This window comes from Budorcas taxicolor, chromosome 8 (genome assembly GCF_023091745.1).
Source record: "Budorcas taxicolor isolate Tak-1 chromosome 8, Takin1.1, whole genome shotgun sequence".
In the NCBI taxonomy this organism is placed as follows: Eukaryota; Metazoa; Chordata; class Mammalia; order Artiodactyla; family Bovidae; genus Budorcas; species Budorcas taxicolor.
In genome coordinates this window covers 40,317,862-41,421,247 of record NC_068917.1, presented here as the reverse complement: position 1 = coordinate 41,421,247, position 1,103,386 = coordinate 40,317,862, and the positions used below count along the sequence as shown (strand labels likewise).

At 40.6% G+C, this 1,103,386-nt stretch overlaps 4 protein-coding genes and 1 pseudogene across 4 annotated transcripts; 2 read left to right on the top strand and 3 right to left on the bottom strand.

Annotated features, from left to right (window-relative positions):
* Positions 1-18,645: 18,645 nt before the first annotated feature.
* GLDC (glycine decarboxylase) lies at positions 18,646-100,476 on the bottom strand. The gene is made up of 25 exons (XM_052645243.1): positions 100,222-100,476; positions 99,599-99,677; positions 80,206-80,341; positions 76,115-76,279; positions 73,189-73,266; positions 71,836-71,983; positions 71,306-71,502; positions 69,481-69,577; positions 66,385-66,490; positions 65,180-65,319; positions 64,004-64,084; positions 61,134-61,231; positions 60,529-60,613; positions 60,315-60,356; positions 59,214-59,356; positions 41,978-42,053; positions 38,500-38,625; positions 36,898-37,047; positions 34,802-34,914; positions 33,216-33,357; positions 30,659-30,770; positions 24,097-24,192; positions 20,744-20,916; positions 19,292-19,372; positions 18,646-18,789 (listed from the first exon to the last, which is right to left on the bottom strand). The coding sequence occupies exons 1-25, from the start codon at positions 100,474-100,476 to the stop codon at positions 18,646-18,648; spliced, it is 3,063 nt and encodes a 1,020-aa protein (XP_052501203.1).
* An 81,040-nt stretch (positions 100,477-181,516) lies between these two features.
* LOC128052755 (acyl-protein thioesterase 2-like) lies at positions 181,517-182,163 on the bottom strand (annotated as a pseudogene).
* Positions 182,164-192,710: 10,547 nt separating this feature from the next.
* Positions 192,711-594,150, top strand: KDM4C (lysine demethylase 4C). The gene is made up of 22 exons (XM_052644458.1): positions 192,711-192,832; positions 226,001-226,161; positions 234,618-234,793; positions 237,014-237,128; positions 266,193-266,386; positions 286,156-286,205; positions 302,817-302,920; positions 306,965-307,102; positions 402,810-403,003; positions 406,226-406,464; positions 408,974-409,287; positions 412,814-412,922; positions 438,165-438,346; positions 439,977-440,190; positions 442,131-442,207; positions 469,075-469,130; positions 471,597-471,705; positions 525,649-525,834; positions 545,942-546,112; positions 582,385-582,504; positions 586,103-586,195; positions 593,300-594,150. The coding sequence occupies exons 2-22, from the start codon at positions 226,018-226,020 to the stop codon at positions 593,474-593,476; spliced, it is 3,162 nt and encodes a 1,053-aa protein (XP_052500418.1). The 5' UTR covers positions 192,711-192,832; positions 226,001-226,017; the 3' UTR covers positions 593,477-594,150.
* On the bottom strand, positions 252,707-253,118 carry LOC128051991 (60S ribosomal protein L30-like). The gene has a single exon (XM_052644459.1). It carries the CDS (start codon positions 253,046-253,048, stop codon positions 252,707-252,709), a length of 342 nt encoding a protein of 113 aa, XP_052500419.1. The 5' UTR covers positions 253,049-253,118.
* A 2,705-nt stretch (positions 594,151-596,855) lies between the features above and the next one.
* Positions 596,856-732,878, top strand: LOC128052047 (cyclic AMP-dependent transcription factor ATF-6 alpha-like). The gene is given in 6 exon segments (XM_052644517.1): positions 596,856-596,897; positions 598,539-598,601; positions 604,009-604,115; positions 644,364-644,554; positions 644,557-645,501; positions 732,772-732,878. Coding segments are annotated over 6 exon segments (1,455 nt in total).
* The last annotated feature ends 370,508 nt before the right edge of the window (positions 732,879-1,103,386 follow it).

Sequence of the window (1,103,386 nt, the reverse complement as noted above, 5' to 3'; positions counted from 1 at the left end):
GTCTACTTGGGGCTACATAGGCTTACGCGTGAATGTAAGCCAAACTGGTATCAGAACTTTTCCTGCATTCAGTTAAGCTCAAACACAGTGATTGGAGCTACTGTCAGCGAGGGCTAGTTTTAAACATTGGAGTCGTTTTAATTTGAATAAATTAGGTTGAAAATGAATCATTAAATTGTATCATCTGGTGTTGGCCGTATTGATCCATGAAGAGTGGGGAATACCTTCCGGTTTCAACTACTTGAACTGGTTCTACTACTTTTATTAGGAAAATAAAGGATTCCCACATTTATGGTATCTATTTATTTAACTTTGCTATAAAATGATAGACTGTAAATAAAAAACTGAGTACAGTTTAACATGTTCAGAAGTGTCAAGAATGTCTCAAAGCTAAACAATTTTATGTTGCTCAAGCTTTTTTTGAAGACAAGTTTTTTTTAACATAAAGCATAGGAAGTTTAAAAAATTTAATGGTAATTATATCCTCAAAATCTAGTAAATATTTGTTCAAATTTATCTTGTCTCAAATATCATAAATGGATCTTTAAGTTTGTTTGAATTAGGACCCAAATAGACTTTAAATTGTTACTACTTGCTATCTTAGTATCTTTAATTTGTGTATATCTCCTGGCTTTTTTTTTTTCCTTTGCCCTTTATAATTTGCATTTTGAAATGTCAAAAGCCTTTCAAACAGAATAGATTTTGCCAGTTGTAACCATGTGGTACAGTTTAACCTATTTTCTCCTAAATTGGTAGTTAGAATTCAAGAGTGACCAGATTTAGACTTAAAAGTGTGCTTAGGTAAGCAGCAAGACTTCTTCATAAGTGTTGTAGTTGTCCATCAGGAAGGTGGAACATAATATTTGATTGTCTCTTAGGCATAAGTTTGAAAGATGAGATTTTTACTGGATTCTGTTATATTTAATAGGTTATAGTGTCTGCTAAGCACTCAGCCACTTTCATAAGGGCAAGAGTTTTGGAACTTTCTTTTTTCTAATTAGAGTAGGCAGAGCCTCTAGCTTTAGAACTTACTTCTAAATAATGTTCAGTCATCAAATATGTGCATGCTAGTGTGTTTCAGTGTTCTAGGTGGTCTTTGGGGAGCTGGCAATCGAAAACACCATTAGCTCTCTCCCAACCCTGTTGTGAGCGTTTGGCTAACATAAGGGGGCCCTGCCTATGTAAAGCTTAAAGCTTTGGATTCAGTATAGATTCTGCTTACAAGAGCTGGCTGGGGATCTGCTCTGACTTGCCCGCTGTGTATTTCTCTTTATGTACCAGGGACAAAACCTTTCCCTATTCTTCAGGACACTCTGAAGATAGAGCTCATGAATGTCTGCCTGTCTGATTTGAGGAAATTCAGCTTGATGGCCTACCAGTTCACAGTGAGAAGAGTTTTAAATCTCTGAAAGAACTGATATTTAGTAACTTGGATTAATCAGACACTACACAGAAGAAGATTAAACACCAGTCACTGGACATAAGAAATCAAGAGACAGCTCGAGGGACTAAGCAGGCTGACCAAATGATGTATTGAAAAAAATGAATGAAAGAATAAGGGTTTTACAAGTATATCCTCAAGTATAAAATGACATTGTTTTGGTAGAATGGGAACAAGCTGCTGTACAAAAATAATTTGAGCTTAGAATTCTTGGAAATAAACCACTGTGAAAGGAGAATGCATCAGACAAAACAGAATGGACACTGCCAAAATTTGCAGTTACTGCTAAGGAATCCATTATGTGAGTATCCTGCAATCTGTATTAATCTACTGATGAACGTTTGGGTTGTTTCAGGATTTTGCTCTTATAAGGCATGCTGCTGTGAAACTTTGTGAATCTTTCAAAAAGTTTGACATCTCTTACAAAATTAAATATGCGTTTAACATATAACCCATCAATTTCATTAATAATTATTAGGAAAAATGAAGACCTGTTTCTAAAGCAATTTGTATCATTTTGTATTATTGAGGGTTCAGATTGCTCCACATCCTAACGGCTTTATTTTGTTCTTTTGTTTCATTATAACCATTCTGGATAGAGGGCTTGTTGTATCTTTTGGAGACAAGAGAGGGTTGAAAATTCAGTGACCAGAATGACTGTGATGACTACCAGCTATACTTTCCACCAGCTCTTTCTGGCTCAACTGCATATGTTAGGATTATATATCCCAGCCTCCTTGTGGCTGGCTAGGACTATGTGACCGGTTAGTTGTGACATAAGTGCTGTGTGTCACTTCTGGGCAGATCATTTCATTGCCCTTCAGAGCTTTCTCCCCCTTCCATGGAGACACATAGCATCCAGATAAACGTTTTGTATCAAAGTGGGGTCCCCAGCCAACTTGTGATATACATGCAACACGAGTGTGAAGTACAGTTTAAGAGCCTAAGGTTTTTGAGTTTTTAATATTTTTGGACTACAGCTCCTATTGTTTTTAAACTAAATTCCTAAATATCCAAATTAATTGATAAAGTGATTGATAAATTGGTTGATAGTGTGGTAGGCAATCTCTAAGATGGTCCCCAGTGATCTCTACCTCCTAGGCTTCATGCCCTTTGTAATCTCCCCTCTGTGAGTGTGGGCTGGAATGCTTTCATCTTGTTCATGTAAGGTAATGAACAGAAGGGATGTTACTTACAAAGTTAGGTACTGAGGCTTCCTCTTGGGCACCGTCTCTTGCTCATTCTGGGAGAAGCTGGCTGGCATGTTTTAAACTACCTTACAGAGAGGTTTATGTGGCAAGAAACGGATGTCTCCAACCAACAGCCAGCAAGGAGGTGAGCATGAAAGGGGATTCTCCTCCACTCAAGGCTTGAGCCTCTGTGACTCAAGTATATACTTGATAAATATGCTGTTTTACACATTGTTCATCCCCTGTTGGTAATTATTTTCTCTACCCTCTTTCAAGATTTATCTCTGTCTTTTAAATTTTCAGAAATTCAATTATGGTGTGACTGAGCTTGGGTTTCTTTAGGTTTTTCTTGTTTGAGGTTCATTCAGCTTCTTGAATCTAGATTTTATTTTCTGTCAGATCTGGAAACTTTCCAGCCATTATTTTTTCAAGGGTGATTTCAGTCCTGAACTTTTTTTTCTCTCCTTCGGAACTTTAATGACATGAATGTTGGTTTTGTTATTGTCCCACAAGTCTCTGCGATTCTGTTTGTTTTTATTCACTTTACAGTTTCTAATCGTTCAAATTAGATAATTCTTAATGATCCTTAGGTCCGCTGATGATTTCCTCTGTCATCTGCATGCTGCAGTTGAACCCATTCAGTAAGTTTTTTGTATTTTTTAGTTCCAGACTTCCTGCTTGGGTCTTCCGTATATCTCTTATTCAAGTGTATGTGATGAGTAACTTTGCATTGGATCCTACACATTTTGAGTATCATGCGAATCCTGTTGCTATTTAAATCTTCTATTTTATAAGGCCAACTGTTCAGGTTCAGTGGGGTTCAGCCCCACTTTTGTGGCTCAGTGTCAATTTTCAAGGCCTTTGCAGTGGGATTCTGGTCTGTCTCAACTTGGATACTACCTGAACTCAGCTGAAATCTGGGCAGCAGTCCACTCATAGTTCATTTTGCCATGTTGATTGTGGTCACTTTCTTTTGTGGTCTGGCTGAGTGTATGCTCAGGACTTCATTAACACATTTAAAGGAACCCTTTCTCTAGTTTCTTTCTCTCTGTAATGTTCCCTCAGTCTCTATAGTTAGGATGGCGGAGGTGCTGCCTCTTTGCAGCTGGTCACTCAGTACAGGGCAAGGAAGGTCCACAGGGCTCCTCCTATGGTCTTACCCATATCCAGTGACTGGGGAATGTGTGTTCACTTGGAGTGGGGCAAGTATAATCAAATTAGTATATTCATACATATCACCCTTTCCCCACCCTTTGGTTTATGAGAGCAGGCTTTTAATATTCTTCATATGCACCCACTGATGTTTTCAGGTTTTAGATGTTTCTTGCACCCAAGTCAAAGGGAAGTAAAAACAAAGGAAAGTGGCATAAGAAAACACCCAGGAAACTTCCAGGTCATTCCTCAAGTTCCAAAGTGACTACACAGGTAACCACCTTTTCCCTACCATTCAGGATCTTTAGATAGCTTTATATAATTCATCCACAGTCTTTAGTTATATTTAGCAGCAGGAATAAGGTAAAATATATATACTCCATCTTGTGTGGTACTCAAACCACCAACTTCAGTTCAGTTGCTCAACCCTATCCGACTCTTTGCAACCCCATGCATTACAGCATGCCAGGCTTCCCTGTCTATCACCAACTCCCGGAGCTTACTCAAACTCATGTCCATCGAGTCGGTGATGCCATCCAGCCATCTCATCCTCTCTCGTCCCCTTCTACTCTCGCCTTCAATCAATCCCAGCATCAGGGTCTTTTCAAATGAGTCAGTTCTTTGCATCAGGTGGCCAAAGTATTGGAGTTTCAGCTTCAGCATCAGCCCTTCCAATGAACATTCAGGACTGATTTCCTTTAGGATGGACTGGTTGGATGTCCTTGCAGTCCAAGGGACACTAAAGAGTCTTCTCCAACACCACAGTTCAAGAGCATCAATTCTTCGGCTCTCAGCGTTCTTTATAGTCCAACTCTCACATCCATACATGACTACTGGAAAAACCAAAGCTTTGACTAGACGGACCTTTGTTGATAAAGTAATGTCTCTGCTTTTTAATATGCTGTCTAGGTTGGTCATAACTTTCCTTCCAAGGAGGAAGCATTTTTACTTGCATGGCTGCAGTCACCATCTGCAGTGATTTTGGAGCCCAAGAAATAAAGTCTGTCATTGTTTCCACTGTTTCCCCATCTATTTCCCATGAAGTGATGGGACAAGATGCCATGATCTTAGTTTTCTGAGTGCTGAATTTTAAGCCAACTATTTCGCTCTCCTCTTTCACTTTCATCAAGAGGCTCTTTAGTTGTTCTTCACTTTCTGCCATAAGGGTGGTGTCATCTGCATATCTGAGGTTACTGATATTTCTCCCAGAAGTCTTGATTCCAGCTGGTTGTTTCATCCAGCCCAGCGTTTCTCATGATGTACTCTGCATATAAGTTTAATAAGCAGGGTGACAATATACACCCTCAACATACTCCTTTCTGGATTTGGAACCAGTCTGTTGTTCCATGTCCAATTCTGTTGCTTGACCTGCATACATATTTCTCAGGAGACATGTCAGGTGGTCTGGTATTCCCATCTCTTTCAGAATTTTCCACAGTTTGTTGTGATCTACACAGTCAAAGGCTTTAGCATAGTCAATAAAGCAGAAATAGATGTCTTTTTAGAACTTTTGCTTTTTCGATGATCCAGCATTGTTCGCAATTTGATCTCTGGTTCCTCTGCCTTTTCTAAATCCAGCTTAAACATGTGGAAGTTCATGGTTCATGTACTGTTGAAGCCTGGCTTAGAGAATTTTGAACATTGCTTTGCTAGCTTGTGAGATGAGTGCAACTGTGTGGTAGTTTGAGCATTCTCTGACATTGCCTTTCTTTGGGAGTGGAATGAAAACTGACCTTTTCCAGTCCTGTGGCCACTGCTGAGGTTTCCAAATTTGCTGGCATATTGAGAGCAGCACTCTCACGGCATGATCTTTTCGGATTTGAAATAGCTCAACTGGAATTCCATCACCTCCACTAGCTTTGTTCGTAGTGATGCTTCCTAAGGCCCACTTGACTTTGCATTCCAGGATGTCTGGCTCTAGGTGAGTGATCACACCATCGTGATTATCTGGGTTGTGAATATCTTTTTTGTATAGTTCTTCCGTGTATTCTTGCCACCTCTTCTTAATATCTTCTGCTTCTGTTAGGTCCCTACCATTTCTGTCCTTTATTGTGCCCATCTCTGCATGAGTGTTCCCTTGGTATCTCTAATTTTCTGGAAAAGTCTAGAGATCTCTTCAATTCTATTGTTTTCCTCTATTTCTTTGCATTGATCGCCATGAAGGCTTTCTTACCTCTCCTTGCTATTCTTTGGAACTCTGCATTCAAGTGGGTGTATCCTTCTTTTTCTCCTTTGCCTTTTGCTTCTCTTCTTTTCACAGCTATTTGTAAGGCATCCTCAGACAACCATTTTGCCTTTTTGCATTTATTTTTATTAGCGATGGTCTTGATCCCTGCCTCCTGTATAATGTCACAAACCTCCATCCCTAGTTCTTCAGGCAGTTGTTTATCAGATAGATCTAATCCCTTGAATTTGTCACTTCCACTGTATAATCGTAAGGGATTTGATTTAGGTCATACCTGAAAGGTCTAGTGGTTTCCCTACTTTGTTCAATTTAACTCTGAATTTGGCATGATATAAGCCACAGTCAGCTCCCAATCTTGTTTTTGCTGACTGTATGCAGTTTCTCCATCTTTGGCCACAAAGAATATAATCAGTCTGATTTCAGTATTGACCATCTGGTGATGTTCATGTGTAGAGTCTTCTCTTGTGTTGTTGGAAGAGGGTGTTTGCTATGACCAGTGCATTCTCTTGGCAAAATTCCATTAGCCTTTGCCCTGCTTCATTCTGTATTCCAAGGCCAAATTTGCCTGTTACTCCAGGTGTTTCTTGACTTCCTACTTTGCATTCCAGTCCGCTATAATGAAAAGGACATCTTTTTGGGGTGTTAGTTCTAAAAGGTCTTGTAGGTCGTCATAGAACCATTCGTCTTCAGCTTCTTCAGCGTTACTGGTCGGGGCATAGACTTGGATTACTGTGATATTGAACTGTTTGCCTTGGAAACAAACAGATGGTTCTGTCATTTTTGAGATTGTATCCAAGTACTGCATTTTGGACTCCTTTTGTTGACTATGATGGCTACTCCATTTTCTTTTAAGGGATTCTTGCCCGTAGTAGTAGATATAATGGTCATCTGAGTTAAATTTACCCATTCCAGTCCATTTTAGTTCGCTGATTCCTAGAATGTCAATGTTCACTCTTGCCATCTCCTGTTTGACCACTTCCAATTTGCCTTGATTCATGGACCTAACATTCCAGGTTCCCAGTCCATTCTGAAGATCAACCCTGGGATTTCTTTGGAAGGAATGATGCTAAAGCTGAAGCTCCAGTACTGTGGCCACCTCATGTGAAGAGTTGACTCACTGGAAAAGACTCTGATGCTGGGAGGGATTGGGGGCAGGAGGAGAAGGAGACGACTGAGAATGAGATGGCTGAATGGCATCACGGACTCGATGAACGTGAGTCTGAGTGAACTCCGGGAGATGGTGATGGACAGGGAGGCCTGGCGTGCTGCGATTCATGGGGTCGCGAGGAGTTGGACACGACTGAGCGACTGAACTGAACTGATGCAATATTGCTCTTTACAGCATCGGACTTTACTTCCATCACGTGTCACATCCACAACTGGGTATTGTTTTTGCTTTGGCCCCATCTCTTTATTCTTTCTGGAGTTATTTCTCCACAGATCTCCAGAAGCATATTGGGTACCTACCAACCTGGGGAGTTCATCTTTCAGTGTCCTATCTTTTTGCCTTTTCATACTGTTCATGGGGTTCTCAAGGTAAGAATACTGAAGTGGATTACCGTTCCCTTCTCCAGTGGACCATGTTTTGTCAGGAATCTCCACTATGACCCATCCGTCTTGGCTGTGGTCAAATGTGATCAGATTGGTTAGTTTTCTGTGACTGGTTTTCATTCTGTCTGCCCTCTAATGGAGGATAAAACGCTTATCAGTTCAGTTCAGTCACTCAGTCGAGTCCCACTTTTTGCAACCCCATGGACTGGATGCAGCATGCCAGGTCTCCTTGTCCAAACTCCCAGAGTTTACTCAAACTCATCAGGTGACCAAAGTGTTGGAGTTTCAGCTTCATCATCAATGAATGATGATGAATCAGCTTCATCAGCTTCATCCTTCCAATGAATATTCAGGGCTGATTTCCTTTAGGATGTACTATTTGGATCTCCTTGATGTCCAAGGGACTCTCAAGAGTCTTCTCCAGCACCACAGTTCAAAAGCATCAATTCTTCAGTGCTCAGCTTTCTTTATAGTCCAACTTTCACATCCATACATGACTACTGGAAAAAACCATAGCTTTGACTAGACATACCTTTGTTGATAAAGTAATGTCTCTGCTTTTTAATATGCTGTCTAGGTTGGTCATAACTTTCCTTCCAAGGAGCAAGCGTCTTTTAATTTCATGGCTGCAGTCACCATCTGCAGTTATTTTGGAGCCCCAAAACATAAAGTCTGTCACTGTTTCCATTATTTCCCCGTCTATTTGCCATGAAGTGATGGAACCAGATGCCATGATTTTCTGAATGGTTTTCTGAATGTTGAGTTTTAAGCCAACTTTTTCACTCTCCTCTTTGACTTTCATCAAGAGTCTCATTAGTCCTTCGCTTTCTGCCATAAGAGTGGTGTCATCTGTATATCTGAGGTTGTTGACATTTCTCCCAGCAGTCTGACTCCAGCACGTGCTTCCTCCAGCCAAGCGTTTCTCATGATGTACTCTGCATATAAGTTAAATAAGCAGGGGACAATATACAGCCTTGATGTACTCCTTTCCGAATTTGGAACCAGTCTGTTGTTCCATGTCCAGTTCTAACTGCTGCTTCCTGACCTGCATACATATGAGGCTAATGGAAGCTTCCTGATGGGAGAGACTGACTGAGGGGGAAACTGGGCCTTGTTCTGATGGGTGAGGCCATGGTCAGTAAATCTTTAATCCAATCTGTTGATGGGCTGGGCTGTTTTCACTCCCTGTTACTTGACCTGAGGCCGCGCTATGGTGGAGGTAATGAAGATTACCTCCTTCAAAAGGTCCCACTCTCACTGCTGCACGCAGTGCCCCCAAACCTGCAGGCCACCGCCAACCCACACCTCTGCCGGAGACGGCTGGACACACGGGCTAGTCTGGGTCAGTCTCTTGTGGGGTCACTGCTCCTTTCTCCTGGGTCCTGGTGCACCCAAGGTTTTGTTTGTGCCCTCCAAGAGTCTGTTTCCCAATCTTGTGTAAGTTCTGGCTGCTCTACGGTGGGGTTAATGGTGACCTCCTCCATGAGGGCTTATGCCATACCCACCAAGAAGCCTTTCAAAAACAGATTTTCATCTACTCAGAAAACAAAACAGGTTTAGCAATAAAGGAACTCTTGAGAGGAAGCTCACATTTGTTAAGCATTTATATGTCAGACTTTGAGTGATACTGAAACTTCACAGCAACCCAACAAAGAAGACATTTCTCATTTATTACAAAGAAACTGGCTCAGGAAATGGAAGGAAAGTAAGTAATATCTATGCTATGTTCTATGCCTATTGGGGTTTGTTTGTTTTTGAAGACTTTTTTGATGTGGAGCATTTTTAAGGTCTTTTTTGAATTTGTTAACAATACTGTTTCTGTTTTGTTCTGTTTTGTTTTTTAATGTTTTGGTTTTTTGGCCCTGAGGTATTTGGTATCTTAGTTCCCCAACCAGGGATCGCACTTGCAGTCCCTGCATTGGAAGGCAAACTCTTAACCACTGGACTGCCATGGAAGTTCCTGTTTGTTTTTAAAGTATGAAAAAGTATAAAACTAGCATATATACAAGCTATCTAGTATTGATCACTTTAGGATCATTCTTAAGATTTTAAATAAAATACCATAAACAAAGACATACTTTAATCAATCACCTTGCCCATTCCCCTTCCTAAGAAATTATGAGTTCAGTTTTGCCTTTTCTGTTTGTTTATATACTTAGGTATTCATAAACAAAATATAGTATTTCAGATGTTGAAATCTGAGACTTTATTTCATTGGACTTTATGCTTTGGGATAGTCTTAATAAACTTAGTATCTCTGTGTTTATTATCCTGGCATGTATATTCCTGTCATTGCAGTTGTTATGGAGGATGCAGGAATGAATCTTCTCTTTCCTTCTTGATCTTACATTTAAAGCAGATTTTATCTTCCCCCTGACCCCCCAAAACAAACCACCATGACCAAAAGGTAATGTTTCTATCATTTTGTGATCATCCTTAATCTTGCAATGTGCCTACACATGAGAGTATATATTTATAAAATGGTAAACAGCTCAGTTTTTTCCTGAATAAAACAAGTATATTTTTATTTCCCTTCAAATTATCTTTTCTGACCTGTTTTCCATGTTAATGTTTAATATTTGTTATAACATTTTAAAAACTCATCATTTTAAATATGACTTACTGATTTACTTGATAAGTTTTGTCTATTTACTCACTGTTACTTGTTGAATACTTCAAGATGTTTTTGTGCCAGACTTTTCAGTGAAAGTCTATGAACAGTAAGTTTTCTCTTTGTGGGCTGAAAGTGTCTTTTTTCCACACTGATTTTAGAAAGGTAAATTGTCTGGGTTTAGAATTGTAGGTTCCCAGTTTTCTTTCTGTCACATTCTGTAGGTATTCCATTGTGTTCTGACATCTTTTATTGCTGAAAAAAGTTGGATGTCATTTTGATTATTTCTTTGAAGGATGTATGTGTTTTTCTCTAATAACTTCTGAGTTTCACTAAAATCTATCTAGGTGTGGATTAATTTCTATTTGCTTCGCTTGGGATTCATTGTATTCCTTTAAATTGAAAATGCATTTCTGGAATTTTTAATTTTTTCTTTAAAAATAATTGCTCCTCCCATTTTTTTCTATCTCCCTCTCAGCCTCCTAGAAGTTTGCAGCAGTCTACCCTCCATACCTTAATATCTCTTACATCTTCTATCTCTTTACCCACTCTGTGCTACCCAGTCTGGTAATTTCCTTAGATCTTCCAATTCACTGAATTTTCTGAGTCTAGATGGTGGCTGTAGCCATGAAATTAAAAGACACTTACTCCTTGGAAGAAAAGTTATGACCAACCTAGATAGCATATTCAAAAGCAGAGACATTATTTTGCCAACAAAGGTCCGTCTAGTCAAGGCTATGGTTTTTCCAGTGGTCATGTATGGATGTGAGAGTTGGACTGTGAAGAAAGCTGAACGCCCAAGAATTGATGCTTTTGAACTGGGATGTTGGAGAAGACTCTTGAGAGTCCCTTGGACTGCAAGGAGATCCAACCAGTCCATTCTGAAGATCAGCCCTGGGATTTCTTTGGAAGGAATGATGCTAAAGCTGAAACTGCAGTACTTTGGCCACCTCATGCGAAGAGTTGACTCATTGGAAAAGACTCTGATGCTGGGAGGGATTGGGGGCAGGAGGAGAAGAGGACGACAGAGGATGAGATGGCTGGATGGCATCACCGACTCGATGGACGTGAGTCTGAGTGAACTGTGGGAGTTGGTGATGGACAGGGAGGCCTGGTGTGCTGCGATTCATGGGGTCACAAAGAGTCGGACACGACTGAGCAACTGAACTGAACTGAGTCCACTGTTTAACTGAGCCAGTTCTTAATTTTGTTGAATGGGATTCTTTCACAGTGCAGCTAGTATGAATTTGACTTCTGTGTTCACATGCAGCAAAGATTCTTGTTAGTGACTTTGTTTCCACCCATGGCCTGGGAGGGAAAGCTTGTTTTCCTGCTGTGACCCTGAACTAAAGATACCAAGTTTTCAGTCCTCCTACTGGGACGGAACTTTCCCCATTCTAAGCATACCCCATCTCTACTTCTTACTATCCATTATACCTGCAGCCTCAACTCCTAACATCTCTCTTCCCTGGCATCTTTGGAACGCCAATGCCTGAGACACATCCAGCTACCTCCATTGGCCTTGCAGTGTCCGGTCCTTTGGGTTCCCTCTCCATTTCTGCCACCTGGAGGCTTCCTCTTCTTCCTTGAACCGTTCTTTTTTTTTCTTTAACGGGGGGAAGAGAAGGTTTTCACTGGCATATCCATGTCTTTGGAGCAGGGATAGCAACTATTCCCATGTGTGTTCATTCTGTGTCCAAAAAGCACTGAGTACCATTGGTAGTTTTCATTCCAACTTCCTACTCATACACACCCTGTGAGGCGAATGGCATCATCTCCACTTTACTGGAGATGAGTTATTCACCCTTAGTCACTGAAGGTAGTTAGGAGCAGACTTAGAATTGAAACTCATTGCTGTGTTACTTAACCACTACTTTATCTGCTTCACTGTATTGATTATTAACTCCAGTATTTTTATATTACATCCTTTTGCTCTTTGAAAACCAGATTTGAATACTAATTTAAAGAGAACCTGTGCGTAACCTGACTGAATTTCATCTGAAAATGTCTGAATGGTTGTTGCATGGCACTTGTTTCTTTTTAGAGACTCTTCTCATTTTCCTATAAAAACCTTGGACTTCATTCCTAAATGCAAGTTTCTGGAAAATAATAAAGTTGTGTCAGGATGGTACTGAGGCTGCTTAACTGGCGTCTTTCAGCCTCTTGTCTCCAAACTGCCTACTGCTCCTCAGGAGAATTAGACCCCAGTCTGACAGCACTTCTGTGAATGGCAGGCACTGTCCCAGGCTAAAGGCAGTCCTTCTGACAAAATACAGAAATAGTGCTGACTCTCCCCCGCTCCCCCCCACAACATGGCTAGCACCACACACTATACTCACTGCTTTGCTATTTGCGAGTTTATTTAACAGCCTACCCAACTGTCTCCTTCCATGGAAAGTATTTTCTTCATTGTCTTTTGGAATGCATTTGAAGCCACTTCTCTTAACCAATAAAAACATCTAGTTCTTCTATTTTAGGGAACTTTAATATTCTTATGTAGTTCACGTTGGATAAAATGTCTTGAATGCAAGCAAGTTATCTTTTTCCACTCTTTATGCCAGACTTTTAAGAAAGAATCTGTTTGTATCTAATTGTGCTTTGGCTGCTTCCTACTGCAGTGAGTAGCAATTCTGGATCAAGTTCCCAGTGGCAGCACTGTTGGGGGAAATTCTGCATTTTTGGGGAATGACTGACATCACTCCTGGTGCTGTTGGATTCCACCCTGTTTTCTGGGAATTTATGACTGTGGCTCTAACTTAAAACACTTAAATCTTCTGAATCTCACCAAGGTTTTTGTTTTGTTTTGTTTTTTCAAATGCCCCTCAGACATGGGTTTGTAGGAAATTGCAGATGTCATACTCCCAACTATATAAAAGCTTTTACTAGTGAGGTTAAAGTACAATGCAATAAGTGGATCAAAAGCACACTAAAACTCTCTTGCACTGGTTCTGAAAATCTAGACCTCTATAAGAGATCCAGCCCCACAGACAGCCATGCTACTAAGTCACTTCAGTCGTGTCGACTGTGTGGCCCCATAGACGGCAGCCCACCAGGTTCCCCCGTCCCTGGGATTCTCAAGGCAAGAACACTGGAGTGGGTTGCCATTTCCTTCTCCAGTGCATGAGAGTGAAAAGTGAAAGTGAAGTTGCTCAGTCATGTCCGACTCTTAGCGACCCCATGGACAGCAGCCCACCAGGCTCCTCCGTCCATGGGATTTTCCAGGCAAGAGGACTGGAGTGGGGCGCCATCCAACAGACAGCCGTGGAGGTCCATTAAAAAAAATAATTTGTAGTTGATGTTTTTTCAGCCTTCCATTATTCATTGATTCCCTTGAATTCAGAAGAAGTTGTAGGCACTCTCCAACCTGCATTTTAGAACTTAATTTGTAAAAGAATGATGGCCATAACCTGTAACTTAATGTAAGTAAAAAATGAAATCTCTTGATGAATTTTATAAATATTTCCGGTAGGAACAATGATACAGAGGAAAGAAGTAGATTTCCCGGCTAGCCTTCAAAGGCCTCTTAAACCATAGTTAAGCAGCACTGCTTTTACAGAAAAGGTATCTTAGTAACCCTTCCCAGTTCCAGGCACCAGAGACTGCCCCCTCCCCCGGATTGACGATATGTTCCTGATATGAGACAGGTCATCTGAGAACAGGGATTGTAGCTTTAATATCAGGGACTTATTCCCCATTCCCAGGGAGTTATACATGAGAGGTGGGGCAGAGACCTGGGAAAACCTCCAGAAGAACAATGTGTACAAAGGCTCTGAAGTTAGTTGGCCAGGTAAAGCCACAGCTGGGAGGCCCTTCTGAATGGGGAGCACTGGGAGATCAGGTAGTCAGTGAAGCAAGTGGTCAGGATTACCCCTGCACAGAATGAGGGGCAGCAGTAGGAGAGCATCACTCACCCACACAGGCGCAGCAGGGCCGCCTACTGTGGCCACAGCCAGCCCCTCGGACGCCCTGGGAAGTTTCCACTAGCTCTGTCCTCAGGGCTTTGCCACTCTCTGGACTCTCAGCTTCCAACTTCACAGATATTCTAACCCTAAGGTAGTCACTCCTCTGTTGCCCACTTCCTTACCTCTGTCCTCAGGTTTGGCTCTTACTTGCTTTCCTCAGTTCAGAAATCTTGCTGCCTGGTTGGCTTCTAAGAAAGACCTCTTGCCCTTCCTCTTCTCTCAGGGCCCTCCCTCCCACACACGTTTCCCTCCTAACCATGGGGTCCTCCCTCTACCCTTTTTATCGAAGGGCCTCCCCACTCTACTGCGTCTGGGCCCTCCTCCCAGCCTTTCTCACCCCAGGAACGCAGACCCCAGGTCTCTTCTGCCACCTCCGAGTGCCGCCTGCCCCTCGTTACTGTGCTCTCCTCTTCCTCTGCCTCCGGTCAGCCTGCCTCCCTCCCAAGTCTAGGCCTCCTCCTGCCTCCATCCCTTCCTTTTCTGAGACTCTGCTCTTGAGTCAGCTTTTTAACCGTCCACCTGCCCATTCTCTAGATTCCCTCTCCTCTCCCTAATTTGAGGAGTGCTTCCCGCCTGCCTGCCTGGGCCTAGTGCTCATGCTCTCGACTCCCTTCTCAGCCTGGAGCACTTTCACCCACCTCCCCTACCCCGTCATCTGACCTTTCCTTCCTGTCGGTCTTTCACCTGGCTTGTCACTGAGCTAATGACGATCTTTCCTCTTCCACATCTGAATCCTTCCCCTCCCCATCATAGGCCCTTACCACCTCCTCCCCCATTTCCTTCCTATTTCTAACCTGCATCTTTCCCCCATTTTCATTTCTCTCTCCCCACTTCCCCAGTTACAGATCCTTCTCTCCATTCCTGACCTAAGGACCAAGCCCCACCCCTCACCCCCATACCTTTTCTCCTTTTCCCTCAAAGCCCTCCATCCTGAGCCAGGGCCCCTTTTTTTCCTCTCTGGACCCCATTTTCATCCCCTGTGATCTTGACTGTAGGCTCAAATCCCTCCTCCCCATTCTTGATTTCAGAAATACTCCAACACCTTTCTTCCAGCCTTTATTCCTCATCTTCTTCCTACCCTATTTCCCAGGGATTCTTTAAACCCTTTACATATGAGACTGAAAATAGCCAAATGCTTAAAGATGGAAAATACATATACTAATATCTTCAAACATGCTTCTCCCTCTTCCTGAACACCCCCGACCCCTCTTCCCCACATCTAGTCATGGCTGGTTTCATTTGTTCAGATTTTAGGCTGAAAGTCACCTTGTAAGAGAATCCTTCCTTCCCTGGCCATCCAATATAAAGGAGTCCCAAACTCCTAGCCACATACCATACTGGTTTTTGTCTTCTAGAGAATATTTAATCCTGTGAAATCTTTGCATTTGTCTGTCTAGAATTGATGCCCCATGAAAGAGGCCTTAACTTTCTTGTTCATCTTGTGTTCATCTGTTCATCGACATGGTGTGAGTGTGTCCGTGCTTGGTCCTGTCCAACTCTGTGACCCTATGGACTGTAGAGGCTGGGAGGGGACTGTCGCCCACCAGGCTCCTCTGTCTGGATTTCCCAGGCAAGAATACTGGGATGGGTTGCCATTGCCTTCTCCAGGGGAGATCTTCCAGATCCAGGAATCGAACCCGTGTCTCCTGCATTGCAGGCAGATTCTTGACTGCTGAGCCACCAGGGAAGCCATTTAGAATGGTACCTGGTACATGAGTCAGTCTGCTGAATAAGTTAGTGATTTCTGAGTGCCAGACACTATGTCAAGTGCTCACTTTGTCTTGTTTAATCTTTCCAACAAGGCTGAGGTAAGTACTTTTATTATTGCTATTTTATACCTTAAATAACTGAAATGCAGAAAAGATAAGTGAATTTGTCTGTTTTCTGAAAACAGTTGGTTTATCTGAGAATTTAATTCAATCTCTATGAAGTCACAACTCATGTTCCTTCTACTTTTCTGATGGTCCAGAGGAAAGGGGCTGTTAGGCAAGGAAAGGAAGGTGGATCTGAATGCAAGATAGGTCAAATTGGAGTCAGGCTCCTGGGCTGGGTCAAGGAGTATAGAGTGTAGAGTATAGGACACCAGACCCTAAGTTTAGAATGAGGATGTAAGAGCTAACATTTAAGAGCATTTACTTTGTGCCAGACACTTCCAAACAATATATTGTCTCCCACCTATGAGTGGTAGGTAATAGCATTTCACAGATTAGGAGTCTGAAGTTCAGAGGTGCAGATTATCCTTTTGAGGCCATACAGGTAGGATGTGGGGGAGCCAGGATATGAATGACCCCAGGCAGTCTGACTACAGGGCAGGTGCTCTGGTTGCTGTCCTGTGCTATGTTTACAAAAGGCATGTGCTCCGTGTTGGACACCAACTCCTGCTTCCTGGATTCTTGTCTCTGGACATTCTGCATAATGGCCTAACTGATGTCACACTCCTGCCTCCAGCCTACCTCATACTGCTCTCCACAAAAGAGGTGATGGATGATGACACTCCACTAGCACTGGGGAAACCCCACTTTTTATCACCCCCCCCCCTTACTTGGGATCAGCATGGGGCAGCGATTGTGGATGAGTGTATCTGCTGTACAAACTCAAGCTTTTCTCCAGTGGGGTGTCCCCAGACTTAGATTGGTAAAGCATTGGGGTAAGAAACGGAGAAGAAGTCCTTCCAGCTAACAATCTAAAACCACAGCTGTTTGTTGAACACATGCTGTGTGGAAAGCCCTAGCTCAGCACTGGGAATCCAGTGATAAGACATGATCCCCACTCTCAGAGAATTTAGGGAGGCAGATAAAAACCAAGTAAACAGAATAATTATTAACTATGCAGAGAGTGTAGGATAACAGACTGAGTGCCAAACTAGAAAATAACAGAGCCCATTTCACAGAGACGTGTGGAAGACCTGAAGAGGTGCTGAAACATGAAGAACAGGAGCCAGCAAAGCAAGGTGGTGGGACAAGTGTTCCAGGTGGAGGACGCCACACAAGCAGAGACGCAGGTGAACACATGAGCACTGAAGACGAACAGTTGTACTTCAACTCTCTGAATCGCCTGCTTTTGCCCTGGACATACTCCAGGGAATACAGACTGAGAAGGACTCAGATCTTTATCATTTAATTATTACGTAAGAAAGGAACCATGGATCCCATCACTTCTCTACTGCTTTGGCCAGAATGAAGAGTTCCACAGACCTTTTAAGTGTGAGATTAAGTAGACCACTTGCAGAGCATTCAGTAGAGTGCTCAGACCTTTTGTCTAGATCAGTGTCATAACAGGTCAAATAACAGTTGTTTGAGTAATAAGGAACCAAGTAATCAGGATTAAAGCAGATACTGAGTAACAATTGGAGAAGAACATCCGAAGCATTTGCTATTTCCATGGGAAAGTTATTTGTGACAGGCATGCTAGTTGCCTACCTGAAACTCCTCCTTTTCTTCAGTTAACAAACTTCTGATTTTCTTAGGGGTAGTAACATGCCCAGGTGAAAGACTGCCTCATATCCCCTTGAAGCTCAGAGTGGCAACTTGAACCAAGCCTGGCCAGTAAAAGCGCAGAAGTTATTGGGTGGAACCTCTGGAAAAACATTCCAGAAGAAGCCAACTTGGATAGACTCTTTTGTTTCTCTTCCTTTTCCCTACCTAGAATTGGGTATCTGATGCCTGGGTACGCAGCAGCCATCCTAGGACCATGAGGATGAAGACTGTATGCAAAGGAGGCAGAATAGTAAGACTGAAGACTAGCTCTTGACTTACTACCTCTGGACTTAACTGTTAAATGAGAAAAAATAAATTATTTCATTAAATTGCTGTGGTGGTTTTTCAGGTATATGCAGCCAAACACAATTTTAACAGGGCTAAAGTGGCAATCACTGTTAAGACATACAAACGGGTTCTTTAGCCAAAGACACAACTGATACTGTAACAGTTCTACTGGGCTGGATATTCTCATTACCCTGCAAACCCCTCTGAACCTAGGGTATGAGGGAATTAATGATGAAAATTGGATCAAAAAGGCATTCTTCAAATTGCAATGCTTTTATTAGAATATTAATTGCAGACTTAAAAACTACACATATGAAAAAATGAAAACACTCAGAAATGCTATTACAGATTGAGTAAATTAGGAGGAGGAAAAAGATTTCTTCAGTGTATACAAAATGTAAACATTTGCCCTGGGGTTTCCCACAGATGGCACAGTCCACAAGGACTTATTTGGAATAAAAATATCTATTGGATCTCCAGTATAGCCTCTATAACATCTTCAGTCTTGCTACATTGAAGTTAAAGTTACCAGCACACTCTGAATCTTCTATGCAAAAAAACTAAATGGTCCCAATCAAGGCAACTGCTATGTGTGAAAGCAGAGACACCAAAGCAAATCAATCTTCCAGCAATGAGCTTCCACCCACTGTGCTAACTGTATTTACATTTACCTTGAGAGAATATACACAGTATATAAAACCCCTACTTGAGTCTGTGGTGGAAAATGAAATATCTCATGAGATGCTCCAGAGCGCATCAAGTCAGTCACTTGAACTTAGGGAGAGAACACTAAGAAGAGGCCCTCTTCTGTTCAGAAAATGGGGACTCATAAACATCCATGGGTGGGCAGGTACAAACCAGGTGCTGATCTCCATAGATGTCATCAATCCGCGAGATGGTTGGCCAGAATTTGTTCTCTGGTTTCACAAAGGGCTGTAGGGGACAAAAAACAGAAATGACTTGGGATATCCTGAGAAGTTTCTTGGAGGGGTAGGGGTGGAGTGGGGAGGAGACTGCAATGCTACTCCCACAACCTGAGATATCACTGGCCCAGCAAATACTCAAAAAGTGTAAGAAGCTAAAATCCAGCCTCCTTCGTTACTATCCCTCCAAATCGCCCACCCCTGCTCCACCAGCCTGCAGAGCACCTTCACATAGTTAAAAGGATGATGGCAGAAAACACTGACCCACTAGACAGACTGTTATTTGGTCTTCCTGCACTGTGAGCCCTGAGGATTTCCAGGCCTGTGGTTGGCACTCTGACCTCGGAACTTGGAAAGCCAATTCCTGTGTTGTGTTGTTATGCGAAGGTAGCCTACATATGGTCACTATAGTGAGGAGACAGCAAGAGCGGAGCCCTCGGACTGGGTGATGGCCCCTCATACACACGTGAACCTGGACCAGCTGGCACGTCCAGCTTCAGAGGAGAACTTACAAGTGGGAATGCTGCCACCTCTCTGGAATACGGCCGATCCCAGTTGGAAGATGTGACGCAGGTCAAGGAGTGTGGAGACATCTGAGACAGAGACAATGGACAGGAGAAGGGTCAGAGCAGAAGCCTGCCTTCCCCTCTGCTCATCATGTCTGCCAGTGAGCTGATGAAAGCCCACAGATGGAGGGTGGTGGTTTTGTTTCAGTTTGTGGGGAAGGAAATTTTGGTAGGAAAATGTTTATTGTGAAATATTTTGAATATCCGAAAGTTACAATAACATAATAGCACATTTACCACCCAACATAAATCAACATTTTGTCATGTTTGCTTAAGCATTTAAAATAAGAAACATTACAGATACGGTTGACCATGCCAGCCTATCCCCTCTCCATCTTACTGCTGGTCCTATTCACCAGTGCCAGCCACTGTCTTGAATTTGGTTGTCATGATTCTCATATTTTTATACTATTACTGTATATGTTAATAAACTGCATAGAGCTTAGTTTGGTACACTTTTAAACCTTATAGTATCCTGTGTGTGTTTTATCCTCCATTTGCTTTTGTATCTCAGTATTATATTTTTTAGACATCTATTGCCGTTTTTAAAAAAAAATTGTCTAAATCCTGAAAGAATCATCAGTATCCAGAGAAAAAATGATGACAGCAAATCATATTCGGTTCCTCCGCTATCCTCTGAGACTCACACGGGACCAGCCTTTCCCCGCCAGTCATTGGCCCCAGTGCGCCAATGTACATCTGAGCTCCTCTGTACATCTCAGACTGCTTTTCTGGCTTGGAGCCATAACGACACAACCACAGCCTTTGCAGTGTTTTCAGTTCACCATCCCTCAGCTTAACAGTGGCTGGACCTAATACAGAACTCTTAGGGCTCTGACCAGATATAAAAGGAACATAGTTTTGAAGAGAGGAAGCAATGTTTAACTACTTTCTCTCCAATGTAGGCCATAAACATGGTAAAACATTCAGGCCAGGTACCAGTCTGGTTGTTCTAAGAGGTAACTATTCCAATATGAGAATATCTTTATCCAGAGTGTAAAAGGTAAATAATCTCAGTAGAGAGCATCAAACAGAGGTACGGAATGGTAAGACTTCTCCAACTATAAAGCCCATCAGTCTCTGCTCACTCCTTTGACAGCCAACTGGGTCCTTGTGGGGTGAACAGCACCAAACAGATATATAAAACCAACAAGTGGCCAATAAATAGATATTTAAAATTAGAACATATCAGAAATAACCACATTATACTTGAGTAACCACTGCTGTGTTGATTCAAGATTTAAACTTTCAGGTAATGAATTAATCCTCTCAGAAGAACAGTCTTATTCTAGGCAAGGATATCATCTTCCAGTAGAGTTCAGAGGTTGCCAGCACCCCAGCCAGACACTGCTTTCTGCCCTCTGGGATATTTTAGATAAAGTACCGGTGCCTGTGTACCTTCAGTGGGTTGACCCTGGGGTCGATGCGGCCCTCCTCAATGTCGGCAATTTCCTGTCGGATGCTGATCATGGCATCGCAGAATCTGTCCAGCTCCGCCTTGTCTTCCGACTCGGTGGGCTCAATCATGAGAGTGCCTGCCACCGGCCAGGACATGGTGGGGGCATGAAATCCTGCCAAGGAGATGGGGGAATTTGTGTCACTAACTTTGACCTCTCCAGTTTGGAAGAGTTTGCTATTGTATATGTCTAGGGATTCACTTCAGCACTGTTTATGGAAGAAAAGCTTAGGAAATAACGTGACATCCAACAGTGTAGGATCAGGTAGGCAAATCTTCCTGGGTATCCATACAATAAATATGCAACCATTCCATGTATTTAAATTTATATTTGTTAATAGCTCTGAACATTTACCCAATTTAAGTGAAAAGGGCACGCTACATAATGATATTGTCTTGTTTTTAAAATGACAGTATATTATATATGCATATATATACACACATTTATATGTGTGTGTATATACACATACTTTATATATGTGTGTATATTTTATGAGGGAAGCTGTTTCAAAGAAGAATAAATACTAAAATTTTAACAGGATTATTGGCATAAAATGAGACTAGGGTTTTTATTTTACCTTGTGTTTTAGAATCTTTTTATAATGTTCATGTATTACTTGCAATTAAGAGAAATTAAAATATTATAGCCCACCGAAAGCTAAATAATGAGGTAACAAGCATTAAGGACCCTGATGTGAGTGTTACTGTCCTTATTTTACAGATGAGGAAACAGTCTTGGCCAGGAGTCTTTGTCTTTACACTGAATACAGGCTGAAGGTATTTCTATGTTTCCAAAAGTTTTCACATATGAAGATGAATTTACAAAATATGATTGAGAGATTTCCTGGACGAAAGCCAAAAAGAACTTTTTCCCAATTCTTACAATTTTTCCTGTGAAACTTTAAAAGATGAAGAGCAGCTCCTAGGTTGATACTCCTGTCAACTGAGTTTGCCCTGGAGGTCAATGGTTCCCAAATTCTGGCGTGCATCATTACATGGGGTGCTTTAGAGTCATGCCTGCATTGTTTAAAGGATTGTCTTAACTTTTTTATAAAATTTTTCAAATATACTGGTAACTTGAAAGGACTATAGAGTGAACACCCATACGCCTACATGGCTTCTACAGTGATGCTCTGCTTTATCATGTATCTAGTCATCTATTCCTATCACATAGCAGCTGGCAAAGAATCCACCTGCAATGTGGGAGACGAGTTCAATCCCTTGGGTGGGAAGATCCCCTGGAGGAGGGCATGCCAACCCACTCCAGTATTCTTGCCTGGAGAACCCCCCTGGACAGAGTCACCTGATGGGCTACAGTCCATGGGGTCACAAAGTGTCAGACATGACTGAGTGGCTAAGCACAGTCATCTACTCCTCTCACACATCTAAAGCATTTGCCTTAGTTCTGATGCATTTTCAAGCATGTTACAGTCAGTTGTGCACTTCCCCCTTAAACATTTCAGCATGCATATCATTAACTAGAGTTCCATATCTGAATTCAATATCTGTTTCCATATTTTTTTGATAGTTTGCACAAATTTTAAGTACCATTTAATTAATTTTGACAAATGCATACAACTGTGTCACCCAAATCAGAAAGAGTTTTCTTTTTAAACAACAAGCTGATCTCATTACCCATGAAGTCCAACCTCAATTCCATGAGTGAGCAAATTCAGCCCAATATTTTCTGCAATAGTGGTTCCCATATCTGGAACCATCTGAGTTATCATGGAAACACAGATTCCTGGATTTTGACTCTGATTCAGGAAATCCAAGGTATGAGCCTTTAAAAACTCAGGTTAACCACAACACTGTTAATCAACTACACTCCAATATAAAATTTTTAAAACGTTAAAAAAAACAAAGTTAAGTTTGGAAATCTCTGCCCTCTGGCAGGGTGCCCCTCACACACCTGATAAGATTCATCCATGAAGTACTTGTAAATACAGATCACTGTGCCTCATCCCTGGAATTCTGATTCAGTAGATGTGATTAAGACCCAGAATCTGTGTTGTCATCTTCATTGTTTGTTTGTTTTTAGAGCCATTCACTTATTCTCTCGCTTGTTAAACACAATTGTTGAGTGCTTCCTATGTGCCAGACGCCTAGACCATTCTGAGCCTACGGCAAGGGTAGCCATCAGTCTATTAAACATCAAAATATCAAGGTTGTAGATAGAACCGAATTTGGAATACTGGGCAGTAACTCCAAATACCACTTCTCTTCTACCCCCCATCCCCCGCCTCCCTCCCTGCAAATGCTGCTGCAGTCAAGATGTGGGAAACAGACCACACACCCCAGAAAGGAAGCCTCATCCTGAATCAGTCACTGGCCAGGAGGTTAAGTCAGGTCACAGGAGTGGTCAAGAGGAGATTCTGAAGCAACTGCTAATTTCATTAATGAAAACCATCTCTGGTTTTCCCATTTATTATCAGGGTAACTCTGCATAATAAGATCATTCATTCATGGGAGGAAATGAGTCACCATGTGACTATGTGGGACTCCTGTTATGGTAGTAAAACTGTAAAATTATTAAAGTTTTCACATTCCTTATTAAAAGAAGTCATTCAAATCATCTTAAAATTCAGATAAGACTCCACATTCATCAAAAGGCAAAGTTCTCCCCAACTTAGCCTTCCTAAGAATTGAAGAGTCTTTGATGTTATTAATGTCACTAAGAAAATGTATTTTAATAAAGCTTGTGCTGAGTGAACATCCACTAACAATACACAGATTTAAAGAAAAAAAAGCTTCAAAGAAAACTGCATCGTCTCTGTGAAAACAAGGTGCACCTATTCCTTCATCTCTAGCAGCAGCTGAAACAGGTATGCCACGGCTGAGGGGGCTCAAAGGCCATAAACCTCAAACGCCGTCCATCCAATACTCCTACATGTCGTAGGCTCTCCACTCCCTCCACCTTCACACCAACTCACCTCTTCACGGCCCTCTCTGTCTACTAGGAGTGGGATAGGGCAAATAATTTACCGGAAACATGGACAGATGACGGCAATCATTTTCTTTGGGATTTTAAATTTTGTTAACAATAAAGACTCCTTCCTAGCTGGTGATGGATTCAAGATATGTGATTTAATATCTTTCAAAGAACAGAATCTGTGGGGCCATAGTTTTCTTTTTTTTTTTTCACCCACAGTCCACGGCTCGCCATTTAGCCTATGGATGAGTTTACTGTGGTGCAAACACATTCAGTCTGTGGTCCATAACCAGGATAGGCAGCTGCATAAATGTCAGAAACCCAAGTTCTCCTTAAGGGGGTCTCTCCTGTGAGACCACTCACCATAATCTTGAAGCCTCTTGGCCACATCCACAGCCTCAATATTTGCAGACTTTTTGAAGGGTCTTGTATCCAAAATAAATTCATGAGCCACATATCCTGTTAAGAAAAATTATTTCCGTTCACAATTAATAGCTTGCTATTTTACCCAAGAAAATGAACAAATAAATCAGCTTTTTAATGCATATCATTGAGGACCAAGGAACAGTGGGTACTTGGTAAGTTATAGTTGACAATAAAGCCTCCATCTGCCCTTATCACATATAAACACTGTTAACATGCCATGCCAATTTGCTCCATCCTCGGTGTTCTACACACCCATGAACCAGGAAGCGGGTGGCAGGCAGGACAGGTGCTGGAAGGCTTACTAACATCCCTGGGGATGAGACCATTTTTACTCAAAAGATCAAAAATCTACTTGCAACAGTTTAACATGTCATCATGCCTGGTCCTTTTATAGAAAATATTTCTAGTGTTAAAACTCCATTGATACATTTTTCAACAAGTTTGCTCCCAATATCCAATTAATGGTTTCTTCTGTGGGCAGGTAAATATATACTAAACGTATATGTATAAGACATAGAATTTGATATGATTCTTCAAAGGGGCTTATGAGGTTTCAGTTTCAGGCTTCAGACTGAGATTAGAAATAAGGCTGTTGAACAGCACCCCACAAGTGGCAAGGAGCTGAAGAGGCTGAAGTCTTGTGGCAGTCAGTTCCCTTTGCTTCTCTAGGCTCAGGCCACTGTCTCCCCAGTATGAGCTGTTGACCACCCATCCTACATCAAGAATAAACCACCAAGTCAGCATTCTTAAATAGAACAACATTCCTGGGAGTTTCCCAAATGCCATGGCCTACATAACTGATGAATTATCTTCAAGGAAAGTATCTACTCAGTAAAAAATAATGTACTCCTTCTTAATCCGCTATCCCGATTCTCAGCAAACAATGAATCTACTTAAAGATACTTGGAGCAGTCATAACTTCTATCCTGAGGAGAATAGCTCCGGTCATTAACAGCCCCTGAAGACAAAATCTGTGAACTGCTCTGCTTCTCGTGTGATGAATACATATGATGGGGTTGGCTTTGTTTGTAAATAAAAGTATGAGAACCTAAGACTTTGAATATACTGTCACCACATATCTTTAAAACAAGATTTCTAACGATGATGAGGATTCACTAGTAAGGAGTATGGTTCAAAAGGAGAAAAATGTATTCAGAGGTAGATAAATTTAGAGGAAAAAAAAAGTGCCTTAAAGAAATGACCAGCTGGAATATTCAGGGGGAAAACTGTGAAATTATTTAACTCCTCCTCAACTATTAATTTCAGGAATCCTAAATGCCCCACTATGCTACCGCAATTGGGGAGCCAAGCCTTGAGCTTCAACCCCTCTTTTCTGAGGTTCTGGCAACCACCCTGGCATTGTAACAACAACTCAAAGAAAAAGGCTAATGGAGCTCTGTGGAACACTCAGCTGGCAGGAGGGGAGGAGGAGACAGGCTCACGATGGGGAGGAGTCTCCCTTGCTGGCCGGCAGACAGCACAGTCTTTCAAGCAAAGGTTCAGTTACTGAAAGGCCCCATCAGCCCAGCCCAGCCCAGCCCAGCCCAGCCCAGCACTGCTAAAGCAAGACTTCATCTGCAGAGGCCCCTGCCACGGCCAAGTGGTTTGGGAAGAGTTCCATTTACAAAATGAGGTTCAGATGTTATTTTCTAAATCCATATTCTAATATGTTCAAATGGAAACTGTTAGTGGGATTTCAGCGTCTCTCTCTTCTGTCTCTCTCTACTTGAGCCTGAAAAGGGGTGACATTTAAACTTCATGGTTGTTGGGGGCCAGACCCCTAGATGATCATCTTTGTTTGCAGTTTTTAGGTCAGGCAGACACTTTACCCTCTGAGCCACCAGGGACGCCTTCTTTTAGGGAGAAAAGATACACAAATCTTCTGTGGCATATGGTGAGTCAGAGGAATCTGAAGTAGAAATTGTATAAACTGATTAGTGCAACTTTTAATTTTCAGTGAGTAGGTGTTTCCTTGGGGCCTAATCATGACTATAACTAAGAGTCTGAAAAGATAACAAGTCAAAGGAGAAAGGAAAGAAGCCAGGGATGGGAGTAGGAGATGATAGAAAAGCAAAATAGAAGTGGCTTGGCTCTACGCTTGGAACATCCCTCTCCCAACCCCTCATGAATTATCTTACAAGGCTGAGGATGACCTGGGAAAGTGCTATAGAAAGATAACTTCTAAGCACCAAAACTGGAACTTACTTTTCCTGCATCCTCAGAGTGAGCGCCTAGAAATAAATGGAACTCACTAGCTAATTAGAAAGCTTGGGTGGGCAATCGACACTCAGGCATGCTTTTCAGTTGCAATCCAGGGACCACAACAAACAGCATCAAGAGGCCAGCCTTCCTGGGAATGAGGTCAGGGGGGTGGGGGCCCTAGCCTCAGGAGGTCACTTCCCAGCCAGAGTTGCAAGGGTGCAGCCTCTGAAGCCCATGTCCACCAGCCTATAAAGACCACCAGGAAAACTCCTCAAGGACAAGAATTTCCAGGGAGAGTTCAGATTTGTCTAAGGTCAGAAAGGGATAAGCATTTTAAGAAGTTGAAACATAAAGAAAACACTGAGACACTAACAAAATGGTCTGTTCCACTGACAAGAACTCCGTTTAGATCAGACAGTGAGCCTAGCCTCCCACAAAAGCAGACACTTGTGAACATTTTCAATTCCTCCTTTCAAAATGCCTGTTTACCTGAGGCAATTCCTTTCCTCATCCTTGCAGAATAAATACTACTGCTGCTCCCCATCCCAATTCTTGTGTATTAATTCCTTGCTTCACAAAACCCTAAGCCTCAACAAGTTTAGCTGGTATTTTCAAATCTCTCAAAGAAATGGCTTATAAAGGGAAGCCTGAGGACTTCCCTGGTGGTCCCATGGTTAAGACTCCATGCTGCCACTGCAGGGGGCATGGATTCTATCCCTGGTTGGAGAGCTAAGATTCCCCAAGTCTTACCTACCGCTCTGCAAATTAAAAAAAAAAAAAAAAAATGGGGGGTGGGGGAGGAATGCCTCTAGTTCAATAAAATTATTGCCTTACAGTTGTCCATAATTCCAGTCTTATTTAAAGCTGGTAAATATGATTAAGAAGAGTAAGTCTTCTAATATCGCCATTAGACATTCTGTAATACAAAGTGTTTATTAAGAACATTTCTATTTTGGGCCATCAGGAGGTACAGTGATCATTCTTTTTTAGACCCTAAAATACCAAACCTCTGATTCTGTAATGAATGTGTTTACCAGACCAAACACGAGACAAGTTTTGTTTCATGAACTTTGGGATTGGGTAATAAAGTCTGTAATCACCAATCTATTTCTGCTTGGGATGAGAAATACAATTCATTATTTCATTCTGGGATAAAATGTCAAAACAAATGGAAATTTCATCCATCTTTTTGTGTTACAAGCCTCCTGGGACAGCCTCTGCCTGCCAAGCACACGGCAGGCGCCTGATCGGTACTAGCTTGCTCACTTTCCCCTCCTCGAGTACCATTCTCCCCCCGTGTGGTCCATACCACATTCATTCTCGCTCTAAGGAACTCAGGTTTGCACCTCACAACTCTGTGAACACACTAAAACCACTGAAATTCAGTGGGTGATCTGCATGGTACGTGAATCCTATCTCAATGAAGTTGTCAAACTTAATCCTAAGGATGTGTTAAATAAAAAATCATTGAACAATTGGAGAAAAAGTACCCTATACCTTGTAAATTAAAGCAAAAAGACTTTCCATGCATCACATTGGCAAAAACATTTTGGGTTTGGTTTGTGTTCCAGCCTGGCACTTGGTGTTCACTGGGCCCTGGGGCGATGGTCACTCACAGGCTGTTAGTGTGACGTAAGTTTGAATTAAGGATTTCGGGGGAGATAAGGTCAAACATTTTAAGTGCGTAAATGCATTCATATCCTGAGATAGTTTATCTTCTACAACTCTAACTTATGTAGATAATCAGGGATGTTAAAAAAAAAACTAAGTAAAAGATATTCATTGCAGCGTTGTTACAAATAATGCGGCGGTGGTGAGGGAACCCCATAGAATTTGACACATGATACATACCATAGAATGGATATAGCCACTTTCAAAGGACATTTAGTGACAAGGGAAATGATCATGATATAAAATATTAAAAAACAAGGTACAAGCTGTTTGTAATATGATCTCAATTGTCTGAAAGTATGGTGGGAAGAAATACAACAAAATATTAAGCCGATGAAACCATGGGTCATTTCCATTTTCTTCCTCAGACCTCTTTGTCCAAATTTTCCACATTGAGCACATGCACGTGAGTTATATAGCCAGACAAGACCGACGCGATCCTGAAGGCCAGTACAGAAGCAGGATGCATCTCACAGCACAGGAGCTATATCTGAATTAATTAGTAGCTCTTGTAGCTTCTTTAATACCCACTTCTGAAGCACTTCATTGTGTTGCTTAGAGACATATTGCCCACAATGTTCTTTTCTCCTCTCTGGGGAGCACTGCTAACCAGAGCTCCTGATTATTTAGTTCTTTTCTATTTTCAAACTCTGGAACCACCCTGGTGGATACATATTCACAAAGCAAGATCAGTCTTTAAATTAAAGGTCACAGATGGAGATGCACACAGGCCAAGAGACGAAGCAGGGCCTTGCCGCTGTGGCCCTGGGACTGAACACTGGTTACTGACTGCTCGCTGCTCTCTCTGCCCCAGGCTCAACACCCGGCGGTCCCTGCTCTCCGATGCGCACCCACAGTCAGGTCCTGCCCGCCCGACTCTCAGGGCAACCCCTCCCACCACCTCCAGGGAGACTTGATGCCTCTCCTATTATTCCCTCTACAGTAGCTTCACTCTCACCTCTTCACAGCCTTTGCCGCGGCAGCTTAAAATCACCTTATTTTCTTACTTAAAAAGAAATGAAGCTGCATCCTATTGCAGCAGCTCCTGCCCCCTTCACGGTAAAGCCCCCAAACCATGAAAGTGTCTGCCTTCTCCTGACCTCAGTCCATGTCTCAGCCCCTTTCCACCTGGCCCTTGCCTTGCTGTTGGCCCTAACTGCTTTCAAAGGTGACAGAGGGCTTCCTAACTGTGAAAGGCATGGGTTCTTTTAAAGACTTGAGAGGCCAGCCACCTGCTCTTCAGCTGTGCCTCCATGTCACGCAGGACCAGCCACGGGTGCCGACTGTGTGTGTTGTGCTGACACGATGCCAAGGACTGAGGCAGCCACAGCCTCCCCGCTGCAGGAGCTCCAGGTCTGCAGGAGTGAGCCGACGATGAGTCAGTGGGAGACTCCTTGTGGTGGAAGGAGCCGAGAGTAGTTCTCGCCACCAGGAAAGGAAAGGGCAGCCTCAGGAAGGAGGTGTGGCCAGAGCAGAGGCAGGAAGGATGGGTGCCAGGGCAACGACAGCAGGTGGGACGTGGGGAGCCTGACACTGCCTCATCCGTTCCACGCAGCCATCTGCTTGAGAGGTTTCGCTCTGGTTTCTCAATATGGTTTCCTTGGGTCTCACCAAGGAAAAGTCTGCTCTCAGACTCTGTGCCCAGGGCCACACCTCTGCAAGTCCACCCGTGCCAGCCCCTCCCGTTCCAGGGAGACCTAGTCCCTCCATCTCTGTCTCCCTCCCTCCATGATAAGCTAAAGAAAGTGAAAGTGAAGTCGCTCAGTCGTGTCTGACTCTTTGTGACCCCCTGGACTATAGCCCACCAGGCTCCTCCGTCCATGGGATTCTCCAGGCCAGAATACTGGAATGGGGTGCCATTTCCTTCTCCAGGGGATCTTCCCGACCCAGGGATTGAACCCAGGTCTCCAGCATTGCAGGCAGACACTTAAACCTCTGAGCCACCAGGGAAGCCCTATGATAAGCTATAGAGGCTTCCCTAAAAGGTTTTCACTCTCAGCTAATTAGTACATGAGTCCTCTGATTCTACTTCTAACAGCATGCTCATCCTCTGCCACCATCTTGAGGATATTAACATTCTCTTAATCCTGTCATTCCCCTGCTCAGAAACCTTTCTGGCCCAAGGGTGGAATCCAGAGCCTTCCAAGACCCTCAAGGCCCATGCTACCTCTCCAGCATTATAGTCTGCTCCCTCTCCTCCTATCCCATCCTTCAACCCACCCAAGACTCAGACAGCTCCTTTCTCTCCAGCTTGCTCCTTATCTCTGTTTACTGGGGTTCTGCTGTGCTTCCTTTCAAGGCTTATCTCAAAAGGCTCCTCCCAGGAGCCTCTCCCAACTAGAATTATTCCACTCATCCTCATGGCTGTGGAGGAGGTAAGAAGCTCATGGGATTTATGTATATGTCTCTCTATGGTGTGGTCCTTGTTGTGAATTGTCCTGAGACTAAGTGCATGGCAGAGCCCCACCAATATCCCGAAGTTGTTTACTAAATGGAAGTTATTTCCAGTACCTCAAGGCTTTACTTCCAGTTTCCCACCCACTTCTGCAAGTCACATCCACTAGGTCAAAGTTGGTTTGGCCAAGAAAAAAAGCCAAAGTGAATACAGGCTGAAGTTGATACTTGCCTCTCGCACCCCGGAAAAGGACTCTGTAGTGCTTTTCTAATCGCTTGGCCATATAGTTTGCATTCAAAATAGCAATCTCTGTGGCCTGTTTAAGGCCCTTGCCTCCCATCATCTGCAATAGAGGAAAAAATAGTCATCAACCATGGAACATGGAGACCCAGTGGACACTAACCAAAGACATCCCCAGATGAAAGGAAGTCAGCTCCCCAGCGCTCTCTGGATTGCAAGGGAGTGAAATATCCTAACTAAGATATCTCTCAGTCTTCTCTAAGCCTAAAATAACTTTTGGTTTCCCTCTTTGAACAGTAATTTTATGTTTTTTATTGTAGTTAGAAAGCTTAGAACAGGGAAAAACTGACTGCTGACTATCGCTTTATTTACCCAAGGAAAAGAACTGTTTTTGAGGAGTTTCTGTTTGGCTGTTCATTGTGAATTTGAGATGCCTTGATAATTGCCAGGAATCTTGAGGGATCTTGGCCAAAATCCCCTCTGAATCCATTTTGTATGGTTTGTCTTTCAATTGTCCATAGTTCAGGTTTTTACATTTAACAACTGAAAGGTTCTCAATCTTATCCTTTTCTGGTGGTTCATAGGTCCCTATGATTTTACAGGGATAGCATCACCAGCAAAGAGTTTAAAACCAAGACTGTATCAATTTGTCCTGCCTCCTTTCTTCCCAGAACACCTCAGATGATTGATAGAGGCTTGAAATATGTTAACACAAAAATGATGTAAAACAAATGACATAACAGAGCAGGGATACCAAAGTCCAAAATAAGGAGAGGACACGCTGGGCCAGGTTGGCCAAAGAAGGGTTTCCAGAGTGAGAGTTAGAACTTGAGTAGAAACTCGAAAATGGGTAGAATTTGGACAGACAAAGAGAAAGGGGAAGAGACTCTAGGTGAGAATAATAGCAGAAACAAAGGTATGGAAGGAAGGCCCGTGGCTGCAGCCTGGGCATTGCTGTAGAGCAGGTGGGCTGTGACCACCTCTCACAAGCCCCAAATCCTTGGTGGGAAAGACCTGGACTTGTCCTCTGCCTCTGGACCTGTGCATCAGAGTCTAAGCCACTTTATGGCCCCAGTTCTACCCTGCCTATACTGAACTGATTCTCTCTGGAATGGGGCCTGGGAAAGTGCATTTTGGGGAAAATCTCCTAAAGATTTTATGTGGGCTGGGACATCCAGTGGTAGAGGCCAAGGGAAGCCAGGAGAGGATGGAGAGTCTTAGCAGAAATCTAGCAGTTCTGTAGGGAGTGTATGAGAAGAGCTGTATAAAGGAGAGAAGACAATAATTCTAGAGTCCTGGTAATAAGTAACAACAGCCTGAAATAAAGAAAGGGCCCAAGGTAGGAGGGGTGGCTGAAACCCTACCATATTTATTTCATTCTTAAACTGAGTCTGTCTGGTGTATCTGGCACACAGCCAAACCAGCCCTAGGGCATTTATTTTCTATATGTGGAAAATCATCTCTAACCCAAATAACATTCCATAACAAATGACTCAGGTTCACAGAGACCAAAAGGAGGATGGGAATTAAGATTCTGTTTGCAAAGAAGCAGACCTTTATGATGACTGTTCTTGTTGCTATTTGCAAAACAACTCGAGCATGATTTGAAAACGCAGGTTTTAGTCTCTGGGGTACAGAATTGTTGTCCCAGCTTCCCAGAAAGTTTTCATTAAGAATCATAAGTGCCACACTGTTCAAGAATAACAACCAGCCCAGAGAGTCATCCGGCAAGATGTGCATAGCTGAGTTTGGGGTTTATGTCACCAGATCCTCGCTTTCTCTCAGGAGGGGAACCAGTTGGGGAAGACTGCTCTAATTACTGGCTGAAGAAGTGCTCCTATCCAGTGTGCGGTCTTGTCAGCTCAGGAGGTGGGCAGGCTAGTTTGAATAAGAACTGTATAAAATAAACTCTACCCTAATGTGTTTTGAGGTTTTTGTTGTTGTTGTTGTTGTTGTTTTGAAAAACACAAAAGAAGGAAGCCCATTCTATGACAAAGTCTAATTACCTTCGAGAATATAGTTCCACAGGCCCTAAAGGGCAAAGAGATTCGGGAAAACCTTTACATAAATGAATTTCTGCTATTTTCATCTTATCCACCAGGCTCCCAAGAAATACAAAGCAAAATGAGATGTATTCCTAAAATTTATCCCAGGATCTCAACCAAGTGTAATAATTAGTATATGCACTGTTTTTCGCTTGTGAGGGGCTGTACAAATCCTACAGGAAACCAAATGACGTGGCCAGAACATCCATATGACTCATGGTACTTAGCTCTGTCTGGAAAAATATATCTGGCATGTCAGTTTCTCTGGTGTTAAACCCACTGTGAGAACCCAAAGGAAAACAGCCTGATGAAGAAAAGATAAAATGAATTTTAGCTGATCTCTTTAGGATGGTTTCTTCCACTCAAGTTGTCAGCAATTTTCACTGAACCGCATCTCAAACATGAATTTCTTCATTTTTAAGTCAAGAAGGAATCTGCAGTCTCAGGTCCCCCTCCACACATCACTCCCCCCAAACCATCTAACACGCATTAGCAGGCCTCACCTTAATATAAGCCCATGAGATGGGCAAGATGCAACTGGAGCCCCACGGGGCTGCGCTGACGGTGCCCAAAGCCTGGGCATCTTCACTTGGTTTTACCGAAATGATGGGATGATTAGGCAGAAAAGGAACAAGATGCTTCTTCCTGTATATATATATTTTTTAATACAAATTTAGAAGATGTTAAAAAGATCTGCTAACCAAACAGGCAGGTCCTGGGCCCTCTCAGGAAGCTCTATTCCTAGCAAAGGAACTCTGACATGGAAGGGACCCGGTACCTGCTAAGGGGCAGATGTTCAGGAAGTCTCCCTTCCTTCCTCCTCTGCTGGAGGCATGGCTCACCAGCCATCAGTATCCTAGCAGCTCAAACAAGTACCATGGTGGAGAGCTGGGGAGAGGCAGGCAGCCTGGAACACCAGGCAGAGCTATGGGCTCATGAGGATGTGGGGACATCCCAGCCCCTCACACCCTCTCCCTCCCTGCCCTGGCCCCACACTCTTTCCCAAGGCATCTAAGGGATATAGAAGGGTGCTGCTGAGATGCCCCATAGGGTGACAATCACAGGCCAGCCTGTGAACATCAGTCACCCCACTTCCCCCACAGCTGAACCACTGCGACCCTGCTGCTTACTACAGAAAACAGGAATCAAAAAGGAAAGAAGAAAAACCCAAGGGGGCCGGGCTCCCCATATCCCTGAAGACTGGCCCCTTCTGCACATTTTGGGAAAAAGGAAGACGCTCAGGAAATGGTTACTCAGCATCATTTCCATGAAATGATTTGATTTCAGTTTAAAAAGTTACCAACTGCTCTGAGATATTGCTTTAGTCTTATTCTGACTTCATCCAATTTTTTCTAGTAATAAGGTTTGTTTCCTTCCTACTTATCCCAGATGTAATAAGAATTCAGGCTGTAAAGTGTCCAAAATATTACACCCAATTTCCTTTTTTGGCAGGGGGACATTTGAGTTCTACTCCTTTAGCAAATTTTAATTATACAATAGTGTTATCAATTTTAGCCACCATGTTATATGATAGATCCTCAGATGTAACCATAAGCTGATTTTAAAAATAAAGCTGCTTGGAAGTCTAAATTAAAGTCCAAGAGAGTCATCCCAGTGCATCAGTCCCCAGAAGGATGGTACAGGGAGGTAGGAGGGAGGAGGGTTCAGGATGGGGAACACGTGTATACCTGTGGCGGATTCATGTTGATGTATGGCAAAACCAATACAATATTGTAAAGTAAAAAAAAAAAAGTGCAAGAGACCCTTCTAGGTGCTAATATACCAGTTCTTACCCATAATGCTCCAGTAAAGCTTACTATTCATTTCTCTGTTAATAAACCTGCTCTGTCTATACGTGACTGGGAGCTGAGTGTGGCCATACACACTGTGATTAATAAAATCTATGTTTGCTTCCCCTTGAAAGCTCCTTGAAAGCACCGCATTCACTGCTCATCAGCCAGCCTCTAAAGGCACACTACATGTGAAGGTATCCTGACACCTGAAGTCCTGGATGAGAAGAACAGAGTGTGGGGCCAGTCTCTGATTCTCAGTCTTCAAAGCCATCCCGAAACCAGGGCCCAGAACTCACACTCCGATGGGCCCCATGCCAGGGCCACCACCTCCATGGGGAATGCAGAAGGTCTTGTGAAGATTAAGGTGTGAGACATCAGACCCAAAGTCTCCGGGACGACAGATTCCCACCTGTCACAAAGGGAAAGACCGAAAAACAAAAGTCAAGAGCTCCAAAGGGTGCTCTGGAGAGACAGCCATCCTGCTCCCCTGAGAGGAGAGGACGGAGATGTGCACAGAAATGTCCTTAGACGCAGCTCAACCCGATATCCCACAGGCAGCATGCCCTGCAGTTTCTATGGAAACAGCAGTTGACCATTTAGATTTTAAAGTATGATCTGAATATACCATCAACTCCTAATTATCGACCCTCAAGAAAGGGGAGGGGAAGTATAGGCTTTCCCGGCTATTGAAACAGGCAATTTCACCCCAGCATGTATAGCACCCCAGCTTTGGGTATCATGCATGTTACTGAATGGCCCCTTAGAACACGTCGATATAGAAGGCTGGAAGGCTATCTGAGAGAATACTGAGCTGAGAGAGAGGATGGGAGCCTGACAGTTTTCCTGAGACCATCCTAGTACCAGCCACAACATTCAACAGGTGTTCCTGCCACTTTGGCATTTGAGCTAATTGTGGATGTGATAAAAACTACAAGACTCATTTATGCTATTGAATCAACAGACAATCCCTGGACTGCTCAAAAGAGATCAGATAGAAGCAAAGAAAAACAGAAAGAGTCTGAAATTGGGACTTCCCTAGCACTCCAGTGGTTAAGACTCCATAATTCCAATGCAAGGGGCACTAGTTCAATACCTGGCTGGGGTTAGACCACACATGCCACTCACTGGGGCAAAAAAAACAAATTAAAAAAAAAAATTTAATGAAAGAGTCTGAAATGGTTAAAAAAAGAAAAAAAAGGAGAGGGAGTTGAGAAGACTCTTTAAAAGATGATGAGTCCCTGCCCTCCAAAGTCTCCCTAAAGCATTTCCTCAAAGGCACATGTCACACAGACTATAAAGAAGGCGAAGTGTTGAAGAACTGATGCCTTCGAACTGTGGTGCTGGAAAAGACTCCTGAGAGTCCCTCAGACAGCAACGAGATCAAACCAATCAATCTTAGGGGAAATCAACACTGAATACTTGTTGGAAGGACTGATGCTGAAGCTGAAATTCCAGTATTTTGGTCATGCTAACAGCCGACTCATTGGAAAAGTCACTGATGCTGGGAAAGATTGAGGGCAGAAGGAGAGAGGGCATCAGAGGATGAGATGGCTGGATGGTATCACCAATGCAATGGACACGAACTTGAGAAAACTTCAGGAGATACTGAGTGACAGAGAGGCCTGGCATGCTGCCGTCCATGGGGTAGCAGAGTCAGAAACAACTGCTCGACTGAACAACAGCAGCAAAACGTCACACAGACCACCCCCCCCCCCCCACACACAGCCCAGCAAGTGGTCAGGATCAGCCCTTCAGAGCCAGAGATGTGCAGCTGTTTTACGCTGATGAAACTGAAGCTAGTCCAAGGTCATGGGAGCTCAGCATCCGCCAGGGGCCAAACCTTGGGTGTTAATTCCCTCAGGAAGGGAGTCAGGTGACCTTCTCGCCTTTACGGGTCACCCCCCGCCCCTCCCTGCCACAAGCTTAGAAAATTCAGCTCACTCCCTGCTTCCCTTCAACCTTTTTACTTCCTCCTCAGCATTCCCTGTAACTTCATGACCTCCTTGGGAGGTGTGTGTGTGTGTGTGTGCGCGCGCACACGCGTGTGCCCGTGCCCGTGCCTGTGCATGAGCACAGTCACTCAGTCGTGTCCGATTCTTTGCGACCCCATGGACTGTAGTCTGCCAGGCCCCCCATCCATGAAATTTTCCAGGCAAGAATACTAGAGTGGGTTGCCATTTCCTACTCCAAGGGATCTTCCCAACCCAGGGATCGAACCCATGTCTCTTGGTCTCCTGCAGTGGCAGGTAGATATGCTTTACCACCGCACCAGGATCTGCAATCTCAGTGAATTTCTGTCAGTTTCTGTTCTGAATTCAGTGTCATGTTTTAAGACAACTGTCAAGAAGACAATACAATTTTCTTTTCATAACCATTTTCTTGCGTTGCCCACCTGAGCGTTCATGTTGGCCCCATCCAGGTAGACCTGGCCTCCGTGTTGGTGGATCAGGTCACACACGTCTCCAATGTTTTCTTCAAACACTCCATTGGTGGATGGGTATGTAATCATGATTGCTGCTAAGTTCTCCTTGTGTTTATCCACCTGTGAGACAGAAAAGGTGCAGAGGGAGATAACGAGAGGAAATGTTTCTTCCTTAACCAATTGCTCACTTTTCAAAGGATTAAGAAAGATGAAGTCTTGGTCTTTTCATTTCTCAAACTGTCTCTATGTAGGATGCCACTAACAGAGAAGGTCCATAGCCATTTCTGCCTTCATAAATCATTCTAAAGAAATAACAAGACTCCTTTAGACTAGGTCTCCATGGTCAAGACTAAAAACTGTTCAGAAGATTTCTGGATATTTTGGGCTGAATTTTCTAAAGTGGTTTTCCTTTGGTTCAAATCATCTCAATAATTATTTCAGATTTTTTTCTGGTTCCAGACAAGTCAGTTCTCATAGTTCATCTTGCTATGCTGTTCTTGCCAAATCCATCCTATCCACTTTCCCTCCCATTCGATTGAAATTAGAATTCCCACTAGGAATGTTCTTCTCTGATTTAAAACAAACAAACAAGCAAACATCATTTTTCCTTTTGACAAGAGGCAAGCATATATGAAAGACGTTCCTATTTTTCTGACCAGCAAGGCAGAGAAGAGGCTCACGTCAAAACAAAACAAACAAAACAAAAATTTAAAATCATATCCTATATTGGAGAAACAATAATTACACATTTTGACACAGAATATTTATTGGTAAAAACTTTATGGGGCAATGGGAAGTGGGGAGGTGGATGTGAGAGATAAGTAGTATTGTTTGTTTTTATCTTCCTTTTGAAGGTAGTTACATGAAGTTCTCAGTCTCCATGCCTAATAACCCCAACAAAATTGCATTGCCATTCAAGTGATTTCCTCCCCTCTTAAGATGCAGCCTCCAGTCCACTAGTGGAAAGCAGATACGGTTGCTAGGCAACATCTTCCTGAAGGTTGGGAGGTTGGGAGTTTGGGAGTGGGGGTTGGTGTTAGGAAGAAGGATGGAATGTTGCCTGAAATTCAGCAAGTAATGGCTGGGACCATCACAAACATCTGCAAAAGCTACATTTCTGTTTTAAACCCCAACACAAAGATTGAGAATACCTGTGACTTCCAGTTTGTTCATGGGGGAAGGAGAAGAAGATTGGGCAGGAGGAAGCAGGCAGATTCTGCAAGGACTAGTCTTACTACCACCATGAATAATTCATCCAGTTTCTTACACATGCACATATTAGAGGACGGAATTTCAGTTTAAAGGACCTTCTCCTTGTTAAAGAAGGAAGAGGTGAAAGAAACTATGGTCACTTTTACTCTGGACCAAAAATGTGACTCTTGCTTTTATTTTTCTTATAGAGATGGCTAGGTTTTCTGATTTTATGCCATTTTCCCTAGACCCATTCGGAGAAGAAACTGCAGTCTTTTAATGAGAATACAAAAGAAGATAACGTTGGCCTAAACCATCCCTGATCCCCGCCACTTCTTTCCAACCCAGACCTCCCCCATCTGGTAAGTGGAAGGTGAGTACCATAGCCTTGAGGTGAGCTGCATCGATGTTTCCATATTTATCCACCTCCACAGGCTGAATCTTCATGCCTGCCATGTGGGCACTTGCAGGATTGGTCCCATGTGCAGATTTTGGAATGAGGCAAACCTTACGAATGAAATGAAAGGAAGGAAAGAGAGAAAAATCACCAGGCTGTTCATAATGACAGAAAAGTCCTACAAAATGCTTGGAGCATAAATACAATAGGTGCCATATACGCTATTTAAACTGACCGGTGGTGCCTTAATATCTGCTACAACTTCATGATTACTATATTGCAAAACAGTGTCCAACAGAGGAGTTGACACCTGGATCCCCAAATACTGTTCCCTAAAGACTTTCAGAATATTAATACTCTCCTTCCTTATCCCAGTAACACCAAAACAAGCCTAGGCTTATTCTAACCTTGCCTCAGCAATAGTATGTAGAAAGCACCTTACAAAAACAAAGATTAGAAATTAAACTCTAGGACTCAGATGCACACATCAGTGCTCTGCTTGGCTCTGCTGGGACCCAGGAGAGATAATGGTAGACATATCCCAAGGCCTCCCAGTGACAACACACCAGTGATGTCATCATTACTGGATGCTTACTCTGTGCAATAGATTCTCTGCTTACATGAGAAAGGCCAAGCACAAATGCCCATCAGTGTCTGCCCTGTGCTCACACAAGGCACTCACTGAGAAGGCTGGCATCTGTATAAGTAAATGTCTAGAGGGACTTCTCTGGTGGACCAGTGGTTAAGATTCCATAATTCAAATGCAGGGCATGTGGGTTGGATCCCTGGTTGGGGAACTAAGATCCCACATGCTGTGCAGCACAACCAGATCAAAAAAATAAAATAAATAAATAAAAGGACCCTTTAGACAGGGACTACATCACCTCAAACAAGACTCCTTGGCAGGGAGGAAACATTTCTTGCTTTGTCAGGAGACTACTCCTCTCTTTCTAAAGTGATCTTGGTGTTGCCAGTATAATTAGGGAAATGAAAATTCTCAAAAAAAAAAAAAAAGTTGAAGAGATCAAGAAAGAGTATTGCAAGAGCTTAAAGATGTGTTGAATTCTTATGGAAAATGGTTGGTGGGGATAGTACTAAAATTCCCAGGTTTAAATCATTCTCATTTCCTGCCCCCAAATCGTGTGACCAGAGGTGAAGACACAAGCTCTGTGTGATCTGATGATACCCCACTATAGGAAAGGGCACCCAGCAGTTCCCTCCAACAGAAAGCAGTAAGGAGAAGCAATGTTGACCCTGAAAACAATTCTGTTTTTAATTCCAGAACCAATATTGTCACCCTGTGAAGAAAAACGGATGGGCATTATAAAAATGGGCTTATGAAGGGGAAATTTAACTTTACAGCTGTTTCCTCAAAAACAGCAAAGCCATCTATTTAAGCAAAATGCATGTGACCCAAAGAGAACTATCAACAGAGGCAAAGATGAAATTACTTTGTTCTTCTTCCGTGGACAGTTAACACTCTTTGAATGGTGACCCCATGAACTGCAGCACACCAGGCTTCCCTGTCTTTCACTATCTCCCAGAGTTTGCTCAATCCATTGAGTCAGTGATGCCATCCAACCATCTCATCCTCTTTTGCCCCCATCTCCTCCTGCCCTTAATCTTTCCCAGCATCAGGGTCTTTTCCAATAAGTCGGCTTCTTCGCATCAGGTGGCCGAAGTTTCAGCTTCAATATCACTCCTTCCAATGAATATTCAGGGTTGATTTCCTTTAGGATTAACTGGTTTGACCGCCTTGCTGTCCAGGGAACTCTCAAGAACACTGGAGTGGGTTGCTATTTCTTTCTCCAGGGCATCTAACTGACCCAGGGGTCGAACCTAGGTCTCTTGCACTGGCAGGTGTATTCTTTACCTCTGAGTCACCAGGGAAACCTAGAAGAACTCTGCCCAGGCCCAGTCTCTCATCCTTTTTTTGTGACCTTTCTGGTTTGGCCCCCAACTCCTCGACATTAACATACAGTTCCTGGGGTCAGCCTAGAGAACTAGGAACCAGTGCAGGATGAGAAGCGTCACAGAGTAGACAGAACCTGGATTTTAGCTGGCCTTTTCTCACTAGCTGGTCACAGGCCTACCACAAGCACCACAGTGTGGATCCCAGTGGCTTCCCCATAAAGCAGGAACAACACGGAGATGGTAACACAGAATGAATGGCTCCCTCTCCTGGAGTCCCAGAAACTTCATGGTTAAAGAGCATGAACCAGGGGCTACTCAGTACAAGGAAGCCACAGAGGAAAAACAGAAAAGGCAACTCTAAATGTCAGTCATCTGGCAGCCTCTCACTGAACAACCAGAATCCCAACATCTCCTTTCTGACTCTATGAAAGCACTGAGATTTTGAGGTCCAAAGAACAACTTTAATTCCAAACTAACCCTTCCTTAGAAAATCGAAGAATTCAAACCCAAGTGAAAAAAAATTTAAAAGTTGCAATATCAAGAAGGTGGGAGAAAAAAGTGTTTCCTCTCATTTTGTGAAAGGAAAGTAAAATAGTATTTAAATTCTTCCCTGCAAAATCCAGGTAACTGGCCAGAAATAATCTTCCAGCTTTAATAAAACTAGGAATGGACTAAGACGGGGCTACCACCAACCGCACCCTACTTTTGTGTGCAGCCAGAAGGACTCCAGCCCCATTTTCTCTAAACCTCCTGGGCTGGGCAGATGCTTGTGACTTGCTCCTGACTCCTACCCACTAATGCCATCTCCACAGCTCATGAAGTTCAAGGTCAGCGTGGCCACCACCAGGAACACAGGCCTCCATAGGCCACAATCTGAAGCCTGTGTTGTTAGGTCATCTGTTAAGGGCACTGCCTCAGGATTAGTGGAGGTCTGTGTAGCCCATTAGCACCTGCTGGTCCCACAAGGGCCTCCAAAAGCAGTTTGGACCCTGGAGACTAGACTCTAACTCAAAGCAAACGATGAAACAGAACCGTGAACTCTGCTCCATGTCTTTTGTTGTTGAGAGCTGAGAATCACTAATAAGGAATTTATTTATTCAATAAATAGTTTTTGAGCATACATAGGGCAAGAACTGGGCTCAGGCACAGTAGGAGTTATAGAAGAATGAAAGCTCGGTCTCTGCCCTCTGTCCAGGCCTGGGGCCAGGTCTGAGCCAAGGAGGGAGACGTGGAATGGCAACATTCCTTCCCCTTCCACCCTTTGCTCCCTGGGGGCAGCAGTTCTGCAGCCAACTGGCTAACTTTTACAGACTGGGTCTAAGAAGCCTTTTACCTCAAAACGTTTTCCCTCAAAATGGTCCAGTGAAAAGTCTTAGAGGCAAGGATCATAATAGCCACTTCATAGACATTTGTTTCTTGATTATGTTTCCCCAACTTCTTCCAAGAAGACTTGGAGGGAGTATCCCACAGAACAAATGGGACCCTAAAACGGAACCCACTGCCCTCCCCCCACCCCACTCCAGCGGTAAGCAAATGGTTCATACTCACAGTTCTGTGTGTCTCTCCTTTCGCATCTAAGTAGGCTCGGATAGAGGCCAGCCCGGCGTATTCCCCCTGGGCTCCGCTGCAAAGACAGGAAGAAGAGGGTCAGCGCTTTATGCCTCTCTGCCTTCATGTACTCATTCAATATTCATCAGGTACGGGCTGTAGGTTCACCAACATGTGACACAAAGTCCCTCCTAGAAAACAGTAAGCTCACCTAGGACCCCTGCATGAGCCAAAAGCCTTGAACAACCAGAACAACTCCTGGTATGTGCACTATAGCTCACCCATTCCTACTCAGAGATGGGATTTCAACCCTCGCTCAGGACCATGCATCTAAAAAAAATCGTTTTCATTATGGAAAGTTCCAAAACTGTGCAAAAGTAGAGAGAAGAATGTAAGGGACCACCACATTGTGCCTATTACTCAGCTTTAAAAATTAAAAGATTATGGTCAATCTTGTTTCTACCTACATCCCTCACTAACCCTCTCACTCTGAACTAGATTATTGTGAAGCAAAACTCAAGCGTCATATCATTTCATCAATTCAAATTTCAATATGTATTTTTCAAAGATAAGAATTATTTTTTAAAATATAATTGCAATTATCACACTTAAAATGATGAACAATAATTTCTTAATATCACTAAATATTTAGTCAATGATCCAATTATACTGCAAAGGAATTGTACATTGAGTACAATTAATTGAGTGTAATGAGTGTGGTCCCATTCCCGACAGACTCGGGATCAGCTTTCCTAAGCCCCACATAGTCACGGCTGCTAGAGGCTGGCCATACCCATCTCAGCAGTCCTTGAAGGCACCACTTTTAGAGCACACTTAATGACTAACATTCCAGGGAGGAGTGCTGAGTCAATCATAAACTGTTACTTAATGTTCTCAGTACTCTCTGCAGGAAGGAAAGGAAGTGAGTAATAGGTTTTTTAATCCCATTCAAAATGCATATTTCCTCCATTTCACAAAATTACACCATCTTTTGACTCTGTGGAAGGCCCAGTGGTTTTGGCATTCATCCCTCCTGGTCACCCCGTAATAATGAGATCATACTCTAAAAAAGAACAAGGCTTAAGAATAAACTAGATAAAATGTTTTATTTCTAAATGAAAAGCTAAACTTGAGCCCTAGAAAACATTTTTTTGAGAAAATGGTGGGATGGAACCAGTTGAATATGAAATAGCTGCAAACTGGTATAGGGACATTGATGGCTTGGTGTCAGGAGATGGCAGAATTGACAATTTAGGGCTCAGCATGAGAAGAGGACAGAGCAGAGGAAAACATCGGGAGGTGCAAGGCTTGGAGTCTGGCTGGAGGAATAAAGGGAAGCGGTGAATCCACAGTGTGGGTGCCACAGAGCAACAGAAGAGACTAGATGAGCTAAGGAATAATGGTAAGTGTAAGCTGCTCCAGTAATTAAGCACTTCCTATCTGCCAGGCAGTGTGGTGCATAGACAAACCACAGGTAAATGAGAACCATTACTGCTGTCACCACCAAGCATTTTATATATATATATATTTTGACCTCAGGAAATGTATAGACTAGTATTAGGCATGGAGCAGCCCTGCAATAAATGTTTAGTCAATTTGTTCAAAACTGAGTTCTTCTTCAGTCCAGACAAATTTCGCCCATGGAAAAGGACTTCAACAAATGGACTTTGTCTCTACTCAATACTCTGTAATGATCTATTTGGAAAAAGAATTTTTTTAAAAAAGTGGATATATTTACATGTATAACTGATTCACTTTGATGTATAGTGGAAACTAACACATTGTAAATGAACTATACTCCAATAAAAATGAATTTGCTGCTGCTAAGTCGCTTCAGTCATGTCCGACTCTGTGCGACCCCATAGACGGCAGCCCACCAGGCTCCCCTGTCCCTGGGATTCTCCAGGCAAGAACACTGGAGTGGGTTGCCATTTCCTTCTCCAATGCATGAAAGTGAAAAGTGAAAGTGAAGTCACTCAGTCGTGTCCAACTAGTAGCGACCCCATGGACTGCAGCCTACCAGGCTCCTCTGTCCATTGGATTTTCCAGGCAAGAGTACTGGAGTGGGGTGCCATTGCCTTCTCCGAAAAATGAATTTAAAAATGGATTTTGTATTTCCTTCTGTGTTTTTCTCATGACTTCTACTCATCTTGGGCTGGAAGATCAGTCAAAGAAGGAAAGAAGAGACTGGAGCTAGGAGCCAGCAATCTAAGAGAAAGGCAGTATGCCAAAGACTTGATCAGAAATGCTGGATGTTTCCCAGCTTAGATGCGCTTAAAATCAGTCATGTTCCAAAAAGCGCAAAAGATATATCCTAAATCCTCCATAAGGATTATTCCTGGGGTACTATGAAAATAAAGGGAATTATTAGTGCCACCTGTTGGTGGAAAAGCATTATGAATAGTATCTGCTTATCTGCATAAGCCAGATCAAGAACTCATCAGGAAAGTACTACATGTGGAAGGGCAGCTAGGATAGTGGTTTTCTGACATCTATTCAAAACCAAGGGATTATACTGCATAGCACAGAGGACACAGCACAGAGGACTCAATTCAATACTCTGTAATGGCCTATCTAGCAAAAGAATCTTTAGAGTAGATATGTGTATATGTGTAACTGACCCACTTTGCTGAAACTAACACAACATTGTAAATCTACTATAAAATAAAAATTAAATTTCTGCATGGTTTTTAAATTTATGAAAAAGTTAACATAGAACCCATTTTGCATGACTGCAGAATATGCTGCAATTCATGACTTAGGGTGAATCCTGGAGTGAAGTGAAGTGAAGTGAAATCGCTCAGTCGTGTCCGACTCTTTGTGACCCCATGGACTGTAGCCTACCAGGCTTCTCCATCCATGGGATTTTCCAGGCAAGAATACTGGAGTGGGTTGCTATTCCTTCTCCAAGGGATCTTCCTGACCCAGGAATTGAACCCAGGTTTCCTGCATTGCAGGCAGACGCTTTACCCTCTGAGCCAGGGAAGCCCTAGAAGTCACCAAAATTCATGCTGAATTATACTATAATTGAACTGAGAAAACAGTAGCATGTTTTATTTAAAACAGTCAAAGTGGGATGTTGTATTGATACAAGTCAAAAGGTATTAAAAATGTGCTCTAGAGAAAATGATCATGTTACGTATGGATCATAACTGAAAATTTAGGCGCTTATAATTTCAGGTTTATACATTTGTTGAATTATTCTTGTTTTAATTTTCTCTATTCTTCTGAAAATCATTAAATAGGTTAACACACCATTGTAGTTCACACACCAATGGCCACATTAAATGTGCAGTTTCAGAGAAGCTTTCTTTTAAGCTGTCTACTAGTCAGTGGGCCTATTTTATTTTATTTTATTAACAACATCTGAAATTCTTAAGTTTTCTATACAATGTCCCTAAAAAATGTTACATTTAAAAAGACATTTTTGTGAAAAAGATTTTTTGAGTGATAAACTGTAAATTTAAATATCTATAATATCTATAATATAATAACTATAATATCTATAATATCTAACACCTAGCCCATTGCAAAAACTGAAACATTTGGAAGCTAAAATATGCATCATTACCCAATGAAACCAACATTTTTATAGATATAGGAATATTCTAAAATTTATATGTAAAGACAAAACAACTGAAATAGCATTCTGAAAAAGAAAAAAGAGGAATCAGTCCTGCCTCTAATGTCAAAGCTCTCCTTGACCTGATGTCCCTTTTCAAGTAGTTAGGCAACAAGCTCCTCTGGATCTTAGTCTCCATCTGTCACATGGAGATAACGCCACCCAATTTACAGATGAATTTAAAACTAGTATTAGTAATACATTCTTCTGACTTTTTAAAAACTTCATAATGAAAAAAGGGATGAAGCTTAAGGTTAAAAAAAAAAAAAGCCCCTAATTCTTACCAGTTTTACTCCCTCAAAAGAAGCAGTATTACTAATTTCTTGTGATACATAATGTTTAGGTACACATATATCCCCTCCCTTTTGGAACTTCCTCCCATCTCCCTCCCTATCCCACCCCTCTAGGTTGATACAGAGCCCCTGTTTGAGTTTCCTGAGCCATACAGCAAATTCCCACAGGCTATCTATTTTACCTATGGTAATGAAAGTTTCCATGTTACTCTTTCCATACATCTCACCCTCTCCTCCCCTCTCCCCATGTCCATAAGTCTATTCTCTGTGTCTGTTTCTCTATTGCTGCCCTGTAAATAAATTCTTCAGCACTATTTTTCTAGGTTCTGTATATGTGCAGTAGAATACGATATTCATCTTTGTCCTTCTGACTCACTTCACTCTGTATAATAGGTTCTAGGTCCATCCATCTCATCAGAACTGACGCAAGTGCGTCTCTTTCTACGACTGAGAAATACGCCATCGTGCATATGCACCACGGCTTCCTTCTCCATCCCCTGTCAATGGGCATCTAGGTGGTTGCAATGGGCATCTAGCACTGTTGTAAGAAGTGCTGCGATGATACATGTGCCTTTTTCAACCCTGGTTTCCTCAGGGTATATGCCTAGGAGTGGGATTGCTGGGTCATATCATATGGTGGTTTTATTCCTAGTTTTTTAAGGAATCTCCATACCGTCTTCCATAGTGGCTGTATCAATTTATATTCCCACCAACAGTGCAAGAGAGTGCCCTTTTCTCCATACCCTCTCCAGCATTGTTTGTAGACTTTTTGATGATGGCCATTCTGATCAGTGTGACGTGATATCTAATTGTAGTTTTGATTTGCATTTCTCTAATAATGAGTGATATTGAGCATCTTTTCGTGTGTTTGTTAGCCATCTGTATGTCGTCTTTGGAGAAATGTCTGTTTAGGTCTTTTTCCTGCTTTTTGATTGGGTTGTTTGTTTTTCTGGTATTGAGTTGTATGAGCTGCTTGTACATTTTGGAAATCAATCCTTTGTCAGTTGCTTCATTTGCTATTATTTTCTTCCATTCTGAGGGCTGTCTTTTCACCTTGCTTATACTTTCCTATGCTGTGCAAAAACTTTTAAATTTAATCAGGACTCACTTGTTTACTTTTGTTTTTATTTCCATTACTCTAGGAGGTGGATCATCGGAGAAGGCAGTGGCACCCCACTCCAGTACTCTTGCCTGGAAAATCCCATGGATGGAGGAGCCTGGAAGGCTGCAGTCCATGGGGTCGCTGAGGGTCAGACACAACTGAGCGACTTTACTTCCACTTTTCACTTTCATGCGTTGGAGAAGGAAATGGCAACCCACTCCAGTGTTCTTGCCTGGAGAATCCCAGGGATGGGCGAGCCTGGTGAGCTGCCGTCTATGGGGTCACACAGAGTCGGACACAACTGAAGTGACTTAGCAGCAGCAGGAGGTGGGTCATAGAGGATCTTGCTTTGATTTATGTCATTGAGGGTTCTGCCTATGTTTTCCTCTAAGAGTTTTATAGTTTCTGGCCTTAGATTTAGGTCTTTAATCCATTTTGAGTTTCTCTTTGTGTGTGGTGTTAGGAAATGTTCTAATTTCATTACATGTAGCTGTCCAGTTTCCCCAGCACCATTTATTGAAGAGGCTGTCTTTGCCCCATTGTATATTCTTGCCTCCTTTATCAAAAATAAGGTACCCATAGGGGCATGGGTTTATTTCTGGGCTTTCTATCTTGCTCCATTGGTCTATATTTCTGTTTTTGTGCCAGTACCATACTGTCTCAATGACTGTAGCTTTGTAGTATAATCTGAAGTCAGGAAGGTTATTTCCTCCAGCTCCATCCTTCTTTCTCAAGACTGCTTTGGCTATTCAGGGTCTGATCACAGCTTCAATTTCAGTGCTTCTGACTGGATTGTTTATAATTTCTATTTATTCCTGGATCAGTCTTGGAAGGTTGAACTTTTCTAAGAATCTGTCCATTTCTCCCACGTTATCTATTTTATTGCCATATAGTTGTTCATAATGGTCTCTTATAGTCCTTTGTATTTCTGCATTGTCTGTTGCAACCTCTCCTTTTCATTTCTACTTTTGTTGATTTGATTCTACTCTCTTTTTTTCTTGATGAATCTGGCTAAAGGCTTGTCAATTTTGTTTATCTTCTCAAAGAACCAGCTTTTAGTTTTATAAATCGTTACCATTGTTTCTTTCATTTCTTTTTCATTTATTTCTGCTTGGATATTCATGATTTCTTTCCTTCTACTAATTTTGGGTTATTTTTGTTCTTCCTTTTCCAGTTGTTTTAGGTGTAAAGTTAGGTTGTCTATTAGATGTTTTTCTTATTTTTTGAGGTAGGATTGTATTGCTATCAACTTCCCTCTTAAAACTGCTCTTGCTGCATTCCATAGGTTTTGAGTTGTCATGTTTTCATTGTCATTTGTTTCTAGAAATTGTTTCCTCTTTGATTTCTTCAGTATCCTGTTGGTTATTTAGAAACGTGTTGTTTAATCTCCATGTGTTTGTGTTTCTTACAGTTTTTTTTCTTGTAGTTGATATATAGTCTCATAGCATTGTGGTTAGAGAAGATGCTTGATATGATTTCAATTTTCTTAAATTTACTGAGGTTTGATTGCAACCCAAGATGTGGTCTATCCTGGAGAATGTTCCACATCCACTTGAGAAGAAAGCATATTCTTCTGCATTTGGATAGAATGTCCTGAAGATATCGATGACATCCATCTCATCTAATGTATCACTTAAGACTTGTGTCCCATTATAAATTTCCTGTTTTGATGAGCTGTTCATTGGTGTGAGTGGGGTGCTACAGTCTCCTACTGTTATTGTGTTACTGTCAATTTCTCCTTTTATGTCTGTTAGTGTTTGTCTTATGTATTGAGGTGCTTCTATTTGGGTGCATAGATATTGACAATTGTTATGTCTTCCTCTTGGATTGATCCTCTGATCATTATGTAGTATCCTTATCTCTTGTAATCTTCTTTATTTTAAGGTTTATTTTGTCTGATATAAGGATTGCTACTCTAGCTTTCTTTTGCTTCCAATTTGCATGGAATCTATTTTACCATCCTCTGACTTTCAGTCTATGTGTCTTTACGTCTGAAGTGGGTTTCTTATAGACAGCATATATATGTCTTATTTTTTTTAATCCATTCAGCCAGTCTGAGTCTTTTGGTTGGAGCATTTAATCCATTTACATTTAAAGTAATTATTGATATATATATGCTCCTACTGGGATTTCTTTGGAGGGAATGATGCTGAAGCTGAAACTCCAGTACTTTGGCCACCTCATGCGAAGAGTTGACTCATTGGAAAAGACTCTGATGCTGGGAGGGATTGGGGGCAGTAGGAGAAGGGGACGACCGAGGATGGGATGGCTGGATGGCATCATGGACTCGATGGACATGAGTCTGACTGAACTCCAGGAGATGGTGATGGACAGGGAGGCCTGGCATGCTGCGATTCATGGGGTCGCAAAGAGTGGGACACGACTGAGCAACTGAACTGAACTGATTGCTCTTAATTGTTTGGGTTTGATTTTATAGATCTTTTTTCTTCTCTTGTATTTCTTCACTATATAAGTCCCTTAAACATTTGTGAAAAGCTGGTTTGGTGGTACTGAATTCTCCTTAACTTTTACTTGTCTGAAAAGCTTTTGATTCCTCCATCAATTTTGAATGAGATCCTTGCCAGGTACAGTAATCTTAGTTGTAGGTTTTTCCCTTTCAGTACTTTAAATATATCCTGCCATTCCCTTCTGGCCTGCAGAGTTTCTGCTAAAAGATCAGCTGTTAAATGTATGGGGTTTCCCTTGTATGTTACTTGTTGCTTCTCCCTTGCTGCTTTTAATATTCTCTTTGTGTTTAGTCTTTGTTAGTTTGATTAGTATGTGTCTTGGCATGTTTCTCCTTGGGTTTATCCTGTATGGGACTCTTTGCCCCTCTTGGACTTGATTGACTATTTCCTTTTCCATGTGGGGGAAATTCTCAACTATAATGTCTTCAAAAATTTTCTCATACCCTTTTTTTTTTTCTCTTCTTCTTCCGGGACCCCTATAATTCAAATGTTGGTGTGTTTGATATTGTCCCAGAGGTCTCTGAGACTGTCCTCAGCTCTTTTCATTCTTTTTACTTTATTCTGTTCTTCAGAAGTTATTTCCACCATTTTATCTTCCAGCTCACTGATTCATTCTTCTGCTTCAGATAGTCTGCTATTGATTCCTTCTACAGTATTTTTAATTTCAGCAACTGTGTTGTTTGTCTCTGTATGCTTATTATTTAATTCTTCTAGGTCTTTGTTAATTGATTCTTGCATTTTCTCCATTTTGTTTTCCAGGTTTTTGATCATTTTTACTATCATTATTCTGAATTCTTTTTCAGGTAGTTTGCCTATTTCCTCTTCATTTATTTGGACTTCTGTGTTTCTAGTTTGCTCCTTCATTTGTGTAGTATTTCTCTGCCTTTTCATTATTTTTTTTAACTTATTGTGTTTGGGATCTCCTTTTCTCAGGCTTCAAGTTGAGCTCTTTCCTTGAAGAAGGTTGAATTCTTTCTTCCTTTTGGTTTCTGTCTTCCTAAGGTTGGTCCAGTGGTTTGTGTAAGCTTGGTATAAGGTGAGATTTGTGCTGAGTTTTCGTTTGTGTTTGTTTGTTTTTCCTCTGATGGACAAGGCTGAGTGAGGTAGTAATCCTGTCTGCCGATGATTGGGTTTGTATTTTTGTTTTGTTTGTTGTTTAGATGGGGCCATGCACAGGGTGCTACTGGGTCTTGTATTCAAGTGGTTTCTTTTCTGTGAGTTCTCACCATTTGGTACTTCCTAGGGTTAGTTCTCTGGTAGTCTAGGGCCTTGGAGTCAGTGCTCCCACTCCAAAGGGTCAGGACTTGATCTCTACTGCCTGCAGTTAGTTGCTGTGGTCTTGATAAGTTGATGAATGAAAAGAACCCAAGGTTTTGCAAGGTCCTCTTCGGGAGAACATTGAGAAGGACCAGAACCCTGTCCTGCCTGCATCTGAGGTCCACAGGAGTGGCCTTCTCGGAGGAACCGGACATTTCACAGGACCATGACTCTGTAAGAGGCTTGCAGAACCACACTGCGCTTGGGAGCCAGAGTCTGAAGACCATGTGAAGTATCTTGCGACAAATAATGTTTTGATGTTCAACATTTTAATGCCAAACTGTCCTCGTCAAACCCTCCTTTACTTTAAAAATACCATCCTCAAGTAGTTAGGAATAAAAAAATGACCCAAGTGAAATGTTAGCTAAGAAACTGACATTATGATAAAACTAATCACAGTAAAAGGATTAACAAAACAGCTACTGTGTCAAAATGATCTGAATCAGTACATGGCAACCTCAGAGGACCACTCTCAAGAAAACATGGTAAAGTGAGAAAACATGGTAAACAGCAGGATAAAGAGGATATGCTTCCATACCTCAGAAGGAATTGAATTTTAATCAAACTCTCTGTTGAATAACTCAAATATTCCCAACAGCATCTAAGTCTCTGCTTCAAATAGCTTTAAATAAAACCCCCTCAACATGTTCTTACCAATCTCTATCTAGTTGAATTCTGGGGAAAAAATGTCTGGATGGATCTAGCCAACCTAACCTTTCTGATATCTCAAGAGCACCTTAAAGCAGTGGTTTTCAAACTCAACATCCCCAAATATCCCTGGGGAACTAGGGAGAAATATGAAGTCTTGGCTCACACCCCAAGTATACTCAATCAGAAATCTAGGGTTTCAGACAAATGCAAGAACCATCCCTCAAATGAACTGGTTCAAAATTGGGAAGGGAGTACGTCAGGGTTGTATACTGTCACCTTGCTTATTTAACTTCTATGCAGAGTACATCATGTGAAATGCTGGGCTAGATGAAGCACAAACTGGAACCAAGATTGCCAGGAGGAATATCAATAACCTCAGATAACGCAGATGACACCATTCTTATGACAGAAAGTGAAAAGCAACTAAAGAGCCTCTTGATGAAAGTGAAAGAGGAGAGTGAAAAAGTTGACTTAAAACTCAACACTCAAAAAACTAAGATCATGGCATCTGGTCCCATCACTTCAGGGCAAATAAATAGAGAAAATAATAGAAACAGTGACAGACTATTTTCTTGGGCTCCAAAATCACTGGATGGTGACTGCAGCCACAAAATTAAAAGATACTTGCTCCTTGGAAGAAAAGCTATGATAAACCTAGACAGCATATTAAGAAGTAGAGACATCACTTTGCCAACAAAATGTGTGTATAGCCAAAGCTATGGTTTTTCCAATAGTCATGTACAGATGTGAGAGTTGGACCCTAAAGAAGGCTGAGCATCAAAGAACTGATGCTTTCAAACTGTGGTGCTAGAGAAGACTCTTGAGAGTCCCTTGGACTGCAATGAGATCAAATCAGTCAATCCTAAAGGAAATCAACCCTGAATATTCTTTGGAAGTACTGATGCTGAAGCTGAAGTGCCAATACTTTGGTCACCTGATGTGAAGAGCCGATTCACTGGAAAAGACGCTGATGCTGGGAAATACTGAGGGCAGGAAAAGAAGGGGACATAAGAGGATGAGATGATTGGATGGCATCGTTGACTCAACAGACATGAGTCTGAGCAAACTCCAGGAGATAGTGAAGGACAGGGAAGCTTGGGGTGCTGCAGCCCATGGAATCACAAAGAGTAAGACACAACTGAACAACTGAAGAACTACAGCAACCCCTCCAAAACCTTACAAACTGCAGAAGATCCAAATATACTCTTGAGAGTCAAGAAGTTGGGGAGAGGAGATCCTTCTCATTGCTTTATATTTCCCCAAAGATGGCTCCTTTCATCCTTCATCCTTCTTTCTCTTTCTAGCAGTCTGAGTATCTCCCTGGAAATCAGTCACTCATCAGAGAGGGTCTCTGATACCTGGCCTCCTAGAGCTCTCTGTAGGGGAGGGTTCTGAAGCTGCACTAGGCCCACTAGGAAAGTGAAAGTAAAAGTTGCTCAGTCGTGTCCGACTCTTCCCAACCCCATGGACTATACAGTCTATGGAATTCTCCAGGCCAGAAGACTGGAGTGGGTAACCTTTCCCTTCTCCAGGGGATCGTCCCAACCCAGGGATCGAACCCAGGTCTTCCGCATTGCAGGTGAATTCTTTATTAGCTGAACCCTAAGGGAAGCCCTAGGCCCTCTAGGAAAGCAGGTCAGAAATGATCAATGACATGTCTGCTCAGTGACACTACCATGAACTTAGGAAAGAAGGGGAGGGAGATGGCCAATATCAAGTGTTTGACGCTCTTTGCTGTCCATTGTGGCTCAGATGGTAAAGAATCCTCCTGCGATGTGGGAGACCTGGGCTCAATCCTTGGTTGGGAAGATCCTCTGGAAGAGGAAATGGCAACCTACTCCAGTGTTCTTGCCTGTAGAATCCCCATGGACAGAGAAGCCTGACAGGCTACAGTCCGGGGCAGGGGGTGGGGGGTGGAGGGTGTCACAAAGAGTCGGACACAACTGCGTGACTAAGCACAGCACAGAGTGATCTGCACACCACGGTCATGACTTAGCCTTCAAAGGCCAGTTTTAAAGCTCACTCCACTGGAAGATGTGAGTCATCTAACTAAACCTCCCTCTTTGGGGTTCCTCCAGGGCAACACACTTTCCAACCCAGTAATGTACATTAGAATCACCTAAGGGCTTTTTAAACACTCAGTGAGCCCAGGTACTGCCCCTGGAGGAGATTCCAGTGTAGCTAGTCTACAGGTGGGGAGGGCATGGCTCCCTGCGTAATTCTAATATGAAGCCAGGACTGAAAGCCCCATGGCCCTGTGGTTTTCACGGTGTGGTAGCCAAACCAGCACATCAGCACCACCCAGGATTATATTAGAAATATGAATTCTCAGGCCTCAATCCAGACTTATTAAATCAGAAACTGTGGTAGTGGGGCCAAGCAATTTCACAAGCCCTACAGGTGATTCTCATGTATAATCAAGTTGGAGAGTCGTTGACTGTGTCCTGTTCACACCTCATTTAAGAACCTTACCAGGAGGAGATTCCAGGAAAGTGACTGCTAGTTCCATCTACACTCAAGATCACAGTTTGCAGTTTTTAGAGACAAAAACAACTTCCGCACTATTATAAGCCAAGTAAGCTAATAATAATTCCAGCTCCATGGAAGGTGTTAATTACTGTTTCTGTCTGCCTTAAATGGTACATCATAATTCTAACCTAGCAGTTCCCAGAGTATTTGTGTGCTGCTGAATGATTTTCAGAGTGTCACCATGGTATGGGGAGCAAGCTGAAGTAAGCTGTCCTGGGCACAGTAGGAAATGGAAAGGTAATTAAATATTATTTGGTTATGTTCTCCACCAAGCTGGAAATGCTCTCTAGGGTTATAGACTGAGCAAATAAATAAGAGAAATGGGGACAAGTTTCTCGACATTTGTGTTTTAAGTTCTTTAAACAGCTTTGAGATCTAACTGTCTCAGGAAATAGACCACGTGAAGGCTTGGGTACTCGAACCAAAGATTTCATGCCACAGTTTATGGTTATTAAATCCTTCATCATCCACATTTATCAGCCATCCCTCAATGAAATCTCAATCAAATCAAGAAGGCAGTGTTCCCTGCTTGCTGTACAGGAGAGAAAACTACACCTAGCACTAGGGAGGAAGCCACATAACAGAGCCCTGGAGACCTGACATATTCCGGGTGCTAACCTTTCCTTTGAACTGCTGGTTTCCCCTCAGAAAAAAAAATACACTGAAGAGAAAGGCCATATGGCAGCCTCCATCCAGGCAGGAACTACTAGAGAAAGAGAGAATAAATGCCTTCTGTGAGCCTAACACAGGACTGCGCCAGACTGGAAGACATTATGAGGGCCCAGGAGCGGAATCCAGGCAGAGTCATCAGGAAAACATGCAGAAACACTCAGGTTTATGCCTGAAAATTGCAGGTCTCCTGCTTAGGCATTTTAGAACCATAGAGTTGCACTTCGAGTCCACTTGATGTTAAATATTCCTCTGTTCTACAGAGCTTAGTTCTTTTGCCCATTGTTGCAAGCTTGCCTCATTTTGTTTGAGTACTGCATTGCTGCAAAGGAAGACAGGTGGTCTGCTCAACCCCAGGGCAGGTTCAAAGCCAACTTCATTATGCCATCAACTGATGGCAAAACCCCCCTGAGATCAGGAGTGCTAGACTGAAAATGAATCTGCAAGCATCTTATCAAGAATTTAAGTGTTTTGCCATATGCATGTTCCCCACAATAAAAATAACATTTTTGAATTGTATTATGATAATATATATCATGCTTTAAAAAAAAATTTTAGTAATCTAAAATACCATAAGGACAAAAAATAAATATCACTTGAAATTCTATCACCTTAAGATAATTACTTGGGTGTCTTTGATCCTCTTTCCATCTATGCCTCTGCATAGATCTGTAAAACAGTATGGCAGTCCCTCAAAAAATTAAACATAGAATTACCATATATCCAATAATTTAATGTTTGGGTATACACCCAAAAGAACTGCTAGGGCTCAAATAGGTATTTGTACACCAGTGTTCACAACAGCATTATTCCCTATAACCAAGAGGTTAAAGCAACCCCAATGTTCACTGATGGGTGAATGGATAAACAAAATGTGGAATATGCATACAACGGCGTATTATTCAGCCTTTAAAAATGAGAGACATTCTGACATGCCACAACATTGTTGAAATTTGAAGATGTTATGCTAAGTAAAATAAGCCAGATAAAAGGACAAATATTGTATGATTCCATTTATATGATGCACCTAGAGTAGTCAAGTTAATAGTGACAGAAGGTAGAATCATGGCTGCTAGGGGCTGAGGCATGGGTTAAGTGAGGAAATATTGTTTAATGGGTACAGAATTTCGATTTGGGAAGACAAAGAAGTTCTGGAACTGAATAGAGTTGATGGTTTTGCAATGATGTGAAGGTAATGAATGCCACTGAATTTAACAGTTAAAAACAGGTAAAATAGTAAATTATGCTCTGGATATTTTACCACAATGAAAAACTAAGGTAGAAAATATTTTAGGAAGTAGCAGCTGATGCTACTTCCTAAAAATTATGCCATACTTATCTTTTAAATATCATGCAGTAACAAAAAAGGAAGGGAAACATATTTAGATTCCAAACTTTCGGTGACTGGACTCTTAAATTCTATAGACACATTGACCAATTCCAACTAGTCAGGCATAATAAAAACACCAGGAAATGTTCCCTTGATAATAAGAGATTACTAAACCCTCTGTTTTACAAGTGTAACTTCAGTGGCTAACATGGTACGCTAAATTCTTTTTCTGTGCAGAGTGGTTAAGAAACTTGTGTTTCTTCTTACAGTAAGTATAAAGCTCACATTGGTCCCTGAGATTTCACCAGCCAGCAGTAAATCATGGCGAACTAAACTGCAAGTAGTTAGCCCTGTGGTAGACTGACTCTGAGACTTGGAACACAGAATTATAAGACCTGGAATTTACAATCTTCTTGTGGAAAAAAAAACTACCACAAATAAACCAAGATGGAGGCTGTAGTATGCTAAAAATAAAATCACTCACATACAATATGTGATAGATGCTTCTTTCCCCAAATGAGACATCAAATTTCCCAACTCACTGGAAACATAGCCCCTGCATTTTCCCAACAAAGAAGGAGGCATTTCCCCATCTGTCACAGCAGCCTCTGCTTAGGACCAGAAATATCTACTAAGCTTCAACGAAGCCTCTGTAACTCTGAAGTCAGCTCTTGGAAATGGATGGTGTGTTTCTGAGCTGGAGAAGGCATCACTGCCCAAACTACAAAATGATAATGATTTTTTTTCCTCCTCCATGGAAAATGGGATCTCACTGGCAATCATACAAATGAGAAGAGTAAGAGAGAGAAACACCATCAGGTCAACCGAGAAGAGAGGAACTTATAAGATGATGGTTCTCAACCTTGGCTGCAAGCTGGAATCACCTGGGGGGCTTTAAAGAAAAACCCATGTATGCATCCCTTCCCTCACCGTACTCTTTCCCCATCAAGATGTTGATTCTATCTGGGACTGGGAGCTGAACACCAGGATTTTTTATAGACTCATCATATGAGTCTAGTTTCCAGCTCAGGCCTGGGAACCACTGCTTTACAAAAGGAGAACCTCCTCATCCTTCAGTCAGTCTTCTGCAGACTCTGCCCAGGACCTCAATTTTTTGCAAGAGCTAATGATTTAAAAAAATGTTAAAGTGGTCTTGCAAAATAGCTCTCCAATAAGATACAGAAGATGTGATCATATTCCATCACTAGAGGGCAGTTTCTTCACTGTCAATAGTTAATTAAGGTATTATTGCCTCACATGAATTTACTCAGGTTCCTCTCGTAAAAAAAATAAAAGCTGCATGATGATGTTTTAATGAAGGTATACTATAACCTGACTTCATAAATGTCAGTTCTGTCCTATTTATGAAATGAGTGGTTCCCAGGCCTGAGCTGGAGACTAGACTCATATGATGAGTCTATAAAAAATCCTGGTGTTCAGCTCCCAGTCCCAGATAGAATCAACATCTTGATGGGGAAAGAGTATGGTGAGGGAAGAGATGCATGCATGGGTTTGAAAGTCTAATATTAAATAGGCTTGTGTCCTTTTATTTGTCACATGCCCTCTTCCTAACGGGTTTGTATTGTATGGGATATGTTGTTTTCATAAAGTGTATGGCTCTGCTGTTACCTATGTTACCAAAACAGGAGGGAAGGTGTGATAGTATCTGACTAAGATCTGATTACTTTCTGTCTCAGAAAGTGGGCCAATAAATGTCAGTTTTTAAATCATTTGATTTTTTTAATCTTGAAATAGACATTTGGCATTTCTAACAAGCTTCTAGGTGATGCCAATGCTGTGACTGCTGGTGGAGAAACCACACTGAGCAGTGGGAGGTAGAGAAGCTGGGGGCAGACACAAGATTCCTCTTCTGAAGATATCCTCAGATGTTAACTTACATGTTGATGACACGTCTGCCTGCCTATCTATTCCCATGAAGACAGAAAGACCACAGATCCAGTGTATCCAAGCTGGATATGCATCAGAATCATTTGGTTGCTTCTTAAAAGCAAAAATTTTTACTCTCAACCCCTGAAAACCAGTAGGTCTGGAAGAGGGCCCAGGAATTTATATTTTTTAACAAGTACCCAGGAGATGTTATGATATCCTTCTGGTTTTTTTTGTTGTTCTTGCTGTTGTTGTTTTCATGTTTAAAGGCAAATGTATAATAAGGTATCTTATATGTTTGTTGTTTCTTTTCCAAATCAAGTTTGGAAACTTGATCTGGATTCTCCAAATAAGTTTGGATCCTCCAACCTTGGAGGATCCACTCATCCTCTACAGTGAGCCATCTTATACCATGTTCTGCTAAGCATCTTACATAGGAGAGACTTGCTGACTAGTTAAGAGGTTTGTGCTGGGAGAAGAGCTAATGTCTACTGTCTCTTGTGTTGCCATCAAGCTCACAGAAGGGCCATTGTCAACTTGTGTCAAAAGATGCCTACAGAAGGCATTCAGAGAGTCCATGGCAGGGAGGAAGGTACAGGACGAGAGATTTGCTATTCTATGATTGGGTCAAGAGTCTCAAAGTTTCCATTAAGTCCTAGTCTCCAAAGCCGTGCATAGTTAGTTACTTCCACTGCATTCTGTTGGAGCAGTCACAAACTTCCACTCAGATACAAGAGGGAATATAGACCCCAGTATTCATTGGGAGCAGTGTCAAAGTCACACTTGACTGGACACTACATTTCCATGAGTTTGCATGTTTTCGAAAATCACTTTTGCTCAAAATTTTTTTATTTTAACGAGGCTGAGGCCAGAACAGGGGAAAGGATATTTCAAGGTTGTTGACAGAACAAACTAGGAGCCAAACTCTCCTGGTCCTAGTAGACTGAGGCATTGCTGCTTATAAGGAGCTCAATTCTGATTCTTAAACTGTAAGGTGGATGTAGTAACTACCTTTCAAAGATGGCCCACAGTGAGCCAGGGTTTTCCACATTCACAACCACATGCTGGACCCCTCCCACATTTAATTGGGCTGCCCTAAAATGCTCTGGAAGGGATGCTGTGTAAGAGGCTCGCAGCTCCCACATACTTCCACCTTGGAACACCCCACTTTGAACCCAGACCCAATTCTGTGAGGGAGCTTCAGCAACCACTGGAGAGGTCCACATACTCAACTGGACTCCAAGCCAACAGCCATCACTTCCTGCCCAGCTCTGAGAATGAGGCCACTTTGGATCTTCTAGTCATCCATCCCAGGGGGTATTATACTACAAAAGATAACTGAAAAGACAGAAGAAGAAATCCCTTTACCTGTTAGGCTGGAAAGAGATTTGATCGTAGCCAGTGAGTTCACACAAATCCTTCTCAAGTTCTCGGAAAAGCTGCTGGTACCCTTGAGCTTGTTCCAGAGGCACAAAGGGGTGGATATTTGCAAATTCTTTCCACGTGATAGGCTGAAGAGCAAGAGGAGAAAGCATATGCATATGTATACATTGTAATAATAATAACAATACTAACTTTAATAATGATGATGATGATAGCAATAGCTAACACAGAAATTGCCTACTATGTGTCAGGCACTAATCTAAGTATTTTAAATAAATTCATTCATTTAACTCTTACCGCAATCTTATAAAGTAAGTACTATTACTGTCTTCATTGTACAAGTGAGTCACAGTGGCCCCAGAAAGGGCACTTACACAAAAAAATAACCTTTTCCTATTTTTTCAGGAACAAAAAGGCCCCCAAATTGATTTATATCCGTGAAACTCAATGAGTTGTTTCAGGCATGTTTTATTCAAACTCTTGCATAGCACATATATTATTCTTTTTTTTCATTAAGCAGAACAAAACACCAACATAAAAGTAAATGGGGAAAATCCTATTACAATATAAAATTATTTTCTTTTCCTGATGTGATTTGTCATATCAGAATAATCCTACAGAAAAAAAAGAAACATGCCAGCCTAGTACAGATACTTACCAAACACCACAGAGGGATACAAAACCTTCTGCTGATACAAGGAATAAATTAAAACCTCAATCTCAACCCTTTTGGCACTGAGAAATGATTTATAGAAAGCTTAATTCCACCTGAGCTTAACAACTACAAATTGATAAAAGCTTTTTACATGGCAGATTTAAAAGAGAGTCTTGTAGGGAGAGGTAGGAAGAGATAAATGCTATATCTTTACTTATTTTAATATTTAAAAATAATTTCAGTCATAAATGTAAATGATCAGGTTGTGATAAAGTTAGGGTTTCTGCCAAGATTGTTTAAGAGTGAGGTAAAGGATTTCTAAAGCAGTTATTAATCACAGCCCCAGTGGCAGCTTCTCTCATTATCTACTTATGCACAAGCCAAGACACTGCCTCTGGTAAGCCCCCTCTTAATAGACGTGACCTACTTACCGTGAGTTCAGATGAACTGTTGAGCTTCATGGTACAGGACCCCTTTAAGAAGCACAGCCAAAGTGTATTACGTTAGTGACTTCCTATGTTCCATCGATCGGTCCTCCCATCTCCCTGAAAGGCCAACCATTCATCTCTCTTGCAGCATATTAGGTGTGACTCAAAGAGGTGGAATCAGGGTGGGGTGGGGAATGGAAATAAAGGCAATAATTACCAGTGGAATCATGCTATGCACAAGGGAGATGTCCTTGTTTTCCAGTCGCTTCATGTATCGGACAATATTTGTTTCTGAGTGATAGCTGTGAACACAGAACACAGGGTTTAGACCAATATAATTAAATAAGAGCCCACACACATCTTTCTTTCTTTCTTTCTTTTTTTTTTTTCACACACATCTTTCTAAAAGGTTAAGGTACCCTGAGATCTACCTTCAACATATAGATCTAATTAGGCCATGAGCAACATGCCCACAAAGTATCAGAGAGAAGGGCATGGACCATCCCCCACAAGCCACAGAGGATTCCCTAGGACAAGAAGCTGTGCATGGGCATGAGAGAAAGGGCTGGAAAGAAGACGATGCTGAGTCCCTGGGTACGATCTTCAGCCTGGCAACCACGCATCCAAACTCCCATCTTCTCAGGAGCAGAATTACGGGTTATGGTGCCCAGGGAGCAGAGCCATCAGGAAATATGATGTGCTTTCTGCCCAGGTTAGAATTGGGATTTAGCAGTTACTCAGGCTGAACCATAATAACTGTATCGGAGTTGAAGCCATTCTCCACTGTGCTCCCAATGCAGAAGTCACACAAGCCACACAAACCTGTTGAACACTTGATGTGTGAGGAATGGGCTAGTCCTCTTGAAGGCAGTCCCTAGAATACCTCTCCGCTCCTCACCCATGCTTTCAGCAACCAGCTCCTGCACGGAGAGATCACAGACACTGAAAGATGGAAATCATGCCTGGAACCACATGTGAAGCAGGCTTCCGTTAAGCATGTGTTGTGATAGAGCACTGGAAATTCCCTACCACCCAACCTTCCACCCTCATCAGGGACATGTGGCATGGTGCAAAGACAGAGGTCAGGGCCATGCAGTGTGGCAATGCTTCAAAATGCCATCTTTAAGTTCCACTGAACTTAGCGACAGTAAATAAAAGCTGTACAATTTTTACTGCCAAAACAAAAGTTGACATCTCCTGCATGTTCCATGAATAATGAAGCAAGTTACAGTAAATTATTTTAAAGGGCTATCTAAAAATTTACCATGATAAAGCTCAAGTAAGGATTCTTACCTGACACTGCTCTTTTGTCTTTGAGAACAATTCTAATAAAATACTAATGTCAAGACCATTCAGTAGGGAAAGGAACAGTCTCTTCAACAAATGATGCTGAGAAAACTGGATATACACATGCAAAAGAATGAAATTGAACCCTTATCTTGCACCATACACAAAAACTAATTCAAAATAGATTAAGGACCTAAATCTACAAGCTAAAACTATGATATCTGGGACTTCCCTGGTGGCCCAGTGGCTAAGACTCCACGTTCCCAATGTAGGGGGCCCAGGTTTGATTTCTGGTCTGGGAACTGAATCCCACATACTGAAGCTAAAGATTCCACATGCCACAACTAAGAACCAGTGTGCCAAAATAAATAAATTAAATATTAGGAAATAAATAGAGAAAATAAAATTATAAAACTCTTAGAAGAAAGTATACAGGCAACTCTGCATGACCTTGGATTTGGCAATGATGTCTTTATGACACCAAAAGCATGAGCAACACAGAAAAAACAGATAAAAGTGAACTTTTGTGCATTAAATGACACTATCAAGAGAATTAACAGACAACAAACAGAACAGGGGGAATATCTGCAAACCATATGTCTGATAAAATATCTAAAACATATAACCTCACATGTCCTGCTATTTCATCATTTTATTTTTATTTTTTAATTGATTTTTTTTAATTTAAATTTTATTTTTTTACTTTACAATACTGTATTGGTTTTGCCATACATTGACATGAATATACCACGGGTGTACATGAGTTCCCAACCCTGAACCCCCCTCCCACCACCGTCCCCATATCATCTCTCTGGGTCATCCCAATGCACCAGCCCCAAGCATCCTATATCCTGTATCAAACCTAGACTACTGATTCATTTCTTACATGATAGTATACATGCTTCAATGCCATTCTCCCAAATCATCCCACCCTCTCGCTCTCCCACAGAGTCCAAAAGTCTGTTCTTTACATCTGTGTCTCTTTTGCTGTCTCGTACATACGGTTATCATTACCATCTTTCTAAATTCCATATATATGTGTTAGTATACTGTATTGTTGTTTTTCTTTCTGGCTTACTTCACTCTGTATAATCGGCTCCAGTTTCATCCACCTCATTAGAACTGATTCAAATGTATTCTTTTTAATGGCTGAGTAATACTCCATTGTGTATATGTACCACAGCTTTCTTATCCATTCGTCTGCTGATGGACATCTAGGTTGTTTCCATGTCCTGGCTATTATAAACAGTGCTGTGATGAACACTGGGGTACACGTGTCTCTTTCAATTCTGGTTTCCTCGGTGTGTATGCCCAGCAGTGGGATTGCTGGGTCATAAGGCAGTTCTATTTCCAGTTTTTTTAAGGAATCTCCACACTGTTCTTCATAGTGGCTGTACTAGTTTGCATTCCCACCAACAGTGTAAGAGGGTTCCCTTTTCTCCACACCCTCTCCAGCATTTATTGCTTGTGGACTTTTGGATCACAGCCATTCTGACTGGTGTGAAATATTTCATCATTTTAGAAACCAACTCAGTCACACCACACTACTTCTAGTTCTCATGTTATCTCTCTCCTCCTAGCCTCTGTGGCTGCTTTTCCCAGCATCTGGAACACCTGTAGCTCCATCCTCCTCCTCCACAATTGTGTCTGGATAGCTCCTACTCATCTTTCAGGTCTCCACTTAAGAGAATTTCTTCCGAGTCTTGGTGAGAAGCCCCTCCTCTGTGCTCATCATAATACCTCACCTAGACTGCATTCTTGCGCTTGTTCAGATCCTCACTAGACTAGAAGCTCCATAAAGGCAGGAAATATGTCTGATTAGTACTATCCTGGGGACATAACGACTTCCCGGTGACTCAGACAGTAAAGCATCTGCCTACAATGCGGGACACCTGGGTTCAATCCCTGGGTTGGGAAGATCCCCTGGAGAAGGAAATGGCAACCCACTCCAGTACTCTTGCCTGGAAAATCCCATGGACAGAGGAGCCTGTAGGCTACAGTCCATGGGGCCGGGAAGAGTCAGACACGACTTCACTTTCACTTTCACTTTGTGGATGTAACACATATTAACGACCTGGCACATATTAGGCCAGTTTTCCCAGAATCAACATAACCAAGATGTAAGTGTTATGAAATGTTGTATTAGGAGTAGCTTCAATTAAGTACAATTAACAGTCCTTCCAACTAACCTGGCTAATTAGTCCTGGCTGGGGCCCAGAGCAGTGACCTCTAACTACCAGCAGTCATAGGAACAAGAGAAAATCAGTAGTTTAATTTTAACAGCAGGCCACCAAGGTCACTCCCGGGCCCCTTCTCCCTCACAACTCAGGCCCACAAGAGGCAAGGCCATCTCTGACACCTCCCCAAATAGTCCTTATGAGGAGTGTGTATTTTAATTTACTTACTGCAGACGACTCACAGCCAAAGATCCACAACAAGTCATCCAGATCTTTTTCACCGACTGTTTCATCAAGAGAAATACCAAGCTGTAGAAATGAAAATGAAAGGGAAAATATCAGCTCTAAATGCCAGAATCAGGGCTGGCATAAAAAGGAATACATTTGAGGAAGCTGTAGTGAGGTGGGTGAACTTTAGGAGACTGTCTTACAGAATGAAGTAAGTCAGAAAGAGAAAAATAAGTGTCTTATATTAATGCATATACATGGAATTTAGAAAAATGGTTGTGATAAACCTCTTTTCAGGGTAGGAATACAGATGCAGACTAGAGAATGGGCTTGTGGACACAGAGCGGGAAGGAGAGGGTGGGATGAGTGGAGAGAGGAGCTCTGACATGTATACACTACAGCGTCTAAAATAGGTAACTAGTGGGAAGATGCTGTATAGCACAGGGAACTCAGCTCAGTGCTCTGTGATGGTCTAGCGGGGAGGGATGGCAGGGTGAGGTGGGAGGGAGGCTCACGGGGGAGGGGATATATATATACTTAAGGCTGATTCATGTTGCTATACAGCAGAAGCCAACACAACATTGTAAATCAATAATCCTCCAGTTAAAAATAAGCTTTAAAAAAAGAACTGAACACACAAACACACACAAATCAGGGCTGAAACTCTAATAAGAGAAGTCCAAGGGGAGAAAGTGCTGGACAAAACTCTCCGTTGTTCTAAAAAAACAGAATATCATTATGTCCAGGTGGACTCTCGGGCAAAGCAGGCTAGTCCAGTCCCAAACTCCACAAGATTCAGAGTTTTACAGCCACATCTGAACTCTGACAGTCTGAGGGCTGCAGGGCACCCCTTTTGGTACTAGATAAGCTCACCATTTTCTTCCCTTAACTTGTCTCATCTTATTGCTTATCATATTGTGAATAAAGGAGTAGTATGAGCAAAATACATGCCTAAGAGTTCCATGTATGAAAACACAACACCTTAAGGAAAGTTGACAATGAATCACCATTTAAAAAGTCACAGCATTCCAAACTGGAAATGAAAATTGTTTACAAAGAGACGGATTGCACCCAAAGGTCCAATACTGAGATCTTTTTTAAATAAAAAGATATTTTAATGAGAAAAGTCATGAAAATTTATAGAATTTGTAACATGAAACTGAAAGTCTGACTTACTGTGCCATCCTCAAAGAGCCGAATATTTATTTGTCGCTGAGCGGCCCTGCCCAAGACCTCCTTCACTGAGCAGCCACACTGAATCTTCAAAGTGTCAAAGAACAAGTCATGCTGGAGTTGGTGCCCTGCTCGCTTGAGACCTAGACAAAACAGGAGAGCCACCAGTCTCTACAGAGAAACCCGACCCTCTGCCCCACACACCTCACAGAGAAGTGAAGAGGTAAGTCCTACTACAGTCTGTTCCTGGTCCTACCCAGAGTTTTGGTTGCTGCTTTCAAATTTTAAAAAATTAAATATTTATTATTATGCTGTGGAGAGTTGTGAAATACATTTTTAAATGGAGGGAAAATCACCATAATTACCCTCTACTAATAACTAATGGTTACTTTTTGGTACAGATTCCTCTGTACCAGATTCCTCCCAGATTCCTCTGCACAGATTCCTCCCAGAAGGGTGTTTATGTATGTGTGTCTATTTGTAATATATCACATATATATATATATTTCTTTATCCTGAAAAAAATATTTAACATATCATGAACACTTGGCTTTTCAATAGATCAAAACATCCATCATTATTTTTAATGGCTATATAATATTCAAACTTAAATTATGTACCATAATTTTAACTAATTACTTACTACTGGACATTTAGGCTATTTCCAAGATGTAATATTGCAAACAATGTTTCTGTGGACACCCGTTACAACCTTATCTGATTATTTCCTTTAGAAACATTCCTAGAATTTCTGGATCAAATTGTAGGCACTTTTTGATACAAATTGTTTAAGCGCCCTCATAAAAATGATACCAATATCAGTATTCTTTTTTAATCTTTGCCAATGTGATGGGAGAAACACTATTTTATTCTTTCAATTTACATTTATTTGGTTAATAGTGAGGTTGAAATTATGTATGTTCATTTGTATGCTTTCTTTTAAAATTACATTTAATGTCCTTTGCTCAGTTTTTTCTCAGGGTGTTCATCCTTCCTGTATATAGGGTCGAGGGGACTGAGCAAAAGCTCAGTATACTAAATATATTAACGCTCAGTCAATCATAGATGCTGAAAATAATCTTCCCCGGTTTTTATCTGACTTTTAACTTTGCATGTGACATTGGACATGCAGTGAATTTTAAATTTTACTTATTCACAATTATCAGTCTTGTTACAACCAAAATTTTTAAAATAGACAACTGACTCACCTTCAGACAAAATCAAAGTGGCATTATGTACCCTCCTAGCAATATGTTCCAGCCCATGGGACCCATGGTAGATTGCAAACATCACAGCCATATTCGCCAAGAGGGCCTAAACAAAGAGCATTTAAAGAATGATGTTCAGCAATGTGATAGAAGACAGATACTGAAACTGAAAACAGGGAGTAAGCAAAATGACCAGACTTCCTGCCTTCGCTATGCAGTTGGGAACCATTTATAACCTGCCTGGCCATCTGAGGGAAAAAAAACAGCACCTAAGGCAACTTAGAGTCACTACAATAAACCTTTGAATGTGACCGTTAATAAGAGGTTCCATTCATGCAACATAATTTTGTCACTCGTAAAGGGGCAATCACTGTCATCAGATATGCGATACTTAACATTGGAAAACAGTGGAACAAAGACCTCAAGGGAAAAAAAGTGAGATCTAAGAATTTTAGGCTCAATAAAATGGTTCTTCAAAGATAAAAGCAACAAAAATTTTCAAACACACAAGAACTCAGGGAGAATAATTCTCTTGAAGTCTCAAATAAAGCACTAAAAACTGAATTGCAGCCAACCAAGAGGTGAATGGTAAATTAACAGCAAAGGACCACCAAAGATAAAAATGCAGGCCACAGAGGATAAAACCAAAATAAGAAGGCAGGAGATACATTAGAAAGGGAAAACCAGAACCTATGGCTTATTTCCTGCTGACAGTAAGGTCACCTTCTCAGGTAAGTTATCTCTGTTGACTGTTGATTGAGGTTTCACAGAAGTACTTACAGGGACGTATCCTAGTGTGATACAAAATGGGAAAGAACAGTATTGAATCTCTCAGAGATTCGGGGAAGGAGTCCAGCATAGGGAGCAAGGAAGGCACCACTGTGATGGCACCTTGGATCATGGAGAAGGATAAATCGAGGGTGGCTTGGGTCAGATACCAAAATGAGTGCCAACTTCGGGGAAAATAATGGAGGCCCACCTCCTGTTTCTCCTCCTTCTGGCTCTATCTCTCCCTGTTTACCTTCTAACCATGCAATATCATCCATGGTATCTGGTTCAAACAGGTGAGGTCAGAGATTCCTCACCTGCTTTAGTCCATTCGATTCTCCCACATCTCCTAACGTCTCATCGGTCCAGCATCACAGTCTTTCTGAAGTTTCCAGTCCCACTAACGTGACCTTTGTGCTAACATACTAGGTCAGCAGTTCAAGATTCACCTTTATAGCCAATCACCCCAAGGTGGGAAGGGGCCCTTCACAAAGTAGAAACACTACTCAGCTGAGAAACACAGTGATTTGAAGTTGGATGATGTTCAGTATCAGATCTGTTGTGTTAGGTACACTTTTCCTCTGTGAGGCTGCTAGAAGGAATATCTCTGTGGCAACTGCTGAACAAGAAAGAGTTCTTGAAAAATGCCAGAAAGTGAAATCAGAATCAGTAAAGAAAATGAGGAAAAGAAGACATCAGAGAACACAGCAGTAGGCTTTCTTGGACCAAATCCCAGAGAGAGTACAGACACTCTTGTGGACTCCATGTAACAGTTAGAAATAAATACAGAGGAACCACAACACCTTACAGCTATGGAGAGTGCATTTCTGAAGTAAAACATCCATAGAATAGAGTATCATGGCTTGTGGCTATGCTGCCTGGAAATAAAAACTCAGGCTAGAGTTCACAGAATACTCTGGAAATCTCTCATCACAGAAGTCTTGAGGAGGTTGATTCATGTTCCTTTTTAAACTAGAGATCATGAACTAGAAGAAAAAAAAAGAAGTAGGAACATAACTTCTGTTCACTGTAGACAGCTCAAGTTAACCTGGAAAATTAATTCAAGCCTTGAAGCAAAAAACCCTTCATGTACTTAGTGATCAGAGAGACACCTTCTGGAAGAATATGAGCAGAAAGCAGCAGAGGAAGAGAAGATATGTTAGCAGAGAATTCAGCAAAAAATGAAGGGTAAACTATAGAAAGTAAAGGCATCATATAAAGATCAATTTGCTGTCAACAGAGGACAAGCTTGTGACAACTGGCTCCTACCTGTGATAATAAAGGAGCTCTTTCCTGAAAAGCAGCCATTTCCCTGAGACAAAAAATATAATGCAAGAAAACCAACAGAGGATACTGTTTCAATGACCAATGACTATAGAACAAGCTATTACTGTTGGTGTTGTTTAGTTATTAAGTTGTGTCTGACTCTTTGAAACCCAATGGACTGTAGCCCGCCAGGATCCTCTGTCCATGGGATTCCCTAGGCAAGAATACTGGAATGGGTAGCCATTTCCTTCTCCAGGAAATCTTCCTGACCCAGGGATTGAATCTGCACTTCCTGAACTGGAAGGCAGATTCTTTCCTGCTGAGCCACCAGGGAGGACGCAGAACAAGCTATAAGAAGACCTGATTGTCGACTGCATCCCTGGAGAGGCTTTCTAAAGTCTGGTGGTGGTCTGTGAGCCAATGCCCCGAGGGAGAAGAACACTGTACTGCCTGCTGAGTTATCTACAAGATCTTTTTCTCTGGCCCTGAATAGAAGAGATGAACCTAAAATGGATCATATGCTCAGGTGTGGTCCTCTGCCTGATCCTAGGAATTGGCTGAGTGTCAATGAATATCGCTCCCTCTAACCTGAGCTCTTGGGCAATGTTCAAGTAACTCTTCCTCTTTCATCCCATCTGTTTCAGGAATACCTCTCATGAGTTCTCAGTAAGAATACCCCATGACCACCACTGATTGGCCAATCTAAACCATCCCCTCAATACAGTCACCTCAAGTATCTTTACTCGCCTTCTTCACACTAACCTGGAGTGCCTCCATCTCAGCCTTAAGAGAATTACCACGCATAACAGATCTGCCCTGCAGCCAAGAATTCCAGAGACCCTAATGAGTGAAGCATGCACATACATGGAACCCCAGTAAAATACAAGACTGGCATTCTGACAAGACCACAAGGCTTCTCTACCCACAAGATCTTGTCATTTCTGGTATGCCAGCTGCTCGGCAGATGATGAATAAATGAAATAACAACTCAGTAAAATGAATAAGCAGGTCATTTCTGTAGACTGCAAGGCATTCAGTGAGCAGGTCAGGTTTGTGACCCACCTGAGCTGTACAGATGTTGCTGGTAGCCTTGTCTCTCCGGATGTGTTGCTCCCTGGTTTGAAGAGCCAGACGATACACTTCTTTTCCACCGACATCTCTGGACCAAGAATAAAACGTTCAGTCAGCACAGGTCATCACAGTACTGAGAGTTGCCGTGAACAGAACTGCTCCTTTCCTTCCCACCTTGAAGTGAATTCAGCAATGTTGCTTAGGTGCTAGTCCATAAAGAGCGATTTCCAAACTACCTTCTTCCAAATGAGACTACTAATTTTCAGTTTTGCACCCTGAGGAATTGAGGCACTGAGATATATACAATAAGTTGGAAACCTTAAAAGAAAATTTCCCAGTAATCTCCCAGCCTAAAATAATGATGATAATTGAGGATTAAACTCCACTCTGAGCTTCTTTAGGAGACTCAGAGAACAGGGAAATACTGGACAAGGGAAACAGAATTTTTATACCAGAAACCTGAGCAACTATGTGGTTATAAATAAAGTTAATAACCTTACCACTTGTCTCTAATAAAATCCCTTCTTTCTTAATGCAATTAAAAATCTAGATAAACACAGAGATTCAGCAGTCTTATCTTCTATTTCATCAACTCTTTGGTCCACTTTCCAAAAAGGTCAGAATTTCAACACAAAAATCAGAAGATAGTATGATATATGAAATTCTTTTAAAATCAGAAAAACTTCTGCCTCATCTCATCTGGTGAAGAGAGATCATTGAAAGAAGCTAATGTAAAAATACCTAAAGAAAATATCATTTTTACATTAAAAAGCAAAGTGCCTTTTGCTATCATGTGACAAAATGAAAGTATTTCAGAACTTCTCATCACCATCACATCAGCACTAATCTAGACTATTCACTTACTTACATTAATAGTCCAATTTTTATGAAAGGTCAAAAATAATATGCTAAATCTCCACAGTAATAATCATGGCACTCAGCTAAGTTCTTAACCTGATGATCTTTAGCTGTGAGAAGCACCCAATAAAGTATATTTGGAGGGACTTCCCTGGTGGTCCAGTGGTTAAGAATTTGCCTTGCAATGCAGAGGACTTGGGCTCAATCCCTGGATGGGGAACTAAGATCCCACGTGCCATGGAACAACTAAACCCATGCACCACAACTACTGACCCCATGCGCTGCAACAAGATCCCACGTGACACAACTGAAGACCCAGTACCGCAACTAAGACTCGATGCAACCAAATACACAAATAGATAGAGTTGAAACACTTTAAAAGGAAGTACATTTGGAAATTACTCAAATAGCCAAGGGGCAAGCCTCTAGGAAACAATGTGGGTCACACTCAGTGCGTGCCTAACAGTCTCTTACTGCACTTGTCTTTACACAGCCACATAGCAAGCTAATCCTTTCAAGAGAGACTAGTTAGATATAGAACACACCTAAAATATTCAGTCTTTCATCAACCTAAATAAATTCATTTCTATAACTTCAGTACAAATGTGTTATACACTGCATGCATGCTTTTCCAAATATGCACAAATTCATGGCATTTGAGAAAAGGTACATGGCATTTGAAGGCTAAATATAGGAGAATGGGGTGTGTGTGTGTGTGTGTGTGTGTGTGTGTGTGTGTGTGTGTGTTGGGACGGGTTAAAGGGTAGACAGGGCATTGATACCCCAAACATTAGTATCCTAAATATACTCTTTCTTCTGACTCTATGTTCTATATTTCCTTAATTGACCCAAAATGACCCTGTTAAATTCCAAGAGATATCAACAACCTTTGTGAGCAAGAGAAGGAGCAGGGAAAACCACAACCACAGTAAAAGGGAAGAAGCATGAGCTGCTTTACCTTGTTACCCCCACCATTCTTCCAGGCATCATCCTCACCAAGTTTTCTCTGACAGCAAAAAAGGCTGCATGTGGTCCACCATAGCCCAGTGGCACCCCAAATCTCTGTGAGCTGCCCAGGGCGATGTCTACCCCAAATTCTCCAGGAGGCCTCAGGATGCACAGAGCTAAAAGGTCAGTAGCACAGCAGGCCAAACTCTAGAAAGGAAATAAGAGAAAATGGAAAAGGTTGTGGCCTTCCCTGAGAATAGTGGGAGGGTATCAAATTATCTCCATTACAGGCAAACTGGCAGAGTTGGTTTGTACCCTGTGAAATGTGTTTACTCACTCATTCATTTAAAATATTTACTGTCTACTATGTGCCAAGAGCCAGTGAAGAAAACAAACTTGAAGAAAGGAGGTAGGAAGGAGGCAGCTTTACCATACTAGGTGATAAAGGTGTGGAAATTAAAACACACCAAAAAGAATAACAATAATCATTCAAAGTTGAGACATTCCTCCATGGACCCCCACAAGGAAAGGTTCTCCTACCCCGGCCTCATGGGCTCTCTCCACGAGCTCTGTGAAGTCCTCCACCTTCCCCTCAGTGTCTGGGTACTGGAACAGCACTCCACTGACATCTTTACTGCTGAAGTCCATTTCATGGGGTAACTTCAGCTCAATGAGGACTCCAGAATACCTGGAAAGACAAAGAACAACCATGTTTTTGGTTTACAGGGAAAATCCAATTACCTACAGTTTCTTCTCCGTGACAGAGATTCCTATTTGGTGTCTTCCTCAGTGCCCCACTGCCTACCCCATCCCAACATGATCACATACACCCCCATTTCACACCTATCTCTTCAGTACTAACGGTGCTTCTCATCTAACAGCTCAGCTTGTTTCTCTCTTCTATCCTTCTGCTCCTCTCCCCCTTTCCTATCAGAACATGCTCCTGGGACAAGAGCAGGAACATGCCTTCTTATGGCTATAGAACCAATACCAGTAATGGAAGAACTGTCGCTACCTTGACCTTAGATGGGTCTTAGTGAAACTGAACATCTCTCAGTCGTGTCCGACTCCTCACAACCACATGGACTGTAAAGTCCATGGAATTCTCCAGGCCAGAATACTGGAGTGGGTAGCCTTTCCCTTCTCCAGGGGATCTTCCCAACCCAGAGATCGAACCCAGGTCTCCCGCATTGCAGACAGATTATTTACCAGCTGAGCCAAATGGGCCTTAGGTGAATGGAAATCTCAGTAAGACAAGGAAGAAAATCTTCTTTAGTTCTTGTAACTATCTAATTTCTATCATGTTAGAGAACCACTTCTGAAGGAATGGTGGTATGGGTTCAGGGGAAAAGCTTTCACAAGGAAAAAGCAAATAAACACACCCACATGTGGCAGCTGTGCTGTGTTTGTTTTATTTGATTACAGCAATTTAAAAAAATGTGCTTTTATCTACATTGTACTAACCTAGGTATTATGCAGATTCCTAGGAGCCACGTTTGTAGGAATTTCAGACAGGAGCCATGTTCGTAGGAGTATATACAAAATTAGGACAGTGTGTGAGAGTTCCACTTTTAGTCTGTGCTTTTCAAACTTTTCAAAACACTGTTGAAATTATTTTGATATTCTTAATCTTCTTTTTACAAAAAGAAGACAAAACAATGTGGTAACTTAATAAAAGACAAAGGCAATCAAATCCACTGTGTATTTTCCCCTGAATTCTGACACAGTTAGCGTAGCCGTAAGATCATGGGAAGAAAGTGGGAGGGAAAATAAAACTCAACAACCCCAATTTAAACCAGTTTCACCTCCAGTCACTTTGGAAATAAGAGGAAGAAACAACAGAGATGAGCATAATAGTATCCCCGAGTTCAAAATACAAATAAAATTAATTACTTGGCTCGAGTTTGGACGACAGCAATCGTTTGTGGGTGGCAACGGGGGTCAACAAAAAACTTCCTTCTCTTGTTCTGCCTGTTGAAAAGAAAAACTGCATTCAAACATGAACATTAAAGAGATCAGAGTGTCTTCTAAGAATGCAAAAAAAGAGATGGTACTAAATGAAAGTCTGAGCATAGAATAAAAAATAATCAGTCACTACTAACTAACAGTGATGTTTCCTGATCAGAATTGCACTGAAATCCAATTTAAATTCCAACCCTATTTAGCAAAATCAATCTTGAACTGGTTTAAATTTTTAAAAATACACTATGAGGAAAAAGAAACAAAAGGGTAGTAATTAGGTACAAGTAGAAACAAGAAACTAAGTCTTCTAAATAAAAACACTTGTGAACTTTATTGCCAAAGGAGCATTTGTTGTTGTTTAGTTGCTCTGTTGTGTCGGATATTTTGTGACCACACGGCCTATAGCCTGACAGGCTCCTCTGTCCATGGAATTTCCCAGGCAAGAATCTGGAGTGGGTTGTAATTTCCTTCTCCAGGGGATCTTCCCAACCCAGGAGTCAAAACCACATCTCCTACACTGGCAGGCAGATTCTTCACCACTGAGACACCAGGGAAGTCCCAAAGGAGTACTTACAGATTATCTAAACCAAGTGTCCTCATTCAAAAGAAAAGGGTGGGATTCAGGAAACTTCTGAATCAGTGAACATGTGGAGATCTGGGAAGAATGGGTGACTCTGAGGCAGCATGGAAGCTCTGAGCCCTTTCAATATACCCAGGCCTATGCAGACCTCCTGTCTGGCTGTTCCTGAGTTATATCATTTGCTAATACACTGCTTCTAGTAAATAAAATGTTTCTCTGAGTTCAGTGAGCCACTCTAGTAAATTTAATGGAACCTCAGGAGGGGATCATGAAAACCCCATGGGTTGAATACAACCTGGACTTGAGATTGGCATCCTGAGTCAGAAGGGGCTGTTGGAACCTTCTTCTATAGCCAGCTGGTCAGAGCACAAAGAACAACCTGGGCTTGTGACTTGCATCTGAATTCGGGCAGGGGCAGAGGGGTGGGGTGCAGTCTTATAAATCTGACCCATGAACCTGTGGAATCTGATGCTATCTCCAGGTAGGTGGTGTGAGAACTGAATTCTCAGACACCAGTGGGTATTCGTTTGCTGGTGTGAGAAGAAACCCCCTCCCTGACTGGAATTGGTACCAGAACCAATTTAACCACTCCTCAAGCCTGTGGAAGCCAAGAAGGAAACTTACATGGGCATTCAGAGTGTAAACAAAGAATGTTGCCCCCCAGTTCTACTAGGATCAAGCTATCAGCCACTGCAGTCACGCAGTGGACTAGGGCCAGCACCCCAAAACCTCAGATAGACACACCATCAATGTGGGCACATTTCCCTACTAGATGACAATCCCCATGAGAATCTACCCAGAAGGAAGTTAAACTCAAATGTATTCACAAGACAAAGAATGAAAGAAGGCGAGGAGCTGGAGAATAGCTGTTAACTAAGTGTTAACCAAAGTTAACCATGACCCAGCAATTGTACTTCTGGAAATGTGTCCTCAGAAAATAATCAGAATTTCTGACAAAAATTTATCCTAAAGATGCATAAAAATAATCTAATAACAGTAAAAAATGGGAACAAACAGTGTGTAACAATAGAGGTAAGGTTACATAAAACTCCCACAATAAAAGCCATAGTTTAGAAAACTCACTGAAGAAATAGGAAATGTTCCCCCAAATATTGTGAAGTAGAAAAAGAAAACAAGCTATAAAACATTAAATACAACCTGAGAAGAAAATTCATCATAAAAGAGAGTGATACTTATTTACATGTTACATTACAGATTGCTAGGCATTCTTCCTGTTAACCATAATAACAGAAACAGTATGTAGAGGGCAACAATGTGCGCATCTGAAAAAACTGCATTTCCCCAGGTGACTTTAGGTAGGGGTGGTCAATGAAACATAAGTAAGTTGTGAAGTAGGGGCTTCCAAAATACTACTGGCTTATTTTGCTAGAAGTGCCCTTTACTTCTTCCTGAATGCAGACATGATGGCTAGAGCTCCAGCAAGTCATCTTGTGATCAGGAGGACTGTAGACAGGGGCCATTGCCTACCATTGCAGTAAACAAAGAATGTTGCCTGCCATTCCAGTTCTGCAAGGATAAAGCCACTCGGCACTGTAGCTGCCCACTGATGGTGCACCCTGATAGTTCAGGATGGAGAAAAACAGGAAGTATTATACGTTTTGGAGACACCTAAGATAGTTAAGAAGCACTCCTAAGGAATAATTTTAATGAGCCCAGATTCTTGCATCTTCCCATACACTGAACAGTATTAACATCATTAACCTGAGATGTCTGTTCTTTGTGATTTGCAGTAATCCCTTGATGTTCAACTACATGGGATTTTCTTCCCCCAGCAAAAAGTTCCTACATATTCTGGTTCCTCCCTGACCTCTTGGCAGCAGTACCTCAGAGCTGTATGAAAGACTGTCTCTGGGACTATTGTCCTTGGTAAGACCCCTGGATAAAACTTAACTTGCAGCTTTCAGGTTGTATCCTTTTCTTGCATCTACAGGATGAAAGCCTCACACTGAGGATGAGGCAGAGAGAGGCAGGTATCAGTCCGTGATGCTACCTCAGAGCTGCTGTAACATCCCTGAACAACACTCTGTATATGATGAGCAAAACGTCTTTCTTAAGAACATAATGTTAAACAATGAACAGCAGTGGCTTTTTAAAGGTGATACTGATGTAATATATCTCATACACATGTGTGTGTGTGTGTATGTGTGAGAGAGAGAGAGAGAGATAGGGGCAGGGGAAGCCCCACCCACAGAGCGGTGGTGAGACTGGCCACCACCAGTCTCACCAGTGAGATGTCCCTTGCTCTGGGCCTCTCACCTGTGGCAGAGCTGCATTGCCTCTGCAGCCGCGGTGGCCTCATCCAGCAGGGATGCATTAGCCATGTCCAAGCCTGTGATGTCACACACCATGGTCTGGTAGTTGAGTAAACTCTCCAGTCTCCCCTGAGACACCTCTGGCTGGTACGGAGTATACTGGGTGATCCTGTAAGGGACACAAAAGGCTATGTCCAAACTGTGAATCCACTATTCAGAAAAAGCTCACAAAATGCATTCATTTTAGAATTAGGTATCTGAAAACTAAGTTTTCCCCTCTTGAGAATGATATAATACATAGATAAGCTTACCTGTCTTCTGTAAGGAAGCTTGGAATTAAATCATGGCGATAATACTTATCCTTTGGTTAGGGATAATCAGTACATACTTTTCTATCCCTCTAAGTTGCATCATCTTACATTTACATTTCAAGGACCTTATCATAAGTATGTGTTTTATTGTAAACTGGCTCTTAAAATCCACTTGAGCCTATCTGTGGTATTAGAAACAGAATTTTTAAAAAAAGCTCACCTCAATCATAGTTCAAGAACCTAATATCTAATACTCAAGACTTTTGGCTTTGGGGGGGAGCAGTTTTGTTCATACTAACCAGAAGTCCTATGTGCACATAAAAAATTAATAGAGGTCAATTTAAGAATTGTCACTCTCCAGTTATTAGCAGTCTATGGGAGTTAACTCCATAGCTATCAAAATTCAAGAATGCAAATAGTTAGAAGGCTGTATAGACATGAATTTTAATCTTATACCCTCCAGCTATTAGCCAAAAATATGTCTTCATCCCTTCATCCATTTTTATCATTCCTTCATTTATTTACTCATCCCACAAATATTTGCTACATGCCCACTAAGTGCCAAAAACTATGATAAGTTCAGGTGACACATCAAAAGTAAGATGGGTAACAGTCTCTGATCTCAAGGAAAATATTACAGCGGGGAGAGATAAAATACATGAAATCACTTTAGAGTGATAAATATTCTAAATAAAATGAGAGATGAGAGGATGGCTGAAGACCTGGGACAGAGGGATCTTTTCATCAAGAATCCATTCACTGTACTACCAAAGTGTGTCAGACTGGAGTCCATGTTCCCACCTGTGATTAGCATTGTTTCCTATCTCTTTTGTTTTCATTCCTCCAAGCCTGAAGAGTGTTTTCCTTTCTTTCCTGATGGTAATCACACTCAGTGTATTCCCATCTTTTTTTTCTTGGTAAGGCTTTGAAATCAATGTCTTCTTACCTCTGAGGGAGGAGAGAGTGGGGGGGCTTACCTTATCAAGCAGTACAACATTAAGATGGTGAAATAATTTCCCTGAAATGTTCATTGGTTTAGTAGTGTGTGTGCATGCTGTTCACACTGTTTGTACAGCAGAGTACATTTTTGCTTCAATTAATTCCTTGAACAGCCTAGCTTAGCAACTGTAAATCAGTTTGCCAGATTCTAAGTAGCTGGTGAACCGGAATAAATGAGACACACAATACGTAACGTAGACAAAGTAGAAAGGGAATCTGAGCAGAAATGGGGTCATGCAAAAGGCATCAACAAGGGGCAACTGTGATCTCAGATCAGATAAGATCTTCATACATGTGTCTGCGACAGAAAGACATATGCTTAAATTGCCTGCTAACATGAAATTTTCATTTTACTCACTATTATTTGACATGTAGACAGGCACAGAATTAGACACACACACACACACACACAAAACCAAGCATATACATGTATCAGCCAGCCCATCCAAATAATTCATCATAGCACTGAATATAATATTGAAAAATGAGTAACAAACTGTCTACTAAAAGAAGAATGATTAAATAAATTAGAGAACATGCATATAATACTATGGGTTGTGAAAATGATATAAAAGATTTCCTGACCTAGAAGATGCTCATGATACATTAATTTTAAAAGTAAAATATAAAATACCACAATCCTGGTTTTGTAAATTTATAGAAATGTGTGAACCAAAATGTAAACAGTAGTTTTCTCAGGGTGGAAAGATTAATCTTTACTTTCTTTTTATTTGTTATATTCTAAATATTAAAGACACTGGCTACTATTTATTAACTATCTTCTGTGTGTCAGGAACATGTTCACAATCTTTTTTTGATGATTATGTTACACATGCTCTTTGTGTCATCCTAAATCCACCCATTTCTTTGTTGTCTTACTAGCCTAGCAAAATGTTTAAAACAGGAAATTATCAAATATTTCTGGTGCAAATATGTGTTTACCTTTCCTGCTTGAATGGGGATAGGTTCCCAATTACCTGTTGGAAAAAGACCCAAACCTCCCAAACATAGTCCTTCATACCTAAGACGGTGCTATCCCTTGGCTAACAGACTTTGGGATATAATGTTTCCCTTCCCTTGCTCAGCCTTTTTCTCCTTGCTCTAAGTCTAAGCTTAGGCTGATGCTAATTAGCACTGCTAAAAGCTGAAAGCTTTAAAATTATTTTCTTGCAAAGATGATAATTATATGATCCTACTACTTTTACTTGTAAACTTCTTTTATTGTCCACACTTTTTTTTTTTAACACTACTAAACAGGCATAAATAGTCTTAAAAATCATTTATTAATGAACTCAGATGGGTGAGTCTCAAGCCTGGAGACACTAAATAAACCTTCATTTCAGGAGAAAAATGCTAGCACAGGGCCTGCCATCCTACATAAAAGGGTTTAGTTGCCTCAGGCAACCAGTGATCAAGAAAATGTCTGTGATCTACAATTTCTATGTTCCAACTGATTTTAACTCAATCAGTTTCTGTTCCTAGATGTATCTGAATATAAAAAACAAAAAGTATCTGCATATCCAAGAAGGCATCCTGTTCTGTTTAAAAAGGATGCTTGATACATTCAACATGGCATTAACATTTATTCCAAAATAATCAGTATTCTTTATGATTGTGACCAAAAAAAAACAAATGGAGGTGGGGGGGGGGATTGCAGTAGGACAAACATTCATGAGATTCTTTCATTCAACTGCAGTGCCAACATTATACAAAACAGAAACAGTCACAAAGAAAATGTAAATGTTTTGATATTTGTTAACTAATATTATCAGCAATTGAAAATTTCAAAAGTAGATCCCATGAAGTATAATCTAGGCCTAATGTAAATTTTCTTATAAGAGTCCAAATGTTTGTATTCTCTGGAGGCTATGTTCCTCATTTATTTTCACCTCACGTCAGCGGAATTTGTTGGTTCCATCTCTATGACAACCATTCAGAAGGGTGATAATGTGAAGTCTACCCACCCTCATGTGCACAGCCCGCCCTGTCCTGGCTGGCGAGGGCTGGTATCACCCTCTGGTTCAGATCAGCTTTCGGAGAATACAAAGGAACGATACATAAAATCACCCCAAAACTAGGACTGAAAAGCAAACAGCACTGTCCACCTCTCAAAACTCTGGTGGCTCTAAAGTAAATGAACACATCCCCTCACAGCCAGGAAGCAATATGGTCAATGTTCTGTTCGGCCACCAAGAGCCGAGACTGCTGGCCAGTATTCAGACGGCTGGAATGTGCAGTCCATTCATGTACTCTTGAGGCTTGTTTTGTAAGGAAGAGGAGACAGGCCATTTGCTTTTGAAATCAAACTTACCATCCAAACTTTTACCGATACCCCAGTGGAAACGAAGCCCTCAGAAATACAAATACTTCCTCAGTAGTACACACACCCACACACATACATACACACACGTGCACACACACACTTGGCAAGAACACTAGTTCTTTGACAGTTTATTCTTGTTCTCCTATGAATAAAGAAATGAACCATACTGAAAATAACAGCAGTGCAGGAGTGATTAGGCCAGATCTGGCTCCTCTAATGATGGGACGTGATTCACTGTATCTAGGACAAATGTCCTCACCAACCAGCACTACCTGTGTGCTTCTGCAAAAGCAGACAAAAGACAAAAAGATACTGTGCTTCCCACCCAGTCTAGCCTGTGCCCTGAGCAACACACAACGGCAAGTTCTGAGACTTTGGCGGGGAGTGGGAGGAAGTTGGGGCACAGAAGAGTCATGCAGATCAAATCACAGCACTCATGTTTCTCATCAAGAAATACATTACCATCCTGAGTTCTCCAGTAAGTTCCGCAAAATTGTCTGTGGTACTGAGCAGTTATAATAGCCCATGCCAATATATGATCTCCAGATCTGATTCTTGTTGGAAATGGCATGGAGAGTTGCAAGGATTTCATTTTCACCTGATTGTGGGAAAGAAAGAAATGTTACAGAGAGAAAATATCTCAAAGAGAGCTCTAGGTATAGTTTAAAGCCCTAGTTTTTTTCAATATTGACATGAGGAGAACAGCTATATGGAAAATATAAGAATCATCCTCCTAGCAACACTAAGAACTAGATGCAGAAATCTGAAAAAAAAAAAAATTGCCATACAGCCCTCAGTTACTCTTCACAGTTTTTTGTGGCTCTTTTTTTTGGTGTTGTTTGACAGAATTTCTCAATTTTTAACACTTGCCTCATTCCAGGTTTTTTCTGCTCCCTTCACATGTTTTACTTACACTAAATAAAATTTCTGTGAGATTTAGCTACTTAGGCAAATGTCTACCTGCTTTAAGATCTCAGGGACTCAGTCACTGAATCTTGGAATTTATTGATTTTATTGTTACAAATCTAGGCACAGCCATCTAAGATAGCAAACTGGCTAGGAAAATGCTTCCCAATGTTTTAATTCTACTGAACTCTAAGTGACTATTATTCTCATTAATCCTCCTTTATCCTCAATGAAAACATTTTCACCCTTGGCCATGCCCTCCCATCCCATTTGTTTTCACAGTAAATAAATTTCAAGAGAGATGTGTCAGTTTGTCAGACTGGGCTAACAAAAGAGAGAAGTATCAGTTTGTAAGTATCAATTTCATGAGTAAATATAACCCAACTGCCTTATAATGGACAATCTTGCCTTCTTCCACTGAAAGTTTAGGACATATAAGTGGATGTACAATAAAACAGTATCTGCAGAGATACCCAAGTACAGAATCTTAGGAATAGTCATGCAAGAAATGCAGTCACTTTCCAAAGTCTTCTTAGGGTGCAGTGATTGAGAAGCCCAGCAGGAAGGGAGATTAATTAGCAGTGCCTGGCAGACATCCAACTCAGCAAGGCCAGCTTCAATTAAGATCCTGTGCAAGGAGGACAGGTCCCTGTTCCATACTATGCCAGGAGGACAAAAGGTCCAGCCCTCAAATGAGAACAGTCTTTGAAAGACTTTGTCAAATCAAGAGGTTAACCTTTGAGCGACAAAGGGTATTGAATAATATAATTTTTCCCCACATAATAGAAGATGATTCTATGGATGGGTCAGAGGGGAGACTCTGAAAATAGGGAGAGATAGTAAGAGGCCAGCACAATAGTTCAGGAGGGAGATGGGCCAGGGAGTGTAGTGAGTTAAACTGTATCCTCTCCCTAGAACCTAGACAAGTACATAAAACATCAGGAGCTGCCATGAGAGATGCTGATGTTTATCTGGAGACCCTAAACTCTCAACTAGAATGGTGGAGGAATCTGACTTTTCCTTTTACAAAGAAACACATTCTCTCCTACCTCCCAGCAGGGCTGAAGATGTTAGTACAAGCTCATATGTCCAGTGAAAGAACCTCAGTGACAGCACAGTGCCTTTCTTGTCCATTGGTTCTGCAGCCTTCTGCCTCTTACAGCCTCCTATTTCCCTCGTCCTGTCCTGCACGTATGCCTTCACCATCCCCTCTACTAGCCAGGGACCCACTGCCACATCCTACATCAGTTCAGGGCTTCCAGATATACAGCAGCACCACTCACAGTTGCCAACATCTTACACACCTGGATAAAACACTTGAAAAAATTTAGAGGCCATTACCATAAAATAACAGCAAAATAATTAATTGTAGATAAGAGTTAGACACACAAATATGTTCAAACTTGAGACATAAAAGTTTTTAATCCTATAACAGACATACTTTAATCGCTACAGGATCAAAATTTCTAAGCTCCTGTGGGCTCTGCCTCCACCTGCTGCTGCTGCTGCTGCTGCTGAGTCGCTTCAGTCGTGTCTGACTCTGTGCGACCCGATAGACAGCAGCCCAGCAGGCTCCCCTGTCCCTGGGATCCTCCAGGCTTGAGGCCAATGTGAACACAGCAGGCCCTCCAGGATCCACAGCTTCCAAATTTGCAGAGTTCAACCAAGAATCAGAAACATCCCGGAAAAAAAGACTTTTCAGAAAGTTCCAAAAAGCAAAATTTGATTTTGTCATGTGTTGGCAGCTATTTACATATCATTTACATCATATTTACGGCTAGAGTTCCAGAAAAACATCTATTTCTGCTTTATTGACTATGCCAAAGCCTTTGACTGTGTGGATCACAATAAACTGTGGAAAATTCTTCAAGAGATGGGCATACCAGACCACCTATCCTGCCTCTTGAGAAATCTGTATGCAGATCAGGAAGCAACAGTTAGAACTGGACATGGAACAACAGACTGGTTCCAAATAGGAAAAGGAGTACATCAAGGCTGTATATTGTCACACTGCTTATTTAACTTATATGCAGAGCACATCATGAGAAATGCTGGGCGGGAGGAAACATAAGCTGGAATCAAGATTGCCGGGAGAACTATCAATAACCTCAGATATGCAGATGACACCACCCTTATGGCAGAAAGTGAAGAGGAGCTAAAAAGCCTCTTAATGAAAGTGAAAGAGGAGAGTGAAAAAGTTGGCTTAAAGCTCAACATTCAGAAAACGAAGATCATGGCATCTGGTCCCATCACTTCATGGGAAATAGATGGGGAAACAGTGGAAACAGTGTCAGACTTTATTTTTTGGGGCTCCAAAATCACTGCAGATGGTGATTGCAGCCATGAAATTAAAGGACACTTACTCCTTGGAAGAAAAATTATGACCAACCTAGATAGTATATTCAAAAGCAGAGACATTACCTTGCCGACTAAGGTCCGTCTTGTCAAGGCTATGGTTTTTCCTGTGGTCATGTATGGATGTGAGAGTTGGACTGTGAAGAAGGCTGAGCGCCGAATAATTGATGCTTTTGAACTGTGGTGTTGGAGAAGACTCTTGAGAGTCCCTTGGACTGCAAGGAGATCCAGCCAGTCCATTCTGAAGGAGATCAACCCTGGGATTTCTTTGGAAGGAATGATGCTAAAGCTGAAGCTCCAGTAGTTTGGATACCTCATGCGAAGAGTTGACTCATTGGACAAGACTCTGATGCTGGGAGGGATTGGGGGCAGGAGGTGAAGGGGACAACCGAGGATGAGATGGCTGGATGGCATCACGGACTCGATGGACGTTGAGTCTGAGTGAACTCCGGGAGATGGTGATGGACAGGGAGGCCTGGTGTGCTGCGATTCATGGGGTTGCAAAGAGTCGGACACAACTGAGCGACTGAACTGAACTGAACTGAGATAGCATTCACATTGTAATTAAAGCTATTTATATACCATTTACATTGTATTAGGTATTATAAGTAATCTAGGGATGATTTAAAGTATATGGGGCGGTTGTATGTAGTTCAGTTCAGTTCAGTCTCTCAGTCGCGTCCAACTCTGTGACTGCATGGACCGCAGCACGCCAGGCTTTCCCGTCCAAAACCAACACCCAGAGCTTGCTCAAACTCATGACCATCGAGTCAGTGATGCCATCCAACCATTTCATCCTCTGTCATCCCCTTCTTCTGCCTTCAATCTGTTCCAGCATCAGGGGCTTTTCCAGTGAATCAGTTCTTTGCATCAGGTGGCCCAAATATTGGAGCTTCAGCTTCAGCATCAGTCCTCCCAATGAATATCCAGGACTGATTTCCTTCAGGATCGACTGGTTGGATCTCCTTGCAGTCCAAGGGACTCTCAAGAGTCTTCTCCTACACCACAGTTAAAAAGCATCAATTCTTTGGCGCTCAGCTTTCTTTATAGTCCAACTCTCACATCCATACATGACCACTGGAAAAACCATAGCTTTGACTAGATGGACCTTTGTCGGCAAAGTAATGTCTCTGTTTTTTAATATGCTGTCTAAGGTTTGTCATAGCTTTTCTACCAAGGAGAAAGTGTCTTTTGATTGCATGGCTGCAGTCACCATCTGCAGTGATTTTGGAGCCCAAGAAAATAAAGAGTCTCACTGTTGCCACTGTCTCCCCATCTATTTGCCATGAAATGATGGGACCAAGTGCCATGATCTTAGTTTCTTGAATGTTGAGTTTTAAGCTCAGCTTTTTCACTCTCTTCTTTCACTTTCATCAAGAGGCTCTTTAGTTCTTCACTTTCTGCCATAAGGGTGGTGTCATCTGCATATGGGAGGTTATTGACAGTTCTCCCAGAAATCTTGATTCCAGCTTAAGCTTCAACCAGCTCAGCATTTCACTTAATGTACTCTACATTTAAGTAAAACAAGCAGGAAGACAGTATACAGCCTTGATATAGTCTTCCCAATTTTGAACTAGTCCATTGTTCCATGTCTGGTTCGAACTGTTGCTTCTTGACCTGCATACAGATTTCTTAGGAGGCAGGTCAGGTGGTCCGGGATTTCCATCTCTAAGAATTTTCCTGTTTCTGGTGATCTACACAGTCAAAGGCTTTGGAGTAGTCAATAAAGCAGAAGTAGATGTTTTTTTGAACTCTGTTGCTTTTTCAATGATCCAATGGATGTTGGCAATTTGATCTTTGGTTCCTCTGACTTTTCTAAATTCAGCTTGAACATCTGGAAGTTCACGGTTCACATACTATTGAAGCCTGGCTTGGAGAATTTCGAGCATTACTTTGCTAGCATGTGAGATGAGTGCAATTGTGTGGTCGTTTGAACATTCTTTGGCACTGCCTGTCTCTGGGATTAGAATGAAAACTGACCTTTTTCAGCCCTGTGGCCACTGCCGAGTTTTCCAAATTTGCTGGCATATTGAGAGCAGCACTTTAACAGCATCATCTTTTAGGATTTGAAACAGCTCAGCTGGAATTCCATCACTTCCACTAGCTTTGTTTGTAGTAATGCTTCCTAAGGCCCACTTGACTTCACACTCCAGGATGTCTGGCTCTATGTGAGTGATCACACCATTGTGATTATCTGGGTCACAAAGATCTTTTTTGTGTAGTTCTTCTGTGCATTCTTGCCACCTGTTCTTCTGCTTCTGTTAGGTCCATACCATTGCTGTCCTTTATTGTGCCTGTCTTTGCATGAAATGTTCCCTTTGTATCTCTAATTTTCTTGAACAAATCTCTAGTCTTTCCCATTCTATTATTTTCCTCAATTTCTTTGCACTGATCCCTGAGAAAAGTTTTCTTATCTCTCCTTGCTATTTACAGTGTATTAGGTATTTTAAGTAATCTAGGGATGATTTAAAGTATATGGGGAGGTTGTGTGTAGGTTATATGCAAATACTGTACCATTTTATATAAGGGACTTAACAATTTTGGCATCCATTAGGGGTGGGAGGTGTGGGGGTAGGGTCGGGGAAGGGGGCAGAAACCAATCCCTCCTGGATACTGAGGGACAGTTGTATTCCTTGATTGGTCTTCATCACAGCCTGGTCTTGATGATCAATTTATATTCTACTGGGGACACAGTGAGTTGATAGAATGAGTAGTCTTTGTACATCGAGCTAATGGACACTGGTGAACCACCAAGGGTAGGGCAAGTACTTGGTCATGCTTCTGAAAGTTATATGGTCTGAGAAAACTTTACCATTCACTCATCCATTGCTCATCAAGACCAGATAGAAGCCAAGACAGTTTGTGACTTGAAGAACAGTTAAGCTGCTTCTTACTGTGATAAAATCAAGACCTCATCTAGAGATTAACATACTAAATCAGAAAGAGAAAGACAAATACTATAATATATCACTTATATGTGTAGTTTAAAAAATGATACAAATGAACTTATTTACAGAAGAGAAATAGACTCATAGACACAGAAAACAAATTTTCAGTTACCAAAAGGAAAAGGGGAAGGAGGGATAAATTGGGAATTGGGGATTAATAGATATACACTCCTATATATAAAATAGATGAACAACAGGGACCTACTGTATCGCACAGGGAACTATATTCAGTGTCTTCTAATAATCTATAATGGAAAAGAATTCAGTAATATGTGTTGATATATAACTGAATCACTTTACGGTATACATTGTAAATCAACTGTATTTCAATAAAAATCAATTTTATGAAAAAAAATCTAGACTTCAGACTTTACCATTCATTTAATGAAAACCACTTCCCAAACACACAACTTAGTGAGTGTCTGAATTATTTCTAATGTTTGTTAGCTGGTCACCATTTCTCATACCTACTAATGAAATCTTACTTCGTTCCAATCAGCAGAAGAGCCAACTCAGTGAGTGCATTTAGGATCCCAGGGTTTGAGTTAATATGTTAAGTGATGCCAAGATTCAACAGGCATGGAGAAAAGGGAAGAAAAAGGGAAAAGTCCACTATCAGAGGTCTACTGCTGAACCTGTCTGAAATGGAACACAGTAGAAACAGTCTCTAAGAGCAAGTTTGGGGTCATGATTGGTCTAAATAAGAGCCCCAATCCTAACCATGCAATGCACCCCATTGTAGTTCACAACAGATTACATTCCTTTCTTCCTTGGAAATGAATTCCTTTCTAGAGAAAATAGTGTGGGATGCTTCATTCCAAAGTGGCAGCTTTCTCCCCCCATCTAGTAAGATAAGCATTTTAAAAAGGCAGTTGTGTCATATGAATGCTGGACAGCACAGCCCAAGGAAAACTATGTGGACAAAGAGGAGGAAGCAAGATCAACTTCCCCCCAGAGTGAACCCCACAACAGCACACACTCCTCACTCTTGTCCTTCCAACTTGACAAAAACAGCTTCCTCCTGTAAACAGGCCCAATTCCAGTAACCATATTCCTGAATGTGAAGGACAATGAAACAAACAAGGGAGGAAATGAGACAGAATGAGAAAGGGAATGTCCATTAAAAAATACTTCAATGGATAAACAAGGTCCTACTGTTTAACATAGGGAACTATATTCAATAGCCTATAATAAACCATAATGGAAAAGAATATGAAAAACAATATAATTCATACATATACACACATAAATGTATCTGAATTATTTTGCTGTACACCAGAAACTAACACAACTTTGTAAGCCAACTATACTCCAATAAAAAAAATACAAAACCACGTAGAGACACCCTGATGCCTGCCTAGGGCCTCATAGAGCAGCCAGTCCTGTGCCTTCCCAGCCATGAAAGTCCTCAATCCTTCAGCGATCTGAACAGTAAGTTCTTTTCTTGTGGAATAAATGCCTGCTTCTGACCTTGTTTACTCCTCTACCTCAGCACATTGCATAATGCCCTGGTCCTATTGTACCAGGAACAGAGTTCAGTGACCTGGGTACTACTCCCTGAGAATCTGCAGGTGGGTCTCTCACTGTTCCTGCTTCTCAGAATTCAGAATGAACGCTTCCTCCTTTCATAAGGCCACAAAAGAGCTTTTCCTTTGTCACTTTCACCTAAAATATCAAGGAGAACTCTGTACCAACCACTACTCCAAATATACTTTCTGATAGAAAATAAGCTGATTTAGCTGTTAAATTGCTAGGTCTAGGTTTTAATTTTCCACATATGTGAACTTTGACAAAAACTGGGAAAATGTTGAGCACATAGGCTATATGGGTCAAGATACCTGTTACACTCCAACACACACACACAAATGCAAATACATACACATTATTCCCCATTCTTAACCCATTCCCCAAACACTCAATATGATGATTGTTTTTGCCACAATCATATAGGAAAATGCTTTCTTTTGCTTTTTAGACAATCAAAATAATATGCCTAAGTTATTACAGAGTATATATAATTGTACCATTTATATTAAAAAATTAATGTATATACATATTATATGTTAACAGAATAGCTCTGGGATGATTCTTAAGAAACTGATAAATGAGAAGGCTTCTTGCTTTTTCCTGTGTATCTTTTCACGATTTTGAGTTCAAGACAATATGCCTGTGTTATTATTAAAAATTTTTAAATTAAAATGTTATGCACAGAACAAAATCCTCCTTGTGAAATACACTGGTGAAGATACCTACAGTCCCCGTAGTGGCTGGCTGTCCTCAGAGCATTTTCCATGCAGCCCAGCAGCACCCAGAGTGGAGCAGCCACTCAACCAGCAAGAGCCATCCTCCCACGCCCTGCCCTTCGTGTGCTTGGCAAGATGCTCAGAAAAGGACTCCAAGGAAATCAGCAGGATTGAAAACCAACAAACTCATATTTGAATTTGCCCAGAGAGGCCTTTTTCTGCCAGAGGCTACAGGGAAAAGCTGGGGCTAGAATGTGAGGACAGAGACTGACTTAGCATTTTTCTTGCCAACTTGTAGATCCCTGGATTCAAAGCTGCTCAGGAACAAGGGGTGGGGTCAGGGGCTCTCAATTCAACATAAACAAACCATGGGTGATAGCATATATCAGGATTTTCTGATTTCCTGAGTGAAAGCCAGAATTTGCCCTCTAACTCCGTCCCCATGTGCAGCCTTTCTCTAAGGTCAACCTTTCTCCCTCCTCCATAAATAAGTGGGGTTAAGCCAGGCTTAACCCCACTTACTTAGCCCATAAACCCTACTCCCTCTTATCTGTCAAATTTCTTTTCCTGGTGAAGAAATTGCCCAACCACAGTCTGTTGAATCACTGAATCTGTTCAGTCCAGGAAGCTAAACCAACCCATAAGCTCTGCATAGTGCAGAATTTTGCTGTTGGTCAGTCGCTAAGTTGTGTCCGACTCTTGCGATTCCATGGACTGTAGACTGCCAGGCTCCTCTGTCAATGGGATTTCCCAGGCAAGAACCCTGGAGTGGGCTGCAGAGGGACATGGAAACTCTAAACTGAAAACTCTGCAAGACTGGGAGAGGGGAGCCCATCCCACGTATCAGGAGCACCACACAGGCCTGATGCCCCATCCCCAGTCCTGCCAGGCTCTTTCCCATCTTCTTGCTCAGCCAATTAACACCCAACCTCACCTAGCCCCTCATGACCCTCAGGAATTAGAACCCTCTGTCAGGTACTTCCAGCTTGGAGGAGCCAAGGCATGTCCAATCCGCATTTCTGATGGCTCTTTGTCCCTACAGTTCTACCTTCTCACCCAGGAGATACACAAAGAATACAGGCATATGGAGAAATTTGTAATCCACCCCAGAATCTCACCAACTAAATTATAACCTCTTTGTGGGCAGGGGCATAATGGTTTGCTAGGCATATAGTAGGTGCTCAGAAAATGCAAGTGAATGAAAATTCACCTAAACCCCCACACATAATTAGCTCAATATTCACAACAAATCATGCATTACAGAATCCACGAAGACAAATCAATGTGCAAATTGTTCTCACATCCCTAAAGGCACAAGCTTCAGAGAAACATTTCTAAATAGAAACTTGCAGCTATGAAGCAAATTCTGTGAAATAAGTTCAGTGACTGCAATAATTTCATATTTTCCAAAATTTTCTTTCCTTATTGTTTAATCAGTTAGTATATTGATGATATAGACATTGAGAATCCTTACAAAATAAATCCCCAGTTTGCATTTTTATTAAAATACTGCACGTTTAACAAGTAAAACAAACCTCAGTAGTCAAAACCAGATCTAAGATTTCTAAAAGTAAAGCACAGTGTCATTTGGTGGGGGGGAAAGTGGACATAAGGAATAGAAGCCAGAGCATCTACCCTCCGACAAGCAGCTCACAACCTCACTGTTGACCAGCTTCCTTAGGGCTCTGAGTTGACTCAGGTTAGCAGGTCAGGCCCCCAATCTCATTCCCATAACATGGTCACTGAGCTTCCACCCCAATGTGCCTCACATCTCCCAGCCTATGCGGCCCTTGAAGTCCTTGGCCACTTGACTTCACCAATCCTCCACCTCAGCTAAACTCAGACATCCCATTTTTGTTTCTGCTCCCCTGTCACTAAATGATGTTGGATGAGGGGACCCTTGCAAACTTCATAGATTCAAGGCATCAAATCTCAGCAGGGAACTTCCTTGCTGGCGGCCACCTGCTAATGCAGGGGACAGGGGTTTCATCCCTGGGACGGGATGACCCTACATGCTGCAGAGGAACCAAGCCAGTGTGCCACAACTCCTGAAGCCTGCATGCTCTCGGGCCCTCGAGCCACAACTAAGGAGCCCAAGGGCTGCAACTACTGAAGCCCACATGCCCTAGGGCCAGCAAGCCACAAATATTGAGCCTGCATGCTGCAACTACTGACGCCCATGTGCCTAGAGCCTGTGCTCCACAATGAGAAGCCCACGCACCACAACCAGAGTAGACCCCACTCTCTGCAATTAGAGAAAGCCCACGCACAGCAGCTAAGACCCAACACAGTAAAGAAAAAGAACTCAACACAGTGAAAACAAACAAACAAACAAACAAAACCTCATAACAAATGTCAGCAGGTCTTCCATGCAAGGTGATTTAGGTTCCTCACTACCCAGATGGTCACTTTCTCACTTTTCTAATGCTCAGTCTCACCCTCTCTGTCTCACTCAGATCTTTAGACAGGCAGCCCCTAAACTCCTCCCACCGCAGAGTGTCCTAACATCGTCAGGTAGACTTTCTTCCCTCTGATCCCTAAAAAAGTTCAGAATTTGACACTAAGTCCACAAGCCCTGACTTAAGACTTATCCTTTGGCCTCTTGGATTACTTCATCTCAGGCTACTCTGCAGTCCATCCTTTTCCATGCTGTTTCCCCATGTCCTGGCTTCTACTTTCTTCCCAATACTCCATCACTAGGAAATCTTGCTCACTCTCATTAATTCATTCAGAAGAGTCACTAAACCTGTAAATCCATTTCTAGTCTCTCTCTTGAGCTCTAGACTTGTATTTTCAACTACTGCTTCAGCTTCTTCAAATGCATATTCCAGCAACACCTCAAATTCAATTCTGCTCAAACAAGACTCATAGTCTCATCTTCCTCCAGGACCCTCCTCTTCTCCCTGTTCATGCTGCTAATATCACCATCACCCCAAGACACTCAGCCTAGAAACTGACCTACAGTCCAACCTGCTGCCCCTCTGGGCCAACCACCATGTTTGTACCAAAGCATACTTCCCAGGCTACTCCCAGCCAGCTACTAAGCCCAGTAGAATGAACGCAGGCCCAGTTCTGTAAAGATGTGGGACTCCTCTGGAGGACGACTTTGGCTCAAAGACTCCACGCAGACTGACCAAAATTTTTTAGATCTGTGTTGCAGTCTCTGATTCTTCTTACCCAATTCTCCTTTCATCCTTCTTCTCCACCTGCATCACAATCTAAAAGCTCCCCAGTCTTCCCCTGCTCCCATTTTTCCATCTCTAATATCCTCATAGCGACTGCTTCCCGGTAGACCTGAACTAACGCACATTTAAAATTTCACCTCTAACCTCTCCAATAAGCTCCCAGTTGGTTCCCTTGCCTGTATCTCAGAGGCACTCGGCCAAGCACAATTTGAATGTATACTTCCTTCTGTAATAACTGTCAATGTCTCCCCATTACGTACAGGAAAACAAATCCTTTATCACAGCTTTGGGCCCTTCATATCTTGCTTTCTATACGTCTCGGCAGCTCAATATTCTATACATAGTTTACTCACCATCCTCAAATAACCATGCATGTTCACACTTCCACCCTTCTGTTCATGCCATAACCTCAGCCCAAGCATTCACCCTATTTGTAGAACTGAGGAGCTATTCACTATCTGAACCTACAGTCAGGGATCATATCTTTATCACCCTTTACCTCCTGACTCTTGCATTCTCAGTGCCTAAGCAGTATCTTATTTTCTATTGAAGTTTCTCAATAAATGAGGCATGAAAGTGAATGGAGAAGGTCATAGATATAGATCTGGAGACAACAGTTTATAACCCGATGGTAACAAAGGGGACTAGGCTGGGAGATTTAGGATATGAGCAAATGGCTCTATGTACCTTAACAGTCCTCAAGAGTAATGCCATATTTAAAACATGGTATAATTGATTTCATTTTTATAGCACTGAATATTTTTTAAAGTTAGGTAAAATTCATTATCATTTATAATACTAAGTATATGTTAATTTAGATGAATGTGATAGTTTAAAAAATATGTTTGCAGAAGATTTTTAGGGCAGTGAAAAACCCTTTATGCTGCTATAATGGTGGCTACATGTCAGTATACATTTGCTCAATTTCACAGAATGCACAACACCAAGAGGGAACGCTAACATGAACTTTAGACTCTGGGTGATGATGATGTGTTTCTGTAGGTCCACTGGTTGTTAACAAATGTACCATTCTGGTGGAAGATGTTGACAATGAAGGAGTCTCTGCATATGTGGAGGCGAGGGCTATACAGGACCTCTCTGTACTTTCTGCTCAATGTTGCTGTGAACCTAAAACTGCTCTGAAAAGGAATGTCTATTTTAAAAAATTATGTCTATAATCTTATTTACACACTCCTCCCTTCAAAAGGTGGAAACTAATTCCCCTTCCCTTGAATCTGGACCAAGCTTAATGACTCACTCTAATGAACAGAATATGATATAAATGATACTATAGGACTTTCAAGGCAAGGTTATAAAAAGGATAGCTTCTGCCTGGCTTTCCTTCTCTCTTGAATTACTGGCTCTGCATGAATCCAGTTGCCATGCTGTGAAGACACTCACTCAAGCAGAATGTGGACTGACCTGTGTGAGGAGGCACCAGGGCCTCCCACTGACAGCCAGCACCAACTTCCCAGCCATGTGAATGAGCCATCTTGGAACTGGCTCCTCCAGCTCTGGTTGAGCATCCACCAGTGTGGAACCACGACCTCACGAGTGACTCAGAGCCAGAACCCCCTGGTTTAGTTGCTTCTGGATTCCCGACCTCAGAATCTATGAGGATAATAAATGTTTGCTGTTGTTTTAAGCCAGTGTTTTGTAGTAATTTCCTATAAAGCAAGAGATAAGGAATAGAGCACCTTTTCCAAAGAAGAACCAATACTTTAAAATATTGTTAAAGAACTTCATTTATATAAAGTCTTTGATGATGCTGGATGAATTCCATGATCCTTTACCAAGGCGAAGGGGAAAAAGTTATTTTACATTTTAAGTTCTTTGTCTCAATCACATGACCTATTGGGTGCCTCATCACCTTATGTCAGCATGTTTGTATGTTTGTATGTCGAAAAATAAGAAAGTCCTGTGAAAGGATTCCAATCCAAAATGGAATCTAAGGATATGAAAATGGAGAATCTCATACCTGCTCCCTCGGAAGAATGGAACTTGAGGACTGAGAAATTGATTTCCTATAAATACCTGATTTCTACAAGGCTGGGACTTATCTCCAGACCAATGAACATCCACCAAATATCTCTCCATAATCAAGCCAACAAACGTATTGTCTGGGTTCCAGCTAGATGGCCCTCTCTTTGTGCTCCCTGCCCACAAAACACAACCTACCCTAGACCTTCAGCTAACTTTGCAGCTTCTACAGCAGGTGCCTCCCAAACTGTAATTCCTCTGCTACTCCCAAATAAACTCAGATTTCCGGTGATTTGAGCTTGCTTACCTCTTTATTTAGGTTCTTTATTCAGTTTACCTCTTTATTTAAGTTGATAGTCCAAAACATGTTAATGCTTAAAATGATACTTTACAAAGAGTGAGATTTCTCACTTGGTGCAAAGCTTTGACTAGATGGACCTTGGTTGGCAAAGAAATCTCTGCTTTTTAATACGCTATCTAGGTTGGTCACAGCTTTTCTTCCGAGGAGCAAACATCTTTTAATTTCATGGCTGCAGTCACCATCTGCAGTGATTTTGGAGCCCCAAAAGGAAAGTCTCTCACTGTTTCCATTGTTTCCCCATCTATTTGCCATGAAGTGATGGGACTGGATGCCATGATCTTAGTTTTCTGAATGTTGAGTTTTAAGCCAACTTTTCTCCTCTTTTACTTTCATGAAAAGGCTTTTTAGTTCTTCGCTTTCTGCTATAAGGGTGGTGTCGTAGATGAGAGTGGGGTGCCTAGGTAGCCTCAGCATGGGGCTGGTCAGCAGGAAGGCCAAGCGACTGGAAAGGTGGAACTCTCAGGGCCACCCACTGACCTCTAGAAGTAGGAAGGGCATAGGAGCTGAAGAGTAAGCTCTATAAAAACAACAGATTTGATGAGTTTCTAGAATGGCTACTACATTCCTGTGCTGGGAAAGGGATGCACCCCAGTCCCATGGGGACAAAAGCTCCTGTGCTTGGGACCCTTTCAGACCCCACCCTATGTTGTTGTTTAGTCATGTCCAACCCCACGGACTGCAGCATGCCAGGCTTCCCTGTCCTTCACTATCTCCTGGAGTTTGCTCAAATTCATGTTCATTGAATTGGTGATGGTATCTAACCATCTCATCCTCTGCCACCCCCTGTACCTTTTGCCTATCCTATGTATCTCTTCATTTAGGTGTTCACCTGTATCCCTTATAACATCCTTCTAATAAACTGGTAAACATAAGGAAACATTTCCATGTATTTCGTGAGCCACGCTAGCAAATTAATTGAACCAGAGGAAGGAATCCAACTTATAGCTCATTTGTCAGTGCTGCAATGGTAAAGAATCTGCCTGTCAGTGCAGGAGACACAAGAGACTCATTCAGTCCCGGGGTCAGGAAGATCCCCTGGAGGAGAAAATGGCGACCTGCTCCAATATTCTTGCCTGGAAAATTCCATGAACAGAGGAGCCTGGTGAGCTACAGTTGATGGGGTTGCAAAGCGGTGGACATAACTGAGGGACTGAGCACAGCAGGTCAGAAGCACAGGTGACAATCCCGACTTGTGATTAACATCTGAAGTGGGGGCAGTCATGGGGAGTTAATATGTGAAGTCTGATGCTATATGCAGGTAGATAGTGTCAGAAGTGATTTAAATTGTAGGATGTCCCCTGAGAATTGAAATATTGCTTCATGGTGTTGAAAAATACCCCAGAATCCCCCAAATCATCAGTGTAATTATTCTATTAAGAGGCCATCAAAGATGAGACTATAATAATACTCAAATAATTCTGTAATCATGCCTAGCACATTGAATTTTGCCATCTTATTTTTCTCACTGAAGGTGCTGCCTTTTTGAGTTTTCTCCTTCTTATAATAACATATTTACACACACAAAAAAAATACATAGTCAATAAAAAAGATATTGTCTTTGTTTCTATAGATAGAGGAGATATCTATAAAAGATATATTTCAACTTTTTACACTGCTTTCAGAAATCCCAGTTTTTCTATTTAACTTCACATCATTTCTGTACATTTACAGCATTTTATTCATAGTTCTTATGACATCTTGGACATTTTAACTTTTGAACTCAAGTCACATTAAGACATAAGCCCACTGAAGAGAGTGATTATGTTTATTCATACATTTATCCTCGCAATGCCTTGCCAATAGTAAATAGTCATAAACACTTACAATTTAGGCAATAGGTTGACTGTACAAGCTTTCAGTCAGATCAGTAGGGGTCTGCCCCATAAGAATTAATGACAAAAATATAAGGGCAACAGACTACTATGAGAGTCTAAACATACAAACAGACAATGGTCAGACCATATATAACTATAAAATTTTCACCTACCACTTGCAGCAACCTGCTCAGGAAACCAACCCCCTAATCCACAATAAACCACCCCTGAGCCAGCTTGCTTCAGACTAGACTAGCAGAAAGCTGTCTTTTGCTATCTCCAGCGACAATGGCAGAAAATAAACAATAACTTCTCTAGCAATCAGCCCAAAAGAGCCAGGACTTGATTATTAACTGACAACTACACTAATCTTGGTCCCTGCTTCCAATCTACAACCAACCAGACAAAGCTGAACAGCCTTAAGCAATCACACGGAAAATCCTGCTTTAGATGGAAGACTTGCTTTTGTTGGCCTACCTACATCTTGCTCAGGCCAACAGGGTGCTCCTGAAGGCCTTCCTACTCCTCTGTAAAACAAAAGGCTGACTTCTATAGCAAGTTCAGAATAAACAGCCTTTGCTTTTCTCCTTTGGCTGGTCTTTGTTTATTTCCACAGTTGTATAAGAAGAATCCATCGGAATTATCCTAAAGATGAAATAATAATTCACATATGCTGGGATCTCAAGAAGCCAGAAATGGCCAAAGGAGAGATTTGTCACAGACTGCAGGCTGCACCTGACAACAGACTTAGTCCAGCTGAAAGATAACTGATATCCACAGCTAGGAGAATAGATGCCCTGTCGGTGTCCTTGGGGTCAGTTCAGAAGAGTGGGTCACCTGGGTGACAGAGTTGCCACCTGCAGCTGCATTGCACAACACTGCACCCTTTGCTCACGGCCCTCCATTAACCATTTGTTAAAATCACTCTAAACAATATTGCTTGGAACATTAGGTTGTCACAAGTCCATCAAAAGTCTCATTCTGACAGCTCAGCTGCCCAGTTCAGGTCAAATAACTTGAACATTTAAGGGTTTAGTGTTTCCTCTCTCTTCCTAATAAGCATGCTCATAATAAGCAATGTGCAATTTTCTGTAAACTTGAAACCTTGCTGCTTCTGTGAAGTTATGGGCTACTTCAGTCTGGTTCACTTGAGATGACTTCACTGAAAATACTACACAGAGAAACATATCATAGCTGAAAGTGAGTGGTGTGATTCATAAAGTATTTTAAGTCTTATATTAATTGCAAAATAAATAATAGTTACTGTAGAAAACTCTAGAAAAAACAGAAGAATAAAAAGAAATCTAAAATCATTCATAATGGCACCATCTGGAGAAACAAATGTTTCCACTGACATAAATCCTAGTTTTTTTCCTTTGTGTATGCCAGTGGAGGGTGGGGGTTCACTTGAATGGGATGAACAAGTAGCTTTGTTTGTTTCCCTAAAGTATGGCTTACTGTGAAGATCAAGACTGAGATCAAGGCATTCTTTCAAGGCACTTCCTTACATGTCCGAGGGGAGGGGGAGCCTCCTACATGACAGCTGAACCGTCCATGCTTCCCTGACTCTGTCAGCCTACTCTGTCCTGTATAATCTGTTCCCTCTGGCTACAGCAGTCTCCCCTGGCCTCATCCAACAGAGCATTACTACTTATCCTTCAACACTCAGCTCTGACCCTGCACCTCTCTTACCCCTTCCCTCTCCCTGGCAGTGGGCCCGAGTGTTCTCAGACCTGGGCTCTCAGCCTACTGTGGCATTTCCACTAGGGCAGCTGGTGGAGTGATTCCAGTGTGTTGGGCTTGTGCACACCTGTAAACTGGATACTGAGGAAGCGTCAGGACAAGGATTTTCTACTTTAGGGGACAATGAAGAGGACTGGAATGTGAACAGGGCCTGCACTGTATGGGTTGAATTCTGCCTCCACTGCTTACCAGTGGTGACCTTGGGCATGATTTTTACCGTCTGTATGTCATGGTTTTTGTATTTATTTTGGGCCACGCCACACACATGTAGAATCCTAGTTCCCTGACCAGAGATCCCTGCATTGGAAGCGAAGAGGCTTAACCATTGGACCACTAGGGAAGGACCGGTTTGTCCATTTTAAGTCAGAGTTGATAATGATAGTTACCTCATAGGATTGCAATAAGGATTTAATTAATATATGAAAAACATTTAAAAAAGAGCCCAGTACATGCTAAGTACTACATAATGGTTTGAGATCATAAAGTTATAAATAAGAACCCAAGTATCACCATACTGCTTACAGCTCTCACAATCTTCTTTTATTCAGCAATGAGGGATTTAAGACAGGTACTAGCTCTTAGTTTTCTCTCTACTCAGTGAACCTATATTTGGTCTAGGATTCTTCTGATTATGGCAGAACACAGCCACTCAGCTTTCGTGTGAAACCAGGTTTGGATCACGCTGCTCCACCAGTAAATGAAAACGCTTCTACTAGAGATTATCTGCACCAATTTGCTCTCCCCACGTGGAGCACATTCAATAACCATTGCAGAGTAAAACACTGATGCCTTTCTGATCCATTCTGCACCCCCATCCTCCCTATCCCCACTCCCAGCTCCCTTCCAAGAAGCAAGCTTTGTTGGAGAGCCCGTCTACTTCAGGGCAAGGGAGACTCCTGCCAGTCCAATATTTTCTGAGTCACCTCAGTCTAACCAGATGGAAGCAGCCCCAAACTTCACAGAAGCTGGGTTTAAAGTTTACACATAAATTATAAATTACTTATCAGAAGTCTGCTTCCAAAGGAAGGGGGAGAAATGGAATCTCCCAAGGTTCAAATTATTCGGCTGGAAACAGGCAGTGACACTACAAGAGGCTAGATAACTTGGCCATGGTTCCTAGACTTTGATGCTCTTAAAGAACATTTTACAGTATATAGTAAAAGGGCCGACCTAAGCATTTTGTGACTTGGAAAGACTCAGGAAGAAATTTATTTGTTAAAATATTCACTGATGACTTGCTTTAAAAACATATAACTATGCTAAACATCCAACGAATCTGACTTCCTAAAGTTGAAATAAATAAGGCTTCCAGCCATCCCCAGGTCTCAATCGGATAAAAAGTTCGTATTTTCTTCTATGAACAAGGTCCCTTCCATCAGGGGAAATGGTTCGCATTTGACACCAATAAAGGGAGCAGCCCTCAGCACAGCCTGAATTATAGCATCAGTCAGCTGGGGGCTGGACCTGCTTCATAACTCAAGTTGTATACTTGAAAACAAAATAAAGCCTACTTTCCACCTATCTTTTCTGTCCCCAGACCTAAAGCAAACCAATTGTCTTCTCTTCCCTTGACCTCAGAAGATATAGCATTTTTATGATTCAAAACCAGGAGAATACTTTCCTATTAAAAAAAAAAAATTCAGCTCTGCCTCTCCACTTGAATTTTGTGTGTGTTGTGTGAATTCTTGCTTAGTCATAGATGTCAAATAATCTTGAGACCATTAAAATATTTTTAAATATAAAATAAAATTCTAAGAGAGTCTGTGGATAAATTAAGATTTCTTAAAAATCATTCAGACTTTAAAAGTACTGATGCCCTTCAGTGGGTATAAATAACAAAATCTGGATCTGAGATGGAACAATTGGAAGCTACTGTGATATAAATAACCTTGAGGTAGGAGGCCAGATGTCTGGGTCTCCCATTTTTGTCACTCCCCTATTTCAAGACTGTAGGCAGTTCTTTTTTCCCTTCTGAGTATCCCGATCTGCAGAGAAGTGAGGACATCTCCCAAGCCAAAGGATGGGCGAATCATATCTGGACAGGTGCCTGGCGAGCTGGGAATCCTCCACACGTGCTTGTGCACTGCCTTCCCCAGCCCCACCCCGCCCCCCGCCCCAGGAAGTTTGCTGGCTCCTTGCGCTGAGACAGAGAACTATTCCAGGGAGCCGAATATATTGCACCCTCTCCCGCCCCGTGCGGTACCCAGCACTGTTTTATCTAAACATTCTCCCTCCTGAGCAATCCTGACCCACAGATGGACTTTCAGAAACCACAGAAGACAAAACAGGCCAGAGCAAATGGAGTCTCCCGGTTACTTACAGACAGGGTCATCCATTTTCAAGGGTCTTTTCAGGCGGATGCTGGCAGGGATGGTCTTCTCGATCAGTTCATCAACGCTCTAAAATTAAAATGCAAGCTCGTGAACACTGAAGGCAGAGGAAAGTGCTTCTGAGCTAAAAGTCACCTCTGTGTTTTGCATACACAAAGGCTTGTGGGGACTTCACTTAAATGGTCTAATTTTTAAAAAGAGTTTCTTTTTAAAAAGGACAACTTTAACAAACCAAAAATCACTCGTGGGGGGGGGGGAAATAATTAGGGTAGTAATTCGGCCACTCTGGCTTGGATTTCGGTGGGCAATCGGGGATAACTGGATAAATCGGGAGGTCCTTCTCTTGCAAAGTTAGAGCTCATCAGCAGGGCCGAACTAGGTTGTAAAATATACGATTTTGAGGCGCGAAGAGCTGGTGGAGGAGAAAGTAAGCTGGTGGGAGAAGTCTGGGGCACGCGGACCGAGCACGCGCGCTGGCTTCCACACCAGAGCCCCGGACCAGGGTGCAGGTCCCAAGTGAAGCGAAGCGGGGCTTCTGGTGGGGGCCAGGAGGCCGTGCGGGCTGAAGGCGAGGCGGGGGTGAGGCCCGGGAGAGCTGGGTTGGGGTCCTTACCGCCAGCCCCAGGGCCTGTAGCATCTCCTTCTGGTCTTTGTCCCCGGGGCCGATATGTCTCCGAGCGAAGTCGTCGTGTCTGGGGAGGAGGCGCTCGAGGAGGCGCGAGGCCCCGGCCCCGCCGCTATCCCCGCCGCCGCTACTTCTGTCACGGCCCCTCGGCGCCCACCGGGGGCCAGCTCCTCCAGCCAGGCGGCGGCCGCCCCCGACTCCGCAACCCAGACGCAGCCCCCAGGCCCTGGCGCAGGTCTGCATGGTGGTCGTCACCGTCCCCTGCCTGGGCCCGCGAGGCTCAGCCGGGCTTTCTGCTCTTTTCTGGTCGTAGTCCCCTGGGTGGCGGCTGCCCCCAGGTGGCTGGAGCCCCTTCCCGAAGGATGACCGAAGGGACAGATGGATGTTCAGAGGCAATGAATGGGTGCCGCGCCGAACCCGGACACGCGCGCAAACTTGTTACTCCTCTCGAAGCACCTGCTTCGCACACTTTAAGCGTCGTTCTGGGGGTGGGCAGTGGGAAAGGCCCAGTGAAGGCACGGCCAATGAGAGTGAACGGAAGGGCGGGGCAGGGTCTGCCCCGCCCCGCCCCCTTTCCCTACCCCCTCCTCAGGCCCTCCGCGGACTCCTGCTGCTCTTCTCGCAGAGCCTTCCACCCTCAGTTACCCCTGCTCCATCTCTAGTGGATGCAGGGATCCCTGCGCTCGGTGCCCAAGGGCACAGGCGAAGTGCCTGGCGGATTCAGCTGAAATGGAAGGTGATTCCGACAGGGAGGCCAAACTCATAGAGTGAGTTAGTCTCAGTTTTAGGGTATCTCCCTGTCATACCTCGTGGAAACCAATAATGCGCAGATGAGAGTTCTTATACAGTTGTAGAATCATGAACAAGTAATCCAACCTCTGAGCTTCGGTTTCCGCATCTAACAGAGCTGGATAGTATTTAAAAAGAGACCGTACATTGAAACTACAATCATAACACTAGCCTTGAACTCTTCTCTTTTCCCCTTTCCCGCCCTGCTCTCTCCCCCCGCGGGGGGCGGGGGGGGGTGGCTGTGTGTGTGTGTGATATAAAAAATGCAGAAGATACAAAGGTATACATTTTGCACTGTCACCTTAGTTGAAATATTATTTATACCTGTATATTTTGGAAATCTAATCTCTCTAGCTATCTCTTGAGATTTTTACCAGAATGAGCTTTCAGAATTCCAACTCTGCTAATACGAGGAAGAGTGAAGGACACAACATTATTGGGCGTACTACGATTAGGGAAAAACAGAACCTGTCCTCTTTCTCCTCTAAGCTTCCTCTTTCAGTCTTATTCTGCACACCCTGGGTTCTGTAACTCACAGGCACAGAGAGTAGGCAGAGAGGCAGGAAAATTGAAACCAGAAAACTGTAGGCAAAATGTGTGTGTGTGCGTGGCAGGCCAGGTAGGGGGTGAATGGTGAACTAGGAAGGCCTGGCTGAATATTTTTTAAGTTTTTCACTAGTTTGGAATTGAAATTATAGCCTTCATAAAAGTTGGGAGATATCCTTGGTGCTAGTTGCCATGGGATAAGACAGAAGCAGTGTGCATTTATTTCCCATTCCTGACTATTCTCTATGGATCAGAGGGGCTGGAAGTGAGAGAACTATAATTCCCAGATTGGCTCCAGGCTTCTAGATGTTAGTCTTCTGTGAACAAGATACACTTGTGTGAGAATTGGAAAATGGAATAAAAGTAGAAACCATTTTCTTGTTTTTCTGACAGCAGCAGAGAGATGTATGGATGGCAGCAGACATGAAGTGATTCCTTACCAGCCATCCATGTTTGTGCAGCAAGGCAGCTGTGTTCGCCAATGGAAACATCCTGTGATTTTCCAACCTAGGAAGCAGCAGAAGTTTCTCGCTGTCCTGGACTAGACCTTCAGTGGTTGACCTGAAGATAATGGTGTTCTGTCTACCCTGGTGGCTCAGAGATTAAAGCGTCTGCCCGCAATGTGGGAGACCCTGGTTCGATCCCTGGGTGAGGAAGATCCCCTGGAGAAGGAAATGGCAACCCATTCCAGGATTCTTGCCTGGAGAATCCCATGGAGGAAGGAGCCTGGTAGGCTACAGTCCACGGGGTTGCAAAGAGTCGGACACGACTGAGCTACTTTACTCACTCATCTACCCTGTCTCTTGCTTTTCCAGTCCTTCCAGTGATTCTACATGCACCTATTCCTGGTACTTTAATCCAGGTATTGCTTGAAATATTTTGAGTGTTTTGTTTGTTTTCCTAAATAAACTTTAACAAAGACTTAACGGAACCCAAAAGTAGCTTTAAGATAGTAATCTTAAAGCTTAAAGGGATTAGCTATCTGGCCCAATTCTGTTTGAAGTCAATGATAATGTTATCACTAGTGGAGAATGAGACCATGATAGTCTTAGGTAGAAATGGTAAGTTATTTAAATTATCAGTCTGGGGCTTCCCTCATGGTTCAGTGAAAAAAGAAACCACCTGCCAATGCAGGAGACATGGGTTTGATCCCTGATTCAGGAAGATCCCACATGCTGCAAAGCAGCTAAGCCCTTGTGCCACAACTATTGAGGCAGCACTCTAGAGCCCCGGAACCAAAACTACTGAAGCTTGAGTGCCCTAGAGCCCATGCTCTGCAACTAGAGAAGCCACTGCAAAGAGAAGCCACACATCACAACTAGAGAGTAGGCCCTCCCTGCTAAAACTAGAGAAAATCCCACACAGCAACAAAGACCCAGCACAGCCAAAAATAAAATAAATAAATTAAAAATATAGATAACAGTGGGGAATAAATTTCCTATTGAAGACAAGTCTTTGCTAGACCGAATAGTTGCTAGGTTAGACCCTTCTGGTGGGAATGATATAACAAGAACTATAGAGAGGGCTAATTGCTTCTGAATGCCATGGAGAGTCTGTCCAGCAAAATGACAGATCAGGGGCTTCCCTGGAAGCTCCAGTGGTTAAGACTTCACTTTCCAATGCACAGGGTGCAGGTTCAATCCCTAGACAGGGAGCTAGGATCATACCAAAAAAAAAAAAAAAAAAACAGAAGCAATATTGTAACAAATTCAATGAAGACTTTAAAAAATTATTTTTAATTTAAAAAACGAAATAACTTCTCAGAGAACTAGAGAATTTCATGCTCTATAACTTCTGTAGCTTCAGGGAAAAAGTGAGTGAAGTTGCTCAGTTGTGTCCGACTCTTTGCAACCCCATGGACTGTAGCCTACCAGGCTCCTCCATCCATGGGATTCTCCAGGAAAGAGTACTGGAGTGGGCTGCCATTTCCTTCTCCAGCGGATCTTCCCGACCCAGGGACTGAACCCGAGTCTCTCACATTGCAGGCAAACGCTTTACCCTCTGAGCCACCACAAATCAGACTCACTGTTTGATCCTCCTGATTACCAAATTATCATAAAAGTTGAATTCACAGCTTTATTAGGGCTCATATGTGAAAGTTTGGGATTAATTTAAAACCCCAAGACTTGGAATGGGGACATCATGGTAATTTGGGTTGAATTTGACTATCTTAAACCCTCAAATCCCACTAGTCCCCTTTGCTAGCTGAAACACTCCCTTCTCCCCTCTTTGAGATGCTGGCAATTCCTTGCCTCTCTTGCCTTCCCTTGCTTGAAGATTCTGTAATGGCTTCAGTAAAAAATCTACCTACAGAGGTATGCCAATGCTTCTTTACCTCTAGATCCACAGGGAGAGTCAGATTGCAACATACTCTAGGAAGGTGAGTAAGATGTCTGACACCAGAGGAGACACTTACGCAGGGAAACAGTTGTAAGACATTGCTACAGTACATTAGTGTTGGAGGATTTCTCTGTAGCGGTGAGTTCTAGACCAAAGAAGAAGGAATATAAAATAGAAATTATTCATGTGTTTGCAGCACTAGATATTCTGGACTTAGTGTATTAATTCAATCAGTTAGGAGTGGCTCTAAGGGTCTGCTGAGTTCATTGACTGAAATCGGGCTCAAATTATTATTGTTGTTGTTTAGTCAATGAGTCGATGTCCAACTCTTTTGCAATCCCAGGGATGGTAGGACTCAACACTCCTCTGTCCATGGGATTTCCCAGGCAAGAATACTGGACTGGGTTGCCATTTTCTTCCCTAAGGGATCTTCCTGACCCAAGGATCTAACCTGAGCCTCCTGCATCAGTAGGCAGGTGTGTTTTTTTTTTTTTTTTTTTTTTACCATTGAGCCACCAAGGAACTCAATTATGGCCTTCATTAAATTAGATTAAGATACTAGAACTTTCTTGGCTTAATAGAGAAGAAAGGATCCAAGGACATCATAAGAGGGAACTCCCTGGCGGTCCTGTAATTAGGACACTACGCTTTCACTGCTGAGGACGTAGGTTCATTCCCTGGTTGGGGAATTAAGATCCCACAAGCTTCACGGCCAAAAAAGAAAAACTGGATAACTACACATAAAAGAATGAAATTAGAATACTCCCTAACACCATACACAAAAATACCCCCCCCAAAAAATAAATAAACCCAAACGAATTAAAAATCTAAATGTGAGGCTGGTCGCTATAAAACTCTAAAAGGAAAATATAGGCAGAACATTCTTAGACATAAATTGTAGCAAGATCTTTTTTGACTCATCTCCTATAGTAATGAAAATAAAAACAAAGATAAACAAATGGGACCTAATTAAACTTAAGAACTTTTGCACAGCAAAGGAAACCATAAACAAGATGAAAAGACAACCCTCAGAATGTGAGAAAATATTTGCAAATGAAGCAGCAGACAAGGGATTAATCTACAAAATATACAAACAACTCACAAAGCTCAAAAAAAAACAAAAAACACACACACAATCAAAAAATGGGCAGAAGACCTAACTACACATTTCTCTGAAGAGGACATACAGATGGCTAAGAGGCACCTGAGAAGATGCTCAATATCACTAATTATTATTGTTCAGTCACTAAGTCATGTCTGACTCTGCGACCCCGTGGACTGCAGCATGCTAACAACCTTCCTGTTCTTCACTATCTCCCAGAGTTTGCTCAACTCCATTGAGTCGGTGATGCCATGCAACCATCTCATCCTCTGTCATTCATCCCCTTCTCCCCTTGCCCTCAATCTTTCCCAGCATTGTCTTTTCCAATGAGTCAATTCTTCACATCAGGTGGCCAAAGTATTGGAACTTCAGCTTCAGCATCAGTCCTTCCAATGAATACTCAGGGTTGATTTCCTCTAGGATTAACTAGTCTGATCTCCTTGATGTCCAAGGGACTCTCAAGAGTCTTCTCCAACACCACAGTTCAAAAGCATCAGTTCTTCGGTGCTCAGCTTTCTTCACAGTCCAACTCTCACATCCATACATGACTACTGGAAAAACCATAGCTTTGACTAGATGGACCTTTGTCGGCAAAGTAATATTTCTGCTTTTTAATATGTTATCTAGGTTTGTCATAGCTTTTCTTCCAAACAGCAAGTGTGTTTTAATTTCATGGCTGCAGTCACCATCTGTGGTGATTTTGGAGCCCCGTCTGCCACTGTTCCCACTGTTTCCCCATCTATTTTCCATGAAGTGATGGGACCGAATGCCAAGATCTTAGTTTTTTGAATGCTGAGTTTTAAGCCAGCTTTTTCACTCTCCTCTCACCTTCATCAAGAGGCTCTTTAGTTCTTCTTTGCTTTTGGCCATAAGGGTGGTGTCATCTGCACATCTGAGGTTATTGATATTTCTCCTGGCAATCTTGATTCCAGCTTGTGATTCATCCAGCCTGGCATTTCACATGATATACTCTGCATATAAATTAAATATGCAGGATGATAGTATACAGCCCTGACATACTCCTTTCCCAATTTGGAACCAGTAAATTGTTCTGTGTCCGGTTCTAACTGTTGCTTATTGGCCTGCACCCTGGTTTCTCAGGAGACAGGTAAAGTGGTCTGGTATTTCCATCTCTTAAGGAAATGCAGATCAAAACTACAATGAAGTATCACCCCACACAGGTGAATAGCCATCATTTAAGAAAAAAAATCTGCAAACAATAAATGCTGGAGAGGGTGTGGAGAATTGGGAACCCTCTTGCACTGTTGATTGGACTATAAATTGATACATCCACTATGGAGAACTGAATGTAGGTTTCTTAAAAAACTAAAACTAGAACTACCATATGACCCAGCAATGCCACTCCTGGGCATACACCTGGAGAAAACCATAATTCCAATATACATACACCCCAATGTTTATTGCAGCAATATTTACTATCATAGCCCAGACTTTGAAGCACCCTAAATGTCCATCAGCAGAGGTATGGATAAAAAAGATGTGGAACATGTATACAATGGAAAATTACTCGGTCATTAAAAGGAACAAAAGTGCCATTTGCAGAGACATGGATGTACCTAGAGACTGTCATATAGAGTGAGGTAAGTCAGAAAGAGAAAAATCTCATATATTAATGCATACATGTGGAATCTGGAAAAATGGTACAGATGAACTTATTTGCAAAGCAGGGATGAAGATGTAGAGAACAAACGTATGAACCTAACATGGAGAAGGGAAAGGGAGGGTGGGATGATGAATTGGGAGACTGGGACTGACATATATACACTACTGTGTATACAACAGGCTTCCCAACAGATAACTAATGAATACCTGCCATATAGCACAGGGAACTCAGTGCTCAGTGGAGACCTAAATGGGAAGGAAATCCAAAAAAGAGGGGATATATGTATATGTATATCTGATTCACTCCACTGTACAGCATAAAATAACACAACATTGTAAAGCAATTCTACTCCAATAAAAATTCAAACAAAAACAAAGACTTGGTGAGATAAGAGTGCTGGATTCATCAAGTGCAATGTACTCTTCAACCCTTTCAGTGTATTACTCAGTAAGGCATAGGGGACAATAACTTTACCTAAAGAAATCCATTGGTTCAAGAGGAGCAGCCTTATTCTTGAAAAGTTCTGTATTTCCTGTGTCTGCACATCTTGAGATATGGTGGAAGATGTCACTTTTGAAATGGGCCCCCTGACTTCAATGATAATGATGGAGTTAGAGAGCTAATCAGACTTGGTCCACATGGATCTTTGGTGTTCACTAATTAATGAGCAGTCTATGAAAATCTTAATCTGGTGAACCAAAATTTGATATGTCACCCAAATAAGCAACCTAGACTCTCAACTAGTTCTCTTACTTTAGTTGGTTTTGTAGACACAGAGCATCTTAGATGATGAGGATCTTAAGAAAGAATCCTTGAGAAAAGACTTTCTGACCCTGCTATAAGTATATACTGTAAGTCTTCCTCCTAAACTCCTCCAAAGATAGCTGTGGCCGTTTTCCAAGTGTAATGGTTAATCTTATATACGAATTTTTCCTGGGCCACAGTGCCCAGATATGTGGTCAAACATTATTCTAGATGTTTCCATGAGAATGCTTTTGGATAAGTTAATGATTTAAATCAACTGACTGCATAAAGCAGATTGCCTGCCATAAAGTGAGTGGGCATAAACTAATCAGCTGAAACCCTGAATAGAATGTAAGATGTATCTCTCTGAGCAAGGGGGAATTATGCAGAAGACAGCCTTTGGATTTGAACTGCAACATTGGCTCCATCCTGATAGCCTTTGGACTTGAGCAGTGGCTCTTCCCTAAGTCAGCAGCCTACAAGCCTGCTAGGGCAGATTTTGGACTCACCAGCCTCTGTAATATCATGAACCAATTCCTGGTTAAATATATATATATTCTCTTCCTCTCTCTCTTTCTCTCTCTCTCTCTCTCTCTATATATATATATATATATATAGATAGATAGATAGATATGCAATGGGCATGAACTTGGGCAAACTCCAGGAGATGGTGAGAGACAGGGAGGCCTGGCATGCTGCAGTCAATGGGGTAGCGAAGAACTGGACACAACTGGGTGACTGAAGAACATCAATGTGTATATACATGCATATGAAATTGATTCTGTTTCTCCAGAGAACTCTGACTAATAAGTCAAAGAATGGAAAATCCCCAGACTTTGGGTGGATTACAAGAACTTTGTTCTAAGATAATGCTAAGCCTTGCAGTGGAGAAGTAAATGGTAACCCACTCCAGTATTCTTCCCTAGGAAATCCCATGGACAGAGGGGCCTGGTGGGCTACTTTTTGCCTGGGGTTGCAAAAAGTCGGACATGACTTAGTGACTAAACAACAACAACAAACCTTACAGATCCAAACCAAATCACTCTAGTTCACACATCACAGTGAGATGTTATGAAAGTTAGATTATAAATGGAGATTTGGGATTTCCGGTTTCAGTTCCACTGTATGAACAGCATGGAAGTCATGCCTCCTGTTCTTACAACAGGAAAAAGGTAAACAAACTAACTTTTGGACACATCTGAAAACTGACACTTCAGGGCAAAAATGCCACTGTGAAATCTGATGAGCAGACTCATACAGAGAAACACAGCCAAGATCTGATTACCTGGAGCAGAAGCCACCGGAACTTTAAACTGGTAGAAACATGTAATGGCAATTATCATGAATTGTTGAATGCTAAATGTGGATTGATTTAAAAGGGACTAATTTAAAACTCTTGGGAACTACAGTCTTAGTGGAGCTCTCACACTTTCACAGGTTTTACTTCCAGGAGTCCCACCACCATGTGTATGGTGGAAATCCAAGAAATATCTCCTCATAGCACTGGTAGGGGAAGAGAAAGAGTAATCAGTGTGCCATATACCTAGATCCACCTTTATGACAAAGACCTACTCTCCAAAGTAAAGGACTTTACTAGAGATTTTATCCCAGCTGGGGAAGGGAATTCCTTCCACTCCAGCCCCCTCCAGCCTTCTGGCCTTACAAAATGAGAGGGGGAAAAAAAGTCAAAAGAGTTTACTGCTTCAAGGAAATAGACTTGAAGGCTACAACCCGGGGAAGAAGTATGGGGCAGGGGCATGAGTGAGGAAGCTTTATCACTGGAGAAACACTTGGAAGTTCACAGCCTGAGACACAGGCCCATAAAAACACTAATATTTAAGTTTTTTAAATGTTGAGTTTCAAGCTTTTTCACTCTCCCCTTTCACCTCCATCGGCTCTTCAATATGTAGGTAGGTTTGTATTTTTTGCCAAATTTAGGAAATTTTCTGACACTATTTTCTTTCTGTGGCCCTTCCCTCTTTTTATCTTCCCCTTTTGGGACTTCAGTGATGTGAATGTTGGATCTTTTGTTATAGTCTCACCTGTCCCTGAGGCTCTGTTCTTTATATCTCTCATTCAGGTTGAGGATATTCCTTGTTCTTGATGTGACAAGGCATTCTGCATTGTATCCAATACATTTTGAATATTATGAGACTCTGGCTCCTATTTAGATCTTCCATTTTTGAAGACAGCCATACTGTTTAGGTTCAAAATGCATGTCCTGGCCCAGTTTTGTGGGCTGTGTTTCAAATGTCAATTCATTTTCAAAGCCTTTGCAGTGCTATTCTGGTCTGTCCCACTTGGGTGCAACCCAGAAGCCAATCTGAAACCTGGGCAGTAGTCCATACATAGTTCAGTGCGCTGTGTTGATTATGGCCAACTTCATAGATGGTTTGCTCAAAGGTCTGCCCAGGACTTCATACACAGATTGAAAGACTCCTGCTTTCCAGTTCTCTTTTCTGCTTCTCACCCCATCACCAGTTGTGCAGGAGCAGCACGCTGCCCTTTTTGCAGCTGTTTACTTAGTGTAGTGCAGCAATAGTCAACAGCGCACACCCTCACAATCTGCGCAGTGCAAGGTTAGGGGACAGCTGCCTCTGCTGGTGTCAGTGCAGGTGTTGTAGGAGCTCCAGCCCATAGTCTTGGCCAGAAATAGTGACAATGGGGATAGGTGTGTCTTTTTTCATGGTGCTCACCTGGAGTAGGATGGATTTTGTCCCGCTTCTCCCATCCGTTTGGCTAGTGAGAGTAGGATTCTCTTGCACTGAGGCCTGGATACACAGGAGGCAAAATAAAACCTCTTGAAACTCACTGCTGGGCCATTTTTCAAGTCCCAAAGAGCTTGGTGAGGCCACCTTCTTTTCCCCAACTTTCAGAGTCTTATGATAGTTGCTTTATGTATTTCAGCCAAGGATTTTAGTTATAATTAGAAGAAGAAATAGGTAAAGTGCATCCAAATCCATTTTTTTCCAGAAGCATGAGTCTGATACATTTCTCTTTCAAGTCTTCTGCTTGATCTGTGCAGAAAACATAAATTTAGAGATTGATAATTGATTATGAAAATTTATTCAAGCAGAGATTCCAATTAGATCTGCTTTTACTGATTATTAGAGCAGATTAGCATAGCTCCTTGCAACTGGTGAACTGCTGTTAATCTGGGCAGACTATTTTTTCTCTATACCAATTAGTAAAGACCACCAGAAGCATGCTACTTCACCTGTCAGCAGCAGCAGTACATCTACATCTTCCTACAGGGCTATGTCAGCTCCTCAGCTCTGTATCATGTTCTGATCTGCTAGGACTTTGGTTGTCTTGCTCTTCCATAGGACAAGGTACTTGAAGGACCTAGTAAGGAGCATGTAGCAAGTTTGCTTAATGCCTCAGAAGGCACATACCAGAAAGTGGGAGATAAACCTCATGAAAATTCAGGAATCCGCTACTTCAGTAAAGTTCCTAGGGCTCTAGTGAGGTCAGGAATAATTGCTTTTTCATTGCTGTATCGCTAGTGCTTAGAATGCTGCCTGGCTCCTAGAATGTGCATGTTATATTGTATAGACTACAAATTCTGGTAATCAATCTAAAGAGAAACAAAAGTGTTCTGATATGACAAGGGCAACCTAATTTAGATAGACAATGCAAGAAAGGCTTTGCTGAGGAAGAGATATGTAAACTGAAATCTGAATATCAAATCAGATGACAAGTAGAGGGAAAGGCATTTTCCAGGCAGAGAGAGAATGGCATGGACAAAGGTTCAAAAATTGAAAGAATAGCCATAAATAAGCAGCTAAAAGACTGATATGCCTGGAGCATAGTGAGGGTCGGGAGCAAGACCAGGGAAGTTCATTTAAAATGGCAGGGAACTTTAAATGTTGATTGATAAACAAGTGATTTATTTAAGTCCTTTGGTTCACAGAAGTTACTGAGGGCAAAGAGTGGACTGTTAGATAATTTGTTACAGTAGAAACAGGGCTAGAATACAAGTCTTCTGGTCCTAACTCCTAGGTCCACTCTATTGGAGGAGGTGTCTTCATCACTAAACTAGCATATCAAGTCTTGTCAAACCAGTCATACCAAATCAAACCAGTAGATCCTAAAGGAAATTAATCCCAACTAGTCACTGGAAAGACTGATGCTAAAGCTCCAATACTTTGGCCACCTGATGAGAAAAGCCAACTCATTAGAAAAGACCCTGATGCTGGGAAAGACTGAAGGCAGGAGGAAAAGGCGATGACAGATGATGAGATGGTTGGACGGCATTACTGACTCAATAGACATGTGTTTGAGCAAGCTCCAGGAGATGGTGAAGGACAGGAAAGCCTGGGGTGCTGCAGCCCATGGGGTCGCAAAGAGTCTGACGCAACCAAGTGACTGAACAACATCATCAAGTCTTATAAATAGAAAAGATCTTTTAATCACTGCAGTGAATAGCTGAAGTTCCTACCTGAACCACTCTTGGGCTTCTGGTAAGAATATGATGGTTTTCTTTGGGAAAGCATTTCCCCACATTATCAGGCCATGTATTTAGATGGGTTGACCCCACTCCAGGCCACAGGTGTGGGTATGGGAGCCAGGCCTTGCAAAGAGGAATAGTAAACCCCCTCCAGCCACCCAGCCACATTCATTAGTTTCCATTATCATGTTAGTTTATCAAGCTAAGCTAAGTGAATCAGCCTAGGACTCTGAGAACTGGAGCTGCACATCCGATAGGATTTGGCCTTGGAATACGGAATGAAGCAGGGAAAAGGCTAATAGAATTTAGCCAAGAGAACGCACTGGTCATAGTAAACACCCTCTTCCAACAACACAAGAGAAGACTCTACACATGGACATCACCAGATGGTCAATACCGAAATCAGATGGATTCTATTCTTTGCAGCCACAGATGGAGAAGCTCTTTACAGTCAGCAAAAAACAAGACTGGGAGCTGACTATGGCTCAGATCATGAACTCCTTATTGCCAAATTCAGACTTAAATTGAAGAAAGTAGGGAAAACTGCTAGACCATTCAGGTATGACCTAAATCAAATCCCTTATATTATACAATGGAAGTGAGAAATAGATTTAAGGGACTAGATCTGATAGAGTGCTTGATGAACTATGGACGGAGCTTCGTGACATTGTACAGGAGACAGGGATCAAGACCATCCCCATGGAAAAGAAATACAAAAAAGCAAAATGGCTGTCTGGGGAGGTCTTACAAATAGCTGTGAAAAGAAAAGTGAAAAGCAAAGGAGAAAAGGAAAGAGATAAGCATCTGAATGCAGAGTTCCAAAGAATAGCAAGGAGAGATAAGAAAGCCTTCCTCAGCGATCAGTGCAAAGAAATAGAAGAAAACAACAGAATGGGAAAGACTAGAGATCTCTTCAAGAAAATCAGAGATACCAAGGGAACATATCATGCAAAGATAGGCTCGATAAAGGACAGAAATTGTATGGACCTAACAGAAGCAGAAGATATTAAGAGGTGGCAAGAATACACAGAAGAACTGTACAAAAAAGATCTTCAAGACCAAGATAATCACGACAGTGTGATCACTCACCTAGAGCCAGACATCCTGGAATGCGAAGTCAAGTGGGCCTTAGAAAGCATCACTATGAACAAAGCTAGTGGAGGTGATGGAACTCCAGTTGAGCTGTTTCAAATCCTGAAAGATGATGCTGTGAAAGTGTTGCACTCAATATGCCAGCAAATTTGGAAAACGCAGCAGTGGCCACAGGACTGGAAAGGGTCAGTTTTCATTCCAATCCCAAAGAAAGGCAATGCCAAAGAATGCTCAAACTGCCGCACAATTGTAATCATCTCACATGCTAATACAGTAATGCTCAAAATTCTCCAAGCCAGGCTTCAGCAATACATGAACCGCACTAACTTCCATATGTTCAAGCAGATTTTAGAAAAGGCAGAGGAACCAGAGATCAAATTGCCAACATCCTCTGGATCATGGAAAAAGCAAGAGAGTTCCAGAAAAACATCTATTTCTGCTTTATTGCCTATGCCAAAGCCTTTGTGTGGATCACAATAAACTGTGGAAAATTCTGAAAGAGATGGGAATACCAGACCACCTGACCTGCCTCTTGAGAAACCTATATGCAGGTCAGGAAGCAACAGTTAGAACTGGACTTGGAACAACAGACTGGTTCCAAATAGGAAAAGGAATACGTCAGGCTGTATATTGTCACTGTGCTTATTTAATGTATATGCAGAGTACATCATGAGAAACGCTGTGCTGGAAGAAGCACAAGCTGGAATCAAGATTGCCGGGAGAAATATCAATAACCTCAGATATGCAGATGACACCACCCTTATGGCAGAAAGTGAAGAGGAACATAAAGCCTCTTGATGAAAGTGAAAATGGCATCTGGTCCCATCACTTCATGGCAAATAGATGGGGAAACAGTGGAAACAGTGTCAGACTTTATTTTCTTGGGCTCCAAAATCACTGCAGATGGTGACTGCAGCCATGAAATTAAAAGACGCTTACTCCTTGGAAGGAAAGTTATGACCAACTTAGATAGCATATTGAAAAGCAGAGACATTACTTTGCCAACAAAGGTCCGTCTAGTCAAGGCTATGGTTTTTCCACTGGTCATGTATGGATGCGAGAGTTGGACTGTGAAGAAAGCTGAGCGCCAAAGAATTGATGCTTCTGAACTGTGGTGTTGGAGAAGACTCTTGAGAGTCCCTTGGACTACAAGGACATCCAACCAGTCCATTCTGAAGGAGATCAGCCCTGGGATTTCTTTGGAAGGAATGATGCTGAAGCTGAAACTCCAGTACTTTGGCCACCTCATGCAAAGAGTTGACTCATTGGAAAAGACTCTGATGCTGGGAGGGATTGGGGGCAGGAGGAGAAGGGGACGACAGAGGATGAGACGGCTGGATGGCATCACAGACTCGATGGACGTGAGTCTGAGTGAACTCCGGGAGATGGTGATGAACAGGGAGGGCTGGCGTGCTGCGATTCATGGGGTCGCAAAGAGTCGGACATGACTGAGCGACTGAACTGAACTGAACTGATACACCAACCTCCTCCAAAGTGGTTTAATCACACAGAAATGAACATATAAAAGGAAATATCCAGTTCTAATTACATAATTTGGGAACCTGGGACTGTCATGGTCACCTGAGAGCATCCATGTAGAAATAGAAAAGGAGTGCACTGCTTAGGCTTGAGGGCTTTACAGAGAAGCATCTGGGGAAATGCTTTTAAAATGTTTCTTTTCCTCCTTTCATCCACCGCATTATACTTTTTTCTCAAATCCATAGAAACCACAAAGCAGAATAAATGCAGAGCAGCATCTTAAACATGCCTAATCTAGAGCCTGGCACATGATCAACATTCAGTAAACATCCTTCAAGCCCTAAGGATGCTTAAACTACAAATATCATATGTTTGGACCATGTTCTGGATTTGCTCTGCAACCAGAACTAAATGACATCCAGGTTTAGCAACTAATATCTTGTTTCAAACTACCCCCAAATCTCCGCCTTTTGCAATATGTTGCTGCTGCTTCTGCTAAGTTGCTTCAGTCGTGTCCGACTCTGTGCAACCCCAGAGACGGCAGCCCACCAGGCTGCCCCGTCCCTGGGGTTCTCCAGGCAAGAATACTGGAGTGGGTTGCCATTTCCTTTGCAATATAGAGAGATCTTATTATTTAGGATTAGATTAGGTCATGAAAAGAAAAATGAAAGTGAAGTCTCTCACTAGTGTCTGACTCTTTGCGACCCCATGGACTGTAGCCCACCACGCTCCTCTGTCCATGCGATTCTCCAGGCGAGAATCCTGGAGTAGGGTGCCATTTCCTTTTCCAGGGGATCTTCCTGACCCAGGGATTGAACCTGGCTCTCCCACATTGCAGGCAGACGCTTTAACCTCTGAGCCACCAGGGAGACACATTAGGTCATAAGTGACAGGAAACCTGTGGCGTATTTCTTGTCATCTAAACAAGGTCTAGATAATGGCACTGTGAATGCTGACATTGTGGTATTGGGTTTAATGCTGTGCTGTGAAATCCAAGGCTCTTTTACTTAAGATAGGATTAGGACATATATATTCTACTGATAGATTCCCAGTAAGAAAGCCAAGCAGGCCTCGCTCACAAGATCCCAGGAGATGCTTGCTTTGTGTGCTGGCCCCACCCCCACCCCCACCCCCACCACATGATGCTTTGTTGTCCAAGAGAAGCAGAAATGACAATGGATTTAGATGCAAAGTTAGCACCTGAATTTTCTTTCCTGGCTGACTAAAGGTGGGGTGGAGGAACAGAGGACAGAGGAATACTGGTGGCCCCTGTCCAAAAATAACCCTTCCCACTATACACCAACTAGGGATACATCTGCGTAAAGGAGTTTCTCCTTTAAAAGCAGTTACTGCCATGCCAAGCCTCATTAACAACTCAGTGTGAATTCCTTTTAACAGAAAATCCACTCAGCTCTCAGCTGAGGTCCTGCAAGTGTCCAGAAGTGATTTTTCTGGACAAACTGCTGAAATTCCTCTTTATCATTATTACACAAGCCAGAACAGTGGGAATTTTATTTTTAATGATTAAAAACAGCTATAAAACAATGAACTTTTATGTTTGTATCAAATAACTAACTTTGTAGAAAAGAAGAGATTTGAGACATCCTTACAGTCAAAATAAAAAGTACATAAGGTTATATTTAAATGCTAATAATCCAATCATTTAAAAAAGAGACATTGACCCTGTAATAAAGTAAGTACATATAATTGTACCTAATATTAGTGTAGGGGGATTATGGCGGAAAAACACACTTTTGAAAATATTTAAACCTTTTTCTAACACAAAAATAGTATTTGATATCATTAAGATATAAGGAAGTCCCTTACAATTTGTAGGTAAGGGACAGGAGAAAAAGAATAAAAGGTTGCTCCCAAGTTTTGGGTCTAGAAAATGGGAGGATGTTGGCAGACATAATGGGAAAAGGGCTGTTCAAGGGAAAAGCGAGTTCAGGGGCTAGGAAGCTGACTTTGCCTTTAAGTTTGAGGGGTGGGGGGTACTCAAGAAAAGGACACAGCAGGTCAGTGATAATGTAGGATCAGAGGTCACATCTAGGGATCTGGACCTTAGAACCACCTACTTCAGGTGCAGGGGGATATATTAAAACATCATGTCCAAGTAAGCTCTCTGGGGAGAGGTTTTACCAAGATTGTTTTACCAAACAAATCTTGAGGGTCATATTTGAGGAAAGAAAGCAAAGACTCTGAAGGAAGCAAGGAAATGTCTTGAGAAAGAGGAAGGAGACACAGGTTGGCCTAGTCTTGGAGACCAGAGAGGAAAAAACATTAGACACATCAGGGGTACTGTGCTCAGATGCCCCAGGGAGGTCAGGGGAGAGGGAACGGGAGAAAGATCCGCTGGAGCTGGCACAGAGGAGACCCCTGTGACTGCTGAGAGGCAGTTACCCCATGTTGAGAGCCTGTCTATGCAGGGCTGAAGTTGGGAGGTACATGGGAAGGTATGGCACAGATTCCAATCATTTGCTTGAGATCTTTGATGATAAAGGGGAGGAAAAATCCCAGGGTGGCTTTAGGGAACAGTGACAGAGAAAGTTTTAAAAGTCAGCTGACTTTGACCCTTCTGGCACCGAATGACACATTCACATGGGTTTCCCTGGCCACTGCTGACCTCAGTGGTGCAATCCAGCACTCTCTGTTCAGAGTTTTACACCAACAGGTATCACAGAGTCAATTCCAAAGTCCACTTGGTGGTCAGCTTAGCTTGTGAAAAGAGCAAATAAATCATGGGTCATTTTCTTTTTTTCCCCTCAAATCTCAGTATCTCCAGAGAAATTGACCAGAGATAGTACATAGAATCTCCTCTATCCATTTTGAAAAGCAAGTACAATGGATATATAAAGATACTATATTTGGAGATTAACAGCCCATCCATAGGTCTGAAGAAGTTAGAGCCCATACAAATACAGTTCTCAGAAAAAAGAAAAGGTGGGGGTGGTATTGGAGACTGGGACCGGCTGCTGGTGGGTGTTAGTGCTCCCTGAGGAGGGGACTTGGAGAACTTGTGGGATGGGAAGGGTCAGGGGTCAGTTCACAGTTCAGGGGGTGACACAGAATGGGAATGCAGAGCCTTCAGGAGATTGGAATCTGAGAGGTTCAGCTGTTTAGCAATAGCCACTGTGGGGTGGGGAGAGGATCTTTCACCACCAGCAGCCAGAGCTTGACCTCAATTAACTTTTTTTGTTTTAAGGCTATTAGCAGGCAGAAGTTCTAGCAAGCAGTAACTCCAAAGAAAGGCCCAGTCACTTAGATTTGAGGATAAACTCCAATAATGTAAGGAATCAGCGAGGCCATAGAAGCACTGAGGTGAGGTGAGGTGAGGTGAAGTCGCTCAGTCGTGTCCGACTCTTTGCGACCCCATAGATTGTAGCCTACCAGGCTCCTCCGTCCATGGGATTTTCCAGGCAAGAGTACTGGAGTGGGGTGCCATTTCCTTCTCCAGAGGATCTTCCCAACCCAGGGATCGAACCCAGGTCTCCCACATTGTAGGCAGACGCTTCACCTTCTGAGCCACCAGGGAAGCCTATATAGGCACCAGGGGAACAAAAAAATCGACTTAGAACTTAAGGTAGTTTGGGTGTCATGGTCATTGAATGATACAGAGTGCCTGTTACTAAACCTCCAGTTAAAATCCCAATTACTAAAACCAGGGAATAAGATCCAGGTAAATCACCACCCATACCCACCCTAGGCTGAGCAGAAAACTAACCTGCTGAGTATTTTCCCATTTTAGAGACCAGAGTAGTGAATTACTCCAGAATCTGGGCTAGGTCAAGGCCTATAGCAGGGGATGAGGTGAGAGGGACTTGGGGCCAGAGCCAGGTCAGTCATTGCCAAAGCTCTGTGATCAGTTCAGCTATGGCCATTGACTCCGACAGTGTTTTCCAATACCATCAAGCAGTTCTCCAATCTTCAGGGGATACCAACTGAATGTACTACAATTTAATTCTGGGAGTATCTACCTGAAGATAGCATCATATCCCACAAGTTAAGGGCTCAGCCCCCACAAGACTGCCTCCACTTCAGATGCCAATTGCAAATCCAGGTTATCTATCTCCTGTGTTTCTGACTGACCAGCTATATGGTGAAGGTTCCCATGACCCCCTCCTCGAGTTCAATTAGTTTGCTAGAGTACCTCATAGAACTCAAGAGAAACATAAATTATACGAAAATGATACATATGTATTACTGGTATTTAGGAAATACACTAACAGCATACTTATATTTGTTGTTTAGTCACTAAGTTGTGTCTGACTCTTATGACCGCATGGACTATAGCCCAACCAGGCTTCTCTGTCCATGGAACTTCCCAAGCAAGAATACTGGAGTGGGTTGCCATATCGTTCTGCAGGGGAAATTCCTGACTCAGGGATTGAACTTGAGTCTCCTGCGTTGGCAGGTGGGTTCTTTACCACTGAGCCACCTGGGAAGCCCTGATATTTATATTAAACATTTTTTAAGTGCTTTATTAAAGTCCTGTTTGGCACTGTTTTATTTATTTTTTTGGCCATAACACATGGCGTGTGGGATCTTACTTCCTCAACCAGGGATCGAAACCACACCCCCTGCAGTAGAGGAGCAGAGTCTTAACCACTAGACCATCAGGGATGTCCCCTGTTTGGTAGTGTTTAATACAATTAGCAGATGTATTGAAATATGTCAGATTATGCCACTCCTCAACTCAGAACCTTCAGTAGGACTACATATTTAGGACAAAACCTGCTGAGGACAACTAGAAAAACGGGAGAAAAATATTTTTGGAATGTGCTTTAAGGTTTTGGAGAGCTAACAAAACAGGTTAGGGGAGGGCAGAAATTCAGTGAGCTAAAAGCCCAGTGTTCAACATGAGAATGAGCGTGAACAAACAAGTCTGTATGGAACAACATGGATGAATCTCACAAACCTGTTTAGTGGAAGCAGCTAGACGCAAAAACTATGTACTATGATTCTATTTTACATAAAATTGAAGGAAAACTGAAAACTAGGCAGTTCTGAATTCGAGTTTGTATGAATGCATGTTTAAGTGTTAATGGTTTAAAGTAAAGGAAGGAAGTGATTACCAAGTCTGGATATTGGTTACTTTTATGGTAGGGGTGAGGGCATATTGATCAGGAGAGACCTGTTGAGGACTTTTGGTACTGATACTTTCTAACTGAGTGGTAAATTTCCCAAATGTTTAACTTTGTGCTATTATTGTGATGAGCATTTTTGGTTTTGGTATTTCTCTCTAATGTATGATAATTCATAATGTGCATGTGTGTTGCTCAGTTTTGTCTGACTCTTTGTGACCACAGGGACTGTAGCTTGTCAGGCTCTGTCTGTGGGATTTTTCCTGGCAAGAATACTGAAGTATTCTACTCCAGTAGGTTGCCATTTCCTACTCCAGGGGATCTTCCCAACCCAGGGACTGAACCCATGTCTCTCAAGTCTCCTGTGTTGCAGGCAAATTCTTTGTCCCTAAGCCACCAGGGAAAACTATAATTCATAACAGAAAGGGTTAAAAAAATTTAAGACTTTCTAGATGACTCCACATACATGAATTGGTGAAAATGCCTGAGTCTTCATGGTGGTTTTCAAAGCCCTATAAATCTGACCTCCTATTTCATCTGTTACCGTCTTCACCACTTCTTCCCCCATTCCACTCCACTCCATCTGCACAAGTTTCTTTGATGTTCTTTGAACATGCCAGAAATGCTGCTAGGACAGGCTCTTTCTACTGCTCTGTTTCCTTCAGTACTTTTCTCAAGAAGCACCTTCACAGGGAAAACTGTTTAATACTACATCCTTTCCCCATATACCCTCTTCTCTGTAATTGCTTTCTTACTTATTTGTAGCACTTACCAACTTTCAATGTAATATTATACAATTTTTTAAACTTGTCAGTCTTTTAACCCTTGGACTGCAAGGAGATCCAACCAGTCCATTCTGAAGGAGATCAACCCTGGGATTTCTTTGGAAGGAATGATGCTGAAGCTGAAACTCCAGTACTTTGGCCACCCCATGAGAAGAGTTGACTCATTGGAAAAGACTGATGCTGGGAGGGATTGGGGGCAGGAGGAGAAGGGGACGACAGAGGATGAGATGGCTAGATGGCATCACTGACTCGATGGACGTGAGTCTGAGTGAACTCCGGGAGATGGTGATGAACAGGGAGGGCTGGTGTGCTGCGATTCATGGGGTCGCAAAGAGTCGGACACAACTGAGCAACTGAACTGAACTGAAGGCAGGGATACAGCTGGGGATTTGGGCATGTTTCAGTACCTGCAGTAACCTCAGTGCCTAGAGCAGTATCTGGTGAATAGTGGGTGCCTGAAAGACTTTTGAGGTAGGGATGAATGAATGAATTTCAGTCTAGACAATCAGTCAGTCAGCTCAGTCATGTCTGACTATTTTCAATACCATGGACTGCAGCACGCTAGGCTTCCTTGTCCATCACAATTCCCGGAGCTTGCTCAAACTCATGTCCATCCAGTTGGTGATACCATCCAACCATCTCATCCTCTGTCATCCCCTTCTCCTGCCTTCAATCTTTCCCAGCATCAGGGGTTTTCCAGTGAGTCAGCTCTTCACATCAAGTGGCCAAAGTATTGGAACTTCAGCTTTAGCATCAGTTCTTTCAATGAATATTCAGGACTGACTTCCTTTAGGATTGACTGGTTTGATCTCCTTGCAGTCCAAGGGACTCTCAAGAGTCTTCTCCAACACCACAGTTCAAAAGCATCAACTCTTTGGCGCTCAAGTTTCTTCACAGTCCAACTCTCACATACATATATGACTACTGGAAAAATCATAGCTTTGACTAGATGGACCTTTGTTGGCAAAGTAATATTTCTGCTTTTAATATGCTGTCTGGGTTTGTCATAGCTTTTCTTCCAAGGGGCAAGCGTCTTTTGATTTCATGGCTGCAGTCACCATCTGCAGTGATTTTGGAGCCCAAGAAAAGAAAGTCTCTCACTGTTGCCACTGTCTCCCCATCTATTTGCCATGAAGTGATGGGACCGGATGCCAAGATCTTAGTTTCTTGAATGTTGAGTTTTAAGCCCAGCTTTTTCACTCTCCTTTCTCACATTTATCAAAAGGCTCTTTAGTTCTTCTTCACTTTCTTCCATAAGGGTGGTGTCATCTGTGTATCAGAGGTCACTGATATTTCTCTTGACAATCTTGATTCCAGCTGGAGCTTCATCCAGCCCGAGCTTCATCCAGCCCAGGATTTTGCTTAATGTACTGTGCATGTAAGTTAAATAAGCAGGGAGACAGTATACAGCCTTAATATACTCCTTTCCCAATTTTGACCCAGTCTGTTGTTCCATGACGGGTTCTAACTGTTGCTTCTTGACCTGCATACAGATTTCTCAGGAGGTAGGTCAGGTGGTCTCGGATTTCCATCTCTTTAAGAATTTTCCAGTTTGTCATGATCCATATACTCAAAGGCTTTGGCATAGTCAATAAAGCAGAAATAGATGTTTTTCTGGAACTCTCTTGCTTTTTTGATGATCCAGTGGATGCTGGCAACTTGATCTCTGGTTCCTCTGTCTTTTCTAAATCCAGCTTGAACATCAGGAAGTTCATAGTTCACATACTGTTGAAGCCTGGCTTAGAAAATTTTGAGTATTACTTTGCTAGCATGTGAGATGAGTACAATTGTGCAGTAGCTTGAACACTCTTTGGCATTACCTTTTTTTGGGATTTGAATGAAAACTGACCTTTTCCAGTCCTGTGGCCACTGCTGAGTTTTCCAATTTGCTGGCATATTGACAGCAACACTTTAACAGCCTCATCTTTTAGGATTTGAAAGAGCTCAACTGGAATTCCATCTCCTCCACTGGCTTCATTTGTAGTGATGCTTCCTAAGGCCCACTTGACTTCACATTCCAGGATGTCTGGCTCTAGGTGAGTGATCACACCATTGTGATTATCTGGGTCATTAAGATCTTTTCTGATAGTTCTTCTGTGTATTCTTGCCACCTTTTCTTAATATCTTCTGCTTCTATTAGGTTCATACCATTTCTGTCCTTTATTGTGCCCATCTTTGCATGAAATGTTTCCTTGGTATCTCTAGTTTTCTTGAAGAAATCTCTAGTCTTTCCCATTCTATTGTTTTTCTCCACTTTTTTTGCATTGATCACTGAGGAAGGCTTTCTTATCTCTCCTTGATATTCTTTAGAACTCTGCATTTTAGTAGGTATATGTTTCCTTTGCTCCTTTGCCTTTTGCTTCTCTTCTTTTCAAAGCTATTTTAAGGCCTCAGACAATCATTTTGCCTTTTTGTGTTTGTCTTCCTTGGGGATGGTCTTGATCACTACCTCTTGTACAATGTCATGAACCTCTGTCTATAGTTCATCAGGCACTCTATCAGATCTAATCCCTTGAATTTATTTGTCATTTCCATTGCATAATCATCAGGGATTTGATTTAGGTCATCCCTGAATGCTCTAGTGGCTTTTCCTACTTTCTTCAAGTCTGAATCTGGCAATAAGGTGTTCATGATCTGAGCCACAGTCAGCTCCCGGTCTTGTTTTTTGCTGACTGTATAGAACTTCTCCATCTTCGGCTGCAATGAATATAATTGATTTCGATATTGACCATCTGGTGGTGTTCATGTGTAGAGTCTTCTCTTGCATTGTTGGAAGAGGGTGTTTGCTATGACCAGTGAGTTCTCTTGACAAAATTCTATTAGCCTTTGCCCTGTTTCATTTGCCTTTGCCTTCACTTCATGTGATCAGTTTGATTAGTTTTCTGTGATTGTGACTTTCATTCTGTCTGCCTTCTGATGGATAAGGATAAATGGCTTATGGAAGCTTCCTGATGGGAGAGACTCACTGTGGGGGAGAGTCTAGACAGCAGTCCAAAGAAATAATGATCATTGCTATCTATCTTTGCCATTTCTTTGTTATCTAAAATAATGTCTAGTTTGATTACTAAAACTGAAGAATAAACAGAATTCCTGATTATCTAGCTTATTTAGGAGAAAAATAAAATCTGTAGTATAATATTGATATTTCAAACAGTTTAATTATTAATACTTCATATGTTTACCAGCTTATTATAAAGGATATTATAAAAGATACAGGTGAACACCCAGATGAAAGGGTCCACAGGGCAAGGTCCAGAAGGGCTCTGAGCACAGAAGTTTCTGTCCCTGGAACCACAGGGCACCCTTCTCCCTGCACATGAATGCGTTCACCAACCCAGAAGCTCACCAAACCAAATAAAAATTCAAGAATTTTCATAGAGCTTAATCTATAGCTTCCCTCTGCCTTCCCCTCCTGAAGGTCAGTGGGTGGGGTTGAAAGTTTCCGCCCTCTAATCACTTGGTCTTTCTCGTGACTAACCCCATCCCAAGGCTATCTAGGAACTCCACCTTAGGTCAGCATTAACTCTGTATGAATAACTTTTAAAAGACACTCCTCCAAAGTTTTAAGAGCTTTATGCCAGTAACTGAGGACAAAGACCAAATGTATTTCTTAATATACCACAGCTCCTCACATGGAATCTGAGTGGGCCATGTCACAGGTACATTCTGACTCCTCAACATCTTGCTGGGAGTTCTTGGAGAGCCCTGGCCTCTGATTGTCCCCATCCTGTTACCGAGTCCAAGCTTGCTCTGCTCACCACATGACAGGCCAAATAAATGTGACAGTCGAGGTGTTGAGGCAAGGAGTACCACTTTATTCGCAAAGCTGGCAGACTGTGAAGAGAGCAGACAAATGGTTCAAAATTACCATCTTGTTGAGGTCTGGATGCCAGGTTCTTTTATAGAACCTCAGAGAAAAGTGGTGAGGAACTAAAGTCAAAAGGCAAAATAGAGAGGAAGAGGCAATGAGGGCCATCAGTCTTGCAAAACATCTCTAGGAATGGCCAGCACCAGGGAAGTGAAAAGTAAAAATGAGTGAAACCACTCAGTTGTGTCTATGACAAACCTAGACAGCATGTTAAAAGGCAGAGATGACACTTTGCTGACAAAGGTTTGTATAGTCAAAGCTGTGGTTTTTCCAATAGCCATGTATGGATGTGAGAGTAGGACCATAAAGAAGACTGAACACTGAAGAATTGATGCTTTTGAACTGTGGTGTTGGAGAAGACTCTTGAGAGTTCCCTGGACAGCAAGGAGATCCAGCCAGTCCATCCTAAAAGCAATCAACCCTAAATATTCATTGGAAGGACTGATGCTGAAACTGAAGTTCCAATACTTTGGCCACCTGAGGCAAAAAGCCAACTCATTGGAAAAGACCCTGATGCTGGGAAAGACTGAGGACAGCAGTAAAAGAGGGCGACAGAGGATGAGATGATTGGATGGCATCACTGACTCGATGGGAATGAGTCTGAGCAAACTCTGGGAGATGGTGAAGGACAGGGAAGCCTGGCGTGCTACAGTTCATGGGGTCGCAAAGTGTCGGACACGACTTAGTAACTGAACAACAACAAGAGGGGCAGGGTCCTCTGAGGAAGCCCATTATGTGTGTTTAACAAAATCAGTGAAAAACAAGTCAAAGAAAAAGTTCCAACATGGAGTTAGAATTGGTCCTTCTTTATAACAAGCTTACGGTTCAGATTCTACTTTAGTTCTATAAAGTGGGTCTCAAAGGCAGATGGTGGGTTGGAGGAGAATTGGGCCTGGCTTAGGTTCTCTCCCCCTCAGCTTGGAGGAAAGTGAAAGTGAAGTCGCTCAGTCGTGTCCGACTCTTTGCAACCCCGTGGACTGTAGCCCACTATGCTCCTCTGTCCATGGGATTTTCCAGGCAAGAGTACTGGAGTGGGTTGCCATTTCCTTCTCCAGAGAATCTTCCCTACCCAGGGATAGAACCCAGGTCTCCCGCATTGTAAGCAAGACGCTTTACCGTCTGAGCCACTAATATGCAAATCTTTGAGGAACTAACGCAAGCCTCCAAGATCACCTCCCCAAGGTCTTCCCTCTGCAGAAACATAGTGAATGTTAGCCTCTGACCTGAGGACAAGCATGACCAGAGCCTGGACACTACAGATCATATCTTCCTTTTAATTAACATTTCCACTTCCATGCTGCCCAATTTCATTCACTCCTGAGCAGAGTCCTGCTCCTGTAACTTTTTCATCGCCAAGGACTTCATGACTTCCTTATTCAGGGCATACAATCTTCCCTTTAACCACTCACTCTCCTCTATCTTCTTTGTGTTTATCAACCCAGCATGAAAACAGATTGTGTGAGGGTCAGAGAAACCCAAAGTCAGGAGGAGTTAGGCACTAGTCAGAGGCTGAAGACCTTCCAGAGGAGCCAGAGGCAGAGACCATGTGCCTTTAGGGGCTCAAGCAGCCTGAGGGCTGCTGCTGTTGTTTAGTTGCTCCACTGTGTCTGACTCTGTGACTCCATGTCATGCAGCACGCCAGGCTTCCCTGTCCTTCACCAACTCCCGGAGTTTGCTCAGACTCATGTCCATTGAGTTGGTGATGCCATCCAACCATCTCATCCTCTGTTGCCTCCTTGTCCTCCTGCCCTTAATCCTTCCCAGCCTGGGGGTGGGCCCCCATATTTCCCAAAGGACATAGAGACTAAGAAAACCCACAGCACAATGTTGCTGACAACTTGAGCATTTGCCTTTTCAGAGTCTGGGCTCTACTGCTAGGATTTTCACTTTTCTCCTAACTCGTTTCATCAAAGGTGGATCTGAGTCTAAAGTCTATACTTTAACCACTCTGAATGTGCAATAAAATATAAAGGGAGGAGCCCAATTATGCCCTACCATGCTCTAGGATCTGCCAGTCTAACAGGATTTGGAGGTGAGGACCTGAGGCAGGGACCCAGCATAAGTGGCATCTGCACATTCACCTTACAGGCCAGTGCTTGGCATGAAGGTGGCTTTAGAATGAAGAAGTACGTATTGGAGTGGAAAAGTCAAAACTATTCAAGTGTGGGGACACCAGAATTTGATGTCCCTCACCAACCTGAGTTGTGTGGATAAGAATGAGGAAGGATCAGGGAAAACAAAAACTAGAGCAGAGGTGTGGGGTCAAATAGAGGACTCTTCTAAATGATCCATTTCACTGGTAACTTCCATCCCAGGGCAGATTTCTAAATTCCTTCTTTTCTCCTTCAAAACCGGCACTGTTTATAAACATTCCCATCAGACTGATTATCTGCTATTCCAGCTCCAAATCCTCCAGCTCCTCTGTCTTTGTCCATTCTATTCCTTCAGCTCAGTTCAGTTCAGTCGCTCAGTCCTGTCCAACTCTTTGCAACCCCATGAATTGCAGCATGCTAGGTCTCCCTGTCCATCATCAACTCCCGGAATTCACTCAGACTCATGTCCATTGAGTCAGTGATGTCATCCAGCCATCTCATCCTCTGTGGTTCCCTTTTCCTCCTGCTGACAATCCCTCCCAGCATCAGAGTCTTTTCCAATGAGTCATCTCTTCATGAGGTGGCCAAAGTACTGGAGTTTCAGCTTTAGCATCATTCCTTCCAAAGAAATCCCAGGGTTGATCTCCTTCAGAATGGACTGGTTGGATGTCCTTGCAGTCCAAGGGACTCTCAAGAGTCTTCTCCAACACCACACTTCAAAATCATCAATTCTTCGGCGCTCAGCTTTCTTCACAGTCCAACTCTCACCTCCATGCATGACCACTGGAAAAACCATAGCCTTCACTAGATGGACCTTTGTTGGCAAAGTAATGTCTCTGCTTTTCAATATGCTATCTAAGTTGGTCATAACTTTCCTTCCAAGGAGTAAGCGTCTTTTAATTTCATGGCTGCAGTCACCATCTGCAGTGATTTTGGAGCCCAAAAAAGTAAAGTCTGCCAGTTTCCACTGTTTCCCCATCTAGTGATGGGACCAAATGCCATGATCTTCATTTTCTGAACGTCGAGCTTTAAGCCAACTTTTTCACTCTCCACTTTCACTTTCATCAAGAGGCTTTTTAGTTCCTCTTCACTTTCTGCCATAAGGGTGGTGTCATCTGCATATCTGAGGTTATTGATATTTCTCCCAGCAATCTTGATTCCAGCTTGTGCTTCATCCAACCCAGTGTTTCTCATGATGTACTCTGCATATATGTTAAATAAGCACGGTGACAATATACAGCTTGACGTACTCCTTTTCCTATTTGGAACCAGTCTGTTGTTCCAAGTCCAGTTTTAACTGCTGCTTCCTGACCTGCATATAGGTTTCTCAAGAGGCAGGCCAGGTGGTCTGGTATTCCCATCTCTTGCAGAATTTTCCACAGTTTATTGTGATCCACACAGTCAAGGGCTTTGGCATAGTCAATAAAGCAGAAATAGATGTTTTTCTGGAATTCTCTTGCTTTTTCCATGTTCCAGCAGATGTTGGCAATTTGATCTCTGGTTCCTCTGCCTTTTCTAAAACCAGCTTGAACATCTGGAAGTTCACGGTTCACATATTGCTGAAGCCTGGCTTGGAGAATTTTGAGCATTACTTTACTAGAATGTGAGATGAGTGCAATTGTGCAGTAGTTTGAGCATTCTTTGGCATTGCCTTTCTTTGGGATTGGAATGAAAACTGACCCTTTCCAGTCCTGTGGCCACTGCTGCGTTTTCCAAATTTGCTGGCATATTGAGTGCAACACTTTCACAGCATCATCTTACAGGATTTGAAACAGCTCAACTGGAATTCCACCACCTCCACTAGCTTTGTTCATAGTGATGCTTTCTAAGGCCCACTTGACTTCACATTCCAGGATGTCTGGCTCTAGGTGAGTGATCACACCGTCATGATTATCTTGGTCTTGAAGATCTTTTTTGTACAGTTCTTCTGTGTATTCTTGCTACCTCTTCTTAATATCTTCTGCTTCTGTTAGGTCCATACCATTTCTGTCCTTTATCGAGCCCATCTTTGCATGAAATGTTCCCTTGGTATCTCTAATTTTCTTGAAGAGATCTCTAGTCTTTCCCATTCTGTTGTTTTCCTCTATTTCTTTGCACTGATCACTGAGGAAGGCTTTCTTATCTCTCCTTGATATCCTTTGGAACTCTGCATTCAGATGCTTATATCTTTCCTTTTCTCCTTTGCTTTTTGCTTCTCTTCTTTTCCCAGCTATTTGTAAGGCCTCCCCAGACAGCCATTTTGCCTTTTTGCATTTCTTTTCCATGGGGATGGTCTTGATCCCTGTCTCCTATATAATGTCAGGAACCTCCGTCCACAGTTCATCAGGCACTCTATCTATCAGATCTAGTCCTTTAAATCTATTTCTCACTTCCACTGTATAATCATAAGGGATTTGATTTAGGTCATACCTGAATGGTCTAGTGGTTTTCCCTACTTTCTTCAATTTAAGTCTGAATTTGGCAATAAAGAGTTCATGATCTGAGCCACAGTCAGCTCCTGGTCTTGTTTTTGCTGACTGTATAGAGCTTCTCCATCTTTGGCTGCAAAGAATATAATCAATCTGATTTCGGTGTTGACCATCTGGTGATGTCCATGTCTTCTCTTGTGTTGTTGGAAGAGGGTGTTTGCTATGACCAGTGCATTTTCTTGGCAAAACTCTATTAGTTTTTGCCCTGCTTCATTCCATATTCCAAGGCCAAATTTGTCTGTTACTCCAGATGTTTCTTGACTTCCTACTTTTACATTCCAGTCCCCTATAATGAAAAGGACATCTTTTTTGGGTATTAGTTCTAAAAGGTCTTGTAGGTCTTCATAGAACCGTTCAACTTCAGCTTCTTCAGCGTTACTGGTTGGGGCACAGACTTGGATTACTGTGATATTGAGCAGTGGCTGAGCAGGCGCAGAAGGGCCTAGAGGAGCTATTCCACGTTCAAGGTCAGGAGGGCCGGCAGTAAGGAGATACCTCTTGTCCAAGATAAGGAGCAGGGGCTGCGCTTTGCTGGAGCAGCCATGAAGAGATACCCCACGTCCAAGGTAAGAGAAACCCAAGTAAGACGGTAGTTGTTGCAAGAGGGCATCAGAGGGCAGACACACTGAAACCATAATCAGAGAAAACTAGTCAATCTAATCACACTAGGACCACAACCTTGTCTAACTCAATGAAACTAAGCCATGCCTATGGGGCCACCCAGGACGGGCGGGTCATGGTGGAGAGGTCTGACAGAATGTGGTCCACTGGAGAAGGGAATGGCAAACCACTTCAGTATTCTTGCTTTGAGAATCCCATGAACAGTATGAAAAGGCAAAATGATAGGATACTGAAAGAGGAACTCCCCAGGTCAGTAGGTGCTCAATATGCTACTGGAGATCAGTGGAGAAATAACTCCAGAAAGAATGAAGGGATGGAGCCAAAGCAAAAACAATACCCAGTTGTGGATGTGACTGGTGATAAAAGCAAGGTCCAATGCTGTAAAGAGCAATATTGCATAGGAACCTGGAATGTCAGGTCCATGAATCAAGGTAAATTGGAAGTGGTCAAACAAGAGATGGCAAGAGTGAACTTCGACATTCTAGGAATCAGCGAACTAAAATGGACTGGAATGGGTGAATTTAACTCAGATGACCATTATATTTACTACTGCGGGCAGGAATCCCTTAGAAGAAATGGAGTAGCCATCATGGTCAACAAAAGAGTCCGAAATGCAGTACTTGGATGCAGTCTCAAAAACAACAAAATGATCTCTGTTCGTTTCCAAGGCAAACCATTCTATTCCTAGACCTTCAATCTCCACTTGGCCTGTTACAACTTTATCATCCTGTAATGCATATCTATCACTTTATACCCTGAAAAATACATCTGTATTCTCTTTTTAAATTGAAACAAAGAGCAGCAACTGTTAATTCATTCAAGATGCCTTATTTTATCCCTTCCTTTGTGCCCTAGAGGCAGGTTACTTACCCAGCTTAAGACTCAATGTCCTCATCCAAAAATGGAAATATTAACAACCACTTACATAAATTAAAAATAAATGAAAGTAAATGTTCATAATTGAAACACTGTATATAAAGTGCCTATCAAGGTCCTGGCACGTAGTGTGCTATCAGTAAATATTAATTCTCTGTTTGGCTCTATGCTCATCCCAATATAAAATGAATCATAGTTCCTTTGCTGCACACTCCACCTTGTTCAGGTGGCGCGAGTGGTAAAGAATCGACCTGACAATGCAGGAGATGAAGAGACAGGGGTTTGATCCCTGAGTTGGGAAGAGCTGTTGGAGAAGGAAAAGGCAACTCATTCCAGTATTCTTGCCTGGAAAACCTCACAGACAGAGGAGCCTGGTGGGCTACAGTCCATGGGATCACAAAGAGATGGACACGACAGCAAGCATGCACACACACCACCTTCTTCTACAGTATCAATATACCTGTGCACTTTCCTTTTCAGTTGGCAGTGCCCTTAAGGGTTAGAGGCTTAATCTTATGTGAATTATTTTTCCTTCTTATTTCTGCTGCAAACTGACACACTTAGTACCTTAAAAACAACATATAAGAAATACTTGTTTTATTATGAGATTTAAATTTTTAAAACTAATTTTATTTTTAAGCTATTTTTTAAAGTTGACATAAAACTGATTTACAATGTTGCGAGAAATACTTATTTTGTTAAAAACATGAATGAAAGTGATAAAGGAGGAAGGAAGAGATTGATAAAAAAACCTACCTGCCCATTACTTTTTCTAAGAAGTTTAAAGGTGGGAGGGGCTTATGGGCTAGAGTTTTGTTTGCCAATTTATTTACTCTTTGTTTTACCTTAAGTGCTTAGAACAGTACCTGGCACAAGTAAATACTATGATGGTGGTGTGGTGGTTTAGTCTCTAAGTTGTGTCCAACTCTTGCGACTCCAAGGACTGTAGCCTATCAGGCTCCTCTGTCCATGGAATTCTCCAGGCAAAAATACTGGAGTGGGTTGCCATTCCGTTTTCTAGAGGATTTTCCCAACCTATGAATCCAACCCGAGTCTGCTGCATTGCAGGCGGATTCTTTACCACTGAGCCACCAGGGAAGTCCAAATACTAAAATAACCTTTTAGTATTGTCAATCCTAAAGGAAATCAGTTCTGAATATTCACTGGAAGGACTGATGCTGAAGCTGAAACTCCAATACTTTGGCCACCTGATTTGAAGAACTGACTTACTGGAAAAGCCCCTGATGCTGGAAAAGATTGAAGGCGGGAGGAGAAGGGGACGACAGAGGATGAGATGGTTGGATGGTATTACCGACTGAATGGACATGAGTTTGAATAAGCTCTAGGAGTTGGTGATAGACAGGGAAGTATGGCGTGCTGAGGTCCATGGGGTCGCAAAGAGTCGGATACGACTAAGCGACTGAACTGAACTGATTATTCCCCTCTCCCAATTCCCCTTCTTTTAATTTAGCTACTGACAAACGACATTCTCAAATACTGTCCCTAACTAAGGCAAGCTGGAAGATCACTGGGCTTTGGGGTTTTTTAAAGTAATGCTCAAAATTCTCCAAGCCAGGCTTCAGCAATACGTGAACCGTGAACTTCCAGATGTTCAAGCTGGTTTTAGAAAAGGCAGAGGAACCAGAGATCATATTGCCAACATCTGCTAGATCATGGAAAAAGCAAGAGAGTTCCAGAAAAACCTCTATTTCTGCTTTATTGACTATGCCAAAGCCTTTGACTGTGTGGATCACAATAAACTGTGGAAAATTCTGAAAGAGATGGGAATACCAGACCACCTATCCTGCCTCTTGAGAAATCTGTATGCAGGTCAAGAAGCAACAGTTAGAACTGGACATGGAACAACAGACTGGTTCCAAATAGGAAAAGGAGTATGTCAAGGCTGTATATTGTCACCCTGCTTATTTAAGTTCTATGCAGAGTACATCATGGGAAACGCTGGACTGGAAGAAACACAAGCTGGAATCAAGACTGCCGGGAGAAATATCAAGAACCTCAGATATGCAGATGACACCACCCTTATGGCAGAAAGTGAAGAGGAACTACAAAGCCTCTTGATGAAAGTGAAAGAGGAGAGTGAAAAAGTTGGCTTAAAGCTCAACATTCAGAAAACGAAGATCATGGCATCTGGTCCCATCACTTCATGGGAAATAGATGGGGAAACAGTGGAAACAGTGTCAGACTTTATTTTTGGGGGCTCCAAAATCACTGCAGATGGTGACTGCAGCCATGAAATTAAAAGACGCTTACTCCTTGGAAGAAAAGTTATGACCAACCTAGACAGCATATTCAAAAGCAGAGACATTACTTTGCCGACTAAGGTCAAGGCTATGGTTTTTCCTGTGGTCATGTATGGATGTGAGAGTTGGACTGTGAAGAAGGCTGAGGCCGAAGAATTGATGCGTTTGAACTGTGGTGTTGAAGAAGACTCTTGCGGCTCCCTTGGACTGCAAGGACATCCAACCAGTCCATTTTGAAGGAGATCAACCCTGGGATTTCTTTGGAAGGAATGATGCTAAAGCTGAAGCTCCAGTACTTTGGACACCTCATGCGCAGAGTTGACTCATTGGGGACGACCGAGGATGAGATGGCTGGATGGCATCACTGACTCGATGGACGTGAGTCTGAGTGAACTCCAGGAGATGGTGATGGACAGGGAGGCCTGGCGTGCTGCGATTCATGGGGTCGCAAAGAGTCGGACACGACTGAGCGACTGAACTGAACTGAAAATCCTGCTTAAATGCTGCCATCTAGTGTTCACTAGGAGAAGGCAATGGCACCCCACTCCAGTACTCATGCCTGGAAAATCCATGAACGGAGGAGCCTGGTAGACTGCAGTCCATGGGGTCGCTAAGAGTCGGACAGGACTGAGCGACTTCACTTTCACTTTTTACTTTCATGCATTGGAGAAGGAAATGGCAACCCACTCCAGTGTTCTTGCCTAGAGAATCCCAGGGACAGGGAAGCCTGGTGGGCTGCCATCTATGGGGTCGCACAGAGTCGGACACGACTGAAGTGACTTAGCAGCAGCGACTGAACTAGTGCCATCTAGTGTTCACTAATGACTCAACTGAACTGAAGTGAGTGTTCACTTTGAAAAGTTAGATGCGGTTCTAGTTAACCCTATCCTCCCTCTTAGCAAAGAGCATTGTAACACTGTTTTGTTATTGGATCTCAAGTTTTGGGAAACTATGGTTGCCAAAAGTCAAACAGAGCTTTTGGCAGTAATGAGCAGTTAGTTGAGAAACTAGAAAATTTCCTAAAATTCTAACAGAAATGATCCCATAGCAAAGTGATATGATAATAACCAAAATCAAACAAATGAGAGATCTGGGTTATCCTGTGAATAGTCTTTGCTGATACATGTGGTTTCTTTTGCAGAGGGCAGTGAGGAGGACACAACTGTTTATCTGAGTGCTTTTCATGCATTAGACTCTTTATACAGGGATACTCTAATTTAGGTTACTCTAATTCATAGCCCTCTGAATTAACACGGCTATTGCTATTTTAAAGGTAGGAAAATAGAGGCCCAGACAATTTTCACTTGTTTTCTTTTCCAAAGCTAGTTGATAAGAGAATTAGGATATGTACCCAGGTCTATCAATTTTCAACTCTATGCGTTTTCATCTGTATCCCAGTGCCCCAGGGTTGAGAATGACAAACCAACAGCTTACACAAAGAAAACCAACAGAAGCCAGGTAGTATTTCTAGACTGGGCTTGCAAACACAGGCGGAGGTTAAGAATCTAAAGTAAAGCTGAGAGACTAAACCAGAGTCACAGCACCTCACGAAGTTAGAGTTCTGGACTAGGCCAGTGTTAGAACCAGAGATCTGCCAGTCACAGCAACTGTGAACTTGGGCTGGTCCCTTACACTCCTTGACCCTTAGTTTCTACATTTTACTCATCTTTAACATGGAAAGAGCAATAATGCTTCTCCCTCAAAGTTGTCAGGATTAAATGACTTAATGTAGCTTCCATGCAGAGTAAAGAGAATGGATAGAATGGATGCAAGTAACTGGTAGTTACTGACCAGGAAACCAAGTTTTGTCTAACCAGGGTAGACAGTCGCTGTGCTTTAGCTTCAGAGGCTGGAACTAGATAGGGCTCCATCCAAATGGTGGAAAGTGTCTAAATCACACATGGACAGTGTTGACAGTGGTGAGAACCAGAGCATGGAGGTCGGATTACAGAAACCAGGATGACACTTGGGGTCTGTGAAGGGTAAGGGAAAGCACGTCGGAGCAGCCAGGGTCTGAGTCCAGAAAGCAGGTACCCAGCCGGAACTCCTTTAACTTCTCTGGCTTCCCTAAGCATCCCCAAAGCTGCATATCTTTTGCTTAGCTCCTTTTACATGATTTTCTTCTCTTTCCTCTCTGACTCTGTGTTTGCCCCTGTTAAGTTTCACAAACACTTTCAATCAGTGTTTACCACTTTCTGGCTAGTAAAGCCTTATTCCAGAGGGAGAATATAAATCTTTGCTTTCCTGGGAGAAAGCAGAGGAATCTTTTCTTCAGAAAAGCTTGGCAGCTCTCTTGATCATCTCATCACAATTAATACATCCTCATCCCCTAAGGATTCTTCATTTTGAGTTTTTGTGTGAGTACATCTCCTTAGATCTTTACTATCACCATGATAGTTCGAAATGTCTTCATCTTATCTTGGACTTCTACAGTCATCTGCTAACTGGAGCTTTCATTTCTACTTGTGTCTGTGCCCATTCTCCATTTGCAGCTAGAATAATACTGTATTCTAAAAGCAAAAATATGATCAAATCTCTTTTCTAGCTTAAAAAAACTTCTACTAGTTCTGTCTACTATCAGGATGAAATCACAATTCTTTAACATTGTCCACAAAACCTTTGTGGCTTCCCAGGTGGCTCAGTGGTAAAGAATCGCCTGACGATGCAGGAAAAGCAGGGTCAATCTCTGGTCCAGGAAGATCCTACACACTGTGGAGCAACTAAGCCTACGTGCCACAACTATTAAGCCTGTGCTCTAGAGCCAGGGAACCACAACCACTGAGCCCACGAGCCGCAACTACTGAAGCTCACATAAGGCAAGAGCCTGTGCCCCACAAGAGAAGCCGTGGCAATGAGAAGCCTGTGCAAGGCAACTGGAGTACCCCCTGCTTGCAGAACTAGAGAAAAGCCTGGGCAGGAAGAAAGACCCAGCAAACCCAATAAACACATAAATAAAATTATATATATACATATAAAAGAATGTAACATTTAGCAAGGTGTCCTGAGATATAAAAGCAAGAAACTAAGGAATGTAATGAAATCTTAAATTTCTACTTCCGGTTATGATGGACTTGGTTATTCATACTAATATACACACTGATAATGACTAAAGATGATGGATAAACTATATTAAAAAAAAAGAATCTCAAAAGCATCAAATTACTGAAAGAAGGTAAGGAATTATTGGACCAAAAGGTAAGAGAAATTGGAACCCTAAAGAAGCAAATAAGGCACCAGAGCACAAAAGCTACTTTTGCCCTGAGGACACTTTCTACTCAGGGGATATTTAGCTTTTTTTTTTTCCTTTCATTTTTCAGTTGCTTCATTGGACATAGAATAAGGAGCCAAGGTCCAGGACTATTTAAGGGGAAATGGTATTAAGTGATTCTCTGCATATTAAGCTGTAATTTCATAGGCGATACTCTAAGGGGAAGTGTAAACTAGTTCCCTTGAATTTTAGGAGTTTGCTTTTACCTTGACTATAATAGGAGGGAAAAAAAAGAAGAGAAAAAAATCCCATCTGTGAGTAGAGGAGGCCATTGGGCAGTTCTTGCTCAGATTTGTAGCCTGGGTTAGCAATGGCCCAAGAAATGTCCACCCAGGAAAACTGGTCTGAGATTAAGACAGCCTCAAGGCACACAGCAGAAACAAACAAAAGTCCTCTTTGAAATAAGCCACAAATACTTTTTCCTCAAATGTGCCCCCCCACCCCCCGCCATGGTTATAAAGCAAAGAGACAGAGAAACTAGACACCATAGACCATACACAGCAGACATTATCAGGCAGCAGCGAAGAATCTGAAAATAATTCAGACATTAAAACTATCATGATACAGGTTACAAAATAACTATGACTACTATGTTTCAAGACATAAAATAATCCAGCTCCAATCAGCAAGACGGGAAGCCCAGGTGGCTCAGTGGTTAAAGCCTGACAATGCAGGAGATGCATGTTAAATCCTTGAGTTGGGAAGATCCCCTGGAGGAGGCAATGGCAACTCACTCCAATATTTCTTGCTGGGAGAATCCCATGGACAAAGGAGCCTAGTGGGCTACAGCCTATGGGGTTGCAGAGTCAGACAGGACTGAGCAGGCATGCGTGCACAATTAGCAGGCAACAGAGAGGACAGAGAAATATGCTTAAATGCTCATGTATATGGAATCAGCAAGATCCAGAGTCAAAGGTCCCAGGTTCATCAACAGAACAATGAAAGGAATATAAAGCTTTAAATGTTTTGCAGCTAAAATAGGATGTTTAGTATATGATTTACTGCAGATACCTTTTATTAATTTCCTTTCCATCACTGGCTTTCCATGAGCATTTATCAGGGAGTGTTTGATTCAAATATTTATTCTACAATTACTGAGATATTATCTCCATTAATAAATTAATACTTGAATCCTGATGTTAAAACAATCTAACATGCACATAATGTGTTATTCTCCTTATGTAATTAGGAGCCCAATACTAAATTAGGCTAATATTTAGCTTATCAGTTTTCAAACCTACATTTCTGAGTAAAACTGAAACTGTTATTTTCCTTCAATTTGTTTTCCTTGTCAAGTTTTCCTATCAGAGTTATACTAACGCTCATAAAAAGTATTCCCAGTTTTTGCCCATTTTTTCTAGAACTTTTTGATTAATGTGGGAGTCAAAGCTATAACAAATTTAGGGTTACCAAAGAGGATGGAGGGGGAGATAAATTAGGAGTCTGGGATTCACATTACCATACATAAAATATATAAACAATAAGGACCTACTGTACGGCACAGCAAACTATTCAATAGTATATAACAATATACAATTCTTTTCAGAAGCATATAGATGTATAACTGAATCATTTTGCTGGACACCTGAAACTAACACAACATTGTAAATTGACTGTAATTCAATTAAAAAAATTTTTTATAAAGAAAGAAAACAGGAAATAATTGGGAATTATGTTTTCCTTACAATGTTTGGTTTAACTTGACAAGGAAGCCTGGGTGGCCTGGAGTCTTCTTAGAGGGAAGGCTTTGGACTACTCTTTCAATCTGTTTACCAACTATTTTTTCCCTGCATATGGACAAAGCGGTACCTCCGGAGGACTTCTGTATTCCGGGAAGCAGTCTGCATTCCGGGAAGCAGACTGCGGAGGCCCTCGGCCACAGAACTGAAGCAAAAGCGCACAATATGTGGTCACTGCCGGCCAGGGGAGAAACAACATACCACTCGGGGCAGAGTCGGGCCCCCATATCCCCAGCCCTGGAAGCGTGTTCCGAGGTCAGCACAAGGCAGCGTCCCCGCAGGACCGCAGCGGAGCCTATTGCACTGTGGGACACGCGTGGCTACTCTCTGGTCATAGAGTGTGGGTGCGGGCTTCCGCTCGCTGCCCTATGCACCTGTTTCTCCCGCCTGCTCAAACATCGTTCCCATTTAGGAAGAGGGGGCATCCCCATCTCCCAGGAGCAAGGAGGATTGAGAGGACGGCGCCAGTTTAGGTACACCTAAAGGTAATGGAAGCTGACCTGAGGCCTGAGAACCATCGGAGGCTCACGTGACCGTCTAAGTGTAACTACTGTCCGCCGCCGCCAAGGGATCACGTGCCAGACGGCTGGCTCGGGTGTCACGTGATACCGCGTAGCGCGGACTTTGCGATGGAGAGTGCTACCTCAGGGGTATTTGTGCCTCTGTCTCCGCGCGGCTTTGGGTCCCTTGCTTTGCCGCATGCGCAGCGCAGGATTACGTCCTACGCAGCACACACCAGTCGCCTGCGTTGTCACCCGAACCACACTTCCATTTCTTTCTCCAGGGTGCAGAGACGGGCGCCCGCCTGTCTGCCTCTCTTGGGCTGCGGAGAAGGTTGTCATGGAACTGGAGGTCAGGGAATCGAATAAGACGTCCTCGCCCGCATCTGCTAAGAGACTATCGTGATCCCCATCCTGAGGGTGGAAGGAAGAGTGCCCTAGGCGGGAGGCACTCCCAGGGTTTCGGGCTTCTGTTCCGTGTTCTCAAGAGAAATGGGGCGGGGAGCGCGCATCCTAGTGACTCCGTGCATTCGGCCACGTCACTGTTACTTTCTCTCTCTTTTGGGACTTCCTAGGAGTGAGTCAGAGTCCTAGACACCCTAGGTGTCCCGGGGGCTTACCTCATTCGAAGAACAACCATCTCCCTCTCCTCCGCTAATGTGTTTTGGACTTCACGGGACTTCTTTCTGAATTTCTATCAGTTTCTGCATCCCCCGAGACTTAACTCTAAGCTGATCTTTCACCCGTATTGGACCTGCCCCATGGCCGTTATGTGTATATAAAGTATAAACATAAATTGATCTTTTAGATTTTTAGCTGCCAAGTTTAAAAACAAAAACAAAACCCTGCATAGTCCTTGATTTCCATCCCCACACCATGGTAGTAGCCCTGATCCTTCACTACCGTCCACTGTTACTTACCGACCCTGGATGCTTATTATTGGACCTGTCACATCCCATCTGCTCCTTTCATGGTATTTGACATAATATTCTCCACTTATATCTAAATGAATGCTTCCAAAATCTCAAAAAAAATTCTCTGGTTATTAGGTTTGCTGTTTTATTGAAACATATATTAATCTCTATGTTACCTTGGCATTACCAACCAAACAATTCAAACCTGATCCTTCAAGAAGAGTATAGTATTTTTTATTAGTAGTAGTCAGCAGACCATTTTAAAGTGAAGTTGTCTCTGCTTCAGACATGCAACAGCAAAATTGCTGTTTTAGCAAATAACCATTGAGGCTGTTTGATCATTTCAAATGTCATGAAAAATATTTTTAAGAAAATGCTTAAAAATAAACAAATAATTTCCTGTTTGTCTTTATCTTGTTGCAAATCCTTTTTTGAACCAGTCTAGTTCAGTTCAGTTCAGTTCAGTTGCTCAGTCATGTCCGACTCTTTGCGACCCCATGAATTGCAGCACACCAGGCCTCCCTGTCCCTCACCAACTCCCGGAGTTCACCCAAACTCACGTCCATCGAGTTGGTGATGCCATCCAGCCATCTCATCCTCGGTCGTCCCCTTTTCCTTCTGCCCCCAATCCCTCCCAGCATCAGTCTTCCAATGAGTCATCTCTTCGTATGAGGTGGCCAAAGTACTGGAGTTTCAGCTTTAGCATCATTCCTTCCAAAGAAATCCCAGGGCTGAGATCCTTCAGAATGCACTGGTTGGATGTCCTTGCAGTCCAAGGGAGCCTCAAGAGTCTTCTCCAACACCACAGTTCAAAAGCATCAATTCTTCGGCGCTCAGCCTTCTTCACAGTCCAACTCTCATCCATACATGACCACAGGAAAAACCATAGCCTTGACTAGACGGACCTTAGTCGGCAAAGTAATGTCTTTGCTTTTGAATATGCTGTCTAGGTTGGTCATAACTTTCCTTACCAAGGAGTAAGCGTCTTTTAATTTCATGGCTGCAGTCACCATCTGCAGTGATTTTGGAGCCCCCCCCCCAAATAAAGTCTGACACTGTTTCCACTGTTTCCCCATCTATTTCCCATGAAGTGATGGGACCAGATGCCATGGTTTTAGTTTTCTCAATGTTGAGCTTTAAGCCAACTTTTTCACTCTCCTCTTTCACTTTCATCAAGAGGCTTTGTAGTTCCTCTTCACTTTCTGCCATAAGGGTGGTGTCATCTGCATATCTGAGTGAAGTCGCTTAGTCGTGTCCGACTCTCTGCGACCCCATGGACTGTAGCCTACCAGGCTCCTCTGTCCATGGGATTTTCCAGGCAATAGTACTGGAGTGGATTGCCATTTCCTTCCCCAGGAGATCTTCCCGACCCAGGGATCGAACCCGGGTCTCCCGCATTGTAGACAGACGCTTTATCGTCTGAGCCACCAGGGAAGTTATTGATATTTCTCCCGGCAATCTTGATTCCAGCTTGTGCTTCTTCCAGCCCAGCGTTTCTCATGATGTACTCTGCATATAAGTTAAATAAGCAGGGTGACAATATACAGCCTACGGTGGAATATGTTTTACTGACTGAATGAGTGACTCCTCTATATATGGTTAAAAGATAAAATACACGATTTATCTGTCCAGTACACAGGTTGGTAGCCCTGTGCTAATGCTGTTTGTAGGGCTGCAGTTCAGTGTTCTTCTGTCACTCTGAATCATGGAATAATGCGTTCAATGTACTTCTTATCACATTATTGGAAGATGTTGTAAACGAACCTCCTGCTTTTTCTTCATTGTTGCTGCTGCTGCTGCTGCTGCTGCTGCTAAGTCGCTTCAGTCGTGTCCGACTCTGTGTGATCCCATAGATGGCAGCCCACCAGGCTCCTCTGTCCCTGGGATTCTCCAGGCAAGAATACTGGAGTGGGTTGCCATTTCCTTCTCCAATGCATGAAAGTGAAAGTGAAGTTGCTCAGTCATGTCCGACTCTTAGCGACCCCATGGACTGCAGCCTACCAGGCTCCTCCGTCCATGGGATTTTCCAGGCAAGAGTACTGGAGTGAGGTGCCATTGCTTTCTCTGTTTCTTCATTGTTAAGTGAACTTTATTCTAAGGAATTGCTCTCAGAACTTCTGCTACTAAAGGTAAGAATTATAATGATTTTTAAAAATTTAATCTATTTTTAACCTTTTTGGTAAAAGGTTTTATATTCACATGACTCAAATCTTGAAATGTAAAAATGCATATAGTGAAAAATCTCTTTCACATCCTCATAATCTATTTGCTCTGTTCCCAAGGCACCCTATCCCAGGGATAACTAGTTGGGAAGAAATATAAATACACTTATTTTCCTTTTTCTCCATTTTACACATACAGTACATTTTACACAATGTTCTGTATCCTGCTTTTTTCATTTAAAAACATTTTTGGGATTCATATGCGTATATAATGTTATAATTTTTTGTATTTTTGTATAGTATTCCACGGTATGGATTATGCTATAATTTTTTTTTTGACAGGAAGTAGGATTTATTTTGGTGAGCGTTATTAAGGAGGAGACAGAACCAATGCTGTCATGAATGCAGGGCCTGCCATTTGTCCGTGGAACCACGATTAGGGATGTATTTGACCCCACAGCTATCCAGGCACGATAAGCCACTTTTCTGCCACCATGTTTTCAAATTCGTCCTCATTAAACTTAGTAAATCCCCACTTCTTGGAGATGTGGATCTTCTGGCGGCCAGGGAATTGAACTTGGCCCTGTAGAGGGCCCCATCACGTGCTCTTTGTTCCATAGCTTGGTGCAAATGGACATTATGACTTGGCCAATGTGGACCCTGGCCATTGTACCCTGGAGCTTTCCAAAGGCACCATGCATACCTGTCTGGAGCCTACCCTGGGGACAGCAGGCCAGTCATGAACGCCCACTAGAAAAAGAGTTGTCTCCAAGGTCCTTTAGGGAAAACTGTACAGGCGACAGGTTGCTTATACTATGAGGAGGCTCATAATTTTTTTTTAACCAGTCCCCTATTGATGGGCATTTGGAATCTTTTCAGTCTTTTGCCCATTATGAACAATGCTATAGTGAAAAATAAATTGTTTTTTAACAAGTGTATGATGATATAAATTTCTAGACATTAGTTTCTATGTCAAAAGTTATATACATTTGAGATGTTGATAGGCAAGTGTCAAACTGCTTTCTGTAAGGGTTGTACTAATTTAACTTCCACCAGCAATGAATATATATTTCCCCAGAAACTTATCAGCAAAATACTAGCATACTTTTTTTGTCTTTAATGGTTTGATAATATTGTTATCATATCACATAGCAGTTTTAGTTTTCATTTATGTTGGGAAATGAGCATCTTATATTTAGCAGCAATTTATATTTTCTTCTCTGGGAACATACTGCAAATCCTTGCTCACTTTCCTATTGATTAATTGTATTCATTAGTTTTAATATCAGTTCAGTTCAGTTCAGTCACTCAGTCATGTCCGATTCTTTGTGACCCCATGAATCGCAGCACACCAGGCCTCCCCGTCCATCACCAACTCTGCTCAACTTTGAGCAGAGTTTACTCAAACTCACATCTATCGAGTCAGTGATACCATCCAGCCATCTCATCCTCTGTCATCCCCTTCTCCTCCTGCCCCCAATCCCTCGCAGCATCAGAGTCTTTCCAATGAGCCAACTCTTCGCATGAGGTGGCCAAAGTATTGGAGTTTTAATATACATCTTTATTAAAAGGACTTGCGGCAGGCAGAAATGTCTTCAGTATGGTTGGGAAAATAGAAAGGAAAATTTTCTTCCAAGTTTAATTCATTTGCTGTGATGGAGTGTATTTCACTGTTGATTTCTGTCAGCCATGGGAAATAAAAGGTGGGTGGTGGGAAAAGGAAACAAATAAGACAGAAAGAGAACCTTAGTGATTGCTAAAAATTCTAAAAGAACTGTAAAGCTTAGGGGAAAAAAAATACATCCTTACCCTGATTTTGTTGTGTTTTGTTTTCCCTAGAACAAGAGAAATTGGTAGCAAAATGGAGACAGAATTTCTGATGTTTTGCCCTTGATTTCACCAATGTAAGTGTAATTCAAGAGTCCTCTTGTCAGAATGGTAAGAAATGTATCCTCCAAACCAACACAACATACTTATAAGGTTCATTCTCACTTAGATGGCTGGAAAGCTTCTCTAACAAGTCACCTAAAGTACAAATGCTTGTTGTTGTTGTTTAGTTGCTCAGTTGTGTCTGACTCTTTGGGACTCCATGGACTGCAGCCCACCAGGTTCCTCTATCCATGGGATTGTCCAGGCAAGAATACTGGAATGGGCTGCCATTTCCTCCTTCAGAGGATCTTCCCAGTGCAGGGACTGAACCCATGACTTCTGCATTAGCAGGGGGCTTCTTTACCACTGAGCCACCTGGGAAGTCCAAGTTAGGTATATAAGCCTCTAACTAGAACCTTTCACTAAGCTGACTACTTCCTTAGCTAGTTCCATTTGTGTATAAATAAACCTTTTACTCTTAGGAATGGTCTTTTGTCGATTTAATTCTCAGGTTCCTCTTCGGAATTTAGGAGGTTTGGTTGAAGGAAAAGTTTTTTCTCACCAGTGGTGGTCAAAGGGACAGCAATTTTTTCAATGAGAAAAACACAAAAAGAGTGGTGAGGGGAACCTCTAACATTTTCTAAAAAGAAGAAATCCATTATCCAAATGGATTTCTTTGTATAAAATAAATTTTAAAAAGTCCTTCATTCTCATAAATATCCAGGAAAATGCAAGTTTAAATCACCCCTCTGATTGACAAATATTAGGAATCTGACAGTAACCAACATTGGCATGTGTGATGAACAATAAGAACACTCAAACACTGCTAGGGAGAGTGTAAATAGATGTATCAACTTACTAAACAGTTTCATGTTGTCTAGAACATTGAAGATCCAGAAACCCTATGACCACCACATTCACTCCCAGCTGTCCACTGAGCCTTGTTACTCAGTTGTGGCCTCTAGACTAGAAACATTATCCTCTCCCAGCAGGTTGTCACTACAGACCTTAAGAACCAGATTTTGCCACTTAACAAAATCCATCAATGATCTATAAGCACCTATGCTCCTGGATATATGAACAAGAACGTTACTGATAGCCCCAGACAGAAACAATCTCATTTTCTGTGAACATGAGACAGGAAAGTATGCTGTAGTCATACAATAGAAAACCATATGTCAATGAATAGGAACAGATTACAGATAAACGCAACATGGATAAATATCACAATGTTGAGGGAAAGAATCAAAACATAAATAAAATATGTAGCATATAAATTTAGGTAGGTAACCCTTGATAACCGGAGAAGGCAATGGCACCCCACTCTAGTACTCTTGCCTGGAAAATCCCATGGACGGAGGAGCCTGGTAGGCTGCAGTCCATGGGGTCGCTAAGAGCCAGGTACGACTGAGCGACTTCCCTTTCACTTTTCACTTTCATGCATTGGAGGAGGAAATGGCAACCCACTCCAGTGTTCTTGCCTGGAGAATCCCAGGGACGAGGGAGCCTTGTGGGCTGTTGTCTATGGGGTCACACAGAGTCGGACACGACTGAAGCAACTTAGCAGCAACAGCAGCAACAGCAACCCTTGATAACAGTCAAAACCAAGTGTACTGTTAGACATGCATGTTAAGGTAGTGATACTAGAAGTGAAGAGGAGAGGAAAGTAAAACAGGAAAATCAGAGGAAATCAGAGTGGAATTTTTCTCTGGAGGAGAGAGGATTGTGATCTTAAGGGGAGTGGGGCAGTTGTGGGGCGTTTGCAAAACTAATATAGTTGTGGATACTGTTTAAGGGGTTTTGTTTATGATTCTTTTATTGTTTTATGAATGATTATTTTCATGCTGTATGATGTTCTCTGTAGTTTTTCACATGTGTGTTGTATCTCACATTAGATAAGTAAATGCTATAGACTTATTTCCAATTAGGAAGAAATTACCTATGTTAGAAATCAGTTCTGTAAGTTAACATATGGAAAACTACAGATAGAATTTCTTCTAACCATCACATAGATGAGAAAAATCAAAAAGCAGGAAATAACAGCAAAGTAAATTGGGTCTGACTAGAGAAAAACCAGGGAGGATCCCCTGGAAGAGGGCATGGCAACCCACTCCAGTATTCTTGCCTGGAGAATCCCCAAGGACAGAGGAGCCTGGTGGGCTGAGTCAGACACGACTGAAGTGACTGAGCTGCAAAGAAAAACCAAGGACTCCCAGTTTCTATTCTATTAAAAATAAGTCCTTTTCCTTCCCAGTAAAGCTATCTCTATCTCTGCTGTCCATGAGGCAAGTTTAGGCACAGTGTCCCAGGCCCTTGGAGTGGAAGTGCTCCAGGAGTAGTAGGGCAGGGGAATCAGGAGAGTTGTAGGAAAGAAGGCAATGGCACCCCACTCCAGTACTCTTGCCTGGAAAATCCCATGGACGGAGGAGCCTGGTAGGCTGTGGTCCATGGGGTCGCTAGGAGTCGGACAGGACTGAGCGTCTTCACTTTCACTTTTCACTTTCATGCATTGGAGAAGGAAATGGCAACCCACTCCAGTATTCTTGCCTGGAGAATCCCAGGGACGGGGGAGCCTGGTGGGCTGCTGTCTATGGAGTCACACAGAGTTGGACACGACTAAAGTGACTTGGCAGCAGCAGCAGCAGGGAAGAGGCTGTAGGCCATGCCAGGTAGAAGGGAGGTAGGGGTGAAGGAGGCCTAGGCACTTAGAAATCAAAGAAGTGGGCCATATCCTGCAGATCATAGCCTGCCCCTCTTCTTTCTGCCTACCTCTCCACCTTTGACCCTGAACCCTCACAGGAGTAGAAGTTTTGGAATTCTTTTATGCATCAGACAGTGTGTGGAGAGAAAGGGTCTTTCATGTTAGAATTCATTGTCAAAGCCGCATACCCCAAATTGAGGGTTAAAGTAGATTTGGCCACTAGGGCACCTACACAGAAGTTCAGTCAGTCCAGCTCAGTTCAGTCGCTCAGTCGTGTCTGACTCTTTGCGACTGCATGGACTGCAGCACGCCAGGCTTCCCTGTCTATCACCAATTCCCAGAGCCTACTCAAACTCATGTCCATTGAGTTGGTGATGCCATCCAACCATCTCATCCTCTGTCATCCCCTTCTCTTTATGCCTTCAATCTTTCCCAGCATCAGGGTCCTTTCAAAAGAGTCAGTTCTTCACATCAGGGGGCCAAATTATTGGAGTTTCAGCTTCAGCATCAGTCCTTCCAATGAATATTCAGGAATGATTTCCTTTAGGATGGACTGGTTGGATCCCCTTGCTGTCCAAGGGACTCTCAAGAGTCTTATTCAACACCACAGTTCAAAAGCATCAATTCGGTGCTCAGCTTTCTTTAGAGTCCAACTCTCACATCCATACATGCCTACTGGAAAAACCATAGCCTTGATTAGATGGACCTTTGTTGGCAAAGTAATGTCTCTGCTTTTTAATATGCTGTTTAAGTTGGTCATAACTTTTCTTCCAAGGAGCAAGCCTCTTTTAATTTTATGGCTGCAGTCAGCATCTGCAGTGATTTTGTAACACAGAAGTTAGTTGAGGTGAAAAATCCCCAAGAGGGAAACAACTAAGGCTGAGCTTCCTGTAACACTTAACAGCTGGGCCTGACATTCCTGGAGTGGCCTTGAAGCCTCTTGTTACTATGGCTTTGTTGCGGTTTGGTGCATATATCATTTTAGTCAGGAGGAAGTTCCTTTCTGTAAAAAGTAGAATATACAAGATAGTGAAACCTCAAATTGTTGAAAATAAACCTCACTTGAAAAAAAAAAAAGCAACCAGAAATTCCCAAGGCTGTGTCCAAACATTAGCAGAAGATAAGAGGAGCTGAGAAATCTTTCGATTCATGGTCACTTTAGAACACAACTCACTATTCAGAAGGTGGGGCTTAAAATTACAATTAGGGCTCTAATAAAATAGGCAGAAGGCGAAGGGAAATGAATTTAAGATGGACTTTGAGAAAGAAGTAGTGAAGAGATAGGAAAAATATTACAAGTTTCTGAGAAGATAAAACATAAGAAATAAGTACAAATTTGCAGAAATAAAAAGGGTCATTAATGGTCTTAGTCCATTCAGGCTGCCATAACAAAATGCTTCAGATTGGCTAGCTTATAAACAACAGAACTTTATTTCTTACCATTCTGGAGGTTGGGAAGTCCAAGATCAAGGTGCTAAAATGGTTGCTTGGTTCATAGTTATGTCTTCTTATTTTGTTCTCACATAGTTGAGGCAGACAAGCCCTCTGGGGTCTCTCTCTCTCCCCTTGTAAAATATTTATCTGGCTGTGCCAGGTCTTAGTTACAACATGCAGGATCTTCGATCTTCCTTGCTGCATGTGGGATCTTTCGTTGCAGCATTTGAACTCTAGTTGCGGCATGTGGGATCTCGTTCCCTGACAGGGTTTGAACCCAGACATCCTGCATTGGGAGTGTGGAGTCTGAGCCACTGGACCACTTTTATAAGACTAATCTCCTGTCATGCATAAGGGCTCTATCCTCATGACCCAAGCACCTGCCAAGGCTTTCCCTCCTAATACCATCACATCAGGCATTGGGATTTCAACATAGGAATTTTGGCGGGGGACACAAACATTAATACATTAATGAGGCAAAAGTCATTAAGGAGACTACTAGTATGAGCTCTGTCAAGTGCTAGGGAAAAAATTTAGACTTTGGAAAATAGAGCAGTTGCTATAGAAAGTACTATAGAAAGTATAGAGAACCAGAATGAGCTAGCCACATTGAGCTGAGTAAAACTTTTGAATATACTTAAGAGATCTGCAAAAGAAAATGGATAAATCTGTTGATTACAAAGAGAATACCACTTGATATGACTTTGTTTGTGCTGTGGTACCAAAAGTGTGCCTGCCAGAAATTGTACCTTATGTTGATATTTATGTCAATGTCTTATTTCTCCAATGACTGTAGTGGTCTGAAGGATAGGGGGTTGACCTTATCCAAATATATTTTATAATCTTCCACCCTCAGCAACAGACTGATGCAAGTACCAAGTTGTACACTATAAATATTTAATAAATACTGAAAGATATGAATGAAAGAAAAATAGGTAGAGGGTAGAGAGTTTTTTTTTTTTTTAAAGGAAACAATCTGAAAAAAATTACTTGCTGTTGTTACTAAGAACTACATAATGAGTTCTTTAGAACTGATTCAAGAATCTTCCTTACTCACCCTGCTCCACCCTCTACATCACTACAGAAATGAAATCACCTTGTGTTTATTCCTTTAAAAGTCAAGTAAAACATAACAGAGGGAAAGGCTGGCAGGTTAGTTCATGTTGTGGTTTCTCTTTAAAAATTTAATCTTCTCTCTCCAGAAAACTCTACAGATGCTTTCTTTTCTAGATTAGTAACTACTGCTCTGATGGAGGCAAGTAAGAGGGTCCATGGGGAAGTGGGATCCACTGGGGAATAAAGAAATTTGGAAAAGACTTGGCTTGGGTTTTGTCTGGAGGGGAAAGAAAAGAGGGCCATTGACCCAGACGATCTTGTCTGAAAGCTGCCATCTAGTGTTCATTTCTGAGAATACATCCTGAGATACTAATTCTGTGGTTCTCTATCTCAAGGACTGTTTTTACTGATATTTTATTATTATGCACCAGATTTTAAGATGATTTGGTTACCAAAAGAAACACAATATGAAAAGAATTATGTTTTTTATCTGTTTAATTGTATACATATAATACTGCCAAACCAAGACTTTGAATAAATATTTCTAAAACAAATGATCCCAAACTGAACTGAGGTAATAGCAGTTAAAAAATACAAATAATATGCAGGTTATCTTTTCCATCCTATTGTTAGTAAAAGTTACCAGTAGTTTTTATTGCAGAGAGTTCAAGGAGAAAATAGCCATTTATTGTGTATCACCAATGTGCCCAATTCTACAAATATTATCTTACATACGTCTTAAAACAGTCCTTTTAGTTAAGTATATTCCCCCTCTCCTTTATCTAGGTATAATTAACAATTAAAACTTGAGTTAAGTCAAATTGCCAACATCCGCTGGATCATTGAAAAAGCAAGAGCATTCCAGAAAAACATCTATTTCTGCTTTATTGATTATGCCAAAGCCTTTGACTGTGTGGATCACAATAAACTGTGGAAAATTCTTCAAGAGATTGGACTACCAGACCACCTGACCTGCCTCTTGAGAAACCTATATGCAGGTCAGGAAGCAACAGTTAGAACTGGACTTGGAACAACAGACTGGTTCCAAATAGGAAAAGGAGTACATTGAGGCTGTATATTGTCACCCTGCTTATTTAACTTACATGCAGAGTACATCATGAGAAACAATGGGCTGGATGAAGCACAAGCTGGAATCAAGATTGCCGGGAGAAATATCAATTAACCTCAGATATGCAGATAACACCACCCTTATGGCAGAAAGTGAAGAAGAACCAAAGGGCCTCTTGATGAAAGTGAAAGAGGAGAGTGAAAAAGTTGGCTTAAAGCTCAACATTCATAAAACTAAGATCATGGCATCTGGTCCCATCACTTCATGACAAATAGATGGGGAAACAGTGGAAACAGTGGTTGACTTTATTTTGGGGGGCTCCAAAATCACTGCAGATGGTGATTGCAGCCATGAAATTAAAAGATGCTTACTCCTTGGAAGAAAAGTTATGACCAACCTAGACAGCATATTAAAAAGCAGAGACATTACTTTGCCAACAAAGACATTACTTTGTCTAGTCAAGGCTATGGTTTTTCCGGTAGTCATGTATGGATGAGAGAGTTGGACTGTGAAGAAAGCTGAGCACCGAAGAATTGATGCTTTTGAACTGTGGAATTGGAGAAGACTCTTGAGAGTCCCTTGGACTACAAGGAGATCCAACCAGTCCATCCTAAAGGAGATCAGTCCTGGGTGTTCATTGGAAGGACTGATGTTGAAGCTGAAACTCCAATACTTTGGCCACCTGATGCGAAGAGCTGACTCATTTGAAAAGACCCTGATTCTGGGAAAGATTGAAGGCTTGAGGAGAAGGGGACGACAGAGGATGAGATGGTTGGATGGTATCACCAACTCAATGGACATGAGTTTGGGTAAACTCGGAGTTGGTGATGGACGGGGAGGCCTGGCATGCTGCGGTTCATGGGGTTGCAAAGAGTTGGACACGACTGAGTAATTGAACTGAACACTATTTTACAGATGTAAAGTTGAGATGAAGTAACTGGCTTTTATAATAGAGCAAGTTGGATAAAGAGTTCACATCTGTCATACTCTCAGTTTATGCACTTTCATCTAAACGACAGTGCCTAGGAAACTTTTTGAACAGGGGAAGGTTTGCACCCCTACCCCTCTTTACTGTTTTGTAAGCTGTTAGAAGGCCTAGAAGGCCCAAACAACTTCGTTTGGAAATCACTGCCTTAAAAGGACCCTCCAAACCTATTGCTCTGCAGGACCATTTCCTTAAAGCAAATTGTAGTTTTTAAAATTTCTTTTTTTGATTGGAAAGAAATGGATTTATTTAGAGAGAAACACACTCCACAGACAGGACCATCTCAGAAGATGAGAGGCCAAACTGTACTCTTGAGATCTGAACCAAAATATTAAAAATTCTAAGTTAAAAACACTAGAGTAGTTTTATTCTTGAGTTTTACTACAGCAAATATTTTAAATATATGAGATATTTTAGTTATAATCTAATTGTAATACATTTCAACTAAAACTAAACAGGGTTTACATTCAGTTCAGTCTATCACTCAGTCCTGTCCAACTCTTTGTGACCGTGTGGCCAGGCTTCCTTGTCCATCACCTATTCCCAGAGCTTATTCACACTCATGTCCATTGAGTCAGTAATGCCATTCAACCATCTCATCCTCTGTCATCCCCTTCTCCTCCCACCTTCAGTCTTTCCCAGCATCAGTCTTTTTAAATGAGTGAGTTTTTTGCATCAAGAGGCCAAAGTATTGGAGCTTCAGCTTCAGCATCACTCCTTCCAATGAATATTCAGGACTGATTTCCTTTAGGATGGACTGGTTGGATCTCCTTTCAGTCCAAGGGACTCTCACATCTACATTATGTTCATTTACATATATACATTTACATTATGTTTATTTAAACTTTTAGCTATGCTTTATTACATCAGGAATTCAAATTCTTATATGGATTCAATAAAATAAGCTAAGCCCCCAAATATCCCAGTTTTGTGTCTAAATAGTATTCATCACAATAGACAAACATGCATACAATTAATTTCTTAAAGAAAAATATTAAATTTCCTTGGTTCACTATGTAATATATTTAATTACCTCTTTAAGTTGGACAAGTATTTTAATGCAAAATTCCCTAGTTTAGAATAAATATTTTAGAACACCAATATGATTCATTAATGAATCATTTATCAAAGAAAGAACTATTGATTTGACACCTGTCTGTCGAGTTCCTGAGCTTTTGTTCTTAGCCAAGATTTTTTTTTTTAACTCCTAAGAACAATTCTATAAAGTCTGTAATAATTGTATGCTATCCAGGCAAACTAGTGTTGCAAATAACCCTGAATTTTATGGAATTCAACACAATAAAGTTTGTGGTGCGGGTGTGCAGGCTTCTCACTGTGGTCACTTCTCTTGTTGCAGAGCATGGGTTCTAGGGTGTGTGGACTTCAGCAGTTGTGTCTCATGGACTTTAGAGCACAGGCTCAGTAGTTAGGGCGCATGGGCTTCATTGCCCTGTAGCATGTGTGATCTTACCAGGCCAGGGATGAAAGTCATGTCCTCTGCATTGGCAGGCTGATTCTTATCCACTGGACCACCAGGGAAGCCCAGGCACGTTAAGATCTTTAAATCCCAACTTTTCCCCCTTTAGCAGTCTGGCTTCAGGTCCCAACGTCTTACCCATTTCTTGCCTGTGATTTGTTCTTATCAATCCAGAGTTAGGTTTCTTTTTTAACTCCTAAGATGTACTTTTATAAAGTTGACTTTAAAAATAATTTAATTTATAGAATGCTCAACATCAGACACAGTTATTCACACTGTCAGGTTGTCTTCTGGCTAATACTCCACGAATACATTCAGGCAAAATATTCAGGAATAAATTCTTCACATTTCATACATTTTTATTAATTGAAACTTCATGAGGGCACTTTTGAAAATATGTGCAAGTGTATATATATGCACACATAGAGAGAGACATATAGATATAAAGATATAGATGTATCTGTATATAAGTGTTTTAATTGATTGACAAATGGGCAGTTGTTCTTGAGACCTTAAATACACACACATATGTATTTATTTTTTCACACATTTATTTGTAATTTAGCAAGCTGTAATACATTTATAGCATTCTGCAATCTTTTCTTTGAGGGGAAAATTTTATTCTCTCATGTTTAAACAGATGTGCTTTCAGTTACACATATTGAAATGTTAATATTTATTCACTGCCTCCAGCTAGACTAGGATTCTTTATTTCAGATACTGTGCTCCCTAACCTTTGGTTTAGGCTTCTTTTGAATAGTGTGAAATTACACTATTATAAGCTTTCCAGGTGTCACTAATTGGTAAAGAACTTGCCTGTCAATGCAGGAGACATAAGAGACTCGGGTTCAATCCCCTGGGTCAGGAAAATCCCTTGGAGGAGGGTGTGGCAACCCACTCCAGTGTTCTTGCCTGGAGAATTCCATGGAGAAAGGAGCCTGGTGGGCTACAGTCCATAGGGTCGCAGAGTTGGACACGACAAAGCGATTTAGCATGCAGGCACACGCACACTATTATAATATATTTACAATTATTGAAAAGTTAGAAAGAAGTTAAATTCATTAAACCACGTGTGGGGAGCAGTCTTGGGTTCATTTAACATGAAGATATGTCTTTCTTTGGAGCACAGATCTTTTGGGGAGTAGCTGATTACTCTAAATATATCCTTCTTATGGCGTGCCCTCTTAAAGGCTATAGGCTTTTGATGATAATATATCAAGTACTTAGTCATAATTGGTAGAAGATTCCTGCCATCAAATAGTTACTGGCATTCCCAGAGGAAGGAAATGTACAGTCTTGTGAGTCCGTACAGGGTGACTTTAAACTAACAGCAGCATAAGGGTTTCCTTTTTTCCCCAATGGCCACGTCTTTACCATGGTCACATTTGTACTCCATGGTCTGTTGGAAAGATGTGGCCTGCTTGGGGCTTTCATAGGTACCCAGAAAGGCAGTATTTATTCTTTGACCTGGGCAAGAGGACCCTGCACTATAGAGATCACCACATAATCACAAACATGCTAAACTGCTAAGGCCTACAGTGTTCTAGCCTGGAGAATCCCAGGGATGGGGGAGCCTGGTGGGCTGCCGTCTATGAGGTTGTACAGAGTTGGACACGACTGAAGTGACTTAGCAGCAGCAGCAGCAGCATAGAGGAGGGAAGATTTTTCTTTTCCTTCTAGTCATCTGAGGTTCTCTTGCTGGGGCCCTGTAACTTAGACGAGACAGACTAAGAAGAGAAAAATAGTTTAGTAACATGTGTATCGTGCATACTCAAAGAAATGGTTAAAACTCAGTCTATATAATGTCTTAACCAAAGAACAATAAATTTTAGGTAAATGACAAAGGAAAAGATTTTTAGTTTCTAGGACAACAGATTGTGGGAAGGCTAATGGAAGGTAAAATGTGTTTATGGAGATTCCTCTGGTGCCGTCCCTGGAGCTGAAAAGCATCTAGAGTTGTCTCCAGTAATTAGCTTTTGCCCTTCCTGGTAGAGAGAAGAGGGGCGACACGTTAATGAATTTATGTCCTGCTTTTAGGTACATAGGAGGACAGAGGAAAACCTTCCTTATATCTGCTTCTTCTAAGTTGTCTTAGGCGAAAAGCAGTCCTGATGCCAAAGTGACATATTTTAGGATGGTACATTCTGCTACCTTTCAGGCCCCAGGAGATAAACAACCCAGCATATCTCTAGCTGTTCGTCCTCAAAAGAAAATACAACTGTGTCCAAATGCTATGAAGGCTCCTTGGTTGTATATGACCAACATCGGAGATGGATATTGCTTCAGAGAATGGAAAGGCTTTGAGTAGAAGAAGCACTTAAGTAGGAGCATGTAACAAATTACTTTGTCAAATCCTTTCAGATATCATGAATGCAAGGGATTCTTACAAAGCACAGCTACCTAACAGTGTGGAGCACTGATTTCTTGCTTCTCTTCCTGTTTCAATGAGTGGTTCCAGAATTACTCATGATTTAGCTTATTAGCACACTATTCGAAACTGCTGTGGCTGAGAAACTCTTAGGAGTATCAAACAATTCATATTCTCTTTAAAGTCTTATATATGAATGTCAAGACCTAATATTCATGAAATATGCTAATGACTAAAATTGGCAACTGGATGGACTATGAACACTAAAATCATGTTAGTTTTATTTCCAGGACAATATTTAGTAAGATTTAATTACATTTTCCAAAAATTCTAAAGTCTAAAATCAAAAGTCTAAATAATTTTGACTTTAAGTCTTCATAATCTTTATATTTTTTAATTATAACATATTTTGCCTTTTGATTTTGGAAGATAATTATGAAACTTAGAAGGAAAAATAACTTTTCAAAAGTGCATGACAATAATTTTAAAAGTTTATATAGTAATTTAATTTACTCTTGGGGAAAATATATTACAATCTATACACCTTAGTACACAATTATTACATTTTATATTTTTAAGCATTTAGATCAGGGGTTGGCCTAAATGATTAAAATGTTAAGGAATAGACAATAAATAGTATTTTAAACTTTGTGGGTCAGTCTCTAGGACAACTGCTCAACTCTGCTGTTAGAGTTCAAAAGCAACTAAAAACAATACACAAATAAATGGACATAGCTGTACTGCAATAAAACTTTATATTCAAAGAGTAGTAAACCAGATTTGGCCCATGGCTGTTATTTGCTGACCCCTGATTTATATGATTACTGTCAACAAGACCTAAGTAATAGCAAAGTATTAATTATAAATACATAATTAGTAATTCGCTTAAGTTAGGGCAAGAAAAATAATGTTATGGAATAAAAAAATTTATGAATTATGTGTCAGTTGTATGACCCCCTCCAGACATCAGAGGTCCATCAATAGAATACTTAAACAGGTGCAATATTAAAGAAAGTCAGCAAAAAAAGACTGAGAAGGAGTAGGAAGTGAAATAGGAGAAAACCAAGAGAATGAGTGTCCTGGAGGTCAAGAAAGCATGTCAGGAAGAAAAAATTGATTTTTTGGATTGATGGAGGGAAAAACCCAGTGAAATGGCTTTGAGGGATCTTGGAAGATGAGTCATTTAGTCAGTGATTGTAGATAATTTATCCATGCTAGCCTCATTATGTTTATCACTCATGTTGCTTTGCCTCCTGAGTTAGAAGCCTGATATTGTACACTGTCTTAGGAATATACCCAATTGTGTGCTAGTCTAGGGCAAATTCAAAAGTTTTGTGTATAAATAATGGTTTTGTCTTAACAGCCATCAATATCATGTTCCTTTATCCTCACTGTACCCTTCAAAACAAAGAAAACATCTGGGACTAGAACCACAGAGGTTTTCAAATAAGCTGAGTTTTGTAGCATTGAAATTGAGTCTTTTCACCAATGAAAGTATAGAATAGCATAGTTTGAAATAGGAAACAGCAATTAAGACTTTGCCCAAGTCCATTGACCAGCATTTTGATTGGGCTAATCCTTCTCAGTTGGAAACACTATAGAAGAACGTCCCACTGGGACTGGCAATGAGATCCTTTCAGGCAGTTAAGAAAATTCAGTTTTCCTTTGCTGAACGTTTGCACATCGTGCCACCTGCCTCTGGCAGCACAGAAGACCTAAACTTGACACCTTGTAGGATGTTGTAAGTGCAGAAACAAGCTGACTTTGATACAGTGAATGGAACAAGGAGGCACCTGCACTTCCAAATTTCTCAATTTCAGCCCAAGATGGGCTTGGTCCAAGTGTTCCTGTAAAAGTTCCTGTTCAGGTTTCCCATCTGAAGGTTCACACCTATATAGACAGAACATGCTCCACATAGGTGCTTCCAAAACACACCACTTGTGCACCCTGAAGCTCAGGACGCAGTCTTTGCTTAAGGGGCCTAGGCAAGTATGTTTGGGCTTTCCTGGTGACTTCGATGGTAAAGAATCTTCCTGCAATGCAGGAGAAGAGGGTTCGATCCCTAGGTCGGTAAGATCCCCTGAGAAGGGAATGGCATCCCACTCCAGTATTCTTGCCTGGAAAATTCCATGGACATAGGAGCCTGGCTGGATAGTCCATGGGTTCACAAAGAATCGGACATGACTGAGTGACTCACACAACAGGACCTTCCCACTTCACAGAGGCTGTAGGACTTTGAGCTTAGTTAAGGGTGTCCCTTTGCACAGTGCAACCTCTCAGATCCAGTTGAGCACAGAGGCTATGCCTCTGATGTCACTGCTTCAGAGGGCCTGTGGATGGGCGCAGAAACCTATTTCTGAGTGGGCACCCTGACTCCGGAGAGCTCTCTCTAAAGGCATCTCTCGGGTAACTGGGCACTGGTTCCTCCTTCCTGTGAATAGCTCCCTTTTCTGTGAGGATTGAGTCAGTCCTGCTCCAAAGGTGCAAGAAAAACTTAGGCTGTGGATTTAGTCCCTGTGCTGTGCAGAGCGGGCCCGGAAGAAACTGAGCCATGCAGGCAGTCAGTTGACCCAGGTCACTCGCTAGGGCCGGGCTTACTGGTGCTTGCTTTCCTCGGTGGATGCACAATCACAGGAGGCTGTAGGCAGTTCTCTGGAGGTCAGAAGTTGATGGCCCTGCCCAGTGGAGCATTGGTATGGAGGTCTTTCGGTGCCAGACTCAGTCCTGTCCCTCGCCCATTCTGTCCTTTTTCTGAAACCACCATCTCTGGAGTTAGTTCCCCCAGAATATTCTCCAGACCCTGTGACCAGTTTTTTCATTTTACCCTCCTGTGGCCAATAATCTCTACAGTGTCTATAGCCAAAATATCTCACTACCAGGAAGACCTTCACCACCAAGTGGTCATTGAGAACTCTTCTTCATTTGTGGAAATCCACCGACCTTTTTTCCACTTCTCTTTTCTAGTAGGCTCTCTCTCAGGCTTAAGACAGTGCAGGCCTCCCACCTGTGAAAAACGGGTCATCCAAATGACCCTTGAGACAATACACATTGAACTGACCCCCATGTTTTTTTAGCCCTTTAACCCTTCAGTTTAGCTTGTACTTTCCTCATGGTCCTTGATTACCAATGCATCTTAGGGCCAGAATTAATTCACCTTCATATTTAAAAGGTGAAGTTTGGTTGGCATTCTTTCCTCAGGCTGCCTTGTTAAAACATGTTTCAAAATCAGGTGTAACTTCTCCTGTGGTATTTAGGTTTAACAGTTTTATCAAATAATATTTTTCTCTTTGAGCTGCCCTGGCATCATGCACTTCTGAACAAACAATTCATATCTGATGCTTAGAGCCAAGGAATAGGCTTGCATTAGCTACAGTGTAAGACTACCTCAAAGCCTGTCCTTTTTGAATGTTCCTCCTTGGACTTCAGTTGCTGCTATGAGGAAGTCCAAATAAACCCAGACGGGGAGAACTGAGGCTTTTGGCCAGCAGCCCAAGCTGAGCTTCCAGCTGGCATCTACCAACAGCTGTCAGCCTTGAGATGGAGGTCTGTTGGGCTTTCTTTCTTCTACACTTCTGAGAATGGAGTTATTTTCAAGGTATAGTCTGTGAGTGAGGTTTGGGAAAAACATATTTGTTGGTATGTTGCAGTGGGATGAGAATGAATGGCAAGCATGAGTTGGCAGAAAGGGTAGAAAGACAATGGGATACCCATGATGTAGGCTTCAGACAGTGAGAGGGGTAGGTGTTCCAAGACTTGTGGGGAACAGAGACCCATTATGATAATGTGACAATAAGCACAAATATTGAACTGAGAAGTACTGGAAGGAATAAAGAGCAGGTGACTAAAGTGCAGACTAAATAGAGATGTTTTGTGTCAGAAAAATGAATGCTATCACTTGTAGGTGATTGGTTTAGAAAGATATGCGTCATCTAGATACTGTAATTATATCTTGCCATCATACAAGACAGCAAATAAAAGAATGGTAAACAACACTGTTATTAAATTAAAAACAGAGCCTGGAATTCCCTGGTGGTCCAGTGGTTAGGACTCTGCACTTTCATTGCCGAGGGCCCAGTTCAGTCCCTAGACAGGGAACTAAGATTCTGCATGCCTCAAGGTGCAGCCAAAACAAAAACAAAAACAAACAAATGAACTCTTTTATATTAAAAAGTGTGCTTTTCAAAAGTTTACATCATTCACCAAACAGATTCATTCACTCATGGGTAATTTTAATAATTCTAAATTTCCAGTATACGGTTTTTAATATATATATAATTTTATTTATCTATTTATTCTTGCCTGTGCTAGGTCTTCCTTACTGCTTGCAGACTTTTTCTAGTTGTGGTGAGTGGGGGCTACTCTCTAGCTGCGGTGCACAGGCTTCTCACAGCAGTGGCTTTTCTTGTGGAGCACAGGCTCTAGGCTCTTGGCTTCAGTAGGTACAGAGTGTGGGCTCGGTAGTTGCAGTTCCTGGGCTCCAGAGCACAGGCTCAGTAGATGTGGTGCATGGGCTAAGTTGCTCCATGGCATGTGGGATCTTTCCAGATCACGGATTGAACCCATGTCTCTTGCATTGGCAGGCGGATTCTTAATCCACCTAGCCACCAGGGAAGCCCTAAGTATACAGTCTGATATATCATTACCCAGAAATCACACAGAAAAACACACAGAAGTTTAAAGTAAAAGTGAAAAAAAAAAAAAAAGTAAAAGTGGCAGCAATGTTTAGGGGATAATTTGGATCATGTTCAAATAGAGCTCTGCAGATTTTTTATTGGACTTTCCTTCACCTATTTGAGAAAGAAACTAGTTAGATGAACATGAAACAAACCAAAAAACTTGAGCTTCATATAACTTTCACTGGCCCAAATAAATGCATTTAAGAAATTATTCTCAGCACTTTACCTCAATAAATTTTGGTTTATACAAAATAATTTTCTGAATGGCTCCAATGTAGCAGTTATTTCTGAGCATTTACTCCTGGAAATTAACAGAAATGAACACACTTATTTTGCATGTTGTAGGATTATTGAAAACCATCTTGGCAAAAATGTATAACATAAAATAAAAATGAGTGAGGTAATAATTTCACTATATATACATCAAAATATTGTGTTGTACACCTTAAACCAATACAATGTTATATGTTAACTATGTCTCAATAAAACTAGGGGAAAAATAGGGCTTTGAAGTATAGTTGAAAAACACCAGGAAGATACACAGAATTTTCGGAGCTAGGAGTTTAATCTGTCACAGCATAGGTTGAAACCTCAGTAAAGAGTCGGACACGACTGAGCGACTGAACTGAACTGAACTGAACTGAACCTCAGTAAATCATATTCCAAGAATATGGGAGCTAATGGTAAATTGGACTACAAGGAGTTTCCTTACAGATTTTTACCACACCAATTAAAGAGCATCAAAGAATTCTGTTTTTCTGGAAATAACAAAAAGTACCATGATGTGTTGAATTTCAATGGTGATTCTTGAAGGCATTTAGAATTTAAATGCACTGGGTCTTTAATGTATTTACATGTATGGAGTTAATGAAGATCATCTCCTCGTGCGAAGGAGACAGTAGGACTCCTCGAGTCCAGAATAAATTACCGCGAGCACTGCACACATCGCGGGCTCTGACGTCGCGCCTCTGACGTCACACGTCACCTCTCTGGGTCGAGGTAGCTATGAGGACGCGTCAGGTCCAGCCCCACGGGAGGCGCCTCCCACAGCTCCCTTCATGTCTGTCCCTCCCTTCTCTTCAGCTCACCTGGTCAGGGCTTCCCGGGCCTCAGGGTGCTGGAAATTAGGCCAAGGGGAGTGCTTGTTTCAGTGAAGCGGGAAGGAGGGAATTGGACGGAGGAACGTGACTGTACCACTCTCTAGGTCATGGAGATTCACGTGGCGCCAAGTGTCGGGGTAAGGCACTCTCTGTGGCCGTTGACGGTCAAGTGATTCACCTTTATGCACCTTTCTAGTACACGTCACGTGACGCACAGACCGCTGGGCCCCTGGGGAACGTTTCTGGAACTGACAGCGGTCTGGCGGTTGACACCTTCATTGCCTGTACAATGGTCCACCCACTTTTTTTTAGCTGGGGTCATGATTTGTTCGCCCAGAGAATTGCTACTGCCATGGTGGTGGAGTCATATGTGCACTGCTTCTTTCACGCAGCCGTCTGGAGGCACCAGAAGGTGCTCACTTTTGGAGCTAGGGAAGTCGCGTCAGTAGGGCAGATTCCGCCACTGCCCTTCACTCCTGTTGGGACTGTCAGCCTGGTGGAGTGAGCTGCCAGCTGAACTTTGCTACTCCTGCTAAGACTTTTTCTGCAGTGCTTCCCGCATGTGATCTTACCACCATCATCTGGTCCGTTTGGCCCACCTCTCAACTAAAGCGTAAACCCCTTTACACTCCCTTTTTTTTATTGGGCCCCTTTCAGGCTGATAAAAACTGGTAGGTCCTTCAAATCAGGTGAAAAAGCTGAACTCAAAATTATATTTGGAATATTTCAAGTGTGGTAAAAAATACTGCAGCAATGCAGACAATCTGTGTTGTGAGTGATGGTATTGTTGGTCTTGGTATGCCATACAACAAATATTAATGTCTGAATATATGCTGTGGTTTCTGATAACTATGCAGTCACAGTTACTAGTGAAAGCTATACACTTATGGACTTTTTGATCCTGCACGGCAAAAAATATTTGGCAGAACAACACCTCAGTTATCCACAAACATATATTTCTAGTCTTTTTCAGTGGTCTTCAGCCTTTATTTGAAAAATGTGAGAGAAAAGTGGATACCTGAGATAATTCACCATTGTTTGAAGACTATTTGTTGGAACCAAAATTGATCTCAGAAATGGGATACCCTCTATTATCGAGAAACTTTTCAAAAACAGAAATGTCTCACTCCTCAGACTGCTGAAATGCCTTCCTGTGACCTGAAGATGCTATCAAATACATGGAGTGTTTCACATTCACACAGAAAAACCTAAAGGATGCATTTGACAAAGCACTAGTGACTGCCTCGGAGACCGTGGAACCAAAGAAAAGCCATAGGTGAGTGTGGCTTCGAACATACCTCCAGAGCTCTTTCTGCATTAGTGGTGGTGTCATAAGAGAAAAAGCAATGTTTAAATTAAATTAAAATCAATTTTTGTAGTTGTAGGGGGAACTGCTCCATGCTAATTCCCCAGTGACCTCGCACCTTGTTACTCTGTCAGCGTAACTTGGCATTCATTCTGGAGGTGGTAAGATTAGGAAGTCTTTCGGGAAGAAAGATGGATGGAGTACATGGGACAGGTTAAGGGCTATAATAAGACTGTCTAGGATCTGGTAGTGCATGCTCTTGCCTAAGTGGTGGACAAGAAGGAGAAGTAAGGTTCTTCCTACTGTCATACTGGAAAACAGACTGTATAGGTTGGCTTAAGTGATCTGAGAAAACTCCTTAGGATCTGATAGTGTATGCTTCTTATTAGTGGATATTTGGGGGCTTACAGAGGCAGGATTGAAGCCAGTTTCCTGAATGGTATCTTAGCTGTTTGTTGAAATTGACCAGACAGCTTCATAAATCTAAAAGTAAGTATAAACCTGTGCTTTCTGTGTGGAGCTGCTCCCATCATACCCTCTGACCTGTCCCTCCCTCCCTGTTAACCTTGACCTCTACAGCTTTAAGAAACTTGCATCCTGCTACTGCTGACCTCCTCTGCTCTGCCCTGAACTCCCTGAAGAAATGACTTGGTCTCTGGGCAGCTGTTATAATCCCTGAAGTATCTGTGTTCAACTCCTCAGTCTTTGTTTCTCTAACCAGTGTCTGAATGGAGTTTAGGCCAAACCAATGAGTGAAGGCTCTGAGCCAAGTTAATGTTACCATTGTAAAAATGTATAATCTAAATGATATGTTACTTTTTTATGCTATGAATGCTTATAAAGTGTTAGGGGAAAAGTTTTTTCGATGTCCAAAGTGTCCCCTGTGTAAATCGTGTCTGCTGGTTGACAAATCAAAAGTTTCTGATTTGATGTCTTTATTGCAGTGTTAGCAGATGCTTGCCAGCAGGTGTGACTAATAAACATTGACAAAATTTAGAGCCTTCTTGGCAAAAAAAAACTGGGGGCAATGAAAATGAATTTACCACACTGAAGTCCTCCAGCAGTCATAGAAAAAATAATGCCTTTGCCAAGTAAAGGACTATGTTTCTTATAAAGCTACCATGCCCTCTCGGATGTGTAACTCCTGTCAAGAGTTGGCCTGCTTATCTATGGTAAAAGAGGCCCTGGAAACTTACCTGTATTATCTTTTATTCACTGGAAAGCTAACACACCCAAGTGGTTGTACCTGATACCCATGAATGTAATGCGGGAACAGATAGATGTGTTGTGAACATACACTTCTCTTGATTGTTAGGAATGTTCCCAGTGAGGAGACGCCACAAATTAAACAGTGCTGTTGGGATGACTACAACTAGGAGCCTCCCTGGCTCTTTCAGCACAGTTATGTGAAACCAGTAGAGCTGTACAGGCAATTGGAGGACAGGGGATGAACAGGTTAAGGAAGTGGTAGTAAGAGGATACACAGAAAACCATCTGGTAGGCTATACAGCCTGCCCTCCTGTTGTGACTGGTTAGTTCTAATGAGCCTTTTGAGCTTCAGGTATTGGTGCTTGACAGTTACTAGACTCTATCTGTGCACTAGGCAGAGGTGCCCACTGGGGTTTTGGACACAGCATTTTCCGAACATCACTGCCTGGTATACTCTATTTGAGGGGCTACTATCAGCCTGTTATTGAGTGCTGGTGGACACTGAGAAGCCAACTGAGTAATAACATGATATGTTATTCTCTGACATGCCCATTCTGGAATAGGTCAAAAACTAAAAAATGCCAACAAAGTGGGTATTGCCCAGCAAGCATGCATTATTAACTGGAAACGGTATTTCCAGAAAAGAAGCAAGATTTGGTGTATTCTTTTCTATTCTGTAACAAAATATCACCAACTTAGTGACTTAAAACAATCTTGTCTTACAGTTCTGAAAGCTAGAAGTCCAAAATGGGGTTCAGTAGACTGGAATAAAGGTGTTAGCATAGTTGCCCTCCCTCTAGAGGGTCTAAGGAAGAATCAGGTTCCTTGTGTTTTCCATTTTCTGGCGGGTTTCCCTAGTCCTTGGCTCATGACCCCTTGCTCAATCATTTCAGCCTCTTGCTTCCATCGTTACCTCTTCTGCTTCCTCTTCTAGTCACATCTCCCTCAGGGCTCCTTCTAAAAGGATACCTGTGATTATATTTAGGCCCAGATGGATAATCTTCATCTCAAGATCCCTAACCAAATCACATCTGCAAAATCCCTTTTATCACATAAATTAACATTCACAAATTCCAGGGATTAGGACCTGGAAATCTCTGGGGGCTGTTATTCAACCTATCACACTGGGCATTAATGGAATCTTGTAGGCAGGTAATTACTGTGAAGATGTGGCTATCTTAGATGTGGGGGCTGTGCTGTCACCTTAGGCTTCTTGGGGGCCTGGGTACACTACATCACCTAAGGATGCTTAAGCCTTATGGATATGCCAGCTAAGTTAAAGATCAGTGGGGTTGTGTAGGAAAGAGTTAACATAGCAGATCTGAGCCTGCTTATCCTTAGGAAGTCCTGCTTACAAGGTTGGCCTTTTGCTGGTGTCTGAGATATGATTGGGGAGGGTTCCCACCATCCACAGAGCTGATGAGTGGCTCACTGTACCTAAAATCTTTGTACAACCAATGTGGATCATGCTGAATACCTTCTTTCCTCCTGGGAGTCTGGAATTTGGGTATGTGTTAGGTAGAAGGTGCCTAATGACCAGTGGCCACCCCCCTTCCCTGCCCAGTAAAGTCCTGGCCTCTAATATTCTTGCTCCACGTGCCTTTTCTGTCTGCTGACTTTGTTTTGTATAATTTTGCAGTAATAAATCTTAGCTGTGAGTACAACTATATGCTGAACATTGTCATTCGTCCTAATTAAATCATCAAACCTTGGAGGAGAGTTGTCTCAAGGACCCCTAACTCAGTTGATGTCAGAAATAGGATTTGCTAGCCCAACTCTCGGAGAAGGCAATGGCACCCCACTCCAGTGATCTTGCCTGGTAAATCCCATGGACGGAGGAGCCTGGTAGGCTGAAGTCCGTGGGGTTGCTAGGAGTTGGACACGACTGAGTGACTTCACTTTCACTTTTCACTTTCCTCCATTGGAGAAGGAAATGGCAGCCCACTCCAATGTTCTTGCCTGGAGAATCCCAGGGACAGGGGAGCCTGGTGGGCTGCCGTCTCTGGGGTCGCACAGAGTCGGACACGACTGAAGCGACTTAGCAGCAACAGCAGCAGCAGCCCAACTCTGACTCACTGAAGTATGGCAAAAACTATTTGAGAAAAGTAAAGGTGAAAGAGTGAGGGGTAATACAGCTTTAGTATTAGGCTGGCTCTTGAGTCATGCATGGGATGAAACAGCAGTATTTTTTGAGAGGTAGAAGTTACCTACGGAATTTGAAAATGATAGATTCAACTCTAGGAGAGTTGGCTTGCTAAAGCTCCTGGCTATTTTGGGTTGTGCTGGCTAAAGTGAGGGCAGAAAGTGCAGCCTGTATTAAAAAGTGTGAAAGTGCAGCAGTGGGGAAAGGTGATGCCTTTTTGTATTTTGTTCTTCCCTTCATGTGGGAGGAGAAAGGGCCCCCAAATCCCCAAAGGTGAGTTTGGATGACCCAGAAATATTACAAATTCATATGCCTCTTTTTTCCAAGTAGAAGGAACAAATGTTAGCTCAGTTCCCATGGCTAGAGCAAAGTGAACCAGAGAGGGAAAAGGGACAAAACCACTCCGGCTGTTTCTTCAGCCTAGTTACCATCACTGTTACAGTAGTCCTGTCCTTCCTCCCCTGTCCAGTTCTAGCTGAGAGTCCTCCTTGGTAGTGCAGATGTTAACCCTGTAAATGTTAAATTTACTGGTAGAGGGTTGAGTAAATTTCTGTTTAAAGGTGAGTGGGGGGCATTTAAATTGCTTTATATTTTGTGGCTATTACATCTGGCTGTAGGATAAAAATCGATGGAAAAAGTTATATGTTTACATGCTTGGGGCTTCCCAGGTGCCGCTAGGGGTAAAGAACCCCCCTGCCTATGGAGGAGACTTAAGAGATGTGGGCTTGACCCTGGCTCGGGAAGATCCCCTGGAGAAGGAAATAGCAACTAACTCCAGAAAATTCCATGGTCAGAGGAGGCTAACCCAGTCCATAGGGTCACAGAGTCGGACATGACTGAAGCAACTTAGCACACATGCATGTTTTTATATGCTTGTAATTTCACAAATGCTAGATGGATCATCCCAGTCAGGGAAAGCTGCAAAGAAAAAGTGTTAGTGGGACACACAAATAAATAATTGCCTTTTGCCACTGGTAGGTGGATTGAATTTTTTTCCCTTTGAGTATTGAAAATAAAATAAGTCTCTGTTACTAATGGTATTTATTATACATTTTGCTTACTGTAACTTCTGGAAAAAAAGGAAACAACATGAAAAGAGAGGCACTCTTCAGATTGAAATACACTTTTGGAGTTTTACAAAGTAGATTTGAGTAGCTAATGAGTGTTTGTAAAATCAGATGTCTGACCCATTAAGGCTGATGTACCACCAGCCTGATGGGCATATTTGGATGGGTCTTTTTGGACTCCAAGGCTGACAAGATAGAAAGGGTGTCAGAAGTCTCACTTGTCAGTTGGACTTGGAACAGGCTATCTGGCCTTGAGGTATCTGGGCTTTGAATATGCGCTAAAGAAAAGCTGCTGGCTTTTTTGGAATCCTGATGCTTAATTGCCTACACCTGACTCTAAGCTGAAACCTGGTCTGGGCTATTTCACCCTCAGTAACTGTGACAAGAAGAAGGCAATGGCACCCCACTCCAGTACTCTTGCCTGGAAAATCCCATGGATGGAGGAGCCTGGTGGGCTGTGGTCCATGGGGTCGCTAAGAGTCGGATATGACTGAGTGACTTCACTTTCACTTTTCACTTTCATGCATTGGGGAAGGAAATGGCAACCCACTCCAGTGTTCTTGCCTGGAGAATCCCGGGGATGGGGGAGCCTGGTGGGCTTCCGTCTATGGGGTCGCACAGAGTTGGACACGACTGAAGCGACTTAGCAGCAGCAGCAGCAGCAGCAGCAACGGTGACAAACTAAAAGCTGACAAAGTTCTGCTCAGAAAAGAAAACTCAGATCTGGAATAGTTATACATTTAGGACACTTCTCTGTAGACTAAATTGTGGAAACATCATGGATCCTTGCTAGACCTTTTCTGTCCACAGAAAAGGGCTTATTTCTGATGGGGCCATCTGAAATTGAGCTGCTGATCAGCTCTATATTTCTGATACAGAGATTCAATGCATTCTTAACATGATTCCTGCAAAAGCTACAAGTTGGGGAAGGGTACATCATAGGGAGTGTGACACCTCCACCCACTACTAAAGGTCAGACTGTGGACCCCATTTCAGGCTGTCTCACTGCTGTTGACTTGTGTTCAGCTTTCTAAATTAGTTGCAGTTTGCAGTGGCAGTCTGATAGCCTGACTCTACTTCCCTCACCTTTCTCCTGGTAAGGAGAAAGGCAGTTTGATTATTAAAAGCAGCTGTCCCCAGAAAGGGATTGACCTTTTCTAGAGTGCTCCCTGGATAAATGATTAGGACAAAAGAAGTGTGAAAGTCACTCAGTTGTGTCCAGCTCTTTGCGAACTCATGGGCTTAACAGTCCATGAAATTTTCCAGGCCAGAATACTGGAGTGGGTAGCCTTTCCCTTCTCCAGGGGATCTTCCCAACCCAGGGATCAAACCCAGGTCTCCTGCATTGCAGGAGGATTCTTTACCCGCTGAGCCATAAAGGATGCCCAAGAATACTGGAGTGAGTAGCCTATCCCTTCTGCAGCAGATCTTCCTGACTCAGGAATCCAACCAGGGTCTCGTGCATCGCAGGCAGATTCTTTACCAACTGAACCACCAGGGAAGCCCATTATAATTATTTTTTAAAAATTCGGGGTTTCAGTCTGACCAATTTGGAGTATGTTGTGCCTTTCTGGTTAAGTTATACAAAAATGTTTTCTGTAAAAATGCTTCTATACCTCTTGCATACAACTGTTCCAGACAAATGGTCTAGCTGAGAGTAGGGGAGAATAGAAAAAATGTTGTTACTCTTGCTGAATAGGACACAATTGATTTTGTAATGATGGAGGGAAAAGTAAAAGCCCAGGCCCTGGGAACAGGGGAGAAGGAAGGGTATTAATGATCTTTGGTTTTCAGAGCTGTTCCTGGAAGTCTTGCCCTTTTCCTAAAGGAATAATTATGTGCTTTTTCAAATATGAACTCTGAATTAAACTGGTTGCTGAGCCTAGGCACTGAACATGAGATGACCCCATGGGGTGACCCCATTGGGGTCACAGGGGGTGACCCCAATGTCAGCACTTTCCTGCAGAACACCTGTAGATGTTGTCCACACTTGTGAAGCTGTTGAACTGATATTAAAGACAAGTAAAACTGGAACTGACTGCCTCAGGCCGTCCCTCTGAAACCAAGGACTGAACCGCATCATTTGAACTGGATTGAGAACCCAGAGTGGGAGGTCTTAGAGTACAAAGCCACATGGGGGCCCTGATAACCTGTGCTGCCTAACTAATGTATGTCTTGCTCCGCATGCCCCAATATTTGTGAACTCCTTGTTCCTCTGGTTACTACGTGCGATCTCTGGGGTTGTGCTTGTCTGTGTGTCCTATCACACTCCCTCAGCTCTGGAAGGATTTCAGGTCAGCTTCAACTTACTAGCTGTGCCTGTATTGCTGCCTTGCACTAGGCAAAAAAAAAAAAAAAAAAAAGGTTAATTAGAAACTTAGAAACTTAAGGATGAAGTCATCTGGCTTTTTTATGTAGGTCTGTGTGGCTAATGGGACCTGTTTTAACTGGCTAAGTAAAGGTCCCCTAAGGGCGTAACTGAGATCAGTATGGCAGATTGCCCTCACCCTGTTGCAGGAGGTCCTACTGATAATTTTACTATAAAGATGCCTTGGCCAAGGGCCAAGAACTGGTGTATCCTTGGAAAGTCCTACTTATGAGGATATGTTTTGGGGAGAGTTCCCACCATTCACAGAACTGATAAAAGTGGCTCATTGTACTTAAACTGTTTGTAAACCAGTGTGGTTTATGCTGAATACCTGCTTTCCTCCTGGGAGTCTGGAATTTTGGTATGTGTTGGGCAGAAGGTGCCTACATGACCAGCTCCCAGTAACAGCCTTGGACATCATCTCTAACAAGCTTCCTCAGTAGACAATATTCCACCTATACTGGCACAACCTGTCGAGGGGAAATTCAGTGTGTCCTGTATGACTCTACTGGAAGAGGACTCTTGGAAGCTTGTGTCTGGTTTTCTCTACGCTTTGCACCATGCACTTTTTCCATTTGCTGACTTAGTTTTATATCCTTTCACTGTAATAAATCTTAGCTGTGAGAACAACTATGTGCTGAATGTTGTTGTCAGTCTGCCTAGTGAATCATTGAACCCTGGGTGTGGTCTTGGGGCCCGTTACACAGGAGTGTAATAGAATGGCACAGCTGTATGGCTCTAAAGAAAGGTGTGTAAAACTATGCATGGAAAAGGGAATTCTGCCCATTGGGCATAATTGTAAGCAGGGATCTAAAAATGCCTCCCCAGATACGCCTTATTATATTTTCATTGACTCATGGCATTGGGCTATGGGCTAGCAGTGTAGTCTGGTACCTGGCAACAGGAAAACTGGATAATCAAGTCTCAGCTTGGAGGGGCCAAACATGGCATAAGATTGCAGAAGACTCATGCCCTCTGTTTGTGAGCCATATAAATGCCTGTGGAAAAGGACTTTCAGAGGATGAGCATGAATGGAAACAAGCTGATTTGACCTGAGCTTCCCAGGTAAGGACCAGGGCCACCCAAATGCAGTATTGTGCAGGGCATAGCAATTCATCTACAAGTCAGAACTGGGCCTAAAAATAAGCTCCAGTGATTCCAGCATCTGATACCAAGGAAGCCTGGCACACATACCCAAACTGCTAACAATATAGTCAAGTAGCAAAGGGAACTTGGGACACAGTCTGGGGCACTGGACCAGGCTGGTGTTGGCAAATAGACTGTGTAATTAACTCATTCACTCTTTTCCTTCCATGTCTTCCCTCTGAGACTGTGGGCTACTGGAATTTGTGAGTATCAAAGATAAGCCAGGAGGTGGGAGAGTTAACTTGATGTTCTTTTGCTGCCCAGCTAAGCTTGCTAGATTTGGGCCATTACAGATAATGATGATAATGATCAGGGATCTGGGATGACAACTCTTCAGTGCTCCTAGTGTTGTCCGTTTATCAGAGGACCGTAGATTTTCTAGGTGGTAGAAGTTGTATAAGGAAGACTCTACTGAGCCACCTTGGAACAAGTCTGGGTGTGTGGTGTGAATAAGGCGGGGGGAGGACTGGTAAAAGGGTGACATGATTTCTACAGGGACTGATACCAAGCACAGGACAACCTTAACTGCTGGGGAGGGATGGAACTGGGGAAGGTCCATTCATCTCCCTCAGCTCCGGTCTGCAGAGCAGCATCTGGCCAATTTTTAGTGCAGACTGACACCTCCAACTTCACCATTGACCAAAAGGGAATCTTAATCTAAGAATTCTCAGATAACTTCCCAGCAGCTGCTGACTCCAGAAGTTAACAGCTAACACTCCAGACAATAGAACAAGATCAAGTTTCTGGAACCCAATCCAATTTCCTTCTACCTATTCACAGTCCTATTCACAGAGTATAGCAACTGCTGTAAGTTTAACCGATTGTAGTATCTCTGTTGCCTAGGACAGATTAAAAGGATTTGTATAAGTAGGATATCTGATTGGGTGGCCTCTGTTTCTGAAGAGAGTTCTTGACTGGTGATGTGAAAGGTAGGGGGTGAAGTTGCAGGGAAACTGCTCTGTGCAGATGAACTTGCAAACATCCATATAGGCCTCATGGACAAGACTTAAATTAACCTCAGGAGATCTAAGTCTTGGTAAAAAGCCCCATACTCCTCTCAGAATGTGAGAGAATGGGAGGGTTGGAAGAAGCTGCTACAAGGCCATTTTTCACCCTCTTTATTATCCCTCCTGGAGGCTGTTACAAGACATTTTCTTATTGCCTTCCAGGTTCAGGTAAGATGTAAGGGCTTCTGCCTTGAAATGCCCCTCTTCCCCACACTTGAGGGTACAGCTCCATGGTATAAAATTGCTTAGCATGAAATACTCAAAACTGCTTAGTATAAAACTGGATACTCAGAACCAGAGCTCCTTATCACCCATGTTGAATTGTTATTGAACCTCTTGCTTTAGTGTGGTCTGGTGGGGCAGAGGACACAGGGAGCTGGCACCTTTGTGGATCTTGCTGTTGTTGCTGGCTATGGAAATAATAAATTGTCTGACCTAAAGAGGACTGTTTCTTTACCAGCTGAATGTCTCAGCCTTGCATGGCAGCAAGGACAAAGTCTCTGCACCCACCCTTGGTCCATACATGTGGATTCCTGCCCTTCTCCACCCAATTCAGTTTAAATATTAGTTAAACTTGAATAACTATGTTAGAAAAGTGATCAGAACTAGTTTTTTTTTAATCATTACAAAATTTTTGTGTTTGGAAGTAAGTTGTGCTCATGATGATTCTGTAACAGACATTAATTCTAGGCTTGAACTGTTGAGTCCAGAACCACTGGTTCCTGTCTGGAGAGTAATCTGCTACATCTTAGTGTTTTATTTTTCATTTTTGGCAGTGTGTGAAATTTTTGTTGTTGTTTTTTTTTTAATATGGTTTTTTGGTTACTATTTTTTTTAATTCATTAAAAAGTGAACAGCTTTTGGGGGGATGGGGAGGACAGACTGATTCCACATTCTATTTCCTAGGTCTAGTCTAGAAAACATTGTCCCCACCTGGTGCTCTGTAGGAATTTCAAATGCTTCATTTAATAACATACATTTCTTTTAAAATTTTGCCTTTTCTCTTCCACCCCCAAATAGGTCTGGTATTTGATGAAACTCATGAAAATAGGTGGAACCTAAGTCGCCCCTCTTTTGAAGGATGCAGTGAGTGCATATCTGACTATGACTTTTCAGTTAATTTCTTTGTCATTTCCTCATTTCTTTAAAGTTAATTTCTAACTCCTTTTATTGATAATGAAGAAAAATAATATACCTTTTGAAATACACCAATGAATTGCATTCCTAATTTTAAAAGTTTTTCATTATTAAGGAAAATTAGATGTAGCAACCAATCCATATTTCCCATAGATACTTATATTATCATTATCTCCAATTGATAAAGAAGGAATCTGAGGCTTATGGAAGCTCTGTGTGATCACATTTTCATGACTCATAATGGCAGAACTAGGACTTGAACTCAGGTCTGTCTGACATCAAGTCATTCCCTTAACCAGTCTGGTCTATTACAGGAAATTACAAAATGAACTTTAATGGAGCTCATAATTTGACAGGGAATTAGAGGCATAACTATGAAGCAGGGCCTCCTTTTGATTTATATTGGCAATTATGGCCTAGGGCAGGCTTACAGTAGGGGCTCAAAAACTGTGTGCTGAAAATAAATGATAGGCATTAGTAACAGTGTTCTGAGGAGCTGGTACATTCACGCCTGAGTGGAGTGGATGTATCCTATGTAGAGGCAGCAGGGAAATCCATAACAGAGGCTCAGGAGAAGCAGGGCACCAAGGTCAGAGAGGGAAATCCTAGAAATAATCTCCTGCACAGGTTGGGTCCCTGTGCAGATTTAAATGCCGTTCCTATCTTTTAAAAATATTTTTAGGTCTGAGAACTTAAGATCAGTCTACAGGTAGCCCTATTCTAGTCTAGTCAGCCTGAGCGCCTAGCATTTCTCTCCCTGCAGCGTCTATGTCTGCGTTGGTGCTCTATCTTGCCGGGGCCCAGCCCCCGCAGGATCCAGGGGAACCTGAAGGAAAAACGGCGTCAGCGGATGATTTAGAGAGAGATAAGGAAAGAATATTGTAGATAAGAAAATAGAGGAGAGAAAGAGGCTGATATTCCTTGGTTTACATAGAAAGCCAATAAAACTTCGAGACAAGAAGTTTGCCCTGTTCACGGAGGCCACAGGTGCCTTCCCGGTCTCCCGAGGGAGTGAAGACGCAGAACGTCTTCCCGTTCAGGTCTTAGAAACCCGGGCAGATAAGTGAACGCAGGGAGCCTCTATGCTCCAAGGGATCAGCCTGAAAAAGAAAGTGAGAGAGAAAAAAAGAGAAAAAAGAAAAACACAGGGTGACCAAGCTTCTTCAAGTGAGGCCCATTGTTTTTATTTTCAAAAGGGTCTTTTATACCTTTACTTGTACATAGAGGGAAATGAAAGATGCAAAGTCATACAGAGTCAGCCCAAACATTACAACTGTTTTGTCTTTATCGAAACCAGGATTTTTTCTGCAAACCCTTCCCATAAACAATATTGTGTACATTATCTTCTGGCCTTGGAGGCCTGTGAACATTTTATGACCCTCTTTTGATAAAGGCTCCTCAACCAGAAAACTTATTTTCCCTTGAAATGTTTTTTCTTATATTTCTAATCTATGTCAGCCTCAAAAAGTATTAAACAGAGTTACATTCTCAGGAAGCAAAGGTGCAGTGAGTTACAAGAAAGAACCAATTAGCTCAAAAGTCTTATGTGGTTAATTTCAAGGCTACACTTGTTTTTCTTACTTTCCAACTATGTTAACTAATGCACTCCCAGGTACACAGTGGATAAGAGATATGGGAACTTAGCAACAAGCACTGGCCCAATAATGAAATCCTATGCTTAGCACTACTCTAATAACTTTTAACTCTTTGAAAGGCTCTATGTTTTAGGTTTTCCGTGCCTCTCACAGTTGGGAGGCTGTAAATAATCACATGTGTATCTGCAAGAGTCTGGATATATCTGCCAAGCAAGCTAAAATGCTAACAGAGGGGTTTTGATTGGAAATATTCTTCTCATGTCCAGGAGACTTACTAGCTATAGCCCTAAGTTGATTTTCTCCAGAGAAAGGTGGTCAGGAATAGCCCCCTGTTAATGTCAGAGGAGTTGGTGAAAGTCATGAAATAGTAAAACAGACAGATTCTGGTTTTGAGGTAGATGTTCAAGAAAGCCTAGGGAGCCTGTTGAGTTCTGAAGCCTTGCTTAACAGTTCTCTTCCACATGACCTTGTCATGGGTGGGATCTCCCGTGGTGGCTCCCGGCACTACCTGAATGTCTGTTTTCTGCTTTCCAATCTCTTACAGTTCTTCTATCCTGCAGTCCAGAAACATAAAAGTTCCTATTTCTTAAAAGGAAAATAAATCACTTTCAAAACTGAAAATAGTAACAGATTCTACTTTCTCCCACGTGCTGTCTTTAGAGGCAAACAGACCTGGATTCAGTCCTAGATTTTGCCTGCTTGATGTCTGGAATCTTGCCTTGGTTACTTATCCTCCTTAAGACTCCTTAACTCTCCTGAAAAATGGGTAATTTTTTTTTAATCTAACAAGGTAAAAAGTTATATGAAATTAAATCATGCATATTGAGACTTCCTTGGCCATCTAGTAGTTAAGACACTGAGCTTCCACTGCAGAGAGTATGGGTCAGGGAACTAAGATCCTGTAAGCTGTGAAGTATGGAGAAACAAAACAAAACAAAAAGTAATAAATATTGTAAAAGTGGATCTAGATGTTTGAGTTTTAGTGATTGGTATTTGTTCACTCCTTTTGCTTACCTTTTCTAATTTGTCTACCTGGCAACAAGGTTCCCAAATATCTCAACTACCAATATAACTGAACTGTCACCCACAAAGAGGAAATCAGAAGTAAGTATCAAGGACAGCTAAGGACTGTAGAAGAAACTTAGTAATTAGTGACCTAGAAAATCCTGCCTAAAATCTGCCATCTAGTGTGGACTTTATAAAATTACACATTATTGGGCGCATTAATGCTATGATTACCACTAAGGTGTCCCTCAATGGACACTAAGTTGAAATTTTAAATTATCAAACAGAATGATCAAAAGTAGCATTAAATTTGATTTCCCATTTGGTTTTAATCATAGCTAGATACATAGAGAGGTAAAGAGATAAATGCTAGATAGATAAAAAGATATTGATAAGTAAAACAGCTTTTGCTCAGCATGCTAAGGTGGTATTGGAAACCTTTACATATAAGAGCTATCTAATAATGAATTTATATAATTGGCAATAAAAACAAAGAAACATATTCCCCTTGTTTATCCTTATTGTTGGTAGATGTCATTCCTGATAGGAGAGAGTAAGCAAGTATCATTTGCTGGGCACAATCTCTGTGCTGGGCTCTTAACCTACTTTGGTGGTATTAGTCGCTAAGTCATGTTCGACTCTTGTGACCCCATGGACTGTAGCCTGCCAGGCTCCTCTGTCCCTGGAATTCTCCAGGCAAGAATAGTGGAGTGTGTTGCTATTTCCTTCTCCAGGGGATCTTCCCAGGAATCTGACCCAGGAATCAAAGTTGGGTCCCCTGCATTGCAGGCAGATTCTTTACTGACTGAGCTATGGAATCTACTTTAATCTCATTTAAATCTTATCTTTTGCTCTTTGAGTTAAAATATTACAGGCTTCCCAGGTGGCTCGGTAGTAAAGAACTCATACAGGAGACACTGGTTTGATCCTGGGTGGGGAAGAGAAAGAAATGGCAACCCACTCCAGTATTCTTGCCTAGAAAACTCAAGGACAGAGGAGCCTGGCAGGCTATAGTTCATAGGGTCGCAAAGAGTTGGACACGACTTAGTGACTAAAACAACGACATTTACCAGCCTCATTTTGTATATGAAAGATGAAGGAATTGACTTTGTATCACAACTGGTTAGTAAAGGCACCCAGATTTGTACCCATGTCTGTCAGCTCCAAAGCTCACGCTCTTTCATCTCCATTCTGCCTTTTATACTTTGAGAGATGCTGGAAATCGTGTACCAGCATCTATGGTGGTATTAATACACTATGTAGTATTAATCCCCTCTTTCATTTCTGATATTGGTAATTGATATGTCTTCTCTCTCTTTTTATTGGCCAAGCGGTGCCATATGAGGGATCTTAGTTCACTGACCAAGGATGAAAGCCAGGGCCCCTTCAGTAGAAGCTCATAGTTGTAACCCCTGGAATGACAGGGAATTCTTTCTTTTTCTTTTCAATCTTGCTAGAGATTTATTAGTGTTTTTTTTTTTTTAATCTTTTCAAAGACCTACCACCTTTTAGTTTCATTAATTTTCTGTTTTCTTCTGTTTTCAATTTTATCTCTGCTGTTATTATTTCTTCTGATTGTTTTGGCTTTATTTTGTTCTTTTTCTCATTTCTTTAAGTTTCTTGAGTCTTAGATTGTTGATATGAAAGTTTTCTTCTTTTCTAATATAGGTATTTAATGCTATAAAATTCCCCCTAAACATTACTGTAGCTGAATTTCATCAATTTTGTAATATATTTAGATTTTCATTCAGTTTAAAGTGTTTCCTTCCCAGTTTTATTCAGATTTCATTTTCATTGAAATTAAAATCTTTTCTAATTTGGGATTTCCTTTTTGACCTATGAATTATTTAGAATTATGTTGTTTATATCCATCTGATATTACTTCCCTCACATCTGAATGTTCTTTAGCAATTTTTTAGAGCAGATTTTTTTTTGTGCAAAAAAATTCTCTAAGTTTCCTTTTATCTGAGCATGTTTTTATTTCATCTCCATTTCTGAACGATTTTTTTTTACTGGATATAGAATTTTGAAATTCTGAGTTGACATCTCTTTTTATTTGGTACTTTAAAATGTTATCCTTCCTTCTGCCGCCACAGTCATTTGAATCTGTTATTCAAATGCATTGTTATTCTCTGGCTGTTTCCAAGATTGTGTTTGTCTTTTACTTTTGCTTTTTACTTTACTTTATTTTCAGCAATTTGATTGTAATGTATTTTGATTCAAGTTCATTTGTGTTTTTATTTCATGTTTGCTGACCTTCTTAAATCTATAGCTTATTGTTTCTTGCCAAATTTGGTAAATTTTTAGCCATTTTTCAAATATATATATATATATGTGTGTGTGTGTGTGTGTGCGCGCGCACATACAATAATGCACTCTTTCCTCTCTTTCTGAAACTCCAGTGATGTGAATGTTAGCCCTTATGTATTGTTCACAGATGCATGAGGCTCTGTTCATTTTTGGCAGGGGGAGAATCTTTTTTTTCCTCTGTTCAACTTAGATTGTATCTATCGATCTGCCCTCAAGTTCATGACTCTTCTGTTACATTCTTCTGTAAGGTATTTTTTTGTGTTGTTGTTGTATTTTCAGTTCTAAATTTAAAAAAAAAAACACTTTTGCCTAATTTATTTAAAGAACGATACTATCTTCTAGCATTTTTTTCTTTTACATTAGCAACTGGGTTGGAAATGCTAATTATTCTTTTTCCCTAGATTTTAGAGTCATCTTCACTCCCCAGCTGGGCTGATGGGCAGTTGTTTGCCAGTCACAGCTGGTTTTAGCTATGAAGTTATACACATGTACTTAAACAAAACATCAAATGTAGTAAATAATCTATCTCAGGTTCCCTTTAGTTATTTAAAATTTCAGTTCTTTTGAGATGCCTACTGGGATATGTTTCTTCTCAAAGTTTAAATCTCCCTTCTAAGATGTTTAAATATATGCATCCCACAAGGGCAATTTAAACTTTAGGGGAAAATGTTTCACTTTTACTTCAGATTTCATTATACATTCTCAGAAGCCTTTAGCTTCATCTTTTTGATATATTATAATTCTTTTTTGTTTCTTTTTTTTTTAATTTTATTTTTTGTATGCCTTTTTTTTCAGTTCAGTTCTTTTTGTTTGAATGTTTGGACTGTTGCTCTCTGGGAAATAACTGCTCCCCAAGAGAACCTGATAAAAAGAGCATCTAAAAGTGTCCTCTTCACTTTTTTCTTTCCTTTTTTTTTTTTCATAGAGCTATAATTGACACATAACATTGTATTAGTTTAAGGTGTAGATTTGATACACTTAAATATTGCAATATGATTACCACTGTAGCATTAGCTAATACCTCCTTAATGCCACATGATATTCATTTCTTTTTTCTGGGAGAACACCTAAGATCTAGTTCTTAGAAACTTTCAAGTGTGTAATACAGTATTGTTAACTATCGTCACAATGCTGTGTATTCAGTTCCCAGAATTTATCCATCTTCTACCTGCACATTTATGCCCTTTGACCAACATCTTACCGACTGCCTCACCGTCTTCCTAATTTCCCCACCCTAAACTTCTCTTGGGGTTTTCTTTATATTTTCTATTTCTTTGCTAAGTTTCTATCTTTCCAGTCATTTCAGAGTATTTGCCTTTACTTGGAACTTTTTATTAACAGCTGCTTTAGATTTTTTATCAGACAATTTCAACATCTGTGTGATCTCTGTTTTGACATCTGTTCATTCCCATGTAAACTGGGATTTTCATGTCACCATTTGTGACGTAATTTAAATTGTATCCTAGGCATTGGGAATATAATACTGTGAGACTGAATTAAATCCTATGAAGTATTTTGTCTTTGTTGCTTTAGGAGCCAATTAACCCCATGTGATTTTATAGAACGTCCCTCAGTTTGAGCCTGTGTGATGTTCTCCAATAGTTTATGCAAAGTCTAGGTATAAAAAAAGGAAAACAAAGCTGAAATAGCATCAAACGTTAGATATAGATTTCATGAAAATATATTCTTGTGGAAAACATGGTGCTGACAAAAGATTTCCTAATATGAAAATAAAGGATCAAGAAGACTAAACAGTACAGCTGCTAGATAATTAATCCTCTTAAGTACAGCTAATGAAATTAGGTCAATAGAAGTGGTTTTTATCATCGGTGGGGACTCTGGCCTTCTCAGAGGCATCACTGAGGCACTTTATGTAGGCAAAGCCATACCTACCTTGTACACAACTATTACCAGCATCTCTGACATTTCAGGGTATGAAGTAGGCACTCAATGAATATCCATTTACTGAGTTACTGAACTACAAGGATTACACACAGTTTGCACCTTTAGTCTCATGGTTATTTTATTTTGTTCTTTTGTTTGCTGTTGTTAAATTACAGGAAGTTAGAACAAGGGAAAATTTTTTCTGCCTTCTATATAGAATCTGCAGCTAATCTTTTTTTTTTTTTTTTTAAAATTGTGGGAGTGGAACTAGTAGCTAAAAGACTCAGTGATGTGAAATCCTTTCCAAGTTTGATCATGTAAAAAAAATAATAATGTCACCTCTAAGAGGAAGGGTAGAGTGGGGCAGGGTGAGGAGGTAGGCTGACTTCTGCAGTCTCATTATGGACAGTCTTTGGAAGAACTTATTTCCAAGCCTGGAAGAACCCAGAATCTAGTTCACACGTGACCTCCTTAAAAAAGTAGTGGGAGTTTAAGGTCTGCCAAGCAACAGGTGAATGGAGAATCTTTGGCAAAAGATATGGCAAATATGAAAAGGGGTGTGGGAAAATGGAAGTAAACTAATGTTAGTCTCTTCTGTAACTGTGGTGTTTCTTTAACAAGAATTAGCTCATAAGCCATTGATAAATAGGCCTATGCCGGTATAACAGTGGAAATATTGCGGGTTCAAGTAGAATTTTCCTCTGTACGTTAATGTTTGGGAGCAGTTGCAGCAGCAGTTTGGGACCCATCTGCTGGATCAAATGCCCTAAGGAAGGAAAGGGAGTCACAGGAGGGACTTGTCAAAGGAGCATCCCAAGAACTGACAGTTAAGGAAAATTCAGCCTTTCTTAACGGTATGTTCTTTCATACTGTTCTTAAATGTTTTGGTCCTATGACCACCTTAATACTCTTGAAAATTGTCTTTGTGGGTCTACCCACTGACATTTATTGCTTTTACATCAGGTTTTAAAACAAAAATATTGAAATACAATAATATAGTTGCCTTTCCATTAGCCTTCAGAGCAGTGATGAAATCACTCCTAGTTGTAGCCTCAGAAAACTCCATTGTGAATGACAGCAGAAAAGGCCAATTAAATTTCTGTATTATAATGAAAACAATTTTAACCTTGCCAATTCCTGGAACAAACTTTGAGAACCACTGCTCCAAAAAAAATCACAGCTTAGAAATAGGGACTTCATTTTCTGGAAGGATTTAGACAGGTGCCCTAGGGAACCTAGACCAGGACCTGTGCTGCTATAGTAAACTAGACAATGACCTGAAGAATTTACAGAGGATGTCCTGGGATGCTGTGCTATTTCCAAAAAGGAACAAAATATACCAAGTAACTAAACATGAATTGCTGAGAAGGATACACTTATTTGAAAGGAAAAAAACCAGAAGCGTCTGAAAAGATACTGGAACCTCAATAGTCTCACAAGCTAAGGACTCACTTGAAGAGGACAGCCAACAAAATAGGAATGAAGGGGCTAGATAAAATCAGGAAACATTTAGCAAGTAATCTAAATCCAGTGAACAATATGCTTGTTATGGTGTAAACTAAGACAAAAATATAAAGAAATCTGTACAAAAGTTTTAAATTTATAGAAAAATGCCGAGGAAGAATTTAGTATGCCTTTTAGAGGAGAACTTCCTTGGTGCCTCAGCAGTAAAGAATCTGCCTGCAATGCAAGAGACACAGGAGATGTGGGTTTGATGCCTGGGTTGGGAAAATCTCCTGGAGAAGGAAACGGCAACCCACGCCAGTTTTCTTGCCTGGGGAATCCCATGGACAGAGGAGCCTGGTTTGGCTACGGTTCCTGGAGTGAGAGAGTCAGATATGACTAAGCACAAGCTACTTTTAGAAGAGATAAGATATCTCTTAATGAAGGAAAACTACTTAAAGAGAAAGTTAAGTGTATTCTGTCATGTGACAGGAAGAATAAGTTGAAATGAGCAAAGCAGGAAAAACTGAAAGTACATCAGAGGTCTCCAAAAGAGAGGAAAGGATCTCTTGATCATAAAAGTGACGATGCTAAAGTTTTGAATAATTGTTTTGCACATATCAATTATGTGCCTATCAGTTCTGAAACTAAAGCCAAAAAAAAAGAAAATAAATTGTATTTTCTGAATTAAATAATGGAGGGGCAGAGGATCACCAAGGTGAGAGATTGAAAGAAAAAATATATACTATCAATTATCTATTGTGGCATAATAAATAACTCCAAAAGTTAGTAGCTTAAAGCAGCAATGATTTAATATTATTTTTAAATGATACTCTGGATGGGTTGACAGTTTATCTGCTGGTTTTACCTGAATTAATTGGTACAGAAACATTCAGCTGAAAGATGGTTGAACCGAAAGATAATAGGGCTGGAAGATCAAGGTAGCTTCATTCACGTGTCTGACATTTGGTGGTGTCCACTGGGAGCTTAGTTTCTTTCCCTTGTGACCATTATTCTCTAAAAGGTTAGACTGGCTTCTCTTTTTGATGGTCTCAGGGTAGCAGCATAATAAGGTGAAAGCAGAAGCTGCATTGTCTCTTAAGATCTGGTTTTGGAAGTCACAGAACATCATTTTTGCCACATTCTGCAGATTAAATCAAGTCACAATAAGGGTCCAGATGCAAAGAGTGGGGAAATAGATAACCTCTTGATGGAAGGAAGAGTAGTCATTGCATAGATGCATGGGAGAAATCTGTGGTCATATTTTACAGCTTATCGTAACAGAGAATGAATATGACAAAGATCCAAGCCTCTTTTTTTGAGAGTTGAAGCAATTTCTTTAATTTTGTTGGAATCCAGGACACAACAAGAAAAACACCCAAAAACTATATGGAGACAGAAGACTCCTCCCCAGCTCCCCCAGATCTAGAGTGGGGACAATGTGGGGTGAAGCAGCTGGGGGAGACCTTGAGCCTCAGTCCAGCCCTGCACGCTCCAGGCCTTCGGGAGCAGAGGGTAATGGTGAGGCAGGGCCCAGCCCCCACATCAGAACAGCTGAGGTGAGGCTTCCTCGAGAAAGACTTGTCCCCCTCACCCACACTCCTGCGCGGGGGCAGGGAGCCCACAGCAGCCAGAGGTCGGGCCATGGACACACTCATGATTGAGAAGCAGCTGGAGAGGAGGCAGGAGACATGATTATCTGGGCAGAATCAGTTGCAGTGGGGAGGAGGTGGGGCCTGGGAGGGCCCCATGGGCCAAACCCTGAGGTCACCAGAGAGGGCCCAAAGCGGTGCTACTGAGTGAGGTCCTGAGTGAGTGGGTCAGCGGCTGGGCCCCTTTCTCCTGCTGCCTATAGCCCCTCCAATACTGCTGTCGCGGGGAGGGCCCCACCTCCAGGGAAATGGGATAAGAAAGCAGCCCACCCCCTGCGGCAGACAGCCAGGGGGCGGAAACCAGGAAGGAGGGCCTGGCCAGGCTTTGACTTGTCTGCCCCAGAGACCTGTGGGAAGAGGATGGGTCCAGAAAGGTGAGAAAGGGGCTCAACTGGCTCAGATCCAAGATGGTGCCATGCATGCTGAGTCACCTGTTAGCAGGGGGACTGTGCTGGGGGACAGCAACTCTGGTTAGACAGGAGGCAGCAGCTTCTGGAGAAACTCCTTCACAGCTGCCATCTCCTGAGGACAGGGGCTATGCATGACACCTGGGTACGTCTTGAACCGGACCCTGGCAGGTGTGACAATGGACCAGAGCTCGGCTGTCAGGGCCCCAAACCATACAGGAACCATGGGGTCCAGCTCCCCTTGGCACTGAAGGATGGTCAGGTCCTTGGCACTACCATTGGCTGCCTGGGGGAAGGCCCGATACAGAGGTAGCCAACAGCTCAATGCCAAAATGCCAGCCAGAGGGTGTGGGCAGGTGAGGGCTGTGTAGAGGGATGAAGCTCCACCCTGTGAAAGGCCCAGGAGGATCCGATTGGCAGGGATCCCATTCTTCATCTCATACTCAATCAAGGCCTTGATGTTCTCTGCTGCTTTCTTGATGCCAGCCTCATCCTCTGGCGTGTCTGGATTCAGCCCCATCAGGTCAAACCAGGAGTGCATGGGGGCAGATGTACTTGAGGTGAGGGAGCCGGATGGTGGAGAGGGCATCAGCCCAGCTGTGCCGTGTCTCCAAGTCCATGTAAAAAAATAACCGCAGCTGTTTCCTGCTCAGCTCCAGACACAGTGGCAGCGTTGGTGAGCAGGGGCACAGACATGGTGTTACCACACATATACTGCAGGGCTCCACGGCTGGGGCCTCCACTCCCTGGGGGTTTCAAGACCTCTAGGGAGATTTTCCTCTTTATCCAGCACAGACACACGGTCTTTCCCTGTTGGCTGACCCTGCCGGGACCCAAGCTATTTTAACATTAGTTTAAGAAGAGACACCATTTACAACTTTATCTGAGTTATGAGACATCAGTTATGCATGATTGGAAGAGCACTTAAGGAAGGTGAACAGGATTCTTGATCACTGTAGACTGTGCAAAGTCCCTAGGAAATATAAAGCTTCAAGCCAAAAACTGAACTCATTGATCAGACAGAATTTCTTGCTGGAAATATCTGAACATAAAAGAAAGATTAGGAGCAGTCAGGTTCACAGGAACAGAAATATTAAAATTTAATATTTTAAGTTCAGTGAATTTGATAAAATAGAGGGAAACTATAGAATATGAAAATCCCTTATAAGGCAGAATTTTCTTCTGCAGAAAAAAAGCCTAGGACTTTTTAATCTTTGTGATACTGAAAGCGCTATTGCTGGAGAGATGAAGCAAACCACCTTTCTGAGAGAGAACTTAATAGAGGAATGAGTTTTTAAAAGATTGGTAATGCTAGTAGAAGTGATAGAATTCCAGCTGAGGTATTTAAAATCCTGAAGGATGATGCTGTTAAAGTGCTGCATTCAATACGTGCAGATTTAGAAAACTCATCAGTGGTCACAGGACTGGAAAAGTCAGTTTTCATTTCAATCACCAAGAAGAGCAATGACAAAGAATGTTCAAACTACTGTACAGTTGTGCTCCTTTCACATCCTCTCTAGGTTATGCTCAAAAACCTTTAAGCTCAGCTTCAGCAGTATGTGAACTGAGAACTTCCAGATGTACCAGGTGAATTTAGAAAAGGCGGAGGAACTGGAGATCAAATGGCTAATATGTATTTCTCCAGAAAAACATCTATTTCTGCTTCATTGACTATGTGAAAGCCTTTGATTATGTGGTTCACAGCAAACTGTGGAAAATTCTTACAGAGATGGGAGTACTAGACAACCTTACCTATCTCCTGAGAAACCTGTATGCAGGTCAAGCAGCAACAATTAGAACCAGAGGTGGAACAACTGACTGGTTCCAAATTGGGAAAGGAGTATGACAAGGCTGTATATTGTCACCCTACTTACTTAACATCTATGCAGAGTTCATCATACAAAATGCCAGATCACAAGCTGGAATCAAGATTGCCAGGAAAAATATCAACAACCTCAGATATGCAGACAATACTGCTCTAATGGCAGAAAGTGAAGAGGAACTAAAGAGCCTCTTTATAAGGGTGAAAGAGGAGAGTGAAAAAGCTGGCTTGAAACTCAGCATTCAAAAAGCTAAGATCATGGCATCCAGTCCTGTCACTTCATGGCAAATAGAAGGGGAAAAGGTGGAAGCAGTGACAGATTTTATTTTCTTGGGCTCCAGAATCACTGTGGACAGTGACTACAGTCATGAAATTAAAAGATGCTTGCTCCTGAAGAAAAGTTAAAACAAACCTAGACAACATATTGAAAAGCAGAGACATCACTTTGCCAATGAAGGTCCACATAGTCAAAGCTATGGTTTTTCCAGTAGTCATGTACAGATGTGAGAGTTGGAGCATAAAGAAGGTTGAGCACTGAAGAATTGATTCTTCTGAATTATGGGGCTGGAGAAGACTCTTGAGAGTTCCTTAGACTTCAAGGAGATCAAACCAGTCAATCCTAAAGGAAATCAACCCTGAATATTCATTGGAAGAACTGATGCTGAAGCTGAATATCCAACACTTTGGCCACCTGATGTGAAGAGCTGACACATTAGGAAAGACGGAAGGCGTGGTGCTGGGAAAGATGGAAGGCAAAAGGAGAAAGGGGCTTGAGGTTGAGATGGTTAGATAGCATCACCAACTCAATCGACATGAGTTTGAGCAAGCTCTGGGAGATAGTGGAGGACAGAGAAGCCTGGTGTGCTGCAGCCCACAGAGTGGCAAAGAGTTGGACACGACTTAGTGAACAGCAACAATGCTGTGAAAACCAGGGATTGTTAAAGCAACATTTTGTGGTCTCTTCCAAATTAATACACACATTTCATTTCTAAGATGCAGAGCCCTTTAATTTCTATTATAATCAGAGACAGTAGCAGTAGCATATCTGATGTCTCTCTCAATGAAAGGATCTTTTAAGTTTATGCCTGAGGGTGGAGGAATACAGTACTCCTTAGTGATTCAGGATATCCTGTGAAATTACAAGTACTTTATGATCATTATGGAAGAGGTGTACTTAGACTGGGACCCTGATATGGTGTCAGTTAATATCCCCCTAAATTCCTCCCCTTCTACCACAGTGATGTCTTTGTTGACTCTGGTACAAATCTTAACCCTTCTCAGGTTCACCCATCACAAGCTTACTACTAGCAGAACTTTTGTCTTTTCCTGGTCGGTTTTGACCACATTTTCCCACCACAGGGACTTTATGGGCCTAAAACTTTTCTTCCACCTTTTATTTCTGGCTCCACCTGAGGCCTAGAAGTGTCTTACCTGGCCTCTACATGAAATATATAGCTTGTTCTATGGTTATTAAACCTATAAATCCTGACCTTTACCTTTTATCTTTAGTAATATGATTTTGCTAATTACAAATAATGCTCCTCTTAACATGTATTTTGATCTATATGTAGATGCAGACTTAGGGGAGGAGAAATTGCTGGGTCACAGGGTATGCATATGTTCAACTTTAGCAGGCAATGCCAGTTTTCCACAGTGGGAGTGAGCACTTAAAAATATATATAAACAAAAGTCTTTCAATTAAAATTAACTTGCTGAAGATCCCCAAGCATTTTTTTTTTTGGTGGAAAGTTAAGTATTAACTTATGATGACACTTAGATCAAATATGTACATGTATTTTTAAAAAAGCAGAATTTGTTTCTGATTTTGTCAGGGATAATTTCTCCATCAAATAGGACATTTTGTTTGTATAATTCATACCAGAGTGCCATTTCCTATAAAGCTTGAATGAGTGAATTAATAGTTCTTCTCCAAGGATTGATTTAATAAATCAGATGCACTCCAATACTTTGGAAATTATATAGTATTTAATGGCTAGATATAAGATAGACTTATTACTCCACATAATTTTTGCTGGGGTTTACAATGTAAAGCAATACACCTTCTTCCATTAAACCTCTGGCTTATACACAAAGCAGTTGATTGACATGCATATGGTATTGTCATATGCTATCAGAAATGGACCTGCTGTTTTCCTTATTAACCAGAAGTGATGTCAACAAACTTAGGAGAAAAAATTTTTTAAATTTTTTTATTTTTATATCATCCCCCTTTATATTTAAAAACAATTAAAAACACATACCTTGTTCTATTGTGCTTTGTAGATAATGCAGTTTTTACAAATTGAAGGTTTGTGGAAACTCTGTATTGAACAAGTCTATGGGTACCATTTTTCCAACAAAATTTGCTCCCTTTGTATCTCTGTGTTGCATGTTGGTGATTCTCACAATATTTTGAATTTTTTAATTTTTGTATTTGTTATGATGATCTGTGATAAGTGATCTTTGATGTTACTGTTATAATTGTTTGGGGGTACCACAAACCACATCCCCATACAGGATGACAAACAGTTGATAAATGTGTGTGTTCTGACTACTTCACTGTCCTCCCTTCTCTCTTCCTCTCCTTGAGCCTCCCTACTTCCTGAGACAAAACACTGTTCAAATTAGACCAATTAATAACCCTACAATGGCCTTTAAGTATTCAAGTGAAAGGAATAACTGTGTGTCTCTTTAAATAAAAAATTAGAAAAGACTAAGCTCAATGAGGAAGGCAAGTCAAAAGCCAAGACAGCCCAAAAGGTAGGACTCTCAAGCAAAGTAGTTAGCCAAGTTTTGAATGCGAAGAAAAAGTTCTTGAAGGAAATTAAAAGTGCTATGCTAGTGAACATGCACATGATAAAGTGAAGCAGCCTTTTCGCTGATATGGAGAAAGTTTGAGTGGTCTGGAAGGAAGATCAAACCAGCCACAATATTCCATTAAACCAGAGCCTAATCCAGAGCAAGGCCCCAACTCTCTTCAATTCCATGAAAGCTGAGAGAGGTGAGAAAGTTATAGCAGAAAAATTTGAAACTAGCAGAGGTTGATTCATGAGGTTTAAGGAAAGAAGTCATCTCATAAAAGTACAAAGTGAAGCAGTAAGTGCTGATGTAGAATCTGCAGCAAGTTACCCAGATCTAGCTAAGATGAAGGTGGTTACACTAAACAACAAATTTTCAAGGTAGATGAAACAGCCTTACAATGGAAAATACCATCTAGACTTTTATAGCTAATAAGCAGAAGTCAATGGCTGGCTTCAAAGCTTCAAAGGAGAGAATGACTACCTTAGTAGGAGCTAATGTGGCTGGTAACTTGAAGTTAAAGCCAATGCTCAGTTCAGTTCAGTCGCTCAGTCGGGTTCGACTCTTTGCGACCCCATGAATCGCAGCACGCCAGGCTTCCATGTAGAAAATCCTAGGGCCCTTAAGAATAATGTAAAATCTACTCTGCCTGTGCTGTATAAATGGAAAAGAAAGCCTGGTTGGCAGCCTGTCCGTTTACAAGATGGTTGACTAAATGTTTTAAGCCCACTGTGGAGACCTACTGCTCAGAAAACAGATTACTTTCAGAATATTGTTGCTTATGGACAATGTAGCTGAGCACCCAAGAGCTCTGATCCAGGTGTACAACAAGATTAGTGTTGTTTTCATGCCTGCTGACATGACATCTGTCCTGTAGCCCATGGATGAAAGAGTCATTTTGGAGTCATAAGACTTTCAAGTCTTATTATTTAAGAAATACATTTCATAAGCTATTGTGGTAATAGTTATCCTACGATGGATCTGGACAAAGTCCATTGAAAACCTTCTGGAAAAGTTCAAGCATTCTAGATGCCATCAAGAACATTTGAGATTCATGCAAAGAGGTCAAACTATCAACATTAAGGGAATTTGGAAGAATTTTATTCCACTCCTCATGGATGCCTCTGAGAGGTTCAAGACTTCAGTGGAAGAAGGAGCTGCAGGTGTAGGGAAATAGTAAAGGAACTGAATTAGAAGTGGAGCCTGAAGATGTGGGTGAATTGCTGTGACCTCATGATGAAACTTGAATGGATAAGGAGTCATTTCTTACAGATGGACAAAAAAGTGGGTTGTTGAGATGGAATCTACTCTGGAGAGAGGTGCTGTGAAGATTGTTAAAATGACAACAAAGGATTTATATTAGTACATCAACTTAGTTGGTAAAGCATTTGTGAGGATCGACTCTAATTTTGAAAGAAGTTCTACTGCGGGTAAAATGCTATCAAAGAGGCTTGCATGCTACAGAGAAACTATTTGTGAAAGGAAGAATCATTTGATCTGGCAAAGTTTATTGTTGTCTTATTTAAAGGAAACACCACAGCCACCCCAACCTTCAGCACTCACCACTCTGATCGGTCAGCAGACATCAACATTGAGGCAAGACCTTCTACCAGTAAAAATATTACAACTTACTAAAGGCTCAGATGATGAGTACCATTTTTTAGCAATAAAGTATTTTAAAATTAAAGTCTGTACATTTTAAAGACATAATGACATTGCACATTTAATAGACTACAGTATAGTGTAAACATAACTTTTATATACACTAGGAAACCAAAAAATTCATTTGACTCACTTTATTGCAGGCTCTGGAACAGTCCCCACATTTTCTCCAAGGTATGGCTGCATATTGTTTGCCTGCAACTAAAAAGGGTTTGAAATATCAGTATATATAGGGCTGAGATATAATATGGTTGAGAAAACTTAAAAAATTAAACTAACAAAATTATTGTAATGGAGTATTACATTTCATAGTGAGTTACTGACAACCTTGATAAAACTACCCGAGTAAAGGAAACAAAAAAAGAGAGAAAACTCCTTCAGTTACAGAGATTCTTAAGGGTCAACTGGACCAAAGGAAAAAGTAGCTCAGTCTCCTTTTCATTTGTTTTTCCCTTCATGTTTTCCTCTTTCTAATCAACAAAAAATTTCATTCAATAGGAAGGGGAAGGTTCAGAAGTTTTACCCTTTGTTTAGCAAGTTAAATCAACCTGGGAAGTCCATTTGTGAAAATGAGTAAGAAAATTGCTATAATAAATGCACAAAAATTAAAAAAATATATAAAAATTAACATACTAAATATTTGAAAATATTTACTTTAAATGTCACATATAAAATGCATAAAACAAACCATAAGTGTACAGGTTGATGAATTATACAATTATTATCATCCAGGTTAAAAAACAGAACATAAGCAGCACCCCAGAGGTTCCTTTCCCCTCCTCAATTGTTCCACCCCTTTCTTCTCAAAGGTAACCCTTATTTTAACTTCTAACACCATAGAATAGTTTTATCTACTTTTAAATGTTATATAAACACATTTAAAACTAGATGGATGCTTAAAAGTAGAATACATGCTGGAATAACACAGCATGTATTCTTTTGGGTCTGGCTTCTTTCATTTACAGTTTTATTTGTGAGTTTAGCCATTCAATTATAGGTAGCAATAATTCATTTATTTTCATTGCTGTATAGTTTTCCATTGTAGAACTGTACTGACATTTATATCTCTACTTAACTGCCAATAGATTTTTGGGTCCCTGCTTGAGCCTCAGGGGTAATGCTATAAAACTTTCTGTGTATGTGTCTGATGCATGAAAGTGAAAGTGAAGTCGCTCATTCATGTCTTGTTCTGTGTGACCCCACGGACTGTAGCCTACCGGGCTCCTCCGTTCATGGGATTTTCCAGGCAAGAATACTGGAGTGGGTTGCCATTTCTTTCTCCAGGGGATCTTCCCAACCCAGGGATCAAACCCAGGTCTCCCGCATTACAGGCAGACGCTTTACCCTCTGAGCCACCAGAGAAGCCAATATGTATGTGTATTTCTACTGGTGTTTCTGTTCCCCCACACTGTCGCCAGTGTTTGTCAGTTTTTATTTTTAGCCATTTTTGTAGAAGCATGTTGGTATCTCACTGGCTTTATTGTGTGTTCCATGAGAGGAAGGTCACTTCTGTCCTATTCATAGCTGTATCATTATCCAAAGCCTGTACAAATAACATAAAACAGTACACACAGCAATAATAACAATAATACATAATAAAAAGGATTGACTGAAACTGACAGCTATATATATTGAGTTTGCAACTTCAGTTTAGGTATGTAGTTTTATTTTTATTTGGAAAAAGAAATATTTAATTTTTTAATTGTGTTATGATTAGATGTCATAAAATAAGTTCCAGTGTTTTCCTTATTTGTTCCTGCAGTTCCCCATCTTATGAAACACACACAGAACTGGAGGCCTAGGGGAAAAAATGACATATCACCCCCAAACTTTAATTTTATTCAAATATTTAAAAGGAAAATTAAATATTTTAAGTGGTAATTTTAGGTGTCTTTTATTAAGACCTAATGGTATCTGAACTGATTGAATATTTAGCTTATACAGAGGTTTGACTCACTTCAGTGTCTATCCCCACATCCTTGGTCACCGTATTCTTTTTGGCCATTGCGACGCAGACTGCAAAGCTTTGATAGTAATGAGAAATTAGTGAGGTGTTTCAGTTGGGTGGAATCATGATCCAGTTTTTATTTTAGGAGGATAATTTTGACTTGCAGTACAGAAGATGGGTTGCAGGGGTACGGGATGGGTGGAGAATTCATTGGAAGTAGGGAGATCATTAGGAGACTTCTATAATAATCCTCGTAAGAGATAAATTGGTCTGAGCTTCAGAACACAGGACACAGAGAACAGCTACCAAGATTTCTAATTTTATTAGGTACTCAGGAGCCTGGTAGGCTGCAGTCCATGGGGTTGCAAAGAGTCAGACAGGACTGAGCGACTTCTTTCACTTTTCACTTTCCTGCACTGGAGAAGGAAATGGCAACCCACTCCAGTGTTCTTGCCTGGACAATCCCAGGGATGGCGGAGCCTGGTGGGCTGCCATCTCTGGGGTCTCACAGGGTCCGACACGACTGAAGGGACTTAGCAGCAGCAGCAGCACTATCATATTCTCTGTAACACTTTAAAAAATCATCTAAACATCTAGTATTGGTTGGTTTGTATTGTACCTGTATAAGTAACTGACATGTATGTGATAAATAGAAACATTAATGCGTAGTAATTTAATACTTTATATTTTCAAAGGTCTAATGGACTTCAATATATTCAAAATTAGACTATATTATTTAGTAGTGTATCAATTTATCAATTTGCTGCATTATACATATTTTAAAAATTTACTAGTAGTGTCTGAGGTGAACAGTAGTTTACATAAGCTTCAAAGAAAATCTATGTATCCATTATACAAACCCCATCTTATAACTGGCATTTTTAATTTCACCCAAATAAATTAACCTACTATATGGCTAAAATTTTAATATTCATTATAATTTACAATAGAAGTATTTCAGTATAATAAGGATACAACATTGTCTTCTGTGACATGAATCCAGTTGATTTTCTAGTAGGCTGAATTCAATTTCCAAAACTAAAGCGCTTAATATTAATAGATTCAATGCTTTACAGCTTTTGAAGTGTTCTGACATTGTACATTACCTTCTTTAATGTTCAAAAATTCCCAAAATTAGCAAAGCTGGTATGTCACCCTCATTTTTCAGATTAAAAATAGCAGTCTTGGTTTACTGTGTTCACCAAATGTTATTTGTGCAATATTACCTGTCTGCAAATTGTGAATGGACTGGAATTCAGGTTTTCAGACTTTTAATTTGGCGTACTAGGTTCCTAGTCCAATGCAGCATATGGCTTCCAAGGACCCCGGTGTTTAGTAGCTATTTCTTAATCTCAGTTCAGTTTTCATATCTGTACCAAGGAGATAATACCTACTCACTGCATGATTATAAAAATTAATTTTGTTAATATATGTGAAGCTCTTCAAACAAATATGAAGTTCACAGTAAGCCCTAAATGACTGTTATTGTTTTAGCATATACAGTTAACTTTTAAGGAAGGTTGTGGTCCTCAGTATACACAGTTGGAGAAGTCCCAGTTGAGTTTACATGTTAGGGAAGTTCAGACGTGTATCTAGGTGGGTAATGGAGCCTAAACCTTGTTTCTAATTTAATGACTAAACAAACGTGGTAACCCAATAATCCCATTAGCTTTACTTAATCACCCATATTTCACCTGTCTTTGCAGTGCTCCTTCCGGTGAGAAAAAAACTTCCAGGGTGCAGTAAATGCACCTGTTCAGATATTTTAAGAAGCAAAAATCAGTGGATTGCAGTAGAAAACACAGCATATAAGACAGCCCAAGTGTGCTCAGAAGTGTAAGGTTCTGCCCAATCTTAGCTGAGACGTTAGGGGAAACGCTACAAGGGACCCAGCTGGAGTCTCTACAGGAAGTTAAAAAAAAATGTTCAGCTTTGCAGAACACCTGGTACTCAGCCATCTGTCTTTGGTAGTGCAAAGGCTTAAGTAAGGTCTGTGTGGTTCTTCCGCACATTTTGTAAGGCAGAGGTACAGCTCAGGAGTAACAAGTTGTAGCAAGCTAGTTTAACTACTTTCTGAGGGGTCCGGAGGCGCTTGAACTTACTGTTACAATTCAGGCCATATTGCTGTCATCCCATGTTTTTGAGTGACCTCAGGGTCGGGGGAGTCTGGTGGCCTGCCGTCTATGGGGTCGCACAGGGTCGGACACGACTGAAGCGACTTAGCAGCAGCAGCAGCAGCCAGTCCTAATTCCTGTTGGGGTCACCTCGGGACTCTTCAACTCAAGAGCACACCTGCGCCGGGTGGGACTTGTTCCGCGTAGGTGACTGAATTACGGGACAGTTTGACTCCTCTCGGCTAATAACAAGCTTCTTGCTTGAGTTACTTGTTAAGGGGTTGGTAGGCAGACACGTTTAGCCTACTTGGACCTCCCATGTCGGTCTAGAGGCTCAGAAGTCTCAGCCATAAAACACTGTCCTTGCTGCCCAGCAGCAAGCCGAGACATCCTAGCCAGGCTCCGCTGGGCACTGAGAGACCCCACCCATGGCAACGCCACTCTGACGTCTGCGCGCCGGGGACCGCCATAGGCCCGCGTCGGAGCCCTGGGCGACGTGTGGCGCGTGGACTTCATCAGGTCCAACCCAGCGGGAACCCGGTACGCGCTCCCAGACAAGGTTTTGTGCACCTGTCTCTTCCTTCTGCTCAAGTATCTTCCCCTTCTGGGCAAAAGAGGACGTATCCCTTTCCAGAAAACACGAAGCGCGGCGGCGAGCGAGCCTACCCTAAGAACTGTGCGAAAGATTAAGCCAAAGCAAGAAGGTGCTTGGCACCTTTAAGCTGTTTGGAAGTTCACGTGACCCACCAAGTGCCAGGCCCCAGCGGTCACGTGACGACGCGCGCGCCCTCGCGCAGGGAGAGCCGGCTGGCCCCGTGCGCGCGCCTTCGCCGCTGCCTCCCAGCCCTAGACGGGAGGGTGCGGAGCTGCGGAGTGATCGGGCGACTGGGGCCGGGTGCGCGTGCGCAGCGAACAGCTGTCACCCAGTGCGGAACAAGTCTTCCAAATTTCCCAAATCTCCCTGGGCCGGAGGCCACCGTTTTCCTTCTCATCTTCCTCCTCGGGGTCGTGTCCTCGCCCCCGCCCGCGCGCCAGGTAACCGCTTTTCCGGAGTCCGGGGGATGGGGCCGGTGGGGGGAGGGGCCCGGGCGGTCTTCCCGGCACTGTCCCGCTCCGCGCGGGGCAGCAGGGGGTGCCGGCGTCTGGCAGAGCGGAGACGCCGGGCCGGAGACGCTCGGTCCGTGGACGCCGTGGCTGTCACGCTGGCGAGAGAGTGGCCGGCCATGGTCGCAGGGCTGGGAAGCGGGAGCCAGTGACAGCCCGCTCCGGCCCTCGCGGAGGTTCGGTCCCCGGGCTCGCCGTTCTCCCGGGGACCGGAGTCGGGGTCGCGCTCGGTGGAGCAGAGGAGCGCGCGGTGGTTCGGGAATGCCGACTCCTTACCTTTCCCCTTCCAGCCCGGTCTGCGGCGGACTCCGGGGAGGCCGGGCCTGGCGCGCCCCTTGGGGCCATTTCTTCCTGGGACTATCTCGACCCGCGACGTGAGGGTGAAGGCTCCTCTCCAGACCACCCCACCGTAGGCAGCTAACCCCTCTCCTGGGTTCGTCCTTAGCCCCTGTGGCTGTCCTTTTGGTTTTTCCGGTGTGGGGCCATTTCTTCCTGCAGTGCTTCTTGCCGTGATGCGTTGTAGACAGTGGGTGCTTAATAAATATAAGTCGGTTCGGGTCGCGTGGAATGCTAGGCATGGCACGTGGCGAGGAGTGGTAATGTGAAGAAAGGAGCCAGGTAGGCTGGGGCTCCCGGCTCGAGCTTGGGGTTTTCCTCTGGGCTCAGCCAATGAAACCAGCAGGGCTCGATTCGGATGCTTTCCGGGTGAACTCGGAGCCAGTCTTCCCTTGAGCTGCAACCACGCACGTCTGCACGGTCTGGCTTTGGTTGTGGGCGATGCCTGGGAGGTTTTTTGTCTGGTTCCTTCTCACTAGAGAAGAGGGGACAAACTTTTTTTTTTTTTTAAGCAGTTGGCAAATTACCCTGCGGGATGATTTATCAACCGCTGCTTCGGAAGTATAGGTTAAAAGTTGCAATCGTTCCGCCCTTATCCTCGTGGAAGTTTCTTGGTAGGGTCGGTTCACCTACGTTCAGACCAAACTTTGTTCCATTTCACCCACTTGAATTTGCAGTATTTTTTTTTTTTTAATCTCAGGAAACTCAGCTTCACTGTTTCTTTGGCAACAGTTACACATATTCTACTTTCAAAATGTCGTGGTTGAAAATTAGTGGCTTTAAATCTTGAAGATCCATTTTTCCTTTTTAGCACTCAGTTGTTTCTGATCTTTAGTCAATTTCTCCCACCTTGCTAGTCCTCTCCCAACCCCCCAGGCTTTGTTTTGGAATGTATTTCATGGTAATTCGGATTTTAAAGGCCCTCTTTCTTCCAATTTAAGGTGCTATGAAAAGTTTGCACATTAGAGCACCCTCACGAACTTGACAGTACAATTTAAATAGTAGAGTTGTTTCATCTTGTTAACATACTATAATCTGTTGCTTTTGTAAAGTTAAAAACATTTTAACATTGCACGTGCACAGATATTTACAACAGGTACAGTCCATTGCTGTCAGTAACATTCTGTGAGAATGCAGATTTTAAGAGACAGGGAACAGGTACTTAAAATTTCTTAGACTTAAATTTTCAATTTAAGGACGAAAATCTGGTATATTGAGTTCCCTTCTGGACATCTTAATCACCCAGGAGTAGGTTAGGTGTCCCTGGGGCACAGTCTGAATTCTTTGCTTTTCTCATTGTTTTCTAATTGCTTGTTGACTGACTTTTCTACTCTAGTAGAAAGGTATAGTCTGAGCACAGGTTTTGTGTGCGATTGAATGTATTTTCTTTGTTCTGTTTCCAGCAGTTTGCCATAGTGCCCCAGGTGCTGCAAATATCCTCTTTCTTATTAAAAGCTTTATTGAGATATAATTCACATATTGTGAAATCCACCTATTTAAAAGTGGATTTTTTTCCCTTGGTTTTTAGTATTTGCATAGAATTGAGCAACCATTAGCACAATCCATTTTAGACCTTTTTTTTTTTTAAATCACCTCAGAATTCGTTTCCAATTAGCAGTTATTGTCCATTTCTTCCAAATCCAGTCTCCACCCCAGCCCCTAGGCAGTGACTTGTCTGCTTTGTGTCTCAATGACTTGCCTATTCTGGACTTTACATATAAATGTTAGCGTATGATACTTGGTCTTTTCTGGCTAGATTTTTTTCGCTTAGCCTAATATTTTCAAAGTTCATCCATGTTATAGCATGTTTCAATACTTTATTCATTTTTATGGCTAATATTCCATTGTATGGATATGTCACATTTTGTCTGTTCATTGGTTGATGGGCATTTGGGTTGTTTCTACATTTTGTCTGTGATAATTAATGCTGTGAACATCCACGAACTGGTTTTTGTATGGATGCATTTTTTAAAAAAATTGTTATTTTACTCTTGGGTATATAGCTAGTAGTGGAATTGCTGGACTAAACATTTTCTCTTGAATGAGTGAATGAGCAGGTAGGGATAGTAGTATTGAGAGCTGCTTTCTCCAAGTCTTTGAGGGTCCTATTTTGGCTCTTTCCTGTTCTACCAAGGAAAGACCACTTCTTAAAGGCAGAATTCTCTGTGTGTGGCATCTCCTGAGCTTAGTGCTATGTTTTTCTTGTGTGGATGTCATTAAGATCGTCCCTTTCTGTTAGCCCAGTGTTGTTTTTTTTTTTCTATGTAATAGTCATAATGATTATTTCATTGATACTGATGTATTTATAGTATGTTTATTAGAGATATGATAAAATATGTATATTCCATTCTCTTTAAACTCAGTGTCTGATGCAGGGCTTTCAATCTTTTAAAGTTTGTATTTCCTCTTTTTGGTAATATGAATATTTAATGCTTCTTTCCCTGCCTTCATTTCTTTTCTTTTCTATAGACCCTTTTTTATTTCTACGTGAGTTTCTTGGGAACTGTGACATAGTTAAAGTCACTATATTTTCTTTATCTTTACCAATCCAGAAGGTTTTATGGAGCCTAAAGGATACATTAAAAATGTTGGATTATTGTCTTTTTCTCCTTGCAGCTTCACCCGCCTCTCCACTCTTCAAGATTCCCCTGTGCCCCTACCCTTAATAATACCCTTTGGGAGAAGATGCTGGTCCTCTAAGTCCACACTTGGAGGGCCTAATCCTTTCCCTACCTGAGTAATTGTGACCGTTACTTTGAGAAGTCTGTCTACTTTGCTTCCCTTTCAGTGGCCTCACCTGTTCTTTCCCCAGGGATCAAGTCCTCTCCGCTGTAACCAGGCTTTGCCCGGCCAGTCCCCTCCCTCTCCACAGTTCTTGGCTGGCTGGGGCTCATGTTCCCTCTGCTTCCACTATGACTGTAACAGCCCTTAGTTACATCTTATACTTCAGATAGCTCAGCTCAGTTGTCCCTTTAAGTTAGTCTTTCTTTAGTCCCATACCAGTCATAGCAGTGTTCTGTAATCTCATTTATAGACTTAAACAGTTACACCATTAGTTGTGTATCACTCTTTACTTTCTGTCCCTATGTATGTTAAGAAAAAGTTGCACGTGAAATATTGAAAGTGGTTACTTTTGGGCAATGGGAGTGTGGTTAATTTGTCTTCTTTGTGTACATGTGCATCTTTGGATTTTTGTCCTATGTATCAATAGGACCTTTATTAATAGAAAAAACCAAATCCATGTTTTTAAGAAAATCTGTTCTCTAATAAACCATGTTCATTATTAGACTTAAGAGGAAAAAGAAAAATCATCAGTAATTGCCATTTTAACTTTTTTTTGATAACCTCGATGAAATTTTACTATAGCTTTTCAACATAGAGCTTTTATTACGTTTTGATTCTTTCTATATCTAGGGCCATTTAGGGATTGGTGAGGTTGCCTGGGGCTGATCTTCCCTAGAAGATTGAAATTAAACTGATTCTTATGAATAGAATCTAGCATCTGTTTGAATATGAGAGCTAAGTTTGTGTTAAAATAACTAATTTCCCTTTTTTCTCCTGAGAAATGCCCTTAATTATACATTTGTATGTTCCATAGTAGTTTTCCCTTACAGAATTGCTTATTATCTGTGCCATTTGCCTTATTTCTGCTGGATGGTTTATTTTGCCTAGGAGTGGGTACTTGTCTTCAAAAGATAACCTGTATTATGTGCCATTCACTGTGTTAGATAATGGGCATATTGTAAACACAGTAGAAAAATGATTCCTTACTAATTCATGAAAGAGGATTATTTTGAATGTGACTCTTTAGTTACATTGTTGCTCTATATTTTCAGATACACAGTGGCTTCAACTACGGTGATTTTTATGAATTGCTCTTCCATAGAAACTTTAAAACTTTTTAAATCTAATTTTTGCTTTATATTGGATGAACTTGGGCAAACTCTGGGAGATAGTGAGGGACAGGGAGGCCTGGCGTGCTTGGAGTCCATGGGGTCACAAAGAGTTGGACACGACTTATTGACTGACAACAACAATAAATAGTTGATTTACAGTGTTGTGCTAGTTTCAGGGGTACCGCGAAGTGATTCAGTTATATACATTTATTCTTTTTCAGATTATTTTCACATGTAGGTTATTACAGACTGTGGAGTAGAGTTCTCTGTGCTGTACAGTCATGTTCGTATGTGCTCAGTTGTGTCCAGCTCTTTGCAACTCTGTGGACTGTAGCCCACCAGGCCCCTCTGTCCATGGAATTCTCCAGTCAAGAATACTGGAGTGGGCTGCATTTCCTACTCAAGTGGAACTTCCTGACCCGGGGATTGGACCCAGTCTCTTATGTCTTCTGCATTGGCAGGCAGATTGTTTACCAGCGTGCCACCCGGGAGGCCCTTAAGTCCTTGTTGATCATCTAGTTGATGTATAATAGTGCATGTATGTTAATCCGAACCTCTTAATTCCCATCCCCCCCTGCCCCCGCTCCACTTTTCACCTTTATAAGTTTGTTTTCTAAGGCTGTGAGTCTATTTCTGTGAGTCTTTAAAGTATATTCTAGATTCTTCTAGTTTGTATTATAAGTTACTGTGGGAAAATAAGGAGCAGAATAATGTATATCCTCAAATCCTTTTTGGTGATGACTTTATTTTTGTATATTTCTGTCCGGTTTTAGTTGTTAATTTGGTATCTCTACTTGTTAACGACAACAGGCCAAACTGTGATCAGTGATCTTTTCTCTCAGCTCTGCTCCTCTTAGTTTTTCATCCTTCCCACCACATTTTAGCAGTTAACTTGGGAAACCTGAGAGTTATCCCAGACACCTCATGGCTGACTCCTTGCTTTTTTTTTTTTTTCTCAGTCCTTGGTTTTGTACCATCACCAAACCTTGTTACCTCTGCTTAGATCTTCTAGGGTCTACCTGGTACCATTTCTATATTCACTCCAGCTCCCTTGATATCTCTTCTCTACTCTGTAATCTTTTAAAATGCAAATTGTATCATTCTAATGGCCCTCAGGACATTTAAAATTCCTGCATTATCTCTTCCTGCTCCAAGCTCCTCCCTAAGCCTTATTTAGATGGTTCTGCCTTTCAGCCCACTAGCTTTTCATTTCCCCATTGTACACAGACCTTTGCTGAAAGTGCCATTTTCTTATTTTAAAGATTTAGTTAATTAATCAGTTTGGCTGTGGTGCGTGTTTGTTGCTGCACGTGGCTTTCTCTGGTTGCAGAGGGTGGGAGCTCCTCTTCGCTGTGGTTGTATGGGCTTCTCGTTGGAGTGGCTTCTCGGAGGCACATGGGTTTCACTAGTCGTGGTGCAGTCTTAGTTGCCCTGCAGCATGTGGGATCTTTCCAGACTAGGGATTGAACTGATGTCTCTTGCATTGCAAGGCAGATTCTTACGTGCTGCACCACCAGGGATGTCCCTGATAGTGCCATTTTCTGCCAGACAGATTTTTCCTTCCCACTTCCTTTCCAAGTACACCTTTCTGGTCTGCTTGAGTACAGTTTCTTAAACAGTCCTGACCGGTCACCCTACCTCTTCCTCAATCTAAATCAGCTTCCCTAATGACAACCAATCTTAATTTACTTAACTTTTTCCTTCCATAACATTTAGCAGTATATAATTTTATATTTATGCAATTATTTGATAATTTGATTCTAAACTGAAAGAATTCTACAAGGGCAAGGACCAGGTATTTTTATTTCACTTGTATCACACCAGCACTTTGTTGTCTCACAGGCATTATAGTACAGGTGCTCAGTAAACCTTTGTTATACAAATTAATGGTATTTACATATATGACAAAATTCAGGAAATTAAAATCAGGCACACGGTAGGACATACATTTTACCCATCCTGACCCCCTCCGCAGGTGTAAAACTGAAGCAGAAATTTCCCAGGACAGTACTTTGCCACCTGTACTGTACTCTGATATTTTCTGTTCTGTTTCACATGTAAAAATACTGATAGATATCATCTACTAACTCAGGTAGGCCTGCAGATTGCAGTTTGAATAGCAGAAGTTTAAGGCAATCCTAGGGAAATGCTTCATTTCCATTAGCCCCTCCCCACCTTTAAAACACAATTAAGTATTTTCTCAGTCTTGTCTGATGAAGTATAGCTTTAAATACTACCTCCCAGCCCCCTCCACACATTTAAAATTAGCTATTGCTGAAAGCTAGTTTTTCTTAGAAGTTCTGGCCTCCCTCATTCTCAGAGGAGGGTTGCTTACGGTCAGATTGAGAACAATCTACACCTGACTTACTTTGGTCTTTTCCAAGTTTTTTCTGGGCCACTAATAGCCAGCACTCTTTCACCCTGCTTCCCTGAGCTCATTAGAGGTGTGTTTTAAGACTGGCAGCTCATCAATTTTGTTTTCTGAATTTCTCACAAACCAACAAAAAAAGATTCCAGAAATGAAAACACAAGGATCAAGGCAAACCAGTATTTGTGAATGTATGAATTAAGGAGCCTGGCTGGGCACCTGTGTCGCATTTAGCCTATCACTCTTGCTGATTCCTAGGGCTGTGATTCTCGTCTGCTCACTTTTCAAAACCGTGTGGAAAAGGCTTGGTGCTGTTTAGCCCCACCATGAAATGTTGATCTCCACTCTCTTTTGCTAACTACATACCGGAAATAACCTAAGTGCCAAGCATGGGGATATTTTAACTGAACTCTATGCTGTGACAGCACTTTTGGGGGATTTCATATTCCTGTTCTCATTTGCAGCATTGCAGGTTCAGGAATCTGAACTTTTCCCAGTGATCCAGAGTATGTCAGACATTGGAGGACTAAAGTCCTCAGTGTCACTCCCTTATCAAACTCACAAGAACCGGAACTCAAACCCAAGGCATACATGTTCTTTGTTCTTCAGGGCTCTTTCTGGAAAGTCTGGCCTGTAGGAAACACATTATTTGATGACAGGCAGGTCCTGAAGGTGGATGTGGCAAGGAGGCATCATCTGGATGGGGTATTTTCTACCTGCTGGGCTTCTCTTGACCCTTAGAAGTACTCACTTCTGTTCATCAGAGCATTCTTCCTGCGGGTCCATTTTTCCTGTTGAAGGAGGTTAAAGAAGAAAGCAAATTCCTTCACTTTGGCTCTCTTTTTATCTCCATCTTTTAACTCTTTTTTTTCCACGAGACATTTAACTTCTAGTCCTGAGGATATCCCTTTGTTTCTCTGATTGGATGTCAGTCTCTCTGCTTTGATTCTGTTTAGGGAGTCCATCAAGTACTTAGCAAGGTCACAGGCATCCCTTTGACTGGTACTGTTGAGGCTTATTTTTTTTCACCTGCTGGTAGCATATCTCATTCATTTTGCTTTTAATTTTCAAAAGGAAGCCTTATCTAAAATTTGGCCACTTTACTGAGAACTCTCAGTCTACAACATTCAGGCAGCTCTCATTTAGCAGGAAGAATCAGGCTCTGAGATAGGGAAATTCATTTTTCATGCCTTTTTGATAACTTTGTTTTTTTATTTTTTAAAAATTATTATTTATACTTATGTGTCAAAGAAATATTATTTTAATAATAATGCAATGCAAGATACACAACAGTGTATAAAATTAAGAAGGTATAAATGGGTAAAATGTACATATTCTCACCTTTGGCCATCAGATAGGCAGTTTCTTTTTATTGGTTAACCATCGTTAAAACTGTTTCTTTTAGGGCTTTTTAGACATAGTCTAAATATTCTTTATAAGGTATTCTATACAACCATATGGGCCTTCCCAGGTGGCTCAGTAGGTAAAGGATCTACCTGCAGTGCAGAAGACGAAGGAGATGCAGGTTCGATCCCTGGGTCAGGAAGATCCCCTGGAGGAGGGCTTGGCAACCCGCTCCAGTATTTTCGCCTGGGAAATCCCTGGTGAGTTACAGTCCATGGGGTTACAGAGAGTCAGATACAACTTACCGACTAAATAATACAAGCATATATGCATATGTATATCTTTTAATACAAATGGTAGTATCTATACTTATTGTTTTGAATATTTTTCTTTTCATTTAACTGTATACCTTGGATGTGACCATCCCCTCCCACCCAGTTTTATTAAGATATGATTGACATAGAGCACTGTATAAATTTAAGGTGTACAGCATAATGATTTGACTTAACATACATCATGAAACGATTACAACTATAAGTTTGGCGAAATTCTGTCATTTCATACTGATACAACATTAAAGAAATAGAAAAAGAATTTTCCCTGTGGTGAGACTCTTAGGATTTACTCCCTTATCAACTTTCTTATACAATGTATATCAGTGTTAATTATCTTTATCATGTTGTTTGTAATATCCCTAGTACTTATTTATCTTGTAACTGAAAACTTGTACCTTTTGATTATTTTTATCTAATTTCCCCTATCGATCCCCTTGGGAGAGATTTTAAAAACATGAAAAAGCAAAATGGCTGTCTGGGGAGGCCTTACAAATAGCTGTGAAAAGGAGAGAGGCAAAAAGCAAAGGAGAAAAGGAAAGATATAAGCATCTGAATGCAGAGTTCCAAAGAATAGCAAGAAGAGATAAGAAAGCCTTCTTCAGTGATCAATGCAAAGAAATCGAGGAAAACAACAGAATGGGAAAGACTAGAGCTCTCTTCAAGAAAATTAGAGATACCAAGGGAACATTTCATGCAAAGATGGGCTCGATAAAATACAGAAATGGTATGGACCTAACAGAAGCAGAAGATATTAAGAAGAGGTGGCAAGAATACACGGAAGAACTGTACAAAAAAGATCTTCACGACCCAGATAATCATGATGATGTGATCACTCATCTAGAGCCAGACATCCTGGAATGTGAAGTCAAGTGGGCCTTAGAAAGCATCACTATGAACAAAGCTAGTGGAGATGATGGGATTCCAGTTGAGCTATTTCAAATCCTGAAAGATGATGCTGTGAAAGTGCTGCACTCAATATGCCAGCAAATTTGGAAAACTCAGCAGTGGCCATAGGACTGGAAAGGGTCAGTTTTCATTCCAATCCCAAAGAAAGGCAACGCCAAAGAATGCTGAAACTACCACACAATTGTACTCATCTCACGTGCTAGTAAAGTAATGCTCAAAATTCTCCAAGCCAGGCTTCAGCAATACGTGAACCGTGAACTTCCTGATGTTCAAGCTGGTTTTAGAAAAGGCAGAGGAACCAGAGATCAAATTGCCAACATCCGCTGGATGATGGAAAAAGGAAGAGAGTTCCAGAAAAACATCTATTTCTGCTTTATTGACTATGCCAAAGCCCTTGACTGTGTGGATCACAATAAACTGTGGAAAATTCTGAAAGAGATGGGAATACCAGACCACCTAACCTGCCTCTTGAGAAATCTGTATGCAGGTCAGGAAGCAACAGTTAGAACTGGACATGGAACAACAGACTGGTTCCAAATAGGAAAAGGTGTACGTCAAGGCTGTATATATTGTCACCGTGCTTATTTAACATATATGCAGAGTACATCATGAGAAACGCTGGACTGGAAGAAACACAAGCTGGAATCAAGATTGCTGGGAGAAATATCAATAACCTCAGATATGCAGATGACATCATCCTTATGGCAGAAAGTGAAGAGGAGCTACGAAGCCTCTTGATGAAAGTGAAAGAGGAGAGTGAAAAAGTTGGCTTAAAACTCAACATTCAGAAAACGAAGATCATGGCATCCGGTCCCATCACTTCATGGGAAATAGACGGGGAAACAGTAGAAACAGTGTCCGACTTTATTTTTTTGGGCTCCAAAATCACTACAGATGGTGACTGCAGCCATGAAATTAAAAGATGCTTACTCCGTGGAAGAAAAGTTATGACCAACCTAGATAGCATATTCAAAAGCAGGGATATTACTTTGCTGACTAAGGTCCGTCTAGTCAAGGCTATGGTTTTTCCAGTAGTCATGTATGGGTGTGAGAGTTGGACTGTGAAGAAGGCTGAGTGCCGAAGAATTTATGCTTTTGAACTGTGGTGTTGGAGAAGACTCTTGAGAGTCCCTTGGACTGCAAGGAGATTGACCTTGGGATTTCTTTGGAGGGAATGATGATGAAGCTGAAACTCCAGTACTTTGGCCACCTCATGCGAAGAGTTGACTCATTGGAAAAGACTCTGATGCTGGGAGGGATTGGGGGCAGTAGGAGAAAGGGACAACCGAGGATGAGATGGCTGGATGGCATCACGGACTCGATGGACATGAGTCTGAGTGAACTCTGGGAGATGGTGATGGACAGGGAGGCCTGGCGTGCTGCGATTCATGGGGTCGCAGGAAGTCGGACACAACTGAGCAACTGAACTGAACCGAACTGATATCTTATTGTTCAGTTGCCTGCTGCTGCTAACTCACTTCAGTCGTGACCGACTCTGTGTGACCCCATAGACAGCAGCCCACCAGGCTCCCTGGTCCCTGGGATTCTCCAGGCAAGAACACTGGAGTGGGTTGCCATTTCCTGCTCCAATGCATGAAAGTGAAAAGTGAAAGTGAAGTCGCTCAGTCGTGTCCGACTCTTTGGGACTGCATAGACTGCAGCACACCAGGCCTCCCTGTTCCTCACCATCTCCTGAAGTTTGCCCAAGTTCATGACCATTACATTGGTGATGCCATCCAACCATCTCATCCTCTAATGCCCTCTTGTCCTTCTGCCCTCAATCTTTCCCAGCATCAGGAACTTTTCCAGTGAGTTGGTTATTGGCATCAGATGACCAAAATACTGGAGCTTCAGCTTCAGCATCAGTCCTTCCAGTGAGAGTATTCAGTGTTGATTTCATTTAAGATTTACTGGTTTGGTCTCCTTGTTGTCCAAGGGACTCATAGAAGTCTTCTCTAGCTCCACAGTTCGAAGGCATCAATTCTTCGGCGTTCTGTCTTTTTTATGGTTCAGCTCTCACAAACGTACATGACCACTGGGAAGACCACAGCCTTGACGATATCGACCTTTGTTGGCAGAGTAATGTTTCTGCGTTTCAACACACTGTCTAGGTTTGTCATAGCTTTCCTGCTGAGAAGCAGTCGTCTTCTGATTTCATGGCTACAGTCACCATCTGTGGTGATTTTAGAGCCCAAGAAGAGGAAATCTGTCACTACTTCCACCTTTTCTCCTTCTATGAATATGTATAGAGCTTCTTTTTAAAAATGACTATACAATATTGCATTGTATAATGATAATTGTGTATATGATAATTTAACCAGTGCAGTATTGAAAGTCATTTAGGTTCTTATACAATGATCTATTTATGTACCATTACCTCCGTTTAAAAAAAAAAAAACTGATTCGTTTGATTGTGTTGGGTCTTAGTTGCATCATGCAGGATCTTTTCTTGTGGCGCATGAACTCTAGATGTGGCTCGCAGGCTTAGTTACCCTTTGGCATGTGGGATCTTAGTTCCTGGAGCAAGGATTAAACTTGTGTCCTCTCCATTGCAAGGCAGATTCTTAACCACTGGACCACCAGGGAAGTCCCACATCAGTGTTTTAATTGTCATAGCTTTATAATATGTGTATATATAAAAGAATCAGATTTTACAGAATATTTTTTAAAATTAATTTTATTTCTTTATTTATGGTTGCACTGGTCTTTGTTGCTGCTCACACTTTTCTCTAGTTTTGACAAGTGAGGCTATTCTCTAACTGAGGTGCTCAGGGTTCTCATTGTGGTGACTTCTCTTGTGAAAGAATTGATGCTTTTGAATTTTGTTGCTGGGGAAGGCTCTTGAGAGTCCCTTGGACTTCAAGGAGATCAAACTGGTTAGTCCTAAAGGAAATCAACCCTGAATATTCATTGGAAGAACTGATGCTGAAGCTGAATATCCAACACTTTGGCCACCTGATGTGAAGAGCTGACTCATTGGGAAAGACCCTGGTGCTGGGAAAGATGGAAGGCAAAAGGACAAGAGGGTGGCAGAGGATGAGAGGGTTGGATAGCATCCCTAACTCAATGGACATGAGTTTGAGCAAACTCTGGGAGATAGTGAAGGACAGGGAAGTCTGGCCTGTTGCAGTCCATGCAGTGGCAAAGAGTCAAACATGACTTACCCACTGAACAACAAAATTACCCATTTTAGCCTTGTGTCTTAAGGATTTTAAAGCTTGTCCCCCCTACCCCCCACATTGCAATCAGGAACAGTTTAAGTAACATTGGGTTATGTTTCTTGAAAATTGAGCATAATTCTGTGAAAACACCTGGGCTTGGTGTTGCAGATTTATTCTTAATCTAGTGGGCTTTGTTTTTGTGGTAGCAGGAGAGCTGAGTAAAGACGTCAGTTATGTTTCAGGTCTGAGTCTGGGGTATACTAAATGTGCAATCATTGTACCTACTTGCTGTTGGGTTTTAGGATAGGGATTTTTATTTCTGAGCCTTAGTCTCACAATTTCACAGAAAACTTTAAAGAATGGAAATGAGATACTGTATGAAAAAGCACAGTAAAGAACCAAAAAATGCAGGGCTTTTTTGATTTTTCCTTTTAAAGGTTCATTTTAATAAGACAGTGGTATTTAAAGAGTTGTCAGTGAGCATAGTTCTCAGTATCATACTGTTGAGAAGCAGATAGACTGTGCCTCTGCCTCCCCCGAAAGACCAGGCAAATGGAGAAAGACTGGGCACATGGAGACATTTGTTTTGCTGTTAAACAACAAAAATTATGAGTCCAACAACCAAAGGTGGCTCAGCTGAAGTTCTTTTTTTGTAAACATTAATGAAGGTTTGGCCTTATTTATTTATTAAACCATATTTTATAATCAGTAAGAAGCATTGGGTAGCAGATTATGATTTCTTTGTGCTTGTATCATGATTGTGTTTATTATGATTTAAAGATTTGTTATCTTGAAAATTAAACTCATCTAAGACACATGGGAAATATTTTTAGATGCATTTGCATGTCAAGGCAGCCCTGTACTGGTATCAAGATTAAGAGAATAAATGATTGATAAATATCTGGGCAAGGTACTGTGCCAGACCTGGCGTATAGGATGAAGATCTAGCAAATCCTTCTCCATAGAGGTTGATCTTTCGGATGGGAGTTGCTCCAAAGTGTGCAGATTACCGTTAACTCTTTACAGTAGTGTTTCTTCTGCTCATTAACAAATGAAACAAGCAAGGACCATCAGGCTACTGTTTCTGATGTTTTCCAAACTGTTCTCCTCCCACCCCCAGTACAGTCGATATTGCGTGTGGCTTATGTGATTGTGAGTCTTACGGACTATAATTTCAAAGTTTGCATATGAATATATTTTCAAAAGTTTGCATATAGATATGTTCTCACAATAGTTTAAAATTTGACTTTCATTTTAATATTTGAAACTAAGAACGTAAGAGTAATTTACATGGCCTCCGATGAGTCCTTTTCATAGGCAGTCTCAGATGTAAAGATTACTCGGGCTTCACTGTAGAGTTGGCAGCAACATGTGTTTCACCCGGTGTGTCTACCAGGCTCTGGGATCTGGGCTGGGGCATTGTGGAGGGTGGTGAGGGGCTGGCTCACCTGCTGGCCTGCAGAGGGCGCCAAGAGGCCACAGCAGGTGTAGGGGTCCTAGGCACCCCTGGCCCTTCCTCTCAAGTGGCTCCTCCTCCCTAATTCCCAAGGAAGACAATCCAAGCCTAGTCAGCTTTTAGTCAGAGCTCACAATCACATGAAATACAAGTTTTAGAAACTATTGAAATCTCTTAGACAATTATGCTTGTCAATCCTTGTCACCCTGCTGCATAGTAACAGAGATTTAGAAAGTACATCAAGTTTCTAAATTCTTCTTACTCATAGGAGAACAATCCTTTTTTCCCCTTTCAAGCAGAAATATTGGTTGGCCTAGATTGCCTAATTTTGGGGGTTTGTCAGGACCTAAATTTTAGTGTAATTTTCCTAAAAATTGGAATTAACAGAGAATTAAGGTTTTTCCCTTAATTCATATGTGTTGAAAATTGCTCAGAATTTCTTTGTTTAGCCTTTTTCATGACAGTCACCGATCTCTCATAATCAGATAGAAGGTCAAGTTTCTATGTTTTAAAAATGGTTTTTCTCCTTAGAAACTTTAAAACACTTTCGTTCCATGTTTAAAGGTTTTATTGATATGCCGATAAGAGATTACTTTGGCTTCACGTTAAAAATAGGTTTGGAAGGAGAGTCCAACAGTAAAGAAAACATTGGTCACTTAATATTTTCTAAATTCTTAAGATAAATTTAATGCTACAATGATACTTTATTTGTCTTGTGATCAGTTTATCATGTACTCTCCTGTTGAAAGAATTTAATTTTTTGCTTTCTTCTAAAAGAGTGTTTAGTACCAAGTCTGCATTTATTGAATATATTTACTGATTTTTTTTCTTTTGTCTTCTCTGTACCTTTGACAAATTGAATCATAAAATCTGATGACACTTTCCTGCACTGCAGTATAAGAAACTGCTGGCTTTTATGAAACACTGCAAACAACTTCCTAGATAAACAGATTTCTTACTTTGATTTACTGCTGTTTGTAAACTTTCTTTTCCCTTGTCATGATACATTTATGTCAAAATTTCTTACCAGATTAAAGGGTATTAATACGTGTGTACTTCTCATAACTAGAAAGTTCTTGTGTTAGCTGCCTCTGCTGTTAACAATGCAGTCTTCTACTGCTTGTCCCATATTTGGGCATTGCTGAGAGGAATCTTAAGGTGACTTTGTGGTCTGCTTCCATTAACTTTTCTATAGTGGATATGGTTCTTTCAGTAGTCATTGCTTGTGTTTTGCATTTTTGAGATTGCTCTCTTATTTTACCTATCTAACACAAAGTTTTTTCTTTCTTCCTTATTATCTCCAGGTCCTTGAAGTTAAATAATTTAAGCAGGCAGATTCTTTGACTAATCTTATTTAGCTATAGAAAGAGTTGTCTTTTGAATAAATAAATGAATGATTTAGGAGGGATAGTTAGAAAAGTCTGAAAATCTGTGTGCTTTAGAGGAAAATAAGATTACTTATCTTAAATGTCAAACTAAAGAATTGGAAATTAAAGTGGTTTGCCAATTTAATTTCCGATTCCAATCAAATTACTTCCATTTGGAAGCCATTTTTACTGAGAGAATGGTTTGTTAAGAATGTTGTCTTTGAAAGTTTCATTCATCTAGGTGGAAAGGTGGGACTCTTGTAGAGTTAGAAACTTAGACATCAGAAAAGTACATAAGAACTTCAACTTGAATAAGCTACTCAGTTTTTATTAATGTAAATGAGCAATCCTTTCCATCCCTCCATCCTCTCTTTTCCCTCTCTCACATATAACACTGAGCTCATGAAGGATCATAGAGATCAGTTTATTGATCCCCAGATTTGAAAAATAAGCTGGACTGACATAGGCTTGTCACCTTTTAATTTTATGAAATAAAAATTATCAAAGAAAACTTACTGTAAATTACTGTTCAGAGAAACACCAGCAAAGCAAAAAGAACATTCTTCAAGAATAAAAAGTGTAACTTTATGAAAAATCAACACACTTTCATTCCTCAGAACTACTGCCCACTAGTGTTTAGGGACACTGAACTTGTTTAATTTCCTAAGTTTAAGGATTACCAAGGCTTAACATGAACAAAGATGAAGTGCTTATACCTCTGGGTATAGATGGAACCACAGCTCAGTCCAGTTGTGTGGCCACGATCTTGTCTAGTGGTTCTTAACTACTTTTTAGTCATGTGTGATGTATTTTTAAAGTGATGGGATCCTCATCTTGGAAGAAAAAATGGACAAAAACAGTGTTAGGAGTGAAAAGAATACTAAACTATAGATGAGTCCATAAAAACTTCTGCTAATACATTCAAGTGCACAGTTTTCCAGAAAAATATAGATGCTGAAATAGATTCAAGTTATACCATTTAAGAGTTTTTATTCTGTAGTTATATGTCTTACCACAAAGAAATATCAGGTTCAGATAGCTTTTCAAGCTAGTTCTACAAAGCATTTAAATAATATTTAATTTCAGCCCTTAGAAACTCATAGTTTCCCTCTTTCAGGAACATATCCCAACTCATTTTTTCAGGCTAACAGGTCTTCCGACCAGCTTCATTACTAGCCTCACTTATGAAAATAGATAATATTAAATATATTATTAACATAAATAATTCCACAGTGTGCATTCTGACAATACTTCATCATTAGATCAGGTGCAGTCCAGAAATACAGGTTGGCTCAACATTAAAATATTAATCTCAATTGTAAATAAAGGAGAAAACCCATCATAATAGATGTTGAAAAAGTATTTGATAGAATTCTTTTAAAAGCAAATGAGCCCCACCCAGATAAAATTTAAAAAAAAAACTAGAGAAAGCAATAGAACAGAACTTTTCTAACCCATTAAAGGGTACCTATACATAGTAAACATTCTGAAGAGGAACGGTTAGAAGCATTCCCTTTATAATAAGACATTTCACTGCCACTCCTCTTTAGCTCTAGGGTGTCTTAGGTCAGGAAGGTGAGGAAGAGAAATAAAAGGAATAAGTATTGTGAAGGAAACAAGGAAAAAAATTCTATTTCAGATAATTTTCACATGATCTATCTAGAATCGTAATCTATAGGCGCATTTTCAGAAATGAGATTATTGGCAAGGTAGTCGTATGTGAAATCATTAAAAAGTTAACACAAACTGGGGCTGTGGTAACAACCTAGAGGGGTGGGATGGGGAGAGAGGTTGGAGGGAGGTTCAAGAGAGAGGGACCATTGTATATCTATGGCTGATTCATGCTGATATTTGGCAGAAACCAATACAGTACTGTAAAGCAATTATCCTTCAACTAAAAGTAAATAAATTAAAAAAAGTTAATGGCATTTTTATTTACCAGCAACAATAGAAAAAATATACTAAAATGAGAAATGTATTTAAAACATGTTCAAGTGTTTAAAATGAAGTGACTGTACTCTTCAAAAATGGCAATGTCATTGAAGACAAAGACAGACTCTGGAAGTATTCCAGTTTTAGGAATACTGAGGAGACATGACAGCTACACGCAATACCTAATCCTAGACTGAATTCCCTACTGGAGGGGAAAAATGCTATAAGGGATGTTTTTTGGTCACTTGACAAAATTGGAACACAGAAATTAGACGTAAATATTATATCTTTGTTAAACTTACTGGAGTTGAGAACTGTTGTATCTGTGTGTAAGAGAAGACTTTGATTCTTAGGAAATGCACACTGAAGTTTTAAGGTGTAAAGGGTCATGATTTATGTAGATTACTTTCAAATAACTCAGAAAAAATACATATATTTGTGAGTGTGTGGAGAGAAGGAGAACATAAATTTATAAAGCAAACAGGGTAAAATACTGATTTGATGAATCTGACTTAAGTGTATACAGGGCTTCCACATCCCCCACCCTTTCCTGTAAATTTGGAATTACCTCTAAAGCAGAAGTTAAAGAAATAGTGTTGAGAGAATAAATATGAGAATAAATCCACAGAGCTTTGTGTTTTTCTTTTTTGGACTTCCCTGGTGACTTAGAGGTTAAAGTGTCTGCCTGGAATGCAGGAGACCTGGGTTCGATCCCTGGGTTGGGAAGATCCCCTGGAGAAAGAAATGGCAGCCCACTCCAGTACTCTTGCCTGGAGAATCCCATGGAGGGAGGAGCCTTGTAGGCTACAGTCCATGGGGTCGCAAAGAGTCGGACACGACTGAGCGACTTCACTTTAATTCAAATTAAGTTTTCTCATTGATAGGACTTTTTCCTAAGTCAGGGTTGAAGGGCTTGGCACTATGGAAGGGACAAGGGAAAGAGCTGTTTAGCCATAAGGAGAGGCTTTGACAGGTTTTGACCTTGCTTGATTTTTATGCCTGTATTATAAAGGCACAGAGTGATTCCCACCCCCCCCCCCCAACAAGTTATTGTTTTTATTTTAGTTAAGGATGTAAATCAGGAATAAAGATACGGCTGTTATTTTATTTCTACTTAAAGCATAAATATACATTCATTTGCTTATCTTTTGTTGTAGGGTAAATCCTTTTCTTTGAGTAAAGGTTCAGTTCAGTCACTCAGTTGTGTCTGACTCTTTGCGACCCCATGAATCGCAGCATGCCAGGCCTCCCTGTCCATCACCAACTCCTGGAATTCAATCAAACTCATGTCCATTGAGTCGGTGATGCCATCCAGCCATCATTCCTCGGTCGTCCCCTTCTCCTCCTGCCCCCAATCCCTCCCAGCATCAGAGTCGTTTCTAAAGTCAACTCTTCGCATGAGGTGGCCAAGGTTGGAGTCCTGCATTTGCTCATTTGCATAAACTGTACACTCCCAACACAGCTTGTACCACTTTCAGTGTCTGGGTTTTTTTTTTTTAACAAGTGAAAGTTAAGACACTTGAAATAATATAAGCTACAATCTGTTTAGATTTTACTAATTCCTTTACCTTCTAACCTTTTACTGTTAACATTTCTCACTTTTCCTTTGACATTCCTTTGTTTGTTTGTTTTTAAAAATTACCTTTATACTGGTTCTTTCCAAAATATTCAACTTAAATTTTGTAGAAACAATATCATTTTTGTATATCTATTAAAATAATATTTAATCACATCACACAGTGGCACAGTTTACATAAACTGGGTTGGGAATAAGCACTGTTTGTTGATTGCTAAGTATGCCTTTTAGTTGATATATAGAATAGATATAGTCTACAAGTCTTGCCTATGTTGTTGTGGGCAGCAGTGGTGTGTTTTGCAGACACTGCATGATATTTGGTGAATTGGTTAAGCCAAAGGCTATTGAGAGTTTCTACTGTGGAAGACCAGTAAGAGTGAGTAGCTGTAGTGTCTGGCTAGTTTGTTAAATGGCTCAGTAATTTTACTCAACACTGCAAAATGAATTTTGGGTAATTTGAGTTAATTTCTTTAAGATACAGAACTGATTATTACATAGGATTACTGGCAAAAGGCAAATAGGTATGCATAAAACCTTCATTTGATTTATATCTGATATTTTTATTCCATGTTTCTTTCCCAGTTACCATTTTTAGGTTATATTTGATGATTTTATTGGTCATGATTCAAGTACAGTGGACATGTTCTTGGTTAACTTAAGCAGAAAGAAATTTGATACTGGAGTTGTTAAAGGTTGGAGAACAGGTTATTGGCTGGACCCCCAGGGACTTAATCTTCTGGGATGTCTCACAAAACACCCTTGCTGATGGGGTCATCTTAGGAACTGCCATTTTTGCCACAAACAGAAAACTGAAGAACCGGTACAGGATCACAGCATCTGGGCTGAGGTCTGAGAGGCAGGAAGTTGCTGCTGCATCTGTTTGTCTGGTGGACCCACCATTCAAGTTGTGGTCCAGGGGTGAGGAGTCATGGCAGAGCTGTTAGATCCAGAGTACCTGTGCTAGATCTGATCCAGAGAGAAGGATGCCTTGTGGGTTTCCATCTATTTCCCTTTGCTGCTCAGTTCTGAATTCAAGTGTCTTAATACTGAAATAATTTAAATCATATCTGGAGTACCTATTGCAGTGTAGTCTCTTGAAGATGGAGACTCTTCAGGCATTTCCCTTATGACATATTTTGCCTCGGTGATCAGGCTTAATTTCTTCCCTTTCTTTTATCCCCACCTCAAATCAGTCCATCTGTCTCTCTGCTTCCCCCCACCTTCCTCCTCTCCTCTTCTTTCTGTCATTCTCTGTTAATGCCAAGGGAGGACAATGGCTGCCACAGCCCCTCATGGCTTCCTCTGTCTCCCAGTTCTGAGTTCTGGGGGTGTGGTTGAGCTAGTTAGGGTCAGTTGTAGTCTGCAGGATTGGCTGCCTGGCTCACTCATAGGTGGGAAAAATTCTTGAGGGGAAAGGAGGAGGATGGTTTCCATGGGCTGGGGGTAGATAAGGGCTTTTTCTGAATGATTTAATTAAAAGGGATTAGGTACAGACAATTCTCATTGTTTGTGGTAGATATGTTAAAAGTCACTGTGAATACTGAATTAGTGAATTCTGAACTGTTACTCCTAGGGGAAATGTAAGAATTCTGTGTCTCTAATCTCAGTGCTTGTCAGTTAGTCAGTTTATCACCTTGTGTTGTGTGTGATTTGTTTAAAGACACCTTATTTGATATATAAGTATTCATTCATTAACAATGAACTCATGCCAACAGTGTAACTGATGGCAGAATGAAGCCATGTAATATGTATTTCATCATAAGGCACATCCTAACTTTCTTGGACTTAGAAAATTGTGCTTGGGGACTATTTTAAGTAGCTAGATCACCAGTAAGAAGTGCAAAAATATGAAAAACACTGGCCATAAATAGGCTGCAAAAAGGATTGTTTACAATATGGGAACTGAAACAAGAAGGCAAAGCATTGCCCCATTTGACCGCAGCTGGGAGAGCACATTCACATTTGGGTGATTCACATATTTCACCACTTAGTTCATGTCTGCAAATGGCCATAGGAGTGCCATAATCATTGATTTGAAGGTTAAAATGTTAGCAGATAGGTGAATTTGCAAATGCAGAATGCAGGACGAATGAGGGTTGAGTATAGATTTGGAGTGGGAATCAGGAGAGCATTAAAAAAAAAGTCATTGGTAGTTGGTGGGGAATGTTGTCAGAAAAGACTTCATCATGCAGTCTGCATTTGAGATAAACTTTGAAAGATAGATTATAATCAGAAAGCCAACCAAGGAGAGGCAGAGGACATAGCATAGTAGTTGTGAATGTGATAATAGAATTTTAGATAAGGCTCAGATCACATCCTTGGCTCTTAACTATGGGACTTTGGGCAAGCATTTTAATTTCCATCATTGGTGAAATAGAGATAGTTGTGATCACTCAATGGGGTTAACTTTGGGGTTGAAATAGGAGAGTGCACATTAATACACTTTGCAGATGTCTAGCTCACAGGAAGTCCTCAGTCATGTCATCTAGGAGATGCTTTTCTGTGTATAGTGCAGCAGAGGAGGGAAACGGCCTGGCACCTATGGGAACTTTAGAATGAAGCAAAGGGTTCAAGTAGGCGAAATGGCTCTTTGACGCTGTGGGAGAAGGCAGTAGCTGGATTATTGGAAGTAGTTTTCATGCTGAAATGGTTCTGAGCTATTCAAGTGTTTAAAATAAGGATGGCATGATCAGTTTCATTCTTAGCAAGTTTGTCCTGTATTTTTATAGTGTATAGAGGAGAATTGAGGGGTAACTCAGCAGACTCTTGGAGTAGTTTAGGAAAAAAGGGACCAAAATTTCACTTAGGATACTAACACTGGGAATGGAGATTAGAGAACTGACATGAAAGATCAGATGGTTTAAGAAGTCCAAAAGGCAACAGTTGGCATCCACGTAGAAGTGGAGAATGAGGGAGGGCTCAGGATGGCTCCTTGGATTCTGATGTCATTGCAGTGGAGGGTAGGGCTTGTGTAGGAGATGCTCTCCCTTTTCCCTTCCCTCTCTACTCTTGAGCCTGATAAAGATTGGATCCGCCTGTTCTTGTACTAAAGGCTCTCCTGATGCTCTGTGTATCCCTTTTATTGCAGTACCCAGCCTGTGGTATTTTAACCACTTGTATTCCGTTTTACATATAAGCTCTTTTGGTCACTGTTGGTGACCAAAAACTATAGGTGGATTGAATGAACGATGATGAAGACTATGGGATAGAGGAGCAAATTTTGGAGGAAAAATTTTTTTTTTATCTCTGTTAAGTTTTAGATTCAGTTTTGTGTCTCTGTTGAGTGTGAGAATCATCTCTGAATGGCTATGCCCAGGAGCCACTTTGATTTACTGAGCTTGGATTCAGCTCAGTGAAAGAGGTTCTTGCTGTGTATTTCTGAGGCATTGGTATGGACAGCTGAGGCCGTGTGCACGCACTCGTCCATAGTGTCTGTGTCTGGTGGAGAGGGAAGACAACCACAGAAGGAACCTTGCAGTCTATCAGTTATGAGGAGTTTGGCTGAAGAAGAACATAGAAAGGAGTTCCAGAAAGTGGAGTGACCATAAAAGAGTGAAAAGGGGTTGGTATATGTTGCACCATACCCAGAAGCTGTGGCGGGAGAGGACTTGTCCAGTTTTAAAGACTGCAGAGAGGCTGCTGAGAGGACTAAAAACAACATACTGGAAATGGCAATTGTAAAGTCACTGGTCACTTTGCAGAATGATTTCAATGTACTAGTGGATGAAGATGTCACATCGCAGTGGGACTGAAGATTGAATAGATGAATCAGACAAAATGAGTGTAGGCTATTTTCTGCTGAGTTTAATCTGTGAGGGTTGGGGAAAGAATGCTGAAGGTTGTAGCTGAGATCTGTGTAGGAGGGGCCATGGTGAACAGGGAGCCTTTAAAAATTATATGGAAGAGATCTGAGCATGGTTGTGGGCAGTGGTAAAGAAGCTAATAGAAGAGATTGAATAGGTTGGTTTTTGGTTTGTTTTTGTTTTTTTGAAGCCAACATCTCTGCCTACTGTAGCCTGGCAGTATGGTATTGTTTTTTGTAACTTTGAATCCCCATTTACAGTGCTATAGGGGAGGTAGTGTTTTCTCATTTGAATGATGGGGAAGCAGGCCTAGTTTTTAAGTAATTTTCTTGATGCAGCTGTTAAGTGGAGGAGGTGTGTGCAAGGAATTAGAATCTGGCTGGTTTGGCTCTAAGGTCTGGCCTTGCTTCTTGGTTGCCTTTTAAGTGAAGTGAAGTGAAGTCGCTCAGTCGTGTCCGACTCTTTGTGACCCCATGGACTGTAGCCTACAAGGCTCCTCTGTCCATGGAATTTTCCAGGCAAGAGTACTGGAGTGGGTTGCCATTTCCTTCTCCAGGGGATCTTCCCGACCCAGGGATTGAACCCAGGTCTCCCACATTGCAGGCAGATGCTTTACCATCTGAGCCACCAGGGAAGCCCCGCCTTTTAAGTGAAGACAGTCACAATTTGAAAGAAACATACAAAATGATTTAGATCAACTCCCATTGTTACGGTAATTTTTATAAGTACCATTTTCTTTGGTTGAGATTACCACTGTGATGTCTGTTTAGCTGAATTGTTAGAAGGCAGAGAAACTGTCCCTTGTTATAGTAAACTTTGTGTTTAGTCTGCGTGCTTCCACCTAAGGATTTGGACATGGCCAGATTTGCAGCCATGAAATTAAAAGACGCTTACTCCTTGGAAGGAAAATTATGACCAACCTAGATAGCATATTAAAAGGAGAGATATTACTTTGCCAACAAAGGTCTGTCTAGTCAAGGCTATGGTTTTTCCAGTGGTCATGTATGGATGTGAGAGTTGGACTGTGAAGAAAGCTGAGTGCTGAAGAATTGATACTTTTGAACTGTGGTGATGGAGAAGATTCTTGAGAGTCCCATGGAATGCAAGGAGATCCAACTAGTCCCTTCTAAAGGAGATCAGTCCTGAGTGTTCTTTGGAAGGAATGATGCTAAAGCTGAAACTCCAGTACTTTGGCCAACTCAAGCGAAGAGTTGACTCACTGGAAAAGACTCTGATGCTGGGAGGGATTGGGGGCAGGAGGAGAAGGGACGACAGAGGATGAAGATGGCTAGATGGCATCACTGACTCGATGGACGTGAGTCTGAGTGAACTCTGGGAGTTGGTGATGGACAGGGAGGCCTGGCGTGCTGCAATTCATGGGGTTGCAAAGAGTTGGACATGACTGAGCGACTGAACCGAACTGAAAGTAATCAACATGGTTCTTGGTCATTGTATTGTTAGCATGAATGGAAACTTTATCCCAAGGGAAAAAGACAATAGGGTCTCTAACAATTAGGTTGTTACTATGTTGCACAACCTGTAACTGAATGGAAGTTTGCCTCCCCTCTCCCATCCATTTTCTAATAATTGCCTACTTAGTGGAATCTGATTGGTGGGTGATAAAGGGACTCATACTCAGTCATCGAACACTGTATAAGTTGAAAGTTACAGGACAGTCAGAAAAAGTATAAGTACTGAATCTAAAAAAAGTGCGGTTTTCTAATTATGCCTTTTAAAAGAGGAATTTTCTAAGGTATTTTCTGGTTTATAACAGAACAGAATGTGTGCATTCTGTAAACATACAAAAGACCCTTTTTGTTCCAGTTGTGCTGTTTCTCTTTTAATCCTATTTTTTCCCCTTAATTCCATCATTCTATTGCTTTTCTATGTGACTATCTGGTGACCAATATAGTTGATACATACAGTTTTTTAAAAAAATTGTTAGGTTAATTAATGGTTTTTGTCCTAATTTTTATTGGGGTTTAATTGATTTACAGTGTTGTATTAATTTCAGGTATACAGCAAAGTGAATCTGATATACACATACATATATCCACTCTTTTTCAGATTCTTTTCCCATATAGGTCATTACAGAGTATTGAGCAGAGTTCCCTGTGCTGTGCAGTAGGTCCTTATTAGTTATGTTTTATACATAGTAGTATAGTGTATATGTGTCAGTCCCAATCTTCCAATTTATCCCTACCCCTGTAACCATAAGTTTGTTTTCTACATCTGTAACTATTTGGTTTAAACCAAAATAAGTTAATTTTAGCCTTTTTAAAGATTCCACAAAAAAGTGATATTATGTGATATTTGTGTTTCTCTGTCTTTTTACTTTACTCAGTGTGAGAATCTCTAGGTCCATTCCTCTGTTGATGGACGTTTAGGTTGCTTCCACGTCCTGACTATCGTAAATAGTAGTTGCATATAGTTTTCTTTTTTTTAAAATTTTGTTAGGGTGTGCCGAATCTTAGTTGCAACTTGCAAGATCTTTAGTTGTGGCATGTGAACTCATAGTTGCAGCATGTGGGATCTAGTTTCCTGACAAGGGATCAAATCCGGGCTACCTGCATTGGGAACATGGTGTCTTAGCCACTAGACCACCAGGGAAGTCCTTAGATGCATATAGTTTTAATTCATATCCATCATGTCTTTTTAATGCTGTAACAGTCCCCTGTTCCCACCCCTGCCACCACCCCTCCTCCCACATTAGCTTTTGGAATATAGACTATCCCACATTCAGTGTTTGACATATTGCTTTCTTACGGTGGTGTTTAGTTTGTTCCACTAGCCCCTGTATTTCCTGACCACTGGTAGTTAGAGTTAATAGCTCAGTTTAGGTTCAGATTTATTTTCTAGGGAAGTATGATTACTAGGTAATGTTGTGTTTTCCATTGCTTCATATCATGTCTACTTAGTCCACTGATTGTTAGGCTGATTCCTTCATTATAAAGCTTCCTATGGTCACCTCTTGATTTTAACATCTGTTGATGATGTTTCCTCAGATTCTTTATTAGGAATAAAAAAAAAAGGCAAATGGTGATCATAGAATTCTGTTGTTTTTTTCTACTTTTATTTGCTGAAATGTTTCTATAAACAACTTTCTACCATCAATTCTTTCCTTACCTTATGTAGGGGCAGAAGAAGTTTCCCTTCTTCCCATCTGAATTCTTTGTTCTAATAATTAGTTGACATAAGACAGATTAATGAGAGAAAAGCAATTTTGAAAAATAATAGATTTGATTTTGTAGGTACAGGAACCCCAAAGATATGAGATCCAGGGGCAATTTGGGCAGTTGAGGCTTAAATGAAGCTTGAGCTAAGGGATAGAATTGGGGCCTGGGGTTCATAGGGGAGGAGGGTAAATCACCAGATGAGAAGAAGAACAGATGTTTGATAAGCAGATGTTTGCCCAGTTGTACGGGTAGGTTTTTCAGATAAAAAAAGTTTTCTCTCTGGTAATAGCTCTCTTTCCAGGCTCCCTACGTAAATTCTTCAGGTAGGTAAGGGAGAGGTGGAAGTTTTTCTTGAGTCTGCTGGGTCTTGATTGCCTTCAGCTCAAAATAATTCAGGTACCAAAGAGATACATTTTGAAGTCACAGATTCTCCTCCTCACCAAAAATATCATTTGTTCAGGAAAGACAAGGACTTGATTCTTCCTTTTATTTTAAACCTTTGGAGTATTACGTTGAGTATTCCAGTGGTGATTGATTTTTTTTTTTTAATAAAGGAGTAGACTTAACATTTGCAAATATTTTATAGTTTATTCATTTCACTATAGACTCATGATTTCTTTATTTGGCCAATTATGTTATTGCTCAGTCTCTAAGGGTGTCTGACTCTTTGCGACCCCATGGACTCCAGCATGCCAGGCTTCCCTGTCCTTCACTGTCCACTTTGTTCCAGAGTTTGTTCAAATTCATGTCCATTGAGTCAGTGATGCTGTCTAACCATCTCATCCTGTAAGGGTTGATTATGGTCCATTATTGTTGTTTATTTTGATGGCACACTTGCCTCCAGATTTAGTCAGTGGAAGCCCCTTCAAGTTGGCTTTTCTGTCCTTTTGATATGTTCCCCTCATTTTTTGAGTATTTCCTTACTTTCTAGCAAGGAAGATAATTCCAAGCCTGCTACTGCTGCTAAGTCACTACAGTCGTGTCCGACTCTGTGTGACCCCATAGATGGCAGCCCACCAGGCTCCCCCGTCCCTGGGATTCTCCAGGCAAGAACACTGGAGTGGGTTGCCATTTCCTTCTCCAATGCATGAAAGTGAAAAGTGAAAGTGAAGTTGCTCAGTCCTGTCCGACTCTTCGCGACCCCATGGACTGCAGCCCACCAGGCTCCTCGTCCATGGGAGTTTCCAGGCAAGAGTACTGGAGTGAGGTGCCATCGCCTTCTCCGATTCCAAGCCTACCTTGTAGTTTTTTTCCCACTTGTCTTGGAATCAGACTTTTATCCAAGGAGTCTTGGTTCCTTTTAGTGGCGAATGGTAATATTTAGCATTGATCAGCTAGGGCTGCAGTAACAAATGACCACAAACTTACGTGGCTCCAAATAAGATTTATTCACTCACAGTTCTGGAGGCTAGAGGGCCAAAATCAAGGTGAGACGGGCCACACGTTCTTTAAAGGATCTGGGAAGAATCTTTCTCATTTCATGTTGTGCTTGCTGGCATCTCTTGATTGCAGCTGCATGACTCCATCGGTCTTCGTCTTTACATGGTGTTCTTCGCTCTGGGCCTGTCTCCTCCCCTTTTGTAAGGAGATACCAGTCATATTGGACTTGGGTCCCCCCTAATAGAATATGACCTTATCTTAACTTGATTATATGTATAGAAGACCCAGTTTCCAAATAAGGTCTCATTCACAGGTATTGGGGGTTAGTTTTCCACTTGTCTTTTGGGGGATACAGTTCAACCCATAACAGTGTCTGACCAAGGCTGTCCGCAAACAGAAGCTTACATGGCTCCCTGTGGGGTCAAGTTGGTGAGCTGCCACGGTGGGACTGAAAGGCCAGACTTCCAGCTGTCTCAGGTGGCGCCTGTGCCCTGCCTTTCTCCAACCTGGCTCACAGGGGGTGGAGTAGAGCAGAGAGGTAGAACCTGCCCTGTCCAGGCCTTGGCTGCTCAGTTTCTTTTTAAAATCTCACTGTAGGAAAGGAGACGGGAGGACTGGTAAGTATGGCCTCCAGGGTTTGGGCAGGTCCTCGTAAGGAACCAAGGGGAGGCTGGAATAGAGGTCTCTCCAGACACAAACACAGCTGGTAGTTGTCTCTTGGTTCCTTTTCTTTCTAGCCTAAGGCATTATCTGCTTAACTAGTGAGTGCTGTGTCTCCCAGGGGGTGGTGCTTTATAATAGATCCTCAAGTGTTCTCTTCATTGTAGACCAGTTCTGTGGCAGGCATTGTCTAAGAAACTAGTACTTCGTGGTGAGAGCCATCGGTTTTTACTCTTTTCATAGTAATTGTTTCAACAGCAGGACACAAGTCAGAAATACAGGTGTATATATCAAAAGCTATATGGGCTACAGATTGACATTTAGCAGGAAAACATCAGCTTTAGTTTCTTTTTTTATTAACAAATAGAGATATAGTATGAGAATAAGGAGAGTGGATGTTAAGGTAAAATTTTTCAGGAAAGAGGCTTGGGCCAATTATCCAAGTATGAATTAGTGTTAGAGTTGTTTTTTACTTGATGAGAAGGATCTTTATTTCTTTAAAAAAGTTCTCAGGGTACTTACTATAAATATGATTATTTGGTTTGATTGATCTTAAAAACAGTGAAGACCAGCTTTGCAGAAGCAAAATAGCAAAGTTATCACAGATACTGTAGTCACTCACTTTGGGGACTCAGTCTCTATAGAGATGTAGCATTAAAAAAATGACTATTGTGTCACCTTCAGCAGAAAATCATAGAGATGTTTTTGTAAAATATAAGTCATTCTCCAACTAGGAAGCATTATTGCAAGAGCATTTTAAACGTTTTCTGCCTGGCTCAGAGAAATAAAGGTAAAAGAGAAGAGGGGATTATTTGATCAATAATATCATGATTTGATTAATAACATTGATTAATAATAACATTAGTTCTAGTAACAATAAGTTTAATAATTATAAAGATGGATTAGAAAAAACTCAAGGAACAGAATATTTATAAACTAACTTTTAAGCTTAATGAATGTATGTAGGCAATCCCAAAATCAACTGAAAATGGTTATACATGTCCAAAAATGATCAATATCACTAGTAATCAAAGAAATGAAACTTAGCACCAGACTTTTTTAACTGTCATATTAGTAAAAATTTGGGTGGTGAGATTAACATCAAATCTTAAAATACTTTAATGTTTTAAAGTTTGTCACATTGTATATTAACTCTATAGACTGAAGAGGTCTAAATGTAGGCTGACTAGGTCTTCTGTATATGTACCTGATTTAGAGGTAGAACTAGTTTTGTGTAATCAGGAGTAGTGACGTTAGAAGGAAGCAAAGTTTATTTCACAGACCAATTAGCAAACTAGGTCAAGACGGAGGTTTGATTCTGATTATTTAAAAACTTGCTGCGCATCTGAACAGTCTCATCGCTTCAGTTTCTTGTCAGTCTTTCTGTCAAAAATCTTGACTCCTATGTTTCTTAAGTCACGAATTTTGGTCAGAACAGCTCTGCAATCTGACCACTCCTCACTGCCCACCCCTGGTCCAAGTCACTGTTTTAGTTTGCCTGGGTTCGTGTAAATTGCCTCCATGCTTCCAACCTTGTCCTTTTTTGATATAGCAGCCAGACTCACCTCTCTGCGTAACATCCTCCAGAGCAGTTATCTTAGAAAGCAGTGTCGTCGTCTTGGTGGGAAAAGCATGTTAGAGTATCCAGAACATGAGGTACGAGAAGGGGAAGAAGCTCAAGATTACTTTTCATCTCACTTAGTAAGCACCAAACTCCTTTTCTCCCCTCTCAGGCTTGCCCCCACCACCTCTCTTACCATCTTCTTCCTTGCTTACCACACTCACTTCTTCTTTTTTTAAAACATATTTATTCATTTGGCTGCATAGGAGTCTTAATTGTGGCATGCAGGATCTTTAGTTGCAGCATGTGGTTTCCTGACCAGAGGTTGAACCCTGGCCCCCTCCACTGGGAGTGTGGAGTCTTAGCAGTTGGGTCACCAGGGGAGTCTCGCCAGGCTACTTCTTGCTGTTCTTTGACGAGCCCAAGAGGCTTCTTACACTTGCCTCAGCCTTAAATGCTCTTCTTCCAGATATCTCATGGTTTATTCCCTCCTTCAGGCCTCTGAAAGGCTTCCCTTGCCCACCCCGTGTGAAGCAGCTACCTCTCCTCTCTGCACTCTGTGCCCCTGCCCTGGTTTACTTCTTCATAGCACTATTACTTGTTTATCGTCTGTTTCTCCCCTCTACTACTGTTCCGTGTTTTGTTTTGTTTCATTCTGTCTTGAATGTCTGCCCACCAGTCAGGCACTTAGTACCTAGTTGAATGATCAGTTGAATTTCCAGTTTCTTCTTTAGCGGTTTCTCAAGCTCTTTGCCTAGAGAAAGGGGCAGGGCTTGTTCTTCATCTGTGGGAAAGTAAGGCTGCCTTCCAAGTGCCAGACGTTTCTACAGAGGTGCTCTAGGGGCTTCTCCTTTCTCACTGCTCAGATTTTTATATTCTATTACTCTTTACCAGTTAAATGATTTCTGTTTTCTAAATAACTTTTCCACATTAGGGACCAGTGCTTTCCTTTTTCGCACATTTGGTATCATTTAGTGTGAATCCTTTAGTAACATGTTGACATTTTTTCCGTCATTCAGCTAGCAAATAGTTATTGCAGCAGATATTACGAGCCAGGCCAGGTACCAGACTAAATGCCAGGGCTTAAAGAGATGGAGAACCTGCCTTCCCCTTGAGGAGCTTGGAGTTCAGTGTGTGGTTGCAGGTGCCATTGGGACAGGCAGCTGATACAAGAGGAATGCAGAGAGGGAGGTCCAGACACACAGGGTTGCTCACCTAGGCCTGCCCCAGAGGGTTGGGAATCTCAGCAGTGGACAGGAGTTTGCCAGGTGAGGAAATAGGTAGACACTGCTCCAACAGGAGGGGATAATTTGGGCAAGGGCATAGAGAGCTGTACTTAGTTCAGTTCAGTTGCTCAGTCGTGTTCGACTCTGCGACCCCATGAATCGCAGCATGCCAGGCCTCCCTGTCCATCACCAACTCCCAGAGTTCACTCAAACTCAATGTCCATCGAGTCGGGGATGCCATCCAGCCATCTCATCCTCTGTCGTCCCCTTCTCCTCCTGCCCCCACTCCCTCCCAGCATCAGAGTCTTTTCCAGTGAGTCAACTCTTCGCATGAGTTAGCCAAAGTACTGGAGTTTCAGCTTTTTAGCATCATTCCTTCCAAAGAAATCCCAGGGCTGATCTCCTTCAGAATGGACTAGTTGGATCTCCTTGCAGTCCAAGGGACTCTCAAGAGTCTTCTCCAACACCACAGTTCAAAAGCATCAATTCTTCGGCACTCAGCTTTCTTCACAGTCCAACTCTCACATCCATACATGACTACTGGAAAAACCATAGCCTTGACTAGACGGACCTTAGTCAGCAAAGTAATGTCTCTGCTTTTCAATATGCTATCTAGGTTTAAGCACAAATCACTGAGTCTTACTGAAGCATACAGTAAAACGTGAGTCTTCCCAAGTTGCTACTGAGCAGGTAAGGAACCCTCCTGCTTATGCAGGAGATGGCAGGTTTGATCCCTGGGTCAAGAAGATCCCCTGGAGAAGGGCATAGCAACCCACTCCATTATCTGTGTCTGGAAAATCCCATGGGCAGAGGAGCCTGGCAGGCTACATGGGACTGCATGTAGCCCATGTAGGCTGCAAAGAGTCAGATATGGCTGAAGTGACTTAGCACGCATGCACTGTATAATGCAGGCTGTGACAGTGGACACAGCCATGATGGTTCTTGCAAGGGACCTGATCTGGATGCTTCTAAAGGGTTCTATGTATCCTATGTAGAGGTGGGACTTTGATCCTGCAGCCCAGGGATTTGGGCCTGTGCACCTGAAGGGATGGGGCTGGTGAGGTGGCCTGAAAGTGAAGTGAAGTCGCTCAGTTGTGTCCAGCTCCTTGTGACCGCATGGACTTTAGCTTGCCAGGCTCCTCTGTCCGTGGGATTCTCCAGGCCAGAATACTGGAGTGGTTGCCATTTCCTTCTCCAGGTGAGGTGGCCTGGAAGGCTTTTAAATTGCATGCCTCCTTCCTGGGGCAGGGAGAATACAAGATATTTTCTGTTAGGTATTAATATATCTCCACGCAGATTATTTTCTAGTTTAGAATATAAATTCCTGAAGGGTGACAGGGTTTAATTCTGGAGTGGCTCATTTCCGTCACATACACTTTGTGAGACAGAGGCTGATTTAAACCTTCAGTGCATGATGATAGTGGAGCCCTGAACTGTTACCACCTCCTATCCCCTTGCATGCTTCCCCTTTATCTGCTGCATCCCTCATTTCCCACCTTCTCTTTTTGTCAGGCAAATTGAATTTATTATTAAAAAAAAAAAATGAGAAAAGGAAACTTTTGTTCTGAGAGGATTAGGTGTTTGAGCTGTCAGATGCCAGGCGCTGTCACTGTGTATAGGTGGGATGTGCGGGACTCTTTCCTGAGGCATGTGTGCCCATGCTCGTCATCTCGGCACGTGGTGGGCACATGGTGTTCCCTTGCCCAGCGCACAGTAGGTGTTCAGCAGATGTTTGTGGAAGGGCTCACCCTGTTCTTTGACAGCAGGGTTAAGTCTGCGTTTTCACAGCGTTCCTGCTGCCTACTTTTCTACTTTGATCTCCTGAATCTTTTCTTCCTGAGCTCTAGACTAGCTAACCTCCTTTCTCCATCCCTGCAGACTTCAAACATTTCCACCACCTCAGACATTCTTTCTCTCATCTGACAAACTTCTCTGCACCTTCTCATAAGGCCCAATTCTGCCCCTTTCCAGGGAAGTCATTGCTGAGTAACTCAGATGAAGTCAGTTACCTCTTCCTGTGTATAGTTTTGTATTGAAGTTCGCGGCCTCCAGACAGTCAGCTTGGAAGACAGCCTTTCTTTACTCTTGTGCTGTATAACCTCCTATACTGTGCCTCCAGCACTTTAGCCTGGTGTCTGGTGGTTTCGCAGATGGGGGCTGGTTTGTAAGTTATTACAGGAAGGCATGTCATGGTGACTAGAAGCACGCCTGAGTAGGCTCTGTGCTGGGGATGTGGAATAGTATCCATTTACCACTCAGCCTGCACCAGGCCTTTCCATAGGTACATAGATGACCGTTTGTTTTAGAGCTGGTTCCGGAAACTTGCAAAGTTAGAAAGTTCATTCTTTCTAGGAAGGACTCTGAGGAGCAGACCAATGTGAATTAGGTCTGCAATTTCATGCCAGCAGTAGGAGCTTGGGAGGAGTAACTAGAGGCAGTTTTTCTTTTCAGGAGTCTGGGGAGAGATGAGGGAGTCTCGCTAACAGGGTGGTAGAAAGGAATGGTAAGTAACTAAAAGAGCTTTTGCTGGGGAAGCTTACCCACTATTGGGAGGAATGACCACTGACCTTACCACACAGAAACTCAGCACTGATGCCCACATCCTCTTTTCTGTAGAGACTGCTTCAGCCATCATGGAGGTGGCCGAGGTGGAGAGTCCGCTCAACCCCAGCTGTAAGATCATGACCTTCAGACCCACCATGGAGGAATTCCGGGAGTTCAACAGATACCTCGCATACATGGAATCTAAAGGAGCCCATCGAGCGGGTCTTGCAAAGGTGATTATCTTCAAGATGTTTTTACGCCAGAAAATGATCATTTGGCCTTTCAGTTATACTCTCAGTCTTCTTGATGTGGGAATTTGTTTTTTCCAAAGGAAGATACTTGCAAAATCTTTGTTCTTATTAATCCATGTGGAATATTTGATTTCTTCAAAAAATAATTATCTTATTTTTCTTTCAACTATTTATACTAGGTTACATTCTAGGGCTTTAAGAAAATAACCATACTGAACCAAGAGTGATTCCCAGAAACCAGAGAGACCCATGTAAGGGTTTCAGAAACGAGAGCATATTCATAGAGTTCCTTAGTTGCTCACAGAGTGCAGGTATTAACCTGAAGCCTGAGCACTACTCTGCTCCCTCTGCCCTTCTCTTCCTCTTGTCCCTGCTGCTCCCTGCTTTCTCTTCCTCCCTCCCTTCTTCATTCTTTCTGTTTTAAAATGTAACGGATTTATTAGACATGATTCACATACCATACAATTCACGTACCGTATAATTCACCCATTTAAAGTGTGCAATTCAGTGTTGGTGGTTTTTTTTGGGGGGGCGTATATTAACAGAGTTGTGCAACTGTCTTCACTACCTAATTCCAGAACATTTTCACCACTCCTCCCCAAATAAACTGTACCCTTCAGCAGCCATTCTCTATTCCCTGCTATCCCCTACCCCCTGCCTCTTGGCAACCACTAATCTGCTTCCTTTCTTTTTGGATTTGCCTCTTCTATTTTCTTTTTAGTTATTTGTTCATCACATGTGGAGAATGCATACTCTGTGCCAGGCCCTATGTCAGATGCTGGGGTGTGTGTGTGTGTGTGTGTGTGTGTGTGTGTGTGGTGTGGGGAGGTGAGGGGACAGAACAAAATCCCTGCCCTCTGGAAGCTAATATACTAGTGATAGCATTTTAGGGGTGAGATGGGGGACATCTAAGCAGAGATCTGAAGGATATAAATGAAAGTCTTTTTAAGATGTGGAGTTAGAACGAATATTAAGTCCAGAGCCCTGGAAGCTGACCCGAGCTTCATTACGGCTTGTCCAGTCACAGGAAGAAGGCACGGGTCATTCTATTCCAAGTGCAGGGGGAAGCGTTAACAGGCTTAAAGCAGAGGGCAGGAGGACCTGGTGGCTGCTTGTTTGCTGGCTGCTCTGTGTGGCTTGCGAGCTCTTAATTCCCTGACCAAGGATGGAACCCAGGATCCTAGCAGTTAAAGTTCTGAGTCCTAACCGTTGGACTGCCAGGGAATTCCCTGTTTATTTGTTTTGTTTTGTTATATTATTTTGATAAGATCACAGTGGCTTCTACATGAAGAATGAATTTGAGGGGGAGTAGAGCAGAAGCAAGGAGTGCTGTCGGGGGTAGTTGTGACTTGCTCAGGATCATAGGCAATGAGGGCTAAGGCACCGAGGATTGCGTTGCAGGGTTGCCCTGTAGATGCAGAGTTAGAACTTCGAAAGAGAGGTTGTCTAGGTTTGACCTTAACCTGAAATTAGTGTATCTTTCTGTGATGGAAATCTACTTCAATGTAAAATTTTCTTCGGAAGAATAGATTTTCTTGGTACTTACTTAATTTTATTATTGTTCTAAACGTTATGTTTATTATTAATGGATTTCTGCGGACTTGTCGACATCACCACATGAATTCCTGAGCTCCAGCAGAGCCTTCCCTGCTCTGGCTCATCGCGGTTCTCCTTGAAGCCCCATCTCCGTGGTGGGCCCAGGAGCGCTGAGAGGGTCTGCAGAATGAGCTTCCAGGCTTGCACTGCTCGGTGTTCAAGTCCTCCTGTATCTGGATGCAGCTGTTTGTAATGCTGGACTGTTCTGGCGTCTGTGCCTTGCAGTCTGTTATTTTTTTCTGTGTAGTTCAAGTCACTGCTGGATAAGGTTTAAAATTCAGGGATATTAAGCTGAGTGGATTAGGGGTGGGTGAGACAGACAAAAAGAAGATAAAAGTTTATAGCGAATTTCTCAGATATGTTATCCTTAGTTTAATCTTTTCATTAGGTTAGCTCTCAAAGATCCCACTTTTGGAACCTTAACACTTGTAGGAACATGTTTAAGTTGAAGAGAAGAGAATGGTATTTCAGAATCATTTGGCACACAAAATTTTGATCATAAACTTAAAATGAACCAGCTAGCAAGGTTTGGGCTTTATTTGGGCAGCAGGGAGCTGGGGTGGCTGTCCTCTTCTCTGGGCTCTGAATCCAGCCCTTTGTCCTGTAGCTCTCCCTCTTTGTTCCCTGAAAACATATACCTTACTGGGTTCCCTTGGGATTAGTGAACATCCCATGGCTAGGGGCACGTTTAGTAACGTTAGAAAAGAAATTGGCAGCTACCCCCATGAGGGTGCTGGAGTACAGAGAGGACGTCTGTGCCCCTGTGGACATTCTCTGACAGAGCAGAGTTAATGAGAACTACAGTTAATTTTCTGAGTGTTGAACCAGACACCAACCTGAGTTCAGATTCTCTTTATCAAGTGAGATTCATAGACAAAGATGGAGATAGTGATTTGCTATTCAGTAATTTCCTTTTTCTTATACTAGGAATACAGTGAACTGTTTTTTAGTCACTTTTGCCATCTTTTACATCAGGTCACAAAGACTCAGTTTCACCTACTTTTTTCACCTCAATTTCACCCTTCTTTTTCTGGAAGTTGCAGCAATAGCAAATATATAAAACTGCACCAAATAAAATCAAATTGTATACATTAAAACTCCATTAATGTTGCTATTTGTTTTGAGGGCTAGTGCTGGGGAACAGAGCCGTCGGTGAAATTCTTTGTTAATGCATCATTTAATGAGTTGGTCTTAATTTTTGATTAAGATCAATTTGATTGGTTTGAAGAAAGTGGTTGAATAATAGTGACTTTGACCTCAGATTACAGTCTGCCTTGGTTGGTAACATTTTTTAGATTTATACTTACTTAATGTCCTCCCGACCACCCCCTCACCCCCGAGTGAGAGGTTTGATACTGTGACTTTGTACCTAGAGTTGTTGGTCTAATTGGGAAAGTGAAAAAATGACAGTGTCCTTAAAGGTAAGGCTTGTACTTTTTTGTGGAGAAAGGTTATAATGAAACATTATTACATGAGGAGTGGCCAAATTCTTCCACAGCAGTATTATGGACATACCCTGTCCTGGACCTGAGGTTATCATCTAGAGTAGAGAGCTTCAAGAGTAGCGTAGAGGTGGCAGAGAGCTGTCTGTGTCCACAGGTGCCCAAAGATGGGAGAAGCACTGCCCTTCCTCCTCGTGCTCCTTTCTCAGTTGGTCGGTGGTAGTAATGGCAACAGAGTTCAAGATCAGTAATGCAAATACAGATTTCAGTTAGATAATTTTTACTTGTATAGGGCCCAAGCTGGGGTTGGGGAAATATTAATATAAAACATATATTTCTATTTAGATATAGTCAGGAAGGTAAACTTCAGGAGAAATGGGTTTCCTTTCTTTAGAGTCCTTACAAGTAAAAGTTTAACTTTTGAGTATTTTAAAGTCCTAAGTATTATATATTGTGCTTCCATTTCCTATGTGAGAAAATACAGTGTGTTAAGATTTAAAATTACAGTTGAAAAATAAAAATTTTGTCATAGGCCTGAACTTTCAGATTTTTAAAGTTTTGTCTGAACACTTTAAACTTTAATTGGAGTAAATGAATACAAGTTCAGAATAATTATGAAGATAATATTTAGATTTTTGTAAATGTATTGTGTTATTTAACTTTAGAGAAGAAAATTTGCTACAAAATGTTTTTTGGATGAACAACTGCCTGTTTTTCACAACGCTGGAAAATATTTAACTCTAAACATGATGTTGGTTTTGATTGTAGATATATTTCCAAGCAGGAGCCTGAATAAATATGTGCTTTATTTTTTTGAATAACCACATTCATTTCTGATGAAGAAAAAGTATTTATAAAATTCTTCATTACTATCCTTTGCCCTTTCAGAATATGATCAAGACAGTGTAAGTACGTTTATCCATTTGGTACGGTTGTCCACACTCTTAAAATATTGAGTATATGTTCTCAGTAGTGTAAAGTGTGATTGTCTCTGGTGCCATTTTAAACCAACATACCTTAGAGAAAAATCAAATGTGTAATATAACCTTATTGCTGATGAAAATTAAATTAAGTTTAGAGTTTAAAGATCCCCCCATCTCTTTTTTGAGTTAATATTCATTTATTGGCAGAAAGTGAAGAGGAACTAGAGAGTCTCTTGATGAAGATGAAAGAGGAGAGTGAGGAAAGTGAAAAAGCTGGCTTAAAACTCAACATTCAGAAAACTAAGGTCATGGCACACAGTCTTATCCCTTCATGGCACAAAGATGGGGAAAATGTGGAAACAGTGTCAGATTTCATTTTCTTGGGCTCCAAAATCAATGTGTACGGTGACTGCAGCCACAAAATTAAAAGACACTTGCTTTTTGGATGAATAGCTATGACAAACCTAGACAGTGTATTAAAAAGCAGAGACATCACTTTGCAGACAAAGGTCTGTATAGTCAAAGCTGTGGTTTTTCCATTAGTCAAGTATGGATGTGAGAGTTGGACCATAAAGAAGACTGAACACTGAAGAATTGATGCTTTCAAACCATGGTGCTGTAGAAGACTCCTGAGAGTCCCTTGGACTGCAAGGAGATTCAACCAGTCCACCCTAAAGAAAATCAGTCTTGAATATTCATTGAAAGGACTGATGGTAAAACTGAAACTCCAATACTTTGGCCACCTGATGTGAATAGCTGACTCATTGGAAAAGACCCTGATGCTGGGAAAAATTGAGGGCAAGAGGAGAAGGGTGACAGAGCTTGAGATTGTTGGATGGCATCACTGACTCAATGGATATGAGTTTGAGCAAACTCAGGGAGGTAGTGTTGGACAGAGAAGCTTACCATGCTGCACTTCATGGGATCGCAAAGAGTTGGATCTGACTTAGTGACTGAACAATAACAACAACAAGTCTTTTATCGATTGTGTAACATTGGCCAAGTCACACATTCCCTGACTCCAGGTTTTCTTATCTGATGAAGCCTAGCTCAGAACCTTTCACAAAAGTCAGTTGCAGGTGCAGTGTAGATATAAATGTGAAAGACAAAATCTTAAAGCTCTTAGAATACAAAATAGAATGTATGCATTCTCTCAAGTAGGGAATTATATTTTTTTAAACAGAAGATCAAGGCAAAAATGAAGAAATTGGATTATATTAAAATGTATGACTCTTTGTGATCCCATGGACTATACAGACCATGGAATTCTCCAGGCCAGAATATTGGAGTGGGTAGCCTTTCCCTTCTCCAGGGGAATCTTCCCAACCCAGGGATCGAACCCAGGTCTCCCGCTTTGCAGGTGGATTCTTACCAGCTGAGCCACGAGGGAAGCTGAAGAATACTGGAGTGGGTAGCCTATCCCTTCTCCAGTGGATCTTCCTGACCCAGGAATTGAACCAGGATCTCCTGCATTGCAGGCAGATTGTTTACCAACTGAGCTATCAGGGAAGCCCATATTAAAATGAAGAACTTATATTTATCAAAAGATACAGTTAAGGAGAACTAAACTAAAGAACTAAAGAGCCTCTTGATGAAGGTGAAAGAGGAGAGTGAAAAAGTTGGCTTAAAACTCAACATTCAGAAAACTAAGATCATGGCATCTGGCCCCATCACTTCATGGCAAATAGATGGGGAACCAGTGGAAACAGTGACAGACTTTATTTTCTTGGGCTCCAGAATCACTGTAAACGGTGACTGCAGCCATGAAGTTAAAAGGCACTTGCTCCTGGAAAGAAAAGTTATGACCAACCTAGACAGCATATTCAAAAGCAGAGACATTACTTTGCCAACAAAGGTCCGTCTAGTTAAGGCTCTGGTTTTTCCAGTAGTCACGTATGGATGTGAGAGTTGGACTATAAAGAAAGCTGAGCGCCGAAGAATTGTTGCTTTTTGGAGAAGACTTTTTAGAGTCCCTTGGACTGCAAGGAGATCCAACCAGTCCATCCTAAAGGAAATCAGTCCTGAATATTCATTGGAAGGACTGATGGTGAAACTGAAACTCCAATACTTTGGCCACCTGATATGAAGAACTGACTCACTGGAAAAGACCCTGATGCTGGGAAAGATTGAAGGCAGGAGGAGAAGGGGACGACAAAGGATGAGATGGCTGGATGGCATCACTGACTCAATGGACATGAGTTTGCGTAAACTCTGGCATTTGGTGATGGTCAGGGAGGCCTGGTGTGCTGCAGTCCATGGAGTAATCACAGAGTCGGACACAACTGAGCGACTGAACTGAACGGAACAGTTAAGGAGGTTGAAGGGCAAGTTTCAGGGTAAGAAAAGATATTTGATATATGTACACACACACATATATATATATAGATACTTGCAAATGTACATACCCAAGAATAACCAGACTCTATGCAGAATTCTATACATTAATAAAAAAAGGCTGACAATGCAATAGTAAAATGGGCAAGAGGCTTACATAAATACTTCTTGAAAAAGGGTATCTATAGGGTCAATGAATATATGAAGAGATTTCTTTAGTTATCGGAAGATGCTAATCAAATACCTACTTGAGTACCTTTACATATCTACCAGATCAGCACTACAAAGCGATGCTGAAGATGTGGAGCAATAGGGACTTCTCACACGTTGCTGGTGGGACTGTGAAATGGTACAGCCACTTTGGCAGAAGTTTGGTAGTAATGATTAAATTTGATCTGTGCATATCCTGTGTCATAGCAATTTCGCTGTTAGGATCTCTGCATGGGTGTGTATTTTAGAGAACTGTGTGCTCACATGCTGCAGAAGGTGCATACATCTATATTAATAGCAGTGTTGTTTGCAGTTGCCGATAATTAGAAAAAAACAAGTGATCACGAAATAGTTATCTCTTAACATAAATATTCATACAAAGGCATACTAAGTAGGAATGAAAACCACAAACTTCAGCAACCTCAGTCATTGTGTTTGAATCTCACAAAAACATCGAGTAAAATAGAAAAGAAGTGTGTGTGTATATACACACACACACACACATATATATGTATGCTTATACATTTCTATACATTTAAAAAACTTGTTAGGGTTGCATACACAGACATCAAACTATAAAACCCAATAAGGAAATGAATACCATAAGTGCCATGATAGTGAACACTGTGAGCAAGAGGGGGATGTGTGTAGAAAAGGGTACCAGGATCTCTGGGGTACAAGCAGTATCCTATTTCTCACATGTGATAGTGGATACTCTGGTGTTTGCTTCATAATAACTCACAGAGATGCATATTTGTGATACATATTGTGTACATTTTCTGTATGTGTGCTATCTGTATTTTGCAATTAAATTTTTAAAAACTTTGTCTTAAAAAATTAAGACAACTTCTAAAGGTAGGTAAAAGCTATAAACTGTTACTCAACTCAAAAGTTTGTTCTTTATAATTTTTAATCATAGGAATATGTATTTTTGGTCTTATTGTTGATGCTCTTTTCATTGTTAATAATTAAGTGTTTAAATACTCTGGGAAAATGGTGTGCTGAGCTGCTTCATACAGGCACATGAGAATTGAGGGAGCATGTCTCTTTTCAACCTCATATTCAGTGATGTCACATTGCTGAGCTCAAATCTGCCATGGCAGGAGTAGTTACACCATGGAAATAGGCCAAAGCTATGAACCAGGGTTTCCCCCACCTCCCCAGAAAGTTAGTTGTTAAACATTTACTAGCATTCCACTCTCATTTGCTATATTGTATGAGAGGTATTTAAAGAAGTGATATTGACTAAGCCCTGCTACAGTGCTGTGCTTAGTCACTCAATTGTGACTCTTTGCGACTCCATGGACTGTAGTCTGTCAGCCTGCCATGTGGATTCTCTGGGCAAGAATACTGGAGTGGGTTGCCATGCCTTCCTTCAGGGGATCTTCCCAACCCAGGGATCAAACCCAGGTCTCCTGCATTGCAGGCGGATTCTTTACCATCTGAGTCACCAGGGAAGCCGAAGAATACTGGCGTGGGTAGCCTATCCCTTCTTCGGGGGATCTTCCCAACCCAGGAATCAAACTGGGGTCTCCTGCATTGCATGTGGATTCTTTACCAGCTGAACTACTAAGCACAGTACTTATTTTTCTCATGATAATATAAACAGCATTTGAACTTTGGCAAGTTATTTTATTTCTGTGTATCTCTCCGTTTTAGCTTGAAAATAGAGAGGTTAACTGTATCAAGTAAAAATAAGTTAATTAATGCAAGTTCAGTATTTGGTATAGTGAGTATTCAGTAAATTTTGTTTAAAAATGTCATAAGGTAAATGTTTGGGAGAGTGAAATCATTTCCTTTAATGTAAATCTCCACAATTCTTTTACACATTTGTCATAGAAAAGATGAGGAATTCTTGTATTCTGCTGGAACATGAGAGCTAAATAACAATGTGGAATGTTTTCCAAATAATTTTGTATTATTTTACATTTAGGTGATTCCTCCTAAGGAGTGGAAGCCAAGGCAGTGCTATGATGACATTGACAACTTGCTTATTCCAGCACCGATTCAGCAGATGGTCACAGGGCAGTCAGGACTGTTCACTCAGTACAACATCCAGAAAAAAGCCATGACAGTGAAGGAGTTCAGGCAGCTGGCCAACAGTGGCAAGTGAGTAGATTCAGTGTGCTGTTTTTACTTCTTTCGAAGATGTGGATGAATATGGTAAGAAACCAAGGAGATGGAAGCTTGTGAAGAGCGGGAGCCTTCTGCATAGTCTATTTCGTTTCCCATTTAGCTGTTTCTGTTTTTTAGGTGGTTGTCTGCCTTCTAGAAAAATTGTTCCTCATTTTATCATCTCATTCATAATGTCTGTAAATGAATTTTTGTCCCTGTGTTTTACCTTGAGTTTTTGTTTCTACGCTTGACTCCTCTTTGTTAGGCAATTTCTTCTGTGTGTGATAATGTTTAAGTCTTGAATGATAAGTTACAGATATTAGAAGAATAATTTAAAAAGAAAGTCCTTGGGGATTTTCCTCCTGGTCTAACGGCTAAGACTGTGCTCTCAATGCTGGGGCCTGGGTTCAATCCCTCCCTGGTCAGGGAAATAGATCCTACATGCTGTAACTAAGGCTTGGCACAGCCAAATAAATGAATGAAATAAATAAATGAAATAGTAAAAAAAAAAAAAAGAAAGGAAAATCCTTGAATGACTTGAATGGCCACCATTATTGTAGTAGTCACCTGTTCCTATGTAATGAATGACCCCAAACCTTAGTATCTTAGATCAGTAAACATTTAACATCAGTGTCTGAAGGCTGGGAGGCTAAGAGTGGCTTAGCGGGTAGCTGTGGTTTAGGACCTTGCATGAGGTTATAGTCAGGTTGAGTGGGGTTGCTGTCACCTGAAGACTTGACTGTGTCTAGAGGATTTTCTTCCAATATTCCTTCCCTTATGTGGCTGTTGGCTGGAGTCCTGAGTTCCTTGCTGCAATAGCTATTCCTTGTGTTGTGTGGCATCTAACTTCTTCCAAAGCAAGTGATCCAGAAGTTCAGTTCAGTTCAGTCGCTCAGTCGTGTCCGACTCTTTGCGACCCCATGAATCGCAGCATGCCAGGCCTCCCTGTCCATCACCAACTCCCGGAGTTCACTCAGACTCGCCTCCATCAAGTCAGTGATTCCATCTAGCCATCTCATCCTCGGTCGTCCCCTTCTCCTCCTGCCCCCAATCCCTGAGTTACCAAGATGAAAAACAAACTGTCTTTTCATTACCTGTTTCTTGACTATCATTTCTGCCATGTTCTATTTGTTATATGCCAAGTGCAGCCCATACTTAAGGGGAGGAGAATTAAGCTGTATATCTTGAAGGGAGATGTATCAAAGAATTTGTGGATATATTTAGAAACTGTCACAGTTATTAAATTACCTTTTAAAAAAACTGTTTTTGATATGGTCGTTAAGGTCTTAGATCAAAACATTAATCTAGAAACACCCCCTCCCCACCAAACCAATCACTGTCCAACCTAAAAACATCATTGTTTAAATTCCCTGGATGGGTATGCATGAGATTGAGTCCTTTGGATGATCTTAAAAAAAAAAACAAACCTGTATTTGACATAGTAAGCACTCAATGGTAGTTAAAGAATCTTTTATTCTATATGAAGTTCCTGTTATGGAGCATAATTGCTATTCCGAAGGAATTAAACATTTGATAGTTAATTCAAGTTTCTCTCGAGTTTTTTTTGTTGTTGTTGTTAGGCATTGATAAAACCTCATTGTTTCAGATCTCAATTGAGAATGTAAAACTTTAATCATAGACTGGATTGGTTTGCTTTCATATTCTGTAAGAACTCTAATAAAAAGTTCAATGCCAAAACAAGATTGCAGAAGCAGTTTTATCCAATTTCATATAAACTGTCTATTGTATTCTGTTCTCTCTCTTCTAGTGCCTATTTCCAGAGTCATTCTTTTTTTTTCCTAATTTTCTTTCCATAGTCATCCTTAAAGTATTAAATAGCTTATTTCATTCATACTAAATTTTAGTGGAATCTCTACTTCATACATTTTAAGTTGTTCAAGTATAGTATAATTGGTTAAAGAGTTTAGAAAATGCTTTGAAAGATAAAATAATGAGTTTTAAGTAATTTTTTGCTTCTGTTGGTACTTTCATGGAAGTATATTTCTTAGTCAAAAAATGAAGTTTTCATATAGAGTTATTTAGGAGAGTTTTGAGAGATCTATGATAAATACATTTACATATTTACTTGTTAGATTTGACAGCATGAGGATGCAGTATTTTCATTTCGATGGAATTTTGTTTAGAAAGTGATGGGCAGGGAAAACCTTAAAATTGTCTTTACTGTTTGTGCTTTGTTTCCTCTCTCTTTTCCAGGTACTGTACCCCGAGATACTTGGATTATGAAGATTTAGAGCGCAAGTACTGGAAGAACTTAACCTTCGTGGCACCTATTTATGGTGCAGACATTAATGGGAGCATATATGATGAGGTATATTTCTATTATAGTGGGTTTTATAAGGTATCATTTCATATTATTGTTTTTGTTACCATTTTAGGTGGTTGAGAAGCAGTTATTTGTTGTGCTTTGTGTGACCCATAACTCCTCATAGGACAAGAGGAAATAAAGACACATCAGTATGATTGCTGCTGCTGCTGAGTTTTAAATTGAAACCAGCTAATTGTACAAATACCTGAGACTGTTCAACAATAAAATAGTATGTAGTTATCTGGCTAGTCTTTCAGTTACACTCAAAATTTTTAAAAGCAAAAGCACATTATAAAAATACTTGGAAAACAGGAAATATTATTCATAATAAAGTAAAGTTGCTCAGTCATGTCTGACTCTTTGCGACCCCATAGCCTGTAGCCTACCAGGCTCTTCTGCCCATGGGATTTTCCAGATGAGAGTACTGGAGTGGGTTGCCATTTCCTTCTCCAGAGGATCTTCCTGACCCAGGGATCGAAACCGGGTCTCCCACATTGTAGGCAGACGCTTTACCGTCTGAGCCACCAGGGAATTAATATGTATTGTGGCTCAGATGGTAAAATGTCTGCAATGCGGGAGACCCGGGTTTCCTTTCCTTTCCTCTAACATGCTTATATTCTCTTTTTTTACTGCCCCCAAATTGTGAGGATTTTTTTTCTTAAAATACACATTGCAGTCTTTCTAGTTATTTTTCATGAGAACATAATCTGCTTGATATAATGTTATCCTTCTTGCCTCCCCCATACTAAAAATCCTATTAATTTTTTTTTACTTTTGAAACCTTTTTTACATTTTCCATTGTTTTATTTCGAAAAATTTCTTGCCTACCAGAAAGTTGAAGTAATGCAGTGAACACTGGATGCCTTCATGTGGATTCATGAGTTGTGAATTCTGCCGCATTTGCTTTTGGTTTCTCTGTCACTCTATCTTTGTTTCTGTCTCTCTGTCCTTCTGCTGTAACATTTGAAAGTGAGTTACAAACATCATGACAATTCACCCTTAATTATTTCAGCATGAATCTTTCAGTTATAAGGCAATTTAAAATTTATATTGGGCTTCCCTTGTGGCTCAGCTTGTAAGAATCTGCCTGCAGTGTGGGAGACTTAGGTTTGATCCCTGGGTTGGGAAGATCCCCTGGAGAAGGGAAAGGCCACTCACTCCAGTATTCTGGCCTGGAGAATTCCATGGACTGTATGGTCCATGGGGTTGCAAAGAGTCGGACACGACCGAGCGACTTCCAACATTTATACAATAGTGTCTAATATAGAGACTATTTTCATAGATCCCTAAGTTTCCCAGTAATGTTCTTTATAAACTGCTTTTTCCCCCATGTGAAGGATCCAGTCAAGAATTTCCCTTTGTTTTTTAAAAAACTAATATATTTTTGGCTGTGCTGGGCCTTCATTGCTGTGCAGGGCTTTCCGTGGTTGCAGAGTGGGGGCTCCTGTCTAGCTGTGGTGCGTGGGCCTCTCACTGTGGTGGCTCTTCTTGCTGCAGAGCATACACTCTTAGCACACAGGCGTCAGTAGCTGGAGCACGCTGGCTCAGTAGCTGTGCTCGTGGGCCCTGCCTAGAGCATGCAGGCTTCAGTAGCTGTGACTCGCAGGCTCTACGAGCGCAGCCTTAGAAGTTGTGGTGCAGGGGCTTAGGTGCTCCGCACCAGGTGAATCTTTCCAGACCAGGGAGCCAACTCATGTTCCTTGCATTGGCAGGCAGACTCTTGTCTACTGTGCCACCAGGGAAGTCCGAAAGAACCATTGTTATTTTTGAAAATGGGCTGGGTATTAGGTGATACTGTGGAATTACTGATGTCATATTCAATGTGATGATGGCACATGATGGCTTTGTCATTACTAAAGAATAAATCAATAAGAATATACTTGGAGTACAAATGAATCACTTTGCCATACAGCAGAATTTAACACAACATTGCAAATCAAATATACTTCAATTTTTTAAAAGGAGGGAAAGAGAATATACTTTTTGTATATGTTTTTATTTATGTGTATGTTTTTTTATTTTGTATATGTTTTTATTTTGTGTCTTCTCTGTGGCTTCTTCCCTGTGGTATCCTGGCAAGTTTGCAGGTTTCTGCAAACATACACACACACACACACACAAACACTTACATTAATATATATACATAGATATATATATATACACATGCACATGGACACATATATTTTTCCTTATAAATTGAGAATATACACTGAAAAATATATAGGTGAAATAATATGCACTCTGGAATTTAAAATATCTCAGGAAATAAAGTGGAATGGATATAGTTGAATGAAGACTGGCCAAGTATTGGTAAATGAAGCTAGATGATGGATACATGATGTTTAAAATATGTATGTTTGGAATATTACAAGTTAAAAAAGGGAAAACATTCTTTCTCTTTCTCCCTTTTAGATTTTCACCAGTGTAAATAAACTCCATATTGATAATGTATTGTTAAGTTAGTACATACTTGTATAGAAAAATTTAAAAATAGAGAAAAATATGAAGAAAAGGTTACTTATAAGCTTACCAAACAAGCATAACCTCTGTGATTTCCTTTTGGCCTTTTATGTTAGTGTATATATATGCTTGCATGTGTGTTTGTGTTTCCCCACCTTGAAGGCTGAGGTGCGTTGCTTTAGAAGCATTTTCAGTATTGCTCTCCGGAGGATCATTTTAGTATATTCTAGCTCCAGCGGTTTCAGATTGTACCTTATATTAAGTCTTTGCTATGTTTTTTGGTATTTCAATTTCAAGTATATTCTTTTTCCCTCCGTTTAAAAAATTGAAGTATATTTGATTTATAATGTTGTGTTAAATTCTGCTGTATAGCAAAGTGATTCATTTGTACTCCAAGTATATTTTTATTGATTTATTCTTTAGTAACGACAAATCTCTTTTAAGTGTGCGTGTTTTGGTTACTTACATTTAAGAAAATGGGTGCCGTTAGTACTAAACCTTCCTTACAGAAGATAGCATCTTGAAATGGGTGAGGCCAAGCAAATACTGTTGGTATTTTCAGTTGAGGCCCAGTAGTGTTTTCTCAAAGTTACGAGGCTGGTAGGCTGCTAGGTGCCCTTATTCTCCACACCAGTTTTAAGGAAGTAATTATGTAGAGTCAGTCTCACAGTTGTGGAAGTGTATAAAGCTAGGTCTGTGTCACCTACGAATGTCCCCTGAGCTCATGGTTTGTTTTGTGTCTTCTCTGTGGTTTCTTCCCTGTGGTATCCTGGCAAGTTTTCAGGTTTCTGAAAGGAAGATGGCTGAGGAATCATCTGGATTTTGGGCTGAGAGGTTGCGTGTCTTAAGGCTCAAAAATAAAAAACTTAGTCAAGATTTTTTTCTAACCATACCTTGGGATCATTGAGCTCTTTGTTCCTTTTTTGCGAATATAATTAAGGAGTAGAAACAGCATATGATTTTTAGAACAGTTGACATAAAGCTGCCCTGAACTAGCTTTTCATATTTGATAGTAAAATTATATGATTGTTGACAGCACGGATGAGGCTGATGGGCTTAGTTTTGTAGTGCTTATTAATTTACTGCTTGTGTTTGAAAACCAGTTACACAATGGCATTGCTTCAAGGGAACATTGACTTTAGACTTCAGATTTGAGTAACTTTAGTTATTAAAATTCGATGAACAAAATTCACTGGTTTGTAAACATGCAGTTTTTAAAGTACCGTTATTATTTACAAGTTTTGGAGCCAGAAATCTGTCATTTTGGTAGGACCTACAAGGCATAGTATTTTATGGAATTTCTATAGGGGCATTTAGTAACTCCAGAACTGAGCTGACATTTTCAGCGCTTTTGTAGCATACAGACAGACATGAGAGATATTGTGAACTGGTACTGGTAAACAAAACCAATCACACTCAAGACAACTAAATTCAAGCAAATGAAAAGTAACTTCTATTTGCCCCCTTGAGGTAGATGGAAAGCAACAAGAGAAAGAGTGCATTAAAGAGAGTAATGAAGAGTGAGCGTAATAATAACTTGTGTCAGGAACATTTGAAGTCATTGCAATGTATGTGCATTGGAAAAAGCTTATGTGTTGTTTTGCTCTTTACTATTGTATCTTTGCATTGTTTAACTGCGCAGTTCATTATTTAAATTGTATTGGATGTTGGTTTGTTATGGTTCATGGCATTATTTTGAAAGGGATTATAGTCATCAAATTGTAGTTCACTTTCATGCCTAATTTCTAGTTATGGCTATTCCCTTTAATGTTAAAAGAAGGATTCAAAATTCATATCCTTTTATTGATGGGGATAGGAGTTCCTAGAGAGGGTGGGGGGAAGGTAAGAGAAACAGTTTGTGCAGGGTGCAAAGGTGAATAAAGATCCTGGTTCTCAGGTAATTCACAGACTTGGGGGACAGCTGTGGGGTTCCAGGGAGCCCAGAGAGGCACTTTGAGTAGCTTGGTGTAGAAGGAAGAATTTTTTTTTTTGTAGGAGAGATGAGCTTGGCCTAGATGAGCAAGTTCAAGACAGGTAGAAGGAGGGGAGAGAAGAATGGAACAGAAGCTAGGTAAATTGGAGGATAAGATTGCACTTAATAATTTGTCTCTCCCCCTCTTTCTTTTTTTAAAAACTGAATTTGAAGGCTTTTTGGTGAGCTTGGGCTTAAGGAGAGTGAGGCAGACCTGGAATAGTGGCTGTGGGATCTGAGGGAGAGGATCAGCCTGGCGGGAGATGGATTGTATGGGCCCCTCCCGCTCGGATATTTATCTTGTAGCACCAAGCAAGTCTGTTAAGGGACAAAAACGGGTGCCATTGTAGTGTTGATCCAGTTGCGGATACAGCATAGGAATTAGGGGTGAGGGTGTTCGTGAAGGACTGGTTGAGGACCATCAGTCTTATAGGAAAGGGACTAGGGTCTGGAGATTCCAGGGGAGAAGTCTTGGTCCCTCTTTCATTCGACTGATGCTTTCAGAGCTTGATTTCCTTAGGATATACTTGAAAATCTGAGCACCATGGGCAGCGGCCTCTGGCAGCAGTAACAGTAACATGATTTAAGGAAGCTGCTGTTGTTTAGTTGCTCAGTCACGTCTGACTCTTGTGACCCCATGGACTGTAGCCCGCCAGGCTCCTCTGTCCACGGGATTTCTTAGGCAAGATTACTAGAGTGGGTTGCCATTTCCTTCTCCAGGGGATCTTTCCGATCCAGGGATCAAGTCCTTGTCTCCTGCATTGGCAGGTGGACTCTTTTACCACTGAGCCATCAGGGAAGCCCTTGAGGTAGTTACTACTTGTTAAACCAAAATGCCAAGCCTATCAAAGGCATGACATGACAAGGCCCAGTCTTTGAATGTATGATGCAAAGCCTTACTTGTCTTTGTAAATGAAGTTTTATTGGAGCATAGCCTTATTGTCCATCTACATATGCTCAAAATTCTCCAAGCCAGACTTCAGCAATACCTGAACCGTGAACTCCCTGACGTTCAAGCTGGTTTTAGAAAAGGCAGAGGAACCAGAGATCAAATTGCCAACATCCGCTGGATCATGGAAAAAGCAAGAGAGTTCCAGGAAAACATCTATTTCTGCTTTATTGACTATGCCAAAGCCTTTGACTGTGTGGATCACAATAAACTGTGGAAAATTCTGAAAGAGATGGGAATACCCGACCACCTAACCTGCCTCTTGAGAAATCTGTATGCAGGTCAGGAAGCAACAGTTAGAACTGGACATGGAACAACAAACTGGTTCCAAATAGGAAAAGGAGTATGTCAAGGCTGTATATTGTCACTCTGCTTATTTAACTTCTATGCAGAGTACATCATGAGAAACGCTGGACTGGAAGAAACACAAGCTGGAATCAAGATTGCTGGGAGAAATATCAATAACCTCAGATATGCGGATGACACCACCCTTATGGCAGAAAGTGAAGAGGAGCTAAAAAGCCTCTTGATGAAAGTAAAAGAGGAGAGTGAAAAAGTTGGCTTAAAGCTCAACATTCAGAAAACGAAGATCATGGCATGTGGTCCCATCACTTCATGGGAAGTAGATGGGGGAACAGTAGAAACAGTGTCAGACTTTATTTTTTTGGGCTCCAAAATCACTGCAGATGGTGATTGCAGCCATGAAATTAAAAGATGCTTACTCCTTGGAAGAAAAGTTATGACCAACCTAGATAGTATATTCAAAAGCAGAGACATTACTTTGCCGATTAAGGTCCGTCTAGTCAAAGCTGTGGTTTTTCCTGTGGTCATGTATGGATGTGAGAGTTGGACTGTGAAGAAGGCTGAGCGCCAAAGAATTGATGCGTTTGACCTGTGGTGTTCGAGAAGACTCTTGAGAGTCCCTTGGACTGCAAGGAGGTCTAACCAGTCCATTTTGAAGGAGATCAACCCTGGGATTTCTTTGGAAGGAATGATGCTAAAGCTGAAGCTCTAGTACTTTGGCCACCTCATGCGAAGAGTTGACTCATTGGACAAGACTCTGATGCTGGGAGAGATTGGGGGCAGGAGGAGAAGGGGACGACCCAGGATGAGATGGCTGGATGGCATCATGGACTTGATGGACGTGAGTCTGAGTGAACTCCGGGAGATGGTTATGGACAGGAAGGCCTGGCGTGCTGCGATTCATGGGGTTGCAAAGAGTCGGACACGACTGAGCGATTAAACTGAACTGAGCATATTATATTTGGCTTTTTTGCACTACAGTGGGAGAGTTGAGTCATAGTGACAGATTGTACGGCCCCTTAAAGCTAAGCCCTTTGCAGAAAAGGTTTGCTAACTCCTAATATAGCGGTACAAATTATTTGCTTTTGGGGAAGGATTCTCAAAACTTTTTTAAGATATAGATAAAATTCTGAATGTTTTTAGTTATGACTATGTTGATATCTTGATTATGACTATATTTATATTGATTATGTAAAGATCCTGAAATGAAATTTGGTAATGTCAGGGACCTTCTGTAAGTAAAGAAGTTCCTGAACTTAGAAATAGAGCCACCTGTGTTTTTAGGTGGCCTTTGATGAGTCCTTGGAAACACTAACAGAAACATAAGAGTCCCAGGATCTGAAACTCTTATTTTGGTTATATTTTACTAAGGACTGGTATACTGATAAAGTTTTAATTAGGAAATTCCCTGGTGGTCCAGTGGTTAGGACTCTGTGCTTTCACTGACGCAGGTCTGTGTTCGATCCCTGGTTGGGGAACTAAGATCCTGCAAACTGTGCAGCATGGAAGGAAAAGGAAAAAGTTTTAATTAACCTTTGTGCACTGTTCATTTAAAAAAACCAGTTCTCTGTTTATAGAAACATGAGAGTTACTTCACGAAACAAACACAAAAACAACAGATAAAGAGAAAAGATGAACAGGGAGAAAAAGGTGCCATAACTATGTGGGTTGATTCAGCTTGACTAAGGGACATTAAAATAAACCCATATCCTAAGGGAAAAAAAGAAGATATAATATTTCTGGAATAGCCAATAGCCGTACTTCCACAGACGTTTGAAGACAGAGTGCATCTCTTTGTTCTGTATGTGAGGGCTAAGACTAGGCATTAACATTTTTCACTAACATTAGTACAGTGTTCTGTGCTCATTTGGGCTGCATTTCTAACATTATCGTATGTACAGTGGTGATTCTCTTATTGATGATCATTGTTCTTTAAATAGAGGTTTAAAAATGAAGTTCCACGTACTTTCTTTAAGCTGGCTATTATCTTCTTGATAACACTAGAAGGATCTCCAGTAGTATTAATCTGTTTTCAAAACAGTCTTCTTTGCAAGGTTTTCCCTTGGTTGAGTGGTGACAGACACTTCCTTCCCTAAGCCTCACCTGTCTCCTCCATCATCTGGGCTTTCTGATTTGAATACTTCATTCATATCCTAACAGGCGTTGCTGTCAGCAGTGGCCCCTTTGAGATGATGTTTTTCACAGAAGTGCACCAGCAAGGTTCCTATCTCACAGGAGTTTAGCCTTCTTTGGATGCTTAATGTCTAGGTACTTCTTTCTTTTGAATAACCCTGTGGGATGACATGGCGTTATAATTGACTGTTTCCCTTGTGGGGAACTGTCTTTGATGATAGTTTTCAGCAGTTCATTGGCGGAAGATAGCACATCTCACTGTGAGGGGAGGCTGCTTCACCTGTGACCTGCAGCTTTCACTGTTTTATCATTGTTCTCCCAGTCTTGCTTTGAAACTCACCTGCTTTGCTGACATCATGTTCCTCCACTTTGCAACTGCCTTGGGCTTCCCTGGTGGCTCAGTGGTAAAGAATCCCCCTGTGATGTGGGTTTGATCCCTGGGTCAGGACAATCCCCTGGAGGAGGAATGGCAACCCACTCCAGTATTCTTGCTTGGGAAAGCCCATGGGCAGAGGAGCCTGACGGGCTACAGTCCATGGGGTCACAAAGAGTCGGACACGACTGAGCGACTGAGCATCATATCATTGAAGGTGTCTGTCATCTTCTGTACCAGCCTGGTACTCAGTGGTCTCCTACACTGCGAATGACTTATCAGTCTACTGCACAGGGAGTTTCTCTAGTTTTTTATGTATGGTGTTTGTTTAAGTAACACAGTTCAGCTTCCCAGGAGCAACTTGGGTGTGCTGTGAGGTGTGGACATGCTGAGATCACGTCTTATGCACTTCCCTCCAACACTGTGTGCCATCACCTTCAACTCTCTATGCTCACTTTCTTTCTTCTCAGGTTTTTCCACATTTGAAGAACACATTTTCACCAACAGTGCTTGGAAGATGGTAGCAGTGATGCCCAGTACATTTATGCTGGGCACAAAGCATAATCTTTTAGGGACAAGAACTGAGATAATAACTGAATTGCCGTCTTTGTTACCTTACATAGATTTGTATGCAACTGAAAGCTTTCTTCTGGTGGATGTTCACAGGTCATTATAGAGTTTTTGATTTGGTCAGTGAATTTAGGGTAAAAAAAATATGTTACTACAGCAGATATTTTGAAAATGAGGACAGAAAATGAAGGATACTTGCATAATTTCTGTTTCTTTCACATAAACTCTTGAGTCCAGTGATGGCAGGTATCATTTCTCATAGACTCTCTTGTAACATCTGCTTCCAAGAACGCACCTAAATAATAGTAGGGTTGATGCATATATGACATTGGTAAAATAGCCTGAGGCCAGATCATGGAGTTTTCTGAAATTTTTTGGTTATCACTCTCTACATCTTGAAGAACGGTTTGAGATTATTTAATAGGGAAGGGGTAGGATCAGAATCATGCTTTAGAAAGTGTGATCATATAATGGCTTACAAGAGGAACTGGTCATAGCAAGAGGCTTGGAGAGTGCTTTTAGGAAGGAGGGACGAGGGTGGGGTCAGAGTGATCTTGACCCCAGAGTGGTCATGATCCCCATTGGGTGTTTTTCTGAACTAACTGAAATAGCAGTTCTCAAATTTTGGCCTTTTCAGCACCTATTTATACTTGTAAGAATTTATTGTGGACCTCAAAGAGCTGTTGTTCATGTGGGTTGTATCTATCCTTGTTTATTGTATTAGAAATGAAAACTGAGAAGGTTTAAAAATATTTAAATCATTAAAAAGAATCTGTTATGTAATATTCATATTTTTCTTAAAATAATTACTGTATTTTCCTAAACACAAAATTTAGTGAGAGAAGTGGCGTTTTTTAATGGGTTTTTCAAGTCACTAGTGTCTCAGGGTTAACAGTCACTTAGTCATATCCAAGTGACTGTCCTCTTTGTGGCCCATGGACTATATAGCTTGCCAGGCTCCTCTGCCCATGCAATTCTCACTAATGTCTAGCTTAAATAGAAACCCCTTTCCAGAATCTTGTATCTGCTTTTTGCGTTTAATCTGTTGTGATATCATGTAGCCTTCTGCACACTCTACCTTACACACATGGGAGAATGAGAGTGAAAAAGGAGAATAATGTCTTGGTATAGTTGTGATAGTGGCTTTGATGCCACAGACCCAGTGGCCTTTGGACAGCATTGTGAAAGCCTCTGTTGTAAGACATTTAGCAGGAGACTCCTTCCCTGATCTCACTCTATGTAAATGATGCGGGCATCTTAAGGCAAGGTAACAGTTTTCCATTCTTGTTCATATTAGACCTTCAGGTCACTGTGTCCCTGATAGGAACCTCTGAGACCTAATGACATTATGACACAGTAGTTCTCCAAGAAGTCATGGAGTTATTTGGGGGAGCATCAACCATAAATTCTGACATAAAACTCTGGCAAAATTTTTTAAGCAGAAAATAGACTTGGGGTGTAAACTCAAGTGCCTGCATCTTAAGACATATAAAATATTTTAAAGTGTGTTTGTAAGATTTTCCTTTCATATTAATTTGCTAGTCTATTGTCATCCATGTATTTATTAATAGATAATTGATAGAAAATTCAAAGCTGTTTGAAAAATACAGTGACAAACCTTAAAAAGACAAAAAATTACATCTTTTACTGCATATTTCTTCATGAGAGCTGGGGAATTTTTTCTTATTTTTGCTATGGATGTACTGGATAGATGGATGTGTGTTTATGTACTCTTTCTAGTTTCCCATTTTTTTTTAATAGTCTATGATTATAAGTGCATAACTTTTTTAGGTAAAAATTACCTTTTTGTTAATACAAGTATTATAAAAATGATGAAAAGCATTAAATGCCAGAGAAATTTGAAATCACTCATAATCCTGGCATTTGGAAACAAGAGCTGTCCCAAGAGTTTAGTGTCTTCCCTTCCATTGCCTTTTCTTTGTTTAGTGCTCAGTAGTTGTATTGTTTTGAACAGGTGTGGTATCCTGGTGAACACAGTTTGGTTTTGTCTCTTCTCCCTCTCACTTTAGCACATAGTGAATGCTTTGCCATGATTACAGATGTTCTTCAACGGGATGATTTAACTAACGTTCATTGTATCTCTCATTTTTATTGGTAGGATGATTTTCTTGAGCAGAGGAAGCATATAAATCTAAGGTGGAGAGGGATGCTGGGGGCCACAGAGCAAGGAAGGTATGACAGTTCCTAGGGTTAGGGTAGGGTTGGCCCATGATGCACTGAGGGGTGACCAGCTCGTCACTAAACCATGAGGCACTTTAACCTCTGTTAACCCACTGCTAATAGAGGCACTTTGCCACCAACATTGCCTCATTTCCTGCCTTTTCTCCACAGAAAAACAGAAAGCGGTATTAAATAGCATGGAATATTTGGCCTGTTTACTTATATAATAATCCATGTCTGCCATCCCTAGCTGTGACTTTCAGGAAAACTGTTGTTGCCTTAGAGGCTGTAAAGGGAAAGGATTGAGTTAACAGCTGTCTGAGGTTCCTCTCAGCTTAAATGTGTTTGCTTTATTTTAAGTAACATTTCTTCGAGAAGGTGAACTGAAGTCTTAGATAAGGAATTTTTTTTGAGTTCTAGATTTCTTTTATATTATAACTTTGTCAAGAACCCCTTTAGAAGAATACTAGCTGAAGCATAGGAATCTTTTTATACTAAGATTTTAGTCTAACTGGCATTTAACCTTGCAGATGACTCTTTTATCTTCCTGCAATTCAGTTAATTTGCTCAGTCATGTCCAACTCTCTGCAACTCCATGGACTGCAGCAAGCCAGCCTTCCCTGTCCATCACCAAATCCTGGAGCTTGCTCAAACTCATGTCCATTGAGTCCATGATGGCATCCAACCATCTCATCCTCTGTCGTCCCCTTCTGCTCCTGGCTTCAATCTTTCCCAGATCAGGGTCTTTTCCAGTGAGTCAGTTCTTTGCATCAGGTGGCCAAAGTACTGGAGTTTCAGCTTCAGCTTCAGTCCTTCCAATGAATATTCAGGACTGATTTCCTTTAGGATGGACTGGTTGGATCTCCTTGCAGTCCAAGGGATTCTCAAGAGTCTTTTCCAACACCACAGTTCAAAAGGATCAACTCTTCAATGCTCAGCTTTGTGGTCCAGCTCTCAAATCCATACATGACTACTGGAAAAATCATAACTTTGACTAGATGGACCTTTGTCAACCAAGTTATGTCTCTGCTTTGTAATATGCTGTCTAGGTTGGTCATAACTTTTCTTCTAAAGGAGCAAGCATCTTTTAATTTCATGGCTGCAGTCACCATCTCCAGTGATTCTGGAGCCTGAGAAAAGAAAGTCTGTCAGTGTTTCCATTGTTTACCCATCTGTTTGCCATGAAGTGATGGGACTGGATGCCATGATCTTAGTTTTTTATATGTTGAGTTTTAAGCCAACTTTTTCACTCTCTTCTTTCCCTTTCATCAAGAGGCTCTTTAGTTCTTCACTTTCTGTCATAAGGGTGGTATCATCTGCGTATCTGAGGTTATTGATATTTCTCTTGGCAATTTTGATTCCAGCTTGTTCTTCATCCAGCACGGCATTATGCATGATGTACTATGCATATAAGTTACATAAGGAGGGTGACAATATACAGCCTTGATGTACTCCTTTCCCAGTTTTGAACCAGTCTGTGGTTCTATGTCCAGTTCTAGCTGCTGAATCTTGACCTGCATACAAATTCCTCAAGAGGCAGGTCAGGTGGTCTGGTATTCCCATCTCTTGAAGAATTTTCTGCAGTTTGTTATGCTCCACACAGTCAAAGGCTTTGGTGTAGTCAATAAAGCAGAAGTAGATGTTTTTTTAGAACTCTCCTGCTTTTTAGTTAATTCACGGATGTTGGCAATTTGATCTGTGGTTCCTCTGCCTTTTCTAAATCCAGCTTGAACATCTGGAAATTCTCGGTTCATGTACTGTTGAAGCCTTGCTTGGAGAATTTTGAGCATTACTTTGCTAGCGTGTGAGATGAGTTCAACTGTGCAGTAGTTTGAGCATTCTTTTGCATTGCCTTTCTTTGAGATTGGAATGAAAGCTGACTTTTTCCAGTCGTGTGGCCACTGCTGAGTTTTCCAAATTTGCTGGCATATTGAGAGCAGCACTTTAATAGCATCATCCTTTAGGACTTGAAATAGCTGAGCAGGAATTCTATCACCTCCACTAGCTTTGTTTGTAGTGTTGCTTCCTAAGGCCCACTTGACCTCGCACTCCAGGATATCTGGCTCTAGGTGAGTGATTACACCATTGTGGTTATCTGGGTCATTTAGCTCTTTTTTTTGTATAGTTCTGTAGTGCCACCTCTTAATATCTTCTGCTTCTGTTAGGTCCATACCATTTCTGTCCTTTATTGTGCCCATCTTTGAATGAAATGTTCCCTTGGTATCACTAATTTTCTTAAAGAGATCTCTAGTCTTTCCCATTCTATTGTTTTCCTCTATCTTTGCATTGATCACTGAGGAAGCCTTTCTTATCTCTACTTGCTATTCTTTGGAACTCTGCATTCAGATAGGTATATCTTTCCTTTTTTCCTTTGCCTTTAGTTGCTTTTTTTTTTTCACAGCTATTTATAAGGCCTCCGCAGACAACTATTTTACAATCATTTTGCCTTTTTTGCATTTCTTTTTCTTGAAAATGGTCTTGATCACTGCCTCTTTACAATGTCACGAACCTGCAGTGGGGTGGCTTAAATATGTTCATCCACCAGATGGTGCTGTTGGACAACAGATTTTTCTAAGGCTGCAGGTTTCTAAAATATTAAATATTTTAGATAAAATATTTAAACTGAGTCACCAGTGTCCTTTCCATTTTGTATTTTTATCATGTTAGGATATGAATTATTCCGAAATAAGGAGTATTTTGAAGCCAAAACACTAGCTGTATGTGTAATTTTCACATCCAAGGGAAAATACTGTCATTCTAGACATGCTTTCATGCTAAGAGAGAGCTATTGGCCTTGGATTATAACTTTTAGATTTTCATTTTGTGTTAAAGCTTCTATTTAATAAGAAATCATTGTCTGCCAGCATATTATGGCTTATCTTTAGTGAATGAAGTCTTAGCCTGATGATCTCAAGTTATGCCATCCAGATGGGGGTGTGTGTGTGTGTGTGTGTGTGTGTGTGTGTATGTGTAAAACAGTACTTCTATTCATTTGTCACATTGCATGTAGAATGTTCTATCAGTTGTGGAAGCTGTATTTTAAGAAGAGTATTGGTAGAGAATTGTTGATAGAAGAAGATTGAGCTGATTTGCTGGCTGACCTCAGAGTATATGACTGCTGACTCAAAGTGTCTGTCTTGCACATGAGAGAGTTAGGTGGGATCACTGTGGGGAGAAGCAGTTTTGGCTGTGGAAGTGCTAAATTGATAGAGACACAAATGAGTCCCACATAGAGTTCCATGCCTGAGGGGGAAAAGGGTGACAAGTCTGGCTGAGATGGAGAGTTTGGGTAGTTGCTTGCCTTTGCCAGCTTCTTAGCATTGGTTTCTCAAAATAAATCACCACCTGTCCGTGGGCTTTTGGTGTCACTGGGACAGTTAGTGTCATGAGTCCCAGGAGTATGATTCTAATTATGTTCTAAATAGGATTTTTTTAAAAAAAGAGCTATCACTAAAATTATAAAATGATTTTATTTAGTTTCTAGGTTTATACATTTAATTTTTAAAAAAACTATGTTTTGTATTTTCTAAATTAGAAAATATAGTTTAATATTCTGGCAAATTGTTAGTATTTTCTTTTTCGTTGAAGGAATAATGTTGAGCTTATGTATATGATATAGATTTTTTTCACTTATGAAAATGAAAATGAGACCATTGGCAATACCTTAGGTTGTTTTTCTTCATGAAGAATAGAAGGGTGTTATTTGAGCCCTCTGCCAGGTGTTATTCGAGCGTGTAAAATCTAAGATTGCTTTAAGTGCGAAACAGCATTAAAACAGCTAGAAGAAACAGGAAAAAGTAGATAAAGTCCTATTGGAATAGGGAGAAACAGATATATTCTTTATGTTAATTGTAATTGTCCTGGCATTAATAGTTGTGAAGAGGCTCAAGCCCTGCCCACATTTTGGTACTTTCAGAAGCTAAGTGGCTTAACTACTTCTTTAGTAGGATCACATTAACATCACAGACTCTGATAATGATATTACTTTCTTTCTTAGATCCATCAGAGAATGGGACAAGTTGGGGACCTGTGCATTTGATTATTAAGGAGGAAACGTATTAGACATTATTTTACTGTCAGTAGTAGTTCAGTTCAGTTGCTCAGTCAAGTCCGACTCTTTGCAACCCCATGGACTGCAGCACACCAGGCTTCCCTGTCCATCACCAAATCCTGGAGCTTACTCAAACTCATGTCTGTCAAGTGGGTGATGCCATCCAACCATCTCATCCTCTGTCGTCCCCTTCTCCTCCTGGCGTCAGTCTTTCCCAGCGTCAGGGTCTTTTCCAGTGAGTCAGTTCTTCCCATCAGGTGGTCAAAGTATTGGAGTTTCAGCTTCAGCTTCAGTCCTTCCAATGAATAGTCAGAACTGACTGCCTTTAGGGTGGACTGGTTGGATCTCCTTGCAGTCCAAGGGATTCTCAAGAGTCTCCTCCAACACCATAGTTCAAAAGCATCAGTTCTTCAGTGCTCAGCTTTCTTTATAGTCCAACTCTCAAATCCATACATGACTACTGGAAACACCATAGCCTTGACTAGACGGACCTTTGTGGACAAAGTAATGTCTCTGCTTTTTTGTTTGTTTGTTTTTAAAACAAGCTCTGGCCAGTTTTATTAAAGAAAAATTGTACATGATTTACTTTTCACCAGTCTGTTCTGGCATGCTTCGAATAATAATCAGAATCACCTGGATCAATGATAGCCAGTGTGCATACTCTGTAGTATTTTCCACATGCTGTGCCCAATTCAATGTTATTGCCACTGTAGTGATGGACACCAGTTTTGGCCAACATGGCGTAATACTCTATTTCAGATTTCCTCAAGGCTGGGCAGTTGTTGGCGAGGATGACCAGTTTCGCTTTGCTTTGTCTGATCATTTTCAGAGTCTGTTTGTACCCCAGCACATACTTTCCACTTTTCATAACCATCTGGAGCCTAGAGTTGATCGACTCCAGTGACTTTTTCGTCTTCTTTGCGGCCACCATCTTCCTGCCTTAGATGCGGGACGCCCCCAACCAAGAGCAGCCGCCAAGATGGCCGGGGAGCGAGAAAGGAAAGAATCTGTCTCTGCTTTTTAATATGCTGTCTAGGTTGGTCATAACTTTCCTTCCAAGGAGGAAGCATCTTTTAATTTCATGTCTGCAGTTACTATCTGCAGTGATTTTTGGAGCCCAAGAAAATAAAGTCTCTCATGGTTTCCATTGTTTTCCCATCTGTTTGCCATGAAGTGATCAGACCGGATGTCATGATCTTAGTTTTCTGAATGTTGAGCTTTAAGCCAGCTTTTCACTCTCACTTTCATCAAGAGGCTCTTTAGTTGTTCTTTGCTTTCTGCCATAAGGGTGGTGTCATCTGCATATCTGAGATTATTGATATTTCTCCCAGAAATCTTGAGATTCCAGCTTGTGCTTCATCCAGCCCAGTGCTTCTCATGATGTACTTTGCATATAAGTTAAATAATCAGGGTGACAGTATACAGCCTTGACGTACTCCTTTCCAGATTTGGAAATAGTCTGTTGTTCCATGTCTAGTTGTAACCGTTGCTTGTTGATTTCTCAGGAGGCAGGTCAGGTGGTCTGGTATTCCCATCTCTTTCAGAATTTTCCACAGTTTATTGTGATCCACCCAGTCAGAGGCTTTGGCATAGTCAATAAAGTAGAAATAGATGTTTTTCTGGAACTCTCTTGCTTTTTCGATGATCCAGTGGATGTTGGTAATTTGATTTCTGGTTCTTCTGCCTTTTGTAAATCCAGCTTGAACATCTGGAAGTTCACAGTTGATGTACTGTTGAAGCCTTGCTTGGAGAATTTTGAGCATTTGCTAGCGTGTGAGATGAGTTCAATTGTGTGGTAGTTTCAGCATTCTTTGGCATTGCCTTTCTTTGGGATTGGAATCAAAACAGACCTTTCTGAGTCCTGTGGCCACTGCTGAATTTTCCAAATTTGCTGGTGTATTGAGTGCAGCACTTTCACAGCATCATCTTTTAGGATTTGAAATAGCTCAACTGGAATTGCATCACCTCTACAAGCTTTGTTTGTAGTGATGCTTCCGAAGGCCCACTTGACCTCACATTCCTGGATGTCTGACTCTAGGTAAGTGATCACATCATCATAGTTATCTGGGTCGTGAAGATCTGTTTTGTATAGTTCTTATGTGCATGCTTGCCACCTCCTCTTAATAGCTTGTGCTTCTGTTAAGTCCATGCCATTTCTGTCCTTTATTGTGCCCATCTTTGCATGAAATGTTCCCTTGGTGTCTTTAATTTTCTTGAAGAGATCCTAGACTTTCCCATTCTATTGTTTTCCTCTGTTTCTTTGCATTGATCACTGAGGAAGGCTTTCTTATCTCTCCTTGCTGTTCTTTCGAACTCTGCCTCCATATCGGTATCCTTTTATTCTTTGCCTTTTGCATTAGGCAAAGGAGTCAGTAGTAGAGACCTTACCACAAATGGCAAACAGATTGTTTAGTTTTCATTAAAAATTTGAGGCAGGTGGTCTAGGGCCATGTTGCTTCTGTGATGCCATCAGAGACATGCACTCCTAGCAGTTACTTTTGCCACCTTCACTGTGACATACTTACCCTCGTGCTCTTGTGGTAGCTGCTCATTGTGTCTGAATGTCTGGTGAGGGAAAAAGGGCACAGGATTTGAGCCTGCTTAGACAGCCTCCTCAAAGCTTTCTCCTGGAACTCCTGCCCAGTTATTACCAGTTACATCTCATTGGCCAGAACCAGGCATAACTAGCCTTAGCTGTAACTACTTTGTTCTTTCAGTTAAGTGAGGTTCTATTAGTAAAGAAGGTAAAAATAGATACTACAAACATAGGCAATCTCTGTTGTAAAAGTGTATTAAGACAATGATTTTGAAGTACTGTGTTACACTGCAGTATAATACACTTCCAAGAGTTGAATTAGACAAAGGGCTTAGTAGTCTAGAAAATATGAATAAAAGTGAAAGTGTTAGTTGCTCAGTTGTGTCTAACTCTTTGCAGTCCTATGGAGTGTAGCCACTAGGCTCCTCTGTCCATGGGGCTCTCTAGGCAAGAATGCTGGAGTGAGTTGCCATTTCCTTCTCCAGGGCATCTTCCCAACCCAGATCTTCAGCACTGCAGACAGATTTGCTGTCTGAGCCACCTCGGAAACCTTAGTCTAGAAAATATGAATACATCAGTAAAAATTGTAGTGTTTTAAATTTCCTGTATTTACAAAGAACTTGTCAGTGTCTGGGTTTGGAATTTTAGTATTTTCTTAAATGTTGAGATGATCCTCTTTAAAGGAGAACAAGGCTTTTATGGTTCAGATTCCTTTTAGGATTTTCTGCAAGAGTCCTGTGTAGATGTATAAAATAAAGTCAACAAGTTATATTTATTATTTCTGTAAGTTTCTTTTTTTTTTTTTTTAATAGAATGCATGTCTGAGTAAATCCCTGAATCCTGCTCTTGGCCTCATGCAGTTTTTTTCAAATAATCTTTTTGATTGGTAGTCCTTAAAAGAAAAAAGGAAAATAGCAAATATAATGAACAAATTATTAACTTTCCCTTCCAGTCATTGGGGGATTGAGGGAAGTCTTTCCCTCCTTGATTATATAAAAGTTTAGAATTGATTTTCTGGCCATTGATTGGCTGTGAGGCTTCGGGCACAGTAATGCCAGCTCGGGTTAGAGTTTTCCATTGTCACCCTTGAATTCTGGTTACCCAGTAGTGAGCTGTGAGATCTTGGGTGAGGTATCTGACTTCTCCTAGGGCAGCTGTCTCATCTATAAAATGGCACTAATAATAGATCGTAGTTCTATTTATCACCTCATAGGGTAAAATGAGATGAATGAGTAAAACACCTAGGGCAAGGCCTGCTCCGTATTATGTACTGAAGAACAGCTGCAGCTGGCGGCAATAGTAAAGCAAAATGGGACGAAAATCCTGAAGCCCTAATGAAATGTTCACTAGCTGTTTCTACCAAGAGAATTATGAAGAATGCTGTTCTGCAATATTCATTTACTTAGAAGTCCAACCCACAGCCCAGCAGTTTATTCTTTCTACCATCTGTCGAAGCCTGTCATTTCAGAGCAGTGGAGGATATTTGTTTAGGGGTTACTACTAAAGAAAATGTGCCTGCTCTTTTCACGAGAAACACTGCTATCCTCTTGTCACTAAGACAAGGTGCCAGGGCAGAAATGGTACCTGGGATGTGACTTAGGAGATGTTCTCTTTTTCATGACTTTTTCTTTATCATATTTTTAGAATGTATTATCTCATTTTATATGTGAAACTTACATTTTAAAGCACAATGATACATTGAGTACCCCAAACCCACTATGCAGTCCCATAGCTAAAACATTACTGTTGTGCTGCTCATGGGATGCTCAGTCTACAGTCCGTCTTTGCTATCCCGTCCCATCACCATGAGTGGCCCTAACTTTGTGTTTGGTATCTTGCCTAAAAAAAAACCCAAAAGCAAATTTTGTTGTTGTTGAAATAGTTGATTTAGAATGTTTTTTTAGTTTCAGGTGTACAGCAGAGTGATTCAGTTATATATGTATGTATTCTTTTCCAAATTCTTTTGCATTTAATTGGTTACAGAATACTGAGCAGAGTTTCCTGTGCTACACAGTAGGTCCTTGTTGGTTGTCTGTTTTATTGGTAAATATAGCACTGGTGTACATGTCAATCCCAAACTTCCTAATTACCTCTCCCACCCACCCTTGCCCTCTAGTAACCATAAGTTTGTTCTCTAAGTCTCTGAATCTGTTTCTGTTTTGTAAATAAGTTCATTTGTATCATTTTTTTTTAAGATTCCACATGTAAGTGGTACTGTATATTTGTCTTTCTCAGTCTTACTTCACTCAGTATGACAGTCTGTAAGTCCATCCACGTTGCTGCAAATAAGATTTCATTCTTTTTAATGGCTGAGTAGTATTCCGTTTAATGTATGTATGACATTTTAGAAAATAATTGGTTAAATATACTTTTGGCTGTGTTGGGTCTGTGTTGCTGTGCGTGTGGGTTTTCTCTAGTTGCAGGGAGAGGGGTTTGCCCTCTGGTTGTGGTACATGGGCTTCTCACTGTGGTGGCTTTTCTTGTTGTGAAGCATGGGTTCTCAGTGCATGGGCTTCAGTAATTGTGACACGGGAGCTCAGTAGTTGTGGCTCCTGGGCTCTAGGACGCAAGCTCAGTAGTTGTGGTGCATGGGCTTAGTTGCTTTGCAGCACGATGGATCTTCCCTGCTCAGGTAGCCCATGTCTCCTGGATTGGCAGGTGGATTCTTTATCAGGGAACCACCAGGGAAGCCCCCTCATCGTCCTTATCTGTTCCTCTGTTGATGGACATCTGGATTGCTTCCATGTCTTGGCTATTGGAAACAGTGCTCCAGTGAACATGGGGTGCATGTATCCTTTGGACCATGTTTTTCCTCCAGTTGTATACCCAGGAGTAGGATTGCAGGATCATCTGGTAGCTCTGTTTTTAGACAGATGCATATTTTTAAACAACATATTTAGTTTAGCTTATTTTTGACTGTGTTAAAAGTATCACTTTGTTAGTCTTCTGAGACTATCCCAAACACTAAGTTTTCTGAGTTTATTCATATTATTTGTGCGCTATTTTTCACTCATTTCCATTGCTGAATGGCATTCCATTTTGTGAGTATATATTTTATTTTTTGTTATCCTGTTGGGATATTTTCTTTTTCTTTCTTCTTAAATATTGCTGCTATGAACCCATTCCTGTATATGATTTCTGGTGTACTATATATAGGTACTCTGAAGCACTTATCTAGGAATGAAAGTGCTGCCTCAGAGAGTATTCAGCTTGGTCAGATATTCTTGCCTTGTTTCTCAAAACTTTGTAGCAAAGTCTCCCCTTGCACTGTATAAGACAGCTTTACTGAGGTATAACTTGCATACCACAAAATCCACCCATGTTGAATGAATAATTCAATGATTTTTGTGTAACCATCACCACAGTCCAGGTTTAGAACACTTCTGTCACCTTCAAAAGCTTCCTCATGCTGACAGTATTCACTTGATCCTGTTCATCTTATTACTTACCAGCCTTTGACTTTGTAAGTCTTGTGGCTTTACAATATCTTGTTTGTGAATTTGCCTTTCTCTGACTATAAATAACTTAGAATATCTTGTCTTGTCTTTATTGATCATTTGTGTTTCTTGTTTTTTCCTCTACTTATTTTTCTGTTAGATTGTTTGATTTTTTTTTTCTTATTATATGGAGTTTTTAATGTATTCTGGATACCAAAACCATGCCAGTTACATTTGTGGAATTATTTGCTTATTTGCTTCAATTTTGTCTTGATCTTCCCAGACTTTTCTGTTTCTTTCATTTTTCCCTCTCTCTCTCTCTCTCTCTCTCTCTCTCTCTCTCTCTCTCTGTGTGTGTGTGTGTGTGTGTGTGTGAGAGAGAGAGAGAGAGAGGTAACAGGTTAATTTTAATTCTGCCATCTAAAGCTATATAATGGTATATCAGATTCATGGAACTATTGTACACAGTCAGTAAAGTGACAACGGTGCAATACCACTTAGTATCTCAGAATCAGGAATATACAATTTTGAATAGTTTAAACACAATCCACAGTCTTTAAAATCAGAAACCATCTGCAGTTATATAATTGTCAATTAAATGTTACCACTTAATAGTTGATATAGTAGTCTATATCTAGTAGGGAATGTTGAAAGCAGTTTTAGAGTCTCATCTTGTTGGACTCTGTTGGGAATGTTTATTGAATAGCTATGTGACTGGCCAAGATGGATAAACACAAGACAAGAACAAGTAAAGTTCTACCACGATTTCAGTAGTGTTCACTGTTTTCTTTGTCAGTTAAAAGTGAACAGCCAGAATTACAAACTTTACATATGTACAAGGCGTGCGGTAAAAGGATGTTTGTTTACAGGCATGTAAAAGTACTTTGTAACTAGTGTGATAAAATAATGTATAAAGATAAATAGCAAAAACAGTAATCGTCTGTGAATTTGCAGAATCAATTCCCTATTTTATATTACATGAAATAAAAGCAGTTTTAGTTTTCTTGAACTGCTTTTCTAGAAATACTTGGAAAGGAACACAGACAGAAATTATTATTTTTACCCTTGGACATGGCTGTAAAAATAGTTAGAAAATAAACCAAGGGGATTTCTCTGGTGGTCCATTGGTTAGGAATCTGCCTTGGAATTTGGAGGATGCAGGCTTGGAATCTGGCCTGGGACCTAAGATCCCACATGCCACCGAGCAGCTAAGTTTGTGCCTCCACAGCTAGAGAATCCATGTGCCACAACGGAAGATCCTTCATTATGCAACTAAGACCTGATGCAGCCAAATAAATAAGTAAATATTCAAGGGGAAAAGAAAACCACAACCAAGAATACTGGAATGCCTGAGTCCAGAATGAACCCAAATATTTGGCCATATAGAATATTATTGACTTCAAGAGTAGGAATAATAATGAAGGATTTATAAGCAGTTTTTAATCAATAAACATAAGAGGCATTTTGATGATTTTGCCACCGGAAAACAAAAGCTGTAGCATCACTAAAAGTTCTGAGAAGTCTGTTTTATATAGCTTCAACTCAGTTGAAAGTGTATTTATTTATATTTATTTAAGGTAACTAAAATTGGCATCAAATATATTTATAGATGGTATTTACAGTGTCTTAATGAACAGAGATTTAAATTTTAATGTCATTGGTTTCATCAGTGTTCTCTTTTAGTGACTTTATTTAGTTTTGTATTTTTCTCACTCCTGGGACTCTGAATACATGAACTATAGATGTTCCATCCTAAGTATTGCCTAACTTTAGTTTGCAGATACTTGGTCTCATCTTTCTGTGCTGTACTGTGTGTTTATGTCTTAAATTTTCTCTTCTAGATAAGTACTTCTCTTGTTTAATCCCTTCAGTCAGTTTTTAGTTTAATGATATATAAATGAAATGGTGTATCAGTGATATACTAGTGAAATGATATATTTCATTTGTAGAAGTCTACCGTGTCTTTGTGATTCCATTTTTAAATTTCTTTAAGCATTTCAAGTTCTTAAGCCTCTGAAAATTCTGATACCAGCAGTCCTTGGGGTGTGGAAGGGCCAGTTGTTTTTGTTAGCTTTCTCCCATGAGGTCTTACCTCCCTGTATTTGTGGTGATCTTCAGTTTTATGCTTTGGCTTGATCCTGATTTGTGGAAAATCTGTAAGTCAAAATGGAGGATGCTTTTCTCCCAGAAGGACTGGAGTTGTTTTTGCCTGGAACCAGAGATTTAAATAACTTCAAGGTCTCAATGGTCCAAACTCAAGGCAGGGGCCCCAAGCTCTCTATAATCTTTTATTTGATTGAGCACTTCCCTTCTTTTCTTCTCCATATTCCTTCTTGTCATACTCATAGTTACATTTTTAAAGTGAGAGTCTTTTTTTTATTATCATGTAGTACTTTTTGTTGCAGAAATTTTTTGTTTCTTCAAAACTTGTTCTACATTGGTTATTGACTAGACTTTCAGAAAGAAAAGAAAGCACTGCTGTAAAATTTTGTAGGTATTTTGGTGTATAAAAATGCAAAAAGGAAAAGAGGTCTGTTTTTAAAGTAAAAAGTTTGGAGAATGTGAGATATTTTCATGGAAAGGAAGCAGCAAAAAGAGCTATCGTGTCACACATTGTAATTAACTTTAAAGCAAAATGAATTTCACATGAGTCTAATTTTGTTCTTTTGTGTAAAGATCCTAAGGAAACCCTCTATTTTAAATGTGACCAAGGCTCTCATTTTAGTTATTGAAAGATTCAGTCTTCCCACATTACTGTGTGAAATGGATTGAATTTTGAAGTTTTTAGAACAACCAAGTTTTATTTTTCTTTCCTCATGTGTATTACCTTTGAAACTTCAAGGGCTTATTGCAGCCTTATGAATTGGTGGCAGTAATTTACATTAGCCTATCTTTAAAGTAAGTTGAGATTTGAAAGAAGGTCTTCTATTTGGATCATGTTACTCTATTAGGTGTTAGCTGGGCTGCAGGAAGGGTCATAGAAAGGGATGGTGAAAGCCAAATGAGGACAAGCGTAATCTTGTAAAAAGTGATAAATAAAAGTATCTGAAAATTTTAGTGAGAAACTTTAATAATTTCTTTTAGTGTTTTCTCAGAGTTTTATAACACCTGGGAGGTGACTCTTTTCTTATTTTAATGATTAGCTTTTTAAATGAAAATTTTTTCATAAATTTATATATTTCAGAAATTTTTTGGGGGTCACTTTGGGTTCCCCTTAGAGCTGGGCATGTGGCAGTGAAACTCAGGAGAGAGATGAAGGCTCAAAGCATTGTTTGGAAAGAGCTGCGTGGGGATAACGTTGTAGGTGCTGAGGATGATGGCAGGTGGGGTGGGGAGGAGAAACATGTGGGTTGGATGGGGACATTGTTGAGGAAAGATATTAATGTCTTATGTAAACAAGGTCTTGTGATCAAGTAACATTTGGGAAATCTAGAGTTAAAGCAGAGTTAAACAGGCTTCCTTATAGCATGACCTCTTAGAAACTTCAGAGTACCTGCTGGCACTGTGACTTTATAAGAGGAGGAGAAAAGGAGACCAACATTTTTTGACCATAGCCTCTTGTAGGAGTAATGTTCATTAGAAATATTTTAGGGAGAACTAGTTTGCTGTGATTTTTGCAATATTTCTCTGTATTAGATGGGAGGGCTCCTTACTGGTTTGGTTTCTAATGTGGCATATTGCTTCCCTGTGTTGCTTCAATTTCCTAGTGACCTAGCACAGTCAACTAGAGCATTCTAGATGCTCATAGTCCCAAAAAGAAGGACCTCCTTGGCCTGGATGTGCCCTGTGTAGTGACCCAGGCCCAGAGCTCAAGGGTGTGAATTCAGACTTAGCACGGTCTTTCTATGTAGGTTTATAGAGGCATCGTTCATGCTAATGCTAGCATGGGGGTACTTACTTCCTCTGTGAAGTCCAAAACCTGATCCTAAAACAGATCCTGAGTGGCTATCAGTTCAGTTCAGCTCAGTTTAGTCGCTCAGTCGTGTCCGACTCTTTGCGACCCCATGAATCACAGCACGCCAGGCCTCCCTGTCCATCACCAACTCCCGGAGTTCATTCAGACTCGCGTCCATTGAGTCAGTGATGCCATCCAGCCATCTCATCCTCGGTCGTCCCCTTTTTCTTCTGCCCCCAATTCCTCCCAGCATCAAAGTCTTTTCCAGTGAGTCAACTCTTCGCATGAGGTGGCCAAAATACTGGAGTTTCAGCTTTATCATCATTCCTTCCAAAGAAATCCCAGGGTTGATCTCTTTCAGAATGGACTGGTTGGATGTCCTTGCAGTCCAAGGGACTCTCAAGAGTCTTCTCCAGCACCACAGTTCAAAAGCATCAATTATTTGGTGCTCAGCCTTCTTCACAGTCCAACTCTCACATCCATACATGACTACTGGAAAAACCATAGCCTTGACTAGATGGACCTTAGTCGGCAAAGTAATGTCTCTGCTTTTGAATATGCTATCTAGGTTGCTCATAACTTTTCTTCCAAGGAGTAAGTGTGTTTTAATTTCATGGCTGCAATCACCATGGTAATGAAAATTTAGGAGTTCTTTCAGATTACTGTCTGATTCTTGTTAGATTGATGATACAGAGATTGAAAAGAAGGATCCTTGATAAACTTCTCATTTACACATACGTGCACAGATTATGGTCCAATGGTGAATTATTTCAGTAAACCAGGCAGAGACAGGGTAAATAGACACAACAGAGCAGGGCATGTCTAGAATGCACTGGGTTATTGGGGTGAAGGGAAATGGGGACCAGGGAGGAAACATTTGCTCAGTGGAGGTCAGGTGAGTTGCAAATACTGCTCAAGCACCTGTTGGACATTGTATGCTGCTGCTGCTAAGTTGCTGCCGTCATGTCCGACTCTGTGCAACCCCATAGAGCCAGCCCACCAGGCTCCCCCGTCCCTGGGATTCTCCAGGCAAGAACACTGGAGTGGGTTGCCATTTCCTTTTCCAGTGGATGAAAGTGAAAAGTGAAAGTGAAGTTGCTCAGTCGTGTCCGACTCTTCGTGACCCCATGGACTGCAGCCAGCAGGCTTCTCCGTCCATGGGATTTTCCAGGCAAGAGTACTGGAGTGGGGTGCCATTGCCTTCTCCATGGACACTGTATGGAAGAGCCTTATTCGAGGGGATGGAGTCTGGGAAGAGGCATTTTTCTGTGAACGTGCATTGGTGTATAGACTTTCTGAAGAGACTTGATGGCTTTAAGCTTTGAATGGTTTGGCAGATTTCCAGCCTGTCACTGTGGGGCTTATTTGTAGTTGGTATCTTTCTGGAGACTACTTTTACACTAAATCAGTTCTGTCCCCAACCCTGAAGTGAAGCAACTTTTATTAGAAGCTTTGCCAGTGTTTGTGTAGGGTGACTGTATGCCTGGGTGGGAAGAATGTAGCAGTTTTATATGTTTGCCTGTCATAAATTTTAGCTCCTTGGATCTTTGTTGATTTTTAGTGCTGAGAGAAGAGGATGGTATATTGCATTTTCACATGATCAGAACTGAAAGCATAGAGTTTATAAGTGAAGGCCTAGAGTCAGAAAGATTCAGGCTTATCTTTGCCACCCACTGCTCTAGGAGTACTAGGTTTTCCATTTGTTCATTTGGGTATGACATTGCTTATGTTACAGGATTATTTTGAGTTGATGTAGGCTGCCATCTCTGGGGTCGCACAGAGTCGGACACGACTAAAGCGACTTAGCAGCAGTGTACATGTATGTGCAGTATAATGAGATAGACTGTGGTGTCACACTTCTCCCCAGTGACAAATGAGGTGTCCTCCTCGTCTGAATCTCTGAAGGAGACCTGGTGCTCTTTAGAGTTTGAGTAGAACCTGTCCTTCTAGGCAGCTAGCGAGTTCAGTCAGTAGTAGAGAGCAGACATTGGAGAAGGAATTTGGAAACACTAGGATTTATTCTCAGCCCCTTGTTATACCTGTTATTCTTAATATTTTAATAACCTCTTTTATTGAAATTATGTGACTTTTTATTTTAGCAAAAGAAATTAAGTTTTTACATCATGGCAACCTTGGCCCTTGCCCCTTGCCCAGAAGAAACTGATGCCAACATATTATTAATATTTGCCCATTAATGGGAAGAATTTCAGTAGTGAATTTCATAGGACCTTTTTTTTTTTTCTATCACTTTATCACGTGTTTGGCTTTTGTTTTGTTTCCAGTAAGATTTACTGGAGAATAGTGGAAACATTTATTTTGTCAGTTCTAAAATATAAGTTTTATTTTCTAAAGGTTTTTATGTCTTTTATCCTATTTAGTCCTCTGAGCAGCTCTGGGTGGGTACCTCATGCTTTCCCAAAGAAAGAATGGGAGCTCTGGAAATCGCAGTGATTTTTGCCCTCGGCAGTGGCAGAGCTGGAGCCATAATCTGGGTCATCTCCCATCACTCTTTATTCTCTTCCCTCATCCCTTTAGACCCACAGGTCTAGTCATGTCAAGGGATTCAGCCTGAGTTATTTCTGAAAGGTAATATCAGTCAGAAACAAAGATGAGACTTCTTCAAATGTAGGAATTTCAGAAGAATAGTTTGTTCCTAAATTTGCAAGCTCATTCAATTTAAAAATGATTCCTATAATATGGTGCTCATTTATTACTTCAGATTCATTGCCTCAATAATGACTTTTAAATAGGAGGACTCTATTATTAGAGTGATTGGACTGAAGTCTGATTGGACTAGGGTTAAGAGATTGCATCACTATAAATAGAGTGAGATAAAATATTTTACATAATTTGAACTTTTATGAGGTCTCATAAGTTGGGACCTAGGATCTTTTCTAGAAGGATACTTAACTTTGAGCAATTTCCAAATAGCAAGCTTCCTGCTGTAGGTTTTAAGTTATAGAATGGCTGTCTTGGGGAGTTCTGGAATTAAGTGATTTCCCCCGATACTTTTCAGTTATATTACCTGAGGCACAACTTCATTAACTGCCCCATCAAAAATTTTCCTGACCCTAAAGCTCAAGTAAGTAAGATCAGTACATTGATTATATTGTCATCTAAAGACTATAATGAAAACAGAATAATGAAAATACTAGGCATGGTTATCTATGAGGCCTTGGCATAATTACTGGGGAGGGCCTTTTTGGTATACATAAATAAATTTAATGTCCCATGAGGAAGTTGAAATGGATTTAAAGACACTGCCATTTCATCGTGATTGCAAAAATGTGGGTCCAGTCACTGATATTTAGTATTTTATTATGAGAAAAGTTCATGAGAAATAGTTTGTAAAAATTATAAACAGTTTTGAATTAGACTGCATTAATAAGTGATTGGTAAGTTTTAATAAAACTGGAATCTTTTCCTGTCATTTTAACTTTTATCCCAGTGACTCAACTTTTTCTGTCTCTGTTACCAGCCATGTGGTGTTACTGTTATAAAACTATATTATTCCAACAATTTTACCAAAGTTTGGATAAATATTTTTAGCTGTTATTCTTTGTTTAAAATTCCCCATCAGCATAAGAGGTTGATATTTAGTTGAAGAAGCAGTAGAAGCACAATGATCTGTGACTTAGAATAACACTAAGGATTTTTCCAAAATTAGAGTTGGGTTTTCAGGAAATGATGTATCACATGCCAAAACTGAATGGGGCTGAAAGAGGGATGACAGAAGATACATTTTGTTAGTGGTGTCTTGAGATGATGGCTGATGTTTAATGACTTAAGTAATGTGCAAATAAACAAGCTAAAAACCAGAAACCCCCCCAAACTAAATAGTGTTCCAAGGATGGAAAGCATGCTGCAGATCATATGCTTTGAATCAATGGTGTTTTTTTTTCACTAACAGCTGATGGGAGTAGGTCCTTAATTCTCTGTCATTTGGCATAATTTTATACTAATATTTACATAGAACCACATTTTGCTGGTATTAATCTTGGATAATTAATCATGGATCTGTATAAATATATATATGTGTGTGTGTATGTGCCTTGGATACTTATTGCTTTATTTTTTTAATTTCTAAGCGAGTTAAAATATACAGTGTAATAATTTTGGCAGATGATGGTTTGATCAGTAAATGTTATCTTTATGAGTTTATTAATGTTTGTCTTTTTTCCCCCTTCTCTCTCTTCCCTGTTTTTAGGGTGTGGATGAATGGAACATAGCTCGCCTAAACACGGTCTTGGATGTGGTTGAGGAAGAGTGTGGTATTTCTATTGAGGGTGTAAACACCCCTTATCTATATTTTGGCATGTGGAAAACCACATTTGCATGGCACACCGAGGATATGGACCTCTACAGCATTAATTATCTCCACTTTGGAGAGCCCAAGTCTTGGCAAGTTGCATGTTTAATATTCATTTGCTTTGGAATTGTGAGATCTGGGCAATAGGAACCCGTTGAAGATGGTTTTTTTTCCCCCTTTTCTGGCAGATTCAGATTTATATGAGCTGTAAGAAAGTTCTTGACCATAACAATTAATTATTGAAGAGTCTTCCACTCTGCCTAGGGTTTTGCTCAAAACCATAAAGCTAATGGTGATTTGTATATCCAAATTTGGCCTACAGACCATTTTGTGGGTCACGGATTGATATGTATTTTAGTCTCAAAGAATTTGGCATCTTGAACTTCTCTGAGCATTTGCTGGAAGGTATGGGGAACCTAAGTTAGGAGTGAAAATTCACTTCCTGGATGTACCTAGTGATTTTCTGGTCTAATCTCTGAATCAATGACAGATTCCATTTAGTATGTGGTGAGTAGAGGGATAGGAGGCATGAATCAGGAGACCTGTTACCACTTTTTTGGTGGTGGAAATGGGGAGAAAAATAAGAATGTGAATGTGTGTTCTTAACTTGCAATTACCTGTGTCATCTTTCTGAGCAATGATTTTAAGATTTATTGTTCTGTAGAATGCATCATATAGTACTCAGCACAAATTTGTGATTGTTATTCTGTCAGTCACCCTGGAGTTCTTTGTGGTCAGCCAGTTTCATGTTTGAACTTATTTTTGTCAGTTTTAGTCTTAGGAAGGGCTTTCCAGGTGGCTCAGTGGTAAAGAATCCACCTGCCAATGCAGGAGACACGGGTTCAATCCCTGGGTTAGGAAGATCCCTGGAGAAGGAAATGGCAACCCACTCCTGTATTCTTGCTTGGGAAATTGCGTGGCCAGAGGAGCCTGGAGGGCTATGTTTCATGGGGTCACAAGAGTCAGACACGCCTGAGTGACTGAGCACAGTCTTAGGAGAGCTTAAATATCAGTTCTATTTTTTTTTTATAATACACATATGTGGAGAATAATTCACAGACAAAAGCATAGGAGGTATCAACTTGACAAGCCAGGAAATACTGAATATGCTTTTTCTGCTGGTTACGAACATGATAGGATGCTCTTCAGGTGCTTGTGTCAGCCCAGTAGCTTTCTCGCCTCCAATTTAAAGGTAATGGCCTCTTTTTAAGTTCTCCTGCTGATCAGGTTTTGAGTGCAATGTATAATTTCTGTCCGCATCTTGCTATTACTTGCCCTTGAGGTTTCATCATTTGGTGAAGTGTGAAGTTGTAAGCTTTCTCCAGCAAATTCAAATACAGCGAAAGTTCATAATGATCAAAAATGACATTTAATCAGCAGGAAAGCTTTTGGTGGAAGGGCAAAGCTCTTAGGACCCAGAAAAAAAATCCAGACGTTTTCTGGTTTGCGATGGAGTTTTAGGATCTGAGAAAAATTTAGTGATAAGTTTTGTAACTCATTTTTAATAGTGCTTTACTTATACATTTTGTTTGGAAAATTTTTAGCATTCTACTCTCTTAATGGAATAAATAAAATGTAAACATTTTTAATAGGTGGTCTAGGAACTAGACTTTGACAGAATGGGATGGAAAGATGATTTCTTACACAAGTGTTTGTTGGGGACCAGCTTGTGCGCACACGCTCTAGGCCTGTGTCTCGTCTTTCTTCAGCACCACGGTAGAGTCTTTTGGAGTGTCATCCTTCAGTACTTTTGGGAATCAACTTTGAGAGACTCAGAAATATTTTAAACAACGTGTAGGCTCCTGGGCAGTTTCTTAGCTGCATAGTTATTCCCATGATCTTTCTTTTACTCACTTTTGTTGTGAGTAAAATAGGCAAAATTGGTAAATTCAGCATGTTGTATATAAGGCAATTATATACTTCCCTTAAGAAATCTGGTTAGGGGTTTCCTTGGTGGTCCAGTGGTTAGGACTCTGTGCTTCCACTGCAGGGGGCACAGATTGCGTCCCTGGTTAGGGAACTAAGATCTTGCAAGCCTCATGGTATGGCAGAAAAACAAAAAACAAAAAAAACAAAAAAACCCCAACAAACCCTGAAAAGTTAGTAAAAGTTAGCAAAACTTTTCCGTAGATTTGGAGAAATTCATAACAATCATGACAATGCCTGGGACATTTTAGTATTGGAGGAGTTGAAATAAAGTCTCTGCTTTCTTATTAAGGAAAGTGATTTTTTTCCCCTTCTCTCTTGGGCCAAGACTTATCTCCTAAAGATTGCTTGGGCATCTTTGGAGGCTCAGATGATAAAGAATCTGCCTGCAATGCAGGAGATGCAGGTTTGCTCCCTGAGTTAGGAAGATCCCCTGGAGAAGGAAATGGTGACCCACTTCAGTATCCTTGCCTGGGAAATTCCATGGATAGAGGAGTCTGGTGGGTTATAGTGCCTGGGTAGCAAAGAGTCGGACACAGTGGTGATTAAACAACAACAAAGATTTCTTAGAGTAGAATATTCTGTTAGGGATATGACTGATTCTAGAGTCTTGTCTTTGGGAGAGGGCCACGCTCTTCATGAGTGAGGATAAGTATACTGGATTCCAAAGTATTTCTCTCAGAATATCTCTTTCTCTCTAAATACAGAAAATGTATTTTCTGTATTAAGTTATTCTATTTGTTTGTAACATATAGACTCCATTATATGCATTAAGAATAGATTTATACTATCACTGTTACCTTTAACCTTGGCCATTATTTATAATGGTAAAATAATAAAACATAGCAGTGAATTATGACAGTTAATCTACATTCCATTTTCTAAGATAGCTACTGTAGGAAAAGAGTGATATAAATGACTCTAAGGATATTCCCCGGTATGCTTATGAATGATTATATTAGCTCGGCATAAATAATTTTGAGGTAAACTTTATTATTATCATAAAGTTTCCCTGGTGGCTCAGATGGTAGAGTCTGCCTGCAATGCAGGAGACCCAGGTTTGGTCCTTGGGTTGGGAAAATCCCCTGGAGAAGGAAATGGCAGCCCACTCCAGTATCCTTGCCTGGAGAATATTTTGGACAGAAGAGCCTGGCGGGTTACAGTCCACGGGGTCACAAAGAGTCCAACACAATTGAGCTGCTAACACTTTCACTTTTCTTATTAACATTTACCTCAGTAACCATCATAATATATTTGAAGTAAGCTTTGAAAGGTGGTAGAAGCATACAAATTCATGTAAATATTGGGAAGTGGGCAGTATGTGGCAGATTCAGACTCAAGCAACAGCAGACAGGGCTGTGGTCCTCACTCTGCTACTGATACATGTGGCTTTGGGCAAAGAGCTTACTTCTGTGGACCAATTTCCTCACCTAGAAAATGACAAGGCTAATCAGGATGCACTCCAGTGCTCTAATTCTGTAATTTGTGATAAAAAGGACACGGGTATTTTTACCCAACGTACAGAACGAGAGGATGCGGAGGTGACATGAAGTTGGGGGTGTGTGTGTGCATGTGCGCATACATGCACGTGCCCTCGCTGGTTTCCTTCTCTGGTGTCCTCCCCTTGTTGGGTTGCCTTTCGTCTCCTCCAGGGGTGCTCTATTCACGCTTGACATCTCTGCTCCGGGCAGTGTGTCTTCCTCCTGTCTGGTCTTATTGCCTGGTGTTCAATTTCAGTGACCTTCTCTTCTTCAGTTTTCTCCTTAGGCACCAAGTTCTGGTTAGAGGTATTATAAAGACTGCCTAAAATTCTCTTCTTACTTCCATGACTGTGCTTGCTACTCTTCTTTGCCCTTGTGTTCCTTAAATTTTTCCTCAAGGCTTTCTGGACCATGTGTTGCCCCACCGTAGGCTTCTGTCTTTGCACCTTTCAAGTGATTGTGTGACCATTTCTGCTGCCCCTTTCCTATGCTTGCTTTGAAGTTTGGGGGCTGTGTTTTTCTCTTTGAAATGGTCAGCGCTTAACACAGATCTGGCTAGAGGTTTGATGCTCTGTTAAGTAGTTCTCATTTTGAATCAAGAGAGTATTAAATTGTTTTGGATCAGTCTGTTCAAGAGTAGACAGGATAATATGTAAAATGTTTTATAAAGATTCTTGACTCCAGTGTAATTATTAAGAACACCAAGCTTCCAGAGATTTCTGAGTAGCTGCTGATAGGCCTGGCTCCAGGTAGAAGCCATGAGACATGGTTTACTGGGTACAACATGTAGCAGATTTTGCTGAGTAAGTGTTCATGAACACAAGTATGTACTGAAGAGACTTTAGAGGAGCTAATTATTTATTTAAACATTTCTAGCATGAAGGTTTAAGGAAAAAGAGAAAGCTTAAAGTAGGCAGATAGAAAACTGCTATGGCAGTCAGTGGTAGCGTATTTATTTTCTTGGAATTAATATTGACTTTGGAGCCAGAAGACCTGTTTTAAAAATCCCAATCTGTCACTTGCCAGCAGAATGACTTAGGGCAAATCACCATACTCTATTCATCATGAATTTCTCTAACTGCCAAACAGAGGCGTGATTTATTTTCTGTCTTAATAGTATTGCTTAGAGGGTCCTGGGAAATACATTGTATAAAGGTGTCTTATAAATTGTAAAGGAACTATTCAAATATTAGTAGTTAGTGTTATCTTAATAACTTTATAAAAATAAGTAATATTTTGGTCATAGTAATTACTTAGAGGTTGAACTTGGAGTGATGTGTTTCTGTGTATGATTGAGTGGGCATTTCAAGGATCAGTAAAATAAAAGTTTCTTTCCCAAGCATCATGTATGATAGTGGTTAATTCCTGTGAGATACACAATTTAGATGGTGACTTGAATCTCTGTCTTTGAGAAACTGTGTCCAAATACAGCAAATAAGATAGTTTCAGATTTACTCTGTTGAGAATGAGAGAGGTAAAGTTTGGGGGGACTTGTCTTAAACTATGAAAAGTTCTCAAGTCAGGAGAGAAGTTTCTCCTGGAAGTTTTTTGAAAAATTAAGGATGGGCTGAAGCATTTTGGACTTGGCTAAATTTTACTCAGTAAACTGTGCAGTTTTGTTAAATGTAGCAATAAGAAAGTGTCAGATTATTCAGTGTGATATATCTTAATTCCTTGCTTTTTCTTCAGATCAATTTGTTTAGTGCTGTGTAGTATTTTAAGTATGCAGATTTTTGCCCCAGAGTCTTGTGTTTTGAGTTCTGGCATTGCTTTTTACTGAGAATATCACCAAGGGAAATTATTGCATAACCCTATGCCTCCTTTTTCTTATTTTATTTTAAAATTTTATTTATTTATTTGATTGCCCTAGTTCTTAGTTATGTTACATGGGATCTTTGATCTTCGTTGCAGCATAAGAGATCTTCAGTTGTGGCATGTGGGCTCTTCATAAGTATTTATAAATTGAAGTGTTAATAAAATTAACTGCATAAGTTTATTCTGATCATTTAGGCATATCTATGTTATATATTTTTAGATAATATTTTAAAAGGTTTAAAGAATTGGAACTATACCCCCCAGATATGGTATTAATTTTGTACTCAGCTGCTATCTATATTTGTAGAGAGTCAGAGATAACAGGAAGCAAATATTTTTATTGGTCAAATGGATGATATTTTAGTTAAACCTCAGCCTGACTTGGAGATAAACATAGCCACACTGGTGTACACACATACATCTCTGCAGTCCAGACAGTGAGTCCCAAAGACCCCTGCTTAACATCGAGTTCTCTAAGGAGAGTGTCAAGGAGGCCTGGTGCTTGTGATTTTGAAGGTAGATCTCAACGCGTTTTCCTGAAGTGATGAGATGCAGTGTCTTGTCACTCACTGACTGATGACTGTGGGTTCTCATACAGGAACTCTAAACTTGTATTAAGTACCTTTGATACCCCTGATAAGCATAGCAGGAGCTTGTAAATTCCTTCAGGATTCTTATTTCCTTGTAACTACTTTTTCACTTAAAGCCACCACCATCACCACCTACAAGATCTCCAGTAAACCATTTAAATGAAAAGAGACTGTTGAATCAAATCCTAACTCTTAGGGAAAAATCAAAAGGTTAATGCAAATTTATTTACCGTGTAGTTCATGGAAAACAAGGATTAGTGATGCTGCTGCTGCTAAGTCGCTTCAGTCGTGTCCGACTCTCTCTGAACCCATAGATGGCAGCCCACTGGGCTCCCCCATCCCTGGGACTCCCTGTTCAGGCAAGAACACTGGAGTGGGTTGCCGTTTCCTTCTCCAGTGCATGAAAGTGAAAAGTCAAAGGGAAGTCGCTCAGTTGTGTCCGACTCTCAGTGACCCCATGGACTGTGGCCTACCAGATGCCTCCGTCCATGGGATTCTCCAGGCAAGAGCACTGGAGTGGGGTGCCATTGCCTTCTCCATTAGTGATGCTAGCCTTGCTAATTACTCTACCGGATATAGTGGTTCACAAATGGTACCTAACTTACTTATCTTTATTCCTCTGTATTTCTCTTCATCCTCTTCAAACTGTTTAGTTTACAAACCACTTTGTAGAAAATATATGTTACTTAATATTTGTGTAATAAAAATTTTTCTTTGACTTGAGCATATAGGAAAGCAGCTTTTTTTTTTTTAATTGCACTTCTGCAAGTAGGCTGGCAAATAACTGTTACTTCTGTGACACCAAATGTGTTCATTGCTTGTAAGCTTACTTTTTAAGGTGTAGAGCTTGACTAGGATGATGAAGTATGTTCTCTATCTTTGGTGACTGCAGTTCATTTCATGTGTGCCTCTTTTTGTGTGCCAGGAATTGTGCTAATCAGTTTAAGAAATCATCTCAGGTAAGCCAGACAACAGGTGTTTCAGGTAGGTGTTTTTTTGCCCCATTTTTAAACTGAGGACTCTCAAACTGACTTTCAGAGCCTTAACTTCTTTATCTGGGGGACTAGTGAGTCTTGCAGCTGGGATTTTAACTTGATTTAATCAAATCTTCCCATTGATTTAAAGTGAAAAGTGAACAGTGAAGATGAAGGAATATGCAAGAAGAAAGAGTACTTGTTTATTTTTTATTTTATAGCACCAGCTTTCTTTTAATGGGATTTTCTGCAGAACCAAAAGGGAAACCAGCCTCTTACATTTTGGGAGAAAACTATGGCATAAGAGAGATTTTCAGAAGGGTAAAATGTGGCTGGATTCCAATCATGTGATAATTCGTAGCAGTTATTCAGTTGGGAGGACCATTGTAGGTGAGAGTGGGAGAAGCCACTGGCCCAGCTTTATTTGCTTCAGATTTGTTCTCTAGATAGCTTTTGGAAATCTGCTTGAAATTAGAAAATCCCACATTTTAGAAAGAATGTGTTTTACCTTGAGGATTTTGTCTTCCTCAGGGAATGAGTGATAATTTTTTATTTAAATGTCTGTTCACATTCAGTTCCCTCAAATGAAGCTTTGGAAAAAAAGCTAGTTTGTCCCTGTTGAGAGCTAAGACTGCTTTGTCTATCAGACCTTTCCAGTGAAGTGGATGAACTTAGAGTCTGTTTTACAGAGTGAAGTAAGTCAGGAAGAGAAAAACAAATACCATATGTTAAAGTATATACATGGAATCTAGAAAAATGGTACTGATGAACCTGTTTGTAGGGCAGCAGTAGAGATGCAGACATAGAAAACAGATTTGTAGACATGGGGTGGGAGTGGGAAAGAGAGGGTGGAACGAATGGAGAGAGTAGCATGGAAACATATACATTACCGTATGTAACATAGATAGCTATATGAGGCAGGGAGCTCAACTTGGTGCAGTGTGACAACCTGGAGGGGTGGGATGAGGTAGGAGGGGGGTTCAAGAGGGAGGGGACATATGTATACCTATGACTGATTCATCCTGATGTATGGCAGAAACCAGTACAACAGTGTAAAGCAATTATCCTACAATTAAAAATAAATGGAAAAATAAAGCCTATCGGATAAGAACTGCCAGGATGAGGACCAGCCTAACTCCTGAAGGCTATAACACAGTCCTCTTTACTCTTTCTAGTACTCTTGGTCAGCTAGTTTTTATACTTCATAAATTTCTTCATGTTGTTTGGATTCCTTTTTACATAAAAATATAGTAATGTCTGCATTGAATTTCTTTGGATTGAGAAGGTTTTGTTGAAATTGTCTTGGCTACTAGAAATATAAACTAAAAGTTAGGTTAGCCAAAAAGGAGAATTTAGTTGACTCATGCATTCACGAATGGACAGAAACAGCTGGAACCCTTAGAAGTTGCCAGGCTGTGTTGGATCCTGGGCCCCACTTCTCCTTGTGTGTTGCCTTCAGTTTTCTCTCTGGCTTCTGTATTCCTCCCTGTGTCACCAGGCATGAAAGCTGCCCCATCGGGGAGGGCCGTGAATTTTCCTGGCATGAATTCTCTTCCAGTCTCTTGTGTAATCACTGAGGCTCAGGCCAAGGGTTGGAAAGTATTGTGATTGTCCTGGCTTGGTCACAGGCCTGCCTCTGTGGTGGTGAGGGCAGAGACATGAAAAATGGCAGCCCCCATCAGAATTCCATGTTTGTGTTTGGAGGAGAGGGTGGATGCTCTTACCTGAATTTTGCTGCACAACGGGAGTAAAACCCAGTCTCCTACAGTTAACAGACAAAGAAAAGTCCCAAACAAGGGACTGTTTGTTCAGATATTTGCTTAAAAATCTTAGGAAAACTGGTTCAATTAACTTCAGTTCAGTTCAGTTCAGTCACGTCTGACTCTTTGCAACCCCATGAATTGCAGCACACCAGGCCTCCCTGTCCATCACCAACTCCCAGAGTTCACTCAGACTCACGTCCATCGAGTCGGTGATGCCATCCAGTCATCTCATCCTCTGTCATCCTCTTCTCCTCCTGCCCCCAATCCCTCCCAGCATGAGAGTCTTTTCAACTCTTCGCATGAGGTGGCCAAAGTACTGGAGTTTCAGCTTTAGCATCATTCCTTCCAAAGAACACCCAGGACTGATGGAGCTCTTAATTTATTTTCTATGAGATTTGAAAAGATGTCCTTTGGGGTATTTCCTTAAGATGAAATAATATATATATATTTAGGATATTAAAGTTATTAAAAGGTATGCTTGTTTAACTTATTGTAAAAGCATTTCTAGCAATTGATCACTGACTTTTACTTGAAGCAGAGGCAGTTGATACAGTCCTGTTTATACACTGAACTGAAAACTAAAGAATATATAGTTTATAAGTTTCTTTTTCTGATGACTTGAACCAACATTGCCCTCTTTTCTTATGATTTATATATTAAATATCTTAACAGTCAGTTTTACCACTTTGTTATGTCCTGTTCTTTTAGAACTTTTTTTTTTTCATTGATTTGTGTGTTTTGATCTAGTCTCCTCAAGGAGACTTTTGGCTTCTTGAGAGCAGCCCCACAGCACCTTGGTAAGGCTCATCACCACAGGCTCTTCAGTTCAGTTCAGTTCAGTCGCTCAGACTCTTTGCGACCCCATGAATCGCAGCACGCCAGGCCTCCCTGTCCATCACCAACTCCCGGAGTTCACTCAGACTCACGTCCATCGAGTCAGTGATGCCATCCAGCCATCTCATCCTCTGTCATCCCCTTCTCCTCCTGCCCCCAATTCCTCCTAGCATCAGAGTCTTGTCCAATGAGTCAACTCTTTGCATGAGGTGGCCAAAGTACTGGAGTTTCAGGTTTAGCATCATCCCTCCAAAGAAATCCCAGGGCTGATCTCCTTCAGAGTGGACTGATTGGATCTCCTTGTAGTCCAAGGGACTCTCAAGAGTCTTCTCCAACACCACAGTTCAAAAGCATCAATTCTTCGGTGCTCAGCTTTCTTCACAGTCCAATTCTCACATCCATACATGACCACAGGAGAAACCATAGCCTTGACTAGACTGACCTTTGTTGGCAAAGTAATGTCTCTGCTTTTGAATATACTATCTAGGTTGGTCATAACTTTTCTTCCAAGGAGTAAGCGTCTCTTAATTTCATGGCTGCAGTCACCATCTGCAGTGATTTTGGAGCCCCCCAAAATAAAGTCTCACACTGTTTCCACTGTTTCCTCATCTATTTCCCATGAAGTGATGGGACTGGATGCCATGATCTTCATTTTCTGAATGTTGAGCTTTAAGCCAACTTTTTCACTCTCCTCTTTCACTTTCATCCACAGGCTCATAGACATGTTTAATTGCTGAAGCAGGTTTTTTGGGGGATCTGCTCCCTTGTGTGTCATACGTGTACAGCACCATGCTGCTTTCAGGCTTTATTGATCTTTTTATAATATTCTTTTTGGTTTCTTATGGGTAAATATTATAAAATTAACCTATAAAATAATGCAGTCATGTATCCTGTGTGATGTCTTGAATACAGTCAACCTGATACATAGGAAATTTTTAGACAGTAACAAAAAACTGTTAGAAACTTTTAGACATTTTACTACATTTTGATTTTCAGTGATAATAACAGATTTGATAGCTTACCAGAGAGAAATCCACAGATAGTACACACCAAGTTTAATACAACCAGTTACAAATCCAACCTTCTTTCCTTCCTCGAAGTGACTAATATGAGGCTTCATGCATGATGCTTCCAGAATGTCATTTTATAATGTATATTTCTGAGTGTACAATGCATGTAGTCATGTGATGTTTGAAATGATCTGACCAGAGACAAAATAGGCCCATTTAACAATCTTCCTTGAAGTGTGGTTAAAAAACAGTGAATGTTCTTTGAGAAGGCATTATACATCAACAAGGGCTTGAGTTAGATGAGTTGCTGTCCTCTAAGTTACTTGCTCCTCTAAGTTACCTCTCAGCCCACTTGAGTGAAGAAGATTAATATAATCTAGGGAATGTCAGGTGTTGGTGGAAACATGTGGCCATTTGCTATCCCTCTTTTCCTAATTTTACTGAGACATAATTGACATACATCATTCTGTAGGTTTAAATCATTCAATGCAATGGTTTGATTTACATATATTGTGACGTGATTGCCACAGTCAATTCAGGTCAATTCAGTCGTTCAGTCATGTCTAACTCTTTGTGACCCCATGGACTGCAGCATGCCAGGCCTCCCTGTCTATTACCACCTCCCGGAGTTTACTCAAACTTACGTCTGTTGAGTTGGTGATGCCATCCAACAATCTCATCCTTTGTTGTCCCCTTCTCCTTCCGTCTTCAATCTTTCCCAGCATCAGGATCTTTTCAAATGAGTCAGCTCTTTGCATCAGGTGGCCAAAGTATTGGAGTTTCAGCTTTAACAACAGTCCTTCCAGTAAATATTCAGGACTGATCTCCTTTAGGATGGACTGGTTGGATCTCCTTGTAGTCCAAGGGACTCTCAAGGGTCTTCTCCAACAACACAGTTCAGAAGCATCAATTCTTTGGCGCTCAGCTTTCTTCACAGTCCAACTCTCGCATCCATACATGACTACTGGAAAAACCATAGCCGTGACTAGACGGACCTCTGTTGGCAAAGTAATGTCTCTGCTTTTTAATATGCTGTGTAGGTTGGTCATAACTTTCCTTCCAAGGAGCAAGCGTCTTTTAATTTCATGGCTGCAGTCACCATCTGCTGTGATTTTGGAGCCCCCCAAAATAAAGTCTGACACTGTTTCAACTGTTTCCCCATCTATTTCCCATGAGGTGATGGAACCAGATGCCATGATCTTAGTTTTCTGAATGTTGAGTTTTAAGCCAACTTTTTCACTCCTCTTTCACTTTCATCAAGAGGCTCTTTATTTCTTCTTCACTTTCTGCCATAAGGGTGGTGTCATCTGCATATCTGAGGTTATTGATATTTCTCCCAGAAATCTTGATTCTTGGTTGTGCTTCATCCAGCGTGGCATTTCACATGATGTACTCTGCATATAAGTTAAATAAGCAGGGTGACAATATATAGCCTTGCTGTACTCCTTTCCTGATTTGGAACCAGTCTGTTGTTCCATGTCCAGTTCTAACTGTTGCTTCCTGACCTGCATACAGATTTCTCAAGAGGCAGGTCAGGTGGTCTGGTGTTCCCGTCTCTTTAAGGATTTTACACAATTTGTTGTGATCCACACAGTCAAAGGTGTGGACTTAGTCAATAAAGCAGAAGTAGATGTTTTTCTGGAACTCTCTTGCTTTTTCCATGATCCAGCAGATGTTGGCAATTTGATCTCTGGTTCCTCTGCCTTTTCTAAATCCAGCTTGAACATCTAGAAGTTCATGGTTTACGTATTGTTGAAGCCTGGCGTGGAAAATTTTGAGCATTATTTTACTAGCATGTGAGAGAAGTGCAGTTGTGCGGTAGTTTGAGCATTCTTTGGCATTGCCTTTCTTTGGGATTGGAATGAAAACTGGCCTTTTCCAGTCCCGTAGCCACTGCTGAGTTTTCCAAATTTGCTTGCGTATTGAGTGCAGCACCTTCACAGCATCACCTTTTAGGACTTGAAATAGCTCAACTGGAATTCCATCACCTCCACTAGCTTTGTCCATAGTGATTGCCACAGTAGGTTCAGCTAATATTTGTTTTCGCATATAGATACAATAAAAAGAAAAAAGAAAAAAGAAAAAAAATTCTTCTTACACTCTAATAAGAACTCTTAGGATTAACTCTCTTAACTTTCCTGTATATCATACAGCATTGTTGTTACAGTTGTCATGTTGTTCATTGCATCCCATGTACTTATTTATCTTATAACTGAAAGTTTGTATCTTTGGACCATTTTCCTCCAATTCTGCCTCTCCTCACCTTCTGCCTCTGGTAACCACAAGTCTGATCTCCTTTTCTGTGAACTGGTGTCTTTTAAAAAAAAGAAAAAAAATCCACATGTAAGTGAATACTTCTTTTTTTGAAATTTAAGGCTGTGTACTTTTTTTTGGTTTGTTTATTTTAAATATTACTTGAGTTGTCGTTGGGTAGCTTGGTTGCTTTGGGTAATGTGCACTTTTGAAAGCCTCTCAATTTTCAAAAAGGTTTCCAACTGTAAAGTAGCTGTGTAGGTAATTTTCCCTTGAAGATTAAGCTTCAATCACAAGAAATCTCCTTGAAAATGCTTTAGTACTTTGTTGGAGTTAATTGTGTTAAAACTCTTTAAGCCAATTGTAGTGAAACTCTTTAAGCTAGTGATACTTTTTCTTATGGATGAAATAATTATCCTTTGAATAAATGATCACTTCAAAAATATACCATCCTCTGAAGATTTCCATATATGGTAAGATTGTTTTTCCTTGGGAAAACACTGGTTTTGGTAAATTTTTGATAGGAACAAATAATTTCATGTGGGCATGTTTTTTATTACCAATTTTTGAAGTTACTATTTTTTTATTCTTCTTGAAATGGCATTTTGTTTCTGTTATATTAATGCTTGATTCTGCAAAACACTACATCTGTGTTTGGTGATTTTTGGTTTTGTTTGTTGGTTTGTTTCCTGTTTGTTTGTTAAATATTTATGGAGTCACCCACTGGTCAGATACTGGTCTTGGTGAATAAGACAGAATGGTCTTTAGGAAACTTACAGTTTATAAGCATAGCTTTTAGTACCCCCACACTCCATTTTATTTTCTAGCAGTAGCATAACACTTGTTCTTAGGAAAATTTTATTGCATTCCTAGTCTTACGTGAATCAAATTCTTACTCTTGAGTATTCATGTGTAAACCAGAAAGAATTTTCCTGTGATGAGTTCTCACTTTGGAAAACACTGGCCTAGCATGGAGGTTCTCAAACTTTCCATAAATGAAAATTTCTTCAGAAGGTCAAATTATATAAAATTTGAAAATAAAGGCAGAGATGTGAAATGTGTGAAATGTGTGTCATGAAACTCTCCCTCAGCAACTCCTTCCTTCAGGTCCCCTTGGGAAACCCTGATGCCCTGTGGGATGCCGCAGAAAACAGGAAATCAGTCATCTCATACTCAAAATCCACGTCACTACTGAATGTATTGTTTGTTGAGTACTTTGAAGAGATCAGTATTAAAACATAAAGATTTCTTTACTATTGTCTATAGTTGATATCAACTAATACTTTTTAATACCTTTTTCTCGATGCAGTTGTCTCACTTATGACGGCCTACACATGTGGCTGCTAGATATTATTTTTTCTATCTAATTGTTCTGTCAGGAAATGGGCCACAGATGGCATAGGGTGAGACCAAGCTCTGGCTGAATTCCTTTTCTCAGGGGCTTTATATCTTGTCCCTTAGGGCCTCAGGTCAAACACCTCATCCTCCAGGTCATAGAGATGCCCAGCTTGCATTTGCAGGTCGAATGCTTAAGTGACAGCTCCTTAGAAACACGTGCATTGTAATTGTTTGTTGTAGCTTGTGTTGCTCAGGAAACCCATTTTGAGACTCGTGTGTGTGCTGGCGGTGTCTAGGATAGTGCTCTGTAAGCAGCCGCTGTGGAGAGGGAGGACGGCAGGACTGGGCAGAAGGGAAAGTTGACTGCCTTCAAACCCTGGGCAGATTCCAGAGGCAGCTCTGGCCCTGACAGGGCCTCAGGGTCCCAAATGGAGGCAAGAGGGTCAGGGCTCAATACTCCGGCTTGGAGCATTCATTACGTATGGCCTACCATTCCCTCCCTCTCCTGGGAGCATGGTCGTGAAGAAGGGAACTAGACCCTCGGTGAGTGTCATGTGGGGACAAGGAGCATCCCTTTGCTGAAGGTGCTGAGGGCCTCGTCCAGCAGTGGGGGTAGGGTGTGGTTACCACCAAAGCACCCCTTGTAGTCACACTTTCTGTTTCTCACATTTGTCTATTTTCATTTAAGAACTGAAAAGAAGTAAGCAGTGTTCTGTTTTCCACAGGTAGCTAACGAGATTTCATAATGAAAAATATTAATGCTTAAACTTTAATAAATGAATAAATGGTGAATCTTGTTAACATCATCAGTAATGTGAAAATGTAACATAATCACACATATAAAAATCTATAGTTCAACCTTCTTTTTGACACAATTAGGAATAGGCCTTAATTAAAAAGTATACTATAAATTACTTCAGAAATATTGAGTTTTGTGAAATATAATTTAGGCACTTTTTGATTCATGAAGCTTTTTGTAACAAGAACCAAAGAAAAGTTTTGAGTAGTGATTTGATGGCTTTGTTTTTTGTAATTGCACTTTATTTAAAATGTCATTATCATTTGCCTGGTATATACTATTACTTTAGTTTCAAAGGTAGTGATTTTTTTTCAATTGCGAATTTTAAAAGTGGGTAATCTAAGAAAGGTAGCGGGGAGAAGTATTCTGTGTGAATATTGGATTTTGGCCTGTTAGCAGGCATAAAACTTTTACTTCCAAAAGTTGGCTCACTCTGCAGTAATTGCAGTGATCATTGAAAATGGTGTGGGTTTTCCTTGGGAGGGATGGGCTAGGTAGCCCCTGTCACTTCCTTCCTCTTGGCATGTTGGTGTGACTGATCAGGAAACAGGATTGGATATGGGGCTGGAGAGCACATCCTGGGCTCTAGACTCAGATCTGAGCTTGGGTACCAGTCTGTCATCGATCTTGCTTAACAAAATTAATCCCTCTAAGCCTTAGTTTCATCATCAGTTAAAATGGAGGTGTTAGTAAGAGAACTTTGATCAGAGGATCTTAGCACGAGGTTTGGCATATTATAAGTGCTTGATAATGGTAGCTGTGATGAGCGATATAATTTTATTGGTCAGTTTTTCTTTTCACTCAGCTTTCAACACTTTAGTAACTATTGAAAGTATAACTTGCTTATGCTCGTAAAAGAAGGAAGGGCAATTTAGAGTTGTCTGTCAGAAAACTAATCTTTGGGGACTTGAGCCTGAATCTTCATGTGAGATGACAGAGTGAAACAGCAGGAAGAAGAGGAAATATATGCAAAGGAGGGCAGGGCGACTTCACACATAGCCTCCATCAGGGGAAGGGAGCTGAGGTCTGTGCTGTTTCAGGACTGACCTGCCTGAGTGTGGCCTGGACCTGGAAATGGAGCTCCTCTTGGTGGCCTTTGGCTTGGTGAAACTGCCCTTGATGGTTTCCTGAGAGAAATTAGGGGGACATCGGGGATTATCAGAGAAATGGGAGTTACCCTCTGAGTAGTGCTGGTAAACATTTCTGATGGACTAACAGTGTGAACATATCTTGAAATGAGCAATACAGAGACCACTTCATAGAGAAAGCCTAAATCAAAGAAATAGATCTAGTACCAATTGAAAAACAGTTTCACCTGCTGATAGTTTGAAATGTCAGCCTGATACTATTCAGTTAAAGATAATGTGTGTAAGTTACAGCCACCAAGATAACATCATTTTAGGTCTATTCTTTGAGTAAACCACCCAAAGACATGCTTAGAAGGATTATTCTGTTTTCCTTGGCCTTCAGATTAGATCTCTCCTTCTTCTAGTTCATAAAAGATGCTAATTTTAAACAAAATATCTAATTAGTATGTCACTAGTTTATTAGTGATTCATGGTTTCTTAATGTTAGCAGAACTGTTTGTCTTACTCACTATGTCTGAAACAAATACACTGTCCTAAAGGTTAAATGGACAGTTAGTAATTTCAGCAAACCAATATGCATGTGTGGGTGTGCATTGGTAGACATCTTATATGGTGGTTTCCAAAGGATACAGAGAAGTATAAAACATACTTATATCTTCAAAGAATTAAGAATTAGTTGCCTAACTGAGCAGTGGTGGCACAAAGTACCCAGTTGTGAAGCCGGCACTCTCACTGTACTAAGTAGGTTAAAAGGGATAATTTATTTGAAAATTTCTGTGTGGTGGTAGGTGTTCTGTCAGAGAACATGGTGCCTATCCACACAAAAGTGATTTATTCACACCGCACAACAGCTAGCTGTGGAAAGCAGTAGATGATAAACACTATGTAAGAAGTATAATGGAAGGTCTCTGGAAGGTGTCAAAGAAGTAGCATTGCTGAGGTTTCCAGTGGTCAAAGAAAGCTTCATCGAGGAGGTGGAATCTGGGCAGGGATTGGGTGGTTGAGTTTTGAAGCAGAAAGGAGGGGCCGTTTGTGGTGAGAAGTGAGGTCAAAACCCCTGTGAGGGAGGGAATAATTCATAGTCCAGACTGTTGGGAGTGGACTGCTGATATTTGTGGCTGTGGCTAAATTGTGTTTGAGGGTCGGGATGTTGAAAGCCAAGCAGTAAGGAAGAAAGGTTTTTATGCTAAGATAGTGATACCAGGTCTGTAGCTGCCCAAGGAGATAGTTTAGTGATGGTAATGGTCTACTGAGGGCAGACTCAGCTATTTCCATGCCATTTAAGTGGAAATTAGGTCCCCCAGTCTTGCCTACCTACTGTGAGCACACTTTGTCCTTCACAGTCCATGGATTTTCTATGCACTAGAGCCCTGGGTGAGATCCACAGGGGACGAAGAAAAGGGAAGGCAAAATGGGGAGTCCACACTGAAAGTACAGAGTCCTGGGAGAAAGATTTGATTGAATTAGACATTTGAATGAATTGGGAAATTGAAACTGGTAGAGTTGTCCTGAGTATGCCAGGCTGACCCTGTATTTAGGAAATGAGGTATTGGCTTATATAATTTCTTACCTGTTCTTCTAGTTTCTCACTTTGATGATTTTTTTCTTCTTCCTGTATTCTTCCTCTCCTTCCACATCTTCCATCCTTCTGCATTTTCCATCCTTCCTTCCACATGTTTCATCAGGAACATGATTCATCATTTGAGAGCCCACAAAAGTCAGCAAACACTTTCTGAGCATCTGCTTTTCTGGTGCTCTGTTCCAGAAGAGACACTGGTCCTTTCCCCTAGTGAGTTTGAAGGGAGAAAAGGAGACAGAAAAGTAAAAAAACATTAAATTCTGAGTTCCGTGATGGAAGGCTATCTGCTGTGTGGTTGATAGAGTGAAAGGAGGAGTGTGGGTCTCTCCCTGGGGGTGACTAAAGCTGGGTGAGAAAAATAAGTGGTGGTTTTGTTGGTTGGACAGGGATAGTAAGGGTATACAAAGCCCAGAAATAGGGTATGGAAAGTAGTGGAGGTATGAAGTAACAAAGGCACTAGAAGTGGCTTCTTTGGTAAAGCCAAAGGCCAGGATTTGATTGGGACATTGATCAGTAGATGCAGCTGAAGAGGTGTTAGGACTGCAGCAGGTCTGTGCGCCCTGCAAAATGCTCAGCTTCTGTCCTTCAGGTAAGTCAGCCATGGAAGACCCATGGCTTTGTCGTGGTCATATCTGTAGTTTGCAGAGATGACTTGGGCACATCACGGAGGGTAGGTTTGGAAGGGTACATCACAAACTGGGGTTCCACCTGTAATGGTCAATTATACCTTAGTGACCCAAGCTGCATTGAGGAGACACACTCAGTGTGTGTCTAATTTAAAGAATTTTTGATACATGTATAGTATATGGCAAAAATCTTTCTGGTGATTAACCTCCAGAGAATTTTTACTAGAACCCGTTTTAGAGATGTGATGGTTGTGTGTTGGCCATGTGATTTTTGTCAGAGTTGTGAGGACCAATTGAAAGACTATGTCAAGGGTATTTTTTATCCTTATATTTATGTTTATATATACATTTATATTTACTTATACTTAACATTTTCTGGGAGCAGATGGTTGAATTTTAGACTAATGAACTGTAACTTTGATATCATTTTTTAAGAAGAGTGAATCTGGATATATAAATATAAATGTCTCCATGTCCAACCCTTACATGAGTGCATGCCTATGTGTGTATACATGTGCATGTCTTAGCATGTATGTTTTGCTTGTCTGTGGTGTGTGTGTCCCCTTTTCTGGGTATATTTGATAGTGTAAACCAGGGATTAAACATTGTTAAGAAATGACTACTGTATAAATATATTGAGTGATTATCATTTAGTTATGCTAAAATTTTTATCTTCCAGTTCAGTTGGAATACTTTTATTAACAGTGCCTTAAGCAATAGGATATATGGTTGAATTTTCTTTTAGAGAATTGCCTAGTTACATCGGATCCAATTAAGTTTTGCATATGTTATCAGTGGCATTAAATGCAACCAAGTGTGGTGTTAAGTAAAATGAGAGAAGTTATTTTAGTAAAAACCTAACTTGTACTTAATATATCTTGAGCTAGTAAACAGCAAATGTAGGTCTGAAGAATAACATTTTTATTTAAAACATGAAATGATCATTTAACTTAAGATTATTATTTTAAAATTTGTTAGTAAGTTCACAGTAAACAAACTCAAGTATTTAACTTTTAAAAACACCAAACTAGAAATGAGTAATACTTGAAGAATTTCTGTTCTCCAAGGATGAACAATTCCTTTTTTTCAAACAGGGATCCTTCTTGTACTCTGGCAGTGAGAGTGCCGAGTCCCAACCGTTGGAGTGCCAGGGAATTCCCAACGATTCTTTTTCTATATATCAAGACTTTAAAAGTCACATAATTGTGAAGTAAATAAAAGCAACCTTTTTTATGGTTGGTAAACTTGTATTTAAAAACTATTTGTAAAGCACAATATTCTTAGAAAGGTTTGGTGGAGATACAAACATTGCTGTAATAGTTTTATTTTCTGTCCTGCTTGTCAGTAAAAGTTTTTAAAAAAGAACTCTGCTTAAAAATGAAGGCCAAACTAATCAACCTTGAAACAAAAAACATAAAACCCAAAATAGCCCTGGATTCCTATGGTGTTGTGATTGTTACAAGGGAGGTTCTAATCTCCGTGTTGTGGCCAGGTGCCACCTTGTCCAAGTTGTTTGGTGGCTTGGGGCCTTTGTTCCCTAATGTGTAAAATGTGGTTGCAATGGTGATCTGGAGCATTGAAATAGATGATTTAAGTTTATTTTTCCTCTGATTAGTGTTCAAGAGATACAACTCTGTGTTTGGTTCTCTAATGTCTGCTTAGTTCATCTATGTGGAGTTTGGGGTTGACTTTTTTTTTGCATGAAATTATTTAGAAATAGACATCCTTAGGATACGAGTTGAACAACTACAAACCTAAAGCTGTTATTTGTGTTTAAAATTTTAGGTATGCAATACCCCCGGAACATGGGAAACGACTGGAAAGACTAGCTCAAGGTAAGCTTGCTATCTGTTATCTACACGCTAGGTTCTCTGTTTCTGAGGTATTTTTACCTCAGAGTAGAATATCACTATATTAATGTTATTCTTTTTAAGTTATTGGCTTCTAAGTATTTTTCTCATTGAGTAATTTTAATTTTTTCCATATTGCATAATCATCATGATTATTTTAGTTGGCTGCTTTGTTTTTTGTCAGCTGATTTCACTTAACCTATTTAGTTATTTCCAGTTTTTTTCTCCTTTATATAATGTACTTAACATCACTGTGTCAATAAAATTTTTATTTCCTTTAGTTGTACCATTGAGATAAATTCCGAGAAGTACTGATACTGGATCTTGGGCTTCTAGGATGTTTTATGGGTACTTTTCATGTTGCCATATCATTTCACCAGAGAGTTGTGTTAAATCCCCCTCCCCTGGGCCTGAGAGTGCTTGAAGTATGAAGTTGAATGTTTCTAGGTGACGGGACAGGCATAATATTGTATGCCTTCTTAGACTAGTAAAATTAAGCATACTTTACGGATCTTGAAATTTGTTTTTTTTTTTTAAGACTTTGTCCCTCTTTGTTTTCTTTATTCTTCTAGTTTAATTGAGATGCACTTGACATACAACATGTTATAAGTTTAAGCTGTTCAGCATAATGATTTGACTTGCATCATGAAATGATTGTCACAATAGATTTAGTGAACATCCATTATCTCATATGAATATCAAAATAAATAGAAAAACATCTCCCCTTATGATGAAAACTCTTAGAATTTACTCTTTTAACAGCTTTCACATATAACACTCAGCAATGTTAATTATATTTATCATGTTATTTGTTACATTTCTAGTACTTATTTATCTTATAATTAGAAGTTTGTACCTTTTGACTACCTTCATTCAGTTGTGCCTCCCTTGACCTTGTCCATCTTCTTCTTCTCTCACTTTTTTAAAGTTTTAGCTGCCATTTTTATTAATTTTTTAAAATTAATTTTAAAAATTAATATACTGGAATATAGATGCTTTACAATTTGTGTTCCTGCTGTATTGCAAAGTGAATCAGCTGTAGGTGTACATATATCCACTCTGTTTTGGATTGCCTTCCCATTTACGTCACCACAGAGATTGAGTAGAGTTCCCTCTGCTATATAGTAGGTTCTCATTACCTGCCCGTCTACCAGTATATCTACTCCTGTGGACAAGAATCCCTTAGAAGAAACGGAGTAGCCATAATAGTCAACAAAAGAGTCTGAAATGCAGTACTTGGATGCAATTCCAAAAACACAGAATGGTCTGTGTTGATTTCCAAAGCAAACCTTTCAATATCACAGTAATCCAAGTCTATATCTGGACCAGTAATGCTGAAGAAGCTGAAGTTGAATGGTTCTATGAAGACCTACAAGACCTTTTAGATCTAACACCCAAAAAAGATGTCCTTTTCATTATTAGGGACTGGAATGCAAAATTAGGAAATCAAGAGATACCTCAAGTAACAGGCAAATTTGGCCTTGGAGTACAAAAAAAGTAGGGCAAAGGCGAACAGAGTTTTGTCAAGAGAACAGACTAGTCATAGCAAACACTCTCTTCCAACAACACAAGAGAAGACTCTACACATGGACATCACCAGATGGTCAATACCAAAATCAGATTGATTATATTCTTTGCAGCCAAAGATGGAGAAGCTGTATACAGTCAGCAAAAACAAGACAGGAGCTGACTTTGGCTCAGATCATGAACTCCTTATTGCCAATCAAACTTAAATTGAAGAAAGTAGGGAAAACCACTAGACCATTCAGGTTATGACCGAAATAAAATCCCTTATGATTATACAGTGGAAGTGAGAAATAGATTCAAGGGATTAGATCTGATAGAGTACCTGAAGAACTATGGATGGAGGATCGTGACATTGTACAGGAGGCAGTGAGGAAGACCATCCCCAACAAAAAGAAATGCAAAAAGGCAAATGGTTGTCTGAAGAGGGCTTACAAATAGCTGGGAAAAGAAGAGAAGTGAAAGGCAAAGGAGAAAAGGAAAGATACACCCATTTGAATGCAGAGTTCCCAAGAATAGCAAGGAGAGATAAGAAAGCCTTCCTCAGTGATCAGTGCAAAGAAATAGAGGAATACAATAGAATGGGAAAGACTAGAGATTTCTTCTGGGGAAGGCAATGGCACCCCACTCCAGTACTCTTGCCTGGCAAATTCCATGGACAAAGGAGCCTGGTGGGCTGCAGTCCATAGGGTCGTGTGAGCGACTTCACTTTCACTTTTCACTTTCATGCATTGGAGAAGGAAATGGCAACCCACTCCAGTGTTCTTGCCTGGAGAATCCCAGGGATGGGGTAGCCTGGTGGGCTGCCATCTATGGGGTCGCACAGAGCTGGACATGACTGAAGCGACTTAGCAGCAGCAGCAGCAGCAGCAGAGATGTCTTCAAGAAGATTAGAGATACCAAGGGAACATTTCATGCAAAGATGGGCACAATAAAGGACAGAAATGATATGGACCTAACAGAAGCAGAAGATATTAAGAAGACGTGGCAAGAATACATAGAAGAACTATATAAAAAAGATCTTCATGACCCAGATAACCATGATGGTGTGATCACTCACCTAGAGCCAGATATCCTGGAATGCAAAGTCAATTGGGCCTTAGGAAGCATCACTATGAACAAAGCTAGTGGAGGCAGTGGAATTCTAGTTGTTTCAAATCCTAAAAGATGATGCTGTGAAAGTGCTGCACTCAGTATGCTACCAAATTGGAAAAAACTCAGCAGTGGCAACAGGACTGGAAAAGGTCAGTTTTCATTAATCCCAAAGAAAGGCAATGCCTAAGAATGTTCAAACTACCACACAATTGAATTCATCTCACATGCTAGCAAAGTAATTCTCAAAATTCTCCAAGCCAGGCTTCAACAGTACATGAATGTGAACTTCCAGGTGTTCAAACTGGATTTAGAAAAGGCAGAGGAACCAGAGATCGCATTGCCAACATCTGCTGGATCATTGAAAAAGCAAGAGAATTCCAGAAGAACATCTGCTTTATTGAGCATACCAAAGCCATTGACTGTGTGGATCACAACAAATTGTGGAAAATTCTGAAAGAAAAGGGAATACCAGACCACTTGACCTGCCTCCTGAGAAATCTGTATGCAGGTCAAGAAGCAACAGTTTGAACTGGACATGGAACAACAGACTGGTTCCAAATCGGGAAAGGAGTACGTCAAGGCTTTATATGTCACCTTGTCTCTGTAACTTACATGCAGAGTATATCATACAAAATGCTGGGCTGGATGAAGCACAAACTGGAATCAAGATTGCTGGGAAAAGTATCAATAACCTCAGATATGCAGGTGATACCACCCTTATTGCAGAAAGTGAAAAAGAACTAAAGAGCCTGTAGATGAAAGTGAGAAAGGAGAGTGAAAAAGCTGGGCTTAAAATTCACCATTCTAAAAACTAAGATCATGGCATCCATCTGGTCCCATCACCTCGTGGCAATAGACGGGGAAACAATGGAAACAGTAACAGACTTTATTTTGGGGGGCTCCAAAATCACTGCAGATGGTGACTTCAGCCATGAAATTAAAAGATGCTTGCTCCTTGGAAGAAAAGCTATGACCAACCTAGACAACATATTTAAAAGCAGAGCGATTACTTTGCCAACAAAGGTCCATCTAGTCAAAGCTATAGTTTTTCCCGTAGTTGTGTATGGATGTGAGAGTTGGACTATAAAGAAAGCTGAACACCAAAGAACTGATGCTTTTGAACTGTGTTGTTGGAGAAGACTCTTGAGAGTTCCTTGGACTGCAAGGAGATCTGACCAGTCCATCCTAAAGGAAATCAATCCTGGATATTCATTGTAAGGACTGATGCTGAAGCTGAAACTCCAATACTTTTGCCACCTGATGTGAAGAGCTGACTCATTTGAAAAGACCCTGATGCTGGGAAAGATTAAGGGCAGCAGGAGTAGGGGACGACAGAGGATGAGATGGTTGGATGGCATCACTGACTCGATGGAAATGAGTTTGGGTAAGCTCCAAGAGTTGGTGTGGACAGGGAAGCCTGGCGTGCTGCAGTCCATGGGGTCACAAAGAATTGGAAATGATTGAGTGACCGAACTGAGCTTGTCCATTTTTAAGGGCCAGATTGAGCCATTCTTTTGGAAATTCTATCAGTATCTTTCACTCTGTGCCCACTTGTATCTACTGAGAGTGCCGTTTACTTTTATTCCTTCCCTTAAAGATATGCCAGGCAACCTTACTCTTATTTCTCTCACACGGGGGGAGAATCATATTCACCCCGTTCTGTTTTGCTAATCACCCTAACTTAGGATGATGTAGACTACTAGTGACTTATTTCCAGAGGAAAGTGGAGTTCCGTTGAGTGACAACTAGAGATAAGACATTCTGCTTTTATTCTCAATTGAATCCTCAGGGAGCACTGTTCTTTCAATCAGGTGCCAATCTAAGATTCATTGGTATGTTAGATTTGCCTTCTAGTAGAAAAGGGATTTTTTTCCCGCATTATGTATGCTTTCATTTAATAATAAAATAGGGACACTGACTTGACAGCTCTGAACAGATATTGTTAAAGACATCTAAAAGTTGCTTTCCTCCAAATTATGGAAGAGTATTAGAAAGAATAGTTAGGGTATCATGTTTGTTAAAAGCATTATTATAATTTTGGCAGCCTAATAACTATAAAGCCTTGGTGTTTTTATAATGTAATACATTACAGTAATAATAGCAATGTAATTGTAATCTTGAACTTCGTTATGGACTATTTTCATGAATATTAAGTGGATGGATCCTGGTTCTGGATAATAGATTATAGCACAGCTTAGAATATGATTACCATAATCCTTAAATACACAGGCAGTGAACTTTGTGCTAAATCTATATGCTGTGGACTCTTCTGTTCTCTGTGGTAATAATTCTACCATTTTCTGTTCACCTCACTGCCCCAGAATTTTTAAACTGGAGCAATGTAAACTTTGCGATACGGAATCACATGTTAAATTTTTTGCTATAAACTGTCTGTATACACTTTGATATAAACTGCCTGAAAATGGCATTCCAGAAAAATGGATGCCATTAGCTTAATCAGTAAGAGATTAACAAACTTGAAGGTTGAAAAGGAACTTTAAACTCAGTTGCGTTTTTATTGAAAATTTTTTGCAGCATTATTTTGAGAAATGATTCAACGGAAAGACCCTATAAGACAGTGGAGGATTTCTATCTTCTGAGCAGATGTCAGGCAAATTAATTGAATTCTGCTAAACAATTAAAATGATAAAATAATGCAGTAAATGTGAGGGAGCCTTATAGGATGTCTAGGTCAAGGCAGCACTTGATACATAATATGAAAAGCAGCCTCGGATATTTTCCATTATCTTGTCTGCACATCATAATTATCACAGTTGCCTTTTATGCATGAATGCTTTCATCTTTGGTTTCTATTGAAATCTTGATTGACGGTGGCACCTGCAAATATTTTATCTGAAAACCGTTAGGTCTGCATCTAATAAAGCCAGGAGTTCGATTTTGCCCTTCAGTTGCTTTCTCATTTATACAGTTTTTTTCTAATATCATGTAGATATAAAAGTAATAAAAAATCTCAAGTGAATTGTTGCAGTTTTTATACTTGTTATGTTTGCCTATAATGCCATTGCATTCTTTCTAATTTTTGACCTGATACAATTGAATGGGAAGTAAAAAGGATACTAGAGATACAACATCATGAATGACAGTTTTGAACATTTTCAGCTTTAAGAATGTCTAAATCTCATCTGTTTTAGAAATTAGACAATATCTTAGTGGTTCTATTAAGTTAAGCAAAATATGGATTAAAGTAAATTGGGAGCAGCTGATGTGTATATGTGTGTGTGTATGTGTGAATGACTTTTTCATTGGTCTCTCATTGTGAATAAAGTGCTAATAGTTTTTAAAAAATTAAAGAGGACTCATTTTGGTCAAAATTTTGGTTACTGGAAAAAGAATATGGGAGTTAGGACTTTATGCAGCAGATTTTGTAAGTGTGAATGATTAGCAGGAATTTTGTTTTAAGTGACAGTATGGTAGAGTTCAGTATACTGGTTCTTTTGTAGTCTTATATTTACTTGTAGCAAGTGTTTTTGTTTTTACCTATTAAAGTGACACTTAAAAAGGAATGAATGAATCATTGTTATGAGGGATTAATTTAGTTCAGATTTCTTTAAGCAGTCAATTTTGGTGTGTGTGTGTCTTTAAATGACTAGTCATCTTGAGTTTAAGCCTGTGAAACACAATCTTAGCCTGATTAGCAGGGATCCCTGTTCCAGGAGGAGGGCATGGCAGTTCCAGGGCACTCCAGTATACTTGCCTGAAGAATCTGCATGGACAGGGAAGCCTGGCAAACTACAGTTCATGAAGTTGCAAAGAGTTGGACACAATTGAGCAACTAAGTACATTCTGTTCAAGGAGGTGGACAAAGGGTCCGTAGGCTGGATGCAGGCAGCTTGTGAACTCTCTGAAATTATGTTCAATATTGGGCATATAGGTGGATTTCTGGGAAGCTAACCCATCATCAGATCCATCAAGGTGGTTTGGTCCAAAAGGGATTATGAACCACTGCTGTTTAAAGACTGAAAGAGTAGCAATAAATAACAAGTCATTTCAATTTTATAAATGTTCCAAATTGACCCTTTCTCTTACCTTTGACTTGAAATTAGGAAAGTGAACTTTTATCAGCTATCAAAATGATACATAATTCCCTTAAACATTCATTTACATGATGGCCTGAAAATATTACATTAAAATGCTTGGTTTTGAAAGGCTAATAAATTAAATGCCCTTGATTATGAACAATCAATTTTAAGTGACTCCCTAAGACAAAAAATGAAGAAGTTCAGTGATACATCCTCTGCCTTCATTCCTAACTCATGCTTTAGGAATGGAGATCAATGTATGATGTGTCATGGTATGTTTATTTTCATCATACTATCACTTGTTATATTAGAAATGGTGAAGCAGTCCCTGAATTTAATTTCCTCGTGTGTGTGTGTTAGTCACTCAGTCATGTCTGACTCTTTGCAACCCCATGGACCATAGCTGCCAGGCTCCTCTGTCCATGGGGATTCTCCAGGCAGGAATACTGTAATGGGTTGCCATGCTCGTCTCCAGGGGACCTTTTCGATGTCAAATATCCCAATTTGTTGGACATGAATTTGAGCAATCTCTGGGAGATAGTGGAGTACAGAGGAGTCTGGCATGCTGTTGTCCATGGATTGTAGAGTGGATATGACTTAGTGATTGAATAACAGTCACAGTCTGTGTTGAATTTTAAAACTGTGTACCCAGCCATGTTCCTAGTAGGATTTTAAACATTGAACCATAATACATAACATACACATGCTACAATAATTAGAATGTGGGGTGAAAGACAATTCTGAGAAATGACAGGTAGGGAATGGGAGGAAGAATTCAGGAAAGGAATGCCAGCTAGCAGGGAAAAATTACTATGGAGGAGAATTAAGAATTCTTTGATTCTGTCGGGTGGAAGTTGAGCCAGAAAACCTGGTTAGCTTGACTGACTAACTTGTGCCAAAGTCCTTGGCCTGAGGAGTCCTGGTGACCTGTGCATGTGTGATCCATATGTCGTGTCAAGGTGGGAAAAAGCTGGAGCTGAAACAAAGTGGTCTCAAGAATGCAGTAAAAAACTATGTGTAATGGTCTATATACCTGTTAAATTAGGTGAAAGTTTTATAAGTGTTCTGCAAGCCAGTTTAAAATAGAAAAACTTTCCTGTTATTTGCTGCACTATGTTCAGGAGATAAAAATAAGGCAATTATTCAGGAGAACTACCATGCTCCTCTATATAATCAGTATGAATTTCTTCTGGCTCTCCTCTTGGAGAGCTCCATGAGGCTTTGTCTCTACAGTAGAGATGTTGATGGATTATTGGACATGTGGAGCAGAGTGAAACCTGCAATGTGATAACTTTCTACCCAACCATTAATTGCTCAAAATGGGGTAGGAAGAACAGAGAGGTCAACTATAGCCTAAACCTCTAATGTTGACCTCTTAACTAAGAATGTGGGTAAAAATGATCAAGTGTCACCCCACATAATGTAGTTCATTGGTTCTTTTCACTAATAAGCATGTTAAGAAATTTCACACGTGAATCAAATTGCTGTTCATTGTTCATTCGCTGTCATGTCTACAGCATTTTCTACAGAAACATACTTGTATATCCTTTTCCTTTGTCCTTTTCCTTACCATCTGTTTATATGGCTATTGTACTTTTAAAGCATCGTATCAGTCATATGAATATTGCAAAAGCCATTACAAGCCTACATCATTTTGTTGTGCTTCACTTTATTGTGAGTTGCAGAAAATGCATTTTTTTTTCTTGCAAATTGATTGTGGCAGCCCTATGTTGAGCAAGTCTGTTGGTACCATTTTCCCAATAGTATTTGCTCACTTATCATCTCTCTGTCACATTTTGGTAATTCTCACATCTCAAACTTTTTCACTATTATGTTTGTTTTATGATCTGTGAATTGCAACAATTACAACTCATGGAAGGGTTAGATGATGATTAGCATTTCTAGCAATAAAGTATTTTAAAATTAAGGTATGTACTTTTGGGGGGCACAATTCTATTGCACACTTAGATTATAGTATAGTATAAACATAATTATAAATGCACTAGGAAACCAAAAATTCTTGTGACTTGCTTTACTGTAATGCTTGCTTTATTGTAGTCATCTAGAAGAGAGCCTGCAACATCTCTGAGGTATGCTTGTATAAAACTCTGTCAAAGCATACTTGGGTAAATTTCAGTTAAGTTGTCTTAATCAAATCTATTGCTAGTGTGAACATACAGTCTATAGGTCTGGTTTCTCATCTTTCCCCTCTCCTTCCCTTTCTTATTTCTTTCTTTCCTAAGTGATTAATAACTAATGTCAGTTTCTTCAGACTAGTGTTTGTATATAGGAAATTTGATGTTTTTAAGCTTTGATTTTTAAATTTTACCATGGCTAAAACTTCGTTGATTTAATAGTAGCAGCATGTGTTTGTCATGTGAGATTGGGATTTAGAGTACATCTGCTCTGTTTCTAAAACAATTTAAAAACATCTAATGATATTTTAGGTCAGATAGAGGTAAAATGCACTTATAGTAAAAGCCACCTGTTAAAACATAAAGTTTAGTGAGTTTTGACAGATATATACAGTGGTGTAATTACGACTTCTCTCAAGATAGAGAACATTTCCAGTAGGCCCCAGAAATTCTCTTGTGCCCTTTTCTAATTACTTCTCCCTACCAGCAACCACTAACCAGATTTCTGTCTCTAGAATGTTATTAACATGGAATTGTGCAATGTGTAGACTCTTCTCTGTTAAATAGTGCTTCTCGCATCTGATCACTTTTATGTTGTACAGGGTGTCCTTGGATGTGTATAGCACCTGGGAAATCCCATGGACAGAGGAGCCTGGCAGGTTACATTCCATTGGGTCACCAAGAGTCAGACATGACTTCGCGACTAAATAACAGAAACGATATTCACAAAACATAAGCCATTAACCATTTTGAAGTGTACAATATGGTTACTTTTAATATATTTGTATTGTGTAACCATCACCTCTGTCTAGTTCCAATAGATTTTCATCATCCTGTAAGGAAACCTTGTATTTTTTATTCAGTCATACTGTATTTCCCCTTATCCCTTCTTAGCCCCTGGAAATTAATAGTCTGCTTTCTGTCTAGGTATTTACATATTCTGGATGTCTCATATGCATGAAATCATTTAAATGTGACTTTTGTGCCTGACATCTTTTATGTAGCATGTTTTCTATGTTATATCTTATATCTGTACCTCACTCTTTTTTATAGCTAAGTAATATTTCATTGTGAAGATATACTACATTTTGCACTTCCATTTACCAGTTGATGGACATTAGGTTGTTTCCATTTTCTTATAATGGCTAAAATTTTTGTGCCTTATATCACTGGCTTCTCATGAGGATCCACCCAGCAAGGATAGCCACTATGGAAAACAGTATGAATATTCCTCAAAAAATTGAAAATAGAACTAATATATTATACAGCAGTTGTACTTCTAGGTATGTATTTGAGGGAAATGAAATCACTGTCTTCAAGATATATCTATTTGAAAATAGAACTAACATATTATACAGCAGTTCTACTTCTAGGTATGTATTTGAGGGAAATGAAATCACTGTCTTCAAGATATATCTATTACCTCAAATGTTCATTGCAGCATTATTTACAGTAGCCACGATATGGAAACCACCTGTGTGTCCATTGACAGGTGAACGAATAAAGCAGAGTGTTATATGTACACAGTAGACTATCATTCAGGCATAAGAAAGCAGGAAATCCTGTCATTTCCTTCAACATCGAAGAATCTTGAGTCCATTATGCTAAGTTAAAAAAGTCAGGCAGAAACAGACAAATGCTGTATGATCTTATTTATATGTGAGAATTATAAAAACCAAACCTACAGGTAGAAATAACAGTTTGGTGACTGCCAGAGGCAGGGGGTGGTGGAATTGGGTGAAGATTGTCCCAAAGTATTGACTTCAGTATGAGTAGGTTCTGGGGATGTACTGTGTTATATGGTAACTACAGTGAACAATACTGTATTGAAAGTTTCTAAGAGAGTAGATCTTAAAACGTCTCATCACACAAAAAATAACTATTTTTAGGTGATGAATGTGCACTAAACTTACTGTGGTAATCATTTCACAATATGTACATATAGGCAACCATTACCCTGTGTATTTTAAACTTATGCAATGTTATTTGTCAATTATATCTTGATATTGGGGGAAAAAAGAACCCACTGAGGAAGATAATAATAGCATCCTGATTATGTGGATGGGGAAATTGAGGAGCTGAGAGATTGTGGAAATAGTTGAGGCTATATGAGTTGTTGGACTTGTGTTAGAAATCAGTGTCTCTGTAGGGTTTCTTTATTAGTCTCTTGTTCTGTTAACTATATGGACAAGATAAGAGTGACTTCAAATAATTCAAACAATTAGGTTTTTGATCTAAAACTTAGTTCTTCTATTAATAGCACTGTTAAAGTATGTGTTTATTGTGAGCAATGATGGAGAGAGGAAAGTTGGTCCTCAGGTAATCTTGTGTTAAGTGCCTATAAGAGGAGATTAAGATTTATCAAAATCCCATAGCATAGTTTATACCTCACAGTATGCTGTCTCTCAAGTGAGAGGAGTGAAACGCTAGGACTCCACAATACGCATGCAGATTTTGCATCTTGCTCCCTTATTATGTTTGTTTGTATGCAAACATAAACTAAACGATCTAACGTGACAAAAGTAAATGCTGCAGAAAGATGTGCCAGTTTATTCTGTGTGTTGTTCTACACCTGTCATATTTCCTAATGGTCATGGGATATGTGAGATGCTAGCTGCTATTTCCACTACTAGGTACTTGAGGGGTCAGTGTAGCTCTGTTCTTTATTGGAACTTCTTGGTCTTCAAGACTGTGAAAGACTGGACCTCTCCCATTGTGTGACTGACTGGTAAGTTGGAAAGTCTTATGGAATGCTGCAGTAGTAACATTCAAACATGGTAGCTTTTGGAGAAGAATTCTTCCAAATATATTATTGAAAACTTGGAAAAAACCGATCAAGAAAGTAAACATAAGAATAGAAGATAAGATTCTGAAAGGCATGTATTAAAGAACTTACTTCCAAAACTTTGAACACATACCTTGTTTTCTGTTTGTTTAGTGAGTTTCAGAAAACTCTGATAGTCTTCAGTTGAATTTTTAGTTAAATATTTTCTTTTCTATCAGATCTATTTTGGTGTATTTCATACAGGTGATTGTTTCCAAATTTATTTTCTTCACTTACTATGTAGATAGCCCAGGGCTGAAATAGTTCTGAGTTTTTTAAAAATTACCATTTTGTATCAAATAGTATTCTGGTTATGTTGGCTGGCTTAAATATTGAATAAAATATTTTTCATAAATGCTGGAGTGAGGGGTGAGTGTGAACCATGTACTCCTGCAGGTATTTTGAGGTAAAATTCATTTTGAGATAGGTACTTTGTGTCATAACTTGTGGTTTATCAGGTGTTTTCCAGGGCAATGTAAAATATAATTCTGATAGCCTATTGAAAATATAAATTCTGAACCAGCGTGAAGTTCTTAATATATTGCAAATTGCCTTCCTTCAGTGGTTTTCCAATTTAAATTAACTTATGACCAGTCACCACATTGTTCAAGTCCTGATTACAAATCCATATCAAAAGGAAATTAAATAGACTCCTCTTTCTTCATTGATTTTAATTTAAAGTTTAATTTGTGCAGTGCTGAGCAGAGGTACAGATTTGAAAAGTTTGATAGATCCATTTAAATTGTATTGTTAAAACTTTTCCATGGGTTGTGTGTTTGGGGATCTCTGCTGTGCTTTACTGAGTGGTGTAGGTTCAGGACAGCTTATTATGTAGACTCATCATTTTCATTATATTATGTGGTTCTTTCTCACCATTCACTGGAGTCTGCATTTTTTTCACAGGTTGTTTATTTCTATTTATGTGTTATGAATACTAACCGTAGACAGAGAGCTGTATCAGATGACCAGATAGGGCATGATTATTCCTTTTATTCCCACAGGTATTGTAGAGAATGATGGTATTTCTGATGTTTCTGTTGGATGTATGTTTTCAGTTCAATTCAGTTCCTTTCAGTCACTTAGTTGTGCCCAACTCTTTGCAACCTCATGAACTGTAGCACGCCAGGTCTCCCTGTCCATCACCAACTCCCAGAGTTTATCCAGACTCATGTCCATTGAGTCAGTGATGCCATTCAACCATCTCATCCTCTTTCGTCCCCTTCTCCTCCTGCCATCAATCTTTGCCAGCATCAGGGTCTTTTCAAAGGAGTCAGCTCTTCACATCATGTGGCCAAAGTATTGGAGTTTCAGCTTCAACATCAGTCCTTCCAATGAACACTCAGGACTTATCTCCTTTAGGATGGACTGGTTGGATCTCCTGCAGTCCAAGGGACTCTCAAGAGTCTTCTCCAACACCACAGTTCAAAAACATCAATTCTTTGGCACTCAGCTTTCTTTATAGTCCAAGTCTCACATCCATACATGACTACTGGAAAAACCATAGTCGTGACTAGATGGACCTTTGTTGGCAAAGTAACGTGTCTGCTTTTTAATATGCTGTCTAGGTTTGTCATAACTTTTCTTCCCAGGAGCAAGCATCTTTTAATTTCATGGCTGCAGTCACCATCTGCAGTGATTTTGGAGACTGAAAAAAATAAAGTCTGTCACTGTTTCCACTGTTTCCCCGTATATTTGCCATCAAGTGATGGGACCAGATGCCATGATCTTAGTTTTCTGAATGTTGGGCTTTAAGTCAACTTTTTCACTCTCCTCTTTCACTTTCATCAAGAGGCTTGTTAGTTCCTCTTCACTTTCTGCCATAAGGGTGGGTGTCATCTGCATATCTGAGGTTATTGGTATTTCTCCCAGCAGTCTTGATTTCAGCTTGTGCTTCATCCAGCCTGGCATTTCGCATGATGTACCCCGCATAGAAGTTAAATAAGCAGGGTGGCAGTATACAGCCTCGACGTACTCCTTTTCCAATTTGGAATCAGTCTGTTGTTCCATGTCCAGTTCTAACTGTTGCTTCTTGACCTGCATACAGATTTCTCAGGAGGCAGTTCAGGTGGTCTGGTATGCCCATCTCTTTCAGAATTTTCCACAGTTTATTGTGATCCACACAGTCAAAGGCTTTGGCATAGTCAATAAAGCAGAAATAGATGTTTTTCTGGAACTCTCTTGCTTTTTCCATGATCCAGAGGATGTTGGCAATTTGATCTCTGGTTCCTCTGCCTTTTCTAAATCCAGCTTGAACATCTGGAAATTCATCATTCACGTATTGTTGAAACTTGGCTTGGAGAATTTTGAGCATTACTGTACTAGCATGTGAGATGAGAGCAAATGTGTGGTAGTTTGAGCATTCTTTGGCATTGCCTTTCTTTGGGATTGGAGTGAAAACTGACCTTTTCCAGTCCTGTTGCCACTGCTGAGTTTTCCAAGTTTGTTGGCATATTGAGTGCAGCACTTTCACAGCATCATCTTTCAGGATTTGAAACAGCTCAAGTGGAATTCCATCACCTCCACTAGCTTTGTTCATAGTGATGCTTTCTAAGGCCCACTTGACTTCACCTTCCAGGATGTCTGGCTCTAGGTGAGTGATCATAGCCTCATGATTATCTGGGTCATGAAGATCTTTTTGTATAGTTCCTCTGTGAATTCTTGCCACTTCTTTTGAATACCATCTGCTTCTGTTAGATCTATAGCATTTCTTTCTTTTATTGAGCCCATCTTTGCATGAAATGTTCCCTTGGTATATCTAATTTTCTTGAAGAGATCTCTAGTCTTTCCCATTCTATTGTTTTCCTCTAATTCTTTGCACTGATCACTGAGGAAGGCTTTCTTATCTCTCCTTGCTATTCTTTGGAACTTTGCTTTCAAATGGGTATAATCTTTCCTTTTCTCCTTTGCTTTTTGCTACTCTTCTTTTCACAGGTATTTGTAAGGCCTCCTCAGACAGCCATTTTGCTTTTTTGCATGTCTTTTTCTTGGGGATGGTCTTGATCCTGGTCTCCTGTACAATGTCACAAATTTCCATCCATAGTTCATTAGGCACTTTGTCTTTCAGATCTAGTCCCTTAAATCTATTTCTCACTTCCACTTTATATTTGTAAGGGATTTGATTTAGGTCATACCTGAATGGTCTAGTGGTTTTAAAATATTTCTGTTTTTAACAATCCAGGTGTAGGTGCTTAAGCAGATGTGCTATTCTTTGCAGGTAGTTCTTTATATCCTAATAGCTTCTTTTTTTTTGTTTTTAGATGTCTGCTTTTTTTCCTTCTGATGATCTATGGCCTCACATGCTCCATGGTGGCATCCGTAAAGGCTTATTTGCTTTAAAACTATTATTGTAAAACCCTCTATTCTATGAGGTTAAAGTTATTCCCAGTTAGGTAATGAGTGTTGATAATTCTTTCGTCAGATTGGTCCTGTTCTTGAGCTGTTTATATGTAGTGAGCCACAGAGTGAGATAAGTAACGTTTCCAATGGCCTTATCTTCATTTTGGCCATGGAGTTAAAGAGCATCTGTGCTTTTTTATGCTTTACCCAGATACACAGCACATGCTTTCCCGGTGAGTTCTCTGTTCAGGGCTTGTCTCTGTGGTTCTCCTCTGTCCCATCCTCATTTCTCTTGCCTTTCTCATCTTGCTTTCCTGCTCTCAGTGTGGTGGTTTTTCCCTCTGAGTGCAGAAGGTGAAGACTAGGACATCAAGTACGTGTGTTTTCTCTAGCTTATATAACCGAGTTAATGAGAGTTTTTCTCAGACAGACTGCAGTGTTGAAGGCAGAGATGGAGAGAAACAGCTGGGTTTCAGCGCATCATGTACTGTTGAATGAATGAGTTGCTGTGTGTTTAACTTCTTCACCTAAAGGCCTCTTCAAGACACTGGTACCTTATAGGCTGGTGAGACAGACAGGTTTCCATGCTCTTGAGTGGTCCTGGCTGGGAGTTAGTTCCAGGAATGAGTAGCAGTTAAAGTCCTGAATATTCATTGGAAGGACTGAAACTCCAATATTTGGCCACCTGATGCGAAAAACTGACTCTTGAAAAGACCCTGATCCTGGGAACGATTGAAGGTGGGAGGAGAAGGGGATGACAGAGAATGAGATGGTTGGATGGCATCACCAACTCAGTGGACATGAGTCTGAGTAAACTCTTGTGAGTTGGTGATGGACAGGGAAGCCTGGTATGCTGCAGTCCATGGGGTTGCAAAGAGTTGGACACGACTGAGTGACTGAACTGAACTGAAACTATATGAAATTGATCAGAAAGAAACAGATAGGAAATAGCTGTGTGTCTACTGTATGTTGGGCATTGGGACAAGTGCTTCTAGAATGGTTGCTTTTAGGAGTCTAGAGTAAGAGATTCCTGTATTAAAGCTGCAGATTTTCCTCTTCTAACCTCCCTTAATATTTTGTCCACTTATCAGATAATAGGTAGACTGAGTTTAACTTTGTTGCAAATTTTTAAAGTTGCAGTTCAGTCGCTCAGTCGTGTCCAACTCTGTGACCCCATGAATTGCAGCACGCCAGGCCTCCCTGTCCATCAGCAACTCCCGGAGTCTACCGAAACTCATGTGTATCGAGTCGGTGATGCCATGCAGCCATCTCATCCTTTGTCATCCCCTTCTCCTGCTGCCCCCAATCCCTCCCAGCATTAGGGTCTTTTCCAATGAGTCAACTCTTCACATAAGATGGCCAAAGTATTTGAGTTTTAAGGTTTAGTCATTTTGTATTATGCAGACAACTCTTGGCAGATCTTTTTGTAAAAAAGATCAACCTTTGGTGATAAAAATATGTATCGTTTAGTTTTTAAGAATTCTGACTCTAGTTTTTAGCACCGTGATTTTTGATGATGGACTTGGTCTATAGTTGTATAAAGCCGTCATTATATAAGAATACTAGAAGATAAACTTAAAAATTGATTTGAAATTATATCTTTATTAATGCATTACTGCTTGTATTTACTGTTTCCATTTAGGTTTTTTCCCAAGCAGTTCTCAAGGGTGTGATGCATTTCTTCGCCACAAGATGACACTGATATCTCCCTCAGTATTAAAGAAATACGGCATTCCCTTTGACAAGGTACATTAATGTTACTCTTTAACAGAATCATTTCATATGTGTAAAATTTGTGTTTAAGACAAATTCAGCATAAACTAATATATCTTTGACTTCCAGTAGGATTTTTAGGGTATGAGGAGAAATATTCAGATTCATGTTTTACTTAGGTAACAATTATTTACCTACGTACTGATTTGAAATTACTTTTTTTGTTGTTGTTTTTTTAAAGACCCAATTGACTTTAATTCCACTTTTGTTAAAATTATAGTTAAAATAGTTAACGAAAAGTACTAATGAAAGTATGAATTAGAAATTAGAAAAGTACTAATGAAAGATGTGAAGTAAGAAAAGCTCTTGACGTGTTTTGTTTCCTTTTTTTTCATATGCATGTATCTATTCTTTTTCAAATTCTGAAATTACATATTTTTTTGAAATTAATTCCAGGTTATATTTACTTGAGAGTTCATGCACTGCTAGTTCACTTGTAACAATACTGAAAGTAAAATGTAGCACGTTCGACATGCAGTAATTCTCTTTCACTGACGTCTTTTGTGTGAGCAACAGAATTTATGTTAACGCCGTCTATTTTTTTTTTTAAAGAAATCAGAGCAGTTTTTATTAGCAGTTTGATTGGTTAGAATCAGTGATTATGGTGTCAGTATGTTATTTCTAAACACATTCAGACGTAATACAATTGAGATTTCATTATGGATAGAATTGCCTGATGATTTCATAATCAGATATTGCTTCTTCGGAATATTTCTGAAGAGTAAGTTTTGTAAGACTCTGTATGTGCTAGATCACTCTTTGTTTGTGTCCATGGATCAGTATTGGGTCAGAATTATTACAGAGCATGCGTGTTTTTATGTGAAGAATCTGAAATGAAAAAAAAAACTTTCGACCAGATAAATAAGAGCTCTCTCTCAGTTGGAGGAGGATTAAGTCTTTAGTTGCAGAAAAATTAAAAAATATCTCTACTCTCTTTATCATTTTTTATTTGACTGTCTTCCCATAATCCTCTCTGTTTTCCACTTTAAAAACTTTTCTCTTGTAACTAAGTCTTTCCCTCTTCTTTATTTCAGGCCCTTAAAATCCGGTCTTCAACCTATCTTCCCCCACCCCTCACCCCTGGGGCCCCATTCCCACCAGTCTAGGCTTTGTTGGAAGTGGAATTTTTGCAAGGACTGGGAAACATTCTCCACCTTGGGGTGGTCCTGCTCACTCTTGAACAGTCTCTGTGGCAGTCACACATGAGACACACTGTCTCATGTCCGTGATGAGAACACTCTCACTACTTGTTTAGTTATATACTTCTCCCCATGACAGAAAGTGTGCCTTCGAGATATGCACTATGGATAATGTCCACAGGTGTGGGTGGGCTGCAGCACTGCCGCAGGTAGAGAAGTCATAGGCTGTGCCCCACCCCCAGTGGGGCCACTCCTTCTGGGGGCATTGTCTTCCTTGCAGATGCCTCTAAGCACCAGGCTTTCCAGTCTCAGACCTGTGTCATCAGTGTACTTTCTCTCAGGTGGTTGTCATAAGCCTGATTAAGCCCTTTTATTTAAGTTGGAATATTAGAAGGCAGAGAAGGAGCAGAATAGAGTCCTCCAAGACATGAAAAACTCTGAGAGTTTAGGGCTGGTGATGGGAATTGTTGTTCTTTGGAGGGGGGTTATGTGAAATAGCAGGGCTGCAGGATTGGCTCATTCACCCAGGATGGAGGTTGTAGTAGCCTCTAGCTTCTTTGTAATATTTGGGGAGAAGGAGACAGGTGCCTCGCACCCTTTTCTGGGCTGAGGCTCTCCAGGTACTATTTGGTAGCTCACCAGATGCACCATGTTCTTTTCCAGTCTTTTGAGGATGGGACATTTTGTGGCTCCTGTGGGAAGTAGAATGGTGAGTGCTTGTCCACAGCTGGTGAGACACCAGCCATTTAGAGGGCTGATTGGTGGCTGCAGTTTTCATATGAAATATTGCCATCTCCCCTTCTGCCTTGATGAAGGATGTGTGATGACAGTGTGCTCCTCGAGGAGCTTATTCTCCAGTGATGATAATGTAACCTTGAACAGAGTAGCAGACTTTGGAATGACATTGATTCTTCCCAAGTTCATTTCTGATTCTGCCACTTGGGTAAATTACATCATTTTTGAGAGCTTCAATCTCTTCAACTGGAAAATGGAGATAATAAGAGTACCATTTAATAGGGCCATTATGAGGATGAAAAGAGATTATCTATTTGAAGCGCTTTGCATAGTATAGGTAATATAATAATGCACTCTTCCTCCTCAGTTCAGCCTTTACTCTTTAGGCAATCACTTCCCAGTTGGACTAACATTTGTTTCTTTTTCTTTCAGTGTATTTGTGCATATTCTCATATGTGTATATGTATATGTATGTATGAAAAAGTATGTTTGCCAAATAGCTACTGTCTGCTTTTCGATTATGTGCACTACCCTTTCCACCATTTTTTGCTGTGTGGAATTATGATGCTTGGTTAGTCTTAAAAAGAACTTGTACTTTTCTGTCTCTATACCCTTCTTTTTTTAAAAAAATCAGTTTATTTCATTGAGGCAGTAAATTAGCCTTATAATTTAGCTAATTGGGACTGACCTGTTCCTAGAAACTATATATAGGCATAATATTTAGGGTCCCATTTAATGGGAATAGGTACTTTTCAGCATGGCAAGAAAGGAGTTTTCCAGATAGAGTAGGGAAGAACTATAGATGGGATTCAGTGGAGCAATGATGCTCGCTTCCTTATCCCACTGACAGCAGTCTTACCCTCTTTCCCCCAACTCCCCTTTATAGGGCTAGTGACAGTTGAGCAAAGTAAGTTTTATTTTATCACATGGTGCAAGGAAATGCCTTATTTCCAAGCACAGTTATAATTAATGAGATTCAGTGAGACTAGAAAAAAGGAGAGAATCAGGCTGTATTCTCACGTGGCTTGAAATGATGGAACTGGAACCATGTTGAACCCTGATAAGCCATTCTCTGCCTGCCAGGTGGCAGCTGAATTGCTGCTCATTGCAATAGAACACCTGCTGGGGTGTCACAGGGGCAGGGGTGATGAGCTAAATTTTAGAATTGTTGGGAAGGAAAGTACTTCCACACACAACATTTTAGCATTCCTGTAATGGTTACTGAGTGCAGTGTGTGCACATGTATTTATGCAGTGTGTCTCTTATATGTGTCCACATAGGTGCATACTTACATATTTATTTCTCGAACCAAGGTGACTGAATGAATCAGTGAGTTACAGATTTGATACTCTAGTATTGAGCAGACAAGTTTTAAAAAACATTGATATATTTAGCTTCACTATTCTTCCATAGTTCCTGGTGTGTTTTGTATGTTTTGGTGATGGTAGGAAAAAAAAAAAGCAGATTTCTTTAAAAGATAGGAATGGACTGAATACATTTTTATCTTTGCTTTTAGGTTGATGGCTGATTGACCCAAGCTATTTTAATTATATTTGGAAATGCACTCACTCACACATACATACCTACATGCTGTAGATATATTTGAATAATTATTTGATAGAAATTTTACTGTTAAATGAAATAGTTAATTGAATGTTTTCTAAGTATAATGAAAGGACAATTTATTGAATACAGTCAACTCTTAAGCAACAAGAATCCATAACATTCAGTGTGTGTTGCCAAAATTTTTATAGCTATAACTTGAAAAATGTCAGTTGTGATATGTCCTGTTTTATAATTCCAGTAATGTGAATTTTTAAGTATTAAAATGTATTGAATGCTATTATGAACACTTTTTTGAATAGCATAAAGCAGACATCTTCAAATAAAATGTAATTTCTCTGCTAATGGGCTAAATGATTGACTATTGGCAGAGGGTCATCTGTTTAGAAAAGTTTTAAAAGTCTCCTGAAAAACTATTAAAGAATTAAGTGAAGAATCTGGGGGCACTTCTTTTATACTAGTATAGCTTGGACATCATAACATTTTTTTTTCTTTTTTTAAATAGGAAATATATTTTAACTGTATTTGCAATTTGGGATGCCTTATAATTGGGAAATATTATATGTCCTCTACCCTGCAGATCACCCAGGAAGCTGGAGAATTTATGATCACTTTCCCATATGGCTACCATGCTGGTTTTAATCATGGTTTCAACTGTGCAGAATCTACAAATTTTGCTACTGTCAGATGGATTGACTATGGGAAAGTTGCTAAATTGGTAAGTTATGCTTCAAAAAATAAAGCATAAATTAAACGTGTATACTGGTTATTATAGTGGGAAAGCTAAGATCACATGCAGCATTTATTTTTCTCCTCAGTGATGTTGTGTGCCTGTGACTGTAGTAATTTATTTGAGACAGATATATTTATTTTATATAGGCTATGTTAATATTTGTAGCAACATTTGTTTGTTTTGAAATTAATGTGGAGCAGTTTACTTTGAGAGGTAATTTTATGCAACCGAGGCTTGCTTGCTTTCTTAAGGCCATCTTGCATGTTTGTATTTTTGTGAGATTTTCCAGTGGCTTCCTGTGATTCCAGATTAGGTGGACTTGGCACCTTCCATGTTAGAGTTCAGTCCATGGCTTAGAAAACAGCTATTTACAGAGGAAAGTGTCTGGTAAAATTGTAACAAGATGTTAAGGAAAGATGGTAAGAAGAAATGATTAAAACTGCCCTTAGCACAGAAATGAATTTCTTGAAAGTAATAATATAGAACATACTTTAACAAGAAATATATCTTCATGTTAAATTTGGTATAAAAATTTGTGTCTCTTAGTATATTTAATTTAGTTCATAAACTGTGTATTTTCATTCACAAGCAACTGGGTTAAATGTTATTAATTGCCCTCCTGCAGAGTTAAATAGAGGGCATTTTCAAAGTGACAATAGCTTCTTTTAGGTTGCTTCGTTTCCTGTGGATTTTAAGGCAGAGGTGTGTGCTGGCAGAGGGTAGGTTCTTAATGAAACTATGTGTTTTACAGAGTATGCAGAATTGCCCTATAATTAGTAGAAAATGGCACGTATAGTCTATGTGGCCTATTGTGGCCCCTGCATGGTCCAGGCAAATATTATTCATTCTACATGATAAACCTTGCGTGTGGAACCATTGAGTGAACGTGGATAGAAATATATTCAGGGAGGACAACTCTAGGTTTATTTTACATGCACATTTAGAAAATTGCATAATATTTTAAAATAAGAATATAGCCCTTTGGCAGCTCAAGCTTTTGAGTGAATTCATAACATAAAAGAAAGCTCCTGCTATTAGAAGACTTTCTCTGTTCTGAGTAATTTGTATTTATGAGGGGTAATTTAGAAAGGAGTAGAACTGAACTACTTCTTTCACATCCTTCTTATTACAATAAACCTAATTAAAAAAACAAAAAACAAAAAACAGAAAGCTCAGTGTATGTACCTTGGCCAGCTACTGCCGTTATTTTGCAGAAAAGTAATGCCTATGTCTACATCGAAATAGTGTCATAACCCTGAGGTTATAAAAAGGTATGCTCTTTTATGGTTTGCATCTTTAATCATTGACATAATAAGTCAACTATCCCAGCTGTTCAATCACCAGCAAAATCAGTTTGTGCTTGTTTACTGAAGCTTTCAGTTTCATCAGTAGTTCTGAGTATTGGCTTCTCCCCAAGTCTAAAATATCCTGCGTGTGTTTCCGCTTTTCCATGTGGACAGAGTAGGAGTGGAGTGTGACCTCGTAAGAGAAGTTGATAGTGAACCTCTCTGAAGTCTCAGCTGATAAGCCCAGAGCTGTATGGGATTGTTCAGGAAGCAGAGCGCCATCGTGGGGGAGGCAGGGATCTGAAGCCCAGCTCTTCTTTTTGTTAACCAGAGAATATCAGGAAAGTCATTTCTTCTTTTTGTTTCTATCTATAAACTAAAAATACCTCTTTACCCCATAGATTTGTTGTGGGGGTGGGGGTGGAAAGCTTAGGTATGTAGATAGCCACTCATGCTGTGTTGATTTATATCATTCAGTGTAGTCAGAGGATATGACAAAATGTTCAGTGGCTATAATGCAGTGTTGGACAGTTAATTTAAAACTCGTCATAGTTACATGTGTTGGAGATGATTTTAGATGTTGTCTCCACCCTTTTCTTACTCTTGGTGAGGTGGTGCTACTCACCTAAATAATAATAATGTATTAATTTTTTATTGCAGCTGTAGTAAGTTCCCATAAAATTACCATAAAATTAGTGGCTTAAAACAATACTCTTTTTACTGTTTTGAAGTCCTGTAGGTTGTATGTTTAACATTGGTTTCACCAGCAAAGTCAATGTGTTTGCAGGGCTGCATTCCTTATTGGAGATTCTGGTGGAGAATCTGCTTCTTACTCAGTGGAATTGTTGGCCATTAGTTCCTTGTGGTTGTAGGACTGAGTTCCTATTTCTTTGCTGTTGTCAGCTGGGTCTTTGCTCCTAGAGGCCTCTCTCAGGTCCCTTGCTGTGGTCCCCTACATTTCAGAGCAAACAATCCACAGTATCCCTTTTGTCATAAAAGATAGCATATTCACAGATTGCAGGGTCTAGGATACAGATATCTTTGCTGTTAGGGGTGGGACCAAATGGGGTGTGGGAGTGTGGGGGGCAGCATTCTGCCTACATCAGAGATTTTCAGTTAATAATTGACATGGTGATATATATTGATTTTTTTCAAGTATATTTCTATAGGCAACCTTACAGATTTACTGTGGTGTATGTGTGGGTATGTGTATGAACGTGTAATTTCCTAAGATTAGGAAAATTTGTAAATTGGACAGTTTTTGTGTTTCGTTGGAGAAAAATATAATGTATAGTAAATTAATTATGAATTGTATTAAAAGACAAATTTTAGCTTTGAGAGTGACCATATTTGTTTGTCTTAATCCTTTGTGTTTTTTTATTCATTCTAAATGATAACTGTTTAAAAAACAGTTATTTTTCACAAGTGATAATGAGTTATACATTTTGGGGAATAATTTTTTTTTAAATGGCGTACTTTTTTGTAGTTGAAGCACTGGGAAATGACCGCTGCTTTACCTGTCACATGTTGATTTGTCTATGTAAAAGCATCTGATAAAGTGTCTGGTGCAGCACTAATTAACATGGGGTAGAGTGAAGAATCTCAACTGATAATATTTTGTATATTACAAACCAATGTTTCTGTTTCCATAACTTAGAAAAGAGCTGTTACAGGAGGTTACTTTTTAATTAAAAAAATAATTTTGAAAAGATAACCCCACATTCACCAATAATTTTGGTGGTCTTTGTTTAGCAGCCAACAGGCTTTGGTTAGGGACCTTTTAAGCCATTCAAGTGACTTAATATGGATGGGGAGAGAGTTCTGTTTTTTCAGGTAGAGCTTGTCTGTTGTATGCCAGGCACTGTGTATGTTTCTGTGAATTCATCCCTTGGAGGCTGAATTGTTTGATGGGAGCCAGAGGTGAGAGTAGTGTTAGCACTGTGGAGCATCCAGGACTGCTTCCTTTGCTCTTGGCTGCTTCACCGCTGGTGGCATCGCTGGAGCAGAATGGGAGATGGGGTTTCTGTGGATTTCCTTTGAATGTATTACTGATCTCTTGGTATGTGGTATTTGTTCATGAAACCTTCCTTCCATTTAAGGTATAGCTAACATTGACTAAAAAGAACATCCATCCCAGTATTTGTGCTGTTCGCAAATACTCATCTTCCAAATTTCAGCAGATTCTTTAACCTTTGATGTTCTCAACTAAATAATAATAGCAACAACAATAGTTATTTTATGTGGATATTCCATTGCCTGTCAGTGTATTCCCCATTTTTCAGCACTTAATTCAGATGGCCCTTTATTATAGTATCTACTCAAACTCCCTCATCTCTTATATAAGACTTCTTTTGTGCATAGATTGTAGAACAGGTCTTCAGAAAATGGGTATAGGTGTGAGCAATGACAGTAACTTAATTTGACTATCCTTGTTTCTAAAAATTTTTGCTAATGCCCCCAACTTTGGCATTCCTCTTGTTCCTGTCTTTCCATCTCTTTTCACGATCATTCAGCTCTTTTTTGCCTTGACCTGCCAAATATAGCAAACCAAATCCTGCATAATACTGCAGAAGAGAACAGCCTTGCCTTAACAGGACCCACCTACCTAAGAAAGTGGTTCTGTAATTCTTTCTCCTCATTTCATTTATCAGAATTAAGGTTTTCATTGAAGAAAAAAAAGGAATGTTCTAGGTGGCCTTGTGCCCATATGCCTGCTGTCAGGCAGAGTTCAGCTTTGGTGAGTGCCCCGTGAGTTTCTTCTCTGAAATATGAATTGTGCTACACGCTTGTGCAAAAGGAATTGTTTCTTTGTCTTCAAAGAGCTTTCATAATGAGCAGAAGGGCTTTTAATAAACCTCTTTTGCAGAGCTGTAATATGAGTGGAACAAACCATCCAGTTATTTTAGGCATCTTTCTAGCTTTGAATCTCTGAGTAATCTAGAGTGGAATACTGTATACTTTTTTTCTAGTAGAGATTTAAAAATGTCCACCAGATTGCACAGCAGTTGAACTAAGATATTTGTGCATATTCGAGGTGAATGTTTTCTGCTTCTGGAGCGTTCTTTCTTTCTGTGGTGAGATGGAGTCCGTGGTTACTTATGCTCAGCAGCTGTGGTGGCATTCACAGGTCTGCTTCCTGGCTAGGTTGGATCAAAGAGCTGGCCTGCAGGTTGTATTTCATTTTTCCGTTTGGTGGGATGAAGTGCAGTTGTTTTGATGTTAGGTTTGATGGATTTGTTTGCCACTGCATTCATTAGCTTCACATCAAAAAACTGACAGGCTGTTAAATGAAACTTTGGCTTAGATTTTCAGCTTGACTGTTTGGAGACATTTGTGAGGATATTTTGTTTTTGTGTTGCAGCAGCCTCCAGCACTGTGATTGTCTCTAAGGGAAGAAAAGTTATTTACTGTACTGATTTTCTTGAGTTAAAAAGAATCATTGTCTGGGGGACAGTCATATCTAGGCTACACCATCAGAAGCAGTGTATTTATGACAGTATGTGCAATGTGAGAGACTTATCTACAGCACAGTAAATAACGTTATCTTCTTGGAAGGAAAGGTAATAGTTGGTGACTCCAGAATGACATCTCTTATTTTGCATTAATTTTACTTTAAGTGATAATCTATTAACATGATATGCTAGAAAGTTGAAAAATTGCACTGCAAAGCTGAGAATGTTCTCTTATGAACTCCAAGAGAGTTACTTCACCATCTTAACTTGAAAGCATTCTGATATTTGAATCCTCAAACTTTTGAACAAGTTTAAAAAGAGACGGTAGAATGTTGAAATTGATTTCTTTTTAATCTGATAGGAATTTCAACTATTAAATTGTCTTGCATATAAGAACCATGATATGGGTTTATCTTTTTTTATATTTCAATCATTTTCTAAAATTAAATTTGTTTTTTCCTAAATTAGGTGGCATTCATCCAAAAAACTCTTTAATCTTGGGGTGGTCTTTGTTAAAACAATCAGGAACCATTTTAACAGTGAGTCTCTAGGTTATATTTTAATATGCCTTAGATCACAGAATACTGGTACAGTGACATTTCTCTATTCTTACAGCTTGTGAAGCAAAGTAAATGTGGACTGTTGAACATTGCTCATTTAACAGTTCTTGGCACTCTAATTTTAATGTCTGGTATGGCACATAAAATATGAACTTCGAGAGTTAAGTGGTTTCATATTCTTCATTTTATCTTTTTACCTTCACTTGGCTTCTGTTACTTGGATCCTGGTGCCACAACACAGCAGTGCTGATCAGTGGTTGTCCTCTGCCTTTTTTTTTTTTTAAACAAGAGTGTAAAGGGAAGAAGAGAAAATACCATATAGAGAAAAAGAAGCATATGAAGTCATGTCCTTAGGAGTTTGTACTCAAACTGGGGAGTTTGTATTTATGTATTTAGAAGAGATAGGGTTAGGTTCACATTATGTCCCCATTTTATTCTAATAAAGTATTGTTGGATTCAGAAAATCTGAGACGTCAAGTAGCGTATCAGGAAAGCCAAGTGACTAATATAGATTGTGTCTGCAGGAGAGACGTTTGGGGTTTGAGTCCTCAGGAATGGGGAGTCTGATTTCATTTAGTGCTAATTTATTAACAAATTTGCTGGACTATAGGATTTGAGTGGAACTAGGTAAATAATCGGAGAAGGCAATGGCACCCCACTCCAGTACTCTTGCTTGGAAAATCCTATGGACAGAGGAGCCTGGAAGGCTGTAGTCCATGGGGTCGCTGAGGGTCGGACATGACTGAGCGGTTTCACTTTCACTTTTCACTTTTATGCATTGGAGAAGGAAATGGCAACCCACTCCAGTGTTCTTGCCTGGAGAATCCCAGGGATGGAGGAGCCTGGTGGGCCGCCATCTATGGGGTCGCACAGAGTCGGACACGACTGAAGTGACTTAGCAGCAGCAGCAGCAGGTAAATAATTTCAGAGAAGGCAATGGCAACCCACTCCAGTACTCTTGCCTGGAAAATCCCATGGACGGAGGAGCCTGGTAGGCTGTAGTCCATGGGGTCGCGAAGAGTTGGACACCACTGAAGCGACTTAGCAGCAGCAGCAAGTATATAATTTATGATACTGATTTCTAATCACTAACTCGAAATCAAAGTAATATCTGTTTTTGAGGCTTTAGTTAACTGTATACCTTAAAAAGTAAGTTGACATTTTGAATAACATATTCACTGTACTGAGAAAAATTAGTTTTTAAATCATTTGACTCTCATATGGTCTGATAGTAGTAGGATCAGACATTGATTGTTCACAGTGTCCCAGTCCTGATGTAGGGCACTTTATATATGTTATTTCTTGCCATCTGTGCTGGTCCAGAGGTAACTGGATATCTTCTGTCCTCTACTGGGCTTCCCCAGTGGCTCAGTGGTAAAAGAATCCACCTGCAGTGCAAGAGATGCAGGAGACATGGATTCAGTCCCTAGGTCGGGAAAATCCCCTGGAGGAGGACCTGGTAACCCAGTGCAGTATTCTTCCTGCGAAAATACTGTGGACAGAGGAGCCTGGCGGGCTACAATCCATGCGGTCATAAAGAGTCAGACACAACTGAAGCGACTCAGCATGCACTGTCCTCTGCTAGCCCCCTTTCTCAAACCAAGTAGTTGGGATGATGCATAAAATGAGGATGGTGAGGCTGAGATTGGATGCAGAAGGTTGGCCCCCTAGTACCCTATACCCTTCTGGACTCATTTCATTGGATGTGGTGGATTATTTAGGTGCCAGCCACATAGTGCTTTTTCTTTCTCAGTGAAAGAGCTAAGTGTGAATTTTCAGACTTCTTAAATAAGGCATGCCAACCAAGGTTACTGTTTCCCTTTCCTTCAAGATATACATTCTTTGCTGACAGAACAAAGGTGACGTGTATATGCCCAGTTTGAAGTTTGTTGTGCGAATCTTGCTTCTATGATCATTTGATATGACCTCTTTGAATCAAAAGAAAGCTTTAATGGAATTTCTCTGAGGTCAGTGGCTATAATTAGACTTAAATCTGTGGATCCATAGCCTGTCCTCCCTCTGCTCCGAGCAAGATGATAGGAAGTGTGAACACACCTCTCTTCGTAACTGCTTGTCAGAGTTATAGCCCGAAAATTCTTATGGGGTCTGTAGCCCTGGAGCTCTCTCTCATGCCAGGACCCCTCCTTAAGCAGAAGGTTGAAAGTAGTGAAGGTAACAGCTGAATAGGGTGTTGATGTTTAAATATCAAAAGTAATAAAGAATGAGTGAAGAAACCCTTGATCTCTTAAGATTAAGAAACCCTTAATCTCTATTACTGTTTTAATAATTCTACACTTTGGCAATTATAAGAATCAGAGTGTTAGCCAATTCGAAGAGGAAGGGTGTCCCTGTTTGGCAGATCCTGAAAACGTCCGATACAATAAAGAAGCCCAGTGCTTGGTTCTCTCCCTCTTTCAGCCATGCCTAGTATTTTAAATTTACTCTGCTTTTATTCCCTACAAACTGTGCCTAGTAATATATTTTTTTTGCCTCTTTTTAAAACAAAAAAGGTAAAACCAGAGTGTCTTCTGAACTGTCCGGATACTCTGGAGGGATGATTTCCAACGTGATAGCTTAGAGCACTGATTGATTCTCTGTGGCGCTGTTTGTGAAAGTTAGTGCTCACTGCTAATTCTGTCCATTATTTTTGTTTTTCATTTGTATTGATCCGTTTGCATTTTTCCAAGTGCTGTCCTTAAGTGAGAACAGTGTCAATATTTGTATGCCTCTTGCTTATAATGCTGAGTGTAGTGTTTATGATTGCCTTATGTCTCCCTTATTGTTTGATATTTTGATTTTTATCACACTTGAGTATGACAGATGAGTAAGTAGTTGAGTAAGGGAAGTTTCAACTTCATGTTGTAATGTCATTAAACATATGAAGAAATGAAATGTTCATCTTGGGGAGTGTCTTTTTTGTAATCATAAAAAAGTATTTATGTTAAATAAGAGCCGAGGATTGTATGTATGTATTTTACCATTATTGCTGTTATTTTGTAGTCTTTTTGGAAAAGGCTAGAAAAACATTAAGGATGAAAAGTTTAGCATGCTTAATATTCCATTTGTAATATCAAAGTTAGTCTTATAAAATTAATTATATCTTGCATTTCCCTTCAAGATTCTTCATGAGAAATAAAGCTCAAGTAGTTACTGAGGTTCCATGGTCTGCTTAGTATTTGGGTCACTCAAGGGATGACACAGGGTGATGGAGGTGGTTGGTGCTCCAGAGAGTAACAGACTGTCTTGAGCCCCTTTCAGGTTGCCTGCCATTCTGCTGAGCGTCATTTTCCTCATGTACTAGGGAAGCATTGTTGTGCAGTGGTAAAGGCGGATAAGTTCAAGGGTTGGCCAGGCTCTGACTTGAATTCTTCCTTTTCCTTTTACTAACTGTGTGATTGGAGCAAGTACTTAATTGACCTCCTTGAGGAAGACAGAGGATGAGATGGTTGGATGGCATCACTGACTCGATGGACATTGAGTTTGGGTAAACTCTGGGAGTTGGTGATGGACAGGGAGGCCTGGCATGCTGTGGTCTATGGGGTCGCAAAGAGTTGAACACAACTGAGCGACTGAACTGAATTGAATGTTAAAAATACCTTTTCCCCATATGTAAAATGGAGATTATAGCTTCTTCAGAGTTGTGCTGAAGAATAACTGAAGTTAAATCTATAAGGAGTCTGGCACAGTTGGGGTGGGGACTGGAGAGATGTGTGGTGGGTTAGGTTGTGCATGTTTCTTTCAGAATTCCAGTTTGGGGAACTGACCTTTGCTCAGAGGTGGGCCTGGCAGGTCTAAGAGAACTCCCACTTCCTTTTCCAGCGATGATGGATCAGATTAGTGGGCCAATCTTGGCTGCATAGAAAGGAGGGTATGGTTAGTGGAACCATAGAGGAAAACTCCAGCTTGCCCTCAGAGAGTAACAGGAGGCTTGTCTCTCTAGAAGAGGACAAGGAAGCACTGAGGTCACCAGCCTATGATCATAAGGGGACCAGACCTAGTTTAAAGCCCATGCTTTGGACACAGAGACCAGGTTAGAGATCAAAAGTATTCTGTTCAAATTCAAAGCCTAGAGAAAAGCCAGTGTTTTATTTTTCATAACTCTGTCCGAAATACAAGTGTTCATTGCTCCATTTCCAGAGTATTTCTTTCCTTTCTAAAAGTTTTGGTGGCTAATTTGAGTGCAAGCAAGCAAAAACCCAACCCAATCACATAGGCCTGTATTAGAATTCTGGTTCTCTGTGGGGTGCTTGGATAACCTGCCTCTGTAGCCATAGTTTCCTACCTGTAGAGAAGGCTTTAACTGGTGCCTCACCAGGATGGGGGCCACAGGGGGTCAGGCACCTAGCAGCATGCCTCTCTCACTGGGCACATTTTGAAAGCCATTCCTCGTGGGCCATTTCTAAATCAGGGAACTCTTTGACACTGTGTGGGGAAGCCTGGTGGAGTTCAGGCCCGGAGATGCTCAGCAGCAGTGGCTGTGGGGATAGTATTTGTAGCAGACGTGCTCACAGCAGGCCTGGCAGATGGATTGCTTTATATATTACCACTGAATTCTCACATCCATTCACTTTTACTTTCTGCCAAACTGAGGGCATCTTAAAAGAAGTGACATCAACTGATAGTATTTGGGGTTCTGTAGGCCAGATTGCTGGGAGGAGGAATTTGAAGGAGCTGTTGCTTATGTGTTCACAGACATACTGTGGCTCTCAGGCTCTGTGTAGAATTTGAAAGACCATGTGTTATAAATCCTTGGAAAGAAAACCATCATGAGTGTTGTAGATTCCTATGCTAAGTTTGACTCCAGTTCACATGTGACTTTTACATACTTCTTACGTACTTGAATTAAGATAAAAGAATAGGTTGTTTCCAGCAGTATTCTAAATTTTCATCAACTATATTTTTTATAGCCTAAAAATAAATTTTCAGTGTTTCTTGTATTCCCAAGATTCTTGTATTTTTTGTATTCTCTCAGGAGTGTATATTCTGTCCTTTAATTTTAAGCATTAATTAACATAAAATTGGACGATTCTGATGATTGTTGAAATAGTGTGAGAACCTGTTTCTTTGGAAATTGAAAAGTCCTTCAGACTTCAGTAGTATTCCAAGTAATAGTGAAAGATTTCTTTTTCTTATCATATTAGTAAAGACCAGAGGACAATTCTTATTACTTATGAGAATGTGCTTGTTAGAGTGAGCACTGTGCTTTTCTGCTGGCTGTGGTATGATTGTGCTATGCATCCTGAAAAGCAGGTAGGTGATGTTTATCAGTAACCTTTAACGTCTTTAAGCCCTTTGAGCCATTTCTTACACTCCTAAGAAATAATTGGAAAAAGTACGTTTAAAAAAACAAAAGTACACTTACTGAGGTGATTGTTGCAGTGCTAGATTTATCAGCAAAAATTGAATTATGACTAATATGTCCAATGATGGGGAAATCATTGAGAAAATTATGATGTGCCCATGTACTAAAATCCTTTCACAGAAAATTATTTGAAAGGAAATCACAATGGCTCTTAAGTATGCTATCCCTTGTGGAAATGTATTAAAAATTAATGTATGTCCATGGCTAAAAAAATTAAAGCACAGAAAAATATGTAATGGCACCCTTTTCAGTCCTTTCCTTAAAGGTAAAACCTTTTTTAACAACTCCTTATATATACTTTCAAAACTATTAGCATATGTCTGCATCTTTTAAAAAATCTACAGTTAATATTGTTCACATTGTTTTTCAATGTCTTTTTTTTTTAAAAACATCTTTCCTTTTAATGCATCTTTCGTTTATGGTAAGTAAAACAATTTTACAGTATAGATTTTTACTAGAAACATCTCTCTTATCCCAATGGAGTATGACAGGTGGTTGCCATGGATTTTTTCTGAGGGTCTCCATAGAACCACAGTAGTACGTACGAGTTCATTGCACAGATCTTGTTAACAAGTTAGGACTTAGAAAACAAACACCTTAGTTCACTGCTGTGTTTCTCTTCCCCCTACACCGAGCAGATGGCTAGGTGGACCTGGTGCACTTGCACGTTTCCAGTCCTGTCTTTGTTGACAGGCCCTGCATGCACCAGCATCTCAGCTTATTCCACCCCAGTCAATACTGGAAGATAATGCCATCGAAGTTTCTGTTTTACTGAATGACAGCATTTCTTACTGTGTCCTCATATTTGAAGGATTGGATTGGTTAAATAAATTTTAATAAGTTCCTTTAGAATTGCATTTCTCTGTCCTCATAAAGGATTAGCCCAGTGAATTTGGAAGACATGACAGAAAAAAGTAACAGAATGACTTTTGTCAACAGTTCTGTGATAATGGGAAATTGAAATAGGAATGGCACAAAGAGGGGATAAAACCAAGCCTGGTTGCTCAGTACAGATATAGGCAAGAAGGGCTACATAAAATAAGAAAATGCCAACTGCAATAATCATAAAGGATACTCTAGATTTAAAACACGTACATGAAGTAAGACAATCAGGAAATTATTGCCCATTGTTGCAAGAGACCAGATGGTGCTTAAAATATCCCTTAATTTTATGTCATTCTTAAAATCAAACAACCAAAGAGCATATACCATCTATGTTTAAAAAGTTAACTTGCAAACTTTTCTATTTTGGGAGGATGCTAGAGTAGAGTTGAAAAAGAATAAAAACAGCATTACTCTGCCAGTAAAGAAACAAATTGGAGGCTGTCTTTGCAGGGGATTGAAGGCATAGACGAGAGATTTATCAAGAAAGCGGTGTTCCAAACCCCGCTCAACTTCTGTGTGAGACTCTTCTTTGTTACATATTTTCCTCCTCATTGGTTCTAGAAAGTGACTTGATGGTAAATGTTTAATTTCTGAAGTGTCTAGATTATGTCTTTAAAACCACATCCATTTAGGTACATGGTCATAATTTTTGGAAAGCGTAGCTTCATGCTTTAGTATTTCACATTTGATTAGAGAAAACTTTAGAGAAGTTTTTTGAATGTTGATACTATTTACACTCAGGACCTTCCAAATTACAGCTGGATCCTAGATACTAAAACATTTAATTTGAATAAGCATGACTAAGACCTCTTAATAGATAAACTGCTCATCTCAGATTTATGCACAGGTTTACACTATAGCAGTGTGTCTTAAAACGCATTTCTGTAGTGTAGGTGCCTTATGGTCAATTCATGGTACTTTTTCTCTCAGTTACTACACAGATGTATTTGCTGGTGCTATTGCAAGGGACGGTGTCTGTGGCAAAGTCAAGTCAGTCTGTGATGTCCTCGGCCAATCGGGGCTGGACTGAGAAGTGTTGGTGCTGAACACAGATTCCTTTACAGGTCCTGTTAGCACTTTACAGTTTGTTCTTATTGGTGATCTCACCTAGTAGATGGAGAAGGCAATGGCACCCCACTCGTGAACTCTTGCCTGGAAAATCCCATGGATGGAGGAGCCTGGTAGGCTGCAGTCCATGAGGTCACTAAGAGTTGGACACGACTGAGCAACTTCACTTTCACTTTTCACTTTCCTGCATTGGAGAAGGAAATGGCAACCCACTCCAGTGTCCTTGCCTGGAGAATCCCAGGGACAGGGGAGCCTGGTGGGCTGCCATCTGTGGGGTTGCACAGAGTCGGACATGCCTGAAGCGACTTAGCAGCAGCAGCAGCACCTGGTAGCAGCCTAAGTGAACATGGAGACAGGGAATTGGAAACTCAGGTCCGTATTTCTAGAAGGATCTGCTGTTTGAGTTGTGCAGTAGGGAACTTGAAGTCCATCCTCAGTCACTGAATAACTGATGTAGCTACTTACCAGGAAAATTGGGGTGATGCAATTCACTGTCTTTTAGAAGAAACATTTTGAGGTCGGGTAGTTTACAAAACCTAGAATTTCAATAGGCATATGTATAGTTAAATATTTTTTAGATTGGTAAAATGCAATTTGGGTTGATTACATTATGTGAGCATCCCTTCTACCCCTGTCTTACCTTTTGGAAATGATTGACATAATAGTGGATTGATTGAATCAGACTTTATGAATCTTGTTGTTGTTCAGTCACTCAGTTGTGTCCAACTCTTTGCGAACCCATTGATTACAGCATGCTAGGCTTCTCTGTCCTTCCCTTACCTCCAGGAATTTGTTCAAGGCATGACTATTGAGTTGGTGATACCATCCAACCATCTCATCCTCTGTCGCTCCCTTCTCCTCCTGCTCTCAATCTTTCTCAGCATCAGTCTTTTCCAATGAGTCAACTATTCGCATCAGGTGGCTAAAGTCTTGGAGCTTCAGCATTAGTCCTTCCAATGAATAGTCAGGGTTGATTTCCTTTAGGATTGACCGGTTTGATCTCCTTGCAGTCCAAGGGACTGTCAAGAGTCTTCTCCAACACCTCAGTTTGAAAAGCATCACTTCTTTGGCACTCAGGCTTCTCTATGGTCCAGCTCTCATATCCCTACGTCACTACTGGAAAAACCATCAGTTCAGTTCAGTCGCTCAGTCGTGTCCAACTCTTTGCGACCCCGTGGACTGCAGCATGCCAGGCCTCCCTGTCCATCACCAACTCCCGGAGTTTACTCAAACTCATGTCCTTTGAGTTGGTGATGCCATCCAACCATCTCATCCTCTGTTGTCCCCTTCTCCTCTTGCCTTCAATCTTTCCCAGCATCAGGGTGTTTTCGAATGAGTCAGTTCTTCACATCAGGTGATGAAAGTATTGAAGTTTCAGCTTCAACATCAGTCCTTCCAGTGAACATTCAGGACTGATTTCCTTTAGGATGGACTGGTTGGATCTCCTTGCTGTCCAAGGGACTCTCAAGAGTCTTCTCCAACACCACAGTTCAAAAGCATCAATTCTTCGGCACTTGGCTTTCTTTATAGTCCAACTCTTACATCCATATATGACTGCTGGAAAGACCATAGCTTTGACTATATGGCCCTTTATCAACAAAGTGATGTTTCTGTTTTTTAATAACACTGTCTAGGTTTGTCATAGCTTTTCCTCCATGGAGCAAGGGTCCTTTCAATTTCATGGCTGCAGTAACCATCCACAGTGGTTTTGGAGGCCAAGAAAATAAAGTCTGTCACTGTTTCCATTGTTTCTCATCTATTGCCATGAATAGACCAGATGCCATGATTTTCATTTTTTCAATGTTGGGTTTTAATCCAGTTTTTCACTGTCCTCTTTCATCTTCATCAAGAGGATCTTTAGTTCTTCTTCGCTTACTGCTGTTAGGGTGGTGTCCATCTGCATATGTGAGGTTATTGATACTTCTCCTGGCAGTCTTGATTCCAGCTGGAGTTTTATCCAGCCTGGCATTTCGCGTGATGTACTCTGCATTTACGTTAAATAAGCAGGGAGACAGTATACAGCTTTGACACTTGACTCTCCCAGTTTGGGCCAGTCTGTTGTTCCATATCTGGTTTGAACTGTTGCTTCTTGACCTGCATGCAGGTTTCTCAGTAGGCAGGTAAAGTGGTCTGGTATTCCCATCTCTGTAAGAATTTTCCACAGTTTGTTGTGATCCACACAGTGAAAGGCCTTAGCATTGTCAGTGCAGCAGAAGTAGATGTTTTTCTGAAATTTCCTTGCTTTTTCTGTGATCCAACGGATGTTGGCAATTTGATCTTTGATTCCTCTGCCTTTTCTAAATCCTGAAGCTTGTACATCTGGAAGTTCTTGGCTCATGTATCGTTGAAGCCTAGCTTGAAGCATTTAGAGCACTACCTTGGAAGCATGTGAAACGAGCGCAGTTGTACAGTAGTTTGAACACTCTTTGGCATTGTCCTTCTTTGAGATTGGAATGGAAACTGACCTTTTCCAGTCCCATGGCCAGTGATGGGTTTTCCAAATTTGCTGACATATTGAATGCAGCACTTTAACAGTATTATCTTTTAGGATTTGAAATAGCTCAGCTGGAATTCTGTCACTTCCACTAGCTTTGCTTGTAGTGATGCTTCCTAAGGCCCACTTGACTTCACACTCCAGGATGTTAGCTCTAGATGAATGACCACACCATTGTGGTTATCTGGGTTATTAGAGACCTTTTTTGTACAGTTCTTCTGTGTATTCCTGCCACCTCTTCTTAATCTTTTCTGCTTCTTTTAGGTTAATACCATTTCTGTCCTTTATTGTGCCCATCATTGCATGAAATGCCTCCTTTAGACTATGATTATTAAGGTTTGAAGTAAATGGTATTTCTTATTTAGGGAAATTCCACAAGATAAAGCCAAACAGGTGTCACTATGGGAGGAGTTGTCTTCAGTGGATGTCGTGTGTCCACCTTCCAGCTGCTTATTGTCTCAGTCACTCAATAGGATCTGTGGACAAAGATCCCAGTGTAACAGTGGATCTGGCCCCTCGGCTCCAGTGCATTTGTGTCTGAAACAGTATCATTGTCCACCAGATTTATTAAGAGACTGGCATTCAGTTTAATTCACCATCTGTTAGTTACTTGCTGTGGAATGACCTGTGATGGACTTTTGGGTGGAGGCACCAGACCTGTTTTCTAGTTTATCTTGAACTATGGATGCAGACAGAGTTGATTTGATGAGATCTTGGACCCACTGCCCTAAGCTAAGCTTTTTGTCATGCATATAAGAATATGTTTTAAAAAATGGAGTATTATCAGATATATAATTTTACATTTTGCCTGTATCTTTATCATTTCTAAATATTTTCTCACACCACTTCAGAATTCTCAAAAATACAGTTTAAAATAGCTGAGCATTTAATCATATTAACTTAACTGTTTGCTTGTTGTTGTGAAGTTGGGTTCTTTACAAGTTGCAGTATTACAGATTATACTGTAGTAAAGAGCTTTATGCATGAACTGCTGTTCAACTTCCTTTTTTCTCAAGACATGTGATTTTAGACGTGTAATTGTTGAATCGAATAGTATTTGTATACATGGTGTCAGATTGTTTCCAGAATTTGTATTCACTCAAGTAACACAAAAATGATTTTTTGCCAACACTGAGATTGTTATTAAAATAATTTTCCTTTTTTAAACAAGTAGTATAATCTTATTTTTTATTTTCATTTTTAAAATTACCAAAGAATTTGAATAATTTTAATTGCTTATATTTTCTGAAAATATTATTAGGACTGTTATTATAAATTAAGGACAAAAACTTTGGCTTTATTTTCCCCAAACGTTATTCCCAGTTTGTTTGCTTTTAAATTGTACTGGAGTGTTTTTTGTGTTTTTATTTACAGGAGTCAGTGTTTGCTTATGACCAAAGATTGAGCCTGTGTCCTTTTTTTCTTCTTAGCTGCCACTATGCACTGGCCTGCTTTTCTTCCAGATACTGACCATGAAACAGATGTAACCTTCCTCATTCCCACTGTTCTGCAGGAAACTGTAGATGTCCTTTTCATCGAGACTTACACTGGTAGTGACTTCAGGGAAACGAGACTGAGAGTCACACTCTGTGGGAGTCTCAGAGGTTTTAGGTGGGATGAGTTTGAGTGAACTCCAGGAGTTGGTGATGGACAGGGAGGCCTGGCATGCTGCAGTTCATGGGGTTGCAGAGTTGGACACGACTGAGCAACTGAGCAACTGAACTGAACTGACGTCATATCTGCCTTATGTCAGGGGATAAGGATGTCTTGCCCCTGGTGCCTCTGTCCAGGCAGTTGAACAAGGAGGCCTTTACTGTTTCCAGATTCTTGACCTGTTCTTTTGCCCACTGTTTACCCTCTTATGCTTCCGTTTTACTTTATTGTGTTGTTCCCTAAACAGGTTTACATTCTGTATGTTATTGATTACATGTATGTAAAGGAACTGAACTGAAAAATGTCTTGAGAAAGCTTCAGAAAGAAACTAGCATCCTTCAAAGTTCAGCTTAGTATCGCTTCTCTCCCATGAAACCCTATCTTTCTTGGGGCAGCTGTATTCCTTTAATTGTGTCCTTGTTTATCTCTGTTCCCTGGACCTACTACAGTTAAATTGATGCTTTTTATTGGATTCATCTTTGCAGAACAGGACATGTTATCATGTCTGAAGGTGTTTCTCTGCCTACTGTTCCCAGATTCAGTGACTGTGAAACCAAACCCAGTCCAAACAATGGTCTTGACTTGAGATAAAAGCTGGGAAAGTGAACAGTGACGAAATTACAGTTTGGGGGAATCAGAAATAGGACATAGAAGGAAATGGGTATTGAGTGTAGTCAAAACACAACTATATATGTTCCTGCATTCACTAAGCTGTACAGTTAACAGAGGATGATAAACTCTTTGGTACTGGGCAGTTTGCAAGAGGGGAAAACTTGTTAAAGATCAGTTCCAGTCTCTAGACGTGTGGTTTTACAAAGCCTATATAGTGTTTCTGTAAATTTAATAGGAGTAGCCTGATGACAGCTTGGGTATTTGTGACTGTGCTATTGACTAATAAACCTTCAAAGTAAATTTATAGCTAAGTGAAAGGAGGCGAAAGCTAGCCTATTTTATGCCGTTTGTATGTTATGATGTAAGTTGCAGAGCAGAACTAATGACTGGAGTTGTATGGATTACTGAATAAAGATAAGGAAGTTTGAACTTCAAGGAAAGATGCTATTTATAGAGTTACTTGTGTTTTCAGTTGGGGATTTTAGCTGTGGTGTAAAATGAAGGCATATAAGGAAGAAAGATCATTGGGATGCTATATGGTTATAAAAGAATGCTATTCTTAGGCTCATTATTTTTATGAGATTTTGATAGTTCTAAGTGCTGGACTTAGTTGCACAGTTGTGTCTGACTCTTTGTGATCCCATGGATTGTAGCCCATCAGGCTTCTCTGTCCATGGGGATTCTCCAGGCAAGAGTACTGGAGTGGGTTGCCATGCCTTCCTCCAGGGGATCTTCCCAACCCAGGGATTGAACCCAGGTCTCCCACATTGCAGGTGGATTCTTTACCATCTGAGCCACTAGGGAAGCCTGAATACTTTTCAAAATAATTATATTTATTTATTTTTAATTGATTGATGATTGCTTTACAATATTGGTTTGATTTCTGCTGTACATCAACATGAATTAGCCACAGGTATATATATGTCCCCTCCCTCCAACTTAATACACTTTCTCACCCCTCTAGGTTTTACAGAGCCCAGTTTGAGTTCCCTGAGAAATACAGTAAATTTCCATTGGCTATCTATTTTACATATGATAATGTATATGCTTCCACGCTACTCTCCATTCAATTCACCCTCTCCTTCCTTTCCGCAGCCCTTGTCCATAAGTCTGTACTCTTTCTCTGTGTCTCCATTGCTGTACTGCAATTTCATCAGTATCATCTTTATAGATTCCATATGTATGCGTTAATATACGATATTTGTTTCTCTCTTTCTGACTTATTCACTCTATATAATAGGCTCTAGGTTCATCCACCTCATTAGAACTGACTCAAATGCATTCCTTTTTATGGCTGAGTAGTATTTCATTTTATATATATATACACACACACATATACATAGACATATATACCACAGCTTCTTTATCCATTCATCTGTCAATGGACATCTGGTTGCCTTCATATCCTAGCTTTTGTATATAGTTCTGCAGTGAACATTGGGGTATATGTGTCTTTTTCAGTTTTGGTTTCCTCAGGATATATGTGTAAGTCAAATACTTACAAATAGTAAAAAAATTAAAAAAAACCAAGAACCATGAATACTTGGTGTCATTCACAAAAGAATGATGTGCATTTGCCCTCTGTATTGGTACACCTTTTGGTTTTAAAGATTTTTCCTTGAGTCACTGAAAAGGGTTGGCATTCCAAGTTTTCATGTAGATAGTTGTGTACAGTTGTAGGCTCAAATGAGTTTTAAAATAAGGTTGCTTCTACATGTTTGGCAAAAATAAAAAGTGCCCTGCATTTGTACTATGCCCCTGCTAAAAGCAGTGGAATACCTCTGTATGTAGTGGTATGACTAAGAACTTCAAAATATATCATTAAGTAAAAAGCAGAAAGCTAGTTAATGTGTACTTGGTATAGTATGAAGCTATAAAAGAAATGAAAGGATTCATATGGTTAATTATAGGGGCCTTTGGCCTGTGGAATGAATTTGAGGTGTGAACGGTCAGGAAGCTTCATCTTTTATGTGCTCTACTTCTGTGTTTTTGGAGATTTTTTCCCCTCTCTTTTTTTAAACAAGCCTGCTTTCATATATTATTTTGTGCTATTTACAAAATATCCAATACAATTATTTCTTACAGATTTCAGAGGTATCTTAATATGGAGAGCCATAATGTTTAAAGTAATGTCTAAATGTGTCTCATAGGTGCATAGTAGAGATGTTATGAAATCTGTGTGTTTCAGGATATTTAGCTTGTGACCAAAATTTCACTATGAAGGAGGAAGTGATAAATATATGTGTCTCTGCATGCTCCTAGTAATTTTAAAATGTTTAAAACTTTATCCTATAGTTACTGATTAGGATGATATTCCTCATTGATTGAAAAATGTAAATAAACAACATTGATACACATTGTTTAAACAGTTGTTGAAAGAAAGTAGAATTTGCTCAGAGACTATTTTCAGATAGTGTTCTATATTTGTTGTTGTAAAAAAGCCTGAAATTGCATAGACTTTTTCTAAGACATATAGCTTGAGTGTATTTGTCATTCCCATATAATCCAAACTCACTAGTATATTCTGTAAATTGTATCTTGGACAATGGTGCTTAAAAATAATACTGTATTTATTTTCTTTTGTTCTCTAAGAGTTGTGGACAGTGTGTATCATTCACCAGCAGAGGGCAGTGTCTCGCCACAATTTTTTTTTTCTGGGAGTCCTTTGAAATGAATGGATTTCCCTTGTAGTATTTCACCCAATTTGACATATAGAGACAAAGAAGATATTTACTGCTTATGAATTTGTAATGAATATATTTTATATGGATGAGAAGATGATAAAAGAAATGTAACTTTATATTGTTGTTAAGTTGCTAAGTCATGTCCAGCTGTTTGCAGTTTCATGGACTGCAGGCTTCCCTGTCCTTCAACATCTCCTGGAGCTTTCTCAAACTCAGGTCCACAGAGTCTGTGATGCCATCCAACCATCTCATCCTCTGTTGTCCCCTTCTCCTCCTGCCTTAAGTCTTTTCCAGCCTCAGGGTCTTTTCTGATGAGTTGGCTCTTTGCAGGAAAGAATATTTATAATCTTGTTTATATACCTTCTAGATTAGTTGGTCCTTAAAAGAAATGCTCATTTTATGTGTAGGAAGCATTTAGCTTAAAATGTCATAAAATTGAAGTGCTTTCTTTTGTGAAATGAGGTTATAATTCCTCCAAATCTATTGTGAGCTGTTCACGGATTTGGTCCCTATGTGTTGTTGGCTGCTGTGCAAAGGGGTAGTGCTTGCCCCCCTCTCCCCAACACTCAGTATAAATATATTTATTATTTGGAGGAAATGTATGTGGTAATTTGTGGGGGAAAATTGGGGGAAAGTTACATCAGGATATATTTTTATGTTTTAAAATAAATTACAGAAATTTACATTACATTTTAACATCATCCTCTTTGATGGCATTTTGTTGCTGTTGCTGTTGTTTGTTTGATTTTTTGGGGCCACTCTGTGGGGCATGCAGAATTTTATCTCCTTAAGCAGTGATCACACCCATATTCCCTGCAATAGAAGCATGAAGTCCTAATCACTGGACTGCCAGGAAATTCCCAGGTGGCATTGTAATTTTCTTTATTATGTTTCCAAAGCAGTCAATTATTACATGTGCAATTAAAAAAATTAAAGTTTGTTTTTAAAAAGAACTACCTCATTGTATTTTATATATAAAAATAGACTTTAAAATATTCAACTTATTTAAAAACTAAATATTGGTAAAGTACTTTTAAAAATGGAAGTGTAAAGACAAGAATGGTAGCTTAAGAAAATATCAGAAATGAAGAAACTGGTAAATCAGTGGTTACATCACTTGCTAGATTTGAGGCTTTGGGTAAGTTACTTGTTTTCAGTTTCAAACAGAAATATAAATATCAAAAATCCCTGAGTGCATTTAACTGTATCTAATATTTCTAGAGATAACTGAGCTGGTAGTTAGTGATTTTGATGTATTGCATACCCTGGTAAAGGAAGCAAACAAGTACATTAGGAACTGATGAAATTAATACTGTTAAATAGTGGAAATTCATCCCCACCTTTCTCAGGGTGTATTTCACTTCCTACATGTGCTAGATAAATCAGGCTTGTTTAATAATGTTAGCAGTTTTATACAAATGTTTATATTTCATGCAAAAGGGAGGGATTTGACTAATCTCTGGGATCTCTAAAATAATTGATTTTATCTGGAATCCTAATTTTTTTTTGGTTGTGGAACTTTTTTGGAGATATTTGAAAGGGGTATTTGTGAACCTGTATTTATGGATGTAGCTGGTTGCCTCTGGTCCTGCAGTGGATCCTAGGTGCCGAGGGATGGAGGTGGCCAGGGGCCAGACACTCTCCACTGAGAGAAGTGCGGAGCCCAACCATCTCTTGGGTCTTAGTAATGAGACTCTTCTTCAGGTTCTCACCCTTGCTTACGTCTGGAATTCTGGGTTAGGTTCCTAGTTTAAATGTCTGTGTGTGAGTAAGTTAGGAACCTATTTCTGAAACTTGTTGCCAGTCATTCCATCTCTAAGGTTTCTCCCTGGAAGTTGCATCAGACAGGTAGATGGAAGGTGACTTTTGAAAACAGGTTTTTTCAAGGTGCAGGCAGAGCCAAGGAGGGGCCTGCAAGGGGCCCTCCTGTGACGTGACCTGCCTGCCCTGTTCTTCCTCCACTGCACTCCAGCTCTTCCATTCTTGCCATCCTGTACTGCTTTACAGCCACTTTGTGGGAATGGTACTGCTCCCTCCCTGTCTAATGAACCCTCACTGCAAGTCTCAACGTTGCTGTCACTTCTTGCAGGCGGAAGTCCTGACCTCGGGAGCAGGATAATAGGGCTTCTGTCTGTCTATAGGGTTGTTCTGCAGGTTACATGAGAAAGTGTGTGCACAGAGCTGTGTTTCTGGCGGTTCTTACTTACAGGAGCCCTCACAGTCCTGCAGAAGGAACTCAGCCAAACAGTGGATCAAAAGAAAGGTGCTGTAACACATGTTAAATAAAGTAAGTCTAAGGTACAGAAATTGATCAGTGCAAAGAAATAGAGAATAGGAAAACAGTAGAATGGGAAAGACTATAGAGATCTCTTCAAAAAAATTAGAGATACCAAGGGAACATTTCATGCAAAGATGGGTACAGTAAAGGACAGAAATGGTATGGACCTAACAGAAGCAGAAGATATTAAGAAAAGGTGGTAAAAATACACAGAAGACCTATGCAAAAAAGATCTTCATGACCCAGATAACTGTGATGGTGTGATCACTCACCTAGAACCAGACATCCTGGAGTGCAAAGTCAAGTAGTTCTTAGGAAGTATCACTGCAAACAAAACTAATGGAGGTGATGAAATTCCAGCTGAACTATTTCAAAGCCTAGAAGATAACACTGTGAAAGCGCTGAAGTCAATATGCCAGCACATTTTGAAAACGCCACAGTGACCACAGGACTGTAAAAAGTCACTTTTCATTCTAATCCCAAAGAAAGGCAATGCCAAAGAATGTTCAAACTGCCACACAATTATACTCATCTCAAAAGTAAAGTAATGAGTAAAGTAATGCTCAAAATTCTCCAAGCCTGGCTTCAGCAGTACATGAACTGAGAACATCCAGCTGTTCAAGCTGGATTTAGAAAAGGCAGAGAGGAACCAGAGATCAAATTGCTGACATCCGTTGGATTATTGAAAAGGCAAGATAATTCCAGAAGAACATCTACTTAATGCTTTACTGACTACGCTAAAGCCTTTGACTCTGTGGATCACAACAAACTGTGGAAAATTCTGAAAGAGATGGGAATCCCAGACCAGCTTATCTGCCTCCGGAGAAATCTGTATGCAGATCAAGAAACAACAGTTAGAACTGGTCATGGAACAAACTGGTTCTAATTGGTTCCAAATTGGGAAAGGAGTACATCAAGGCTCCTTGCTTATGATCACCTTGCTTATTTAACTTCTATGTAGAGTACATCATGTGAAATGCCAGGCTGGATGAAGCACAAGCTGGAATCAAGACTGCCAGGAGAACTATCAATAACGTCAGATATGCAGATGACACCACCCTTATGGCAGAAAGCAAAGGGGAACTAAAGAGCCTCTTGATGACAGTGAAGGAGGAGAGTGAAAAAGTTGGCTTACTCAACATTCAAAAAAGGAAGATCATGGTATCTGGTCCCATCACTTCATGGCAAATAGATGGAAACAGGGGAGACAATGGAAACAGTGAGAGACTTTATTTTCTTGGGCTCCAAAATCACTGAAGATGGTGACTGCAGCCATGAAATTTAAAGACACTTGCTCCTTGGAAGAAAAGCTGTGACAAACCTATTAAAAGCAGATATATTGCTTTACTGACAAAGGTCTGTCTAGTCAAAGCATGGTTTTTCCGGTAGTCGTGTATGGATGTGAGAGTTGGTCCATAAAGAAAGCTGAGCAGTGAAGAATGGATGCTTTTTAACTGTGGTGTTGGAGAAGACTCTTGAGAGTCCCTTGGACTGCAAGGGAATTCAACCAGTCAATCCTAAGGGAAATCAATTATGAATATTTATTGGAAGGACTGATGCTGAAGCTGAAGTTCTAATGCTTTGGCCACCTGATTTGAAGAACTGACTCATTTGAAAAGACCCTGATGCTGGGAAAGATTGAGGGCAGGGTGAGAAGGGAACAACAGAGGATGAGATGGTTGGATAACGTCACCAACTCGATGGACATGAATTTGAGCAAGCTCTGGAACTTGGTGATGGACAGGGAAGCCTGGCGTGCTGCAGTCCATGGGTTTGCAAAGTGTTGGACACACGTAAGTGACTGAATTGAAGGTATAGACAACTTGTTTACAAAATTGTTCATTTTTCTGTCTGAAGGGCAATATGCCTGGACTTAACATTTTCAGTAGTGTGTGGTGAGATTCTCAGCTTCATGTGTTAACTGATTTTTATGTTGTATTCTGAAGACATTTCTTTTTGTTTTATACATATATATGTTTCCTTTTTCAGATTCTTCCCATTATAGATTATTATAAGATATTGAATATAGTTCCCTGTTTTATACAGTAGCTCCCTGTTTTATATCTTTTTAGTGTATAGTTGTGTGTATCTGTTAATTCCAAACTCCTAATTTATTCTGCGCTGCCCCCCCACCCCCCACACACCCGCCCCCAGCATCCCCTTTTAACTGTAAGTTTACTTTCTGTGTCTGTGAATCTGCTTGTAAAGAAGTTCGTTTGTATCATGTTTCAAGATTCCACATATAATTGATAGCATATGATATTGGTCTTTCTCTGACTTAACTTCCCTAGACATTTCTGTTTAGATTAAGAGGTATTTCTTTCTCCAGTTACTGGATTCCAGCCAGAACAGCAGGTACTAGTGTCTTCTGAACCTCCAGTTGCTCCCAGAGAAGTGTGTGCTTCCTGTGAGTTTCAACAGGATGTTTTCCCTTTCTTTTCATACTTATTTTGTTGTTGAGAAAAGAAGGAAAAGAATACATTTTCTCACTAATGTTTCTACTGTTGATGTTTCAAGAATTGTGATATTCTATTCTTGGAGTTTTCTTCATATGGTAACTTTTCCATATTACTGCAAACCAGTGGGTATTTACCGTATGTTGAGAAAGTTAACAGAACAAAAATACACAGCGAGCAGAAACACTGACTGCTTCTGTGCTTTCTCTTGAAAGAAATGGGACATGAAGACTGAAGCGCTTGAGACACAGCCTTACTTCAGCCACTGGCAGTTTCGGTTCTGTCAGGTGTTTGTTTTCAGATAGACAAACACCAGCCCTCACACGGGGAAAGACAATGTTCAGTTTTTTTTTTTTTTTCCTAGGTAATATAATTTGATTGTATTCTTTTAAAATTAGCTGCCCAGGGATAGGGATTGAAAAATAAAATTCCTGCACAAAAATGTTTCCCCAGTATTAAAATTTAAATGCAGGCAAATGAGTTTAAAACTTAAACAAAACAGGTTGAGGTGTTCTTGAAGCATATGGTGAAGCAAACACATTTGTTGTAATGCAATGCACCATTTAGGGAACCTAATACACTGTTGTAGGCTCAGGTTTGTAAAATGGATTTTTATGGAGTATATCTTTCTTTAGTCCCCGCCTAGTGCCCGCTGAGGAAGAATCCACGTCACATTCTCAGTGCTTCCCCAGTGGGATTGGGGAGAGGCAGAGAGAGGAATGTGACTGGCCACCTCCTCTTGGACGTATGGGGCCCTGGACTTCACCTTCCTTCCTGCCCTGGGGCTGGGCTTGGCCAAGGCCCCTCTGGAGTGCTTTCAGCTCTGCAGGATGCCTGGACAGCCTGTCCGCTTGCCTTCTTTGCTTCTCTTGCTTTATTCTATTCTCTTCTTATCAGCAAAGCTAGCACTTGGGAAAAATTGAACAAGCTTTACTTTATTATGAGAATACATATAAGCAGAATTGAAACCTCTCAGATAAAAGTTCATACAGTTACGAAAAACAAACAGCTGTATTTGATATCTCTTGAGCCCAACTGACGTCAGAGTTTCTGACACTTTGTGCAATTTTAATTGAAACATACTACTTCTAATATAGAAGAAAAAGATCTCATGACAGGTGTCTTGTGTGCAGGTAGTGAATTAAGGATTACAACTCTAAAACTCTTTTAGGAGCAATCATGCTTTCTGCTTTCCTTTCCATTTGAGTGTCGTTCCATTGTCCTGGTTTGTGGTTTAGAGCCCAGTTCTGATCTTTGTTGATACGACTTCTTATTTTTCCATTCAAACTAGGACTGTTATTTCCTGGCCACTTGTGGAAACGCCGTTTTGGTGTGCTGCATACTTTTGGTAAAATGAGTGTGTGTAATGGAGGATGCAGAAGTATGGGGCCCATTTATGATATTCCTTGACATGAAAAAAAATTTCTTCCTGTGACTTTTGTATTTTGCTACTGATTTTTCTGTTTTAAGGATTGTGTTAGGCACCTTACAGGAATGGGCTACAAATATGAAATTCTGGAGTTAATTTAACTTTGTTTTCAGAATGAATATTCTGAAAGCATCTCAGTCAGTTCAGTTCAGTCACTCAGTCGTGTCCGACTCTTTGCGACCCCATGAATCGCAGAATGCCAGGCCTCCCTGTCCATCACCAAGTCCCAGAGTTCACTCAGAATGATACTTTTTTTTTTTTAATGAGGTGCTTTTTAGCTTGGGAAAGTTTCTTCACCGCTTTTAAGATTTATCATCTTATTAATTTGCTAGAAGGCATCATACTTTTATTTTTTTCTCATGGTAGAAATTTGCAGGAAGCGCATTATCTGTACCTGCTGTTTAGATATGCAAAATGGTTGTTTCATGTACCTACTAGCATTTGTCTTAGGGTCTTCACATTTCTTTGAGGAGGTTAGGGGGTTGCATGGTAAAAAAGATAGAAAACAAAAGAAATTGACCTTTCTCTGAAGCAGTCATGTTCCGTTCATTCTTTTCTAGCTACCACCATGATGAGAAATTGGAGATGCCTGACATTTTGATGTTGGAGGTTAAATTCCCTTTCAATTCAAAAGAGACAAAAATGATTGTTATAGTCCAGTCATTAAGAAGTCATTGTCTTCCTGGTACTTGGCACTTTTTATACTATTCCACTGCCAAGATTTGATTGTTTTTAACCCCTTGGAAAGAGAATAAGAGTTTGAGGGGAATATCCATTTGTCTGTCTCAAGAATAGAGAGACATCTTGGTTTGGTTTTCCTTTCCTTGAATGGTCTAGCAATTTATACATCTTCGACTTGGACCTTGTAGCTTTAATCCTGGTGAGTATACATTTCATCTAAGGTATAGTTTTAGAAAAACAAGGAAAGGGCCATTTAAATGCTTTCAGTTTTCATTGAATTTAGTCCCTTGATAGAATTAACATCAGCTTGTGGTAGTGGAAGGACCTATGCTGGGTATGAAAAGTTCACGAAGACAATTTTCTTTGGCACTTTAATATGTAAGAGGCTAGTCTATTATCACTGATAAATATTGTAGCAAAGGTACAAGATAATACAGGAGTATAGGATGGGGAGAGATTAATTCCAACTTGGCAGGGATCAGAAACTTCTTTTGTTTGTTTGAGAAGTCTGATATTTGAGCTAGTGAAGGTTAGATGGGATTTTGGTGGTTTGAAAGTGTATGTCTGAAAGGGGATCAGCAGCAGCATGAGAGAAGTCTTGGAGGCAAGATGTGGAAGGAAGTTTTTGACAATTATCTCTGTGTGCTTCGAGAGTACATTTAAAATGGTGGGTAGAACCAGGCTACGGAACACCTTGAATGTTAGGCAGAGGCATTTGGACGTTTTAATTCTGTGTAATGGGCAGCCAGTGACCATTTTAGAAAAGAGTTTCAATATAAACTTTTTATAAGGCACAGAAGTGGAAATACAATAGATATGTTTGCAATTTAAATTTTGATCGCCTTTTAATATTTTCATTTTGGGCAAGCGACTTTCAGAGCAGCAGAACTGTGCTTGTGTGGATGGCCAAGTGACTGCAGGATCACAGTGGAAACAACCTAGTTCCACTTTTTTCTCTGAATTTTAAGAAAGATAAAATTGGAGAGGGGTTCATTGTCCATCCCTTAAAGATTATTCAGGTCATCAGGTTTTTTGATTTAAGTGCAAGAGTGAAAAAGATTAAATCATTTACACAAGTATGAATTATTTTCATTGGCAGGCTTAGAGCAGGGGTCCCCAACCTCTGGGCCATGGACCAGAAGAATGTCAGATCAGTGGTGGCATTAGATTGTCACAGGAGCATAAACCCTACTGTGAACTTTGCTTGTGAGGGATCTAGGTTGTGGGCTCCTTAGGAGATTCTAATGCCTGATGATCTGAGGTGGAACTGAGGTGGTGCTAGCACTGGGGAGTGACTGCAAATATAGATTATCATTAGCAGAGAGGTTTCACTGTACAGAGACAATGATAAATCAGTTGCTTGCAGACTCATATCAAAACCCTATCAGTGAGTGGCAAGTGACAATTAACCGCATCGTGTGGCAGGCTCTGTAGTGGTAACTGAGTTGATACACTTCAGTTGTACAGCTGCATCTGGCGTTGGGCTTTACGTCAGAATCTGATGCTTACTTTAGTCTATGTGTAGCCCACTCAGTATTGTATTTACCTCTAGGTCTTGTAACTTTAAATGTCATCTATATACTGCTGACTGCTAACTAATAAGTTTCTATCTTTAGCTGGGACTTCTCTTTGAACCTGCAAACTCCTGCCGGGTAATCCAGACTGATTACTTGGCATCTTCACTTGGATGTCTGATAAGTTTTGCAAACTTTAACAAGTTCAATAACTGCTCTTCCAGGTTTCTTCATCTCGTTTAATAGCAGTTCTGTTACTACAGTTGCACAGACCAAAAACTCTGGAGTTTTCATTGATATCTCTCTTTCTCTTTAATTACACATCAGTTCTGTCCACAGTTCTCCACTTTCCAAATCTATCTGAAGTGACCACTTCTCACCACACTCACTATTGCTACTCGGGTTCAACCAGTGTCTCTGGTCTGAATTATCCTAATGATTCCCAAAGTCTCCCTGCTTCTGTCTATTCTTTATTCAGAGGCCAGAGTGATGCTTTAAAAACCTTCATTCAGAGTGTACACTTCCCTGCCCCAAATCCCCCTTCTGTGGCGTCCCATCTCACTCATTACAATCTAATGTTCTTCCTAGGTATGCAAATGCTGCATGGCCACTCTGTAGCCAACACCCACCATCTCCAGACATAGAGACTCCACCCCTCTGGCTTCCTCTGCTGCCTCCATGCTCCTGACCCACTTGGCTACAACATGTGCCCCGACCCTTATGTCCCAATAACCCTGGATTCCACGATCCGTTTGCTGCATTCCTCCCACCCCGGCCCACCTCCTGTAGCTTGTTCTCTCACTTCCTCTCTTGTGTCACCTTTTCACTGAGACTTCCTTAATTTAAATTGGAACCTTTTCCACAATGCCTGGGTCAGAAAGATCCCTTGGTGAAGGAAATGGCAACCCACTCCAGTATTCTTGGCTGGGAAATCCCATGCACAGAGGAGCATGGTGGCCTACAGTCCGTGGGATTGCAAAAGAGTTGGTCATGACTTAGCAACTAAACAGTAGCAGCAACTACCACAACCACTACAGTCCCTTCCCAGTGTAATTTTTTCCCATAGTGCTGACCATTTGACATGTCCTTCAGCTTGACTTCCCTGGTGGCTCAGACGGTAAGGCATCTGCCTGCAATGCAGGAGACCCGGGTTCAATCCCTGGGTCGGGAATGTCTCCTGGAGTAGGAAATGGCAGCCCACTCCAGTATTCTTGCCTGGAAAATCCCTTGGACGGAGGAACCTGGTAGGCTACAGTCCATGGGGTCGCAAAGAGTCAGACACGACTGAGCGACTTCACTTTCACTTTCAGCTTGTTTATTGTCTATCTTCTCCAAATTGCAAGTAAGCTCTATTAAAATAGGAATTTTTGTGTATCTTATTCCTACCTGTATCCCCAGTACCTAGTGTCATAATTTGTACGTAAGTATTACTTCATAAATGGCTGTGGAATGAGTGAGTACAGTGACAAAATGAAGAATATAAACTTAAATCGGGCACAGTTTAGCCCAAGCTTAGCTGATGCTGGTAAGTTTTTGTGAATTTCTATCCAGTCTTCACTTTTACTTTTTATTTTATAGCTATTAATAACACTGAACATTTCTCATTTCTGAGTGCCCTTTGCCAGTGTCCAGGTTCATATTACTGTAGTTGTAATCATAAATAAGACAGCTCTTTTAACACTGTTCCCTACAAGTTCCACATTACATTTATCAAAGTACAGCTCCCACTTTCCATGAAAAAAAGAGGTGGAATTCCTGGAAATAGCTCACATCTAAAACAAACAGCTTCCCCTACTTCCAGAGGAGTGAAATTAAAAATGATCGCTGTATCATTTCATCGGCAGTAATCACTGAAGTTCAGCCTGAAGTCAGTGATGGGATGCTTGGCTCTCCCTCCCTGCCTCTAATGTTTTAACTGTGCATTTGCTACAGAAATGAATGGCATGTTGGATTTATTTCCACAGTGATATTTTATTTTAACTTGACAGTTTCATAAGGAGATTTCTCAATAAATTGCGTTATTTCTTGGTTTGTCATATGCTTTAGCTTCTCAGGTGTGAATTTTCTTCTTTCTGAATGTGTCTTTTTTAGGCTATTTATTTGATAAAGCCTGTATGATTTAATATTTGTACTCTACTGGATTTGGCAGACCCCTCCCTTTCTACCTTTTGGCCCAGACTATAGTTACATGCTAGCTCTTTTATTGTCGTAGAGCATTTGAATTAGATAGATTCTTACACTGTTCAAAAAATTCTCCTTTAAAAATGTTGCACTGGTGTTGCACCTGACTCTCCTTTCTGATTAATGTGACTGAAAATTGGGCCACTAATATGGTTCATGTTTGTGGTTTTTCTTGGAGCGTTTTTTTTTTTTTTCCTTTGTGATGCTGAATCATTTTATACTGACCTTATGTTTTTTTGTTTTTCTTTTCTTGAGTGGCTAGCTTACAAATGCAGTTGAGATCTTTAGAGTCCATAGTGACCACAGTTTAAGTTTAGTGTGAATGTACATTGCAAATGAATTATATTCTTCTGTTTATTTGAATGAGTGAATGAATGAATGAACAATTGCTGTGACAGAAGGAAGGATGAAAATGTTAACCTTCCACTGAATCCAAGAAATGTCTTCTTGAATGTATGTGCTTAGGCCCATTGAGTGACAGAATATGGAATAGCCAAATGTAGTAAGCAAGTTCTGAGTCTGTGGGGTTTGATATCTGGCCTACTTGTTTATAATTATATGATCAAAGAAAAAGATTATGTTTTTAGGGGCAGAGAATCAAAGGGGTACCACTTTGTCTGTGGGCATATCAGTTTCTGTCTTCACCAGTAGTTAAAGGAGCAGAGTCTGAGGAGATACTGGCGCTTCTGGGAGCTCTAGCCTTGCAGGTGGGGCATCTGACTCCTTTTTTCCCTCTGATATTTGGAAATTCCTTGGTAATTTGGGGAAACATTTCTCAGCCTGTCTCTCTGAGGTGCTTTAGGCAAGAAAGTATTTACTTCTTAAAAACCTGAAGTATGGTAATCCAGAATCTTCTTTCACACAGCTGCTGGCATTCTCTCTCTCTGTTTTTGGTTTCAGCTCACTGAGAGTGTGGGCTAGTTAACTATACTGTAACAGGATTCCTGCCTCCAGGTGTGCTTTGCCCAGGTAGCCACCCTGCTGGCAAGTGTGGGCCACAACAGACTCAAATTCCAAGAGCCCTTTGGTTCCTAGTTGGAGGCAGGCAGTGGGACCAGGCAGGAGACTGGGGCGAGGGGAGGCGAGGGCGGCCCCCACTCAGCGTTGCCTCAGGCCCTCTTCTAGGGACTCTCCTGGATTCTGAAAATTGCTCCCTCAGGCCTTTTAGACTGAACTTCAGTGAAAACTTGGCTGTTAGCAGGCCCAGGGTACTACTCTTGTCTCTCTTGTTCCTTTATACCCTGCCTCTACCTGTAATGTCCGTTTATTCAAATTCTTCCAAAATTTCATTTTAGTCTATTTTCTGCTGGGACCCAGACTTACACAGGAAACTCCTGTGGATTTTGGCTGAGGAGTTTTTATTAAATTAAACATAAAAACTGTAAATGTTGAAGGTCATTCTTCATAAAAAAACTGTTCTTTCCTTTGGTCTCTGGATTCCGCTTTGCTATTGATATGGACACAGAATAGGTTCCTGTATGTATTTGTTTAATTTAAAAATTAAGGATGGTAGAAAATCCTGTTGCCTTCAGATATAATAATACATTCTTTCTTTCTTTCTTAAAAACATGTTTTGGTACGAAAGCTAGACTGTTGACACTTTGCGGTTAGTAAGGCTTAATCTTCTTGATTTGAGGTTTTGAAAGGAACCGTGTATATGACAGAGAACATTGAGGGAAACTTATATCCTTTTAACTGTTTAACATTCTAAACCATTTTTGAGAGCTCAGTATGACATTTGAAGCTTGCAAAGCATGGGTTCTTAATTTTGGATGCTTTTGTGGGTGCCTAAGGTGTGCTTTGTTGGGACTTGTTAAGATCATATGAAAATATTCCAGGGCTGCCACTGCTGCTGACAGGTCTCAGCCAACATTGTGGAGGAGCTTCTGATGGAATCATTATTATATGAACAACGTTGTAGGTGGCTGTTACCATAGAAAAACATGGTATGGATCAAATAAAAGAGTCACAAACTTTGATAAATTGATTGATCTTGCTTGCTTTTTATTTTGCCCAGGATAAGCTCAGTTCAGGAACTGTCCTGGCCTGGTGTAGTGCAATGATGGTTTACATTCTTCACAGGCTTCTTCACTGTTTTTGAAAAATACTGTTATGAACAGATTTTTAAGGAATTTCTTTTTTTTTCAGTGAGTTATCAGTTTCAGTTCTCTGTCCATCTTTACCACCATCCCCATCGGCCTCAATTAGCATGTTAGTTACTTAAGTTTTTAGATTTGATGTTCAGGAGAATGAATGAAGTTCAAATCTCAGTCAAGATTCAAGTGTTTTTCTCTTGAGATTCAGTTCAAAGACAAGTTTTGTTTTTGTTTTTGATGGTAGCTGAAATGATGTAGTATGCCACCTGTTGAGAAGTCTAAAGTTATATTTTATAAAAGAGCATTGGGATATGAAAAGGTGCCGTTTTGTGTGTGTGTGTATTGAGCTGCAGTTTAGCCTAGGTTCCTGGGATTACCAGAGATCTGGAGCAGATCTTTGCAGATGGATCCTTCAGTTTGGTTCAGTTAGGTCTCTCAGACATGTTCGACTCTTTGCGACTCTGTGGACTGCAGCAAGCCAGGCTTCCCTGTCCGTCAGCAACTCCTGGAGCTTTCTCAAATTCATGTACATTGAATCAGTGATACCATCCAACCATCTCATCCTCTGTTGCCCCCTTCTCGTGTCTTCAGTCTTTCCCAGCATCAGAGTCTTTTCCAAGGAGTCAGTTCTTCATATCAGGTGGCCAGAGTATTGGAGTTTCAGCCTCAGCATCAGTCTTTCCAGTTCAGGACTGGTTTCCTTTAGGATTGACTGGTTTGATCTCCTTGCACACCAAGGGCCTGTCAGTAGTCTTCTCCAACACCGCAGTTCAAAAGCATCGATTCTTTGGTGCTCAGCTTTCTTTATAGTCCAACTGTCACATCCATACACGAGTACCTTAATGGACCCTAAATTCCCCTTCTTGCATTACTAGAGAACAGCTTTCTGAGAACAGCCATTGTGAGCAACAAAAGCTGTGATCAGAGACATCCTATATGGGTATCATGACTTCAGTTTGCTCTTAGTGACTAGCTGGTGACAGTGAAAATACAGCCCTCCTCCCCACTTTTGGATGGTGCTTTGTTGATGAACCAGATTTCTCCTCTTGGTAAGCAGATTATCCAGTGCAATGGTAAGTGGGTGTCAGGCATTGGATCTTATGAGAAAACATTGCTGAAGCCATGGGCTCAGTGGGAGAGGCATCTATGGTGCTAATGACAAGGAAATAAAACTGGCCTTCTTGGAATTTGATCGATTGTCCCACTCAGGTCTTTGTGCTTCGTTCAGTTTTACCATTGCTCGTATGAGAATGTCTGTAAAATGTGTTTGTATGAGGATTAAACTCTAAGGGAGTTTGTAAATGTAAACAAGTATGACATGGTGTTAGAGAAGCAAATGTAAAGAGAAAATCTGCAACTGAGAGATGAAAATAAAAACGAAGGAGAGAGAAATATTAGGTGAAGGTAGAATATTATTCTCTGAGAGCTTGTTTTGATTTTTGCCTTGATAAGATTTTGTAGCCATATTCAGTTCTTTTTACATAATCCAAATTATTTCCTGTGACTGGCAGTTACAATATAAAACTGATTATATTGTGAAAAGAACTGACTCATTTGAAAAGACCCTTATGCTAGGAAGGATTGAAGGCGGGAGGAGAAGGGAACGACAGAGGATAAGATGGTTGGATGGTATCACTGACTCGGTGGACATGAATTTGAATAAACTCCGGGAGTTGGTGATGGACACGGAGGCCTGGTGTGCCTGCAGTCCATGGGATCACAGAGTCGGACACGACTGAGCAACTGAACTGAACTGATTGTGAGAAGCCACAGGAACTTTCTAGTAATAACTTCGGACCCTCACTCTTATCTCATTCTACACTCTCGGTTGAATAAGACTGTTGCTAAGAATGTACACTGGGGAAAACAAATGCCTCCCAATGCTGCTTATCACAGATATGGAATGCGGAAATGAGTGTTCAAAATTCCAAAACGACAAGAATATATTCAGTAGTTTACAAATTATTAAAAGGTCTTCCTGATGTTTTGAATTGTCGGGGAGACTCTGTATTATGGGGGTTTAAAACTTGTAGTTTGGCATTGCAGATTCTATTCTGATGATCTGATCATTCTCTGTGGCATTGCTGCCTTTAAACTACTGCTCTCTTTAATATTCATAATTGTACCAATATTATTGATATGTACAAAAAATATAGGTGTTCAGTTGTCTTAATTCTTGTTTATGTGATTGGTAAAAAAATGTATTAAATGACTATAGCTTTTTGGTAAAAATTAGTGTAGACTTTTTACCATTGTTACTAGAAGAAAGTAAATTATTTAGGGCTTTATACTTAGTGATGTCTTTGATCATTTTGACCTAGACTCCAAAGTGATGGCAGTAAAGGAACTGATGAGAAACAGCTTTAATTAGAGTATTAGCTGTATCATATTTACCTCCCAAGTCAAGAAGCTTCCCTTTGAGGTGATCATCCGTTCTGTGTGTGTAGGCTTCTGGTCCTTTCAAGGCACTCATCATCCTTTAGTCTATCTACTCCAGTTGCTTGCAGCATTGGCCTGTACCTTGAAAGTGAAAAGTATTAGTGAAAGTGAAAAGTCATGTCTGACTCTTTGTGACCCCATGGTCTGTCCATGAATTCTCCAGGCAAGGATACTGGACTGAGTTGCCATTCCCTTCTCCAGGGGATCTTCCCAATCCAGGGATAGAACCCGGGTTTCCTGCGTGGCCTGGATCTTACCACACCTCAACAATTCAGCCTTTTTTAAAAAAAATCTTATTTGAGCTTTTGGTAGCAGGGGGCTCTTCTTGAAAAACTTTTTAATCTTGTCTCCTACCCTCTCACACTCTTGGAAGGAGTCACACTGTCTAATTGCTTCTTTAGCACACTCATACTGAACTGTCACAACACCCTCTTTGAAGGTCATCTCTGGGCCAAAGCCAGTAGCAGTGTTCCATCCTCACTTTGCTTAGCCCCTCAGCCTCTCCAGTCTTGAACCACTGTCTTCTTTTCTATCCATATCACCATACTCACCTGTTTTTCTTCTAACTCTATGTCTGTTTCTCAGCCTTCTTCATCAGCCTTCCAAATATTAGAAGGCCATAGAGCTGTCTGCTTGGCCCTCTTCTCTGTCTTCAGGTTCTTTATCAATTTGGTTGTTTGTCTTCCCTACCCAAGGATGTAAGTCCCTTGGGAGCAGGCACTTTGATCTGTCTTGTTTGTGCTGGTGCCCAGAGCAGAGCTCTGCAGGTGCTGCTGACAGCACGGCCCTTAGCCATTCTTCTCATTACTTGGATCTGTGTGTCCTCGTTCCCAGTAGTTTTACAGAGATTGTAGTCAGTGGTTCTGTGATCACCTTGAACTTTACTTTAGTGTCATGGGATACAGTTTATATAGTTTATTACTTCACTTGACCTATGTCTTCTTTTTCCAATAATGGTACTGCCACTTTGTGACAGGTTAAAGTTGAGGCCTTTTGCTGTGTTATTGATGCCGCTCTCATTTTTTATCCCCTGTGGTCAATTCCTTTACTTACTGCATTGTTACCCACATGTTTCTTTTCAAACTTTTATTTTTTAACAACCTTAGAGGTTGATGGTTAGTTATACTTTGTCGCTGCTGCTGCTGCTGCTGCTAAGCCGCTTCAGTTGTGTCTGACTCTGTGCAACCCCATAGACGGCAGCCCACCAGGCTCCTCCGTCCCTTGGATTCTCCAGGCAAGAACACTGGTGTGGGTTGCCATTTCCTTCTCCAGTGCATGAAAGTGAAAAGTGAAAGTGAAGCCACTCAGTCATGTCCAACTCTCAGCGACCCCATGGGCTGTGGCCCACCAGGCTCCTCCGTCCATGGGATTTTCTAGGCAAGAGTACTGGAGTGGGTTGCCATTGCCTTCTCCACTTTGTCTCTACCCTCCCTACTAAGATCTGTCAGATTATCCCCGAATGCAAAACTCTGAAATTCCTTTAGGAAAGAAAGAATTTTGAGCAGGAGTGACAGTTGCCAGTGTTCTGAGTCTCAGCTTCCTTACACAGATGTTCAGTTGCCCTCTATAGCTTGTCTGTAGCATGTTTTCCAGTCTGTCAGCCCAGCACTACCTATATCCTGTGCTTTAGCAAGACTGAGTTACCTTGTACCTCACACCTGTGTTTCTTCATTTCTCTGCTTTGCCTTGTGCTGTTACCTGGAATATGATCTTTATCCAAACTCCATACATACTGCAAAGCCATTTCAACTGTTTTCTGCTTTGTGAAGATCTGTCTGCTCATCCTAAGCTTGAAATATTCTCTCTCTATTGTGAACTCTCTAGGTATCTTTACCTTAATTATAGTGCTTAGACTTCTCTTTTTCTGTGTTTGCTTATGTTTCATATCTTGTAGGTCACTGAAGACAAATGCTTAGCTCTTGCCTTTTGTTCAATAAATACTGAAGGAATAAAAGAGACTTGAACTCATGTAAAGAAAACTAAGTGCCCTTTTGCTATTTACTTACCTATCCTGGGTGTCAGTTCTCTTTAAATTATGTTTATTCTTCCATTTCCAAGTTAATAACAGCTAACATTGAGTGAAGTGCTTCACTTTTCACAAAACTTTGCACATTTATCCTGCTTGACTACTCCCCGCCTCCAGTAGTTCAGTAAGGAGATGGCGTATGTAAACCGTAAAGTGAGGTACAGATGCTCTTTCTCTGGTTAAGTGTTACTGTTCTCCAGTCACTGGTCTGTGAACTTTTCCTCTGCTATTGAGCAGCCCATTTCCCCCCCTAATTATTGAGGTGTGACTGATTAATGATATTATCGAAGTTTCAGGGGTACATCAAAGTGATTCACGATTTTAAAAGATTATGCTCCTTTTATAGTTGTAAAATATTGGCTATATTCCCTGTGCCGTACAGTATACTCTTGTAGCTTTTCTATTTTATACACAGTAGTGTAGCTGCCCTAACTGGTTCTTCAGTCAGGTTTCCAACTCAGGTATATTCTCTTGGGATATGGGAGAAAGAGAAATATTTTGTGCCAGAAGAGAATATTTAAGAAGGAGAAATTGTAGAGATTTTCTCTCAGATGTTTTCTTTGATTCTTAAGGATTAAAATAGACTTGATTTCTACAACCCTCTGCCACTTCTTTCTTTTATGGCTCATAAGAGTCTCATTTCTGAAATGTCATTAATTTTATTGGTCCCTGAAGGATGTTACTCATGCTTGATGAGTCCGGAGGGTCTTTGGGATATCAGTCTCATTTTAACTCTTCCTGGTGTAATTGGATCAGTGTGGTGCTTTTGACTTACTTGGTTAGAGTTTGTCAGAGGAGAAACACATTCTCCTTGGTGCAGTGCTAAAGTGTCTGTGTTCCCAAGACTCCCGACAGAAATGACATTGTTCAGTGTCAGCAGCTCTTGGGATTCTTGAGGTGAGATGCAGCCACTGATGGGAGATTCCTCGGGCAGCCACAGGTAGGTTTTTAGGGGTATGCGTATTGAACTCTCACATCCTCAAAATAACTTCTGTCCCATCTGTCAATATTTATAGAATTATCAGTACGAGTTGCTTTGCTTTGACATCCCAGGTGGCACTAGTGGTAAAGAATCTGCCTGCCAGTGCAGGTTAGATGTGAGAGACACAGGTTTGATCCTTGGGTTGGGAAGATCCCCTGGAGGAGAGCATGGCAACCAACTCCAGCATTCCTGCCTGGAGAATCCCATGGACAGAGGAGCCTGGCAGGCTGCAGTCCATAGCGTCATACAGAGTTGGACACGACTGAAGTAACTTAGCATACATGCAAACATTTTGCTTTTATAAATTCCCTCTGTAATCTTTTCATATAAATCCCATTTTTTAAATTTAGCAACTACTATGGAGAATGCATAAAAAATAAAGCAGTTGTTGAACTTATTTAAAAGTATATTTTCAAAGGCTCTCCATGGCATACTTCCTTCTTAGCTCTTAACTAAATCAGTATTTCTCTGAATAATCTCTTGGACTTTCCTTGCAGTCCAGTGGTTAAAACTACAGGTTTCCAATGCAGGAAGCATGGGTTTGATCTACAGGAGACATGGGTTTGGTCCGTGGACAAGGAACTGAGATTCCACATGCTATGCAGTGCAGCTAAAAAAAAACAAACAAAACCAGAATGATCTCACTAACCATGTAGTCCTCTCACTTTGGTGTACATAGGAAAGCTGGAGAACTTGTGAAAAATACGGAGGCTGGTTTTACTCTTCCTCCATTTTGCAGGAAGCACCTCAGAGAATTCTGATGCCTGTGCTCCTCCGAGTACATGTTGAAGGTACAGTACTAAAGTCTCACCTTTCTTTGCCTGTGACTACTGTTTTCTTTTGCCAGCATCCTTTGGGACAACACTGACATTTACGTAGAGTTGCTTCACTTCTTGACGCTTGGGTGTTTGAAGGACTGTGTCTCCCACGTCCCCACGCACACCTTAGGCATTGATCCCTTGTCATGAGTGCAGCAGGCATTGTTGAATATTCCTCTTGTTTTTTTCACCTGGGGAACCCTCACCCCACCGGCATACACACTGTGTAAAACTACCATCACCTCACTTCAGTAGGTTTATAGTTGTTTAAAGGGATGAATATTGAACAAAATAATTTAGTGAGAAATATTAGTTAACTACTACGTGCACAACAAATAGAGTTGCTAAATTTAAAAGTTTTAAGGTCGCAGTGGTAGTGTTTTCTTAATATTCTTTGATTAGTAGGGGTACTTTCTGTACTCAATTGATGGCTCTCAACTAAAAGTCATGCTTAATAATAATTCCCTCCGCATTTGTGTGAATATTATTCTTGAACTTTAGTCTTCTTGGGGCTGTGGTTGTCAGTAAGCACTGGTCATATCTTAATGGCCATGTTATCTGAGAAAGGAGCTTACTGTGTAGCTCTGTGTAAGACGTATACCAACTTATAAGAACATTGATTTCCATTCTCTAAGCTAGCTGTACAATTAAAAAGAAATCTTAAGTAATAATGTGACTGGATCTCTGGCTAGGCCCTGCAGGATAGACAGAGGAGCAAGAATAGAAAAGGCACCAGAGGTTTAGTAGGGAAATGAGTCTGATGGACTGTATCCATCATGGAGTCATTCATGCCCTGAAGAGTGCAAGTACTAGGAGAGAGATTTCACCATAATGCGTAGCGCGAGAGAGAGATGATTCAGGTGCCATCAGGAAAATACTTTATGAAAGATGCTGGAATCTAGCAGGTGTGTATGTACACCTGTGATGGAGTTATATTCCCCATCAGACAAGTCAGAGCTGGCGTACAGAGCAGGGAAAGTATGTGATGTGTTTCAGTGACCAAGAGATCATCCTTGTTCTCTGATGCATAGATTATGGTAGGTAGTAGGATTTGGGATCATATACTTGAGTCAGCAAGCCTGAGCTTTTAGGAGAGCTCTTTAAGTAATCCATAAACCTAGTAATGCCCTCCCCCCTCAAAAATTCCTTAGTTTTATATCATAAAGAAAACTTTTTTTGGAAAGTACATATTTGTAGCTTAGGGAGTCAGAAGTAGTGTTCTTGTGTGTGCGCTCGGTTGTGTCTGAGTCTTTGAGGCCCCCTGACCTGTAGCCTGCCAGACTCCTCTGTCTGTGGAATTTTCCAGGCAAGAATATTGGAGTGGGTAGCCATTCCCTGCTCCAGGGGATCTTTCCAACCCAGGAATCAAACCTTATCTCCTGCATCGGCGGGCAAATTCTTTACCTGGGAAGCCTAAGAAGTAGAGAGAGATGCTACAAAATATACAGTCAACACAGTCCTAGCAGTAGTCAGTTCTTTTCTCCTTTAATCCTTACCAGTTATTTGAGGGAGGATAGATTGAGGCAGAGGTGACATGTCTCTCCTTAGTGCACACAAAGGAGCACAGACTGCACCCTGCACGTGGCCATCTCCACTAGTCTATCAGTTCTGAACTCTGGGATGATCTTGGCCCCAGGGAACATTTGACAGTGTCCGGGGACATTTTTGATTGTCATGACTGGGCTGCTTGCATCTAGTGAATGGCAGTCATAGGTGCTGCTGATGCACAGTGCATAGGACAGTGCCCCACAAAGAATTACCTGCACTCAAATGTCAGTTGTGTGGAGATGGCACTAACGATACTACCAGAGAGATGGTCATCACTGTTTGTGTAGACCTCTGTCAAGTTTTCCTTTAAGCTGCAGAGCTAATTTAAGAGAAAAAGTTTGTGTTTTGATTGTGCAAGAGGAATAGTGAGTTCATACATATGCCTGTGGTAGTAAAATCTTAAAGTGTTTTAGTTCGTAAGAATTTGTATCTCCTTTACTAACTAATATTATATTTTAATGGCATCAAATAGATGATCAGCATACATTGAATCAGCTTTTCTAAAGCACATTCTGGAATTCTCCTGTGGGGGCAGTAAGTATTAGGATGTTAACTTTAGAAAGCTTCTAGTAGATTCTGACAGGTAATTATGCCTACAGTTTTCAAATCCCTTGGTTTCTTTAATTCTGCATGAGATACTGTTTGCTAAGGGAAAGATAAATACCAGCATTTCCTGCCTATCTGAAGCAGATCCTAGTTATCTGCTGCATGCACTGCTGGTTGAGGAGCATTGCTCCCAGTGGTTGAAATGAAACGGATTTAGGGAAGGAATGTCTTGGGCCACATTCAGGGTTGACTTTCCTTATGGAAAAAAGTAATCCTGATGATCAGTGATGTTCCCCTGGGAATCTGACTCTACAAATAACTTTCAGGCTAAAATTTTATATATAATTTGAGACAATATTATATAGTAAACTTAAAAAGGGCAAATAAAAGACCCGACAGTACAATTGAATTTGGTGGTAATTTGATTAAGATTTTCCCTATATATATAATTTTAATATACATCTAAGACAATGTAAATAAAAAAGAATAAACATTTTAAAATTTTCATATTTTTATTTTATAAAAATAAAAATGTTTATTCAAAAAGAATAAACATTGGAGTTAAGAACATAAGAGGCTTGACAGTCAAATAAGGAATACAATATGATGGTAAGGATTTTGGGATGTTTGTTTCTGAAATGAAAAAAAATAGTTGTTTGAATTATAATTTTTCTATATCTTCCACATTGTAGAGTTTATTATCAACATTAGAGTTGGATAATTTTTCCAACTGACAGAATTAAATTTCTAAAGTATCTTATACGAGATGATTCTTTTTTTTAAAACTTAAAGTCTTGGATATACACTGTTTGTTGTTGTTTAGTTGCTAAGTCATGTCTGACTTTTTGTGACCCCATGGACTGTAGCCTGCCAGGCTCCTCTGCGCATGGGATTTCCCAGGCAAGAATAGTAGTGTGGGTTGCTATTTCCTTCTCCAAGGGATCTTTCCGACTCAGGGATCAAACCCACGTCTCTTGCAGTGGCAGGTGGATTCCTTGCCAGAGTCACCTGGGAAGTCCATATATGCACTCTGCTGTGGTGTGCTTAGTTGCTCAGTCATGTCTGACTCTTTGTGACCCCATGGGCTATAGCCTGCCAGTCTCCTCTGTTCATGGGGATTCTCTAGGCAAGAATACTGGAGTGGGTTGCCATGCCCTTTACTACATACAAAATAGATAACTAATGCGAACCTACTGCATAGTATGCTCTGTGGTGACCTAAATGGTAAGCACATCTGAAAAAGAGCGGATATATGTTTATGTATACCTGATTCACTTTGCTGCACAGCAGAAACCAACACAACATTATATAGTAACTATACCCCAATAAAAATTAATTAAAAAATAGAGAGAACATTAGGAGAATGGTGTAAGGGATACAAGAGATTTTTTTTTTTTTGCTATTTTTGCAACTTTTCTTCAGACTAGTTTAAAATGAAAAGCTAAGAAAAGAGCAATATGGAAGATCACTGATCACAGATCACCATAACAAACATGTTAATAATAATAATAATAAAGTTTGAAATGTTATGAGAATCACCAAAATGTGAAACAGACATGACACAAGTAAATGATGTTCGAAAAATGGTGCCAGTAAACTTGCTCAAGGCAGGATTGCCGCAAATCTTCCATGTGTAAAAAGTGAAGCGCAATAAAATGAGGCATGTGTATATAAATATTGTTGCTTTATTTGGACTAGATTTGCCTAGAAAATCAGTGCATAGATACATTTATCCACAGATAACAGGGCTTGAGCAAAGAACTTTGACATTGTATATTTAATATTTTCACTCTTCATTTCAATGAAGCCATCATCTCTTTTGATAGTCCAGTAAATTAGATAATACTGTCTTATGATAAATGAAGGTTTCCCAGTGGAAATTGTTCAGTCCATTGGTTGAGCTTTCTGGGTTGCTCCTGGTGCTATAGTTGACTGGTTCAGGTTGACTACTCAAGCATTCTGATAAGAGAGAATGACCTTTGCTTTAATTATTTATAAAATGGAAGTGTTTGTTCTCTGGGAGCCAATGTGTAGAATGGATCCCATGTGGGAATAGTATTTTGAGAGGTACTAAGTATAGTGGTTATAAGCAAAGGATTTGGAGTAACAGCCTTTAACTCTTATTTCTGCCAATTAATAACTGTATGCTCTCATTCAAGGTACTTACCTCCTCTGTTCTTTAGTTTCCTCATCTGAGATAATACCTACCTGGTAAAGTTATTCTGAAAGTTACCTTATGTGAGGATTTTAGCACAGTGCCTAGTGCTTAACACTGAGGAAATGTTAGTTAAATGTTTGTTATTATTGACCTGGTTTCAGGTACTGATTCTAAAACCAGAAACATGTAATTTCTTAACATCGTTTGGCTGTTGTACTATGAAGACTGTGTGGAAATCATAGACACTTTGGTCAGAGAAATAGAAGAAGGAGAAAATTACAACTACTTTATTGTTGCAATCAATAGGTAAGACCCAAAGGAAAAGTTCATTGGTATTTTCCTTGTTCATCATATTTACAAGACTTAACGGTCTCTTTACGTTACTTTATAGCAGATAGATGCGGAAACAATGGAAACAGGGACGGACTATTTTTGGGGGCTCCAAAATCACAGCAGGTTGTGATTGCACCCATGAAATTAAAAGATGCTTACTCCTTGGGAGAAAAGCTATGACTAACCTAGACAGCATATTTAAAAGCAGAGATGTTACTTTGCCAACAAAGGTCCATCTAGTCAAGGCTGTGGTTTTTCCAGTAATCATGTACGGATGTGAGAGTTGGACTATAATGAAAGCTGAGCACCGAAGAAGTGATGCTTTTGAACTGTGGTGTTGGAGAAGACTCTTGAGAGTCTCTTGGACTACAAGGAGATCCAACCAGTCCATCCTAAAGGAAATCAGTCCTGAATATTCATTGGAAGGACTGATTCTGAAGCTGAAACTCCAGTACTTTGGCTACCTGATGTGAAGAACTGACTCATTGGAAAAGACCCTGATGCTGGGAGGGATTGGGGGCAGGAGGAGAAGGGGACGACAGAGGATGAGATGGTTGGGTGGCATCACCAACTCGATGGACATGAGTTTGAGTAAGCTCCAGGAGTTGGTGATGGACAGGGAGGTCTGGTGTGCTCCAGTCCATGGGGTTGTAGAGAGTCAGACATGACTGAGTGACCGAACTGAATGGTCACTTAACTATATAGCTTAAATGATTTTAAAAAAGGAACTGTACAGCTTTCTAGGTTTTAAAAACAAAACATCATCATTATCATTAAAAGTGAAAAGTTATTCATATAAAAGCAGTAGCATCTATAATTTCTATCAAAGACTTTTGCTAGCTTCATGGTTCAGCACCTTGTAGAAGGATACTCTTTATAGCTATAGTGTAAGCTCCAAGTGCTTTCAGGATTTAAACACTGATCAGTAAAAATAGATTTTAAGTGGAAGAATGTAACCCTGATTTTGTGTTTCTAATGTTAAAATGCATTTGTTTCAATTAGAAATTCTGTATTAGTAATTGAGAATATCACTTGTGTGTATATGTTTGTGTGTGTGTATGTATTGAATCTTAACATGAGAGTTCCAATTAGACTGCTGTCATGGAGGAATAACTTAAGAGCCTGAGATGTTGATGTGAGGTGAGTAGGAAAGACTCCATAAAAAAGAGCAAAAAAGGATCAGATCAGGATGTATAGTATAGTTTTCTATGGAAGTTAGAACTGGCCATCTATTCACAGCCTTTCCTATTTCCTCTCATTGTTTTTCTTGCAAAACTAAAGTTTAAGAGTGAACGTTAAAAGTTAAACTCTGAAAACAGAAAATATGGATCAGATTTTTTAAATGGATGGCTGTGTGGTTTGATTAGTTGAAAGGTGCATGTTAGATCCTCCTGTGGATTGTATGGGGCAGTGTACCCTTTAGGAGACCATTTCCCTTAGAAGTGTCTTCATCCTATTAGCGTGAGCTTTGGGGATAATGCCATGTGTTCAGTCTTTGTATTCATAAATAGTAAAGTGATTCTTGTGACTGAAAACAATCTTTTCTGCAATATTGTATATTACTGGGTATTGACCTCTCTTGCAGCAGAGGGAGCAGTTCTTCCCCCTTGTGCCTGTGTAGCTCTCCCTTGGCTGAGAGTCCTCCTGGCAAACTGAGATACAGGATAGTATACAATGTCTCCTCAGTTCTGGGAACACCCCTCCCCACCTTTCTTCTCTTCTACAGAATACATGTTTTAAATTTATTAATGTCATCTTAGACAGTTTCTTTCAACATTACCAGCAATTGATGACATATCTAAATTGGACAAAACAGAGTAATATAATATTTATATACAAAGGTATTCTCCAGATCTCCTCCACTTCTTTTCTCAGTCAACAGTTTCCGTGTTTGCACACATGTTGTGTACATGTGTATATATATATAATTTAATATGTATTGCTATATCACATTGAATATGTCATATTTATATATTTGATATATGTATTAGATATATTTATTTCATAGCTTTATTCCCATGTCATAACACCCTCTTTAAGAGGGTTGCTTGTGATCATCCAGAGAATATTCCGTCTGGATAAGTAAGGTGATGGATTTACAAAATGAGTAAACTCAGGTCTAAAACTTTTTTTCAGGAAAACACAAAGAAACAGTAAATCTTTTGTTTTCTTTTAAAGGGATTAACATTTTCTTTGCTCCTCCTGTGTAAAGGCTGAAAAGGTAGCTTAATAGTGTCAAAGAAAGAGACAGTTGAAACCAAGCATATAAATCTGTTTTTGGAAGATGCCTTATTTTACTAATCATTATATTTTAATCAGTTAAAGAAATGCAAAAAAGCAAAATGGCTGTCTGAGGAGGCCTTACAGATATCTGCGAAAAAAAGAGAAGTGAAAAGCAAAGGAGAAAAGGAAAGATAAATCCATTTGAATGCAAAGTTCCAAAGAACAGGAAGAAGAGATAAGAAAGCCTTCCTCAGTGATCAGTGCAAAGAAATAGAGGAGAACAATAGAATGAGAAAGACTAGAGATGTCTTCAAGAAAATTAGAGATACCAAGAAAACATTTCATGCAAAGATGGGCACAGTAAAGGACAGAAATGGTACAGACCTAACAGAAGCAGATGGTATTAAGAAGAGATGGCAAGAATACACAGAACTATCCAAAAAAGATCTTCATTACACAGATAACCACAATGGTATGATCACTCACCTAGAGCCAGACATACTGGGATGCGAAGTCAAGTGGGTCTTGCTGCTACTGCTAAGTCACTTCAGTCGTGTCTGACTCTGTGCGACCTCAGAGATGACAGCCCACCAGGCTCCGCTGTCCCTGGGATTCTGCAGGCAAGAACACTGGAGTGGGTTGCCATTTCCTTCTCCAGTGCATGAAAGTGAAAAGTGAAGTGAAGTCGCTCAGTTGTGCGCGACTCTTAGTGACCCCGTGGACTGCAGCCTACCAGGCTCCTTCGTCCGTGGGATTTTCCGGGCAAGAGTACTGGAGTGGGTTGCCATTGCCTTCTCTGAAGTGGGCCTAAGGAAGCATCATATGAACAAAACTAGGGGAGGTGATGGAATTCCAGTTGAGCTATTTCAAATCCTAAAAGATAATGCTGTGGAAGTGCTGCACTCAATATGCCAGCAAATTTGGAAAACTCAGCAGTGGCCACCAGACTGGAAAAGGTCAGTTTTTCATTCTAATCCCAAAGAAAGGCAGTGCCAAAGAATGTTCACACTACTGCACAATTGCACTCATCTCACAAGCTAGTTAAGTAATGCTCAAAATTCTGCAAGCAAGGCTTCAACAGTAGGCGAACTGTGAACTTCCGGATGTTCAAACTGGATTTAGAAAAGGCAGAGGAACCAGAGATCAAATTGCCAACATTGATTGGATCATTGAAAGCGCAAGAGAATTCCAGAAAAACATCTATTTCGGCTTTATTGACTATGCCAAAGCTTTTGACTGTGTGGGTCACAACAAACTGTGGGAAATTCTTAAAGAGATGGGAATACCAGGCCTCCTGAGAAATCTGTATGCAGGTCAGGAAGCAACAATTAGAACTGGACATGGAACAACAGACTGGTTCAGATAGGGAAAGGAGTACATCAAGGCTGTATATTGTCACCCTGCTTATTTAACTTCTATGCAGAGTACATCATGCAAAATGCTGGGCTGGATGAAGCACAAGCTAGAATCAAGATTGCTGGGAGATATATCAATAATCTCAGATACGCAGATGACACCACCCTAATGGCAGAAAGTGAAGAACTAAAGAGCGTCTTGATGAAAGTGAAAGAAGAGAGTGAAAAAGTTGGCTTAAAACTCAACATTCAGAAAACTAAGATCATGGCATCCGGTCCCATCACTTCATGGCAAATAGATGGAGAAACAGAGACTTTATTTTGTGGGGCTCCAAAATCACTGCAGATAGTGACTGCAGCCATGATATTAAACGACGCTTGCTCCTTGAAAGAAAAGCTATGACCAACCTAGACAGAGACATTACAAAGCAGAGACATTACTTTGCGAATAAAGGTCTCTCTAGTAAAAGCTATGGTTTTTCCAGTATCATGTATGGATGTGAGTGTTGGCCTATAAAGAGAGCTGAGTGTCGAAGAAGTGATGCTTTTGAACTGTAGAGTTGGAGAAGACTCTTGAGAGTCCCTTGGACAGCAAGGAGATCCAATCAGTCCATCCTAAAGAAAATCAGTCCTGAATGTTCATTGGAAGGACTGATGTTGAAACTGAAACTCCAATACTTTGGCCACCTGATGCGAAGAGGTGACTCATTTGAAAAGACCGTGATGCTGGGAAAGATTGAAGGTAGGATAAGGGGACGACAGAGGATGGTTGGATGGCATCACCGACTCAAAGGACATGAGTTTGATTAAACTCCTGGAGTTAGTGATGGACAGGGAGGCTTGGTGTGCTGCAGTCCATGTGGTTATAAAGAGTTGGGCTCTACTGAGTGAATGAACTGAACTGGATCAGTTATATGTAACACATCCCCTCCCTCTTCAGCATCCCCCCACAATCCTACCCCTCTAGGTCATCACAGAGCACTAAGCTGGACACCCTGTTATACAGAAGCTGCTTCCCACCAGCGGTCTGTTTTACAGGATAGTGTATACATGTCAGTGCTACTCTGTCAGTTTGGCCACACCCCGCTCCCTGCCGCCCCCCCCACCCATCTCGAAGATACTTTAAATGAGAACAGTCTTTTGAAACAGCTGGCTATTTCGTTGACTAAGCTATCTGTTTGGTCTTTCAGCTGGTACTGTCTTCAGCCTCTGTGACTTTTATAGCTTCCCCTTGGGAAACCACTCATCACAGCATTGCAGCGCCCTTCAAAGAGCGTGTGTGACTTCAGAAGATTGTGTGTCAGTCTTTCTTTATAAATTCTGAATGGCTTTTACTTCTGTGAAATTTGTGGTTTTGTGAATTTTGGCAAGAAAGAGATTCTGAGGAAAGAAGTATAGCTTTTCTTATATAAGCATTTATTGTTCAGATATACCAGTAATAAAATGGTAACTCTTTCATTGAGGTTAACATACTCATGTTTCATTTAATGCAGATGCATAAATCTGTTAATCCAAGTAAAATTATTTTAGATTTTTCAGTTCAACTATTTAGTTATTTTCATTCTTAGCTGAGATTCAGTGATTTTATAGTTTTATTGCAAACATTCCTTAAAGGGTGTTGATGTTAAATTTCTTTCTACCTCATTACGTTGATTACAGTTTCTTAGAACTACAGAATGGATTGTAAAAAATTGATGCATAGGCATCAGTGTGTTTTTAATGAATGCGTTTGTTTTAAAAGTTAGTCATATCTGTAAGGATACATTTTAATGTCATCATATGGTGATCAACAAGTGACTTCCACCATCTCTTGTAGCTCACTTTCTCTCATATGTGTGTGTATGTGTAGATATATGGATACATACACACGTAATGTATTTTGACAGAGAAAATAATTGGCAAAGAGTTACATGTTATCCTGTGTGTAGAGATCACATTTCTTGTTCATGTCACACATGCTCTAAGCAGAGATAACAGTTTTCAACCTATTTTCATTTGAGCTTCCAAATATGAACAGTTCCTACACATTATTGTCATTACTGTAGAGAGCAAGATGAGTACAGTTTTTCAAAAGTCTTTGTGGAAATCATGACCATTGTCAATTCCAGTTACAAAGTGGAAGTGGAAGTGATGTCACTCGTCGTGTCCGACTCTTTGCGACCCCATGGACTGTAGCCCACCAGGCTCCTCTGTCCATGGGATTTCCCAGGCAAGAATACTGGAGTGGGTTGCCATTTCCTTCTCCAGGGGATCTTCCCAACCCGGGGATCCAACCCAAGTCTGTTATATTGCAGGCAGACGCTTTAACCTCTGAGCCACCAGGAAAGCCCTAATAGGCCTGAAATGTTAGGGGATTAATACTAATGCAGATAAATACTTGAATTTGAAAGACTCACAATCATCCACAAGGCAGCAATAGTCTTTAAAGTCATGTCAGCTCTAAAATTTCATACTTATATTGAAATATTGGGAAAAAACATTTACACAATTTAAGCTTTCATTTCCATTATATATTTCATTTGCTTTGTATTTGAACCAAATGCTCATATCAGTAGATACCACCTTCCATCCCCAGTAATTAATTGCTTCATAGGGTGAGTTTTATAAAATATTTATTGTTTTACTTGGTTGTGAAACCTCAAAGTGTCCTTCCTTCTTAAATGGCTCTTGCTATCTCCTCACAGAAATTAGATTGCCAAATAAAAACTTTTTAGACAAATGTTATAGACTATCTTGATATAGTGAGGATGAAAGTGCTTTTCCTTTCTCTTTTGAAAAACAGTGCTCAATAACTCATAAGACTTAATAAAAAGTAAAATCTAGTAAAGATGTGAATATTGATTTTATTCTTCTTTCCTTGATAAATGGTGTCATGGGCAGCTAAGAAAATACATTTTTCTTAGATGAGACTAATGGCTGGTGAAGGATGAAATTACTGTATTTGTACGAATTTTATCCTAAAATATAGGTTGGGTGTAATTTTCTGTTCCATGAACAGACTCTTAAAGAAGGAACCTTATTTATTTTGTTGTAAGTCAACATATGTGAAATTTTACTATTTTGGTCTATCATGGACCGAGCATAGGATATTGGATGCATTTTGTTTATTCCATTTGCAATTTCTGCTGTTAGAAATTAACTTGTTTTGTTTGGCGGTAATTATTATCTTTTTTAATTGAAGTATAGTTGATTTACAATGTGGTCTTAGTTTCACATGTACAGCAGAGTGATTCAGTTATACATACATACCTCTGTATATCTATTCTTTTTTAAAGATTCTTTTCCCTTATAGATTATTACAAAACATTGAATATAGTTCTCTGTGCCATATAGTAGGTCTTTATTGGTTATCTGTTTTATAGACAGGGGTTCAGTTCAGTCGCTCAGTCGTGTGTGACTCTTCGCGTCCCCATGAATTGTAGCATTCCAGGCCTCCCTGTCCATCACCAACTCCTGGAGTTCACTCAAACTCACGTCCAAGTCAGTGATGCCATCCAGCCATCTCATCCTGTGTCGTGTCCTTCTCCTCCTGCCCCTAATCCCTCCCAGCATGAGTCTTTACCAATGAATCAACTCTTCGCATGAAGTGGCCAAAGTATTGGAGTTTCAACTTTAGCATCAGTCCTTCCAAAGAACACCCAGGACTGATCTCCTTTAGAATGGACTGGTTGGATCTATTTGCAGCCCGAGGGACTCAAAAGAGTCTTCTCTAACACCACAGTTCAAATGCATCAATTCTTCAGCACTGAGCTTTCGTCATAGTCCAGCTCCCACATGCATATATGACCACTGGAATAACCATAGCCTTGACTAGACGGACCTTTGTTGGCAAAGTAATGTCTCTGCTTATGAATATGTTATCTAGGATGGTCATAACTTTCCTTCTAAGAAGTAAGCGTCTTTTAATTTCATGGCTGCAATCACCATCTGCAGTGATTTTGGAGCCCCCCAAAATAAAGTCTGACACTATTTTCACTGTTTCCCCATCTATTTGCCATGAAGTGATGGGACCAGATGCCGTGATCTTAGTTTTCTGAATGTTGAGCTTCAAGCCAACTTTTTCACTCTCCTCTTTCACTTTCATCAAGAGGCTTTTTAGTTCCTCTTCACTTTCTGCCATAAGGGTGGTCTCATCTGCATATTTGAGATTATTGATATTTCTCCCAGCAGTCTTGATTCCAGCTTGTGCTTCTTCCAGCACAGCGTTTCTCATGATGTACTCTGCATATAAGTTAAATAAGCAGGGTGACAATATACAGCCTTGATGTACTCCTTTTCCTGTTTGGAACCAGTCTGTTGTTCCATGTCCCTTTCTAACTGCTGCTTCCTGACCTGCATATAGGTTTCTCAAGAGGCAGGCCAGGTGGTCTGGTATTCCCATCTCTTTCAGAATTTTCCACAGTTTATTGTGATCCACACAGTCACAGGCTTTGGCATAGTCAATAAAGCAGAAATAGATGTTTTTCTGGAACTCTCTTGCTTTTTCCATGATCCAGCAGATGTTGACAATTTGATCTCTGGTTCCTCTGCCTTTTCTAAAACCAGCTTGAAAATGTGGAAGTTCATGGTTCACATATTGCTGAAGCCTGGCTTGGAGAATTTTGAGCATTACTTCACTAGCGTGTGAGATGAGTGCAATTGTGCAGTAGTTTGAGCATTCTTTGGCATTGCCTTTTTTGGGGATTGGAATGAAAACTGACCTTTTCTAGTCCTGTGGCCACTGCTGCGTTTTCCAAATTTGCTGGCATATTGAGTGCAGCACTTTCACAGCATCATCTTTCAGGATTTGAAATAGCTCCACTGGAATTCCATCACCTCCACTAGCTTTGTTCATAGTGATGCTTTCTAAGCCCCAGCTGACTTCACATTCCAGGATGTCTGGCTCTAGGTGAGTGATCACACCATTGTGATTGTCTTGGTCGTGAGGATATTTTTTGTACAGTTCTTCTGTGTATTCTTGCCACCTCTCCTTAATATCTTCTGCTTCTGTTAGGTCCATACCATTTCTGTCCTTCATCGAGCCCATCTTTGCATGAAATGTTCCCTTGGTGTCTCTAATTTTCTTGAAGAATTCTCTAGTCTTTCCCATTCCGTTGTTTTCCTAGATAGTGATATGTATATGTTAACCCTAAACTGCTGATTTATCCCTTCCCTGCCCTTCCACCTTTGGTAATCGTTAAGTTTGTTTTCTATGTCTGTGGGTCTATTTCTGTTTTGTATACAAGTTCGCTTGTGTACTTTTGTGTTATTTTTCCGATTCCGCATATAAATGCTATCATGAGGTAATTGTCTTTCTCTGTCTGGCTTACTTCACTTTGTGTTATTATCTCTAGGTCCTTCCATGTTGCTGCAAAAGGTATTATTTTACTCTTTGATGCCTGAGTAATACTCCATTGTGTATGTGTATAGCATATCTTCTTTATCCATTGCTCTGTTGATCGACATTTAGGTTGCTTTCACATCTTGGCTGTTGTAAATAGTGCTGCAGTGAATTTGGGGTCCATATACCTTTTTGAATCATGGTTTTCTCCAGATATATGCCCAGGAGTGGGATTGTAGGATCCTATGGCAGGTGTATTTTTAGTTTTTTAAGGAACCTCCTTAATGTTCTCTGTGGCTATACCAATTTACATTACCAGTGTAGGAGGGTTCCTTTGGCAATTAATTTTGCCTCTGCTTCTGTCTGTAAAATATCTTTATTCTATCTTTTGGAATAGGTTTTCTCTGATTCCTGTGGCTTACTATCATAAAGGATTATTTTCTAAAGCATTATAATTTTAGAAGTGAATGCACAATAGCCCTCAAATTATATGAAACAAATTTATTCTGAGATTATTAATAGAATATATTCATGAAACAATGCAATGTAGAAGCTAAAAAACAAAAATACACCTGTTTCCCTTGAGTGTTATCAGAACAGAGCATGCTTATAGCCAGAGAAGCAAGAGAAAGAAAATGGAATGACTTGTTTGTTATCACATGCATCATCAATATCTTCCTACTTTTCCTCATAGCAACAGAGCCAGTGATGACTGTCAACTCCATCACCCTGCTTTAAAAAAAAAAAAAATTATTTTCGGTTGCACTGTGTCTTTGTTGCTGAGGGCTTTCTCCAGTTTCTGTGAGAAGGGGCTACTCTCTAGTTGTGATGCGTGGGCTTCTCATTGCGGTGGCTTTTCTTGTTTCAGAGCACAGGCTCTTGGTCCTGGGTTCAATAGTCATAGTGCACAGGCCTAGCCACCTCGGGGGAATGTGGAATCTTCCTGGACCAGGGATCAAACCTGTGTCCCCTGCGTTGCAAGGTGGATTCCCAGCCACTGGACCACCAGGGAAGCCCACAAGGAGCCCTTTGAAGGGGATTGTGGATATTAATTGACAATACAGTTGTTCTACTTCTATCTTCTTTAGGAGAGGTTTTACCATATTGAGTTTGGAGGAAAATGTAATTGCCTAAGAGTTTCAGGGAAGCAGTAGAGTGATTCTTTAAGGTGAAAACTGGTTTATCTTTTACTTTTTTAGAAGTACGTTTGATGTACCATGTTATGTTAATTTCCTCTGTATAGCAATGTGATTCAGTTTTACATATATACATATATATTTTTTTAAAATATTCTTTTCCATTATGGTTTATCACAGGAGATTGACTATAGTTCTCTGTGTTTTCTTTAGGACTTTGTTGTTTATCCATTCTATATTTAATAGTTTGTATCTGCTATCCCAGTCTCCTAATGCATCCATCCCCTCCCGACCCTACCCCTTGGCAACCACAAGTCTTTTCTCTGTGTCTGTGAGTGTGAAACTGGTTTGTTTAAATTATCAAATGCGTACATTCATTTGGTTTCCTTTGCTCTTCTTTTTTATTGTCTGTTTTGCCGTGTCTGTGTTTCTGTTTCAGTCATCAGAATATTTTTTCCCTCTCTGTAATTATTCTCAAACCTAGTAGCCACTAACACTTGTCATTTCAGTGGTTATGTTCTGAATCTTATGGCTATTGTTTTTACATGAGACAGCGCCCACTAGTGTTCTATAGCATGTCAGGAACAAAGCTAGTGGAAGTGATGGAATTCCAGCTGACCTATTTCAAATCCTGAAAGATAATGCTGTTGAAGTGCTGAACTCAATATGCCAGAAAATTTGGAAAACTCAGCAGTGGCCATGGGACAGGAAAAAGGTCAGTTTTCATTCCAGTCCCAAAGAAGGGCAATGCCAAAGAATGTCCAAACTACCGCCCAGTTGTACTCATTTTACATGCTGACAAAGTAATGCTCAAAATTCTCCAAGCTAGGCTTCAACAGTACGTGAACTGAGAACTCCCAGTTGTTCAAGCTGGTTTTAGAAAAGGCAGAGAAACCAGAGATCAAATTGCCAACATCCATTGGCTCACTGAAAAAGGAAGAGAATTCCAGAAAAACATTTACTTCTGCTTCATTGTCTACGCTAAAGCCTTTAACTGTGTGGATCACGACAAACTGTGGGAAAGTCTTAAAGAGATGGGAATACCAGCCACATTACCTGCTTCCTGAGAAACGTGTATGGAGGTCAAGAAACAGCTGTTAGAACTGGACATAGAATGATGGACTGGTTCCAAAGTGGGAAAGGAGTACATCAAGGCTGTATATTGTCACCCTGCTTATTTAACTTATATGCACAGTACATCATGAGCAATGCTGGGCTGGAAGAATCACAAGCTGGAATTAGGATTGCCAGGAGAAATATCAGTAGCTTCACATATGCAGATGAGACCACCCTTATGGCAGAAAGTGAAGAGGAACTAAAAAGCCTCTTGACGAAAGTGAGAGGAGAGTGAAAAAGTTGGCTTAAAGCTCAACATTCAGAAAACGAAGATCATGGCATCTGGTCCCATCACTTCATGGGAAATAGATGGGGAAACAGTGAAAGTAGTGTCAGACTTTATTTTTGGGGGGCTCCAAAATCACTGCAGATGGTGATTGCAGCCATGAAATTAAAAGACACTTACTCCTTAGAAGGAAATTTATGACCAACCTAGATAGCATATTCAAAAGCAGAGACATTACTTTGCCCAGAAAGGTCTGTCTAGTCAAGGCTGTGGTTTTTCCAGTGGTCACGTATGGATGTGAGAGTTGGACTATGACGAAAGCTGAGCGCTGAAGAGTTGATGCTTTTGAACTGTGGTGTTGGAGAAGGCTTTTGAGAGTCCCTTGGACTGCAAGGAGATCCAACCAGTCCATCTTAAAGGAGATCAGTCCTGGGTGTTCACTGGAAGGACTGATGCTGAAGCTGAAACTCCAATACTTTGGCTGCTTCATGAGAAGAGTTGACTCATTGGAAAAGACCCTGATGCTGTGAGGGACTGGGGGCAGGAGGAGAAGGGAACAACAGAGGATGAGATGGCTGGATGGCATCACTGACTCGAAGGACGCGAGTCTGAGTGAACTCTAGGAGTTGGTGATGGACAGGGAGGCCTGACGTGCTGAGACTCATGGGGTCGCAAGGGGTCGCAAGAGTCGTACACGACTGAGTGACTGAACTGAACTGAACTGGGTGTGTGAACTGTTTATTTGTATTTTTCCCAAGCTTGTCAGAAAATTGTAATATGTATGAGATCTGAGAGGGTAATATGTATCAGATTTGAGATGATAATATTTATCAGATCTGAGAGGGTAATATGTATCAGCACTAAGATGGTATTGTGTATTAAATCTAATAGGGTAATATGTATCAGATCTGAGAAGGTAATATTATCAGCTCTGAGAGGTAATAGTATCAGATCTGAAAGGGTAATATATATCAGATCGGAGAGGGTAATATATATCAGATCTGAGAGGCACTGCTGTAAACACTCAGAATCATTTGCATTTGTCCCTGAGTTTTCATTTTGTTTTTATTGGTCTCTTCATCACATAGTTGTTTCTTATTCATATAGCTTTGCTCATTAATAGGCCTCCAAATGTAACTTGATTTTCTTTTTATTCTGGGAGAGATGCTGTATTTCCTTTATTCAGTTGAGTTTCAGTCTAGCAGTATAAATTGAATTCTCATTTTGTTTACTTCTGAAAGGAAATAAAGTTACCTTATATTAACTGTAATATCACTCTCTTTAATTTGTAGTTTTAAGAGTTATTAACTAGTTGCTAACTAGTTACTAGAACTAGTAACTAACTAGTTAATAACTAGTTGTTTACCACTGAACCACTTGGGAAGCCCTAAAAATTGATAATCTTTGCTGATACTTCGGAGAAGGCAATGTTACCCCACTCCAGTACTCTTGCCTGGAAAATCCCATGGACGGAGGAGCCTGGTAGGCTGCAGTCCATGGGGTCACTAAGAGTCGGACACGACTGAAGAACTTCACTTTCACTTTTCACTTTCATGCATTGGAGAAGGAAATGGCAACCCACTCCAGTGTTCTTGCCTGGAGAATCCCAGGGGCGGGGGAGCCTGCTGGGCTGCCATCTATGGGGTTGCACAGTCGGACACAACTGAAGCCACTTAGCAGCAGCAACTAGTTGCATTAAAGCAAAAGTTTACTTTTTTGTGGTTTATGCAAAAATTGATTTTTTTCTGCCTAAAGTATTTTATTAAAAAATTTCTTCCATTTTTATTGAGATGTAATTAACTTTAAACACTACATAAGCTTAAGATATTCACATGATGATTTGATTTGCATACATCATGAAATGCTTACCATAATAAATTTAGTGAACATCTATTACATTATGCAGATATAAAATTAAAGATATAGAAAAAAAAGTTTCTCCTCATGGTGAGAATTCTTAGGCTTTACTCTTCAGATGTGATGGCAGTGTTAGTTATATTTATCATAGTTCACGTTACATCCATAGTACTTACTTATCTTATAACTGGAAGTTTGTACTTTTTAATTACCTTCACCTAATTCCGCTTGCCTAAACCTTGGCTCTGGTAACCACAAATCTGATCTCTTATTTTTCATGAGTTGTTTCTGAAGTGTAACTGAATTAACTATGTTAATTCTTTTTGCACAGCATAATGATTCAGTATTTCTATACATATCAAAATGATCAACCACAGTAAGTCTATATAAGATCAAAGATATTACATAATTTGATTTCTTTTTAATATGAATAACTTTGCAAAGCTGCCTAAATTCTACAGGAATTATTAGGTAGCATTTATTAGTTTCAGTTAACTCCTTAGCAGAGACACAGCAGTAGTGGTAATTCATTGTACCAGATATTTGATACATGTGAACAAAAGAATTAGGGTCTGAGATACATGTATATATAATTTCATATAGATATAAATATATATCATGCATGTCATGTATCTTATATATAATATACAATATCAGTTACATGTATATACAATTAAACCTTGTAGAAACATAAATGGTAATAATAATGGAGATGGTATATATGACTTTTCCATTTTTTTCAATCCTAACTTTTTTAGAATGAAGGAATGAGATCAGTGTTATAAACTGCTGTTCTTTTTGGATTTTGAGATATTGTATTCAACTCTGTATTAATGGGTTAAAGGGAAAGCAGAGGTATTTTGTACTTTTATTCTGTCAGTATATTACATTTCAGTTAACATGCCATTCTCAAACAGGTTCTAGGTATGTTTGGCTTTTTCTAGCCTAGAGGATTCACATTTCTTGATAGTTAATTTTGCAACTTCCAAGGCCGCCTTTGAGCTATAAATTAAAAACCCACAATGTAACCTGTTTTTTGGACTCAGAAGTCCTATAGTAGTTCCTTGCAGCTACAGTCTTACTATATTCAGTTTCTCATAGGGAGATTGATACAGCCTGACATTTGGGCAGCACTTATTGCATCTTGTTTGTTCTTGGGAGTTGCCTTTCTAAGCAATTGAGGAATGTCTTACGAACTGGCATCAAGAATGCCTACATATGATGGAGGCTGTTAAGTATTTCCTTTAACTAGAATTGACTAATTGACTATTTTAGCTATGCAACTTATAGGTCAGTATAATAGAACAGCAACTTATAGGTATAATGACATTGAGAAAAATACTACATTGAGAATTTGACTATTATTTACATATTTTTAAATACATTTAAGTATAAAGTATGCAGCACAGAGATATTCAAATTAACTATCAAATAAGAGAAATCTGTGTGATTTAATTTAGTACTTTGTTAGTAAATTGGGTGTAAAATCATACTAGCAGTAACTAGCAATACTATTTAAAGACTTGTGTTATTCATATACAGTTTATGAAAATTGAGATGTTTTTGTCAATTTCAGTGTATTTAGATGTCTTCTCCTCTGCGTTCTTTTTATTTTATTTTTTTAACGTGGGCAAACTTTTTTATAAAAAGGATTTATTTTTGGCTGTGCTGGGTCTTCATTGCTACTCTCTAGTTGCGGCAAGCAGGGCTTGCTCTCGAGTTGCCGGGAGTGGGCTTTTCAGCGTGGTGGCTTCTCCTGTTGGGAGCATGGGCTCTAGGGCCCCTGGGCTTCAGCAGATGCAGGGCACCGGCTCCGTAACTGTGCCTTCCGGGCTCTAGAGCACAGGCTCAGTAGTTGCGCCGTACGGGCCTATTCGCTCCGCAGCATGCAGGATCTTCCTGAACCAGGGATTGAACCCATTTCTCCTGCATTAGCAGGCACATTCTTTACCACTGAGCCACCAGAGAAGCTCTCTTTGTTCTTTAAATATTAGGAGTAGAATAATAAAAATTTTGAAAATTTGCCTTGCTTTGCTGTCATTTCGTTCATAATTTAAGAAATACAACAACTAGAGATTATAAGAATGAACTTGACTTGACTTCAAACATACTGCTGGTGACACATAACGTGTCTTTGTGAAAGAAAAGTCACAAAAATGTCTGAAAAACTTTAAAAAGTTTGCATATCCCATGATCTGGCATTTTACTTCTAAGAATTTTATCTAGGGAAATAGTTACACATGCAAGATTTTATTTGTAAAGATGTTCAGCTCATCTTTATTTGTAACAGTAAAATAAAACAGAAACCTGACGGCACTGCTGCAGGTAACGGTAGAGGATTAGTAACATAAAGCAGGGCGTTGTTACGTAGAATACAGCTGGCCCTCCCTATCTGTGGCTTCAGCATCCATGGATTCAACTCACTACAAGTCAAAAATATTTGGAAAAAGAACCCAGAAATTTCCAAAAGCAAAACTTGAATTTGCTGGGGCATTTACATTGTGTTAGGTATTATTAGTAATCTAGACATGGTTTAAACTATATAGGAGGATGTGTGTAAGTTATATGTAAGTACTTTAAGAAAAAATACCCCATTTTTAAAAAGGGACTTGCACTTCTGTGAATTTTGATACCCATGGTGTTGGAGGTGGGGTGGGGTTCCTGGAAGGAGAGAGTACAGTGGAGACTGAGAGATGACTGTACTGTGGAACTGTTGTAAAAGAAGCACCAGATGCGATATTATTCTAGTGACATAAGTGGTTTTGTAAAGGTGAATGCAAGAAAACCACATTAAGTGGTTATATAGTTCTCGCCAGGTATTTACTGTTTTCCTTATGGTATTTTTTGTCACTTTTCAGCATTACTCCAGTGAGTTTTAACTTTGCAGTTGGTGTGGGGAGGCCCAACACATATTTTTTAAAGGTTTTACTTCTTGAGAAGACTAGTACTTGCATTTTTCTGTGATTTTTTTTTTTTTTTTACAAATGGCTGAAGATATGACTATGATAATATGTAATGAAATTTAACATATTATCTGAGCCATTTTCATGATTAATTGATACTTTTCTATTTTAGGTGTTACAAAGTTTCTTGCCAACTTTTCTCTGTGAAATAGCTGGACTTGGCAATAGATCTTTTTTATTCATTTCAGCACATTTTGTGAATGGATATTTATTATTGAAAGCATCAAGCATCTACCTTTCACTAAGACAACCAAAGAGTTCTCACTCGAATGAGCTGATGGCTTATAATAGTCTGTTTATTTAATCACTTTTGCTTGCTCAGTAACTTTGATCCACAATGGAGTAAAGGCTCTCCCAGCCTTTATTTTTTGAAGATAAAATTGAAAGATTTCAACATGATTTATTCTGCTTTGACCTATGGTTTGAATTAACTTGGCTGTTTGCATTCATTTTTAAGAGAAACAGTTAATCCTTCCAAAGCAATAATCTAATCAGCTCCTTTGTTTTTCAAATTGCTCTGGAGACAGTCCTAAGATGCCTAGATTACAAAGCATTCTTTTATTAGAGTATGAAATACAAAATTGACTTTGATAGCTCATTTGGAAAACTGTGTTTAAGAGAGTAACATTTTGTTTCAAATAAGTCTCACTGTATGATGTTATACAAACATTTCCCCAATTCATGCTGACCTTTTCCTGCTGATCCTCAGGTATGAATAGTGAACTTTGAGAGAACTAAGGATTTTTTTTTTTCCCAAGTGCTGTTATGGAATTAATTCTGGGTGATAGTAGTAAATACATTGATTTTCCTAATGTTCTACTATCTCATTGGGTATCACATCACATACTTTCAAGTGTAGTTGTTGGGGTATCAGTAAACAAGATTTCCCACAGAGGCTGTCTGTGCTCTTTCACTCCATTCTCAAATATTACCTTTTATTCTGTATCCACATTGACGGACCAGGCAGTACCCTTTCTCACTGAACCTCCCTACCCTTCCATCCTTTCATTGTCTAGCAGTTTTGATCCTGTGTATCTTTCAGTGTCTGCTTCAGCTCAAATGAGCCCCCTTCCCCATGAAGTATAACTTGTTCCTGGGACTGTTTGAGTATGTACAGTAATTAGTTATATAAATGCCTTTGTTGTTCATTAGTTTTTATGCTCTTAGAAGAATGGGGCTGTGCTTCTATTAACTCTGGGCTTTCTTAGAACCCTGCAGAATTCCTCCACATATAAGCCCTCAATGTTTGTTATATTGAGTACAATTATAGATTTTATGTGAAAATGAACTATTCTGGCAGCCACACTTGCCAAGTAAGTTAGACAAAATGCACAGGACATGATCTTCACTCTTCCTTTCAGAAGCATTTACCCTGGGGTCCAAGGAGAGACCTTAGTGTTTTGTGAAACCTATAAAATTCTATGAAAAATCCTTGTATAGCTCCTATGTATATTTTTCTAAAGTTCAGATTCATAGCTTTTTATCTCATTGTAAACAGTAACTTTTACCAGGTTAAGAACAGCTACTTTAAATGATTTAGACTTCTAAGTAATTTCTCAAAAGCATATGAGCCCCACAAGGAAAATCAAAGCCAGCAATTCTTGTTAGGTAGTTCATTCAAAATCTCATATATATTCTCCATATTTCATAGATTTTAGAACTTGAAAAAAATCAAAAAATTCTTACTCAGTTCAAGTTGAGGTTAAGTAAGTTGATCAGGAACAGAATATGGCAGCTTAAGAATTGAAGGCTAAATTCTGGTTCTAATCACTTTACTTCCATCTCTATAGTAACTCCAGAGGCATCAGGGAATTTCTCTTGAAAGCATGGGAACTCTTGGTTAATGTGAGCAATCATACACTCATGGTGGTTCAGCACTTGATCACTGGGCCTCCCCTTTATAAACAGGTGAGTATAGTAGGAGTTTAAAGGGCACAGTGCTGGTAACTGGATGATCAGAGTGTCAGGACTTACAGTGTAGAGCTTATGTCTGGGTGCCTCTCTATGTTTTAGCAGAAATTCTAGTATGGGTTGAAAGGAGTGGATACAACTTTAAGGAGATAATTTTTTGATCAGTGTTGTGTCTGAACATCATTGATTACAAGAGCAATCAATCATTAGGTGGGATAAAGCATCCATGTGCAGCTGTCCTTGTCAGTAGGTTTTTGCTGTTCATTTCGAATGGAGACAGAGCTGTTGGCTATTTTGTTCCTTGCCCTTGGTTCGCTCTTTCTTCCTCATGGAGGGCAGTGGACCACGGGGGACGTCCCTGGTGGCTCAGTGGTAAAGAGCCTACCTGCCAGTGCAGGAGATGTGGATTTGATCCCTGGTTGGGAAGTCCCCTGGAGATGGAAATGGCAACACACTCCAGTATTCTTGCCTGGGAAATCTCATGCACAGAGGAGCCTGGCGGGCTACCGTCCATGGGATTGCAAAGAGTTGGACACAACTTAACGACTAAACACCAACACTGGACCATGACTCAGGCCCCACAGAGCCAGTGTAGTGGCTTCTTCTCCAGGAGCTGAGCAGGAATTCCTTGACTCGGATTCAGGTAAACTTTTGGCTCTCCCATATTTGGAGATGACATGCTGGCATGTTTGCATGGAATTTGTGCTGCAGCCTTATCAAGTGTGCCTCCTGGAAAGGAAGTGTGACCAGTTTGTAGTTAATGGCATGATCACGATGACTTTCAAAACTGGGAACTTGGAAAATTTTCAGCTTCCTTCGTTTTGATTTGTGAGATAGTTACAATCTTTTGGCTTTCCACATTTACTTTACCAGTCAGTAACAAGTTGGTTAACTCAGTTGTAGAGAAAATTACTGTTTTTATATCAAAGTGTCTCATAATTTGATGTATTAACTTTAATTTCCATGGCAAGTCATTAGCCTCAGTTGGCATATATGGCTACATTATTATCTAATACAAAATTATTCTCAGTCTTTATGACATGACTAAAAGAGCACCTGGCAGCCAGTTGCCTGTAGCTCAGGTTGGAATAGACCAGAGCTGCACCACCTCACCTCTCTCTGTGCCTCATTTCTAGAGCCTTCTTTAGTTCTTTCAGAAATGGCGATGTGGGAGCTGATAACTCCCTGTCTCTTGATTATGTATTGGCTGCCCATTCAAAGAGTCAAGTGCCACCTCATCTGTTTCTCTGAAACTCCATTTTTTTTCCAAGTCAAGGGTTGGCAACCTATGACCTCCTGCCATTTTTGTGATGCAGTTGTGTTGGAACACAGCCGTGCTCATTTGTTTGTGTATTGCCTGTGGCTGCTTTTGTATGACAGTGGCAGACTTGAGCAGTGTGACCAAGATCATATGGTTTACAGAGCTTAAAATAGTTACTGCCTGGAATTTTTCAGAAAATGATGGCTGTCCCCTTCTCTGTGGGATCTGATTGGGTTCAAATCTTGCATATTCAGATGTTGTCTACATAGCTCAGGTAAAGAACCTTCTGGCCTGCTTTATGTTATTGGTAGCAGGGCATGCATAGTGGTATCCTGTTAGTTGGCCTAAGAATCCAGCTGGGGCTCTGTAATGCTCTGTGGCAGTGTTCCTCATCTAGCCACAGCCTTTCCCAGCACAGTCAAGCTTGGCTGTGTTTCTGAAAAGGTATCTTAAGGGCCAGGCTGTTTTGAGGGACACTTCCTCACCATGAACTTTGCACTCTTACACTTGCTTAAGACAGAGAAGGGACCTGCTGGCTTTGCTGACTCATTTCACCTTAAGGCTGATCAGCATGAAGCATAACTCTTGTTTGTGATATTTTTCAGGCTGCAGCGTACAGAGGTAGAAAATAATGGCCTTGGCACAAGCCCTTTTATTTGTACTACCCTGCAAACACGTGTGCAATTCTCCCTGGCACACAGCTGCTGAGAAAGATTTTACTCTACCTAATGCCACCCGTCATCACCTTTGATACTTGTTTCTATCATAAATCCTTTACTGTGTTTTATAATAAACCTATCACTCATTTTCTTTACCAAATGAGTACTTGGAAGACTGAAGTGTCTTAGCTTTCATGGAGGTTTTTGCCATTTGCCTCTCCATTCTTCGTTGAAACCTTTCTTAGGGGACTTTATTCCCTCCAGGCAAAAGAGAGCTGCATTATGGCCCATTTGTTGCTGCTGCTGCTAAGTCGCTTCAGTCGTGTCCGACTCTGTGCAACCCCATAGACAGCAGCCCACCAGGCTCCCTGTCCCTGGGATTCTCTAGGCGAGAACACTGGAGTGAGTTGCCATTTCCTTCAATGCATGAAAGTGAAAAGTGAAAGGGAAGTCGCTCAGTCGTGTCCGACTCTTAGTGACCCCATGGACTGCAGCCTACCAGGCTCCTCTGTCCATGGGATTTTCCAGGCAAGAGTACTGGAGTAGAGTGCCATTGCCTTCTCCATGGCCGATTTAGACCTGGTCAAAACCATAATGAAATTAGAGGAAACTTTTTTCCTTGGTGGTAATGGCACCCGTGTAGCAGTGGTAGTCATGTCATCAAAGAATGTTTGTGGATGTTTATCCTACCACCATAATAAGAGATGAAGCACAGACACTGTTGATTCTCAAAAGGGTATACCATTCCATTTTTCTGTGCACAGAGCCACTGTTCCCTCCTGGAAGGATGGTATTTGCAGAGGATCCCTGTCGTACATACCTCTGTGCCCCAGTGTTCAGTCTCACAAACTTGGCGCTGTGGTGTGGTGGGTATTGTCTAACAGAGATACAACTTTATTGTCTGTGCAGTGGAACCAGAAGTGGGTAGGGCCCCTGTTACAGAGGAGACATGTCATGCAAGGCAGGGTAATGACAGGGTGCTGTGTGCTCATGTTTGGAGTCAGAGCTCAGCCTCCACGCTGGCTCCACTATTTATTAGCTACATTACCTTGTACAAACCACCTAGCCCTTCTCACTCTCACATTCATCTACAGTAAAGTGCATACAATCAGTATATATGTTCATGGTGGCAATAATAAAAAGTACTACCATCAGAAACTTACAGAATCCATGTTCTGGGTCACAGAGATGTTGGATGGTGTAACTTTCAAGTATATCACTCATCCCAGGAAAAGAGAACAGTTGTAAAAACACAAGCATTAGTGGCATTCAGCTAATCCTGATTTTACAACCACCATTTGGGCCTTTGCTTTATCAAAGTAGCCATTTGGTTTCTTTTTACTTGTTTGTAGAGTTTCCTTTCATTGTAGAGCAAAGCATGATTTTGTCCATCTGGGTGTTTCCAAAACTGATTCATAATGCTGTCCTTACCCTGTCAGGTCCATAGTCTTGCCAGACGATTAACAATAACAACAAAATAACTAGAAAAAAAATAAAAGTGTGTTTTCAGTAGAAATCAATTATTGTGACGGCAGTCAGGGACAAATAATAATATTGCTCTGAGTAAGAAATCAGTATTTCTTTTCCTGATTGGTTCAGCTATGAAGTTTAGGATACATTTACCTTCCTCCATGTGTAAGTTTATGATAACATGTTCGTAGGAGAGAGGAAATGATAGGGGTTTAGTAGAAGATTTTGTAGAGTCCCAAAGGGAAATCATAGGATCCCTCTGATGCCTTGCTTTCGAAGCCTAGAGCCTGGAATAAAACATTTACAGTCATTCTCATACTTTGTCTTCCCTTTCTTGAGATATCCAGGAATGCAAAGACCAGATGAGTCAGCTTGATATAGTCCTACCCTAAAGTCTTTCTCTAAGAGAAGAAAGTGAGACAAGTGCTGGGGAGCCCCAAGCTTTCTTCCTGGTTTTACAGTCCTTTAAAATACTCTCCTGTCTTGGACTGTTCCTCCTGATGGGGGCACAGACAGAGGACAGGGTGTCAATTGCCTCTTCTTTCTTCAAAATGTTGGTCTGTTTGTTTGCATCATTGTCATTTTCTCTTGGATTTTAGGCTGTAATGTCTGTCGGGTTTTTGGAGACTGTTGTGTATTGTTATTTTTTAACTTTTCTGTGCTTAATAAATGTGAAGTGTTGTGACTATAACTTGCCTGTGGTTACCGTAGCACAGTTGGACCTGATGTAACATCTCTACTTTGAACAACTTGAAAAACCATTTGGTGTTTTTTTTTTTTTTTTAATACTGGTCAGATTTACTGAGGATGTATGCAGCTTCTGTCGTTCTTTAGATTTGTTTCAATTTATGAGTTTCTATTATAGTTCATAAGACAAGCTCAGAGAGTGTATGTGATATGTAATTTATAGCTATGATATGTTAATTCTGTGAAATTGTAGTCAAGCTATGCTTTACGAATTATGATGGCACTTATAAGTTGTTTACATGAAACAACAGGATAGATATGTGTCTTCCTTTGAATAGTAATAAAAAGAAATGCCTGTCAATTTAATTTATCACCAGACATGTTCATATTTAAAGCCCTTTATAGTGAAATAAAAGCTTGACCTAAAGATTATGGCTACTGCAGACTTGCCAGCAGCTGTGACTGTGGCATAAAATACTGTAAGGGCCTCAACTGCCATAATAAAAGCTGGGTAACTTCGTGTGAAAAGCTGTTACAGGAGGTGAATGTTCTTGGATAGAGAAACGATCAAAGTAATCCTTCCAGTCGGAGATTTTAAAGGTCATCTGGTTCGAGTCCCAGGAGGTCCACATCAGGTGCAGAGCTTCCCTGCTGCGGCCACACGCCACCCCCCCCCCCCCCCGCCCAACCTCTCTGTTTCAGGGCAGAACTGCAGACCTGACATTCTCACAGATGATCACTGCCTCATTCTACACCTCTCTGAGGCAGTAGAAGGAAGAAAAAATGCCAGAAGTTCTTTAAAGAGTTTCATAGGGTGAAAGTTAGCTTTAAATTCACACTGACATGAATTTTCATGTACACAGTAGTTCATTTGTCCCATACTTGGCCGCCTGCCTGGTGCCCAGCAGCAGGGTGAAGCAGAATGATGCAGGCACCATTCTCACATAGCTTAGACTTGGGCACGGTTTCTTGTGCAGGGTTTTGAGTATTACCTTACAAGTTTATCACCTAGTATTTATTATTAATGACATACTAGGTCTGTCTATTGAAAGTTATCCACCTACTTTTCATAAGAGATAGAAGTGATTGTACAAACTGTCAACAAAAAAAAGTTTCTTTTTCTGTAAGAAATCACATTTTAACTATTATCAGAAAGAATGTAACATTTATAGATAGCATAATTCATTGTTATTTCATTAACTGTCTTCTCATATCTTCTTATATCTTAAACTGTTACTTAAGTGAAAAGTTACAGTAGTGATGTTCATCATTAGAATTCAAATTTGCAGTTGTTATGTGCAAAGATTTGTGTCCCTCTCAAACCAAAATAGAAATAAAAACTAGTAACCTCTTTGGTGATATTTAACATTGTTATTTTCTGTTATCTGTTCACTGCCATAGTTATTTTTCCATGTAATTGCTTTTCCCACGTAGAAGTTGCCGTCATTATATGCTTTTTCCCGTACTGGCCCATGGTGTTTGAAGGCTGTTGTAGATGCAGCGTTTGTGCAGTACTGAATGCATGCATTAATCAGAGAATATGAAATGCTCATTCTCTCAAGTTCATTTTATAAATCATCATAAATCATAACGAACCTACTGGCTAGGTTTTGTTTGCTAATATTCACTTAGTTAATATACTTACGTCTGTGTGGTGGAGAACTGTGGAGTCATGGTGGGATACATGACAAGCACGGGTAGCTCCATGGGATATGATTTTGAAGAAAATGAAATAAATTGATGAAAACAAGAATAGGACCGATGGTGATGAAATGTCTTGTACCCAGTAAACACTCAGCGGAACCTGCGTCAGCTGACTCTGAATTGGAGGCCTTTACATCATAGCCTAAGCGCCTTTCCTATGGCACTGTTTGCTCCAGTTAGAAGTGTTACCCCCTAAACGTCATTCTACTCGCCTGACTGCAGTAAAACCAACGTAGTGATGCCAGGCTGTAGTGAAGAGAAGTGTAGCATTTCCTGCAGGGTGCTGAGTCAGGAGTGCAGGTGGCTGATGTTCAGAAAGCCAGAACTCCCCCATGGCCTTCAGGGCAGGGTTCTTAAAGACAGGGTGAGAGCAGGGGAGTGTGAGCTATGTGATCAACCTGGGGACATTCTGCTGACTGGTTGGTGGTGAGGTGATCCAGAGTCAACAACGTCAGCATTCTAGTTCCAGCTGGTCTGGAGTCTACGTGCCCGTGGGCAGCATACCGTGAACCTCTTCTGGTAGGGGTTTCAGAATCTGCAGACAACTCAAAGGATATGGCTACAAATGTTATCTGTAGTTCTTGAGGAGGAACTAAATGTCTTTAAATTTGTGTAATGGCTAACCTGTCTTACTTGACTGTTTCCCTTTTCACATTTTTCTCACTTCACTAATATATTCTTTGGAACTTGGGAAAGACCTGGGAGCTAAAGTTTTTGTACCAACAAGAGACAGGTGGAGGATAGGATGTCGTAGGAGTGAGGGTGAGGGGGTGGAGGGGTGGAGCAGTCGGGGGTGGATAGGGAAGGTCTGTCCCAGGAAATCTCCTTGGAGTCCTGCACAGTTAGAGAAGTAAAGTAAAATTTGTATCTAATGCATTTGAAGACCAGATGTTGATAACCCATTCAGTTTTCTAGTTTCAGAAATACAAACTGACCTTTAGGTACCAAACCTAAGTTCCGATGATTTAAGGATAATTGAGATTTTTCAACTTTCGTGGTAATCACGTAGACAATATGAAGCCTTCTTTTTAAGAGGTGTGGTTTCTTTTTTAAACAAAGTATGTACAATTATCACTTTAATTGGTCTGATTTTATTAAGGGAAAAAGATGTGCTATAAATGCTTTTAGCATTTACCTTTTGGCGTAATAAATCTTTGATAGTCAGCATGAGAGATTCAGTAAAATAAGATGATTATTTCTTTGTTCCATTAAAGAGGTGGGGGAAAAAAGGACTTCAACATAAACAACTATCTCAGCCCTGATGTAGATTTATTTCTAGTTCAGTGAATCCTCTGGGCATTAGCATTGTACTATGTACAAAGGAATAGATAATGTGAAACATTTATGTTTCTTAAAATCTGGAGTAATATTTTCATTACTAAAAACAAGGAAGAGCTCAGCATCGAGAATCAGTTACTTATATTTTCCTAATTCACTGTACATATAAGAGACTTTCAGAGCTAAAACGTGAAATCCCAGACCACTTATATATTTTACAGGATACAAGTAGCCTTTAACAGGCACTGTTTTCCTAGCAGTGTCTTGAAAGTAATTAGCAATGGTGTGGTGAACTGGGCTGTTTGAGTTTGAATCTTGACTTCACTAAAGACCTTGGGCAGACTAAACTTCTGTGTGTTGGTTTTCTCATTAGTTAAATGGGCAAAATAAGTATGCCAGCCTTGTGCTTAGAACAGTGCCCGACACTCTGCAAGTACCAAATAAGTAAATAAGTGTAGACAAATGCTTTTTTTTAGTGTTAATTTATTGTTGAGAATATATCTAAAGACGCATTTTTTTCTTTCAGTTTATTAATTCATGCAAAAAGTATTTATTGACTCCTGCCCCCTCAACCCTTTGGTTGAAAGGTGCAGTTTTAAGCAAGATAAACATGATCTTTGTCCTCTTACAAATAAGACTTAGAGACTGACTTTTATAAAATAATTACACAACTACTTACTTAATTATGTCATTTGTGTCACATATTCAGGGTGTGGAGTTATTTTGTAGCAGGGGGAACTGACCTAGTCTGTGTGCAATTAAGGTGAAATAGGAAGGATATTACCTAGGTAAGTATGCTTGGTTATAGCTGGAGAATGAGATTGTTTCTAGTATGGGCAGCAGTCCATGGGGAGATTCATAATGTAACATAGGAATAACAGTAAGAGCAAAATGATAAAACCAGAGTTGACAAAGGTGTTTTCATTGCGTCTTAAATTCGTAAGATCTGCTCTTTGCCCTGTTAGGTGCCCTGCTGTCTGTCCGCCTGCACGTTCTTCCAGAGCTGCATCCTCTTTTCTGCCTTCAGTCTTTCTCGCTGGCTCAAGACTTCCCCCTCCCCCAAGCAGAGTCTGTACATTCTTCTGTTTCATGGTGCTGCCATCATCCTGTTCTTTCCTTTTTTATCCTGCTGTTCTTGCTCTCACTTTTTCAGCTATTTCTAGGTCAGCTACTTACTCCTCAGTCCAAAAGAGTATTTGAATGTTTGAAAAATGGGTAAAAAGAAGCTTCTTTTGCAATCTATTGGAGCTAATAATAGAGACTCTTTGGACAACAAGATCATAAATCTCATGGTATTTTATTGACTGAGGAAGTCTTAGTTTTTTGCTTATGACCTAAGAAATACTGTAGTTCAGAATTTTTTATTTTTTTTTTTATTCCTGGTCATTGAAGGACTAGCTTAAGTTAACTTCTGCTTGCATTATTCTTCTAAATGGGTTTTTAAAAAAGAATATCTATCTACATTTATGGGGCTTCCTTGGTGGCTCAGTGGTAAAGAAACCGCCTGCCAGTGTAGGAGATGTGAGTTTGATCCCTAAATCATTCCCCTGGAGAAGGAAGTGGCAACCCACTCCAGTGTTTTTGTCTGGAAAATCCCATGGACAGAGGAGCCTGGCAGGCTACAGTCCATGGGGTTGCAAAAGAGTCAGATATAACTTAGCAACTGAACAACAACAGTCCACATTTTTTAATCTTTTGATCATTGTTTCTCGAATGACAAATCTCAGAAAAATGGGGATTTTTAAGAGACTTTTTTATATGGTTTGTTTCTCCATTGCTGCGTCTTAGGAATTATTTTAATGAACTAAGATTATTTCCTAATTATTTTAGGAAATAAAAGAAAAAGGTGGTTCTGACTATGTAAGCCTAGGAATGTGTGAACTTCATTAAAGGCAATTTGCAGGGAAATACCTAAAACCACGTACCAGTTTCATGTTTCTTTTTTGGTGGGGGTGGGGAGGATTGAGGTGGAAAAATGAAAAACCAAGAGTCTAAAGGCTCAGAGTACCATAGCTTCTCTAGTTGGAGTTTGTAAACAGAGAATAGGTTGAATTTAGGCAATCCAAATATGAGAGTAAAAAGGCATCCACACTAGGCTTTTAATCTGCCAGCTTCGAGATCTTCATGGGTTTTTTAGTCTTTAAATTATGTGCTAAAATAGCCATACTTCAAAGAGCAATAAGGCAAATTGTATAATCATTATTCCAAAAGTTGGAATGATGGTGTAGGCATGCATAGTATAATTTAGTTACAATGTGTGATACTGTTCCTACTATATAAACATATTAACTTATTCTTTCCTACCTATCTATATACTCAACCAAGTTTTAGTTGAAAAAGAAACCATTCTTGTACCACTGCTGGTAGTTGACAATAGCCCTTGATAGTAGTTTTTATTCTGCTGTAGAAATTATCCTTGAACTGGAAATAGAAGTCCACAATACAGTGTCTAGTCATTAAACACTTATCATATTTGTGAAGAGCCTCTTCCAACCAGTTTTACATTTCTTAACAGATACGTGTTATAGCTGAACTCTGGTAAAGTGAGGTAATTGATGACTAAGTGTTATTTATCTCTAGAACGCAGGTGTACTACTCAGGTTTCTACAGAGCCAATGGGAGATATATATATTTATTATAAGCAATTGGTTCTAATTAATGGAAGCTGAAGTATCCCAGGATCTGTAGTCAGCAATCTGGACACCCAAGAAGAGCTGATATTTTGGTTCTAGTGCAGAGGCAGTACAAAACCCTTGTCCCAGCTCAATCAGACAAGCAGGGGGAGTTCCCTCTTCTTTGTTCTATTCAGGCTTTCCGCTGATTGGACTGAGCCTGCCCGCATTAGGGACAGTAGTCTGCTTTATTCATTGTACTGATTCAGATGGTCATTTTATCATAGAAACACTCTCACAGACACACCCAGAATAATGTTTGACCAAATATCTGAGCATCCCATGGCCAAATCACGTTGATATGTGAAGGCAACTATCAGAAATAATTTTGGTTTAACTTTTAAAAATCAATCAATTTAATCCTTCACATTAACAGAATAAAAGAGAAAATATTATTTTACCAAATATAGAAAAAGCAACACTTATTTCAGATAAAAATCCTCAGAGGGAACTTTGTCAATAAAGTAACTATAAGAAACCTATAGTGAATATCAAACAGTGTGGTGAAATATTAAACAGTTCCTCCCTAAGATTTTATGCAAAGTGAGAGCTTTCATTCTTAACCACTGCTGTTTGTTACTTCACTGAAGACTCTGGCCTCTGAAGTAAGTCAAGAAAAAGAAGTCAGGGGTATGAAGAATAGAAAAGAAGTAAAACTTTGGAGATGATTGTTTATGAAGACTATACCTACATGAAGATCTAGATATTCTTCAATAGAAGAGAAGAGAGAACCCAAAATATACCCGCACTTACATGGCATTTAATTTTTGTCAATGGAATCAAAGTGATCCAGTGGGGGAGAAAAGGAGTCTTCTGTATTTGTGGGGGGGGAAAAAATGAACCTTGAGCCCCACCACATAAAAATGCTAATTCAAGATAGATCCTAAACCTGAAAGAGAAGATTGAAATATGAAGCATTTGGAAGAAAGTACAGGAGAATATATTTATAACTTGAAGATAGCAAAAGGTTCCTTAAGTCATAGAAAGCAATGATTATAAAAGACATATATTGGTGAGTTAGACTTCATTAAAGTTAAAAACCACCACTCAGTAAAAGACATCATTAAAAAGACACCAGTTAGGAGAAACATATATATGTTGCAAAACATATAATATCTGAAAAATGACTGGTATCTGGGATATGTAAAGAACTGGGACAACTCAATAACAAAACAAAACTATGTCAATAAAGAGTGGGCCAAAAATGTAACAGACTCTTGGCAAAGGGACGATATATAAAATTAAAGCATGTTCATCATGAATGTACAGTTAATTGTTCCCAATAGTTTCACTCCTTACAGGAGCTAGGCTGCAACACTGGTAAAGGACAGGAGGAGTGAATGGTTGTCTAGGGAAGCTTTGTTGCCCCAGTGTTCCTCAGCCCAGGCCTGGTGCTGCTGCTTTCCCAGCAGCCTGCTGCTGAAGTCTTTTCTGCCTTGTAATCTCTGCACGTCTCCTTAACATCAGAACCAAGTCAGAACTCTTTTGGCACAGGACAGCTCCATACAGGGAAGCAGTCAGAAGGACTGGGATGGTGGGGAGCATCAGTGCTCTGTATTCTGTACTCTACATAGAGTCTGTTTTTAGGAGCACTGATATGGATGACAAAATGATAGAGGCTCAGGTCATTATTCTGTCACTTAATTAATTCATGACCTTTGGCAGATTATTGATTCTCTGTATCTTACATTAGTAAAACAGGGATATTAATAGTTTCTCATAGGGCTGTGAAGATTGAGTAAGAGAATACAAGCACTGATGCAGTGAGAAAATGCTTTGCTTTTAGCACTGTGCCTGGCACATGGTGAGCACACAGGAAGTGAGAGATGTTTGCTATTATAACCATCAGCTTGAATTCTTTTTAATGATAATCAATTAAAACCTTTTTTAAAAAAACAAGAAATGGTATTTAAGATGTCTTATACTCAAGAACTTAGGAGACTAGACAAAATGAAAAAAATATCACAAGTAACTTGCCCTTGGACACAGAAAGCCATGTGTACCATTGCTGTATTTAACTGATCATGCTCCTGGTGAGACAGTTCTTCCTGCGGGATCCACTGTAGGAACTTCATGCTGTGTTCAGGCAGGCCTTCTCAGGGTCTGGACCTCTGCTCTGTGATTGACAAGATTCTCGGATTTTGCTATTTGCCAAATGATAATTAAGTTAAACTGTTTCATTAAAAATATAAAAAGAAAGTAGTTGAATATTAAAAAAGAAAGGAAAAAAATTACACATTTACTTTGAACTGCTGGAAGAAGTTGAGAGTAAAATTTCTTTTTTAAATTTGGTATTCCAATAACCTTTGCAGTTCAATACCAATAAATTAGTATTATCTTTTGACATATATCATTCATTTTCAGGCAGCTAATAATTTTATATCTTTATGGTTACAGGCTGCCTTATTTCTGATGTTTTATTATTAGATCTTTATTTTATTATTATTTATCTTTATTATTAGATCTGAGTATTAAAGTGAAGTTTTATATTAGACTAGGCTTTTATTTTTTTTAGTTTTTTGAATGTTGAGTTTATTTACTTATTTTTCCTTTTTTTAAAAAAAAATTTTTTTTTTTTTTACTTTATTTTACTTTACAATACTGTATTGGTTTTGCCATACATTGACATGAATCCACCACGGGTGTACATGCGTTCCCAAACATGAACCCCCCTCCCACCTCCCTCCCCATAACATCTCTCTGGGTCATCACCGTGCACCAGCCCCAAGCATGCTGTATCCTGCGTTGGACATAGACTGGCGATTCGATTCTTACATGATAATATACCTGTTACAATGCCATTCTAGACTAGGCTTTTAAAATAATATATTTTACATTGGGTTTTGAAAATTTTACATTGGTCCTGGAACATTGGAATATGTAACTTCTGTTGGTTGAACAATACTTAATTGCTATTTTGGTGTTTCTTGATGTTACAGAGACAGAAATGTATTTATACAAGTATAAACTTTTCCTGTTGAAGGCTCTTTTGTGAACTGTGACTGGCATTTAAAATCTTAACTGGTTTTAATAGCCATATGGATTCAAGTCTCCAGATTAAAAACATGGGGCTAATTTATCTGTTTATCCCTTAGGCCTGATATTCTAAACATGCTAATTGACCTTAATTGTTTTGAACATATGTAAAAGTGGAAATTTGAACTAGTCTTCTCCTCTGGCAAGTTCTTATATATATATATATAAAATTTTCTGTACTAATTTTCTTGTTAATTTGAATTTTATGATTTGTTTCTGGTTCATAGTATATGTTTGTCTTATCTGATAACCCATGTCATTTCATTCTGACTGTAAAATCATTTTCTTGTAAGTCAGATTAATCACTAATGCTCTGGTTTCAACTGTAAATACATTTCCAGTAACAATCTAGAAAAGATTCAAAAATTCTTCCTATGCTCATAAGTAATTTTTACTTTTCTTCTGAGTGCATCATGTATTTAGTTAAGTGTGTATATTCTGTCTTAAGATAGTCTCAATGAGTCAGCATTCTCAAAAGTTACAGCCTTCTACCTTTTGGTGCAGAAAGAAAAATAGACTGCCTCCTTGATGTGTATCTCCAGATACCTGTCTGATTCCTCTTACCCCACTTTCTTCTGTCTGGTTCTTCTATCATACTTGACTTCCTTCTGAGGCTTTTGTTTTCCATGTTGTGGTATAGAGGACTGTTGGCTTTTCTAGGCTCATAGACTAGGACCAAGTCCTGGGAATGAGTCCTCTCTGCCTACCTGGGTCACATGCCCATCCCTGACCCAGTCACTGTTGTCTTTGGAATGAAATGTTTGATTGGCTAGTCCAGCCTCACCTAAAACACAAGGCCTGGGCCTGGGAGAGAATTGTTTCCAGAATTCGTTTTAGTCTGAAAGTATCCTAGTGAAGAAAAGTCTTAGCAGTGCATCATGTAATAAAAATATAGTGGTTTAATTCTGCTACATCAATTTCAATAAAATATTTGAACAAACTAATAAATAGTAAATTATAAATAAAAACAGTCCTGTTCAGTTCCACAAAACTTAACCAATGTTGAGAATTGCAAACTTTTCTCAAATTTCTGCCCTCCCTCATGTAGCTGCTTATTTATGAAGTCTGGTCACTATAGTCATACCTCTTTGCTCATATTAGACACCAGAATGTTTGTAGAATGAATGGTGCCATAGCTTGTTACTCTGACATTATTGCAGGAGCACAAGCATTGGATTGAGAATAGATGTAATTTAATATTTGATTAAAGGACTGGGCCTTCTGTTAGTTTTCTTTTCCATATATGTTTCACAGAGAGGGAAAACAAAAACCTGTGGTGGGATAGGCTTCATGATTTTGCACTTGAAAGGGAAATCTTGCCAGTTACAATCTTCGGCCAGAGATTGTATAGATCAGGTGGTCTATTTGTAGCAGAATGGATTTCCCAAAGAGGATAGTGGGAAGCCATTTTCAACTTATTTCTTAGTCCTTGGACAAAGTAAAAAGGCAACGGATGAGCAGATATGGTATATGAAAATTATTTATTGCTATAAAAATTCCTCTCTGACTGTTACCCTACTCTGTCTTCTAGAAGACCTCAGCAATAGTTCTTGGAATGCAAAATGGACCAAAACTGAAGTGATTATTATTGTTTTTAACTATGCTGTCCCTAGGGCTTTACCTTCCTCCTCCATTTAGTCAGATCACTCCAACCCCATGAGGTTTTCCCATTTTGATTTAAAGGATCACTGCTCCAGCTTGTGTTTATTTACTAGTGAAGGAGGAACATTCCTGATTTTTTTATTTCTTGACAATTGATGGATTGTAGTAGGCAATCACATCTGAGGAAATAAGTGAAACTACAACCCTGAAATTTCTTATTACACATACGGATGCTGCTGGTGCTCCTGCTGCTGCTAAGTCGCTTCAGTTGTGTCCGACTCTGGGAACCCATAGACAGCAGCCCACCAGGCTCCTCTGTCCCTGGGATTCTCCAGGCAAGAATACTGGAGTGATTTGCCATTTCCTTTTGCAATGCATGAATGCATGCTAAGTTGCTTCAGTCGTGTCCGACTCTGTGCGACCCCACAGACAGCAGCCCACCAGGCTCCTCTGTCCATGGAATTTCCTAGGCAGAAATACTGGGATGGGTTGCCATTTCCTTCTCCTCGCATCTGGATGAGTAATCTTTATTCTGATTATTGTATAAGTTGTGTAAGTAGGGGATAAGGGGCTGTTTGTTCTTGGTTGTTTTTTTTTTTTTTTGGCACCAGAAACATTGTTGGATGGAAGTGTTTTAAAGTGGTCTTGATTAGTTGGCAGGATTTGAGGCTGATATCGGCTATATTTATGATTACTTTCTGGACTCAATCCAGTTTGAATTTAAATACGTTAAAAGTGTACGTGAATGTGAGGGAATGTAGATCATTAAAACTGTATTTATTATGTAGCCTTTTTTTTTCAATGTCTAGAGTGATTTATGAGTTTCTTTAGAGTAAAAATAGAGCATATCCTACCCAATCACTTTCTAGATTTTATTCAGTGGACCCATTGCCCCTGGGTTAGTGTAGGACTTCTCTTGTCCAGAGCTTGTTAATGATTGTTACAACAATGACAGTTCTACATTTTATTTGTAATAACTAAATTCTTAGCAAGTGGGTATGAATTTAGAAATCTAAGTTGTAGTTTGTACCTGTGTGTCATTTGCTAGACCAAAAAAAAGCATTCCTTAATGTTTGTGACATGTTTCCATTAATTAAAGCAGAATCCCCATATTTGCCAATGAAAGACTTGCTGCTGCTGCTGCTAAGTGGCTTCAGTCGTGTCCGACTCTGTGCGACCCCATAGATGGCAGCCCACCAGGCTCCCCCCTCCTTGGGATTCTCCAGGCAAGAGTACTGGAGTGGGACTTTGAGGTCTTCTAATCAAAGTTTCTACATAGTGAAAGTTGGGCTTCCCTTGTGGCTCAACTGGTAAAGAATCTGCCTGCAATGTGAGAAACCTGGGTTTGATCCATGGGTTGGGAAGATCCCCTGGAGAAGGGAAAGGCTACCCACTCCGGTATTCTGGCCTAGAGAATTTCATGGATTGTATAGTCCATGGAGTTGCATGGGATCCATGGGGTCTTCTAATCAAAGGTTCTGCATAATGATCAAGTAATTCAGTTTTTAAATAAATTATGTAAATAGAAATAAAGCAAGTAAACAATTCAGATATAGTAAGGTCAACATTAGATTGCATTTTCATTTTCATCTTACTTTACAGGCAGTATTCTAGTGTTTCGTAGTAATTCAGTTAGTATTTATGGAGTACGTGCTGTGTGTTGGTAAAAACAGATCTGAGCCCTGTCCTCACAGAATGTAGGTTCTAGGGCAGGAAATCGACATTAACCAAGTAGACATATAAACATATGACTAAAATTTTTATAAGTGACCTGAGAGAAAAGAACTAGGTGCTTGGGATAAAGCACTTTTGGTTTGGATAAATAGAGAGAGATCAAGAGTTGAGAGAGAGAAATTGCCTCTTAAGGAAGGGATTCATCTGTTTATGGATATTTCCACTAGAGTATAGGGCTTTAGTCCAAGCAGCCTTCTCATGCCATGCCCACTTCTAGTTGTGCCCACCACCTCCATCCCCACAGCTCTCCCCAAAATCAGATTTAAGGAACTCGATCTGTCTGTCACATGTGTATGTGTATTATATGTAGATAAACCATATATGTTACATGTATAATCACATATAACCTGTTTTATCCACCTATAGAGTGTACTTTCCCATATCTCTAAATGCTTTCCCATAAGTTATACTATGTGTTTTTAAAGCAGTACTCTATTGTTTCTAGAATTTTTTTTAATATTTTTTAGATCTTTGATGAACATTCTTAAATATAAGCTAGTACTTTAAGTAATAATTTATTTTCTTAGGATAATTTCTCAGTTGTTAATTTACTGGCACAGATTATTCATATTTTAAAAGGTTTATTACATATTTAAAAGTTCTGTGTTGCTAAGTTTTTGGCTTGATTTATTCTTAACATGTCACAGATTGATTTAATACAGCTTCATTTTTGCTATTTTTAGTCTAAAGTCAAGCAACTAATAGTAACAGTCATGGAAGTTAGTTCTGCATGTTGGATCCTTGTTGGCCTTAAACTGATTTAAATCCTGTTTTCCCCATCTTAATTTCTTAGAAGAATAAGAAATCCTCTTATAGGAGATGTTTCTCCATTGATTTCCCTATTTATGGTGTTCTAAATTTGGCCAGAGAGAAATTGAAGAAATACTTAAAAAATGCATGGTGTGTTTTTCTATCTTCTACTTGTTTTCCTACTTGTTCGTATAGAATATATATCTACCTTTTCCCCTTGCTTTAAATAATTTCACAAGATTAATAACAGAGAAAAGATAGTAGCCATGCCAGACATATTCTCACACTTGAGTGGGAATGCAGGAATTGCCAGACAAAATGAATCTGAGATGCTGCATTATTCACTTATAGTGCTGTGGGGTTTTCTAAGGAAGTGTTGCTGAAAAGCTACCTGTTGTTAATCAATTCAAAAACTTATTTCCTCAAAATTGTTTTTCTTTTATTATGTAATGTTAAATTTCTGACCATATTGTTAGTATTAGAAAGCCTGAAATAAATTATACTTCTTCCTAAAGGCATTTATTTTTTTTATCTAGTTAGCTTTCATCCGGTTGTCTCTTGTTTTAGGAATAGTGCCAGAGGATTTTTTATGTGGCAAGAGATGTGTGATCAGATTGCCATGAGTGTGGGATACTGTTTATGACAGGACTGTTGAATAAATAAAGGTTTTATTTTTTTCTTAAAAATAGATTAAAAATTCAGTATGGCATATAAGATTTAAAATATGGTAACCTAGAATTTATCTGAAAAATAGCAAGTTATTTTTGTTTCTATCAAGTAAGAGCACCCTTAATATATATAGTCAGCTCTCTGAATCCTTGGGTTCTACATCTGTGGGTTCAACCAACTGTGAATTGAAAAGATTAGGAAAAAAAAATTCTAAAAGTTTCTTTTTTGGCAACTATTTATATAACATTTATATTATAACTATTTCCAGAGTATCTACATTGTTTTAGGTGTTATAAGTAATCTACAAATAATTTAAAGTGTGTGGGAAGATGTGCATAGGTTATATGCAAATACCACCCCATTTTATACTAGGGACTTGAGCATCTCTACATTTTGGTATCTGAGGGCAGTCCTGGAGCCAGTCCACTAAGGATACTGAGGAACGATGAAACTCTATAGTGCTTCCATTCTGGGGATTATGTTATGCATACATGGCTGTTTCATTGATATTTTTCCTAATTTGTTCCTGTCTTTCCCCTTTAGAAAAATGATAGTACTTTTGAAATCATATTTCCTACATTGGTATTAATGTTTGAACTATACAAAAAAAGAGATGGAAGAGGGTTAGAGGTTGTTGCCTTCATCTCCAGCTCCTCAGAAGTGAGGAGGTGAACATCTCCAGCACTAGTCAGATGCTTTTTTACCACGGCTAGTAGTCTATCATGAAACCTGGGAAATGGCTAATTTCACAGTCAGCCCCTTGAATTACTCAGTGTGTTCCTGTGAGCTTAGTAGTTGCTCAGTGAATGGGAAGTTGAAAATACCAGAGATGATGGTTGGTAGGATATTGAAATCTTGCATCACTTGGAACTTTTTTCCCACTCACTGTCCTTGTGACTGGCCTCCCTGGTGGTGCTAGTTGTAAAGAATCCACCTGCCAGTGCAGGAGATATAAGAGATGTAGGTTTGATCCCTGGGTCAGGAAGATCCCCAGGAGAAAGGAATGGCAAGCCACTCCAGTATTCTTGCCTGGAAAATCCCATGGACAAACGAGCCTGCTGGGTGACAGTCCGTTGGGTCACAAAGAGTTGGACGTGACTGAAGTGACTTAGCACTCATGCATTCTTATGACATCTTGCAAGTCACTTAGTGTTTTTGTGCCTCAGTTTGTCATGCATGAATTATGATGATTGGAATGGAAGATTTATTTCCTAAGGTTCATTCCACTCCAGTCATCATAATTCATGCATGAAAAACTGAGGCACAAAAACACTAAGTGACTTGCAAGATGTCATAAGAACGCATGAGAGAACTTCTAATTGTGTCCAATTAGTCATTAAAAATATTTAAAATATTCAAAAGTCAGTGTATCTGAACATCATAGAAAGGTTATCTGCTGTATACTTCCATGTCATTTCTGTCGGCTCTCTCATGTATGATTTTATAGACTCTTAGGAGCAAATCTTTATATTCATAAAATACTTAGATCCCTAAGATTTTGCAGAGCCCTATTTTTATCTCATCTTGCCCACATTTATCTCCCATATAAAGTGTGACATACAACGCATGAATTCAGAACAAAGTAATTTCATCTCTTCCCCAGTACTAAAGAGTTCAGTTTCATGCTGTGTTTTACATGGCACAGTGAAAGTGGATTGTTTAATATCTGTAACTCTGCACTTCTTTAACCTTTCTATGAGAATACTTAGGTAAGTGTTGAGAAACAGAGATTCTAAAAATAATTCCTACAGAATTTTTGAGAGACCCCTGGAGCAAGCTATTTGAATCCATTTCCCTTCTTTCTATATAGTTTTTCTTTGTTTGAGCAGTGTTCCCATAGGTCAGAAAGATAGAGTTTCTAGCCCCATACCTTAAATTGCTTTATAATTGCCTTACTTTATAAGGGAGACATACCCTGGCATGGTAGAGCCTGAAAATATTCAGAAGAAATGAATCTGAACCTATTAAAAGCAGACGGAGAAGAGGAAACATATTTGGGAAAGTTGTTAGCTAGACTGGATATACTGTGTTAACACAGCATGATGTCATGCATAAAAAGCAAAAATAATGGGACCCAGGCATTTGTTCTCAACTGTAATTTCAACTTGGTTATGGGTCATAGAAAAAGAAGTTTAGAATGGAAAAATATGGCCCACATTTAAATTAAAAACTATTTAAAATGTGTTAAATATGGTTTGGTTTTGAATATCCACAGTAGATTGGTTAAGAGTATGGGAGTTTTTCTAGATTGGAATCTGGTAAGCATCATATTACTTGTTAGTAGTTCGACATTGGGCACATTGAATGCTCTGAGCCTCTGTTTCCTCATATATTTATAAAAGGTTATTTATTCAAAAAATATTTTTAGGTGCCTCTAATCCTCAAGGCACCTAGAATGTACTTCTTGAAAAGATACAATGTATATTTTCATGATTTAAAATAGACTGTAAGAGGAAGGTCAGATATGGCAAAGGTATCTGAAACAGTTCACAATAATGATTTATTAAAATGAGAATAAGAAATTCAGTTCTGGTATCCTACTTTCTTACTATGGACTATGATTATCTTTTTGGCCTTTAAGGGTATTTTAGAGCTACTTTCTTTGCCATGTCCATGAAAACAGAACATTTAGACTTTTTCTCTGAGTGTGTATGCTGGGATTCCCAGAGCCTCTTAGTGTTTTGTACAGTTTGACAAAATCAGAGTTCTGGAAACTCTGCAGACCAGTATGGGGAAAACAAGGAATGTTCAGGTCTTCTGCAGCACTTGCTTCATTAATGGATATTAAGGACAAAGGAAATGACCTTTGCACTCTTTTTATAGTGGGTTTGCTGATTAATATTGATCTCAAAGTTATTTCTTTTCTCTCCCTGCTCAGTCAGTATAAATGTAATTATATAGTTTACTTTTCATGTGATCTGGTGAAATGGCCTTTTACTTTGTCTTTGACTAATATTAAAAGAAATATTACTCAAAAAATCAAAATCAAAGTGCTGTTCAAATATTACTTTTATCTTCAGTTCAGTTCAGTCGCTCAGTTATGTCCGACTCTTTGTGACCCCATGAGTCACAGCATGCCAGGCCTCCCTGTCCATCACCAGCTCCTGGAGTTCACTCAAACTCATGTCCATCGAGTCTGTGATGCCATCTAGCCATCTCATCCTCTGTCGTCCCTTTCTTCTCCTGCCCCCAATCCTTCCCAGCATCAGGGTCTTTTCCAATGAGTCGACTCTTCGCATGAGGTGGCCAAAGTATCGGAGTTTCAGCTTCAACATCAGTCCTTCCAATGAACACCCAGGACTGATCTCCTTTAGGATGGACTGGTTGGATGTCCTTATAGTCCAAGGGACTCTCAAGAGTCTTCTCCAACACCACAGTTCAAAAGCATCAGTTCTTCGGCACTCAGCTTTCTTCACAGTCCAACTCTCACATCCATACATGACCACAGGAAAAACCATAGCCTTGACTAGACGGACCTTGATTGGCAAAGTAATATCTCTGCTTTTTAATATGCTCTCTATCTTTTATCTTAATTAATTCTAAATATTTAAAAACTTTCTTATATTGAAATAATAAATTGTAAAGTAATTATAATAATTTTCTCCCAAAATTATTTGTTAAGAGGGTACATGTACAAATGAGCAATGAGTGAATAAGTGGACAGATGAAGTAAATCCGTATTATAATGGATATTACATATGACCAAGGGGAGAAGCCCATTTGGGTATATAGTGATGGGTACCTAAAGATTTCCATAGGTAGAAACAGGCAGGAGGCCTTTTCTGTTCTACTCTTACGTTGGTTTCATGCATTTTTTTTTTCTTAAGCTCATTTGAAGAATGAGCTCAAGAATCATGTGGCTCTACTATCTTTGAAAATCTATTCTGTAAAACATAAGTGTTTGAGTCCAGACTTAAACTTTAAAACCTTACATTGCTTTACAACAGCATTTTGAGTCTTTTAGTTTTTTTGCGGGGAAGAGAGTTGGGGAGATCATAATCATAATCTTTTTTTAAAGAGCTCAAGTTGATCCTAGTGTATTAACACACTTAAAAATTTTTGAACCCCCTGTGAGAGAGCCAGGAGAACATTTTTATGTGAGAGAGATGATGCAGAGCTCAAGGTTTACCCACTTTTACTCAGTTAATAAACAGAAGAGCTATAGTTAGTTTCAACAACTCTAGCTGTAGTCAGTTAGAGCAGTGTGGCTACTCCTTATCCATTATATTAAACATAGTTCTATTCATTAATCAGGTGGAATAATCACCAGTGTGAACTTTTTAAATACCTGATTTCTTTAGCTTAGCATAATGTATATTATATTTATCTGTGTTTGTTATACTGATTCTGAATTCCCCCTTTTCTAATGTAATTCAGTTTTGAGCTAGCTAATAGTTTGTCTGTTTGGAGTACTCCAAGAAGGGTGAAATTCTGTTAAGATTTGTAACTGTCAATGAAAATTTTATGATAATAGAAAGAATGGACTACAGAAGAAGAAGATTTTACTTATTTTTGAAATTTATTTGGAATAATTTCAATGTAAATAGGTTCCATTACATTTTTACAGTTAATCAGCCCATTAAATACAATAAAAGTATGTAACTGTAAATAATAAATACATATATGCTCTTAACTTTATGGTGAACATGAAAAGAACAAAACTTCCTTCAGAAATTTTTGTTGTATCTCAATAGGCTAGATACTTCTACAAATAGCAGAATAATATCCTGTCAATAGACATTGGCTTCATTAACTGTATAATTCATCTGTTTTCTAAAATTATTGTATTTAATGATTAACAGCCATTTAAATTCGGCCATCTTTCTGTTAAAATAATCAGTTGGTTTCATAAGAACTGAGTGACTGTTCTTATGTTCATTATGTTTGGAACGTAATGCCAGAAAATACTGATCAGAAGTACTGTCTTAAAAATTTGAGTGGATATTGGAAAATATTGCTCCCCATTCCTATTTGAAATGAGAAAAAACTAAGCATAAGTGTACAGGAAAAAGTCTGGGGTTCCTGGAATCCTGCAAATATAATGAGTTAGTATTGTGACAGTTTTACAAAGAGCTGGCCTTTCTCTCCTTTAAGTTTGGTATGATTCAGTGGAAACCCACTTCATTTGTATTGATGGGTATATGTTTATGTAGTTGTGAGATGAAGGTGAAGATTCTGGAGTGCTAGTGGATGGATAGAAGCGTAGTTTGTTTCAATGATGGCTATTTTTTACATGTAGGGGGATTGGAGAGTTTTTAGGCTTTGGACATGACTAAGTTGAAAACAGATAAAAGGGTTAAAAACAGAAAAGAAAAAAGATAAAAGCATTAAAAAATAGGAAGGAATGAAAGAGGTATAAGCCTAGTAGAATGAAGGATAAATTTTTGATCAGCTGGTTAAAATATTTGGTTAAGAAAGATTCTCCCTTTCCATTGTATACCCACGTTCTATAGTTCAGGATTTCTCTTAATACTCTAGCCTTAAAATTGTCTGAATTTAAAAAAAAAAATTTAAATACACTTTTTATTTAACCTGAAACATATATGCAAAATTTATATATATATATTAATTTATATATGGTGGTGGTGGTGAAGTTGCTCTGTTGTATCTGACTCTGCGACCCCGTGGACTGTAAGCTACTAGGCTTCTCCGTCCATGGGATTCTCCAGGCAAGAATACTGGAGTGGATAAATAGATTCATTTGTACATTTCAATATGTAATGTGAAAAATTATTAACATACCTTATATCCTTTTTTTTCTTTTTAAGTCTTTGAAATCTGGTGTATAATTTAACACACAACACATCTTGATTCATACTAGGCATATTTCCAGTGCTCATGGCCACGTTACCTACTGACAGCATAGACTTGGATGTGAGGTTACACCAATCTCAGTTACTCATTTCTGTGATAATGTTTGGCACTCACTAAATGGACGGTAAATGTTTAAAGAAAAAACAGGAAGCAAAGAAATGTAATAGCATACATTTGTAGTCAGACCTGTGTGTATATTCACTTACTAGTTGGATGATCTTTGTTGGCCCCAGTGTCCTTTTATGGGAATGAGATACTTGTTTCTACCTTTCAGAATTATTGTGACGAGTTGATAAACATTTTCCCCCCAATGAATTATATGAACATACTGAGTATTAAATTATCTGTTACTATAAAAGGTAGTTTTGTGGTTTCGAATATAATTGTTTCAGGCTAGTTACTGGTTTTAACTCTAAATTAGTTATTGTCATCAGTTACTTTCTTTGTTAAAAAGAGGTCGTTATCCCTAATACTTTACTCTAAGTAGTATCTTTGTGACTACTTAAACAGTAATGAATTGTTGTATCTCATTATGTTAATAACATTCTTAATTCTTATTGTCATGACTAAGGACAGTGTGTTGTTAGAAATCAACGAAATTGAGACTGTTTCTCTTCCCTTTATTCTTTATTTATGAAGTTCTTTTAAACGGCAAGTTGTAGTGTACAAACTTCTGGGCTCTCAAAGTAAGTTAATGGTGATTCCACTGAATGTTTGGCACTTTCCCATTTGAAACACAGTCCCCTATTTTCAGAGCTTCTGTGTTTGGAGATGTAAGACAGTTTTGCTGAATGTTGTAAACTAAATTAAAAGATGCTTACTCCTTGGAAGATAAGTGATGACCAACCTAGATAGTATATTCAAAAGCAGAGACATTACTTTGCCGACTAAGGTCCGTCTGATCAAGGCTGTGGTTTTTCCTGTGGTCATGTATGGATGTGAGAGTTGGACTGTGAAGAAGGCTGAGCGCCGAAGAATTGATGCGTTTGAACTGTGGTATTGGAGAAGACTCTTCAGAGTCCCTTGGACTGCAAGGACATCCAACCAGTCCATTCTGAAGGAGATCAACCCTGGGATTTCTTTGGAAGGAATGATGCTAAAGCTGAAGCTCCAGTACTTTGGCCACCTCATGTGAAGAGTTGACTCATTGAAAAGACTCTGATGCTGGGAGGGATTGGGGGCAGGAGGAGAAGGGGACGACCGAGGATGAGATGGCTGGATGGCATCACGGACTCAATGGATTTGAGTCTGAGTGAACTCCAGGAGATGGTGATGGACAGGGAGGCCTGGCGTGCTGTGATTCATGGGGTCGCAAAGAGTTGGACACGACTGAGCAACTGGAATGAATGAATGAATGAATATATTAATTTGGTTGTGCCTTGAAGATAACCATTAACCTTCAAAAACGTTAATTTTCTGGGGGAGACTAGATTTTGATGAAAACCTAACTTTTCCAGTTGTTGATTTGAATTTTTGAAGGAAATAAGTATTGATGTGCTATTTGTGTTTTTAAAATATGAGTCATTTTCAATTCTCATGGGCACATGTTACTATACTGACTGCACAGACTGGGATTTGTAGTTGTTCAGTGCAATCAGACAGTTTCTTACAGTGCTCTTTGGTTTTAAGATACACCAACTACTCATGTGTCAGTAGAAGACTGCAATATATGAGTCAGTTCTTCATACCAGGTGGCCAAAATATTGGCATTTCAGCTTCAGCATCAGTCCTTCCAATGAATATTCAGGATTGATTTCCTTTAGTATGGACTGGTTGGATCTCCTTCCAGTTCAAGGGATTCTCTCAAGAGTAGATTCTCTCTGGTGTAGTCAATAAAGCAGAAGTAGATGTTTCTCTGGAACTCTCTTGCTTTTTCAGTGATTCAGTGGATGTTGGCAATTTGATCTCTGGTTCCTCTGACTTTTTGAAATCCAGCTTGAACATCTGGAAGTTCATAGTACACATACTGTTGAAGGCTGGTTTGGAGAATTTTGAGCATTACTTTGCTAGTGTTTGAGATGATTGTAATTGTGTGGTATTTTGACCATTCTTTGGCATTACCTTTCTTTGGGATTGGAATGAAAACTGACCTTTTCAAGTCCTGTGGCCAGTGCTGAGTTTTCCAAACTTGCTGGTGTATTGAGTGCAGCACTTTCACAGCATTATCTTCCAGGATTTGAAATAGTTCAATTGAAATTCCATCGCCTCCACTAGCTTTGTTCGTAGTGATGCTTCCTAAGGCCCAGTTGACTTTACATTCCTGGATGTCTGGCTGTAGGTGAGTGATCACACCATCGTGGTTATCTGGGTCATCAAGATCTTTTTTATATAGTTCTTCAGTGTATTCTTGCCACCTCTTGTTAATATCTTCTGCTTCTATTAGGTCCATACCATTTCTGTCCTTTTTTATGCTCATCTTTGCATGAAATGTTCCCTGGGTATCTCTAATTTTCTTGAAGATAGTTCTACTCTTTCCCATCCTGTTGTTTTCCTCTATTTCCTTGCATTGATCACTGAGGAAGGCTTTCTTATCTCTCCTTGCTATTCTTTGGAACTCTACATTCAAATGGGTGTATCTTTCCTTTTCTCCTTTGCCTTTAGCTTCTCTTCTTTTCTCAGCTATTTGTAAGGCCTCCCCAGACAGCCATTTTGCCTTTTTGCATTTCTTTCTCTTGGGGATGGTCTTGATCACTGTCTGCTGTACAGTGTCAGGAACCTCTGTCCATAGTTCTTCAGGCACTCTGTCAATCAGATCTAATCCCTTGAATCTGTTTGTTACTTCCACTGTACGGGATTTGATTTAGATCATACCTGAATGGTCTAGTGGTTTTCCCTACTTTCTTCAATTTAAGTCTGAATTTGGCAATAAGGAGTTCATGATCTGAGCCACAGTCAACTTCTGGTCTTGTCTTTGCTGACTGTATAGAGCTTCTCCATCTTTGACTGCAAATAATATAATCAGTTTGATTTTGGTATTGGCCATCTGTAGAGTCTTCTGTGGTGTCCATGTGTAGAGTCTTCTCTTGTGTTGGTGGAAGAGGGTGTTTGCTATGACTAGTGCATTCTCTTGGCAAAACTCTGCTAACCTTTGGCCTACTTTATTTTGTACTCCAAGGCCAAGTTTGCCTGTTACTCCAGGTATCTCTTGACTTCCTGCTTACACATTCCAGTCCCCTGTAATGAAAAGGACATCTCTTTTGGGTGTTGGTTCTATAAGGTCTTGTAGGTCTTCATAGAACCATTCAACTTCAGCTTCTTTGGCATTACTGGTCGGGTCATAGACTTGGATTACTGTGATACTGCATGGTTTGCATTGGAAACAGAGGTCATTTTGTCATTTTTGAGACTGCATCCAAGTACTGCATTTCGGACTCTTCTGTTGACCATGTTGGCTACTCCATTTCTTCTAAGGGATTCTTTCCCACAGTAGTAGATATAATGGTCATCTGAGGTAAATTTGCCCATTCCAGTCCATTTTAGTTCACTGATTCCTAAAATGTCAGTGTTTATTTTTGCCATCACCTGTTTGACCACTTTCAATTTGCCTTGATTTATGTAGCTAAGATTCCAGTCTCCTATGCAATATTGTTCTTTACAGCATCAGACTTTATTTGCATCACCAGTCACATCCACTGCTGGGCGTTGTTTTCGCTTTGGCTCCGTCTCTTCATTCTTCCTGGTATTATTTCTCCACTCTTCTCCAGTAGCATATTGGACACCTACTGGCCTGGGGAATTCATCTTTCAGTGTCCTATCTTTTTGCCTTTGATATTCTTCATGGGGTTGTCAAGGCAAGGTACTAAAGTGGCAAGGCTCTTGGTAAGTGCAAACTTGTAGTTGACAATAGTCTATTTTACAGATACAAAAAGCTTAGTCCTTGTGAGGTAGTTACCATTATTATGCTCTGTTTTTCAAATGAGAAAGTTTTTCAAATGAGGTAGCTGAGGCACAGAGACATTTAATAATTTTATCCAGGTTACATGGCTGGTTAGTGTTGAAGCTGGAATTTGGTCCAAGTTTTAAGTGTCAGAGTATGCTGCATTGTGGGTTTGTAGTTTCTCAACAAACTGTTGTCATGTTTCCTTTTTCTCCTCTTCCAAGGCATTATAATCCCATGTAGAATTTTAAAAGAAATAATGTTATTTTTATGAATTATCTAGCATATTGTTGGTTGGATAGTAATAATTTGTGGGTTTATGTCATTCAGAAAAATTTAACATGAATGGGTTTACTGCTTTATTGAATACTTCCATTATGCATGCTTAGTTGCTCAGTTGTATCTGACTCTGTGTGACCCCATGGACTGTAGCCCACCAGGCTCCTCTGTCCATGGAATTTTTGAGGCAAGAATACTTGAGTGGGGGGAGCGAGGGTTAAAAAAGAAACAGGAAAGAATACTGGAGTGGGTTGCCATTTCCTCCCCAGGGGATCTTCCCAATGCAGGGATCGAACCCGTATCTCCTGTGTCTCCTCCATTGCAGGTGGGCCTCCATTAATATATCTTAAATAAAACATATGGCAGCATTTTTCTATATGTTCCATATAAGAGTTTTTCTGCAGCTGTAACAGATGTTACAGAGGACTGGTGGCTCAGTCCTCTTCCTTGTGAGTTGTCCTGTTAGTCATTATTCCTTCATTTCATCCTGTCTTTGTCATTTTCAATTCAGGCTGGCATTATTTCTTCTAACATAAAGCCCTCACAAACTTGGTTGATCTTCTTTGCACCTCAGGGGTATCCAAGCCATCACACAAGAGTATCCTCCACAGGCCTTTCCTGGATAATCACATCTCCATTCCTGGCTTCTGCTGAGATGGCTGATCTGATCCATGACTCACATGCCTAATCTCTTTATTTATTTATTTTTAATTTAAATTTATTTGTTTTAATTGGGGGCTAATTGCTTTACAATATTGTATTGGTTTTGCCATACATCAACATGAATCTGTCATGGGTGTACATGTGTTCCCCATTGTGAACCCTCCTCCCACCTCCCTCTCCGTACCATCCCTCTGGGTCATCCCAGTGCACCAGCACCGAGCATCCTGTATCTTGCATCTAACCTGGACTGGCGATTTGTTTCTTATATGATATTATACATGTTTCAGTGTCATTCTCCCAAATCATCCTACCCTCTCCCTCTCCCACAGAGTCCAAAGATTGTTCTATACATCTCAAATGTCTAACCAGCCAAACCACTGGCCCAGTGTCCAGAATATACTCTGTGGATAGGCTGAGAGTTTTCCAAACTGGTTTTTTTCTTGCTTAGCAGTTCCTTCCTCAGTTTCTTTCTTTCTTCTCCTGTCTTACAGTAAGCAGACAAGGCAAGCAAAGCTGAACTTTCCATACTTTCATTGGAAATCTCAATTTCCAAGTTTGTAATTTTTAAGTTCTACCTTTCACCCAACATTACACGGCTTTTCCACTTTTCACAACAGGGATCCTCATTTACCTCCGAGACCTTGCCAGAAGCACATCTAGCACATGTCGCAATACTCTGTTCTTCATTATATATATATATTATATAATACGTATATATAGTCTGTGATGATGAAAGCCTTCTCTATGCTGTTCCTCCCCAAAGCTGCTCTGCATTTTAAGCTGGTTGCTATAGAAGTGCTGCACTTCCTAGTTCCAAAATTTTGTATTAATTAGTTCCCTTGGACTGCTGTAATAGAGCCACCAACTGGGTGAATTACAACAACAGAAATTTGTTGCCTCAGGGTTCTGGAGGCCAAAAGTCCAAAATCAAGGTACCTGTAGTCCTCTCCTCCCTCTGAGACCCTCCCAGGCTTCTTCCTGGCGGCAGAGTTAATCCTTGATGGCCCTTGCCTTGGAGATGCATTACTCCAATCTGTGCCTCCATCTTTACATGGCCTTCCCTGCGTGTCTGTGCCTCTTCTTTTGTGATATGGACACCAGTCCTACTGGATTAAGGGCCCACTCTACTCAGTAACACCATATGTAATTACTTCTGCCTTAACCCTGTCTCCAAAGTAGGTCTGTATTCTGGTGTACTGGGGTTAGAACTTCAACATCCCTTTTGGGGGTGGAAGGGAGATACAGTTAAACCCATAACAGCCACATCAAGTGGCTTACCAGGTTTGGTATCTTAGTTTAAGTTATTCTTGCCTTAGTACCTTTTTCATTGTTTAATATTTATTTTTTATTTACTTATTTGGCTCCCCTGGGTCTTTGCTGTGGCATGCAAACTCATAGGTGTGGCATGTGGCATCCAGTTCCCTGACCAGGGGGATCAGTCTGGGCCCCCTGCATTGGAAGTGCGAAATCTTAGCCACTCGGCCACCAAGGAATTCCCTTTCCTCAGTTCCTTCTTAATTACCGTTTAATTATTATAAATAGACTGGAAAGCAGGATAATTTCAGATGTTTGCATACCTTCAAAGTCTTCCTTATCAGATATTTGCTTGTGAAAGTTCCTCCCCGCCCGCCCCCCATTAGCCATACTGTGTGTCACAAAGAAAGTATGTTCAAGTAATACCTTAGTTTGGGGTTTTTTTTATTAAGCCTCAGCTTCTTATTTTATTAATCATATATTGTGGTTATATGAAATTTCCAATTCTACAATTCAGATGACTAGCTTAGTATTTGCTGCCTTAGAAAGTTGCTGATTTTTAGAAACATTTTCATCTTGAAGTTAGATTGCTGGTTTTCAGTGTAAATAACAGCATGAATTCGACTTCCCGGGAGACAGGAACAAATAATCATCTTTCTGTGTAACAGGTCTTAGAGTAGTGAAATATGGAAGAGTTCTGTGGTTATAGACTCCTGACAACTCCCTTTAAACATGAACTTAGCATTGCATACATTACATATTGTATAAACAATAGGTATACTCTTAAAAGAAACAGTAAGAAAAGCCATCTCTATTAGTGTTTTGAATTCATATCCAAAATACCTTTCTTGAGAGTTATTACCTGTTACTGCTTTTTGTACCAATGTGTAGTCTGTAATTTCTTGGTTCCTAAATGGGATTGTTAATGTCTTCCATGCTAGTAAAGTCACATTGCACATTCTATTAAATGTTCTTAATAATCTTTAGGGCTTTAGATGAATGTGTTAATTGTCACTACTGACAAAAGTAGATTTTCTCTGTGCTTTTAAAGTTTCCTTTAACTATTTTTGGACTTCCCTGGTGGCTCAGACGGTAAAGCATCTGTCTACAATGCAAGAGACCTGGGTTCGATCCCTGGGTTGGGAAGATTCCCTGGAGAAGGAAATGGCAACCCACTCCAGTACTCTTGCCTTGAAAATCCCGTGGATGGAGAAGCTTGGTGCAGGCTACTGCCCTTGGAGTCACAAAGAGTCGGGCAGGACTGAGCACCTTCACTTTCACTTTCAATTATTTTTGACTCTGGCATTGTTCCCTTGCATTATTTTGGGTATTTTATGCCTGCATTTCTGATATTTAAAATTGAAGGTTAAACATATATACATATATATGTATGTTTTTAAGGAAGTCTTGGGGTTTATTTTTTTCTTAAATGTTTTATCTTTAGATAATTGTAGATTCATATCCAGTTGCTAAAAATAAGACACATAGATCCTGTGTATCCTTTACCCTGTTACTCTGATGGTAATTTCTTGCATAATTATCGTACAATATAGGAAAAGAGGATATTGACAATGATAGAGTCAAGATACAAAATATTTCCACCACTGCAAGGATCCCTCACATTGCCTTGTATACCTGAACCCACCTGCTTCCCTCTCACTGTCATTTCTTCCCTTAATCCTGGCAACCAATAATTTCTTCTCTGTTTCTATAACTTAGGACATAAATTCTTGTACTGAGTCAGAGAATCAGTTGACCAATGGATCGTGTTGTATGTGTACATAATTCAAGACTTCTAGGAGAGAGGGATAGGAAATTAAAATGTAACACAAAATTCTTCGATGCCAAGGCAACTTATAGTATCTATATTATCCACTTCTTTTTTTTTCACAAAGCAAATATTAGTAACACTGTACTCAACTAAGAGAGTTTCTGCAGGGGAGTCTAAATTTCATTTCTTCCTTTTAGTGAAAGGTTGCATCTTAAAGCAAAATATCTTCAAATATCTAATGATCCTCATTTTCCATATTTATGAGCCAGGATGACTTAAAAATGACTCAAAACTCTCTTTTTACAGGCATGCCTCAGAGATTGGGGATTCAGTTCCTTTCCCCAGAAAAAGCGAGTCACACAAATTATTTGGTTCCCCAGTGCATATAAAAGTTATGTTTACACTATATTGCAGTCTATTATGTGCAATAGTTTTATGTCTAGAAAAAAGTATATATTTTAATTAGAAATATTCTATTGCTAAAAAAAGTTAACCATCATTTGAGCCTTCAGCAAGTTTTATTCTTTTGCAATAGTAACATCAGTAATCACTGATGACAGATCACCCTAATAATGAAAAAGTTTGAAATGTTGAGAATTACCAAAATGTAACACAGAGATATGAAGAGAGCAACCGCTGTTGGAAAATGCTGTAGGAAAAATTGATTGATTTGATGCATAGTTGCCACAAACCTTCAATTTGTCAAAAGCACTTTATCTGCAAAGTATGTTAGAGGAAAGTGCAATAAAGCAGTGTGTAATAGAATGAAGTCTGCCTGTACTTAACTAATGATTTTAATTTTCTGCTTTTTGGCAAGTTGGTTAATACCCAAAAGTAATATATAACAATAAGTTATTTCTGTCTTTTACATTTTTATAAATTGCTTCTGAGAGACCAACAGAAAAACAAAACAATCTGTGACACAAATGTAATCTGTTAATACAAATGTAAAATGTAATATGTTGAATAAAATCTAGCATAAAATAAAAAAAAAAAGAAAGCAGTGATGTAGATAAATAGTACTCCATTCAGAAGGATAATTGGTACAATTTGCATTCAGTGTTTAGGATGAATTTTCTTTGAATGGCAAAATGGTGAGCTGGAAGGCTTTGTGGTAGGATCAGAAGTATTGAGGTAAGGAGGCTCATGGTGACTCTGCTTTGTGGTTGAATAGGAATATTCATTTGACTTGCAGTGGAAGAGAAACCTGGATGTCTCACTAGTGGAGATAAAGCTTAAGAGGCCTTGAATGCCAGGCTCAGAACATTAGACTTTATTTTAAAGGCAGAGCAGAATACTATACGTATTGAACTTGGAAATGAAAGATTAAGAGATATTTGAGGGAGATTAAAGTGACAGCTATGAAGATGAATTGGAGCTCGAAGAGACTGTAGGCAGGGAAATCAGTTAGCTTTGTTATACTAAGTTTCAGAGTCTGACAGTGAAGGTGTCCTGGTAAAACGATTTATGCAGGTAGGTGAAGAGCTTATTGTAGATGATGACAGACTGGATTTCTAGGGGTGGAAGGGAAGGGAGGGATTAGGAAATATTGATTGTGAATATAGGAGAACAGAAGGATTATCATAACATAGAATAACCACAGAATATTTTTAGAAGTTGGAGAAGTTGCTTTTCAGCATATTAGACTACTAGCCATGTCCTGAAATGTTCTGTTTTTTCCTTTTTCTTGAACTTTCAAGTCAAGATTGGAACTCTGTAGAGGAAGTATTGGTCAGGAGGTTATTAAGAAAGTTTAAATTAATTTGCATAGAGATGATAATTGTTTTCCCAAAGTATTGAAAGATTTACAGTTTCAAGTCGGTTGTTGAGTCAACCAGTCTATTGCCAGCTGTGTTAGGGATGAGAAGAGTTGACTCATTAGAAAAAACTCTGATGGTGGGAGGGGTTGGGGGCAGGAGGAGAAGGGGACGACAGAGGATGAGATGGCTGGATGGTATCACGGACTCGATGGACATGAGTCTGAGTGAACTCCGGGAGATGGTGATGAACAGGGAGGCCTGGCGTGCTGCGATTCATGGGGTCGCAAAGAGTCGGACACGACTGAGCGACTGAACTGAACTGAACTGAAGGTATGTTAGTTACATCTTTGAGACTACCTCTGTTGCACTGTTTAGATTCTGCCTGCCTGGAGTATTAGTCCGGACACACTTTAACCTGTGTGAGGTCTTTATAGGAAACGTTCTAATGACTGCTAACTATGTATTCATGAGAATGGAAGTTCTAGTGGGTTCAAAATAATCTTTTCTTTGAACTTCTTACCTTAATACTGTTCTTCCTAATGGATATGATTGTAGAGATGATGCTGGGTGTTTCATGTGATATGATGTAGAAGAGACTGTTTATTTGCTCCTAATTGTTGGTTACTTTGTGAGAGTATATTTGTTAATAAACACTAAGGTGATTAATGTGTGTTTTGGAGAAAATTTATTTCAATCTATTGGTTAAATTATTCTAACCACACATTTATTAGCTACTTTTATTCATTGCCAACCTAGATTTTCTTCTTTATGATATTCAGTGCAGCGATGCATCCTTGTGCTGGAAGGGTATTCCTTCTTTGCAGGTATGCTTTCAAATGTGTGCTCTTTCCTTTCAGTTGTTCTTGATACACTTTGCAATGCATTTTAACATCTTACTCTCATTTATAGATGTGAATATACAGATTGTCACCTCCATTCAGGAGAAATTGAATTTGTTACTCAATGAATGTTTGAAAATATAAAACATTATTTTTAATTATGTAGTGACTAAGTATTCATGTATGGTACACTCAAAGAACAACTCAGTGTGACTTTATGTAGTTAGCAAAGTGTCTAAAGCACTCCAACCCTATTGTGTTTCAGTGCACTTGCAGGAAAGACATGGTGAAAATTTCTATGGATATCTTTGTGAGGAAATTTCAACCAGACAGATACCAGCTTTGGAAACAAGGAAAGGATATATATACCATTGATCACACAAAGCCTACTCCAGAATCCACCCCTGAAGTCAAAGCATGGCTGCAGAGGAGGAGGAAAGTAAGAAAAGCATCCAGGAGGTAATGATCTTGCCCCCACCCCATCCCACTTGTGGTTACTCAGTTAAAATGGGTCCTTGAGCATAATGTTCTTAAAGACTATTTATTTGCTTTTCTTCTGTTTATTCATTGTATGTTTATTTACTGTCTTACTGAAAATTTGAGGCAAAGTATTTGTAATTCTTTGGAAGTGCAATAAATAAATAGAGTGCAATAAATAAATAAACGTAAAAAGAGAGGTCTGTTGTGTTGGGAGTGCATGAGAAATAGAACAGTTGTGGAACTTCTAAACCCCTTACACGAATGTATTTAAAGTCTTACGGGTGCTGTCTACTCATATCCTTATTTTTGTCAGCTTCAACAACTTGGTTTCCAACTTTTTAATTTGGCTATTGATTTTGACTTTTGTAGTTCTCTTCTTCATTTGTCAAACATCTCGTATTACTTTTCTCGTTGGGGAGCTTCTATCTTGCTGCATTATGCACACTCGGCTTTGTGCTTTCACCAGATGTCAGAGCATGTGGTATTTCTGTAACGTGGTTGTCTCTGTGTAATGTATCCTACATTCCATTTTTGTGGCCAGGGCCATCTCAGAAGCCTTTAGGCCTGTCGTGGTCATCTTGCTGTCTTAAAACACATTAAACAGGGAGTGTGTTTTGTCGCTCAGGTCCTCAGGCAACCTTTTTAGGTGCTTGTTTTCCAGGTTTGTGTTGTATTTTTACTCTCCAATATTACTCATTGTTTTTCTTTCAGATTGTAAAAGTAATATTTGTGCATTGGAGAAAATTTGTAAAATAAGGAAAAGAATAATGAAGGAATCCCAAATCACCCATTACCTCACAATCCAGAGATAACCAGTGTTAACATTTTGTATATATCCTTTACATATATATTTCTTATTTATTATATTATATACCTTTCCAAAATTGGGGCCATGCTCTATTAGTAATTTGACCAGTTTTGTGTTTTTTCATGTAATTGAATGATTTGCTACAGAATTTTTAATGCCTGCATGTATTTTATCTAATCTCCTATAGTTGGACCTGTAGCTTCTTTCCAGTTTTTAGCTGCTAACCAAAAAGCACTGTAATTTTAAATCTTTGCCCACACTTCTGATGTTTATTTTCTGACTCTCTTTCTCTGTCTCTCTCTCTTATTTTTCTCCCTGACAATTTATTTTCTGCTATTTTAGAATGCTAGTGAGTTAAGGAACCTTAAGAACATGGAATCAAACCAGCATTTTATAAGAGATATACTTGAGGCACAGAATTAGTAGCAGAATTACAACCCAGATGTTCTTATTTCACCCTATAGTCTACAGCAGGAGTTTTCAAACTGTCACTTTTCAAATCAATTTAATAGGTTAGGAACAGCATTTTAAAGTTAGGAAGTTAAAGAGAGTAAAATGTATCACAGTCCTTCCCATGAGGTGATGGTCAGTATTGATTCATGACATGTGCCAGCATCAGTGTATGTGTGTATCGTGTCATCATCTGAAGTATATAACTCACTGTGGGTTGCACTCTGAAAAGTTTGGGAAACACTGATTTGGAGACTAAAGGTGCTAATCCACATTGCCAAAAAAATATTTGCTGCAGGAGACAGTAGTCAATCTGTCAGTGGCCAATAGAACATCTTGAGGATTATTCTTTAATGGACAGAAAACACAACACTCTAATTTAGGTGTTTAGTCTGGTCTCTTAGTTACTAATCACAGTGGTCCTTGTTGGTTGACATCGAACATAGATATGACATCGAACAGATGTGAAGTGTCTTTCAGTAGGTTAAAATAATCAGTGGTCTTTACTTACCCAGTTAGAAAGCCTAGTGTTGAGGGGCTTATTATGCTCATCTTTGTGGCTTGATCATTGAGTTTGCTGATCTCCCTTAAGTAATATACTGTGTTTAAGGAAATCTAATGAAGGGAATGATTCATTGAAATCTCAAAAAGATGTTAACCTTTTAATTTTATGTGTGCTATGCTGTTCATAATGTAAAATATTCCACATAGACCACTGCATGGGTTTCAGTAAAAGTGATGATGATATCAGTACTGTTGCTTCTCGCCAATTTACCAAAGCCAGGTTATCCCTGGCTACTCCCTTTATCTTATGGGGACTTCCTATAGAAAGTGAAAGTGAAGTCACTCAGTCGTGTCCGACTCTTTGCGACCCCATGGACTGGAGCCTACCGGGCTTCTCCGTCCATGGGATTCTCCAGGCAAGAATACTGGAGTGGGTTACCATTTCCTTCTCCAGGGGATCTTCCTGACCCAGGGATCGAACCCGAGTCTGCCGCATTGGAGGCAGACACTTTAACCTCTGAGACACCAGGGAATGTCGTGTGTGTGTGTGTGTGTACATACTCTGAAATATATGTTGATTTAGTTTGAGTTATAGCTATTCTCAAATGAAAGTGTTAGAAATGTGTCATATACAGAAGGCATCTACAATAAAGCTATGAAGTGACCTGCTGAAAAATAACTAGAAGTGGAATAATATAAAAATGGTGTCCACTCTGAAAATAAATAGTACATTGATATAAGATGTTAAATACATGTGGTTAGCCTTCTTCGTCTCTTAATTTCTTCCACTAATGATAATTTGACATTTAATCTTAATGATTTTCATGCATATTTCAGAATTATATGAAACTCAGGCAAATACAGTCACCAAGTCACCTTGGAATGTAAATAATCTACTAAAATTTTAACAACAGCTTTAAGGAGTCACCTTGTTTCCTTTTTCTTTATTATCTAAATAATGTTTGATTTTATCCCTGTGTCATGATTTTTCACTTTAGTTTTTATATTAAGCTTTCTTTTAATATTGTTATAAAATTTTGTTGTTTCGTTGCTCAGTCTTGTCCGACTCTTTGAGACCCCATGGACTGTATGTAGCCCACCAGGCTCTCTGTTCATGGGATTTTCCAGGCAGGAATACGGGAGTAGGTTGCCATTTCCTTCTCCATATAAAGTTTCAACAGTGACTTTTTCCCAATAATGCTTTAATAATCAATTATTTAACGTTGTTTTAGTTTTAATTTTTAGTAAATTGTTATTAAAACTGTTAATATTTCAATTTCAAATTTGATATATTAATCATGATGATTATCTTTGTATATTATGATTAGAAACCAGTTTTTTATTCTGTTTTTTCAATAAGTGAAAATAATGCTTATGTATATATTTTTTGCTGTCCTTTGCCCACATTGTGTTCTGACTACAGCTTTTCTTGTTAATAGCTTCCAGTGTACTAGTTCTCACTCTAAGAGGCCTAAGAATGAGGAGGATGAGAAACTGTCAGCTATAGTTGGTGGGGCAGAAGGACCCACTCCTGACCCGGATCCAGGTGATCTCAAGGATGATGGAAAGCCAGAAGAAGCAGTGAATCTAGCAAAAACAGAAGCACCTTCAGAGAAAGAGGCCTCTGTTAGCAGGATGCAGCTGGATCATAATTTGTCAGATAATATCAGATTCTCAGGTGAGAAACTAGCTGATTATGTTTCACGTATTAGTAGTAGGTAGTTGCTGATCTTCCTTAAGTCTGTGTTTTCTAGGACAGATATCTTACTTTTCCACAGAGCTTAACCAGTAAGCTATCTAAAGCTATGAGGTAACTAAATTAGAAGGCCAAGGGAGTGTTAGAAAAGCCAGAAGTACCACTGTTCTGGGTAATGAAATTTTAAGACAAATAGCCAGCAGTACCTATTTCATTTAATAAAAAAGAAGATTCTAAAATGGAAAAAAAATTTTTTTGATGCAACTCAATTTACAATATATAATACATTTTTGGAAATCTTCTCTTGAATTCCCATGGAATAGAGAAAACCAATTATAGATAATTCTTTGCAGATTCTTAGCTTTCAGATTAATTTTAAGAAGAAAATAAAGATTAAGATTTTACAAATAACATCAAAAATCATTCAGTCCTGTGAAATGGCATATATAGCCCCCTGGCTGTTTCTCTGTGCCAGAGCCATCATTTGTAAATCTCAACTGATTTGCTTTTCCCCTTTTTTGTAGTATGTTTCTTTGAAACTGTTTTTATGCTTTGCCTCTTTAATACTTGTGGGAGATTTTGCCCTTTTTCTAATGGAGCTTATTGGTAATTCCTGCCTCACTCTTATTCCCCTCATCTGTTCTATCTTTATGTTGTTGGGCTCTCCCAAATCCAGACATCCCCCTGCTTCCTCTTCACTCAAGATGTGTTATCTTTGTCTGGACTGTTGTAGAAGGTGCCTCCTTCTTGTTTTTCCAGTGTCCACTCTAGTCACCCCTACTAGTCAGATCTCCATTTGGCAATTGTAGTGATTCTTTTAAAAGACGCAGCTTAGGTCTTGGCCCTGCCATTTTCTTGTTCTTATTCCACTTAGAGTAAAAGAAAAGTCCTGATCATTGTTATAATTAATCAGTCCTTGGCTTCTTCTCCATTCTTATTTCCTTTTGCACTTGAAATGTCTGTGTTAATAGAGTTTAAATCATGGATATTTCCCCAGTGAGTTTGTATTCAATTGGATATGTAGACAAATAAATATGTAATTCCTATCTAGTGTGCCAAGTACCACTACAGAGATGGCGTACCAAGGAAAGACCCAAAATGGACAGGAGGCTGAACTGGCAAGGTTTCTGGGAGTAGGTGATAGCTGAACTGATTTGTAATCAATGTATGGAAAACAGAAAGTGAAGAAGATAGGCAAGTGCAGAGACCAGTTATGCACTATACACATGCTCAGTCGCTGAGTTCTATCCGACTCTTTTGCAATCCTGTAAACTGTAGCCCACAGGCTCCTCTGTCCTGGGATTTCTCAGGCAAGGATACTGGAGTAGGTTGCCATTTCCTTCTCTAGGGAATTTTTCCAGCCCAGTGGGTGAACCTTCATCTTCTGCATTGGCAGGCAGATTCTTTACTTCTGACCACCAAGGAATCCCTAGTTATGTAATATATACAGATATTTCTTTGCTGTCCCTCACCATGGTTTTTTTTTAAGTACCCTGGGTTAAATTAATTACTCTACGAACTACTGAGTGGCTTAAGCCAAGCGTACACAGCTTTATTTGTTCTCTTGCTACCTAGTTTCTTGCATTTTGACTTCTGGGTTTTAAGACCTGCTGCTGCTGCTGCTGCTAAGTCACTTCAGTCGTGTGCGACTCTGTGTGATCCCATAGATGGCAGCCCACCAGGCTCCCCCATCCCTAGGATTCTCCAGGCAAGAACACTGGAGTGGGTTGCCATTTCCTTCTCCAGTGCATGAAAGTGAAAAGTGAAAGGGAAGTCGCTCAGTCGTGTCTGACTCTTCGCGAGCCCATGGACTGCAGCCCACCAGGCTCCTCCATCCATGGGATTTTTCAGGCAAGGGTACTGGAGTGGGGTGCCTTCACCTTCTCCGTTTAAGACCTGACAGAGCATTTAATAGAAGATTTGGCATGTTGCAGTGTTTGAGCTACTATGCGATAGGTGAATAAAATGAGGCACACTTGTGTATGCATAAGAGAGGGAGCAAGCTACAGAAGTAAACTGTGTGTGATATTCCTTTCATTTCTGTGCTGTCCTTGTACTGTGCAGGATTAGTTTAAGAAATCATTTTTATCGGACCTGCACAGTTTTACATGTGTTTTACATGGGTTTGTACAGTTTTACATCTTCTTGAGTTGGAATGTTTCATCAGTAACATATATTGGAACCAAATTCTTATTTTTTAGAAAGATCTCAAATTGCTATTGCTTATGTAAGTATTGTTACTGCCCTGGCTTTGGACACTGGTTTACAATGGAACCTCTTTTTAATCCCTCATTTTGTCAGTAAATATATTATTTTGCTGCCTTAGCAACTATAAAGGCTGCATAGTGCTTTGGTGACCTTTTCCACTTGGATCTTCAGTAGAAATTTAGAGGGGATGTTTGATGATAGACATTTAGTTTAGAACAGTTTAACAATCCTTAGCAATAATATATTGTAACATTTATTAACAGGCTCTTGTTTTACTCCTTAGGAAACATCTGCCTAAACACATCTGTAACAGAGAAGATCAAAGCTGAGGCTGACCAAACTTGTTCTGCAGTTCCACCTTCAAATCCCAGTGAGGCTGACGAGTCCATATTTAGTGGCCAAGTCACATCCGAGGAATCAGAGCCACGCAAGCTTCCATGGCCAAAGTCACCTGAGTCATACTCCTCTGTGGCAGAGAGTAGCAGTGCTTTGACTGAGGGAGAAGAGAGTGATGTGGAAAGCCGTGGGAGTGGCCTTGAACCTGGGGAAGTCCCAGCGGTACCCAGTGGCCAGAGAAATGGCTTCAAAGTCCCCAGTGTATGTGACAGTGTCAGTTTTTACCATATTTATTGTGTTGTCAAGGCTCTTTCTGAAAACAGCATGCTATGCATGGAAATCTTGCTGTAGGGGAGAAATAGCATCTCACATTTATAGGTCTTAATCTATTTCCTTCAGTGACTGGAAGGTAAGCTTTCTATGAGCTCTGGCTAACCTGGTGATAATTCAGAGAACATGGAACTTTTGGCCACGTGTTGGAGTTTAATTTTCTTTCTTTTTTAGTTTTTCTAACATTTAACTTTCTGTTTTGAGATCTTTGTAGATTTATATGCAGTGGTAAGAAGTAGTGTAGCAAGATCTAATATACCCAGTTTCCCCCAATAGAACCTCCTTGGAAAACTAGGATAGGATAGCACAGTGATACTGACATTGATATAGTCAAGACATAGAATGGTTCTGTCACCTGCAATATTAGCCAGACTGGAGATAATTCACCTGCAAGACTCTCACCTCTTTCTGCCAGAGCTTAATACCTCTGGGTCCTGGGCTTCTCTCAACCTCTATTTTAACATTAGGGCTCTTCTGGTTATGCTTTTTCCTGACTCTAGCTGCATGGACTCTGAATCTAGGACCAGGCTGAACCTTCTGTCTCTACCCATGCTGGAACCAGGCCTTCTGCCACTTGGAAAACTCAAGATCCCTCTTGATTTCCAACTTCCTCATTCTAACCCTTTGCAGAAGGCTTCCCTGTTTCTCCTATGTTCTTGTATGATGTTAATACCATATGCTTTCAGCATAAACTGATTGTGAGTATATCAGCCAAGCTACAATTGCGTGTTGTTATTGTCATAATTTAGTAACCTCTTTTGACCTGAACAACTTGGTAAAGGAGTTCAGGTGGATGAATAAGCGAAGCCTCAAATGTTTGAGCTGATAAATTGTGCTGGCTGCCGCTGAACAGACCCAGTTCTGGATTGCTCCTGCTCATTTTAGCTCAGAAGAAACCTTTTGTATCTTCGAGTAGCAAGAGAGAGTAAATAAAGACATCAATTTGGAATGCCCTATTTATAAGTAGTTTTAAAATGTCCAATAAAATGTAGATAATTTCCTGCTGCTGCTGCTGCTAAGTTGCTTTGTCGTGTCCGACTCTGTGCGACCCCAGAGATGGCAGCCCACCAGGCTCGCCCGTCCCTGGGATTCTCCAGGCAAGAACACTGGAGTGGGTTGCCATTTCCTTCTCCAATGCATGAAATTGAAAAGTGAAAGTGAAGTCGCTCAGTCGTGTCCGACCCTCAGCGACCCCATGGATTGCAGCCTTCCAGGCTCCTTCATCCATGGGATTTTTCAGGCAGGAGTACTGGAGTGGGGTGCCATTGCCTTCTCCGAGATAATTTCCTAATTTCCCCCAATAACTTTTTACCGTTTTTCTATCTATGATTGTCCTACTGAAGTATAAAATATTTCTCAGAAATACCTGAGAAACAGAAAGTTATGATCTAATTTATTTGAAAAGGTAGCTAAGAAATTCGAACATAGTATTCACATAGCAGTAAACAAAATTTACAACTTAGTTTCACGTAGGGATTATTTGTAGCTGGACAGATAACTGGGATTCAGGACTGGTGAATAAGTCAAATGCCTGTTTTTATTTGGTCTGATTCTTTAAACTAAAATGGAACTGAAAATAACTTTTCTGTTCACCTTCATCTTTATCATTTCACTGAGCAAAGTCTGACTGGCCAGGAAGCCAAGTGCTGTTGTTGAGGGCTGAGGACTTGGTTTGCACTTGTCAGAAACAGCTGTGTGGTGTTCTCTTCTCATCCCATTTTGTCAGACTTCTAAGTCCTTCTAAGCCACACAGACCTGGTTCATTTTTGTGTAGTGTGGCCAGTGTTTCTTAGTTTTGAGTGTAATACTGTGTGTTTGCTGATAGCAGTCAGCTTCAGTCATCCTTCTCAGGAAACATTAAGGGAACCAAACATGTTCACACATTACACACTATTCCTGCTGTCCAAGATGCTCCTCTCCCAGAGGGCTAAATGTGCTGCTTTGTCATTGCTTTCGGGACTCCACTCAGATGTCTTCACATCAGAAAAGCCTTCTCTGATGATCCCACATAAAATTACCTCCTCCCCATCTCTTTCTGTTCTTTGCCATGCTTTTTTAAAAAAAATTATTATTTTTACTGCATATTTACTTAATAGAACCTGATATTTATGGGCTTCCATAGTGTCTCAGCGGTAAAAGAATCCGCCTGGCAAGCAGGAGATGCTGGTTTGATCCCTGGGTCAGGAAGATCCCCTGGAAAAGGAAATGGCAACCCACTCCAGTATTCTTGCCTGGGAAATCCCATGGATAGAGGAACCTGGCGGGCTACAGTCCATGGGGTCGCAGAGAGTCAGACACAACTGAGCAACTGAAACAATAACAACAACTCAACATTTACTTTTTACTTGTTTATTGCCTCTGGCCTACCCCATCTATATTGCACTCCTTGGAAGCAGGGACCTGGTAGAAGTTTTTCCTGCTCTAGCTTAGTCTTAGAGCAGTGTAGCACATAGTAAGGGCTTAATAAATATTTCTTAGTTTTGACTAAATTATAATTTCTCACATTCATTTTTAGCTATTATAAACCACAGGCAAATCTCATCCTCTGTCATTACTTTGTGAATCCTGCTTTGATTAGAGTGTTGTCACGCATTTTCTCATAAGCCTGTTTACGTGTCAGATGCTAGCGTAGTTTTTTCTTTACGGGTACTGCTGCTTCTGCTTTAGGGAAATTTATGAGACTCCTTTCTTTTACATGAATCACTGATGCAAACACACTGGATTTGAACTCTTTCTTTAACTAGCAACTCTGCCACTTTTTTTGTTTTTTATTGTATGGATGAGAAAGCTTGTAAACAGAGTCTCTCTGAAAGATGTCAGGATGCAAATGACTTTTTCCTCTACCTTTGAAAGAAAACTGTAGTCTAGGCAGCTCATGACAAAAGATTTTACATAGAATGTTAGTGGTTTCAGGATGACAGTTACGTGCCATATTAAACAACAACAGCGTTTGATTTCCTCTTTGGTCCTCAGAGAAGTGAGGACTCTTTTTCCAGTGGAAGGAAGAGGATAGGTTTACTTTGGCTGTATTGCCTCCTGAAGACAGAAAGCAAAATAACCTGCTGTACAGTTACATGTGACCAAATGCCATGGTCCTGGATTGTTATGAATATAGAATCCTAAATTCAGATTATCTTTGAAGGACTTTTGAAAACTCTCTAACATCTGAGTTTATTATAGGTTTGCAAAGGGTACCCTGCACTACAGATAGTGCTTTAATATGAAATGGAAGGATAGTTCAGTGATTCCTCTGCCAGTAAAATTACTAACAGAATGGCTCCTATTTCTGTTGATTTTGCCATTTAAATTTCTTTAAAAACCTTAATTTCTCAGGTGGTAAACAAGTATAAGAGTTCTTTATAATTTATTTGTGGTAAGTCATTGTAATGATAGTTTTTTGTTTTAAAACAAGTCTTTGATGGTGAATATTTTTCCCCTGTGCATGTTCTGTAACCAGAGAACAGAAGGTGAAACCAAAACTGCTAAAAGTTGGCGCCACCCACTTAGTAAGCCTCCGGCGAGATCTCCGATGACCCTGGTGAAGCAGCAGGCAACGAGTGATGAAGGTGAGCTTGGATTGTTTTTCAGTATTTATTCCACGTAAACTGTATAATATTCAGAATTTATTCTGTCAGTTTGTTGTAACAAACTTTTCTAAAAAAAAAAAACTGCCTGGTAGAGAAGAAATCTGACCAAGTGGCAAATACATACCTTAAGGAGATCCTGAGTGACACACAGTTTCTTAGAACTTAGATTTTAGGGATACACAGTTGTTTCACATAATCAAGCAGTGTTAAAGTCTTCCTTTTTTATTTTCTGGGTAAATTGGTTGTTTCTGACATTTGTCTTAAGACCCTCCAGAGAAGTTGACGTCCTTTCTCTCAGACTATCATATCATGGAATTAACATGCTTTGTATTGCGTCTGATTTTAACTTGACTCCTTTAAATTTATCCACACCATCTGAGTCAGAAACTACATGCAGGACTTCTGCATCCTGTTACACCCGGTGTGTCATGGAACACCCTTCCTCTTTGACTATGTGAATGAGGCTTGGCATGAAATTGTTTTATTTACAACCAGCTGCTATTCTTAGATGTAACATTTGTCTGTGTGGTTTACCTGGTTGCCCTCTTTGCCTCTCTTTCTCTCTTTTTCCAAAATTTTTTTTTCTTTTTCTTCAGTCAGACCACTGACCAACTGTTTATTCCTTCCAATGTCTCATAGCTTCATAAGGTGTATTTTTTTTTTTCATCTCTAAAAGAATCAGTTGAAGCAGGTGTTCTGTAAAAAGCCCTTCTTTGAGTTGTTATCCTTTACTGGTAGAAACTGTTAATTAAGGTACTTGTCTGTAGGGATGCTGTCAAGGGAATAACATGAATCTTGGGTTCAGACTAACATCTAGTTTAAATCCAGTTTATCAGAGTACATATCCTTAGCAGATTTCCTTTCCCATTTATTCACTGTCTTCTTTTATGCCTCATGTTTAGTTAGGAAAAAAAAGTTCATCAGTGTAGGGATCAGATAATGATGGTAGCAGTGTCTGTAACACCCGTTCAGGATGGAATTCTGCCTTGAACAATAAAAGTAATTGAACACGTTTGCCTTTATTTCCATATGTCATCATGTTCAGTTTTTATTTCTCCAACTTTATTGTATCCAACACAAACCATTTTCTCCTTTTCGTCAAAATAAAAAATTGTTCTGTATAAAGTAATTAATATTCACTGTGCATTACTCATCAATTTTCATGACCGTTCCCCATTATAGCCTATAGCAACAGCAGAGCTTCTTGGAAGGGAATGTCCTGTCCTGATACATAAGGAAAACTGCCTTCTCCTATTTCTTTATCGTCCTGGAAAGTTTATTTCCATGTGGATCATCATAAATTGGTCCAGAGTTTCTCCTTGGAAAGCAGTTCTGATTTTGATCACTATAGCTTGCAAAATTTCTAACTGGATTGGTTTAACAAGGAGATCTCAAAGGTCTGAGGTTAAATATCTTGCTGATACACTGGTGATTGCAGCTGTTGCAGCAGTTTCACCCTCTATTTCTATATGTTAAGAACTCCTGGATCCTCTGGGGATTTCTGAGAATTGAAAGGAAAAATCAGAGAATTATAGTGATGGCTAAAGATTTTTCACAAGCTTCTAAATTGAGAATGGAGAGTATTCTGTGTTCTGGGGCAAATTATTTTTTGGGAACTTGAATGTTTTTCCCTTAGCCATCTCCCTTTGTGTCTTGTACAACTGGGAGTGTCATTATTAGAAAGTGATGAAGAGTGGGATGAGTGTTCATTGGGAGCACACAACTATAAATCTAGCCTCTTTTGGAAATTTCCTACCCTAACTACTGGACTCTTTCTGCACTCCTCTTACAGAAGTAGGTATGTATGCCAGGCAGGAGCATGAGTAGATCTAGATTGGAGCATCTGAGAAATTGCATCTCCGAACAGCAGTGTTCCTTGTTGGTGAGTGAACCCTTCTTTGGGGCTGGCATTTGACTCCAGAAAAGCAACAGAGGGGAAGGATACTGACCCAGCACCTCTGGGAGCTTATGGGCAGCTGAGAGATGAGTCCCCTCTCAGCTGCACCTTTCAAAAGACAGGGCAGTGGTTCTTTGATACTCAAATGGCCTGGAACTGAAGAAATCATCCTAATTGGTGGCAGATCCAGTAATTACTAGGATCAGCAAGGATTTCCCGACTCTCATCCTCTTCTTTCCTAGAAGAAGCTTTTCCATACTTAGCAGAAAAACATGAGGGCCTGAACAGAGGGGGATACCTAAGAAAGGAATGATGTTTTAGAATGTAAAATTTTTACATAAACTAGTATTCAATTTTGTTCTTTTTGAGGGGCATAGTGAAAAATTATCTTAACTGTATACCACATATATATTATTTATAGTTTAAAAGCAGTTACTAATCTGTCTCTAGTTTTCTTTTAACTGTTTTTCTTTTACCTTTTTCCTTAAGTCAGGCAGCTGCACAAGGTGATCCTGAAACGTGGATTGATAGTCTCTGTGTTTTCCTGCTTTTTAAGCTAATTATACAATGTTGAATTGAAACAGCTTTGAAAGAGAAGTGCTTGGCCGGGTGGGTTTAGTTTCGAAACATTCTGGATATGTACCCATTCTCCCCTTGTGATATAACAGTACTGATAATGGTATATTCCTGTAGTCTGGTCTCAGAGCTTTGTGGTTGAATGTCTGTAGGAAGAGGGGTGTGTGTCTCCAGCATAGGTGAGTCAGTCAGCTCTGAGAACAGTGCTCTACCCTGGCCTCAGAAGATGCTGAGAGTGAGGATGGACCCTGGGGGTGGGGCTGGGAGGGCAGCTTAGAAATCTGCCACAGTGATGTTTTTCTTGGGTTGCTAAAGACACCAGCTCAAATCTCACACATTTCCCTCAATGTTACAGCTTCGATACAGGATAAATGACTTGAAGGCTGCTCATAATCCACTACCGACTTCTTACTGCCTTCGTTTCCCTCCACTATTCAGTGTGGAACCTCTTTTCCATCCATTCACATAACTTTTTTTTAATTTTCCCTCCTGAGTATCTGGTGCTGCTTTATGCTTCCGTGTACTTCCTTGAACTGTTGCTTTACCTGTGATGCCCTTTCCCTCTTGGCACCATTCTCACATGTTTCTGAGCAGTTTTTCCTCATTTTTTACTTCTACTGTCCTATTCCATCTATGCTTACTTAGCTCTAGCATATGCCTTGTCACCTTACATTGTATTTCATTATTTGTCTGTGTGTCTGTTTCCTCACTCTCACGCCTTTGCTCTTGTCTCTGCACTCTGGGCCCAAGGTGAGTGTGTGGCTTAACCCACCTGTGGGTCCAAAAGTAGGAAGTCCCAGGTGATTAGTAACCTTGAAATCAACCCTTATAAAAGATTGTGAAATACTGTGATGTAATATATGCTGTCATGTTAAAAGGAAAACCGAAATTCTTGTCCAGGAAATATTCTCTATATAAGTAGATAGAAAAACATACTGTTTTAATTAGCTGGGACCATAACCTGACTCAGTCAGGTCCTCAAAGTTAATATGAAGCTGACATGGCATTTAGATGTGGTTAGTGCTTTGGGGACCTGAGGGCCCCCAGAGGAATGACACCCTGTTGAGATAGTTGCTTAGCTAGCATCTCAGTCAGTGTGTATGTAGATGTGCGTGTGTGTGCACTTACGTGTATTTCATTCCCAGTTTAAAGGCATTTTTATTCAATTCCTTTTCACTCATGCATGCTTTTTCTGACTAGAGTTTTCATCAGCAACCCTTTGTGCTGACACAAACTCAGGGCTTTTGCTAAACTGATGTTAGGCTAATAAACTTTGTACATTGACGTCCATATTCTGACCATGCATTTTATTAATATCCATCCCCCTGCCTTGCTGTTCATGGTTCCTTGTTTGGTCTTTGAAGTTCCCTTCCTGCACACATGTATGCATTAAAAAAGAAACTGAAGTATAGTTGATTTACAATTTTCAGGTATCATGTATGTGTTTATTTTCCACTTAAATTTTTTTCTAACTACTTTGCAACATAAAGTTTCCAACTTTCTCTACTTTTGACTTACAGTATATTCACTGCTTTTGTACTTACTGTGTACATAATCCCCTTGGTGAAGTGATAAGGCTAATGTTGTTTCTAAAGCAACTGTAAAGGACAAAGCTCACAAATACCAGGAAAGCTTATGAATGTGGCCGTGGCAGATGCAGTAATCTCCACGTCTGTTGGTGGTGATTTGAGTTAACATACTCATGCTGTCTATGGAGATTCTGCTGAAGATTTAGAAAGTTAAGTTGAAAGTTTATAAGAAAATATACAAGATTGTTATTAGTGATTTTAGTTCTCTTTTGTATGCTGATAACTTTTCAAGTTTTTATAGTAAACACATTTATATTTGGGCAAAAATATATTTTAAAGAGACAGAATATGAACGTGATGAACTGGATTACCAGATAATTCACCAGTTATATAACACTGAGAAACAATTGATAAATTAGACCGTCTAGAAAATTAGAGATACCAAGGGAACATTTCATGCAAGGATGGGCTCGATAAAGGACAGAAATGGTCTGGACCTAACAGAAGCAGAAGATATTAAGAAGAGGTGGCAAGAATACACGGAAGAACTGTACAAAAAATATCTTCACGACCCAGATAATCATGATGATGTGATCACTCATCTAGAGCCAGACATCTTGGAAAGTGAAGTCAAGTGGGCCTTAGGAAGCATCACTAGGAACAAAGCTAGTGGAGGTGATGGAATTCCAGTTGAGCTGTCTCAAATCCTGAAAGATGATGCTGTGAAAGTGCTGCACTCAATATGCCAGCAAATTTGGAAAACGCAGCAGTGGCCATGGGACAGGAAAAGGTCAGTTTTCATTCCAATTCCAAAGAAAGGCAATGCCAAAGAATGCTCAAACTACCGCACAATTGCATTCCTCTCACATGCTAGTAAAGTAATGCTCAAAATTCTCCAAGCCAGGCTTCAGCAATAAGTGAACCATGAACTCCCTGATGTTTAAGCTGGTTTTAGAAAAGGCAGAGGAACCAGAGATCAAATTGCCACCATCCGCTGGATCATCGAAAAAGCAAGAGAGTTCCAGAAAAACATCTATTTCTGCTTTATTGACTATGCCAAAGCCTTTGACTGTGTGGATCACAACAAACTGTGGAAAATTCTGAAAGAGATGGGAATACCAGACCACCTGACCTGCCTCTTGAGAAATCTGTATGCAGGTCAGGAAGCAACAGTCAGAACTGGACATGGAACAACAGACTGGTTCCAAATAGGAAAAGGAGTACATCAAGGCTGTATATTGTCACCCTGCTTATTTAACTTATATGCAGAGTACATCATGAGAAACGCTGGACTGGAAGAAACACAAGCTGGAATCAAGATTGCCGGGAGAAATATCAAGAACCTCAGATATGCAGATGACACCACCCTTATGGCAGAAAGTGAAGAGGAGCTTAAAAGCCTCTTGATGAAAGTGAAAGAGGAGAGCTAAAAACTTGGCTTAAAGCTCAACATTCAGAAAACGAAGATTTTTGGCATCAGGTCCCATCACTTCATGGGAAATAGATGGGGAAACAGTGGAAACAGTATCAGACTTTATTTTTTGGGGCTCCAAAATCACTGCAGATGGTGATTGCAGCCATGAAATTAAAAGATGCTTACTCCTTGGAAGAAAAGTTATGAGCAACCTAGATAACATATTCAAAAGCAGAGACATTACTTTGCCGACTAAGGTCCGTCTAGTTAAGGCTGTGGTTTTTCCTGTGGTCATGTATGGATGTGAGAGTTGGACTGTGAAGAAAGCTGAGCACCAAAGAATTGATGCTTTTGAACTGTGGTGTTGGAGAAGACTCTTGAGAGTCCCTTGGACTGCAAGGAGATCCAACCAGTCCATGCTGAAGGAGATCAACCCTGGGATTTCTTTGGAAGGAATGATGCTGAAGCTGAAGCACAGTACTTTGGCCACCTCATGCGAAGAGTTGACTCATTGGAAAAGACTCTGATGCTGGGAGGGATTGGGGGCAGGAGGAGAAGGGGACGACCGAGGATGAGATGGCTGAATGGCATCACTGACTCGATGGTCATGAGTCTGAGTGAACTCCGGGAGATGGTGATGAACAGGGATGCCTGGCGTGCTGCGATTCATGGGGTTGCAAAGAGTCAGACACGACTGAGTGACTGAACTGAACTGAACTGAACTGAACCTCTATACTTGCACTGAGAGGCAAAATCCCATGAAGGGTTGTATGTCTCCATGTCTGTGATCATAGTCAACCGACTCTAGTGTTGGGTTAACTGTGTGACCCTCCATGCTACGGGACCTGTGCTTACAAGTAGGGATTACAGCGGCACCTCCTGCATGGAGCTCTTGGGAGGGTTACAAGAACTCGGGTAAGGCGCTCATGTGTTTGGCACATGATGGATGTTTGTTGTCCTCATTGTAATATGATTTGGAGGAGAAGGAGGAGGGTGATGTCTGAGCTTTCAAGAAAAGAGAGAAATCCGGAGGAGATTCAGGGTGAAAGGCCGTTCTGGTGGGTAGGAGAGAGTGAATGTTCCACTCTTTGGGGGCAGTATGCCAGCTCTAGAGTGGAGGCTGGGAAGTCAGAGCTAAGACCTCATAGGATCCCCCAGACACATAAAACTGAACTCTTAAAAGCCTAAGCCCTTAGTGAAGGGTGTGCTAGGGAAAAACTAAAAACCAAAATTCACCATTGCCCCAGGCAGAGGACAAGAGATCCTGCTGCCTGGGTCTTGGCCTGTGTGGGAAAAGAGGATAGGATAAGAGAAAGGTACCCTAACACTTCTTAACATAGGACTGCTGTCATATTTATGCCTCTTATGCCAATCAGAATGGCAACCCACTCCAGTACTCTTGCCTGGAAAATTCCATGGATAGAGGAGCCTTGTAGGCTACAGTCCATGAGGTCGCAAAGAGTCGGACATGATTGAGTGACTTCACTTCTTCTTCTATGCCTCTAGAGCATCAAAAGCAGAAACAATTACAGAATCTTTTAAACCCACTCTGAGAAGGAGTTTAGCTGACTAAAAGACAGTAGATGCTGACTGGAGCCCTGGCTTTGTCCCTTAGAAGTTTTTTAACTTCTGTCAAGTCTTCTCTCTGGCCTCAATTTCCTTTTGTGTAAAATATGAGCCTTGGCTTTGAGTAATTAGGGCTTTTAACCTACAGGTACATGAATGGATTTTTGACATTTCAAATATCCTGAAGTAACATGGTGATACCTTGAGCTCATCACCCTTGGATCAAATTTTTATTTGTAATTCTTCAATTGTAATTTTATACAGGAAGATTGAAAGATGCAGATACCCATCTATACTGTGTTTACCCAGTGCAGAGGTGACCCCACCTACACATCTGAATACTGACAAGATTCAGATTAAAACCCTGGTTGTGGCTCTGAATTTCTGTAATCTGAACTGTCTGGATTGCTCTTCCTAAATCATCAGTTCAGCAAGTGCGGTACTGTAAGGAGCTGTTAAGGATCTTTTTGAAATTAAAAACAGCTTAGACCCTGATCCCTATCTCTGTATTGTCTGCATGCCTTGAGGGTTAGATTAAAAGTATATTTCAGGCAGTGTTACAGCAATTTATTTTTTTGGACAGTCTATCTATGTTAATATTATAATTCATTTTGTAATGGATTAAATATTTAAGTACAGAGTTGGAAGAGGTGGAAACTGCTGCATTAATTAGAGATTATTCTTGATGTTTGACCATAAAGTAACACATTTAAGCTAGATTTTCAGTTATTGTGAAGAATAAAGTGTGTACATTTAAGTACATTTAAGTAAGGAAAATCTCAGGAACTCACATCTGACAAAATCTGATTACTTCCTCAAATGTTTTTTGGTTTCACACTCATTTTGTGAAAACACTTGTGTTTATAATGCAATTGAATGATAAATTGGTCCTCAACATGTTTTCCCAAGAACATGTTTTCACTTTATTAGAGATTTTTATCTTTTTCTGGGGTATCCTGATATTTCCTGGATATTTTATGAACTTCACACTGTGTCATACAGTAACTGTTAGTACTGTTGGTGCAAAAGCTAGCTTTTGGGTGCTTTGCAGTTATCTGTCAAATAAGGAACATTATTTAGAATTGGCTGTTATGCTTTCTCTTCAGAGACAGATATTTTAGAAGCAGATTATGTCCTTCTGCCCCTGGCGTGCTGTAGCTCCCTGCTTTCTAAGAGCATTAGTATAGGTTTGGTGGTGGCTTAGTCACTAAGTTGTGTCTGACTCTTGGGACCCCATGGACTGTAGCCCACCAGGCTCCTTTGTTTGTGGGATTTCCTAGGCAAGAATACTGAAGTGGGTTGCCATTTCCTCCTCCAGAGAATCTGGCTGACCCAGGGATTGAACCCGCATCTCTTGCCTTGCAGGCAGTATCCTGCCTTGCAGGCAGATTCTTTACTGACTGTGCCACAGGGAAACCCCCAGTACAAGTTTGCCAATCTTCATTTTGTTAAAAAAATTTTATTTCAAAGATTTAAGTGGATATATTGACCAAATATAATGATGTTTTTTTATTGATTCACATTTAAAAAATGTTATTTAAAGTATCAGATTAAATTAAAATTATTTTTAATAGCAAAAATGTTAATTTGTTTGCTTTGGCAGATAATACCTGACTTTGTTTATGGTTAGCAATCTGAGCTCTGCTTTCTAGTCTTTCTGGCAGTTACTGACTGTATGACCATGGAGAACTAAGTCATGTATAAGGCTCATCATATGTCTACTCTTATGTGTATATGATGAAATCGTTGGATTAGTGATCCCAGAGTTTCACTCAAACTGTAAAGTTCTTTAATTCTATCAAAATATAATAGGAAGAAACCAACATAATATTTTAAGTCATCTATAAGGTCCGGCATTCTAACATATATATATAAAATATGGGGAGGATACTGTATAGTCCCCTTGTTTCATGCTGTGCTTTCATGGAAAAGCAAAATAGTGCAGTATAAGAGTATTCCTTACCAACAGTGTTTCCGCTCTGTAAAAAGAAATCGTTTTCTGTGCCAGTTTTGAAAAACAAATGCTGTTGTATGATTGTTGCATGTCATACTCTAAATGTTACTAATTTGTACATAAAGATCTCTTCTTTGTTCCATCAGTTCTTATTAGCTTGAGGTAATGCTATACTTTCATAATAAGCATAGTTATATTTCTGTCTGTTTAACCAAGAAAACAGCAACTTCAGCAGATTTTTAAGCAGGTTGTCTTGGGATGTTTGTTGCTAGGTCACAGCCAGTGTTTTCTGCATTATGGGGACATAAAACAGTAGATATTGTTGGCACTCAGATTTAATGGATATTTTATCTAGCACTCAGCTGTATAATATATGGGCATTCTCTGTATTACTTGATTTCTCTGTTAGTGAATTCCACTGGAGTCTGAAGAGCCCTGACTTTTTCTGCACTATAGGGAATAAAAATAAAAAACACCTTGCCCTTATCATGCTAGTGATTTAGACAAAACCATGCTGGCTTTTTAACTTATGTTACATGGTTGCTTTCTGTACTTCTGTGAGTCAATCTTGAAACTAATGGTTGTTATTGAAGTCTTATGATCAGGTGTCTGTAAGTGCTGACAGCATTAGTATTGTAAAATGATAGTCAAGGCTAATTTATTTAAATTCATGTGTGCCTTGTTACTCTTAAAGTCTTGTAGAAAATATCTTAGGAACAGCCTTTGATAGTATGCTTCATTCCCTTCTTTAGAAAAATGAGTTATTGTATTAGGTTGAAATGTATGAAATTGCTGATATTTGATTTTCATGTATCTTCATATATAACTTTATGTTTTCTTAAACTTGTACACCCCCTTTCCTTGGAGACAATGATGTCTTAATGATACAGGCCATTGAATTACCTTGTATTTTGTTCCACATTTTCTGCATTTTTAGTTTCATCTTTAGTTTGGTTATGAAACTATGAATATTGAGAATAAGCATGATGTTTACAAAATTAATGTAGCTTTAAAAATTTAATTATGTAATTACTTATGATTTTCATTTGCTTTGTTTTGTCCCAATTAAAAACTTAGTTCTGGGCTGTCAGTTCTGCAGGCTGACATTTGGGGACCATCGTCATGGATTTTAGAAAAAAGAGTTTTCACTGCTGAGAGGGTTGTTAAGTAATATGTGTAAGGCTCCCAGTGAGTTGTTAGAAAGTGGCTCACTTTATCATCATTTAAATTCTATATGGCATTGTTTTATTCATTTTCTTTTTTCTGGTTCTGTGTTTCTAGCTTTAGGGAAATGATGAGGTGGCTTTTTTCTAAGTACATATCGTATGGGTCTCTTTAAGTCTACACTGATGTTGCATTGTTTTACGTTGAGGTTTGGTTTGGTTTTGTTATGGGTAAACATTCTCAAGATTGAAAAGTGTAGGGTTTTTTGTTTTGCTGATAGAAAAGTAGAAACCAAAGGCAAAAAGGTTTGTGATGATATATGAACATTTTGAGTATTACTCATCTATTTCTATAGTTCTTAAGGTCTTTTCTTGAGGGAAGATACTTTATAATGACTTTAAGTGAATTAACCAAGGACCTGGGGTGAGAATCTTCTTGGGAGAGAACAGTGAGTACAAAGGCCCCGAGGAAGGCAGTTAGTGTGGCATATTTGAGGAGCAGCAGGAAGAACCAAAAGCTGGTGGCTTTGGACATTGAACTGCAGAGTGAACGCTCCGCCTTGTCCTCTTCTTGTTTCCAAACATCCTCTTGTGTGGCCCACGCCCTGTTACTCTAGTTTCTGGCATTGTGGCTGCTCTGCACAAAGTTCTCTGTCTTCTTAGCGACTGTTTTGTGTGATCTGCCAGGTGATACCCTGTTAGTTCTTGGGTTAAAATGTCCAAGGATTCTGCTGTGCTTAATATAGATGACCGATGTTGGCTTTTAGCTAAGAGAAACTTTATAATTTCTAAATTTTCTTTATGTATTGGCAGGTAAACTGCAACATATGCTAGTTGTTCTTTGCTTAGTGATTTTGTTTTGGCCATTTTAAAAGTTTCTAATAGAGGTGTTGTTAATGAAATAGTTTAAGAAACCAGAGCTTTTACCCGTGGGAAGTTTTGAACTCCTTGAAGGCAAAGGACTGTTTATTTTTGTTTCTTATCTCTAGCATCTGTTGTATTGCCCAGTACACAATGAGTTTCACATGCTCTCTTTCACCTCTTTTATTTGCTGCTCGGGATAAATTCTTTTTGGTGCCATGTTGGCTGCTAGTTTCACAAAGATATGTGAGCTTTCTTTAAAGGAGTTTTCAAAATATCAATAACCTCAGATATGCAGATGACACCACCCTTATGGCAGAAAACAAAGAGGAACTAAAAAGCCTCTTGATGAAGGTGAAAGAGGAGAGTTGAAAAAGCTGGTTTAAAACTCAGCATTCAAAGAACTGAGATCATGGCATCCAGTCCCATCATCTCATGGCAAATAGATGAGGAAACAGGAAACAATGAGAGACTTTTATTTTCTTGGGCTCCAAAATCACTGCAGATGGTGACTGCAGCCATGAAATTAAAAGACGCTTCCTCCTTGGAAGAAAAGCTATGACACACCTGGACAGCACATTAAAAAGCAGAGACATTATTCTGTCAACAGAGGTCCATATAGTCATGGTTTTTCCAGTAGTCATGTATAGATGTGAGAGTTGGGCCATAAAGAAGGCTGAGCACCGAAGAACTGATGCTTTTGAATTGTGGTGTTGGAGAAGACTCTTGAGAGTCCCTTGGACTGCAAGGAGATCCAACCAGTCCATCCTAAAGAAGATCAGTCCTGAATATTCATTGGAAGGACACAAGCAGAAGCTGAAACTAATACTTTGGTCACCTGATGTGAAGAGCCAACTCATTAGAAAAGACCCTGATGTTGGGAAAGATTGAAGGCAGGAGAAAAAGGGGTCAACATAGGATGAGATGGTTGGATGGCATCACTGACTCAGTGAACATGAGCAAGCTCCAGGAGATGGTAAAGGACAGGGAAGCCTGGGATGCTGCAGTCCATGGAACTGCCAAGAGTTGGACACGACTGAGTGACTGAACAACAACATCCTCACCATGATATGACAGTTGAGTATGCTGCTTTCTATTATGTACATTATTAGCAATTATTATTTATAATTCTTTAAGATAGGTAGTGTTGTCATTTTTTCTGATGAGGAAACTGAAGCTCAGAGACACTAATTCACTTCGTAAGGTCACAAGGCTGGCAATTGGTAGAAAACAGGCTTTAAATTCTGCTTGATTCCCAAAGTTCCACTCTTTCTACATTATCACACTAGCAACCCTCCAATAATAGCCCCAGTACTCATAAAAGAAGTTGAAGTAAACACATATAAATTTTTCTGATAAGAACCAGCCTTCTTTATTGATGGAGTCGATCATTCACAGTGATCCTTGTTATCCACCTGTGTTGTGAGAATATATGCATATATGAAATATTAACTAGTGTTCTTTCAGAATTTAAGTAACGCCAAAGTTCTTAAAAAAGTTCTCCCCAGGGGTACACTAAGTATCATTGACAAGTATTTTCAAGATTGAAAAGTGTGCTGTAAGTATCAGAGTACTTTTGTGTATTAGGAGTTTTGAAGGAGTGTGCTTTGGAATATTATGGCTGTTTAAAGTAGTATATTGAATGGGTTGGGATGTATCCTTTTGAAATGATTTTACATCTTAGTTATTGTAACGGTATGTACAAAGAGTAAAACTGTGTCTCCTCATTTAAGTGCTTTAGGCCTTAAACAGTGGAATTCTCTGTTATCCAGGATTACATTAGCATTTTTCGGGTACCATAATACAGAATTAAATTTCCCATAATGTCATCTCTTCCCAGTAAAATTAGACCTAAAAGACTTGTCACTTTTTTTCTATTTTGTACTTTTGAACACAACTTCAGAAACCTTTGAAGTTTAGAAATTCATAAAATCATCGAATATGGTTTGCACTCAGATTTTACAATAGTTTGTATGGAGCAATAGTTTCCAACTTTGAATTTCTTGGCTCATTCATGCCTGGTTCCTGTCCTCTCACCCTTTTCTCCCTCAATTTCCTCCAGGACATCTGAAACTGTATATAATGCCTCCCAGGACTGAGATTTTGCTCAAGTACCTGAAAGATAACAGATGCTGTCTTGCTCTTCATAGCAAAGAATAGTGCTATATGAGCCAAAACCCATCATTGGAGCAAAACCCCAGCAGCAGAATCATTGTGGGGACTCATAGAGGGAAATTTGCTGGAGCAGTGTCAATGGCTTTTCCCATCTGCTGGGTCCTGTCAGCAAGTCCTGGCCTTTCCACAGTGGCCCAAATGTTTTTCTGCTGAGAACTCCACTTGCACTTACTAAGCAAAAGTTGTTCAGAAAGACTGTACTGTGGAGAGAGTAAATCCAACATATGTCTGCTTTTAAGCTAAGGTTTCTCTGGGTTTGTAGGACCTACCTAATATTTTTTAACTACATTATTTTTTCAACTTTAAAAACTGCATATTTTTATAACTGTAAAAACTTGTTTTCCTTTTCCTTTATTCCAGATTTTTAAACATATTTGTTACAGAACTGACATCATCCCCAGTATTCAGTTTTGTTTGCTGAGTTTTCATCTGTTAATGTAATATTTATATCGCTTAATATTATATGTTATAGTGTATATATTCACATTATATCATATCCATTACTGTTCTTCAAAAGCACCTTTTCAATGCTGGCATAATATAGTCATGCCATAATTTTATTTACATATTTTTAAATGAGCGCTTTCTTTTGAATACTCTTGTAAAAGGCATTAATCTTTTTTATTATCATAAATTTACTCAGTGATGTTTTTGACAGAATGGGAGAATAAAGCCTTTTTTTTTCTCCTGAAAGGATAAATCTTGAAATGTTTTTATATAAAAGATAACTGGGTGTGTGTCTAGATTGGCTCTTTCTGTTCTAACCTGTCTTGTCATGTTAAAAGTTAAGTTTTTAGGCATACATTTTAAGTAATTTACTGGATGATCTTTGCAGAAATTTTCTGGAGACCTAGAAGGAAAGGAACTATAATCTATGGAAGTCCTACATCTTGCTTACTGATGAACAGCTGCTGTACTGCAGGTAGCTCATATATTGCAGATGAAAAAATTGAGGTTTAGACTTATAACCAAACATTAAGACCGCATATATTACATGAGTGAAACACTGTGTTAATTTACTTTAATTTTTTGGATCAGACAGCTACTCTTGTAGCCAGGCTTAACTGAGAATAGTTGAATATCAACTGTTGTAGCCCACAAAGTCAGAGCCTTTATTACATTTCTTTTCTAATTTATTACTTTGTTTAACTGTATGATATTAGCAATAGATTTAATTTTGTGATTACTTACACTGATATCTTAAAATATTTTATAGTTTCAATCTTACATAAGCTTTTAAAAAACTTACATATGATACTTTTATATGATAAGCAGTGTAAAGTGCTTTATATAGAAAGTAAAAGAAATGAACACTTAGTCATTAAACTTTAAAGTGTATGTCTATAGTAATCCCTGAAGTCACTTCTTAGTTGGGCCTTCACTGCCCTTTGGGCAGTTTTATTGATTGAAGGAGAAAGTTGCTGTCCAAACAATGGGCTATGCCTTCAGATTAGCATAAGTAGCAATCTTAAGAAGCTCCTTTGAACATTTTAAGATCCTAAAGTACATTGCAGCAAGCCTGACTTTCTTTTCAGAATCAGTTGTGTTTTGTTTTTTGTTTTTTTTTGCTGCACTGGGGCTTCATTGTGGTGTGCAGGTTTCCTCCAGTTGCTGAGAATGCGGTGGCTTCTCTTGTGGTGGATCACAGGTTCTAGAGTGTACGGGCTCAGTAGTTGTGGAGCATGGGCTTCCTTGCCTAGTGGCATGTGGGATCTTAGTTCCCCAACCAAAGATCAAACTCATGTCCTCTGCATTGGAAGGTGGATTTTAAACCACTGGACCACCAGGAAAGTCCCACCAGACAGTTTTCGGAAATTCCCTGAGCTCCCAACTTTCTGGGAACCTGCTCCTCCTCTTCATATGCTCTGCAGAATTGAATATTTCCCCTGTAGTACCTTTGTTGGGCTTCCCAGGTGGTACTAGTGGTAAAGAACCCACCTGCCAATGCAGGAGATAAGAGATGCGGGTTCAATCCCTGAGTCAGGAAGATCCCTAGAAGAAGATCATGGCAGCCCACTCTAGTATTCTTGCGTGGAGAATCCCATGCACAGAGGAGCCTGGTGGGCTACAATCCATCAGGTCACACAGAGTCAGACAAGACTGAAGCAACTTAGCACACATGTACCTTTGTTACTGCTGTGGAGTCTCTGGGTCAGCATGGGATGTACTGATGACTTTCAGACTTCATAGTTACATATGGACAGGACATTTTTACTTATCCCTTGAGACTGATTGATCTTTAGAAAAATAGAATTTTCATGGTCTTGAGGGGAGGGTGGATCCTGCAAGTGAGAATACTTCTGACAGCAAAGATGTGGCTTACTTTTCCCAAACCAAGCAATTCACTAGCTATCAGGTGGATGTCCTACAATTTAATTTAATTTCTTTCTGACACTAACGACTCAGAGTTAGCAGATTCAGAGTTACCTCACAGATTAAGGATTCAGTCTAGTCTCATGGGTTGTCCCCACTTCAGATGCCAATTGCAAGTCCTTACACCTGACCAATAGGCTATAAAGTCTGGGGGCTTCCTACAACTCCCTCCTCAGGTTTGATAATTTTCTAGAGTGGCTCATAGAAGTCAGGAAAACAGCCAAAAAGAAGGGATGAACAGGGCAAGGTAGAAAGTGGGTAGGTGTCTGCAGAACTTGTGTTCCCTCTGCAGGTACATTGACCCTGGACTCTGTCTAAACCCTGTTTTAGGGTTTTTGTGGATGCCTTGTAATGTTTACATGATTGATTCCATCAGGGTCTATTGGTGATTGACTGAGTCTCCAGCCCCTCCCTTGATGTGAGGCTAAAGTGCTAACGCTGTAGTCATGAATTGACTCTGTAGTTATGCATTGGTCTTTCTGGTGATGAGCCTTCATCCTGAAACTATCTAGGTGCCTCCTGTTATCTCATTAGCAGATAGAGGACACTTTTCAGTTCTGAGTTTCCAAAGGTCTTAGAAGTTCTTGTGTCAGGAACTAGGGGCTAAGACCAGGTATTTTAACCAGTGATGTTCCTCTTACCCATATCATTCAGAATATTCCAAGGGTTTTAGAAGCAGTATGCCAGAAACCAGGACAAAGACTGAATATGTGTTTCTTTTTATATCACAATATCACAATGAGTATGATCTAAATAGTAAGCAGGGAGAGGATCATTTTGGAGAAGTATTTAAAACACATTGGAAGATTGAGGGAAGCTGTAAGCAGGCTGCCCGTGAGGGGCTCCTTACTGTGATTGATCTGCAAGTAACTATAGAGACACAAGTTGTGGTTGACCTCTCAGTACCCAGCTGTCACGTGTATAGATCAGATACCGTGGTTTAACTTTTATTTCTCCTTGAGCTCTCTTGTTGGATTCTATATGCATATCTATTCCCACTGCCCTTTTCCAAGAGCTTTTTTACTTCAGAAATATTCAAAGTTGGAGGCAAAGCTTGGTTTCCTAGGTATAAGCATATTTTTAATAGTAAAAACCAACATGTTTGGGATATTGTGCGTATGTTCCAGGAGTTTGGTGCTTGGTCTGTAGGCAGGCAAATTCTGTAGAATAAAACAACTGATTGTTTTTTTGGTGATGTAGTGATTGAAAACTTTCAAAGCAACTATTGAAGGTGCAGCTTGTCTGATAGCAGTGTTTTCAGCTAATGTTTTTATATTCAGAACATTCCTGACAACATGGTGTCCAGAGCTGTATTGTAACCTGCTTCTGTGAATTTAGAAGAGCTCATATAGATTTAAGGAGCTGCTCTGTGTTTAGGGGCATGATTTGCTTAATTCTGTACTTGCTACAGAGTAATGGGCATGCTTCTGTAAAAAATAGTAGTCTAGGAATCTAGATTTCTGCTGTTAGGTAAGAGGCTCATCAAGAAAAAAGATAACCAAGCATTGTTGGCATAGAATTTTTTTTCCCTGCTGTAGCTGGCAAACCTTGCAGACCTTAATGAAAGAAAAGGGAGAAAAGGCCTTGCAGTATTGGTTGTTTTGTTTTTGCTTTAGTGTTACTCGTTAGTTGAGGAAAGTAGTTTATGACATTCTTGCTTGACTGTGAGAACACAGTCTACACCAGCTTTATTAGTGCTGTATTGCTCAACAGTGACTGTGATACTAGTACTTTTGGGTGAAAATGCACATATATTCTTCAGTGATTCTCAGTCTTTTTCTCAGGACAACTTATGCTTACAAACATTTTGAGGACCCCAAAAAAGGTTTCAGCTCCTTTCCTTTCTGTAACGTCCTCCCCTCCCTTCCCCTTCCCTTCTCTCCCAACCCCAACTCCTTTCCCTCCCTATAGGTTTGTCTTGATGGTACTTATTTGCTGAAAGTTAAAACACGGGAAAATTTAAAGTAGCAATAATAAGTGCATAAGCATTTGTTTTCATAAAAAAAATACTTTTCCCAAACCATAAAAATAAAGAAAAAAATGGCATTGTTTTACATTTTTTGCAGAGCTCTTTAACATTGAGTTTAATGAAAATTGGATTATCATGTCTACTTTTGCATTCAGTCTATTAGGCCTCTCTGTTCTGGTTGAAGTATACTGAAAAAAGTCCAACTTCCCAGAGATACATGGTTAGAAGGAATACAGTATTTTAGTACCATTAAAAAATTTTTTTATTTGTTTTTGCCTCCTTTGTCAAAGATAAGGTGTCCATAGGTGCCTGGATTTATCTCTGGGCTTTGTGATTTATTCTGTTGATCTGTATTTCTGTCTTTGTGCCAGTACCATACTGTCTTGATGACTGTTGCTTTGTAGTATAGCCTGAAGTCAGGCAGGTTGATTCCTCCAGTTCCATTCTTCTTTCTCAAGATTGCTTTGGCTATTTGAGGTTTTTTTGTATTTCCATACAAATTGTGAAATTATATGTTCTAGGTCTCTGAAAAATACCATTGGTAACTTGATAGGGATTGCATTGAATCTATAGATTGCTTTGGGTAGTATACTCGTTTTCACTATATTGATTCTTCTGATCCGTGAACATGGTATATTTCTCCATATGGGGGTGAAGGTGGTCATTTAGGCTGACTTTTCAATTGTGCTGCAGGGAGGGAGGAACACTGCAAACAAATATCACTGGCGTGTGTAGGGAGCGCTCACAGTGTCTGGGCCACACTGGGTTTGCCCCGGCTCAAGGCATGTGTGCTTTCTTGGTCTACACTGCTCAAGCTCCAGGTTGCTCTGCAGGGGAACTGTCTAAGGCGAGCCCTGGGTTGCGTGCACTTCCCATTTCTAAGCCGTTCAGGTTTTTAGGTACTCCACAATGGTACAGACTCGGTTGGGCCTGTGTTTTGTGTCCTTCCCGGGTCCAACCAGCTCAGGTGATCAGGTGCTTGGGGAGCGCACTCTCCCCAGGTGGGGCGGTGCGTCTTATCACCTCCCCTGTCCCAGCCACTCAGTTTCCTGGGTGCGCAGCAGGAGTGCCGTCTCAGGTGTGCCGTGTGCTCCTCTGGGAAGCTGATCTCTGGATGTGACTCTCCTGGTGGATGTCAACCATCGAGGATCCCAGGAAGACTTGGTTAGCAACTGGGAGCTTGCTTGCAGTTTGGTAGAGAATGCCCCTTGCCTTCTGGCTCTGGCTGTCACCTGCCTGTCTCCCTGCCTCTGGCGGGAGATGAGCCAGTCTGCTGCCGGCTAGCTCTCCTCTATGGGGTCGCACAGAGTTGGACACAACTATAGTGACCTTAGCAGCAGCAGCAGCTCTCCTCTGGTATTTGCACAGTCCTTTGTTCTTTGAATGGGCTTGGCAGTGCCTTAGGTTAGAGTTTTTTGCAGGAAAGTACTCTCTCTCTCCTGTTTTTTTTCTTTCTCTCTCTGGCATTCCCATGGTTTGGGTTGCTGTCTCAGGTTAGCTCCCTCAGATTGCCCTCAGGGCATTCAGGCCTGGTCCTTACCCTAAGCAATGCAGCCTGCGCCTTCCTGTTCAGTCCCTGCTTGCTGGTGGTGGATGCGAGTGTCTGGGCTACTTCTCTGCTGGGAGTTGCAGTTAAGTGTGTAATCTGTGGGTTTTATTTATTTATTTTTTCCTCCCAGTTATGTTGCCCTCTGAGATTCCAAAACTCCCCACAGACCTGCCGGTGAGAGGGTTTCCTGATGTTTGGAAACTTCTCTTTTAGGACTCCCTCCCTGGGAAGGGTCTCCATCCCTAACTCTTTTGTCTCTCTTTTTATCTTTTATATTTTGTCGTACCTTCTTTCGAAGACAATGGGCTGCCTTTCTGAGTGCCTGGTGTCCTCCGCAAGCATTCAGAAGTTGTTTTGTGGTATTTGCTCAGCGTTCAATTGGTCTTTCAATGAATTTGTGGGGGAAAAACTGGTCTCCCTGTCCTATTCCTCTGCCATCTTAGGACTGCCCACCATTTTAATATGTGTATTCTTTGACACTACACAAAATTTGACACAAGGTGGGTTTTTAAAGACTAGTTGCAACATGCAATCTGAATCCCATCAGTGATCCTTTTGTTCTCTTTTAAACTGAAAATTTATTGATCTCTCTTGCACTTTGGCTCTTCTACATGTCTGTGATTTTGTAATGTCATATATTGGTAAACAAAGATATGTGTCATATAGGTATTTTTATACTATAAAAAAGTATATGTTATTATTACCATCAATTCCATAAGAAATAGCTTTAATTATTGGGAAGTTGTCTAGCTCACATAAGTGGATACACATTTTTGGAAGTTATAATTTACTTAGAAGCTTTAATAATTGACTTAGAAGCTTTAATTTCACCATTGTCAAAAAATATTATCAGTAGTTTTTTTTTTTTTTTTCAAATTAAATTGACAGCTTTCTTTGTTCACTTTCATGAAAATTCTTCCAGATACCCAAATCTGAATTACCATAGTTTGTCTGTTAATCATTTGTTCAAGTAAAAATGGTATTCCATGAAAAAGGCAGGTCATTCAGTGTGTGATTCAATTATTTGTCCATTTCCTTTTCCCATGATAACCATTGAACTACAGTATACAGCAGAAGTACTTTATGCATACATCCCATTTTATCACAAATTTAATAAAATTGATGGATACATTTTTTTCTTCATCAAGACATTGTTAATGAGAACTCCCTCACTCTCAACTGCAAATTTGAGATAATCAAGTATATCATGACTGCATCGGAGCCCCTGCCTTAACTCAGGCTAAGCCACCAACAGTTTTACCCTTCATTGCTCCTGTGTCACCATTAAAAAAATCATCAGGGTGACACATGCAAATAACATGTTCTGTTATTGTGCAAGTATTTTTGACTGTACAGACCACATGAAATTGTGCTATGTATCTCCTAGACCTTGCTGTGAGAACTGCCGTTACTCTTTTAGCTCTTCTTTTGTTCTTGTTGAGAATACAGTTGGGAAAGAAAGGAGTCTTATGCTGATAACATTTTCACAGGTTTTGCAAACTTTGATGCATTTGCACCAAGGGATCGTTCCTTTGCCCTACTCTTTTTGTTTTCTACAGCAAACTGTGGCTTTCAACATGAGACTCAGAGCTTCTGAATGTTGCTATGCTGGTATATATGCGTATGTTAAAAAAGAGGTAATTATGGTAATAAAAAACATTGGATTCATTAAATGTGTATAGTGTCCATGTCCTTGTATGTTAAATATCTGCCCTGTTGTGAGAAGTAATTTGCTATTTTAAAAACCTAAAAATCTGTGAAACTGTACAGTCTATTTTCATTGCCTGACATCTTATAGTGCCTCATATAGTGAGGTAAATATTAATATATACAAGTGAGATTACAGTGTAACTTTAGAGGTTCATTAGCCAATTATAGTTGAAGATGAGGAAGAGGAAAGGAAATTCCTAGGCGTATGATGCCAAATGATCAGAATATTTAAAAACTACAATGGAAAAAACATTCTCCCACTTGTGTATATTGAAAGATAAGAAGTATCTTTTTTAAAAAGCAAGTGGATGAAGGTGCACTAAAAAGAGACCAGAAATAGGAGCGGTGTTGAGAGACTGAAAGGGAAGAGTTTCATTTGGAATTGTGTGATGATGAGAGTATTTAAATATCCTGAAGGTACTTTTACCCCCAGAATATTTAAGACTTTCCTCCCCAGAATATTTATGAATATCATGAGTCTGGGAAAGGCAAGAATCAAGGTTAGTCTCTGTTTGAACAATGCCTTGGTTCAAAGGTAGGCGAGAATTCTTAGAGATAGAAGAGGGATGAATAATTTGATGAGGTAATTTCAGGAAGATAAAATACTTACCTTCAAGAATATGCCAATGTGTTTGACTTTTAAAACTAAGTTAAAATTTGTATAGTCATCATCATGTACTTATGATTAAGTGTAGTCTCTTTCTCAACCCCTCTCATAAAATATTGCAGGATAGAGTTAACAAACAGATCATATGAAAAATAAGATGATTGGATGGATTATATATAATATATGTGTTATATATCATGGTAAAGTTTATAAAGAATTTTAATACTTTTGGAGCTTAAAAAGAAAGTTTACTTTCTCTATTTCATTTCAGTATTAAAAAGAAAAAATAAAAACCTGAAGTAGGTGAGAAAGCCGTGATCAACATGAGAATCTACTTTACAGAAAGCCACAGCCCTTATGAATCAGAGTTTCAATTTCAAGTTAGGTCTCTGAGGAGTTCCCTGGTGGTCCGGTGGTTAGGACTTGGCGCTTTCACTGCTGGGTTCCTGGGTCCTTGGGTCCAATCCCTGGCCAATGAACTAAGATCCCGCAAGACTCATGGCGTGTCCTTAAACAAACAAACAATCAAACAGAAACAAAGTCTCTGAACTGACAGTTCCTGTATTGGGGGCTGCATAGTGTCATTGCCAGGCAGCTTTTAATTCACAGGATTCCATAGTCATGGTGTTCCCTGCATACTCTGGCCCAGAGAGCATCCAAACAGAAGACAGATGCTCTCTGGGCCAGAGTATGGCCTCATATGGGAGATGGACAGCTGTCGAGCAGGGTCTTCCACCAGGTCAGTTTGAGGTTTGAGGACAAGCTCAAGATGTGTCAGGCTGTCCTAGGTCAAGTCTTGCCAGAGACAGTGGCGCACACACTCCTGTTCTCTGGCTCCACTGTTGAGAATTGTTCTTCTCTCCTACTTCTTGTTCATTTTCCCAAGGCTTTTAGGAATTAAATAGTATTTTCTTCATCCCTAAAACTATTTTGAGAACTCCTCACATCAACCAAGTCCAACTGAATGCATAAGAGCATCATTCATCTTGTTAGTTTTGGTCTTTTGTAATGAAACAAGCGATGTGATAAATTTATCGTGAACCAATAAGTGGAATCCAAGTTATTCAAGCCCAAGGATTCTGCTTGTTTGTTTAGCTCTCACGTTTAGTGTATATTAGTCATTAAATGCAATGTTACTTCAAGTTCCTAGTTAACTTTTACTCACATCTTTGATTTGTCAAAGTTTACTCTTCACAGTAAGTCTGCTGTTATATATTATAAGGAAACAGAGGTGGAAACATTTAGCATCAGATTACTTTTATTTCAAATGTAGACAAAGGTTCTTAGCTTTTGTTTTGTTTCAAACATTGTCCCTGACTGAATGTTAAACATTTCTATTGTATATAATAGTAATAATAAGGATAATACCATCACCACCACCACAGAAACAGGAACAAGATTGTTGCCTTTTGTTTCAGTTGGCATTTGATATTTTTAGAGTTATTTTTAGTCTCATTTAACCCTTCCTACTTTTCCACTTCAGCAAATCCACTTTGACTTTTTTTTTTTTATAACACAGGTAAGTCACCAGGGCAAGGGCAGGAGCTCTTTAGATCATGGGTATACCCCTTCTGGGACTTGAAGACATTGCTTTACAGTATTTATTAGTAGCACTGAGACAGCTACTAGAGAGGAAGTTTAGAGTGTGTCACAGCTGTGAACATTAAGAACTGGATGTAGCTGTGGTTGCTGCCATTGTTTTGATACACTGTCCTCTGCTATAAGCATGAGGAATTTTTTTCTCATAACCTATTATATCTTTTTGTATTTTTCTGGCCTTCTATAAAATTTTGTAAAATGACATTTTTGTGGAATGGATCTCTGCCCCTTTCATATTAACAGATACATATACTTAAAGAGATTTGACCCTCTGGGGAATCATATTGAACAAATGAGATTTGGCTTAGGTATTATCTTTTATATCCATGTAATGATACTATATTGCTCGGCACATAATAGCCAGTCTATAAATGGTATTTGTCATGAATTTTGAATAAAAGTTAATTAATGAAATAAAATTAAAAATTTTAAATTAAATCATCTGCTGTATTAGGCCAGGGAACTAAAAATATAGGTAAGGCAGATAGTGGCTAGTGAATTCCTATGCTAGCTGAAAGATAATCTTGCACATATTAAAACTCTTACCCTGGGAGGTATCGGGATAGCATGAGAAACAAGAAGTCATGGAGTTGAGAGGAGGGGTGAGGATAGGGAAGGTGTGGAAAGTGGGTTGGTTTGTCTGGCTCTCAAATCAGAGGTAGTGCTCGATGATGAGGATGATGCCAATTTCGTTTCTGGTTTCCACTCCGACATTAATATCACAGGTACTTGGAATGTGTGCATCTTTTATGATCACGGTAATTGTTTTTCCCTGAGTACCCTGCTCACAGTTCATTGCTGAAGCCTGGATTGGAGAATTTTGAGCATTAGTTTACTAGTGTGTGTGATGAGTGCAATTGTGCGGTAGTGTGAGCATTCTTTGGCATTGCTTTTCTTTGGGACTGGAATGAAAACTGACCTTTTCCAGTCCTGTGGCCACTGCTGAGTTTTCCAAATTTGCTGACATATTGAATGTAGCACTTTAACAGCATCATCTTTTAGGATTTGAAATAGCTCAACTGGAATTCCATCACCTCCACTAGCTTTGTTTGTAGTGATGCTTCCTAAGGCACACTTGACTTCACAAGTCAAATTGCCAACATCCGCTGGATCATTGAAAAAGCCAGCGAGTTCCAGAAAAAGATCTATTTCTGCTTTATTGACTATGCCAAAGCTTTTAACTGTGTGGATCACCAGAAACTGTAGAAAATTATGAAGGAGATGGGAATACCAGACTACCTGACCTGCCTCTTGAGAAACCTGTATGCAGGTGAGGAAGCAACAGTTAGAACTGCACATGGAACAATAGGCTGGTTCCAAATAGGAAAAGGAGTGAGTCAAGGCTGTATATTGTCACCCTGCTTATTTAACTTAAATGCAGAGTATATCATGAGAAACGCTGGGCTGGAAGAAACACAAGCTGGCATCAAGATAGCTGGGAGAAATATCAATAACCTCAGATATGCAGATGATACCACCCTTATGGCAGAAAGTGAAGAAGAACTAAAGAGCCTCTTGATGAAAGTGAAAGAGGAGAGTGAAAAAATTGACTTAAAGCTCAACACTCAGAAAACTAAGATCATGGCATCCAGTCCCATTCATGGGAAATAGATGGGGAAACAGTGGAAACAGTGTCAGACTTTATTTTTTGGGGCTCCAAAATCACTGCAGATGGTGATTGCAGCCATGAAATTAAAAGACGCTTACTCCTTGGAAGCAAAGTTATGACCAACCTAGACAGCATATTAAAAAGCAGAGACATTAGTTTGTCAACAAAGTCTGTCTAGTCAATGCTATGGTTTTTACAGTAGTCACGTATGCATGTGAGAGTTGGACTATAAGGAAAGCTGAGCGCTGAAGAATTGATGCTTTTGAACTGTGGTGTTGGAGAAGACTCTTGAGAGTCCCTTGGACTGCAAGGAGATCCAACCAGTCCATCCTAAAGGAGATCAGTCCTGGGTGTTCATTGGAAGGACTGATGTTGAAGCTGAAACGCCAGAACGTTGGCCACCTGATGTGAAGAGCTGACTCATTGGAAAAGACCCTGATGCTGGGGAAAATTGAGGGCAGGAGGAGAAGGGGATGACAGAGGATGAGATGGTTGGATGGCATCACCAACTCAATGGACATGGGTTTGGGTAGACTCCAGGAGTTGGTGATGGACAGGGAGGCCTGTTGTGCTGCGGTTCATGGGGTTGCAAAAGAGTCAGACACGACTGAGTGACTGAACCAAACTGAACTGACCCTGCTCACTGTGTTTGCATGCCCTTTCTCTTCAGAGTTGCCTGAAGTTCCATTGATTGAGGAAGAAGTGGAAGAAACTGAGTCTTGGGCAAAGCCTCTGGTTCACCTTTGGCAGACGAAGTCCCCAAACTTTGTGGCTGAGCAAGAGTATAACACAGCCATGGGCAGAATGGAGCCATACTGTGCCATTTGTGCTCTGCTCATGCCCTACTACAAGGTAGCTGGTGGGAGGGGCCCCTGCCCACGTTTCCTTTCGCTATAACACTTTCTGTGTGGCTCTAAAAACGCAGGTGAGTCATTGTACAGTTAGTATGCACATGGTGAAGAAAACATTAGTTTTTTTGTAGCTAATGACCATCATAGAGCAGCAAACAGAATTCCTGCGTGCCACTTGAGAGACTTTTCTTTAACAGTGCTTTATCATTTTTTAATGTCTTAATTTATTTCAGTCAACCGTTAATTCCAACCTTCCTTCTACCCACTTCACCAAGAAACACAGACCTTAAAGCTTCAAAATAGTAGAAGCTTGCAAAGAGAAAACTTAGACCTAGTCTCTGCTTTATGTTTGAAAATATTACTCTCAATCATATAAATGTCAGCTCTGGGCTCACATTTGAAATATCTCTCTTCTTCTTTCCATGTAGAACATGCAAAAGACACAGCAGGACTCAATGCAAACCAAATTGTCCAGTTTATCCCATCAGCCAGCTATTCATGGAATTATTTTCAGATGTCTTGTCATATATTTTATGCCAAAAGCATCTTAGATCACAGAGGGCCAACATTGTTCAGCACTAACACAAACAAAATGATCTTTAGGAATCTGGTAAGGGTAGAACTACTAGGTCTGTTTTAAGATACAATATTATAAAGTGCATTGATGTGAATATTGTGTTCTGGGTTATATTTTCACTAATAGAATCAGAAATATTGTATTTAAGATCACATTGTTCTTAAAGTTCTACATGAAGTAATTCTGTTCAGACATTTCAGAGCATAAAAATGCGTAATGTGCCACATTCTCAGAACTTTGTAAATAGAGGAAGTAGTTCATTCATTCATGTGAGTGTGACTTTAGGGAGTGATTAACTTTATTTTTATTTCCTATTTATCATTAAATTTCTATGTTTTCTTGAAAAATTTACCTTTGTTTTGATTCTTATTTCTGTATCATAATCTGCCTGCATATTTCCCTAATGATTAAAAAATTCCAACTGAAATTACAAGTTTTGGGGAAATTTATTAACATAGGTTTCTGGGGATAAGATAGTTCATTAATTATATTCAAATAAACAATGAATATCTTATATTTTGATGAGAGATGACAATTTTGTTTGCATATTATGCCTTGTTATCTAATGTCATTTGCTAGATCTTTCTGTCTTGCTGTTTTAAAACTTTTTGATGAGACAAAAACCTTCAAAAACTCTCTTAAATACTGTCATACAAATTAAAACTGAGGTCTTTGAAGATTCTCCTTCAGGTGTAGCCAGATAAGATTCTTCAGTTAATGAAACCAGGTCTATTAATCTAGTGCAAATAAAGAAGCAAAAAAAGTTCATTGGAAGGATCATTGCTTCTCATCAGCTTTGTCTGTAAGAACATAATTTTAGTAGCTCATCCCTTTCTATAACAGTGGGCGTATAGAATCTCCTCTTGTTCCTTCAGCTTAACTTCTGGATGGGAACCTGGGGAGCAGAGCTGATAGTTGGAGGACAAGGACAAGAAGAAACAATACAGAAGTGGAAAATTAGTAAATGAAATAGCTGTTTGTGGATCTGTCCAAAGCAAGTGATTCCAGCTCTTTTCCATATTTTTTGCTCATTTGCAAATATTATGTTTTTCAGCCAGATAGCAGCAATGAAGAAAATGATTCTAGATGGGAGACAAAATTAGATGAAGTGGTGACTTCAGGAGGAAAGACTAAGCCCCTCATTCCAGAGATGTGTTTTATTTATAGTGAAGAAAATATAGAATATTCTCCTCCTAACGCCTTCCTGGAAGAGGATGGAACAAGCCTTCTGATTTCCTGTGCAAAGTGCCGCGTACGGGTTCATGCAAGTAAATGAGTCTATCAGTCATTCATCACTGGCTTTTTAGTGCTTCACATAGTCTTTATTTCTCACCCCTCTGCAGCCTGTCAAATCTATCACAGTGAACTGTTGGCATAATTAATGATTAGGTCATTCTTCCTCATATTTCTTCTAATGAAAGTATGAAAGGTATATTCGTCCTTTCTTGTATTTTACGTGGTATCAGTGGAGAACAGGTCTGATGGTTTGTTTCTTTGGGGTCCCCATGTGGAGTCATCATGGGACTCCTTTCACATGCTTGAATTTTACTTAAGGTATAGTTTATAAAGCCTTAATTTTATAAGGTTGATTCTTATGTTGATTCATCACTATTTTCCTTTGTATGTTTTAAAAAGAACGAATATTCTTTTGGTGATTTGGGGAATTGTTAAATTTAATTCCTGAGTTAAAATTTTATTCTTTGTAAGAGTAGGGAGATCTTCATTGCCTTTTGGGGAAAACAGTCCTTCGAGTTGTTTTCCCCCAGGACTGAGATGGTTAGGCTCTATACCTGTCTCAATTTGCTATTTTTACATAATTGTGTTAATGGCAAATGCATTTTTATAGATTAATATGTCATCTAAACCCTCTAAAATGTATAAAATGAATCAGTTATACATTGCAATTGTGTTTTAAAGCATTTTAATATTCAAGCTCTTACCAAGTCACATGTTTTATTAACATTCTTAGGTATAGTGTGAGTCTGTCAATGTGGTATGAATGGTTTACAATATATGTATTACATTCTGTATTTATCCCACGGTAATACCAGTCTTATATTAAGTTTGAAATTGCCTGGCTATCAAGCATTTATTTATTAGATACTTTCAGCTTCCCCAAGGGATTTGAACATGTGTTTGAAATATAATTATATAAAACTTCTTATTTACTTCATCAATCTGTAAGACACTCAGTACACTCGCGCGCACACACACACACACACACACACACACACTCACACTCACTCTACACGGTTATATGTATATGAGAAGCACAGCATCATTTTACAAACAAGTTAGGATTTAATCTTGACTACAGAATGCACTAACTGTGCAACTTAGCCATAATATTTTATGACCATGTGCTTGAACTAAACATTTTATGATCTTGGTTAACTATTATAGGCTTTTCTTTGGGTAATTACATTTCTGTTATTTTCCCTTCCCAAGACAAATTTTATAGAAATTTTATATTAAAAATTACTTCTTTAAATTCTACTCATTTAAATCTTTCAAAGCCCTCTTTTTTCAGGAAGCCAGAGTAACACATGTTTGTTCGAGCCATATAATTGCTACATATATCATGTATTTACATCATCAGCCATCTCTTTAAATTGTTGAGTCAGGCATGTACTGAATAGACAAGTAAAATTGAACATATCTCTTCATCACCAGCCATGAATTGTGTATCCTTTGTTCGTATCACTGAAATTAAAGCTAATTAAATGTAATTTTTGAAGTGTAGTTTTAAATTACATTAATTTTATGCATATAATTTTATGTTCAGAAATATTTTGTTAAAGTTTATTTACTGTACCATTTTAAAACTTCTCCAAACTTTGCTTCATGAATTGCAGCTTATTTTGAAATATGTTTTATGTGAGTAAAGGACTAGACCTGAAAGTTTAGAGATTTTATTATTGCCCATTCAAGTATTATCATTAATATTCTTTATGATAACTAATGTGAGCACTGGTAACTGTTAAGATGCCCACTCTCATGCTTCCTGGCAGTGATACCCTGTTAGGTATAAGGTGTGAGAACCAAAAGTGTCTCTGAGCCAGCCTTGTTTATGTTTTGTTATAAGCAGTGAGAATCAAAAATGGTATGGTAGGTTGTTGCTCTGATTTGATTTATTCAGTGGCTAAAATGTGTCATATTCTCAAAATACAAAAGGCTTAATTAATGAATCCATACTATTATTTTGTAGGTTGTTATGGAATCCCTTCTCATGAGATCTGTGATGGATGGCTATGTGCCCGGTGCAAAAGAAATGCATGGACAGCAGTAAGTGGCTTATTCATTCCATCCATTGTGGGTCCGTTTAAATCTAGTGATACATGTACTTTTGTGTGCAGTTTCACCCTTCCCTGTTTTTCTAGTCTTCTCTTTCCAAATCATCCTACTGAGTATCTCTGTATCTACTGTGGAAATGTTAAATACATTTCTAGACATCACCCTCTGCTCAGGAACCTACAGAGACTAGCAGCTTTTTAGAGCATGTCCAAAATACTGCTTCACATTCTTTCCCAGCAGTTCTAGAAAATAAGTATTCTGAGTGACAGTGAAGATGGGAATCTCTAGGGACCTCTGAGGAAACCATGCTCATTCACAGCTATTCCACTAGCATGAGCTCTTCCCTGTTTATTCATTTATACTTTCATACTTTAGCAAATTTTAAAGTGTTCTGTGCTAAGCATTGCTGTGAACTTGAGACAGAAACTAGAACAAATTATTCCCCGTTTGGGAAACACAGATTTCTCTTCACCTAAACTGTTTTCCCTGAAGATACTATAGAAGCTTTAGCTTATACCCAAGTGTTGCACTCCATTCCATTAATCTACCAGTTTACTCATTTTACAGTTTGATTATGTGTGGCCTTAATTTTAAAAAATTCTCTTTCAAGAGCTATCAGAAGGTTGCTGAAAGTGGAGACTGGTCAGATCTCAAGACTGTGTCCCTCATTTTTGATCTCAGAACAGATGCTCAGCTTCATTTTGATTATAATAGTAGCCTTTGCTTTATTCCTTAATGATCTCTAATAACAATGGGTTAAATTTCCTTGCAGCCAAAGTTAAAACCCTGAGGCGCAATGTAAGGACCATGCTCTGCATGATGAAAATTTATGTCATGATTATATATGTTTAGCTCTCAGTGTGGAAATAGACATATGGTAACTATAAATTAAAGGCATCTATAAGAATGACTTTCTGTATGATTTTATTGCTGGCATTCACTTTGGATAGTGAGGGGAAAGCAGGGAAAAATATGGACCACCTTTATAGTCCAAATAATCTGATCTATATAATATTAGAGGTAATATCTCCAGCTTAAGAATTCTTTCCATTAGTGGGCCCAGATAACATTTTGATACTTCATTTGGTTGATCATCACATTAACAAAAACTGTGTAACTGCACAGCATCTTTAAAACAGCCAGGAAGTCCTGCTATAATATATATATTCAGCTCTTGTTTACCATGCTGGTTCTATTCCTATTATATGAGCCAAAGCAAAGTCTTGTAGAGTTAGTTTTATTGATGATGTCTCCTCTTTCACCCTGAAGTGTAGGTTTAGAATTTAGAGCTACTCTAATTCAGTGCACCAAGGCATGAAGAATTCTCTGTTCCATCTGCAGTTACTGCTTGGCTCCCATGCTCACACACCGAGCAGTCCTGTTACCCCAAGTTACCACTGTCCTTTGCATGGCAGTGCCAAGGTTAGGCCTCAGTCAGCCACTCTGATTCCAAGGCTGCTTCTTATCAATTATGTTGTTTTCCTTTAGCATGTCTTCAGAAGGAAATACGTAGGTTAATCACTCTATGCAACTGATTTAAAGCATATTTCTATTAATCTTAACCTCTGATTTAAAGCATATTTCTATTAATCTTAACCTCTCTGCACCCTGAGAAAATACAGTGTGCCTTTTGTATTTTAATATTGATACCATGTAAATCTCTTAATTTGTGATAAAGACAGGAGCTCTTGAATACAACTTTGCATTGATTTTTTTCAGACCTACATAATTTCTTAGCTCTAATTGGAAATGATCTAAATTCACAGTGGGCCAATTATTATTATTATTATTTTTTCAGTTTATCTATTCTGAGTGAACTTTGTCCATGAAAGCTCTATTTCTAAATTTTTCTCTTGAGAAATAATTGAATTTCATTTTAAGCATTGCAGAGAAGTAACTGATAATAGTTTGGCTTTAACACCCTTATTTAGTATAGCATTGAGTGTTGCAATATTTATATTTTACTAAGCACTTAAGTATGATTCTTCGGATTTTGTGGCTGGAATGGTTGCATTTGGGAAGTACACTTAGACTTGTCTTCTTAGGAATCAATCTCATACTGTCAGTTTTAGGTTCCAGAGGAGCACTGGATCTCCTTTTGGATGGAAGCTCTAAAAGAACCTAATGGAAATCTAACAGTGTGGCTGAAGTCAAATGATATTTCAATGCTGGCTCTTAGTTCATTGACTCTGATTACTAAGTATTTCCTGGGATTTTCTATTTTAAACATAGTTTGTGAAAGTAAGGCTTATTCATCATGAATACAAAAGGTTCCAGTAGCGTACTTTGCTTGAGATATATGTTTATACAACAAATGTGATTGTTTCAGTTAATTATATTTCCTTTAATGATTATTGCTTTGAAAATCTTACAGGTAAGAAGAGGGTACCTGAAACACCTTATATTTATTTTCATAAGGTGTGTGTGAGAATCGTATGCTGTAGTTCTATTTTTTAAAGATCAAAAAATAAAAATTAAAGATTAAAAAGAGCACCTGTGAATGGACAAATGGATTAAAAAAGGTGTCTCTATACACACACACACACAAACACATTCACACATGCACACATATGTACAGTGATTATTATTCAGCCATAAAAAAAGAAGGAAATTCTCTTGTTACAACTTGGGTGAAACTGGAGGGTGTTATGCTAAGTGGAATAAGTCAGAAAAAGACAAATAATGAATGCTTTCATTTACATGTGGAATTAAAAAAAAAAAGCAACAACAGAAATACAAACCTGAACTCATAGGTACAGAGCATAGATTGGTAGTTGCCATGGGCTGGGGGAATGAGGGAAATGAGTGGAAGGTGTCAAAGAGTATATACTTCAATTACAAGTACATTCTGATGGTGTAATGTGCAGCATGATGACTGTAGTTAACAGTGCTTTATTAGATACTTGAAAGTGGCCAAGAAAGTAGATCTTAAATGTTCTCACCACACACACACACACAAAGGTATTTAATGTGAGGTGATGGATGTGTTAACTAACCTTATTATGGTGATGATTTCTCAATATAGAGATATATCATGTTATCACATTGTACAACTTCAACTTATACAATAAGTCAATTATATTTCAATGAAACAGGAGAAAAAGAGGGAAACTGTAATAGTAACTATATCATATAAGTAAGTATCAATTATTTACATTTTTGAAGTAAAGGCATCATAAGGTTTATTTCAACAAATCCAGGCCATAAATAAATGAATTAACTAGCTAATAACTGAAGTCATACATTAACAGGTAGTTGGGCTTCGTAGTTGCAGATGTGCTGGAATTGGTGGTCACAGACCAGCTGTCTTTTTATTTACCAGTTCTAAGGAGTGGAAGTCATGTGGGCCAAACTGCCCTGCTAGCTTTTCAGTAACTGAAGGCCAGAACTTTGTCTCATTTCTCTATAATACTCCTAATACCTGGTGTACTCTTGGATCATTTCTGAACTTATGGAGCCTTTATCTGTGACCTTCAGCATTCTCATCATTTCCAGAAGTCTTGGTTTAGTCCTCAGTGTATCTGCTTTTGCTTTTTTTTTTCTTTACTTTATCCACTTATATCAATTAAAATGAGCAACAAAAGGCTATATTGCAGCCTTAACTGTATAGTAAAGAAAGAGATGACTTACAAATTTTGAATTACACCCTAACTTGGATTCTAGAATCCTGGCTCTATGCCCAAATTCAAGTGAAACGAAATGAAACAGTTAAGAAATTCCCCAACTACCTGTCTTTTGTAACGTAAGGTTATAGCTCTCATAGTTCTAATTAAATATCATTGCTCTGTGCCTGTTTGTCTTGTTTCAGTACTGCTCAGATAAATAGACCTGTATGAGAGCTGTACCTGCATTTATGTACTAAATGTTGCATTTATGTACTAAATGTTAAGCTTATAACCCAGCTTTATTAGAATGCTTTATTTTCAGCTCTGTTTTGTCTCCAGCTCTTTTGTGACTATGTGATTCATTTTGGAGGAGTTTGTACTCCTTCATTATAGTAGCACTTTAGAGCATATTCTGAACATTACCAAGTTCTGTTTTTAGGTGTTGAATGTCAACACTCTGATTCTGGAATGTGTTTCTAGTTATTTTGAGTCTTAATTTGTATCTATTTACTTTTGACCTAAATCACTAGAGTTTATGTCTAATCTGTTCATCAGTTTCCATTTTATAATTACTAAGTTACTGCTAATTAAAAACATAATACAATATTCACACTGTAAAAATGCTGAATATGTATTGCTTTCTTTCAAGTTTTTTCCCCCCACCATTTTCTTTTTTATTCCTACTTGGAAAAATTATTTTTAATTCTGAGTATTTCTGTGAAATACCTGAACTCTGTGTTAGAGCTTCACTTCTAATTATGAAGGAGGATGTTAGTTAAATGTATGGATTGAACTGATAACCTGAATGCTTTTATCCTAAACAGTAATAATTCATGTGCTTAATACTCTGTAGAGTATTAAAAGGTAGTATGCTAATAACCACAGAAGAATTTCCTATGCTATCTTATAAAGGATTTATATTATTGAATTCTAAAAACAAAATAAAAGCAGGTTAAGAGGTTAAACTTTAGGGATAGTAGAGCTCTTTGGTGGTTGTTTCTCTTCAGGAAATTTGGATGTTTCTTTTGAGATAGGAGGAATATGAGGTTTTGTTTTAGTGGTGTGAATGGGAGTGGAAATTGCGTGGGAAGATTGGTAATTTATATCATGGAAAGTTGTGTCATACTCAGGTTTATGACTTTGACACATCATGAGTTGTCAATCTTCTGTCCATGGTAGCTTTAAGCCGGTGCTATTGTTTTTCAATGTCAGTGAAAACTTCCAGTGTCTTTTGTGCTATGTCTTACTAGGGAACTTTTTAAATTACCTTATATAATTCTTGCAGGGCAAGGCAGGGTAGGCATAGTAACTCACATACCTGAAATCTAAAATCTTAATTAGAGGAAGATTTAAAAGCAATGTAATGAGAAGGTTCGATTAGAGACGACTATCTAAGGCCTCTTCTGACCCTGAAATCCTTTGATTCTATGTTGTTTTGTATTTCCATTTTGCTTTAATTAGTTTTCCTTAAGAATTGGGCACCTTCATGAAATCTAAATTTATTTCTGTACTTCTTAATCTGGTCAAAGGTGATGAGTTTCAGAAAAGTACAGGAGTTGAAGTGACATTGGTAATTATTGGCTGGATCAGTGTAATTTTTATATGCTCAAGGAAACTTTAATTTTAAAAAAAAAAAGTGACTTCAAGGCCTTACTGTAGTTTTATTTGGATTTTTTTAAATTAAATTTTTATTTTTACTTTATTTTACTTTACTGTATTGGTTTTGCCATACATTGACATGAATACACCACGGGTGTACATGCGTTCCCAAATATGAACCCCCCTCCCACCTCCCTCCCCATAACATCTCTCTGGGTCATCCCTGTGCACCAGCCCCAAGTATCCTGTATCCTGCATCGGACATAGACTGACGATTCGTTTCTTACATGATAGTATACATGTTTCAACGCCATTCTCCCAAATCATCCTACCCTCTCCCTCTCCCTCAGAGTCCAAAAGTCCGCTCTACACATCTGTGTCTCTTTTGCTGTCTCGCATACAGGGTCATCATTGCCATCTTTCTAAATTCCATATATATGTGTTAGTATACTGTACTGCTGTTTTTCTTTCTGGCTTACTTCACTCTGTATAATCGGCTCCAGTTTCATCCACCTCATTAGAACTGATTCAAATGTATTCTTTTAAATGGCTGAGTAATACTCCATTGTGTATATGTACCACAGCTTTCTTGTCCATTCATATGCTGATGGACACCTAGGTTGCTTCCATGTCCTGGCTATGATAAACTGCTGCGATGAACATTGGGGTACCTGTGTCTCTTTCAATTCTGATTTCCTCCGTGTGTATGCCCAGCAGTGGGATTGCTGGGTCATAAGGCAGTTCTATTTGCAGTTTTTTAAGGAATCTCCACACTGTTCTCCATAGTGGCTGTACTAGTTTGCATTCCCACCAATAGTGTAGGAGGGTTCCCTTTTCTCCACACCCTCTCCAGCATTTATTGCTTGTAGACTTTTGGATCGCAGCCATTCTGACTGGTGTGAAGTGGTACCTCATGTGGTTTTGATTTGCATTTCTCTAATAATGAGAGATGTTGAGCATCTTTTCACGTGTTTGTTAGCCATCCGTATGTCTTCTTTGGAGAAATGTCTATTTAGTTCTTTGGCCCATTTTTTGATTGGGTCGTTTATTTTTCTGGAATTGAGCTGCAGAAGTTGCTTGTATATTTTTGAGATTAGTTGTTTGTCAGTTGCTTCATTTGCTATTATTTTCTCCCATTCAGAAGGCTGTCTTTTCACCTTGCTTATATTTTCCTTTTTTGTGCAGAAGCTTTTAAGTTTAATTAGATCCCATTTGTTTATTTTTATTTTTATTTCCAGTATTCTGGGGGGTGAATCATAGAGGATCCTGCTGTGATTTATGTTGGAGAGTGTTTTGCCTATGTTCTCCTCTAGGAGTTTTATAGTTTCTGGTCTTACATTTAGATCTTTAATCCATTTTGAGTTTATTTTTGTGTGTGGTGTTAGAAAGTGATCTAGTTTCATTCTTTTACAAGTGGTTGACCAGTTTTCCCAGCACCACTTGTTAAAGAGATTGTCTTTACTCCATTGTATATTCTTGCCTCCTTTGTCAAAGATAAGGTGTCCATATGTGTGTGGATTTATCTCTGGGCTTTCTGTTTTGTTCCATTGATCTATATTTCTGTCTTTGTGCCAGTATCATACTGTCTTGATGACTGTGGCTTTGTAGTAGAGCCTGAAGTCAGGCAAGTTGATTCTTCCAGTTCCATTCTTCTTTCTCAAGATTGCTTTGGCTATTTCAAGATTTGTATGGAAATACAAAAAACCTCGAATAGCCAAAGCAATCTTGAGAAAGAAGAATGGAACTGGAGGAATCAACTTGCCTGACTTCAGGCTCTACTATTTGGATTTTATATGCATTATGTATTTCTGGATTTCTTTTTATTTCAATATATCCCTTTACTCTTAATATAGAAGAATTTGTTTAAATGTTTTTATTTGAATGTAATACAGCAGAATGCACAGTTGCATATTATATTCTTGAATAGATATTGCCATGCTATGAAAAGGTAAGATTTTGAAATGAAAAAGTTAAAAAAACGTAAAAAAAACTCTGTAGAATGAACTAGTAAACCAGGTTGCTGTTGTTGTTTAGTCATTTAGTCATGTCCAACTCTTTGCCACCCCATGTAATTAGGGCTTCCCTATCCAAGATGTACCCTGGGCTTCCCTGTCCTTCAGTGTCTCCTGCAGTGTGCTCAAACTCATGTCCGTTGAGTCGGTGATGTCATCCAACCATCTCATCCTCTGTCACCTCCTTCTCCTCCTGCCCTCAATCTTTCCCAGCATCAGGGTCTTTTCCAGTGAGGTGGCTCTTTGCATCAGGTGGCTAAGGTTCTGGAACTTCAGCTTCAGCATCAGTCCTTCCAATGAATATTCAGGACTGATCTCCTTTAGGATGGACTGATTTGATCTCCTTGCTGTCCAAGGGACTCTCAAGAGTCCTTTCCATAACCACAGTTCGAAAGCATCAGTTCTTCAGTGCTCAGTCTTCTTTATTATGGTCTAACTCTTACCTCCATACGTGACCAGTGGAAAAAACATAGCTTAGACTGTATGGACCTTTGTCATACAATCTTGACTCCAGCTTGTGCTTCACCCAGCCCAGAATTTTGCTTGATGTACTCTGCATATAAATTAAATAAGCAGGTGACAATGTATAGCCTTGACGTACTCCTTTCCCAGTTTTGAACCAGTCTTTTGTTCCATGTCTGGTTCTAACTATTACCTCTTGATCTGTATACAGATTTCTCAGGAGACAGGTAACGTGGTCTGTTATACCTATCTGTTTAAGAATTTTCCATAGATTATTGTAATCCGCACAATAAAAATCTTTATTGTAGTCAGTGAAGCAGAGGTAGATGTTTTTCTAAAATTCCCTTCCTTTTTCTGTGATCCAGTGGATGTTGGCAATTTGAGCTCTGGTTCCTCTGACTTTTCTAAATCAAGCTTGTACATCTGGAAGTTCTTGGTTCATGTCCTGTTGAAGCCTAGCTTGAAGGATTTTGAGCATTACCTTGCTAACATGTGAAATGACCTCTCTACTGTACGGCAGATTGAACATTCTTTGGCCTTGCCCTTCTTGGGATTGGAATGAAAACTGACCTTTTCCAATGATATGGTCACTGTTGAGTTTCCAAATTTGCTGGCACATTGAGTGCAGCACTTTAGCAGCATCATTTTTAGCATTTGAAATAGCTCATCTGGGATTCCACCACCCTCACTAGCTTTGTTTGTGGCCATGCTTCCTAAGGCTCACTTGACTTCACCCTCCAGGATTTCTGGCTGTAGGTGAGTGATCACACCATTGTGGTTATCCGGGTCATTAAGACCTTCTTGTACAGTATTTCTGTGTATTCTTGTCACACATTTATTATTTATTTAAGAGCATTTATTCTCTGTACAATAACAAAGTTGCATTATATATTATAAGCAGCATAGATAGCACTCTGCTTTTTTTTCTTCAAAGTAGTTTTAAGAAATCAAAAAGTAAATATGAAATAAAGTTTTCACCTTGGTCACACATCTGTTCACTTATTTTGCTTATTTGTTTATTTGTTTTTTTTAATGGACTAAAAGATATAAGCAAGCTGTACCTTGATGATCATTTGGTGTTAGCATTTTCTTTCCTCTTACAAAGAGTGGAATATTGCAGTTGCAGTGATTAAAAACATTTTAGTGTCTGTTTATTTATTCTTATTGCTTGATTGTAAATAAGTGGCATCTATAGATTGAGTAATGGTTGCCATTCATGCCCCCCAAGGCTTAGACATAGCTATTGTTTTGGCTTTTGAAAGAAAGTGTTTTCTCTTCGTGAGTCATAATCACAAAATTAAAATCTGGAAGTACCTGAGGTAGTGGTCTTAAACCACCCACCCCCATAATGTTGCTAAAGCTTGTGAACTAAAAAAAGTCTTTTTCACTTGTTCAAAAGTATTTGTTTATCTGAACTCTTAGTCTTGGAAAATACTGTCGTCTTAAATGTCAACTGCTAAGGCTCAGGTGAAAACGATCAACTTCTTAGAAAGTTCATAAGTTATCTTTGAGACCCATGAAGTCCCTCTGTTAAATCTGAAGGCAGTACTTTCTCTTCTCTCTCTCTGATACGGGAGTTCTCTTAGGGTAGTGATCATTAAAGAAAATATATGTAGTTGAGAATTACCATATTCCATAATACAACCATTATTTCTCCTGTCCAACTCCTTAGATAAGATTAGTGTTATAGGAACTTGACCTGGCTGTCCAGTGATTGACTCCATGCTCCCAATGCAGGGAGCATGGGTTCAATCCCTGGTTGGGGAACTAAGATCCCGCATCCCACATGCCACACAGCACTGCCAAAAAAAAGAAAAAATGGTGGTACTGATAATAGATGTTAGAATTGTCTGTCATTTGGCTCTTAGATGTCTTGCATTAAAAAAAAACTTCCATTTAAAAATTTTTGACTTACAAATTCAGAATAGTTGTTGATTTAAATATAATCTACTCTAAGTAGCAAGGATACTAGCTTCCAGTTTTCCTAGCTTCCAAAAAAATTTAATGCTGACAGAGACTGCACGTTTCTCCATCTATCTCAGAAGTCTCATTTTACAGATACTAAGTCAGTGGTTTGAGAGAGTAAGTCCTTTGCCCAGGCTCTCCATTCTATATGGTAAGAAAGCCCGGACTCATGGCGGTACTCATGCCTCTAGATTCCCAGGCCCAGAATCATTTTTGTTTTTCCTCAGTTGCTTGTTTTTGGAGTGGAAAGAAGGCTGAATAACTGACCTAATTTTGAACCATGTATTTGAATGATTTCAGTTTGTTTACTTTGAAAATGAAGTCAACGCTAATAGTATATTTATTTGGTCATAAACTTAGTATGGAATAATTGGTGTTACTGGGCAGTTGAGCAGAGAAGTGCCCTTACTGTTTCATATCAACTCTAGTTTCTTCCTGGAGGACATTTTCCAGAGTTGAATGATCTCCTGGATCTAGTTTCCCAACTGACAACCGAGTTGACATTTTTCTTTAACAAAGACCTCTGAAGTAGCTTTGTAGATTGGAGCCACTGATTTTTAGATCTTATTGGCTTATGTCCTTGAGAGGTCATGGCAGCACTCCTGCACCCTGTGATGTGTTTTATGCTTTTTTTATTTTTTCATTTCATGGACTCCTGTCAAGACCACGTGGTGAGAGGCTGTCTTTGATCCTCATGCATAGTAAAAACAGTGAAAAAGCAAGAAAAGGAAGACTGTGTTCTTGTTAGAGACCATGGCTCTGTGTAGCCAAGTGTCTGCTTGTGCCATTGCTCCTCTCTAGTGAGGTGTCTCTGGAAGCTGCCTGCCAGACCACACTCTCACATTCGAGCTAACACGTTTGAGTTCAGAATCACCTTCTGCCTCCAAGGGAGGCAGATTATTCTGAACAGCTGCAAACTTAAACCTTGGCTCACAAAGGCCAGAGTGGTAATAATTATTTTACTTTAACCAAACAGAACAGCACAATGGAGGATATCAATTTTCTTGACAGCATAGTTATGATGTGGAGGCTTTTCTGTTAGGGACTGCTTATAGGCTAAAAAAGTCAACAATCTTTTTTTTTTCCCCTCTCCTGTTCATTCTTCTCCCTTTTGCTCAATAAACCGCGTCCCCTCCCTACCAGCCCTCCCACCCCCCTGGTAGTGCAGAGAAAGAAAGAGAAGTCTACATAGCTTATTGTAACTGGAACTATATTCATAAACAGCTTCTTGATTGAGAACAAATGCCTCATTAATCTTAAGTGCTTCAACCAGAGAGCACAAGTAAAGTCAAGAAGAATAATGACTGACATTATGGGGAGCATAGCATACTGTACTGCACACCAGGGTGTGCATGCCCCGAGGTCACTGGGCTGCCCGGTGCATCTCCTTAGCAATGAGGAAAGAGATCCTCAGGAAGCATGGAGTGGGAAAAATGCCTTGCATGCATTTCTCATGAATGGCAAAAACTAGTCCAGTGGCAGGATGAAGGAATCATGTATTTTGCTGTTTGTTACTGAAGGTCATGGTGGGAAGAAAGAATAAACCAGCTGGATTTTTACTTGAAAGCCAAGTGTTGTATAATTTTAAGTACTTTGCTCAGGATCCTGGAAATACTATTAGGTAAATACTGTGAAGTTCCATGTAGATTACTTTGGCCAGTCTTAAATTATCGGAGTACTTCTTCCTAACATTGAACCATTGTGTGCCTGGTCTTCTATCAGATAAGTGCTCTGTACACTTCAAGGTAATTTTTACACTGCAGTAAGGAATGGCATCAGAAAGAAAAAAGGTGGAAGAGATGTAATTTGAAACATAGACTGTGATTTCCAGTTCTTCCTTAATTGTCCTTTCATACAAATGGCTATATGCTTGCATTTTAATAGTTAAAATGTAATGAGGTCCCTGTCCCCTCCCAGCATGTCCACATCCTAATCCCTTGATCCTGTATGTTACACTGCATGAAAAGGGAATTATGGTAGCAGATGGCATTAAGGTTGCTGACCAACTGACTTTATAATAGGGATATTATTCTGTTTACCTGGTTGCATGCAGTGTAGTCAGAAGGGTCCTATAAGTGAAGAAAAGGGGGACAGAAAAGGGCAGAGTGATGGATGTGTTGTGAGAAGTGCTTGGCCTGTTCTGGCTGGCTTTGGAGGTAGAGGAGGAGGGCCAAGGACTAGGCACACAGGCTCTCCTTAAAGCTGGAGAGGCAAAGAAATGAATTCTCCCCAAGAGCTTCCAGAAGGGAGTGACCTGGCTGACACCTTGATTTTAGCCCAGTGAGACCCATTTTGGAATTCTGACCTACTGAACTTTGTGTTGTTTTAAGTCACTGCATTTGAGGTAATTTGTTATTGCAGTAATAGAGAAATAAAGGACGTATCATAGTCTTTTGAAACACTCTCAACTGTTCGGCATTCCACTAGGCATGTTGTATTTTCAGTGTCAGCTTTCTCTGACTACCTTCTGTGTCTCTAGCCCACACCCTCTGGTTCCAGGCCTCTAGCAATCCTTTCACCTCACTGTGACCCGTGATTCAGTGAAGCTCCCAGCTTTTCACAGTCTCTCCCTCCCGTCTTGTCGTTACTTCCGTTTAAGCTGCTATGTTTTTTTTACACATATTCTCAGCTCCCTTGCCACTCTCTGACTTTGTTACTGTACATTGGTATAACTCAACCCTGGTAAATCCAACCCTACTCTGTACCCATACCCTGTAGCTGAATAGCTGTGGAGAAACACCCAATATGCAGATTGCTCTTGCTTTCAGTTGTAATTGGAGGTAGGTCTTCACTGGTGTGGATAATTCATGTTGCATTCTCATCATCCATTCTCTCTACCCCTTTCTTGGCTGACTGGTTCATATCTTCATATTTCCTCCATCCTCACCCTCACCTCATCAAGTCTCTTCATATTCATAGAGAAATGGGAAGACAGCAGTAGAGACCTTAAGGTTTCAACCTGCTTCATAGCTGTAATATCTCTGCTTCTCTCTAACACCATCTTCTCTTTTATACACAGGATCATAATTCCAGTAATTCATCCCTTTCTCACCCACCTCTCTTCTCCAGATGATTTTCATTATCATCCACACAAGCTGTTATTTCTTCCATCTTCAAGCAAACCAAAAAACCCTCTCTTTCTTCCTACAAGTTCCACCCTGTTTCTCCATGCTTCTGTAACTATAGTAAAACTCCTGAAAGGCTTATCTTTATTCACTCTCTCCAATTCTTCTCCCCCACTTCTTTCTTAAATTTATTTCAGTCATAGATTTTGCCCTGTGTTTCCTTCGACACTTCTGTTGACCACGGCTTCCTGTTTGAAGCAGTCTTCAGTTGACCTGTAGGATCCTGCCCTCCTGCTTTTCCTCTTCACTGGTCACTTCCTCTCACTCCCCAGAATTCAAAATGTGGGTTTCTTTTGCACACTAATGCATCTGGTCATCTCATCCCATCTCATAGCTTTAATAGTTGTACACAGCGTCTAGTCATTGGTGGCTTGGGCATTCCTGTGTCCAGCTCAGTCTCATCTACGTGGCCAGCTTTAGACAGCATCTCCTGTCATATGTCCATCAGCTCAAATTCACCCTTCCTGAACTGAATTCCAGATCTTCTTTTGTAGCCTTTCTTGTTTCCAGGCCTTCTAGCTGCTGAGGCCAAAAACTTGACAGAGTTGGACTTGATGCTTTCTTTTTCTCATACTCCACATCTGTTTGACAGTAAATCTATCATGTCTACTTTTATTTTTACTTATTTATTTATTTATTTTAATTTTTATTTTTACTTTATTTTACTTTACAATACTGTATTGGTTTTGCTATACATTCATGTCTACTTTTAAAATGAATCTTGAATCCTGGCCACTTCTGGCCACTTCTTGGTCACCTCAGCTGACATAATGCAGACTTAATCTACTCATGAACTTTTTCCTGGGTATGGTGGAAATCTGCTAGCTTCTCTTCTCACTTCTACCCTTGAATCACTATTGTCTGCTGTCAACACAGCAATTGGGATTTAACATGTAAGTTAACATTTGACAGTTAACATGTAAGTCAGGTTATGTCCTTTGTGTACTCAGACTGTCCAGTGGCTTCAAGCTATCACCTTTTAAAGGGCCTATGAAGCTTTATGAAGGGCTTCCTAGGTGGTGCAATGGTAAAGAATTCACCTACCGGTGCAGAAGATGGAAGAGACACAGGTTCAATGCCTGAGTCAGAAAGATCCCCTGGAGGAGGAAATGACAACCTGCTTCACTATTTTTGCCTGGAAAATTCCATGGACAGAGGAGCTTGGAAGGCTACAGTCCATGGGATCACAGAATCAGATATGAATGAGTGACTGACTGGGCACCATGTAGCTTTATCAGATTTTCTTCCTGTTACTTGCTGACGACCTTTGCCATTAGAAAAGGCCATCTGCTGCCAACACCTTTTCCTGGAGAAGGCCATGGCCCACTCTCATGATGCTTAACATCCTCTACCATATAAATAATCTACTGATTTAGTGTGTCTGCTCTTCCAGCCAGAGTGTATCTTTCATAGCTTTTGCCCAGTGTCTAGGACATAACATGGTGATTAACTAGTATTTGTTGATTATGTTTTCACTTGTAATACAAATTAGGTGTGAGCATCTAAGTTAAGGAACTCGCTTGTATAAAATTCATTGGAGCCTGTGAAATTTCCTTTCAGAAGATTACTGCAAGAAAGTTTTTCATTCATTCATTTCATTCATTCAGTTTCCTAGTCACTCAGAATTCATGCCAGCTCTGTCCTAACATGGATTCCAGCCTCTCTCCAAGCCTGATAAATGAGCCCCATCTTCAGAAATGGTTCTTCCATGTTTTGTTGATCAGCATTTTGTAAGCTAGTTTTCCGTTAATGTGATTAATTACTCTTTGTTTTCCGAGCTTAGACAGCCCTATTTTATGGTTGTGCACTTCTGTTATGAGCATGTCAGATAAATAAGGGTGTGGGGAGATACTTCAATCTTGTAATTTTTCTATAGCACTGAAAATTGGCTTTGGTGTCACTTATGGATATGTCAGCTAAAATGAGAGTTCCTTACGAGGCAGCTTGAGAATGTTTGTATTGGCATTTCTTTAACTGATGTTTTATAGAAGAGCCATTGGAACATGATTTCCCTCTAGGACAAATAATGAACGACTGTGATAGTCATATTCTAACAGTGCCTTTCCCACCATTGTTGTTAATGTTGTGTCAGCACTTTGATTATAAACACTCTTTTTCATGGTTTAATAACTGAGCTGTACAGAAACCACTCCATGTTGTAAATTGATATACTCTCTGTTCATCTCAGCGGTGATTTTTTTATGAAACCCAAATTTAAAAGTACCTTGGTATTGCTAAAAGGGGATTTTGTGAATGGTATTAGGTGAGGGAAAAGGCTCTAAGCAGGAAAGGTACAATATCAGAATATGGTCTAAAGTCACACTCTTTCATCCAGCTTGTAACTGCTCTGGGGTGGGGTACACAACAGAATAGCTCTTTCAGTGCTGTACTTGGGAGGCAGGAGGAGCAGCCACTATTGGAGTAATCATTTTGTAATAGAAATTTCAGCATTTTTTGGTTTGGTTTCAGGAAACATTAGTTGACTAGCAATATATCTGTACCTTTATAATAGTGAGTCATTTTACAATGGGTGTTATTGTTCCTACAAAGGCCATGCTCATAAACATTAGATAAAACAGGGCTGGCAATGAGCATTCACTGTGGAGTTGTATTTATTTATTTTGTTCTGCAAGGCTAAACAATTTTAGTATCTTTTCAGGTTAGGTTGGAAGGAAGTTCGGGTACACTAAAAGACTAGTAGAAATCATAGATGCCCTTTTAAAATATTCATTCAAGTAAAAAAAAAAAGTAGAGAATTTTAAATTACACATATTTGATGGAAAAAGTTTTAATTTCTTTGTGTGTCTGTGGGTTTTTGTTTTTTTTTAATGTAAAAGTAAGTATTGTTAGGAAAGTTTCCCATTCCCATCACTCTCAAAGTCTCAGATCTCATTGTTAATAGAAAACTACTCCTACTGTTTTGTCATTCAGCCTTTCAGATATTTTCTGTGCATAAACTAATACTGTATTTTGTTGTTCTTAAGAGACCCAAATGGTGTCACAGTTTAATGTCTTAGTGTTTTCATTTGATATTACATTGTATAATTTTTAATAACTTATTGTTGGATTTGCCATATGTTGTTCATCACTTTTAAATTTTAAACCTGAAGCTAATTTAAAAATTCAGACATTACAAGTAAATCTAAGTAACTGACCATTCCAGCTCCTCCCAGAGGTAACTGTTTTCTCTATTATGAACAGAAATGAAATAGTAGTCATTGTACATTCCTACTTATGCATAGATATAAATGTTTACCTAAGGTAGATTCCAAGAAGGTAGCTTGCTTGTCATAATTTACGTTCATTTAAAATTTTGATTGATAATGCCAAATTATTGTCCAAAGCCACTGTTACAACTCACATACCCCCAAAACTAGACTTCCTGATTTAAAAACCTGAGGCTAATGCTCATTATTTCATTTTTCATTTCCTTATTCTTGAAATTGGGTATCTTTTGTATATTTATTGGCAATGAAGATTATTTGAATTTTTTGCCTGTTTTTCAAAAGTATAGATTTTTAAAAATTATTTTTTGGATAATAATCTTTGTTTTATATTGGAAATTTTAAAATTGTTTTATGTTAATTTATTTAGTATTTTATCCTTTAGAATTTTAAAACTTTGATACAGTCAAAATTTATCTCTTCTACCTGCCTTTTGTTTTTTTAAATGTTATGTTAACAAGCCATTTATCCTAAATTCATCAATATTTTTGCCTACAATTTCTTTTACAACTTCTGTTTTTGCATATAAGTCTGTAAATAAATTTATTTTATATTAGCCCATTTTAGGTGTTCTTCATTCCTTCCTGCCAAATCTGGTTCAGCCTGGTGTCATTTTCCTTCATTCGGAAGATTTTTTTTTTTTAACAGTTGTATAGTGTGAATTCTTAGGAGACAAATTCTCTTAGATTTTTGTCTCTATAAGATTATTTTTATCTTTATTTTCGAAGGATATTTTCCCTGGAAATAGAATTCTAGTTTGCCAGCTTTTTTCTTTGAATATTTTATGGATATTGTTTCATTGCCGTTTGCTGCCAATGTTTCTGGTTGGATTTCAGATGGAATTCATATACTTGTTTACTGAATATGTCTTTTTTTTTTTCTGCTTTTAAGATATGTTCTTCATATTTGGTTTTCAGAGTTTTGACTGTTAAGTATTTAGGTATGTTTCATCTGCTTGCAGTTTTCTAGGCATCTTGATTCTGTGGATGTCTTTTATCAGCTTTGGAAAGTTCTCGATTATCTCTACAAGTATATATATTTTTTCATCTATTCTTGTTTCCCTCTTCTTGGAATCCAATTATAAGTAAATTGAATAGGTTGTTATTTTCTCTTTGTTGCTGCTGTTTAGTTGCTAAGTTGTGTCGGACTCTTTTTCAACCTTATCCAATAATTCTAATACCTTGTTTGTCTTGCTTCTAATTTTATTGATTACTTTCTTGGTCATGTTATGTTTTCTTGCTTTTAGTATACTTTGTACTCTTTTTGATTGTGTGGTGAAGATTTTGTCTGTAGTGAATGAAGTTAATATTATTTCCAGGAAGAGGGTGTTCCTTTGTCAGATTTTTAAAGTAGAGGCGAAGTCAACCTGATTGTACCTGAGTAGGGTCTGAGCTGTATTCTAGCTTTTGTTTGATTCAGTCCACTCTGATGTCAGGTGTTTGGAGGGTGGGATCAGGACCTTGCTTTCAACAATGTTGGTATTCTGGGCACTGTAAGGACTCTAGCATTTGTCTGGCGTCCACAGCTGGGTTGGCATTGTTTAAAATTTTGGGAAATTTCTCTTTGGTTTAGAGCAGCTGCCTGGATTTGGGGTTATGGAGAGTTTTCTTTTCTCTCTAGTTCTTCTTCTTGCATTTTGTATCTCAAGAGAATTACTAATGACAGATACATATTTCATTTCCTGCTAAATTGCTATACCTAGATCATCTACTGGCAATGTTATATTTAAGTAGCCTGGAACCACAATTAACCTTTCACATAGTTGACCACTGCTGTTGTGTGTTTATGAAATGCGTTACATTTATTAACTCATCTCGGGAAGTAGTATTTTTTCCTCTTTTATAGGTGAAATATCTAAAGCAGAGGAAGTAGGTAAGTAACTAGCCAGAGGTCATACCAGTAGTAAATGGTAGAACAATGATTTGAACCTTGGCCATCTGCATTTTGTTGAACACCAGGATGTGGCTGCCTCTCTAGTTTATTCTTCCTCTCAGTTAAATTGGATTCGCTTAGCCTGAAGGTTGATGGCACAGACTAAAATGTTGCTTTTGTGTAAAATGGTATCATTTTTGAAGGTGAAGTGGAGATAAATTTACCAATTTATTCTCATACCAATGAAAAGTTTTATTATTAGCTATGTTAGTAAAACAAATGGAAACACAGATCATTATGTAATATATGCTGCTTGATAACGGTGTTTTATGATATGAGTTCTTTTGAGGTGATTAGTAAAATGAAATCTTATTTATAGAAATGAGGAAATGGGGAGTTGGTTATGCCCTTTGCTTTTATTTTCTTCACAGTTTTGTTGAGTACAAACAGGTCTTCTCCCTTCTCAGTTGGGAGCTTCCCAGAGCAGGCACAGTTCTCCTGTTTATTTTGGCTCTCTACTTTGATGTCTTGTGCCTTGCCTTGTACATAGGGTAGAAGATACTGGAGAAAAAGAGTGTGGACATTTGGTCAAGAAAGCCTGAGCTTAAACTCAGTTGCTGTTTTTGTTAGTTGGGCTTCCCTGGTGGCTCAGATGATGAAGAACCTGACTGCAATTCAGAAGACCTGGGTTCAATCTCTGGGTAAGGAAGATTCCCTGGAGAAGAAAATGGCAACCCAGAGCAGTATTCTTCCCTGGGGAGTTTCATGGATAGAGGAGCTTGGTGGTCTATAATCCAAGGCGTCGCAGAGCCTCACACGTTTGAGTAACTAACACTAGGGGTTGGAAAATAAAACCTGTGGATTCAGTCCAGCTCACTGCCTACTTTTGTAAATAACATTGTAATTGGGATACAGCCACACCCATTTGATTACATATTGTCCTATAGTGGCAGAATTTAGTTGCAATAACTTTGTAGTTATACAAAGCCCAAGTTAGTAAATATCTGGTTATTTACAGAAAAGTGTAAATCATCCTGGACTGGATGATTTTTAGGTACGTAATTCAATCTCTTGATTCTTAATTTCCTGTGAAATTAGTGACTTAATAAGTTCTTATTAAATAAGGGAAGTAAAATACATGTATACACATGGACATCACCAGATGGTCAAGACGAAAATCAGATTGATTATCTGATCTTTGCAGATTGATTATCTTCTCCATCTTTGCAGCCAAAGATGGAGAAGCTCTGTAGAGTCAGCAAAAACAAGACCGGGAGCTGACTGTGGCTCAGATCATGAACTCCTTATTGCCAAATTAAGACTTAAATTGAATAAAGTGGGGAAAACCACTAGACCACTCAGGTATGATCTAAATCAAATCCCTTATGATTATACACTGGAAGTGAGAAATAGATTTAAGAGACTAGATCTGATAGAGTGCCTGATAAACTATGGACAGAGGTCCGTGACATTGTACAGGAGACAGGGATCAACACTATCCCCATGGAAAAGAAATGCAAAAAAGCAAAATGGCTGTCTGGGGAGGCCTTACAAATAGCTGTGAAAAGAAGAGAAGTGAAAAGCAAAGGAGAAAAGGAGAGATATAAACATCTGAATACAGAGTCCAAAGAGTAGCAAGAAGAGATAAGAAAGCCTTCCCCAGTGATCAATGCAAAGAAGTAGAGGAAAGCAGTAGAATGGGAAAGACTAGAGATCTCTTCAAGAAAATTAGAGATACCAAGGGAACACTTCATGCAAAGATGGGCTCGATTAAGGACAGAAATGGTATGGACCTAACAGAAGCAGAAGATAAAAAGAAGAGGTGGCAAGAATACACAGAAGAACTATAGAAAGAAGATCTTTACAACCAAGATAATCACAATGGTGTGATGACTCACCTAGAGCCAGACATCCTGGAATGTGAAGTCAAGTGGACCTTAGAAAGCATCACTACGAACAAAGCTAGTGGAAGTGATGGAATTCCAGTTGAGCTATTTCAAGTCCTGAAAGATGATGCTGTGAAAGTGCTGCACTCAATATGCCAGCAAATTTGGAAAACTCAGCAGTGGCCACAGGACTGGAAAAGGTCAGTATTCATTCCAGTCCCAAAGAAAGGCAACGCCAAAGAATGCTCAAACTACCACACAATTGCGCTCATTTCACACACTAGTAAACTAATGCTCAAAATTCTCCAAGCCAGGCTTCAGCAATACATGAAACCGTGAACTTCCAGATGTTCAAGCTGGTTTTAGAAAAGGCAGAGGAACCAGAGATCAAATTGCCAACATCCGCCAGATCATGGAAAAAGCAAGAGAGTTCCAGAAAAACATCTATTTCTGCTTTATTGACTATGCCAAAGCCTTTGACTGTATGGATCACAATAAACTGTGGAGAATTCTTTACGAGATGAGAATACCAGACCACCTGACCTATCTCTTGAGAAACCTATATCCAGGTCAGGAAGCAACAGTTAGAACTGGACATGGAACAACAGACTGGTTCCAAATAGGAAAAGGAGTACGTCAAGGCTGTATATTGTCACCCTGCTTATTTAACTTCTATGCAGAGTACATCATGAGAAACGCTGGATTGGAAAAAGCACAAGCTGGAATCAAGACTGCCGGGAGAAATATCAATAACCTCAGATATGCAGATGATACCACCCTTATGGCAGAAAGTGAAGAGGAACTCAAAAGCCTCTTTATGAAAGTGAAAGAGGAGAGTGAAAAAGTTGGCTTAAAGCTCAACATTCAGAAAACGAAGGTCATGGCATCAGGTCCCATCACTTCATGGGAAATAGATGGGGAAACAGTGGAAACAGTGTCAGACTTTATTTTTTTGGGCTCCCAAATCACTGCAGATGGTGACTGCAGCCATGAAATTAAAAGACGCTTACTGCTTGGAAGGAAAGTTATGACCAGCCTAGACAGCATATTCAAAAGCAGAGACATTATTTTTCCAACAAAGTCCTGTCTAGTCAAGGCTTGTTTTTCCTGTGGTCATGTATGGATGTGAGAGTTGGACTATGAAGAAGATTGAGCACTGAAGAATTGATGCTTTAGAACTGTGGTGTTGGAGAAGACTCTTGAGAGTCCCTTGGACTGCAAGGAGATCCAACCAGTCCATCCTAAAGGAGATCAACCCTGGGATTTCTTTGGAAGGAGTGATGCTGAAGCTGAAACTCCAGTACTTTGGCCACCTGATGTGAAGAGTTGACTCATTGGAAAAGACTGATGCTGGGAGGGATTGGGGGCAAGAGGAGAAGGGGACGACCGAGGATGAGATAGCTGGATGGCATCACGGACTCGATGGACATGAGTTTGAGTAAACTCTGGGAGTTGGTGATGGACAGGGAGGCCTGGTGTGCTGCAATTCATGAGGTCGCAGAGTCAGACATGACTGAATAACTGAACTGAACTGAAGGTACATGGTTTCTGGCATGTTTTTTGAAATGAATCAGGCCTTTAATATCGTCTCCATTCTTCTAATGGAAGCCTTTCATTATTGATAACCAATTCACTGACTTAATGTCCGGATGGACACTATCACTTCCTACTTCCTCATTCAATTCTTTCACTTCATTTGAAGATGTTCAATACTTAATACAATTAGTATATTTGGTCAGTGCCAACCTTTCTGTATATCAGACATTGTACAGAGTCTTAAGAAAACTCGAGCTGCTTTTCAGGCAACAGTTAACCAACCTATTTAATTTTAGACTGACCACTTTTCTTTTCTGACAATAAAGTATTATTTAAACAAAGAAAAGGTAAAAATTGACCTGTCTGATCTTGTCTTCTACTGAGCTATTAACATAGGCAAAGGCTGCTCTTGGAGAAGCAAGGAAGGCTTCCTGGAGGAAATTATATTTTGGAAGAAACCTGAAGAATCAGTTCACTTCAGTTGAGTTGCTCAGTCGTGTTCGACTCTTTGCAACCCCATGAATCTCAGCACGCCAGGCCTCCCTGTCCATCACCAACTCCCGGAGTTCACTCAGACTCGCGTCCATCGAGTCCGTGATGCCATCCAGCCATCTCATCCTCGGTCGTCCCCTTCTCCTACTGCCCCCAATCCCTCCTAGCATCAGAGTCTTCCAGTGAGTCAACTCTTCGCATGAGGTGGCCAAAGTATTGGTGTTTCAGCTTTAGCATCATTCCTTCCAAAGAAATCCCAGGGCTGATCTCCTTCAGAATGGACTGGCTGGATCTCCTTGCAGTCCAAGGGACTCTCAAGAGTCTTCTCCAACACCACAGTTCAAACGCATCAATTTTTTGGCACTCAGCTTTCTTCATAGTCCAACTCTCACATCCATACATGACCACTGGAAAAACCATAGCCTTGACTAGAGGGAACTTTTTTTGGCAAAATAATGTCTCTGCTTTTGAATATGCTATCTAGGTTGGTCATAACTTTCCTTCCAAGCAGTAAGCGTCTTTTAATTTCATGGCTGCAGTCACCATCTGCAGTGATTTGGGAGCCCAGAAAAATAAAGTCTGACACTGTTTCCACTGTTTCCCCATCTATTTCCCATGAAGTGATGGGACCTGATGCCATGATCTTCATTTTCTGAATGTTGAGCTTTAAGCCAAGTTTTTCACTCTCCTCTTTCACTTTTATCAAGAGGCTTTTGAGTTCCTCTTCACTTTCTGCCATAAGGGTGGTGTCATCTGCATATCTGAGGTTCTTGATATTTCTCCTGGCAATCTTGATTCCAGCTTGTGTTTCTTCCAGTCCAGCGTTTCTCATGATGTACTCTGCATAGAAGTTAAATAAGCAGGGTGACAATATACAGCCTTGACGTACTCCTTTTCCTATTTGGAACCAGTCTGTTGTTCCAAGTCCAGTTCTGACTGTTGCTTCCTGACCTGCACATAGGTTTCTCAAGAGATAGGTCAGGTGGTCTGGTATTCTCATCTCGTAAAGAATTCTCCACAGTTTATTGTGATCCGTACAGTCAAAGGCTTTGGCATAGTCAATAAAGCAGAAATAGATGTTTTTCTGGAACTCTCTTGCTTTTTCCATGATCTGGCGGATGTTGGTAATTTGATCTCTGGTCCCTCTGCCTTTTCTAAAACCAGCTTGAACATCTGGAAGTTCACGGTTCACGTAGTGCTGAAGCCTGGCTTGGAGAATTTTGAGCATTACTTTACTAGTGTGTGAAATGAGTGCAGTTGTGTGGTAGTTTGAGCATTCTTTGGCATTGCCTTTCTTTGGGACTGGAATGAATACTGACCTTTTCCAGTCCTGTGGCCACTGCTGAGTTTTCCAAATTTGCTGGCATATTGAGTGCAGCACTTTCACAGCATCATCTTCCGGTATTTGAAGTAGCTCAACTGGAATTCCGTCACCTCCACTTGGTGAATAAATAGTAGTAAATGAAGTGAAAGTGAAAGTCACTCAGTGGTATCCAACTCTTTGCAACCCCATGGAGTATAGTCCGTAGAATTCTCTAGGCCAGAATACTGGAGTGAGTACCCTTTCCCAACTGCAGGGGATCTTCCCAACCCAGGTCCCTTCTGCAGTGGATCTTGCAGACCCAGGAATTGAACCTGGGTTTCCTGCTTTGCAAGTGAACTGTTTACCAACTGAGGTATCAGTGAAGCCCTAGTTCAAATTAATTTACAAATGAATGACTTGACAGTTTGACATCTTTGTGTTTCTACCAGACCAGCTTGTTTAACCTACGTGAGGTATAGTGAGTCAAAAAAAGAAAAATGGTATAAGTGAACATGATTTTATTCTTTCCTACTTATTTTTTTCAAATTAAGTGAATTAAACAGAAACCATGTTATCATGTAGATCAAAATAGCTTTACTTGGCCACAGATTTTTTTTTTGTCCTTCACTAAGAAATATGATTTCTACTCAAGCAAATCATGGCGAAAATAACTCTATGTCGAATCAGTGTTTCTTAACTCCATGTTAAGTCACTGGAGCCTGAAGTTTTCTTTCCTTAGTACTCCCACAAGTGTGGGAACGCAATCTTTGCAGTTTTGTGATGCTTTGATGATTTTCAGGATTTTCACTCTGCCTATTTTGGCGTATTTTCTCGTTTATTTAACAAATTCTTATGGAGGGTGCTCTCTCTATTGGGTGTCGTTATAAAGAGTCACCTAAGGAATTTCTGCCAGCCACTCACTGAGCTAACAGTTTAGTGAAGACAGGAGAAGGAATTCAACAAATAGTTAACAAGAGTAACAAGACGGACAAGACGGAAGTAACTGAGCAGGGGATTAGGAGACCGCTCCTTAGGAATCAGCATTTACGTTGAAATGTCAAGGATGTGTTCAGTTTAGAGGGAAACTCATGGAAGGTGGGAGTTACAGAATTCAATTGATTCAATCTCAGATGAGAGGAAGATTATACCGTCTAACCTGAGCTAGAATGGCTGGTTGATGGCACTGCTGGGAAGGTGAAGGAGTACAGGTTTGGGAAGAAGACATGAGTTCAGTCTTGCACATATGTTTGAGATTACTGTGGATTGTCAGACATGACAGAAGTTAAATATTTGAGTCAGTGACCTTCTGAGCATGAAGGTAGTGCATCAGATGCCCAGCAAACAGGTGTGGAGAGAGGAGTGAATAGGCCCTGCTACAGAAATTACAGTGTTTAAGGAGTGTGAAAAAGATGCCTGTGAAAGAAAGCGAAGGATCAGCTTGAGGTGGAGGACAATGAGGAGACTGTCCGGTTATAGAAACCACAGGAAGAAGCTGTTTTAGGCGCAATCAGTTATGTTGAATGCAGCCAGGAGATTAGGCGAACCAAGGACTTTGAATTGTCCATTAGATTTTGTGAGAGGGAGGTATCAAAAGAACAAGCTTCATGTTGTGGCAGGTGAGAGTCTTCTCAACTCCACTTAACGTCTTGCATCTGCAGGTTCCACTTTATAGGATGTTCTTCCTGTTGTAGTTGTGCTCTGCAGCACATGGACCTGTTCGTGATCCTAATCAGGTGCATGGAGCAGCCTCCATGCTGCTTTGCTGTTTTTACCTCTGCCACCTCTTCCCTTTAGGCTTCTTCTCACTACTAATTTCATTAATCAGACAACTAATTCTCTCAGTGTCTGTACTCCTCACAGTCTACAGCTCTCCTTTCCCACATTCCCACTTCATACTCACATCTTTTTATATTGAATGAAAGTATCTGACCTTGTGTTTTGCTTTATTTTCATTCTGTCTCTGTAGAAAGTGTGTTGAATTACTGGAAAAATACTGAAAGTCAAAAACGTTTTATGAAATAGTTACTGAATAATTTGGATGTTATTGAATAATTCAAATTGTTCTATTTTTCATTTTCAATATTTTGAGTGTGAAATTTTCCTTTCGTTGTGTATTTCATCAAAACCAGTTCTTTGAAAGGCCCCTGGAATATGGCTTTCCACTAAAGAATGTTCCCCATTAAGTTCTTGAGCTGGGTTTGTGATGTAGTCAAATGGATGTCCACAGGGCAGCTACTGTGGACTTTTTGCTACTGTGAGCCTTTAATAATCACCGGGGAAATTTCAAATCAATGTGTAGAGACTTCCCAGACAAATAAAACCATTGAACATTTCTGGTATTTTCTTTCTTTGGTTTTTTTTTTTTTTTTTGCTCCCTATTAAGAGTTCTGTAGATATGTTGATCCTCCTCAGTAGTTTTGGTGTTATTCTCAGAAAAATAAATTCTGCAGAGTTTGACACCCCATTATTATTAGATAAGTTAGAGGGATCTAATCTTCACAGGCGTGGGCAAAGCTGTCAAAATCATTTAAAGGAGATCACCTGGGAGAATAGATAAAGAAATTTTATATAGACAGCTTGACGGAAAAAAAAAAAACCCACCAAATAACCTGTAACTATTGAAAAAAAGATACTAGTGCAGTAAACCGGGAGTACAAGCTTGAGGTTGAAAATAAAAAAGTTGCTTAGCTATTTAGTTAAAAATTCTAGGCCAACAGAAGTCATTGCATTATTCTTTGGCCATGTTTTCTTATGGAGTTTTTCATAAAATTGTAATGAGAAGTGATAAGTATATCTTTATTATGTAAAGGGGGTCATCTTGGAGTGAAAAGTATATGCCAATCTAAGACACATAAAAATGCCAAAAAAGAGGGCTTTCCCTGGTAGCTCAGTGGTAAAGAATCCACCTCCCAATTCAGATGACTCAGGTTCGATAGCTGGTCTAGGAAGATCCTACATGACACAGAGGAATTAAGCGTGTGTGCCACGACTGTTGAGCCTGTGTGCTAGAGCCCAGTAGCTGCGACTACTGAGCCCACCTGCAGTAACCACTGAGGCCAGCATGGCCTAGACCCTTGTTCTGCAACGAGAGAAGCCACAGCAGTGAGAAGCCCTTGCACCACAACTAGAGAGTAGCCCTAGCTCGCCACAGTAAAGACCCAGTGCAGCCCAAAATAAAGACATAAATGCAGTTACTTTTTAACGTGCCAAAAATATAGTCAATGTGGGGAAGATAAAGGAATACATTTTACGGCACTGTTTTCTGTTTTTCTGGAAGGCCAGCATTTATCAGAATAATTTTTCCAACACTATTTGCCCGTAGAAAGACTTTTGTGAAGAGTGTTCTTATAAAGAGCTTCCTGCTTATCCCTGTATTAGAACAAAGCCTGCCATTACTCTGTTTTCAGCCATCCTGTATACAGGAATGGATTCCTAGAACTCAAGGGAACCGAGTTGTATGTGTGTGCCTCTGTTGTGGAATTCTAGTCCCTACCTCTCCACACACCAGTTTCTGTGACACAGGTTCCCCCAGCAGTGGCGTTCTTGATGCAAGGATAATGACAGTTCCCTCCAGGAGATGCACACACCCAGAACACTTTTGGGTGTGTGTCTCTCACCTTCCCATCTCTCTTGAACTGTTAAGAGATAGTTCTTCATGAAGTTCCTGATAGTTTTAATTTAAAATAAAAAAATAGACTGTATGGGGATATTTAGATAAATAGTGCTGACTTTTATTACATGACTGTAATAATTGTGTGACATTTGTTTCTGCCCTAGGAGTGCTGTCTCTGCAATTTGAGAGGGGGTGCTCTTAAGGAAACTAAGAACAATAAGTAAGTAGTGCGTTAACTGTGTGGAATTTCATCATTTCCTTCTCCTCTGTTGAGTGTTGAACTTCTTGGTTTATAGCGTGCTTTGCTTCTCATTGTTGTACACATTTGTTCCACAGCTTTGTTTTTATTAATAAGTTAAAATATTTGATCTTTTTAAAATAATTTTTAATTGGAGGATAATTGCTTTACAATGTTGTGTTGGTTTCTGCCATAAAACAGCAAAAGTCAACCATAAGTATACATATGTCCCCTTCTCCTTGAACATGCCTCCCACCCTCTTCCACAGCTCTTGCTGTTCAGGTGCAAGGTAGAGATTTTGTACATGTTTCCAGAAACCATTACTGACAGCACATTCACCTCTGCTGGGGAAAGGTGTTCTCAGTCTGCGTCTCTTCTGTGTTTGACATCATAAGGAGTAACCCCTCTTTCACTAACAGAGCTTGAAGACAGCCCGTATTCTCGTGCCATTGGAATTCTTGTTTTTAATTTGATGAATGCTGTTGTTGTAATAAAAGCAGAATATGCCTGAAAACAGTGAAATCTGTTATCTTCAGATAAATGAAATCAATTATAATCATAGTATTAGAACAAAACCATTTACTTTTAACACCAGTAAATTAACAAGAAAATGTATATTCTAAAATAGAAACACAGGGAGAAAAGATCGATTTTACAGTTTAAAGGGGACAGTTGGAAAATATGAAGAGACTCATAAGTGAACAAAAAAGATGGGTAATGTTTCTATGGCAGCAGCTGAAATGTATTTTTGCTTGAATTTTATCTTTATAACCCAATTTAATCATTTAAGATGGGGCCAAAGCAAATTATAGGTTCCTATAAATTAGAAACTTGTAGAAATGATTTAGGTATAGGTTGTATTTTGGCACTTGGGAGCCACATCCAGCCCCAAGATATGTTTTACTTGACACCATTTTATGAATTTAATTCAGATTTTAAAAGTTGAGAGTTATATAAAAATCCAGATTTTCATCTTTACTGGATAAATGATTGTGCATCTTTATATGACAGTAACCAGTTAGGATGAGAACTTGGCCTAAAGAGAGTAGACCTTCTCTAGGTTACCATGCTTTACCAGTATATGTTTTTGGTTTCATCCTGCCTGGCCCCATGGACACTGGAGTTGAGACTCCTGGAGTAATGTAATGTCATGTAATCATGTGCATGCAGACATGTTTCTGACCGATTATAAGGGAGAATAAAAGCATTCATCATTTCTATGTTGGTAAAGTTTAGTCTAAGAGACTGTGTGTGCTCAATTTTGGATGTTCATCTCTTAGTCTTAGTTAATGTGATTGACACTATGCTAAAAACTATTGACTGGTTCTGGGACTGTTCCATGAGTGGTGCAGACTGCCAGATGATTTAGGCAGTTCCTGCAAAGATGGAGGCAGTAAGGACTTCTCTTCCTTCCCTTGGACTAGGACAAAAAGAAGTAATGTTTGCTATAAATTATAGCATTTATGTAGATATGAAAGAGTGCCCTGTTGGGATTGATGCTTATTCTGTCTCCTGGTGGTCTTAAAAGCAGGATGGAGTCTTTTGTTATGTGAGTGAAATAACATGCTTTGACTTAAAAATAAGTTGACAAATTTGATAATTCTTTCAAAATCTCTTCAAACTCGAGTCTTTATGTTTGTTTGAGGCATAAGATTTATGAGAAACTTAATAGTGTTAATGAGGACATTGTCATTTTTCTGGAGTGATTCAGAATTTGAAAGGAGATACACAAGGTTTTGAGTAACCTCCAGGAGTTGGTGATGGACAGGGAAGCCTGGTGTGCTAGTCCATGGGGTTGCAAAGAGTCGGACATGACTGAGCAACTGAACTGAACTGAACTGAGCACAAGGGTTTTAGCAGGAAACAAGGGAACAAGTTAAGTTTCATTTCCCCTTATCTCTTGGTTCCTCTGATTATAGTAGGATTGCAATAAGAAACAATTTAATGAAAGACTTAATCTGTATTAATTCTTTTAGAGAATTTTTGCTGTTTGTTCTGGTTTGCTTCATGACATCAGAATTACGTAAAAAGATTATGTGGTATACTCATTTCATTTTCATACCTTTTATTAATTGAACTAATCTTTTGCCACATATTAATTATCTTAAGTATATTAAACACTTCTATAATTCATGTCAAGTGAAATAGCAGACATGCATCTCAGTATTTTCCAGGTCACATGTAGAAATGTATAAATACAATGATAGTAATTCTTTGGTCTTCACCTAGTTCTTGTCACCGTGGTGGGCAGGTGTGGCACTGAATCTATCCAGGTATCATCCAATAGCTTTAAAATTCAGAGAGTCTGTTTGTGATGGACATAGGTGCTCTGGGCTTGCTTTCTCATCTGTGTGTTTGTCATGCATGTGAATTGTTACCTCCTGGTGAAGTACAGGCCGTGTTAAGTTTAGGGAACATTTGTTTACATTTCTGTCTCGTTTCCTATAGGTGGGCCCATGTCATGTGCGCCGTTGCAGTCCCAGAAGTCCGGTTTACTAATGTCCCAGAAAGGACACAGATAGATGTAGGCAGAATACCTTTACAGAGGTTAAAATTGGTGAGTGCCAATACTTTTTTTTTCCTCATAAATTAGTGTTAATTTCAAGTTCTGAATATGTCTATTCATGCACATACTTTTTTCTTAGCTTCATTGAATTATTCTACATTTTTTATCCTTTTAGCCTGAATTACTTAGCTGCACGTATTCTTTTTCTGTTGTATTGTAAGTATGCATATAGCTTTCTACGAATTATGTCTTCAGTGAGGCAAAGGAATACCGCATTTCATGAATTAATGTGACTTTTCAATCTCAAGGCTTTCGGTGAAGTTTGTTAGTAACTGACCCAAATTATCCAAATATCTCTGTTTGAATTGCTTAGTCTTTCTGTCTCTTGCCTGTCTTTGGTTGGCCTTGACTTAAAAAAATGAATCTAACTTGATTTCATCATCTCTTCACCAAGAAGAGACTTGCAGAGAAAATTTGATTATTCCCGAGGGATTTTCTCACCAACAGATAAAGTTCATTTAAATTGCCCAACTCTCTGGCTGGTTATCTTCTCATTGTTTCTCTTTGTTAGATTGTTTTTGTTTTGTTTTTCTCTTTTTTCATGGAAAGGTAGGCCTTCAATGTCCTCCACACTAAAGTTATCTTGGAGTTCTGTTAAATTGTGAGCCAGCAGATTACTAGTTCAGGCTCTTAATACTTCATATTTAATGAGAATTTTTCCTACAGGTAGATTGCATGACTTTCAGATGCTGAAGCGTGTCTTCCAAGTGGACTTAATACCCTGCAGTTTCTTTAGTCCCTGTTACTTCTGGTTGGGGTCTTCCCACTGTTTCTGACACTGAGCTGTGCCTCTCCACCTGAGCGTTTCTCTCTGTCATTAGTAGTCTCTCCACCACTGCGTAGCAGCGTGTTTTGTCTCTGGACTTCTGTCTCAGGAACTTAGACTCTATTCTACTGTCTTTCAGCGAACCCTGTTATTTTCCACTGTAGCTCCATTAAGAATTTCACATAGCTAGAAAATACGTGGCCCTTTCCACGCCCAATGATTGCTGTTGGCAGATATGAGATCATCTGCCAGCATGATCAGAGTGTGGTAATGGAAGTTTTGAGAATGAGATGGGAATAACCAGGACATTTAAATGGCCCTTCAAAGTTGATGGTGACTATCAGAAGAGAGTAAGGTTGTTCAGCTCATGAACTTCGAAAGGAAAATGTTTACAACCTTATATCTTGATCACCAGTTTAAAAAGAAAAACTAACCTTGCCATGAGAGAGAGGCAGAAGTAGTGTCTTCTGTGACTGTGCCAACTGCTGTGTTTCTGCTTGATTTCAAGAAATCTCATATGTAGCCTTAATTTTGTCCTCTCTCTTGTCTTACTGTGCTGATACTTTGTTTATAAGTGCAGTTTGAATGCAAAAATTTTAACACCCCAAAGGCTGAAAATTGGTACAGAAAAAAGAAAAAATACAATAAATCCTATATCACATTACATTTTATGTGCAAACTGCTTTTCTTCTATTGTTTTTTACTTATATAAACTTGTTTTCATTATTCAATTGATACATATTATATCTGTGGATATTGCTTGGGTCTTTATGATTAGGACAGAATGCATTAGTTTTGTCCATTAAAAATTATAAAAAATATCTTTCATTGGAGGAAAAACAACCTACCAATAAGAAAGAAATAAACAAAAAAATTGCCAGAATTAGGATTGTAAGGCAGGTTATAAAGAAAAATGTTGAGTTCATTACATACTATAAAACGTAATGCTTAGTGTGACAAATAATAACAAATGTCTTACATTTTAATTTTTTTTTTATTTACAAGTAATATGTATTTGTAGAAATTCCAACACTGCATTTAACACCCACCTTCGGGTCTCTTTCCTAAAAGATGGTTCCTGTTATCACATTAAGGCCCCTTGGAATAAGTGGTCACTGCTCTTGATGCTTCCCTTTAAGGACTTGTGTACTGGCTGCTCTTCTCTACAGATCGTCCTTAGTGATCTGTTTTCACAAGTACCAGTCTCAGAGGGGTTTTAATGGAACAGGGAGGGCCAGCATGGATCATTTCAGTGCCAGCCAAGAAACTGTATCTAGAAATCTGAAATCTGATGATGGCCTCCAAAAATGGCAAAGGTTGCCACCTTGACTGTGTATGTTGCATATTCTTTTGAAGTTTAATTAATCGAATAAGTGTACATCCAGCCAGAAGTAGGAGCAGTAGTTTCATGTCGTATTTCGTCTCAGCTGACCTAAGTCTAGATGGAGTATTTTACTATGTCTGTTTAGTGAATGTATGTGTGTCTGCTCGTGTCCGTTTCCCTTTTTTTCTGGAGCTATAGCCAGCCCTTTTCTGGATGCTAAATTGTTCATCTTCTTTTCTTATTCACACAGATGAGGGGGTAGGGATAGGAATTAGATGTTTGCGTCTGTGTATTTCACCAAACAGTTATTACCTGACCTCACCAAATACTTGGGGTACATTTTTGAGTAAGATTTTTATTCCTGTCTTCTATCATCTCATAGTCTAGACTGGGCTTTTTTTGGCTTTGGCTCTGTTGATCTTCTAGGTAAATTAATTGTTGTAGATGGCTGTCATGTGTATCATAGATCGCAGCATCCCTGACCAAACAGGTGAAGCCAAAAGGTATAAACTTCTAGTTATAAGGTAAGTAATTACTGTGGATGTAATGGACAACATCATGACTATAGCTGAGACTGCTGTGTATTGTGTAGGAAAGTTCCTAAGAGAGTAAATCCCATGAGTTCTCATCATAGGAATAATTTTTTTCCCTTCTTAAATTTCTTTTTGTTGTATCTATATGGGAAGATGGATGTTAGCTAGACATACTGTGGTATTCATTCATAATATATGTAAATCAAACCATCATGCAGTATGCCTTAAACTTATACAGTGATGTATGTCAGTTACTTCTCAACAAAACTGGAAAGAAACTAAGCAATGCCAGCTATATCCTGGGAGGTAAAATCACCCTCCTGGGTGAGAACCTCCTAGTCCACAGAGAAGGCATACACATGATGAGAAAATTTTTGTCATTTTCAGGAAGATAATATCTTTGTTGAAAGAAGTAAGTGGCAGTCTGGCAAAATAGAAATTCTGAATTGCTTTTAAAAAGCATCCCTAGAGGTTTTTTTTTCTTTTGGCTGATTGTTTAAATTTCTTATTTGTGAATAATGCAATAACATTTGGCAACGTATATTTGCTACTGTACAATTATTAATTTTATGATCCAATTTAGTATTTTAACTTTACCTGTTCTTATAGACGAAGAAGGAAATGGCAACCCACTCCAGTATTCTTGCCTAGGGAATCCCGTGGACAGAGGAGCCTGGTGGGCTGCTGTCTATAGGGTCGCCCAGAGTCGGACACGACTGGAGCAACTTAGCATGCATGCATGCACTGGAGAAGGAAACGGCAACCCACTCCAGTGTTCTTGCCTGGAGAATCCCAGGGACAGAGGAGCCTGGTGGGCTGCTGTCTATGGGGTTACACAGAGTCGGACACAACTGAAGTGACTGAACTGCATCAGCAGTTCTTAGAGAAAATGAGCAACCTTGATTGCTTTTTCCCCCCCAAACTTTAAACTTTTTATTTTGAATTGGGTTATAGCCAATTAACAATGTTGTGATTGTTATTGCTGTTCAGTCTCCAAGTCATGTCCAACTCTTTGTGACCCCATGGTCTGCACCATGCCTGGCTTTCCTTTCCTTCACTATGTCCCAGAGTTTGCTCAAACTCATGTTCGTTGAGTCTTATCCTCTGTCACCCCTTACCTTCTTGTCACCCTCGTCTTCTCCTACTTGTAATGTTTCCCAGAATCAAGGTCTTTTCCAGTGAGTTGGCTCTTTGGAAATGAGTCATCCAGCCCAGCATTTCACATGATATATTCTGCATAGAAGTTAAATAAGCAGAGTAACAGTATACAGCCTTGATGTACCCTTTTCCCAATTTTGAACAAGTTTGTTATTCCATGTTTGGTTCTAACTGTTGCTGCTTAATACAGGTTTCTTAGGAGGCCGGTAAGGTGGTCTGGTAATCCCATTTCTTTAAGAATTTTCCACAGTTTTTTGTGATCTACACAGTCAAAGGCTTTAGTATAGTCAATGAAACAGAAATAGATGTTTTTCGAGAATCTCCTTGCTTTTTCTACGATCCAGCAAATGTTGGTAATTTAATCTCTGGTTCTTCTGCCTTTTCTAAATTTAGCTTGTATATCTGGTGTTTCTTAATTCATATACTGTTGAAGCCTAGCTTGAAGGAGGTTGAGCATTGCCTTGGTAGCATGTGAAATGAGAGCAGTTGTACAGTAGTTTGAACACTCTTTGCCATTGCCTTTCTTTGGGATTGGAATGAAAACTGACCTTTTCCAGTCCTGTGAGCACTGCTGAATTTTCTGGCATATTGAGTGCAGAATTTTAACAGCATCATCTTTTACACTTTGAAATAGCTCAGCTGGAATTCCATCACCTCCACTAGCTTTGTTTGTAGTAATGTTTCCTAAGGCCCACTTGACTTCACACTTTAGGATGTCTGGCTCTAGGTGAGCGACCATACCATTGGGGTTATCTGGGTCATTTCAGGTGAACAGTGAAGGGACTCAGCCATAAACATACATGTATCCATTCTCTCCCAAATCTCCCTTCCATCCAGGCTAGCACATAACATTGAGCAGAGTCCCATGTGCTATGGATTAAGTCCTTGTTGGTCATCCATTTAAAATATAACAGTGAGAACAACCTTGGTTACTAATCAAGTATCATAGATTAAAATTTTGTGGTATATGTGTGTGTATGTGCATACATATGGTAGTTACTGAACAAATATTCATGAAATGAATAAAAAGGCAGCAACATTTCACTTACTCTTTATGCTTCTGACATAAAATTATTGTGGCTGAAGGATTTGATCAGACAATATGAAATGACTTGTCCTTTATGTTTTTTTTTTTAAAAAGGAAAAATCCTTTAAAAGTCATGGTGCTAAATTCATGCACATCTCTTCCACAAGCAGTTTTAAACAGTTTTAAAACAAGGCACTGGTTACCTTATCTGCATCAGTGGGTACATACGATTAGGCCACGGAGCCTAGCAGTAATTTGGAGTCTCTGAATACGCATGGAGCAGTTTCCCTGTTGTCTCAGAGTTCTCATCTTGGAACCTCTGGTCAGCTGGGGATTGAAACCTAGAGTAGTGACCTGAGTGAAGCAGAGGCAAGGGAACTCTGAGCCTCTCTCCAGTGCCCACTAGGTGGTGCTGCTGTTCCAATTTAGTATCCAGTTGCCCTTAAATCACCTCATTGAGAAAGTGCCTAATCTGAGCCTGGCCCAATTTTAGAGGGGGGTGTGTAGGTGTGTCTGTGTATGTGTTTTTGTGTGTGTGTGGGAGAGACAGACAGACAGACAGACAGAGAAGTGATGCATGCTGGGGTGCTCTCACCCAAGGAGGGCTTTCACTGACAGCAGGGCAGAAAAAGTGCTGCCTGCTGTGCATTCCGAGTGCTGAATTCCAGAGGGTGGTTTTAGTTTTCAGGTTTTCATTTAGCCATATAAAAAGAGCTGCTCTTCCCTTGGGGCAAGTTAGTGTTTTTCTGTATCAGTAATAAGCAACACTAGTAAGGGCTAGTAACTGTAAGAGGCTTAAAGAACAGTTTATGGCAAACAAGTTTAAAACGTCTTCTGAAGTATGAAAGCTATATATAAAAAATGCTTATTGTTAGTAGTAGTCTTTTTAGAATACAGAATATTGGAGTTTATGCAGAGCTATTTGACTATTTTGGTAATACTGTTGCTAGCCTTTTATTTATTCATAGATTCAACTTGTGGTTTTTGCAATATTCCTCTGCACAATTATTTGTGTAGGAAGATTCTTGTAGAGGATGTAAGAAAGGATTTGTTTGCTATAGCAGATTTTTCCTCTTATAATGACCATAAAAAAAGGGAGACAACTAATGGAACACAACTCTTTCAGTGCTCTTCAGGGGATTATGTTGATCCTAAAATAGTGTGTGTTTTGTGAAGAACGTTTATCTCATCCAGCCTCCTTGTTTGCTAATATCACAGGTGTGGCCTCTTTCAAGGTCCATAATTAAATGGATGGCACTGGAGTTATTTTCAAGACATTGTATTTTATTTATGTGGCTGTTAATTTAAATGCTTTAATAAAATTCATTATTCGTTTTAAACAAAATACCACAAGAATATATTTGGCTACAGTGGTATTTATCCAATTAGTTTGCCCCCCCCCCCCTTTTCTTTCTTGAACAATATTTATCTTCTGTGTAGAATAATTGTCTTGGGGGCTAATAAAGTAATGGCTGCACCATCTTAAAAACACTACCGGTGGCTTTTTGGAAATAACCAGGTTATTAGGCAGAATCACCCCTTTAACAAGAAAGAAGTGGCTGAATGTTACCTGAATAGTCTGTATGTCCAAGCCATGTTCAAAAGGGAGAACCATTTTCTCTGTGAGCTTAAGCCTTCTTCTCATTATTAACACAGGTTCTAGATTACTGAGCATTTTCTTATCTACTCATTTAGAACAGATTCCTTTGGTTCGGAACGACTTTGAGTTTTTGGAAAAATTATCCTCGTGATGAGTCCTATCGTTCCCACCCCCCTTGTCCATGTCCTCCGGTACCTTCTCTGCTTATCCAGAGGGTGTCAGAGCACTGGCACCTGGTAGGGAAAAGAATGGAGCAGATGCCAGGAATGTCTCCTACTCCCCACTTGAATGTGTGCTCAGGGTAGGCACTCTTGGGATTGGTATGCCTGAGGACGAGAAGAAAAAATTGCTCCCACATAGTATAGATTTTAGAATTTACTCAGTCATTTCCTTTTCTTATTTCCTTCTGTCTTGTTTTCTCTACTAATATGATTGGTTGGCCACAGTCATAATTGAATTTCTGGTCATAATTAAATCTTTGAAAAATTGTGCAAAGAAGATGACAACAAAAAAGGAAGTAGAGAGATATAAAACACAAGTGAAGTTAGAATGTCTTTTTTTAGAAAAATTTTCATAATAGAAAATATAGGGTAAAAATTATCAGGAACAATTAAGAACAGGAAATTAGAGAGGGCAAAGCTTTTATAGTATGATCACACAGAAGACAGCAGCATGGTCAGGAAACAGATCACCAATCTTAAATCTGATTATAAAATGTAAGGGAAGAACATTTAATAAAAAAAAAGGAGTAAATCAGCACAAAATTATGGTATTTGTTACATATTTAACTGTGAATGTCTACTACACACATCAATCACTTCTTGAAGATTGAATTAATTAAATATTCATTGAATTTATATAAGTAAAACAAGAGGCAAGCTTGGGGGTTATAAGAAATCTTGGAAAATTGCAGCAGACCCCAGATGTAACAAAGTTTTAAAATGGCTTTCCCTTTTGGAGAGAAAGTTCTCGAATAGAAGTCTTATGACATTATTGAAATATTCAGTTGCATGTATTGAAGAAAATCTCATGTGCTGTCATTGCATAGAGAACTTGGTGGTATTTGTGAACCATGCACCTTCCTCACAGCGGCATAGTGACTACCTCTGGTTTCTATGTCTGCAGACATTCCTATGAGTTTTGAAATTTTATTTCTGCAGCCAAATAGAGGGAGAAATGATTTTTGAAATAGCTGAAGTTGCCCCCAGGCGTTTGATGACCTCCACCTTGTATTTGACAAGTGAACCAAGCACAGGCACAAGTGTTCTCCGAGTGAAGAACATTATTTTGAAAAGGAATTTATACTGCAGTGATGACGGAGCTCCAAACCTTTCAGTATCTGGCTGAGGCCAACTATTCTGCTTAGAAGCCTCTATACATTTTAAAATTTGTACCTGAAGGCAAATAATAGTGAACTTGAAAGCCAAAGATTATAGTTTTGAAAGGTACATCAATTCTGAAAATAGAGTAGTTTCACTGTGGTATTCCATCTGAAGAGTTGAATCAAGGATGTAAAAAAAAAAAAAAAAATTCAGCTTTCTTATTTCCTAAAGGAAGACACTTATTCTCTTGCTAACTGGCTTATATTATCAGATGCATTGAATACTAAAAATAGAATTACTGATGGGTTCTGCCTCTCGTGCTGTAAGATCACTCTGAGTCCTATTTAGTGAATGTTTCAGAAGTGTGAGAAAGCAGCTTCACTTTCTTTCTAGAGGAAATCATAGTTGTTTTCAACAGAGCCTCTATTAGTGCAGTTCGGAGAATGCAAAGACATATTGATTATCTTTCTTCACTTTAAAAGAAAAAAATGTGTTGTAAAGGCAATCAGTAAAAGTCATTATGTTTCACATAAACTCATGTACTGATTTATTCACATCTTCTGTTATTTTTAAAGATGAGAAATTCTAAGAAGATAATAAACATTGACAATGATGAGCAAGTTTATTGTTTAAAATGCGGTTGAGGAAAAATTTGGTTGTAATAGGGAATTACTGAAAGGAGAATAAGTGATACTACAAATGGCAAAATTGTGGTGTGGTGTGTAGGGTCCTGTTATTTAATATGCTCAATATAAAATTTATTACCTCATTAAGAACATTCTTCAGGATTTCAACATATGCATGTCTGCAACTTTGCAAGATTTTTAAATAAGTGTAGTGTAAAAAAAAGTACATTAGTAGCTGTATAGTACTTAACTGTCAGAATGATTTGCTACAGGGACTAGATCCTATTGCAAGCTGTCAAATTTGTATATTGCTGTAATACCAAACCATAAAATCTTTTGAGTAAAATGGAAAATGTCAGATGGGCATGACTACAAATAATATACTTTCTGAAGGCTTTAGATGTCTATAGGAGAAAATGTGTAAATGCATGAAATGTTATCTTGTTACTATGGATTTTTCTTTATCTGTTAAAAGACAAGTGTGAGGCAAAAGGAAATTGATTGGAGCCTTTAAATTTTTCAGTTTTGAACTCATTTTTTTCCTGAGGACTAATTTTAAAAACATTATTAAACAGATGGGTAGAACTTCAGATAATTCATGATTAAAGAGTATTGTGAGAGAGTCATCTTATCTTTTGACTTACATTGCTGAATGTTTCATTTTTTCCCCTGATCTTGTCTGTGTGAGTAGTGATTACTGATGGATCTTTTAATTGAGTGAGTGAGTTGGGGTCAGGGTTCCAGAGATGGAGTCACCCCTTTCACTCGAACATCAACTGATTCAATACCTACAAACACTTGCCAAACTGAGGTAGCTGCTGGATGGCTTTAAACAACCCATAGGGTTTTGCTTGGTCAACAGTGATTAAGAGAAGAAAGGTTATAGATTTTGAAAGGTACAGTCATTATTGTAAAGCAATGGATCCATTATTATTTATTTTTCCACTGTTTTAGTATAAATTATTCCTTTGGAAGGGGCTCTTAAAAATCAATGAAAAATTATAAACTGTTTCTTATGTAAAGTGACAATCTTTTCACGCTTGTCATTAATTTAATGTAAGTCAGTGTGGTCTATTTTAGGCATTTTCTCACAATTTAGGAATGTCATTTTTTAAGACGAGCTCATAAATACAGGTACCAGCCCAGTTTGCATTTATTGATTTAAATATCAACGGTTCTGTGCATTTATCTGCATTGCCATTTGGATGATGCAGTTCTCAGCCTCTGTTACATTGAGACTGAGCATGTAGGCTCTGGGCTGAGATTGTTTTGAGTTCCATGTCCACCACCTAAGCAACCTTGGCCATACAGTTTAACCTCTCAGAATCTTGTCTGTAAACCAGGGTGGTTGTGAGAATGACGTGAGGTAGTGAAGGACCTGACATGTTGCTACACTCAAAAGTTAGTCACTGCTTATGGTAGCTGATGTAACCCCTTGCTGTCTAAATCTCTGTGAACTGCCTTTTAGCCAATCAGAATCAAAGCAGATAAATATTTATAAGGAGAAAGTAGGTTCCTGGTATGCTCTCATTTATTTATTCATCTGTCTAGTAAATATCTCTTTAGGACTTGTTGTGGGGTTAGATGATAAATATACATCATTTCTGCTTTTATAGATATTACAGGATAATGGGAAGTTACTGAAAATTCAACAAGTGATTACAAAGCAGCATGAAAAGTTCTTTTGTAGTAAAAGTCCAGAATGCAGTGAAGGACCTTACTGAATTTGGGGCACAAGGGTTGGCAGTCAAGAGGTGTGGAGAAGCTTGCTGGAAGAAGCAGTGCCTCATAATGCCTCGTTTGAGCCCTGAAGGATGAGAAGAGGTGCACTGAAGAAAAGGTCAGGAGAAGGGACAGGACATTTGGTACCCTGGAAGTGGGAGGGAACTGTGTAAGGTCTAGGAAATGACATTTCAGCAGAGCCAGAGTGTGAGGTGTGAGGAGGGAAAGATGTGTCTTGAGAAGGGGAAGCCTCAGATGATGTAGCACTGTGCTCTCCAGTTTAGTAGCCTCTGGACACTCTCAGCTACTGGACACTTAGAACGTGGTGAGTGTTACAGAACTGAACTTTAGATTGTATCTAATTTAAAAGTTAAAAAATGAAAGCAGCATAAGCACATGAAATACAACTGTAATTTTGGTAGGTCCACATTTTACATTTCAAACACCCTTGAAAATTTAGTGTCCAAACTGAGATGTGTGTAAATACACAGCTGACTTCAAATACTTAGTATGAAAAAAAAGAACGTGAAATATCTCATTAATAATTATTTTTATATTGGTTATATGTTAAAATGATAATAGTTTGGATTTGTTAAGATCCATTTGTTAGTTTGTATTAGTAAAATTAATTTCATCGGCCTTTTTATTGCAGTCACATATACTTAACATGTGTCCCCTGGTAGCTCAGACAATAAAGAGTTTACCTGTAATGCGGGAGACCTGGGTTTGATCCCTGGGTCAGAAAGATACCCTGAAGAAGGAAATGGCAACCCACTCCAGTATTCTTGCCTAGAAAATCCCATGGATGGAGGAGCCTGACAGGCTATGTACCATCGGATCTCAAAGAGTCGGACACGACTGAGCAACTTCACTTTCACTTTTCAACATAACATGTAGAGCTTCCCTGTTGGCTCAGATGGTAAAGAATCTGCCTGCCATGCCAGAAACCCTAGTTTGATCCCTGGGTCAGGAAGATCCCCTGGAGAAGGGAATGGCAACCCACTCAAGTATTCTTGCCTGGAGAATTCCATGGACAGAAAGCCTGGCAGGCTACAGTCCATGGGGTTGTAAAGAGTTGGACACAACTGAGTGACTAATACTTTCACTTTTTTCAACCTAACACTTACCATTTTAACTATTTTTAGGTGTATAGCTCTGTGGCATACATGGCGTTAAGTATATGCACATTGTTGTACAACCACCATGCCCTGCTATCTCCAGAACATTTTTGTCTTCCCAAGCAGAAGCTCTGTACTCATTGAACAATAACCCCTCATTCTCTTCTTCCTCACCTGTTTTTTTTTTTAAATAAGTTTTTCATTTATTTAGCATGTATTATTTATCATCTACTGTAGTAAGCTGAATAATGTTCACCCAAAGATATTAGATCTTAATCCCTGGAACATGTGAAATGTCACACCTTATTTGGAAAAGGGACTTTTACAAATGTGATTTAAGGATTTTGAGATGAAGTTATTTTGGGATTATCTGGGTGGGTCCAAAATGCCATCACACCTGTCCTTTAAGGAGAGGTAAAGGGAAATTACACACGGAAATCAGCCATGTGATAGAAGCAGAGTCTCACTTGTATTTTTGATGTGGCTCCTAAAACATTAAATATTATATATCTGGCTCAAATTTTACTCCTACTGGGTTTTGTACATTTTCCTGAACACATTGAAGAACCTTTGATGCTGAGTAAGAAGTGAAATAATAGAGCATGATTGTGTTTCAGATGGGTATTCTGCTTCTGGTGGGGATAATGTGTTCGAGAGAACAGGACTGGGGCCAGAGAGGCCAGTTTCAGTGATCATGTGAAAGATGATTTAAGTGTAAAGCTGAGATGGAGATGAATGAATTGATTGTAGGTGGGGTTGGCTTAGACTAGGTGTGGAAGAGGCTAGGGTTCTGGATAAGCAGCTAGGAGACTAGTCACGCTGTGCAAAGGGCTTGTTCTTACCAGAAGGGCATGGGGTTGAGGAGGAAGTACGTTTGGGCATATTTGATTTGAGGTCCATGTATTCCAACTAGGTTGAACACAGGAGAAACATATGCTAGAATTCTACTTCTCATGGGTATGTAAATATTTACCAGCTGCTCCTAGATTGTCACATGAAGTTCAATAACTATTCAGTTCAGTCAGTTCAGTTTAGTTGCTCAGTCGTGTCCAACTCTTTGCGACCCCATGAATCACAGCACGCCAAGCCTCCCTGTCCATCACTCTCTCCCAGAGTTCACTCAGACTCACGTCCATCGAGTCAGTGATGCCATCCAGCCATCTCATCCTCGGTCGTCCCCTTCTCCTCTTGCCCCCAGTCCCTCCCAGCATCAGAGTCTTTTCCAATGAGTCAACTCTTCGCATGAGGTGGCCAAAGTACTGGAGTTTCAGCTTCAGCATCATTCCTTCCAAAGAACACCCAGGACTGATCTCCTCTAGAATGGACTGGTTGGATCTCCTTGCAGTCCAAGGGACTCTCAAGAGTCTTCTCCAACACCACAGTTTAAAAGCATCAATTCTTCGGCGCTCAGCCTTCTTCACAGTCCAACTCTCACATCCATACATGACCACTGGAAAAACCATAGCCTTGACTAGACGGACCTTTGTTGGCAAAGTAATGTCTCTGCTTTTTAATATGCTGTCTAGGTTGGTCATAACTTTTCTTCCAAGGAGTAAGCATCTTTTAATTTCATGGCTGCAGTCACCATCTGCAGTGATTTTGGAACCCCCCAAAATAAAGTCTGACACTGTTCCCACTGTTTCCCCATCTATTTCCCATGAAGTGATGGGACCGGATGCCATGATCTTCATTTTCTGAATGTTGAGCTTTAAGCCAACTTTTTCACTCTGCTCTTTCACTTTCATCAAGAGGCTTTTGAGTTCCTCTTCACTTTCTGCCATAAGGGTGGTGTTATCTGCATATCTGAGGTTATTGATATTTCTCCCAGCAATCTTGATTCCAGCTTGTGCTTCTTCCAGCGCAGTGTTTCTCATGATGTACTCTGCATAGAAGTTAAATAAGCAGGGTGACAGTATACAGCCTTGACGTACTCCTTTTCCTGTTACTCGTTAGTAATTCAGAAACAGTGTCAATAACCTGAGATATTCAGATGACACCACCCTTATGGCAGAAAGTGAGGAGCAACTAAAGAGCCTTTCGATAAAAGTAAAAGAGGAGAGTGAAAAAGCAAGCTTAAAACTCAGCATTCAAAAAACTAAGATCATGGCATCCAGTGTGATCACTTCATGGCAAATAGATGGTAAAACAATGGAAAAAGGGACAGACTTTATTTTCTTGGGCTCCAAAAGCACTGCAGATGATGACTGCAGCCATGAAACTAAAAGACGCTTACTCCTTGGAAGAAAAGGTATGACAAACCTAGACAGCATATTAAAAAGAAGAGACATTACTTTGCCAACAAAAGTCCATCTAGTCAAAGCTTTGGTTTTTCCAGTAGTCATGTATGGATGTGAGAGCTGGACCACAAAGAAAGCTGAGCACCGAAGAATTGATGTTTTTGAGCTGTGATGTTGGAGAAGACTCTTAGGAGTCCCTTGGACTGCAAGGAGATCAAGCCAGTCAATCCTAAAGGAAATGAGTCCTGAATATTCATTGGAAGGACTGATGTTGAAGCTGAAGCTCTAATACTTTGGCCACCTGATGCGAAGAACTGACTCATTGGAAAAGGCCCTGATGCTGGGGAAGATTGAAGGTGGGAGGAGAAGGGGACGACAGGGGATGAGATGGGTGGATAGTATCACCAACTCAGTGGGTGTGAGTTTGAGCAGACTCTGGGAGTGGTGATGAACAGGGAAGCCTGGCATGCTGCAGTCCATCGAGTCACAAAGAGTCGAACACGACTGAGCAACTGAACTGAACTGGCTGAGCAGCTGTGCTTTGTGTGGATGTGAATTCGATTCATGATAATATTGTATCTGCCTCTCTATACACTAAGTCCCCTACATACAAACAAGTTCTGTTCTGAGCACACATTTGTAAATTCAGTATGTTTGTAAGTCTAACAGAGTTACCGTAGGTACCCAACTAACACAATCTGCTGGATAGTACTTTACTACAACAGGTTTATAATACTTCTCACACAAATAATATGTACATAGAAAAACAAAAAATGAAAAGATTTTTAATCTTACAGTACCTTGAAAAGTACACCTAGTACAGTACAGCAGCTGGCTTACAGCATGCATGTTCACATCTTTGAAAGTTTGGAACTTGATGGTTCATATGTAGAGGACTTACTGTACTCTTTCCGAAGTATAATAAACAGGTAAGACAGTGTCAGCCTTGCGAGTTTCATTTATGTCTTCTTACTGTGAAAGAAATGAAGAACATTGAAAATGGAGGAAAAACCTATAGAAATGAAAAAGTTTGATTTGCAAAAAAATGAGTATTCTCATGAAAGATAAATGTTTTCATGAAAGATAAATGTGTCCACAATCAGTAAAGACAGTGTGTATGGGGATTGCCAGGATGAGTGCCTACACGTGAAAGGGGATTTGCAGTAAGAATTGCAAGGGTTTGCACAGGCTCACGAGAAGCTATTCATTTCAGAATGGCTTTGAGTTTAACTTCAGTTTAATTTTAGTTTAAAAGCATGTTTTCATTAATAGTTTTTTAGGATCAAATTTTAAATCATAGTTTGTTTTTTTCTGTTCAGAGTATAAAATACATTCCACCTTTCTTTAGGAGCAAAATATTTTACTTTAAATAAATGGAAAAAACAGATAGCTTAATTATAGGAATCATGCTTAAGTTTAATTAAAACTTGCAAGATTTTTTTTTTCTTACAGCCATCTGTTCATAATTGGTTTTTTAAAATTCATCAGTTTTAAACACTTCATTCTTTGGACAAAGCAAAAAAATATTGTGAAATCTTTTCACTAAATGGCAGATATTTCTCAGTAAAAGAATCATGACATCCTGGCAAAGGTATAATTTTAGTAGACTAATGAGCTTTCTGACCAGAGCCGACTGAGCCTCGTCTGATTTTTACAATGATAAATTGACTGTGTCAAAATTCGCAATCTAGTCTGGTGAAATATTTTACTATGAAAGTTTAATTCTCATTTTTTATTTATGAAAGCAGTGGTAGTGTCACAGTAGCTTATAATATGCTGGCCGTTTGGTATGATTTATTTCAATGAGTGTCACTTGTTGATGTGTTTAATGATTGTTGACCCATATTTAATTCTAAAAACTCTTAAGTGGTGAGAAATCTAATAAGTCAGCCACTGTAGTTAAAAGAAAAAAATCACTATCCACAGATCTATTCAGTTGCCTTTCTCCAGCTTCAGTGATGTCACGGCTTTATATTTGATAGCTGTTGATTGGGGGCACTGAATACTTAACAGCTTTCTTTACAGTTGTGGGAATCTACTTAGATAATTTGTACCAGAAACACATACTTGAAGTGTAATAAAATCATTTTTCATTACTTAATCTGGGGATTCCACCCTACTGTCATTTTAAAGGTTTTAAGGAAAATTGTGGAATAATGAGCATTTCTTTCATTTTTCAGTCTTTTGATAAAAAACACTTACTGAGGTGATCATAGTGTCTAGTGCTTGGTGACAGGTGGCATGAGATGGACAGGGTCATCTGTCTCGTGAGGTTTGCATTCTGGAAGGATTTAGGTATATTGATAGATCTTCTGAGGATGTCTTTTTTTTTTTTTTTTTTTGGTAGTTTCAGAAGGCAGATGGAAAGGGCTAGGTTAACACATTCTTCTAAGGTATTTCTTTACAGAGAGGCGTAGTAAGTATTCCTGTCTCATACGTCAGGATACTTATCTAGTGTAGATAATTTCTAACAAATAGGTAAAAATATCAAAAGAGTTTTTTTTAGATATTATGATATTAGTTTGAGATCATTTTAGAAACAATAAGTATCTTAAAAAATTTAAAACGGTGGTATATTGTTAACATAAAGCTTCAAATTATTCATAGCTTACAACAAAATGAAATACCTTATGAATTATGAAACAGTCATAGTAGTGAAACATTCTTAACAATATGTATTGTTCAAAAGACCACAATGTCTTGTATTTTTTAAAAGGAGAATTGAAATGTTAAGTTGTTGTTGTTACTTTGTTTATAGTACATAGTAAAAGGCATAAACACTATTGGTGCAGAAATTTGTTTTAAAATTTCTCTAGGAAGAGGCCATCCAGAGAAAATTATCCTTATATCTTTTGTCTATTAAAGCAGTTTATAAGTATTTTTCAAATAATAATGTCACATTACAGAGCATTTTAGTTGGCAGGTCAGCTTAGAACTGAGGGGGTGGGGAGATCAGTGGCCCAAATGTTTTTAGAAACAACAACCAAATTTAAATACTTCTAATTCTCAGGTACCATTTCTCTAAGAATCCCTTTTTATAATTAGAAAATGAAGAAGCCGGTGACACAAAAATCAGTCCTTTTCCCCGCAGACCCAGAAGCTAACATATGTCCATTTTTAGGCTTCTCATTTTGACAGGGGCAATCACCATTTAATTTCAGAATTCCATTTATCTCAGTGATAGCCCTAGAACCATCGAGTCTCCCTTTCCCGTCTGTGACAGTATTACTGTCTCCGTGTTCTCTGCCACACACTGATTTGGGGAGCCCTGCCCCATAGCTGTGGCACCTAACACCACCACGGTGTACATTCTGCATAGATAAGACATGACAGCCTTTTAACCTAAGCTTGCTGTGCACGCAGAGGGCGACAGCCCACCTGCACCAGGGAAAGCAAGCAAGCACGTGTGATGCGCTCATCGTAATCACATTCCATTTCTCTCAGAGACGTTCCAAGAAAATGACAGGCCAAGCTCAGAGTTCAGGTTATCAGCCTGAGACATGTGAAGCACAGGGCATCTCCACAACAGATAAGGCTAAACTGTACTACTAAACTTTGACTTGTTGATTTAATGTTAGAATTTTAATATATACATCCTATAAGGTTATTTTCGCTATAAAAGCAATGTCTGTCATCAAAAAAAAATTTTTTTTAACTGAAGTGTATAAAATACAAAATGAAATCATCTCTAGCTTTGTGCCAGTCCACAGAAGTAATCACATTTAACTTAAGGCAGTAATGATTCCTGACTCTTTTCTATGGAGGAAACAGCTTAGAAGGATATGGTGCTTCACCTTACTGTGTTATACTTGAGAGTGTTTCAGTAGCATACTATATACGTATGGAACATAAATCTGTTTTATAAAAATATCAACCCTCTCTTAAGGGTAGTCACGTTTTTCCTTTCTTTCCTCTGGTTCTTCTTATGAACCTACCAGCATTCATGATGCTTCATACTCTTGGCACCTGTCATTTACTCAGAAACTTTCCAGGCTGCATTTTTAAGATTTTTGTTTTTAATAGAACTTAACCACCTCGATTGCCTAAAGGTAGTCCTGAGTGGTCCTCAGTTGTGCCATTTGCTGCAAGTGTAAAAGCATCTGAATGCGATAATAAAGCATATGAATATTGGGCCCGACAGCATGGGTTCCTGTCTCAGCTCTGCCACATACCAGTTACTTGAGATCATGTCATCCTCCTTGGAAGCCTGTCCTTGATTCCATGACAGCTGTCCTTGGTTTTCCTTCTCTCTCTTTGGCCTTTAGGTCTCAGGTTTCTTTGCAGGTTCCTCTTCCTCTGTCCATCTCTTGAATGTTTATATTCTCCTAGTTTCGTCTGAAGCTTTTTTCTCACTCTTTTCATCTTCAGTAACAGCTTGTAAAATTGGAATCACAGTAATAGCACTTTCTTTCATTGTTGTGAGTATCAAGATAAGGCATCTAGCATACTTTGCCCAGTGTCTGGCCATAGTTAAGTGCTCAATAAGTACTCCTTCTTACTGTTGTTATTATACTACCTTAGTAATACCATTATAGTAACAGTGAAATAAGAATAAAATAATAATGTATATGTAGTCAGTAAATTGATAAATGATATTGGTTTTTTTATCACTTGGAACATTTTATCATACATAAAATAATACAGGTGATTGTCAGTGAAGTTCACAAATATTTAATTAAAAATAAACTTCTTTAATTTTAAATAATTACAGATTCACTGTAAGTTGTAAAGATAATATAGAGATTCTTGTGTGTCCTTCATCCAGCTTCCCTTATCAGTTGCATGATATATAAGTGTAAAACAATATCAAAATGAGAAATTGACATTGGTATAATATATGCACTTAGTTCTGTGTTGGAGAAGGAAATGGCAGCCCACTCCAATGTTCTTGGCTAGAGTATCCCATGAACAGAAGAGCCTGGTGGGCGGCTGTCCATGGGGTTGCACAGAGTCGGACACGACTGAAGCGCCTTAGCAAGCAAGTTCTGTGTAACTTTATCACATTTTTAGCTGTCATTTTATTAGAAGGAAGTGTAGCTCTGCAGAAGTGGTTAAAAGGGAGGTAAAACAAAAATAATAGCAGTGCATTGTGGTTTATAACATATGAGAAAGTATAAAGAGCTCTTGACCCTTGACATAAAACAACTCTATTAAGATTGTGTAAAAATTTATGGGAGGGAGGTTCAAGAAGGAAGGGATGTATGTATACCTATGGCTGATTCATGTTGATGTTTGGCAGAAACCAACAAAATTCTGTAAAGCAGTTATCCTTCAATTAAAAAATAAATTTTTAAAAAGATGTGAAACAAAAATTAGGCAAAGATTTGGTCTTACTCTTCACCAGAGGACAAAATGCTTAATGACATTATCCATTAGGCAAAGCAAATAAAACCACAATGTGATGCCACTACGTATCTGTGGAGTAGTTAAAATCAATAAAACAATACCAATGCTAATATATAGCAACTAGAACCCTCCTCCATTGCTGGTGGCAATGCAAAATGGTAGAACCATGTTGGGACACAATCTTGTTATTTCTTGTTAAATGAAACATACAATTGACCATACCATCCAGCAGCCACGCTGCTAGGAATTCATCTCAGGAGTGAAAATTTACATTCACACAAAAACCTGTAAGTAATAGTTATAGTAGCTTTTTCATAATCATCAAAAATCTGGAAACAACTCAGTGCTTTTCAACTGGTGGTTGAATTATCAAACCATGGTATATCCATACAGTGTGATACTTCTCAGTAGCATCAATCAACTTAGGTGACTTCTGAATGCATTATGCAGGTGAAAGAAGCCTGGCTCAAAGGGCTCCATAATATATAACTCCATTCATACTGCACTCTGGTGGAAAATAAACCTTTGAGGGTAGAAACCAGATTAGTGGCAGTGACGATGCCTGGTGGAGAGGTTGACTGCAGAGGGCACAAGGAAATGGTTTGTGTTTGTGGAACTGTTGTATGTCTTGATTGTGGCAGAAGTTGCATGACTGTGTTCTCTTGTTGAAATTTGTGGAAATTTACACATTAAAGGGTGACTTGTATTACATATCTTCTGTGCAAGAAATTTTCCAGGCAATACTGGAGTGGGTTGCCGTATTCTAAGTATAAAACCATATTTTAAATGTTACTGGATTGATTAATGATAAATCCATGGTATTTATCATTACTGTGGATTTATCATTACCACAGGGTGAGGAGAAGTGTGGCAAAGAAAACTAGAGGAGAGGAAGAATGTGGGCGATGTAGCAAGGTGTATGTTTGGGGAAGTGAGAGCTGGAGTCCAGGACGACCCATATCTCAGGCAACAGAAAGTGTCCGTGCCTTCCCCTCTGAAGGCTTTTCGCGTAAGTCTCCCTCGATTCAGAAAGTACTGATCTCAGATAGCTATTTCCATGGCTTAAATACCACTCCCAGAATCACTCTCGTAAAGGTGTTAATTTTAGTTTCTGCTGCTTCATCATAATCATTACCTGATTGAGGGTTAAATGAGATATTTGTTATAATACATTTGCACAGTGGCTGGCACAGAATTCATTTCCATAGTTAACTCATGAAGTGATGATGTCAAGTTTTATTTAATAGATGAGAAATCAGAGGTTTAAGGTGGTTATTGTTTTAGTCGCTAAGTCGTATCCGACTCTTTGTGACTGCATGGACTGCAGCCCGCCAGGCTCCTTTGTCTGTGGGGTTTTCCAGGCAAGAATACTGGAGTGGGTTGCCATTTCCTTCTCCAGGGGACCTTCCCAACCCAGGGATCAAACCCGTGTCTCCTCATTGGCAGGCAGATTCTTCACCACTGAGCCATCAGTTAATAGTGGAAGAGCCATGCTACCCTGGCCTCCAGACCCAATTCCCATGTTCTTTCCTACTGAGTTATATTCACCTTGGTGTCAGGTAGCTTTCTGATCTTCTGAAAGGCTGAAAACAAACACTTTTGTGCAGAAGTTAATTGTTTCCAGGGTTTTCCATTAAAACCATCTTCTCAGTTCAGGTATATTATCTGATTTTTGTTTTGTTTTATTTTCCATTTCAGAGAACTTCAGATTTGTGCAGTGGTATAAAGTAATGTCTGGGTTATTTAAGTTCTTGAGAGAAATAGGTTGCAAGGGAACGGGGGAAGTATTCTTAAATTAAGTTTAAAAATATCCTCGCACACTGTCATTAGCCTTGCAGGGCCCGTCAACCTCCAGTTCACTCTTTCCTGGTGTCAGACGTATTGGAAAGCTTTGACAAACAGTTGGTATGCCAGAGACCTCTGAAAGCCTCCGAGAGGTGCATAGAGACACGTAAATCTATCATCTAAATAAACTCTACTAGTGGCAGGTGTCTCAGAAATCTAACTCACAGTGATGTGGGCACATGGGTTTTGTTAACCAGAAACAGCATTTTAACACTGACAGCTTCTAAAGAAGACAGCTCCAGACAGGAATTCACTGTCTGTAGAACTGCAAACTAATCTTGCCTTCAAATGAAAAGATTGTAGTGCGGCTTACTATATATAGCAGAGAAAGCTGTCATTGTTGGGTTTATTTCCTAACATCTGAATCTTCAATGCATAAGCAATTTTTCTATCAGCCATTCTTGAAACTTGACCAGAATGAAAATTTTGGTTTTGAAAATTTTTGTACAATTAAAGTTTGACCGCTTTATTTTTATGCTTGTGAGCAAGTCTTGGAAAAGTCCACATTGTTGTTATTGTTGTTTTAGGTTGATTGGTTTTTAAAAATGTTTTCATAAATTTCTTTTTTATCTCTATTTTCTTTTTTTCATGGAAAGGCATTTTATTTTAAATATAGCAGTGTGTACATGTCAATCCCAAACTCCCAGTGAATTCCTCCTCCCCTGCCGTCCCCCCCAGTAACCGTGAGTTTGTTCTCTAAGTCTGTGAATCAGTTTCTATTTTGTAAATAAGTTCACATGAATTATTTTTTAAAAAAGATTCCACATATAAATAATTATTTCCTTTTTATTATAAAACAGTTTTGGTTCTTTTGAAGTATGCCAGGTATGCAACATGAACATTTCCAGTTCAGTTCAGTCGCTCAGTCTACATGTCGATGATAGCCTGCCTGGCTCACTTGCTAATGCCTTAGAGAGTAGCCACAGGAGGCTCAGCAAAACTGACTACAACGATCTGGGCTTTTACAGTTATTCTCAAATAATTAATACTACAAATAGGAATATGAACATTTTACCTGTCCACTATTTGTAATATTAAAGGAATATGAACATTTTACCTGTCCACTATTTGTAATATTAAAGGAATATGAACATTTTACCTGTCCACTATTTGTAATATTAATTATTTGAGAATAACTGTAAAAGCCCACATCGTTGTAGTTAGTATTGCTGAGCCTCCTGTGGCTGCTATCTAAGGCATTAGCAAGTGAGCCTACCTGACTGACTGTCATCGACACGTAGATGCGGCTTGTTGCCTCTGTATGTCAGAACACATGTACATGGAAGGTATGTGCTCTGTGGCTTCTTATGAATTTCGGAGTTGACAGAGGTCTTAGGACGTCTGACAGAGTCATATACCATATATGGTGAATGGGTGATTTGCACCCTTGAGAATGATGTTCTCCTTCCGTTTTTGTATATGAAGTGGTGAAAAGAATTCCCTCTTTCTTGAGCAAAGAAAGGATATGAAACAATTTTTTTCTTCAAGTAGACCCAGGAGGAAGGCACCCCATCTGTGATGGGTGAGCGTGATATAAAAAAGGAGCAGATCGTCAGCCAAACAATTCTGCATCCAGGTGCCTTGTCAGTGTCCTGCGAGCAGATCCCAGGGCTTCATTCCTTTTTGCATATAGTGACTTAGTTATCATTCTTTCCGTGTATGCTGAGTTGTTTTAATACTTTTAAAAAAGATTCAACTGACCGGTTAAGTTGGTTTGATCTTGCTTATCAGGAAGCTAGATGGTGGAGAAACAAAAGAGATAACCTTTCTCTTAGATATTTTATTTATTCTTTTTGAAAGATTTTTATTTGGGGGATAAATTAAGTCTTGGGTGCAATGATTTGTCTTGTTAGTGTTAAAATAAGTCAGCTCTCACCTGTCCCCACTCACGGAAAGGTACAGTAGCAACACAGCCTGCGGGAGGGAACAGATGTTTACCGTGTGTATGCCCTGCACTGGGTGCTGTGCCCCTGCTTGATATGCATCACCCTTGTGGTCCTCAGCAGTTCTGTATGCATTCAGGATTTCAGTTCCCTCTTTGCTAAGCCCTTTGAGGGCACGCTACTCTAATGAAACAAAAGTAAAGACAGTAACAATGAAAGCCCAAAGTTCTTGCTTTCATAACATTTTATGCTCAGCATTATTGCAGCCCAGTTTTTACTGGAAATTCAGATGGCTTTAAAGAAATGAAGATATATGACTGTTCATTTAAGATATAAGGGAAATTTTTGAACTGGGATTTAATTGATCTGTATCACTCTAAATCTCTTATATTTGCGCTAAAATTCATTAATGTATGGCATGTTAGACTTTTGAAACTTACATTGACTCTTTTAGGGTAGGCTAGAAATCTAGGCACAGAACTACACCAACAATAATAATGAAGTCTCCCTGTGAAAACGGCAGTTCAGTAGGAATTGGAAAGTTGAATAGGCCCCCACCTCCCCCATCACACAAAATCTTGTTTAAGACGCTGTACTCATCCTAGATAGGAATAGTCAGTGTCATCTCTAGGAGGGGGACACAATAGTCTGAGTTCCTGCTGGTGTCAGTCCATGGATTTTTCCTAAAATGTTACCTGTCATTTTCCCCTGGCACTTTAGGACTTTGCAGTTATTTTATGTTTTGTTTGTTTCCCTAATGTGTGGATAAAGCTAATTCTTTTGACCAATGTACTTTCCCTATCCTGAAATTTCTCTCCTTTTGCAGTTGAGTCTAGCATATATCCTACTACAGTTTCACAAATAGTGACTCGCATAGAAATCTTCCCAAGGTGCATCATGTTAATGGTTTTGGTATATCCCGGGGTCACCTCCCGAAGCATGGAGGCATTTTAAAAGGACTCTCAAAAGTTGAGCTGTTAATCCTGCAGAACAGCACAGGCCAGAGGCTTGTTTCCTGGGGAATCAGCTTTGTATCTCCCAGCCTGACTCCTGCCTTCCTGCAGCACATCAAAGCAGCTGAACACATTTTGAGTTTTGGGGCAACTATCACTCATTCATCAAAGTTCCATCTGAGTGATACATGTTTTTGAAAACAGATGTGGAAACGGAGCTGACAGATGTTGAGAATGGCCCTAGTGTTGAAGCCCATGTTGTTGCACATGCTGTAGGAAGGCAGGTCGTTAGCATTCAGAGTGGCGCACCTACAATCTGTGAATTCATCAAGTTGTTTGCATAGCTCCTGGATTAGTCTTTGTGGTTTGATTTGCTTTGCTTTAAAGGTAATTAAAAGCTGTCCTCGCCCCCACCCCCTGCACATGTGCTAAAATATAATAAACATGAAATACATAGCTTACTATGTATTTTAGTGGTTGGCAAGATATACTAATGTTCTTGTGTTGAATGTGCTTTTTCATTTTGGCTGCTCTGTGCCAGGCATTGCTGGGTGACACTCCAATAAGGCTTTGAAGTTGATATCATTTTTCCCATTTTATATTTGGTAAAACTGAGGCTAAGAGGAGTTTGATCATTTGAACTTGTCCAGCTGCTAAACAGTAGAACTCCTTAATAGGAGGAGTTCTCCTATTTAAAGTCCCAAGTCCTCCTCCTTAATAGGATAACACCCACTATGCTGCCTGTACCGCCTCTGGAGTATGATGGGGAGCAAAGTACAAAATGGAGGAACTAATGCTCTGTGACTCAGAGAAAACACCTTTACCCTGCATCACGTTTCCTGCGGCTCTCAGTAGTGTCTGGGACCCCAACTGTGTGAGAAGTCAGCTCATCAAGGCAACACCTTGCGTGGTCCACATTTCCTGCCAGACCAGTCACTCTAGGGAGAAAGCATCTGTACGCAGTGTTCAGTTCTGTGTCTTGGTCATGTTTCGTCCTGAGCCAGGGCAGCATGTGGCCGTGTTCTTACCTTGGGTTTCTCAGGTTCTAGGCGAATACTTGGATTCAGAGATGTGTGAGTATCTTCAGTACACTTAAAGGGAAAAAAATAAAGTTCTTCAACATGGATATTTAATCCATGTTACTAATAATTTTTCCTAAACCATGCTTTGATGAGGAAAAAATTTAAGAGAAATAGTACATACAGAATGTTCCCAATTATTATTTTTTTAATGAACAGGGAAATGACTTGAATGCCATATTGTGGTTGCTGGTGGATAGCAGGATATTGGGTGATTAAAGAAAGTAATTTTTTACATACATTTGTGTAATTTGGAGCTTTCTAAATACAAGAAACTTCATATTACTTGTAAAAATCAAAGGAAATAAAGTAAAATATAAAATTAGGTAAAACATTGTTTGAACACCTTGATCTTCTTTATGACTTTTTGTATAGTGGCCTTTGTAGGAGGGATATGGGACCAGCTTAGAGCAGAGAGTATCCAGGGGTTTCCTCCCTTTGCCTTCAACAGAAACTCCCTGAGACATCTTTTCTTTTTTCTTTATAGTTTCAATTCTGGACACTTTTTTTCTTATTAATGTTCAGAATTCCATATTTATCTTCTTAATGGTTTAACATGAACGTTCCTTTGTGATGTCTTTAGTAGTAATTTTCAGGGAATCCTTGTTTTACTTGCTAAGACCAAGATCTGTATTTTAATTTATTTTCATTTGTCATTTGAAAAGTATATAGCTTAAGTCTAGTATAATTGCCTTCACCTTTGTCTGAAGTTTCCATACCCAAAAAAGAAATTTAAAATATACTGAAATTTTTTCATTGCTTCCTGTTTTCTTAGTATCCTGAAATCAATGTCTTCTTTAAAAAAAAAATTTTTTTTTAATTTGGCTGCGTTGGGTCTTAGTTGTGGCATGTGGACTCCCTAGTTGAGGTGCATGGGCTCAATACTTGTGCCTGGGCTTAATTGGTCTGTGGCCTGTGGGATCCTAGTTCCTTGACCAGGGATCGAACCCACGTCCTTTGCATTGGAAGGTGGATTCTTAACCCCTGGGCCACCAAAGGAGTCCCAGAAATCAATATATTCTTGTCTGTCAAATGTAATTTCCATGTGGGTTCAGTGATTCACCAGGAAAACTCACTGGACTCAGCTTGTAATTGTTCTCACAGCTGTGATTACAATAGAAGGACACCAAGCAGACTCAGCAAAAGAAAAAGGCACAAAAGGGGGAGACTGGAGAAAATCAGCAGCAAGCTTCCAGAGTTCTTGTCCAGTGAAGTCACACAGGACTCCTTAATTCCCCCGAAACAAGTTGCAACAACACCTGTAAATATTGCCAACCAGAGAGGCTGGTTAGAGAATGGGTGCCCAGAATTTTTACTCAGAACTGATCCCATTGGGACCCTCTGCTTAGCATGTACCAAAATTCCAGGCTCCCAAAGGGAGACAAGCATTTGGGTTGTTACTGTGCAGTTTAGGCATTGTGAGCCTTTCTTTTCAGGAAACAGTGGGAACTCTGTGGAAATTCAAGTTTTCAGACTCCTGCCAGGGGCCACCCTTGTCAAAACTTCCAAAAGATAGCAGTCTCAGGCCTGCTCTGTTAGTTCTTTCCACACAACATGGAATAGAAACCTAGAAATACCCATTTACACCAAAGGAGAAAATAAATTTGCTGAGTAAAGAGTATGTGCGTTAACTACTCTAAGAGTGACTTCTTGGACATCTCTCTAGCTCAGTTTTCACCTCTGTAAAATGCAGTAGTACTCTGCACTTTAAAATCCTGTGTTCTTGTATGTTTTCTGATGCTTTTTACATCTGCTGTTCTCAGACTGGGGTCCATGTACCCTAGGGTCATGTGAAGACTGTCTCAGAGGAACAATGCATGGATAGTTCTGAGAGAATCAGTGTTCAGATCCTCAGCTTTTTATGCGCTCTTTCCTCATCTTGGTGTGGAGGAGAGAGAAGCTTGGGAGGAGCTGTTGGCTCTCTTCCCTCCCACCCCCGCCCCCTTTGCTTTACAGAATAAATGCACTGCTCTCAGGTGGGTAAACAGCAGGACAGATTCTGAGGCCAAGTGTTCAGAGAGCAAAGCAAAGGTAGATTAGGTAATAAATACTGAAGAGAGCAACACATTATTTTGCTTGGGCCATAAATGTATTGCAAAGGTTGTGACCTTATTTACTAGCTACTCACTGAAATCCATAGTCTTCACTTCCTTGGGCCCCGTCTAGTCCACATCACCCAGCTGCCCGTGCAGGGAGGAGCTCAGCCAAAGGTATGGGAAGAAAGTGATGAGTGACTCCCATGCTTGACTTCTGAATACTCCCGTCTGTCCTCTTCCTCACTTTTTTTCTGGAAGGGAGTTGACCCAGAGAGAGACCCCAGAACCCAAATGTTGAGATGGCAAGCACTTTTGTCCCTGAATGACTGTGAAGATTGTTACCTCATTGAACTGTTTTCTAGCCCAGTACTGTTATGTGAGCCAGAAAATGAATTTGTTATGTTTAAGTCATTGTGTAGTTGGACCTATATTTTACCCTAATGCATTCATGATTTACCTCTTAGAATTCAGAAATGAGGTGCTTGGTATGGGGATGCATATTAATGTATTTATTTTAAAAAGTGAATTCAGTCTTTTTCCGGTAGAAATTGAATCTGTTTGGTAATGAGGATAAGAACCCCCTTTGTCTATTGATCATATATATGGCTGACATTTCACAGAAATTCAGCTTAATTTGCAGTCCCAAAGTTTGACAGAAATATATTTAAAGCACATGTATAATTGTATCTTGGAATTCTATGCTGGAAAAGAGTATCCTTTACTTTTTTCCCCAAATCTTAAAAGATAAAATTTATACGGGTTAACTTTAACACATACAAGGAAAGATATAGTTTTCTGAAACTCTTGGAGAAATTGTAAGCAAAAACAATTGAAGACTGCTAATATATAGGAGGACTGTTAGCAAGTAGTTTAAATGAGTCTTGGTTGATCTGATTAATAAACAGGCAGTTAGTTATTCACTTGTGCAAGTGAGCTAATGTTCAGGGCAAACCTAAGGCAAACGACAGAGAGTAATGCTACAGCTTGAACAACTTGGACTGTTGTATGTCTTCCAAATTACCCTCTTAAAATATTTGTATGGATCTCATCAGGCAGGTGAATGGAAAGGTTGAGTAAGTGGTCTTCCTGTGAGAAAAGTGTACACATAGGGGGATTACTTCACTTAGTGCTGCCAGTAAACCTGAAATTTTATTGTTCCTTCTCCTTTCCTGAATCTCTTTTATGTGCTGAGGAGACACATAGATATGGGATGAACCTCGGGACCTGGGCCAAGTGTTTGTAGGAAAGAAATTGAAGAATAACTGGGTGACTAAAATGCTAAGGGAAGGACTTCGTCTAACAGGATGCAATTTCCTCAAATTTATAGATTTGGCGAGCTTGGCACCCACAGCATCTTAAATAATGTAAGGGCAATGTTCCTACTCGTGCCCCACATAGCATAGCGAGCTCACTGCAGGCGAGGAGCAGCAGAGGGCAGCCTGAGCACGCGTCCTCCAGGTGGGTAAGCTGGAAAGGATCAGAGGCCTTCATCAGGAGTCGCAGGCAGCGTTACTGAAAGCATCTCCAAGAGTGTATCTCTGGCAACCATCCACTCTGAAGATGTTGGCAGTCATAAATGCCAGAGTCACACCTGGCATTTTTGATGAAAAACACTGAACACCCCATGGGTCCAGAGCCTGCAGGGCTGCTGGAGAAATCTGGGAAGTAGAATAATTGCTCTGCATAGAGCAGGATGCAGACAGACCTCGTATTAATGGAAGGAATCCTTTGGGTTTCCAGTGTCTGCAAAACAAGCATCTGAAGCCCTGGAGATGAGTTCAGAGGGGCAAACAGTAGAAGGTAGGCCAGGTGCTAGTAAGGAATCGCATGTGTTCCCTCAGAAACTCAAGGGACAGGCTGAACATCCTACATTTCTCACACTTCTTGAGAAATTGCATGTGAGAAGGAACCTAGAGAGCTAATTGCTAGCTAAAAGGATCTGAGGGGGGAAGGTATTTGGATGGATGATGTTTAGACACCAGGTGCCTTCCATTTGGTCTGGGCTGTTTCCCGTTGTCAAAGCAATATTCCTGAGACCTCCTCTTGGAGACTCTGTGACTCCTCCCGGGCAGAGATGGTGACCTCTTCTGCTTTGTATCACCATGGCCTCATGTGGGGCCAGATTCCATATCCAGGAAGGGTTTAAGTGATGAATGAATGTTCAGGTTATGAGGTTTCCCTCCAGCCTCACCCACTAGAATGGAACAAAGGGAGGGACTCAGACCAACATCCCATTAGGACTAGTGTGTGCTCACCTGAGTTTCATTTTAGCCTCCCTGGCAGGTGAGATTCAGGAGGAGTCAGTCAGGAGGAGGGCCGAGTCAGGCATTGTCACTGATACCCTGATCCAGATAAAACACTAGCGTGCGTGTCAGTCACCAACTCATGTCCAACTCTTTGTGATCGCATGGACTGTAGCCCACCAGGCTCCTCTGTCCATATGATTTCCCAGGCAAGAATGCTGGAGTGGGTTGTCATTTCATTCTCCAGAGGATCTCCCTAACCCAGGGATTGAATCCATGTCTCCTGCATTGCAGGTGGATTCTTTACCACTGAGCCACCAGGGAAGCCCTGTGACACCTGAAGCATCTCACTTAGAGCAGCTCACCGGATCTTCCAGAGCCTCTCTGTGGGTGATGATGAAAAGGATAGTACTTCTTGTGTAGCCATTTGTGGAGACAGAGCTCTGACTGCTTCCTATCTGCGGGCCCCAGGGAGTCTCCCGAAGATGCGGGCAGTCCTTGCCCTGTGAGCGTCTCCTCGCTTCTGCAGCCTGCATTGACTGCTGACTTGACGCTTCATCTCTGGGTTGGCATGCTCGGTTCGAGCTTGCACTGCTTTAGAGCTGCTTCCTTGAGGGCAGGAAGATCCATAGGGAATAAAAATGAAACGGGCTATTTTGCCAAGGATTTGCAGTAGCAAACCAGAGAACTGACAGTAGGATCTTATGTTTGTTGCTCAACAGAGTGAATGAATGATCAAGTGATGCGCAATAAAAGGGAAGTGTCAGTTAGGAGAAATGGTAAAAACAGAGCACCAAACGTTAAGGGCTCCTTTGTTATTTAACATTTATATTCCTAGCCATTGTTAGGGTTCAGTCTCAGGCAGGGATGAGACCTGAAGTTCCCTATTGTTTATTTTCCTGAAGGAGTGTGCACAGTATTTAATAATTTATCAGATAAGTAGACTTCTCTCAATTCAGCAGCTAGCATATCCTCAACAGTTCAGGAACATTCCCCCGCCACCCCCCAACCCCCACTCTCAGTTGGTGTTTTTATATGTGTGTGTTTTATAAAACACATAACACATGTAAAATAAATTTAGTATCTGTGAATGTATTCATTTGTGTATGTCAGGGGAGAGAGGAGTTGATGTTTACTCTGGCTTTGTCTTAACTTGAGCGCAAAATCATGAGAAAGCCTAGATGAACATTTCTCGGCCAAGGGCAGAACATCCGGAGGGATCTTTTCCTAGTTCTGCTGTTGGCTACGAAACCTTTAGCAAGGAGTTTAGTCTCCAGGTGTCTAATATTATTTGCTACCTGTAAAATGAAATAATCATATCTAACATCCAGAGACATAACAAATCATGAATCACAGCATGTAAAGTGCCCGAGGCAAATGGAAGTTAAGTTCTTTTTGAGACAGGATGGTAGCATTTAAACAGTACTGTTGGGGGACAGTCTGTATTCCTTCCACATCATCCCTTCTCTCAGAGGAAAGATAGGAGAGGTCTGTCCCCTGTATCTCTATGAGAGTTTGGGTTCAGATCCTCAAGAGGGTTTTTGTTTGGGAGAAGATTGAATAAGTAAAAGCGTTTTAAGAAGAGAAGACTAAAAAGCTACAGAGAATTGTAGGAAGGATTCAACTGATAGCAGATGCCTTGCCACGGCAAAGAGCTACTCAGATGATCACCTTCAGATACCTGTAAACAAGTGTCTCAAGGTGGCAAGGCTCTGAGGGATGAGGTGTTTGCTGCCATGGAACACTTCGGTGAAGATGAGGATCTGAATGAAGGTAGACGGTTGCTTCTAATGTGCTGGAGAATTTGGGGGAAGAAGAAAATGAGCTTGGGGCTTTTAATTTACTGTGAGTGGTAATGACCCAGGCTGCTGCTGGCTGAAGCTCTCGGAGCCTCTGTGTGGTACCACCATTCCTCTGTTCCCATCTGTGAGACTGGTGTGGTTCAGGCAGGGGCACCCCTCCAGCCTGGGGCCCAGATTAAAGGCCTGCAGCAGAGTCACAGCCAGCATGCAGCACGCACAAGGAACAAACATTTCATGAAGCTTTTGAGATTGTTGCCGATGGAGCATGAAAGATGATTAATACAGAGTCTGTTACCATATGCTTTGGGAAAATGCTCTCACAGTGTCCTGTATCAGGGCCCACTGTGCTCATAGTTTGTTCTTTAAAAATTGTTCCAAATGTTAAGTTGTTACGCGGGTCTCTATGACCCTTTATAAAGCAACCACCATAAGTTATCCTGAGGGCCACAACCCTTATGAGCTGTATGATTTTGGTGAAGTTTCTGAACTGCCCTGTGCCTCAGTTTCTACATCTGTAAAATAGGAATATTACTATTGCCTATCTCATGGAGTTTAGAGGAATAAATTAAGTAAATAATGAATAGAATATATATTACCCTCAGAGCAGTTTCTGATATGTAGTAAATACTTATTAAATTTATTTTCAAATATTTAATGAGTGTTTACCATCTTCCAGGTCCCAAGCAGTTACTTATAAGGGCTTATACATAAGGATGTATAAAGATGAACCAGAACATTTTGGTTTCAATATTCTTGCAGCTCTTAGATCTAAGAAGAGATATGTTAAAAAATGACTACTTAGAAGAGGTGTAGTTCCTTGAGAATGTCCTTATGGAGACTAACCTAACTTGGAGAATAAAAAATGGATGATCCCGAAGGGAAGGCATTTAAGAACTGAAGGTGATTAGGTGTAGCCAAGATGAAGCCAGGGATAGTGAGGGGGGGTTATGCAGATTAAGGGAGTGGTATATTCAAGGTCTCTGAAGCTGGAAGGAAGAGAGTCAGAGAAGAGAGAAGTCAGTGGGGCAGGAGCTGTGGAGGGCAGAGCTCTGAGCTGTGTGGTGAAGAGAACCCTGTCTTTGGGGACTTCTTGGCCCTGGGTGTGTGACCTTGGCCAGGCTCATCTGCTTCAGGCCTCAGTTTCTTCATTTCTAAGATAAAGGATCCTTTCAGTTCTAAAATTCCCATTCCAGAATTTTTCTTACCTTTTCCTTTCCTGGTGACAAAAGAGACAATGAGGCTGTGCTGAAAGTTGTTTCTAATAAAGTCTAGTTGTTTAGAGAGAACTAAGGGGAACAACCAAAAAGGGAGGGGGCGGGCGGGTAGGCTCTTTCCGATCCGATGCTTAACCCGACTTTTACACTGTAAAATGTGGACTCCTGGTGGCTGACCCTCCAGCAGCTCCGGGTCCTCGGATGACATTTAGTTTTGTCTGAAGATGGCATTGTAGTGAAAGCTCCTGCTAGAGGCACACAGGCAGACCTTAGGGTTATGGTCCCACTTCCTCTTCTGCTCATAGGAGTGTGGGCTTAAACACTTTTTTTCTGCTGTGTTTTTCCTCTCAGACTGCATGGTGAGATAATTTTAGCATTTATAGAAAATGTACTCCCCACCGGGCTTATACATTAACCCGTCCTGAAGTGAATAGAGCATGCAGTGGAGGAACTTGGTTTTTTTTTTTTCTCTTTTACTTTCTTTTAATACTTTTCATTTAGAAACATTATTCACATCTAGTACGTTTGAACCCAAGAACAAGCAGAAACGTTTTAAAAACTGGTAGATTTTTTTTTTCCTGTATTTCAAAACTCCACTAGCCCTAATTGTGAATTTCTGAGTTAGGTCGCACAGGATTTTTGGTTGTGTGTCCTCTTACATACATTGATTGCTGCAGCCCTGGCATCAGAGTAGTTATCACTCTGTTGAGTAAATATGCCTCTGTCACAGATGGGAACAATTTTATCCACAATCTGTGCTATGTTTCTCAGAGGAAGTGAGGCTGGAGGAGATGGGGAAGTTGGGAGAATGTACTTTGGAATAGGCTGTTATGAGAGAGACACTCATCCTACTTCTCAGCTCTGGTCCCTTCCTGAGCCAGCCTCCATGTGGCCCCAGGGAAAGAAAAGCTGCTCTGGGCCCTGCCCTCTCCGCCCTCGCTCCTGACCAAGCTGTTGCAGGGTGCTCTTCACCTTGGATAACTCTATAGCTGTTACCAGAAGACCCCTGGTATCATGAACTGCAAGATCACCTGGCAGGTGCCCACATCCCCACGTATCCTTTTTAAGAACATGTACAGGGATAATTCACACTTTAATTTGAAGTTGATCTGCTCCAGAATAGACCTGTAGACCCTGCCACCTACACATCTGCAGAGTCTCTGGTCCTTCTTATAGCCCATCTCTTCCTCGGCTCGCATCCGTCTCTGATCTTAAACTACGGTACTTCGCTTGTGTTGAGAGACCTCTGGCATGCTAAACAGAGGAATGATGTAGAACACTGGTCTTAGTAAATCTGATAAAGGGAATGAACGTAATGACTGGGTAACGAGTACTTATTTGCAGCTCAGGTAGCTAGCTCCCTTTCTCTGCTTTTGACAAAATTGAAGGACTCCCCAGAGGAAGTCAGCTGATAGTGATGAATGCTATCTTAAGAAAGAGTTCATAAGAACTGAGAAACACTGCTGCGACAAAACTCCAGTCCTATCCACTTATTAAGGTGAAATTTTTAAAAGAAAAGTATAATTAAAAATGATACTGGCAGTGTATCACTAGCAGTGTGTGATATTATCTGTATTTATACAAGCTAACTTAAAAAGACTTCATTTATAGACCTGGTTAGGAACTACATATCCAGTAAAATTTTACTTTTTTACTTTAGTAATTATAATTACCACATTGTAGTATATGTAGCTCTAATTAGCTGTAAACTGAAAATAAATGTAATTATTCAATCAGATTTTTTAAGCTTAAAGCCTGTCATAGGAAATTTTTTAAAATGAAACTTTAATTAATATGCATTTTTTTCGTGCAGAATTATGGTGGAGTGGTCAATCAAAGGGTTTTGAACCTAAATGTATCTTGTCTTCAGATAAAATTCTGTGGGGAAAGTGGAATAGAGGTAATATAAGTTTAAAGAGAATAAGTAATGCTATAAAATCTGTTCAGAAAGAGCCTGTTCTTTTATTTTTTAAAATGGTTGATGGAGGCATCAAATCACCATAGTATTTAGAGGTGTGCATTTTATTTCTAAATGTCAGTGTTTAAATCACAGAATTGTAACTTTCACAACTTAAAGTTACAATGAGAAATTTTTTGTGTCTACTTAAAATTATGAAGGGGAGCACATAGATTTTCAAGAATTATTTGCTTCTAGTTCCAGAAGGATTGGGACTATTACAGTGATTTCCTTCTCTGGCTTGGGAGTGTATATGAAAAATACAGGTTTCTGGACTCTTTTTCAGACCTATGAATTGGAAGATCCAGTTGTAGGGAGGATGGGCCCTTATTTTTAACACAATCCGCTGATTCCCAGTGATGCTGGTGCAGCCAATCCCAGGACCAGTGTTTGGCACCTGTATCCACTTGCTTTTACTTCCAGGCCTGAAGCCCCTGGCCTGTCCTTCTTGGAGCGACTCCTGAAGCTGTGGAAGCGGAGCAGTGGCAGAGACTCAGGTGGGAGGGAACCACGAAGCTAGAAGTTCTCGGGTTCAGCAATGGAATGGGGACCTAGAACCAAGGCCGTTCTGTCTGTTCACGTTCAGGGACTGTTCACATCGTCTTCTTAAATCACCTTTGCCTAGCTCATCCTAAGGTGTGCCACTTTTGAGCCCTCTTTAAGAGCTTTCAGTGCTTTATTGCAGTTTTCTAGATTCATTAAGCAGAATTAATATTGGCCCCACATCTACCTGGGATCGGTGAAAAACTATTGGACTTAACAAAATTTGACTCCATCAAAAACTCAGAAGCAGTCAGTGATTTTTAGCCATTCTTCTGGATCTTTTGATTGTTGAAAAAAAAGTCCCTCAGAATATGAGATGTGGCTATTATTAGGCAGTATGGAATATTCTGAAAGGTTTGACTTAATGGACTGAATTTGCTACACATTGCTAGGGTTGCATTGTCTTTCTCTAGCCTTTCTTCTATGTGAGAAATTTGTTGCCACTTCCTGTGTCTCAGCAAGATAAATGAACTAATTTAAAATATTTTCCACGCCTCATCTGTCCACTCCACAAGCTGTCAATGAGTTTGGATTGGAAGTTTGCGTGCCAGCAGTTCTCAGCTGGGAGGACTGTTATTGTGAAAAAAGAATGTCGTTTCCATAGCAGTTTGGAACGCCTTTGCAGGTGTGCTTTCACATTCTTGCAGGAAGGATAAGAAGGTACATACATGTGAGCTTCCTAAAGCTCGTCTGCTTGACTTAAAGGAAGTCATTGTTATTATTATTTTAATAGAAGAAGCAGCAGAAATTTTTCAAGAATTAATGAAGGGAAAACAATTTGACATGAGTTAAAAACCAAAATAAAAAGGAAAAAGAAAAATATTGGAGTTGTTCAAATTTCAGATTATAAATATTAAAGTGGGAAAAAGTTACTGTTTTTCTTCAAAATAATGTTTCTAATTTAACATACTTTATTTTGTGGGTTGAATAACTTAAAAAATATCATGGCCCGTTCACAAAGTTTATTATTTTTTATAGTCCCTGGAATTCATCATATATTCCTTAGTAACACATTTAAAGAAAAAATCATATGCAGAGCATCATAGTTGCTCTTTAAGGCATTTTTCATCCTCTTTTGCATCAGGATCGAGTTCTTCACAGTATTTACTGAGTGGTATTTGTAGAGGAGGTAGAGTGAAACAAGTGATAAGTTGGAAAGAATTTTTACAGTTTCTGAGATAGTACAGACGGGTTCCTTTTGGATTTTCTAAACTCTTTTCCTACTCAATAATACATTTTAATGAGTCTTTGGGGGAAGTCATAACTTTGCTACATTGCTTATCTCTGCCGTCCGCTCACATGACACAATACTCTTGTGAGGTATAATATTAAAATCTTCTCTGGCTAAAAGTGGATTTTGGCTTCTAGCCTAACACTGAGCAAATAACCTTTCCAGTCCAAGTTAAATGTTCCCATAAGCTCCTTAAAACCAAATTTTCCTTGTTAAAATAAAGTTACCTAATATAATTCCCAAAGGGTAGGATATGGAAGCTATTTAAATGAGACTTAAAAAAAATGCTTCCCATGTTGTGCTGGCTTGGTCTTCCTTTTGCTAATATTTGATGGGTGCTTCTTTGCTAGGTTTGGAGTGAGAGGTCAGAATTCTCATAAGGGAGTTTGCTGGTCCATCACATGGGTTCATTTCCTTAGTTTTAACCGTGGCTTAAAGCAGAATGCAGCTGCCATCACCAGTACGCCTTCACTGGGTAATCACTGCAGAAACTCTGTCATGCCCCATCTTTGTACTTGATAGTGACCTCATTATTGTCCAGAACTCTAAATCCAGCTCCCTTGTAGCACAAGGCCAGGCTTTCTATGGTTTCCCTAGTAGGTCAGCCCCAAGGTAGATGAAAATTTGATAGATGTACTTATAACCTCTGGAGTTTTCTGTAGGAACTTGACAAGTAGATTCTTTCTACTAAATATTTTAACACACAGCATTTAAAATGACATTTACCTCTTCTTACGACCATATTTTGACAGTGGCATGTAGTAGTTTTATTTTTATTTTATTTGAAAACATCATTTGGGGTTTTATAGAAAAAAAAATTTATCTCCACAGCCTGTTATCAGCAGGAAGGATAGGCATTCTTGGATGGATGGAAGGTTTATTGGTGCAAAGATTCAAGAAGCTATTTTGTGATAAAGGATTTCTTTGCATTTTTCCTCTAGTCAAGTAAATTGCTTGTGGGTTCTTGCTAGGAAAAACTAATCCCTCGGGTGCTGCTTTTAATTTGATCAGGTTTAAAATGTTTTCAGAAGAGTTAAGCTTTCTTTGCATTAATGTCTGGTGAGGTCAAATGGAGAATGGCTTTGGAAAGGACTTTCTTATGGTGTTCTTTTCAACCGTACCACAGGAGGTTCAGTACAGTGGACCATTTTCACTTGACTTTGAGATGTGTGGTGTGTCCCCTTTCCCCCAACAGATATAAGTTCCTAAGCGTATTTTTCTTTGACTTACTGGTAAAGGGTTCATGTTTCCTGTGATTCATATCCAGTGTGCCCTACTGTCACTTCCAAAAAAATAGGCACACACCATGATATTAACCCAGCATCATAATTTTATATGGCTCCTGATAACTACACTTGACCTGCAAGGGAAAGAATTAACTGTGCCTCTTCTTATTCATTAGGTAAAAGTTTGCAAGATAAGCTATAATTCTGGTAGGACATAGAAGCATTTTTACGAGCAGGTGGGCTGAGTTGTGAAAAGACTGTCATAGAGCTTAAAACATGAGGAAAAAACCGAAAGCTCTACTGCTTGGGGGCTCTGTTTTTAGTCTCATCCTCTGCTGAGTTCGTGAATATTTCAAGGGAACCTGAACAGATGACTCTTCCCTGTGGGTTCTTGGGCAGTTTTCAATGGAAACATGCAGTTTGTCAATTTCATAGGGATGGTTTTAACCCAATGTAAGTCCAAAGTAGAGGTCAGAATTCACTTAAGCGGAATAGGGAGGACTAGTAATAGAATAGAATGAATTTCCTACTCCTCTGATGCAGATGTTGTTGAGTTCTGTTTGTTTTCCTAAAAAATATAAGATCATTTTTAAAAAAAGTTTTCCCTCAGGAAGAAATATATGCTCCCTGTATTTGAAGAAGAGTCTGTGAGTCTAGGTGTCTAGTTTTTTATATTTTGATGACTACGGAATAGATACATGATTTAAAAAACTGTTGACTAAACATGGCTGTTGCAGAAAAAAAATAAAGAAAATACTTCAAGTCCTGGATGAAAACCCTCGATCTTATAAGATGATTCTGTGCCCCCCACCCCCAACCCCATAAATCTGAAAAGCACCTTCTGGTGATAAAGAGTTAAGCTGTGGTCATCACACTTACCATTGAAATGGGAAGCCAGGATTGAAGAATCAACATGTTGTTTCACAACTGGGACGACATGGGCAGCAAAATACAGTCACGTGGTGCTGTGAGAGGCTGAACAGAGAACTTGGTGAAGACTGGTTTGAGAAGAGTTGTTGATGTTTGTCCTGACATAGGGCTGAGCCAGAGGCTCAGTAAATGGTGCTACATCTTCTGTGGCGATTTGTTTAAAAATCACTTTTTGTTCCTCAGTGGTATAATCCCCTGATTACTAGTGCGATCTGCTTTTCTGCCTGTTTGCATCACACATTCAAGCTTTTGTGCCTTTTGCTGTGGGAACCTGGAAAGGAACTGATACATTGTCACATTCTACTATTTCTTTTTTCATCCCCCCACCCCTCCTCTTTTAAAGGGAATAGTAACAATGGCCATGTTACGAAGCCTTTTGTGTTCAGAAAGCACTTTTGTATCCATTACCCCCTTAATTCCCAAGATAATCCTGTGAAACGGCTGTAGGAACAGGCTCAAAGGCAGGTGGGAACTCACCTAGGTATCCCGTCTTCTAGTGGGGGAACTGGAGCTCAGACTGCAGTCTCCCTTAGTGCCTCTCCTCTCGCAGGGAGCAGGACGGGTGTGAGCCTGAAACAAGCCCCAAGTCTTACCTTTAGTGCAAGAAAACTAGAGGCCTTGAACTATTCTTTGTGCTTCCTCATTTTGCATTAATTTGACCAGAGTCATTTGAAGGGGATTCTAAAGAATAAAATTTTTTTTTTAAATAATTTACCTTTGGAAAGCACCACTTTGGACTCAGAACTGTAGCACTGTAATTTATGTGTATATACCATTAGACAAAAGTGGTTTATCTTTTACTCCCTGAAGCTCGATGGGATCTTGTTCCATGGAGCAGTGGAGGAGCTCTCTTTTCATACAAGGAAGGAAATGGAGGTATGAATTTCAGGATGAACTGGTTTATCCTCATCTTTTAAAAAAGTGATAGATAGAAGATGACCACGCTTTGGTTTTACGATTGCCAGGGAGCCCTAATAGAAGCAGTGAGTGTCTCAGAGTTCTTTCACACATCTGCTTTGGTAATTCACTGTCCTGTTTGAAAGGATCTCACAGAAATGGAATTTTTAAATATTGAGAAAATTCCGTTAAGAAATAGAGGGAGAATGAAAAGCTCATTATAAAAGCTATGCCAAGAATAAGCAAGATGTGGCCCACATCTGAAAAATGTTTACTTTGAATTGCAATGTACTTTGCAGAGTACATTCAAGTTAACATTCAAGTTAATGTTCCCACACTTTGGTTGAAGAGTTAATTGCTGGGCCAGTCTTAATACCTGTTTGCAGTTGATCGGCCAGTTTTTCATGACAAAACCATTGTAGATAATGTAGAGAAGGTATTGCTATTTTCATGAAGACGGTCTGCATGAGTAGAATTACTTTATTCCTCTGTTGCAGCTGTGTCCCTTTTTATGACCCATTCATGGTTAGTTGCAAAGACAGGGAAACTGAAGGTCCCACACAGTGTCACAGCGTCTTTGGTTCACTGTGGGAGCAAATCTGCCAGTTCTGATTTTGAAATGTTAGGAGACAAAAAGTTGAACTCTTTTTCCTATTATTATTTTTTATTACTGTAAAAACAGTAAAACAACAACAAAAAGAAAAACGTAGGATTCCAATAATTATAATGTTCTCCATTTTGCTTATTCACTGAAATATGTGGTGATTATAATCACTGTGCTCATTCATGATGATTTTGGTATTTAATTGTTCTGGGTCAAGGGCTTTTTCGGCAGGTTTTGGTAAAGATTGTGGATATTTCCTCAGAAAAATGTTTTAAAATATTAAAAATACATAGGATTTCAGAGTAAACAATATATTGAAGTACACATTAAAATATTTCAAAGTTAGTTTGTAATATGATAATTGATTTTTTTAATCAGTGCATTAAATAATGCGGCAGATCTGTAGTTATTTAGTGTCGAAATGATTGTGAGCATCGGTATTTTGAAATTGAAGATGAAGGGGCGGACCGGGCAGTTGAGGAACTTAATGCCTTGTGGTCCCTGCTATCTGGGTGAAGGAAGAGGCTCAGTTGTCTTTAGACTGTGAAGCTTTGGGCTGGGGTTCAAGAGTAGTAAGGTTTGGGAACAGATGGAGTAGCCTTGCTTAGCTCTTACTATGTCCTGGGGACTGAGAGATCTTTTGTAAATGTTGTTCCTTTGAACCCTGAGAATAGCTTCATGAGGAGTGGTTATTGTCCCCTTTACTCGAGCAGTAAAACAGCTAAGCTTGAAGAGATTACCCACAAATAGGTCACTGAAAAAGATATTGACCATTTACTAGTCCTCAGAGGAAGTCTGGGCTTTCCTGGTGGCTCAGACCGTGAAGAATCCACTTATAATGCAGGAGACCTGGGTTTGATCCCTGAGTCGGGAGGATCTTCTGGAGAAAGGAATGGCTACCCACTCCAATATTCTTTCCTGAAGAATTTCATAGGTAGAGGAGCCTGGCGGGCTACAGACCATGGGATCTCAAAGGTCAGACATGACTGTGACTGACACTTTAGAGGAAGTCTATCTAAATAACCAGAAACAATATCCTGATTAGTAAATCAGCACAAGGCCACAGTGGGTGCAAGGTTAGGATTCAGTCCTAAACCTTTGACCAGAGCCTGTTTTACTGCCTTTTGTCCATTATTCCTTCAACTGGCCACTTGAGATTGAAATCCCACATTTGTCTAATCACTGCGAGGCAATTTCTCATCCAGAAGCAGAAGAGATGGGCTCGGGAGGGACAGTGTTCACACAGGGGGCTGTCCCCTGACCTGGCTCTTTTCAGAGCTGCAGTTTTCCACACCAGAGAGGGAGAGGGTCTTTCTCAGAAAGTCCACCCATGACACGTCTACTCCACCTTGACCTAATAGCTTTTCATCACCACTTCCTTCCTCAGTTTTATTTGGAGACATGGTTCCGGGGTATTTTAACTTAAACGTAAATTTTCACACTGTGGTCTGCTGCTGCTATAATTGAAAGACTAGAGGCAAAGAGGTTGGGGCAGGGCACAGACAGAACAGTTCTTGGGTGACAGTTCCTAACAAGGGTCAGATGTATTCAGGGGCGTTGGGGCAGCTTCTGGTGTTCAGGGCAGAAAGCATACCCCAGCGTCTCGTCTTGTGTAGTGATCAAAGACAAATCATGAGATCTCTTTATTTTTCTTTTTCCCAACCATTGAAATAAGTACCATTCACCAAGATAAGTATATTCAGCAGGACTATAGATAAATGTTCATTTAAACTGTTAAAAAGTGCCTGTGGGAAGTCAGATGAGAGAGGCAGTTGAAACATGGCTTGTGGGACCCAGTTCCTTCATTGCAGATTAGTGAATGGAGGATGGCTTTACTGTTTCCTATCAGACCTCACCAATGAACACACTTTCAGTAGATACACAGAAAACAGGCATTTCAGACACATACACACACCTCTCTCACAAAAACCTTGAACAAAACAACCCTGCAACCTTTCATAGTGTTGAATGTTTGCACTGTCTCAAAACAAATATTGCTAAGGATAATTAGTCTTTATCTTTTATTTATTTATTTATTTATTTTCCTGTCAGCTATCTTTAGGCCTTCAGGCTTAGGGCCAGAAATAAATAGAAAATATGTCCTAGTCCTTGATTTGATAATGCCAGTAGCAAGTCATATCTGATATTCATAATAAATAAAGTTTTTTTTTAGTCTGTCCTTGGAACAGCAGGAAGCTTGTAAAAACCAGCGTTCCTAAATTGTATCAAACAGGAAATTTGTATTTCTTTTTAGATTTAACACGGAGAAGTAAATGATTAATTTATTACCATTTCCAACGTTAATTCAGGGTGATCTATAAAGATTCCCCTAAGTCACAGGCAACCTCACAAATTTGTGTAGATTTTTATAGGGTGGAGAGGACATATCAGTGACTAAGCAGGACCCCGTTGTACCACAAAGAGCAGTGCCTTTTTTTTTTAAGAATATAATTCAGTAATTTTGAGTTCAATTAAATGCTTTATTCGAGGAGAGTAAGAATTTCTGTCTGATCTCCTGCAAACAATAATTTCAAATAATGAAATTTCCTCTAGGAAACAGGTGCTCTTTCATATTAACATGAAAATAAATAGAAATGCAAATACGAAAGTACTTACACAATGTTGATTTTGTGGTTTAGGAGGCTTGCTTTCCCCTCCCATCAGCTGAAAGATGTTTAGTGACAATAAGTACTCAGAATAAGATTTGTTCTAAAGCTCTTTATATGCTATAATTGTATGCCCTCTTTGCCCTTTAAATCTGAAATAAACTTGAAGTATGAAGCTCAAACAGACTGTTAGAGAAGTAGAAATGATAAGTGATTGATTTTTCTCAGCATAGATAACATTGCCTATGCTGTGATTCAGCAAATGCTGCTTTATGAGATTGTGATGTTACCTTTAATATTTAATTTACTTGCAATGCTGCTTATAGGTCTGGCTTTTCTACACCACCCAGGTAGTAAGTGCAGAGGAGAAGCTCTGTTTTCTGCTGCAGGGATGTTGGGGCAAAGGTCAGGAGACCTTCAGGGACATGACTTCTCATCCCTCCACTTCAGTTTGTTCAGGCCATGTTATTTTTGTCGTTCTTGTGACTAGCCCTTGTGCCTATGCTTAGCTAGATTCAAAACCAGGTCTGTGTGACTTCCTGGTGTGTGCTTCTAATTACTGTGAAATACTGCCCACATAGGGAAGACAGGAGAGTGTGGTGTTTGGTCAAGGCACTCCCCAGATTTAGTCAGTATGCATGCCAGGTGCCCTCGATAACAAGACGAGTATGATTTGTCCAACCCCCAACAAGCGAAAGATGGATGAAGAGTCATGCCTGGGCAACAGGCATTCTTAATGCCCAGGGTTGTTCAGACTTCCTGGGTGGGCTGGTCTGGAGACTTGCTTGGTTGCTAAAGCCACACAGAGAACTGTAAAAAATAGTTGTCGTCCTATTTTCCATCTAAAAAGTAGCTTCCACTACTAAGCCACAATCATTCTCTCACCTTGGCAAGTAACAGTGCAGTTTATGTCAGGGTACCGTCCAAGACCCTCTGAGATTGTGCCTTTCCAGTCGTCATCCTTTAGCTGTGCTCACACTTCTCAACTCAGTTTTGCTTCATATTCTCCCCGCTTCTTAGCTTTGTGACGTTTGTCTAGAACATCCTCCCCTCTTCTCCATCCCATCGCATGTGGACTGGCTGAAACCTGCTGGTCTTTCAAGGCAAGCTCAAAGCCCACCTGCTCTTGCTGACTTCTCCAGTTCTCTGAAACCCACTGGACAGTTTCTCAGAGCCATGTGGGGAACCCCATGTCCCCGCTGCATCTGCAGGCTCAGCCAGCATGCAGCATGTCCTCCACACCTCCAAGACAGCATCTGACCTACTGCAGAAGCATTGCACTGAGCCTCTGAAATTAATTACAGGGAACTTCTCACTTGGGAGAAACCCACTTTGTACTTCGTTACAAGTTTCCAGGAGCCAACCTGAGGAACTGATCCAGTGGTGCCTGGACTTGGTGACCTGTGGCCATCAGTTGAGAGTGGTGCACAGGTCACCTGTGTGAGCCTCCTGCCACCTGGCCTGAGCTGTCCAAGCAGAATCACACCACCTCTTTTGTCCTGTGTATGTGTGCCTCTGCGGCTGTGAAGTCCCTCCTCCATTACGCCTTGTTCTTAGTAAGAGAGTATTGTGAGGGGCAGGGGTGCAGGCAGCTAACTGCTCAGGCGCACATGCTGGCCTCACCTTTGTTCTGCTAGTCCAGCCATGTCTCCTTCCAGGCTCCTTCATCTTGCTTATTTTGATGACCATGGCAATACTTTTGGCCAGTTCTTTTTTAAAAACTTTGAATTTTGTATTAGGATATAGCCAATGAACAATGCTATAATATTTCAGGTGAACAGTGAAGGGACTCAGCCGTACATACACATGTATCCATTCTCCCCCCACACTCCCCTTCCATACAAGATGTCACTTAACACTGAATAGAGCTCCCTATGCTGTACAGTAGGTCCTTGTTGGTTATCCATTCTAAATATAGCAGTGTGTTCATGTCCATCCCAAACTCACTCGCTATCCTTTCCTCCATCCTTCCCTTTGGCAACCATAAATTTGTTCTATAACTCTGTCAATAAAGAGAGAAGAACTAAAGAAGAACTAAAGAGCCTCTTGATGAGAGTGAAAGAGGTGAGTGAAAAAGTTGGCTTAAAGCTCAACATTCAGAAAACAAAGATCATGGCATCTGGTCCCATCACTTGATGGTAAATAGATGGGGAAACAGTGGCTGACTTTATTTTGAGGGGCTCCAAAATCACTGCAGATGGTGACTGCAGCCATGAAATTAAAAGACACTTACTCCTTGGAAGAAATATTATGACCAACCTAGAAAAACAGCATATTCAAAAGCAGAGACATTACTTTGCCAACAAAGGTCCGTCTAGTTGAGGCTATGGTTTTTCCAGTGGTCATGTATGGATGTGAGAGTTGGACTGTAAAGAAAGCTGAGCACCAAAGAACTGATGCTTTTGAACTGTGGTGTTGGAGAAAACTCTTGAGAGTCCCTTGGACTGCAAGGACATCCAACCAGTCCATTCTAAAGGAGATCAGCCCTGGGTGTTCTTTGGAAGGAATGATGCTAAAGCTGAAACTCCAGTACTTTGGCCACTTCATGTGAAGAGTTGACTCATTGGAAAAGACTCTGATGCTAGGAGGGATTAGGGGCAGGAGGAAAAGGGGATGATAGAGGATGAGATGGCTGGATGGCATCACCGACTCAATGGACATGAGTGTGAGTAAACTCCAGGAGTTGGTGATGGACAGGGAGGCCTGGCATGCTGCGGTCCATGGGGTCGCAAAGAGTTGGACACAACTGAGCGACTGAACTGAACTCTATCACAGCTCTTTTTGTATGCCAAATTAAGCTTCTTGAATACTCAGAGAACATTTTTTTTGTTCATGTACCTCCTTTTGCATTTTTCAAAATGCTTTTTATATAAAAGACATTTAGTAGATATTGAGATAGCTAAAAGAATGAATTGGCATGTTATATATGAGGAAGTATGACAGGGCTGTCTATTTGTTTAACCTATATACTGAGCACATCATGAGAAATGCCGGGCTAGATGAGTTACAAGCTGGAATCAAGATAGGCGGGAGAAACATCAACATCCTCAGATATGTGGGTGATACCACTCTAATTGCTGAAAGCAAAGATCAGCTAAAGAACTTCTTGATGAGGGTGAGGGAGGAGAGCTTAAGGCCAAATAGTAAAAAAAAACTAAGATCATGCCATCTGGCCCCATCACGGCATGACACATAGAAGGGGAAAGTGACAGAAGTGGTGACAGATTTCTTTCACTTGGGCTCTAAAATCACTGTGGATGAAGACAGCAGACATGAAATTAGAAGGTGGATCCTTCTTGGCAAGAAAGTGATGGCAAACTCAGTGTGCTGAAAAGCAGACGTTACGCTGCCACCAGAGGTCCATGTAGTCAAGGCTACGATCTTCTCACTGGTCATGGGTGTTTGTGAGAACTGGAGAGAACTGGACCATAAAGAAGGCAGAACGCCAAAGAATTGATGCCTTCAAAGTGTGGCACTGCAGAAGACTCCTGAGAGTCCCTTGGACAGCAAGGAGATCAAACCAGTCAATCTTAAGGGAGTTGAGCCCTGAATATTCACTGGAAGGACTGATGCTGAAGCTGAAGTTCCAATATTTTGGTCATCTGATACGAACAGATGGCTCATTGGAAAAGTCCCTGATGCTGGGAAAGATTGAGAACAGAAACAGAAGAGGATGTCAGAGGGTGAGATGGCTGGATGGCATCACCAGTGCAGTGAATGTGAACTCGGGCAAACTCTGGGAGATGGTGAGGGACAGGGAGGCCTGGTGTGTTGCAGTCCGTGGGGTCACAAAGAGTTGGACATGACTGGGTGACTGAACAACAGCAACTACAGTATAATAAGGACACAATCCTTGATTTAATCAGTGGATCTTTATTGAGCACCTACTATGTGCAGTCAGTGTTCTAGGACTGCGATTAAAAGATGCTTCTGAAAGATTCCTGTTGAGTGATCTTTGGTGTTTCTGCTGATCCAAAATTTTTTTTAAAAGAAGTGTGACTGGGCTGTTGACTTGATACTTTTCAAGAGTCATCTGTTAATTTGTCAGTTTGTATCTGAACTGCTGTGGCCTTTCAGTTGTAGAATCCTTTTGTGATTCTTATTTAATGTTTCCTGGGGCCAACAATGCCTCCCTTGCTTATTTTCAGTGAGTGCAGCCTCTGTCTGATCCCCGCCACCTCTGTCTGCTTTTCTAGCTCCATCTCTTGGCCTGGCTGGATTCACCCTCTGTCCATTCCTCTCCTGCCTGCTTTTGCCTTTTTCTTAGCATCTCACTTTTTGTGGGGTGAATCTCAAAAACTAAAAGTAATGAGATAAATGGCTTCTGAAACATATCATAAATAAGGATTTAATTCAACACACTTGACAAATTGTGAGCCATTTATTTTAATGTTCTAAACTTGAAGAGTAGAAATAACTTTTTTTGATGGGGGTGTGGAGAGGCAGAGTAGTTGCCATGTTATGAGCTGATGCACGAGTATTCAGAATTGAGTTTAACTGTATCAATTCATGGTGTCTGCCGGTTGTATTAATAACATCCTTAGACTGCTGAAAGCAGAACAATTCTGTCTGGCCCAAGTGGCAAGAGACTGCATGTGAATTGCTGCCCCTCACTATAGCAGCCCACGCCTGCAGTGTGAGTTCACCGTGGAGACCTCGGTTTTCAACCTTCGCTACTCCTTCCTTCCCCAACCACTCTTTAGTTCTCTGGGTAAACTGATTTCTCTCAGTAAGAATCTACTCCTCTCTCTGCCCCTTCTGAATCTTGCTTTCATGTGACAGTTCTTACATTCTGCTTTTCCTTCTGCTTGAGTTGTTTACTTGTCTGTCTTCTTCCCTGGATTGCAAGCTCCTTGCTGTAGATCTTTAGGCTTCATTATACAGTGTTCCCCCAGTGCTGGCCATTATTGGTGCATGAGTGATTGACTTAATGAGTACTAATGAGCAGAGCATACATTTTACAGGTAGAATAAAAAGAAAAGGAAGTTTCTGTTTTAAAATATATATGTAAGGATGTGGAGTACAATCAAAGTTTCAACCTCAGTCCTCTGACTTGCCTGCAACAATAGTGATATCCATTGAGTCCAACTTGATTCCCTGTTGGAACTGGAAATGTTAGCTTGCCATGGAGTTACCTGGCAAAAGTATCTTTGAAAAGCAAAAGAAAAAAGAAATTAGGTAATATCAGCTTGATACTTGCCTGATTAGGAAATACTAATTAGAAGTACTTGTGCCTCTTTTGAAGGCTTATTTATGGAAGCAAAACGATCCCAAAGTTGACAAAACAACAATGAAATCATATTACAAATCAGATTAAAAAAGAAAAGGGAAGAGGATGTGCTTTGAACCTCTGACTCCTTCACAGCTCATCATTTTTTGATGCCCTTTGCCAGGCTGTGCACGCTAAGAATCTAATGATACACAAAGCCTCATTGCTGGATACTTCATTAATTCCTCAACCCATTAGGAGCCTTAATAGCCTATGCCATTGGAATAAGTATGGAAATCCTGTCCCCCAAGAAAAGTACAGTGCTCTATAACTCATACTCGCCTGAGATGGAAAAATATTGTACCTCCTGAATTTCCTTATACTAAAGGCTCTCAGAATAATCGGCACCCCTTAACCCTTTAACCCTCCAGCCCAGTGTGTAATCCCTGGGTCAGCAGCATCCGTATCAGTGGCAACTTGTCAGAAATGCAGATTCAATAGCCCCAGCCCAGACACACTGACACTCTGAGGGTGGGGCCCATGATCTGTGTTTTAGGCAGGCCTCTCAGTGACTCTGAAGTCCTCTGACATCTCTGGTGGCATAGTTATGTGTAGAATCTTTTTTCGCTGATGAGGAAACAGGTGAGCAAGTTTATAACTTGATCAAAATGTACTTGCTGAGATTTAGTTGATTTCAACAAACATTGAGCAGCTCTTATGCCCCAGGCATCCTTTCTAGAAAACCGTAAAGGCGGATGACACCTTATCGTTGTCACTCTGTAGGGTCCTCTGTGTCAGCACTTTCCTGTTATGCTGTGTTGGTCTCCGTTGGACATCAGCACCTCCTCTGCTTGTTCAGGAGCACTCCAAGTGATGGCCCTCTAGGCTGCGTCATTGAATTTCTCAAATCTCTTAGTAATTGTTTTCCAGAAATTGGTTCCTCATTCCTTTCCCAGTGGGTCGCTGCCATCTCAAAGAGGAACTGCAGGAAGAATGGCCCTGTCTTTCCAAACCTTCTGTGCTTTTAAGTGCCCAATCTTACTGTTCACAAGTTCTCTTCAATCCCCATCCCTCTAGAAATTGGTGTCACCTCAACCTTCTTCTGTTTCAAGACATAAGCAGATGATAGAGAGGTTCTTTCCCACAGCAGACAGTGTCCAGCCCTGGCCTTGTGTGAGTAGCTCTATTTAAAGGAGGATATAGAATCTCTGTCAACAGAGGATAAGAGTAAAAAACACTTAACATTTAGCTTCCTCTTAATAGCCACTTGCCTAGTCCAAGTCCTTATCATCCTGTGGTTTCATAAGAGTATCTTTCTCCACCAGTCTGTTCTTTATCCACCTTGCTGTTAGAATCCATGAAGTTGCTCAGTCGTGTCCGACTCTTTGCGACCCTGTGAACTGTAGCCCACCAGGCTCCTCCATCCATGGGATTTTCTAGGGAAGAATACTGGAGTGGGTTGCCATTTCCTTCTCCAGGGGATCCTCCCTACCTGGGGATCAAACCCGGGTCTCCCGCATTGAGGGAAGACGCTTTACCGTCTGAGCTACCAGGTAATCAAATAATAATTCTGTCATTTCACAGCTCATTTCAAATATGTGCCTGTGGCCTATTGCAGGGGTCAGACACTAGGGTCTGTGCTTGTTGTAAATAAAATTTTATTGGAACACGACCATGCCCATCAGTTCAGTTCAGTTGCTCAGTCGTGTCCTACTCTTTCGACCCCATGAACTGCAGCACAACCATGCCCATCATTTGTGGATTACCTGTGGCTGCTTTTACACTACAGCTGACCCTTGAACAACATGGGTTTGAACTGCGTAGTCCATGTATCTGTGGATTTTTTTTCAGTACAGGTATTGTAAAAATTTTTGGAGATTTGCATCAATTTGAAAAAACTTGCAGATGAACCACGTAGTTTAGAAATATGGGAAAAAATTAAGGAAATGTTAGGTATGTCGTGAATGCATAAACGATCACAGATACTAGTAGATACTAGTCTATTTTATCATTTACTACCATTAAATATACAGAAATCTATTATAAAAAGTTAACATTTTTCATATGTTACACAAACAGACCAAACACAAACCCCATGCATTATACTAGGGTGTCATAAAGCAATGATATTACTGCTTCTTCATTATTAACGCATGAATCATTATACTTGTAAATAAATATGAATTTTTAAAACATTGTCTTTTAATTTTTGATGCCTAGTGTTAGTGATACGATTAACATCTACAGTGTTTCATATCATAGGAGACAATTTGGTGTAGGTACTAACAAACAATTTATCTTATTAACAGATGACATAATCTTAAATATGGATAGAGTACAGTACTGTAAATGTATTTTGTCTTCTTTATGAGTATTTTAATAATGTTTTCTCTAGTTTATTTTAAGAATATATAAACATATAACATACCAGATAGGTGTTAATCAACTATTTATGTTATCACTAAGGCTTCAGTAAGTTATTATTAGTTCAGTTTTGGGTGAGTCGAAAGTTACTTGATTTTTGACTGTGCAGAGGTTGGGGGTGTCCCTGATCCCCATATTGCTCAGTTCAAGTACACAGTGCAGAGTTGAGTAGTTGCAACTGACACTGTCTGGCACACAAGCCTAAAATATTTATCTGGCACTTTAAGAAAAAGTTCACTACCCTAGTCTATAAGAAAAAATTTAGTCTGTTTACACTTAACATACTGAATGATTGGGTTTAGTTCTGCGAATTTCTAGTGTGTTTTTTTCCTTTGCTTCCACCCATTCTGTGTTTTTGTTTCTTTCTTTTCATGTCTTTGTTTGAATTTATTATTTTTCCTTATTCTGTTTTTTTTTTTTCCACTTTTGGCGCTTTTAATCTTTTTCCAGTCAATTCAAGAACATTAGAACATTTAATGTTTATTTAACTTCATTTTTACCACTTTTGCCATACATGCAAATTGTCATCTATTCAAATTCTCTTTGTATTTCAAACCCAGAGGACATTACTATTATTGTTTATAAAGTCCATATTCATTTAGATTTATCCACATATTTAGGTTCTTGGTTAATCTTTAGTTCTTCTTGCATACTTCTGATCCTTGACTGTGGGAAAGAAACTCTGTTTGCCCTAATGTTTGGAAGAAAATTAGGCTGGATGTAGACCTAATTTAATTTTCCTCTGTAAATTGGGAAACATTGTTCCATTGTCTTTTAGCACTCGCTGTGGGAGACTAGAGATCTCATGGTGATCTGATTTTTCTCTTTCATTCTTTGGAAGATTTGGAAATTTTCTCTCTTCATTTGGAAATCTAAGATGTGTTTAGGTTATTTTAAAAAATCAGTCCTACTTGTTGGGTCTTTCTTCAGATCACGATTTTTTCTGTTATTTTCTCTTTTTCTTTTCATCTAGAATGCCTCTTAGAGAGACAGTAGGACATCTGGGTCTCTTTTCCATACTCCGTAGCCTCTGTGTTTCATTTTCCTCCTTTTTGATCTTTTCTTCTGTGTTCTGTGCAATCTCTGGGCTCCATCTTTCAGTTGCTAATTTGATCTTCATTGGGATCCATTCCAGAACTTGACACATCTTGTTTCTTTTTAACAATAATATTTTTAATTTTAGAACTGTGACTTGTTTTTGTTTTTTAGTTGATGGCATATAGTTTGGAATATCTATCAAAATATGTACTATATCTCTTTTAACTAATCGTCTGTTTCCCATTACCTATTCCTTAGGCCAACTTTTCTGTAAGTATAGCACTTCTTGTTCATGGCATTGTTTTCCTTCAAGTGTTCGTGATTTTTAAAGTATATGATTGTATTCTGGTTGCGTCCTTGGGTGCACTTTTTTCTCTTAGCCCAAATGAGAATCCACTTGTCCTGCTGGCGAATGATAGCTCAGCTCACAGTACTCGGGTTCAGATCAGATCCGTTTACTTCACCTGCTGGTGATGAGTGGGGGCAGGGTGGACCATAGAGCTGGCTTGGCAATGGGTCACTTGTCTTTTTTTTTTTTAACACATTGGGGAAGATTTTAATTATTTAAATTTTTAATAAATTTTAATTATTTTAATTATTTGCTTTTACTCTTGGCATTGGCCTTGCCAGAACTGCCTCCACAGAGATACCTAGGAATAGTTTTTACTGAGGCTCTTGTCCCTGAAATTAAGTGCTCCATTTTTTGTTAGTTAGTGCTGTTGTGGTTTCATTCGTTTTCATATCTCTTTATTTATTTAGGGTTTGGGAATGGAGAGTTTATAGCAGGGGCTAAGTCTGCTATCTTGATCTAGTCAGTGTTTCATTTCTTTAAAGCCTTCTTCCTTCTGTTGCCCCCAAGCATACCCTCGTTGCACTGGTCATTCTAGTTCCATATAGCGTTTTATTTCTACTTCTTTCATAGTACTTAATTTTATTCTAATTTGCAACATTCTAGGAAGTGTTGTGTGTCTTTATCTTTACCCTGTTGAGTTAAATCCCATAGCCCATCAGTGTAGGTGTCAAATTGCCACAGATGCTCCAGCCAGGGTGAAGCACAGTTGGTTTAGTAGCAAGCAAGCGAAACTGTGATGTTGGAGAGGACTCTTGAGAGTCCCTTGGACTGCAAGGAGATCAAACCAGTCCATCCTAAAGGAAATCGGTCCTGAATATTCATTGGAAGGACTGATGCTGAAGCTGAAGCTCCAGTACTTTGGCCACCTGATGCAAAGAACGGACTCATTAGAAAAGACCCTGATGCTGGGAAAGATTGAGGACAGGAGGTGAAGGGGACAACAGAGGACCAGATGGTTGGATGGCATCACCGACTCAATGGACATGAGTTTGAGCAAGCTCTGGGAGATGGTGAAGGACAGGGAAGCCTGGAGTGCTGCAGTTCATGGGGTCGCAAAGAGTTGGACACCACTGAACGACTGAACAACAACAAAAGTGAAACAGGGGTTCGGAAGTGCTATGTTGACTGTACTACAGCATACAAAATGGCTCCTCTACCAAGTTTTGCAGAATTCTCTGTCTCTGCAAGAACTTCGTTAATGTTTAGGTCAATTTTCCCAACTCCAGGAAATAAACATCTTCTAAAGCATGGTATTACAATAGCCTGCAGTTGGGATGACTTTCTAAGGATTATGGATCTATCCTTAGAAATCACCCCATCCGGTCTTCCTAGGAAAGGAGGCATTTTTCTTACAAAATTCCAAGGATTGAGTTAAATGTATACTGAGCTTAAATGTATACTGTCTGTCTCCTTCCTTCTTTCTGGAGTTGCTGTTTATTGAGGAAGTTAATTTTAGAAGAGGCTGAGAAGCTTGGAGTTATCAATTCATTAATTAGCTAAGTCATAATACTCTTTCTTATTCTTGATTCTATTTAATTAGTAAAATAGGAAACGATTTCTCCTTTCATACATCTGTCAATATCTGAATTTATTCAAACACTGACCTCACTGTGGTATGATTAGGCTCTTAAAAGATTATCTGATTATGCCTGGGGTTTCTGATATGAGGTCTTGCTGCTTTACCTGTCATCATATTTTGAATGGTTGGAGTTGAGAAAAAAGATACCAGAATACTAAGAATTACCAGGAATATACTGAACCTAATACCAAGAATTTGCCACAGAGATATCAAGATGTTAAATAATGCTTTTATTCATATTATAATGGGTCTTATTTTAGTTATTTGGGAAGATGAATCAAAATGACATGAAATAAAAGAAGAGATCCAGTTGGAGGCCATTATTACACTGGGCAAGACAGCATGGACCAAGATCGTGGCAGCTGGTGTAGATGAGTAGAGTGAAAGCAGAATAAGCTTAAGGTGCAGAATCTATAAGACTGAAGATGCTGATCAGATGTGAGGGCAAAGAAGAGTTAGAAGTTTAGCGCATACTGTTTCATGCAAGTTTTTGATAAAATGTTATGGTCCTCTAAGGGCATTGAGTGCAAGTATCTTTTTTTGTCTCAGGAAGGAAAAGGTACCTATAAAAGAAAAGCATTTTCACCAACAATTGGTCAGCTTGCAGACGTTATCCTTAGAAAAGAGAATTTGAGCTTTTTGATCATTCTGTTTCTTTTGCTTTCTGAACCTGATCCTACATTGTCCTACAACTCTTTTTTTCCTAATCGTCAAGTATTAGTTCACAAATCTTGTATTTAGTAAAGCTGTTGGATTTTTTTTTTCCATCTCTCATAACAAATGTACTGATAACGTTTAGGGCTAATTGTATGCAATTTAATTTTCAGATTGTGGTCATTATTATTGCTGTTTTTATTTCCATTCTTTCTTTCCCAGGCATAGTCAGCTGTAGATATTCAACAAAATTATGCCCTTTGGGGTGATTTCCAATTTTCTCACTTTGGGAAGTATATTTTTGTTTCAGTCATGAAGGGTTCAGATTTGGATTATTAAACACTTGAGCCGTAGTTTCCACAGTGGCCTGTTTAACATTTTACATTTCCTTGTAGATAGAAACCTTAGCCCATCTGTGTGCTATTTGGGTATTTTTGAAGACCTCATCTAATTTAGGAGAATATGTGCCTGTCTGATGTACAGAAAAGCCCGCCATGCAGGCGGTAAAAGAGAAATAGCTTCAGTGTTCATGGATGACTTACAGGAGCAACCAGGGGGCCTTTCCCTCAGTTCTGTGCATGGAGAAGCATGTGCAGAAGGGCTTGGCTTTCCTAACCGCAAGGAGTGTTCCAGCATATGTCTTGTAAAATGTGGCCATACTGGCATGTTTCCTTGAAGGTATGTGGCTTGTACTGCCATAGTCAGTCTCACCACTAGGGCCCCTGGAGATCAGGCCTTGCTGATCTCATCAGTGTTCTTCCTCTCTAAAAGTTGTTATGCTGTGAAATGTGGGAATTCGCTGAGTTAACAGAGTTTCAATTGACAAGTCTTCTTTGTTTTACTCCTCCAGAAGTGCATGTTCTGCAGACACCGGGTTAAGAAGGTCTCTGGAGCCTGCATCCAGTGTTCCTACGGGCGTTGCCCGGCCTCCTTCCACGTCACGTGTGCTCATGCTGCTGGGGTGCTGATGGAGCCTGATGATTGGCCGTATGTGGTGAACATCACGTGCTTCCGACATAAGGTCAACCCACATGTGGTAAGGCCTGCTGTCCCTTTGCTGATGCCAAGACTGCATGTGAATCCCCTCCTGTATATCCCCCAAGTCTAGCATGCTCTGCTCCGTAACGTTACTACTCATTGATGATGTGTCTAGCGTGTAAGTCTCTTGAAGACAGGGATCATACGTTACTATTTACTAGTATTTGTCCAAGACCCATTAGTGTCTGGCACATGCTAGATGCAGCACATATTTATGAGCTGAATGAGTGAATGAACAGATGAATGGATAAAAGTCTTTGTTGCTGTTCTGGTTTGGGGTCTGTATACAGGGCTGCCGAGTATGGCTGTACAGATTATCCACTGCACATATCCAGAGTGAGGGGGAGAGCATTTCTGGGAAGAGACTGATGTGAAAACATCTCCTGAGATCCTGCAGTGTTTAATCCAGACACTTGTATACTCTGATCTTGGGGGTTTATTTCCTCTCTTCTAGAAAAAAACAAAGAGCAGTAACACAGTAAGGGGAGGGAGAGGGTGCTCACAAACATTGAAGGACATGCTGCCTGAGATGGGATAAGCTAGAGGCAGCGCAGAGGCACCAGCAGGAGTAAGGACAAGCTCAGAAAAGCAGAAATGGAGAAGAGAAGTACACACGTCAGCATTTTCTGCCTTTTCCATTTCACTCAGGATTGAACCTGTTTCTAGGAAAAGAATGTTTGCAACAAACTAACATGTGAATTCAACTGTAATTCAGTTTACCTGTCCTTGGTGAATGGACTCTTTCCTCTGTTTCAAAGGGTTAGAATCATTCAGACAGTGCAGATGGTTGCTATGCCTTGGTTAGCTTTCCTGATCACCATCATTGTCTGTGGCTTTCAGTGAAGAGGCTGAAACATCCTATTGACCCTCAGTTTCACTAATGTGCTGAAGGTCCCAGGAAGCTTGGCCACAGACTATTTGCAGCCTCACATGCTTGTCCCATGTCTCTAATTACCTCCTTTGAGCAGCCTGCCAGGTCACTACCGTGGGCTGGGGAGCTATGACCCCTATACAATACATCTCTCAGCTTTTTGATTCCAGCAGCTTCTTCTGGTGTCTTGAGAAATACTTGATGTTTGTGGGTTGGGTCTTCGTGTGGATGCATGTGAATGTGTAAATGTAGAAAATGACATCACAAACTGTCATGTCTAATTTAAAGTTATTTTCCATTGTCGTAGGTCTCAAGTTACATATTCATTGGTGTTTTTTCCTTAATTTCTTGAGTTGATAGGCTCTTGCTAAGAATAGTACATGTACTCAGCAGAAAGCCCACTTTAGCAACTTTAAAAAATTGCACTAATAACACATTGCATTACTGGCACTTTGCCATTTACAGTGCAGTCGCTAACATTACCTCGTCAGACGACTCATGAGGATACATTTAGAGAACCAGGTCACAGCCTCTGGAGTCAGATGTTGCTGTTCACACTTACATTCTGCCAGGAGCACACGTACAGCCGTGTGTGAGTTCTCGCTGAGCCTCGGCTTCCTCGTCTACAATGGCATGCCCACCTCATCGTGTGGTTTTCAGTTCACCTCACACTGTAAGCCCTCAGAAGATGAAAGCTGTGTTACTGCTCTCCCTTTTTTATTACTTCCACTGCCACTGTTGCTGCTCCATTCCTTTGTGAACTGGGCCACATGAGTAATGCTATCCGTACTTCAAGGATAGGAAGCCCAAGTTCAGAGAGGTTCAGTTTTTTGCCCAAATATTCAGTTAATGAGCGACAGGTGCTGGAATGTAAATATGTTTTCAGCCCATAGTCTACTATTCGTTGAATTCCACACCCCAAACCTCAAGTGGTGCTAGAGGTGTTCATTTGAACCTTTGCTTGGGATCATATATTCCCTTTTTAATATTTCAGAGCTTTGTGGTTACTGATGATTATATTGAAGTTGCTGTTAAAGAGATCCAGGTGTTTAATCAGGACCTCATTCCTCTTAACTCTGATGTGTTTGGTTCAGTCAGGTTTATGTTACTAATGTGTTTCATAAATGATGATGAAAGAGAAAATATTTGACTTTGAGATGATTTAGAAACTATTCTTCCCTACAGACCACTTCAGAACTTGGTATACTTTGTAAAGGGTTGGGAGGAAATCATATAATTTACAGCATTACATGTGGTGGGCTTTCTCTATGAGGAAAACATTTTAGTGTTCATAAATTGCCTTTGCAAAATTCTCTAGGCTGAAGCACTATGAACACTGGATTTCTGAAATACATTCCTGGTAGCTAATACTTATCCATTATTCTTAATTAGACTTCAGATATGGATTCCTCCCAAAAATGTTTGACAACTAACTCGAGGGAATCTGTAGAATCTGGGAACTTTGGTTAAGAGCATTGTAATTACCCTTATTGCATTAAATGTTCTTTCCTTTTTGAAGCGTAAAAAAATTGAACTTCACTCAAGTATCTCTCTTTGTGTAAGCTGTGAATGCCGGGGGATACGCTCCCCAGAGGCAGAAGTGTAGTTTGTCTGTGCTCTCGACCATGCTGAGATTGTTCGGTAGTAATAGGCAACTGCTGAATCATAGCAGTGAAAAAACTCGTGAGATGAAGTCCAGGCTAACTTGGCAACCCGTCACAGGCGTTTCTGAGAGTAGAGGATGCTTGACTAATTTAGGTGAAATGAAGTATAAAACTACAGTTACTTCAGTACTCCAGTTTTACTTTTTTTTTTTTTTTTGCTTTTTCCATTATTTGCTTTTTGCATCCATAAGGACCATTTTAAAGTAAATTCTACTTCTCCTTTAATGCCATAAATTACTGTAAATACACTAGCTTATTCAGTGTTGTTGATCTTTGGGTATAAAATCACTCTGGATAATGGTACAGAAATTTCATCTGATTTATTATAATGCACTTTCCCATTGGGCAATAAGCATACTCTGTGGTTAGAATGATAGTATTTGGGAAAATAGGTAGCTTTCAAATTCTTTATTATTATTTACTTACGGCCGTACTGGATCTTCATTGCCGCTTAGGCTCGAAGGTGCGAGGGCTTCAGTACTTGCAGCGTGTGAGCTCAGCAGTTGTGCATCCGGGCCTAGTTGCTCCGTGGCATGTGGCATCTTCCTGGGCCAGGGGTTGTATCCTTGTCCCCTGCGTCAACAGGTGGGTTCTTAAGAAATGGACCACCAAGGAGTCCAGCTTTCAAATTGTTGAAGTAGAAAGGAGCATGTTATAGTAAGTGCACCGCTAGCCACCCCCATCCCCACCCCCTGTTATTTTAACCTAAATTTTAATATAGAGTTTTCAGTATTTTTGTCAAACATATGTTTTTTGACTGGTACCTGCTTTCTTGCAAGTATGAGGTTTTATTCATATGTGCTTGTGTATGTGCACATGTGATAATGTCAGTAGTGTTGTGATACCTGACCATCCTTTGCCAGGATCCACTGTGGCCTCTTTCTGGGCTCTATTTCTGAAGGTTCCATTGGATGTATTCCTAACCCACTTGCGTGCATGTTGAACGGAAGTTTGTAAGGAAAAGGCAGAGAACACAATATGGTAAAAGTGGTTTTGAAACTGGGAGCTTTGGAAGCATTTCTTACTCAAAGCAAACAATGAACTACTCACAAAGTTTATACTTCCTGCAAAGTACAGCCACTGACTGTCTCCTCACACCTGAGTTAACTAGACAGGTGTCTAGTGGAAGAGATGCCTGAATAACGGAAGGCAGCAGAGCTGAGAAAGATGGCATGCACAGATTTTTTTCAAGCAAATTACTTCAATAAACTTTCGTATTAGATTATAGTGTTTGTTCCATGTATGCAGTATTGGAGCTCCAGAATTCCTTGTATGTTATGCATTAATACATTGTAAAAAGCAGGGCCCCTCTAACACACAGTCTTATATAAGGTACATCGTTTTTGTCTTAATACCCTCTCCTGTCAAAGACATTTGAGAAATTTATTTCCTTTATCATTTTCTAAGTTGTGGCTGCTAATACAGGGATAGACACCTATTCAAAAAAAGAGGAAGAATTTGAGTAGAGAAAATGTCTTAGTGGTCAACTTTTTTTTCCTGCTGTTTGGTATATTTTTTCATTTTTTCTATTATTTTAACTAGATCATTATATTTAGTAGATTTAACCAATGTTTTATCTTTTAAATTCAGTTCATTTCAGTCCAGTCGCTCAGTCGTGTCCGACTCTTTGCAACCCCATGAATCGCAGCATGCCAGGCCTCCCTGTCCATCACCAACTCCCGGAGTTCACTCAGACTCATGTCCATCGAGTCAGTGATGCCATCCAGCCATCTCATCCTCGGTCGTCCCCTTCTCCTCCTGCTTCCAATCCCTCCCAGCATCAGAGTCTTTTCCAATGAGTCAACTCTTCGCATGAGGTAGCCAAAGTACTGGAGCTTCAGCTTTAGCATCATTCCTTCCAAAGAAATCCCAGGGTTGATCTCCTTCAGAATGGACTGGTTGGATCTCCTTGCAGTCCAAAGGACTCTCAAGAGTCTTCTCCAACACCACAGTTCAAAAGCATCAATTCTTCGGCACTCAGCTTTCTTCACAGTCCAACTCTCACATCCATACATGAGTACTCAGCAATCCATAGAAGCTGCTTGGTATAAATTTGTTGAAATAGCTCTCTAATGCTAGGGAATGAGCTTAGTGGACAAAAGAGAGGTAGTATATATTGAGTATCTTTTATCAAGCACGTGTTACACATTTGGTTATGTTGGCTTCTGTATCGGCTCCTCCCACTCTGAAAGGTTCTCTTGTCTCTTTAGCTCACCTTCATGATCTATTCTATGTAGCATTCATCTTTGTTATAGAACTTGAATCCTTGCTCAACACTTGCTGACTTCTTTCCCTGCTTGTGTCTTGCCCAGGCAAGTTTCACTAACTCCTTCCCTGCCCATCACTGTGCATGGCTCAGGACAGGATGGGACACCTGCATTGCCCAGGATTTGGTGAAGGACTTGGAGCAAGGCAGCCCTTCTGGTTAATCCATGCTTGTGTAACTAACCTTTGGGTGGTAATGGGGTGAGAATATCTGTCAGCACTAACAGTAATACCTTCCTTGGTGTGCAGAAACAGTTCTTACCTTGCCAGTATGTGGAGCACCGGGTGATCAAGGCCCCTAAATTCTAAACCCTAAAATATTGTATAGCATATTATACTTTTAGTATTGGTTATTGAGAAAACACCAAATGATAAAAAATATTAAGAAATCGGGAACAGTTTTATATGAATTCATTAATTACAAAAAGGGTCTGCAGTGTTTCAGGTTGATTATAGATTGATACAGAGAGACCTCACTCACTCACTCCCACTGTAAATTCCCACTGATGCTTTTGAACATCTTCATGGGTTCTAGCCTTTTACAGATCCAGCAGGTACCAGTTGACTGTAATTTTCCTCTTGGTACTTCTGTCACACTGCGAACATGCAGAGTCAAAACCAAGCACTCTGATGTAAAAGCAAGGCTCTTAGCTTCTGTGCTCTATTCCCTAAGAAGATAGGCTAAATAAAGATACGAGTAAAATGTTTTGAGAGTCCTTGGAAGGAAGTCACTAATTCTATCTGGGGCAGTCAGGTGGCATTCAGAGGAGGTAACATTTGTGCTGGTTCTAAAAGAGAAAAGTTTGAGTTTGCTAAGTTGATGTGTCAACTGCATTCGAGCCGGCATTGGAAGGCCACAGTGAAAGGAAACCAAACTCTCACTTGTGACTAGTTCTCAATAGTCATCTGGTTGTCTCTTGATTCAACCCATGGTATGAATCCATCATCTTTTGGTTTTTTCTTTTCCCTCCTTAAGTTTGGAGTTCCATCCTATGGCTTGACTCTGTCCCCTTCATGCTTTTAAGAAAGAGAACCAGAATTTATTGGAGAAGGAAATGGCAACCCACTACAGTATTCTTGCTTGGAGAATCCCATGGACAGAGGAGCCTGTTGGGCTGTAGTCCATGGGGTCGCAAAGAGTTGGACACAACTGAGCAACTAACGCTAACACTCATCCAACAATGGTCTGAATGTTTTCATTTCCATAAACCCTCTTCGTCACCCTGATCTGCGTGTCTTTGTGATTAACAGGGTTTGGTGATGTTTTTTCTGTAACAATTGAGGTATTGCTAACCCCCTTTCTGTTCAGTTAGTAAAGTTTGTCATGACCAAAAAACAAACTCTTCTTAGAGTTGTGCATAATAACCTGATATTTGTATATGGTTTTTCTATGTAAGTTGTTTTTGAAACATCCTTCTCAATTTGTACTGTTATGGAATAGCAGAAAGCATTCTGACCAAAGCAAAGGTCTGGTGTAAAAAATTCTTAGCAAGGGTTTAAAAAAACAAACAAATAATATAGTGATTTAGGGGTGAGTGTGTTCAGTCTTTCTAAATCAGGCATACGTTTCAAAAAGAAATCCCTCACCCTTTTATCAGTAGTAGTGTTTTGTTGAGCTCTCAATCCATGTATCCTAGATGACAGAAAGTTAAGGCCAGATTTGCCTGGGAGAAGAAGTACTTAACACAGACATTTTAGAATATTTACAGTTGGAACCAATTTTTCCCTTGTTCACTTCATTAAGTAAAACCAGTGAATACAGTGTTTTTCTTAATTTTATCAAGAAAATTAAACATCTCCCACTTCAAACTTCTGTATTTTATTAATAACCCTCATTTTAATTTCCTGCTGCTATTTCTATAGATATTTCCTAGGGAAGGGCAAGGTCAGTGATCATGGAGCTCTTCTCCTTCGGGCTTCCAGTAAGTAGAAGTGCTTCAGAGTTTCTGGAGCACAGTCTCAGGCCCTGGGTTTCCAGTGTTTTTCCATCATACCTGGTGTAGTTAGGGAAACCTAGGGAATCTGTTCGGAGAAGACAATGGCACCCCACTCCAGTACTCTTGCCTGGACGGAGGAGCCTGGTGGGCTGCAGTCCATGGGGTCTCGAAGAGTCGCACATGACTGAGCGACTTCACTTGCACTTTTCACTTTCATGCATTGGAGAAAGAAATGGCAACCCACTCCAGTGTTCTTGCCTGGAGAATCCCAGGGACGGGGGAGCCTGGTGGGCTGCCGTCTGTGGGGTCGCACGGAGTCGGACACGACTGAAGCGACTTAGCAGCAGCAGCAGGGAGTCTGTTGGAGGGACGTCATACCTTCTGCTGGGCCTGGTTGTGGCGCATAGAGGAAAATTCCACTAACACTCTCCCCGCAAGTTCCCCACAGTGACTTCATGGTCCCAGGCAGAGGCTCTTCTGCCCCCATCGAGCCATCTTTATCTTACCCTTCTGTCCCTCCATTTTCCAGTCCCTTTTCAGTCTAGTCACTTGGTAAGGGTCTTTGTGCTGGTCCCCGCTTGGGCACCTCTCGATGTGGCACCTCTCCAGCACACCGTTCCCTAGTGGGCTGCCCCGTTGTGACTGGCTGCTGCTGTATCCAAGCAGAACTGTGGTTTGCTACCACATAGTTGCTCTATGTAAGGGGTTTACAGTTCCATTCTGGAAGGATTTACTTGTAACAGTCTGGGCCTTTCCATTTAAGGAAAAATGCGCGCGCACCTGGCTCTTGAATCAGACTCATGATCATCAAGGCCACACTGTCATCTGGGGGCAGAAAGCAGAGTCAATTCCCAGTGACTCAGAACAATATCTCTGCCTTTAAGTATAGCATTTCTCCAGACTCTGATTTCTTGTCCTTTATCCTTTAATCTGGTTGGGTTAAAAAACAAACAAACATTATTTCAAATTTCCTGGAAGCATCCAAGGGCATTTGAAAAATGTTAGGACATAAGTTATATGGGATGCCTTATTTATTTTACAGACAGACAGTGCTTGCTCCTAAGGGCCCAAAGAGCCCCTGAAATAACTCTGAAGCCATGTTGGCTGCTGAGACCTTAAGTGTATTGATGTGAGTGTTAGCAGTCACCCTCTGTGGAGCCCTGATTTCCAGGAGATCTCCTGTTCAACAGCCTTGGCTATCTTCTCTCTCAAAAATGTGGAAAGGAAAATTTTGCCTGAACTTTTTATTTAGCTTTGTAAAATTGCAAAATAATCCTGACTTAAAAAAGAAAAATTCAGGAAAAATCTGCATCTTGGTTACAGGAGTTTTTTGGTGTTTATCACTAAAGCAGATTCATCAGAACCCCCAGGAAGTACTTGTCATGTTGTATTTCCTACTTGGCCATCTTATCCCCACCCCCTGCCCCAAAGTGCATCATGGGATCAGGGACCAGTCAGCCAATCTACTGCAGGAGGGGCAAGCGCAGGAAGGACTGTTTACATGGGACAGCTTCACGGACCACACATACTGAGGGAAATCAAGTCTTGCACTCTAAGAACCACTTATCTGGTTACATTTTTTAGCATAGGTAAGGTGTGTGTCTATATGAAACACTTGCTCTGCTTTTCACAGAATTATTTCCTCCGGAAATTTTAAGCTTTTCAGCAATTTAATACTCCTTTTTAAAAAAAAAAAAAAATGATTAGGGCATGCATTATTGTCTGATAGCTTGTTAAGAAAATTAAGTAGTGACACTAATCCCATATTTTAACATTGGTATTACAGTGAAGCACTGTGGATACAGTAGAGAAATATAAATGGAATGTGTCAGCAGACACACAACAGCAAAGAGAATTTGACATTCCAACATCTTGTAAAGCATAAGAGGCAGGATTTTCAATTCCTTCATGTAGAAAACAGTAATTAGATGCCATAGTCATAATGAAATCCATAGATACTGACACAGTCTAATGAAACTATAGTTTAATGAGACTATTAACTGCAAGCAGTGGAAAAGGCACTTACATAAGTTTCATCATTTTTTATCTAAAGGGCTACTCTAGGTCTGTGTTCTTTGTCCACATTCACCGAGCAGGATGTGTAAAGCTCTAAATTAACTAGAAGGGCCTCTTGAGGTCTCTTGGCAGGAAGCCAGTCAGCCTGGGGCTACTCCATCTCTCTGTCCCACCCTTCCACAGAGTGTTGGTAGCCATCTTGGGATCTGAGCTGTTTTTCACATGCAAATCAATACTTCTTCCCTTTCTAGGTAAAAGGGATGGTTTCTTGGCCATTGCTTATCTGAAGCTGACTTTGTTTTCTCAGTGAGATTGCATGCATCTCTCTGTCTTCTCCCACACTGGGTGTAGTGGATCTGTGAAATTATAGAGTAGTATATGAAGGAACATAAGAGATTTCTTTTTCTATTATTTTTTTTCAATAGAATGTTCTTTTAGTTTTTCTTTCAGCCATTCCTGTGCTGACCTGGCACTCAGAAGCTTTTTCTTGGGGCAAGACGGAGGGTTGAAATGAAACCTCATTTCTTTGTGGGCATCAAATGTCCTTGTGAGTTGTTTTCCATTGTGTTTGTCTCTCCTTGAGTGTTATGTAGGCCTTTTCGTCAGGTTTGTCCCCATTTTCTCATATATTTCTCAAGAATTGGAAGAAAATTAACAATTTGCAAACCCTTACATTAAACAACTTTTAACTGTATCTTAAAATCTGTTGTATTGTATCTTTATCGTGTATTTGGAGTAAAGAAGAGCATCCTTAATAGATGCTAAGAAGCAGCTTTGGCTGAGGCTGCAGGAACCACAGAGGTTAGCATTAGATGTTGTTGGATGGGACACGAGGGCCATAGGCAGGGGGCTGGGAAGGAAGGGTTGCTGCCCTGGAGCCTCTCAGTCTTTCCCCTCCCAATCCTGCCTCCACTGGAGCCCACACAGCACTCTTTCAAGCACAGTGCTGGGCACAGAGAGACATTTAATTAACACTTGATAGACTGACAGATGGATATTAGCTTGCTTAATTAATAGTGGATGTTAAAGGCCTTGTGGATTTGTCCCCTTTGATTAACATCCTTGAGCCCACGTGGCAGAATCTGCACTGCTCCTGCTGTGGTTGTGATGAGCGGTAGGAAGCTTTTGGCTGACTTCTCCACCGCTCCTCTGGCTGTTTCTCCTTCGATTTTCAAGGAAGCTTAGGAAGCTTGCATATGTTCATTCGCAACCTCTCTCTACCTCTTTCTCTCTCTCCTTCCCTTTCTGTCTGATGCTCATGGAAGTAGTGTGCCTGTATAGAGTCAGAATTGACTATGCCACCCTGATTTTCTCTTGTGTTCAAGGTGACTGTCATTTTTCGTTTAGAGCAGCATATTGAGGTAGATGAGGTAAATAAAACTAATAGTAGCTAATATTGTTATAATGCCTGTTATAGTTTATTGAACACTTTCACTGATAGCGCATTGCCTCTTTTGGTCCACACCATAACCCTTTGTTGCAGGTTTTTCTAATTGTATCCATTTTACAGGCGATGAAATGGAACTTCACAGAGGTTCAGCAGTCATTAAAGTTCCAGAACTTCCCTGTCTCCAAAGTCAGAGCACGTGGTGCATCACTGAGATGGTGCTGATTTGGCTACACGTTTCCAGTTTGAGATCGTGGCTTGAATTAGCTTACATGGCTTCATTATTTACCTAGGCTTCCTTCTTGGTGACACAGAACAATTATTAAGCCCTTTAATTAATCTCTTTGCTTTAGGTCACCTTGTTAAGAAAATCTTTTCATCTCTTTTAGCTATTTTTAACCCAGTTACCCACTGTAATTGAGATCCAGAAATCTTTATGGGTAGGAGGACTGTGTAGTAATGCCCCATGTCCCTTGCTTCTCTCTGTTGAAAACATCCCATCTGAGGTCATTTTTAAAAGATACAGTACCTTATAAATGAATGAATACCTTCTCTCCTCATTTCTCCTAAATTATAATTCATTCCAACATTGTTTATATATTTTAGGTTCTTTGCATTTTCACATAGAATTTAAACACACACATAGTCTACTATGAATGATTGAGAGTTTGTTGAATCTATAGTCCCCTCCCCAACCCCCTAGTTTTATAGTCAGACCCAAGGAGCCTGAAGAGCATGTGAAATATAAAAGCCCAAGGCAGAGCTTCTGGCGCCAGGCATCCAGGGACTCACATACTCTCTAGCAGCTAATGAGATTGGAAATGAGTTAGCAAGAGCTCACATCAGATTCCATCTCAGTGGTAGATGCTCCACCTCCAGCTCCACCAGTCCAACTGATGGGAACTTTCCTCTCTGCTCTTTATAAAGTACGTTACTGAAACTATTCAGAATGGAAAGCAGGTGTTGCCTGCCTGTTGCAAGTTTCCTACATTAACACAATGAAGCCTCTGAAGATGTTTCTCCCATCCCAGTCCCCTTCACTTAGCTCCTGAACAAGACTACCACCTCTGAGGTGAGCTAATGACTCAAACGGAAAATAATTCATGTTTGTTTTTTTTTCCCCTCCGTTTCTTCCACAGCCTGTTAGTTATAACTTCTACAGACGTTAAACTGAATAAGGCCTTAAATCTGCTGGGAAACTGCTTACCACCATTTCCCACTGTATTATATGTTGTACTTAAAAACCCATGAGGAATCAAGTACATGTGAACAAATAGACATATCGAAAATTAAATACTTGTGACATTTTTATGAGCCTGCATGTGCATTTGTGCTATAAGAGCAATTATTTCTTCATGAAGCTCCAGGGAGTTAGGTTTTTCTGGGTTAAATATTTTTACCTAGCTCTTGTAATTTTACAAAGAAACTTTTCACTGTTACAAGGCACATTTAGATGAGTGATTTTTGCTTTGTAAGTTTGGTGAATGAATAATAGTTTGTATTAATTTATTACTCTGATACCTATAGGACTTTTTATAAAATGGATACCTTGAAAAAATATAATAACATCTCACATGTTATTAATTCATAGAAATTAGGGAGTAATAATAAAGTTGAGAAGGTAAAAGGGTTATTGGATATACATGGAAATGTGCATTTTGGCCTGTTCATGGAATAGGTTGCTAAGCTTTTTCCTTCACCTCTCCAGTCTTACTGATTGAATGATGGATGTACCTTGAGAGGTACCTCTGTGTACCTCTACATATACTATTTTATATTAACATCATTATACAGATGGAGGACAAACCTAGGGATTTTCCTAAGATGACATTCCTGCCCGTGACTCATCTCATCACATGGATGGTGGGTGACCCTCCTTCAGGGTGTGAACACACATCCACCTTCCCAGGTCCGATAAGAGAAGAACCTTCTTGCCAAGGATAGAAATCTTCCTTCCTCTACCACACAGGACTCCTTGCCAAGCGATCACTGCAAAGGTCATATTTGAACTAACTCCTCTCTGCTCTCTGTCAGAAACTCACTGGGGAGAAATGATATTGACTATTGGAGAATACAGTATATATTCCAATGTCAGTACTTAAGTTAGATTCCTGTTCCAGTTTAGGTCACCCCAAAATTACTCATTTTAGGGTCCATAACTTCAGTCTTCACAGAGATGTCTTCATGGAGTTTCATTTTACTGCTATATCCATTTATTGACAGTTTATACAAGCAGCATATATAATAACATTGTTTTATAAGATTGTTGTTAAAAGGTTGAGTGCTGTGCCTTTAAGTAGATAAAATCCTTTGAACAGTTTAGTATCAAGAGAAATTTGTCTGTGAGAGCATGTGGGGAAAAATTGAAAATTTCTTTCTAAATTCTAGCTCCAGTTTAATGATGCTATCAGTTTTGAGCATAGGCAGAGGTGGATTAGCAGTTTCTGTGACTCTGTCCACAATGGAAATCACATTACCTTTGGGAGAGAGATCTCAAAATATTACTTATGACCATTGCATCTTTGAAATTAGGATATTAATAGTTGTTATTAGACCTGCCACTAGGTATTAGAATTTAATACATTGTTAAAGAAGTATATATACCACAAATTTGTTTTTTCAGTATTATTTCAGTGTAATTTGGGGGGGGGGGGTGGCTAATCTTGTGTTTTATTTTATGCATTTAAGAATATTATTCTGAGTAGGGATCCATAGGTTCACAAGTTAACTGAGGGGTCCATGGCAGCAAACACGCCATTTGCAGCGGCCTTCTGGGCACATGTGTATATGGGGCCTCCTGGCCCCCTTAGGCCTGGTTCAGATGATCAAAAGGCTGTGGTGATAATTATAAGAAATACAGTTGACTCTTGAACAACAGAAGTTTGAACTGTGCAGGTCCACTTATATGTGGATTTTTTTTCAGTAAGTATAATACCTGTCTTTTCATTTTATAGATCTTTAAATTAACTAAATGTGGAGAAAAGTTTGTGTTTGATTAGAGATCTCTGTATATGGCATCAAGAGTCCTCATTCTGTCCAAACTGTTTCAGCTTCCTGCTCTTGGTTGAGTCATGTATTAATTCCTTCATTTTTGAGGCAGAGAGAACAATGTGCAATTTTTTGACTGTGCAGGGGATGGAGGTGCCCCTAACCCCTGTGTTGTTCAAGGGACAACTATATATAATAGAAACTACAAAGAGGTATGTAAAGAACCAAACAGATAAAATCCCATTATCTAGGGTTATATATAGCCAACAGTTTAGTGTATTATTTTCTTAGTAGATTTGATCCTGCATGGGTCCACTTATACATGGATTTTTTTCCGTCAATACATATTGAATTCTATACAATCCATAATTGGTCAAATCCGTAGACATGAGTGCTGACTGTAAAGTTATATGAGTTTTCAACTGTGTGTGAGGGGGTCAGCACCTCTAACCTTGATGTTGTTCAAGTGTCACTCTATTCTTTTTTCTTAGTTGTATGTGTGACAAACCATCACAAAACTTAGTGGCTTTAAGCAACAACTCTTTAGCTACTGATTCTGCTTTTTTTGTTGTTCAGTCATGTCTAACTCTTTGCAACCCCATGGACTGCAGCATGCCAGGCTTCCCTGTCCTTCACTATCTCCTAGAGTTCGCTCAAACTCATGTCCATTGAGTTGACGATGCCATCCAACCATCTCATCCTCTTTTGTCCGTTTCCTCATGCCCTCCATCTTTCCCAGCATCAGCTGTCATCAGTGAAGGCTGGACTCAGCTGGGGAGTTCTTCTGTTTCAGACTGGTTGCCTCATCCATCTGTGGTCAGCTGAAGAACTGCTTGTCTTCTTTTGGCTGGGTTCTCTCATATGTGTAGGGCCTCATCTCTGGTCAGGGTGGTCTCTCATCAGCCAGCAGGAGGGTAACTCGAGTTTCTTCATAGGACAGAATCTGTGGAGAGGGCAGGCATGTGAAGAGGCTTTGAATATGCATACCGTTACTTCTGTTGTATTCTTTTGGCCAAAGCAGGTTAAGCCAGAAGACTAGCTGAGATCTGAGGGTTGGGGAAGTAGACTCCAGCCTTTGGTGGGAGGAGCTGCAAAGTCACGTTTCAGAGGATGTGTGCAAACAGGAAGGAGTGAAGGTTTGTGAGCGTTTTTGCAGTTTGTTGCAGTGTATATATGTGAGTGCATATGCAGTTACATGTTCTGCATTTTTCATCTCCAGATAGGCTCCAAATCAAAGTTGCTTATTTGACTCTGTGATTATACTAGGGAGATTAAACAAAGTGTCTCAAATGGTATGTAGAACAGAAGAGGCAGTCAATAAATAAATTAGAAAAGAACAGAAGGAAATGTAACTTCTTTAGGCAACTGCTCGAATTCCTTTCCTGTCACTTCCTGGTTGGTTTTATTTCTCCTCTGATGTCTTTCCACGTGTATTCCCCTGGTTGATGATACCGACGCATGTACTCGTGATGGGAGAGCACCTGGTTCTGGGCCCCTCTTCAGCCTGTCACCAGCTTTGAGATCTTGGAAAAGTCACTCAACCTGTACCTCAGTGACTTCATCTATTTAATGAGAATGGTGATGGACAAGGAGTCCTGGCGTGCTGCGATTCATGGGGTCGCAAAGAGTCAGACACAACTGAGCGACTGAACTGAACTGAACAACTACAGAGTTATTGCGAGAGTTTAATTAAGTCATGAGTGTGGACATGTGTTGGTAACATATCTGTGTTTTTTGTCCTAGTAACTCTTTGATGCTTTTGTAGAATGTCTATAACAATTTCTTAGTTAACATTTTCTTTTCACATCCCTAGAATTTTGAACTGTTTCTATCTTTTTAAAAAGAGAAGTTGAGTTTTTTTTTTTTCCAATTAAAGCACTGTTCATTTCTGCATAGTGTATGTTAAAGAAAATTTGACTTTAACAATCTTAGCCTGTGCAGTAATCTTCAAACACCATAATCTGATGGAGCCCCTTGCATAATGTCCGTCTTCTCCGATGAGAAATGACATTCTTAACATCAATAGATTCTTAGGCTTTTCTGACAGGAAGTAATTTTGAGTATGTATAATCAGTTATAGGATATGCTTGTCAATAAATTTTTCCTGCAAAAATAAATCAGAAGTCATATCAAAATAGCATTATGAAAAAAAAACTGTTTTCTTTAATACTTCCCATGAAATGGTCAGTCATGCTTGAGGCTTAAAATTGTTTTTATTTAGATGAAGGCAGTTTATTTAATTTGTGTGCTGGCCATCTTTCCAGCTAGCCAGTTTGCATAAATTTCATGTCCTAGCAGGAAAAAAAAATACAGTTGTGGTCTAGAATCAACCTTTTCTCTGTCAAGTATCTGTAATTTTTCTTTACCCTTGATTGGCTGCTTCCACTTCCCAGACCCTGTGAATTTCACCATAAACCTTTATTACCACCCCCTACCCACACACATGCCTAGCTACCCTAACAAAGAGGAACTTCTTCCTAAAACTCCCCTGTGTTTCTTTTTGCTCTTCTCTGGACAGTGAGTAATTAGAATCAATCTTCTCCCATTTAAAAAATATGTCTGTACCTGTCCTCGTAGATCATTTATTTAGTTTTTTTTTTCCTGTCTATTTATTTTTTCATTCATTCATTCATTGTTTATCTGGCAGCAACAGTGTTGCATGCCATGGATAAAAAGACAAATCGGTCCTGGCGCTGACCCATAGATTTTGCCCTGTTACAGGAGGGATAGTCAGTGAAAGTGACATTTGACCAGAGCCTTAAGAGAGTTGTAAACAAAGGCTTTGAGGGTCTTGAGGGTGGAGGGAGGAGACCACATTATTTATGCCTTCCTTCCTAAGGACCACAGCCATGTGCCCCCTTTTGACAAGAATTAGAGTCATAAGAGGATGAGGCGAAGAGCAGAGCAGTGATGATTTAGAGCTGGCTTGAGCCTTGTCATGAGGAACCGTGCACTGTCGTGCATGCCAGTTACTGGGGTACTGTAGGGAAGAGTGGTTTATTTACCTGGGGCTAGGGTCTCGTATATAGTCTCTTATAATGAAGCCGCTTAACAGTTGCTGAGAACTAATTGCTTGTGAGTCTAGACATTTTATGTACTTCATATTATTTTATAGCAGATCTTTAATGTAAGTATTACTGTTCCTTCTGCAGATGAGCAAACTGAGGCTGATAAAGGTTATGTAACATCCCTATGATCACATAGTTAGTATGAAGCTGAGCTAATAATTCAAATCCAAAACATTCTTTCCTTAGAGGGTGAGTTCCAATTTTAATAAAATATGCATGCATGAAGAAACTAATATCATAGTAAAATACACTGCATGCCATTCTGACTATGAGTGTTTTTAAGGCCGTTTGACAAAGAGGGACAGCGTTTGAAAAAAATACACTGCCAACATAAAGCCCCCTTTGGCCTTAATCCAGGTCACTCAGAGCCACTGTGTTATGAACTTCACCTCCTACAGGCAGTTACAACCAATACAATTTTAGGAAGCATTCATAGGCTTAATTTCAGAGTTCCAGAATTCTACAAAACTGTGCCTTCACTCAAATTTATTATTACGTCTAAGTTGCTCTCTTGCTTTGAAAGGTTAGATATATTTAAAATGGTTGGACAGAGGAATGAAGTAGGAAACTAGGGAGTTATTTTGGCATATGTAAGGTACTGTGGCCCAGCTGTTAAAGATTTCTGCTTCAAGCACAGTGTGTTTAAATCACTACAGGCTCCTTCCTCTTGTGCTTTGGCAAAACGTTTACACACCTAACTACACCTAAAGTCAGAGAAAAATTTTCCAGTCAACCTAGCAATCAGTAGGGAATGATTTCAAGGAAGAAAAATATCCTTTTATTTGGTTAGGCATGTGAGAAACTAGATGGCAGAGCTCACTCTGCAAAGAGGGGACCTTTAGGAACATGTCTGGGAGAGTTAGCCTTCGGTCCAAACCATGAGCATGTTTGTCTGTAGTTCTGTACTCCAGGCCCTCATCTCCCACCTGGACATGGCCCTTCTCCCCTTGGAGTCACCTGGACCTGGATCATTTTTCTTCTGTACTTAAACCTCTCAGTGGCTCCCTTAGGCCCACAGGGTAATGTCCAAACGTCTTAGAATGGTGTGAGAGCTGCCCTACTTCCCCCTCTGCCCCATAGCCTGACCTCTCGGCCAAAGGCCATTTCTAAACTCTTCTTTCTCCTGCTTCCCCTCCCATACAAGGCAGGATCTCTTGCAGTTTTCAGAATAGAGTGGGCTGTTTCCTGCTTCTAGGCTTTTGCTAATGCCCTTACTGGTTCCCTAATTCTGCCTGTGAGTATGAAGACATGCTAGAATATCATCAGTCTTGAATCGTGCCACCTGTAAGATGACTTTATAGCACATAGCTGTGTAGGCCTACTCCGGGGAATGGGAATCAAGTCCTAGTGGTTTGGGTTGGAGTCCAGAGCACCGGGGGAGGTGCTTGGTGTCCACTGAAGAGCAGCACGACTGTTGAAGGAACCAGTGAGTCAGTGACTCTCTGGGCGTTTCTCCTTTGGTTTCCAGAAGGAAACGTTTAAGCATAGCACTTTATCTGTTTCCTACAAGGTGTTTTAGCTTTTTTTGAAATTCAAGGGAAAAACAAGTAAAGGCTCTAATTAAACCAAGATTCTGAATTGACACTTTATTTCCCAGTGATGTTATAAATAGCCCTGCCAGAAGACACTGGGTTAATGAATCCTGGCTTTCTGTAGGTTATGGATGACATGTCAGACTACTGTTGGTATCTTGGGGATTATGAGACTGTGCCTTCTAGGGCCTATTTAGCAACGGTGCTGGGCCTTCCCAAGTGCCTGATTCAGGAGCCCCCTAGTGAGTCAGAGCTTGTGGCATCAACAGTCAGGTTGATGAGTGAGACTTGGAGATAGGGAGTAAAAGGGACTGAGCAGACCTTCTTGTAAGATGGTGACTCCCCTCTGCACCTGGCAGGAATGAGGTTTTTGTGAGTTTCTAACGGGAGCAACAGCCTTATTCTGAAAAATAAATTGCAAACAAATAGAAAGCCCCAAATACAGCAAGCTAAAATGTCTGGAGTGCTTACCATGAGCCTAGAATTTTGCCAAGCATTTTCCTGAAGCATTTATCCTGAAGTCTTCTACTTCATAGCATGGTATATACTGAGACCTAGTCCCTGGTTTTTCTTGGTTATATGTATGTACATGTATGTATGTGTGTATGAAAGTGTGTGCGTGTGTATGTATGTGTGTATGTATGTATATATATTTACACACATCCACACATTTCTTTGCTCTGACTTCTGAAGGGGTCAGGAAGCAAAGATGCCTTTGTAGTAATAAGCGCACCTAAGCACCTGGATCTTATCCTCTAATATCACTGCCCACAAAAATGACCCACGTTCCTCTGGGAAATGCTAATTCCAGGGCTGAGGCAAGATGATCTTGAGACTCTTATGAGCCCAGAAAGGAAGGAACTGCTACAATATAAAAGGACGACTTAAGGGACATAGGAAGCAGATTGAAGAGGCTTCTGCTGGCCAAATCTGGGATAATCTGAGCACCGAAATAACTGACTGTAGTATGAATTATAAACAGTTGTGAAGGAGGAGTTAATAATCCCATACTGATGACGGATGGATGGATGGATGTGGGGAGAGTAGGAAGTTTTTGCTTAATAACTACCAGGCGCCAACCAGTAAACGTGGAGGGAGTACTGGAGCAGGAAAAGTCAGCGTATCATCCCCATCATAGTAAAACTGGATCAAGCAAGATTCATCAATGGATGCTATCTAAGCAGAAGTGTGGAGGAGCAGGATATTTGTGTGCCATTTAAGGCTCTCCCACAGATTGCTTATTAGCTAGAAGGGAAAAGTAGTGATTACAAAGTGGAAAAATTGGACTGCTGTTTGACCAGGATCAAAGTTAATATCACCATTGAAAGGCAGATAAACATCTGCCTCCAGATGTGGTTTCTTGAGAAGATGACAGCGTTGTCTGTATGGTATTCTGGCCAGGAATGTATATCAGACTCTAATCATGAGGAAACATCAGCCAGATGCTCTGTTGAAAAAACAGGGGCAGGGAGAGCTGGATCCTTCGAAAGTATCATGATCACAAAAAGGCTGTGGAGATGTTCCAGGTTACAGGGGGTCAAAGGGACTTGGCAGCTAAATGCAGTACCTGATTTGAGACTGGATCCTGTACATAAAGAAAAATTGGAATATGCGTCATCAATTAAAGGGTGGCATCCATGTTAAATTTATTAAAGTTAGTAACTGTGCTGTGGTTATATAAAGGAAAATCTCTGTATAAAATACACTCTGATGTATTTAGGCATAAAAGCCCATGATTTATGGTTTGGGCGTAAATGCATACACACATACAATAATATATATATATATATCACACATACAGTTATAAAATATATATATAATTGTATGTGTGTATGCATTTAAGCATATATATATGCATATATATGTATGCATATATATATATAAACACATATGTATTTATATGTGTGTGTATATACACTTTAATTTACATACATAGAAGGAAATGGCAGCCCACTCCAGTATTCTTGCCTGGAAAGCCCCCTGAACAGAGGATCCTGTTGGGCTACAGTCCGTGGGGTCACAAAGAGTCGGACATGACTTACAAACTAAAACAACAACATACACACTTTAATATGCATATATAAAAATATATGTATATATACACACATGTAAGATAGAGAATATGCAAAAACATGGGAAATGTTAAAAATAACAATAAATAACCACAGATGAATCTTGAGTAAAGGGTCAAAGAGTATGTTTATGTTTTGTTTTCATATTCTTACAACTTTTAAGTTTGAAATTATCCCCCAGTAAAAGGTCTAAAAGTTAAAAGTGTATATCATGATCATACTAATGATTATCTTCTAAATAAATATTTCTTCTATTTGCTGTCCTCTCTGCTGTTTCTTTTCTCTCCTCTTCTTCTGCTCCTTAGAAATCCAAGGCTGGTGAGAAGGGCATCTCTGTGGGGCAGACGGTCATCACGAAGCATCGGAACACCCGGTACTACAGCTGCAGGGTTATCGCCGTGACGGCGCAGACCTTCTATGAGGTCGTATTTGATGACGGCTCCTTCAGCAGGGACACCTTCCCTGAGGATATTGTGGTGAGTAAGGCTCTGGGTGCCTGCTCCCCAGCTTGTTTTCTGCATAACTAAACTAGCTGAACCTCTCAGGAATCTTCATCTTGGTTCTTGGTGTAGCTCATTTCATTTAATATTCAGTTCAGGTGTTCTCTTCCCCCACCACAATCCTTGGAAATGTTGTTTTCTAGGAGGTTCCTTAGCCATCATTATTCTAAATAGTAGGTGAATTTAGACTCATCTTCCCAGATTCTTTTAACTGAATGAGAAGCGTATGTGGCCAGAAACAAAATGTGAATTCACCTGTTCTTATCTATTATGGAGTTTGTATATTTGAATTCCTTTATTACTTTTTTTTCTTTATGCTTGGCTGGAGAATATGGCTTTTATTAATCTGACCTGACAGTGACATCTGTAATCTGACAGAAACATCTGTGCATGTTTCATATGGGAATAACAAAAATCACACAAGCAAAAGGCTCTTTTATTGAGTTTCTTAACTGTGGTCTGAAAGGGGACCCATATGTGCCTGTCTGTCTGTCTCCTTCCTCTGGCCCCTCAGTGAACACCTTGGGTCTTGTTCAGAGGAACTCTGTGTCTCAGGGTCTTGCTTTTGAGCAGGATGTTTCACAAGAAAAGCAGTTTCAGCAGAAGGTTTTTTGAAACTGAGATCAGGGTTAGTCTTCCAGCCATCTTGTTACCCTTGTTTATTTACGGCAAGTATCCATTTGAGGAGCCAGGCCTCAATAATGTAGTTGTAACTTCTGCCTTGTCCTCAGTCTGCGATGCTTTGCCCTTGTTTGTATTTGGAAATATGTTACTCTTTAAGAGTAATAAGTATGTATTTTGCATAACTGATAATTAAATGTAACCTTTTGAGATTGCTTATAAACATTTCCAGAAGTTTGGTCTCCTGGGGCAGCAGAAACATTGATTCAGTCAGCTCTTGGTTAAGCTTACTTCTCTATGCCTTTAAGAGGGACAAGTATGTAAACAAAAGTTACCTTATTTGAAAGATTTCAAAGCAAATGATTTAAAGAAATTAAAAATCCCAGGACTTGACCCTACACCCTAAGGGTGAATTGTGGGGTTTTTTTTTTTGCAGAATTCTCCCTGGAGCTTTGCTGCTCTGATGTTGCTCTTCATAAGCAGCAGCCGTTAGGTCACACGCTTGCCTTGCTAGCCTAGGCCCTCCCGTCAAGTGCGCAGTCCCCAGACACAGTATCTGCTGTGTACTAAGCATTGCACTGGGTGCTGGCAAAAAGAAGGTGTGATTCCTTTTCAGTCTGGAGGGATGTGGGCTGGTAAATGGGTGCTTTCCAGACAGCACAGTAATTGCTATAGACGAGTCCGAAGCAACTTCCCCACTGCGGGGATCAGGAGACTGAGTCTGAGATTCTACAGGGTCAGTAGGGCCGGCACTGATGGAGATGCGTCACGTGCCAGGTTTGCTTCAGGAGCTTGACACATGGGAATCGTTTCACCCTCACAGTCTTGCGTGCTAGTTACTACTGTTTTCTACATTTGGCTGCTGAAAAAAAACTGAGTCACAAAGCAATAAATAACTTTCTCACAGTGATATGCAGCTAGTAAGTGTCAGAAAGAGTGTTCAGTCCAGGAGATTGGCTCCAGAGCCTCTGTTCTTAACCCCTGGGAAGAAAAAGGACTTTCAAAGTGGGAGAGGGCGAGAGAGGTACTGAAACACACAAGCCACTCAAGCCCCTCGGTGCTTGTCAGACCTGCCCAGTTACATACTTATCTCAGAATCTGCCTCCTTTTGTGCAGGCTGACAATATTGAGCTGGCCAAAGACAGAAAACTTTGCTGGGGATCCTGCAGGGGATAAAGCAAAAGAGTTGTGAGCACTCACCCCTAACTCTGAGCAAATAGTTAGGTCTTTATCCATGATAGTATGTAGTGAATCCTAAATTTCCTTTCACGTCATGAGCCTCCATACACCCAGTCAGTCATAAGCTTTCTTGGAAAGTCTTCAGCTTGAGCATTGGAAAAGAGTGGCTGTGATCCTGGGAGTTTTCTGAATCCACAAGTTTTTCCTTTGATACCTTTAGCCCCTACTCTCTGTGAACCCAATCAAGTTTGGCTTGAAGTATTTGTGGGTGTTGTGAGAACAAAAATTTGTGAGGTAGTTCAGAAACACCTTGGCATTTAAATCACCAAGAATAAAAGAGCAGAAATTCTTTACAACTCGATTAGCTATTACTTAGCATACATGATAAAGGCTTGAGGTTTAGCAGTTGGGGTGTGTGTGTACATGTGCGTGTCCCCAGCTCTAGCCTTGGAGGGAGTGGCAGTGCTCACAGTGGTATGAGTTAGTGGAGATTGGAGCAGGGGCTGCTGTATGAATTTGCATGAAGGATAATTTTTTCAGGGAAAAAGCAACTCATCTTTTAGCAGGTCTTCTCTCTTTGATCCAGCCTTTCCTCCCTCAACAACTCCCTACCATCCTTTCCCATCTGGTACATTTTTGGTTACCTGTTCCAGGCCTCTTAGACCAGCCAAGTAGGAACATTTTAGTGATGCTGTATTTTCAAGTTATACACACTTTCTCATAACGTCACTGTTTGTTGGCTGCTGTGGCCTCTTCCGCTTTGTTCTCTTAGTGCTGAAAGAGACATCTCCAGATGTCTTTATTTGGTTGCTCCATAGGGAAGGTTTTATTTTTCCTTATAATATGGTATTAGAGTTCTCTGGAGAAATAGACCCTTAAATAAGAGGCTTGTGTGTGTTTAATATATTACAAGTAAGTATATGTAATATATATGATTTCTGATAAGGGTATTGGCTCATTTGATTATGGAAGCCAAGAAGTCCCAGGATCTGTAGTCAGCAGACTGGAGACAGGAGAGGCTCAAGACCCAGGAAGAGCATCAAGTCCAAAGTCAGGAAAAAGCTGAGTCCCAGCTCAAAGCCAGTCAGGCAGGAGGAATTCCCCCTTATTTGGAAAAGGGTCAGCCTTTTTGTTCTCTGACTGAATGGGTCCTAGGGAGGATCGTCTGTTTTGTCTGTCAATTCAGTCACTAAAGTCATCCAATAACATCCTCAGAGACTCACCTAGAATAATATTTGACCAAATACCAAACATGTGGGCACCCATGGCCCTGCCAAGTTGATACATAAAATTAAACACCACAAATACATTGTCCTGGGGTGTTTAAGGAGACTGTTCACCTTGTGTTGCCGGAAGCTCTGAGTTGGAGGCAGAGTGTAACTTCCCTTTCTGTGAGGCAGCCACAGTTTGGCTGGTTTGCAGCACTCTGCAGATCAACTCCACTAGCTATGTGCTCTGTCCTGGTCATCATCCAGATTCCCAAAAGACAATGTCATGGATTTTCTGAAGCAAGCTTTTTAAATTTAAAGAACTTCTGGGGATTGTTTGGGATCTGTGTTTCTGACTTACATTAATGAAAGCTGCCTGATTAAATGCCCTCATAGTATGTCAACTAGACTTCAGTTTGGTATGGGGAATTTGATGTTGTATTTCAAAACATAATGTGTATAATGAAGTGTGTTGTAAATATACTCACATGTTTATTATTTATTCCCATATATGATATTATGTAAATACATTTATATCACCATTTTTCAGCCCGTGTGGATTAATTCTTATGATCATCCCACTTCCACTTTTGCTCTCCATTGACATCAGCGCTGTCTTCTGGGAGGTGGGAACCCCACTTGGGACCCTAACGAGGAGATTATCAGGAGATAAGAAAAATGTGACCAGCTTTGTTTCTGTCTCAGCATCTTGCAGATCATGGCAGAGTAGTTATTTGGGTGGAAACATAGTCCATATTCCTCAGAGAAACCTCGTTTTTTTAAGATGATATACCTGTGCCGCCTGAAACTGGAGGTAGAAGATGATTTTCTCTTCTGTTTGTCTGAAAGCTCTCTAATCTGCCCAGTGTGCTTATCGAGTGTGAGTACCGCTGGAAAGGCCCTTTCATCAAATGCAACTAAATGTCAGTGTGACTGGCTAGTGAAGAAGTAGACTCTCTGAGCTGTGGGTACTTGCCAGCTAGAACTGCCATGAAGGTGAAGCACAATTTCAGTTTCTTAACTAAAAATAAAATCTAGAACAGTGAGCTTAATTATCCCAAAGTGTTTATTTACGTAGAAATACAGGGAGGCCTGGCGTGCTGCAACTCATGGGGCTGCAAAGAGTCGGACACGACTGAGCAGCTGAACTGACAGTCCTTCATGAAGCCTGATGCTTTAGCAAAGAAATACATTCCCTTATTTTTTGAATCACTTTATCATCCCTCCAGAAGAGAAACATTTAATGCAGGCTTGTCTATTCATGTTTGAAAATAAATTTACTGTGCATTAAAATACCTTTGTTAGGGTTATGTGACTAGAAGGGAGTGTTTGAAACTGTAGGGAGAAACATTCTTTGGACTACCTGAAAATTTCTTTCCAGACCTAGGTGCTTTATTTCTGTGATAGCCAGAAAAATGTCCCAAATATTTTGTCTCAACAGTACACCTGCAGAATGTGTGTATCAGTCCCGTTAAACTCAGCATGCAATCTGTAGCTGTCAGGGTAAGTAATAAAAGATGTATTGCTACATGCCTCCGTCAGTCTATGAAATTGCAACACACTTCCTGATGAATTTTTTTTGTCTCCTACTATTTTGATGGGAACGAAAGTTGCCCACTGAAGAGAATTCAATGAGCAAAGCGATTCCAGGGCCCCCTGTTCACCTTTGCTAAAACTTGAGATCCTCTGGCATGCCCGTGATGACACTAGAATGATGGCTGCTTGCTTTCGTCTGCACTTGGAACTCATTTCAGGGGAGGAGGATGGTGCAGTGTGATCTGGATGGTTTTAGGACCAGCACTTAACATTCACCACTTGGCTGGAGAAGAGAAACAGGACCATTTAGAAATTTGACAGCAGGAGTCCATCACTGAAATTTCCATGAGGACTTGCTACATTTTTCAGCATCCGTTGAAATGTGAAAAAAAAAGCATAAGAACTATACTCTTCAAGATATGAGGGATGGATTGTCATGGCCTTTAGTTTCTGTGGGCTGTACAGTGGAAACCAAAATTCTTAAAGCTAATTTTTTTCTCAGTTATAGACAAGTTGCTCAAACTTTCAAGCCTCAGTGTTTTTGTTTCCCCACTAAAAAGGGAATAATTTATACCTTCTGAGATTATTGAAAGGACTAAATGAGCTAAATGTCTTTTTCCTCTCCCATCTAGTTTATGCTGCCCTTTCTGGTCTTGATGAAATTTGGTTAGAAGATGTGTACTTAGTACTTTGTTCCAACTTATTAGGTTAAATGAGTGTCTGTATAAGGTGAGACTTCAGCTTATTTTTTCCACTTGTAAAGCAGTCCTGGTGTCTTTAGACTTTATAATAAATTTATGCATGTATTTTTGCATTTATTCTTTGCATTTATGCATGTATTTTTCAGCATGTTTAAAGTGCTATTAATACTTATTGACTTTTCAGGACAAACCTTGCTCTGGAATAAGTTTGTGCTCAGTTCATAGATGTGATACTTGCCAGGTTACAAAACCTTTTGATTTGTGTGAGCTCCCCAAACTAGGGGTGACAAGAGTCAGGACCAGAATGCAGGCTGATCCCCTGCCTTCCACTGTTTGTTGCCTCCATGCTCTCTGTGACTTAGCGTTGCTGTCATAGAAGACCCTGTACCTAACTGCTCAGGGTTCAGCACCCCCACAAGTCCCCACTTGGCAAGTGTAGGTGTAGGGGTAACTCTGGATGCTCAGGAGGCAAAGGAATATGTTGGGGTGGGGAGTGAGAAGCTAAGAAAATGTTTTCCTGAAAACTCTGTGTTATAGGGTCCTGGGAAGTGTTTTTTAATTCCTATTGGCACATAGATTTTAAAGTAACCTGGATTTTTAAGTTAGGTGAAAGGCATACCCCACCCCATCTGTGTTATGTATGCTCCAGACTAATTGTCACTCACCAGTCCTAGTTCTTCTAGAATGAATGGAAATTTGCCAGAAAAGGCTCCAGGGACTTTTATCGGTTTAGGATTCTGTAGGTGTGGCCCATAGGGCATTTAACTGCTTGAGAGGGACACCCTTGCCTCTCTTTCCTGGCTGTAGAGTTGAGAGTCTGCCAAGTTCCTATTGATTTTTATATCCTTGCCTTTTATACATATTAAAAAAAATCTGTTATTACCTTGATTTTAATCAACAGTTTACAACTTACTTTTTTTAAGCCTTCAAATTCAGCTAACAAATTGTCTTATTTATGCATATAATGATTTTTTTACATAAACATTTAGAACAAAGTCATTTGTTTCTTGATTAATATTTTATAATGTATAAATGAACTGATGAAATTCTCACCACTTTACATTTAAGTAATCAAATTTCCTTGTACATCTTGACTGTGTTTATAGATTTAATATATAAAGTTCTCACAAATGTTATAATTTTTTTAACTCACTCAATGCCCATAATGCTGATAAGTCTAACATTAATTTAGTAGTTCAAATTCTATTTCAAAAAGCAAACAACACATACAGCAGTACAATATTTACAAAACATTTTACTGTGCCTTTATATAAATACAATTTACATTGGGTAATCTATTAAATATAATATGTATTTAAATACATTTTAATTGATATATAAGTAAATAGAATTCTCTACCCACCAAGAGGGAATAATATTAGTATATTGGCTAGAAGTTGACTAAAAAAAACTAAAGAACCTCAGGCCATTCAGAGGCATAGAGTCTGGTTATATCTTTGAAGACTGAACCTGCAGTTGCTGGGCTGGGGCTTCTAAGTAAGGTCAGCTTTCATCTGATTCTTCAACTCTAAATTGTGTGCTCTTCACTGAGGCTCTGATTAGTTTTATAAGTTTCATGAACTGTCTCAAGTTGGTGGAGGTGGGTACTTACCAATCCCTAGAATTTTATTCTCTTTTGTCATTCTTGGGTGGCTTTTTGCCTTAAAGCCAGGGCATACTAATGAAATGCTGAAGTCCTTATTTGTGCTGGACTCCCTTTGTCTTTTAGAAATTGTATGCATCTCTACCCTTGATTCTGTAGCCATCATACTGACAGTGTCCATTTAGCACTGGTGAACCTCTGAAGAAAAGTATGTCATTGCCCTGATACTCCACTCAAGAGACTGACAAGGTGTCTTCAGGGAAACTAATTAATTATGTTTTTCTTCAAATACATACCTCTTTCACTTGGCGGTGTTTCTCTTTTGGCAATATCTCAAGGGGATTGGTTTGAGGAACTTCTCCCCAGGAGACAATTCTTTCCCATCCTTGTCTTTCCAAGGGAACTTAAAGGTATATAGCATTCCATCTTCACTCTAACAAAATCACAATAACTACCTTGAACTTGAGGGCACTGTTATTAATTTCTAGGACTTTATCATCTCTTCTCAGTGGGCTTCCCAGGCGGTGCTAGTGGTAAAGAACCCTCCTGCCAGTGCAGGAGATGTGAGAGACACAGGTTCAATCCCTGGGTTGGGAAGATCTCCTGAAGAAGGAAATGGCAACCCACTCCAGTATTCTTGCCTGGAGAATCCCATGGACAGAGGAGCCTGGCTGGCTATAGCCCATAGGGTTACAAAGAGTCGGACACAACTGAAGCAACTTAGCACGTCACATCTCAATTCAGGGTTTAACCCCAAGGGTGGCATGATCCAAATCTATCTGTGTTTGGGAATATCCAATCATATCATTCTTTTTGACCTATATATTCAGTGCTATTTTAGGTACCATAGGGGATTCAGGATGTATAAGCATAGGTGAAGAAGTGATTCTGGGTATTTTGGAGACAAAATAAAGTACCCAAGTGGGTTTGAAACACTAAAAAAAAATTATCAGAAATATTCTATACCATGGAATTCTGGGAAGCTCATGGATTTTTCAAGTTTCTAAAAAATTTTATTGAAGTATAGGTGTCTTACAATGTGGTGTTAATTTCTGCCGTACAGCAAAGTGATTCAATATATAGATAGATAGATAGACCCATAGATATACATTCTTTTATATATTCTTTCCCTTATGGTTTATCACAGGATACTGAATACAGTTCCCTGTGATACACAGTAGGACCTTGTTGTTTATCCATTCTATATATAATAGTTTGTGTCTCCTGATCCCTAACTCCCAATCCATCTGTTCCACACTTGCTTCCCTCTTGGCAACCATAAGTCTATTCTCTATTTCTTCGAGTCCATTTCTATTGTATAAATAAAAGTTAATTTGTGTCATATTTTAGATTCCACATATGCTTGATATCATATGGCATTTGTCTTTCTGACTTACTTCACTTAGTATAATAATCTCTGGGTTCATCCATGTTGCTACAAGTGGCATTATTTCCTTCCTTTTTATGGCTGAGTAGTGTTACATTATATGTTTATTACATCTTCTTTTTCCATTCATCTATTAATGGACATTTAGATTATTTCCATGCCTTGACTATTGTTAATAGTGCTGCTATGAGCATAGGGGTACATGCATCTTTTTGAATTATAGTTTTGTTTTTTCAGTTTTTAGAGGAATTTCCATACTGTTTTCCATAGTGACTTCACCAGTTTACACTCCCACCAACAGCAGAGGAGGGTTCCCTTTTTTCTATACTCTCTCCAACATTTGTTATTTGTAGATTTTTAAATGATGGCCATTCTAACTGCTGTGAAGTGATCCCTTGTTATAGTTTAGATATGCATTTCTCTACTTACTAGCGAAGATGAGCATCTTTTCATGTGCCTATTGGCCACCTGATGTTGTCTTTGGAGAAATGTCTATTTAGATCTTATGCACATTTTTTGATTGAGTTGTTTCTTTTTTGATATTAAGTTGTAACAGCTGTCTGTATATTTTGGAAATTCAGCCTTGTTGGTCATATCATTTGCAGATGTTTTCTCCCAGTCCGTAGGTTGTTGTTTCATTTTTATTATAGTTTCCTTTGTCATGCAAAAGCTAATAGGTTTGATTGTGTCCCGTTAGTTTATTTTTTCTTGTATATCTGTTGCCTTGGGAGACAGGCCTAAAAAACATCGCTTTGATTTATGTCAGAGAATGTTTTGCCTATGTTCTCTTCTGGGATTTTTATGGTGTCTTCTTTTAAATTTAAGTCTTTAAGCCATTTTGAGCTTATTTTTGTGTATGATGTGAAGGTGTTTTCTCATTTCATTGATTCACATGGGACTCTGCAACTTATGAGTCCATGGACTGTAGCCCACCAGGCTCCTTTATCCCTGGAATTTTCCAGTCAAGAGTACTGGAATGGGTTGCCATTTCCTGCTCCAGGGGATATTTCTGACCCAGGGATCAAACCTGCATCTTTTGAATCTCCATCATTGATAGGCAGGTTCTTTACCAGCTGAGCCCCCAGGAGAGCCCTAACTGACCCAGCACCACTTGCTAAAGAGACTGTCTTTTGTTGATTGTATATTCTTGCCTCCTTTGTCAAAAATTAATTGATTGTAGATGTTTGGGTTTATTTCTGGGCTCTCTGTTCTTTTCCATTGATCCATATGTCTGTTTATGTGCCAATACCCCACTATTGATTACTGGAGCTTTGTAGTAGTGTCTGAAGTTTGGGATGGTTATGCCTCTTGCTTTCTTTTTCCTCAAGATTTCTTTGACAATTCAGGTCTTTTATGGTTCCCTATAAGTCAGTCTCAAAAACGACAGTATGATTTCTGTACATTTCCAAGGCAAACCATTCAATATCACGGTAATGCAAATTTATGCCCTGACCAGTAATGCTGAAGAAGCTGAAGTTGAACAGTTCTATGAAGACCTACATGACCTTTTAGAACTAACACCCCAAAAAGATGTCCTCTTCATTATAGGAGACTGGAATGCAAAAGTAGGAAGTCAAGAAATACCTGGAGTAACAGGCAAATTTGGTCTTGGAGTACAGAATAAAGCAGGGCAAAGGCTAATTAGAGTTTTGCCAAGAGAACGCACTTGTCATAGAGCAAACACCCTCTTTGAACAACACAAGAGAAGACTGTACACATGGACATCACCAGATGGTCAACACCGAAATCAGATTGATTATATTCTTTGCAGCCAAAGATGGAGAAGCTCTATACCGTCAGCAAAAACAAGACCGGGAGCTCACTGTGGCTCAGATCATGAACTCCTTATTGCCAATTCAAACTTAAATTGAAGAAAGTAGGGAAAACCACTAGACCATTCAGGTATGACCTAAATCAAATCCCTTATGATAGTGAGAAATAGATTCAAGGGATTTGATCTGACAGACAGAGTGCCTGATGAACTATGGATGGAGGTTCATGACATTGTACAGGACACAGGGATCAAGACCAGACCCAAGAAAAAGAAATGCAAAAAAGCAAAAAGGCTGTCTGAGGAGGCCTTACAAATAGCTGTGAAAAGAAGAGAAGTGAAAAGCAAAGGAGAAAAGGAAAGATATATCCATTTGAATGCAGAGTTCCAAAGAATAGCAAGGAGAGATAAGAAAGCCTTCCTCAGTGATCAGTGGAGGAAAACAACAGAATAGGAAGACTAGAGATCTCTTTAAGAAAATTAGAGATACCAAGGGAACATTTCATACAAAGATGGACTTGATAAAGGACAGAAATGGTATGGATCTAACAGAAGCAGAAGATATTAAGAAGAGGTGGCAAGAATACACAGAAGAACTATACAAAAAAGATCTTCACAACCCAGATAATCATGATGGTGTGATCACTCACCTAGAGCCAGACATCCTGGAGGGCAAAGTCAAGTGGGCCTTAGGAAGTATCACTATAAACAAAGCTAGTAGAGGTGATGGGATTCCAATTTAGCTATTTCAAATCCTAAAAGATGATGCTGTGAAAGTGCTGCACTCAATATGTCAGCAAATTTGGAAAACTCAGGTTCGTTTTCATTCCAATCCCAAAGAAAGGCAATGCCAAAGATGCTCAAACTACCACACAATTGCACTAATCTCACACGCTAGTAAAGTAATGCTCAGAATTCTCCAAGCCAGGCTTCAGCAGTACGTGAACCGTGAACTTCCAGATGTTTAAGCTGGTTTTAGAAAAGGCAGAGGAACCAGAGATCAAATTGCCAACATTCGCTGGATCATGGAAAAAGCAAGAGACTTCCAGAAAAACATCTATTTCTGCTTTATTGACTATGCCAAAGCCTTTGACTGTGTGGATCACAACAAACTGTGGGAAACTCTTCAGGAGATGGGAATACCAGACCACCTGACCTGCCTCTTGAGAAATCTGTATGCAGGTCAGGAAGCAACAGTTAGATCTGGACATGGAACAACAGACTGGTTCCAAATAGGAAAAGGAGTCCGTCAAGGCTGTATATTGTCAGCCTACTCATTTAAATTATATACAGAGTACATCATGAGAAACGCTGGGCTGGAGGAAGCACAAGCTGGAATCAAGATTGCCGGGAGAAATATCAATCACCTCAGATATGCAGATGACACCACCCTTATGGCAGAAAGTGAAGAGAAACTAAAAAGCCTCTTGAAAGTGAAAGAGGTGAGTGAAAAAGTTGGCTTAAAGTTCAACATTCAGAAAACGAAGATCATGGCATCCAGTCCCATCACTTCATGGCAAATAGATGGGGAAACAGTGTAAAACTTTAATTTTTTGGGCTCCAAAATCACTGCGGATGGTGATTGCAGCCATGAAATTAAAGGATGCTTACTCCTTGGAAGGAAAGTTATGACCAACCTAGACAGCATATTAAAAAGCAGAGACATTACTTTGCCGACTAAGGTCCGTCTAGTCAAGGCTATGGTTTTTCCAGTAGTCATTTATGGATGTGAGAGTTGGACTATATAGAAAGCTCAGTGCTGAAGAATTGATGCTTTTGAACTGTGGTGTTAGAGAAGACTTTTGAGAGTCCCTTGGACTGCAAGGAGATCCAGCTAGTCCATCCTAAAGGAAATCAGTCCTGGGTGTTTATTGGAAGGACTGATGTTGAAGCTGAAACGCCAGTATTGTGGCTACCTGATGCAAAGACCTGACTCATTTCAGAAGACCCTGATGTTGGGAAAGAATGAAGGCAGGAGGAGAAGGGGACGACAGAGGATGAGATGGTTGGATGGCATCACCGACTCAATGGACATGAGTTTGGGTAAACTTTGGGGGTTGGCAATGGACAGGGAGGCCTGGCGTTCTAAGGTTCATGGAGTTGCAGAGTTGGACAGGAGGAGTGACTGAACTTAAACTTATAAGTCAACATTTTTTTCTAGTTCTGTGAAAAATATGGATAATTTGATAGGGATTACATGAACTCTGCATTGCTTTGGGTAGCATGACCATTTTAACAATATTAATTCTTCTAATCCAAGAGCATAGGATATGTTTTCATTGTTTGGAATCATCTTCAGTTTCTGTTATCAATATTTTGTAGTTCTCAGTATATGTCTTTCACCTCCTTGATCGGGTTTATTCCTAAGTATTTCAGGTTTTTTGAATGTGATTTTTAGAGGGATTTTAAAAATCATTCCCTTTCTGATATTTCATTGTTAAAGAAATGCAACTGATTTCTATATGTTCATCTTATATCCGGCTTCCTTGATGAATTCATTTCTCAGTTCTAGTAGTGTTTGTGTGGAATCTTTAGGGTTTTCTATATTTAGTATCATGTTCCGTATATAATGAAAATTTTACCTCTTGGGAAGCTCCTGGATTTCCAAGTCAAGTGGCCACAGAGACATTACAGTGTTAGAGACCAAGTTGATGAAGAGACACCTCTTGCTGTGAGGCCACCTCAGCTTTGGGAATTCACGCCCCATCCCAGCCCATTTGTGTTATATTTTCATCACTGATACTCCTTATATCCTCTCACCCTAACTAGGAGCTGATCTGAAAGATGTTATAAGAAAATTACCCAGTGAAGGTTATTGAATGCAAGTTCAGAAATGGAAGTAATTGATGAGGGGCCAGAGATTGAAGGAAGTCACATCAGGGGAAGAGTGATAAGCTGGTTTACTGACTTGTAAAAGTTCTTTGTGAATTTTAGGTACAAGTCCTTTCCTGGATATTTAGCATTTTTTTCTCTCGGTCTGAATAATATTCCACAGTATGACTATAACACTTTGTTTAGCCATTTGCCAGTTGATGGTTGTAAATCCAGTTTGTTAGTATATCTAGTTTGGGGCTGTTACAAATAATGCTTCTATGAACCTTTGCTTTCAAGTTTTTGTGTAGACATGTTTTTTTATTTCTCTGTGATAAACATCTAGGAGTGAGATTTCCGAGTTATATGGTAAATATATGATTGGCTTTTTGTAAAGCCAGTCTACCAAACTGTTTTCTGAGATGACTGTACCATTTTGCATTGGTACATTGTATTGTCAGTCTTTTAGATAATAACCATCCTTGTGGGTGTGTGGTAGTATCTCAGTGTGATTTTAATTTTTATTTCTTTGATGACTGGTGATTTTCAGCATCTTTTCATCATCTTATTAGCTAATTATACATCACCTTTGTTGAAAAGCCTATTCAGATATTTCACTTATTTTTTAAATTGTGTATCAAGTGTTTAAAATATTCTGTGTATGAATTCTTTGTCAGATATATGATTTACAAATATTTTCTCCTGAGTTTATATCTTGTCCTCACTTTATTAATACTGTTTGAAGAACAAAAGTTTTAAATTTTAATGAAGCTTCTTGTATCAATTTGTTCTTTATGGATCATGCTTTTGTTGTCATATTTTAAGAAGTCTTTGTTGAACTCAAGGCCACAGAGATTTTTCTCTTATGTTCTCTTCTGGAAGTTTTATAGTTTTAGATCTTAAATTCAAAGCTATGATCCATTTTGTGTTAATTTTTGTGTGTGGTGTGGGGTCAGAGTCCAAGTTCTGTAAAATGGAAACCATGCAACCTAACGTAATGAATTAGTTGTAAGGGTTAATTGAGAGGATGTTTAGAATCATCATAGTGCAGTACCTGACATGCAGTAGATGTTTAAAAAAGAATTTTCTCTTTTACTTAATTTTCTCAAAACTGCACAACAGAAGGGGAAATTATTACTATTTTTTTAATATTTTGAACTTCTAAAGCCACATGGGTGGCACATTTGCACATCTACTTAATGTCAGGAATATTTTGGAAATATGTATTGAATAAATTCAAAAATTTAGTTTTAAGATAATTTCTGTACCTGTAGGAAAAGAAGAGCAGAAAGAACTAGATAAAAGAGTGGTTCCATCTGCAAAGACAGCTGAAATATGGTTAATATGCTTCGACCTAAGAAAATACTTGACATGCTTTAGATTAGTCCAAGATCATACCTCAAACTGGGACATGTTTCAGTTTTCCAAAGAAAGAAGGAAGGAAGGGAAAAACGAAGGTGGTTTTTTTGTTTGTTTGTTTAGTAATAAAAGAGAAACTAATGAAGAAGTGCTTACTTAAAGAAGAAATTAAACTCCAGATTTTCCATCTTAACTTGAACTTGTTTGTCATAAGGCTTATCTCAGTTGATAAATGATACCATTAACCTCTGAGCTTCTTGAAAACAAGGACCATGTCTGTTTGAGTTACTGTTAATGTACCTAGTTCTCAGTACAGAGTCTGGTTTATAGCAAGTGGCTAATAAATGGTTGTTGAATTAAAAGAGTAGATAAATTAATAATCATCACATATTCAAGTAGTAAATTTGTTATTTTAAGTCATACCTTAGACAATTAGTATCTTATTTTAACATCCACAGTCAATATCAAGAATTGTTTTAAATTTTGAGTTCAAATTCATACTGTTAAGTTTCATGTCCTTTCCAAGTAAAGAACATCTATCCTTAGAGCAGGGCTATGCTTTGGCACTAGTTCCTGGGATAACCCAAGCCTTCAGTGTTTGGTTTCCACCTAAGATTTCTTTAAAGAAGAAGGTCTCTAGCCCTGAAAAAATTAGAAACCACTGGTTCAGATGAAGTGAATTGTTAGGTGCTGCTACACTGCCATCAGAGTGAGGAATCTGTCATGAAGAGAGGGCGAGGGACCCATGGCATCAGTACAGCTGCTGGTACCTGTGTGTGCTTGAGGGCAGGACTGCTGGGAAAAGTCAGCAGTGGTCTGAGCAGCCTCCAACCATGAATGCTTGCCTCCAGACTGTGAATATCAGTGACATCATTTTTAAATCTCAGAGTAGAGCTGAATCAACCTCCGTTTAACTGAAAACATGAACTTAGTGGGAATTCTTTATTCCTTTTAATAAACATATGGCCAGAGGTCACATCATAGCATCAGAATGTCGGTGTTCATTGCTGACTCTTCATGAAAATGGCCCACTAGCTGTCTTGATCGCGTGGTTCCAAACATTTAAATCTTTGCTCCCACTTCATTTTGATCTCAAACCTAGATACTCTAACCCTGAGTGTGGTATAATCATGCATATTTCATAAGTGCCTTAAATTTTCCAGAGTTGACTCTTCCTGTAGCACATTTGTAAGCACACTGTTCTTCATGTAGTTTCTGAAATATATAGCCAACACGGAGAGCTTCCTGAGACAAGCAGTCAACAGGGAGCTGCCTGTTTACAAGCCTTTTCACATTATCTCTCACCTCTATCCAACCCCAGGTGCAGACACACTGGGACATAACACATAAATTGGTGACACATCCCAGAAGATATTGGGCTCATAAATCAACAGAGTTTATGTTCCTATTTGACCACGGGGTTTAAATTATTTTGGTCACAGAATGAACTTAGATTATTGTCTGATATCCAGAAGAAGTCAGTACTGTCTATTCATAGACTAGCACTGCCTTCATTTTATTATTTCCTTTTCATACTTTGTTTGAAAGTAGTTAGCTGATGTTCATGGTTGAGAGAGAACCAGTAATAAATCTTGCTTTTGTTTCATTAAATGAATTACATTTTGAGGTCAGGCTGTGTGCATAAAGGGAGAAGACAAAATGTGGAGAGAGAACAGAGTGAGTGAGAATTTTTCCTTCTATTTCTAATCTTTCCCCTAGTCAGAAAAGGTTCTCTGCTAAGAAGTGAGTAAAAAACCTGGAAGCTGTGACCTGCTGTAGTCTGTTGGTTGTATGTGTTTCTGCAGATACCTGCCTTGCACCATCTGATTTCTTAGCTTCTGTGAAATGGAAGATGTTATGTTTGCATGTCTTCCATGCTTAGATATTTGATCCAATGCCATTAAACATAAAGAATATTTTAACTTTTTCTAAATGTTATAATGGTACGATATGTTGAATAATGTTTTATACATGGCTTTTCAGATCCAAGTAGGGTTTTCCACTACTTCTTGTTCATAATTGATGCTGCTATGATCTATGCCTGAAAAAGATGCCTTTTGCAGACTAATGGCTAACAACTCAATTCAAATGGGAGAGTAAAATTATGTGTATTTCTAGTAGTATAGGTATAAGATTATACTTACGTTATTGTTTTTAAAACAAGCCTGATATTTACCATTTTTAGGCTTTCATTAAAAATAATCTGACTGAATGATTCTATTAAATGTGATATTCTCTTTCTTGAATGACAGATAACACTGAATCTTCTAAAGCGGTTTATCTGATTTATACCATAAAAATAGTGACTAGCTCAAAACACATCAGGCTGTGCTCATTGCATTCTAGGCGGCCAATATCTGAAGCCCTTTTAAAATAGAGACTATAAGAGAACTCATATGAAATTTAATATTTTATTTACAGTTTTAAAGTGTATTTCAATATCAGTGAAACACCTTTCCTGTATTTATGTTAAAACTCTGCCCTGTTTCATGACAAGTTATGTTTCTGCAGGGTTTTGTTTGTGTTTTTGTTTTTGTTTGCAGGAAGTTGGAAGGGCAGACATCTAACTGGTATCTGAGAGTAGGCAGCAGGTTCCCTGCAGGAAAAGTCTAATGAGGCTGAGAAGCAGTGTGTGCGATGCACAGATCCTCTTTCTTCTTCAAGAGTGAGAATCTCAGATCAGTGTGGAAGGCTGATGCTTCCTCAGGAGGCCTTCCTCTTGTAGAAAAAGGAACCCCTGCAGAGCCAGGCCTTTAATAAGCCACGTCTGGGTCCCTGCATGGGTGATTTATGGATTCTTCAGCCAAGGGATATCTTACACTTCACTAAGTGGAGTCTCACTAAAAATATTGCTTCCCGTGAGCCCCTGCTACATGCCAGGCATTGTGCTGGGCCCTGGAAATATGATCATGAGAAATAAAATTGAGATGGTTTTTGCTCTCATAGAATTTATAATCTAGTGGGAAAGAGTAACAAATGACTGTCACACTAATAAAAATGTACTTCAAATTGAGGTAAGTCCTGGAGTGATAGAAATGTAATCCTCTAAGAACAGGTAACAACAAAAACCTTCTGTAGAGATGTGATCAATGTGACCTGAGCTGAGATCTCCAGGATGCGTTACTGTGGCAGAGGATGGTGTCCCAGAAAAGCATGTGCAAAGGCTGTTGTTGGAAGCAACAACCTGCAGGAAGGAGCAACCTGCTTAGGTTGCTGAAAGAAAGCAGGATGCGTTTGCTGGGGGAGGCAGATGGGAGGTCCAGAGAAGGAAGAAAGGGGCAGATGAAGCTACACCTTGAAGACCATCTTATAGGGTTAGATCTTTATTCCAGGAGCAGTGGGAAGCTGCTGATAGTCCCAAGGAGAAGTCAACAGGAGAAAATTTGTTATGAAGCATTTTGTTTGGCTGTGGTGGAGAAGATGAATTGGGGAGTAGGCTACTATGTATGCTGGGGGACCAGTTTGGAGGGCATGGCTGCAGATCAGAGCAGAAGTGATGTGATTTGAACTAGGGAGCAATGGAAGGATCTAAAATACATTTACGAGGTGAAATCAAGAGGAGTCAGTGGTAGACCCATACTGGGGCTGAGGAAGAAAGAGGTGTCATGCCTTGCAGGATTCAGCTCGCTCAGCTGAGTGGAAGGAAGCCCAAGTTTCAGGACAAGATTATGAGTCTACTGTTGGCTATGCTGAGGTTTCCTCTCTTCTTCCCCAGTTTTCCCACCTTGAGCAGTCAACTGCATTTACAGCCATCCCAGGGCCCTGGGGCTGCAAAGCATAGGATTGCTTTGTTTTGTTTCAACTCCTGCAGAACTGAAGGGACACTGAAAGACTCCATGTCACAATGTAAAACAGATATCACATATTTCAGAAATGGCATAGACTTTCACTTCATTTTCATCTCTAAGTGGACATATCACAACATACACACTATTCAGTTCAGTTCAGTCGCTCAGTCGTCTCCGACTCTTTGCGACCCCATGAATGGCAGCACACCAGGCCTCCCTGTCCATCACCAACTCCCAGAGTTTACTCAGACTCGTGTCCATCGAGTCAGTGATGCCATCCAGCCATCTCATCCTCTATCATCCCCTTTTTCTCCTGCCCCCAATCCTTCCCAGCATCAGAGTCTTTTCCAATGAGTCAACTCTTTGCATGAGGTGGCCAAAGTACTGGAGTTTCAGCTTTAGCATCATTCCTTCCAAAGAAATCCCAGGGCTGATCTCCTTCAGAATGGGTTGGTTGGATCTCCTTGCAGTCCAAGGGACTCTCAAGAGTCTTCTCCAACACCACAGTTCAAAAGCATCAATTTTTTGACACTCAGCCGTCTTCACAGTCCAACTCTCACATCCATACATGACCACAGGAAAAACCATACCCTTGACTAGACAGACCTTAGTCGGCAAAGTAATGTCTCTGCTTTTGAATATGCTATCTAGGTTGGTCATAACTTTTCTTCCAAGGAGTAAGCGACTTTTAATTTCATGGCTGCAATCACCATCTGCAGTGATTTTGGAGCCCCCCAAAAATAAAGTCTGACACTGTTTCCACTGTTTCCCCATCTATTTCCCATGAAGTGATGGGACCGGATGCCATGATCTTTGTTTTCTGAATGTTGAGCTTTAAGCCAACCTTTTTACTTTCCCCTTTCACTTTCATCAAGAGGCTTATTAGTTCCTCTTCACTTTCTGCCATAAGGGTAGTGTCATCTGCATATCTGAGGTTATTGATATTTCTCCCGGCAATCTTGATTCCAGCTTGTACTTCTTCCAGCCCAGTGTTTCTCATAATGTACTCTGCATATAAATTAAATAAGTAGGGTGACAATATATAGCCTTGACACACTCCTTTTCCTATTTGGAACCAGTCTGTTGTTCCATGTCCAGTGCTAACTGTTGCTTCCTGACCTGCATGCAGATTTCTCAAGAGGCAGGTCAGGTGGTCTGGTATTCCCATCTCTTTCAGAATTTTCCACAGTTTCTTGTGATCCACACAGTCAAAGGCTTTGGCATAGTCAATAAAGCAGAAATAGATGTTTTTCTGGAACTCTCTTCCTTTTTTGATGATCCAGCAGATGTTGGCAATTTGATCTCTGGTCCCTCTGCCTTTTCTAAAACCAGCTTGAACATCTGGAAGTTTGCGGTTCACGTATTACACACTATTAGCTAACTCTAATCCATTTGATAAAATAGTATTTGACCAAGTAATTCTTCAGTGTGACGGTATGGCCACCCAAATTGATGAGTCCTATTCACCTTTTATGGGCTTGCATCTTGACACACAGACATTTAAATGGAGCATCATTGCCCATCTGTAGTCTGCCTTACTCTACAGTTTATCCTAACTTTCCTTACTCCAAGTTCTCCTCAGCACTCATTTCCATGACTTGACCCATACTCCCCATCTATCCGCCAATGGCCCCAGCCCCATTTCTGTATACATAGCCTGCAGGCTCCCCTCTGGGACTTTTACTTCCCCTCTTCTTCCATGTTCCCTCCCCAGGGCTCTTTCACTGAGGCCTCTGGGAATCCGAGTTCTCATTTTCTGAAGGAGGTGGATCTTCCATGTCCTGAGTATCCTCACTTTTGAGATTTATGCTGCTGCTGCTAAGTCGCTTCAGTCGTGTCTGACGCTGTGCGACCCCATAGATGGTAGCCCACCACGCTCTACCGTCCCTGGGATTCTCCAGGCAAGAACACTGGAGTGGGTTGCCATTTCCTTCTCCAACGCGTGAAAGTGAAAGTGAAGTCGCTCAGTTGTGTCTGATTCTTCACCACCCCATGGACTGCAGCCTACCAGGCTCCTCCGTCCATGGGATTTTCCAGGCAAGGGTACTGGAGTGGGTTGCCATTGCCTTCTCCGTTTGAGATTTATATACCATTCTTAAAAGGAAAGGATCAATACTTACTTTGGTACATGAAATGTTGTGCTTAGCAGTAATAATAAGAAAGCAAAGATTTAACCATCACGTGTGCCCAGTGTTCTGCCTTATATTCCCATGGTTGGCTAAACTTCAAGCAATATAGGTAGACATGAGATGAACAGTACAAGTCTCTGTAGCAGTGTCCATCTGGGTGCAGTCCCTCCTGCTGCTTATGTATCCTGCCAGGGTTTTAAAGGTGCATATACAATCCTTACATGTGTGTATGAGCATGTAGATCTTTATTCGAATGCATCTGGCATCATATTGACCTGATAGAAGCTAGGAATCGCATCCTAGCTTTACTGTTAGGTAGTTACTGCTGATTGGTATTTACGATGGACATTTAAAACCAGTTGCTGGCAAAGCCATCTCCTTTTACCCCTTATCTTCCTCTGTCTTCATTTCTCTTTTTCTATAGTATCATCCCCAAGGTCTTCTTTCTTCCTTCTTAGTTTAACCTATAAAAGCCAGGTTCAGCTGTTCTGGCTCCAGCATCGCCTGCACTGACCCCCCTTTACAGATGTCCGTGTATCCTGGGAGTCTCCTTTTGGCATGTTTTTTGTTCACAGTTGCCAGTATATGCCAGTCTACATCAATTCAAAACAGTGGGTGTCTGTTTCAAGGAAAGTAACTGAGGATGCTAACAAAACCTTGTTTTTTGGAGGGAGATGGGAAAAAAAGACCATATCATAATTGAAATATTAATTGGCTGACTGCTTAGTTTTCCTTAAGCAAGTCAGATATTAACAAAAATCAGGCTTCAAATAAAAATTAATATCCAGCGTGAAAAGAGCAGAGAGGTTCCTACTTCAAAGGTTCATTAACTAGCAGGAAAAGGGCACAACATAATCCTCAGTGTAATTCTGAACCATGCATTCCAGGCTTGAGTGTGATCAGTAAAAGCTAAATTCGCTGCCCTCCTCTAATGTGTTTTTAAGCCTTTGGATTAAAAGCTCTGGTTCTGATGAATATGACAATAGCATGTTATCTATATATCATTTTTATTTTTTTTTCCTGGAACCTACAAACTACAAAATCCTCCTTAATTTCACGTTGAGATTATTTTGATTTGACAGTCTTTTGACAACATAAGCATCATTTGGGGAATTTCTGAAATTTCTGACTTTAAGGGAAACAGTGTTGAGTAGATCGATTGATTCATTATCCTCTCCTCAACCATCTTATTTATCTGTCTGCAATTTGTGACAGACTGGCCTCTGTGGGAACAGGCTGGTAGTAATCACACAAGTCCTGTTCTTCATAAGACAGTCTGTTGTGAACATGATTGTGTAAGTTTACGCATTTGCATTAAATCTGAGAAGGACATGTTAAATTAACAGAGATTGAAGCAGTAGGTTCCACGGGAAACTTTCGTAGAATGAGTTGTTCATATTTTATTGCTATGTTCAGGCATATTTGTAACTTGGAGGAAGTTCTGGATTACTTCATTTGTACATATATTCATTTTAGTATTCTTCTCGTTCTGAATTTAACATGATACAGGCTGACATTTTTTGACAAATCATATTCTCACAAATCCTTAAGTTTGTCTTCACTCCTTCCTGGTTATCCTTTTAAATCCTCTGTTTAACATCCTCCCCAGGTGTTACTCATTTGCTCAAAATCTTGCACAACTGAGCTGTGAAATGCAAGGTTAAACTAAATAATAGTCACCTCTTAGTGAGTTGTGACTCTAGGCAAGTCATTTTATTATTCAACCCATTTCTTTAAAATGAGACATCGGCCTGGAAAATCTCATAGTCTTCTTCTGATTCTGGCATGGGAAGAAACACATTGGGTCAATTATAATCATCTCTGTGAGCATTAGAGTGTGCCTGGCCTAGCAGTCCACTCATTTAAACACACACATGCCCCTTTCCCAAGTCCAGCTCTTGGTGAACAGCTACCTATGTGGTTATGTGCAGGAGCCCTTGCTGGGCCAGCTTGGGCAAAGCCGTTTGTTAGGGCACATGGCCCCAGCTGACAGTGCGGCATGCTACTTGTATAGTGTAGGGTCATTTGGACACTCAAAGGCCAAGATCTTCTTTGGCCACACCACAAGAGTAATCAATCCTTGACATATTTTTATACACCACAGTGTCTTTTTGCAGTTGTACATTTAACCTCCAAAGCTTCATCAAAGCCTTTTCCACAGCAGCAGGTGGAGGTCTCACTCCTCTTTTGTCACTTCTGTGCTTTTGCTTCACCTGCTCGTGAGCTTCCTAGTTGTTAGGTTAGAACAGACCTTCTGTGTGTCCACCAGAGATCGAGACAGTCCTGCATAAATGGGTCCTCTCCTTGGGGTGTTGATGCTCCTGTTTTTTGGCCATAGAGGAAGCTGATATTATATAAGGAGCTCTAGGAGTGTAGCCAGAGAGTGACTGGGATTAGATTAAAGGAAAAGATTATTTTCCACCTACGTCAGATTTTTCTTCTTGTTTTTTGCATTCTCTGTTCCCAGCACTTTGGTGAAGGAGGGAGGGCATTAGACAGGGGCTTGAGAAATTTGGGAACCATAATCCTAGCTCTGCCTGTAACTTCCAGTGAGACTTGGACAGACTGTTCAATGAGAAAATCTTAGACAGCGGGTCTCTTGTGTAAAAGTTCTGAGTAACCCTGGCTCAGTTCAGGACTGCTGCCTAAGTAAGACAAGCTAATGGCTAAGTGTGTAATCCCTTCCCCCTATAGCCTCTAAACCAACCTAACCCTCCTCTGTGACTCCCTCAGACTCCAGGCTCTGCAGCAAGTATGCATGACCTTAACCCCTGTACAGTGGTTCTCAAGTCTGGTATTGAATACTTGCAAGCTGAGGGACTCACTACCAGTTTGCTGCTGTTAGGAGGCGTGAGCTTCTTTGTGTGGAGTCTCAATGGTGCCTCTGAAACACCCCTAAGATCCAGTCAGTTCTTAACCTTTAGACCAAAACTGAATACCCTTCATCCTCTCTTTCTGGCAGCTTTTACATGTTCTCAGGTTCCTCATGAGTCTTCTCAAATTCACAAAACAGTCTTCCTGCCTTAGTCACTTAATGCATATTTGTTGTGGGAAGGAATGAATGATTTAATGAATATAAAGTGATTTTCAGAGTGTTCTCTCTTCAGGACACTTGCAGGATGAAATTTTTTTAGGTCAGTGTTCCACTCAAAATTCTGTTCTCGAGTGTATGAACACAGTGCCCGAAAATCAAACTGGTGATGCAAGCATGACAACTCATTGTTGCTTTAATGTGGACATTGAACACTTAGCAGTACTGCTAAGGTTAAATGAATTATTTATGCTGCTATTAAAAATCAGGTTTTCAAAGGCTATTTAATGGCACTGTGTAATAAATGGAGAAATCAGGCTCAAAAATTGTATATACAGCATGATCCCAATTATATACAAAAATATAAATATGCAAAGGAAAAATTCTCAAAGAAAATGCATCAAAATGTTACTGATTATCTCTGGAGAGTGTAATCATAGGTGATTATGATTTTCAACTTTATCCCCTTCTTATATCTTCCATATAAGCATGTTTTATAATCAGGAAAAAAAGTTATTTCTTGAAAAAGATCTGAACCCTTCTGAGAAACTTTATATCATGACTTGTGTTTCCTGATTTTCCTTATCTGGATTCTTTCAGAATCTTGTGTCAAAATTTCATCTTAGTTCTCCCACCTCTCGGGGCATCTTGAGGCTCTCTGGGATATAATAACCATGTAATGTGGCAATAATCCCTCAGTTACATGCTTCTGCTTTACCCTGTGAGTTCTATGATATCATTCTTACACTTACCTTTATTATTATTTTAGTTTAATGCCTGCATTTTCCACTAAAGAGTTGCATGAGGTTTAAGAGACAAAAAAACTTTTTCTCACTACCAATTCCACTATTCCTAGAACATAAGAGATGCTTGAAAATTACGTGTTGAGTGCAAGGTCACCCCACTTGTCTACTTACTAGCTGTGTGAGCGGGTGCAGGACACTGTGCTTCTTTGCCTGTCTGGAAGATGACTCCTGCTTTCCTCTTCTACTGGGTTTTTTGGATTTCAACGAGGCTAACATTGTCTAATCATCTTTGATAGGAGGCTCTTGGCTTCTCAGTGCATCCTCTTTCATGATTTCAAATGCCGAGAATCACCTTCTCCCAAGGCTTTTTGTCCTCTCCCTAGCATACTCCATGTTCCCTGTTGATGTGAAGTAAATCCAGTGACAGATCACGTCTGACTCACCAGCTGCTGGCCATTGTGCTTTGTTTTTCTCTCATTTTAAATATTTATTAGCTCTTATTTGCCTATCAGCTCTGCAAGGCTGTATTATTATCTCCATTTTATTGCTGAGGAAGCCAGGACATAAAGTTAGTCATGCACAGTAGCAGCTCTTTGACACCAAGCAGTGTTACCGCAAGACTGCCAGTCATGTCTGTGGGCCCAGGCGGGTGCTCTCGGGAACGGCACAGCCTGTGGGGCAGCGGGGAGTGGGCAGAAGCCAGCGTGGGTGAGTAGAGCCCCCAGCATGAGATGTGAGCACAGGACAGCCTTCTCTCCCCACGATGCTTACCTTTATCCTTCCTTTCATCTGTCTGTTTTCAGGTTTTAGATCTGACGTTTATTTTTAGAAACCACTACAGAGAAATTCGAGGCTTCTCAGGTGACTTGGTGGTAAAGTATCTGCCTGCGGGATGCAGGACACTTGGGTTCAATCCCTGGGTCAGGAAGATCCCCTGGAGAAGGGAATAGCAACCCACTCCAGTATTCTTGCCTAGGAGAATCCCATGGACAGAGGAGCCTGGTGGGCTACAGTCCACGGGGATCACAAAGAGTCGGATGTGACTTAGACACTGAGCAACAGCAACACAGAGAAATTGACCTCACGCCCTCCATTTCTTGGTTTTGCAACATAACTTTTATTGACATGATAAAATATTTTGTTCCCCTCATGTATTTAGCCTCTGCCCACAACTATTAATATAAAAAGGGTGAAAGACTTGTCCCCTAGAGATGGGAATTGCCCACCCTTTTTGAGTGTGAGGAGTTCAGTTCTGGGGTGCTTCTGCATTAGTGTCTGCAGGGAGCACAGCAGGAGGGTGCAGCCAGCCCAGCTGGCTGAGTCTTCAAGGCGGGAAGAGCTGGATGTGTGGCAGACAGACCTAGTGTTCATCTCTGCTCTGTAACCACCCATGCAATCCAGGGCAAGGAAGTTGACACCAGCTACCTTATCCATAAAATGTGGAGATAATAATAAATGCACAGGTTTTAATTTTTGAAACATATTGTATGAAGCAGCCTGGCGTCCAGCACATAATCTACATTAGGAAATGGTAACCCACTCACTATTCTTGCCTGAAAAACTACCTGGACAGAAGAGCCTGGAGGGCCACAGTCCATGGGGTCGCAGAGTCAGACACAGCTGAGTGACTGAGCATGCATTCACGCACCAGCACTTAAACACTCAGGTAGTGTTTATGATTATGCTGGCAGTTATTATTATTGGTGGTGAAGGCTAGTAATTTTTAGTCAACTCATTGGTCAAGAGAGTCCCTAAGCACAAAATTCCCAGTAATATCTTCCATACCTTTATAAAAGGAGGATTGCAGAAGAAGTATCAGAAAGATTTCAACATACTGACCCCATTTTCAAGTAGTTTATATATATGGGGTTTTTAGGAGTTGAACTGGAAGGATTTCCTGCATTGACTCCTGGTTTGATGGGAGTCAGCCCAGGGATCATTGGTGTGATTATTCGAGAACACTCCTGAGGGGGTAGAGAAAGGGTCAGCCTACAGCTCTGTGCTTTTGACCTGGCCACACGCACCCCTCAACAGTCAGTGTGATTGTCTGACCAGCTATGGAGCCCTGATAAAATCAGGCTGCTACACCACAGCCTCCATCAGTGATCCCCACAAAGTGCTGGGGGAGCTGCCAGCTCCATCTGGTGTCTGCCTCTAAGGGCTACATCACTGCTGTCTGCCCATCTTACAGCATTCACATGGACCAAGCCAGATGAGTGCAGGAGAGTCCTGAAGGGACGCTCTGACTCATTCACTCATGTGGCCGAGGATATACCACTGAGGGGAAGGCCTGAGGAATTAGGTTAATCATGAGGAGAAGGGCCTTGACACAGCTGATGTCACGGGAGCCATGAACACAGAGTCCCCACTTCTCTGCCCATTCACCTGTGATCACATGCGGTGCATCATATTGTAGGCATTCATGTATATATTTGAGTCCCCATCTGGATTTTGAATTCTTTGAAAGAAAGCACTCTGAGAGGACGGTTTTTGTCTCTGCCTTCCAATGCCGAGTCAGTGCCAGGCACCAGGAGACACAGTGTATGCCAGGGAGGGAGAAGAGGCAGGCAGGCAGGGAGGAGTGGCCTCTCCCCAAGGCAGGGAGAAGAGAATAAATGGCCCTTTCGGTTCCATTCATACTCTGCAATTCCAGGGATACAGAGAACCCCTGGCCAGCACTTCAGAGCCACCTTGCTTAGCCCCACACGTTCCAGATGCTCCCTGTGTCCCTCTCACAGGCCTTTGCAGTCAGGTCAGCTCCCCAATGTCACCCCTGATTCTAGTTACTGACTTTTCTTATGCTTCCTCCCTACAAAAGAGCCAAAAAGATCATTCCAAAAGAAATTGCTTAGCTTTGTATTTTCTATGATTTTAGAAGCTTTTTCATGCCAGCATCTCACCTAGTTGTAATAACAAAAATGTGACTTCTTTTAGCACTATACTTTCCGAGGCTTAATGCTATAGTAACTTTCAGAAGAATAAATCTCCTGCATCTCTGGGGCCTCAGAACTTTTACCAGGAATTGCTTTTACTCTTGGCTTATAGCAAAAGGGGAAGTGTGTACTAACCAACTAATTGGCCCCCAGAAGTTTACCAAATAAGTGTCAGTACTGTTCTTTCTGTAAAGAAGATCCTGTCCTTTAGAAGATGGGTATGGTTAAGTGTCAGGGCAGTGGAGAAATGTGGCTGCTGGAAAGGAATTTGGCTGTTTGAGGGAATAAGGAGGCATCACTCCAAGAGATAACCAGAGTATCAGTACACAGAAAGGGAATGTGTCTATGTGTGTCCCTTATAAAAGATTTTAAAATCGCTTACACAGGAAAACTGGGCATCAGACATGGAATTTTCCCAGAATGATGAGTGTCAGTGTGGAGGTAGGTTGGCTTGAATTCATTGGCCCACAGGCTGAAATGACAGTGTTTCACACCTAGTGCAGAGCATAGAGAAGAGGTCTGTTGGCAGGCTGCCACTGTGGAAGGAACCAGCATGGAATCAGTCTTCCTGTGTACGCACGAGGTGTGGGCTGTGCTGGGAGAGAATCTTCTTGAGTGTTGGTTCTCAGTGTGGCTCAGAGGAGGGATTGGGAGGTCATTTAGCCTGGACTCCACCTTGGACTGACTGAAGCAGAATTTTGTAGAGTGGCTAAAAATAGACTTACTGCACTAGTGAAGTAAGTCTGATGGTGAATTTTTCAAAACTGATGAATTTAACTTTATAGTTCATATACCTTTTCACCAAGTAATTCTGGTTCTACAAGTCTATTCTAAGAAAACAGTCATCATTTGGACAAAGATTTATGGAGAAAAATATATAATAGTATTATAGATGGTATGAGAAAAATCGAATGACCTATATATCTCACAATAGGCGAATGCTTAAATTAATTGTGGAATATCCATAAATGTTGCGTATATTCAGTAAAATGGAGTTTTTAAAGGATAATTAATAACTAAGAAGATCCTCTTAATTATAGGTGATCAATAGCAAGGTACAAAATCATCCAAGTATGTAAAAGGGAAAATATGTGATTTCACTTATGAGGTGCTTACAAATAGCCAGATTCTATTTCAAATCCTAAAAGATGATGCTGTGAAAGTTCTGCACTCAGTATGCCAGCCTCCTGAGAAATCTGTATGCAGGTCAAGAAGCAACAATGAGAACTGGACATGGAACAACAGACTGGTTCCAAATCAGGAAGGCTTTCCAATGGTGGTTACCTGGGACTGGAGGACTGGAAATGGAGAGCTATTTTTTTATATTTATTTGTAACTGATTGATTGCTTTACAACATTGGTTTGATTCCTGTCATACATCAACATGAATTAACCATAGCAGTACATACGTCCCTTCCGTACCCCACCCCTCTAGGTTGCTACATCGCCTCAGTTTGAGTTCCCTGAGTCAAAAAGCAAATTTCCATTGGCTGTCTATTCACATATGGTAGTGTATATGCTTCCATGCTACTCTCTCCATTCATCTCACCCTCTCCTTCCTCTCCCCCGCCCTTTTCCACAAGTCTGTTCTCTATGTCTGTCTCTGTTGCTGCTCTCTGAATAGGTTCATCAGTACCATCTTTCTTGAGTCCATAAATATGCATTAATATATGATATTTGTTTTTCACTTTCTTACTTCATTCTGTATAATAGGCTCTAGGTTCATCTGCAGGAGGTGGAGAGTTATTGTTTAATGGGTGTGGAGTTTCAGTTTGGGATGATGAAAATCTGGGAAGGAGAGTGGTGGTGAATGTATAACATTGTGAATATACTTAAGGCCACTAAAATGTATACTTGAAAATGGTTAAAGCGGCAAGGTTTATGTTTTTTCTGTTTTACCGTGGTAGAAAGACCCTTCCCCCTCAAGTGCTGTGGGATGTGTGAGGACCACAGTGGGAACTGCACTGTGAGGTCTTCACGGCTGCAGCCAGGCCTGCTTCTTTAGGAAGAGGACAGCTGTATTCTCACATGAAAGAAAATAAAGGCTGTAGCTATGAGAGAAGACATTTTATCTGTAGAGGAGGTCTGAATTTTTTTTTCTTTTTTTAATGCATGGAAGCATAGAGAAGAATCAACATTGTAACAGGATTTATATGTAGGTGATGAAAATATGGGTTGTTTTTCCATCTTTAAAATAAAAAATCTATAATTTTCCCAAAGGATATAGAGTAGAAGCTCAGAACAAAAGTTATTTGGAAACTACAAAAATCATACTGATGTTTGTCAAGTCTATGCCTAGCTAAATAAACTACTTGAAACTGTTCCAGTGGGGGTGGGGGGAAGAAAAATAATTTTAAAATGTTTTCTATCTTTGTTATTAGAGTGAGAGTTGTTAGTAAATTATTGTGACTTATATACAACAAGCAGTGGAAAATTTAATCCACATAATATGGTACGTCCCTTTGGAAGTCATCTCCTTGAGAACCCCCTCTAAAGGGCTACCACTGCAGAGAGCACATCTTCAGACTGCAGAGTACATCAGAAACTTGGTTATTGTTTAGTTGCTAAGTTGTGTCCAACTCTGCAATCCCATGGACTGCAGTATGCCCGGCTTCTCTGTCCTTCACTATCCACCTGGAGCTTGCTCAAACTCATGTCCATTGAGTCCATGATACCATCCAACCATCTCATCCTCTGTAGTCTCCTCCTCCTGCCTTCAATCTTTCCCAGCATCAGGGTCTTTTCTAATGAGTCAGTTCTTCACATCAGGTAGCCAAAGTATTGGAGCTTCAGCACCAGTCCTTCCAATGAATATTCAGAATTGATTTCCTTTAGGATCAACTGGTTTGATCTCCTTGCAGTCCACTGGGCTTTCAAGAGTTTTCTCCAGCAGCACAGTTAGAAAGCATCAATTCTTCAGCACTCAGCCTTCTTTATGGTCCAACTCTCACATCCATACATGACTACTGGAAAAGCCATAGCTTTGACTAAATGGACTTTTGTCGGCAAAGTGATACCTCTGCTTTTTAATACACTGCTTGGATTTGTCATAGCTTTTCTTCCAAGGAGTAAGCGTCTTTTAATTTCATGGCTGCAGTCACTGTCTGCAGTGATTTTGGAGTCCAAGAAAGTACAACTTGGAGGCAGTCACGAATCATCTAGGGCCATGTCTTGTGAACAGGTGGGTGGTGCCATGAATATGTTCCCTTCCTTTTTGAGGGATGGTTTTCCTCATAGGTCCTTTGAATGAGGATTAGGTGGTGTGGGAAACCTTCCATTTTTATTTCCACTGTTAAAGGCTCTTTCCGCATGTTGTGAGAAGGGAACTGCCACCACCCAAACCTGCCACTTCTTATCTGTCAAGGTCGTTAGCAGCAAGCAACAAAAACTAACTGGAACTCAGAGATTCCCTGGTAGTCCAGTGGTTAGGCCTCTTCACTTTGATTGCCAGACCTGGGTTCAATCCCCAGTCACAGAACTAAGATCCCACAAGCTGCACAGCGCAGCCAAAAACAAAACAAAAAACTTACTGTAAAGTAATTTAGGCACTACAGAAACTTAGTGGAAAGTTATTAGGACATCCACAGGATATCCAAGGAGTCAGAAAAACAAGGTCAAACAATAGGTGAGAAAGGGAGGCTGCTCAGCTGGGAGATGAATAGGACCAGGTCACTTCCCCTTCCGGGGCCCTGGAGCAGGGCTCTGCCATCAACACATGCAAGCTGCTGCTGCCTTTGAGAGCATCCTCTTCCACTGTTTCTCTGCATCTCTGGTCACAGGTTCTACATCCTGGGCAGGTGGAGCCAAAATAGGCCTGGCTCAGTCTGTACCTGCTGCCAGGGACCCTGGGCCAGGGCATATCTGGCATCTTTCAGCAGTTGTAATGGCATGTGAGCTCTGCCTTCCATTGAGATTTCAAAAGGGAGAAGGGGTTTCAGACACTGAGGAGCCAAACCGATGACAGATAGCCAGGTTGATGAGCACATGCCTATCATTTTGTTAATCCCTGCCCGAGTCCAGTAATGAGCTGGTGATTATCCCTCAATGCAGCGAGTGGCCATCAGTTTACTCTCAGTCATTTAAGCATTTTCTGCATGGGGGATTGTCTGAGGTTCCAAACTATGTGCTGATGAATTACTGGGATTTCATGTATCGTGTCTTCATCTGGTGGAATCAGACTGGTAGATGAGGCTGCTTGCCCTGTGGATTATACTTAGTATAGTAGAGGTGGAGAGTGGGAGAGAGTAAGGTAGGCAGCTGCTGCCTCTAGAGGTCCCTTTTAAAGGGCCTAGTAGAGTTCCAAAAACACAGTGACTTTGGAATTCCGATAATCAGACTGGCTGTTGGGCTTTTTTCCTTTTTGTTAGTAGAGAAGGTACAGGGGTTTGGCATGACTTTGGCAAGAATGTGATATGACACCGTCCTGTCACTGGATTGTGGCTCATCTCAGTCCTCTAATCATAGGCAGAAGTCTACTCTTGAGTGTGATGACTACTTCTGTCTCGTTTTCACGTCACTTGTGCAGTACTCTAGCTGCAGGCCGACTGACAGCTCCAGACACCAGTGTCCCTGGGGACAGAGCACTGGCAGACTTCAGGGGAGTTCACACATCCCTGGAGGCAGTACAGCAGAGGGTAAACAGGTGTTCATGGCAGGTGAAGGCAAACTTCTTCTGAGAGTCTAGACAGCAGGTGGGAGAAACGCATTAGTCAAGGTTTTTAATGCATATACTTTTCCAGCAGAGGTGTTCACTTGTTCCAGCAACACACTAAGAACTGCATCAGGAGGTCAATTCTGTAATGCTTAAAAACCATCCCAGTCACGTAGAGTGGTGGGCAGTGGCAGCTGGAACCTCCAGTTGTGATGTGTGTCCCCAGTGGTTCAGACTACACTTGGAGAAGCTCTGCTTTGTTTGATTCCTCACGCACAGCAGGGACCTTTTATTTTTAACAGAAACCTTTTTTTTTTCCCTCCCCTGCATGAAGTCTTACTCAGAAACCCAATCTATGAATCAAATACAAATTCTGTTCTGGTGGCTGAAGCTCACGCACTCCACATGGATTCCAGCCCTTGCAGGGACCCCTGAGCCCCCACCCTACAGCAGAGCGGCTCAGTGTGACAGCCCTCCAGGCATGGGCGTGACACCCACTGTCTGTCTCTGCCTCGAAGAGCTGGACACCATTGACTCCTCTAGTGTCTCACACAGGTGGTCAGTAAATAGATACCAGATTAGTGACTGTGACAGTTTGAAGGAACATCCAGCAGCTTCTGCACTGGAGGAGTCAGGGAAGCATAAACCCGTGTACTCCTAATCCCATTCCTGTTTAAATGCTTTATATACACACCGTGTAGTCATAGGAAGTTTCTGGCATACTCAAGATTTGAGACCATTTATCTATGGAGGAGACTAGGTATTACAGAAATGAACTCTTTTTGTGTTTTACTGTGAGCTGCTTTAAGCCCATTTGGAAGGTAGCTGGGGTGTAAATAATGCTACTCACTAAATGAAGTTATATTCAAATCTGAGTATATCCTCTTCTACCTGAAGGAGCTAGCAAAGGGTGGGAAGCTTCACATCATGACTGAGAATCGTGCCGCCTGGTGGGGAAGGAGGAAGGGAAACTCTCAAAACAGCCTTATGTTCTTGTGTTCTTCTGTGCAGCCTTATGTTCAATTTGGTTGGTTATTCTTCTTTATTCTTCTACTATGAATAAAGGAAAAAGTTCTGAAAGCAAGAAATTGAAGAAAGCAAGCAAGATTATCTCCCCTAGATTTTGACGTGAAAGAGAGTGTAGTGACGGTGACTGATACATAGCAGTTAGGTGGGAGCTGAGCTGGAAGGGGCTCTGTGAGGTCAGCTGCTTTGTGCCAAATTAAGATTTGCTGTGAGTCAAGTGTTTGCCGACAGTAAGAAACAAACTATATCTCATACATTTAATTCCGGACACCTTTTCAAAAAAGAATTATTCCTCACTCTAAGGTTGCATACATTTTAGTTTACTAACAAGGTTGTATGTTTATGATAAATGCCTTGAGTATCCTTTATACATGGAGAGTGAAAAAGTTGGCTTAAAGCTCAACATTCAGAAAATGAAGATCATGGCATCCTGTCCCATCACTTCATGGGAAATAGATGGGGAAACAGTGTCAGACTTTATTTTTGGGGGCTCCAAAATCACTGCAGATGGTGATTGCAGCCATGAAATTAAAGGACACTTACTCCTTGGAAGGAAAGGTATGACCAACCTAGACAGTATATTCAAAAGCAGAGACATTACTTTGCCGACTAAGGTCTGTCTAGTCAAAGCTATGGCTTCTCCTGTGGTCATGTATGGATGTGAGAGTTGGACTGTGAAGAAAGCTGAGCGCCGAAGAATTGATGCGTTTGAACTGTGGTATTGGAGAAGACTCTTGAGAGTCCTTTGGACTGCAAGGAGATCCAACCAGTCCATTCTGAAGAAGATCAGCCCTGGGATTTCTTTGGAAAGAATGATGCTAAAGCTGAAACTGCAGTACTTTGGCCACCTCATGCGAAGAGTTGACTCATTGGAAAAGACTCTGATGCTGGGAGGGATTGAGGGCAGCAGGAGAAGGGGACGTCAGAGGATGAGATGGCTGGATGGCATCACTGCCTTGATAGACGTGAGTCTGAGTGAACTCCGGGAGTTGGTGATGGACAGGGAGGCCTGGTGTGCTGCGATTCATGGGGTCGCAAAGAGTCGGACATGACTGAGCGAATGAACTGAACTGAACAGGCCATATCTCTGTGGCCATTGGCAACACCTTGGTGATATGGTCCCGGGAATTGCAGCTCAGGATTGGTTTGAGGTAGTTATTCTAAAGGTTAGTAAACCTGTGTTGAAGGTCAAATCTGTAAAACTAAGGGATAACTTCCCCGCTTGGAGGTGGCTTGTGGTGGGTGAGTAGGTAGGACTGTGGCTTCATATCCATCAAGGCCTTGACTTGCCTCTATTGGGATTGAAGAAGGGCCAGTTGAAAGGGCCTGAGGGCAAGCAGTTAGAGAGAGAAGGAAGTCAGGGTTTGAAAACTTAAAATACCTCCTTTATTTGTAATAAAGCAGTCGCTGGAGAGTGTGGCTTACATCTGTGGGCGAAGGATTCTCCTGATACACTGGACCTGAGAATTAGGCCTTCTAGTGACCTGTGGTGCAGGACACCACCCATTCCCTCTGTGGAAGGATCAGAGCAGCTCCGCAGAAAGAAAGAAAGTGAGGGGCAAACCAGAAGTTACCAGCCTCCAGATTACCCCAGCTCTGCTTTTCTTCCTTAAGAGTGCTTTGGCTATTCAGGGTCTTCTGTGTTTCCATACAAATTGTAAAATTGTCCTAATTCTGTGAAAAATGTCATTGGTAATTTGATAGGAATTGCATTGAATCAGTAGATTGCTTTGGCAGAGGAGGGATAAATTGGGAGACTGGGATTGACATATATAGACTACTGTATATAAAATAAATGACTAATAAGGATTTACTGTATAGTACAGGGAACTCAATACTCTATTACGGCCTATATGGGAAAAGAATCTAAAAAGAGTAGGTATGTGTGTCTGTGTATTATAAAACTGATTCATTTTGCTGTGTACCTGAAACTAATACACTGTAAATCAACTATACTCCAATAAGAATTAAATTTTAAAAAGTGAATTTAAAAAAAGCCAGGAGTTATTACCCCCAATAGTGCTTCCTCCACATGGAAAAAATCTTTAGATGAAGGAAGAAACATACTCTTGTTCTCCCTTTGCCCTCATCACCAAAGCATCTGGGTTTCAGCTCAGAGTTATCCCAGAGCTGATGTAGCTTCCTAACCCAGGAGACCAGACAGTGTCTATTTAGAAGCAAGCTACACCTTCCAGTGTTCTTAGTACCAGGTTCATTTTGGGAAGGGAAGGGAAATGAAAAGTGATATGATAACCCTGGGGGCTTATACAGAATACAGTTCATCTTACCTTTTCAATTCTGCATTGCCTGAGGTCAAATATTATGAAAGCCAGTAAGAAACTTATTTTCATATGACTAAGTTTGATGCAAACTGTCAACTCTGCAGAGCCTCTTCTTTTGTTTGTGTGCCTATAGCTTTAAGTGGAACCATAGTCTGCAGTGAGAAAGTATACATACTTGCCTCGTATACTCTTGAATCCAGCAATAATTCAGGAATCGAACCCAGGTCTCCCACCTTGCAGGCAGATTCTTTGCCATCTGAACCACCAAGGAAGCCCAGTAAAAGGACCACTCCTTTATGAAGCAAACTTTCTGTTAATAATGGAAAGTAATATAGGGTGGGTTTCTAATCATAAACCACTAAATATTTCCTGTGTGTGCCTCTCATTTAAACCACAGGATCATGCCTAGTCTGCATTTATAACTTGACTGGTCAAGTGTGCATTTCAGTCAGTGAGATGGGCCTGATCAGTAAAACACTAGGATTAGCAAAACATGAATTGTTAAATGTGCAGAAAGTTTATCAAAGCAGTCAAGTATTTAATTCCTTTGTATTAAAATTTTATTGTCATACTCAATACATACAAATTTAAGTTTGCAAACTGTATCTGTAAACTAACTCTGTGCCCCACAAAAAAGGATTTTCCAGGATGAACTGCTGGGGGATTTACTCAGGAATTGCTGCCTGAGGAGGAGGTGGAGTAGAGTGGAAGAAGTCAAGTGAGAAGACTGGTCACAGGTGTCCCCATGATCACCCATGAAAGGAGCGGCTAGTCGTGAATGAGCGATGCAGGCAGAAGAAGGCCTGTTGAAGCAGGCCCAGGGTTCTTCAGAAAAGGGCTGCTAAACAGGACAGCACCTCCCAGCCTCAGCTGACACGCTGTGGATGTTCTTGGCACTTTCCCCTTGCTGCTGCTTCAAGACCTGCCAACTCCAGTGATGGTCTGCTTCTCTTCTGGCCTCGCCATCCTCAGTTCTTTGTCTCTTACACAGCTTTATTTCTCCAGAGCTTGCTTGGAGGCTCAGTTCCCTTGTCAGTAAAGTGGGGGCAATTCATAGTCTCTGCCTACTTCATGGAATGATTGTGGGGATCAGATGAGATGTATGTTAAAGCATTTTGTTGACTGCAAGATGCTGTATAAATGTCAGGTGTTATAAATCATTAACCAGTCTATTTTTCAGCCAAAGCAGTTTCTATGCACATTTAACTTACCCTCTGAACAGTTCTCTGTCAAATAGCAAATATAAATGCCGATGTTTCTTCCTTCTTGGATTATGGTGGCTCCTTTGCAACTTTATGATCTAGGCTGAATCTTTAAGTACTCCTTTGGCTCATAACTCTTCCCCTGAACACCCATGCAAGATCATAATCCATAAAACACAGAGGCAATAACTCCTTTTAATTGCCAGGAGTTCATCATTTGCTAAGTTCTAAACGCAGTCACTTAGACATTTGCCTTGAAAAGCCCGACTCGGTTTATTCTGCAGAGCCGAGACTGTGTGAAACTAGGCCCTCCTGCCGAGGGAGAAGTCGTCCAAGTCAAGTGGCCTGATGGCAAACTCTACGGGGCCAAGTATCTTGGATCAAATGTTGCCCACATGTACCAGGTGAGTGCTGCCCTGGGTCTGATGCTTGCCGAGATAGACAGGAGAAGCCAGAGGGCAGATGGTATATCCAGTGTGCTATGGGTCAAGAAGCTAGAATTTAGAACACCTGCTGTTTTATAAAAAAGGCAAAGTTTCAAAGACTGTTGACCCAGTTAATAGAGTTTTATTCTGGGGATAATAAAGTTCAATACTGGGAAACTAACAACATTTGATAAATGGATTAATAGTCAGGAATATAGTTAGGTCAAAAAGATGACCGACTGGCTGCTTTCTTGTGTTTCTGTTATATGGGAAAAGAATAAGTGGCTGGATTACCTAACTAAGCCAAGTCAGTGATGGCTGTTCATCACCCAGCAGCCCCTGAATGGGTGGCTTTTCCCCAACAGACGTCATCCCTGTTGACATTTCAGCAAACCTAAACCAGTGATGCCTCAGCACAGATGGAGCCATTTGTGCACCCAGGCGTGCATGCGTGCTAAGTCACTTCAGTCGTGTCTCACTGCAACCCAATGGACTGTAGCCTGCCCAGGCTCCTCTGTCCATGCGGATTCTCCAAGCAAGAATACTGGAGTGGGTTGCCATGTCCTCCTCCAGGGGATCTTCCTGACCCAGGGATCAAACCTGCATCTCTTAGGTCTCCTATAGGATGCTTTTTGATGAAAAGTACAGTTGTCAGTTGGGAAGTCTGTTCACTGAACAACGGTATATATTATTTTAAAACATGGATACAATTAAAAGGTCTTCCCTGGTGTCTCAGACAGTAAAGAAGATTCCTGCATTGCAGGAGACTGGGGTTTGATCCATGGGTCGGGAATATCCCCTGGAGAAGGAAATGGCAACTCTCCAGTTTTCTTGCCTGGAGAATTGCATGGACAGAAGAGCCTCGCAGGCTACAGTCTGTGGAGTCACAGAGTCAGACACAACTGAGTGACTAACACTTATACAATTAAAAAATGAACTATATCCCTATTAGAAATGAGGATGAGTTAAGCTCTAATAAGAAAAACAACATGGATGGCACATATGTGTTTCTATTCCTTCAGAAAGACTTTTTAAAAGGAAAAGATTTATTAGAACCAATACATTATAGTACTCCTAGTAATGTGATGGCAGAAATCAACATTCTCAAGCACTAGTGTAAAAACAGGAAGACTGAAGTAAAGGGAGAAAAAGTAAGAAGGTTCAGGCCTGTTAAGTTAAAAACAGCTTGAGAATGATAAGACTTCCAGTTTCCTCAGAGAGATTGTTCAAAGACTGATAAGGGGCTTGGGCTTAAATGGAAAAGAACATTAAAAGACTGAACCAAAAACTGGAGCACAGTGTAATTAGCAGTGTTCAAAGACATTTGGAAAACTTAGGGAAGGACATTTTTAAGGTGCAGAAAAAGCCAAGGGGAATGTGTGTGTGTACACTTAAAGGCCATTTCCCTCTCTATACTGGTGACAGTGTTACGTTGCAGATTGAGGTCATTTACAGCAGGTTAGATGTTGGAGTGTTTTTGTATCAGAATGTCCCAAATCAGGCAAAAATTAGAAGACAGGCTGGTAATACCAGAGTCTCCTAGAAAAAAGCTTTACTACATCATTCAAAAGAAAATAATTACATTTAATTAAACAATACATGCAAAAGTGAAGCATCTTACATGTAGCAAAGCCATTAGCTACATGAAAAGTATCATAATGAGGACATGTTGAAATTCTGGCTAATTAGTAATCAGTGTGTTAACTTCAGTCGAATTTATGATGGCCTATCGACATAGAACAGTGAGCATATTTATAGACTCAATGAAAAAGTTAAGACTAATATTAAAATTGTCTCTCAAGTACAAGTACTTTAAAATTCTTCATTAAACCAAGTGGCCTTTTGAGGTCATTTTGTGTTTTGTGTCTAATTATTCAGCCTCACCATTGACTAAGCAAAGACATTTATAAAAATAGAACCAAAATACCTGTTGCACAGTGCCAAGTATCCTAGGTATATGCATTTGGGGGTCCTCATAGTAACTCTCCAAGATAGGGTTCTTGAATCCTATTTTATAAATGAGGGGAGGAAAGGCTCAGCAAATTTGATGGTTTGTCCAAGTGCAGAGAGCTGGTAAAGGGAAGAGCCAGAATTTACTCTCTCTTCTGTCCAAACTCTGGTGAACAACCATCCCAGCCTTTGAGGGACTGTCCTGGATTTTAGCACTGAAAATCTTGCATCCTGCAAGACTCCTCAGTCCTGGACAAACTGGGTTGGTTGGTCACCATACCATAATTCCTCTGTTTTAAAACTGACTTTTTCTCTTTTAGAATTCTCAAATGATTGGCAACAGAAGAAAGGTAGGCACAGGTAGTTCTAGCTATGCGATCAAACAGTATAAATGGGATGACACCTTGGCCTAATTAAATGTTAAAGAAACCATTCTGTTGAAACAAGGCCAGGAAGAAAAGCCTTCCCATCTCAGCCTTCTGTGAACTAGCAGGGAGATGGCCCCTGTGACCAAGACCTAATTCTGCCCCATTGTTTGAGCTCAGTCAAATGGGAGCAGTACATGGATGATACAAAGTTTAACTATATATTTTATCTTTAGTAGCTTTTTAAACTTCAGCAGATTGTTTTCATTAACATGGCACAGCTACATGATTTAACTCACCTTTTAACTAGAAGTGCAAGCATACATTTATTTCTTAAAAGAATTCAGGCAGATGATTTAGAAACTTGAAAAATACCATAAATGATTCAGAGTTAAGAACATATTAGAATTAGATATTCTACCTCGATTGCATCCCTTTCGTTGTTTTCTTCTGGGAGAGTTCATGTGGGAGTAAGCCTGGATCGGGATCTCTTTGAATAGGGTGTTTGATGAAGTTCCCAGATTACGTTTCTGTTATTCAGTGTCACTTACTTTTTCTCTAACAAAACAGCATAAAATATTGAAAAAAAAAAATAGATAATGAAAATACTTACTTCCATTTGAGTAGCTTGGAAAAACAAGTTTTAAACATTTTCATTTAGATGGTTATGTATTTTCACCCATTGACATGGTTGACACATGAGGTTGAGGGGAACCTGAGATTTTTCTGGCCTTTTGGTTGAATTTAACAAAAGTGAGTTTTGAAAGTTAAAGTTCTATAAGAACTTGAGAAATTATTTTATCTGGGAGGATTATAAGAGTAAAATATGTCATCACTTTTTCTCAAAGAGAAACACCCTCCCTCTTAAGTCATCAGAGCATCTTAAACAAAGAGCACGGACAGGCTCCACCAGCCTTAGTGCTAAACTGGCCACAGTCTCCTGTTCTGAGAAATCATCTGAGCAGCAGTTCTTTTCTTTTTCTTTTTTTTTTTTGCTTTGGGGGCATAAAGTTTTCATATCACACATTCCAGGACACTCATTTTCAAGAATTTTGGCCTGTTTGAAACATGCTTTGTTCTTGGTCTGATAAGGGAAAGAGCTTTTCTCCCTTCCTTGGCTGTTGGCTAGCTCTCTTGTTTGTTCTGTTTGAATCCTTTTTCTCTTTTTTGGTTTGTGTAGCTAATTGGAACCCTGAAGAAAATGGTGAATGCTTCTTGCTTTTTAAAAAATATACCATGCTCAATGCTTTATTTTGCATTAGGTTGAATTTGAAGATGGATCCCAGATAGCAATGAAGAGAGAGGACATCTACACTTTAGATGAAGAGTTACCTAAGAGAGTGAAAGCTCGATTTGTAAGTACCGGATAATCTCTCTGAGGGGTCTGCCCTGTGAATCCCTCCTCTAGCACTGTTTCCTGAGCCCAGCAGAAACACACTCAGGCCTTTAGACTGATTTTTTAGGAAGCCAATGCATCTTTTCCGTTATTGAAATCTATTTAATCCAAAGCAAATATATTTGATCAGAAACAGGGAAACCAGTGCAAGTTCATTTTTCTTTCTAATGAGGTCAAATGATGCTTCTTTATGTTAACATCTGTTGGCATACGAAAAGTTACTGAGTACATATTCTGTGCAAGAGAACTGGGAACATACAAAGATACCATCAAGACATTTACAATCTTGTTAGTGGAAGCCATGTTAAAAGAAGGCTTTCAGTAGGAGATTAATGGAGACTCAGTGTAGCGAACATCTAGCCTTATCATATACAGTGCAGCCTTGAGCAGTGTGGGGAGTGGGGGTGCTGACTCTCCACACACTCACATATGGCTTGTATAGTCAGATCCTTTCTGTTCACGGTTCCACATCCATGAATTCAACCAGCTGTGGATCGTATAGTACCATCAGGTTTACTATTGAAAGAAATTTGTGTATACGTGGACCCATGCGGTTCAAACCCATGTTTTCAAGGTCGACTATATTGATAACTTCTCTCTCTCTGAAGCTTATTAATGGTTGTGTCAATTCATAATTAAATGAAACTCTCACTTTCATAAAAGAAGGAATAAACAAAGCCCAAATACTAGTTGTGGGAATAGTAAAGTGGTGTTTTGTTTTTTTTTTTAAAGAAAGCATTATTAGTTTCAAGCCCTGTACATACCATTAAAAGACAAACATGGACAAATAATCAAAATTGAAGTTGTTGAAAAATATAATTCACAATAACTTAGTTTTCATTATTGTATCATAAAATATTTTCTGGACCCTGAAATGAAGCCACTTTTACTCATTTAGAATTACATCTAGTGCATTTGTGAAATGATAAACACTAAAGTAGGAGAAGGGAATGAGGGGCTTTTTCTGACTGAAATGAATTTTTTTTCTGAATAAATGACATCCTGCATTTTCATTGCATGCTAATAATATACTTTTAGGCAATGATAGAGTTATCCTAGATTAGTTTGGAAAAACCATGTGTTTGCTTAAACGTTCACCTGTATATTCAGCCCCTCTCCTGTCAGGTGGGGTCCCGAGTAAACCACATTAGGGGTAAGCTGAGTTTCTTCTCAGCTGCATCCTGAGGGGAAGGTCCTTCACAGTAACGCAATTGAGAGACGAGAGACAGTGCTGCCCACCCAGTGAGGAAGCGTGACATGTAGGGAACCATGTGCTGAAAATAGCTTAACTCTCAGATAATAAACAGCAGGGAAAGGGAGGATGAAGTGTTCCTAGAGTAAAGACATCTATAAAACCTTAAAAGAGACCTAAAACCCTGGGTAATTAGTCAGTGTTCTAGGTCTGGAAACCTCTTAAGAACAACTTTCCAGGTTGCTCGAGATGACTGCCTCTCATCCTGTTGCTTGTATTTTCCTTGGATTCTCCATCCCCTTCCCTTTCCTTTTCCTTTTTCAAATCACCTGGAGATTTAGAGGTTGGGAAATGGAGTAGGGAGCCCTCTGGAAGTCCCTCAGGTCTTTGATGTTCTAATTCATGTATGATTAAGCATCCTACCAGCTGGGTCTTGTAGATTTCAAATACCATTTCTTAATCACATTAAAAGAAAGCTGCTCTGATCACAATCTCTTTGTTCCACAGTAGAATTGGCTCTGTCAGTGTGCTTTCCCATGTAGCTTTACTTGAGCACAGCTTCTGAGTTTTCTAAGATCCATTTCTCAGAGCAGTCACACCAAATTGAACTTTTATTTTTAACTTTCAGAGAAAAAAAATTTTAATTAAAAATATATAAATCACATAGATATTCTGAATCTAACCTGTTACGAGCCTAGTAGAAAACCTCTTCAGGGACAAAATCTAGTTTGCTCACAGTCACTAAATCCAGTTTGCCACCTCTGATTTTAGTGAATCAAAGACTTAACGTGCTTCTGTTGTAACAAACCAGCTTTTCCTTCAGGTTTGTGTATAACCCTCTGGCCCTTGGCTAGCCTATGAATGCTTTTTTTTTTTTTTTTCCACTTGGTGAAACAAATCTAATTGGAAAACTTGTTGATGGAAGATACTTTATAATTAGAGGGGTGTTGTTGTTGTTGTTGTTTTAAGGAAGGGCAGGTTGCAGCCCTCACTGGGAGGCCTTCATGTTTTAATGACTTCTGCTCACCCAGACACATGCTGACTTGGGGAGAAATTTTTCAAGAGAGTCAGCAGTCCACCTCGGTGATTGTGCTGGGTTCCTTCCCACTAACTTCAGAAACGGCCCCATTACCTTTTATTGTCTCACAGAATAACCATAGCAATGCTGCATAATTAACTGGCGCTGCTGGTAAATCGGTTTCATTATTAATTTGAGAGGCTGACTTTGGCTTTCTTCACACAGTGGCAACACTTTCATAGATGTTTCATTTTCTTCTTTAACTGTAGCACTTATAAAACGGAAAGATTCCTCAGAGGAAATGCTTTGCCAAGAGTGAATGAACCAAAACTGTTTTCTTCCAACGACAGAGAGTGCCCAGCCCATCCACAATCTCTTACTTTGCTTCCTGGGTGAAGCTACAGAGGGAGCCTATCACCCTGGAGGACTGTCTCTGAACTGGCAGGGAACATGCTCGGCTTTTAACCTGTGCCTGTTTGTAGTTTTCAAGCGTCTTTGTTCCATTGTTTGTCTCTTCTTCATGACTGATCACCTGTTTTCAAGCCTTCAAATCTAGGCTCTGCCTCTGTCCACCACCAGGGGAGGGGGCCTCCGTGACATAATGGGGTGTACTGTACATTGGTGGCATCTCAATAAAAACCAGTTGGGAACACATTCAAGGGGAAAAAATAGGGAATTAGGAGGGAAAAATAGTGCTTTAAAGAAAGCTTTATGGGAAGGAGGAATCCAGATGGCAGAGGAGCAGGACATGGCTCTCACCCCCTCCCACAGATACGTCCAGAACACACTTACACATGGAACGGTTTGCACAGAACATCTACTGAATACTGGCAGAAGACCTCAGACTTCTGACAGGGCAAGAAAACCTCCACATAATCGGTTAGGGTGAAAGAAAAGGGAGAGAGAGAGAAAGGAGTGGTAACAAGACCTGTGCCCCAGGGAGGGGGCTGTGAAGGAGGAAAGGTCCCCTCAATGGACAGGTGCAAAGCTTCAGAGGAGAGTGCAGCAACCAGCTTCTGGAAGGCAAAACAGAGAGTGACCCACACTCCCTGGCAGTAGATGCTTCTGCGCTGGCCCAGGCAGGGGCTGGGTGCTAAAGCTTGGGCGTCAGAGGTCATACCCAGGGAGAAGAGTGGAGTTGGCTACACGTAGACAACCTGTAGAGGCTGGGATATTGCGACTGAAGCTGCACAGGGAAGAAGGCTGGGCCCTCAGGAGGCAAGGACCCATTGTTGAGCGCCACGCAAGGAGAGTGACAGGAACCACCAATGGAACTCCTTTCCCTGCTCATGCTCTCAGGCAGCAGGATGCCACCTAAAAATTCCGGGGGTAGGCATGAGCCAGCACCACCATTGTGAGCTTCAGAGGTGGGCATGGACCACTGAGAGAGCCGGGAGCAGATGCCAGTCACTGCCCCTGCCATCCAGGGAGCATGTGTGGGCAGCGCGCAGGGGCCAATCACTGCGCCTGCTGTTCCGGAGTCTCAGGGGCTGCTGCTGGGAGACCCACAAGCTGGTGCCGACTGCTACCCCGGTGTACTTGGAGTGAGTGTGGGCTGCCAAACCTTTGTTGTTGTTGTTCAGTCACCAATTCATGTCTGACTCTCTGCAACCCCGTGGACTGCAACACGCCAGCCTTCCCTGTCCTTCACTATCTCCCGGAATTTGCTCAAATCCAAGTCCATTGAGTCGTTGATGCTGTCTAACCACCTCGTTCTCTGCCATCCCCTTCTCCTTTTCCCTTCAGTCTTTCCCTGTGTCAGGGTCTTTTCCCATGATTGGCTATTTGCCTCAGGTGGCCAAAGTATTGGCATACCCCACATGAAGGGTATAAGAGCCAGCACACGCTGAGGAAGGAGACAGAAGCATCCAAAGTAAAAGCAGCCCCTCGATTCCAGACAAGACAGCAGAGTAGAAGGACTCCAGCTCCTGTCCTGTCATGAAAACACCAAAATCACAACTAAGTGCTGAACAACCATCAGCAAAAAAGACTGGAACCTCCTAAAAAAGATATTTTACATCCAGAGACAAAGCCACAACAAGATGGAGCGAGAGTCCAGAGCCCCAGGTCAGGCTCCCCAGCCTAACAGTCTGGCATCAGGAGGAAAAGTCCTCAGAGCATTTGGCTTTGAAGGCTGCTGGGGCTTGAGGGCAGGAGCTCCACAGGACAGGGGCAAAGAGACTCCACTCTTGGGGTGCACACAAGACTTCACATACACTGGGACCCATGGCAAAGCAGTAACTCATAGGAGCCTGGACTAGGCCTACCTGTGTGGGTCTTGGAGGGTCTTCTGGAGAGGATGGGGTCCACTGTGGCTCACTATTGGGGCAGGGACACTGGTGGTGGAGGCCCCAGGGAATATTGATCACTGTGAGCTTTCTTGGAGGTTGCATTTTTAGCACCAAGTTCTGACCCTACCTAACAGCCTGCCCGCTCCAGTGCTGAGGCGCCTCAGGCCAAACAGCCAGCAAAGGGGAACATGGCCCCACCCATCAGCAGACAGACTGCCTAAACTTATACTGACCTCATAGGCATCTCTAAACACACCCTTTGACACATCTGAGTGAGGTACCACCTCACAAAGGTCGGAAGGGTCATCATCAAAAAATCTACAATCAATGCTGGAGAGGGGATAGAGAAAAGGGAACCCTCCTACACTGTTAGTGGAAACGTAAATCAGTACACCACTGTGAACAGTATGGAAATTCTTTAAAAAACATAAGATAGAGCTACCATATGACCCAGAAATCCTACTCCTGGTGTATATCTGGAGAAAACTGTAATCCAAAAAGATAGATGCACCCCCACTGTTCACTGCAGCGCTGCTTACAATAGCCAAGTCATGGAAGCAACCTAAATGTCCATCAGCAGAGGAATGGGTAAAGAAGGTGGGGGGGGGTGGTGTATATATACTGGAACATTACCATAGGAAGATGAAATAATTCCACTTGGAGCAACATGGATGGACCTACAGATTATAATAGTAAGAAGACAAAGATCATATGATACCACTTATAAGATAATTTAAATGAACTTATTTACAAAACAAACAGACTTCAAAAACAACAGTATGGTTACCAAAGGAGAAATAGAGGGAGAAAGGATAAATTAGGAGTTTGGAATTAACATATACGCACCTACTACATATAAAATAGATGATCAACTAGGACCTACTGTATAGCACAGGGGATTCTACTCAATATTCTGTAATGACCTACATGGAAAAAGGATGGGTATATGTATATGTGTAACTGAATCACTCAGCTGGGCACCTGAAACCAACACAGTGTTATAAATCAACAACACTCCAATATAAAATAAAGGTTAAATTTTTTTTTTTAAGTAAACTTTACTGGAGCATAACAGAAAAAGCCCACATTCCTTTGCCTAGCTAACACTTACTGAGCAGTGACTGTGGCAGAGTACATTGCTTACTGTGGGAGCACACGTAAAATTCATTTTATAGTCCCTAATATTCTCACCTTCAAGGGGTCCAAGGAACCCCTGATGGCCCAACACCTAACCCCTCATCTCGGCCCACGCCTTCATTCTACTACATTGACATGTAATGTGTTCCAGGAATCCAAAAAAAGGAACCTCCTTTTTGTCAGTCACAGAGAAGACAGGATATCTTCTGTGCAAAAGAAACAGTACATTTAAAGACAGAGGCTGGAGACAATCAAGTGTGACCAGGAAATGCAAAGAAGTCAGTCTAATCCAAGCATGGGGTAGGATTATGTTCGGTTATGTACATCCAGCCTAGAAAGCATAGCCGTGATCTTGAAGGCAGTGAGGCTACTGGAGACCATAAGCAGGGGTGTCGTGTAGTTAGAGAGAATAGAGACATTTCTTCTAGTAGTTCAGAGAGACATGGACTAGGGCGTAGCACTGTTACAGTGGTTTAGCAGAGGAAGTGAGGGCCTGCACCGTGGGGTCAGTAGGGTTAAAGAAAGGAGGGAGGGCTTCGGGGTCCACGTAGGAGGGGTCCTGGACAGGATGGGGACAAGGGGAAGTTTACAAAGACCTTTAGGTTTCTGATCAACGTAGTTAGATTTGATGGGGATAGTGCTGCCATTTATGGAATTTAGGAAGGACAGCAGTGGAGAAAGAAGATTTGTTCACTCTAGGATAGGAAGATTCTAAGTGCTTCCAGGATAAACATTCTGAGATGCTGCTGGGTAGTTGGACACGCAGGCTTGAGCACAGGGGGAGGTCTGAACCAGAGTAAGACATGTGAGCGTCTTTAGAATTGATGTCAAAATTGAAGTTGAGTGTGGCTAGGTAGGCCCGGGGAGCCTGTGTAGAGAGGAAAAGTCCACACACAAAGCCTCAGGGCCATCAGAGTTGAGCGAATAGGTAAGGGGAGCCCCCTGACACATGAACAGTGAGCCGCCAGAGGACGAGGAAGAGGGCTTACAAAATGACAGCTTCATGCAAGAGTGAGGTGACAGAGAAATCATACATTTAGGGTAGAGGCGTGTCCTAGGAACCAGAACAGTTGCAGGGAAGTGGTGGGAACAGAGACCCAGAGGTAAGTAGGAATAGGAGTGAATTAGAGCCGACTGTGGACAAGTCAGTCACGTAGCCGGTCGGGCAGGGGCATGAATAGTCAGGGAGACCTAAATGAGAAGACTTTAGTTCTGCTTGTGTTGAGGAAAGTCCCCGAGGGCTGGAGATCCTGAAGAAAATGAGGCTAAATGGAAGTAGATGGGGGTGGGGAGGCACTCATGACCCCTGGGTGCGTCCTTCTCCTAAGGGGCCTCAGCCCCCTCCCCACCCCTGACTGAGCCAGGCCTTTGTTCCTGTGATGTCAAGTGCCTGCTCTTCTGCCCAGTAACGCTGGCTGTTCTTAGTCCACAGCTTCTGACATGCGATTTGAAGACACGTTTTATGGAACAGACATAATCCAAGGGGAGAAAAAGAGACAGAGAGTGCTGAGCTCCAGATTCAAGAATGAATATGTGGATGACCCCGTCTACCGCACTTTCTTGAAGAGCTCTTTCCAGAAGAAGTGTCAGAAGAGGCAGTAGTCTACCTACATCGCTCTGCAGGCCACAGAATGACTTGGGCAGAAGCGGACCGAGGAAGGACAGCCTGGGGCTGTGCCGTGTGTTTCACTGGGGTAGGTGACAGGCTGTGTCTCTGACAGTGGAAAATCAAGCTCCCCAGAGTGTGGTCACCAGAACCACAAAATACACATTATTAATTGGATACCACAGTCTGAAGCTGTCTCCTAGTCTTGCTTTTCACTTGTTAGCAGCTGTCTCCTTTGATCCCAAAGAATTTTTCTAAGTGAAGGAAATCACTCACCAAAAAAAGCCACTGCCAGAGGAGGTGGATCCCCACGCACAGCTTTTAGGCCTAAGAACGAACAGAGACCGCTCTCCTCCCTGAGCAAGTGGGGGCCTCCAGGCCCAGGTGGGAGGGTAGTAACATATTTTCCACAGTCAGGGAAGGACTCTCACTTATTTGTTTTAAATGGCAGTTTTTATAAAACATTTTTAAAACACAAATGGCATGTATAGTAATGAGGTTTACCCGTGTGCTACCTGTATTCCCTTGTACAGAACTTTTACATTTTTTTATATCCCTTTTACTTTGGATTGTGTCTGATGAGAACTGAGTTGTTGGCCTCTGTGAAATTTTTGGCTCTTGAGAAAGAATCCTTATGAATTGTCTGGGAATTTTATATATTTAAAGAGGGAGATCTGGGGCTGTTATTTTTAAACACTTTTTTTTTCATAATACATATTCTGAGTAGATATTTATAAAATATGTTTCTTTCATTATGTGTTTGTAAGATTAGAGTTAAAAATAAATATGCCTCGATGCATAGTTTTGAGGTAATATGATTTTTCCTTTTTAAAACAGCTTGAAAATGTACTAGTGTTTAAAAATAAAGATTTCCATTTTCTCCAATTCTGTCTTCTAACTTGCTTGTTTGTCTAGTTTTAAACCTATAGAAAACAAGTTTTGTTTGTGAGCTGACTATGAAGACATTCTGGGGCCCCGGCTGCAGACCCTTCTTCCCTCACTGACTTTGTCCATAACTATGGACACACCGCCAGACATTTATGGCTGTACTGCTGGGGATAAAGTCTCCTCTCCCTGCTCATGGTGCCTGCTGAAGTGTTTTCCTCAGCTCCTCCTTTGGGCCTGGAAGAAACCTGAGCATCTGGAATCTCAAACTCTTTTCATTGTGGGTCTCTCGGTCCTCAGCTTCACTGGAAGAAGCTTTATGGATCCTCCAATCCCTCCCATCACTTTGTAGATGGGGGTGGAGGAGAGACAGGGAGAGGGCTTGCCCACGGTCACACAGTGATGTTTCGGTCGACTGTGGCCACAGTGATACAGTATAACCAACAACTGTAAGATCTCAGGACCCTGTGGCGAGACACACTGCTTTTGGTTATAAGCCTGCAGATAGACTGATCAAGGCTGAGCTTGGCTGTGCAGCTGTGCTGACCTCAGCTTGGGCCAACTCACACGTCCGCTCCACGTGTCCCCATCAGCCCATTGGACCTAGTGGGCTAGCCCAGATTTGATCTTCTCTGGTCACTGGCAGAGGCAGAGAGGCCAACCAAATAAGCGAATTTTAGGTCTGATGTTGGTTAACATCCTGTGGCCCAAAGCCCAGAGCCAGGGATTAGAGGGCATTTCAGAGTTTCATGGCAAAACGTGTGGATGTATTGTGTTACTGGGTAGAGAGTAGAGAACTGAAGCATCATGACAGCCACAGCTGAAGCTCAGCTCTGCAGACCTCTAGCTGGCTGACGTTCCGTTTTCCAGACTGCCTCGTGCCTGAACTCTGAGCTGGGGAAGAGCCCATCAGCCATATTTTTACAAGGACTGAGCACTCCATATTCTCTGCCAGTATAGTCATATATTTTATCAAGTAATCAAGCTTGCCTTTTGTATCTCCACATTTTGAATGGAACTGACCTGCTCTCTCCACAATATGCCAGGAAAGTAGGCCTGTGTAAAGCATTAAGAGGAATTAATCTAAATAGGATCATTCATTTTGTACAAGTTTGCCTGTCAGCAAGATTTCTGATTGGTTGCCACAGGGAGAAAATGTGCAGAGTCCTATGTGATCTCAAATACAGCTGTTTTTTATGGTCTCACTTAACTAATGTTCTTATAATCAAGTACAGCTGTACATGGCCTAAGCAAAATAGTGTCGGCCACAAATACACTCTGGCTCTTGAGAAAGACACCTTTGTTTCACTGCATTCCCCATGAAGTCGTTATTAGCTCTCTGACCAGACAAATCAGTAAAGCTTTTTCCCTTACTGTGACACCTCAATTGTCATTTTAATTTCTTTGCGTTACACTAACTGCATTTTTAGTGTGCACATGTAGCATGAAATCAGTTGAAGTCCTTCTAGTATTAAAAAACAAAAAAACTGCTGGCTGTGACAATTCTAATGTAATTCTAATTATAAACCCTTTCTCTGGAGGTTAGAGGATTAGTAAAACTGCCTGGCATATTTCACAACATTTTAGTTCCTTTATGTGTGTTTGAAATGAGAACAATGTGATTCCTGTCAATTTACTTTTATTAAAGTACTTTTGTTTAGTTCATCTAAAGAGAAATTGAGAAGAAGTATCTACTAAAATATCACATGACTTCACAAATGCATTATAAATTGCTCCTGGGTAATGGCATATGAAAATGTGAAGACACAGAATACAAAAACACACAGGAGTGAATGGATCTGCCACTTCTCCCTGTACCCGTCCAATGTGAAGCAAGGCTGAAACATGTTTGTTCCTGTAAATGACCCGGAGGTCTTACAAGTAATCATATTAGAGGAGCATATGCTGCAAGATAATGTGTTTTATTTTTGCCTTTAAGTAAAAAGGATCTGAAATGAAACAATCTTCATTTTACATACTAATCAGCCCCCCCAAACTTGCAAACTAGAAATTCTGAGACATACTCATTACATGAGTAACTGGTTGGTTGCAAAGACTCAATTTTACAACAAACTGCTGCTGAGAATTCATATGTGCATCATGGGAAGTATTTTGAATTCTCTCTCCCAGTATATTGTTGAGACATACAGCACTGAGTGGCCTCTGAGGAGCCTGAACTGTCCAGCAAGTGTGCTGAAGACTCAGAAACCCCATGCTCCATCCTCAGAAGGTACAGTCCCACTTGAAATGGAAGTTCATCAATGATATTAATGATGTACTGAGCATCTATTGTTATACACTGCCTGGTAGGCTTCTTAGTGGCATTTATCTTACTTAGTCTCCCCAAAAAATCAGCAAAGGAAATACTCTCCTCTTTCATGGAGGGAAACTAAGGTTCAGAAGGGTGAAGTAGCTTTTGAATCACTTGACCTCGATGCATGAAGAAAAGTGAGGCTTCTAAACCTGACACAATCAAGTAACACTGGATAGATGACTCTGAAGCTCAAAGACAAATTAGCACTAGAGATACAAGTAAGGAAGTCATCATCTTCATTTTCTTTAAAAATAATATGAAATTTACCTTCTGGTAAAGGCAAAACTATAGGATAAGAAAAGAGATCTCTTGTTGCCAAGGACTGGAAGTGAAGTAGGAAACTGACAACAGAGGCTCAGCTTGAGGAAACTTTTTGGGATGATAGCAATATTCTTTATCTTGACTGAGGTGGTGGTAATAGGATTGTATGTTGAAATTCACAGAACTGAACACAAGAGATAGATATTACTATGTGTAAATATCACCTCAGTAAACTTGCCTTAAATAAATCTAGTGGAATGGTGGTCAAGTAACTTGGGAGAGAACATGCTAAATGAGATGAGAACAAGACGTGAAAAGAAACCAAGAACCCTGGGAAAGAACTACATATAGCTGAGTTGTGAATGAGCACTGAAAGGGGCCAAGAAATGGGAAACCAGGATGCTGTGATGTCGTGGACATCAACAGAAGATGGTATTGCAAAAAGGAGAGGGGTCAACAGAGGGAAAACGCTACAGAGTCCTAGATCACGTAGTTGTCCATTAGGAGAGCATTTCATGAGAGCATTTCACATGGTGTCAGATGAGAAGCCTAGTAATATTCAAATGGGTGAGAGGAGATCAAGATGGTGGAATAGATGGATGTGGAGCTCACCACTTCCCACAAATAGATCAAAATTACATGTGGAACAATTCTCACAGAATACCCACTGAATGCTGGCAGAAGAGTTGATAACAACCAAAACACAAGAAAAATTACCATGTAACTGGGTAAAGATAAAAGTTTTTTTAAAAATATAGCGTCTGTGCCTCTGGGAGGGAGCTGTGAAAGTGGAGGGGTTCCCCCACTCTGGGAGCCTCCTTCACAATGGGGAGAGATCAGTGGGAACAGACAGGGAGCTTCAGAGGAGAGTGCAGCAACTAGCTTGCAGGAGGCAGAATGGAGAGATACCAGCATACCTGGTTCTGACCACCTCCATGCTCTACCCTACACTCACTGCCGCGACTGTCCTCAGTGTGCACTGGCCATTATCCCCTTGATGGGGGGCATGATTGGTGTGGCAGTGACCAGAGCCTGCACTGGATGTTCAGCAGGACCTCCTCTTTGGCATCACAGCCTTGTTTGGCATCACAGACCCTTCTGCTCCCAGTTGTCGGAATAGATGCTCCCTGATCTATTTCTAAGCTGCTGGTTGGGGTAGATGGGATGGGAGCACGTATGCTGGTAGAGGAGCCAGTGAGTATTCCTCCACAGGAGGTGTCCATCAGCAAGAGCTCATCTGCTGGTGCGAGTGGGGGCTGGGTGCCAAAAGTCAGGCTTCAGTGGACACCTGATGAGAGGGGTGGGGTTGGCTGTACAGAGTCAGCCTGAAGGGGCTAGGGTGTGGCCCAGACCAAAACTGGGAGGAGTGTGCAAAATGGAGCCCAGGTCCACCACAGAAGCCCCATTGTTACCACACACATGTGAAGGAAGAGCCAGGGCCCCACCACAGCCGCCGCCTCCTCAGCAAGCTCACCGTGGGCAGGGCTCCACCTCTGCAACTACTGGGAACAAGAAAGCAGTTGCCCCAAACGTGGAGGCAGGGCTGAATCTGAGCCCTGTCTTGTGACTTTATGATGTTGGTGGATTTATGCTGTTAGTGCCTTTGTAAGTTCAGTGCCTGTGGGACATCCAAGAAGATTAATGTTCCTGTGGCTGTTCCTGTAAGTGAGGTGGGTCTGGAGTTGGCAGCTGTGGACACTGGGGCCATGTACCCAGGGAGGCCAGGCTGGGGCCTCTGGTAAATGTTTAGCTCCCGTGACATGTCCAGTTGAGTGACTATGTGACTGCTAGTACCTGGTACGCAGATCTGTGCCTATGCATCTGTGCTGGTGGCTTTCTGAGGGACATAGGGGCCAATTCCTTGGATTCCCATGGCTGAGGCGGGACTGATGGCAGTGCCAAGAATAGGGTATTTTGTGGGCCCACACAATGGGTGACAGACAACATCACAGACTCAGAAGGAAAGGATCACAGATGGCTTTTGGAAGGTAGGAAAGGCAAGGAAATATTCTCCTCTGAAACCTCTGCTAAAGCATTTGACTATGGATCACAACAAACAGGAAAATTCTAAAAGAAATGGGAATACCAGACTACCTTACCTGCCTCCTGAGAAACCTGTATGCAGGTCAAGAAGCAACAGAACTGGACATGAAACATTGGACTGGTTCAAACTTAGGAAAGGTCTATAACACAGCTGTTTATTGTAGTCCTGCTTCTTTAACTTCTATGCAGAGTACATTATGTGAAATGCCAGGCTGGATGAATCACAAGCTGGAATCAAGATTGTTGGAAGAAATAACAACCTCATATATGCAGATAATATCACCATAATGGCCAAAAAAAGCAAAGAGGAACTAAAGAGCCTCTTGATGAAGGTGAAAAGGGAGAGTGAAAAAGCTGGCTTAAAACTCAGCATTCAAAAAACTAAGATCATGGCATCTGTTCCCATCACTTCATAGCAAATAGAAGGGGGAAAAAATGGAAACAATGGCAGATTTTATCTTCTTGGGCTCTAAAATCACTGCATATGGTGACTACAGCCATGAAATTAAAAGACATTTCTCCTTGGAAGAAAAACTATTACAAATCTAGACAGCATATCAAAAACTAGAGATATCACTTGATGGACAAAGGTCTACATAGTCAAAGCTAAAGTTTTTTCAGTAGTCATGTACAGATTTGAGAACTGGATCATAAAGAAAGCTAAGCGCCAAAGTACTGATGCTTTCCAACTATGGGGCTGGAGAAGACTCTTGAGACTCCTTTGGACAGCAAGGAGATCAAAGCAGTCAGTCCTAAAGGAGATTAACCCTGAATATTCATTGGAAGAACTGATTCTGACGCTCCAATACTTTAGTCACCTGATGGGAAGAGCCGACTCACTGGAAAAGACCTGATGGGAAAGATTGAGGGCAAGATGGATGGCATTTTTAACAAACTCTGGAAGATAATGAAGGGCAGGGAAGCCGGCTACAGTTCCTGGGGTTGCAAAGAGTAGCAACTGAAGAACAACTAAACCACTTCAAGGGATCAGCCCTGCTGAAACTTTGTTGTTTAAACCACTAAGGAAGGAACTAAACAGATAGAGCAGTTGGGAGGATGAGAGGAGGCATTCAGTGGTCAGAGGTATTAGTGTAAGATTCCTGTAGTTGAGATTGTGTTGATGAGATTTAGGGTGTGGTCCTCAGAGTAGGATGGAGGTGAAAGTCATTTCACCCAAATAACTTATTTGGTTTTTTTTTTAATAATCCATATGGCATAAAATTCACCCTTTTAAAATGTACAATCCAGTGGTTTATATATATTCACAACACTGTGCAGCCATGACTACTATCCAGTTCTAGGATTAAATACATAGATCTGATGGACTAGTTTTGCCTTCATATACTATAGCACTTTAAAAAAATGCTCCATTTGCTTCTGCTGCAGCTCCTAGAGACTGAGAGGCATAAGGAAAATTTTCATGAGAAAATATTGAGTATGAAGAATTCTTCCGAATATATTTATTATACTTGATACACTTGGGCAAATGGAGACGTGCCTCCTGTGGATTCACCAGGTTTGTGATTGTGGTGCTATGAACCCTTTCAGTGGAAGGCAGAGGACAAAGTAGGAAGACACACCCTGGCTCCCTAGCAGAACTTCTCTTGAAGATCAGGGCCAGGAGACTGGGGGTTGGGGGAGTGTGGCCCTCAGCTTCAGCAGTCCCCAGGAATGCTAGGGCACAGCCCTTCTGCAGCAGGTCTTTGGGGACAGATAAACCCCTGACACCACACTCAGCGATGGGCCCGTCTCACCCTCCTGGTAGGAGTCCCAGTGGAGGTCACCTCTCTCATGCACTGCACCTGTTCCCTTCCAGGAGGACCATGGATGGACTAGTCTTCTCCCCCTTCCCTCCTGGGTGCGGGGGGCTCTCCTCCTCTGGGCAAGTGTTCTTTTGCTCCCAGAAGACTTCCTATAACTCATAAATTATTTAGAAGCAAATGTGACCTACCCTGAGCTGATTTGAGGTTGTTTATATTCTTTAACTCATTTGGTCTGTATATTCAAACATATCACAGTAGAAATTTTGCATTGGGTGTTAGGCAGTATATGATAATTGGCATGAAATTGCCTTTCTGAAAATCTTGAAAATTCTGCTCTTATGCACAGTAAATCTAGCCCCAAGAATTTTGGATAAGGAAGTGTGTTAAGTTGCTCATTCATGTTCAACTCTTCGTGACCCCATGGACTGTAGCCCACCGAGCTTCTTTGTCCATGGGATTCTCCAGGCAAGAATACTAGAGTGGGTTGCCATTCCCTTCTCCAGGGGATCCTCCTGACCCAGGGATCGAACCTGTGTCTCCTGCATTGCAGGCAGATTCTATACCATCTGAGTGGTCCACTTATTTTATAGCCACTGCTCACTGGGTAGTACTCACTACGTACAGGGCCTTACTCATTTCCATATTCCCTATGATGCTCTGCATGTCACAGGCCCTCACTGAGCCTGATTGAATGCCACTCTGACGTGTGCTCTCACTAGGCTAGGGATTGATGACATTTGTCTTAGCTTGGGCACTGAATTAACATCACCAGGCTTGAAAGTCACAGTACTGCTTACCAGGGAGAGACACTCTGCCAACTGTGGCTAACTGTGAGCACAGCAGGGCCCTGAGGAAGAAACGGTGGCCTCATGCCATTCTGGCTATTCATGGAAAGGGCCAGGTGTCACCAGAAGGTGGGAAAGCTCATTCGCCAAGGCCAGCTCATGCTACCTAGATGAACTATTCCTTGCCTCCATGATTCAAAAGAGAATAAACCGATTCTTCCTTGAGGCCACAAAATGGCATGAACAGGCTGTGTAGGTAGAAGCATTTCTTGTTTACCCTGAAACAGAGATTTGGGCTCTAGGGTAGAGATTGAAGCCTACAAAGCTGGAAATTGAAATGTCTGCTTAGTCCATAGAATGCCCTGCATCAAGGCTTTGGGGCCACCCCCTATGGACTCTCCATGTGTGACTTTAATGTGATATGATTATGAAACTATCTCTAGCTTCCCCTGCTCCCCAAATCAAAGCCACAATGAATAAAAGGACCCCATAATAATTTCTGTATATTTTGGTAACAAAGGAAATGACTGTTGATGATAATAAAAACTGCTATTCATAATTTCGCACCCTTTGTTGCCATTTATAAAAGAGACCTTTTATTGTAAGCTCATTAGTAGCTGAACTTTATTTTGTCAAAGGAAATGGAGTCAAGAGAGATTATGTTTCATCTTTAATATGGCCGTTCAACAACAGTGACACTATCCTGAGTTTCAGATGAATTTAATTGAAACATAATGAACAAAATTAGTTGTTTTATGCAATTAGAATCCTATTTAAATAGGTTAGGAAATGAATAGGATGAGAAATGTGTTTGACTGATTTTCCTCAAGATGGACTCTCTAGGCCTCCTCTGCCTCCTGGTTTTCTCTCCTCACTGAATAAGACACTAATATTTTTGGAATTCAAGTATAATTTTGACTTGCCAAGTTTTCCCCCCAGGCAATAGAAAGGGCAGTGGGAACCAGTCACAGAGAACTAAGGGAGAAAACATTCTTCTAGCTCAATGAGGAACAGTCCCTTGCACATCTGAACTCCCTTCCCTTCTGAGGTAAGAAAGAGGTTATTATTGAGCAGTGTCTAACCAAAGGTAAGGAGTGATGATATGAATACAGATCTTCCCTCTGCACCTTAATAACTTTGTGACTTGGTATGTATCTCTTGACATTTGGACCTCAGTTTCTCCATCAGTACAACGAGAATAATAAAATCCATTTTTTGAGACTGATGGTGGGACTTCCCTGGTAGGCGAGGGATGCAGGTGTGATCCCTGTTCGGGGAACTAAGATCGCGTGTGCCGTGGGGCAACTAAGCCTGAGCCGCAACTAGAGAGCTGCGCGCTCTAGAGCCTGCATGCCACAACTAGTGAGCCCATGGACTCACACATGGACTCTCCATGTGTGACAAGCCCTGGGGTTGCAACAGGACAGTCCACGCACCACAACGAGAAGCCCTGGCACCACCACAAAGAGCCTGCCTGCCACCGTGAAGACCCAACACAGCCAAAATTTTAAAAAATAATAATAATAAAAAGAGTGCTGCGAGTGTGGCGTAAATGTATATAAGGTATTTGGCATATTGCCCTGCTCAAAAAGTGGGAACTGCTGCTGCTATTACTGATCTTCTTTACCATCATCAACATCGTCATCTTCATCTTGATCGTCAGTCTTCCAGCTTCTGGGACCTTGATGTGTTGAAGACCATCAACACCTCTAATTCATATTGGTATACATAGGCTTTCCAGGTATTACCCTACTTAACTGGAAGAAAGAGATGAGATCACAAGGCTAATTCACTCAGGGGGGTGGAAGGGTTGGCACTCTTCTTGGGGGGAGTGACAGTAGCTGGTAAGTCTTGATATTGGGGAAGAGCAGCACAATGTGAAACCCCTGCAGAGGGTCACATAAAATTCTCATCAGTTCCCCCATCTGTGATGTGAGGGAATTAGGCCATCCCCATGGACCTTTCCAGCTCTGAAGTGCTTATGATTCTACAACTACTGCGGCTCTTCTGCCTAATGAAGCACATTCCAGTGAGCCAGCCGTTGCCAGGAAAGTGTTCCGACCTGCATCAGAGCTGCTGAAGCTTCCTGCTGAGTGTTCCCTTCCAGCATCACTGTTGACTCAATGCTAGAATGTGGCTTCCTGAGTAACAGCGGAGGTGAGAATAAAGACAAATGAGATTTGGCACAGCCTTGGTAAACAGAGCCTTCCCTGTATAGAACAGCTCTGACTGAGAGGAGACCAAGGAAAATTTAAAAAAAAAAAATTACTCATTTTGCCATGGTCTCATCAGCTTGAAGGTTTAAATGGATTCTCAGTGAAAAAAGTAAAATTGGTATTACTTTTAACTACAAGATGCTATTGCAATGTTCCAGTCTCCTACTATTTCTGAGAGTCCCAAGGGATATCTCAGATGCACTTGTAAATAAATCTTGGTGTCCCATGGTGACTGTCATTTGTTCTGTTTCTTCTCCTTAGGAATGTCAGTTCCTCAGGTGTCACTGCCTGCAGGTTTCTGTAGCTACTGATGATGCCGAAGCTGTCCCACATCATACCCAGAAAGCAGTGTGGACGCTGCCACTGTTGTAATGCTAAAGATGGATTGAGGTGCTGCTGGCCCCAGCACTGGCCGAATTTGGGGATCTCAGGGCCAGGACAGACACCGCCATTCTTAGCTGAGGGTGACTCCCACCAACACCCTGCTCCAGCCCTGCACTTCTCCAAAGCAGGAGGAACTGTCATCCTGCCCTTCATCCCTCCTTTTGTGGCTCTCTGGTCCCCAGAGTAGTGCAACTTCATGCTCTTAACCTCCCAAGGACACTGTTTCTATACACTGCCTTTTTGGGTTTTGTTTATAACAGTCCTTGCTCTCATGAGGGGCTAGGGTGCCACAAGGCTGGCTGTTGGAGACTCTGAAGGATGTGAAGAACAAAAATTCATTCATATTACTTCAGCACTGGTGGTCTTATTGCAGGGATAAGAAGATGCAAAACTCAGTCATGGGGCTGGGCCTCACAGGGCTCCAGGAAGAATCTGGCCTCATGGAAATGAATGTGACTGGCAACAGAAATGTTTTTCTTGGGACCTGATTATCGTATTGTGCCCCCACCCTCAGTTCAGTTTGCCTTCCTCACTTTTTCTCTCATCAGCAAGCAGCTCCCTGACCCTTCCTCTGCTGCCATTCTGTCTTTGCTGTTGGCCTGTGATTTTTATTAGCTTCTGCTCCCAATACCACTGATTCTCTGCAAGGGTCCAGACCAAAATCATTACTAGAAAATAAGTTTTATGAGGACATGGATTTTGGTTTTTTTTGTTTATCTCTAGTACTTAAAAAAGCAGCTCTACCACTTCATAAATGTGTAGCCTTGGGGCAACTTACTTAGGCATTCTGTGCCTTGCTTTTTTCTAACCTTCAAAATGTGGACAAAAATAGCAATGAATTTATTGGGTTGTTTTAAGAATTAAATAGATTAAATACTTGTAAAGTACTTGTATTAGTGTCTGGCACAGACTATGTTCAGTAGAAGCATTTGTTAAATAAATTTAAAAATAAGGCATCTACACACAGTTGGCACTCAGTGAGTATTTGATGAATAAACTAAGCACATTCCTTGAAGAATCAGATTGACTTAATTGCCCTTGTTCAAGTGCTCTTGTTCCAGGCTGGCTCATATAGTCCCTTAGCCTCTATTGACCACCTCTGGGTCAGCTTTGCCTTCCAAGCCATTTGCTGGGCCAGGAGTTTGGGTTCATGCTACCAACAAAATGATATATGTAGAAGGAACCCCTTAAAAAGGGTTTTGGAAGTGACAGATAGGCTGGGCATGCCTATCTGGTTCACTGTAAAGACTTTACCCTATAGTCAAAACTGTTCCTCCACTCAAATGGCTAAGTCTTACATATTCTTACTCTGGTGGCTCAGATGGTATAGAATCCACCAGTGATACAGAAGACCAGGGTTTGATCCCTGGGTCAGGAAGATCCCCAGGAGAAGGGAACAGCTAACCACTCTAGTATTCTTGCCTGGAGAATCCCTGGACAGAGGAGACTGGCAGGCTATAGTCTATGGGATCACAAACAGTTGGACAGGACTGAATGACTAAATGCACACACAATACACGTGCACCCAATTACTTCCTTCGGGCAACTCTTTCCCAGAAGGGTACTCCGTCTCCCTGGCTGAGATGCCCATGGTGCTCTCCTTGGCCTGCCAATGGGCTCTGTCTTCTCTTTCACTCAGTGCTGAATCGACCACTGAGCCTCTTGTGATATAGCTCCTTCCTTTTGTCTGTCATTCTTTAAACTTCTTTAGCTCAGGGACCTTCAGGGTCTAGAAGAGAGACCTCTTCTACTGTGCACTACTGTGCATTCATATGCATATACGTGCATTTTGATGCCAAGATGCTCCCTCTCTGATCCAAAGGAACTTGGATTTTATATTTTCCAGCTTGGAAGCCACCTGAGAGCTGGAGATAACATTTGTGGGGCTGCCAATCAGATAATGAGCAGAGCGCTTTATTATTCTTGCCCTCTGGCTCCTAAGAGAGCTGAGTTCCACAAGAGGTCCTAAGTTATCAGGGAGGAAGTTTTTCAATTTAATTTTTTCAGGGAGTTGAGTCCCTGAAGTCTCACAAGCTGAAATGGAGCACTGGAGGGAGCTGGCAAGGGAGTCTCCATTATGTGACTGGGCAGGACAGGTAATGAGAGCAGAAGTGAGCTCTACAGAGGGCCACAGGGAGGAGCGGAAGGGAAGAAGCTATTAGCTTTGACTGTGGCATCCTGGAATGACTGCTATCTGGATGGCTAAATTGTTACTTTCTGGAAATTGGCATTTAATCATCTATGACTTGAAGCTTAGGGGACCCCACCAGACCACTTCCAGGTCCCTTAGGGCAATGGTTCCCCATCAATCTACATGCCAGTATCATCTAGGGGGTTATTTTATTTTATTTTATTTTATTTTTTAGGGGGTTATTTTAAAATAGATACTTGGTTCACACTCCAAACCTTACATGCAAATCATAATCTCCTGGAGTTGGGGTCCAGGAATCTTCTGATTCTTTAATCTACCACAGCTGGTCCCACTGTAGACCATCATGGGCCAATCTGGGAACTTTGCAGAAAATGGATATTGACACTTGGAAAAAGCATGGACCAAAGGAAAAGCATCAGCTATGGTAGTCCAAGACTTGGGATAAGTCATTCAATCCCTATGAGCTTTACTTTCCTCTGTTGTCAAATGAGAATAGTAACACTTGCCTTGTCTATTTCACAGAGTTGTGAGGGCAGATAAATACATGGAAGAGAACTGAAAAACAGAATCCAAATCTATGGCATAAAGCTCATAAAGTTACTTGTGTGCTCTTGATAAATTTGTGATGAATCCTATGAAACAAATAATCCTGTGAGAATGCCTCCTCTGATCCTGCCCCATGTACAAAAAAAATGCATAAGCAAGACAAGTTTAGTTACACTATGCTTCTCTGATCCCACCATTAAGAAGCAGTTACCTCTAAGATGAAGATGGAAGAAATGAACATATACTTTTACCTCTATCCTAACCCTAAAGCTTACTAAAATTATGATAAAATGTTTTTCTTTAGTGACAAAAAATAATAATGACAAAGAAGTTGAGAGAGAAAATAATATTAAAAATAGACACTAGAAAGCCAAGGGATGGCCAAATATTTGGTAGATTTGAAGGAGCTGAGTCCTAAGCTGGCAGTAGGGGAAAGCCAAGAAGAAATGCAACTTAACACATAGAATCTTTCTATTCCCACAAGGCTCAGAAAGGAATGATTCCATGTACATCTAAAAGTAGGGATGTGGGTGGAGTAAAAATAGAAAAATTGTTTAAGTAAAAATTAAGAAGGCAATGAACACTCCTGAATTCTCCTCAAAGACTCAGAAACTGCTGATTCCATGTTTGCGTAGAAGTATAAGTGAAGGCAGAACTAAAAATAGGATAACTGCTCAGAGATTAAGGAGACCCTTTTCCAGTTTCTTACAGACAGACAGTCTCGTTTCTGCTCCAAGGAAAGATTGGAAATATGATTTCTGAAGAGCATAAAACAGAACGGTGGGCTAGAGGACAAGAGGCATTACTGAGAACAGAAACATGTTGGAAACAAGGGGATTAAGTAGAAGTGATAAACTGACTAAGACTCTGCCTTATTCCTTCACTTAGTTCTCAACATGCCGGAAATTCAACTTAAGTTCTACAGCCATGAGAGTAAACTGTAACCCAACAGAAGAGAGCTCAAGATTAAGACACTGGAGACTTCTCCCCAAATGGCCAAGACATTTAACCCAACAGGAAAGCCCAGAGTTGCCAATCCCTTCCCTGGTACACTCAGCTTTCAAACTGTTTTTTGTTTTCTGTGTGTGTGTGCACACATGTGTGTGTGAGGGAACACCAGAGCATGCCTATCTGGTTCACTGTAAGGACAAAATGTGGCCCACTGGAGGAGGGAATGGCAAACGACCCCAGGATAGTTGCTGCTAGAACCACGTGCACTGTATCAATAGGTCAAAAGATATTACACTGAAAGATGAGTTCCCCAGGTTGGAGGGTGTCTAATATGCTACTGGGGAAGAGTGGAGGGCAGTCCATGAATCAAAATAAATTGGACATGATCAAGCAAGAAATAGCAAGAGCAAACATAAAAATCTTAGAATCAGTGAACTAAAATGGTTGGGAATGGGTGAATTCAGATAACCGTTATATAATTAAAATGACCATTAAATCTACTACTGAGGGCAAAAACCCCATAGAAGAAATGAAGTAGCCCTCATAATCAACAAGAGTCCAAAATGCAGTACTTGGGTGCAACCTCAAAAATGACAGAATGATCTTGGTCCATTTCCAAGGCAAACCATTCAACCCCATGTAATTCAAGTCTGTGCTCCAACCACTGACGCCAAAGAAGCTGAAGTTGAACGGTTCTATGAAGACCTACAAGACCTTCTAAAATTAACACCAAAAAAGACATCCTTTTCATCATAGGGGATTGGAATGCAGAAGTAGGAAGTCAAGAGATACCTGGAGTAACAGGCAAGTTTGGCCTTGGAATACAAAATGAAGCAGGGTAAAGGCTAACAGAATGCTGCCAAGAGAATACACTAGTTGTAGCAAACACTGTTTATCAACAACACAAAAGACGATTTCACACGTGGACATCAGCAAATGGCCAATACTGACATCAGATTGATTGCATTCTTTGTAGCCAAAGAAGGAGACGCTGTATTCAATAAGCAAAAACAAGACCTGGAGCTAACTGTGGCTCAGATCATCAGCTTCTCATAGCAAAATTCAGGCTTAAACTAAAGAAAGTGAGAAAAACCACTAGGCCAGTCAGGTATGACTTAAATCCCCTGTGAATATACAGTGGCGGTGATAAATAGATTCAAGGGATTAGATCAATAAACAGACTGCCTGAAGAACTATGAACGGAGGTTCAATATTATATAGGAAGCAGCAAACAAAACCATCCAAAAGAAAAAAGCAAGAAGGCAAAGTGATTGTCTGAGGAGGCTTTACAAATAGCTGAGGAAAGAAAAGAAGCAAAAAGCAAGGGAGAAAAGGAAAGGTACACCCAACTAAATGCAGAGTTCCAGAGAATAGTGAGGAGAGACAAAAAGGCCTTCTCAGTGAAGAGTGCAAAGGAATAGAGGAAAACAGGAGAAAGACTAGAGATCTCTTCAAGAAAATTGGATATATCAAAGGAGTATTTCATCCAAAGATGGGCACAATAATGGACAGAAATGGTAAAGCTCTAATAGCAGCAGAAGATATCAGGAAGAGATGGAAAGACTACACAGAAGAGATGTACAAAAAAATGTCTTGATGACCACGATGCTGTGGTCAGTCACCCAGAGCCAGACATTCTGGACTGTGAAGTCAAGTGGGCCTTAGGCAGCACTGCTGTCAATAAAGCTAGTGGGAGTGATGGAATTCCAGCAGAGCTATTTAAAATTCTATAAGATGATGCTATCAAAGTGCTGCACTCAATATGTCAGCAAATTTGGAAAACCCAGCAGTGGCCACAGGACTAGAAAAGATCAATCCTCATCCCAAGTCCTAAGAAGGGCAGTACTAAAGAATGTCCAAAACACCAGATAATTGCACCCATCTCCCATGCTAGTAAGGTTATGCTCAAAATCCTGCATGCTAATCTTCAGCATTACGTGAATTGAGAACTTTCAGACATTCAAGCTGGGTTTAGAAAGGCAGAGGAACCAGAGATCAAATTGTCAACATTTGCTGGATCATAGAGAAAGCAGGGGTATTCCAGAAAAACATCTTCCTCTGTTTTACTGACTACACTAAAGCCTTTTCCTGTGTGGATCATAACAAACTGTGGAAACTCTTAAAGAGATAGGAGTACCAGACCATCTTATTTGTCTCCTGAGAAACCTGTATGCAGGTCAAGAAGCAACAGTTAGAACTGGACATGGAACAACTGACAGGCTCAGGATTGAGAAAGGAGTACAACAAAGCTGTTTATTATCACCCTGTTTATTTAACTTCTATGGAGTGTACATCATGTGAGATGCTGGGCTGATTGAATTGCAAGCTGAAATCAAGATTGCAAAGAGAAATATCAACAACCTCAGGTATGTGGATGATACCACTCTAATGGTAGAAAGCAAAGAGGAACTAAAGAGCCTCTTGATGAGGGTGAAGGAGGAGAGTGAAAAAGCCAGCTTAAAACTCAGTATTAGAAAAACTAAGATCACAGCATCCAGTCCCATCACTTCATGGCAGAGAGGGAAAACACGGAAGCAGTGACAGATTTCTTCTTCTTGGGCTCTAAAATCACTTCGAATAGGGACTGCAGCCATGAAATTAGAAGATGATTGCTTCTTGGCAGGAAAGAGCAAATGCACCACTTTACCGACAAAGGTCCATATAGTCACAGTTACGATCTTTCTGGTAGTCATGTATGGATGTGAGAGCTGGACCAGTAAGAAGTCAGAGCATCGAAGAACTGATGCTTTCAAACTGTGGTGCTGGAGAAGACTCTTGAGAGTCCCTTGGTCAGCAAAGATATCAAACTAGTCTCAAAGGAAATCAGCCATGAATCCTCACTGGAAGGACTGATGCTGAAACTCCAATACTTTTGCCACCTGATGTGAAGAGCCAACTCACTGGACAAGACCCTGATGCTGGGAAAGACTGAAGGCAGAAGTAAAGAGGGCAACAGAGGATAAGATGGTTGGATGGCATCACTGATTCAATGGACATGAACTTGGGCAAACTCCAGGAGATGGTGAGGGACAGGGAAGCCTGGCATGCTGCAGTCCACAGGGTTGCAAAGAGTCAGACATGACTTGGCGACTGAGCGACAAGAGAAAGTTAAAAACAAACCTCTCACTCCCCAATAAAAACTACCACTAATAGCCTCAGGAAAATAAGAACAAGAGGCTACGAAAAGGAACATTCAAAGAACCTAAGAAAGTTCTTGAAAATTGGTATGAATTTAAGTAAATCTCTTAAAAAAAAAAAAAAAAAGAACAATATAAAGGAAAGAAAAAAAAAAAACACGAAAAGAAAGAACCAGTCCTGGAGTTTAAGCACTCACGCAACTGAAGTTCCAGAAAGAGAAAACAGAGGTGAAGAAATCAATAGGAAAATGATTCTAGAAAATTGTCTATAACTTATAAACAGGAATTTTAAATTGTATGGGCAGACTGAGTACCCAACACTCACTGTTGAGGAAAAAAAAAAGACACATGAAAGTTATTTTAGAATTTCAGAATTGTGGGTACAAAAACTGACTTGAAGCTTCAATATTTTATACAGAGTCAACCAGAAGAATGACAGGAAACTTCTCAATAGCAATAACAGGATCTAAAGTACAAGAGAGTAAAAAAAATTATTTCCAATCTTGAATATCAAACCAAACTACCAATTTAGTTTGATATAGAAAGATATTTTTCAGACTTACAAAAACTTAATTAATTTAATTTACCTCTGTTGTGCCCTTTGTAATAAAGTTACTGGAGAATGGGTTCTATAGAAATAACAGAGTTACCCAAAAAGAGAAAGACAAGGTTTGCGAGTATTCTTTGTTGCTTCTTCAGTTTATTCTCCATCTATCCACAAGAGACTGGCCACTGTGGGCTACATGACCTGAGCTCTCTTGCCAATGATTGGCAACTGGACTTGAGCAATAGGGGCTCCCAGGTGACACTAGTAGTAAAGAACCGGTCTGCCAATGCAGGAGACATAAGAGACGCGGATTTGACCCCTGGGTCAGGAAGAGTCCCTGCAGGAGGATATGGTAACCCATCCCAGTATTCTTGCCTAGAGAACCCCCATGGACAGAGTAGCAAGGACAGGCTTAGTCCACAGGATCGCAAAGAGCTGGGTATGACTGAAGTGCCTGGGCATGCACACACGTACTTGACCAATAGAGGGCTTCCCTGGTGGCTCAGTTGATAAAGAATCCACCTGCAAGTCAGGAGGCCCAGGTTCGGTTCCTGGATTGGGAAGATCTCCTGGAGAATGGACAGCAACTCACTCTCATATTATACCAGACTCCAGAGCACAGGCTCTGTTGTGGCGCACAGTTGCTCCATCACATGTAGGATCTTCCCAGACCAGGGATCCAACCCATGTCTCCTACGTTGGCAGCCAGATTCTTTACCACTGAGCAACCAGGGGAGCCCCTGGATTTAGCTTTTTAACAAGACATAGAGAACTATTGTCTCAATTATGATCATGTGGACTTGTGATAAAAAACTGATTTTTCTTTTAAAAGGGGGGAAAGTAAATTTCTAATTCTCTCTTTGCATTCCCATCTCAAATACTATAATAAAACTCCCTAAATCCTCATGCTGCCTTTCAGAAGAACAGAACTCAAGACAAAAAAAATTTAGGAGGCAGGAGGTAGAGGACAGGAAGACTTTATTTTGGGGTGGCTGAAGACCCTCCAGTGACAGAGTGGGGGAGCAGATAGAATCTGCACCCAAGGAAGCTCAAAGTAGAAATAATCAAAGACCCAAACAAAACTGTTCTAGACATCAAGAGGTAACCCCATAGGAAGGAGCCCTGGATTGTACAGAGTCAGGTTCCTTTAGTTCGGCCTCAAACCTGCTGCCAAGCTCTTGGCAACTAAAAACCCAAACTGGGACAAGAACTGTTACATGGTCCTTATGATCAGAAAGAATTATGGAAAGTTCCTCAGGGGAGGCAGAAGAGCTTTTCTTAGCAGTAAAATCTCAAAGAAATATCTCATGTGGGGCTTTTAGAGGAGACACTCAGTGATGCTGGTGACAGACAAGACACTGGGAAGTATAGGGAAGAGTTGCCTGGGGCTTCCTTTGACTAAAGCCTGAGGCAGAGAGCTCTGCAGGGGTTAAGTAGCCTGGACGTGGAGTTTGATCAGAGAGGTGCCCAAGGATAGCTATGGGGTTGACTAATATCAAAGACAGAAAAATATGTTTTTTAAAATCTGAGAAACATGAAGACTGGTGAGAACAGCAAATGAAGCAGATTTTGGGAGCAGCTTTAAAGCTAGAAAAGTAAAGCAAGAAAGTGAGAGGAGCATCCTGTGGATTTTAGGACAACCAGGCTGAGGAATTGATCTATAGTTTAGAAAGAGCTCTGCTTCCCCAAGGACTAGAGAAAGACAAGCAAAGCCCCAGGTAACCAGGAACTAGTAGTCACTGAAGGCTTGAGCCTGCTGTCTTGGGAATAAAGCACAAGGCTCAGGGTAGCTTAATTGTGTCCTGCGTGCCTTCTCAGTGTATTATTATGCCCAGAGTTTCTAAGCTTGGCAGAAAAGTTGTCATGCCTTTGATATGCTTGCATTTTAAAGGAAGATTTGAGAAAACAGAGAGCCTTAATCTTACAGGTGCTGTGGAAGCTAAGAGGAGGCCAAGTTTTATCCTAGTTTGGAGATCAGAGAGGCTTTTGGATTTAAGGCTTCAATGAGGTGAAGGATGTCAACACTGGTGGTGGCACAGACAGTCAAGGATTTGGGGACAGGAAAGGGTACAGTGGGAGCATGGTCAGGTATGGCCAGAGCATCAGCTGTTTGAAGGAAGTTGAGAGATAAGAATAGAAACCAAAGGCATGCTTTGGAGGGTCTTGAATGCTAGACCAGAGAGCAGCAGGTATCTGGTGGCTGGGCCAGCCTTCAGGGACCAGGGTAAGGCTGTAAATTCAAAAGCAGGGTGGTAGTGGTGGTATATGTGTGTTAAGAATGAGACTTCTCTCTCCTCCTTTCCATTGCCTAAATACCAAGTCTAATGTCTTGAGTAGCCCTACCACAATCTCCTTAACAGCTGTTAACACTGCTGGAACTCACACTATGAGTCCAGGCACTGTACTGGGTGCTTTACATTTCTTATCTTTTGTCAACGAAATGGGTATTGTTTTCTTACAATTTTATAGGAAATGAAGGCTAATAAAATTTGGGCATTTTGCTCAAGGTCACAGAGCTATAATGATGAAACTAGGTTCAAAACCCAGCCCCTTGCTTTCCGTTCATTATTAGCACTTTAATGGCTTTCTTAGAGCCAGAACCAACTATTTTTTTATTTTTATTTTTTTAGTATTCTCACTGAAACTAAAGATCAGTTCAGAGAAAGTCCTCAAAATATTCCTCTTGGGCCTCTGACTGCCACAGTAGGATGCTAGGAAGACTGGCTTGGCTCAGGTAAGAGGGACTACTTCCCTGGAGACAGGATGGGGCTCAGTTGTGAGGAGTCTCCCCATCTGCCACTCATGTCTCCCCATCTGTTTCTCTGCCCCTTCCCAGGCCCAGGAAGCTCAACAAGGACCCTTTGAAGTCTTCTGGGGTAAGGGCTTAGAAAGGCAGGTGAGTGACTGCCTGCTTCCTGGTGGGAGTGTGGAAAGGAGCCCAGCTCTGTTCTTGGCTTCTAGACCTCTAGTTAGAGCAGAGACTAGGCCATTATAGTGCACTTTAACTTCCCTGGTGGCTCAGATGGTAAAGAATCTGCCTCCAATGAAGGAGATCTGGGTTCAGTCCCTGGATTGGGAAGATCCCCTGGAGAAGGGAATGGCAACCCACTCCAGTATCCTTACCTGGACAATTCCTTGGACAGAACAGCCTGGTGGGCTACAGTCCATAGGGTTGCAAAGAGTTGGACATGACTGAAGGTGGTTAACACTTTCACTTTCATAGTTGATTTGCAATAATTTATTAGCTTTGGATATGGAGCATAGGGATTCAAAATTTTTGAGGTTATTCTCTACTTAAAGTTACTATTAAATATTGGCTATATTATATATACTGTACAATATATCCTTATATCCTACATATTATTTTTATATAGTAGTTTGTTTTTTAACTCTTGAGGGCAGTGAGAGAACTGTGACCTCCATGGTGCTAAGTTGACACGGCTGAGATTTTTGGCACAGTCAAAGGTGTCTATCAGTGGAGGCATGAGTGCTGGAATGTTCTGCTTTTAGTTCCTGAGTTAGGATGGGGGTGGGAGTCAGTGGTGCAGAGTTCTCAGGATAATTCCTACTCCCTTGTAGGAAGCCTGGCCACTGGGCTAGCCTGAAGTCACAGAGTAGGCAATTACACAGGTTTTCTCCCTACCTTTTATTATGGTGTCTAAAATTTCATTATTAGAAGTCTATATACTTTTTACCTTTTGAATGTCCTATTAAAATGCAGCTCCCCATGGCAAAGACTATATATATGTTAAATACCTATTAACTGACTTCTCAGCTAGGAATATCTGAGAGAAATAATTATGGGAAACTAGAGTAACAGCTTTAAGGGGAAAGGATGGAGGTGGGCTTGAAGAATCAGGTTACTAACAGCAACAGAGGTGGCAACATATTGAATGAAGAGTTTCAAGGCACTTAGTGACAGCTATACATAACCATGTCAGCGAGGACAGGTTCTAGAGTTTAAATAGAACAAAATGCATTCATCAAAACACTTTTTGTTGTTGTTGTTGTTGTTGTTTTTTAAGCCAGGGATAGCTAGGGAATCATTTACCCATCCATCCACCCATACTTCAAGCCTTTAACAAGGGCTTACTTTATGCCAGTATTGGGCCTGTTGCTCAAAGAGCTATTTAGATGATTTAGACATGATCTCTTTCCTCTAGGAGTTTCAAGTCTGATAGCAGAAGAGATATATATAAAAATGATCTCTAAACAAGATAGTGTCAAGGCTCACAAAACAGAGACAGCTAAAGCACTCCAGGAATTGTGAGGTGGGCAAGCCCAGCCACACTTGGCAAAACTTCCTACAGGAGGTGGCATCTGAGCCAGACCTTGAAGAGTGGGTGGGATCCTAGAATGTGGAGGTCAGTGAAGGACATCCAGACATAGGAAGGACATGAAGAAAGAAAAGGAGACAGGAAATGTCAGGGCATACTGGGGGGCTGGGAAGTGCCTATGTGACTTCACAGAGCTTTTGAAAGGAAGATCAGAGATAAAGCTGGAAGGACCTTAGCCTTGACTCTAAGGGACATAGAAGTTTGGTTCAGGATGGACTGTGTTCCCAGGAAGGGGCTGTGTTGCTGTTAGGCCTGGGGAAGGTTGAGAAGGGCTAGTGATAGTGGCAGGAATTTGTGAGATAGAGAGTACAATGAAAGGGAGAAAGGAAGGGTGCTTAGAGTTATACAGACCCCAGTGGAATTCCCTGCTTGTATTTTTGCTTTGCTGAGAAATTTGGAGCAAGCTATTTAGTCTGCTGTATCTTCACTTTTCCCATCTCTAAATCTTTTTCTTAAAAAGAAAATGTTTAACACAACTAGCCCTAAAACATTTCCAGAACTTCTCAGGCTGAAGGCTATGGCTCTGTGTATGTGTGTGCACATGTGTAAGTCGTTCAATCATGTCTGATTCTTTGTGACCCCATGGAGTGTAGCTTGCCAGGCTTCTCTGCCCATGGGGTTCTTCAGGCAAGAATACTGGAGGAGGTGCTTTCCCATTTCCAGGTTATCTTCTCGACCCAGGGGTTGAATCCAGGTCTCCTGCATTGCAGGCAGATTCTTTTATCATCTGAACCACTGCTCTGTGGCACTCTTCAAATTTATTAGCACTGTGAGTCCCAGAGGGGGCAGAAGCAGTGTCAGTTTCAACTCTGCTGGGCCCTGTCTGCCAGACAATGGGCACATCTCTCTGGGTGGTGGAAGTGACATGATTAGCAGGGGACAAAGTCATTTTTCCCACTCATGCTTTAGATCTTGAATATATAGCAAAGTTCTGGTCTTAGAGTGGGGATTGAGCCTGGGCAGAGCTCAGTTGGTAAAGATCCCACCTGCACAAATAGATGGAAAAATATACCCAAGTTAATGGATTGGAAGAATCAATATAGTGAAAATGAGTATACTACACAAAGCAATCTATAGATTCAATGCAATCCCTATCAAGCCACCAATGGTATTTTTTACAGAACTAGAACAAATAATTTCACAGTTTGTATGGAAATACAAAAAACCTCGAATAGCCAAAGCAATCTTGAGAAAGAAGAATGGAACTGGAGGAATCAACTTGCCTGAATTCAGGCTTTACTACAAAGCCACAGTCATCAAAACAGTATGGTACTGGCACAAAGACAGAAATATAGATCAATGGAACAAAACAGAAAGCCCAGAGATAAATCCATGTACCTATGGAGAAGGAAATGGCAACCCACTCCAGTGTTCTTGCCTGGAGAATCCCAGGGACGGCGGAGCCTAGTGGGCTACTGTCTATGGGGTCACACAGAGTCGGACACGACTGAAGTGACTTAGCAGCAGTAGCAGCAGCATGGACACCTATCTTCGACAAAAGAGGCAAGAATATACAATGGAGATAAGATAATCTCTTTAACAAGTGGTGCTGGGAAAACTGGTCAACCACTAGTAAAAGAATGAAACTAGAACACTTTCTAACACCATACACAAAAATAAACTCAAAATGGATTAAAGATCTAAACGGAAGACCAGAAACTATAAAACTCCTAGAGGCAAACATAGGTAAAACATTCTCTGACATAAATCACAGCAGGATCCTCTATGACCCACCTCCCAGAATATTGGAAATAAAAGCAAAAATAAACAAATGGGACCTAATTAAACTTAAAAGCTTTTGCACAACAAAGGAAACTATAAGCAAGGTGAAAAGACAGCCTTCAGAATGGGAGAAAATAATAGAAAATGAAGCAAATGACAAAGAATTAATCTCAAAAATATACAAGCAACTCCTGTAGCTCAATTCCAGAAAAACAAACGACCCAATCAAAAAATGGGCCAAAGAACTAAATAGACATTTCTCCAAAGAAGACATACAGATGGCTAACAAACACATGAAAAGATGCTCAACATCACTCATTATCAGAGAAATGTAAATCAAAACCACAATGAGGTACCATTTCACGCCAGTCAGAATGGCTGCTATCCAAAAGTCTACAAGCAATAAATGCTGGAGAGGGTGTGGAGAAAAGGGAACCCTCTTACACTATTGGTGGGAATGCAAACTAGTACAGCCACTATGGAGAACAGTGTGGAGATTCCTTAAAAAACTGGAAATTGAACTGCCTTATGACCCAGCAATCCCACTACTGGACATACACACGGAGGAAACCAGAATTGAAAGAGACACGTGTACCCCAATGTTCATCGCAGCACTGTTTTTAATAGCCAGGACATGGAAGTAACCTAGATGTCCATCAGCAGACGAATGGATAAGAGAGCTGTGGTACATATACACAATGGACTATTACTCAGCCATTATAAAGAATACATTTGAATCAGTTCTAATGAGGTGAATGAAACTGGAGCCTATTATACAGAGTGAAGTAAGCCAGAAAGAAAAACACCAATACAGTATACTAACACATATATATGGAATTTAGAAAGATAGTAATGATAAACCTATATGTGAGATAGAAAAAGAGACACAGATGTATAGAACAGTCTTTTGGACTCTGTGGAAGAAGGTGAGGGTGGGTGATCTGAGAGAATAGCACTGAAACATGTATATTATCATATGTGAAACAGATCACCAGTCCAGGTTTGATGCATGAGACAGGTGCTCAGGGCTGGTGCACTGGGATGACCCAGAGGGATGGGATGGGGAGGGAGGTGGGAGGGGGGTTCCGGATGGGGAACACAGGTAAACCCATGGCTGACTCATATCAATGTATGGCAAAAACCACTACAATATTGTAAAGTAATTAGCCTCCAACTAGAATAAATAAATAAATAAAAAGAATCCACCTGCAATGCAGGAGACCCCGGTTCAATTCCTGGTTCAGGAAGATTCCCCTGGAGAAGGGATAGGCTACCCCCTCTGGTATTCTTGGGCTTCCTTTGTGGCTCAGCTGGTAAAGAACCCGCCTGCAATGCAGGAGGCCTGGGTTTGATCCCTGGGTTGGGAAGAGCCCTTGGAGAAGGGAAAGGCTACCCACTCTAGTATTCTGGCCTGAAGAATTTCATGGACTGTAGAGTCCATGAGGTCGCAAAGAGTCGGACACAACTGAGCGACTTTCACTTTGAACCTGGTCAGGGGAAGGCTCGGGATGAAGCATGCAGTCAGAGTACCAGAGGTTAGGGGCCTTGTTCATCTTTGTTTCTAACTGACAAATTGGAAAAAACCCTAAACGTCCAAGAAGAAGAAATTAATAAAGTAAATTATGGAAGAGGTAGGCTCTGAAATATTGAGACCATGGTATTGATCTATGTTTATTTATGAAGTAATATCATTTTAATAGAGTCAATTAAGATTTTAATACAGCATGTCCCAGATGGCACTAGTGGTAAAGAACCCGCCTGCCAGTGCAGGAGACAAAAATAGACACGGGTTCGATCCTTGGGTTCAGAAGATCCCCTGAACAATCCACTTCAGTATCCTTGCCTGGAGAATCCCATAAACAGAGGAGCCTGTGGGCTACAGTCCATAGGATCACAAAGAGTCAGACACGACTAGAAGTGATTTAACATGCACACAGGTACAGTATAAGCTCATTACCGATATCTGTATGTTATTTTCTATTACAATTAATCTAAAGAAGGAAATGGCAACCTACTCCAGTATTCATGCCTGAAAACCTCATGTACAGAAGAACCTAGTGGGCTACTGTCTATGGGGTCACAAAGAGTCGAACATAACTTAGGAACTAAAACAACAACGAAATTGCAGTTAATACAGGTTTATTATCTTAGAAAAGATGCATTGCTCTACTTGTGTAAAGAATCCTGTTCATTCTACCTCCTCTAGGGCATGGATCCAGTCATTCTGTCCTCTTTCACCATTATCCTTTCCCCTTTTCCTCTGGATAATTACCATCACCTTAAAGATGTTCCATACTCTGACTTAGCCAGAAAACTAAAAAGAATATAAAAAATTTCTTGACTTCTCCATTTCCTACCAGTTAGCATGTCGTGTCTCTACTTCCCTTCATAACAAAACTTTTTGAAACATTTATATTTGCCTCTGTGTCCCTTCTACTGCTTTCTTAAATTTCTGACCATGTTTTTGAGCCTACTCTTGTGAAGTCATCAATGCCAAATCTGGCTGTACTTCATCAATCAAATGCTGAGTTTCCTCTCCTCATATTTAACCTTTCAGCAGCCTTGTTCCAGCTGATCACCACTGTTAACAACACTTCCCTTATTTGGCTTCTGGAACAACAATCCCTCCTGGTTTTCCCCTCACCTCTCTGGTGTTTCTTTCTTGGATGAATTTTCAGATTCCCCTAATTTTACTCACTTTTTGTTGTACTTTTATATTGTTTTGCTCCAGGGTTTAGTCCCAGAAATTTTTCTCTTTTATATACTTTCTATAAGTGATTTCATCCAGGTCTACAGTTTAAATATCAACTATATATAGTGAATTTCAAAATGATAATTCCAGTCTCAACACAGCACTGCTTGCATGCTTAAGAGGCATCTGAAGAAATCAGCTGGGGCTGGACCAGATGGTGGAATAGAAGGACGTGTGCTTATCTTCTCCTGCCAGAGCACCAAACTTGAAACTAGCTGTTGAATAACTGTCAACAGGAAGACACTGGAACTAGCCAAAAAAAGATACTCCACATCCAAGGACAAAGCAGAAGCCACAACAAAACAATAGGAGGGGTACTATTATGATAAAATCAAATTCTATACCTGCCAGGTGGGCAACTCACAAACTGGACAACAATAATATCAAAGAAGTTCTTGCACTGTTGTGAAGGTTCTAGGCCCCACATCAGGCTCCTCAGCCTGGGGATCCAGCCAAGGACTGGGAATCCCCAGGGAATCTGACTTGGAAGGCCAGCAGGATTTGATTACAGAGCTTCCATAGGACTGGGGAAAACAGATTCTTGGAGGGTACAAATAAAATTTTATGCATGCCAGGACTCAGGGGAAAGGAACAGTGACACCACAGGAGACTTAGGCAGACCTACCTGTGAGTGTTTGGGGGTCTCCTGCAGAGGCATGGGTTAGCAGTGGCCTGCCATGGGGACAGGGGCACTGCCAGCAGAGCTCATGGGAGATGCATCTCTTAGAGTTCACCAATAGCCCTACTGTAGAAGCCTATAGATTCCAGGACTGGGTCATCTCAGGCTAAACAACTAACAGGGAGGGAGCACAGCCCCACCTGTCAGCAGATAATTGGACTGAAGTTTTATTAAGAACTTTATTCGGAAGACCCGGGTTTGATCCCTGGGTCGGGAAGATCCCCTGGAGAAGGAAATGGCAACCCACTCCAGTACTCTTGCTTGGAGAATCCCATGGAAGGAGGAGCCTGGTGGGCTACAGTCCACGGGGTCGCAAAGAGTTGGACACGACTGAGCGACTTCACTTTCACAGCCCTGACAGAATGATCTCTGTTCCTTTCCAAGGGAAACCATTCAATATCACAGTAATCCAAGCCTATGCCCCAACCAGTAATGCTGAAGAAGTGGAAGTTGAACGGTTCTATGAAGACCTACAAGATCTTTTAGAACTAACACCCAAAAAAGATGTCCTTTTCATTATAGGGGACTGGAATGCAAAAGTAGGAAGTCGAGAAACACCTGAAGAAACAGGCAAATTTGGCCTTGGAGTATGGAATGAAGCAGGTCAAAGGCTGATAGAGTTTGCCAAGAGAACACACTGGTCATAGCAAACACCCTCTTCTAACAACATAAGAGAAGACTCTACACATGGACATCACCAGATGGTCAACACCAACATCAGATTGATTATATTCTTTGCAGCCAAAGATGGAGAAGCTCTATACAGTGAGCAAAAATAAGACCAGGAGCTGACTGTGGCTCAGATCATGAACTCCTTATTACCAAATTCAGACTCAAATTGAAGAAAGTAGGGAAAACCGCTAGACCATTCAGGTATGACCTAAATCAAATCCCTCATGATTATACAGTGGAAGTGAGAAATAGATTTAAGGGACTGATAGAATGAGTGCCTGATGAACTATGAACAGAGGTTTGTGACATTGTACAGGAGACAGAGACCAAGACCATCTCCATGGAAAAGAAATGCAAAAAAGCAAAAGGGCTATCTGAGGAGGTCTTACAAATAGCTGTGAAAAGAAGAGAAGCGAAAAGCAAAGGAGAAAAGGAAAGATATGCCCATTTGAATGCAGAGTTCCAAAGAATAGCAAGGAGAGATAAGAAAGCCTTCCTCAGCGATCAATGCAAAGAAATAGAGGAAAACAACAGAATGGGAAAGACTAGAGATCTCTTCAAGAAAATTAGAGATACCAAGGGAACATTTCATGCAAAGATGGGCTCGATAAAGGACAGAAATGGTATGGACCTAACAGAAGCAGAAGATATTAAGAAGAGGTGGCAAGAATACACAGAAGAACTGTGCAAAAAAGATTTTCATGACCAAGATAATTGCGATGGTGTGATCACTCACCTAGGGCCAGACATCTTGGAATGAGAAGTTAAGTGGGCCTTAGAAAGCATCACTATGAACAAAGCTAGTGGAGGTGATGGAATTCCAGTTGAGCTATTTCCAATCCTGAAAGATGATGCTGTGAAAGTGTTGCCCTGAATATGCCAGCAAATTGGGAAAACTCAGCAGTGGCCACAGGACTGGAAAAGGTTAGTTTTCATTCCAATCCCAAAGAAAGGCAATGCCAAAGAATGCTCAAACTAGTGCACAATTGCACTCATCTCACATGCTAGTAAAGTAATGCTCAAAAGTCTCCAAGCCAGGCTTCAGCAATACATGAACCATGAACTTCCAAATGTTCAAGCTGGTTTTAGAAAAAGCAGAGGAATCAGAGATCAAATTGCCAACGTCCACTGGATCATGGAAAAAGCAAGAAAGTTCCAGAAAAACATCTATATCTGCATTATTGCTTATTGACTTTAAGGCCAAAGCCTTTGACTGTGTAGAACACAATGCTGCTGCTGCTGCCGCTAAGTCACTTCAGTATTGTCTGACTCTGTGTGACCCCATAGATGGCAGCCCACCAGGCTCCCCCATCCCTGGGATTCTCCAAGCAAGAACACTGGAGTGGGTTGCCATTTCCTTCTCCAATGCATGAAAGTAAAAGGTGAAAGTGAAGTTGCTTAGTCATGTCTCTTAGTGACCGCATGGAGCTACCAGGCTCCTCTGTCCATAGGATTTTCCAGGCAAGAGTACTGGAGTGGGGTGCCATTGCCTTCTCTGTGGATCACAATAAACTGTGGAGAATTCTGAAAGAGATGGGAATATCAGACCACCTGACCTGCCTCTTGAGAAACCTGTATGCAGGTCAGGAAGCAACAGTTAGAACTGGACCTGAAACAACAGACTGGTTCCAAATAGGAAAAGGAGTATGTCAAAGCTGTATATTGTCACCCAGCTTATTTAAATTATATGCAGAGTACATCATGAGAAATGCTGGGCTGGAGGAAGCACAAGCTGGAATCAAGATTGCCAGGAGAAATATCAATAAACTCAGATACGCAGATGACACCACCCATAGGCAGAAAGTGAAGAGGAACTAAAAGGCCTCTTGAAAGTGAAAGAGGTGAGTGAAAACGTTGGCTTAAAGCTCAACATTCAGAAAACTAAGATCATGGCATCTGGTCCCATCAGTTCATGGGAAATAGATGGGGAAACAGTGGAAACAGTGTCTGACTTTATTTTGGGGGGCTCCAAAATTACTGCAGGTGGTGATTACAATCATGAAATTAGAAGACCCTTACTCCTTGAAAGGAAAGTTATGACCAACCTGCTGCTGCTGCTGCTAAGTCGCTTCAGTCATGTCCGATCTGTGCGATCCGAGAGACGGCAGCCCACCAGGCTCCCCCGTCCCGGGGATTCTCCAGGCAAGAACACTGGAGTGGGTTGCCATTTCCTTCTCCAATGCATGAAAGTGAAAAGTGAAAGTGAAGTCACTCAGTCATGTCTGACTCCTAGTGACCCCATGGACTGCAGCCTACAAGGCTCCTCCATCCATGGGATTTTCCAGGCAAGAAAATCCAGGAGTGGGTTGCCATTGCCTTCTCCATGACCAACCTAGATAGCATATTAAAAAGCAGAGATATTACTTTGCCAACAAAGATTCGTCTAGTCAAGGCTATGGTTTTTCCAGTGGTCATGTATGGATGTGAGAGTTGGACTGTGAAGAAAGCTGAGCACTGAAGAATTGATGCTTTTGAACTGTGGTGTTGGAGAAGACTCTTGAGAGTCTCTTGGACTGCAAGGAGGTCCAACCAGTCCATCCTAAAGGAGATCAGTCCTGGGTGTTCATTGGAAGGACTGATGCTAAAGCTGAAACTCCAATAGTTTGGCCACCTCATGTGAAGAGTTGACTCATTGGAAAAGACCCTGATGCTGGGAGGGATTGGGGGCAGGAGGAGAAGGGGACAACAGAGGATGAGATGGCTGGATGGCATCACTGTCTCGATGGACATGAGTTTGAGTAAACTCCAGGAGTTGGTGGTGGACAGGGAGGCCTGGCATGCTGCAATTAATGGGGTCACAAAGAATCAGACAGGACTGAGTGATGGAACTGAATTGCTCACCAGAATAAGACCCAGTTTTCCCCACAGCCAGTCCCTCCCATCTAGATGCTTTCACAAGCCTTTTATGCTTATCCATCAGAAGGCAGACAAAAGAAATAAGAACTACAATCTTATCAGCCTACAGAACTAATACCACAATCACAGAAAACTTCCAAAAATGAAAAGAAATAGGATTATGTTCTAGATGAAGGAATAAGATAAATCTCCAGAAAAACAATTAAATGAAGTAGAGATAGGCAGCCAACCAGAAAAAGAATTTAAAATAATGATAGTGAATATGATTCAGGATCTCTAAAAAAGAATGGAGGCAAAGATTTGAGAAGATGCAACAAATGGTAGCTAAAGACCTAGAAGAAGTAAAGAACAAACAGAGATGAACAATACATAGGAGGAGTCAATAGCATAATAACTGAGGCAGAAGAATGGATAAGTGACCCAGAAGACAGAATGCTGGAAATCAATGCTGCAAAACAGAATATTTAAAAAAGGATGAAAAGAAATGAAGACAGCCTAACAGACCTCTGATACAACATTGAAAAAGTAAAAGTGACAGTTGAAGTCGCTCAGTCGTGTCTGACTCTGTGATCCCATGGACTTTAGCCTACCAGGCTTCTCAGTCCATGGAATTTTCCAGGCAAGAGTACTGGAGTGGGTTGCCATTTCCTTCTCCAGGGGATCTTCCCGACCCAGAGATCAAACCTGGGTCTCCCTCATTGTAGGCAGATGCTTTTACCTTCTGAGCCACCGGGGAAGCCCCGATACAAAATTAAATACACCAATATTTACATTATAGAGGTCCCAGAAGGAGAAGAGAGAGAGAAAGGACTTGATAAAATATTTGAAGAGATAATAGCTGAAAAGTTCCCCAACATGGGAAAGGAAATAGTTAACCAAGTCCAGGAAGCACAGAAAGTCCCAGGCAGGATAAACCCAAGGAGGAACACACTGAGACACATGTAATAAATGGCAAAAATTAAAGACAAATTATTAAAAGCAACAAGGGAAAAAAGACTACAAGGGAAAACCCATAAAGTTATTAGCCGATTTCTCAACAGAAACTCTATAAGCCAGAAGGCAATCGCATAATATATTCCAAGTGATGTAAGGGAAGAACCAACAACCAGGAATACTCTACCCAGCAAGACTCTCATTCCAATTTGATGCCGAAATCAAAAGCTTTCCAGACAAGCAAAAGTTAAGAGAATTCAGCACTGCTAAACCAGTTTTAGGGCTTCCCTGGTGGCTCAGAGGTTAAAGCGTCTGCCTGCAATATGGGAGACCCGGGTTCGATCCCTGAGTCGGGAAGATCCTCTGGAGAAGGAAATGGCAGTCCACTCCAGTATTCTTGCCTGGAGAATCCCATGGATGGAGGAGCCTGGTAGGCTACAGTCCACGGGGTTGCGAAGAGTCGGACACGACTGAGCGACCTCACTTTCACTTTCAAACCAGTTTTACAACAAATGATAAAGGAACTTCTTTAGGCAGGAAACACAAGAGAAGGAAACGATCTACAAAAAACAAACCCCAAACAATTAACAAAATGGTAATGGGATCATACATATTGATAATTATCTTAAATGTAAATGGATTAAATACACCAACCAAAAGACATAGACTGGCTGCATGGATTTAAAAACAAGACCCATATATATGTTGTCTGCAAGAGACCTACTTCATACCTATGGACACTTACAAACTGAAAGTAAGGGGATAGCAGAAGGCATTTCAAACAAATGGAAATCATAAGAAAACTGGAGTAGCAATATTCACATCAGACAAAACAGACTTTAAAACAAAGATTGTTTTAAAAGACAAAGAAGGACACTACATAATGATTGTGGGTTCAATCCAAGAAGAAGATATATGCACCCAACATAGGAGCACCTCAGTATGTAAGCAAATACTAACAATCATAAAGGGAGAAACTGACAGTAACATAATAATAGTGAGGGACTTTAATACCCCACTTTCATCAATGGACATATCATCCAGACAGAAAATCAATAAGGAACCATAGGCCTTAAACGACACTTTAGACAATTGCACTTGATTGATAATTATAGAGCAGTTCATCCAAAGGCAGCAGACTACACATTTTTCTCGAGTGCACACAAAACATTCTCCAGGACTGCTCACATCCTGGGTGACAAGTCTAGTCTTTGTAAATTTCAGAAAATCAAAATCACATCAAGCATCTCTTCTGATTACAATGTAATGAGATTAGAAATGAACTACAAGGGAAAACTTAAAGAAACACAAACATAGAGTGGCTAAACAATATGCTACTAAGCAACCATTGGATCACTGAAGAAATCCAAGATGAAATAAAAAAAAAACCTCAAGACAAGTGAAAATGAAAGTACAATAGTCCAAAACTTCTGGGATGTAGCAAAAGCAGTTCTAAGAGGAAAGTTTATAGCAATACAATCTTACCTCAAGAAACGAGAAAAACTCAGATAAGCAACCTAACCTTATACCTAAAACAACTAGATAAAGAACAAAAACCCTAAGCTAGTAGAAGGAAGGAAATCATAAAGATCAGAGCAGAAATAAATGAAATAGAGATAAAGAAAACAATTGCAAAGATCAATGAAACTAAAAGCTGGTTCTTTGAAAAGATAAACAAGATTGATAAACCTTTAGCTAGACTCATCAAGAAAAAAAAAAGGGAGAGGACTCAAATCAGTAAAATTAGAAATGAAAAATAAATTACAACTGACTCCACAGAAATTTCAAGAATCATAAAAGACTACTATGAACAACTGTATGCCAATAAAATAGACAACCTGGAAGAAATGGACAAACTCTTAGAAAGATACAGTCTCCCTAGACTGAACTGGGAAGAAATAGAAAGTATGAACAGACCAGTCACAAGTGCTGAAATTGAAACTGTGATTAAAAAATCTCTCAAGAAACAAAAGTCCAGGGCCTGATGGATTCACAGGTAAATTTTATCAAACATTTAGAGAAGAGTTAACACCTATCCTTTTGAATCTGTTCCAAACAATCACAGAGGAAGGAAAACTTCCCAACTCATTTTATGAGGCCACCATCACCCTGCTACCAAAACCAGACAAAGATACTGCAAAAAAAGAAAATTACAGGCCAGTATTACTGATGAACACAGATGCAAAACTGCTCAATAAAATACTAGCAATCTGTATCCAAACAATACATTAGAAAGATCATACATCATGATCAAGTGGGATTCATCCTAGGGATGCAAGGATTTTTCAACATCGTTAAATCAATCCATATGATACACTGTATCAACAAACTGAAGAATTAAAAACAATATGATCATCTCAATAGATGCAGAAAAGGCTTTTGACAAAATTCAGCACCAATTTATAATAAAAACTCTCCAGAAAGGGGGCATAGAGGATACATACCTCAATGTAATAAAGGTCATATATGACAGACCTACAGCTAGCATCATACTCGATGGTGAAAAGCTGAAAGCATTCCCTCTAAGATTAGGAGCAAGATAATGATGTCCATTCTTACCACTTTTATTCAACATAGTTTTGGAAGTCCTAGCTACAGCAATCAGAGAAGAAAAAGAAGGTAATCCATATTGCAGAAGAAGAAGTTAAACTGTCACTGTTTGCAGATGACATGATACTATACACAGATCTTAAAGATGCTACCAGAGAACTACTAGAACTCAATGAATTTGGTAAAGTTGCAGGTTCAGTCAGATCAGTTCAGTCGCTCTGTCGTGTCCGACTCTTTGCGACCCCATGAATCACAGCACGCCAGGCCTCCCTGTCCATCACCAACTCCCGGAGTTCACTCAGACTCATGTCCATCGAGTCAGTGATGCCATCCAGCCATCTCATCCTCTGTCGTCCCCTTCTCCTCCTGCCCTCAGTCCCTCCCAGCATCAGAGTCTTTTCCAATGAGTCAACTCTTCGCATGAGGTGGCCAAAGTACTGGAGTTTCAGCTTTAGCATCATTCCTTCCAAAGAAATCCCAGGGCTGTTCTCCTTCAGAATGGATTGGTTGGATCTCCTTGCAGTCCAAGGGACTCTCAAAAGTCTTCTCCAACACCACAGTTCAAAAGCATCAAGTTGCAGGTTACAAAATTAATAAACAGAAATCTGTTGCATTTCTATACACTGACAATGAAAGTTCAGAAAGATAAATTCAAGAAGCAATTCCCATTACCATTGCATCAAAAATAATAAAATACCTAGGAATAAATCTAGCTATGCATGTGAAAGACCTGTACTCCAAAAACTGTAAGATGCTGATGAAAGAAATTAAAGAAGACATAAACAGATGGAAAGGTATACCACACATTCATGGATTGGAAGAATCAATGTTGTTAAAAGGACTATATCACCCAAAACAATCTACAGATTCAATGCAATGTCTATCAAATTAGCAACATCATTTTTCACAGAACTAGAACCAAAAAAAAAAAAAAAAAATCTCAAAATTTGTATGGAGATACAAAAGACTCCAAATAGCCAAAGCAATCTTGAAAAAGGAAAACAGAGCTGGAGGAATCAAGCTCCCTGACTTCAGACTATATTACAAAACTACAGTCATCAAAACAGTATGGTACTGGCTGTTACAAATAATAGATTAATGAAACAGGATAGAAAACCCAGAAATGAGCCCATGTACCTATAGTGAATTCATCAGTGACAAAGGAGGCAAGACTACACAACCTTGGGAAGACAGTCTCTTCAACAAATGGTGCTGGGAAAACTGGTCAGCCACATGTTCAAACATGAAATTAAATCATTACTTAACTCCACACACAAAAATAAGCTCAAAATTGCTGGGAGCCAGCGTGAGGAATCCCACCCAGGACAAGGTCATGTGGCAGAGATCTGATGGGCAAGGTCGAGTCAGATCTCAGGTTTTCCCCCTGGTATTTCCTGAGCATATACCCCAAAAAACCAAAGTCTGCCAGCCTTTGTACTCTGCTTTTCCACTCTCCTGACACACTCTGGAAAAAGTCATCTCAAGGCTTTAGCCTTCTGCATTTGAAAGGGTGTTTCAATCCAAAAACCCCTCTGATGGCTTTCTAGCCTGCCTGCAGGACTCGTACAGCTGCACATGTGATTGTTTGAGGCCTCCCAACCGCGGGAGGCACAGGAAGCTTAAAACATCCTAGGAATGTAGGGGCTTCTGAGGAGTTAAAATCATTAGAATAGGACTGATTAAAGGTTTCATTTGTTGAGCCAATACTTTCCGCCAAATTTTTGTATCTTTTATTTGTAGAGATAGTTGGTATATAGAAAAACAGGTAGTAGACCTGGTATTAGCAACATTAGATCTTTGAGTTAAGCACTTTCTTTGTTATAACCCACTGCACCTTTGTTCTACAGGAATGTAACTTTATTGAGTACTTTGAGGGTGATGCAGAATAAAGAAAAAACACTTCTAGGGAAAAGGAGTTTTCTGGTTGATAGACAATTATCCAGGAAGAGAGCCATAAAAATGTGAACAGGCCTCTTGGCCTGTAAGATAATGTAAACCACCTGAGACCTTATGTATACGGGAGGGTATGCAAAAAGAAAGCCTGGTCTCAATGAGGGTCAGGACTGCTGCCACTGCATAACTCTGCATATTCCATTATTTCTTTATGTACAACTTGGGGTATATAGGCTGATTTTGAAAGTGGAGTCTTTGGAGTCTTGCACCGATGCTGGGCTTGCCCATGTCTTTCTTTTCTCCCCTTTTTCGGCTGAATTCCCATCTGGAGCGGGGAGGCTCATCACATCTACTTACTTGCCCTGGCTGCTAAGATCCACGCGAAAGGGAGCCTAAGGCGGGGTACCCTTCGATATTCAAGTGGGCACTGGTGGCCTAACGTAGATGGTGCAAACCTCTTGTCTCGAGGTTTTATTGGTTTTCCCCGTAAACCAAGTTATTCAGCCTCTTTTTCTCCACCTAAATTTCCTACTATACTATTTCTTCCTAATCTAATCTTATATTTTCTAAATACATAAGTTTTCTTTGCCTATCCATCTCCCCTTCGAATTACCCTGGATCCACCTAAATGTTACTCTGGACACTATAACACTCTTAGAGGAAAACATAGGCAGAACACTCTCTGCCATAAATCACAGCAACATCTTTTTTCAATCCATCTCCCAGAATAATGGGGGGAAAACCAAAAATAAACAAATGGGACCTACTTAAACTCAAAAGGCAATGCTAAAGAATGTTCAAACTACTGCACAATTGCACTCATCTCACACGTTAGTGAAGTAATGCTCAAAATTCTCCAAGCCAGGCTTCAGCAATATAAGAACCGTGAAATTCCAGATGTTCAAGCTGGTTTTTAGAAAAGGCAGAGGAACCAGAGATCAAATTGCCAACATCCACTGGATCATCGAAAAAGGAAGAGAGTTCCAGAAAAACATCTATTTCTGCTTTATTGACTAAGCCAAAGCCTTTGACTGTGTGGATTACAATAAACTGTGGAGAATTCTGAAAGAGATGGGAATACCAGACCACCTGACCTGCCTCTTGAGAAACCTGTATGTAGGTCAGGAAGCAACAGTTAGAACTGGACATGGAACGACAGACTAGTTCCAAATAGGAAAAGGAGTACGTCAAGGCTGTATATTGTCACCCTGCTTATTTAACTTATATGCAGACTACATCATGAGAAATGCTGGGCTGGAGGAAGCACAAGCTGGAATCAAGATTGCTTGGAGAAATATCAATAACCTCACGACTGAGCGACTGCACTTTGACTTTTCACTTTCATGCATTGGAGAAGGAAATGGCAACCCACTCCAGTGTTCTTGCCTGGAGAATCCCAGCGACGGGGGAGCCTGGTGGGCTGCTGTCTATGGGATCGCACAGAGTCAGACATGACTGAAGTGACTTAGCAGCAGCAGCATATATGCAGAAGACACCACCTTTATGGCAGAAAGTGAAGAAGAACTAAAAAACCTCCTGTTGAAAGTGAAAGAAGAGAGTGAAAAGTTGGCTTAAAGCTCAACATTCAGAAAATGAAGATCATGGCATCTGGTCCCATCACTTCATGGCAAATAGATGGGGAAACAGTGGAAACAGTGGCTGACTTTATTTTGGGGGGGCTCCAAAATCACTGCAGACGGTGACTGTAGCCATGAAATTAAAGGACGCTTAGTCCTTGGAAGGAAAGTTATGACCAACCTGACAGCATATTAAAAAGCAGAGACATTACTTTGTCAACAAAGGTCTGTCTAGTCAAGGCTATGGCTTTTCCTGTGGTCATGTATGGATGTAAGAGTTGAACTATAAAGAAAGCTGAGCGCTGAAGAATTGATGCTCTTGAACTGTGGTGTTGGAGAAGACTCTTGAGAGTCCCTTGGACTGCAAGGAGATCCAACAAGTCCATCCTAAAGGAGATCAGTCCTGGGTGTTCATTGGAAGGATTGATGTTGAAGCTGAAACTCCAATACTTTGGCCACCTGATGCGAAGAGCTGACTCATTTGAAAAGACCCTGATGCTGGGAAAGATTGAGGACAGGAGGAGAAGGGGACGACAGAGGGTGAGATGGTTGGATGGCATCACCAACTCAATGGACATGGGTTTGGGTAGACTCCAGAAGTTGGTGATGGACAGGGAGGCCTGGCGTGCTGTGGTTCCTGGGGTCACAAAGAGTTGGACATGACTGAGTGACTGAACTGACTAACTAAACTCAAAAGCTTTTGCACAGCAAAGGGAACAACAAAACAAAAAGACAACCTACAGACTGGGAGAAAATATTTGCAAATAATGTGACTGACAAGCAATTAGTCTCCAAAATTTACAAACAGCTCATGATGCTTAATAGCATGAAAACAAACAACCCACTCAAAAAAATGGGCAGAAGACCTGAATAGATATTTCTCTAAAGAGGACATACAGATGGCCAACAGGCACATGAAAAGATGTCGTTATTAGAGAAATGCAAATCAAAACTACAATGAGATATCACCTCACACCAGTCAGTCTGGCTGTCTTCAAAAAATCCATAGACGACAAATACTGGAGATGGTGTGGAGAGAAAGGAACCCTCCTGCACTGTTGATGGGAATGTAAATTGCTATACCCACTATGGAGAATAGTATGGAGGTTCCTTAAAAACTAAAAATAGAGCTACCATATAACCCTGCAATCCCTCTCCTGGGCATATATCCAGAGAAAAACATGGCCTGTAAAGATACATGCACCCCAGTGTTCACTGCAGCAGCAGCACTGCTTACAATAGCTAAGACATGGAAACAATTTAGTTGTCCATTAACAGAGGAATGGATAAAGAAGATATGCTACATATACACAATGGAATATCACTCAGCCATTAAAAAAAAGGAAATAAGGCCAATTGTAGCAACATGGATAGAGTGTCATACTGAGTGAAGTAGGTCAGACAAAGAAATATCATATGACATCCCTTATATGTGGAATCTAGAAAGAAATGATACAAATGAATTTACGTATAAAACAGAGATTCACAGGCTTAGAAAATGAACTCATGGTTTTGCTGTGGGGGAAAGGATAGTTAAGGACTTTGGGAAGGTCATGTACACATTGCTAGATTTAAAATGGATAACTAACAAGGACCTACTGTATAGCACATGGAACTCTACTCAATGTTATGTGCCAGCCTGAATAGGTAGGGGGTTTGGGGGAGAATGGATACATGTATCATATGGCTGAGCCCCTTCCCTGATCACCTGAAACTACCACAGCATTCTTAATCGGCTATACCCCAATACAAAATATTTTTGGTTTTAAAAACATAAAATTAAAAACTGTTTTTCAAAAAGAAAAAAATAACAATAAAAAAAGAGGCATCTGAAAACTAAATTCCCCAAATGGAATCTTTGCATTTCCCTGGACCTGCTCCTCTTATGCTCTACAACCCATAAAACATTCCTCTATCCACTCAGGTCATCGGCACTCCTAGGTTTCTCTAATATTCCACAGCAGAGCATCAGTAAATCTTGCTGGTACTCTCTGAAATCTCCAAATGCCAGCAACATCTTAGAACACTTCCTGAATCTGAATATTTCTTCCTAAATATTTCTCATTACTCCACAACTCTCATCTAGTCTAAGCTATATGATTCTACATGATTGCACTGCCTCCTCTTTCACTTTCCCTGTAAAGCAAACATACTCATTCTTTTAAGACATTCAGCTCTACTTACAACTCCCCAGTGGCTTTTATCACAAAGGATAAAATCTAAGGTCCTTATCATACTCACAAGACGCTGTCATCTGGCCCCTGCTGCCTCTCTGACCTCATCTCCCACCCTTTTCCTCTGAATCACTGCTTTCCACCTGTACTAGCCTCTTGTCTGTTCCTTGATCATGCCCAGAAAACTTATGCACTAGGATTTGTGCATTTGCTATTTCCTTTCTTCTCTCAGATTCCTACTGAGCTTGTTCTCTCTTTTTTAGGTAATTCTCAAATATTGCTTAATCAAAGAGGTATTCTCTGACCTCTCATTCATAACATAATATTTCTCCTTTATGCTGCCTTATGTCTCATATCAGTATCCATTATGTGTGGGTTAGGAGTTGTGCCTAACTCTTGAGGAGATCATTCCCCTCCATGACAGTGTAATTAGCTCCCCCAGTGGTCAGTAGTATACAACCTACATAGCCATATATGACATACTTGCTAGTATACAGTAGAGTGGAGACTGACTTATTTATTTTCTGATTCCCCCACTATAAGCTAAGTTTCTCTAGGATGGGGTCTTGGGAGCACCCCTGCAGGTAGAACAGTATCTAAAACATAGCAGATGCTCAAGAGTTCTTTGATATATGAGCTGATATATGCTTCATGTATGTGTGTATTATGTGGATGCACGGGGGGAAAGATCTAAAAAGAAACACACCAAATGTTAAAAGTGATTATATCTGACCAGTGGAGTTACATGTAATTTTCCCACTGTCTTCTTTATCCTTTCCTAGGGCATGGATATTTTAATAAGAATATATTATTTTTTACAAAGATGAAGGTATTTTGGAAGCAGATAAACCTGAGATTGAATCTTGGTTTCACTCTTTTTTTGTTGTGTAACCTTGGGCAAACTTATTACCATCTTTGTGTCTCTTTAAAATGGAGATACTATTTAGATTATTGGGTTATTTTGAGAATTAAGTAAAATATGATGTCAAAGCTTGGCATAGCATCTGCCTGAATTTAAGACTGTAGTAAAGAGTATTCTCTCTCTTCCTCTGAATTATGATTGTTTTATTATTATTTTAGGGGAGCAGATCACTGAGATGTACACATGAGCCCCAAACCCTGAGGAACTACTGGGTCTATGTTTAACCCCAAGTGTCCTTCCCTGTGGCTGATGGGAGACATTAAAATAGATTGACACCCAAGGCACTGCAATGTGGTGAGTTAATGAAAGAATAACCAGGTTGGTGCTATTTGTATCTCAATGAAGACTCAGCATTAACAGGATTTTAAATCTTTTTAGACTTCTATCCAAAATCTTTTCTTCGGTCCACAAATCTTTTCTTGTGGATAGTGGTAGTAAGATGGGCTGGAAGACACGGGAGGGATTCTATCCTCTGTTCTTCACAGGGCCTGGGAATACTCGAAGGCCAGGTGAAAGAATGACTGAAGTACTGGGAGAAAACCACATGAGTTCTAATGTCTGCTGGAGGGAAGACAAGCTGCAAGGGAGCCTGTCAGCAGCCCAGTGTGCCCATCTTGGGTCAAGAGCCAGAGCCAGGAGAACTTATCTAACTCGGCCCAGAGACTTAGAGACACAAGTTCCAGTCTCATCATGCCATGCTATGTGTGTGTGCTCAGTCGTGTTTGACTCTTAGTGAACCAATGGACTATAGCCTGCCAGGCTCTTCTGTCCATGGATTCTCCAGGCAAGAATACTGGAGTCAGTTGCCATTTCCTCATGCAGGGGATCTTCACGACCCAGGCATCAAACCCACATTTCTTGCATCTCCTGCATTGGTAGGTGAGTTCTTTACCACTAGTGCCACCTGGGAAACCCATCCTTTAGTTCAAATAGCAGAGGGGAGATGTGTCATTAATAAATTTATGGTGATATTTAACTTGGTTACGACTCATGCTTATGTCCATTACAGCCATGACCTTCACTGCTCACCTGCTGGATTTTTGGAGAGGCCATGAGAGAATGTATCAGCCAACAGCTCAGCAGTTAACTCTGGCCACACTTCTGGCCTGAATCCTGCTAACTCCCACCATGGGAAGCTTGGTTACATTAATTTAGAGTAAAAGACTTTAAGGTCCTGTTTCCTCTCTCCTTTAAAACTGGAACAAACCTTAAGCAGGACCCCTCCCTTTGTCCTTTGGCCCATCTTCATTCCCATGGGATTTCCAGAGCCATTCTAAGGAGAGTATGTTCCAAGCCCTTAAGATTAACAACAAGAAGAATTAGAAAAAGAATAAACAAAACCTAAATTCAGCAGAAAGAGGGAGATAATAGAGTCAGAGAGGAAACAAAACAGATTTTTAAAAAATAGAAAAAAATCAATAAAATCAAGAGCTCATTCTTTGAAGGGGTAAACAAAGTTGACAAACCTCTGGCCAGGCTCATAAAGAAGAAGAGAGAGAAGACCCAAATAAACAAAATAAGAAATAAAGAAGAAGAAATCACAAAGGATACTGCTGAAATATAAAAAGCAATAAGAAGATATTATGAACAATTATATGCCAACAATTGGACAGTCTATAAGAAATGGACAACTTGCTAGAAATTTATAGCCCACCAAAACTGAATCAAGAAGAAATAGATAACTTGAATAGACCAATCACTAAAAATGAAATATAATCTGTAATAATAATGATAAAAAATTCCCTACAAACAAAAGTCCATGACTAGATGGCTCCACTGGGGAATTCTACCAAATATACAAAGAACTTATAATGATTGTCCTGAAACTCTTCCAAAAGATTTAAGAGGAGGGAACACACCCAAAGACATTCTGTGGGGCCACAATCACCCCAATAACAAAACCAAAGACACTATTAAAAGAGAAAGTTACAGGTCAGTATCTTTGGTGAATATAGATGCAAAAATTCTCAACAAAATATTAGCAAACTGAACCTAACAACACACAAAAAGATCAGATCATACACCATGATGAAGTGGGATTCATCCCAGGGTCACAAAGATGGTTTACCAAATTCAATCAATCAGTGTGGTATGCCACATCAACAAAAGAAAGGACAAAACCCATATGATCATCTAAATAGACGCAGAAAAAGCATTTGATAAAATTTAACATCCAATCATGATAAAAAATCCTTACGAAAGTAGGTATAGAGGGAACATACCTCAACATCAGAAAATCTATTTATGACAGTTCAGTTCAGTCGCTCAGGCGTGTCCGACTCTTTGCGACCCCATGAATCGCAGCACGCCAGGCCTCCCTGTCCATCACCAACTTCCAGAGTTCACTCAGACTCACGTCCATCAAGTCAGTGATGCCATCCAGCCATCTCATCCTCTGTTGTCCCCTTCTCCTCCTGCCCCCAATCCCTCCCAGCATCAAAGTCGTTTCCAATGAGTCAACTCTTCACATGAGGTGGCCAAAGTATTGGAGCTTCAGCTTTAGCATCATTCCTTCCAAAGAAATCCCAGGGCTGATCTCCTTCAGAATGGACTGGCTGGATCTCCTTGCAGTCCAAGGGACTCTCAAGAGTCTTCTCCAACACCACAGTTCAAAACAAACAATATATATTATCAACTAATATAATACTCAACAGTAAAAAGCTGAAAGACTTCCTGCTAAAATCTAGAACAAGACAAGGATGCCCACTCTCACCACACCACTTCTCTTCAATATATTATTAGAAGTCTTGGTTATAGCAATCAGATCAAAAAAAAAAAAGGGTTCAGATTGAAAGGGAAGAGGTAAACATGTTATTCTATGCAGATGATATGATAACTATGTAGAAAACTCTAAAGACTCCACATGAAAACTATTAGAACTGATAAATGAATTCAGAAATGTAGCAAGATACAAGATCAACATACAGAAATCTGCTGTGTTTCTTTACACTAACAGTGAAAGGTCAGAAAGGGCATGTAATCTAACAATCTCTTTTAAAATCGTTATCAAAAAATAGAAATAAACCAGACAAAGGAAGTGAAAGACTTATATGCTGAGAACTACAAAACATTAATAAAGGAAATTAAAGATGATTCAAAGAAATGGAAAGATATATACCACGTTCTTGAATTGGAAGAATTAATATTGTTAAAATGGCAATCCTACTCAAAATAATCCACAGGTTTATTGTGATCCCTATCAGATTGCCCATGAAATTTTTCACAGAACTGGTACAAATAATCCTAAAGTTTATGTGGAACCATAGAAGATGCAAAATTTCCAAAGCAATCTTGAGAAAAAGAACAAAGCAGGAGGCATAATCCTCCCAGATTTCAGACAATACTACAAAGCTTACAGTAATCAAAACAGTGTGGTATTGGCAAAAAAAGAAGACATATGGATCAATGGAACAGAATAGAAAGCCCAGGAAAAAAACCCAGATACCTATGGTTAATTAATCTTTGACAAAGGAGACAAGAATATAAAATGGGAAAAAGACAGTCTCTTCAGCAAGTGGTGAGAGAGTCAATTCCTAGGCAGGTGGATAAGAAGTCCGGGGTTCCCGAGGAGGAGAAAGGGGTCTGGGGCTCTCGAAGTGGAGATAGGGGTCTGGAATTCTCAAGGAGGAGGAAAGAACAAACATCTTTTTTTCTGCGCATTCCTTAGTCTTAGCCCGGAACTGATGATAATACAACAAACAACTCAGTTTAAACTTTGTACTAAGGATTATATAACAACAATGTATAGTGTTTGAGGACAGTTTCTCCTTCCTGAAAACTTTCTGGCTAATCCTGTTATCTTAAAACGTAAATTATGGGAGTGGGTCTGGTAAAATTTTCACAAACTTGAGACATTCCTTTGATTTATTGTAATAACTATTTAAAAAGTATATAACTCCCTTGCTAACTAGCAAGGGGGGCATTCTCCATCCCCCTTCTGATGTCTATGTCAGAAGCTTTCTCTGTCCCTTTTTATACTTTAATAAAACTCTGCTATACAAAAGCTCTTGGGTGATTAAACCTGGTCCCTGGTCCCAAAGTTAAATCTTCTTCAGAAATCAGCAATCTGACACAGTTTACCTTAAGCTATCAGTGGTGCTGGGAAAGTTGGACAGTCACATATAAATCAGTGAAGTTAGAACACACCCTCACACCATGTACAAAAATAAACTCAAAATGACTTAAAGACTAAAACATAAGTTATGACACAATAAAACTCCTAGAAGAGAACATAGGCAAAATATTCTCTGACATAAATTGTACCAGTGTTTTCTTATCTTAGGTCAGTCTCCCTAGGCAATAGAAATAAATGCAAAAAATAAACAAATGGAACCTAATCAGATTTACAAACTTTTGCACAGCAAAGGAAACCATAAACAAAATGATATGACAACCTAGGAATGGGATAAAATATTTACAAAAGATGTGACAAACAAGAGCTTAATTTCCAAAATATACAAAGAGCACTTACAACCTAACAAAAAAAACCCCACAATCAAAAAGTGACAGAAGACCTAAATAGACATTTCTCCAAGGGAGACATATAGATAGCCAATCAGCACACGAAAAGATGTTCAACACTGCTAATTATTAGAGAAATGAAATCAAAGCTACAATGAGGGTACCACTTCACACCACTCAGAGTGCCATCATTAAAAAAGTCTACAAACCACAAATGCTGGAGAGGGCGTAAAGAAAAGGAGCCCTCTTATACTGTTGGTGGACATGTAAGTTGGTGAGACCACTATGGAAAACAGTATGGAGCTTCCTCAAAAAACTAAAAATAGAGTTGCCTTATGATCCAGCACTCTCACTCCCAGACAAAACTATAATTCAAAAAGATACATGCACCCCAATATTCATAGCAGCACTATGTACAATAACCCAGACAAGGAGACAACCTAACTGTCCACTGACAGATGAATGGGCAAGAAGATGCGGCGGGTGTGTATGTGTGTGTATACACATACGATGGATATTACACATACACATACAATGGATATTACTCAGCCATCAAAAGAATAAAATAATGCCGTCTGCAGCAACATGGATGGACCTTGAGATTATCATACTAAGCAAAAGCAAATCAGAAAGAGAAAGATAAATACCATATGATATCAACCCACATATCAATTATGTGGAATCTAAAATGTGATACAAATCAACATATCTATGAAACAAAAACAAACTCACAGATATAGAGAATAGACTCATGGTTGCCAAGCAGGGATGGATTAGGGGAGGGAGGGAATGGGATTAGCAGAGATCAACTATAGTATGGATAAACAACAAGGTCCTACCGCATAACACAGGCAACTATACTCATCTTGTGAAAAACTATAATGAAAAAGAATATATATATATAATTGAGTTGCTCTGCTGTACAGAAAAAAATTAACACAACATTGAAAATCAACTATACTTCATAAATTTTTTTTAAAAAAAAGAGTAGCAAGAAGAAGGGCTTCCCTGGTGGCTCAGAGGTTAAAGCGTCTGCCTGCAATGCAGGAGACCTGGGTTCGATCCCTGGGTTGGGAAGATCCCCTGGAGAAGGAAATGGCAATCCACTCCAGTATTCTTGCCTGGAGAATCCCATGGACAGAGGAGCCTGGTGGGCTACAGTCCACGGGGTCGCAAAGAGTCGGACACAACTGAGCGACTACAAAGATGGACATTGGCCTAAATTTCTAATTAAACAAGTATTTTCAAATGCAAGAGGTATCTCATTGAAAGGCTTGAGTTCACAAATGTCCTTCTCTGGGATAATTAAAGGCACACAAAGAAGTCTTTGTTTCTGGTTCACCTAGAGATGCTCCCAAAGACACCATTTCCTAGTCTTTTGAATGCTCTTCTTAAGGACAAGGAGAGAGACAAGAAATGAGTTTGTCCTTCCTTGGTCTCTAAGCCAGGTGTACCAGAAACGCCCATCATGATTTCTGGCATATTCAGAGCTCTTTCTAAAAGAAACTGCCCTACCTTAGTACCATGTTTGTTGTTTAGTCACTAAGTTGTGTCCCACTCTTTGTGACCCCCATGGACTGTAGCCTGCCAGGCTCCTCTGTCCATGGGATTCCCCAGGCAAGAATACTGGGTTGCCATTTCCTTTTCCAAGTGATCTTCCCCACCCAGGGATCGAACCTGCATCCCCTGTCTGGCAGGTGGATTCTTTACCACTGAGCCACCTCTGCTACAGCTGACTGGACCAGAAGCGGGGGATCTGACCCAAGGGCAGGTAAAACATTGGCTGGCCAGTGGTCCATGAAGTAGTGTGGGGCTAGAAACTGTTTCAATAGGAAAGAGCAGGGACAGTGGAATTTTTTCCCCTAGGAATTTGAAATGGAAAAGATCTAAGGTGGAAAGCATGCATCTCCAAACCAAGAGGGATCATTAACCAGGTGAAGTTGGGATAAACCAAAATTATGAGAAAGCAAAAAGCACAGTGCAGAGATGTATATGAAAGGTTTTGAGGCAGTTGCTGGGTCATTAGATGAAATGTGGGCATAAGTAGACACAAACACAGTTACTAGGAATCAGTTGTCCTCAGAGGAAATGTTTGTGTGTTTGATAGTTAAACAGTCATAACTTGAAGTAACTCCGTAAATTATAGTAGAAAGACTGAAGCTAGTTTTGCCAGATCTTTTATTTTTTTCCCCTCAGTAAATAGAAAAGGTGGTATCAGTGTTCCCCTGGGTCTTCAGTCTTCCAGCAAACATCACTAGCACATTCTTAGTGTTCAAAATCTGTCTTGGCAGCCTTGCTCTTTTCTGACCACCATTGGCCATCCATAAAGCTAATTTCCATCAAGCTCCTTTGAGTCTCGCGTGAAGGTGACATGAGAGGTGGTTTCCATTTTTCTTCTGTTTGGCTCCATGAGCACATTTGGTCTGTGTTGAGTCACAGCCCTACAATCAGGCCTCCCTTCATGTGTTCCCACATTCCTCTGGGGAAAGCCCCAGTGGATTCACAGCCCAGCCAAGTACATTTTACATTCAGTAATAGAGCCCCCAGAGATTATGTGTGAAGAAAGTATGCGACAGAGATCAAATCTCCTCAGACACTTTGCTTTTTATTTTAAAGCTTGGTTTTGCCTTAGTTCCTCTATTTTTCCTTTAATTATGTCCACAGAATAACTCCAGATGTGGTAATCAACGAGGAGATCAAGAGGATAATCGGAGGTCATTTTATTTCCTAAAAGAAGCTTAGCCCTAACTGGGAAGAGGTGAAAAGATCCTAGAATTCCCTCCAATTCAAAGGTTTTTCAAGGATACTCATGAAAACAATTTGAACTTTCTAAAAGCTAAAGAAATGCAAAATTCAATCAATATAGAAGCTTGAATAGATGTAGTAAATTTGCTGAAGAGATGAAAGAATTGTGAAAGGGTCCCTGCCATAGACAACTGAGAATCTAAGTGTCCCATCAGTGTTGTAGCAAAAATTTAGTCATCATGCCACCACAAGGAACTTTTCTGTACTTCATAAATCACAGCACAAAGAGATGGCAAGTCCAGAAATATTTGGAAAGATAATCTCAAAATAGTTTGGGATTTTATAATTAGCTTCTTTTAACCTCAGATATATAATTAAGAATAGAATTTTTAAAGAAAGCTAAATATACATTATTATTTTTGCATTAAGGAATCTGAATATTTTGTTATTTGCAAAAGTTAAAAATAATTTACCCTGTTAGAATAAAGGCATGTCTGGTAATTCTAATTTCATATATATGCTTCAGTTAATTTATTTAAATTAATGATCTTAAGTTTAAGTTACTTTATAAATAGTATTGGAACATGTAAAATTAAGATTCACTGAATTTGTGAATTTGGTTGATAGCTTTACAAGGGTTGAGTTTGATTGATACCTTAACAAGGGTTGAGTTTGACTGATAGCTTTACAAGGATTAAGTAGTTTTATAAGCTAAGTCAGACAATTGATAGCTTGAAAAGGCTATAGGATGGTAATATAGGTGGATATAATACTCACATAACTTCTCCCTTACTTGAAGCTGCACTAAAACAATAGCAAAGGGATCATCTTTTTTTTTTTTTTTTTTTTAATAGAGAAGCCCAAAAGGATGGAGAAAAAAGGCAAGGAGACAATGGCAATAAATTTTGGAAGCTAAAAAGCAGATGATGACCCTTAATTTACTTAGCAGATGTACAAAACCTGAATCTTAAATCTGAAATGGAGATTGCCAAGAATATCCTGATCTAAACCACAGAACCCTCAAAAGACTCAGAGCAGAAACTGGGGAGGGAGGTGGGACATAGCTGCCAAAAAAGGAGCACTGGTTAAAAGTAGTTGGAACCCTAGATCTTACCCCCAACCTCAGCCCTGAAAGCCTCTAGGGAAGTGCCTCTCTCCATTCCTGGCAGAATAAATGTGGAGGTTTCTTCTCCGAGCAGAATCAGAGGGTCTCCAGGCTGGAGGACACCAAGCCTTAAGTGACAGTATGAGCACTGTACTGAAGAAAGGAGAGGAAATGAATATATGTGTGGCATGCTGAGTGCTAAGACCCTCACAACATCACTACTTCCCCAGCCCCCATCCCAGTCTTTCTCATTCACTTCCAAGAACCACTGAGCACTAAGCCTCTATCTATCAGTCAGGAAACTGGGAAATCACACAAATTCCAGAGGAAAGACCCCTAGAGATAGCAGCATCAGAGATTCCTCATTAACAGCCCAGCTAGAACCATCTAAGTGAAGCTCAAAGTTGACAGACCCCACCCATATCCTCAGGACTTCCAGTTTTCTCTTTTATTCACTTTACACATGAGCAGAGAAACAAGGTTTGCCAGACATCTGAGAAAATGTTTTAACACGGAAGACAGAGATCAAAACTGACAAACTAGTGAGTAGGAGCAGGGGAAGGAAACTTACATAATAATCAGAAATAAGCACAGATATTGCACCCATGAAAGAAGAACAAGGTGGGATAAGAGTAACAATCAGGGAACGAAATAAAGCTCTTGGAAATGAAAAACATGACAGCACAAGTGAAAGAAAACCAAAGAATTAGGAAATAGATGAAGAATTCCTCCAGTTAATAAGCAAAATGATAGAGATGGAAGAAGAAGATAAAAGAAAAATAAAAAGGGGCAAATGTGGGACAAGAAACATTCAAATAATGGGAGTTCTAGAAAGAGAAAAATGGAAATAAAGTATAAAAACTTAATTGAGTTAATCAAAGAAATAATTAAGAAAAATTTCCAGATCTGTAAGACAGTTCTATTAAAAGAACTCATCAGGTTCCCAGCATGATACTTGAAAATAATACACATCAAGCCACAGCATTGTAGAATATCACAATTCAATTGTGGAGATAGGTAGCTGCTAGGAAGAAATAAAGTTCCTAGAATTAATATTTGAAATGGGATGAAAGTTTCCAAAAACCATAAAATAGGAACTATAAGACACCTCAACAATGACTTCAAACTTTGGGAGTGAAATAATTTCCAACCTATACTTTCCTACCAATACAAACCACAATTAGATGTAAGGGTAGAAAAATGGTATTTTCAGGAACAGAAATATCAAAACATTAAGCTTTCATGCACACATGCTCAGGAAGCTAGTGGAGGATGTACATTATCAAAACAAGGGAATTAGTTCACCCTATCGAGAAATAACTGGGAATTTTGAGTTCCTATATTTTTACTTCTTTTAGGATGAGAAAGCAGGTCACTCAGCTCTGTGTTAGAATGTGGATAATTTAGTAATGATTATGTAGATGATATTACCCTAATGGTGGAAAACAAAGAAAACTAAAGAGCCTCTTGATAAAGGTGAAAGAAGAGAATGAAAAAATCGGCTTAAAACTTGACATTCAGAGTCACCAAGTTACTGGACAATGGAGCATGTGTTTCCGGGGAGCCAGCTGGCGTTGCCGGCACCAAGGAGTCACCTTTTAGTCTGGGACTCCTTCACCGGCCAGATGAAGACTGGGATTCTGCCCTGTTTGCTGAACTCGGCTATTTCACAGACACTGATGACCTGCAATTGGATGCAGCAAATGAAACTTATATATTAAAACAGAACCTCAGCCACTTTTGCCAGCCTCCTCAAGTTGTTCAATCTCATCTCCTAAATCAGTGGACTCTTACTCATCAACTCAGCATGTTCCTGAGGAGTTGGATTTGTCTTCTACTTCTCAGATGTCTCCTCTTTCCTTATATGGTGAAAGCTCTAATAACCCCTCCTCAGCAGAGCCACTGAAGGAAGACAAGCCCATCATTAGTCCTAAGAGCAAAACCGAAAATGGACTGACTCCAAAGAAAAAAATTCAAATAAATTCAAAACCTTCAATTCAGCCCAAGCCTTTATTACTTCCAGCAGCACCCAAGACTCAAACAAACCCCAGCGCTCCAGCAAAAACCATCATCATTCAGACACTACCAACACTTATGCCATTGGCAAAGCAGCAACCAATTATCAGTATACATCCTGCACCCACTAAAGGTCAGACCATGGTGCTCTCTCAGCCTAGCGTGGTTCAGCTCCAGGCACCTGAAGTTCTGCCCTCTCCTCAACCAGTCCTTGCTGTTGCTGGGGGAACCACACAGCTACCTAATCACGTGGTGAATGTGGTACCAGCCCCTGTGGCAAACAGCCCAGCAAATGGGAAACTTTCTGTGACTAAACCTGTCCTACAAAGTACGATGAAAAATGTGGGTTCCAATATTGCTGTGTTAAGGAGACAGCAACGTATGATTAAAAATCAAGAGTCAGCTTGTCAGTCCCTCAAGAAGAAGAAAGAATACATGCTAGGCTTAGAGGCAAGGTTAAAGACAGCCTTTTTGGAGAATGAGAAGCTGAAGAAAGAGAATGGTTCACTGAAGCGGCAACTGGATGAAGTTGTATCAGACAACCAGAGGCTTAAAGTTCCTAGTCCGAAGCGAAGAGCTATCTGTGTGATGATAGTTTTGGCATTTGTAATACTGAACTATGGACCCATGAGGGGACTGGAATGCAAAAGCAGGAAGTCAAGAAACACCTGGAGTAACAGGCAAATTTGGCCTTGGAGTACAGAATGAAGCAGGGCAAAAGCTAATAGAGTTTTGCCAAGAGAACACACTGGTCATAGCAAACACCCTCTTCCAACAACACAAGAGAAGACTCTACACATGGACATTACCAGATGGTCAACACCGAAATCAGATTGATTATATTCTATGCAGCCAAAGATAGAGAAGCTCTATAAGTCAGCAAAAACAAGACTGGGAGCTGACTGTGGCTCAGATCATGAACTCCTTATTGCCAAATTCAGACTTAAATTGAAGAAAGTAGGGAAAACCACTAGACCATTCAGGTATGACCTAAATCAAATCCCTTATGATTATACAGTGGAAGTGCAAAATAGATTTAAGGGAATAGATCTGATTGACAGAGTGCCTGATGAACTATGGATGGAGGTACGTGACATTGTACAGGAGACAGAGATCAAGACCATCCCCAAGGAAAAGAAATGCAAAAAAGCAAAATGGCTATCTGAGGAGGCCTTACAAATAGCTGTGAAAACAAGAGAAGCGAAAAGCAGAGGAGAAAAGGAAAGATATAAACATCTGAATGCAGTGTTCCAAAGAATAGCAAGGAGAGATAAGAAAGCCTTCCTCAGCGATCAATGCAAAGAAATAGAGGAAAACAACAGAATGGGAAAGACTAGAGATCTCTTCAAGAAAATTAGAGATATCAAGGGAATATTTCATGCAAAGATGGGCTAGATAAAGCACAGAAATGGTATGGACCTAACAGAAACAGAAGATATTAAGAAGAGGTGGCAAGAGTAACAGGAGAACTGTACAAAAAAGAGCTTCACGACCAAGATAATTACGATGGTGTGATCACTCACCTAGAGCCAGACATCCTGGAATGTGAAGTCAAGTGGGCCTTAGAAAGCATCACTATGTACAAAGCTAGTGGAGGTGATGGAATTCCAGTAGAGCTATTTCAAATCCTGAAAGATGATGCTGTGAAAGTGCTGCACTCAATATGCCAGCACATTTGGAAAACCCAGCAGTGGCCACAGAACTGGAAAAGGTCAGTTTTCATACTAATCCCAAAGAAAGGCAATGCAAAAGAATGCTCAAACTGCCGCACAATTGCACTCATCCCACAAGCTAGTAAAGTAATGCTCAAAATTCTCCAAGCCAGGCTTCAGCAATACGTGAACCGTGAACTTCCAGATGTTCAAGCTGGTTTTAGAAAAGGCAGAGGAACCAGAGATCAAATTGCCAACATCTGCTAGATCATCGAAAAAGCAAGAGAGTTCCAGGAAAACATCTATTTCTGCTTTATTGACTAAGCCAAAGCCTTTGACTGTGTGGATCACAATAAACTGTGGAAAATTCTAAAAGAGATGGGAATACCAGACCACCAGACCTGCCTCTTGAGAAACATATATGCAGGTCAGGAAGCAACAGTTAGAACTGGACATGAAACAACAGACTAGTTCCAAATAGGAAAAGGAGTACGTCAAGGCTGTATATTGTCACCCTGCTTATTGAACTTATATGCAGAGTACATCATGGAAACACTGGGCTGGAAGAAGCACAAGCTGGAATCAAGATTGCCGGGAGAAATATCAATAACCTCAGATATGCAGATGACACCACCCTTATGGCAGAAAGTGAAGAGGAACTAAAGAGCCTCTTGATGAAAGTGAAAGAGGAGAGTGAAAAAGTTGGCCTAAAGCTCAACATTCAAAAAACTAAGATCATGGCGTCTGGTCCCATCACTTCATGTGAAATAGATGGGGAAACAGTGGAAACAGTGTCAGACTTTAGTTTTGGGGGCTCCAAAATCACTGCAGATGGTGACTGCAGCCATGAAATTAAAAGACGCTTACTCCTTGGAAGGAAAGTTATGACCAACTTAGACAGCATACTGAAATGCAGAGACATTACTTTGTCAACAAAGGTCCGTCTAGTCAAGGCTATGGTTTTTCCAGTGGTCATGTATGGATGTGACAGTTGGACTGTGAAGAAAGCTGAGTGCCGAAGAATTGATGCTTTTGAACTGTGGTGTTGGAGAAGACTCTTGAGAGTCCCTTGGACTGCCAGGAGATCCAACCAGTCCATCCTAAAGGAAATCAGTCCTGGGTGTTCATTGGAAGGACTGATGCTGAAGCTGAAACTCCAGTACTTTGGCCACCTCATGTGAAGAGTTGACTCATTGGAAAAGACTCTGATGCTGGGAGGGATTGGGGGCAGGAGGAGAAGGGGACAACAGAGGATGAGATGGCTGGATGGCATCACTGACTCGATGGACTTGAGTTTGAGTGAACTCCGGGAGTTGGTGATGGACAGGGAGGCCTGGCGTGCAGCAATTCATGGGGTCGCAAAGAGTCAGACAGGACTGAGCCACTGAACTGAACTGAACTGAATATGCCATTGTATATATGTATCACAGCTTCCTTATCCATTCCTCTGCCGATGGACATCTAGGTTGCTTCAATGTCCTAGCTATTAAAAACAGTGCTGTGATGAACATTGGGGTACACGCGTCTCTTTCCATTTTGGATTCCTTGGTGTGTATGCCCAGCAGTGGGATTGCTGGGGCATATGACAGTTTTATTTCCAGTATTTTAAGGAATCTGCACAGTGTTCTCCATGGTGGCTGTACTGGTTTGCATTCCCACCAACAGTGTAAGAGGGTTCCCTTTTATCCACAACCTCTCCAGCATTTATTGTTTGTAGACTTTTTGATGGTAGCCATTCTGACCAGCATGAGATGGTACCTCATTGTGGTTTTGATTTGCATTTCTCTGATGGTGAGTGATGTTGAGCATCTTTTCATGTATTTGTTAGCCTGGATGTTTATTTTTTGCCTCTTCTCTGACTTACTTCTTTGTTAAAAATGCTTGTTGACTCTGTGTAATGAAAGTGTTGTGAAGATCTTTTTTGTGGAGTCCATTGAATGAGATCTGAGTGAGCCCTCAGGCTAAAAAAGGGTAAAATTATTAAAGTAGTTATAGTTAAGCACAAAAAACCCCAAAAAACTTGACATTCAAAAAACTAAGGTCATGGAATCCAGTCCTATCACTTCATGGCAAACAGATGGGGAAAAAATGAAAACAGTGACAGACTTCATTTTCTTGGACTCCACAGTGATTTTGGAGCCAGGTCACCGCAGCCATGAAATTAAAAGATGCTTGGTCCTTAGAAGAAAAGCTGTGACAAACCTAGAGAGCATATTAAAAAGCAGAAACATCACTTTGCTGACAAAGGTCCATATAGTCAAAGCTATGTTTTTTCCAACAGTCATGTACAGACATGAGAGTTGGACCTTAAAGAAGGCTGCTGCTGCTGCTGCTGCTAAGTCGCTTCAGTCGTGTCCGACTCTGTCCGACCCCGTAGACGGCAGCCCACCAGGCTCCCCCATCCCTGCGATTTTCCAGGCATGAATACTGGAGTGAGTTGCCATTTCCTTCTCCAATGCATGAATGTGAAAAGTGAAAGTGAAGTCGCTCAGTCATGTCCGACTCTTAGCAACCCCATGGACTGCAGCCCACCAGGCTCCTCTGAGCGCTGAAGAATTGATGCTTTTGAATTGTGGTGCAGGAGAAGACTCTTGAGAGTCCCTTGGACAACAAGGAGATCAAACCAGTCAATCTTAAGGGAGATCAACCCTGAATATTCATTGGAAGGTCTAATGCTGAAGTTGAAGCTCCAATACTTTGGCCACTTGATGTGAAGAGCTGACTCATGGGAAAAGACCCTGATGCTGAGAAAGATTGAGGGCATGAAAAGAAGGAGCAACAGAGGATGAGATGGTTGGATGATGTCACTGACTCTATGGCCATGAGTTTGAGCAAACTTCAGGAGATGATGAATGACAGGGAAACCTGGCGTGCTGCAGTCCATGGGGTCGCAAAAAGTCAGACATGACTTAGTGACTGGACAACAACAGGATTTTAATGGGAGGAGATAATTCCAAAATGTTATGTAAATTATACAGGGATGAGGAAACTGGGGTGCAGCACATGGATGCAGGTAGCGGTAATCTCCAAGACAGTAGTGAAGGGAGGTGTCAGGGAGTCCCAGGTGGAGACTACGTCGAGATTATAGCAGTAAAGACTCCAGATGTAGACAGACTGTCATCACTGCCTCACCAGCCATCATACTGTCCTTCTCAATCAGCTGAACTACTAAAGGATATGATTCAACAGAACGGGAATAAACCAAGAAGGAGGGAGACATGAGATCCAGGAAATAGGGATCTTACTCGTGAGAAGACAAAGGGAATTCATTAGATGACATTAAAGAGAAGTCACAGGTGACAATATATGGAAGGCCTGGACCAGCCCAGGTAGAAGGAGGATGAATTTCTGCTGAAGGGCAGTTTCCATGGGGGAAAAAAACAGCAGTGTTAGATCCTGGCACGATAAAATTTATGAAATACCGTACTGTGAGATTTGAGAAAATTATGGGACAAATTAGCAGAGTGTACCAAAAAAAAAAACTCTAGGCAAACTTTTATATTAAAAAAAAAAGCAAGCAATTGCTAAATTAAAGAAAACAAAATAAGAAATAAGAATCATAGTGCCATACAGTGCTTAGCTTAGAGTAACATTTATATAGACAAATACTGTGACCACTGAGACTTTCCTCAACCAAAGATCTTGATATAACTGTAATCAGACAGTGGTCTGGAGAAACAAAGAGAATGGTGGCAAGAGAGAGTGCAATCCTCCTCATTTATTACAGGTCAGGAAAAATGAGTCACATTGAGCTGCCAAAAGTTACCAGGAGATGCATATTATTTAGAAATGTGGAGAAGTGTATAGTCCAAAAGAATGGCTGAAAAGGTCAAGAGTAGCTGCCTTTGGAAAAGCAGAGAGGGAACAGGAGGGCAAGGAAGCTATCTTTAAAATTATTATAAGCCTTTTTGTATTATTTGTGATACCATGTAAAGAGTTAACAAAAATAAAAAAAACAAAATAGAATATATTAAATTTATAAATACTATTTAAAATGTTTAATGCTCAAATAAATTTGTAAATGGATCCAGGTTTAAGGTTGCTAAGATTATGTATAAAATAATGCTTGTAAGTTGAACGTTAAAGCCTAAGGAAGAATTAGGTTTATTTAAGTTGAATAAATTTAATGATGTGTGTGTGTATATATATATATAAAGTAACTCCTGAATATCCTTTCCTGTGCATAAAAACTCATCTTGACCACATGAAATCTCCTCATATTGTCAGATTTTAAAGCCAGTACTGAATGCCGGGGAAGGGAGAGGTGCCTGGGGGTGCATGGCTGATTAAGCTTTGGAGAAAGAAAGATCTTCAACCACGGGTTTTTCATCAGTTCCTGCCATCCATATACTGGGGACATGGACTGATTTGTGCACCCCAGTCTCATCAGACAAACAGGATGGGATGTTTGATCTTGAAGCTCATCTGGTCGTTCCTGAGTCATATTTTGTGCTGAGCAGTCTTCTCCCCAGCTCTGGGCAATTCCCCAAGGGATAGATAGGAAGGCTGACAAATTTCTCTCTCTATCCTGTTAGTGACCCTTCCTGCCCCAGAGTCATTAGATTCAAGGAAAATGAGCAGTGGCAGCTAATTAGGAATAGACTGGGGTTGGAGTAGGCAGGGAGCAGGGAATGAGTGGGGATCCGGGGACAGAGTTCAGAGACTTTTCTCTAAAGAAATCCAATCTGAAAGGACAGACAGTTGTTGAATTAGCTCACACTACTGGGCATTCATTTTAAAAGATTACAAGAGATGTTTCAATAGTCACCCTCAGGAACTAATTTTTTCCATATCACATAGTCCTCTAGCTCTTCAAAATACAGGACTGGGCAGGCTAAATTTCAATAGGCAAGACAACTCTAAAACACTGAATTGAGCAGGACATCAGAGGGACTAGGGTATACACATATTTCTATGAAGGGCCAGATAGTAAATATTTTAGCCATATGATCTCTGTCATAACTGCCCGAGTCTGCCATTTTTCAGCACAAAACCAGCCATGGCTGTGCTGGGCTCAGTCTTGTCTGACTTTTTGTGATGCCATGGACTGTAGCCCACCAGGCTCCTCTGTCCATGGGGATTCTCCAAGCAAGACTACTGATGCCATGCCCTCCTCCAGGGGATCTTCCCAACCCAGGGATCGAAACCAAGTCTCCCACATTCCAGGCAGATTCTTTACCGTCTGAGCCACCAGAGAAACCCAAGAATCCTGGAGTGGGGAGCCTATCCCTTCTCGAAGGGACTTTCCCGGCTCAGGAATCAAATGGGGGTCTCCTGCACTGCAGGAGGATTCTTTACCAGCTGAGCTACCAGGGAAGCCCCAAAGCAGCCATGGTCATATGTAGATGAATGAGCATGGCTGTGTTCCAATAAAACTTTATTTACAAAGACAGACAATGAGCCAGATTTGACTCCTAGGCAGTAGGATCAGAAAACTAACTTTCATCCAAAACTGCACTGGACGAAAGTGTGAAGAAGTAGATGCATTAAATGAATCCTTAATGATGGCATTTCAGGTTGTTTGACAAGTGGGTGAACATCAGTCAGAATCTTGTTTCAACTACTGGGAAACTATCCAAACTTGTTTAAAGCCAAGAGAAATTTTCTGTTTGTTGTTTATATAACTGAAAGCTTAGAGGTAGACCTGGCTTTAGGAGAGTTCTAAATGACTTCTCTTTCCTTACCTTTGGGCTCACATTCTCCCCTGTAGAGGGCATTCTCAACCAGCTTCTCTTCTCAGAGTTATAAACTGGTTGCCTCCAGCAACCAAAGCTAGATCTTTCAAGATTCACATCCTATGGCAGGAGCTTGGAATTCTTGGCAGAAGAATTGAGACCATGCAAATTAAACTGGCTTTAAGCCAGGTACTCATTCAGTCTTAATATCTGCTAGTGCAAGACTTTTTTCTTTGGCTTTTTATTCTAGAAAGGTTCTGATAACTCTTGGGCCATATTCTTCCTTATAAATGTTACAATTAGCTTGTCAAGCTCCAAGGAAAATCTTGTAGGGTTTGTGACTGGAACTGTATTAAATTTATAGACCAACCTAAGGAGGATCAACATCTTGACAATACTGTCTTCACAGTTATGAATGTGGTATAGTTCTCTCCATTTATTTAGATTTTCTTTAATATCTCTTAATGCTTGTGCTCAGTAGCTAAATCAGGTCCAGCCCCTTGCAACCTCATGGACTGTAGCTTGCTAGCCTCCTCTGTCCATTGGATTCCCCAGCTGAATACTGGAGTGGGTTACCATTTCCTTTTCTAATCTCTAGCTATTTATACTTTTCCCCATAGAGTTCAATAGGGAAGACGGAGAAGCAAGAATACACAGAAGGACTGTACAAAAAAGGCCTTAATGACCTCGATAAACACAACAGTGTGATCACTCACCTAGAGTCATACATCCTGGAGTATGAAGTCAAGTGGGCCTTAGGAAGCATTATTATGAACAAAGCTAGTGGAGGTGATAGAATCTCAGCTGAGCTGTTTCAAATCCTAAAAGATGATGCTGTTAAAGTGCTGCATTCAGTATGCCAGCAAATTGGGAAAACTCAGCAGTGGTCAGAGGACTGGAAATGGTCAGTTTTCATTCTAATCCCAAAGTAGGGCCATGCCAAAGAACGTTCAAACTACCACACATTTGCACTCATCTCACATTCTAGCAAGGTAATGCTCAAAATTCTTCAAGCTAGGCTTCAACAGTATGTGAACTGAGAACTTATATATGTACAGGCTGGATTTAGAAAAGGCATAAGAGCCAGAGGTAAAATGCCAACATCTGTTGGATCAGAGAAAAAGTGAAAGAGGAGAGTTAGAAAGTTGGCTTAAAACTCAGCATTCAAACAACTAAGACCATAGCATCCAGTCCCATTACTTCATGACAAACAGAAGGGGAAACAATGGAAAGAGTGATAGACTTTATTTTCTTGGGCTCCAAAATCACTACAGATGGTGACTGTAGCCATGAAATTAAAAGACGCTTACTCCTTGGAAGAAAGGCTATGACAAACCTAGACAGTAATATTAAAAAGAAAAGACATCACTTTGCTGACAAAGTTCTGTATAGTCAAAGCTATGGTTTTTCCAGTCAAGTATGGATGTGAGAGTTGAACCATAAAAAATGATGGGTGCTGAAGAATTGATGCTTTTGAACCCTATTTTTGGAGAGGACTCAGGGGAATCCCTTGGACAGCAAGGAGATCAAACTAGTCTATCCTAAAGGAAATCAACCTTGAATATTCATTGGAAGGACTGATGCTGAAGCTGAAGCTCTAGTACTTTGGTCACCTGATGTGAAGAGCTGATTCCCTGAAAAAGACTCTGATGCTGGGAAAGATAGAAGGCAGGAGGAGAAGGGGGGTGACAGAGGATGAGACAGTTGGATGGCATCACTGACTCAATAGACATGATTCAACAGCTCAAATAAGGTTTGAGCAAAGTCCAGGAGGCAGTAAAGGACAGGGAAGCCTGGGGTCACAAAGAGTCAGACACGACTGAGTGACTGAACAAGAGCAAAACAAACCTCAGTGACTTAATACAGCAATAAACATTTGTTATCTTCACAGTAATATGGGTCAGGAATGTGGGAGTATTTTCTGACTTGGCTCACTCATGAAATTGCCATCATGCTGTTAGCCAGGGCCACTATCATCTGAAGGTTTGACTGGAGCTGGAGAGTCACATCTAAGGTTATTACTCATGCCTAGCAAGTTGGGGCTGGTTGTTGGTGAGAGGCCTCAGTTTATCCCCCATGGGGGCCTCTTCACAGGATGTTTGAGTGTCCTTACAGCATGGCAGCTGGCTTTCCTTAGAGTGATTCAAGAGAAAGAGAAATCCCGCCATAAAGCTATTCTTTTTATGGTCCAACCTCAAAAATCACATAGCATCAGTTTCTATTAAAATTGAGAAGCTAGTCTGGCTTATATTCAAAGGGAGGAGAATTAGTACCACATTCTGAATCTCAGGAGTGAAGAAAGCACCATCCCCATAGCGTAAGGTTTCTGATTTGTTATTTTTATTTTTTTGCAGAAGAGACCTCTAGGCTCATACAGAAATGCACATTTGCTTTTCCTATTTTTTAACAGCATGCTTCCACCAGATATTTTGGTAAATTCTGATAGAAGAAGGTACTGCTTCCTTAGTACTGTTCTCACCAGAGCCCCTCTTGGTCTGAATTGCAGCCATATTAAATTAATTGCACCCCACCCCAGTCTTGCTCTCATTTCTTTGCATGTGCTTTTCTCTCTGCCTGGAATTCATCTCCCCTGGCTTATTCCTGCTTAAGCCTTTCCTAACCTGAGTCTGGGCAGGATTCCCCCCCATCCCCCACTTACATTCTACTATCACACCCTATGCTTTCACCTTCCTGACACTAATCACACTATAACACGATCGTCCTTAGAATCTGGCCCTCGGGCAGCATCAGCCTAATCTGAATATTTGTTAGAAATGCCGAATTTCAGGCCTCCCTTCCCACACTCACTGAAACAAAAAACTCTGAGGTGGGACCCTGAAATCTGTGCTTTCACAAGCCTCCAGGTTATCCCAGTGCTCATTTAGCTTGAGAACCACTGCTTGCTCTAATGTAATTGCCTGTTTACTGTTTGGACTCCATACCAGAGGTCAGCTCCATGGAGTAGAGCTCTCTCTGTCCTCATCATCTCTGTGTCTGCCAAGCCCACAATCTGTGCTCTGTCAATTCTATGTGGAATCTGAAAGATAAAGGTAAGAAAGGGGGAGGGGACTTTGTCCAAGAGAACTTCCCTGGAGACTGACCTCCACCTCCCTGCTTCTACTCATCTCCAAAGTCAGCCACACTAGATGTTCCAGCCTTTTGCCTTGTTTGTTTGCTTGCTTTTTTGCATTTCCTGGAGGTTCACTGTCTTCCAAATAAAATTGCTTCTAAAGAAGCCGGGACCCTGGGGCCCAGGACAGGCACCATAAGCTTGAAGAAGTGCTCTGGGACAGGAGACACAGCTGGTCCGGGGGCAGTTAGTGGCTCTGTGTTAGTGACTAGGTTTGGCTGAGCTTCAGCAAGTCCTGTCTCTCACTGGGGGCTCTGACAGCTTGTGGTGGGGCAGGTGCGTGGTCTTCTCCATGGGAACCTATAATACAGCACAGGAAGTGTAATGAAATGGGGCAGAAGCCAGATAACTGTGATAGCACCGAGGGGACCAGCAGGAGGACTTCAGGGTTACAACCCAGTGACAGTGAATGCAGAAGCCAAAGGAATCTTAATTGTATTCACTCCAAGGTCTTCTCTCCCCTCTCTTCTCCCCAGCCCTCACTGTTGCTCTTATTCTCCAGGTCTTGGTGTGGTACCTGTCACGTGACCATTTGCAGATCAGGACCGTGGACTAAAGTAGAAACTTATTTTTCTTCAAATAAAGCAAACCAAACATTCACTGTACAGTTTTGGATTGTGGTTTGAGGAAAAGTCTTCTCCAGTGTGTGTATGGAGGGGCAGTCCAGACCAGCGTTTGTAATGACGTTCCTATCTGACTCCCTCATCAATGTGGAGGTCATCGTTTGCATTCTCCTAGCTGTCTTGTGATCACCTGTGGAAAAGAGGGCTTCCCTCTGTGATTTCTCCTGAAGGGAGTGGAGATTACTGATGTCAGTCATTGTGAACGGACCATGCCGAGGGTTCTCCAGAGTGGCAGGGGTTAAAGGTGGAGCCTACCACAAGGAGCCAGGCAAGGATGCTTCCCACTAGGGAACCCCAGAGTAATGGGAGTAAGTCAGATTCCATATGCCCAATTATCTACTTCAAGGGTCAGCAAACTGTGGTCCCTAGGCCAAATCCAGCCCACGGTCTGTTTTTATAAATAAAGTGTTATTGGAACACAGTCATGACCATTTATTTATATGTCGTCAGTTACTGCCTTACCATCATGATGGCAAAGTAGTTGTGACAGAGTCTGTTAGGCCCACAGAGGCTAAGTATTTATCACTGTATCTGGCTCCCGAAAAAGTTTGTAGACTCTTGCTTTTGGTGGAACATTTATTTCCTCTTTATCATCTCCAGCCTCTGGCTCTGGCTTGGTCATATTTAAAGGGTCTAGCCTGATTTCACCTATGCTAGTGGGCTTAAAATATTTAAACTTTTAACTTAGAAGTAATTTCAAATTTATATAAAAGTTGCAAGAATAATGCAAAGATTATCAAATACCTTTTATCAGATTCACCTGTTAACATTTTACACCATTTGCGTTATTTGTGCTCACACCCTATGTATTTATATTTTCTGTTTTCTATTCATAATATATAATATTCTTAAACATTTGAGGCTGTCACATACATCAGAGCTCTGTACTTTTGAATGCTTCATGTGCATGTGTAGGCTTCCTGAGAATTAAGATTTTTTCTTTTCATAACCAAGTACACTTAAATTTTAGTAAGGTTAATATTGATTGCCAACAAAGGTCCATATAGTCAAAGCTATGGTTTTGCCAGTAGGCATGTATGCATGTGAGAGTTGGACCATAATGAAGGCTGAGTGCTGAAGAATTGATCATTTCAAACTGTGGTACTGAAGGAGACTCTTGGGAGTACTTCAGACAGCAAGGAGATCAAACTAGTCAATCCTAAGGGAAATCAACCCTGAATATTCATTGGAAGGACTGATGCTGAAGCTGAAACTCCAATACTTTGGCCACCTGATGTGAGGAGATGACTCATTAGAAAAGACCCTGATGCTGGAAAAGATTGAGGGCAAGAGAAGGGGGCAACAGAGGACAAGATGGTTGGATGGCATCACCGACTCAATGGACATGAGTTTGCAGAAACTCTGGGAGATAGTGAAGGATGGGGAAGCCTGGTGTGCTGCAGTTCATGGGATCACAAGAAATTGGACATGACTTAGTGAATGAACAACAATATTGATACCATACTTTCATCTACTCTGCTGCTGCTGCTGCTAAGTCGCTTCAGTCGTGTCTGACTCTGTGCGACCCCAGAGACGGCAGCCTACCAGGTTCCCCTGTCCCTGGGATTCTCCAGGCAAGAACACTGGAGTGGGTTGCCATTTCCTTCTCCAATGCATGGAAGTGAAAAGTGAAAGTGAAGTTGCTCAGTCACGTCTGACTCCTAGCAACCCCATGGACTGCAGCCCACCAGGCTCCTCCGTCCATGGGATTTTCCAGGCAAGAGTACTGGAGCGGGGTGCCATCACCTTCTCCATACCATCCATATTTCAGTAATGTCCTTTGCACTATTTCTTCTCTTCCAGTATGGCATTCAGGGTCAGGAGTTGCCTTCACTTGTTGTGAACATTAGGGTTTTGAGGTTTGAGTCCATGAAGGAATGAAATATATCCTTTATAGTTCATCTCCCAGAAAACTGTAAGGAAAAAGCAACCTTTTCTCTGGCCCTTTAGAGCTTATACTTGAGGAGCACCTAGAACGTTCTGGGGGAAGTTTCTAGGAACTGGGGAAATGTCCATGAAATGGGGTTTCTAGAAGGCAGGTAGGTTCCTACAGCTTCCTGCCCCTCCTCTGAATATGGTGGTCATGCCTCACATTTGGAGATCCCTAGAGAGGAGAATTTCTAGCCCAAACTCTTTACTCTCTGGCTGCAATCAGCCCAAAAGATCCCTTTCCATGATGATCCCCAGCCCTAAAGAGAAAATGTATGTAAGACTCTTTCACCCTGAGAATTTGGAAGTGTGGGGATAAACAAGGACCTTGGAGCCAAATGCACAGACTTGGAATCTGCAGATCTGGGAAGATCTGTGCCTGTCAACTTGTTAAGGATCCAGCTTAATTATATATCAGTTAAGGCTACCATTTAAAGCATAATTAGTCATCCTTTTAAAAATAGAGAAATATTTTTGGTTAGCATAAATGGGTTAAATAAAAACTTTTGCAAGAAGCAATAAAGTTTGATTTTCTGAATATATGTAACATATCTAAGTAATCTTGCAGAAATATGTGTTACATTCATTTAACTGTTTATTCATTTTTTAATCAACGATTTATTGGTCTATTGTGTGCTAAGTGCTGGGGATGGAGAAATGAATCACACATTCCTGGATATGCTGGGAGGGACCATTTTGCTGTATTAAAAAATTTGGATTTATCTTTCAGAAAGTATAATGTTATTCTCACTGGGCCTGGCCTGGGCCTAGAAATGCAGGTTTGAAATTCTGACCCTTCTGGGGGTGGTAGCACTCTTTTGGAAAGTGTGATGCCTGTGGCTGGACTGCAAATACTGGTAAAGGGTTTAAGTCTCTAACGATTCTTCCAGAACAGCCAGCTGACAATGAGTAATATGCAGTTTGATGTGAAAATTAGAAAACTGGCAGACGAACCTGCAAGAAGGAAATTGGATTTCCAGAGAGACGAATGGGAGGCCATGCGGCTGAGCAAGGTTCATAAGATGCAAACGCAGGCAGGGGAGTTGCAATCCTTGCTCTTGCACAGAGTGCAAAATAAGTCCCTATTATTTATTTATATATGGGTGAAAGCGAGAGTTCCGTGGTCCTGGTGTTTATGATCAAAATGGATGGATTCAATATCGAGCAATGATGTGTTCAAAATGAAAGGCACATCATTAAATGTCACAGGCGTTTATTAACACAGTTTCCTTCTTATTCAAATAAAACAAGCATTATCCCACCAGGGCCCACGTGACTCTCTCGCCTTTTCTCAGCAGGTTTTGGAGGAATCTCTGTTCCTGGGAGGCAGTGTGGTGGAAAGCAAATCCGAGAAAAGCAGAGGGATGTGATAAGGAGTGCTCTCCTTCTCTTTAGCTTCCCCATCATGTTTCATTAGCTCACTTGTTTCCCATCCCTTTTCTCCTCTTTTATTCCTCTGCTTCTCACTGCATATTATTGACATCCAGAAATGGATTCTGGGGACTTCCCTGGTGGTGCACTGGATAAGAATCTGCCTGCCAGTGGAGGGGACACGGGGTAGATGCCTGGAAAGATTCCACATCCTGCGAAGCAACTAAGCCCGCATGCCGCAACTACTGAGCCCACTTGCTGCAACTACTGAAGCCTGTGTGTCTGGAGTCCATTGCTCCACAAGAGAAACCACCACAACGGGAAGTCACAGCACCACAAGGCTCGCCAAAACTGGAGAAAGCCAACACACAGCAGTGAAGACCCAGCACAGCCATAAATAAATAAATAAATAAAAGAAATCGCTTCCATTCTCATGAACTGTGACTCGTTTCCCCCACAACAGTTAGTTGGGAGGAAATGGCAACCTTCATCTCAGGATCCTTTGAACAAATCCATGCCCAGAGCCACTCATGCTAAAAGGCTGCACAGTTTTGAATGTTCATGCTACAGCTGAAAGAAACCGACTTTGGAGAAATGACATAAATTCATTACTACTGCACTGAAACCTCTTTCTGCTCCAGGCAGAGAAGATAAATTACCACCCAAGTGATATAAAGTTAGTTTGAATATTTTGTTGGATCAAATGCATCACAATGTCTGGAAATCTCTCCTCTTTCAAGTTGGAATTAAAGAATGGTTATCAGACCAACAATAGACACTATCATTTGCATACATTTCATCTCAAGGGACTTCTGAAGTTATGCAATACTCCAGTGGTTAATTGTTCTTCACACTCTGACATATCAAATTACAGCTCAGATTAGGGAGAAACCACTGGTGATCGAGATGACTGGCAGGAGTTCACAAAGGGGGGCCTCTTTGAGGCCTGAAAGAGGACATGGCCAACAGGGGTGCTGCTGGGCCTTTTAAAGTGTTCCCATGAAGGAGGTGAACTTGACAAATTTTATTTGAAAGCAGGTTTTCTCCATGTTTTATGATTCCAAACAACTAGGCATCCAAAAATTCTAGCTTTTTTCTTTTTTTTTCTTTTGTCCCTTTTCATCAAAGACTTAATTTTTTTGAAATAACCTTTAAAGTTGTCACTGATTCCATTTCCCCCCAGAATTCTTATTGAACAGGTCTCTGGGCTCAGAGGTTCTATGGAGGGAATTAATAATCAGTGTGTACTGAGAAGGTATAACAACAGCAGGCTGATTTTTGAAAATTCTTCCTGATTTCTTCATAATCTCAGGGGACCGTCAAGAAATAATATACTCCATTTTATTACTCTGAGCCTCCCAAGCACAGCACAGAGGCAGGCATGAGAATGATATGTCTTTCTTGCTGAGTAAAGAAGTAACTAGCCTTTTGCCATGGTGCTATGTTGGGCTGCACCCCACAGGCCTACAAACCCTGTGCTTGCCAGTTTCAAGAACAAAGAGTGAGCCTAGAGGCAGCAACAGAGACATCAATGTTTAAACAGAGGGGGGAGTCTTACAGGTGCGGTCCTGAACTGACACTCCACTGTGGAAGGCGGACAGCTGGCAGGACACAGCAGCAGTCTGTGCTCCCACGGGAGGGGGAGGTTACCAGTTATAGGGGAGCTGACATCAGCTTGGCTCTCTGGTTACCAGGTAGTTGGGATTAACAGAGGGACATGCCCCTCACTGCCCCTCTTATAAGCTCTTCCATAATGGAGATCTTCCCATTTAAAGGTTATAACAATCACCAACTGGGCCTGGAGCAAGTATGTAGGAAGGTCAGTCCTGTGAGTGGAGTGTAGGTGAAGCAGGCACTAGTCAGGCAGGGGATGGACAGAGAGCAAGAGAACAGACATCTTTGGTGGCCTGATAATATACTCCACTCCTACATACCCTGCATAACCCTTACAATCTTGGTCCATTCCTCTTCTGCAGTACACCTGGGGTCAGGTATGTAGAGGGGCACTGAAATCAGGTATCACAAATACAGTACAGATGCCAGCAGCAAAAGTATAAACTGAAAGATACCCAATATACTAAGAACAGTCATATGCCAGGATATGGGCAGATTCTGGAGGTAAACACTTCTTGAGTCAATGGAGAGGGAGTCAAAGGTGGCAGCATCTTATCCAGTTTACAAGGAAGATAGGGTCACCCCAGGCTTTCACAAGCTCAAAGCCAACCCCATGGTGGCAATGGGGAGGCCCCAGCTCTAAAATAAGTATTCTGTTGGCTTAGCCAGGAGTCACCAGTCACAGCACAGATCTACTGCCCTGTGTTATGATGCATAACATATGATGCCATTAGGTCTGCACCCATTAGGCTATGCTTAGTCCCTCAGTCGTGTCCGCCTCTTTGAGATCCCAAGGACTGCAGCCAGCCAGGCTCCCCTGTCCATGGGGATTCTCCAGGCAAGAATACTGGAGTGGGTTGCCATGCCCTTCTCCATTAGGTCTTTCCAAACAAAAATTCGTTAATCCCAGTAGTTGGACTTATGTGTCCAAAAGCCAGGCCATTCCATACAGCATAGCCCGGGGGGGCTTATGGGCAGTCAGCTGTACAATGTTTACTGACATGCATCCTTCTGATGTACTGGCATGTATGATAAGAAGATGGTGAGTCTAATCCCCCCATGGTCAACAGTCCCCACATAGTCACTAATCAGATCAGTTTCATGGAAGTCCAGAGAAGGATGACAAGGGCATCTCGCTGTAGACACAGCAATTCGGCTCAGTCCTCAAATTTTTTTCTGCTAACACTAGGAATGAAATGTAACACATCTAATAGGCACAACAGATAGGAGATCTTCACCATTAAGCAAGATACAAGCAGTACCAGCATTGTGAGATAATACCACACTTGCTTGTAGTTTTTGTCCTGGTCTGCAATAGAGTTCAGAAAACTCAAGTTTTCTGTAATACAGAAGCACATCCAAAATCACTCTCTACAATGGCCACCTAGTGTTACCTTGGATGTCAGAATCACAGCTACTCCACTTTGACGTTCGAATGCATTCTCCTCCACAATGGCCAGAGCAGACGTATAATGAATGTTTGACAGGCCACAAAACAGGCCCCTCTGGTCAGTCACGTTTAAGTTTAACCATATATTTGGCAGAATGTACCCCAAATACCTCCATATATGAAGATTTTTCCATCATTTCCCCCAAAGCATATATCCCTCGAAAGAGGAATGCTGCTTGCCCCAGGTCCAGATCATGTCCCTTGGTGCTAGGCCTCCTTTTTGTTTGCTATCCACACTGGGGAAAAACTGATTAGATATTTTGAACAGGATCAGAGGTATGTTAATGGGGAAACATTTTATAGGCTACACATTTTATCACTTATACCGAATTATTACACAAACATTGTACATCAGCTTTTAGCAGCAGCCTTAAAAGCAAGCAGTGATACATCATGAGTAGTTATACTCTGTGACAACTTCACTAGATAATTTTCTTTCCATCCTGAACATCAGGACAAAAGAACAGCTAGCACAATAACTCTCATAAATACAGACCTCAATTAGCAGAAACAATTTAATATTCACTGAAATATATTTTTCTTTCCAAAATTACCCTCATCTTCACCAACCACAGTCAAATTGAGACTAATTTGTTTGCAAGTCAGTTTGGTCAAATGACCACAAAGGCTGTGGTGGGACTCCTCAGAAGGAATCTCAGGCAGAATTCCCAAAAGGTCTCTCAAGACCAGGAAAACCATGGCAAACTTGTGCCATCAGGCTCCACTTCAGTGAATTTCTCCCTTCTAGAAGTCAGGAAAACATCAAGATTCCTGCACTTGCCAGGAGAGTCTCTTCTCTATTTGCCTGATAAGGCTTCTCAGAATCCAGGCGTCTCCAATTTCCAGAGAGGCCAGGCAGAGAGAAAAGAAAAATGGTTCAATTCCACGCTCAGGGGTAGTTTCCAAATTGCTATAAATCATAACTAACTTGAGGGGAAGGGTTTCTTTCTATGTGGAAAATAGAGTTCAAAACAAGTAATATTCCAGACAAAAACCATAAAAATTATTCTGATATTCAGCAGTTCACTCAATAACCAATCTTTTAAATTTTTTATGAAGCCATCAGGTTTTCCATTAGGATTCTTTAATTTCTTAGCCAGCTCAGTGGTATGATCTGAAGTTTATCAGAGACTTGTCCTTGTCAAAAAGACCTTCCTATGAATCTTCTTGAAGATGAAGCATTTTTGCAAAAGTATCAAAGTATAACTGTCTATAAATGACAAAAGATGTAAAAAGGCAAGGTTAAACACTTTGATTGCAATATAATCAATAAAGAAAATTGCTTACAATAACTAGAATTATGACTGATTTTAATCTTAATCTTTAGAAATCTTAATCTCTGGCAAAAACTAAGAAGCAAGTAATTGTGAACTGTTTGTCATACCAGAATTTTCTGATAGGAAAACTTATACTTTAGTCTTCCTCTCCTAAGAAAGTAAAGGTAGATATACTTAGACCCATGCCACAATTAATGTTCCAATATTCTATCCATTTGAAATGACTCAGATAGTCAATGAATTTTATTTAACTTAGTTTACTTTCAATTTACCAAAATCTGGTAGATATTCCCCAAACATAATTACTCCAGTAGAGTTTACCTAAAGGTTCTTATCTCACTTACTTAAAGGTTCATCCTATCAAGTTACTTTCTTTGCTGACAGATTTGCAACAAATATAATAGGGTCCTATCTAACCTCTAGGAAACTTAGGTTCAACAGAAGTATTATACTTAACACTGATGACTCAAAAGATACATCTCTATTACATCAAACCAATAAGCTTAAGGAGCTTCAATACCAGGTATCAATTCAGTATCAAATATGTCCCAGATCATGTGAACCTGAAATTCATTTGGGACACTTTCTTTTATTTTCCTTTTTGTTTCTGAGAATTTTATATTTTTTAGAATTCTTTCATATTTCTGAGAATTTATATAAACTTTTAATTTCTTTTCAGCCACTTAAGCAGAGCTTATCCACAGATCAGCCGTCATGGTCTGGGTGTGGGTTGGAAAAGAATTTCCAGACATGAGACAGAATGAGAGGGAAATAAAATTTATTAGAGTGGGAGACACCCTTAGAACAGTGAGCCAGCTCAAGGGAGAACCGACGTTGAACAGGGGTCCTTAGTCCACTTTTATACCCAGGGTACAGGGAGTGGGATAGGGGTCTTGCGGGTCATTTGCTGATTGGATGGGGCACATATACTGGGTGGTGGGGAAGAGTAAGGCAAACATCTTCTCCCTATGGGGTAGGAGGGGAGACAGCTTATACTGCTCAGGAGGACATGAAATCCATTAATAGTTACAACATGGGGGAGGGAATGACTATAACAGCCTGGTTTTTCTGTTCCTGCATTCCAAGACCCTCCTTGGTTTTATCTGCTCTTTCATCCTTGGGTCACCACACCAACCTTATAGTGCCATTTGGAGGCAGAGACATCTCATATTTATAAGATACACATAAACATATTTGTATCTATATAGACACAGATCTCTCAGTTTTCCTGCTAGAGTCTAAAAGCCCTCTGTTGTTTTTTTTTTTTTTTAACTCAGGATTAAAATTCTTGAGGGCCCAAGTAGATTACTTTCTTTCTTTAAAGACATATGCAGAAACCAGTTTTGAATATCTAAAGAGTCTCATCTTGGCCATATTCAGGTGTTTTTTTTTTTTCTTTCAGTTTCTGAATTGCCCATTCAGTTTAAAAAATAATAGTAATAGAAAGTAGTACATATTATTCACTCACATTCACATGCTTCATTTTAGAGGAACAAGAATCAGTATTCAAGTTGACCTTTGCATCAGCTATTTAGCTAAGCCTCTGTGGCCTTTTTTAATATAAAAACCAATGGCCAATACTACGCAAAGCAATCTACAGATTTAATGCAATCACCAAATTACCCATGACATTTTTCATAGAACTAGAATAAATGATTCTAAAATTTTTATGGAACCATAAAAAAACTTCATAATTTCCAAGTCACCATGAGTTAAAAGAAGGATGTTGGAGACATAACATTCCCAGATTTCAGACAATACCACAAAGCTACAGTAATCAAAACAACACTGTATTTGCACAAAACAGACATATGGATCAATGGGACAGAATAGAAAACACAAATAAACCCACACACTATGGTTGATTAATCTTCGACAAAGGAGGCAAGAATATACAATGGAGAATAATAGCCTCTTCAGCAAGTGGTATTGGGAAAGCAGGACAGCTGCATGTAAATCAGTGAAATTAAAACACACCTTTACCCTATATACAAAAATAAACTCAAAATGGCTTCAAGACTTAACTATAAGATAGGACACTATAAAATTCCTATGAGAGAACATAGGCAAAACATTCTCTGACATAAACTGTAGCAATGCTTTCTTTGGCCGGTCTCCCAAGGCAATAGAAATAAAAGCAAAAAAAACCAAATGGGACATAATCAAACTTATAACCTTCGGCACAGTAAAGAAAACCATAAACAAAATGAAAAGACAACCTATGGACTGGGAGAAAATATTTGCAAACAATACAATCAACAATAGCTTGATGTCCAAAATACGCAAACAGCTCATACAACTCAACAATGAGAAACCAAGCAACCCAATCAAAGCATGGGCAGAAGGCCTGCACAGACATTTCTCCAAAGACATACAGGGGGTCGATAAGCACGTGAAATGATGCTCACCACTGCTAATTATCAGAGAAATAGAAACCAAAACTACAGTGAGGTACCACCTCACCCTGGTCAGCTTACCTGTCTGAAGCAAGGTCCTGGAACAACAGCCCACTGCGAGCAGAGGATGGCCAGCAGAACGTGGTGGCAGGTTTCTCAAGGAGGTGGTGGAGGTGGTGGTGGTGTGGTGAGATTACCAGTTATAGGGGAATTGACAGGTAACAAATGCTGGAGAGTGTATGGAGAAAAGGGACCCCTTCTATACCACTGGTGGGAATGTAATCTGGTGGAGTCATTATGGAAAATAGTATAGAGGTTCCCTGGAAAATCAAAAATGGAAATTATCATATGATTCAGCAATCCCACTTCTGGGCGTATACTTAGACAAAACTATAATTCAAAAATGCACCCGAGTGTTCATAGCAACACTATTTACAAATGGCCAAGACATGTAGCGACCAAAATGTCCATCAACAGATGAATGTAAAAAATACGTGTAATATATATTATACACACACATATACAAAGAATATTACTCAGCCACAAAAAAGAATTAAATAATGCCATTTGTAGCAACATGAATGAACTTACAGACTATCATATTCAATGATGTCAGACAGAGCAAGACTGATTATCATATATATCACTTTATGTGGGATCTAAAATATACAAATGACCCTTATTCACAAAACAGAAACAGAGGAGAAAGAGTGGGGAAAGATAAATTAGGGGTTTGAGATTAACAGATAAAAGCTGCTATATACAAGATAGATAAACAAAAACCTACTGGATAGGACAGAGAAATACATTCCCTATCTTGTAATACACCACAATGGATAAGAATATGAAAAAGAACATATACGTGTAACTGAATCACTTTGCTGTATATCAGAAATTAACACAACATTGTAAATCAACTATACGCCAATTAAAAAGAAAAAAGCAACAGCCAGCCCACAGCTGCGGGCACATTTTCCCCATTGTAATAGCGGCCAGTATCTCTCAAAAAGTCTTGGGGTATCTATGAGTTCTCTACACACTCTTGTGGACCCCATTCATCAACGACAGCCCCCACAGGACCCTACAGACTAGTGGATGTGGCCACCCCGGGATTTCAGCTGCAACTTTCAGGTCCCCACGCCCCGCCCTCATTTCCAGGCATCTGGGAGCTCACAGGCGTTTCCTCCGTTTCTTGGCCACTCCGCCAGTTGTTGGGCTGCAACCCTGCCAGATCTGTGCTCGCTCAGTCAAGACCAAACAAAGAAACATCAGTGGATTAATAGGCGGGGGGACTTACATGTCTGAGGCAAGGTCCTGGAGCAGTGGAGGTTAGCGGGCAGAACATGGCAGCAGGCTTTGTAACGAGGTTGGGGGTGTGTGACGTAACCAGTTATAGGGGGAATTGACGTCAGGTTGGCTCATTGCTCACCTGGGAAACTAGCCGGGGGCACGCCGCTCACGCACCTTACGCCCTTCACGTCCTTCACAGCCCCTCACCGCCCTCTCTGATAAGCTACCTTGTGGAGAGGTTCTTCTTCTTCTTCTTTTTTTTTTTTAAAGCAGAAATGTGTTTATTAGGCACCCGTTTTCCTGACAGAGGAGCAAGACCAGGAAAGAAGTGCCTGCAAAAATCTCTCGGGTTGCAGGAATCTCTCAGAAGATTCCAGAGAATGTAGGTGCTGACTGGCCGACACCTCAAGAAGAACACTATTTGGCTGGATCATGGCAGCAGGCGGTGACCCAGACATGAAGCAGACTTGGCTCCTGGACTCCACAAGCCCTGAGAAGTGAGTAGGCAGCACCGAGACACCCACCAGAACACGGGCAGATGCGAAGGGCCTCACGGCTGAGGCTGAGGCACAGCAGGGAGGTGGGGGAGGGGAACTGCGGGTTTCCAGGGAGACCTTCACCTGGGCCAGGTCCGAGGGCCTTCCCCCAAACTGCCAGCCTCGTCCTGATGCTTCCTCGGCCCCATACAGAGGGGTTTCTAAAGACCTGAAGATTCTTGCCTGCCTTCAGCAGTGTAACCTCCCGGTGGCACTGGGCTGCATATCTTCGGCCACCAGGGTGGAATTTGCACGGCCCACACCTGGCTGTTGGGGGTGGCCCATGAAAGGATGACATCATGACATCATAAGCTCCTTAAGGATGGGCCTTTGTGCATCAGGTTAATATCAGATGTTCTGATCTAAAGGTTAGAATAGTTCTAATGTAAAGGTTAGAACAGTCAGCAATGGGTCAGGGACAAGTATGTAGGAAGGTCGGTCCTGTGAGGAGGGTGTAGGGGAAGCAGATATTGGTCTGGTAGGGGATGTGCGGAGAGCAAGAGAGCAGCCATCTTGGGTGGCTTGGTCATACATGCCATTCTTATAGTTCTCGATATCATCCACGCAGCTAGCATACTCTTTAGATACGTTGATGCTGAGCTGATGTGAACACAACCTCATTAGGCAGTTAAGCTTCAAATGAGAGACATTCTGGATTGCTGTTTGTTAAGTGGACTTCCTGCAAGGATACAGGGGTATGTGAAGTGTCATTAGAGGTTGTCTTTGTCATGCAGTCACCTCTGTGGCAATAGTATCACCAAATATTCTGTGTGTAATCCTGTCATTTCAGGCCTCCCTCACACTAGTGTCACGTAGCTTGTGTGGCCGATGTGAGAGAAAGTGGTGTGTATAATTTCCCAGCACAGGCAGTTGAGATCAGTGTCCCCAACTCCAGCCTTTCCTGTCTCTTTCATGGTGACCTTGGAGGCTACCATTTTAGACTGTTTCATTCTAACAGGATGGAGTCTCCAGGAGCCTGGAATCCTCAGTGAGTGACGAGCAATTTCCCCACCGACTGCATTAGAATTATAATGTGAGAGAAAAATAAATCTTTGCTGTGTTAGGTCACCAAGGTAGAGTTTGTTACTCTGGCGAATTCTGACACATTTATCCCCCACAGGTTTCTCCTTCCATCTCATTGGCCAAACCTGAGTTATACAGTCATTCATTACTGCAAGGAAAGCTGGGGGGAATGGGAAGAGGACTGCTAATTTGGCTTACATGAATCATGGTTTCACCCTAGACAAAAATTGGGGTTCTGTTACAAGGAGGAAGTAAGGGATACACTGTGTAGGCACTGTCACTGTCTGCCAAATCCCCAGACACTATCAGCCTAAATGAGGAAAAAGCTAAAGCCCCAAAGGCAGAAGTGGATACCCAGGTATTTCTGTAATTCCATGCCTCAGAACAAGTGTCCCAGAAATGTCTGATCCCAAGTGGCTCCTTCTCCTCTGAGCTGTCAAGATGCCTGGTTAAGTGACTGTTAAACAGCCTCTGCCTCCTCCCCTCTGCCTTCCACCGCCCAAGAGGCTGCCCTTGAGGTAAGGAGGGAAGTGATCCCGCTATCCCTTTGCCAACTCTCAGAGAGGTTATGAGGCTGAACAGATTTGTGTTTGAAAAGGGCTTAGAGGCTCTGGCATGAAAGGTACCACAGAAGTGCAAATGCCTGCAATTCATCGCCTGCTGAATGGAACAGAGCTGAGTTGCTTTAAACTGGAATTTTAGGGTCTGTGGCTGGTGTGTGACTGTTCTTGTGTTTTTTTGAACTCATTCTCTTCTGTGTAGACTACTGCTTGTTCCCATGGTTGTTCCTTATCCCCGCTAACCCTCAATGCTCTCCTCACCCATCTCCTGGAGGAAGGCCTCCAGCTGAGGGAGGTAAAACCACAAATTATTCAAAATTTGGCTCTCAGAACTTTTACCTCCTCTTTCCCTGACCTGCTCTTGTATCTGCCCCTTCCACCACTTAATGGTGTCTCCCCTCGGGTACTCTCTGTTGGGAGAAATTGAACTTATACTAGCTAGACCCAGGGATTGGTTCCATGGTGGCGGTGGATGAGTTCTGGCCCAACCCAGAGTAATTGATGTAGGATATTCAAGGGCTCTGTGTTTCCCAAGCACATGAGTGTTTGCCAGAGAGGAAGCTCAATAAAGATTCCTTCAGTGATGAGTGAATTGTGAAACACAGTGTGAGGTCCTATGCTGTCTTCCCTATAGGTTTCATTTTATCTTCCTCAAACCCTAGGAGGCAGTTGTAATTCTCAGCATTCCTCTATTTTCCAGATGAGGAAACTTGGCCAAAGAACTCAGCCAGGATTGGGATCCAGGCTCTACACTAACACCTTAGCATGATTGAGTTGTCTGCTTCCTCTCCCCAGGGATTAACATTTTTTAAAGGATTTCAGGGCAAGAACCCAGTGGAATGGACCTCCAGTGGTGACATTTCTGGCAGCAGAATTGGTGAGAAGCTATCAACCAGTGCTGCAGTGTCAGGAAGAGTTAAATCTTTTTGACAATTCAATGGCCCCCTTTGGGTTTGCCCAAATGGCACCTGTTGTTGAGGTCAATAGAGCTTACAATTTAATTTCATCTTCCTGCAGACACTCTCTCTCATTAGGGGGTGGAATGATGATGGGATTCTCCCAGCCATGCAATTTCACTTTCTACAGAGCAGTGCATAAGTACAGTCACTGTTTCTGCACAGAAAGTTATCTGCTCCACCCCACAAACTCCCCAAACTGCTTGTAATGAGGAAGTGAGTGTCTGTATAAGGAGAGATGGGGGAGCAATGAGTGGGGATGAGAAGAGGCGAAGCTACACACAGAGTTCCTAAGAGGCAGCTCTGCTTTTTTCCTCTGTGAGCCAACACCGGTCCTTGCAGGCTATTCATTATGTTCAGCAGAATTTGAATGCTTCCATGATCCAGGTGACAAGAATGTGACTTTTCCATTTATTAGAAATGAACTTCAGGTGGACATGAGGGATTCTTTCTGTTTTCAACTCTGATCTAATACGACCTTTTGGTTCCATAGTAAGAGTGACAATAACAAAACCAGTAATTACAGTGCTAGAGGTAGTGACCATTTGCTGGCTATGATAAGAGGTGCAGTGCATATATTCCATTATTTAATCCTCAGAACAGCTCTGTGAGGTAGGAATCTCATTCCCATTCTCCAGAGGAAGAAACTGAGACTGAGCTAGAAGAAGTAACTGTCTAATGTCGTATAGCCAGTGAAAGATGGAGTCAGGACTGGAACCCAAGTTTGTGTGACTTCAAATGTGTACCTTCTCTGCCACTCCCTTTCACCTATCCTCCAAATGTGTTTCAGTAAGGAGATGAATGTGTCCCAATTACTCTGTGGATCAAGACAATATCCATGGCAACCAAAAAGCACTGAACGTTGCATCTGGAGTGTTGAGGGTATTTAGACACGCCCCTCCCTCTTCCCCAGGGAATTCCGTGGAGGAACTAGTCGGGGGATACTGTGGGAGATTTCATTTTCTTTTATGAGTTACTGGTGATAGAGTGTTCGTGTGTGTTTGCATGTTCTGGCAATACTGGTGTCTGATGTGTGACCTGTTTCTTATTAAAGTTATAGCTTTTGCAGGGAGTTGAGGTTATTACTGGTGCTTTGGGAGAGCAGGTGTCAAAATTGGACTCATTCTGGCATGTGGAAGGTGATTTCGAGTTCTTTGCCCCAGAGATCTATATGCTAATAGGAAAAATGCTCTTTCTTCTCTTCAGGCCAAATTCTGAAAGATTATACTAGCTCTGTGGATTGCAAAAGGAAAAGAACAGACACAGCCTGGGAGGCAGACTTGGGAGGGAAAGAAGAAAGGAAGAGAGTGATGTCATTGAAACAGGCTGAGGTGTCCCTTCCCACAGCACTGTGGGGCATGCCTGCTATGCAGCAAACCAGGGAATGCCAGTTATACCTCACTGAATGAATGCAGGGTGGCACTGAATTCAGCAGGTTATTAGAACCTAAAAGTTAGGATTATGGAAAAATTCAAGGCCTGTACACATTGATAACTTCCCTTTCTCTAAATTCATGTTAAACAAAACCCTTTTTTTTTTTTTAAAAAAATTTGTTTATTTTTTAATTGAAGGATAATTGCTTTATATAATTTTGTTGGTTCTGCCAAATAAATGTTGAACAAGCACCTTTTTATGGTGCGAAATAAGTCTGTCTCCAGGTCCTAGCTGTGCAGGGAGTACTTGTCATAATCATGTTCACGCTACATCTTTTGGACTCCTGTCATCTATTTTAGTGATTTTTCTCTTTGAGATTTGGACCTTCCAACAGTTGAGGCAAGAAAACTTGTCTTCCAGGCCACTGCTGAGGCTGAGGCTGGACCTATGAACCAAGCAAGTTCCATGAGGGAAATGGTCCACATAAAGAAGAAGGCCACACTCGGAACCCACCTTTCCAGAGGAAATGGCAGGAAGTGGTTGGGTTTTCAGGAGTTGTGATAGCAACAAGTGGGCTTCCCTGGTGGTTCAGCTCTAAAGAATCCACCTGCAATGCAGGAAATGTGGGTTCGATCCCTGGGTCAGGAGGATCCCCTGGAGAAGGAAATAGCAACCCACTCCAGAATTCTTGCCTGGGAAATCCCATGGAGAGAGGAGCCCAGCGGGCTATAGTCCATGGGGTCACAAGAGTCAGAAATGACTTAGTAACTTAACCACAAACATGAAATAGTGGCAAAGCTCCTAAGAGTGAAATCTCGTGGTTGACATACCGCACTCAGTGTCTCATTCTGTGTCCACCAAGGGAGCTGTGGGGCTGCACCCACCGCCAATGGGACTGACCTATGAGTGGTCTAGTCTTGGCACTTGGGTTTTCTTCATGGCTGTAGGGGCTTCCCAGGTGGTGCTAGTGGCAACCTGCCTGCCAATTCAGACTAAGATATGTGGGTTCAATCCCTGGGTTGGAAAGATCCCCTGGAGGAGGGCATGGCAACCCACCCCAGAGGAGCCTGGTGGGCTACAGTCCATAGGGTTGCAAAGAGTCGGACACTTAGCTGTAGAGACTCTGAGCTTAATTCACGGTCTCTGAGTTTCTAGAAATTCTGTGAAGTTTCATAATGTTGCTAATGATTGTGCTTCAGCTGGTTAGTATTGGTTTTATGGTTTACAAATAAAATTTTTGCTCTATTCAGGTGGACTTTTTTTTTTTTTTACTGTGAATTAATAAATAGTATTTTGGTTTTCCTGAATCTAGCCCACTGTTATACTCTGATGAGATCCAAGTTTCTGAGTTTGCAAAGCAGAGAGTATCAGGCCCCGGACCCTGGATAATGGTAGATTTTCCAGGATAAATCTGCTTGATCATCTGGCTTTCTCTGGGTAGCACTTTCAGCATTGCTGTATTTTACACTTATTCTCCATTTACAACTTTTATTAGTCAGAGTTCTCCAGAGAAATAGAACCAATAAAATTTATATAGATATACAGAAAATGATTTTTTTTCTCCAAAAACTGACTAGTGGGGCTTGTGCATGGGGATGACCCACAGAGATGTTATGGGGAGGGAGGTGGGAGGGGGGTTCATGTTTGGGAACACATGTAAGAATTAAAGATTTTAAAATTAAAAAAATAAAAAACCATAAAAATAAAATTAAAAAAAAAAACACAAAACTGACTAGTGATTATGGAGGCTAAGAAATCCTGTGATCTCCTGAAGGACTAGAAACCAGGAGAACTAATGTTCAAGGGCAAAAGAAGATGGATGTCCAGCTCAAGTAGAGAGCAAATTCACCCTTCCTCTGCCTTTTTATTGTTCTATTCAGGCCCTCAACTGACTGGATGATCCCCAGTCAGTGAGCCCATCTATTCAAATGCTAATCTCTTCTGGAAACAGTCACCCAGAAATAACATTTTACCAGTTAGCTGGGCATTCCTTAACCCAGTCGAGTTAATAAAATTAACCATCACAGCCTCATTATATAGTTGCTAGAATTTATAGGGTCACACTTGTAGGAATCATATTGTTCTCTGTATCTTCTTGGCTTTTTCCTCTGGTGGCTTCATCACCCTATTCAGAAATTGTTAATGGTTTCCTGTTATGTTTGGGAAAAATTCTGCACCTTGGACTCTAGCATTCAAGACTTTCTATATTATGGCTCCACTTTCCAGCTGTATTCCCAATGCTCTAAAGCCACTACCAGATGGCAGTGTTTGCTTTCCTTTTCTTTTTTTTTAAAATTCTGATTATTGATTATGCCATTCTCTCTGCTTGCAGGAATCCTTTTTCTTTGACAATTGGGATATATTTTATTTATTTTATAACTATGCCACAATTTATTCACAATCTTTCATATTGATAGTAGATAGTTTCAAGTTTTACATGAAATGGATGCTGAGAGCTGCTATTTGCTCTGACCAGAATGCTCTTTTTAGTATTTTTTTTTTTTATCAGAGATACTTGCAGGAATCTGTCCTACATCTCTGTCTACCAGAATCTCAACCATCACTCAAGACTCCGTTCAGATTCCATTACTTCAGTGAGGACTTTTCTAGTGACACTCTACAGAAATATTTGCTTCATCTGAAATCTTCTCTGGCATTCAGAACACTTATTCCATCATGGCTCATATAAGAATTAGTTTGTCTGTTTAGACATCTTTCCAACTATGTTCCCAACTATAACTCCTTAGGAACAGGACCATGACTTACTATTCATTTTGTTTCTTCTTGTATTACTGAATATTGAAACTTGGGTATGGTAGACGCCAACACAGTCAGTGAATAAATACATTAATTAGTGAAGCACTCACAGTAGATACATTATTTGTGCAAACAAACAAACATAAAAATTCCTTTTAGAGATATCTGGAAATTTTGCTAGAGCTTCGAGATTGGGCTATTCTTATGGGATCATAACTCTTTAGTAGCACAACTTATGAACACAGAGACACATGTTTTACAGTATTAGAGGATACCATTTCCAAGACACAAAAAGCCACAGTTCAGGGCTAAATTGTGGGCTTGAGAAAGGTGTGCCCTTCCTTTAATATGTGGCTTCACATGTACACTCAGTAGTGAATGGGGATCCCATCAAAAGAGTTGGAAGAACAGAGGTCTTAAGAGTCTAAAGTCCTGGTTTCTCTGGTCTTGATTCTGCTACAAACTAGAGGCGTGACCTTGGGCAAGTCCTTTCTCTTCTTTGAGCCTTGATTTTCTCTTCTAAAAATTGAGTTATCATCATCTTTCTGCCCCATTTGATTGCTGAGAGGTCAAATAAGGCATGAACACTTTAGAAATAAAGGAGAGGAAGTCTGGGGTAGTGGGAAGGAGACAGAGAAAGAGAATAATAAGAAGGTGCCAGTAAGAATGGCGGGAGAAATTAAGGTATAATAGAACCAGAAACTGGCCTAGAGGCAGTATCCGTGGAGGGTCCCTCTTCCACCTGAAAAACACCAGGGAGTCTTTCTGAAAGTCTTCCTAAGGGCTGTATCAGAGACTGCTATCTGCACACCAAAGTTTCATTCTCCCCTCTTCTTCACTATCAGAACCCCTATATTGTGACAGGGAGCCACCTTGGAAAGTTAAGTCGCCCCCGCCACCCCCCATTTTGGGCTTGAGGCCTAGGAAAGTATTTACATACTGCAGGCATTCCACTTGCCTAGGAGAATGTGTTGTCAAAAGAGCAATTGTGAACTTTTCTCCTGAAAAATCACTTTGGAACAGGGCTTAAATAACATGAAACTGGGCCTCTTGATGGCTCAGGGTATGAAAAGATCTTTTTATCTCCTGGGAAGAATCTTGTGTTCCTCTTTTTCTTCTTTCCTCCTTCCCTCCCTCCCTTTTTCTCTCTTTCCTTTCCAATATTAATAGAATCATGAAGCCAGTGTTATTAAGTAGCAGGAAGCAATGCTAGAGGACTTATACCAATTTTAAAATAAAATGAAAGACATTATAACAAGAACCCACATTTACTTATGGTCGCCAGGGGGTAAAAACCAGAGGAGGGGTAGTTAGGGAGTTTGGGATCGACATGTACACACTGCTGTCTTTAAAATGGATAATCAACACAGTCCTACTGTATAGCACAGGGAACCTGCTCAATGTAATGTGGCAGCCTGAATGGGAGAGGCGTTTGAGGGAGAATGAATACATGTATATGTATGGTTGAGTCCTTTTGCTGTCCCCCGAAACTATCACAACATTGTTAATTGGGTAGAATCCAATATAAAACGGAAAGTTAAAAAATATTTAAGAAAAAGAATCTGAGTTTATCCTGCAAGCCCAGGCCAGTACATTTTTACCTACACTCTTCACTTTGGTTATTGTTACTGCAGCCTCTTCTTCTTCATTATGATGATGAAGTTTCATCATGCTGCTTCCCAAATGAGGGACGATCTTAAAAGAGCCAGGTGCAATCTCATCCCTGTGGTCCTGCTTTGTACTAGCCAGACCCAGAACAGGGCAGGACATTTTCTCCTCATTATCACCTCATCACTCAGTTCCCCTTGTCTGAGCAGGGTCATCAAGGTGGGGCTCCGAGCTGAGTGCAGGAACCTAAGTGCTAATGAGGAGAAAGTGTTCAAGCTTGGATCCTGCCCTCTCACTCAGGCTCCATTGAAAATGGTAACACCTTGAGATCATTTTTCTTCTTACTACTAAGTCTGAATGAATTTTAATGCTGCTGTCTTCTGGAGTTAAATAGTATATAGCAGGCTTTAGTTCTAAGCGATAAACTATGCCACCAAGAGGGAAGTTAACCAAATATTAGGGTGGTTCGGAAGATTCTTGTTTCTTTACGAAAAGAAAGACAATTTGAGTTGGGGGAAATGTTTGAGAGCAGGGGTCCCCGATCCCTGAAACGGGGCTGCACAGCAGGAGGTGAGCAGTGGGAGACAGAGCCAAGCTTCATCTGCCACTCCCCATCACTCACCACAGCTTGCATTACTTGCTGAACCGTCACTCACATTGCCACCTGCACCATCACCCCACTGCTAGCGTTACCACCTGAACCTTCCCTCCTACCCCCTTCCATCTGTGGAAAAATTGTCTCCACAAAACTGGTCTTTGGTGCCAAAAAGATTGGGGACCACTAATTTTAAAAGACAAGTCATGGCTATGTGTTAAGCTTTGGACTGGGTGATAAGAATATGAATCAATATTTAACACTGATTAAGTATTTCTTTTAGACAGGAACCATGAGCTAAGAGACTTTGGAATTTTATTCTTTGTCAGTTCAGCTACACTGGATCTATGGTTCCTGTATTTCCTTCCTGGCATGGTTGTGGGTTAGGGTGAACTATAAGAAAAATCTACATGAGAATTGAAAGGTAGAATCAAAACAGCAGCAGGTATGCTCCAGAGGTCCAGGTCTTCCACTCACCTGCTGGCATGCGGTGACAGCTGAGTTTTCAGATCCTCCAGCTCCCATAGAATCTTGCTTTCTGCCTCTTGAACCAGATATGTGTGCATCTTTGTGTTGAGGGAATTGAGTCTTTGAGGTAGAGGGGACAAGAGACACACACGGGTTTAGTTGGTGAGTTCAAGTTTGTCCTTTCCTCTTCTCTCCCCACTTCACAGCCAGCTTTCCTAACTGCTAGCCCTGCTGACCTATACATAGCAACTTCAGCTCCACCCCCAGATAATAGAGCCAACAGCCCTGTGCAGACTTTTTCACTATTGTCTTTTTTTGTGATCTCTATTAATGATGTTTCTCTGATCTTCCAGCCATCCTCTCCTGGACTCATATTTCACTGCTGCTGCTGCTAAGTTGCTTCAGTCGTGTCCGACTCTGTGCGACCCCATAGACGGCAGCCCACCAGGCTCCCCCATCCCTGAGATTCTCCAGGCAAGAACACTGGAGTGGGTTGCCATTTCCTTCTCCAATGCGTGAAAGTGAAAAGTGAAAGTGAAGTCGCTCAGTCGTGTCTGACTCTTAGCGACCCCATGGACTGCAGCCCACCAGGCTCCTCCGTCCATGGGATTTTCCAGGCAAGAGTACTGGAGTGGGGTGCCATTGCCTTCTCCCTAATTTCTCCCAAAGTTGTGTAAGGTCTCCTCTGTGCAATCAATCCTTTATTCTGTGCCATTCACATGATATTTGTTTTGAGACTGGCAGAGGCTTGAGGATCTCAAGGAGACTAGTAGTAAAGGCTTGACGGATAGCAGGGAGTTGATATTGGTGGATGAAGAAAAGGAAACCAACCCATAGTGTGTAGTGGTGAGAAGTTTGAGAACACTGCTATTTGCAATCACGTGAAAAATAGAAAATATACCTAATAAACTGGTAGATTTGGGTAAGGAGATTTTCAGGAAGATGACTGAAAGCACCAACTGGTTTCTTTTCACAATGTGCAAGGCAGAGATAGAAAGAGATGAGCTTAAAAGGGAACTGTTAGGTCTTCAAATGGAATTTAGAAGAAAATTGAAGGCTAAAATCCAGCAAAAAGACTTCAAAGTAAGAAGTGATCTCAGGGCAAGAAACAACTTAGGGCTATAAAACATTGTCTTAGGGTAAAAATAATTGCTTAAGTGTGTGTTTTATAGACCTCAGGTAAATAACAGGACTTCTTCGAATCCTGATGTACCTATTAGATGTTCTTTGTTCTTCACATGAAAACAGAGCTTCTGAGACTCTTTAGGGTCGAATGTTCACTTGGCACAAGATAGAAAAGGAATTATCTCAGAAAGAAGTGTGGATATAGCATTTGCCCTGTAGAGTGGAAGATAATTTGATACATAAGAAATGCACATTTTTAAAGGAATTGTATTAACTTGAACTGACATGAAAAGAACTAACTGTTTTCATGTCAGTTCAAGTTAATACAACATTAGACCCTAAAGAGTCGCAGAAGTTCATGTCTGACTCTTTGTGACCCCCTGAATTGCAGTACACCAGGGACCTCTGTCCCTCTCTGTCTCCCAGAGTTTGCTTAAACTCATGTCCAGTGTGTCTGTGATGCCATCCAACTATCTCATCCTCTGTCGCCCCCTTCTCTTCCTGCCCTCAATCTTTCCCAGCATCAGAGTCTTTTCCAATGAGTCAGCTCTTTGCATCTGGTGACCAAAGTATTGGAGCTTCAGCAACAGTATCAGTCCTTCTAGTGAAATATTCAGGGTTGATTTCCTTTAGGAATGACTGGTTTAATCTCCCTGCTAAGAGAGGAATTCTGTATGTAAAGGGCTTTGTTGAGATATTTGAGGTGGGGAGCTGATATCGTTAGACACAAGAAGATTACTGTGTCTGCTGTAAAGAGAGGAGCTTACAGTTGAGGTCCACACTGAAGGCAATGATGATGAGGGCTTGAAATAAGCAATGTCTCTGAGGATGGGGAGAAACAGTCATTTTTCTAAAAGAGGCAAGATGCAGTGGGTAGGCACTGATGACAGACTTGTCAGGGGTGGGGAGTTGGGGGTGGAGGGACATACAACAAATGTTGAGCAAATGGTGGTCACTGAAAATTCTATCTTGTGGCTGTGTTCTCCTGTCCTCTTGCAGTTAGGTAGGGACTTGTGGCTAATTATGCCCCATGGGCTGTAGTTAGACTTCTTAAATGAAATATGTATCAGCACTCTGCTCATCCATGATGGACAGTATAACCTAGGCTATTCTTCCGAGTTATCAGGAGGCCTCAAGGGTGACAGCTGGCTTCTAATGGGGATGACTGGGTGGATGGGTTGGTCACTGAGATATCTTGGAAAGGAAGGGCACTGTGTTAAGATGAGAGATACATTTTCAACTCCCTAATACAGAGGATTGTTAGTGATTTTTCTGGAAATAAAAGCACCAGGACAAGAGTAACAGGAGCTAGTCATTGCACTGGATACTGGATTCACTGAGCATCAACTCAGTGTCCTGGCCCATGCTGATGCTAAGGGAAAGTGGTTCACAACATTGCCTTTGCCTTCTGTGAACTCAGTCTGACTGGTGAGATGAACCATGTACAGAAGAGTCAAATAAGCCAGGTCAGCAAGTGGCCCAAAAGGGTGGAGAGATAGCCACTGCCATAGGATCCAGGGAGAAGGAAATAGCTGAGTAGAGGAGCCAGATTTAAGGTTCCTCCCAGACAGAAGAGGGGCCCCACTGAGACACATCTTAGACAACTGAGCTTAACATACTTATCTAAAGGACTTGAGAAAAGTCACAGGGAAGTATAAAATGGAGCCTCAGCCTGATGCATATTTGCCCTAAGGAAGACAATTGGAATGAACATGAATCTCACGTCAGTGGCAGGAAGGATTTTTCATGGCCAGACCAGCCATTTAAAATTTCCTCCACATCATCTATTCTATATCCCCAAGATAGGCTCCTGGATATTCATGTGATAAATATCTCCATGGGTAGGTGGTAGAAAGAGGTACTCATGCTGGGGGATGCTGCATAGCTTACAAAGGAGAATTAGTTTTTCATGCATCTTTTATTTCTACTGCCCATCAGCATCTTCTATTCAACAGGAACATGTGTGTGCATGCGAGCATGCATGCACATACCTCTTATGCCCTCCAAGTCCTAATCAGGAACACAGAGCTCAGGCCACAACCAAACAGAGAGCAGTGCCTTGAATTTCCTCACTAATGTTATGGATTGCTTTACAGGAAAGCATGGAAAGGCAGATCTTCCCTACAGGGGCATGTTTGCTAATCAGATGTAAGCAGAAGTACCTCCAGGGTTTGTAATCTATGTGCTTATTTTATTTAATGCCTGGACGTATGGCTGTATCTGTGCTAACTTTCCTCACTTGGGTTGTCTCTGAGCCTCCTCCTCATTCCTGTGAACATCCGGCTCCCCAGGGGTGTGGAGGCTATTAAATTAGCTTAGACAGCAGGTGGGCACTGAAGAAATTGGAAAACAACAGCTGATCTAAGGCACAATGCACTGTGCACTCCTGCAAAGGGGAGGTGAGATATAGCCCCTATCATGAGAGCCCATCAGCAAGGGACCACCTCCCCCTCCACAGCCCCAGAAACACTGGCTCCAAACACTCAGGAGCAGAGGAAGGAGGAAGTCTGGGTTCCCTGAGCTCCTTCTTCAGTGTTATTTTTCCGTGGGGTCATCCCGCTGTTCAGCTGTTCCACAGGCTGTCCTGGGCAGTGGAGTGTGTGTATGTGTGTGTTTTGGTGGAGTGGGTGTGTGTGTGTGTGTTTTGGTGGAGTGGATATGGGATATGATTGATCCTGCCTCCTATTGGCATAAAAATCCAGGAGCTTCTGTGTAAATGGGACTGAGAAAGGTTGTGGGGAAAGGATTTAAAAAGAGCCAGCATGAGCCGTTTATCCACTAGTGTGCCAGGCACTGTGCTTTACCTGCAGTGTTTCATTTAGCTTCTGTAATGACTGCATGATGTAGGGACTATTGTTTATATGCATTTTACAGAGAAGGAGACTGAGGCACAATGAAGCAACACCCATCAGCATTTGCAGCTCGGCGCTCTCACTCCAGAGCTTCTAATTTTTCCTGCTCTACTGGCAGGCAGCAAAATGGAGAGGGTAGCAGCAGATAAAGAAATGCCTTGAGTGGGTAATTGCTCTGGGCAGGGATAAACTAGCCCCAGTTCCTGGGAAAATACCAAGGCAGGACCTAGAATATTCTGTGGAACTGAGCGAAGAGAACCGTTACTGCCTTTGGGTCTTTGACTCACTCGGGAGCAGGATGTAGATAAGGGCTAGCTGGCTCTGCAGAAATGATTTTCTGCCTGTAAGCTCTCAGCTAACTGAAGATAGATTCTTTGGATTAGGTGGGTGGTGAGAGGAGATAATTTTCCCAGAATCTTCAGAATGGCTGGCCTGGAATTAGACGAACCTGAACCGGCAGCTGCAGCCTGGTCCAGGTACTGCTCTTCTCCTCACAGACCCTTTTATGGCATCAAGTTCCTGGTAATACATACTGTAGTAGTAGTCAACAGCAAAGACTCGTTGGAAAAGATCCTGATGGTGGGAAAGATGGAGGGCAGGAGGAGAAGGTGGGGACAGAGAATGAGATGGTTGGATGGTATCACTGACTCAATGGACATGAGTTTGAGTAAGCTCTGGGAGATGGTGAAGGACAGGGAAACCTGGCATGCTGCAGTCCACGGGGTCGCAAAGAGTTGGACGCAACCGAGCAACTGATCAACAACAGTAGTAAACTACTAGTATGCAAGTGGTGGGACTTCCCAGGTGGTGCCGGCGGTAAAGAACTCGTCTGCCAGTTCAGGAGATTTAAGAGATGGGGGCTTGATCCCCAGGTTGGGAAGATCCCCTGGAGAAGGGATCCTCTGGAGAAGTACATGGCAACCCACTCCAGTATTCTTGCCTAGAGAATCCCATGGAAAGAGGAGCCTGGTGGTTTACAGTCATAGGATCAGAAAGAGTCGGACACAATTGAAGTGACTTAGCACGCATGCGTGCATGTGGTGCTTCATTAGATGCTGGGGCTCTTCTAAGTGCTTCACCTTATTAGCCACTTCATCCTGACAAAAAAATCTGTGAGGTAGGTGTTATTATCATTTCCACTGTAGAGATGAGGAAACAGAGGCACTAGAAGGTTAAGTGTTTTTTCCTAAGTCACCTAGCTAGAAAGGGGCACAGCTTGGTTTGACTCAGGCAGGCAGGTACCAGAGTCCAAGCCTTGAGGCACTCAAGCCACCTTCAGGGGTTTGTCATGTGAGAGATGTCACAGCAGTTAGGGAGTCCTTGCACCCAGCTAGAGAAAGCTCTGCACACGAGCAGAGGAGAGGAAACCTTATTGTGCATTTAGGTTGAGGAGAATATTGCCAGAGGAGGGCATGACACATGAATGGGTGGCTGGAGCTTCTTGGGGTCCCTGGGGGGATCTGCTTACGTGAGTCATTTCTGCTTTCTGGAACAGTCTGGCTCTGTTGTTTCAAGATTCTACTCTGGGCTGTGTTAGAGGAAATACCTCCCTTGGACCAAAAGGAGCAGCAGCAGATGTTGCCAGTTGGGAGTGGCATGATTAAGCTGTGAGTACACCACCACCTGTTGCCCGACTCTGGAGCCTTTGTTCTTTGCTCAGCTGGGAAGTTAATTAACAGAAGGCCAAGATGCCAAATTGCTCCTGACCTGTGCCATGGGGGTATGGAGCTCACCACAATGGGAGAGGAGGGCCCGGTGTTGCATTGCAGGGACCCTGTGGCATCAGGGAAGTAAGACGGAGTGAGTAATGCAGAAAGTCTCCTTGTGGGGAAAGAGGCCAAGGGGCAGGTTAATTTACCCAGAGCTCAGTAGGGCAACCTCACTCCAGGTGGAACAACTCCATTACGTCAATATCCATGGAAGAGAAAGGGAGTGAATGCTTACCAAACAGCCCTTTCATGCCAGGGACCTAACTACACATATTGTCTCAGCCAATCTCCTCACCTTCTGTGTGAGGGTGGTGGTATTTTATTGTTCTCATTTAACACATAAAGAAACTGGGTTCAGAGAGGTTAAGAAACATACCCAAGGATTCTCAACTATTAAGGGCAAAACTGGAATATGAGGCTAGCTGGGATTTGGCCTTTAGAACTTCCTAAATGGTGTGCTGCGATTCATGGGGTTGCAAAGAGTTGGACATGACTGAGCAACTGAACTGAATGACTGTAGATGCTAAGCCAGTGCACCCACTGCTCTGTGCAGGCAAAACCAGGGCACCTGCTCATCTCTGCAGGTAAACCAGCACACTTCAGTGTTCTGGACAGGCCAACTAGCACACCCCATTGATCCGTACACGTGGACAGCACATCTCACTGATTTGTACAGGTGAACAGCGCATGCCACCACTCCGCTGGTCTGTACAAGTAAACAGCATACCTCACTGATCTGTGCAGCTTCTAACCAGCAGACAGGATTATTACAGGATAGGATATGGAAGAGAGAAACCAAAATGCTCACTATGTAAAGGGAACATTATGGGGAAAAGCTGAAAGCATCCTGCAGGGATTTGATTCAGGATTGAGAAACCTGGAGAGCTGCCACCATAACAGTCTTAAGGATTTTGAAGTTTCCTTGGTGGTGCTTTAAAGATGCATTTGTCCTGAGAATAGGAGAGGAGGGACTCCTGGGTGTATTTAGGTCAGAGTCTAAAGGGAAAATTCCCTTTTCACTGCGGAGGGAATTTCACTTTGGAGATTGTACAATCTCCTTCCCTCAGTACTTAAAGTAAGATAGGCATTTTACCTATTAGTGAAGGAAGGTGGATGCTGAGGTTATTGACTCCACCTGGGCTTCCCAGTCCTTGCCTGTGAGCTGTGTGAAATACAGACTTTCAGGTTCCCTGACAGACTTCATGGGTCAGACCTGGAGGTGAGCCCAGGCATCTGAGTGTGATTTTGACTTTCAGAGATTGACATCCACTGCTGGAAGTCTTAAACCTGCTCTGAAGCTATAATTTCCAAGTGAGCATGGCGTTCTTCAAAGCTACTTCCAGGCAACCACTTAGGCATTCTGCTAAATTAGGTTTTCTTCACCTAGGATTCATTGCTGACTTCATCAACCCAGGAATCTCATAAAGTTGGAGGTAAATTCTGTATGGATGTGTGCTTTTGTGGAGAGAGGATCTTTTATATTCATCAGATTCACTGAGAGATCCAAGTTTACAATAGCTTAAGAACCTTGGGCAGTGTATGTTTTGGTAACTGCTCTGAACTTATTTAAGATCCTTACAAGAAAAGAAGGCTCATTGATTTATTTATAGACACATTTTTGATTGTGTGTGTGCATTTGTGTATGTGTGTGTGTGTATGTATGTATGTATACTGGTGTGTTTGATCGCATATGGAATGATCCTACTCAGAGGAACCATTCAAGGTGTTCACTACACTTAACTCAAATTACTTAATAAAAAAGTATATGCAGTCAAAAGCCCCAAACAATCCATTTAGAAAATGAGCAAAAGACATGAATAGACATTTCACCAAAGAAGACATATAGATGGCAGTGAGCACGTGAAAAGATGTTCAATGTCATCAGCCATTAGAGAAATGCCAATTAAAACCATAGTGGTGTATTACTATACCTCTCGTAATGGCTAAAATAAAAAGTAGTCACTGGTGAGTATGCAGATAAACTGGGTCACTAATGCATTGCTGAATTAGTGCTGATAGAAATATAAAATGGTACGACCACCCTGGAAAACTGTTTGGTAATTTTTAATGCAAGTAAGTATATAATTACTGTACAACCTAGCAATGACACTTGTGTATTTATCTCAGAGAAATTATAATTTGGGTTCACATAAAACTCTCTGCATAAATGTAAGTGGTAACTATATTCATGATAGTCTCTAGAAATAACCCATATGTCCTTCAGTAGCTGATTTGTTGGTTGAACAAGAAGAGGGACATCTTTATAGTGGAATATTACTCAGCACCAAAAGAGTAATTTATTGATATGTGTAATGACTTGTATAAATCTCTAGGGAATTTTGTTGCGTGAGAAAAGCCATTCTTACAGGTTTTATACTATTTGCTTCCATGTAAAGACGCTTACTCCTTGGAAGAAAAGTTATGAGCAACCTAGATAGTATATTCAAAAGCAGAGACATTACTTTGCCGACTAAGGTCCGTCTAGTCAAGGCTATGGTTTTTCCTGTGGTCATGTATGAATGTGAGAGTTGGACTGTGAAGAAGGCTGAGCACCAAAGATTTGATGCTTTTGAACTGTGGTGTTGGAGAAGACTCTTGAGAGTCCCTTGGACTGCAAGGAGATCCAACCAGTCCATTCTGAAGGAGATCAGCCCTGGGTGTTCTTTGGAAGGAATGATGCTAAAGCTGAAGCTCCAGTACTTTGGCCACCTCATGCGAAGAGTTGACTCATTGGAAAAAACTCTGATGCTGGGAGGGATTGGGGGCAGGAAAAGAAGGGGACAACCGAGGATGAGATGGCTGGATGGCATCACTGACTTGATGGACGTGAGTCTGAGTGAACCCTGGGAGATGGTGATGGACAGGGAGGCCTGGCGTGCTGCGATTCATGGGGTTGCAAAGAGTCAGACACGACTGAGTGACTGAACTGAACTGATAGAACATTCTTGAAATGACAGAATTATAGAAATGGATAACAGATTAATGGCAGCAGCAGTAGCAGGGTTTAAGGAGAGGGTGGAGGGGGGTGAGGGAGGTAGATGTGGCTATAAAATGGAGACTTGAGATATCCTTGTGGGAATGGAGAGATGATCTATCCTTAATGGCAGTGCCCTCTCCGTGATACTGTACTATGATTTGTGAGGTGTTACCATTGAGGGGAAACTGGATAGAGTATAGACATGATAAAAAGTGAAAGTGAAGTCATTCAGTCATGTCTGACTCTTTGCAACCCCATGGACTATAGCCTGTCAGGCTCCTCCATCCATGGGATTTTCCAGGCAAGAATACTGGAGTGGATTGCCATTTCCTCCTCCAGGAGATCCTTCTGACCACGGATCAAACCTGGGTGTCCCACACTACAGGCAGACTGTAGGGAAGCAATAGACAGGATATCTCCATGTTATTTCTTGTAACTGTGTGTAAATCTGCAATTATCTCAAAATAAAATATCTAAAACATCAGGTCTACCCCTAAAGTGATAAAGTTTTACCGCTACTGAGAGTATTTAAAAAAATGTGCCTTATGCTATGAGGGTAATTCTGAGAGAAGCATTACAGAGGTGCCTGGGGCAGGGATGGCAATTCTAGGACAGTGTCTAACTTCACAGGACTCCCAGGAAGGGAGTTCTTCACCTGCGTTCATCAGCTCTGACCTGTTGGTTAGACGGTCAGTCTTATCACCTTAGCCTGGTTCTGTGTAAGAAAGAAGAAGTACAGTTCTATAGGATCTCATGGGCTTCCCAGGTAGTACTAGTGGTAAAGAACCTGCCTGCCAATGCAGGAGACGTAAGAGATGCAAGTTTGATCCTTGGGTCAGGAAGATCCCCTGGAAGAGGGCATGGCAACCCACTCCAGTATTTTTGCCTGGAGAATCCCCATGGACAGAGGAGCCTGGCAAGCTACAGTCCATAAGGACGTAAAGAGTTGGACACGACTGAAGTGACTTAGCATGCATATACACCCTCTGGGGCTCAGATTTGCCTGCTCTCTCTCCAGTGTCTTGGGAGTCTGAGACACTAATCCAGGGTGGGCATGAACAGCTCTGAATGAACCACCTTGGTGGTCACATAATCAAATGAAAGTGATGGGACTTATGGAGTTAGCGTGAGTGTTGTGTACGTGCCCATGTGCCTGTGTGTACATAAGCATCACATTTGCTGTGTGTTAGCAAGATGTTGGCTAAGTTTCTTCACATGCATTATTCCAATGAGTTTTCATGGCAAACCTATGAGTCATTCCCATCTTACAGATGGAGAAATGGAGGCTCGGAAAGGTAAAGTGGCTTGTTTTAGGTCGCATAAATAGAAATAAGCACAGTCACTTTGAAACCAGTTTTTTCTGACTTTGAAATCTCTGGGGCCTCCACCTCACTGGTGCAGGTATTCATGAGTGCTCATCTGAAAAGGAGAACCTGCAGGAAGCAAGATAGGGAAGGAAACCTAAGGACTTTTTCCTTTCTAAGCCTAAGTTTTAAGCTGGTGGTTTGAATGGCAGTGGAATTAAAGAAAAGCTGTGTCAGGGAATCTTACTGCACAGAAGTAAAAAGAATGCATTTTCAGGATCTCCGTGAAGCCAAAGTCATACTGATTCCTCTGGTCTTTATCAGGACCTTTCCTCTGCTTCCTCCTGGAGCTGTATCTGTCTGGCATTTGGTTCCATGTCCTAAGAAGAGAGTGTGGTGAAAGTGCTGTGAATAGGCACTGTTGGCCCATCCCATCTGTGCTTCTTGTCCTGGACTGTTGTCTGGGGCCACACCAGGGGACTGCAGGCAGCTTGATTCTGCTCATCAGTGTGGAGTGGTTGGGACAGGGGTGGCTGCCTTGGGGCATCTTCTGTGTGTTCTCAGTTATGTCTGACTCTTTGTGACCCCATGGACTATAGCCTGCCAGGCTCCTCTGTCCATGGGATTCTCCAGGCAAGAATACTGGAGCAGGTAGCCATTCCCTTCCCCAAGGGATTTTTCCAACCCAGGGATCAAACCCGGGTCTCCTGTATTGCAAGTGGATTCTTTACCATCTGAGCCACCAGGAAAGCCCAGTTAACAATGTTGTGATAGTTTCAGATGAACAGAGGAGTCTCAAGCCATTCATATACATGTATCCATTCTCTCCCAAACTCCCCTCCCATCCAGGCTGCCACATAACATTGACCACAGTTGCCCGTGCTATATAGTAGGTCCTTATGGGTTATCCATTTCAAATATAGCAGTGTGTACAAATCCATCCCAAACTTCCTAGCTATCCCTTCCCCTCTTCCTTCCCTGGTGACAACCATAAGTTCATTCTCTAAGTCTGTGAGTCTCTTTGTGTTTTGTAAGTTTGTATCATTTCTTTTTAGATTCCACATATAAGGGATGTCATACAATATTTTTCGTTCTCTGCCTTAATTCACTCAGTATGACAATCTCTGGGTCTAGCTATGTTGCTGCAAATGGCATTATTTAATTCTTTTTAATGGCTGAGTAATATTCCATTGTATATATGTACCACATCTTCTTTATCCGTTCCTTGGTTGATGGACATTTAGATTGCTTCCTTGTCTTGGCTACTGTAAATTGTGCTACAGTGAACACTGGGTGCTTGCATCCTTTTGTCTCGTGTTTTTCTCCAGATATATGCCCCGGAGTGGGACTGCAGGGTCACATGGTAGCTGCAGTTCTAGATCTCCATAGCAGCTGTACCGATTTACATTCCCACCGACAGTGTAGGAGGACTCCCTTCTCTCCACGCTCTCTCCAGTGTTTATTGCTTGTTGACTTTTTGATGGTAGCCATTCTGACCAGGGTTATATCTCATTGTAGTTTTGATTTACATGTCTCCAATAATTAGCAATATTGAACATCTTTTCGTGTGCTTCTTGGCCATCTGTATGTCATCTTTGGAGAAATGTCTATCTGTGTCTTTTGCCCAGTTTTTGATTGGGTTGTTTGCTTTGATGCTATTGAGCATCATGAGCTGAGCTGTTTGTAAATTTTGGAGACTTAATCCCTTGTCAGTCACATCATTTGGAAATATTTTCTCCCAATCTGTGGGTCATCTCTTCATTTTGTTTATTGTGTCCTTTGCTATGCAAAAGCCTTTGAGTTTAAGTAGGTTCCATTTGTTTACTTTTGTGTTTATTTCCATTGTTCTGGGAGACAGACTGAAAAAGATATTGCTACGATTTATGTCAGAGAAAGGACCTCTTTGATGCAGTAAATACTGGAAGTTTCTTGAATTGTGAGATCCAAACAATTAACTTGTCTTTTTTTAACATGTGTTTAAAGCCATCAGGGAAGTCCAAGGGTTAGATGATACTCTGAGATGTATTGACATATAGCACCGAGTCAGGCTTGCTGGAAAGTTCATTTCTCTAGTACCCAGTCTGGTGTGGTCTTTGGGGACTGGGTAGAAACAGCTCTGCCGCCAGAAGACTGGGAATTAGCTCAGTTTACAGAAACAGGGCAGGGCAATTGTGTTGCTGACTGCAGTGGTCAGGTGGTGGGGCCAGTCTCCTCAGGGACCCTAGTTCAGGATTAAGTTGTGCCTTGCAGCCTAGAAGCCCCTGAATTTGCATGCCTGAATAAGCAATGGAGACAGTGCCTCACCAATAATTCAGTCATACTTTCCCTGATGCCTTGAAGAGACCCTTGTGGCATACAGTACTTAAATATAGATGATCACAGACCCTCATTAGGAGTGGGTTTCAGTAATTAAACAAAATAGAAATTTTATTCAGATTGAACATTTCCCCTTTGTAATTATCTTCTTGAAGTCCCTTTGTAATTATGCTTTTTTAAAATTGTCCTCTGAATTAGCATATTAAATCTAAATTGTTTAATTAGATGAAGGTTTGCTCAAATTAGAGATGAATAAGTTTCCAATATAACCCTCAGAAAAGATTGTTTTATGCTTTGATACATCGATGGAGAGAACATCAAAAAGCAATGGAGAAAGCCAGGATTGTGCAGACCTTGCCAGGTAATGAGGCAAATTCCACATCCATACTTAAAGCCCCTCTATCTTTATATTACAGGCTAATGTGAAACTGGCCATTTGCATTTTGCCAGTTGCCACTAGTTAGGCTACCCATTGATCCATGGAGTATGTACACTGTGCTGGACTTAAACCAGGAGCTGGGCTTGATGGAAGGAAAATAGCAAGTCACAGCTTTCATTATCTTGTGGTTTTTTGAAGAGATAGACATTCGTCACATAATCAGAGTGAGTTTACTTTCAAACTGAAATTAAGGTTAGGAAGCAAACTAATATGGTGTCATGAGTGAGTATGCAAAAGAGTGTTGGGAGAGAGTTCTTCATTGGTTCTTTGCATTTATGCTTTTCTTGTAATAGCTTTTGTTATGGGCTATGTTTTCAAAGGTATTTGCATAGGAAGCAGCCTTAGAGAATATAAATAGTATCTTCCTCGGGGGCAGAGGTCAGTGTTGTTTCCTGGCCAGTACAATAACAATGTCTCCATCTGGGCAAAGATTGGGCAGGTTTGCTAGCAGCCCCTTTGTAAGACCAGGGGATTCCTATGACGGGAGTGCCTTAGCTGTGATGTAAACCTAATGCATGGTATCCACCTGGGCTGCTTTACACTCCCTTGTGAGACTTGCGGCTTAGGGAAAGAATACGAGCGTGGAGCTCCTGCTGCTTGCTGTGCAATGAGGGATAAAGTTCTCTATCTCTGATCGTTGGATCTTGTGTTTTCTGCCCACATCTATGGAACTGTGGTAGGATGATTTGAGAGCTTGCAAGTAGGTAAGTTCCCAGATCTTCTACAGTTCTTGGCACAAATGGAAGTAGGGCTGGAGCCCAGCATCATTCATAAGAAATGCTTGCAGGCTTGTTAATATTGAGATAGCAAAGACTGGTCACTGGGAAATGCTTTTCTTTTGGCGCAGAAAGTGAACAAGGTAGAGTTGTCATCCTGACAGCTCCCCCACCTCCACACCCACAGAGCGGGGTATCCTAGGCTTCCCTACTGCTGTAGAGTATTTAGAAGTATAGAGGAAGAACACAGTGCTGGACGGGCTACTCATTGTCATCAACATTATAGAAGAGATAGAGAGCAGAGCCCTTCTCCTGGAACTTCATCAGGAAGGGGTCAGGTTCTTGGGGATCCCTGACAGTTATTCCCCAAGAAAAGATTTATGGTCTGAGACTGCTTCCTAATGTCTGAACTCAGGGTCACGCCACCCTCAAACTTCTACTTTCTGTCTTTTATGAAATGGAAGCTATTTGTTTCCTGCCCTTCCTGCAGGCTAAGTGGGACCATGAACCACCATCCTTTCCCCATAGCTGTGTAAAGTGTAAAGTAGTGAGGGAATGTGGTAAAGATTGGGGCCCAGGGCTGGGTTTTGATTTTTTTCACTTTGACAAGGCTCTGAATGCATTTTTAATAATAGTTTTCCTTATCATTTTTTCCCAATGACAGGTTCACACACACAAATTATGTATTTCAAAAATATGTCATTTTAGCAGATAAATCTGTAGGAACCTGGGATGGTGATGAGCATGCAAAGTCCCTCTCAGTCTCCCTCCGTATGCCTGGCCACTCCTGTCTTCTCAGTTATGTTTGATGATTGAAGCAAAACTTATAACCTGTCTGATGTGATTCTAAATGTATGTAGAGGAAATATTTAAGATTATGTCATACATGAGACAGAATAAAATTTCTGTACTTCATGATGTAGAAATTGGTTAAATTTCAACACCAACAGTCGCAGAGGACTGAGGACGGCCCCGGCCTGTAGTACCAGGCACAGGGCCTTGCAACAACTCAGATACTCCAAAAATATCTTAGGAGTAAACCAATGAGGATTAAAAAAAAGAATCTTTTCTCTTTTTTTGGCCACACCACATGGTATGTGGGATCTTACTTCCCTGACGAGGGATTGAACCCTGGCCCCTGCATTGGAAGCTCAGAGTCTTAACCACTGGACCACCAGGGTAGTCCCTTAAAATATAGTCTTAAGGTTACACACTGACTCAATTTATTTTTCCTCACATCAATCTACCCATCAGGCAGTTTTACCCCAGACAGACCTTCCACAGGAAGGAACCTCAGAATTTTCCCTCAGGTGGTCTAGCTAAATTTGTTTTTGCTCTTAAGGAATTACCGTCCTTTGAGCCAGGAAAGTAAAAATCCTTAGAAGGGCTGGTACCGGCCCCCTCAAGGGTACTCTATATTCTGAGAACTTCTGAATGTTTCTAGAGCACATTTGCAGTAGCCCAAGAAGCATAGGCCTGCCGCTTTGGGGGCGCGTTTCATGTGGGCCCAATGTTATTTCCTCCAGACCACATTTACCTTGATCTTCACTCTCAAAGAGCTTTTAGTTTTCAAAGGTCACAGAACTGTGTAGACATAATACTGTTCACAGCTTCTCATTTCTTGGTGGTATGGTTTAGAAGTTTCTTTCTTTCAATAGCCTTTCCTTTCTCCTCCTCCTCTTTCTTCACCCTCTCCCACTCCTCCTTTTTAACATACATGCTTCCAACAGATTTTTTTTTTTTTAATGGAACATTTTGGGGAGAGAAAAACATGGGATTGAGGAGAAGTATGAAATACAAAATAAACACAAATGTAAGATCTCTGAATAATTGTTTTATAACCACAACCAACAAGTACAGAGAATGCCTTGTATACAACAACACAGTAAAGGTTTGAAGATGGAGGTATTCTCTTAGCAAGGATGACGATTTCAGAGTCTGGTATTTGGAACTTAGGCTGCAGTCTTTGCTTTTGGCTAGATCACCAGATGTGTGGCACTCAATTTGCTGTTGCTGTGGCTTTTTCTAAGGACAAATGAGAGGCCCTCAGGGCCCTGTCAAAGGGACAGTCTAGTGATGTCATCTTCATCTCCCTTCCAAGCAGACAGTTCAGTATTCCTGTTTTTCTGGTGTGGATGGAGAAGGTCTGCTTTGGTTTCTAAAGCTTGGTCATGGAACTATATATCTATAATACTGTTCACAGCTTCTTACCTCTTGGTGGTATGGTTTATTTATCTTTCTCATAGGGTAGAAGAGACATTTGATGTTTGTTGAGAAGCACCTGGGTGTGGTGGTAAACCCCCTCTAGAGGGAACTCAGGGCATAATGATAGAGGAAAACTAAACTGAAACAGATCCGTGGTGCTCTGTAGCTGAAAGCTACCTTTAGGACCTTTTGTCAAGTCCTTCTGATGCAGAAAGCCTTGGACAGTCTGGGACTGAGTTTGAGTCACTGAAAGGAGGTGAGCCTTTGGGCAAATTGCTTAACCCTCTCTGAGATACAGTTTCCAAATCTATGAAGCAGCCCTCTCAAAAGAGGTAGATTCCACGAACTGACATGTCTGGTAATAGATACCCAATGGTAGGTGGCCCAAAGTTGTTACAGCAACAGCCCTGTCTTCAGTGCTCCCTACCAATCTTATCAGCATGTGGTTGCCAATTCTCATGCCATCTCTTGGCCTAAGGTGCTGCTTCCCTCCAAGGGAAGCTGGGAAAAATAATCTTTTAGTTAAACTACAGGTGTTTCATTAGTAGGGTAGGGCAGTGTGGTGGGAGGAGATGGAGACTGGGTGGACTCCCAGCAGTTTCTGACACAGGAAACAATCCAGATTGGATGGGTACAAGGAGTAGTAGTCACAGGGTCAGGGTCAGGGTCAGTGAACATTATCCAAGAGAGGGGGAATATTTTTCTCATAGCACCTTGGCATTTTTTTTTTTTTTAAATTCTGTCATTTAGTTGGGCATGAATGTGATTTGCCCTGCAGAAGGGACTTTTTTGAGGCTTTTTGGTCCAGTGTAGGAGATAGAAGGTTTCTATTGAAAACAAACAGACCAGCTGGCAGCTGAGCACACATGATAAATTACTGCCGGGTTGTGGGGAGCACAAAGGAGCTCTAAGCAGTAATTCTCAGCCATCCTCCCTTCTATGAACACAAGGCCACACAAAGTCTTTCACAGTGACAGTTGTTCTAGCACCATGGTTCAGACTGGCTGATTTTGGAGAATTTCAGAATAGAATGCCATTTGCCATTTCTCTTATCTGGAAGACGTAACTGAGACAAGATAGGGATATTTTAAGTGGGAATTTTCAGCTATGGGAACTCAAGGTCATTCCCACTGCCTTCTCATTTATCCTTCAAACTCAGTCAATCAATAACATTGGTAATTTTTTTTTTCTTTCAGTTATCTCCTGCCTTCATCTGTGGCCTCATTCCTAACAGGTCTAGATTACTGTCCCACCCACCTCCTAACTAGTATCCACATGTATCCTCTGAAGCTAACTAACCTACCAACCCTCCAGAGTGGATAGCTCTTCATCAGATATTTGTCATTCTGTTCCCCACCTGCTCAAAACTCTTCTGCTATTTCCTCTTTTGACGTGAAAATATCCATTTATTTGGGCTCCCCAGGTGGTGGTGGTGCTGCTGCTGCTAAGTCGTGTCCGACTCCATAGACGGCAGCCCACCAGGCTTCCCCACTAGTGGTAATGAATCTGCCTGCTAATGCAGAAGATGTAAGAGACAAAGGTTCCATCCTGGGTTGGGAAGATCCCCTGGAGGAGGGCATGGCAGCCCACTCCAATACACTTGCCTGGAGAATCCCATGGACTGAGGAGCCTGTAGGGCTACAGTCCATAGGTTTGCAAACATTCTGACACGACTGAAATGACATAGCAAGCACACACACATCCATTTATGCAAAAATAATAAAAATGGTTGGAGGGGGTGGACATACAGATTACTCACATATAAGAATGCTGGATTTCTCCATAAGACTCTGTAAGATGGCATTCCTAGGCTTTATTTTCTTTCTTTTTTAAGAATAATTTTTATTAGAGTATAGTTGCTTTACAGTTTGTTAGTTTCTGCTGTATAGCAAAGTGAATCAGCCATGTGTATACATATATCCCTCTTTTTATATTTTCTTCCCATTTAGGCCACTACAGAACATTGAGTAGAGTTTCCTGAGTTACATAGCAGGTTCTCATTTGTTGTTGTTCAGACCCTCAGTTGTGCCTCACTCTTTGAAATGCTATGGACTTAAACACACCAGACTTCCTTGTCCTTCACTATCTCCCTGAGTTTGCTCAAACTCATGTCCATTGAGTCAGTGATGCCATCCAACAATCTCATCCTTTGTGGCCTCCTTCTCCTCCTGCCCTCAATCTTTCCCAGCATCAGGGTCTTTTCCCATGAGTCGGCTCTTCACATCAAGTGTCCAAAGTATTGGAGCTTCAACTTCAGCATCATTCCTTCCAATGAATATTCACGGTTGTTTTCCTTTAAGATTGATTGGGTTGATCTCCTTGCAGTCCAAGGGACTCTCAAGAGTCTTCTCCAGCACCACAGTTTAAAAGCATCAGTTCTTCAGTGCTCAGCCTTTTTTATCGTCCAACCCTCATATCGATACATGACTGCTGGAAAAACCATAGCTTTGACTAGATAGACTTTTGTCGTAAAGTGATGTCTCTGCTTTTTAATATGCTGTCTAGGTTTGTCATAGCTTTCCTTCCAGGGAGCAAGCATTTTTCAATTTCATAGCTGCAGTCACCATCTGCAATGATTTTGGAGCCCCCCAAAATAAAGTCTGCCGTTGTTTCCATTGTTTTCCCATCTATTTGCCATGAAGTGATGGGACCAGATGCCATGTTAGTTTTTTGCATATTGAGTTTTAAGCCAGCTTTTTCATTCTCTTCTTTCACTTTCATCAAGAGGCTCTTTAGTTCCTCTTTGCTTTCTGCCATTAGGGTGCTGTCATTTGCATATGTGAGGTTATTGATATTTCTCTCAGCAGTCCTGATTCCAGCTTCTCATTAGTTATGTATTTTATATGTAGTATCAATAGTGTATATATGTCAATCCCAATCTCCCAATTCATCCCTCCCCTCCTTTCCCCCTTTGATGGCCACACATTTGTTCTCTACATCTATGTCTGTATTTCTGTTTTGCAAATAAGATCATCTGTACCATTTTTCTAGATTCCACATGTATGAGTTAATATGCGATATTTGTTTTTCTCACTGACTGCACTCTATATAACAGTCTCTGCTGCTGCTGCTGCTAAGTCGCTTCAGTCGTGTCTGACTCTGCGTGACCCCATAGATGGCAGCCCACCAGGCTCCCCCGTCCCTGGGATTCTCCAGGCAAGAGAACTGGAGTGGGTTGCCATTTCCCTCTCCGATGTGTGAAAGTGAAAAGTGAAAGTGAAGTCACTCAGTCATGTCCGACTCTTCGAGACCCCATGGACTGCAGCCTACCAGTCTCCTCCGTCCATGGGATTTTCCAGGCAAGAGTACTGGAGTGGGTTGCCATTGCCTTCTCCATAACAGTCTCTAGGTCCATCCATTTCTCTACAAATGATCTAACTTCATTCCTTTTTATGGTTGAGTAATATTTTATTGTATATATGAACCACATGTTCTTTATTCATTCCTTGATGAGCTAGATTTTATTTTCTATGTTGATAAAAAAAATTGTTCATTTTACCATTTGCCTCCCCCCAGTAGAATAACAGCTTGTGTTGTCTTTCACGTGGATTATTTCATATATTTAGTACAACCCTGTCAGTTTTCTAATTTATGTGTACACACATGTATGTGCATGCACACATGACAGTGTGTAGGCATGTACTTCTACCCTCCATTCTTTACTCATTCCTTCATTCACTTATTATGTATGCTTATTGAGCACTTCCCCCCCACCCCCCAGAATTTTCTGTTCACCAGGGATTGTGGTAGCTGCTGAGTTTTTATTTGTGTTACAGTTGTGGTGCCATTGCTTGAATTGATGTGGATTGTTCTCACCTTATCAATTTACTTATCTAAATTAAATCATCTTTTAAGGTCCGCTTCTAATTTAAATGCTATCAGAATTAATTCCTCCATCTCTCCAGTATTCACAGATTGATTGTGAATGTTTGTGGAAGTGTGATACTACTATATTGGTCATACAGAGCTCTTTGAGTGTAAGTGACAGAAATCCAGCTCAACTTAGTTTAAGCCGAAAGGGGTTGTATAGCCTCTCAGAGCCAAATTGTGGAGAGGGCAGGATCTGACCCTTAGATTATTTGAAGTGATTCAGTCTAAGGCTCTTGAGGATCTCTCTCTGTTTCCCTCTATTTCTATCTTTGCTTGTCTCTGACATTCTTGTTGTTTTCTTTTATTCCTAGGGCACACTAAGGGACAACAGATGCACACAAATGCACATATTTCAGATGGAGCTGAAATATGACCTATATTAGCTTTGAACTACCTTATGGCTTTGTAATCAGAAAGAAAAAGTCCCAGGGGAGGATTCTGATTCTGTTTGGTCTAGCCAGAATCCCAAGACCATCTCTGTGGCCTGTTACAATAAGACAGCACATTGAATATTGGGTTGATAGGAACAATAGCCACTGCAAAGGTTTTCCTGAAAAAGTTTCTTCTAGTCTTGTTTTGAAAAAAGTTAAAAGATTCCTGTGTTGGTTATTCTATGTTAATTGTTGCCTATTGCTCAATGTGCCATCTATAAGGGAAGTAATCACAATCTTGTATTCTCCTGTTAGGGTAGGTCTGATCCTAGTTAATTTGAGGAAGATCTAAGGTAGGGCTCATTAGATGCAACCATTCTCAGGAAAGAGATCATGAAGAGCCCCCAGGATCTCTTTTATTTGAGAACCAGAGCTCTTTGGAGACAAAAGTCAGAGGATTTTCAAACACTGTCAATAGCTGTTGTATCCAAGTCACTTGGAGATTGCTACACATCTGCTCCAAGTTAAGTTGGAATCAGCAAACATTATTCTGGTCCTCTTTAGTCTGAGAGATGGCCTGAAAGATGGTGTGGCACCAGTGAACCCAGGCTCATGGTAGTTACTATGTTCCACTGTTCCTGCCTGGTTCTGGTGTCTCTCATAGGACCTTTATTACTTGGAGTCACCCAAAGGCCAGCTTTGTCCAAGCAGCTGTTTACCAGAACTGATCAAGGTGGGTCAGGAGGACAATTTGGGATGAACTCCCATTGAGAATGTTGATGTTGAGGCCATAAGGTATGGTGGCCAAATCGGAGGTCACACTACTGAGTTTAAATTTTGTTTCTGTTGCTTATTAGTTTTGAGATCTGTCTTAAATTACTTTGGTTTTGTGTGCCTCAATTTCCTGACCAGTAAACTCAGGATAATAAGGCATACTGTTAAACTTCAACAATCTGCACAGCTACTGACCAATTAGACCAAACATGGTAGACACTGGCCATAGTCCTGGAGTGGGAATCTGGGATCCTCTGCTCTGCTGATTCTTTAGTTGTTAAACATGGTGAGTCCAGAGTCCTAAGTGGGGGGTCCACATGACCAGGATGGCTGCAGAAACATTGAGGAGTTCAAGTTTTGAGTTTTATTACCAGTTAATATTTTGATATTTTCAGCTGCCGTACCTGTGGGATTGGTGAAATATTAAGCCTGGGGATAGTGATTGTACTTCGCAGAGCTCTTGTCGCTCCCTCTAGTTATTATTGTATAAGCCATCTTCTTCTCAACCCTACTGGCATCATTTGCCTTGGACCCACTGTAGATGTGTGGAGTTATAATGACAATTTTTTGGGCAGACAGAAGTAAATTGTCTCAAGGAAAGAATGGCTTTTTCTAATTTGCCATGTGTTGCCACATGGGTTAGTGGTGGGGGTGGTTGCTGTGAAGGTTAAATGAGATAACCCGTCCCATGTGCTTATGATAATGCAGGTGTAGAGCAAAACCTCAGTGTAGGTTCATTATTTGTCTCTGTAAATGAAGTGATGCTGACACACTCACAGCATGCAAAGAAGTAGCTCTTTATCATTCAGCTTGAAACTTGTACCACACTTCCTGCAATATAAAATGAATTCACATTAAAATAAATTCTATCTTTATCTTTTTTCCTCAATATTGAAAAATTTCAAACATTCAGCCAAGTTAAAAGAATAATACGTTGAGCATTCATGGGTCTACAATCTAGACTTAAAAATTAATGTTTTTCTGTATTCCTTTTGTCACATACCTACCTATCCTATCCATCCACCAATTCATTTAAAAATGCATTTCAAAGTGAGCTGAAGATGTCAGTATACTTCACTCTTAAACTTCAATATGCATATTTTTAACTAGACTTCAATATTTGTTTTTGGTGTTTTTTTTGTTTAGGTAAAATTTACATACAGTGGAATGCTGCTGCTAAGTCGCTTCAGTTGTGTCCGACTCTGTGCAACCCCATAGATGGCAGCCACCAGGCTCCACCGTCCCTGGGATTCTCCAGGCAAGAGCACTGGAGTGGGCTGCCATTTCCTTCTCCAATGCATGAAAGTGAAAAGTGAATGTGAAGTCGCTCAGTCCTGTCCGACTCTTAGCGACCCCATGGAGTGCAGCCCACCAGGCTCCTCCATCCATGGGATTTTCCAGGCAAGAGTACTGGAGTGGGCTGCCATTGCCTTCTCCGATACAGTGAAACAGACAAAATTTAATGTACCATTTGATAAGTTTTGATAAATTATAGAAGGATCATCAAGAAAACAAGAGAATGTGACCACAGGCTGACCTACAAGAGCAACCCTGGGCAATGGAGGCTCCTCACCCCTGCCTCCCACTGTGGGTGCATGTGCTAAGTCACTTCAGTTGTGTCTGACTCTTTGTGACCCTATGGACTGTAGCTCACCAGGCTCCTCTGTCCATGGGGATTCTCTAGACATGGAGAATGGTTGCCATGTCCTCCTCCAGGGAATCTTCCCAACTCGAGGATGAAACCTGAGTCTCTTACATCTACCTGTATTGGCAGGAAGGTTCTTTACCACTAGTGCCTGCATTTCCAAATAAATTTTAGAATAATCTTGCTAATTTCTACAAAAAAAGGCTATAGCGTATTTACTGGGATTTGGGGGAAAATGTCATCATATAAATGTAGTCTTCCAATTCATGAACATGAAACATTTTCAACATTATTTTAAAATATTTCCAAATTTTTTATAGTAGTAAAGTTTTCCTTGAGATTCTTTTAGCAATATATTATAGTTTTTATGTCTTATACATCTTTTGATTCATTTATTCTTAAGTGTTTTATATCTTTTGAAGATATTGTAAATAGAACTTTAAGGAATTGTCCATTTTTTGGCTACATAATTGATTTTGTATGTTGACCTTGCAAAATTAATTTAGTAGTTCTAATAGTTGATTTGTAGACTCCAAGTAAATAATTACATCATCTGTGATTATAGAGAGTTTTACTTCTTCCTTTCTGATCTTTATTCCTTTCTGTCTTCTTGCCTTACTGTGCTAGGTAGGATCTTCAGTACAATACTGAACAGAATTGATAAAAATTTTCCTGATTTTGTAGGGAAAGTGTTCAGTATTTTATCATTGATTATAGTAATAATAATGCTGTTTTTTTTTTCCTTAGATACACTTTACAGTTTGATGTAGTTCCTGTCTATTCCTAAGTTGCTGAGAGATTTTAGCATAATGGGAATTGAATTTTGTCAAATTACTTTTTGTGTGTGTGTCAACTGAAATAATAAAAAAATTTCTTCCTTAATCTGTTATGATAAATTACATTGATTTTCCAGCGTTAGACCAAACTTACATATCTGGAATAAGCTCCAATTGGTCATGACATATTGCCATTTTTTCTGTATTGCTCTCTTTGATTTACTAATATTTCACTGAGAATTTTTTGTTGATGTTCATGAGGGCTATTTTGTAATTTTTTTTTACCTTTCTTTTTAATTTTCTCATCAAACTTTTTATCAAAGTTATGCAAGTCTCAGAAAATGAATTGAGAATCAACCTCCTATTATTTTCTGAAAGAGTTTGTGTTAACATTCATATTGGTTAATCTGTAAATCTTTGATACAATTCCTCAGTAAAATTATCTGGGCCTGGAAGATTGTGGGAAAGTTTTTGATAATAGACTTAATTTTATAAATGGATAGAAATGAGATTATTCATATTCCTATTCATTTTGCTTTTTTATTTTTTTGCTGCACCACATCGCATCAGTCCCAACCAGGGGCTGAACCTGTGCCCCCTGCAGTGGAAGCAGAGGGTCCTAACCACTGGATCACCAGGGAAGTCCCCATTTTGCATCATTTTTGTAAGTTTTATTTCTTGGGGAATTTTTACTTTCATCTAAGTTGTAAAAAAATTTTCTTTACATTGTTTATAATGTCCCTTTTTTTGTTCTTTTAATGTTTGTAGAGTCAGTAATGATCTCCTCTCCTTTACCTTCATTCCTGAAGGTAACGTGTGTTTTCTCTTAATCAGTTGGGTTAGGAATTTATCAATTTTGTTAAGGTTTTCCAAACAATCATGTTTTGGTTTAACTTATTTGTTTCTTTTTATTTACTTCTACTCTTCTCTGTATTATTTTCTTCCTTCTACTTACTTTGGGTTTAGTTTACTTTTCTTTTTCGATCTCTTTTGATTAAATCTTAGGTCATTGATTTTTGTGACAGACTGTGTTTTTCAAAGATGATCATAACAACGTATCTTATCCCACCTGCTCTTCTAGAACTTTATTACAGTCTATCGTGAGTGAAGTAGAATTTCCCTCCCCTTGAATTTGGGGTGGGGAGAGCTTATGATTCACTTGTAACTAACACAGTGCAGTACAAGAAATGCAGTGTGAGTTTTGAGATAGGTTTTGAAAAAGCAATGCAGCATCTGCCTTGTTAGCTGTTAGTTTTGTGTTTGGAATCTAAGTCTTCATGTAATAAGGCAAATTACCCTGAAACCTTAATGCTACGAGAAAGCCAAGACTTGTGTATGTATTGGGACGGTCCTAGCTTTCAAGTTCTCCCAGTCCAGGAGCCAGACAAGTGAGTGAATGAGTATTAAGATGACTCAGCATCTAGCCTGAGTCCCCCTCAACCTTAATGTCTTCCCACTTGATGCCTCTTCACTTTCTAGATAGTAGCCCCCAATTCAGCATCCTACATGGTGCTTCCTGAGGCCAGGAGAAGACTGTGGAAAACACAGACCTCATTTAGGCCCAATGCCTTCTTCCAAGTGTCAACAATCCTCTAATTTCTGTCTGCTTCTGGCTATGCTAATACTTCAGGGTATGTTGGCCTAATAGAAGCTCCTTAGCCATTCATTACCAGAAATGGAAACTCAGCAGCTATCTTTTAAATCCATGATTGTATTACCTGCTATATTTACAGAGTCAATCTAATACAAATATTTAGTATTTGTCACAGTTTTGGTAAGCTTGTTTAGGGATTTTTTTTCAATTTTTTAACATATTGGGAGTCTCTCTCCTGGAAGGCCTCTGGTCCCTCTGAGCCCAGTTCTCCATCAGGTCCCAGAGAGCAGCCAGAGCAGAACTGACCTCCACTTCAGCTGCTCTCACTCTGGAGTACAGGATGGAGGTCTGTGTGTCTTCTCCTAAATAACTGGCCTTGGACACTTCAGCAGACTTACCTTGCTCCTTGGGTAGAATTTTCAGAGAATAGATATACCCAACAAACCCCAAATGCAAAGAAATAAAAACTGAAGAATCTTAGGGCCACAGGCTGGAGGGGCTGGGAGCACTCAGAGAAGGTCTCACCTCTGGCCGTGGTAGATGCTACACCTGGAGGGAAAGATATACCCAACTGAATGCAGAATTCCAGAGAATAGCAAGGAGAGACAGAGAAAAACAATAGAATGGGAAAGACTAGAGATTTCTTCAAGAAAATTTGAGATACCAGGGGAATATTTCATGCAATGATGGGCTCAATAAAGGACAGAAACAGCAAGGACATAACAGATGCAGAAGAGATTAAGAAGAGGTGGTAAGAATACACAGAAGAGCTGTACAAAAAAGGTCTTAATGACCTGGTTAGCCACAATGGTGTGGTCACTCATCTAGAGCCAGACATCCTGGAGTGTGAAGTCAAGTGGGCCTTAGGAAGCATCACTATGAACAAAGCTAGTGGAGATGATAAAATTCCAGCTGAGCTATTTCAAATCCTAAAAGATGATGCTGTTAAAGGGCTGCACTCAATATGCCAGCAAATTGGGAAAACTCAGTAGTGGCCACAGGACTGGAAATGTTTTCATTCCAATCCCAAGAAGGGCAATGCCAAAGAATATTCCAACTACCAAACAGTTGTGCTCATTTCACATGCTAGTAAGGTAATGATCAAAATCCTTCAAGCTAGGCTTCAACAATATGTGAACCGAGAATTTTCAGACGTACAAGCTGGATTTAGAAAAGGCAGAGGAACCAGATCAAATTGCCAACATCCATTGGATCATAGAAAAAGCAAAGGAATTCCAGAAAAACATCTACTTCTGCTTCATTGACTACACTAAAGCCTTTAACTGTGTTCAGTTCAGTTCAGTCACTCAGTCGTGTCCGACTTTTTGTGACCCCATGAATCGCAGCATGCCAGGCCTCCCTGTCCATCACCAACTCCCAGAGTTCACTCAGACTCACGTCCATTGAGTCCGTGATGCCATCCAGCCATCTCATCCTTGGTCGTCCCCTTCTCCTCCTGCCCCCAATCCCTCCCAGCATCAGAGTCTTTTCCAATGAGTCAACTCTTCCCATGAGGTGGCCAAAGTACTGGAGCTTCAGCTTTAGCATCATTCCTTCCAAAGAAATCCCAGGGCTGATCTCCTTCAGAATGGACTGGTTGGATCTCCTGGCAGTCCAAGGGACTCTCAAGAGTCTTCTCCAACACCACAGTTCAAAAGCATCAATTCTTCGGCTCTCGGCCTTCTTCACAGTCCAACTCTCACATCCATACATGACCACAGGAAAAATGATAGCCTTGACTAGACAGACCTTAGTCGGCAAAGTAATGTCTCTGCTTTTGAATATGCCATCTAGGTTGGTCATAACTTAATTGTGTGGATCACAACAAACTGTGAAAAATTCTTAAAGAGATTCTTAATATCAGACCACCTTACCTGTCCCCTGAGAAACCTGTATGCAGGTTAAGAAGCAACAGAACTGGACATGGAACAACGGACTGGTTCAAAATTGACAACAGAATGCACTAAGGGTATATATTGTCACCCTGTTTATTTAACTTCATGCAGAGTGCATCATGTGAAATGCCAGGCTGGATGAATCACAAGCTGGAATCAAGATTGCTGGGAGCAATATCAATAACCTCAGATATGCAAATGATACCACTCAAATGGAAAAACGCAAAGAAGGAACTAAAGAGCTTCTTGATGAGAGTGAAAGAGGAGAATGAAAAAAGGTGGCTTAAAACTCAACATTCAAAAAACTAAGATTATGACATCTTGTCCCATCAGTCCATGGCAAATAGATAGGGAAAAAGTGGAAACAGTGACAGATTTTATTTTCTTGGGCTCCAAAATCACTGCAGATGGTGACTGTGGCCATGAAATTAAAAGATGCTTGCTCCTTAGAAGAGAAGCTATTACAAATCTAGACAGTGTATTAAAAAGCAGACACATCACTTTGCCAACAAAGGTCTATGTAAGCAAAGCCAATTTTTTTCCAGTAGTCACGTGTGGTTTTGAGAATTGGACCATAGGAAGGCAGAGTGGTGAACAATTGATGCTTTCAAACTGTGGTGCTAGAGAAGACTCTTTCGAATCCCTTGAATAGGAAGGAGATCAAATCAGTCAATCCTAAAGGAAATAAATCCTGAATAGTCATTGAAAGGACTGATGCTGGAGCTCCAATACTTTGTCCCCTGATGTGAAGAGCTGACTCATTGGAAAAGACCATGATGGTGGGAAAGATTGAGGGCAGGAAGAGAAGGGGGTGACAAAGGATGAGATGGTTGGATGGCATCACTGACTCAATGGACATTAGTTAGAACAAACTCCAGGAGATAGTGAAGGACAGGGAAGCCTGGCGTGCTGCAGTCCATGAGGTCACAAAGTGTTGGACATGACCTAGCGACTGAACAACAACACCAGGAAGGCATTGAATTCTGCATTCCTGTCTGCAGCCCACCCCATCCCAAGGCTGCACTGAGCTCATCTCTGCAGCACTGAATGCTGTCTGTTTTTCTGTGATGTTTTCTTTTGGGGTGAATTATTTTTGGCTGTGATAGAATATTGTGTTCCCTTTTACTCCAGGAGGTGGGAACAGAGATGGCTTTTGGGAAACAAAAAGTGAGGTCTATCCTCAAAGTTAATTGAAGCCAATCATTATAATTTATTAAAAGTGCAATTCTGTTCAGAACATGAAATGGGGATAATGGCTTAATAGACACATAAATGAGTGTGAAATCATGCACAGCTGAGAAGGGACCCAAGATAAAAGTGGAGAAGGAGTAATGGTGCAGAGAGGGGACCATAGTTTCTGATTAAAGCCACAGGTAACCATCTGTGAAGGTTATTACTAAGAATCTGAGGAACAGTCCTCTGGTAGGGAGGTCTGTGGGGCTTCCCAGGTGGCTCAGTAGTAAAGGTGCACCTGCCAATGCAGGAGATGCAAGAGATGCAGATTCACCCCTGGGTCGGGAAGATCCCATGGAGAAAGAAATGGTAACCACTCCAGTATTTTTGCCTGGAAAATTCCACAGACAGGGGAGCCTGGCAGGCTGCAGTCCATGGGGTTGCAAAGAGTCAAATATGACTGAGCATGCATGCACAGGGAGGTCTGCAGTGTTGTGTGTGTTCATGTATGTATGTGTGAGCTTAGGGGAAGAAGTGGGTGTGGGAGCGCTGTCATATGAGAATACAAGCTGAGTACAGAGATTGAGGAAAAAATAAACCAAACATCTGCCCACTCTCTCTTTTACTTTTCAGACTCTACAGTTTTTTTTTTTTCTTTTTTTTAAACTAAAAGCATGGATCCCTAGGTTGGGAAGATCCCCTGGAGGAGGGCATGGCAACACACTCCAGTATGCTTGCCTGAAGTATCCTTATGGACAGAGCAGCCTGGTGGGCTGCAGTCCATGGGGTCACAAGGAGTCAGACACGACTGAATGACTTAAGCACAGAACAGCACATACTCCTTGATGTGGAAAGGATCCTAGAATTTAAGAGAATTACCAGACACCTTTCAGCTTTCTATTGTCACAAGTATTTATTTAACACTCTCTATGTGCCAACCATTGTGCCTAGAGTTGGAATTCAGTATTGAACATTATCAACCCAGTTCCTGCCATTTATGCAGCTTACAATCTAGTGAGGAAAGAGGCTTTCTTTGAGCAGATATTATGCAGATAACTATTCAATCATAACAATGCTAAGTGGCAGAAAGAAGAAGTGAGTGCTCTATATGCAAGTACAGTGGAACCTGATGTAGAAGCTGGTGTAGACTGGAGGGCCAGTGCAGGGAATGGTGGCCCCAGAAAAGTGGTTTTGGATTGAGACTTTAGGGATGAGCTAGAGTTGGCCTGGTGAAGAGTGGGAGGAGAAAAGGAGATCCATTTGAGAAACTGAGAAATGTCAGTGAAGCTGGAAAGGGGAGGTTTGGGTGGGGAAGTTTCATGAACTTGGGTGAGTTGGGTGGTTGGGTAGTTGGAAGCTGTTGAGAAAAGAGGCTTAAGGAAGCTGAACAGGAGAGGTAGGCAGGGGCTATACCCTGCTGTGGAGGCATGGCCAGGGTACTGACAGGACAAACCAAAACATAACATAGCAATTATCTTCCTTTCCTTAGGGTCTTATGGTTGGTTCTCTTCTGCTCTCCATGGCAATCTAAGGCTGTGTAGGGTAAACATAGAGTTGATGAGGGCGTGAAGCTAACACTTTAAAGGAGTCAAGAAGTCATTTCTTTTTAAATAGGTTAATGTAATGCCAAACAATGAGTCTAAGTGGTCTTAGAAATTTGTTTTTTTCAGTTTGGAACTGGTCAAAGTGGAATGTTGACCGAAAATTGTATAGATTTTCATTTTCTTAAAAAACAAACTTATTTAACCTGTTTTGAGAACATTCTCAAAGAATGCTTCTTTAGAATCTTTCTACCCAGTTCACTATTAACTGCTGGGAACCCCTCACAGAAACCTGTAAATAAGCAACTCTGGAATTAAATTGCCTCCCAGCTATCTTAAGCAAATATCCTACAAGGGAAATTGTGTTATCTAGCTGGCCAGTTGATTCTTGGCTTTTTTCAGCTTCAAGAAAGAATTTAAATGGAATCCCTGTGTGTTACTCTCATTTCAAATCCTTTGGAGCAGATAAACATTATCATGAAACTGGCCAAGGATGAAATTTAAATAAGTAGTGATTGGAAAGGATGACAGTAAGAGTTTCCAACTCACAAAAACAGACAAATTAGTTTAATTAACTGCAAAATTTGGAGGACAAAGATATGGGGGAAATTATTTATGTTGATGTGAAATGCATGCTCAATATTTTTGTAAACAAACCTCTTAGGGGACAGGAACCCCATGAATATAATCATCCCTCAAAAATGTACCAACAAAGAGCAATTTGGAGCCAAAGACGTAATTTTCCCCTTGTAACTTTACTGTCCATATATATGGCAGCATAGATGACAGGCCTCTCCTCACCAGAGTGGATCTTCCTCTGTTCTGCCATTATAGTGCTGGTCTGACTGTGTGTGTGTGGGGAGGGGACATGGTGGCCGCTCATGTGGTTGACTCATTGTCTGAATAGAGGAGACAGAGGCTGCCTTTATGTTAGGAGCAGCCCCCCTTTCCTGATGTCTGGGGTGGAAAGGACTTTCAATAGACAGTGGAGCACAGCATGGAGTAGTGGAAAGTAATTACCTTTGCCCAGTGGCTAGCGAGGGAGGCTTTCACATCCAAATGGACAGCTAATTTCTGCTGTCCTTCCTTCCCCATGATGAAGCTACAAAAGCACCTGAATCTCCAATTTCTTCTTCCATTACTCTGGTTATGTAGACAAGGACTAGTTCTGATACAGTAATTCTTTCCTGGGATGGTAAACAGACATTGGGGAAGAGAATATCTTTCTGTTGGAGAAGATAAGCTGGGAGGAAGTGACTCCAGGGCTGCTGCTGCCATGTTTTTTTTTGCAATCTAGAGAGACACTAAGCTGAAAAGAGTGAGACAGGTAATTTTAGCATTGTTGAATCCCTGAGGTTCTGGTTCTAATAGCATTTGTCCTTCCTACCTTTTTTCCTCTCAACAGTTACTTCAGTTCAGTTCAGTCTCACAGGCATTTCCAACTCTTTGCAACTCCATAGACTGCAGAAGGCCAGGCCTCCCTATCACCAACTGCTGGATTTTACTCAAACTCATGTCCATTGAGTCGGTGATGCCACCCAACCATCTCATCCTCTGTCATCCCCTTCTCCTCCCACCTTCAATCTTTCCTAGCATCAGGGTCTTTTCAAATGAGTTAATTCTTTGCATCAGGTGGCCAAAGTATTGAAGTTTCAGTTTCAGTATCAGTTCTTCCAATGAATCTTCAGGACTGATTTCCTTTAGGATGGACTGGTTGGATCTCCTTGAAGTCCAAGGGACTCTCAAGAGTCTTCTCCAACACCACAGTTCAAAAGCATCAATTCTTCATCACTCAGCGTTCTTTATAGTCCAACTCTCACATCCATACATGACTACTGGAAAAAAATTGGCTTTGCTTACATAGACCTTTGTTGGCAAAGTGATGTGTCTGCTTTTTAATACACTGTCTAGATTTGTAATAGCTTCTCTTCCAAGGAGCAAGCATCTTTTAATTTCATGGCCACAGTCGCCATCTGCAGTGATTTTGGAGCCGAAGAAAAATAAAATCTGTCACTGTTTCCACTTTTTCCCTATCTATTTGCCATGGACTGATGGGACTAGATGTCATGATCTTAGTTTTTTGAGTGTTGAGTTTTAAGCCACCTTTTTCATTCTCCTCTTTCACTCTCATCAAGAAGCTCTTTAGTTCCTTCTTTGCTTTCTTCCATTTGAGTGGTATCATTTGCATATCTGAGGTTATTGATATTGCTCCCAGCAATCTTGATTCCAGCTTGTGCTTCATCCAGCCCAGCATTTCTCATGATGTACTCTGCATATAAGTTAAATAAACAGGGTGACAATATACAGCCTTGACTTCTTTCCCTATTTTTTGGAACCAGTCTGTTGTTCCATGTCCAGTTCTAACTGTTGCTTCCTGACCTGCATACAGATTTCTCAAGAGGCAGGTCAGGTGGTCTGGTATTCCCATCTCTTTTGGAATTTTCCACAGTTTGTTGTGATCCACACAGTCAAAGGCTTTGACGTAATCAATAAAGCAGAAATAGATGTTTTTCTGGAACCCTCTTGCTTTTTTGATGATTCACCGGATGTTGGCAATTTGATCTCTGGTTCCTCTGCCTCTTCTAAATCTAGCTTGAACATCTGGGAAATTCACAGTTCACGTATTGCTGAAGCCTGGCTTGGAGAATTTTGAGCATTACTTTACTAGCATGTGAGATTAGTACAATTGTGTGGGAATTTGAGCATTCTTTGGCATTGCCTTTCTTATGGATTGGAATGAAAACTGACCTTTTCTAGTTCTGTGGCCACTGCTGAGTTTTCCAAATTTGCTGGCATATTGAGTGCAGCACTTTCACAGCATCATCTTTCAGGGTTTGAAATAGCTCACCTAGAATTCCATCACCTCCACTAGCTTTGTTTGTAGTGATGCTTCCTAAGGCCCACTTGACTTTGCATTCCAGGATGTCTGGCTCTAGGTGAGTGATCACACCATTGTGATTATCTGGGTCTTGAAGATCTTTTTTGTATAGTTCTTCTGTGTATTCTCGCCACCTCTTCTTAATATCTTCTGCTTCTGTTAGGTCCATACCATTTCTGTCCTTTATTGTGCCCATCTTTGCATGAAATGTTCCCTTGGTGTCTCTAATTTTCTTGAGATCTAAAATCTTTCCCATTCTGTTGTTCTCCTCTATTTCTTTGCATTGATCGCTGAGGAAGGCTTTCTTATCTCTCCTTGCTATTCTTTGGAACTCTGCCTTCAAATGGGTATATCTTTCCTTTTCTCCTTTGCTTTTCACTTCTCTTCTTTTCACAGCTATTTGTAAGACCTCCTCAGACAGCCGTTTTGCTTTTTTGCATTTCTTTTTCTTGGGGATGATCTTGATCCCTGTCTCCTGTACAATGTCATGAACCTCGTCCATAGTACTTCAGGCACTCTATCAGATCTAATCCCTTGAATCTATTTGTCACTTCCACTGTATAATCATAAGGGATTTTATTTAAGTCATACCTGAATGGCTTAGTGGTTTTCCCTACTTTCTTCAGTTTAAGTCTGAATTTGGCAATAAGGAGTTCATGATCTGAGCCACAGTCAGCTCCTGGTCTTGTTTTTGCTGACTGTATAGAGCTTCTCCATCTTTAACTGCAAAGAATATAATCAATCTGGTTTTGGTATTGACCATCTGGTGATGTCCATATGTAGAGTCTTCTCTTGTGTTGTTGGAAGAGGGTGTTTGCTATGACCAGTGTGTTCTCTTGGCAAAACTCTATTAGTCTTTGCCCTGCTTCATTCTGTACTCCAAGGCCAAATTTGCCTGTTACTCCAAGTGTTTCTTGACCTCCTACTTTTGCATTCCAGTCCCTTATAATGAAAAGGACATCTTTTGGGGGTGTTAGTTCTAGAAGGTCTTGTAGGTCTTCATAGAACCATTCAACTTCAGCTTCTTCAGCATTATTGGTCAGGACATCGACTTGGATTACTGTGATATTGATTTGTTTGCCTTGGAAACAAACAGAGGTCATTCTGTCATTTTTGAGATTGTGTCCAAGTACTGTACTTTGGACTCTTTTGTTGACCATGATGGCTACTCCATTTCTTCTAAGGGATTCTTGCCCACAGTAGTAGATATAATGGTCATCTGAGTTAAATTCACCCATTCCAGCCCAACAATTATTATTATTGTTATTATAAAAAATTTATAATATTTTAGTTTCTAAGGGAGGCGGCGATTATGATGAACAAGACAGAGAAGTCCTTGCTGTCTTGGTCTTTGCATACTGTTTCTCTTCAGTCGCTCACTCGTGTTCGACTCTTTTCAACCCCATGGATTGAAGCATGCCAGACTTCCATGTCCTTCCATGTCCTTCATCTCCCAGAGGTTTGCTCAACCTCATGTCAGTTGAGTCAATGATGCCATCCAGCCATCTCATCCTTTGTCATCCCCTTCTCCTCATGTCTTCGATCTTTCTCAGCATCAGAGTCTTTACCAGTGAGTCAGCTCTTCACATCAGGTGGCCAAAGTTTGGAGCTGCAGCTTCAGCATCAGTCCTTCCAATGAATATTCAGGATTGATTTCCTTTAGGATTGACTAGTTTGACCTCCTTGTTGTCCAAGGGACTCTCGAGTCTTCTTTAGCACTACTGTTTGAAAGCATCAATTCTTTGGTGCTCAGGCTTCTTTAGAGTCCAAATCTCACATCTGTACATGACTACTGGAAAATACCATAGCATTGACTACAAGGACCTTTGTGGGCAAAGTGCTCTCTGCTTTTTAATACACTGCCTAGGTCTGTTATATCTTTTCTTCCAAGGAGCAAGCTTTAAACACTAGGGTGAAGAGATAGACAACAGATTATTAAGCAAATAATAATTGTAAGAACAGCAAATGATAATAAGTTCTTTGAAGGAAATACAGTAGGAGATGATGTGATAAAGTCCGACTCCAGGTGGGGAGGACAGCTTATGTTGTCTGAGTGGTCAGGACCAGTTTCACTGAGGAGGTGGTACTTGGGCTAATGTCCAAAGGGCAAGAAAGAACAGGCCATGTGGAGATTTTAAGAGTGAGAAATTCAAGAGAAGAAACAGCCAGAAGAAAACCCCTGATGAGGAAAAGCTTAGTGTTTTAAAAACAAACAAACAATAAAAAAGTGATGGTAGAAAGAACAGAAGAAGGAGAAAGTAGAGACAGATGAGATTGGAAACTATGTGAGGTTTACAGTCCTTGGCCAGGAGATGAAGTTTTGTTCTGGGAGTTGAGGGATATGTTTGGAGAATTTTAAACAAGAGGATGACAGTATTTAATTTGAGTTTAAAAAGGAGTATTTTGGCTACTATACAGAGAATAATTATAAGGAGGAAAGAGAATATGCCAGAAATCTGGTTCAATATTTTGTTTCTTATTAATTAGAATGATTATAATTATAAAAAAGTGAATAAGAATGTGATTATATTATCAATACACAAACAATTCCAGAATGATTATCTGGTCTCACAAATCCCATTCAGGAACCAGGGTCTTGCCATCTTTTAGCAGGTTGTGCTCAGCATATTAACTTGGTTCTCAAGCTTCTGTTCTTTTGTTTACCAGACAGCTGCCTCAGTTCCAGGCATCTCACGTAGACACACACGTAGGTGACAGAGGAACTGTCCTCTAGTGATTCTCTTTATTAGCAAGGGAAAACCCTTTCCGAAGCCCCTTCCTAGAGACCAGGATTGAGATACATGTCAAGGGGGACTAGAATGATCAAAGTTGTGTTAAACCCTCTATGGTTCTCTCCTTTCTCTGAGCACCTAGAAAGACAAATGTTGAACAAAATCAAGACTTATCAACAAGGAAGAAGAGAGGCAACTCACAGTGTCTCCTGTGATTGATTGGATTACTCTGAGTAATTACTCTGAATAATTCAGATAACTTTTAAACACCTTTGTTAAACTATTTTTGTCAGAGGGGAGATGTTGGGTAACTATATATATATACTTTAATCATAGTCTAGATTGAATTTTAGAAACACTATAATTCATACTAGGTCTTCCTGAGTTTGTCAGTTAACATCTTCTTGATCACTGAGCTCTCTTTTGGTATCTTTGGGTCTGAGACAAAAGATGGTAACTGGCAAGTATGGGTGACATTGTTGCTGCTCATGGGTTGGTCCATCTGAGACTGATATGAAATCAATTCAAATCATCATCTCCGGGTCCACTCCCTCATCCTCTTTGTCATTTTCATCTTGCTTATGATGTGCCCATCTTCATCTGTATATGATGGTGACCTGACAGTTCCTCTCCTCCTAAAATCAGCTGGCATTACTCTCTTCTGATTGCCCGTGCTCTGGCTTCCTTTGGTCAAGGTTCTGGCCCTGCAACTTTGTCATGAAGCTCAGTGCTTATTCTTTTGTCTTCACTGCTGCTGCTGACCCCTTCCACAGCACTGCCAATCCTCCATTTAGCTGGAAGAGGGCTATTTCTTAGGGAGCCTCCAGACTGCAGTTCTACATTCCTTTCTGAAGCCAGAGTGCTACTTCTATCCTATGAGGTGTCTCATTGCTGTCATAACACAGCCAGTATAGTCATTTCTAGTTCATGTTTGATTTCTGTCCCTTCTTACCAATGTTCATGACTAAATATACTTACCCTGAGTAGATTGTATTCTAGATGAGAAGAGGAGGTAAGTATAGATAAGTAAGGATTATAAAGGAAGAGTGCCTTGTCCTATTGAATCAGCTGAGTCAGGGACAGTGCTGGGCAGAATTTTCTGGGCTGTCAGTTTGGTAATCCTTCTACTTGCTTGAAGCCTGTGAAGTTTCTTTCCCTGTCCAGCTTCAGTCATTATTTAAAATCATTCAAGTCAATGTCACTGGGCTCTCCCAAGAGAAGCAGGCAATTGCAAAGTCGACTTTTGTATATGACTTCTGTAACTCTACTGTCAGGCTTTATTGAGTTGCTCAACTGTAAGTGCCTTTTAGCTGGACACTGGGTCTGGTTATAGGTACGTATCAGGCAAATAACGACCCAACCAGAAAGATTCAAGAAGAAATTACAAGACCCTCTTGCTTTTCATATTTCCATAAACAGCTGAAGTCACAACATGCATAAAAGAAGCAAAATCCGACTGTCATCTAGAAGAGACAAAGGGCATATAGCAACTCATTATCATATCCTCTTGAATTTGTTGACAGCATCAGCTATAAATTGAGTCACTCAGCATGGTAGAAGGAAATGGCAACCCACTCCAGTGTTCTTGCTTGGAGAATCCCAGAGACGGGGGAGCCTGGTGGGCTGCTGTCTGTGGGGTCGCACAGAGTCAGACATGACTGAAGCGACTTAGCAGCAGCAGCAGCAGAATAAAAAGCGGAGAAGGCAATGGCGGAGAAGTACTGGAGAACCCACTCTAGTACTCTTGCCTGGAAAATCCCATGGTCAGAGGAGCCTGGTGAGCTGCAGTCCATGGGGTCATGAAGAGTCGAACACTACTGAGCGACTTCACTTTCACTTTCATGCATTGGAGAAGGCAATGGGAACCCACTCCAGTGTTCTTGCTTGAAGAATCCCAGGGACAGGGGAGCCTGGTGGGCTGCCATCTCTGGGGTCACACAGAGTCAGACACGACTGAAGTGATTTAGCAGCAGCAGCAGCAGCAGCAAGGTAGGGGCCACAGACTGGGTACATTTTGATAATGCTGATGATTGACTGAAACAGTTCAGGACAAGATCATAGACTCTTCGGATGAAAGGAATCCTCAGGTATGTTTCATTTTCTTCCTAAGACCATGTAGTCCAGGGATGCTTAATTTAAATTCTAAACTTTAGGGAACTTACAGACCTGCTAAAATAATATGTATACTTTATAAGTCTGGGCAATTTTTGATAAAGAAGATTGTTAATAGCTTCCATTCAGTTCAGTTCAGTCGCTCAGTCTTGTCCGACTATTTGCGACCCCATGAATTGCAGCACGCCAGGCCTCCCTGTCCATCACCAACTCCCAGAGTCCACCCAAACCCATGTCCATTGTGTCGGTGATGCCATCCAGCCATCTCATCCTCGGCCGTCCCCTTCTCCTCCTGCCCTGAATCCCTCCCAGCATCAGAGTCTTTTCCAATGAGTCAACTCTTCGCATGAGGTGGCCAAAGTATTGGAGTTTCAGCCTCAGCATCAGTCCTTCCAATGAACACCCAGGACTGATCTCCTTCAGGATGGACTGGTTGGATCTCCTTGCAGTCCCTCTTCTAAGGGACTCTCAAGAGTCTTCTCCAACACCACAGTTCAAAAGCATCAATTCTTCGACGCTCAGCCTTCTTCACAGTCCAACTCTCACATCCATACATGACCACAGGAAAAACCATAGCCTTGACTAGACAGACCTTAGTCGGCAAAGTAATGTCTCTGCTTTTGAATATACTATCTAGGTTGCTCGTAACTTTTCTTCCAAGGAGTAAGCGTCTTTTAATTTCATGGCTGCACTCACCGTCTGCACTGATTCTGGAGCCCCCAAAAATAAAGTCTGACACGGTTTCTACTGTTTCCCCATCTATTTCCCATGAAGTGATGGGACCCGATGCCATAATCTTCGTTTTCTGAATGTGAGCTTTAAGCCAACTTTTTCGCTCTCCTCTTTTACTTTCATCAAGAGGCTTTTTAGCTCCTCTTCACTTTCTGCCATAAGGGTGGTGTCATCTGCATATCTGAGGTGATTGATATTTCTCCCAGCAATCTTGATCCCAGCTTGTGTTTCTTCCAGTCCAGCGTTTCTCATGATGTACTCTGCATGTAAGTTAAATAAGCAGGGTGACAATATACAGCCTTGACGTACTCCTCTTCCTATTTTTAGGAACAAGTCTATTGTTCCATGTCCAGTTCTAACTGTTGCTTCCTGACCTGCATACAGATATCTCAAGAGGCAGGTCAGGTGGTCTGGTATTCCCATCTCTTTCAGAATTTTCCACAGTTTGTTGTGATCCACACAGTCAAAGGCTTTGGCATAGTCAATAAAGCAGAAATAGATGTTTTTCTGGAACTCTTGCTTTTTCCATGATCCAGCAGATGTTGGCAATTTGATCTCTGGTTCATCTGCCTTTTCTAAAACCAGCTTGAACATCACGGAGTTCACGGTTCACATATTGCTGAAGCCTGGCTTGGAGAATTTTGAGCATTACTTTACTGGCATGTGAGATGAGTGCAATTGTGCGGTAGTTTGAGCATTCTTTGGCATTGCCTTTCTTTGGAATTGGAATAAAAACTGACCTTTTCCAGTCCTGTGGCCATTGCTGAGTTTTCCAAATTTGCTGGCATATTGAGTGCAGCACTTTCACAGCATCATCTTTCAGGATTTGAAATAGCTCTACTGGAATTCCATCACCTCCACTAGCTTTGTTCGTAGTGATGCTTTCTAAGGCCCACTTGATTTCACATTCCAGGATGTCTGGCTCTAGATAAGTGATCACATCATCATGATTATCTGGGTCATGAATATCTTTTTTGTATAGTTCTTCTGTGTATTCTTGCCACCTCTTCTTAATATCTTCTGCTTCTGTTAGGTCCCTACCATTTCTGTCCTTTATCAAGCCCATCTTTGCATGAAATGTTCCCTTGGTATCTCTAATTTTCTTGAAGAGATCTCTAGTCTTTCCCATTCTGTTGTTTTCCTCCTATTTCTTTGCATTGATCGCTGAGGAAGGCTTTCTTATCTCTCCTTGCTATTCTTTGGAACTCTGCATTCAGATGCTTATATCTTTCCTTTTCTCCTTTGCTTTTCACTTCTCTTCTTTTCACAGCTATTTGTAAGGCCTCCCCAGACAGCCATTTTGCTTTTTTGCATTTCTTTTCCATGGGGATGGTCTTGATCCCTGTCTCCTGTACAATGTCACAAACCTCATTCCATAGTTCATCAGGCACTCTGTCTATCAGATCTAGGCCCTTAAATCTATGTCTCACTTACACTGTATAATCATAAGGAATTTGATTTAGGTCATACCTGAATGGTCTAAAGGTTTTCCCTATTTTCTTCAATTTGAGTCTGAATTTGGCAATAAGGAGTTCATGATCTGAGCCACAGTCAGCTCCCGGTCTTGTTTTTGTTGACTGTATAGAGCTTCTCCGTCTTTGGCTGCAAAGAATATAATCAATCTGGTTTTGGTGTTGGCCATCTGGTGATGTCCATGTGTAGAGTCTTCTCTTGTGTTGTTGGAAGAGGGTGTTTGCTATGACCAGTGCATTTTCTTGGCAAAACTCTATTAGTCTTTGCCCTGCTTCATTCCGCATTCCAAGGCCAAATTTGCCTGTTACTCCAGGTGTTTCCTGACTTCCTACTTTTGCATTCCAGTCCCCTATAATGAAAAGGACATCTTTTTTGGATGTTAGTTCTAAAAGGTCTTGTAGGTCTTCATAGAACCGTTCAACTTCAGCTTCTTCAGGGTTACTGGTTGGGGCATAGACTTGGATAACTGTGATATTTAATGGTTTGCCTTGGAGACAAACAGAGATCATTCTGTCTTTTTGAGATTGCATCCAAGTACTGCATTTCAGACTGTTTTGTTGACCATGATGGCTACTCCATTTCTTCTGAGGGATTCCTGCCCGCAGTAATAGATATAATGGTCATCTGAGTTAAATTCACCCATTCCAGTCCATTTTAGTTCACTGATTCCTAGAATGTCCACGTTCACCCTTGCCATCTCTTGTTTGACCACTTCCAATTTGCCTTGATTCATGGACCTGACATTCCAGGTTCCTATGCAATCTTGCTCTTTACAGTATCGGCTCTTACTTCTGTCACCAGTCACATCCACAGCTGGGTATTGTTTTTGCTTTGGCTCCATCCCTTCATTCTTTCTGGAATTATTTCTACACTGATCTCCAGTAGCATATTGGGCACCTAAAGACCTGGGGAGTTCCTCTTGGTATCCTATCATTTTGCCTTTTCATACTGTTCAGCTTCCATTAGATTCTTAAAATAGGCCTGTGACTAAATAGAGTTAGTCGTTGAGATCCAACCTCATCCTCTCCCGTGTGTGGGTTCTTGCAGCATCCCTTCCCATGTATGAACACTCTAGTTAGAGAACCCTTCTTCCCTCCTCCTGCTCCCCTCTTTTCCTTTTGAAAAGCAACCAGTTTGGTGCCAGCTTCTCAAACTGTAGTACTCAGAGCCGTGAGGCATGTGAAAAGGGATGGGAGCTCTAGCATAAACCAGGACCATCTTCCCAGAAGGAAACTGTCACTAGAAGATTTGGACAAAAACTGACTTTCATATTTAAGGACAAATCACATATATGATGATAGAGTGAACATGTACAATTTACATGACTTTGTAAGTTAGAACATGAAGCTTGCACCCAGAAGTTCCTCTGGAATCTTCCCTCAGCCATAAAATAAGGCTAATAAAATGCCCCATTGTGTTGTGGGCTCTAAGGAAATGAGGACTGAGGGGTGCCTGGCTCACTGTAGGCCTGTTCTCAATGGTACTGCCCCCCCCCCCCCCAACCCCGCCCCTACGACTTATATGATGAGCTGAAATCTGCCTCCAGGAAACTAGTCCTAGTTCTGTCTTCTGGGGCCTTGGGATTGTGGATAGCCATCTTTCCCCTTCCTTCAGTACAATTCTTTGGTCGCATTAAAAAATTGTGGGAAAATATGCATCACATAAGTTACATTCTAACCCCCTTCTTAAAGTGCACCATTCTGCGGCATTCAGTACCTTCACAGTGATGGGCGACCATCGCCATTATCTAGTTCCAGAGCTTTTTCATCACTTCAAATGGAAGCCCTGTGCTGGTGAAGCATCACTTCTTTCTCCCCTCCAGCCCCTGGCCAACAATACCCTGCTTTCTGTTGCTGTGGATTTGCCTGCTCTGGATATCTCATGTAAATAGAATCCTACAGTATGTGGCCTTTTGTTTCTGGTTTGTTTTCCTTGAGCTCAGAGAAATAAAGGGACCGAGAGACCTTAGGTGAAAGAAAGGCCTAAGGGACTGAGAAGTGGGGAGGGGCACTAAGGGATTGACAAGGGTGAACACAAACATATTTGGCCTCATACTGTAGCCCCAGGTCCTGGCTTTTATGCCTGGCTATCAGAGTCCAGCCCTGTTGCTGCAGGCACACAAGGCCTGGCAAGATCATCACTGCCAGCCGTCTGAATATCGAGTCTAGGCCAGAGGCATCTGTCAGATCCAAGTTCAGCTTGGGCAGCACGTGCTCAGGAAGCAAGCTTTCAAGCTTGCTGAGTCCAGCTGGATGCCATGCTCCGTTTATCCTTGTATGGCACAGTGGAGCCTCGTTATAGGAGCCGTGCTTGCCTGAACATTCAGAGGAAAGGCAAACCAGACTGGCCTGGCCATCGTGGCCTTTGGAAAAGCAGAAAGGCTGCTCGTGTGTGCAGCCAGCACGCTGCCTGGGTAATTAAATCACTCCCAGGGAAAATCTTGTTTGAGCACTAAAGGTCACGGCTATGATTCGTCTGTGATTCTTTGTCAATACGTTTTTCTAACCAAGTACCACATAAAGAGTCCATTATATGGGCTTTGGGGCTGCCTGCTTGCCCAGGGATGGGAAGGAAAAAATTTGTGGGCTGGCCCTGTTACATGCACCATTTAACACAGCACAATTGCCCTCCCTCCTCGAGGAGTCTGCCTTTTGTTGACTCAAGTCCTAATTCATGTGGGGGGAGTTTAGTGTAACTAGACGTTTAGGGTCTCATAAAAGGTTTTAACTAGTTTCACAAAGATACTCACAGATGCCTGAACAGTAAACACTGGAAAGGCCCAGCGCTGGGTTAGAAGTTGGGAGAATGAAGGCCTGAATTGTGTTTGTGTTTTGCTTTAATGGTTCCAGTAAATGACTAGGCTAAACCCAGGATTTGTGCTTTCCCCATGGGTCCTCCCCTATCCTTTCTCACACAGAGCACCAGAAAAACCACTGGATCAAACTCGGGCTTAGGGCTTGAGAGTGGGGGGCATTTTCAGAGGTCTTTGAGGAAACTGGTGTTGGATGGCAGCTCAAGCAATTGGCCCCCCTGTGGGAGCAGAAAGGGAGGTGAACCACACTGCCTTGACTGTGACAGCCCAACCCTCCAGAAGGAAAGGAGAATTCCCAGTTGCTCAGGTACAGTCCAAGTGGAGGAGCTTCTCCTCCTATGGAAACTCCAGCTCAATCCCCACCTCCTCCATGAAACCCTAAATAATGTAAAGTTTTATTTTTCTCAGAAGTAAAGTTAAGACCAGGGTAGATGGCAGCTTCATAACAGCATCCATGACCTAGGTGCCTTTGATCTCTCTGCTGCTCCGTCCTTCAGTGTGTGGGCCGTGTGCTAGCTGGGACTGCGTCTGTTGCATTTAGTGTAAAAACAGAAAAATATGTCCTTTTAATTTTTCCTCTTCCATGAAAGAAGTCTGGAGGCAGGGAATGCCTTGAAGGGATCAGACTCCCTCCAGGTGATCACTCTGCTGTTTCTGGGGTGGGGTTCCCATCCTCAGGGTGTCCTAGCTATCAGATCTGAGTTCTAGGCAACTTGGTAGGGAAAGAGAAGGGTACACTCTGACCTTGTTAATGTTATTAAAAAAAAAAAAGCCCTGAGTTTAGAGGCTGGGGAGATGACTGTGATTACCAGTAATTGAGATCAAACTAAGATGAAATGGTGATTTTATTGATTTATTCTATCTAAAATGCATGAAGAAGAATGAGCCCACAAATGTGTGAGTCCACACTTGGAGCCAGGATGCTGGGTTCACATCTTACTTGGTAATCAATGTGACCTTAGGCCTCAGTTTTCCCATTTATGCATCAAAGGGGTTAGATTTTCAAAAAACCAGATCTTAAAGCTGGGCTCCCTTAGATTAAGGATGAATGAACCAAAATGGGCTCACTGGCAGGTTAGGTGTCCCCCAAGAGGATGAATCCATAGCAAAATGCTGAGTGGAATCTAGGAAATGGAGCAGAAAAGTAGAGGGCCAGTAAGGCAGGACAACTAGCATGTGAAGCTAGAGATGGTAGGCTGCAGAGGAAATGGAAGAAACGCATTTGGGATTGAGGTAGCCAGAAATCACAGTGTGTTAGTCGCTTAGTCGTGTCCGACTCTTTGTGACCCCATGGACTTTAGCCCACCAGGCTCCTCTGCCCGTGGGATTCTCCTGGCAAGAATACTGGAGTGGGTTGCCATTTCCTTCTCCAGGGGATCTTCCTTACCCAGGGATCAAACCCAGGTCTCCTGCATTGCAGGTGGATGCTTTACTGTCTGAGTACTAGGGAAGCCTGAAATCACAGTTGCTGCTGCTGCTGCTAAGTCACTTCAGTCGCGTCCAACTCTGTGCAACCCCATAGACAGCAGCCCACCAGGCTTCCTCATCCCTGGGATTCTCCAGGCAAGAACACTGGAGTGGGTTGCCATTTCGTTGCTCAGTTGTGTCCGACTCTAAGCGACCCCATGGACTGCAGCCCAACAGGCTTCTCCGTCCATGGGATTTTCCAGGCAAGAGTTCTGGAGTGGGGTGCCATTGCCTTCTCCTGGGGTCAAATGAGACTGCGTGAGAACTGATTCAGTGCAGGGGCGCCATCTGCCCAACACCCCTCTTCTGCCTGAGCTTTCTGGGTCTGAGAGAATTCCTCAAAGTGGGTGGAACCTCACAGTTTAGAGTTCCATGGTGCTCAGATCTCCTACAGCTCTAAAATGGCTGTTGGTCTAAGCTGAATCCAGAGGTGATAAAAATGCTAAGGAAACATAGCTGGCCTGGGAGCTGATGCCTCTGACCCCTCTGGTCTTCCCTGAGCTTGAAGTGAAGCCATAGGCATCACTGACTCTGGAATAGGAATGGGCAAGACTGGTTTCAAGATATTCAAGGGAAAACAGTTCACTCTCAGTTTGAGATAAATGGGTTAATGCAAACCAAAAAACCATGGAGAATTTCTGAGAGGAATTGTGTCATCTGGCTTTAAAGATGATGAGACTTGTGTGGTATTTCTCTCTAATTCTCAGAAAAGAAAAGATTGAGTGAGAATGAGCGAAGACAAAGAAACCTTGCAGAAGAAGATTGAGGGTTGGGTTTTAAACCTCCATGCAGGCAAATATTCTGTGTTGAGGAAGGTGATTTTTTTAAAATACTGTCTGAAGATGCCAAGAGTTTTTCAGATACTCTCAAGTAAACAAACAGAGTCAGGTGCATGCTTGCAAATAGTTTCTTCAGCTGTCCGTGGGCTAGGAATTCAAAAGTCTCCAGAAATCACTGTGCTCTTCAACTACAGTCTCTGTAATTACACTGCACAGAATATGCACTAGTTCTTGGTACTCATATTTGATTTGATTGATGCCATGTGCAATAGAGAGGCAGGATCAGGGGAATAAAACAGGGCTGTGTTTCCTGCAAGAAACTAGCCCCTATCTCTCAAGTAATGAGCATTTATTCTATTGGGGATGGGGGTGGTGGTGGTGGGAGTGGAAGATGGAAAGAGAGGATTTCTGAAGGGGCCGTGGATCAATCCAACATGCTGAGCTGTCCTGCAGTCAACTAAACCAGATGGAATTTTCTGGTATGATGAGAAAAACTGAGAGTAGTGTAGTGTTTCAGCAAAACTAAAGGGCATTTTTATTTGCTTCTCTCTTGTATGTCTTGTGACTATCAAAAAATAGAATCAGGACGTGCTTTGGCAGTTAGAGATTTCTATATTTCCAGGTGGAGGCGAATAATTTATTAGGATCTATTTACAACAGGTGAAGTTCCTTTTTTCATGTTAGGAAAAACTACCTTGTTGACAAGGTAAATAGCAAATGAGTCCAAGGGCCCTGAAAAAGAATGTTTGGAGGGTTTGCAATAATATCTTGAAGGTTAAATTGTCAAATACCCATGATTTCAGTTCAGTTCAGTTCAGTCGCTCAGTGATTTAAGATACATTAATTTCATCCAGTTTATAGTTTAAGTAGTGAAGAAACAACATTGATTTTCTCTAATCAATTTCTCTTAAAAATTTTTTTTGAGGAAAATAGAGCAATATGAAATTTGAGCAATATTCTGCTAAATGGAGAGAAGTCAGTGAAAAGGATAGAGGTTATCTTTCATGGCATATTTTCAGGAATTACAGTGTGTATTGGTTTTCGTTAAGGTTGCAAGGTAGATACATGAGTAAATGAATGAATAAAAGGTGATCTCTGTTTTTAAGAAGGCAAGATATGTTCAAAAAATATAACACATGGCTGCCAAAAATGAAGGCTAATTGAGAACCCTCAGTTGTGTTCAGAGCTTCACCATCTGCCTGCTACCCCAGGAATAGAAACTTGGGGTCATCTTTAACTTACTCCTTTCCCTTGTTCCCTACATGTGTTCCTTGATTCCTCCCCCTGGAATTCCCTCCCTCACCTGATCCTTCCCATCCCTCAAGACCAAGGTCAAATGTCGACTTCTGCACAGAGACTTCCCTCATGTCCTCAGTACGAACTAACTTCTGTGGCTTAAATCTAATTGCAGATTTCTAGTGATCTAGGGTGGACCACATGGAGACTGCCTTTGGCCCAGGTTAGATAAAAGAGAAGAGAATAACAGAAGGTTTTCTTTTCATCTGAAGACCAGAGCTGAATTGACTCATTGACCTTCCACCAGAGGCATTTTCAGGCCAGCTGTTCACACCTTCATACCTCACCTGTCTGATAGGAAGCATACAAAGTGGTAGGTATGCATCTCCTCAGAAGAATCCTGAGCTTGTGGACTACACTAGGAGGGAGTGAGAGAGACAGCAAGACAGAGAGAGACACAGTGAGACACACACACACAGAAACAGAGGGAACGAGGCTGGAACAGGCCCTATCCTGGAAGGAAGCAGGCTCAAAGCACCCCACTTCTTCAGCTTCATGATGAAACCAATGCAGCAGACAGTGTCATATTGAGTGCTGAGTTGCTTCAGTTGTGTCTGACTCTGTGCAACCCTATGGACTGTAGCCTGCCAGGCTCCTCTGTCCATGGGATTCACCAGTCAAGAATACTAGAGTGGGTTGCCATTTCCTCCTCCAGGGTCAGGATCTTCCTGACCCAGTGATTGAACCCATGTCTCTTAAGTCTCCTGCATTGGCAGGTGAGTTCTTTACCACTGGCGCCACCTGGGAAGTTGAATATTGACCGTGTAATAATGGGACACAGCAACTGCTGTGTTTCTCCCTCAGTGAATTCCTGTGATCTTGGTTCTTTCCCATTCAGTCAGTGATAGACCTTGCTTTAGCACTCCAAGAGATGAGAACCTCAAAGAACAAAGAAGCAGTACTTGGTTTTTTGAAACTCATGAAAGCAATAAGAGTCTTGAGAGATAGAGGTGAGGGAAAGCTTTGGGGTCTGTGTGAATCAGAAGTAAGAGGCTGGTGAGACAAGCCAGCTTGATCCCCCTATCTGGACCAGAGGAAGATTTCTGGGCACGAGCAACTGGGTAGTTGAATTCTGGGTGGTGACTGAGGCCCCAGCTTCAGGCCTCTAGCATAGAATGGACCAGTATCTTGCTTCACAGGTGAAGCCCAGGAAGATATTAAGCTTCTCAGTTTTTTTGTCCCATTCACCTTGGCACATGGCATGTCTCTCATCAAAGAGAATCTAAGGTGGCCCCACCAATCCTCCACGGCCCAAAGGCAACATGCAAAAACACCCCACAGCACCCCATCTGCCCTCTACCACCTTAGAGAAGGCTTCTCACCTATCAGAGAGGACCGGTGAATGTGAGGACCACTGAATGTGGTGCTCACCTAGGGATCTATGACACCCCCAGGAATGCCAGAGCAGAGAGACGCGGGTGACCAGGACTGGGGCATGCACACCTTCATCCCAGGGAAGGACCTGGTGGAGAGGTGATGGTGGTTGAGAGTGGGATGCCTCCTCCTGACCAAAGCAGCTCTGCACAACTCAGTGGGACATGAACACAAATATCTGTATATAGAAAGAAAATCCTGCTTTGCCTGAGCTTATCCTAAAATGAAGTTTCTCTTACCACGAAGAAGTGGGATTTGAGATAGAACTATAAAACTAAAGAACAGTATATTTATTTGTTCATCTCAATTTGCGGCCTAAAACAATTCATACCTGCTGTACAAAGTATTACATACTCTTGAGTGTTGTGTCTCCTCACTTATTGACAGAATAAAAGAGCCCCACCTATTGGTACAACTGCTGACAAAATGCTCTTAAACCTGACCAGCTCTTCTCCTTGGAGGTGAGCTGAGTTTGCAGGGGGTTGGGGGAGGGGGGCATTGGGGAGTGGGGAGGAGACCTGAGCCTCCACTAGAGGCCACCAGACACCACAGAGCAGCACACTGCTGTCTGATTCAACATTAGCCACTTCAGTGGAGTTCTTGCAAGCCACTTAGTGGAAGACTGTGTCATACCAAGTCTTAGCCTAAACTGGCACCCTACCCTCTATTTGCACTGAAACTTTTGGTGCTGGATTAAGAGGGACTTTCCTTTTAGAGAGCTTCGGTAAAAGATTCTCCTTGAGAGGAAGGAATGTTTCATTACTGAAATCTGTTTTTTTGCAAATGGTTCTTTTCTTACAGAGAAGCTGATAACATAAAAACTACTAGGCACAGTTTCTGGTGTTCTCAGAGATATTAGAGATGACTGAGTTGTCAGTATAATCTCAGGGGCAGAGCCTTTTTCACTGGACTTTTGATTGATTGTGTTGGATGCTTGTCAGTTACCACAAGAAGTTCCTGGATTAGGGAACAGCAGGAAGATGCTTTACCTTTGCCTGTTTCTGGGGCACGTAAGCACTTCAAAAGCCATCTCTTTAGCACTTGGGTACCTAATCAACTGCATATCTCAATTTTGATTTTTTGATACAGTCTCTTGAGTCTTAGGTGTTAAATACAATGAACATGATGAGTAGCTTGGAAATGCTCTCCTGTCCTGTCGAAGTGAGCGGTTAGCATCCTTTCTGTGGCCCAAGGCCCATGCGCATGCGTGTCAACTCATTTCAATCATGTCCGACTCTTTGTGACCCCAGGGTCTGTAGCCTGCCAGGCTCCTCTGTCCATGTGATTCTCCAGGCAAGAATACTGAAATGGGTTGCCACACTCTCCTCAGGGAAGCTTCCCGACCCAGGGATCGAACCTGCATCTCCTGTAGCTCCTGCATTGCAGGTGGATTCTTTATCATTGAGCCACCAGGGAAGCCAAGGCCTGACACCCTCCTTAATAGTTATCTCATCTTAAGCCCAGATTAAAAACCTTCAATGGATCCCCACTGAGTCCAAACTCCTTAGCCTGGGATCTGAGGGCTTCATTAGCTAAAGTTTGTCTTGATGTCAGCTGTCACCTGGCATATCCTCTTAGCCTGATACTCAAGCTATGGAAAAATGAGTGTTGTTCATGGAACACACCAGGTTTATTCCACACCTTTGTGCTTTTGTGTATACTGGTACCCAAAATATCCTTCCCCTTTGTCCATCTAGTAAAAACCCACTTGTATTTCAATACTTACCCCCTCCCTAAATTCTTCCCTGAACTTCTAAGAGATCCCAATTCTATATCCCTTATAATACTTCTGGTGCCCCATGTTTATAGCCTAATGTGTGCCTAATGCCTGGTGTCTAACCCTCAAGAAGTGTTTACTGAGTAAATGCAGTGGGCTTTGACTTCTGCAAAAATTTTGTAGTATTGCTAGTTTGACAATGATGACAGGTAGCTCTTTTCCAGGAAGCTGGATGTGGCTGTATTGAGGAGAAAGATTTCAGCTCATGATTGGGAAGACTTTGACTTCAGGTCAAAGGAACCACTGAATTATCACCATCAAAAAACTGGGAAAAGAATTTTAATGCAATTCATCATGTATGGTCTCATTTAAAGAGATTTTATTGCCATTAGCAGGTCAGCCAACCAAGACCACACCCTCATTTGAGAAGCTCCCAAGAAGTTCTTGAAATTAACTTCTGGAGAACTCTGGCTTGAAGGGTAGGTTCCAAGCAAACTGTAACACTGGGGACATTTGCCTTTATCTGGCAACTTTTCCTCCTCCCTCATTCCCACCCTGATCTTTCAGTTTGCTACTAAGAGATTCAAGGTGCCCCTTTGACTTCCTTTTGAAGATCATGATTGAATACTTTAGATTATTAATTTGCCTTACCATGTATTATAATTACATGTTTATATGGTTATAACACCTATGAGATCTTTGGGCTTCTGGAGGTCAGGAAAGTATATCATGTTTACTTTTTCAGGTAAACATGAAAATATATCATGCTTATCCTTGGGCTCTATATAGTGTTACCATGAAAGTGAAAGTGTTAGTCTCTCAGTCGTGTCTGACTGTTTGTGATCCCATGGACTGTACAGCCCACCAGACTCCTCTGTTCATGGAATTCTCCAGGCAAGAATACTGGAGTAGGTAGCCATTCTCTTCTCCAGGGGATCTTCCTGACCCAGGGATTGAACCCAGTCTCCTGCATTGCAGATGGATTCTTTACCGTCTGAGCTACCAATAAATGTTAGTTGAGAGACATCCCTGGCAGTCCAGTGGTTAAAACTTCACCTTCTAATGTACGGGGTACAGGTTCAATCCCTGGTTGGGGAGCTAAGATCCCACATGACTGAAAACCAAACCATAAAACAGAAACAATATTGTAGCAAATTCAATAAAGACTTTAAAAATGGTTCACATAAAAAAATTCTAAAAAAGTGTTAGTTGGATAAATGTATAAATAAAAAGTATAGAGATTTCCTACCTCGTACTATGTTTTAAGAAATTTCCTTGAATTTTCCTGGAAAAGACTATTCTATTTTTCTAATTTTTAGATTAAGCAAAAGCACACAAAACTTAGCACACTTCTCACAATTGCCCTAATTCACTAGTGGAACTGGAAGATTTTATATCCTCCATCTGTGGAGTGCTTTATAGTTTAAAAGGCATAATCACCACCTTTTCTCCTATTCGACCTTTCTAATGACCCTGTGAAAGAAGTGTTACTCTCAGCAGTTTACCAATGAAAAAAACTGGTGCTCAGAGAGGTTAGCAACACCCCTGAAGTTGCACAGCTAGCAATTTCCTGAGCCAGGACTAGAACTTCTTTTGAAGATAACTCACTGTCCATAGGGTTGCACAGAGTCGGACACAACTGAAGCAACTCAGCATGCATGCCTGCATTGGAGAAGGAAATGGCAACCCACTCCAGTATTCTTGCCTGGAGAATCCCAGGGACAGAGGAGCCTGGTGGGCTGCCGTCTATGGGGTTGCACAGAGTCGGACACGACTGAAGCGACTTGGCAGCAGCAGCAGCAGCAACTTTCCTTTCTTTATAATACACAGCCTTCCCAGCTTAGTCACTGCTGGGCCTAGTGGGGTCTCTGATGGTAAGGCAATGCCAATTTTGGATGCAAATTTAATTGAAATGTCTTTAAACATGAGGCTGGTATTAGTGTTTTCCATTGTCCTAAGAGTTATGTAGTAAATTATCCTAAAAGCTATGCCTATATTTCAGGTACTTTGTTAATAGTACACATACTACAAAACAGAATCATGAAAATACTCTTGGCTCTCTGCTGATACAGTGTATGCAAAATATGCTATATGCTCTCAACTTTTCACTTAAACCTAACATAAGAACATTGGGAAAATTCAGTAAAGTGAAGATACCTACAGTCTCTTCAATTTTGTGTATTTGCTCTATCTGTAGTATTAGGCAAATATGAAACTTTGTCATATCTATGCAATGTTTAACAATGAAATACTTGGGAAAATAGCAAACCAAATGCATGTTGTGCAGTAAATTAGGAAATTTGACTTTTTATAACCTTGGGCATTGTCAGATTCTCTACAATGCTTCTAAATCCTTTTGCTTTATGGTTTTCATATATCTGCTAGAGATAAGTGTATGTAAAATTGGATATTTTCCAGGCAATATGTCTTTCATTTGTAGCTCTTGAAGAGTTCAGCTATATGCAGTAATGTATTTGTGTTTTAGAATGCTGACTATGGGATAAAGTACTACACTTAAATATACAATACTTCTACCAACATTCCTTAAACTATTTGGATAAACATGGCTGTGACTTCTATATAATTTATTGCACTCTGAAAATCATAGTTATAACTCCCACTTTGTATTTTAGAAATTTGAAAACGTATCTTATCTCTGCTACTAGAATATGGTTTCCTTGAGGGCAACATCTGTAACATTTACAACTGTGTTTAGCTACCAGTAGCAGAAAAGTTTGCTAAAAGGCTGAAACAAATAGGGGTTGAATTATTTCATAGAACAATACACCCAGAGGAAAGCAGCGGCTAGGGTTCACTAATTATATTAGAGCAAATTTTGTTGCAGTTTTCTTGGTCTTTTCCTCATGTTGTTATCTCATGGTTGCAAGAGGCCTACTGTCCCTCCAGTCATCAAGTCACCACTAAGGGCAGAAAGAAGGGGAAGTAGGCAGGAGCTATTTCCGTCCTTTTTATCTCTCAGAAACCTGCTAGTAGACTTTTGACTTACTGTCTCCTTGGCCAGAGCCATACCCTGACCACTCTCCATTGCAACAAAGGCTGGTAAAGTGCATATTTAACTTTTGAAGGTTTACTGGGGGAAAGTGGCAAGGCAGAAGGTGGTTGGGAGGGACTGTTGGTTCAGCCAACCAGCAGTCATCTCCCTGAATCTCCTGTAGCTCTAAAACTGTGCTTAAACGGCATAGGTACTTTAAATGGATAAAATCACTTCATTATAATCCAATTTAGGGATTATTATGTTGGCTTTGTTGCTGTAGGTTTTCAGGGGAAAAGAACTAATGTGAGTGCCTGTGATGTGCTAGTAGGCAGTCCACATGCTTTGAATCATTTCATCCTCAGAACAATCCCCATTTTACAGCTAAGAAAACTGGAGCTCAAGTGGATTAAGAAGCTTGAGGTTGTAGTTAGTGAGGTGAAGAGACACTTTTCAAACACATCCATCTGATGCCAAAGCCCAAGCTATCTCTAGTCTACCACCTGACACTTAAATGATTCAAATCACATGTTATGAAGATCATCCTAGTATGCTGGCACAGCCTTCATATTCTTTATAATTGTGAAATGGAAAGTCTGACTCAATACTGTCAGTGACTTTCTGTGATAAAGTCATAGGCTGTAACATCATTAGACATTCTAAACTACATTTGTTTTTGAAAAAGTATGTCTGTTTAAGCAGAGGTTAAATGAACTTCCTAGTTTGGGTTGAGTGAGATGTAAGGCTTATGCCAGTCTCTGCTACATTTAAGGGTAGGGGCAGCACATCACCTTGGATCTGATTTTGTGCAGGGAAGGGTCATTTCCATGGTGCTTCTTAGTTATGCAAACTGAAGGTGAGTACATACTCCTTGCTCAAGAAGGGCAGAAGGACCTTTTGTGGCTTCCTTTGGAGAGTCAGCCTGAATCCAAAGCCTTCAGGCCAGAGGGCGCTGAGACTTCAACCCCTGCTTCTGAGATTGGTATTAAGGAAACTGATTGGTTGGTCCACTGGCAGAAGACACCAGTGGATTAAAGACAGTTCCTCCAAAGGAAGTTTGAGATGGTGAGCAGAGCCAATGCAGCATGTGGCAAAGATTCAGGAGTCCTCTGGAAGGGTGACCTAAACAGGGGAACAGGACTGAATAAATGAATAGAGACTGGGAGCACCAGGCCTCCCCACAGCACACAAAGCACTGAGACAGCTGGTAGAACTGGTCCTCCTCTGCGACATCTTGCAGCTGTAGGAGGCTATAGCAGTAGTGGACTGCCAAACTCTACAGTTCTCTGCTTGACTGGGGTCTGGTCAAGACAATGTCCCTGTGCACTGGGTAAGCCCACGAGCTTTGGAGTGGGCTGTGAGAATCCAAGCAGGAAATCCCCAGTTTGCACCTCCACAGGGTTAATATAGGGTCTGAAGTCATGCTCTGGGGAAGAAGCAACTGTATTTTATAGGGAGTTTATCATTTATGGGGGCTTCCCAGGTGGCTCAGAGGTAAAGAATCTGCCTTCAGTGTAGGAGATGCAGGTTAGATCCCTGGATCAGGAAGATCCCCTGGAGGAGGAAATGGCAACCCACTCTAGTGTTCTTGCCTGAAAAATCCCATGGACAGAGGAGCCTGGTGGGCTACAGTTCATGGGGTCACAAAAGAGTCAGACATAACTGAGTAACCTATAACCTATAACCAAGTGTAGGTTATACCTTGAAAGTCAATAACAAAAATACTGCTCTGCTGATGAATTGATATTAATATATTTCCAGGCCTACCGGTGGAGGCAGATAAAAGCACAGCTAGATAATTTGGTATTAAATTGTTGGGTCTGAAACCTAGAGGTAGAGAAAAATGTTAATAAAGGCATCTCTTTCATGGGAAGCGAGTCCTGATGCACAAAGACAAGACAGAAATGGAGATTACAGAAGAACACTCCAGGGGGTCAGTGTGTGTGCACACACAGAAAGCATAGAGTGACTACATTGATAGGAAACAAGGGGTGGAACAGATGGGAGCAGAGATTAGTGGGGTTAACTATGTAATTTATTATTTGTATTTGAATAAGTAATATGTTCACATGTTCAAAATTTGAATCATTTGAAATCGTGTAACAAAAGTGAATTCATTCCTGTCCTACCCACTCAGTTCCTTACCTTAGAGGCAACCAAGATTTGAGGTCCTTACACACCTCTGGAGAGATACTTTATGCATATGTAAGTAAGTGTGTGTGTGTGTGTGTGTGTGTGTAGCTGCAACGTTTACATGGTTGGTTTTATAGCACATATATCATTTTCCATCTTGCTTAAAAAACTTGGCAATATGATTTGGAGATCATTTCATATTAGTATAGAGGGAGCTTTGCCATTTGTTTTTCTTTCTTTAGAGCTTTGAACAACCCATTGCTGGATGTGCCATACTTTAGCCAGTCCTCTCTTTATGGGCATTTTTGAGTGTTGCTAATGTTTTGCAATCATTAGGCTTGTATGTACTTCCTGTGTGTGTGTGTATGTGAGAGAGAGAGAGAGAGAGAGAGAGAGAGAGAGAGAGAGTCTTGCTAGCATGAAGATTTGTTTATAAGGATCCCGACTCTGCTCTGCAGCTACTAAACAGATCATGAAGGCTCCAGTTAGATTTGCTCATGTGTATGCAGTTGTTCAGTTATATTCGACTCCTTGTGACTCCATGAACTATAGCCCACCAGGCTCTTCTGTCCATGGAATTCTCCAGGCAAGAACACTGGAGTGGGTTGCCATTTCCCTCTCCAGGGGATCTTCAGATTCAGGGATCTAACCCATGTCTCATGCGTCTCCTGCATTGGTAGGCAGATTCTTTACCACTGCACCATCTAGGAAGCAGTTATTAGATTTAGTTGAGCCTAAAAATCTCCACTATAATGGTTAACAGGAAGGTTTGGAGAGCCATGCTTGTTTTCCATTTTGCCTCTCTGAGACTTCCTAATTTTCCCTTACAGTTTGGGGATGGATGACATTATTATTTTCAGACTGTAGTAAGAAAGCAGCCTAAGTAGATACCTCTAGATCTTCTAAGATTGGTTACGCAGGTAAAGGAGATGTTTGATTTTAAATGCTCCTACTCAAAAGACATCCCTTTCATAACAGGTGTAAGAAAGAGGCAAAGTAGAGATTTTGGTAGCAAGGAGCATTGGGCTGGGAGAGCAGATAATCAGGCCAAGGAGAAGCTGAAATTAAGACTTGTTATGGTGGATCTACTTGTAGATATTTGAGAGTCGGTTGTAATTGAATTTTTATTGTTCAGTCAGAATGCAGTATATCCACTGCCCTTTAAAATTTTTAATTGAGGAGACATATTAAAGTTTTAAATTACTAGATCTATTTTGCCTTGATTGGCCACTATATAAAAGCAGGCAGAGTCCATCTATAGCAGCTCCTAATAGTTCCCTACCATCAATCAAAGTATGTTTCTCCATTTTATTTCTTGCCTCTACTATTAACTTGTCACTACCAACCTGCTTTTATTCTTTCACATGCTGTGTGATGGTTAGTTAGCTAGCCAGATAGATTATAAGGGATACATTAACACTTAGTATTTTTGACGGAGCACTGAGCCAAACAAAAGCTATTTCTTACGCAAGACAATGAAGCCTGCTGCTCTCCATGAGTCCGACTTTGTGGTTCTCACTTTCTCTGAGTGGGTAGATAATAGCCATGTAATCATTTTAGTGCAGACGCATTTAATTAGCATCTTTCTTAACAGGTTTCTATTATCATCTGATGGTCAGTTCTCTGAGTAGCCAGGATCATTATTTCAGGCTTTCCTCTCCGCTGCCCTGGGATCTATTTTTGGCAGAATGAATGAGAAACTCCTGAAGCAAACTAAGTCCATCAGGTTTTTGTTCCTAAGAAATGGACCTCTGGGTTTCTGAGCAGGCAACTCCAGAGGTTTTCTCCAGGTTCTTTCTCAGTGTTTTAGTGGCCCCAAGTACCTGACGTTTATTTTCGGCTATTTAGAGGCCGGATCACACCGCCAGGCTGCTCGGCAGATACCCTGACTCGTGCACTGCGGATCTGGGGCCTGGCCGCTCGCTCTGCCTCATCAGGTGAGACTGCTGGCCTGTGATTGGCTCCCAGGTGATCCTCATTGCTGCTCAAGACCCACACCCGTGCGCAGGAGACACCGGCTTGGTCTGAGTGGCTCTGATTGGTCTGCCTCCCCAGAGAAGCCACACCCTCCCCCCCCCGCCCCCCCCCCCCCCCCCCCCCCGCTCCCCGCTCCCCGCGGTCTTGGGAAGGGTTGAGAAAGTCTTTGATTCCGCTCCCTGCGACCCAGTGACTGTTCCAGAGGGATTCTAACACCTTCGGTCACCTGGACCCATATCTTTGGTAATGTTTGGTGTCTGGCTGCAGGGCTCAGTTATATCGTCTGGCTTTCATATTTCCCTGTGAATTCAAATTCCCGGGGCTGGCTCATTCGAGTCTAGGAGGAAAAAACAAAAAACAAAAAACTGGAAGGAGCTGAGGGAAAGGTTGGTTGTCTGTTTTTTGATCACCTCGGTTGCTCGGGAAAGCCGTCCAGACCCAGAGCCCTGGTGCTGTAAGCTTGCTGCTGACTGTCACTGGCGGGTGGTAGTTGTGGAATGAAAACTGACCCCCCAACACAAGCACCCAGAGGCTGGCCTGCGCCACACTGGCTAGCAAGGTGGGGCAGGTAGGGGATGAGAGTGGGCAGTGCAACTGGGGGCCTTTCCTCCTTGTTTGTTCTTCTGGGCGGAGACTGGGTTACGTCCACCTCTTTCCCCACAGAAGAGGAACGGCAAGACTTAGAATATGCAGCTGCTTGGCTATCACTCCACATTGCTGCCTGATCTTAGTTCCCCTACCAGGGCTTGAACGCAGGGCCTCAGCAGTGAAAATGCTGAGGCCTGACTATTGGACCAGCCAGGGAATTCCCCCCTGTTACCTTCTACTGCTGCTGCTGAGTCGCTTCAGTCGTGTCCGACTCTGTGCGACCCCAGAGATGGCAGCCCACCAGGCTCCCCCGTCCATGAGATTTTCCAGGCAAGAACACTGGAGTGGGTTGTCATTTCCTTCTCCAATGCGTGAAAGTGAAAAGTGAAAGTGAAGTTGCTCAGCCGTGTCCTACTCTTAGTTGACCCCATGGACTGCAGCCTACCAGGCTCCTCCGTCCATGGGATTTTCCAGGCAAGAGTACTGGAGTGGGGTGCCATTGCCTTCTCCCTACCTTCTACTAGTAATACTATTAAGGGTTGCTACAGGAACCAATGATATATTCTGTGGGAATGACAGTGGGGCCTCTTGCCAGGATTTTTTGAAACTCCAGGTGCCCCAACGACCCATCTTCATGTCGTTCATTCCCCTAGAGGTAACATGCTGTCTCACATTATTGCTCTACCATGTGCTGGTACTTTACATACCAGCACTAGGACTTGACTTCTAAGCTTAAGCTTGAAGAACCTGCCTTTATCAGCCATTATATCACAGGTGCTATTTTAGGTTATGCAAATCTTTCAGTCCTCACCATAACCTTGTATTGTAGGGCTCTTATCTATGCCGTGGCACCATTTTCCAACACCTGTTTTATTTTTTAAACTTTTTATTTTGTAGTGGAGTATAGCTGATTAACAAGCAGTGTTCTGATAGTTTCAGGAGAACAGTGAAGGGACTCAGCCACGTGCATACATGTATCCATTCTCCCCCAAAGTTCCCTCCCATCTGGCTGACACATAACATTGAGCAGATTCCCATGTGCCTATACAGTAAGTCTCTCCAATAGCCTTTTTAGATCAAAGATGTTTGATAAATTAACACAAACAGCAGAGCAGCAGGTGCTACCAGTTGTTGTACTTATTATGTATCAGGCACTGTTCAAAGCCCTTTGTATATGTTAATTGATTTAATCTCCACAACAACCTTATGAGCTGTGAGGAAGGTGTCATTATCTTCATTTCACACATAAGAAAAATGGAGCAGAGGTTAAATAAGTTTACCAGTCTCACCCACTGATAAAGCTTTCTAGCACTGCTACAAGCTAGATAACATTATTACTGTTTTAAATGTTAATAATAAGAAAATCAATGATATTTAGAAAGTTCACTGAATTTGAGCAGACTGACCCAAGAGGAAGGTAGAATTAATTCCTCTTTCAGAGACAGAATTATTCTTTTGTTTAGGGAAATGACTTAAGGAGCCTATTTTTTTGGTTGAAAGTAAGGTATCTCGGCATGCCTAGAATTGAAATGAAAATATAGATGAGGAAACTGCTCTGCAGAGTAAAATACAGGAAGTTTGGGGTTGTGCTTTGGCACCTTGAGATGGTAGAAGGACCTGCAGGAGAAGAAAGTAGGAATGGGTGAGAGAGACAGTTGAGCTCAGTAATATGGTGGGAAGTTAGGATCCTTGAAGGAAAGTAGTCATTGACAAATTCCCTGTGGAGGGAATGGCCAACAAATCTCTTGGAACCAGGATAGTTGAAGTTCTTTCTACAGGTGTTACAACTGTTCTCTGTTGGACTCAAACCTTCAATATAAGATTGCTACTCACTCAGTGTAGTGCTCCTGCTTTGGAGAAGTAAAGAGAGAGGACATGGGCCAGGCTTTCTAGACAAGTGACCAGCAGTGATAGGATTTAGACTTCTGGGCCATAGCTGGGAGTGAGTCTGAGTCAGGTGGCAACAGAGAAACAAGCTGAAGTTAGGCTCTCTTGGAAACAGGTGGAAGGGCTCCACCCCTGCCTTGCCCACAAAGGATGTGTATTCTTTCAGGTTAAGACCTGAAGTAACTGAAAGGGTTGTCTCGAACTAAACAACAAGGAAATTTATTATCTCCCACATTAGGCGGTCCAGAGGTAGGGTGACTTCCAGTTGGTTGATTCAGTAACTCAACTATGTTGTTAAAGATATAATGCTTCTCACTGTCCTCTGCTATCTTCAGGCTGGGTATCATCCCTAGGGTGGTAGTGGGATAGCTGCAGAGGCTTCCTGCCAGCCTTGAAGCCTGGATTCCTATGGAATTAAGTTCTGCTGGACATAAACTCTTTAGTGTCAGACCTACTACTTGTCATCACCAAAGGGCTGCCAATTGGTACCTGATGGCTTTTCTTTGTAGAACTCATTTGTTCCTTAGCCTGTGTTCTCCAGTGGAATAAGGAGAAATGGGAGGTAGGGAGAGCTAAAACAGTCTTTTCTAGAAGAAAACAGTCACCACCACCACCACCAAAGCCCCAGGATTTGTGGAAAAAATGGTAAATTCCATGTTTGGGATAATAAATGTATAAGGTGAGTCTGAAACATTTTGTATTGAAAAACAAGGAAACCCTCAAATACTTTGGGGGTTGTGTTAAAAAGATTCAGGAGCCAACTTGAAGGACTCTTACTGGCCGAAGATGGAAAACTTTGAGAATCAAAAAGAATATAACTGTGAATGGATTGAGACACATTTATATATATTATATATAATATATATATTATAAATTGTATAATTTATAATATACAAAAAATAATCAGTCACCTATGAGGAATGCTAGAGAACCAGTCCATTTTTCTGAAACTAGGTGAAAAAGAAAGTGTCCAACTCTCTGTGACTGCGTAGACTGTAGCCCGCCAGACTTCTCTGTCTGTGGAATTCTCCAGGCAAGAATACTGGAGTGGGTAGCTATTCAGGTAAATAAGAGCAAAGAACTCACTCTTTAATTTGTTTTTCCTGCATAAACTGTCCCATGGAGCAACCAACTATTTGAAAGTTCTCTTTATAGAAAAATTCCAGTTGGTGAGGAGAATGATTGATTTAAAATATCAAGATCCCAATCCTTAATGTGATAATTGGTCTAAGCAATTAACATCAGTGCCCACAAAGATCGTTAGTTGACAAGCTGATAGGAAACTTTGTAATGGATGAGTCAGGCTGGCAACTCCTGAACTCGTTGATCAATATTAACATCAGGTGTTATGTACCTCCTGATGGGATGCAATAGGAAGTACACAACCATCTATGAAGTCTTCTTGCCCCCCCCCCAAAAAAAGGAATGTAAATATAATCAAGCCTTCCAGCTTGCAGGAAATATTGGGGCATAGGAACAGAATATAGTATATGAACTTTTAAAAATTCTTCTTTAAATAGCCCAACTTCTAAAAATATGAGACAATGCAACACTAACTGAATAGTTTATGATATAAAGGTATTGTTAACTTTCTCAAATGTGATATGGTATTAGGGTTATATTTTTTGAAGAGCCCTAATTTTAAATAGCTGCATAATGAAATATTCACACTTGAAGTAACTTCTGGAATTTGTTTCAAACTAATACAATGTATGTGTGGGGGAAGTGAATGAGGGTGTAGGTTGACATGCTTGGCCATATATTGATAATTGCTGAAGCTGAGTGATGAGTACATGTTCATTCTAGGTTTCTATCTGGCACATGTTTGATCTTTTTCATGATAAAATGTTGAATCAGCTGTGGTCAACCATTTTCGAATCTCTGCAATTCTGGCTTCAGTACTTTGGCTGTAGGCAGGGGACTTGATGCAAAGACTTCTGGCAGAGACCAGTAATGACTTTATAGAGGCTGTCTTGTGAGCGAGGCTTGCATCCCAGGGCCTGTTTAAATATATGGAACCATTGTTTTTCAGGGCTCGGCCACATTGGTGTATTGATCTTACTTTTCTTGTTCTCCACTCCCCTCCTCCCACTCCTGCCATATTCTGGACTGGTGACAGGATTCAGTGCAATAAACTGGATATAAACTGTGGCATTGGCTCTTAATCAGCATCCTCTCCCTGCTTACACTTTGATTCTGGGAATTAACCACAGACCGCAAGTCAAAAACAGCCCTCTTCTATTAGTAGCTAAGACTTGACATCACTTCTCTACTGCTAAACAGTCTTTTTTTTTTCCCCCAATTTTGACATTTTCTTTTTATTGAGCTATAGTTGATTTACAATGTTGTATCAATTTCTGCTGTACAGCAAAGTGATTCAGTTATATATGTATATATACATCCTTTTTTAAAAAAATACTCTTTTCCATTATGGTTTATCATAGGATATTGAATATAGTTCTCTGTTATAGAGTAAGGCCTTGTTGTTTATTCATTCTATATATAAAAGTTAACATCTGCTAACCCCAACTTCCCACTCCTTCCTTCCCTTAGCCCCTTCTACCTTGGCAACCACCAGTCTGTTCTCTATGTTCGTGATCCAGATATGAAGTCTTGTATCCTGTTAAAAGGTAAAACCCATGATAAGTGGCTGGTTCTGTAAACTATTAGTTTTCAGGTTAAAGTTCCAAGGAACTTAAGTTCTCAGAGGTTTCTTGCTGCTCCGGATATAGCCATTTTCATTGACTCTGGTTAAAATTGTTAAAGGATGAGATATTATCAGTTGTAAAATTTTATCTATTCAACTCTTTTCGAATATTATGAAAAAAGTCTTAGGATATACTAATACTGGAATCTAAGATGGGATCTGATTTAATAGAAAATTGTATAATTTTCAAAATTTTAGTTTTTATAAGTTTTAAATGATATTTCAAGAAGAACATGATTTTCAGGGGCTCTGCTACTTGGTCAGATTTGAAAACAGAACACTGAGTTGTAGTTATTTACATTTTAGTGTGAGTGAAGGATTTCGGGGATGAGTTTGATGGAATGCAGAACAGCTTTATTCTGGGTAAGAACTGAGAATAGAAAACCCCAGTCCATTTCTTTTCCAGTTTAAGATTGTGTTTCCTTGACAGCAATATTGAAATAGAATGACTTAAGTGAGGATTAAACTCTCTTAGAAGCATCACCCAAGCCAAGAGAAATGATGTCTAAGTTCCAAGACTCCTGGGTATTAGTGATTGCAACTGCCAGGTCCTAGGCTGTGAGATTTATTTCTTGCTTTAGGGGATAAAGCTAGTTGTAATGACACAGAAATGGAAATTAATCAGAAAGTCTTTCATTCTTTCTCATCTTTGGTTAAGTAGTTCAAAATCATAGCTAAGGGATGGAGCCAGTTGTTGGCAAGAGGAAGCTTTCAGCCTGGGTGTGAACATTGAATGAGTCTGAGTGGAAAAAGAGACATTTAATTTAATTGGCATTTTTAATCTGGAAAATTGGAAAGAAGGGCAGGAAGCACTTAGGCCATCAGTTAATTAATTGTTATTGTCTTAGGCATTTCTCTTAGCTCAACACCTTGGCCAGATGTTGCCAAGGAAAATCATGCTTAAGTGGAATAGCTGGAATCCTGCATGCTCTGATTCTTCATAGTACTTGGTGTCTGTGGATTGTCTACAATTGTCCTCTGCAGGTAAAATTTGTCATTTATTGTTGCAAGGATGAAAACACATTTTTAAAAATATACTTTAAATTTCTATGATACTTCCCATTCTAATTGGTTCTAATCTGTGTATTATCATCTTTCTCTCAAATCAGTTTTCATGCTAACTCACTTCTCTCACAGTAGACAGCAGAATTGTACTGCTCACTGGCCATTGTAGCTGTTGAGCACTTGATGTGTGGCTAGTCCAAACTTAGATGTGAGTATTAAATAAACCCCAGGTTGGGAAGACTAAGTATGGAGAAAAGAATATAAAATATTTCTTCAATAGTTTTTTAAAATAGCTTTTAAAAAATTGATTGCATATAGAAATGAAAATATTTTGGGTACTTGGGTTAGATAAAACATATTCATTTTAATTTCATCTGTCCTTTAAAATTTTTTCAATATATCTGTTAGAACACTTAAAAATCACTGTATAGGTCACATTATATTTCTTTTGGTCAGTGCTACACTGGGAAATACTTGTGACATGTCTAATTTGTGGTATCTTGAGATCAGTGGTATGCGATCATGGTTGGATTTCTTGGCTTGAAATCTGTTTCTCCATTTCACATATGTGTGGCCTTAGGCAAGCTCTATTCCTCTCCAGGCCTCAGTGTCTTAGTCTGTGAAATGGACAGAGGAAGAGTTGCTGCTGTGTTGGGTGGTTGAGATCACCTGAGATGGTGGTTGGGTCAGTGCAAGTTATGAGTATTACCCTTTACTTTCTGCTGATACTCCTGCTGTGTTGCTCTTCTCCAGAGTTACTCTCTTCTCTTGCTGAGCATCACAGACTCTGTTGTAAGGTGGTGTAGGCACGAGCCTTTCTAAGCCTTTCTTCCCCACCATCTACTTATTTATACTTGCCTTCATCTTCATATCTATATGCTCCTTGAGTGTATGAGGATGGAGACTGCACATTCAATTTGTTTCACACACAGTGTTCTCCACAATAGAAAGCACACACAAAATAATTGTTTTAAATCGTGAAAAAAGTGACTTATCTGGGAAATACAGATTTGTCAGTTATAGCAAGTTTAAGTGGCTCAGCTGGTAAAGAATCCACCTGCAATGTGGGAAAGCTGGGTTCGATCCCTAGGTTGGGAAGATCCTCTGGAGGAGGGCACGGCAACCCACTCTAGTATTCTTACCTGGAGAATCCCCATGGACAGAGGAGCCTGGTGGGCTCCAGTCCTAAGGGTTGCAGAGAGTCAGACACGACAGAGACTAAGCACAGCACAACGAGTTTAAGGGATACCTTTGGAAACATGCTGAGACTCTATCCATTGACATCACAATGTCTTTTCGTTTCTCATGGCAGCCTATAGGTTTGTCAGATTATCTACTGACTTCTGCTCTAAATCTATGTTCAGCAAAGATTCCCTCCCAGAAGGAAAGCTATGCATTTTTAAAAAAATGAAGACTGTAATATCTGAAAAGTCTTTGTTAAACATCATTGGCTGTTCCAAAATCATGCTTACCTGCTTGCTTTTCTAGTTCTATTAAGAGTAAAGACAAGCTCCTTTATGCCTCAAATGAGCTACAATAATGATGGTAGGATATTGCCCTGAAATCTGGCTCATGGAAAACGGAGTTAGGATGAGGTGACCTACTGACCCTCAATCTTTGCTCAGAGGAAGCAATCAAAAGGGGGAACACAGGCCTTCCTCTGCAGTACTAAAGGAGGCTTTGCTGTAGGTACTGGGTGCCCCTGCTTTCAGCTATGCCCAGAGTCAAGTGAGCTGCTCACAGTCTGGAGTCCAGGCCCATCTGGATAAATGAAGAGCACACACTTTAGGCAGAGGAACAGAGCAGAGAAGGAATTGTCCTGCGGTCTGGCCTTGTATTCCCTAGGGAGCAAAAGAATGGGAAATGACATTGACTGATCTCCTGTCCCTAACAACCAAATCACTAAGGTTAAATAAATCTGATTAAGTGCTGGCCCAGACTGGGGTGGCTTCTCTAGCTTCCCTGGTTTAGCACTTTTAAAAACTGGCCACCACAGTATTCTGTGGAGTGTTGTTTATCCAGTATTGTGGAATACAAGAGAACTATCCTCAGTCGTTTCACCCAGATGTAACTTACATGTACCCACCTGAATGGGTATTGGTGGAACATGAGAATGGCCCCAAATCCTACTCAAAGAAACTTCACTGTAAGACATATTCAGAAAGTAAAGTATAGAAAACCCCTAAATATTAGGAGATTTCATTTATTCATGGTAACTGTATCAGAGGAATCCTGAATTATTGGGCTGATAAAAAAAATACTCCATTCCTCTTTGCAAAATGCAGAGAACAAATAATTTTACACAAACCTTAGAAAGCCACATTGCACAAAGGAACAGGTGACCAGAAGGCCACTTGCTTCTGGCAGTTTCCTTAGACAAATTTGAAAACAAGTTACAGCCGACTCAACAACCAGAGGCTCTGGTCTTATTTTAAACGGTTTCTTCTCTGGAACTGGCCTTTTGCCTAGCTTCCTCTTTGGACCTAAACTATTCCATGTCTCTATTTTCTTCTTCTAGATGAAGAACAGCCGTTTTCTGTTCAGATACAATGTGCTCTTGTGAGAATGAAACTAATAATGTTTCAGTAACCTTCAGAGACTTCAAGGTTCCCACAATATCAGTTTCAAACTCTTTGTCATGCTTGGGGACTCTCCACTATCGTCAAACACATAGTCTTTTGCCATGCTTGCGTTCCATGCCTCTCATCTGAAATTACCTTCTGCTCCTCAGGTTCTAGCTGACATTTCGGCTTAGTTTAAGTTCTGCCTCCCCTGAGAAGACTTTGTTGTTTCTTTTCAGCCTTCCTGAATGCATTTAATCAGTCTGCACACCATGCGCACACTGCCCTGCATTATTCACTATTGCTTCAGATGTGCAAATTATATCTCCCAGCTAGTGGCTAAGCACCACTTGTCACTTTACTTTTCACCCCCCAAACCTAGCTACTCATAAGGATACTTGGTTCTTACTGCAAGAGAGATGTTTCTGACAATCAGAAATGCACCAGATAGAATGTAGTCCCCCAGGACATAGTGAATTCCTTGTCACTGCAGGATATCCATGACAGACCACTTGAAAGGACCTTCCTTAGTGGACAGGTGGTAGTTTGTGTTTTATACATTTTTGATGAATGAATAAATGTAGGGTACTGGAAAAGAAATTCAAACATCCGGTTGGGTGTCTTTCAGAATTCTATCAGATTTCTTTAATGTTGAGCTTCTATTATTCTGTAAAATGGTTGTTCTCTAAGAAATAAGCATTTGTTACATTCATGGAAATATTTTCTCATTTGAAAATTATTTCATATGCATCACTCATTTGATTTTAGCAAACTTGTGAGAGGTGTGAATCTTCTCAGTTATGTAACTGATATACATGAAGATAATGATGGAATCCTAGCAAAGTTGTGCAGAAAACACATGAGAGAAGAGGGACACAAATAACCAGAACTCACTGTTCTCCATGCTCAGATATTAAGCCAGTTAGTGGAGCAGGGAGGATTTGGGAGAGAGGTCAATATTTTATGGATAAAATAATCCACAGTAGAACTTACTCTTTTGGTGTGGGTCTGACCTCCCCATTTGTGCTTGGGTCTGTTGAATTTTTAGAAAATATTTATTGAGGTATAGTTGATTTACAATATTATACAAGTTTCAGATGTATAGCAGTGATTCACAATTTTTAAAGATTGAATTCCATTTATAGTTATTATAAAACATTGACTATATTCCCTTCCTTGTTTAATATAATCTTTGTAGCTTATTTATTGGTGCTTCCCTGGTAGCTCAGTGGTAAAGAATCTGCCTGCAATGCAGGAGACCCTGGTTTGATTCCTGGGTCGGGAAGATCCCCTGGAGAAGCTTTAGGCTACCCACTGCAGTATTCTTGGGCTTTCCTGGTGGCTTAGATGGTGAAGAATCTACCTGCAAGATTCTGGGTTTGATCTCTGGGTTGGGAAGATCCCCTTGAGGAGGGCATGGCAATCCACTCCAGTATTCTGGCCTGAAGAATCCCCATGGATAGAGGAGCCTGGCAGGCTACAGTCCATGGGGTCACAAAAAGTCAGACACAACTGAGTGACTAAGCACACAGCACAGCTTATTTATTCTATACATAGTATTTTTTACCTCTTAACTCCATACCCTATCTTTCTCCTCCCCACTTCCCTCTTCTCACTGGTAATCACAAGTTTTGAACTACCTATTAAGTCAGAACTCTACATAGCAGTGGTCGATTTCACTCTTGATCAGAGAAGTTAGAACTGCATTTGGGTGAACATTTTTAGCTGAATTGTAGTTGCTATTTTGTTGCTTAGTGATAGAGTCTGAAAAGCTCAGAAAATTAGAAAATTCTAAACCATGGGTCTTTAGAGGGTGTACATATTTGGAATTTATTTCCTGCTTTGGAAATGATATTTTAATGGAATGGTTTATGGTTATGTCATCATATAATAAAGGATGTTTATTTTAAAAGTAAAATGTGTTGAAGGCCTGAGGTAAAACCATGTAATATTTTGCTATGCCTTCCTGTAAAGCATGACAGTATAATATCAATTCAACAACAAAATTATCAGTCATATATTATGTGCAAATTGTAAAACTCCTCTTGAAGAGGCTACCCTGAGAGGACCTGGGCAGCATCATAAATGTGAAGTTAGGGGAGTGACCAGTTGATCAGTGTGTATGATGTATGATTGTTTCTGTTTTCTATTACCGCCCAACAAATTATCACAAATTTAGCAGGTTAAAACAAGATATTTATTGTCTCACAGTTTCTGTGAGTCAGGAGTTTGGGCACATCTTAGCTGGGTTCTCTGCTTTGGATCTGGCAAGGCTGCAGTCAAAGTATTAGTTGGCTTGTGTTGCTTTCTAGAGCTCAGAGCCCTCTTTCAAGCTCTCAGGTTGTAGACAGAATTCAGTTCCTTGTGATTGTAAGACTGAAATCCCCATTCTGTAGCTGACTCTCACATGGGGTCTGCTCTCTGATCCCAGAGGCCCCTCTGTTCCTTGCTACATAGTCCTTCATAGGCCTTCTCAGTGTGGCAGCTTTGGGCTTCAAGCTAGCAGCAGAATTCTGACTTCCTCTATGACTTACAGACCCTCTTTTAAAGGGCTTATCTTATATCCTGTGTGTGCACATCACTAGTTGTGTCTGACTCTCTGAAACCTTATGGACTGTATGTAGCCCACTAGGCTCCTCTGTCCATGGAATTTCCCAGACAAGAATACTGGAGTGGGTTGCCATTTCTTACTCCTTGCTGCACAACATGATCTAATAACAGAAGTAAAATCTTGTCATAGTCACAGGTCTTGTTCACACTGAAGGAGGGGATTATGTAAGACATGCACACCAGTGGTGGGAGTTCTGGGACCTCCTTAGAACTTTGCCTACCTCACTGGGCAATTAAGAAAGCAAAAACACTATTTGTTAGGGATTGGGATGGGGTTATGGGAGGGTATTTTTTCCCCAACACAAGTTCTTTTACACAAGCTGGGTACAATGTAATGTAATGTGTTAGTAGCTCAGTCATGTCAGACTCTTTCTGACCCCATGGACTGTAGCCTGTCAGGTTCCTCTGTCTATGGAATTCTCTAGGAAGGAATACTGGAGTGGGTTACCATTCTCTTCTCCAAGGGATCTTCACAACCCAGGGATTGAACCTGGGTCTCGTGCATTGCAGGCAGATTCTTTACTGTCTGAGCCATCAGTCTGACAAACTGGATATGCTGTAGTTGAATCCTGACACTACCTACCTGGAGTTAGCATTAGATCTTGGGTAAGGTTTCAGTCTCACTAGACTGCTCTCACCTTGGATGCCAGCTGCAAGTTCAGAAGTCTTCCTGTACTTCTGCCTGGAGAACTACAAACTATTAGGGATTCCCATCACCACCCTCTTGGGTTCAGGAATTCACTAGAATGACTCACAGAACTCAGGAAGGCACTGTGTGTATAAATACTGTTTTAATATCAAGGATTCAAGTGAACAGCCAGGTGAAGAGAAATAGGGCAGCAGGGTCTGCGTAGTCCAGGGCAGAGCACTCCAGGCTCTCTCTGGGTGTACCATTCTGCCATTATATTGTTGTATCCACCATCCTGAAGGCTTCCTGAACTTTCTTGTTCCAGAGCTTTTATGTGAAGCTTCATTATGTAGGTGTTACGGACTGAGTGTGTCCCTCCAAATTCATATGTGAAAGCCTTAAGTCCTAATGTGATGGTATTTGGAGATGGGAGATAATTAGGGTTAGATTAGATCATGGGAGTAGGGGGAACATAATGGGATTAGTGGCTTTATAAGAAGAGGACAGAGAAATTTCTCTGTATGTTCATGCACCAAGGAAAGGCTGTGTGAAGACATACAAGGTGGTCATTTACAAGCCAGAAAGAGGGCCTTCAGTAATAATGGAATCAGCTAGCACCTTGATCTTGGGTTTCTAGCCTTTAGAACCCTAAGAAATAAATTTCTGTTGTTTAAGCCACCTAGTGTCTGGCATGTTGTTATGGCAGCTTGAACAGGCTAAGAGGGTAGGTATGGTTGATGACGTTGTTGGCCCCATGACTGAGCTCCATCTCCAGCCCCTGTCCCTCCTGAGGACTTCCTTGGTAGAGTAGGGTTGCAAGATCCAACCATGTCATCAGGTGGTGGTTTCCTCTAGTGACTGCCCCTCCCCCTCATCTTGAAGTTATGTAGGCTCCTTCCCATGAACCATCTCATTAGCATAAGCTCAGGTATGGTCAAGGGAGTCCCTTAGGAATAACAAAAAACACTCTTTCACTCAGGAAATCTCAAGGGTTTTAGGAGCTCTGTGCCGGTTACTAGGGACAAAGACCAAATATATTCTCTATTATACCACAGAGGGTATTACCTTCTTTGGGCACCAGAAATTTGACAGAAAGTGTCAGTTTGGCTCAACCAATTCAGATACTTCTTAGCAACACCTGGAAAGGTTAGTAAGCCTCTCTCTCTCTCTCTCTCTCTCTCTCTCTCTCTCTCTATATATATATATATATATATATATATATATATATATATATATATATTCATTAGCAAATACACTATACATAGTGTATATATAGTATATTATATCTAGTATATATTTAAGCTACTATATATATATTTAATCTGTGTATATCTACACATTGAATAGCTGTGATTTTGTTTAACACTAAATTTCTCCACTCAAGGAAATGGTTAACCAGTGTCACTAAGGGGATAACACTTTCCTTGTTTTGTTCTAAATTTTCTTCCTCAATACATTCATGGTTATTCCTGATCTAATACCAGGCTACCTCTGACATGAATCCATGGTAGATTGGAAGTCTCCTTTGGGTGCAAGGACTGATGAAGGACCTCTGGAGAAGTGTTAGCCTGCCTGGATGTACTTGCATTATGTTGAAGCTTTGTGGAAGCGTCTTCAGCACCTGGGAGTCTCCAGGTGTATTTTGTCCATGTCATATTTATAACTGCATTCCTAGCCAGTGCTGAAACTGAGGCAAATTGCCATCAGCTGATGCCTGCTGATATTTAATAAGAACTGCTTTATTCCTCACTGTTATTTTAGTGGGATTTTATAATCTATTTTTTGCTTTGAGAACAAGAAGGGTAATCTTCATGCAGAGAAATGCTTCCAAAAGTTTTCACCATTTTCCTTCAGATATGTCCATATTGCACTCTCAAATGTGTCCCTTGGCTGCAGCTGTGTTTGTCGTCATTTCATTTCCATATGTGCTTGTGCTATAGATGTAAACTGCTTTAAATTGTTCCTCAACTGTTCTTCAGTGACTTAACACAACTTTGAACTGACTCTGTGTGTACGGAATGACGAGTGTCTTTTTCATCCTTGAGCATTATCAGGCAAGTAAGCAATGCCTGTTAAAGGATGTCAGAAAGGTCCAGGTAATTGTCAGGGGCAAGAAAGGAGAGAAAGAAGGGGGAGGAAAAGAAAGGGAAGGAAAAGAAAGTATAGAGTAAAAGGAGAGAAAAAGAAACTAGTCTACCTTGTGGCAGAGACTAAAATGCCCCCAAAACCATCCAAATAAACCCCAAGTTACTCTAGGTGACAATCATTGAGGAAGCCTATTTGAAACATAGTTTTAAAAGTAATTTAGATTTCTGAGGTGTTCTCTTCTAGAAGTAGCCTACACAGGGTTCCAGATGAGCTCATGAAAGACCAGGAACCTAGATAGGGGACCACATGAGGCAGAGAAACTTGGAAGAGTAAGAAGTGAGGTGTGGGAAGCCTGGAAGAGATGGCAGGGTTGGGTGCAAGACAGTCCTGGTTGTGGTTTATGGGGCTCCTTGCTTTAGGGCTCAGAGTGAGCAGTGACAGAGCAGGATAGAGAAGTGCCTCCTGACCCCGTTGTGAAGCACACTGATCTCTGAGGCCCAGACCACGAAGGAGGGCAGCACATCTGATTATGTGACTCTGACAACATGTCAGAGAAATGAAAATAAATGGCTGAACAGTCCCCGGAGGGATAAAGAGTTCAGTTATTAAGCTCCCCGACCAGAAACATTGCAATTTAGTCATCTAGAATGATTTTATTCCATCGTCTATTATGAGCTGCACCACATAAATCTGTGTTTTATTGCTGGAGTGAGATGCTGGAGAATTTCAAGATTACTTTTGGCGCTGTCTGAGTCGGCTTACTGCTGTGCCGACAAGTGCTTGTGGAAAATTAGCAGCAATGATATTAATCACCTTCTTTGGGGCTCTCCGCCCCCACCCCCCCTACTCTGTTAGAGCTTTGTTTTTGTCCTTCTTTGAAAACAAGAAACAAAAGAACAAAACCCAACCTGGGCCCTGCAACTCTTTAAAACACAAGTATATCAGGTGGAATTAGAGAGTGGTAGTCAGAAGGAGAGCTGGTTGTCAGGAGCTGGGATGGTGGGTGGGAGGAGTGAGGTGTCATTTGTATGATGCTGTTGCTATGTCACATCTTATGCCTGGAATTCTCTGGGCTGTGGCTCTTGGGAAGAGGAAGTAAAACAAAGAGAAGTGGTGTCGAGAAACATAAAAGAGTATGGCCAGTTTTCTCTGATCAGCATGTTCAACTGGTACATTACAAGAGTGTAAAGCAAGGTGAGAAATAGGAAGTGGATAGGTGAGGGGTTTGAACACACAGACACACAAACCTAGATACACACATTCATTCACTTAAGGGCTATAAGAAGGCAGTTTAACTGGGGGCCAACTGTATGAACAACTGATGCCCTTATTCTCTCCCACAAACACTCTCCTTTCAAAAGCTGATTTAATTTCTCTCCTCTACTACTGCTACCTCCTAGTCAACTTTTTTTTTCATAATCTCAATTTTATTCCTTTTTCCTAAATTATCTCTGCAAGGATGCTCTTCCCGCCTCTGCTTTTGGGCAACTTCATCTATTTGGTTGGTTTCCGGTGTCATCTCTCTGACTTCCAGTGTATATCCTAAGCTCTGCTTTCTCAAGCAGGAATAGGTGTCACAGTTAAGCCCTGGGTGAGACAGAAGGAGCTAAGACAAAACAGAGCTTGACCTTATAGTTACGTACCTGGGTTTGTGAGGGGCAGGATGCCGATGAGCTATGTATAGGAATAACAGGCTGGATTTTTCCCGATGTTCTGATGTCTGACTATGCTTGATCTGGTCTGATCAAATTAAACAAGGTAGGGCCTGGTGTGGACTTCGTATAGGGACTTTTGACATTCTGTGCTTAGAAAACAAGTGCAGGTTAGTGATCAGTGTGTGCCTGGGAATCAGAATGCTTGGATTCATCCGGCTCTACCACATACTCGGCTGTGTGCTCCAGCACAAGCCCTCTACATCTTTCTGTCCTTTAAATGCAAAAGAGAGTCACAATCGGCTCGCTCCCCTACAGCTGCCATGAGGATTAAATGAGATAATGCATGTAAAATGCTGAGCCCTGCACAAAGTAAGGACTCACTAAATCTTAGCTCTTGCAAGTCATTTGGCTTGTTTCCCTCCCTAAAGAAAGAAGAACATCTTTTCCAAGAAATCTGTGACAGAAAGCAAAAGGCATTAATGTGGAAAGCTCTTCCTTTGGTGAAATAAAATGCTGCCCCCAGGTCTAGGGCTTTGTAACGGGTTCCTTTCCTGCTCATTATGAATAGGTTGATGAGAAGTAGATGGGTTAAAGATGAGTGAAAAGCTTTGTGATGGAGTTTATCCTGTTTTCTGGGCCCAGCTCTCAGAAAGCTGATTAAATGAGGCCGGGGCTGTGCAGGCTGCCCTACTTATGGCTTTTGTCAGCACTTCTTTTGTAGATTCTAATTTCCAGGGCCTAGAAATGGCTGTGTTGAAAATATTCTCTGAGGGCTTGAGCTTGGTGTGGAAGATCTTTATCAGGCACCAAATAATCTTGTCAAGTTTTAAAAGAGGAAGCGAGAAAGAAAGGAAAAGACTGTTGGCAAGGGAGGATGAACGAGGAAGACGGCGAAAGAGAAAAGAGAACTGAAGAGGTAGAAAGGCGAGGGAGAAAGAGGGAGAGAACAGATTCTTTTAAGAGTTTCTAAGACTTATGCTTTAAAATAGCTCCTCTATGTCAGGTATTTCTCCCTTTTATAACATCTTTATCCAGGCCTTGTGCTGTTATAATTAATTGGAAAGAGCTACACCACAGAGCTTCCTGCTGCTGGGCTGTCACGAAGGTGCGTTCCCGCTTCACATAAGCTGAACTCGCCATCGGTTGCCTGCCCTTCATTCCTGCCAGCATGTTCACCATATTGCCTTCCCATCAAAGAGCTGCATCAATGTGGTCTCTGGCATCTTTCACATTTGGGGCCAGTGTTGGTTTCCTGGAAGGATCTTTGCTTCCCTTCCTGGAGGCTACTGAGTGGGCTTGAAATTAAAGGTGAGACACAGATAAGAATCCTCAAAGGGAAATAAGGCCACAGTGAAGTCTCACTGTCTGAATACCCACCCTGGAATTGTGAAATGTTGGGTGCCTTGAGCATGAGGAGACCCACTTGCTATGGCAGAATCTGTGGTGATGACTTGAGAGGGTCTGCGGTTGGAGTCACCTGGCTGGTGCAAGCATGCACAAGAGGGATGTGAGTAATGGTGCCTCCACCCCTACAGCAAAGTGGGGGTTCTCATCCCATCTCACTGGGATGCCCTCTCCTGCTCTGAGAGCTCTGGATGTGGGTAATCAGTAATACACAGAAGCCACATCCTGGAGCCCCCTCTTCCCTTCATTGTCCGGTCTAGTTCTTTCCACACTGGAAGTGGTACCCATGAGAAAGATGCCTGGAGGACGGACTGCACGGGACTACTTTCCTTGCCAAGCCCCACGGTAACACTGTAGAGTAATAAGATTTGTACAAACTCAAAAGTACAGAGAGAGGAACAAAGGGGACAGTGAAGGAAACTTTCCATGTATTTTAGGAAGCTGGAATGTGGAGACTGCTGACAGATTCAACAAAATGGAGTCAGTGGCAACTTAGTGTCACTTGGTCCTGTGGAACGTCTGAAAATCTCATAGGATCTGTTTGGTGGGTAAAGTAGAAATCTGTAATTAGGAACATTTATGGAAAGCCTGAGTATAGGGTAGTCTAATCCTAAGTGTCTTTCCTTTATACAGTTAGGTTGTCACTTTTCTGAGTATGAGGGTGGTAGTAATGAAACTCAGAGTTGAAGATGGAGGAATTTAATGAAAACACACACAGAATCATAGAACACCCTCAGCCTCACTGTTTCCCCCACAGAGCTTTTCCAGATATATTAATAGTTATAGGCAGGGGGTTGGATGAGGCTCAGCTCTGAGTTTGAAAGAGTTTGGGATCCCACCAAATATAGGAGCCAGTTTACGAGATGTTCATCCTCTGGTAAGAATTGCAAGTTGACAAGTCTCATGCATATACACTGTATTTCCAGTCAGCTTCTAGTAATTCATTTCTAAATCTGGATGGCCAAGCAACAAACACAAGATACTTGATGGGAGTCATTTAGTCTATACTAAAGAAACCAAAACTAGGAAGGAACCTAGAATCTCCTTCCACCAAGAAAAAGAGAATGCAGAGAGCAAAATGAGGTCTAAAATATTCATAATTATATTCTAAGAGAGATGGAATAAATATTTTTGGCTGGTGTTCAGCCATTAAAGCTGACATTTGAGGCTTCATTTGCAGGCTTTATCTGCTTCATCTTCTTCTGAATCCTAGAGGAGTTCCCTTCATCTAACCCCTAACCTTTGACCCTATGGTTTAGGTGAGTCCTAAAACGGATACAGAAGCCAGATCAGAGCATATGCTTTATTAATGAGAGCTCCTCAGTTGCCAAAGGTCAGGGAAAAGCCAGGCTGGGGAACACAGTGGGGACCTGTGGCCACGGAGGAGGCTGCTTTTCCAGAGCCTGGGCGGTGGCTCCACCTTTGAGGAACTGGCTCCACTGAATGGACTCTGACAGCTTAGCCACTGCAGGAGGACTACTGCCCACCTCACAAAGCTGGTGCTGGCACAGGGGATGCTTCAGGGAGGGAGGAGGGTGGTGGAAGTCTTTCAGGTGCTGACCACTTCCAGAAAATCAGGAGGAATGCTGGAAATTCCTCCTTCCTGCAGGAGGCCATGTAAAAGAGGAGGCAAAGATGGTTTCCTGCTTCTGTTTCTTCTCCATGCTGGTATGTAACTTGTTGGATTGGGTTCTTCAGTGGACAGAGACCTTCTCCTCTGGGGGAGGTGTGGGCAAAGTGGGGAAGAGGAACCCTAAAAAAGTTTGTTTGAATATTATTCTCTGCCTTGGAGTGGGACATGTAAACTGGCTCCTCTAGAGACCCAGACATGATGGAATGCAACTGAGGACCATGGGGGACTTTTCCTCTCCCACCAACAGGTAATCGTGTAAAGGCAATACAATGACTAATCATTGGTAGAAGAGAGCTGGGAAGAGGAACCTCTGGGGATTTTGACCCAAGCAATCTGGATGAGAAGGCCAATCCTTGGTCTATTTGATAGCGTGAAATACCAGACCACCTGAACTGCCTCTTGAGAAATCTGTATGCAGGTCAGGAAGCAACAGTTAGAACTGGACATGGAACAACAGACTGGTTCCAAATAGGAAAAGGAGTACGTCAAGGCTGTATATTGTCACCCTGCTTATTTAACTTATATGCAGAGTACATCATGAGGAATCGCTGGACTGGAAGAAACACAAGCTGAAATCAAGATTGCTGGGAGAAATATCAATAACCTCAGATATGCAGATGACACCACCCTTATGGCAGAAAGTGAAGAGGAGCTAAAAAGCCTCTTGATGAAAGTGAAAGAGGAGAGCGAAAAGGTTGGCTTAAAGCTCAACATTCAGAAAACTAAGATCATGGCATCTGGTCCCATCAATTCATGGGAAGTAGATGGGGAAACTGGAAACAGTGTCCGACTTTATTTTTTTGGGCTCCAAAATCACTGCAGATGGTGAGTGCAGCCATGAAATTAAAAGACGCTTACTGCTTGGAAGAAAAGTTATGACCAACCTAGATAGTATATTCAAAAGCAGAGACATTACTTTGCCGACTAAGGTCCGTCTAGTCAAGGCTATGGTTTTTCCTGTGGTCATGTATGGATGTGAGAGTTGGACTGTGAAGAAGGCTGAGCGCCGAAGAATTAATGCTTTTGAACTGTGGTGTTGGAGAAAACTCTTGAGAGTCCCTTGGACTGCCAGGAGATCCAACCAGTCCATTCTGAAGGAGATCAGCCCTGGGATTTCTTTGGAAGGAATGATGCTGAAGCTGAAGCTGCAATACTTTGGCCACCTCATGTGAAGAGTTGACTCATTGGAAAAGACTCTGATGCTGTGAGGGATTGTGGGCAGGATAAGAAGGGGACGACCGAGGATGAGATGGCTGGATGGCATCACTGACTCGATAGATGTGAGTCTGAGTGAACTCCAGGAGATGGTGATGGACAGGGAGGCCTGGCGTGCTGCGATTCATGGGGTTGCAAAGAGTCGGACATGACTGAGCAACTGAACTGAAACTGAACTGAACATCAGTACATCATGCAAAATGCCAGGCTGGATGAAGCACAAGCTGGAATCAAGACTGCTGGGAGAAATATCAATAACCTCAGATACGCAGATGACGCCACACTTATGGCAGAAAGCGAAGAAGAACTAAAGAGCCTCTTGATGAAAGTGAAAAAGGAGAGTGAAATAGTTGGCTTAAAACTCAACATTCAGAGAACTAAGACCATGGCATCTGGTCCCATCACTTCATGGCAAATAGGTGGGGAAACAATGGAAGCAGTGAGAGATTTTATTTTGGGGGGCTCCAAAATCACTGCAGATGGTGACTGCAGCCATGAAGTTAAAAGACGCTTGCTCCTTGGAAGAAAAGTTATGACCAACCTAGAAAACTTATTAAAAGAGCAGAGACATTGCTTTTCCAAGAAAGCCCTGTCTAGTCAAAGCTATGATTTTTCCAGTAGTCATGTATGGATGTAAGACTTGGACTATAAACAAAGCTGAGTGCCGAAGAATTGATGCTTTTGAACGGTGGTGTTGGAGAAGACTCTCGAGAGTCCCTTGGACTGCAAGGAGATCCAACCAGTCCATCCTAGAGGAGATCAGTCCTGGATATTCATTAGAAGGACAGATGCTGAAGCTCCAATACTTTGGCCACCTGATGGGAAGAACCGACTCAGTGGAAAAGATCCTGATGCTGGGAAAGATTGAAGGCAGGAGGAGAAGGGGATGACAGAGGATGAAATGGTTGTATGGCATCACTGACGTGATGGACATGAGTTTGAGTAGGCTCCAGGAGTTGGTGATGGACAAGGAAGCCTGGCGTGCTTCAGTTCATGGGGTTGCAGAGTCCGACATGACTGAGTGACTGAACTGAATGTCAGAATTAACAAGATAAGCCATCAGAGTTAGGAACTAGCATAGGTTCTTAAAGAGTCAGAAAAACCTATCCCTATTTCAGCTCTTCCAACTTGGCTTTGCAACTCTGAGAAAGTCTATGGCTTCTTCAAGCCTTAGTTTACCCATGTGTCAATTGTTGCTTGGAATCGTTACAAAAGTAATATGGGAATTCATTTACCCCACTCATTTGACAAGTCTTAACTCCAAAATTTTTGGAACCTATCACGTGTCAGGTGCTATGCTATGGATATAATTAAAGAACTTCGCACTCGTAGTAGTTAACACGTGTTAGTCTCTCCTCTCAGACTATTCCACTTTTTTCAATATCCAGCAGTCCCAGTTACAGCCTCATGAATTCAGAGCTTCAGTGTAGGGTTGGCTGTTTAGAAAGAGGGAGAAAGTCACTGCAGATCATCATTCATACTCTGGCTAGGCTAGACTTGCATTGAGTGTTCTGTCACTATTTCCATCCATCAGAGCTGTGTGCATTGGTTTAACAGTTCTGAATCCTGAAGCCTTCTACCTAGCAGCCGCCATTTCCTCCTGGCCTTCCCAGCCCCGGCAGCTCTAAGCAGGGCTCAGCTCCATCTTGAGGACGCTGTTTATGGTTGCAGGAGGCCCTTTGGTGTCTGTGGCCTTTGCACTGTGGACGACAGGAGCTGAGGTCACCTCCTTTTCTCAGAGGGGAAATGGTCTGATGAGGCACCCTGAGTCACAGGGTAGGCCACTGTCTGCTTACAACTTGACAGGATGCAATTGAGTAAGGATGACTAGCCACTTAATGGATGTTAATTATGGCTCGCAGCATCCCTGTAGGTCAGGGGACAGGAGGACTCTGATGTCAGGGCTGACATGCTGTGGCTGGCGGCAGGCTGGCACTTATATTTGACGAGGGTTGTGGCTAGTTTAGCACAGCCACAGGAGCCCAGATAGAAAGTACAAGACTGACTTGTCTGACTTGCAGAGGGGCGATTCACAGTTATATTCTCCTCTTCAGTGAAAATTTCAGAATGTGGTTCTGCCTTTGTTTCTTCCATCCCATGCCTGCATACCCAGAACCAGTTCAGACCAGGACTCACAAGGTGCATTGTCCAGTTTCCGAGCTCCCCTTTCCTTGATGGAAATAAAACTATTAACTCTGGAGAGTGTGGGATCAACCCCAGTCCTCCTTTGCCAAATCCCTGCACTGTAACTTTGCAATGCTTTTAACTGTAGAGGCAGATTGAAAAACACAAGAGTAATTAATGTTATTATAAATTAGAGGAGCACATGGAAGTCCTCTTAATGCTAACCTCCGGTTTCTACAATAAAGCAGAGCTGTATATAGGCTTCTATGCAGTGCATAATTTTAAAGCATCATCTCCTAAGCACTCATTAGTTCCGTTTTAGCCGAGGTGGCATATGGAAGGTGTCAGTTGTGAATATTTATTGGGATTGAAATGGACTCTTAAGAGGTGAATGCTGAGGGGAAGCATCTTGTGATATTAATAGAGCCCATATATGTCACCCAGAGATGACTGATGGGCTGGCCCTTCCCTTCTCCAGGAGCTGGGGAACGGTTCCCTTTGGGACCAGAGCAGAACAATGTGAGTTGTAATCATCCTGCATCCTCTCCAGCTGTTTGGACTTGAGGGATATTTGAATCAATGTACAGACTGGGGAAAAGTTACCTGGCAGAGAAGATAAGAGGCAAGGCTTCTCTCCCATGTAAGTGAGGAGTTTGACATCACTGAGAGAGCCATCAGCCTTGGCAGCGCCCATGGGATGCGCTTGGCCTCTTTCCATTTCTGTGGTAAATCCATCAACATAAAAGCGTTCTCGTTTCAGAAAGAGTGCTCTGGAGGTGACCACAGTTGAGCCAAAGGAAGAGCTTTCAATTTTGATTTCACAAATGCATGGAAGCAGCCAAAGACATTGAAGGTGCCTTAGACTTGCTCTGAAGTTTAAAAATAGCTTCAATGAGAATCTCTAATGTATGTACAAGTACAGTTAAATAGCAATTAATACAGAATACACTGTATCTATTGATAAAAGCATTCAACTTTTAAAATTAAGATATAATTTATATACAGTAAAATCCACCTTTTTTAGGGTACAGTTCTGTGAGTTTTGACAAATGCATACAGTCATGTAACTAAGACTCAGCCCAAATATACAATAGTCTCATCACCTCCCACCCCCCAGATTTCAGTGGGCCCTTTGTAGTTAATTCCTCAGCCCCTGACAACTACTGATTTGATTTTCATCTATGCTTTGGCTCGTCTAGAATGCCATAAAAGTGTCATATGTATTATGTAGCCTTTTTAGTCTGGTTGTTTTTCATTTAACAGTAGAACACTATTTCACTTAATACTGCACTTGAAATTCATCCCTGTTGTGTCAGTAATTTGTTCATTTTTATTGCTAAATATTCTGTTCTACCCGGATGTTTCAAAGTTTGTTTATCCACTTCCTTGAAGGCGAATATTTAGATTGTTTCCAGCTTTTGGCATTATACATAAAGCTTCCTGTGTGCAGGTTTTCAAGTGAATATAGAATTTATTTCACTTGGGTCAGTTTTAATCTGTGGGATGACTAAATTGTATAGTAAGTGCATGTTTCACTTTATAAGAAACTGCCACATGTTTTTCCAAAGTGGGTGTACATTTTGTATTTCCACCAAAAGAATGAGATTTCCTAGTCTCCACTCCTTGACAATACTTAATATTATCTACTTTTAAAAAACTTAATCATTATATTAGGCATTGAGTGGTATTTCATCATGGTTTTAATTTGCATTTGTAATGACTAATAATGTTGAGCATCTTTTCCCATTTTTATTTGCCTTATGTATATATATATATGTTCTTTAATGGAATATCTATTCATCTTTTACCTATTTGATAGTAAGTTGTTTGATAGAAAAAATGGTATTTTGTTTTATTTTTAATTATTACTGTTACTTCTGATTAGGTGTGAGTATTCAACTGTTAGTCTGACTGGCTAAATTATCTCCCCTCAGCGCCAGCCTTTAGCCACCAGAAAGACATTGAGCTAATAGTGTAGATAGAGTCATGTTTTCTCAAAGCCAGACGGCAGAAAACTATATATGGAACATTTTTTTTTGGATGGCTTTGGAAATAAAAAATAACTGCTTCTATTCTCTCTGGAGGCAACTGCTCCCACCCCATGAATGTTGTCATTAAACCAAGTTCCCCTTGTGGGAGAAGAAACAACTATAGATGGCTCTTTTAAGAGGATGACTTGTTTTTCCTAGAGCTATAAGGCACCAGAGGATTATAGAATTCTGGTTTTTAAAATAGCCCTGTGATTTCCTTGGGGCAACTATTGATTATTTGTGACTTGAAGTCTTAAATCAAGAAAGGCAACATGCTTCAGATGTCACTTTAAAAAATAAAAAATTTGATGCATCTGTAAGATCTGACATAGCCCTTTCAGATGGAAGACACAAATAGAAGCAACAGCAACACCTGAATGAAGAACAAAATCAACAAGACCTTGAACTATTTTTTTGTCTTGGTGGAACATACTTGTAGCGGCCTTCCTTTAGGATTTTTCTCAGCTCCCAGTGTTTTCTTTCTTGAGATCTACCTTCCTTCTTATGTCATTTCTCATCTGCCAGAGACATAAGATCTCAGAAACTATGTTTGTAGTATCTAATCCCACCCACTTCCTTGGCCAAATCACTGTGATCAGATAGTTACCTAATTCAATCCGGGCCAACCAGATATGCAGTATGGATACTGACTTGGACATGTCAGTCTGGGGGACATGGCATTTCTTGCCAATGAACTTGGAGTTCGAGGAGCCCATTTTACAAAAACAAATAAAAATGAGGCTGATTCTTGCCAAGGCCAAGATTAAAGACAGACAAGAGGCACTCGTTAGATTCCTGATGGTCCAGGTCTCAATTTCTGCTCCTTCCCTAAGAACCTCTACACTTGAAAACCCTGAAGTACTTCGATATGCTTCTGTTGAGTTCTCTCTTAGATTGAAGCTTGATTTGACTTCTAAGGCTGCAGCCAAGAGAGTCTCATCTGAGGAAGCAGTGGATGATTTTGGCTAAGAAACCATTCTGTCTGACCTGGGATCCTGTGAAGAATTCTGAGTTACAAGTGGCACAAATGCAGGGCTCAATAATGCCAGATGAATGACTGAAGTTGAGAGGGGACAGATATTTTGAAGGTATGTCTTAGTGAAGATATGGAATTGCTTCTTTATTTCAAACTCCAGTCAGGATCCTAGAATCTTAGCTTTGGAATGGACCTTAGTGGTTATACCGGTAATTTTGTCCCACCTTACACATAGAGAGGAGGAGGTCTTTCTTGAAACTGGCAGACAGCCATCTCTCTAATTATATTAAATCATTTGGTTCAATGCAAGGTCTACACATACCTAGAAAGATACATGCTGTTTTATGTTCTAAAATTCACATTTCTCTCCTCACCCAGAACCTCTTCTAAATATTTTAAGACTGTTATTATTTTTAGTACTCTCTTGAGATTCCTGTTATTTACTTCTAAGGCCATTGAAGAAACTTTTGCCAGCAGGCATTCCAATTTGGATTTAGAAACACTGATCAAATTTACTTTTTCTTCTTCATTGTATGTTGATGACTGATGCTCACAATGCCTTAGCTCACATCTTTTGCATTCTGTGCACTCATAGAAAACTGTGTGCTTGGGCCACATCATTTTTGACAGTGTGAAAAAGACTTAACTCACACAGACTCCATTTATATCAAAAGAGTCTCACTCTTTGGATACTCACACAGATTAATGCTGGGAAGGAAAATAAGGAGGCGCCAATAATGGTGCCTGAACATAATAGATGCTCAACCTGTTTGGTGAACTGACTGAGTGAGTTATTGCTGATCAAGTCAAAATTCTTCCATGTAGAGAAAATTTGTTTAACCCCTTCCCCCAAACTGGAAAGAAAGCAGCCTTGAAGCTTGTGATTAGATTTCTCTTCCTTCAGAACAACAGCTAATATAGAGCCTGTAAGAATAGCCCCAGTTTGTAGCTAGTTTCAAAGTGTCATAGACCAGCTGGGATTGGATGCTCTCAGAGCTCCGGAGGTGTTGGGCTGTGTCAGACTGATGAATTATGTAAAACCTGTTTTCTCTGAGTATTATTAATCATCCTCAAGCAAATGAAGACGTGCTAATTAATTTGTGGTGGTTTTTACCTGCAAATGCCAAAGGAACTAAACCAAATTAAATCTTCTATTCCCTTTAAGACCAGCACCCTGTTAAACACCTGATGACTCATCCAATTCAATTTGAAAGATGTGGTTCTTTGGAAACTTAGTTTGCCTGCAGTTTCAGATTCCTAAAGGATCTTTCTTGAAAGTGTAGCCCAAAGTTTCATGCATAATGGCTTGGAAAATGAATGGATGGAATTAAGTATGATTTACAGAGGATCCAGCATACCTCTGACTCTGTGTTAGATAATTTACCTGTGTTGTCTCATAGGTAGGTATTATCATTTGAGTTGTGCAAATGATGAAACAGACTCAGAGACTTTATATAAATTTCCTAGGTCATACAACTTAATAGCATTTAGCTAAAACACAAATGCTAGTCTGACCCTGTAGACCCTACTTTTTCTATCGCACCATGCTTCTTCCAAGGAGAAAATCCACTGTACCTATGTACAGTGCATTGCACACTTTGAACTATATTTGAAGAATTAGGGTTTCCTATTTTCTTTTCTCTATTGCATAAAAGTCTTAGAGAAAAGAGTTGTAGGGTATTCTAATGATTTCCATAGGAACAGCATCGTGTGTGGTACCCCTCCTTTCTCACTCTCAGCTCCGTGTGTACTCTGATGTTTTTGAACCAGGCCATTTCCTTTTGGTAACAACTAAAATATTATTGCTTGAGGAAGATATACCTTTCATCCATGGCCATGAGTTTGCCAAATGAGCCATGTTTAATGTGCCTCTGAAATAAGTGGTCTCTGAACATCCCAGCAGGACTCTGGGGAGACTAAGAAAAAGTATCAGACTCTTAGCTGATCCTAGATGGTTCACGTGGGATTGCACTGGGCACCTTACATCCTTGTCTAGTTCGGTTTCATGGTTTTCTTCCCCAGTACTACCTAAGTGACTAAAAATGAAATTAAAGGTTCATTTTTGGCTATGTTGATTGCTATTACCAGTGTTTTTTTCCTTGGCAACTAACTTGTATGCCCACAGTGGTAAAGAATGGTGGCTAGTGCTCCATAGATTGCTTTGGTGTTAAATGGAGTCCTTTAATATATCTCCTGACAGCCAGTTCCATCAAGGATGGATTTGCTTGATTGCCATCAACTCCAGAGCTGTTCACTCCAGAGAAGGATCCAGGAAGCAAGGTCCTGGCCAAAGTGTCTGGGGTCATTTGAGGGGGATTGGCATTTCCTCTCCTTCATGCATGATGGGTGGTCATCCGTCCTCTTTCAAGGACTCAAAGGCGCTAGGACTGCTGTTAGAGTAGGAACTCCATGGAATACTTTACTGATGATAGAGATTATGTAAACTGATGTGCACTTTGCTGCTTTTTGGGATGACCTGAAAATTATCTTCACTCTTATTTTATTCTTCCCAAATTATAGAAATCCTGGGGCTTTCAATAAAGATTTCAGACTAGGGCATCTCTTCTTTTCACTGTTTTAAGCAGCAGATGTCCCTATTTTGTCAGAGAGCTGGCGAGATATACAAGAGCATGTACTCCTGAATCTCCGTCTGTCACTAACTGTGTCACACATGGCAAGTCACATTCTCTCTGGGCCACATTTTTTTTTCTCACCTGTGAAATGGAGTGATTATGTCTGTGTTAGAAGGCTGTTCTGAATTAAGATTAAATGTGAATGAAATTAGCACAAAGTCTGGCATACAGAGGATGCTCAAAAATGTTTGTTTTCTTTTTGCTAAATGAATACCATTTCTGTTTATTTCTAAAAGTCCCTAGAACCCTCCCTTATCATCCCTTTACACCACACACACACACACACACCCACACACCCACACACCACTTCTTTTCCAGGCAAACATTTCAATATTGTGTGGTAGTGCTTGCAAATTGTAGTCAGCATTATTAAGTTAAAATTTTCTTCGCATTTCTTCCCTCTCACTGTCCTTCTCCACAATTGAGAATGAGAGGAATGGAAATTAGAATTGCATTGGATATTGCTTGCCCTTGGCTCTTAACTAGAAGCCCCTCGCATGCACAGATACACATGCGCACTCCCTACCTCCACCTGTTACGCCTTGTGCTTCTCCTCCTTCCTTTTCAGGTGTCCTCACTGCATATATTTTTCACTGTTGGATGTGTTTTTGCCAGAATCAGAAATAGTGAGTGTGTCCTCTCTGGAATGGTACAGTATAGTGTTGGGTAACAGTATCGAAGCCTTATGGAAAATGTGAAAAATGTCCTCCTATCTCATGGGCTAGCTGAATGGGAAAGTGGGAGAGTGGGTGGTTGTAAGAGTGACAAGCGGGAAAAATATTACTGCTTTCTCCAGGAGGAAAGAAGAGAGATAGTTACCAATGGTTAAGTCTTCATTTTCCTACAGACTGGATTGAGTGTGTCAACTATCTCAGAAAGAAAATGAAAGCAAATCCTTCTGCATCCCATGGCTCTTTGTAGGGACAATACTAACTTGCTTCACTTTTTGGTAGGCTTTTTCCAGAGGCTTATCTCCTTGCTGAAATAATCTCTCCTGGAGCCATTTCCCAATTTCAAGACTTTGTTCTGACTGTTTTTATGAGCCATTATTTCATCAGTTCTACCTTCCCCTGGAGTGAAAATATCTGTTAATGCCAGCCAGATTCTTTGTGTGAGTGAGGTGCTCACCTGAGAGCATGGGTGTAGCAGACAATCTCCAAGACTGCCCTAGTGACCCCTGCCTTGTGATATTCACACCCTCATATAGTTCTCTCCTCTAGTCTGCTGCAGTGGAGCTGTGGCACCAGCAGAATATGGCAGAAGTGATGGTGTGTCTCTTCTGAGCTTAGGTTATAGAAGAGGCTGCAGCTTCCATTTTGCCCATGCTTATTCCCTCTTGGATTGCTTTCTCTGCAGGGAAGCCAGCTGCTATGTTCTGAGCTTCTCCAGAAGCCCTCTGGAGATGCCAGTGTGGTGAGGAACTGAGGCCTCCAACCGACAGCCATATGACTAAAGCTTCTTTACATTTTATCTTCCAGCCCCAGTCAAGCCTTCAGATGACTGCAGCTCCAGTCAATGGTTTCACAGCAGTCTCATGAGAGACCCTGAGCCAGAGTCACCCAGGTAAGAAACTGTGGGCAAATACATTTGTTGTTTGAAGATTCAGTTGAAAACTGAGAAGGATGTGAGATCTTACATTGTCTGTAAGCTAAATCAGCCTCTAGCAGTTTTATGGACACTAGTAGAAGTCATGGGACTGCTGAGTCAGAGTCAAAAGACTTGCATTGTTCACAGCACAGCTGTCAGCATGAGATCATATCTGCACTGGATCTTCCTGCCCCCTAAGTCCTATGGGGCTCTTGTAGGGATGGGCATGGGTACCTGCTCCAAACACAGTAGGTTTGACTCATAGCTGAGAAACCGTAGCATAGGAGACCTTGATCTTTTATAAGCGAAAGTGAAGTCGCTCAGTCATGTCCGACTCTTTGCGACCCGTAAGAGGGCTTCAAAAAAGCTACTCAAACTTTACCTTGGAGGGAGACATTATTTTTATTATACTGGTTGGAAAACAGTTCTGGCCTCTTCTCCAGAGGGATGCTGTTTCCATCTTTCAGTGTTGTGTACTATACAGATACCCTGTAGAAGATAATCTGGACCAAAAACTGTCAGTGCCCTTGCTCATAAGGAACACAGTGGATCCAATGGAGACTTGTCTACCAGCAGACATGGGGTTTTGGAATAAGTTTCTGTGCAGCAGTAGATAGCCAATGCACAGGATACCTATGTCTGTGTCTTCACCTGTCAGAGCCATTGGACTGATGGCAGATGTGATAGAGCTATTTTTATTTATTTGTTTGGCTAGTTGCAGCCTGTGGGATCTAGTTGCCTGACCAAGAATGGAACCCACCCCCCCTGCGTTGGGACCACAGAGTTTTGTGGCCCCCACTAGACCACCAGGGAAGTCCTAAGTTGTATTTATGGACAGAGAATACATGTGAGGTCTTCAGCTTTAGTCATAGGTGAAGATATGAGGAAGTCCTCTGATTTTGGAGGGTGATGAATAGAAAGAGGGGGAAAAAGAGATGTTAGGAAGGGGCAAATAGATAGAACTGAATATTAGATATGCCTAGCTTCCTCTGGCATTCTTGCCTGGAGAATCCCAGGGACGGGGGAGCCTGGTGGGCTGCCGTCCATTGGGTTGCACAGAGTCGAACACGACTGAAGCGACTTCACAGCAGCAGCAGCAGCAGCAGCAGCAGCAGCAGCAGCAGCAGCAGCAGCAGCAGCAGCAGCAGCAGCAGCAGCAGCAGCAGCAGCAGAAGTTTCCTCTGGAAATGAATGTTTTACTCGAGAATAGTTAGATTTGTAAAAGGAGATAATTCATTACTTAGTATCTTGTTCTGTTTAAAAGAAGTCTTTTCATTATCACTTGTGAACTGATTTTTTGGGGAATTGTGGGGTTGTTGGTAGTGGTTACTTTTCACGCTATTTCCCCCAGGGAAGTAATAGGAGGGGCAGTTGATTTTGAAGCTATCTATAGAGAGCTAAATTTAGAGAATTCTCTCTGAAAGCTACATGAAAGAAGATACTTAAAAGATTCTTTTTGTTTATTTGTTTTATTCTGTGAAAATGAGGGATCAAATAAAAGGTATCTTGGGCTTTCTGCTGTTGGGCAATATCTTCTCTTCTCCTTATGAAATCAGTTGAGGGAACTCAGAATTGAGAATGATTTTAGGAGATGGCAACCCACTCCAGTATTCTTGCCTGGAGAATTCCATGGAGGGAGGAGCCTTGTAGGCTACAGTCCATGGGGTCGCAAAGAGTCGAACATGACTCAGCTAGTTCACTTTCACTTTCACTTTAATTTGAAATGAGATTTGGCTTTATGTTTCATTCAGTTTTAAGAATACCAAGTTTTAGAAATATTAAGTGATGTTCTTCATGGAGTTGTTTTTAGAAAGTATAGTACCGTAGCCAAAAATGAGACTGAGTTTCCCTTGGCTCATAAAAGAGGACCTGAGATGCTTAAGAGATAAAATTACTCTAGGCTCCCCCTGGCTGGGATCCATTGTCTGGACAAGGCTCAGAGACGCTTTCTTAGATCTCCAGTATGTACATCTTAGCTGGTTATCCTGATGTTCAGCAGAAACTCTCTATAAAGGAACTCAGGGCAAGTTATAACCTTGCTTATATAGCTAGAACGATTTAAGAGCATAGGTTAAATGCCAGCTCTTTAATTCAGTTTGTCTTAGTTTCTTTAAATCTTAAATGAGAACTGTGATGCTAATCTCTTATGATGTTGTAAAGTTTAACTATGTTAAAGGGTACAGACTTTAGCATTGTGCTTTATTTATAATAAATGCTTAATAAATTAAAGTTAATTATTAATCGAAAGATACTAGAAATGTTCCTCCATGGGTTGTATTATGTCATATAAAATGCAGTAAGTCCTGTTGGATGATATCTGGTTCTGTCTTATTCTATTTGATTATATTACAGGCCAATTCATACTTCTTATGTGTACAGAGGTCTTGTTTATATAGTGGTAATTATGTTTTTCCTTTCCCTGGCACATGGCAAATTCTCTCAATAAACACTGGCTCTTGATCTTGTCACCTTGATATGAGGAAAATAATAAATCCCACCCAATGACCAAACTTAGCAAAGCCTGGCTATTCTCAAAGGATATTGATTTCAATTTTTTTTCTTAAACAGGAAGGTTGTTTATGGAAAATTTTGCTAGAGACTGGAATAATGGGTTCAACCTGTTTTGTGTCTAAAACCCATGAAGTTGGTATAAGAGGCGGCCAGGGCTGTGCTTTCTGCAGGTATGAGTAGAAATGTGGTGCCCAGAATCATTGCCTTTTGTGGGGCTCCTAGTGGTTCAGGCAGCAGGTATCACCACACACAGTGTTCCTAGGACTTGTCACAGTCTGGAGAAAATCTTGCACCTCTGGCAGCAAGAGCAGGCATTTCATATCCCAAGGGCCTCACAGTGTTTTGGGGAAGAGACTGAAGATTTGGCAAATGCTGTCAGTTCCCCGGTCACACTCCTTGGTGCCCACTCCTGTGTGTGCCTTCCTTGTGGCTCTGCTGAAAGGACCTGCAATTCTTTGCTTAGAGTCATCGCTGGCCATGGGAGTCCTCTCAGCCCAAAGCAGGGACGGGTTGGAGGTATGGTGGAGTTAGCCCTGGGGACAGAGACTTGAAGACTAAATGCCAAGCTCCCTTGCTCCTTAGGTGGGAAAACTCCAAGGTGTCTCCTATACTGCCTTCCAGAATTCCCCAGTGTGGCTGAGCCCCATGTGCGCAAGGTGGGGCCATGATGGTGGCTTAATACTCTCTTTATCTGCTTCCTTCTCTCTTCTCTCACTTTTCTCCTCCCTTGACAGTGCTTCTTAGGATCATCTTCCAAACACACTCACATTCTCATCTCAGAACCTGCTTTGGAGAAGAACAGCCTAAAACAAAGGACCCACTCACATTGCGTCACTTCCTCCATCAGCAGTCAGAATGTGTCCTGTGTGTGCTCATTCCCCAGAACACCCCTTCTCTCCATCTCATAGGAAGGAGAGGAAGAACTTGATGTTGGGACTTGATGTTGTAATCATCCACTCTGCAGGTGATTTCAAATTTTTCATCTCATTCATATCTCATTTTAGTGCTATGTCATAGTTCCATTTTACAGATGAGGAAATCGAGACCAGAGGATTTAGTATCTTGATTGAGGTATTAGAGCTTCTAATGGAGGAGCTAGACCTGGATCCCAGGTTGTCTGATTCTGTTCTATAATCTTCTTGTTTCCACACTATTTCTGAAGGTGTGAACAGATCATTGGAGGAATAATGTACACCTCTGATTCTGTGTTAGAATTTCTAAAAGCATAAATCACATTATATCATGTCAAAGGTTTCATGTAACAAAATAGAATTCCAACTCCATCTCATGGCCTACCTACACAGTCTTCCATGGCCTGACTTCTCTTTGTTTCTCTGATTTCACCTCTCACCTTTCACTCTCTCCCCAATCCTGTTCTGTTCAAACCATCCCTGTGTTTGTGCATCCACCAAGTTCGTCACACCTGTGGTCTCTGCCCTTTGTTTCCTCAGCCTGAACGCTCTTCAGATCTTTGCAGGGCTACCTCCGTCTCAGCCTTCTAGTCTCTGGAAGTGACTTCCTTAGAGAAGTCCTGACTATCTAAGCTAAAGTGCCTGCTCCCCTTCTTCTGCCCAGCTCCATGCATTCTCTTTCCCGTTTTCCTTTTTCACTCTGTTCAGTACACTTATTTCCTTCTTGCTTGTTTCCTAACTCTGCTAGCCTGTAGGCTGATCGAGGGCAGAGATCTCTAGTTTGGTTCATTACTGTTTTTCCAGGGCCTAGAACAGTGCCTGGCACACAGTTTTTGTCAAATGAATACATAAATAAATTAAGAGGAGGCCATAAATAAGAAATGTTCTAAGCATGTATATGAAAGGACCTTAAAGCATATTTTGTGTATAACTAAGATTTATTTACTTGGCTCTTTGTAATCAGCAGAATTAATATAACTTGAAAGCAAATGCATCTTACTGACATTTTGGAACCTGTGTGCAAGCATTAATACCAATCAATTTAAGTGTGTGTTTCACAGCATGCCATTCAGATGAGAAATGCTGGAAAGGGAGAAGGTGGACAGCTTCTTAGCTTCTTTTTTTCTGGCACATTTAACATCATTCCAGTAAACTGGGCTCTGGGTTTAATTAAAAATTGTTTGAGGTGGGGAGAAAAGGTATGGAGATAGTCTTAACAGTCTTTTACATTTTAGACTTAAATTTATTATTATTATTTTTATTTATTTATTTATTTTTAGTTTTTTATTTTTTTAATTTTAAAATCTTTAATTCTTACATGTGTTCCCAAACATGAACCCCCCTAGACTTAAATTTAGAAACAAAAGATTTTGTGGTTAAAGGCCTCTAATGTTAAGTCCTTGGAAATCTAGTTTTTTTTTGGCTTTCCTATCTCTTTTATTTTGATATTTGTATTTTTGATCAATGAGTGTTTTAGGGGAAGTGAGAGATAGAAAAATGATATGCCTATGCTTATAATTTTGTTTTGATATTCTTTGCTTTTTTTTGATTATGCAGTTTATCTGTATTCATTAGACAATTTGAAAAGTAAAGAAATGTAAAATAAGAAAGTAAATATTATATTATCCATAAGTCTATCCCTTAACAAATGACTACCAACATTTTGATGTATTTCATTCCAGGGATTTCTGGGATTGTGAATATCTAGGGCTTCCTGGTTAGCTCAAATGATAAAGAATCTGCTTGCAATGCAGGAGGCCGGGGTTTGACCCCTGGGTTGGGAAGATCCCCTGGAGAAAGGCATGGCAATCCACTCCAGTATTCTTGCCTTGGAGTATTCAATGGACAGAGGAGCTGCATGGGCTATAGTCCATGGGGGTTGCAGAGTCGGACACAAGTGAGTGATTTCAGTCACTCATTTTCATGTGTAGTACAGTTCTTCAACTCTAAGATACTATCTACTATGAAGTACAATATTGATTGTTACTATGTTACTTTTAAAGGTAAAGATACATTTCTTTTTTTTAATAAAAAATGGCAATTATGTACTATTTTCTTCTCACAAAGTTGGAGACTAACTTTCCTTCTCATTCTGAGTCTAAAGTTAGTTCCAAATTTATTTTGGCCAACCATAGCTATACGGATCGTCCCTATTACATGCTGCTTCCCATCATGTGTGCATCAAATCGTGACCCCATGACACTCTTTATCTGTGGTCTTATGTCAAAGTGTATTTTAAAATAATGAGATTTATCTGCATTTCTTATGTGGTTAAACTCACAATTTTTTTCCTTATTAAATTACACGTCACAAGTTTCTCTTGAAATTCAGCCAGAAGCTTTTACTCATGAATTTTTTGGTGTCCAAATAATAGTCTTTCATAATGCATGAATCAGTCACAGCAAACTCTCCCAGCTTTAAAGATTGCATGATATATTTAGAGAGACCAGGCACCATTCCCATATGCATTGCAAGAAATGACAAATATGTCACAACTTAATCTATTTGGCAGTTTATAAGTTCTTTTTGATATAAAGTATTAAATGCATCCTAATTTAAAAAAATCAAGCTGTGAAAAAATATATGCACCATAGAATCAAATATATATGGGATATGTGTGACAATGTGAATGTCTTTATTTCAGCACAGAGTATTTCAACTCTGCTGCACATTAGACTCACATGGATATTAAAAATAAATCTAGGTCAAAATCAAACCATCAGACCTTACAGAGAGGCTAAAGGAGTAGTATTTATTTTAAAAATCCACAAAAATACAGTGCTTCTCAGAAACTCCAGTGGGTAGCTAGAATTGAAGACCACTGTTTTAGCAGCTGATATATCAGGGTTACTCTTAGGATAGGAACCGTCTTTGTTTGGCAAAATACCCTGATAAGCAGCCTGGGATAGGAGGCAGGACTCAGAGAGGACTATTGTCTAGAACTTAAGCTACAAAAGAGATAATTAAGTGGTTGCCTGAAAACATGATAAGATGTAGTGCTCTTAAAGTAGGAGATGTGATGAGGACTAGGAGGGTGAGGAACCATGTGCCCATCAGTGTCAAGCTGGCTGATCTAATAGGCAAATGATCAGTGGCAATTCCATGTGGTGGTGGTGGGGGCAGCTGAAAATAATGTAAACAATAGTAATAATGTTCATTTTGAAATGGTTAACATATTATTAAATGGACTTCTCCATCTTTCTTCCAAATACTGGATTCTGTTATACTCTTGAGTGTTCTGTGTGTCTTTCTTTTTCTTGTTGGAAACTGAGGAAGAAAGGAGCTGAGATAAAGACCTTAACTCTGAGTTGGTGCAGGATGAAACAGGAGGATCCTGGAATTGAGGTGACTGAATATATCACCCTTCAGAAAACCTTAGAAAGGGTTTCATTTTTTCATAGGGCATAAAATTAGTGGTTTGAACCAATTTAGTTCAATACATAAACCGAGGAATCTTCATGTGCCATGACATTCAGCAGAAACAAACATGCCCTCGTCTGCATGCATTCATATTTTAAAATCAGTTGGGATCATCCTGCATACCCAATTTTGTGTCCCGATTTCTTCACTTAATATAATGCCATAAAATTTTCCCATATCATTAATTATTCTGAGAGAGCTTGAATTTTAATTAATAGCCCTTATAATCACACTCTGATTTATTTGAACTTTATTGTATGCGATGTTGTGTAGGATAATATGAGGACTCAGAATCTGCAGCCAGATGCTCTGCCTTCTCTCTCCCAGCTGTGTTGCTTTGGCAGGCATTCCCACACCCCGGCCTCTGTGCTGACACAATATTTCCCTTTACAAAAGGATTTGGAGTTTCAATGGCTAAAAATTGTAATTGTTTGAATTTATGTTTCTTTGATAATTAGTGCATTTAAACTCCATGTCAACTGGTATTAGCATTTTACCAATTTATTCTTCCCAAATCAAAATTTTAGGATGGAAATGTTTTAATTTATTTGAAGGGCTAGTGTCCAGTTGCTCTGTTGACAAAGAAAAGTTGTAAATTATTGTAGAGAAAGCAAATCTGCTGCAGAGGAGTGATGCTGGCTCACCTGCATGATCAAATAAATTATATTCCTACCTTGAGGGAGGTATATAATTTATATAAAGAAATTATACTTTGAGATCAAGTATTCCAGAGTTACTTACCAGGTAGAATCAAACCCATCTGAAAGTTTCCAGAGGAAAATTTAGCCAAGAGTCAGGTAGAGAAAGAGTCATGAGAAGAAAAGCAGAAAACCAGTGAGCTGCCAGTTGCCAGGAGGTTCATATTAGGATCTTATTAGGGAGTGATTTAGAATAACTGAGCATGATCGGCTTCATAATAGTGATAAGTGAAGCACAGGAGGTGCTAGGTACCCAACCTGCCAGACAATCTGGCCAAGTTCACTGGGCTGTGCATGGAAACAGTGGAAAGCAGCTTATACTCAGTCCTAATGGGCACTTCTTCAGTGGATCATTTCATTAACAAGATTGGCGTAACAATTATAATTGATGTATTTTGGGGTGGGAGGGGGAGGAGTTTATTGAGAAGAGAACGTTATGTTCCTTGCTTTCACTCTTTAAAGAAAAATCAAGATGATATTTTCTGAGTGCTTCCAAAGCTCCTTTTTGACAAGGTTTGCACATTCCTGTATTAGGCCACTCCAGACTATCTGTGCCCACATCAGGCCACAGAATATTCCCATGCCCCACTTTGACCTCCCTAGCTAAAAGTCATCTATTCATTTTTACCATGTCTGTAGAGACACCCTGATGAAAAAGGGCCATATTTAGTCTGTGAGCCTAGGAATGAAAAAAGATGAGAGAGGAGGAGAGGAATTCACTGCTAAATTTTAGGTGAGAGGGAGTAAAGGAGAAGGGCAATCTAAGGATGGGAAATTTATGAGATGTTAGAAGCAAAATCCTCCCTTCCTCGGTTGGCTAGGCAGCTGGGCTGTGAGTTAAAGGAGGAAGAGATGGTGAATGGACTTCCAGTTCAAAAGGGAGGGCTGAGGGCAACGTGGAAAGCTTTTTAAAGAGAAGGTGGATGGTCTCAGAGAGCCCTGGATACCACTTGACTCTGTTAAAGATACTTGGAGAATATAGATTATGCTTAAAAATAGCAAAGCTGTACAGGTCAGGCTTTGGCTCAGGGGAGAGGTAAGAGAAGGGCATTGGTAGAGATCAACAGCCTTGGAAACAAATGCTTTCCAGGCTGTCAAAAGGTATGATCAGAGAATAAGAAATAAAGAGCTTCCAAGGATGGGACTGAAAGCAAAGACTTGAAGGGGAAGGGGGATGGGTTAGCAAAGCCACCTCACCCAGAAGGAAGTCTGGAGATGATTGCAGTTGTACACTATTGGAATTTAGCAAAAATAATTTATTTTTATTCTGGAATCCTTCAGACCCACAGGAAAGACCTCACTTCATCTTCCTTCCTGTATATACACTGCCACTTCTCTTCTTGCAAAATGTCCCAAAGAGGGTTGCAGTCATTACACATTACCCTCCAATATGTCAGCACGAACCTCCCAAGAACAGAACTACTTCCTGTGCAGCCATATGGCCCTATCACTGCACCTGAGAAAAAACTTTTAATTCAATAGCATTATTAACAGAGTCCAAGTGCAAGCTTCTCTAGTTGTCCCTAAAATACCTTTTGTAACTGGGCCCTGTGCCCAGTCAGGTACCAGTCAAGGTTCATGCACAGCATTTTGTAGTTAATGTCTTTTTAGTCTTTTAGCCTGAATCAACTCATCTATTGGATTTCTGGGTGGTGATTTTATAGTCTGTCATTCCTGCCACATTTATTTTTTGCTGGCATTTTTCTATGGAGAGGATTTGTTTCTCTCCTCTCTCTCAACATTGTTTTGAATATCATGAGGACTTACATATTTTCCATGTGTTTTAATTCATTACCATCATTGTGGGTTTTTTTTTTTTTGATGATCAAATGTTACCAGTGGTTGTCCCCTTGGGCCAGCTTGTGGGTTCATCAATTTTTAAGTATGTGCTTGCTTTTTGGTACAAGGTGTTCCAGGATCATCTTGTGTTTTTCCTATTTCAGACCTGGAATCAGCCATTTCTCCTAGGAGTCTTGGTAACTTTTACCAGAGAATAGTGCAAGAACCAAGCACTAATTGTCCCTCATTGCTATTGAGATTCATTTCTTCTACGGCCTTTTGAGCATACAGTTAGGAAATTTTTTTGTTGAAACCTTTTAAATTCAAAGTCATATAGACCTTTACTAGGATATTTTCTAATTTTCTCTATCCTGTAAAACACAAAATGGTTTCAGAATTATAACACCATTCCACTATCAGGAATAGTCCTACTAAGTAAAATTCAAGTCTTCACTGCATTTTTTTGTCTTTAGGGCAAATCCAGGATAATGGGCTCTTGCAGGGGGCTCAGATAAACTTCATTGCAGGCTCTAGATTGTACTGGGTTTGTAGGCAGAATGGAATTTGGGAGGACATCCAGCTTTCTTAGATAGGTAAATGAATCTTTAATTAATTTTGTAAATTATCTGAAATTGGTTCATCAAAAATATATACAGATATATTTAATATTCTGATCAAGTTTTACACCTCTCCAGTAAAGTATGCATATTGTAATTTAAAATATTACTTGTCTACTTGTACTTCTTATCTTAAAGATTACTTTGGTGTTAATACAGAGACACCAGGTTTTATTCTTGCATCCTTTATTTTCAACTTTTCTATACCTGCTATTTAACATATTTTGTTTAGTGATGCATATCTATACCTTGATGGTGGTTGTGGTTTTATGGATGTATATATACTTATCCCCAGACTCATTGAGTTGTATATATTAAGTATGTATAGCTTTGCACATGTCAATCGTACCTTAATAAAGTGGCTCAAAATGTCTCCTGTAAGTAACATATATGCATCTGTGCCAAGTCATGTCTGACTCGTTGTGACTCCCTGGGCTGTAGTGTGCCAGGGTCCGCTGTCCATGAGATAAATGTTTTTTAAGTCTGTCTTCTTTAATCTTTACCCTTTAATGGCTTAATTTGCTTCCATTTAATTAATTACTAATACATTTAGGCTTAAATCTATTATATGACTTTTCAATTTGTCCCACTGGCTCTATGATTTATTGTGGCTGTTTCTCTTTGTTTACTTTTTCCTTTCCTTTGTGTGTGTGTGTGTGTGTGTGTATGTGTTGTTGTAATGTCTGTTGTAATGCCTAGTTATTTTTGATTTCTGTTAGTCATTATTAATAAAAATTGTAGACATAGTTTGAGCCTTTTAATAATGTTATATATCTGCAAAGAATAATTACTTTTGTTTCTGGTAAGCAGTTAAAATGGGGACAAATCACCTTAATATAGTCAGGGAATAAGTCATCCAAAATTAAGGTTTGATCTCATGGGTGCTATTCCATTATTGGTTTACCTTTAGTTCAAGGGTATATACCTTGAGAACCTCAAATAAAAGTCTGAATTTTATTGGGATTCCCTTTTTAATAGACCTTGAGCTCAAATTTTTTTGCATCCTTAGCTCCATGAAATGACTCAGCACTACAGCCTCTTAAATACAGCTTTCAAATTAACAAGATTTGAGAGTTAAGTTGATCTGTAGCAGCTATTTATTTTTTTATAGACTAATTATCCAATTCCAGAGATGGAGTGAGAAGCAGTATTTTCTTCTATGTAAGTAGTTTATTATATTTTTGGATGCCCAATATAAGAGTGCTATCATAGCTTTAGGCTCTTTCCATCTTATGTAACAGTTTTCATCATCTTGAAGTTAGAATTTAGGCATATGAGCTTAAAGTCCATCAATTAAAGGGTCACAGACTTTGTATATATGTATGTATGTGAAGTATTGTTGATTTACAGTGTTGTGTTAGTTTCTGGTATACAGCAAAGTCTGTCTATTATCTTTATGTCTGTGCTTAGTCACTCAGTCCTGTCCGACTCTTTGCGACCCCATGGACTGTAGCCCGCCAGGCTTCTCTGTCCATGGGATTCTCCAGGCAAGAATGCTGGCGTGGGTTGCCATGCCCTACTCCAGGGGATCTTCCCAACCCAGGGATTGAACCCAGGGCTCCCGCATTGCAGGCAGATTCTTTACCATCTGAGCAACCAGGGAAGCCCCATCTATATGTCTGCCTATCTCTATTTTATATATTCTATTCCATTATAGTTTATTGTAAGATATTGAATATAGTTCCTTGTGTTGTACAGTAGGACCTTGTTTATTTTATATATAGTAGCTTGTGTCTGCTAACCCCAAACTCCTAATTTATCCCTTCCCCTCCCACTGCCCTTGGGTAACCATGTTTATTTTTTCATGTCTGTGAGTCTGTTTCTGTTTCATAAATAAGTTCATCTGTATCATGTTTTAGATTCTGCATATCAGTGATGTGATCAGTGAAAACCATATTTGTCTTTTTCTGTCTGATTTCACTTAATAATAAGAGATGATAATCTCTAGGTCTATACATGTTACTGCACATGGTACTATTTCATTCTTTTTTATGGATCGGTAGTATTCCATTGTGTGTGTACACACACGCACACCCACCCACACACCCGCATACCCACACCCACACCTTTACCCATTCATCTGTTGAGGTACATTTAGGTTGCTTGCATGTCTTGGCTATTATAATTAATGCTGCTCTGAATGTGGGGATGCATGTATCTTTTCAAATTAGAGTTTTCTCAGGATATATGCCCAGAAGTGGGATTGATGACCATATGATAACTCTAATTTTTAAAGGAACCTCCAAACAGTTTTCCATAGGGGCTGAACCCATCAACTGTATAGGAGGATTCTCTTTTCTCCATATTTCCAGCATTTCTTATTGTAGACTTTTTAACGATGGCAGTTCTGACTGGTGTGGAGGTGATGCCTCATTGTAGTTTTGATTTGTATCTCTGTAATACTTAGAGATGTTGAGTATTCATGTGCCATTATTGGTCATCTGTGTGTCTTCTTTGGAGAAAGTAGGGATCTGCCTTTAAAAATTTTTTGTTACTGATTTGTATGAGCTGTTTGTATATTTTGGAACTTAAATCCTTACCAGTTGAATTGTTTGCAAATATTTTCTCCCAGTCTGTAGGTTGTCTTTTCATTTTGTTTTTGGTTTCCTTTGCTGTGCAAAAGCTTACACATTTAATTAGGTCCTATTTATTTACATTTACTTTTGTTTCTTTGGCCTCAGGATACTGATCTAAAAATATTACTATGATTTATGTCAGAGGATGTTTTGCCTGTGTTCTCTTCTAGGAGTTTTATGGTGTCATGTCTTATATTTAGGTCTTTAAGCCATTTTGAGTTTATTATTGTGTATATTGTGAGGGAGTGTGCTGCTGCTGCTGCTGCTGCTGCTGCTAAGTTGCTTCAGTCTTGTCCAACTCTGTGCGACCCCATAGCTGGCAGCCCAACAGGCTCCACCGTCCCTGGGATTCTCCAGGCAAGAATACTGGAATGGGTTGCCATTGATCTAGCATCATTGATTTACCTCCGGCTGTCCAGCTTTCCCAACACCACTTGGTGACGTGAAGTAAAGTGAAGTGGAGGTTGCTCAGTCATGTCCGACTCTTTGCAACTCCACGGACTGTACAGTCTGTGGAATTCTCCAGGCCAGAATACTGGAGTTGGTAGCCTTTCCCTTCTCCAGAGGATCTTCCCAAACCAGGGATCTAATCCAGGTCTCCTGTATTGCAGGCAGATTCTTGTTGAAGAGACTGTCTTTTCTCCATTGTATATTCTTACCTCCTTTGCCAAACATTAATTGACTATAGGTGTGTGGGTTTATTTCTAGGCTCTTTGTTCTGTTCTATTTATTTGTTTTTGTGCCAGTACCATACTGTTTTGATTATTGTAAGCTTTGTAGTCTAAAGTCTGGGAGGATTATGCCTCCAGCTTTGTTCTTTTTTCCTCAAAATTGCTTTGGCAATTTTGGACCTTTTATGGTTTCATATCAATTTTAGGATTATTTGTGAAAAACGTCATGGGTACTTTGGTGGCTGTTGTTGTTGTTTAGTCACTAAGTCATGTCTGGCTCTTTGTGACCCCATGGAATGTAATTCGCCAGGTTCCTCTGTTCATGGGATTTCCCAAGCAAGAATACTGGAGTGGGTTGCCATTTTGTTCTCCAGGGGATCTTCCTGACCCAGGGATTGAACCTGCATTTCCTGCTTGTCAGGCAGATTCTTTACCACTGAACCACCTGGGAAGCCCTGGGTACTTTGGAGATCACATTAAATCTGAAGATTGCTTTGGGTAGTATGGTCATTTTAATATTGATTAATTGTTACTTATTATTCTTCCAACCCAAGAGCATGGTATATCTTTCCATTTCTTTGAATCATCTTAAATTTCCTTCATTAGTGTTTTATATTTCTCAGTATGTCTTTCACCTCTTCAGTTCAGTTCAGTCGCTCAGTCGTGTCCAACTCTTTGTGACCTCGTGAATCGCAGCACGCCAGGCCTCCCTGTCCATCACCACCTCCCAGTCAGGTTTATTCCTAAGGTCTTTTTTTTTTTTGAAAGTGATTTTAAAATGAATTTTTTCTTTTTGCTTTCTGACATATCATTGTTACTATAAAGAAGCACAGAAGATATCTGTACATTGATCTTGTATCTTCCTACATTGCTGAATTCATTTAACAGTTCTAATAGTTTTTGTGGTGGAGTCTTTAGGGTTTTCTACATTTAGTATCATGTCATCTGCAAATAATGACACATGTATCTCTTCCCTTCCAATTCAAACACCTTTCATCTCTTGTCTGATTGCTGTGGCTAGAATTTTCAGTACTGTGTTGAATAGAAGTAGTGAGGTGGGCATCCTCATCTTGTTCGAGATTTTAGTGGGAAGGCTTTCAGCTTTTCACAATTCAGTATTATGTTGGCTGTGGGTTTGTCATAGTTTTTATTCTGTTGAGACATGTTCCCTCTGTACCCACTTTGGTAAGAGTTTTTATCATTAATGGATGTTGAATTTTACCAAATGATTTTTCTGTACCTATTGAGATAATCGTGTGATTTGTCTTTTCTTGATGTTGTGTATCACATAGATTGATTATGTGCATAGTGAACCTTCCTTGTCACCCTAGGATGAATCCAACTTGATCGTGGTATATGATCTTTTTTATGTATTTTATGTATTTTTTTTATGACATTTAATATTTTGTTAATGATTTGTTAACGTTTTGTTGTATTTTTGCATCTATAGTTATCAAAGATATTAGCCTGTAATTTTCCTTTTTGGTATTGTCTGTCTGCTTTTGGTATCAGGATGATGGGAACTTCATAGAATGATTGAGAGTATTCCCTCCTCTTCAAGTCTTTTGAAAGAGTTTAAGAAAGATAGGTATAAGTTCTTTGTGTGTTTGGTAGAATTTCCTCAGTGAACCAATCTGACATGGACTTTAGTTGCAGGGAGTTTGTTTATTTTTTTTACAGAGTGTATTTTACTTCTACTGATTGACCTTTTGAAATTATTTCTTCTTGATTCAGTTTTGGTGGGCTGTATGTTCTAAAAACTTGTCCATTTCTTCTAGATTTTCCCATTTGTTGGCATATGATTGTTCATAGTATTCTTTTATGGTTTTTGTATTTTTGTGGTATTTTTTGTTATTTCTTCTCTTTCATTTCTTATTTTGTGTATTTGGATCCTCTGTTTTCTTCTTGGTGAGCCTGGCCAGAGGTTTGCTGATTTTGTTTACGCTTTCAAAGAACCAGCTCCTGGTTTTATTGATTAAAAAAAATTTTTTTAAAGTACCACAGACTTTTAATTGGATCCTGGAGACACAAGAGTAGAGGTGATAGAGGCAGAACTGGAGGTTTGGCATTGGAGTCTCTAATGCCAGCAGTAGAGCCTGATGTCAAATCAGTGCCGCCAGTAGTGCAAACTGTGGTATCTGTGTCAAACAGTAGTGGTTGTGTTTAGTTTTTATTTTTTTGTAAGTGTAGTCCTCAAGCATACTTTGATGTGTTATTGCTGGCTGTAGAGCCTCCAAATCTAATTTTCAGCCTTATTGTCAATTCCTTGAACTACATAAATTATTCAAACACATTTCTTTTCTATGTAGAGTAGATAGGATTTGTTGTTTGCCACCTAGAATCCTGACTAATAACATAAACTTTAGACAGAGAGACAGATTCAGAGGGTGTAAATAAACATAAGGAGCTTTAATGACACCTATTATCGTTTGAGCACCAGAGGCCAAGGAAGGGTAAACTCCTTAGCAAGATGGTGGTTTAGGTTAATTATTTTTCACTTCTCTATGAGGTTCATGACATTGTACAGGAGACAGGGATCAAGACCATCCCCATGGAAAAGAAATGCAAAAAAGCAAAATGGCTGTCTGGGGAGGCCTTACAAATAGCTGTGAAAAGAAGAGAAACAAAAAGCAAAGGAGACAAGGAAAGATATAAGCATTTGAATGCAGAGTTCCAAAGAATAGCAAGGAGAAATAAGAAAGCCTTCCTCAGTGATCAATGCAACGAAATAGAGGAAAACAACAGAATGGGAAAGACTAGAGATCTCTTCAAGAAAATTAGAGATACCAAGGGAACATTTCATGCAAAGATGGGCTTGATAAAGGACAGAAATGGTATGGACCTAACAGAAGATATTAAGAAGAGGTGGCAAGAATACACAGAAGAACTGTACAAAAAAGATCTTCACGACCAAGATAATTACGATGGTGTGATCACTCACCTAGAGCCAGACATCCTGGAATGTGAAGTCAAGTAGGCCTTAGAAAGTATCACTACGAACAAAGCTAGTGGAAGTGATGGAATTCCAGTTGAGCTATTTCAAATCCTGAAAGATGATGCTGTGAAAGTGCTGCACTCAATATGCCAGCAAATTTGGAAAACCCAGCAGTGGCCACAGGACTGGAAAAGGTCAGTTTTCATTCCAATCCCAAAGAAAGGCAATGCTAAAGAATGCTCAAACTACCACACAGTTGCACTCATCTCACACGCTAGTAAAGTAATGCTCAAAGTTCTCCAAGCCAGGCTTCAGCAATATGTGAACTGTGAACTTCCTGATGTTCAAGCTGGTTTTAGAAAAGGCAGAGGAACCAGAGATCAAATTGCCAACATCTGCTGGATCATGGAAAAAGCAAGAGAGTTTCAGAAAAACATCTATTTCTGGACTATGCGAAAGCCTTTGACTGTGTGGATCACAATAAACTGTGGAAAATTCTGAGAGAGATGGGAATACCAGACCACCTGACCTGCCTCTTGAGAAATCTGTATGCAGGTCAGGAAGCAACAGTTAGAACTGGACATGGAACAATAGACTAGTTCCAAATAGGAAAAGGAGTACATCAAGGCTGTATATTGTCACCCTGGTTATTTAACTTATATGCAGAGTACATCATGAGAAACTGGACTGGAAGGAACACAAGCTGGAATCAAGATTGCCGGGAGAAATATCAATAACCTCAGATATGCAGATGACACCACCCTTATGGCAGAAAGTGAAGAGGAACTAAAAAGCCTCTTGATGAAAGTGAAAGAGGAGACTGAAAAAGTTGGCTTAAAGCTCAACATTCAGAAAACGAAGATCATGGCATCCAGTCCCATCACTTCATGGGAAATAGATGGGGAAACAGTGTCCGACTTTATTTTTTTGGGCTCCAAAATCACTGCAGATGGTGACTGCAGCCATGAAATTAAAAGACGCTTACTGCTTGGAAGAAAAGTGATGACCAACCTAGATAGCATATTCAAAAGCAGAGACATTACTTTGCCGACTAAGGTCCGTCTAGTCAAGGCTATGGTTTTCCCAGTGGTCATGTATGGATGTGAGAGTTGGACTGTGAAGAAAGCTGAGTGCTGAAGAACTGATGCTTTTGAACTGTGGTGTTGGAGCAGACTCTTGAGAGTCCCTTGGACTGCAAGGAGATCCAACCAGTCCATTCTGAAGGAGATCAGCCCTGGGATTTCTTTGGAAGGAATGATGCTAAAGCTGAAGCTCCAGTACTTTGGCCACCTCATGCGAAGAGTTGACTCACTGGAAAAGACTTTGATGCTGGGAGGGATTGGGGGCGGGAGAAGAAGGGGACGACCGAGGATGAGATGGCTGGATGGCGTCACTGACTCGGTGGACGTGAATCTGAGTGAACTCCGGGAGCTGGTAATGGACAGGGAGGCCTGGCGTGCTGCGATTCATGGGGTCGCCAAGAGTCGGACACGACTGAGCGACTGAACTGAGACAATATGTGGGGTATGCGGACATTAAGGAAGAAATGGAGTAATATTAACATCCCATGAGCTTCAGGGAAACTGGATTTTTCCTTTCGTAGCAGAAGAGGAAGGCCATTTCTGTTAGTGAATCTTAGCAGTTGCATCAGTGTGTTACTTTAGGTCCTCCAGGAAGAAGATGGAAAGAAAGAATTAGAAGTGCCTGAAATGTATTGGGGGAAGTGCCTATGAAGGATGAAGGGGAGAGGAAGTAGGAGTAGGTAATAAGAGCCTCAGATCATGATGCAAGTCTGACATTAGTCAAAGGAAAGAAGGAAGGAAAGAGAATTGTCTAAGAAGAACCAGACTGTAATGCACTTCTGGGAAAGTCCCAACCTGATGTATTGGGAGCCCTAAAGCAAAGACCACCCATCAGAAGAATTCTGTATTGGTCAAAAATGGCGGGTTTTTGTAACCTCATTGTACACAATTATTGACTAGAAACATCTTAGGGAAAGATAAGACTGGCATGAACCTTGCAGTGGATCCTGATGATGTGACAGCTGGAGGGTGTCAACCTATTGCTCACCTAAGAGCAGATTCTTTCCCGAAGGGAGAGCTGAGTTGTGCACTCCCATATATGTGGCTGCCACACATGAGTAGCAAGTTATAGGGAAGAGTGTCAAATGTCTTAAATGATGAAGAGGGGGAACACTTCAGATATAAGCAATTTACAAATCCTTTGAAAGTATATACCAAAAGACCATCAAACTCTGGCATTTCAAATGTAGTTAAATTCAGAATGCTGTATCAACTTTGTAACATTCAATTTAGGGCATAAAGTTTTTACTATATTGGGGACTAGTCAGTGATGGAAAAAAGTAAGGGCTATTACAAAATGGCTTTACCTCATAAAAAGGGTTGAAAGGGAGATGTTCCAACATCTAGGGAAGTGGTCATCCAAGAGATTTTCTTTTATTCATTTGATGACATTTAACAAATGCATATACTTCTGTTCATATTCTCTCTAGCACTTGGAATTGTCAGGGTTTTTATTTTCAGTTACTCAAATGTGCATGCAGTGATATCTCCTTAAAGTTTTAACTTGCATTTCCTTGATGAATAATGGGCTTATTTTTCTTCATATATCTTTTCTGGTAAAATGTCTTTCATATATTTTGTCCATCTCTTCTTGGACTGTCTTATTATTTAGTTGTAAGAACTATTTACAGTCTAATATTTTGTCAGATAAATGTTTTGTGAATAATTTCTTCTATTGTGTTACTAGCTTTTTCATTTTTAAAAACTGTCTTTTAGTTATAATAAAATCCAACTTATCAGTATTTTATGAATCATGTGTTTTACATTCTGTCTAAGAAATCTTTGTGTCCATCCCAAGGTCGCAAAGATTTCCTCCTATGTTTCCTCTGGAAGTATATAGTTTTAACTTTTACAGTTAAGCCTAAGATCCATGTCAAGTTAGTTTTTATATATGTTATAAAGTGAGTATTGATATTTGTTTTTCCCAAATGGATATCTATTATTCCAGCCTTATTTTTGAATAAATTTTCCTTTCCTCAGTGAATTGCATTGAAATGTTTGTGAAAAATCAATTGAACATAGCAGTGTTGGTTTTTATTCCCTTTCATTGATCTGTGTGTCTATTCTTATATCAATCCCACCCAATCCAGGTTTTTGTTAGTTTAAATCAGCTACCGATTCCCTTTATTTGTGCTTCTCTTTTAAAATTGCTTAATTTTATTATTTTTAAAAAATTTATTTATTTTAACTGGAAGCTAATTACTTTACAATATTGTGGTGGTTTTTGCCATACATTCTCAGGAATCAGCCATGGGTGTACATGTGTTCCCCATCCTAAACACCTCCCCCCCCCCCCCCAACCTCCTTCCCCATCCCATCCCTCAGGGTCATCCCAGTGCACCAGCCCTGGGCACCCTTGCTTAATTTTAGAATCAGCTTTTCAATTTTATTAAAAATTTCTGAAATTTTTATTGGGATTGTGTTGAGTCATAGATTATATTGAGATCTGATGTCTAAATAATATTGCCTTCAAATCTGCTTTGGTTGTCTATCATTTTAATTATACAGGTCTTTAATTTCTCTCAGCAATGTTTTACAGTTTTCAAGGAAGAACCATGCATATTTTTCTTTGTTAAATTTATTCCTGAGTATATATTCTACTTTTTTTGTGGTGTTTTTAATAGAATTTAAAAAATCCATTTAATAACTCTTTGCTGCTATACTTAAAAATAATTTATTTTTTAGTAGTAACCTTAGATGCTGCATCTTACTAACTTACTAGTTACAGTGGGTTTTATGTAGATTCCTTAAGATTTTCTACATAAGCAATTATGTAATCCAAAAATGGAGACAGTTTTTTTCCCTTTATAGTCTTTATTCTTATTTTTCCCCCTTGCTTTACTACTGCCTAGGAATTTCACTGCAGTTTTGAATGGAAGTTGTAAGAATAAATAACCCTGCATATTTTCCAATATTAAGGTGAAACTGTTCAATATTTTATACTAAGTCAGTTAGCTGTGATCTTTATAGATGTCCTTGGTCCAATTGAAAAAATTCAAACTTCACAATTATTCCAAACTTGTGAGAATTTAATAATTAAAAAAATATTATTGGATGTTGAATATTATAATATTCTTTTACTGCCTATTTTGAAAGTCATATGGTTTTTATCCTTTATCCTATTAGTGTGGTAGATTAACTTGATTGCTTTATATATTTTTTAGGTTTATTTATGTGAACCAGTTTTTGAAAGTCTTTATTGAATTTGTTATAATATCACTTCTGTTTTATGTTTTGGCTTTTTGGCCGTGAGACGTGGGATCTTGGGTTCTTGACGAGGGATCACACCCACACTCTGCATTGAAAGGTGAAGTCTTAACCACTGGACCATCAGGGAAGTCCCTTGATTGCTTTTTGAATGTTTAAACAACTATGTGTTCCTGGGACAAACACTATTTGAGATTCTGTATACATGAAATGCATAGTTTGTTAGTTGTTTTAAGGATTTTATGTATGAGGGGTGCATGCGTGTGTGCGTGCTAAGTTGCTTCAGTCATGTCCAACTCTGTGCGACCCTATGGACTGTAGCCCTCCAGGCTCCTTCATCCATGGGTTTCTCTAGACAAGAATACTGGAGTGGGTTGCTGTGCCCTCCTCCAGGGGATCTTCCTGATCCAGGGATTGAACCTGTGTCTCTTATATCTACCTGCATTGGCAGGCAGGTTCTTTACCTCGAGTGCTATCATATGAGGGATATTGGATGTAAAATTTTAATGATGTCTTGTTCAGATTGTGATAATAAGGATATGCTAGACTCAAAAAATGAATTTGTAAGTTACTTCTTCCTCTTTCTGTTATGAAAGATTTTAGTAGAAGTGTGTTATTTCTTCTTTGAATGTTGGACAGAATTTACCAGAGAAGTCATATGAGTTTTCTTGGCAGGAAAGTTTTATATGAAGAATTAAATTTCTTTATTATACTGTACAAGATGTTTTTGTCTCATTTTGTATTATGTTGTTAAGTTGTATTTTTCAATGATTTTGTTGACTTCAACTAAGTTGTTAAATTTACTGATGTAAAGTTGATAATAATTTAAAAAAAATACTCATTTAATAAGTATAGTGACTATACTGATAATCTTAGTTTCTTTATTTTCACAGTTTGTGTTCTCATTTTCTTGATTAGTCTAGTGATGTCTTTATCAATTTTATTGATCTTTTGGAAAACAACTTTTGGGCTTTGTCAATTTTCTCTGTTGTTTGCGTGATTTCTATTTAGTTTATTTCTGTAATTATCTTTATTATTATATTGGATTTATTTTGCTCTTATTTTTCTAGTTTCTTGAGTTGCAGCCTCATTATTTTAGGCCTTACTGATTTCTAATGAATATATTTAAGTCTGTATTTTTTCCTCTCACACTGCATCAGCTACATTTCACATGTTTATGTTATATTTTCATTACTGCATTATGGGTTTTTCTTTGATTCATGGGTTACTTATGACCCACCTCCCAGAATACTGGAAATAAAGGCAAAAATAAACAAATGGGACCTAATTAAAATTAAAAGCTTCTGCACAACAAAGGAAACTATAAGCAAGGTGAAAGACAGCCTTCTGAATGGGAGAAAATAATAGCAAATGAAGCAACTGACAAACCACTAATCTCAAAAATATACAAGCAACTCTTGCAGCTCAATTCCAGAAAAATAAACGACCTGACCAAAAAATGGGCCAAAGCACTAAAGAAACATTTCTCCAAGGAAGACATACACATGGCTAACAAACACATGCAAAGATGCTCAACATCACTCATTATCAGAGAAATGCAAATCAAAACCACAGTGAGGTACCATTTCACACCAGTCAGAATGGCTGTGATCCAAAAGTCTACAAGCAATAAATGCTGGAGAGGGTGTGGAGAAAAGGGAACCCTCTTACACTGTTGGTGGGAATGCAAACTAATGCAGCCACTATGGAGAACAGTGTGGAGATTCCTTAAAAAACTGGAAATAGAACTGCCTTATGACCCAGCAATCCCACTGCTGGGCATACACACGGAGGAAACCAGAATTGAAAGAGACACATGTACCCCAGTGTTCATCACAGCACTGTTTATAATAGCCAGGACATGGAAACAACCTAGATGTCCATCAGCAGATGAATGGATAAGAAAGCTGTGGTACATATACACAATGGAGTATTACTCAGCCATTAAAAGGAATACATTTGAATCAGTTCTAATGAGGTGGATGAAACTGGAACCTATTATACAGAGTGAAGTAAGCCAGAAAGAAAAACACCAATACAGTACACTAATGCCTATATGTGAAATTTAAAGAAAGAAGGTAACGATAACCCTGTATGCGAGACAGCAAAAGAGACGCAGATGTATAGAACAATCTTTTGGACTCTGTGGGAGAAGGAGAGGGTGGGATGATTTGGGAGAATGGCAATGAAACATATATAATATCATGTAAAAAATGAATCACCAGTCTAGGTTCGATGCAGGGTGCAGGATGCTTGGGGCTGGTGTACTGGGATGACCCAGAGGGATGGTGTGGTAGGGGCGTTGGGAGGGGGGTTCGGGATTGGGAACACGTGTACACCTGTGGTGGATTCATGTTGATGTGTGGCAAAACCAATACAATATTGTAAAGTAAAAAATAATAATAAAGATTAAAAAACCCTACGAGAGTGAAATACAAAAAAAATTGCATTGTCTAATTTCTACATACTTGGGCTTTTCTTAGATATTTCACTTTTATTGATTTCTAATAAAATTCCATTGCATTCAAGTAATATATTCTAAAAATCCACTTTAATGAAATCTGTTGCACAATCTAGCATATTGTCTATCTTGGTGAATATAATATACATACTTGAAAATAATATGAATGCCAAATACCAAAGTGATTTTGTATATGGATCTAAATATAAATTAGTTCAGATTGGTATTGTTTTTTGATTTTATATGCTTTTACTGATTTTTTTGGTCTATTCATTTTAGCAATTATACAGAGAGGTTTTTAAAGCTCTTATTATCATTGTAGAATTATTTATTTCTTCCTTTAGTTCTGTTAATTTTTGCCTTGTATATTTAGAAACTCTAATGAAGTATATACATGTTACTAATTATTATAACTTTTGAATATATTAAATATCAATAACCTCAGATATGCAGATGATACCACCCTTATGGCAGAAAGTGAAGAGGAACTAAAAAGCCTCTTGATGAAAGTGAAAGAGGAGAGTGAAAAAGTTGGTGTAAAGCTCAGCATTCAGAAAACGAAGATCATGGCATCCAGTCCCATCACTTCATGGGAAATAGATGGGGAAACAGTGGAAACAGTATCAGACTTTATTTTTTTGGGCTCCAGAATCACTGCAGATGGTGATTGCAGCCATGAAATTAAAAGATGCTTACTCCTTGGAAGAAAAGTGATGACCAACCTAGATAGCATATTCAAAAGCAGAGACATTACTTTGCCAACAAAGGTCCATCTAGTCAAGGCTATGGTTTTTCCATTAGTCATGTATGGATGTGAGAGTTGGACTATGAAAAAAGCTGAGTGCCAAAGAATTGATGCTTTTGAACTGTGGTGTTGGAGAAGACTCTTGAGAGTCCCTTGGACTGCCAGGAGATCCAACCAGTCCATTCTGAAGGAGATCAGCCCTGGGATTTCTTTTAAAGAATGATGCTAAAGCTGAGACTCCAGTACTTTGGCCACCTCATGCGAAGAGTTGACTCATTGGAAAAGACTCTGATGCTGGGAGGGATTGGGGGCAGGAGGAGAAGGGGACCACAGAGGATGAGATGGCTGGATGGCATCACTGACTCAATGACGTGAGTTTGAGTGAACTCCGGGAGTTGGTGATGGATGGGGAGGCCTGGCGTGCTGCGATTCTTGGGGTCGCAAAGAGTCGGACATGACTGAGCAACTGAACTGAACTCTTTTATTATTATGAAATGTCCAATTTTATTTCTGTAATACTTTATCTTGAAATTTATTTTATCCAGCTTTCTATTGCTTATTATTTATATGGCACAATTATTTATATTCATTTACTTTCACCTATTTTTGTCTTTCTATTTATATCATGCTTGTCTTTATTTCCTTTTTTACTCTTTTTAAAAAACTGAATTATAGTTGATATATAACATTAAATGTTACAGGTGTACAGTATAGTGATTCACAGTTCTTACAGCTTATACTACATTTATAGCTATTGTAAAATATTTGCTGTATTCCCTATATACACTATATCCGTATAGCTTATTTTATACCTAATAGTTTGTACCTTTTAATCCTCCAGCCCTATCTTTCCCTCCTGGGCTCCTCACTGGTAATCACTAGGTTGTTCTATCTGTCAGTCTGCTTCTTTAATGTTATATTCATCAGTTTGTTGTATTTTTTAGATTTCACATATATGTGATATGTTACAGTGTTTGTCTTTCTCTGACTTATTTCATTTAGCATAATAAAACTTCCAAGCCCATCCATGTTGCTTCAAATGGCAAAATTTCATTATTATTTATGGTTAATTAGTATTCTATTATATATATTATAATGCTTGTCTTATAGACACTATATAGCTGGTTTTTCTTTTTCTTTTTTATCCATTTTGATAAGCTCTGCCTTATCAGTTAAAGCATTTAATATAATGAATAGTATTGTTGGATTAGGTCTACTGTTTTATTGTTGGTTTTCTTTTTGTCCCTATATTGTTGGTTGTTTCCCTCTTCGTTTCTTCTTTTGGATTATTTGAATATTTTTAGACATATTTTAAGCTTTCATTGGCTTTAAAAAATATACCTCCTTGAGTTATTTTTTAGTGATTGGTCTGTAAGTTACAGTCCATATTCTTAAAGTTACATGAGTTGATTTGAAAGTTAGTCATTCAGTTGTGTCTGACTCTGCTACCCCACGAACTATACCCTGCCAGCCACCTCTGTCCATGGAATTCTCCAAGCTGGAATGGATTGCCATTTCCTTCTCCAGGATGTCTTCCCAACCCAGCGATCAAACCCAAGTCTCCCTCATTGCAGGCAGATTCTTTACCATCTCGGAAAAATGAATTGTTGTTGTCCAGTTGCCAAGTTGTGTCCGACTCTTCATGACCCCATGGATTGCATCACACCAGCCTTCCCTGTCCCTCCTCATTTCCTGGAGTTTGAATCGGTGATGCCATCCAACCATCTATTCCTCTGTCATCCTCTTCTTCTGCCTTCATTCTTTCCCAGCATGAGGGTCTTTTCCAATGAGTTGGCTCTTTTTGTCAGGTGGCCAAAGTATTGGAGCTTCAGCTTCAACATCAGTCCTTCTAAAGATTATTCAGGGTTGATTTCCTTTAAGATTGACTGGTTTGATTTCCTTGCTGTCCAAGGGAGTCTCAGGAGTCTTCTCCAGCACCACAGTTCAAAAGCATCAGTTCTTCAGTGCTCTGCCTTCTTTATTGTCCAGCTCTCACATCTGTACACGACTACTGGAAAAGACCATAGCCTTGACTATATGGACCTTTGTGGGCACAGTGATGTCTTTGGTTTTTAACACACTGTCTAGGTTTGTCATAGCTTTCCTGCCAAGAAGCAATCGTCTTCTAATTTCATGGCTGCAGTCACCATCAGCAGTGATTTCAGAGGCCAAAGGGAGGAAATCTGTCACTGCTTCCACCTTTTCCCCTTCTATTTGCCATGAAGTGATGGGATCAGATGCTATGATCTTAGTTTTTTTAATATTGAGTTTTAAGCTAGGTTTTCACTCTCTTCATTCACCCTCACCAAGAGGCTTTTGAGTTCTTCACTTTCTGTCATTAGAGTGAAATCATCATTCAAATTAATATTGTACCATTTGATATAAAATTCAGAAAACTTGAACACTGTTAGTCCATTTATTCACTTACCACCATTCTTTAGGCTTTATTGCCATACATAATGGCAGAAAGGAGTACATCAAGGTTGTATATTGTCACCCTGCTTATTTAACTTCTATGCAGAGTTAAAAGACGCTTACTCCTTGGAAGAAAAGTTATGACCAACCTAGACAGTATATTCAAAAGCAGAGACATTACTTTGCCGACTAAGGTCCGTCTAGTCAAGGCTATGGTTTTTCCAGTGGTCATGTATGGATGTGAGAGTTGGACTGTGAAGAAGGCTGAGCACCAAAGAATTGATGCTTTTTAAGTGTGGTGTTGGAGAAGACTCTTGAGAGTCCCTTGGACTGCAAGGAGTCCATTCTGAAGATCAGCCCTGGGATTTCTTTGGAAGGAATGATGCTAAAGCTGAAACTCCAGTACTTTGGCCACCTCATGCGAAGAGTTGACTCATTGGAAAAGACTGATGCTGAGAGGGATTAGGGGCAGGAGGAGAAGGGGACCACAGAGGATGAGATGGCTGGATGGCATCACTGACTCAATGGACGTGAGTCTGAGTGAACTCCGGGAGTTGGTGATAGACAGGGAGGCCTGGCATGCTGCAATTCATGGGGTCGCAAAGAGTCGGACATGACTGAGCGACTGAACTGAACTGAACTGAGAGTACATCATGTGAAATGCTGGCCTGGGCAAAGAACAAGCTGGAATCAAGATTGCCAGGAGAAATATCAATTACCTCAGATACGCAGATGATACCACCCTTATTGCAGAAAGTGAAGAAGAACTAAAGAGCCTCTTGATGAAAGTGAAAAAGAGAGTGAAAAAGTTGGCTTGAAACTCAACATTCAGAAAATGAAGATCATGGTATCTAGTCTCATCACTTCATGTCAAATAGATGGGAAAACAATAGAAGCAATGACAGACTTGATTTTCTTGGGCTCCAAAATCACTGCAGATGGTGACGGCAGCCATGAAATTAAAAGATGCTTTCCTTGGAAGAAAAGCTATGACCAACCTAGAGAGCATATTAAAAAGCAGAGACATTACTTTGCCAGCAAAGCTCCATCTAGTCAAAGCTATGGTTTTTCTAGTAGTCAAGTATGAATGTGAGAGTTGGACTATAAAGCAAGCTGAAGGCTGAAGAACTGATGCTTTTGAACTGTGGTGCTGGAGAAGACTCTTGAGAGTCCCTTGGACTATAAGGAGATCCAACCAGTCCATCCTAAAGGAAATCAGTCCTGAATATCATTGGAAGGACTGATGTTGAAACTGAAACTTCAATACTTTGGCCACCTGATGCGAAGAACTGACTCCTTAGGAAAGACCCTGATGCTTAGAAAGATTGAAGGTGGGAGGAGAAGGGGATGACAGAGGTTGAGAAGGTTGCATGGCATCACAGACTGGATGGACATGAGTTTGAGAAAGCTTTGGGAGTTGGTGATGGACAGGGAAGCCTGGCATGCTGCAGTCCATGGGGTTGCAAAAAGTCAACAGGACTCACCAACTGAATTGAACCGATAGTGGTAGAATGTATCAGAATGTATATTTTAAGCACAACAAAATAATACTTTCTTTTTGCTTCGATCATATGTATTTTAGAGAAATTAATAGGAAAATTGTGTACCTACCATGGCTTTCTTCGCATTTATCCAATGTGGAGTTCATTAATGTACTTCAATCTGTATATATAACTCTTTGCCAGATTTGGGCAGATTTTAGCTATCTCTTCAAGTATGTTTTCTGACCTATAAATATTTTCTCTCACCTTTCAAAGTGGGTCTTCTTTTTCTGATACTCTTTCATACATTCTTAACAATTTGTTTATATTTTTTCAACCTTATTTCTCTCTTCTTTTCCATACTGGATAATTTTTGTTTATTTATGTTCACTGATCCTTTTCATCATCATCTCTATTCTGCAAATATGTCCATCCATTGATATTTTAATTTCAGGTATTATATATTTCAGTAATTTTAATGCTTTCCTTTACTTAAAACAGTTATAATTACTGCATTAAAGTCTTTGCCTTTTAATTTTAACATTGAATCATCTTGGTGTTGGCCTCTGCTAATTGCCTTTTCTCATAAATGTAGATCATACTTTCTTGTTTTTTTTTTCCTGGTTCCTACTGTGTAGTTATAGATCATGTATTGGAAATTTGGGAATATTGTGGAAATTCTGGATTCTGTTACATTCTTCCAAAGAATATTAATGTTATTTTAGTAGGCTTAAATTGCACTCTTTTTCTTGCATTTGTAGTAGGTTAAATATCAGTTCAGTTCTTCTGGCCTTAACTGCAAGCTGCCCACATATTGAGAGGTTGAGAGGTCCCCTGTTTTCTTTCTGAGATAGCTCTTCACTTTCTTGTGGTTGTGGTGCCCCCGACTATGTCTTCTGATTATTTTGTGTAGAATGTTGGAAGGTTTCCTGTTGGAGTTTTGTTCTCTGTGTGTCGTACTGTGGTCTGCCCTCAGTATAAAGCTAAAAAACCGGCCAAAACCTGGAAAATTCACCCTTTGTCCCTTCTTTCAGGTTTGGTTCATCTCTAAAATCTTGCTTTTGTTCACTCTACTGAACCTTTAAGTAATTGTTACGGGTGTAAAGGTTGGTCTGTCAGTTTATTCTGTCAGAAGGGGAACTCACTGTAATTAAACTATCCTGAAAGTTGGCCTAAAAATATAGGGCTATTGGTATTTTAAAATCTCAGATATAGAGATTTTCGAAGGGATTACTTCTAACTTTTCTTTTTTTCTGGTAAGGAAATGAAGATTCTTTGAGGTTAAATTCATTTATTCCTTTGCTCAGTTAACACTTTTTGACCATACTATGTGCCATAGACTGTACTGGGTGCTAGGACAATAGAGGCAACTTCCTCAAGCCTGGCCCTTGGCAGAACTGGAACTAGGATGCGTACCTTTTCGTTGCTTTTTCCGCTCCTTTTGGGGAGAAGGCCTGGTCTGTGGTCGCCAAAATTACCACATTTTGGCAACTCGAACCATATACTGAGGTATAACAGCCTTGAGTTCTTATAAACTTTTTATGTCAGAGTCTTGGGGGTTTCAAGCCATGTACATAGAGAAACTTTCTCTAGGCTCAGTGCTGATGCAGTGAGCATATGAGATGTATTCCTAAACTGGAAGTGCATCTTTCACTTAGCATAATATCCTCCAGGGTCATTATGTGGTTGCATAAGGTAGGATTTCCTTTCCTTTTTAAAGCCGAATAACACTCCATTGCATGTATAAACCACATTTTTTTCTTCCATGCATCCACTGGTGGATGAAAGCTACCTGAAATAAGCTATTCACAGAAGGACAAATAGTGCTTGATTCTACTTATCCCAGGTGTCTAAAATAGTTAAATGCTTAGAAACAGAATTGAATGGTGGTTGCCAGGAGCTGGTGGGGTGGGAGAATTGGGGAGGTGTTTTTCAATAGGTCTAAAGTTTAATTATGCAAGCTGAGTAAATTCTAGAGATCTGCACAATATAGTAACTATAGCTAACTATACTGTATTGTGCACTTAATTTGTTAAGAGAGTAGAGCCCATGTTCAGTGTTTTTACCACAATAATAAGTATGAAACAAATAATAGCAAACAAAAAAATATCCTTCAAAGCCTACCTTAGAGAAAACTGTCTAACGCTCCCTGAAGAACAGCAGGGTTGAGGGTGATGCAGTGATTGTAATTTGCATCAACAACAAAAAATTGCCTGGCTTTACACATTTATGTCTTTAGCTCTGGATCTTGGTTAAGGAACAACTGCCAGACTCTCACCCCCTTAGGCTTATGGATCACTTGAAGCAGCTGTGGGCTGCTGCCTTCTTCCTGTGCACTTACTGCCACGTGGATCCCCCTCAGCAGGCAATAAGTAAGCCCTCCTGGCTGTGGCAGTGGTTGACTTGGGTGGGTTTGATTTCTTTCCATGCAGAGACTTAGGAATTAGCTCTGTAAGCAAGGGCTGAGACTGAAGAGTTTAAACCTCTTTGCTGGACCTTTTCAATTATTCATGGAAAATCTATATGCTCTGTTATCAGCTTTAAGCAAAGCAACTTTGTTGTTTCTATTGATCATGCAATTTATTATCTTTATTTAAACTCTTCAGGCAATAAATAAATAAAAAGCAGTTGGAGGGAAAGAAGCTTCTCAGAGAAAGTAATTTCCCAGGAAAGTAGCTTAATCCTTTTAAAATTAGACTTATAAACTTAAAGATAGTATCTGATTATTCTATCTGATCCCCTTTAAAAAGCACACTGGTTTTGGTTTCTCTGTTTTAGCTAAAATCTTTCAGTTTTTACTTCTCATCAAACTTTTTTTTTTTTTGACTCATAATTACCCTGAAAAGAAAAATGTATCAAAATACAACAGCTAGAAATAAGAAAGCTTCTATTCAGGTAACAGTTTCATTTCCCTAACACAGGCTGATGTACATAGTTTATTTAACCTCTTTAAGCCATTTTTCTATTACCAGCAGCATTGGGACACTAACACTTGCCCTTTGTACTTCATGGTCAAATGAAGATTACAAGATAACAGTGATGATGAAAATAACTTTTGTATAGTAATTCACTCTTTATTCAATTAAGATTTTAATTTTCTCTAGGTCTTCTGACAATGCAGCATGTGATTTTATAAACTGAGAGAATTGAATGCGATAATCTCTAAAATTCTTTTTTTTTAATTTAAAACTGTTTTTATTACAGCTTTTCATATGGAATTCCTTTCAAGCCAGAGACTCTCACAAGTTTCTGTTGTGAAGTTCCCTGTATTTTGGATAAAACTGTCATTGGGAGAGTCCATTTCTTGGGCAACTGATCATTTTATCATCTTCACGTGTTCTCATCCTCCCTCTGCAGGTCTCCCTCTGTCTCTAGGTCCCCGATTGATTGTGTTTATTGGGAGAGAACTTTCCTCTTCGCAGCGGACTCAGTTCTGTCTGTATGAGCAGCCTTTCCTGCTCTGTGTGATAATAGTGTGCCTCCCTTGGAGCCATGTTGATATTCTCCTTATTCACTTCATCTATGCTCCTGGGCTCACTGTCCGTGGCCACACTGTGGTCAAGTTTCTTAGATTATAAGAAACTCCTTCCTTCACCTTTGCTGGGGGAATATCTCCAGATTATTTTTGTTGGTTAAAAATTCTCAGTTTCTGAATTGAATCTCTTTTATTGTTTCAAGTATGTCCCTTTCTTAAGACAAATATTTATTTACTTCCACATAGTAATTTACAAGAACTTTAATAGGTTTCCATATGGACATGAAAAAGTCAACAGGTAAATTTCTAGTTCTTTACTTGGGTGTGTGTATAATTATGTTCTTTACCTCAAGGAATACACCATGATATCCCCTAACATATTTTTAATATCCTGCAGAAAACCTCTGCTTATTATTCTAGGGGTATGCATGTGCTTTTGAATTTGATGCATCTTAAACCAAAATCCTCTAAAAATTAGTTATAAGTGATACTGTTAAACTGCAAAGAGGCCAAGGCACTGTTTCATGCAGAAGCATCATGGTGTAGTTGAATGATCGTGAGTTTTAGAGTTAAATAGGTTTAGGCTTGCATCTTGGCTCTTTCTAGCTATGGGCTTGGAAAAGTTATTTAGCCTCTCTGTGATTTAATTTCCTTGTCTCTAAAATTGTGTGATGATGATAATAACAATATTGGTTTGTCATGATGGCTGAGAGATTTTACCCATGAGTTAGTAATCTCTTCTAGACAGATTCATAGAGGAGGAGAATTAATTGCTGTAGAGTCAATTACAGCTGACTGAGTAAATATTGAAGAAGGGGAAAAGAAAAGTAAGGGATGGGGAGGTGAAAGAGAAAGTGAAGAAATTATCAAGCTACAGATTATAGCAAGGAAAGGAGAAGTAGATTATTAACCCTGAACCAGCTCATGGGAAGGGAACCTTGAAGGAGAGGCATGAGAAGGACAAGTCAAAAAACTGAGTTAAAATTGAGAAAAGGAAGGGCAGAATGAGAAGGAAAAGGAAGGGAACAATGAAAAACAGGTGAATTGAGAGAAAAGAGGAGCAAAGAAGTTCTGTGACTTTTTTAGGTCCAGCAGAGGGAGCTGAAGGCAGAAAGTGAAATATTTGTTGAATTGTTTTATAGTTTTTCAGGAGGATGCTGCGGTGGACCCAAGGAATGTAAACGCATGAAGCAGTATTGAAGAAATCAGGAGTTTAGGATGAGCTTCAGTTTAGCAGAGATACAGCTTATTTTTAGAATATCTCATAAAAATCCTTGACTGTTGAGGGGAAGATTATGAAAATATTATTTGGGCTAAGGACCTAAATAACCTATACTGTTCTTAGGAAGACTTGGCAATGGACAGGGAGGCCTGGCATGCTGCAGTCCATGGGGTCACAAAGAGTTGGACATGACTGAGAGACTGAACTGAATTTATTCTTAGGAAAACCTCAACAACAAACTTATTCTTTCTAAGAATGGGGGATGTAGGAGATGATTTAATGTGATTACTTTTTTTAGTAAATGTAGTGCATAAGTTTAGCATCCCCTCTGAGAAGTGTGAAGGAGTATTAGGGTAAGGGAATGGTGAGGTTGATCATTTGCAAAGTGTCTTTCCATCATGAATAGCCCAGGGTTTTAACCAGTACGAGGAATAACCAAGAACATTTCACTCACTTGAATTGTGTGATTTCCCATACATGGTGGGTGGCTTGAGGAGATTCTTCTGCAAAGGGTGCTAGAATGATTGCTTAGAACCTCTGAAGGATTGGGTCTCAACTGATCACGATGACTGTTCTTTTGGCCTAAAGTGAGATTGTAAAATACTCAACAGTTGTAGGCACATATGCTTTCCCCTCAGTCACAAAGAAAGAGTGTAGATAGAGTACAAAATAAGGTCATTTTAAACTCTGTATGTTTTATTGTATTCAATTCAGTCCCTCAGTCATGTCCGACTCTGTGATCCCATGGACTGCAGCACGCCAGGCCTCCCTGTCCATCACCAACTCTTGAAGTTTACTCAAACTCATGCCCATTGAGACAGTGATGCCATCCAACCATCTCATCCTCTGTGGTCCCCTTCTCCTCCTGCCTTCAATCGTTCCCAGCATAAGGGTCTTTCCAAATGAGTAAGTTAAAAAGCGTCAGTTCTTCGGTACTCAGCTTTCTGTATAGTCCAACTCTTACATCCATACATGACTACTGGAAAAAACATAGCTTTGACTAGATGGACTTTGTGGGCAAAGTAATGTCTCTGCTTTTTAATATGCTGTCTAGATTGGTCATAGCTTTTCTTCCAAAGAGCAAGTGTCTTTTAATTTCATGGCTGCAGTCACCATCTGCAGTGATTTAGGAGCCTAAGAAAATAAGTTGTACCTAGAAAAATTGTACCTAGAGACATTTTTGAGAGCCTACATAACTAAATGTGTCTTTCTCCTGATAGCTTATTTTACCAGTTCTGCCTAGTGTTGAGTTCTGGTTCAGAGGTAATTTTCCCTTAGACTTTTGAATGCATTGCTCCTTTTGTCACCTGGTGAGTAGACTGTAGTCAGTGAACTACATGTCTGTCCTCTATTTTTGATGGCCCACGAACTGAGAACAGATTTTACATTTAAAAGTGTAGTAAGAACCAACCAACCAATCATCTCTTGGGATAGTCCTATTCTCCAGAGAAAATTCTTTCAGTGTCTTGCCTGAATAACAATAGACTTACTATTGTTGTTCTAGGAATCAAGCGAGGGAAGAAAACGGTGGGTGTCATGATTCAACCAATAACAATTCTCTTATTATTGTCTTCAGCATGAGTCCTCCTATCCTGGATGTTTCCCAGCTGGAGTGCCTTCCTAGGGAATCTGCCTCCAGTTTTCCAGTAAGGTGAGAAAGGCAGGCACCAGGCTGCTCAGAGAGGGACAGGAATTAGAGGATCTAACTGCCTTTAAAACAGATTTTCAACCCACCATCTTATTTTAGCTTCACTTTCACCTGCACTTTCAGGACTTTGTATTGCCAGCTTCTGAACTTCTTAGGGGGCCCGCAGAGAAAATCGACTTGTTTTTCTGCTTCCCCACTGTCAGTGTAGGATTCCCTTTTCTCAGTTCTTTGAAGTCAGAAATCCCATCTGCTTCCCAGCTTCCAAAATTTGTTGCTGTTGTCTCCTTTCCTTTTCTCTTTCTCCTTTTAGCTTTTATGCCTTAAAAATACATGTATTATCATTTTAGTGGGGTTTGAGAGGGAACGAGAGTAAATGTGTGTTCTCAATCTGCCATCACCCAGTTTAAACAAATCTTAACATTTTGCCATATTTACTTAAGATTTTTCTTTCTTAAGAAATAAAATATCACACAATCAACTGAGACTTCTTTTCGACCCCTCTGCAACTCTCATTTCTCTCCTTTTCTCTCCCAGGATAAACACCATCTTTAAGTCAGCTTCTGTTTTTCTCTTCATTAGTTGTCTACCTTTATTACATGCTGGATATATCTTCAAATGCATACATGTCCTGCTTATCTTAAACTTCAGATAAGTGATGCCATATAGAGCTTTATGCACTTTTCTTTCTTTACTCAACATTAAATATCTGAGATACATACATGTTCATTAGCTTTTACTGCTTAAGGGTACTCCATTGGATAAATACTGTCAAACTACTCTCCTGCGCTTCTACTAATTTCATTTGTTACCTTACAAGATCTCCCATTTTTCCAAATCTTCTCCAACAGTTGGTCTTGTAACATCTTTAAATGCTAAATGGTAATAACACAGGTAATGCAACTCTATTCGTTGCACTAAGTGACATAAAATCTAACATTAGAATTCTGTCTTTTCGAAAATCATGCAGACTAAAGCAGAAGCTTGTATGGGATCTGGGGATGCCTAAATTCTATTTGCCCTTGTTTCAGTGTACATTAGAGTCCTACAGTTGTCTTTTGATCATGACTGCTACTGATCATCATGATGCTATGCTTTTGCTTAAACGAACAAACTTTGAAATGTGTTAATTTTGGGATTTGGGTACATAATGTAGGGGAAGTGTAAAAGTAGTCTTCAGACAGATGGTGATGCTGGTTCTAGGAGATCTACTCTCATTATCTTTCAACTTTCAGATTCTGATGCCAAGGTACTCATTAATCAGTGAGACATGGCTAGGAGACTAGCTCTTATGAGGAGCCTCACTGTTTGACTTGTGTTTCCTGGTGTGAGAACATCTCCAGAGAGACAGTGCAATCTGGTTACTGTGATAGCAAAGTCTGTGTATAACATTTATTAGCGCAATCAGCTCACCGTTGCTAAGGGGGAAATATCTTCTCTCACAGAATTTTCCCTTCACTTTTCTCATCGTAGGCAGACTCTGCTGGCAAGATGCAACACAAAGTTTGACATGGTTCACCCATACTTCAGCTTTTCCCTCGTTAATAGAAAAGTAATCTCCAGGCCTCTAGGTATTTAGCTAATTTGTTTTTCCATTTTCAGAGAAGCCTGAAAAATATGTTTTGTATTGCATGTATATTTGAAAATGTGCAAGAAATGGAAATATATGAAAGTTGCACAACAGACAGATCTTATAAGAAAATTTTAGTCATTAAGAGCGAAATAACTTCAAACTTGCTAGTTACATCTTTCCTTGTGTATATAATCTTCAGTACTACATTTCCAGTATTATTTAGATGTTCTTTCTTGGGTTATTTTCTTTGCATCTGAACACACAATCAACTGGCTTATGGCCAGCAGAAATTCAATTCAGGTTAATGATTTTCTGCTATTGGCCTGCCTGATGAGTTTCCTCTTTGTTTCAACTGAGTGAGACCTATGCATTTTATTGCTAGTATCAGCGATTTAACATTTATTTACACTTATTTATAAAATAATAAGGAAAAGTAGAAAAATGTAAATAATTGCTCAAATACTGCCATTTATACAAATGTAGTGAGGCTGCTGAAGTGGAACCATTGGCTGAGAGGTGACTTGAAGAAGAAATATGAACATTCAGTTTTGGCATGGAAATACTTTAGGATTATGTGTGTTTATCCATCCATCCATCCATCTATGCACATATGTGAGTTGCTTGAAAACTGAATGCATAAAAGTTGAGGCTTCTTGGACCTTTTGCCTCTCTCATCCTTTATTTCCTTTCGATCTTCTTAAACCGTGAATTTTCCCCTTTCCAATCATTGGTATACCACTCTCATTCATTATATTTCCAGGACAGAATTTATTCATATCTCTACTATTGCAATTGCCTTTTACATAGAAGCCCATTCAGTTATCCCACATTGGTTATTCCACCAACTCCTTGTGAACTCCAGGAAAAATTGAAGAATTCACAAATAAGCATGTGAGGTCATCAGAGCATATTGCATCCCAAAGGTTTGGAACAGAATGGTGATGTTAGGGATTTTTTTTTGTTTGTTTTTTTTCAAACCTTGGCTGCAGAGCATCAAGCATTAAAAGCCTGAAAGGGGGAAACATCAAGGGTCTTAAATGCCTAAAGTATCACTGATGGATAGCCTTTTAAATTCTGTAGTTATAATAATATTTCCTCCAATACTCCAAAAATAAAAATTGCTTTCTGAGAGTTAAACATTTAAAACAAGCACATCGTGATTGTTTTTTAGAAGAAAAAGAATGCCTCTCTTGTCCAGAAAACCAGACAGAAAACTTACTGAAACTATTAACATATCAAAAGAAAGTCTATGTCAAAGTGTGAGGATAGTTAAAACAATTTTGGAAGAGAGACAGTGCCTGAGAGTGTGAGCACCCACACAAGGATTTGATATATCTGCTCTAATGATCTTCCTGTTGCAGAAAAAGATACATTCTGCAATTTCACTCTGATGCTATTAAGCATCCACCTCATAAAACTAACTTTCCTTGTTTTGAGTCTGTGTTTACCAACTTGCTTCATTGTTACAACTTGCTTCTCTGGTAGTTAGTGTACCTGTAGGAAGAGGGTGCCCAGACCAGTGGGTTGAATGTGTTGATCTCTTGATGTTTTATTTCACTGTAAGTAAATAGATGACTATTCTGGTTTCAGATATGAGACTTGGAGTTCAGTCAGTGTGAGCCCAGTTCTGAACAATGCATTCTAGAAAATTCACTAAGGCTATGCTGCTCTTTAAGTCCACTTTTGAAATAGGTACCTGGTGATACACACCCTTTCAAATCTTGGTATCAGCTGAGCAAGTATACTTATTGATTATAAGACTCTCAACCCTAAAGGAGAAAAATACAGCAAGGGAAACAAACTGTCTTTGAGGTTATTATAGAACTCTGGCCCTTTCTTCACAGACCAAGATGCTGTGTGTATACCGTCTCATCACTAGATCTCCACTCTTCACTCTCCTCTGTCTTCCTGTTCCCATTTTGATTACTTTAGTTAGAGAGAGTGTTCATGTTACAGACTCTCTCCATCATATCTCCTTTCCTCTCCACAAGCAGTAGTTAATGTAACCACCAATATCCACAGAAGCACTTCAGTTCAAAGGCAAATATGTTGTTGTTCAATCACTCAGTTGTGTCTGACTCTTTGTGACCCCCATGAACTGCAGCACACCAGGCTTCCTTGTCCTTCACTATTTCCCGGAGTTTGCTCAAACTCATGTCTGTTGAGTCGATGATGCCGTCCAACCGTCAGCCCCCTCTCCTTCTGCCCTCAATCTTTCCCAGCATCAAGGTCATTTCCAATGAGTTGGCTCTTCACATTAGGTGGCCAAAGTATTGGAGCTTCAACTTCAACATCAGTCCTTCTAATAACTATTCAGGGTTGGTTTCCTTTAGGATTGACTGATTTGATCTCCTTGCAGTCCAAGGGACTCTCGAGAGTCTTCTTCAGCACCACAGTTTGAAAGCATCAATTCTTTGGCACTCAGCCTTCTTTATGGTCCAACTCCCACTTAACATCACAGATTTTCAGCTTCCCTGTTGAAGAAGTTGGGACTGTACGTGACTCATGGAAGCCATGATTCATTTTCTTTTCTTTTTTCCCCTTTGCTTTCTTTTTCTGTTTTTTTTTTTTTTTTTTTTCTTCTTCTTCTTCTTTCTTTGCCTGTACTGTGCAGCTTGCAGGATTTTAGTTCCTTGGCCAAATATTGAACCCATGCCCTTGTCAGTGAAAGCATAGTCCCAACCACTGGGCCCCCAGAATTCCTCTGACTCTTTTCTAAGGCAGAGCATACAGGTCCAAGTACAGATTAAAGTTCTTCAGTTGAGAAACTTCCCTGGTGCAGAAGGGAGGATTAGGTGCAGTGAGAACTTAGGCAGCCTAAGGCAACAGCTGCTCCCATCTGGTCCTTGCTTTCGGGGAAAGCCAGGCATGTGGGATCAGGTCAGTGAGAAAGATTCTTTCAAGATGAATGAATACCTCCTGATTTCTTCCTATCATGTTTCCAACAGATTAATATCCCTGCAGACATCTTCACATCCAAAGCAAAGCAAAACAAAGAAAAGCAAAGTTTCTAGGATGATAAAATTAATTACTCAGGTGTATCAGGAAACGCAATCTCCAAATTATAAAACAAATTACATGTCAAAAATCTGCTAGGCATTAAAATTAGGTAATTTTTACTGACTGTTTACAGTGGCAAGTCTTCACAGACCCTGTGTTAGTTTGGTTTTTTGGTCTTTTTGGATAAGATCGCAAAAGTGAGAACTCCAAACTGAGTGCCCCATCACACGACACAGATGTCAGACTGGGTGATGATTCTGAAATGCATGCAGTGCTGGTTGTGGGGCCAACTGCTGACCACTGACTTGGGGGCTGTGATTTTTCATTGACAGTCTATTCTGGCACTCAAGTCTTCACTGGCAAAATCTTCGAATCTTGTAGTAATAAAGCAAAAGCTTCTGTGTGCTGGTTTATAAATCACTGAAATAGCAAAACTGTATGGAGAGTGGTCTTACTAATGGCACCGTTCATTCACAGGCTATGTGCTGAGACAGGCGGGTGAGACTGACTGCCGCTGTGAGCAGGCGCCCTTCCTCAGGAGATCACCTAAACTTAGCTATTTGTTTGTGTCCCAAGCTGTCTGTCTGGGATGTGTGAACTACTGGGCAGAGAAAACCGCTCTGAACCTAGAGTTGAAGTGGGGGATGGGTTCCAGAGATGGCCTTGGAGGGTGGACTGCCCAACCTGGGAGCCACTCTCCCCTTCCTGAGAATTTTGTTCTCTTGCTTCCTTGCATTCACCAGGCATGTCCCTGACATCATAGCTCCATACATGATCCAACTTCCACTACTCCTCTCACTTCAGGACATAGAGGACACTGGACTCAAGTTGGACAATCAAAATCTGTCTGGGGATAGGGGCATTTGAACCTAGGGAAATAAACTCTGACAAGTGTTAGATGCTCAGTTGTGTCTGATTCTTTGCGACATCATGGACTATAGCCCGCCAGTCTCTGTCCATGGAATTTCCTAGGCAAGAATACTGGAGTGGGTTGCCATTTCCTTCTCCAGGGGATATTCCTGACCCAAGGATGAAACCCAGGTCTCCTTCATTGACAGGTGGATTCTTTACTGTCTTGAGCCAGCAGAGAAGCCCAATAAACTCTGAAGTGGTGGTCAAATATTACTATATTTTCCATGGGTTGAAAAGGCCTGTCTTCCAAGGAAGACAAGAATAAAGAAGCTATGCAGAAGAACTGGGAGACAAGAAATACAGTGGTGGTTCTTTTTAAGATTCTCCAATTTTCCAGTTGCTAGCTTGTCTCTCATTAAGATCTGACTGAGTTTTTGCTTTTGGAGTCAATCCGTATGTCCTTATAATAAAATCCTCCTTTGTTTTAATGCTTAAAATTGTTACTTGTAACCCAGAGAGTCTTAAATATGCCAGAGGAATAAATGGAAAATGACAGATTTTCTCAATAAATATTGTTTGGCTACAGTATAAGAGCTTTTTTGTTTTAATGTTATATCTTCAAGAAATGTGGGTCCATCTTAAAAGCAATATCCTCATTTGAAATAATGTGTCTCTTTTTATCTAAGAAGCTGTTAATAAGCCAAAGGAGGATCTGATAATCGACGATATTGCAGAAGCAAGGAAACAGTCTATTAATGCAGCATACATCCTGTCCCTCTTTTTTTATGCTAATATTCTTGGATGTCCAGATTCTTAGACTGTAAGAAATGGCTGACCTAGTTTGAGAACTCCTGTCAAAATGATTGTGCTTGTAGAATGGTTGGTTTTATTTCCCTGAGACATCTTATTTGACCTGGGCCAAGTTTTCTTGTTGTATTGTTTCCTCTTTGCAAAATGAAGGCAATAAAAATGGAGACCCCTGTCTTGGGGATCTGTACCCATCACAGGAGCAGGTGCTGCTGGGAGAGAGCTGATTGTATTCCTGGGCCTCTTTTTGGGATCTCTTACTTAGATCCTTTTCAGTGTCATTTTCCTTGAAACTAAAACAAAAAAATAAAGAAAACCTCAAAATTGGCATTGTTTAACAACAGCAACAGCAATTCTTTGACATCTGAATCCTTTGGTTCTTAAATAGGTGCCGCTTACCTTTTATTACTTAGAACTGCCTCTTAGGATAGTTTGCAATTTAAAAATACATGAAACCACTAGAACAAATAATAGAAAAATTAATCTTTATTTTCTCAGATTACATAAGCCTGGTCATGAAAAATACCTTATATGGATACTAAAATGTATGTAGAACTGTTTTTCTTTTTTTCTGGGTAGGGATAGTCATTAGCCAGTTGTGGGTAAATCTTTTAAAGTAGGTGATCTCTTTCTTTCTGTGGGAAGACTGATCCCCAAGAATATGGAAATTCTTGGGTCTGAGTCCAACACTCTGTTCCAGAATGTTATGGAGGAAAATGGTGGGCTTTGGAAGTAGAATGACTTTTTAAAATGAAGACTGGTTTCTGTGCTGAGTGGCTGTATGTTCTTATATGATTCACTTAACCTTTCTGAGCTTCAGTTTCTTAGCTGTGGAGTGTTAGTAATGTTGCTTATCTTTCAGGATGATTTTACAGATTACAGAAAGGGTGCAAAACAACCAGCCTGGGTTGCTGATTTGTGCATTGGTGGGCACTCAGGAAACGTCCCTGTTGTGATTGTCTGCTATTTTATTGCCTCCTGGAGAACTCCCTTAGGCAGCAGCTGTCTAGGACCTTTTTTTTTTTTAATTGTAATTTATTATAGCAATAATTGGAAACTAATACAGTGCTATTTTTTAAAAAAGATTTTTAAAAAGTTTATTCCTTTATTTATTTATGTGGCTGTGCCAGGTCTTAGTTGCTACATGCAGAAACTTTGATCTTCATTGCTGCCTACGGGGTCTCCAGTTGTGGCATGCGAACTTAGTTGTGGCATATGGGCTCTAGTTCCCTGACAAGGGATTGAACCCAGGCCCTCTGTTTTGGGAGCATGGAGTCTTAGCTACTGGACCACCATATGAAGTCTATGTGTCAGTCTTCTCCAAACAATCACTGTTCCCTTGCATAATTGCTAGGGGAGAAGTACGTGCTGCTTTAGTTACAGTTCTCAGACAACACAATCCTCTTTAGCAAGTTTCAGCAGAACTGAGGTTATGTAGAGATGTTAGAGGGTCCAGAGGATCATTGGAGGGCTGAGAGAACAGTATCTTAGCTCAGCTTGCTCTTAAGAGCCACACTGCAGAACTGGCCCAGGGAGGGGCTGATGCCACCTCCATTGCCAGAGCCTGGCTTGTCTGCTGCAGTCAGAGTACTTTTATCACTTCCTCACTCCAAAACCATGTTGTTTCTGCCAGACCAAAAAGCTTCCAGTACCAACAGAAACTCCAGAAATTCACCAGCAAAACAGACATGATATCCTCCACCCTCCCTGTCATGTATCTGCTCAGAGGCTGTCTCACATGGGTGGGTCTGTGTGCTGGGACCTAAACTGTATGTCTGTCCTCTAACAGCAGAGGAGGTTAGGAAACAAGTTTTGCTGCTGTTGTTTGTTTCATTTTACTTCTTTGCTGAGGAGGTGAAATTCTCAATGTAGAGAATTATCAAAAGATTTTGGCAGCCACAAGCAACAGATGTCCACCATAAAGTTTTAGGTGAGTTAGAGGCATCTTATTCCTATCTCATTGAGCTGTCAGGACATGAAGGCGATCCTTATAATCAAAGTGACAGCCACTGTCATCAAGATTTCTAGGGTCTTGTTTCATCATGTTGCCTCCCAGGTTACAAATTTAAAATATAACTTACGTTTCACATGTTTTGTAATTTATGAAGTTCTTGTCACATTATTGCACTTTTTTTTCTCACAAAACCCTGGAAGGTGGTAGTTATTAGTTACATTTACATGTGAATAAATTGATATTGCTGAAAGTGTATTTTGCCAAAGCTGGTAATTATTAGATCTAAGGGTGCAACAGAAGTTTTATCCAAATTGGTTGTTTCTAACTCAATTCACAAATTGTTATGAAAATGGATTTTAAAAAATATATTCTTACTTATTTGGCTGCTTGGGGTCTTCGTTGCAGCACTCAGGATCTTCAATCTTAGTTGCGGATGTGGGATCTAGTTCCCTGACCAGGGCTTGCACTCAGGTCCCCTGTGTTTGGAGCACAGAGTCTTAGCCACTGGACCACCAGGGTAGTCCTGAAAACAGATTTTTGAATCTGCTAGATGTGGGTTCAGATCCCAGCTCTGCTGTTTACAAGTTTGTCACTTAACCTCCTTGAGCTCAAGTTTTCTCATCTGTTATGCAAGAATGATGGCAGTATCTACCTTGTAAGGTTATTCTGATGATTAAAAAGATACCCATAAACAAAGCAGCTAGTAGAGTGTCACAGTAGGCAGTGAGTGAATTGCATGTGATATCGTTTCTGTCATTGGGATAATCATTTATGTTATACCTTCACCATCTCAAGAGAACTGTGCGTGCATATCTCTCATATCCTCATGAATGTGTGCTTGGAATAACTGTAGAGAGAGAGGGGGAAAGCTTATTTATAGAGTGCCCAGGCAGACAGGTCTCTAGCTCTATTTACTGACTTTTAAATAACTTTATGAGCATCATTTTTGGAATGCTAAGAAGTCTTCTTTCAGTGAGAAAATTTCTTCACTTGTAGGCAGACTCACTTGGTCTTGGAAAGGACCACCAAGTGACCCCTTTAAGATGGTTCAGTTCAGTCGCTCAGTCATGTCCGACTCTTGGCGACCCCATGAATTGCAGCACGCCAGGCCTCCCTGTCCATCACCATCTCCTGGAGTTCACTCAGACTCACGTTCATTGAGTCTGTGATGCCATCCAGCCATCTCATCCTCTGTCGTCCCCTTCTCCTCCTGCCCCCAATCCCTCCCAGCATCAGAGTCTTTTCCAAAGAGTCAACTCTTCACATGAGATGGCCAAAGTACTGGAGTTTCAGCTTTAGCATCATTCCTTCCAAAGAAATCCCAGGGCTGATCTCCTTCAGAATGGACTGGCTGGATCTCCTTGCAGTCCAAGGGACTCTCAAGAGTCTTCTCCAACACCACAGTTCAAAAGCATCAATTCTTCGGCACTCAGCCTTCTTCACAGTCCAACTCTCACATCCATACATGACCACAGGAAAAACCATCTTTAAGGTATCTTTAAGGTGTTTAGATACCTGCAAAATCCCACTTTACTCTGTGTCTTCCCACAAGTTTGCAGAGTGTGCAAGGAGACTTTGAAGTTCTAATGGACCAGGGCAAAGCCCGCCTAGCTCAGAGGTCCATAGAGGCTGGTGGGAGCTCTGAGAGGAAGTCACTGTGAGGGAGGGGAAGGAGTATGAATGAGTGACCCCAAGTCAGCACCAAAGCCAAGGCTGTGGGTGCCTGAACTCCTCCATACAGTCCTTGGCTGATGCTCGAAACTGCCCCAGGATGTGGTCTCTGTTGGGAAAAACATGCGTGAATACAAAGAGCTAGGAACATAATAACAATTATAACTCTAGGTTGGGTTTGGGTGGGGACATCTGTGATTAAACCTGGCAGTTGGGTTTAAGGAACAGGGGATGGCAGTTTAGCCACCAGCTGTGGGAATCCCCTTCATTTGAGTGATGACATAGTGTCCCAGTAACAGCAGCAACAATGGAAGCAGATGGGCCGTGCTTCCAATTCCCAGGATTTCCTAGTGCTCGTTCCAATGAGCAAAGCTTTTTTTCTTCCCCAGTGGCACCTCTGGATTTGGTAATAACATTCAACATTGGCAGCGATCAGGGCATTTCTTTGGCTTTTTAGTATCATCGACTTTACCCTTAAAGTAAGAAAATCCAGACTGAATCTGTGGACTGAGTAAGCATACTTGGGAATTCTAATCAATACCTAGAAGGGAGCTTCTTTACATAAGTATAGAAAGCTTAGATTGTCTGCTAATCTGGGTCTGTGGGGATTTGAGTGGCACTGTAATTTGTATGTGAGAGAAAAATGTTATGTTGTCAGCCCACTCTGGTAACGTTCAAGTTACATATATAAATAACTATTATAAGTGTGCTTAGGAAACGATCAAGTGCTATTGAAATTGAAGGTAGTGGTTTATCAAAAGCCAAGGAAAGGTTATAGGCCACAGTGGAAGTGGTGATTTTCAGCACACACAGGCTAAGTACCACTTGAAATTTGGAAAGTGGCTAAAATGCTGTTTTCAGGCTCAGCAGCCAGAGGGAAGGCTCCTAGAAGGGGCAGCATTACCTGGTCCCCACCTCTGGACTCCTTGGGGAGCCCACAGCTCAAGTGAAAAGAGCACAGACTCTGGAGACAATCGGACTGGATTCCACCTAACTTTCAGAGCCCTGCTTAACCTTTCTGAGTCCCATCTGCAAAATGGGAACAAATGGACCTACTTTATGGGGCTGTAATGGTGCTAATTGACATAACATCGGGAGTCTAGCACATCGTTATCTAGAGCATTTTGGGTTTTGTCATCCGCTTCCTCTTTTCCGTGTTCAGTGGGTGTGGGGGAAAGCGGTGGTGTCAGGGCCCAACAAGTGCTTTCTTCATGCTGCTGGCAGACCTCCAAAGACTTCTGTCACTACTAGGTTGGCCAAAAAGTTTGTTTGGATTTTTCCATACCATCAGTGGTACTTTTTGGCCAACCCAATATTTTGATAGTTCTTCCCAACTCCTTTAAAAAGAACACCTACTCCTTTGGAAGTTTTATGATTTAAAAATAGCTAGTGAAATTTTGATGATTTGGACTAATTTATTGGTGTGTTATAGGATCAGGCTAATGGGGTCTTGGGCTCCATTTCCACCCTGGCAGTTTGCTTCTCATAAAACAAAAATCTGTTTCAAGCCACTGTCTGCTTTTTCTGTTGTAGAGTCAGTTGGTAAGGGCACTGCGGTGACCTTCTGCAGGTGATAGGATTGCACTTACCTTGAAGGGGAGACCTGGGGAGGGATGAGGCTGCCGAGTGAGGCCAGGCTTGGGGCAGGCTGCTGTGACTGAGGGACAAACCCAACCGTGACAGGCTCTGCAAACCTGTCATTAAATGCCAATCCATGAGGGAGTTTTTTTCCAGTTCCATTTTATGAAAGAAAAAGCTGAAGCTCAGAGTGGTGAAGTGCCCTGTTGCAGACAGTCTGGAGCAGAAATAGATATAAATTCATGGCTTTGGATTCAAAAAGCTTATTCACAAGACAAGAGCTTTAGGCCACGCCTTCCTCTTTTCCATTAAGGCAAACTCTTTCACTGCTAAATTTGTCTTGGTTCTTTAGACTTGCACTGAAATTAATAAAGGTCTCCTTTCCTAATTGTGCAATCAAAATAAATTATGTCCACAAATTAGAAGGCAAGGAAATTGCATGTGCATTTTGGGTGCCCCGATAATGTCCTGCAGTAAATTGTTTTCATATAAATTGCATGCTTAATTAATTGCTTTCAAAAATGCCCATGTATTTCCCTGCAAATACATCTCTGTGTGCAATTCATAAAATACAAAGACAAATTAAATTGCCGATCCCCATATAAAAATGTTGCCTTTTGTGTATCCTGGCTACGCTCATTCCGCCCTCTTTCCAGTGAGCGCAATAAACCCAGTGAGGCTCTTCCTTTCCAAGTTGCCCCTGGGTATCCGATTCAACAGATCTGAGGTCTCTCTTAAATTACAGCCAGAAAAGGCAATAAAGCGGCGGTGTGTGCCACAACTGGGTGCATCGAATATCTGCTGGCGTCAGGTGTCTCCTAAGACCGAGCCTCCCAGACTAAAAGACAGCTCGAGGCAGTGAGCCTTGGGAAAGCTAGTCATCCTCAAGATAAAAATAAACAAAGTGCCTCCAAACATCTAAAATTAAAAAAAAAAAACAACTCTCCCAACAAAAATGAAGGCATTGTTTTGTGTTGATGGAAATATAGAAAAGGATGGAAAAATTGCCTTCCATAATCCCACTACTCAGATATAATCACAGATAACCACATCTTGTTCTAACAAAATATTAAAGGTCAAAAAAATTTAGATGGTCATAGGCCAATTTAGATGATTTGTTTAGAAAATTATTTTTAGGGATGAGTTTGGGTTTGCATGATTTCTATTAAAGACTGTATCCTCTACTTCAAGCTCCCACATACATTATGCCTCAATAGCTACAGTTAATGTTTAAAAATGACCCTGCTGTGACCTCCCTGCTGCAAATCCTCCTGCTCTGGTTTCCAGAAAGGAATTGTGCTAACAGAAAGTGTAAGGAATGCTTTACTAGGTATTAGAGTTTATTTGCCAACAAGAATTCAAAGCCTGAAAGTTTTGTTTTGGAAAAATATTTCAACAACAGTTCTTCATACAGAAGTGCTCAACACAGTGGGAAGAGTGACTAGGTAACTGTTCTCTGCTCAGTCAGTGTTAGCTGAGGTGAGAGTAGACCCAGCAGAGCCATGCTCATCAGCTAGCACAGCTTGCCTTTAGCTGATAATTCTTGCAGCTGGAGCTGGAGGGCTTGTCTTTTGAAAGCAGAATGAAACACAAGTCAGAACATGCTGAAATGGTCCAATTTGTGGGGTGCTGGGTCTATTCATTCCCGTAGAGACCAAAATCTAGGCTAAATTGTAATGGAAGAGTCAAACTAAGGCTTGAAATCTACTCAAGTGTTATTTCCAGTGATAGCCAAGACCAAAAATTAAAGCAAAGCTGAATACCTTGCACTGATGCAGTTTTGCAGATCGTGTGAATTGGCCTTGCTCTGGTTCCAGTTCTCATTCAGGATGCACCGTGGAAAATTTGACTTTAAGAAGAGCTCAGTTCCTTCCTCAAAAGGCAGCATCTGAGCTGTTGTTTGGAGTTGTCAAGACCCTGCACTTCCCCACCACACCATGCCCACGATTGAACAGAGAACTTTCTGGCCGACTCAGACAGCTAAGGAAGTAGAGATTTTTAACAAAATCCTGAAAAAGATGTTGTTTTAAAACAACTCTGCCTTGGTCCCTGAAGATGTACTAAAGTGAGGGAAAAGGTGGCTGGAGGAAAACACTGAGACCAAATTTACGTATAGTGTCCATCCCTTCTCATTCTTACAGAACAGAAAAAGGCAAACACAGTGAAAAACCAAAACATTACCACCTGGATACATTATGCCACCATAAATGTTACAGAGGATAAAAATGTATTCATCTAAGTACATGTGGCATATGCCTGAGCTTGTGGGGACACAGAGTCACACACACACTTGCATGTCATGAATGAAGTGCTGATTCATGAAAAGCTTATGAAACTGACAAAATTTGCATTTAATGTTTTCTAGCCATCGCTCAGAGTCGGACACAACTGAAGCGACTTAGCAGCAGCAGCCGCTATCTTTTTGGATCATTCCTTGTCTTTCTTAGCTTGTTAAGCCCTATGTCCTCTATCTCCATTTCCAACCATTATTTCCCACTGAGACTTGCTTTTTTGTTTGGTGACAGTAAGCAACCTGCTGATGAGCTGAGTTTTGAATGCAAAGTGCTCTTCTTTTGGAAAAAAATCTGAGTATGATATTTTACAAATACCCTGTGTAAACTATCCAGCATAGAACCACATAATCCCGGTATAAATCCAGTGATTTCCCACTCAGTAATGTGGGTCCCTTTTCTAATCCCTCAAACCCTCAGGCCTCATAATGATAACATGATGAATTCTCTTGGAACAAGCAGGTGACAGTCCCCCTACTCTCCCTTTCTGGGCGTGCCTCTTTGAAAATATAATAGGCTCAGTAAGAGACTGGACCTTTTGATCTTATGATGCAAAATCATGGGCCTTCTGGCCTTTGGAGCAGTAAATACAGATCTCTGAAATCACTTCCTCCCTGAGACGTACAGGAGATAGTTACAAGGTACATCCATTTATCTCTAAGGGAGATAAGAGAAACTGTAATTGTTCTTTCTTCCTCTTCACTGTATAAGTTTGTGCAAAATTCTTGTCCAGACTCTGTAGTCACTTTAGTGCTGTCATACATGTGTGTAAATCTGATAATGCCTACTCATTAACAATAATGCCCGCTCTGTCTTCTATATTGCGATGGAAGAATCTTTTGCTGGCAGGATTACTTTACTTCCCCAAAAACCTATTGCTGCTTTCTAAGTACAGTTGTGCCTGTGGGCTTCTGGGTATTTCTTTAGAAAAGAGATGTATGAGTGTGGAATGATTAATATTACTTGCCTTCAGATGGTGATATAGTTGGAAATACATCCCTGTGGTTACCGGTGACTGATGGCAGACCCTTACATTTTGGAAGGAGTGAATACACCTAGGATTTGTATGGGGTCTAAAGAGAACCAGTGCCTTAGAAAGTTGGGATTCAGTAAACATTTACTGTATGATTGAACGTCTGTTAAGGGAGAGGTGGGTTTGCTAAAAGTCTTATCTTTTTAAGGTACTGAGGAGCCTCTTGGGAAAAGGGCACTGTTGTAATGCTGAGGTTGGTTTGGTGTAACCAGGCCTTGATCATTAGAGGAAAGGGACATCCTGGGTATGCTCGAAGGCTGCCACTCAAATCTGTCTGTCTCTTTCTGGCCCAACCTCAGGATTCAGTTCTGCTTAATGGAGATAAAGGGATGCAGGTAGAATATGGCAGTTATTCCACTAAAACCAGCAAAAAGTAGGAGAGCAGTGTGTCACTGTTTTCAGGCTCATCTGAGCAGGTGTCTCATGGCAGAGGAGCGAGTATCATTTTCCCTCCATCACCACAGGCCAGGGCTTGGCACCTCGAGGGCTCTGATGTGGAGATAGAGGTGACAGAGGTTCTTGGGAAGAATGGACTGATTGGCGAGCACACCTAGGACCTTCCTTGGGGACTCCCAGAAATAAAGGAGATAATAAGACATTATTTCATGAAGAACAAGTGGAGTCAGGAGTCGATGACACTTGAATTGTCATTGTCACTAAAACTGTTGGAAAACTCTCAGCCAGATAAGGCCTAGGTGAATTTGTGTTTTAAAAATAAATACTGTATTTATTCCATTACCCTGATAAACAGAAAACTTTAGCGCTTGAACCCAGATTTCCTCCTGTCTGTTCAGAGCAGTAATAGAAAGGTAAAGATTCAGGTTTTTCTCAATTCCAAGCCAGTTGTAAGTGCAACAGTACAATCTGCCGGGTGCCAGTGAAAAAATAATATTCTGTATACTTTTTTTCTAGGACCATTAAATTTTACTGCTTTTTAATGGAGATGAAGGAATATGATATCAGCATGCTTCTCTAACTATTGCTTCCAAACCAAGGTTTCAAGACAGCTGGTTCCTGGCCTATACCTCTATTTCTTCCATTCCTCCTCCCCTCTCCCATCCCTTGTTAAAATCTTTAACTTCTCCACCAGACACCATAAGAAACCGAGCTCCACGCATCTGTTTTATGTCATCCCAGTTGACAGTGTATTTCCAGAATCCTGGAATTTCTGCCATTGCTTAATCTTGTATCCAGGAGCAGAACCTATGAAGCAAGGGCAGGAAGCAAAATCTGTAAACTCCCTGGGATCCTGCCCTAAATTTTACCTTTTGGAGGAGTTGGGGTGGTGGTGGGGGTGGGGGGGCAGCTGTCAGTCAAATAGACTGTGTGCCAGGGTCCTTGGGACTTCCAGCAATAATGGAACAGGGATTTCTCAGGACTCTGAAGGTGGCTGAAAGTGGGAGGCTGGGTAGAACCTACAAAGAAGGTGTTTGGTTTTGAATGAGTCCCAGCTTGGGAACAGGATGTAGAAAATCAGAACCAGACAAAAGTGGAAATGCAGAAAGCATGGCACAAGTGTAAAATTAATTGCAGGGTTTTTAGTTGCTCAGTTGTGTAAGTCGGCTTTCTGAGGCCCATAAATTATTGCTTAGAGAGTACAGTAGAGAAGGCAAATTATTATCAGGCAGGTGTGTGGCTCTTCAGACACGTAATCAATTTAAATTGAATTTTGTGCACAATATACAGTGCTGTCCTTCATCCTCCAAGAGAGGTTTTCTTCCTGGGTATGGAAGTGGGGTGCAGGGCAAGAAGCACTGGTTTCAGGGCCAAGGGAATTCAGATTTTGTCATGATTATGTCGATTCGTGGGCAAAATCTTAATTTCTCATGGCTTTGATACACAAGATGGGATTGAAAACCATCATAAGAAGTATTTGTGAGAACTGCCAAGAGGATTAAATGAATTCTCATGTGAAAGAGGCATGTGGCAGCAAAATAGCTGATCTGCCAGTTTGGTCAGATTCCACCCAGCTCCCATTCTCACCACTTTCAGAGGCCTTGTTCCACCTATACTGGAAAGTCCCAAAGAACCTGGCACAAGACATATCAAATGTGGACAATTGTCCCTCACCCCTCGGAAAAGCAAAATTTAGGACAAGACCCTACAGAGTTTACACACTTGGCTTTCTGCTCTAGTCTCATAGATTCTGGTCACAGATATAAGATTAAACAACAATAAGATGTAAAGCTCAACTCCAAAGTTGAGTCTGTGATATGTTGAGCTCATGGGTGGAGCCCAGATACTTTCCTGACACCAGCTCTGTCCTTCCTTTTCCAAGTAGAGAAGCTGAAAGGCGGACAGGAAGGAGGATCAAAAGGAAAGAAGGAAGGAAGGAAGGAAGGAAGGAAGGAAGGAAGGAAGGGAGGGAGGGAGGGAGGGAGGGAGGGAGGGAGGGAGGGAGGGAGGGAGGGAGGGAGGGAGGGAGGGAGGGAGGGAGGGAAGATAGACTGATCTTTTTGGCTCACAGAGGCTCTGAAATCTTTTCCCATGACTGTTTGTTGAGTGAATATTTAAACGTGAAATCAGCTGCTGGGACCTGTGAAAGCTGCCCTTTGCTCCCTGTGTGGCTGTTTCCCTGGACAGTTTGTTGGAAGGTGGGCTGCCCTGTTTCACCCACAGGCTTTCTTTCCTCCTGCTTAGGACTTTCTTTCAGCAAAACAGTCTGTTTCATTAGCTTTTTTGCTGTCATCTTTTGCCTGTGCCTGTCCAGCCTAGCAACTCTGAGCTAAACTTAGCCCACCGCCCCACCTCCCAGCCCCCACACACTGTTTGTTGACAGACAGGCTGATTGGCATGCAATTAGACTTTAATAAAGTCTTAAGTGCAGAATAATATGAGATCTGATGTTCTCTGCATGAAGGTAAATGTTCCCTCTTTAGCAAGAGATGCTTTTTATTTTGTCCTTAAGGTGAGATGTCTGTCTTTCTTGAGAGAGTCAGGAACAACTGGCTTTATTGTAAGACTCTAAACTCAGAGAAAGCCTTCAACTTTCTCAAGATGAGGTTGTATGAAGAGAAAGTTTAATGCCCTTTTCCTTATGTGGATACGTAACTAATTCTACAGTTTGCAGACTTTGTAGTCATGTCTCTTGTTTTTTTCACTGTAAATACTGAATGGATGGGTCTTGGCAGGAAGAGGGAACCAGGGTGGCAGATTCTTCTGGCTGCCAGTATCAGGCCTCTTAATGATGGAAAATGGATATGGGAGGAAGCGTATCAATACAGAAATGCTGAGTCTGGTATAGAAACTGGAGCAAATTGCCAGAGTGCCCTGGGTTGTGTACTCTTGGAACAGAGCAGCCAAGCCCTGAGGGGCCTCCTGAAGGAAGAGCGGAAATAGAAGCAGGCACACTTGCAGTCGGCAGGCACGGAGCTCTCCGGGGAGAGCTGGAAGCAGCAGGGCGACCTAGTTTTTCCATTTTGTTCCTGGTCTTCTGATAAGGGTCCTGGAATTGTTGTCCTAAATCCACTTTGATTGTAAGTGGGCAGGGGTGGGGTGGGGGGCATGAAGGTGTGTGTGTAAGAGGAGAGATTGTGTTCTATACCTCCCTGGCAGCTGCACCTTTCACGCTCCTCATTTGCCTTTAGGGTACTATAGGAATCCTATAGTATTGTAGGAGGCCCGTAACTGTCTAAGGCCCTCTCCATCAGTTTCCCATGAAAGTATGACCAGTAGGGAAAGGAGGACTTTGAAAGCAGAAGTACCACCTGTAAAGCACACAGTATCTTAAAGGTGAAATAGAGAATGTGATAAGTAAGAACCATTAGGGAAACATTGACACAAATCTCTCTCTCTCTCTCTTACACACACATCCACTCTCTCACAGACATTCATCCACAATGACCACATCCTACACGCCCTTCTAGTCAACTGGAAAATGAATTTAGAAGAATTTCAAGACCCTTATCAGACAACCTGAAGCAGAATGGGAAAAAATTGTTATGTTAAATAATTATGTTGTTTTCATAGTATATGAATATGTACATAGTATATGAATATGTACGTATATCCACATAGTATACCTGTATTAGTTGTTGTTGTGTCCAGGTCTATATGTGTCATACTATTATGAAGGAAAAAAAAAGATTGCATAGGTCCTTGCCTGTTTTGGGCCTGGGGGCTTCTCTATGACCAGCCTCACTAGTATCTTTATTATGTGCTCAACCAGTGAGATCAACAGTGGATTCACCAAGTGTCGTTTAATAGATGTGGTGACATTACTCAGTCACATTTTTACCTGCTCATTCATGCCAGAAATTTCTTAATAAGACAGAAGTGCTGAGAGGGTTATGTTTTAGCTTCTATCTGCATTCGTGAATGTTTTAAGTAAGAAAGTTTCCTAAGAGCAGTTGCTAGCAGGGAAAAGGCATTGGACATTTGAGCAGTAATAATGCCTTTCATTCAAATAGCATTTTATAACATTTCTCACTCAGCCTCACTTGCTCAAATTAAGGTCTTTGGGGTGCCTCCTCTCATCTTTCCCTGGATTCATAGTAGAAGTTCTCCAGGAATTGTTGTGGTTCCTAAAGTGTCCTCAGTCCTGAAAGGGACCTTCATTGTTTTCTCTTTCACAAAACTGTTGTAAAACTTCAGCCTTTGCGCATCTGTTAGGTGTTTCTTCCTTGTAATAAGGGCCTTTAGGAAGCCTTCACATGACCCTCTCTACTAAAACCATGGCAACCACCCCCCTGCACCACCCCTCTGCCGCCACGACTTAGAATATAGACTCAGAGGAGACTAGCTTTTTGGGAGTGGGGGCAGGATTATCTTCTGAGTTTTTTTTTTTTTTAATTAGGCCTATTAGAAAAGCCAATATAATATAAAAATTATCTCAATAGTTTTTCCTGCCATGATGCTGGAATGGTAGACATGGTCTTTTATGTGAAGTTCCCCCATGTTAAATCATAGTATCAGAGGATAGTGACTGAAGGCTATGCTGTACAAGGCTTGGTCTGCAAGAAGCAAAGGTGTGCACGTCACCTGCATTATGTGGGCCCAGACAATAGTTCTGCACACTGAATTACTGGTCTATACACTTACACAACATTTGAGAAACAGTGCAAGCCAGGATTCTCAAGACCTAGACCTGAGTTTGCAAATATCCCTTGGATATCATCATATGAATGAAGTGAGGGAGCTCACAGTCATATCAAATTGGACTTCTTTGCCTCCCAGAGTTGCTTCCTTATGTTGCTTTATCCTGGTCAGTGACATCGGTATCTACCCAGGAAACCTGTATAGAAGCTACACAATCACCTCTGCCATTTTCTTTTTCTTCCTGACCTTCCTTTAAAACCCAACTTGAGTTTCATCACCCTCCTTGAAGTTTTCCAGTAGTGTACCAAGACTTTTTTTTTTAATGCCTCTGTTAGCAGATTTGTTAACAAGTCTGTTATATATGTTTCAGTTTCTTCCTCCCTAAGAGTTGACCCTCTCTGTTTTGCTTTTTTGGTGCAAATCTTAATGCCCTCTTCCCCTTTATTCTGCTGCCTCTGAGTACCTAATACAGTGTCTTATATATAGTATGGACTCACTGAGTGCTTGTGAATATTTAACCACTTAGACTTGTGACATTCTCTTCTCCATTTCCCCTAGGACCCTTTGATATTGGTGCTGTTTCTTGATCAAGGGATCATGGAGCTTTCTGGTGTTCCAGCAGCAGGTGTTAAATAAACTTACTTAAACTGTTCTCATTGTTATGCTGGCAGCACTCTCAAATTGTCTTCTTTGATAATCCAGCCTCTCAAAATGGAGCTACTACTTTCCAGGAGTTGAGGTTGTGGGGCTCCCTTGTAACACCTACTGCTCTGTATTCAATATCTCCCACTTCCTTCTCAGTGCCTGCCAACCTTGCAGACCTTCCAAAGCTTGCAGGAAGAAGAGAACAGGAAGGACATGGCTTGTTACTTGTAGCAACTGTGCCTTGATTCCCTGAACCATCTTGCAGGGTTTCCTAGTGTGGCTTTTTAGAAGCCTTCCCTTATATGCCCCCCTCCCTGGATAAACTGTTTGCCCTCTTGTAGACACAAGGTTTAAAGAATCATATTGTAGAATCTTAAAGGTATTTAAACAAGATGGCCTTCTGGATCCTCAGGATCCTGTTAAATGCACCACTTTTGATCTCAGCTCAGCTGGGAAATCTTTTCTTTTGTACAAACTTGGGAAAAATCAATATAAATGGCTGTGAGATACTGAAGTTAATCCCCACTCCTGCTGTTTTCTTACCCACCATCTTACTGTTCCTAAAAGAAAAATGGTCTCTGGCTTCATGAAATATTTTACAATACTGGCTACAGTGGGAATAATTATTTTTCTCTTGGCGAAAAGTAAATGAGAATTCCTCAGTTACTCAGATAATGAAGGCAAAAACTTAGTTTCTGGAAGATCTAAGAGTTGTGTGGTTTGGGTAAAAGGATTCCCTGGTGGGTATTTGTGGCCCCATCCTTCCACCCTCCCTGAGATGTGAGGGATGTGGGTGAGAGAGTCATGGGCTTCTCTCAAAGTAATGAGACTCTCTGAGCACTGACCTCTAATGCTGCTCATTGAAAATATTCCTTTTCACAGCATGTTTACACAGCAACTCTTTGGCTGTTAAACAAATACAGTGTTTAATAGGCCCAGAGTGATCTGCTTACAGGGGAGCCTGTAACAATCAGAGGGAGACCAATGCCAGAATATTAAGAAAATAATATGTGGCTTAGACAAGCAATGATCCTTGAAGGGAACAACAGTTTGTAGGAGACAAGATAAATGCCACCTGCCGCAGTGACTCCAGGGGAAGATCCAGGGTATGTCTTCTCTGGAGCAAAAGCAGTTTTCCAGTATCCTGAACAGCCAGCTGAGGTGGAACGCCGGGAGAATGAGTCCACTGTTTGGTTCTTTGCTGGATGGTTAGTTATTTCTTGTATCACTGGAGCTGATGAACTATGCCTGTTGTTGTAGCTGTTATTTCACACCACCAGGCATGCTCGCACTTTGTGTAGCACCTGTAGATCTGTGCAGAACCTCAGGATCTCTGAGAGTCACATTTGCCATTTACTGTGCACTTACTGCCTGCCAGGCCCAGCAGAACCTCAGGATCTGTGAGAGTCACACTCGCCATTTATTTACTTACTGTCTGCCAGGCCCAGCACGCATGTGCTTTTCATTGTCTTTGTTGTTCAGTCACTAAGTCATGTCCGACTCTTTGAGACCCCATGGACTGCAGCACACCAGGCTTTCCTGTCCTTCACTGTCTCCTGGAGTTGTCTCAAACTTATATCCATTGAGTCAGTGATGTCATCCAGTCATCGTATCCGTTGTCTCCCTCCTCTTCTCTTACCCTCAACCTTCCCAGAATCAGGGTCTTTTCCAATGAATTGGCTGTTTGCATTAGGTGGCCAAAGTATCGGAGCCTCAGCTTCAGCATCAGTCCTTCCAAGAAATATTCAGGATTGATTTCCGTTAAGATTGACTAGTTTGATCTCCTTGCTGTCCAAGGGACTTTCAAGAGTATTCTCCAGCACCACAGTTCAAAAGCATCAATTCTTTGGTGCTCAGCCTTCTTTATGTCCAACTCTCACATCTGTACATGGCTACTGGAAAAACCATAGCTTTAATTATACAGACCTTTGTCAGCAAAGTGATGTCTCTGCTTTTTAATACTCTAAGTTTGTCATAGCGTTCCTTCTAAGGAGCAAGTGTCTTTTTATTTTCACTTTGCATGCATTGTGTTGTTTAGTCTCAGTGGGAGGTATGTATATTTAAAATACCTGTTTGCTAGACAAGAAAACAGTAGTCCACAGAGGATAAGTGACTTGTCCAAAGTGTCACAGCTTTTAAGTAGTAGAACTAAGACTCAAACACTGGTTCTTTCTAGTCCAAAGCTGCTGAATTAGAACTCACAACACTGTGATCAGAGGAAGGTCAGAGTAACTGGCTAAGCACCTTCACGTAAGCAAGTCATGGTGGGGACACAGACATGATGGTGAGGTCTAAGGGTGTCATCTTAAGTGATCCCCAGAAATTGTAGCCTTTATAAGGTGATGTGGATTTCCCTGAGCCCTGCCACTACTGCAGTGTCTGCAGACCAGCAGGGACTTGAGACAGCACTTGTGGATTTGAGATGTTTACCTTATAAGCATAATCCTGAAGTTCACACCTCTCACATGAGATACTGAACGTGTACTATATTACTGCATTCTAAGGTTGGAAATTATTTTGAGGGGCAAAAAATGAACATACAAATATTCTTGGATATGACATCTTTCTGTTAATTTGTTCAGTTCCTGAATTTTGTTTTGCTGCGGGGATAATGGGTGATAGGAAGACAATCTGAACTGGTTTTCCGAATCTCGAAAAGAGAGTTTGGAGCAGGACAAGTCGAGGGGTCTGGAGCCTGGTGGAGATGGAGAGAGCAGATCTCGAGGAGCTCTGATGATGAGTAGATTGTGGGACGGTGGTGAGGAAGAGAGAATCCTTTAGACAGTAGTTATGTCACCATCATTTACACTTTTTTCAGAACTGATATCTTTCTTTTGAGTGTGGCAGTCTTAGGATTTGCCTGCACAGGAAGCACCCAGGATTATTTGGATTATAAAAATTGGTACCTTCAATGTGTGCACAGCACTTTATAGTTAGAAAGCATTTTCTCACTTGATTCTCACAATCACACTGTTGTGTTGTAGGGAGGAGGAGTCTAATCAAGCTCATTTCACAGATGAGTTCATGAAGGTTTTGAGACTTCTTCCATCACATAGTTCTCATCACTCAACAAGTGCAAGAACCCAGAGTCTCTGATAACCTCTCTCAATGGGCTCCTTGGAGGCTACCTTTAAGAATACAAGAGTGAAAGACATGCCATAGTGGGTCAGTCTAATGGCTCATTCCACCAATTATTTCCTTTAAATAGGCTGGAGCCAGGGATGTTTTATAAAGGAGTGTAGCAGCTGCCTCTGCAACTTCAAAAGCTGAGAATGCATCCGGACACCTCCAACCTCCTTTTGACAAGCAGTAAGAGATTGAGTGTCCACAATTTTTCCAAACCTTCCTTGAACCTATTTACATTTCTTGGCTTGTTCAGCTTTTTGGGATTAACAAGTTCCACATGTTTACCACCTGCTGTATGAAGAAGTACTTCCTTTGGTTATTATTTTAAATGACTGCTTTGCAGGCTTAAGTGCTCCTGTGCCCCCAAAGCCCCTTCCTGACCGGTTATAGTCCCCAGGATGCAATGTCTGCCTGGCTCGCATGCACTTCTGCGGCTGTTGAGGTGAGCTTGGTGGTGATAGCTACAGTATAGCACATGAGGAAGCAGGTACCCAAGGGATTGCTTTTAGGGTGCAAATGCTACCTGTGTGCTGGCATAAAAATTGGAATTGGCTTCCTCTCCAGTGCTCTGACAACTTGAAAGCATGAAGCACAGATCTCCATTATGAAACTTTGGCATTGTGTGTGCCTGTGTCCTTCTGAAAACCTTCACTGTTCTAAGGAATTCCACGCTAGTCCAAATGAAATAACTGCAAAATCATACTTGCATGAATGTGCTATTCCAGCTTGAATCCTTTCTAGCGACTGACCTTGCTAATGTGAGCATGTTCATATGGTTAAGATTAATGAGTCAATTATTTTTATACAAGCTATCCCTCATGTAGGCTGTTTTCCTTGACTTGACTATGTTAATTAATAAAAAGCATTCAATCCTCCTTCCATTTCAGTTTGTGGTTAATCAAGTGCAATTATCAATAAGGTTATGGTGAATGTCTGTGTGCTTAGGAGCCTCTAATGAAAATAGGATATATTTGGCTATGAAGAGAAGTACTTAAAGTTCCTCTTCAGTGAGTGCTTCCAGAAGGAAATAAGGCTATGGATCTTGGAAGGCAGAGGCTGCCATTATAAATATAGTGTGCTTTTAATTAAATAAATAGTGAAACAAATGTGATTGAATATGAGATAATCCATTCATGTGGATATTACTTCATGTCATGCCTTAAATTATTGCTTCCTAGGGCTTGGCCTGGCTTTTGCTAGTTGAAGAATGGAGTGTACAAATTTATCCTCCATAAATGCACAAAATCTTGCATGCTTTCAGTGCAACAGAGCTCTGAAATGACAGCATTATGTAAGGAAAGTCCAAAAAAAAACCCACTGAAAGTTACAGAGAAATTTAAGTAGCATTTGTTTACATCATCAGTGGTTCCCTTGCTCTATGGAAGGTAGTAAAGGGATATATTTACATAAAATAGTTCCCTTGATGACTGGCATATAGTAAGTGGTTGGAATGTTAATCATCTTTGTTGTTATTATTATCAGTGTTCCTTTAAAAAATGATATCTTTTAGCACTTAATATCTGATTTGATTTTTGTCTGTCAGAGACATAGTACTTGTGTGAAAGGATACATGCTTGAGGATAGTTTGGGTTTGTGGAAGAGATGGTTAAAATGGGAGTTTCAAGACCCTTCAGTAGTTGGTAGATACCAAGCCTTTAAAAAAGGGAGTGTGTTGAACCGATGACTTACTGGACTTGTGTGTTTCAGGACAGATAAGTGAATTTAGTGAATGGTCAGTGTGCTTAGTTCAGGTTAAACCACATGGATTTTAAAATGCCATAAGCTTTTGATACCTGTGAGTATTTGCAAATACTGAAATGTCATTTTCAGGAGACAGATTTCTACAAAGCTGTTTTCTCATGCATACAAAGTAAGTGACTATTGTCACATTTTTACTCCTCCTTGTTGTCTTTAAAATTACCTTAACTAAGTTCAGGGAATCATTGCCCAGGAAGTGCTAAGCCATGACATGCTTGTGAAAACAAGACAATTACTTTTGAGGTACAGATGATTGCTTCTAGAATTTTTCCTGCTTATACTTCATGATCAGAAAGGGGAAGAGAGAAAAAGGATGCTGAGAAGCTAAAGAGGTGTATGGGAAGTTGAAGACAAACCTGATGAACTTAGTAAGACCAGTTTATTATCTCTCCAAGAGGGCATGAGTGCCAAAGAGGATGGAAAGCTTCCCATGACATCACTTGCTCACAAAGCATTCACTGAGGACCTCCCCTGTGCCAGGGAGTGTGTCAAGTGCTGGAGCTGTAACAGTAAAGAGAAAGTGAAGTTGCTCAGTCGAGACCGACTCTGAGACCCCATGGACTATAGCCTACCAGGCTCCTCCCTCCATGGGATTCTCCAGGCAAGAGTACTGGAGTGGGTTGCCATTTCCTTCTCCAGGGGATCTTCCTGATCCAGGGATTGAACCCGGGTATCCTGCATTGCAGGCAGATGCTTTTTAACCTCTGAGCCACCAGGGAAGCCCATGTAACAGTAAAGTACTGGAAAAATTCCTGCCATCAGGGAGCTTTCAGTTTATTGGAATCATATGGGATAGACATAGAACCAAATGAGTACATTTGGCAGAGCAGAGCTGGGTATAGCAGGCACAGTTGACTTTACACGGGGCCACTGTGGTGTATTGCTGCCACCTCTTCAGCTTGTGAAACTGACTGTGTATCTCTTCCCAGCTATGTGTTCAGTGATATCATGTTGGTAGCTTAAAATCAGCCATGGTGGTAGTATTTACACCACATGAATTGGCACACAGTGCAAGTTAGGGCTATTCTCCCTGCAGAGAGCCAGTTGTTAAACATTACTAGCATGTTCCTGGTACTCCTTGCGGTGGCCAGGGGATGTATAAGAATCCATAATGTAGATAAGGGGATTATTAGGCTGAATCATGTAGAGCAAATAGAAAATAGCCATCATTGGATTTTTAGGAGAAAAATTCAAGTGTTTATTTGGGGAGTGTGGGGGCTTGTATAGAGATTTTCTTTTCTGAGGAGATGGGGAAAAGCAGGGCTTGTATCAAATTTATTTTTGATGAGTATAAACTCTAGACAGTGTTTCAATCATCAGCTCTTATTGAGATCATATTCTTCATTTATCTTTGTGTGTATGCATGTGTGTATACGTAAATCTATCTATATGTTATCTATCTGTAAAATCTTTCATATGGTGAATAGATAATAAATATGTCTTGTATAAATGAATGCATCTTGGTATTCCTAAAGCCTCCTCAATTACCCTATCTGAATGGGGTCAACTGTTTTCACTAACTATATATCAAGCACTGTGCCAGGCATTCTATATAATTTTATGTATGCATTTTATAGAAGAAGAAACTAAGACTTGTAGAGGGTTAAGGGAATTGCTGAAGATCCTAATAGAGCTCATAGCAGTAGAAGCACTCTTCAAACCTACGTCTGTTTGATTCTGAACCCCATGTTTTTTCCAACTGTCCCACATTTCCTTTCAGTGAGGAGCCAGTTGTCACATATGAATGACTAGTAGACAGTAAGGAGTCTGGGAGTGATCATGAGGGAATGTGGACATGAGGCAGATGGTCTCTGATTTGAAAATTACAGGCTTAGTGGATATTGCATCCTCCCGATTTGACTCCTTTTGTGACATTTACGTTAGCACCTTGGCTGATCCATGGTAACCTTTTCCTTGGACTCCTAATCTGAAATGCAGCTTGACACACTTATATAGTACAGCAGAAGGCTGAAAAATGAGGTTTGGATTGCTTTTCCTATCCCACCCTCAATTCAGTTACCAAGAAAAGATCTTTCAGATCAAAACACTTTATTTCCCCACCCGCAGAAAAGATGTCAGACAAAAATGTTTAGAGATAATTTTGGATGTGGTACACTTGTACTGCATTCAAAGACCAAATATGATAGAGGGTTTAGGATTATCTATTAGTTGAAAATGGAATACTAAATTTTAGTATTTCAACAGCTTGCTTCATGCACTTTAACTTTGCCCTATTTTGACCTCCGAGTGAAACTATTTTTATTCCCATTCTTCAGACAAGGAAATTAACTTTTACTCCTTAAATCTTGGCTTAATGTGACTCACTACTCATGTGTGCTGCATTCAGAATTCTCACAATGGGAGAAAAGAAAACAGAAAGAAACTTGCTCAGAGTTGAATTTTTCCAAGTGAGGGATTAGGACCTGGAGAAGAGTTTGTAGTTACATTGCCATGTTATAAGCATCTGTAGGGTTCAAGGCCATGTGGGTAACTTCTGGAAAACTAGTAGTTAAAGGAGCAGTGATTAGATTCCCTTATATTACCCTGTATCAATAGGGTTCTTGGGCTTCCCAGGTGGTGCTGTTGGTAAAGAACCCACCTGCCAATGCAAGTGACCTAAGAGATGCGAGTTTGATCCCTGGGTTAGGAAAATCCCCTGGAGAAGGGAATGGCAACCCACTCCAGTATTCTTGCCTGGAGAATCCCATGGACAAATAAGCCTGGTGGGCTACTTTCCATAGGGTTGCAAAGAGTTGGACACGCCGGAAACGACTTAGCAGAAGCAGCAATAAGAGTTCTTGGTTGGAAACAATTGACTATTGTGGTTAAATTAAGGAAAAGAGGAACTTCTTGGAAGGTGGTTGAGCAGCTCGTGGAATCCAGGAAGGCTGGACAACAGGTCAGGTACTAATCAAGGGAGGCAAGACATGGCTGAGGTATGGTCATGGCAGGGAGTAGGGAGATCCTGTTGGTCAACTGAGGGCTGTCCAGTGCCGCTGGCCCCATAGTCAGTGGTCAGTTACCATGCTGCTGGATTGCTTCCATGCTTCTGGATCCTCTAATCTGCCATAACCAAGGTAAAAAGAACTGGACTGAGCCCATACTTTTCACTTAAAGATGTGTAGGAGCATGGGGTGGGGGCATCTGATTGGCTATGCCATCTGATTGGGTACACTTTAGCCTCCTGGGAGGAGAGAGATGGGCTATCTGTGTTTCTTTGACTTTCCCAGCAAGCAGTGAACTCTGTCTCCTATCAATTCTGTGACTTGCCCGAATAAGGGGGGGGTCTAGATGCTGGGCAGCCCTGAATGAACCTTGTTTACATATCCTAGGTTTTGCATAGAAATATGCCTAAAAAGGAGCCGGGATAGCCCCATTTATATGGAGCAGTGTTCAAACAGGCATGCTGTTATACTAATGGCCATGAGTCTAATTGTGATACATTTATTTCTCTAAATCCACAGCCCTCCTGAACCTATTATGTACACCAAGTGAATTTGTCCGGCTTTGGGTTCATCTGATTCAAGCAGGAATGCTCGCATGCAGGCTGACTTCTTTCTCACTTTGTGGCTTTGCAATTCAGAAGATGTAAAGTGGTTTTCCCTGGCTTTCAGCCTCCCTATCTATTTTGATCATGGAGGTTAATAATGCTGAAAAGCACTCAGAGTATATAAGGCTGTGGAGGAAATGAGAGCTCTATGTTTTATGGCTGGGACATGACTGGTAATGTATCTGCCAGGAAAGTTGCCATTCAGAATGCACCAATGAATATTGGATTCCATCAATTCTCAGTCACTTCTCTTGTCCCCCATCCTCCCCTCCCCTTGGCTTCTCACTTGGGAATGGAGCATTCAGAGCCCAGAATTGAGCATACAGGGGACTTCTTTCTTTGTAGGGCTCTGACGGTGTCGGGCAATGGTTTACCACTCTGGTTGCACAATGAAATCACCTGGGAGCTTTTACAAAGCTTGATGCCCAGGAGTCCCCCTAAACAAATTAAATTAGAACCTCTTGGGAGGGACTGAGTTGTCCGTATTATTTAAAGCGCTCTAGGAGAAGCCATGGCACCCCACTCCAGTACTCTTGCCTGGAAAATCCCGAGGACAGAGGAGCCTGGAAGGCTGCAGTCCATGGGGTTGCTGAGGGTCAGACATGACTGAGTGACTTCACTTTCACTTTTCACTTTCATGCACTGGAGAAGGAGATGGCAACCCACTCCAGTGTTCTTGCCTGGAGAATCCCAGGGACGGGGGAGCCTGGTGGGCTGCTGTCTATGGGGTCACACAGAGTCAGACATGACTGAAGCGACTTAGCAGCAGCAGCAGCTGGTTTCGATAGGCATAGAGGATTGAGAACCACTGTACAGTGCAAGCTGCTAAGCCTGACATGAACTAGACTTACTTCAGAACAAACAAAAGACAGTAGAAATGGAGACACTCACTCACAATCCCTCGCTTTCTTCTTCTCTCTCTCGTCTTTTTGGGGGGGTCGGGGGAGGGGTGGGACTGAAGTAGTCATTCCTGAAAGCAGTAGTATGCAGCATGAGGGCTGCAGGCTTTCATGCTAGTCTCCTAGCTGTGTGGTCCTGAGCAGGTTACTTGAATGCTCTGGCTTTGAACTTTCTTGCCTGTAGTAATTTCTGCCTCACAGTGACTTTGGGAAGGTTAACTAAGAAATTTCATTTCAATCTTAGTGTGGTACGTGGCACATAGTAAGGATTGCCTTATTGTTGTACAGCTGTTAGAGTTTTGAGAACATTTCCATATCTTCTGTTTTACTAAATTTTAGGTACCATCCTTTGCCATAAGCTAGTCTCTGGAATTTATCTCCCCATTTTAGAGATGAAGGCAGAAAGTGTGGATTATGGAACAATAAGTTGCGGGGTCGGGTGGCACGGTCTGTGTTGGCTGTGAATGGTGTGTATTGGATTCGGCCTCAATGTGTTGAAATCACAAAAGTAACAATCGCCCAGTTTGTTCTAGCAACACCTTGATGTTGAAAGTTTCCCTGTTGGGGCATTTTAGAGCCGAGCAGTGTAGTAGAAAGTAATTATATGCCGTTTCTAGAACAAGAGTGAGAGTGAAGCTAAAAAGACCGTACGTTATTTTGAGCTTGAATCAGTGACTTTGGAGTCACTTTGAGTGTATGTTTGAGTGTGTGTACATGCACACATGCATATGTGAGTGTTATGGTCTAATATAAACTTAAGAAAAGAGAAGAAAATAAAAAATAGAAAGTCTAAGGGCAGTTGTCAAAGAGTAGCTAAAAGCTTAACCTTTAGATTCGGTTGGAGATGGGTGATCTTATTAACTATTCCTTGAGAAGGTACCTAATTGGCTCTGACACTTGGTTTCCTCATCTGTAAATTAGGATAATAACACTTAATTTATAACATTTTATGAAGGATTAAATTAAGCAGAAGATGTTAAGTACTTAGCTCAGTACATGGTGCATGGTCAACTCACAATAAATGTTAGTGTAATCCGTCACTCAGTCAATCCACCAATTCATCAGTCAGTCAAAAAACTGGAATTCTGAGTCTGGGCACCTGGCCACTAGCCCCTGTGCTTCTTTGCATATAGTTTTGAGACCTCCATGATGTCAAATTAATCTATATCTACAGTGGTTTCTCCATGTCATGGTAAAAATAAAAATTTACCTTTGTTAAAAATTTTCACTTTTCTTCTTCTTAAATGTCACTTGAGAGAAATTAGAATGAAGACATCCTTGTAGGAAGGAGGAAGATTTAAGGAATTCAGAGATTTACTATTTAAATACAACTCTAACCTTCACATGGCCTGAGACCAGTCATTGGGTTTTAAGAACTGTTTAGTCCACCTTTTGTATCTGCAGGTTTTTGCATCTGTGGATTCAACCAACAGGCAGATCAGAAATTTGATGCATAGTTGGTTGAATCCACGGATGCAAAATCTGGGGATACAAGGGCTGACTGAATTCACTGTACTCCAGCACTTTGTATCAGGGACTTGAGCATCCACAGATTTTGGTACTTGTGGGGGCTCCTGGCATCTCCTATGGATACCGAAGGACAAGTGTAGGTAAAAGTTTTCCTTCAATTTGGTCTTTCATCTCTTCAGTTAAGAAGCACATGCAATATATATGTGTACATTTGTGTGTGTGTATATATATGTGTGTGTGTATCTAATGCAGTATTTATGGAGGGATGCAAGGTGATAGTGACTTACTAGTCATTTCCCTGCTTGTTAGATCTGCTGTTTTGTTCTCCCTGTTGCATGTCCGTTGGCCTGTGACTCTTCCATAAAAATGTCCTAATGGCTGACAACACTCTGTGGGATCAGCTCCAAAATGTAATGTCTTTTGCACCAGCTTGCATGCCAGACAGTAACATCAGAGCTATCCTGAGAGTGGGAGGATGAGAAGGCTGGCAGTGAATTCTGAGCTGCCTCTGTGGAAAGGGTGAGTTTCAGGGTGAGCATCAGAGTCAGGGATGCATGAATAAAGGTGAGGGTCTTGGACTTAGCTTCCTCTGGACCTCATATCCTAGCATTGCCACCAGCTGTGGGGACAGACTGAAATACTTCTCTATCACCCAGATTTCTCATCTCTAACCCAGGAGTAGTAATAGTTAAAGTCCTGTGTGAGGATTAAATGAGAGGATCCTTTTAAAGTGCTGACTGCAGCACTAGCTACATAGAAAGTATTTTTCACTTTGACTAATATTTAGTATATTTATAAGGTGATAACTTGTTCTTCATCTTCTGATACAGAATCAGAATAAAGGGGAGAGGTCTAATATATACTGGCCATCTTTTACATTTTGGAAACTTTACGTATTTCTTCAGGTACTCCCCAGAATACTATGTAATGGGAACAATTTAGTCCCATTGTGCGAATGAACAAATTGAGACTCAGGTGAAGCAATTTGTTTTGGGTCAACATAATTATAAGCTGTAGGCTCTAGATTTAAACTTGATATTCCTGACCGTAATGCCTATGCTTTTTCTACTTAACTGAGCAACATGTATTGAAAGAGATTAAAAAAATGCAACCTGTCTTCCTAGATATTTACTAAATCCAAGACACAACTGATGATTTTGTTAATCAACTGGTTGTAGGAATCACATAGACCCAGCAGTTAACCAAAAAATTTTTTCTTCCCCTTGAGGTTAAACAGTTTAGCAAGAAATGTTGTAGAATCTCCCTCCCTCAGAATTCTTTAAAAACAGGACAGGTAATCTGTCTCAGCCTATTCTATCCCTGCCCTTTGATGGGGAAACAGAAGAAAAACAGCCTTTTGGAATTTTTCCCTCAGCTCTGCAATATGTTGCAAAAGGCATCAGTAGGCAAAATCGGGGAGTAACTTAGCATATAAAATAGTATTGTTGAAAGGAGTCAGTAGTAATAACTGACATTTGTGCAAGTAGTCTAGAGCTTCCAGAGCCCCTTCATGTATATTGTCACCTGAAACTCACATCAATTACAGGAAGAAGGATGAACAAGTATTACTATTTCCTTTAATTTTCACATGAAAAAACAAAGGCTTGAAGAACTTAACTAGTATCCCGAGGGCAGTAAGTCACTGAATTCAAGGTTGAATCTGTCTAGCTCCAAAGCCAAAGCACTTGATCTAAGACCTCCCTACTCAAAGTGGAACTCCAGCACCAGCAGCCCCGGGTGCTCCCCGGAGCTTGTCAGGAATGCAGGATCATTTATCTCACCCCAGACCTGCTGGGTCCAAATCTACAGTTTAGTAAAAACTGCCATGTGATTAGAATATTCTCTGAAATGAGCTGATCCTCAGGCAATAACACCTGCCACATTTGTAGCATTAGTATTAAGTATATTACTAAAAGGTCTTCCCTGATGGCTCATTGGTAAAGAATCCGCCTGCCAATGCAGGAGACTTGGGTTCAATCTTTTGGGTCAGGAAGATCCCTTGGAGAAGGAAATAGCGACCCACTCCCGTATTCTTGTCTGGGAAATTCCATGGACAGAGGAGCCTGGTGGGCTACCACCTAAAGGCTCGCAAAAGAGTCGGACTCAGCTGAGCAACTGAACACTGCTACCGTTATATTACTGAAAGCACAGGTTGGGATAAGTAAGAATACAGTTGTTGTTTAGTCACCAAGTCATGTCCGACTCTTTCCCACACCATGGATTGTAGCCCGCCAGGCTCCTTTTCATGGGATTTCCCAGGCAAGAATACTGGAGTGGGTTGCTATTTCCTTCTCCAGGGGACTTTTCTGACCCACGGATTGAACCCACATCTCCTGCCTTGGCAGGTGGGTTCTTTACCACTGAGCCACCAGGGCAGCCCAAGAATACACTAGCCTCCTGCTTTTAAGTAAATAGGAATTGACTTGCTTTTAAGCATAAAGCAATCTTGTTTTTATTTCTCCTTGCTGGTGTCTTTGAGTCATGTTTTGGGGAGTCTGAAATGACTAAGTCAGGGTGAGGTATTAGAAGTGACTCAAGCAGTGGTGCTTAATCAGGTGGAGAGGGAGCCCCTGGGCACTGGGCATAGAACCAGTTCTGGCTCCTGAAAAGCACTTCCTAGGAGGGCAGCACAGTCCATAGAGTCTTCTCCAGGTTTTAAAGCAGTTATTTCTGGCTTATTTGGAGACAGAATGCACTGAGGCCAGATGCCCTGAATGAGGGGACTCTCTTCCAACAGCATCAGTTCAGTTCAGTCACTCAGTCATGTCTGATTCTTTGTGACCTGATGAACCGTAGCATACCAGGCCTCCCTGTCTATCACCAACTCCTGGAGTTCACCCAAACTCATGTTCATTGAGTCGGCGATGCCATCCAACCATCTCATCCTCTGTCGTCCCCTTCTCCTCCTGTCCTCAACTTTCCCAGCATGAGAGTCTTTTCAGATGAGTCTGCTCTTCACATCAGGTGGCCGAAGTATTGGAGTTTCAGCTTCAACATCAGTCCTTCCAATGAACACCCAGGACTGATCTCCTTTAGGATGGACTTGTTGGATCTCCTTGCAGTCCAAGGGACTCTCAAGAGTCTTCTCCAATACCACAGTTCAAAAGCATCAATTTTTTGGTGCTCAGCTTTCTTTATAGTCCAACTCTCACATCTATACATGACTACTTGAAAAACCATAGCTTTTTGACTAGATGGACCTTTGTTGACAGAGTGATGTCTCTGCTTTTTAATAAGCTGTCTAGGTTGGTCATAACTTTCCTTTCAAGGAGTAAGCGTCTTTTAATTTCATGGCTGCAATCACCATCTGCAGTAATTTTGGAGCCCAAGAAAATAAAGTCAGTTTCCCCTTCTATTTGCCATGAAGTGATGGGACTGGATGCCATGATCTTCATTTTCTGAATGTTGAGCTTTAAGCCAACTTTCTCACTCTCCTCTTTCACTTTCATCAAGAGGCTCTTTAGTTCTTCTTCACTTTCTGCCATAAGGATGGTGTCATTTGCATATCTGAGGTTATTGATATTTCTCCTGGCAATCTTGATTCGAGCTTGTGCTTCATCCAGCCCAGCATTTCTCATGATGTACTCTGCATATAAGTTAAATAAGCAGGGTGACAATATACAGCCTTGACATACCCCTTTTCCTATTTGGAACCAGTCTGTTGTTCCATGTCTGGTTCTAACTCTTGCTTCCTGATGGGCATACAGATTTCTCAAGAGGCAGGTCAGGTAGTCTGGTATTCCCACCTCTTTCAGAATTTTCCATAGTTTATTGTGATACACATAGTCAAAGGCTTTGGCATAGTCAATAAAGCAGAAATAGATGTGTTTTTTTGAACTCTCTTGCTTTTTTGATGATCCAGTGGATGTTGGCAATTTGGTCTGTGGTTCCTCTGCCTTTTCTAAAACCAGCTTGAACATCTGGAAGTTCATGGTTCACATTTGCTGAAGCCTGGCTTGGAGAATTTTGAGCATTACTTTACTAGCATGTGAGATGAGTGCAATTGTGCGGTAGTTTGAGCATTCTTTGGCATTGCCTTTCTTTCAGATTGAAATGAAAATTGACCTTTTCCAACCTGTGGCCACTGCTGAGTTCTCCAAATTTGCTGGCATATTGAGTGCAGCACTTTCACAGTATCGTCTTTTAGGGTTCAAAATAGCTCAACTGGAATTCCATCACCTCCACTAGCTTTGTTCGTAGTGATGCTTCCTAAGGCCCACTTGACTTCACATTCCAGGATGTCTGGCTCTAGGTGAGTGATCACACCATCATGATTATCTGGGTCGTGAAGATCTTTTTTGTACAGTCTTCTGTGTATTCTTGCCGCCTCTTAATATCTTTTGCTTCTGTTAGGTCCATACCATTTCTGTCCTTTGTTGAGCCCATCTTTGCATGTAGTATTCCCTTGGTATCTCTAATTTTCTTGAAGAGATCTCTAGTCTTTCCCATTCTGTTGTTTTCCTCTATTTCTTTGCACTGATCACTGAGGAAGACTTTCTTATCTCTCTTTGCTATTCTTTGGAACTCTGCATTCAACTGGGTATATCTTTCCTTTTCTCCTTTGCTTTTGTCTTCTCTTTTTTTCATAGCTATTTGTAAGGGCTCTTCAGACAGCCATTTTACTTTTTTGCATTTCTTTTTCTTGGGGATGGTCTTGATCCCTGTCTCCTGTACAATGTCATGAACCTCTGTCCATAGTTCATCAGGCACTCTGTCTATCAGATCTAGTCCCTTAAATCTATTTCTCACTTCCACTGTATAATCATAAGGGATTTGATTTAGGTCATACCTGAATGCTGTAGTAGTTTTCCCTACTTTCTTCAATTTAAGTCTAAATTTGGCAATAAGGAGTTCATGATCTGAGCCACAGTCAGCTCCTGGTCTTGTATTGGTTGACTGTATAGAGCTTCTCCATCTTTGGCTGCAAAGAATATAATCAATCTGATTTCGGTGTTGACCATCTGGTGATGTCCATGTGTAGAGTCTTCTCTTGTGTTGTTGGAAGAGTGTGCATTATTCAACCCTAACAAAGTCCCAGAGAGCCAGAGCAGGCTTTCCCCACCCAGTGCTGGGCCTCTTTTCTTTAAAGAGCCAACTGTGTTTCTAAGAAAAGTGTGCTCTCCAGACTGTGCCCCTTAGCTATGCAGCAGTGCCCCCACCTCTGGAGAAATTGTCCAGAGAAGGCCCAGCGGCCTGCGGGATTTTTGCCCTGACCAGCACGCCATCTTCTTCCCAGGATGCCTCCCCATCTTCTCCCAGATGATGCTGGTAAGTGAAGAAGAGCACGCTGTAGCACATTTTTTGCCCTGTTGTAAAAACAAGGAATTTATGAGCATGACTTTTGAAAAGAGGGCCTGGGGAATCATTACCAAAAGCATAAAAGACTAATTTTCCCCATAAAGTGGCAGCAATAAATGTCCTGTAAATATGGGCCTCCACTGACTCTTTCTTCAAAGGCATATTTTTACCCCCAATCCAATAGAATCTATTTCATGTTTAAACAGAGTGAATGGCACAGACTCAGAGGCTATTCTTGTGCCTGAAGTGAGGCAGTGTATAAGGCCAGGGGGAGTAACCCGGGAGGATGCCAGTCAGCTCTGGCTGCCTCTAGTTGAGAAAGAGGGAGGGAGGAAGGAAGGAAGGAGAATGTGAACATGAAGAAGGAAAACCGGGAAAGGAACAGTGAAGGAAGTTGGCAGTGTGTGGAAGTCCAGAAAAATTCTCAATGGTGAAGTGAAGCCATTGCCCTCTTAAACTTTGAGAATCTGGGAGGATTTTTTTCTGTGATTATCAAGCATTAGGAAAAATGGTATTTTCATAATATCTATTTTGGAAAATTAAGCCCAGATTTATTACTTCATCTCCCAATTTGTATATGTGGCAAAGCATTTGAAACTGAAGGAGTTCTGGAAAACTGAAATTTTCAGTTACTTTGGCATCATCAGAAGATCAGCAAGCAGATTCTGAGTTTGTAGAGTGTCAGCCAGGAAGGGGATCTTTTTGCTCTTCTGAGATGCTGAGAAATATGGAAGTGCCGGCAGCGCGTCCATGGGAAGGAGGCGCTGCTCATTGCATGTATATCTCCTAAGTGGGTGGGGGTGGGGAGGGAGGGATGTGCCAGCTGGTGGCCAGAGAGAGGGAAGGAGCAATGTGTTCTTTCACTATCAGTAAGAGAATCTCTATCTGCAGTAATAATGGGTTAAAAAGAGAGAGAGAGAGAGAAACAGATTTGGAAAGAATGTTCAAGATCATTATCTGTGCTATACCCAGAGAGCTATAAATACATCTTTGAGATTTTGCTTTCTGAGGGTGGACAGTAGGGCTGGTTAAGGAGTTCCAGATTGGGAAGATCCAGGGAAAACAGACTCTGGATGGAAGTTATTGGTTTGGAGAAATAGATAAACTTATGCTGTTGTTGTCATCTCTCCAGGTTAAAAAAACAGTAAGGAGAAAAAAACAGATAAGACCAAGGACTGAGGAGCCAGACACACTGGGTTCAAATCTCAGTTCCACCACTGAGCAGTTGGGTGACTTTAGTAAAGATACTTAATTTGCTTGTGTCTTAGATTCCTCATTTGTAAAGTAGGGATAATAATAGGATTGGTGTGAGAGTTACAGGGATTTAATATTTGTAAATTCCTTACAACAGTACCTGACACATAGTGACCTCACAGGTGGTTAAAGTTGGATTCATATACATTTTGGCTGCTGCATTGTCATGAGCTGTATAAATAGTTGGCTTTGCATGCTGTGCGTCATTTCCAGGAGAGTATGTTATAATAGATGGGCTCTGTTCTTTTTCCCACATATATTTTGGAGATATTGTTGACACAGGATTGTGTTTATATATTTAATCAATGAAAAGCACACATTTCTTAGGTGAACTTACTGATATAAGACTCTGGGGAATCTGTCTCACCCACCTCCACTCTCTCATACTCTGGTGCTTTTAAGGTGACTTCACTTTTGATGACCGAGGATTAGGCATGTTCTAGTTCCTGGGTTTTCTAGTGACCGTGCTTTAATTCCTGATGCTTGAATTTGGATCTCTTCCACGTTCCCATTTTTGTAGTGTCCAAAACTGTGATCTCTCCTCTGGTCAAAGTGTGCCTTAATTCATGGGTATATTTCTGGCTGCCTTGCAGGCTGTCACCTGCAGGACTCAGGCTTTCTCATTCTATAGTGAGTACATGTCTCTTCACTCTCAATCTCCATTTCTTTCACATTCTTCCTCCATCATATTCCTTCTCCCCCTACACTGGAGTCTGTGGTTGTCACAGGAGAAACCCCTGGGACATTTTTTCTGAGAGTCATGTGATGCTGGGAGAGGAGGTCCTTACTAGGGCAGTGCCAGACATGGTGGCAGGGGAGGCAGATGCTGGGGAAAATTACTTCTGTTTCCATGACTGCCACACTCATATTTACATCTGGGTGAAGGATGGGAGGGATGTCCTGCACTTCTGAATCCCAGGAAACAAGTTGCTGAGACATTCTCCAGTAACCAGTTGGGTGTTAGTGTCTGCAAGTGCCTCAAACTGTCTTTTGGATTACAGGAGGTTAAAAACAACAGGTAGCAGGTATCCCTCAGCTATGAAAATGTAAACAGTTTTGAAATTGAGAATGAAAAAAAAAATCAAGGGAAAATCAAGGTCTGGATTACTAATCATGATCTATAGGAATAATAGAAGTTTAGAAATTGAGCCAGTCCTGGTGGCGTCAAAGATAAAGTGAGATTTGAAGGATGAACTTGGTTTAGGTAGGGGTCTTGGGCAGGGAGGAGGAAGCATTCTAGGTGGACAGTGGAATGTAGGGTGTGAAGAATGGTGTCCATGTTGGCCCCGAAGGCTCCAGGTGGGGGAAATGGGGATAATAATGGTGAAATCCAAATCCACTTAGAGAATTCTAGTCCTTGTCTGTTTCCTAGGCAAATTCCTGTGCAATGTCTGGTTGGAAATGGAATTGTAAGGTTGGAAGTTACAGAACTTTGCTGAAGTAAGATCACACTTTTTCCACTTGAAAAAGTGGAAGTTCTGTGTCTACCCCCAGGAGATCTTTTTTTTTTTTCCTGGTTCTTCTGTTCTGGATTCATGGATTCTCTACCAAGAGGAACAATGCTAACTGAACTGTTCTTCAGATACCTGGGATCCCAGCCTCTATTTCCCTCCCATTTAATAACCAAGCATTCCTTTTGTTCTGTCTCAGTAACTCCCCCGGGGTCAGAATGTGAGCTCAGGTAGAGAACGTGCAAGACCTGTACCCATGCTCTGTCTTTCCTTCACTTACTTAAAAAGAAGATGGGTCCATCTGTTTGTAGACTATTGGAAGTAATTAACACTGTTCTTTAGCTGGGAGAAAGCACTTGCTAATAGAGTAGGGTCTCTCTCTTTTTAAGACAAAATGAGAAATGCATACGTGAGTTGGAATTTGTGCTTTATTATTAGCCATCATTTTCAGCTTCTCAGAGTGCTGTCACCCACCCCCGAGGACCTTCGGCAGGCTGGTGTTGGCACCGATTCAGATTACATTAGTGTAAATTTGAGTTTTCCATTGCCTGCTACTTAATAACTATCAGCGATTCTGTCCCCATAGTATCATTAGCACCTTCTTCCTCCAGGTGCTGACTAGGGGCTGCAGAAAGCCCCCAAGCTTATAGCAATTTACACCTATTGACTCTCCCTGCAGCTACTTCATCTTCATGATCTGTCAGATTCTTCACTCAACTTCTTAACTCTTTCACCACTCTGATGGAGTTAGCCTGTCCAGAGTCAATAGATTTTTGAACCTTATAATATTAGGGAAGCAAGGGACTTTGCTGATCACCTTGCTGACATCTTCTGTTTTCCAGTTGATATAAGTGAAGGTCAGAGAGGTTAAGTGATTTGTCTGAAGTCACACAGGAAGGAGTAGAGTCAGAGTTGGACCTAGTCAGAGCAGACCTAGACCTCAGTTCTCCTAATCCTCATTCCATGTTCTTTCAACTGCCTTGACTATAACTTGGAATCAAGAAGGGACTCCACGACCCAGTCAGCTCTTGGAAGTGTGGTCCCTTGAGATGGAAATGCTGAAACATTGAGGGATGGTATCTAGATTGATCAGTCACATTTTAATTTAATTGAAAAAAAGGTAAAATCAAATGTTGCAGAAACTTTTACAATGTTGTCAGCATGTGTTATCCTCAGGACACTGCATACATATTAAATTTCTGTTGAGAATATTTATTCCTTGCCATTATGGATCAATCAAATGGTTACTCTTGACTTTTTCCTCTTCTCCATATATTTGGACAGTCATTCATCCAGCTGAGCATTGCTTCTTTAAAGTATCTCTCAAATTCTTTCCCTTGTTCCTGATGTAAAATATCTCTCCTGTTTCACATCCAATGGACTGCAGCAGCTTTCTAGCTAGTATCCCCAAGTCCTCCACTCTCAAGCCCCTAAATCTGTCTTCTATTGTCATCCCAGGGTCAAGGTCTAAACCTGATCCTGTCATTGCTCAGAACATCTTACAGGTAATGACTTCTCACTTAGTGAATGGTCTCCAAACTGGGCTATACAGAGACTTGCCAAAGGGTACATGTGCATGAGTACATTTTAAGAAATCAATTTCCAGGTCTTCAATATCCAAACGAGCCTGTAAGCACAAGATTCATCTACTTCTAATAAATGAAATGTTGGTTTTTCACCCATTCTCAATCTTACTTTGGAGCATTATCCTCAGATGTAAAAACCTCTGTATATCAAACAACAGGATAAATTGAAATACTGGTTTTTAGAAAAACTTGCTTTAATGATGAACCACTACCCCTTGACCCTGTTGAGCTTCCTGTTTATCCCATCTTCTACATCTCTCTGTTAAGAGTGGAGCTCAGATTTGGTTAGTGTTGGGTTGGTCTAAACTCAGCAGCCAAAACAGTAAAAGTTTAATGATGCCAGTTCTTATGGATGTAACTGAAATGCTTCAGGGACTATCACATTTTTCAAGATAATTTTTTTAAAAAAAGGATAAATATTTTACATAATTTCCCTCAGATTCAGTGTGCTTTATCAACAAGGTATTTACAGTCTTTTATCAAATCTCAAAATATAGTATTTGTTTCATAACCAATTCTCATCTTATTTCATTACCTGTTTAGCATTTTCTATGTTCTTTTATATAAAAAATGTAAACCTATGATAAAAAAATTAAATATCTGTAAGGAGTAACATAGTTTTTCCTCTCCTAACATTTTTATTATGAAAAAATTTAAATATATAGAGAAAGTAAATAATTATATAGTGAACACCCATATATGTACTGCTTTGATTCTTTTTACTTATAAAACTTTTAATATATTTGGGGCTTCCCAGGTAGCACTAGTGGTCAAGAACCTGCCTGCCAGTGCAGGAGTTGCAGGAGATGTGGGTTTGATTCCTGGGTCTGGAAGATGCTCTGGAGGAGGGCATGGCAACACCATCCAGTATTCTTGCCTAGAGAATTCCATGGACACCCACATGTGCACCATTTAGATTCTATAAAACATTCAAAGTACTTGCTTTATCACATATCTGTCCGTTCATCTATGCATTCATCAGTCCATCTTGTGTTTTCAGTGCAATTCAAAGTGAAATTTGCTTGCTGCTGCTGCTGCTAAGTCACTTCAGTCGTGTCCGACTCTGTGCCACCCCTTAGACGGCAGCCCACCAGGCTCCCCCGTCCCTGGGATTCTCTAGGCAAGAACACTGGAGTGGGTTGCCATCTCCTTCTCCAATGCATGAAAGTGAAAAGTGAAACTGAAGTCGTTCAGTTGTGTCCGACTCTTCGTGATCCCATGGACTGCAGCCCGCCAGGCTCCTCCATCCATGGGACCCTCTAGGCAAGAGCACTGGAGTGGGATGCCACTGCCCTCTTAGTCGTGTCCAAATCTTTGTGACCCCATGGACTGTAGCCTGCCAAGCTCCTCTGTCCATGGAATTCTCCAGGCCAGAATACTGGAGTAGGTTGCCATTCCTGTCTGCCGGGGATCTTCCCAACTCAGGAACTGAACCCAGATCTCCCACATCGCAGGCAGGTCTTTTTACCAACTGAGCCACCTTTCAGAGTAAGTTGTAAATATTAGGCACATCGTTTTTCAGTTACTTTAGTGGTTATATGCATAGAAAAACTTTGAACACCACATATTATAGACGAGAACCCAAGCTCCTCAGCCTGGCTTTCAGGAGCCTCCATGGAGGGCAGGAAACTTTGGCAGATGGTGGGTTTTGGTGTGCTTTTCTTTAGAGCGATGTCCTTGGCGTTTGCTTCATCCAGTGCTCCTGTGATAGGAGACCACTTAAAGTTCCCCTGCACTGAGCTGATTAATGCCTCCTGGTAGCAGAGACTGTTCTCTCTGCCTGGGGTCTCCTTCTTGCCTCTCAGCTTCCCTGCTTCACTTCTCTTATCCTTTTAAAACTCAGCCCAAGGGGCACCTCCTACATCCTAGATGCCAAAAAATGTTTATTGATCATCATATGGTAAAAATGCTTGCATTGCAAATCAGAAGGTCTTAGAGTAAAACTCTATCCTCAAAATTCCCCTCAAATATTTTTTTCTGTATCTCCCACATTTTATTTCAATGTATCTACTCTTTCCTTCCTATTATCATGTAAGAGCTCCCCATGGCTCGAATCCTCTGTGATTTATATTTGTATTCAAGTATATATAATTTAATAATAAATAATAAGTACATTTATAAATTATGTTCATATTTAATTTTATATAAATATGTATATTTAAATATATTAATATTTATATTCTTAGGTTCCTGGTCTTTTCAGGAGTGAAAGCCAAAGTCTGGGGCCTGTCAGTATCCACTGTGTAGCTTTTCAAAGCTTATCTATTAGTTAGTTTATCTATAAAACAGAGGTTAGAAATACCTGCTCTGCCTACTTCATGATGTTTTCTGAAGGATCAAATGTATGTGAAATAGTATTTCCAAGTGCTTTAGGAATGAGAAATTCTGGGTGAGTATAAGATATCTAGGTGTGTATATGTCATATACAAGGAGAGGAGGCATTGCTGGTAAAGGTTAGAGGTCTGGGCACTATGGTTTTTCAGCCTGTGCGGTAATTCTGATCACACCTCCTAACCCCTTTATTTCTCTCAATTCTCCCACTTGGTAGCTCCTTCCTGTCTAATCCTAGTACCAGCTGAATCCAGTTTGAGAGCCCACCAGTGCCGTGACTCAGTAGACAAGAGTGCGTGGAGAGCCTACGGAGGGGAGCACAGGGGACTCTGATGAGAACTAAATACAGGCCTCAGTGAGTTTTGTAAGAAAGCTTCACTACATTTATCTCACGCAAAACCCAGTGAGAGCGATCCATTTCCTGGTGTCCGTGTCTGTGCCTATTTCCCAGCCAGAGCAGAACAAAGATATGGCACCTCCTTGTATCCCTTGTACTAGGATTCCCTTAGTACATGTGGCAGAAACATGAGGCAGCTGGTTGAGGCACTGAAGGCATTTGTTTTCTCACAGCATAGAGGGAGGCGGCCAGGACTCCAGAGCTGGTTAGTTCAGCGCTGCAATCATTAGGAGTTAGCTTCCTTCTATTTCCCACTCTGCTAGCAGTTCCAGACACCACATCCAATATTCACGAGAGAAGAAAGAAAATGGTCTCTTTCTTGGGTCACTTTTTTAAAAAGTCATTTATTTATTTGTCTATAACTTTGCCTGTGCCAGGCCTCTGTTGCATGCAGCCTTTCTCTAGTTGCAGAGACTAGGCGCTACTCTGTTGCAGTGTGTGGGCGACTTACTGCGGTGGGTTCTCTTGTTGCCAGGCACAGGCCCTAGGGTACTTGAGCAATGCGTTTGGGCTTCAGTAGTTTTAACACACAGCTTAGTAAGTGCTGCTCGTGGGCTCAATCATTGTGGCACACAGGCTTAGTTGCTCCTTGGCATGTGGAATCTGCCTGGACCAGGGATTGAACCCAGGTCCCCTGCATTGGCAGGTGGATCCTTATCTCCTGCACCACCAGGGAAGTCCTCTTGGGTCCCTTTCGAAGATAAAGGAGACTTCAAACCTGTGGTGTCACTGGCCAGATTTGTTTCAGATGTTCCTTCCTGAACAAACCACTGGCAGGAGGAGGGCTGAGGCTACCATGGAAGGCTGCATCCATCAGAAGCCACCGCTGGGTGTGGCCAGCTGGTCTTACAACTCTCAGCTAATTGAAGGGCAAATGTTGGAGAGGCAGCCAACAGCATCGCCTGTATTCCTTCTGTCTAAACTAGCTAGTAACATAAGGGAACTAGAGCAATACTTAAAAAGTAGGATGGTGCCAATAATTGATGCAAACATGTTTGTTGATTTATTTTCTTCCCCCCTCCCTCCCTTTTCTTTATGATTGGGCATTCTGAACAATTATACTGTTTTAGTTACCAAAATATTAACCTTTGCAATTCCATTAACATATGTTACCCTTTCATTTTATCATCTTAAAATATTTCTCCTTTAAGTTGCTCTCTCAGAACACAAGTCTGTCTCCTCTATACTTCCATCATGTGGTTTAATAACACTAGCATAGACTCCTTTTTGCAAAGCTGTTTCTGTAGGCATTTGCTTTCACAATGGAGAGTGACTAAGCAGAGCTCAGGGGTTATCTAGTCTCATTTCTGTTCTGGGAGCACATTACCAGTGTTTCACACATAGCAGGTGCTTAATGCATAATGTTCAGTTAAAGAAAAGGCTGAATCTATGGCCATGTGCATATGTGGTCAGGAAGTAGTCTCTTTACTCTCTTGAATGAATTTAGCAGCCATGACACTGATTCTTTTTAGATGCTCTCATCAAAGCAATTTTCAGTTAGCCTACAACCTGTCTAAGGATTAAAAGCCAAAAAATTAAAAGGCTCTGTGATTTTCATAGACCTAAGGATAGATTATCTGCACTCAGCCCTTCCTAATGGTGGATCTGAACCAAATACGCTGGCCACAGTCCCAACGTTTACACTAGACCCCTTCAGAGGCTGTAGCCTCCAGGTTTTGAAAAAGCTTTCCTTGAGATGGAAACAACTATTTTCTTTAGTTTGTGGGGGAGGGGTTGTTTACTTTTGCCACTTCTTTTTCCCTCTTTTGTGCTCATGCAGGGTGGCTGCTCTTGTACACCTTGAGTATTCAGTCCCCTAAGCAGGGCTCGTTAAGGAAGACTGTGCAGTCTTCATTTACCCTGGGATGTAGACCCCAGTGACCCATGGAGGACTCCCTGGCAGGACTCGGCATCGACACACTTCAGTGGAAAAGATGTCCACTTCTCTTTGTTTTAGCTTCTGCTCTTTTCTTTAGAATTACCTGTGTAGTGACTTGTAGACAGCTGACACATGAATGTCCTTTACAAGTGATACATTGAAGGAATAATGGATTCATGATGGAGCCCTGGCAGGTCAGAATGGACCTCTGAAAGCATGTATTCTCTTGTGGTCCTAAAAGTTTGCCAGTGCTTGTTGGGTCTGAAATGTCGAAAAGAAAGTTATTCATCGTGTAGCTTCTTTCTCTCCATGGCTGGCCACCCCCATCACTTATCTGGGAGAGTAGGCAGAGTGGTTAGAAGGGGAGGAGGCAGAGCGACATGTGGTCGCTGCTACTCTAATGTAATCTGCCCTGCGTGGAAACCATGCTACAAATAATGCTGAGGTTCACAGGTTAACCCAGGAAATTCTAAATCCATAAGATGCCTAGAGTCACAAAGTAGTCCATATTATATAGAACTGTGTTTTGGAATGCTTTTGTGTAGAGTAATTTATTTGACTTTAGTAACACTGTATGCTAATATTACTATCCCTATTTTACAGATGAGGAATATCTTTAGCTTACAGTGTCTAGCACATCCCAAGTGCTCAATACATGTTCATCGGATGAATAAACAATCAATTGAAATAGTATGCTCAGTATCATACAGTATGGTGGTGAAGCTGGGTCGTGAGGTCTTCTGAGTTTCAGGTTCTGCCCAGGGTTCTTTGCATCTCACTGTTTCTCAGGCTTGCCCACGGAAAGACTTCTATGTTGGAGGAGCATTAGTCAATCAGTTGTGTCTGGGAACACAGCTTGAATTTGCCTAGTAAGACAGTTCTTAAAGACTCTATGGTTTATTGATTGAAAAGAATTTTTTTTCCAGATAATTGTAGACTTGCTTGTTGGAAAAAAAAAATCACAAACAATGCAAATTTATATAAAGCAACCATAGGCTTAACTGCCTTTTACAGTTTCTGTGCATATCTGGGTTTTATTTTAAAGGTTCATGTAAATTTAGCCTTCTACTCCATACTCTCATCTACAAGTTACATTTCAAATGACTCAACATCAGGTACAACTGATTCTAGGAAGACACCTTGGACCGTGGAGTCCCTGGTGCATCATGGCTTACTAATAGGTGCAGGGAGCATCCTAGTTAGAGAGCAGTGGAGTCTTGCCACTGGTCCTGCCTCTCAAGCCGGAGTCTGGTACTAACCATAGTGAGTAATACTGTTCCTACTGGGCAATACATGCTTGTGCGTGTATTACTCACTCAGTCATGTCCCAACTCGTGTGATCCCACAGACAGTAGCCCAGCAGGCTCCTCTGTCTGTTGGATTCTCCAGGCAAGAACACTGGAGTGGGTTGCCATTTCCTTCTCCAGAGGATCTTCCCAACCCAGGGATTGAACCCAGATCTCCTGCATTGCAGGCAGATTCGTTACCATCTGAGCCACCAGGGAAGCCCCATGTTTGGTACTCAACAAATGAGTATTTGGAGCCCTGGCTGGAGACTGTGTGCCTGTGAGGTTATTGTTGATCTCAGGGTAGGTGAATTTTAATCTTAAGCTTTTTGTGAATCCCAGATTGCCTGAGCAAGCTATAAAATCCCTTCTTTTCCTCCCTGTACCCCTCTGGCCACATCTGGAGAAATGTACATTATGTTGGTGGTGCCTTGGGTTAGAGGCAATGACACCACCTGCTCACGGCTATAAGAGCATCAGGCCACCATTTCGGGCAGTGATTCTCGATCAAACCTCTCTTTCTGCTCCTTTCAGTCACTCTTGGTGGTTCCACCCTCATCTCTTCTGATCACACTACCCATAGAAGGCAACAGGTAAAGGTCTTTACCAGGAGCACTGAGGGTTACACTTTGCATTTGGAGACACAATTGTGTGATCAGGGAAATGAGCCTCAGCTTCAAGTTAGGAGAGGGTGAAACAGCCGCCTCCTCCTTTCACCCTCACCTTGGTGTTACCTGCTGGGTCTGTGAGTCAGCTTCTGAGGAGAGAACATGCATTTTCTCACCCTTCTTTTCCTCTCTCGCATCATGCTACAAATCTAGATAAACCAAGATGAATGGCTCTGATTTCATCGAGGGAGGAAATCACACTTATTTAGATTGTGAAAGGGGTGGAGGAAGGGAAACAAAGGATCAGTTCAGTGGGAAATAAACTGAGGAATGTCCCCTCATTCCTGACTCAAGAAGATAAGTATTGCACACAATGATGGAATTTTGGATAATCTTTCTGTTTATGTTCTTACACATTTCAGGAAATGGCCTATTTGTCTAGTCATTGCCTCCCTATTGTGCCAGGCCCGTCACCCAGGCATAACTTAGATGATTAAAAGCAGTGCATATACTAGGGCAACAATAATACAGCTCTTCTAAAAATATACATGTTTCCTGGTTTCATTGCATTGGGAGCCAGGAAAATGAACTCTCCTCCCAAGAGAAATAAAAGGGAAGAACAATCAACTACACAATTATAACTCACTTTCCCCTAGCTCTTCTTGTGCATTTTTAGGGTTTCTGGGAAATGTTTTCCTTCTATGCACTGTCTTGGTACTTCTCATTGAGAAAAGCAGGTACTTGCTGAATTGTGGTCTTGTAATCAGGGGAGTAGGATTTCCTCTGGTTTGTTTTATAAGAAGCTGTTTGAAGTGGTGAGAGCTTGGCTTTAAATTAAGTTATCACTGACAAGCATGAAAAAGTGTTTAATTAATGTAACGACCTTCTGCTAATAAGGGGAAATATGACCTGTGGTATGTTAGAAGAGGCTGCTTTAGAATACAGTGAGTTCCTCTAGACATGCTGGCCCGGAAATACTGATCATCATCGTTGTTGTGTGAGTCACTGGGTTGATGTTAAGGATCTTATAATATTTGAATCTGTAACTCACCTTGTGAAAGGCAGGGTTTTGTTTTTTTCTTTCTCATTTTACACATTTGGATACTGAGGCTTTGGTCAGTTCAGTGACTTGCCGAGTGTCACAGAGCTTGAGTTCTGCACTCAATTCTGCCAGCTGTTCTCATTATACTACATAAAAGGGCAAGTGTTACTCTTAGTATTTGTGATAAAACTAAACATATATGATGGAACTTGAAGATTTTTAGGATTCATGCTCCAAAAGAACATCTCTGTCAAGTCCTACTATTTGACTTTTATTCCTCTGAATTAAATGCTAACTCTTTAAAATACCTAGAGGAAAAACATATATTTAGACCCTGGTGTTTTAAGGTTTGATGCTTAATGTTTTTCTAAGGCCAAACTGCATACGTCCCAAATCTAGAGAAAATAGTAGCTGCTAGTAGGCGGAGATCGGAGAAAGCGATGGCACCCGACTCCAGTACTCTTGCCTGGAAAATCCCATGGGTGGAGGATCCTGGTAGGCTGAAGTCCATGGAGTCGCAAAGAGTCAGACACGACTGAACGACTGCACTTTCACTTTTCACTTTCATGCATTGGAGAAGGAAATGGCAACCCACTCCAGTGTTCTTGCCTGGAGAATCCCAGGGACTGGGGAGCCTGGTGGACTGCCGTCTATGGGGTGGCACAGAGTCGGACACGACTGAAGCGGCTTAGCAGCAGCAGCAGCAGCAGCAGCAGCAGCAGCAGCAGCAGGCGGAGATAGGGCTGGTGAAAGTGGGATGGTAGTAGGCAAAGCCACCAGTGAGAGGCAGGGCGGGGAGCAGGACCAGCCACCATGTCACTTTTCTTAACCACTGAAAGTCTCAGTAAATCGATAGAATAAAACATGAAGGTAGTAGTTTTATAACTATCTGTCGCAAATTGCCAGGAGCTCAGAGTCCAGACCTCAAGTGCGCATCTGAAATGCTGGCAGGAAGACGGAGAGGTGAGAGTGCATCACACTGGGGGATTGGACGCAGCCTTTGTGAGGGGTCAGGGAGGAGTGGCTGAGGGATTAATTCAACCTGTTTCCTAATGCCCCCTTCCAAAGTCCCCCTTATTGTTTCTGTCACCAGCATCCTTTCAGCCGTATTTAGGCCCAGAGTGTCCTTTAGTTTTTATTTCTCCTGGTCTATTGACCCTACCTTTCTCCAAACACACACACACATGCACACACACACACACAACACACACACACACTCACTCCACTTCCTTCCTTACTGGTGATGTTTCAGGACTATTTAGGATCTTGCACAACTGATCGTGATGGCTTTCTTCAGATTTTCTAATAAATATTTAGCACTAAAGTGTCTGTAGGTGGCACTCTTAGCTCTGATCAGGAATTTAAGCTGGCTGTGAAGAAAGTTCAGTTGGAAGGCTAATTTGCCCTAGGACAAGGACTTTCCTGGTGGCTCAGGTGGAACTTTTAAGTAGGGATCAGTATCCTTTTGGCACCTAAAGATGGGGGCGGGGGGGGGGGTCTCATCAACCCACCATATTCATTCAGTCTAAATCCCCCTACCCAATATCATTCGCCAGTATAGCCTCTTCTCTTCCAGTTTCTCAGCCATATTAGCAGTTGTGCGCTACTGTGGTCTGAAGTTAGGGCCTCCCCTATTCAGCTGCTCCCTGGTAGAAATCCTGAGTGTTACACTGCTGTGCACTGGGGTTCTGGTTTCCCAAGAAACTCCTGTAGCTGGGGCACAATCCACTGGATACACCCTCCTGCTTGAGAGAGAAAGTTGAGTGAGCACAATCGCTATGAATCTATACCCTGACACCACTGGTGACTTGGTGGTGTTTCTGACCAAACCTCGGGGGAGGGTAGCTTGCCACCTCCCCTTTCACAGCAAACAAGCAGACAGCAGCAGGATGCCTCAGACAGGAGGGGGCAACCCCTCCATCCTTTCAGCTGCATTTGTGCTGCATATAGAAGCATGGAATGCTGTAATGTTCTGACAAGGACCGAGGATGTTGATAGGTGCACACCTGGGAGATGCCTGTGGTACCAGTTTAGGAGGAAGGCTCCCAATAGCCTGGGTCATTAAAGAAAGTCAGGTGTTCTTTTCTTGCTTGAGTCTTAACCTCTGTTTGGGGAGAAAGCTTACTACGTTTTGCCCAGACCAGATTGGCCCCACTGGTGAGAACAGGTTTATGCTTTGGTTTATCTAGTTGTTTATCCAGATTATCCAGTTTTTTTTTTTTTTTTCTTTAAACTTGGTGTTTATAGGGGACCAGTGACAATGGGTGTGGCTTAGACCCCCAGCTCTGCTTCTGTGGTCCTAGAAGGCCTGGGAATGGCTGTAACAGTTTATAAGCTGCCTGCAGCCCAGAGCCCAGTTCTGGAGGAAGTGACTGGAATGCTGAGCAAGATGTGGGATAGTAAGAGAGAGTCTTGTTCAATGTAGAAAAAAATGGACATTGCTTCTCCATACCTTCTACTCTTCTGATTTCTTTATTTCAGCCTAAGCTACCAGCATATCCCCAAGGCTAAAAATCTGAATTTCCTGCATCCTTTGTTACCCTTCATCTTTCATATCCAATCAGCAGCCACATCTTGCCAGTTTTACTTGGTCCTGTATGTTTTACTTGAGTCTGCCCTTCCTACACATACACACGCTCACACACACACACACACACCCCCATACACATATATACACACACACAGGCTCTACATCTTTACATTCTCCATCATCACCACTCTAACTCAGCCCTTAATTAAATGGCTTTCCCATCTCAAATATCTCTTTTTGAGAGATAAAAAGAGCCATTCACTACTCATGGCAGCCACTAGAAGACTGATCTGATCAGGTTACTTGCTGCTCAGTCACTTTAGTCGTGTCCGACTCTGGGCGACCCCATAGACGGCAGCCCACCAGGCTCCCCTGTCCCTGGGATTCTCCAGGCAAGAACACTGGAGTGGGTTGCCATTTCCTTCTCCAATGCATGAAAGTGAAAAGTGAAAGGGAAGTCGCTCAGTTGTGTCCGACTCTTCGCGATCAGGTTACTTAGCTCCTCATAAATCTTCAGTGGTTACTTGCTGGATGATTAATCCCAGACTCATTATTTAAGGACTGTATGCTCTCTGAGGGAAGAACCATATTTAATTTATATGTTTTCTTTCAGGTGCCTAGGACCCCCAAGTGTTTACTGATTTGAATTGACATGAATGGAATAAAAGATCTCTGATGTAGCCTCCTAATCTGGTGGTTTAGCTTCACTCCCTGCAGCAGATATTGTCAGTGGCTCACCCCAGAGGATTGCTGGCTCTCCAGTAGACCATTCTCTGTACACTTGGAAGGCTTCTTGCCTCAAGTACCTATGTCTCCTTGCCTGAGGGCTTTCTCTAGCTGCAGGAGCCTGTGCTGGAAGTGCTGTGGAGTTAACATCCCTGAAGCAGCAACCTTCAACCACTGATGGGTAAGAGTTGGTGGGTAATGACCCCAACTCCCTTGTCCTTCCTTTGGGAGGACAAATCTGAACTGTGTGCTATGCAGTCTTTCATTTGGTGTCTAGTGGGACCACGTTTCATTTGCCCACAGTGGCAACCATTAACTCACCCTTCATTGGCTTTCTCTTCTTGCCCTACTGATTTCACTACTCCCTTTCTTTGGTTTCCTGGAATCGCTCCAAAATAAGCTCTATGAACACAAATTCTTATCTCAGGTCTGAATTTAGGGGAACTGAAGGGATTGGCAACCCACACCAGTATTCTTGCTTGGAGAATTCTATGGACAGAAGAGCTTGGTGGGCTACAGTCCATGGGGTTGCAAAGAGTTGGAGATGACTGAGTGACTAACACAAGCTTCCCTACACAACTCTAGCTTCACACAGTGGGCTGAAAATTTGTCTGCATAAATCCTGTGCTTTTCCACCTCTGTCTCAGTTGTGCTTTCTGCCTGGAACATCCTCCTTTCTGTGGATGAAAGTTCCATTTATTTTTTTAAGACTTCACAATTTATACTACTCCTAATATATGAAATATATCCTCCCTTACATGATAATCTTTATGAATTTTCTTTATCTCTTCTACTGGAGCCTCAGCTCATTGAGGATATGTTGTCTTTATCTTTACATCCATCATAGTGCCTGACATTCATAGATGCCCAGTAAATGTACACTGACAAATCTTCAAGTGATGGTCAGGGATGAAAGTCTTTCAGTCTCCACATGTCTGATTCTTTACTGCCTGACGCACTAAAGCTAGAGCATTTCTAATGTCCAAGACTCCAGTGGATCACAATCTGATTCTCATTCAGTTGGTTTAAGGATTCCAAGCATTTACTGAATGCTCCTGCTCTGCAGTTCTAAAGGCAGAGCAGCAGAATCTTGATTATTTTTTCAGGTTTAGAATCAAGTAATCACTATACTTGCTGTGTTAGCCACAGCCCCTTGTGTTATAGTGGGAGCTGACCTGTAGCAAATGTATTTTTAGTGATCTCAGAGCAAATTACAACCTCATCGTTCAGCTGCAATTCATTCTTACCATCTTAAGTGAACTAGAGTGATTGCTGGGGGTACTCCAGAAGGAAAGCTAAGTAGGGTTAGATAGAAAGGGCTGATGGAATGTGCATGACCTGCATGTGTCATGACCCAAGGGGTCAGTCATCAAATGTACTGACTTCCCGGCTGAGAACTCAGATCACTGAGATAGTCCAAAGACTGTTTATCAAGACTGCTGGGCTGCAGCATCAGAGAAACTCTTGCTGGGAATAAATGCTTTATCTGGGGCCTTCCTTTCAGTCTGAGCTGCATTATGACAAAGGGATGACTGGAGGTCAGATGACTGGGGTGAGCAGTCAGAACACAGCACCTAACTGTTGACAAGGTCCTAGATCCCTCAAGTTGGGGGTGGGAGATGAACTTTTTTCCTTGACAACCTGTCTCCTCCTTTTGGTGTCTTTCATGTACATGAAATGAGAGAGTTCGTATGTCGGTGTATGTATGTGTTCCAGCTGGTATATGAGAATAGAATTCTAATTCTCAAATTTCCTCAAGAGAAATAGCATGTCTGTAGTGATTTTTGTTCACATATCTACATACCAGAGCCAAGAATAGACACAATTTTATTTTTCCTTGATCATATTTACTATTTTTAAAAAAAATTGTTTTCACTCTTGCTCACATCTATATGCTTCTTGGGAAGTAAAAAATTGATTACCAGCAAGATGGAAGTTCCATTTCTTCCATCTAGACCTTGACCATGTAACCATGAAGTAGGCTTTATTTTAGAATCATGGGCCTGTTCCCTTTATCTTGAATATTTATGGTTTGTAAGATCCAGTTTTTGGACTGTAGTCTATGCAACCCCTAGCTTTGTGTCTTTTTACCCCAGCTTTGTTGAGATATAACTGACATATAACTTTGTGTAATCTTTAGATGAACAGTATAATGATTTGATATGTATATATAATGCAAAATGATTACCACAGTGAGGTTAGTTACTACACCTGTTACTGCACATAGTTACAATTATTTTGTGTGAGAACTTTTAAATTTAGCAACTTTCAAGGGTATACTGCTACTGCTGCTAAGTCACTTCAGTCGTGTCCGACTCTGTGCGACCCCATAGACGGCAGCCCACTAGGCTCCTCTGTCTCTGGGATTCTCCAGGCAAGAAGACTGGAGTGGGGTGCCATTGCCTTCTCCAATGCATGAAAGTGAAAAGCGAAAGTGAAGTCGCTCAGTCGTGTCCGACTCTTAGCGACCCCATGGACTGCAGCCTACCAGGCTCCTCTGTCCATGGGACTATCCAGGCAAGAGTACTGGAGTGGGGTGCCATTGCCTTCTCCGTTCAAGGGTATAATGCAATATTATTAACTATGATAATCATGCTGTACTTTAGATCCCTAGAATTTATTTATTTTATAATTCTGTACCCTTGACCTGCATCTCCTCATTTCCCCTAGACCCCAGGCATTGGTAACCACCACTCTACTCTGTTTTTGTGTGTTTGGCTTTTTTTAGATTCTAACATATAAGTGATATCATACAATATCTGTCTCTCTGTGTTTGACTTAGCATAATATTGTTTTATTCACACTGTTGCAAATGACAATATTTCCTTCTTTCTCATGGCTGAAAAATAATCCATTGTATGTATATGCCACATTCTCTTTTTTAACTGAAGAATAGTCGATTTCCAGTATTATTGCAATCTTAGTTTCAGTATAATACCCCCTAGCTCCATCCATGTTATTGCAAATGGCAGAATTTCATTTTTTAGATGAGTAATATTCATGTGCCACGTTTTCTATATCTGATTATCTGTGGTGGGTGCTGAGGCTGTTGCCATGTTTTGGCTATTGTAACTAATGCTGTAGGGAACAGGAAGGTGAATGTCTGTTTTTGAGATAGTGATTTTATCTTCTCTGGATATACACCCAGAAGTGGAATTGCTGAGTCATAGGGTAGCTCTAGTTTTCATTTGTTGAGGAGCCTCTATGCTGTTTTCTGTAGCAGCTGTACCAATTTACATTTTCATTAACAGTGAACAGGGGTTTCCTTTTTTGTGCATCCTCGCCAGCACTTTTGTTATCCCTTGTCTTTTTAATAATTGCCATTCTAATAGTTCTGAGGTGATATCTCACTGTGTTTTAACTTTCATTTCTCTGCTGTTCATGTACTTGTTGGCCATTTGAATATATTCTTTGGAAAAATGTCTTTCTAGGTCCTCTGCCTGCTTTTTTTGGGTTGTTTTTCCCCAAACTTTAAACTTTTTATTTTGTATTGGGGTATAGCTGATTAACAATGTTGTGATAGTTTAAGGTGAACAGTAAAGGGACTCAGTCATACATATACATGTATCCATTCGTCCCTCAAGCCCCGCTCCCATGCAAGCTGACTCATAACATTGAACAGAGTTCCATGTGCTATCCTATATAGGTCTTTGTTGGTTATTCATTTTAAATGTTGCAGTGTGTACATAACCTTCCCCAAGTTCCTAACTATCCCTCCCCACCAGCAACCATAAGTTTGTTTTCTAAGTCTGTGAGTCTCTTTCTGTTTTCTAAGTATGATATTTCTCCTTCTCTGACTTATTTCACTCAGTATGACACTCTCTAGGTCCATCCATGTTGCTGCAAATGGCATTATTTAATTCTTTTTAATGGCTGGGTCCTCTGCCTGCTCTTTAATTGGATTATTTGTGGTTTTCTTTTTCTTTTGAGATGTATGATTTCTTTATATATTTATGTTATCAACCCCTTAGCAGATATGTAACTTGTAAGTACTTTTTCCTATTTGATAAGTTACCTTTTCATTTTGTTGATTTATTTTAAGCTATGCAGAAGCTTCTTAGTTTGATATAGTCCCTCTTACTTATTTTTGCTTTTGTTGCCAAATCTGAAAAATCATTGCCAAGACTGATGTCAGGGAGATTACCATCTTTTTTCCTTATAGGAGGTTTCAGGTTTTACATTCAAGTCTCTATTTTTAGTTAATTTTTATGTATGGTATACAGTAGTGGTCAAATCTCATCCTTCTGCATGTGGCTCTCTAGTTTTCCTAATGTCGTTTATGGAACAGATTGTTCTTTTCCTATTGTATATCCTTGGCTCTTATGTTGTAAATTAATTGACCATATGAGTGGGTTTATTTCTGAGCTCTTTATTCTATTCTATTGATCTGTGTATCAGTTTTTAACATCTATACTATACTGTTTTGGATTACTGTAGCTTTGTAATATACTTTGAATTCAGGAAGCATGGTGCCTCCAGCTTTGTTTTTCTTTTTCGGGATTGCTTTGATTGTTCGGGGTCTTTTGTGGTTCCATATAAAACTTAGCATTGTTTTTTCTATTTTTGTAAAAAATGCTGTTGGAATCTTGATAAAGATTGTGTTGAATCTGTAGGTTACTTTAGGTAGTATGGGCATTTTATTTATTTATTTATTTTTTTAAAGATTTTCATACATGTTCATTCTTTTTTTTAAGATATAAATTTATTTATTTTAATTGGAGGTTAATTACTTTACAATATTGTATTGGAAGTATGGGCATTTAAAAATGTTAAATCTTCCAATCTATAAGCCTAAGATATTCTTTCAAATATTTGTTTCTTCAATATCTTTCATTAATGTCTTATAGTTTTGAGTACACAGATCTTTTATCTCCTTAATAAATTTATTATTAAGTATTTCCTTGATTTTGATGCTGTTTAGATGGGGTTATTTTTTTTTCCATAAAATTTGTTCCTAGCATATGTGTTTTTTGGATGTTGATTTTGTATCCTGCACCTTTATGAAATTTCTAAGTTTTTTTTTTTTTGGTGAAATCTTTAGAATTTCCCACATATAATATCCTGTCACCTGCAAACAGAGGTAATTTTACTTCTTCCTTTGTGATTCAATGCCTTTAATTTCTTTTTCTTGCCTAGTTGTTCTGGGTAGGATTTCCAGTACTATGTTGAATAGTACTTAACCACTTGTTAAAGAGATTGTCTTTAATCCATTGTATATTCTTGCCTCCTTTGTCGAAGATAAGGTGTCCATAGGTGTGTGGATTTATCTCTGGGCTTTCTATTTTGTTCCATTGATCTATATTTCTGTCTTTGTGCCAGTACCATACTGTCTTGATGACTGTGGCTTTGTAGTATAGCCTGAAGTCAGGCAGGTTGATTCCTCCAGTTCCATTCTTCTTTCTCCAGATTGCTTTGGGTATTTGAGGTTTTTTTGTATTTCCATGCAAATTGTGGAATTATTTGTTCTAGCTCTGTGAAAAATACTGCTGGTAGCTTGATAGGGATTGCATTGAATCTGTAGGTAGCTTTGGGTAGTATACTCATTTTCACTATATTGATTCTTCTGATCTATGAACATGGTATATTTCTCCATCTATTAGTGTCCTCTTTGACTTCTTTCATCAGTGTTTTATAATTTTCTATATATAGGTCCTTAGTTTCTTTAGGTAGGTATATTCCTAAGTATTTTATTCTTTTCGTTGCAATGGTGAATGGAATTGTTTCCTTGATTTCTTTTTCTACTTTCTCATTATTAGTGTATAGGAATGCAAGGGATTTCTGTGTGTTGATTTTAAATCTTGCAACTTTACTATATTCATTGATTAGCTCTAGTAATTTTCTGGTGGAGTCTTTAGTGTTTTCTATGTAGAGCATCATGTCATCTGCAAACAGTGAGAGTTTTACTTCTTCTTCTTTTTTTTTTTTTGAATCCCCCTCCCACCTTCCACCCCATATCATCTCTCTGGATCATCCCCATGCACCAGCCCCAAGCATCCTGTATCCTGTATCAAACATAGACTGGCACTTCGTTTCTTACATGATAGTATACATGTTTCAATGCCATTCTCCCAAATCATCCCACCCTCTCCCTCTCCCTCAGGGTCCAAAAGTCCGTTCTATACATCTGTGTCTCTTTTGCTGTCTCGCATACAAGGTCATCATTACCATCTTTCTAAATTCCGTATATATGTGTCAGTATACTGTATTGGTGTTTTTCTTTCTGGCTTACTTCACTCTGTATAATTGGCTCCAGTTTCATCCATCTCATTAGAACTGATTCAAATGTATTCTTTTTAATGCCTGAGTAATACTCCATTGTGTATATGTACCACAGCTTTCTTATCCATTCATCTGCTGATGGACATCTAGGTTGTTTCCATGTCCTGGCTATTATAAACAGTGCTGCGATGAACATTGGGGTACATGTATCTCTTTCAATTCTGGTTTCCTCGGTGTGTATGCCCAGCAGTGGGATTGCTGGGTCATAAGGCAGTTCTATTTGCAATTTTTAAAGGAATCTCCACACTGTTTTCCACAGTGGCTGTACTAGTTTGCATTCCCACCAACAGTGTAAGAGGGTTCCCTTTTCTCCACACCCTCTCCAGCATTTATTGCTTGTAGACTTTTGGATCACAGCCATTCTGACTGGTGTGAAATGGTACCTCATTGTGGTCTTGATTTTCATTTCTCTGATAATGAGTGATGTTGAGCATCTTTTCATGTGTTTGTTAGCCATCTGTATGTCTTCTTTGGAGAAATGTCTATTTAGTTCTTTGGCCCATTTTTTGATTGGGTCGTTTATTTTTCTGGAATTGAGCTGCAGAAGTTGCTTGTATATTTTTGAGATTAGTTGTTTGTCAGTTGCTTCATTTGCTATTATTTTCTCCCATTCAGAAGGCTGTCTTTTCACCTTGCTTATAGTTTCCTTTTTTGTGCAGAAGCTTTTAATTTTAATTAGATCCCATTTGTTTATTTTTGCTTTTATTTCCAATATTCTGGGAGGTGGATCATAGAGGATCCTGCTGTGATTTATGTCAGAGAGTGTTTTGCCTATGTTCTCCTCTAGGAGTTTTATAGTTTCTGGTCTTACGTTTAGATCTTTAATCCATTTTGAGTTTATGTTTGTGTGTGGTGTTAGGAAGTGATCTAGTTTCGTTCTTTTACAAGTGGTTGACCAGTTTTCCCAGCACCACTTGTTATAGAGATTGTTTTTAATCCATTGTATATTCTTGCCTCCTTTGTCGAAGATAAGGTGTCCATAGGTGTGTGGATTTATCTCTGGTCTTTCTATTTTGTTCCATTGGTCTATATTTCTGTCTTTGTGCCAGTACCATACTGTCTTGATGACTGTGGCTTTGTAGTAGAGCCTGAAGTCAGGCAAATTGATTCCTCCAGTTCCATTCTTCTTTCTCAAGATTGCTTTGACTATTCAAGGTTTTTTGTATTTCCATACAAATCTTGAAATTATTTGTTCTAGCTCTGTGAAAAATACCGCTGGTAGCTTGATAGGGATTGCATTGAATCTGTAGATTGCTTTCGGTAGTATACTCATTTTCACTATATTGATTCTTCCGATCCATGAACATGGTATATTTCTCCATCTATTAGTGTCCTCTTTGATTTCTTTCATCAGTGTTTTATAGTTTTCAATATATAGGTCTTTAGTTTCTTTAGGTAGATATATTCCTAAGTATTTTATTCTTTTCGTTGCAATGGTGAATGGAATTGTTTCCTTGACTTCTTTTTCTACTTTCTCATTATTAGTATATAGGAATGCAAGGGATTTCTGTATGTCGATTTTATATCCTGCAACTTTACTATATTCATTGATTAGCTCTAGTAATTTTCTGGTGGAGTCTTTAGGGTTTTCTATGTAGAGGATCATGTGATCTGCAAACAGTGAGAATTTTACTTCTTCTTTTCCAATTTGGATTTCTTTTATTTCTTTTTCTGCTCTGATTGCTGTGGCCAAAACTTCCAGAACTATGTTGAATAGTAGTGGTGAAAGTGGGCACCCTTGTCTTGTTCCTGACTTTAAGGGAAATGCTTTCAACTTTTCACCATTGAGGATAATGTTTGCTGTGTGTTTGTCATATATAGCTTTTATTATGTTGAGGTATGTTCCTTCTATTCCTGCTTTCTGGAGAGTTTTTATCATAATGGATGTTGAATTTTGTCAAAGGCCTTCTCTGCATCTATTGAGATAATCATATGGCTTTTATTTTTCAATTTGTTAATGTGGTGAATTACATTAATTGATTTGTGGATATTGAAGAATCCTTGCATCCCTGGGATAAAGCCCACTTGGTCATGGTGTATGATCTTTTTAATGTGTTGTTGGATTCTGATTGCTAGAATTTTGTTGAGAATTTTTGCATCTATGTTCATCAGTGATATTGGCCTGTAGTTTTCTTTTTTTGTGGCGTCTTTGTCAGGTTTTGGTATTAGGGTGATGGTGGCCTCAGAGAATGAGTTTGGAAGTTTACCTTCCTCTGCAATTTTCTGGAAGAGTTTGAGTAGGATAGGTGTTAGCTCTTCTCGAAATTTTTGGTAGAATTCAGCTGTGAAGCCGTCTGGACCCGGGCTTTTGTTTGCTGGAAGATTTCTGATTACAGTTTCAATTTCCGTGCTTGTGATGGGTCTGTTAAGATTTTCTATTTCTTCCTGGTTCAGTTTTGGAAAGTTGTACTTTTCTAAGAATTTGTCCATTTCTTCCACGTTGTCCATTTTATTGGCATATAATTGCTGATAGTAGTCTCTTATGATCCTTTGTATTTCTGTTTTTTCTGTTGTGATCTCTCCATTTTCATTTCTAATTTTATTGATTTGATTTTTCTCCTTTTGTTTCTTGATGAGTCTGACTAATGGTTTGTCAATTTTATTTATCCTTTCAAAGAACCAGCTTTTGGCTTTGTTGATTTTTGCTATAGTTTCTTTTGCATTTATTTCTGCCCTAATTTTTAAGATTTCTTTCCTTCTACTAACTCTGGGGTTCTCCATTTCTTCCTTTTCTAGTTGCTTTAGGTGTAGAGTTAGGTTATTTATTTGACTTTTTTCTTGTTTCTTGAGGTATGCCTGTATTGCTATGAACTTTCCTCTTAGCACTGCTTTTATAGTGTCCCACAGGTTTTGGGTTGTTGTGTTTTCATTTTCATTCATTTCTATGCATATTTTGATTTCTTTTTTGATTTCTTCTGTGATTTGTTGGTTATTCAGAAGTGTGTTGTTCAACCTCCATATGTTGGAATTTTTATAGTTTTTCTGCTATAATTGAGATCTAATCTTAATGCATTACGGTCAGAAAAGATGCTTGGAATTATTTCAATTTTTTTGAATTTATCAAGGTTAGATTTATGGCCCAGGATGTGATCTATCCTGGAGAAGGTTCTGTGAGCACTTGAGAAAAAGGTGAAATTCATTGTTTTGGGGTGAAATGTCCTATAGATATTGATTAGGTCTAACTGGTCTATTGTATCATTTAAAGTTTGCATTTCTTTGTTAATTTTCTATTTAGTTGATCTGTCCATAGATGTGAGTGGGGTATTAAAGTCTCCCACTATTATTGTGTTATTGTTAATTTCCCCTTTCATACTTGTTAGCATTTGTCTTACATATTGCAGTGCTGCTATGTTGGGTGCATATATATTTACAATTATTATATCTTCTTCTTGGATTGATCCTTTAATCATTATGTAGTGGCCTTCTTTGTCTCTTTTTACAGCCTTTATTTTAACGTCTATTTTATTGGATATGAGTATTGCTACTCCTGCTTTCTTTTGGTCTCTATTTGCGTGGAATATCTTTCCAGCCCTTTACTTTCAGTCTGTATGTATCCCTTGTTTTGAGTTGGGTCTCTTGTAGGCAGCATATATAGGGGTCTTGTTTTTGTATCCATTCAGCCAGTCTTTGCCTTTTGGTTGGGGCATTCAACCCATTTATGTTTAAGGTAATTATTGATAAGTATGATCCCGTTGCCATTTACTTTATTGTTTTGGGTTCGGGTTTATACACCCTTTTTGTGTTTCCTGTCTAGAGAATATCCTTTAGCATTTGTTGGAGAGCTAGTTTGGTGGTGCTGAATTCTCTCAGCTTTTGCTTGTCTGTAAAGCTTTTGATTTCTCCTTCATATTTGAATGAGATCCTTGCTGGGTACAGTAATCTGGGCTGTAGGTTATTTTCTTTCATCGCTTTCAGTGTTTTGCCATTCCCTCCTGGCCTGAAGCGTTTCTATTGGAAGATCTGCAGTTATCCTTATGTGAATCCCCTTATGTGTTATTTGTTGTTTTTCCCTTGCTGCTTTTAATATTTGTTCTTTGTGTTTGATCTTTGTTAATTTGCCCCAATGTTATTTTTAAAAGATGGCTAGGAGTAGAAAAAGCCTGCCATTCTGAAGATGGCAATTTTTCTGATTCTCTAGATATGTAGATTTCACTGCATCTTTGAGGGCAGGTTTCTTCATCATTTTGAGAAAACACCAACAACTGAAACAATGAAGACAGCCTTTTCCTAGACCTTGATTATGCAAAAAGTAAGCCAAAGATCATTTTCAGATGTGAGGAAGCTCTCAAACAGGCCAGAGCTCTCAAACAGGTGGATCACTCACATCAATATATTTGATCCATTAATATTTAAAAACATGTATACAACATACAAAGACTGGATGTCACATAAAGCTATTTTTCTTGAAGTTGAGAGCAGTCTGACCATGTATCCCAGTGCCCTCACTGGAAACAATGACCTTGGAGCTAGGTGGGGCCTACCCCATTTGGGGTGGAATGTTTTTAAGTTGCACAATCATCACCCATCCTGCTTCACTGGTTTGTGTTCTCTCTTGGCTTTGTAAGAATGTGAGTTTGAATTCTAGATCTAATAAAAAGCAGCTAATCATTTTGCATAATAATATGAAGGTTATAGATTACTTCTCCTGAAGCATAGCTTTGATGCCTCTGAAAACCCTTTAAGTATCTCCATTGCCTGTCAGATAAGGCCCCGAACTCCATTTCATCAGGCCTTCAAAGGGCTCCATGATCTGGATACAACTGTTTTTTTTTTTTTTTGGTTTGCTCTTAATTTCCTTTTTCCTTCCATTTGTCATTATTTATGACCCTTTCCTATGTATTTTCTCACATCTCTAGCTTTATTAAGGATTAGTAGCACACGTAACTACCATCATTGGGTGCTATGCCAGACATAAGAATTAGGGCTTGTCTTAGTCTGTTCAGGCTGCTATAATGCAGTATTACAATCTGGGTAGTTTATAAATAACCATGATTTATTTCTTACAGTTCTGGAAGTTGGATGTTCAAGAACAGGGTCATGGTCAAGTGAGGGTCCTCTTCCAGGTTGCAGACTTTTCACTGTGTCCTCACATGGCAGAAAGAGATAAGGGATCTCTCTGGAGCTTCTTCTATGAGGTTAAACTAGTCCCCATCATGACCTCATCACCCTCCCAAACACCCTGCCTCTGAATATCATCATCACATTGGGCACTGGATTTTTAGCATATGAATGTTAGGTGGACACAAACATTCAGACTACAGCAGGGTCACAAAGAATGAAATTGAAATCAAGAGTAGCGAGATCATTTGTTAAGGTCAAACAGTATAATGTAGTGGTGTAGAATTTGGAGTTAGAACTGGAAGGCTGCAGTCCATGGGGTCGCTGAGGGTCGGACACGACTAAGTGGCTTCACTTTTCACTTTTCACTTTCATGCATTGGAGAAGGAAATGGCAACCCACTCCAGTGTTCTTGCCTGGAGAATCCCAGGGACAGGGGAGCCTGGTGGGCTGCTGTCTCTGGGGTCGCCCAGAGTCGGACACAACTGAAGTGACTTAGCAATACCATAGTTTAACTCTGTTTCTAAGATGTCATGTTACTTGCCTCTGCTCTCTGGTAGGAATATCTTTCCCTTTGCCCATTGCATGCCTGCAAATCTATCAGCTTTCTAATTTACCAAGTTTTCCGCTAAACCTTGTTAATTTTCCCAACAATCCCTTTGCCAACCCTGTGCCAATCACCACATGTCTAAAATAGCCAGCTAAAGAGTCTTCTTTTCCTAAATAGCCAGGAAACTTGGCATTTATCTTGTGGTACTAATTACATTTGATCATGGACTTCTTTAGTTTGTTTGTTAAGAACAATATCCCGGAGCTTACTCAAACTCATGTCCATCGAGTTGGTGATGCTATCCAGCCATCTCATCCTCTGTCATCCCCTTCTCCTCCCACCTTCAATCTTTCCCAGCATTAGGATCCAATGAATCAGTTCTTTGCATCAGGTGGCCAAAGTATTGGAGTTTCAGCTTCAGCATGAGTCCATCCAGTGAATATTCAGGACTGATTTCCTTTAGGATTGACTGGTCAGATCTTCTTGCTGTCCAAGGGACTCTCAAGAGTCTTCTCCAACACTACAGTTCAAAAGCATTGAGTCTTCAAAGATCAACTTTCTTTATAGTCCAACTCTCAGACCCATACATGACTACTGGAAAAACCAAAGCTTTGACTGGATGGACCTTTGTTGGCAAAGTAATGTCTCTGCTTTTTAATATGCTGCCTCAGTTTCAGTTTAGTCGCTCAGTCGTGTCCGATTCTTTGCGACCCCATGAATCGCAGCATGCCAGGCCTCCCTGTTCATCACCATCTCCCGGAGTTCACTCAGACTCACGTCCATCGAGTCAGTGATGCCATCCAGCCATCTCATCCTCGGTCATCCCCTTCTCCTCCTGCCCCTAATCCCTCCCAGCATCAGAGTCTTTTCCAATGAGTCAACTCTTCGCATGAGGTGGCCAAAGTACTGGAGCTTCAGCTTTAGCATCATTCCTTCCAAAGAAATCCCAGGGTTGATCTCCTTCAGAATGGACTGGTTGGATCTCCTTGCAGTCCAAGGGACTCTTAAGAGTCTTCTCCAACACCACACTTCAAAAGCATCAATTCTTCGGCACTCAGCCTTCTTCACAGTCCAACTCTCACATCCATACATGACCACAGGAAAAACGATAGCCTTGACTAGACGTACCTTAGTTGACAAAGTAATGTCTCTGCTTTTGAATATGCTATCTAGGTTGGTTATAACTTTTCTTCCAAAGAGCAAGCATTTTTAAATTTCATGGCTCCAGTCACCATCTGCAGAGATTTTGGAGCCCAAGAAAATAAAGCTGTCCCTGTTTCCATTGTTTCCTCATCTATTTGCCATGAAGTGATGGGACCAGATGCCATGATCTTAGTTTTCTGAATGTTGAGCTTTAAACCAACTCTTTCACTCTCCTCTTCCACTTTTATCAAGAGGCTCTTTAGTTCTTCTTCACTTTCTGCCATAAGGATGGTATCATCTGCATATCTGAGGTTATTGATATTTCTCCTGGCAATCTTGATTCCAGCTTGTGCTTCATCCAGCCCAGCATTTCTCATGATGTACTCTGCATATAAGTTAAATAAGCAGGGTGACAATATACAGCCTTGATGCACTCCTTTCCCTATTTGGAACCAATTTGTTGTTCCATGTCCAGTTCTAACTGTTGCTTCCTGACCTGCATATAGGTTTGTCAAGAGGCAGGTCAGGTGGTCTGGTATTCCCACCTCTTTCAGAATTTTCCACAGTTTGTTGTTATCCACCCTCAAATATTTGGCAGTATTTCCTCATAGATTGTAGGGCTCCAATATATGTTGAACTAAATACAGTCTCAAACATGGTTATTACTCTCTTCTGTACCCCAGCTGATTTTGTGTGGTGTCTTTCTCAAATGTCACTTATGGTTAGCTCACAACCCAAAAGGAGTCTACTGGAAATAATAGCCTGTTCTTCTGGATGATATCTACTGCATCCCCAATCAGACAGACATAGAGTTCACTTGCTTTAAAGGAAGACAACTGCTTGTGGAATAGTCTGAGCTAATCACAGTGACATGGAGTTGCTACATCATTCATTTGAAACAAGTTCTCTTTGCATCTTTTATAGCAACACTCCAGTGTCTCTTTCCCCAGGAATATAGGATGCCTAATCAGCCTTATCTCACTTCCTACAATGCAGCCCATTGCTGGCCCTTTGTATTTTCCAGTCAGAAATAGGTTTACCATGTTCCCAAGATGCAGGGTCCCTTTCCCTTGGGTAGGGACAGGCACCCTTCCACTTTTGCCCTTAACTGGGGGTGAAGTATAGGGTAGTTGGAATGAAAGCCCATCAACATTTATCTTTAGAAAATATTGTTCTATGTAATTTTTTTGAAGACTCTCTTATGAGGCTAGGATGCAACACTTCCTTCTCTTTACCTCTCCCATGGGGAGAGAATGTGAGCCATGCAGCATTGCTCTTGCCAAGTGAAAAAGTAATTTATCCAAGGTGACTCTGTCTCCCATAGTTCTCATTTTAAAATCTTCATCCCAATCCTTTTATACACCCTAGATATGATGAAACAGTTCAGTTCAGTCTCTCAGTTGTGTCCAACTCTTTGGTGACCCCATGGACTGCAGTACGCCAGGCTTCCCTGTCCATCACCAACTCCTGGAGCTTACTCAAACTCATGTCCATTGAGTCGGTGATGCCATCCAGCCATCTCATCCTCTGTCATCCCCTTCTCCTGCCTTCATTCTTTCCCAGCCATCAGGATCTTTTCCAGTGAGTCAGTTCTTCATATCAGATTGCCAAAGTATTGGAGTTTCAGCTTCAGCATCAGTCCTCCCAGTGAATATTCAGGACTGATTTCCTTTAGGATGGACTGGTTGGATCTCCTTGCAGTCAGATTCTGAAGCATTTCAGAATCATGAGATGAGTTTTTATTCCTATCCTGTGTAAGTCCTGTGGCATGCTCTGTGTATGTATGCCCTTATGTTGGACAGTTTGATATTGCCCAACAGATCTCAGATGCTCAGCTCTCATTTTGTTTTTGGCTTCTTTTTTTTTTTAGATAATTTCTGTTGACCTGTATTCAAGTACACTGAGTCTTTCCTGTGCTGTGTTCTCTGTCTGCTATTTAGCTCTCAGAACAAGTTCTTCATTTCTGTGTCAGTGCTTTTTCATTTCTATCTTTTCTACTTGGTTCCTTTATATGATTTCCATCTTTCTGATGATATTCCCAGTTTTTAGTACATTATTTCTTCACATTTCTTCCTAGGTTCTTTTAAATAAAAATCATATCTGTTTTAAAGTTCTTTCTTCATATTTCCAATCTAGTTTCTTTCGGAACCTTCTAACTAGAACCTCTATTTCCTTCTATTGACATTTCCTCCTCTCACCGTGGGTCACATTTTTCCCCTTGTTTATATGCCTTAAGGTCTTTGGTAATATGCTGGATATTGTGTGCAGAAGAAGCTGAATGAAATAAAATGCTTGCATGCTAGTTTGTTTTAGTCATGTCCAGTTCTTTGAGACCTCCATGGACTATAGCCTGCCAGATTCTTCTGTCCTTGGGAATTCTCCAACAAATAATACTGGAGTAGGTTGCTATGCCCTCCTCCAGGAGATCTTCCTGAACCAGAAACTGAACCTACATCTCTTATGTCTCCTGTCCATGGGATTTTCCAGGCAAGAATACTGGAGTGGGTTGCCATTTTCTTCTTCCAGGGATATTCCTGACCCAAGGATCAAGTTCAGGTCTCCCACACTGCAGGCAGACTCTTTACCCTCTGAGCCGCCAGGGAATTCCCCTGTATTGGCAGGTGGGTTCTTTACCACTAGCACCACATGAGAATAAAATAATATTTACCCAGAAAAGGGCATGTTGCTTCTTCTGTCAGATTTCCAGTATAGGCAGCTGAATCAGTCTGTTCTGTATGTGTGCAGGGCCTGGGCTTTGTTGTAACTTTAGTTAAACTCAGTTTCTATTTCAGTGTTGAGTTCAGGGCTAGGACTTTCCCCTTATCAGATATTGAGGTCTTAGTGTCTGTCAGAGTCTAGAGAGTTCTCTGCTTTAGAAAACAGTCACTGAATTCATGAACTGTGTTTGATTTCTATGCTTTACTGCCTAGAGGCCAGATTTTTGGGTCACCAGAGAATTCTCTTTGCTCTTCAGTCCCATTCCTGGCTTTCTCAACTCTAGGACATCTTTCTGTCTTTCTGACCTGTCCCTAGCATTAGGAGGACAGTGTCAGTGCACTAGGTGGAGGCCTGGATTGCTTCCTGAAACATCTTGAAGGATCTGTCAGCTTTCTTGCCTGTTTCTAGACTTCAGTAAGCTACTACTGTGGACTTGAGAAAGTCCCACACGACTCACATAGGATTTATCTCAGCTCTACTTCTCTGTCCTCAACTGTCGGTAAAATCTTCGCCTTCGAGAAAGCTGATAGAAGAGAGTTGATAGGTTGATATTGACTCTCTGTGAGTGAGGATTTTAACTTTTCATGTAGCTCACAAACAGCCATTAAACATTTGTTAAAAACACAACTTGTGTCTCTCACTCCCATCTAGGATGGCTTCCTTTTCCTCCTGACTTTGTCAAAGGTGAAAGTAGCTATATGTCTTTTCTAGAAAAGACTATTACTTTCTGGTATTTAATTCATTTAACTTTACCTGCCCACCCTGACCCCCTGCCATTTTCACTTTGGTGGGTTTATAAAAGCCCTGCATTTGTTGCTTCTCTGATTTGTTCTTGTTATAGTGAGAACTGTACTGTTTTCACTTTCTGTGTTTTAATTGGAGGCCAAATGTGAATATTATTCTGGTCTATAACTGTATCATGATTTATTTAGCCATTCTTTAGGAACTGAGCATTTAGAAGTATTCTAATTTTTCATTATATTAAACAATTTTGCAAAAAGCATCTCAGTTTATATATCATAGTCTCTGTTCTTAAACATTTTCTTAGTATTGATTCCTATTAATGGTGACTGGAAGGGGAAGGAGGGGGCACATCTGAAGTGCTGGTAGTGTTTTGTTTCTTAATCAATGTGTTGGCTACACTAATGTGTTTATTCTGTGAAAATTCCTTGCACTCTATGCTTATGATTTTTTTTTCTCTGTTAGACTTCAATAAAAATTTACATTAAATGTTACTGGTTGAAATTTTTATGTACAATTGTGTTCCTTCTGAGAATTATCTATTAATATTTCATGAGTTGGTCATTTAGACTAAATCACTCAACTTTTCAATACTCCATTTTCCTCATCTATGAAATAGGACAGTAAACTTCATCACATACTTATGTGAATGAAATGAGATAAAACACTTGAAAATAGTTTGACAACTTGGAGTTTGTATACAAATGTAGGGAACATTTTTGTACTTAGCTGTACATCAGTTTGATTCACATTCAATTCTGGGTAACATGGAATATTTGAGAAAGGATGAGTGTATATAGAGTGCACTAATCTGTGGATTTTGGGAAAATCCTTAATGAAATAGTATTGGCTCTTGGCACAATATTGCAGTCTTTGAAATTTGCATTTATTATCTTTTGTATCCAGATTATTCTGCCTCTGCTCTTCCCATGTCTCCCTGCTCTTAATCTCAAGGTGAGAGGGGTCAGTTTGGGACAGTGGCTGCTCTGACTTTTGATTTTAAAGTGCCACCAGTTTGTTTATCATGAGTTTGTTTGCTTCTTGGAAAATGATAGCTTCACTTGCCTCATTCATACTGGTTATTGGGTAAAAATAAGTATAAACAGCAAAAGCCTGGTAAAAGGGGACATATAAAAGTAGGTTAACCTTTCCTATCAGTTGTTCATTTGTAAGAGAGCAGATTAGAATGAGTCAACTCAGGTGAAAATAACAGGTAATACATTTGGCACACCTTAGACCTTCAGAGCATGGAAATGGTCTTTTCCTTTTTCCAAGGATCAGGCTTGCTGTTGTGTCATTACCTCTTTAGAGCTCTCTCCCAAAACTGTCTGTTCTAAAATGATCTCCTGCTGGTTAACTAACCACAGAGGAGGGGCATGGCAGAGGGGGCCTGGCTGTGCACCCTGCAGGGAAGGACTGTATTCTCCAAGTTGGTCAAGTACTTTGGAGCACACTCTTCAGAATTTACAGTGCTGAGTCAAAGTGTTATTACTGCAAACTTGAGCAAAGTGTAGCCTAATCACACTTTATAAAGGAAAGGGGAAAAGAAGGCTGCAACTCACTTCTAAAAAATCGATGGTGTTTTCCTTGAATGACACTCTTTTCTTGCCATGCCTCTTCTTGACTTTATCTTCTCAGGGGCTGCCAACAACCTTATCAAATGTTGGTATCTTTGCACTGGAAATGTATTTTAAATATTCTCTAGGCCAGACCCCTGAACATCTTCTGTCTCTAGTAATGGAGATGATATAGCCTCCATTTGGGAACTTGACAATGCTAACCAACCTTCCAACACTGAAAGCACTCCTCAGAGTCATAAACTAGGAGAATTAGAAAGAAACTCTAAGATGATTTAGTTCAGTGTCCTCATCTTCTGGATGCTATACTGGAAGCTCAGAGAGGTTAGGTTACTGATCTGGTGCCTCTGAGTTAGTTAGGACCCAGGGCTAGAACCCAGGCCCCAGTGCTCCTGATCTGGGGCATTTTCTGAGACTGGTTAAGTAAACCTTATTCCTTTGGTGGTGAGTACATTAGTCAGCTTGGGGTGTGCTAACAAATACCACAGACTGGGTAGTTAAAACAACAGAAATTTAGTTTCTCATGATTCTGAAGGCTAACAGTCCATGATCAAGACTGGCAAAGTCAGTTTCTGGTGAGAGCTCTCTTCCAAGCTTGCACGTGAACCCCTTCTCTGTGGGTCCCCACATGGTGTTTTCTGTGTGTGTGTGGAGAGAGTGAGAGAGCTCGCTCATGTCTGCTCCTCCTTCCCAAAGGACACTAATCTCGTTGGATTGGGCCATCACTCTTACGGCCTTATTTAACCCTAATTACCTTTCAAAGGCTCCAGGGGGTCACAAAAAGTCAGGCATGGCTGAGCAGCTAAGCACTCACTCAGTAAATACTATCGTATTGGTGGTTAGAGCTTCAGCACACAAATGCGGTGGCATGATTCCATCCACAACAGTAATGAAAGGCCACTGTTTTTGTCAAAGTGAAAATCTATATGCTACTGACTTCAGTTATGGGGTTGGCTGTTTAGAAGGATTGGTGTGATGTGAAGGTGAGTCTGAAGAGGGCAATGAAAATATAACAAAGAAAGAAAAGATGAAAAGACAGAGAAATGTACGGCAGATCTGGCCAATGATGGAAGCAGAGCATTCGCCAGCTATGACCTGAATTCTGGCATCTTCTAGGTTCCCCTCATTCCCTTTGCTTTCTTTTAGTCCCACATCTTCCTACCTTACACTCTTAGAGAATAAGTCTGCCCAGAGGAAGCCTGTCAAGCTCCTTTCTCTAATTTTTTTTTTTCTTGTTCTCCTCTGAGTGTGCTTCCTTCTTGCCAAAGTTAACACCTCCACCTATATGCTATTTTTCACACTAATTTGTATTTCCAGTTCTTCTCTGGACTAACGCTCTCCTTTCATTTGCTCTGTCTTATCAAATGTCTGGTCCTTTTAATTCTCATTTCCTTGCAAGCTTGGGGCACAAGCTCTGAGTTACCAGTAGGGGGCCCAAAAGTGGTCAAGTCATGGTCACATGTGTTGAAGCATTCAGAGATGAGTGTGAGATATGTAAATGAACATGCAGATGAGAGTGCTAGAAGTTGTAACAATTCATAGGACATAGCATCAAACTTTTCTAACCACCAAATTAATTTACCCTTTCATGCTACCATTTGCTTTCTGCTAAAAAGAAATCTCCTCGATATGTCACCAGATGCCCTCCAAAAAATTAGTTTTGGTTTTTCTATAAGATATTATGGAAAACCCTGAACAAGCCTCTTGGCTAATGCAGTACTTAATCTTCGCACTGCACACCAGAGCTTCAACTCCAGCCTCCCCTTGGAATGCTTGCTGATGGCTCCTGTCACTCCGGTCCTTCTGCCTCTCTGTCCTTTCAGGCACCTTCTCTAGTGCCGGGTGCATGTTTGTTCATGGGATGCGGATGCACCTGAGGTATGTGTTTGGCCCCTTCTCTTCTCCCTCCTCTCTCTCCCTGGCAAGCATGCGTAGATGCAGTTCTCACCTCTCTCCCAACGCTCAGACCTGAATTCTAATCTCTCGCTTGGGAGTCTCCCTAAAATGCCTTAGAAGTTTGAAATGGAACTTCTTGTCTCTCTCAACACCTTCCAACCAACTCCTACTTCTGTATTCTCAGATTTTGTGTTATTTTAGCTTTGCTTTTATTTCCTTCTTATATCCAGTCCCTCAAAAAGTACCTTAGTCTACCTCCTCAAGGTATCTTCCCCACCTCCTATAACCCCGACAAATTTAGGGCTTTAGTGCATTTTATCTGGTACAATATGTTAGTCACCTAACTGATCTCTTTTCACTCCAGGTCATTCTGAAAATAATTTTTAGATATGTCTTTTAAAAGTAATCATCTGATTATTTGTTCCTTCTTATTAAAAAAAAAAATCAGTAATCCGTAAGTGGCTAACAAATTAATTAGCTCACCTTGATGGTCAAATCCCTTAATAGTGTGGACCAAACCTATCATTACAAGTTTTTCTTCCACTCCCATGGATGTCTTTCTGTGTATATTCTAGGCTACAGCTAAGCTCTCATACTCACGCTTTGAATTTCCCTTGCTTTATATTTTTCTTCTTTTATTTTTTTCAACACATTTTATTAAATGTACACAAGCAAAACTAAACAGAACTAATGAGTCCATGTCGCCAAATTGATGGAAATTTTGCTGTGGATTTCAGATGTACTTTATAGCTATGAGATAGAATAGTTATTCACTGATATGAAGTTATGTTCTTTGTATAAATTGATCCAATCAATGATTTGGAATCTCACTTTTATATAAATTGATGGAATTGCTTATGTGGAATCTGGTTTTGATATAAATTCATCTTAAGATTTTTTTTTAACATCATTAAATAGAAAAGTCTTGGGATAAGTTTATTTCAAAATGGAGAATAGGAGAAAGCAGCTATATTTAAGACAGTATATTTCTTTGTGAAAATTTTTGTCAGTTTCTTTCTTAGTTATTAGGACAAGGACAACTACTACAACAAAGGAATAAATGCAGATATATATGTATATATATGTGTATATATATATATATATATATATATATATGTATGTATGTATATTCAAGTGCTCCCTGGGGACTGTGGCCTTTAGTTGAGAACTACTGATCCAGACAAATGTACTGTTTACTTCTCTGTTCTTAAATTTCTTGATCTCTCAATAGCATTTTTTATCTTTCAGGAGGTTGTGTTTATTTTTTCTCTTACTATCTAACTCTAAATAATGGAAGAACCAAGGGTCCTATTCTGATACCTCTGGTTTTTCTCCATCTAAACACTGTTCTTATTTGATTTCACTCTTGTATCTTTATTCTTGTTCTCTCCTCCATTGGGATTGCCCCACTTCCTACTTTTTCCTGTGAAATCCTGTTAAAGAGGTAACTTTTTGACTACCCAGCATCCACTCACCCTATTATATAGCAATAGGGAAGCATCTATAATAGAGGAGAGGCTGAATGAATGGTAATTGGTGTAGGGACCACAGCTGAAGTGTCCAGAGTGGACACAGTGTGACCCACATGGGCTCAGTAAGAAAGGAAAAAAAATAATTTTGAACCGTGAGTGGGGCAGAATTACTTATTCTCCAGTCTGTACAGAAGGAAGCTTGTAGCTCCAGTTGCTGCAAAAATCATCCTTTGGTCAGACTTAGAAAGACACTGATGGTGAGGGGAGTGGAATAGAAATATTATTGTACAGAAGAGATCATGGAGTCACTGAGCCAACCCACTGAGCAGCCTGCTTCACTTCTGGATTTTTGTTGATGAACAAACACATTTCTTAATAAAAATTATTCAAGCCAGTTTGTACAGGGTTTTCTGTTGCTTTCAATTAAAAATAATGTAATATTACACTTATCTTCCAGTCTTAAATGCCTCTTTTTCTATGAAATGTCTCTGTCTACAACTAAACTAAGTGCTTTAACTTTGAAATCCATACTAATATTTAGGGCTTTCCAGGTGGCTCTAGTGGTAAAGAATCCACCTGCCAATGTAGGAGATGCAAGAAACACGAGTTCAATCCCTGGGTCAGGAAGATCCCCTGGAGGATGAAATGGAAGCCCACTCCAGTATTCTTACCTGGAGAATTCCATGGACAGAGCAGCCTGACAGGCTATGGTCCATGGGGTCACATAGAGTCAGACACGACTGAGCGACTAACACATACATACTGGTATTTATGTTTCTGCGAGACGGCACATATCTTACACTTTTAACTGTAGCTCTGTAACTTCTTGATTTATTCCTGGTAGTTAGGGAATGTGTTTTCCTTATTATTGTGTGCTCTGGGGTATCTAATATAATATGTAGTGAATGTTGTTGAATGGGAGAAATTTTGGTATAATAAAAGGATTTCTGTCATTCAATAGCTATGACCTTAGGAAAGTCACCCTAGTCACTTGAGGTCTCAGTCTCCTTGTATACGGAATTGAAAGATTATCCTAAGTTATCTCCAAGGTCCAAGGTTTTTTCATTTAGTAAAAATTTTGGAAGGAATGATGCTAAAGCTGAAACTCCAGTACTTTGGCCACCTCATGTGAAGAGTTGACTCGTTGGAAAAAACTCTGATGCTGGGAGGGATTGGGGGCAGGAGGAGAAGGGGACGACCAAGGATGAGATGGCTGGATGGCATCACGGACTCGATGGACGTGAGTCTGAGTGAACTCCGGGAGATGGTGATGGACAGGGAGGCCTGGCGTGCTGCGATTCATGGGGTCGCAAAGAGTCAGACGCGACTGAGCGACTGAACTGAATTGAACTGAAAAGTTTGTTAGCAAAGATAAGAAAGAACAAGAGACTTTATTCCTTTTTCTCATTTTTCATCCAGACTAGACTATAGCTATACATTTCATAAACACAGCCTCCCCCTTAAAATAACAATTTTGTCTTCAAGAGGAATTCTGCTGTTCTCTAAGAGCAACGGGCTCAAACAGCAGCCAGCTTTAAAAATAGTATTTTACTCTGCATAACACGAGGAAGATACTTCCTATAATGTGTCTTAACTATAAAGATCATGTCCAGCTAAGGAGGCAGGTCATATGACCATGTGGATTCAGCTCATGAGTTAATTAGACTCTACCTGGGATTACGAAAGTGTTCTGCAAGAGAAGTACCAGTGAATTTTTGCAAGGTCTATGCAGATATACCATGCAGGCATGCTAAGTTGCTTTAGTCGTGTCCAACCCTGTGCAGCCATATGGGCTTAGACTACAGCCTTCCAGGCTCCTCTGTCCATAGGATTCTCTAGGCAAGCATACTGGAGTGGGTTGCCATGCCCTCCTCCAAGGGATCTTCCCAACCCAGGAGTCAAACCTGCATGCCTTATGTCTCCTACATTGGCAGGTGGGATCATTACTACTAACACCACCTGGGAAGCCCTGAAGATCTACCATAAATCTTGGTAAATTTAGATGTATGTGTGGGAGGGCATAGGGGTAGTATGCAATTCACTAGTTATGGATAACTTGCCACACTTTCCTCTTCTATGAAATAGGGATTTCTCCCCTGCCCACTTTAGGCTGTTGTGAGGAATACGTGAGGTAATTTATATGGAGTATTTCTCACAATGTCTGGCTCAGTAAGTCGTGGTTATTTATTTATTTTAGTGCTGTCACACTTTAAGTAAGCAGATAAATGGGAAGATTGAAGTGGCACCCAGTGAGATTGAGAAAGCAAGGGTACTATGCCAGGAAGCCACCTAAACACATAATTTGTACCTGTCTCAGAGAAAGAGGAAAAGAGACAGAATATTTTAAAAGTTTCAGATCCATTGTGAGGAACTGTGGCGGTCAAAAGGTTTTGTGTTTAGAAATGAGTTGAAAATTCTGGCTCAGGCAGACGGGCAAGCCTGACAGACTTTATTTCAGGACAGACTGAAATAAAGCAGCCATCCAATCAACAAGCAGCTAGAGAAGAAGCTAAACTCATCCCTTGCCTGGAGAAGAGGAGCGTCTGTGAGCGCATGTGGCCCATTCTACCCTTTGCAAAGCCCTTTTTTATTTTGGGTTCTACTCAGTCTTGTGAGGGAGGTGGAGAAGGCATTCATACCTTCTCTCTGTATGTTCAGTCGTGTTAGACTCTTTGTGATCCCATGGGCTGTGGCCCGCCAGGCTCCTCGGTCCATGGAATATTCAAGGCAAGAATACTGGAGTGGGCTGCCATTCCTCCTGTCGGGGATCTTCCCTGACCCAGGGATTGGACCCACATCTTCATTAGCAGATGGATTTTTTACCACTGAGCCACTTGGGAAGAAGCCCCAATACTTTCCCTTTTCCACATAACAAAGGGGCTGTGGAAAGACAGGGGACTTGGTAATTCTCCCTTGTTGATGAAATGTATTTGGTCATGAATGTCATCTTATGATTCATTGACAGAAGCTATTCTTCATTAGTTCTGGTTTCTAGGACTTGCCTGTTTTGAACAAAGAAGGAAGACCCAATTGTCCTTTTCTTTCTTTTCCTTTCCTTGACTACCTTAAAGTTCTAGTTGAATTTATAACAGCTGTTAGGGATAGAGAGTTGTGTGTATGTGTGATTTAGAGACAAGATATGCTATTACTTCCCAAAGATACTAACCATATCCATGTGTTTCTTCTTGTTTTCTCTTGAGCACAGGAACTCTTTTTTTCGTGTCATGTTCTTTAAATCTTCAAGCAACAGCAAAACTCTGTTTTCCAGTATTCTTTCCAGGAGTATCTGCAGTCCTTTTCAGGAGGAAATGTTCATTTCCTAATCAGACACTTTCTTTCCATATGGAGGACTCTCCACTCTTTGTCGCCCTATTGGACTCTCTCTAATCCTCTCACTGACTTCTGACTTAGATGGGAAAAGGCTGACTTAAATGGCTCACAGCTTTAGATAGAGAAATTGGACATGCGTTCCCTAGCCTTTTCTTCTTAGCAGTGAATGTCCCCTAAGAGAAAGACCTTCCTCTAAGCAACTGCCCATGTCAGGGGTCGGGGGAGGTTTCTAGTTGACTTAATGCATGCATGTGTGCTCAGTTATGTCTCTTTGTGACCCCATAGGCTGTAGCCCGCCAGGCTTCTCTGTCCATGGGGTTTTCCAGGCAAGAAGAGTGGAGTGGGGTAACCATTTCCTACTTCAGAAGATCTTCCCAACCCAGGGGTCAAACTGATGTCTTGCCTGTCTCCTGCACTGCAGGTGGATTCTTTACCACTATGGGAAGCCCTTTTAGTAGGTTTGGGTAGCCTTAGAGTACAGCCTGTTGCTTGAATGTGGGTGACACAGGTACAACTGAAACCAGCATTAGAATATATGTAGAGGAGCATTTTTCCAAATACAGACCTTTTGGGCACTGGAAGCAGAACAGTATTTGCTGTTTGTAAGGCAAAAATTTTCTCTGAGTTCTGTGCTCTAGAATACTGGAGACCTGGCTTCAAACTGTCAGAGCCCAGTCTGGATAGATAGCACTAGACAGCTTCCCCCATTCTTTCTGAATTTAGGCCTGAGGAGGCTAATGTGAGAAGATTACAGTTAGGTTCACATGGTTCAGGCTCAAAAGCCCACCATCATTTTGTCCCAAGTGGACTCTGGGTTAGTTAATTACAAATGAAGGGAAAATATTACCTGGGAGTTTGTTTCTTGGGCCTCAGAAATTCTTTATTAAGGGTCAGATTGAAAAAAAAAAAAAGCTACCATGGTAAAATGCTAACAATGACTGCCCACAGGAGAATGTAGATGCTTTGTCACTGGATAGAGCCTACCCTCCATCCAATCCTGAGGTGCCAGAATCTGGGACTTCATAGAGGAAATGGAAATTAGGATGCTTTAAATATACCAGATGAGAAAGAAAGCTTCCTCAAATAACATTGTGTGACGGTAGTTGTTGCTTTTCAAAGAAAACCACATTATTCTCTGAGGGAAAAGACAATGCATTTTCCCCTTAAGATATGGTTGAATATATGGTGCCAAATACATAGTGCCAAAATTTACCTTTTGATGAATTTAACATCCAAATGAGCTTGAGCTCATAGATCATGTATTCTAGAGCCCAGGCATAGATTAACCCCCATCTTGACAAGACTGAAACCAGCAAGGAGAGCATGGTGGGTAGGATGACAGGCTCTGGAGTGATGGGGGTGGTGGAGGGGTGGGGCAGGAAGGTTTCCTAAGATTTGCATCTTAGTGCTGCTCTGGATTAGCTGGCTATATGACCAAATATTACTCAAGGGGCCTGATTTGTTTTCTTTCTTTTCTTTTATTTTTAATTAATTTATTTTACTTTACAATATTGTATTGGCTTTGCCATACATTGACTTGAGTCTGCTATAAGTGTACATGTGTTCCACATCCTGAACCCCCCTTCCCACATCCCTCCCCATCCCATCCCTCTGGGTCATCCCAGTGCATCAGCCCTGAGCACCCTGTGCTGCTGCTGCTGCTGCTAAGTTGCTTCAGTCGTGTCTGACTCTGTGCGACCCCATAGATGGCAGCCCACCAGGCTCCGCCATCCCTGGGATTCTCCAGGCAAGAACACTGGAGTGGGTTGCCATTTCCTTCTCCAGTGCATGAAAGTGAAAGTGAAGTCACTGAATCGTGTCCAACTCTCAGCGACCCCATGGACTGCAGCCTACCAGGCTCCTCCGTCCATGGGATTTTCCAGGCAAGAGGACTGGAGTGGGGTGCCATCACCTTCTCCCGAGCACCCTGCATCATCCATCAAACCTGGACTGGTGATTTGTTTCACATGTGATAATATACATGTTTCAAGGCCATTCTCCCATATCATCCCACCCTCACCCTGTCCTACAGAGTCCAAAAGACTATTCTATACATCTGTGTCTCTTTTGCTGTCTCGCATGCAGGGTTATCATTACCATCTTTCTAAATTCCATATATATGCATTAGTATACTGGGGTCGCTAAGAGTCGGACACAGCTGAGCGACTTCACTTTTACTTTTCACTTTCATGCATTGGAGAAGGAAATGGCAACCCACTCCAGTGTTCTTGCGTGGAGAATCCGAGGGACGGGGGAGCCTGGTGGGCTGCCGTCCGTGGGGTCGCACAGAGTCGGACATGACTGAAGCGATTTAGCAGCAGCAGCAGCAGCAGTGTACTGTATTGGTATTTTTCTTTCTGGCTTACTTCACTCTGTATAATAGGTTCCAGTTTCATCCACCTCATTAGAACTGATTCAAATGTATTCTTTTTAATGGCTGAGTAATACTCCATTGTGTATATGTACCACAGCTTTCTTATCCATTCATCTGCTGATGGACATCTAGGTTGCTTCCATGTCCTGGCTATTATAAACAGTGCTGCAATGAACATTGGGGTACACATCTCTTTCGATTCTGGTTTCCTCGGTGTGTATCCCCAGCAGTGGGATTGCTGGGTCATATGGCAGTTCTATTTCCAGTTTTTGAAGAAATCTCCACACTGTTCTCCATAGTGGCTGTACTAGTTTGCATTCCCACCAACAGTGTAAGAGGGTTCCCTTTTCTCCACACCCTCTCCAGCATTTATTGCTTGTAGACTTTTGGATCACAGCCATTCTGACTGGTGTGAAATGGTACCTCATTGTGGTTTTGATTTGCATTTCTCTGATAATGAGTGATGTTGAGCATCTTTTCATGTGTTTGTTAGCCATCTGTATGTCTTTTTTGGAGAAATGTCTGTTTAGTTCTTTGGCCCACTTTTTGATTGGGTCGTTTATTTTTCTGGAATTGAGCTGCAGGAGTTGCTTGTATATTTTTGAGATTAGTTGTTTGTCAGTTGCTTCATTTGCTATTATTTTCTCCCATTCAGAAGGCTGTCTTTTCACCTTGCTTATAGTTTCCTTTTTTTGTGCAGAAGCTTTTAATTTTAATTAGGTCCCATTTGTTTATTTTTGCTTTTATTTCCAGAATTCTGGGAGGTGGATCATAGAGGATCCTGCTGTGGTTTATGTCAGAGAGTGTTTTGCTTATGTTTTCCTCTCTAAATGTATTGGAGGTGATGCCAGTGCATGGCCTAACTAATTGAACTTTAAGAATTAATGTGCAGTTAAGACTTAGCATTGGTCTAGTTTAACTTCAGAGAGTCCAGGATAAACTATGTCCATTCCAGTGAGATACCGTTGAACTCTTGCTGTTAGCAAACTCCTAAAGTTCTGCCCAGGACTCAACACTTCCAAAGAGGACACTGGGGAGAATGAATTTGGACTTCACTTTCTTTGGACTTTTAACTTACAAGGGAAACATAATATAACTACAAACTTTAATTACTTGAGACTTTAACTTAATTATGGAAATTTAATTTTTGGACTCTCAATACTCCTTAAGAATTTGGCAATACAGGTTTATATTAAAATTTGGGGCATATCATTTCTTGGCATTTTAGTACTGTAGTATCCTAGTCTATTATTGGGATACTATGTTAATTGGACATGAGCAGGAGGTGGTGAGTATTCTGGATTCTAGAAAGACACATGCCGAGAGTGGGTGGGAAATAAACTGCCTCCAAATCAGGTACCTCCTACCTCTAAGAAGCATGCATGTGTAGGCAAATTTTAGAGATGGTACAAGCCACATTTGAAAATGCTGTTCCAGCTCATTTATCATGCAACTCATTAGGCTACTGGTTTTGAATGGGGCACAAAAAAAGTGAAGTCTCTGCAGTGGTATCAGTTTTCAGTACACATTCAGGACAACTGATTGGGCCATATGACCCAGCGGATCCCACATTATTAGACGTATCTGTGACAAGGTCTCTGGCAAGCTTCAATAGGAGAATCATCACACAGACCCCTGGAGCAAAGCCATGCCATCTGCAGCAGGAATGTGTGCATTGTTTGAGATGCAGTTCCTGGCATGCTCCTTACCCTCAGCCTCATGGAGGACATTTAGTGATTATGTAATTGGAGCTACTCAGGATGAGTTGGATATTGTCAGACCTATTAAGTAATAAAGTCAAGAGAATACAGCAGTAACCCATTATACAATGGAGATTATATATTCAGGACATGAATGAGCTTGTCCAGAGGGCACAGCTGAGTGAACAGGTGGCCCCAGCTCTCATGTCACCTATCCGTATTGTACTGATGTCTCTTCTTGAGCTCATGCCTATGGCTTTAGGGAGTTCACAGTGGCTGACTGGTGGAAGAAGAAAGTATCCAGACCTGAATCAAAAATGGGTTGGTTTAGTATGGACTGTTGCTGCATGATAGCCATATTCAGGCTTGGCTGTGAGACAGTGGTGAGGGGATGTTCTCTCAGTGGACAGAGTACTGAGGCATATACCTAACCATCAACTTGGTGGGCAGCAAGATAAATTCCTGGGAAGTGGTGAGTGGGTTTGCAGCTTGGTCAGGAGCCTGGAAAGAGAGAGATGGAAAGATGGAGAACAAACAGATGCAGAAGAGAGACTTGTAGATAGTCCTGTGGGAGGGGTCATGAAGCATGCAGATCTTTGGGACTCACATCGATGCCCATTGGAGAGCATCCACCACAGAGGTGTCATGGAACAAGCAGGCTGAAGAGGTAACTTGTCCTGTAGAGTCCAGCAAAGTACTTGCATAGTGGACTCATGACCAAAGTGGCCATATTGGCAAGGATGGAGGCTCTGTGTCGGCCCAAAGGCATGAGCTCCCTTTTCCTAAGGCTGATCCAGTAGCTACTGTAGAATGTCCAAAGTGTCAACAGGAGAGAGCAGTGCTGAGCCCTCTTTATGGTACTATTTTTTGAGGAAATTAATTAGGCCCTTGCTGGCAAATTGATTACATTGGACACCTTCTACCTGGAGAGGACAGAGATTCGTTTGCCTTGTGTTGGTATATATTCTAGAAATGAGTTTGTCTTATGCCTTAGTCTGTTCAGGATGCTATTGTAAAATACCGTAGATGGGGTGTCTTAAAAAGGAATTTCTCTCTCAGTTTTGGAGGCTGGAAGTTTGAGATTATGGCACTAGTGTAGTGGAGTGAGGCCCCTCTTCCTGGTTCATAGCTAGTGACTGCTCACTTTGTCCTCATGTGGTAGAAGAAGCTGGTGAGCTCTATGGGATCTCTTTTATAAAAGTGTTAATCTTATTCATGAGGGCTCCATCCTTTTGACTTAAGTACTCCCCATAGGCCCCATTTACTAATACCATCACCTTTGGAGGTTAAGGGGGCTTCCCTGATAGCTCAGTTGGTAAAGAATCTGCCTGCAATTCAGGAGACCCCAGTTCAATTCCTGGGTTGGGAAGATCCCCTGGAGAAGGGATGGGCTACCCATTCCAGAATTCTTGGGCTTCCCTCGTGGCTCAGCTGGTAAAGAATCCACCTGCAGTGCAGGAGACCTGGCTTTGATCACTGGGTCGGGAAGATCCCCCTGGAGAAGAGCAAGGCTACCCACTCCAGTATTCTGGCCTAGGGAATTCCATGGATTGTATAGTCCATGGGGTTGCAAAGAGTCGGACACAACTGAGCGACACTCACTTGGGGATTAAGATTTAAGCATATGAGTTTTGGGGAGACTCAGACAAAAGCACCTTCCCTGTCTAGAGTGGCTTGGTTGGCTCATCTGACTGAAGTCCCAGACAGATCATGTGCTTATTGTCTGATTTATTATCATAGGATCCTGCACCACTTTGTATCAAGCAACCCGTTTTTCAAGGAAGATGATGTGACAATGAGCACATGACCACCATGGTGTCCACTGGCCTTAAAATATTCCACCCCATTCAGGAGATTCTACCTGGCAGAGTCTAAAGCACAGCTAAGAAGCCAGCTTGGCAATATCCCATAGTGTTGGGCTATTATCTTTCATGATGTAATGTGTATTTTGAACTGATGTCCGCTCTAAGGTATTGTGTCTTGATAACTGGAGGAAGTGAGTCTGGAATACCAGATGTGGAAGTAGGAAAGGTTACCTTATCATCATCCCCAGTGACCTGGGGAATTTGTGTTTTCCATCTCCACAAATTTAGTCTCAACTTAACTAGAGATCCTGATTTCCAGAGGGAGTTGGTTTTGGGGAGAGGGTCACTTCTGTTGGGGAACACATTAATAGTTCCATGAGTCCTGAGGCTATGATTGTAGCCTGGACATTTGGGCTTCTCATGCATGTAGACAGTGGGGCAAGAAATGACTTAGATTATGTTATATACTACCATACTACATTATACTATACCATACTGTAGTATCAACGATAGGTAGCCCTGATTATCATGCAGAGATGAGATTTCTGCTATGTAATGGGGGCGGGGAGGAGTATGTCTTGAATTCAGGCAAATCACTGGGTTACCTCTAGGTGAATTCGAGCCCAGTGTTCAGCATGAATTGGCAAGCAATTCTAGTAACAACAGCATGCCAAGAGTATTTTTTACCAGAAGCTTAGACTCTAGGGAATGAAAGCAATCTAGACCAACAAAAGTGCTGTCTGAGGGTGAGGAGGAGGTACCATGGGTGGTAAAGAGGACAGATGGAAAAATCATTTGTGGAAGTAAAGACTTTAGTTTCTGCCTCTAACCCTCCTGTTTTAGGTTTTGTTTCAGAAATTATATGCAGGTGTTAGCTAATGCTATGGTAGCAATCATTTTGCAGTATATGAATGTATCCAATCAACGCATTGTTCATCTTAAATGTAGATGATGTTATGTATCAGTTATATCTCAATAAAAGTAGAAAGAAAAAGAAACTGTGACCACCTTGGAGAAACAGTGACAGTTTGAAGTTCATTTAGAATGAGGCATTGCAAAGGACAGAATACTGTAGCGGATGTTCTCCGCGCCCACTCATACTTGTTCAAACTACTAGCCTCCACACATCTCTGCTTGAAGGCCTTCTCTGATGACTGGAGGCCACTCTGTGGTCTAAAGCTGGAATTTCTAGAGAATTATGATTCTAAAAGCAGCTATCTCTCTCAGTTAAGCTTGGTGAGAGGTGAGGTGTCCGTGTCCCACCTCCCTTACTTCACATGTGGACTAACTCTGAGATGTCTGTCCCACACTAGCTGGAGCTTGCCTGAAGGTGGGAAGTTCATTTACCCACAGTAGTAAACTTGCACAATAATACATCCTGTACAGGCTACTTCCCTGTTCTCCTCATCCCCTCCTGTCTTACCCCTAGTGTTTCTTGGAGTCATCTCTCAACTAAACTTCTTGCTCATCAATCTTTGTCTTGGGGTCTGCTTCTAAGTGAACCCAAATTAAAACAATTATCTGAAATAGATCACAGAATCAAATATAAAACAGTTTTCCCCTATTTTATAATCTGTTTCGACTGTGATTTGTCTAAGTAAAGATACATGGTAACTGTGTTTAGACATTTGACATGGACCTAAACAACAAAGAGATAAATATTTGTCTAGGTCAGGGGTTGGCATGTTTTTTTTTTCTAAAAATCCAGATGGTAAATATTTCAGGCTTATGGGCCATGTATCAATACATTCAAGGTTGCATATAACTCTTTGTGTGCTATTAAACAAAACTTTTGTTCTTACTATCCTTTAAAAATGTAAAATCAATTCTTAGTTCATAAGTTATACAAAACAGTCTGTCAGTCCGATTGGTTCCATAAGTTATTTAGTTTGTGAACCCCCGGCCTAGGCAGGAACGGGTAGAAATAAGGAGATGATGGTTTCACAACAGAGCCTTGCCTCAAATGTGAGGATTTGAGTTTCAAAGAAGTGCTCATTCTTTGGTATTGATTTATATTTACACAGATAGCCAAAGGTCTTGGCTGAGGAACAAGAAGTGCCTAAAGCTTGTAATGATCTGAATTTAAGTAAGACAAAAATGTATGGGTTGAATTTTCTCCCAAAACCACATGAAGGGAGAGAGTGCTTGGCACAGCTTTTACTTGGGATGGGGGAGGGTTATTATTTTAACAAAAACATTTGTAAAATCGTTCTGGAGACTCAACAAACCAAAGAGGTGATTGACTTTGCCCTTAGGAGTCATTCTGCACCTTAAGCCTACACTCCAAATATGTTGACATTTCAAAGTTGAATTTTGGCTTTTATAACCTTCACCAGTGTGTTCCCAGCACTAAATATATTGAGGGAAGAAAATCCAAATGGGGTGATTTATTTGAGAGATTCCCACAATGGGAAAGGTGTCTCTTGAAATGGTGGCCTGAGGGAAAGAGTATATTATGATATATTTAGTAAATGATGTTGAGGGAAATTGCAGAAGACTATATAAATTGGCAATTGGAGAGGGAATAGAAAGAGAGAAAAATATTTTCCCTGGATGAGATTTATGAGCCAGAAAATAGATAGTTTGGGAAAGAAAATTTTTCCTTTTATTCCCTGAACTCTGATAGACTAACAGCCTTTGGAAAACTGAGGTAGAAGAGCTTTTGCATTATTTCTCGCCATTTCTCCATAGTACATTGCCTGGCAACATATTTTTCTGTTTCCATTTCTTGCTCGTCACAAAAAAATAATATGAATTTCTGAATTCCATTGCTTGCAGACAAGCATAGTTTGAAATCACATTCATTCCTCTTAGAAAGTGATTAGCTGTATTGGCTCTCATAGGAACAAGTTGGGTCTTGCATATTCTAAGTGAAGAGATTGTGTTTCGGCTTAGGAGTCCTGGCTTCTGTGGTAAAGGGAGTTATGACTCAATATCCTTTGACAGACCAGGCAGTCTGAAGCATCAGTCCTCTTGGGTTCTGAATGTTTAGCTGACTCTGTTCATCCATAGAAATAAGGGACTAGAAGAATATAATGGCCAAAATTTCTTAGAAAGTACAGAAATCTCTGAGTTTGATATGCCCTCCTTCAGGTCTTACCTGAAAGTTATTGACAGCTAGCAAAATGGATGAGCTAAATGGCTGGCTCCTAACTGATGTTCTGGTAGAGACAATAGGGTCAGAGAACAAGATGAAAAGGAATTAAAAAAAAGGAGAGAGAGGGAGAACTGTCAAGAATATGAATTTCTTATGATTAGATCATCAGCCTGTGGGCAAGTAAGGATGAGCTTTGTGTGGCTGGGAAGGGAATTTCTTGATTTCTAAATTTTCTTTTCTTCCTAAGCTAAAGGCCTAGTTACATCATAGTTCAGTTCAGTCACTCAGTCATGTTGGACTCTTTGCGACCCCATGAATCGCAGCACGCCAGGCCTCCCTGTCCATCACCAACTCCCGGAGTTCACCCAAACTCATGTCCATCGAGTCGGTGATGCCACAGGGCCATCTCATCCTCTCTCGTTCCCTTCTCCTCCCACCCTCAATCTTGCCCAGCGTCAGAGTCTTTTCCAATGAGTCAGCTCTTCGCATGAGGTGGCCAAAGTATTGGAGTTTTAGCTTCAACGTCATTCCCTCCAGTGAACACCCAGGACTGATCTCCTTTAGGATGGACTAGTTGGATTCCTTACAGTCCAAGGGACTCCCAAGAGTCTTCTCCAACACCACAGTTCAAAAGCATCAATTCTTCAGCACTCAGCTTTCTTCACAGTCCAACTCTCACATCCATACATGACCACTGGAAAAACCATAGCCTTGACTAGATGGACCTTTGTTGGCAAAGTAATGTCTCTGCTTTTTAATATGCTATCTAGGTTGGTCATAACTTTCCTTCTAAGAAGTAAGTGTCTTTAATTTCATGGCTGTAGTCACCATCTGCAGTGATTTTGGAGCCCCCAAAAATAAAGTCTGACACTGTTTCCACTGTTTCCCCATCTATTTCCCATGAAGTGATGGGACCAGATGCCATGATCTTCATTTTCTGAATGTTGAGCTTTAAGCCAACTTTTTCACTCTCCTCTTTCACTTTTATCAAGACATTGGCACAAATCAAAGTTTTGGGGCTTTCTGAAATTTTGATAATTGCTACAGATCACTCTTTCACTAGGGGAGACCTATTTAATGGTAATATACCTCATATCTGTGAGTCTCAAAATTTTTCAAGAACTATTTATAAAGAATCTTCTATGTGTGGCCTTGGACTGAGTGTACTAATCAGAGGTAAAGATGTGTAGTGCTCTGGGGGAGTTCATGGTCTTCCTGAGGCAAGACACTGTTATATTTCCAAGCCTTTAAAATGCTGTTCTTTTAGCCTTGGTGCTTCTACCTGCCCACTTAGAAAAAGCTTACTTATTCTTCCAGGTTGAACTCAAATGCCCCTGCCTCTTTGAAACACTCCCCTGAGAAGTGAGTGTCCTCTCCTTTCTGCTCTCACAGTGCTGTGAGGCTCTGGTTACAAGGAGCAGTTGTGATCTCTCTCTTGTCTGTGTCCTCTGGACTGTAGGCACTCTGTGGGTGGAAACACTGTTGTTTGTACTCCACCACCTAGTACAGAGCCTAAAAGCATGTGAGTTCAACAGCCTAGAGGTGTGATAGAACTGACATCCATGTTTGGTTTAAACTGTTTTGAATGAACTTCCAGTTCAACACAGAGTTCCAAATTTATATCATCTAACAATTTGAAAGATACAGCAGCATTAGGCTTGTTCTCTTGTGTGGCTGGAGCTAAGCGGTGGTTATTCTATGTGAAAAGGATCAAGAGCTTTCTAGCTAGTCATAGTCCCCACTACTCCCTGAGGTCAGTTTGATGCAGAATGCTTCATTTATTTGCATTACCTGCCTGGTCTTTGTAGATATTCAGGGTTACACCTCTGTTTCTCAGAACTGCACAGCACTAAACTTGGTGTTACTTCCTTCCCAAAGTCACCCTGGTACTTAACTCCCCTATACAGGAAGTAATTTATAATCTTTTGAACTCCTAGTTCAGTGGTTCTTAAAGGGGAAAGAGAATGTGCATATGAGAATCACTTGGGGTGCTCTTTCAAAATTATTTTTTTAGAGTTAAGGTAGTTAGGAACATATTTTAAAAATCTTCCACATGTAAATCTCTTACCCACTGTAAGAGCCACTGAATCTTGTCCTTTATCTAGTCTCTTCATTTTATTATCTCCTTTACTAGATGATAAGCCCATAGTGGGTAGGATCTCGGTTCACTTGATTTCTGTCCTGGAAAGTGTATTCAGTGTATTTTTTGATTGAAAATCTTAAGTACAGTAGAGAAGTTTAGAAAAAGACAACCCTGAACTGGCAGGAGGTGATTGTGCACGGCATCGTGGAGTATGCTGGTCTTGACTTTTATCAGAACAACATTAACCTTGTGTTTAATTCCCACTGAGGGGAAAGGGCCCCCTGTAATGTTTTAATTTTATCTTTATTTATTTTCTGTTGCACTGGGTCTTCATTGCTGTACATGGGCTTTCTCTAGTTGGGGCAAGCAGGGGTTACTCTTTAGTTGCAGCATGCAGGCTCAGTAGTTGGGGCACATAGGCTTAGTTGCTTCAAGGCATGTGAAATCTTTGAACCCTTGTTCCCTGCATTGGCAGGTGAACTCTTAACCACTGGACCACCAGGGAAGTCCTGGAATGTATTATACATACTCTTCTTGTCTATATCGTTCATGACTAAGACCTTAAGCAGACACAGATAAGTGAAACTTGTTGGATTAATATACTTTAAACCACATGAATGTAGCAGTTTTTTTTTACTGAAATGTGTCTTGTTTCTATTAAATTCTAATTATGACTACTGTAAGAGAAAATGAAGTCTCCCTAATTACCACAAGAGGGAGATATATAAATAACAGGCTACGCACTTGACTTGCTTCTGTTTGGTACTTAAGCTTGATGAGTTCCACATTCTAGAGTCCTCCGAGAAAAGAGAGCAAGAGAGAGGTTTTTATGCTTTATATGATCCCCTTATTATGAGATACCAGCTATCTTTTCTGCTCCATAATTACTTCATTCTGCTCTAATGGATTTGACTTTCATAACCTGTTTGTAAATTTATTAGTATAGATGGGTCTACTTTATGAACAAGTCTGACTTGAAAGAATTCCAGCTCTGCTCAACAGATTCATTCTGTCAGTATACATGGGTTGTATATTTTAACCCTGGGCTAGGTAGAGGGGATACCAAAGAACAAGATGATTTTTTTCATTTTGGACCTCTCAGTCTAGTGTCACACCCACCACTAAAACATGAGGGGAATAGATTTAGTAACAGTGGTGTGGGGAAAATGGTTAAAGGATTCGGAGAGAATAAAGAAATTACTTCAGATGGAAAATTTCAGAGGAGGTGATGTTTAAAATGGATCATGAAAGGTGAGTGGTATTTTCAGAGTCTGAAAATAAAGGTAAGGGCATTCCATGACTGTCGTAAGGAAATGTACAGAGACTCTTAAGTGTTTCGGCTTCTAGGAGAAATGCAAGTTGTCATCATGGAGGAACTGAAGGATTCATGGAAGACATAATGGGGAGAATGATAGAGAAGACTAGAAAATTAGGTTGACATCTTTGGTACATATGAGGAGTAGCTTTATTTAATTCTAACCTTGTTTTAGAGAGCCTTTCTCTACTTCACGTTCTGAAAACCTGAAACTCTGACTTCCTTGAATCTCTTGCAGTAGATAGACTCCATCAGTCAGATACTCTCCCATGAGATTTAGAAAGCGGAAGTGAGGTAGAACCCATCTTTCTACTGCTTTTGGCCATATCTGTTTGCAAGCATGGTGGTAAAGACTGCATTTTCCCAATGTCTAGTCTCTAGCCCTTTGTAGACATTGAGAGGATGTGATGGTGGCAGTGATATCCTGAGAGATTACAACTACAGCAATATATTTGGAAGCCAACAGCTTGAGTGATACTCTCCTGACTTCCTATTCTTATTTGTGGTTGGAGCAGCAGTATCTTTGGTGGGCAAATTCTGTTGTATCTCTGGGATTCATTCCTGGAAACCCTGACCTGGAGCCCACTCCTTGAGCCCTTCTAACTTATTGGTAAACTCCTAATACTCTGGATTAAAACTCTCTGCTTAATATAGGGAATTTTGTTTTTGCTTTCTGCAACTCCATGTGGTTTTATCCTGAGGACAAGGGGGAATCATTGAAGAATTTTTAAGTAGAGGGATAGATACAGACAGACTTGTGTTTCAGAAAGCTTAGCCTATTGAAAACATGGAATGTGGGTTGAATGGGAGTAAAATTGGGTATAGAGTTATTAGGAGGTGGTTGCATATCATAAGGATGGTCAAAGGGATGGGGCAAGATGGTGACAGCAGTTGGCCTCCAGGAAGGACCAGCTTCAATGACTTTTCACGTAAGACTATATGTATCAAAGGGCTCAAAGCTTGGGGATTAATATTCCATTTTTACTGTCTTGAAATTTAAAATTTTTATCTTTGAACTTGGTTTCCTAAGTGAAGTCTAATGAGACAATGGAGCATACGTACTGCAGAGGGCTCAAAACCTTGGTCAGTGCTGGGTATCCTTGCTTCCTTGGAATGGGTGCTTGGCTGACTGCTCTTCCTGCCTCCCAGTAGCCTAGACTACTCATTCTGTGATTTGCCATCATTTCCCAGCTGCTGTTGCTACTCCCCATACCCACCTAGGCAAGGACCTAGGCTCAAGGAGGGTGGGAGCCTGGTGCATATAATCCTATGGCAGTATGGCGGGAAGCTTAGTGGGATGAGCCTCCTGGACACCTCCTATCCAGGTATAGAGAGTACCTTGGCATGGAGGATGCAAGCCATCGGGGGTTGTTCATCTGCATGGGTTGGAGAGCTGGGCCTGTGGGATGGGGATATTGGTATCTTTGCCTCCACCTCAAGGGCATTACAATGGCTGGTGGGAGGGGAACCCAGCAGTTGGTCGGGTGTGTTATTGATTCACATGACGGGGCCCCTGGCCCTGATTCTGGAAGGGTCTGCACACTCCCAGCAAGTGTCACTGTGCCTCAGGGGTGATAACATTGTATAACCAATAAATCCCACCATGACAGATCAGGAAAAAGACACTGAAGAAAGGGAAGAGCTCTATATTTTACTACTTTTATTGTCACAGAACTGTGTGCCCACATTTTCGTTTTGTCCTGGGTCCTACACATTGTGTAGCTGGCCCTGCCTCAAGATAAAGCACTATGAACAAAAATTAGATCTTAAGCACTGGAAAGACTAGTCACTTGCTTATAAGGATCTGCACCTTATTATGCTGAAAAAATTGTCTCCTCTCCAGGTTTCAGTTACCTGATGATAGGATATATTCTGTTACCAGAAAGAGTGGAAGAAAAGGAAATAACTTGTTCTTTATTATCTGTGGACTATGTGTAGAGAAGTGGTGGGGGGACAATAAAAAAAGAGTATGAGAGAGAGAGGAAGAGAGAAAGGTCGAACTCTAGTCAAAGTTGTAAAGGAGAAGCAAACGAGAGATTGATCGAGAGCATGGAGTAAAGTTTGCATATGGCAAAGAGATGCAGATGCCTTTTCAGAGAAAGAAGGGATGGAAGTGACAATGACTGAAAATTAGTGTTTATAGTGGTGGCTGGGGTATATATCTTCTCTTTCTTTATTCTGATTGCCTAAAAATGAACAAGGAAGAAAATTGAAAAATTTCAGTGTGGGAAATAGGGAAAAAAAATCTGAAGATGACTAAGAAAAGACAGGAAAGGATTATCTGCTGTTTGTGAAAATTCTTTGATTTTTTAAAAGAATTATTATACTGGATAAACAGCAAGGTCCCTGAAAACTCCTTGATTTTAAAGTGGAGTCATCCTTGCCTTACTACAAAGAACTAGCTCCTTTAATGCATTTGAGATGATTTTGTTTCAAGTGATTCAGTGTGACATCATTCCTTGGCATATCTTTTGCTTAAAGTGAGGAATATTTTAATTTCAAGTTTCTTTTTGCATTTCACTTGGCTTCAGCGGATTCCTAGTTTGTACTCTTGGACCTCAGTTTTTCACTCTTAGCTTGATCTTCTATTTTCCTTGCTTGGATTTTCAGGGAATGCAGGCCACTGCATATACTGACATTTTTGGTTCATGGGGCCTGCTTGTTAAAAACAAGTTTCAAGGCAGGTTTTAGTTGATGTAAGTGGGAAGAACTTTGCCTTGGCTTGGCCGTGCCAGGAACCATATCTTGGAACTTCCTTACTTGTCAACTGGAGTGTCTATCCTTACTGAGGCTCTATTTCTGAGTGGCACTTACAGATTATTTCTGCAAGAAAATAGTCTGTAGTGTGTTCTGGGAGGCTCTCTGGGTATTGCTCTGGAAAAGAGAAAACCTGTGCCTTTTGCAACCATTTAGTGCTTCTCCTGGATACACAGTCCTTTTGTTTTTGCCCTTTAAGAACAGAGAATCTGGATAGGCAAAACATTTGGGTCAGCCCCCCTGTTTCAACACAGGACTGCTTTTAGAGCATTAGGAAATTCATCACCATTGTCTTAAAAAGCCAGTACTATTTCAATATGATGGTAGAGATTAGTTGTTTTTCCTTGTCCTGGAGGGGTGGTAAAGAAAATATCTTCATAGTCTGTGCCTCTGTATTAGTATTAGCATACCTTCATAGACAATAGCATGATGTCTCCTTCGGTACCTTTTGTTTGGAAGCTTATCCCCTACCCCCCACCCTGTGGTTAATGTAGGGGGAGAGGATATATTGTACCAGGGAGACTGAATAAATGCTGACTCTAAGGAAGAATTGAAAAACTGAATTTTCTCAAAGGCAAGAACCAAGAGAGCTTTCTGGAGCCAGGTATGAACTAAAGGACAGATATCCTCTTCTTTGAGGAGTGTTCATTACCAAGATTTAGCTCCTACTATTTTTTCTCTTTAATGACACACACATTTCAGATTACCAGGGGAGGGAATGTAATTGGCCTCAAACTGTGCATATATCCACGCCTTGGCCAGGCACATGAGGCAGTTAATATTGACAGTTACACCATGATTACATCCAGCAGAAGAGGGGATATTCTCAACTGAAAATGAGCACCAAAAATGGGTGAGGCACATTTACATATATTACCTCATTTAACCCTTGCCATCCACCCATACCTTAGGGGTGCTGCTGCTAAGTTGCTTCTGACTCTGTGACACCCTATAGATGGCAGCCCACAAGGCCCCTCTGTCCCTGGGATTCTCCAGGCAAGAACACTGGAGTGGGTTGCCATTTCCTTCTCCAGTGCATGAAAGTGAAAAGTGAAAGTGAAGTTGCTCAGTCATGTCGGACTCTTCGCGACTCCATGGACTGTAGCCCACCAGGTCCCTCTGTAATTTTCCAGGCAAGAGTACTGGAGTGGTGTGCCATTTTCTTCTCCACCTTAGGGGTGCATATTATTATCATTGCTTCCCAAACAAAGAAGCTAAAGCTTTGCTAAGTGAGTGAGCTGCCAATGATGACCAAAATTTAGAACACTAAAATGAGGATTCAAACCTAAGTTGAATTATTACACACAGTAGAAACTCATTTTCTCATGTTACTTATCATTAGTAGAAATAGATATGTACAGACACAGAGATGGTGATGGTGGTGGTAGTGATTATTTTAGGGCCAGTATAAATGCTCTCTCCTCTTTTTAGTTTTGTAGGTTTGTTCACAGGAGATTCTTATAGGGATTTCTCTGCCCATATGGCCTTTCTTCCTCTCAATCTAATGCATCTTTACTTTACATATCATTTTTCATAGGAGAAGTCCATAGAACCTCACTCTAACTTCCTGTATATTTGACATAATTCTAGAATAACCAAGTTTTAACTTTAGCAGTGATCTTAATACAGTCAGCTATATAAAAAACTGATAGATAGGAATGACAGCTGCTGGCCTGGCAGAAAAAGGGATCCAAGCAAACACCAGAACTTGAAAGATACAGTAAGAAGGAAAAATTAAGCCTAAGATACTTGTCATTTGTATCTCAGTAGTCCTAGAGGACTTTGCTATATTAAACCACAGGACAATCACCACTGTTTCAAAGGAATATTAAATTATGCTGAATGTCCTCCATTTAAAATGCATGAAAGCACAATATTTATTTTCACCCAAAGTGGAGATACCATGTAGCTCCCTAGTATTCGACTCTGAGCTGAGCTCCCATATGGAACTTTTGGGTGGAGTCCTCCAATAGAGATGACCTTTCCATGAGTTGTGCCCATTTGTCCTCTCTCATAGGAGATGAACATCAAGGACCAAGTCCATGATAATATACTGTAATTTCTGAAAACACACAATGGATTTTTAAAATTGTTCATGTTTCTTTTTTAGTGAAGGAATTTCTCTCTCTCTGTCGCTGTGTGTGTGTGTGCGTGTGTGTGTGTGTGTGTGTGTGTGTGTGTGTGTGTGTGTATAAATACACGTCCATACATCATGAATTTACTTGAGTGGAACTGGAGATGAGATTTCAAACCTTAATTCCTACTATCTGAACTTCTTAACTCTCTATATATCCATTTTAGTGGATCCTCCTATCTTTTAGTGTAAGCTCCAAGCACATACTTTGGTGCTCTTTTCTGCATTCTTTCTAGACTATAAAGTTACTTGTGGGGAAAGACCACATTTTGACCATTTTTTCACCCATTACTTGCTTACTCTTCCACGTATGCCCTTCCCTGACTACTACCATTGTAAGGCTTTTAAGTGCTGTCAGTGAGCTTTGGGTAACAATATAAAGATGCTATTGTCACATACTTGCCAATATTCTGTGAATATTTGAGTCTAGTGCTGCACAGGGATCAAGCAGACTCTACCAAGGAAGGGATGGTGCTTTGGGATGTGATAAAACTAAGTAGGAGTTAAGTAGAAGGAAAGAAGAGAATGATGGCAGAATATACTGGTCTCTGGGAAACAGAAAAGAAAATGGGCTGGGAGAAACTGAAAGGAACTATGGCAAAGGCAGAAGAGAAGGAATAGTAACCTAAAGTGTTCCTAGATGAAAACGAAACAAAGAGACTCAAGTTTAGTTAGAAAGGGAGGTTATTAGGCTAATAACAATGATGACAAGAAAGTAAAATGAGTGCACAGTAAGTTAAAATCTTTATGGCTGTTGTGGTTTGAGTAGACTAAACTGCTGTAACAAATAGACCTACACCTGAATTGGCCTGGACTGAGTATAAACTCATTTCTTCCTTGTGTAACAGTCCAAAGTGGATGCTTGGGTAGGCAAAGAGCTCTCCTTCATCTGGCAATTTAGAAACTCATACTCCTTCCATCTTATGACTCTCCCATCCCCTGGGATTTAGTCATGGTCTATACCCACATGATGGAAATGGAAGAAAGAAATGGTGGACCACCTGCTCACTTAGACATCCCAGCCCAGAAGAGCCACATGTAACTTCTCATCACCTTCCCCTGGAGACAACTGAGCCAGCTAGTTTCCATTTGTAAGGGAGGCAGGAAAGGTTAGTCCAGGCAAGGGCTCAGATAAAGTCAAGGTACTATGGAGGAAGAGGAGAATAGGTATTCATGGACAACTTGTGGTTTCTGCTGCAGTGTCTCAGGGAATAGCCATAGGGTTCAACAGATCTGTTTTAGAATCCGTACCTGGTGAGATTGGTCAATTGCATAGACTCCATGCAAACCTCAGTTAATTTATCTTTAAAATGAAGATATTATTAGCACCTACCTTATAGGATTCTTATGAGGATTAAATGAGATAATTAGTATAAAACATTTAGCGAGTGCATGGCAAACCATAAGCACTCAGTAAATGTTTACTGTTATTCTTCATAGCTATAGCACAAATAAGAGAAAGCAACATTTATTCTGTACCTACTTTAGTTCCAAACTGATGATTGGCATTTTATATATGTTTATTATACAATTCTAAAAGCAGTACCTTAAGGTAAGTATTATTTACTTGTTACAGATGAGAATTTCTAGAGAATTAACATAGCAAGGATATAGGAAAGCAGGATTTGAGTCTAGATTTTGTTGTTCAGTTGCTAAGTCATGTCCAACTATTTGCAACCCCATGAATTGCAGCACACCAGACTTCCCTGTCCTTCACAATCTCACTGAGTTTGCTCAAACTCATGTCCATTGAGTCAGTGATGCCATCCAACCATCTCACCTTCTGTCGTCCCTTCACTTCTTGCCTTCTATCTTTCCCAGCATCAGAGACTTTTCCAATGAGTCAGTTTTTCACATCAAGTTACCAAAGTATTGGAGCTTCAGCATCAGTCCTTCCAGTGAATATTCAGAGTTGATTTCCTTTAGGATTGACTGGTTTGTTCTCCTTGAAGTCCAAGGGACTCTCAAGAGTCTTCCTCAGTACCACAGTTCAAAAGCATCATTCTTTGGTGCTCAACTTTCTTTATCAAACTCTCACATCCAGCGTAGGTATAGTTAATTCCAAATCTCATATTATTTCCACTGAGTATACATTGAGGGGGAAAACAAATGGGGAGTGGGTGAAGCAGGTGACCAGAAGAAACAGCCTAATCTGCGAAAAAAGAACGTAAATCATTTGAACTCTGAGGATTTAGAGACAAGGGACCCTAACCTTCACCATCAGTCTCACCCTGTATTAATCCCAACACATGGTTTAGAGGAGGGATCTTTAAACTGATAAGGGAAGAAGAGTATGTGCCTTAACAAGAGTTAAGACCTGTGCAAAACACACATAAAAATTGTATGTGTGTTTGTATTCTACCTTTAATATGTTCAATCTACTCTTTGAGACTCCCAGATACTGGTTAGATTTAGTGGTATGCTTGAAATCATTGCTTCCTGTTGCTACGAGGAGTATTTCCAGAGAAGGGGCAGTAGAGGAGGACATTTAGGACTCAAGTATGTAGTCACTGAAGGGAAGAATTCCCCCAGATATACCTGGGGGTAAATGGGTGGGTTCCATCCTCATATGTCAAACGTATACTCTCTCATTTCATCTTTAGTAATGGTAACTCAGGTTGGTTTTTTGGAATTCCTATTTCTCTGAGGCATTATACACCCCACCCCTTAAAATGTACAAGTCAAAACAAAATGGGGGTATGTTCTTCATTGCAGGGGATTAAGAGTTCCTGGACTTAATTCCAGTGGTGGTGTGTGTGTGTGTGTGTTTGTGTGTGTAAGTTTCCCCACACCAACCAGCAGTTCTTGAACACCAGCAGGGTGTCTGAGAATTCATCTCAGTTTTAACAGTAGCATCTCAGAGATAGAATCAGATTCCACAGGTAAAGGGTTCAGTCCCATAAGACCTCCTCCCACCTCAGATGCCAGTCACAGGTCCAGGTTGTTATCTGTACTTCTGACCAACTGACTATAAATCAGAGATTTATAAACCAGATTCCCTGCTCAGCTTCAGTTAATTTGCTAGAATGGCTCAAACAACTCAGGAGAACTCATTTCCTCGCTAGATTACTGAGTTATTATAAAGGCTATCAAAGAAATTGAATCAACAGCAAGATGAAGAGATACATAGAGTGAGGTCTTAAACATAGGAGCTCTGTCCTTGTGGCACATGGGACTTGGCACAGTGGCACACAGAAGTATTCTGTTTCTCCTTTGTGGAAACTCTCCAGTAAAGGGCCAAAGAGCTGTTATTTTTGGCTTCTGTGGAGGCTTCATTATATAGTCATGACTGACTAAATCATTGGCCAGTGGCAACTGATTCAACTGCCAGTCTCTCCCTTCTTCCTCCTCAATCAGGGGGTGAGACTGAACGTTCCAGTCCTCTAATCACGTGGCTGGTTCTTCTGCAACCAGCCCCCACTGTTAGGTGGGATCATAATGTCAACCCCCATGGAGTATTTTCAGGAAGTGAGGACAAGAAACTGAATATTAATTTCATTGTTCTTACTGCTCAGGAAATTCTAAGGGTTGGGGAGCTGTGAGCCAGGCACTGCTTCCCTGGTGGCTCAGCTGGTAAAGAATCCGCCTGCAATGCGGGAGACCTGGGTTCTATCCCTGGGTTGGGAAGATCCCCGGGAGAAGGGAACAGACTATGGATCAAGACCAAATATATGTGAAGAAAACACATTTGGTCATCTGAATGACCACATATGCAGATCTTTTTTTTTTGATAAATACACAGTTGGCCCTCCATATTCTTATGTTTTGTATTTGTGGATACAAGAGGTTGACTGCATTCTTTATACTTTGCCATTTTATATAAGGAACTTGATCATCTGTGGATTTTGGTATGCTTGAGGCTTCTAGAACCAATCCTCTTGGCTACTGAAGGACAAAGCTCTGTTTTTCCTATAAATCGCAGTATCACAGAGCTTTGCTGAGACTATACTAGGCTAATTTGTATTATAGAAATTTGTATTTTGAGGATATAATGTACAACATTTCTCAAATCTTTTTGACCACAGAACATTTTGCCACAGGGGCTGTTTTTCCAGGGAAGATATTTTGGGAAGTCCTGCTCTGTTGCATTTCGTTTGCTGGTGCTCCAGAGTGACTTGAGTTTTGAGATCTTTGAAGAGAATTTGCTGTGTTCTTAGAAAAACGTGTTTTCCAAAAGTTTGTGAGATTTCTTTCCTAATTGTAACAGGGAAAATCCCCTTTTATTATTTCTCAAGCTGCCATATGTTGGAGACACTATTACTTGGCTGTGCAGCAGTCATTTCTACCTCTCTCTCCTTTGCTGACATATACCTTTTTTTCAGGAAATGAATCATGAAGAGTTTAATCAAGTATTAGCATCATCTTTCCTCGTATAATTGGTGGTCTAGAGGTTGGATATGTGACTTTTCTGACCAATAAGGGAAATAGAAATCTTCTGAGATTTTTGCAGAAATAGTTTTTCATTAAAAAGAAAGTTTATGAGGAACAAAAGCCCACTTCTAACTGTCCCCTTCTCCTGCTTTAAACATTGTTAGCTAAGAATGTGCAGGTATGTGGGACAGGTTGAGATGTTCTGGAGAGTTGCAGAAATTGCATATGTAACTGATATGTTCTATCCGACCCTAGAATTATCCACTTGTGAGATTCCTGTCAAGTAAGATTATTGAGATCTGCATTGTTTAATTCACTCTTATCTTAGCATTCTCCTACCTGCAACAGAAATAATTCTAAGCAATACTTAAGACACACATAGGGTCTGTCTGTGTTTCAATAAAACCTTATTTACAAAAGTAGACAGTCAAGTGAGTCAAGTGAATTTGCTCAGTTGTGTCCGACTCTTTGCGACCCCGTGGACTGTAGCCCATCAGATTCCTCCGTCCATGGGATTCTCCAGGCAAGAATGCTGGAGTGGGTTGCCATTTCCTTCTCCAGGGGAATCTTCCCGACCCAGGGATTGAACCCCGGTCTCCTGCATTGCGGGCAGACGCTTTAACCACTGAGCCGACAGTAGGGTGGGTGATTTTGGCCCATGGGTTTTAGTTTGATAACCTCTTTGCTAATCCATGAAACTTTATCTTTACTCCTTTATGTTCTCTAACTGATATTTGACAGAAAGATTCCCATTTTATAAAGGAAGTATTTAAAGCTTAGAGAAGTTGATTTATTCATGGTCATGTCACAGGCAAGTGGGGACCCTGCCCAATTCTGGTTTGTTTGCCCGCCTGTAGTTGTCTCTAGCACATTGCCATTACACTGTTTTTGGAACCTTCTCTGCAAAACACGGGCCCATGTTTGAGTCAGAAGTCCACTTTGGTATAGAAGAGGGGCCTAAAGGGCCCCTTACAAAGACTGACATTTCAGTCGGAGTGTTGAAAATTGGAGGAGCTAGGTCATTTCCCGCTTCCTCTGTCTAGGACTCTGTGCTGTTCATGGGGTTCTTAAGGCAAGAATACTTAAGTGGTTTGCCATTCCCTTCTCCAGTGGACTATATTTTGTCAGAACTCTCCACCATGACCCGTCCATCTTGGGTGGCCCTACATGGCACGGTTCATAGTTTCATTGAGTTATAGACAAGGCTGTGGTCCATGTGATTAGTTTGGTTAGTTTTCTGTGATTGTGGTTTTCATTCTGTCTGCCCTCTGATGGAAAAGGATAAGAGACTTATGAAAGCCTCCCAGTGGGAGAGACTGACTGAGGGGGAAACAGGGTCTTGTTCTGATGGGCGGGGCCATGCTTAATTCAGTTCTGTTCAGTCGCGTCCTACTCTTTTCGACCCCATGAATCACAGCATGCTAGGCCTCCCTGTCCATCACCAATTCCCGGAGTTCACTCAAATTCATGTCCATCGAGTCAGTGATGCCACCCAACCATCTCATCCTCTGTCATCCCCTTCTCCTCCTGCCCCCATCCCTCCCAGCATCAGAGCCTTTTCCAATGAGTCAACTCTTCTCATGAGGTGGCAAAAGTATTGGAGTTTCAGTTTCAATATCAGTCCTTCCAGTGAACACCCAGGACTGATCTCCTTTAGAATGGACTGGTTGGATCTCCTTGCAGTCCAAGGGACTCTCAAGAATCTTCTCCAACAGCGCAGTTCAAAAGCATCAATTCTTCGGCACTCAGCTTTCTTCACAGTCCAACTCTCACATCCATACATGACCACTGGAAAAACCATAGCCTTGACTAGACGGACCTTTGTTGGCAAAATAATGTCTCTGCTTTTCAATATGCTATCTAGGTTGGTCATCACTTTTCTTCCAAGGAGTAAGCGTCTTTTAATTCCATGGTTGCAATCACCATCTGCAGTGATACTGGAGACCAATAAAATAAAGTCTGACACTGTTTCCACTGTTTCCCCATCTATTTGCCATGAAGTGATGAGACCAGATGCCATGATCTTAGTTTTCTGAATGTTGAGCTTTAAGCCAACTTTTTCACTCTCCACTTTCACTTTCATCAAGAGGCTCTTTAGTTCCTCTTCGCTTTCTGCTATAAGGGTGGTGTCATCTGCATATCTGAGGTTATTGATATTTCTCCCAGCAATCTTGATTCCAGCTTGTGCTTCCTCCAACCCAGCATTTCTCATGATGTACTCTGCATATAAGTTAAATAAGCAGGGTGACAATATACAGCCTTGACGTACTCCTTTTCCTATTTGGAACCAATTTGTTGTTCCATGTCCAGTTCTAACTGTTGCTTCCTGACCTGCATATAGGTTTGTCAAGAGGCAGGTCAGGTGGTCTGGTATTCCATAACTTTCAGAATTTTCCATAGTTTATTGTGATCCACACAGTCAAAGGCTTTGGCATAGTCAATAAAGCAGAAATAGATGTTTTTCTGGAACTCTCTTGCTTTTTCAATGATCCAGCGGATGTTAGCCATTTGATCTCTGGTTCCTCTGCCTTTTCTAAAACCAGCTTGAAAATCTGGAAGTTCACGATTCACGTACTGGTGAAGCCTGGCTTGGAGAATTTTGAGCATTATTTTACTAGCATGTGAGATGAGTGCAATTGTGCGGTAGGCTGAACATTATTTCGCATTGCCTTTCTTTGGGATTAGAATGAAAACTGATCTTTTCCAGTTCTGTGGCCACTGCTGAGTTTTCCAAATGTGCTGGCATATTGAGTGCAGCACTTTAACAGCATCATCTTTCAGGATTTGAAATAGCTCAACTGGAATTCCATCATCTCCACTAGATTTGTTCATAGTGATGCTTTCTAAGGCCCACTTAACTTCACATTCCAGAACGTCTTGTCCTAGGTGAGTGATCAAACCATCGTGATTATCTGGGTCATGAAGCTCTTTTTCGTACAGTTCTGCATATTCTTGCCACCTCTTCCTAATATATTCTGCTTCTGTTAGGTCCCTACCATTTCTGTCCTTTATCGAGCCCATCTTTGCATGAAATGTTCCCTTGGTGTCTCTAATTTTCTTGAAGAGATCTCTAGTCTTTCCCATTCTGTTGTTTACCTCTATTTCTTTGCATTGATCACTGAGGAAGGCTTTCTTATCTCTCCTTGCTATTCTTTGGAACTCTGCATTCAAATGGGTATATCTTTCCTTTTCTTCTTTGCTTTTCACTTCTCTTCTTTTCACAGCTATTTGTAAGGGCTCCTCAGACAGCCATTTTGCCTTTTTGCATTTCTTTTCCATGAGGATGATCTTGATCCCTGTCTCCTGTACAATGTCAGAAACCTCCATCCATAGTTCATCGGACACTCTTGTCTATCAGATCTAGTCTCTTAAATCTGTTTCTCACTTCCACTGTATAATCATAAGGGATTTGATTTAGGTCATACCTGAATGGCTGGAAGAAGCACAGGCTGGAATCAAGATTGCTGGGAGAAATATCAATAACATCAGATATGCAGATGACACCACCCTTATGGCAGAAAGTGAAGAGGAGCTAAAAAGCCTCTTGATGAAAGTGAAAGAGGAGAGTGAAAAAGTTGGCTTAACGCTCAACATTCAGAAAACGAAGATCATGGCATCTGGTCCCATCACTTCATGGCAAATAGATGGGGAAACAGTGTCAGACTTTATTTTTGGGGGCTCCAAAATCACTGCAGATGGTGACTGCAGCCATGAAATTAAAAGATGCTTACTCCTTGGAAGAAAAGTGATGACCAACCTAGATAGCATATTGAAAAGCAGAGACATTATTTTGCCAACAAAGGTCCGTCTAGTCAAGGCTATGGTTTTTCCAGTGGTCATGTATGGATGTGAGAGTTGGACTGTGAAGAAAGCTGAGCACCAGAGAATTGATGCTTTGAACTGTGGTGTTGGAGAAGACTCCTGAGAGTCCCTTGGACTGCAAGGAGATCCAACCAGTCCATTCTAAAGCAGATCATCCCTGGGTGTTCTTTGGAAGGACTGATGCTAAAGCTGAAACTCCAATACTTTTGCCACCTCATGAGAAGAGTTGACTCATTGGAAAAGACTCTGATGCTGGGAGGCATTGGGGGCAGGAGGAAAAGGGGATGACAGAGGATGAGATGGCTGGATGGCATCACTGACTTAATGGACGTGAGTTTGAGTGAACTCTGGGAATTGGTAATGGACAGGGAGGCCTGGCGTGCTGCGATTCATGGGCTTGCAAAGAGTCGGACACGACTGAGCGACTGAACTGAACTGAACTGAATGGTCTAGTGGTTTTCCCCATTTCCTTCATGGGCCATACTCAGTAAATCTTTAATCCAATTTTCTGTTGATGGGCGGAGCTGTGTTCCCTCCCTTTTGTTTGACCTGGGTCCAAACTCTGGTGGAGGTAATGTGATAATGGCGACATCCTTCATAAGGTCCCCTGCACGCACTGCCACACTCAGTGCCCACAACCCTGCAGCAGGCCACTTTTGACTCACACCTCCACTGGAGACTCCTGGACACTCACGGGCAAGTCTGGGTCAGTTTCTTGTGGGGCACTGCTCCTTTCTCCTGGGTCCTGGTGCATAAAAGGTTCTGTTTGTGCCCTCCAAGAGTCTGTTTTCCCAGTCCTGTGTAAGTTCTGGTGGCTCCGTGGTGGGGTTAATGGCGACCTCCTCCAAGACACCTTATGCCATACCCAGGTCTGCTGCACCCAGAGCCCCTGCCCCTGTGGCAGGCCACTGCTGACCCATACCTTTGCAGGAGACTCAGACACAGTTCTGGTTCAGTCTCTGTAGGGTCTCTGGGTCCCGGTGTGCACAAGTTTTGTTTGAGCCCTCTGAGCATCTCTGATATGTAAGGAGTTTGATTCTAAACGTGATTTCACCATTCATGCTGTCTTTCTCGGGCTTCTCCTTTGCCCTTGGACGTGGGGTATCTTTTTTTGGTGCGATCCAACATTCTCCAGTTGACATTTATTCAGCAGCGAGTTGTAGTTTTGGAGTTCTTGCAGGAGAAAATAAGTGTATGTCCTTTGTGTGGATCACAACAAACTGTGGAAAATTCTTCAAGAGATGGGAATATCAAACCACCTGACCTGCCTCCTGAGAAATCTGTATGCAGGTCAAGAAGCAACAGTTAGAACTGGACGTGGAACAACTGACTGGTTCCAAATCGGGAAAGCAGTATGTCAAGGCTGTATATTGTCACCCTGCTTATTTAACTTACATGCAGAGTACATCATGTGAAATGCTGGGCTGGATGAAGCACAAGCTAGAATTAAAATTGCCAGGAGAAATATCAATAACCTCAGATATGCAGATGACCCCACCCTTATGGCAGAAAGTGAAGAAGAACTAAAGAGCCTCTTGATGAAAGTGAAAGAGGAGAGTGAAAAAGTTGGCTTAAAGCTCAACATTCAGAAAACTAAGAACATGGCATCTGGTCCCATCACTTCATGGCAAATAGATGGGGAAATAATGGAAACAAGTGTCAGACTTTATTTTTGGGGGCTCCAAAATCACTGCAGATGGTGACTGCAGCCATGAAATTAAAAGACACTTGCTTCTTAGAAGAAAAGCGATGACTAACCTAGTCAGCATATTAAAAAGCAGAGACATTACTTTGTCGACAAAGGTCCATATAGTTAAAGCTATGGTTTTTCCGGTAGTCATGTATGGATGTGAGAGTTCGACTATAAAGAAAGCTGATCTTCTAAGAATTGATGCTTTTGAACTTGGTGTTGGAGAAGACTCTTGAGAGTCCCTTGGACTGCAAGGAAATCCAACCAGTCCATCCTAAAGGAAATCAGTCCTTAATATTCATTGGAAGGACTGATGCTGAAGCTGAAACTCCAATACTTTGGCCACCTGAGGTGAAGAGCTGACTCATTGGAAAAGACCTTGATGCCTGGAAAGACTGATGATGGGAGGAGAAGGGGACAACAGAGGATGAGATGGTTGGATGGCATCACTAACTCGATTGAAAGGAGTTTAAGTAAACTCTGGGAGTTGATGATGGACAGGGAAGCCTGGCATGCTGCAGTCCATGGGGTTGCAAAGAGTTGGACATGAATGAGTGACTGAACTGTCTAGGAATTATTCTGTCAGTTTATTTCTAGGAACAAAAAGGTTGTCTTTTTTTTTCTACCTTGAAGCAGCCTGACTAGTATCCTTTTAGGTTTGTTAGACGCTGACATGGGGTCTCCCTTTTAGTCCCAGCCCAAGACAACCAGCTGTGCTCTCATGCTAACAAGACAACGTTTCTGTTGGATCATTTCTTCTCCAACCTGGGCCACCTCCGTGCCCATTTCTGTCAAAAATTCTCTTTCCCAACAGGCTATCTCCTCTCCTACAAATTTGGAAAGGGCCTTGAAAGCCAACACTGTTTACCAATTTGTTCTTAGAAGTGTCAGAGCTGTAATCAGGAGAGGTCAAGCAACAATTCTCACAGCTGTTATAAAACATTGCTAATTGCTCTACAGGCTTAAGAGAAAAACATCGTGCTGTAGGTTGGAAATAGTAATTATTGTGACTCAGGTTTCTTGGCCTAAGTTCCCTGGCTGCATATTCCCTTCCAGTCAAAGGGAAAAAATAAAAACAACCCAAACATCTCAACTTTATGAATAATAATAATGCAAAATCATAAAAGTGTCCTTCACATAAAAAGTCTTCCTATTAAAATTGTGATCCGTTGTTAAGAAGGCAGTGTAGATCCCACAAATGGAAACTCTAAAGATTTGGATTCTCTACCTCATGTTAAGAAATATTGATTGCAGCCCACAAGAAGGCTTTCATTTAACCACATTTTAAAAAGCTTTCATAAATATTGCAATAAAGTGAAATTCATTGCCAGTTAAACTCTAACTCCAGCATGAGCTTATTTATCATCCAGATGACTGAACTGCTGGCGAGAGGAAACAGAGGGACAGTGGGGGATTTATATAGCACATCTTGAAATATCTTCCTGTCAGGTAATAAAGGGCATGCTCCACATTCGGATCTGATGGCCAATAAACAATTTTCAGAAAAAGGAAGAGATGGTAAAAATAGGGTGCATTAGGAAATTCTGTTTATGCTATAGTCAATTATTGCCATTTTGAGCTTTTATTATAAACTTCTTTTCTTTCCTATTAAACATAGCTTGTCAGAAATGCTATACCAAGGGAATAAAATATCAGGATGGTGTCCAAATCATTATAGCATGTTCCTCATAACAGATTCTTACTTCTAGAAACTCTAAATGATTTGTGACTGTATTCATGGCATTTGAAAGTAAAATTAGTCAAGTGAGATTTTTAAATGAAGGATCTTTGATAAGAAGAGCTATTTGAGTTAAGCCTGCTGACACATATACCTGATTTTTTTTCTGACATGTTCTCATTCACAGTGTGAAAAGTTCTGTCCAAACGTGTGCTTACATGTGCATCTTTGTATATGATACTGTTTTAATAGAGTTTATATCCCTGTAGTCATCAAAATAAAAGCATTTTAAAAAGAAAAGAGAGATATATTTATTGGCAAAGAACTAGATGGGATTCCCATTCCATTTGAAGCTACTTTAAGCTTTAAAGGTGAAATTAAATATAAACCATGAGGAAAACAGGTTAGAGGGAAAACAAAGGTAGAAACATATAAACAAAAGAGAAATTGATACATAAAATCTGTCTATTGTATGTTCATTTCCCAGAGGTCACATAGTTCACGTTGAACTTCTTAGTTTCCCAAGCAAAAAAGGTCAGTAATCACATGATTCTGGGCCCACAAAATAAATATAAAGCAATTGTGTGGGAGAGATGTAAGTGTTTTGGTATTGAGACAAACGCTGAGAAATTTCTTCTATGAGTTCCTATAAAGAGAAACCTGTGTAAAGTAATGAACTGTGTCCTTAAAGACAGGACAGTAAGTGTGGTAAAATATCTCATATGCTCTTTTTCATAGTATCTCTCAGTCTAGGTCAGTGGCAAATTGTCATGGCACGATTCAACCAGAGCAGCCGTGACAGCGGGGGACTAAACCACCGGTCTGTAACTGGAGACACTGTGGGCTCTCTTTGTTCTTGTCCTTTCCTGTTTCTGTCTGCCCCTACTAATAGGTGTCTCATTTCTCATACTTGTGCTTTAGGCTTGCCGAACAGCCTGCCCCAGAAAACACAAGTAGAAAATCCACTTCTCTTATAGAGTTATGGTCTTGTTGAGACCTAGTTTTAATATATGTATATGAAATCATATATGTAGTGTATGTGTGTGTGTGCATATTTGGAACTTCAGGAGGTCAGGACAGATAACTAGGATTCCTTTGTGTTAAGGACCTGGGATTTTGTCCAGTACATTGTATATTTCTGGCTTACGCTTGTCATCCTGGTGTAGATATAACAGCTGTAGATGTAAGAGCTCCCTTTCATGCTTAAAAGTACCTCAGTTTGGAAGCTAAGTAATATGGGTCACCTTACTTCTAAATACACTAGAATCAAAGGATGGAGGCTAATGATATTGTCAATTACTTTCCCTCAGGCCAATAGGCCAATTACTAGGAACAGGGAAGAAATTTCATGACAGAGGAAATAGTCAACCTGCAGCATCAAAGATACCTTTGAGTGAACCCAAAGAACTGCAGTCACTGGACAACCAAATTACCTGTATCGTATCAGAGGTTAAGTCCCTTTCCACTTGGAACAGAAGAGCTCTGACTTTGATGGAGATAGGAGGATTTGGGTCCAGTAGCTGACTAGAAACTGCAACACCATTTCTAGCATCATCAGCAGAAGGGAGCAGGATGGTATTGCGAGATGGCTGACATAGTGGCGATGGCATTTAGCACCTGAAAGCAAGATCATCAGGGACTTGGGCCATGAGGATACAATGAGATGACTAGGAGAGGAGAATCTTTTTTTGAAACAATATACATCCTTAATTACTACTTAAGGTGACAGCTATCGCTAGTGTCCCTGATGTGTGTGTGTGTGTGTATATCTGTGTGCATATGTGTGTGAGAGAGATTAAGCGTGAGATAGAAAATAACAATGGAAAGAGGAAACTGAGGATTGAAACAGAGTTTCAATCAGAGTTTCAAAGAATTTGCTGGTGATTAATTTGGAGATCTAGGAACAGAATCAAGAACATCTCTGTGCCTGCAAACCAGAAAAAAGGAGGAAGTAAGTGCTGTAAATAGACTTGACTTTAAAATCAGCTTAACAAACAATGGAACAAGGCTTACAATGAAAGAATTTCACTATTTCATTTAGAATCCTGAGTTAAAATCTTATTTTTTTCTAGTGTAAATTGACTGCTCTGTTCTTGACTAGAAAAAAGGAAGCTAGAAGTGAAAACTGGAATGAAAGTCAACCAGGTATAAATATAGGTCCTAAGGATGTGGAATACTCACACAGGAAGATGGCTTTGGTCTAGATAAGGACATGGATTTGTATCCCCCCTATAAGGACCACAGCCTCAAAAAGCTACTTGGCAAAAATCTGGAGAAGTGTATATTTGCTGGGCTATTTCTTTCCAGGAGCTTTAGTGTGTCAAAACCATCATCCAGGGGAAATCAAAATTCAAGGCTTCTAGCCTAAGTGAGCAAAATGTCTGAATTTATGTTGCTCATGTAACATAGGAACCTCAGGCAAGATATTAACATAAACATATGTCTAAGAAAAATAGATGACTTGGGGATCTAGGCAGAAGAAAGCAAGAGTGGTTCTGTGAGACAGAAAGTACAGGGTTCGTGCTGCTACTGTTGCTAAGTCACTTCAGTCGTGTCCGACTTGGTGCGACCCCAGAGATGGCAGCCCACCAGGCTCCCCCATCCCTGGGATTCTCCAGGCAAGAACACTGGAGTGGGTTGCCATTTCCTTCTCCAGTGCATGGAAGTGAAAAGTGAAAGTGAAGTCACTCAGTTGTGTCCGACTCTTAGCGACCCCATGGACTGCAGCCTACCAGGCTCCTCCACCCATGGGATTTTCCAGGCAAGAGTACTAGAACTCCCAAAGTTCAACAATCTAGTGAAATTAAGCTCATAAGTAAAAAAAAATCTGTGAGTTCACAGATAGTAAGATAAAGGAGATATAATACAGTAACAAAATGACAGAACATTTCAGAAAAGATTATATATTAACATATTTAGAGCAGGTTAAATAAATGAAAGAAAGAATAGAAACTGTAATAAAAATGATTTTGCAGAATAACAAATAGGTAAATAGTAAATGGGTAGGAAAAAAAAGTTTTGAAAGAAGCTAAATACATATTGTAGAAATAAAAATATAGTATTTGAAATTAAGAACTCAGTGAATGTGTTAAATAACAGATTAGATATGACTGAAGAAAGATTGAGGGATTTGGGAGATCAATATGAGAAAATAACCTATAATACAGATTTCAGAGATAGGAGGGAGAGCATGAGAAAGTATTATGTGCATCTAATATGAGTTCTCATAGGATGAAATAGAATAAAGAAGCAGCAGCTTTCTAAAAGACATTTTCCATATTTGGAAAAAAAAAGATCGAATCATCCAATTGACAGAGTACCCTGAACAGGATAAATAAAAACCTAGACAAATTGTGGGAAACTAGAGAACATCAAATAACGTATTGAAATCAGAGGAAAACAGATTTCTCTAATAGAATCACAACTAGATTGGTATATTTCTCAATGGTGGTGATGGATGGCAGAACATATTGGGATAATACCTTCCAGGTTCCAAGGGAAACTGTACCTCATTTAGTAGTGAGAATTAAATAAAGACATTTTCAGAGAAAGAAGTAAGTTTACTAATCATTTACTTTGATAAGGAATTGCTAAAAGAAATTCTTTGTGTTTTATTTTTTTTTTAAGTGAACCCAAAGGGAAGGGGTAGGAAGCAAGAAGAAATGGTAAACAAGACAACTGGAAATATGTGAATAAGCCTACATAAGCATTCACTGTAAAGATAGAAATCTTGTAAAAGATACTAATTTTGGGGGGTAGGATTGTTAAAAGACAAGTGGAAGTAAAACACTAAACAAGATGAAAAATAGAGCAGTGATTTGAATGAAAGCGTTTTTAGATATTTGTATTATTTAAGAGGGGAAAGAATGTTTAGTTTTAAATATTACTGAGTCAGATTTACATGGTAAACAAATAATGGTCGTTCATAACAAAATAAAAATAGAAAATGTCTACTTTGATACCAATTGAGAAGGTAAGAAGAGGAATAAATAAAGCCTTATCATTTCAATAGGAAGAATGGAAAGAGAAAAAGAGAAAGTTAATAGAAAGCATAAAATAAGGTGAAGGAAATCCAAAATACATTAGAAATCACAGCACAGATGGTATGGATTTCTGTGTTGAAAGAAAATTCATTATATGATTCAATAACTGAACAAAAAATAGAAACCAAATCGGTAGTAAGACATTCATAGGAGTCAAGCTAATGACACTGAGAGACTGAAGCAAAAAGGATGTAAAGATCTACCAGGGATGGCAAAGGCTGTTGATTACCTACCCAGCAGGCATTCTAGATGCCCTTCTTAGCCCTTTATTCTTGATGGCAGAGTGCTTATCTCACTCTAGAGGAGGAAACTACAAGATTTCCAGGCAACTAGTTTCATTGGAAACCAGCATAGCCCTGTGCAAGTTTCCTGGTTTTTGTATATTTAACTCCTGACTAGATCATTTGGGACCCTCATCTATTCTCACATTCTGAGACCTCCCTCCACTCCACCCACTCCCATTTTAAAAGATAGAGGTCTGTGTTAATTATATGATTTCATTATAGAAATTTAGCATCCATTTTTTAACTGTACCATTTGTTTCAGTTCATTATTGTCTTCATTAATATTCTGGCTGCATATACTTTCTATTAGATAAAACTTCCAGGAAAGCTATTGTTTTCCTGATGTAAAGGCACAGATTGATCAGGGAAAACTACTTCCTGTTCGGAACACAGATGCCTGTAAGGGCGGGGGGGGGGGGGGGGGGTGTCACTATTTTGCAGTTATGTGGATTAAAACCAAATGCTAAAGATAGTAGAAGAGGAAGCTAGAAGGAGCCAGGGTCCTTTTGAATTCCTCAAGCAACAGAAGTAGCCTTGAGCTGTCTGCCTCTGGACTTGTTAACAAGCAAACAAAAGAATTCCTATCTGGTCTAAGCCATCCTGGTTGAATTTCTCTTACATTCCTTTGAGTATAATCCTACACTGAGATTTTAAAATGCAACATCAAAGCTCTTTTAAGAATTGGAAGTTTTTTCTTTAAGAGAAAAGCACATAATTTAGATCAGTGCTTCTCAAACATTAGGATGCGTTGGAATCATCTGGAAGACTTGTTAAGATAGAATGGTGGGTCACCCCCAGATTTCCTTTCTGTAAGCCTGTGGCAGCCCCAAGCATTTGCATCTCTAACATAATGTGCTACTGAGGCTGCTGGTGCAGCCAGCACCAAATTAGGCCAGCCAGAACCAGTGAATAGCAGAGCTGGATTCGGAAGCATAAGCTTTTTCCCACTCTGAACTCTGAGATATGTCAGATGATTTGCCCAAGGTTCCATGGCAAGTTAATGGCAGACTGTATCTTAAATTCTAAATTTCCTAATGCCTAGTCTAGGACCTTTCTATGTCCACTGCTTTGCTGTTGAGTGAATTTATGGATTTGCTTGGCTCTCTTCTAAAATTATTATTTTTATTATTATATTTTAGAAGAGAGCAAGTGTATAGGTTGGAGAAGGAAATGGCAACCCACTCCAGTATTCTTATCTGGAGAATCCCATGGACAGAGGAGCCTGGCAGGCTACAGTCCATGGGGTCCCAAGAGTCAGATATGACTCAGCAGCTAAACCACCACCACCACCAAGTGTATATATAGTGTGTATATCTGTGTGTTTGTGCATTTCTACCAAGAAATGATTTGAATTCAATTTGAGCACATTCTGTTCACAATGCAAATAAGTAACACAGTGACGCAGGGTAAGTTTCAAATTCTTGTTTTGAAACTACCGAAGAAGAACACTGTAGTCCTTTACTTTTCTTTATTTCCCTCCCTGTACATCTGAACTATGCTCATCCCTGCTCAGTGTCACCTTCTTGCAATCTCATGCTTCTAAAAGAGGAGGAGTATGAATATCTTAGACGAACTGATGTTCTTACTAAAGATCCCTGAGCAGTCCAACCATTTCTTCTTAACCTGAACATCGCTGCACCTCCCAGCAGGCAAGAAGTCATTGCCTAAACCAGGGGTCAGCAGGTTTTTTTCTGTTAAGGGCCAGATGGTAAATATTTCAGGTTTTGTGGGCCAGACTGTCTCTGTCATAGCTCCTCATTTCTGCTGTCGCAGTGTGAAAGTGGTTATAGACAATACATAAATAATGAGCGTGGATGTGCTCCAATAAAACTTTATTTATGGACACTGAAATTTGAATTTCATATTTCTTATGTCACAAAGCAGTATTCTTCTTTTAGTGGTTTTTAAAGCATTTAAAAATGTAAAAGGCATCTTGAGCTTGTACAACAGTGGGCAGCAGGCTGAATTTGGTCCTCAGGCTATAGTTTGCTGGCCACTAAATCCAAGCTCTTCCTTCCCCATTCTTTATCCAACAGCTTCTTCCTAACCCTAGTGGAGTCTGCAGGTCAAAGTTTGTTTCTTTTCTATCATTAACATTCTAGTGCTGGTAATTAACATGTAAGAAAAAAATCAGCCTGATATACAAACTGAAAATACAGAGTGATGGCACATCAGTTTAGCAGAGGTAGGAGAGGTTATAATTGGTACTAACCAGAAAACTAAGATCATGGCATCTGGTCCCATCACTTCATGGCAAATAGAAGGGGAAACAGTGGAAACAGTGTCAGACTTTATTTTTGGGGCTCCAAAATCACTGCAGATGGTGATTGCAGCCATGAAATTAAAAGATGCTTACTCCTTGGAAGAAAAGTTATGAGCAACCTAGATAGCATATTCAAAAGCAGAGACATTACTTTGCCGGCAAAGGTCCGTCTAGTCAAGGCTATGGTTTTTCCAGTGGTCATGTATGGATGTGAGAGTTGGACTGTGAAGAAAGCTGAGTGCTGAAGAATTGATGCTTTTGAACTGTGGTGTTGGAGAAGACTCTTGAGAGTCCCTTGGACTGCAAGGAGATCCAACCGGTCCATTCTAAAGGAGATCAGTCCTGGGTGTTCTTTGGAAGGAATGATGCTAAAGCTGAAACTCCAGTACTTTAACCACCTCATGCGAAGAGTTGACTCATTGGAAAAGACTCTGATGCTGGGAGGGATTGGGGGCAGGAGGAGAAAGGGACGACAGAGGATGAGATGGCTGGATGACATTACTGACTTGATGGACATGAGTTTGGGTGAACTCTGGGAGTGGTGATGGACAGGGAGGCATGGTGTGCTGCGATTCATGGGATCACAAGGAGTCGGACAAGACTGAGCGACTGAACTGAACTGAACTGAGGGACACTAAGAAAGAAAAACTATCTTATATTGATGAGAATTGGTACTTTTCCAGAAAGTATTTCATTTGTTTGTATGCATCAAAGATCTTCAGATATTCATAGTCTTTTCCCCAGACTATTTCAGAAAAGAATCCATCCTAAGGAGGCAACCAGGGATAGGAACAAAATATACTTATATACTGATGATTATAGATAGAGAAAAATATGTTTATTGAAGTATTATAATTTATAATAAAATTTTTTTAAAAAGCCTAAATGTCTAACCATAGGGAAATGGCTAAATAGATTTTAGTTTATCTGTGAAATACTATGAGTAATTATCTCTGTGTGTAGTATTAAGGATAAGTTTTTTTCTTGTTTAGACTTTCCTATCTTCAGGTTTCCCACAATGAGTATACATGACTTTTGAAATTAAGCAAGATTATAAGTAACAAAAGGAGATTGAAAAAAGTTTCATGTAATAATCACAGTATTTTCTTTTCCTTTAGATCTTTTGCTTGGGTGTGATGGCATGCTCTGAAGGCCTCCAATGCTATTGAATTTACCTTATTCCCTTTGGTGTTTATGTGAACCTCCTGACTCTTTACAACTGCTTTGCCACCTTGCTGTCATTTCTCCCACCTTCCCAGCTCTGCTCTAGTAATTCCCCTTGGTTTATGGCCAAAGAACCTTTTTCCCACCAGTGGTACAATTCTTTCACTAGGAATAAGGTGCTCTTTAATTTTCAGTTTCTTGCAATGCTCCTAGTGTTTTCAGCTGTTTTAACATAGACTAGTTCTTTTACTTCCTAAAGTCTCTCTATTTTTTTTCCAATGAAGCCAAGTTCCCTGATACTCGAGTCAAACAAAAATATAATTACATACAGGGTTCTGTATCCAAATGATCTCTTCCTCTGCAATCAAACATTCTCCTCCTACTAAACATGGGCTTCTCACTTCACTTGAACTGTAACACATGAAACCTACCCAAGCTGGAACTGTCCTGAGTTTGTGGGAGACTTTGCATCTCCTCTTTATTTGCCTTTATGTTTTATTATGTTTTCATGTATGTTTCCCAAAAGAGACCTGCTAGGTTTCCCTCAAGGGAATAATTGAATAACCGAATTCGCAGAGACTTTATTTTTTAATTGAAGTATAGTTGATTTGCAGTATTGTGTTAGTTTCAGATGTACAGCACAGTGATTCAGTTATATCATTTGTATCTGAATCTACATATATATATATATGCACATAACTGAATCTAAATATACACACACACATATACATTCTTTTTCAGTTTCTTCTCCATTATAGGTTGTTACAAAATATTGACTATAGTTCCTTGTGCTATATAGTAGGCCCTTATTGTTTATTTTGCATGACAGAAGCTTTAGTGTTTTCTAATAGTTTTTCCCATCAAGGCAAATATATAAAATAAACATAATTTTATAACACATTGGAAAAAAAATAGAGAAGGATGTTTGTGGCTGGAAATGCTTGGCTTAGAAGCTCTTGCTGTCCCAGACCATGACCCAGCATCATGGCACACAATTGTTATCTATTTGAGACACAGCAGAATGCCATGGCATAGCTGGGAAGTCCTGCCTTACAGATCAGTGAGTCCATTCCACCCTCATTCTCTCTGCTTTACTGACTAAGAAATGAGACCCACTCCAGACCTCAGTGGTATCAGGAGGCCAAGCGAGACTTTGAGCCAATATTTGGGAAAATGGAAGAGATGAAGCTGGGAAGGCTTCTACTTCTCTGCTGCTGCTGCTAAGTCGCGTCAGTCGTGTCCAGCTCTGTGTGACCCCATAGACGGCAGCCCACCAGGCTCCCCTATCCCTGGGATTCTCCAGGCAAGAACACTGGAGTGGGTTGCCATTTCCTTCTCCAATGCATGAAAGTGAAAAGTGAAAGTGAAGTTGCTCAGTCATGTCCGACTCTTCGCGACCCCATGGACTATAGCCCACCAGGCTCCTCCATCCATGGGATTTTCCAGGCAAGAGTACTGGAGTGGGGTGCCATTGCCTTCTCCACCTGTACTCATTCATTTAAATCTCCTATTTAGAATTTTTAATGCTTCTTTTTTTCTAAACAAAATTGCCTCATTATAAGGAGAGATCCAAGGTTCATTCGAAAAGTAAGTGGGGGGAAAAGTATATCTAACCAAAGATTTGTTAAATCCTGTAATGTTCCTCATGGTGGTATTTTTCAAAAGGTATAGCTTTTTTCTTTTTTTGTACAGATTTGTAGCAGAAACTAAAGATTTTTCTCAGTTGTAGTTCTTGAGTGTTTATACAAAATTCAAATTTTATACAAAATACTGAGATGAATTTCCTATAAGAAGAAAAAGTTGAGTGATCACCTAGTTAGGATTACTGGGCTCAGAGGGTTAGTTAAGAGACCAAGTGCCCTCTGCCTTGATGCCTGACCAAAGTGCCTGCTCTCAGGGGCCTGAGGGAAGGTACTTGAGGTAGCTGAGATAAACCCAAATTGCCATTCTGAAATGGCTATGAACTTTTCCCTCTTCATACTTTGGAAGAGACAGAAAATAACGCTAAAGCTCTGACTCTCCTATCTGGGAGATCCAGCCATTTAATGAGGGGCTTTGGCTTTGGTGAGCATCACTGGAGTATTTTGAAGTACATTTCAGATTCCTCACCTTTAAAAATAGATGATAAGCAGGGGGGGGGGGGGCAGGGGCGGAGGTGTGAGTCTCAGGCTTCAAGTGAATGAGATCATTCTGCAGCCTTTCCATTTCCCAAACTGCAGATGTCACAAGGTGAGAATGAATCCTCAGCTTGTTCTGGTTTCCAAGTTACAATCCCTCTGCTTTCCCCCTCTTCTCCTGAGGGAATCTGTGGAGTCTGCAAAAACACTTGATAGCCAATCATTCTTACAGGCAGCAGACACACACATTACCCCACTGAAACTCTCTTACCCAAGAGTTGAAAGCTCTTGTGTATAACAGGCTTAAGTACAAACATGTGTTTTCGCCATTCATCTCCCCACCCGCCTCTTTAAGGAAGCCATATGTGATCAAATTCTGGGAGGCAACACAATCTACAGCAGGTGGGCTCTTTAATTGGCCTTCTTGGGGAGTAGCAGAAGTTGGTTTCAAAAGGTACTGACCTTATGGGTTTGGTTAGTAGGAGTTTGTGAAGTGGGTTGTAAAACCTAAACAGAGGACTGGGCTGCCTCTCAGATACATAGGAGAACAGTGGAAACCAGTGTGAATATTTCAGGGGAATTGATACAGATAATGTGTAGAGGTGATGATGTTGAAGGCCATCAATATTTAGCTGCAAAACTACTCCTGTTTATCCCCACAGCAGTCCTATGTGTGGCCTCACAGGCTCTCTCTGGGCTTTTATTCATCTTTCTTCCTGGATAGGCTGACAGTGACACAGCCTGCCAGGGCGTGGGGAGTGTCTGCTAAGCCACCAAGGTGAATGGCAGAACCAGCACATTCTTGCCCTCGTATCCTGGTTGTTCCTTGTTTGATCAGAAACAAAGTTATAAAGAGATAATGTCAGAGCTGTGTACACAGTAAAGAAAAGTCATGATAAAGTGATGGCTGATGAATTTGATCAAAAGCAAACTATATAATTTAAATGCAAAGTATCCATCTATATAGCCTACCCCATTGAAGTTAGCTGCATGATGAACAATTTGCTTTGTACTCTTGAGGAATCAGCTTATACGTGCTGAATGCTTTCAAGATGGGATTCCTAGGACTCATTAATCCAACTAGTATTTATTGAGTGCCTGCCATATGGAAGGTGCCAGGAGCAAAACAGAGAAGCAGACTCAGGGCTTACTCTCAGCGGTTTATGATCTGGAAGAAGAAACATTTGTTAACAGGTCATCTGAATTCTCTCTGATAGTTTTTATGGGAGCACACAGGAAAAACCAGCCTAGATTATGGTGGTCAATGGTAGTAAAGGGTGGTTAAGGAAGGATTTTTTGAGGAGTAGCTAAACTGAAACACAAAGGATGGAGAAGACTTATTTGACTAAAGAGAGAGAGGGGTGAAAGAATGTCATAGTATTAAGAACCTGTTCAAATGTCTAGGGTGGAATAGAGGAAAATTCCTCCCAGAGCCTGCAGAGAGTTCAGATATGTAAGGCAGAGGCAGTAAGGGGCAAAAATCATAATAAAAGACCTGCATGTCTTGTGGTTGGTTTCATTGTATTTAGAATGCAGACTACCTTTTTGGGATGGTTAGAATGTAGAGTCTTCCCTTTCAGTCTAGAATATTCCATTTGGGATTTACTGCATAATGTTTCTATGTCATGTTTTTAAAGCTTTCTCTATTATCTTAGCCCAAGGAGATAGGCATTAATGGCTTGAGAAGTGGAAAAGGAAAGGAAAGTGAAGTCGCTCAGTCATGTTCGACTCTTTGCCACCCCATGGACTGTGGCATACCAGGCTCCTCCGTCCACGCGATTTTCCAGGCAAGGGTACTGGAGTGGGTTGCCATTTCCTTCTCCAGAGGATCTTCCCAACCCAGGGATCAAACCCGGGTCTCCCACATTGCAGGCAGATGCTTGACTGTCTGAGCCACCCAGGAAGCCTAGGGACATCAATTAACCACTTCTACCAGAAAGAAAAATAGGGGTCTGATGGAGATACAAGAAACAAAGACAGAATCAGTAACTTTTGGTTATTTCCATTGTACTGATACAGGTGGGGTTTCTTGGGATGAGACACTAGAAAGTTTCAAATTTTTCATAAGCAGCTATTGCTAAGGATTTAGTTCAGCTCCTTTTTATTATGTCATATTTTCAGATTACATGCTGGTATTAATTTCTGGAGGAAAATATTAAAGATAAACAAGCTTTCCAGATAGCTGTAACTGTAATTGGCATGAGTTTTATGTAAGTGAATCACACTTTTGTCATTTCTTTTTCTACCTTTGTTAGTACTTGAGGAAGAATAATCATTATTGTTGGCAGATTTCCCAGATTCCACCTATAGTTTAGCAACAACAATTCTTGATATTAGAATACTGTACAGATTATAACCCACTTCTACAGGTGTTAGTGTCCTAATGCCTCCTATGTCCATGATTATGTCACTTACCTGTACCTGTGATTAGAGGGTGAGTCCCGGCTCTAGTTTCTCATAAAGTGTCCAGGCCATACTAACATATTCAAACATGCCTTGAATTTAAAATCAAGGTTAAGTGATTTTTATTTTCTCTCTAGAAGTTCTGTTCCTGAGTATGGCAAACTGTTGGTTTCCTCTGTTGTACCTTTAAGAAGCATCATTTTCTATTAAATCACCCTTCTTTGCAAAACTTCTCATTTACAAAAAATGAGTAGAGAGGAAAAGAATGTTTTAAAATTTCCAGGATATGAAGTTATTCTTACCAACATCTTAGAATTTTCTACTATTACCTACTAGGCCATGAATCTTGCAACCATCAAAAGAATTGGAAACAAAATGAATCGTGCTTTATTATTACCATATATGGGACATTTATTGAACTCATGTTAGACATGTGAGAGAGATTATTTTAATCCTGACAATAAGCCTACAGGATAGGTTCTATATTTCCATTTTTAATGAAACACTCACAGAGAGATGAAATAGATTGCTAGCATCTACACTGTAATTGACACATGTGATTTCTATGCCTCCATCCTTTCTACCATGCCATCCTCAATGGTTTTCCATTCCAAAGTGATTTGCTTCAAATCACCCAGAGCATCTGATCTACTAAAACTTACTGGAAGCTCTGAACATCAGATTGGAAACTGCAGAACTAGAGCAAAAGGGAAATGCGAAATCACTCTATTAAAATGACAAATATTCCAGATGTAGCTAATTAGTATGATAACCTAGGCGTAAAAGAGAATTGTTAAATTAGTGCCATCAGCCTTGCAATGCCATTAACCATATTATAACTCTTCACATGATTTTCCCCTCACCATGAAATGCCTGATCTCAATTTGCTTTATCATATGGTGCAGTACATCAGTGCCACACACTACTGTGAATTCTGTGGTTTTCACAGTGGGATGTTTTTTATCTCTGTAGATTGGCAAATTGAAATAATTTCACTTAGGGTGATCCCTGTACCAAAAGGATACTGGCGACCTTGACTGCAGTTCTATGTTGTTTTCCTCTCACTTTCCCATGATTTTCTTTTTCTCTTCTGCTCTGAATCACCTACTCTAGAATATAAAGTCCCAGGCAGATTCAGAAGACAGTCCTGTTTATCCTAAAAGCTTTCTCTGAGAGGTAGATTTCTGGGAGGGAACTGAGCTTTATTTTTGGACAGTGAAAGCAACAGAGAGCAGGTTAGAGTTAAGAAGCAGTACTTGTGGACTAGCAGGTTTGGAAAAAACTGGGGGGAACAGAAGCACAAATGACAAATTATATCTACAAATTAGGCTAGAGACAGTCTGGACATTCAATGGTAGCCATGAAACTAACACATGAAAGAGGAGCAAGCCAAGTCAGTTTGTGTGATGGCAGAGGAAATGTTTGGGGAAGGCAGCTGGTTTGATGTTTGTTTCAGTAAATGTCAGCACATCTGATACCAACTCTTCCTACTGTTCTCTCTCAGTCTCTCAGCTGAGAGACTTCCCCTCTTCTGGTTTGTACATACCTGCCTTGAAGCCTGTTATCTCAATCCCCTGTCTTCTGACAGGATTTTAAATTTGAACCAGAAAGCACATGGTGCTGCAGGTAGAAGTTCCGGTTAACCACGTTGGGCCTTGTGAAGTGTGTGTGGGTAGAAGAATCAATTTATATAAATTTATAATTTATGTAAAATACACTGCTGACTCATGGTAGCCTCTGATGTTTACCATCACACTGCATGTTTTCTGACTTGACTTGAGTTGAGTATGGCTTGCCACAGTTCAAAAGAACAGCGTATACATGGTGCCTTATACATGAGGGGCTCTCAAATGAATGAAAGAATAAAGGAATAAATAAATTGATGCATGCCTGAATGCAATTAAGATATGCTAGCATGAGCTGGCAAAAGATCTTGTCTTAATCATAAGCTAGGGACACATCATGGTTTGCAGGGAAAAGACATTTCATCGCTCACTAACTCATTCAGATCATTCATTCATGTATTTATTTTACACATATGATTTATTTAAAAACCTATTTTGTGCTAAGGGCTGTGGTATCTTCTGAATGTAGAGTGGAAAGAAAACCTGAGATGGTCCTTGCACTCAAGAATTTATATTCTGGTGGGAGACAAACAGTATCAATCTGTAAACTGATAAAAGTGAAGGCAATTTTCAGGATTGTTAAATGGATAATATTTAGATAATACAGTTATTAGGAAAGGCCTGTTTGAAGAGACTTGAAGAAGTAGCCATGTCCAGAGCCACAGGTGGAAAGTTCTGTAGAGGTGGATGGTCTGGCAGGAGGGAGCTTGCGGGGACTCAATGTGGAAAGAACAGAGGAAGAGCAGAGTGGGCTCAGCTGGGGGAATGCCTGCCCGATCACGCCATGTTGTGGAGAGAGACCCCAGTTAACAGCAAATTGTATTGTAAAAACTCATTTGTAAGTTCATTGCAGGGAACTTGGAAGACATTTACTTGTAGAAGGAACATTATGTGTGATTGTCAGTTTGGTAGCCTGCAAAAACCCACTCACCTGTAATATCTCTACAGCCAGACCACCAGTAGGAAAAGACGTCATAAGATCTGTTCAGTGAGGTGACCCACTGTCTTTGTGCTTCAACAAGCTCCGGCACAGATCCCTCCATTGTTGTGCGGTTGCTCAGTTGTGTCTGACTGTTTGCGACCCCATGGATTGCAGCATGCCAGGCCTCCCTGTCCTTCACCATCTCCAGGAGTTTGCTCAAACTCATACACATTGACCCTCCATGGTGACCTCAAATACAAGCTGACTGGTTTTCAGATTGATGTTCATCATGCTTACCATGTTAAGGCTACCCATTTCCTATTCTACCAGTAGCAGTTTTTTTTTTTTTTCTGTTTTTTGTTTTGTCTTGAATTGTTAAGAATATATGTGAACTTTTACTAAATGTCTTTTCTGTAATTATTAAATTATAATAGTAGAAACTTTTTGTTAAGAAAATACATGCAATTATTCACTATTTATTAGTATTTAGTATTATAACATTGCATGGGACATATATTAAAAATTACTAATACTAAAAAGTTTCATTGTTTATCTGAAATTCACATTTTAACAAGGTATCCATCCTTTTACCTGGAAACCCTAGACAATTACATTCTTATTTGGAACATGAGATGCAGAACAGGAGGCCAGTGGGTCATTTTCACTTTCTCCTTGGCTGGCCTTCTCCCCAAGCTCAGTAACTGAACCACTGTTTTGTCCCTTATTTCTTATTGGATCTTGATTCTTTTTTAAATTTTTATTTTACTTTTTGCTGCACCTGGCAGCTGGCGGGATCTTAGTTCCTTGACCAGGAATCGAACTCCTATGCCTGCATTGGAAACATGGAGTCTTTAACCACTGGACCACCAGGAGAGTCCCTCTTGATTCTTTTACATAATATCATAATTCTTTGAAAGACTGTGGTTAGCCCTTCCCTACCCATGCCTAGGGACTGGAATTCTGTACCCAAGTAAAGTCCCATGGGTAAGTCCCTGCCATTTGCTACCAAGCCTCCCTGATACCTTCATATGGTGGGAACTTTTGGGGCCCAGGTCAACACAGAGGGAGGGAAGAACAGGGTCTGAGGGTAGAGGGATAAATGGAATTCCTCCCATCTCTTTTCACCTGTGCAAACTTGTGTTTAATGTCTCTGAACCTTAGTGTTTTAAGTCAGTACCATGAAGTCATAACAAACAACTTACAGGATTGTTATGTGGGTTTTACATTATAGTTGTGCAGTTAATGTAAGAGAGCTTTTGTCTCTCCGTGATTAGTCACTGGTTTACTGCTGGACCCCTTTATAGTGTTTGCCTGTTTATCCTCTGGGCTTCCTTAATGGCTCAGAATGGGTAAAGAATTCTCCTGCAATACAGGAGATGTGAGTTTGATCTCTGGGTCAGAAATATCCCTTGGAGAGGGAAATGCCAACCCACCCCAATATTCTTGTCTGGGAAATCCCAGAGAGGAACCTGGTGGGCTGCCATCCAAAGGGTTGTGAAGAGTTGGACAGGACTGAATGAGTAAACACATTGAACCTCTTCCTGGTGACTAATACTGGGGATTCCCCAGCACCCAATACACTGAGGGCTCTGTGAAGTCTTCTATGGGTCTGACTGTACTATTCTCAATATTAAGAATAAATATCATTGAATAGAATGCCTGGCCCACTATTATTGTTTTTCTGGTCTTTGGGTTCCAGTATCTAATTCCTGCCTCCCAGATATAGTCTCACTCAGCTCCATAATACTGCAGGCTCCTATGGAGGTCTCATAATCTCTTCCTCCTCTGCTCATCCTTAGTGGCCAGAGATAGTTGGTCTGGCTGGCCATCCCGCAATGGGAATGGCCCTCACTGCATTCCCAAGACTTTCTCCTGATCCAGCATAAGATGCCTGTCCCATTGCTGGACTTTGCTTAACTCTTACCTAGGCACCATTTCAACTTCAAATAAGTTCTATTAATCTTTACTTGGGAACGAGGTCTTGTGAGACCTTCCTGATTAATACTTGGCTGAGAAGGTCCAATGGCACTAGTGTTTGCCTCTTCATGTCTGTTAGAGATGATAAAGGTCTTTTAATGCTCATGTCCATTCTCTTCTAGCATGAATCTAGAATATGCTTTATGACCAGCTATACCCAACCTGTTTAATATCAGCTTTCTGTGAGCAATCATAGGTATTTAAAAATGCCTTGAACCTTTATTCTCAGCTCTGAGGGTCCTACTCCTTAAGTCCAAAATTCTCTGCTAACCAAGATAATTAGATATTAGTAGTTCTGGCTACGTGTCTGTCACCTTGGTGCTATGTTCTGAAGTCAGGAGAGACTGGGGAATATAAGAGAAACAGCTTGAGCAGTTTATCTCACCTTGAAATATTTCCTAGCCTATTCCTCTTCCTTGAGAATTTCCCAGGGGGAATAGAGACTCACCACGAGTTTTATAGCACCCTCCCCCTCCACTTCCACTAACTCTTATTTTAAAATAGGATAGTGAAGTCAAAGAAAAGGAAAAAAAAAATTATATTACAACATTGTGTGTTAGGTGTAGAAAAAGAAACTCAACAAATCCCTCTACAAAAATAATGACATTACATCAAACTAAACTTGGCCTTTTATTTTTTAGTCAGAGAGTAGGTAACTTTCCAATTAATGTTTAAAAGAGAATTAAAAGTTCCCCCTCTAGGCAACTCTACCCAGAGATAGTTTCTAGCTAAGTGAAGCTGGTAATTTGCATGTAAAAACTTCTTTTAATTACTTCCTTAAACTTGCAGTTTTTACAAACTACCTGCGACATAAACTGTTCAAGTATCCTATTGCAAAAGAATTCCTGTGCATCTAATTCTAGGGAAAGCAGTGCCCCAATCAAGAAAGAATTTTCCACATAAATGTTGACCCCCTGGAGGAGAGCATGGCAACCCAGTGTTCTTGTCTGCAGGATTCCATGGACAGAGAAACCTGGAGGACTACAGTCCATGGGTTAGCAAAGAGTCAGACACGACTGAGCGACTAAGTACAACACTCAAGTTACTTTCTTGTTTCTGAATGTTTCTGAATCTCTTGGGTCCGTTTTTCTAGGATTTAATGAAGGGTTTTTCACCAAAACAAAACTCCCTAAATATTGTTTGGATTGAATCAGAGCGCTTTACTTTTACTGAGGTCTAGCTTGATCATTGTTTGCTCAGTACAAAGTCCTTCAGCCTTGGCACTACTGACAGTTTGGATCAGCTGATTCTTTGTTGCGGGGGACTGTCCTACACACTGGAGGATGATTAGCAGTATCCCCGACCTCTGCCCACCTGATGCCAGTTTCACTTCTGCAGTGGGACAACCAGTTATGTCTCCAGGCATTGTCAGATGTTCCCCGGGGACAAAATCACCTCTAGCTGAGAAACGCCGATTAGTTGCGTTTAAACTGAGCTGAATAGGAAGAATTGCAAAGAAGAAAAGGGGAGAATGACTATCTCTTGATACGTACATTTGCTTTTTGTTTTTTGGAATGCTTTCCTCCTTTCTGCTTAACTTGAATATCTCTGTTCTTATATCAGAGGTGAGTGTTTGGAGATAACTAGAATGTTTGTTCTCAAGGGATGAGGAAAGTTGAAGTCAAAGGATGCTTCAGTAAGGGACTTATGGAGTCTGGAATAGAGATATAGAATGACAATGTCCTCTTGACTTTTCTCTATCTCCTCCACGGCTTCTCCTGGAAACTTGTGTTTAGAAGACAATTTTGTCTCTGTGCAACTAGTGTGAGAACAATAGGTATTAACTGAGTGAATAGGTATGATAGTTCGATGGTCCAGGTTTTTGTGTCACATAGATTTATCAATTGATCTTCTAAATAATAGACATTCAGATAAATTCAACATTATGCCCATTTCACAGATGGGAATGAGAGACTCATTCCAAGACTTGGAAGATGAAATAACTTGCCCCAGGTCACCCATAGTTTACGTGGCAGAAACAGGTTTCTCATGAAGACCTATAGATTATTAAAAAAGCCTGTTTTCCCCACTTCAACAAGTCCTTTACTGTGCTGATTTTGGTATCTGAAGCCACAGGGAAAGATTTCTGCTGTTTTGGAGACTTTGTATAAGATGGTTTTAGAATAGCTGGATCTTATTTGAATATGTGAGGAGTTAATATATGCACATCCCTATGCCAGTCCTCCTCCATTTTGTAAAGTGGTTTTTAAATGCTACTAAGCCTTTGTGGTTATCTGGTAAGACTCTTCTGACCTACATAATTAAGCTTTTTTTCTGCAGTCCAATATTGTTGATTATTTTCTGCATGTTAGCACCTTCTGCTTTTAGAATAAATAACACCTAATAAAGATAACTCCATAAAATTTGCATAGAGGATGTATGTTTGACTGAGAACATATGTTGGGTGAGGTGTACCTGCTTACTACCCAAATGTTTAAACAAGGATAATAAAAGAAGCTGCTGTTATGTTACATTGCTGAAGCAAATGTTTATGACATTCATTTCAAATGGGGCATAATATAGCCTTGCAAATAAGGAAAGAACATTTGCCAGCCATTTTTTTCTCTGCAGAATGATAATGAAATAATCATTCTCTTCTCCTTTCCTGCATACAGTTTTGAATAGAATTATAGAAGTTCAGTACTGCAAAAGGAATTAGAGATTTGGCTTCAAGTCTAGATCAGTCACCTACAAGCTGTGCCACCTTGAAGCAGTCACTTAACTTTGTGAGCCTCCAGTTTCACATCTTAAAATTGATAATATTAGATGTTTCATAAATCTGTTGGAATAAGTAACTTGTGATACTATAATGAACATCAAATATACAAACCATTTGTGCTTGCTGAATTTAACTTCATATAATATTACTTAAAGATAAGAAAAAACTCTTGACTTCAAGGAATTCTTCCTTAGTGCAAGAAGGAGACATACAAACAAGTAATACTAATATAAGTCCTATAAGAGAGGACAGCAGAAACAGTAGAGGAGAAAGAAACAATGCCTGATGTTGAAATACTTATGAAGAAGGAGGTATTTGAACTGAAAGATATTTAGTGTTTGTTTTGGACAGGCTAAGAAAGGAAGATGGTAATCCAAGAAAATGATGAAAGCGAAAGCATTGGTGTTTGGGAATAGATGATATGTTTGGAGACTGAAATTTGTTTAGTGTAGATGAGTGAGAAGACTCCAAATGGAGATGGATAGAAGAGGAGACTTGTGTTTAGAAAGGTCACTTGAGTGGCAGCATGGTGTATAAAATAAAACAGGGGAAACTGGCAAATGAGTTGACCAGTTGGTTGCCAATTGTAATTTGTTGGAAGTATATACGCGCATCAGGGTTTGTTGGATAGGTAAAGAACCTGGGTAATTCTGAGAATACGTTTTGTTGTGGATTATGTTTCTCTGACTACAAATACATCTGAAATTAGACAACATATTTAAGATTCATAAGGCTTTAGTTAGGAATAGAAGTTAAAGAGACAAAGGTATCAGAAGCTGAGTGTGGGGTATTTAAAGGATGTTCTAGGGAGAAGGAACCACATGAGTGGATCCTCGGTTGGTAATAACAAAACCACAAAATCAACAGCAGAGCACAGGAAAAAGAGGAAATGAGTGGAGAGAAAGAAGCCTGGAGATGTCAGCAGGGGTCCGATTAGGTGTAGCCTTCAAAGTCCAAATGGAAGGGGAGCTAATTCAGAAAGGAGGAGGGTCATGTCTTCCTTTGAGGCAGAGCTCAAACTTCAGGTCACCAAATGATGGCTACTCATTGAACCAAAGACCTTAGAAATAACCACTAACTTGACCAAGAAAAATCTCCCAATTTCTAAATATAATTCCGACAATCACTTTCTAGAGTATCACATGGCTGTGTAAAATAGGTCAGATATCTTCGTGTGATTTCTCAGGCGTGTTCGTTTGGAGGTGATGTCATGGCCATCCTCTAGTCTCCTCCACCTCTTCCCTCCCCTAAGCCTGCACTCACTGCAAAACGGAAGTCAGAGAACTTGAGCCAGCTCCAGACTGTCCTCTTCCTTCCTACCTTTCTTTGTGCTTTGCTGTTGCTATTTTCAAAGTGGTATGCGAGGGCAGGACAAAGTGTCAGTCTCCCCTTGGAACACATGCTGAAAATGGAAAATAAGATGATTGTGACATTTTAGCTAAGAGACCTTTCTCAGGCTTTGGGAAAAGCCAGCTGAACAGGCACTCATTGTCACACGACCGGAAAAAAAAAATACAGCCCAAATGTCATCTCGAAGCTTGTTTGCTGCTAAATTTTCAGCGTACATTTGATTATTCTTCCTTTTCATTTTTAAGGACAAGGGGTCAGAGCTACTCCAGTTCTACCTTTCTTCTCATAAAAGTCTCCCCGCCTCTTCTCATAAAAGCCTCCCACACAAAAGCAAGACTTGCATAACTTTTTTCAAACTGGCAAGAGTACTTCACCTGAATGGGGTGAATTCACTTATACTTATCCATATTTTTCAGAGAAATTGACCAAAATTGCCTAAGATATAAAACTACATTTTGGACATTTCAAATCCTTTGCTCTCAGTACTAACCTGTAGTGCTCTTTTTCCTTAATCATCTTTCACTTTTTGTACCTTTTAAGGAGGTGAGATCATGTGAGTGGAAAGGACAAAAACTTTGGAAGCCCTTAGATCTGTTTCTGCCTTGGCATCCTCCCTAGCTGCATGGCTTAGGTCAGTGGCCACTAAGCCCTAGTCTCCGCATTTGTTAAATGGGGATAATAACAGTATTTGCCATATGGAATGATATTGATGATGACGTAAGATGATGGATCTAAAACATCTAGCCCGTTTCTGGCAAATGTTGTCATAATACCTTCTGATTTAGCCCAGGGTGGCCACATGCAGGTCAGGGGCTTCAGAAAATGATTGACCAGGGCTGAATGGAGGCAGAGGGCTCCCTTGCTCTTTGATACCAGTGTGGCCTGAGGAAGCACGGAAGGAGTGTCAGAGTCAGAACATTTCCTGCTTGAGTTCCAGGCGAAGACTTGGGGTACAATAGGGATCCCACATCCCAAGGGCTTATATTTCTGTGAATCTCATGTGGCAATGCCTTTGCTCCAAGGGCAGTGCAGAGAAGGTAAAGGTGTCACTTCTCAATTCTGGGGCTCTGGGCTTGACTCCCAGTTTGCCATTTCTGAGCTCTGTGCTGTGAGTGATGCATTTAACTTCCCTTTTTGCAGAGGGTGCAGGCTTAGGGGAGGGAAGAGGTGGAGGAGACTAGAGGATGGCCATGACATCACCTCCAAACGAACACGCCTGAGAAATCACACAAAGATATCATGCCCCAGCTACCTCACCTATCAAATGGCCAGTGATCTACCTAACAGCGTTGTTGGGAGAGTTAAATGAGGTAATATTAGCTAACATTTTTTAAGGGCTGACCACGTGTTAGGCACTGGTGTAAGCTGTTGATGTGCATTAACTCTTTTAGCTCAGGACAACTTATGAAGTCTATGCTGTTAGTACCCTAATTCTACAGATGATACAGAAATATAAAGAAATATAAAGAAACCCAAGCTACCCAAGTTCATTCCAATTGTAGGTAGAAGAGATTGTAACAGGTTCTTTGGCTTCGGAGCTGTGATCTTAAATATCTAGTATACCATCTAGGCCAGTGATTCTCAAAGTATGGTCCCTGGACGAGCAGCATCAGCATTGCCTGGGAACTTGATGGAAATGCAGATTCTCTACCTAACCCCAGACCTCCTAGATCAGAATCTCTGAGCACACAGCCCAGTACTCTGCTTCAGGAGCCCTCCAGAGGATTCGTAAATAGACGCAAGTCTAAGAACCACTGCTCTAGACCAGCCTTTGGCAAGCTACAGTAGCCACCTGTTTTTGTCAATAAGGTTTTATTGGAACATAGGCTCATTCATTTAGATATTGTCTGAGCTGGCTCTTTTTTTGCTACACTGTCAGAGTTGAGTAGTTGGGCCAGATACCATCTGGCCTGTGAATTCTAAACTATTCACTATCAGTCCTTAGAAAAAAGTCACGTGCAGATCCCTGGTCTAGGCAATACAGTGAAAGTACCATGCCAGCACAAACTATTAATAAGTGTACAATAAGGAGCTATTGTTATTAAGTACTTGGGAGACAAAACTTGGTGATTCAGAGGCCCAGATGCTCCTCTGCCTTGGTGAAGGGTGGTTTAGATCAGTGCAGAACTGAACTACAATCAACTAATTTTTCCTTAGTTAGGATCCAGGGACAACGAAGTAATTTGGTCATGGTGATAGTCATTTCTTACCAAAAGGGGGAAAAGTGAAGGAGGATATTGCTCTTGAGGCCATCACCCTGCTGTGTCTTCCTCCTGTAATCCCCGTGGCCTAGGGCTCTCTGACAGATGTGGACTTTGGAATGTGGAGCCCCTGCCACCAGCCTCTCAGCCTTTTCTTCTACGTGGTTTTCACTTGCAGCAGGGAGTGCCCTTGAGTTCCAGAATCACTGGGACAGAAAGACTGATAGGTGAAGTATTACCTTTATTCTCTATCTCCCCAAGTCCATGGTCTAGTTTGAGACTAAATGCAGGATGCTTTCCCAGACCAACAAAACCCCACTTATCTTTATTTGACAAATATATATTACTCCTCTGTCAAGTGCCAAAGATTTACACATGTCAGTTTTTTAGACTTTGAGTTAAGCAGTGTGTTATCCAGATAAAGAAGCCAAGGCTCAGAGAGGGTGTGTGACTTCTTAGGGTCACAGCATATATGTGCTGTAGTTCCAGGACTCAAACTTCCTTTTCCTAAGTCCTGGGCTCAGGCCTCATCTTGCTGTCAGTTCCTGTGACAGGAGCAAATTGACCCTGTAAGAACGCCTGTGTGTTTCCCTTGAGGGCTTGCACTCTTGAGGACATCAGTTATGCTGGTGGCATCCTTCTCTCTGCATAGGGAAATATATGGATCAGGTTCCTGGCAGGATACAGATGGCACACTAGAAAAGATTTTGATAAAGGGGCCAGGAGCAGCTCCATAGTTTATGGGCCCAGTGAAAGAAGAAAAAGAAATATCACCAGAGCCCCCCACCCCACCCCCCACCAAACACTAGCTGTATAGAAAGGGCTGCCTACCTTACCACGTGTTTCTCTCTCTAGTCCCCTGTATGGACACTTCTCAAAAATTACCATCTCAGCAGCCCTAAGGGAAGGCCCTTAGAATCATTATGGCAAAACCAAAAGGCCACTTTTTCTCACAAAAATGCATTTGAAATTTACATCACTAATGATAGAAAATTGAGTGTTTTTTAATGGGAAGAAAAAAAGAAAAAAACATTCTCCAGTCTTCAGTAAAAGTAACATAGAAAGATGTACCCTTTCTTGTATCAAGGCTTTGGCAGAACTCCCGAAACCCTGATCATAGAGCTGAGGTTTACTGCTAGGCAGTCTCTGGGCCTCCCCTCTGTCTCTGACAGTGTGGAAAGAGATGAAGTGTTGGAACTGGGCTGCTCCAGGTTCCAGTCTCTTCTCTTGCTACCTTGGATTGTGTACTTCTGGTCCTCAGTTTCCTCATCAGACAGGATGCCACTAACCTTGCAGAATCACCACTGATTAAAATGGATGCCATGTTTGCACAATGTGCCATCTCCTCCATCTCTCATCAAAGCATTCAGCTTTGTCAGCCTCCACATGGCACAGAGTGACTGAATGCCTATTTCCTAGGCACTGAATGTGAGCATCTCTGCATTCCTCCAGCGCCTTTCACAGGTTCTCAACAGTGTTTTCCTGCTTGGCTGGTGGAAGGCTGTGGAAAGTGGTGTCTCTGAGAATAAAAGGCTGCCGCAGGCACACAGGGCTGTACACTGCAGCTTGGCTCTCCCCTGCCTGGAGGTCTTGACTCTTGGCCCCTTGTTTAACCCTTGCTTCTGAGAGCAGGTTATTCACTGAGCTTCAAAGGAAGCATCAAGAAGACTCTCCTCCATGCTCAGAGCTGTGGTCTTTTTGGTTTCTCTGCTCCCATTGGGGATCTTCCCTAGACATCCAGGAATACTAGTTAGCTAAGGGCTTGGCTGCCAACCCCTGGCCGGGGCCACTGGGCAGGGACACGGACACCTGGCAGGCGGGTTTCAGAGAATGCATTGCAGCAGCTGTGTGGCCTGATTGTTCCAGGCCCATTATTCATTTTCCATAATTGTTGACCTTTCTGTCTGCTCTCTCCATGGAGAATTTCAAGCCATTTTCCAGAGCACAGATGAATATCTGAAGCGCACAATAGCACAGGAGACTGTCAGCATCAGCCTTATAATCCCTCTTGGCAGCAGATGGGGAGGGGGAGAGGCCTATCTACGAGGGGAGCTCTGGCTCAAGTGAGGAGTTCCAGGAGTCAGGCAGGTTTGCAGGGTTAGACAAAGGAAGCCCATTCGTGCTGCCCCTTGGGGGTGTTGTCTGTGCATTTCTAAAATTCAGGACTGACCATGACATCCCCTTATAATCACATGTACCTAATTAGATTCTGACCCTCCTTTCCAGCCACATCTCTCTGTGCTTCGCTTGCTCACCCACTTGCAAGCTGTAACGGACTCTTGGTGATTCCTTATAAAGGCTTCATGACAATGGGCCTTTGCACACGCCTTGTGCTTCTCCTAGAATGTCCCTTCCTTGCCTGCTAAACTTCTTTACGAGGTTTCTTCATTCTCTGTGCTCCCATGGCACCTTCCACTGTCACTCATACTCTAGGTATTAGCTGTGCTCACACTTCTGCCTTGTACTTCTTGTGGGCCAGGGTCAGGACAATACTAATTTTTCTATTCCTGTTGCCTGGTACTTGATAGGTACTCTGTAAGTGCATTAAAAATGAATGAGAAAATGAATACCTACATTTTATTTGTGGGGATTTTTTTTTATGTTGTAAGCAAGATAAGCTCACAGTAATTAAAGCAAAAAACAAATTTATTGTTTCATGTCACTGAAAAATCTAGGGAATATTGGCTTTAAGAATGACTTGATTCAAGGTTCAAATGATGTGGCCAGCAGGCATTTGTCAACTCTGCTTCCTCTAGCTGTTTCCTTTATCCACAGCCTGGGTCCCCTTACAGTGTTGAGGTGACTGGAGCAGATACTCTCATTCTATTAAGGCCAGAGAAAGAAAGGGAGTGTTTCTTTTCCCAGAAGTCTCAGCAAAGGTCTCATTGAATCTGATGGATTATGTGCTAATCTCTGAACTAATCCCTCTGGTCAAGGAGTTGCACTATGCAAATTGTCTCATCAATCAGGGGTTACCTTTGTCAGTCCCTTTCAGTATAACGCTGGCAGAAAGTGGGAGAAGAGGTGAATTCCACAAAGGGAAATTAAAGTAATATTTCTAAATATGGATGTTGGCCAATCAATCAGTTTTCACTTTATGTATCCAGTCCCGTGGGCTTCAATCCAGATAAAAAGGATACAAACCAAAACTTTTCAAAAGGTTTAGTGGCCTTACGCATTTGTTGTATATTAAATCCAAACCTGAAAGTGAAAGGTACAGTCAAATCCTAGGCTTTACAGTTAAAAAATCCTAATGAAGCTTCCATTTCATAAATCACATGGTTGAGTTTTTTATTGTTAAGTAATACTTTTTAGTACAGTAGATATCAGATGTGTCATCCTTTCTTGTGGTCTAGGTGTATTTTCTCTTGTAGTAGTTCACAGTCTTATGATTTGGGAAATCGTGGTAAGGTCCATGAATAGAGAATTACAAGTTTTTAGACACAGCTCTGTGCCTCAAATTGCTGCCTGGGGTTTTCATCTTTTTTTCTTTTTCTACAGCAAATATCACCACTTGGGAGGGAAAATAATAGTAATATGAAGAAAATTTTATCTTTTTAGTAGTAATATGATAATTCCTTTCTGAGGAAAGATGAGTCATGTCAAAAAGAAGTGTTGGGCAGTGGGCTCTGTGGTAGAGTCAAGTTCTAGTGGCACACAGGTCCCCAGCACCCAGAAGAAGGAAAGGACTTTATAAAATACTGGTGGGAGGGCAGGGGGTTGGGGGAGTCAGGCAGAGTTAGTGGAGGAAGAGGGAGACCTAACAAAGAGGAAAGAATTTGTCCATTTGGGGTTTTGTTTTTGTATGGGTCTGAGTATAGAATTAGTGATGTGACATTCCTTCCCTCTCTCAGAATATCTTTAATAAAATCAATACCATGCATAACATTTTTGTATACAAATTTTTAGGAATTCCAAGAAGGGCTGATGACGTCTTCAGGATTGATAGAAGACTTCTTCTATAGGCATATATGATGACAAAGAAGCTAAGTATGGTTAGCAGTCAAGAGAGTGTCTGGAGAAAATTTATGTATAAAGTCACAAAGAAGCATTAGTCAGGGCAGAGACTGTTTATCAAAAGTTCAAGGCACCTAGGACCCCATCCCCTTACACAGAGTTCAACATCTGGGACCGTTTGTATAGAGTTTGTAGATCAGGAACAAAACCAAAAGAGGGGGCAAAAACTTGGAGCAAGTCTTCCCAAGGTGGACTGTTTTAACTTTACAAATCTTTATTTTAACAAGTGGTAGCACCTGGCCAATAAAGATGAGAGGGATGGGGCATTGAGAGTATGGGGACTCCTCTCTTCACCAATGACAGCATCAAAGACTTCAGATAGGTTCTTTGTTCTCTTCCCAGTTCTTTTACTGTTTTCCAGACAGCCAGAGGAAAGGTTGAAAAAGTACAATTTCTTTTATAGAAGCCAGCTCTGCCTTTAAACCTCTTTAATCCTCAATGACCCAGGACCAAAATTGTTTGCTGGTTAAAAACAAAAAGAAATAAATGAATATCCTTGATAAGAGTTTTGAAATTCAAATTCAACTCAACTGGTTTGTTGAACCTTTTGGAGTATTTTGAAAGATGTCTCCAGGTAATTGTGTGGTACAAATTGTTACATCATCTTTCCATCCACTTGCAATTCAATTCATCCACAGGTTTCAGAGAAGTCAGTTTTGAACACAGAGTACTAAAGACAAACATGCTACCCTATTCTCAGTCCATTGGCAGCAGTGGGTTTTCACTTTCTCTGTGGAGGGAACATACTGCCCAGGGGACAGAAAATACTGCCCAGAAGACAGTGAGTTTGGTCCTTCTTGGATTCTCTATTCATTTGTTGCTTCATTTTCTTTCAATGCCTTCAAGATTTCCCCAGCTTTAGTCAGCTTTGCACAGAGCTCTGTGCTTAGAAAACGGCTTTCCCTTGGCTGTCCCTCTAGGTGGGGGATGAAGACTCCTTCTGCCTCTGGATTTGGGGACAGGTCTTAAATCTTCTCACAGTCCAGTTAAAAGTCACTTCAAGAGAGAAGTGCTCCAGCTGCCTTAGTCGCGTTCACCATGAAAAGATTTCATTTCATTAAACTCTAGACTTGACTCTCCTTCAGCAAGATTGGGGAAATGTTACCCCTGCACTATTTCTTGACTCTGCTAATGCCACAGATTTTTGATTTATGACAGCTGAGCCTTTGTGAACCTCCCAAGGGCCTTGCTGAGGAATGCCTGCTTCCTCTGAAATTAAGGGGTGCAGACAAAGAGTTCGATGTGTGTTTGTGAGTGAGAAATGGAAACCTCCATCCATCATTTGGACTGGGACTAGGGCTTATGGGCCAAGGGAAGCTGCTCTTTTAAAAGACCAAGGAAGTTTATATAATTTGGATCTCGTGTGTGTGTGTGTGTGTGTGTGTGTGTAAGCACATCATGTGGAGAATGTTAACTCCAAACTGTGTGTGAGCTTTTTTTAAAAAAAGAGACTTTACTTTTTAGAGTAGTTTTAGATTCACAGCAGAATTGACAAGGCACAGAGTTTCCCTACCCATGCATGCATATACATAACATGTTTTAATGTTACATTTTTAAACACAATAGGTTTTAACTGATCCTGAATTCTAACTCTAGTTATCTCTGAGTTGGCCAAGAAAAATATGAGAATAGTTGCAAGATATGGCATATGGTTCTGAGAACATTGGACCTGAGATTTCAAAGCAATGTATCCCCAAGGAACATGTCATTCAGGCTTCGTAGAACTCAAGTTTTATTTTGGCCAAAGATCGTGCCTGGACTTAACATTTCTAAATTCCAGACAAATATCAGTCTTTAGGATTTTGGAATGAGAAATCAGAATTCCTAAGCATTTTCAGGTATGCCTGAAGCCATGTTAATCTTAAAATACACCTAATATTCCTAATATGAAAGAAAGTAAAAGTGAAATCGCTCAGTTGTGTCCGATTCTTTGTGACCCCACGGACTACAGCCTACCAGGCTCCTCAATCCATGGAATTTTCCAGGCAAGAGTACTGGCGTGGGTTGCCATTTCCTTCTCCTGGGGATATTCCTGACCCAGGGATCGAACCCCGGTCTCCTGCATTGCAGGCAGACGCTTTACCATCTGAGCCACCAGGGAAGCCCATTCCTAATATAGGAACTAAATAATACATTCCTAATAGAGGAACTAAAGAACCTCTTGATGGCATCCAGTCCATCAGTTCATGGCAAATAGATGGGGAAACAATGGAAACAGTGAAAACTGTTTTCTTGTGCTCCAAAATCCCTGCCGATGGTGACTGCAGCCATGAAATTAAAAGACACTTGCTCCTTGGAAGAAAAGCTATGACCAATCTAGATGGCATATTAAAAAGCAGAGACATTACTTTGCTGATAAAGTCCATCCAGTTAAAGCTATGGTTTTTCCAGTGGTCATGTATAGATGTGAGAGTTGGACCATAAAGAAAGCTGAGGGCCGAAGAATTGATGCTTTTGAACTGTGGTGTTGGAGAAGACTCTTGAGAGTCCCTTGGACTGCAAGGAAATCAAACCAGTCAATCCTGAAGGAAATCAGTCCTGAATATTCATTGGAGGGACTGATGCAGAAGCTCCAGTACTTTGGCCACCTGATGCAAATAGCTGACTCATTGGAAAAGACCCTGATGCTGGGAAAGGTTGAAGGCGGGAGAAGGGGACGACAGAGGGTGAGATGGTTGGATGGCATCACTGACTCAATGGACGTGTGTTTGAGCAAGTTCAGGGAGTTGTTGATGGACAGAGAAGCCTGGTCTGCTGGAGCTGGACACGACTGAGTGACTGAACTGAATATCCCTAATACTATTTACATTGTATTAAGAATAACAGTTGAAAGTAACAAATAATAGCACTTAATGGAAAATATAACTTATAATGCATATTCAAACACGGGAAAATACAGGTGGCATGACTAACATGTAGTGATTACCATATGTAGTGTTCAAATAACAGTATTTGTGTCTCTTAGCCTGGTGGGCTGCCGTCTATGGGGTTGCACAGAGTCAGACATGGACATGACTGAAGTGACTTAGCAGCAGCAGCAGCAGCAAGGTGAAGAGAGAATTGTCACCTAAGAACAAATTTTTCTTTCAATACTTGTTATTTCTTTGAACACCACTTATAGGACTTGCATTAAGTGTACTGCCCATATAAACTTATGAATATTTGCTGTCAAGAAAGTATAATTCATGTTTAATAAATATTAAGCATATTAAAATTTAGTTTCATGCCAAAAGCTAGACAGGGATGCATGCATATGCAGACAACACGGTCAGTAGCTACAAGCAAGACCAACAGGTTTGATCCTGATCATTTTTCTCTTGTGTAATTCTCTTCCAGTTTCTGGATATACCAATCTTATCTTTTTATTCTATGTGTCAGTTGATTCCTTGGAGCCAGTAATGTCTTCAAATTAATTGGTAAGTTTTAATACTCATAGGAGAATTAGAATACTTGCTCCCATTTCCCCAGTGTCTCAATTGATTTTTCTTGGGATTTGAGGTTCAGGGAATCATACATTTCCTAAGTAATTCTGGGGAAGGAGTTCTGCAGGGACTCATGGCCTCAGCTATATCTGCTTTCCTCATCATGCCTGGCAAAGCCTTGTACAGTCAGTTCTATAATATGGGAACATGAACTCCTAAAAATCATGGTGGTATGCACAATCAGGCAAGAAAAAACACAGGGATCTTGTAGAAAATGGACCAGGGATATAATGCAAAAACTTCATCAGTAACACATAAAAACAGAGATAACCACATAAAAATGGTAGCATGGTTTTATATATAGTTAAATAATTAAGATGTATGTGAATGTAACAACAGCTTTAACACTACCTTGAAGAATACCTGAGGTTTGCTTCTGGAATTGGGCTTTAGAGCAGTTGGAGCTTGTGAGTTACTGCAAAGTGGTGGGAGGAGTATGACCTGAACCACAGTTCAGCTGGTTCCATCTGAACCACTGGATGGAAAGGTGTGGCATCAGGTGTGCATGAGTGGAGCTCATAGCACACATGGGGAGCTGAGGAGTGAGCAGATATTTGAGGCCTGTGTCTTGTGTATTCCTGTGCTTGGTTCAGCAAGGTACTATTCACCTCATGTTACTCACATATAAACTCATACTTAAGCAAATGTGAAATTCTTGTTATGCTCAAATTGTTCCCGGTTAAGTCAGTCACTCTGGAACAAATTCAGGTGTTCCAAACAAACCCTAGAGCAGGACTGGCCATACACTGGAGTCAACTGACGTTACTGGATAAAAGAATGATTTCTCTCGCTCTTTTCCACTTATTTTCAAGCTACACTTAGGGGGTTGGTTAGGAAGAGCCCCATCCCCTCAGTGGAGATACTCATCCCTTGGATGTTCAGCTGAGTCAGGCATGCACTGATGGTATGCCCTTTATTCTTTCCTTTCCCTTTCATCCTCAGTTGCAGGCATCAGAGATACTCCAGGGCCCCAAGAGTGAAGGAGTATATGTAACTGATGATGATCCTACTCTTGGGGTATAATTTGAAGGGAATCAAAAGTTTCACTTAAGAACAGTGGTCCTGATGCCTCCTATAGTAGCTTGTGTGTGTGTCAGTCACTCAGTCGTGTCCGACTCGTTGCGACCCCACGGACTGTAGCCCCGCAGGTTTCTCTGTCCATGGAATTCTCCAGGCAGGAATACTGGAATGGATTGCCATTCCCTTCTCCATCTATAGTAGCTTGAATTGGGAAACAGGTTGTTGTGTCTTTTTGCTAAAAGAAACATAAGACACTGGAACTGAGCACATCATTTCTTCCCAAAGCATCTTACAGAAGTATCTACTGTGGTCTGCTAAACAGTGGAAAGAGACTTTAATGGTCAGTGTTCCTGTCTATGTTTTCAAAGTGTGCTCTCTCTCTCTGTCTGTCTGTCTCTCTCTCTCTATATATATATATAATCCATTATGAAAAATAATGTATATCCATGAAATAACATTTTAGAGAAGTAGATAGAAGAGACATACAAAATCATATTTGTCCCCTCTGGCAACACATCCATGCATTTCCTTCCAGTCTAGAAACAGTAGGTTTTGGTGACAGAAGAAGAGAATAAAGTGGAGCTGGCCATGTAGCAACTTTCCTTGCTGGTTTCTCTAACATTGTCTTCATTCATGAATGTAGGAACTGAATGGAGGAAAGCTTGGGGCATTGAAGCACGTGGTAGCTTCAAAATGACTCCTTCAGTTCTCTTGGCTGATCTTGCTGGTAAAGCTTCACCACCCATGATGATCTAAACTTTCCAGTCAGCTATTGGCCTCAGCTGGCTTTAAAAACATTATTGGCTTGGCAACTTGGTTTTTGAATTGGGCATGTGCGTTTTACTTGGCTAATCATTGAATTTCCCTTTCATCTTTAGGAATCTGGTTTCTACAGACTGCCTGACTTGTGGTCTTCATGTATGTATGGACTTGGTTTGGGTTTGGGATCATACATTTGACCTGGGTGAAGTAGCCTGTACGATAACCACAGTTAATGAGCTACCTGATGGCTTGACTACACAGGTCCACACCCAGCCTCAGTGTGAGGGCCAAGGTTAACTTAATGGGACGTCATTGTCAGGGAGAGCAGGTCTGCCTTGGTACTATAAATAAAGGACCTTGGGCAGCATCAGAATAATTTACATAGTTTACTTAGGTAAGTGCCGTAAGGTTGCTGATGGTCAACACTCCCAAAAGAAGACTTCTTAAGCTTCTGAGCTACATCTTAGCTTCTTGACTGGGGAAAGGAGGAGATATGGCTGAGTTTTTTTTTTTTTTTTTTAATTGTGCTGCTTGATGACTCTTCAGAGGAATAACCTATTCTTCATTGACTGAACCAGTGTGATTCCTTTGTTTGAATCTTAGACCAGATCCTTCTGGGAGACTAGGCCCACTGAATACCTCTAAACATGGCCCAAATCAGCTAGAAGTTCTGCTGATACCTCTGCTGTCTCAATAGTTTTCTAGTCCCTGGGTAGTAGCTGCCACTCTCCCTCCATAATTATGCCCTTGTCTATCTGCCATATTTAGACTGTCGGCTTCAGAACCCAGGAAGTCATCCAAGGCTGAGATAAACTAAGCTTTGACCACTATGTTATGCTCAATTAAAATGGAATGGTATCAAGTATACTTTATAATCCAGGGTGGGTAGAAACAGTATTAGGTGCTTTGGTGAGTTAGCCATAGCAAGAGAAAAATATGATAATAGTGAAGTATTTTACTTGTATAGGGCTGCACAGATTATGAAATATGTTCACTTTCACAATTAAATGTCATATTTTTCAATGCTCCAAGGAATAGTCAGAAAGTGATGGTGATATGTAGAGAGGTTAGGTGACTTGCCAGAAGATGCAGTCAGAGGAATGGGAACCAGGTTTCTTAGTCAGATCCTCTGATTCCTAGTCTAAGCATCATTCTATCATGTATAGTATAGACTGTTCAGTTCAGTTCAGTTGCTCAGTCATGTCCGACTCTTTGTGACCCCATGAATTGCAGCACACCAGGCCTGGAAAAGTACCAATTCCCATCAATATAAGATAGCTTTTTTTTTAAGTGTCCCTCAGTTCAGTTCAGTTCAGTCGCTCAGTCGTGTCTGACTCTTTGTGACCCCATGAATCGCAGCACGCCAGGCCTCCCTGTCCATCACCAACTCCCAGAGTTCACCCAAACTCATGTCCATCGAGTCAGTGATGCCATCCAGCCATCTCATCCTCTGTCATCCCCTTCTCCTCCTGTCCCCAATCCCTCCCAGCATCAGAGTCTTTTCCAATGAGTCAACTCATCTCATGAGGTGGCCAAAGTACTGGAGTTTCAGCTAGCATCATTCCTTCCAAAGAACACCCAGGACTGATCTCCTTTAGAATGGACTGGTTGGATCTCCTTGCAGTCCGAGGGACTCTCAAGAGTCTTCTCCAACACCACAGTTCAAAAGCATCAATTCTTCTGCGCTCAGCTTTCTTCACAGTCCAACTTTCACATCCATACATGACCACTGGAAAAACCATAACCTTGACTAGACGGACCTTTGTTGGCAAAGTAATGTCTCTGCTTTTGAATAGAGTGTTCAATCAGCCCTTAATATAAGGTCAGAATTACAAACTGAAGATGAAGGCTATTTCTTTCTTTGTGTATACTCTGACATATTATGGGGAATCCCATAGGCCCACATGACTATTTATAAACTAGTTTATTCTTTCATTTTAAAAATTGCATCATACTTTTTCCTAAGACTCATAGAATTATAGATGTACAAGGAACTGTAGAGGTACAGCTTAGTCATCCCATTTTATAGATGGAAAGATTGAGACCCACAAGACTTAAGCTGGCCTTTAAGAAGGAGGGCAGGTAATTTAACTCATTTTGTGAGTTTTGATCCAGCACTTTATCCTGCTTTAATCTATCTGAGGGACAACAAGTGTCTTTACTGCCTTCAACTTTCGTCTCCTACCATCTTCACCCCATCCACATGGCAGGCTGAGTTAAAGTCTTAAAAAACAGTCTTCAGGCTTCTCAAGGTTTTTTTTTTTTTTTTTTTCTGGATTAGTGCTCTACACAAGCTTAGATATGTGGATAAAATCCAAATCAATGGTTAGACAGCATCCCTTTATGTATGTGCCATGGCCTTAGTCTAAGAGTAAGGCTGTGGGTTGGTAGTGCGCGGAGCTGCACAGTGGAGCTGGCCAAAACCTGACCCTCCCACACGGGCCTGCAGGCTGTTGTAAGTTGGACATGATTTTATGTCTGCTTCTGTTTGCGTCTCTGTTCCTTTCATCTAGACTCTGTGCTAAAGGATCCTTGGCCCATAGCCTTGGTTATACTGATGGTGGTTTAGTCACTAAGTTGTGTCTAACTGTTTGTGACCTCATTGACTGTAGCCTGTCAGGCTTCTCTATCCATGGGATTTTCCTGGCAAGAATACTGGAGTGGGTTGCCATTTCCTTCTCCAGGGAATCTTCCCAACTCAGGGGGTTGAACCTGGGTCTCCTACATTTCCTGAAAACCCAATTCTGGGCCTGCTTCTATGGTGCTAAAGTAGTTCATAGACCCTTGGATTCTGTGGACTCATAAGTTTTGAAAGGAGGGAAAGGTGAGGAGGCTTTGTCATCTTTATTACCTCTTCATCTCCTTCAGACATCTCAGCAATTAAACTTTTATGATACTTCAGAATCAGAAGGAAAACAACAATGACTGCTATGTGTAACAATTGATAGCATTCACTGAGCGTGTGTGCTGGCTGGCCTTCTGATGTTATCTCACTTAATTCTCCTAAAAACCTCCTCAGGTGAGGAAACTGAAATTCAAGCATAAGTGACCTGTTTAAGCTTCCTTCCTTGTGAGGGTCAGTGTCTTGATTTGAGCTGACTGTCTGCTGAAACAAGCTCTGTATTCTTGCCACTATACAGGATAGTGCGTAGCCAGTGAAATCTGCGGCAGTGGACTGCCAGGTGCCATGGAGGATGTCCCTAGGGAAAGGGGCATGTGGAATGGGAACCTGGAGTAGAGCTGGGGGATTGAGTGCAGGAGGAGGAGAGCTTTAACCTTTGTCACTCTCCAGACTGAATTCTGTCTCATCAAAGATATCTGGCCTTTTCTCTTCGTCTGTCCTGGTGACATTTTATACAAGCAAGGGAACTTCCTCCAGGATCTATGAACTCAGGGTAGTATAGGCATGGTGTTGTCACCCAGTTAACAAGGTTGGCTCCCCACTATTCATCGTTGTAGACTTTTTCAGGACAGCAATTCTAGTTTATAATATTTTGATACTATCTTTGTAATTGTCTTTTTCACATTATCAATTTGCCTCTTGCCCAGGAGTGGGCTCTTCTCCATCTCTTGTTCTCAGTGAGCATGTCTTCAGTGTGAGCTGAGACAAGTCTCCTGATCTGCACATGCACACCCTTCCTGATGCCACTTTGATGCACTTGATTATCAAGCAGTGGCATGCAAAAAGGGTTCAGCCAAAATGCCTGTGCCAAAGGCAAAATGAGCTGCTCTGGGTGGCACATGCATTACATCAATAAAGGATGTTTGGAAACCTAAATTTTTTGACCAGCAAGTGTAAGGTAATACTGGTTCATTTACTGTGTGACTTTGGGCAAGTTTCTTAATTCTTATAAGTCCCAAATGTGTGAATAATGCTGACCACTAAAGAGCTGTTAAAAGAACTAAATGAGCAATATATGTAGAGCAGGTACTAGTCAGCTTGATACATACTAGGTACAAAATTACTGGAAGCTCATATCCTTTGAATAACATCTCCCTATGGCACCCCACTCTAGTACTCTTGCCTGGAAAATCCCATGGATGGAGGAGCCTGGTGGGCTGCCGTCTATGGGGTCGCACAGAGTTGGACACGACTGAAGCGACTTAGCAGCAGCAGCCCTCACCCAACCCCAGCTGCTAGCAATGACAAATATACTTTCTGATTGATTTTTTAAGATTCCACCTATAAGTGAGATTATATAGTTTTTTTGGTTCTCTGTTGACTTATTTCACTTAACCTATCAATGTTGTTGCAAAAGGATTCCTGCTCCCATTCTTTCTCATGGTTGAATAATATTCCTGTATGTGTGTGTTGACGCTGTTTACATACCCTGACTTTGTGAATAATGCTACAATGCAACATGGGTTGCAGATAGCTCTTAGAGATAGTCGTTTTGGGATATATATGCAGAAATAGACCTGCTGAATCATTTGGTGGTTCTGCTTTCATGTTTGAGAAGCCTCCATACTGTTTTCCATAGGGATTATACTAATTTCTGTTAACCACCAACAGTGTATAAGATTTCTTTTTCTCTGCATCCTCACCAACATTGAATATCTCTTGTTTTTTTTTTTTTTGATAATAGCCATTCTAACATATATGAGATGATATTTTATTGTGGTTTCAATTTTCAATTCCTTTATGATTACTGGTGTTGAGTACCTTTTCATGTATCTGTTGACATTTGTGTGTGTGTCTTTGGAAAAATGCATGTCTATGGCTTTTTGTTCATTTTAAAATTGGATTGCATGTTTATTTTTCCTGTTGAGTTGTATGAGTTGTTAACTACAGTTGATTTACAGTATTAGTTTCAGTGTACAACATAATGATCCAGTGTTTTCATATTAGAATCCAGTTAAAGTTATTATAAAATATTTGCTATATTTCCTGTGGTGTTCAACATGTTTTTAATAGTTTATTTATTTTATACATGGTAGTTTTTATCTCTTATCCCCTATCCCTATCTTGCCTCTCCCCCTTTCCTTTCCCCATTAGTAATGACTAGTTTGTTATCTATAAGCATGTCTGTTTCTGTTTTGTTATATTTGTGTGTTTTATTCTGTAGACTCCACATGCAAGTGATAACATATAGCATCTATCTTTCTCTGACTATTTCACTAAATGGCCTTCACCCTAGTTGAGAGCTGCACCAGAGCTAGAGGGTCTGGGATGGTCAGAGGAAAGCAGCCAGAGCCCTGGGGCAGTTTCAGTCTGCTTCCCCCGCCTTGTTCCTGGAAGTAAATAAGCATGCACACACTTCATAAGCAGAGTCTTGGTTTCTTACAGCCCTCCTGTAAGTCCCCGTAGTTTTTAAACCAGCTAAGGGGACTCATCACTCTATTGTCACACCCCAGGGCTGGGGTGCCCAGTATGTGGCTCAAACTGCTTATTCCCCAGCCAGGATCTCTGAGGCCATGATAGCCCCCCTCACCTGTGTCTTCTCGTAGCAGCAACCTGATGACTTCTGTTCTGTTTCCATCTGACTATGTGTGATCTTTCTTTATGGTCTTGGTTGAAGAATCCTTCTGCCAGTTTCCCGTTTGTTTCCTAATGAGAATTTCTCCACATGCAGGTGTATTCTTGATGTTTTCTTAGGGGAAGATGAGCTCAGCATCCTCTTACGCCAGCATCTTGATCTCCTCTCTGTTTCTCTCCTCAGTGTCTTATAGTTTTCAATGTAGTGATCTTTCACCTTTCTGGTTAAATTTATTCCTAAGTATTTTATTACCTTTGATGCAATTGATAATGGGATTGTTTTCTTTATTTCTCTTTTAGATAGTTCACTGTTAGTGTGTATAATAAACTTTTTAAAAGTTGGTTTTGTGTTCTGCAACTTCACTGAATTCTTTTATTAGTTCAAACAGTTTGGGGGTTGAATTTAGGTTTTTCTATGTATAATATTATGTCATCTGCAAATGGAGACAGTTTACCTCTTTCTTTCTGATTTCTGTGTCTTTTATTTATTTATTTGCATAATTGCTCTGGCTGGGACTTCCAGTCCTCTGTTGAATAGTACTGCCAACCATGCACTTGATGCTGAAAGTACATTAATGGGACCTATAGACCCCATAGAGGCTGTACTAATGTGATAACATGTTGTTTTCCCAGTAAAGACTTGTACATCTTGAACATACCAATGAACTTTTACCTTTATGATACTTGAGTGGGGCCTGCCTTATATTCGTGGAGTGATGATTCATCCCAAATAAAGGGATGTCCAACGGAGGTAAAAAGCAAATATATCCACTGGCTTTTCACCTTATCAGCCTAGTGACCAGAAGATCATGCCTATCATTCAAAAGCAGCTCTTGTGCTTCAGATGTTGATAGAAGACCAGTGACCCAAGAGGGAAAATATTTGAAGAGGAAAAGGCATTTGTCAAACTCTCCTTCCTCAGCTGGTCCTGCTGCTTTGTTCCAGTAACAGAACCCACTGCTACCCTGGTCTGGAAGTGCTTTGATGAGTTCAAATTTATTGACCATCCTGTCACCAAGGTCCATTTCAGATTTGGATATTGTTTATCTGAGGCTTGCCCTTGGGACCCCTGGAAGATGTGTGATAAAGAATGTGGATTTCTCTTCTTTCTCTTCTTTTCATCCCCTGACCCTGCCATCTAATTTGCCTTCTATTCTGTCTTCTCTGTTATGATGAGAGCACAGATCTTCGAACCCGTGATACTACATCCCATTGACAAGAAAACGCAGGGGAAAGAAATCAAATTCAAATAGGGATAGAATTCATTCAGCAAGAAATGATTGGATGCTTCTTATGTGCCAGACTCGTAGATGCTGTAATGCAACTATGGACAAAATGATTTTGCTGGTCTCATGAAGCTTGCATTGAGTGGGGGAGAGAGATGCTAAACAAATAAGTGTATAAAATATATTTATGTGTTGGTTGCCCCTAAAGCAAACCCCGAAACAAGGGTTTGGGTGTAAGTAGTTTATTTAAGAGGTAACCTCATGAAGGGATAGAGAAGTGAGGCAGAGAAGGGACGAAAATGAATAAAGAGTGCACTAATGATTGGCTTGCTACTGTGGGCAACTGGGGCTGAATCCCACTGAGAATTTTCTGAAAGTCAGTGCAGAAAACTGCTCAGAGTGGTCTTCATTAAGGACACAATGTTGGAATATTTATCCAGAAACTTCTGTCCCTCCGTGGTTCCTAGGTTGTTAACTTTTTAACATTTCTGGCCTGCCTTGCATGTAGGCTGAATGGGTTTTCATTGCTAGAGGAAAGCAATAAGGCCATTAGTTAGAGAGACAAAGGAAACCATAGACTGTAAGAGAAGTATCTGTGGTTACCTCTGGGGGAGGCCAAAGATGTGATCAAGGATGTAGACAGTGCAACATCAACTCTGTTGTATCAGGTGAGAATAAATACTAACATAGAGTAGTAGTTAGGAGATAGAACTTCTGAACATAAGGTGGTCTCCTCTCTGAGGAGGTGATATTGGAGTAAGGACCTGAACGAAATGAGGGAGCCATGCATACATTTGGGGAAAGATCATTTCAGGCAAAGGGGATGGTAAATGCCAAAATCTTAAAGCAGGAGGGGGCTTGCACCTATTTTCGAAGTGAATCTGATAGAATTTGTTGATGGATTGGATGCGGCATGTAGAAAAGCGGAGTCATGAATGATTCTAGGGATTTTGGTCAGAACACTGGTGAAATGGAACTGCTATCTGTTGAGACTGTGAAAGGGAAGAAACATATGAGGGTGTGATTTCAGACATGTTAAGTTTGTGATAACTTTTATCCAGCTGAAAATGTTGCACAACATAGTTGTGTATATTTGAAGTTCAAGGTAGAGATTAGTTCTGGACATACAGATTTGGGAGTCATCCCTGTGTAGAAGGTATTTAGAGCTGCTGAACTGAATGGGATAAACTTAGACATGATTGTAGATAAAAAGAGAAGCTCTGGAGTATTTCGAGCTGTAAAGGTCAGGAAGATGAGGAGAAACCAACCAAGGGATCTGAAAATAGTGTTGTGCCCAGGGACAGGTGAAGAAAGGATTTTGAAAGTAGCTAGTGATTGTGTTAAATGCATGGGGAGAGCTCTGCTGAGTGGGAGGTGAATGGTTTTGGTCTGGATTATATAATGAAAGGAAGTGTAGGTTTCATGATGTTAATGTAATTGAGGGTCATAAGGCATTCGTGAAGGGCTTCAGAGCAAGGCTGAGATCAGAGAACGTTTGAGGGAAGGGGGATGATTCCTGAGAGACAACTGCAATGGGTTGCCCAGTTCAGGAAAGAATAGAGTGAAAGTGAAAACTTCAAGGGGAGATTTTGCTTCAGTGATTTTTTTCTCTGTCATTGGACATGCTAATTGGTGCTCAGAAAGGTACTATCTTGATGTGGTAATCGAAATCCTAACTTAATATTTTGGTTTAAAAATTAAATAAACCAAAACTGTTTACATTTTTGCATATGAGTACATTTAAACTGATAAAACACTATACCTAAAATAGATACACTGGCTGGGTGACTTTGGGCAAATTGCTTAGCCTCTCTGAACCCAGTCTTCTCTTCAGTGAATAAGGAGGTAAAAATCCATATGCCCTGGTTTGGATAGGTTGAATATGATGCCGTGTGAAAGTGCTTAGCAAAGAGTCTGGAAAAGTATTGGGCAGAGAGTATATACTTTATTATATTCTTCCTTCTGTTTCCTTTAAACTGCACCTTGCACTTTAAACTGCAGGGATCAAAGGAAGTCATCTGTATGAAATCACTTTGAAAAGTACAGTATTCTGGACACCTGTAAGGCATTACCATTGTAGTATTGTAAGCAAGGAAGACACGCTAAGGTAGTCCTCTACTCTTTCCAGGGCAGTCTCCCCATGAGGCCACCAGGAGGGCTGTACATCTAGCTTTCTGAGGATTCCTGGATCAGATCCTGCAGTGTTCCTGAGTGAGATCCTTCCTCCAGACAACCCCTTACCCCAGAGGAAAATTTTATTGAATAATAAATGACAATTGTCTTCACTGTCCTGTTACTCCTTAGTATACGAGATGACGGAGTCCTTTATTTCCCTCTTTTTAAAAATTTGTCCCTGTCCCCTCATTCCTTTTTTTCTCCTCTTGCCTTTTATTAGAACTGATGAGGAAAATATTGGTAAATGTTGGTTTTCCTCTCCAACCCTTTGGAATGCCGGTATACCAGAAGGGAAGCCAAAGACAAAATTTTCCTTGTGACTCTATTATGCTTTCTGCTGTTGTCCTTAACTTTTTCGTCTTCCAAATTGTTATAATTAAGAGAGTTCCCATTAAATGATTTCTCTTTGTCAGATGGAGTATGTTTTGCATTGGAGCCAAGTTCTATACTCATGAATCCCCAGGCCAATGCCAGCAAAACGCCTACACTTTTTCCCCCACGGCATCTGAACAGCAGAGGAAGGTCACTTAGCTACAGTTTGGGAGGAAACCAGTGTAGCTTTCAGCCAGTGGCCTCCTATCCTTGAATGTCAATAAGGTGTTTTTTGTCAACTCAGGGCCTTTGCTCTTTATGAAGTAGGGATTAAAAAATGTGCTGGCATCAAAGTGCCTCAGCACAACAAACGACCAACAAATCTTAAACTAAAGTGATGTTGAATTGACCTGCACAGACCTGAAAAATGTCCCATGCTGGGGATCCTGGTGAGTCAAGATATCTGTCATCCCCATGCTGTGTTCTCATGCTGTGATTACACCTCTGGGTTGCTGTGGCCAAGCTCCATAATGAAAAGGAAATGATCCCATCAATCGCCCAGATGTTTGGCAGAAGGTAGACTAAACATCTGCTTGATTGACTGAATGGTTTTCTCTCAGGCCAGGTGTTTGGCATCAACTAAGCACTGTGTGTGTGTAGACCCTTTAGAAGGTCATTCTCCTGAGGCCCTGCATCACTTCTAGTTTAAAGGAAAGTCTTCACTTATACTAATACAACTTTTGACTCCAAGATGGAAGCTTGTTTGCTTTGCTTACTGCATAATTTCTCTGCATTTTTACCAACCACCCATCAACAACTTTCCAGCTTTGTTTGATTCCCTCTTCTATAAGACATCTTTGGCAGAGATGCTAGCAGTGGTTATAGCAATACAAAAGTGTATCAGCATGAGCACAGCATTTAGGTATATTTTCGTGGCATAGAATATCTCACAGATTATCCCTATGTTGAATTTTCCTTAGAGGGAGAAGCTATCACTTATCAATTGGACATTCGGATTCTAGATATAATAGAGTAGGTCTTTTGTAAGCATGGCAATGTCCTTTCTACTATCCTCTGTTTAGCCAGGCAACTCTCCTGTGCCTGAGAGAAATTCTGTTGGTAGGTTTGAGTGAAACATTTGGGATCCAAAACAGTGTTTAGCAGAGTCGACAGTGTGCTGGAGGGGAAAGAGCACTGGATTAGGAGTCAGGATTTTAGCAGTAGAGCCAGTTCATTCATTGGGCCTCTAAGTGACCTGGGCATCAGTTCAACTTTGTAGGTGTCCATTTCCTGACCAAAAAAATGGTGAAATACAACTGAGGTTTTTAGGGCTCTAGTAATTTGTTATTTGCTGAAACCCAGGAGGTGATGGATGAGATAAAATCAGTGTCATGACACTGAGTTGGGATTGCTGCTTGAGGAAAATAAAATCCCATACAGGTAAGAAAAAGACCTTGCACAATGAGTTAGTGTGTCAGTTTACTTCCAAATGTTTCTAGGTTGGGCAGTGTTGTAAATACAATTGTGTCATTGATATCCTGGAATGAATTTGTTTAAAAAAGCTTCATTCTTACTGAAAAGCACAAGACAAATGTGGTTTGAGAGTGGACACAGGAAACCTTCAAGAGGTTTCAGATGGGAAAGAAGGTTCTTATGCACTGCCATGGGGCAAGGGAGGGGGCTGGTGACTGACACTGGGTGAGGAGGGTTGACAAGGACAGGGAGAAAACGTGGGAAGAGGATGGGGAGGTACAGAGGACTAACTTGGCTAGTACCACACTTTTGTTAAGAATGGCCCCCTCCTCTCTTAAGTCCTACTGGATGGATCATAGTATCTCAGGGTCAGAGGGATGGATCAAAGACCACTGACTATCTGGGTACTAATTACATATCAAAATAGCTTAACTTAGCCATTGCCTCATCTTTTGAAATCGAAGACAACTGTGTATATTTCTGAGTAAATAGAATGTGTATTCTAAAAAGCCATGTTTCTAACTAGGAGGTTTTAGAGCAAATAATTTGTGGATTCTAGTTTATGATGTTTCCAGATGAAATTTCTAAGCTCTTCTGTTGTTGTCAAGTGTTTTGAAAGCATTTTAACATTTGTAAAATGCTCAACTAATCATTCAGAATGTGAGTTCCTATTAATTTTACTCATATCTAACAGAGCTGTGGAGAAAACAAAACTAAACTAAACCAGCCTACCTTTGGGTGTACAAAAGTCAGACTGCATGACTTTAACCTCTGTGGTCTAACATATGCTTAATAAAAAGCATACTGTAAGCATTGGCCATGTTTTTGTTATTCAAAGCAAATTTGCTTGCTTGTTTTTTGTTGGAAGGTCTGAAGTTTTTTTCTCCTATGGGTCTGGAGTATTCTCCTCAATATTGTGCTCAGAGTTTTCATCTCTCCTCATCCATCCCTGATTCCTTGTATTGCCTCCAGAAATGGAAAGGGTCAGGTAAGAGGGGAAATAACTAGAGGAAAATTCCTATTCTTTAATTCAAACGCTTTTATTTTCTCTTGGAAATAATACCTCAACTGAAGACCCAAACCTTCAATGAGAGCTTTCAAAAGTGGGTTTCATCAAGGCAGCCAATGACTGGAAAGGGTAGAGGGAGGATGTGTGTGTTCTTCTCCATACCATACCCCTTACATGTAAGAAAAATGCTCATCTATCTGGGCCAACTTAGGGGCAGTTATGCCTAGAGTCCTAGGGTCAAGGTGACTTCTGGAAGGTCCCCTGGACCTCTCATTCCACAGCAGTACCCAAGAACTGCTCAGACATATGTGACATAAAAGTCCATATGGTTTCAATTTCCTTTCCTACATATCTGTTTTTGCTTTGTTTGTGCACAGACATGCCTTACTCAAAATTCCTGCTCTTCTATGCCTCTTCTGCCACAGAACTAGGGGTGGGATGAGGTTAAAAAGAAAAACAAAACAAAAAACATTGAAATGGAAGAGAGCTCCACCAGCTCATTCTGGACGATAAAATCCATTTCACTGTGGTCCTAATTTCATCAAGTAATGCAAGTCAACATCGGACATTAATGAGACAAGGTTTCCAATTAGATTCAGTCTGACACTGGCCCTGCTTCTCAGTCACCTTCAATTGTCAGCGATAAAAAAAGGGACAGTTCAATATGATATGGATCATTCACTCTGAATCTCCACAACTCATTTATGACAAACACAACTAACAGAGCATGGGGAACTGCAGAGTTGTTTTTCATTATCCCAGTACACTGGCTTCTGACTATAGCTGTAATGATCTTCAGTGCTTTTCCATACAGCACATCGTTAATGAGTAGTCTAAGATGTGATGGCAACCAGAATTCTGACTGAAAGGTCTCAGTAATCCTTTTGTTTGGGGAAGGATGTATGGGTTTCCAGAAGAAGAAAAGAAAAAGGATTTACAAAGAAAAAGTGTTTTGTTTTCATAAGAGACCTGGGTTCTGCAGGGAGATAGGGTAGCATTACAGTAGTATTTGCGGAGGAAGAATCTGGAGAAAGCCCTGGAGCTGTAACTCACAGAGAACCTTGAAGGTGGCCACGTACCCAAATCATATTGTCTAAAGCAATGAGATACTCTTAAGATTTAATGAAAGCTAGTGCCAGAATTGACATAATTCCAACATGGTAATTAGAGCCTAACCACTAGGACTTCTGGGAAATAGCGCTATTTAAAAATAGTCGTACATCAATATTCCATGTTGTCCAGCCAGGGTCCCTCCATTGTGCAGGGATTTTGCACCAGGAGACAGATCCCTAGGATCTAGAAATACAAAGACTAGTGTGGTTGATCCTCAGCCAACCAAGCAGTCTTGGGTTCATGCATTCATTCATTTACTCACTTCATGAGTATTATTGAACCATTATTCTGTGCCAGATACAGTGCTTCATAGTTACAGATGGTGAGCATTATAGACATCGTCCCAGGGAATGGAAGAGCAAACAGGCAGCCAGAGTCTAAGCTCTGTGCAGGGCAGATGGAAGACTTTTTAGCTTAGCACATGCAGAGACTTCAGTAGACTTGACTATTTTTTCTTTCCCCTTAGCAAGTGTATTGTCAATGAGCAAAGCACACAGGAATTAGGAGGCAGGGTAAGGCAATAGCTGACCACAGAATCAGGATCCAAAGGGTGCAGGTGATGAGAAATCAGATAAGGTAGGACCAGACCAGGCAGGCATCTCAGATACTGGTGGGCATGGCAAAGCTATGAAGTTGGCATCCAGGCTAACAGTCTAGGCAATATATGTAAAATATCAGCTGTGAGGAGATGATGATAGTGATACAACCTTAGCCTCAGCCAGGGTGCTTCTTAGATGTTCTTTGGGATGCAAGAGCTAGTCTTACTGGATTCTTCATGTGGGAGCACACAGGTAGCTGGAGTTGAGTGAGCTTCCCTCCTGAAGCCGCTGCGTTTAATTATCCCAATTATTTGAGAAGCAGTCTTATTTTTTAGTTTTTTAAATTAATTTTTATTGGAGTATGGTTGCTTTACAATGTTGTTAGTTTCTACTCTACAGCACAGTGAATCAGCTATACATATCCATTTATACCCTCTTTTTTGACTTTCCTTCCTATTTAGGTCACCACAGAGAATTGAGTTCCCTGTGCTATACAGTATGTTCTCATTAATAATCTACATTGTACTTACTATCAATAGTGTATATATGTCAATCCCAACCTCCCAATTCTTCCCACCCTCCGGTTCTCCCTTGGTATCCATTTGTTTATTTTCTATGTCTATGTCTCTATTTCTGCTCTGCACATAAGACAATCTGTACCATTTTTCTAGGTTCCACATACATGTATTAATATATGATATTTGTTTTTTCTCCTTCTAACTTGAAGCAATTTTATAAAATTATTTGGATCTTCTCTTATTTGGTTGACAAACTCATCTCTAGTAGGGTCCTGCACTGAAGATAGGACTTATAGTCAGTCAGAGAGCCCACTGTTCATAGTACATACATACATCTCCAAAGCCTCAGCCTTCAAAATGAATGAAAGTCAAGGTAATGTCGTGTGGTTCCAGAATTACAACATGAGCGATGGAAATGACCTGTGAGAGTGTGTACGCTAGCCCTTATGGATCCACAGAACATAGCTTCTGGTGTCTTGGCTTAGGTACTTTGTGTCCAATCAGATTTTAAATATTCCAAAGGGCAGATTCCACCTCTAATCTTGGAAGACATATCTAGAAAATAATAAATTTCATTTTAAAGTATTTCCGTATGTTCAACCTCTGTTTTTTCTTTTCTTCATTGGATTCCATTAATCTAAAATGTTGACTTTTATCTCCTTGTCTTTAAAATATCTTTGCTTTATTATAACAGTTGTACCCTTCAAATATTTATAGACTTCCTTGTCTTTCCTCAGTCATTAGCCCAAGTCATGCATATTTAGCACTTTTAATCTTCTAGACTCTTCATAAATCAGTGCCCACATTGCTAGCATCACTTTAGCTCCTCCACCTATTTGATCTGTGTCTTTGATTCATAGGTGTTCAAATCGGCACTCATTTATTCCATTGCAAGTGTCACTATTACTGTAAACATGTTAGTGAAAATCTGTCTTTCTCATCTAACATCAAAGCCAGCCCTGGACTCTTCCTGAAAAATTTCATAACTGACCTGGACTGACTTAATCATTCAATCCTTTCAAGACCATCTGCTGCTGCTGCTGCTGCTGCTGCTAAGTCGCTTCAGTCATGTCCGACTCTGTGCGACCCCATAGATGGCAGCCCACTGGGCTCCCCCGTCCCTGGGATTCTCCAGACAAGACCATCTAGGAGGCAGCAATTTGGTGAAAAGATATATGCACTAAGCTTTGGGTTCAAGCGCTTACTTTGCAACTAATTAACTGTATTCTCCTTGAAAGAAAGTGTGAAGAGAAAGTCACTTTTCCTCTCCAAGCCTCTAAGTTTTCTAACGTGTAAAATAAGGGATTGAACTAGAAGTTTTTAAGGAGGAATCAAGTCTAAGTTTCTATAATGGTCCTTGATTCATGAATTAAATAACATTGTAGAAAATACTTCCCCCTTTTTAATTTTCTCTTCTGAAATGACAATTCTAAATCTTTCATTGCTTACCTCACTAAGTCATTTTGAGAATCAAATGAAGTGATATATGTGAAAGTGCTTTTAAAGTTATAAAGTGTTAATCAAATACAGGCTTTGTAATTATTATTGTTGGCCATTATTATTAATAGCGATAGTATTACTACTACTTCTACTTCCTCAAACTCAAACATACTCTTGTCTCTTAGGTGAAAGTCACGCTTCCTGTTAATAGTGGCTTTGCTCAGACCACCAGTTCCTGGGATAACATTAACTTCCAGAAAAGTTTGTGGCTTTTTAAGTTATTGGTGATGGCAAATATGTTTTTATTTTTATAACCTGTGTGTCTTGATTTTTGTGATCAAGTTTATTTCACTTTATCTAATCACTGGTATTTTTGATTATTGCCTAGGAAAATATTGTGCATTTCCCTCCTAAATTAGATCTTAATACATCTTTGCCAGAGAATCTGCATTATGTATTTGTCCTTAGTTTACCACCTCCTAATAATATCAGCTGAAAATTTCATCAGTGTGCTATTTACTTCTTCTTTAAGATCGCTAGTGGGATAAGAGTTGGGGTGGGGGGAAAGAACCCTGAAGGTTAAAAGATCCAGAAATATAGTCTAAATGAGATAGCACTAAGTAGTGCCTTGTCAGTGCATTAAGCTGAGAAGCATCTTGCTAGAATGGAAGAATAAACTAAGTAGGACTAAAACTCAGATTCTCTAACTCAAATCCCATAACCTTTCTTTGTTGACATGTCTCCTTCTCATAGTTACAATTTGCCTACTTCTATGACAGTAAGCTGTAATTGTCTTTGGTAGGATTTAAACAGTTCCAGGGATTTTTGCATCTGAAAACTAAGTTTCCTTGGGTTAGCAATGTCTTAAACCAAAAGTAGTAATAACAGACTCTCCAGCATGGCAAAATTGTGGAGAGAAGTTCTCTGGGTGGCTTTTCCCCAGTTCCACAAATAATGTTTGCAAGACAATATCCATTATATATACATGTACATACGGCTGGTTTTGGCAGTGGTGCTTATAAAATGTAAGATTTCCCAGAGGTTACACTGCCTCAAATTATTAGTAACAATTATAATAAGAGTACTACACAACATTTATTGACATATTTTCTGCCTCAACACTTGAGACTAATCAAGTGTTGGATATATACTGTAAAGTAAAGAAAAAAAGTATCTTACCCCCCCCCCCCCCCTTAATATACAAGTCTCTAGTGAGAGCCCAGGCTTGAAAAATAAAATAAAAACATTATTCTACTAAAGGACTAGAGCTTTGAAAAGTTTAGTCAGTGTAAACTTCAAGTCTTGGAATTAGAGTTGGAAATTCTGGTTTCTGCTCCTGTCTCTGACTCATTTACTCAATTTTATTGGACAAACCATTTCACTACCCTGAACTTCAGTTCTTTGTGTGTAAAATGAAATAGTGAAGTTTGCCGGGACTGCATCCTAGAAATGTGATAAAAATTAGATGAAATTATTATAAAATGATCATTATTATTTCCAATTAGAAGGTTTTGAGCAAGTGAGTAACTTAGTACACTGCCAGTTAAACAGGAAAAGAAACCAAACAAAACATGTCTAATGTACTTTTGGACAAGGACAATAAAGATAGGTGGATTTTTAATTCAAATAATCAAGAACTCAGCATTGAGAAAAATTTATTCAATAACTTATTAGGAAAATGAAGATCCCAAAATTAGCCCATGCCTAAGTTCAGCAACTAAATTCAAGTTATTTGATACAGTTTCAGTCTATGAATGCTGAGTACATTCTAGGAAGTTTCACTCAGTGTGTGAGTGAAAATAGGTCTTTAAATGAATGATTGGTAATGGTGGCACTGAGCTAGGCAAAGTAGCAATTGTGAACAAGTATTGGGGCTCATCAAATTTTGTTCAAATAGTATGTCCACTTTCAATATCCATATATGCTATTAAAAGTAATAAGTACATAATAGCTTACATTTATTGATCACTTCATGTGTTCTGTTTCAGGAGCTTTGCTGCAATAAATCACTTAATCTGCATAATAATCCTATAGTTCAATCAGTCGCTCAGCCGTGTCTGACTCTTTGTGACCCCATGGACTGAGCATGCCAGGCCACCCTGTCCATCATCAACTCCTGGAGTTTACTCAAACTCATGTCCATCAAGTCAGCGATGTCATCCAACCATCTCATCCTCTGTCGTCCACTTCTTCTCACAACTTCAATCTTTCCCAGCATCAGGATCTTTTCAAATGAGTCAGCTCTTCACATCAGGTGGCCAAAGTATTGGAGTTTCAGCTTCAGCATCAGTCCTTCCAATGAACACTCAGGACTGATCTCCTGAGGATGGACTGGTTGGATCTCCTTGCAGTCTGAGGGACTCTCAAGAGTCTTCTCCAACACCACAGTTCAAAAGTATCAATTCTTCAGTTCTCAGCTTTCTTTATAGTCCAACTCTCACATCCATACATGACTACTGGAAAAACCATAGCCTTGACTAGACGGACCTTTGTTGGCAAAGTAATGTCTCTGCTTTTTAATATGCTGTCTAGGCTGGTCATAACTTTCCTTCCAAGGAGTAAGTATCTTTAATTTCATGTCTGTAATCACCATCTGCAGTGATTTTGGAGCCCAGAAAAATAGTCTCCCACTGTATCCCCATCTATTTGCCATGAAGTGATGGGACCAGATGACATGATCTTCGTTTTCTGAATGTTGAGGTTTAAGCCAGCTTTTTCGCGTTCCTCTTTCACTTTCATCAAGAGGCTCTTTAGTTCTTCTTCCCTTTCTGCCATAAGGGTGGTGTCTTCTGCATATCTGAGGTTATTGATATTTCTCCCGGCAATCTTGATTCCAGGTTGTGCTTCTTCCAGCCCAGAGTTTCTCATGATGTACTCTGCAGATAAGTTAAATAAGCAGGGTAACAATATACAGCCTTGACATACTCCTTTTCCTTTTTGGAACCAGTCTGTTGTTCCATGCCTGTTCTAACTGTTGCTTCTTGACCAGCATACAGATTTCTCAAGAGGCAGGTCAGGTGGTCTGGTATTCCCATCTCTTAAAGAATTTTCCACAGTTTATTGTGATCCACATAGTCAAAGGCTTTGGCATAGCTGATAAAACAGAAATAGATGTTTTTCTGGAACTCTCTTGCTTTTTCGATGATCCAGAGGATGTTGGCAATTTGATCTCTGGTTCCTCTGCCTTTTCTAAAACCAGCTTGAACATCTGGAAGTTCACGGTTCATGTATTGTTGAAGCCTGGCTTGGAGAATTTTGAGCATTACTTTACTAGTGTGTGAGATGAGTGCAATTGTGTGGTAGTTTGAGCATTCTTTGGTATTGCCTTTCTTAGGGATTGAAATGAAAACTGATCTTTTCCAGTCCTGTGTCCACAGCTGAGTTTTCCAAATTTGCTGGCATATTGAGTGCAGCACTTTCACACCATCATCTTTTAGGATTTGAAACAGCTCAACTGGAATTCCATCACCTCTACTTGCTTTGTTCGTGGTGATGGTTTCTAAGGCCCACTTGACTTCACATTCCAGAATGTCTGGCTCTAGGTGAGTGATCACACCATCATGATCATCTGGGTTACGAAGATCCATTTTGTATAGTTCCCTTGTGTATTCTTGTCACCTCTTCTTAATATCTTCTGCTTCTGTTAGGTCCATACCATTTCTGTCCTTTATTGAGTCAATTTTTGCATGAAATGTTCCGTTAGTATCTCTAATTTTCTTGAAGAGATCTTGAGTCTTTGCCATTCTGTTGTTTTCCTCTATTTCTTTGCACTGATCATAGAGGAAGGGTTTCTTATTTCTCCTTGATATTCTTTGGAACTCTGCATTCAGATGGTTATATCTTTCCTTTTCTCCTTTGCTTTTGGCTTCTCTTCTCTTCACAGCTATTTGTAAGGCCTCCCCAGACAGCCATTTTGCTTTTTTTGCATTTCTTTTTCTTGTGGATGGTCTTGCTCCCTGACTCCTATACAGTGTCACAAACCTCCATCCATATTTCATCAGGCACTCTGTCTATCAGATCTAGTCCCTTAAATCTATCTCTCACTTCCACTGTATAATCATAAGGGATTTGATTTATGTCATACCTGAGTGGTCTAGTGGTTTTCCCTACTTCAATTTAAGTCTGAATTTGGCAATAAGGAGTTCATGATCTGAGCCACAGTCAGCTCCCGGTCTTGTTTTTGCTGACTGTATAGTGCATCTCCATCTTTGGCTGCAAAGAATATAATCAGTCTGATTTCGGTGTTGACCATCTGGTGATGTCCATGTGTAGAGTCTTCTCTTGTGTTGTTGGAAGAGGGTGTTTGCTATGACCAGTGTGTTCTCTTGGCAAAACTTTATTAGCCTTTGCCATGCTTCATTTTGTACTCCAAGGCCACATTTGCCTGTTACATTAGGTGTTTCTTGACTTCCTACTTTTGCATTCCAGTCCCCTTTAATGAAAAGGACATATTTTTTGGATGTTAGTTCTAAAAGGTCTGTAGATCTTCATAGAACTGTTCAATTTCAGCTTTTTCAGCACTACTGGTCAGGGCATAGACATGGATTAACATAATATTGATTGGTTTGCCTTGGAAACAAACAGAGATCCTTCTGTCATTTTTGAGATTGCATCCAAGTACTGATTTTGGACTCTTTTCTTGACTGTGATGGCTACTCCATTCCTTCTAAGGGATTCTTGCCCACAGCAATAGATATAATGGTCATCTGAAGTAATTCACCCATTCCAGTCCATTTTAGTTCACTGATTCCTAAAATGTCAATGTTCACTCTTGCCATCTCCTGTTTGACCACTTCCAATTTGCCTTGATTCATGGACCTAACATTCCAGGTTCCTATGCAATATTGTTCTTTACAGCATAATCCTATAATCTGTCCTCTTTTAACCACCTTGTTCAAAAGAGAAAATTGAGGTACAGATAAGTTAAGGAACACACTCAAGGTTTAATTTAAGGACCGTGTCTATGTAAAAATACAAAAATTATTACAAAATTTTTCAGTCTTCTCACCAGACCTTGGAAACTTAAGCTTTATTAGATTCACAGTTAATTCTCTTTGCCTCTATTCTGTGTACCATTTCACTGAGTTAAAGTTTTGGAGGAATGAGAGTATTGTCACTATTTACTTGGTTTATCTACAAACTTTTACCTGTATAGATGGTTAATAACTGATATTCCATGTAGTAATAGTTCAGTTCAGTCTCTCAGTCTTGTCTGACTCTTTGCGACCCCATGAATCACAGCACGCCAGGCCTTCCTGTCCATCACCAACTCCCGGAGTTTACTCAGACTCATGTCCATTGAGTCGGTGATGTCATCCAGCCATCTCATCTCTGTCGTCCCCTTCTCCTCCTGCCCCCAATCCCTCCCAGCATCAGGGTCTTTTCCAATGAGTCAACTCTTCACATGAGGTGGCCAAAGTATTGGAGTTTCAGCTTCAGCATCAGTCCATCCAATGAACACCCAGGACTGATCTCCTTTAGGATGGACTGGTTGGATCTCCTCGCAGTCCAAGGGACTCTCAAGAGTCTTCTTCAGCACCGCAGTTCAAAAGCATCAATTCTTCCGTGCTCAGCTTTCTTCACAGTCCAACTCTCACATCCATACATGACCACTGGAAAAACCATAGCCTTGACTAGACGGACCTTTGTTGGCAAAGTAATATCTCTGCTTTTGAATATACTATCTAGGTTGGTCATAACTTTCCTTCTAAGGAGTAAGCGTCTTTTAATTTCATGTCTGCAATCACCATCTGCAGTGATTTTGGAGCCCCCAAAAATAAAATCTGACACTGTTTCCACTGTTTCCCCATCTATTTCCCATGAAGTGATGGGACCAGATGCCATGATCTTAGTTTTCTGAATTTTGAGTTTTAAGCCAACTTTTTCACTCTCCTCTTTCACTTTGATCATGAGGCTTTTTAGTTCCTCTTCACTTTCTGCCATAAGGGTGGTGTCATCTGCACATCTGAGGTTATTTATATTTCTCCCAGCAATCTCGATTCCAGGTTGCGCTTCTTCCAGTCCAGCGTTTCTCTTGATGTACTCTGCATATAAGTAGTAATAGTTAACATATATTATTTCATGTCATAATTCAGAAAACTACTAATATCCACTTAATAGCAACTACCAGAAATTATCCCTTGTTCCTAGAAGGAAGTAAAAACTTTGAGTGTTTTGTTTTGCTTTGTTTCGTTTAGATTGCAAAAGGTTTAAATGGAAAGAAATGTGTAGAGAATGGCTAGTAAAGACCCCTCAAGTTTGAAATAAAAGAGAGAAGCCTCAAGAGGAAGAGGTGTAGGGGAACTATTTAAGAACTTGGTCTTGGAATCTATCCATATGGATTGTAGACTCCTAGAGTGAAATCTTACCAAGTTTTCTCATCTATAAAATGGTTATGATAAATACTTACATTAAAGAAAAGTAGCAACTGAATGAGATACTAAGTGAAGAACTCTTACCATAACTTCTGGTAGATAAAAGTAAGAGCAGAAGTAGAAGTTAATCGTAGTTGTTGCAGTTGACATGTCTTGTTCAAAATCATGCATCTCTGCTGGCTAGGATCAAGATCTCTTGGTTTCTGATCAAAGGACCTTTCCCAATCCTCTATACCATCTCATCCCCCCAATCCAGGTATTTCTAGGAGACAGGAGTGGGAAATGGGAACAAAATGTCTAGTCTTTGGTGACTAGCTAAGCATTTTAAGAGTGGGTTTGTATAACTTAATGAGGTGTTACCATTATCTAGCAAGGCTGTTGGTAGAAATTTGGTTCCCATATAGTCCTAGCAGTTCTTGGGAACTAGAACTTATTGGTCCCAGATGGAGAAACTTCCTTCTATGGAAAATGTTATATTCAGGACCCTAGACTTCCCTCTGTTTTTCTTTCAGTCTCACTTCTAAACCTACATGTCAGTAAAGTGGAGTTAGAAAACTAACAGTAACACCTGGTTAGAAAAGTTATCAGTAAGTTCTTTTAGAGTTTTGACCCTGCAGGTCTTTGGGCAAATCTCCACCAGGCATTGGACTTTAAGCTGGGTGCTTAGACATCAACTGTGTTATTTTCATTAATGGCCTCCCTAAAAGGACTGAAACACATGATCTCTTGGACATTTTTCTCATTGACCCAAACAGGGTGATGTAGATGCTTTTCAAAATATCAGTTTCTATAATGTTTATATTTTTAAAATATAAAATTAATTAAGTTTGAGGAATGTTTGAACAAAGTGGAACAGACTTCTTTGCTATAGGATTTCTCAGAGTATTTGTGCTTATATGTATTAGGAAATGTCAAGAGGGTAGGAAGTACAACATGCTAGGTTTCCCAAACTCAATTGCTAGAAAAAAATCTACACATGACTTTGCCCATGTTTTGTAGGACACAGTTTGGGAAATGCACCGCCTTATCCAGAATAATCTTTAGGAACAGAGCATGAGCCCTGAGCTTGCAAATCCTACCTCTGACTCTTCATGGAGATTCTTCGAAGTTAAGCAGCAACTTTGACAGGACAAGTGGCTTATACAGAAATGATGGTTGAGTCAGGAGTTTGTATTTAATGGTCACAATAAGTTTCATTTTTGGAGAAATGGGGTTAATTTCATAGAAGTGTATTTCTTCATTCTCATTTCCTCAGTAAAAAATCCTATGACAGGAAAGCTTTAATTGAACACCAGATTGAGGCTCCTTTTTCCAGTGTCCAGTGTTGTTACAAGGAAGAGACTTCCCAGCCAGGGCTGCATCTCCCAACCACTTGCCTCTATATGTGGCCATGTGACCAGTTTTATCAATGAAATGAGGGCAGGAGTGATGTGTACCATTCTAGGCCATAACTTTCAATCAATGGGTGTGCCTCCTTCAGGTTTTCTTTCTCTTTCCACTGCATGGATAAGAAGGTGAGATAGCCCCTGTAGCACAAAAGGGAAGCCAGGGTCTCTGGACCATCACCGAGAAGAAAGCTGTGTGCTAAGCAGCAAACTGGATTGAACTCTACTGTGATAAGACACTGATATTTTGGAATGCTTGTTATGGCAGCTGATATTTCTTAACTAACATGATCTCTTCCTCTTTTTATTTTTGCCAGAAATATTTTTTCCCTTAAAAGAGTTCTATTATTCATTAGCTGAGGGTTTAGTCCTGTGTGAGACAAGAGGTTATAGTAAGGGGAAATAGAGATGTTCAAGACATGATACTTTTTCTTGGAGAAGCCTACAGTCTAGTTAGACAGTGATCCAGAACATATATACATGAAAGGTAGGACTCCCTGAGTTCCTGCAGCTTGTTCCAGTCTTTGAGGTTTTTGTGCTCTGCAGAGCAGCTTCTCGGAGACATGACAACTTGAACTGACTGTGCTTGGGACAAGATGGATGTGGAACAACTAATGTGCAGGCCAGGGTTTGTAATTCCCTCCAGATCTAGTCTGCCACCTGGTGCTGAAAAGTCTCTAGATAGCTGGTGGCTGCAGTGATGGTTTTTAGTTCTCGCTGAGTAATTCTTTTTTTTTTTTTCAATGATGAATGAATGAATGGATATTCCAGCTTTATTGATGTATAGTTGACACAAAATTATAAGGTATTTAAAGTCTTCGTATATTGTTGTGATTTGATATATATATATATACAGAGAAAGGATTCTCTCTCCATCAAGTTAATGAACACATCCATCACCTCACATATTTACTTTTTTTTTTTTTGGTGATAACATTTAAGTTCTACTTTTATAAATTTCAATTATACAATACAATGTGATCAACTATACTTACCATGTTATAGTTAGATCCCTAGCTAAGTAATTCTTACTTGTGGGTAAAGGTTTCTGAGTTTCAACTAATACTTTGTTTTCAACTTGTTGGTTTCATGTATTCATTCTTTCAGCAGATCTATGAGTATGTAGACTATACCTAGGGAAAGGAAAATTCCAATCTTTCTCTCCTGGAGCTCACAGATTAAGATACACCCACAATCTCAGCAAATGTAACAAAGGCTGTAATAAAGACAGAAGAACTCTGCTTGGTGGGATCAAAGGAAAGAGTGATGAACTTAGCCAGAGGGAGGCAGGGAGGAAGCCCATAGAATGTGTTACTGAGAAGAGTTCTAAAGCAGAAATAGGAATTTTTCAGATAAGCTGGGGAGATGTGATGGAAAGTGTGCTCTAATGTGCATCACCAGGAAAGTCAAGGAATTGAGAAGAGGCTGAATGTTGGAGAAAGCAAGAAGCCCCATGTGGATGGTATTGAAAATATCTCCTGAACCTGTGACTGTCACAAAGATGGTGCTCAGTAAATATTTGTGTAATGCATAAATAGTACAGAAAGGAGGTTGGTATTGTTCTATAAAGGGTTAGATGCCATCAAAAATTTTTAAAGTAGATGACTCAGATATAAAAAAGAACAGCAGAAGATGAGTTTCTAAGAAGTATATCACTTGATTATGAGATAGTCCCTTGGAAAACTAAAGCTGCAATATAGATTTTCATTATGGGCAATAGAGATGAGGGGTTTATAATGCTGTGCCTTTGAAATCTTAACTATGACATTATTTGCTACTACCTTGCAATATCAGGAAAAAGAACAGGCCCTAAGGCAAGCATTGAAAAGCACAGAAAATAAGACTTGGTTGATGAGTTGCTTATTGAGAACATATGTGAATGGAAAGTGGGATATTGAAAACATTCTTACATAAACTGAAGGGTGTTTATCCTATCGTACAATCAATCCCTATTATGCTAGTATAAATAAAGCCTTCCTTCAGAGAATCAGAGATGCTATGAAATTTTGTTTGCATTCTCATCCACAGATGATGCTAAAAAAATAATGGCAGTGAAATCATTTGGAGGTTGCAGACAAGGATGGAAAACTTATTTGAATTCAAAACAAAAGCATCATTTTGAATTGGAAAGGAGCTATGTATGCATATAGGTTAATGCATTTTCAAAGCAAGGAATGGAAAGTGCCAAAATATCACTACCTCTTTACAGTTATGTTGAACCCAAAGAAAATGATTGTTATTTCCAGATGGCACTACTGCCCAGTTATGTTAGTAGGAAGTATAAGGTCCCACTGGAAGCAATGAACTTCACCTTCTACCAGGTTTAGCACAATAGGGTCATGAAAAATATCCTGTGCCAGATATTTTAACTAGCATGAAAACACTCCAGTTTGATGATGTTTAAAAATTCACATAGCAGTTTAGCTGAGAAATAATCTCTTATCATCTCCATTTTCTTTCTTTTATGGGGTGTTTGGCAGAACCCCTTCTGACCATAAATAAGCAGAGCTAGAGGGGAGATAATCTTAGGACCATTACCTGTGTTTTTCCCCCAGGAAAGAAGGTATGGAAGGAGCCCAGAATTGCTCATTTGCATTTTACCTGCTAGCCTACGATAATCCCATCCAAGGTTCATCTTTTCTAATGCTCTCTGAATTTGTAGGGGAGTCTTTTCAGGGGCTGCCTTGACATAATTCTTATTCTAATGGGTGAGGAGAGTACAGGAGAATTTTCACTGATAAATTTTCACTGATATGGTCTACTGTTACATTCACCAGTTTGTTTTTATTGGTAGGCTAAGAGAATATCTTTGGGGATGTTAATTTTTGTGATCTCGTGTACTGGATATATTGAGTTGGCCCAGAAAAGTTCATTTGGGTTTTTCCATATTGCTTATGGGAAACCCTAATGAAGTTTTTGGTCAACCCAGTGGTGTGCCTGCTCTTGCACTTTCTGTCTTCTTTCCTTCTGTTCTGGGAGGTTGACAAACATGGATAACATTGGTAGGCTCCCCTCCCCGTGCTTGGCTAGATTCCTTCATCACGTCACAGCTCCCGTCATGTGACTGTCTGTCACCTGGTGTAGGTAAATGCTTACTGCTCTCGCTCGTTAGGCCTGGGGAAGTGATAACGCCCCATTGTTACTCTCCTTGTCATTTCCAGGTACCCTTCCTACACTTTGCCAATTCAGATATTTCGTCTATTTTCTATCTGGTTTCTACTCTAGTTAATGTCAGCTTCACTCAGTTGACTCAGCAGGTGCCGCCACAGGTAGTTGTTACTTTGTCAGTGCACCAACTTCCCAACATTTTATAATCTGCCAGAGAGAAGAAATTATTTTGTGTACCTTTAATCCCAGGCCTACCTGGCAGCTCGGATGGCAAAGACTCTGCCTGCAGTGCAGGAAACCTGGGTTCAATTCCTGGGTTGGGAATATCCCCTGAAGAAGGGAATGGCGACCCACTCCAGTATTCTTGCATGGAGAATTCCATGGACAAAGGAGGCTGATGGGCTATAGTCCATGGGGTCACAAAGAGTTGTACACGACTGATCATCACTCACTCACTCACCTTTAATCCCACATAACAACCTAGCATGGATTGTGGTGTACAGCAGGTGCTCACTAAGTATTGGTTCAATGAATGACTAACATGTTAATTGACAATTTAGAGTCTCAAATTTTCAGACTGAGTAGAACAGGTGAATGAATGGATAAAGAAATTGTTGTGTATACACACACACACACGATGGAATGCTATTCAGCTATAGAAAATAATTAAATCTTGCCATTTGTGACAACAGGGATACACCTTGAGGGCATTATACTAAGGTAAATAAGTCAGAGAGAGAAACATAAATAGTGTATGACCTCTCCTTTATGTGGCATCTAAAACAAACAAACAAACAAACAAAATCAAGTTCATAGATGCACAGAACAGATTGGTTGTTGCCAGAGGTGAGGGATCAGGGGTGGGGAAAATGGATGAACTGTTGTTCTTCTTATTTTGAATAGATTGAATAGCAATACAAAAAAAAAAAAAAAAAAAAAAAGGAAAAGACTGGAATATCTCCAAAGATGCTAGAACATTTTTCAGGTGATTTAAAAATCCTCCAAACTTCAAAATTACTTAGATCAAGAGAGCACATGTTGCAAATAATTTTTTCAAGTCATGTTTTAAGTTCTGTATATTAGAAAGTTGGATGAGTTAGCAATTATTTTTATCTTAACTGCTTTTGCATGCTCTTATCAAAAGAGACTTTTTTATCTCTGGGTTTCAGGGTAGATCATTATGAGGAGAATACTTTTTCAAGAGTCAGGATAATTATAGTTACTGTTTTTTGAGTTCCTACTACTTTCCAGGCATTTTACAAGCATTATCTGACTTAATTTAATAATAATATATCTTGTCACCATTGGCCCCACTTACGAAATAAGAGCTAAAGGTTAGAGAAAGTAGGTATCAAATACGTGTAGAGGAATATCGAGTTTATATCAAGGAATTACACTTGAATTGCAGTGTGAATGGGGGGAAGGCACAATTCTAACGCTTGGTCAAGAGGAAGGGGAATGGCCTCCTCTGGGTAGGGGCGTGGTAGAGAGTAAAGGAGAGGAGTAGAGATTTCTGAGAGTAGTTCAGACCTGTTTCCCACTTGCTGCAGTTTCCAAATCAGTTCTGGATGTGACAGTCCTGTGAAGGCTGATACTGGTTTCTAGAGCAACAGTAATTCTACCTAACAGGGTATTACAAAACATGGTGGCCTCACTGAAAGTTAGTACCCTTTGACTAGCATTTACCCATTTCTTCCACCTCCTACTGTAGTTAATAATACTGTAGCATATACGTGAAATTTGCTTAAAGAGTAGATCTTGTGTCTTCACCACACATGCATACACACATGTACAAAAATGATAAAGCAAATAAAGTGGTTTTAATCCATGGTCCTTTAGAATTGCTCATATGTGAGCAATTGTATTGGGTTTTGTCTGATCTAGTTTGGGCTTAGCTGGGAGCTCCACTGACTATGGGTGTCCAGGTTGATTGATGGGGCTCAGCTTCATTTGGCTGGTACAGCTCTGCCCCAAACGGCTCTTCACATTCTTAGGACCTGCGTTCAAACTGGGGATGTTCTCCTCATGGCAACACTGGAGGCACAGGGGGACAAGTGGAAACACACAAGTCTTCTTCTTAAGGTGTAGGCTTGGAATTGACACAGTCATTCCTCCTTCCTTGAATTGGCCCAAGCAATTTGCATGTCTCAGCCAACATCAGGAGCTGGAGAAATATATACCTTTAGTAACGCAAAACTGGAAAGTCAAATATCAAAGGACATGAATCCTGGGAGGAGTGAAAAATTGGGGAAAATGATGCAGTCCACCACAGCTGAACAGTGGTTTGCAGTTTCCTGATTTCATATGCTGACTCGAGTTTGGTTGATTTGTATATCTGTTGTCTTATTTCTGTGGCATTAATTTTTCATGGCCTTGAGAGCAACAGGAAGGGTTTGTGTGGTCAAGTCCACAGTCAAGAAATGGCACACAGGAAGGGGCATGTCTGAGCCAACCCAGTCAGACCATCATGAGCCTTCACCTATGCACCATTTGTAAATTTAGCAAAAGGACATCTGTTTTCCAACATAAGGCATTCTTGTCATTTTGGAGAACAGTGGTCTAACTACATTTTGTTTGTTTGTTTGTTTGTGTATCATATAACTAGTGATATTTAAAACTGTTATACCAAATCATAGAGTTATTTTGAGTCATTTTGGAATTGAAATATTCACACACGAACTCTACAGAAAGCTGGTCACTTCAGATGTGGGGCATGGAGAAAGGCATTTTGAGAGGAAGTCATATGTGAATAAACTTGAAACTAGAAATGAACTGGCTCTGTTGTATGTATTGTACAAAGGAAGAGAAGCATTCTATAGTTTTACTGCCATGAGATTCCTCTGGTCTCCATCCCTGCCGTTCCTATTCATGGCAAGTTCACATGGGAGCTTGTGCTAATTAACACAATGTCCCCTACTGAGTCTCTCCTCCCAGGGTAGCTTGCTCCCTGCCCATGAGGACTGCAGGTGTTGTCAAAGACTGAGAATCTAGATCCTGAGCCTTTCCTAGGGAGCAGCAACTGACCTTTCTTACTTAATATCTTCTTACCAGAAGTTTCCTGTCTGCAAGTCCTCCTATATTCACTATATCATTTGCATACTAATGTTTGCATGCTATTTATATGCATATATAATCTAAACTAATATGGGCATGTTTTCAGTAATTAGTTACAAATTTTTTTGACCTGTGGTTGTTTATCCAGTTTACTGCCTCCCTCATTTTTTTTTAGGTTTACATAGATTTCAAGTATAGTAATGCTGATTTGTAAAACAGCATGGGAATTTCTGGCATATTTTGATGGGAACAAATGAACAAAATATTTGGAATTTTGACTTTATTTTAAAATCCAGGAAGAAGTTTTCAATGCCTTTTGTACAAAATGCTTGGCATTATTTTGTAATCAGCAGCGAGGCTCTGTACATTCCCTTGCCCATCCCAAGCCAATTATTTATGGTATTTTTCTAGCAGTGATAAAATAGAGCCAGGGCATAAAATGTCACAAGGAATGCTGAAAAAGAATGAAAAGTAACCCTTAAATATTGCATATTGCCTATTCTTAGCAGCATTGAGTGATGTTGACCTTTGATAGGAAAGTGTGTGTGTGTGTGTGCTCATTACTTCAAATAGACTATAAGTTCAACTTGCAAAGACTGATAACAAAATTATAACTGTCCAATAGAAATTATCTGAAATTCATGCAGCTAGATCAAAAGCCTCCCCCAGCTCCAAATGAGCAGTAACTGGAATGAATTACATTATGGAGCCTTCCCAACTGCAGCTTAAATCATTTAAGACTTGTTTGGTATGGCACCTGCTGCTCACTTATTTTTAGGAGAGAAAATGTACATTCTTGAACATAAGGGCTTGAAGGATTTTTATACCCAAGGAAAAGCCTAAATGTGCCAAAATTTTGGAAGCTGAATTTTTAGAAGGGCAGCTTAATTTGCTGCTCTTGCAGGAGGTTTAAGGGGCTGAGATCACAGTGAAAGAGCTCACAGCACCATGACCCCTCTGTGTCCTTACTGTAGGAACTTTAGTGGGAGGCCGTGGTGAAGGCTGCTTCCAGTCTTTGATCACATGAGCCACAGACTTCATTACAGTAGGCAGAAGGATGAGCTTAAGGAAAGAAGGATAGAAAGTGGAATTCCAAATATTTGCTTAGTTTTCAAGGGAGCTTTATTCCTCATGATGCTTCAGGGTGAACTTTACATTTCAGAAATGAGAAACCCTGACCTCATTACTTTCTAAGTTCACTGGAACTGTCATACCTTATGTAACACTGATGGCCTTTATAAAAATAAGGGTTAGAGGAGAGAGCTGATGTTGCATCTACATGTGAGAGGTTAAGAGGGACATGAGGGCACACATCTGTGTCATCCATGTCAGCCCTGAGAGAGCTTTGGTACATACCTGTGATGTCTGGTAAAATCACTAATAGCCACATAAAACTTCTTAAGTAACACAATTAAGTGTAATTATAACATAAAATATAATTAGATATAAAAACCTATATGTGAGACTGGAAACAATAAAACTTCTAGAAGAAAACACAGGCAAAATCACTTTGACATTAATTGTACCATGTTTTTGGATCTGCCTCCTAAGGCAAAGGAAAGTAAAAATAAATGAATGGGACCTAGTTCAACTTAAAAGCTTCTGCATACCAAAGAAAACCAACTGAATGTTCCTAAAAATGATGTGACTTAATAAGGGGTTAATATAGAAAATATATAAACAGCTTGTATAACTCAATATCAAAAAAACAACCTGATGAAAAAATTGGCAGAACATCTAAATAGACATGTTTCCAAAGAAGATGCATAGATGAGCATTAGGCACGTGGAAAGATCTCAGCATCGTTAATCTTCAGAGAAATACAGATTGAAACCACTATGAGGTATCACTCTACATCTGTCAGAATATCTATCATCAAAAAGCCTACAAATAAATGTTGGCAAAAATGTGGAAAAAAGGGAGCCCTAGTATGCTATTGATGGGAATGTAAGTTGCTGCAGCCACTGGATAACAGTATGGAGGTTCCTCAAAAAACTAAAAATAGAACTACCATATAATCTGGCAATTCCACTCCTGGAAATATATTAGAAAAACATGAAAACACTAATAAAGAAGATATATGCATCTCAATGTTCCTAGAAGCATTATTTACAGCAGTCAAGATATGGAAGCAATCTAAGTGTCCATCAGTATATAGATGGATAAAGAAATGTGGTTTATATATATAGAATGGAATATTACTCAGCCATAAAAATGAAATTATGCCATTTGCAACAGCATGGGTGGACCTGGAGGATGTTATACTTAGTGAAATAATTCAGAGAAAAACATTGTATGTTATCACTCATATGTGGAATCTAAAACCTGAAACAAATGGATGCAACAAAGCAGAAACAGACTCTCAGATATAGAGAGCAAACTAGTGATTTCCACTGGGATGATGCAAGGTGGGAGAAGCAAGACAGGGGTAGGGGACTAAGAAGTAAAAAATATTACATATAAAATAAATAAGCTACAAGGATATCTTGTACAGCACAGATAGGCAATATTTTGCAATAACTCTAAATGAAGTATGATCTATAAAAATATTGAGTCATTTTGTTATACACCTGAGACTAATATAAGTGTATAAATCAACTGTACTTCAACTGGAAGAAAGAAAAATAAATATAATTAAGCATTCAATTCCTCAGTCACACAAACCATTAGGCACATATGGCCATTTACTGGACACTGAAGATTTTGGAATGTTTTCATTATCACAGAAAGTTCTTTAGGACAGCAGTGGTAGACTTTTCCCCTATAAGAAAGGACTTACTCTTTAAAAAAAGTTTTGGGCAGAGTTTTTAAAAATTCTCAAATTAGAAAAAATGAATTAAAACCCATGTGTTTACATAATCTAATTTCCTCTAATTTAGTTGATGTGTATTGAAGTTTTGTTTGAAGTTTTGGGTACTTTCCTCTTAGACGTCAAATGATATTCCTGTTGTCCTGCGTCACTGACTCAATCTACTGTGTGAGCTGAGTTTATTTTTACTTCCTTCTTACACTGATGGTAACTCTACATAGAAAGCCCTTTTCTTTTCTTCGCCTCTTAGCTCAAACCCATCCCCCTTGGAAGGCCTCATTTATGTCCCATCTCCCTGTGAATACTCTTCAGAACACTACAACTCACCTAATTACTTTCTGTTCTGATAATTTGCCACTTTTTTTTGTATTATACTTTCTTTCATGTGCTGATTTTCTTTTCTTAATTAGAATGTAATGTCTTTGAAAACTGGGACCCTGTCTTATATTCTGCTCATCAAATACAACCTTTGCAATCATCCTGAACTCCATAAAATTTAGGAATCTTAACATAACTTTTAATCTAGGCATATTCCAGTTTTGTCAATTGTCCCAACAATGTGGGCTTTTTAGCAGCAGTTTTGTTTTCCTTTAAGATCTAGTTCAGAATTGTGTATTACATTTAGTTAGCATGGCTTTTGGATCTTCTTTGTTGTTCAGTCACCAAGTCATGTCTGACTCTTTGTGACCCTATGGACTGTAGCGTGGCAGGCTTCCCTATCCTTCACTGTCTCCCAGAGTTTGCTCAAACTCATGTCCATTGGGCTTCCCAGGTGGTGCTAGTGGTAAAGAACCTGCCTGCCAATGCAGGAGACATAAGAGATATGGATTCAGTCCCTGGGTTGGGAAGATTCCCCTGGAGAAGGGAATGGCAACCCACTCCAGTATTCTAATTCAGTGGACAGAGGAGCACGGTGGGCTACAGTCCATAGGTTTGCAAAGAGTCCGACATGACATGACTGAAGTGACTTAGCATGCACACACGTGTGTCCATTAAGTCAGTGATGCCATGCAACCATCTAACTTTCAGTTGCCCCCTTCTCCTCCTGCCCTTCTTTATTGTGGGACAGTTTCTCAGTTTTTCATTGTCTTTCATACCACTGGCATTTTTTATAATAATACAGGCTTTTTATTACCATAGCCTAATTGCCTAATTTTTTCCACTGTACAGTTACTATTTTTTTCCTTTTGTAGTCAAAAAGTAATTGTTGATGGGCTATGTTGAGATGCAATATCCTTTTCCCTGTCGAACTTTTCTGTTACCCAAATTTAGCACCTATTGAGGATTCTTGCCTGCATCAGTTTTTACAATGCTGTTTGCAAAATGCTGATTTTCTAAAAGCACCCCCCTTTACTCTATTTTCATATCAGTATTACATGAAATTTGTTAGTCTGTGTTTGTTTATAGTACAAATTAATGGATTCTATTTTATTTAATAGTTTGCAACTTATTACTGTCCTCTATTTTAATGATTACATTTCCTGAATTTGGTCAGTTGGCATTCCTTCAAGCTGATTCCTATGTCTTTGTGACATATCCACACTTCTTTTTTCAGTTCTTCTTTATTTTCAGGCTCAAAAATAGGATTCAGGCTCATCTAATACTTTCTTGCCCCAGCCTTGGAATCAGCCATTTCTCCAGGGAGCTATGGTTCCTTTTAGTGGAGAATGGTATTTAGAAACCAAGATCTGGGCAAAAATCTGCAATTTGAGCAGGTCTTTGTGGGGAAAGTTTATTTCTACTTCATGTCCTGTCCTGGGATTGCTCAACTGAGAGATGTCCTGTCTTGAAATAAGGGATGTATTTCCACTGTTCAGATCTATTTTTTTGTCTTTCAGTGTTTTTTCCTTTTAAATAGTTCTCTTCATATAGGTTTTGAACATTTCATATTAACTTTACTTTTAAGTATTTTATCTTTTATTTATTTTTGCTGTTATAAATAGAATCTTATTTCTGCTGTATCTTCTATTAGATTTTATTTGAGCATGAAAAAGCTATTCGTTTTTGCATGTTAATTTTAAAGCTGCCAGGTCACTAAATATTTTTTTAATTGTTTGAATTATTTTTAGCATTATTCTCTAGGATTTTTCAGGTATACCGTCATGCCATCTGCAAATAGAGATAGTTTTGTTGCCTTTCCAGCTCATATGCCATGAACTGTTTTCTGTTCTCTAACTGTGTTAACTAATATCTCAAAGATATTGTTAAATGTAGTAGATACAGTGGTCACCCTTGCCTTGATCTTAACTCTTGTCAGAACACTTCTAAAAGTTTCTGCATTAGATAAGATACTAGCTATAGGATGAAGTATACATAGTTCATTACCACAATAAAGAACTATATGTCCATTCTTATAATCTCAAGTACTTTTATTAAGAATGGGTGTACAATTTTGTTAAATGCTTTTTTCAATATCTTTATAATATTTTTCCTCTTAAAAAGTATTAGTACTTAAAAGTATTAATCTGATGAGGTATTTTAATGGATTTAATCCACAATATTTGCATTCCTGGTATAAACTCTACTTAGTCATGGTTTTCATAATGTGCTGTTGGGGTTTAGTTGCAAATATTTTTTAAAGAATTCTTGCATCAATAGTTGTTAGATACATTAGTCTGTTTTCTCTTTCTTGGTTTGTTTTTTTAAATCAGATTTAATTATAATTATCATAATACTTTATAAAAGGGATTTGGAATTTCTCTTTAATTTTATATTCTCTTGAACAATTTATGTAGCATGGGAACTATCTGGTAGAGGTCTCCTTGCGAAGCCATCTGGACTTGTGCTTTTTGGTTAGATAGCTCCTTAATAACTTTTGCCATTTATTCTATAGAAAATGGTCATTTAAATGTTCTATTTCTACCAGAGTAAACTTTGGTAAGTTAAATACAACTAGAAAATTGCCCATTTCATCATTTCCTAAATTTTTCTGGCGTATAGGATGAAAATTGACCTCATGATTTAAAACATTTCCTCTGTACTAATATTTATCCCTTGTTGTTTCTTGTTTTGCATCTTTGCATATTCTCCTCTTTTTAATAAATTATAATAAATTAGCTAGTAGTTTATCTATTTTGTTGATTCATTTTAGGGAACCAGGAACCAGGATTGTATATTTATTTGTGATTTGTTTTCTACCTCATTAACTTTTTTTATCTTTATCATTTCTTTCCTTATACTTTTAGTTTTCTTCATTGTCCTTTTCTTGCTTTTTGAGTTGGAAATTTAATTTCTTTTTATTCTAAATATGTTCTCAAAGCTATGAATTTTAGTCTCATCATTACTTCAAACATATCCCATCAATTCTGCTGATATGCAGTGTTTTTTTATTCAGTGTCTTTATTTCCTATTCCATGAAAAATTGTTTGAGGACTTTTTTTTTTTCCAGATGGAATGGTGCTTTGGGTTTTTGGTATTATTGTAATTTTTTAGCTTTATTGCATTGTGATCCAAGAGTAATTTTGCAATATTCTTGCTTTATTAAATTTATCAACATTGTCTTAGTGAAGTAATACATTATTAACTATTATGAGTGTTCCCTGTATACTTGAGAACTTATATTTCCTATTATTGGAGTGAGTTGTTAGGTATATATTCATAAGTTCTACACTATCCATTGCATTGGTTGCTTTCTTTAGGTCTTCTAAAACATTATATAAATATTGTCACCTTAAATTGTTCTTGTACTGAAAATGATGTTAAAGTCTCCTATCGTTACTGTGCCTTTGTCTGCTTCTTTTGTATCTCCTATAGTCTTGGCTTGAATTCTATTTGTCTAATACTAAGATTGCAACCTTGCCCTCTTTTTGTTTCCATTAGCCTTGTCTATTTTTTCCTATCCATTTATTTAAGCCTTTTTGAGTCATTATTTTAGGTGAGTCAACTCTATGATGCAGAGTTGACCTTTGTTTTTGAGTCATTTGAAGAAAAGTTTTCTTTTAATTGCCAAGTTAAGCCTAATTACGTTTGTTGATATGATTGATAAGTTTTGATCTCAACACTGTTACATTATTTTCTATAACACAGCCTGTGTGCATCCTTCATTCTTTTTTGAAAATTTCTTTTAGCATTTAGAAAGGTTTGTATTTTTGCTGTAGTGGTTAACTTTTTATTTATATAAAATCTTTTATAATGCTCTTATTTTTTCTCAATTTTTTATGATCTTGTTGCTAGTTTTAAATGATACCCTTTTACTTCCACCTATTTTCTATATAGTGATCAATGATCTGATTTTAATTTTCTTTTTCTATTGTGTTAATTTGCATTTGTCTACCTTGTCAGAACACAAAATATTTACCTGTTTTCCCATCTATGCTATTACCTTTCAGTCTTAAGTCTTTAATTAAATATATTAAACTCTTACTCTCAGCACTGTTAAATTTCCCTAGTTATGTCTTGATTGAAAGGAGCTTCTCTAGTAAATCCTTCAGGAAATGGTTCTAAAAAGAGCATTCCTTGAATTCTTTGATATTTAAAATTATCTTTCTGTTGCTTTGATACTGGATAGATTACTTAGCTGAATATGAAATCTTTGGCTCCTACTTTTTTCCCTTGAGTTTCTTACTGTTAATTCTTATCTTTCTTTGTGTGTTTCTCTTGAGAAATTTGATGCCCATGTGAATTTGTTACCCATATAATAACTAGTTCTTTTTGCCTGAAAGTTCTGAGAAATTTTTGTCTTTAAAGTCTTCTTCTCTATTAGACTGTCTCTCAGAACTGATCATTTCACACCAATTTTACCCAATGTACATAGTGGATACTTTCAATATGTAGATTTTCTTTTTGTCTCATCTCTGGAAACATTTCTCAGATACATATATAGTATTTCTTTTAGTTACTGCAATTGTACCTTTGTTGGATTTTCTTTTCCTTCTTTCTCAACAATTTTCTTTCTGACCCTTTTTACATTTTTCTTTTTTCCTTTCTGTTCTTTTTAGTTGTTTCCTTGTCCTTGTTCATTGTCCCTTATAATCATTTCAATATCTTGTATTTTTTTTTTTTTTGAGACTTTTTTCTTTTACTTTTTCTGGAGTTCATTGCATGTGTTTATTATTTTTCACTTTTATTCTTAAATTTTTGAATTCCTGAGTTTGAATAGTTTTATATCTCCAAATGATTATTTGAGGAAGTTTAAATTTGGAGCATTGATTTACACTTTTTATCTCTTGATTATCTTTCTTGAGGGAGCTAATCATCAGCTGAAATGTTTTAAGTCTCATTTTTTGTTTTCTATTTCTCATGGCTTTATATAGAGTTAGCCTGAAAAGTTTGTTGTTATTGTTCATTTGTTTTGTTTTTCTCTTTTCTTTTACAAGATATTTCAGAGTTCATCACTGAAGTGTACCCACTCATGCCAGAATATTGAAGTACAATTTCCTTACTGAATAATCTTTTTATTGATGAAGGTGTTGGAGGAGGGATTGGTATGAATTGTGTTTCTCTTTCTCTTACTCCTCTCTCTCTCTTTTTCCTGTAGATTCCTTAACTTTTTTCCTTCTTATTTCTTTGTTACTTTATTGTCACATCAACAAAGTTTTACTCCTTCATTTATTATCTTCCCCCAAAATACTTTGCAGAGACATCAGTGGAATCTCTGGTTTCACTCATTTTCAAACCTGTTTTCTATTGGTGTTACTATAAACTACTAAGCCCGAGACCTATGTTCAGTATTTAAGCATTCAGAATGCAGTCTCTCCCTGGGAGTTATTTTTATCTGGCTTTTGTGTAAGTCTTATATACTCCTCTTGTCTTCCCTGGAGACTCCTAAGGCAACAAATGCCTCACTTTCTGAACCTACAAGCTTGTGATAGTGAAAGCTCCAGTTGGAATTTGATGATTGCTCTTCTGCTACTAATGGGGGTTTCCCTTGTAGCACAGCTAGTAAAGAATCTGCCTTCAATGCAGGCGACCTGGGTTCAGTAGGTAATTTGAAATTTGTGCTATTATTTTTCTCCAAGTAATTCTTAATATGTGGTATATTTGATTTTATTTGAGGTCTTCATTGAGCTTAATACTTTTGGGATGGGTGCGTAGGAAGCTGGCTTTATGTTAGTGTCAACCAGACCTCTCCATAACTTAAGTTTTTTTCTTTTCTTTTGATGATCTGTATTTTAGCTTTTCCTTTTCATCTCAGTGCCCCAGTATCTGTTTCTGCACCTCAAGCTTAGGACTCCCAAGGCTCCTCACCATTTTGTATTTTCCTCATATTATTATTCCATGGAAATACATTGCTCATTTCTTTCAGACTGGTTATAAATTTTTCAATAGAGTCCTGATTGTTTAGAGTAGAAGATGTATCACACTATGAATTTACTGCATCAATTTCACCTGATAGCTCTTTACTTGGTATATTAGACAGAATCAGGAGAAAATAAAGACATTATATTTGGCAAAATGTCTCTTTAGGTCTTCTGCCCATTTTTTTTATTGGGTTGTTTGTTTTCCTGATATTGAGCTTCATGAACTGATTATATATTTTGGCAGTTAGTCCTTTGTCAATTGCTTCATTGGCAATTATTTCCTCCCATTCTGAGAGTTGTCTTTTTTCTTGTTTATGGTTTCCTTTGCTATGCAAAAGCTTTTAGGTTTAATAAGGTCCCATTTTTTTTATTTTTGTTTTTATTTCCACTTCTCTAGGAGGTGGATCATAAAGGATCTTGCTGCAATTTATGTCAAAGAGTGTTCTGCCTATTTTATTTTTTTTCCCCCTTTAAGGGTTTCATAGTTTCTCGTCTTACATTTAGGTCTTTAATCGATTTTGAGTTTGTCTTTGTATATGGTATTAGGAAGTGTTCTAATTTTATTCTTTTACATGTAGTAGACCAGTTTTCCCAGCACCATTATTGAAGAGACTGTCTTTTCTTTATTGTATATTTTGCCTCCTTTGTCAAAGATAAGGTGCCCGTAGATGTGTGGGTTTATCTCTGGGCTTTCTGTCTTGTTTCATTGGTCTACATTTTTGTTTTTGTGCCAGTACCATATCTGTTCATGACTGTAGCATTGTAGTATAGTTGGAAGTCAACAAGACTTACTCCTCCAGATCCATTTTTCTTTTTTAAGATTACTTTGGCTATTCAGACTCTTTGGTGCTTCCATAAAAATTGTGAAGGTTTTTGTTCTAACTGTGAAAAATGCCATTGGTAATTTGATAGGGATTGCACTGAATCTGTAGATTGCTTTGGGTAGTGTAGTCATTTTCACAATATTGAGTCTTCCAGTCCAAGAACATGGTCTATCTTTCCATCTGTCTGTGTTGTCTTTGATTTCTTTCATCAGTGTCTTCTAGTTTTCTGTATACAGGTCTTTTGTCTTTGTTTAGATAGGTTTATTCTTAGGTGTTTTGTTCTTTTTGTTTCAGTGGTAAATGGGATTGAATTTTTCTTTCTGACTTTTTGTTGTTAGTGCATAGGAATGTAAGGGATTTCTGTGTATTGATTTTGTATCCTGTGATTTTAGTAAGTTTGCTGATTAGCTCTAGTAATTTTCTGATATCTCTAGGTTTTCCTATGTATACTATCATGTCATGTGCAAAGAGTGAGAGTTTTGCTTCTTGTTTTCAAATCTGGATTCCTTGTATATCTTTTTCTTCTTTTATTGCTATGGCTAGGACTTCCAAAACTATGTTGAATAATAGTGGTAAGAGTTAGTACCCTTGTCTTGTTCCTGATCTTAGAGGAAATACTTTCAGTTTTTCATCACTGAGTATATTATTTGTTGTGGGTTTGTTGTATATGGCCAGTAGAGGACCTAAACAGACATTTTGCCAAAGGATACATACATGGTCAATAAACAGTTGAAAAAATGCTCAACAATGCTCACTTTTAAAGAAATTCAAATCAAAACTACAATGAAGTATTATCTCAAATTGGTCAGAATCAGTTCAGTTCAGTTCAGTCACTCAGTTGTGTCCGACTCTTTGAGACCCATGAATCACAGTACGCCAGGCCTCCCTGTCCATCACCATTTCCCGGAGTTCACTCAGACTCACTTCCATCGAGTCCGTGATGCCATCCAGCCATCTCATCCTTGGTCGTCCCCTTCTCCTCCTGCTCCCAATCCCTCCCAGCATCAGAGTCTTTTCCAATGTGTCAACTCTTCGCATGAGGTGGCCAAAGTACTGGAGTTTCAGCTTCAGCATCATTCCTTCCAAAGAACACCCAGGACTGATATCCTTCAGAATGGACTGGTTGGATCTCCTTGCAGTCCAAGGGACTCTCAAGAGTCTTCTCCAACACCACAGTTCAAAAGCATCAATTCTTCGGTGCTCAGCTTTCTTCACAGTCCAACTCTCACATGACCATAGGAAAAACCATAGCCTTGACTAGATGGACCTTTGTTGGCAAAGTAATGTCTCTGCTTTTGAATATGCTATCTAGATTGGTCATAACTTTTCTTCCAAGGAGTAAGCATCTTTTAATTTCATGGCTGCAGTCACCATCTGCAGTGATTTTGGAGCCCAAGTAAGATAATCATGATGGTGTGATCACTCATCTAGAGCCAGACATCCAGGAATGTGAAGTCAAGTGGGCCTTAGAAAGCATCACTATGAACAAAGCTAGTGGAGGTGATGGAATTCCAGTTGAGCTATTTCAAATCCTGAAAGATGATGCTATGCAAGTGCTACACTCAATATGCCAGCAAATTTGGAACACTCAGCAGTGGCCACAGGACTGGAAAAGTTCAGTTTTCATTCCAGTCCCAAAGAAAGGCAATGTCAAGGAATGCTCAAACTACTGCACAATTGCACTCATCTCACATGCTAGTAAAGTAATTCTCAAAATTCTGCAAACCAGGCTTCAGCAATACGTGAACTGTGAACTCCCTGATGTTCAAGCTGGTTTTAGAAAAGGCAGAGGAACCAGAGATCAAATCAAAACTACAATGAAGTATTATCTTACATTGGTCAGAATGGCCATCATCAAAAAACTACAAACAATAAATGATGGAGAGGATGTTGTAGAAAGGGAACCATCTTGTGCTGTTGGTGAAAAAGTAAATTGATAGAACCATTATGGAGAACAGTTTGGAGATTTTTCAAAAAAGAAAAAAAACAAACTAGGAATAAAACTACCATAATGACACACAATCCCACTACTGAGCATATACCCTGAGAAAACCACAATTCAAAAAGACACATGTATCCCAATATTCATTGCAGCACTATTTGTAGTAACTAAGACATGGAAACTACGTAGATGTCCATCAACAGATGAATGGATAAAGAAGTTGTGGTACATATATACAGTGGAATATTACTCAGCCATGAAAAGGAACGATTTTAAGTCAGTTGTAGTGAGGTGGATGAACCTCAAGCCTGTTATATAGAGTGAAGTAAGTCAGAAAAACAAATATTGTATATTAATGCATATACACGGAATCTAGAAAAATGGTACTGATGAACCAACTTGCAGGGCAGCAGTAGAGATGCAGACTTAGAGGACAGACTGTGGACACAGTGAGGGATGGAGAGGGTGGAGTGCATTGAGAGAGTAGCTTTGAAACACATGCATTACCATATGTAAAATAAATATCTGGTGGGAACTTGCTATATGACACTGGGAGCTCAAACTGGTGCTCTGTGGCAACCTAGAGGGGAGAGATATGGTGGGAAATGAGAGGGAGGTTCATAGAGGGAGAGGGCATATGTATACCTATTGCTGATGTAGGGCAGAAACCAATGCAACATTGTAAAGCAATTATCCTCCAGTTAAAAATGAAATTAAAAGATTATATACTCAAATTAGGTAACTTGAAAATTTATTTATTAAAAAATTACTTCTACTTGCGTAATTGGAGTACAGAGAATGTCAAGGCATAATGCAGAGTGGAGGAAACCAGAAGGACTGGTGTAGTACCTTGACTAGTAAGAGATAGGGATACTTACCACCTTTAAGTCTGAAAAGGCAAGGAGAAGGGAAAGGCTATCAGTTCAGTTCAGTCGCTCAGTCATGTCCGACTCTTTGCGACCCCATGAATCGCAGCACGCCAGGCCTCCCTGTCCATCACCATCTCCCGGAGTTCACTCAGACTCATGTCCATCTAGTCAGTGATGCCATCCAGCCATCTCATCCTCTGTCGTCCCCTTCTCCTCCTGCCCCCAATCCCTCCCAGCATCAGAGTCTTTTCCAATGAGTCAACTCGTCTCATGAGGTAGCCAAAGTACTGGAGCTTCAGCGTCAGCATCATTCCTTCCAAAGAAATCCCAGGACTGATATCCTTCAGAATGGACTGGTTGGATCTCCTTGCAGTCCAAGGGACTCTCAAGAGTCTTCTCCAACACCACAGTTCAAACGCATCAATTCTTCGGTGCTCAGCCTTCTTCACAGTCCAACTCTCACATCCATACATGACCACAGGAAAAACCATAGCCTTGACTAGATGGACCTTAGTCGGCAAAGTAATGTCTCTGCTTTTGAATATGCTATCTAGGTTGGTCATAACTTTTCTTCCAAGGAGTAAGCGTCTTTTAATTTCATGGCTGCAGTCACCATCAAATCCTAAATAAAGAAAGCAGAGTGGAAAGAGTTGCCTCATAGGATCTGGGGCTTTTAGTTGAAGGGCATAGCTAGTCAAGGTGAACTTGTTTTCTAAAGACTAAAGGAATGACTAGACTAAATTTGCTGTCTCCCTTCAGTCTCTTGCTGCTGCTCCCTTTTATCCAACCCAAAAGGAAACCAAAGGAAGGAGAGCCTGTTGTTGGTGTAGTCCATATATTCAGCCTCTCCACATAAGAGCAGACTGAATTATGGACAGGACAGTATATTTAGAGGAGTGTGGTTAATAAAGATTTTCAGGAATGACTCCAATACTATCTACTGTCTTGTGTGTTCTTCTGGATTACTACCATACCTATACTGCCATACTCAAGACCTAGAGTCAGGTCATATCTCCGTAGGTGAGCCTTTATGACTGTCTGAACTAATAAGGTGAGGTGGAAGTGAGGTTATGTTACTTTCAAGGTCAAGTCATAAAAGCAAATACAACTTCTCACTGGCTCACTCTGTTTGGACGCTCACCCTTGGCACTTGGTCCCTCTGCTTTGAGGAGGCTCCAGGCATGTGGAGGGATCCATGGGAGAGGAACTGAGGTTTCTGGCTGTGAACCCTGGTTGAGAAACCAGCTAACTGTTGGCACCAATTGTCAGTCTTCATGAATGAGCCATCTTGCTGGAAAATTCTTTACACCTTGGTTGAACCACCCCAGTTTACACCACATGGAGTAAGAGGCAAGTGTGTCCCATTAAACTCTGTCCAAATTGCAGGTTTGTGATCATAATAAATAACTGTTTTTAAGTCCCTAAGTTTTAGGATCATTTGCTACCCGAAACAAAGGGCGAGTGGACACTATCCAGCATACCTGGCTGACGTGAAAGTATCCTTCATATTTTAGCTCAAATCTCATACCTAAGAGATTGTGTCCCTGATGGAAGAAACTTCTGAGGACTGAGATGTTTCCTTACTTCCCCTCTGGCACTCTGTACTAGTCTCTCATGGAATTCAACCTATTGTATTTTAATTACCAATTTATTCCCCCTTGTACTAGATTATATACTTCAAGAGGGCTGATATGATGTCTTGATTATCATTTTACCTCCAGTGCCTACTACTGAAATTCTGCGGCATAGTACAAGTTTAATATATTTTGGTTAAGTAAATGGATATGGATTTGGACCTTTTTTCCCCTAGCTTTAACTTTCTAAGAACTTTTATGGGTTGTCATTCATAGCCCCAGGGTTGCAGATTAAGAAGCAGTTGTGAGCAGCATCGCAGCATGAGGCTGCCATTTGAGCAGTTTCTCTCTACAATATACCAGCCTTTCAGAGTGCCTGGTGTGACACCACTATCATTTTTGCAGAACACCAATAAAAAATGATTTGATATCGTTAAAAATGATTTCTCAAACATGTTCTTAGGAGGAAAGGAAGGTGGAGAGATGGTACAAGGAGATTTGGAAAAAAAAAATTGTCTTCCTTTCCTGAGGAAAGAAATGAGGATGAAGAACTCAGGAAAGAAGGGAGGGTAAATGACAGGGGAAGTAAGATGTAGTGGCCCTATATCTAAGACAGGTGGTGTCGCAAAGGGGAAAGATGGGGGATTTTAGAGTCAGAACTGAATTTAGATTCTGTCTCAGCAACTTTTGGGCTGCTGGATAAGTGAACCTCAGTGTCCTCCTTTGAAATGAACATAGTAATAGCCATTATACAGAGTTGTAGAGGATTAAGAGACCCTATATAAAGGCTAACACAACACATGGTATATGGTACGTGATTAACAAATGTTTTCTACATCATTCACACCCCTACAACCACTGCTACCAGAGCTGTGGAACTAATTGAGAGAGAATAGGGGGGTTGTGAATATCTTCTGACCTCCAGAGTCTAGTTCCCATCCGATGGGGGACCACTGATGCCTAATATTCAGTAATATATTTCTTTGCTTCAGGTGTAAGTATAAGACAGCTGAACACTATCATGATGTTATTTCATAGTCACTGAACTTGCTAGTCTATAAGCAAATTCTCCCTTGGGTTAAGGTAGTCAGAATGCAGATACACCTAAAGAAAGAGGGAGATGAACCATGGCTGGTTCACCACCATGTCAGTGATTCATTTTGATGTTCTGAAGAAAAAGCATATTATTGAATACCCAGAAGATACCAAGACAGTTTATGACAAAGAGCAAATTTGCCATCCTGAGTATACCTTCAGATAATTTTCGGACACTTTTATATAAATGTGTTTATTAGTTGCATAAGAAAAATGATGTAATTTTTGATTTTTATGTTTAAATCTTAACTATCACTCATTTCCAAAGGGACCTTAGGCTAGTTTTAATTTTTCCGAGCCCAAATTTTCTCATTGGCAAGAAGGAGATAAGAGTAACACTTACATTGTAGGATTGCTATGATAATTAATGAGAAAATATATAAAATGCCTATTTCAAAGATAGTTCATCCTAGATACTCAATGTCCACTTGCTAGAATAATTATTTTTTAGATCAAGGAAAAGCAAAAAGTTGTGGGTCGGGGGCAGAGACAGGGTGTTTGAAGGGGAAGAGTAGGAAGTAAGTTTAGGGGATAGGTCTGGGGATAAATTTTCAAATGCCTTGGAGGGTCTGAAAGTTTGAATTTTAGTCGGTGGATATTAGATCAACTTAGTTCGGATTAGATATTAGAAAAGAGGTTTCTAATTTAGAAAGAAAAATCTGATGGAGGAGTATTGTCTAGAAAGAGATGGCTGTTAACTGAGAGCGGAGAAGGCAACAGTGATTTGATGCAGGCAGTGTAGATACAGCAGAGTAAACGATTCAGGACCCAAGCTGCCTGAGTTTAAATCTTGGCTCTGCCATTTATGAGCTGCAGGGCCTGGACCAAGATGTTTAACCTTTGACATGTCATTCCTTATCTCTAAAATGCGTAAGTTTTAGTGCCTTCCTCACCGAGCTATAAAGCTTAAGGCAGTACCTGGCCATGATTAGCATTTTTTAGATAACATCATTCATAGAAAGGTCCATTTCACTGGACCACAGACCCGGAAGGCAAGAAGAATGGAGGGTGGATCTGAGGCCCCATTCGGGAAACTGAGTACATGCTGGTATCAGCAACTGACCTAGCAACACAAGAGGAGCAATGAGTTTGAGGCTTTTCATGATAAGCCTGGATGGAGTCTGGGAGAAGGTCTGGGATGAAGATGTAATTTGGGACATGCATTATGGAAAGTAATGGGAATGGATGAGTTTACCCAGTGAAATTAGGTAGAGAAGAAGAGCACTGTGGAAACTTGGGGAACATTTATATCCTTAGGTGGGTTGAGGACGGTGATTTGAGCAAGAAGGGCGCTGAATGATCGACAAGGGGAGAACCAAGAGATCCTGGGGTGGTAGAAGCAAAAAGTAGACAGAATTGTCAATCTGACTGGGTGGTCAGCAGGGTTAAAGGCCGAATGATTCTATGACTTTGTCATTGTACGATTTACCTCCCCATGGGCCATGCCTCTAATGTTTCTGGTAATGGGATCTTCCTTTTTGCCTCATGAATTTCCAGCTGTATTGAATTTTCAGTCATTTAATGAGTCCCAGACATGTGCACACATCTACTGTGCAGCAGAAAGGAGAAAGACTCCCACATCCACCAGCTACGTGTACAGACACACACCACAAAGCCTCACCTGGGAAATGAATTAATATGGCCAGAGAGAACTTCCTGTCCTTAAGTAGAACACTAATGCTTTTCCGTAAGGTCATGAAAGTGGTGTTAATCAGTTTGCTTGTCCTGCTTTGCTGACCTCCCCACTCCCCACCAAACTATGGTGCCTCTCAGATGGCCTTGTTTTGGTATTTTGCCCGCACAGGGCATAGAAGTCATACTGAGATATGGGCTCCATTAACTCAGTTCACAGGATTATCATGTACATTCTTAAAGCCTGAATGGCTGAATTGCAGAGCTGGCTGTCCCTGACCCTGGCATTAGTAATGATGGTGTAAGTGGAGTCTTGGACACATCTGATGGGAAGGGTCAGCCTATTGTCACTGAGGCCATCTCTCTGCTTCTGGAAGGGACTGCATCTCTAATATTCCAAATAAATGTCTTAGGTTTCCAGAGAACAAGCCCTGTTTGATTCTATCCAACAGAACAGTTCGCTTTGAGCGCCAGCTGTGCACTCATTCCTGAGTAAGAGCGGAGGGTGTCACCACCCAGTGTTCCTATCTCCCAAGTCACAGTCAGCACCAGGAAAGCAGGCCAATAACAAGCAGCACTGGAGAGAAAGAAAGAGTGCTTTGGGGCTTTAAGGAGGTAGGAAGAGATGTCAGGTACTTGTTTTTGTTTTCAGAATGCTAATAAGATAAAAAGATTGAATTTGGAGAAGTGATGTACTATTGTCCCGTGACATGTTTCAGGGTTGCTTTTTGGGGTAAAGCACTGGAAATTGGAATATGGAATGAAAAACAATGTTGGGAGAGAGACTTTCTGTTAAGGTAAGTTAGGTCATTAGTTAATTAACTCAGCATATATTTATTACATGTGCACAATGAGGAAGGCACTCTGCTAGCTGCTGAGGATATAGCTGCTTCTGCTGAGAATGCAGGTGATGATCAGCATCTCCAGGGAGCACTCTTGTCCTTCAAAGTGAACTTGAAGGGGAAGGAGGCTGTCAAGAAAGGGTTACATCCACTTCTGCATTGTTCACATTTTTGCAGGATTCTTCTGAACCTTGACTGAGTGGGTTTTTTGCTGATGCATCAAGCATTTTCCTCCTCTCACTTCCACCATTAGCAATGAAAACCGAAAGGGTGGGAATAAATTGTCCATTCCACAAATCATTGGTAGAGATGTTTAATTAATGGATAGAAAAATGCACAGTAGTTAAATGTTAATTAATTTCTTTTTTTAAGCAATATATTCATTTTATGCTATTTATGAGGTTGTCTAGTAAACAGATTCGTATTACTTTGGTTCAACCATTGAATTTCCCAAAGTCACTTATCCTTAATGTTCATTAATTTCCACCAGCTCTAGAGACGAAATTCTTGCTGAACATTACCACAAAGTGCAGCTCAAAAGCAAGGAGCATGTCTGCTTCATGTTCTAAAAAATGCCCATAAGGAAGGAGAAGTGCTTGAGGGAGCCCCAAAGACAGGCTTTGATGATGTTGATGATAATGATAGGGTAATGGAGATGGTGATAGTGATGGCAGTATTGGGTTTATTCCCTGTTTTGATGCCAGCTGAAGATGAGAACTGCGGTGTAAGTAACTTTTCAGGTGTGTTAAAAAGATTGTGTGTGTGTGTGTGTGTGTGTTTACCAGGGGCACAAAGGAAGATGCTTGCAGGGGAGAGTTTGTTAGATAATCTAGCTTAGAAGGGCAGCTGAGAAGTGAATGGACCAAATGGACTTACCTACCTGCCAGAAAAATTAAGTAAACCCTCAGCCAATGTAAGGGGAAAAACCTGAAGCCAACCTGGTCTAAGTACAAATCCAAGGTCAGTTCTGTCAGTCTGAGTGCTCACATAAACGCCAAGTCTCCCTTTTCTCATGTGTAAGTGGAGTAAGGCTCCATGTGGTTCTCTAGGTCTTGGGGCTGTTGTGAAGATTCAGTTGGGTAAGGTAGCAAAACTTCCATGTGGTTTCTAATGCATGAGTTGCAAAAAAATTATTTTTTATCTTTCTCATATTCCCCATAATCATCAGTTTACTTACTTGCATCAAATATAGTAATGTATGTGAGAACACTTTGTAAAAAAAGTGTGTGATAGACTTGCAAAGATGAATTATATTCTGGTGAATATAGGCTGGTAGGGATGAGCAGGTCCTTTGGAAAATCCTTGTAAATCTCTGGGCTTTTTCAAGATTCTGTGACTTTGACCTCAAATTCAGTGTCAGTGTCACTCAGTGAAGAATTACAGCCATACCTTTGAACCATGGATTGTAGTCGGGGAGAGAAAGCAAGCGATGGGGGCATTCTATAATGTAGAATTCTATAATGTAGAATGTAGTAGCTGCCAAGAATCCATGAAGTTTTACAAAGTTCATCTGTTTGATGGTTGTTACAAATGGCAAAGAGAGCTGGGCCTCAGCTCTGAAGAGAGCCAGTGGGGGATGGGCACTGCCAAGCCCATGTGATGCTCTGAGAATGGTTATGAATTGATCACTTCTCTTAATGGCTCAAGAGTGTCAGCGGCTCAGTGCCCAAAGCTCCCACAAGCTCCCAGCCACCCTGCCCACATCTCCCCTCCAGGGAGCTGGATCTCTGCAGCTCCCTCTGCAACGAAAGGCTTGTCCATGTGACGTCAGGAAGATCTGTGTGTACCTTGGCTTCATAGCAGTCCCATCATCATGCAGATAACTCCCTTGGCTCCTGCAAAACCTCTTTATTGAAAAATTGGATTATCTTGTCTTTATTTTAAATTTTAAAACAGGCAAATTAATTTTATTAGTTAAACCACTCTGGGGGAAGAAGAGCTTTTTACCTAAGATGCCATGACATCATCTCCTCTGTCACCTTTTAAAAGCCTTGTGTCTGTAAAAGTCCAAGCCTCTTGGCAGTCTGTACTTGGGCAGACACAGCTTTGAAAAGAGGGAGAGAGGGAACAAAAGTCATAAAGTGAACTGAACTGACTTTTGGAAATTTAGTGACATGACTACAAAGCATCAAATAGAGCCTGAGCTGAAACAGCTGCTCCAGCCTTGAGTCCAAGCTCCAGGGACAGCCAGCTCCCAGCACGTCACACACGGTGACAGATGCCAAATGTAGCAGGAGCATTAGCAGTTATTAGAATGGGGACAAGGTTTGAAACGGCACTGGGGATAGTGTTCTAAGGAATTACTGTTCCTTTCTTTCATGCAAGCATGAGGGAAGTTGGAAGCATCTCAGCTTAGAAGGGATTAGTGCGTTTCTTTCAATAACTCCATTGACTCCAGTTGACTGCAGTGTGGGAGACCTGGGTTCGATCCTGGGTTGGGAAGATCCCCTGGAGAAGGAAATGGCAACCCACTCCAGTATTCTTGCCTGGAGAATCCCATGGATGGAGGAGCTTGGTGGACTACAGTCCATGGGGTCGCAGAGTTGGACATGACTGAGCAACTTCACTTATTTACTTACTTTCATTGACTCCACAAATGGTCTGTTCTCTCATTGTTATTCTGGGACCCTTAGGACTTGAGAATTTCAATCAGTATACTTCTCTCCCTGGTATCTACTGCTAAGGCTGCTGTCTCATGTTGCCAGCTTCCTGTACTCTTCTGATTGCTTGGCTGGCTTGAGTTGCATTCCGTGAGACATAAACTTAGAGATGGGAGATTGGCATGCAAGACAACTACTGAGGAGTGCTCTGGCATCACCGCCTGTGAGCAGTGAGTGTCGCAGGATTGGGCAGAAGAAGTTCAGTCATGATGTCATTGCAACAAGGTCTCTGCTGATACCATAGGGAGCATCAGACCACAGATAGCACATCAGAGCCACCCCGAATGGAAGCTTTTGTAGCAACATGGATCAGTTATCTGATGTCAGCTCTCCCCAAGGAGGAATGGCCTCCAAATAGCAACTTCCTTTAGTCAAGGGCAAATACCAGAAAAGGTTTTAACCATTGAGTTGTCAGCAGCCAACACTTCCTCCTGTAACTGGTAGAATGCACTGTAGTCCTGAAGGGGGTACCTGGGATACACACAACAGCATCCACTGCACTGATCTCTATCCACTCCAATACCCTCCATCCCCTGTTCTTTATACCTTACTCCAAATTATCTTTCCAAAATACAATTGGGTATACCTCTCCTCTGCTTATAAATTAACCAATGACTTACTGCATCAAAGTAAAGGGCCAAGTCCTTCTATGGCCTACTAAAACCTGAATTAGTTCCATTCTACCTAGATCCCCAGCCTCATCCATTTCGTACAGTCTCTCCACCCTTCTGGCACGTGGCCACGGTGCATCTTTTTCTTTCTCTCAGAAATACTCTTCTCCCTTCTGCCTTGATATCAGACTGTTTTTCTTTTTTTATGTCCATTGTTGCACCCACCATTCATAATTTTGGGAACTCTCAGCATGTGGGTCAATAAAAGAAGAGTCACTTTCTTCTTGGACATCTGACCTAAACTTGTACATCTGGGTGTTCTCATCCTACACTTTGAATCTGGAGTTAGTGACAACAAGACAAAGGACAATGAAGTTCAGTTGCTGGCCTCAGTGGCAGCATCAGTGTGCCGGAGTAGCTACAGATCCGAAAGTTTCTGCCATCAGCTTCCCTTGATCTTCTGAGCTTATTCCTTCAGTCTTCCTGTCAATTCAGTGAGTTGTTACCCAACACCTTCTTATACATTCTTCATTTGATATACTTTTGCTTCATTACTCCCGCTCGTGATTGAGTAAGTAACCCACTCATGAGTTACTTCCTTAGGGAAGCCTTTCATGGCACTCCCGATGTGGGTCAATTTCCCATCCTATCACTGGTCCTCTTCATCCAGAACACTTATATGCCTCTAATTAAACATTCATGAAAGTTATTATTTGGTTAATGTCTGTCTTCCTAATTAGAGTTTGAACTTCTGAGAGCAAGTATGTATCTATTTTTGCTCATAATTTTTTTTTTCTGCAGCTCTAGTAGAGGGTCTAAAGCTAAATATATAAGCACATGTTTTTGAATAAACAAAATATAATGAAAGCCAGTGTCAGGAATTTATCATCTATAACTTTTTAAAAAGTAAGATAGATATGGACTTTGAGGGAGGGTGGTACAGGAAATCTTCCCAAAGGACTGAGAAAATGCCATTATTGTTATGTACTGTCTTCTTGCTTTTATCAATAATGTCCTGTTTCTTTTTTTTTCTTGTTACCCATTAGTAAACTGTCTTTTTTTCCCACAATTAAATTTTTTATTGAAATGTAGTGAATTTATAATCTTGTGTTAGTTTAGAGTGTAGAGCAAAGTGACTCAGTTTTACATACGTATGTATATATCATTTTCAGAATCTTTTCCATTACAGATTTTTAAAAAATTATTTGTTTTTAATTTAAGGATAATTGCTTTACAGTTTGTGTTGGTTTCTGCCATACATCAACATGAGTCAGCCAAAAGTATACTTATGTCCCTCCTTCTTGAGTGTCCCTCTGCCTCCCATCTCCTGCCACCCCTCTCGGTTGTCACAGAGCACTGGGTTGAGCTCCCTGAGTCATACAGCAGTTTCCCTCTGGCTGTCTGTTTTACATATGATATTGTACATGTTTACATGCTGCTCAGTTTTTCCCACCCTCTCCTTCCCTAACCCATGTACAAGTCTGTTCTCTATGTCTGCATCTCCATTGCTACCCTGCAAATAGGTCCATCAGTACTATCTTTCTAGATCCTATATATGAGTGTTAATATATATTTGTTTTTCTCTTTTCAGCTTACTTCACTCTGTATAATAGGCTCTAGGTTCATCTGTCTCATTAGAACTGACTCAAACACGTTCCTCTTTATGGCTGAGTAATATTCCATTGCACATATGTACCACAACTTCTTTATCCATCCATCTGTCAATTACATCATTTAGAAAGTTTACTACATGAAAGTAAACTGTCTTAATGATGTAATTGATCAACCCTCTTGCATTCAGATCCTCACCACACTTGAGGAAGGCTGAAAATTCCAGCTTTACCTCTTTTGAATCTGTTTTTCCCCTCCTCCCGCCACTGTTTAACACAGTTCTGTTTCCTTCTCATCATTAACTGAACCTTGTAAAGAATTACTGATGAAATCAATAGACATTTGCTACATGGAGTCAGAGTCCCTTAGAGCCTCTGTCAGGTGGCTCCTGAGAACCACGTGGCAAAGATATCCCTTCAGTAGAAACAGCATCAAATGAAAGAGGCTCCCAATCCTTCCCTTTTTGGGTATCTGCCAAGTCTCACTTATCAATGTATGGGTCCAACCTTAATGTCACTTAATTTGACCCTTGCCAGGAAGTTTGGTTTTTGGTTGACCTCGGGAGAACTCTCAGGGTAGAGTGGATGGATGCTATAATGATAGTTGCCTAGAACCAAACAGCCACCAGCATGTTTGTGGGGAGGATGAAGAGGGTTGAGTTTCACAGTCTGGAGGGCTTTTCAGATAGCCATGGCCTGGATTTAGCCCATATGAGCATATGGGATTCCAGTGTGTTCTCTTTGCACAAAACTCCATGTCATCTCTACATGTTCAAAGCCAAATTGAAATAAGAATTTACTACCTTCCTCCATCAACTTCTCACCTTTCCCCAAGATCAGGATACTATAATACCAACCAGAACCAGTTCCTGTGATAGCATCAAATCAGTAGGATGTTCACCCAAAAGGAAAAGGTAGGTATTCCTTAAGAAGTCAGCTCTCTTATCAGAAACCAAATGTCAAAGGAAAGGGGAAATAAGGGCATATTCAATGGGCTTCAGAGCTGTGTTGGCAACTTAACACATGTGAAGTTGCTGGATCCTCATACTATCCCTGACAGATAGGTAGAAATGTCTCTGCTTTCCTTGTGGCTCAGATGGTAAAGAATCTGCCTGCCATGCAGGATACTTGGGTTCAGTCCCTGGGTTGGGAAGATCCCCTGGAGAAGGGAATGGCTACCCACTCCAGTATTCTTGCCTGAAGAATCCTATTGTCAGAGGAGCCTGGCAGGCTACAGTCCATGGGGTTTCAAAGAGTTGGACATGACTGAGTGACTAACACTTTCGCTTTTACTTTCATAGATTAAATATTGAGGTTCATAAGGGGTAGGTGATGAGCTCACATCACACAACATTAAAGTGACGGAGCAATGATTATAATGGAGGACTGACTGATTCAAAGTTTTGGCTTTTCTCACTCTTCCAAAGTGTCATGCCGAAAGGGCACTGTGGGAGACAATTCCTACACCTGGCAAGACTTCCTACTGGTGGATACTGCTGTTTAGACACAGCACTGGTCCCTCTTTATACATGTTGCTTGGCGCTGATCTGGCTGGTACTCCTGTACCCTGTGTATCTTGAGATGTCTGTATTCAGAATTATTTTCTTGGTATCTTATTTTTGATTCAAATAATGTCTTAATTGGACAGGATGGTGCTATGAAAACTGCAAAGGGAGTACTAAAAGTTATAACATCTAGAATTTGGATCCCAGCTTTGCCCTACTTGTGTTATGATGTGAGTTACGTTAATGCTCTAAGTTGCATCATTAAAATGCAAATTCTCTTACCTTTGTGGCAGGATTAACTGTGTAGTAGCAAATATGATGCTACCTTATTTTCTTTAAATCAATTTAAATCTGACTGAGTTCTTCACGTTAGCTTATGAAAAATTTGTTCTCCAATAGCACAGGGGCTTCCTCTGGTAGAACTGTCCTTGACATATGTATAAGAGACATATGTGGTATGTGCACAACAGGGGATGAGGTTGGAGCATTGAGTGAGTATCTCTAAATCAACCACTTACTGATAAAACAACCAGTATGTTCTATTCTGTGATACATGTCGGGGTGAGAATGGAAAAGAAACTCAGTCACTCCAGTAAGACTGAGAAGACAGATTACATTACAAGATAGAGTGATTAATATTGTTACAGGGAAAGAATGTGTAGGAAACTAATCCAGTCTGATTGTCAGGCAGAGTGGTTCATTAATTCTGCCGTGTGTGTGTATGTGTGTGTGTACGCATATCCAGTCATGTTCAACCCTTTGTTATCTCACTAACTGTGGCCCACCATGCTCCTCTGTGCATGAATTTTTCCAGGCAAGAATACTGGAGTGGGTTGCCATTTCCTACTCCAGGGGATCTTCCTAACCCAGGAATTGAACCTGCTTCTCTTGTGTCCCCTGCACTGGCAGGTGAATTCTTTACCGCTGGTGCCACCTTGGAAGCCCAATTCTGGCATAGACAGCAAGAAAGTAGTGATGTGAGATGCGGCCTGGGGCATTGGGAGGGGCCAGATAGTTTAAAAATCAGGTTCAGATCCCAAAAGGGTAGATGACTTGCTGACAATCACAACATTAAAGTAGCAGCAGTAATTGAAACTAAAGCTTGACCAATTCATTTGTTTGTCTCAGTCTTGTAGTCAAGCCTCACAAAGTCTTCCCCAAGAGGGTTTATACAACAGTTTTATCTAAAGGGAAATACTGTAAAGCAGGAGAAAAGAAGCAACTGAGATTTATGGTATGATTCATGTATTTATCTGTTTCTTGAACACTTACATGTGTTCGACACATGTTGCTGCAGCCGTAACCTTACTTCAGCACCAGAGTAGCCCAGTGCAGTATGCCCATTATCATGCCTGATTTATATACTAGAAAATTAAGGAGTAGTGAGGTCAAATAGGGCTTCCCTGGTGGTTCAGAGGTTAAAGCATCTGCCTGTAATGCAGGAGACCCAGGTTTGATCCCTGGGTTGGGAAGATTCCCTGGAGGTCAAATAATTGCTCAAGATGACACAGGCCATAAATGATAAAACTAGGGTTTAAGTCTAGATATTCTTTATGCCAGAGCCCGCCCTTTTACCTTAGAATTTCTGACTAGTTAATTGGGTAAGTTGCCTCTTGGCAGAAAGCAGTTATCTTGAAGTTGTACATAGAGTTAACATGTTTTGATAGTGAGAGGAAACTAGTTTTGGAAGGTTAAACTGAAAGCAAAGAATGAATGCTTCCAAAGGAGCAACTATGATATTGGTGTGTACGGGGGTACATGTGCTCATCACACATGCACCAGGATGGAGTCCATGCCAAAGGGACTTTGATATTTGCAGGATCATTTGATCCTGTTCAAGTATCCACAAGACATTTGGTTCTTGTAAAATGTCCTTAATACTTGGTTAGGTTTGGTCCTGTCCAAAACATCCATGAAGGCATTCGGTCCACACCAAAAGGTCCTTAATATTTGGTCTTATCCAAAACCATTTGGCATGGACTCCTGGTAGCTCAGGTAGTAAAGAATCTATGTGCAGCGCTGAAGACCCTGGGTTTGATCCCTGGGTTGGGAAGATCCCATAGAGAAGAGCATGGCAACCCACTCCAGTATTCTTGCCAGGAGAATTCCATGGACTGAGGATCCTGTCAGGCTACAGTCCATAGAGTCGTGAAGAGTCAGACGCAACTGAGAGGGTAACACATATACAAATATGCCTGCGGACATTTTGAACAGAAACAAATTTGGAGAAGCTTTTGGCTTGGACCAGATGTCTCATGCACTAAATGTCTTACAGACATTTTGGACAGAACTGAATATCAAGGACTTTTTCCCATGGGCCAAATGTCCTGCAAGGGAGTTGGGTGAGATTCTATCCCAGAGTTTCCCAAATTGTGTTCCACAAAGAGTTCTAGTCTGACACATGTTAAGAGATGTTTTTGGAAAGAGAATTTCTGCAGTCAAATTAATCAAGGAAACATTGGAAAACAAAGTTGAATTTCTTAACTCCAGGACTTCTCAGTTTCTTCAGTATGATATGTAAAGTATGACCCTTCAAGAGGGAATTACTATTTTTTAAAGATGATTGGTACCATATTCTATTATTTTTTTCCTTAAATACTTATTGACTAATACCATATATAACATAGGTTAGAGAATGCTGTTGTAAACAATCTTTATGCTTTTTATGATTTTGCGTTGGTGAAACTGATTATGGTATTCAGTATAATTCTGTGAATTCAGTTCAGTTCAGTTGCTCAGTCATGTCTGACTCTTTGTGACCCCATAGACCACAGCATGCCAGGCCTCTCTGTCCATCACCAACTCCTGGAGTTTACTCAAACTCATCTCCACTGAGTCAGTGATGCCATCCAACCATCTCATCCTCTGTCATCCCCTTCTCCTCCTGCCCTCAATCTTTCACAGCATCAGGGTCTTTTCAAATGAGTCAGCTCTCTGCATCAGGTGGCCAAAGTATTGGAGTTTCAGCTTCAACATCAGTCCTTCCAATGAACACCCAGGACTGATCTCCTTTAAGATGGACTGGTTGGATCTCCTTGCAGTCCAAGGGGCTCTCAAGAGTCTTCTCCAACACCACAGTTCAAAAGCATCAGTTCTTCGGCACTCAGCTTTCTTTATAGTCCAGCACTCACATCCATACATGACTACTGGAAAAACCATAGACTTGACTAGATGGACCTTTGTTGGCAAAGTAATGTCTCTGCTTTTGAATATGCTATCTAGGTTGGTCATAACTTTCCTTCAGCTTTTGATAAATACTCCCTGGAAGTTTGCTTTCTTTGAGATACAAGGATTATTTTTTATTGACTTGTTTGCTTTAAAAAGAAAGGATGTTATTATTGTCTTGGGCCATTTCGAACCTGAGAGAAAATCCTTGCCCCTCCAGATACACCTGAACAGCTGTGAATTACACTGTGATTTAATAATACTTTCAATATTTCATTACAATATATCCATAGGGGTGGATGAGTTTGGCACAGAAGGGTTACAAATTAGGCTTTAAATCCAGAAGCCTAAACTTATTTCCTGGTATAAAGTCTTTTGTATGAAAAAGACTTATTCATGTTTCAGAGATGAACAGAATGAGAAGTGGAGTGAAACTCTGGGTTTAGGACTTAGTAACAACAGAGAATGGAAATGCAAACAGAAGAGAAGAGGAAAGAGTTTACTGAATTGTAATTTTCTTTTAAAATCTATTTGGAGAGGTCCATCTAGTCAAGGCTATGGTTTTACCAGTGGTCATGTATGGACGTGAGAGTTGGACTGTGAAGAAAGCTGAGCACTGAAGAATTGATGCTTTTGAACTGTGGTGTTGGAGAAGACTCTTGAGAGTCTCTTGGACTGCAAGGACATCCAACCAGTCCATCCTAAAGGAGACCAGTCCTGGGTATTCATTGGAAGGACTGCTACTAAAGTTGAAACTCCAGTACTTTGGCCACCTGATGTGAAGAGCTGACTCATTGGAAAATACCCTGATCATGGGAGGCATTGGTGTCAGGAGGAGAAGGGGATGAGAGAGGATGAGTTGGCTGGATGGCATCACTGACTCGATGGACATGAGTTTGAGTGAACTCCAGGAGTTGGTGATGGACAGGGAGGCCTGGTGTGCGGCGATTCATGGGGTCGCAAAGAGTCGGACACAACTGAGTGACTGGATTGAACTGAACTGAACTTGCTTTTACCACAGTGTTCATCCATTAAACTTTTTCTTTTTAGCAGTAAGCATTGATTTGTGAAAATAATGGCTCCTGCTGGAAGATGAGAATTTCATTAAAAAAAAACACACAACATTTTTTAGTTTATGATATCTTTAAAAATAATCTAAAAGAAGAAATTGCTAACTTGATTTTGTCAGTTTTCACTGTGATTTGTTTTTTTTTTTTTTAATTCTTGGACTGTTTCCACTGATAGAAACAATTTCAATGCTTATGGTTTGGCAGAGAAATGACTTTTTTTTTTTTGGTCCCCAATAATTATTTTCTTTAATAGTTTTCATCAAAAACAAAAACTTATTCTGCAAGATGAAAACTTGCTAGGGTTTGAGTGTTTAACTAAACACTAAAATTATTCTTAAGAATGATGCCAAATGATAATAATCCTCATAGAATTATGAACTGGAAGACCTAAGCTTCAGTAAAGTGGAGCATAGTAAACTTGGTTTCACAATTTAAGGTAGGGGGACAAGCATGGCCACAGATGCTTGTTCTCAGTGATGCAAGTGGCTACAATAAAGAGGATGAGGTGGGGGGGATCTTTTTTAAAAATGCATAGTTCTTATAAGTTACATGCAGAAAGTACTCTTTAGTTTACATTGCCTCACTTTAACAGCAATTTTGTGACAAAGGTGTTGGCCATAATCCCCATTTTATAGGTGGGGAAACTCAAGCTTAGAGATGTTAATTGACTTGTTGACCTGTTCAGGGATTGAACATAAAGCTGAACACTTAAACTAGGCTGTATCAGTCAGAGTTCTCCAGAGAAACAGAGCCAATGTATTTCTATATTCAAAACTCACAGTGACCTAAGACGTATATATGTACACACACACACACACACACACACACACAGATTATATGGATTGATTGGCAGATGTCAGTATGGAGGCTGACAAGTGCCGAGGTCTGCTGTCAGTAAACTGTTCATCCGGGGGAAGTAATGCATGGTTCCTGTCTGAGTCTGAAGACCTGAGAACCAGGAGATGCTGTAAGTTCCAGTCTGAAGGCCAGCAGGTTTGGCAGACTCAAGAAGAGCTGATATGTATTTCCATGTGAATTGGAGGGCTGGAAAAGACTAGAACCTCAGCTCTGCAATCAGGTAGTAGAAGTTCCCTTTTATTCAGCCTTTTTGTTCTTTCTGTTCAGGTCTTCAGTGGATTGGATGAAGCCCATAGGCACTAGGGAGGGCAATCTGCTTTACTCAGTCTGCCTCTTCAAATGTTAATCTGATCCAGGAATGCGCTCACAGACACACCCAGGATAATGTTTGAATAAATATCTGGATACTCCATGGCCCAATCAAGCTGACACAAAATTCACCATCACATGGGTCTTCTGGGTCTAAATCCTATGCCATGCTTGCATAATAATAATATTAAGCCCCCTTCCCATATCTGTTTTGAAGCTGTGATCCATGCTTTTGTTTGTTTATATTATTGTAAGGTTTTTACCCCTTGTCATTCAATATTGATCTCACAATATTAGAGCTAAATAGGATGCAACTGGGGGAAATTTTTGTCCTCAGAAGGATGCATGGCCATGTCAAACAATTTCAGTCATCACAACTGCATTAGAGGAGAGTGGTGGAGAGGTTAGACTTCTGGCATCTAATGGATAGAGGCTAGAGATGCTACTAAAGATACTGCAAGGATAGTCTACAGGCTAGCCACCTCCCCCATAAAAAAATTACCCAAATGTCCCAAATATTAATTGTGTCAAGGTTCAGAAACTAACAGTGTAAAGAGTTCTTAGATTCCATGGTGAGGGGGAGATATGCACACACCATGGAAATATATACAAAATATTTATACATGCATTATGTACCTTTTTTTTATCCCCCTGGAGAAGGTTCATGGCTGTTATCGGATTGACAGAGATCCATACTTTGAGTGGTGGATGTGGCAGGTTGGCACAAGCTTCTTTTATCTTGTTTTCCTGTAGTGCAGAGCTTGAATGGCTTATAGCTATATTTTCCAAACTCACCCATAGCTATAGTGTTGGGTATAACTTCAGTTCTTCCAGGTTTGTGAAAGGCAGATATGAGGCAGGCGTCATATTCCTGTTGCTTTGGTTTTCTGCTGGCAGGTTGTGCTGGTAGTTGTGTTGGGTTTTTCTGCATTTTCTTTCTGGGGATCAACCCAGAGATTCACGGGTGGTAAGAGGCAATGTATGACAGTGGCAGTGAGGACAGTGGTTTTTTGCTCTTGTATCGCCATTAGGAGAGTATGTTCTTGAAGTCCACAGTTTCAGAAGCCACCTTCTCACTTCCCATCTTTTCAAAGGCGGCAGAAATATCCACTCCTCTAATGGACCATTTTTTGAATATTTTTCTAGGAGTCATTTCTGGAGGCCCAGTCTAGAACTTGTTCCTCCATACTATTGAACATTTTGAAAGCACCTACTTCCTTGAGCTAAATCCCATCCTACTTAAAATATTGAGGCAGTTATCAGTTCCTTGCAATTGAACCCTACTGACACACCTCCAAAAAATTTAGGACCGTTAATTTGCTGGGCTTCTGCTCTGATGGACTGTTGATTATCTTTCCACTGTAAAGTACTCATGTACCTTAATGGCAAGGTCTCCTTAATATCTGTGTCAGGACACTGTTAGAAACATGTTTTCCTTGGTGTACAAGTGAGCTTGTCATTGTGGAGAATAAGCAAAGACTGTTGTTTGATATAAAACAGTTCTTCACTGGTATAGAACTGTTGCTGTGCAAGTAAGAAATATTGAAAGGTTAACACTGGAAAAGGCCTTAGAGATCATCTAGTCCAGTTATTCTCAAACAAAATGGAAATTTGTGGGAAACGTTGGGTTGACACAGTGACTGGGGAGTGCTACTGGCATTTAGTGCTGAGAGGCCATGTGTGCTCAACTTCCTACCATGTGTGGGACAAACCTATGCCACAAACAATTGTTCCTTGCCTGCCCATGGCTGAAGCATTCTTTCTGGAGAATACCAGTTCAGTCTCCTTGCTTTACCAAAGAAGCAAGTAGAGCACAGGACAAAGAAGTAGTTTTCCTAAGGTCACAGAACGCATAGCGCTAAGACTAAAACCTAGGCCTTCTGACTCCCAGGGGAGGGGTCTTCCCTCGTCACAATAGGAGAGGCTGTCTGATGTTGCCAGTTGTTGAAAGGAGCCAAGAAGAAGGCCTGGACATGGAATTAAGACCAGAAGGAGTTGAAAGGTCTACCGGACCTATGCTATTCAGTCAACATGCTCCTCAATAGCCAGATTTTTGTTCTGGCTATTTCTATATGGGCAGAGCCAGTCCTGACTGCTCATTACGCATGCTGTACTAATTGCTAAATGTTTTGTATATTGAGTGAGTTAGAGAGTCTTGCTGGAGAAAAAATGTGAATGGAGAGATGCTGGCTTAGCATTTGTTTTTAGCATGGTGTCTCCATCTTGAGATGTTTATTCCTTAATGCAAACAGGGAATTTAAAATCCTTCCTCATTATATTGAATTGCTAAGCAGTAGTATTCTACTTGCTATCATGTCTTAAAAGGACACCTCACTTGCTGTAGCTTTTGTCACTTCCATGATATTTTCCTTTCTGGGGTGTTCTAAATTAAACTAGAAAGTTTTGCAAATGTTTTTGAGGCTCTCAAATTGTCCCCAGGATTCCCAGTGCATGACTAATTGTGCAGGGATCAGTGATTAGTTCTTACTTTGGAGAAGATATTTCTCGGCTGAACGGAAAACAGATTTAATGAGTAGGTTGCCTTGTTCCAATGTACAATTCAGTCATAATCACCTTTCTCTAAGAATCAGGCTCCTGAATATTTTTGAATTTCATTATAAGCTTGCTATTTACTCATATGGTAATTTTTAAAATGTAGGTATTAGAAATAACTAATTAAGCTAGAAATTCAGGCATATGAAGTTAAATCTTGATTTTGCCTTTATACCTGTGGTCAATAGTTATCCATATCTTCTATAACAGTGAAGTGCTTTTTGGCAGAGGTGATGTCTTACTGCTTCTTCCACCTGCACAAAGTAGGCATCCATTTGTTTGTTCCTGCTAGAAACAAATATTTATGAAACACCTACAATCTGTCAGGCAGTAAGAGGTAGAGGGGATTTAGCTAAGGCTGTGTTCCCCAGCCAAAATGTCAGTGTGTCTGGAGGTACTGTAATTTTATGATTGGTGGTTTACAATGGCCTAGGTTTTTTTATTCTACTTCCCATTTTGTCTATGAGTCTGAGGTGAAACTGACAGTGATCTAGAGGAGTTCGTATATACTCAGTCATGTCTGACTCTTTGCAACCCCATGGACTGTAGCCCACCAGGCTCCTCTGTCCATGGAATTTTCTAGGCAAGAATACTGAAGTGGGTTGTCATTTCCGACTCCAGGGTTCTTCCTGACCCAGGGATCAAAGATGTCTATTGCATCTTCTGCACTGGCAAGTAAATTCTTTACCACTGAGTCATCTGGGAAGCCCCAGTCTAGAGGAGACAGGTCTCTCAAATGGTGAAGGAAGCCAAACAGTCCTTACTTACCTTCAGGGACCTTGTACTCTGATACCGTTGTCTGTTGAACTAGAGTAAGCTGTCTTATCAGAATATCACTAGGGTTTTGAGGAAAAAAATAAAGAATTCAGTACAATGACCAACTCAAGGGAGTACACTAAAATAATTCATATTGTGTCAGTTATAGTTGTTAGGTAAGTTTTTCATAATTGTTTTCCAGCTGTCTGTCTTTCCCAATAATGTGAGTACCAGTCGGACTCTGTTCCAAATCACTCAGTGTCACCCTCCTCACTCCTGTGCAAAATGAGACACAAAACATATGATTGGTATCTATTGCAAGATACCAATCATAAAATTACAGTACCCGCCCCCCCCCCCCCCCCCCCCCCGCCCCACAACAGATTGACGCCTTGGCTGGGGAACATAGTTTTTAGATAAAGTAGCTCAAATTTCTGTGTTAGTTTTTACATTCAGTGAAACGCATGTCACCTCCTCCTCCTCTGGAGCTGGGAGGATTGATGGGGGCCTAGATTACAAGCTTATTCAGCATGTAGGATGTAGTCTTTCTCAGTGGGTAGCAGACTATGATGACAAGCTGCTGTCCCAACAATTATGCCACAGAAGCAGAACAGCAGATAAAAAGATGCTGACTTTATGTTCCGTTTAAAATTTGATACGAGTGAGGGTGGGAAGAGTGCATGTACATCTAATGGAAAAAAATATTAATAATAAAAGACTGAAGAACAACCAATAATTAGAATTGATGAGAAAAATAATGAGGGTGCTTAGAAAACATTTGAAGTGAAAAGTAGAGTCTAATGTTGGCAGTTCTATAGAGGGTGGTGTAATCATGACAACAGAAGTTTACAGAAGTTTACAGTGAACTTTGAGGAAAGTTAAGCCTGGGCTCTGCCTAGCCTGGTGACTACTGGCTTCGTTCAGTCTCTCTGGGTTCCAGTTTTTTCATCAGTCCAATACTAATGCTTGCTCTGAGCCCCAGAAATTGTTCTGAAGACTAGTGAGAACAATGAAAAAAATAAGAAAGGGCTTTATTATAGAATTATAATATAGCTGAATTGTATGTCTCCCAAATGCACATGTTGAAGTTTTAACTCCCAGTGCCACAAATTATAACTTTTTGGAGATAGAGCCTTTAAACAGATAAGTTAAACTGAGGTCATTAGGGTGGCCCTCATCCAATATGACTAGTATCCTTATAAAAAGAGGACATTAGGACACAGATAACACACTTAGGAAAGACCATGTGAAGTAAAGATAGAGGGAGATGATGGCCATCTACAAGGCAAGGAGGGAGGCCTCAAAAGAAACCAACCCTGCCAACAGCTTGCATTCAGACTGGTAGCCTCCTGAACTGCGAGAAAATAAACATCTGTTTAAACCACACAGTTTTGTGGTACCTTGTATGGCAACATAAGAAATGAATGCAGTCTTTGACACAGTAAAGGCACTGACTATTCTGTCTTTGGTTTGCCATTTCTGTGGACTAAATATTTGTGTCCCTCCAAAATTAATTTGTCTAAGCCCTAATGTGATGGTTTTTGAAGTAGGGTCTTTTGGAAGTAATTAGGCCTTGAAGGTGGAGCCTCCATAATAAGAATAGCATCCTTATTAGAAGAGAAAGAGGCTGGGCACTGTCTCTGTCTATACCTTTTGTGAGGTGAGAAACCTAGGAGGGGGAGGGGCAGGATTTGGGATAACTGATTAGTGAAGTTTGATTTATGCTGAGAATAACATGTGCTCATATTCCTACATTGATTTTAGTACCTCTTCAAAGCTATAGTCATTTTATGTATCTTTATTCGGTTTCAAAAAATCCACTAAATCTTTTGGATCTTCTCTTGAGTGCTCTTAGATCCCTGCAAACAAACAGCCCTCAACCTGAGGAGACCTCACAGTCTGTGCTCCACATTGTTTAAGAAAGAATGAGCTGGAGAGGCAAACAGGCAGAAAAGAGAAAAAAAGCATTTGGAAAGAGATTCAGTTCAGTTCAGAATGGCACAAATACCTGGCCCCAAACATGCTTCATTTTAATTTACAAGAGAAAGCATGAGGCCACATGTTTCAAGGTTAATGTGTTTGAACATGATTTTTGCTCAAAATACATTTTAGAGAGGAAGAGAGGAGGATCCCCGATTCTATAGCTCACTTCTTATTCATAGCCTTTGTATTTCTTTTGGTGGAGTCTTTTCCATATGAATTGACGACATCTGTCCAGAGGATTTCCCCTGGGGGAATCAGTGCTTTCCAAGTCCTTGTTCCTGTAGGGATGACAGAACTAGAGGTCTGTTCACCACATTCTCGCATCAGTTTGGGTGAGGCCTGTTCCACATACCATGGGGGGAGGGGGGAGGATGGTTAGGGGCAGCCACCAGTCCTGTGCTGGGTCCTCCTAGGAGACCTCTGACTTAGGGAGGGTAAGTGGGTGAGGGTGGCTACCTTGTTAACAAAAAACTGCCTGCTGCTTTCTTGTTTGTTTAAGTCTTTTGGTGCCAGTTAGGGATTACTATTTAGTCAGCTGAAATATTTGATAGCAGCTCCTGAGAAGAACCAGAACCTGCTTGGATTTGGAAAGATATTTTCATGCTCCTTCCCAGCCCAGACACTGGATCAGGAGCTCCTGAGCATGCAGAAGCCATGGCGGGCGGGGGTGCCCCTTGTTGCAGATAGGATTTTATCACTTGGATTGATTGGTATATGAACAAAGGGGCTCTTCAGAACCCTCCCAGAACAGAAGGCCTGGCCTGCCCCCTCCTCCTGGCCCCTCCTTCACCCCCCAGCTGCTGTTTTTGGATTGTTAATTTCTATGCCTGGTTGTGGTTCCAGTTTGAAAAATCACCAAGACTGCCCTTTTTGATTTTGGCTTGTTTTGTTTGAAGCTGACTGGAACTTTTGAAGCCAGTCAGCCTTTGGGGAACTCAGTGGCTCCGCTGTGAAATACAAGGAATGTACCAGAGAGAAAACGAGCAGGATTTTATAATGTGTCTTTTCTTTTGCCCATCGTTTTCTTCTAAACAAATGGCATCATGTCTTGTCTGATTTTTCTGGGGCAGAGAGAGGGTAGGAGGATGTTATAAAGAGTGCAAAAAGCAAAGAAACCTGCACCCCCGACCCCTGCACTCTTCCTCACCCCCAGGAGAACAAGTCTCTCCAGCACACCCATCCCTCTCCTGCCCCATTCCCACTCAACCTTTGGCCAGAAAGAGCCACTTGTGGGCTGAGGGCGAGAGGATGCTTTCAAGAGAGGAAGGGGAGGTGTTTCCCAGGCTCCCGTTTTCTGTTTTGGGCCATTAACGGTGTTAACTGAATAAACCAACCACCAGGCACAGCTGTTTTATTCCAAATACTTGCTGATCCACACAATTTCTACAGAACTCCACAGTTGTTCTGGGCTCATAAAGGACATTTGAATAGATTGTTCTAATTCTGACTGGCACTGAAGTGTGGGATTCTGACCTCCCCGGAAACGACATTTTTCCAAGGGGAGAGATGGTAAATAGGATATTTCCCTCCTCTTCCCTCCCCTTTATGGCTGATGCTAGCTGGGTTGAATTGTTTAGAGACCCGTTTCATACTCCATCTTCCTTTCGGAGAGGCTGCAACATTACAACTCAATTACCATATGGCAATATTTAGAAATGATCTGAATAGATGAAAGCAAACAAGCACATAAAGCACACACACACTCATATAATTTCTAGCTAAAAAGCTAATCTATTGAAAATGTAACTCTAAATTGGTAACTTCTCATTGCCACCCAGGGCCGACATGAGGTCAGTAGATCATTACACATTTCTTGGTACCGTTAAAATTTCTCCTAATGCAATTTGGAATAAATATGTGATAGTAAAGGTATCAACTTTATAGCATCTCAATCCAGAGCACACTGAGGGCTTAAAGGACTCTAGTGGGATGAAAGTTCTTCGCTCAAGTTGTGAAAACCTAACTCCCCTCTGCAGTGATTCTCAATTTTCCTTTTCCCTATTAGGACCACAAGACCACTAGAATTTGCTTCCTTTCAGAGTGCTGCTTTAGCACATATGGAGGACCTGTGGGTCTTGGATGCAAGCCCTTGTGAGAGGTTAGCCTGGCCCAAGTAGCCTGCACTTTCCCACTCTTTTCAGACAGTTCAGATCATCTAACACTATATCTGTGTTGCCCTGAATGAAATGTGTGCGCCACGATCGTAGTTAGGGTGACCACAAAGTGCCTCTGTCTCAGGGCTTTCAGTGGGGAGTACCATGGTTATAGCCCAGTAGGATTCCTTTTTTCACTCTGAAAGGTTACTTTTGGAAATGGCCCACCAATTTGTGATTCCAGGGTTAAAAAGTATTGAGGCTTAAAAGCTGTTATTCTAAGTACACTGTGTGCATCAACATTTCCTTCATTTATGGTGATGCTACCTCACCATGGGCTCTCCAGGTGGCACAGATGGTAAAGGATCTGCCTTCAGTGTGGGAGACCCAGGTTTGATTCCTGTGTTGGGAAGATCCCCTGGAGAAAGAAATGGCAACCCACTGCAGTATTCTTGCCTGGAGAACTCCACGGACAATACAGTCCACGGGGTGTTGAAGAGTCAGACAGGACTGAGCAGCTAACACTTTCACTTTCACCTCATCACAAGTAGAGTTCTAGGCCTTCTGAGCTCTTATTAAAAGGAGTAATAACTGTAGTTAGAAAACACTTCAATCTTTGGAAAATTAATCACTACTGTAGTGTAATCATTAAGGAGGAAGTGAGATTCTTGTTCTACAATCTGCCCCATCTGCTCTCTGAATAGATTTTTTGGGGGGGGGGGGGGGGAGAGGAAGGAGGAGCACTATTTGTCCCCTCCTAATGACTGTCACATAATGTGTTGGGTTTTGGAACTAACATATGTTATTGGTTCTTGTTCCTGAACTATTTGCTTTTCCTAAACAGAAACAGAATCAAGGTAAAGCAAAAAGAGGTATCTAGGGCACAAAATTTAAGGAGAGACTCTTAAGGTCTTGCAAGTTCCAGCCCTGCTCCTAAACATGAGAATCCACTTTCCAGGAGCAACCCAGAACATCTCCACTCTGGACCTTGGACAGAGTAAATTCTTTAATTGTCTGCCCTCTGCTCTGTCACAAAGCCCTGCTAAGAGAAGAAATATTTATGAAGCATCTTTCAAACGATCACTTCTTCCTCTAGATAGAAAGATTCTATTTTGGATCAGGTTATTCTCAGAACAATACACAATTGAACTCTTTTACGTTAGCTGCTTTCAGAGTTATAGCTTATTTAATTTTCTTTTAATGGCATTCCCTTAGCTTTTATCTGAAAATAGTATTTAAAAAAAGCCAAATCATACCCATAACTTTATCTGTTGAAGAAAACTTGCTCAGAATGTTTCCTCTAGAATATTCAATGCTTCCTAATTAATTCTTTTACAATTTCATACTAGGAAAATGTTACCTCCTTGAGGAATAGTTATGATTCATCTTGTGATGGTTAATTTTATGTGTCAACTTGACTGGGCCATGGGGTGCCCTGATACATGGTTAAACATTGTTCTAGGTGTGTCTGTGAGGTCTTTCTGGATGAAGTTAACATTTGAGTTGGTTGACAATAAAGCAGATTGTCCTCCCCTGGGCGGATGGGTCTCATTCAGTCTCTTGAAGTCTTAATAGAACAAAGGGCTGAGCAAGAGAGAATTCACTCTCTGCCTGATGGTATTTGAGCTGGGATATCAGTCTCTTCTGCCTTTGTACTCAGACTGCAGCTTACACCGTTGGCTTTCCTGGTTCTCACGCTGTTGGACTGTAGGTTGTCGGACCTCTCAGTCTTCATAATCACATGACCCAGTTCCTTTTAATAAATCTCTTTTTCTCTATATGTCTTAGTGCTTCTGTTTCTTTGGAGAAACCTGAATAATGCACATCTTTTCTGAAAATTAAGCTTATGTACTTGTCTACATACTCTTTTTGCTTAGGCTTCTCAGCTTCCAGTTTGAAGCATATCTCTAACATGTATGTTAACTATTACAATTTGTCTTACTCTTTTGGGGCCTGCAATGCAGGAAACCCTGGTTTGATTCCTGGGTCAGGAAGATCCCCTGGAGAAGGGATAGGTTGTCTACTCCAGTATTCGTGGGCTTCCCTGGTGGCTTCGACAGTAAAGAATCTGCCTGAAATGCAGGAGACCTGGGTTCGATTCCTGGGTTGGGAAGATTCCCCTGGAGGAGGGCATGGCAACCCACTCCTGTATTCTTGCTTGGTGAATTCCCATGGACAGAGGACCCTGGCAGGCTACAGTCCATGGGGTCGCAAAGAGCTGGGCATGACTGAGCAACTAAGCACAGCACACATACATAATGAACATACCATAAACTGCATGGCTTATAGACAAACAAACATTTATTTCTCCTAGTTCTGGAGGTCTGGGAAGTTCAATTCCAAGGCACCAGCAGTTTCAGTATCTAAAATTCAGGTTCATTGTCCAAAATTCAGAAGCTATCTTTTCACTGTAACCTCCCATGGCAGAAGGACAAGAGAGCTCTCTGGAGCCTCTTTGATAAGGGTACTTATCTCTTTCATGAGGGCTCTACCCTCATAATCTAATCACCCCAAAGGTCCCATCTCCTAATATCATCACTTTGAGTGTTAGGGTTTCAGTGTCATTTTGAGGGGGACACAGCATTCAGTCATTGTAGTCTGCCTTTTTGTCTTCATCTTGGAATTGACTTTCTACTTATATCCATAGTGAAGTCACTCAGTCGTGTCCAACTCTTTGCGACCCCATGGACAGTAGCCTACCAGGCTCCGCCATCCATGGGATTTTCCAGGCAAGAATACTGGAGTGGGCTGCCATTTCCTTCTCCAGGGGATCTTCCCAACCCAGGAATCAAACCCGGGTCTCCTGCATTGTAGACAGACGCTTTATTGTCTGAGTCACCAGGAAGCCCATATCCATACTTTTCTCCATATTTTTGTCTAGTTTGTATCTTTAAGTAAAAATATTTAACTTTTATTGTATGATTGCCAGGTGACCAGTATATTCTAAGCACTTGCTGAAGATTACTCCATTTAACCCTTAAAACAACCCTGCCAGTTTATTATCCCTGTTGTATATGAGAAGAAATTGAGGCCTGGAGTAATTCAGTAATTTGTCCGAGGTCAAGTAATGATAGAGCCTGTTTGAATTCAGACAACTTTATTCTGAAATCAATATTTTTATTCAGTATCTATGTGACGTTTGTTTGAATGCATTAATGTAACCATTATTTTCCCTATGTCTTTATATAAACCATTTCAGATATTTTTAGCAAGAGATGCATACGTATTTAATTTAATTTTCTTCTGTTTCAAATTTATATTAAGATTTGAATTACAAGGCTATTTAATTCCTTAATATCTCTCTGCTATATGCTTTTCTAGTTGAACTTTTTATCTTGAACAAATTCAAGCTTACATTTACAGAGGAGTTTGCAAGAACAATACAATGAATCCTTGGATACTTTTCACATAGATTCTTCAATTGTTTAGATTCTTGGAATATGTTTTTGCTTTAGTGCTTTTATTTATATCTATCTTTATTACTACTTTTCCTATAATTTTCTGAACTGTTTGAAATTAAGTTATAGCCATCTTGACCTTTTATCACTGACTATATCAACACAGATATTTGAAGAACAAAGATATGTTCTTATATTATATGATTATCAAGTACAGGGAATTTAAAATTGATAATTATTCAGATTTCACCAGTTATCCCAAATATATTTTATAGTATTTGTTTCTCTCTTTCTTCCTTTTTTTTCCCATCTGTTCTGTCTACAGTTTTTCCTATTTCCTTCTTTTTTCCCTTTCCAACTTCCTTCATTCTCCTCGCTCACCCTTTCTCTCACTCTCTCTCTATCTCTGTCTGTCTCTTTACTATCCAGGATCTAGTCTAGGACTGTACATTTAGTTGGCATGCCTTGCTATGTGCTTTGAACATTCTGAGTTTTAAGTTTTGTCACTCAGTCATGTCTGACTCTTTGTGAACCTATGGACTATAGCCTGCCAGGCTCCTCTGTCCATGGGGATCCTCCAGGCAAGAATACTAGAATGGGTTGCCATTTCCTCCTCTAGGGGATCTTCCCAACCCAGGAATAAAACCCAGGTCTCCTGCATTGCAGGCAAATTCTTTACCCTCTGAGTCACCAAGGAAGCCTTCAAATATTTACTTTCTCTCCCCACCAAGCCAGTTATCCTCCAATCTTTCCTTCCTAGAGAAGATCTACTTTTCCTACCTGTTTCTTAAAGGAGCTGCGTTCTGTTACTTGCAGACATTTAGAAACCATCAGAGACAACATGCATCAAAAATTCAAACTTAGTCTTTTTCTTTACTTTTGCATTGGAAAACTTTCTAACCTCTATTATAGATCAAATTTGATTACTTTTTCCCAAAAAGCTATGTAAGATCAACAAAGCCAAAACCAGAGGAGTACAATTTGAAGACCAACTATGCTACTGAGTAGGAGTGTTTCAGGGTACATGATTCTGCGAGTGAATACATGTAACACTTCTTAATAAGAGGAATCATCAAATCAGCACATCTTGGTATCAAATATAATTGTATTTGAGACGACATTATCTTCTAATTTTGAAGCAGTTAGGACAGAAGCAAAAAAGATTATAAAAGTGAAAAGCAAGGCCATTTCAGTAAACTAGAACACATACTCAAAGCTCAATCAAAGCATTGTTTATGTTTAAACTCTTGAATTATGATGGGCACAATGCAAGGAACAGACAAGCAATTTTCCATCGACCTCCCTCGTAAGGAACAGCATTTTCAATTCATATAAAATTATTTGATGCCAAAATTATATTTTCTATTGCTTTACAATGCAATTTAGGTAGTTTTATTTTTAAAAAATTCATTTCCATTAGTTGGTTGAATATTTTAACACTCTAATTTTAAGGCTCTGTTCTCTCCACCCACAATCTTCATGTCAAATATTTAATGATCTATAAATATTTAGAAAGTTCTAACGTAGCATACTATTAAAAGCAAACCTATAAGGAAGTCTGGTAGTATTTGAATAATCTCTCTTATCTCTTTGTAAATTTGGATATATAAATATTGAATTTTCTTAAATGGTGTTTTGGCCTCACCCATCATTTTATTACATTTTTCCACCCCTTTTACAGTCTGGTAGGGAGTACAAATTCTGTTACTCAGTGGATAGTTTACTGGACAGGAAGTGTTGACTGAGTACTGGCAGATTAATAGGAAGGTAAGGTCTTTTGTAAAAATAGTATCAGGGAATTTTATATAGTAATGAATAATACTTAGACCCACTCCACCCAGCTGAGTGCTCCTGAGTTGTCATATTTATCTTCCAGGTAAGGTTAGTGGAGTACATCATGAGAAACACTGGTCTGGATGAAGCGCAAGCTGGGATCAAGATTGCTGGGAGAAATATCAATAAGCTTAGATATGCAGATGACACCACTGCTATGGCAGAAAGTGAAGAAGAACTAAAGAGCCTCTTGATGAAAGTGAAAGAGGAGAGTGAAAAAGTTGGCTTAAAGCTCAACATTCAGAAAACTAAGATCATGGCATCTGGTCCCATCATGGCAAATAGATGGAGAACCATTGGAAACAATGGCAAACTTTATTTTTGGGGGGGGCTCCAAAATCATTGCAGATGTTGACTGCAGCCATGAAATTAAAAGATGCTTGCTCCTTGGAAGAAAAGTTATGACCAAATTAGACAGCATATTAAAAAGCAGAGAGCATTACTTTGCCAACAAAGTCCGTCTAGACAACGCTATGGTTTTCCCAGTAGTCATGTATGGATGTGAGAGTTGGACCATAAAGAAAGCTGAACACTGAAGAATTGATGCTTTTGAACTGTGGTGTTGGAGAAGACTCTTGAGAGTCCCTTGGACTGCAAGGAGATCCAACCATCCTAAAGGAAATGAGTCTTGAATATTCATTGGAAAGACTGATGCTGAAGCTGAAACTCCAATACTTTGGCCACCTCATACGAAGAACTGACTCCTTGGAAAAGACCCTGCTGCTGGGAAAGATTGAAGGCATGAGGAGGAGGGGACAACAGAGGGTGAGATGGTTGGATGGCATCACTGACTCAATGGACATGAGTTTGAGTAAACTGCAGGAACTGGTGCTGGACAGGGAGGCCTGGCGTGCTGCAGTCTTTGGGGTCACAAAGAGTCAGACACAACTGAGCTACTGAATTGAACTTGGGTTAGAGCATTTGTGTTCCTGTGGAGGCAGTGGGGTCCACAGGAAAGAGCGACCATCTGGGAATCAGGAGGCACTGGTTTCTGCTTGGCCTTCATCACTGAAACACTGTATGACCGTGAATCTGGAGTTTCACCTCTCTGGAATCCAATCCTCACCTTCAGTGTGGTGAACTAGATGATCTCTCATTTTCTTTCCAGCAGTGTACACAATACTAAGAGATCTAGACATCTGATGGAAGCATAGAACTGTTTATTGACATGTTTTGATTGGTAGTTATGGTTGCTCAGACAGTAAAGAATCTGCCTGGAATGCAGGAGACCCAGGTTTGATCCCTGGAGAATCCCCATAGACAAAAGAGCCTGGTGGGCTATAGACTGTGGTGTCGCAAAGAGTCAGACATGACCGAGCAACTAACACTTATGCTCAAGCAATACCTTTCTATTTAATGTTGATTTATGTTTATTTTTCCAATGGTTTGCCAATGCTTTCCTGGATATGAATCCAGGAAAGTATCTTAATTTACAGATGGAAGAAAATAGTTGAGCATAATGTGGATATTTTGAATTTAGGTTAAACAGACTCTTGAGAGTCCCTTGGACTGCAAGGAGATCCAACCAGTCCATCCCAAAGGAGATCAGTCCTGGGTGTTCATTGGAAGGACTGATGTTGAAGCTGAAACTCCAATACTTTGGCCACCTGATGCAAAGAGCTGACTCCTTGAAAAAGTCCCTGATGGTGGGAAAGATTGAGGGCAGGAGGAGAAGGGGATGACAGAGGATGATATGGTTGGATGGCATCAGCGACTCAATGACATGGGTTTGGGTGGACTCCAGGATTTGGTGATGGACAGGGAGGCCTGGTATTCTGCGGTTCATGGGGTCACAGAGTCGGACATGACTGAGCAACTGAACTGAACTTTTCATTAAAACTTTAAATGAAAAAAAGAAGTTAAAGGGATACCTTTATTCAGAATGCCTTGCTATAGGACTATATTTTTTAGATTGAGTCTCAGCTTTTTGACCTTCTAAATGAGGAGCTGATGCCTATTCTGGAATAGCACGTGGGGTTATCTGAAGTACTGACTCTAAGGCTCAGCAGGGAAAAGCACTTGCCATGGTTAAGAACCAATGTCTAGCAAAGGTAAGAGAAGCACTCAATGCCTTCCATTTGATGGACTTGGACAGAACACCATTAAGAGTCTTTCCTAAGTATAGTCTTCTTCCACAGTTAGCTGTCCATTGAATAATCCAGTTGCCTAACCCACAATCTGGAGGTCATTCTTGCTGCCTTTCCTTCCCTCATCTCCCCGCTAGCAAAATCCATCACCGGAATCTTTCTGTTTACCTCCTAAGTCATTCATTACCACTGTCCTCATCTGAAGCACCAGCATCTCTCATCTGAACCACTGCCTCCCTCTGCTAATGGGCTACACAACAGGTGGTCTAAGCATGTGCTTAGGGTACCAGCAAGATGGGAACACATTTCCTCCCCCTGCCACATAAACACACAAAACGGACTTAAAAGGGGGGAAAAGCTATTTTAATATCAGCACCCATGCTCATCTGGGTCATTTAAAATTGAAAAATTGCTATCTAATGTTATATGATTGCTTCTGTTTTGCATTATAGAACAGTATTCTTATATATGTGTATGTGTGTTGAGGGGGTCGGTTGGGCAACATAACTTTGTTTTACGAAATAGTAACTTTAAAATTCTGATTCTTGCCCTGCCTCTAATCTATATTGTAGCAGAATAATCTCCTCTCTCTCTCTCTCTCTTTTTTTCCTTTGAGAACACAGTAAAATCTCACTAATTCAGACTGCATTAACCATCATGATTTATGAACTGAGAATAAATTTACATTGGTATTATCTATTTTTATGAAAAATGGTATACTTAGAAATTAAGCATATAAACCAGAATAATCTTTTACAAGCAAATTTTGATCTTGTTATTTCCTGCTTCTCCCTCCCCTTAGGCTAAATCCTAAACTCCTTATTATGACCATGTATACTCTAGGTCCCTGCCTGCTTCCTCCTAGCTCACATCTCACCACATTTTCCCTTTCTCTTTTGGGTCCAGTCATGTTGTATGTTGGAGAAGGCAATGGCAACCCACTCCAGTACTCTTGCCTGGAAAATCCCATGGGCACAGTCCATGGGGTCGCTGAGTCGGACATGACTGAGCAACTTCACTTCCACTTTTCACTTTCATGCATTGGAGGAGGAAATGGCAACCCACTCCAGTGTTCTTGCCTGGAGAATCCCAGGGACGGCAGAGCCTGGTGGGCTGCCGTCTGTGGGGTTGCACAGAGTCAGACACGACTGAAGCGACTTCGCAGCATGTTGTATGTGTTGGTCACTCAGTTGTGTCCAGCTCTGCGACCCCATGGACTGTAGCCTTCCAGGCTCCTCCGTCCATGGAATTCTCCAGGCAAGAATACTGGGTTGCCATGCCCTTCTGCAGGGGATCTTCTCCACCCAGGATTCAAACCTGGGTCTCCTCCATTGCAGGCTGGTCTATGTCAGTTCCCCAAAGGTCCTGTGTAGTAATTTATCACTCTCCCTGCAAAGCTATTCTGCTTCTTTCCCTTTAGCATTTAATACTGTGACTCATACTTTGATATCAGCTCAAACATCTCTTACTTGAGGACTCTCAGCCTTCCAGATGAGATCAGAAGCTGCCATATTCTTGCTTTATATCACAGAATTTTGTTTTTAATGTTTTTGTGAAATTTATTTTTTTTAAATGAAGGTTAATTGCTTTACAGAATTGTGTTGGTTTCTGCCAGACATCAACATGAATCAGCCATAGGTATACATGGTATTTGACTTGTATCTCTCTCTTTGTTCACCATTGTTCCAGGGGCACCAGGTTAACACCAGGCTCAATAAACCCTGGTGGAGGAGACGGATGCTTCTCTAATTCCATGCAATCTAGGATTCCTCAGGAAAGTAGTAGAGGAGATGCAATCAAAAGAAGTTAAAGCCGTATTCTTAATAGTCTTTGATCATAGTATAAATTCAACACCAACAGTTAGTTGTTGATAAATATCCCAAGTTTTTAGAAGTTCTTATTATAATAATTGCCTCATTCATTTCTCACAACTTTTTCAAACTTTTTGTGGCCAAACAGAACTCTTGAAGTCTTCCTCCTGTCCATCATTGAATAATATAAACATATTCCTCTCCCAGCAATCTGTCTTAATGACTCAAATCCTTGAGGTCTGCCTTAGCTCCATTCCTTCTTCCCTCAACCAAATCCATCTAACAGAAAAGATTATTGGCTCTAGAAATTATATCTGGAGTCTGACTCTTCTCACCTTCTCTGCTATCATCCCATTTCCAGTTATAAATATCTTTACCTGTACAACGTTAATATGTTTCTTATTGTTGTCCCTGGTTCCAGTCCTGGCTTGATCTTTTCATCTTAGAATGGTGAAAGTAATTTTTTAATGAAACATATTAGACCATATCATGCCCTTATTCACACTTTCCTTTGGTTTTTTGACTTGATTTTACCCTTTATATGAAATGCTGTTATTTATCATTGCTTCTTGCCTACAGTTTTGCTCTCATCTTTTACCACTCCACTCCCCTCTCTTGATAATTCCCAGTCACATAATGGCCTCCTTGTAATTCTTCAACCACAAAATACTGAGTCTCACTTGGGTACATTCATGCTTGCTGTCCACTTTGCCTGGTATTCTATTCCCTATCTCATAGTATATATTTCTCCTTCTCAATATTCAGGTCATAGCTCAAAGACCATGCCCTCAAAAGACCTTGCCTGGCTACCTGATCTGAGAATGTCCCCTCCACCCCACCATCATTCTCTTCTTATAGCCAGCTTTGTTTTCTTGATAGCATTTACAACCATATAAAATTAGTTTAAAAGATGCTTACTCCTTTGAAGAAAAGTTATGACCAACCTAGATAGCATATTCAAAAGCAGAGATATTACTTTGCCGACTAAGGTCCGTCTAGTCAAGGTTATGGTTTTTCCTGTGGTCATGTATGGATGTGAGAGTTGGACTGTGAAGAGGGCTGAGCACCGAAGAATTGATACTTTTGAACTGTGGTGTTGGAGAAGACTCTTGAGAGTCCCTTGGACTGCAAGGAGATCTAACAGGTCCATTCTGAAGGATATCAGTCCTGGGATTTCTTTGGAAGGAATGATGCTGAAGCTGAAGCTTCAGTACTTTTGCCACCTCATGCAAAGAGTTGACTCGTTGGAAAAGACTCTGATGCTGGGAGGGATTGGGGGCAGGAAGAGAAGGGGACGACAGAGGATGAGATGGCTGGATGGCCTTACTGACTCGATGGCTGTGAGTCTGAGTGAACTCTGGGAGATGGTGATGGACAGGGAGGCCTGGTGTGCTGCGATTCGTGGGGTCACAAAGAGTTGGACATGACTGAGCGACTGAAGTGAACTGAACTGAACTGAAAATTATTTTAGATGTGGCCACTGGAGAAGGGGATGTGCTCCACTGGAGAAGGGAATGGCAAACCACTTCAGTATTCTTGCCTTGAGAATGCCATGAACAGTATGAAAAGGCAAAAAGATAGGACACTGAAAGATGAAGTGCCCAGGTTGGTAGGTGCCCAATATGCTACTGGAGATCAGTGGAGAAATAACTCCAGAAAGAATGAAGGGATGGAGCCAAAGCAAAAACAACACCCAATTGTGGATGTGACTGGTGATAGAAGCAAGGTCTTATGCTGTAAAGAGCAATATTGTACAGGAACTTGGAATGTTAGGTCCATGAATCAAGGCAAATTGGAAGTGGTCAAACAAGAGATGGCAAGAGTGAACGTCAACATTCTAGGAATCAGTGAACTAAAATGGACTGGAATGGGTGAATTTAACTCAGATGACCATTATATCTACTACTGCAGGCAGGAATCCCTTAGAAGAAATGGAGTAGCCATCATAGTCAACAAAAGAGTCCAGAATGCAGTACTTGGATGTAATCTCAAAAACGAAAGAATGATCTCTGTATGTTTCCAAGGCAAACCATTCAATATCATGGTAATCCAAGTCTATGCCCTGACAAGTAACGCTGAAGAAGCTGAACGGTTCTGTGAAGACCTACAAGAGCTTCTAGAACTAACACCCCCAAAAGATGTCCTTTTCATTATAAGGGACTGGAATGCAAAAGTAGAAAGTCAAGAAACACCTAGTGTAGCAGGCAAATTTGGCCTTGGAGTACAGAATGAAGCAGGGCAAAAGCTAATAGAGTTTTGCCAAGAGAACTCACTGATCATAGCAAACACCCTCTTCCAACAACACAAGAGAAGACTCTACACATGGACGTCACCAGATGGCCAACACTGAAATCAGATTGATTATATTCTTTGCAGCCAAAGATGGAGAAACTTTATATAGTCAGCAAAAACAAGACCAGGAGCTGACTGTGGCTCAGATCATGAACTCCTTAATGCCAATTTCAGACTTATATTGAAGAAAGTAGGGAAAACCACCAGACCATTCAGGTATGACCTAAATCAAATCCCTTATGATTATACAGTGGAAATAAGAAATAGATTTAAGGGACTAGATCTGATAGACAGAGTGCCTGATGAAATAAGGATCAAGGTTCGTGACATTGTATAGGAGACAGAGATCAAGACCATCCCCAAGAAAAAGGAATGCAAAAAAACAAAATGGCTGTCTGAGGAGGCCTTACAAATAGCTGTGAAAAGAAGAGAAGCGAAAAGCAAAGGAGAAAAGGAAAGATATAACCATCTGAATGCAGAGTTCCAAAGAATAGCAAGGAGACATAAGAAAGTCTTCCTCAGTGATCAGTGCAAAGAAATAGAGGAAAATAATAGAATGGGAAAGACTCGAGATCTCTTCAAGAAAATTAGAGATACCAAGGGAACATTTCATGCAAAGATGGGCTCAATAAAGGACAGAAATGGTAGGGACCTAACAGAAGCAGAAGATATTAAGAAGAGGTGGCAAGAATACACAGAGAAACTGTACAAAAGGGGTCTTCATGATCCAGATGATCATGATGGTGTGACCACCCACCTAGAGCCAGACATCCTGGAATGTGAAGTCAAGGAGGCCTTAGGAAGCATCTCTATGAACAAAGCTAGTGGAGGGGATGGAATTCCAGCTGACCTATTTCAAATCCTAAAAGATGCTTCTGTGAAAGTCCTGCAGTATATGCCAGAAAATTTGGAAAACTCAGCAGTGGCCACAGGACTGGAAAAGGTCCATTTTCATTCGAATTCCAAAGAAAGGCAACGCCAAAGAATGCTGAAACTACCGCACAATTACACTCATCTCATATGCTAGCAAAGTAATGCTCAAAATTCTCCAAGCCAGGCTTCAGCAATACTTGGACCGTGAACTTCCAGATGTTCAAGCTGAATTAGAAAAGGCAGAGGAACCAGAGATCAAATTGCCAACATCTGCTAGATCATCGAAAAAGCAAGAGCATTCCAGAAAAACATCTATTTCTGCTTTATTGAGTATGCCAAAGCCTTTGACTGCATGGATCACAATAAACTGTGGAACACTTCTGAAAGAGATGGAAATACCAGACCACCTGACCTGCCTCGTGAGAAATCTGTATGCAGGTCAAAAAGCAACAGTTAGAACTGAACATGGAACAACAGACTGGCTCCAAACAGGAAAAGGAGTACATCAAGGCTGTATATTGTCACCCTGCTTATTTAACTTATATACAGAGTATGTCATGAGCAACACTGGGCTGGATGAAGCACAAGCTGGAATTAAGCTTTCTGGGAGAAATATCAATAAGCTCAGGTTAGCAGATGACACCACCCTTATGGCAGAAAGTGAAGAAGAACTAAAGAGCCTCTTGATGAAAGTGAAAGAGGAAAGTGAAAAAGTTGGCTTAAATCTCAAATTCAGAAAACTAAGATCATGGCATCCGGTCCCATCACTTCATGGTAAATAGATGGGGAAACAGTGGCAAACTTTATTTTTTGGTGCTCCTAAATCACTGCAGATGGTGACTTTAGTCATGAAATTAAAAGACACTTACTTCTTGGAAGAAAAGTTATGACCAACCTAGACAGCATATTCAAAAGCAGAGACATTACTTTGCTGACTAAGGTCCATCTAGTCAAGGCTATGATTTTTCCAGTAGTCATATATGGATGTGAGAGTTGAACTGTAAAGAAAGCTGAATACCGAATAGTTGATGCTTTTGAACTGTGGTGTTGGAGAAGACACTTGAGAGTCCCCTGGACTGCAAGGAAATCCAATCAGTTCATCCTAAAGGAGATCAGTCCTGGGTATTCATTGGAAGGACTGATGCTGTAGCTGAAACTCCAATACTTTGGCCACCTGATGCGAAGAGCTAATTCCTTGAAAAAGACCCTGATGCTGGGCAAGATTGAGGGCAGGAGGAGAAGGGGATGACAGAGGATGAGATGGTTGGATGGCATCACTGACTCAATGGAAATGAGTTTGGGTTAACTCCGGGAGTTGGTGATGGACAGTGAGGCCCTGCGTGCTGCAGTCCATGGGCTTGCAAAGAGTTGGACACGAGTGAGTGACTGAACTGAAAATTATTTTATCAATTTATAATATTTTTAGTATTATTTTTACTGTTTTCTGCACTGACATATGATGTTCAGAGAGAGAAACTCTTAGTTGCCTTGTTTCCAATTTTTTTTTGCTCTTAGAAAAATGCCTGTAATGTGGTAGTTATGCAAAATATATTTGTTGAATGAATGAATGAATGAATGGAGATTCACTTCAGATTAGATTGGTGCTGGGCAAAGACTGAGAAATAACAAAACTGTTATTTTGTTTTTTTTGAAAACCATTTAAAATCACCTTCATCCTGTGATTACTTTTAAGCTTTCCCTGTTCCAGGCCTCTATGCTATACAGAGGTTTGCTCACAGCTTTACCTTGGAGCATAATCAGTCAAGTGATTGTTTTTGAGGAGTGAAATTTCACAATGGATTGCATAATTTACATGATTATAACCTTTAGTGTTTGACTTTTTCTCAGAAGAGAGTTTTGTTAAAATAAGTAACTACACGTTGGCTTTCCTGGCACCAGTCAATCCGCTGAAGTTGTTGTTTTGTATTTTTTTTTCGTCTTCTGAGTTTCATTCTCAATAATTCCAATCTAAAAATTCACATTTTTGCTTTTATTGAAGGGCACAAGAAACCCTCATATTCATTGAGCATTGGATTCCTAGTCACTGACAGGTTATTGGAATGACTATATTGTCGTTTCCACCAGGACCATCTTTTGACCTTTATGCCTGCTGGTACTGATTACCACTAGGTGGCACCCATTAGATGGTAAGGCAAAATGCTGGCTGATGGATTTTGCTCTTAATTTGTGAAGGAGTCATGGGAAAATTGTAAAATGAGTGTATAAAAGTCAAGGGCTGGTGAAATGTAAGTACTTTTTTTTTTAAGATACATGAGAAAAGAAAATCATCAATATGTAATACATAACGCTAAGTCACTTCAGTCGTGTCCGACTCTGTGTGACCCCATAGATGGCAGCCCACCAGGCTCCCCCGTCCCTGGGATTCTCCAGGCAAGAACACTGGAGTGGGTTGCCATTTCCTTCTCCAGTGCATGAAAGTGAAAAGTGAAAGGGAAGTCGCTCAGTTCTGTCCGAACCTTAGCATGGACTGCAGCCTACCAGGCTCCTCCATCCTCCATAGGATTTTCCAGGCAAGAGTACTGGAGTGGGGTGCCATTGCCTTCTCCAGTAATATGTAATAGTCACTTGCATTTCCTCAAAATAATTAATGCAAAACTCAAAAAACCATTGCATGTATGGTAATTAAGCAATAGAAGTAGATTTTATCACTTGCCTACTGTGCTCTGGACTTTAGTTAGGTTAAATTTTTTAGTAAATATCTTGGTTATTTTATCATATGCTTCTTTGTTATTGAAGTGAAAAATCTAGATAAATGAGAGTTTCATTTAGTTGTATTAAGATAAAATGAGAATTACTTTACTTTATCAGAGTAGCAAATGCCTCTGGTAATATAGGTATTGCTGCTAAGTCGCTTCAGTCATGTCCTACTCTGTGTGACCCCATAGACGGCAGCCCACCAGGCTCCTCCGTCCCTGGTATTCTCCAGGCAAGAACACTGGAGTGGGTTACCATTTCCTTCTCCAATGCATGAAACTGAAAAAGTAAAAATGAAGTCGCTCAGTCGTGTCCAACTCCCAGCGACCCCATGGACTGCAGCCCACCAGGCTCCTCCATCCATGGGATTTTCCAGGCAAGAGTACTGGAGTGGGGTGCCATTGCCTTCTCTGAATATACGTATTACCATATATCAAATCGATTTTATGTACCAAATCGTACATAACTGCTTATAATAAGCATCAACCATCCTTCTATTTCCAGCCAGATTCCACAAGGAAAACTTAAAAAAACTTTATAAACCCATTATTTAAATTCAGAAATATGAAATTATTTTGAGTTAAATAGATACGATCTTTCTAGGAAGATTAATATGCAAAGATAATGTGATGTTGGCATGATTCTGTATACTTGTTTCAAACTACAATGGGTACCTAGGAATAAAATCATAGACATCTGTTAAAAATTCTCTTTAAATTGTGTACAAGATGCTTAAGCTTTTGGAAGTCTTTTCTTGTAAGTAATTCAACTGGTAAAGAAGGGGTAGGGAAGAGGGAGAAAGAAGGAGAATGAGTGACAGGAAAGTCAAAGAACGTAAGGGATGGAGAAATGGACAGAGAAGACCTTGGTGTTGATCTTCAGACTTCACTGTCTAGGACCTCTGGTCAGTCTATTCCTTACGAAGACTCTCAGTTCAGTTCAGTTCAGTCACTCAGTCATGTCCAACTCTTTGCGACCCCATGAATCGCAGCACACCAGGCCTCCCTGTCTATCACCAACTCCTGGAGTTCACTCAGATTCATGTCCATTGAGTCAGTGATGGCATCCAGCCATCTCATCCTCTGTCGTCGCCTTCTCCTCCTGCCCCCAATCCCTCCCAGCATCAGAGTCTTTTCCAATGAGTCAACTCTTCCCATGAGGTGTCCAAAATACTGGAGTTTCAGCTTCAGCATCATTCCCTCCAAAGAAATCCCAGGGCTGATCTCCTTCAGAATGAACTGGTTGAATCTCCTTGCAGTCCAAGGGACTCTCAAGAGTCTTCTCCAACACCACAGTTCAAAAGCATCAATTCTTCGGTACTCAGCTTTCTGTACAGTCCAACTCTCACATCCATACATGACCACAGGAAAAACCATAGCCTTGACTAGACAGACCTTTGTTGGCAAAGTAATGTCTCTGCTTTTCAATGTGCTATCTAGGTTGGTCATAACTTTTCTTCTAAAGGCCACCAAAACCTGAGTGGGGGTGGGGAGGACAACTTGAATCTGAAAAACTATCAAATTTTACAACTCAGTCCCTTGCTTTGAGAAGAAATTCATCAGAAGTGTCTCTGATGATTATCTGGTTTACTGATGAGATCATGGGATAGTAGTTATTGCATGGCCTGGATAACTTGAATGTCTGCCTTTCTTACTAGTTATAGTTACCCTGTGACTTCAGTTTTTTCCATTCACCACCTGTGGGCCAGCTTATCTTAGATAGTTGGCATAGTCATGATTTGTGGTTAAAATCGCATTTGTGAATATGCAAAACTGCCTGTGAAGGCTTCTAATAAACTTTCTGGGAAGGAGTGTTGGTGGAATGCCCAGAGGACAGCTTCCATTTCTTTCAAATCCCTAAACATGCATTTTCTACAATCCATAGCTTGAGCAATGTCTGTAGCATAGGGAAGTAATAGGCCCACATCTTCCCAGTTCTTACTTACATAAGACTTGGTTTCTACTAGCCTAATATATGTACAGCTTATATTCAAGCTGTAGAATGAAGGTAATTAATTAGAAATGGCATTCCCATAAATTCTGCAGTGATCATATTCACACTAAGAAATCCTCTTGCTCCAGACTCTTGAGAACCTGTTAGAACTCTCCTTCCACATAATCTCATATGTGCACTCCAGGATTCCCCCATGAATTTCTCATATCCAACTGCACTGACTAAACCAAAGATATTTAATTTCTTAGTGCTTACCTGCCCAGGCTCTGTGTCTTTGCTTTGAGAACCTTTCTCCATATCTTGATATTGGGATATTTTGGCATCTTCTCTTAGCTGGTGCTTTTTTCTTGACTTCTTCTTTTTGTTTTTTAAATTGAAGTATAGTTGATTTACAGTATTTTCTTAATTACTGCTGTACAGCAAAGTGATTCAGTGATAGCATACACACACACACACACATTCTTTTTTGAAAATGTTCTTTACCATTATGATTTCTCACAGGATATTCAACTGTTCTCTGTACTATGCTAACCCCCACCTCCCACTCTTTCGTCTGACACCCCGCCCCCTTAGGAACCATCAGTCTGTTCTCCGTGTGTCTGCATCTGTTTTATAGATAGGTTCGTTTGTGTCATAGTTTAGATTCCATATGTAAGTTTTATGGCGTTGGTGTTTCTCTTTCTGATTTACTTTTCTTAGTATGATAAAGTCTGGTTGCATCCATGTTGCTGCAAATGGCACCATTTTGTTCCTATTTATGGTTGAGTAGTATTCTATTGGGAGAAGGCAATGGCACCCCACTCCAGTACTCTTGCCTGGAAAATCCCATGGACAGAGGAGGGAGGAGCCTGGAAGGCTGCAGTCCATGGGGTCGCTGAGGGTCGGACACGACTGAGCGACTTCACTTTCACTTTTCAGTTTCATGCATTGGAGAAGGAAATGGCAACCCGCTCCAGTGTTCTTGCCTGGAGAATCCCAGGGACGGGGGAGCCTGGTGGGCTGTCGTCTATGGGGTCACACAGAGTCGGACACAACTGAAGCGACTTAGCAGCAGCAGCAGCAGCAGCAGCAGCAGTATTCTGTTGTGTATTCTATTCAAAAAACTAAGATCATGGCATCCAGTCTCATCACTTCATGGCAGATGGAGAAAAAATGGAAACAGTGACACACTTTATTTTCCTGGGCTCCAAAATCACTGTGGACAGTGACTGAAGCCATGAAATTAAAAGAAACTTGCTTCTTGGAAAAAAGATTTGACAAACCTAGACAGTGTATTAAAAAGCAGAGACATTACTTTGCCTACAAAGGTCCATATAGTCAAAGCTATGGTTTTTCTAGTAGTCACATATGGATGTGAGAGTTGGGCAATAAAAAAGGCTGAGCACCAAAGAACTGATGCTTTTGAACTGTGGTGTTGGAGAAGACTCTTGAGAGTCCCTTGGACTGCAAGGAGATCAAACCAGTCAATACTAAAGGAAATCAACCTTGAATAGTTACTGGAAAGGTTGATGCTGAAGCTGAAGGTCTAATAGTTTAGTCACCTGAAGCAAAGAGCTGACTCATTGAAAAAGACCCTGATTCTGGGAAAGATCGAAGGCAGGAGAAGGGGATGACCGAGGATGAGATGGTTGGATGGCATCACTGACTTAATGGATGTGAGTTTGAGCAAACTCTGGGAGACAGTGAAGGACAGGGAAACCTGGGGTACTGCAGTCTGTGGGGTTGCAAAGAGTCAGATATGACTGAGTAACTGAACAACAATAATAATTATTTGGAGGGTCACAAGGTTTGTGAAGCATTGCAAATACATGGTTATGTTACAGCCTCCTCTACTATCTGGATCAGTCTTTCTACTTGCATTTATACACATATGATCTCCTGTACCACATTTCTGGTCAACTGGGACGAAAACTGACGTTATTGGTATTTCTCCCAGCAATCTTGACTCCAGCTTGTGCTTCATCCAGCCCAGCACTTCACATGATGTACTCTGCATTGAAGTTAAATAAGCAGGGTGACAATATACAACATTGGCGTACTCCTTTCCTAGTTTGAAATCAGTCCATTGTTCCTTGTCTGGTTCTAACTATTGCTTCTTGACCTGCATATAGGTTTTGCAGGAAGCAGGTAGGATAGTCTGGTATTCCCATCTTTTTAGGAATTTTCCACAGTTTTTTTGTGATCTGCACAAAGGCTTTAGGGTAGTCAAAGGAGCAGAAGTAGATGCTTTTCTGAAATTCTCTAGCTTTTGCTATGATCCAACAGTTGAATCTCTGGCTCCAAATAATTATATTTCAAATTACAACTCAATATATGCTCAATATATATAACTGAGAAACTTATAAAATAATAAATAATACTGGAGAACAAGATGGCAGAGGTGTAGGTGGACATGGAGTACATCTCTCCACGGATACATCAGGAATGCACCTTCAGACACAGAAGTGCATGCAGAACACCAGCTGAGAGTGGACAGAAGTACCTGACAAGTGGAAAAGAATATATAGAACCATGCAAAACTTAGTAGGATGAGGAACTAGGGGGGGAAACAGAAGTGTTAATAGGACTGGACCTGCCCTCAGTAGGTGGGGGAACTGAAGCAGGGCTCTGATCCCCACAGCAAGACAATTATCTGATTCAAAGGAGAAACATTTAAGGCTGAGAGTGAAAAAGCTGATCTGTGGCAGCCTAAATGGAATGAGAATCAAACAGTCCTTTCCACAGCTGTACATACCCTGGACAGGAACGCTGGTCTCCTGGAAAACGCAGTGGCTGGGAGCTGGAGTTCAGGGATTGTGGAGCAATCCGAGGGTGAGGGCTGCTATTGACTGTGGAGAGATGGATTGAGGGGATGTAAGGGAGGAGATCATGGTGGGAAATGCCGGTGGAAGAAAGCCAGGCAGCCACGGAAGCAAGGCGATACTGCTGAGTCACATGTAGGGGATGGAGCCATCACTGAAGCCCCTCTCCCCCAACCCACCAGCATTGGCAGCTGAGCAATAGAGAGGCTGGCCCATCAAACGCCTGATGCACTGAACTACAGAGTAGGACCCTACCCAGAATGCACCTTTCAGTGACTGAAACACCAATCTATAGAATAAGACCCCTAGTCAGGGGGACCCTCTATGTGCCTGATGCACCAAACAACAGGGAATGACCCCAGGCAAGGGAGCCCTCTAAGTGCATGAACAGACGGAGCTATGGAAAGACTGGCCAAAGAGGCCTTCTGATAGCCAGCTACAAAGAGGCTCGAAAAGACTCTGATAGGGTCATACTCCTGCAGCGGAAGCAGTCCATGTCCCTGCACACTTGGTGCTGCCAGGGTCCCTGCAAGCCAAGCAGCTGTGCCATCTTCACGCTCACCTCTCACTGGGGCAGAGCTGCCACAGGCAAAAAAGTCTTGGCATCTATGCACATGGGGTCACTTCAGTCATGTCTGACTCTTTGCAACCCAGTAGACTGTGGCCTGCCAGGCTTCTCTGTCAGAGAAGGGGCAAGAATACTGGAGCGTATTGGCCAATACTAGTTGCCATACCCTTCTAGAGCACTCTATTTCTTGCTGCCCTAGCTGCCAACCCCCCTGAGTACTTGGTGCTGCCAAAACCCCTGCAACCCAAGCAGCTGCACCACCTCCACACCTGGCCCTCACAAGGGCAAACCCAAACCCTCCAGGGCAGCCTCAGAAGCTAAACCACAGTGGACGACCCACATGTAGAGGTGAAAATAAAACCACAATTGAAACCCAGGGGCAGTGTGGCTAAGGAAGAAGACCCAAAACTTTCCCACCAGCTGTATAAGCTGTAGATTAAATCCACACAATCAACTAAGCAGACTCTGGGTCTATGGAATATATAAAAGGTCATTGAGAGCTCCCACAAAAGAAAATGGAGGCAAGAACACACAGGAACAGGACCAGATTAGAATCTGAGCTGCCCCTACATCAGGTCCAGAGATCAGCAGTGCTGGAGGGCATCCTAGGGAGGGGAGGTAGACTGTGATTCCCAGCAAGGGAAAGGACTCTGATAGCAGTGACTCAAGAAAAATGTTTATTATTCTTATTTTTTTTACTTGTTCTGTAGAATCTTTTGGATTTTTTATTTCTTCCCTCCCCCTTCCCCCTCTGTTGTAGTTGTCGATTTTATTGGTACTAAGAAATCCAACTAAGCTTTTGTGTGTGTATGTGTGTGTGTGTGTGTGTGTGTGTTTTCTTCAGTCACATTTTTTATTGTTGTCATAAACCTCGGCCTCTACATTGGGCTTTTGAAGTTCTGTGGAGTTTTCCTCTTTTTTTTTTCTTTTCTCTTTTCTAATTTTAATCTTTTAAACCTATTATTTTTTCTATATTTATTCCTTTGTTTGCTTTAACTACTGTTCTTTTCCCCTTGCAGTTAATCTTTAATGTATATAAATCTTCTTTATCTACCTCTGTTTAACTTTGCATATGTATTCTTTCATTTCTTTCTCTGGTTTCCTCTCAACATATTTGTTACTTTATTTTCGTTACTTTATTCCCAAGTTGGCACCTTGCTTTCATTTAGTTTTCCAGTTTATGCTTTAATTAGTTTTATTCTGGTAGATATAATTTTTGGTTTCCTTTGTTTGCCAGGTCAATCTATTGTACTTTATTTTTGTTGGGCTGTTTTGATTTTGCTTATGGGTGTATATGTATATGTGTATATTCAGTCACACTTTCTATTGTTGTTATAAACCTCTGCCTCTACATTGGGCTTTTCCCGTTCTGTGGAGTTTTCCTTTATTCTTTTTTCTTCTGGTTTTCTTCTTCTTTTCTCTTTATTGTGATTCTAATTTTTAATATTTAATCTAATTTTTTAATATTTTTCTACATTTATTCCTTTGTTTGCCTTTCCTTCTGTTCTTCTCCCCTTGCAGTTAATCTTTAATGTATATAAATCTTCATCTACCTCTGTTTAACTTTGCATATCTATTCTTTCTTTCTTTCTTTTCCTCTTAACATATTTGTTAGTTTGGTGTTCATTGCTTTATTCCCCACTTGGCACCTTGCTTCAGCTTTGTTTTCCAGTTTGTGCTTAAGTTAGTTTGGTTCTTAACTGGTAAATATAATTTTTGATTTCCTTTGTTCACCGGGTCAATCTACTGTACTTTATTTTTGTTCGACTGTTTTCACTTTGCATATGGGTGTATATGTATATGTGTATATTCCATTATTTTAATTATTACTTGCCTGATTTTGTAACTGCCATTTATCTGGGGTTCATTTTTGGTTTCTCATTTTTGGATATTTATTTTAATCTCACTTAGTCAAGGCTATGGTTTTTCCAGTAGTCATGTATGGACATGAGAGTTGGACTATAAAGAAAGCTGAGCACCAAAGAATTGATGCTTTTGAACTGTGGTGTTAGAGAAGACACTTGAGAGTCCCTTGGACTGCAAGGAGATCCAACCAGTCCATCCTAAAGGAGATCAGTCCTGGGTGTTCATTGGTAGAACTGATTTTGAAGCTGAAACTCCAATACTTTGGCCACCTGATGCAAGGAACTGACTCATTTGAAAAGACCCTGATGCTGGGAAAGATTGAGGGCAGGAGGAGAAGGGGATGACAGAGGATGAGATGGTTGGATGGCATCACCAACACAATGGACATGGGTTTGGGTAAACTCCGGGAGTTGGTGATGGACAGGGAGGCCTGGCGCGCTGCCATCTTGAAATCATATCAAGCATCTTCTCCGACCAAAATGCTATGAGGCTAGATATCAATTACAAGAAAAAAACTGTTAGAAACACAAACATATGGAGATTAAACAACATATTTGTAAATAACCAACAGGTTGCTAAAGAAATGAAAAGGGAAATCAAAAAATTTCTAGAAACAAAAGACAATGAAAACACGACAACTCAAAACCTATGGGATGCAGCAAAAGCAGTCCTAAGAGGGAAGTTTATAGTGATACAATATTACCTCAAGAAATAAGAAAAACATCAAATAGACAACCTAACTTTACACCTACAATTGGAAAAATACGAACAAAAAATTCCCAAAATTAGTAGAATGAAAGAAATCATAAAAATCCTAGCAGAAATAAATGGAAAAGAAATGAAAGAAATAATTGTAAAGACTAATAAAACTAAAAGCTGGTTCTTTGAGAAGATAAACAAAACTGACAAACCTTTAGCCAGACTCATCAAGAAAAAAAAAGACAGAAGAGTCAAATCAACAAAATTAGAAATGAAGAAGGAAAAGTTACAACAGACAATGAAGAAATACAAAGGATTATGAGACTATTATGAACAACTATATGGCAATAAAATAGATAACCTGGAAGAAATGCACAGATTCTTAGAAAAGTTCAGTCTTCCAAGACTGAACCAGGAAGAAATAGAAATTATGAACAACCCAATCACAAGCACCAAAATTGAAGCTGTGATCAAAAGTCTGCCAAAAAACAAAAGTCCAGGACCAGATGGCTTCACAGAAGAATTCTATCGAATATTTAGAGAAGAGCTAATGTGTATCCTTCTAAAACTCTTTAAAAAAATTGCAGAGAAAAGAACACTTCCAAATTCATTCTTCGAGGTCACCATCACCTTGATAGCAAAACCAGACAAAGACAACACAAAAAAAGAAAACTACAGGCCAGTATCACTGATGACCATAGATGCAAAAATCCTCAACAAAATTTTAGCAAGCAGAATTCAGCAACACATCAAAAAGCTCACACACCATGATCAAGTTGGGTTTATTCCATGGATGCAAGGATTCTTCAATATACACAATGTATGCAAATCAATCAATGTGATACAGCATATTAACAAAATTGAAAGAGGAAAACCATATGATAATCTCAATAGATGCAGGAAAAGCCTTAGACAAAATTCAGCACCCATTTATGATTAAAACTCTTCAAAAAATTGGCATAGAATGGAACCTACCTCAACATAGTAAAGGCCATATATGATAAGCCTACAGCAAACATTCTCAATAGTGAAAAACTGAAATCATTCCCCCTAAGATCAGGAACTAGACAAGGGTGTCCACTTTAGCCACTGTTATTCAATATAGTTCTTAAAGTCCTATCTACAGCAATCAGAGAGGAAAAAGAAATAAAAGGAATCAGATCAGAAGTGAAGAAGTAAAGCTCTCACTGTTTGCAGATGACATGATACTGTACATAGAAAACCCAAAAGATAGTATCAGAAAATTACTAGAGCTAATCAGTGAACTTAGCAAAGTTGCAGGACCCAAAATCAATACACAGAAATCACTTGCATTTCTATATACTAACAATGAAAAATCAAAAATTGAAGGAATCAATCCCATTCACCATTGCTCACAAGAAGAATTAAATATCTAGGAATAAACTTACCTAAGGAGACAAAAGGACTGTACACAGAAAATTATAAGGCAGTGATGAAAGAAATCAGATGGGGAAACAGTGGAAACAGTGACAGACTTTATTTTCTTGGACTCCAAAATCACTGCAGATGGTGACTGCAGCTATGAAATTAAAAGATGCTTACTCCTTGGAAGAAAAGTTATGACTAACCTAGACAGCATATTAAAAAGCAGAGAGATTACTTTGCCAACAAAGGTCCATCTAGTCAAGGCTATGGTTTTTCCTGTGGTCATGTATGGATGTGAGAGTTGGACTATAAAGAAAACTGAGTTGAGTGCTGAAGAATTGATGTTTTTGAACTGTGGTGTTGGAGAAGACTCTTGAGAGTCTGTTGGACAGAAAGGAGATCCAACCAGTCCACCCTAAAGGAAATCAGTCCTGAATATTCATCAGAAGGACTGATACTGAAGCTCAAACTCCTGTCTTTTGGCCACCTGATGCAAAGAACTGTCTCATTTGAAAAGACCCTGATTCTGGGAAAGATTGAAGGCGTGAGGAGAAGGGGATGACAAAGGTTGAGATGGTTGGATGGCATCACTAACTCAGTAGACATAAGTTTGAGTAAACTCTGGGAGTTGGCAAAGGACAGGGAGGCCTGGCGTGCTGCAGTCCATGGGGGTGAAAAGAGTCAGACACGACAGCAACCATGGGGGTGAAAAATTCAGACACGACTGAGCGACTGAACTGAACTGATGAAAGAAATCAAAGATGACATAAACAGATGGAGATATATTCCATGTTCCTGGGTAGAAAGAATCAATATTGTGAAAATGACTATACTACCAAACACAATCTACAGATTTAATGCAATCCCTATCAAATTACCAATGGCATTTTTCACAGAACTAGAACAATTCATATGGAAACCCCAAAACCCCCAAATAGCCAAAGCAGTCTTGAGAAACAAGAATGGAGCTGTAGAAATCAACCTTCCTGACTTATGATTGTACTACAAAACTACAGTCATGAAGACAGTATGGCACTGGCACAAAAACAGAAGTATAGACCAATGGAACAAGATAGAAAGCCCAGAGATAAACTCATGCACCTATGGGTACCTTATTTTTGACAGAGGAGGCAAGAATATACAATGGGGCAAAGACAGCCTCTTCAATAAGTGGTGCTGGGATAACTGGACAGCTACATGTAAAAGAATGAAATTAGAACACTTCCTAACACCATATACAGAGATAAAGTCAAAATGGATTGAAGATCTAAATGTAAGACCAGAAACTATAAAACTCTTAGAAGAAAACATAGGCAGAACACTTGATGACATAAAGCAAGATCCCCTATGACCCACCTCCTAGAGTAACGTAAATAAAAACAAAAGTAAACAAGTGGGACCTGATTAAACTTAAAAGATTTTGCACAGCAAAGGAAACTATAAGCAAGGTGATGAGACAACTCTCAGAATGGGAGAAAATAATAGCAAATGAAATAACTGACAAAGGATTAATTTCCAAAATATACAAGCAGTTCACACAACTCAACACAAGAAAAACAAACAACCCAATCAAAGGGTGGGAGAAAGACCTAAACAGACATTTCTCCAAAGAAGACATACACATAAAAATAAACACATAAAAAGATGCTCAACATCGCTCATTATTAGAGAAATGCAAATCAAAACTACAATGAGGTATCACCTCACACCAGTTAGAATGGCTATCATCAAAAAGTCTACAAACAATAAATGTTGGAGAGGGTGTAGAGAAACGATAATGCTCTTGCACTGTGGGTGGGAATGTAAATTGATACAACCACGATGGAAAACGGTATGGAGATTCCTTAAAAAACTAGGAATAAAACCACCATACAACCCAGCAATCCCACTCCTAGGCATATACCCTAAGGAAACCAAAATTGAAAGAGACACATGTATCCCATTGTTCATTGCAGCACTATTTACAATAGCTAGAACATGGAAGCAACCTAGATGTCCATTGAAAGATGAATGGATAAAAAAGTTGTGCATATACACAATGGAATATTACTCAGCCATAAAAAGGAACACATTTGAGTCAGTTCTGATGAGGTGGATGAACCAAGAACCTATTATACAGAGTAAAGTGAGTTAGAAAGAGAAAGACAAATACCATATTCTAACACATATATTCAGTCCTGAATATTCATTGGAAGGACTGATACTGAAGCTGAAACTCCAGTACTCTGGCCACCTGATGTGAAGAACTGATTCATTTGAAAAGACCCTAATGCTGGAGAAGATTGAAGGTGGAAGGAGAAAGGGATGACAGAGGATGAGATGTTGGATGGCATCACCGACTCAATGGACATGAGTTTGAGTAAACTCAGGAAGTTGGTGATGGACAGGGAGGCCTGGCATGCTGCAGTCCATGGGGTCACGAAGAGTTGGACCTGACTGAGTGACTGAACTGAACTGAATGCATACATAATGGGATTTAAAAAAAATGGTACTGAAGAATATATTTACAGGGCAACAATGATGGTAAAGCATCTGTCTACAATGCAGGAGACCCAGGTTCGAGCCCTGGGTTGGGAAGATCCCTTGGAGAAGGAAATGGCAACCCACTCTAGGACTATGGCCTGGAAAATCCCATGGACAGAGGAGCCTGGTAGACTACAGTCCATGGGGTCGCAAAGAGTCGGACATGACTGAGCGACTTCACTACTTCACTAATGGAGAAACAGACATAGAGAATAGACTTATGGACATGAGCAGAGAGGAGGAGAGGGTGAGATGTGTGGAAAGAGTAACATGGAAACTTATATTACCATATGTAAAATAGATAGCTAACCGGAATTTGCTGTATGGCTCAGGAAACTCAAACAGGGGCTCTGTATCAACCTAGAGGAGTGGGATGGGGAGGGGGATGAGAGGGAGTTTCAAAAAGGAGGGGATATATGTATACCTATGGCTGATTCATGTTGAGATTTGACAGAAAACAGCAAAATTCTATAAAGCAATTATCCTTCGATAAAAAATAAATTAATAAAAAATAGATAAATAATACTTACCTTTAGTATCTATGAAAAAGTAAAAATACAACAGTTAATTTAAATCTAAACATTTATTAACATAGAAAACTCTTTAAAAATGCAAAATACGATCAACAGCAATAAGAAAAATGTGACCGTTGACTCTCCAGGTGGGTTTCATTGCCCACTAATAATTTATAACTCTCAATTTGAAATAAACTGATCTTAAATATATGGAGAAGCACCTCCTTTTCACTCAGGCATTGCCATTTCCCTTTGGTTATCTTTTTACTTTATGTTCAAACACAAAAAGCCTTCATACTTCTGGAGTAAGTTCACCTAGGCATATAGTTTTGCTTTTGACTTAGCTGAGCAAGAGACCACCTAAAAGAAAATGTGCATTTGTAAAGGGCTCTCTAATCTTGTAGAATGAGATCTAGTCTTAAATCTGTGAAAGATAACAACAATCTTAGTGTCATCTATCACTGGTAATATTGCTCAATGCCCTGGCCAATGTAGTACCAGGACCTTTCCATTTTTTTATCTCTTATCTCTTCCTCACCCTCGGGGTAAAATGCTTACAATTCCCTTTTTTGCCAGTGCATACACATCTTCACAACACTCTCAGCTTTGTATAATTTACCCTGCCAGAAAGCAATGGGAGGGAAGTCAGAACTCTCGAGTTTCCTTTGGAACAGTTTCTCAGTGTTCCCTGCCCTCTTTCAAGTTACTTTCCTGAAGTAAGATGGATTCACTCATTCATTTATCAAACGTGTACCCAGAACATTTCTGTTTCCAACTAGTCTGACAAATGAGACAGGTAAGATTCTTGCTCTCAGGAGTGGCTGAGCAGACAATTGGGCTTCCCTGGTGGCTCAGACTGTAAAGAATCTGCCTGCAATGTGGGAGACCTAGGTTGGATCCCTGGGTCGAGCAGATAATTAGCAGGTATTAACAGTGAAATGTGATGCTTATCATAGCAGGGGACATAGAGAGTCACAAGCAGGGCGTGGACGTAGTCCAGGTGTGAGAGAAAGGACCCTTGAAGGAATGACTTTTTAGCTGGAGACCCTGAAGAATAGTATATAAAGTGTCTGCAAGGATTAGATTGTTCTAAGTAAGGATATGACGTCTTAGAAAAGTCAGAGGTGAGAGACTCTGGCCCTGTGTGAGCTTTTCAGGGAACCAACAGCAACCAGGAGGTCTGGTGCGAAGGAGACTTGGAGACTGAGGTAAAGCACATTTTGCTCGGCTTTCAATAAGCCAGGTTGAGAACACTTAGATGTGTTTATGGCCAATAAGAGTGGAAATCCATTACAGTGCTTTAAGTGAGGGAGCGACAGAGCCATATTCATGTTTTGGAAAGATCACTCTAGCCTCAGTGTGGGGAATGACTTGGTCAGGATTTAGTGTTTCATTGCATTGAGGGTAAGGGAAAAGGAAGCAGCAACAATAGCTTGCCTTGTCAAGTCAATAAAGTTATGAACAATTAAATTGCCTTCTTTGGCCTGGGAAGGGACTAAGTGTACATACCCTGGGGAAGAGCTGATCAGTTAGAAGGTTTTGTTTTTTTTTTCCTTCCATGTCTTTCTTTCTACCCTCAAACAAATCACTATATTCTTGACTCTTAAATTATCCTTCTTGTTTGCAAATGCTCTCCCTTGGACCAAAATGTCTAAACAAACTCTCTTCCAGAGGAGCACTTGCCTGTGGTAATTAGGGCAGCGGGTTTCACTCAGTGGGACTGTCAAAGCCTGGCTGTTAATTAGGCCTCAGGTAGCACCCCACACCCACCCCAGGCCCACCTCCTCCTCCTTTTCTTAGAAACTCAAGATGCTTAGCAGGTGGAGCTTAATTTATCCTCCCAGGATTACTGGGAGGCAAGTCAGTGTGGGCCTGTCTGCATCTTCACCTGTGTTTTCCTGTTGAGGACACGGAAGTACAGGGTGGTCAAGCAGTGCTTGCTCTGTTATCCAGTCAGGCAGCCAGTTGTTTTCCAGAACTTGGAAGAGAACCAAGAAGCATATGTCCTGCTCTTTGTTTAATGAGAGTGGTGATTTTCACCCTGGGAGCTGTCCCCAGACTCAGCACAGGAGTCCAAGGGGTACACAGGGCCCAAGGGGAAAGCTGAGTGGGGGGACTCAGGGCTTCTCATTCCCCCAAATTCCCTTTTAATATTCTGCCTATTATAAGAAATTGTACATGTGAAACTAAAACAGAGTGTTTACTTCAGAGATTTCCCAAGGTCAACCCATTTTGAATTAGAGAGGAGCAGGCATTAAACCCAGTCCAGTGTTCTTAACTGCTTGTCTAGTTCTTTTTGTGCATATGTGCATCGTGTTTCAGACTGTATTAGACATGTCTTGACCTAGTTGTCTTACCCAAGGATTGACTAACTCTGGGAATTTCATGCTAGGTTGGGCAGAAGGGTAAATCCTCTTATAAGGAAGCATGTGACAGTGAGAGTGGGAGTGTCAGGAAAAAAAAATCGATGTCAAAGGCATCCTTCAGCACGTGCTCATCATGCAGTTAACACCTTAGCATCTGTGTTAGGACTCTCCAGAGAAATAGAAGCGATAGGAGATAGATAGATAATAAGCAATTGGTTCGTGTGGTTATGAAGGCTTTTCAGGTCCAATTTGCAGGTGGGCAAGCAAACTGGAGACCCAAGAAGAGAGCCAGTGTGCAAGTTCAAGGGCCATCAGGCAGGAAAAGCCAGTGTTACAGATGAAGTCCAATGGCAGTCTGGTGGGGATTTCTCTCTTACTTAAGGGTTGGTAGATGGTAGTCTTTTTTCTTTTCAGGCCTTCAGCTAATTGGATGTGTTGGATGAGGCCACCCACATGACAGAGGACACTATGCTTTACTTTACCAATTGAAGTATTAATCTCATCTCAAAGTATCTTCATAGGAACACCCAGAACAATGCTTGACCAAAATCTGAGAACTCTATGGCCCAGTCAAGTTGACATAAAATGAACCATTGCAACATCCTTCAACACAGTGGTATTTTGAATATCCTTCAACTTGCACCTAACACATAGGTAGTATCTTCCTGCTGCTGCTGCTAAGTTGCTTCAGTCGTGTCCGACTCTGTGCGACCCCATAGATGGCAGCCCACCAGGCTCCCCCGTCCCTGGGATTCTCCAGGCAAGAACACTGGAGTGGGTTGCCATTTCCTTCTCCAATGCATGAAAGTGAAAAGTGAAAGTGAAGTTGCTCAGTCGTGTCGGACTCTTTGCGACCCCATGGACTGCAGCCCACCAGGCTCCTCCATCCATGGGATTTTCAGGCAAGAGTACCAGAGTGGGGTGCCATTGCCTTCTCCGGTAGTATCTTGAGTATCCTTCAACTCATGCTTAATGCTCAGTATCTTGAACATTCTTCAATTTGGAAACAACATGCAGATAGTATCTTGAATTTGCTTCCCATATAGGATTGAACAGAAGTGTCAGTTACTCATTTGCATCTGAATTTTAAAAAGCATATATATTTAAAAAGTGAAGATAATCACAAGATAAAAACTTCAAGTTATAATATAAATGAGTATTGGGGATGTGATGTACAGCTTGGTCACAATAATTAGCAATACCACATTGTATGATTGAAAGTTGCTAAAAGAGTAGATATTAAAAGTTCTCATCATAATAAAATTCATAATTACGTAAAAAAAAGTGAGATAGAATTTAATTTGCTTTCACCGATTGACGTTGTTTATTTAACTGCTTGTTAGGATCCAAACCACTTGAGAGCAGGGATCATGTCTTCTTATCATATACACATTGTGCATGCTGAATAAGTTGTGACCTGAGCTGGCTTGACCATCAGGTTCTTTGCCAAGACGGATGCTGCTCCTGAGATTTCAGTCATTGGCCTCCCTAACATGTTTCACTCACTTGGAACTTGCTGAAAAATTATCCTTTGGGCTTTAAATTTCATGCTTGATTTCATCCAAAAGGTGAGTTTTTTTGGTTGAATGTTAAGAGAAAGATCTGTTCAGCTGTTTCTGACACTTGGGCAGCTGAAGAAGAAGAAAAAGAAAGAAGAAGCCAACCATCAGTTTTATGCCATAAAAATAATTCAAGATTATTTTTGCACATGAATAACTCAAGCGTAGAGTGAATTTAAAATTGGAAACTTTCCATGCATCTGCATCTCACAGGGGAAGAAGTGGGGTCATTTTGGAAATTTTTTTTTTAATTGCATATCCATAGCAGCTTCAGGTGACCAAAAATTTGCTTTGTACATGCCGATCGCAGATTTAAGGAACTGTTTCCATGATTCTGTTTGGTACATAACAGCTCTATTCAATACTTACTGTATGGCTTTTTGTATATTTGATTATAAATTTGTTTAAGGTTAGGGATACTATATCATGTGTCAACAAGAAGGAGTTGAAGCCTTTTTGCTCTTGTTTTTACTGCTTTCTAAACCCATGTTCTTTATTTCTTGTTCTCAGGGAAGGTTAAGCTTTACTTTTGCTTAGTAAATCTCAGCCCTGAGCCCTCTTTATTTTTGGTTCCTTGTTCTTCTGGGGTCCAGTCTTGCTACACTCCATCCCATTGTTTACATATATCATACTACCTGCCTTCAACACTAGACTGTAAGCTTTCTTTCTAGGTCAGAGATAGTGTTTCATTTGCCTTGGCCTGAGTGTCTAACTGCAGCTCTGCTGTAATTAGGCTCTCACTGGATAAATGGATGATCGAAAGCAGGTATCTATACAGGCTGGTAGTAGGACCTCTGATGTGGAAAAGCTCTGGACCTCTAGTCTGGTCTGCTGCCACCAAGCTGATTCTGCTTTCGGCTTGTCATTGGAACAGAATGTATTATAAGTGCTCATTAAGGCTTTGTTTTTTTCCACTTTTGTACTCATTTTCTAAATGCAAACTATTCTCATGATTCTTACCCTCATCTATTAAGAATCTTCCTTACTCGTGGTACACACATTTTTGTCACACTTGACCTTTTTAGTTTATTTTATGAAAATAATAAAGCCATTTGAGTTTTCCAAATATGTAATATTGTGATGCTGAGCATGCTTTAAAAGCTATTTGCCCCTCGTCTTTGTTACTTCAAGAAGTAGATATGTCCCCCAGAGTGGGGACAGGATATGTCATTCAATTACCTGTGTCCCCATGCTCCTGCCCATGAGAATGAAGGCTTTTAACATCATCAGAAATAGTAACTACGCAGGAAGCTCGCTTTTGAGTTCTGTTCTCATGTTTAATTATCCTTGCAGTAAGGAAGCTCTGATCTTAATCCCTGTGGTTGCATATCCTCTAATATTGCATTCTGAGAACAGCTGTTCACCATCCCTTGTCCTAACTGTCGATGTAGATAAAGAAAGTTAATGAGTTTGCTGCTTGGTCTTCTTTCTTTCTAGATTAAAAGATCCCCTAGCCTCTTAAACTTTGTGCCCGTGGGACTGATTCATAGACTCTTTAATTAATTTTAGTTGATACTCTCTGTTTTTCAATATTTCTCCATTTTTATGGTCTTTTCTTCAAACACTGCCCTAAAACATCTCACCAAAGCTCAATGACATGGAGAAACAGCTTTCTCTCTAGAGTGGAAAAGTTAGAACCCAGGAATGGAATGACTGCCTGAAGCCTCATAATAACTCATGGAAGTGGATGGAGTCAAGGAACTCACTGATAAGTGAAGGGATCAAGTGAAGGAATCAAGAAAAAGGGATTTGACTCTGTCACCTCCCCACTGTGTCACTTATCTGTCATTTGAGAAGTGGAAATAATGATACCACATACTCTGCCTCTTTCTTAGAGATGTTACCAAGTTCATAAGTGAGCATAAGAGATAATGGGAAATTGTAAAGCTCTATACAGAGGGTTGTTGGAACCTGAGGGAAAGAGTGCAATGTCTTCAGAAGGTAAACAGAAAGTTCAAAGTGCAATGAAGGAGAATTTAAGCAAAGCAAATGAGATTGGCGATTTGTTGCAGTAAATCCTTGGTAGAGATTATCTGAGTATATCAAACCCAGTCAAGATGATCAGGTGGAAAATTAGGAAAAACATTTTACTAAGTTCCTTTGTGTCTACTGCATGGTTAAATTAATGTATTATTTTAAAAATTTTATGTGCAAAAGAAATAGTCTTTTTCTCCCTCACAAAAGGAGTCTTCATGCTCAGAAATATTAAATGGTTTGCCCAAGACAGTACAGCCATTGGAGGCAAAAGCTTGGACAAGGACCTTTTATCTCCTTATCTTCTCAGTTCTATTTTTGTTTCCTTCAAGAGTTTGAAGTGTAATGAACATGAATCTATGAACACCACTGAGACTGCAAGTTCAGTTCAGTTCAGTCACTCAGTTCAGTTCAGTTCAGTTGCTCAGTCATGTCTGACTCTTTGCGACCCCATGAATCGCAGCACGCCAGACCTCCCTGTCCATCACCAACTCCCGGAGTTCACTCAAACTCACATCCATTGAGTCGGTGATGCCATCCATCCATCTCATCCTCTGTCATCCCCTTCTCCTCCTGCCCTCAATCCCTCCCAGCATCAGAGTCTTCCAATGAGTCAACTCTTCACATGAGGTGGCAAAAGTATTGGAGTTTCAGCTTTAGCATCATTGTTTCCAAAGAACATCCAGGACTGATCTCCTTTAGAATGGACTGGTTGGATCTCCTTGCAGTCCAAAGGACTCTCAAGAGTCTTCTCCAACACCACAGTTCAAAAGCATCAATTCTTCGGTGTTCAGCTTTCTTCACAGTCCAACTCTCACATTCATACATGACTACTGGAAAAACTATAGCCTTTACTAGACAGACCTTTGTTGGCAAAGTAATGTCTCTGCTTTTGAATATGCTATCTAGGTTTGGTCATAACTTTCCTTCCAAGGAGTAAGTGTCTTTGAATTTCATGGCTGCAGTCACCATCTGCAGTGAAAAAGTTAATAGAAACATCTCTCTCTATACATAGCAGTACTTGGGCAGACTGTCTTATACATCAAACTCTTGAAGATTGAATTATTATGTGTCAATACCTCAGAGCCAGTATCCTTACAAACAGATTTTCAGATTTGCAAAGTCAAGAACTAACTGGAAACTGTGGTGACCTCAGCCAGATTCTAGCCTCTTGAAGGCTAGACTGGTGGTCAGCCCTCCACCTGTGACCTCTGCCTACTCTCTTTACTTGCAACTACCACAGGGATATTACTTCTGTCTCTAAGTATACTTTTGCTAAAATTATAGAATTTTAGATTTTTACCCTATTACTCCCATTCTAATTAGCCTAATAAATCAAGGGACTATCATCCAACTAGTGACAGAAATTAGATTTGAACCCAGGTCTCTAGTGTTCCATTTGAACTGCTTCTTCTTTTTTTCCACAGTATCTGTTTCTTAAAATCTACCTTCTTTGGGGGATTTGTTTCGGCAAGAGGGAGTTTCTTATAGCAAATACTTTGTCTCTGTCATCTATGACTTATTCTAGTCTTTAAATTGTGGGTAATAATGCTTATCTCCTACGGATGCCATGAGAATGAAATGACAGAAGCAAAGCACAGGGAACCTTGTTTAGGATGTAGTAGATGTTAAATGAACACTTTTTTCCATTCAGTTGTTTACTCAAGGTATATTCTCAATTTCTATAATGAACTTGGCTTCATTACTTTTCTCCACTAGACTAGAAGCCAGTGGTCTCCATCTTTGTCTGTAATTGGAATCTCCTGGGGAGCTTTAAAAGATCCTGATGCTGGGGGTGGGCCTCATTCCCAGAGGTTCTGATTTAATTTCTCTGGTGGCAGAGATAGTCCCTGAGTATTAATACTTAAAATCTCTCTAGGTAATTCGAATGTGCAGCCAAAGGCTGAGGAACAGGCCTCACCACCAAAGTCTTGTAAGGGCTATGTTTTTGTTTTACTCATCTTTGCAACCCTAGAATCAGTAGAGCATCTCGGTGTGGGCACTGAGATTTGGGTTACTTGGAGGGACACAAATGGCCATATATTTCTCATTCCTCCCTTTGTTAATTAATTCAGATAATTCCATCTTGTTCCAGCTTGTTTGTCCCTCTGATCTAGTCTAAGCTATTCTATAGGTTACCAAATGATTCTTTCCGGAATGATCCGTTCCTGGAGTACACCATTCTTTTCTTTTTAGTGTTTGTTTGTTTGTTTGTTTCTAATCTCAGGCTTTCAGGAAATTTGGAGATTCAGTATTTATCAATCATAATTAGTGAACTCATGGAAGACAGAGGAGGAGAAATGTCATATGACATCCCTTATGTATGGAATCTAAAAAGGAATGATACAAATGAGCTTTTTTACAAAACAGAGACTCGCAGACTTAACAAATGTATGCTTGTCAGGCAGAAGGATGGGGGGAGGGATAGTTAGGGAGTTTCAGATGGACAGGTATACATTGCTGTATTTAAAATAGATAACCAACAAGGGCCTACTGTATAGTGTAGGGAACTCTGCTCAATGTTATGTGGCAGTCTGGATGGAAGGGGAGTTTGGGGGGGAATGTATATGAATGGTTGTGTCTCTTTGCTTTTCACCTGAAACTGTCACAACATTGTTAATTGGATATACCCCAATACAAAATAAAAAGTGAAAGAATGAGCACATAAAGTCTTTTGCCCAGGCATAAAAAAGAAATTAATGAATTCATGCATTTATCCGTAGTGGCAATAAGCATTTATTGAGCCTCTGAAATATGTTGTGCTGGGCAAATGAGATACAAAGATGAATAAGATGAAAACTGTTTTCAGAGAGTAGCAAGTCTATTGGTAAAATGAACATGTTAACAAATCATTGTACTATCACCTGGTAAGGGCATTGAGAGAGGTATAACCCTCTCAATTGCCCATCAACAGCTGCAGTTTTTTCCATATCTCTTTGGGTTAGTTTTTCTCCAGTTTGTGTGTGTGTGTATACACACATATGATGTGTATATATTAAATGTATGCATATACACACACACATATAGTGTCATTTTGAATCTGGATGGAGTCATTTATGGAAGTAGTTGGAGACAGACATACAAACCAATAAATAAGCAAAATGGCTAAGAAGTCATTCTGGTGCACAGCCTGATGTTCTCCAGATAAGACCCTAGAAGACTATCTGTCTTTGTCCCTATCTCAGGAGCATTTTACCATGACATTTTAATAGCATTGATTATTTATAGAAAAGATTTATTTCTATTCTCAGTCCTTTTCCATTAACACATGAAGTGTTTTTAAATTATGCAAGCTTTCAGAAGTCTCTTTCCTAATCAGGGGGAAGATTCTTGGCAATTGGGAAAATTAAACTTCTTTCCTTATCTTCTGACTGAATTATACCATCCACCTGCTTTCCTGGAGGGCCCCTTGGGATACTTTAATTTTGGATGACAAGGCTGGAGGATGGGTTCCGTTTAGCCAGTGAAAATCAAATATTACACTCTGGGGGAGAAATAATAGAAAAATATTATTCTAAGCTTTTTTTAGACCTCATCCATTCAATAGGTAATTGGCCAGTATGACTCATATTAAGCTCAAAGCTAAGTTAAAAGCACTTAGCATATGAGATTGATTAGTCAATCATCTTGCAAGCCTCTTTCAGAATCGGATAAAAAAAGAGAAGTTTTTTTTTTGAAGGGGTCAGAAGGATATGAAGTATGAGTTGTGGTTAGATAAAGGCATCCCAGAGGAGCCTGTGGAACATAAGAGCCATGGAAATATATGTCAGTCTGTCTACATAGAAGTTATGGTGGGGTGAGGAGGGTGGTATTGAGAGATCAAAGAAATGAGCCTCCTCTATATCATTTCTGGCTTGTCTGGGCAGGATTTCTCAGCTTCTGTACTTGGACACTGTGGACTGGGTAGTTATGTGTTCTGTGCAGCTGACTCTGTGTCATAGGATGTTTATCCACATCCTTGGCCTGTACTCCTTAGATGCTAATAGCACCTCCTTCTTTGCTGTGAGAACCTAGAATGTCTTCAGACTTTGCCTGGTTGAGAGTCACTGGTCTAGGCAAGCCCAGGGTGATTGAAGGCCACTAATTTTTAAAATCCTTATATATATATATATATATATATATATATATATATATATATATAAATCTGTAATGGAACTGCAACCTACAGTCTACTAAACAGTAAAGTCAATAATGGGAGGAACCCTGTGTATATTATCCACTGTTTACTAAGTGTGTGGTTAAGACTAAATTGTGAATGAACACCATCAGCAAGTGAGTTAGGTATGTGAAGATTTGTTGTTGTTCCGTCACTCAGTCATGTCTGACTCCTTGCGACCCCATGGACTGCAGCATGCCAGGCTTCCCTGTCCTTCACCATCTCCTGGAGCTTGCTCAAACTCATGTTCATTGAGCTGGTGATGCCATCCAACCATCTTGTCCTCTGTCATCCACTTTTCCTCCTGCCTTCAATCTTTCTTGGGGTCTTTTCTTCCAAAGAGTCAGCTCTTTGCATCAGGTGGCCAAAGTATTTTAGCTTCAGCATCAGTCCTTCCAATGAATATTCAGGGTTGATTTCCTTTAGGATTGACTGGTTTGATCTCCTTGCTGTCTGAGAGACTCTCAAGAGTCTTTTCCAACACCACAGTTCAAAGGCATCAATTATTCGATGCTCAACCTGCTTTATGGTCCAGCTCTCACATCCATACATGACTACTGGAAAAACCATGGCTTTGACTATATGAAATGTTGTTGGCAAAGTAATGCCTCTGCTTTTTTAATATGCTGTCTAGGTTTGTCATAGTTTTTTTCCAAGGAACAAGCATCTTTTAATTTCATAGCTGAGGTCACTATCTGCAGTGATTTTGGAACCTAAGAAAATATAGGCTGTCACTGTTTCCATTGTTTTCCCATCTATTTTCCATGAAGTGATGAGAATGGATGCCATGATCTTTGCTTTTTGAATGTTGAGTTTTAAGCCAACTTTTTCATCTTGTTTTTGCAGAAACTACCAGTTTTCTAAGGACTGAGGAGGTGGGAGCACAGATTCTCAGCTCACATATTCTGTGTTTGGTTTTATTTGTTTATTTATGCACATATATACTAATGAGGCTTCCTATGTTGCGCTAGTGGTAAAGAATCTGCCTGCCAATGCAGGAGACATAAGAGATGCAGGTTTGATCCCTGGGTCTGGAAGATCCCTTGGAGGAGGGTATGACAACCCACTCCAGTATTCTTGTCCAGAGAATCCCATGGACAGAGAACCCTGGTGGGCTACAGTCCATGGGGTCATAAAGAGTTGGATGTGACTAAGTATCTGAGCAGATATACTAAAAAGTATATTTATTTAATACCTGAGTTCCTGGTACTGTATGTTCTTGGGATACATTAGTGAGCAGAACAACTACTTCTTAGCTGTGTAACCTTGAACAATTTATAAGGAACCTCAATTTTCTTATATATAAGAAGAGAATAATAATAATACTATTAAATAACAAAATATAATGCATGTGAGGTGCTTAGTATAATGCCTGCATAGAATAACAGAAACAACAATAATTACTATGCAACTGATAATGATTTAATGGTAATTGTAAGACTCACCAGCTTAACCTTTCAGAAGAGGAAACTGAGTTCAAGAATGTGTACAAACGTCAATGCCCAGAGCTCAGAGACAAAAGTGGGGCCACCTGCCTCTCTACACTCTTTTTCTCATTGAGAGGAGGTTTTAAGTATTATAAATATTAATAAAATGATGGAAGCTTCTGAAAATCCATTCTTTCAAAGAAAAAAATCATAATTGTCAGAAGCTGAACAAAGATTACTCACTTACCATAGATGGTTGAACAAAAGATACATCTTAGTGTTTCATCTGTAAGCACCATAGTCCAGATGATTATCTGGGTAGAGTTAAGAGGATAAAAGCATGAAAGAAAAATGAAAAAAAAAAAAAGAAAAAAACAACCCACACAGCAGGAGCTTTCTTCAAAGGGGCCTTTAATTCACAGGTTTTTGAACTCTTCTCTGCAACAAATTGTAAGGCAGAAATTTCACATGAGGGTGAAGAGAGAGCATGCCGAAGCAGTAATGGCTTTAAGAAAGACATCTTAATGGACTCTACACACGCTATTTGAAATTTCTATAAGAGTCAAAACAGGAGAATAAAATATAAAAATACCTGAAAAGTATGTTGGAGACAACCACTTAAATTTATGCATTGACTTCCCTGGTGGCTCAGATGGTAAAGCGTCTGCCTACAATGCAGGAGACCTGGGTTCAATCCTTGGGTCAGGAAGATCTCTTGGAGAAGGAAATGGCAACCCACTCCAGTATTCTTGCCTGGAAAATCCCATGGATGGAAGAGCCTGGTGGGCTACAAGTCCAAGGGGTTGCAAAGAGTCGGACACGACTGAGCAACTTCACTTTCTTTCACTTCAATTACAATGTCCTCTGGTTTGACTCCATGCTTCTGTTGACAAGTCAAGAGGACAGTCAGAAACCCCAACTCTTTTTCTGGACATGACATCTGTATTTGGAGAAGTTGAAAAGGGAGTCTCTGAAGGTCTTCATGATTCTGACCAGACCTCCACCCTTTCCTCCTACTCACAAGACTTGCAACCCCACCACTACCATCTACTTGAGACCATCAAGACTAATCATATTAAATCTTTTTCCTCGTTTATTTCTGTCATCACCAGCAGCTCAGGACTCTCTGGTCAGTGTTCTTCCCTGTTTGGTTCCATGTATCCATCACTTGTACCCTCCCCTGCCACATACATGTCTAATAATCTCTCCACTTGCTTTATTCTCTTTAGAACTCATCAGCATCCACCTTATTATATAGATTTTTCTACTTTTTTGTTTGGTTTCCTTCAACACTAAGGAAAATCTTAGTTTCATGAGGTTAGAGATGTATGTGTATTTTGTTCAGGGCCATATCTCCATCACATAAAACAATGCCAGGCATATGGTAAGCATTCAGTAGCTTTTTGTAAATTAAAAAAAAAAGAACTTGATAAATATGTTTGGATGGTGTGCCAGGGATTGTGCTGGAGAGGCACTGGGAGGTGGAATTAAGGATGGATCAAATAGAATATCTGCCTTCTAAGGATATGTAGTATAAAAGGAGAGAAAATTATCACTCAAAGTGGATTCAAACAAGTGTCTTAAGGAGTGTGGTAAAGACTTCCAATGCTCACCTCTGTCTTATTCTCTCCTTTCAAATTTATAGAATTATAATCTCTCATACCCTTTGCCATTAGGGGGGCATGTGACTTTTGTTCTGACCATTGAATGGTTGTAAGCAGAAGTGATGTGCATCACCTCAGGATTTAACAAATCAGTGCAAGATTCTCTATCATTCTCTCTTGGCATGTTCCAAAAGTTCAGCTTGAGAATGGAGAATCCTGCATCAGCTTAGACTGAAAAAGCACTGAATGAGGTTGGATGCCCTAGAGAGTCTCTGAGGAGCAGATCCAAAAAAATACTGCTAAGACCAATGTCATAGAGCATACTGCCTATGTTCCCCTCACCCGAGGAGTTTTATGGTTTCAAGTCTTATACTTAAACCTTTAATTTTGAGTTTACTTTCATATATGGTATAGGAAAATACTCCAGTTCATTTCTTTTGCATGTAAGTATCCAGGTGTCACCACTTATTAAAGAGGCTTCTTTTGCCTGTTACACATTCTTGCCTCTTTTGTCATAGATTAATTGACCATATAAGCATGGGTTTGTTTCTGGGCTCTCTGTTCCATTCCATTGATTTATGTGTCTGTTTTGATTACTAGAACTTTGTAATATAGTTTGAAATCAGGGAGTGTGACATCTCTAGCTTTGTTCTTCTTTCTCAAGAATGCTTGGGCTATTTGGAATCTTTTTAAATTCCATATGCATTTTAGGATTATTTGTTCTAGTTCTGTGAGTAATTGTGTTTGTATTTTGATAGGAATTGCTTTGAATCTATAGTTTGCTTTGGATAGCACGGACAGTTTGACAATATTAATTTTTCCAGTTTGTAAGCATAGAAGCATTTCCATTTGTTTGCATCGTCTTCAGTTTCTGTCATCACTGTCACATAGTTTTCAGAGTATAGCTCTTTCACCTCCTTTGTTAAATTTATTTCTAGGTATTTTTTGATGCATTTGTAAATGAGATTGTTTTCTTTATTTTTCCCTTTGATAGATCATTATTAGTGTTTAGGACAGATCATTTAGAAATAGAACACCGTCCATGGTTTGAAAAACTGTGAGACACCTTTGTGAGTTTCTGTAAGGAGGAGAGGCTTTGTTTCCTTTTGTTAGTGCATTCCGTACTACCTTCTCTCTGACTTCAGGATGTCCAAACTCCAGGGGCAGCTGGGGGAAAGATAGAAGAGATGTACCTTTCATGATAAGAATCCATCCAAAAGAGCATAAATTGGCAAGTGTTTCCTGAGTGTCTGTTCTATACCCACCACTAGGTTTGGCCTAAAGACAGATGCCAAAGGAATAGAAAAGAGCATCTTCTCTGGAGGTGACTATGTCCTTTCCTGTAAATAAGTGCTCAGTACGTACTGTATTAGCTGCAAGATTTGTAAAAATTTAAAGGAAAGGGAGATGTGTGAAGTCTGGAGAAATTTAGGGAAGGGTTCCTGGAGGTGAAGATTTGACCCTGACCTTGAAAAAGGGCAGAATTTAATACAGCTAGTAAGATTGAACTTACTATTGAGCTTACTATGCACTGAACACAATGTGGAGATTTATATAGCCCATTGCATTCATCCTGCATATAGTATCTCCAGTTTATAAGTAAGGAAATTGAGTCACGGGGATGTTAAATAATTTGGATTCAAGCTCTATGGCAAAGTTTGTTCCTTGTCAAAGCAGATGTTCTTAATCATAAGGCTATCACGTTGAGATGAAAGGACGAGGAACAGGTCTTTTGAAAGGAAGAACATGTTGGAATGAACCTCACTTGTAATGTTCTCACACCCAGAAAAGCCTTGACTTTATTGATTTTCCAATATAAATTTCAGGTCCTTTATCCTTTTGGTTGTGGAAGAGGAATTAGGTGAACTGATCTTTAAATAGTGCCTTAAGCAATGGAGCTGCTGAACTATCAACTTTGCTAAGTAAGCCAAGCTACCTCTTCCTATTTCTCAAGTATGAAAATCCATCTCAACTCTTTACTCACATAGATATATAAGGAAAGTGAGGGTTGGGTGGAACTGGTCCTAATTCATCGAGACAGCTGATGAGTCAGAATCCTTGGACTATGATGAGGATTAGCATAGGTTAATGGGTTCATCGATGGCCTTTTAATCACATTAGAACTCCAGCCACACAACTTTACCTGTGATGAGTGAGTGAGCATTGTGGTATCTGGGTCCTTGCTAGAATCATATGGCATGCTTGAACGGTTAATCTTACTGTTCTGTGGGTCAGACATCCAGCAAGGTCTCAATGGGCTAAAATCAAGATATTGGCAAGGCTGCTTCCACACTGAAGGCCCTATGGAAATGGAGAATCTGTTTCCAATCTGTTTTCAGCTTCTAGGGGCTGCCCATTTTCTTTTGCTAGTGATCCCCTTTTCTTCTATCTTCAAAGCCATCATTGAGACCTTGCTTGATGTCTGACCTACAGAACAGTAAGACGATACATTTGTGTGTTGTAAGCCACCAAGTTCCTGGTAATTTGTGGTAGCAGCCTTAAGAAACTGATATACCATGCAAAAGAGACTTCTTGACAGGAGCTATGGGCTTAGAGAGAGGATTGCAGCTACTGCCCAAGTGTATTCCAATAAGTGAGGGAGGGAGATAAATACCCTGGTCTCTCTCTCCTCCTCAGTGCCTCCCCTTGGTGAATCCATTAGCTGAAAGCTGCAGGGCAGAACAGCCTGGGTGATGCTTTCCTAGTGTTTAGTCTTCTAAACACAGAACACAGAGCAGGGCAGCACAAGGTGGAAATTGGATCTATAGGGGCAAATGGAAAAGAACCAGTGTGGAGGTTAAACTTTAGGGTGGAGGTTTCAAATGGTTGGATTCTTTACTTGATTTCACTCATTATCATAAAGAGGGGGACCTGGCAGGAAGCATTGCCGAGGAACTGCTTTCAGACAAGCGGTTGGATTAGCTCCATATATTTCATCTTTACAGCTGGAGAACAGATATGTAAATGTGTTTCATTCAGTCCAATCAATCAATCAATCAGTAAAGTCAGTCATCATTCAACAAATCTGCTTGAGAGACTTGCTCTTTACTGGCACAAGGAGCAAGTTGGGGTGGGGTGGGGAAGGATATAGGAAAATAGGAGACACCACCTTTGCTCTGGAGGAGTTTAAAATATGCGAAGTAGAGGTGGAGTTGAGACAAGATGGAGAGGCAGACAGACAGAGCCATCCGTAAGTCATGCACCAGGGCTGAATGCATGTGCCTGAAGGGAGAGGAAATGGGGTCGAGATCAATGGTAGAGGAGGTGCGGAGGGAATGCTCACAGACAAGGTGGCACTTAAGCTGGACTTTGAAATATCAGTAGAATATTTCAGTATGAAAAGGGATAAAGATCCCCCAAAGCAGAGAGAATGGCATGAGAAGAGGAGATGCCAAAGGCTTGACATTCAGGCAACAGCAAGAGATTCCATTTTGCTAGAACAGAGGATGCTTGGGGCATCTGGTGCTGTAGGATGGGGGCTTGAGGCCTGATAGGGTGGGTTGGATTATGAAGAATCTTAAATGGAGCTCATACACATGTGTGTGTGCACACCAACAGACACATGCACACACACACACAGAAGAAGCTTAATGGTGTGTGTGTGGTTTTGGTATAGACGTCATAAACTCATGAAAGTAGTTGATAAGGTCTGTAGAAATAATACGTTTATTATGAAGACACTTGTAAAACAAAAATAAGCAGAATGTGTGAAACAAGCCATTGCTTCCATAATATAGACATTTTTATCTCTTAAAGTGAATTCTTGTCTTATACCGCCACATACCCTGCTCTGCCCATTTTAATGGAATTTTGTATATCAAAATAAAATGTGAAACAGAAATACTGAAAGAATCACAAACTCTGAATTTCCTGAAGGTAAATACGTTGGATGACTTTCTTTACCTCAGTTGATTCTTGACCTCTTTCTTTCTGTACCTTCCTTGTCTCTTGCAACTTACACAACACATGTGTGTACACACAAACAGACACACACACACACGCACACACACACACACACACACAAGAAGCTTTACTCTGAAAGTTCCCTTATGCTTGTAGGAAGATGACCAGTGTCTCTCCCCTCACCTCTGAGGAATCACTGTGCCATCCAGCCATTTGGCTGACTCACCATATACATGATTTCATTACTCAGACCCCAGCTACTGCCTCAAACAAACATGCTTTGTCTTAATTAAGAAAAGTAACACTTAACATTTTTTAAAAAAACTGAATAATTGTCTTTCTCAAAATGTCATCAGAGCACCTGGTCAGGGCTTCCTTGACATAGGTCCAGTTACATCCTTTATCTCCTGTGATGGAACCTTCACCTTAGTGCAAGTGAGGCAGGCAATGCATGAAGAGATACGGCTGCTGTTATGTAATTACTTTTGACTGCCTTTAGTAATGTACATTGTAATTTGTGGTAATAGCACACTTATTTTCCAAGAATCTCAAAAGCTAAACAAGCTTGGGGAAGAAAGCTACTACCAAGGATTCAAGAAGCTCTGAGCTCTGGAGAAAGTGGGTTTCAGCTCTGTGGACCCAGTTTATCATCTATAAAATAAGAGCTTGGATAAAGCACTTCAGAAAGGCAATTAGGGAAGTAGCTTTTCAGTCCCTAAGTTGTTTGTGTTCATCTCTTTGCAACCCCTCAACTGCAGCATGCCAGGCTTCCCTGTCCTTCACTATTTCCCAGAGTTTGCTCAGGCTCATGTCCATTGAGTCAGTGATGCTCTCTAACCATCTCATCCTCTGCCACCCTCTTCTCCTTTTGCCTTCAGTCTTTCTCAGCATCAGGGTCTTTTCAAGTGAGTCAACTCTTCACACTGGTGGCCAAAGTATTGGCACTTCAGCTTCATCATCAAGTGTGGAGGTTAAAAACACCAATATGACTCAAACCCAGTCTGCTACCTGTTAGCTGTGTGGGTATGACACTTCAGTTCACTGAGTTTCATCTATAGAAGGATAAAAAGAGTACCTAATGCACAGGGCTATGCGGAGGGATAAATTGAAGGATACAGTGAAGTGCTTGGCATTATGTGCCTGCCTGTCTGTTCTACAGGTAACAAAATGAGGAGGCAAAGAAAGGATGAGACTCTATGGGACAGTGACAAAGCCCTTTGCAGTCACATAAGACTAGTTCTGAGTTGGGATATTTAATGCTGTCTCTTGGAAGAAGGCACTGGGTCTAAGGTGCCACAGATCTGTGAGATGGGCATTATCTAGTTATTTCTAGTAAAGATGTTTTAACATAGGAAAGGAAACAAACCTAAACCCAAAAATGGTGATGAAAAATTCCTTTCCAGAGAGAATCAATGGAGTATCAAATAATAGTGTTCACACACCCCAGTAGCAAATGCTTGCTGCATGCAGAAATGAAGAAATTTCTGGTTGGACCTGAACACTTGTTACCACTGGCTTGGCTTCACCTTTTATTAATTTTGGAATCAGTGGTGGATGAGGCAGCCTGTCATCCTTTCCTAACCTCTTCTCATTGGAATTGGAGAATTAGATCAGCTTAACCAACCTCTCATCAAGAAGCTGTGAAATAACCACAAACAGAACACAGTGAAGAGAGATTTATCCTGGATTAAGTACTGCAGATTCATACCTCCTTGGAATTACAGGAAATGATTCATAGTTCTGGCTGTGGAATTCTCAGAAGATTAGAGGGTGGGGATTATTGTTGTTCAGTTGTTAAGTCATATCCAACTGTTTGTGACCCCCTGAACTGCAGCACGCTAGGCTTCCCTTCACTATCACCTGGAGTTTGCTCAAATTCATGTCCATTGAGTTGATAATGTTGTCTAACCATCTCATGCTCTGCCACCCTATTCTCCTTTTGCCTTCAGTCTTTCCCAGAATCAGGGTCTTTTCCAATGAGTTGGCTCTTTGCATTATGTGGCCAAAGTATTGGAGCTTTAGCTTCAGCATCAGTCCTTCAGTCCTTCCAATGAATTTCCTTTAGGATTGGTCCAAATAGTCAAAGCTATGGTTTTTCCAGTAGTCATGTATAGATGTGAGAGTTGGACCATAAAGAAGGCTAAGTACCGAAGAACAGATGCTTTCAAATTGTGGTGCTGGAGAAGACTCTTAAGAGCCCCTTGGACAGCAAGGAAATCAAACCAGTCAGTCCAAGAGGGTGGGAATAAGACGGCACAACTCAGCCAACTGCTTGCTATGTTTCTCAGGGTATAGTCATAGATCATGTGGGTCCACAACTTGCTCTTTAAAGAGCAGGGGAAGTCAGAGTGACCACGAAGTCAGAGAGAGATTGAGGCTACAGTGAAATGTTTGTTCTGTGTGGACAGAGCCTTGCTAAAACAAAAACAAGCAAGCAAGACCCCTTAAAACTCTAAATTGGGAAAGAGACATCTCCATTCCTTGTTTCCTATTCAGTTCTCTTATGTCTAGAAATGCTTTAAATACTTCCCTCTGTTCCTGAACTCTAAGACAATCACCAAGTTAGGTGTTCATCTCTTTCATGTGTGTGGAAGGTAGTTCTTTGCTCAAGGAATGCATGAGATAGGCCCATTAGTATGTATTTAGAGCACTGAGTTTTATCATTATCATCGTTATTATCATGGTCTTCCTGTCTGTTCAGAGTTTAATGTTTATTGAAACCACTGTCAGTATCTTAAAAGTCCTTGCCTTTAGCCCAAGATTACAAACGGACTTCCTCTACTTGACAGTGAGTGGTAATTACCTTCACATGTATGGAGGTGGCCCAATACATGGTTGGGCTATCACACAAGAAAAACAGTATCTCAGTTTGTGTTTATTGGTTCAATTTTTGCAATGCTGAACTCCTCTGTGGCTTTATTTCTATATGCAGTGGAATTTGTCACGAGGCCTGCCTATATTCATATATCATCTTTCAGCACACTCAAGTCATTCTGAGAAATGTTTGTATTATTGCTTCACTTTCTCCTGATCCTCGAGCTGATCAGGACATCCATCCAGTGTTTCAGCACATTCCTGTGTTACCTCTGTGATGGAGTGTTCTTGGAAGACTCTCCACTTCCTGACTTCTCAGGACCTTGGCTACTTTCCAAGGAATGTACCTTTGGAGAGAGTCCTTATCAGTCCTGAGTTAGGGCTTTCTTGTCTCCACCACCTTGCATGTCTAATTCCTTCTGACTCTGGCCCAGATGAGGTTTACTGCCCTCATATGTCTAAATGAATCCAAGATTACTTTTGAATAGCACTTTACACGGTTCAGAACACTTTCTACGAGAACTCTGATACCTAATCGTTTTACCAATTTTTACTTAAAACAGGGAACGGGCTGGAGAATTAGTGTTTTCTAACTTGAAGTTGTATCCTTGAGGCCAACTGTGGAGCTATTACCCTGGTTGTCTTCTATAATAGGAAAGATGCTGGGCAGACGTAGTTTTGGATGATTGTAGCCAACAGGGTGAACTCATCTTTTCAAAGCACATTTGGTCTGATTTTCATGTATATCTTGAGGAACTACTTTTTTTTTTTAATTGAAAAAGAAAACCAATCTGATGTACTTATATATCTACATTTCTGAGTCATATTATGAGCAGATACTTCATTTAGTGTATTGGGATCCAATAACCATTCCCACCCAACAAATATCTCTCTTGTTTGTTCTTGTATGCCTTAGAGAGTTAGTGTTGTTACTCTCTAAATCAGTACCATAACTGCTAAAACCCCTCCTCTCACTCTCATACTGAGAGAAATCTCTTGTGTTACTATTACTTATAATATTTCAATAAAAAAGCAAGACTGTAAACAAACATGAAGTTTTTGCATGTTTAAGGAGCTTCGACATCATAAACCTACAGTGTTGCTCCACTGGTATTAATCTAAATCAACTGCAGGAGTCTTCCAAGTTTAAATTTACTGTTCATTCAGAAAGCACACGATAAGCACTCACTGCATCACCCAGGCTTCTGGGTTGTTCTGCTTGTTGGACATGGCTGGATACAACATCTGAATTAGATGTGAAATCAACTGAAAGTCCTTAGGGCATCTCTTGCTGGGACTGCTTATGCCCTCAGGACCATTCTCTCTGGGCGATCTTCAACTCATAGGTTTTGAAACAAGAGGAAAACCTAAGAACATCACTGATACTAGAGGTTTTCTAGAAGGCTCATACAGGTTAAGCAAGATTATACAGCTGACTAGTGGCCAAGTCAGGACTGGAGAGATCAAATATTTTAATATTATCCTGGTATTTCCACAGCCACGTGTAACCTTTACATGTTCTTCCAGGTAAGAACATAGCAGCAGTTCTGTGTCATTTGTAACTGAAAAGATAAACTCAAGACAAGTAATTTTTCTGTTGGTGTTTATGGCAAAAGGCAATTATTAGTGTGTAGCTAAAGAGCATAGCATTCATTCTTAAACCTTTTCTGATGCTCAAATTGATTTAGAACCTTTGCCAAAATAAAGCACCCCATTCTTAAAAGAAACCTCCATCTCTGCTACATTCATCTCTTTGCTGTTCATGGCTATTCCATATCTTTTGGAACATATTTATATAATTTCAAAAGTTCACTGGGACTTAATGAGAAAGCAGAAATCACTATTCCAATATCTTTCTACCTATAAAACTCAATTCTCTAATTATAAGAAATTGTTGTCATTGTTTAGTCACCCAGTCATGTTTTGTGTCCGGCTTTTTGTGGCCCCAAGGACTGCAGCATGCCAAGCCTCCTTGTCCCTCACCATATCCCAAAGTTTGCCCAAGATCATGTCCATTGCATTGGTGATGCCATCCAGCTATCTCATCCTCTGACAACCTCTTCTCCTTCTGCCCTCAATATTTCCCAGAATCAGGGACTTTTCTAATGAGTTGGCTGTTTGCATTCAGTTCAGTTCAGTCGCTCAGTCGTTTCTGACTCTTTGCGACCCCATGAATCGCAGCACGCCAGGCCTCCCTGTCCATCACCATCTCCCGGAGTTCATCAGACTCACATCCATTGAGTCTGTGATGCCATCCAGCCATCCTGGGTTGTCCCCTTCTCCTCCTGCCCCCAATCTCTCCCAGCATCAGAGTCTTTTCCAATGAGTCAACTCTTCACATGAGGTGGCCAAAGTACTGGAATTTCAGCTTTAGCATCATTCCTTCCAAAGAAATCCCAGGGTTGATCTCCTTCAGAATGGATTGGTTGGATCTCCTTGCAGTCCAAGGGACCCTCAAGAGTCTTCTCCAACACCGCAGTTCAAATGCATCAATTCTTCGGCACTCAGCCTTCACAGTCCAACTCTTACATCCATACATGACCACAGGAAAAACCATAGCCTTGACTAGACGGCCCTTAGTCGGCAAAGTAACGTCTCTGCTTTTGAATATGCTATCTAGGTTGGTCATAACTTTTCTTCCAAGGAGTAAGCATCTTTTAATTTCATGGCTGCAGTCACCATCTGCAGTGATTTTGGAGCCCCAAAAAATAAAGTCTGACACTGTCTCTACTGTTTCCCCATCTATTTCCCATGAAGTGATGGGACTAGATGCCATGATCTTCGTTTTCTGAATGTTGAGCTTTAAGGCAACTTTTTCACTCTCATCAAGAGGCTTTTTAGTTCCTCTTCACTTTCTGCCATAAGGGTGGTGTCATCTGCATATCTGAGGTTATTGATATTTCTCCTGGTAATCTTGATTCCAGCTTGTGTTTCTTCCAGTCCAGTGTTTCTTTGCATTAGATGACTGAAATACTGGAGCTTCAACTTCAGCATTAATCCTTCCAATGAGTATTTAGGGTAGATTTCCCTTAAGGTTGACTGGTTTGATCTCCTTGCACAGGACTTTCAGGAGTTTTTTCAAGCACCACAGTTTGAAGGCATCAATTCTTCAGTGTTCTGCCTTTATGGTCCAGCTCTCACAACGATATGTGACCGCTGGGAAGTCCATAGCCTTGACTATGGGCCTTTGTTGGTAGAGTAATGTCTCTACTTTTCAACACACTGTCTAGGTTTGTCATAGCTTTCCTGCCAAGAAGCAATTGTCTTCTGATTTCATGGATGCAGTCACTGTCTGCAGTGATTTTAGAACCCAGGAAGAGGAAATATAGCACTACTTCCACCTTTCCCCCTTCTCAGTTCAGTTCAGTCACTCAGTCGTGTCCAACTCTTTGCGACCCCATGAATCACAGCATGCCAGGCCTCCCTGTCCATCACCATCTCCTGGAGTTCACTCAGATTCACGTCCATCGAGTCCGTGATGCCATCCAGCCATCTCATCCTCGGTTGACCCTTCTCCTCCTGCCCCCAATCCCTCCCAGCATCAGTCTTTTCCAATGAGTCAACTCTTCACATCAGGTGGCCAAAGTACTGAAGCTTCAGCTTTAGCATCATTCCTTCCAAAGAAATCCCAGGGTTGATCTCCTTCAGAATGGACTGGTTGGATCTCCTTGCAGTCCAAGGGACTCTCAAGAGTCTTCTCCAAAACCACATTTCAAACGCATCAATTCTTTGCTCAGCCTTCTTCACAGTCCAACTTTCACATCCATACATGACCACAGGAAAAACCATAGCCTTGACTAGACGGACCTTAGTCGGCAAAGTAATGTCTCTGCTTTTGAATATACTATCTAGGTTGGTCATAACTTTTCTTCCAAGGAGTAAGCATCTTTTAATTTCATAGCTGCAATCACCATCTGCAGTGATTTTGGAGCCCCCTAAAATAAAATCTGACACTGTCACTACTGTTTCCCCATCTATTTCCCATGAAGTGATGGGACCGGATGCCATGATCTTCATTTTCTGAATGTTGAGCTTTAAGCCAACTTTTTCACTCTCCTCTTTCACTTTCATCAAAAGGCTTTTTAGCTGCTCTTCACTTTCTGCCATAAGGGTGGTGTCATCTGCATATCTGAGGTTGTTGATATTTCTCCCGGCAATCTTGATTCCGTCTTGTGTTTCTTCCAGTCCAGCATTTCTTCCAGTCCAGCGTTTCTCATGATGTACTCTGCATATACATTAAATAAGCAGGGTGACAATATACAGCCTTGATGTACTCCTTTTCCTATTTGGAACCAGTCTGTTGTTCCATGTCCAGTTCTAACTGTTGCTTCCTGACCTGCGTACAGATTTCTCAAGAAGCAGGTTAGGTAGTCTGGTATTCCCATCTCTTTCAGAATTTTCCACAGTTTCTGGTGATCCACACAGTCAAAGGCTTTGGCATAGTCATAAAGCAGAAATAGATGTTTTTTCTGGAACTCTCTTGCTTTTTCCATGATCCAGCGGATGTTGGCAATTTGATCTCTGGTTCTTCTGCCTTTTCTAAAACCAGCTTGAACATCAGGAAGTTCATGGTTCCCGTACTACTGAAGCCTGGCTTGGAGACTTTTGAGCATTACTTTACTAGCATGTGAGATGAGTGCAATTGTGCGGTAGTTTGAGTATTCTTTGGCATTGCCTTCCTTTGGGATTGGAATGAAAACTGACCTTTTCCAGTCCTGTGGCCACTGCTGAGTTTTCCAAATTTGCTGGCATACTGAGTGCAGCACTTTCACAGCATCATCTTTCAGGATTTGAAACAGCTCAACTGGAATTCCATACCTCCACTAGCTTTGTTCCACTTGACTTCACATCCCAAGATGTCTGGCTCTAGATTAGTGATCACATCATCATGATTATCTGGGTCATGAAGATCTTTTTTGTACAGTTCTTCCATGTATTCTTGCCACCTCTTCTTAATATCTTCTGCTTCTGTTAGGCCAGACCATTTCTGTCCTTTATCGAGCCCATCTTTGCATGAAATGTTCCCTTGGTATCTCTCATTTTGTTGAAGAGATCTCTAGTCTTTCCCATTCTGTTGTTTTCCTCTATTTCTTTGCATTGATGGCTGAGGAAGGCTTTCTTATCTCTTCTTGCTATTCTTTGGAACTCTGCACTCAGATGCTTCTATCTTTCCTTTTCTCCTTTGCTTTTCGCTTCTCTTCTTTTCACAGCTATTTGTAAGGCCTCTCCAGACAGCCATTTTGCTTTTTTGCATTTCATTTCCATGAGGATGGTCTTGATCCCTGTCTCCTGTACAGTGTCACGAACGTTATTCCATAGTTCATCAGGCACTCTATCTATCAGATCTAAGCCCTTAAGTCTATTTCTCACTTCCACTGTATAATCATAAGGGATTTGATTTAGGTCATACCTGAATGGTCTAGCAGTTTTCCCTACTTTCTTCAATTTAAGTCTGAACTTGGCAATAAGGAGTTCATGATCTGAGCCACAGTCACCTCCTGGTCTTGTTTTTGTTGACTGTATAGAGCTTCTCCATCTTTGGCTGCAAAGAATAGAATCAATCTGATTTCGGTGTTAACCATCTGATGATGTCCATGTGTAGAGTCTTCTCTTGTGTTGTTGGAAGAGGGTGTTTGCTATGACCAGTGCATTTTCTTGGCAAAACTCTATTAGTCTTTGCCCTGCTTCACTCTGTATTCCAAGGCCAAATTTGCCTGTTACTCCAGGTGTTTCTTGACTTCCTACTTTTGCATTCCAGTCCCTATAATGAAAAGAACATCTTTTTGGGATGTTAGTTCTAAAAGGTGTTGTAGGTCTTCATAAAACCATTCAACTTCAGTTTCTTCAGCGTTACTGGTTGGGGGATAGACTTGGATTACCGTGATATTGAATGGTTTGCCTTGGAGACGAACAGCGATCATTCTGTCGTTTTTGAGATTGCATTCAAGTACTGCATTTCGGACTCTTTTGTTGACCATAATGGCTACTCCATTTCTTCTGAGGGATTCCTGCCGATAGTAGTAGATGTAATGGTCATCTGAGTTAAATTCACCCATTCCCGTCCATTTTAGTTCGCTGATTCCTAGAATGTCGACGTTCACCCTTGCCATCTCTTGTTTGACCACTTCCAATTTGCCTTGATTCATGGACCTGACATTCCAGGTTCCTATGCAATATTGCTCTTTACAGCATCGGATCTTGCTTCTATCACCAGTCACACCCACAACTGGGTATTGTTTTTGCTTTGGCTCCATCCCTTCATTCTTTCTGTAGTTATTTCTCCTCTGATCTCCAGTAGCATATTGGGCACCTAATGACCTGGGGAGTTCCTCTTTTTGTATCCTATCATTTTGCCTTTTCCTACTGTTCATGGGGTTCTCAAGGCAAGAATACTGAAGTGGCTTGCCATTCCCTGCTCCAATGGACCACATTCTGTCAGACCTCTCCACCATGACCCGCCTGTCTTGGGTTGCCCCACGGGCATGGCTTGGTTTCATTGGGTTAGAGCAAGCTGTGGTCCTAGTGTGATTAGATTGACTAGTTTTCTGTGAGTATGGTTTCAGTGTGTCTGCCCTCTGATGCCCTCTTGCAACACCTACCATCTTACTTGGGTTTCTCTTACCTTGGGCGTGGGGTATCTCTTCACGGCTATTCCAGCAATGCACAGCCACTGCTCCTTACCTTGGACGAGGGGTATCTCCTTACCGCTGCCGTTCCTGACCTTCAACGTGGGATAGCTCCTCTAGGCCCTCCTGTGCCTGAGCAGCCATCGCTCCTCTGGTTGCTCCTCCCAGCCGCCGGCCCTGGCCTGGGGCATGGTTGGCTCCTCCCAGCTGGGGCTGGATGCCATGATCTTAGTTTTTTTTAATATTTAGTGTTAAGCTGGTTCTCTAGGCTCTTTAGATCCTCTTTGCTTTCTGCCATTAGAGTGGTATAATCTGCATATCTGAGGTTGTTTAAATTTCTCCCACCTACTTTGATTCCAGCTTGTAACTCATCCAGCCTGGCTTTTCTCATGATGTGCTCAGCATATAGGTTAAATAAACAGGTTGACAGCAGACAGCCCCGTCATATTCCTTTCTTAATCTTGAGCCACTCAGTTATTCTATACAGGGTTTTAATTATTGCTTCTTGGCCTACATACAGGTTTCTCAGGCGACAGGTAAGATGGTCTGGTATTCTCATCTTTTAAAGAGTTTTCCACAGTTTTTTATGATCCACACAGTCAAAGGCTTTAGAGTAATCAATTAAGCTGAGATAGATGTGTTTCTGGAATCCCTTTGCTTTCTCTATTTCTTATTTTCCTGAAGAAATTAAGGAAATGTAGATTTGCTTCAATATTCCATTTCTGCAACACTAAAGATTTTGGATTGCCCCAAAATTTTCAGAATCCTCCTCTTGAGGATTTTAGGAATTAGATCAGTTGATTTATGCACACTGGGCACTACTTTTACTCTGCAGAGGTTTCTCTCCCAATGGCTGACCAAAGATAAGCTAATCTGATTTTTCCTCTTCGCAGTCTGGAATTGGTACATAGAGGCTCTAGTTACTCTCTTCTGGGATTTAGAGCTGGGAGTTTAGCCTGGGCTGGGATGACCATTTTCTATCAAGTGTACACAAAAAAGAAAAATCTTTTTGGCAGAGAGAAAAAAAAGAAATGTAATGCAAAAAGCAGAGATGAGGATAGTGTGGTCCCAAAGAGATGGTAGCAGTAACTTGGGGTCCTGACTCCCCCATTCCTGGTTCAGTAACCACATAGGTACATCTTTCCTTGCTCGAAAATCCCCACTGAGACTTTATTTAGTGTGAGCAGCATTCTGTTCTTGAAAAAACTAAAGCCAACTGAGTTTAAGACAAGGGCAATTCCTCTCTTGTTCCCAAATAGCAGACATGGTGACAAAAGGACATGAAAACAATGTGACTGGTCTCGCTTTGAATTTACACCCACAAACCTTAAGTGAGGCTTCAGTACTGCCAAGCATACAACAGTGTTTCCCTGAATCAATTTATATTTCACTCTCCAAGACAACTGTTTCATAATTTCTCCTCTTTCTTCAAACTTTCACCACTCCCTCCCCTTGTCACTCCCCTCTAATGACCCTGATTTTTATTTTGCTAGGAAAATAGGATCAGAAAGGAATGGTTTCATCTTCTCATAGACAATAAATCTACTAGTCTACATGTATTTGTGCTTATGAGCTTCACCTCCTGTAAAGTGGATCAACTGCCCATATACCTAATAAGGCAACCCCTCTTCATCTGTACTGGGTTCCATTTTTCTTTGCTAATTAAAGCACTTTTCCCATTCAGTTATTCCCTACACTTTACCTTTTCTTACGTCATTAATTTTTGCTTCTGTACTTAATTAGCATCCAAAGATATCATGAGTTCTCATCTTAATAAATACTTACACCCATAAATGAACATCATCTTTGATTTAGAGAAGCTGCTTCACTACCACTCCATTTATCTATGACTTTTTAACAGCAAAAATCCTTGCAAAAATTGTTAACCTCCCATCTATGTTTTTTTTTTTTTCTCTTTACACCATGCCATTCAGGCTTTTATCACCACCATCAACATCTCACTCCCTTTAAGATCCATAGTGATCTCCGTGTTCTCAAGTCCTATGGATAATTTTCAAGCTTCATTTTTTTAAACTTTTCATCCATATTTGGTAGAATTGATGGTTCCTTCTTTCTTCAGGCATTTTCAGCATGTGGGATCCAATAAACCACTATCTCCTGGTTTTCCTATCTTCTTTCTGACTGCTCCTTCTCAGCCTTGTCTGCTGGCTCCCCTTCCTTCCTCTTGTATGCCATGTTTCATTCATCTTGTATCAATGTTGGCATGCCAGGTTGTTTTACTGTCAACTTGGTTAAACTAAGAACTACATTTCCCAGAATCCCCTTTCCTCTGCCTTCAGATTGGAACTGCTCAGAAGAGGAACTTGAATGGGATTTGAGAAATGGAACTAAAGCAGAGTCATTACTTTCTGAAGAATTTCAGGGTCATATATGGTGATGAAAAGACAAAGAAATGCCTGGCAGGTTCCTACTCATTTTTCTTTTTTTTGACTCCAAGTCAGGTTTCTGCCTCCTGATTTCTGGTCCTGTTGACCAGCAATGGTCCCAGTCACACGACCATATGCTTGGTTATAGATGCACAGAAGTGGTCAATACGTAGATGCATCAGCTGCTGTGCTCCTCATTTGGGGTCCTCATTTGGGGCTCCACTTTAGTACTGGATGAGCCTAGCTCATCAAATTTCCCTGAAAGCCCCGTCTTGTCCATCTGTGTCAGTGCTTTGAGAACACTGCTTAGTAACTTCTTCAGGCCTTCTGTTCCCTCTCCTAGATCCTTTACTGCTCCAGCTCCTCCAACAATTGTGTAGGGCCTAATTCCTATTCACAAATCTCGTGTCCTATATCATTCCTATTTGAATACTGAGGTAAATATTGCTGTTGCCAGAAGTGGTTCTAGGCAAATAAAACAGTAAGGATAGCAATATGGTATGGCATTAGGATTCTGATATGAATAGATTTAAAGGAATTGATTACCTTGTTGTCAGTGGCAAATGGGAGATTTTTAGACTATGTCAAGCAATAGTTATTGCCCTAATTATGAAATGTATAATTGAAATAGACAAATAAGCAGCTGGCACAACCACCATAGTGGTTCCCTGATCTGTGGAGTGAGGCCTTTTATCACAGGAATGGCAAGATGGAAACCTCCAGAACTTCCTCTTCCTACTAAATCAGTAACCCAATTAAAAAAAAAAATAAATGCTGAATTTTTTTTTGGTGGGGTTAGAGAGATTTGTTTCACCATCGAGGACTTGAAAACTGCGAGAGTGGTGATTCCCATCACGTCTTCACTTAATATACCTGTATGGACTGTGCAGATGGCAGATCTTGGAGAACGACAGTGGTTTATCATAAACTTAATCAAGTGGAAGGGAACTCCATTTGTAACCTGTGACAGATGTGGTTTCTTTACTGGACTAATCAATACATCCCCTGGAATCCATATGCAGCTACCAACCTGGTAAATACCTTTGAATAGAGAAGAAGCCTGCTTTTAGATGGTAGTTAGCAACACACTGCTCCATCTCAGGACTCTTCATCCCCTTTTCATAACTTTTTTTTTTTCCAGGGACCTTTCTGCTTTCCCATTCCAAATGACATCATGCTGGTTTACCATGCTGACGACGTTGTGTGTTCCAGACCTGTTGAATAGGAAGTAGTTGCTTCCCTAGAAATATGTGCCAGAGTATTCAAAATATTTCTCACAAAAATGTGGGAGATGCCAATTTAGTCAAGCATTTAGGTCTCTGATGGCCTAGGGCATATCAAGATACCTGCAATGAGAGAAATCATAGATATTCATACAGTACCATGGGTTTCAGATATAACATAGGATTTATTGGCTGAAAAACTTAAAATCAGAGAAGTAGTAGAATGCATACAGTTCCTCATGTTTTTATTGCTCTGTTGCACAGGCTGAACATAGATGCCCTGTCTGCACCATGATCAGAAGTCCAGCAGAGACTTGCTTTAGCCAAAAAGCTGCTAAGTGTTAAATGAGAGTCACTCAGTCATGTTCGACTCTTTATGACCCCAGGGACTATAGCCCACCAGGCTCCTCTATCCGTGGAATTCTCCAGGCAAGAATATTGGAGTAGGTTGCCATTCCCTTCTCCAGGGGATCTTCCTGACCTAGGGATCGAACCCAAGTCTCCTGCATTCCTGCTTTTCTGTCTGAGCCAGATGTACAAAAAAATAACTCCTGCTTACTCGCTCCATATGTAAGTTAGCTTAAGATAGGGAATGTCTGGTTTCTTGCAATAAAAAGAAGTAAAACGGGAGATCTCTGGGTCCAGAACATGCTAGGGAAGAGGCATACTGGAGACAAAGGTCTGAATACTGAGGGCTCAGGAAACAGCCTTGCCTGCTGAATAGAATGTTGAAATTAGCCAAAGGCTTTATCTCTATATGCTGGCTGAGCAGTGCTAAGCCAGCTCTCTGCTAAGTGTCCAAAATGGGTAGGAGATGAGCCCCCAAGGCCATCTGGATTTATCTCTACTCAATATCCCTTCCAAGGAAAGGGTATCGTTGCTGCACCTGGCTGCTCTTGCAGTTGTAAAGCAGTGTGTCCGATTGTCCATTTTCCCTAGGAAAAATGGCCAATTCCTTGGCTCTATACTGATTCGTGGGTAGGGGCTGATGGTTTGATTGGATAGTCAGAGACTTGGAAACAACACAATTCAATAATTGTGTCAAGCAGTCCAGAAATAGTACATGGATAGAACTCTTCATAATGGGCACAAAGTATAAATGTATTTGTGTTCTGTGTGCTTATTTACAAAAGACCGCTTTCAGCAGAGGTCAGTATTAATAACCAGATGGACAAGATGATTCATGGTACAGATGTTAGTCAGCCCTTTTACCCAGCCATTCCAACCATTGCCTAGTAGGTGAGGGTGGCCTTGTGACAGTAATAGAGGTTTTACATGGAATCAGCAGCATGGACTTTGCTCACAAAGATCAGTTTGGCTTTATTCATTACTGAGTGCCAAACCCACTAACATAGAAACCAACACTGAGTCCATAATATGTCACCACTCTCACAGAACATCAGCCAACCACTTGGTGGAAGGTTGATTATGTTGGGCTACTTCCATCATGGAAGGAGTAGCATTTTGTTCTCAGTGGCATAGACTCATATCCTGGATATGACTTTGTCTTCCCTGCCTCTGATGATTCTGCCAAAATCATCACGCATAGATTTCCAAAATGCCTTATTGAGTGTTAAAATTTTCCACTCAATATTACTTTTACCATGGAAATTATTCAATATCAAATTCATTAGCATTGTTATAGTCCTCATAATCCTGAAGCAATTCATCTGAGAGGTCCTTTTGAGGCTCAGTTGTGGCTCCAAATGTATAGCACTATTTTGAAGGGTTACTGTAAAATTCTTTAGAATGAATATATGCTCTGAATGAGTGACCCATAAGAATGGTTCTTCTCTGTTACCTCTAATGATCCACTGGCAGATATTGTCCCTACAATTTTCTGCTGTGATGATTTAGAGTTCTTTTTTCTCCCTTTCATTTCATTTTATTGGGTTTGCAAACAAGCAATATAATACTGACCCTAGGTTTTGTATTCTTTTATGAAGTGGTCACTTAGATGTGGTCACTTTTACTACAGGAGGTAAAAGAGAACAGTCTCAGGAAAGAAAAAAGAATTTATCTTCACAAGCTCCAGGAGGTAAGGGTGGTCAGGAAACAGGTGATAGGAGCTGAGGGTAAGCATTAGGTCAGAGCCTTTTGGGGGGTTTCCATTGGGAAGGCAAGGCAGGGCAGGGTAGACAGCTTAGAAATGGCTAGTTTGAATAATATTGTGGGGTTTTGGGCTGTTTGTGGTCCCTGGTTGCCTGGTCCCCATTCCTCAGATGATTAAAATAGAGGAGGATTGCCTGAGATGGGAGAAGGCAATGGCAACCCACTCCAGTACTCTTGCCTGGAGAATCCCAGGGACTGAGGAGCCTGGTGGGCTGCCATCTATGGGGTCACACAGAGTTGGACATGACTGAAGCGACTTAGCAGCAGCAGCAGCCTGAGATGAGGATGGGGTATAGGACATGCTGGGCCAGATGATCATCTGTGTTGATACTGAAATCACTTGGGATTGTGACACAACTGTCCGAATGAGTGGTGGTAAACTAGGACCTGGGGTACTGAAGAATGGCTGTTTTGAGGATTAGTATATGAGAGAAACAAGCAGAGGTGCTATAATTTGATTTAGCATTCTTAGTGAACAGTGGGAGACTATTTTTATCAGAGGGCACAAGATGTTTCACTAAACTGGAAGTTGAGAGACTGTTACCTGGTCGTTTTGGACTCCTCATCCCACTGAGCCAACAGGCTAAGGAAAGAATCATTGTATTGGAAGGGTGATTGGTACTGTCAGTGGGAAAATTGGGCTTCTCTAACACAGTGAGGGCAGTGAGAGTGATATCTGGAGAGCAGGAGGTCCTCTGGGTGCCTCCTCCATGTCTTATGTTAAAATCAATGGACTACTACAACAATCCAATAGAAGCAAAACTGCCAACAGGGCAGACCTTTAAGGAACAGTTGTTTGAGTCACCCTGCCATCAGACAGGTAACCATGACCAGCCAAGGTACTTGCTGAGGACAAAGAGAATACAGATGGATAATGGAAGAAAGAAGTTATAAATCTCAGTTATGATGGCCTGACAAGTTACAGAAATACTCTTGTATTTCTAAGTATTTGTTTCTTACTTTGAGGTGAATATGTGTTGTGCATATGTATGTGTGTGTGTGAAATGCCATTTGTTTTCTCTGTTTTTTCTATTCCTCTTTACTTTCCAATGTAAAATATATTAATAGTGTTTCATGTTTAGATATCAAAAGAAGTATGTAACTCAGAAAAGAGATGAACACCCAAAAATGGATAAAGAAACAGAAAACTTCTAATGCATCCTCTTCTGGGGAGGATTATGTTGTGCATTATTAGTTATATCAAGGATAATTGTATCATGTTAGGTAAAACATCATTTTGCTGTTGCCTCTATTTGGAAATTAAACATGGTTAAAAGAAGTATATGTGGACAACAAGCTGGCAGGTATGAATATGGACTAATTTGGATTGCTTAATCTTAGCAGTACATTTCTAAGAATCTCCTCTCCTGACTGGTTCCAAGTTATAGTTGGCCAAAACAGGAGCTTATGTGAAATTTAGAGGGTAGAAAAACATGCAGAGACACCCAGTTTGTCCTCATTCTCTCCTGCTCTGCATCTAACCCTTCTTTCCAACAGTGAGGCCTCTTACCCAAGCATCTCCACCAGATGCTTGGCTGTGGACACACAGAAATAGTAGCTGCACGAGGATCACAGCTCTTATAAACTCTGTTGCTGGTTGTGCTTGCTCTTTCAGATTTCCCCAGGTGCCCCAGTGAGTCTACTTGCTCCAGCACTTCAGGGGGACTGGTTTAGTGACTTCTTCTAAGTCTGCAAGGCCCCCTTCCAGGCCTTTTTTTCCCCCGCTACTCTCATAATTTTATTAGATCTCATAAATTCCTGAATCCACAGTGAGCACAGTGCTTTGCCTCTCTCTTTGAACCCCAACTGCTACCGAGCCTACAGAACATCTGGCATGTAGGAGATGTTTGACGAAGGTTAAGTAAGTGTGAATGTGTGTGTCTGTGTATATGGTATGGGTAGGTAAGTTGCTGAAGACTCCACATTAGAGATAAATGCTATTCTAATTTATTCCAATATGCATTTAGCATGGGTGAAATTGAGAATTTATAGCCCTGTGTATTGAGAAAGGGAGTTTGGAATAGTTCTTGGACCTATGGCCGTGGACCTATGGTGCTAGGGGAGAGTAGTTAAATATTGCATCCTCAAACTTGTTATGTCTCAAACATCCAAATTACTCTTGATTTCTAGGATTTTGTTGAATTCAAGAATATAGAAGTCAATGATTTATGACATTAAATCATAAAGGCATTGGATATTTGAATTATGCTTTAGACAAAGTAATAGTAACAATAAGGAAAACAACCAAAACCCAAAAGATGGTAGAAACAAACATAAAATTCCTAATCTTTGATGTGTATACTTTCTGCAATAAAGCAAAATTAATTTTAAAACATTTTTATTGAAACTTCAGAGAATACTCAAAAATTTCTGGTGAGCAGGATATAAGAAATTAACAGCGTTAATTAGAATACATAGGCTGTTATAGATATTACATCTAGTTAGTGGACATCTTTTAGTCATTTTATTTCAAAAAATAAAAATATTTATAAAGTCTCTCGCAACTATATACACAGTGTCAGTCCTCTTGTTCAAGTCTTTCCCCATGAGATTTTTTTAAGGTTTACAACAATGATAGTAATTGGTTACTATTGGTTCCGCCATTCATTTTTATTCATTAAGGTAAACAATTCCCTCTCCTTTGACTTGTCCTGCTAAAGTGACAGCTTCTAGAGTGGTACTTTTTCCTTGTGAGCATTTTTTTAACCTTTAAAACAAGTAAAAAGATGGGAATTATATTTCCTGTTTTAGTGTCCAGGAAATTGAAGATCAGAGAGATTATCTAAACGATGTATTCAAGGTCACCCGATGAAGTTGTGAGTTTAACCCTGACCTACATTCCTTCCACTGTCTTACTTCTGTTTAATTTTTGTATCATTGCTTCCCTGATCCCACGAATGGCTGTACAGTTTTTATACCTATTGGCAAATTTCCCTCCAGAAATTGCACCAATGTACATATATTCCTACCAGAGTAGGAAAGTCTCATTTTCTCCAGTCTTCATCATTCAGTTCAGTCGCTCTGTCGTGTCTGACTCTTTGTGACCTCATGAATCACAGCACGCCAGGCCTCCCTGTCCATCACCAACTCCCAGAGTTCACTCAAACTCCTGTCCATCGAGTCAGTGATGCCATCCAGCCATTTCATCCTCTGCCGTCCCCTTCCTCATTACTAGCTAGATTTTCCAATTTTTTTTTTTTTTAGAATTAGGAGGTGATTATAAAGATTCTTACTGGGGTAGAAGGTGAGAATAATCTGATATCTCAGGTATTTAAAAATGATAAATGTCAAGCATTTGTGTTTGAGTGTGTCAGTCAGTTCAGTTCAGTCACTCAGTCATGTCTGAGTTTTTGTGACCCCATGGACTGCAGCATGCCAGGCTTTCCTGTCCATCACCAACTCCTGGAGCTTCTCAAACTCATGTCCATTGAGTTGGTGATGTCATCCAACCATCTCATCCTCTGTCATCCCCTACTCCTCCTGCCTTTAATCTTTCTCAGCATCAGGGTCTTTTCCAAGGAGTCAGTTCTTTGCATGAGGTGGCCAAAGTATTGGAGTTTCAGCTTCAGCATCAATCCTTCCAATGAATATTCAGGACTGAATTCCTTTAGAATTGACTGATTGGATCTCCTTGCAGCCCAAGGGACTCTCAAGAGTCTTCTCCAACACCACAGTTCAAAAGCATCAGTTCTTCAGTGCTTAGCTTTCTGTATAGTCCAACTCTCACATCCATACATGACCACTGGAAAAACCATAGCTTTGACTAGATGGACCTTTTTTGACAAAATAATGTCTCTGCTTTTTAATATGCTGTCTAAGTTAGACATAACTTTTCTTTCAAGGAGTAAGCATCTTTTAATTTCATGGCTGCAGTCACCATCTGCAGTAATTTTGGAGCCCAAGAAAAGAAAGTCTGTCACTGTTTCCACTGTTTCCCATCTATTTGCCATGAAGTGATGGGAACAGATGCCATGATCTTAGTTTTCTGCATGTTGAGTTTTAAGCCAACTTTTTCAGTCTCCTCTTTCACTTTCATCAAGAGGCTCTTTAGCTCTTCTTCTCTGTCTCCCATAAGAGTGGTGTCATCTTCATATCTGAGGTTATTGATATTTCTCCTGGCAATCTTGATTTCAGCTTGTGTTTCTTCCAGCCTGGCATTACACATGATGTACTCTGCATATAAGTTAAATAAGCAGGGTGACAATATACAGCCTTGACGTACTCCTTTCCAGTCTGTTGTTCCATGTCCAGTACTAACTGTTGCTTCCTGATCTGCATACAGATTTCACAGGAGGCAGGTAATGTGGTCTGGTATTCCCACTTCTTTAAGGATTTTCCACAGTTTATTGTGATCCACACAGTCAAAGGCTTTGGCATAGTCAATAAAGCAGAAATGCATGTTTTTCTGGAACTCTCTTGCTTTTACAATGATCCAGTGGATGTTGGCAATTTGATCTCTAGTTCCTCTGCCTTTTCTAAAAACAGCTTGAACATCTGAAATTTCATAGTTCACATACTGTTAAAGCCTGGCTTGGAGTATTTTGAGTATTACTTTGCTAGCGTGTGAGATGAGTGCAATTATGTGGTAGTTTAAACATTCTTGGGCATTGCCTTACTTTGGAATTGGAAAGAAAACTGACCTTTTTCAGTCCTGTGGCCACTGTGGAGTTTTCCAAATTTGCTGGCATATTGAGTGTAGCACATTCACAGCATCATCTTTTAGGATTTTAAATAACTCAACTGAAATTCTATCACCTCCACTAGCTTTGTTCATAGTGATGCTTCCTAAGGCCCGCTTGACTTCACATTCCAGGATGTCTGTCTCTAGGTGAATGATCACACCATCATGGTTATCTGTGTCATGGAGATCTTTTTTGTATAGTTCTTCTGTGTATTCTTGCCATCCCTTCTTAACATCTTCTGCTTCTCTTAGGTCCACACAATTTCTGTCCTTTACTGTGCCCATCTTTGCATGAAATGTTCCCTTGATATCTTTAATTTTCTTGAAGAGATCTCTAGTCTTTCCCACTCTATTATTTTCCTCTATGTCTTTCCACTGATCACTGAGGAAGGCTTTCTTATCTCTCCTTGCTATTCTTTGGAACTCTGCATTCAAATGGGTATATCTTTCCTTTTCTCCTTTGCGTTTGGCTTCTCTTCTTTTCATAGCTATTGGTGAGGGCTCCTCAGACAGCCATTTTGCCTTTTTGCATTTCTTTTTCTTGGGGATGGGCTTGATCACTGCCTCCTGTACAATGTCAGGAACCTCTGTCCATAGTTCTTCAGGCACTCTGTCTATCAGATCTAATTCCTTGAATCTATTTGTCACTTCTACTGTATAGTCATAAGGGGTTTGATTTAGGTCATACCTGAATGTTCTAGTGGTTTTCCCTACTTTCTTCAGTTTAAGTCTGAATTTGGCAATAAGGAGTTCATGCGCTGAGGAACAGTCAGCTCCTGGTCTTGTTTTTGCTGACTGTATAGAGCTTCTCCATCTTTGGCTGCAAAGAATATAATCAATCTGATTTTTGTATTGACCATCTGGTGATGTCCACAGTCTTCTTTGAACACAGAGAGCCTTCTCTGGTAATGTGTAGAGCCTTCTCTTGTGTTGTTGGAAGAGGGTGTTTGCTATGACCAGTGCATTCTCTTGGCAAAATTCTGTTAACCTTTGACCTGCTTCATTTTGTACTCCAAGGCCAAATTTGCCCGTTACTCCAGATATCTCTTCCTACTTTTGCATTCCAGTCTCCTATAACAAAGAGGACATCTTTTTTGGGTGTTACTTCTAGAAGGTCTTGTAGGTCTTCATAAAACCATTCAACTTCAGCTTCTCCAGCATTACTGGTTGGCTCATAGACTTGGATTACTGTTATATTGAATGGTTTGCCTTGGAAACAGAGATCATTCTATCATTTTTGAGACTGTATCCAAATACTGCATTTTGGACTCTTTTTTTTTTTTTCTTTTTACTATGATGGGTACTCCATTTCTTCTAAGGGATTCTTGCCCACAGTAGTAGATATAATGGTCATCTGAGTTAATTCACCCATTCCCATCCATTTTAGTTCACTTATTCCTAAAATGTCGATGTTCACCCTTGCCGTCTCCTGTTTGACCACTTCCAATTTGCTTTGATTCATGGACCTGACATTCCAGGTCCCTGTGCAATATTGTTCTTTACAGCATTGGACTTTTTCCATCTCCAGTCACATCCAAAACTAGGCGTTGTTTTTACTTTGGCTCCTTCTCTTCATTCTTTTTGGAGTTATTTCTCTGAGAAATCTGTATGCAGGTCAGGAAGCAACAGTTAGAACTGGACATGGAACAACAGACTGGTTGTTGTTGTACGTTGAGGCTGTATATTGTCACCCTGCTGATTTAACTTATATGCAGAGTACATCATGAGAAACGCTGGACTGGAAGAAACACAAGCTGGAATCAAGATTGCCAGGAGAAATATCAATCACCTCAGATATGCAGATGACACCACCCTTATGGCAGAAAGTGAAGAGGAACTAAAAAGCCTCTTGATGAAAGTGAAAGAGGAGAGTGAAAACGTTGGCTTAAAGCTCAACATTCAGAAAATGAAGATCATGGCATCTGGTCCCATCACTTCATGGGAAATAGATGGGGAAACAGTGGAAACAGTGTCAGACTTTATTTTGTTGGGCTCCAAAATCACTGCAGATGGTGATTGCAGTCATGAAATTAAAAGACGCTTACTCCTTGGAAGAAAAGTTATGACCAACCTAGATAGCATATTCAAAAGCAGAGACGTTACTTTGCCGACTAAGGTCCGTCTAGTCAAGGCTATGGTTTTTCCTGTGGTCATGTATGGATGTGAGAGTTGGACTGTGAAGAAAGCTGAGTGCCAAAGAATTGATGCTTTTGAACTGTGGTGTTGGAGAAGACTCTTGAGAGTCCCTTGGACTGCAAGGAGATTCAACCAGTCCATTCTGAAGGAGATCAGCCCTGGGTGTTCTTTGGAAGGAATGGTGCTAAAGCTGAAACTCCAATACTTTGGCCACCTCATGCGAAGAGTTGACTCATTGGAAAGACTTTGATGCTGGGAGGGATTGGGGGCAGGAGGAGAAGGGGACGACAGAGGATGAGATGGCTGGATGGCCATCTCTGACTCAATGGACATGAATCTGAGTGAACTCCAGGAGTTGGTGATGGACAGGGAGGCCTGGCATGCTGCGATTCATGGGGTCGCAAAGAGTCAGACATGACTGAGCGACTGAACTGAACTGAACTGATCTCCTGTATCATATTGGGCACCTACCGACCTGAGGAGTTCATCTTTCAGTGTCCTATCTTTTTGCCTTTTCATGCTGTTCCAGCTTTTCTCAAGGCAAGAATCCTGAGGTGGTTTTCCATTCCCTTCTCCAGTGGACCATGTTTTGTCAGAAGTTTGCACCATGACTCATAACAGCTTGGGTGCCCTAAAGGCCGTGGCTCATAGTTCCACTGAGTTAAACAAGGTTGTGGCCCATGTGATCAGTTTGGTTAATTTTTTGTGATTGTGGTTTTCATTCTGTCTGCCCTTTGATGGATAAGAGGCTTATGGAAGCTTCTTGATGGGAGAGACTGACTGAGGGGAAAACTGGGTCTTATTCTGATGGGCAAGGCCATGCTCAGAAAATCTTTAATCCAATTTTCTGTTGATGGGTGGGCCTGTGTTCCCTCCCTGTTGTTTGACCTGAGGCCAAACTATGGTGGAGGTAATGAAGAAAATGGCGACCTCCTTCGAAAGGTCCCATGCCCCCACTGCCACTCTCAGTGCCCCTGACCCTACAGAGGCTGCCATTGACCCCTGCATCTGCTGGAGACTCCTGGACACTCCCGGGCAAGTCTGAGTTAGTCTCCTTTGGTGTCACTGCTCCTTTCTCCTGGGTCCTGGTGCATACAAGGTTCTTTAAATAAGCCTCAGTGAACTTCTACACAATTGCCTTTGATTGTGTCAGGGCTTAGAATCAGCTGGGGTGTTAGGTCTCTGCTGGAATTGGCTTCTAGGTATCAGTCAGAGTTGCAAGCTACTGGTTAACAGGCTCTCAGCAAACAATGGGACCTGAGGCTCCTCACTGAGAGGGCTAAGCAATTTTCTAATCCTATCTTCATAGCCTAAGCTTGGTTTTGCCACCAAGCTCAGCAGACAGTTGGCCCTGCACTGTCATTCCTGTTGACTCAAAGAAAGATGCATTTCTGATGGACTGTGTTCAGTGGAAGTGAGTATGGAATCCACACTCTTCTCCAAGCATAAGGAGGTTCTAGCTGCTTCCTGGAGCTGCTCATCCATGGCATCTGGTCCTAATATATTCTAAAGACTTTTTAGTTTCCTGTGGTTTTCTCCACCTTCTCCATTTCAGCACTGCCAGTCAGTGAAAAGAGCATGTGAATCTCACTTTCCTCTTCTTATAGTGCATGGTGGTGGTAGTTTAGTCACTAAGTCAGGTCCGACTCTTAGAACCCCATGGACTGTGGCCCGCTAAGGCTCCTCTGTCCATAGAATTCTCCAGGCAAGAATACTGGAGTGGGTTGTGCATACTTTTCTCTTTTCTTATCTGCTATAATTTCTGGCCTTCCAGGAAAGAAATGCTGATACTCTCTCTACCTTCCTGGTAGAGAGAAAGAGGGAATTCTAGAATCTGGAGCTTGCTTTAATTAGGATTCTTCCAAATGTAGACCCTAAAATAAGAACCTGGGTTCAAGTGTTTATTTGGTTAATCATTCCAGTTGGCACAAGACAGAGAATGAGGAAAGTGACCCAGGGAAGGGAGAGAAGATTTAAAGGATGCATTGATCTATGGGGTTACTGCTGTGAATAACTGAAACTCAGTCCTCTTTGAGAAATCCTGAGAAACCGTGTTGAATGTGGTTCATAAGGGTGAAAAAACTGGGGTTTATCCACCCCTTATTGTTAGAAATCATCTGTTGGTACATTGGATCCTTGGCTGCTGATTGGTGCACACTTCAAAAGTGATGACCCATTGATCACAAAACCAAATAACTTGGTCTATATTCACTACTATATATTCTCCATCCATGGATTCCAAGAAATCATTTTATCCTTCTAGCCTACTTTTCTGTAAAGGTTTGAAGGCATGTGTGTGTGTATCTTCCTGATACTAACAGCTGCTGAGGGAGTGGAGGCAGTGTGCTGAGAGGGAATCAGATGAGGCTGGCTTAGTTGGCACTGTGCCACTGGGGCAATTCTACTGCAGCCGGAGACCTACTATATGTCAGATTGGAATCAAACTTCCTATTGCTGAAAATCACAGTGCCTCTGATCTCAGCACCATCAGATAAGCTGCCAGAAAATAACATCTTAGATATTCATTTAACAGGAGGCAGGGGTGTTGATAGAACTGTCTGGCTTTGAAAATTCCTACAAGAAGGCAGAGCCAGCAAAACTTTAGTAGAAACAGCAGAGAGACAGAAGCTAAAAGTATGGCAGAGACAAAGGATGTGGGAATCTTTGAAATGTGTTCCCTTTTAAGAACATTAGACAAGCACATGGCAGAGACTGCATACCCCTTAATTATTTCCTGGCCTCTGTGCTCACAAACAAGCACCATTTCCAGCATGAGAAAAGGGAAAAGAATGATTATAAGAAAGCACAGAAATGTTCTAGAAATTATCCTGGCGGCCACTTGCCTTAAGCCCTGGGATGATGCTGGATCTGGGGACACAACCTGAATGATGTGCAGGCTTGCTCTATAGAAGCTGTGAGGGTACTAATCATGGTAATATTCCATCTGTAAGTCTTGACCCTGTGGTTTCTCTCTGCATTCCCCATGCCTACCCCCAAGGCCTGGTCCCATCATTTCCTACACGAGTCACTGAAAAACCTTTCAGGGTCCTCTTTCTCTTCTCACACTGCATGCTGCTCTAATATTATCTCTTTGCAGCAGAATATTTATCACATCACGCCAGTGCTCAAGAAGTGGCGGAAATGTCCCCGTTGCCTGTAGAACAGAACCTGAGGAGGTTCTCCAGTTCCTCACAAGGATGGTCTTCCAGTGGCCTGCTTGACTGATTCACCTCATTTAATCAGACAGGTCACAATGCTATTTTTGACACATCATGCACTAAGTCTGGGACCAAGCCATATATTTATTTAGTGTTTTTCATTACTAGGTATTTAGCTGTGTGGCTGTGGTCACATCTCTTATTCATCCTGGATGTAAGTTTACTCATCTAGATGAACTCTTGATTCCTTTTAAGTGCCAAAAAGTCTTTGCTTTTAGACATTAGCTGATTTCCTCTTCTGGGTATGATAAACTAAAACCTCATGAGATAACTTCTCTGGGCAGAAAATAAGTATACACTTTGGTCACAATACAAAAAAGCGCCTACCTGATGCTATTGGAGAGTGAACAGAGGCAGACAGACTCAACTGAAGAATGTACACTTGGGAGAGTGGGCGATGGTTCACTGTGGAAGTCAGTTCTTATATCTGTGCTTTTTGACTAGAGCTCAGTGCAACCCTTGCAGAGCATAGAGCCAGTGGAGTACAAGTGGGAAAACCGTCATCTTTCTGGCTTGGAAAATAAAGAAAAATGAAGCTAGGAAACTTAATGCTCTGTGATGACCTAGAGGAGTGGGATGGGGAAGATGGGAGGGAGCCTAACGATGGAGGGGATGCTATTTATACTTATAGCTCATTCACGTTGTAAAACAGGAACCCAAACAACCTTATACAATTAGATTCCAATAAAATAAATACAATTTTTAAAAACTGCTCATATTTTTGCTATTAATTCACTTGAATTTTGATATATGTTTGGTGCCAGAAAAAAAAATAAAGAGAGTGGGGAGATCACATTAGGAAAAAAGCCAATGAAAACACCTCTAAGATCTGTCTGCACATATTTCTGACCCTTGAACCACATGTCCATGGAACAGAATAAGAGTTTCAGCCATAGATTGAAAACAAACAAACAAACAAACCTGATACCAGAGCTGCCACCCTGAAGGTACTGAAGAGAAAACTTAAACAGAAAAGTTCTGGTTGGGGAATTGATCCTAACTTGGGGGTGGGGGAGATGGAACTGTACAGGTAGGTCCCCATATCTGCAGCTCTTAGTTCAGTTCAGTGCAGTTGCTCAGTCGTGTCTGACTCTTTGCAACCCCATGAATCGCAACACGCCAGGCCTCCCTGTCCATCACCAACTCCTGGAGTTCACTCAGACTCATGTCCATTGAGTCAGTGATGCCATCCAGCCATCTCATCCTCTGTCGTCCCCTTCTCCTCCTGCCCCCAATTCCTCCCAGCATCAGAGTCTTTTCCAAGGAGTCAACTCTTCGCATGAGGTGGCAAAAGTATTGGAGTTTCAGCTTCAGCATCATTCCTTCCAAAGAAATCCCAGGGCTGATCTCCTTCAGAATGGACTGGTTGAATCTCCTTGCAGTCCAAGGGACTCTCAAGAGTCTTCTCCAACACCACAGTTCAAAAGCATCAATTCTTTTGTGCTCAGCCTTCTTCACAGTCCAACTCTCACATCCATACATGACCACAGGAAAAAACAGCCTTAACTAGACGGACATTAGTCAGCAAAGTAATGTCTCTGCTTTTGTATATGCTATCTAGGTTGGTCATAACTTTTCTTCCAAGGAGCAAGCGTCTTTTAATTTCATGGCTGCAGTCACCGTCTGCAGTGATTTTGGAGCCCCCCCAAAATAAAGTCTGACACTGTTTCCACTGTTCCCCCATCTATTTCCCATGAAGTGATGGGACCAGATGCCATGATCTTCGTTTTCTGAATGTTGAGCTTTAAGCCAACTTTTTCACTCTCCTCTTTCACTTTCTTAAACTGAGTTTAAATGCATACTATGCATACAGAAAACTATAGAGAATCCACAAAATATTACTAGCATCAAAATCAAATTAGTGTGTTTGCAGCCTAATCTACTCTAGTTAATGTATATACACATACTTATTTCATGGATTGAAAGGCTCAATATTTCAAGATAGTGATTTCCCCAAATTATCCTAGATATCCAATACAATTTCAAGAGGTTTTAGAAATAAGAAATTAGCAAGCTGATTTTAAAATTTTATGGAATTCTAAATGACTAAAATATAGCTTCACATTTTTTTGAAAGGAACAAAAGTGGAGAATTTATACAGATGGGTTTCAAAATGTACTAAAAAGCTACAATTATCAAAACATTGTGCTATTAGTAAGAATTGACATGTAGATTGATGAATAGAGTCTAAAAATAGGTGTATACTGAGATGATCAATTGATTTTTTAAAAAACATGTTTGTTTATTTGGTTGCAGCAGGTCTTGTTTGTGGCATGTCAGACCTAGTTCCCTGACCAGGGATCAAACTCAGGCCCCTGCAAAGGGAGGATGGAGTCTTAGCCCCTGGACCACCAGGGAAGTCCTGATCAATTGATTTTCAAAGTAATGTAGTCAGTTGAGTAACTAGGCATGTTAACTAGGGTAGGTGAGGCTGTAGTAGCAAATGAATTGCCAGCTTAAGTGGCTTAAACAATAAGAGTTCTATTTTTGTTCCAGAAAATATGTTTATATTGGTAGGTCAGCTCTCCTCCATGAAGAAATTTAGTGACCCAGGCTATGGTGGTCCCAACATTTTCAGTATGTGGCTTCTAAGACCATTCTGAGTCTTACTATAGACATCGTAAGTCGTATCACTGAGACATGGATGTAATGAGGTGGTATGTGTGAAAGGTTTTTAAGGGACCAGATATAGATGTTTTTACTGGCCAGACCTAGACCTCAGTTACATGGTCATACTCAGCCCCAGTGGAGGCTTGGATATGTATTAATAGTTTAGCTGTATGTGTAGGAAGAATAGAAAGTACACTTTGGTGAGGAGCTAATAATCTCTGTCACGGTATGGGAGGATATGTAATTTAAGTGGACAGATAAAAATATAGTAAGTAAATGATATATAACAACTGCATCAACAAATGCGAAAGTTGTCATTGTATATGTGCCAATGTAATTGTAGAGGCATTGCTACCAGGTAAGATGATATTAATTTAGTGAAGATAAGAAAGATGGAATACAGTATTGCACAATGACTCTGTATCTAATGCCACATTGTTCTAATGCCACATTGTTCTGGTTTTCCTTTTAGGTCCTAAATCTAGAGAGTGCGTGCCGTATAGAGCAGTCATGAGTAGTGTAACGGTAACTGATTATCAAAATGCAATCAGTGCCTTCACTAGATTTGTCAGGCACAGTATTATGTGGACATCGGTTATATCCTGAATAGAAGCTGTCTTAGATTCTTGTTTGTGAAGAGCCTTGATATCACCATTTCCCCATGTATATGAATGCATCTTACACTGTTTCTAACCCATGGTAGTCCCTCAGGTAGTGCTTGTGAATGAATGAATCAAAAGAGCATTTACTATTGGTATTCTTGGTTTTCCCCAGATGAGTAAACTGGGAAATTACTTTGTGTATATGAGAATATAGGTTTTGTTTTTCTGCTTCTACTTGTTAGAGGATGCAGGAAAAAATATGGAAAACTCTAAAACACCATGAAAAGAAATACAAGACAAAATAAATCCTGGAGTCCTGGTAATAATTAATGATGTCATGTATCTTCTGAGTGTGTGCATGATGGCCAAGTGAAAAAGGCCAGATAAATTCCAGGTTATGTCAGGGGAAGTATGAGATCATAAATTCTTATTGTAAAATTATATCACCAGTTTTTAAGTGAAAAATAATTTTTAAGAAACAACTACAGAATATCTTCTAATGCCTTACTGCTATTCAAACATTAAGTAGAATACTTGAAAGAAATCTTGGAGAAACTGCAAAAATCTAAGGAAACACTGTCTGAGTTTGAGTTTTATAAACATAAATGGTTGAGATAAACTACCACTTTCTTAAAATATTCATAGAGCTATAGATGTAAAGAGGATATTATGGGAGTGTGCTCTGACCCAAATATGAGGAGTTCAAAAAAAAATAGTCATTCACCAAATATTTCCTTTGTGTCAGGATATTTGCTTGCTGCCTTCATATGCATTTACACAAGAATCCTCAAAACACCCATACAAATTAGATATTACCTCTCATTGAAAAAATGGAAACACTGAGGCTCAGAGAGGGTTCAATAATTTGATTGCTGAGATTTTATTTCAGATTTGCCTGATTCCAAGTTCCAGTTTCTCTCATCAAAATCTCAGTGTAATTAAACAGTAGGTCATGTGTCTCTACCTTCCTATGGAGAAAATATTAGGACAAGTCTTTCCTTCCTGTTAGGCTCAGTTCAGTTCAGTCACTCAGTTGTTCCTGACTCTTTGCGACCCATGGACTGCAGCACACCAGGCTTCCCTGTCCATCACCAGCTCCCGGAGCCTGCTCAAACTCATATCCATCTAGTTGGTGATGCCATCCAACCATCTTATCCTGTTATCCTCTTCTCCTCCTGCCTTCAGTCTTACCCAGCATCAGGGTCTTTTCCAGTGACTCAGTTCTTCGCATCAGGTGGCCAAAGTTCTAGAGCTTCAGCTTCAGCATCAGTCCTTCTAATGAATATTCAGGACTCATTTTCTTTAGGATTGACTGGTTTGATCTCCTGGCAGTCCAAGATTCAACTTAAACTGTTTCCCTCTTCCTGTCTAGCTTTTCTTCAATCTTTCCTTTGTTAATCCTCACTTCTTTTGCATGGGCTTTGCCTCCATGAAAATGGGCAGGAATTGGGTATAACGTAAGCTGTCCACATTAGATGTGGTAGGAACTATTCAGATGCCAAAGTCCCCACTATTACTCTGGACACTACAACTGAGTGCTTCTGATCCTTTATTATCATTCTTGCACCATTGCTTTTCTCACAAAAGAGTTCAGAGGTTCTGCCATATTTATTGTTCTCATGTTTCTACCCAAAGTGGGAAATTAAATACAGATTGAGGAAGCCATGCAAGCTCCACTCAGCTGACCTTGCTCATTTATGTTATCTGCCTGTCTTGGAGACATTTGAGTTTGTGATTCCTGGGATAGAAACATTCCATGAGCCTTTCAAGGTGACAGCAAGCCCATTTGATGAACTCATCTCTCTTGTATGAAGAGAGGTTTAGAACCTACAGGTTTTAGCAGCATTTCTCCTTTTTCTCTATATTCCCTGATTGTTTTCTAAATTAATAGTGTCCAAGTGCTGGATTATAGAGGCCAACTATCACATCTGGAAAACTGGTTAAAATATACATCCCCTATGCCCTGGCTGTCAAGATTCTGATTCAGGGTTTGGAAATATGATTTTTTTAGCAAGTTCCTCGGGTGAATCCAATGCACTGCTGTGTTCAGTAACCACTGACAAAGAAACAACTCTACAGGGAGTGATACTTTAGGACATGTATCAGGCTGATGGAGAGCCTTTGAGGGGAGGCAGAATGTCTCAGTACTTATGTGCATTGCAGTTATAGACTGTTGAATAAGCCTGAATGATCAGTTTTATGTCACAGACACCATTGTCATATTTTCCTGTCTCCACCGCCCCGCCCCTACCCTTTCCCCTGACCCTAGTAGTTTACATCCCAGGCCAGTTAAGACTTTGTTTCTGCAAACTCTAAGAAAAAGCAGATTCTGGAGATTTTGAAAAGAAGCATAGCTCTTCAAAACACTCACCTTCCAGACAGGGACTTAGATCTTATGAAGATAAAATTTTCTCTCTTTTGCTCTCCTTGCTCTAATAAATGGACTACAAATATAGAGGCCATTAGATAGTGGACAGTCTCATATCCTTACATAATTTCCAAGGTTGTTACTTTTTATGTAACATCCTTGGTTGGAATTCATTTGGTGTTGAATTTTAGATATGGAGGTTCATTGTATATGCACTCTAAATTAGAGATATTAACTGCTTAGTTTAACTAAAACTATAATTAAAGTATTTAAAATGCTTAGGGTTAATTATATACACTTAAGAGTTTCACATCCCCCTGGTTAATGTATTACATATAGCTAAAAATATGGAATACACATTTGAACTCTTATTACACAGCTGGACCCAGAGGAAGTAATAAAAAATAAATTGTACTTGTTACCAGGGGAAGAGTTGGTTTCAAAAGGTGAAGCATTAGGTGTTAGTATTTACCCTGAGTACATGCTTGAGTGATGGTTGATATGCAGGACACCTGCATGAGTAAAGATTTTGAACACAATTTGGTTGGCTTGCAGTGGTGGTGGTTTAGTTGCTCAGTCATGTCTGACTCTTTGTAATACCATTGACTATAGTCCATCAGGCTCCTCTGTCCTTGAGATTTCCTAGGCAAGAATACTGGAGTGTGTTGCCGTTTTCTTCTCCAGGGGATCTTCCCGACACAGGGATCGAACCCTTGTCTCCTGCCTTGCAGGTAGATTCTTTATCATCATCCAAGCCACCAGGGAAGCCCAGTTTGGGGTAGTCATGGTTTTGGTATTGTCTTGTTCTCTAGAACCAGTGGTACCAGGAATTATCTTGGAGGATAAAAGTCACAGCAGTCTAAAGGAATAGGAGTTTTAAGTTTTTACTTTCAGATGTGCTCCATTCCATTTTGGTCTAAAGTGTAGCCTCCTTTCATCTTTTGGGGGGAAATTCACTGAATTGAAGAGAAAGAAAGCCGCATCAGATCTTGGTCAGGTTCCCTCAAGAAGCATTCATTCAGAGCTCACTTCCAGGTTCAGAGCTGAGGCTTTCCTGGCTTTTGTTCTGTAGTGTTGTTGCACTTGTGTGTCATTTTATAAACAAAATGGTGTACAACAGAGTGCATTTATCACACAAGAAAGGCAAATTGCAGAGCCATGGAAGTGAATTTCATTAAACTGAAAACCTTTCTCTGTATTATGATTTTTACTACTGGTTTATAGTAACTCATCAACCTAAAATAATTGGAGAGTCAAAACTCACCTATTAAATGGCCTTACTTAATTCATTATATACTCCCCATCATCAGTTCTTTGCCCTAGTTTCTGATACAATTTTTGATGATCGTGGTTGTCTATATAACCAAATTTCTTTAAAGTTTTGTTCACTAGTAAACATTTAAGGAATTCTGTTTTAGTAGCTCCCAGAATGCACCTGAAGTGGATGTTAATGTGAAGTCTGATGGTTACATGGTGCAGCAAGGGTCTGGGAAATAGAAGGAAAGTTATCCCAGGGTCATATTCTGGCCAAAGATAACAATGTGCTTAGCTCATACAGAGAGTTATATTAAGCTGTCATCCTTTGATGGGTTTCATGGGATTAAACATTGATGGGTTTGCAGTGTGCAGATGTGCATGGCTTCAGACTGGAATGTTGTCTGTTTGTGCTAGGGATATTTCCTGACTCAATCCAAGACCTAGAAGTGTTGACAGGGAGCTCGGGTGAAGTATAGTATAAAAGACCACTGGGAAGTTTTCTGTCACCATAGCCAAATGATTTCATCTACAATTGATCATAACCATCCTTCAGATGAGTACAAGCAAGGAGGTTGTTTTCTCTGGCCTGTTTCTTGCTATGCTGCTGTTTTTGGTGCATGTTTGGGCATGTGTACACACACATGTGTGTATATTGAGCAGACAGACATATGTCTTGATACCAACAGTCATCTGGAAAGTCATGTCTTGTTAACTCTAAAACTTTATCCTTTGGCATTTACACTTGGATGTGCAGATAGGAGAGCTTAGTCTTGTCAAAACAGTGTTATGTGTCTAAGTGAAGGAAGATGTTAAATTAGAATCCTCAGGCTTTGTGACATTCATCATCACCCTGATGCTGTACATTCGTGTACGTTCACACACACACACACACACAGGCACACACACACACACACACACACACACACATACACATACAGGCACACACTAGTGGTGGTTGAGAAAGTACTAGTCTCAGCAAAGGGGAGTTTCCTGACTCATTTCCAAACAGAAGCTTATTTTCTACCTCAAATTAAATGGCCAGTGTTGCACTTAAAGCATTAAGGCCTCCAAAGTCAATAATTCCCCTAACTCATCACTTTACCCTTCACTTAACATAAGTCACTGTTTCCTCTTCTAGCCATTACTTAGAAATACATCTTCTATCCTCATTTTTTTCATCCATTAGTTCACCCTATCAGGATTTTGGCATAGAGTCAGACATAGATGTATAAATAATACCATACAATTCCACTGAGCACAACCAACATTTCCCAAGTGTGTATTTTGTGCCAACTTTTGTGCTAAGCACTCTAGGCAGTGTAAGAGTGAAGATTCATGGGCCAGAGTTTATTTTCCTAAGGAGTCTCCAGAGATACTTTAAACTCATAGTCAAATGATCAGTAGTATTTACTGGGCATCTGTGGGGTATAGGAACTGGCTCGTTGCAGTTGTGAAGCGTGTATTTCAAATGCCTTTTCTAACTTAACTGGATACTCACAAGACCTTTCTATTTCAAGTATTCTCAATCATGTGGTGACATGACTGAGGGGGTTGAGAGAGGCCAAATAAAAGCACCTGTTTCACCATTGCGTATGAATGGAGAGATATAAAGAACATAGCTTTGCTCATCATAGAGGCAATTCATCCACTTAGTCGTCATCAGGCACCAGCCAAGTCCTTGTGTTATATTTGGATTATTCTCCATGGTAGTGACAATATGGGCTTCCCTGGTAACTCAAGTGGTAAGAAATCATCCTCCAGTTAAGGAGACCCAGGTTTAATCCCTGGATCAGGAAGGTCCCCTGGAAAAGGGAAAGGCAGCCCACTCCAGTATTCTTGCCTGGAGAATTCCATGGACAGAGGAGCCTGGTGGACTGCAGCCAATGGGGTCACAAAGAGTTGGGCATGACTGAGAGATTAACACTTTTACTTTTCACAGTGACAATATGTTTGTATTATTTATTCAGGCTAGCTGCCCTGGGCCCCTTCATGGCAAAGAAGAGCTAATTTTGAGATATCTTGGTAACAGAAAGGGTGTTAGAATGAGGGAGTTCAAGTCAAGGACCAGGTTTCATACATGTCATTTGCTGAATAATTAAGCCAGGCAGTCACTTGAGACACCGCAGAGACACCTGAAAAATATCTCACACTAGGATGATATGAGTGTAATAGGATAGTGTGAGATACTGACTGAGATCTTTTCCTTCCTCAGAGAATAGTGAGGAGTGCAAAAGTTCCAGCAGAAGTGGTACCCTGTAGAGAACAGAGCCATTAAATTCTCCATGCCTGAGTTTTTGAAAAATGCCTGGTTTTTCTGTGAGACTCCCACTCAGTTCCTGACATGAACAGAATTCAACTTGTTTGATGATCTGTGACAACTGCAGTGATAACTGGGGACTGAAAGAGTCAGGGAAATGGAAATGGTGTTCATGAGGAGAAGAAAAGGGAAGAATCACACAACTTGTCCCATTCCCTCCATCAAATGGAACTGGAGGTTGGTGAGCAAGCGGAAGTGTTCACAGAGTTTGTGGGCATCTGTGTAAAAGGAGACTGTCACTTACTCCCCAGCTGCCTGAGAAATAAGACACCAGTGATGCTGATGTGTCCTGATGCTACTGGAGTAGGGCAAAGAGCACCACGCAGAGGTGGATTACTGGTTAGGCCAAGCAGGGTTGTCACGGCCCACTTGTTAAGTGTTTGGTTTCTGAGAGGTATGGAAAATAGATCTCACCACACAAGCCCCCAGACTTGGGTAAAATAGGGAAGATGGGGGAAAAAGACCTTCTTGGTGGGGATTGCTGTGGCAAGGGACAGAAAGAAAGGCATGGTCATGCTGCTGTCTGGAGGTGAGCTGAAGAAAGCAAAATTTCTCAAGAAATTATTAATATGGAGACTAGCTGCATGGGATTGAGTCCCCTGTCAAAGAGTTTGGAAGCCTGTAGGTGCCACTTTATAAACTACATATAACAAACTAGATCAGCAGTGATGTCCAACAGAAAGGGAAAGACATTTGCTTGTCTAATCTATGGCTACTGCTAAGTTGCTTCAGTCGTGTCCGACTCTGTTAGACTCCATAGACAGCAGCCCATCAGGCTCTACTGTCCCTGGGATTCTCCAGGCAAGAACACTGGAGTGGGTTGCCATTGCCTTCTCCAATGCATGAAAGTGAAAAGTGAAAGTGAAGTTGCTCAGTCATGTCCAACTCGGCGACCCCATGGACTGCAGCCTACCAGGCTCCTCCATCCATGGGATTTTCCAGGCAAGAATACTGGAGTGGGGTGCCATTGCCTTCTCCGAATCTATGGCTACTCAAGTGTATTAGATTCTAATTATTGCTATAATAAATTACAATAAACTTTTAAGAGAACATGGGTTTATTCTCCTACAGTTCCAAAAGTCAGAAGTCCAAAAGTCAGAAGTCCAAAACGAATCTTAAGGACCTAAAGTCATGGTGTCAGTCGAGTCGGCTTCTTCTGGAAGCTCTAGGGAAAATTTCTATTTCGTACCCCTTTCAGAGTCTAGAGTCTGGCATTCCATCACTCCAATCTATGATGCCATCACTTGACTTTCTACTGAACCTGAAGTCTCCTGCATCCTTCTTATAAGGGCGTTTGTGATTATATTGAGACCACTCAGATCATCCAGGAAAATCTCCCTACTTAAGATCCTTAACTCAAAATTGTTATGTTGAAATTCTAACTTCCAGTACCTCACATTATGTCTGTATTTGGCAATATGATTTTTAAACAGATCATTGCTGCTGCTACTAAGTCGCTTCAGTTGTGTTCGACTCTGTGCGACCCCCTAGACGGCAGCCCACCAGGCTCCACCATCCCTGGGATTCTCCTGGCAAGAACACTGGGGTGGGTTGCCATTTCCTTCTCCAATGCATGAAAGTGAAAAGTGAAAGTGAAGTCGCTCAGTCGTGTCCGACTCCTAGCGACCCCATGGACTGCAGCCTACCAGGCTCCTCCATCCATGGGATTTTCCAGGCAAGAGTACTGGAGTGGGTTGCCATTGCCTTCTCTGAAACAAGTCGTTAAGTTAAATTGAATACTAGCAGATATGAAAGGAGAAATAGACAGTAGCACGGCAATAGCAAGGGTTATATTCATCAATGGATAGAGCATTCAGACAGAAAATTCATGAGGAAATGCTGGACTTGACCAGTAGACCTAATGTACACATGCAGAACATTCCACACAACATCAGCACAGTGCATATGCTTCTCAAGCGTACATGAAACATTCTCCAGGATAGATCATATCACAAAACAAGCCTTAACAAATGCAAGAAGACTGAAATCATATCACGTATCTTTTCCAAACCCAATGGTATAAAATAGGAATCAATAATAGGAAAACTGGGAAGTTCACAAATGTGTAGAAAAGATGACATAGGTATCACATGAGCAATTATATGCTAATTCATTGGATAACCTAGACTAGATGGATAAATTATTAATACTGGAAACATACAACCTATTAAGAATAAATCATGAATAAATAAAAAAATGTGAACAGAGAATAGTGGTTGTTTGCGTCCTGGTGGAGAAGGAAATGGCAACCCACTCCAGTACTCTAGCCTGGAAAATCCCATGGGCAGAGGAGCCTGGTAGGCTACACTCCATGGGGTCGCAAAGAGTTGGACACAACTGAACAACTTCACTTTGTTGGGACTGGGGTGGTGATTGTGAGGAGGAGCAGAATGAAGGAATTAGAAAGAACACAAAAAAACTTTTGGGAAAGATGGATATATTCAGTTTTATTATGGGCAAAATGTTTGTGTCTCCCAAAATTTCACTTGTAGAAGCCCTAACCCCATTTTGGTGGTATCTGGGCCTTTGGGAAGTGATTAGGTTTAGATTAGGTAATGAGTGTGAGTCCTCATGATGGAATTAATACCTTTATGTGAAGGAGACTTCTCTCCTTCTTTCTGTGCACAAAGAGATTTCATGAGCACACAGTGAGATGGTGGCCATCTGCAAGCCAAAAAGAGAGCTACCAAGATTTGAATCTGCCAGAACCTTCATCTTGGACTTCCCAGCCTCAAGAACTATGAGAAGTAATGTCTATTATTTCAGGCACTCAGTCTATAATTTTTGGTTACAGTAGCTCAGACAGGCAAAGATCCTCATCTTGACTGTCCTGATGATTTTACAGGCTTTTAAACCTTTATAAAGCTGTTTAAAAATAACATTTTCCATATTCTTACTGCATAGGCATTTAAAGATTTCAAAATTCTATCATGAGGTTACTCCCAAAGACATTCAGCACCTGCAGGTTACAGGTTGAGAGAGGGATGCAGAAAAGGCACAGGAAATAGATCAGGAGCACGTGATCCAGCATAAAATGTAGTGGTTATACAATCAGAGTCTCTGATTTATATTGTGATCTGACTGAGCAGCCTGAGCTATTGGCTTTTTGTCCTTTACACTGAAATCTGATGTTTATTTAGAAATTTCTCTTAATGAAGAAAAGAGATACACAGCTTTGAATCACTGACATGAAGTGTACCCTTCAGCCTCTTGGAACAGAACCCAAGAAAGAATACTAAACATGAAAAATTACATGACAGAAATGGAGGAAACTAACCTTAGAGTAGAAAAGGGGCTTCAGTGCCCTACCTCAAGCCCATTTCTTAATTAACCCTCCTCAGGAAAAAGAGTAGATTAGACTGCCAGCCTTTTATGTTTCCTAATGCAGAGAGTACGTGACAGTGGCTCAGTCATGTCCATTGTGACCCCATGGACTACACAGTCCATGGAATTCTCCAGGCCAGAATGCTGGAGTGGGTAGCCTTTCCGTTCTCCAGGGGATCTTCCCAACCCAGGGATCAAACCCAGGTCTCCCACATTGCAGGGGGATTCTTTACTAGCTGAGCTGCCAGGGAAGCCCTCCTAATGCAGAGGGACACAGCAAAGTGGGTAGAAAGGGCCTGGCCTGGGAGTCCCACATCTCTGGGTGTCCTTGACTAAGTTACTTGGCGTGAATTATTACTCAGTGCACATAGGAAGAGGTTGTACTGGATGACCTCCCCTGCCATTATCTGTTTTAATTATCAAGAATCCAACAGTAGAATAAGTTAAGAGCTTGGAGATATTGTAAGAAGCCTGCACCTGGTGTTTGAAACTTTCATTAGTAAATGTTCAACATAGCCTTGCTCTCCTGCTCACTTCAGCCCAGTTTCTCAAGACTGCTTATGCTGCGCTATGCTCATGTTATTTACATTTTCAAATGCTGGCCAACTTTCAGAACAATAGGATTGGATTTGTTTTATATCCAATGTATTTAATGAGCCTTCTCCACTCTAATCATTATAAGTTTCAATTCGGCAAAATTAAAATGATTCTCATGTTGGAGGAGTTGTTTATCCGTTGTGAGAGAGAACAGATTATTCCAGTCGCCTCTGAACATCTGAAAATCTAGCAAAACAAAGGACATCCCCAGAAGCGTGAACAGCCCTGGTTTGAGGATACACTAAATTGCAAAGCTGAGGAGGTAAATCTGAAGACTGCTGTTTTCAGAGGGAGAGCCTTGGTTCTTTTCTGGCCCCACCATAAGAATGCTTCACCCTGAGAGCTCTGACAAAGTTTCCCAGCATTCCTATACTCAGTGGTTTCAAGGAAAATGTAAAAGCTTGCAAAGATTCCAAATAAGTGAATGAATAAAGCTCAGTAAGATTCCAAATAAGTGCATGAGTCGAATTCTTGAAAAGCACTTAATTTTTTTTTTTAAAGTGGAATGAATTCTCCCAAACAGGAGTACATGAGAGGTGAGTGAAATTGGTTATCCCCCTCACATTTTCTTAGTGAAATGGATTATCCATTCGATGCTTGGTAAGTGTGTTGAAAATGAGGCATCCACCCTGCCCCTCACACTCTACTTTTCCAGCCTAGCTCCAATGAAGAGGAGAAGAATCCTTCCAGAGCCCTTGCCCATAGACAGGCTGCTTGCCTGATGCAAGAGGTGTTTAATAATGCAGCAGTGCTGAGAATGACTGTCCCCCGACACAACGCTGGCCTTTCCTTCTTGGTATTATTAGGCTTAGCCTATTGTTCATACACCAAACCTTCTGAAATCTATTGTTATAAATGACCCTGCTCTTTTGATGCTATTCATCATTTCTATAAATGGAACAACTCTTCCTCTTAAGGCAGATATTTCCTTCCTGTTCTCACTTAGAATGTGAGATGGACAGTTTCTAATAACTACATCTATGTGGTGTGGTAGTATGCCATTAAGAGACTCCGATTTTGAAATTAGATGAGATGAGACTTATTCAGAGAGTTCATTTGCCATTAAGAACATCACTTCTAGACAGCCTGACAAACACAGGTGTGACAGCACTAGCTGTTAACAGTAGCTAAAGAGTATGGAAAAATATAGATGACACCACAATTCTCAACTTTGTCTCCCGGGGGAGGTTCATGTGGCATATGTGTGTGTGTGTATGTGTGAGTGTGTACTTCTGTGTGGGAAGAACTGATTAAGCAGTCTGTGTAAATGAGAGTGGTCTCTCATTTATCCATCATTAAATTGTATTTATCTACTCATTAAATTGTCTCAACTTGTTTGAAGTGGTGCCTCTTGCTGTGGTGTTTATATAGCCAAGTAGTCTAGCAAATGACCTTCTGACTTCAGAACCGTTGGTTGCGCAGTTCTAGAGACCATAGTTGCATTGTATTTCGAGTGAATTATGTCTCTGCAGCTGTGTTGTAGCTCTGACTATCTTGATTTCTGCAGCCGGTTTGATGCTGTTTTTCAAAAACAGGCTTTCTTGTAGAATAGCCTGTTTAAGGCCTTCTGTGTCTTCTAGAAGTGCCTCCAATGTCTGCCTCACTATCTAGGTTTCTAGCTATTACTGTGCCCCAGCAGTGATCAGTTCTTCCCCATTGTCTGCTATTATGTTTTTCCTTTTGTTTCCTGAACCAGTATGTTGGTCTACCCCCTCTGCTTCCTAATAGCATCTGGGTTTGTTCTTTGATAATGCTAAGTGGGAAAGGAACTTTGCAATTAAATTCCAGCTGTACCCATTACTAACTGTGAAATCATAAACTCTCTGGTCTCAGTTTCTCTGTTTGTACAATGGAAGTAATAACATGCACCTCCTCAGATTATGAGATTAGGTAGGATGCTACCTAATCTCATAATTGGTTGCTCTGCAAATTGTCAACTCGGCTAAACTAATTTCCCCAGGTTTTCCTTGTATGTTTCTGGATAGGATGGACTACAAGAGAGATTCTTGAGTGAGTTTTAGAGGGTGAAAGGGAAGTAGTAGTATAATCAAAACCATTTTATAGCTCAGAGATACTGTTGCTTATCTGCAGGCTCACCTCACTGACCAGGTCTGTAACTGTTCCCCCTATTCCTGACTCCTTCTGCAGTTTCTCAGATTCTTGATCCAGGTTTAGCTCTGGGTTGAAGGACTCAAGCTTCTGGAAGATATATCATCAAGATCAGAGGCAAGAGCAACTGGCAAGTTTCAGGGATTATCATGGCCTCTAGCTTGTGCTTGTGCCTTCTGGCTTGTCCATGCTCTGCTTCACCTTACATCTATCTTCTGCCTGCTGTGTTCCTTGTGGACTGGAATTTCAACACCAGATCTGAAAACAGCTGTCTTATAGGGACTGCTTAATCAGCTCCCACAGTTACATAACTCGAATTTCTGTAACAAATTATTTTTAAGCAAGCACAGACTCAGAGTTATGTCTTTTAGTGGTTTAAGTGTTTGAACCTTAGGTGATAGAAATTTGATATATAAACTGTTAAGTGCAAAGATTATGAAAGGTACTCAATAATAGATAAATGAATGGACAGATGGATGGATGGATGACACAAACTTACTGGCCTACATGAGGATGGTAAAAATGAGAAACTTAAACTTACTGAGCACCTACTATATGCCAGAAACTATGCTATGTGCTGAAGAGACAGTTGTATAAAAGTCAAAATAAGTCCTTTTATTCATGACAGTTGCAGTTCAGTAGCATTATTTAGTTTTGTTAACTTTGTCGACAGCTTACCTGGATTCCTGATGACAATATTTAAAGACCACATGGCACATAGATTATGTTTAGGTTATTAAAGAAGGCAGATAAGATATCTACACCTTCCTTTTTTTCTCCTATACCTTGGCATCATATCTGGCCCATAGTATATATTCAGTAAATGTTTAATGAATGAAGGAAACCTAGAGAAGACCTAGTTCTCATGGGCACCAAAGGAGACTGGGCATCTGTTTCTCTAGGAGATATTGGGTGCTAGTAAGGAGCACACAGGGCTTCCCCAGTGGGTCAGTGGTAAAGAATCCGCCTGTAATACAGGAGATGTGAGTTCCATCCCTCAGCTTGCTCTTGGAAGGAGAGCTATGACAAATATAGATAGTGTATTAAAAGGAAGAGACATCACTTTGCTAACAAAGGTTCATCTGTAGTCAAAGCTATGATTTTTTCAGTAGACATATATGGATGTGAGACCTGGACCATAAAGAAGGCTGAGCTCAAAGAACTGATATTTTTGAAATGTGGTGCTGGAGAAGACTCTTGGGAGTCGCTTGGACAGTAAGGAGATCAAACCAGTCAATCCTACAGGAAGCAGACTCTGAATAATTACTGGAAGGACTGATCCTGAGCTGAAGCTCCCAATATTTTGGCCATCTGATGGGAAGAGTTGACTCTTTCGAAAAGACCCTGATGCTGGGAAACATTGAGTGCAGGAAAAGAAGGGCAACAGAGGATGAGATGGTTGGATGGCATTACCAAATCAATGGACATGAGTTTGAGCAAACTCTGGGAGACAGTGAAGGACAGGGAAGCCTGGTGTGCTGCAGTCGATGAGGTCACAGAGTTGGACACAACTGAGTGACTGAACAACAACAGCAAAGGAGGAACACTGGCTGCACTGACCAGAGTTTCTAGAGAAAAGACCAGGATATCTAGAGAAAATTACACACTGTAAGGCAGGCTCTGGTAAGGTTACTGCTTACCAGGGATTATGCTAAAAATGAATAGCAAAACTATGGCATGGATAGCAGTAGTCAAAACAGATATCCAGAGTCCTGGAGGTCCCCTCCTTGCCTTGTTTTAATCCTTTAAGTTCTGGGTTCCAGGAAGATTCAAGAAGTCCTGGGAAATAGTTGGTTGAAGATTTAGGTTGGTTCTGGAGAATAGCCAGGGGCTCAAAATGGAAGCATGTTAATATCAGCGACTGATAGAGATGAACTAATGCACAGCAGCTCAGTATCAACTCCATGCTCACTTGGTTTTCCCAACTCCAGGCATGTAATTCTTGCTGCTGCCAGAGTAGTTTCATACAGTCTATATTTATAACACTAACCCAATGATTTTATAAATTAGGGCTTTACAAAGCCACCCATAGATTTGTTGAGAATCACTGACCGTACATTTTGCAGTACTGTGAATTAAGTGTATTACAGTTTTTAGCTTAATGTAGGTAACTTATTGTGAAAGTCGTTTATCTTTTGGTCTAGATTTCTCCTCTATAGGTTTGAATTTCATTGATACTTTTCTGGTACACACCAGTGTGCTCTAAGATGTCATATTCTAGTTCTCATCTGTCTTTTGGTCTCTGTCTCACACAAACACACACACCCCTCACCTTCCACCTCTCATGCATTGGAATTATTCAGTTTACAGCTCCTGATGGAAGTTGTTTGGTGACTGACTTGTGTGGTGGCATCCTACATGTGCACAGCTTACTAGGAGTGAGCCGCAGAGGCAAGGGAACCTTCATGCAGGCTCCCAGAGCTCTTCTGTGTATTGCGTGGGCTTGCGGTTCGCTTTCGCTCAGAGATCACAGTCCTAGCCTCTGGGTTGTGGAATGTCTGAAAACGTTCGTTTCCTTTATCTTGCTCAGTTTTCCAGTTGTTTTGGTATGGGGGAGGGTCAAGTTCAGTACCAATAACACAATGAGGCAAACCCAGAAGGTCTGCCTTCATCTTTGAGGAGTAAGGACATGATGCTCAATATTCTCTTTTTTGGGTGCTCTCCCTGTGGGGGTGTGCACATCCTTCTCAACATGCTCTGGAAAAGGATGCTTTGAAGGAAAGAATCACTTCCTAATTAAACTCCAAACTGAAAACCATCCGTCTACTTTGAGAAGAGACATGGATGTTATGCCATGCCTGACTTAGTGTGGGTGAATATCACTGGACACTCTCCCCTTTACTAGCTCAGAGCATATAGGTGCTCATTCTTTAACATTTTCATGTCTAGTGTCCTGTAAGCTATACATCTCCATGTGTGCACTTAGAACATAGGACTCAACACAGAAAGCCTTCTATCTAAAGAGACATGACCCTGGAGGCCTCTCAGCCTTGCTCTGGAGAGGACTGTAGGAATAACATTCAGTTCAGTTCAGTTGCTCAGTCGTGTTCGACTCTTTGCGACCCCATTGACCGGAGCACGCCAGACTTCCCTGTCCATCACCAACTCCTGGAGCTTACTCAAACTCATATCCATCGAGTCGGTGATGCCATGCAACCATCTCATCCTCTGTCATCCCCTTCTCCTCCTGCCTTCAATCTTTCCCAGCATCAGGGTCTTTTCCAATGAGTCAGTTCTTCCCAGCAGGTGGCCAAAGTATTGGGGCTTCAGCATCAGTCCTTCTAATACATATTCATGACTGATTTCCTTTAGGACTGACTGGTTTGATATCCTTGCTGTCCAAGAGACTCTCAAGAGTCTTCTCCAACACTACAGTTCAAAAGCATCAGTTCTTCAGTGCTCAGCTTTCTTTATGGTCCACCTCTCACATCCATAATGACTACTGGAAAAGCCATAGCTTTACTAGATGGGCCTTTGTTGGCAAAGTAATGTCTCTGCTTTTTAATATACTGTCTAGGTTGATCATACCTTTTCTGCCAAGGAACAAGTGTCTTTTAATGGCTGCAGTCACCATCTGCAGTGATCTTGGAGTCCAAGAAAATAAAGTCTGTCACTGTTTCCCTTGTTTCCCCATCTATTTGCCATGAAGTGATGGAACTGGATGCCATGATCTTAGGAATAACATTAATGATTCCTATTTGTGTATCACCTCACAGCTTACATAGACTTTCACATTATTTCACTGAATCCTTGCAAGTCATCTGTGAGGTAAACAAGGCAAGTAACATCTTCCAAGTTTATCAGAAAGGAACTAAGGACTCCAAAATTCTTCCTCAGGTGTCTTCAACAGCTTTATCCTGAGTCCTTTAGGGTCCATTGTCATGCATGCAGCTTAAATACTAATTGTGTGATGTGATTGGAATCATATTACTTAATATAATTTAACAATGTTGCTGCTTCAGTTGTCTTAATTTTTAAAGAAGCAGCCTAAGTTCATTAAAAAGTGTGTTTCAAATGTTTTTGCAGTTCAGTTAATCATGCTTGTGGGGAGCTAAGCTTTCACCCCGTGAGGTCATGCATCAAGCACCACTAAGTAGTGGCTTAAATAAATTGTCAGTATAGTCTCTGGATGGAAATAATTCCAGTATGCCAGCCTTAAAAATTTGTTATAGCACCTGATCAGAATGGCCAACACAGCTGTAGATATAGAATAATGAGATGGATCTTTTAGGAGACTGTGGATACAATGATGTGATAGATACCACCAGACTCCCTAGCCAGGATTCACACCTTTTCTTTTTAAATTATTCCCTAACTTACTAATTTAAAAGAGTAATTCTCTAGAAAAGACATTTAGTCAACTAATCAGTCAGTCAAGTAATTTAAAATTTTCAAAGGAAACTATAAGCAAGGTGAAAAGACAGCCTTCAGAATGGGAGAAAATAATAGCAAATGAAGCAACTGACAAACAACTAATCTCAAAAATATACAAGCAACTCCTGCAGCTCAATTCCAGAAAAATAAACGACCCAATCAAAAAATGGGCCGAAGAACTAAATAGACATTTCTCCAAAGAAGACATACAGATGGCTAACAAACACATGAAAAGATGCTCAACATCACTCGTTATCAGAGAAATACAAATCAAAACCACAATGAGGTGCCATTTCATGCCAGTCAGAATGGCTGTGATCCGAAAGTCTACAAGCAATAAATGCTAGAGAGGGTGTGGAGAAAAGGGAACCCTCTTACACTGTTGGCGGGAATGCAAACTAGTACAGCCACTATGGAGAACAGTGTGGAGATTCCTTTAAAAACTGGAAATAGAACTGCCTTCAGTTCAGTTCAGTTCAGTCACTCAGTCGTGTCCAACTCTTTGCGAACCCATGAATCACAGCACACCAGGCCTCCCTGTCCATCACCAACTCCCGGAGTTCACGCAGACTCATGTCCATCGAGTCAGTGATGCCATCCAGCCATCTCATCCTCTGTCGTCCCCTCTCCTCCTGCCCCCAATCCCCCCCACCCCCACCCCAGCATCAGAGTCTTTTCCAATGAGTCATCTCTTCGCATGAGGTGGCCAAAGTACTGGAGTTTCAGCTTTAGCATCGTTTCTTCCAAAGAAATCCCAGGGCTGATCTCCTTCAGAATGGACTGGTTGGATCTCCTTCCAGTCCAAGGGACTCTCAAGAGTCTTCTCCAACACCACAGTTCAAAAGCATCAATTCTTCGGCGCTCAGCCTTCTTCACAGTCCAACTCTCACATCCATACCTGACCACAGGAAAAACCATAGCCTTGACTAGACGGACCTTAGTCAGCAAAATAATGTCTCTGCTTTTGAATATGCTATCTAGGTTGGTCATGACTTTTCTTCCAAGGAGTAAGCGTCTTTTAATTTCATGGCTGCCATCACAATCTGCAGTGATTTTGGAGCCCCCCAAAATAAAGTCTGACACTGTTTCCCCATCTATTTGCCATGAAATGATGGGACCAGATGCCATGATCTTCGTTTTCTGATTGTTGACCCAGCAATCCCACTGCTGGGCATACACACCAAGCAAACCAGAACTGAAAGAGACATGTGTACCCCAATGTTCATCGCAGTACTGTTTACAATAGCCAGGACATGGAAGCAACCTAGGTGTCCATCAGCAGATGAATGGATAAGAAAGCTGTGGTACATATACACAATGGAGTACTACTCAGCCATTAAAAAGAATACATTTGAATCAGTTCTAATGAGGTAGATGAAACTGGAGCCTATTATACAGAGTGGAGTAAGCCAGAAAGAAAAACACCAATACAGTATACTAACACATATATATTCAATTTAGAAAGATGGTAATGATAACCCTGTATGCGAGACAGCAGAAGAGACACCGATGTATAGAAAGTCTTTTGGACTCTGTGGGAGAGGGATAGGGTGGGATGATTTGGGAGAATGGCATTGAAACATGTATAATATCATATATGAAATGAATTGCCAGTCCAGATTTGATGCATGATACTGGATGCTTGGGGCTGGTGCACTGAGACGACCCAAAGGGATGGTAAGAGGAGGGAGGAGGGAGGGGGGTTCAGGATGGGGAACATGTGTATACCTGTGGTGGATTCATGTTGATGTATGGCAAAACCAATACAATATTGTAAAGTAATTAACCTCCAATTAAAATAAATAAATTTATATTAAAAAAATTTTTTTCTGAGTACCCACTGCATACCAAGCTCCATGCCCCACCCTGCAAATGCAAACTGAAAAAGCAGATCTTAGGGAAGACAGTTCATACCTAACTTTAGCAGATTTTGGCAGGTAGTGAGGAGAGGAAGCCTCATTCTGTGATCCTATAGTGAGGGATCTTTTACCATTTAGAGGTGATGGGGCTGGAAATTGTGTCCAGTGGGAATTATCTGAAGGTTCTCTAAGAAGGAAATTGTCCCTGGAGTCTGTGAACAGGGACGTAGTCTTCCTGCACATTCCAAAGCAAAAGGAGAGCTCTGAGTGCCCTCAGTGGCTGGGAGAGAGTGCTGGCTGGAAAAGAAGACATCAAGATAAACAATCAGTCCCTGCTGATGGCAGAGAAATGGGTCAATAGCAGAAGATAAGGATCCTTCTGTGTGAATGGAAGATGCTGATTTAATAATAACACTGATAATAATAACATTATTATTATCTACCAATGATGGCATACCTAATATGGGCCACATATTGTGTCATTTAAGTACACAAAAGTTAGCTGTCATTATCCAGTTTTACAAATAGTAATACTGAAAGGCTCTTGAAGGTTAAATTGCTTTCCCTGGGTTACACACCTAGTGAATATATATGTGACCCAAAGTCTCTACATTGACCCTCAGCTGGTAACATTAAAAGATATTGACTGATTGTGTGCTTGCTCAATGATGATATTTTAGTTGAGGCTGAGTAGGCTTTAGTTTAGGCTTGGTGATATCTCTTCTATATTGAAAATGTATTTAGATGCACTGAGATCAGCATGCTTAGAAGTGAGCAGTTAATGTCAATCTGCAGAGCTGTCTAGAGTAGAGATTGCTCCCTCTTTCTGAGTGAGGGGCTTTTACCAAAAAAGTAGGCAATTTCCATAAAGCAACTCTGGCCATTTGTATCAAGAGCATTGATACAGAAGAATTAAGTGAATAAATATTAGTTTGCAATAAAATGGAATAAATGGAAGCGGCAAGGGGCAGGAAATGCTAGTGGGAGAAAAGAGTTATTAGGCTATTTATGGCTTTTCTGTGGCCTTCCTCTTGCTGTCTGGCTAGACCTGGTCCTGAATAAGTAGCTTCAAGCACTGGTTGGTATCTTGCCTTGCTCGGTAAATTTGTTCAATGGTCAAGGGAAAATGATTATTTCCCACTGCACTGTTGTTAGAAATTGAAGTCCCCATATAACAGAAGCAATTTTTCAGTTCTGTTGAGCTGCAGTATTCTACCTTGTGAAAAAATAAAGACTGTGCAAAATATATACTCTGATAATTTCAAGCTTTAAACCTTCAAAGAAAATTCACGTTTTTTTTTTTCTATTTAAGGAGCTATAAGTGTGTGTGTGTGTGTGTGTGTGTGTGTGTGTGTGTGTGTGTATTTATGCATGCATACACATAAACATAAAAAATTAGAGGAAAATTAGGGAAATGGGAAATTATACTAAGTTGCTACTTCCTTTATTCTATCTTAGGGGATACGTACATAACACATGAAAACTCACAGCTTTTGTTCAGTTCAGGCAGTGAAAGCCTGGTTCATTTCACTTTACAGAAAGAATAGAAACAAATATTAGAAGGGTCTTTAGACCCTTATCATTCTTCCTTGCCTGCAGCTATCTCCCAGACATTTCCTTATTCAATCCTGGCATAGCAACAATACATTGGCTGGTGTCAAGCCTCAGGGGCTCAGGGAGGTACAAAACCAGTTTGGGCCTTGTATTCTCCATTTAAGTTAAGGTTACAATTTGTCCAGAGGCTGATTTTTATTTAGGCCTCAGGCCTCCAGGCCTGTACTCATTTGTGTGGCACATTATAGCAATTCTCTTCAAGCAGACTCTCACCAGAGAGATTTCATCCTTGCAAAAATCTAAGTTAATGTAGGGATGATAGCATAGGAACAAATGGCTGAGGAAGGAACTGATGTCCACCAGGCCCAGGGGTGAGTTGTTCTAATTTATTCTCTTATTCTCACCATCTCACAACAGACATTTAGCATTAGGGGTTATGGCAATAAGTTAAACATCCTCCCCACCTTCAAAGACATTATAGCCTAACAGGGAAGAGGGACCTGCAGAAGAGCAATTTATTAATAGATACCATAAAATGGCTGCCATAATATGGAAATGGGCAAAATCAAGTAAAGTACATATGGAAGGAGCCATCCACCAATGCCTTTTGCCCAAACCCTGAACATTCATTTCCAGACGTAAATTTTTTCCCCTCCCTATTTTAAAAAGCCCCTACCTCACACCTAGATACCTTCTATCATTCCCTTTCTGAAAACCAGGCATTTCATGGGGCGGGCGCACCATCCAGAGTTTGCAAGGTATTTGTGTAATGTGTGAATTCACTGTGCTTATTTACATCTGTAGCTCTTTGCCCCTTTCCCCTTCTTTTGTTTCTTTCCTGTATTTCCTGACTCCAAAACCTTTATTTCTGTTCAAAATATGTCAAATTTTCAACTACCAAGACTTTGAAGGGAAGGAAAATCATCCCAGAGAGGGGGAAAAACGTTTTATCTGTGAAAGTAGAATCTACACAGGGCAAATCTGTTAAGCAGAGGGTCATTAGCTGAGCAGTCCTCAGGCAAGTGGGCCTGGGTCTGTGGATGACAGAAGCAGGCCTGCTGTATGAATGGATGTGATGGGGCAAAGGTTTACCACTTGTAAATTGTGAGCCCCTGTCTGAGAGAGGATGCATGAAGACAGAGAAGTATACTAGTAGGTTGAAATATATATGTATATATTTCCCTCTCTTGGGCCTTATCAAAAGAAACTGTATATTTTAAAAGTTTTAACTTTTTCCCAGTCCAAAGTGGGGCTGTTTCTAAGTTAATGGTGCCTAGGGAAAGATGTATGGCTGCATCCCTTTCTGAAAGTGCTCTCCGGAGACTTTCCTCAAAAAGTCCCACTTGACGCCAGAGCAAGAAACAAAACTGCTGATATTGTTCAAACAACAGGAAACATATTTTATTTACAAAATTACTAATAAATCCTTCATACTAAAGGCAATGCCGAAGAATGCTCGAACTACCAAACAATTGCACTCATCTTACACGCTAGTAAAGTAATACTCAAAATTCTCCAAGCCAGGCTTCAACAATACGTGAACCGTGAACTCCCTGATGTTCAAGCTGGTTTTAGAAAAGGGAGAGGAACCAGGGATCAAATTGCCAACATCCACTGGATCATGGAAAAAGCAAGAGAGTTCCAGAAAACATCTATTTCTGCTTCATTGACTATGCCAAAGCCTTTGACTGTGTGGATCACAATAAACTGTGGAAAATTCTGAAAGAGATGGGAATACCAGACCAACCTGACCTGCCTCTTGAGAAATCTGTATGCAGGTCAGGAAGCAACAGTTAGAACTGGACATAGAACAACAGACTGGTTCCAAATAGGAAAAGGAGTGTATCAAGGCTGTATATTGTCACTCTGCTTATTTAACTTATATGCAGAGTATATCATGAGAAACGCTGGACTGGAAGAAACACAAGCTGGAATCAAGACTGCCTGGAGAAATATCACTAACCTCAGATATGCAGATGACACCACCCTTATGGCAGAAAGTGAAGAGGAACTAAAAAGCCTCTTGATGAAGGTGAAAGAGGAGAGTGAAAAAGTTGGTTTAACGCTCAACATTCAGAAAACGAAGATCATGGCATCTGGTCCCATCACTTCATGGCAAATACATGGGTAAACAGGAAACAGTGTCAGACTTTATTTTTTTGGGCTCCAAAATCACTGCAGATGGTGACTGCAGCCATGAAATTAAAAGACACTTACTCCTTGGAAGAAAAGTTATGACCAACCTAGATAGCATATTCAAAAGCAGAGACATTACTTTGCCGACTAAGGTCTGTCTAGTCAAGGCTATGGTTTTTCCTGTGGTCATGTATGGATGTGAGAGTTGGGCTGTGCAGAAGGCTGAGTGCCGAAGAATTGATGCTTTTGAACTGCGGTGTTGGAGAAGACTCTTGAGAGTCCCATGGACTTCAAGGAGATCCAACCAGTCCATTCTGAAGGAGATCAGCCCTGGGATTTCTTTGGAAGGAATGATGCCAAAGCTGAAACTCCAGTACTTTGGCCACCTCATGCGAAGAGTTGACTCATTGGAAAACACTCTGATGCTGGGAGGGATTGGGGGCAGGAGGAGAAGAGGACGTCAGAGGATGAGATGGCTGGATGGCATCACTGACTCGATGAACATGAGTCTGCGTGAACTCCGGGAGTTGGTGATGGACAGGGAGGCCTGGCGTGCTGCGATTCATGGGGTCGCAAAGAGTCGGACAGGACTGAGCGACTGAACTGAACTGAACTGAACTACATTTTAAATTCTCCCTCTTCAAGTAGACAGTATGAAATCTCTTAAAAGGGGTGTATACATGGCATTTCTGATGAACATGCCTTTCTAGGAGATGTATCTCTGCTGTACATGTGGGGAAAGGTGCAGCCTAAATGAACCCGGAGGATTCTCTCCTCAATATGACCCACCATGGCTTCTGTTTCCTACATCCTTTTAGATTTCTTTGTTTAAAGAAACCCAAGCAAATACCCACCACGGATACATTAGTTTCTTCTTTTCTCATAAACTTTTTCTTTCTTCCTCTGTCCCTCTGATGTTTCTTTTCCTTCTCAATTTTGTTTTTCCTAGATCTTTTTTTTTTTTTAACATCCTTGCAACCAGTTTTCTCATTTCTCCTCTCTTCTTTCTTTCTTCCCCCTTCTAGGCATTTATTGAGGGAGGAAGAGAGATATTTTTTAAAGGTTAAACAGGATGGTTATCATTCTCAAGAATATATCAATCTAATATCAGAGAATGTTAGTCCTGTCTGCTCTTTAAGTCTTTAAAAAAAATACTGGTCATGGTTTAGGGTGATTCTGATAGCGATTACACCTTGCTTTTGTGCCTATTTTGCTTAGTGTTCACAAAGTCTTCTTTAACTTAGGTTTTATATACCATAGGACTGCCAGAGACAGTATTCAATGTGTTGATTTGAGTCTTCCAGATTTGAGGTCGCTAATATTTCTCAGGCTATGACACCCGAGAGGCAGATGATGGGTGGTATGACTCAGTTCCATAAGCATTCACTCACTGGCTCCTGTGTGCTGGGTACCATACATCCAAAGATGAAGAAGCTGTAGCCTTGGCTCTCTTAGGAGTCCCCAGGTCAATGCAGAGCCCTAAGTGGTAAATTATTGGTGTCATCATTGGAATATGAAAGATTGTTTATTATTATTATTATTGTTATATATTTTTGATTGAAAATGAATGTTATGGAAGATTAAAGGCCTTAAAGAACAAGCAGGAGTTTTATGTATTGTGATTGGAAGGGATGTATATGGAATAACCTAATCAAAGGAACGAGTGAGATGTGAACTATTATTGGCCATATCAACAATGGTTTCACCAACTCTCAGGAAGCCTCTACCACCTTGATCTTGTTCTGTTCCCATTATCAACACTGGGGAATTTCCACCATCTGCTTTTTCATATCCTACTTTTATCCAACTGAGAATTTTCACTGAATCCATGTTGGTTCAGTGCACTCCTTTTTAACTCAAAAGAAAATAAGCCCCAGAGTTTCAGAAGGCAATTTCAATATGCTAGAGGGTTGGAGTGACATGGTATCAGCAAGTAAGATATGTGAGGGAAGCAGAGATCAAGGAATCAAAGACTATATCCACAGATGTGGGAGAACAAGTGACTTCCATTTATCTGGTTTCATGGAAAATGCTGGGAATAGTGTGTATTTTCAGAGTCATAGTTACTTTGATAGTATTTGAAATCATAAATACCTGTTTCACAACCATGCATGTAGTATGCTCATATATTAGGTTGATCCATGTGAAATGCTAATATCATATAATAATCAGAATGGGACTTCCAGGGCCTCCTCAATTTCTCAGCCATTAGAAAATTAAAGGTTTTAGGAATCTTTAATACATTTTACACAATCCATTTTAGATAACTGATGAAACTCAAAGATTTTTCTAATGCAATATGGGAAACATTTTTTTCACATAAGGATATTTCCGTGCACAGCAAATGGGGTGTAAATGATCAAGTTTTTTGTCTTGTTTTGGATCTATATCACAGCAAACTATTCAAAACTCTTTCAAAAACATTTTAGGAAATTCTGAAAATAGACTCTTTAGGAATTTTGTTTCTAGATCCGGCTGGAAATACTAGGAAACCAGCCTAATGTGAAATATTCCATCTTCTGGTTGAATACATTTGCTCTGTTCAGATTCAAATAACAGTTATTAAGTACTTGAGCATTTTCTAACTTACTAGCTCATGTGCTAGGGTCATTCATTATTATTCATACACTATTTTCTTTAATCTAATAACAACTCTGAATGTGACCTTACACTTATTTAGGTACTATTTTGTCATTCTACAGGTGAGGAAACCACTTGAGAGAAGATAAGTGACTTGGTCACATGGAACAGATGAAGAATGGAGCCAAGCATGGGAACCAGGCATTGGACCCAGGTCTCTTGACTGTAAGTCTTGTGTTCTTTCTGCTATCAAGATCCTTATGTCTAAACTTCTAAAGGAAAATGAAAAATTACATCTAGGGTGAGATGCTTGTGAAAAGAGGAATAAGATCTTTATTATTGAATTAGGCTCATACGTTTCTATCCTTTATCATGTAGAAATGTAACTATATTTATGCATGATATTATATATGTCATAGTGTTGAACATATATATGTTCATATATGATATTATATATGTCTTATATGTCATAGTGTTGAACAAGAGGGCCATTCTATTTAGATAAGTAGTGAGAAAAATTTCAGAATATCCTGGACTATAGGAAGAGGGCTGTAAGGGAATGACATGACTATAGAAGAAGGGATGTATATAATGCAAGGAGCATGTTGCCTTGATCTCTGTGACTATTAGTTTGGGAACATAAAAGAAATGTGTCTGTGTGTGTGTATCTGTGTGTATGTGTGCATGCATGTGTGTGCTTTTGTCCTATGAATTTTAACATGTAATTTGATATTACCTAGATAACATATTCAAAAGCAGAGACATTGCTTTGCTGACTAAGGTCCATCTAGTCAAGGCTATGGTTTTTCCTGTGGTCATGTATGGATGTGAGAGTTGGACTGTGAAGAAGGCTGAGCGCCGAAGAATTGATGGTTTTGAACTGTGGTGTTGGAGAAGACTCTTGAGAGTCCCTTGGACTGCAAGGAGATCCAACCAGTCCATTCTGAAGGAGATCAGCCCTGGGATTTCTTTGGAAGGAATGATGCTAAAGCTGAAGCTCCAGTACTTTGGCCACCTCATGCGATGAGTTGACTCATTGGAAAAGATTCTGATGCTGGGGCGGGGGGTAGGGGGGCAGATTGGGGGCAGGAGGAGAGGGGACGACAGAGGATGAGATGGCTGGATGGCATCACAGACTCGATGGACATGAGTCTGAGTGAACTCTGGGAGTTGGTGATGGACAGGGAGGCCTGGCGTGCTGCGATTCATGGGGTCGCAAAGAGTCGGACATGACTGAGCAACTGAACTGACTGACTGACTGAAAAGTACAGTTTATCTGAAATGTCTTTTATATTTCCTATTACAAAATTTGAACTGGTTCAAATTTATAAAATAGACTATGATCATCTTACTGAAGCATTTTTTGGTTTATACAGGTACCAACACAATGTAAATATTATGTGATTTATATCTGACTTTTAAAGACACATCCATTATGTAAAGCAACTTACATTTTTCCATATACAGTCTGGTTTATGCAGGTCCGTATAATTTCTGGAGAGTATGAACCTTCTTTCTTGCCTGGAGAATCCCATGACGGAGGAGACTGGTAGGCTGCAGCTAAGAGTTGGACACGACTGAGCGACTTCCCTTTCACTTTTCACTTTCCTGCATTGGAGAAGGCAATGGCAACCCACTCCAGTGTTCTTGCCTGGAGAATCCCAGGGATGGGGAAGCCTGGTGGGCTGCCGTCTATGGGGTTGCACAGAGTTGGACACGACTGAAGTGACTTAGCATGGACCTTCTTTATTATTTATATTCCTACTGTGATGCTTGATGTTTTATGGATAATGATCCCTTTGAAAATCTGATAAAGTAATAAAGCTTGTTCTAAGAATAGATACATGCATAAAAGTCAACAATCTTGCATTTCATACCAGGGATTCGTGAACTTCTTGGCACCAATCCCTGGACCTCCAAGTTAAGAACAACTTGGCACCAAGTCTGCTACATAGTAGGTTTCATAGATACTTCTCTTATGCTTCTCAACCCATAACTATGAGATGTGAGTATGAGTGAATGCACCACTCCACAGCTCAATCCCATCTCCTAATCCTTTCTAACTCTAGTCCCATCCAAACTCTTCACTCTGACTGAAGGGAAAGGAAAGGGGCATAATTTCTGTGGATATGTAGTCAATCTTTCCTTTTAATGATACCATTTGGCATATATACTCTGGCTTGGAAATTTTTGAATTAGACATAGGTAATAAATCTTCAAGTTTTTAAATCACCAGATGATGTAAAGTAAGTGCCCTTTGTCCCTGAGCTTCACTGAGTCCTTGAGACCCATTTGTGGAGACTGGATGAGGTGAAGTTCAAATATGAACTTGGGAAGAAACACAGGCGGAGTCCTCAAATGCATGAATTATGTTAAAAAACAGAGATTTTACATTTTGATCTGGTTGTTTTTTCTCTAAAGTTAGGCATGAGAAGAATGGTGGTGTAGAAATGCCAATGTATTGGATGCTGCCAGGAATATTTTGGGGATCAATGACTTTCAGAGTTGCGTCTGTTGCAAAGTTTGCCTTCAGGCTCAGGGTTTGAATTGGTATCATGGAAAAGCTTTGTTTGTAAATAGACAGACTTGGGCCATTTCTAGTTTGTGTTGCATGGGATCAAATTAATTAACAGGGATTTTTTGGTAGTAGAAAAAAATTTTTGTAACAGACATTACTATTTTCCATTAATATACTATTTTCCTTTCCTTCTGGACACAAGTTAAAATTGTACTTTCTGCCCTACGTCCCTGAAATTAATTGAGGCCATTCGATTCTCTTTGGCCAGTGAAATGTAAGTTAAATGAAATTTAACACCCATGATTCTACACCTCCCCTTCCATCTACCTCACTGACCTATGGAGTTCCAGATGGTGGTGCCTCCATCATATTTGATCCCTGAGTGAGGATAACATGGAGCAGAGGCCACTTACCAACCTACAATGGTCGCATAGCAAGAAAAACACTTTGATTGTTATAAGCCACTGATGTTTATGGTTATTTGTCATAGCGGCACAGCCTAGTCTGTTATGCCTGCTATTATACAACTTCTGTTTAAACAATGTAAACAGATTAATGAGCTAGTGAGTAAATAGTACAATGTAAAAGGGAAAATTAGTAGTTTCTTGTTTTTAATAGGGGGTCTGTTCCTCATAGGAGCATCTCAGACAGTTGTTCTGGGATTCTAGGCTATTCCACAAAGCAAATACGTGTGTGCAAACATATCGATAGCAATGAAAACTTAGAGAATTCACAATGGCTGGGCTGGCCCAGGGGCCCAGGCAAATAAACACTATTTGCTTCCTTTCCCCTCTTGTTTTCTCTGAGAGCTAGAGAGTACTCAAGTCACTCAGCTTCCTCCACTGGGACAGTGGTGACAATGATCTTGTTCTCTAGAGGGTCCATGTCATGGTTAAGTCACTTGAAACTGTTTAATAATCTGTGCAGGTCTTGTTGGGTCACAAAGTCCCAAAGCCTCTTCCTCACACATTATCTTCCACCACTCTCATGTTTTTTGCCCATGAACAAAAGAGTCTCTCAGGATCCTTTAAAGTGTATCCATCACAGGCTTGACTACACTGGGGAAGAGGTAGGAGAAAGTGCTTTCACCATTAGCAGGCACAAGCTGAACGAATCTCAATAAGTGACAGGCGTAGGCGATGAAGAGCTAATTCTTAGATTCCAGCAATTCACTAGTGTCACTTTTTAATTTGACGGAAGATGATATATAGGTAGAGAGGCAAATGTTGTCATGAGAAGCACAATGGATTTGGAATAAATGATCTTGTCTCAAACATGCTCTCTACCATTTCCCAGCTTTGTGGTTGTAAATACCTGCTTAAGCTAATCCCATATTCTTTACCAACACCAGTGGGTGTGGTGATACCTACCTTCCATGGTAACTCTAAAACTGTATTTCACAAAATAGGCTTTCAGGGACTTTCCTAGCAATCCAATGGTTAAGATTTCCTGCTTCCCCTGCAGGGGATATGGGTTCAATCCCTGGCTGGGGAACTGAGATCCCACATGCTGTGTGGCCAAAAAATGTGGAGAGGCTTTCATTCAATACTACTTTCATGTTCTTTGTTTTCATATTTAGTAAGTAGTACTATAATCCAGGTGCCCAGACATCTGCAGTCCTCAAGAGTCATGTTTCCTTTAATGCCCAGTCAGTAATAATCTAAAGTTCTCTCCCAACCAAATCCAAGAAGTCCAGTGTTTTTCTTCATTCCACTCTCAGTTTTTCTGAGAATCTCTGAGGGATGTGTACATATTTCACAAATGTATCCTAGCTGTTCTTGTCACTTTAGCCAGTTATCTGGCACCAGGCTCTTACTCTGATTCTCTGCAAGTCCCCCTTGCTGTTGTGTAGCTGTCTCCTCTAGGCTCTAGCTCTTCATCCCTACATTGCTTTTTCTTCAAATTTGACCCAAGTCTGTCTCTTTATTGTCTCAGCACAGCAAAAACCAGGCTCTGAGAAGATTATCATGAAGGCTTACGGACAATAGTAAAAGATTTCAACTTGATGAGGGGTCAAGTAGAAGAGGCAGAATTTATATGTCCATTATGTAATGATCCCCAGATCCAGTGCTTTCCAAATGGTCTCTGTAGCAAATGAATAGAATTCCCTGTTAAACACAATCCTAGTGAATTAGAATCTCTGAGAGTGACTGCATAGGAGTGTATATTTTAATAAACTTATGAAATGTTTCTCTGTTGGGACATTGGAATGGAATTGTTTGGGAACTTGTGCCCCAGTGCCATGTTGCAAGAAGTTTACATCAAACTCGAAAGAATGATTTGATCATATTTCCCTGACCTGGGTTTGTGCCTCCAACTTTTCCAGGACCAGACTGAAAAAAACAAAATGAACAATAACAACAGTAGCAGAAACAATAAACTTTACAACGAGCTTTCCCTTGGGAAAACTTTGTTTTTTGCAGTTTCCACACCATCTCTCTTCTTCCTTGCTCATGGAACAATTATGTACCTAGCTTCTGGTGATGAATTAGAATTTGTCCGTGTCACTTTTGATTATCCTGTCTCCTCTTTTTTAGCCTTCCTTCTATCTAAGGGGTAGTCATATGATCCAATTCTTGGCAATAAAATGCAGCAAGAAAGTTTGAGGGGAACAATCTCTGGGAAAACTTTTACTTTTCTATCTTAAGTATAGATGTCATTATTAGATAATTGATTCTGTGAGAGTCAAATTCTGATCATGAAGGAAAGGAAGAGAAAATTACAGAAACATTGTCCATTCCTAGACCAAAGTCAGCGCCTGCTTTACCCTCAGTCTTCTTTTGATGGGAGAAAGACCCCCAGTCTTTATTAGGCCACTGTACCTATTTCTTTGTTTTGGCTACTAAAAACATTTCCAGTCTCAGGCTGTCCTCCCCATAAAGGTCATGTTATTTCAGTGGTAATCACAATGATGATCGGCTTTTATGCTACATGACCTATTTAGCTCCTCATTATTGCAAATATCTCCATTTCAAAAGAGAATCTTGGCTTTGTCAAAAATCTCATTGTTTTTTATCCCCTTCAAATTAATGAAGAGGCTTGTCCTTAAAATTTGGTGTGACAGTGGTTTGTCCTCTACTAAGAAAAAGCTTGGAAATAAGGTTTTTCTCTTCTATCTCATCTCCCCACATCCCTCATTCTCATGGTATCAGAAATTGGCACACTTTGTACTAATATGTAGTATGCAAAAATCTTTTTTTATAATTTCCAAATATTCTTTATCATATAAATGCACAAACATGCTCATATTAATACATACACATATACACATGTAAATTCATATTTCTCTCCTTTAAAATATTATGAAAGAAATATGTATACATTAATTATAGATACATTTAAAAATGCAGACTAGTATACAAATAGTAAACACTAGTAAAAATAGTATACAATAATACGGATAGTATACAAATAGTATACAAATAGCACGCTAGTATGCTATTCACCAGCATTATCCACAGTCTCCTACAAAGTGTTTCCATATCTTGAGAAAATATTTGCAAACCATGTATCAGATAAGGGGTTAATATACAAAATATAAAAGGAATTCATGCAACTCAATAGCAACGAACAAACAACCTGATTGCAAACTAAGAAGAGAAATTCAATAGACGTTTTTTCAAAGAATACACACAACTGGCCAACAGGTATATTAAAAGGTGCTTAATATCCTGGTCATCAGCAAAAGGCAAATCAAAACCACAGTGAGATATCACCTCACACCTGTCAGAATGGCTGTCATCAGTAAGATGAGAAATAATAAGTGCTGGTAGGAACATGGAGAAAAAGGAACCTTGGTACACAGTTGGTGGGAATGTAAATT

What these genes read in the sequence shown, in the direction of transcription:
- GLDC (XM_052645243.1), bottom strand. Translation starts at nt 100,476, where the DNA reads ATGCAGACCTGCGCCAGGGCCTGGGGGCTGCGTCTGGGTTGCGGAGTC. An exon ending in TCTCATGGGCTTATATTAAG is followed by an intron (nt 30,771 to 33,215) that starts GTGAGGCCTGCT and finishes CCTCTATTGCAG; the next exon opens with ATGATGGGAGGCAAGGGCCT. An exon ending in CCTTTTCCGGGGTGCGAGAG is followed by an intron (nt 24,193 to 30,658) that starts GCAAGTATCAAC and finishes TTTTCTTAACAG; the next exon opens with GATATGTGGCTCATGAATTT.
- KDM4C (XM_052644458.1), top strand. Translation starts at nt 226,018, where the DNA reads ATGGAGGTGGCCGAGGTGGAGAGTCCGCTCAACCCCAGCTGTAAGATC. An exon ending in CAGCTGGCCAACAGTGGCAA is followed by an intron (nt 234,794 to 237,013) that starts GTGAGTAGATTC and finishes TCTCTTTTCCAG; the next exon opens with GTACTGTACCCCGAGATACT. An exon ending in AAGGAAACTAAGAACAATAA is followed by an intron (nt 469,131 to 471,596) that starts GTAAGTAGTGCG and finishes CGTTTCCTATAG; the next exon opens with GTGGGCCCATGTCATGTGCG.
- LOC128051991 (XM_052644459.1), bottom strand. Translation starts at nt 253,048, where the DNA reads ATGGTGGCCGCAAAGAAGACGAAAAAGTCACTGGAGTCGATCAACTCT.